The sequence below is a fragment of the Stegodyphus dumicola genome, chromosome 2, assembly GCF_044657685.1.
Source record: "Stegodyphus dumicola isolate Sdum_Otavi_A_Nest chromosome 2, ASM4465768v1".
Taxonomy (NCBI): domain Eukaryota; kingdom Metazoa; phylum Arthropoda; class Arachnida; order Araneae; family Eresidae; genus Stegodyphus; species Stegodyphus dumicola.
Window position 1 is genome coordinate 45,553,769 of NC_140769.1, and position 1,139,247 is coordinate 46,693,015.

The 1,139,247-nt window shown below is 32.9% G+C and overlaps 5 protein-coding genes and 3 long non-coding RNA genes across 12 annotated transcripts in view; 2 read left to right on the forward strand and 6 right to left on the reverse strand.

The window, feature by feature from the left end:
* LOC118199043 (uncharacterized) overlaps positions 1 to 14,641 on the reverse strand; it is a 75,154-nt gene extending 60,513 nt beyond the window's left edge. The window contains exons 1-2 of the mRNA XM_085809843.1: positions 14,271 to 14,641; positions 2,241 to 2,445 (exon numbers count right to left, since the gene is read on the reverse strand). Of these exons, the coding sequence (XP_085665969.1) occupies positions 2,241 to 2,421 (181 nt within the window). The 5' untranslated portion in view covers positions 2,422 to 2,445; positions 14,271 to 14,641. The remainder of the gene's footprint in view (positions 1 to 2,240; positions 2,446 to 14,270) is intronic.
* A 15,654-nt stretch (positions 14,642 to 30,295) lies between these two features.
* LOC118199048 (uncharacterized) lies at positions 30,296 to 101,590 on the reverse strand. Its single transcript, XM_035370835.2, has 7 exons — positions 101,436 to 101,590; positions 78,476 to 78,528; positions 70,127 to 72,976; positions 58,551 to 58,745; positions 53,962 to 54,055; positions 38,524 to 38,573; positions 30,296 to 35,275 (listed from the first exon to the last, which is right to left on the reverse strand). Exons 1-7 carry the CDS (start codon positions 101,461 to 101,463, stop codon positions 35,240 to 35,242), a joined length of 3,306 nt encoding a protein of 1,101 aa, XP_035226726.1. The 5' UTR covers positions 101,464 to 101,590; the 3' UTR covers positions 30,296 to 35,239.
* Positions 101,591 to 132,934: 31,344 nt separating this feature from the next.
* Positions 132,935 to 197,770, reverse strand: LOC118199047 (uncharacterized). 2 transcript variants are annotated; one of them, XM_085810644.1, is made up of 8 exons: positions 197,616 to 197,770; positions 197,377 to 197,515; positions 157,669 to 157,765; positions 150,535 to 150,903; positions 142,876 to 143,066; positions 140,393 to 140,514; positions 134,736 to 134,926; positions 132,936 to 133,648 (listed from the first exon to the last, which is right to left on the reverse strand). In XM_085810644.1, the coding sequence occupies exons 3-8, from the start codon at positions 157,757 to 157,759 to the stop codon at positions 133,311 to 133,313; spliced, it is 1,302 nt and encodes a 433-aa protein (XP_085666770.1). In that variant the 5' UTR covers positions 157,760 to 157,765; positions 197,377 to 197,515; positions 197,616 to 197,770; the 3' UTR covers positions 132,936 to 133,310. The 2 variants fall into 2 exon arrangements, with proteins under 2 accessions (XP_035226725.2, XP_085666770.1); XM_035370834.2 differs by lacking the exons at positions 197,377 to 197,515; positions 197,616 to 197,770 and adding an exon at positions 158,015 to 158,268 and having other exon boundaries at positions 132,935 to 133,648.
* Positions 197,771 to 236,164: 38,394 nt separating this feature from the next.
* On the reverse strand, positions 236,165 to 256,632 carry LOC118182857 (uncharacterized). The gene is made up of 2 exons (XR_015039421.1): positions 252,284 to 256,632; positions 236,165 to 242,754 (listed from the first exon to the last, which is right to left on the reverse strand). It is a non-coding gene; the product is annotated as an uncharacterized LOC118182857 (long non-coding RNA).
* A 417-nt stretch (positions 256,633 to 257,049) lies between these two features.
* Positions 257,050 to 302,181, reverse strand: LOC118182854 (uncharacterized). 2 transcript variants are annotated; one of them, XR_004757130.2, is made up of 5 exons: positions 302,098 to 302,181; positions 296,269 to 296,336; positions 291,273 to 291,512; positions 279,092 to 279,312; positions 257,050 to 264,112 (listed from the first exon to the last, which is right to left on the reverse strand). It is a non-coding gene; the product is annotated as an uncharacterized LOC118182854 (long non-coding RNA). The 2 variants fall into 2 exon arrangements; XR_015039420.1 differs by lacking the exons at positions 257,050 to 264,112; positions 279,092 to 279,312 and having other exon boundaries at positions 282,305 to 291,512.
* A 389-nt stretch (positions 302,182 to 302,570) lies between these two features.
* Positions 302,571 to 315,000, forward strand: SC35 (SR family splicing factor SC35). 3 transcript variants are annotated; one of them, XR_004757129.2, is made up of 4 exons: positions 302,573 to 303,052; positions 311,354 to 311,437; positions 313,502 to 313,811; positions 314,298 to 315,000. XR_004757129.2 is itself a non-coding variant. In XM_035352245.2 (3 exons), exons 1-3 carry the CDS (start codon positions 302,673 to 302,675, stop codon positions 313,731 to 313,733), a joined length of 693 nt encoding a protein of 230 aa, XP_035208136.1. In that variant the 5' UTR covers positions 302,571 to 302,672; the 3' UTR covers positions 313,734 to 315,000. The 3 variants fall into 3 exon arrangements, 2 of the variants coding, with proteins under 2 accessions (XP_035208136.1, XP_035208135.1); XM_035352245.2 differs by having other exon boundaries at positions 302,571 to 303,052; positions 311,357 to 311,437; positions 313,502 to 315,000; XM_035352244.2 differs by having other exon boundaries at positions 313,502 to 315,000.
* A 76,212-nt stretch (positions 315,001 to 391,212) lies between these two features.
* LOC118200141 (agrin-like) lies at positions 391,213 to 956,248 on the forward strand. Its single transcript, XM_085810645.1, has 25 exons — positions 391,213 to 392,698; positions 613,914 to 613,949; positions 641,903 to 642,115; positions 662,446 to 662,676; positions 669,523 to 669,738; positions 671,767 to 671,982; positions 707,473 to 707,685; positions 712,855 to 712,949; positions 719,917 to 720,031; positions 720,136 to 720,351; positions 734,891 to 735,124; positions 740,489 to 740,641; positions 756,059 to 756,151; positions 767,895 to 768,059; positions 785,295 to 785,438; positions 790,074 to 790,319; positions 801,442 to 801,573; positions 863,550 to 863,748; positions 879,150 to 879,362; positions 890,213 to 890,322; positions 893,307 to 893,378; positions 911,532 to 911,589; positions 918,615 to 918,848; positions 945,861 to 945,964; positions 954,697 to 956,248. Exons 1-25 carry the CDS (start codon positions 392,527 to 392,529, stop codon positions 954,843 to 954,845), a joined length of 4,029 nt encoding a protein of 1,342 aa, XP_085666771.1. The 5' UTR covers positions 391,213 to 392,526; the 3' UTR covers positions 954,846 to 956,248.
* Positions 600,993 to 608,814, reverse strand: LOC146998435 (uncharacterized). The gene is made up of 2 exons (XR_015039423.1): positions 608,731 to 608,814; positions 600,993 to 601,527 (listed from the first exon to the last, which is right to left on the reverse strand). It is a non-coding gene; the product is annotated as an uncharacterized LOC146998435 (long non-coding RNA).
* Positions 956,249 to 1,139,247: the final 182,999 nt, after the last annotated feature.

Here is a 1,139,247-nt window from a genome sequence, read left to right on the forward strand (position 1 = left end):
ATTATGGGTGTCTGAATTAACGACTTTTGACTGTATTATCCCCCCTTTTTTGTCTGCAGTGTACATGAAGATAACAACAGTGAAAAAAAAGAAGGATTTGTTGAAAAAGATTTAGCAATGTTCTTAGATTTTTAAATTTTATTGATTGATTGCTCTTGCATTGAACTCTTAATACACAACTATTTAGAAAATGGCTGTTGCTTCCCATGCATTAGCTTGGTGAAAAATTAGTCAACAAAGAGCTGGTTATATTTTGATGCGGCTGCAGATAATCAGAAAGTACCTAAAAACATTTTTGATGAAATAAAATATGACTTAATGAATTTGTTTTTCAATTCCATAAAAGGAGAAATTTCAGGAAAATTCAACAGACAAATCCCTACTAATGACATCAAAATCAATTCCTGATGATGATACATCAAACTGCAGCATCATTCCTAAAGAGCAACTGTGTGAACAGACTGTATTTGTGTGACATTTGTCATCATTTTATAAGCTTTATATAGTAATTTTATACAGTTTAAAAAGCTTGATTATAAACACTTTAAAATTTTGTCTTTGACAGCAAGAATCATTCAACTGTGATGCGATTTACAAAATAAGCAATTTTATTCTACAGCAGAAAAAAATATTAAAAAAACCCACAGAAATAACTAGCTGGAGGAAGTAATTATCTTCTACTAAAGTGGAAGAATTGGGAGAAACAATTTTTGAACTCATTTCATGTTTATACTATTTTCTATTCTATTTTTACAATTTTATTAGCCCAAAGGGCATTCGCCCAGAAGGGCTATTTATTTCGTTTTGGCATCTTGTGTTGAAAATTTTAAATGACCATTTCACTTTCCAAATTGTTGCCACCAAATATTATTGCCCTGTGTTATATTTAAAGAAATTAAATAATGAAGAATCTGCACAAATATATGCATGTTTCTTGCATTGTGATAAAACAGCAATACTTAAAGCCATCAAATTCTGAATAACGTAATCCTCCACCGAATATAGGCATCTGGAAACCCTAATTTGGAATTTGTTTTATTACCGATTTCGTAATACTTTACCGAATTTTTGATTAACAAACTCATGGATTTCAAAGCGAGCAATAGCAACACTGTACAGAAGAAAAAAAAAATTTTTTTTCTCTAGTGTGCAAGACTGTGTATTGGGAATTCTAAAGATATGCTCATTTTAAAATTATTTTGTGATATTGCTGTTGAGTTGAATTTTATGGTTTAAGTGTGAAGAATGTGATATCTAATAAATAAAGGTAACACACAGAACTTTAAAAAAAGTCCCTTTGGGCAGAATGTAAAATCTGAAGGCTTTCAGATTTTTTTTTTTAATCTTTATTATTATACTATACATAACTATTTTTATAATTTAAGAAGTCTCACTTATGTGCTTGCAATAACCTGTTTTAGGGTAATATGTATTACCCCAAATATATGTGTGTTATTACACATATATATGGTGGTATGAAGAAGATCCCAGTAACTAAGAATCATGGCTGGAATGCCAGGGACAGCGATAGCAGATAGCTTGACTCTATTGTGCAGTAGACTGGAATCTTTACAAAGCACAAGCTTGATGATTAAATATATTTTATTTCTGAACCTAAACAATTCTTTAGAATCACATTCTGTAGAATTCACTCCACAATGGAAAATGCAATTATTTTTAAGAACTGCAGAACAGCGAACAGAGTTTAACTAGGTAGCAGGTGAGAAAGTAAGTGCATATAAAGCAGCTGAGCCTATAAATAATGTCGGCTTTTTTGTTTTGATTAGTCAAGAACTTTCCATGATCCAAATGATGCCACAATCCCTTGCAGGGGGAATGTATCTATGCTAAAATTAGAAGTTTACAAGGTTATTACCAATTAAGTTAGTAATTTATTTCAATTCAGTTTCATTTGTTAATAATGTTTCCTTCGTATTTTATCTGTACTCATGTATTCACTATGAGAACTCTGTGACATCTGTGAATTTAGAAATATTCTAAAACTGAATTTTTATTCATATCAGTAACAAAAATAGAAAACAAAATTGAAAAAAATTAAAAAAGAATAGAAAACAAAATTGGAAAAAAAAAAAGGACACCAATTTATAAAATTAACTCTACATAAACCTAAAGACAGTGTAGCAAAACAGAATCTCCCCCCCCCCAATGCATGCAATAACCTATTTTGAAATTTTGATGATGAATGGTAAACTTGATTGTATTTACAAAAAGTAACTCACTATAATTTTCAAAATTCAAAGACAGTACAAAGCTTGGATGAAGACCGTCTATTTTCACAAGCCTGTGTAATTCTGAGACATCCAGATCCTCATCTTGAGCTACATGATTAACAATTTCCTCTTCTAAAAATGCATCTGTCATGACTGTTGGTTGATGTATCGAACTTACTCTATTCCCCATGCTTTATGCAGTAGTCAGAATTACCTGTTATAAAAAATTACAAAATTAAATCATTTACAAGTTTTTGTTTTAAATTATAAAATAAGCCTTTCAGAAGGTTACTTATTAATACAAGTAATTAACAATTATAGTAAGTTATTAATACAAGTTTTTTAAGTTACTTATTAAATACAAGTAAGCTTAAATATTGATCTAGCAATTTTCCCTTCAGAATATTCAGTAGATCTTTAAGAGAAGTGGAAGGAGAAAAAAAAAAAAAAAAAAGAATCATGGATTACCTAACTGCCAAATGATAAAGGTTTATGCCTAAATTCTTCTAAGATAGAGCTATCATTCATGCTGAAAGACTGTAACCATAAAATGATATTATTGTACGACTACTGCAGCATTGAAATGGCACTACAACAAAGCATCACATTACAACAAAGTTTTTAGATCAGATGCTGGTACAAAAGTTCACTTATTCCTTTTCTGTTAGCAGATCAGTGTTTATTTACTGTTGGTAAGGGCCGTTCCTAGTAGGGGTGCAGCGCAGGCAGCCCACACTGCACTGAGAAATGAATCACACAGCAATATCTAAACATTCTTTTCTTTTTTTTTTAATATTAGTAATTGACTACCAAACAGCATGGTAACCTTTGATGTTGATGATTACAGATTTCTGCTAATTTCCCTACAAAGTATTGACAGGAAAAACTTAACAGAAATGTTTTTCTATATATAGGGAGGTGCTTGGGCAAGAGAAATTTAAACCAATTTTTGAACACTTAAGGTAATATGAGATTTGTAGAAGTAAAGGCTCCACATCCAGCCAAAGATTTCTTCACATTGATGATCTATGAAAAGAATTTTGGATCCACAGAGACTGTACCAGGCTGCAAAATATCTAGCTCCAGTCCTGGTATATATGAGAGTTTATTCATTCAGGACTCAGATAGCTTTAATCATGTGTGGGAAATAGGTGAAAGTATCTTAAATAACTAAACTAATACACACTTAATATTGTCTGCGTGTGACAGAAATAAGACAAAATTTAGCGAAACATCTCTTTAGTTGCCAATTTCATGATACATAAGTAACAGTGTATAGCAGATGCTAGTTAAGCTTTATAATGATACTGCAAATTTGAAGGTATTCAGATATCACAAATAAAGAGCAAAATCTCCCAATTAATGAAATTTTAAAAAATGTGTAGAAGGGTAATAAATGAAGATGATATAACAGAAGTTTTTCACTGTGATGACAATTCCTCAATAATCAATCAACTAACGAACAGCGAAACCTGATGTATGGTTCTAAATCTAGAAAATATTACTACCGACAGTGGCAGAGAGGTTGTTGAGAATAAAAAAATTTCGATAACAATTTAGTGGTATTTCTCAAAATCATAATCACAGGACTTAAACAAAAGAACTTCATAAGTGAATAAGAAATTATGCCTATCTGTATAATAAAAAGAAAGTATTAGCATAAGAAACAAAGCTAATTAAACAACTTACATTGAAAGAAATGTTTAATAAAGCAAATATATAAATATTGAGCCTTTTGTTTCTTGTAAATTTTGACTCCCTTAAGGTCATAAATTGTTTGTTATTTCATAAATCAGTATTTCACATTTTTAATTTGAAAATGTCTATGTGTTATTTTTAGTATTGATCCTAGAATGTTGGTCACCCATATGCAAAGTAAAATTGGCTGCCTTTTCTTTCACACAAATATAATATGTTTGATAATCATTTCGCCCCCTTAAATCAAGTCACTCATGCGCTGTGCACATGGAGGTAGGAAAGGGAGGAGGGGCCATTCCGCGCTAGAAGTGAAGCACTGCTTTGAAGCTTGGGTCACCAGACGGGGTGTTTCTTTGTTTACATTCAGAAGCTCGCTTGACAAGATTCTGATAGTATTTCGACACACCACAGTTCCATAGAAATCGAAAAAGGGACACTCTCGCATGAAAGAAACATTCATAGTGTGATGGATAATAGCAATTTGCATAGTTTACTGACATTTACGCAAAAATCACATCTTGGTTATTTTTCGATAACTAACAACAGCGATTTTGATTATGAATTTGTTTTATAAAATTCCAAGCTGTTGCAATACAAAAATATAGATTTTAAGAAAAATGTTATGCTTAAAGAATGAAAAATACCTTACGGTACATTTAAAATTGTATACGTCTTTCGATACCCTTGATAGAGTATTCGCTACTTTTATTTTATTTTCCAAACGTCAAAATGTTTTAAATAAAACAAATTTTTTTCACATCCATATATTATTGTAACATGTACCTTTTAAAATTTTTTAGAGAAGAGGCTTTACTGCTGCTCGTTTTAAACCCATCGTTTTAATTTTATATATCTGAAAAATAATCACTTTGGGCTTACACGTTTTACTTATTTGGGTTAATTAAAAATAAAATTACCATCAAATGCTGCAATCCTCGTCAAAATTATATGTATGGGTATTTATGCATGTGCTTGCAAAAAGCATGTATCTGCCTTTGACAAAATACTTAAATATTCATTAAATTATTTATAAATGTATTTGAAATGAAGAATTTATTCACTTATAAACAACTGTGAAAGTACTGTGAAGAAATCTAATGATTAAATGTATCTAATTTATAATGATTATAAATGTTATCTAAATATATAATAACCTTAACTTTGAGTTGTAAACATAAATTGAAATCCTGTTGACAAATACGTTATAAAACTATTTAAGCAAGAATTGTTCGTATTAGAAAGCAATCTGTTAAAAGGTATTGTAAAGCAAATGCTATGAGATGCGCACTTAAGAACGTAATAAAGAGTTTTGGAATATGTATTGTTGAAATGAAGGGTAAAAAAAAAAAATCTGATAAGTATAATTAAAAGAATTATTCCCCTTACATTTTATAATAACTCAGTTACAAGTTTTAAATAATACTTAAAAAAAAAATTATTTTATTCCCTTTCAGAAATGTTCAGAGAAAGTCAAATACTATTTAATACCTATTTAATTATTAGGAATTAGCGAAATACTTATTTAAAGTATTTTGCTAATTCATAATAATTCTTTAATTTAAAATGAACCGAATAGAGCATTAATTATAAATTGACTTACATTTTTCGATTTAAAAGATGCCTCAGAAGCCAAAAAATCATGTCATATTTAAGAAAGTATTTTAGGAAGAAGCTCTATAAATAGAAAAGAAATAATGCATAATTTTAATATTAATAATGCAATAAACTTTGATCTTAATTTTTGTACCTTAACCGAATAAAATCGAATTACCTTAATTTTTTTTTCTAATGTAATTAACGAAAACTTGTGAAAATATTTCATTCAAATTAAACCATTCTGAGAAAACTGTCCTGTGAAAAGTATAGCATTTAATTCCGTTCAGAATGAAATGTTTAAAAATATGTTGTTTTCACATACATTTATATGTATATTTGCGATGTAATTACAAAATATTTACACCCGAACGCGTCAAATCCCATAGAACTCAATGGTAAATGACCCAATGTTTTGGTCACCACGTAGGGATTGCCGGTGCTTCAGAGCAGGGTACGGAGAAACTTGTTTAGGGCGACTCCTTCTTACTTCCTACCTCCATGGCTGTGCACCATCTTGCCCCCTACTACGATCAGTCCAAGGTTATCTTACTAGATTTAAACTGATGATCTAATATCCAGAAAAAGCTCAAATCCGTAATTTCTGAAGTCCTGAATTTTTTTTTACAGAAATATAATATGTTTCATAATCATTTCGCCTCCTTAATCATGCGCTGTGCACCATCTTGCCCCCCCTCGCTACGATCAATCCTGGTTATCTTACTAGATTTAAACTGATTATCTAATATCCAGAAAAATCTCAAATCCGTAATCTCTGAAGTCCTGAAGAATCCAGATTTCATATTCACATTTATGAATTGCAGTATTTATATTTGTTTCCTTTTATTTATTTCAGATTAACTAAAACAGCCACTCATTTCAATGATGCTGCATATAGTTTTAGCATTCCAATCTCGAGTTAGTTTCTGCATTAACATTTAAGTTTGATGCCAAGTGGAAGTATCTTGCTGAAAAGTACCAAGAAGTTCAACTATTCAAATCTTAGAACAGAAATCTTAGAACTAATATTATTGTTAAAATGAATTTGTTAACACTTTAGAAAATAAATTAACATGAATTCACAAAGCTAAAACAGGTTGTGCTGCAAATAAAACAATACTTTCTGATTATCTTCACCTCCTTCAAAAAGCCTTTACGTGACAATACAAGATATCACTAAACAATATTTATGTAGCAACAAGTATCCCCTTCCAGATGGCTTTCAGTTTCTCTGGAAATTTTGGGCAGTGTGACTGCAGATTGATCTCTCCTATGAAAATTTCAGCATTTAAACATAGTAGTGGATCATAACTGAAGTAGCCCTTTAGCAAAATCTAAAGACTCAGCAATCTGGATATGTAAAGTATACTGTGGTTCTCTTGACATCACGCACTTCTTTTTCACTTCTCATTTTAAGACTTGGATGCCAAAATTCAGCAAATCTCTGACCTTTTTTCCCAAAAACAAATGAACGTGTGCATGAAATTAACAGCAATACAAAACTAAGAAGGGTGCGTCTTGAATGGAAAAATGGAATTTAAAAAAGCATAGGCAGCACTGGATGTACTGTTGAAATAGATGTAAAGATACCCAAACAAATACTATTTCTCTAGAACTCTGCAGTGAGTTCGTGAATGGTCTTTAAAGTAGGCAATATGATTGCACTCTTTTTTATAGTAGACAATCTCAAGAAAATTAGAAATTACAATCATTAATAATCAGAAATACATTAATTGACATTTTATAGTAATAATCAGAAATAATAATCCATAAATAAACCAATAAAATCATATATATTAAATATCATAAATAATAAACCAATAAAACCATAAATGAACTTTATGACAGCAAATGTTTAATGCAGTCTCATATTTGTTTGGCAAGGTAAACAATGTTTATATTAAATAACCTAACACTTGACTTAAAAACATATCTTAGACTTAAACATCACTTTTTAAGCACTGAATGCATTAAATTGAAAACAATTCAGTTCTTAATTAAAGTAATTTCTATTTTAATCTACATTCATATTTAAAGTTCTTAATGTTCAACATTACATTCTTAACAGACTTGAAATTTTAAAATGATAAGCTACAATAAATTACAATTAATGAGCATGAAAACTGTAAAATAAAATTATAAAAAAGTAACTTATAATAATAAGACCACATCAATATGGTTAAGGTTATTTGAAGATGGCAAAGTACATGAGAGCTATCTGTCTAAAGTGGAAGCCTTTGTGGAGGACTTTCTGGGGAAAATTGGCTCATGTTTCACACAAACATACAGTTAGCCTGTTCAACTGGACTCAAACTTAGGACAAACCATCAGTATTCAATGATCTCAACAATTCATCCACTACTGGAGCTTTAAACTCACATTGAAATAAATAGCTAATTTTATATTTATTATTAAAAATATATAAATGTTTAAATATTGAAATAACTAATGATTTGTAATAATCATAATTATGAAACATACAGATAGATAATAAATTATGGCAATAAAAGTCAGGGATAAAATTTTCCCAAAAGAAATAAAACATTCTTTTTGTGCAGAAATATTTGAATTTCTCAAGTACTTACCATATCTAATATGAATATCAGTTCATCCCAAAGTCCTTGTGTGTTTTGCCATATTTGATTACACACATGCACAAACCATATTAAAAAATATCCTAACATACTGACTACATAGTATAAAAATTAAAAAGCATATTAACAGACAGCATAAATTATTCAAAAAAATTTTAAGATGATTAGAAATGACCTTCAAATAAAAATAGTCTTATTTAATTTTCAGTTACTGCTTCAGGAAGAAATGACATTGCCTTTAAAAATATCTTCCAATAAATAATCAAAGTTAGCTCAGAATTCTAAAAATATTTTTCCAACATTACATAAGGTGCTTATAAATCTTGGGACTTCTTTGAATAACTATAAAGGTCTTGTTCTCTTAGGAAGCATACACTATAGGCTTTAAAAAAAGACATCTAGTCTTGAAGAATTATTATCTAGTCTTATTGAAGAAGGGTATATAAGACCCTTTTATTCAAACACAAAATTAACAGTTACCCAACTTGAGTTTACAAAAGCCAAACACTTCTGGCTTAACAGAAATACGTGACACTGAACAAATTCAAATGTAATAGATTAGACTAACGGCTCACAGAATAATTAAATGTGCAGGAAAGGCTCTGGTTTGTAGAAAAACCAGCAAGACAAGCCAGATAGAAGCACTGAATGCCACAGAATCAAATTGCTAATAATCACGGCACAATGTGGCCTGGAATAGGTAGACACACTCTAAAACTAGACACACTCTAAAACTAACTTCCAAAACTCTTGCTTAAATAGCATTTCTTTCTACCTTAACCTGAATAAACACTCGCTAACTCATTTACATTCTGGCATGAAAAGCGTGGATGAAAAGAGAGTGATAGGAAGGTACTAAAACTTAAAATTAACTATTAGTTAAAAATAAATAGATAAACCTCACATAACTTATTACATAAAGACAGGATCGGTGCTATTCTGCTGCCTAGCGCAATCGCTGTGGGTCCTAAATTCTGTTGCCTGGTATTCTGTCCCTGAATTCTACAAATTCTGTCACTCCTCAAGTATACTGCTCAGAGCATCAATAAATTCAAAAATTTTGCCTGCTCTGGGGAGCCTTATGTGAAATTTTCTTCAGTGCCCTCTACTATAAACAAAAAAATAGCAAAATTGTAATAGAATATTTCATGAAAGATGTTTTGGTGATTTAAAAAAACTTTATTATTCAGTGTGATACCCCTCTACATTTGGCTCCCTCCTTAAAACCACCCCTTAGTCATATTTATACTACCTGAAATAAAAATTAAAGTACATTAAAAAGCCTGACTATTCAGAATACTCCAGAAATGCCCCATTCCGAATATGTGAAAATTTCGGATAGTTGAGCATATACAAAGAGCATTTCACGATAGAAAAGCCATGAGAACGAAGAAAGAAATTTCTGGGTTAAAATCATAAAAAACAGTCATCTTGTTTATTACCAGCTTGAGTAACAAAACCTACATTTAAAATGATGTAAATTTAAAAAAAAGTGTATTTCGTAGGTCTTCAATATATGAAAGTAAAACATCTTATCCAATTATAAAATGCCGTCAACCACGAAAGTTGGCAAAGTTCCTCAAACTTTGTCCCATTCATTCCAATAGAAGCTTAAAGACAAAATATCATATTTTATGTAATTAGAATAATAAGAGTCACATCAAGGATTTATCGTAAAATCTAATTCGCAATTTTTTATGTTTAATTGTCATTGCTTATTTGTCTTCAAATAAAGTTGCACATTGTGGCCATAGAAACACATTTTTCCTTATGCAGGATCCCATAACTATGAAAATAGTCCATGCTGTTTCATACAATGGAGATTGCAAATTGTAACCATTTTTCAAACTGTGAGCGGAAGTGAATAAATAACAGTTATATATTCTTTAAAAAAATTAAACTGGCTTATTAAGAAATTATGTAGTTACATAAAACTAAAACACATTCCGAAGGAGAATATCTTAGGATTGCATTGTGACATTATGCTACTACATCACTGGCATTAAAATCACACTATTTGGTAACAGTTTTTGTTTGAGAAAGTATGTTAAATTATAAAAGTTTTGCCCAAAATGCATTTAATGGAACCGAAAAGTCTTGTTATTCTAGTAACTGCTAAAGTTCTTATATTATAAAAAAAAAAAAACTCAAAGGCTGCAAGTTAACTCCCTTGCTTCCACTTTGCAATACCGTAAAGTTCCAACGATGCAGTTATTTTAGTAATTCCAATGAAACTTCTAATTTTGTTCTGCCATTTGTTTTTTGCTTTAGTTTTAGAAAGACTTTTTTTAGTTACAGTCCTTATTAAACATACTGGAGATCATAGTGATCGTGATAGCCAAACTGAATATGTATTGTAAACTTTGAAATTTCTTATGTGTTTGCATGCCATAGTAACAAAGACATAGTAAGGAGAGTTCCCATTACAAGTTCTTTGATAGTAATTCCTCATGTTTCCTCTTCTGTGAGGTGTATTCTATTCCAAGGATGAATTCTTGGAACAATATGCTGGATACAATGGTAAGGGTGCAAGCAATGTCTTCTGAAGCAGAACAATGTAATTCTATTAACATTTTAGAAGTTATCAGCAGGGTTTTGAGAGTCCTATACATGTTTATGGTGATGTTTTATCACCATTAGAATCCATCAGAAAGTCATCACAAAGGCCTAACAATCACAAAAACTTCAGGTAACAGATCAAACGAAATCACATCTCCAAAGAGCTAAATATTTAAACATTAACACACATCAGCGGACAGCAAACATCAGACGTGAATGGGGGGAAAAAAGGCGAAAAGTAAGCAGCGAGTCTAGATGGAAAAATTCAAGATTTTATCCTCATGCTACGGCGAGCACATATGCATATCGCTCAGCAAATATAACCAACTGTAATGATTTCCGCCATATGCTTTATGATGGTTTTGCAAGTCTCCCATTTGCTTAATTTTTTTGAAGGAATGATTTAAAAAAATTAACTTATAAAATGTTTTGGTTACTTGAGCTTTTTGGTTAGTTCAATGCCAAATAGTCAGGCTTTTATTGCATTTTTTAATCATGCTTTATGCTGTAGAAACTACAGTCTGTACTGACAGAAGCAAACATGCTCATTAAAATTATCAAATTTGATTTTTTGCAGTCACAGGAATATAGAGTTATCTTTTATGTATGAAAAATGAGTCCAGAAAAGAACAGCTTATTTTAAAACTTGCACTTGAATTACACATTTACAGTAGTCATTACCCAAAAAATTCATAGGCAGTTATAAAAATATCTGGTGCTCTATAGTTATAGCGACCGGATTAAGAAATATATACATGTATGCACGTTTATATATATGTGTGTGCATATAAACACGCATATATGTACATACAGTTTTTACAGCCCACATACACATGTCCACATATATACTTATGTACTTACATATATACATGCATACTTCAGCACATACATCCATACATACAGGTATACACACACATTTCTGAATGCAGTCCCGATAACAAAAAAGTACCAAATGTCAAAAAAAAAAAAAAAAAAAAAAAAAAAAAATTAATTCAATAAAATTAAAAAATATTAACAGCTAAGCAATTCAAATACAATGTTCATTATAAAGCAGTTACAAATTTTTGCAATTTTACAGTAGTTAAACATTACAGGCAAGCAGTTTGCTTAACTCTCTCAGTGCTATGGCCATAAAATTCCGTACAGGAGGATGGCTTTCTTATTCATTACGCATGAAATATTCTGCCAGCTTTTATAGTATCGAATTTCAGGTTTGATGTGTATTGGAAGAAAAATAATCAAGGTACAAAATGAAGGAGTCATTTTTTAATTATAATCAAGAAAATATAAACTGCTCAACAATGCAAATGCAACACCGTAAAAATTAGGAAGTCACAGTATTAATAGGCATATAAACAAATCAGTGGCGTAGCTAGGGTGGGGCAAAGGGGGACATTTTGTCCCCGGGCGCAGCATCCAGGGGGCACCAAATTGATGCTACGAAATTTTTTAATGGAATGTTTTCCCATTTGGCACACATAAAGGGGTGCAAATTCTTCAGTTGTTCCCGGGCGCTGGAATCGTAGCTACGCCACTGAAACAAATGAACAGGCATGTTAATCATACACAAATGATAAAAAAATTCAAAACATCTCTATCTATTCCGGCAAAAAAAAAAAAAAAAAAGATTGCCATGCACAGAAATACATTTATTTATATGTCTTGGCATTCTATCACCGTTATTGATAAATGTCTGAGGAATGTTTTGCATGCTGCCAGAACTGCGCATATAAAGCATCAAAATTGCCAAATTTATATCAAATTACAAATAGCTCACCAATGAAGTCTCACATGGGAGGAAAATCCTGAGATGCAGTAGGCCACAGTAAAATATAAAGTCCACAAAAGCACACGTACCCCAATATTATCACACTGAACACTGGCTCACAGGCGTTCTTTACGAATGAACCCAATTCTAGTGCAAGTGGTTTCTGATGATTTAAGTAGACATTGCAGGAACTCTACAGTTAAGCATGTTAGATTCAAGTTTATTTGCAGTAAGGTAAGTATTATTACACATCATTGATCTAAACTGGCAATCCACCAAGCAGAATTTCTGTTTTGAAACTCAAATGATAGCAAGTGGTAACACTTGCTACCATTTGAGTTTCTCATTGTTTTTGCAATCACTGAACTATATAATGTCCAACAGTGCTAATACTTCAGTTTAAGTCTAGAATGATTTGCCAGAGTGACAAATTAACATCTCCAATTTCAAGGATTCTATCCGTCTTCACTGGTGACTGGCTGCATGTTGATGAATTTGGAACATCATGCTATCAAATCTCAAAACTTAATTCGATTTCTAAAGTCTGATAAAGCAGGAGAGGAAACAGATGTGTTTGATCAGGCTTTTATGTTATATGTTACTGATTGGAGTCAGACACTTAAAAATTTGATCATTTGCAGGTCAGCTAACCCTTCAAATTTTCACCTTAACATTTTTGATGTTGCAATTTCAGCATTGAAAGATGTAATAAAATATATTCTCAATAATCTTCAAAACTTGAATTTGTAACATTCTGGATTGTCATGTTCATGTGTAGCATAAAAAAGTAACTATTAATTATTTTTATTTCACATACCATCTAGCCATTATTCACCATTCATTATTTTTTTTTACCTATACACTAATGATATAAAGATATTGGTACTTTCTTGTTATAGCGGCCCCCAAAATTGAATCGATATTTAACCAAGATGTAACGTGCAGCTAAGTACAAGAACACATGGCGAGATATCTCGATCGATTAGTGATTCAATTTTGGAGGCTACCATAACAAGGAAGTACCAAGATATTTCCACATAATTAACTTTGTACAAGAAGAAACCATCCTCATTCTCCAGTTTGTAAGCTAATGTGTCTAAACCCTAAATTTTATTTTATAGAAAGCATCTGATATTCTTGTTCTAATTCCTGGATGCTAGTCATGGACTAATAAATCATACAGCTTTCTAATTCCCTAAATAAGAAAGGTAATTTTGAAATACACACCTAAACAATATCAAAGGCCCAATGTCCAGATTGCAAATCTTCAAAACTATTGTTCGAAGAAAAACATATTTAAAGTTTGTAGTCTTACTCCCTTTCCTCATCATGCAAGCTTAACCATCATGCACCATAACCTTAACAGCGATTTTTCAAAAATAAAAATTGATTAAATAGCTTTTTATACAACTTGTCATTAAAAACTTTAGGCAAAGCTTCTTTTCCACAAAATTCTTAATAGAAATTTCTGACGGATCAAAGAAAATACAGGTTATTCTTGAACCATATACACCTTTTATTTATAATTATCTTTTCCCCGTTTACGATAAAAGCATAAAATAATAACATTGTATCTCATATCATTGAACTTAAACACAGCGGAAAGAATGAGATGGTGAAATCACAATATCGACAGCTGTACCGAAATTAGGTTTAATAGTAAAATTCTGCAATGACAAGAACTAAATATTGCCCACAAAATTTTCGTCTGCTTAGTTTTAAGCACAATTCATTTGTACGTATACTTGTTCTTACGTAATTATCCTATAAATGGCTTTAAATGATGCAAGAAGTTAAATTTTAGTACAAAATTTTAAAGGAATATACCAGCTACTTCAAAATTTCCGCGCAGAATTCTGCGTGACACTGCGTCCAAAGATGTACGAAAACACAGGAAGTAAATAGTTGATGTTACACTTGGGAAGCTCAATCGTTATTCTGGATAAGGTTGGGAGGTCTGGTTCTTTTTTCCTGCCCCCATACAGAAAGGATAGACAACCTCGGAAACGAAACGCCGTAATTTTAAAAAGTCTGTTTGCTAGATTTTCCTTTGCATCGGCGATATGATTGCTCGTGTGACTAATAATAAGAAAATATAGTTGTTGGCGACGGCGGCAGATGAGAGTTTTATTTCCAAGGTTGTGAAAATGAAAATCGTATTATCCGCGATCCCGTTTTCCAGATGGAAATAATACGCAAGTGGCAGATTCATTTCTAAGTATAAATTTAAATAAAAATTTTCATTTGTAAAATGTTGGTGTAGGTTCTCAACCAACCTGTTTAATTGAATGAGGCCTCATTTAGACCTTGTCTATCTTCCGGATGGTCGAGATTACTCCATTCTGTTCGCTGAAATATCTAAATTAAAAAATTCTTCAAAATGCTGACACTTCTATGAAATACAGTCAAAAGTCGTTAATCTGGACTCCTCGAGACTTCGGCGATTCCGGATTATCGATTTTTCCGGATTATAGATCATCAGTTTAAATCTGGTAAGATGGCATGCAGAAATTACAAAAGTAAAAATATGAAACCGTAATTTATGAAATAAAGAACAATTATAATCTAAAGTTTAACAAAATTTACAAAAAGAAAAAGCTTAATATTTATTTGTTTACTTTATTAAACATTTCTTTCAATGTAAGTTGTTTCAATTGCTTCGTTTCATGTGATAATTCTTTCTCTTTAATTCTATCAAACAGACATAATTTCTTGTTTAGTTACAAAGTTCCGCTGTTCAAGTCCTATAATTGCTGTGTCGAGAATACCGACTAATTTGTCAATCGAAATTTTTTCGTTTTCAATAACCTCTGTCACTTTTTTCACTATTGGAAGCGATTTATAATGACGAGGAACTTGTTTTAAATCATATCAAAGACGGAGTACATCGAGATGAAATACTACATTTAGTAAGGAATTATAAGCCAAATAAAATAAGAACATCTGCCCTGAGGATAAGGATAGTGCTGACAGATCAACATCCAATTCATTGCGCGCCGCGGCGTTCCCCCCGCCGAGCAGCGTGAAATTGATAAACAGATTTCGGATTTCGAAACATACTTTCGCTTTAGAACCTTTACATATTAACAAATATATATCGGAAATTCTATTTGATATAATCGAAAGCTCAAGCTTACTTTTATAAAACTGCTCTAACAGTCTGCAAAAAATAATAAGCCGGATCCAATTCGAAGATTAAGGAACAACGCAATCTGCAAATTAACTGAATTAGATCATTTTAGCTTAGCTTATACCGTCCGTTATACATTAAACGCGCATGCGTAAACGTTTTATGCGCACGCGCACATGCATATTCGCAGCCGTAAAGGTCTTACGCGCACACGTAAACGCCTATGCGCATGCGTCAACGCGACGCATGCGCAGAAAGTTTGTAGCTTTGAGGTCCGTATTATAGATCATTCCGGATTACGGGTAACCGAATTAACAACTTTGACTGTATAAACAGATGATACTTTGATACCTTGTTGGTTATTTTGGCATTCAGCGGGAGATGCACTACTCTCTACTCCTGCTCTTTCCGGATACCTAAATGAGTCCCCTTAGGGTCTGACATATGTAAAAGTCCAAAAATGAAGCTTCTCCTGTTGAGATAGCCTTGAAAAAGCAATAGAAAATTGAAGCCATGAGCTTCGGAGATCAGCAAGCCATGTCTGGGACAACTGCAGAAGCCCCAGATACGGCTTGCTGACAGGGAAGTGGGGAAAGCTGTCCGGAACACATGAAGAGGTTTGTAGAAACCGAAACTTGGTGAGCTAGCAAACCATTGAGTGAGTAAGTTGAGCTCTCTTTGGTCGGTTTAGGTAGACTGTAACAAGTGAGCGGCGAATGGGCGAAGAAGTCTATCTCCATCAAGTATTTCGTAATTTAAGAAATTAGCGAAATTAGCCGGTTGTAGCTGATCGTTCTGTTGAAGACTTTTTCATTGATGCGATTAATGAAATCTTGAATTTGCTCTAAGTTTAAATCCGAGTGCAGACTACGATTTCTGACGAAGAAGGGAGCTCCGGTGATTATTCTCAAAAACTTGTTTTGAAGGACTTGAAGTTTTTTGCAGTCTTTGTCTTTTGCGTTTGCCCAGGCAGGGAAAGCGTATATGAGAATCAGTCGAATGACCTAAGATAGAGTCTCTTTTTCAGATGCAGAAATAGCTGTTCCCATTTTAACAGTGGGAACAGTCTGAACATAATTTTGTAGGCCTTTCGACATATTTGGATCACGTGACCGTTCCATGAGGAGAATTTACTATTGAAGATAACTCCGAGGTAGATTGTTTTGTTGACCCTTGGGGAGCCAAAAAGTGTGACTTGAGTTTTAATTTGGTCGAGTCTACGATACTTCCTAATGAGAAGAATTTTAGATTTTGAGGGCTGAATGCTGCTTTTCCAAAAACCACACCATTTTTCTATGGCTGGAATTTTCTCTTGCAGCCTGGCCAGAGCATGGTCCGGTCGACGTAATTTGGAAACAATTGTATAAGTATCATCGATGTAACTGGCTAGAAGAATGTTAACGTCGTTTGGAAAGCTAGGGAAATCGTTAACGTAAAGTATGTAAAATAAAGGCCCAAGGATAAAAAAGGCCCTTGCGGACGGTGGCATAGCTAGGGTGGGGCAAGGGGGGACATCTGTCCTCGGGCACAGCATCCAGGGGGCGCAAAATCGATGTTACGAAATTTTAAAATGAAATGTTTTCCATTCTTGGCACGCAGAAAGGGGCGGAAATTCTTCATTTGTCCCCGGGCGCTGTAAACCCTAGCTACGCCTCTGCTTGCGGAATGCCAGTTAGGATATTCTTTACGGTAGAAATCGCCTTTCCTTGTTTGACAGTGAAAGTGCGCTTTTCGAGAAAAGAGTTTATGTGCAAAACCAGTTCACAAGGCAAGTCAAATCTGATAAGTTTGTAGAGCAGACCTGGATGCCAGATGTGGTTAAAAGCCTTTGCCACGTCTAGCATCAGGATTGCAACACTCATTTTATTGTGGATAGCCGAGCTTATGAATTCACTGAGGCGAACGAGCTGGGTCGAAATAGAGAGTTTTTTCCTCAATCCATGCTGATGATCCGCTAAGCACTGAAGGTTGTTGATCAATCTATTATATATGAGCCTTTCGAAAATTTTGCTGATAGATCACAGTAGGCTAATGCTAATGGGCCTGTAGTTTACCGAATTTTCAAGCTCCTTTCCTGGTTTGGAATGAAAATATTTGCATATTTTCACGCCTGTGGAAAGTACTCATTGTAGAAACAGGAGTTCAAAACACATATGAGTTTGCAGAGAGTTTTGAACAGCATCTTCTTGAGCATCAGATTGCTGACTACATCGCTACCTGGAGCTTTTGGGGGTTTGAGAGATCTGATTTTATTTATTTCATGAGGAGTGACCAGATTTGCGACGTTCATAGCACTAGGCGCGATAATCCATCTATATACGTAATCAATTATTTGCATTTGAGATTCATGGTTAACAGGAAATGAGTTTGGAACGAATTGTTCGGCCAGGTGATTAGCGAAGAGTTCGGATTGTTCCTCATCTGTGTAGGCTAACTCGCTCTCATTCCTGATGGGCTTGTTGCAGGATTTTCCGCTTGGGCATTTTTACATAGTTCCAAATGGAGCTGCTATCCAGATTAAGATTTTGCTATTCCAGATGTTTGTTTTATGTGCCATGATCAGTTGCATAATGCGTCGATTCGTGGGAGTCTTAGTAGCCGGATCCCAAGTACGATTAAAGTCTTTGCGCAATCTGTTGCGAACAGCGATAATTTCTCTCATGTGCTTAGGGAGCTGATGTTCATATTTGTTGCGATCCGCAGTTTTGGTAGTCTGTGCACGAGCGTTATGTAGATCTTCAGTAAAGGTATTTACTGCATGATCAATGTCACACCGAGATTTTAAATTATCAAAATCCACATTAGAAGTAAACAGAGTATTGTAATATAAATCCCAATCGGTGATTTGAAGTGGCGGCGTGTGCTTAGCCATGCTAACGCCAAGATAGGTTACCACAGGCACGTGATTCGAAGTTAGTTCATTCAACACAAATAGCTGCATAGGAATATTGATTGTGGAAATAAAGAAGTTTAAAATATCATATCTACGATTTAACACATTTGGCCTGTATATCGGCTCATCCGGGGCGTGAATGAATATGGGATTATTATTCACATAATCATGCCCAACTTGGCCATTAAAATTTGATCTGTTGCAAGCCCGAACAAATTAACTTTTAAACTGTGTATTCGAGTATTTTATTTAAAATTCACGTGCTGAAGTATCGCTTGTGTTTTGACTTGCTTATCGCACTTATCTTTCATTTCGCTTACCTAAACTGATACAGTGTTTGATATTATAATTTATAAAATAGATAATGAATCACACCAGCGTGTCTGGGAGAAGACCTAAAAGATATGTGGTAACCAGTTTACTAAGAAATTCTCTCCTCCATAACGACTCAATCGACTTTCTCTTTAATTTTATTAGACAGACATAATTCCTTATTCAGTTGCAAAGTTCCATTGTTGAAGCCCTGTAATTGCCGTGTCTAGAATTCCGACTAACTTGTCAATCGAAATTTTTTCATCTCTCGGTCTGTAGCGGTATTGTCTGAATTTGGAATTATACTACAGATTTCGCCATCCGGTAATTGATTGATGATTGAGGAGCATCATCACAGTGAAAAACTTTTATATCCTCTTCATTTATTACCGCTTCTCCGCATTTCTTTAAAATTTCACCTTTGGTTTACGATATCGGACAACCTTTAGGTAAACCTTCAGATTCGCGGCTACCATCATAAAATGTAGCTATCTTTCACTATACATATTTGGCTATGTATTTTGAGATTAGCGACTAAAGACAAGTTGTTCCCCTAAATTTTATCTTGTTTCTATCGCGCACTGAGACAGTTAATTATTAGTTTAGTTATTTAATTATACTTACGAATATTTCTTGCACATGCTTAACGCTTATCTGAGTCCTGAATAAATAAATTCCCACATATACTTATGGGCCTAGCGAGCTCAAAGGTAACTATTACGTGACGAATGTATTATGTTAATGGCAGTTATCTTAATTAATAATTATATTACGAATTTTATTAATAATAAAATTATGTAACATAATTATGGATATATTGCATTTAATTATTGTATTTACATTTATTACCTTACAAACACATTAAATGCATAACTCAAAATTTTTGTTTTTAAATTAAAAATTATTATCAAAATATTAAAAGAATTTTTAAATTCATCTTACCTTGGTTTCATAATACAACTATAAAGATAAATAAATATATAAAATCAATATTTCTGTTGTATATAATAAAGATATTGAATTAAATACATAAAAGTTGTAAATGCATCATTTGGTTTGGATATAAAATTAAATTCTAAATAATAATAATAATAATAATTATAAAAAAAAAAAAAAAGCGAACATTTTTCTGGTCTTTCATTTTAGTTTGGCAATTAAAATATTCCCGAATCCCATTTTTCGTGGCTGTAAACTGGAATGTGTATTAATACCAAAGAATTTCTGCGTTGTTCCGTCATAGTAGCTATTTTCTAACCTTTTCAAAGTACCTGCGGAACGTTCACATTCGCAAGGTGTTATCGGCAGTGTAGCTGTTATGTGCAAGAGCACATCAATATTTTGGAAAAAAAATTTAGTAGAAGCTTTTAAAGCCAAAACTGGTGTGCCTGGGAGCTTTGCTTTGGGAATAGACAAAAAATGCCGTCGCCACAGTTTAATCTCTTCGTTTAGAAGTTCCGGAGCGAGTAAATCATCTTTATATGCAACCTTCAACACATTTACAGCAATTTCATTTACATGATCAGCCCAAACTGATCGTTGTATGCAAAACAGGGATGATGCAGTCTTTTCTAAATTTGAAAATTGAGATTTTAAATGGAAAATGAGGTGGGCAAGTTAAGGGATTGCTAAAATAGTTTTGTAATAATTTAAACACAGAATTACAATGAGCATTATTTCGATAGACTTGCTTTCGAACGATGCGTGGCAATTTAAGCTCTCTACATCTAATTTTTTACACATTTGCTCAGAATGATCAAATATACTCTCAAAACTCTTTTATACATTTTCACGCCCAGAAATATAAAACTCTATTGTTTCCTGGACCTGTTATAGGCTTCCACACTATCAACAGCTCGTCCCCGAAGTTTAACCGTAATTCCTTCTAAATAAAATAAATGGTGATATGCTATTATGAATGTTACAATGAAAGCAGATGCAATGATTGAATTCGGCAGAACCATAGCGTGTCGCTCACATTGCACACTCCATTGATTATGTACACAATGCGGAAAAAAGGGGGGGACAGTTCTAGATCTCCCATTCTACTGGGCCAATTGACGAAATTCAAATTGCGTTCTTCATGTCTCGAAAGCGCGACTTAGGATATATATTAGTTTTATATATAGCTCTATTCTCACATAGTTATTTTAACACAAAATCGGACTTTTCCTGGAAAAGCATACCAATTTTTTTTCCATATTTCGATTCTGACTCACATTATGGCCAAATATGAAATTTTGTAAAATTTGGTGCGAAATTTACAGAGAAATTCATGCCTTTTTTTTTTTCAGTTTACGCCAAGAATACTTCACTTGGAGAACTTCTTAATATACTGAAACCTATTTTCCTTTCTTGTGAGGGGGAAAAAATCACAACATTCTTTCTTTCAAATAATGTTCTTAATATTATATTTTTATGTTATAATTTTAAATATTTTTTCTCTTTTTCGAATTTCATTTTAATTGCTTCAGTTGCATGGTTTCTTTCGAATAACTGTTTTAAAAATTTCTATTTACGCATTTGAACAACGTAGTTTAAATATAAGGTGCATTGTTTATTTTTTTCCAAATCGTTTTCTTTTCTTTATTAAATAGTTTTCTTCTATAATTTTTTTGTCACAGTTATTATTTTAAATTTTTGGAATTTTATTTCAATTGTTTGTGTTGCATTGTCTCTTCAGAGAATTGTTTTAAAATTTTCTATCAATTCATTCGAACTGAGCATTTAAAATATATTTATTAATATAAATTTTCCAGAATTTGATTTTATTTATTTGAATTGCATTTCTTTCGGAAGAATACTTTGTGTCCCAGACTACGATGCATCCGAAAACTGAATATATTAAAAGAGAAAATACAGCAAAGCACAGTTAACACACCTTTCAATGTTCCTTTCAGAAAGAATATATAAATGAGAAAGATGTATAACCAACATTTTAACTTAGGATGACTTGCATATATTGCTTTAAATAGCCTTAACATTATGCTCATTGCTTTACACAATTTTATCATCCTACATTTAGTTTCTTAAAATGTTATTCATATTTTAGTCAAATATTTTTTTTTTTGAAATCGCAAGAATCAAATATCATAAGATTAAAAAAGTTTTAAATTAAAAAAAAAAAAGACTAAATTTTATACAAAATTTTATTTTTTTTCTTCTTACTGCCTTGCTCTTTTTCTTCAGGCATTCTGAAAGTATATTAAAAAGCATCCAACTTTTCGAAACATCTTGGTATTTCTGACATTAATTTTAAATAAAGTTATAGCCTTCCATTTCATAAAGGCCCACAAATGGCCGAGCGGTAAAGACCCTGAACACTGGTAGTTCGCTACAGGGTTTCAATCCAGGCGAACAGGCTGGTTGCATGGGCGTTTTCATGTTTTTTCTCATTGTAACGTGTATGCCAGCTGGTTTCTCTTAGAAAGTTCTTCACGAAGACATCCTTCCTTTTAGGACAGATAGCCCTGCTTTGCCGTCACTTAATAATTCAATTCAATCCATTTTATCAGTACTTGGTGTGAGCCTTTATCAGTCTTTAGAGGCTAAGCATTTTAACGCATGAAATGAAAGGAAAGACTGGTTTCATCAAGAGGGAAAACATCTTCAGGTGACATTCACAGGTGGCTTTGCAAATGCGGTCAAGAGCAAGAGACTGACGTTAGTTATGGAAGGGGAAAGTAAACAGCTGTGTCAAGGATCATAAGGGGAGATATATTTTAAAAGAAAAGTGTTTTTAGGTCTCATTCAGTAGATCAGGAATAAAAACTTGAATGGAGCTATTCTCCTCTGTTCTTCACTGTAAGTCAGTAATGGGTAGAAGGATGCACATGGTACCAGAATGGAGACAAATTACATAGTATACAAAAAGTTTTGAAGTGCTCTTTTATGTATCATTAAACAGCTTAATAATATAAATATGCATGTTTTTGGTTTATTAATAAATAAATAAATAAACAATATTAAAAAATTAATAAATACGCTTTTTAATAAAATAGTACATAAACACAGAGTAATAAAGTATTTATAACTATTTTTAGTACTAGTACTAGATTAGTAAATATCCATATCATTAATGTAATTAATGAAAGCCATTCGAAACACAAATAGGATTTGCATTAGTAAATTATAGTTAAGAGTAATGGCCCCCATTGTTCTGATTATTATTGGAATAATTTAAAGATTAAATCCGATAGTATCTTAAGTTTTGCAATTGGAAAAACAAGAATATAACTCATTTTCATTCACCTTTCTTTTCTTTATGGATGACAAATATCTGTTTTCCATACACGCTATCAAATTGGGAGTAAGTGTTTAATTCATAAGATAATAAGTACTGATTAATATTTCCTATAACTACTTCTAATTAAGGCTTCCTAAGAGCAACCCCCTTAATTTTGACTCGCAGCTTTTAAGTTTAGACTAGGATATGAGCATAGAATCTACCTTTAAACAATGGGATTTTTTTTTTTTAAACACTGTGGCACGACAATGCCTAGTAATAATAGTTTTAGCATCACTAAGAATCATTTTCTGGATTCCCATACTGATTTTTTTCCCAAGAGATATTAAAAGTTGCAATTGACGAGTATGAGCAATGTATAATACATATATATAACGTAAGCATACCATAAAGAAAAATGAACCCCAACAAAAACTGATCGACTGCTATTGAACTCTAAAGAGGGGTTTATCAGAGGGAAAATGGCAATTAAAATTCCATTTAATTGATTTTAATTATTTATTTACTGTATCAATTTATTACTAATTGTAATGGATTAGAATATTTGAATATGAATTAGCTGAATATTTAAGAAAAATATTATGACTGCGAGAATAGAAAAAATTTTTTTTTGAATATTCGCTTTCTTATAGAATGCAGATGAATTCATTTTTACTCAATGAAAATCAAAATTCAGTAGCTGATTAATCTGTCCTGTATCGAGCATCTTAGTTCAGTGATCCATATTAATATGCCCCCTTTTTTTAAAAAAATTTAAATGCTTCAATAATAATTAGAAAAGGATATAATTCTCTTCAATACCCTTCAATAAAAAAAAAAAAAAAAAACTGCATTTTCAGCTATAACCAGGTGAAATAATTCTCTAAATATAATTCAAAGCATAAAAAATAAGGTACATAAACGGCTTGGAAATGGAACTAGCATTGAGATTCTCTTTATGATTGGATTGCACTCAATTATACTATAAACGGCATGTAAATATAATTTAATGTATATGCGTGGCTCACTAGCGGCAAAGTCGTAGAACTCTGGCAGGTCGATCCGGGGTTCGAATCCCGGTGAACGGGATGGCTGTATTGGCGTTTCCCTATGTGTAACGTGCGTAAGAGTCAGTTTTGCTTAGAAAGTTCTCCGCGAGGCACCCTTACCCTTAGGCAAACAGCCGTCGAATGCTTTGCTATAATCAAACAAACCAGACCAAACAATAGATATATAAATAAGTAGCTTAAAAAACTGCTATATTTTATGTATATAGTAGTATTTAAATATATATAATGATTAAAAAGAAAGGAAAAGTCGGATCTTAACTGATTGTATATAATGTAATCCCTATAAAGGCCCTAACAGTCATAACCCAAAAGGAGAACAAGTAAAATTAAACTTCAGATATGTATAATATAAAAGATAAAAATAAATTATATATTTACAAAACCTAACTAACCATTTATATTGATATTACATAAACATACGTATGGTAATGAACATTGTAAAATAAAGATATTTTTCTTTGATATTTTATACCTTGTTCTATATTATGTTCCGTTTATACATACCTATATACATAGATATATATCATTTAAGGATTCCATATTAACTACTACATATAAAACCCAAAAGTGCACCAATAATGTATTTTAGGTATTATTTAACTTCATTCTGAAGAATTTTTTGCAGTGTTTGCGTTATTTTATTCATAAGTCTCAAATAAAAAAATTATTGCTTATATGTCATTAGAAAATTAACTAAAAAGCAGCGACCACAATGTAATTGAAAAACAGTCCTTAGACGTGAAAAGGTTGAAGGCCATTTGAATTAAGACTATTTTTTCAGATAGTTCGCATACATGTAACATAGCATTCGAAATGAAAAACTCAATATTTACTACAAATTCATTCATGTAACAAATATCCTTTCTATTCCTATGGCTTTAAAAAAAGATGTTATTTGCCTTACAGTTTATCGTTCAATAATAAATTTTCATTGTACAAAATTGCATTCATTAGAAAAATTCAATTTGTATTTTCCTCTGTATAAAACTGAATGTAGAGAAGTTAGATGTTTAAACGGCCCCCCACTCTCCCCCTGAAAAAAGGGATGGTAAATTTACGACCTGACTGCATATAGGGTGATTTCACATTCACATACATCACTGGATAAATTCCTGAATATTCAAATAATTTGACTACGAAATCATGGGATTCTCCGTTTATGACGATATGATGTTCTACAACGTAATTTAAATTATACAAACATATAGTTGAAAACCAGTCGCTCTTCACTTTTATCTGCAATGATATCGTTTTTGTCTTTTCCATTAGCACAAGCTCAGTTGATGGTATTTGCTGCTGTACACGTCCAAGTGTTTTCTCTTTGAACACCCAAATTCCTTGAAGTATTCTGAAAGTGTATTGAAAAGCATCCAACATTTTGAAACACCTTTATATTTCTGACAGCCAAATTCCCCTTCAAATTTTTGCTTACATTTCTCCCTAATTTTGTTCTTTCCTTCTACATTTATTTTCAGTGCTCATTACATGAAAATTAAGATTTTTCGATTGTTACACTTCCATAAATTTTGCATTGTAGTCATTTTTTTTCTTCTTCCAAATTTCAATTACATTTACTGCGTTTCAGTTGAAGACAGCTTTTCAATTTCTAAGCATTTTAACTATAAATAAAGTTTAAAGCAAAGTCCAAAGGAAAAATATTTTGTTGCTAAATGACAAAGAAATAAAATCCAACAATGTTTATTCTGTACCCCCCCCCCCCGAGTAACCCGATTATTATATCGGCTACAAACAATCTAAATCATATTAAGATTGTTTTTTATACAATCTATACCATGAGAGAAACTTAGTTACTTAAAACATTCTTTCGAAGAAGATTTAATGTAAAAATTTATATTTATATATATAATTTTTAAAGCTGGGACATGTCCCAAACTATCAACGTCGTTTGTTTAAAAACATTGTGAAAATAAAACATCAAACAAAATTTCTCAGTTTTAGACAATTCAATTTAAATGCAGCAAAGTAAAGTAGTTTTTTTTTTTTTTTTTTTTTTTAAAGGGAAAGAAAAATTAAATTAAAAAAAAAGTTAAAAATTTGAATAATATCATCCATAATTTAAAAAAATAGCTTTTTATATAGTATTAATAAATATTTATTTGAAATTTAGGGTTAAAAATAGCTGTGGCAATCCACTAACAAAAATCCATAAACCACATTTAGCGTTATTATCACTAAAAAAAAAAAAAAAAAAAAAGATGCCAAATTTCAATACGCGAAAATATGTAAATTCGTGTATATCTTTGAGAATTTTGAAAAATGTTTCCACAACAGAAATGCTTCTGGTAGAGTTCACTGTTAAAAAATGTATATGTTTTTGGAGAAAAAGAAACTCAATTTTTTTTACACTTATTTCTAATTTATGCTTTCTTTCTTTCAGGATCCCATATTAAGCGATTTCTATAAACTCAAAACAAGCTAAAGCATTATTTCTAGTTACACAAACTTTCTAGGAAAAACATAAAAACTTTCGAAGACATTAGATCTGATCCGTTACTTTTCACTTTCTCATGATCAGATTGGTCGGATCCCTCATAGTTTATCCTTAAAGGGCTAATTGGACCTCCTATAGTGATTCCTGCTATTTAGTAAAATGCCTCGGTTATATTCGTCGACATGCCTTTGTTCTTAAACATAGGAAGAGAGCAAAGAGTATGTGCCTACATTTTGCATTATTTTTAGATGTTTACTTTTTTGCTTAAAAAGGAGCAGAAGCTTTAATATTAAAAAAAAAAAGAAAAAAAAATTAAGTTTTAAGAAATTTGAAAAAAGCGAAGTTCTACACTATAGGATTTAAAAATGAATATCTATCATTTTAAAATTTTAGGCCATGAATATAAACTATTATATGATGTAAATGAACCAAAAAAAATTAACAATATTTACGCATTCCCGTCCAAGGACACCGGTGATATCCTTTAATACTGATTTTTTTTTTCCTGCTTTGCATTATGATCAAAAAGTAAAATGCATTTGTTTTTGATAAACATGTTAGAACTATAGTGTAGAACATAGAATTTTGCCAAATAAAGCCCATGGCAAGAAAATTATTTCCCTTGGAAAGGGATGTTGTTGATTCGTTATTTCAGCTTGATGTCGATGATGTATATGGAGTGGCGGAACTAGAACTCTAGGGCACCTATGCAAAAAAAATTTTTGAGCCCCCTTCCCCAATAAATTTACAGTACTAACCCTCCCACCTCCAAAATCGAGGTTTCCATGAAATGATTTTAGTTAAAAATCTCACATGGACACACATGACTTCCTTATAATCGCCTATTAAATCATACACACTCTTTGCTGCATTTCATTTAAAGTTGTTTCCTCGAATAATTTTAACTTAATTACCCGATCCTTCAAGGCAGGTTGAAAATGACATAAAAAATTGTAAATTTTGAATTAAATATCCCGGTCAGCTTTTGTCTTACAGGAGTCAAACGTCTTCTAATTTATTTTTTCATAACGAGCACAAAACTTTTCCAACTGGGATGCCGAATGAAAAATTCAAATTCGTTGTTTGTCAAAAATTATGTTTTTTAAATTTGACACAGCTAAAACATTTTTTCGTCATTTAAAACACGCGTGTAATGGAAAGATATGACTTAAGACCAATGATTGTGAAAATAAAGGCCGGGCAAAGGAGTTGATATATATGAATGTATATAATTGCCAATTACAATAAAAAAGAGAAGTTCACAAATAGATATCATAGCAGCCCTGTGTGCAAAATTTCAACGCTCTATGCCTAATCGTTTTTGAGTTATGCAATGCATATATATATATATATGTGCATATATATGTACGCACATGGGAACATACAAATGTCGAGAAAAAATCCATTTTACAATCCTTTTTGGAAAAGAGAGTCCTTTATTCTTGTATGTACAGACGTCATGCCCCCCCCAAAAAAACAAGTGTTTTCGATTTGGTTTATGTGTTTACGGCAAAGTCTCGAGGGTTATCTTCCTAGAGAAAGGGATGCCTTCGTGGAGGTCTTTCTAAGGAAAACTGGCTTGCATACACGTAACACATGGGGAAAACGACGGAAACCCATGCAGCGAAGCCGTTAGTGGAATTCGAACCTTGGACCGAACTACCAGTGTTCAGCGACTTTACCGCTCGGCCGCTGGTGGGATCCATGTGGATTCGGGAACAATCAAAATGGATATTTCCACTGAAATGTGAAAACCGAAGTTTTTCGCGATTACGGTACTTTCTTTACTTCATATAAGGAAATAAAAAAGATAATTTTTAATTTCATCCAAAAGTTTTGTTTTCAAACAAATGTTACCTAAATTAACTTGCTGCAGGTACTTTGTTACCTAAATTAACTCGCTGCAGGTCGCAATCAATTAACTCGCTGCAGGTACTTTGAAAATTTAATATACATAAATGTTACATTGAAAACCAATTAGCTCTATTTTTTCATTTCATTTAACACAAAAGATATCAAAAAGGTTTCTGTGTAGAACTTTCAAGAGATAAATAAATTTGATTTCTAGGCAAAATATATAAGTATATAATTAAATGCTTTTTCAATGCTATGATTGCATAAACATGTTTAGCAATTGGTATGCTTCAGCTCTGTTGGTCCATTTACTATATATCACCACTGCTACTGAAAGCATCCGAAGAAAGAACAAATAAATTATTCCTGGAAGAAAACAAATTATTCCTTTTGCAATATTTGCTTATAAGCTGCTTCTGAGCCTTTTTTTTTTTGTGTGTATTTGTGGAAACTTAAAAAGTAAAAATTAGATTAAAAATATCCCTTTACTCCAGGTGATTTTTTTACCCATGTTTAAATCATATCCATTGTCACCAAGTAGCAGCATCCTCTAAGGCTATAATATCCTTTACATTAGTTCTATGAAATTCTGGGTGAATCCACACCCTTAGCATGTCTGGTGAACTTTTTAGTGTTATTTTTAATATCTACACAAAATGTGCTTAACAGAATGTAACTTTAAAACAGCAGTTCAGATGCGTGTACTGCAGTAAATTTGTGTATTGTGTGTGAAAGTGATCTTAGAATTGTTAACATACATTTTTAGGGGGAAAAAAAAGAGAGAGAAAATAAATAAAAAAATATTATTCATTATGTTCAGATCCTATATTACTGTAATTTACTGTACATTACTAATTAGCAGGTAGCTTTGTTTTCACTTTAAACTTTCCCTACTCTGATATAAATGAAGCTATTTGCATTCCTATAAATTCCCTATATATTGTATCCTGTTCCTATATATATATATATATGTCCTGAAACAAGTGTGGATGAACATTTATTTCCCCAGAGTTGCAATAAGGAATTGAAAAATATTAGTAGTTGAATTCATTCATGAAGGTAAATTCATCAACTTATTCTGTGAATAAAAGTTCCCATCAGTTTTGCACCACAAAACATGTAGAAAATATTTTAAGTTTGAAAAGCCATTTGCCTCTTCAAGGTTATTTGATTATGATAAAGCACATGACTGATATCTACCCAAGGAAAGGGATGCTTTTATGCATGACTTTCAAAGGGAAACTGTCTTGTAATCACATTACACATAACTTAGCCCATTTGCTTGAGTCTTCAAAGTTAGAAACATAAATTTTAACACTTTTACAATATATAATCTAAAACAGAAAAAATAATAAAATCATTAAAAAAACTCAGCAGTACACAAATAGTTATTCTGCTACTGAGATATATAATACATAAACATTTGTTAATAACATCTTAGGTAAATTATTAATGAGTTTAAAAATGTAAATTATTAAGAAGTACATTTATTTCTTTTTAATCACTGAATTTGTGAAGCAACCATGGAAATTAAATCTGAAAAATTAAACTACAGATTTTTCAAACCACAAAAATTGGTATTTATCAATAAATTCATAAAATAATAAAAAATGCGTATATACATATTTTACATAAATGTGTAAACAAATAACAGGTGAAAAAATGTTGAAGTTTATGATAAAGAAATAACATGAATTAAAAAGAACTTTAAATTACCTTATAAACAATCAAATTCATAAGTATATTTTATTTTATAAAGTATTTATTCATTTACGTTACTACAAAAGTTTCACATTCATTTATAGACTTTTTACAACCAGTGTTTTATTATGTATGAATTTCGTATTGATACGATTTTGATATTAAGAATTGTGAGAAAAAAATTAAACAGAGAGACGTAAAAAAGGAACTCAATAATGTACAGAACACAATGAAAAATTGTTAATATCAGCTTGTAAAAAATTACACCAAGAAATAAAGTTACAATAGAAACACATCTATTCCCCCCAAAAAAGGGGCAATTGGCTTATTATTTGCAATAGTAGCATACTACTGCTGTTGAAGATTTAAATCAAACTTTTGTCATGCTTGAAAACATTACCACTTAGTCAGTTTCTGAAAGCATTATTCTATAAAAATTTCTACATCAATATGCTTCTAAAATGAAAGCTGACAGAATTCAGTCTGTAAAAATCATTTTACATGTCTTGTTTCTTGCACTTTTTCATAATTTTGTATTTGAAGAGTACAAAACAACTCTCAATGGATTATGAATTGTCATGTCTTATTTAGGAAGTAATTCAACTCAATTGATTTTTACATAACTCAAACATTTCTTACAAGTGTTTTAGAACACCTGTTTATTCCATATTATTTGAGACAGTATATATTTTACCAATCTAATTCTAACAAGGCATGCATATTCATAAAAGAAAAATATCTGCAATCTTTACGTAACCAAAAGTTTCTTCTACACCACTTTCTTTTCCAAATTCAAAGAATGATCCAGATTAATAATATTTACAATGTTTTTTGAAAAAGATAAGACAACATCTACTTGATAAAAAAAAATTACTTTTCTGATAATGGTTAAAGTAAATGATCTTGGAAAATGTATTGGAAACTATAAAAGTTATGTTAATATAATTTTGTAATAGTTGATGTTACATATACTGATTTATAAAATAAAATTGTGCAGTGGAAGACCTAATTTCCATGTACTCTCCTCAAGCTTACATTCTGATCTTGTTCACCTAAAGGTACTTTAATTTAATTCAATAAGTGACTGAATCTAAAAATCTGTTTAATTTAGATAACCCAATCATTTTTGGAGAGAGGGGTAGAATTGGCAGCTTTGAAAACTTTAATTATTCAACAGTTTTCAACACAATTATTGCTAGTATTGATGTATTTCTAAAGATGAAATCATTATTTTACATGCACACCAATAATCAAACTGTTAAAGCCACAAAATACTATTAATTCATCATTCTGGGTTCAATTCTCACTGGCTATAATATATTCCCATTGTTCCTCCAAAGTAATATAAATACAAATTCTTTTAGACAGACAGGGAAGCCTCTCAATTGTTCTACAGTAATTCAATAACTGATTATAAAAAATAATGACTAAAACTGGTATCATAAGCTACCCTCAACAGCACATGAAAAGAACCATTTTCCAGAATTTTTATTTTCAGAATATCTGATTGGTCAACTTATGCAAAAACCATTTCTTTGGAGAAACCATACAAGGGACAGAGCTTCAAACAAAACACTTTCAGTTAAAATTCAAAACGTCTTGCTTGCTTTTGTACATAAAAATGCTTATAAAGTGAACATTTCCACAAACAGCTGGATAAATAACAATGTTTTACATACATTTTATATTTGACTAACATAATTTCATTTAACATGGCCTTTTTGCAGAGATAATTAAGCATCTTAAGTGAAGGATTGCTCTCTCGATATATATATATATGCATGGTCTCATTATATGAGAATTATATGAAAATATTTGAAATTAATACAAGTATGAAAAAATTAGCACAATCAGCAATTTCTGAATACATTTACACATTGCTGTTCATCTACATTTGCTTACTAACACCTGTTTTCCCATTATTGTTCTTGTGCATTTTCACTTGTTCCTACACATTTCTAAACATAGAGATCTTAAGCAAATGTACTTCCTTTCTGTTAACAGAATTTGTTTAATAAGAATTCTTAACAGAATCTGTATAACTCATGTCAATATGCATTTGAAAGAAACTGATTTTGCACATATCAAATTCATTTTCACATGAAAATCAAATTACCTTGCCCATTAATATATAGATGACAAATGTATCATACCTTCATTTGTACAGAATGATGGTTATAAATGGATTTTAATTCATTGCCAGGCATTTAAATCCCATAAAAAGCTTCCAGTTTTATTTAAAAAAAAAACCCTCATATCAAAAGCAAATGAAAAAATGCACAACTATTATTTAATTGTTTAAACCTGCCAAATTCTAATAAATTTAAGAGTTTTAGTCATATCTTTTGGGAGGGACTGATTATTTAATTAAGACAGAGCACATCATACTTAATTTTATAAATATTTTTATTCTATTAGCATCTACTTTAGAAGATAAATATAATTATCTTAATGGAAAACTTTCTATATCTTTTGACATAAACTCCACTTAATTCTCAGATATACTTTCCCTAATGAATTTGCATTGCACATGATAAATCTAATTCCAGAATACTGTTCGATAATAACTAAGTAATTTTATTTTATTATTGAATTCATTCGATGTTTTCTACGGCTTCCATATACAAAAATTTCAAAGAAATCAGAAATGACCCAAAATATCTATTTATGATAAACAATATATTTTTTCAGCAAAACAAATAATTTGAAAATTCAGTACCACTTAGTAAAAGATGCATTAAAAAAAATAAAGGAGTTAAGGCAAAATCAAAAAATCAAATGCAGTCAGCTTTCGATAAGCCAAGTCTTGTCTTAAAAAAAAAAAAAAAAAAAAAAAATTATATTTGTCTATTGCAGAATGAGGAAAAAATCACAAGCACAAACCATCAGAATAAAGGAAAATTTTTATATGAAATACAAAAATGAATAGAAAATGCATGGGAAAACAGCAGAGATAGCAAATGATCCCCCCCCACCATACATAGGAATTCTTTTTACCCTCTACAGCACCTAATTTGAAATATATAAATATTATTAAATCATCTGTTATAAATAAGCTGCTAAATCCAATGTTTAGCAAGCAGCTATTAAACTTTTGCTTCCCAGTGACACTTATTGAAATACATACGTCATATAAACAAAAATTCTGTTCTTTGCATAAAGCATGTTCTTGTTTTGAATGCTAATTTACAAAGCAAAATGAATTTATTTTCGAAATTAAACTGCTCAAAAATATTCCATTAATTATAACAAGTTATTCCTTCTCCCTTTTTTTTTTTTTTTTTTTCCAGTTATTTTGGATTCATTGTACTTATTGGTTATTACCCTGGTAAGTCTGTAGTCTTCAGAAATTTATATACTTTTTTATGTCCTCACAGTTGGGAAAATGGCAGGTAAACAATTAACAAGCAAATTTTAACCACAGTTTCAAAGGATAAATATAAAAGAAAATTAACATTAATAAAATTAATAATAAAGAGATCCCTTAGCTTAAAAAAATATGAATACACAAGAGATATTCTACATTATTTTTACAAGCTGCTTTCTGTACAATATTTAACTGAAATTCAAATACCATAATCAAAACTAAATATTGTATAAATAATTAACTTAAAAGGTAACTAATTACATGATGACTGAAGGAATGAAAATATCTGGTAACATTTAAAATTTTGCGAGATACAACAAAATGCATTCTTATTCCATGATTATTTCTTCAGCATGCTATTAATTCTTGCATACATTACAATAACATATGGTAATCTTTTGTTTCCTGGTTAGTGCTGGAAAAGCAATGCTTTATTTCTTTATATACATATAATATATATTTGCATTCTGTTACATTTCTAATACAGATATTTAAATACAGTAATTCCGTAAAAGTTTTTCAAACATTCCAAGTATATATAAAAATATTGTTGTTCAATTTGAATGCAATGCAATAAAACATTTGGATGACTGCAAACACAGTTGTTGTAAGTTCAAATGATATATATTTATCAGTATTAGATATATATTAAGTCAGTATTGATATATATTAAGTCAGTATTTATACTACTAATAGCTTTTCTTTTTATTGATATTAATTAAAAAATATAAAACAAGCTATGGTATACATTTTCCATGTAAAACATCCATGTAAAAATCCATGTAAAACATAAAGAATCCATGTAAAACAAGAACAAGAAAATATTCATAAAATTTTAAAAAACAATACCCCCCCAAAAAAAACACTGTACAAATAGAATATAAATTTTCAGAAAAAATTATAATAATTTTAAAATATACTTCAAAGGGGTTATTTTTTCATATTAATTTTAACATGATGCATAAATATAAAAATGCATGAATTCATAACACAATGACTTAGCTGTCGTAAAATGATAACTCTTTCTTTCCATGTCGAAACAGTTTTTGCTTGCACATGCTAGAGCACTACTTACACTAAAATGCACAAATTTTTAAGTGATAGCACCCAAACTACAAAAACCCAGTTAAAAAAAAAAAAAAAAAAAAGAATATACAACAGTACACAAGATGTGTACATATAAATTATGTATAGATACATGTATGTCTATATAAATATATGCAATGAAATAAAAAGGTCCATAGTATACGGTCTGTCATCATTAGAAACCAAGCATGTCAGTTTTAATAAATATCCCAATTTTTAATGGCATGAATTTCATGAAGCATGCATTTACAATTTTTATAGCATTTTCATTTAATGCAATAATTCATCTGGTATAGTTCATATAATACAGGTTTGCACCACTATGCCAATGGTTATGCTCTTTACAAAGCCCATATAAATGTGACTGCATGACTCGCACTCTTCTAACCATTTTGAACAAAGTTTCATGACATTACACAAATATAGTTCGCATGCTGAATATATGTTACTCAGCTGAAAAATTTGTTAATTTTGAATATATACATGTAAAAAAAGTACATTGTGATAAGAAATCACTTATGGACTCATCCAAGAAAATGATACAAAAAATTTGTATTCATGTCCTACATTTCCTTGGAGCATATTACGACCTCACAACTATTCACAACTGAAGTCAAAAACTGGAATGATGTGCTTTCTATCTACAAGCTATTTGCATGTAGAATCATCCTGGGATTCAGTAGGAAAAGATGAAGGAACATATATGTCTTCATTGGCACCTACCACGTTTATCTGTAGATTTCTTCTGCAATATAAAAAACGGGGGTGGAATAAGAAATCTGTTGATTAAACAAATGCTTTAAGTTAATTTATAACAAACTACATTCACCTCTTTAAAAAGCAGCAATAATAATAATAATAAAACAAGTTTTCAGTTCAAATTATTGTTCTTCTGCCCATCCTTGGGGATATTCTTTCTGCCAATAAAATTCATTACTCATATATGCCCATTATTTTTGCCTTTAACAATGGCAGTGAAATTTCTAACAATGATAATAAAATTTCTGTATACTTTTTATGCTTTTTGATAAGTTTATTAATTTGTTTCTTGTCATATATTTTTCATAAATTATCACTGGTGTTTCATTACTTAAGCCTGAGTAATACGATTTCATGGATTTAATATTTCTTTAAATTATACACAGAGCAAAGAGGCACATGAGATCTGTTTTTCATGCTATTTTTCATTGCAGAGGACAGGTGTACCTGAAGACATATCTTTTAAATATGGCTGAAGTCAATTTCAGCAATCAGATATTTTCATGAGAGGTTTCACTTTAGGCTTACAAACAGCTGCTTAGCTTTTCTGTAATATAGTATTTGAAACACACGTGCATGCATCTATCATGCAAAAAATCTGGAGAAGAATGGATTAAGGAAGGAAATATGAATTATTCCAGAAGTATTGAAACATGTAAATAGATGCCCACACGCTTAAATTTACACATCTGAAGAAGACATGCAGTAGCTGCCTTGCAAAACAGAAGTGCTGACATTATGCAGAATGTGCAGGAAGCTGGAGATATTGCGATATCAGTATGATTGGTTGAAAGTAGCTTACAGTCACAGCATTCTTTGTGAAAACTGTCAAAGATATAAAACCACTGATGATACTTGCAATGGTGCAGGGACAGGAACCTCTCAGATGACTGAATGGCACAAAATAGCATATAGGAAGGAGTCTCATTTCTGTTTTCACCAACAACAGTTGCTACGGAATAACCTGATGGAAACATGCAGGCAGATCCAATCCTGTTTTGATTGCTTAACAATGTGGTATCATGGCTCAAGCAGTCAGCTTTGGTTCATATCTGAAACACAACCATATGTGGACGATTGCGAAATGCAGTTTTCCAGCAAGATAATATCTGATTATATATGACAGTCATCAACAATGTACACCTCTGACTTTGTGTAGCCACCATGATCCAAAGTCACAATTCACTAAGGTCTGAAGACCTTAGTGGGAATCAGCAATTGACAATTCAGTCATTGTCAAATGCTGATCACAAAATGCACTGAAAAGTGTGCATTAACACTTTCATTAAGTGAAATATGTGCATCCTCAATCCATAGGACATTTCACAGCAAGTCTGCATAGTTTTCCATTTGATGAGAAGCCCAATTAGCAAATTCATAGCATTTCTCGAACCTGGTTGATTTTGGTTTCTGTTGACTTTGTAAGAATACAGTTTGATGATGACACTGAGCAATCATCACAAATTCCTGTATGAAATGCCTGTTCTCTGAAATCACTACAGCACCACCTGTCTTTTACTTAACTGTTCCATTAATATTCACTATTTTTATTAATTTGTATAATTTTCCTAGGAGATAATCTCAAAACTAAATAAAATGCATTCATGCATGAAATATGAAAACATTTTATTAAGCATTACTTACCAGCTTTAGCACAAGTTTTATGCTTTTTAAGTCTAAAATTACGCAGTTTCATTATTTATATATATACACAAAACTAAGAAGTTTTCATTAAACACATACCTGCATTATAATCATAAAGAAAAAATCTGATGTGTACACTAAGACTTCCTTGTATGCAATATTAAATTATATGCATTTTTTTCTGCATTTCATTTAAACTTATTTCCTCGAATTTCATTAGAGATATATTTCTCATTCAATTAATTCAGTTCTTACTTTGCAGCAAAGCAAAAATACATAAAACCTCAAAATATTTCTATTAAAAATTGAAAAATATAAAACATAAATACAGTTAAAACAATATAAAGAACAACTTTTAGAGTTTATACGCAAAAACAAGCAATTCAGTCAGCAGGTAATTAAGCAGATCTACTGGTGAAAACCAGTAGATCTAAAACACGTGCCAACGGCCATTCGAAAAATAAAAAGAAAGGCGTTAAAATTCAATAAATGACACACTCGTAGGCAAAAAAATAAAAAGTGACTTTTAAGTCATGCAATTCAAATTTAGTGATGGAGAAATGAAATTAAAAAAGTCCTTGCAGGTGCAGAAATCCCAACATTAATGTAAGGGATCGAACCCACGAACTTCATGTACGTAGAAAACTTGCTCTGCTCTTTACCACTGGGCTATAATCGCTCGTATAGGAGGTGTCGGAAAAGCTATGTACTTCATCATCTGATTAACTCCCATTTTCAGAGAAGTCGGTGAATCTCTGCGCTGTTTTAAATCGGTCCATAATTTTTCGACTGCAGATTTTGCTTTCTGAATTTTTTCAATAAGTGCGACCATAGTTTCAAGTAGTTTCTGAATATTTTCATCTAGTACCCATGACAGGCTATCATTAATAATTTTTGGAACTATTCTTGGGGGAGTAAAAATAATTTTCACCCCGTATTAGAAAATATTTGAATATTTAAAGTAACGGGGAAGACAAAATAAGCTTACCAAAATAAGAGAATCCCTTAATTTTTTATTTTTAAAATTTACATTACTCGTGTCCCACAACACAACATTTTCTCTATAGAAATCTATTAGTTGAAAAATTTGAGTTTCGCTCCAATGAAAGGCAGGCCATATTTATTATTCCAAATGAGGAGAAAAGCATGTCCTCACTCAAAGCAATCTTATTGGCTAGAGATTCAGATTTTATCATACGCTAGTAAGCAGTGAATACCAGTTCTGAAATCGCAGCAGAGAATATGACCGATTTTTGGCGCATGCGTAGATCCTTAAAATTGTTGCTCTACGAGAAAGTCGGCCGAGAAAATCACTTCGTGTAGATGGGCCTTAACTCTGTCCTTATGTAAAGATGTCAAGCAAAAACATCATTAAATTGCATTCGATAGTGGTCAAAATGGATATTTTCATAGAAATATGATATCCAGAATGTTTTGTGATTACAATACTTCCATTACTTTGTACAAGGAAGGAAAAATGGACTATTACTAAATTGTGAAAAGAACACTACAGATATTTTCATATAAAATAAGCAGAAAAACTTAAAAAAAAGAGTAGTATAATGTAAAAAGAAAATGCTACAAATTTACCTGATGTTTGGGGCATAATAATGAAAAGTTTTCAATATCCATCTGACACCCTAAAAAACATCACAGCATATTTTTTAGACATGTAACATTATAATTTTTATCACTTTCATAATATATATAATTTTCTCATGATTCACATAAATTCATTTTCTTAATTCTATAACTATTCTAATTTTAAGCTTCAAACTAAAAAGTATGTACGTATGAGCAATAATATATTTTTGCAATTTTACTAGGCATTCAAGAGGCATTTGTTCATTAAAAAATAAGAAAAAGCTGATTCATTAAAATATTTTCCATATCAATTTTCTGATTATATAAAAACTTGGAAATAGAAAATTTTTGAATAAAAGAAACACGTGGAAGCTTAAAAAATCAAATTTAAAATGAGGTACGATTACATAAATTATATGAAAGATTAATATTTTAGTTTAGGAAAATGTGATTATTTAACAGCAGCAATGGACAAAAAGCAGACATTCCAAGGGAACAATTAAAAATACTTTATTTTATTTCATGGAAACAAAGGAGTTTCAGATGCCTTATTAGCCCTGTCACCTTTGAAATAAAAACTTTCCAAGTTTACACCTGCAAAACTATAATATTTAATTAATATTTTAATATTTACTCCAAAAACTTCGCATACAGAGTTCCTGAGATGGCCATTAGAGACATTTTTGTCAATTAAAACATGTCCACTGCATTTTGGCAGAACTTATTTCCCAACAATTTATTGCCTTAATGATCTTTGGCTTTTCAAAATGTTTACCCATGTCCTTAAAAACAATGGCAGATATGATCACGTACATAAAAATACAATAAAATTAATACAAATTTAAGTTAGAAATTTTATCTTGCACACATACACATGTATAACCTGTTATGTATTACCAATATAACAGGTAAAATTTTTTAACTCAAGACGGGGGGGGGGGGGACTGACGTTACACACACACACACATATATATAAATATATATAATGATAGCCCATTTTTGGAAGCTCTGATGTAAGTACACTAAGACATAGATGAGCAGAAATACTGACGGCTTAGATAATTGATGCTTAGAAGCAAATACCCATTTTGAAGAAGAAGCAGTTGAGCTGGATTAAATTCGATATTTATTTGAATTCACATTGGTGGCTACAATTTACTTGGCACTCCAATCGTGCCTATTTAGAAAACATTTACAATTTTGATACTATAGAAGTGATCATAGCAGCAAAGCATCCGGCCAGGGTTGCCACTCAAACAGGAGAATTAAATTTCCCGACGTTTCATACGTGTTTTAAGAAAATTCCAGTCTATCGACGTAATGCATATTGGCTGTGCTAAGAGGTAAATTAATTATGGTACCACTTGAAAACACAAAAATTTGCCAGTTACGTATGACTTATATATACAAGTCATATGTAACTGGCAAATAATGTATAATCCCCAAAGGAGTACTATTATATAATATATAATCCCCAAAGGAGTACTATTATATAATATATAATCCCTAAAGCAGTACTATTAAGCCCCGTTCACATGCAACGCTCTTTCGCACAGCCACTGTTTATATTAGGGAGAAACGGGGATATGAAGCAGCTTCATCTTCAGGACCGGTTCAGATGCACATCGTCTTTAGTTCCTTAACCCATAAGCCACTGTGAGCAACGAATGATGTCACAAACGCAAATCAGATTTGGCAGATTTCTAACATTTACTTACATCTTTTTTGATATTGTTTACTATTGCTATAGAACGCCATCGGAGTTTAACTCTTTAATTAGTTAAAATATACGTAAATTAATTTAAAATGCAATTTATATACGAGACCAAATGATTAAAAGAAGAAAAGAAACAACATATGCTGCAAAGCGGTTTTAAATAAAATGTTTTGTGGCTGCTAAAATTTCAAACTTTGCTTTTTGAAAAAAAGAATAAAACAACAAATTAATAGTATTAATATTAATTATAAATATTTTAATATTGATTATAAAAGTTTTAGAGAATATATTATAATTAATTCATCTGTTAAAATTGTTTTGAACGTGCTTTATGAAGATTTTAAATAAAAGCTTGTAATTTACGTTTATATTAATCAATTGAATAGCAATGGGTTTTATTTTATATCTATGTAATGGAATTCAGTAATAAAATTTTTAAGAAATTTGAAATGATTTAATGACCATATAGACAGCTTATATTCTTCAAAATGCATTTTTTCAGTTTGCATTTTTTTGATAAATTCTTTTATTTAAAGTTGTAAAACTTATATAGATATGGCCTAAATTATTTAATATTTTTACCGCTTAATTAAAATTACATACTTTATAGAAATAAGAATGGGTTTTGCAAAATACTGAAAAGAAAAATTATTTGAAGTTGAAATGTAACTGAGATAATATTTGTTTCAAAGTTTTTGCATAAAAATGTGTTTTTATTTTTTCTCAGAAACTAATTCATTAATTGAAAAATCTATCCTTAAAGTTATTAAGAACTTTTTTATAGAAAAAGAAAATTGGGGGAAAAGCATTGAAAATTGTGAGAGAAGAATGACAATTTAATTGTTAAACTTTTCTTCTAAAAATTTTAATTAATTTTTTTTTTCCTCAGCTTAAAATTATTTTGTCTTACAAAACCATTTAATAACATTCATAAAACTAGATGAAAGTTCTTAAACAAAGAAAATCATTCAAAAGGTATCAAGTCCTCTAGTCGAGTTGAAGCCGTCTTTAGTTTTATTTGAACGGTATTTCTGAGATACCCAGCATCAGATAGCATTGTCCGTACTTGTTTACACATTTCCATATTTCGTACGGTTTGGGATGATATCTACCAACGCGATTGTTTCACTGACAGTCCAGCGAGCAGTCAGTGAACCCTGCAATCACGCAGTGCAGTATGGGAAATCTCATTTGCCCTGCTCCCAGAGAGGTAGGAATGCTTTACCTCCAATTCAGAGAAACAGTTAATGCTTGTCGGCGTGTGAATGGGACACGTTGAAAAAACCAGTTTTTGCTACCGGTCCAATCTGCTCTGTGAATGAGTCATTATAAATATAATAGGAGTTGTTTTCTCCACTGAAGATTGAGATTAGAAGCGGCCCAATCTGGATTAAAAAATGTCATTTTTTGCAGACAAACGAAAGAAATTTATTTAATGATATTTTAAAATAAATTCAGGTATTTTATATTTACTTAGCAGCATACATAAGCAAAAAAATAAGCGCATTAAATTTCGTGATGGTATGCCAGCATACTGCTAGAATTAGTTTCAGGATTATAGAAGAGAAAATTTCCTGAAATTTGAAAGCATTATTTACTAATAATAAATAAATTTAGAGGGAAGAAGCAATATTAAATGTCCCCGAATAATGTTAAAATAATAATTACTTAACCGAATTAGAATAATCAACAATATTTTGGTGAATATAGTTATATTAAATGATTAGCCTAGGTGATTGTTTAATATTTTTTCTATTTTACTGCAAAATGACAAATAAGACATTAAAAAAAAAAAAAAAAAAAAAAAAAATTTTTAAAAAGATTTTGCGGAAAAATCTTAGCATATGCTACAGCCTTGGCACGATTTTGAAAATTGTTGCCAACACCAAAATGACCTGTTTACTGCTTATCATAATGTCGCCAAATCCTGTGTATATTGTACATGGAGGTTAGAATAGAATACTGGAGGATATTCTAATGTCCATGGTACCACATCCCAGGATTAAACCGATTTTGTTTTATATGGGAATACGTATTTTCTTTATTTCAACATGCACTGCACATGTGCGTCAATCGATTCTCGAGGTTACTGGAAACTTAGTTTGCCTTTCTAAAAGACAATGTGTGAAAATTGGCTCTATGCCAAGTAGCTGAATGAAGTTCACGCAACAATTAATTCACCAATAAAGTGATTGTTTTCAACGTCGTTACAAAACTCGCTCTTTTGAGGTATCGCCATAAGAAATTCCCTGACTTTTGGTCAGTTTTCGAATTCTCTAATTTTTCCGGTTTTCCAGGTAGGGTGGCAACCAGGGCTGTGGAGTCGGTAGGGAAAATGACTGACTCCGACTCCTGGAATTTTAAAGACTCTGACTCCCTCATACACATATATATAAACATATACACATGGGTTAGAGTTTATTTTTTAAATATAAAAGTAGTAATAGATGGTGCAGGAAAAAAATTGATGGCATAGCAAATTATTTATATTAATTAGAACTTATTATGAAATGGAAAAACTAGCATTAGTTAATTCTAAGAAACAGTATAGCTTCAGCAAGACCTTCTTTGTTGGAGGGCCATAGATCCAATTTGATAAACTTCAGAGCTGAGAACTTTCCCCACTAACTTGAGTAGGAGGAAGAGCTGTTACTGTTAGGCTACTTCTTTTAACTTTTCAGGATAGCATTTAATAAGTTCTAAAAGAGGTGTCTTACAAGCGCATGCAATTTTTCATTTTTATATCTAAGGGCTCTTGGTTCTTTATTCTCATTCGCTTTCTTTGCCTTAGCCTTCTCAATTATCCAAAACTATTTCTCAAAATCTAATTCATCTTTGGAAGAGGATGATAGAGACTCAATTGAAATGTCTGCAGTTTGACTGTCCTGATTCGAATTCTCCAATTGTACTGAGAATAATTTCATTCTTAATGAAAGTTCATAGATGGCTTTCTTTGCCTTTTTAATTTGTTCGTCATCCAAGAAAAATCGGTGTTTTGGATTTACATATATTGAACCCAGCAAGATCTCATTGTCTAGCAAACTAGTTCTCTTTTCTTCATTGAAGAAATGATTCCTTCTGCAATAAACCCTCCATTTCAGAAAGAACAAATATCACATTCTTCCATTCTCGTCTCCTGTCAATTCTTGAGACTTCAGCATTTTTGTGGCTATATACGGACTAGAAAGAAGAGTTTCCAATACTGTATTTCTTGCTGCTATTGCTGCTTACCTAAATTTACCAGTGAAATTTATAACTAAATGAATCAGTTTAATCACTAATGACAAATATCACATCCATCCTCCTCCCTTGTATTTATTTATTAATATGTCAATAAAATAGGAAGTAACTATTTATTAACGTATATAGTCCATAAATAAAAATATTAACTCAGCTTGTCATTAATTTTTTTTTCAATTAATTTTAATTTAATTTCAAATTCAAACTGTCCAACAAAAACTGGAGTCCGAGTCGACCTGTTTTTAGCGGCTCTAGCTCCGATTCGTTTTACCCCAAAATCTGCCAGATTCCGATTCCGACACCACAGCCCTGGTGGCAACCCTGACACATCAGTTCAGAGGAAGAAGGGGAGAGTCAAAACTTTCAGTTTTAAGTTTTGGTTTGCAATTTGGCAATTGGTCAAGAGGCATCTGCATTAAGCGTTACGTAAAATCGCATATTAATTTGAATGACGCAGTTTAGTACACACCTGTAGCACTATTTTTAAGACAGAGAGATGAAGTCCCCAAAATAAATAAAACTAAAAGAGATAATAGCCAATTAAAATTAGAAGTTTGCTTTCATATTTTTTATCTTATACATATATATGTTACCGTGAAAGAGCAAAATTGGAGAATGTCAAAACATACCAAATACATCGATGAAAGACCGAATACATAATTATATTCTTGTACATTCGGACCACCACTAGTGCATTTCAACAATCACATATATAGTGTGGTGGAGGTCGAAAAGAGAAGTCGAGGTCAACAAAGAGGCGACAGTCTGTCACCAAATCCTTTGTTCTGGTGCAATTGAAGTTATGTGGCATGTATTTGTTATACTCTTGGAACACTGTTTGTCAGTCTTATGTAAGGTTTGATGGTACACACAACATTCTCTTAAATTATTTTAAAAATCCAATACCCTAATTTATACTGAATGGATATTGCAGTGAATCGTGAACTTTTTCTTTGAAAAGTTAAACGCATTAATTGCAAGTACATGAGACGACAATTGTTTTTATTTTTCACAAGAAAAGTACGTTTAAATATTTTCTGAAGTGATTTCTGCAAAAACTAAATGCAGCACACCTTTGGATTACAGACGATTAAAATGTTTTGACATTTTAAAAATTAATGATGAAGAAAAATTAATTGTACCCTTAAAACCAGGAGAAACAAATATCCAGTATTATGTTACTAATGATGAATTGTTCAGCATACTATTTGAAACTCACACTAGAATAGGCCACGGAGGAAGAACACGTATGCTTAAAGATTTGCAAAGTAAATACAAAACTAATAAATATGAAGTTGTAATGTTTATGTAAACAATGTCAAATGAAGCATAGTGTACCTAAGAAAGGTACTGTTGTGAAACAATGGTCAGTCAGTCATACACATGCAATCACACAGGGATGGCGAATTAAGTTCATAATGGTGTATCAAGATCATTTGACTAGCTTGTCCAGTTGCGACCACTGGAAACTAAGACAGCTGAAGAAGTAGCATATCATATTCTTCAAACATTTTTAACATCTGGTGCTCCAGCCATATTGAATTCAGATAACAGTAGGGAATTCAGTAATCACATCATATCCAAACTATTCACTATGTGGAAAGATGTTAAGAGACTTCATGGAAAGCCTTATTATAGTCAAACACAAGGCTCAGTTGAAAGGGCTAATCAGGATATAAAGAATATGTTAACTGCATGGATGAATAATAATGATACAAATAAATGGTCAGATGGTTTGCCCTTTGTTCAATATGCCAAGAAAACTACATATCATGAAGCAATATGCCAAAGTCCTTATGAGGCCCTGTTTGGCATTAAACCAAGAAGAAGCATAGCATCGTCCTTTTTGCCTGGCAAACAAATTGCAAATTTTGAAACCGGAGAACAACTTGAAGAAATTGCTAATACTTTTGAAACTGAAAAACAGCTTGAAGAAACGGTTAATACTTTTGAAGAAAATATGAGCAGTGGCCATACCGAAAACCATATTCCAAAGAAAAATATTGAAGAGGACCTGCAACCTACCATGTCTTCATATCAAGCCCTACTGAACAACACGAGTTTATTTTTATAAAAATATCGGCCACAAAAGAGAATGTTCAACTGCAGGCAACAAAAATGTTACAAACCTTAAAAAAAAAAAAAAAAAAAAATTCCTGCTCATATTGGTGATACCGTATGAATACAAGTCCTTGATGTCGATCATGGGCATACAGATGGCTGATATGTATTAGCAGTTGTAGTTAAAATAGAAGATTCCAGCTTTTATACACTAGCAAATAAAAATGGAACCTTCAAGCAGCTTTATACCCATAATCAGTTCGTAATTTGTAAAAGAAAAGTTACTTTTCACTGATGAGATTTCTTCTCAAGAAATGTCACTGAGAGAAGCAGCTGCAGCTAATTCAAGAAGTGGAGGCCAAGGCTATAACACACTGTCACTGCAAAAGGAAGTGTTCCACAACTAAATGCAGTTGTAAACAGGGTTCATAGCTACATTTTAGTTAAAAAAATAAGCACCTATAAGCACTTTTCAAGCACATTTTAAGAAAAAAAATAAGCACCTGTCTAATTACATCATACACAACTGCATAACCTTAAAAATTAGACTTGTAATTTAAAATATGAGAAATGAAGTACTTATTAAGAGAGAATAAGCATTACCTCAACCATGGAAAATAATTACTTTTTTTTTTTTTTTGTTTTGTTTTTAATTTTCAATAATAGTTCAATTTACAGAACTAGTTTACAATGAGAGGAAAAAAAAACTAAGCAGAACTAAACTATATTACAAGATTTAATGATGAAATTTCAGTTCAAAATAGAGAAAATAAATAATAATAAGGCATATTTATTGTATTCGCTTGGAACCTAATAATAAATACAATTTATTTTTCCACTCATATTGATATTTAAATAATTGAAATCTAAATTCTGAACATTTTCTAAATTTTCATTGTATATCAGTTTTCCCTTAACAGATATTGCAAGCAAAGTAATTTAAGTAAAAAAGAGGAACATTTCTGAAATCGGAAGACAGAAATTTGTTTCATGCAGTCATCTTTAACAGTAAAAGCTTAACTAACCCGCTTACTTGGAAATTGGCGAATATTCGGACAGTAGAGCGTAACTTGAAGAAGTGTGTGTGTGTGTGGGGGGGGGTAGACTGTAGCCGCTCTTTAGATTTTTCCGCTAAATATTTATTTCCGCTAGATTTTTCCGCTAAATAAATAATGCTTTTGACATTTCAATATGTGCATCATATAAAAATATTGTAAAAACGGAACTAAAAAATATTCTGCTTAGCAAGCACAGTAAAACTCTTTCAAGTGTTCATAAACAAATCTCGGACCGAACATCAAAATTAATTATCTCTGCAAAATATCGCAAACGTTATTGCGCAATACGTGAGCCGTAATTCTTCCCTACGTGATATTACGCAATCGGAATCAACAACTGCCGGTATTGGAAGAATAAAGAACTAAATAACTGGGGTGTTTTTCATTCTAATTTTCAACAGACGGCGTTAAATTTCTGGAATAGAATCAATCTTGGGTTGGTAGACCGCAGAACTTTTAGTCCTATTCAATCCAGATTGGAAAGTGACCAAAAAAAGCTTGTTTTGCAGTGAACTGCAACAGTTTCAATATTCAAAATTTTGCGGAGAAAGAGGAGACTTCCCAACCTTCGTACTGTATAATATATTGGCCAAAAAAATGAAATTATTTTGACTATTTGATTACTTTCCCTTTATTTAAGCCATTCCGAATATTATTCCTTAGAAAGCTAATCTGTGTTAAAACACAACCATATTTGGAAGTTTACTATACTTCAGCAGTTACTGCAACTATGGTATTATAAACATTCATACATATGCTCATAATATAAGCATAACGATCATAATAAACACAAATATGAACTGACCAAGCAGAACGAGAATGCAAATTTTTAAGATCTTGATAGAAATTCAAACGTGTGTAGTATTTGGGTGGGAGGAAAAGAATGCCGAATGTAGGGGAATTTTCTACTGCTTTTGCAATTCTTTGACCAATAGAACGATGGGCACCTGTCTGTACTCTTCGTGCACACCAAAGGTTATGTTAATGCAGAGGAAAGGGGTAAAAGCTATTTTCGGGAGTATGACTCACCATCTGACATTCCATATTAGGAAGAAAAGTTGTTTATTTTGTTTCGGCTTTGATACGGGAAAAAATAGCGAATTCATTTAAAAAAAAAAGCACTAAAAGGAAAAAATAAGCATTAAAAAGGAAAAAATAAGGGCTTTAAAGAAAAAGTAAGCACCTATAAGGACCTTTATATTTTATTTTCAAATATAAGGACTTATAAGCACTTATAAGGACCGCTACGAACCCTGGTAAAAGCAAGTGACTCTTGTACAATTCAAAATGTCATAAAATTTTAAGTTGCTGCAATAAATAAGATTTCAATGACATAATTAAGTTTTTTTGGTATTATTTTCTTTTCTCATCTTTTTCAAAAGTTTATTTGCATGTGCTGTTACTTAAGCTTTTTCGTATTTTGACATATACAGTATAAATGCAAAGGTTACAAAAAAAAGTTCTTTATAGGGTAAATTTAAAACTAAAGGCTTAACATTTATCCAAGCACAACTGCTGTCATTATTAAGAAGGCAAGTAATATCAAGTGGCCCTTCTCATGTTAGTATCTAAAGCTACATATCCCGCAGTGAAAACTCATCTACAGAGTTACCAACAACTCTCCTCACTGGGATTGGTTACTCCTCTCAGTAAGACAGACAAAAAAGTTATGCCACCCTTGTGAAGTTTTATCGTTTCTGAAATACAGAGAACAAAATGCAAATCTCCAACATATTCAACATTCACCATTAGTGCATGGTGAATGTCGATATTTACCTCTAAGTCAGAAATAAGGACATTTGGCAAATATTTTGGACATACACCAAGTGACTACGTGAATGTCAACACTCTATAAATTTTTGTCTTTCACAGTAACACACACACATATATTATATGTGTCTAAGATATAACAAAATATGGTAGCTGTTTCAAAAAAAAATAATTGGTGACCTCAAAATTAACATTCTAAATTTGATAATCTGCCTCTAAATTCATCTCTTCTCACAGGTTCTATATTTTTCTATCTTACGTAACGTTTTAATGCAGATGCCTCTTGTCCAATCAAATTAAATGTAAACCAAAACTCTGAACTGAAACTTTCCCACTCCCAACTTTCTTCCTCTGAAAGTATTACAGTACACAGTCCCTAATCCAGATGTCCATTATCCAGAATGATCTATGATCCAGACCTCAAAGCCACAATTTTTTTTTTTTTTTTTTTTTTTATGCTTTACGCATGCACGTTTAATGTATAACGGACAGTATAAGCTAGGCTAAAATTATCTTCACTGATTCTAAGGCATTTCAGTTAATGTTGCAGATTGCGCTGTTCCTTAATCTTCTAATTGGATCCGGCTTATTATGTTTTGCAGACTGTTAGAGCAATTTTATAAAAATTAAGCTTGAACTTTCGATTATGTCAAAAAGAGTTTCCAATTCTGGAGCTGCCAAAGGATCTACAAAACGAAAGCACGTTTCGATGTCCATCAAACAATAAGTGGAATTGCTGCAAAAAATGGATAAAGGCATATCTGTCTCAAAATTATGCGAGGAGTATGATATTGGAAAGTCAACTGTATATGACATAAGCAAAAAGAAAAACAAATTTTTTGAATTTTTTGTAGAAAGTATTAGCACAAAAAATGAAGCAACTTAACTTACATTGAAAGAAATGCTTAATAAAATAAACAAATAAATATTAAGCCTTTTTTTTTTTTTTTTTGTAAATTTTGATACTCTTAAATATCATAATTGCTCTTTATTTCATAAATTATGGTTTCATATTTTTAATTGTATAATTTCTGCATGCCATCTTACGAGATTTAAATTGATGTTCAAAATGCAACTTATTGTATTCAAATATAATTAGGAAACATCTTGTCTGAAAAAGGATGATTTAATATACGTAAAAAAAAAAAAAAAAAAAAAAAAAAAAAAGATTGTGATTTTTCAAGATATGTTACGCTAAATTGCATCATCATGCTCTCCACTCTGCCACCTTCAAGCTACTACAGTCTTCTCGGTAATCTACGCAGGATCTAAACTGTTAAAAGTTCCAGTGATTTCATCTACGAATTTTAGAATCATTACATATTTATAAAAAGTCAAGACAGGATTAACCTGCTGCAAGTTTCCCCAATGGTGTTTGAATTCTGCAGCCTCAAAATTCCAGTGAATAAAATTTGTTTCTGGTGTGTGATTTAACAGCATATTCTAAAAGTGCTTTGAAATCATAGAGTATCTGTAAGTTCAAAATTGAAAGCATTTCGAATCAAGGTCAGTGCCGCCAACATAGTGAAATATGGTAACTGGTTCTAGCTTGCTTCGAATATTCGTAATGCATTTCCAATCATCGCATAAAATGAAAAACATCCAAAGTGTTTTGAAGGTCAGCAACCTCATGAGTAAAATAGTGTTTTGTGCACATTTTACGTTTTTTAGTGCTCTTATTCAAAGAATGGAATATTATCAAAAGTATTAATGTGATACTGAAGTGGTATGAAGTTCCAAATGGAGTAAATAGTGTTTTTAAAATGACTTTGCATTATAAGTAATTGCATTGTGTTATGATTTTAATATTTTGCTTTAATCATTTTAAGATCAAAGTAAATAATTCAAAAATATTATGGTTTATTTAAAATGCAGTTATTTCTGAATTGGAAAAAATATATATTGAATTTGATAAAGATAAAGAATTTGAAGGTTTTACTTAGGGAAAGTTTCTAATAAGAATATTTTTGTACTATTGTTTAAAATTCTTTGATTTTATATTTTTTAGTTTTTACAATATTTTAAGAATAAAATTCTTGAAAATTTTAAATTGTAGGTATTTCTTTAATGATTTCAGAATAAACGTTGAAGGCTCACACCTTATGAAAAAATTATTTTTTTTTAAATCTAAGTATTTTTATTTTTTTTTATAAAAATAGAGTGTGTTTAATTTTTATAATGGAATGACAGCAGTTCGAAAAAGGCCATTTACCTCTATCAAAGGAACGGAGGCCTTTTCTACAGTAACTGCTAATTTGGCAAATTTTTTGGCCACTGGTGAAGAATAACACCAATTTGCTCAACTGATAAACCAATATGATGGATATGCTGGTATTTAGAGAAAGCTGTGGTGTCTTCAAGCTTTGTGAAGAATAAATAAATTTTAAATGTCTTAATAATAATGAAAAGCTTGAAATCTGTTGTGTTTATGAAAGATGTGTTACAAATTTTTATATTTTAAAATGCCTTCCTTTAAAAACATAATTATGGAAATTCTAATAAATAACATGAAAATTGATTTTTGTTAACAAAAATTGGAAAGACTTTTATCTGAACATTTACTTTGTGAAAAAATTTGAACTTTCACCATGTGGAACTATCAAGAGCTTTACAAAATTTCATTGGACATTCTTACCTCGGAACTCTAAAATAGGCTATTGTTTTAAAAGAATACAGCGCTAAAATTAATAATTCAATTCAAAATTTTATGACTTTCAGTGAAATGTCAAAGTATCGGTTGAACTTTTATAACAATAATTTTTTGTTTAAAAGTTAAATAGGTTTGTTAATATGTTTTGTATTTTCAAAATCGTATTTTTCACATTTTGCTGCTCTAATGCTTGTTCTTTCACCCTGCCACCCAACCTTTCTTTTAAAAGGGGGGGATATGTAAGAAAACAAAATATGATAACTGTTTCAAAAATTAATTGGTGACTTCAAAATTAATATTCTAAATTTGGTGATCTGTCCATAAATTAATCTCTTTTCACAGGCTCCAGATTTTTCTATCTTACGTAGCATTTTAATGCACATGGCTTTTGTCCAATCAAATTAATTGTAAACTAAAACTCTGAACTGAAACTTTCCCACTCCTAACCTTCTTCCTCTGAAAGTATTATAACACTTCCCCCTTTTCCGCATAAGCTCTCCCGCCGACAAGATGCTTTTTATGTATGCTGCTGCCGCTTACTTGCTTAAAACGACGTCCTACTGCAAGATGCAACTTACTGTATTCAAATATAATTAGGAAATATCTTGTCTGAAAAAGCATGATTTGATATACAAAGATTATGATTTTTCAAGTTATGTTGTACTTAATTGCATCATCATGCTTTCCACTCTGCCACTACGGTCTTCTTGTCATTTACGCAGTATCTAAGCTGTTAAAAGTTCCACTGATTTCATATACGCATTTTAGAATCATTACATATATATAAATGGACTGCACATGCGGATGAAAATTTCTGGATTCTCAAGATTACTAGAAACTAAAGATACTGGAAACTTGCTTTGCCTTTCCAAGAGATAATCTGATTGGTGTGGCGAAAATTGGCTGTGTGCCAGCTGTTTGAATGATGGTCATCTCGAAAATGGCTTTTTTGGGAATTGCAGCAAGAAATTCCCTGACTTTTTTGGTCAATTTTCGAATTCCCTGACTTTTCTGGTTAATTTTCGATTTTCCCGACTTTTCTCGTTTTCCAGGTAGTGTGGAATAAGCATATGGCAGGTCCACAGTCATACAGCAGTCATAGCATGCACACACAAAAGATGCAGTAAACAAAACAAATACAGAAGAAATGAACTTATGCTACAATCATCAGGAGCAGATATTAAGGAAATTAGAGGACCATATCATAATTTTGAACAAATCTGAAACATAAAATGATAAATGGAACTGGAAGCTGCTAAGCAAGACTGACCATGCTCGCGAGTTGAAATTTCCCTTTCATAAAAAGAAGACTAAGATTTAGAAGAGGCATATGTGAAGCTGGAGCCCCATGAAGAATAACACAAAGGCTTTTCGGAAAAGGAAGAGCAATTAAAAGCTCTACAGCACCACTTCTCTACCCTTTGTTAAATATAAAAAACACTGATTAATATTTTTAAAATTAATTTTTAATTACTCAGTTAGTATACAAAAATAATTTATTTCTTTGTATTGTTTTGTACAAAGAAATATTTGTATTAAATATTTCTTTGTATTGACATTATTTCAACTGAAATCATGTAAATTCTACACGAATGATCGGCATTGCACATAATCCATCACATTGTATGTCTTCATAATCTCATTTAATGTGAAAGACTTGAACTCTTGTGAATAACGAGGAATTACTATACAGTCAAAAGTCGTTAATTCGGACACCCATAATTCGGAATGATCTATAATCCGGACCTCAAAACTAAAAACTTTCTGCGCATGCGCCGCGTTGACACATGCGCATAGGCGTTTGCGCGTGCGCGTAAGACCTTTTACGACTGCGCATATGAGTGTGCGCAAGTGCAGAATACGTTTTCGCGCGTGCGTTTTATGTATAATGGACGTATAAGCTAAAATTATCTAATTATCTATTTCAGTTAATGTTGATGATTGCGTTGTTGAACAATTTTCGAATTGGATCCGGCTTATTATTTTTTGCAGACTTTAAGAGCAATTTTATAAAAGTAAGCTTAAACTTTCGATTATATCAAATAGACTTTCCGATATATATTTGTTAATATGTAAAGGATCTAAAGCGAAAGTATGTTTTGAAATCCGAAATCTGTTTATCAATTTCACGCTGCTCGGCGGGGAGAACGCCGCGACGTAATGAATTGGAAGTTGATCTGTCAACACTATCCTTATCTTCAGCGCAGATGTTTTTATTTTATTTGGCTTATAATTTCTTTACCAAATGTAGTATTTCATCTCGATATGCTCCGTCTTTGATATGATTTAAAACAAGTTCCTCGTCATTATAATTCGCTTCCGATAGCGAAGAAAAGTGACAGAGGTTATTGAAAACGAAAAAATTTCGATTGACAAATTAGTCGGTGTTCTCGACACAGCAATTATAGGACTTGAACAGCGGAACTTTGTAACTGAACAAGAAATTATGTCTGTTTAATAGAATTAAAGAGAAAGTATTATCACATGAAACGAAGCAAAACTTAAACAACTTACATTGAAAGAAATGTTTAATAAAGTAAACAAATAAATATTAAGCTTTTTCTTTTTGCAAATTTTGATACCCTTTAGATCATAATTGTTCTTTATTTCATAAATTACGGTTTCATATTTTTAATTTTAGAATTTCTGCATGCCATCTTACCAGATTTAAACTGATGGTCTATAATCCGGAAAAATCGATAATCCGGAATCGCCGAAGTCCCGACGAGTCCGGATTAACGACTTTTGACTGTATAATATTTGATACTGATAGCCATAAAGGAACGAGTATGAAATTTTTAACATGCATGTAACATATTGCAATATGACTTAAAATGATGTCTGAAAGGTAACATTTAAATGCTATAAAATCTATAAATTTAAATTGGCCACATAGCAAAAAATTATTACAATACAAGAAGAAATTAAAAAGTCTATAAAGTACTTACCAGTTTCTTTGGCACAACTGAAATGATACTGCTCTTTGCAACTCTTCCCCCAACAACCTACTGTAGCGCCATCAAGTGAACAGTGACAACAAATCTAAGACAAGAAGACATGCATATCAAAATCATAATTTAGAACACTCCAAATCAACACATTTTTGTTTTTCATTTGCTTAGTTTCAGCTAATATGCAATAACTACAGCATTTTCAATTAAATATATTTATTACAAATATTTATTTCTGAAGTCTGCATGGAAAAGTAAAAAGAAATGTAGCACAACTTTTTAAAATAAAACTTTTAAAAAGTATAATTTACTGAAAAACCATTTGTTTGCATTAATTAAAGAAGAAACAGAAAAATAACAATCTTTAAAAAGTATTTTAACATCAATAAAAAATAAAGGTAATTCCTAATAAATATTGTTACTCTTACAACAGCAGTAAGATTGTTAATAATTTGCCAATGTATCTAAAAAATACAATGTCTCTAAATAAATATTTAGAAATTATATTTCTGCCTGTTGATGAAATGATGATTAGATATTAGGTTCATCATTTTTTCAAACAATTTCTCAAAGGCAAATCTATACGGTTTTGCTATAAATCATGGGGCATGCCTGGATTAAAGGGCTACTGTTATAATTTAGACTTATAACTGTGGTGCGGAGAATTTTGACAATACTCCTGAAATTTCAAATGAACCACTTGGAACACGAATGGTGAAAAAAAGTACAAAAGACATCCGAAGACATATCGCGGTTGCATATGTCAAACTGGGAACAAATTCGAAGAAAAGCATTGGAAGAGATTTGGTGATGTCTTCAAGACCAAAGTGATAGGCTCTATATGTTTAGATAGAAAAGGCCATATTATAGGTAAAAGAAAAGTAGACGGCAATTTCAAAAATGTAAGGAAAGTTCTACTACGTTTTGTACAAAATGCTAAGTAACACTTTGTGAGAAATATTTACCGTTACATCATACTTAAACATTGCAAATTAGCTCAATAAAAATATAACTAATGAAGTTTAAATCAATAAAATAAGATTTATTTCTTTTAAATCTTTTTAGCTGGCTTTAATTTTACAAAAAATTCATATTTTTTAAACTAAATTCATAATATTTTAAACATAAGATTAGAGGGCGGTTACTTGTTCTTTTACTACCAAAAGCGTCCAGCGATCTATTTATAGATCACCTATTATCTGAACTGCTAATTACGGTAATTTAATAAAACTTCATAATTACTTTATTTATGATACATGAAATGCAATTTAAAAATATTTTTCTAAAATTCTCAATTTAAAACAATTTGGGCATTAACGGGCTAAATGTCAGCATAGAGTTTTCGAAACAGAAGTGTGCGAAATACAGAATTCCTGGCTGAGACTTCGTGTAGATGCCTGGGGACTAAGGATAATCACTTCTTGTATGATTTGCTCAACTTGTGGCATTATTGAAGGTCTCCTAGAATAGTCTTCTCCTTGAACACTACCCGTTTGCTTGAATTTGTTTACCAAGGTTTTAACAGCTGTTCTGTTAGGGGCTTGTTTTCTGAATTCACGTGTACAGCACAAACAATGGTATTCTTTCCTCTCTTGACAGTATTCTTTCAGATCGCCTCGAAAGAAATTGAAATTACAATATATTTTTTAAAACGTATAGAGACTTTATAAACACCTGTATTATAATATTTTTACTGCCCCAAAATGTCATGCTCACAGTCTAGAACAGTGGTTTCTAACATTTTCTCTCTTGCATATCCTTTAATAGGACTTTGAACCCCTAACCTCTCCTTTTCAGAACTGCGATGCTCTCCCTCACTCGCTATGATATTCGTGCAATATATCTCATTATTGTATTACTTTTGATACTTGGAAGTTAACAGTCTGCAATTAATAATGTCAGAAAAATATAATGAAACAAAGACTAGTTGAATGAAATATTGAATGAAATAAAGATTGATGAATAATTACATTATTTATTTCAAATAAATACAGTAAGGATGCATACCTTAAAAGAAAATACAGTCAAAAGTCTTTAATCCGGACTCGTCGGGACTTCGGCGATTCCGGATTATAGATCATTAGTTTAAATCTGGTAAAATGGCATGCAGAAATTATAAAACTAAAAGTATGAAAGCATAATTTATAAAATAATGAGCAATTATGATCTAAAGGGTATCAAAATTTACAAAAAAAGAAGCTTAACATTTATTTGTTTACTTTATTAAACATTTCTTTCAACGCGCGCATGCGTAAAGCATACATTACGCATAGCCGAAATTAGAAAATTGCAATCAGAAAACTATTTGATTTGTATTCGTGATATTTATAATGACGAGGAATTTGATTTAAATCATATCAAAGACGGAGTACATCGAGATGAAATACTACATTTAGTAAGGAATTATAAGCTGAATAAAATAAAAACATCTGCCCTGAAGATAACGATAGTGCTGACTAATCAACTTCCAGTTCATTGCGCGCCGCGACGTTCCCCACTGTGCAGCGCAGCGTGAAATTGGTAAGATTTCGGAACGGTTAGATAAACAAAGGATATGACTTTATCCATTTTTTTGTAGCAATTCCACTTTTTGTTTGATGGACATCAAAACATACTTTCGTTTTGTAGATCCTTTGGGAGCTCCAGCATCGGAAATTCTATTTGACATAATTTGAAAGTTCAAGCTTACTTTTATAAAATTGCTCTTACAGTCTGCAAAAAATAATAAGCCGTATCCAATTCGAAGATTAAGGAACAACGCAATCATCAACATTAACTGAAGTACATAATTAGATAATTTTAGCTTATACCGTCCGTTATGCATTAAACGCGCACGCGAAAACGTATTCTGAACTTGTGCACACGCATATGCGCAGTCGTAAGGGCCTTGTGCGCTCGCGTATACGCCTACGCGCATGTGTCAACGCGGCGCATGCACAGAAAGATTTTAGCTTTGAGGTCCGGATTATGGGTGTCCGAATTAACGACTTTTGACTGTATAGCATTATATAATACACTATAATTATTTTGAATATTGGTTTTCAAAAACTTTTTTTTTAAATCCTACGCTCATCTGTAGCACTTCTGCCATTAAGCGACAGGCAGCCGAGTAAAATGAAGAATGAAAATGAGAATTAAAACTAGCATCAAAAGAGTTGTCATTAAAAAAACTCTAAAACAATGGGGCAGTTCTTGAAATGGTCACCATCCATGTCACTTTGATGACATGGAGGGCAATAGGCTGAGTCCTTGATTCTAATACAACATAAATGCCTTTGTAAATAATCATGTCTAGTTAGCATTCGAAAACAAGCAACTCCAACAGATTGAGGCATCCGCTTTTTGTATGATTTAAATCATATTCCTCGTCATTATAATTCGCTTCCGATAGTGAAGAAAATGACACAGAGGTTATTGAAAACGAAAAAATTTCGATTGACAAATTAGCCGGTATTATCAACACAACAATTATACGACTTGAACAGCGGAACTTTGTAACTGAACAAGAAATTATGTCTGTTTATAGAATTAAAGAGAAAGTATTATCACATAATACGAAGCAACTTAAACAGCTTACATTGAAAGAAATGTTTAATAAAGTAAACAAATATATATTAAGGTTTTTTTTTTTTGTAAATTTTGATACCCTTTAGATCATAATTAATCTTTATTTCATAAATTACGGTTTCATATTTTTAATTTCTGCATGCCATCTTACCAGATTTAAACTGATGATCTATAATCCGGAAAAATCGATAATCTGGAATTGCCGAAGTCCCGACGAGTCCGGATTAACGACTTTTGACTGTATTTGTCAGAAAGAAATAAAACCATCAAATATTTACTTAAAAAAAGGGCACATTTTTAGTTCGCTAAATACGATTAATATGCATATTTTTAAAAAATAAAACTTAACCATATATGAAATATACCTGTTGCGAGCAACTTGACGGTTGTATAAATGTAATTTCTTTAAAGGTTAAATTTTACAGTTCGGCAACATTGTATCGTTTTTATGTTTTTAGAATAAATAAAGCAAAATGCAAAATGATTTTGCATTAAGGTTAATTGCCTGTTTTATAGTGAATTAATTTGGTGGATTGCCCATATTACTTAATTATAAGTTTCTCTTTATGTTTATTTTAATGGAGTACCGACTGAATGAACAAATTCAGGTAGAGTCTCGTAACAATACCAGTCAAATCACAAATTTTTGCTAGGGCAAATAACCTCTCAGTTCAAATGTAACTAACAAAAGTGTAGCTCTAGTGGTGAGACTGATTTTCATGTGCCGCAGACGGCATGTTTTTTCCATAATGAATTCAAATTACATTTTATGCAATACATACAAGCTTTAAAAGTTTCATATTTTTATGGAGCTACAGATACTTTGCACACCTTTTCTTAATTATGAAACTAAAATAAAATAATTGCTTAGAAGGCCTTTTGATACAGCAAATTAGTTTTAGAATTCTAAAACTTAAATTTTTTAAATATTTAAATATGAAATATGATCATATGTATTAAATTTTAATACTGCCAAAATTCATGAAATTATTCTGAAATTTAGTAATTACAAATCTTACATTTTCACGTGCTTCATTAACAGCTTCTTCTAATCCTACAACTTCTTCACTCATCAACGAAATGCTCTGACACCACACAGCACAATCTTCATGTATCCACACTTCTTTCATATCAGCCATTTCAGATTCTGAAGAATCTTTTTGCGATGAACTCCCACCGGGTGTTGCTTCAACAGTACAAGAATGTCCAGATGACTAAAAAAGAGATGAATACAAGCATGAAGCTCAAACTGGAATTTAGAGTTAAAATGAAAAACAGTCTTCAGTAAGTACATACAGATAAATGTTTCTTGACACAAATGTTATGAAATTCCATAGTATAATTGAACAAATAGATAAAAGAAAATTTTAAATTTATATCCTTTATTCAATTTATTTATTCCTTCATCCTTTATTCAAAATTTCTGAAAATATATGAGAATTTATATATTGGTCCATTTTGAAATTTGGCATATTTGTTGAAAGTGATAAAACATCAAATGTGGTTTAGACACTTCGCTAAAATTATTTGGAAGTAGAAATGATGTCACTTTTTTTCCGCTCACGCACAATGTAAAAAGGTAGGAACGAGATGCCTTTTTCTGTTCCGGCATAATGGAAGGGAAAGGAAAATTGGTTGCTACATATTAAGAAGTTCGCCAAGTGAATTATTCTTGGCGCAAACTGAAAAAATTTCACCAAGATAAATTTTTGAATTTCGCCGTAAATTTCGCACCAAATTTTACAAAATTTAATATCTAGGCATAATTTGAATCGTAGAATCGAAATATGGGAAAAAATTGGTATGTTATTTCAGAAAAAAGTCTGATGTGTCAAAATACCTATGTTAGAACAATGATATATATAAATCTAATATATAACCCAAGTCGTGTTTCGAGACATGCAAAAAACCAGGGCTTTGGAGTCGGACTTGGGCAGATTTTGGGGTAAAAGGAGTCGGAGCTGGAGTCGCTAAAAACAGGTTGACTCCGACTCCAGTTTTCATTGGACAGTTTAAATTTGAAAGGAAATTTAAATGAATTGAAAAACAATTAATGACAAGCTGAGTTGTTATTTTTTATTTATGGACTGTATACATTATTAACAGGGCTGTTTGTGGGACCCCAAAAAATACCCTGAAACTTTTACGGACTTACTACCGACATTTTGGAGTTTCGAGAAGGGGGGGGGGAGAGAAATGAAAAATTACAATTATGAAGTATTGAATGACCTAATTATAAAAGTTCAATGAATTACTTTTTTTTTTGCAAAATTAATAACCATAAATTTTCAAACATATAAACTACTACATTTTATGTAAATATTTTAAATTACCTGAATTAATTCTTTAAAAAAAATTATCTAATTTCTGCTGCTTTTTTTAATTTTCTGATGTTTGTGGGCTTGTCTTTCTTTTGTGGTGAACTTCATAATTGCAGGAAAGGTTGACTTTTATTTTCCTCATTTACAGTTGAAGAAATTTCCTCGAGAACTGCACGTGCAGAGGTAGAAGCAGTTTGCTTTTCTGCTAATGTAAAAGGTTTTTCAGAGACTTTTATAGGTGACTCATGTGAAATACATGTTTTTAAGTCCTCTTGATATGTTTTCCAACTTCTGTTCATATTCAGTAAGAGATCTTTGTGAATTGGATCAGTCATTGGATTTTTTGAGCCATATTTTTCACATGAGGTTTCTTTAGAAGCCATTAAATCATATTTAATAGTCTGCACTGCATCTAGGGAATCAATCTTAAGAGAGGTTCTATAGTCAGTGACAAGTGTATTCATTAAGTTGAATGCACTTTCCACTAATGGGCCATGAAAGCAGCTAAGGCAAGCTTTGACCAATTTAACCAATGTAGGATACTTATAATCATTTGTGAAATCATCTTTTAAATTAAAACTTTAGACCAATATTTATCAATTGTACACTTGACTTGATTTCCACTTTCATCAGATGTGTAGAGCATTTCTTTGGTGATATCAATATCACTCTGGTATAGCCTTATTTCAGCTTCTACTTTTGACTTTTCATTATCACTAAAAATATGGAACATAAAAGATGATAATTTTTCAAAAGCTAATATTGTACTGGTTTTACCTCTTAGCTTTGGATCTAATGCTGTAAAACTAAGAATACACCCACCTATGGTCTGGTCTCTTCAAGGGCTTAAGTTTTTTAATGGCAAGGGATTCACAGATTTGAAAAAACTTTCTCTTTTACTGCAGCTTTTCATATCAAAATAGATATCATCAAACAAATCTTCTAAGTATCTATCAAAACATGAAGCAAATTTTTTTTTTTTTTTTTTGCACAGTTATTAGCTGTGTAACATGTGTCACCATCAATATCTAATAAGTGGGGTGCTTTGTTTGATCATAGTCTGGTTTCAACAACCTTTTTTTTTTTCCACGCATGGTGTTACGAGTCCATTAATACACTAATTAAGTTTGCCCATGGAATATTATTATCTTCAATAGTATTAACAACTGCTTTAAAAACAGCTTCTGAATTGCAAGATTCCATCTTTAGAGATGCAAAATGATGAACTACAACTTCATTTTGATTGTTGTCATAAAACTGCACAAATATTGCCAGTATACTTTCTTGAGCATTGCTAGTACTTTCATCCAAATTTAGAGAAAATGGAGTCTCCTTTAAAGTTTTAATGATATTTTCCTTAATAGTTTTTGCGAGCCCATATTTCATCTTATAACATGCAGTAGTCCTGGACATTTCCAACGAGTTTAGTGCCGTCTGATCGCGGCTCAACTGTTTGCAGAGTTCAATTAAATTGGGAGCTACATTGAAAGAAAGAGAATTCTCGGCAATAAACGAAGTTATTAATACCTCTCGGTGTGCTTTTCTTGTCACTATATCCAATGGCCGAGCATCAGTCTCTAGTAAGTCATCAGTATTTTTTGAATTAGCATAATTACTTAAAGTCATTGAATGTCTAATGCACTTTGAATATTTTATGTGCGTCACAGTTTTAGAATGATTTGTGAAAGCCTTGAATCCTTCCCCATCATACTTCAGCAGTGAGTTACAAAAAAACACAATATGCTTGTCCAGCAACATTTATTTTCTTGCACCATGTGCTGATGGTATCCCATTACCATCTCTCCATTCAATCCAATTCCACCTAAATGCATTCCGGACACCTTCTTCTAATTGTATAATATCACTATTTATATCGAGAAATTTCATAGTGAAATTCTCTTGCGTACATAAATAAAACGAAACGAAAAATTTACACGTGCATCAATAAATGAAACAAAAATTTTACACAGCGGAGAAAAAAAAGTTGAGAAGCGATCAATGACAAATAGCTAATAGAGCGAAAAATCCTCCTTCTCTACTTATTGGCGCCACGCCAGGAGAGGTAAGACCTTTGAACCCAGAGTCACGTGATCGCACATCTGGTCGAACGAAGTCTCTCCCTTTTTTTTCTGCCGCGCCTACTTGCTGAAAAGAATCCAGAAGAGAATGTCCGAGAAACGGGGGAATGAGTCGTAACTCGCAATAAGGAAAGAACAAAAAAGAAGTTCCCCCCCCTTTTCACGCATTATCACTGCCTTTGGAGAAAGAAAGGAAAAGTTTTCACCACACACACTGACCTTGCGTTTTCTGCTTTCAAAGCAAACAAAATTACCCAGATCAAAATAAATAATTCATTATTATTCCTACTTCCTTTTGAACGACGATCCCCGGAATTCCGGGGTTTCTCCGGAGCACAAAGACCCCTGCATTAATAAACAGTTATTTTCTATTTTATTGACCTATTAATAAATAAATATAAGGGAGGAGGATGGATGTGATATTTGCCATTAGTGATTAAACTGATTCATTTAGTTACAAAGCCCACTGGTAAATTTAGGTAAGCAGCAAGAACTCCTAAAATTGATGCCATTCTTAGGAAGTGAGCAGGAAAAGGAGCAATTATTAAACAAGCCATGCGATAAAAAAGTACATATTTGATGATAAAGAGGTTTTTAGAAATAAGAACTTTTTTAGGAGACGTAGATAACCCTAATGTTTTACCAATAGAAAGACTGTGGAATGATCTCGCAGAATTTGAAACTCTTCTTTCTACACTGTATAAAGCCACAAAAATGCTGCAGTCTCAAGAATTGACAGGAGACGAGAATGGAAGAATGTGATGTTTGTTCTTTCTGAAATGAAGGGTTTATTGCAGAAGGAATCATTTCTTCAATGAAGAAAAGAGAAACTAGTTTGCTAGACAAAGAGATCTTTTGCTGGGTTCAATATATGGAGATCCGAAGCGCCCAATTTTCTTGGATGACGAACAAATTAAAAAAGCAAAGAAAGTCATCTATTAACTTCATTAAGAATGAAATTATTCTCAGAAAAATTGGAGAATTCGAATCAGGACAGTCAAACTGCAGACATTGCAATTGAGTCTCTGTCATTCTTTTCCATTGATGAATTAGATTTTGAGAAATATTTTTGGATAATATTGACAAGGCTAAGGCAAAGTGAATGAAAATAAAAAACAAGAGCCTTTAGACATAAAAATGAAAAAATACAAATGAGCTTTCTACACGGCCTTGGAAGAAATAGAGAAATATGATTGCGCTTGCAACTTTTAGAACTTACACAAAAATCTATCCTGAAAAGTTAAAAGTAGTAGCCCTAACAGTAACAGCTCTTCCTCCTACTCAATTTCGCAATAAATGCTACGCTACAATTTTGGAACAATTTGTCTGCACTCAACTAGCGTTGAAGGATCGACCAGGTATCGACTGGTTCCTGCAAGATGGAGGCTCGACCACATCAAACAAATAAAGTTTTTCACTTTCTTCATGAATACTTTGGGAATATAGTAATTACGTTAGATTATCCTCAATTTACTGACACAGGGATAGCTTGGCCTCCATATTCTCCCGATCTGAGTCCTTGTGACTTCTTTCTGTGGGGCGCAATGAAAGACATTGTCTATCGAAACAATCCTGCTACTATAGATGAGCTTGAATCGTTATTGGTGTTGCATGTGATTCCATTTCCGTCGAGACATTGCAAGACGTGATGTCAAATTTCATTGTTCGTTTACGCCACCTCATTGTTTCGAACGGTGAATATTTTGAAAAAATTGTATTTTGATTGCAAAGGCTGCTTCACTTTATTTTTTTAATGAATTTTTTTTACTCCTTTCAGAGAATGAGTTTTCAGCACAGAGCGCCATCTGTGAACGATTTCCGTAACTAAATTTTCTAAACTTTTGTACACCATTTTTACAGTTTTGCTAATAAATGTACAGTTTACCGCATAATTCTATCGATTTTTGTTGTAGAGATATTTAATTTTGAAATCAGGGCTTATTCGCTGATCACCCTGTATGAGGGAGTCATTAAAATTCCAGGAGTCGATAATTTTCCCTACAGACTCCACAGCCCTGAGAAAAACGTAGTTTGAATTTTGTCAATAGGCCCAGTAGAACGGGAGATATAGAACTGTCCCCCCATTTTTTTATGCCGCAATGTACACTGGCTTTTAAGAAGAAATTATGAAAGCAGTTAAGCAAAAGTAAAGCGACACGAAGTCGACAGAGCAGCAGTTAGGGAAGAATGACCTAGTTTTTTTTTGTGCCAAGAGTATTCATACCAAGTCTGAGGTATAAGCACAGCTAATCTGAGATTGGTTCATTTGATGTACATACCATAGAAGATTCTCGAATTTGAGAAAACAGATGAATTTAGGGGGAGATCACCAAATCTAGAATGTTAATTTTGAGTTCACCAATTATTTTTAAAGCAGATATTGTATTTTCTTATATCTTACATATATATTTACAAAGGTTTGGTGCAGCAAAATTGATTGCAACAAAAATAGGAGGTGCTACTCATTTTTTGAGTTATGAGAGACACACATGTACGTACATAGAGACACCACAAAAAAAAATCTGTTCTGAATCTATAGTTTGTTTGGGGGAATAAAAGAGTCCTTTATTCTGTCCTCATATACAGATGTCATAGAAAGACATTGTTAAATTGCATTCAATAGCAGTCAAAATGGATATTTCCGTTGAAATACGATATGCGGAATTTTTCACGATTACAATACTTCCTTTACTTTGTACAATGAAATAAATGTGGATACTCACAGTTTTTACCTCTCATCGACATATATACATACGTAAGAGACGTAATGTTTTCAGTGTAAAAATCTTATGCAGAGTTTTCAGTGAAGAGGTTTGAATTAGGATTCCCATAAAATATTTTTATAATGATGTCTGCCTGTTTGTCCTGAATCTGTGTGATGATATTTTCTTCCCTGGTAATTCTTATAAACTTTCAAAAATTTCTGTTTTCTATATTAACACTTTCTGCATTCATATAAAGAGTTGATTAAAAATTGGGTAAAATTGGAATTAATATTTATTTTCCATAATTAAACTTTCTACATTCATACTAGTTGATTAGATTTTGGGTAAAATTTTAAAACCAGAAGAGGTACTTTACAGGATACATATAACAATTTTGAATGGATAATCCATAATGGTACTTGAAGCCCACAGCAGTTTTTAATGGAAAATTATAATAAAATATAACCCAAAATTTAGTATATTAGATTTTGGTTAAAACTGATAACTGGAAGTGATACTTTACTAGAAGCTCTGATCAGATTTGCTTAAAAAATTATGAGATAATTCAAAGTTACTCAAATATAGTACTTAAATTAGGTATGCAATTAAGAACAACATATTACATTTACAAGCATTAAATGTATTCTTGGAATTGCGCTAATGCTTTATAATGAGCTTATTCTTATATGCTCATTATAAAGCATTTCAATGAGTCTCAATTCTTAATTCTGTAGCGTATTACTTTTTAAATAAAATGATGCTGCCACCGAATATTATTGCTACGTATTATTTTTAATGAAATAAAATTGTGAATATAAAAAGGAACATATGGCAACGCAGCACTCTATGTAGAATTCTAAAGATATGCTGCTTTTAAAATTTTATGATTATTTGAATTTTATGAAAATTTTATTGAAAAATTTTATTGTGAACCAAACTCATAGAGGATATATACTTTGATCACTGTGGCATTTTCAAATCAAAGCATGAGAACTGATTTGAACATGTACAATTATCATTCTCCGTTATATGGAAAAAGAAAGGAAGTACAGTACAAAGTCTGTAATCCGGACTCGTCAAAACTTCAGCGAATCCGGATTATACATCATCAATTTAAATCTAGTAAGATGGATGCAGAAAGTATACAATTAAAAATATGAAACCGTAATTTATGAAATAAAGAGCAATTATGATCTAAAGGGTATCAAATTTTACAAAAAAAAAAAAAAAAAAAAAAAAAAAAAAAAAAAAAAGAGCTTAATATTTATTTGTTTACTTTACTAAACATTTCTGACAATGCATGCATGCGTAAAACATACATTATGCGCATGCGTAAAGTTTGTGGGTTTGAGGTCTGGATTATGGACTTTGTAATGTATAATAGTAAGTAACTACCTAAGATTATTGTTTTAATTTAGATGAACGGTTAATTTCATATAATACATTTTTATTATTATAATTTACATAAAAAAGGTTAAACATAACTGAATGGAAGCATAAGAGTAAATAACTATTTCAAATCATCATTATAAGTTATATAAGAAACATAACTGAATCGATTCCTTCATTGCTATTTTGCTACCGAGTTATCGTTAAAGCATAATTTCATCACGCTGGTTGTTCAAACATAATTTTCTATAATGAATGATGCCTTTTCTTTGAAAAAAGGTCTATTGCAGACTTTTCGTCACTGGGCAATTCCCAAATTGTTAAATCCATAGCATTATCAAAAAAGGATTTAAAAATTAAACTAGTCTTTCAATGGCGTCCTAAGAAATATAGAGCTATCTAAACTTACGCAATTTGAAATCAACACGTACGCTAGATTTGGCATGCTGTTTAAATGGGCGCGTTTGCTAGATTTGACGCTTTTGCGCATACATTTTTGCTGAAATTTTTTTACACTCCCCAAAATGAAATACAGTACAAAGTCTGTAATCCGAACTCGTCGGGACTTCGGCGATTCCGGATTAGGGGTTTTTCCGGATTATAGATCATCAATTTAAATCTGGTAAGATGGTATGCAGAAATTATACAATTAAAAATATGAAACTGTAATTTATGAAATAAAGAGCAATTATGATCTAAAGGGTATCAAAATTTACAAAAAGAAAAAGCTTAACATTTATTTGTTTACTTTATTAAACATTTCTTTCAATGCGCACGTGGGTAATGTATGTGCATTCTTTACGCGCATGCGTAATGTATGCACATTCTTTAAGTGCATGCATAATGTTTGCGGCTTTGAGGTCCGAATTATAGATCATTCCAGATAATGGACGTCCGAATTACGGACTTTGTACTGTAGTACCAAAAAAAAGTAGTACAGCCAAATATCGAAAATCTGCCAACTCCTGAAATCCTCGCTGCCTCTCAAAATATAAACATTCAGTTTATAGGTTCCGGAAACCGAAACATTGAGTACGAAATATCAAAGAAAAAATACTTAACTGAATAATAATGAGTCATAACGGAAATACCAAATTACTAACATCATGATAAGTTTTTCCCCCTCTAATCTGCATCGAGTAATGAATGATGCTTTTTCTTTGAAAAAAGGTCTATTGCAGACTTTTTGTCACTGGGCAATTCCCAAATTGTTAAATCCATAGCATTATCAAAAAAGGATTTAAAAATTAAACTAGTCTTTCAATGGCGTCCTAAGAAATATAGAGCTATCTAAACTTACGCAAAACTTACGCATCGAGGTAAAAAAGCAGACGATTCACTCAACTCTTCTTTCAAGTTCATGATTCCCGTTGTTGTAATTTCTGAGCTTTGTTATTTCACGAGATTATTTAGTGCTGCCTTTTTTTTATCCGGATATTTTGTGGATAAATTAAGAATATATTAAATTTCAGCCCTTTTTAATACAATGACAGATAAGAAACACACTCATTTTACTGCTTGCAACGTTCATAAACGTAAAGACATTGCATTGACGGTAATGCAAAAAATGCAAATTCTGCAAAAGATGGAGGCAGGTTCCATTCCTCGGTTTATAGCAGAATCGTATGGAATTGTGACAAGACTGTGTATGATATATGGAAAAATAAAGAAAAGCTTAAGACACAATAACACGCCGAATAAATACTAATTCAGAAGTCAAACAACAAAAATCAGCGTTATACCTACAAAATTTTCACAGGACTAGTTTCGATGGTTTTACCGAACCATCATCTTCAGCTAGGTATAACGTTGATTTTTGTTGTTTGACTTCTGAATTAGTAAAGAAAAGCTGTTGAAATTTTACACCAACGGTGATTCTAACACCAGAATCCGAAACCGGAAATCTTTGCATGAGGCGAAATCGGCAAACCTGGATGCTGTGTACATATAATATCAATAATATAATCAATTTATATATGTAATAATAATTTAACACATACAATAAATTATTGCAATAATGTATATAATAATTTAATTAAATGTATCTAATACGCCTTATTTATTTTGCAGAGTCTGAATATTATGATTTATCTTTTCTAAAATCCACACAACCTCTAGTCCCGAGCTTCGCGGATTTCTGGACTTTTACTGTACTTATAATAAACAATACAAACAATCAACCAGAAGTGATAAGGCCCATTGCTATTCTGCTATTCCAAACACGTAATTGATGAGAGGTCACGTGCTGGCCATATCAGATAGCTTTTTTAATGCATCATACATTTTGCCTTCTATTATGACACAATTCTACAAATCTGCTGGTAATACAGAAAAAGATAATGCTGCTTTAAAAAGTTTTTGTAAGAAGATTTCTTAATTTTAGTAATACATTTAGTCTCTTAAGTAAATTATCTAAAATAAGGACTAACATTATGATGGATTTCAAATAACATGATTTTTTTCATTTGTTTATTTTAAAAACACAATTTTCAATTTCACATTTTTGATAAATATCATGTGCATGAGTGAAGTAACAGAATAAAAATGCCAATTCTGAAACTAAAAACGCAAAATGATACATTCCACTTGGAATATTAATACAAAGATTTCCATCACCTTCAAAATAAATAAAGAAAGAAAGATTGAAGCATGTATATGAGAAATACATGTTCGGAAATCTCTCCAAACAGCACTATTTCGGACATTTTTAGCAATAAAATTGAAAGCCCTCAATAAAGGCAAATGAATATTTTCCCAATAATTAACAATGATAATATGTTATTAATTATTAAACACAAAGCTTTACATTACTTCAGTACAGTCAAAAGTCGTTAATTCGGACACCCATAATCTGGACCTCAAAGCTACAAACTTTCTGTGCATGCGTCGCTTTGACGTTTACGTGTGCGGGTAAGACCTTTACGGCTCGAATATACGTGTGCGCATGCGAATAAAACGTTTACGCATGCGCGTTTAATATATAACGGACGGTATAAGCTAAGCTAAAATCATCTAATTCAGTTAATGTTGCAGATTGCGTTGTTCCTTAATCTTCAAATTGGATCCGGCTTATTATTTTTTGCAGACTGTTACAGCAATTTTATAAAAGTAAGCTTGAACTTTCGATTATATCAAATAGAATTTCCGATATATACTTGCCAATATGCAAAGGATCTAAAGCGAAAGTATGTTTCGAAATCCGAAATCTGTTTATCAATTTCAGGCTGCGGCGGGAGGAACAACGCGGCGCACAATGAATTGAAAATTGATCTGTCTTCAGGGCATATGTTTTTATTTTATTTGGCTTATAATTCCTTACTAAATGATATGTTGAATGAAATTCCTTACTAAATGTCTTTGATATGATTTAAAACAAGTTCCTCGTCATTATAATTCGCTTCCGATAGTGAATAAAGTGACAGAGGTTATTGAAAACGAAAAAATTTCAATTGACAAATTAGTCGGTATTCTTGACACAGCAATTATAGGACTTGAACAGCAGAACTTTGTAACTAAACAAGAAATTATGTCTGTTTAATAGAATTAAAGAGAAAGTATTATCACATGAAACGAAGCAACTTAAACAACTTACATTGAAACAAATGTTTTAAGTAAACAAATAAATATTAAGCTTTTTCTTTTTATAAATTTTGATACCCTTTAGATCATAATTGTTCTCTATTTCATAAATTACGGTTTCATATTTTTAATTTTGTAATTTCTGCATGCCATCTTACCAGATTTAAACTGATGATCTATAATCTGGAAAAATCGATAATCCGGAATCGCCGAAGTCCCGACGAGTCCGGATTAACGACTTTTGACTGTAATTATATAATTTAACTTTCACACTTTTTAATTCTGTAAATGTTAAAAAAGTTAATATATATATATATATATATATGTTGTATGATCTTAAATTCACTTAGTGCAAAATCGAGCTATTCTATATATACACAAGTATATAGATAAAAAAACTAATTTATTGCTTTAAAATAAGCTTTTGCTAAATTTTCTGTTAAAAAAAATTTTGTAATGCTTTTGGTTATTTTCAATCAAGAGAATGGCATGAACAGTTATAGAAACGGATACACATTTTTACCTGTCTAGATCTTTTTGAAGGTCTGCTGTCATCAAGATCCGATTTACGCCTTTTTCCACGTCCTGTACTTGCAGATGTTGAAGCTGAATGTGATTTTGTATCAGGATCTGGATTTTTGTCTTTAATGTAATAAGGGCCATATAAATCTCCAAGTCCTCCATGATGGCTACCTTTATGGCAAAACACACACAGCCAAGTTTTATCTCTGTTAAAGGCATCATAAGTAGGTGATAATGTACTAAGGTGTCCTACTTGCTTTTTTTTTATTCGACTGATGGCAGTGCTAAAACTTCTTTTTGCTGGTATCTTACTATTGACTTTTTCTTCCTCTTTTTGAGCAACATTTATTACAGATATAGATGAAGGATTTTCTTTACTGCCTGTAATATGAACATAAGGTCCACTGAATATTTTGACTTTTTTAGTTTTCAAAGGTACTTCTGCTACTTTTTGCTTTGCAAGTTCAAGTTTTTTCTTTTTATTACCCTTTTTACCTTTTTTCTTCTTCAACGAACATGACTTATTCTTAGACCCAACTGGTCTACCACGCTTTTTATCAGGAGTTGTATTACTAGGATTGTTTTCAGAGGCATTAATTTTTTTTGAAGTAGATCCATCTTTTTCTGCATTCCTTTCAACAGTTTCAACAACTGTATTATTATCTTTAACAGTAATTACAGAATTAGCAGCTACAGAGTTATGGAAGCCAAATTTTTTTTGAGACATTGCTGGAGATAAAATGATTATTTGTGGACCAATATTGGGAGATTTTGGATCTACTTTATTCTCCCCACTATTGTCACTCTGATTTTCATTAGATGATTCTTTATTATTATTAGGTACATGCCAAGTATCAGTGTCACTCTTTCTGATTCTGTGAATAACAACTTTAACAGGATTACGAGCTAGTTCTTTAATAGGCTTAGAATCAACTGCTTTCTGATTTGCAGTTGATTTAACTGGAAGTTTTTTAGAATCTAATCTAGATTCTTTTGCAGATTTTCTAGGAGTTCGATTTTCTAAACGTGTGTTTTCTTTTAGTTCATTTTCTGGAGATGGCGCTTCTTCATAACTTGCACCAACTTTTCGTCTCCTTAAAACACACTTTTTTGGGCTATCATTAGATTCCTCTTTTGCAGGAGTGACAGGCTCACTCATTTCAATAGTCCGGTGATCTGATTCAGTTTCAGTAACCTCAGATGAAGATTTAATGGATGGACTTTCTTGTTCATTTGAACCATCATCATCACTATCACACTTTTCAACTTTATTATCTGTATCAGATTCACTTTTTAATGTGTAAATATTATGATTATTTGTAGGTGATTTATCAGAATTAGATGATTTGTTATCTGAATTTGTGTCAGATACCTGATTTTCAGTAGCACTATCACAATTAGACTGCAAGCGATTAGCAGAGGAATGATTTGTTTCAACCTCATCTTTCATATTTAGCTCAAGTTTTACTTCTGCTTTAGAAGCACTATCTAATTCTTTTTTGCTTTCACCTGTTTTTAATGAATTAGACATTTCTGTTGTTTCAATATGAGGTACAGAGGCTGACTCTGAATTTTCAGGATCAGTAATTTCAGATGTAAAAGTAGCATTTGATTTTGATTCCAAAGCCTGTTCTGAATTTGTAGAAACAGGTGCTTTTGTTTGATCTGTAAACACAGGCGCAGATTCAGCGTGTGGAGGACATTCATTCAGTTTTAAACTACAATCTTTCTGACCCACACTTGTTTCACAATGATTCTGTCCTAAAACAGAACAGTTTTGCATTTGAGAAGGCGAGTTTGGATCTGAATGTGCAATATCAGCAACAACATTAGAATTATTATTACTAATATTTCCAGTAATATTTTCTACATTTTCACTAGTGAGAGGATGAGCTGGCAATGGAAAATTACAATTAGATACTTGCTGCACAGCAGAATATGCAGATGAGTCATTACTAGTATTATTTGGTTTTGATTCAAAACGGTTTTCATCCATATTGTAGTATGTTGAATAAGAAGAGTCTTTTGATTCATTACTAGCACCTTCTTCAGGCACATAATTGTGAGATCCACATGGATTCGCATACTGCTCTGCACCATCAACAACCATCGGCAAGATGGATTTTGAGTCTTGTTCTAACATTACCATTTTCTGCAGAGAATGTAAAGGATTTGAAGGATTGTGACTATCATTACCACTTGCATTACTGATGGATTGTGGAATCTGTCCATTTTCTGGAGGTGGAGGATGTGGCTGCAGATTCATTGCATGGGCGGCTGGAGGCGAAAATGGTTGACTATGATGACCAGGTGAACGTGCATGAGCATGAGCTGGTAATGGAGATGGAGTAGTCCTTGAGGAATGCATGACACCAGGGCTGGGAATTTGTGCTTGTGACCATGAATGAGGTGAATGTGCAGGAGACTGCATCTGTCTAAAATGCTGTTGTCCTTGGGAGGATGCAGGATTCATATTAGAGGTAGCATGTGGAGGAGATCTCATTGAAGTAACAGATGGCATTTGAGGAGGATTATTTATTAACTGAGGATGTGATGGTACCTGATTATATGGAGGCATAAGATCTGTAGAAGAATTATTGTCAGCCCAAGGCTTAGATGACATGTTTCTATTATTTGCTCCCACATAACCAGAATGATGATTTCTATACATTTCCTGACTCATATTAGGTCCATATTGATTTTGATTAGGTGCATAAGCCCCACCATGATGCCTATATGGCATGTTTTGTTGCATTTGATGATTACCATAATGATGAGGTCTAGGAGAAGGTATTGGATGGTATGGTGGGTTTGTATATGGCTGGTATCCAGTAGGTTGGCAATGAACTCCCTATAAATATAAAAATAAATAAATTCAATTTTCTTGAAGGATTTGGTAAACCAAAACTTGCTATTTTGACAATGAATTTAAATAATATATATATATATATATATAAACAAATGAAATCAGAACTTTTTTTGTTATGGATACTAGACTATAATTAAAAGAAAACACAACAATTTGAAACAAGAAATTAAATATAAATAATATTTCCATATAATATTTTCCCAGCAGAAACAGATCTGAAAAGCTGTATATAATTAACCCAATAGCTCCCCTTCCCCTCATAATGCAAGAAAATGCAAACTTATTCTTCGTGAATATCACATTTAAGTTTAAATTTCTATGCTATTACCATAATTTTTAAAGTAACTACATCACACTGAAGTATGAGGATCCAATGCAAATTATACATTGCATAAACTACAGTACATAATTTGTACCCACTAAAAATGGGATAACAGCCATGAATACAATTTACCGATGAAGGGAGAATTAATTACCACAAAATTGTGCTTTTATAACATATATAGCCTAGCAATCTATATAAAAGAACATCCTGCTTACAAATTTATTATTTACTAATTTATACTTGCAATATTTACATATATGTGTAAGATAACAAATATGCAAAGCAAAATTATAATTTGCCATAACTCCCTAAACTTTCCAAAATTTGGTTATTCTCCCTTTCTGTTCTAAATGTAATAACAGCTTGCAATAAATCTCTAAATGATCAGTTTCAAAATTAATCCATGCCACAAGATTCTCACATAAAGCTTAATGATGCAAGCACTTATATAAATGCTTCAACGAATGAAATTTTAGCTGGAATAGGAAATTTTTATTAATAGTCAACAGCAGCATTGGGAAAATTATGAAATGAAACTCAAATCTTTTCTTTCTATACCAAGCTTTCATCTGGAACACACAATATTCCTGCTCTCGCTTGCTGTTCTGTGAAAATATTGTCCCTCAACACTCTTCTATCAGCTGCTTTGCCATAGGATGTAAAAAAGGAAGAAATGTAAAAAAAAAAAAAAAAAAAAAAAAAAAATACAGATTGCCTCATTACGATGTATAATTCATATTAAGAAGGTACTTCCGAGAAATAAAATGTGTTAAATTGCCCAATATATCTCCTACATCTTTTATGCAACAAGTTTCCATAGATCAGTGACGATATTAGTATCTGGACCTTTCCAATTTTTTTTTTTCATATTAGGAACGAAGACTAATGATACTCAGAAAAAGCTAATATGGAATAAAAAAATTTTTGTTTCAATTAGCTGACATTTCCCCTTTTACTAAAGAAAAAAATCATTGTTTGTAGTAGTATTGAATCCTCCTGCATGTTGTTTGGCCTTTAAACACCTACTGACTAGTGAACCACATTTTCTTTTTTGGTCCTTGAGTAGTTGTTAGGGAAGGGCAGCATTTTTTTTTTTTTATCTAACCTGCACAAGTGATGAACACTTAAAGATGTACAGAATATAGTCAAAAGAAGGAATGACAAAGTATTGGCTTTTAAGAAAAGAAATTTATTGCGTAGCTTTTGTTGAGTGAAAAATATATTTTTCTTATGAATGCATATGTATGACATGCACGTCATTCATGGCAACTTAATCAAATCATAAAAGGCAGAATCCTGTGACATGCACGTCATTCATGGCAACTTAATCAAATCATAAAAGGCAGAATCCTGTGAACTACATAAGTAGAAAACACAAGAAAAGAGTAAATTGTCTAGAATTTTTTCCCTGAAACTAAAATTTGTTTTTTTTGATGACATATTTATGTTATTTTAGGATTTAATCACACAGATCTAGCTAGTCTTATGAAGTTCTCATAAAATGCAATAGAGATTAATAATAATCTTCCAATACTTTTTACATCAGAAAAAATTCAAAGTGCTACTTTGGTAGACGGTTGCACAGATTTTGGCGATTTTTCTTTTGGCTAGTAATACGACTTATGGTAAACCCATTGCTGGATAAGTTATTTATGGTAACCGATACTTTGTTGACATTTTATTTAAAAAATAAGACGTTTTATTATGCATAAATTCCGTGTTTTAAATATTATTTATGGCTTCTAAATATTAAAAATTAATTTAATTTCGCATTTTATTTGAAATAAAAATTTTATTGTTTATGATATTTTATGTTGTGGATGATGTAATCAATGACGTCACCTTACTTTAAAAGTAATTAGTTTTAATATCTAAAAATTTAATCTAATGTTTTAAACATTATTTATGGCTGTTAAATATTAAAATACAATTTTGCATTTTTTTTTTGAAAAATGATTTTATTATGTATGATTATTTAAATAATTTTAATTCTAGGCATGACGTAATCAGCTCTCTGATCGGTTACTGAAAATTTGTGCATTACCGCGCCATTTTAAAATTTAATTCACATCTTCGAATTCCTTCAAAGATGAATGTTGTTATTGGTAAGTACTAAGAATTATTGGTATCGGAATAAAAAAATTGTCCTTTATACTTCAGGGAGGGGCGGTTAAAGGATCTTTGAAATTTTAAAAACAATACCTATTATTGGAATTTTTTTTTCAAATTTTTTTGTTATTTTTAATCTTCATGATCTAAATTTGGCTCTAAATTGCTTTATCTATTTATAATTTTTTTTTTTTAAATTTTTTTATTCCTGCCCTTGTTATTACATTTTTCTTGTGGTACTTATCAATAAACGACAGGTTAAATGACTCAAAAAAATGTAAGTACATATTTTTCTTTTATTTTATAATTGTATACTTCAATTTTTGTTAAAAAAATTAATACACTATTTTCAAAAATTGCTGAGATAATTATTGTCACATATGTTTTAATGTTAATTATATTCTATATAACGTACTTTAAAGTATTTGAATTTAGTAATATTTTAATTCTTTTAAGTGTTGGTATAATGTTTTTAATTCGATATTCAATTTAAGTAATATTTTAATCTAATTAAACATTGGCACAATGTTTTTATAGCAGTGTTTTTAGTATTTTATACTCGTAGTAAATGTACTTATTTACCATTTCCTGCCATCTTAAAAAACGACATTTTCAACAAAAAATGAATCCATTACTTTTAACGATACTTTTTTTTTTTTTTTTTTTAAAGTTTTGAATACTTTACTATGCATAGAAACAGCGTTTTTCAAGACTGACGGTTGTAAAAACCGCGCCAACGTAAATCGCCAAAAATTTGTGTAACGTCTAACACACAGAAAAAATATATTTACTTGCATATTTCCCCCTTAGCTTCTTAACACAAGGTTCTGAAAAATTTTTTTTTAAGTATTCATATCATTTTTCTTTTTCTCAAAGCATCCAAAAAGTCAGACTCTCTAAATTTTAAAATGGATTTGTCCAGGAAGTGATTGTTTTCATCTTACTAATTGATTTACTCATGGATTTTGGGTGCAATGATAGATAAGCAATTAGTATAGTGAAAAGCTTCAAGAAAAATGAGATATCTAATAACCATTATGGTGCTGAATATCACTGCATGTGGGAAAATAGAATGAACAATACTGAAGATGACTTGCAAGCTGTTTGAGACCAAAGGAGTAGCAGCGGAACAACAATTAAAACAGACGAGATTCAAGCTACAGGAAGTAGAAACGAAATTATATTATTAGAAATTATAATGCCAATATTACTAAATATTCTCATTAGAATGCAGGTTTCCTTTAAATAATGTGTTAGTTATCGGTAGTTTATCCATGACTTTTCACCTGTTATATTCTTATTATAATCATATCCTTCAGAAATTAAATTATTCACATAATTCTTCCCTTTCGATTTTTATAAGATGAAATTAAAGTAAAAAAGGGGGAAGAAGCACAGGAGTAAACACGGTATTCTGCATTTTTGCCTGAATTACATTGTTAAAATACATGAAATAAAAGTAAATAAATAATAAAAATATCCAGTTTTAACGAAAGTTTCCAGCCATGGTAAATACAGTCTGCACAAACAGTTTGCGTTGGTGTGTTTAATCATATTTTGTCAATTTTTGTCATTTGAAAGAAAGATACTTTTTTTAGAACACTGTGTTGTGAAATTTGTAAAAAATCATCATTATTATTAAGTACAAGGTGTCTGAAATGGAACTATCACGCTACCAGATTAGAAACATCATTTACTTCCAGTTCTGTTGCAAAAAGTCAGCTACAGAATGTCACCAAATCACGTATACAGCTTTAGGTACTAACGTTGTATCAAATGGCACTGCGAAGGTTTGGTACCAAAAGTTAAAAAACAAGAACTACAACATTCAAGAAGCAGAGCGCTCTGGCTGGCCTACTGATGAAGCCCTCCTGCAAGAATTTGTGGAAGAAGTTCACTCAACCAACACTGCAACCACTCAAGAGCTTGTTAAGGAGTTCAACATTAGTGCCATGTCTATTAGTCGCACTATACATTTTATAAACTTGACATACAAGTTCAATCACTAAGTGCTGCATAAGCTGACTCAAGCAGATAAGGACAGACATGTTCAGGCCTGCACTAATGTGCTTGAATATCAATGCAAGGATAGAATTCTGGACCAGATCGTCACTTGCAATGAAAAGTAGATTTACTTCAACAACACAGGTCGAAAAGGAGTTTGGTCTGCACCTGGTGAGTTTGTTGGCAGGGACGCAAAGCGCAATTTGACTTACAAAAAGATAATGTTTCGTATCTGGTGGGAGTGCCATGGAATTACCTACAAAAAGTATCTAGAAAAAAGTAAAACCTTCGGCGGTAAGGTGTACAGCAAGATGCTAGTCCATACTGACAGTGCTATCAAGGAAAACCGTCGAACTGAGTTCCAGCGCAAAAAGGTAATATTCCGTCAATGCAAGACCACATGTGTCAGCATTCAATGGCTGAACTCTGCACAGACTTGAATGGGATCTTTTGCCATACCTATCATATGGCTCTGCACATTGGTCTTTGAGACCTCTACCTTTTTTCACACCTGCAGCTACATCTTGCTGGTGTTATCTTCCATTCTGCATAGGACATCTAAAATGAGGTTGATCTGTTTTTTGGACTTGTGGCCACCAAGTTTCTAGGCCAAAAGCTTTGAAAAACTACCCAAACACTGGGGAAAAAAATCTTAGTTTTGGGTGGTGATTACTACCTGCACTAAAGGTACTGCTTTCATGTTCCCCCCCCCAACCTTATTAAGAACGTTTTTTTGGCAGAAAACTTCCATTACAACCAGATATTTTTCACTGAAATAAATTAAGATTGAATTTTTGCCCAACTTTAAATTTGATACACTGTTCTTACATGTATTTAATATTTCCATTCTTAGCAATATGATTTCTCCAATACAGAAATTTTCAAAATTTAGCAAAAACTCTGATGCAGAAAGAAATCTGAATCTAAAAAAAGAAAGCCTTCTCATACACAAATTCAGTGTAACAGAAACTTACAATGATAAGGTGATAAATTCAAATTTAAGAAAAAAAATCAGTAAAACTATTCAGCATACTCTTACTTACTAAATGGTTATCATAATTATGGTCAGAATAATTCACACCAGGAGCTGCCGTACCTATTAAAAATAATAATATTAATATATACACACATAAATGTCTAATTAAAATAAATATTTATTACATAAAAAATGATCCGACTAATACAAATTTCCTGCACAGAATAAAAACCAGAAAGAAGTTAGACTACAGTTTTTGTTTGTAATATTGTCTATAATTTCTTGAAGAATGTAATATTCCCTTTATTTCCTGCAGCAGTCATTCTGCTTTTATATCAAGCAGTAAGTCATTTATGAGAATAATTTGCTGCATTTATAGTTATGTATAGAATAATTCACTACAATAAGTAATTAATTGGCTTCAGACTAATTTCTTTTAATACAAGTAAAAGACTATACTTTTGAATGTTTTAATTAATTTTAATTCTAAATTATTATTTACTATCATGCACTACCCTTGTTAATTTTACGAAAGAAAATAATTTCAAGCATTAAAAATAGGCATAAAAAGTACAGAAATATTTCTATTACAAGAAAAATTATCATTATAACAAATACATGAAACCTGCTAAATCATAAAAAGCCATAAATATTTATCAGCTACATATAATTAATTATGTACGTCATTACTGGTTTTATATACAAGTTATTAGGTGTAGAAATGCTGATTATTTAACCCTTTCACTACTAACGGGGTATATGTTCCACCAAGAGTTTAAAATTTACTACAGTCAAAAGTCGTTAATCCGGACTCGTAGGGACTTCGGCGATTCCGGATTATCGATCATCAGTTTAAATCTCGTAAGATGGCATGCAAAAATTCTAAAATTAAAAATATGAAACCGTAATTTATGAAATAAAGAACAATTATGATCTAAAGGGTATCAAAATTTAAAAAAAAAAAAAAAAGCTTAATATTTATTTGTTTACTTTATTAAACATTTCTTTCAATGTAAGTTGTTTAAGTTGCTTCGTTTTATGTGATAATACTTTCTCTTTAATTCTATAAACAGACATAATTTCTTGTTCAGTTACGAAGTTCCACTGTTCAAGTCCCGTAATTGCTGTGCCGAGAATACCGACTAACTTGTCAATCGAAATTTTTTCGTTTTCACTAACCTCTCTGTCATATTCTTCATGTCTTTATCCATTTTTTGCAGCAATTCCACTTTTTGTTTGATGGACATCGAAACATACTTTCGTTTTGTAGATCGTTTGGGAGCCCCAGCATCGGAAGTTCTATTTGACATAATCGAAAGTTCAAGTTTACTTTTATAAAATTGCTCTTACAGTCTGCAAAAAATAATAAGCCGGATCCAATTCAAAAATTAAGGAACGACTTTGACTGTACTGCGTTAAAAGTACTTAGAAACACACTGCAGCGTACCCCAGTCTTAGAATCAAACCAGCTGTGCATGTTTCATCTTTTGTTACCCAGCTGGCATTAAATATTTTCCAAGCAAACGCCATTGCTTTGACCACATAATGACACTTTTTTTAATTTGTAGTCAAAGGGTTAATTAAGTATCTAGATTTTCATCAGAAGACTTTCCTGGGACTAGAGAAAATGCAGAATAGAATCATGGGGAGAGGGTGTGTGTGTGTGTGTGTTAAAGATGTAAAATGCGATCTGCCGAAAAAATGCTTTTAGTTAGATAGTCATGTTTTAGACGATGCGTTTTTTTTAAATATGAAAATAAACACAAATAATTAAGAATACTAAATTTTTAATTCCATTAACTTTAAATTCTTTCCAACTTTAGAAAACCAAAGCAGACCTTGAAAAGGTCTCTTTTATAAGTTACTTAGCCAGCCATGCAGCACAGCCAAAAATTAATTCTAAACTTTTATTAACACATCTTCACCTGTCTATGAGATACTCTACATGTTATGTAGAATCTTTAGCTTTATAATCCCCCAGCATGATTCAATTGTTTGAGTTTTAGTATTGGCTGCAAGATTGACATCGATCAGCTGAAAATTTTATCGGTTGATTTAAATGAAAGTTTTTCTGATTTAAGAAAAATTGACTTATCCACTTGGATGACACAGCCAATGTTAGTGGAATAGGCTCATATTTCAAATATGCAGTATCAAGAACTCGCAGAAATGCAAAATGATGAGCCAATTAAAACTTTACTTAAAATAAAAGGAGCGATGGCATGGCTTTGTGAGGAAATTATAAGGTATTTCTCCCGCCTTCCTAGTGTGCCTTCGTGGTGTAGTGGTTAGCACACTAAGCTAATATATTTCTCACTCCCAGCACCTATGCACTAACGAAATTAGATGCTGCAAATGCGGAGATATCCATCGCAGTAACACTTGCCCTAAGAAGCAGGACAGAACTCCCACATGTTTATTTTGCGGAAAAAATCATGTATCCAGTTATCGTGGGTGCGAAGTGTATAAGAAAAAATTCGAAAGAAAACCAGCCCCCCCCCCGCAAGACGACGGAATTTACTTTCAAGAGCGATGACTTTCCACACACTACCAGCCCACCAGCGGCCAAGCGGTAAAGTCGCTGAACACTGGTAGTTTGGTCTAAGGTTCGAATCCCGCGAACGGGCTGGCTGCATGGGTGTTTTCGTGGTTTTCCCCATGTGTAACGTGTATACGAGCCAGTTTCCCTTAGAAAGTCCTCCACGAAAGGCATCCCTCCCCTTAGGCAGATAGCCCTCGTGTGCTTTGCCATAATTAAATACACACACACACCATCCACACCCTACCAAAAATCCAGAAGGAAATTTCCCTCCAGAAAGCCTCGTACAGTGAAAAACTAAAGAGTAAAATTAATCAAGTCCCTGCAGACACTAGTGACACTATTAATTGGATACGAGATGGTAAGATTCAAGAATTTCTGGGAAAAATCATAAACCTCATTGAAAATATCAAGAAAACAAAAACTACCGCGGAGAAACTTTCATGTGGATTTAAAGCTGCAATGTACCTTGTAAGATTGCTGATGAAGACGTTTAAGGACCTTACATCAATACAGATGCAGTAATATTACGTTTTACTATCTTGTTCTTCACATTCTACACTTATTCTAAGTTCCAGTTTTCTGGCAGCATCGATTGGGGTCAGTTTCGTGGGGGGTGACCTCCCACATAACTGGCTCCGAGGAATGAGCAGTTAGGATCTAATGAAACGACTTTTATGACTGAGCACAGGACTTTGTTCGCATCAGCTCGACGGGCTTTTGCCGCTAGTAGCAATTTATCATCTATTAAGTTACTTTTTATTTCTTAGAGCTTTCCAGAACCAAAATTTATGTAATTGTTGTTGATATGTGTATTATGATTTTTGATGTTTTACATTTTTGTTCTAGGAATTTACTGGTTACTTCATCTCACATCTTTTGAAGCTACCAAATGTTCTACAAGGGGTAAGGCCTTCGGCCTAGGCACCCTGGTGTCCTAAACACCATTCTACTGGGGAGGTGGAAATATATTTCAGAGGTCCGTGGTTCGATACCTGGCAAATGCAATGTTAATTTTTCATCTTTCTTGCTTCCAAAAAAATACCTAATGTCTCTACAGTGGCGTCTGAGCTAAAAGGGTTGTGGATGATGACTCTCCACACTCAGGTTTTGGCGATTGGGTCCCCTAAAAACTCCAGTCGCCCTTTAAAAAGGGGGAGTATTTAAGGTATTTCTCGTGCCTTCAAGGTGTAGTGGTCAGCACACTGAGCTGGTATTTCAGAGGTTCGTGGTTCGATTCCCAGCAAAGGTGTTCCTAATTTTTCATCTTTCCTGCTTCAAAAAAAAAAAAAAAAAAAAAAAAAAAAAAAAACCAAATGTCTCTACAACTGAAATCAAATACCCAAATGCAACAAAACGTGCAAGAGAACTATTTTTACTGTTTCCATCTTCATATTTAGCTGAATGTGAATTTAGTGACATAAATAATTTGCTGCTTAACACTAGAACCGTGGAGCAGGTCAATTTGACCCAAATTGTTGTTTAATTTGTCACCACGCAAAAAGTATCGATTGAAAAAATAATTCCTTTCATGACTTTTAATAATTTAAGGTAAACAATAACTTAGTGAATTTGAAACTGTGTAACATAAATAAATTTCTGATTATTAACACTTATACCTAGAACCAGGAAGAGGGTCAATTTGACCCGTTAGAAATGTTTATGCCTAAATGACTAAAAACAGAAGCATTTTTTCTGAAGTAACTGTAAAGTACATCTGCCTCACTCTCTCATTCCTAAAATAGACTGCACCAGGTGGGGGAATAGTATAGATTTCAGTCCAGGTTTGAAACACGAACTGCATTGGAATGCAGTGGAAAACTACAACGAATATTTTGAAAGACTTTTTGAAGTTGCTTTTATTCTATACTTAGTATAAGGATAGATAAAATGTCATGATATCATTCAGGACTGTTCAACACTTTTCAGGAAGCTTTCGAATATTTCGAACAATTATTTGAAAATGATTCAGAAGATGATGATAATAATGACAGTGCTTCGAGTAGCGAGGATGAATACCTGCCTGCTAATCAGGGCTGTGGAGTCGGTAGGAAAAATGACAGACTGACTCCTGGAATTTTAAAGACCCTGACTCTCTCATATATGTAAACATATACACATGGGTTATAGTTTTTTTTTAATATAAAAGAAGTAATAAATACTACGGAAAAAAAAAAAAAAAAAAAAAAAAAAAAAAGATGGCATAGCAAATTATTTATATTAATTAGCATTTATTACGAAATGGAAAAACTAGCATTAGTTATTTCTAAGAAACAGTATAGCTTCAGCAAGATCTTCTTTGTTGGAGGGCCATAGATCCGATTTGATAAACTTCAGAGCTGAGAAGAGTCTTTCCACACTAACTTGAGTAGGAGGAAGAGCTATTACTGTTAGGGCTACTTCTTTTAACTTTTCAGGATAGCATTTAATAAGTTCTAAAAGAGGTGTCTTACAAGCGCATGCAATTTTTCATTTTTATATCTAAGGGCTCTTGGTTCTTTATTCTCATTCGCTTTCTTTGCCTTAGCCTTCTCAATATTATCCAAAACTATTTCTCAAAATCTAATTCATCTTTGGAAGAGGATGATAGAGACTCAATTGAAATGTCTGCAGTTTGACTGTCCTGATTCGAATTCTCTAATTGTACTGAGAATAATTTCATTCTTAATGAAAGTTCATAGATGGCTTTCTTTGCCTTTTTAATTTGTTCGTCATCCAAGAAAAATCGGTGTTTTGGATTTACATATATTGAACCCAGCAAGATCTCATTGTCTAGCAAACTAGTTCTCTTTTCTTCATTGAAGAAATGATTCCTTCTGCAATAAACCCTCCATTTCAGAAAGAACAAACATCACATTCTTCCATTCTCGTCTCCTGTCAATTCTTGAGACTTCAGCATTTTTGTGGCTATATACGGACTAGAAAGAAGAGTTTCCAACACTTTATTTCTTGCTGCTATTGCTGCTTACCTAAATTTACCAGTGAAATTTATAACTAAATGAATCAGTTTAATCACTAATGACAAACATCACATCCATCCTCCTCCCTTGTATTTATTTATTAATATGTCAATAAAATAGGAAGTAACTATTTATTAACGTATATAGTCCATAAATAAAAATATTAACTCAGCTTGTCATTAATTTTTTTTCAATTAATTTTAATTTTATTTCAAATTCAAACTGTCCAACAAAAACTGGAGTCCGAGTCGACCTGTTTTTAGCGGCTCTAGCTCCGATTCGTTTTACCCCAAAATCTGCCAGATTCCGATTCCGACACCACAGCCCTGGTGGCAACCCTGACACATCAGTTCAGAGGAAGAAGGGGAGAGTCAAAACTTTCAGTTTTAAGTTTTGGTTTGCAATTTGGCAATTGGCCAAGAGGCATCTGCATTAAGCGTTACATAAAATCGCATATTAATTTGAATGACGCAGTTTAGTACACACCTGTAGCACTATTTTTAAGACAGAGAGATGAAGTCCCCAAAATAAATAAAACTAAAAGAGATAATAGCCAATTAAAATTAGAAGTTTGCTTTCATATTTTTTATCTTATACATATATATGTTACCGTGAAAGAGCAAAATTGGAGAATGTCAAAACATACCAAATACATCGATGAAAGACCGAATACATAATTATATTCTTGTACATTCGGACCACCACTAGTGCATTTCAACAATCACATATATAGTGTGGTGGAGGTCGAAAAGAGAAGTCGAGGTCAACAAAGAGGCGACAGTCTGTCACCAAATCCTTTGTTCTGGTGCAATTGAAGTTATGTGGCATGTATTTGTTATACTCTTGGAACACTGTTTGTCAGTCTTATGTAAGGTTTGATGGTACACACAACATTCTCTTAAATTATTTTAAAAATCCAATACCCTAATTTATACTGAATGGATATTGCAGCGAATCGTGAACTTTTTCTTTGAAAAGTTAAACGCATTAATTGCAAGTACATGAGACGACAATTGTTTTTATTTTTCACAAGAAAAGTACGTTTAAATATTTTCTGAAGTGATTTCTGCAAAAACTAAATGCAGCACACCTTTGGATTACAGACGATTAAAATGTTTTGACATTTTAAAAATTAATGATGAAGAAAAATTAATTGTACCCTTAAAACCAGGAGAAACAAATATCCAGTATTATGTTACTAATGATGAATTGTTCAGCATACTATTTGAAACTCACACTAGAATAGGCCACGGAGGAAGAACACGTATGCTTAAAGATTTGCAAAGTAAATACAAAACTAATAAATATGAAGTTGTAATGTTTACGTAAACAATGTCAAATGAAGCATAGTGTACCTAAGAAAGGTACTGTTGTGAAACAATGGTCAGTCAGTCATACACATGCAATCACACAGGGATGGCGAGTTAAGTTCATAATGGTGTATCAAGATCATTTGACTAGCTTGTCCAGTTGCGACCACTGGAAACTAAGACAGCTGAAGAAGTAGCATATCATATTCTTCAAACATTTTTAAAATCTGGTGCTCCAGCCATATTGAATTCAGATAACAGTAGGGAATTCAGTAATCACATCATATCCAAACTATTCACTATGTGGAAAGATGTTAAGAGACTTCATGGAAAGCCTTATTATAGTCAAACACAAGGCTCAGTTGAAAGGGCTAATCAGGATATAAAGAATATGTTAACTGCATGGATGAATAATAATGATACAAATAAATGGTCAGATGGTTTGCCCTTTGTTCAATTTGCCACGAAAACTACATATCATGAAGCAATATGCCAAAGTCCTTATGAGGCTCTGTTTGGCATTAAACCAAGAAGAAGCATAGCATCGTCCTTTTTGCCTGGCGAACAAATTGCAAATTTTGAAACCGGAGAACAACTTGAAGAAATTGCTAATACTTTTGAAACTGAAAAACAGCTTGAAGAAACGGTTAATACTTTTGAAGAAAATATGAGCAGTGGCCATACCGAAAACCATATTCCAAAGAAAAATATTGAAGAGGACCTGCAACCTACCATGTCTTCATATCAAGCCCTACTGAACAACACGAGTTTATTTTTATAAAAATATCGGCCACAAAAGAGAATGTTCAAGTGCAGGCAACAAAAATGTTCTGCAGCTAATTCAAGAAGTGGAGGCCAAGGCTATAACACACTGTCACTGCAAAAGGAAGTGTTCCACAACTAAATGCAGTTGTAAACAGGGTTCATAGCTACATTTTAGTTAAAAAAATAAGCACCTATAAGCACTTTTCAAGCACATTTTAAGAAAAAAAATAAGCACCTGTCTAATTACATCATACACAACTGCATAACCTTAAAAATTAGACTTGTAATTTAAAATATGAGAAATGAAGTACTTATTAAGAGAGAATAAGCATTACCTCAACCATGGAAAATAATTACTTTTTTTTTATGTTTTGTTTTTAATTTTCAATAATAGTTCAATTTACAGAACTAGTTTACAATGAGAGGAAAAAAAAACTAAGCAGAACTAAACTATATTACAAGATTTAATGATGAAATTTCAGTTCAAAATAGAGAAAATAAATAATAATAAGGCATATTTATTGTATTCGCTTGGAACCTAATAATAAATACAATTTATTTTTCCACTCATATTGATATTTAAATAATTGAAATCTAAATTCTGAACATTTTCTAAATTTTCATTGTATATCAGTTTTCCCTTAACAGATATTGCAAGCAAAGTAATTTAAGTAAAAAAGAGGAACATTTCTGAAATCGGAAGACAGAAATTTGCTTCATGCAGTCATCTTTAACAGTAAAAGCTTAACTAACCCGCTTACTTGGAAATTGGCGAATATTCGGACAGTAGAGCGTAACTTGAAGAAGTGTGTGTGTGTGGGGGGGGTAGACTGTAGCCGCTCTTTAGATTTTTCCGCTAAATATTTATTTCCGCTAGATTTTTCCGCTAAATAAATAATGCTTTTGACATTTCAATATGTGCATCATATAAAAATATTGTAAAAACGGAACTAAAAAATATTCTGCTTAGCAAGCACAGTAAAACTCTTTTAAGTGTTCATAAACAAATCTCGGACCGAACATCAAAATTAATTATCTCTGCAAAATATCGCAAACGTTATTGCGCAATACGTGAGCCGTAATTCTTCCCTACGTGATATTACGCAATCGGAATCAACAACTGCCGGTATTGGGAGAATAAAGAACTAAATAACTGGGGTGTTTTTCATTCTAATTTTCAACAGATGGCGTTAAATTTCTGGAATAGAATCAATCTTCGCTTGGGTTGGTAGACCGCAGAACTTTTAGTCCTATTCAATCCAGATTGGAAAGTGACCAAAAAAAGCTTGTTTTGCAGTGAACTTTTCAGGATAGATTTTTTTAAGTTCTAAAAGAGGTGTCTTGCAAGTGCAATCATATTTCTTTATTTCCTCAAAGGCCATATAGAAATCTTGTTTGTATTTTTTCATTTTTATATCTAAAGGCTCTTGGTTCTTTATTTTCATTCACTTATTTCCTTTTCAATATTATCCAAAAATATTTCTCAAAATCTAATTCATCTTTGGAAGAGGATGATAGAGACTCAATTGAAATGTCTGCAGTTTGACTGTTCTGATTCGAATTCTCCAATTGTTCTGAGAATAATTTCATTCTTAATGAAAGGTCATAAGTGGCTTTCTTTGCCTTTTTAATTTATTTGTCATCCAAGAAAATTCGGTGTTTTGAATCTACATATTGAACCCAGCAAGACCTTATTGTCTAGCAAATTAGTTTCTCTTTTCTTCATTGAATAAATGATTCCTTCTGCAATAAACACCCTCCATTTCAGAAAGAACAAACATCACATTCTTCCCTCCTGTTAATTCTTCAGATTGTAGCTTTTTTGTAGCTATTTAACAGTGTAGTGTCTAATTCTGCAAGATCATTCCACAGTCTTTCTGTTAATGAAACATTAAAGTTATCTACATCTTCTAAAAAAGTTCTTAATTCTATAAACCTCTTTATCACCAAATATGTACTTCCTTATCACATTGCTTGATCAATAATTGCTCTTTTTCCTGCTCTCTTTCTAAGAAATGGCATCAATTTTTGGACTTCTTGTTGCTAATGCTGCTTACTTAAATTTACCAGCGAGATTTGTAACAATTTTGCAGCTGAGGATGATGGTTCGATAAAACCATCGAAACTAGTCCTGTGAAAATTTGAAAATATAACGCTGATTTTTGTTGTTTGACTTCTAAATTAATAGTTGTTTGGTGTGTTATTATATCTTAATTAAATAAATCAGTTTAATCACTAATGGAAAATATCACCTTCATCCTCCTCCCTTATATTAATTAATTAGATGTTAATAAAATAGAAAATAACTATTTATTAATGTATATAGTTCATAAATAAAAGTAATAACTCAGCTTGTCATTAATTTCTTTCAATTCATTTTAATTTCACTTCAAATTCAAAGTGTCCAACAAAACTTGGAGTCGGAGTTGATCTGTTTTTAGCGACTCCAGCTCAGACTCCTTTTATCCCAAAATCTGCCTGATTCCAATTCCAACTCCATGACTCCGACTCCACAGCTGCTGCTAATGAAGAAAATGAAAGTGATGATGACTCTGGTAGTGCCCTAACAATCGCTGGACCTTCTCATCACAATAATTATGATAATTTATCAGATAAAAAAGAAAAATAAAAAATTCTAGGAAAAGACACATATCCCGAAAAGAAACCAGCAGTAACATTCAAAGTTGGAAATAATGAAGTTTGCAAAGATGGGACAGTTTGGAATGTCGTACAATTAATTAGGAACAAATGATAAAGGAAGAAAATCAAAGCAAAATATTTTGAAGGAAGTTTGGGGCTCAACACCACATGGTAACCACAATATTATAGACAACAGTCGATCAAGTGCCTGGAGACTTTTCATAAATGAAGGGATATTGAAGCATCAAAGAAATGCACTGAAAATGAAGCTCATCAACAGATTCATGAAAATGAATGGAATATAACAGTAGAAGAAATGGATGCTTTTATAGCAATTTTATATGCATGTGGTTTATGTTGTGCAAAAAGACTTGACCTGGAATTTGAATAAATTTGGAATCAAGTTCTAGTTAGCTGCAGATGTTGACTCAAAATATCTAATGAATGGATTTCCGTATCTTGGAAAAGATAACCAAAGTCCATCAAATGTTTCTCTTTCTGAACATGTAGTACTGCGACTATTAAGTCCATATGAAAACAAAGGTAGAAATGTCATGGCAGATAACTCTTTTACAACACTGAAGCTTGCAGAGTCACTGAAATTCAAAAACACCAGCCTCGTAGGAACTGTAAAACGCTGAAGGAGAGAAATACCAGTCTCTGTAAAAATGTCAAAATCTGCATTTCATGCGACTACTGTACTAACACATAAAGACACCAGGCTAACTGTTTATCGAGGGAAAAGTGATAAAAACTTGCTAACTTAGTCTTCATTCAACTATTGAAATTATAGATAGTCCCCAAAAATTACCTGATATAATTGCTTACTGCGATGCAACTAAATCTGGTGTGGACGCGATTGACCAAATGGCAATGAAATATATTTTCAAGTCTCCTCAGCATAGGTTGGCCAGTGCAGGTTTTTTATACTATTTTGGACCTTGTTGCTATAAATGCCTGAGTTTTATACAAAGCTGTAGCTGGAAAATCTATTAGCAGACAGCAATTCATGTAAGACTTAGTTGAAGAACTGAGTGAAAATCTTTTTGTCTCCCGACAAAAAAGGTGACATATGAGTATACCAACCACTAAAAACGACGGAAAACTACAAGTTAGGCATAAACCAGTCCAATGCCACAGTTCAAAATGTGAAAATAAAACCCAAGATATTTGTTCAAAATGAAAAGCACCCATTTCTGATACATGTACAAAATACATTACTAAATTTTGTGCATAATGCATACGAAAGTGGATTTTTTAAAATCTGTAAAACTAACAAGTAACTGGTAAAATTTTTATTTTTTTTTAAAATTATGCCTAAACTTATTTAAATGATATACTTTGTTTTCCCATCAAAATTAGAAAAGTTATGTTTTATTTTGTATAAAAGACATGTTATTATACTTATTAAAATTTTAAATACTATGATTTTCAAAAAATTTGGGTATTTTTGTTGATTTATATAAAATATGCAATGCAAATTCTGAGAAATATCAATTGTTACATAAAAATAAAATGCTTTAGTTAACTAAAGTAATCACTTGTGCATATTTTTAGGTGTGTTCTGCCTAGGGTCAAATTGACCAGCACTGCGGTTTTAGGTATATCAAAAGTACCACGGTTCTAGTGTTAAAAAAAAAAAAAAAAAATCGACTGGATATAATAAAATGGAGAAACTTGAGACTGAAGTTAACTAAATTGGAACCTGACATAAAATCTCTTTGCAGCAAGCATCAAGTGCAAGATTTCAATTTAAATAATAAATAAATAATAATACTTAAAATAATATAGAAAATAATTTCATTAAAATTCTGTACTTCAGTTCTCCATAATATTTTGAAAATTTACTTACTGTGTTTGCTCACAAAATTTACTAGTGATTTCTTCCTAAAACCTATCATTCAAGTTGCTTTCATGAATATTTCAATTTTTGAATATTAAAAATTATGTATATGCCAAGGGAAGCATAGGAATTTTAGAGAGGATTAGGTGGGGCATAGCACAAAAAAGGTCGGGAAACACTGATCTAGAAGCTCAACCTCTAATGTTTTGAGAAGTGTAAATCATATTGGATAAAACTATTTCCGCATCATATTGAGTAGGAAATTCATACCATGTCATATCTCAGTGTTTTGTTTTCTGAAAATCACTTTCAGTGATGATGGAAGTTAAAAAATAATCTGCAATCAGCAGTGGCGTAGCTAGGGTGGGGCAAGGGGGACATTTGTCCCCAGGCGCAGCTTTCAGCGGGCGCCAAATTGATGTTACGAAATTTTAGAATGAAATGTTTTCCATTCTTAACACAGAGAAAAGGGTGCAAAATCTTCAGTTGTCTCCGGGCACTGAAAACCCTAGCTATGCCTTTGGCAATCGGATGCTTTAGAATACAACTCAGTATAAGGGTTTTAAAAAATAACTTAATACTAAAATTAATACTAAAATTCAATACTAAAATTCCATTATACAATTCTCAAAACAATCATATCAGATTTGCACACATCCTCCCCAAACATCAGCAACTACAGTTATGTCTGTAATAAATATTTTTACAGCAGATTTACTAATTTTTCAAAATTAGGCAGGAGACTCCAAATTTACAACATATTTCTCCCAACTTTTGTTTATTCCCAAAATTTCTCAGTTTTTATTAATTCGGCTTAATATTTTTTGTTATTTCACCTAAAAAACGGACTTTAAGCATCAAAAATCATTTTCTTTTGATTACTCATATTTTAAAAAGGAAAATGTTTCAGCACCTGTTATCACAATGCACGGGAAAACAAATGGGTCTGAAGATGTTATAGCCCAATTCTCCTATGAGCATCATGCATATATCTGCCAAACAATACAAAGCAAGATTGAAATACTCCTCTGTATTTCTAGAACTGCTAAACAGTGCATGTTTCATGTGCTTGTTGAAGATGTTAAGTTCGCAATCTTTTGTCTTAGCTAAAAAATGTAAAATTTTCATGAACTTATACTGGTATACAGATGAACTTAGGAAAATCATCTGTATACTAACACGTATACAGATGATTTTCCTTGTACTTCTAATATTGCATCATACTTTTTATTGTGATTTTTCGATTTCACATAGTAGAAAGGCCCATGTACCAAAATGTGAGTATATAAAAATCTAAGGACAACATTAATTACATTGGGGGGATTATCTTTGTGTGGCAACAAAGACTAAACAGTTATTAATGCAGAATGCTTATTTTCTGTCCTTTTACTTCATTACAATCTGCCCCTGAATCTCTCTACTCATGCTGCAGTTTTTTTAAGAAAATCTTTACTGATAATGAAATCACCTGGAAAATGCATGTTTGTTTTACAAATGCAAGCAATTACATTGATGCAAAATTGTACCCAACTGTATATTACTGTAACAACAACATATTTTATTGATAATAAAATTTCTCTCTCTTTTTTTTTTTTTTTTTTCTTTTGGTAGATTGGCAGGCTTATTTTACAATTTCTGTAACTGTCAGATGCTAGAATACAATTTTATCTACTGCATGAAAACAAACTCAATCTGTGTTAAAAATCACAACTACAATCAAGCCTGTTTAATGTGCCTATCATGGATGCTGACTTTTTGCACATTAAAATACATCCCATTATTCAAGCCAACTTAATAAAAATTTAAAAAATGTGGCACAGTTTAAAGATATAAAAATAATTTATTTAATTTGGGGTTCAGCCTCTTAGAAACAAGACTGCCAAGTTTCTGCTATACCATTTCAAAACACTAGCAATAATCAGTTAAACTAGACTAATTTGTTTCTGCTATAAATGCAGCAACAACTGCCTGATACACAAATATAAATTTAAAAAAAAAAAAAAAAGAAAAGAAAAGAAATGAAGTACAATAATTAGTACAGAAAAACATATTTTAAAATTAAACAAGTTCAGCCACAACATTTACTATACTTACACAAAAAGATTTTAACATCACAGCAGATCCCTCATTCACATAACTAGCACAGAGTTACTGCCTGATAAAACTACTTTTAGCCTCTTTCTCGTAAATTTCTATAAGATTATTATTATTATTAACTCTAACAGGTAGTCAAATTCCACAAAAACCTGCATGAAAAGGTTATATTTTTAGATCTTATCCAATGTAAAAATTATAGGTTCCTAACATCTGCAACAAATGTTTTACACCTTTAAAAATTATGACATTTTATCACTCCAACCCAAACCTTCAGATCTATATAATTTTATTTCTTTTCCTTTTTGTTCACCTTTATTTTCAAGTATTTGTAAATATCAAGAGCAATTTTCTTATGAATAATTCCAAGTGATCTACAGGAATATTTAACCTTGTACTGCTAGATATTTATGTCTTCAACAGTTTTCAGTTATGCCAGGTACTTTATTTGATACCAGTATGATATTTTGCTTTACAGGATTAACCTATTTACTTCATTTCAATTCTTATTAACCTGGCAGTTATGCCAGGAACTTTATTTGATACCAGTATGATATTTTGTTTTACAGGATTAACCTATTTACTTCATTTCAATTCTTATTAACCTGGCAGTTATGCCAGGAACTTTATTTGATACCAGTATGATATTTTGCTTTACAGGATTAACCTATTTACTTCATTTCAATTCTTATTAACCCAAAGGGGCAATTTGCCCAGAGGAGCTTTTCGTTTTGATATTTTGCGTTGATTCACTATAAATAGCGAATCACTTTTTAAATTGTTGCCACCAAATACTACAGCCCTGTATTATATTTAAAGAAATTAAATAATGAAGAATCTATATAAATGTATGTAATTTTCTCACACTGTGGTTAAACAATGGTAACTAGAGCCATCAAATTTTGAATAAGGTACATCTCCACCTGAATATGGGCATCTTGAAGCCAAAATTTGGAATTTGTTTTATTATTTATTTCATATTTTGTAAAGTATTTATGAGTTTCCGATTAAGAAACTCAACGATTTCAAAGCGAGCAATGGCAACACTGTACGGGGGGGGGACATTTTTATCTCCAGCACACGAGACTCTGTATCGGACATTCTAAAGATACACTCTTTTAAATATTTTGTGATATTGCTGTTGAATTGAATTTTATGGTTTACATGTGAAGAACACGATATTTAATAAATAAAGGTAACACACAAAACAATAATAATAATAATAAAAAATCCCTTTGGGTGTAATATAAAATCTGATAGTTTTCAGATTTTTTCTTATCTAATACAATAGATTTCACTTTATACTTGCATTCCTTTCCTACTTCTATTATTGCTGCCTTAGCTACTTGTACACAGTAGCTAAGGCTGCAATCTTTTTCTCAGATATTATATTTACAAATAGAAAATAATTACTAATATAAATAGCAATAATAGGGTCATTATAAATATTACTCCAATCATTTTGAATCAGTGTAACTGTTTAATTTATTTTTACTTTCCAGCTTCAATTCATTAAGCCCTTTATCCATTTATATTTGTTGATTATTCACATTATCTAACCATATGTTTCTTTAAAATGTGCATAACCAGGCCTTAGTAAACTAATGATATGTGTACAGATGGATGCTCTCTGGCACTAAAAGGAATATTTCAACTGTAAAAGTACTTTGCTATTGTTAGTGCAGGATTTATGTATAAGCTACACAAGCTACAGCTTAGGGCCCCCTAAAAATATATAGTATAACAGACTTATAAAGGGCCCCATATCTCAAATAGCTTAGGGCCTTATCAAGTACAAATCTGGCTTTGGCTGTTGCCATATCTTGGTTTCTTTGTCCTTTGAAGTTGTTTTAATTGCATAGTATTGGTTTGATGCGTCTTCTTCAGGTTCACTTTCTCCATTCTGTTTTGATTTCTAAGTAAGTGGAACTGAAACACCTTGCAAGTGACTAGATACTATGACAATTTTTCATGTCAGAAGGTAGGCTTACCTGCTGCTTATCTTTACTACCATTGTCACCACTTCATTTTATGGTGCTCTTTGCATAAGACACATTCTATCATAACCATCTACCTAATTTCTTTCTGCACACAAAATTCAATCTGTTGGCTTATGTAAGTATACATAAAATACTAATGCCAACAATTTCCTTTTGGCATACCATTCCATTCAAACTTCTTTTTTGACATACCATTCGTAAATATGAAACTATTCTTGAAGCAGGTTTGGGAAAACTGTCAGAGGTGAATCAGGAGTAATTCATTGATTAGTACACTAATGTGACGGTCATAAGCTCACTAAGCTAAGATTGATTTTCCCATTTCACAAATTAATTATTTTTATTTTTGTTTGTTTAATCACTTATGGTTTATGAAAATATTTTCATTTGAATAAATGTTGTTGTGTTATTCTTGTTTCTTATCCTCAAAAGATCTGACATATTGAATAAATGTGTTAGAAATAAGTAATGATAAAATCAAAATTTGGTGTCAAAATATAAAATAGATCAATGCATATCACGTATCAAATGATGTTTCAGAAACAATGCGCACATATATACAAAAATAATTTTTGACCTTAACTGCATTTGGGTTAATATAATTAGAGCATTATTTAAATCAGGCACTCAACTTCTAATATATTAATGAAACCATTTAATATAATGTCATACATTCATAAATATTTTAAGTCTAATGAAAATTATTACTGCAAATAAACTTTCTAATATATCTTGATGGTTTATTTGATAAAAGCATCTTGATAGAACCTTTTAAAAAATCGAATCACATTCCAAGGAGTCTGATATATTACAAAAATTAGCTATGGTAAAAGAAAATAGGTTTAATTCAAATATGCAAAATTAGATAAATTTGAGAAAATGAAATGACTAATTGAGGCATTGTCTGAAATTTAAGAACAGATACATATTATGTGATATAAAATAGATATTTACGTGGGGGAAAAATAATGAAGTTATAGAAAAAATAAATAAATAAATAACTAGAGGAACTGCATTAAATCATGATTATTTTTAAAATTTTTAATCAAGCAATCATTATGAACAACAAGAATGCTTTCAATAAATATTTTATGAGTCATTTGGACTTGAAGGAATCTCACACACAAGTTTACAGCTATCCCAAAACAACACAATGCAGTTAATTTTCGAACTAATCTACAATATCATTTAAATTCAGATAGCATAAGTAAATCAAGTGCAAAACCAAACCATGAAAATAAATTCACCAATTTAGCAAATTAAAATTAATCTAAAATTTTTTTTAAAAATGCATAAGTGAATGATTGCTGAGCAGGCAGGAGACAGACTTATCAAGGGGAAGTTGCCTCCATGCTTAGATTATTATTATATTTTCATAAATACGGATTTATACTTGATTTATATTTAAGAAATTTTTTTTAAATTACCAAGAAATTTTTTTTTAAATTACCGAAAAATAAAAGCAATCTTCTTATACACAATCTACTTTTAATATACAGCCTATAAATGTGTTTATCCTATACAAACATAACAAATAAATATATAATGAATATAGTAAAACAGGCAAATAAAATATGAGAGGAATCCAATTTGGGGGAGGGCAAGAGGAAATTAAATGTAGATGTTACTTTTCTGCAAAAACAATGTTGAATAATTAATTAAGAATTAAACTAATCATTAAGTATATTTGCACAAGTACTTTGGTGCAGTTTGACAACTTTTTAAAAAATAAAGGTGATTCAATGAATTTTCATATTGCAACTTACAATGGATATGGTTAACTAAAGAACTTTTATGGACATGGTTGTTAGTTTGGCAACTTCTAAGGTGGTTGTGATAATACATACAAATCATATATTTATAGTTAATATTTTATTTAATAAATAACTACAAATGTTCACTGTGTAAGGCATTACAATTTTTTATAACAAATGTTCAATACAAAGAAAATCAACCAAGAAATTAATATGATTTACACAAAAATCATTGTTTTTAATGTTTTCTATGCAAATAAATATATAACAGCTAATACAGTTCAATTTCCCAGAATCTCATAATCATGTAATAAGTGACCTAAAAATTATTACAATCTATTTTCTTTTCTTTAGTTATTGAGAAAAATCTGACTAAAATTGGATTATCAGTAAGGTATAATGAGTTCCAGAAAGGATTAGGATATCCTTTGTCCTTGTTAATTTAATAATCCTGGAATACTTTTAATAGCCAACAACAAAAGAAAAATTGTCATTTTAAGAGTAAATTTACTTAGATTTGATGTATATCATATATGACAAGAATATCAAAATAATGATGCCCTTGTATATATCATTAACTAATTTTAATAAAACGAGGCTCAAAATGTCTGGTAAGAAAGCACCATGAGTTTTTTTCCCCCTTCAAAAGGAAAATTAAAAGATTTCTGTAAATGCAATTGCCAAATTGTTCATTTGTCATAATAAAAGAACAAGCATAAATTCAGCATCAGAATTTTTATCAAAGAATTAAAAAATAACAGTTTGCAAGAAAAAGAAAGAAATTAGAAAACATTCTCATGAATAACAGTCAGTTTTCCCTAAAAAGTGCTCTATGAAATCATCTCTTAGGCAGATAGCCATCAATTACTTTGCCATATTCAAATAACCATTAAAGACAATCTTTAAAAAAAGATGGAATTTTTTGAATGATAGGATGATATTTATACTAAAACTAAATATGCTGAGTTAGATCACATATTAAAATGAAATAGATTGATAAGGATGACATCTACATTTAAACCAAATAAAGATTGAATTTTACAAGCCAGAAAATAATGAAAAAAATAATACATTTAGCATAATATATTTTCCATTGCATGTACTAATACAAAGATGGCCAGATAGAGTGAAACATTTTATATCATGCTAGATAAATATACATTTAGACTAACATGGGAACGGAATATACCTTCTGTACATTAGATATTATGCAATTATATTAAAATATTTCATGTTTGTTATTAGATGTATTATGAATTAAATGCATTTTTTATTTAAATCAATCAAATTAAAAAGTAAAAAAAAAATATTATTCTTCAGAACTGTATCTATTGTTTTTGAACAGCTTAATTTGTTTATGAATAACAAGCAAATTAAACCTGAAAGATAAATATTTTACAATTTGATGAATGTCAGAAGATTCAAATGAAAAATGCACTTACAGTGAAGCAATGCTAAATCATGTTTCGAGACTAACAGCCTTAGGGCTAAAAGGTATATAACTAAGAGACTGCGTACATTAAAAAAAAAATTACTGTCATTTGAGGAAAAATTTTTTATGAATGACTAATGTCATTCATACATTTAATATATTGCTTATTGTTATTACATTTAAGAATACTGCTGCAGCATTTAAATTGAGACACAAATAAACAAAATACTCAAAAATGTTTAAAAAATTTCATAACTTTATGGTGCAGATAAAATTATGAAAATAAAGAACGAAAATGTGCTACGATCAAATCAATGGATGAAAATTGTACCCAGACTATACAGAAAACTAACCAGTTAAAAGAAAATCCACCCTGCTAAAAAGAAATTAAAATTCCTTTTGGAGTTTAATAACAAAGATATCTCTAGAATTCCTGATGGATAAATTAAGTCACATGACAGATTATGAAAATTCCAGAATTTATATTACAAATAAAAAATTCGCAGAAAATACAAAATCAGACTCATCTACCCACACTAAATGAATAATATGCAGTAGAAAGCATAACACTATATAGCACCTTTAGGGTAAGGCATCAATTAGTGTAGACTTTTGCTGTGGCCAATTCGCTTAAAGACGGCAATTAGGACATGGCATTATCATGAATGCATTCTCTGTTAATTACCCACATACATTCACATTATTATTGTTTAGAATTTAGGAATGACAATAATTTTTTTAAGTAAAAATAACAATATTTAATATTATTGATAATATAATAATAATAAACCCCATTTAATTCAAAAGCTTCTAATTTAACAATCTGAAAGCTAATTTTTTGGTTGTACAGTACGGATGGCACCTATGAAAAGAATAAATTCGCAGTATATTTCTCTTCAAATAAGACAGCAGAATTAAATTATTAATGATTCCTAAGTTTGCTTAGTTCTCTTTATACATCTCAAGCAAATGATAGACTATTTTAAAAAAAAAAATCAATAATTTATCTTTGGTCTTTTCAGGTCCTCATTTTATTTTAAATTTCAGTACACTAATAATGAATACAGCAACAGCTACAATCTTACTAAAAAAGTCCTTAGGCAATTATATGAAAATTATTTGAAATAATTTGTACATTTGCAATTCTAGAACAGTATTCTGCAAGACTACATAGCAAAAATAGGTCAAGCTACAGCAGTTTGCGATATCATTGACTGACTGACAAGCTAGTTGCTTCAGAACACAAAAATCATTTTTATTTATAGAATTCATAAGCCTTACAAAAAAATAAATAAATAAATAAATAAATAAAAAATTCTACAATAGAAAATGTTAATGTACAAAGTAAGGAAATAATTATTAACCTTATTTTTTATCAGTATCTTGAAACAATATATCATAATGAATAACAAAATATAAATAACCACTAGAAATCAATTTTTATTAAACAATTAAAAAAAAATAACCGTTTCCAAATATAAGAAAGAAATTAAATAAAAAGTAATGGATTCTTTGAATGATAAAAATGATATTCAAAATGGCCAACATAAACAGTCTAATAGCATAAAATTATTTTTGCTTGATTATCAAAATTTCCTTTGATATTAATATTGTGCAATTTATGTTTTACGATTACCTAACTCATATATTAATTTAATAAATTATGGCTCTAATCAGTCTGCAAAACTAATTAAGATTAGGTGATTTATGATAATAAAAATTATATTTTAAATTAATTTCTCAAAGATAAGTACATAAAACCTTATATTTTATTTTAGTTATTTATAACTACAACATTTATATACTTTCTTTAATATACTGCATTTTTGCTTTCCTTATTACTTCTCTGCAGCAAATAGACTTTTTCATATATGTAGTTATTACTTGAATAACAATACATATATTTTGTAGCTATATTTTAATATCATATTCATACACATGCAGGGGATTTTCATGATAACAAAGCACTTTATGAATGTCTATGGTAAATTTCTTGCTTTCAGAAGTTATGAAGAGAATCATAATTGAGTAAGACATGACTATATGTGTGTGTAATATATAATGGAATATATCATATAATTGATACTTAGCAATTATATTATAAGAGTAATGATTATTTTCATTTAAACATAAAAGAACATTATCATTAAAAAATTAAATACTTTAAAATCCCCTCCTCCAGCTTTCCCCCTTATAGGTATATTTCATTCTTTAAAACTTAGTTACTAATTAAAATGCATATTTTATGAAATTTATTTTGCATTATTAATTCTAGGAAATGTATTTTAAAATATTTCACATTAAAAGGTGTATATTAATAAATTCTACCATAAATTCCCAAAATTACATTAAAAGCATACTTAAAAATACATATATTTTTAATATAAACAAAACCAAAAATAAATGTAAGAAAAATATGTAAAAATGGCTCATAGCAATTTTTTTCCCTCCCCCACTGTTTATAAAAGTTTCTTTTCAATTATCATTTTACACAGGAGATGTAGTTAATTATTTTTTAGGACAGTTTGAGCAATAAATAATGAGCCATTAAATGTAAAATATGAATCTAAATATTAATAAGAGTGGTTAATTTTCACGTATCTATTCATTAAGAAAAATTACTTCCGTCCAAAAAATGAATTTATTATTAAACATGTAGAGAATTATTACAAGAATTTTTGCATAACACATCTAAAGCAGCTTATCAAATCTTTTCAATAAATGGAATAATATGTGTAAAAGAAAGATAACGTATGTTTACTACGTCAAATGAAGGTAACTGTCATATTAAAATTTATCATTACGTAAATACGTTTCAATACATTTATAAAAGTATAATATATTCTTCTCACTATTTACCTACGTATACGATTCCCCCCCCCCAAAAAAAATATTACATCATTTTCTAATCGAACAATTTACGCATGTTTACGATATAAATAATTCTGGGTAAAAATGAAAGGCTGTATTATAAAATATAAATTTTATGCCCACTAATTTATAAAACGCTACTGCGGGAAGCGTAATACTCAATAACACTGTTAATTACGCAGTAAATAAGATCATAAATAACAACCTTCACCATTCTCTAAACAAAGAATGTCGTACTTAATAGCATATAACGGCTGGCTAATTGTAAGTAGTCTTGGCAAAATATTAGTTTTATTACCACGTTTATCAGTTGAATTTATGAGTTTAATAAATTTGTAATTTTAATGAAATCTTCCAGGAAGAAATCATTCTATATTACATGGAAATCCTTTACATGGTAAATTACTTTATTTCGAAGTTAATGTAACTGTCTACATTAAATTCAGTACAATAGTGTACTACCAAAAATTTTATTTATTATTCATAACACACGAATTTGCAGTATCGTGGGAACACTCCATTCAATGACCGGGGAATAAAATGTCCATTCCGTGAAAATCAAAACTGAACAAATGTAAACAAGAGGTGGTATTAGAAAAAAAGCAATATGTTAGAAAAACAAAAAAGAAATAATTGTTACTTTTGAAAACATAAGTTTGCCAAATGAGAACGCGTGCAAAAAATTTGCGCCTTATTCTCGATAACCTCTTTGCAAGGCTTAAAAGGGGAAGTCACCAAATTTCGCAACGACCATTTGTCAAAAATATTTCTCAAATTTAAATAAATGACTAGAAGCCAGTGTAATTCAATGCATCTTACCTCGAAAAGTCTGTGATGTATTTTGCATGTCGTAACAATATCTTTCTTAGTTTTTTATCTCTAGCTGCTGTCCGACAAATTCAAGTGAAATATGCATCTGGGTTCTAGAATATAAAATTAGACGCGCGAAGACAAAAGTTCTCCTGACCGTTGTTTATCCGGAGAAGTACCGATAATGTTTTTTTTTTTTTTTTTTTTCGCTTTCCAGTTTTTTTATTAATCTCGCTAAAAACTGAAGTGGAATGAGGCTATGGATGATATTTTCATAGAAAGCTTTATATTTTTAATAATAAAATTTGAAAAATAAATTGACAAAATCAAAGAAAATTCTTTTATAATTAAATTAATATTTATTTAAATGCTAAAAACTATTAGGAAAATATTTTCAGAATTTCAAAAAAAAAATTTTTTTGCTATGCTGGTAAATTTAATTTCTAAGAAAAATAAAATTATTATTTTCTACAATTTTCTTTATTGGTACTAGACATCTGTTATACTCTGGATGAGCTTCCTGGCTCATTTCTTATGAAACACTAAAGCATTAGTAAGAGAGAAGAAAATCGAAAGCAATTTAAATTTGCAATAAATATCAATTTTTCATCATCATCACATCTATATTTTAATTTACACAATAAGTAAAGATACTTCTGTTTTATATGTCTTTCATTGACTCCGGTAAACTCTGCACTCAATGTTACTGGCAACATTGAACCAGTTTTACGGGGGAATGGTGTATACACCTGGGTACCTGGGCTGAAGGCCCTACCCCTATTTAATAAAATAAAAAAATTACTAATTATGTGAGCATTAAACCCAAAGAAAATTTCTAAATAATAATAAAAAAATTTAGCTATATGAAGAGATTTAAGTAACAAAATGCATAATGAATTTTGTCACAAATAACTTTAAAGTATGTCGTTATATTATAATAAAAAGGTAATAAAGTTAAGCAAAATATTAACATTAACTTCTTAATAACATGTTAATATAAGATAAGAATTTAACAAATGTTGTGAAACAGAGCCGACTAATGGGGGAAGCATCTGATACAAGCTTTTCGAGCCGATGACAAATATCCTGAAAAGGAGACACACAGCAATTGGAAGAATAAACAAGAAGTAGGTGTAACTCCTTCGGTGAAAAATTTAAAAGGGGAAAAGAATAAAAATGCAGGTAAACAATGGATAAGTTTGAGCAATTTGAAATATTAAATTGGCACTGGTCCTGTCAAACAAAATACGAAATATATACTCATGTGAGAGAAGATATATACATAAAACAATACGCATAGTTTCAATATATAATACAAGTGCTGGATAATAATGCAGGTAACAGTAAGGAAACATCCATCAGTATTTACATTATGTATGGCCGTAGGGCGTTTGCAGTTAGCAGGATCATTAATGTCGTAATTACATATTTTACTGGCAGGGTTTTGAATATTTTTTTGGCTTTCGAAAAAATTCCTTGCTAATTTACAATAAATAGTATAAAGCTGGTCCATTTTGAGCTCAAAATGGATACGGTTATTACGAATGTACCAGGGTGAGTTTGAAATTTGACGTAATATACAATTTTGGGCTGTTTGGAGCCTCTTTCTGTCTGATTTGCAAGAATATACCCATACTGGGCAGGCTTAACAGAGCATCGGCAACATTGAATACGTGTACACTAATGCCTAGCATTTCCTCTGCAACAGGAATACATGGACACTAATGGAATTTCCTCTGCACCTAGCATTTCCATTGCAGTTCGAAAACATGTCTTTGCTCAACTAGTCGGACGCCTAGCATTTTCCCATCTAGATTGACTAATCGCCAACTTGGGACGTGTAGACACTTTGAACCCTAATAGGTGGGAGATGGAGGAAGGCGGACTAGATATCTAGTTGGCCTTGGGTGGAGGTTATTAATGGGTTTGATATAGCAAAGATTAGTACATATTATATTAATATACTCTTTATTTTATTCTTAGACAAAAAACCAATGATATGTTTTATTTTGTCCATTTTACTGCTGACACATTGCCTGTAGTTCCTGATTAATGCAAAACGTCAGAATCGACGAAGTCCTAAAAGTCCGCCCGCTATTTAATTCCTTTTATCTGCAACTTTCGTAGAAAGCTTCGAAACAAAAACAATATTTCGACTTATTATATATGATTATGCTTAACATGTGACGAAAATCATAAATATAGCATCATGTAATTCTATATCCACAATCTCGTATCCCAACTTTTCAGTTGCCTTAATGTGCAGCTAAATTTCTCTTCCATAATTTCTCTCCATAGAAGAAATTCCATACTATTTTATTCTTTTCCTGCCGTATTTCAATATTTTTTCTAATGAGTTGTATTCAAAATCACTTTAAATCGTTTATATTTGCATAACGTTTGACCAAGGGTTGTTTATGTATTGAATGCTTGGGTATCAAAACACGGCGATCATTTTAAAACATTTTTCATTAAATTATATCTCTGACATATCTAAATAAGACCAGTTTATCTTCTCCCAAGAGAGAATTCATGCATTTGAGAATTAAACCAGGATTGCGTGTCTTAAAATCTGAATTCATATTATTAGTTGATCCACCAAGTTACAACCTGTCTTTATCGTACGTAAAAACTTATAACGCGTTAACCTAGAGTATGGTAATTAATTATACGGATATCTAGAAAAAGATTTATCAATAAGATGAACTAATCGTTTCCGGCGATAGAAGTAAGAAGATTACCGATTGTCAGCCCATTTTCAAAGCCCATATCAGAAACATTTATTTCCGAGGGTTAGCGAATTATCATATTGGTACAATCGTAATATCAGAGGTTGCATTTACGTCTAGTTCGTATTCGAAAAAATTCACAAACACATTGTTGGGACATGATGTAATCACGTTTTGAAAGTTCGAGTAACTATTCATAGGAGTTTGAAATAAACTTCAGGTACTCTATTACGGAAAGAAATGTTTAAGAATTATATAATAATTACGGTGGAAAATTAAAAAAATCTGATGACTATAATTTTCGTAAGAATTTACTTTCAACTTAATTTTTTATATTTTCCTCGACATTTTCTAGTGCATTAAGTAAATCTTAATAATGGCAGTAAAGTACCAATAAAATTTGAAAATAGCCTGAGGAATATGCTACGTTTCTTTCAGAAGACGGTTACTCTGTTGTGAAGAAATAAAAGGGTGCAAAAAAATTGGTCCAAATTACAAGATTATTTATTATACAATCAAGTTTAGCATGAAAATATGTCATTTGAATAAAGTTGATAACGAATTAATTTCCTACGAAATAAGGCCATAAAATTGATCTTTAGTGTTATTTATAGAGACAATTTACAAATGCATTAAAATATCTCGGCCATTTGTATGCAAAATGTTTCTTCAGAATATTGACCCCTTGGCAATTTTCATACATCGCTTCTATTTGCTTCAGAAATAGCACCAGTTTGCAAAGGTTTGCTGCAAGTAGCTTCTTAAGCCATCTTTCTGACTGTCCCAAAATAATGAGATACGGTTACATTAGATGAAATGTAAACACATAAATTTATTTATCATACGGTGACAGTAAAAGAGTTCTCCTTTTCTTCATTTTCCCAAATTAAAGAGGGGTTAAAACTTCAAAAACTTTATGCAAGTGGAAAACATTTCCACGAAGACGCATGATTTCAGCCATAGAACACAAAACTGTATGCAACTAAATCTGGTAAAGTGGATCTAAAAAAATTCCTTCTGCCTAACACAAATTCTGACTCTTTTTGGCGTCCCAAGCCTTATGAATACGTCGCTGGCCTCTTTGTTTCAGAGCATTCTAACGTTTTTCTCCTAGCTAGATAAAACTTTCAATATCTTTAATTGCGAAAAGAATCTACTGGAAAAGGACGGGAGTAATAATCTTTTGGAAAATATACATTAAACTATATATCTTAGCCTTGGTTTTATTAGCATAATTTGGCGTTATTTCTACAATTAAAAACTTGCTCTTAGAAATAAGGCTTTTAAAATATAATTGATACTTCATGAAGGTATTTCTTTATAGCGATAATAAAAACAAAAACGAGGCTTTGCTAAGATAAGACCTCAAATCAGGTTCAATGTTTCAGTTCATAGAAAATGCACATGGCGGTCTGATAATTAAGGGAAAAAAACAACTGAATTTACAAAACTAAAATAAGGAAACTGTAAATTCTGCAGTATTTTTTATTCAAAATACATCCCTTTTGCACTGGTACCTCAATTGGCACTATCTAAGAAAGTCTGAAATAACCTGCGTATATCTTTAAAGGATACTGTCAGCAGATTCAATGTTACAACCCTTTAATCTTTAAAATAACCTAAATATCTATAGCTTCGTCAGCGAGGAGTATATTCAATGTCAACTTCAAATTTAGGAACAAAGCATAATCACACAAATGAGTAATAGAGTGGATGGTTAAACATACTGTTACGAAATGTTCAGGAGCGGTAAGATGGCTTCTTCGCAAAGCAGTTTTAGGGTTGCCATAAAATGCAAAGGGACGACAGGGTTGCCACATTTGGCGAGAAACCGCCCATTCAGTGGGCAAGGGGTGACATCTGTCCCCGGGCGCAGCATCCAAGGGGCGCAAAATTGATGCTACAAGTTTTAGAATGAAATGTTTTCCATTCTTGGAACACAGAAAGGGGCGCAAAATCTTTAGTTGTCCCCGGGCGCTTAAAACTTTAGCTACGCCTCTGCGCCCATTTGGCGACAAAATTGGCGATATGTAATGGACGGATGGAGAATCTTCTGGAACAAATTCTTACTGGTTTAGCCCAGAATGTTCTCGAACACCAGTCGAAAGCTATATAAATCCTGCTAGTTCGCAGTCAGTTAGTGTGTGTGCCTCGTCTAGCGAGCTGATAGTCAGTCATTGAGCGAGTGTCTCGAAGTCTAGCGCCGAGTTGGTCATCGAGTGCATCGAGAGTCTTTTAGTGCATCGTCGAGTTTTGTCTTAGACTGTGCTGAGTCAAGAGCTATACTCTTGTGTATCGTCGAGGCCAGGAACAAATCCAACACGACGGCCCTGTATTAAATTAAACGGGAGAAATATCAAGTTCGTTAAAAATCTTAAATATCTAGGAGTAACATGGGACCCCGGTCTAACCTTTATTCCTCATATACAAGACCTTCGTGTTAAAACATCTCGAATAGCGAGAACAGCGCGTCAATTTCAGGGCAAGAATTGGGGTCAGAGCCCCCATTTTCAAAAACTGTTATATCTCACAGTTGCAGAGAAAATCGCATTGTATGCAGCCCCAATCTGGGCAAACCCAATGGGAGCCAGGAAAATCCGTCAACTATCAGCCTTGCAAAGACCTTTTGCGATAAACCTATGCAAAGCATATCGAACTACACCCACAAATGCAGCACAGGTACTAGCTGGTATTATACCACTGCATATCAAAGCCCTAATGGAATCTGCATATGCCCACCTGATCCACTTGCGCCGAGATGCGACATTTGGAAACACTACCTATAGCCCAGTCCAATATGAGCATCGGGGCGACGTATTGCGTACACATCCCTCAATAAAAGGAACAGGCATACGCACAGTTAAATCCAACTGCCTTCATCGAGACACCCTCACGAAGATATACACGGATGGCTCGAAGCATGAACTTGGAGTAGGTAGTGCCTTTATACACTATGACGGTTCAAACACCGAATACACATGGAAAGGACATCTGAAACCGGAAAACAGCGTCTTTCAGGCGGAAGTTACTGCTCTCACAGCAGCGGTACAGCATATACTCAACAACAATATACAGGCAGCTACCATATACACGGACAGCCTTTCAGCAATAAATGCAATAGAGAATCAACACCATGTATCGCCGAGCATCATTAACTTGCAAGACATCCTGCAGCATAATCGTCACACTAAAATTACCTGCCCCACCATCCTATCTAAAGCGTCATTTGCAGGGACAAGCAATACGACCATGGCAAGAAGAATGGACTAATGCGGAAACAGGGAGACGCACCTATGAGCGTATTTCAAAGGTATCAACTGACCGCCTTATCGCCATTGCTCCTTTGGTAAACTACATAACAGGTCACGGGCCGTTCCCGTCTTATTTTCATCGACATGGGATATCAAATACAGACATCTGTGTCTGTGGAGAAGACGGAACGCCAGACCACTACCTATTCAGGTGCCCTCTGACAGATACCATGCATCTTTTCATGCCCACGAGCAACATAACTGCCTACCACCGACTGATAATTAAGCACAAGGGAAGCATTAATGCAATATGTAAAATCATAAAATTTATCGCGGCACTAGGTCAGGATATTTGCCAGCCCATTTAATCAACATAAGGTTTTCCACTGCATTTATCCAGGAAACTACAATTTACACACGCGTACCTTATATCTTATACCTAAACAGAACTTAAACTGGTTTGAGAACTCTGGCACAATAGCAAATATTTAATGAACTTTAACGCTGTCATGTGTCCTTATTAGTTCTATACAAGCACAGTATTATGTGCTTTTGTCAGTATTATAACTACTCTGTAGCATGTCTTCCTATTAGCATCATATCAGCTCTCTGTATCATATGTTTATATTAGCACTTATTACTCATATACTATCATATGTATCTTTGTATACCTTAATATTTATTTGCACAATGTGTTTTATTCGTATTATATCTGCTTTGCTATTAGTATCATATCAGCTCTGCACCATGTGTATTTATTGGCATCATATTTACTTTGTACCAAGTGTATTTACTCGTTCTTCACCTGTACTGCATCTACTCAGCACCATGTCATTTAATTAGCTCTATATTTGTTCTGCATCATGTATGTACATTAATATCATATTTGCACTGCATTATGTGTTTCAATCGTATGACAGCCTAAGTTCATGCACTATGAGTTGTCTAATCATAAGTTTTTTTATACATATACTATCATATGCATTATGTGAAACACCAACTGTTTACCCCAAATATTTATCTGCATTAAATATTTTCATTTGTATTACATCTACTTTACATCATGCGTTCCTATTAGTACAACATATGCTCTGTACCATATGAGCCTATAAGCTATTTATCTGTTCTGCATCATGTATATTCATTAGTATCATATCTGTCCTGCATCAAATGATTTTAATCGTACTATACCTGCTCAGCGGCATGTGGCTTTTTTTCTCATATCTGATCTGTATCATACGTGTTCAAGAACTTAAACTGCACTGCATAATGTATTTTCATGTATCTCTCTTAGTATTATATCTGCCCTATGTCACGTTTTTTAATTATCTCTATATTTGCTCTGCATCATGTGTATATATCAGCATCATACCTGCTCTGCATAAAGTGTTTCTATCATGTGTTCGCCTAGGCTCCTGCACTATGAGTTGTCTCATTAAAATATTGCTACACACATACTATCATATGTTCTAACACCAACTGTTTACCCTAATATTTATATGTATCATATGCTCCTATTTGTATTATATCTGCTTTGCATCATGAGTTTCTATTAGTATAACATATGCCCTGTACCATTTGTGCCAATATGCTTGCATCATGTGTTTCTCATTAGCATTATCTCTGTCCTGCATCATGTGCTTTTAAATAGCATCATCCTGCCCAAAGTCATGTGTTTTTATCAGTATTATAGTTGCCCTGAATCATGTCTTTTAATTAGCTCTATATTTGCTCTGTATAATGTGTATATACTATTAACATATTTGCTCTGCATCATGTACTTCTATCATGTGTTAGCCTAGGTTCATGCACTATGAATTGTCTCCCCATAAGTATTATTACTCATATACTACCATCTGTTTCATATGTAAACCAAAAGTTCATTGCTAATAATTATTTGCAACTTATGTTATTATCTGTCTTAAAACTGCCCTGCATCATGTGTTTTAATTAGTATATACGCGTGCTTTATATCTGGCAATGTTACACGCGTGCTTTATATCTGGCATGCACCATATGTTTTCACTGGTATCACAGCTTTATCTCTGCTCTGCATCCTGTGATCTTACCAGTTTTATTACACGTTATTATATGTCACATAGTATTACATCTGCCCAGCATTATATGTTCTAACAGCATCATATGAATGCATTATTAGTACTCTACTTAGTAGTCTGTGAGTATGTTCTGTGTATTTTAAGTGTTTTTGTGTGTACTGTATGGTTTAAATGTTATGGGTGTTATGTGTTTGAGGTTATTCAATGCTGTTATGTGTATTATGTCTTACATTATTATGCCACCTCCCCCTTTTTTTAGATTTCCTGTAACCATTGTAATCCTCAAACTTTCAAATGTCATACACATCACTCGTAATGTAGACTATGTCAACCGCCCTTGTATGGCCATGTAACTTTCTCATTAAGCTTCAAATATACTCCCGAGGCAGCCTGATGAGGCTCCAGGGAGTTGTTGCCACTAGATAGTGGAGGACGCGGGGCATATGCCTGTTTACCTATGTTAAACATCAGGCGCCCTCGTCCTCCGTCACCTGTCACCTGTGTATCGTCGAGTGCATCGCGTGGAGAGTCTCGAGAGTACGTAAAGTTCCGAGAACGACCAAGCAGAGTTGGGAGCTATACTCCTTTGCAGTGAAGCTGTCTCCATCGTTATTGCCTAACAGTGTGAAGGCTGTATCGCTGAACGTGTCAGCGTGTTTATAACAGTTCGACGACTGTAAAAGTGACTTTGGAGCTGTCCTAAGAATATTGGTAAATAAAGTGTGTTTCGATATTTCATCAAGTGTCGTCGTTATTCACTCCAAATCTACAAACCCCGTACGAACGGGAAGGAAGAAAATAACGCAACAACTGGTGTCATAAGTGGGGTTTTTGAAATTCAGTAGCCAGGTTAGAGAAGCATGGTCAGTCCGCAATAAGAATTTTTTGCCATAGAGATAATGATGGAAATGTTCTATGGCCTTTACGATAGCAAGCAATTCTTTACGGGTGACGCAATAATTCCTTTGCGGTTTGGACAAGCATTTACTCCAATAGGCTATTACTTGCTCTTGACCATTAATCATTTAAGAAAGGACAGCTCCCACATTTCGTTGCTTGCATCTGTGTCCAATATAAATTCTTTGTCTGTCTGTGGATATGCGAGCACGGGCGTAGATGTTAATGCCGTCTTCAACTGATTCAAGGACTTCTCGTACTCCTCAGTCCCCACGAATTTTTGTTTACTTTCTGCTAATTTATGCAGAGGCCTTGCGACGTTGGAGAACCCCGTCAAAAATCTTCTGTAATAAGTACAGAGTCCCATAAAGCTCCGTAGTTGATGAATATTCACAGGACGTTCCCAGTCCTGAACTGCTCACACCTTTTCTGGATCTGTGCGGACACCTTCGGCAGAGATGACGTGCGCGAGATAGGTAACTTCACTTTGGAACAACTTTCATTTCAAAGGACTCAGTTTAAGGTTGGCACCTCTCAATTTCTGGAACACCTTCCTGATATTTGCTAGATGTTCCTCGAAAGTACGGCCCACTATAACGATGTCGTCTAGGTAGACCAGACAGGATTCGTAAGATAGACCACGAAACACTGTCTCCATCAGGCGTTCAACTGTTACATGGGCGTTACAGAGTCCAAAGGACATAACTTTAAACTGCCAGAGTCCTTGACGGGTTGTTTTCTCTAGGTGACAGTTTTCTCTCTATCATCAGGATGAATTTCCACTTGCCAGTATCCACTCTTGAGGTTCAGAGTGGAAAACCACTTGTGTCCTGATAGGGTGTCTAGAGTATCGTCAATCCTGGGAAGAGGGTAATTGTCTTTCTTAGTGACATTATTTAGTCTCCGGTAGTCGACACAAAATCTTGTCGAGCCATCTTTCTTCCGAACGAGAACTAGAGGAGATGCCCTTGGACTTGTGGATGGTTCGATGATATCATTTTCTTGCATCTCCTCCAGAAGATTTCCAAATTCTTTCTGTTTTGCGAATGGTAAACGTCTGGGATGCTGCTTTATCGTAGAGTGATCCCCCGTATCAATGCGATGTTGTGTCAGTTTTGTGCGGCCAAAATCTCCGGATGACCTAGAAAATAGATCTTCAAATTCCTTAATTGTTTTCTCTGCCGCACGTCTTTGTTCATGGGTTAAATTTGCACTCTGCAGAAGTTCTTCCATTAATTTCCTAGTTGCCTGAGTCGGAATTTCAAGTGGGGCTTTGTTAACGCAAGTAACTGGAGTGCATGCACTTCACCCTTTTGGATGTTTCTTGGTCTGTGGCTAACATTCGCCACTCTCACAGGGATGAAATCTTTCGAAAGGTCTACTAATGAGCAGGCCACTAATACCTCTCTTGGGCTATTTTCAGGGTATTCAATTAGTCCAAATCTGAAGCTATTCTTTTCTAAGGAGCCGGCTATTAATAATTCTGTCATCGGAGGGATGGTGACATCTGTTTTTGTTGTTACTTGGTGAGCTGAGGGAATGCCGCTCTTCTTTTTAAACACAGTTATATCTTCTTTTGCAGAGTGCATTTCGTTACGTTTAAAGCCCAACGTAAAGTCGTACTTCCGCAAAAAGTCCAGTCCGAGTATTAATTCGTCCGCGATGTTAGCGACGAAAGCTAAGTGCTGGTAGGTCAGTTGTTGCGTTATTTTCTTCCTTCCCGTTCGAACGGGGTTTGTAGATTTGGAGTGAATAACGACGACACTTGATGAAATATCGAAACTCACTTTATTTACCAATATTCTCAGGACAGCTCCAAATCCCTTTTACAGTCGTCGAACTGTTATAAACACGCTGACACGTTCAGCGACACAGCCTTCACAATGTCAGGCAATAACGGTGGAGACAGCTTCACTGCAAAGCACCCGAGTACAGCTCCCAACTCTGCTTGGTCGTTTTCGGAACGTTACTTACTCTCGAGACTCTCCACGCGATACACTCGACGATACACAAGAGCAGAGCTCTCGACTCAGCACAGTCTAAGACAAAACTCGACGATACACTAATTTGCGATGCACTAAAAGACTTTCGATGCACTCGACGACCAACTCGGCGCTAGACTTCGAGACACTCGCTCAATGACTGACGATGTGGCAACCCTGCCTTCCATTGCCATTTATGGCAACCATAAAACTGCTTTCCGGGGAAGCTATCTTACCACACCTGTACATTACGTAACAATATGTATATACAAGTTTTTTCAAGTTATTTCAAGAAAAGTAACGATCCACACGCAAACGGTTTTAGGTCACTGGTTTGTCCCATGTAATGTAGCATGGTCTGAATACTTATGATTAAATCTTTTAATATTTTTTATGTTCTAAACATTGTGATTCACTATCTGTGAATAAACAATTTTTTGTTGTTGTTGTTGAAGAACTAGTCATGTATTTCTATGACGTGATGACTTATAATCGGTGGTACGGATATTCCATTAGCTATAATAGTGACTCAGACGTTATTTGAACACGTAATATTTGGACCTAGATTGAAATCAACCGACAGAATGCCTTTATGACCGATGGAATGCCGCTATGGTTGATTGTAAATTATCACACCATACAAAGTAATAACGAGTCTATCAACTATTAAAAAATGATTTTCGGTATTAAATTGTAAAGAAACAGAAAATATTTCCATTTCACATATACTAAAATTTAGAAGTTGTGTTTATCTCACAAATGTTTCTTTGTATCAGACTCACTTTGGAAGTGAGTCTGACTCCACTCTGAGTCAGCCTTTCCAAAGTAATTATTTTCGTCGAACTGAAAGACTAGCTATGGGTAATCCACTCAGTCCATTATTTGAAAAGCTTCCTTTTCGGCCCTAGATTCGTTAGATAGATGGCACGGTTACAGCCGAAAACATCGCAGACGAAAAGTTCGCGGAGAAAACAACGCAAGGCGAAAACGTCGTGGTACAAAACATCGTAACAAACAAAAGAAAACAAAGAGAAAACATCGCAGTTCTAAAACATTGTGGTTCTAAAACATCGTGGTTCTAAAACATCGTGGTACAAAATATCGTCTTCGAAAATAAAGCGGTTCAGAAATTTCGCAGTTTAAAATCATTGTGGTGGAAAATATCCTCATAAAAATAAAGCACCGGCAAATCATTGCATGAGGATAAAATTGCAGACATGCGTTTTTCAAGCTTTTAAAGTTGCAAATGAATATTCACCTACTGATTTTTGAGCACAAGAAGGAAAGACGAATATTTTAAATTTAATATTGTACAATTTTGATTTAACTAATTTTCTGCTGAAAAAGTAAGAAGGGATTTTAAGCCTTTAAAAACTGAAAATAAGTAGAAAATTAATGCAACTTATAGAACTTAGTAGAAGTTTAAACTTTCAGAGTTAACTAATAGAGGTTATTAATTAATTAATCTATTTATAAAGTTTTACTGGTGATTTTTCATAAAAACATAGTAATGTAACATAGTAACATAAAAATGAGTAACTGCATTAACTCTAAAAAATTGATAATTAATTATCAAATTATAAAAATATGGTAACTGCCAAAAATAGCATTAATTTTCTATTTATTTTCAGTTTTTGAATGCTTAAGTTTCCTTCTGAATTTTTCATAAAACATTTGTCATTTGTTAATTAATTTAAAAATATAGGAGTAAAACTATCCCTCTTTCCTTCATGCGCTCACAAATTAATATGCGAATATGCATTTGCAACTTTTAAAACCTGGAAAGCGCATGTTTGCGTTGTAATTGTCGTACGATGTTTGTTAAGTTCTTCTTTTCTTCTTTATGCTTTTTCGACGACGATGTTTTTAAACTGGACGTTTTGATTTTCAACGATGATATTTTGTACCATGATGTATTAAGATGTAATTAAGACCACGATGTGTTAAGATGTATTAAGACTGCGATGTTTTCTCTTTGCTTTCTTTTCTCACACGACGCTTTTGCCTTGCGTTGTTTTCTTCGCGATGTTTTCGTCCCCGGTATTTTTGCCGCTGTGTTTTCGGCGGACACCAGATGACCCCTTAGCGCTTCTGTTAATAATAAAGAAGATTTAACCCCGATTTTATTTGTTATATATTCAATTGATCCAGCCATCCAATTTTTTTAGAAATTGAATCTGGCAATTCCCTTTCTTTCCTTGATATTCCAACTACTAACAATGAATTTGATTTTAGTATCACTATTTACTGTAAACCACTTTTTATTTGTTTTCTTCCCCATGCGAAATCATGTCACCTGCTAACCAAAAAATGGCTTCTTCTTTTTTTTTTTTACCCTTTTCTCTTATACATACCATGCTCTCAATGTTTATCTTTCATAACCTTTCCTTTCTAATGAAATTCTATTTGAAATAACAGAAAATCTTCTCCCATGGTCATTGATAAAGGACTTTAAAGAATTTCCTTCTTGCCATCAAAGACACTCCTCAGGGAAAAAAAAAGTTAATAATCTTCTCGTCGTTCCATTTTACCGTTCCATAAAGTTGCACGGATTCTACAGCGTTCAATTTTCAGATCATTTTCTCAGAATACAAATCTGTACAGGTTTAAACAAATTTTCAATAGCTAATCATAGGTGGAAACATGAGAATTTTGACGTTGAGTTAGCGAAAATTATTCATAAAGCTTTCTCAATTAATAAACTAGATTTGCTTGAAGCTTTTCACATTCACAGAAACTTGTCCTTAGTTAATGACAATCCTTCCTAATGCTTTCCGAAATTTAATATACTTGTAGTTTTTCATGTTTCGTTAGTAGTTTTCTCGACAGATCGCGATACTGTTCAAATTGCTCTGCCCACTGCTTTGGACGCTCCTCCTAGTACTCGATGCTTCCTTCCTCTCAGTACTCGATACTCCTTCGATCAGAAACTGTTTACATGATGTGTCAATGAGACATTACTTTCATCGAGCGGACACGTCGCTCTGTGGGTAATGTTATTCGATTTCGAATTTTGCAGAATTTGTTTGCTCCTTAAGAAAACGAATCTCTGTTTACACTAGTGGATCTTCTCAGTTTTTTATGGTGCCTTATACCCGTTATGTATCTCCCTGTGTTTTCCTACTAGGTTGGATTCCTCTCAAACCGTTAATGTTCGCAGTATCTTTTTACTTATTACCTCATCCGTCTGGAGGTACCTTCGATCAGAAACTGCTTACATGATGTGTCAATGAGACATTAATTTGATCGAGCGGACACGTAGCTCTGTAGGTAATGTTCACGGCATCATTGTCACGGATTCGATTTCCAATTTTGCAGAATTTGTTTGCTTCTTAAGAAAAGGGATCTCTGCCGGATCGCCTTCGAAATATATAGAATTGTTTTCAAAATCTGCGTGCAAATCAGATTGCTGTTTTGCCTAATTTTGAATTAATTTGAAGTCTAGTTATCGCTGATGACAATAATTTAACTGGCGCCAGTCAAAAATCAGTGCTTAAGGCCGATTACCTATGTCGTATATACAAGGAGCCTCAGTATAGGTAGTCTATACAGATATGGATGGAATTCTCATTTGGCAGATTTTCTTTTTGAAATTAAAATTATTGATCCCATTACTACACTTTGTTATATATTATATTAGCAGTATGAAAGTGGCGGTTTAACGACAGGAGGCGGTGCGCAGGGCAAATTCGGAGTTCAGAGACAAGAGACGGTGTGCGGCGCAGCTAACTGATAAGGAGAAGTGTTTTAAGATTCTTCATTTAACTGACAACTCCAACTCCAACTTGCTTTATTTGCCGCGATTAACCTGCGAAATTGCAGGTTGTGTTCCGGCTATCGAACTTTGGTGCTTCTAGGAGCGCTGCAGGTAAGGAAATGCCGAACGTAGTTCTCGTGGAGACAGGATAGCAGATGCAGGGGGTGTGACTAATGTCACGTGATGAGCGATAAGACATCTGGTTGGCGATGAGGTATCCAGGCATCGTAGCGCTGTAAATCTGAAGTTTTACAATAGTTATACATAAAATAGTACTAAATCAGTTCATAAAAGGTGTGTGTTGCAGTCATAAATGCAGAAAATAAAATACGATTCCAAAAAGTAAAATAGTATATACAAGAAAAATATAAGTAATATCTTGTGGGCGTGGCTGTGTGTGTCACATGGTCATCCGGCTAAGTTAACTGACAAGATGATGTCATAACTTGATAAGAGATTATCTTTTATTGATTTACCGGCGGTAATTTTCTTGGTTAATCAATTTTTAGCCTTTGTATTTTTCTTCGTATTCCAGTAATTTTACAAGATTTACATTTTATATAATGATAAATTTTTATATATTTCAAATTGCGTTTATTTTTTGATTTAATGACTAACTCAGAAGGATTTAATTTTAGATGAAAAACTTTAATTTTTAAGGTATATTTTACACCTTTTAATTTCCTATACACTCTGAATTTTACCTTATTCCTTAAATCTTCCGTTCATAATACCACATTTATTTTCGTAATCTTAATTACATTACTAATTTTTATTATTTATTTTTGTTTACCCAGCATTTTTTTCCATAGCTTTTTACGAATATTTATAATGTTAACCTACTTGTTATATTTTACGAGCTTAATTACTGGAATACTCGTTTTTATTTATTCTATTATTTAATTTAGATGTAATTTTTAATTTACTTCGCATTTTTTAGCGTTTGTGATCTTCAACATATTTCGAATTCTAACTTATTTCTTATATTTTCTGATCGTATACATGACCTTTGCTTTATTTTAGATGTAAAATTTTTAACTTGTTTCGTACATTTTAACCTTAATAATATTTAACATACTCTTATTTTTAAATAATTTATTATATTTCCACACTATATACATGACATTTATTTAATTAAAAATTTTTTCATATATTTTTAACTTTCGTAATTTCAAATATAGTCTTAATATTAACATAATTCCTATATTTTTAGATCATATACCTGAATTTTATTTAATTTTAGATGTTATTTTCAACTTCTTTCCTACTTTGCAACGTCTGTAGTTCCCAACATACTCTGAATTATAACTGATTTATTATATATTTTCACACTATATACATGAATTTCGTTTAATTTTAAACTATTTTCATACATTTTGACCTTAGTAATTTCAAACGTATTCTTAACTTAATTCCTATATTTTCTGACCTGAACTTTATTTAATTTTAGACGTAATTTTTAACTTGTTTCGTACATTTTCGTAATTTCGTAATTTTTGTTGTCTTGTCCATATTACATGGAATAATGGTTGCAGAACCTACTCCGAAGCGAGCTTGGACTTCTGTTTTCCATCCCTAGTTATGAGGGAGAGCACCCCGAGGGAGGGGAATTGGTTCTCACCCCTCTCCCCTTCCACCAATCCACACGAGAGAACGTTCGGCTCGCCGCATACTTAGAGTGCCGCCATGCCGCACCGACATTGAACGTCTGACTTATTCAAGGAGATCTATTTTCGCCTTCAGGTGAGCGGTGTTATTGCACCCTAAATTTTAAAATACCGGGAATGGCTTATCTAAGCATATTAGAATGATCTGTTTAAAATTCAAAGTAATTGCACACCAGTACCGAAAGTTATCCGTATCCGTATCCGCACCGACGCTATACATTTAAAACATCCATGTCTTCTCCGGGATTCGAACCGGGGCCCTTCGGTACCGTAGCAGGCTCCCCTAATCACTATACCATCTGGACGACTCGTAATTTTAAAGTACTCAAATTTCTAATTTATTTATTGCATATACTTTTCCCACTATATATTGAAATTTTATTAATTCCAGATGTAATTTTTTGTACTTTTTGACTCTTTTTTTTTTTTTTTCTTTCTAGTTTCCAACATGACCTAAATTTAACTCATTTTTTATGATTTTCAATCGTAATAACGCTTTTAATTTTACTTATTTTTATTTATATTAAATTTACATGCTTAAATTTCTTTAACATACATATAATTTTCAATTAAACATTTTATTTTATGACCGTTAACTATTAATCATATCCAATTCATTGAATAGCCTTTACTTAGTCCATATTTTATAGTACTATTTGAATTTGCCTATTCTATAATTTCTCATTATTTAGTAGTGTTACCTTGACTAATTCTACTATTTCACTTCATTATTAACATCGTTTGCATTTTAAAACTTTTATCATTTCCTGCATATTCAAATATTTTCTTATAATTTTTTACATCACTTGTATTTGAATGCATGTTTGTGAGCTCTTCAATTTTGCCTATGTTTAGTTTCGAACATCGATTGCCTTTAAGCTAGCTTAATATATTCCGAATTTTTAAAATGAAATTTCAACTTATCCATAATTTTAGAGCCATATTCACTATTTAATGTAATCATACATAAATTTTTCTTATTAATTTAAACAATTAATAACTTTTAATTTAGCATTTTTTGCTAATTGATTGCATCGCTACCATTATTTTTACACGTAAATGCCTTGCTATTGCAAATTTTACTTTATTACATTTTTCTGCACTAATTACAGGCATTTCTCCTTTCATGGACAATTTTCAAGAAAAATAACAATCACTTGCGTTACGTGTACAAAAGAAGTTCCTAAGATAAATATTTCCAATATCGAATCAGAGATGAATTACCTAGTGTTCAACAAATGCATGTACCTATTGGTTATCATTCATCTATTTGAAATTTTGTTTTATTGATATAATTTTATTTCTAGTACACTAGTCATTTTTAGGCTTTCGCCTCTACTAAGTGCAGAAGTGGTGGTCATTTTATTACGGAGGCACCTAATATGCCTTCTATGAGGGAACAGATAATTTACATCCATGCCTTCTTAGTGATTTGAACCAGTTCAGTTTCAATATAGTTCAGTTCCAACTTAATTCACTAGCCAGCTTCACTTATAGTCTGTTTTATAATTTTTTATACTAGATTTTCTTTCATGAATGTCATTTTTCATTAATTTATTTGCTAATGCATTTTCTTATGAATGAAATCTTGTTAAACACTACCATACCTTTACACACTATAGCATTACCAATATACATAGATTTACAGAAGCAACCAAAGAAAGAAACAATAAGAAGTAATTAACCAAAAATATACGCTGTATTTTCAAATATTTTATCTTTCATATGTCCTGAATACAGAAATTTTTTCATAAAATCCTCACAGTATCACCTAAAATTTCTTACTAATACTCACTTAAGGAGGACTAACCCCTTTTTATGCCAAATTACACCCAAATAATGCTCCATTTTATTTAAAGCATTGTCACCGAATTTCAGTATTGAGTATTAATAACATTTTCAATTCAAAGACATCCAAATAGACAATCAGTCTGAATTTATGCTGTATTCCCCTCAAAGCAAGCATTGTTTTATGGATTATATTATGCGACCCTGAAACAATTAGAGTTCCTATAATATTCTAATACCTAAATTTATAAAATGCCGTTCTATTCAAAGGCATTTCAAAATCTGATATAACCGTTCCATTCAATTTTTTTCGATACGAATTATGCATGGTACATAAGCATACGAATTATGCATGGTTTACAGTAACATGTTGGTAAATTAAATTTAAGGCTGCGGTTAGGAAAAACTGTCATTTTCTACTCAAGTGTAGGGTTTTACGCTTATGTGTTGCATATTTAATAATGTGGTTATACTAATTCAGAAGTCAAACAACAAAAATAAGCGTTATATTTACAAAATTTTCACAGGACTAGTTTCGATGGTTTAACCGAACCACCATCTTCAGCAGCAAAACCGCAAATGAACAAGATAGGAAATAATGATTAGATAAGATAAGAAAGCCTGGACAAGAATAAGCAAGTGGTACCATCTGTTGGCGAAACCAAAACTAAAACATAATTTCTCTAAAAGCCGAAGGCAAATTTGGATTGGAATTAGGATCGTTAACTAGAACAGAAAGATTTTTATGAATGTGAAATGCCTCTAGAAAATCCAGTTCTTCAATGGAAGATGTTTTTTGAATAATTTTGGCAGCAGAAAAATTGAAAGTGTGATTTTCGGACCAACAATGTTGAGCAACAGAAGACTTCTGTGTTTCCTTTTTTCTAACATATGCCTCATGTTCTTTGACGCGAAATTTTAAGGCTCTCTTAGTTTGGCCAATGTAAATTAAACCACACTGGCAAGGAATCCTATAAATACCCCAGGATTTCATATCCGGAATGGGGTCCTTGAGTATAGAAGTCGGAATTTTGTTGATGGGAGAATAAACAACCCGAAAGTTAAATTTCTGCAAAATATGTGCAACTTTATAGCTAATTGATGGAAAGAAGGGAATGACAACAGAATTTTTATAATCTCCTAAAATAAGAGTGTTGCTTTTAGTGTGTTGAGATGAGAATTTTTTAACTGCTTGATTAATAATGTTGGGTGAAAAGCCCCTGTCAATAGCTATTGCTTTTAAATAATTTAGTTCTTCATCAAGGGCTAGTTTGTAGCATTGTAGCTCTTTCTCTCGCAGTTAGATTTGGTTTCAAAGGTTTATTATTGAATTTCACATTATGAGCGATAAGATGCCTAATCATTTCTTTCTGTGAATCTGAAACTTTACTGAACTTGAAACCTTTTTCGATAGGAGCCAAAATCTTTGGAATCGAGGGTTTACAGGTTTGTGAGAAGTTAAAATTATATTTTAGAATTCTCTCTTGTTCTTCTGAAAGACTAACATTAGAAATATTAACTATTGGCTTGATGTTTACAATGGGAAGATTTTTTTAACTACTTGAACTGGAAGACTGTAAAAGAAGTTTTTCGAATTTAACTGCAAGGGTGTTTTTATGACGGTTAACTGCATTCTCCGTTCTAGACCAAGACTTTTGTTCAAGGGCAGTGAATTTTGGATATGATTTAGCGAGTTCCAGATGAAGTTTATAGAGTTCATGTTCAATTTTGGACAGTTGTTGACGTGTATCCCTTATCACGGACCGAAGTAAGGCAAGCTTGCAATTTAACAGAATTCTTGAAACGCGACTCGAAGGTTTTTGATTAGATTTGATTTGAATAAAATTGGGGATCAATTTTTTACATTTACATTTAAGTAAAAAGTCAAGATGATTCAGGAATTTTTGCCGTTTCAGGCGTAATTTAGTGAAACGATTAACGGATGAAGGCATGATAAACAATGCAGAAAATCAAACTAAATTAACTGAGCAATAATAAAGTACACACAAAACAGCAGAAAAATCCCTCACTGAAATGAATAGAAAACAAAACGTTTGTAAGCAAAATGCATGAAATCAGACAAGCAAAGCACAATATCCAAATGTACAAAACATAAACATAACTTGAAAATTGCAAAAAAGTACTCACCGAAACTCCTACAATCACAAAATGGCGGCCACACCACGTGCAAAAAAGAAAGCAAAATATAAGCCTGTTTGGGGCTTCTAAACTAAATATTAACTAAATATTAGCTAAATATTTAGTTTCTAGATTTTCCACTCTATTAGACAATAACATTTACACCATAAAAAATTCAATAGAGTTTGTAAAAAAGGTTAAAAACATTTCTCCTAGTAATTTACTCATGGTTTCTTTTGATGTAAAATCATTATTCACCAATGTCCCAGTGGAGGGTGCATTAAGATGTCTAGAAACCAGACTTCGCGAATTTCATTTCTCTTGCATCGAAATTGATGAGCTAATTTCTCTCACTCAACTCTGTTTGAAACAAACACATTTTGTTTTCCAAAATAAATATTACAAGCAAACTGAGGGATTAGCCATGGGAAGCCCCCTCAGTCCCATCCTGGCTGATATCTACATGCATTATTATGAATCAAAATTGTTTGAAACTTTAAACTTCCCGGCATGGTTCCGCTACGTAGACGATACTTTTACCCTGTTTGAAGGTAATAAAGATGATTTAAATAAAGTTCTTTCAACAATGAATTCTATTGATCCTGCTATTCAGTTCACTTTTGAACTTGAGACTTGCAATTCTCTTCCGTTTCTCGACATTCTGGTCACACGTAACACATCCAACTTCAGTACTACAGTTTACCGTAAACCTTCATCGGTTTGCCTTCCACCACACTTTAAATCATGTCATCCGACTAAACAAAAGTTAGCTTCATTTTATTCCTATGTTTTCCGTGCTCTTCACGTTTGCTCCTCCAAACTAGCCCTTGATGAAGAACTAAATTATTTAAAAGCAATAGCTATTGACAGGGGCTTTTCACCCAACATTATTAATCAAGCAGTTAAAAAATTCTCATCTCAACAACTCTAAAAGCAACACTCTTATTTTAGGAGATTATAAAAATTCTGTTGTCATTCCCTTCTTTCCATCAATTAGCTATAAAGTTGCACATATTTTGCAGAAATTTAACTTTCGGGTTGTTTATTCTCCCATCAACAAAATTCCGACTTCTATACTCAAGGACCCCATTCCGGATATGAATTCCTGGGGTATTTATAGGATTCCTTGCCAGTGTGGTTTAATTTACATTGGCCAAACTAAGAGAGCCTTAAAATTTCGCGTCAAAGAACATGAGGCATATGTTAGAAAAAAGGAAACACAGAAGTCTTCTGTTGCTCAACATTGTTGGTCCGAAAATCACACTTTCAATTTTTCTGCTGCCAAAATTATTCAAAAAACATCTTCCATTGGAGAACTGGATTTTCTAGAGGCATTTCACATTCATAAAAATCTTTCTGTTCTAGTTAACGATCCTAATTCCAATCCAAATTTGCCTTCGGCTTTTAGAGAAATTATGTTTTAGTTCTGGTTTCGCCAACAGATGGCACCACTTGCTTATTCTTGTCCAGGCTTTCTTATCTTATCTAATCATTATTTCCTATCTTGTTCATTTGCGGTTTTGCTGCTGAAGATGGTGGTTCGGTAAAACCATCGAAACTAGTCCTGTGAAAATTTTGTAAATATAACGTTGATTTTTGTTGTTTGACTTCTGAATTAGTATTTATTCGGCGTGTTATTGTGTCTTAATGTGGCTATAGTTTCCTTTTAAAATATTCGTAATCGTATCTTGACGTAAAGAACTAATAGCAAATTAAGAGATGAAATATAAGGTACTGATATTGTTATAATCAATTAATCAATATTGTTTAGGAAGTAAAATGTTAAAAATGTTTTAACGGATACTGGAATTAAAAACAATATATATATATATATATATTCTGTTTTACTGTATTTCCCTATTTATTTTCTATTGCTATCGATTCAAAAAATGCATTTGAACGTTTTTGTTTATTTGTTTCGTATTTATACATAAAGCGAATAACATATGCTAACGATTGGAAAATAATCAGGCATCATTTTAGCAAAAACATTTTCTTTTCTTATCAGGTGTAATATTTATTTGATCATGTATTTAGAAAACAAAGATTAAGAAAACGGAAGTACCGTGTAATGATCTTTAAAATCAAGAGCGTGCATTAAAAAAAAAGCCTTTAAAATGTACAGTAATTATTTGCTTGTAATTATAATTAAATATTTCATTGAAAATAATTTTCTGTTTAATATCATCATGATCAAATTTTCAAATTTTCTTTGAGTTTAGCTTTGACAAGGACAGCGTACAGTTGCTAGTGAGGGAAAACATGGGCTGTCTGTGATGAGTGCTAAATTCGTCAATGATCTTCCTTGGTTCTTCTAATAAGTGTATGATGATAATTATAAATGTATGGTGAGGATTATAAACCGTATGAAGATGATTGTAATGAATGATGATATTATAAATGCATGATGATAATTATGATTATAAATGTGAAGATAAGGTTTGATGCCACTTTATGAGAGTGAAAGGGCGGGAAGGGACTCTAATTTTCTCGGTAAAATAACGATTCGGTTGAAAGCCGTATAAGGTTTCAGAAGTCAGAAAAAAATTATGCTTTAATAAAGTTTATTAAAATGCAGATTACTACAGACCATTACGCAGATTATTTGACCATCAAGTGCATGGGCCCAAACCCAGATCTTTCTCGGAGTTCAAATTTTGTACATGAATACATAGTACATGAATTTGTAACTTTCTCCAAATTGTGAAGTAGCTGAGGTTATTAAGTTAGACAATTAAATTGTTACAGCTATAGAAGGAACACGCATGTCTACAGAAGAAACAAGCATATCTAATCTACGAATGTCTAAGAATTTTTTTCAAGGACACACTAACTTGATCATGATGTAGGATTCTACATAGTTTCCCAATTATTCTTTTATCGAATACAAAATATCTAATGTCTTACAAAGTAAGACATTAGATATTTTTTGAAAGCAAGAGATGTGAAAAATGAGCAACACCTTCGCCGGGAATCGAATCGTGGACCTCTGGAATACGCGCCCAGCGTGCAGACCACGACACCACGAAGGCATGCCAAGAAGGCGGGAGAAATACCTTATATACTTTTAAAGGCATGCCAAGAAGGCGGGAGAAATACCTTATAAAGGAACCAGAATTTTCTCTAAGATGCACGCGCGCATGACGTTTAAAAATTAGTGCACAAAGGAAATTAACAAGCGCACACAGAAACACGAAATTAATCGTGATAAAGAGTAATAATAATAATAATTACATTTCACATTATTTTTGAAATAAATCATATTAAATATGCTTGTTATTTATTCGTTGGTGTTGCGCCATATAACTGTAGAAAATGTTGTTCTGCTTATGTGCTGTCTTTTAAGAAAAGTACGTGGTGTCAAAGAGCGTTAGTCCATAGTGCGTTACCCTGAAGGGTAGCTAATAATACATGTATCTATGCATTGCAATATGTGTTCATATAATTTATATATAAACCATGGAAAACTTTGAAAAAAGAAGAAAAACAGCAAGTGATTTTAAAATCGAATAACTTAAAGAAATGTTTGAAACAGAGACACAAAACAATAAAAATAAAGTACGAATTCCATGAGAAATATTTTTATACGACGAACAAAATAGTTATTTGTGTTTACTGTCAGGATGGACTTGAAAATAAGAATTTTGTTAGTTGAAAAATGGACAGAATATTGGAAATCGGATTTTTTAAAACTTCATTTAAATAGTAAATCTTTTGTAGATAGTGCAACAAAATTAAGAAGCAAGAGTTCTTTGCTACCGCCAACAAGATGAGGATGTTTATTAAATGAGACCCGGGAAAAAAGTCGAAAGAAAAATCCATTCATGAAAATATTATTAAGTGAAAATATTGATAATGTATTACTAGCAATAAAAATGGAATTCCTTTGCATAATGTCCAGGATATAAATGATCATACCGGCAAAATATGTGAAAATTCCAGAAAACTGGGCAAATAAGAATTATACTATCACATTTTTAGAAATTATTAAATCCTTGGTAAAAACTGACATAATAAAAAACTCAAGGCATCTAATTTTCACACTTCAACTGTCGATGACATTTCTATCGCCAAATCTTTAACATTATACTTTAAATTTAGATGTCATCAGGATAACGAGTAAAAATTTATTTTTGGTAGAATAATTCAATTAAAATCTTTCAGTTGTTTTTTCAGTTGAAGGATGTGACTGTAACTGTGATGTTGTTCAATTGTTTATAAAATAAAATAATTTTATATAGAAAATAATACTGATTTAAAAAAAGTCTTAAAAAATCTGAAAGTTTTCAGATTTTAAATTACGTCTAAAGGGGCGTTTTTTTAACGTTTTGTGTGTTACCTTTATTTACTAAATATCATGTTCTTTGCCCTAAAACCGTAAAATTCAGTTCAACAGCAATGTCGCAAAATAATTTTAAAATGAGCTATACCTTTAGAATTTCCGCTACACAGTTCCGCACGCCGGAGATAAAAAGATTTTCCCCCCGTAGAGTGTTGCCATTGCTCTCTTTTTAAATCATTGAGTTTGTTAATCCAAAATTCGTTAAAGTTTTATAAAATATGAAATCTATAATGAAACAAACTCCGAATTTCAAATTTTGGCTTCCAGATGCCCATATTCGGATGGAAACGTACGTTATTCAAAACTGGATGGCTCTAGGTACCATCGTTTTATCACAATGCGAGAACATACATACATTTATGCAGATTCTTCATTATTTAATTTCTTTAAATATAATATAGGGCGATAATATTTGGTGGCAACAATTTAAAATGTGAATCGGACATTTATAGAGAAACCAATGCAAAATGCCAAAACGAAAATAATAATCCTTCAGAGCAAATTGACTCTTTGGACTAAAAAAACCTGAAAGCTTTGAGATTTTACATTACGCCCAAAAGGACGCTTTTTTAACATTTTCTGTGTTGCCTCTATTTATTAAATATCATGTTATTTGCACTTAAACCATAAAATTCAATTCAAGAGCAATATCACAAAATAATTTAAAAATAAGCATATCTTTAGAATTTCCGATACACAGTCTCGGGCGCTGGAGATGAAAATGTGTGTATCCCCCATAGTGTTGCCATTACTCGCCCTGAAGTCTTTGAGTTTGTTAATCAAAAATTTGTTACAAAATATGAAATCGATAGTAAAACAAATTTCAAACTCCAAAATTAGGGTTTCCAGATGACCATATTCGGTGAAAGATTACGTTATTCAAAATTTGATGGCTCTAGGTACCGTTGTTTTATCACAATACGAGAAACATATATACATTTATGCAGATTCCTCATTATTTAATTTCTTTAAATATAACACAGGGCGATAATATTTGGTGGCAACAATTTGAAAAGGGATTCATCAATTGATTACACTGAATCGACGTAAAATGCCAAAACGAAATTAATAGCTCTTCTGGGCTAACGCACTTTGGGCTAAAAATAAAAATAAGAAAGGCTATGTTTACTTCTGATGGGGAAACTGTTATGCTAAGTTTCTAAGTTAGATACATGAAGTAGCAGCAAAACTAAAAGAAAATATACCAGAATTTGTTTCAACTACACTGTGTTGCACTCCGCGAAAATTTGGATAATTACGCTGCTTCAAAAGAAGGTAAATTAAGGCGAGATATTAAAACTTTTGTAAAAAAGATATAGACCGCATTTTCTAGATTTACAATAAAACGAGATACATTTTAAGGTATTAATATCGCTTTAAAAATGCTTTAAAATATCATACATAATTAAGCATAATTTTCTTCGCACTTGACGCCATATACACTTCAACAGCAAAATTACAGAAATTTAAAAGTAGCACAGCAGTATATGTTTAGAGTTCCCGATGAAGCGTTAAGTCTTGGTAGGCATTTCCCCCCCCCCCCAGTCTTTTCCAAGTTTACCATATGAATGTTCAGTTTTCTCAGTACGATGACTTTACAAGCCTTTACTTGCCTTTAAATTAGTAATGATTTGTGCGTTTACTTTATTTATTAAATATCTAGTTCTTGGCCTTATGCCATATAGAATTGGATTCAACAACAGAATCACAAAATATTTAAAAACAGCATATCATTAGAATTTCCGGAAGATAGTCTCGCGGGGTGGGTGGTGGGGTGATAATTTTTTTTCCCGTACAGTGTCACTGATCGCTTTGAAATGGTTGACTTTGTTAATCAAACATTCGTTAAAATTTTACAAAATATGAAATAGATAGCTAAAACTAATTCGAACTTCAAAACTCGGTGTTCATGTTTGAGCGGAGGACTAAGTTATTCAAAATTTGATGGCTCTAGGTACCGTTGTTACTTCACAAAGCGAGAAATATTCATACATGGATGCAAATTCTTTATAATTCAACTTCTTTAAATGTAATATAAGACGCTAATATTTGGTGGCGACAATTTGAAAAGTGATACACTGTTTGTTTTGATTCAACTCCCAAAATGCCAAGTAAATGAGAAGACCGCAAGTTAAAACATGAGATAATAATTACAGCGAATGTGCATCGAGTATAATTCGCGTTTTCCTTGAGAATTTTATATTTCAAATAGACAATGTTTTGAAATCATAATTTCTTATTAACGATGGTAGCGGATAAAACCCGCCATATCTGTCACATCACTACAAGCCAGGAAATGAAATAGTTCAAGTATGTTATTACTAAGTTAAGTTCAACTGTGTCACAAACAATATTCTAAGATAAATTTCATTACGCAGAAATGAGTACAAAAATCAATTATTCAAAGGTATATAAAAATCTATTTTCTTTAAAAGAAAATCCCCCCCTTTTTTTTTGTGAATGTACGCTGCGCTCGCAAAAAAAGGGGGGGGGGACAGTTCTTTATCTTTCGTTCTACTGCACCGATTGATGAAATTCAGATTGCGTTCGTCATGTCTCGAAAGCGCGACTTAGGATATATATTAGATTTATATATAGCACTATTCTAACATAGGCATTTTGACACAAAATCGGACTTTTTCTGAAATAATATACCAATTGTTTTACATATTTGGATTCTACGACTCAAATTATGCCAGACTGCCAAGTTTAGTAAAAATCGCATGTGTAGTTTTTAAAACATTAACTCTCAAAATTTTAGCTCCTCAATGCTAGTTGAATTTAGCATATATTTATTAATATCTCTTTTTTATGAAACGTTTTTGATTTTTCCTTTCGCATTTCGAAATTTCAGTTCATTCCAAACAAAATTCACCTATTTTTTATGATTTATTTTTAAAATTTGTATTTTTAAATAATTTTTACCATCATCTTAATGTAGATGTATTTCTAAGCATACCTGCAAAAAATTAGAGTTTTTTATTCAAAATGTTCTAAGATGTACACAAATTTACATATTTTCGTGTTTTGAAATTTGGCAGCTTTTTTTGAGCGATAATAACGCCAAATATGGTTTATGGATTTTGTTACAGTGAATTGCCACAGCTATTTTTAACCTTAAATTTTAAATAAAGTTTTATGAAGAATTAATTATATGAAAATTTTTCCCTCAATGATGTGCAATAAATATTTATTAATACTATATGAAAAGCTTTGTTTTTAAATTATAGATGATGTTATTCAAATTTTAAACTTTTTTTTATTAAATTTCTTTTTTCCTTTTTTTTTTAAATATTTGTAAGTGTAAATTTTTACCTTCGCCGTGTTATCGTCTGCTACTTTACTTTAACTTCATTTAAATTTAATTGTCTAAAACTGAAAAAGTTCGTTTGATGTTTATTTTCACAATGTTTTAAGCAAACAGGACGTTGAAAGTTTGGGTCATGTCCCAGCTTTAAAAAATATATATATTGTAGGGTTTATATTTATTTTAACTAACATTTATTTTAAGTTTAAACTATCTTTCCTGTCAAGCCTTACTTTCTCCTGGAATTGCCAATGCCAGAGTATGTAAATTTTAATAGAACGCGCAAAGTATTCAGATTTTCAGCGGAAGTAAATTTGAGTTAAATAGAAAGGAAACGAGTTCGAATGTGTGCTTTCTTGCTAGAAATTGAAGAACCGCGCGTTTCGGCCTGTGTGCTTGCCTCGGCAGATAGTTGAATCTTTCAACTTAATATTCAGAAGTTTGCTGAAATATCAGCGGTATCTTAGAACGCGGTTAGGTTAGTTACGTTTAGAGAGCCTCGTAGGTAGTAACTTGTTATTATTCATTTTTAGTTTCTTATTTTTATTTTACCGCCGGGTCGGCGTAGTTTGTGAGCGTCAAGTGCACGCATCTGTAACTTCTAAAGTAGAATAAAAAGGGAGTTAAACCCTTCTTAAGAGTTTTGTGTACTTTCCAGTTCATAGCAGTTACTATTATTGTTGCGTGTAGGTTGGGGCCGCGCAACACCACAATATAAATATAAATTTTTACATTAATTCTCTTAATGTTTTAAATAGTAACTTTCTCTCGTGTTGTAGATTATATAAAAAACATGTTCTTTAATATAGGATTTATTAGGCTTAGAAACTCTAAATAATATGATTTAGATGGTTTGCACCCGATATAAAACTCGGGCCACTTCTTGGTACAGGATAAGCGCTGCTGGAGTGGTTTATTTCTTTCTCATTTAATAAAAATCTTTAATTCAAATATTTATCCTTTCGACTTTACTTTAAAACTTTATTTTAGTTAAAATGTCTAGAAAATGAAAAGCTTTGAAAAGCTGAAACGCATTTGATGCAACGAATATTTTAAAAAATTTGACAAGAATGCAAAATTTATGGAAGTGTAGCAATTGACAAATCTTAATTTTCTTGTGTCAGCACTGAAAACAAATGTAGAAGTAAAGAAGGAAATTGGGGGGGGGGAACAAAAAATTTAAAGGGGAATCTACTTCAAGGAAGTTGGGTGTTCAAAAAGAAAACGCTTGGACGTGCACACAGCTAACAGCAATTATGTTAGTACTAACGGAAAAAACAAAAACCATATCATTGCATATTAAATTGAAGAGCGACTGGTTTTCGACTATATGGTTGTATAAATTTAAATTACGTCATAGAGCATCATATCGCATCACAAACGGAACATCCTATGATTTCTCAGTCGAATTATTTGAAGATTCAGGAATTTATCCAGTGACGTTATAAGGTATTACTCCCGCCTTCTTAGCGTGCCTTTGTGTTATAGTGGTCTGCCCGCTCGGTGCCTATTCGAGAGGTCCGTGGTTCGATTCCCGGCGAAGGCATTGTTAATTTTTCATTTCTCCCGCTTCCAAAAAAATACCTAATGTCTCTACAGTGGCACTCGAACTAAAAGGTGGTGAATGATTATTCTTCACCATCAGGATTTGGCGGTTTGGTCCCCTAATTCCCAGTCGCCCTTTAAAAGGAGGGAGTATATAAGGTATTTCTATCGCCTTCTTAGCGTGCTTTCTTGGTGTAGTGGTCTGCACGCTCGGCGTGTATTCGAGAGGTCCGGGGTTCGATTCCCGACGAGAGCATTGCTCATTTTTTAAGTCTCCTGCTTCCAAAAATTCCTAATGTCTCTAAAACGGATATGGATATCATTTAAACACATTTTCCCTCTTGATGAAACCAGTCTTTTCTTTCATCTCATGCCTTCAAAATGCTTAGCTTCTAAAGACTGAGAAAGGCTCTGACCATATATTGATGAAATGGGTTATTAAATTACGGCAAAGCAAGACTATCTGTCTAAAAGAAAGCATGCCTTCGTGAAGAACTTTCTAAAGGAAACCAGCTGGCATGCACGTTACACATGAGAAAAACCATGAAAACGCCCACGCAACCACTCTGTTTGCTGGAATTCGAACCCCGAAGCGATCTATGAGTGTTTAACGACTTTACCGATCGGCCGTTTGTGGGCCTCTATGAAATGGAAGGCGATAACTTTATTTAAAATGAATGTCAGAAATACCAAGATGTTTCGAAAAGTTGGATGCTTTTTAATATACTGGCAGATTGCCTAAAGAAAAAGCGATTATGAAGAAAAAATAAATTTTTCCATAAAATTTAGTATTTTTTTTAAATTTAAAACTTTTTTGATCTTATGATATTTGATTCCTGCGATTTCAAAAATAAAATATTTGACTAAAATATGAATAACATTTTAACAAACTAAATGCAGGATGATAAAATTGTGTAAAGAAATGGGCACAATGATAAAACTGTTTAACGCAATGTATGCAAGTCATCCTAAATTAAATGTCGGTTATACATCTCTCTTATTTTTATTTTTTTTCTGAAAGGAACATTGAAAGGCGTGTTCACTGTGCTTTACTGTATTTTCTCTTTTAATATATGCAGTTTTCAAATGCATCGTAGTCTGGGTCACAAAGTATTCTTCCGAAAGAAATGCAATTCAAATAAATAAAATCAAATTCTGGAAAATTTATATTAATAAATATATTTAAAATGTTCAGTTCGAATGAATAGATAGAAAATTTTAAAACAATTATCTGAAGAGACAATGCAACACAAATAATTAAAATAAAAGTCTAAAAATTAAAATTTACCTAAAATAATAACTATGACTAAAATATAGTATATTTTAACTATGACTAAAAATATAGTATATTATTACTATCTGAATCAAAAAAAATAACAATGTACCTTTTATTTAAACTACGCAGTTCGAATGAGTAAATAGTAGAAATTTTTAAATCAGTTATTTGAAAGAAACCCTGCAACTTAAACAATTAAAATAAAATTCGAAAAGAAAAAAAAATTACTTAAAATAATAACAATTATAATTAAAGATATAATGTAAAGAACATTATTTGAAAGAAGGAACAATTGTCACTTTCGCACGATGTAAAAAGGGAAATGAAAATAGGTTGCCATATATTAAGAAGTTTGCCAAGTGAACTTTTCTTGGCGCAAACTGAAAAAAATGTGCCAACATAAATTGTTGAATTTCTCCGTAAATTTCGCACCAAATTTTACAAAATTTAATATTTAGGCATAATTTGAATCGTAGAACCGAAATATGTAAAAATATTGGTATGTTATTTTAGAAAAAGTCTGATTTTGTATCAAAATACCTTTGTTAGAATAGTGCTACATATAAATCTAATAGGTCGTGCTTTCGAGACATGAAGAACGCAATTTGAATTTCGTCAATCGGCCCAGTAGAACAGAAGATATAAGAACTATCCATTTTTTTTCGCAGTGTAAATTTTTTGTTTACAGAATATTATAATCATGTGTATTAATATTTTTTATGTTCTCTGAAATATTAGTCATTTTTAGAGATGGTCGCTGCTAATACTTTAAGTAGTATCTTTATTTTCTTAGAGAAAAATTCAGTACATGAGACAAAATCCTCAGATATGTAGCAGTAAAGTAACATGTAGAATAAAAATACAGGTTTATGAATTCTATAACAAAAATTTTCATCTATTTTTACAAATTATTGTTTCTTTTAAGACTAACAACATAAATAGTATGAGGTCTAAAAATAGGAAAAATGTATAGTTGGACAAAGTTTTCATATTAAATAAACAATATGTAACAAAATACTCATATCGCGTAACATCAAAAATAATTTTATTCATTTTGTTTTTGACACTTAGTACCTTTATAGAATACATTTTTAAGCGAAGAATCCCACGAACACCGCAAAGGTACGCATTCCAGTAATGTTTATGTTTAATAGAGTTCTTTTACAGGTTTTAAAGAAACAAGAGCAACCTGATTTCCATAAAAGGGATTTACATTGCGAGGAAATGTCTGGCTGTTGTATACTCCGTCATGAAAGGGAATGGTTGGAAGAGAATTATCTCCGGGTGTCGACCGCACGAGGGCGTCATTATCGCCGACGTGATATGCCATGAAAGAAGAACCAGAAGTTGACATCGTTTCAATATCGGCGCTGTCGGATCGTCTGCGGTGAGTATGAATATAACACCATAAGCTGAATCCTATTACTACGACGATTACAATGATTAAAACAATGATTACTATCAGTAAACTCAGCATCTGTGATTCTAGAAGGAAAAAAAAAAGAGATACATTGTGTATATGCATATTAAAATTGCATTTTGTTCAGTGCAAAAGAGGATAAACATACATATATACGTTATTTTTGATATAATGTGAACTATTTGTTCAAAATGAGTATGCAAGTGAATATTTTATTAATAATTATTAACATAACTGCGGGCGTTAGAAATATGATAATAATACGGAAAAAAAGAGCAACTTCTTAGCAAATTTTGACTAATTGCTTCGGGCGCATTTTGTTGCTGACAATAGATGAGATTGTCATCTCTCTTTGGTCGTCGTAATTGCTGAAGAATTATCTTCTGTGCGGATTAATTGAATTAACTTCATTTTATGGCATTTTGATCAGAATGAGACAATGGCTAGAAATGTATCTAAAAAAGTAACCCATAATACATTCGAATTTATTTTGACTCTATATTAGACTTCTATAAAAAAATGGAAATTTCTTATCATTTAAAACTTACTTTAGATTGATTTCTGGATAATGTAAAATTTATTCTTTTAAGTAAATTCAAAAAATTTAAATTCGCTTCAGCAGAAAAAATTATAAAGCAATGATATTTCTTTTCTCTATTACATGAATATTACTTTTGGAATATTTACTCTTAAAATTGGGGGATGGGGATGGAACCAAAATAAAAAGGGAGATTAACATACAAAAATCACGCAATAAGTAATTTGTGTAGCAGATACAAAGGAAGCTTATTAATACATTCTTTACTAATTACGTCTAATATTTAACAATTAAAAAACAGTATTCTCTATCCTAAATTACTCAGGCTCATTGAAGGACAAAAATTTAGTCAGCATTCGAATTAGAGCTATTTTGAAGAAAATAAAAGTATGCCTCGAATACAGGCTGTTACATACGTCAAAAATGCATATCAATACAGAAAAACTAAGCAATAATTAGGATTTTTATAATTTTATAGGACCTTAATTAAGTTTTACTTAATAAAGGAGGTTGCCTTCGAATGCGCTCATTTTTCTTCAAACAACAGTGCAAAGCAAAAATATTTGCACTTTAAGGAATAGGAAGTAGTAAAGTATTATCATAATTCTGTTTACCATATCCGGGAAGACTGCCTTGGAGAACCGACTGTGCTTGTTCCGAAGACATCCGGGAATCTTTTACATGATTTTGTTTGTATTGTTCGTAAGTGTACACATCATTCGAATCAAGATTTTTCAAAGCTTCTTCAAGTTGCTTGTAGTTGAAGTTTCTTTTTTCCGATTCACTTTCTTGAGGCACATTAAATCTAAAGGAATAGAAATGGGAAATGTTTTATTTTATCAGAATTAAATAGTGTTGGAATGAAGCAGTAGGTAATTAAAGGTTAACCATGAATGGTGTCAGACACATCTTAATACAATAAAAACACCTTCGTACAACATTATTTAGAAGTGATGAAAGTGTTATATGTATTTCAAAAGGTTATAAATATTATTTTACGGATCTTTTTCAGTTCTGTTACACAGTTAGTTATTAATATGGGTTTACTGAATAAACTATAAAGAAGTTAACTAAAAATATAAATTTCGAGATATATTTTGAAATGTGTTAAATGTTTGTGCCACACAGTGAATAAAATGAAAGATTTCAGAAGTTCAATAAATATTAATCTGCTAAAATTAATGATTTCACTATGGATAGAATCATGAAGAAATTAAGACTAAATTGTCAGTTAGATGATTACATCTTAATAATCTTATTTTATTCATAGCCTTTACTTTCTATTTTACTCTGTTTCTACAAAACAAATTCTTAATTTTTTAGCGTTTCAGAATGAATTAAGTGACAGCATATTGCACATTACATTTTTATAAAATAATGAATAAAATATTAGAAAAAAGAATGCGATCTTTGCTTATATTCCAGGTAGATATCTGCTCATTAGAATATGTTTTCATTAGGGAAAATAAATTTAATTAGATAAATCTTAATATTCTTTCATGAATAAATTTAACTTTAACTTTCTAGTAGAACAAATAATTCTGTATTTCACTTACGTTTTTAGTTAATTAAGAAAATGTTCGTCATTATTATCATAATTACTGCTTCGGATCAAATACTAGGCACTCTTATTTACTAATGAAAGAAAAAATTAAATAATTATCATATGATTAGGTATGATTAATTAAGAAATAAATAAAAACCTGATGTTTGATTCGTCAGATCTTATTTTAACACATGAAAGCGAGCATGTAATTTTAAAGTCTGAAATATATATTTTTTATAATAAAGAATATTCACTTGTATGATATGTGATTACAAATGATTGAAATGGAAGATTATGAATGATGGGCTGCAGTATTTTATATTTACAGTTATTATAATTTGAAGATTAAAAACAGTTGAATTTTAGCTGATATTTGGTCAGCTGGTAGAAGGATCGAGTGCTTGTTTAGCTGCTTAAATGGACATATGCCTTAGTGGAAGGTCTTCTATAAGAAGCTAACTCATGTTCACATTACGCAAGAGAAAAATCATTAAAACACTCAATGCAGCCAGCTAGTTTGCCCGGATTCGAATCCAGATCTAACTATCAGTGTTTAGAATTAGAAAGGTAACATCAGATGAATAATTCTGATCACTCTGCAAGATTTGTTATAATCTTTTATTATATTTCTTACATTTTATGCAAAAATTACTGAATATGAATTCTTAAACAGGTATGGTATGAGTCTTGGAAGTTATAGTATATGTTTTAAGTAATCATTTTTTTAAGTACAAGAAAGATTTCATGTGTGTCTCGTTACCTTCATTGTTTACCCGAAAACTATTAAAAGCATATTATCTTAAAACTAAAATTATTAATATTTTCTACACGTATTACGTATTTGATTACGTATTTGGGAAAGAATTTGCAAAAATTGTGATTTTATTTATTAGTCCTTAGAGGCCAATAATATCTATTGCCCGTGGAATTTCATCACAGCAACAGAAGGTAAATTTTCCATTGAAATATAAAGCATTGTTTATTCGCCAAGTTATCGAGTGAACTAACTATTAATGCATAACTTGACGAAACTAGAGGGAGAATGTTATAAATGAAGCCCTTGTCTGTAGTTTATATGTTTAAAAACTCAAATTATTTAAGCATGCACTCTTGAGAAATATAGCTCTTAGATGCTGCAAATTATTATGAAATTTGTACTGATTCAACAATTGCCTTTCTATTACTTTTATTTTAGTTTACTTTTAAAGGTCATTATCGACTAAACAAAACGGAACTTAGAGGAAAATAGGGTAACATAAAAATTTTAGTGGCTCATATTTGTTCTCGGACACTTGTGTTTTTCAGTTTCATTTGCAAATATCAGTGTCTAAATATTAGCATGTAAGGATTATATTAATTTATCTAACAGTTAAATTTTGAGTTAAACTTTCTTTCCTATCATTTCTGAATTTCAACTTACAACTTCTCGCCAGAATGTAGTTTTAGAATCACGTTTGAATGCAAATGAAGATGAGCGGTATTTAACCGCGAAGTTCTACTGTCTTAGTTAGAGAGAACCAGAGATTCTGGCTAGCAAGCGTCAGACGTTTTAGGCCATTCTCTCTTAAGCTATTATTAAGCTCGGCCGTACAGAAAACAGTTCTTATCAATTAAACAGCGTATTTTCTCTCTCAATTTCTCGTAAATTAACCGAAAATATTTTCCTCATTGTTGAGATCCCGTTAATGGTTGTAGGTATTAAGAAAATAAGTATCTAAAAATTAGATATTTTACAAAGGAGAAGTAGATTAAAGCACTATATTCTGTTTATAAAGCTAAAATTATTTTATTTGTGATCCGTTAATGAAATATTAAATTTTGTTTTTAAAAGCGCTTTTTTTCAAAATCTTATTATTTATAGCCCCAAAGTTTTTTTGCTTGTAACAATAAATTTTTTAAGATATTGTTGCGTGCGTAAGGGTTCGTAGCAGACTGAATGCACACGTCCGATAAAAGGTAAATAAAATTTATTTCTTTCGCAAGAAATATAATAAAACTCTAAAATTTTCGCTGATATTGAAATATTCATACAATATCGCAATTTCACGCAACATAATCAGCAGCTATACTTTAAACCAATATAAACGTTAAATAGGACGCAAAGCACAGAGAAATCTAATCCGATCAAGGTAAACAACAACAGCTCACTAAACAACAACGAAGCTGAGATGCCTCTCTCCGGCTTTTTAAAGCTTTTTAATCGGTCACGAGAAGGTTCTGGTAATTTCTGTTTTCTGGAGGTTTCTTGGAAGCGAAAGAGTAGAATTACGGTTACAGCTAACACAGTAGACAATTACGTTTATTCAATTTAGATATAACTTACGAGATATTTATTTATTAAATGTTAAATGCGCGTGCTCCTGTATTTTTACTTTTTCGGCGTAGCTTTCTCTTAAAATAAGTCTCGTGCTGCATTGCACTGGGATATAAAACAATTTTAATTATAATTCTACTAAAAATAACAAACTAAATACAAAATCCATAACAATATGAAGCATTAAATCTTTATTCGATTGTTTTCGATTATTGATTATAGTGTTAGAAGTAGTACATTCCTTTTCTCTCAAGCTTAGCATTTATCAGTACTTTTTCATTGGTACAAAGTCACATTTGTATCTTCTGTGCTCATAGAAAAGTGAAACGTAATGGTACAAAATAAAATCTAATTTATTCCTATACGAAATGGCACATTGCAACCAATTGAACAAGAGATGTGATGTTGGCACCACATGACTTCCTTGTACGGCTTATAAATTACACGCACTTTTTGCTGCATTTCGTTTAAACGTATTTCCTCGAATCACTCTAACTTAATTTACCAGTCAGTCCCTCTGGGCAAGTTCAAAATGATATAAAGATTGCAAGTTTTGAAATTAAATTCCCAGTCGGTCTTTCTCGTACGGGGGTCAAATTTCTAATATTTTTATTTCTTCATAACGAGTATAGAATTTTCACAAATATTAGTATAGGAAACAGGAGACCAAATTAAAAGTTAGGTTTCATTATTTCTCGAAAAAAATCTTTTTCTAAAATTTGACATTGCCAAAATATGAATATATCTGTCATTTAAAACCCTTCTGTAATCGAAAGTGTATGACTACGACCAATGCTTGCGAAAATAAAGGCCGGATAAAGACATTTAAGACGTGTAAGGGGATAGCTATATATATATATATATATATGTATATAATATAAACACGTTTGACACTGCCAATTCAATAAGAAAGGGAGATGTACAACTAGATGTTATAAAAATGCCATATACAAAATTTCAGCATTCTGCGACTAATCGTTTTCGAGTTATGCGAGATACATACATATACGTACGAGCAGACGGTACGAAAATTTCCTTTTGAATTCATTTTAAATTGACTTTACAATCCTTTTTGAAAAAAAAGGGTTCTTTCAATATGTACAGATGTCACGCAAAAAAATCGTTCAAATGTATTCGGGAATGGTCAAAACGGATATTTTTCTCTGAGATATGATATCCAAAATTTTCGCGATTACAATACTTTACTTTGTACAAGGAATTAATAAACAGTTTTCTAAGTTTCTTAGCTCATCTGTACAACTGATCGATGTAGGCGCCAGTGGAATACGATAGACATCAAGACAATACTCATGACATGAAATACGCTTGAATATATATTAAAAAATTGACTTCACCGTTTCAGAGATATTTGTCGCGTAGCCAATAGCGATCACACTAAGCATTTATAAAGATGATGTGAGAAATTTAAAATGATTTTCACTTCATTTCTCTATGGTTGCTACGTATCATTTCTCATAGAAATAAACAAGATCTTATTTTGCTCCTTTATTTTTTAATCCCACTGTGTATGTGGACATACTTCATATCCATAAAATGTTGCAAATTAAGTATCACATAAAATAATTTCATGACCATCTACAGTACAAAAAAATTGTAAGTGCATTTCCATTTCCTCTTTTAGAATTTTCAACGAATTAAACCGTTACTCCTTTTAATGCTAGGGTACAATCATTAGCATGCTAGCTTCTGTCCATCTACAGGTATTCTATTGGACACCAGGTAGGTTTAATTTTCAAGTAATTCTTGTTCTTGTAGTGTGAGTTGATTCAATCAGTTCTTCAACGAATGTTGTTTTCAAAATATTCCTAATCATATTTAGATATTTTAATTCGGAATATGATACTAAAGACCCTTTAAAGAAATAACGAAAAGTAAATTTGCGGAGGCATGTTTGACAGTTAAAAGTGTACATGACTGATATTAACTGATAACCGAGAATAGTCCAAATTTAACTAATCATAAAAAACTAGATGCATTAATGCTAAACGTATTTCTGCTTTAGAGAAATTTATTAAGTGACTTCAAATAATCATATTTTTAAAAATATTGCACAATACATAAATGCTCTTCGGAGAAAAAAAGACTGAATAAAAAATGAACTATTTTCGTTCTAAGCTGTATTTAAAAATATTAGTTAATTATCTAACAGGCCTTTTTCGATACGGATTTATTTAATAACGTTAAAATTAATTTACGAAAACTTTAATAATTCTTGAAATTTTCCAGGAAGTCAAATAGTTTCTAAGAAATAAGAAACGATAAGAATATATCAGAAAACTGAAACAGAAATCATAGTTGTTGAAGTCTCACTGTTGTCTTCCTTACAAAGTGATTATGAACGCAGTGAAACCAATTTACAGGCGTACTGTAAGTAAATGTTTTAAACTTACGCTGCCTTGATTGTAAACGTCTCAGGAAGGAACGTACACTGCACGAGAAACCTCCTTGAGTTGTGTGTCACCACAGTACTGCTTTCATGCACCACAACTACGGTATCTATTCGGGAACCATTCTGAAAAATGAAGTTCTTCCAGCTTTAAAATTTAAACTTAAAATTTTACAATTTTTTATGCTATGAATTTATTTAATATGAATATTACAAACAAGGATATGAAATTTCAGATTAAACTACATGGGAGTCTTAAAAATTAAACAAAGTTTCCACTGGGGGGAAAACTTTCATTCAATATATTATCGAACTGAAGAATTTTAAACAACGATTCTTAACTGATACTTGAATTTTAAATATTGACTCTTAACTGATACTTGAATGTTTATATTTTTAAATCTTGATTTGTTGTTTTACTTAGTTGCATACTGCTTTTACATGTCACATAAAATAAAGAATATCTGTAAATATATTTAAGAATTTTAAAGTAAAGATTTTATACTTTTCATTTGCAATGTAGAAGTTCTTAGCACTAATTCCTCTTTTTACATTTCTTTCTTAATAGTTAACAAGAATAAATTTGCAATTAAAAATAAAATTTTTGACTATGTTTAAACATTGCCAAAAAATCCTGACAAAGCAATTTTAATCATAAGCAAAATTCAAAACATTGCTTAATATGAAAATGAATTTCGCATTTGCTATAAGTTTAGGTGCCCCTTTCTTCTGCCATTTTTTTCAGTGCTGAAATTAGTATTAAATCTAAAGATTTATCTAACTATTATATTTTTAACAAACTTCTTCCAACTAATCTCAAAAGACACAATTAATCTGAAAACTAAATGCTGAATTTGAAAATAGTGTGTTAAATACAGTATGTTTATAAAATCCCGGACCCATTTTTGTGTTTAATAACTCATAAACTAATGAAGATATAAACAAACTTATGGTATTTATTGTTGGAATAACTTATGTATTTCCCTTTTCAGGTTTGAATATCTTTACTTTTGTAAATATCGTCTGCGTGTGTGGTTAATTTCAGATAATTTCATTTTCCAGTCTAAATATCTGTACTTTTCTAAATATCGTCTGCATATTAATTTCATTTTCTCTCTTTTGTTTCTGGTATTGTTAATCGCCATAATGTGCGCATATGGGAATCTGAAGACCCCCATGAATGCCGTGAAGCACAAAGGGATTCCCCAAAGGTTAATGTGTGGTGTAGACTAATGCACGACCGAGTCATTGGGCCTTTCTTTTTTACAGAAAAGACGATCTCATCAGTCGTATACTTAGACATGGTGGAAAACTTCGTATTTCCACAACTAGAAGAGCTTCAGCCACATGTCTTTTTGCAACAAGATGGTGCACCACCTCATTGGGGTACCACCGTACGTAGTTCTTTGAATGACCATTTTATAGGAAGATGGATTGGGCGAGGAGGTCCAATCCCTTGGCCACTCAGATCACCTGATATAACGCCGCTGGACCTTTTCCTTTGGGCATTTGTAAAAGACAAGGAACAGGAAGAGAGTGTCGAACAGGAAGAGAGTTTACAGGAAGAGAGTGTCGAACATTGATGACCTAAAAGCCAGAATTAAAACCGCAATAGCCTCTGTGGATGCCGACATGCTTGCCGGTACCTGGCATGAAATTGAATATCGACTTGATGTTCTCCGTGCGATGAAGGGGGCACACGTGGAAGTTCATTCAGAAACTTTTTGAGTCTGTCTAACCATTTATGTTATTAATTTTAATCTATTTTTATTATTTTATGAGTTATTAAACATCAAAATGGGTCCGGAACTTAATAAACACCCTGTATAATTGCATGCGCCATCTTATTAGACACTGCTCTGAGCTAGGAAATCGTTTCGATAAAAAGTAATTTGGTAATGCACATGAACTTATTTCACCTCAAAAGTCACAGGCATCTGTTCTAGTTTATAAATAAATTCATGAGAACTGTGCACACATATTTTTGCTCAAGTTCAAAGTATACACATGTGAATAAACTGAATTTAAATTTAATGACAGCATGAATTTTGCGCCACTTTTGTCCTGTTATCTTAAAGAAGGCAACATGACTCTAAAGAAAACGGAATGTAACAGATGATTTTCAGAGCGAAATCTGAAAATACCTAATTTTATTATTATTATTTTAATTAATGAAAATTTTAATTTGAAATGGGATTTAAATATTTCAGCAAATAGCAAGAATTATCAGTGTTTAACCCCACTCTTGCTGCTGCTTTTGTTAATACGTTCTTGATTTGTGTATTTAAGCTCTGATTGGATAAATCATTTCAAGCCGAGCATTGTCTTTTTTTATAGAAAACCATTTATTCAGATTTATATTTTAAGATTTATATTTATTCATTATTTTATAACCATTTATTCAGATTTATATCTTAAGATTTATATTTTAAGATTTCTTTTATTCGTATTATAACATAAAAGAAAAAGTAATGTAATGCTGCTTACCACCATCTTACTTCCACAAATTCGATGATTAATCTTTAATGTGTAAGTGTCATGAGGACTGCTTCTGTTCCCATAAACACTGCAACGCTCCTCCGACGAGCCTTCGACAGTGATTTTACCGCCAAAATAGGGACCACTGTGTACAACGATGTCTGAAGAATTTGCCAAACAGTTTGTGGCATAAGCAGAAACTGAAATAATAGGGTCAAAGTTATTTTCACGGCAAAACCAAATTGTAAAATTAATAAGAAGAAAGAATTAAATATGCATTGATTTACTCAAATATAACTTATCAGGACTTGTATGTCTTTTGATTTGTTTCGGGAATATGAAGTGTCCTGAATAGGAACAGGGAGTTTACTCAAGCTGTGTTCAAATATGTGTGGAATGGACGACACAAGCAGGAAGGGTTAACTTTACCCTTTATTGTCCACGATATTACAGGTGCTCCCGCACTTAGGGATACAAAGACCAACCACTTATGGGCTAAACGTAAAATTATAAAAACTACTAACTAACTAAAAATAAGAGTTAACTTCGAGTGCTTTACACAATTGACTAACGCTAAGACTGGCCTTTTAAATTATTACGTATGTAGTACGCAAACTGCCGAAACTACAATACGTTTTAAATATCAAGAGGACTAAACCTCTGGCCTTAAAGGCGGACAGCAGCTGACTGGAAACTCGCGTGTAATACAGTGGCAAGGCGGCTCACTTTTCCCCTGTCTAACTCTTAGACATATAAATGCATTCTCAAACAAAGCTATTATTCAAACTGCAAAAATTCGTAACTGAGGGTACTTATCTATTGACAATTACGAAAAAAGTCAATCACATGTATATCTTCAAATCTTTAAATAAAATTTATATCCCAGTGTAAATTAATTGCGAAAACTAATGTACTCCAATTAATTAAAATCGTAAACCTTTCTTCATGTTCTTGTTATAACTAATATTATTACAAATCTAATTATTTTATAGGAAATATATCCCGGATCGCATAAAACGTTTTTGGGGGCCGCACGTAACCCACAGGTCTCCAGTTTGAGACAACCGAGTTGAGCATACGAGCACGAAATATGTTAATTTTTAAAATTAATTGTGGCATTTATGTTAAAGAAATCTCACTGTTGTTTTCCTTACATACTGATTGTAAACGCAATGAAACCAATTTACAGGCGTATTGTAAGTAAATTTTTTAAACTTACGCTGCCTTGATTGTAAATGTCTCAGGAAGGAACATACACTGCATAAGGAACCTTCTTGAGTTGTGTGTCACCACCGTACTGCTTTTATGCACCACAACTACGATACCTATTCTGGAACCATTCTGAACTAACTAAGTATTATTTTAAACTACTTCTTTCCTTTTAGCGTCTTTTCGCTATGAAGCTCACGCATTCTGGAACTAATGCAGATCTGAGTGGCAAGCAGTTTTATTAAAAAGTTTAGAATTTTAAGAATAGGAGTGTGAGAATTTTTCTGCTGTGAAACTGCCTTGCCGACAGAAAAAAAAAAAATCTGATGTGTACACCACATGACTTCCTTGTACGGAATATTAAATTATACGCATTTTTTCTTGCATTTTATTTAACTTATTGGATTGAATTAAACCTACTTGGCCGACAGCGCATAAACCACAATAGAATAAATGCATTCTTTAAAATTCACTTTGTTTACCATAGCGACACTCTGGCACTAGGTTTACTTAACAGTATTACATTTCGTTCATATTATAACGAAATCGAAATCGAAATCGAGTCAATGGCTAGGCGGCAATTAGTAGCCAACCGCTACTTTAACCGTCTCTGTTGGTAAATTGCCCTAAGGCGTTGGTACTTAAGTTTTTAATTAAGGCGATTTACGCCGCGCCAACTAGGCGAAACTTGTCAAATTTTGTGAAATGTAGGTGGAGTGGAGGGAGATGATTGGAAGGAGCCTGTCACGTGGGTGGTCACTCACCCAAGTTCAGACTCCGAGCAAAGCAGCTTACGCGTACAATGAGAAATATTAGATATATTAATAATTATCAAGTTTTGAAACAGGTTATCCAGATTGGAATAATTAAACTAATATCGCAATCTAAATGAAGACAAATGACACAACTAAGTGCAACAGATTAGCTAAACAAACTATTCAAATTCATCCTTGCTGAAAAACACAGATTGGACAACGGTAGTCACGTGGGGGGGGGGTCACCCTCCCGTGAACTGTCCACAGCCAATGCATCTTGACATATTATAACTCAGAATGCACAAAATTTATATCATTTAAGGAATTAACTAATCGTTGCCACATGTTCTATTCAAATACTATAACAAAGCTAGAACGATGTATAAAAGAAATTAAGCAAACAAAACGAAAAAGAAACAGTTTTTCACAGACGATTGAGTATTTCTCATTCAATTAATTCAGCTTTCACTTCGCGACAAGGCAAAAATACATAAAAACTCAAAATATCTGTATTAAGAATTACAAAGTAAATCTTAAATACTTATTTCCTCGAAAAAATTCCAGAAAGGATTAAGCATGATTTAATTCGCAATAATAAATGAAGGCGTTATTTTTGTGTTGCGAAGCTTAGTCTCTCTAGATTGGCAACAAATCTACAATTCTGCTGTTTCAAATGTAAACAAATATGTCCGCCATGTTATTTAAAACTTAACCGCACTTAAACAGCTTTTAAATTGTTGATAATTGTGCAAATATTGCTTCCAGAATTACGAAAGGCATAAAACCTTTAACCGGAAGATAAAAACAACATAATTCAATCATTTTTAAAGCAAAAAATGTACAATTTACAAACATATAAGAGTAAAGAAACTGAGATCACTGAGCCGAGTAACAGAGTGGATATATTTATAAATATATTTATATACGTTTGGCGCTGCCGATTGAAACCAAAATACGAGGTGCACATCTACATGTTATAGAAGTCTTATATACAAAATTTCAACGTTCTGAGGCTACTCGTTTTTGAGTTATGCGAGATACGTACGTACGCACGCACGTACGTACATACGTTCGTGCAGACGCCACGAAAAATCCTCTTCAGAATTCATTTTAAAGCAGTTTTTTAGTTTTTTTGGATGAGAAAAAGAGTCTTTTATTCTGTCCTTACGTATAGATATCACGCAAAAACATCGTTAAATTGCATTCGAAAGCGGTCAAAGTGGATAATTTCGTTGAAATATGCTGCCTGAAGCTTTTCGCGATTACAATACTTCCTTTTTACTTCGTACAAGGAAGTAAAAACAGCAGTTATATTGGCGACGATAATGCTGGTTTTGCCGAGAATGCTTTAGAGCAGGGTTTCTTAAACTGTGGGTCGCGACTCCAAGGGACTTGCAGCAGCGGGTCGCCAAAAATTTTAGCAGTTTTGATATTTATTTAACTTATTATAATAATTTTACAATTACCAAATATTTTTACACAATGTATCTGAAAATAGATAAAGATAAGATAATACAGACAAAGGAAAAAAAAAAAAAAAAGAAAAGAAAAGAAAACGTTTCGACGCATTTCTTAATATAAGCGTCCTTGCTTTGCACGTGATGCTGTCATTTCGTTTGTTACTTATTTAAAATTTTGACATTGTTCTATGTCTTAAAATTAGAAATTAATGACCTAAAACTGAAATATTATATTACAGTAAAGTGAAAAAATTGACAGTTTCTTTCACGCGTTTGTCGGATTTGTGCAATACTTCTGCGGTCCGACAAAATTTTTGTAAATATTATGGGGTCCTGGGGGTCGCAAAAAACTCTCAGTGATAAAAAGGGGTCGTGACTGAGAAAAGTTTAAGAAACCCTGTTTTAGACTGAAATTAGATTCTCTTTTGTTAAGTGCATGCGTGAAATTCTCCCGTGGTCTAGGCAATCTTGTAGTCTCTAATCAAATAAGATTTGTTACATTTATGTCCTTTGTGAAAGGAAGCTTTGCATTTGAAACCAGGTCTAGGTTGGCTGGAAAATTCGTGTTTATCTATTTTTAATTTAAGCACTCACATATGGTGAGGTATAAAAAGAGTTTTAATTCTGGGTATGTCTGCATGATGATTAGATATTCTGGTGGTAATAATTCACCTCACGGAACAGACGTAACATCTTATTGATACAGTTAAGTTATTTGGCATTGATATAATTAAATTACCACAACAGGTGTTAACAACCTAATGCCGTGAGAATAAATAAACTGCAAGACTATAAAGTTTATTAAGCTTATTTCATTTATGCTACAGTTTTTTCTCAGTAAAACTTATTTTGGTCTATGTATGCTAGAATTGCATTAGTTATTTGTCAGCTCCATTTATACGGCCCGATTGATTGTGTTTCTGTGTTAATTTTAACATTAATGAATTTTAATAGCTGTTATTATTGTTATGAGTCCCAGTTTTGTACGAAGTCTTATCGAATGAGTGGAATCTGTTATACCTTTAATGCAATAGTATTAAATTTGTTAATCCTTTTACACCGTAGAAATTTAAAATTTAATACAGTGTAGTAAAAATGATTGAACATTTTTGATTTATGCTGTCAAAAATTGTAAATGCATTAAATTGAAGCTATTGAATGTGATTTTCTTTAAAGTGTTCGTTTACGTTGTAATCACCCTACACTAATTACTTAAAAAAGTAGAATATGGAGCTTAAACACTAACATTGTCTCTTTTAAGTAGATGAATAATGTGACAAAATTGATTGGGGAATTATGCTATCAAAATAAATAAAATTAAATTAAATAAAACCAGTTCATTAATATGCAAATAAATTTACGTTTAGTGTAGGAGGATAATGATGAATTATCTTAGTATATGTTTTGAAAATTAGGCTCTGCATATCAGATGAGTACGATTTTCAGACGGGCATTTAAAAATTGTTTTGCATTCTTCAGAATCATCTTAACAGCATCATGGACCATTGCGTAGTCTTGGTAGTGTTCAGATATCTACACAAATCGAAGAATGAAATATTTATATTTGCACGTAATTAAAAATTAAATATTTAAAAAATGTGTATACCACACGACTTCCTTGTACGAAATATTAAATTATATGCATTTTTTCCTGCATTTCATTTAAACGTATTTCCTCGAATTTAATTAGAGATATATTTCTCAATGAATGAATTAATTAAGAAGTAATTCTCACTTCGCGGCAAGGCAGAAATACATAAAACTCAAAATATCTTCATTAAAACCTGAAACATATAGAAAAACATAAAACACCAAATACAGTTAAAACAATTTAAAAAAATAACTTTTACAATTAAAATTACAGTTTCTACGCAAAAACAAGCAATTTGGCCAGAGGGCCAGAAGGCAGATTTTTTGGTGCACAAAACTGAAAGTTTCCTTTTGGTTCCACTCGGCAAAAAGACACTGAAGGTGCAGAAATACTTAATTCACTATTCTGCTAAGTTTCAAATGTAAACAAAATACGGCTGCTAAGGTAAAAAAATTAGGCTTAGCCGCACTTAAACAACTTTTAAATTGTTGATAATTTTACAACTATTAAATGCATGTTAACTAAAGGCATAAAAACCTTAACCTTAAGATAAGAATAACATAATTCAATAATTTTTAAAGTAAAAAGTGCACAATTTACCAACATATAAGAATTAAAAAACTGAGCTCACGGAACCTAGTAACAGAGTAGGTAGACATCGCGAAAAAATCTCTTCTGAATCCATTTCAAATCAGGTTTATAATTCGTTTGAAAGAAAGTTTGGGGAAAGAGAGTCTTTTATTCTGTCCTTACGTACAGATGTCACGCAAAAACATCGTTAATTTGCATTCGAAAGCGGCAAAAATGGATATTTCCGTTGAAATATGATACCCGGAATTTTTCTGATTCCAATACTTCCTTTACGTCGTACAAGAAAGTAATAAAGTTCCGAATATCTATAGATTAAGTGACGAACATTGCTATGCAAATTATCCTCAAACTGTTTGATTACTAAGTATTTTCCGAAAAGGGAAACCGTACCCACAGGATTTGTGTTCTAGAAATAGAAACCGGCTTCAGTATTGGCACAGCAAACTCATAACATTGTTTGCATAAATTAAAAGTGGAATGGATACTATGGAATCCTAATTAAAAACAAATTATTTTGGATACCCTTGACGACTGTCTTGGATGAGATATGTTTCAATGTAAAATTTACTACCTGTTTCATTTTTTCATACATAAATAAATATTATAGTCTTCAGGAATGTTTTGAACTTTAAAGTTTTTACTTCCTTGTACAAAGTAAAGGAAGTATTGTAATCGCGAAACATTTCAGGTATCATATTTCAAAGAACATATCCATTTTGACCGCTATTCGAATGCAATTTAACGTTTTTATTTCAAAGAACATATCCATTTTGACCGCTACATGTTATCCATTTTGACGGCTATTCGAATGCAATTTAACGTTTTTGAATGACATCTGTACGTAAGGATAGAATAAAGAACTTTTAGATGCTCTAATTTTACATTTTTAAGGAAAATTCACAAAACAAAAAGACGTTTTGAGTTAATAAAATATTTTAATCATATCAGTGAATGACCTCATACCTGCAAATGAAAATAAATTAGAAATACTGAAAGAAGCATGTTCTTCAAATTTGTCGTATTGCAATATTAGGATTTTGACTGCAGAATATCAACAATGGAAAACGAAAGTACTGGAACAATACATTAGATTAACTGATATAGAACCGTTACAAGAGTGCAATGCAGATATTTTTCCAAATATTCAAAACTTAAAAAAATTAGGCATCTCTGTTACAACATGCACTTCTAAAAGATTATTTTCAGTTAGAATAAAGAACTTTTAGATGCTCTAATTTTACATTTTTAAGGAAAATTCACAATTCTTTAATTTTTACCAAATGGTAATTTCTAAACTAAAGAAATTACTTCTGTCATGACAATGGCGATATTTACTCCTCAGCCTCAAAACTTATTTCTGGATGTGCCACTGTAAACCAGAGGTACAAAATGTTATTTCTTAATATGAGATATCTGCTGTCTTTCTAGATTTTTACTTTTTCTTTTCTGTTTCTATTAATACCACTAAGCTCTACTTAAGAATCATTGAGCCTTTTTCTCATTAAAAATTTACTCTGTGTAATTTATTTCTGTCTACGTTTTAAAAGTTCCCGAAGCAAGACTTGCCCTTTTTATTGCATATATTTACACTTCTGCTTTATCAAGGTGATATTATTATTTGAACGTTTGCACCTTATCCCATTTTGAGAAAATTTCCCGGATCAAATAAGTAGAAACATCCTCTCTTCTTCTTCTAAAGATATTTTCTTCACTGCAATAACTGCATTTTGAAGTATGTTGCCGCTGTTCGTATCTCGAGATATCGTTCATCATCCAAGACAATTTTTATTCGGAAAATATACTCGTGATACTAGACGTTCGTGATCCAAGGTTGCATTGTACAACTACAAAGGTTAAGAAACATTTTGTAATTTAAAAAAGTCACCTTTCGTAATTAAAAAATTTTTTTTTTTAAAATTAAAAATGTCAAAACTTGAATAATTGCCTCATTTAAAATATTCTTGTAACTGGAATTATATATCCACGACGAACAGTCATGAAATTAAAAGCATGAGAATTTTAGGGGCATGGTTATATACATTTTGATATTTAGTTTACTTACATCCTTTAGTTCTTATCGTTAATCTTTCAGACGCATGAAGCTTCTCTCGTCTTCCGCTTGTATCAGATGATGCAACTCTATTTTGGTCTTCCATGGGTTGCACGGAAACCGTGTAATTCGTCAACATACGCAACCCATACAACGTAGCTTCATAATGTCCATTGCCATCCGTCGTGAGTGAATCATGGCCATTCAAAGTATTTCTCTTTCCCAGCAACAGATGGCGCTCGAAGCAATCTCCATCTGATCTTGACCAGATAGTAATTTCACATAGCGTGATGAAAAATCCGATTGGTTCTGGCCTAGTGTCGTAGCGCCACTGTAAATTCACTGATCGGAATTCTGTAGTGGAAATTAAATCATAGATACCTGAAATGATTTTTTAAAAAATTTAATTAAACTAAAATTTTAGAGAAAAAAATTATTTTTTATAAAAATATTTGATCTAAAAAATGCTCCTGTACTGAACATAGCTAAGAAGACAGTTTTATTATTCATATAGTTTATTGACATTGATGTGAAATCTACATACACAACAAATGAAAGCATTAAATAATCACATAATAATTATTTTTATGTTTTCAAACATTAAATATATGCTTGATAAGTATTTTTTAAACCTCACGAAGTCGGAAGTTTTCTCGAAGAAAACTTCGTTGGTTTCATTGAGTAAAAGTTGCATCCTGACAAAATAAAAAGCGATCCAATGAAATAAATGCACAGCTACGTTTTGAATAATTAAGTCTTTTCTTTATTAGATATGTGTTCTACTATTGCTTTTTGCAGCTTTTAATGCCTGAGGTACTTATTCTTGAAGTAGAAGGGCTATCATAATCATTTACATAATAATTGTTCAAGTGTTAAATCGAAATCTGTACACCACAATGAAATAGCATTTTTTATATGACTTTTATATTTTTAATTATTCTCTTTTAAAATTGGTGTACTTTAATAGTAAACACTTAGAGGTGTAAAACTGTAATCCAAAGTTTTCAGATTTTAGTTATATTCTTTTTCGTTTTCTCTGATTAATGTCTCTGAAAATGTCAATTTCTCCATTTTTGGAATGATGATGATTGTTGGAAAGATTCAAATATCATTCTTTAATGCCTGAAAGACATTTATTTTACATTGTTTATCAATGAACCAAAATCGGCCATTATAATAGTATATTTATTTTTTAACAATACTAGCGTTACTTTTTACTGTTTAAACAACGAATACAGAAAAATACAGTCGAAATATTAAAACTGAGACACGTTTTAAACCATACGTTACTGTACTTCAAAACCACGATTCTAATAACGTTGAGAAAGAATCTAAAAATTCATGTTGCCATTACATCTCTCTGCATTTGCAGAAAAATATATTTTTTTTAATTCGCAAATGCTATTGTTGCGCACATTTTTAAATGTTAAATAAAAAATGCTTATCCTTTAACAAATAGAGACTTTTTTTAAACATTTTGAATTGAAAGTTTTGGGGTTATTAAAAAATTGCGCAGAAGTGCAATTAATCAAGCTCCTTTGCCAATGCTAGATTGGAATCTTACAGTTGTTTCGTAAATTAATTATTCAAGTCTAAAAGATAAAATGATTAGAGAAAACCAGCTACTATACACAGATACATTTAATTCGTTTCTATGAGTAACATCTCATCCTTTTTATGGCCTCAGACCACATTAAATCTGTAGATAACACGCATTTTCTCAATTGTATCATGACTGAAAAGGAATACAATAATTCCAAACTACAAGATAAGTATTTTAAAACCTTTTAAGCATTTTAATAAAATCTCTAATCTTACAGTTGTTTCGTAATAATCTCTAATCTTACAGTTGTTTCGTAAATTAATTATTCAAGTCTAAAAGATAAAATGATTAGAGAAAACCAGCTACTATACACAGATACATTTAATTCGTTTCTATGAGTAACATCTCATCCTTTTTATGGCCTCAGACCACATTAAATCTGTAGATAACACGCATTTTCTCAATTGTATCATGACTGAAAAGGAATACAATAATTCCAAACTACAAGATAAGTATTTTAAAACCTTTTAAGCATTTTAATAAAAATTCTAATAATTTTACATTCTAATAATTTTAATCTAATGGGAATATTTTGTTTCCTTACCTGGGGAATCGTAATTTTTTAAAATTAAAGCTCTCGATATTCTCGTAACAGGTGACCTACCACCATGAACTATGAGCATGACCAACGAAACTGTCAACATTACTGTATTAAAACCCATGAAAAGCAGCAGAACATAAATAAATAAATACAAAGAAATTATACATACCTACTTTATTATATTATCAGATTATTATATTATATCAAATTATGCAACATTACCAGAAAAATGCACTAATGTGGTCCTGAGAAGAACATACATCCCTTGATGGTTGTCACTGTATTTTAAACACATTAAAAAAAGAAGTTCAAATCATCGTATTTGGCATCTGTCTGTCGTATTTAACATTTGCCAAAAGTCATCATTTTACTGCTATTATCAAATATAAAACGACACTAATAGCCATCCCCATTTTTCACTCACACAAACACTGCCACTGATGTCTCTGACCAAGGCCACAAATTAATCCCCATGTTTGGCAGATCACCACCGTAATTCAGCAAGATGACGGGGCAGCATCGCTGGTTTTGTTCGTCTCACATTCCGTACAAGTGTTATTTTAAGTTGACCTCATAGATATTCTATCGTTTGAGTGTTGGCACCACTAGCAGGATCAACACCATTCGCCTAGTGATTTATCATCAGTTGGTGTATCCATGTTGGTCTAGAGTCCTGTAAACTAACCACTCATCACTGTACGTAGTTGTTCTGCGTGCCACTTCTTTGTGTTTGACTGGAAGTAGTGCCTATCTAGGTCACCCTTCAGCTACGAAATAGCTCTCTACAACATCATCACCGTTGGCAACACTACGCCATGGGAGACCAAAAACCCAAAAGCGACACAGTGCGACGTCTGGGCTACCAATCAAAGCCAAATCACGTGATTCATACTTATAACCAAAGGTAAAGACAGGGCTGCTCAGCTGTTATTACAGATATGGTCTGGTAATTCCCCTGTTGCCAGAATATGAAACGCTCGTCACATAAACTCATTTTCAGCCTTGCCATATAAAGTATGGAATACAGATGTAAAAATTATATTTGAATCAAACAATAGCAAAACCACAAAAGCAGTTTCAGTGTTATAGCTTGATTTGAGAAAATACATTTCTCAGCGATAGAATGATTTATATTAAAAATGTTTAATTGAGTAATTAATGAAAATTTAATTCACACAGTTCGCTTGATTTTATAATGGAGTTTTATGAAATGATGTTAAAGTAATAGCGTAATAAACACACGTAGTGATTTATTTCAGATTTATTTAAAAAAGACATATTAAAAAAACAATGCCCTGAATTTAAATTCAAAATACTTTACTTACAAAAAGTTTACTCCAGTTAAACATTAAATTTCTTTAAAGAATGGAACTGGCTACCAAAAAATATACAAAAGCATATAAGCACCAATAACGCAAATATTATTTTCGTTAAGTTTATAAGGTATTTCTTCCGCCTTCTTGGCGTGCCTTCGTGATTCTGCACGCTGGGCCGGCATTACAGAGGTCCGTGGTTCGATTTCCGGCGAAGGAAATTGCTCATTTTTCATTTTGCCTGCTTCCAAAAAATACCTAATGTCTCTACAAAGCTTAAGAAAATAGATTAAAAAAAGGTCATTTTGAGCATGCATTGATTGTGTTATTAGTTGACTAATTAAGCAAGCCATGCAAAGGCTATCTGCCTGAGGACAGGTCCTCGGGAAAGACTATCTATGATATAACTCTGCTCTAATATTCATGACATTTCGAAAAAACTATAAAAAACCCAAGCTGTATTCTACGGAAGCAGAATTCAGAGCGACCTATACATGCTCTGTATTTTTATCTAGTTGGCCAGTAATAGACACGCATATATGGATTAATTAATTCAGTTTCTCTTCTTAAGCTGGACTATGCATGAATGAGGCGTTTTAAGGTTGTATCACACATTCAGAACATTTCCAAAAAACAACTGTTTAGGACAATTTTTCTGCTTTGTCACATGACATAAAATAGGCCAATCAGCCCGGATCACTTTAGGGTTGCCATGTCAAAGGGAAACTAGTTCTCCATTACAAGTTATGGTTAATAATGGTTAATTCGATGCTGATAGCTGATTGGTTGCTGAAAACAAACAATTTTTTTGCGAAAAGAAGGAAACAGTTTTGAGCTTTTCTTTCAGCAATAAAGCAGTGTAACGTATTTGGCAGCATTTAACAAAATAACAGATGATCTTTTTAGTAAAACATAAATTTTATTTTTAGTTTACGCAGATAGATAATTTGAATACAATGTTTTAGTTACAAATTTCATACATCTACTAGCTGGTAAAACTTTCAGAATTAAGAATTCTAAACAATTTTTTACGTTGGTGAGCAACGGTTACATGATGCAGATATGGCGTTGCCACTCCAATAATAGATATAGTTATTTGTTAAACAATAAAATATTACAGCAAATAGACAAATTCTTCGAATCAGTTGTTCGTCCGAAACAAATGGATGTGTCATAACAAGCTTACGGAATCATGCTAATGCCTCAAAGTACTGTTGCATATCAGCTTTTACTGAATAATGATATATGCATCCTACTGAGCAGGTTGAAATCATCATGGACACCATAGAATATTGCTACTAGCCTCGTATTTCTCAAACACATCACCACATTGGCGTGTTTTATCCACTGCGTTGTTACACTTTATTTGAGCAAAAGCTCTCATATGAGTTAAAATTAGTTATAGTGTTTTCTCTATAAAATGCTTTTTAAACCATTTTAAAACTCATATTTTCATTCATATTCTTCCCAAATTTAGTTCCACAGTGACCGAGTACTAAAGTCGCTGAATAGTGGTTCGTATCCAGGTGAAAGACCTGGCTGCATGGACGTTTTTGCGGTTTACCCATGTGTATTGTGAATATGAGCCAATTTTACATAGAAAGTCCTTGAAGACATCCTTCTTTTTAGGCAGATAACCCTCATTTGCTTTGATATAATCAAATAAACCAATTTTTTCCCCAAATTTCACCAGTATCCGTCTAATAATTTTTTTTTTAAAACCACGATTTTTCTGATTGTTCTTTTGTAGTGTGGAAATCAGTATAAATCATCTGCAATTTCCATTTGGAATTTAGAGAACGCAATAAAATCGAAATTAAAATATCTAAACATAATTACACTCATGTCCATAAATTAAGGATAATTCGGAGTCACGCGGAAATCGAACTCTAAAATAAATATATCACCTGTAAAATCACTACACACATCTTCAAGAATCATATGCAAATTTCAGGAAGTAACCAGATGACACCGATGGTACGTCACAATGACGAGAGTGTAAGAGAGTGATAGATAAGGAGTACAGGCAAAGAAGTAAAATTGCTCGCAGGCGCTTTATAAGCATTTCAGTGCAATAACCGAATAGTTATGACACAAAGGAAGCATTTGGATGATTTTTTACGCGGTAGAATTATCGGCCGTCTGGAATGTGGGCGTACCTAACTGGAAGTATCAGACGAACTTGGAATTGCCCAGAGTGTCATTTCCAGGCTTTGGCAACGAGTCAAAGATGATGGTAATGTGAGTAGACGTTACAGCACAGGTCGCCCCAGAGTTACGTCGAATGAGGACCGGTATTTGGCAGTTACTGCCAAAAGAAACAGGCGGAGCACAGCCTCAGACCTGTCTCGTCAGCTCTCTTCAGCCACTTGTACGACAATTTCAAGGCAGACCGTGTACATACGCTTAGGGCAGATTGGTCTATATGCTCGTAGACCTGTCAGATGCGTTCCACTTACTGCAACTCACTATCGCCTGCGGTTAGCCTGGAGTAGAGAGCATGCATTGGGGACACCGCAACAGTGGGCTTGTGTGATGTTTTCCGACGACTCCAGGTTTAGCTTGCAGTCTGATTCTCGCCGGACTTTCATATGGAGAGCTCCAGGTACCCGTTACCACCAAGAAAACATCATTGAACGACACCGTTACGGTGGTGCAGGAGTGCTCGTTTGGGGTGGAATTATTCTGGGTTCCAAATCTGACCTGCATGTTCAAATTGGAACCATGACAAGCCAAATCTATCGGGTCGTCATTCTGGAACAACATGTACGTTTGTTTCGGGGCGCAATGGGCGCACAATTTGTGTTTATGGATGACAACGCCCGTCCTCACCGTGCAAACATCGTAAGCGAATGCCTTTAATCGGAGGATATCACCCGTATGGACTGGCCAGCATTCTCACCGGACTTGAATCCAGTAAAGCACGTGTGGGACATGCTTGGCCGACGAGTTGCAGCCCGTCAACTTCCTCCTACATGTCTACCGGAACTTCGGAGAGCATTGCCTTTTGAGTGGTGTAATATCCCCCAAGATCAGATCGATAATTTGATACTCAGCATGCCTAGGCGTTGTAAGGACTGTATTGCATCGTCTGGGAGACATACAATGTATTAACAATCATACCAACCATGTAATATTGGTTTTTTGTAAACAGGTGTTTTTTTTTTTTTTTGTAATTTGCTCCAGGGAAAATAATCGCCAATTTTTTTTAATAATATCAAACATATAGCATCTTTTTTTGCTCTTTACCTTTTGTTAAATAAATAAGCTTTACAAATAAGTCAAATTTGTTTTGATTCTAACTCTTCAAGCCTTACAATAAGCTTTACAAATTAGGGAAATTTGTTTTGCTTCTAACTCTTCCTTTGCCTGATTTTGCATTATCCTTAATTTATGGACATGAGTGTAAATAAAGCTCTCCTAAAGCATTTGATACAAATTAACTCTCTTAAGGCATTTGATATAAATTAAACTGAAAATTTAAAGTGTAGTATAAAATTCTCGTTAAGAAAAACAGCTGTTAAAGTATTAGTGGTAACCAATTTCATAAATGCCAAATATTCGAATCTGAACATCATTACTCAGATAGAGTTCTGTTAACTTTATGCATACGTCTGGAAAAAATACCTGCAATCCGCAATGGAAATAAAGCAATATCGAGTTTCTAAGAATGATTGAAAAGGTTTTACCTTCATGATAGTTTCCAAAGCGGTTTTGGCATCTGGCATTTAGCACCGAGAAAATGAGGATTAGAACTACCGTTCTCAATGCAGTATCCATGGATAGCTAAGAGAGAGAAGAACAGTTTTAAAATACAACATTTTGATAGCTCAAACATTTTATATTGACCAAATGAAAGTACATAACTGTGTTTCCTGATCTTTCAGTCTCTTCTTTAAACTAAACCTGAAACTTCTGTACAGTATGAAACTGACAGATAAAGAAGTTTGAAGAGGTAAGAATTACAGCAATTTAAGTTAAAAAAGCATTTAATTTATTCGCGAGTTCATAATTTAGTAAATTTCTTCAATATACCTGACCGAAAAAGAGAAAATGACGATGGTCTAGAAGCACTAATAGCACAGGACGTAAATCCATACTGAAGAGGAAGAATTCTGATTGCGTATAATGCTAAAATATTCAATTCGTAATGACTAAGAAAATTGGCAAATTAAGATTAAATATTCGTTTTTATTTCAATTGACACTAATGGCCACAATTTACTTCGCATTCTAATCGTGTCTATTCAAGAACATTTACGTTATTGATACTATTGTGATAGGAAGAGAGTACAGTGAAACAATGTCCAAGTGGCAACAGAAGTAGAAGCGAAGTGTGCAGTTATCCAATATGGAAGCTCACTAAGAGAAGGTTTTGGTTTCGATTGGTAAGGTTTTCACTTCTCAAAATTTTAAGTTTAGGTTCCAAATCAGCTACGTCATAAACGTTACGCAATCCATGTGAAAGAGATTGATCTATAAATGACGCACTCCAGAAATTTTATTAATTTTTCTAGAATAAAGAGGAAGTAAGCAACTTAAAAAAGAGGAATTAAGAGACTAAATTACATTGTAAAGCTGATTTACATAATTTTTATCTTATATATCTATATATCTCTCTCTTTATATATTAAAGAGAGGGATACATTGAAAGATAAAATGCAAAATAATTACGGAATCAGAAGAATGGTTGATACATTTATAAAAACGATTATAGAAACTTCAGTAGAAATCAGACAGCAAATGTCTAATTTTACGTCTGATGCAATTTTGCTAGGAAATCATATCAAAGGTCATTCTAATTTCTGTTACTATGATGAAATAAATGGCTCATAATTAATTACGCAATCCTGATATTTTCCCAAACTTTTCACGCTGTACTTTTGTATTTTATTTTTTAATTTTCTTAGCGTTGCATTTCTTGTTTTTTCTAAGGTTTATGTTTCTACTATTGGTTTTCTCTTTTATTACAGTTTCCATAGTTTCGTTCAAAGTTTAATTCTACATTACATTTTAAGATTTAAGCTTGATATTATTTCAGTCTGTCACTTAACTGCTTCCCTAGTTGGGCTAAAGCCGAACTGTAGCATTTAGACTAACTATGACTAATTTGATACTTTTATATTTATCATTAAATATCCTTTGGTAATTTATACATGTAATGATACACGAGATGGGATACATATGCAATACAAATAAAATTTTATTAAAAATGAAATTTAAAAGAAAACTTTTATTTGAAAATTATTTATAAAAAATTATTTTGGAAATTACTAGTGAAATTTTAGTGCCATACGATTTTAGAATTTTGAGTATCTTTATCTGTTTTTTAAAATTAACGAACGAAATATATATTTCATTAATAAAAATAATAATTTTTACTTCAATGAAAATTTTTCTTCAGCATCCAACATCGTGTTTGGAACTTTTCTATCTGTTCTTCTTGTATCATAGAATTTTCATAGTTAAAAGAAATGCAGAGAGCTTTTGTTAATTGCTTTATGATTTGCCATGTGGAAAAACATCAATCTTTTAAGCCCACTTTCGCAAGATGTCTATGACCTCGCTTTCAACCATTTTAACCATTTCAAACAAGTTTCTTGCTTCTAAAAAACTGCACATCGCCATTTTTTGCCCCACGAGAGCATTGTCTTCTAACAGTCGCATTAATTTGCAAGAGTTGATTTGTGTAGTTGCTTTCCTAAATGGTCAGCAAAAGAAATTGAAATCCCACCCAGACGACCATATGATGTCTCACAGAAAGCATGCTATAGATCGGGAATAACGAAATGCTATGTCAAGTTTTATCATGTACAAGTAATCCTAAAATGTTGAAAAAAATACACAAAGAACCAAAAATGCAAACTGATTTTGAACAAATCAAACGTACAGGAAATTAATGTAATCTTCTTTATTGCGTTATAAGCGCTACTGAAACAATGTTATTGTTTTCCAAAAGCGGCTCTGCTTTGTAATACTTGGTATTTTAAATGCAATAGATACATATTTAATTTCAAAGATAATCAGAAAATTTGAATTCTTGCAGGTACACGTTCATTCATTTAAAAATATGACAGGATAAAACATTTACTTACTCTACTGAGCTGATGAAGCTTGAATGATACAGTTAAGATCTTGTAGCACATAGAATGACAACAGCTCTTGGCCTTAGTAGTTTTCCAAGCTACTTGGATGACTGTTATTTCGATTCTGAATAGAAAATTAAAGGGGCAGCCCAGACAGTAGAGTGATTAGTGATGTTGAGTGCCATACCGAAGCGCACTGTTCGAATTTCACAGAAGGCATGGACGCTTATAAATAGATAATGTCAATGTGGCTTCGGTACTATATGTATCAAATATATGAGATCAATGTAGTGTATCATATACTCAAAATATACAGCTAGTCAAAAGTCCTGTCGAGGGGTTTCATGGTGAGATATCCTCGGAACTGTCTCCTTCAAAACTGAGGCGGAGCTGGGCAATATCGGGCTGTCACCTGCATGGTACTCAAGATTCATGCTAATGACAGACGTAGTCTTGCATTCCTTGCTACGATAAAATTCGTGGGCTTGTTCTGATTATATCAGACCAGTGAGGTTACCGTGAAACAACGACAGATATCAAGTGAAACAGTAACAGATTAAAAAAAATTTTTGAATGTATAGAATGGCTCAGAAGTTACCTTATCGAAAAAACACAATAATGGGTTATATAATGTTACAATGTTTATATAATGTAAAATATTATTATGAACGTTAATACTGATGCCTTTCGTTTTCGACATTTTAGTATATTAATTTTGTGTTTTTTTTTTATTTTGTTGTGTTTGTTCGCATATAGACTGGAAAACGGAGAAATGATGAGATGGCATCCAAAGTTACAGTACGACTTTTCAGTTTGGAGAACACTTAAGATACAAAAGCAAAAATCATCGAAGAGTTGAATACAAAACTACTGAATAACTTCAGAGTGTATAAAAGGAATTTGAACTGAGAAGAAAAATGTGTCATACATAGTTTCAATGAGGTGCGAACTTTGTTTGCGAGCGAATAGAAGAAACTAGCAAACTTTTTGTTGCTCTCATTTATAATGTTTATTCCTAAAACCGTAATCAATACTTTACATTTATTTATGAAACTTTTAAAAATAAATCCGTAATGTAGGAGGAGTCTATTCGGGACATCACATTTTTCTAATATTTGACTTAGTATCATAGTTAGTTATATAATTTTGATTTTCCATAATTTTAGCTTTATACGTAATAGGTTGAGAAGCTTATGCATGATACAGTTTTCATTTCTATTACTTTGTATCCCACATATTTTAACTTACTTTAATTAGTTCGGTAATTTTTATGTAGTATTAGGTTTATTTTATCACATTATTTTTATGTTAACTATTTACTGAACTTTTCTTTCTTCTCTCAGCCTTCCCCAGAATGCAAATTAGTTCGCATTTTGCCGAAGCAAATTAATTTGGATTTTAGCAATAGACTAATTTGTTAACTAATTCCGTATTTGAATATCGAGCAATCGAGTTCGATAGCAATTTAGAGACAGAGAACTCTGACAGCCACCCTATACAACGTATTTGCCGAGACGGTTGGCCAACTTATATACAGGTGAGTGACTTTTGTTATCTTTTAGATCGTATGTATTTGAATTCCCCTTATCGGGAGCCTATCTTTTAAGAGAAAGCTTGAATGTATGTATAGCCTCGAATATCTCCAAGTGAGGATAGAATCATGAACCATGATGGAAGTTAATCATCAGAATAATCTTCCTTTTTAACTAGAGAGATGAAGACAGGTGGGAATAAGGGGAGCGCACTGGTTCTTGTAAGTACACGACCAAACGAATTTGGAGAAATAATCCAAGATATTGGGAAGTTCCACGGGAGACAGATATTAAACTAAAATTCAAATAGTACAAAATTAATCGGAAAATAAAAAAAATAAAAAAAATCTGAAAGATTTCAGATTTTAAATTACATCCAAAGGAACGCTTTTTTAACGTTTTGTGTGTTACCTTCATTTATTAAATATCATGTTTGCACTTAAACTATAAAATTTAGTTCGAGAGCAATGTCGCAAATAATTTTAAAATGAGCCTATCTTTAGAATTTCCGATACACAGTTCCGCGCGCTGAGGATAAAAAGGTTTTTTTTCCCCGTAGAGTGTTGCCATTGCTCGCTTTGAAATCCTTAAGTTTGTTAATCAAAAATTCGTTAAAGTTTTACAAAATATGAAATCGATCATAAAACAAATTCCAAAGTTCAAATTGGGTCTTCCACATGCCCATATTCGTAGGAGGATTACGTCATTCAAAATTCGATGGCTCTGTGTACCGTTGTTTTATCACAATGCGAGAAATATACATACATTTATGCAGAATTTTCATTATTTAATTTCTTCAGATATAATACAGGGTGATAATATTTGGTGGCAACAGTTTAAAAAGTGAAACAGACATTTATAGTGATTCAACGCAAAATGGCAAAACGAAAACAATAGTCCTTCAGGGACAAAGCCCCTTTGGACTAAGAATGTATAATATTTACAATTACGGACCAGTTACAAAGTATTAAAGTAGAACGCAAAGTCAGATAAAGTTTTAAAATTTAAACATAGTAATGAAAGTTCCTAAAAAGGAAAATAAAAAAATATCTTATGGGGTTACCTTCTCAAATATAGATCCAGTGAATGCTGCTTGTGTGTGGCTCGGGCCAGTTCATATTTTACCACTAAGCTATAAAGCTTGCTTTTTTTATTTCTGCTTTAAATATTCGAATTTCTGAACTCCAAATAAAGGTATTTGAAAAAAATTTAATCCCGTTAAAAGGTGTAGTTTTAACAACCCCTTGACTTCAGTTTTACCCTTTCTCGTTATTAATATGGTTTAGGTAAAATTCTGTTGACTGTGAGTAGATAGTAATTCGTCGGAACAATAAGGGTTAATCAAGTGAAAATTAGATAATTAATTTATTTTACCTTTACAAGTTTAGTATATAATTTAAAAGCGCAACTGTAATCAAGGCACCAAATTGCGTATGCTACCCATAGCAGCTCGGAGATGTATCTTAAGCAAGAAAAATTAAAGTAGGAAAATAATCTTAATGTTTAATCTTTAAATATTTTTATAATCATTAAATTTTGATTCAAAACTTTAATTTCGTAAACATTTTTACGTTTTTTTATTTAGTTTCCTTTAAATTTTTTTTGTTTCATTTTTGATAAAAATAGTAAGAAATTAATGTCTAATTATTTAAAACCTCCATTTGCAGAAAGTAAAACTGAATATTGAGCATAGTTATTATTAAAAAATTCTCGAAAATTTTTGAAAAACACAGAGTAATTCCTACTTCTTTCCTCCCAAAAAATTTAAATGACGAGCTGTTTAATAAAGTTGCTGCAGTTATTTTTAATAAACTAAATTTTGCGAAATAATTTACTTTTTCTCACAACATATTTCACTTTTCACACAGCAAATGCATTTATATCCTCGTGAAATAAAATTTTATAGTTCAGTGACAAAGAATAAGAACCTTGGAATATTTTATTGCATGACACATGTAGATGAGTGGAACTGATAAATGCAGTGGAAAAGTTTTACATGGCATTCGGACATTACCGGAAGAACTAAGTTCATCTATTTCCGCTTACATTAAAGCTATTGCTACTTGCTCCAAGGCCGCATGATAAAAGTCAGTAGTCAAGGAAGCTTTATAGAGATACAGTTTAAAAAAGATAATACAGTTTAGGCGAAACTGATACCTTGACCGCGTGGCTTCTTTCCGAACTGTCATATTTCTTGGAAAAAAATTCAATTAACTGAATTTACTTCTAACAATCATGAATAGTATGGATACAAATACAGCAGGATGGAAACAATAGCATGTAAATGATTTATTCAAAATAACGAATCTGTCTTTACATTTCCGATTATCTGAGCCACAATTAACATGTTTATTCAAATTCGTTCACGTTTATTCAAATTATACCAATACAGTAGAGACCACTAGGCATTTCGGACTAGGAAACATAAAGGCCCACCGCAGCCTCAAATAATTAAAGTCATTGAACTTGGGTATACTTTTCCCTAGGATTTAGGTCCCTACATAATGAATTTTCTATAGTAAAATAAATCAAAGTAACAAAATATATTGAAAATAATACAGGTCGTTACATTTATCAAATCTTTATAGAATGCTCGAACCTGAAGCGTTTACTAGTAAAAACATTTGATGTGTACACCACATGACTTCCTTGTACGGCCTATTAAACTGTACACAATTTTTGATGCACTTCATTGAAATTTATTTCCTCGAATTTAATTAAAAGATTATTTTCATTCAATTTTTCACTTCGCGACTAAACAAAAACACATAAAAACTCAAAACATTTTCATTCAAAATTGTAAAATGCGGAAAAACGTAAAATACCTAATGCAGTTAAAAACAGTTGAAAAAAAATTGTAATTAAAATTAGAGTTTCTGAACAAAAACAAGCGATTCGGATAACGTGTAGAAAGACAAAATTTTCCGTGCACAAAAAATTTAAATTTAACTTCTGGTCCTACTTAGCAAAAAGACCCTGAGGTCGGTAATCCAACTTACTTATTTCACTATACTAATAAGAGTTTCAAACGTAAACAAATAGTCGCACCGTTAGGCCTAACGCGACTCACACTTTTAAGCTGTTTATAATTCTACAACTATTGCATGCAAATTAACTAAAGACATGAAATCTTTAACCGGAGCATAAAAACAACATAATTCAATCCTTTTTAAAGCGAAAAATGCAATATTTATCATATTTATCAATATGTACGAATAAAAACACAGAGCTAACCAAGCCGGGTAAGAGAGTATATATATATATATATATATATATATATATATGTGTGTGTTTGTGTGTGTGTGTGTTTGGTGCAACTGATTGCAATAAAAAAGAGAGGTGCACCATCACATGTTATAGCAATCCCATATACAAAATTTCAAAGTTCTACAACTAATCGTTTTTGAGATATATGAGATACATACATACGTAAGTACAGACGTCACGAAGCAAATATCTTCTTTTAAGTCCATTTTATAACTCATTTTGAGAAAAAGAGTCCTTTATTTAGTCCGTACGTACATATATCACTCAAAAACGTCGTTCAAATGCATTCGAGAGGGCTCAAAATAGATATTTTCGTTCAATTATGATATCCGAAGTTTTCACGATTACAATACTTAGTTTACTTCGTTAAAGAAAGTAAAACAAAATCTTTAGATTTCCTTTGTTCAGTAACATGCAGACCACTTCAAAAAGTCTAACACTCTTTTCTTAATACTTCACAAACGGCAAATATTATATAAGACTATGCTTTCAAAATTTTTGAAGTAGAATTTTAAGGAAAATTCTTTAGAAATAAAACGCTTTTAGGTTTTCGAAATCTCTTATAGAAACGTTTTTATTTTACACTACTGAAGGGCGGGACGAGGAATCAAAAGTATTTCTTTTGCTACTATATTTGACTTACTAAACCTTTTAATTACCAGTCTTTTTCCTTCTTAAAATAAATGCATTTAATGTCATTTTTACTTCCTTGTACGAAGTAAAAAGGAAGTATTGTAATCATGAAAAGTTTCAGGCATCATATTTCAACGCAAATATCCAAATTCACCGCTATCGAATGCAATTTAACGATGTTTTTGCGTGACATCTGTACGCAAGAACAGCATAAAGGACTCTTTTTTTTTCTCCCCAAAAATTGTAAAACTAATTTAAAATGAATTCTGAAGAGAATTTTTCGTGGCGTCTGTGCGTACGTATGTATCTCGCATAACGCAAAACGAGTAGCCTCAGAACGTTGAAATTTGTTGAAATTTTGTGACTGCTATAACATGTAGATGTGCATCTCGTATTTTGGTTGCAATCGGCCGCACCAAAATTATATAAGTATATGTATATATATATCCGCTCTGTTACTCGGCTCAGTGATCTCAGTTTCTTTATTCTTATATGTTTGTAAATTGTGCATTTTTTGCTTTAAAAATGATTGAATTATGTTGTTTTTATCTTCCCTTTAAAGTTTTTATGCCTTTCGTAATTCTGGAAGCAATATTTGCACAATTATCAACAATTTAAAAGCTGTTTAAGTGCGGTTAAGTTTTAAATAACTCTTTTCCTTCAAAAAAATTATAAAACTGCCTTAAAATTAATTCTGAAAAGAATTTTTCGTGGCGTCTGTACGAACGTATGTACATGCGTGCGTACATACGTATCTTGCATAACTCAAAAACGAGTAGCCTCAGGACGTTGAAATTTTGTATATGTTGTTTTTATCTTCCGGTTAAAATTTTTATGCCTTTCGTAATTCTGGAGGCAATATTTGCACAATTATCAACAATTTAAAAGCTGTTTAAGTGCGGTTAAGTTTTAATAACTCTTTTACTTCAAACAAAATTATAAAGCTGCTTTAAAATTAATTCTGAAGAGAATTTTTCGTGGCGTCTGTACGAACGTATGTACATGCGTGCGTACGTACGTATCTTGCATAACTCAAAAACGAGTAGCTTCAGGACGTTGAAATTTTATATATAGGACTGCTATAACATGTAGATGTGCACCTCGTATTTTGGTTGCAATCGGCCACACCAAACGCCAATTATATATATATCCACTCTGTTACCCGGCTCAGTGATCTCAGTTTCTTTACTCTTATATGTTTGTAAATTGTACATTTTTTGCTTTAAAAATGATTGAATTATGTTGTTCTTATCTTCCGGTTAAAGTTTTTATGCCTTTAGTGAATCTGCATGCAATATTTTTAGAATTATCAACAATTTAAAAGTTGTTTAAGTGCCGGTAAGCCTAATAATTTTTTCCATGGTGGCCATTGCTTGTTTACATTTGAAACAGCAGAATAGTAGATTAGTCGCCAATCTAGAGAAAGTAAGCTTCGCAATAACAAAGATAACGCCTTCTTTTATTATTGCGAATTAAATCCTGCTTAATCCATTCTGGAATTTATCTGAGAAAATAAGTGTTTAAGATTTACTTCATAATTTTCAATACAGACATCTTGAGTTTCAATGTATTTTTGTTTTGTCGCGAAGTGAGAACTGAATTAATTGAATGAGAAATACTGAATCGTCTGTGAAAAACTGTTTCTTTTTTGTTGTTGTTGTTCTTTGCTTAATTTCTTTTATACATCGTTTTAGATTTATTATAGTATTTGAAGAGAACATGTGGCAACGATTAGATAATTAAGATGATATAAATTTTGTGCATTTAGAGTTAAAAAAAATTTAATATCTTTGCCTAATGCACTTTAATGCGATCTACTGGCGAAAACTCTTTAGTAGTTAATGACCAGAATAAAGTAAGTCATAAGTCATAAATCATAAGTTAAAAAATGATTTCTGCCAAAGCAGGTAGACTTTGTGTGTAAATAGTTTTTACTCTTGTGAAAAGTTTCAATGTACTGCAAATTGTGTTTTCCATCATTTTACTTTCCAATTATTGCTTATCAGAAGAATAATTTTTATGAAATTTTAAAAATGCGTTGCAATACATCCTGCAGGAGATGGTGCCACTAGAGCTCCAGTCAACTAAAAGGCTTTTCATCCCTACTAATAGATGGCGCCACACGAGCGCCTCATTTGTTCAAAGTTTACTTATTCTACGGGCGGCGGCACAGGAGCCTCCGTCGCTAGTAATCTCTGAGTTCTAGCACAGCATGTGCACAAGTACTTCCATATTATTGGATACAACTTACTCGATTCTTCAAGCATTTAAAAGTCAAGTATATAATATATTGGTAAAGGCCGTTAATGGTCGACTGCCTCTTACCAAGTGATAAGACATAGACATAGACATAGTTAAAAAAATGAATGAAATGTAACTAGGGCCAGAGTGTCGCTATGCTAAACAAATATAGTGCATTTTAAAGGGTGCATTTATTCTATTGGGGTTTATACGCTATCGAAGAAGTAGATTTAATTCAATCCAATGAGTTTAAATGAAATGCAAGAAAAAATGGGTATAATTTAATATTCCGTACAAGGAAGTCATGTGGTGCACGCATCAGATTTTTTACTAACTGGAAAAAGTAATACACTTTATCCTGGGTAACTGACTTTTCCATGTCCTAATATAATTTTTATTGGCAATTAACAAATATGTTGTTAAAATACGAGATATTTCTCTTGCTAATTTGATTTCTGGTTTGAATAACATTTAACATCACAATTTGTTTTAAATTATCAATAATGACTTTCTTTAGGCAAGCCAAACTGTTTTTAGCTTCTGTTTCTGAAATAGAGCAGCTATGAAATAGTCTAATACTGAAAATACGTAGGCTTTCCAACGGGCAAGTAGTAAATTCTCTGATCACTGGTAGTTCGACCCGGTTTCAAATTCCCGTGAAGAAGCTGACTGCACGGGCGCTTTCGTAGTATTTTCAATATGTAATGTTAACGTGAGCCACTTTCTTTTGGAAACCTTTCTACGAAGGCATTCCTTCCTTTAGGTAGACAGACCATGCGAAGCCATAGTCAAGCAAACGAAATCAAATTAATAGCAAGCAAATTAGAGGCCTTTAGTTTCCTCGTTTAGTTGTTCAATCCATTACAAGAAACAAAAGCACATCATAACATTAAAATGAAAATAGAATTTTATCATAAATGCATCAAGAGAAAAGAAAATCAGTCCTTTGATTATCAGACTTATTAATTTTAAACGAAAAATAGCCCCAGCAAACGCTGCTTCAAGTTTTAAGCGAAACATAAAACTTTCCCTTTTCGTCATGTCATAGGGTTATACTTTTTCTGGTATTGCTAAATTGGTTCCATAACCCTTGTCCTCCCTCCTTCCAGCATGCCTTCTGGGTGTAACGATAGTACACTCAAGGTGTATTCGAAAGATCCAGGTTCGAGTCCCGGCGATGGCACTACACATTTTTCACATCTTTTGCTTCAAAATAACCCAGTGACGCTATAGTGGCGATCGAACTTAAAGATTGTGGACAGTAATTCGTCAATATCAGGATTTGGCGATTGGATCCCCTTTAAAAGGGGGGTATATAAGGTATTGCTTCCTCCTTCCAGCATGCCTTCGTAGTGTAACAGTAGCACAGTCGGCGCGTATTCGAGAAATCCCGGTTCGAGTCCCGGCGAGGGCGTTGCACATTTTTCTCTCCTGTTTCAAAATAACCTAATAACTCTACACCCTAACAGACGTGAAGCGAACCATCGCTATGTCTGAAACAACGACAAAATGGTGGGAAAGTTAATATCAACCTTTTTATTGAAACATAATTTAAAATACAAAGATACTCTCATGTGTTACATAATAAGCCCCAATTCGTGGATGCAAATAAATTGAACAGTCAAATTTAAGTTAAACGTTAAACAGTGTTCAAGGACTACTCAATTAAATATTACTAAAAGCTTGCTTACTAATCTACCGGAGCATCAGAATTTAAGTGTCAGCAGCGACTGAATGCAAGACCAAATAAATACAACTGTCAGAGCTGGCAGGAAACTAACATCTGCAGGGCGCACTCGACGCTAGAAACACGCTTTGTCTTAAAATCCAAAAATCTCAGTTTAAATACTGGATACTCATCTGCATTCTGGTGAGGAATATGGAAAGGAGAAACTAAAATAAATGCTGAAATTATAAATAAGTGTTTAATTAACATAAAATTCCCTACAATGTTGTAAACTGATTTAACAGTTATGAGACTGCTTAAAAATTTTTCTACTCCGTGAGACATTTCTTTGAAAAAATTCATGTGATTTTTACCGTGGGTTCCGAATTAAAATATAGTGGACGATAATGTTTCAACAATTCCTTTGAGAAAATTATAACAGTTCCTTTGAGAAAAAAAGGAAAAAAAAAAAAAAAAAAAAAAAAAATACAATAATAGAAGCACACAACTGTATTCTTTCTCAAAATATTCCTACCACAGTCTTGCATTTTATTAGGTATTTTAGTCCAGTAGTCTCAAATATAACTGTATGCTTCCCGCATACACGATCTGAAAACAACTGGCGGATCAGATTTTTTTTTTATTTCTTATATTTTAAAATGGAAAGTTTTTATCAAAATAAAAATATTTTAAATAAATTTTAAATTTCCCTCAATAACCATTTATTAAAATACAGCACTATAATAATACTGTAAATGAAAAAACTTAGATTTATATTTATTTTCTACCTGACGTCTAAAGTTTGATACCAGAAAGACATTTTTGCTAATTACGCTTTATAGTTTAAGTATATTAACAGCTAAATATTCAGTCTTAGACTGATAGACCAGTCTTAGACCGATATTGCTTTCAAATAATTCTAGCATGCTTAATTTGTCATTATAATTTTAAGTAAAAGCAAACAAATTATGGAAATTTTACTGAACTTTCTGAGAAATGTTCCCACGTGGAACAAAATTTGCGAATAAATATTGACAACCTACTCCCTTTCTCTTATTTACTAAATTTTTCTTCGAGGGATTAATAAATATAATTACAAATTTCTTTATTTCTTACTATAACTTGTGACACTCGAAGGCAGTTTGATTCTAATAAAATTCTTAGCTTTGGGTAGGAATTACTAAAACTATCTGAATCACGGATTGTAGACGCTCGTCGGTCAGTCGGATCTTAAACGCTGTTCATATATAAATGCATTTCAAAACAAAGCGATTATTCCTAGGGGAAAAAAAAAAAAAAAAAAAAAAAACACGTAAATCTTTAAATCTGAATAAGATTTATTTTATATTGTAAATTAATTAGCTCCATTTGTATATTTTCTGGCACGTTATTCATGTTCATTTTTAATGATAATAAAAGTAATATTAAAGTAGAACTTCAAATAACTAACGTTCTGAAATCTTTGCAATACCGTATTTGCCACGAATACATAATTGAAATGTTTTCGCGGGCCGCATAAAATTGCTTTTCGAGACTCCAGTTTGAGAGCACTGCTTCAGTATTTTACTTTCATGTATTTTACTTCTTGTCTTTTACTTTCTTGTATTTGTTCTGACGTTTTATTCTCCTTTTTTACTTCGCTTGAAATTCATATAGGAAATAAATAGAATAGGTTTATTATTTTCTGTAAAGTAATAAATCAACGAAAAAAGAAGACTTTGTTTGAAACTTATTTTATAGCTTGATTTTTCATTAAACCGTCCGTCAAATAAAAGACATCTAATACAGTAACAGTATAAAAGGGTTTAAATATGTAAGAAAATCGCATTCTTCCGTGTGTGCTCTCTTGGTGTAAATGCAGGGTGCAGCTGATATTTCACATTTCATTCTTCTATAAATTTCCTGGCGTTTCTACCGTGCCTCCCGAACTAAAATATGGTAGATGATAATATTTATCTACTTAAAGTTGGGTTCAAAAGGTCTCACATCTTTATCCAGTTACTCTTGGGAAGAAGTTAAGGAATTATCGCATTCTCTCATGCGTGCTGTTGCGGTGTAAATAGCTAACACGCTCAGTTGAAAATCCGTAATTCGTGTCCTGACTAGGGTATCGTCGATTTTTTTAAGTTACCTGTTAAGAAAAGTCTGAAGGATCTTTATAAATATATCCATGAAAGTGATTTTAGAAATAAAGATTTTTTTCCCCCTGCATTTGAGTTTAGAGCTTTCCTCGAGGCTGTTATTAACGAATATTTTACGTGAAGCAATGCACAGCAAGAACTGATAGAGAGAGTCAAAATCTATATCACATTTCTTAACGTCACTGTTATTTTGCTATTCACGATTATCAAACATTCAAACATGCAAATATCTGCAAATTTTTATATCGTTCATATAATAAGAAAAGAGCTGACTATCATCGGTTTAATGCTAAAGAAGATGAGGAAAGTAAAATAAAGTCTAATTTCAAGCAACTGCTTTTATAAAAAAAGAGATTCTTAGATTTTGTAGAAAGGAAAGTACTTATATTTCACCATATTCTGAAAAGATGATAATAAATATCATTTTGTCTATTTTCTGCTATTTGCTTATAAGAGAAAATCAGCCTTTTAAAAGTAGAAGTATATAGAATTGTCACAAGTTAGCTTCAATGACATGCCATAAACTAATTACAAATATTTTATGATAAGCAGCTTGCCTACATCTGGTCTAAAAGTATGTTGATGAATCGTAGTATACTAACTCCTAAAATAACTCTTTAAAACAATTTTCATGCAGTGTTATAGAATATTCATCAAGTAATCACACTGTGGACACTAACTTAAATCCTCGTAGGATTTTTGAACACAGAAAGAAACTTTCCATTTCTCTCATAGTGTACGTGATAATTTGGCCCAACTGGCAGATGTAAGATCTGTGGTTATGTGGTTGAAATCACAGCGAACGCGCGGTTGCTTTTCAACACTTCCTGTATCGAAAACACCAATTGCCTCTTTAATTGAACCTGCATTAAAATGTAATGGCCGATTATATCTCACCATCTGTATTTGGCCGTGTGGGGCTCGTGCTTCTACTCCGTATCTCTTTAGGTGGGGGACGATGCAAAGAACTATCATATTTCCCGTCACAGTCAGGCAAAGATTCAAAGCTGTTTCCGTTTGGCAACACTGAGATAAAGTAATAGATCCCGAAGTTCATCTATTTGTGGAATGCGAAAATATCTTACTTCTTTGCTTGCATTCTCAATCTGTAGATAGTCAAGATCAAAGTCGCTTTCTGATTGATTTTCAAGCTCTGTTTCTTTCCTCTCTAAAAATTTAACGTATCGGCGGCCGAGAGGTAAAACGACTGAACACTGACAGATCGACTTGGATTTAAGTCCTAGCGAACGGGCAGATTGCATGAGCGTTTTCACGGATTCCTCCATTTGGGATATGAATTATATAAAAGATCCTTCAGAAAACATCACTCCCCTTAGGCAGATAGCCCTCAGTTGGTTTGCCATATTCTGAGTAACTCAATCACAAATTTCAATCCGAAACTTGGTTACCTGTAATTCGGCAATATTGAAAGTATGTATTAATTAACAAAATCAAATAAATGAGCATATAAATTTAATATTTTAAATTAGGCAAAAATTCTATCGGATGTATTACAGCTGCTAAATAATTTTAAATGATTTTTAAAACTTTATGTAGTCTATGAAGTTTTAAAAGCGAATTTTATTTAATCAGGTAGAAAAGGATTTCATTCTTGATTTGTTTATCGAAATAATGATCTGAAAACAAGAAGTTTTATTCGTGAACTATCTAATTGGCATTCCGCATACATATTACGTTTACACCTAGAATTATAAAAGAAACGTTCAGTGAAATAGATCATATTCTAAAGAACATTTTACAAGCATTTCGTTTTAGTGTAAAAGTAAGACCATATAGGAATTAAAAATTAAAAAAAAAAAAAAAAAAAAAAAAAAAAAAAAACTTTTTTCAGCCATCATCACCAAACGTGGTCGACGTCCACTTTAAAAAAAAAAAAAAAAAAAAAGTGCTAAAGTCAGCGATCTTCTATACTATTAAAATCTGTGTGCCTCTGTCTGTTTGTGTGTTTGTAACATCATCTCCTCGGGAACGTCTGGGTGCAGAGCTTAGCGGAAGGTACCGTTGGATTCAGAATGCCCGTGGCTCGCCGGATTGACCATCGGCATCTTCGTGCGACTTTAATTAGCCGAGATATTAATTAAAAACTGATTTTCTCCCTACGTTTCCCTACGTTTTGCACTTTCTTTCACGGGTTTCCCCTATTTTAGGGATTTGGCCGAGTGCCAAATTCGTTTTTCTCGAATATCTGCGGAACGGCTCCGAGTTGCGATTCGAAACGCATATCCCCGTATTCGAAAAAAATCAACGAATCCATCGATACCGGTCCCATCTTCGTACGACAATAATCGGCGGAGTTATTAATTAAAAACTGCGAAAACGTTATTTCATTTTTCGGAGTGGCAACCGTCTCGGAATTAGCTGAGATAAAATTGCTTTTTCGAAAGCGCCGGGGGGATGACAATTGCTTCCGCTCGAGATTTGTGCTGGCGAAAGGTCACGTGTCAATTTCTTTTTTCTTAAATATCTATGGAACGGCGCTGAGTTGGAATTCGAGGCAGGTGTCTGCGGATTCCAAAAAATTCTACAAATCCAATGATACCATTCTCATCTTCGTAGGACGTTAATCAGCTGAGATATTAATTAAAAACTGTGAAAACGCTAATTTTCGGGCTCATTTTTCCGATTGCAACAGTTTCTTGAATCGCCGCAGATACAAATCAAGGTTATATTCTAAAGTTGAATAAAGCACGCGATTGCATGTTAGCTAACTGTATTTTAAAAATATTTCGTTAATGTAGGCATTTTAAATAAACAGCTGCTTTTCACAATTTTTTTTTAATTTCAGGTTAGGATGATTGTCACGTTAATTCTTTTATTGATATTGAATAAAAGTTATTATATTACATTAAATTTAAATGATGACGTTCTTGAAGTTGTACAACTTTAATCAGCTGGGATATTAATTAAAAAATCTGAAAAAGCTATTTTTTAAAAATATGTTGTTATTTTTTTAATAATAAATTTGATTTTTTGGAATAATATATTTTTTTATGTTATTAGATACGTGCACTTAATTTAGATATTATCTTTTAATGCAAATAATATTTTAAATAAGTTCGCACCAATAAAAATTAAATTCACACTTTTTTTTTTTTTTTTTTTTAGATTAAAGATTTTTCTTTGCTCCTTTGAGATGGTATACGGTAACTTTCGAATCCCGGTGAGCAGGCAGGCTACACTCATGTTTTTTGTGATTTTACGCATATCTGTTGTGTATGCAGTGTCTTCTGGATGCATAAATGAATAAAGCTGAACTCTGGTAGTTCGGTCCTAATTTCGAATCCCGGCGAACGGGCTGGGTCCATGGGTGTTTGCGTGATTTTACGCATGTGCCTCGTGTACGCAGCATCTTCTGGATGCATAAGTGAATAAAGCGGCCGAAATTCGCTCAAAACCTCTGATTACTGGTAGTTCGGTCCAACTTTCGAATCCAAGCGACCGTGTTGGCTCAATGTGTGTTTTCGGGATTTTTCGCATGTGTAACGTGTATGCGGTATCTTCTGCATGCATACTTGAATAAAGCGGGAGCAGCCCGCGCAAAACTACAGAACACTGGTAGTTCGGTCCAACTTTCGAATTCCGGGCTACTGTACATAAAATTTGGTCGCATACGTGAATACAGCGCGCGGATACCGGGTAAAACCGCTGAACACTGGTAGTTCGGTCAAACATTCGAATCTCTGCGAGCGGGCTGGCTGCATGGGTGTTTTCCTGATTTTCCGCATGTGTATAGTGTATAAAGTGATTTCTGGATGCATATGTGATAAAAGTGGGCGCAGCCTGCTCAAAACCTCTTAACGCTGGTAGTTCGATCAGACTTTCGGTGTCGGCGAACGAGCTGGCTCCCCGGGTGTTTTCTTGCTTTAACTCATGTGTATCGTTTATGCAGTATCCTCTCCATGCTTATGTGTATAAAGCGGGCGCAGCCCGGTCCACAAAATCGCTGAACACTGGTATTTCGGTCCTACTTTCGAATTCCGGGGTACTGTATATAAAATTTGGATGCATACGTGAATACAGCGCGCGGATACCGGTTAAAACCGCTGAACGCTGGTAGTTCGCTCAAACTTTCGAATCTCGGCGAGCGGGCTGGCTGCATGGGTGTTTTCGTGATTGTTCGCATGTGTATCGTTTATAAAGTATCTCATGGATGCATACGTGAATAAAGCGGGCACAGAATACTGCTAATGCGGTTCTGGTAATGCGGTAATTTCGAATCCCGACGAACTGGCTGGCTCCATGGGTGTTTTCGTGATTTTACGCATGTGTATAGTGTATGGAATATCTTCTGGGTGTATATGTGAATAAAGCGGGCAGAGCCCGCGCAAAGCCACATAACACTGGTAATTCGGTCCAACTTTCGAATACCGGCGAACAGGCAGGCTCCATGTTTGTTTTCCTGATTTTACGCATGTGTATCGTTTATGCACCATCTTCAGCATGCATACGTGAATAAAGCGGGCACAGCACGCGCAAAATCGCTGAAAAATTGTATTTCGGTCCAACTTTCGAATCGGCAGCGGGCTGGCTGGAGGGGTGTTTTCGTGATTTTACGCATGTGTACGGTGTACGCAGTATCTTTTGCATGCACACGTGAACACTGTTTTGGGCGGGCTCCCGCCCAAAAGCGCTGAACACTGGTATTTCGGTCCAAATTTCGAATACCCGCGAAAGGGCTGGAAGCATGGGTGTTTTCGTGATTTTCCGCATATGTATAGTGTATGCGGTAACTTCTGGATGCATAGGTGAAAAAAGCGGGGGAAGCCCGCGGAATGCCGCTAAAAAATGGTAGTTCGGTTCAACTTTTCAATACCGGCCAAATTTAACATAGGATATCTTTTAAAAACGAACAATGATAAGCGGGCTTCAGCCCGCTCAGCTGGCGGGTTTGCCCGCTAGTCTATACTATTAAAATCTGTGTGCCTCTGTCTGTTTGTGTGTTTGTAACATCATCTTCTCAAGAACGGCTGGGTGTAGAGCTTAGCGGAAGGTACCGTTGGATTCAGAATTCCCGTGGCTCGCCGGATTGACCATCGGCATCTTCGTGCGACTTTAATTAGCCGAGATATTAATTAAAAACTGCTTTTTCCCCTACGTTTCCCTACGTTTTGCACTTTCTTTCACGGGTTTCCCCTATTTTAGGGATTTGGCCGAGTGCCAAATTCGTTTTTCTCGAATATCTGCGGAACGGCTCCGAGTTGCGATTCGAAACGCATATCCCCGTATTCGAAAAAAATCAACGAATCCATCGATACCGGTCCCATCTTCGTACGACAATAATCGGCGGAGTTATTAATTAAAAACTGCGAAAACGTTATTTCATTTTTCGGAGTGGCAACCGTCTCGGAATTAGCTGAGATAAAATTGCTTTTTCGAAATTGCGCCGGGGGGATGACAATTGCTTCCGCTCGAGATTTGTGCTGGCGAAAGGTCACGTGTCAATTTCTTTTTTCTTAAATATCTATGGAACGGCGCTGAGTTGGAATTCGAGGCAGGTGTCTGCGGATTCCAAAAAATTCTACGAATCCAATGATACCATTCTCATCTTCGTAGGACGTTAATCAGCTGAGATATTAATTAAAAACTGTGAAAACGCTAATTTTCGGGCTCATTTTTCCGATTGCAACAGTTTCTTGAATCGCCGCAGATACAAATCAAGGTTATATTCTAAAGTTGAATAAAGCACGCGATTGCATGTTACCTAACTGTATTTTAAAAATATTTCGTTAATGTAGGCATTTTAAATAAACAGCTGCTTTTCACAATTTTTTTTTAATTTCAGGTTAGGATGATTGTCACGTTAATTCTTTTATTGATATTGAATAAAAGTTATTATATTACATTAAATTTAAATGATGACGTTCTTGAAGTTGTACAACTTTAATCAGCTGGGATATTAATTAAAAAATCTGAAAAAGCTATTTTTTAAAAATATGTTGTTATTTTTTTAATAATAAATTTGATTTTTTGGAATAATATATTTTTTTATGTTATTAGATACGTGCACTTAATTTAGATATTATCTTTTAATGCAAATGATATTTTAAATAAGTTCGCACCAATAAAAATTAAATTCACACTTTTTTTTTTTTTTTTTTAGATTAAAGATTTTTCTTTGCTCCTTTGAGATGGTATACGGTAACTTTCGAATCCCGGTGAGCAGGCAGGCTACACTCATGTTTTTGTGATTTTACGCATATCTGTTGTGTATGCAGTGTCTTCTGGATGCATAAATGAATAAAGCTGAACTCTGGTAGTTCGGTCCTAATTTCGAATCCCGGCGAACGGGCTGGGTCCATGGGTGTTTGCGTGATTTTACGCATGTGCCTCGTGTACGCAGCATCTTCTGGATGCATAAGTGAATAAAGCGGCCGAAATTCGCTGAAAACCTCTGATTACTGGTAGTTCGGGCCAACTTTCGAATCCAAGCGACCGTGTTGGCTCAATGTGTGTTTTCGGGATTTTACGCATGTGTAACGTGTATGCGGTATCTTCTGCATGCATACTTGAATAAAGCGGGAGCAGCCCGCGCAAAACTACAGAACACTGGTAGTTCGGTCCAACTTTCGAATTCCGGGGTACTGTACATAAAATTTGGTCGCATACGTGAATACAGCGCGCGGATACCGGGTAAAACCGCTGAACACTGGTAGTTCGGTCAAACATTCGAATCTCTGCGAGCGGGCTGGCTGCATGGGTGTTTTCCTGATGTTCCGCATGTGTATAGTGTATAAAGTGATTTCTGGATGCATATGTGAGAAAAGTGGGCGCAGCCTGCTCAAAACCTCTTAACGCTGGTAGTTCGATCCAACTTTCGGTGTCGGCGAACGAGCTGGCTCCCCGGGTGTTTTCTTGCTTTAACTCATGTGTATCGTTTATGCAGTATCCTCTCCATGCTTATGTGTATAAAGCGGGCGCAGCCCGCTCCACAAAATCGCTGAACACTGGTATTTCGGTCCTACTTTCGAATTCCGGGGTACTGTATATAAAATTTGGATGCATACGTGAATACAGGGCGCGGATACCGGGTAAAACCGCTGAACACTGGTAGTTCGCTCAAACTTTCGAATCTCGGCGAGCGGGCTGGCTGCATGGGTGTTTTCGTGATTGTTCGCATGTGTATCGTTTATAAAGTATCTCATGGATGCATACGTGAATAAAGCGGGCACAGAATACTGGTAATGCGGTTCTGGTAATGCGGTAATTTCGAATCCCGACGAACTGGCTGGCTCCATGGGTGTTTTCGTGATTTTACGCATGTGTATAGTGTATGGAGTATCTTCTGGGTGTATATGTGAATAAAGCGGGCAGAGCCCGCGCAAAGCCACATAACACTGGTAATTCGGTCCAACTTTCGAATACCGGCGAACAGGCAGGCTCCATGTTTGTTTTCGTGATTTTACGCATGTGTATCGTTTATGCACCATCTTCAGCATGCATACGTGAATAAAGCGGGCACAGCACGCGCAAAATCGCTGAAAAATTGTATTTCGGTCCAACTTTCGAATCGGCAGCGGGCTGGCTGGAGGGGTGTTTTCGTGATTTTACGCATGTGTACGGTGTACGCAGTATCTTTTGCATGCACACGTGAATACTGTTTTGGGCGGGCTCCCGCCCAAAAGCGCTGAACACTGGTATTTCGGTCCAAATTTCGAATACCCGCGAAAGGGCTGGAAGCATGGGTTTTTTTCGTGATTTTCCGCATATGTATAGTGTATGCGGTAACTTCTGGATGCATAGGTGAAAAAAGCGGGGGAAGCCCGCGGAATGCCGCTAAAAAATGGTAGTTCGGTTCAACTTTTCAATACCGGCCAAATTTAACATAGGATATCTTTTAAAAAAGAACAATGATAAGCGGGCTTCAGCCCGCTCAGCTGGCGGGCTTGCCCGCTAGTCTATACTATTAAAATCTGTGTGCCTCTGTCTGTTTGTGTGTTTGTAACATCATCTTCTCCGGAACGGCTGGGTGTAGAGCTTAGCGGAAGGTACCGTTGGATTCAGAATTCCCGTGGCTCGCCATATTGACCATCGGTATCTTCGTGCGACTTTAATTAGCCGAGATATTAATTAAAAACTCATTTTTCCCTACGTTTTTGGCGTTTCTTTCGCTTTCTTTGTTGGGTTTTTCCCTATGAAAGGGATATTTCTCCGCGGCAAGGGGCGAAATTAAGGTACTGGAGCATTTTTAGTCATGTCGCTAATTAAGCGTCTAATTGGCCGATCGACTTGCAACAAACGGCATACGTCGTTTGAAGATCCGAGAATTAAAAATTTCGAAATTTCAAGAAAATTGGATGATTGGTTCCCAAATTACGAATTTTCCTTAATTAAACAAAATGAATCGGAAAAATGCACCAAAAATACGTATCTCCCGATCTAACCGACCGATTTTTTTCAAATTTTGAATTTTGCACTTCCCGGATGCTCAAATGAACGTTAGCGTTGATTGTAAACTGTTTTGCTAATTAGGAGCCTAATTAGCAGATTCATTAAAAAAGCGCTACTACGTTTATCTCCCCTTCCTAACTCGTGGTTGACGGCCTTCGACTCGGAAAGCGACGGGTGTCGGGGGTGGGAGATGGTATCCGTTCCACTGTTGGAATCGTCAAGGCCATTCGCTGGGAATGAAATTAGCGTAGTGGCGCTTTTTTATTCATTATGCTAATTAATGATCTAATTTTCCAATCAATCTAGAACAAAGAGCATCTTTCATCTGACCATCTATCAGTTGTAAATTTCTAAATTTGGAGCCGATCGCATGATTGGTTCCCGAGATACAAAATTTTACTGAATTTTTCTTAATTACAGAAATTGAGCCGGAAAAATGCACAAAAATACGTAACTTTTCTTCAGGGTTTTAAATTGAATTTCTATTGGTCCGTGGGTGTTTGCGGGATTTTACGCGTATGCATAATTGAATAAAGCGGTCGAACTTCGCGCAAATCCGCTGAACACTGGTAGTTCGGTTCAACTTTCGAATCTCGGCTAACGGGCTAGCTGTATCGGTGTTTTCGTGATATTCCGCATGTGTATAGTGTAGGCAGTATTTTCTGGATGCATATGCAAGTAAAGCGGGCGCAGTCCACGCAGAACCGCTGAGCACTGGTAGTTTGGTCCTACTTTCGAATCCCGGAAAACGGGCTGGGTCCATGGGTGTTTGCGGGATTTTACGCATGTGTACCGTGTATGCAGTATCTTCTGGATGAATTGGTGAATAAAGCGGATGAATCCCGCGAAAAAACGTTGAATGCTGGTAATTCGGTCCAACTTATGAATCCCGGCTAGCGGGTTGGCTGATTGCGTGTTTTCCTGATTTTAGGCATGTGTATCGTATACGGAGTATCTGCTGGATGAATACGTGAATAAAGCGGGCGTAACCCGGTCAAAACCGTTGAACGATGGTAGTTCGGTCCAACTTTGAATCCCAGCCAACACGCTGAATCTATGTGTGTTTCAGTGATTTTCCGCATGTGTAACGTGTATGCATTATCTTCTGGATGCGCACGGGAATAAAGCAGGGGGAACAAGCTCAAAACCCCTGAACACTGGTAGTTCGGTCCAACTTTCGAATACCGGCGAAATTACAATGGACATTGAACAATGAACATTGAACAATGAAAAGCGGGCTTCAGCCCGCTCAGCTGGCGGGCTTGCCCGCTAGTCTATACTATTAAAATCTGTGTGCCTCTGTCTGTTTGTGTGTTTGTAACATCATCTCCTCGGGAACGGCTGGGTGTAGAGCTTAGCGGAAGGTACCGTTGGATTCAGAATTCCCGTGGCTCGCCGGATTGACCATCGGCATCTTCGTGCGACTTTAATTAGCCGAGATATTAATTAAAAACTGATTTTCTCCCTACATTTCCCTACGTTTTGCACTTTCTTTCACGGGTTTCCCCTATTTTAGGGATTTGGCCGAGTGCCAAATTCGTTTTTCTCGAATATCTGCGGAACGGCTCCGAGTTGCGATTCGAAACGCATATCCCCGTATTCGAAAAAAATCAACGAATCCATCGATACCGGTCCCATCTTCGTACGACAATAATCGGCGGAGTTATTAATTAAAAACTGCGAAAACGTTATTTCATTTTTCGGAGTGGCAACCGTCTCGGAATTAGCTGAGATAAAATTGCTTTTTCGAAAGCGCCGGGGGGATGACAATTGCTTCCGCTCGAGATTTGTGCTGGCGAAAGGTCACGTGTCAATTTCTTTTTTCTTAAATATCTATGGAACGGCGCTGAGTTGGAATTCGAGGCAGGTGTCTGCGGATTCCAAAAAATTCTACGAATCCAATGATACCATTCTCATCTTCGTAGGACGTTAATCAGCTGAGATATTAATTAAAAACTGTGAAAACGCTAATTTTCGGGCTCATTTTTCCGATTGCAACAGTTTCTTGAATCGCCGCAGATACAAATCAAGGTTATATTCTAAAGTTGAATAAAGCACGCGATTGCATGTTACCTAACTGTATTTTAAAAATATTTCGTTAATGTAGGCATTTTAAATAAACAGCTGCTTTTCACAATTTTTTTTTAATTTCAGGTTAGGATGATTGTCACGTTAATTCTTTTATTGATATTGAATAAAAGTTATTATATTACATTAAATTTAAATGATGACGTTCTTGAAGTTGTACAACTTTAATCAGCTGGGATATTAATTAAAAAATCTGAAAAAGCTATTTTTTAAAAATATGTTGTTATTTTTTTAATAATAAATTTGATTTTTTGGAATAATATATTTTTTTATGTTATTAGATACGTGCACTTAATTTAGATATTATCTTTTAATGCAAATGATATTTTAAATAAGTTCGCACCAATAAAAATTAAATTCACACTTTTTTTTTTTTTTTTAGATTAAAGATTTTTCTTTGCTCCTTTGAGATGGTATACGGTAACTTTCGAATCCCGGTGAGCAGGCAGGCTACACTCATGTTTTTGTGATTTTACGCATATCTGTTGTGTATGCAGTGTCTTCTGGATGCATAAATGAATAAAGCTGAACTCTGGTAGTTCGGTCCTAATTTCGAATCCCGGCGAACGGGCTGGGTCCATGGGTGTTTGCGTGATTTTACGCATGTGCCTCGTGTACGCAGCATCTTCTGGATGCATAAGTGAATAAAGCGGCCGAAATTCGCTCAAAACCTCTGATTACTGGTAGTTCGGTCCAACTTTCGAATCCAAGCGACCGTGTTGGCTCAATGTGTGTTTTCGGGATTTTTCGCATGTGTAACGTGTATGCGGTATCTTCTGCATGCATACTTGAATAAAGCGGGAGCAGCCCGCGCAAAACTACAGAACACTGGTAGTTCGGTCCAACTTTCGAATTCCGGGGTACTGTACATAAAATTTGGTCGCATACGTGAATACAGCGCGCGGATACCGGGTAAAACCGCTGAACACTGGTAGTTCGGTCAAACATTCGAATCTCTGCGAGCGGGCTGGCTGCATGGGTGTTTTCCTGATGTTCCGCATGTGTATAGTGTATAAAGTGATTTCTGGATGCATATGTGAGAAAAGTGGGCGCAGCCTGCTCAAAACCTCTTAACGCTGGTAGTTCGATCCAACTTTCGGTGTCGGCGAACGAGCTGGCTCCCCGGGTGTTTTCTTGCTTTAACTCATGTGTATCGTTTATGCAGTATCCTCTCCATGCTTATGTGTATAAAGCGGGCGCAGCCCGCTCCACAAAATCGCTGAACACTGGTATTTCGGTCCTACTTTCGAATTCCGGGGTACTGTATATAAAATTTGGATGCATACGTGAATACAGCGCGCGGATACCGGGTAAAACCGCTGAACACTGGTAGTTCGCTCAAACTTTCGAATCTCGGCGAGCGGGCTGGCTGCATGGGTGTTTTCGTGATTGTTCGCATGTGTATCGTTTATAAAGTATCTCATGGATGCATACGTGAATAAAGCGGGCACAGAATACTGGTAATGCGGTTCTGGTAATGCGGTAATTTCGAATCCCGACGAACTGGCTGGCTCCATGGGTGTTTTCGTGATTTTACGCATGTGTATAGTGTATGGAGTATCTTCTGGGTGTATATGTGAATAAAGCGGGCAGAGCCCGCGCAAAGCCACATAACACTGGTAATTCGGTCCAACTTTCGAATACCGGCGAACAGGCAGGCTCCATGTTTGTTTTCGTGATTTTACGCATGTGTATCGTTTATGCACCATCTTCAGCATGCATACGTGAATAAAGCGGGCACAGCACGCGCAAAATCGCTGAAAAATTGTATTTCGGTCCAACTTTCGAATCGGCAGCGGGCTGGCTGGAGGGGTGTTTTCGTGATTTTACGCATGTGTACGGTGTACGCAGTATCTTTTGCATGCACACGTGAATACTGTTTTGGGCGGGCTCCCGCCCAAAAGCGCTGAACACTGGTATTTCGGTCCAAATTTCGAATACCCGCGAAAGGGCTGGAAGCATGGGTTTTTTTCGTGATTTTCCGCATATGTATAGTGTATGCGGTAACTTCTGGATGCATAGGTGAAAAAAGCGGGGGAAGCCCGCGGAATGCCGCTAAAAAATGGTAGTTCGGTTCAACTTTTCAATACCGGCCAAATTTAACATAGGATATCTTTTAAAAAAGAACAATGATAAGCGGGCTTCAGCCCGCTCAGCTGGCGGGCTTGCCCGCTAGTCTATACTATTAAAATCTGTGTGCCTCTGTCTGTTTGTGTGTTTGTAACATCATCTCCTCGGGAACGGCTGGGTGTAGAGCTTAGCGGAAGGTACCGTTGGATTCAGAATTCCCGTGGCTCGCCGGATTGACCATCGGCATCTTCGTGCGACTTTAATTAGCCGAGATATTAATTAAAAACTGATTTTCTCCCTACATTTCCCTACGTTTTGCACTTTCTTTCACGGGTTTCCCCTATTTTAGGGATTTGGCCGAGTGCCAAATTCGTTTTTCTCGAATATCTGCGGAACGGCTCCGAGTTGCGATTCGAAACGCATATCCCCGTATTCGAAAAAAATCAACGAATCCATCGATACCGGTCCCATCTTCGTACGACAATAATCGGCGGAGTTATTAATTAAAAACTGCGAAAACGTTATTTCATTTTTCGGAGTGGCAACCGTCTCGGAATTAGCTGAGATAAAATTGCTTTTTCGAAAGCGCCGGGGGGATGACAATTGCTTCCGCTCGAGATTTGTGCTGGCGAAAGGTCACGTGTCAATTTCTTTTTTCTTAAATATCTATGGAACGGCGCTGAGTTGGAATTCGAGGCAGGTGTCTGCGGATTCCAAAAAATTCTACGAATCCAATGATACCATTCTCATCTTCGTAGGACGTTAATCAGCTGAGATATTAATTAAAAACTGTGAAAACGCTAATTTTCGGGCTCATTTTTCCGATTGCAACAGTTTCTTGAATCGCCGCAGATACAAATCAAGGTTATATTCTAAAGTTGAATAAAGCACGCGATTGCATGTTACCTAACTGTATTTTAAAAATATTTCGTTAATGTAGGCATTTTAAATAAACAGCTGCTTTTCACAATTTTTTTTTAATTTCAGGTTAGGATGATTGTCACGTTAATTCTTTTATTGATATTGAATAAAAGTTATTATATTACATTAAATTTAAATGATGACGTTCTTGAAGTTGTACAACTTTAATCAGCTGGGATATTAATTAAAAAATCTGAAAAAGCTATTTTTTAAAAATATGTTGTTATTTTTTTAATAATAAATTTGATTTTTTGGAATAATATATTTTTTTATGTTATTAGATACGTGCACTTAATTTAGATATTATCTTTTAATGCAAATGATATTTTAAATAAGTTCGCACCAATAAAAATTAAATTCACACTTTTTTTTTTTTTTTTAGATTAAAGATTTTTCTTTGCTCCTTTGAGATGGTATACGGTAACTTTCGAATCCCGGTGAGCAGGCAGGCTACACTCATGTTTTTGTGATTTTACGCATATCTGTTGTGTATGCAGTGTCTTCTGGATGCATAAATGAATAAAGCTGAACTCTGGTAGTTCGGTCCTAATTTCGAATCCCGGCGAACGGGCTGGGTCCATGGGTGTTTGCGTGATTTTACGCATGTGCCTCGTGTACGCAGCATCTTCTGGATGCATAAGTGAATAAAGCGGCCGAAATTCGCTGAAAACCTCTGATTACTGGTAGTTCGGTCCAACTTTCGAATCCAAGCGACCGTGTTGGCTCAATGTGTGTTTTCGGGATTTTTCGCATGTGTAACGTGTATGCGGTATCTTCTGCATGCATACTTGAATAAAGCGGGAGCAGCCCGCGCAAAACTACAGAACACTGGTAGTTCGGTCCAACTTTCGAATTCCGGGGTACTGTACATAAAATTTGGTCGCATACGTGAATACAGCGCGCGGATACCGGGTAAAACCGCTGAACACTGGTAGTTCGGTCAAACATTCGAATCTCTGCGAGCGGGCTGGCTGCATGGGTGTTTTCCTGATGTTCCGCATGTGTATAGTGTATAAAGTGATTTCTGGATGCATATGTGAGAAAAGTGGGCGCAGCCTGCTCAAAACCTCTTAACGCTGGTAGTTCGATCCAACTTTCGGTGTCGGCGAACGAGCTGGCTCCCCGGGTGTTTTCTTGCTTTAACTCATGTGTATCGTTTATGCAGTATCCTCTCCATGCTTATGTGTATAAAGCGGGCGCAGCCCGCTCCACAAAATCGCTGAACACTGGTATTTCGGTCCTACTTTCGAATTCCGGGGTACTGTATATAAAATTTGGATGCATACGTGAATACAGCGCGCGGATACCGGGTAAAACCGCTGAACACTGGTAGTTCGCTCAAACTTTCGAATCTCGGCGAGCGGGCTGGCTGCATGGGTGTTTTCGTGATTGTTCGCATGTGTATCGTTTATAAAGTATCTCATGGATGCATACGTGAATAAAGCGGGCACAGAATACTGGTAATGCGGTTCTGGTAATGCGGTAATTTCGAATCCCGACGAACTGGCTGGCTCCATGGGTGTTTTCGTGATTTTACGCATGTGTATAGTGTATGGAGTATCTTCTGGGTGTATATGTGAATAAAGCGGGCAGAGCCCGCGCAAAGCCACATAACACTGGTAATTCGGTCCAACTTTCGAATACCGGCGAACAGGCAGGCTCCATGTTTGTTTTCGTGATTTTACGCATGTGTATCGTTTATGCACCATCTTCAGCATGCATACGTGAATAAAGCGGGCACAGCACGCGCAAAATCGCTGAAAAATTGTATTTCGGTCCAACTTTCGAATCGGCAGCGGGCTGGCTGGAGGGGTGTTTTCGTGATTTTACGCATGTGTACGGTGTACGCAGTATCTTTTGCATGCACACGTGAATACTGTTTTGGGCGGGCTCCCGCCCAAAAGCGCTGAACACTGGTATTTCGGTCCAAATTTCGAATACCCGCGAAAGGGCTGGAAGCATGGGTTTTTTTCGTGATTTTCCGCATATGTATAGTGTATGCGGTAACTTCTGGATGCATAGGTGAAAAAAGCGGGGGAAGCCCGCGGAATGCCGCTAAAAAATGGTAGTTCGGTTCAACTTTTCAATACCGGCCAAATTTAACATAGGATATCTTTTAAAAAAGAACAATGATAAGCGGGCTTCAGCCCGCTCAGCTGGCGGGCTTGCCCGCTAGTCTATACTATTAAAATCTGTGTGCCTCTGTCTGTTTGTGTGTTTGTAACATCATCTTCTCCGGAACGGCTGGGTGTAGAGCTTAGCGGAAGGTACCGTTGGATTCAGAATTCCCGTGGCTCGCCATATTGACCATCGGTATCTTCGTGCGACTTTAATTAGCCGAGATATTAATTAAAAACTCATTTTTCCCTACGTTTTTGGCGTTTCTTTCGCTTTCTTTGTTGGGTTTTTCCCTATGAAAGGGATATTTCTCCGCGGCAAGGGGCGAAATTAAGGTACTGGAGCATTTTTAGTCATGTCGCTAATTAAGCGTCTAATTGGCCGATCGACTTGCAACAAACGGCATACGTCGTTTGAAGATCCGAGAATTAAAAATTTCGAAATTTCAAGAAAATTGGATGATTGGTTCCCAAATTACGAATTTTCCTTAATTAAACAAAATGAATCGGAAAAATGCACCAAAAATACGTATCTCCCGATCTAACCGACCGATTTTTTTCAAATTTTGAATTTTGCACTTCCCGGATGCTCAAATGAACGTTAGCGTTGATTGTAAACTGTTTTGCTAATTAGGAGCCTAATTAGCAGATTCATTAAAAAAGCGCTACTACGTTTATCTCCCCTTCCTAACTCGTGGTTGACGGCCTTCGACTCGGAAAGCGACGGGTGTCGGGGGTGGGAGATGGTATCCGCTCCACTGTTGGAATCGTCAAGGCCATTCGCTGGGAATGAAATTAGCGTAGTGGCGCTTTTTTATTCATTATGCTAATTAATGATCTAATTTTCCAATCAATCTAGAACAAAGAGCATCTTTCATCTGACCATCTATCAGTTGTAAATTTCTAAATTTGGAGCCGATCGCATGATTGGTTCCCGAGATACAAAATTTTACTGAATTTTTCTTAATTACAGAAATTGAGCCGGAAAAATGCACAAAAATACGTAACTTTTCTTCAGGGTTTTAAATTGAATTTCTATTGGTCCGTGGGTGTTTGCGGGATTTTACGCGTATGCATAATTGAATAAAGCGGTCGAACTTCGCGCAAATCCGCTGAACACTGGTAGTTCGGTTCAACTTTCGAATCTCGGCTAACGGGCTAGCTGTATCGGTGTTTTCGTGATATTCCGCATGTGTATAGTGTAGGCAGTATTTTCTGGATGCATATGCAAGTAAAGCGGGCGCAGTCCACGCAGAACCGCTGAGCACTGGTAGTTTGGTCCTACTTTCGAATCCCGGAAAACGGGCTGGGTCCATGGGTGTTTGCGGGATTTTACGCATGTGTACCGTGTATGCAGTATCTTCTGGATGAATTGGTGAATAAAGCGGATGAATCCCGCGAAAAAACGTTGAATGCTGGTAATTCGGTCCAACTTATGAATCCCGGCTAGCGGGTTGGCTGATTGCGTGTTTTCCTGATTTTAGGCATGTGTATCGTATACGGAGTATCTGCTGGATGAATACGTGAATAAAGCGGGCGTAACCCGGTCAAAACCGTTGAACGATGGTAGTTCGGTCCAACTTTGAATCCCAGCCAACACGCTGAATCTATGTGTGTTTCAGTGATTTTCCGCATGTGTAACGTGTATGCATTATCTTCTGGATGCGCACGGGAATAAAGCAGGGGGAACAAGCTCAAAACCCCTGAACACTGGTAGTTCGGTCCAACTTTCGAATACCGGCGAAATTACAATGGACATTGAACAATGAACATTGAACAATGAAAAGCGGGCTTCAGCCCGCTCAGCTGGCGGGCTTGCCCGCTAGTCTATACTATTAAAATCTGTGTGCCTCTGTCTGTTTGTGTGTTTGTAACATCATCTCCTCGGGAACGGCTGGGTGTAGAGCTTAGCGGAAGGTACCGTTGGATTCAGAATTCCCGTGGCTCGCCGGATTGACCATCGGCATCTTCGTGCGACTTTAATTAGCCGAGATATTAATTAAAAACTGATTTTCTCCCTACATTTCCCTACGTTTTGCACTTTCTTTCACGGGTTTCCCCTATTTTAGGGATTTGGCCGAGTGCCAAATTCGTTTTTCTCGAATATCTGCGGAACGGCTCCGAGTTGCGATTCGAAACGCATATCCCCGTATTCGAAAAAAATCAACGAATCCATCGATACCGGTCCCATCTTCGTACGACAATAATCGGCGGAGTTATTAATTAAAAACTGCGAAAACGTTATTTCATTTTTCGGAGTGGCAACCGTCTCGGAATTAGCTGAGATAAAATTGCTTTTTCGAAAGCGCCGGGGGGATGACAATTGCTTCCGCTCGAGATTTGTGCTGGCGAAAGGTCACGTGTCAATTTCTTTTTTCTTAAATATCTATGGAACGGCGCTGAGTTGGAATTCGAGGCAGGTGTCTGCGGATTCCAAAAAATTCTACGAATCCAATGATACCATTCTCATCTTCGTAGGACGTTAATCAGCTGAGATATTAATTAAAAACTGTGAAAACGCTAATTTTCGGGCTCATTTTTCCGATTGCAACAGTTTCTTGAATCGCCGCAGATACAAATCAAGGTTATATTCTAAAGTTGAATAAAGCACGCGATTGCATGTTACCTAACTGTATTTTAAAAATATTTCGTTAATGTAGGCATTTTAAATAAACAGCTGCTTTTCACAATTTTTTTTTAATTTCAGGTTAGGATGATTGTCACGTTAATTCTTTTATTGATATTGAATAAAAGTTATTATATTACATTAAATTTAAATGATGACGTTCTTGAAGTTGTACAACTTTAATCAGCTGGGATATTAATTAAAAAATCTGAAAAAGCTATTTTTTAAAAATATGTTGTTATTTTTTTAATAATAAATTTGATTTTTTGGAATAATATATTTTTTTATGTTATTAGATACGTGCACTTAATTTAGATATTATCTTTTAATGCAAATGATATTTTAAATAAGTTCGCACCAATAAAAATTAAATTCACACTTTTTTTTTTTTTTTTTTTAGATTAAAGATTTTTCTTTGCTCCTTTGAGATGGTATACGGTAACTTTCGAATCCCGGTGAGCAGGCAGGCTACATTCATGTTTTTTGTGATTTTACGCATATCTGTTGTGTATGCAGTGTCTTCTGGATGCATAAATGAATAAAGCTGAACTCTGGTAGTTCGGTCCTAATTTCGAATCCCGGCGAACGGGCTGGGTCCATGGGTGTTTGCGTGATTTTACGCATGTGCCTCGTGTACGCAGCATCTTCTGGATGCATAAGTGAATAAAGCGGCCGAAATTCGCTCAAAACCTCTGATTACTGGTAGTTCGGTCCAACTTTCGAATCCAAGCGACCGTGTTGGCTCAATGTGTGTTTTCGGGATTTTTCGCATGTGTAACGTGTATGCGGTATCTTCTGCATGCATACTTGAATAAAGCGGGAGCAGCCCGCGCAAAACTACAGAACACTGGTAGTTCGGTCCAACTTTCGAATTCCGGGGTACTGTACATAAAATTTGGTCGCATACGTGAATACAGCGCGCGGATACCGGGTAAAACCGCTGAACACTGGTAGTTCGGTCAAACATTCGAATCTCTGCGAGCGGGCTGGCTGCATGGGTGTTTTCCTGATTTTCCGCATGTGTATAGTGTATAAAGTGATTTCTGGATGCATATGTGATAAAAGTGGGGGCAGCCTGCTCAAAACCTCTTAACGCTGGTAGTTCGATCCAACTTTCGGTGTCGGCGAACGAGCTGGCTCCCCGGGTGTTTTCTTGCTTTAACTCATGTGTATCGTTTATGCAGTATCCTCTCCATGCTTATGTGTATAAAGCGGGCGCAGCCCGCTCCACAAAATCGCTGAACACTGGTATTTCGGTCCTACTTTCGAATTCCGGGGTACTGTATATAAAATTTGGATGCATACGTGAATACAGGGCGCGGATACCGGGTAAAACCGCTGAACACTGGTAGTTCGCTCAAACTTTCGAATCTCGGCGAGCGGGCTGGCTGCATGGGTGTTTTCGTGATTGTTCGCATGTGTATCGTTTATAAAGTATCTCATGGATGCATACGTGAATAAAGCGGGCACAGAATACTGGTAATGCGGTAATTTCGAATCCCGACGAACTGGCTGGCTCCGTGGGTGTTTTCGTGATTTTACGCATGTGTATAGTGTATGGAGTATCTTCTGGGTGTATATGTGAATAAAGCGGGCAGAGCCCGCGCAAAGCCACATAACACTGGTAATTCGGTCCAACTTTCGAATACCGGCGAACAGGCAGGCTCCATGTTTGTTTTCGTGATTTTACGCATGTGTATCGTTTATGCACCATCTTCAGCATGCATACGTGAATAAAGCGGGCACAGCACGCGCAAAATCGCTGAAAAATTGTATTTCGGTCCAACTTTCGAATCGGCAGCGGGCTGGCTGGAGGGGTGTTTTCGTGATTTTACGCATGTGTACGGTGTACGCAGTATCTTTTGCATGCACACGTGAACACTGTTTTGGGCGGGCTCCCGCCCAAAAGCGCTGAACACTGGTATTTCGGTCCAAATTTCGAATACCCGCGAAAGGGCTGGAAGCATGGGTGTTTTCGTGATTTTCCGCATATGTATAGTGTATGCGGTAACTTCTGGATGCATAGGTGAAAAAAGCGGGGGAAGCCCGCGGAATGCCGCTAAAAAATAGTAGTTCGGTTCAACTTTTCAATACCGGCCAAATTTAACATAGGATATCTTTTAAAAACGAACAATGATAAGCGGGCTTCAGCCCGCTCAGCTGGCGGGCTTGCCCGCTAGTATACTATTAAAATCTGTGTGCCTGTGTCTGTTTGTGTGTTTGTAACATCATCTCCTCGGGAACGGCTGGGTGTAGAGCTTAGCGGAAGGTACCGTTGAATTCAGAATTCCCGTGGCTCGCCGGATTGACCATCGGCATCTTCGTGCGACTTTAATTAGCCGAGATATTAATTAAAAACTGATTTTCTCCCTACATTTCCCTACGTTTTGCACTTTCTTTCACGGGTTTCCCCTATTTTAGGGATTTGGCCGACTGCCAAATTCGTTTTTCTCGAATATCTGCGGAACGGCTCCGAGTTGCGATTCGAAACGCATATCCCCGTATTCGAAAAAAATCAACGAATCCATCGATACCGGTCCCATCTTCGTACGACAATAATCGGCGGAGTTATTAATTAAAAACTGCGAAAACGTTATTTCATTTTTCGGAGTGGCAACCGTCTCGGAATTAGCTGAGATAAAATTGCTTTTTCGAAAACGCCGGGGGGATGACAATTGCTTCCGCTCGAGATTTGTGCTGGCGAAAGGTCACGTGTCAATTTCTTTTTTCTTAAATATCTATGGAACGGCGCTGAGTTGGAATTCGAGGCAGGTGTCTGCGGATTCCAAAAAATTCTACGAATCCAATGATACCATTCTCATCTTCGTAGGACGTTCATCAGCTGAGATATTAATTAAAAACTGTGAAAACGCTAATTTTCGGGCTCATTTTTCCGATTGCAACAGTTTCTTGAATCGCCGCAGATACAAATCAAGGTTATATTCTAAAGTTGAATAAAGCACGCGATTGCATGTTACCTAACTGTATTTTAAAAATATTTCGTTAATGTAGGCATTTTAAATAAACAGCTACTTTTCACAATTTTTTTTTAATTTCAGGTTAGGATGATTGTCACGTTAATTCTTTTATTGATATTGAATAAAAGTTATTATATTACATTAAATTTAAATGATGACGTTCTTGAAGTTGTACAACTTTAATCAGCTGGGATATTAATTAAAAAATCTGAAAAAGCTATTTTTTAAAAATATGTTGTTATTTTTTTAATAATAAATTTGATTTTTTGGAATAATATATTTTTTTATGTTATTAGATACGTGCACTTAATTTAGATATTATCTTTTAATGCAAATGATATTTTAAATAAGTTCGCACCAAGAAAAATTAAATTCACACTTTTTTTTTTTTTTTTAGATTAAAGATTTTTCTTTGCTCCTTTGAGATGGTATACGGTAACTTTCGAATCCCGGTGAGCAGGCAGGCTACACTCATGTTTTTTGTGATTTTACGCATATCTGTTGTGTATGCAGTGTCTTCTGGATGCATAAATGAATAAAGCTGAACTCTGGTAGTTCGGTCCTAATTTCGAATCCCGGCGAACGGGCTGGGTCCATGGGTGTTTGCGTGATTTTACGCATGTGCCTCGTGTACGCAGCATCTTCTGGATGCATAAGTGAATAAAGCGGCCGAAATTCGCTCAAAACCTCTGATTACTGGTAGTTCGGTCCAACTTTCGAATCCAAGCGACCGTGTTGGCTCAATGTGTGTTTTCGGGATTTTTCGCATGTGTAACGTGTATGCGGTATCTTCTGCATGCATACTTGAATAAAGCGGGAGCAGCCCGCGCAAAACTACAGAACACTGGTAGTTCGGTCCAACTTTCGAATTCCGGGGTACTGTACATAAAATTTGGTCGCATACGTGAATACAGCGCGCGGATACCGGGTAAAACCGCTGAACACTGGTAGTTCGGTCAAACATTCGAATCTCTGCGAGCGGGCTGGCTGCATGGGTGTTTTCCTGATTTTCCGCATGTGTATAGTGTATAAAGTGATTTCTGGATGCATATGTGATAAAAGTGGGCGCAGCCTGCTCAAAACCTCTTAACGCTGGTAGTTCGATCCAACTTTCGGTGTCGGCGAACGAGCTGGCTCCCCGGGTGTTTTCTTGCTTTAACTCATGTGTATCGTTTATGCAGTATCCTCTCCATGCTTATGTGTATAAAGCGGGCGCAGCCCGCTCCACAAAATCGCTGAACACTGGTATTTCGGTCCTACTTTCGAATTCCGGGGTACTGTATATAAAATTTGGATGCATACGTGAATACAGCGCGCGGATACCGGGTAAAACCGCTGAACACTGGTAGTTCGCTCAAACTTTCGAATCTCGGCGAGCGGGCTGGCTGCATGGGTGTTTTCGTGATTGTTCGCATGTGTATCGTTTATAAAGTATCTCATGGATGCATACGTGAATAAAGCGGGCACAGAATACTGGTAATGCGGTTCTGGTAATGCGGTAATTTCGAATCCCGACGAACTGGCTGGCTCCATGGGTGTTTTCGTGATTTTACGCATGTGTATAGTGTATGGAGTATCTTCTGGGTGTATATGTGAATAAAGCGGGCAGAGCCCGCGCAAAGCCACATAACACTGGTAATTCGGTCCAACTTTCGAATACCGGCGAACAGGCAGGCTCCATGTTTGTTTTCGTGATTTTACGCATGTGTATCGTTTATGCACCATCTTCAGCATGCATACGTGAATAAAGCGGGCACAGCACGCGCAAAATCGCTGAAAAATTGTATTTCGGTCCAACTTTCGAATCGGCAGCGGGCTGGCTGGAGGGGTGTTTTCGTGATTTTACGCATGTGTACGGTGTACGCAGTATCTTTTGCATGCACACGTGAACACTGTTTTGGGCGGGCTCCCGCCCAAAAGCGCTGAACACTGGTATTTCGGTCCAAATTTCGAATACCCGCGAAAGGGCTGGAAGCATGGGTTTTTTTCGTGATTTTCCGCATATGTATAGTGTATGCGGTAACTTCTGGATGCATAGGTGAAAAAAGCGGGGGAAGCCCGCGGAATGCCGCTAAAAAATGGTAGTTCGGTTCAACTTTTCAATACCGGCCAAATTTAACATAGGATATCTTTTAAAAAAGAACAATGATAAGCGGGCTTCAGCCCGCTCAGCTGGCGGGCTTGCCCGCTAGTAATAGAATAAAAAGAATAGGAAATTTTTTATGATCATATGTATTCGGTTAGTTTTAGGGCCGAGTTAATGAGTAATTATACAAGATCTGAATGCCTGTAAAGTTAACGCATAAAGGGATGTCAAATTAACAATGTATAAAAATTAATTTTAATATATTTTCCTATATGTTTTCATCACATTATTTTCCTTACTATTTGTTTATTATACAAAATTAAGTCTACGAAGAAGAAAACATTTGCTGATACTCTTATATTAAAATATATAGCCGATAACGTTTTTGAATTGTAAAATTATTATTGTTTCGGGATGGACATACTGTAATCTGTCAAAAAGGATTGTTTTTATATTAGAAATTTTAGGCATAAAGTGGAAAGACCACTAGGTCACGCAAGACAGGTATTTATCACAGAGAACATTTTAACATGTATATCACAGTGCTCAAGTGCCAAATGTTTTGGTATTTTAAATTTGCAAACATTTCGATATTAAAATTATAAAAAAAAGTAATTTAAGAGGAAGCATCTTGAAACTTTTTTCTTTTATAATTCATACATTTGTAACAGGAAAACAATGTATCATATGCTGATAACTAGATACAGATAACTAGATACAGATAACTAGATGCAGATAATTAGACATACAGTAAGTGTTCTCAGAAATGAGACTTGGGATATTCCTAGAGAATTACGGTAAGGAGCTAGTACGAGGCGACAGAAGCTAATTGATTTCGTTAGATATTTGCATAACGGTAAGTTAAAAGGAGAAAACTGTTTGATTGAAAGTTTCAAAAACAGACTAAGATAAACAGGTATCTCAATACAAAGAACATATTTCTTCAGAACATTCTGGAAAGTACTCCTGATAGTTCGAGCGCATTAGCGGCCAGATATAAGAATACTGGTAGTTCGATATGGGTTCAAATCCTGGCCAAAGGGATAACTTCGTGGGTATATCCCGGGTTCTTTCCATGTACAACGAAAGTAGCAGCCAATTCCTTTTAGAAAGTACGCCGTGCAGACATTCTTTCCTTTAGGCAGTTAATCCTAATGTATTTTGTACTAATTGCATATAGTTTACTGCCATAATTGAATAAATCCAAACTAATTATGAGAGTGCTGCTTCTATGGCAGAAAAAACAACTAATTTACTGTTTATTTCTGTGCCAGATATATTTTTTAAAGCATAGTTCACAGATATTACTTGGTTTCAAATAACTGGTATAAATGAGTTTGTATGATCTTTTGTAATTAAAATGATCTTTTGTAATTAAAACAGCGAAACAGTAAATCAAATGCACTTCAAACTGTTTGTATGGACAGCTTTGAGAGGATAGTAAACAAAACCTTTATGCTAATTTTTTCTTACGGAGGTTTGTAAGATGACCAAACGTGCATATGTATCTTCATCGTTTTCAGAAACTCAACTGAGACATTTTATACGGTCAAGAAATGGAATAAAAAATCTTTGATGAATATAATATATTTTACTTATGCGATGTCCTTAAACAGTTTAATTTGCTAAAAAATAACTGCAGGGTAGGAAATGCGTCTTTTTTTCAGGCAAAGAGATTATGACTGGTTTTCTTGACAAACTCTGTGCCACCGTATTGAAAATCGTGATTTCTGTCAGCTTTCATAATAGCAGTAGTTAATGATGAACTGAAAAATGATGAAATAATTTTGTTATATTAATTACTTGAAGCAACTGTAATTTTAATATGAGAGTTCGAATCCATGAACTGTTATACATAGTTATATAGACTTAAATATCTGATAAATTTTTTATGAATGATGTAATCTTATTTCTTTGCAAGAAGCTGTGTTTGTACTGAGGATGCCACAGCAGCCAAAGTAACTTTTATTCGAGAAAACACCACCATTGCATAAAGAGTACAATATTTGAAGTGTTTCCTCAACTTTGAAATAAAATTAAAGTGTTTTACGTCTTATATGGTAGAACAATGCGTCACTCAGATGGTTACTCAGTGAAAGGCGAAATCATCTTGACTTAAAGCAAAGAAGTTCTCTTGGTTTATTCCTGAGAGCAATAGACCGGTTAAAAAAGCTTTCGTTCCTGCTCATCATCAAGTATGGGGAACATCAAGACTGATTGTGTATTTTATGTAATTTTGTGTTAAATTTTTATGTAATTGCATTTTGTATTGAGTATAAAAATATAAATGAACATCTATTTACATACAAAATATTCAAATAGCTACCACAAGGAGATACAAGAAGAAAATATAACTGGAAAGGAAGCATGGTTGGAAATGGGTTGAGAAACGATGTTGCAGACAATAAATTTATACATGAAATAGTTAAGTATTTAGATTATTATTATCTTTAAATATAATTGCTAACTTTTATATATCGCATAATATATGAAATAATATAAAATACAGACGTTCATAAATTGTTTACAATATTTACCTGCAAAAGGTTCCAAAAACCAGTCAGCGATAAGTTCTAAACCATATGTCTCAACATTGCGAATAGTGGAGCTATGTTCCATCCGCTAACATCAGCAGCAGCAGTATTAAGTTTGAACCACCTTTGTGCGGTTACACATCTAACACGAAAAAATTAAGAGAAAAAGAATAATAATAATAAAAAGGACTAGAGAGGATGGAAAAAAAAAACTATAAAAATCCCAAATAAAAGCTATGAACCTGGCAACTTCCGGTGTGACTATTAGGTCAGACTGTTTGGAACAAAATGGATACTCAAATTCTATGGACGCCATTTCCCGGAGATGTGCTGCTACAATCCGGTCCGAATGTCGAATGCATGAGATGCGGATCCTTGTATTTTCGCCTTGTACTCGCTGCTGTTCATCTGTTTTGAATAGAAGGTTTGGTTGACGTGTAAGTGTGAATCACTTCTGCTTCCTGTTATTCTCAGTAATGGTTGGAACGAGCTTTCATTCAGGTGGAACTTTTTTTAATCAATGATTAAACTGAAACAAATGACGCAAAATTAACTTCTAGGTTAGTAGTTGTTCAGAAATTATGTTTTAATAAGAAAGCGCTTTGAATGGAGGTCAAAGGCTTCACCTGGTAAATAGATTTGTTTACGTATATGTAAAGGAATAAGGCGACTAGCGGAATTCCGCTGTGGATAGCAAATCTACAGTTACGGCGTATTTCAGAATGTAGTGATATTCAAGAAGAAATTCAGAAGTTGTTTATTTTGTCTTTCGAAAGATTTTGAAAAATATCGCATAGGGCTGTTTGATTAAAATTCTAATTTTAAGCTTATAGAAAGCCATTTACATTTAAATCCATTTTTATGCAATCACCGCTTTAAAACTTCTGGGTCTAAGAAAACGATGTTATATTCCCTGAAATAAGTGAAATCTGAGGCATAAATTACTAACTTAGATAAGCGATAAGCAACGGAGGACGTGGGCACTGTCCCTTTACCAAAAGGTTAATCGGTATAGCACCACGTCCACCTATATCTAGAGCCTAAAGAGGAATCACAAGACGCCACGCACCGGGCTCCCAAACCCAAAGCCAAATTCAACCCGGGGGCAGTCCAACAGACCAAATGCCCACGAAAGACAGTCCCAACAACCGCCCAGGCCCCACATTTATTAAATAAAATAACAAAAGCGTGCAGGGCCAAAAAGGGCGAGTTTTGACAATAAGCAAAAATTTTACGAAGGTGTAATACACACAAATATAGAATATACATAAGCTAAAGTACAGTCTGATGTTGAGCAGCCCAATAATATACAATGAGTAAAATATAGACAGTAGAATTAGACTTAATGACAATATAACATAAAAATAGAGAACATAGTGACATAATGAATGTAAATGATTACAGCAATACACAGAGGATATACCAAAAGAAATAAAAATAAAAGAATACAATAGCCATCAGTGTGTGACTGGAAGTACTGATACATGGGAAATGCGTAAAGCATTCAGAATTCGACTTAATTCAGAAGACTAACAACTGGATCGGGATACATTGCATAGCCAAGTACATATATTTGACAAAGCAACATATTGAAAGTCAGTGTAATAAACTAGATATTCGCTATGACAAAGTCATGTTACAATACCGCAGGTAGTGATGTGATACAGAAGAAGTAGGTAGCGTACAATATAATTTGATCTCGGTACGCATTCAATCCCTATAGTACAACAATAGTTAGGAAAAAGGAATATGTTATACAAAATATATTTAGCATGCAACTGTGTTTAAGATATACAAAGGTCGATACATTGGTTACTACCAATTACGGTACAGGATTCGTACCAAACTTAGTAACAGAATGCAATAGCGGTACAATACAATTGATCACGTGGTATTGTGGGAAAAACATGCAATAAGGCTAATTATACGATTATGAGGAATAAAAATAACATATTTAGCCTGCATAAAAGTTAACGAATATAAGATACCATACAATACTATACAATATTACAATACAATACAAAAAAAATTAACATATTTAACCTGTACTAAAAGCCAACTGATATAAGATACTATACAATACCACAATACAATACGATATAGTAGATACAATACCACAATACAATACGATACAGTAGATGCTATACAATGAAAATACAAAATACATTCAGTGTTGGTGACACAAAAATACATTTAAAATTGTCATGACATTAGTGATGAAAATACAAAATACATTCAGTGTTGGTGACACAAAAATACATTTAAAATTGTCATGACACCAGTGATCCTAATGCAGCAAATAAATTATATGCATAAAAGATAACTAATATAAGATACCATACAATACTATACAATAATACTACAATACAATACAATACAAAAGCTAATTAAACGATTATAATGAATAAAAATTAACATATTTAACCTGTATAAAGCCAACTGATATAAGATACTGTACAATACTAATAAATACTAGAATAAAAATATAAAATACATTCAGTGTTGGTAACACAAATATACATTTAAAATTGTCATGACACCTGTGATCCTTATGCAGCAAATAAATTGATGCAGACAGTTAAATGTGTTACTATACATTTGTAAAGGATGAAATATAGACTTAAGTATGCCACAAATTATGAACATATATTATACCGTGAAAAACACAAAATACATTCAATGTTGGTATAAATACAATGGATATATTTAAAACAATGGATAATGGTTGGATATATTATACAATGAAAATATCTAGCGACCCCAATACATTCAGTGTTATTATTACACAGAGAATTAAATGTATGATATTACATGGGCAATTGATGAAAAGAAGACAGTAACAGTATAATGTATAGCCAAATATGCAAGTATATGGTATACCGATGTTTAACAGCAACTGGCAAACAATGTATCATTAATACGCACAACTAGATATGCCAAGATATTATATACTATTATACAGTGAAAAACGCAAAATACATTCAATGTAGATATTATCATAGTGCATTATGAGGGAATACAGACAGTTATATGTATGATAATACATGGGCAAAAGATAAGAATAAAGACAATAACATTATTATTCATAGGTAAATATGCAGATTTAATATATTCAGATATTTAACAGCACCTGGTAAAAAATGTACCATAAGTACATTGATAGCTGCTATGGACAGCAAAGAGATTATTAGGACGGGACATATGCAACAGATAAATATGCGAATTCAATATATTCAGATATTTAACAGCACCTGGTAATAAATATACCATAAGTACATTGATAGCTGCTATGGACAACAAAGAGACTATTAGGACAATACATATGCAACAGATAAATATGCAAATTCAATATATACAGATATTTAACAGCACTTGATAATAAATGTGCATATGCAAAAGATAACATTATTATTCATCGGTAAATAGGCAAATGCAAGATATACAGATACTAAACAGCACCTGGTATTAAATGTACCATAGGTACAGGGACAGCTGTTATAGACAATATTACCTGATTGCACTTAGAAAAAGATGCTGAGAGAGAATATACAAATATTTGACTGCTGCTATACATAGCGACTTATAACAGATGGATTACAATAGATTACAATGGTTACAAACACTTCAAAGCATAAAAGTAGATGAGTTATAATATATACAAGCAGTTTAAGAAGTTGAATCATATGTCGATATTATAAGGCACAAAGATCAAGTTCCAGATTCATCAGTTTGTCAATTAAACGGACTATCTTTTTGACTTGATGCCGTTGCTTAATCAAAAAACGACTAAAGGCAGTCCTATCCGTTGGTGGAAAAGGAATATGGAATTCAGTAGTAAGTGGACAATCGATTAGATAGTGTTCTGGATTGCCCAGTTGTCCACAACTACAGACTGCTGAGGAAGAGAGTCCATGTCTCTCGAAATAAAAGGGAAAAGGCCCGTGGCCCGTAATGTAGAAGATCAGCTGTGGTGGCATGATTAATCGGTCTAAATCTACTTTAGGGGCATGGGCAAATGCTCGGCGACCAGTTTCCTCCGAACTCCATGCATTTTGCCACAAGGAGATGGCTGTGAGAAGTAAGTGACGCTTTAGATTAGATACTGGGCGTGAAACCGTCAAGGTCTGTGTTATCTCGTGATTCTGTGCTGCTTCTTTAGCAAGCCTATCGACAGTTTCATTACCGTAGTTCCCCACATGAGCTTTTGTCCATTATAAACAAATGTGTAGATTTTTATGTCGAGACAAGCTAGTTTGAATGTCCACAATAATGGGGGATGAATGCAGAGGATTTAAAATGGCATACAATGTGGAGAGACTATCGGTAAGAACATAGGAATGTGAATATCGATGATTAATGATTGTTTGTATTGCTTGTTGAATAGCAATAGCCTCACTCTGGAAGACGCTGTTAAAAGAAGACAGATGGCATTTCCACTGGTGAAGAGTTGTCTGATCTTGCAGTATGGCTATATATGCACAGCCAACCTGATCTTCCAATTTAGAGACATCAGTATAAAAGACCAGATCAGCATGAGAAACTTGATGACTCGGTTTGAGATTAACTCCCGTACCATAGAGGGAGAGGTGTTGATCTTCTCTGTTTATTGCTGCTTCGTAATCATGGGAGGAGAAAGAGTGATCTCCAAACTGAACTGAACAGCCAAGTTGTCTAATCAACTGATAAGCTGCGTCCTTTTCAACCGCAATAGGTAAAGGCAAGACTCCAGCTGCAACTGCAAGGGCGTTAGTTGGTGATGTGCGGAAGGCACGAGTGATATTTAAGAGAAATGGTCTCTGTATACTATTTAAATGTCGGACTTTGCGTCCTTGCATTGGTGCTGCCCAAATTGAAGCACCATATGAAACAATCTTTTCAGTTACTGTTGCATATAAAACTTTCAGAAGATGTGGATTTAAGCCCCAGTGGATTCCCTTCATAAGTTTAAGGCGTTGAGCAATCACAGCAGTGCGCTTCTTGAGATCTAACACATGGGGAATCCAATTGAGTTTGTCGTCGAAAATAATTCCAAGGTATTTAAGTTCACGTTTAATACGAAGACGCTTGCCATTTATGGTTATTCTCGGCTGACGAGTCATAGAACCACCCTTCTTAGGAATGATCAGAATTTGCGATTTCTCTTCAGAGATTTGCAATTTAAAATTTTCACATCTAGTCTGAAACAAAGAACAGGTCTCCTGTGAGTTTGCTTGAAGCTGATCACGAGTCCTACCTCGCACTATGAACGCGGTATCATCGGCATAAGTAATCACAGTTGTATGTTCAGGCCATGGCTGCTTAAGGATAAGATTGTATGTCACATTCCAGAGAAAGGGGCTCGCACATGAACCCTGCGGGCACCCTCGAGTCTGACATCTATGTACCAGGCCTCCATTATAGGAAATGATCAAATGTCGATCGGACAGATAATGTGCAAGAGTATTATATAAATTGCGGGGGCAATTGGCATCTCTTAATGCATATAGAACTGCCGGCCACCACAGCGTATCGAAGGCGGTCTTTAAATCCACTGAGATAAACGCTGTGTGGTGGCCGGAGAACTTATTGCGCAGGATGGTATCTTGAACTTCCTTTAAAGCATGCAGTGTTGATCTTTTGGTGCGAAAACCGTATTGAAAAGGACACAGATAATTTGTTGAGTGCAAATGAAATCTCAATCGTCCCATAAGAAGTTTTTCAAAAGTTTTGCCAAAAGCTGACAACAAACAAATAGGGCGATAAGAATCGGCTCGGGCTGGATCACGGTGTTTCTTTAAAAATAAGATCACCTGGCCAATTTTAAAACATTGAGGAAAAGTTCCACTATTGAATAGCTTATTAAACAGGCTTTGGAAGAGACTGAGATTGGTGCTAATAATCAATTTGACAATACGATAGTCAACACCATCTGGACCCGGTGCGCGCTTATTAGGGAGTTGGCGTAAGACTTGCCGAATTTCTTGAGTAGTAAAAATAACATCGTCTGGTGTTTGAAGACTAGAAGTTTGATTTCGAATAGTCTGATGAAAGGAGGAATCAGATGAATTATCATCTGTAGAAAAAAACGTGTCAAGGACTTCTGATAGAGTTGATTCAGTCAGGTGACTATTAGGACTAACTGTAGGTAAAAGATGGAAAGTTGCTGGCTTAAACAGCTTGTCGGTCGCAATCTTATGATGAATACCATAAACAGATGTTGTCTCAGAACAAAATTTGCGCCAGCTAGTTAATTTGGCACGTATAATCATTTGTTTGTAACATGCTCTTTCCTGACGGTAAAGAAGCAGAGTATTGGAACTGATATTATTTCGACGCTCTTGCTTTAGCCGACGTCGAAGAGCTCTACATTTTTGATGTTAAGTACGAAGCTGAGCATTCCACCAATTTAATGTACATAACTTCTTAGTGGTACGAATAGGCAAAACATTATCACATACTATTCGAATGGTAGCCATAAGATCACTAGTAAAATTTTGTAGATCTTCACGAGAACGCAGAGATTGAAGACGAGAATGATAAGAGGCCAAATTGGCTTGAATGGCTGCAGTAAACTGTCTGACCTTTCGGCCAGGTAAATTATAACGCCGTATGATGGAGGTGGCTGTAGTTCCCGCGAGTGAAAAACGTATATAGTTATGGTCTGATAGACTTAGACCCTCAATTACTCGCCAATCTTGAAGAAGAGAGGCCATAGGCAAAGTAGACAAAGTCAAATCTGGCCAACCATGTGAATGTTGACGATCAAAAGTCGGAAGAGCATCATGTGAATTATGTTTCACGAGATTAAAACTAGATATAAAATCTTCCAGAAGTCTACCCTTTACGTCGTAGTAGCATATCCCCACGAAACATTATGAGCGTTAAAATCACCAGAAAAGAGCAAATTTGGAATTTGAATTGAGGTCAGTAAATCTTGCATGGCAGAGAGCACAGGTTCGATTTCTGAAGACGGTGAGGAATAAATGGAAACCAGGAGGACTATAAGATGATGAACTTCCAGAAGAACAGCAACAATATCTCGCTGCGCAGAGACAGGTAAAGGAGACCAGGAAGGATTACAATTGACAATAATTGCACGGGGTGGAAGTAAAGGATCTTCCTTTTGATATAGTGTCCAGTGCAATGGAAAGCCAACCGCCTTACCACTTAGACAATACGGCTCCTGGATTAAGATGAAGTCAATATGCTCAGAAGTAGCATATTCTACAGTCTGTGCCGTCGCAGCTCGAGCATGTTGAAGGTTTATTTGTAGACATTCCGTCGGTAAAGTTCGTTGCAGAAGAGTGGTATTAAGATCTTTTTGTATATGATCCAATGAAGAATCAGATACTAAGTTACCTGATGCTAGACTATAAGTATTGAAGTTAGTAGTCTGTGTTTGTCCTGATGAGCTGGACGCGACGTTGATACTCTGGACAATCGGGGTGGTAGGCGGGATGGGAGAAGTCATATCTAGTACCGTAACGATTACTGGCTTCGCCACAGTTGATGCATTCAGGTGTTTGAGCTGTGCAATCTTTGAGCCCGTGATCTCCTGCACAGTAGGAGCAGTATTTTCGCTTACTCTTGCATTCTGTTTGCACATGGCCATATTGCTGACAGGAGTAACATCTTTTAATTCCAATAAATTCAGTGGCTCTGTGAGCTTGCCAGCCGACGAAAGTTTTTCGCCGACGCATTACCGCAGCAAAACCTAGGGAGTCACATTCAACAATCCATTTAATGTATTTCTTCCGTCGCTCCCTGAGACGGAATCGCATCGTGAATGCTGTTTCTGGCAATCCCGTGGCTCCGCTGAGTTCTGAAAGTATTGCTTGCGGTGTGATTGATTCCGGCAAGTCAAGGATAGCAATTCTTGGTTTTCGTCTGATTGGTCTACTGACATCTGCTGGTACATCAGAGCGCGTGATTTCTTGTTCGAGTGTCGCAACATCATCAGGGGTTTGACAGAAGACCTCCAAACCTCCGTTATTTATTTTAGTAATACGATCTATTCCAACTTTAAGTTGTGAGAGCGGAACTTTGGTATTAAGCTGTTCTTTAAGCGTATCACTAGTAGCGTCAGCTTTAGGACGAATAATAAGGCTAGGCTTTTTAGGTCGTCGAACAATATCCGCAAAAGATGGAGCAGGAGCCAAAGCCTGATCAGCTGTAGATGGGAGAACAGGTGACTGGAAAGAATGTTGTCTAACCGCTTCACAACAAAGTATGGTAGATGTATTGACTTCAGCGTCCACCAATTCTGGAATAGGTAAGCCCTCAGGCCCCTGTAAGGCCAAAGTTTGCAAAGTTGTCAGAGATTGTAACAGATGCTCTCGAAGGTCCGAAGATAAGAGGATTCTGCCACCTCTGCTGGTGGTAGCTACTTTGCGTATATCAGCACAGAGTAGTGTAATTTTATCCGCATAAGGTAAGTCAGAGTCTAACAAATCGGGTGCGCTAGTAGGCCCCTGTGATGTATCTCTGGCCCCTGTGATGTATCTCGCCCTATTTGTTTGTTAAAACAGATTTACGGGACATTATAAAGTAGTAAAGAGCAGTAATAAAACATAGACTAAAAGTGCAATGTCCAAAAGTCACTAAGAACGATCAGATTAAAATGTCTATGTGACACGTGATAACAGAGAATAATACAAGCAAACTTCCTGTATAACTAATCAATATACACAAAGTAATGTTTAGACAGCAGAATGACTAAAATTTTAACTGACTCAAATACATATCGAGGTATATTATCAGCAGTTATAATAGCAAGACACTAAACATAGGCAGAGATTATAGATTTCAATCTTCACAATATGAAACAACTAAGTCCAGTAAAATTAATTAAATTACATAAACAAAAACCATAAAATAAAGTGAAACAATGCTTAAGGAATATTATAAGACAGTTCAGAGATCAAGAAATATACTTAAAACACTATTTTAATCAATACAAATGTCAAAAAACGGAAACCGAACACTTGTCGAGTGAGATTCGACAATAGTCTAATGACGAGAACTGGATCTCGACAAAAAGTTCAACTTCTCGGCAATGTTAAAAATTTCGCGAGAAACAACTGCCAAAAGGACAAACCCTGTGGAGCAAATACATATGAAAATAAAGTTAAGCCTATTTAAATACAGGGTGAAATTTAGCATAAGAGCAAAAAAACATAGCTATTGTATCCTATCTCGTTAAATATCAATACAAGATTATATTAAGTAATGAATTTCTTTCCATTGCTACAAAGGGCAGAGACAAATGCTTTCACTACAGTAATCGATTTGGCACATTAAATAGAATTCTTTAGTGGTTGATGTTATTTTAAAGGCAAAAATATTTACGTACCTAAGCAGACCAAAGTTATTTTTTGAGTTGAAATTGTGAAAACCTGCATATGAGTTTCGTTTAAATTATGATAGTAAAAGCCAGGATAAATCCCAATAAATAAATGAAGTCATTAGCTATAAACAAATGCATATATAAATACAAAAGTTAAAATTACGGAATACAGAGGATAATAAAAAAGCCAATACACCAACCTTCATTCCTAACAGTGCTTACAGGCTACCTGAGGGAGAGACCGGTGTTAAAATAAATGGATTTCTACTAATCAAGAATTAAAATATAACGAGAAAAATGTATCTTATATTCCTCTATTCCCGCATGTATTAGGCCAGTGGTTCTCAATCTGATTTGCCTCATGCACTGTTTTCACCGGTGTCGGCCGAAAATACCGCGGCAAAAACACAAGGAGAAAAACGTACGAAAACACAATGGGAAAAAACAAAGCAAGAGGAAAAGATCACACTTCTAAAACATCGAGCTACAAAACATCGTCGCGGAAAATAAACGGGTTAAAAAAATATCGTCGCAAAAAATAAAGCACCTACAAATCATTGCATGACGATAATATCGCAGACATGTGCTTTCAAGTTTCAAAAGTTCTAAATGTATATTCGCATCATGATCTGTGAGCGTAAGAAGGAATAAAGAATATTTTACTTCTACATTTCCTATTTTTGGAATAATTAATAATTTTTTTGCTCAAAAAGCAAGAAGAAAACCTAAGCGTTCGAAAACTGAAAATGAGAAGAAAAATAACATACATTAACAAAATAGGTTAACAAATTAACATTGCTACATATAGAAATTAATAAAAATGTTAATTTATGTACTTAACTATTAACTAGGCAATTAATTAACATCTCTCATAAAATTCTGTCCGCAGTTTTCTCATGAAAAAAATCAGAAAAGGAGAAGATGAGTAACGCTGTACATGAAAATATTAACGACTAATAATAAAATATTAATGACTAAAAATAAAATATCAATGAGCCCTTCAGAGTCTTAAACAGAAGAGAATATTGAAAATGTTCGAATATTGTTACAGAATAATCGTCTCCTGTTTCTTCTAAACATAGCTGGTGAGCTTAACATTGATTACATAATTGTCCTGGATGATTTTTTAAAACAGAAATTTGTTCTCATTTTGTCCCTCACGCACTGACTGGAGATTAGAAAAAATTTATAATTTGTGTATGTTATGGTTTGATCCGAATGGTAGACATTAATTATGATTTATTTTGAAAACAAACTATAACTGGAAATGATGCTTATGGTCCTGAGAAAAATCATGATCATTTGCTCGAGTTGGAGAAGGTTCATGAACGATCTCAGAAACTTCGGCTTCAGAAATCTGGAGTAAAGATCATAGCGACCAGAGCCGTAGCTAGGGTTTTCAGCGTCCAGGGACAACTGAAGATTCTGTGCCCTCTTCTGTGTGCCAAGAATTAAAAAACATTTTATTATAAAATTTCATAACATCAATTTTGCGCCTCGTCGATGCTGCACCCGGGGACAGATGCGCACTCTTGCCCTACCCTAACTACGCCACTGTTAATAACCTTTTCTAAATGGAAAGGGGAGCAAATTTGAGATGAAGAAGTCTACTTCTTCCTGAAGAGAAGAAGATGAGCTTATTATTTTATGAAGATTCAGCAAGTAGGTCTAAGAAAGCTCAATCAAATAAATGGTTTCTATTGTCCGACAATACGCTCTTTCCCAATTCCTTTCTTAACAAACAGTGTTTAGCAATGGAAAAGTGTCACAGATTTTAATCATCCTCTTTGCTCATGAAAGCTGGCACCAAACCTGCTAACTTCTTTCCCTAAAATGAAGTCTCACTTCAGATGTCATTATTCTAATAGTATGGGTGAATTTAAGAAAATCATGACCAGGGGTCTTAAAAAATATTCCAAAAGATGAGTTTCGCGAAGAAATCAAGAAGCCGCATGAACGTGCAAAGCATTGTACATACTTACAAAGATAATATATGCAAGACTAGGAATTAAGAACATTGTTTTCTTCACTTTCTTACTTTTCACCAGCTTAGTCCTAAACTTTATCCTAAATAAAAAAAAAATCAGATAAACTAAGAAAACGTCAATATTTCGTATTTAGAAGCGTGATTTTTATATTGTAAAGTGACACAAATAAACTTTAGTAGCTAACCATAATTCACAATTTCAACTTTATATTTCAACTAATATTATTAAAAAAATTCGGTTGGTAAATTATTTTTTTTAAACTTTCACATTTCCTTTTAGTTAATAGAGTTAATTTCAATTTAGTTTTTCTCACAGCCTTAAACTCTAATATCTTTCCTCCGAATTTTTTATTTTGGTTTGTCTTTAGCTAGACAGAAGGCATTATATTCATTTCGTCTTTGATGCCACCTATTTTCTCTCTCCTATTTATGCTGCTCTTCGTTTCTTTCCCCCCCCCCAAACGCATTGCGTGCTGGAAAATTATAATAAATTTACGTACATAAGCTTAAGCTTCTTTTTGTGAAGATGAGTGTTTCCTTCGCTCTGTGCTTTATGTTTCAGCTACTTCTCGTTACTTTCAAGACTATTTTAGCGCTTGGAGCAGGTTAGTACACGAACTTCGATTCGTTACCATAAAACAACCTAGCGTGCTATAAGAGTGATTTAGTTTCTGTGTTGAACAACTTCACTGCTGTTTTGCTCATCTTTACTACTTTTGACAACCTCTTGTCATCCTGGTTTTTAAGATTCTGGTTAGATAATTTATCGCCAGACCTTAATTCAACTAAGAAGTATCCAGGAAAAGAAATGGTTTCCCTTTGACTTCCTACACCTTTAAAAGAAAGGAACCGGATTTTGACAAGTTTGTTTATTATAAGTACGGTTATTTGAATAAGGCAAATCATATTAGAGCTATCTGATTAAGGGTAAAGCTGCTTTTTTGGAGAGCATTCTAATGGAAATTTGCTCCTATTTACGTTACACATGCAACAAGCACACACACACACACACACACACACACACAAAAAAAAAAAAAAAAAAAAAAAAAAAAAAAAAAACATGCACCAGCCCATTTGACGAGAGTCCAACCTGGGTCGATCTACCAATAATTGGTTGTCTTAGCCACCCAGTCACTGGTGAGACTTATTTCTTATGGAAGTATTTCACAAGCTAATTGGTATAAAATAGAAATGATCACATGCATTTAAACCAAGGAAGAAGAAGAAAGAACTGAAGAACACTGAAAGAACCATTTCTATAATTATTCTTGTAAAAGTATTTATACACTTTTCCACAAACTTTCCAAAACCTTTTCCAAAACTTTTCCAAAACCACAACGACCCGGCGGTAAAGTTAAAAAAAATCATTTTTTTACATATGTAAAGTAAATACGAGACAAAAGTAAATTAAATTTATATTTTTAACTAATATGAGAATCTACATAATTTATAACTTTCTTTTTTTTAATTTATCCACAAGTACAAGAACGTTCTGTTTTGTTCTCATGGACCGAATTACACACCTGGAGGCCAGAAACAAAACCTCTTCTTTACCTTAACTCCATCATTTTTTTTTCAAATAGGGGTGATATAATTCAAATTCGAATTCCATCACGCGACTTTATCCTTTGTAGTGTTGCCAAGAAATTCAAGATGAATTTAAACGGACAGTTATTTTTCAACTTTTTACGCTCGATGCGCATATAAATGTATGACTGATGCAAATTTTACATATATTTAAGGCCCATTTGCAAATTTTGCTTACATATACTGTCCCAGAACTAAGGAAAGAAAATTAGAGATAAATTAATAATTAAACTTTAATTTGAGCAATGCATTGCACAGAATGACTATAAATATATTTTTACAAACTAAAACATAAAAAAATCAATTGAAAATTTTTAGATAAAAATTTAGCAAATCAATAAAAATAATTCGTTTTCCACTTCATGACAAATCCGTTACCTTGAGATTATTTTTACCACCAATTAGTTTGTAAATCTGCCTATAGGGGGGCAATACATATTAAAAGTAGTCAAACTTAGCTTGACTAGTTTATCTATGTCACTGAATATGAACTGCCCCTTTTAGATAGATTTAAAAACTAATTTTGGTAAAATAATCTCAAGGTAACGGACTTAACATGAAGTGTAAGACAAATTATTTTTCAATTGATTTGGTAAAGAAAATACCTTCTGTAATTAATTTTTATAATGAATATAATACACCAACATTTCATATTTAAAATAATTAAACTTATTTATTTTAAAAAATAAATTAGTTTGCAGGATTTATATTTATTTTAACTAGCATTTTAAATTTTAAGTTCAGACTTTTCTATAAGCCTTCATTCCCCTAATTGTCAGTGCCAGAATAGTTAAATGTTGTAGCGCGAGTGAAGGCATGCAAATTTTATATGTTGAAGGAAGTAGTTAAAAACCGAGTTTCGATAGGAGAAAGAGAGAGTTGGGCTCTAGCTGCCGTCTCTGCCATAGGTATGTTTGCTCATTGCTGGTTCAAGTGGCTTAATTTGCATTGCTTTGCTGCCACTAGTTTAGAAGGGGGTTGAAGTTAGGGATCTCGCTGAGCCCTGTAGGTCAGTCTAGCACTTGTTAAACATTTCAACTTTTAATTTTGAGTTATTCGACTTTCAGTTGTAGGCTTTATTTTAACTAGCATTGTCAAGCCTTACTTTCCCCTGGAATTGCCAATGCCAGAGTATGTAAATTTTAGTAGAACGCGCAAGGATTCAAATTATCAGCGAAAATATTCTGAGTTAAATAGAAAGGAAACGAGTTCGAAAGGGTGCTTTCTTGCTTCACGAGTGTGGAGGTGGCTAGTTAGAAATTGAAGAACCACGCGTTTCGGCCTGTGTGCTTGCCTCGGCAAATTGTTAATCTTTCAACGTAATATTCAGAGTTTGCTGAATTATCAGCGGTACTTTAGAACGCGGTGAGGTTAGTTACGTTTAGAGAGCCTCGTAGTTAGTCACTTGTTATTATCTCTTTTCAGTTTCTTATTTTTATTTTACCGCCGGGTCGGCGTAGTTTGTGAGCGTCAAGAGCACGCAATTGTAATTTCTAAAGTTGAATAAAAAGGGACTTAAACCCTTCTCAAGACTCTGTCTAATTTCCAGTTTTCAGCAGTCACCACTTTGTTGCGTGCAGGTTGGAAGCGCGCAACTTTACACAGTTACCGCCCAAGTAGAGGCGAAGTTTGTTAGCGTCGAGTTGACGCTTGTAAATTTTCAATAGTTAATAAAGGGTTTGAACCCTTCTTCTGTGTAGTTTCCTGCTACTCCTGTATCCAGGCCGAAGTTAACCCACCTGATCCCTACAAGGTAACAAAACAAAGAGGTTGAATAACATGAAACTTGAAAGGGACAGGCATTTTTGCCTGTTCCTTTCAAGTTTCAAGTTTTTTTTGTCACACATTTTAAGTTTTATATCTAAAACATTTCAATTGATTTTTTTTATATTTTGAATTATAGAAACATTGTTACGAATTTGATATTTAAAAAGCTAATATTAGTTCAATTATAAATTAAATGGTTTTATTTCTCGCGCAGTGCAGCGCGTGACGAATATTAAAAGGAAGCTAAGCCGGAAAACTGAAAATACAAGAGCGCGTGCAATAAATAAATAACTATCTCTTTTTGATTTCGATAAAGTACTAGAAAATTCTTGCACGCGATTTTAAAACTCTTATAAAAGGAGGAAAATCTCTCAGTTCGTGGTAGTTGCTTAGTTTATTGTTTAGAAAACTGCTCTTGTTGATTGTAGCGAATTCGCGGATTAGCTTTCTTTAGCTGTTTTGAATTACGTTCTATTGGACATTTGAGTAGTTAAAAGATAACTACTGTGAGATATTGTAATACTGCATGATAATTTGAGAAAATTTAAACATTTTTGTTGTGATAATAATAAATTTTTGTTCATTTTTCATCGGACCTTGTGCATTCATTTCATAACGAACCCGTACGCACGCAACAATATATTTAAAGTCATCTTTATGCAATGCATTGATTGCTCAAATAAACTAAATAAACTTCTTCAATAAACTTCAAATAAACTTCTTTTCTTCTGGGACAGCATATGTAAACAAAATTTGAAAATGGACTTTAACCTTTTTATACATTTTAATGATTTTTATACATTTTACATGATTTTACTTTATTTTTGGCTGTGTAAAGCTCGTAGATTTTTTAGAAGTGTGTACTTAAAACATTTTTTAGGAGAAATAATTCAAAATTGATTTTATTACAAACTTTATCGTATTAGAGCAAATTAATGGAATTAATTTGTTTATTAATATAGCGATAATATGAAAATAATTTTGAAGTAAAAAATTAGACTTTCTTTGAAACACGAAAGAAATACTTTTTTTTTAAAGCCCAAAGAGGCAGTAAGCCCAGAACGGCTATTAGTCTCAAAACGGCATTTAGTGGCTTTTCACTATAACCAAGTATTATCGCCCTGAGTTATATTTAAAGAAATTAAATAATAAATAATCTGCATGAATGTAAGCTTGTTTCTCCCATTGTGAAAAAAACGGCGGTGCGTCGACTAAAACCATCAAATTCTGAATAACGTAATCCTCCACCGGAACATGGGCACCTGGGAGCCCGAATTTTGAATTTCGAATTTGTTTTATTATCTATTTCCCATTTTCTAAAACTTTAACAAATTTTTGGTTAAGAAACTCAACGCTTTCAAAGCGAGCAATGGTAACACTGTGCTGAAAAAAAAAAAAAAAAAAAAAAAAAAAAAAAAAAGATAGATAATACTACTACTACTATTACTACTAATAATAATAATCTCCAGCGCACGAGATTGTGTATCGGAAATTCTAGAGGTATGCTGTTTTAAAATATTTTGTGATATTGCTGTTGAATTGAATTTTATGTGGCTGTGCTAAGAATATATTTAATAAATAAAGGTAGCACACAAAATGTTTAAAAAACGCCCCTTTGGGCGTAATATGAAATTTAAACGCTCTCGGACTTTAAACGTCGCCCTTTAAAAGGGGGAATACATAAGGTATTTCTCCTGCCTTCTTAGCATGCCTTTGTCGTGTAGTGGTCAGAACGCTCGGTGCGTATTCGAGAGGTTCGTGGTTCCAGTTCCGGTGACAGCGTTGCTGATTTTTCATCTCTCTTACTTTCAAAAATACCTAATGTCTCTGCAAGTTCACTGACATTCTTACTGATGTATTACCAGTGAAAGTACCGTGTACTGTAGCTAGTACTTCAATGGATCAAGAAATGTTTTTTAAGATTATCAAAACGCATAATAGGTTTGTAGAGTTTTAATTGCATAGAAAAAACTCGCGGATATTCATACTTGACATTTCGTAATAAGTTAGATATACTTTTATTTTTTTTATTGAAAAGCACATTAGTTGAAAAATGTTCATGTTCTTGGTGTATGAATTATTGTAGTAACATCGACGATATATGAGCCGTTGTATACTTCGTTAGAAGATGTGAGAAACGTTCCAGCTGTAATCCAGTAATATACTAAAACAGAAAATAGGGTGAACAAAAAGCGAATGAGAAAGAAAAAATTGTTTTTATTAAACATGCACCATTTTTACCCAATAATTAAATTAAAAAAACCTAAAATGAAAATGTGTTCCGTTTATCTCATTATATTTATGAACAATCACAACAACAAAAATATGCTGTTTGAATGGCAAAACAATTTTGCGTGTTATTGCTATACCTCATCCTGCGGAGCTGTTATGAGAAACGAAATTAACGTAACAAAACGTTCTTTTCTTCCTATTGATGGCTAAGACCGGGAATGAACTCTGGACACGTGTGAGTTGCCTATAAAAGCGGGAAATAAGGTTTCCCGTGAATACAAGTGACAAGGAAAGTTGCTAACAATAGACATAGTTTGGAACTGTAACTGCCATTCAGACTAAGCATTTTTTTAATCTTGAATTATTCTTTCATGTGCCACTTTTTTTTTACTGTGGTCTGATGAAGGACAGAAAAAAATTCGCGTTATAGCCAGAAAAGTTAAATTTGACGGGGAAGGAGAGACAAAGACTTTATTCTGGAAGCTTGCTTCAAAGTATAGTTTAACTGCTAAGAAGGGGGATTTTACCATTGAAAATACAGGTGTTGTCGCCCAGACGGTATAGTGGTTAGAGGAGCCTACTACGGTTTTGAAGGGCCCGGGTTCGAATTCCGCAGAACACATGGATGTTTGTAAATGCTGGCGGTACTCTAAATATGCGGCGAGTCGAAAATCCTCTCGAGTGAATTGGTGGAAGGGAAAGGGTTGGGAGTCAAATTCTAAATATTGGTGGAAGGGGAGAGGAGTCAAATTCTAAATATATACCGGGGTGCTCTTCCTCACTTCTGCACTTCGATCTTGAATGACAAACACGAAGAAGGAAATATCAAAATATTTATACAGCGATACTCTAGGATCTGTAGATTTTCATGATAATATTATGATGAGATGGGATGGAAAAATACAGAAGTCCAGTTAAAAATAGAAAGAGGGTGTATTGCAAGTCATTGAGATACATACACGCAGAGCAGTGGCAAGGGTGAAAAACGTTTGCCCCAACTGGGTAATTAGAAGAGCGTCAAATTAGAAAAAAAAAAAAAAAAAGAGTGTAAAATACCAGAAATTTCTCTTACGAAAATTATGATTGTTATTTTCCTTTTGATACATATTCAAGATGTATTAAAATATTTTTTAAGTAACATAATTTTATTAACCCTATTTAAAATCATTTAAAAGCTTTATATTCATATTACTGCTTTTATACTCCGTGTTATATAGCTGGTGTGCTTTAATCTTCTTTCTTCTGTTCTGTCGGGGTGGCGTTTCTCAGTTTATGTTTGAACGAGTGTAGCGTTAAGGAGCAAAGTTTTATAACTATAAATAAATAATTTATTTTATTGCCTTCTCGATATCAGGTTTCTGTGATGCATTTTTTTTATCGTATAGCTTCCGTTGCTTTTAAACAACTCAGTTAAATTAAGACAAAGGAATAATAACATTAATTTACCTGATTTTAACTAAAGTCTTTCGCCCCCAAAAATTCTTAATAAAGTTAGGGGGAAAAACATGAAAACAGTACCTTTAGTGTGGGCTGTAATCTAAGGGAAGAGATGTCAAGGCTATATGGTGGGTGTGGCAAATGATCCCATTCTAGTCCGTACAGAGTCCAACCGGCGAATGCAGACACATGTGGTTTTACATTATCTTGATAGAATATTACACCTTTTTGCACCGGAACTCAGTTACACATTTTTCCTTGATAGCAGCGTCAACACGGAAAAACACCTCGCTGTAGACCTAACTGTCGAGGGTTTTATCTTTTTTCAGATATTCTTTATGGATAATATCACAGCAATCCAACCAGATACAAAGCATGACCTTTTTGTTAGTCAAATTGCGCTTTGCGACGCTGCCAACGGGCTCCCCAGGTGCAGACCAAACGCCTTTTCGGCCTGTGTTGTTGAAGTAAATCTACTTTTCATTGCAAGTGACGATCCGGTCCAGAATTCTATCCTTGCGTTGGTATTCAAGCACATTAGTGCAGGCCCGAACATGTTTGTCCTTATCTACTTGAATCAGTTCATACGGCACCAAGCGATTGAACTTGTACGTCAAGTTTATGCGATGCAAAACGCGACTAATGGACATGGCACTAACGTCTAACTCCTTAGGAAGTTCTCGAGTGGTTGCATACTGATCTTCTTCCATAAAGTTCTCGCAGGCGGGCCTCATCAACATCAGTAGGCCGGCCAGAGCGCTCTGCTCCTTGAATCTCATAGTCCTTGTTTTTGAACTTTAGGTACAAAACCTTCACAGTGTCATATGGTACAACATTAGTACCTAACGCTGTACATATGATTTGGCATTACTCTATAGCTGACGTTTTGCAACAGAACTGGAAGTAATGATGATTCTAATCTGGTAGCATGATAGTTTCATTTCAGACATATTGTACTTAATGATAACGATATTTTGCTTACAAATTTCACAACACAGTGTTCTAAAGCAAGTCTCTTTCTTTCAAATGCCTAAAATTGTTTGACAAAATATGATTAAACACGCCAACGCGAATTATTTGCGTAGACGATATTTGAGGGGCGGGAAACTTTCGTTAAAACCCAATATTTTCGAAACTGCTGAAGTTTCACAAGTTCTGTGAATGTTTTCTAAATGTAGTGTTAGAAGAACCATACGGAAGATTACATTACGCTGCTGACATTAATAGTTTGCTACCTTACTTTAATTACAACTCTAACTCTTATTTTTCCATAACGAGCTTTTCAGAGTTCGCGAACTGAGTGCGGAAAGCAATTCACTTGCTTACAATTTGTTGTAGTAAATCCAACGCATAAACGAACATTGGAATAGCATGGGGAAGCTAAAGAATCATATTTGAAAATAAAATGCATAGTATTATCAGTCTTGCTCCAGAAGGGGACTCTAACAAGTTTATTCTGTCTCTCTCAAATTCTAAAATTCCCTGGCGTACTCTAAACTTCTAAACCAACAACTCTTTGGAGCGATACATTTCCACAAAATATCTTTTATGTGAAAGATAATTATTGTGCTTTAAAGATAAAAGTACTAGCATAGCACATTAATCTTTATCATCCTCCCACCTTACACGTGAAAATTAAATTCAAGTGAAAGACTACCCAATTCAATTTAACACAAAGTTGGCTCACAAGACTAACCAGCGTAAGTATTCAAATATTTGGTAGCAATAATGCAAAGCCGAATAATTCTGGCTGCCAGAGGGTATAAGCTTTCAAATAATGCGCTTATCCTCCATGTAATTAGATACACATTTGAAATTAATTAAGGCAATAGCATTAGTTGCATCAACAAAATTAGCTCCGTTGTTTGTATAAATCAGTGAAGATCTTCCACGTCTTCAAATAAAAAGATGGAAAGCCTGTAAAAATGCTTCTGTTGATAATGAAGTTGCAAGTTCTAGGTGAACGCAAAGCATACTGCGCACGTAAAAAGACTAACTCACGTTTTTTTCGTCTTTAATCACTAAAAAATATGCAGTGTCAATTCCAGTAATTTGGAAAGTTGCAGCATCTTTCACTTGATGTGCTGACAATGGTGGTGCTGAAGGATTCATATTTTTGGCAGAATAGCATTTACAAACCAAACCGTATAAAACAGTTACAGTTTACAGAAACAGTTCTTTGCCCACATAATATACAATATGTTTTTTCTCTTAGAGAATTCAAGACCTGTAAAACTCCATCATGCCTTTTTTCTTTGGTAATGGGAATAACCAAAACTTTGACAGTGGGGTAGTTGCTTGGTAAAATGGCTGGAGGAGTTTTAAATTCAGATGTGTCATCACTTTGAAGTAATGCAATTTTAGAACGTATTAGATTATTTTTTATAAAAGGATTTAGATACTCTAGCCTTTTAACTTTTATTCTGCTGAAACTACTGATTTGAGCAGAACGGCTAATTACTTTTCTTTGCATCATTTGGTTCAATAGCAGTAAGCTCACTTTTCTCTCCTTTTTGCAATTATTCCCAAATCAAAAAATCCAAGCTATAAAATGTTTCTATATCTTGAATAATTGTTATTTAAAAATCGTAGTAATTTATATTTATCTTAGATGGAACTATCCTCCTCTTCTTTTCTTTGGCAATTTCTTCTTCGTCACTTGTGAAACCATTCCTTGGCCACTCTTTTGGTGGTTGGTAAATAAAGGCAGTGGCGTCCCACCCACCATTTTGATTCCACAAATTTCGAGCCCCAAAACCTCTGCTGAACAAATCAGCTGGATGCAATATTCCTGGGACATATCTCCGAAATTCTTTAGGAGTTCACTTTCTAATTTCTTGTACTCTGTTATGTACAAGTACATCACATACTTCAACGCGCTGTATCCATGCTAGTCTGTTAGATGAATCAGTCCAGAAATAAACTTAATAAAGTGTAAATTCTTACAAAATATTTGCAGTAAGACACGCTGAAATCGTAGCTCTAAGTAGTTCTAATCGCGTTATTACAGTCTGTCGTTTTTCACACTCTCACTTTAGCTTGTAACAAGTGAACATGAACAGAAGTTTTAGTTTTAATGTGAACATGCAATTTTATTTGTGTCACAGAAGAAATGGGTTCTTCTTGAATATTTATGAGTATCCATTTCGGTATTTTCAACTTTCGCAAGTGGTTTAAGCTATTTAAACATTAAACAGAACTCTGACTCGGTTTTTGCATAAGCTGCTTGATCGCAAGTTAGTTTTCCTTTCCACAGGTGCTGCAATAAAATCTTAGGAAGTAAGGTAACAAGAAAAGATCTTCCAAAAGGATCAAATGTTTTACAAGCAGATGCTAAAATTTTTTTTAGTTATCTTTTCAAGCAAAGTCATGGATATATTTAGACAAAGCACACCGTTTACGTTCCTTGCATATTTCTAACAACTTGGTTGGTTTAGGAGAGTTATCTAAAGGCAAATATTTACCTTTAGATAACTCTCCTAAAAAAATCAAAGGATCTGTATATTCCCAACGACGGTAATCAAATTTTCTCTCATCTAATATATCCGTAGGAACTGCATAAACTGACGAAATTCTTCGTCGCTACTGAAGCTAGTTAAACAGTTATTCACATAAAAGTTATTTTTGAGCTGTTCTACAATTTCAAAGGATACTTATAATTTTCTTCAATCTTTCCGTTCAAACAGTGCAGGATTTACGTATAAGCTACACAAGCTATAGCTTAGGGCTCCCACTTTCTTGGTGACCCCCAAAAAATTCTAATGTAGTATAACAGACTTATAAAGGGCCCCACATCTCAAATAGCTTAGGGCCTTATGAAGTCTAAATCCGGCTCTGCATTCAAAGTGGATTCTAAATGATAATGAATCCCGCAGCCAAGGAAAAATGAGCTACACGCTCTCTACATTCTAGTAGTATTTATTAATCCATCAAATGTCGGACGTATTTAATAATCCATCAAATGTCGGACGTATTTAATAATCCACCAAATTTGTAGAAAAAAAAAATATTGCAGACAATCTTTATTTCTAAGAAAAACGCTTATTTGTCAAAAAGCTTTACGAATATGATACGAAACTCCAATTTGCTTCATGCGAAATTTATTAACAATTGAGAGATTTAATTCAATAAGATTCATTCTTTTTTCAACACAATCATTAAGGTTAGATGTTCCTATCTGCTACGGTGAAGCATCAAAAATATGTCTAATTTTTATAACAGCATGAGGTAAATAGTAGCACAGTAATCATTTCATTATCTGGGATCTCTTCTATTATACCCTCTTGATCTCACTCGTTTAGTATTTCTCCGTAAGCTTCATACAGATTTGACGATTTTATTCGATTGATTGTACTATTTAATCTTTTAATAGCTAAATTAAAATTATCTTGCAAGGATACATGGTTTTCGAGCAACGGTAAGTTTATTTGAAAGCAAGCTTCATCCTTCGCTCTAACAGTGTTTAAGAAACATTTTCTTTCAGCTTTATATATCTCTAGTTTATTCTTCGGAAGATTTCTAACTTTTCGAAAGATTCTAAAATCCTTATCGAATAAAGAGACCATAAGTCGGGTATTTACACTTCCTTATTCAACATTGATTTTACTAATAATGTTGAGTTATTGGAGATTTTTTGAATCTCTATTTCTACCCATTACAGTCAAACATAATTTCGTCACTATAGCCATAAGCCTCGGACCTTGAAGTAGGAAGCCCCCTACTGTCATTAACTTCCCCGCTACATCATCCCCTATTAAGATTTCAATAGACCAGAATTTTGATCATTTAGACTAATACCATTTTTGATTAATTCATCTATCCATTCTCCAGTAACGACTGGAGACAGAGTACCGCGAATAAAACCATGACCAAGAGCCTTTAAATTGCAAAGATGACGTCCAACTATTTTGGACATAAATACAGTGCAAATATCGTGCTGTATTACACCTTTGCAACAGTACAGCTGTAACTCAACCGCGTTGGAAGCGACCATGAGCACAAACACGCATGCCCCATGCATGCCAATTTATTGACGAAATGGTGTGTGTGTGTGATTATGGCAAAGCCTCGAGGGCTATCTGCCTAAGGGTAGGGATGTCTTCGTGGAGGACTTTCTAAGGGAAACTGGCTCGTATACACGTTACACATGGGGAAAACCACGAAAACGCCCATGCAGCCAGCCCGTTCGCGGGATTCGAACCTCGGACCGAACTACCAGTGTTCAGCGACTTTACCGCTCGGCCGCTGGTGGGCCTATTGACGAAATGGAGTGGATGGAACATGAATCATGTAGTCAGATTTTTTCCATTCTTATTTTTTCCCTGTTTATTTTCGCTGTGTTCAAAGAGTGCAGATTTAAGGAGGCAGATAATTATTCTTCAGAATTCTAAGATAATATAATATCGTTTGATTACATTATGTTTAATTTTGTGGATTTATATATTTATTTACAGCAAATATGAGTGTTTTCAAAACTTGATTTGTTATATATATATGATTTTGTTATACATAATTTTATGATAAAGTGTAATAAATAACTGTTATTTGACAATAATTGTTATAAATATTATTATACTTTATTGTATAATTCTCACTACAATGAATTCTAATATAATAATTAATATAATAATTTTACGATAATAAATAATTATTATAATACTATAATTAATAATTTATGTATTTTTTTAGCTTTGAAAATAAATGTACATTAAGGACACTGAAAAAAGAAATTTCATAATAATTAGTTATGATAATTATGCGATAATAAATTATTATTATAATCTGTAGGGTTTATATTTATTTTAACTAACATTTATTTTAAGTTTAAACTATCTTTCCTGTCAAGCCTTACTTTCCCCTGGAACTGCCAATGCCAGAATATGTAAATTTTAGTAGAACGCGCAAGGATTCAAATTATCAGCGGAAGTAGTATGAGTTAAATAGCAAGGAAACGAGTTCGGTGTGTGATATTCTTACTTAGCGAGCGCGGAGGTAGTTAGCGAGAATTGAAGAACCCCGCGTTGCGGCCTATGGGCTTGGCGGGAAGTAGTGGTAATTGTTCCAGTGAGCTTCAAGTCTGCTGAATTAGCAGCAATATTGTAAAACACGGTGAGTTAGTTATTTTAGAGAGCCTCGTAGTTAGAATCTTGTCTTTACTTTCTTTTCAGGTTATTATTTTTATTTGACTGCCAAGTTGGCACAGTCTGTAAGCGTCAAGAGGACGCAATTGTAATTTATTACGGTGAATAAAAAGGGACTTAAACCCTTCACAAGGCTCTATCTTTTATACGAGCTTTCACAGTCACCTCTTGGTTGCGTGCAAGTTAGAGGCGCGCAACGTTATATTGGCGCCCGAACAGGGACTCGAACTGAAATGGCCGAAAATTGGATGGAAGCCGCTGGACAACACCAAGAAATGACAACTCAGTTAGAAGGATTTGGATACCTGGTCCAGACTTTGAGAGCATCATTCAAGCCAAACGTCTATTTCGACGGAAAAAAATCGGTGTCCGTATTTTTAGAAGGTCTAGAAAACCACTTTCAGCTCTACCCTGTGCCTGAAAGACAAAAAGTTGCCATCGCCACATCAGCACTAAGAGGACAGGCCGCGCTATGGTGGAAAAATATAGGCAAATTTCTTCTAGGTGAATTTGGAAGCCCGACGTATACATTTGAAAATTTCAAAAAATCGTTAGTAAAGGCCTTCCCCATAGTGAAAGATCGCGCACGGCTGGAAGCCGAACTATATAGTTTCTACCAACGGGATACAGCAGAATTGACGGACTTTATTTTACGAAAAATCAAGCTAACGGATATGCTGTATGGAAAAAAACCCGATGCGGAGATAATTGAAATAATATTACCAAGATTGTTACCCGCTGTCCAAGACTACTTTGAAATTAGAAACCCAAGCACATTGCAGGAACTTTTCGAATTGGCGGTGAAGTTTCAAAATCGCAGAATAGCGGAAAGAGCGAGAGGGGAAACATATTCTCAACATACCCGAAGGAAGGAGGAAACCAGAAATGGAAATCGCTCATATGGGGGAAAGAACTATCAAGCTAACGCATCGAAACTCGAAGGTCAAGGCCCAAAAAGAAAATTTGAAAATAAACATCCGCGTACCCAGAAGACACAGATTGAAAGGAAAGCTTTAAACGAGTAGAGGGGCCTGTGAAAGGGAGGGTCCAGACCCCGGAAGTTTAAAAAAAAACCCTCAAATAGACATTTAAACACGGTCATCGTAAAAAACTCACAGCTACCAATTATACAAGTCCTGGTTGGCGATGTACCAGTAGAAGCCCTCATCGATACAGGAGCAGAAGGAAATTTTATGAGTGAAAAGTTCTTCAAAAAGAATTTTTATAGGATACGACTATTTAAAACCAGAAATACGGAAATTATAGCGGCGCAAGGAAAAACATGTCACTGCATCGGGAAATTATCATTAAACTTACAGGTAAAAGAGGAAAATCTCAAAGTATTAATTTTTGTGGTGAAAGACCTACAACACTCTCTTCTTTTAGGTATGGACTTTTTAAGGGCCGCGAGGGCCAAATTAAATTTTCAAGATAGTTCCGTGGTGTTGGAGATGGACCAGAGGGTGGTGGAACCTGTGGAGACACCTGAATTGGACGTTAGCCATCTGAATGACCAGGAAAGTAAAGCAATACAGCAAGTGGTGAGTAATTTTTCTCATTTGGTTTCAGAAAAACCAGGAAACTGCCAAATCGTGACTCATAAGATTCAATTAAATGCCGAAAAACCTTGTAGGACTAAACCGTATCGTTATGATAAACAAAAAGACCTAATCATCGAAGAACATATTCAGGAGATGTTAAAGAATAAAATAATAACGCCCATAAATAGTGAGTACGCGAGTCCAGTCGTACTATGTAGGAAAAAGAACGAGTTTCCTCTTTCGGATAAAAGGGCTTGGAGGTTTGCTATTGATTACAGAAAACTAAATAGCATTACTAAATTTCCAGTTTACCCTTTGCCGGTTATAGACGAGATCATTAGACATATCAAATCGACAAGATATATGTCTACTTTGGACTTAACGTCTGGCTACTATCAAATAGCTATGAGACCCGAAGATATACACAAAACCGCGTTTATAACAAAATCGGGCACTTATGCATTTTTACGCATGCCCTTTGGGTTGTGTGGGGCCCCATCAACATTCCAGAGAGCTATGGACATTGTTCTAAAGCCTGTCCTAGGAAAATCAACTTTAATTTATCTAGATGATATAATTATAACGAGTAGTACGTTGGAACAACACATTAATGACCTCGAACAAGTTTTTTAATTATTAAAAGAGGCCGGTCTTACAATTAACGCCTCAAAATGCAAGTTCGCAACTAAAGAACTTAAATATCTCGGTTATAAAATTTCGCAAAAGGGTATAGAAACGCAAGATTCAAAAATAAAAGCTATTAAGAATTTCCCACCGCCCAACACCGCCAAGAAACTTTCATCTTTCCTTGGATTATGTTCTTACTATCGATCTTTCATAAAAGATTTCGCTAATATTGTTGAACCACTCTTAGTAATCAAAAGAAAAAAGAGTAAATTTACGTGGACAGCGGAAGCTAACACAGCTTTTGAAAGATTAAAAGAAGCGCTTATTAATGCCCCTGTTTTAAAATTCCCTGAGGGGGACGAAAACCTGGAAATTGCGGCAGATGCGTCAGACTATGCGGTGGGTGCGGTTCTTATGCAAAATAACCATCCGCTGGCATTTTTTAGTAAAACATTGAATCAGACACAAAGGAATTATACAGCTACAGAAAGAGAAACATTAGCCGTATTAATGGCTGTACACAAATTTCGAGTTTATTTCGGCAAATCGCCAGTAACAGTCTTTTCGGATCATGCGGCTGTTGGTAGACTTTACTCGGGAAAAAACCTAACGCCCAGGTTAATAAGATGGGCTTTAAAACTCCAAGAATATAATATCACAATAAAATATAAACCGGGTAAGGAAAACAATGTAGCTGACGCACTTTCTCGTATAAAACTGGACGACGAAGGAAATGAACTTAAATGCGCTGTGTTGACTTCAAAAATTTTAGATTCTAGAGATACGGTTATTACTGAACTGAAAGCTGATCCTGAATTTGGAAATATCTATGCTTATTTGAAAGACCCCGAAAGCTTTGAGCATACAGATATCGATGCGATAAGAAATAGAGCAAAAAACTATGAAATAATAGATAATTTATTATTCTATACGAAAACAACAAACGAAAATCTTGAGTATAAGCCAGTCATCCCAGCCTCGCTTCGATTAAGCATTTTGAAGGAGTTGCACGAAAAAAAAAAAAAAAAACAGCGGGCCACCTAGGGGTCAGAAAGACTTTAAAAAGGGTACGCGAGGCGGTATATTTCCCGCAATTATACAAAATAGTAACGGCGTATGTCAGGTCCTGCAATCAATGTCAGTTAATAAATGATATTAATTACAGCCCGGCCGGGTACTTAAATAGCATTCGCGCTACATTTCCGAATGAAATTTTAGGCATAGATCTCCTTGGTCCCTTCCCCCAGAGCGAGTTAAATAAAAATCGTTTTCTTTTAGTAATAGTAGATCATTTTTCAAAATGGATAGAAATTGTTCCACTTAAACGCGCGTCAGCCAAAACAGTCGCAGATGCATTCTTACACAGATACATTTTAAAATACGGTGCACCGATAAAAGTCATTAGCGATAACGGAAAACAATTCATTAGTCAAATATTTGAAAACATATGCAATGGACTTGGCATACGCCATATCAAAATGGTTCCGTATAGACCACAGGCTAACATAGCAGAAAGAGTTAATAAAAACATTGTAAAAATAATTCGCAGTTACGTTAGCACACATCACAAGCGCTGGGATGGCTACATAAATGAATTAGCTTATGCTTTAAGAACGGCACATCATGATACTACGGGAAAAACTCCAGCAGAATTATTTTTAGGCAGAAAGTTAATTACGCCTTTAGATAAATTATTCTTTGTGCAACAATAAGAGCAGGAGTTTAAACAACAAGATGTGCAAAAGTTGATTGATCAGGCGCTTAAAACCTCGGATACGGCAAGAAATAGGCAGAAACTTTATTATGATAGAAAACGCCGCGAAGCAGATTTTAAAGTTGGGGATAAAGTATTGAAGCGGAAATTTTCTTTATCAAGTGCCCCAGACAATTTTATGGCAAAGCTAGCTCCAAAGTTTGAAGGCCCCTATGTAATTCAGGAAATCAAAGGGGTAGTATTATATCTTAAGAACGACAGAGGGGAAATCTGTAAAGCAAGTCCCGACCAGGTGAAAAAATACTATAATCCAAATGATTTTGAAATCCTTAAAAGTTTCTTGCAGGACTCAAGTCTAAACGAAGTAGAAGGTTCAAACACTACAACAACTATTCCACCACCCAAGAAACAGAGAACTGAAGAGAGACCTAGCACTTCTACAACCCGGACGTCGGTATGAAAAAGAAAAAATGATTTTCAAACTCCGGCGTTTAAGAAAAACAAAAATACAGATGAACCGGGTAAATAAACCGTGATAAAGAGAAAAACACCACCTACAAAGGATAGCAGGAGAAATTACACATCAAGGAGAACGCGCACACGGCCACAGAGTAAGGTGCCAGCAAGGCCGCCGGTCCGGAAACTGAAACGCCAGCAGGAGGCACAAAAATACGAGGAACAGAAGAAATTCAAGAAGGACTCCAAACCGGAGGACGTCAAGACCAGCCGTCCCAGGCAGAAACGCAAAGGCCAACAACCAGACGATTACTCCGTCAAGAGGCCAGCATGTAGAGGACGCAAAAGAAAGAGCAACGTGGACGACACTCGGAGATCAATAAGGAGAAGATTGACATCCATGAAACCTCTAACTTGGGATCAATTTTGCCAAAAACGGATGACGGAGTTTCAAGCATCGAAAACTCAAAGATAAGTTAAAACCTTCTATAATTTTTTTTCTCTTTTGTTCCGAAATGTTATGCATAAGTACGAAGTTCTATGTTTTGACGAAAGTCAATATGTCTCGGTTGAGACTTAGTTTTGTTTTACTTTATTTAGCTAAGGCAAAAGTATTATTCTCTTTAAGTGTAAAAGCTAAAAACAAGCATTTTCTGTTGGTCGAAAGACTAATCCTGTTATGTTAAAGCCAAAATTTGGCCGGAGATAAAAATAACTTCGTATTCTTGTATTAATAAGAATTTTACTTTCAGTGCCGCCAGCTTGGCGAAGAATGAGTAAAGTAAAAATTTATTTTCTCTTATTCATTTTATGGTAAATTGTAAAAAGCATATGTATTAAAAATTTGTAAATGTATGTAAATACTTGAAGGTTATGTAAAAGTAGAGTTAGTCTAGAAGCATAAAATTGTAGATGCTAAAAGTGAATGCTTAAAAACAATGAAGTCAAAATTTAAGTAGTAAATTGTAGATAAAGTCATGCTTTAGTTAGAGCGAAAGCCTGCATGTTTAAAGATGAATGAGGGGGAAGTTAGAATGAATGTGTTTTGTAGGGTTCTCCACCTACATTTGAATTTTTAAGACTATTAAAGTAGCTCATTGAGTTGTAGAATGTCGAGTAAGGTGTGTCTATTTGGTCGTTGAATTCTAACAAATCATGGTGGTTAGGAGAAGTGTTGTAAGACTAAAACACGAATATTCCCGTTTGACACCACACACGGTGGAGAGCAAGGGTAAAGTTAAATTAATGCTTGAAAAATTGAATGAATGTGAAGTAAGCAATAACTAAGAAAAACGAATCGTTTAAAAACAAAAATTTATTGTGTCAAGAAAGTGTAAATTATAATGTATGTAGAAAGATACTGATACTTATTCCTTCCAGATGCTGGAAGGAAAGACCAAGATTGATTAATGAAGTCCAGGAAAAGTTGCTGTAAGAAGAAAGCTTTGTAACGAGCAACAGAATTTTAGTATAATTGTTGCATAAGATTTTTTTTTTTTTTTTTTTTTTTTTTTTTTGTGTAAACGAGGTTCTCGCCAGTTAGTTCAGAATTAGAGAAACTTACAACAGGTCGTTTGTAGGACCTGCTTCCAAGTTTTCCAAATTCTGGCAGCGGCAAATGTAGGGTTTATATTTATTTTAACTAACATTTATTTTAAGTTTAAACTATCTTTCCTGTCAAGCCTTACTTTCCCCTGGAACTGCCAATGCCAGAATATGTAAATTTTAGTAGAACGCGCAAGGATTCAAATTATCAGCGGAAGTAGTATGAGTTAAATAGCAAGGAAACGAGTTCGGTGTGTGATATTCTTACTTAGCGAGCGCGGAGGTAGTTAGCGAGAATTGAAGAACCCCGCGTTGCGGCCTATGGGCTTGGCGGGAAGTAGTGGTAATTGTTCCAGTGAGCTTCAAGTCTGCTGAATTAGCAGCAGTATTGTAAAACACGGTGAGTTAGTTATTTTAGAGAGCCTCGTAGTTAGAATCTTGTCTTTACTTTCTTTTCAGGTTATTATTTTTATTTGACTGCCAAGTTGGCACAGTCTGTAAGCGTCAAGAGGACGCAATTGTAATTTATTACGGTGAATAAAAAGGGACTTAAACCCTTCACAAGGCTCTATCTTTTATACAAGCTTTCACAGTCACCTCTTGGTTGCGTGCAAGTTAGAGGCGCGCAACGTTATAAATCATTTAATTTATTGTAATATATTCATATTATAAAAATGATAATTTTATTTCTTTTTGATTTTGGAGCTAAAATTTATATCCATTGTTATACATAGTTGAAGTTGGGGGGGGGAAGAAACCAAATTTATTTTAGAAAAAAAGAAGAAAAATAATTTCAGTGTCCTTCATAAAATATCATAATATTTGCAAATGTCACGTTAAATTAACTATGATCAGGGGAGATCCTGCTGAAATGGAATGGAAATCTATTAAATCTTTTACTCTTCTTTAAAATATAGAAAGGAAACTTCCGCTAAAAAAATTAGTTCCACTATATTTAGGAATCTCATTTTTACAAGTAAGCACTGAAATAAGCATTGTTCATGTAAAATTCATTTATTATGAAAAACAAATTCCACATTTTTCTTTCCAGTGTTGCACATTAGTGCGAATCTTCACGTTTATATTTGCGAATGTGCAATATGGGCGCGAATGACAGAATCACACGATGGCACGAGAACTTTCTCTCCTTTAGTTGCTAATTCCCTTTTTCCGAAGAAGAGCGAACTTACACGTGACCTCTTTCCCTGATTTACATAATTAACATCCCTTCGGGACTATCCTAAGTGTTTTGGCAGAATGCTTTGGGCACGATTGAACTATACTTTGATATTTTAGTGTGCGGATATTTCTACACATAACCCCCCCCCCACAAACAATACAAGACTCTTTTTTTCCGGCATTTAGTTGTTTTATGACCCTGATCTAAGCAAAGAAATTACGATTACAGTTCCAACTGAAAGCATACCGGAGTCGAATTATCTTTGAAGATGGATATTACACCATTCCATTCGAGGGTAACCTGTGTAGAGTAAAATGGCCTTAGGAAAGTTGACTGATTTAAATTAAGCCACAGAATGCAAGGGCTATCTACCAAAGGAATGATGCCTTCATGAAGGATCTTTTGAGGGATATAAGCTAGTATTCACTTCGCCACTGGTAGAATCAGCTTTCAGGAAAATTGACATATTTTAAAAGCTTATTATTATTTGTTTAAATTTCAATCAAACATATAATAATTTATAGCAGCATTTTATTTTTTATAGTTGAATGTTTTGTTTATATATTTGACATTGCAATCGATGGATATCAACTTGATCTTAAAAGTATTTGAATACACCTGTTAAAATATCTGGCAGCTTTTTATTTTTATAGTTGGATGTTTTGTTTATATTTTTGACAACGCAGTGGATGGATATGAAACTTGAACTTAAAATTATTTGATTACATATATAATAATTTCTTTAAATTATGAAATAAAAATGTTCCTTTCGAAAGAAAATTATAGTTATGCACATATCTTAGTAGTGCCGTGCACTATCATATTCTCTGAAATCACTTCTCTCTTTGATACATGATATACATTTAGGGTTATTATTTCTTCTTTAATATGCTGAACGCGAAGTATAAACTTTAACAGATAGATAGCTCAGTTGTTTGAAATCGAATTTTATTATGAAAATATTTTCAAAATTAAAATACCTGAAATGTTGAAATATTTACTTTAGCGCGCGTCTCGAATTTTCCCATGCAAAAATACTCTGAGAAGCATTTATAACACCGGAAAAACAAAAATAAAAGGAAATTTAGTTTTTCCTTTCATAGTATTTCGAATGTCATGAATGTCCACCGGAAGAGAAGGATCGGTACAACAATCATGCATTGACCTCGGCTAATGTCCTCTAACAAAAATATGAAGCGACAATTTCAGATGAAATTGCATGAACGCATTTTACATTTCAGCTTCCGATTTTTCTTCAGATACAGTTTATTTCATTATTTTGACAGTTTAAGGTAATTAACTAATTTTAATTACTTTGTGAAATGTAAATTTATTTTTGATGTTTTCCAGAATAAATAAAAGACGGAAGATTAGATTATTTTATTATTGGTATATTCCTTGGTTGACTGGAGAAGACCACTACCAGCTTCGAACCAGGCATTGTTGAACACAATATCAGAGCTTTAGCCGCCCTGAGTGGTTCCTGATTTTATTGCCTGGGGCGATATCTGTATTTGCCGCCTCTCTTGATATACAAACAAATAATTTTAAAAATTGACACATAGAGAAATAAACTAAAACCCTAGGTTTATTTTTGAAGAAAAACTTTTAATTCCAACATTTTAAAATTACATTACTGTTTTGTTAACAAAACTATCCATGACATCGTAGAGATCTACGGGATTGCTTCAGCTGTTATTATGTAGACCATACAGAAAGATTTCTTAAATATAGGATGAACATTTGTATTTCTTAAGTACTTCTTTAATGATTTTTATTTACAAAACTCCTCTCACAACTAAGCAACAGTTGCAATAATTGTGAGAAAAATTCGCAATAGTATACAATTTTTGGAACTTTGTCCTAGATATTGTATTTTAGATCAAACTGCAAAAATTCAAAAATGTTTTTCCACGTTCCCGTTTCGTTTATCAGGACTAGTATTGCCTTGGGAAACATCTAATGTCCTGAAAGGGAACAGGGAGCTTACTCGAGCTATGTTCGGGTATGTGTGAAATAGATAGCACAAGTAAGAAGGGTTAACTTTACCCTTTAAAATTGTCCACGATATTAGTGCTTCCGCACTTTGAGATACAAAGATCATCTTGTGGTCTGAACGTAAAAATATAAGAACTACTAACTAACTAAATTTAAATAAGAGCTAAACTTTGAATACATTAAACAGATGACTAACACTAAGGTTGGCCTTTCAGATTATTACGTATGTAGAACGCAAACTGCGGAAAACTACAATACGTCTTAGATATCAAGAGGACTAGACCTCTGAACAGCAACTGATTGGAAGCTCGCTTGAAATACAGTGGAACAAAACAAACGTAGTCAAACTGAAGATCCTTACACGTTTTCCTTAGCAATAATGGAAATAAAATTCTGAAATACCACTCTCTTAAATAAACATTCTTCCTTTTTTAAGTCATCGTGATCATAAACTTTTTATTCAGAAGTTCCGGCCTGACAAAATTAAGATACAATAATAGCAGAGCATGCAGCGGTTGAAACCTAATGGTGATTCTTTATATATTTTATCTAGAGTTTAAACCAGGGTGGTCAATCTTTTGGGATCCGTGGTCTACTCCACATTTTAAAAATCGAAGGCGGTCTACCAATGGCAGAGCTAAATTAAGGTAACGTACATGCTTATATATTTATTTTCGGTAACAAGAAAAAATGGTAAATTATCTAATTTTTCTAAAAAAAAAACTTAATATTAATATTTACAAAATAAAAATTTACTGACGAAAATAATCAAAATATTCATATATCAAAAATTGACTATCCTATTAACGTTTAGTTGAAATTTGGCACTGTATAGCTGCGACAAGTTTATCATAATGTGGCTGGTACGAGCTTATTGCAATGCGTAAACACGAAATGAAATGTTCATCTGTTAAACGCGACCGATGTTTGGTTTTTATGGCGTTCATGGTTGAAAAAGCAGATACGTCAAAGATACGTCGATCCAAAGTATGATTTCAAATACAAAATCAATTTGTAAGTATTTGGAAACGTTTCCTCAGAAATTAATTTCCAAAAATCAGTATCGCTAGATGCTCTGGATTTAAGAAATATAGCGCATCTTAATTTAATAATTTCATCCTCGACCGTGACTGATGTGGTATCTATTAAATGTCCTATTTTTTCAGATACTCCATCAATGTTCACATTTTCATTAACTGGAAATATCATAAAATTGAGTATTTCTTCCAACCTAATTAAGTCAGCGAATCTTTCAAATTCTTCAAACAAAACATCTAAGTGTTCGACGAAATCTTCGAAGTCTCGGTTTGGATTATGGATGCGCTCTTCCTCCATGTTTTTGAAGTTTCTCAATTCATGTTTTCTTAATTGAGACGCATACCTTTTTATCGTTTCTTTGAAAGTTTTAATCGCGCTCATCATGTCTGTTAAACATTTATTCTTTCCTTGTAGATTCAGGTTTAAGTCGTTAAGTTTTGCAGTGATATCGCAGAGAAAAGCTAGTTTCATGAGACATTTCTCATCTGCCAATTCAGTAATGTACTCTGCTTTCATTTGTTGAAAATTTTTTATTTCTGGTAACAGAATACGAAATCTTTTTCCAAAAGCGCCCGAAATTCCTCTGATGACTTCTTGAACGAATTGAATTGACGATTTTAAAAGAAATTTGCATTATAACATTAGATTTTAGTATTTTTGAACACAATACCTGTTGATGGATAATGCAATGATAGCTGGTAAAACTGGGAATTTTCTCATCATTATTGCACAAGGCAATAAAACCAATTCGATTCCCGACCATTGCTGGAGCTCCACCTGTTGTAATAGAGACCAATTTATATATTGGAAATCCTGTCTTATCAATCAGGTTTTTAAATGAATTGTAGATATCTTGGCCTCTCGTTTGTCATTTTAATGGAATTATAGTTAATAACTCTTCTTTTGAAGACAATTTCGGCGCATATCTTCGAAAACCATTCTCACAAAAATGCATAACTGTGCAATGTCACTAATATCCGTGGATTCATCAAATTGAAGTGATAGGAACAAGCTTTTAAATCGTCATTTAATAAATCCTCCAAATTATTATTCATAGCTTCAGTCCATCACAGTGTTACGCGACCAAGAAATATTATTTATTGACGATATTATTTCAGATTTGTTTTTAAAATCGTGGGAAAACACTTCTCCCGCTTTACAGAAAGCTTCTTTTATCAATTCTCCATCTTTGAATGTTTTTTTTTTTTCGCTTTATCAAAACTTCTGTAATTTTAAACGAAGCCAATGTTACTGCTTTAGCTTTGGTGCCTGGTCTCGTAAATAACGATTGCTGTAAATGTAAATTCAACTTTAATTCATGCACTTTAACTTTTCGAAGTTCACTGCTGATTGGAAAGTCTGTAGCGTATTCTAAGTGCATGGTTTTAAAATATCTTTCGACGTTTGCTTTTTTTGGTAGTGCCATACTTGAGTTACATATGAGACAAACACATTTTCCCTTCACCATAACAAAAAAGAAATCATCTTCCAACATTGTGATAATGGTATGTTTTACTTCTCTTAGCACTGGTACCTGGCTGAGTCATTTTGGACGGGTTGTTGAAACAACAAATTATCGTATCAATGCGGTAGGAAGCGAGCGACCTGCAACGTAAGACTATTAACTGAGAACTGAAACTAAACGGGCGGGTGTGACGGGTACACTAGTCGACTCGCCGCGTCGCTATTATCGCTCCACCTACTGGATATAATCCAAGCATCCCACTTTGTCAAGTTGTTTCTATTTAATTCTTTTAATTCTCCACTGTAAAACGACAAATTCATTGTATTACTTTACGCTGTTTGTTTTAGGTTTTAAAGAGTAAACTGTAGTAAATTTTTATTTTAAATAATTCATTAATTCTATGTCATAAGTAATAAACTAAATTGTTAATATCCGAGGTTATTATTGGGATGGTCGCGCGGACTACCTAAAATGTCTTCGCGGGCGGTCGACGTCTTGGCCACCCCTGGTTTAAACTATTTTCCCTCTCAATTCAATTCCATATATCAATTGAAAATCTCATTATTCTTCACATGCCTCGACAATCCACAAAAAGTAACCCCTATAAAATAAAGCTTCTCGCGAAAAATACTGTTCCAAAGCTGGGCTGATCCGGTGCGGACGCCCTCCTCTAGCTACCCACTGGTTGGGTATTTACACTCCCCAGTAATTCTATGATAAAATTTTTCCTAGATATTTCTTTATGGTGAACGTCCCATTTCACGAAAGATGTAATTAATAATGGAATTCTCGGTTAACAAAAGGCATCCGAAGAAAAATTTTTTTTTTTTGCGAAGAAAGGTAAAATTTAATACTTCGTTCAGTTCTTGTTTTATAGGATAATTGCAGAAAAAAGCGATTTGAATTCTAATACAGCAAGCATTTTGTGGTAGCTTTGCTCAATGTTCTAATTGTCCGTGAAGAACTATTTAACAGAAAAGAAAATGCGTCAACCCTAGCAATCAAATCATATTTTCTAAATTTCAGCCTTACATCCAAGGAAAAGCAAACGACCATCCTCATATTTCGAATCTGAGACGAGCACGCAAATAAAACTGTAGATTGCAGTGCCCTAATAAGTAACATTTTCGTTCTGTCCTTTCTATAGCGCAGGACCTATTTACCTGTACCTCCTCTATTTATTACCTCCCAATATAGAGTCTATACTGACGATTAACAAACCATTATCACTCTCATCTTACTGTTTTTTTAATTTTGGAAAAGAACTACACTGTTTTTTAATATGTCCTATGTTTTTATCATGCCATTACTTCTTTTAGTACTATTTTAAATCAGGCGTATCCAAAATTCGGAATGCATGCGGTCGCATAACCGAAAAGTAAACGAGCCGAGTCGATAACCGAAAAATGAATAAAGGTATGAACGTATGCGACGTTGAATTTAAAAATGAGGCAGTTAGGTGTCTTTTAGCGAGTAAGACTATTATTTCACTGAAATAAATATGCGTAAATATTGATGGCTCTTTCTTGGCCGAGGTGTGTTTTACTGGAGTACGTAAATGCAACTGGAATCTTCTTTAGAGATGTAACGTTCATTGAAAACTACTTGTACCCTTTTATGAACACAAACTCTCTATAGTTTAAATCAGTAGGATAATACAGTTTCCCATGGCGAATACATTGCACAGAACTGGTTCAGTATTTCACAAGCTCTGCGCTCCCGAACTTTTTAACAATATTCAGAAATTAGAAATACTACTCAAATTAATAGCCCTCCTTGAGCTAACGCTTGTTTGGGATAATAAGTGACTACAAGAAACGAAGCTAAATGATTATACTTGAATTCAAATCTCGAATGACCCAATACCTCACTGTCTCATCATCATATCCAACAATTGCAATTACTCTGGGCGCATACAGAACTAAATGTAATTAGATATGCCTAACGTTGTGACACTTTCAGTATATTTTCCCTAATGTTCTTAGAGAATGAGCATTTAAAAAATAAAATGACATTACTTAACTTTGTTTCAAATGAAATTAATATATATATATATATATTAATTAAAAAAATCTGAAAGCTTTCAGATTTTATACTGCTCCCAAAGGGGCTTCTTTTCTTTCTTTCTTTTTTTTTTTAAAACACGCACATACACGTTTCGAGAGCTTATGGGCTGGAAATGTGTACAATGTCCCTTTGTACCCTTAAAATATTTAAAAGGAGCATATCTTTAAAATTCACGATTGACAGTCTCGCTCGCTGGCGATACAATTTTTTTTTCCTATTGCTTGCTTGAGTTTTTTAATCAAATATTCCTTTAAAGTTTTACAAAATATGAAATAGGAAATAAAACAAATTCCATATTCTAAATTAGGGTTTTATTTCGATGCAGGACGACGTTATGCAAAATTTGATGGTTATAGGTACCGTTGTTTTTTCACAGTATGAGAAAGATACATACATTCATGTAGATTCTTCATTATTTAATTTCTGTAAATATAATTTAGGGCGATAATATTTGGTGGCAACATTTTGAAAAATGATATAATACTTTTAGTGATTCAACGCAAAATGCTGTTTCGAGACTAATAGCCTTTTTGGACTAACGCCCCTCTGAGCTAATTATTCATATTTTGGGAGACTACCTTATTTTCCTGGTATTCTCTAAGAACATTTTAGAAATTTTCCAAAACATTTAGTGAATATTTACACATACAATCATCATTTACTGAAAGAAGCAACGTACTTATAATCAAATAAAAAGTGCTACATTTTATTTTAATAAATATGCTCTAAATACATAATAAACTTTTCAAACGATAACTGTATAATCGCATATTTTCTGTTATGTTACCTATAAATCATTTTCATTCAAAATTCAATACATCACACCTATGCAATTCTTCTATGTGACGTTTTAAATTTGTCCGTCGTGTAAATGTTCTTCCACACATTAGACATTTGTACGGCTTTTGCCCAGTATGACATAACAGATGCTTTCTTAAATTTGCTTTGTAATTACTTGAATAAGAACATAAACTGCACTGATATAGCAGGTTGGTTGACTTGTAAATCCGTGTTCTAATCTTTTTGTCACATGGAAGATGCAGCGAGCCTTTATAACCTGTAAGAAAACATTAATTTTTAACACATGAAACATTTCTAAGACACTTTTCAATTTTATTTAATTATATATGATTAAAAAAATGCATACCCGACCATACATTTTTATATAATTAATGTTTACATTTTAATTTTTAAATATTACAAAAATATATAAAAACATACCTTTTTCACATTATCTTTTTTGTAAAGACAACTGCATAACAAGAATGGAATTTTCACTTTACAAAAACAAATAATAATACAATAAATAAATCTTATTTTTTCTCATAAGGAAACACTGTTTTAAACTAGCTTTGGTAATATTCAATGACAGTATGGTTCAGCGCATTGTTTGTGATATATAATTAATCACAATAAAGCAAAAACTTACGCAAGCAAATTCGTAAACAGAAATGGAGAAAAGTGCTCATAGTTTCAAGCACAACAAAAAATTTTCTTTGACACGCGATATTCATAAGAAAAGAATTGAAACATAAACGTACCAAAATTACCAAATTTAATATGAAAAAGAATTTAAACATCTTAAAATAACAATAAATAATCAAACTACCTTGTTTAGGTCTTTCGATCTTACTGAAGATTATAAACATTTCTGAGGATTAGTGTTTTAATGATTTAAATTTAATTAATTAAAATTTAACTTTATAAATAACAGATTACCAAATTAAAAACATAAATATATTTTATTAATTACAAATGCTACTTTAAAAACAAATTATTCATATTAACCTGCTGCTGCAAAAGTTACACGCTGAAGAAATAAGATAATTTTGGGTATCATATACAGATGGAGGATTAAATAATGCGAACACCTGTGAAAAAGTATGACATATTTCACACCTGCAGTATATCCGCGCCACCTGCAACAGAAGTCTGCCACCTAGTGAGCGTGAAAAGGAAGGTATCAGTCTCTCAACAGCAGTCACCCGCGTTGTATGCTTTGAGTTGAAATGCGAGTCCTGTCAGAGTTCCAAAGAGGAATGATAGTTGGAGCGCGTTTAAGTGGAGTATCGGTTGCGAACATAGCAAACTTTGTGGGGTGTGCAAGAAGTACAGTATCAGCGTTATGACAGCGTACATGAAAGAGGCGTCCGTGAAGACGACGTCTTCAAAGCACAACAGTCAAAGCTGGCTGATGGGGGAAGACGGGTCTTGAAGCGCATAAAGCACAAGCAATCGTTATCCGAGATAACATCCGAAATGAACAGTAATCTCCAGGACTCCGTTTCAACAAAAACTGTCAAAAGGGAACTTCATGCTGCGAACATTTATGGCAGAATGGCAATTTGTAAACCTTTGGCGACAGGAACTAATGCTTTCAAGCGACGCCAATGGAGCAGAGATCACAAAGGCTGGCCCCCACAGCAGTGTCAACAGGTAATATGGTCAGATAAATCGTCCTTCATCCTATTTCAGACGACCAGATGCGTTTATGTCTGGAGAACGCCCATAGAAGCGTTTCATCCTGACTGCTTGTTGCCGACTGTGAAGCATGGGGGTGGCGTCATTTAGTATGGGGTGCGATATCTTGCCGTGGTCTTCGGCCACTTGTTATTCTGCATAGGAGAATCACATCCAATCACTATCTAAGCATTCTAGGTGATCATGTCCATCCTTTTGTCCAGACAGTATTCCCTGGGGAGAGACCGCCTTTTTCAAGATGACAACGCCCCTATCCACATTGCTAGGTGTATTCAAGAATGGTTCGAAGAGCATGATGATGCAACTGAACATCTCGCTTGGCTCCCTCAGTCTCCAGACTTGAATATTATTGAACATTTATGGGCATATTTGGAGTCCAAACTTCATTCCCGATTTCTACCTCCATCCAGACTTTCAGAATTAGAGACCGTTCTGCAGGAGGAATGGCTTAATATTCCTTTGAATATGACCTTTATGCATCTATCCCACATAGCATTCACTTCAGTCAAAGAGTTGTCCAACCCCCTATTAATAAAGATTTTCCATTATTTCACAGGTGTTCGTATTATTTTGTCCTCCATCTGTATAGATTTTCTTTCTTGCTCACATCCATTGATCAACAAATAAACAATCGCCCTACAACACTTTTGTGTAATTCAGAACAAAATTGCAATTTAATCTATCACTTCACGTTTTTAACATAAAATGATTTATTAGATGAATAATTAACTCAAATATGCATTACAATGAATATGGTATTAAATTATCATATGGTAATGGGTATGGTATTGTGGTATTTTTAGGTGGCCGCAGGCCACGGAACACGGTTCATGGGCCGGAGCCCTTGGATACTTAAATTTAGGTCAGCGTCAACGTGAACTTTCCAGCAGTGCTATTTCCAGCAGCTTAAATAATCTCAGCTGGGGAAACCTCTTGTATTTGTCCTAGTGTGTTTTTTGATAGAAAGCATAAGTAAAGGTTGAAATTTCGAAAGGGCCCATGCCTACATGTAGTGGCATGAATGTGCTTGAAATCTGGAAAGATTCAAAGTCTGGGGTGAAGTTAGGAAGAATTTCTGTAAGTAATGTGTGGTATAAAGCCTTATATTAATGTCAATTTCAAGAAGTATGCACTTAAAATTCTCTGCGTAATGCAATGTCTCGTTGACGGTTGTTTTATTGTAACAGTTGCTACCGAGTTTATTTATAAACTGTTTGAGTTCCTGAAGCCTAAGTTCTCTGTTCACTTGTTCGTTACGAACGAAATAGGGTGCTCCAGTAATTCAGAGGAAATTATTCTGAAAAGTTTGAAGTTTGATGAAATCAGTGTTGGAAGCATAGAAGCCCTATCCCAGGCTATCAAGATAAGTGATAAACGTAGCATGAAAAATAACGTATAAGCAGAATAGCATTTCAGAAAGCAATTCATTGTAAAGTAAAAACAAAAGATAGCAATTTTGTCATAATAGATGCTACAGGAGATGAAGCATGCTTGTCGATGTCAAAGCTTGAATGTAATGCATCGATGCAGCAATGGAAGCGTTAGGATGGGTTACATGGTACGTGTGACTGGAAACTTAGCTATTGGCTGAAAGTAAGGGAAGCAACAGAAAACTACAGGCTTTGTTCCAAATAATGTACAAATATCAATACAAACAGAAATAACATGTTACAACAGACTACAACTAAATTGATATAAAGTAACAATAAGAAAGCAGACAGATCATAGGGAGGAGGGAAGACTCAATTCAGGAAACATATGTTTAGAAAGGGGTACACGAAAAATGATGATTATGGTTGGGTAATACAAAAAACATAACATACATATGAATACAGTACTCAGTATAATTGTATAAGAACGGCTCCAGGCCGTCTTCTGTTAATTACATGAGAATCATAATTTAGCATTGGAATTGAAGCGTTGTTACCCCTGGAAATTGTGTTAAAAAGTTTTGGAAATTTTTGCAATAAATATAGCAATAGGTTTTTACTAAATTGCTGAGCGGCGCTTAAAAATATTTATTTACTTAATTTGTTTTCTCTAGTTTGAATCACTAGAAATAAGATATCTGCAATCAGGCTATCTCAAAATTATATTCAATAATTTTACCTCAGTTTAGGCAGATCTTGCATTATTTCAAACTTCAGAGATAACTGAAGACTATGAACATCATTAGACCATGCAAATCATTACACCATAACTGTCTATGGTTGTACTGGAATACAGTTGTTGGAAAGAAAGAAAGAAAAAAAAAAAAAAAAAAAGTAAAGAAAATTCCTTTTTTTTTTTTTATATTTAAGAAATGATTATATAGTGCACTTGTGCATCAATTTATACGTTGCTATGCTCCTCTCGAATAGTTTATTGCTTTTGTTTATGACATTTCCATTTACAAACTTTTTTTTTTGGTCCATAAAAGCTCACACTCCGTGTAACAATAATAAACACTTGGGTGCCTGGGCACAGTGTCCTACTTCAAAACCAAACATCCACTTTACCTACTAATTAAAACCATTGAAATATCACTAAAAATTCTAGCAGATTAGAGTATAAAGCAATGACTGCATTTGTTAAGTAATCTCATATTTAATATCAAATTTAAGCTTTAACAAATACGGATACAGTCACAGAACAGGAGAATATAAATATTATGACAAATTAAATACACTTTAATTAGAATCAATTTACTGTTGCAATTTAAGATTTTTACAAAAGAGGTATTTTTTACCCTACCAACATTTATGGTCTTAAAGCTGGTAAAGAAGGAGATCCAATTTTAAATTAATGGAAATTCAACCTTAGATTTATGTCAGTTTTAAGCTCGTTCTTTTAAGGGAATCTGACATAAATCCTTGAGGTCATGAAAGCCGTACGATGAAATCCAAAAGAAACAGCATTTTCACAGAAATTTTATATTGATTAAAACCTGTTTATTTAAATAATGATTTTAATTCTAATTTTTACCTAGCCATGGTACTAAACATCAGCCTTATCAGATGTATTTTCATACTTTTTCTTTCTATTTGTTCAATAGATGGTGCTACAGTTATAGCACCTATGCATTTCTCGGTTCACTTGAAGTATTTCCAGAAATCTATCCAGGCTTTACTAGTTATAAGTGTTGATCTAGTTTAACAGGTCAAAATACAGTACAAAATCCATAATTCGGACTCGTCAGGACTTCAGCGATTCCGGATTAGGGTTTTTCCCGGATTATAGATCATGAATTTAAATCTGGTAAGATGACATGCAGGAATTATACTATTAAAAATATGAAACCGTAATTTATGAAATAAAAAGCAATTATGATCTAAAATATTCCAAATTAAAAAAAAAAAAAAAAAAAAAAAAACCACTTTATATTTATTTGTTTATTTCATTAAACATTTTTTTCAACACGCCCATGCGTAATGTATGCGTATTCTCTACGCGCATGCATAAAGTTCGTGGCTTTGAGGTCCGGATTATAGATCATTCCGGATTACGGACTTTGTACTGTACTTTAACACCACTTTAGTAAAGTAATATCGATTTAAGGTTTTCAAAATTTCATACTTTATTATGTGTAATGAAAAGCCTAATCTTAATTTCCAACGCTTTACATAATATTTTTAAACATTTAAAATAGTTCACAATCAAAATCTGTACCAACATACAAGAACAGAACATTATGCATCATTATGTAGAAAAAAGCAAAAAAATTAGATTTATATAGCTTAGCACATAATTGTATCAAGAATTGAAATATACAAATCAGCATAAAAACATAAATAAATATCAGAATAAATGTATTACAGTAGAAAAACCACTAATAATAGAAACATTCATCTATAAAAATCTAGGGTAGAAAAATTATTTGTTACATTTTCACACACATACAATTGCTTTTATTACTTTTCAAATGCACATACACTGACAAGCCAAACCATTACTTCATCCCCACATTTTTCAATGAACCCGTATGGATGACGTGGAAGGCACGTGATTAAATGGGAATGGAGACGGTAAGGAATCATTCTTGCATTTAACTTTTGCGATTGATGGGGAAGGCTGCTGATCTAAGCGAATTTGATAGATGGCAGATTGTAATGGCCCGAAGACTCGGAACGAATATCTCCGCAACAGCAAGACAGGTAGATTGTTCAAGATCTACTATTGTTAGTATTTCCACAAAGTGGATAAATGATGGTGCAACCAGTAGTAAATGCCAAGTAGTAGTAGACGCCAAGATTTTGGACATTCAAACGCGGCATCAAAGAAAAAGGATGTTGGAGACTGTCCCGCCTACTACAATAAAATTGGTGGCAGAAACTGGCTCAGCTGACAGCTAAAAAAATGCAGGTGCAGATGCAAGTGTTTCAGAACACATAGTTCAGTGGACACTATTAGATATGGGACTGTGCAGAACGTGGCGCAACGCATTATTGATTAGGTGGTCATAATGTTTTGGCTCTTCAATGTATTTGACATGCTTTTGCATTTAAACATGACTTTTTCGGTGCAACCAGCGGCTATATGGGTGAGAAAATTTCATAGGGCAAGAATCACATGCATATGGTTTTTCTCCTGTATGAAGATTAATGTGTGTCCGTAATGTTTCTTTGCGTGCAAATGATCTTCCACAATAATTGCAAGTGTTAGCATTGTGGGTAGAGACATGCCTTCGGATGTCACGATATCGATCACTCGAGTAATGACACAACGAGCATTGAAATTGTTTTCTGTCAAGATATCCTCGCTGCACATTGTCAATAAATTTTGGAGACTTATTTTTAAATTTTGATTGTAAGAAACCTAAAGAAGAGAAATAACGTTAACATTCACATATATAAACAATCATATTTTAAATAAAATATCTTAGAAAAAACATCATCTTACTCAGAACAGAAAAGAACCTCCGTAATTAAGTAACAAGATAAGCAGTTTAAATATTTTATGCATATATAAACAAATAAAAGTGCATTTGATAAGTAACTGCAATGCACTTACAAGGATTGATTAGAAGTTTAAGACTGCCTGACGTGGAAGTATAAGAGTATTTTTTTTAAAGTGGATATCTCGGCTTCCCTGAAAAATACAAGCACTTGCAACTATCAAATGTTATACTTTTTGCGCCACTATGGGCATTGAAAAATGTGCCAAAATGATCACCATTGAACCCACAGTAAGATAGTTTGGAGCTGAATTATGCTAATTAGACCCTGGTGGAAATGGAAAATTTTATTAAAAATTAATTAGAAAAGGAGGGGTTTGGGGGTCAGAAATCATAAAGAATTTGAAAATTAACAGTACGCGTAATTTTTCTTCTTGAGTTTTAAGTTATGAAATTAGTAAACGGAAAAACATACAAGTAAATATGGTAACTAATTTTTCATATTCTTTGCTCAGATCTTTGAAGACTATGTTTTAGGAAATAAATTTTTATGGGATTTACAGGAATCAGTATTATGTAACTTCACAAATAACAAGGGAAAAAATATATAAGTTAGAGTAATATAGTCTCAAATCAAGTATAGAAATGTTCTGCTACAACTCATTAAAAATTATAATTCTTGTTTGAAGATGCTTAGCAGTGTTAATTACATTTCAAACCTCAAATGTGATACATTAAAAAAAGCACTTATAGACAAATCCACAAAACAAAATGAACTGCCTGAAGGAGAAGGATTCCAAAAGAATTATACTGAAGAGAACTGAAACTAATTCTCACTACAGTCACTTTTGGGACTGGAAAGCAGCTAATGTTTTGAACTGAACATACTTCTTGCATAAATCAAGTATCTTAGTCTCATAATATTCACGGTACATTCTCAGAAAATGTTATATGCCAAGATAACCATATTTTAGCTTTTCTGTTTATTTCAAATGTTGCAGTACTGTCCATACAATTATTTTTGTCTCCAGTTACTTCTCCCAAATCTACAACATTCTGTGTAATAATTCATGGCTGTTTTATTTATTTACTAACTATTAGATGTTACACATCTCTATATTCACGAAGTAAAATTAATTCTCTTGTTTGACGACTTAAATGCTTTATTAAATACCCGTTGCTGTGGCTTACAATTAAGTGCACTTATATACCACAATCTATAAATAATTAAAAGAATGAAGATTCAACAAACATTTCTTAAAAATATGGCTCAGATGATACTCAAATGTTACAAAATACCAAGCCCAATGTGGCCAAAAAAAATCTGCATTTTATGTATGCATTTTAATAAATAAACCTATTTATACTCCGTTTAATCATAGGCATGAGAGAGTATCTAACCACTCAGGAGACTTTTTGTTTTAGCCATAGCAAACAGCGCTGTGCACTTCAATTTTGAAGACTAAGTACTGAATAGCACTGTGCTATAAAAGAACTAAATACTTGCTGTCAATAAAAATATTTAAGATTTATCTTATAACAAACTACAATATTTATTTTTACTTTAATTTTATTACACTTAAAAATTTTGTTCATGAAGCAAAACAACTAAGTATGAGATTTTTAGGATCTAAAACTAATTAGCTAAAAGCAATAAACTTAAGTTTTATTAAATACTTCAAATAGACACAAAGTGCAATGCAAATAAAATACTATAAGAGTACATACTACCATCAGTTTATACCATTCCTAATTTAATTTATGCCTTTTTAAATTATGATTCCCAATTTCATAAATTTACTGAAAAATAACTAAGATAGTCATAAAATACATATTTTGCAGTATAGTAGGCACCACTTCATGCAATCGTGATTAATGTTATCATTCAGATTGAAGTTCCGCCCATTTGCATATAAAAACACAAAAAATCGGTTAGTTATCAAAATATTACAGACTGAATTTTTAAAAATGAAGTAACATCGCAAAAAAATAAAATTATCCCAAAATGGTCATATTAGACTATACATACCAGTACTATGAAGAGAAGGGCTAACTCATAGAGCTTGTCATATTTCCACTGACTGCGGAAATTCAGAAAATAGAAATGCACATTTTTAATTTGAAAAGCCAAGCCGCCCAGACGGGAAAAAGGTTATATACTCTGAGTGACGTACCGAAGGGCCTGGTTTGAATCCTGGAGATGGGCATGGATATAATTTGTCTGTCTTTTCATAGGACCTAACGGTGGCCGCCTGCTAGGTGCCTCCATAATAAAATTATCACTTCTGGCCTTTGTAATGCCCCAAATTAAAAAAAGAAAAACCCGATTTCAAAATTAACTGTGTGTGAAAGCTATAATTTGCAAGAGACAATGTTAATGCTCCGTGCATTTTACACTTAAACATTTAAAAATTTAATAACACTTACTCATTAATTTAAAAATATTAGATAAAATGCGCTACTCTTCTAACTTACTTTCGTTTTCTTAAAACTTTAAAGACTTTTTTTTTAATGCACATTCATTTATAAAATACTTTTTTCAACCGCATACTAACTAGGAGAATTCTACTGCTGCTTCCAAGATAACTATAACAGCTTTTTATAATTAAACAAAAAGCAAACTTAGATTGGCATAGTTTTATATATATGGCAGTTCCTTTTCTCCTGCTACTAAAGAACTTACGCTTAATTGCCCTTGAAATGCATAGATTTATTCAAAATTTACGCTAATCTAAGATTGATTTGATTTTTTGCCTTATTATAAAGCTTACAGTGGCGGGTTTCTATTTCAATTCAATATACACTGTTTATCATAAATTAAGGAAAAATCACAAAAATCACGATTACTGAAAAAGTTACATGTAGAATTTTATGAAACTTACCCACAATATGCAACACATAGTAAGGTATCAAATAACATAAAAATAAATTAACAATTATGGTAGCATAGAAATTAGCACATGTATAAAATGAACAAATCGAAGGTGTCAGGTTGCTATAGGAAAAGTACCTTCAATATGGAATATGGTCGCCTCTAGAAGCAATACAGCACATACAGCGATGCGATGCTTTCAATTATGCAGTCAATCAGTTCCATAGCAAGTGAGAGCCATTCTTTTTGCAAAGCAGTTGCAAGTGCGGCAAGGGTCTGAGGGGGCAGATTGAAAGCAGTTACACGTCTCTCTAAAGCATCCCAAACGTGCTCTATAGGATTCAAGTCCGGGGATCGAGCTGGCCACTCCATGCGTATAATCGTTTCCTGTTGAAGATAATCATTTATGATGCAAGCCCCGTGTGGTCTTGCGTTATCGTCCTGTAACAGGAAAGCATCACCCATTGCCCCGGCACATGGGCGCACATAAGCATCAAGGATGTCATCTCTATAAACTGGAGTATTCCCGATTTCCATTGGAAAGACATGGAGGTCTGTGCGTCCACCCCAAACACAGACATTGCCTCTTCCATATGCATCTCTTTAACGGATGAAAACAGATTCCAGGTTCTCTCCATATCAAATAACTATCGCTTTCTAGACTAAACCTAGACTCATCCGTAAAGAAAACAGCCCTCTACTGATCAGGCGTTAAGTAGACAAGTTGTCGTGCCTAATGCAAACGGTCCTTCCTATTGTGACGTGAATGGCATGCAAACGGCTGGTCGCCTCGCATACAGACCTCCTTCCTGAAGCCTTCTACGCACAGTTGACGTTGACACCAACCTTCTGGTGGCTACAGTAAGGGAGAATCTAAGAAGAGTCGGAGTAGCGGTTGTATTCCTGCATGCACATAATGTCAAATATCGGTCAGCGGCGTTCGTTGTAACAGTTGGCTGTCCTTGGCTCAACCTCCTAGATGCCGAATCTGTGGTTTGAAATTGCCTCCAAAGTCTATGAACCACAGAAGGAATCACATTTAGCCATCTGGCCACTTCTGTTTGACTTTATCCTGCCTCTAGTCCCCCAGTGGCTATCCATCCTAGTTCTGCAGGCAAATGATGCCTGTAGGTCATTGTTACGAATTGGCTATCTCAGATTTCTGATGTCACTAACACAGTGAAATATGTGGGCTTGCTCTCAAACATGGACTTTTATGCTCCTCGCAGATGACGTATTCCGAGTGCAGTGCCACTAATTTGCATATTGCAGTTTTATTCAGCTACTCTTACTTGGCAACATATTCAAATTTTACACGGTTTGGCTTATTTTTGAGAGAGTTATCCCTACTTTTGTGATTTTCCCTTAATTTATGATAACCAGTGTAACAACAGATATTTTTTACTTCCTTGTACGATGTAAAAAGGAAGTATTGTAATCGCGAAAAGTTTCAGGCAGCATATTTCAACGAAAATATCCATTTTGACCACTATCGAATGCAATTTAACGATGTTTTTGCGTGATATCTGTACGTAAGGACAGAATAAAATACTCTTTTCCTTCAAAAAAATTATAAAACTGCTTTAAAATTAATTCTGAAGAGAATTTTTCGTGGCGTCTGTACGAACGTATGTACATGCGTGCGTACGTACGTATCTTGCATAACTCAAAAACGAGTAGCCTCAGGACGTTGAAATTTTGTATATAGGACTGCTATAACATGCAGATGTGCACCTCATATTTTGGTTGCAATCAGCCACACCAAACGTATATAAATATATTTATATATATATCCACTCTGTTACCCGGCTCAGTGATCTCAGTTTCTTTACTCTTATATGTTTGTAAATTGTACATTTTTTGCTTTAAAAAGGATTGTATTATGTTGTTTTCATCTTCCGGTTAAGGTTTTTATGCCTTTAGTAAATCTGTATGCAATATTTTTAGAATTATCAACAATTTTAAAGTTGTCTAAGTGCCGCTAAGCCTTTTTTTAATGGCAGCCATTCATGTTTACATTTGAAACAGGAGACTAGTGGATTTGTTGCCAATCTAGAGAAACTTAGCTTCGCAACAACAAAGATAACGCATTCATTTATTATTGCCAATTAAATCATGCTTAATTCTTTCTGGAATTTTTTCGAGGAAATAAGTGTTTAAGATTTACTTTGTAATTTTTAATATGGATATTTTGAGTTTTTATGTATTTTGCCTTCTCGCGAAGTGAGAACTGAATTAATTAAATGAGAAATACTCAATCATCTGTGAAAAACTGTTTCTTTTTTGTTTTGTTTGCTTAATTTCTTTTATACATCATTCCAGCTTTATTATAGTATTTGAATAGAACATGTGGCAACGATTAGATAATTCTATTCTTTAAATGATATAAATTTTGTGCATTATGAGTTATAATATGAATGAAATATAAAAGTTAACTGTTATATAATTATTGGATTATATAACAGTTAACTTAGTTTCTGTTATATAATTATAAGTTAACTGTTATATAATTATTAATACTGTTAAGTGAATCTAGCTCCAGAGTGTCGCTATGGTAAACAAATACTCGAGTGAATTTTAAAGAATGCCTTTATTCTATTGTGGCTTATGTGCTGTCGGCGAAGTAGATTTAATTCAATCCAATAAGTTTAAATGAAATGCAAAAGAAAAAATGTGTATAATTTAATATTCCGTACAAGGAAGTCATGTGGTGTACACATCAGATTTTTAAAATAATATTCTAATTTATATCTATATTACATACATTACATGTAAAAAAATATAATATGCAAGATTGTTGTCTTAATTTTGACATAACAGCTCTACTCACAGTACTTAAAAAAGAATTATTTAATTTTTCAAAAGTGGGGGCTAAGAAGGAAGGTCTTTTTTATGCCAATTACTTTGATATTTTATATTATTATAACTTATTAACTTATCTAAAATGCTCAGCTATCACAGAATTTAATTACAAATTAGCTTAAAAGAAGACAATAAAAATAACTTTAACCCTTTAACTGTCAAGTTATTTTGATGATTTGGGTACACAAATTGTCAAATTTTTTTATTGGAAAAACCAAATGCAGCCGAAATAAACATCTCCTGATATATATTCGGGTATGACAACATGATGCACTCAAAAAAAAAAAAAAAAAAAAAAAAAATTTACCCCGAGAAATACTCGGGCGTGACATTTTCGAACACCAGTGCTGTGCCTGAGATAATCTCGGGCATGACAGTTAAAAGGTTAAGAAGTGCTTAACAAAATAAATTCTCAGCAGAAATTTGCTTTACACTATTAACTTCTAAAATGCCATGCAAGAAATATATCAAATCAAAACATCTGATATATAAATGCAACTGATATATATGCTTACTTGCACAGTCTCACTGCAACTACAAGCTGTATAAAATTCATTTATTACCCACTGTATTAGAAGCAATCCACATTTTTCTTTTTTTGAATTGCATCTCTATTTACTTTAGGATAATCTTTCTCTAGTTTAGCCAATTAATTGCATCTTTCCCTTTATAGTAAGTTATAACAAGAACTGTGCAAAATATTTTTTCCAACTCGTAAACTCTGTTTATCCATGTATGGGAAGGTACAATCAATCAATAAGGACAATGATTTAATTCATTCTGAATGAAATATTGTTTCATCAGCTCTATTTATAAATATTGTTCCCAATGATAGGTCTTTCTCACGCACACAGTAGGCAATACAACCTGCAATATATGTTAATGCTTCTTTTTCTGCGGCCGAAAATTCTCTGGCAGAATTCAATTCTAATTCATTAAATTCAAAACTCGAATTTGTTTCTCATGATGTTCATTTAATCCAAATGCTGCTTTAAGTATTTTATCCGAGGCAGGGTATGGTTTGGTACTACTCATAATATAGAAAAAGTAATCGATTAACTCGAAAGAAATCAGATGCTTTTTGATTTCCTGTTAGGTGGAGCGGTAGCTCTTGAAAGTAATGTTTCGCTGAAGCTACTTTTTACCTCTTGTTTCCTTTGACCATTATATAATTCAGTTTTAACTTGTGACAAAACTTAATTTCTTCTGATTCCCTATTTATAACATCTTTAATAATATCAACATGTAAAACAGTTCCATATTTTAGAACAAATCTTTTGTCTAAAAAGTGATTTCCCAGTAATTGGAAATGCACGCTAAACCTGAAAAAATGTACATTTTTTTTGCGTTTTCAGAACAGGATTTAGAAATTGAAAACTATTAATCGAAATCTGTAGCTCTTTCCACAAAGTAATAGACACTTCTAAGTCAGACAGACATTATGGCTTTCGCCTCTATTCCAGCTGAATGAGTATATTTTATGAGTGAAAATGAAGTTCTTTCTTCATTGAAGCGTTAAAATAAAATAAATTAAATGAAAAAAAAAAAAAAAAAAAAAAAAAAAAAAAGAGGTTGCTTCTGCCGTTTAAATATGGCCTCAAGCTAAGACAAAATGCACTTTTTGAAAAGTGACGAGAATTTGGTCCAATTTAAGATCATCGCAGAGCTTTGAATCTATATACATTTCGTCAAAATTGATGAAATTTATATATATTATATACATATGAATATACTATATTGAGTATATCGAGCAGACTAGTGCAGGCTCGAACACGTCTGTCCTTATTTGCTTGAATCAGCTCATCTAGCACCCAATGACTGAATGTGTAAACGTCAAGTTTATGCGACACATAGCGTGACTAATGGACATGAAACTAATGTCTAACTTCTCAGCAAGCGCTTGAGTGGTTGCAGACTTCCACAAGTTTTTGCATGTGGGCCTCATCAACATTAGTAAGCTGCTCTGTTTCTTGAATGTCACAGTTCTTGTTTTAGAACTATCGGTACCAAACCTTCACAGAGTCACATGATACAACATTAGTACCCAAAGTTGTATAAATGATTTAGTGACATTCTGTAGCTTAAGTTTTGCAACAGAACTGGAAGTAAATGATGGTTCTAATCTGGTAGCATGATAGTTCCATTTCAGACACCTTGTACTTAATGATAACAAACTTTTTTTTTTACAAATTTCACAACACAGTGTTCTAAAGCAAGTCTTTTTCTTTCAAACACCAAGAACCGTTTGCCAAAATATGATTTAACACGCCAACAAGAACTATTTGCGCACGCCAACAAGAACTATTTGTGCAGACGATATTTGCAGTAGCGGGAAACTTTCGTTAAAACCCGATATTAGCAAGGGAAACCAGCACATATATGTCCTTCTTGATGCTCTGCATTTGCTTAACATGGAGCTGCCTCTCAAAAATATTATTGAGAACTGATTTAAGCAGGTGAACCTTTTAATAAATGATAAACTACAGGAAGTCGAAGAACTACAAACAACATCTCCAACTAATCAGAGTTATAAGGAATTCAAAACAAATCCAAGCACATCATGTGATAAATGTCCTAAAAAATCTTACAAATGCAGAAATGGGGGATGCCCTAAGAAATGAATGAGCTTTTGCCTAAAGATTACAGGCAAGTAATGATTTCTTTCTTAATTAAAATGCCGTGAAATTTAATATTTATATGTTTCTAATTATATTTAATTAGTTAAAATACCATTTACACTTTGAAAGTTTTTTCCCTCACCACTTAATGTTATCAAAACAGTCCTGGAGAAATGAGACCACACAAAGTGGCAGCTACTGTACATGACTCGCGCATATCCTGGAAATGTAACAACTTTTCAAAATAACTGAATTCAAATCACAAAGGTATGATCCCTTTCTACAGCTCAAAGTAATAATAATAATTCAAACAAGAAATATTTTCAGAAATTAAAACAGTTGCATCACTATACACTAACTGCCCTAGAAGCAAAAATATTTCATGGCAGCTTATTGAATAACACTTAAATTCTAAATAAAAACAAAGAAAGTACACAGGTAATGTAGAAATAAACTAAAAAAATACTGTTAATGGCAAATAAAACTAAGCAATTTTTTAAAAATACCGATATATGACTTGAAAATCAAAATAATTTAAAAAACCCAGTAGCAGTCTTTTGTAATATTAACTTCATACAAGTATAAAACTGAAGAATTTTTACAAAAGCTTCCTTTTACTATGCTGGAATATGAATTATTAATTCATAAATAAGATGAAAAGTCTAAATTAACATACTAAAATTTTTAATAGAGCACATCAGAGTTTACCAAGAGTGGTGTTCTTCACTATGTGCCAATCTATGATAACTATGATCATGATGATATTTGAATCGCATCGAGCAATTACAGCAAGCATGTTTTTATTTCACCAATGAATGTTTAATTATTCTGTCTAAAGCTATCTTCACAATAAAATTTATAATTACACACAAGGCATATATATGACACTTCGGATTCATATAATACGCAGGAAATTCTATTTTTGACGCTGTTTTATGTGGATTTGGATAAAATCAAAAATCAAAATTTGGATAAAATCAAATACATAGTTTAATAAACAAAACAAACATTTCTTCATATTGCACAGATTCTCTTAATATATCTTCCTTATTTTCTGCATGTTCTAAGTTTTGCTCCTCTTATAGATATTCCACTTACATTTTCAGCAGGTACTGCTCTTTCTGCTCATAATTCCCTTGCTTTTTTATGTAAAAATGTTATGTTCATTTTTTCAAAACTCTCCTTTTCTTATTTTTTCTCCATGTGTTTTAACTTCTCATCCTAGGTATATTAAACATCCCATACATTTAATTCTTCAGTGATATTTATTATCTTCAGCGTATTTTTTAGACGTAAATATCTGAAAAATACAAAGCATCTTTAAAAGTTACAGAAAACAATAAGAAAGACAGAGGGATAAATTAAACATTTTGTTCTTAAAAAAGATATTAAAATATAACTAACATCCAGTATCAATTTAATATATTCAAATCACTTCTTTTACATTAAACAGATGTATTAGTAAACTCACATACTAATGCATACATACACATATGCTTATACAATAATGATAAATAAAAATTATTTGGAAACACATATGTCATAAACTAAAAAATAATTTTTATAAACATAATATATATATACAGTTCGTAATCTAGACGTCCATTATCCGGAATGATCTATTATCCAGACCTCAAAGCCACAAACTTTTTTTTTTGGTATGGTTTACGCATGCGCATTTAATGTATAACAGATGACAGTATAAGCTAGGCTAAAATTATCTTTACTGATTGTAAGGCATTTCAGTTAAGGTCGCAGATTGCACTGTTCTTTAATCTTCTAAATGGATCCAGCTCATTATTTTTTGAAGACTGTTAGAGCAATTTTATAAAAATTAAGCTTGAACTTTTGATTATGTTAAAAAGAGTTTCCAATTCTGGAGCTGCCAAAAGATCTACAAAGTGAAAACATGTTTCGATGTCCATCAAACAGAAAGTGGAATTGCTGCAAAAAATGGATAAAGGCATGAAGAAAGTGACAGAGAGGTTAGTGAAAGTGAAAAAAATTGACAAATTTCAATTCACAAGTTAGTCGCTATTCTCAACACAGCAATTTCAGGTAGACAGTATTCTCGACACAGCAATTACAGGACTTGGAACAGTGGAACTTTATAACTGAACAAGAAATTATGTCTGTTTATAGAATTAAAGAGAAAGTATTAGCACAAAAAACGAAGCAACTTAAACAACTTACATTGAAAGAAATATTTAATAAAGTAAACAAATAAATATTAAGTTTTTTTTTATAAAATTTGATACCCTTTAGATCAAATTGCTCTTTATTTCATAAATTATGGTTTAATATTTTTAATTGTAGAATTTCTGCATGCCATCTTACCAGAGATAAATTGAGGATCTATAATCCGGAAAAACCGTTAATCTGGAATTGCCGAAGTCCCGACGAGTCTGGATTACAGACTTTGTACTGTATATAACATAATTAATTATAAATTAAAACATGTATGGAATTAAAAGGAACATCATTTAAATGTGAGGATTTGCACAAAACAAATAATAATTCATGTATGCGCACAGCAAAATTAATACAAGGTGATTAATACTAATTTTAATTCTTTTCAAATGTATTTACCATAAAAGTTTTATTTTCTAGCATTTGAATATAACAAAATGCACTTGAATAGTAAAATCTTTGAAACACAGTTTAGTATTAAAAAGCATTTTATAGAAAAAACTATTACATGCCTCAAAAAGATTTCTCATAAATGCACAAGTGGCTAAGGCCGCTGAAGAATGATAATTTGACACAGGTTCAAACTCCAACCAATGGGTTTGTTACATGAATATTTTCATAGTTTATTCCATATGTAATGTAAATAAACAACTCTTATCAGCAAGTCTTCTATAAAGGAATTCCTCACCTTAAAAAATAACTTTTTATATTTTACCACATTCAGCTAAAGAAAGTAATACTCATGCTTTTTAAAAAAATCTCAGCAGATGCAGAACAGTCAACAGAAGTATCTGTCACATCCTTCAACAGGTTCTATAAAGAATGCTTAAATAGATGTATGTAAGTTAATAACAAAAGGAACTACATCACTTTCATTTCCGTGGATGGTGAGGGAAAGAGAAAAATTCAATATGAATAGTCTTAAGTTATTTTGAAAGCTATAAATAAGATAAACAGAAATTTTGCAAAAGAATTTTTCCTTGAAGGAGGCTAGATAATATTCAGCTTTTTCACTCTTTCTACTAAGAATCTGCACAATCATGCATATGGTATTTTTGATTAATACCATGCATTACAGAAAGCGAATAGCATTTTACATGCTATGCTTTCTCATTATGTATCTATCATTGTAGTAACATGACCAAATGGATCATTATTAGTATCAGAGGAAAAAAGCTTTAATCTTTCACAAAAAACACAGCATTGTGGTTAAGAGGATGAAAGAATTTCATCCATATCACCTTAAATTACAAATAATTTCTAGTATATCTGATTCAGATAAAATTTTATACTGTAACTAATTGTTTATACTTAAAAAATTAGTTATTCTCAATCCTTTCTTTCTAGATGTGATTATAGCAATGTATTTATTTCAATGTACCAAGAACGGAATTTGAAGCAACAAGAATAAATATTACTAAACTTTACTGCAGATATTTGCTTACCCACCTTTTCTAACATTACTATGCTATATTCTGTATTCTACACCTTATGTTTAAAAAAATATTTATCAAATATATTAAACTCCATTGCATTATACTACTCATGCTTACATACAAAACTATACACATATTTATAACTTTTAGAAACTTTGTTTATGCTTCTAAAATATTCAATTTTTTGTATTCTTTACTAAGATATTAGTACGATATTTCATTTTTATATTCATTTACGATATTTCGTTGTACAAAGTCTCTATATATACTTAAAACTTTTTTAAATTTTTTATTTTGGACTTGGAATAATTTTCTAATTCATGATTTTATATATGAATGAAGGCTAGCAGGCTCAAAATTTACAAAATATTTTTGTATTCACTAAGAAATGATTGTTTTACTGGAGAAAGGTAGTGAGTTGATTTGATATTAATGATTAGCACTATTCCTTCATCTTTCAACTAACTCATAATTTTATTTATTAAACCAACTTAAAAATTTTATGATTATTTTCAAATCAATAGTTTATACTTTTACAGTTGAAGCCTCCTTGCTATAAGACATATTCTCTAAAAAAAAAATAAATAAATAAATAAATAAATAAATAAAATAAAAATAAAATAAAAAGGGAAATAAACTCATTAATTATTAGACAAAAGATGAAGAATTCAACAAAGAATTTATACACTATTATACTCTTCCACTGCTTATGAAGCAAGCATAAAATTATTATATATAAGAAAATGAAAATTATACCCTCAGTTGCTATACAAAGAAAAAAAAATCCCATAAATGCCGCTTATTAAGATTTACTTTTCTCACTTAGGATATAAAAACAAGACATCTATCTCACTATAACATTAACCGTTGGAAATTTTCAATTTTACACATTTAGAAAATCAATATTTTGCAATAAATTCCTCATTATGAGCAAAATCTGTTGCTTCAATGGCTATGTTAACTTTTAATAAATTAGTATTATTATACAAAAGAGTATTCTCACATAAAATGCAAAGGAAAATAGGTTCAATGAATGAACTAGAAGTGAATATTCACATGTAAAAAATATTCACTTCATGTAAAATATTGACTTCAAATGAAATTATGACCTTGGTTAAGTTATTTTTTAATCATATGTCAGTTTCATTTTATTCAGTTTGCTTCATGTACAGCTTACTTGATTATACCTTTCAAATAAAAGCATAACAAAATAGAATAAACTATGCAATATAGATAAAATCATGGAAGCATATATTCTTCAAATAAAAAACAAACATGAAAAAATATAATAAACAATTACTTTTATTATATTAGATTTTAAGCTAATAAGTAAAAATGTTACAAGTTACTAAAAAATAAGAGAAATCAATGCATACTTTTAACATAAATAAAGTTCAATTACATGACATGACCATGTTCAATCCCAGACATGTAGCAAAACTATACAATATGTGTCAAAGAATGAGGAAAGCTAATGCATTCAGTTACTAAATTCTAAAAATATGCACCAGTTATGGCCCTGGTTGACGAAAATACATAACAACAATTATTTATACAATTCCCTGCTTTACACTATATCAGATAGGGACATTTCACTGCAATAATGAAAAATAAAATTTACATCAAACAAAAAATTTTAATGAATAAAAATCATTTATGCAGGAAAATATTTATTTATGAAGAGACAATAAAATAAATTTTTGAATTATTTTTATAAACATAAAATAGAAACACACAGAAGAACAATGCTTGCAACAAATTCTGAAATTACAAGATAATAATTTAAGTAATTTAGAAATATAAAGACAATGCTCGATTTTATTCAGTTTCAGAAGATGTCATATGTGACAACTTATGACGATTACGAGTATTTCGATGCGTAAATCGCATTGGGCAGTAATTGCAAGTGTATGGTTTTTCTCCAGAATGAATTAAAAGATGCTGTCTTAAACTATCACTGCGGGTAAATGAATGATTGCAGACAAAACATATATGTGGTCGTGCACTTGAATGTATTAAACGATGTTTTGCATACTGTCTCCTTGATGAAGTCCTATAAGAACATAATTGATGACGACAGTAATATTGTTCATTATAGAATATACGCATTCCTTCATCCTTCTGCACTAGTTCTGTTCTATCTAGTCCAACTGTTGCAGGAGCATTTGCAATATTTGTGATATTAACAGCATCTTCAGTCTTATCTAAATCTTTTTTAATCATGTAATCTGTAAAAGATAAAAAAAAAAAAAAAAAAAAAAAAAAAATTAGAAAAAATACATTAAAACATACAAATTAGTACTTGAATTCAGAAAATTTATGAAATGTTAAATAATTTCTATTTATGATGTATCTTAATACAAACAGATTAACACAATGCATAAAGATGAATTTAACATTTTTTCTTTAATTCAATGCACATTTATTTAATCCAGAAAATGATGAAAACATGTTCATAATTACACTGCTCATAGAACACTGTTAATATTAATACAAAGTCTCTTTTATATAGATCAATAATAAATAATGCAAAAACAAAATAAGGTTAGTTATGAATAGATATAGACAAAAAAAGTGTGACTTATCTCACTTGTCTGACAGTAACATCAGAACAAGCCCACAAAATTCATCGTGGCAAGGAGAGCAAGATTATGCATGTCATTGGCTAGAGTTACATCCCAATTTTGATTGAGAGCACCTGGGGTGGCAGGTCCAAGAGTCTCCCACCCCTCTTTCCCTACCCTCGAGAGGACTTTTGGTTTTGCCATGTATTTAGAGGCATACCATGGCATTTACAAACATACGTACCTTTTCCGGGATTCGAGCCCGGGCCCTTCAGAAAGTAGTAAGAAATTTAGAACATAATTCACAAAGACATGAAAGAAATTAAAAAAATTTTTTTGTGATACTTTTATATATATATATATATGTAAATATTTGGTGATGCAAATGGAACTACAATAATAATTTTAACAAACAGCCAATAATAATTTTACAGCAGTATTAGTTATCCAATCAAATGCATTGAGAACCAAAACTAACTCATTCTGAACTAAAATTTCAACCTGAACACAACTTGCTTGCTTTCTACATTTTGGCCTAGCTGGACTGCTGCTTGCTGCTCTCTTCTTACTGTGAAGCTATCAAAAATGTAAACGTTTTGAAATATGCAGGCATAATTTGTCAAGTTCTTTATGGCACCAACATGTTTTAAAAATAAAAATAAATATTTAATATGCCTCAGCTGCCAAATTGCTTTTCATTACGGATTAACATCTTCAGCGTTTAAGGTATTATTGCTACAAAATCATTACTTTTAAGTCCGATTCATTACAATGATGAAATACCATATTTTTCAATCTACGTCATCAATTGTTTCTACACTATTATTACAGCTAAGTCTGCTTCATTACATATATGTACATATAAAGACATTAAAACAGCCATATTTTTAAAATTTAATTTTTCCTTATATCATACTTACTTAGAATGAAATATGCTGCTAAAGTGTAAACTATAAATTTCAAATTAATACAATATGTCAAAAACAACTATTACTGAAAACATGCAAAACAGTCAAAAGTCGTTAATCCGGACTCGTCGGGACTTCGGCGATTCCGGATTATCGATTTTTCCGGATTATAAATCATCAGTTTAAATCGCGTAAGATGGCATGCAGAAATTCTAAAATTAAAAATATGAAACCGTAATTTATGAAATAAAGAACAATTATGATCTAAAGGGTACCAAAATTTACAAAAAAAAAAAAAAAAAAAAAAAAAAAAAAAAAAAAAAAAAGCTTAATATTTATTTGTTTACTTTATTAAGCATTTCTTTCAATGTAAGTTGTTTAAGTTGCTTCATTTTATGTGATAATACTTTCTCTTTAATTCTATAAACAGACATAATTTCTTGTTCAGTTACAAAGTTCCGCTGTTCAAGCCCCGTTAATTGCTGTGCCGAGAATACCGACTAACTTGTCAATCGAAACTTTTTCGTTTTCACTAACCTCTCTGTCACATTCTTCATGTCTTTATCCATTTTTTGCAGCAATTCCACTTTTTGTTTGTTGGACATCGAAACATACTTTCGTTTTGTAGATCCTTTGGAAGTTCCAGCATCGGAAATTCTATTTGACATAATCGAAAGTTCAACTTTACTTTTATAAAATTGCTCTTACAGTCTGCAAAAAATAATAAGCGGGATCCAATTCGAAGATTAAGAAACAACGCAATCATTAACGTTAAGTGAAATAGATAATTAGATAATTTTAGCTTACACCGTCCGTTATACATTAAACGCGCAGGCGAAAACGTATTCTGCACTTGCGCACACGCATATGCGCAGTAGTCAAGGTCTTACGCGCACGCGTAAAACGCCTGTGCGCAAGTGCCAACGCGGCGCATGCGCAGAAAGTTTTTAGCTTTGAGGTCTGGATTATAGATCATTCCGGATTATGGGTGTCCGAATTAACGACTTTTGACTGTATTATTTAACATGAGAAAAAGAAACAGATACATGTAAGAAAAATTCTATTGGATGTATATAATTATATTTTGTATATTCATTTAACAGTTTAAAGACATTACTAACTACATACAGAAAATAACTATTTAAAAAATTATATTATTAATTTATTTTAGATATATTGTATAGTTTATTCAAGCTTCATTTCCCTTTTTCTAATTTCTTTCGTATTAACAGCAATTTAAAAACATTCTTCATTTGTAAAAATTTGATGACTCTTAATACTTTTTATCTCATGCATAAAAATACTAAAATCCCAAGTGAAAAATGGGGAAGGGTGCACATATTCAAGAAATATTTAACATCACAATGAATGCAAGATTGCTGCCTATTTAATAACCAATCAATTAAGTAAAATCCAAAAATTATCTAATAGTCTAAAAATTTATTTAGCATCAAAGACTCATACTTGGGAATCTTTAGTCACTTATTAATAATATAACAAACATAGTGAGGAATTTTTTTTGCATATAATTAACTTCTGATATGAAAGTTATGGATCAAAAGTGACCCAAATGATAAAGCATGATTTTTATCACAATAAATGTTAGAAAGCCTTTTTTTAACAAAAAATAAAATCCTACAAAATCTAATTATGAATTTTTCCTACAGTTCTGAGAGGTAAAGAAATTAAAAACAATACTATTAAATTAAAATAATACTAATTGTAGAGACAATTAACAGTTTGATTTGGAAATTTTGCTTGGGCTAAAAAGAATCAAAGTGAAAGCAGGTAAATTTTAGTGCAAATATTGTCAATACATTAAAATTTTTACAGATGGCCATATATTCCAAAATTTTCCTAAACATAAGTGTAAGAATAGGAGGAACATACGAAGACTAGATTTCATATTTTATAAAAAATTTATTTCTTCAAATTTAAAAGTACCAAAAAAATGAAACTTTCCATCATTTAAAACATTTTTTGCAATTGAAAATATATGTCTACGATTAAGAAAATACAGGCTGGATAAGGACTTTTGTGGACATAAGATATAAATAAATAAATAAATAATAATTAAAAAAATGTGAAAGGTTTCAGATTTTAAATTACATCCAAAGGGGAGTTTTTTTAAACATTATGTGTGTTACCTTTATTTATTAAATATCATGTTCTTCGTACTTAAGCCATAAAATTCAGTTCAAAAGCAATATCACAAAATAATTAAAAAATAAGCATATCTTTAGAATTTCCGATACACAGTTTCCTGCTCTGGAGATAAAAATGTTTTTCTGTACAATGCTGTCATTGCTAGCTTTGAAATCCTCGAGTTTGTTAATCAAAAATTCATTAAGTTTTACAAAATATGAAATTGATAATAAAACAAATTCCAAATTAGGGCTGTGGAAACATTCAAAATTTGATGGTTCTAGGTACCAATGTTATATCACATGCAAGAAACATACACAAATTTATGCAGATTCTTCATTATTTAATTTCTTTAAATATAATACAGGGCGATAATATTTGGTGGCAACAATCTGAAAAGTAAAACAATGCTTTTAGTGAATCAATGCAAAATGCCAAAACGAAATTAATAGTCCTTCTGGGCAAATTGCTCCTTTGGACTAATAAATGCATACATCCAGACATGATAGCCAGATTCATTCTTAGAAAATGATAAATATTAAATACAACAGAAAACTAAATATAGTAAGACTTTAGTTTTTTAGTTACATTATGAAAACTGGTGATTTAATAGACATATAACAAATATCTCTCAATTAAAAAAACTAATTTAAATACCAGAAACTATTAATAATAATAAATCTGCTGTAACCAGTACGTAACTCATTAATCCTAGCTGCATAATCAGAAATTAAAAATCGAAATAGTGAAGTGATTTAAAAATATCATGCAGAATGCCAGCTGATCACTGAATGTATTTATCGCAGAATATAGTTTTATATAGTGTGTCTGGAAAAGGTGATTGCAGACCTCTTTCCTAGTAACTATTGATCATAGCAATGTGCTTTCAGTTAAAAGGTTTTTTAAAGTGATGTACAGAATTTTATGAAAACAGTTTTAGCACTATGAATGAGGAAAGTCCTGATATTGTTCTCGTAGATAAAAAATTCCAGTTAGAAAAATATTCATTATGCTTAAATATATTAAGTACAGAAAATTTCATACTTTTACACAGAAAAATTGTAGAGACAATTAATTCTTCTGTAAAGTGAACCATGACTTCAACAATAAAAGCTGTTTTATCCCAAACTGGAGAAATAAATTGTCAAAACAAGAGCTTTGAAGATGCTCTCTGTTGAAATATATTGAACATCTGTTGGAAACAGGGATTGAAAAGCAATCTTTACATAGTTATGTATAAAGATGTGCATAAAAATTCCCATCTGGAAATACATGACTAAAATCAATAGTTAAGAAAATAATTCCAGTAAGTAACCTTCATCATACCCGATACACTAATGAAGTTTGTGACAGACAGCTCATAAGCTTTTCTTCCTTTTTTAAAACATTTTATAGACACACATCATTATCCTAATCCTAAAAATAGAATAGATTAACTAATTTTCATTTCCATAAGCAGTTTTAAAATGATAATTTTTATGTGCAATAATCTGTACAATGATTCAAGGTAGCAGTCTTCTAAAATAAGATGCTGAATCATTTAATGGACTGAAAATTTTCATAAGGAAAAGAGTGACATACAACTTGACTTTGAAAAATTATTACTCTATTGAGCAGTTATTACATACAATGCCTTGCAACATGCATACATTTTCATTGTTGAAGACTGTTTATAAAAGGAAACATTGAATAATTTCTGAAAAGTTCAAAATGTTTAGTGACAAAACTTCTAAGTGATAGCACACCAGGATAAAACACACTCATCACATCCATATATTTCTAAAGTTGAGGACAACTCACAAAAAATAAATTTTGAATATTTCCTGAAATAATTAAAAGCATCTATTTAATGATAAAACTTTAAAATTTAAGCACAAGAGAAAACACATAAAACATTCCTAATAGTTTATATTAATTTAATATAATTTATACACCTTGCACAACAATTATTTTAAGTTTTTATTTCACAAAAAATGGAACACAATCATAAACTGAAATACAGGGTGATTCAAAATGAATATAGTGATTACTAACAGCTATAACTATTTAATTGAAAAGAATCTATGGACAAGAATTACACAGAATATAAAAGGAAGTTCAAAATTTGTTTACATACTTTATAAGTGCTCTACACGACTCCCTTTCGTAACATAAACACCATCTAAGAAGTAGTCCATTTAGTGCCGGAGTCACTAATGCAAGAGCATTAGAAATGAGCATTTTCAGTTCTGGAATTGTTTTTGGCAAAGGAAGCACATACACAAAATCATCCATATAACCCCATAAATTGCAGAAAATCCCAGAACTCAAAATGCACTTGTGTTGGTGACTCCATATATGCTTCAGAATGTATGGCATGAAATGGATTACCACTTAGTTGCTGTTTTAGATATAGAAAAACCACGACTTTCACAGCATTTTTTAATAATTAAATACGAATAATTTTCTTCAGAAAGAGCACAAACATAGCCTTCCATACACTGCTTTAAAAGTGCCATTTTGCATGAAAACAAAATTGTCAAGTAGTAGCAGATGATAATTCATACTTTGAAAAATATAGTTACAGTTAAAAAAATTTCTAAGTATACTATTTTTTTTTATAACCAACTATAATCGTCTAAAAAAAATATCTGAACAGCCTCTGTATTTCTTGTAATATTCATTCCCTAAAATACCAGGTATTTATATAAAGCTCTTTTTATGCTCATTAAATGAGGCCTAATTAATAGAAATACTGGCAAATTTATGTTTTTTGACATTAAATGGAAAGCTGTCTGCTTCTAAAATAAAAAACTTTCTCTGAAACTAAAAAATTATGGTACTTTGATTACCACACCTTTACCGAAAAAAGCTGCTAAAAAGTACTGATGCACCAATGTGCCATGGCATCAAAAAGTATTTATGCGGCAACCCAGGTATGCACATACTTACATGTGGATTTCAAATTCAAGGATAATTTTTCTGATTTGTATTTCTTTTTGCTTTGAGTATATTCGCTTACTTTGCCACAAATAGTAATGGAACTGTGCAATTTTTTGTCTTTTATTTTTATTATATTGGAGTGCATGTTGAAGTTTCACCTTCTGCTGCGCTACCGTGACTGGTGCACTATACCGAGAATAGGTATAGTGAAGCAGTCGCTATTTTTTAATGAATGTATAAAAATAGGCAGCACTGGATGCAATGTTGAAATAGACATAAAGATACTCAAACAACTATTTCTCTTCAAAGTCGGAGAGAATTCTGCAACTTTTCAGTGGGGTGTGGGTAATCAGAAAGTACCAAAATTAGTACTTCAATCAGTATTGAAAAATTTCTAAATTCATTTTCTTATTCCATTGAATATCATAAATTTGTTTAAACTCTCTAATATTTCTGGCTAACAAAACTCTAAAATCAGGGAATGGGAAAGAGAAAAGAACAATCAGAATGCCACATTTTTTAAATGAACTATTCTGTGACGTTTTAAATTCATTTTTAAAGAAAATCTCCGTCCACATATTTCACACTCATGAGGTTGTTCTCCAGTATGTGTGAGAAGGTGCACTTTTAAATTCCATTTGGTTGCAGCTGCATATGAGCAATACTGGCAATAAAACATATTGGGAATAATAGGCAAAAATTTCTTTTTTAAACTTGTGTATGAAGATGGGTTCTTCTTTCTTTGATGAAGACTTAAACATTCTGAAAGGAACATAAACAAATTTAATATTTTTAACAGACACTTCACTGATATATTCAGTAAGTTATTAAATTAGTAATTACATTTAATCATGAATTTGAATTTATGTTCAAAAATCTTATTAATTGTTTTAATTAAATGTGTTTATAAAAACAATTAAAATCTGCTATAATTATTGTTAATAACACTAATTTTGAAACCTTAATTTTTTCAGAGATTGTCTGAGTGTTGGAATTTATTGTGAACTTGCAAAGAATTTTTTCTTACGATTTTCTCACTATTGATCATACTCTCGTTGCTTCTAATTAATGAAAATTTTCAAAGTTTAATGCATATAATTTTTTAAAAACAAACAGTAAATAAAACTAATTAATTAATGTGTGCACTTAAAATAAAATAAATAAATAAATAAATAAATAAAAAAATAAGGAAAAATTAAAAACTGAGGATTTTAAACAAAAAAATTTCACAATCAGTTTTTGATATGAAATAGCCTCCCCAAAAGTTTTAATAATAATAATGCATATGTATGCATTAAAAATATTTATGACAGTGCTTATTTTACAATATAAAGATAAAAAAATTTTTTTTTCTTTGTACATATAAAGAAAAAGATATTGTCAAAATTTCCTAGCTATAAAAAAACAAAAATATTTTTAAAATCGAGAAACTTAAAAAGGAATAAATAATTGATCATAAAACTTCAAATTAAGAACTTTCCAAAATGATACTTTACACATACACAGAAAGGGGGAGGGGGAGCATCTTTATTTCCACATTATTAATGATACATGAATTAGCAGTCAATTAAAATTAATATAAAACTATTTCTTCCTGTTTGGAGATTATTACAAATTTTAGGATTGGTTTTAAAACATTTGAGAGAAAATGTTATGCAAAACATCAGAATAACTCTTGAAATCCTTAACTATAAGCCACTAAATCCCATTTATTATCCCAAAAGATTTATTATTGTCTGAAATAAATGAATTATCTAAATATACTATGCATATTATAAGGGGTGTGCAAATGAAAAGGTACGAAATGTTGTAACAATCAAACTGGTTGAAATTTGAATATGCTGTTGGCGTAACCCAGTGAGACACCTAAGGATGCAATTGCAGCACCTGACATGGTTTGTGCATGCACCCACACATCATGCCAGAGTGAAGTAGGCAGTTGTGTACTCCATTCAATTGATGCAGCAGTGAGTGTGATGATATCTTAGTGTTCACAATGCAAAATTCGATGATTGAGGAGCAGCGAGATGCTATCAGATTTTTGAACGTGGAAGGGGTTTGGCCAATATTCATTGTCGGATGGTGGCCATATACGAAGCAGACTGTGTGCGCAACAAGTCAGTGAGAAAGTAGAGTGCTAGTACTGCTCCGTATGCAGCCACATTTGGCGATGAATACTGGCTGGTTTAACCCCTTCCACAGTCAGAAATCTGGTAACATCTCGTTGCTCCTCAATTGTCAAATTTTGCATTGTGAATGGCAAGATGTCATCACACGCACTGCCGCATCAAGTGGACAGAAAACACAACTGCCTGCTTCACTCTGCGCTTGCGCGTGCTCACAACCATGTCAGATACTGCATTTGCATCCTTAGATGTCTCACTACATTATGCCAAAGCAGCATATTCAAATTTCAACCGGTTTGGTTGTTAAGTTTTGTACCTTTTCATTTGAACATCCCTTATATAAGACTTTATTTATCAATCAATCGTTATATAACACACTATAAATATAGAAGCATTATGTTGTATTTTTTTTTTACATTTTATTACCATATGAAATGCATTATTAGCCTTGGGTTTAATTGGACTATTATTCCACATGCAAATTTACTAGTCAGAAATCATTTATCCTAATGCATTCAAAAAATATTTGATGATAAACTTCCACATTGAATGATAAAATTCCAATTAAACTTCCACATTTTCATTCAGAGAGCATTAAATTTTCTTAGAACAGATGGACAGACAATCTCATTCTTTCATTAATTAAAAATATAAAACAAAGTCTATATTAAACAGAAATTTTATGAAACATATTCTGAAGCAATTTTTAACTTTTAATATGTTTTAGCATTTAACTGTTAAAGGATAGTAAATTACACATCATACTGATCAAAAGTTATCTATACTTCCAGTATTAAAGATGATATCAAAAGCATTTCCTACATAATAAATTTTTTTTGGGGGGGGGGCATATGTTATACATTATATGCTCGGAAAAGAGTAATGACTTCTATAATCCATTTTTTTTAACATATGAGGCTATTTTATGTAAACAGAAAAAAAAAAAAAAAAAAAAGATGCAGGCAAGCTAGCTATAATGTAATGAAAATGCACCCATCGTCCTACATTATAGCATGTAAGTTTTTAACCAAACATAGAACACATTTGTCATCTCTCTTAAAGAACACCGATTTCAGGTTGTTGACAATTTAAAAAACATCTAAAGGACTGGCAAGAAAAAGTTTTAAAGTACTTTCAAACAGCAACTGGAAATAAGATTCAAATTTTAAGTGCTAGAGCATATTTTAAGATTTTGACATCAACATACATATTTTTTGGATGCATTACCTAAACAAACACCCAAAATTACAATAATTAATACTGCAATCTTGGCTGTTTATTTAGTAAATTAATGAGGAAAACATTTCAATAGAGGTCATAACTATCTTTAAAAACTATAAAGAACTAAAACATAGAAGGAAGAACAAAATAGCACCATTAAGTATATATTTCGTTATAAATTACAAATCTGTAATTAATATTATAAATATATCAGAATATGGTTATAAACCACAAATCTGTTGTTAATATGCTGGATATACCAGAATATGTTTATAAACCACAAATCTGTAGTTAATAAACTGAATATACCAGGATATGGTGAAGCAATACACTGATAATAAATTATATGAAAGCTTGCAAACATTAAGAGGAAAATATCATAATTAGGCTAATATGGTATTTTTTCCTATGATAATAATAAAGCACACGAACACAACAAAATGATGTAAAAGCATTTTTAATATGCAGAACATTAAACATGATATTAATAAACATTTAAAACAAGTATAAAATATTGCATACAAAAATTTATTACACAGCTATTTATAAGACAAAATACAGTAACACAAATGCTTATATACATGTATTTAAATATGTACATTCATAACAAACAACAATAACAACAAAAAGGTGTAAGTATCAGTTACCATACATCAATCATAAAAACGAAAGGCTGAAATTCCAAAATCAAAAATTTAAAAATAACTAAAATTGGATTAAAAAAATCTCACTACCAAGGAATGTGATAAATTTAAATTAATACAATAATGCAAACAATGATGATACACAATAAAATATATTAAAAACATCACACATTCAAATTATCAAATAGATATGCAAATAATTCTATTTAAATTAATGCAAATGCATTAAAAACTAATGAAAAAATTATAATATAAAAACAATCCTGAAGTTATTTAAAAATTTTAAAGATGAAAAATTTTGCACACCTTATGGGTGACTAAAACATTTCAATAAACTGATATTATAACATTTTAGTAAATATGACATAAATACTTTAGCATAAGTGATAAAACAGCTGTGATGGAAGATCTTGAATAAAAAGACATTAAATGAAATCAAAAGAGCAACTGAGTTATATTTTAAATTATTATCGAAAAAAAAAAAGAAGAAGAAGCAATTTTTAAAGCTGTATGACTCAGATCTTAAGCGGTTTCTGAAAGTGGCATCTTATTTATGTGATTCCGAAAATTATTAATTAAAAGTTGAAATTTAAATTCAATCCTGCCAAATGGAAAAGCAAGATTATTTTTATTGGAATTTCAAACATGAGCATTTTGATAACTAATTATTCCAAACTTTTTAAAAGGACACAATTCTTTTTTCTGATAAATTAGTTAATTATAAATTAAACTGTTTAGTAATTTCAAATGTTTTTGATAATAATGCACATAAAAATGGAATATCAAATCTGTGTATGTCTGCGATGTACATTCTGAAACTAAGTTTCAGCATATTTATTCACAGAGGAGATATAATACAAAGTGAAAAAATATATTGCCATAAAAAAATAAAACTTTTCCCAAATTTAAGATGAGTGGAGTGTTAGCAAAGGAGCAATAACACATGGACAGAATACCAAAGAAGAGAGATAAGCAGCAGATCAATGTGCCCGAGTTCAGTCTAGTACAAATCAGTATGGCAGAAAGACACATGATTAAAATATGATTCAAATGGAATTGTGCACCATTATGTACCATGAATTAGTGCATGGTACTAGTGTTTCAGATATCCACCCCAACCTATAAAGCATTTACAGAAATGACATCATGTCCCATCAAATGGTTACATACTGGTGTTCAGTGTTCAGTGTCGAGTGAAGAAAGGCAGAGCATGGAAGGTGAAGATCAATCTGGGCACACCTACACTTCCACAACTGCAACAAATATCGACAAAGTACAGGAAATGGTGTTAATGAACAGCTGCATAGCTGTATCTGATATTGCATCCACAATGGGTACTGTACATGCTCAAGCCCAGCACATGATCCATTGAGTTATTGGAAAGTATCGGCAAGATGGATACCAAAGGACCTCATCTCTGATCACAAGACCACAAGAATAGCAATATGCCTCAAACATTTTATGTGATACAAGAGAGAGGGAAATGACTTTCTTTTTAGGGCCATCACAGGGTCTTCACCTGTGAAGAGACATGGGTGCACAATTTTATTTCAGAAACAAAGTCTGCCTCAATGACATGAAAGTAGCCCAGTTCACCCATAACGAAAATATTTGTACAGTCAAAAGTCGTTTATCCAGACTCGTCGGGACTTCGGCGATTCTGGATTATCGATTTTTCCGGATTATAAATCATCAGTTTAAATCGCGTAAGATGGCATGCAGAAATTCTAAAATTAAAAATATGAAACCGTAATTTATGAAATAAAGAACAATTATGATCTAAAGGGTATCAAAATTTACAAAAAAAAGCTTAATATTTATTTGTTTACTTTATTAAACATTTCTTTCAATGTAAGTTGTTTAAGTTGCTTCGTTTTATGTGATAATACTTTCTCTTTAATTCTATAAACAGACATAAATTTTTGTTCACTTACAAAGTTCCGCTGTTCAAGTCCCGTTAATTGCTGTGCCGAGAATACCGAATAACTTGTCAATCGAAATTTTTTCGTTTTCACTAACCTCTCTGTCACATTCTTCATGTCTTTATCCATTTTTTGCAGCAATTCCACTTTTTGTTTGATGGACATCGAAACATACTTTCGTTTTGTACGATCCTTTGGGAGCTCCAGATTCGGAAATTCTATTTGACATAATCGAAAGTTCAAGTTTACTTTTATAGTATTGCTCTTACAGTCTGTAAAAAATAATACGCCGGATCCAATTCGAAAATTAAGGAACAACGCAATCATCAACATTAACTGAAATAAATAATTAGATAATTTTAGCTTATACCGTTCGTTATACATAAAACGCGCACGCGAAAACGTATTCTGTGCTTGCGCACACGCAAATGCGCAGTCGTAAGAGGTCTTACGTGCACGCGTAAACGCCTATGCGCATGTGTCAACGCAGCGCATGCGCAGAAAGTTTTTAGCTTTGAGGTCCGGATTATAGATCATTCCGGATTATGGGTGTCCGAATTAACGACTTTTGACTGTAGTACTCGTATTCCATGAAAGCTTTGTTTCTGTAAGATGGACATCGTGAATGAGTTTTTTATGCACTGTGTAGAGCAATGTGTTAAAGGCATAATGAGTTATCATGAAATTTCTTATGAAACTTGGGAAGAATGGAAGTGTTATTCATAAAATATATAAGGAAGTGTATTCAGAAGCTACAATGTGTTGTTTAGCAACATTCAAGTGAATTAAATATTTCCAAGAGGAGCAAATAGACATGGCTGATGATGTAAGAACTGAACAACCTTCAACTACCCTAATGAAAAAAAGCATTGCTCACATGTTGTCACTTATGCAGCATGTTTGATGACTAACTGTTTGAGTAATTGTCACTGAGTTAAATTTAGGAAAAATCATTGTTTACACAATCTTATTTGGGAATGACAAACAGTCGTATTAAAAACTTTTGACTGGTAAAAACACTGAAATGGTTGAAGTACTGGTCGAACCTCGATTGCCTCAATAACACGGATTTTGGAGATGAGTAGAGCTGGATTTAGACTTGATAAGGCCCTAAGCTTTTTGAGATATGGGGCCCTTTATAAGTCTGTTATAATATATTTTAATTTTTTGGGGTCCCCAAGAAAGCCCTATGCTATAGCTTGTGTAGCTTATATGTAAATCCAGCACTGGAGATGAGAGTTGAGTTTTTAAATAGGATCTGATACCGAAGATGCAAAGACTGGAACATGAAAGTCGAAGTGCGAAAAAAGAATCTTGAAGAAGCAGATCCAAAATCATAATATTTTTTTTTCTAGTATTTGTACACTATGCAGCATTAATTTGTTCTGCAAAGGCAATCCAAAACTGCAGCTTTCCCTTTAAACATTCAGACATCTATGACACAGACACCATGAATACATTCAGACATCTATGACACAGAGCACAATGTGGTACATTTTATTGAAAGCACATGGATTTTGCATCATGGCATTGTAATACTGCACATAGTATTAGTTGTTAATGAATTCCTAATCATAATTCAATTGCTGTGCTCAAATATCCTTTCAATTCCTTTGATCTAGCCCCCTATAACATTTCCATGTTTCCCAAAATCAAAATAGAATTAACACCTTAATTTGACATCAGAATGTTTTTTTCTTAATTCCCCATTTTTAACTCAACCTCTTTCTTCATTTTAAATCAAAACTGTAGCCAATATATTCTGTTGTATTAATATTTACAAAAAAAAAAAAAAAAAAAAAAAAAAAACTAACATATTTACTTACATGCACAGAAATAATTTAGTTCCATATACCCATGTTAACTCAGGTGAATGCACTAAGAGTTTAAAGGGGACGCATCAAAAAAGCATGAAAAACAAAGACTGAAAAGAAGAAGCAATTGGAAGGACTTAATAGAATATCCAGCCGCAGTACGGTTTGCAGCAATGGAAGCATCACTGACAAAAGAGCATTAATAGTGAAGAGAACTATTGGTATTGTTACGAATTTTGTACTTAGATAGCTAATTTTAGCAGAATTACAATTAAAATTGTTGTATTTCCTCGAGCAATGCAGTGCGAGATGAATTTTAAGAGAAAGCTATCCCAGAAGTAAAAATACAGGAGCACTTACATTTAACGTTGAGTAAAAATTCATCTCAGTAATTTATATTTAAATTGAATAAATGTAATTGTAACTGTATGAGCCGTAACCGTAATTATTCTCTTTTTGCTTTCCAGAAATCTCAAGAAGCAGAAATTACTACAAAGATCTTGCACAGCAGCTTGGAAAGCTATAAAAGCCAGAGAGAGATCATCTTGGCTCAGTTGTTTAGTTATCTGCTGTTGTTATTGCTGCGAATTCAGTGCGGGACTGGATTAGTCTTCTCTTTAAATGCACTGTGTATTGCGTTCTATTTAATGTTTTTAATAGTTTGAAGTATAACTGCTGATAATTACTGCGTGATATTGTGAACCCTTCTACAAATATCTTTGAGGAAAATTATAGAGTTCTGATAAATTTCTTTTGATCAGAATAAATTTTTTTTCACCTATTAATGGATTTGTGCATTCAACCTATTACAAATCTGTATACATACAACACTTTCTGGTGTCAGAAGTGGGATTTAGTGCCAGTAACAAAAGCGATGGAAGAGCAGTTAAGACAGCTGGGAGCTGCCTTTGCTGCATTTAAAGAGATGAAAGATTCCATTAAAGAGGAGATGAAACTGGCCAAGAAAAGTAAAGATGAAAGCCATTAAAGACCAGATGAAAGCTGGCCAAGAATTTGTTAAAAAAAAAAAAGAGGTGAAAGCTGTTAAAAAATGAATGTGGGCCAACAGAAAATGAAAAGAGAAATCATCTGCATAATAGAAGCTATGGAAGACAGAATTGACATGACTGAAAACAGAGTTGGAGAAACTGAAGAAAGAGTTTTGCCATTCAACAGCAAATTGAACAAATTGATGACAGGGTTTTTGTGGTCACTAAAGAAGTTGACACCTTGAATAAATTTGTAGCAATGGCAAAGAGGAATAGTGATGGTTTTAAATTTTTACCCATGCCTACTTGCCTCTCTCTGAAGCTATCCATATATGATAGCAAGACCTCCAGGAAAGTATATAAGGCAAAATTTTCTATAGCGGTGGATGCAAATGGATGGGATTCCTAAGCTAAGGTCTGTCAGCTATTCTTCAAACTCTTCCAGAAAACCAAGCCCTATCTGGTGTGTCCTCCACAGAAACTCTCCAGGAACTTTTTATAGATGTTGAAAGATATTTTCATCTCGCCTGACAGAAACAAGGAAAATCCTGTCCTTGCAGTACTTCATCGACAGCATCCTGAAATACAGAAATCTCTACGAATGGCGGATGGCAAAAAGGCAGCCCAGCAAGCAACTCGTGAGACCGCCACCCAATCACAGCTGCTCAAGTCCAGGAGCCAGTGCATGAAGTCACTGCTCGTCTAGACAATTTAACCATGCAACTCAATGCCTTGAGACAGATTATTAGTGACAAGAAACTGACCCTAAAATGTTGGAACTGTGCTGCTGAAGGCCGCATATGAAGAAACTGCAGAACACCCCAGGCCATGGATGTTAAGACTACTTCTAGCAAGAAGGAGGGAAACTAATTAGTGATCATCTTGTGGGGCAGATAATGAGAAGCCCCATTTTAAAGCACTTGAGATTTCTGCAAAGAGTGGCAGAGTGGAGTAATAGACTCTTCATCGTGTGACATATGAATGGAGTTCTCTGCAATATGACTGTTGATACAGGAGCCAACGTTAGCATCATCGAAAAAAACTTTGGCTCAATAAGTGGAAGATAAACTTATCTGGATGTCGCCCTGGGTTATCTTTCATAATGTGTCCGGCGAGAAGATTTACATCTATGGAAAAGTAAACATTAAAATCCTGTTTGGAAGTGCCGCCTTCCCTCACATAGCATATGTGGCAGAGATTACAGATCATTGCATACTCGGATTGGACTTTTTAAGGAAATACAATTTTTCCTTGGACTTTAAGGATAATGTGCAAAAGTAGTGTCGATCCTGCAATGCTTTTGTAGGTTGGAAAAGACCAAAGAAATGCAGCCAAGGCAGGCTGCAACTTTACAACATAGAAATGCCTTTTGAATATATCACCTTTGACATCTTGGGACCTCTGCCATGAATGGCTGATGGCAACAAATACATCCTTGTTGCCACTAATTACTTCACCCAAGTGGCCTGAAGCGTATCCTATTCCTGATCAAGAGGTTGTCACAGTAGTAGAAGTAATGATATAGCATTAGATTTCCAGGTTCGAAGTGCTTCATCAGTTACATTCTGATCAAGGACGAAATGTTACCTAGGCTGTAATTAAAAAACTCTGCATTGACAAAACCCAAACGACATCTTTACACCCCTAGTCAAACGGAATGGTAGAGAGGTTTAATAGAACAATAACCTCTCTTTGGTAGTTTCCAGAAACCAACAGGACTGGGACAAGAAGTTACCTCTATTTTTAGAGGCTTATCGCAGTGCTGTCCACGAGACTACTGGCTATTCCCCATCTCAGAAGCTCTTAGGTCGTGATCTTTTGTTTGGTCGCATTCTGGATGTGGCTTCATCGCCTGAGGAGTACATCCAAGATCTCTAGGCCTGGTTTAGAGTGATGCACAAGAGTAAGTCAACTTGGCGACGGAGAACATGAAGACCCAATACGACAACTAAAGGACATTGATTCAACGAAAGCAAAAAGGTGTGGTTGTGGAATCCGTTTCAACAGAAAGGACTTGTCCTTTCTGTTAAAACTCTAACTGTAGTTTACTGCAGTCACCTTAGAATGCTCTTTACGCAGCCCTAAACAGGCTGAACAATGTCGTAGTTTGGATCTGTAAGTCATTGAATTCTTAGTCTACAGTCGTTCATTACAACAGGCTAACTTCTTACTATTGCCATAGTGCGTAGTGTATATAATGTAAATAGTATAAGATCGTGGTCCTTTTTTTGTTTCTCAATTTGTCAATTTATGCATTCATTTACTGATTTGTATTTGACTTATTTTAAGTTACTAATTGCAATTATGTTTATGCTGTTTGTTATTGTATTGTAATGATTATTACTGCATTGATGCTTTAGTTGTAAGTATGGTTTCCTGTCCAGATATTGTACTGCCTGGAACGTGCAGTCCTTGGGAAGGGGGCAGTGTTATGAATTTTGAATTTAAATAACTAATTTAAGTAGAATTATAATTAAAATTGTTGTATTTCCCCGTGCAATGCAGCGCAAGACGAATTTTAAGAGAAAGCTATGCCAGAAATGTAAAAATACAGGAGCACATGCATTTAAAATTGAGTAAAAGTTTATCTCGGTAATTTATATTTAAATTGAATAAATGTAATTGACTACTATGTGAGCTGTAACCGTAATTACATCTTCTTTTTGATTTCCAGAAATCTCGAGAAGCAGAAATTACTAGAAAGATCTCTCATGGCCGGTTGAAAACTACAAAAGCCAGAAAGAGATAATCTCAGCTCAGCTGTTTAGTTAGCTGCTGTTGTCATTGTTGTCAATTCAGTGCGAGATCAGATTAGCTTTTTCTTTAAATGCACTGTGCATTGCGTTCTATTTAACGGTTTTAGTAGTTTGAAGTATAACTACTGATAATTACTGCATGATATTATGAACCCTTCTATGAATATCTCTGAGGAAAATTCTAGAGTTCTGATATATTTCTTTTGATCAGAATAAATTTTATTGACCTATTAACGGACTAGTGCATTCAATCTATTACGAACGCGTAGGCACACAACAGTATATAATTATCATAAAAGTGATCATGCTGCTGTATTTGAATAAAGTCAAAAATTTTTTATACACATATCCACAAACTTTCTGGGCAGATGATGCATAAGAAGAAAAATCTATCTTCAGGAAGAGAATTAAATTAGTAATTAAACTATGTTTCAAGATAAGTATCATAGTAAAACAAGCACATTAACACCAAAAATACTATAAAGGATATATTTAATATAAAATATAAATGATTTACTATTTGGCATAGAAATATAGTTAAGTTCACAGCTTTGCAATTAGTAATGCAAAATAACAAGTAAGGGTTTCATAAGAAATTTTGGTTAAAAATTAAGTTTTTTTCTATATATGCTACAGGTCTTGTTTCTTTACAATCAAATAATATTTTTTTTTTGCTGAAAAAAAATCCAGACTAAACTTCAGAAAGCATGAATGAAAATTAAATACAGGATGAAGAAGATTTTGAGGGATAAAATTGAAATTAAGAAGGAACATCTGATATTAAGCACATGATAATAACATCAAGAGATAGGAAACCGAAATTAAGTATTAAGTACAAAGTGAAGTACAAAAATGAGTATATATAATACAGAGCATTAAATTATCTTTTATCAAATAGAAGGAGAAACATACCAATATTAATTAGACAATATTAAAATTAGACAGAAAAGGAATCTGATTGCTACTTTGCCCAAGTTTAAATATCTTTTATCAGTTAAAATAATGGCACAAACATTTTTAAAAAAATTCAGTTGAACATGTTATATACTATATTAATCAAATACACTTTTTGAAGGAAAAATACATAAATTATTAAAAACATTTAAAGCTTTTAAACTGCTCATTTGATTAGGTAAATACAATTATAATTTGAAAGTTAAATTATATATCTTAAGAAATGTGAATTGTAGTCTGAAAGTTGATTATTTGCAAGTCAAGACTGATGGTAAATTAAATATTTTATACATTAGAATGGTAATATTTGTCAAACTACATGGATAATAAATGCTTTAGTGGCTTAATGTAATATTCTGTCAAAAAAATTTGAAAGACTGCTATAGACATTTCCAACATTAGTAAATTAATGTGTTTCTAAATGGTTACCAAAAGAACAGTAAAAATTTATGGTACTATTCTGTTTTCAGGACCGTAAAAAATTGCAGCGAAAATGTATGCGCAAAAGCGCCAAATCTAGCAAACGCGCCCATTTAAACAGCGTGCCAAATCTAGCGCACGCACTGATTTCACATTGCGTAAGTTTATATAGTTCTACATTTCTTACGACGCCATTGAAATACTACTTTAATTTTTAAATCCTTTTTTGATTTTAAATCCTTTTTTAATGTCCTATGGATTTAACAATTTGGGAATTGCCCATGACGAAAAGTCGGCAATAGAATTTTGGGTAAAGTGCAGAATCACCCATTGTTTGATGCATTTTTAAGAATTGCACATACTTGGTATTCATGTAGACATCGATCTATTTTCAGTTAAAAAAAATCCCAGAATTGCACAAAAATGGCACTGCACACACCCTTGGCTTTATCTATGTACACATTGACCTACTTTCACTTAAAAAGTAAAAGAAAATTGACAAAAATCCAATTGTTTTTACCCTTGTAAAAAGCAGCAAACAAATAACTGAGCGATTCTGCACTTTACTGAAAATATTTTCAAAGAAAAGGCATCATTCATTATAGAAAATTACACTTGAACAACCAACGAGATGAAATTATGCTTTAGCGATAAGTCGGTAGCAAAATAGTGATGCAGGCATCCATTCAGTTATGTTTAGCAATTTTTATATAAATTATAATAATGATCTGAAATAGTTATTTACTCTTATGCTTCCATTCAGTCATGTTTAGCCTTTTTCATATAAATTATAATAATAAAAAAGTATTATATGAAATTAACTTTCATCTAAATTAAAACATCAATCTTTGATAGTAGTTATTTACTATTATACTTCCTTTCTTGACGCAATTATTTTTGGCAGCATTGGCATCAACAATAGTTTGGCGATTTTTTACGGCCCTCGAAACCAAATAGTACCAAATTTACAAATAGACTAATAGATATATGCTAAAATGCAATTTTTCAGTAATAAGTCAAAAGTTAAACTTATGTCATAAGAAAATTAAGAAAATATATTAGACAGAATGATAAGTTTGAATACTTTATAATTAAAAACTTTTACTATGTTGAAAAAAATTTATAAGCTTTTAACAATTCCCATGATATTTTAAATGATTTTATTGACCTGACAGCAGCCAATAACACATTTTTTTAAATTTAAGCCAATAACATATTTTTTTAATTTTAAAGAAGGAATGCAAAATTTGAAGTACAGTTCTGCACCTTTGCCAGACCACATATAACAAAATAGTCATTTTTGAGATCTGTTGCCAACATTTTAGTTCAGATCCTTCAATTTATAAAATTATGTTGCATAACAAATGATAAAATGAATTGTACAATTTAAAGCAATACATGCACATATTTTTATTCTTAATTTTATTTGAATACTTATTTGATACAGTTTATAATAATTGATAATTATTATAATATATGATAATTAATAATTGATAATTGATTCTTGATAATTTTTATAAACATTTACACCATTAATGTAATTAATAAAAACATTTCTAACATCAAACATTATAGATTTGAAAAATTATGGTTTGTGTACAGTTTAGCAATGAGTTTGCAACAATTTTAGCTTCGATGTCACAGAAAATACATATAATTAAATAGCTATATAGGAAAGGACTACCCAAAATTCCACAGAATTTCTTTAGAAAAGTTTAGCGATATATTTTACACTTTCAAAACTGTAGCTTCCCAGACAATATAGCGGTGAGCATAGTGCGGTACTGAAGAGGCTGGGTTAGAATCTGAGAAGGAATGGTTGTAATTGTTCGTCTTTTCACAGAGGGCAATGGTGGCAGTCAATTAAGTGCCTTCACAATAAAACGGACAACAATTCTGCCCTTAAGAGTGGCCAATGCAGAATAAGCAAGTGCCCAGCACTGGCAGGAAGGGGGAGGACTTTCAAAATAGTCTTCATTGAATTAAACACTAATTATGTTATTCCTCTCCCAGAACTGAAAAATCATCTTTCATAAAAAGCTTTCAGCAACATTATATCTTCTGGACTTCATTTATGGCAATAAAACTTTATCCTTTTAGCTACATTTTCATTTAAAAGAATACATAGAAATCGCAGAAAACTAAGTCTTGTGAGTTAGAGGAAGAACTGTCATAGTTCTGGATGCCAAAAATTGATTGTTGCATAGCAAATTAAGTTTGAGAAAGTGCAACATCATGCTAATGAACCTACCTCTTTGGCATTATCCGTATAAGTTCTTTAAACCATGTTTAAGTTATCTTCAGGTCAACAGCATTTTTGCTGAAAGTTTGCGTAAACATCTGATGTGAGTTTGCAGTACTTTTTCCAAGCTTATAAGAAAATTTAATACATATGCACTTTCCTTTACATCACATATTTTCATTATTTTTTAAATTGCAAAACACAACAGCTATAATATAAAAAAAATATGGAGTTCAAGAATATACTTTATTGAACTGAAGTAGCATGTTAACACATTTTCAAGAAGAATTCATGTAACATTTTCTGCACTTGTAAGGAAATAGCAATCTACACAATTTTGTTAATTTTGGATAGCCCTTTTATTATTTTCTCTTTTATATCTGTAAACTCATGCAAACAAATCCGAAAATTATTTAAGTAAAATTCTTACCTTACATTAAAATACAAATTTTTACAGAGAGAATACTTATTTATACACTGTACGGGATATTCATCATAAAACTTCTCAAAACAGAAAATATAGAAACATATTTTCTAACTGGATATTTCATAATGCTATCAAATATAAATGAAGATATTATTTTTAATTACCATCCTGGTACTTGGGTTTAAATATGAGAACTGAAACCATGTTACCATATTTTATGCAATACCTGCCTATGTCGCTTTAAATTTGTTCGCCGAGTGAACATTTTCCCACAAACATCACATTTGTATGGCTTTTGGCCAGTATGACATATTAAATGCTTCTTTAAATCTGATTTGAAGTTAGTTGAATAAGAACACAGACTACATCTGAATGGCAGATTGGTTGATTTGTAATACCGAGTTCGAATCTTACCATCAAATGACAGATGAAGAGGTGAACAGTAACCTGAAAAAATTAATATGTTTCAATGGCAATTATATTCATGAATTGTATATTTTTAAATAAAAAACACTGATGTTTTAAAAATCAAAACTATTTGTAAAAAATACTTATGCATAAAAATAATAAAACTAAATAATTTAAAAACTAAAAATTCCTAATTCATAACAAATATGTAATAATTTAGAGTCTTATTATAATGTTATTCATGTGTTTTCCAATAAATTAGTAAAAATATATAGTTAACAACAGTATAAAGTATAATAAAAAAGTGTGGATAACTACATAAATATTAAAAACAAAGATACATACAAATTATGTTTAAACTTTTAAAAAACAGATATGCAATACAAATTATGCAAAAACAATTACAAAATACATAATGAAAATGAATTTATTGTATATATTAACTTGGAGGAAATGTTTTAAATAAATATCGATTTTCTATCAAATCAGTTCTTGAATTTTGAGAGGATTACCAATTACAAACATCATGTAAAAAGTTTATTTATAATTTGCAACACATTTACATTTATATTGTAGTTGCAATATTTTTTTATGTATTTGTTTCAAACATAGCTTTTAAAGCAACAATAATATCAACTATAAAATAATTTAGAAAACATATTTCAGAAATAACTTGTACACACGTGGTTATCAGTTTAACCACTGATTTTAAAATTTCAAAAACTGAAAAATTCACTGTAGGTATAAAAGTAAAATAAAAATATGGAAACAGTGTTAAGATAAAAATAGTAATCATAACTTGCATTTCTCGCACTTTTATTAAAATACAATAACATGCTGGACATACAAATTAAAACAATAAAAATCATATGAGTTTTTCACCAACTGCCTACAAATATAGCTAAAACTAAGAAAATAAAAGCAAAGATGCTTAGTAATTTATATGATATAAGTGGAATGGAATTTAAAATCTTTCAATGGAAAACTATTTACTTACCTATTCAAAACAATTACAATAGAATTAAAGGATTTTGAGGCATAAAATAACATTACAAATAAGAATTTATACACGTCTTCTACACTGCACTTTTATACATGCACATCTATATGTAAAAATACATACACAGTAGAATAAGATGGAAATAAAAACAAAAAAAGACAGAAAATGAGAATTCAATCTCAATTTTTAAAAAAAAATTTCCACATTTAAAACAGACAAATTTGTGAGCAGAAATTTCATATTAGTACACAAATAACATCAATAATGAAGGATGAAAAGAAAATTTCCTTGTGATAATATTTCATTATTTAAAAAGTACATTACATATAAAAATCATACATTAAAATCAAAGGTAGGATCATTGTACCTAACAAAGTGAGTAATAAGGATGTAGCCTCCTTGATTTAAAAAATAAGGTACTTTCTCAATATCCAAAAACTCCACCAAAAAGTTGCAAACAAATTTGTTGATGACATATAAGAGAGTATTTGTCAGCTTGTTGGTGACATTAGAGACACCTTTAGTTAGGTATCCTTATATTTATTTCAAAGATGCATCTAATGCTGCCTACTTTTATACATTCTTCTTTTTAGACAAATATGTCAAATATACAAAACAAATATATCAAATTTCTCAAGACAAATATACTCTTCCGAGGTAATTACACCAACCAATAGTTATGTTTGGGGAAAATCCGAGTTTTTCTTCAAACAGTTTCTATTCCTTTTTCCAATAAAAAATAAAGTAAACAGCTGTTGTAAATTGGATACAGTTATCTGTAAACCAGTTTTTGCCCACATTCTAATACTTACTCTCAATTTTTTCCATTCACACCCTATAAAATTTGGTCATTTAAGACGTACAACTTAACATAATGCAAAATTTTGCATTTTTCATTGTTAAGCAAAGTGAATAAATGCAAGGCTTTCATTTTCATCCGTGAATACATTACACAATCCCATTATTACTCGTTAAGACAAAATGAAATATACTCAAAAGCAAACAGAAATACTAATTAGAAAAACGACTGTTGTATTTCAAAACACAAATCCATCTGCACTTAAACACACATGTGCTGCATGCATATCTTCATACAGCTATTGTTAGATAAATAATCACATATTTATTGCTCGATAAATATTTTTCATGCACATGGTGCATTGCCTTATCGATACTTCTTTACGACTTTTTGGTGGAAGTGTAGATAATCAGAATGTATCCCCCCGAACAAAAATTACATACTAAACAACAGTAGTACTTATATGTTTCAGGTACAATAAATACGAAGCGTATTTGGAAACTAAGTACCGCTTCATTCTAGTGTAGTCGCAGCGCTGTGGTAGGTGTCCCGCGCATGCGCACTAGTCTTTCTTGTTCACTGACTTTCAATTGTCGCCATTTTGGTTGCTCTATGTTGTGTTTTCGGTTTGCTGTGCACCTTCAAAATGTTTAAGACAATTAGTTCTCCCGCGGACTGTGAGATTCGTGCCGTGATTAAATTTTTGAACGCGAGGAATGTTAAACCGGCCGAAATTTATCGTCAAGTGACGGAAGTTTACGGTGAATACGCAATAAGTGATGTAATGGTGAGAAAGTGGGTAAGAATGTTTAATGCAGGTCGAACAAATGTCCACGCCAAGGCTCGGAGTGGTCGGCCTTCTGTTGTCCCCAATGATTTGGTAAGGAAAGTTGATGAAGCAATTCATGAGAACAGACACTTCACAATGACAACTCTTTCAGAGGCATTTCCACAAATTTCACGTACTGTTTTGTTCGAAATTGTGTCTGACCGCTCGAATTATCGCAAACTGTATTCCTGATGGGTTCCAAAAATGCTCACTGATGTTCACAAAACAAAGCGACTTGCTAGTGCCCTGACATTTCTCATGCGGTACAGTGATGAGGGAAAAAACTTTTTAAACCAAATTGTGACAGGTGATGAAATTTGGGTGTGTCATTTCACACCAGAATTGAAACAACAATCGATGGAGTGGAGACGCACTCATTCTCCGAAAAAACAAAAGTTCAAAGTGACAATGTCATCACAAAAAATCATGTGCACTGTCTTCTGGGATAGGAAAGGCATTTTGCTTACTGAATTTCTTCCCAGAGGTGAAACCATTAATGCAGCATGATATTATGAGACTTTAACAAAACTAAGGCAAAACATTCAAAACAAACGAAGAGGAATGCTCAGTAAAGGAATTGTGTTGCTCCATGACAATGCTCGGCCCCATACTGCTGGTGTCACTCAATCGTTAATTCGACAGTTTCATTGGGAGCAGTTTGATCACCCGCCATACAGCCAGGACTTGGCGCCGTCTGACTATCACTTGTTCCTGCACATGAAGTGCGAGCTTGGTAGCAAGCGCTTTGGATCTGACGATGACACGAAAAATGCTGTGGAGTCGTGGTTTTCAAAACTGGCGGGAAGTTTCTTTGATGATGGTATATAAAAACTGGTCACCTGCTATGACAAGTGTTTGATCATTGGCGGAAACTATGTTGAAAAATAGTTTAAGACATGTATATTCATGTAAAAATAAAATTGGATTCGAAAAAATTGTTTTACTATTTTTTTTTTCAAAATGGTACTTAGTTTCCGAATACGCCTTGTAATTATGTTTAACGACATGCTATATGTTTGGTATCTTTGTTCTGTTCTATAGAGTATCAAATTTAATACACATATTTCATAATTTTTTATGCTTAATCATCTTTGACAGCATGAATAAAATAACTAATATCAATACAATTCATTTGATTTTTTTTTTTTTTTTTTTTACTGCTTTTTTACAATTTGAAAAATAAAGAGCACAAACAATCAGAAATAAGCAATGGAATTTTGTTAAGTTTTATTTTTGAACTAGTTATAGATATTGTTATCATACATAAATCAAATTTTGCAAAGAACAACAAACTTACAACTGAGCTGAATAACATTCGTATTGTATAAAATTACAAAAGAAAATGTTTAACAACACATCACCATTGAATAATAACAAATTAATATGAACAGTTTGCATTAAAAACAATAAAGCATAATTCAAATTAAGCTTCCAAATAAGCATGCAATTTAATTTAAGCGCATAAAAAAATTACTCGAGATCTGTGATCTAATATTAATTATGCATCATGAACTTTATCATTTTATATAACAACAAATTTTCATTATGCAAAATAATAAAAAAAATTTGAAAAGCCCTCAAAATAAAACCTTCATTTCAAAATTATCGATAACAAGTTTAAGTATTAGAGGTGGAAAAAAAGTAATGATAGAATAAATAAAAAAAGGTAAATCTAATGAAAAAAATTAAATATTACATGTCATTTAACAATTACTATGCTTTCTTTAGTTCTAATCTAAGATAATGAGGTGAGGGCTCAACTTATATGATGAAAACTCTTATTTATCCTACAAGAGTTTATTAACTTATTAGAAATTCTCTCTATGAAACCTGGCTTACATCTTAAACACGCAAATTTCAGTATTTTGCTAGCTTACCCCTTTTTTTTTATATTTTTAAACAATTTTTTTTTATTTTATTTTTTTTTTTTTTTTAAGTAATGCAAAGAAGAGATCTGAACTTAGATTTGAGGAATAAAAGAGCAAAACATTTGAAACCCATTGAACAATGAAGTTAAGAACATGATATTTTAACATATTAAGTAATGAACTTTCTATAGGTCAGTTTTTACATATTAATACAATCTTATCAAATTTTTCTTTCTTCTTTCCTCCCCCTCTTCAGTGAATGTCTCTGCTTTGTGCTTTGCCATGTTGGTGATGCCCACAGTGCCATAAGAAAGGATTATTTGTGATTCAATAAATCAATTCTCAGCTCAAAGACTTTTCCTTTTTTATAGCTGCTGATACTGATCACCAAATGGTTTCTTTTAGTAAAATATCTTTCTCTCATAAAAAAAAATATAGCTTCCTTTTCAATAGATTGAAAACAGTCAGTACGGTATGATAAATATTTGTAACGAAAAACAACTATAATTTAAAATAAAAAGTTTTCATTAGCCAGAGAAGCGTGAACTATGACCACAGATGAAAAATCATCATATTTTAAAATTGAAGACAGAAATATGTACATGCACTTATAGGTAACCAGTTGAAACACCGCTACATTTTAAAAGCAAAACTTTTTACTAGTTGAAAAAAACATGAACTATAAGCATAAATGATATCTTAAAAGTGACACTAGAAGAAACACATATGTGCAGATCAGTAACCATAAGCATTTGTTTCTTGCTAATGCAGAAACATGCCAAATCAACATTCTCCCCACTGCAGAATACTGAAAAATTATTTTAGATTAGTTAGGTAATATATGCATTAAAAGCTTTTTTTTTCCTTAACCCTGACTAAGCAGCAAATGTTCAAAAAAATTATTAGTTGGTTTTATAGTAAGGGACGAAACGCCTTCGTATTTATACTGAAGTGACAAAAGTCATGGGATACCTCCTAATATTTTGTCGGTCCTCCTTGCCCGGCGAAGTGCAGCAACTCGACGTGGCATGGACTCAACAAGTCGTAAGTTGTTGGAAGTCCTCTGCAGAAATATTGAGCCATGCTGCCTCTATAGACGTCCATAATTGTGAAAGTGTTGACGGTGCAGGGTTTTGGGCACAAACTGACCTCTTGATGATGTCCCACAAATGTTCGATGGGATTCATGTCGGGCGATCTAGGTGGCCAGATCATTCGCTGAAATTGTCCAGAATGTTCTTCTAATCAATCATGAACAATTGTGGCCCGGTGACATGGCGCATTGCCATCCATAAAAATCCCATCGTTGTTTTAGTACGTGAAGTCCATGAATGCCTGCAAGTGATCTCCAAGTAGTTGAAGGTATCCATTTCCAGTCAATGATCGGTTCAGTTGCACCAGAGGACCGAGTCCATGCCAAGTAAAAACAGCCAGACCATTATGGAATCACAACCAGCTTGAACAGTGCCTTGTTGACAACTTGGGGCAATGGCTTCGTGGGGTCTGCGCCACACTCGAACCCTACCATTCGCTCTTACCAACTGAAATTGCGACTCATCTGACCAAGCCAAGGTTTTCCATTCGTTTAGGGACCAACCAATATGCTCACGAGCCCACAAGAGTCACTGCAGGCGATGTCGTGCTGTCAGTAAAGGCACTCGAGCTGGTCTTCTGCTGGCATAGCCCAAGGAAAACAAATTTCGCCGCACTGTCCTATCGGACACGTCCCACATTGATTTCTGTGGCTATTTGATGCAGTGTTGCTTGTCTGTGAACATTGACAACTCTACACAGACGTCGCTGGTCTCGGTCGTTAAGTGCAGGTGGTCGGCCAGTGCGCTGTCCATGGTGGGATGTTATGCCTGAAATTAGATACTCTCGGCACACTCTTGACACTGTGGATCTCGGAATGTTGAATTCCCTAACGATATCCGAAATGGAATAACCCATGCGTCTAGCTCCAATTACCATTTCGCGTTCAAAGTCTGTTAATTCTCGTCGTGTGGCCATAATCACGTCAAAGCTTCTTCACATGAATAACTTGAACACAAATGAAAGCCCTGCCAAAGTACTTCACATTTATACATTTTCTACGCGATACTACTGCCATCTGTATATTTGCATATTGCCATTCCATGACTTTTGTCACTTCAGTGTATTTCTTAATTATTGTTCATTGAATGGGAGTTGGTTTGTTCCCCTTGAAAAGTCAACTAATTTCCGATCAATGGCAATGATTACTTGCATTTAATTTAATTACTTGCTTTTAATTTATTTCTTTTTACAATTGAAATTTTGTTATTCATGATTTAATTCAAGTTAAACATTTTTAACAATTTACAATTAAGTTACTTTAAAACAATTTTTGAAACTGAACTTACTAACTATGAATTCCCTCTTTTAAGATAATTCTACTAAAATTAATCTTAGGAGATAATATAATCAATATTTCTTTAGTAAATAAACTATTATATATAAATTAAATACATTTTAATTTATATCAATCATATATATTATTAAAAAATTAAAAGAATTAAGTTAATAAGAACTGCATTTACTGCTTTTAAATCACAGTGTTTGTTACTCAATAAGGGATAGATTAGATTTAAAAGAAATTTATTATTATTCACGAATGGCTACACTCTATATGCATGAGAGTATGGGCGATAAATTAAAGGTTTATGTTTTGTGTAGCAGCAATACTTGGAAAGAGCACATTCTAAAGTCTTTCCATTCTTCTCATTTGTCAGTTTTGCCAGGATAGAATTTTATTTATCTTCTTCAAGTTTTTTTTTTTTTTAAAGGAAAGGAAAAGTACTATTTAAAAGAACCGGCAAGTTAATTTTTAGATGAATATTTATCAGGTAAACAGAACATGTAAGAAGTAACCATAGCACACCTTTGCAAGCTTTACAGTTATTTGGTCATTAAGAAGATTACACATTTATAAAATGTTCTTAGTTGTGAAAGCCAAAAGAGAACATAAATTTAAGCTAGAACATTTCACTTTGCTAATACACATGCTAAAGGTCATTAGCACAAATAAAACAAAATTAATTTTTTTTTTTTTTTTTTTTTTTTCTGATTAGTGATTTGAGATAAAAGACTTGGCATTTTCAATAAAATAATTTTCTACTCTTTGTTTTGATTGTAATGCAGGATAAGAATTTATTTTAGAAATGGTTCCTAAAATGAGCAGTCACGAAGGTTACACAAATGCACTTTATAACAAAAAATATTTTAATCAACAAATTATAAAAATTAAGGTTATTACATTTCAAAGAAAGGTGTTTCAAGCAGCCAAAGATTTCATCCCAAAGTTCCTCAAATGGGAATGAGTAAGAGGTATTTTCACAATCATAATTCCAAACTACTGTTCCCAGTTTGCAATTTGACTCTTTTTAACTTCCAACATATATTCTACTTTAGTTGTCTGGACACATTGTAAGATGCATTACTGGTTCTTAAAAATATCAAGACTAACAGTTCTAAACACACAGATAAGGTTTGGCCACAATGAGGGTTAATATATTAAATTTGAAAGGAAAAATTGTCCAGTTGAAAGTAAAAATGAAAAAATAGGCATTAAACCACATCCTAAGCATGTTCAAATGTAGGAAACTATCAAGAAAGTGAAGTCTTTGATCCTGAAAGAAAATCCACCAACTCAAAGATCCACTGCATCAGAATTCAAAATGTTTCCTGGTATTGTAAGTAAAGTCATTCATAAACATTTAAACTTAAAAAAGACGTTCAAACATTAAATTCATCTGCTTTTGCCAAAACATATTGCAGATACAAAAGCAAATTGTATAAAATTATGTGGTAAACACTGCTGATAAATCGAAATTTGTGTTAACATTCTATAAAGTATTGATATATTTAAGTGATAATTTTAAAAAAAGATCAATTTTTCTATTGCTCAACAGACAAAAATAACCGCATAAAATGACTTGTCAATGTACAGAAAAGTTCCCAATGGCATGATAGTTGCAGGATTTTATTACAACACTAAATTAAAACTAAAAAAATGTCTCAAGTAAGGCTAAAAGGTCTAAATATAGCAAGTATTAATTCACTGTACTATCAGAAGAAGAAATTTTAGCCTTATATAAAAAAGACATCATAAATTTAGCTCCAGATGGACAAAAGTCATATGTCTAAGTCAATTGCACCTCATTTACCAGGGGGAAAAGAAAGAAACATGAATAAAATGTATTCTGTTTCATGAACTACCTGTAGATCAACTGACACTTCTTGTATGGACCATTGTGCTTTTTTTTTTTTTTTTTTGCCAAAACGAGCCTTAGGAAAATGATATCTAAGAAAACTGAACACACAGACAAATGACCCAGAGTTATAAAATTGAGATAATAATATTAAGTAAGAGCTTACTTTCACTGAAATTTCAAGCTAGAGCTAAGAATCAAGGCTGTCAGACAGAAGCAAATTACTACAAGAAATATGCCCTTTATGCAATAAAATAAATTATCAGAATAATTTCCAAAAAGTGTGAATGACTTTCAGTACACAAGCATTCACTGTTTTTTAATGAGAATTGAGGAAGCTCAGTTTTCACTTAAAAGCTAAAAATATATGTAATATGAGCAGGTTACTCTAAACATGAATAATAAAACAGAATCTGTTATTTGCAAGCCAAAAATATATAAAGATTAGTCAGTCTGCATTTAGAAAACAGAAGAAACCACGTTTTGCAAATACTTCAGCTAAGCCAACTTGCAAAATATATGCAGTTTTTAATTAAATAAAAGATTTAATTTCATGTGACTAGCTGAGACTGACAATAAACTAACTTTATGCAGCATATCCAAGCATACAAGATAATATGTTGAAAATATGATTTAAAAATATTTTTATAAAATAAGTTTTTTTTTATTTAAAACAGATATGATAGTTAATGCACTAAAAAGGAGAAAGATAATTTATTTGTAGAGTTTAATAGGAATGATAGATTAAAAAATTCTTTGCCCAGATCTACAATTTTGTATTGCAAATAATAAAAGTGTGCGATACCCATGATAAATTAAAACATAACAGCTTATATATTGTTGCGTTTTTTTCTTACTTCTGCTTCTGACACCAGTTGTTACATTATTTTCTTCCTTCACGTTCATACGGGGTTTGTAGATTTGGAGTGAATAACGACGACACTACTTGATGAAGTATCGAAACACACTTTATTGGCCGGTATTAATCAGGACTTTTTACAGTCGTTGAAGATCTACTATAAACACGCTGGAACAATCAGCGACACAGCCTTCACACTGTCAGGCAATAACGATGGAAACAGCTTCCTGCAAAGCACCCGACTTTGCTTGGTCGTTCTCGGAACTTCACATACTCTCGAGACTCTCCACGCTACAACTCGTGATGCACTCGATGACACATGAGCACAGCTCTCGACTCTTCGGTTAGGTCGTTCCTGGATATCAACACGCTCTCTCGACAATGCTCTAACCGCACTACACTAACAGACTCCTTCAGTGCACTCGACGACCCACTCGACACTCGCTGCCCGGCTGTCAACTCGATCAACTCTGCAGGGATTGACTCGCTAGACGAGACACACTCTCAATGAGAGACATACACTGACTGACTGTGGACCAGCAGGGTTTATATAGCTTTTGACTGGTGTTCGAGAACATTCTGAGCTAAACCGGTAAGAATTCGTTCCAGAAGGTTCTCCAAACGTCCATGGTATATCGTCAATTTTGTCGCCAAAGGCAACCCTGCCTTTCCTTGCCATTTTATGGCAACCCTAAACTGCTTTGCGGGGAAGCTATCTCACCGCGCCTGTACATTTCGTAACAATATTTAACAATGCAATTAAATTAATAGATTTTGTTGTATAGTGGATATGTTCCAATGATGTGCAATTCTTAACCCCTGGATCTTTGACATAAGGCATCAATGTACACCTAATCAACCAAAATAGCACCCCAACATCGTTAAAAATGCATCTGCAAGAATGGTATAAATGGCAAAGATAATGAAGGGAATGTTATTTGAATTTCGTCATTTGGCCCAGTAGAACGGGAGATATAGAACTGCCTCCCCTTTTTTTGGCGCAGTGTACATACATGATAATGCTTACCTAACACAGATCGCACAGTGAGATACAGGAAAGTAATGACATCACCTGCAAAACAAGATTTTCAGATCTCAATCTCATCAAACATGCAAACAATACTTTCAGGACTACCTAGCCAAAAGACAACTACTACCACAAAATGCACAGGAACTTTAAATTGCCTTGCAAGAAGAATGGTAAAATAAACCAACAGTGCTTCTGAGAAATGTTAGAAATTTTAAGAATGTAGAAAACAGTTGAAGAGTGTGCATTGTGGTTTCAGAGCTCACAACAACTACTGATATTATGAGGTATATTGCCATTTGGGTACTTAGGTATTGATGCAATCCCCTTGCTGTAATCTGGTGGTTTTTTACAGATGAAAAGGTAAGTTACTTATGAAGTGCAAGTTCGCAATTTTTGTAAATATTTTTCATTCCAGCATTCCCAACTATTTATATTTATTGTAGGTTGAAAAACATTATGAATATGTAAAAAGACACAGAAGCATGCTATAACAATTTATAAATATTAATTATTAAATAAAGATTATATGATGAATTAAAAAACAAAATACTTTTTTCTTGTGCTGTTCTCCCAGGCATACAGCAACACATTTTGCCTGAAAAAACATCACAAAATTGCACAAACTTGGCATTGCACACTGGCTATCTATCAAATATATCTCATGGTTATCTTTTTAGTGGTTTTGCTGCAAAATACTGTATTCCTGCAGAAGTTTTATGACTGTTTCTTCCTTTGTTGGCTAATTCTACAATTGCATGCTTTAAAATTGGTGTTAAGACACAAAATATCACAATTTTTCTCTAAAATGCCCGGAAATACAACATAGGTAATGTCCATGAATATGGCTGAAAATTTGGTTGACTTCTTCTAAGGTGGTTGCAATAATACATTAGTATCGCGATTTACATGGGAATTTAATTATTTTGTGATTACTCCATGATACTGTAGAACATTTTAAAATTATTCTGTTCTTTTGCCTGGCTTAAAATTTATACCAATTCGGTTTAATAAAAATACTATAGATCCCCATGGAATGTTTCCTGGAATATTATTCACTTTCAGTTATATCACAAAATTTTGCTTTTAATTAGAAGCTGTCAACAGTGTTTAAAAAACATACACACATAAACTAACACTAAATTACTTGTTATTAATATAACCTATTTCAATCAAACAGGAAAATCTGAATGAAATAGACAGGTAGTTCTAGTGTTAAAACTGACAAAGTTTTAAAATTCAAATTAAAAAAAAACTCCATATAATTAGCTCCATACATTCAATGTCTATCTAGAATGAAATCAAGTTAAAGCACACAAACTCATTCAATGTTACTTTTAGCAGTATGAAAATGCAAGACATTAGTATAGTGGAATTAATAAAACATACTGTTTCAAGCAATCACTATGGCTAAATGTTCAGTTACACATATTTCATACATATTACTGTTCAAATTTATCAATATTACTGCTCATAAGTTATTTTTATCTTTGAGTTACACAAGAACTGGGGTGAGAGAAATTATACATATTGGTATATAAAGTTTGATTTTGGCCAAATTTTTCAATTCTTTCCAGTCTTTGCAAAGTTGCACTATGCATGCTTTTTTTCCCCCAGCTTCAGTAAATTCTGAAATGAAAATAAAATAAAAAATAAATAAATTGAAAAGTTATTGTCCAAGTGCTACAGTACTAGAATAAATTTTCAAATAGCATAAACTTAGGTCAAAATCTTTAAGCTATCCCTTTTCTATTTATTCTGTAAATAAGAACAATAAGAAGAATATAAATATTTCCAAATATATTCTTATACTCCATGGCATTTATTATTTAATTATAAAAATGTAGACAAATAATAGAAAGAGAACTAAAAGGAATAATATACACTGAAGAGCCAAAACATTATGACCACCTAAACAATGTGTTGCACGACCTTTTGGCCAGGAAAATTTGCCATGGTTACCACAAGTTCTTGGTAGATGACTGGAGGCAGGTTGTACCAAATATCTAAACAGCAGTCATGCAAAGTTGGAATGTTCTGACATGGTGGTGTTTGAGATCTGAACTGCCGCTCTATGACATCCCATATGTGCTCTATCGGGTAAGGGCCTGGCAAGTTAGGTGGCAGGATATTGTCGGAATCCATCCTTATGCTTTTTGAACCCCACCAATACAATTTGAACCTTGTGACATGCGGTGTTGTCTGCTTGAAGATTCCATTTCCAGTTCAGAAGATGGAAAGGATGCAACTGATCCGCAGTTATGTCCAGATAGTCAACTTTCATAATCTGCTCTACCACAACTAAGGGTCCAAGATTCGCCCATGAGACCGTCTCCCAGAGCATAATACCCCCGACCACCACAAGCAGCAGCCTGAGCAACTGTTCACCTGGAAGACGGCGTACCCTGACAAAACGGTTAACACGATGAATGAGATATCAGGGTTCGTACCAGAGATATCAGGATGCGTTATTATTAAACATAATTAACATTATTATTAATAAGTTTAAGAATAAAGTCAACTTTATGAAATTTATCAAGTAGCATTAAATATTTTACACTCATAATAATTTGACATATTTGAAAGAAGATAAGTGACATTTTATTTAGGTTTTACTAATAGTTAGTTTTATGTTGATTTTTTTAATGTCTCACTTTGTCACATACTTGCTCAGTCTACGGGTTTAGTAGATAGTAAGTAGATTTTATGTCAAGCAGCATAGGTTAAAATGAGAAGTAAAATCACAATCAGCATTATTCAAAACAAAAGACTGGCAGTTGTCGCCGCTCCTGCTTGCCTAGAGAGAGACCTGCTGATCAGAACAAACCTGGAAGGCCTGATTCACAAGCACGGTTCACAAGTTTTGAAAGTTAGGGGTTGTAACTCAGTTAACATACTTTATGGTCCTAACTATCCACTAAAGCACCAGAAGTGATAAGTTGTTTTGTATTGTTTTAAGTCTCACTAGATGCGAAGAATACGTTTTACATTTTTGACCACAATAAGGGTTAATGAAGTCCATAGCTCGCTTTAAAATAGTTTTTAACTGTAATAACGGTTTTAAAGGTCGCAGAAATAATTTTTAACGGTAACCAGTTAGTTATAAGTAATTACATTAGCTATCAGATAACCTTAGTCATTATGGAATTACATGGGCACTATTAAATTTTATTTATTTTTTAACAATATTTGTTAAAAAAGGCCCTATTAAAATCACAATTTAATAAAATTTCACAGTTTAAAATACATGTAATTTATGACATAGATTTTTAAACGATATTAGGATAATTGCACATTAAAAGTTACAACATATTTATGTTTTGTAAGCAACAACACTCAACAAAATATTTATGCGTCTTTTTAATTTGAAGCCTTCCCAGACATTTTGGATAGATTATATCAATTTCCTTCTCTTTAAGCAACTTTTCTAACAGTTAGAACTTTGTCTCAATATGCAAAACAATCTTCGTACTAGTTTCTGCGTGTTTTAAATCCTAACCTGTCAACCTCTCCAAAATGTACCTATGAGGGTTTATTTGATCTGGTAAAAGTTAAATAGTCCAAAACCCTCCGGGCAGATGTGATGCAAATTATCGCTATGTCTGAAAATAACTACAAAGTCAGACAAAGGTTTAACTAAACTTCTTATTGAAAAAGAACTTAGAACATAAAGGCATGTTCTTATGCTAACAAAATCAGTTACAGTTCGTAGTGATGTAATTAAACAAGAAGGATCAAATTCAAACTAAAAATATGGACTACGGATTCAAACTAAAAATATGGATCAAAGACTATACAATTTAATTTCATCATAATCATCATAACAAATTCAAATGTCAGCAGCAGTAATGTAAAGACGAATAATTACAAATTATCACAGCTGGCAGGAACTAATGCAGGTAGCAAGTGGAGGTTAGAAACACACTCTTATCTTACACTCCAAAAACCTCAGTTTAAAAACTGTCTGAGTGACTTGCTTGTTGGTGAGAAAATAGAAATGGAAAATTATAGTAAAGGCTAAATTGTAAACAACTGGGTAATTAACATAATAATATCTCTATCTATCTTTGAAGAATAATTTCCCTTTCTCTTAATGTATTCAGTTTCTTTCTTCCACGTTTCCTTTTTGTTTTAGAATTTTTGGATTTACTTAAAGATTTCTGTTATTCTAAAAACACTAAATGTATTTAGAATGTATAGAGAAAGTTGCTAATTTTATTTTTTAGACTTTAGTGATATACCGAGAACAAAATCTAGAAATGTCAAAAACTTTTAGAATTTAGAACAGGTGTTGGAAGCAAAATTTAGAAAGGCACCAGGCAGCAAAATTTAGGATCCACAGAGATTGCATCATGTGGGGAAATGCCTAGTGCCATCCCTGGGTATGATGCATTAAGACATATTAAATGGACTGATTAAATTGCCAGTTTTCAATTTCTTTATTAATAAAAAAATATTTTCTATACTGCCTGTCCATATGATAAGATTAGAAGCATTTTTGATATTTTCCATGCTTGCGTTTAGTGAAAATTAGAGAAAATAAAGGAAAGATAAAAATGTTAAAAAGATTCTAGTATCAGAAGTAAAACATTCAACTATTATGTTTTCATTGTTCTTCCAGACGTTCTCTAAAAAGTAAGAAATTATGTATTAATACCATGGAGACATTTTTCATTTCGGCACATTTTTCTGGAATCTTCCAGAACCAAGGGTCTATAAATCTTGCCTTCAAATCTTTCTAAACTTTCCAAGCTGCAATATCTAAAATCATAAACAAAAATTACCCCTACCAATTCGGTAACAGCAAAAAGTCAGAAATATTTTGAAAAAAAATCAGAGGGAAAAAAGTGTAAAAATAATTTTATAGAGAAAACTGATGCATATTCTGAGAATTCTGAGAAACTATTACCATGAAAAAACTAAAAACATTTTTAATTAATTACATAGCTATTTTGCTAAGAACTGTTTCATAAATTATGCTTTACAACAATATACCTTGCTTATTTTTCAAATTCAAAATATTGTATAATAAGTGGCCAAAATCAAACTTTATAATATGACAGCAAAAAATGAAAATGCTTTATTTTAATGTTATTTCTTAAATATAATTACATTGGCAATATTTTAATGAAATTTATCAATGTTACAATGTTCTAAAAAAATCATCGAAAAATTCTCAGATCTCGGAATTATATATTTTCTATACAAACTGATCTTAAAATCCTCAAAATGTTGATAAGTCGCCAAATTTAGAGCAATTTAATAAAAGATTTCACATCCCCAAATGCGAAAAGTTGTTTAAGAGCTCTTCACTAGAAAAAATTAAATAATTTTAAAATGCTTACGTTTCACTTCTTGCTCAGAAACTCTATCCCACCATTTATATTAGAAATAGGAACAAATTATAATCCATATACGCATTCACTCATTCAAAAGATAACGATATTTTGTCATCGAATTGTCAAAAATATTCCTCCAAAATGCTAATTCATACTCAGAATGGCAGTAGTAAAAACAGACAGAAATTTCAGACGATTTAAAATTAAAAACCTTCTGCTGATTTTGGCCAAAATTAAGGACTTTTAAGGACCAAAAATCGATTCCAAAAAACTTAAGGACTTTTAAGGATTCTTAAGGACCATATGAACCATGGATATACTGATTCATTAAACTAGGCAACTGCCTTTCACCTATCCATGGTCCAGTCTCAAAGTTCCTAGGCCTATTGTAAGCATAGTTGGTAATGACACATGGTGAACAGAGGAACATGAGCGGGATTTCTGGTATGCAGTCCCACATCCAACAGTGTTTGCTGAACTGTGTATTTCAAAACACTTGTACTTGGACCTACATTGTACTGAGCTGTCAGCTGAGCCACTGTCCCGTGCCGATTTTGTTGTACCAAGTGGGACAGTCTCTGATGTCTTTTTTTTTTTTTTTCCTTTGACAATACATGGACGTCCAACACCTTGGTGTCTACTGCTGGTTTTACCATCATTTATCCAGTTTGCATAAACACTAACAATGGCAGACTGTGAAAAACATACGAGTTGTGCAGTTTTGGAGATACTCGTTCCGAGCCTTGGAGCCAATACAATCTGTTCTCTTACAAATTCACTTAGATCAGCAGCCTTTTCCATCATTTGCAAAAGTAAGTGCAAAAATGATTCCTTACTTTCTCTACTGCAGCAGTTAAATACCATTCCCACTTAATCACATGTCCTCCACGTCATCCAGATGAGTTCACTGAAAAGTGTGGGAATGATCATATTCTTTTGGCTGATCAGTGTATATCTAAAACTTCAAGATGAGTACACTGTTTCAAAATTAAAGATAATAATAAACTTGAAATATAATTATAAATAAGCAATGCGATTTCTGATACTTATTAATGGAGAAGAAGATAAAATTTGAAGCTTTTATGTTCAGCACCTAGATCTTTTCAAAATGCATCTGTAACAAAATAAAAATAATATATATATAGATATCTCTAGATAACAAAAATAACATAAATATAGATATATTATCTACCGTTTAATTTTTATTAGCAAAGGATAATATGCAACATTATCTTTTATTCAGAAGAGCTAAACAAAATTATGCAGACGGCACTAAAACAACAATTGCCCTGAGATATAAATTGGAAGCTACTAAGTGAGAAAATATTTTCATTACTTAAAATATCATCAGACAAATGAGGGTTAATCTTTGGATTATGGTAACTTGGCGATTTTTTTGGCGACCAACCCTGCTACAGCAACCTGCTAGTTTTTGTTTGGACACCATTTTGCTTTCACGAAGTAAAGGCATGTTTTTTTTCTACTCAACATTTTTTTCCAACAATCTGATAGCCGAATTACGCTTATGCTAAAACTCTTATGGAACAAAAGTGCTTAATCATGACGAAGATTAGGTGCGAAATTGGGACAAAGTGCAGAATTGCTCACTGCTTGCCGCATTTTTAAGAATTGCACACGCACAGTATCACCCATGTACATGTCGACCTATTTTCACTTAAAAAACATCCCAGAATTGCACAAAAATGGCATTGCGCACACTCTTGACTTTATCCATGTACACTGCTAAAGTCCTAGCTAGTAACCTTTATCGCCTTACCAAAATGTCGCCAAATTACCTGTTATCATATTCTAAAGATTAGCCAGTTTTGTTGAACGTTTTTAGTAGTTTAAAAAATAACTACTGTGAAATTTTGTGATATTGTACGAATATTTCTAAGGAAATTTAAGCATTTTGTTTTTATTTGTTGTGATAAGAATAAATTTTATGCACGTTTTATCGGACTTGTGCATTCAATGTATTACGAACCTGTACGCACGCAACAATATGTACCTTCAGATATTTGAATAAGATTTATATGACATTGTAAGTTAATCAGCTCTATTTATAGATTTTCGGTTACATTATTCATGCTTCTTTTTAATGGAAATGGACTTCAAATAATTAAAATCTTATAGAATACCAGGTTAGAATTATATAGAATACCAGGTTCCAACAAATACATAATTGAAATGTCTTTATGGGCCACACACAGGCCACACGCTGTCAGTTTGAGATCATTGTTATAGAGTAACAAAGTAATGTAATATACACTGAAATAATATGAAATTATTGCTGATTAAAATTTTATAATAAGGTGCATTCTGGTAAGATTCATAACAGTTGTAATGTACATATGTTTAAGAAAGATTGTGTGACTAAATGTTTTTTGAACATTTTAGCACCATAGTTCCAAATTAAGAAAAAAATCAATAACATAGGCTTCCATACAGCAACAACCTTTGATCACATGACATCTTTTATTACAATTGTATGAAGTAAATTTCTTTTGTCTTCTGTAAGAAGAAGTGTGTCGATGAATAATTTGTTTTCAACCCCTCTTTTTTTTTCTGCATTTATTATTTTTCTATCCATTTTGCCACACTTTCAGTATACGAATTTCAGCATGATAAGGTTTTGCTGGTGTTTTTTTATCCTGAAGCAGAATGTTGAAAAAAAAAAAAAAAAAAAAAGATTATACCATTTATCTGCTGCAACTTTTGGCAAAGTGTTTATTTGACAATGGTTATATTGGGTCAGTATATAAGTCCTTACCGTTCTTCATTGGGTTGCTGTTTTTACCATATGATTTTATTAGTATAAAATATAAATCAAAACATTACACAAGACATTGGTGCAATATATCATTAATGAATAATCACTCACTCGTTCACTCAGTGATGTAATAACAGTCTTTATCAATGATCACCTTCCAGGGCTCATGTAAGAATTCATTACCTCTCCTGTAGAACAAAGTCACTGTTGTGATTTCGAGTTGAAGAAATCTGTTAACTAGTTTCTAAGAGAAACTCTTATCTCTGAATATTGTTTGAGAGAGCCCGGAAAAAATGGTAATAGGAAGTGATGATAAATCTGTTAAAAGGGTTCGTTTTTCTCTACTTGACTTTTCATACTGATTAGCCTTGAAAATTGCCAAAGCGAGCTGTTAACAACATACAAATGCTTGCTCGCAACAATCAAACTCCAAACTGAAGAGAAACAATTGAATAATGAAAAAGGAAGGCTTCACAATGCAGAATGGCACAGACTTACGCTCTGGCCCAATAAAACTGATTATCAAAAAATTGTAATTGCTTACTTCATTGGTTTATGTAGAAACCTAGCATCAGTTGCTAAGTTTTTGCTGACTGTTGCCAGTCACCAAAAATTGCCAATGGCATTTCATTGTTTATACCTGAAAGATTACAGATTTCGAGTCTTCTACTATATAGCTTCTTATATTGTATGCTAAATAGTGTAAGAGTTTAAAAAAGAAATTTACTAATTCAGTTTTTATTAGAATATCTATAAAATGCATAAGATCCTTTATTCTTTATATGATTTCTCCTTTTCTCATGTCTCATATTTCTGTTAAAAAAGGATTAAAGGAGAAATGTTGCATACAATAGTTAAATGTGGAGCTCGTTTGTCAGCTACTTTTATGATTAGTCAATTTGTTAGTTTAAGTACTTTAACGGAAAATACTTCATTATGTATATTTTAGTCATTTTGTATTTAGGAAATAAAGAGTTTTTTGGATACTTTGCCTTTCTTGGTCTTTTTCTTGTTTCTGTAATTTTAGAACGTAAATGAAACTACTTAGTTTCTTTAAATCATATTAAATCTTTATATATAGTGTTTCGTATATATTTCTATATATAGTGTTCCCCATATATTTCTTTGTATATAGTGTTCCTTTCTATATTGCATTTAACAAAACCATATTATTCATTTGCTGTCCCTATGTTATGCTCATTTTGGTTAATCTTTGGATTATGGTAACTTGGCATTATTTGGGATTATGGTATTGATTAGGAAAGCACAACTGTATTCGACTAGGGGTAAGGTCTTCCACCTAAGTACCCTGGTGTGTACACTGTTCCATGGAGGAGGGTCATATGAAGTGCCAGAATTTATCTAATTTGGTTTAAAATGAGACGTAATCTGCCACTTTTTTTGTCATGAAATTAAATCACAATATAAGAAGAAAATTCTATTATGCACATTATATTTCTTTTAGAAATTAGTAAAACCATGATTTCAATATTAGTTACAAATTCAGAAACAGAATATACATAGAAATCTTGTTAACTTAGCAATACGCACGTTTCTTGCTGAAACATTCTGAATTCTTTGATATCATAATTTATATAAATTTGATGTTCCATAATGTAGTTTGAAACATAAAATTTTAAAAACATTACTCATTAAAGTTTAGAAAAGTGCATTTCTGTAAAAACAAAATTCCTTTTTAACTTTTTCCCACTAGCAAATATGAAGCATTTCCACACAGAACCCGGTAAATGTAAACATCACCAACTTTGGCGATAATAGTTCAAACCTGGTAACCCATCGGATATATCATATTCGCTTGTTCGAAGTTTGCAACCATTCCTCTTGCGTTCATTTTGTTGAATTATCCCTGTTGTTCGCATTTGCAGATGTATATTATTCTTCTCATATTTATTATTATTTTTTCTGAAATTTTTAACAACGAAAAGATAGAAATATTTTCGTAGATAGATGCCAGTTCTCGGTTCGGGATGAAAGGAGGGGTGAATGCTAATTTGTAACACGGCTGTTCACGTTCAATTATTAACAGCTCTAAGAACCACGAGGTTTTCAACCTCTAAAATAATTTGTTTCCGTAGGCCGCAAGAATGTGCACTTTAAATAATTAAGTAATGCTTTTATTTTTATTATTGGTATTGTCATCTAAAATTATGAGAATAAATCAATTTTTATGGCTTAAAATTTCAACAAGATAATATATTGTTAATGCTTTTCTAACAATAACCTTTCAGTGGATGGCAGGTGTGACATAAATAGATTATTAAATTGAAATATTATTGATTATCTAAGATGACAGAATAGTTTGATGCATCACCATGGTCATCAAAATTAGCAAACCACTGCTGGTGTACAGAATATATTGTTTTCTGTGTTAACTGGAATTTAAGACAAATTTTTTTTCATTTAACCAGGTAATTCCAGTACATTAATACTAATTTAGGTTTAATCCTAGTATCCGGTGCACACAGGCATTTGGCTATTTTATGATGAGCAGTAAAAGCGGGACATACACGATGAGTAATTAACCGGTCATTCAAAGAAAACATAGTTAAACATAGTATACTATGTATATAGTATATATATACTATGTGTGTATAGTATATATATATAGACGTTCTTTGGATCATTTTTGGTGCTGGCGATAATTTTCAAAGTCACGCCAAGGCTGCACCATATACTAGGATTTTACCCTAATTTATATTTCCGTTATAAATGCTTATATGTTGTCTTATGCTTAATATATTCTTTTCTGGGAAGCACTTCCGCAGAGAACCCGGTAAATGTAAACATCGCCAACTTTGGCGATAATAGTTCAAACCTGGTAACCTAGCTAATTCATCCTATTCGCTTATGCGAAGGTTGTCGTTGTTCGCATTTGGAGATTTATATTATTTTTCTCTTATTTATTATTATTTTTCTGAATTTTTTAACAACGAATAGATAGAAATATTTTTTCATAATTAAAGAAGTTTTCGTCGAAAGATGCCGGTTCTCGGGTCGTCAGTTCGGGATCAAAGGAAGAAATTATGGTGGGAGGGGTGAATGCTAATTTGTAACATGGCTGTTCGCGTTATGTTCTTAATTATTAACAGCTGTAAGCACGCAGAACCATGAGGTTTCCAACCCCTATAATAATTTTAAAATGTATAAAGTTCTAGTTTTATTAAAAATGCTACTGAAGGAAATTTTATTACTGCTGAAGGTTATTTGTATTGTGAAATATATTATGAAAAAGGATAGGTATTTGTTTCAACGTAAAATGCTTTAAGCTGTATGCAAGTAACTTGAAAAAAAAAAAAATACTTAAAACTATGTAAAATGAATATATTATAGGTCATGCATTCATTAATTTATTACATGGGCATGGCTCTTACCGAAATACATCAATCAACAGGCAAAGTACTTAATAGTGAAAAAAGACATTTGTAATAGAAATATTAATATTCTATATGAATTAGAGAAAATACATATAAGTATATTGTAAACGTAAGTATAAGAATACTAATTGTTATTTTTTAAATGAATTTTTACTTCCCGTTATGTTTAATACATTGTTTTCTGTGCTAACTTGAATTTAATAGAAATTTATTTTCGTATATCACGTTTAACCTGTTAGTTTTATATCTACATACTTATTATCTGTGAATGTGTACTACCATTGTCTGCTAACTTGAATTTACATCACTAAAAACCACGTTTACAAAATATCACGCTTACGGCTCGGCTCATCTGGCGAGTAAAACTGCAGCGGCGCCAAAGGGTTCTTTCCCGAAGCGCCAACGGGTTCTCTGCGGATGAAAACCCCTTTTCGGTGCTAACTTGATCGTATATCACGTTAAACCGGTTAGTTTTACATCTACCATATGCTTAATATATTGTTTTGTCTGCTAACTTGAATTTACATGCACTAACAATCACGTTTATGGCTCGGCTCATCGTCTTGGCGAGTAAGAATGCAACGGCGCCAACGGTTCTCTGCGGATGAAAATCCAAGGTGGGAAATAACCTGCTGATGGTTTTTAATGTTTGCATTTCGAAAAGTATTTTAAAATAACTTACTAAATCAAACACTAAAATAACTTACTGAATAAAGCTCACGTCACCAACAACTACCGTCATTTAACACAAAGCTTTATATTTAAAAGACGATTTAATTTTCAGTACAATTGTTGCCAAATTCATAAGAATAAAAATTATGACTTCGCATTATAAACGATGAATTCAAAGATATAAGTAAAAGTATAAAGATCAAGGGTAAAACTCTATTATTAAATTCAGACATAATTCTTTTCTTGTGACGAAAATTGACAAATGAATTTGCATAGTACACGAAGATTTATGAAGGTTCAAATACATATTTACATAGTGTTGTGAAAGACATTAAATTTTTTGTAAATATATTTAGAAACATAATAACATTTGAGGAAAACATTTGTATGTATTTGACGGTAGTAATGCAGGCGAAGAATATGGTTCAGGGCAAGGAGGTGGAGGTTAGAACTTGGTGCGGGCAAAGAACGTGTACATATTCTTTGGTTCAGGTACCTAACAACTAAACTTCTACTGTAAGGGATTTCTTGTGCGCCATTTTGCGGTGATATGTCGCTTGTGTGAAATTTTTTAAATTTCAGCTTTGGAGTTAAAACATTATTTGGCAAAATGAGCTATTCGAGAGGAGCTCCGAACATTGATGGAATGACTTCCCTGAAAGTGGATAATCTAACCTACCGTACAACTCCGGAAGACTTAAAGAGAGTATTCGAGAAATATGGAGACGTTGGTGATGTGTATATTCCTCGGCATCCGTACACAAGAGAAAGTAGAGGCTTTGCATTTGTTCGTTTCTATGATAATCGAGATGCAGAAGATGCAATGGACTCATTAGATGGATATATTTTGGATGGTCGGGAATTGAGAGTACAAATGGCAAGATATGGTCGGCCAGGAGATCAAAGGCGTGGATCCCGATCTAGTAGACGTCGTCGCTCGCGTTCACGATCTAGGAGCCGTAGTCGTCGACGTTCACATTCACGATCCAGGTATGCATTTATCCGTTCTTTTAAAACTGGACTGGGAAGCAGTTGCTTTGTTTTGATGATATTCGTATTTTAAATATGTAAATGAGTTTTAAATGGCAACTTCAAAGCTGCAAATTACATTATTTAAAGTGGTTCCTTATAGTTTTGAATTTACAGTTTTATCTTTTCTTTAATTCGTAAATATTTTTATGGTGTTTTATCATTTTTTCCTGTATCATTTGAAAAAACCTGCAGATATAGAGTGCGACATACTGTGTTTATTGTATAATAGTTTTATGTGAAACGTGGTTACTGAATCGAAATTTTCCATTTATTTTTTCGGGATATGACCTGGCCGGCAGTCGAGCGGTAGGTAAATTGGTTGAACGTTGGTACTTGGACTACGGATTGAAAATATGTTCTGAGGTAGTTATACAAAAGCTGAAATTGTTGAACTTTATAAAACTATATTTGACGAAGCCCCCCTGGTGGTACATGGACACATAGTTTATGCAATTCTTTGATTTCTTATTTTAATAAACTGCTTCTTGAAACAAAAAAAAAAAGAAATAAAATATAAAAAAGCACTACACAAAGGAAATAGCCACCTACCTTGTTTAGAAATTTCTGTGTCTTCAGTCTGTGGCACACAAAATTCCTAAACAGCATCCAAAACCTTTACTCAAACCATGTTCTCTTTCTAACGGAATGCTTTATATGGTGACCATTTGAACCTTTCTTGCAACGAAGCCATCTGAACGAGCTTTACGTTCGACCATATGCATTTTTTTTTGTACAAACAGGACACTTTTAATTGCTAAGTTAGGTTAAGCTTGACAAGTTACTAGATAAAGCATGCAGAAACTAGTGAAAGCATTGGTTTGCATATTGAGACAAATTTCTGATTGTTAGAAAAGATGCTTTAAGAGAAGATCCTTTATCTATATCAATTAGGTAAAATGTATGGGCAGGCTTCAAATTAAAAAGATTCATAAATATTTTGTTGAGTGTTGCTACAAAACATAAAATATTTTATTGAGTGGTTGCTACAAAACAATTAAATTACATGTATTTTAAACTGAAATTTTATTAGATTGTGATTTTAATGGGGAAAGTGTAGAATCACCCTCTGCTTGGCGTGTTTTTAAGAATTGCACATACTTGGTATCCGTGTACACATTGACCTATACGGTAAAAGTTTACAATTGTTACAGCCCCTTGGTTTTTGGCGATTCTTTTTTGACGTCAAGTTCGGCACCATGAAGGCACTATTTCGAGATGGCCGTTACATAAAACCAAAATAAAAAGTCAAAGAATTGCACAAACTCTGTGTCCATGTATGCATTGATCTCTTTTCGCTGAAAAAAAATCCCAGAATTGCACAAACTAGGCATTGTGCACTGCCTTAAATTTGTCCATGCACACATCAATCTATTTTTATTTTAAAAAAAATCAGGAAAGTTAAAACGGGGAAAGTGCAGAATCGCCCACTGCTTGGCACGTTTTTAAGAATTGTACATATTTGGTATCCATGTACAGTAAGACCCCGCTTAACGCGGGGGATACGTTCCGTCGAAGTAGAGCGTAATGCAAAACAGCCCTAAGCGAGGCTATCTTAACATGTAAATAATGGGTTTAGGGGAAGACGGATAAAAAATGGTTAGGCATTAAATTTAATGTTTTTTTAAATAAAAATAAAATCAAACATTTATTTCTTACAAAAATAAAAACAATATAAATGCATATACTTTTAAAAACAAATAAAATTCTCAGTCAGATCATTCAGTCTATTCTGGGTTTTCAATTTTCTGCCTTTTTGTTAAGAAGGCATTATGATAGATTGGCTTAATGGCATATTGCGTTGAATTTCATCGTCAATCCATATAGACAGTCGTTTTTCCATTTCCTCTATAATGTTATTTCTAGAACGGGTAATTCTAGTTGCAGTTGCTGATGACAGTATTTTTTCTTTATTCTTAAGAATTGTCCTTATTGTTGAAGTTGCCAAAATCAATGCAGCGCTAATTTGAGATTGACGTTCACCAGAATCTAATCTTCTAATCACTTGCATTTGAGTTTCCAGTGAAATGCTTTTTCTGGTTGCTTTCTTGTTTTTTATTATCACCCATGATAAAAACTAAAGATTATAATATTTGTCACTGTATTAATCGTTATAGTATTATACAAATTTAAACTTACAATAATGTCAACAAATGTTTCAAATGATAAAAATGCGTCCACCAAGCAAGAAACACAACTACACTGTTTCGGATATGTTATTTGGAAACCTAGCGTTGCGCACAATTTCGGAGAATCCCCGGGTTGAAATAAAAGAACGCTAAACCGAAACAGCGTTAAGCAGGGTCTTACTGTACACATCAACCTATTTTCACCTAAAAAAAAATCCCAGAATTGTACAAAAATGGCATTGCGCACTCCTTTGTCTTTTACCATGTACACATTCACTTATTTTCACTTAAAAAAATCGGTGACCAGACAAAAGCCTACTGGACGAAAGCGCACGCAACAAAAGCCCACCAAAAAGACCCCACTGGGATAATTGCGCAAACGACTAATATCCACACCAATGAAAGCGCACATTGATAAAAGCCTTCATAGATATAAGCGCACGTGGATAAAAGCCCACACTGACAAAAACCCACACCGATATGTATGCTACGTTAAAATAAATATTTTTTCTCTTTTTTCTTCAGCTTCACGAAGCAGATTCATGAATAAAGATAAAATAAAAAATAAATTAGTAACAAATAATTGAATAATAAATTTAAGTAGCGGAACACATTTCATTTTGGGCTCCGGCTGAATTAAAATCCTATACGTATATAGAACAGAGAGTCGATCTAAATAATATAATTAAAAACATATACATGTATGTGTAACTTTGTTTTTATATTTACGCGGCAAATGGAAGTGCCCTCGTGTAAGTCCGACAAAAGGAGGTGAAAGGGAATACTGGCCACACTGCTTCTTTTAATTCTACAAAATCATAAGGAGTATAAAGTGTATGTAAATTTTCATCATATACAGAGAATAATTTAAAACTGCAGAAAATTTTGCATATAATGAATTTAATATTCATTTCAACGAAAAAAATAAAAGTACTGTATTCTATTATGATTACGAAAACATTTGTGTGTGCTATCACAAACACTGCTTTAATGGTGAATTAAAAAGCACAGTTTCAAATAATCTAGTTAAATTTTGACAACTTGGATTTTACATAAATTAATTTCATTCCCACTTGAAATTTCATTTTTAATCATAATAATTATTACTCATAAAATGTTTCAGGAAGTCTTAGCTATTTTGGATTTCCCGAAAATGTGTGCTGTTCTTAAGAGAGCATTCGTTTAGTGGGCTTTTGTCTTGCAGTTTTCTAACTGGCTGCTGGCTATTCAGGCGGGAAACCATTGCGTCCCTTTTCTTTTGCCCCCAGCTGTGTGAAAAAGCAGTTAAAGAGAGGAGAGCCTTGCTTATATGCTTTATCCCCTATTGAACCTGGGGTGCCAAAGAACCACCTCGGAAGAAACGAGGTGGCAGGAGAGCAATTAAAGGGTGGTCAGGAATAAATTAAAGAGGATTTTAAATGTTTGTCAGTTACTAGAAAATAACAATATCTGAAATTCCGCTTGTAACTGAAGTTAACCCATTTCCTTGCATTTCTTTAGTCTAGTTCTTGAATAACTTTTTCTCTAAGGATTTATTTAGAATTTCAATAACTGGAAAACGAAAGGAATTAAATATTTCTTAACCATTTTTAAAGGGATAAGTCACTGTTTTTTCAATAAAACTGCAGAGTGGAAAAATATGCTAGTTCCTGATTCGATAGTGTCTCTTAACAACTTTTTGATGAACTAATTAAACTTGTCTGTTATATCGAAGTAAAGCCATTGTTTAAAAGTAAAACTACTGAACTGTTTCTAAAAAACTTAAATTTATTACATATAATAAAATTTACGTAAAAGGAATATTTTTCATTTTAAAATGCTTGAAAACGCAACCATATGAAAGTTAAAATGAAAAATATGAAACCATATAAAAGTTAAACTATTTGAATAATTTTAATAACGAAGGTTTCTGAACTCAAGAAACTATTTGAATAATTTTAATAACGAAGGTTTCTGAACTCAAGAACAAGAGGATTTTAAGAACCATGAACCATTGTAAGAAAAGTAATCTTGCACATTAAAAATAATTTTAATTTCAATAAAAAATATTATGTTACTCGATGTAAACGCTTAAAAAATACTTTATTTTAATTTACCGTAATTATTTATATGCCAAAAACTTTCAATAAAGCAAATTTAAACAGCATTTAGAAACTGAATTTCACTGGAACACTTCTTTTGTGGTTTTTATGCTGTTATTACATGTTGAATATTATTTCCCCTAGATTAAGAAAAAGAAACACATAAAATGTAAATTTTATTTTTTAGAAAAACAAATTAACATCATTTTCTTCACCTCGAAATGCATTGTTTTCCCTATACGAATTTCACACTCCGACAACACAGAAATAGTAGCCACATAACTTGTAGGAGATATTTCTTATAAACCTCGTGTGTTGGCGATCAAATAGAGAAAATGCTTAATTAGGGAGCTATGTTTTGAATAATTTTTCCCTTATTGAATGAGTTCAAAAGTTTCTAATACCTTGTTTTCTAGCATGAAATGTTTCACCTGTTTTTAAGGTTCTTTCCTAATAATAATTCATTAAGCAGAAGTTAGTAAGAACAAGTAAGATATACTTCAAATTAACAAGTTTATTAGCTCTGGTTACCAAATAAATGTTTTTGAATTCAACATCAAATTTTAAGCATAATTTTTTTTTTTTTTAATTTGTGTCTTATTTTCAAAAAACATGCATGCATGTATAAGAAAAGTTAATATAAGAGAAGTGAGACAAATTAAATTATCTGTGCATTCAGTCACTATTAAAAACTAATTCTGTCTAGACTATGGGTCCTCAATCAGGCCCTAAGGGGAATTTCACAGTTTCAGAGAGTAATTTAGTCAACCTTTTCTTTACGTATTAAGTATTTAGATTTAGTTTATGAATATAAAAAGCACTTTTAGTCAAATTTTAGTATTTACCAACATGTTTTATACTTGTTTAATTTGCATTAAAAATAATGCATATTTAAACAAAGACATATGTACTTTTCCAAGTTTTGGGAAGGAAAGGCTGAATGATCGTTTAATGGAATTATTAATTAATTTAATCTGATGTCAACTAGAAAGCGGCTATTTACAATAGGGAGATTTAAAAGCACTATAACTAAGACAATAACACGCCGAATAAATACTAATTCAGAAGTCAAAAATCAGCGTTAATGCTGATTTTTGATGTTTGACTTCTGAATTAGCACTATAACTAGTTAAGAGCACTGTAATTTTTCTTTCACAATCAGCTGTTACTTAAAATTAGCTGCTTTAGTGTGTATTTTTCATCCATACATCTTGAACAAATATACAGCAAATGCAAGACAAATTATTAAAATATTACAATTTAAAACATTAATGCTAATTTTCTTTTACTATACATTATACTATTAATGAATGATGAATTTATATAATATGTATACTTAGAATTAAAAACGCTGAACTTTGAATCTGATGACTATAAATATAAATTTATGTAGTTACAAAATTTTATTAGATGTTATTATATGCATAGTTCTTTGTAATCTTCACTAATTACAAATAAGTTCTTTGTAATTAATTTCTAATAAAATGCTTCATATTTATTACTATATTTTGAGGTGATTGTACTTAAATTTGTAGATATGTTGACTTCTAAGAGTTGTTCCATCCCCCCCAAAATAAATAAATAAATAAATAAAATGAAAATTAAAAACACTATTCCAAATTGCTGTAATTGAAAGATTAAGAGGTTACATTTGGAATTCATTTTCTGACAGGGTGTAAGCTGACAGTTTTAATTTATTCAGAAATCTAAAAGAAAATATCTAGAAAATCGCCAAATTATGATTGTTACATTCAAAAAAGCTTTCAATGAGAAATATATTTAAACTTTGATAATAAGCTCAGTCTACAGTAAAGAATAAAATATCTCTTAGCCAAGTTTTCATTATGCTTAACTGTTTTAATATTCCTAAACCAGAAAGGAAGTAAAAGCAACTAAAGGAAAAACTAAAAAGAAATAAAAAAAAATCAAGTTTTTTAATTAAAAAGTTAATAGTTTTAATAATGAAACATAATTATATTTAATCTCAGCCATATTACCTTAAAAACAGCATGTGAGAAACTCCACAATGATATTTTTCATTTTCACATACACATACCAAAGTTAAATAAGTAAATAAATAATAAAATGCAATTTCAGATTTATCATCGAAACATTATAGCTAATCAGTAGAAAGTTTGCTTTCAACCTAATAAATTAAATAAAGTGATAAAATATACAAACAGACATAGATTTGAGACATTAAAATTCAGATCTGAATACTCCATTTATTATAATTAAAATTATAAATACATGGTATAGTAGTAAAAAACCATAAGTCCCTTTTGATAATGTGCGCTTTTATCAGTGTGGGCTTTTATCAACGTGGGCTTGTGTTCTTTTATCAACATGGGCTTTTATCAAAGTGTGCTTTCGTCGCTGTAGGTATTTGTCGCGTGGGCAATTATCATAGTGGGCTTTTTTCTGTGGGCTTTTGTCGCATGCGCTTTCGTCCAGTGGGCTTTTGTGAGAACAAAAAAAATCAAAGAAAATTGGCAAAAATCCAATTCTTCTTACTTTTGTAAAAAGTGCCAATCAAATAAGTGGGGGATTCTGCACTTTAGCAGCGAAATTGCTTCTAAGTGCTTATTAGCTAAAATCATGATCGCAATTTTCCGGAAAATGTCACGAGATGTCTCATGATCTCTCATTTCTCTGAGACAAAATAATCTGATTCGAACTGTGTACTTCTCAGATTATTGCTGAAGTCCTAGCTAGTAACCTTTATCGCCTTACCAAAAATGTCACCAAACTACCTGTTATCATATTCTAAAGATTAGCCATAGCTTTTACAAAATGCAGTGTTGGAACAAGTATACAATAGACAGCATTAAAAAAAGAAAACTAATATAAACGTAGTCATATTCCAGTAAATTTCAGCAAAATGGAGAGTATGTACATTTACATGAGAATAATTTATAAATATTGCTAAATTAAAAACTAACCTAAAATATATGGTGGTGGTGGAATATCAGGTGGAGGAAACTTGCAGAGAGCCTTGGCCTGTAACAGGCTGTGGGCTTAGGGAAAACCTAAAATATATCTACTTTTTATCATCTTCCTATGATATAAAGATATAAGATATGATATAAAGATACGTAGATAAGTTGAAAAATAAGTTTCCCTGTCGACTGTGGTCAGAGTTGTGTATGAAAGTCAAAAAATAGAATGAGACATTAAAGATATGACATACCTTTATTTTTCCACATAGGTACCAAGTACATTGAGACATTTGTCATATCGCTTGATCCTTAACTAATGTAACTTATTGAGAACTTTTAGAGGTAATATCAATGAACTTAAAAAAAAAAAAAAAAATAGCATGAAATGGGTGAAAACATCTCTGTCTCACTGTCATTACTGTTTGACTTTTGAGCAGATGTAAATTCTTGATAATTTTTAATTGCTTCTGTTTTCTTTAACAAGTTTGTGTTTTTCATATTTTCTGTGTTACATCATAATATTTCATGACATACATTACCTGATTAGTTGATGTGTATGACTTATGCTTTTTCAAAGTTCTTTTATGCTTCTAGAACTGGTTTGAAAACACCGTATATATATATATATATATATATATATATAAGCAGTATCAAGTTTAAGAAAGTGAGCATGAAAAGTAGCTGAATGTAATTTGTCAAGGACATTTATTTCTAGTATATTAAAAGTTCTGCTGAACATGGTTGCATATTTTTATGTGAGTTCTGCAAAAGGAAATCTTTTTTTGTATATTTTCTTTCCTGATTTCGATAAAAACAAAATTTATATTGTATAATCCTGATGAAAGTATCAAAAAAGCATCTTCTGCCTCATTTTCAAAGCTCTCTTCTTTTTTTTTTTTTTTTTTTTTTTTTTACAGATACAGTGTTTTTGATTCAAATGTAAGAAAAATTTAGTTGGAAAAGTTTTGAAATGTCAAAATAGGCATGGGAGAAAATTTTGCTTGATAGGGCAGTCAGAATATGGCAATATTTATTAAGTTTAATGTTTTTTAAACATATAAATTTTGCTGTAGCTTAGTATAGAATTCTATTAAATTTTGAATTTCGTTCCAGAAGGTCAAGGTCTAGATCTCATTCAAGAAGACGTCGTAGTCGTTCTCGCAGTCATTCTGGCAGTCATCATCGTAGGGATGAAAGGTACATATAAAGTATTTAACCTTTATTTATTATGATAATTTTTTGTCTGTGTTGGTCTGTTTTGAGGAGCAGCTAGCAATGGTTAAATTTTTTCGGCAAATCAAACACCAAATACAAAATAAGACAAAAATCTGAAATCTAGATCCTAATCATGAATAATTGATTTATTTAAAGTCATTCAATTTTTAATAGTTTCTGACATTGGTAACCTTTTACGTCTTATTTTCAAAACAAATCATAGCCATTTATCATTTATTATTTCTTTCAATACTGGCATACAATTACGTAGAATTTTTACTAGTTAAATTTTATGCCCCAAGACCATTCGCGGTAATTAATTAAGATGCAATCACACCACTCACTTGAAGGCGAAAGTATAGAAAAGGCAAAATCAAGGGTTAAATTCCATCAAATATAATGAGAATGCACTAGCAAAGTAAAGCACTGCAGTTTTTACATAATTTCTGAGTAAACTATTCGTACAAATTGAAATAATTCTTACATTTAAACTTGTATTCCATAAGATTGAATTTAAGATTTAATGTGAAATTAATGTAGATAATTACTGAGAGAATTACATTTTTGTAGCGCAGTTTACGTGATCTAAGATCACTTGGGTCACGTGATACGAACTGGCGACTCAGGATGTTGAACCATACAAGCATAGTAAATTCTTAAATTAATGTCTTTATTTATTGGCTTTTTACAAAATTTTAGACCATATTAAAATGTTTATGCCTTCAAAATAAAAAATTCTTAGAATTAACATTTGTTAACATTTTTTATGTGTGTACTGTATCCTGTCGCCAATAAAGTCTGCTTGGCAAGATTTGCGCCGACGAAATGGAAAAGTACTGAAAAAAGATTCAGTCTTCGAAAAACAGTGTTTTTAGTCAATAAGTTTTAAAAACAGTGAAAAAGTTTAAAAAACTCAAAACTTGAAATGGATAACAAAGGAACTGTCAGTTAGGATTTCATTTTCTGTGTCATCTAAAAAGTAAAGGTTTTAGTGCTACAGGAACAATTCGAGAAAATGCATACAAATGCCCACTAGAAACGGTGAAACGTGTCCATAAAAAAAAAAAAAAAAAAAAAAAAAAAAAGTTATGATTTTCATCATGATGAGAAAAACAAAATAATTTTTGTCTGTTGGAACGAGGATTCGGTTGTAACATTTGGAAAATTCGCCTAGTAAAGTACAGTACAAAGTCTTTAATCCGGATTCGTTGGGACTGATTTTGTTGGCATTTTGTGTGGTTGCAAGCAAGGGCTGTGGAGGCAGATTTGGGGGTAAAAGGAGTCTCAGCTGGAGTTGCTAAAAACAGGTCGACTCCGACTCCAGTTTTTGTTGGACAGTTTGAATTTGAAGTGAAATTAAAATGAATTGAAAAAATTAATGACAAGCTGAGTTATTATTTTTACCAGATTTAAATTGATGATCTAATATCTTGGAAAAATCCCAAATTTGGAATCTCGGAAGTCCCGACGAGTCCGGATTTCGGACTTTGTATTGTATTTACATTTCTTTTGCGTCAGTGTATAGTGAATTACTGAGTTTATCAATGCAATAGTATGTAGATTTATTATTGATTTTACTTCCTTTGCATTTAAAAGTACTTTGATAAATAAAAACTTTCCTTCCATGCACCAAATTCTGTCAGCATAAAAGCATAAGAAAATCACAAGATAAAATTAGCTGAAGAACATGAAATTTATATTATCTAATTAAATATTAATATATTTTACATCATAATTCATTCATGCATTGTAAAGTGACTTGATAATCAGTTTGGAGTTCTTCGAATGACATCGCTAAGCAGCAGGAAAACCTCCTCAAGAATTCTGGTATTCATGCAAAAACATAATGATTTTTCTTAATTGAAGGTTGGCTGCTATGCTGCCTTTTATTATATGTTGAATTGTGATGAACCAAAGATTTAAAATGTGTTAAATTTGAAAATAATAAGTTTGAGATGTCCTGCTCATATTGGCTATGTGTATAGTGAAGTATAAAAGAAAAAGTTTCAATTATAATTAAGCTAAAGTATTTTTTTTCCAATACAGGTCGAGATCAGAAAGCATTGGCAAGAAGAAAAAGGAAAGTAAATCTAAAAGTCGCTCAAGAAGCAGAAGTAGGGATAAAAATGGAGAAAGAGCAAGCAAAAGTCCTAGCCCCAGTAAGTCCTGCAGTAGAAGCAGAAGTAGAAGTGTTAGTCCAGGGAAGGATAACAATGATAATGAGATGCAGCGAAGTGTGAGCAGAAGTCGCTCCCCAAGTGCTGAAGCTGAAGGTTAACTTGCTGTGAATGTTGTGAAGCTCTTTCTTTACTAAACTGGAAAAGCAGCATGAATGAATCTTCAGGTCTTTTGAAAGGTTAATTTTCTTTTTTTGTATCTGTGCTATTTTGTACTTTTATGATGTAAGAGACTCGTATCTCTGGTAAAATTCATTTAAATTGTAAACTATTGATATTCAGCATCAAATATAAGAATACTTCATTGTTAGTGTGTTGTTAGCGTAATATTTTTTAGCATGTGTGCGTGTAGTTTCAATATATTTACATGTTTATTTAGTAATTTTTGTGTAAGCTCTGAATTATGGAAAATTTAATGTGTGTATTAATAAAAACTCATCTTGTATGGTTCTCTAATTTGGTAAGTTAGTTGTACTGCATTTCAAGTTTAAAATTTTTATTTTCTTTAGAGATAATATTCTGTACAACAGAACTGAAAATTGAAAATTAACTATATAATTTTAAATTTGTTATGCAGTATTGTGTAGGATTGTGGTGGAAAATATTTGTTGTAACTGTAACTAAAATTTCTTCTGACAGTATTTTTGTATTGTCTGTAACCACAGGCGCAGTAGTATGCTGTAATTGGTGAGCTGTGGCAGTCACATGGTGCTGTTCCTGTGGTGTGCTGTCCTGATCCTGGCCGAGATCCGGTTGCTGATTAATTTCCGGGTTCCAGCATAGCAGTTGTTCCGGGGAAATTGCTGCAAAAGTTTTAATTTTCTCATATGAGACTTAATTAAAAATAAAGCAGTTGGAACCCCAAGTATAAATATAAAGCAATAGATAGAATATTTTTGAAGCATTTGCTTCTCCATAATTTGTAAATTATTTATCTTAAAAATTTAAAATAGAGCAGTTAAAAGTTTAATTTTCTTATAATAAATCGTTTATAGGTTTTTTTTAAAAATTATTTTATCCTTAAACTGCTTTGAAAAGTATTAAATTAAAAATATGGGAATTATGAAAAATTCTGCATGTTAAAATCTTTTGCTTAGTAAGGGACACCCACATCTTATATTAAAAAAATGGGAACAAGAGGGTAAACTGCATGAAAAAATTGTGCTTTTACTTACTGTAAAAGACCGTTCCCCTTTTGCAAATTCCTCATTTTGATGATAATTTTTTTATGTTTTAATTAATAGTTTTATTTACAGGCTGAAGGAAGAAATATCCAATTATTGTAAAATGAACATTTTTTAGGAACAACTTACAGCTGTTAACAAAATACAATAGAGGTTTAAATAAATTTCTTGATTAAGTATGGAATTTGTGTTTTTTTAATATAAACTTTTAAACATAAATTTAAAAATAACCCAAGGAAATCTTTCCAGCAATAAATGAAGTTTATTGAATTAATAAAACTTTAATTATACAAATTTCCTTACTCCCTAGTGATTTTCAACATAATTTTCCTTATTAGGTTTGATTTGATCAGAATTGTCTTAAACTCTTAAACCTACTGTAGACATTCGTAAATTTTTTAATGAAGCTGCCAATGCTTAATAAGTTAATATCTGTATTTAATTTTGTTTTACATCGATGAATGATTTCTAACTTTATCTACATAATAGCATGTAAATTGTGATTTTTAAAAAATTATATTTAAAAGGACTTTAAAAGCTTTTCTGTCCTACTCAAGGATTTTCTAAAGTATGGGAGTGTGAAAAAAAATTACAAAATTTAATTAACTGAAGAACATAAAACTAGAATATCTAATTAAATATTAATATATTTTACATTGAAATCTTGCATTATAAAGTAAATTTAAGTTTGGAGTTCTGAAGTGATTTCATCGGGTAGCCCCAACCCTTTCTGAAATTTGTGGTTTTCAGCCAAGATCTTTCTTATATCAAGGTAAGTAGGCATGCAGTTGCTGCAAGTAATTCTTAATCTAACAATTTAAGTGTACATATTTATAGGTAATAATTATTAAAGTGATAATTTCAAAATAAAAAATGATTTTGATATCTTAATCAATACAGTCATAATTACAGATTTTAATTTCAAATACTATACATTTTTGTGGAAATTTCATGGTAGATGATAATGAAAGGTCCAAAATTGGACAATAATAGTTCAATTTCTTGGTGCATCGGAAATCTATTACAGAATACTGTTCTAAGTAGTTTGTAATTTCTTCTAGTCTTACAAGAACATTAGCCCCTTTCACATGCAAATGCTCTTTCGCACAGCCACAGTTTGTATTAGGGAGAAACGGGGATATAAAGCAGTTTCGCCTTCAGAATCGGTTCAGATCCACATCATCTGCCATCCCTTAACGGTTCGTAAAGTCCTTAGATTTTTTGGAATCGATTTTTGCTCCCCTTAATTTTAACCAAACTCAGCAGAAGGTCCTTAATTTTAATCATCTGAAATTTCTCTGTTTTTACAACTACCATTTTGAGTGTGAATTAGCATTTTGTAGGAATATTTTTGGTGATTCACTGACATATATGCTTATCTTTTGAATGGGTTCATGTGTTATAATTTGTTTCTATTTCTAATAATGGGATACTTGAGTTTCTAAGCAAGAAGTGAAACATAAGCATTTTGAAATTAATTTTTTCTAATATGGAGCTTTTAAACAACTTCGCTTTTGGGGATGTGAATTTTTTAATTAAATGGCTCTAAATTTGGTGATTTTAAGATCAGTTTTTATAGAAAATTTTTAATTCCGAGATCTGAGAATTTTTTGATGATTTTTTTAAAACATTGTAACATTGATAAATTTCATTAAAATAATGGTAATATATTGAAATTATATATAAAAAATAACATTAAAATAAAATATTTTTATTTTTCACTGTCATATTATAAAGTTTGATTTCGGCAACTTGCTATACAAAATTTTGAATCTGAAAAATAAGCAATGTATAATGCTCTAAAGCACTACTTACGAAACAGCTCTTAGCAAAAGGAAAATTATCTATGTAATTAATTAAAAATGTCTTCTTTTTAATTTTTTGATAGTTTTTTTCCATGTAATTTTCTCAGAAAATATGCATCAGTTTTCTCTATAAAATTAATTTTACTTTTTTCCTCCTTTTTTTTTTTTTTTTTTTTTCCAAAATATTTCCATCTTTTTGCTGTTACAGAATTGCTAGGGATAATTTTTCTTTTTGATTTAAGACATTGCAGCTTAGAACGATTTTAAGGCAACATTTATAGACCCACGATTCTAGAAGACTCCATAAATATGTGACAAAATGAAAAATGTCTCCATGGTATCAACACGTAATGGATGTATTTTACAGAAAGTTTGCAATGAATGTCTTACTTTTTGGAGAACGTCTAGAACAATAATGAAAACATATTTGATACTAGAATCTTAACATGTTTATCTTCCCTTTATTTTCTCTACTTTTCACTAGACTCAAGCGTACAAAATATCAAAAACGCTTCTAATCTTATGACATGGGTAGGCATTATAAAGAAAGGCATTTTTTAATTAATAAAGAAATCAAAAACTTACAATTTAAAAGATTCATCTAATATGTCAATGCATCATACACATATCTGGCTGTAGGCATTTTCCCACCTGATGCAACCTATGTGGATACTAAATTCTGCTGCCTAGTGCCTTTCTAAATTCTGCTTCCAATTCCTGCTCTAAATTTAAAAAGTTTTGCCATTTCTAGATTTTGTTGTTCGGTGTGTCCCTAAATTCTAAAAATTCTGCCACATCAGCTCTGTGACCAGCCTTTACCATATATATTTAATATTTCTTCTAAATGCTCACATTGCTAAAGAAGTAAAATTAGCCGCTTTTTCTATGCATTCTAAATGCTTTAAGTGTATTTTAGAATAACATAAATCCTTAATTAAATAAAAAAAAAATCTAAAGTGAAAAGGAAACGTGTTGAAGAATGTGAATACATAAAGAAAATTATTCTTCAAAGATATGTGCAGTTATTATTATTTAAATTGCCCGATTGTTTATGATTTCATCCTTTACTATAATTTCCCATTTCTATTTCCTCATATGATATAGTTACTGAGCCAGATTAAATTAAAATTAAATTGTATAATCTTTGACCATTTTACATTTGTAGTTTGAATTAGACTGTTCTTGTTTAATTACGCCACCGTGAGCTGTAATTTATTTTCTTAGCATCAGAACGTGCCTTTATGTTCTAAGTTCTTTTTAAATAAGAGGCTTATTTAAACCTTTGTTTGATATTGTAGTTACTTTCAGACACAGTGACACTATGCTTCAGATCTGTTGGGGATTTTGGGCTATTTAACTTTTACCAGACCAAGTAAACCCTCATAGGTACAAAGCACGTAGAAACTAGCGAGAGCACTGGTTTGCATATTGAGACAAATCTCTAATTGTTAGAAAAGATGCTTAAAAAGGAGGAAATTGATATAAACTAGCCAAAATACTTGGGAAGGCTTCAAATTAAAATGACAGATAAATATTTTGTTGAGATATGTTGTTACAAAACATAAATGTTTGATATTTCTTCTAAATGCTCATATTGCTAAAGAAATAAAATTAGACGCTATTTCTATACATTCTAAATGCATTCAGTGTATTTTAGAATAACATGTTATGATTATTAATTACTCATTAAAAGCTACAAAACATAAATGTTTTGTAGTTTTTAATGTGTAATTATCCTAATATCATTTAAGGAGTGTTGGAACCCAAAATTCTTCAAATGGTGATTTGGGATTTTTGCATTTTCAAATTATCTACACTTTTAGCTTTATAAAAATACCATACTTTAATCTTTATGAAAATTAGAACTGTAAAAAATCTAGTTTTAATTTATCATTGAATGCTTTGATAAATGACAATTTTTACATAAAAAAGCGTTTTTCTCCGAACCCGATTTTTGTATACTTGATGTACCTTTTCTCAACTACTGCTCACCGGCATGTAAAATTTTTATGGCTTATTTATTGTGTTTTCTAATGTTTACTGAAATGAGCCTTTTGTGATAAACTAAGGAAAAAAAAAAAAAATTCCGCAAATATTTTTTTCTGAGAAGATTGCTAAATTTTACTGTGCCTAATACTATAATATTTTTTAAAAATTACTCTAATATTCAAAATGTTTCAAAAGCTCATTTCAGTATGATGAGATAGGTTTACTTTTAATTGCACAAAAAATTTCAAGCGTGTATCTACAGTAGATTGTGAGAAAAGAAATCGGATGTGAAATGTACATCGGAAATGGCCAATTTAACATTGTTGGTTTCCGACTCCACTGAGAATCAATGTCATAAATTACATGTATCTTAAACTGTGAAATTTTATTAGATTTTGATTATTGTTAAAAAATAAAATTTAACAGTGACCAGGTAAATCCATAATGATTAATTCATTCTAACTACCCAATTTAATTATTTATAAGTGCTTACCCTTAAAAATTATCTCTACATATTAAACGGTGTTATTGCCTTTCATTGATACTCACTGTGGTCACAAGATAAAATATACAAAAATGTAAAAAATTAAGTAAAATTTATTCTGTGCATCTAGTGAAACTTAAAATGATACAAAATAACTTTTATGGCTTATTGGAACCTTGAAAGTATATTAACTGGATTACAACTCCTGGAACTGTGCACGAACCTACGATACTAACTGCATCAAACAGAGCATGATTAACTTTCAAAACTTGCCAACCGTGCCTACATCAGGCTTTTCAGATTTGTTCTAATCAGCAGGTCTCTCTCTAGACAAGCAGCAGCGGTGACAACATTCAGTCTTTTGTTATGAATAATGCTGATTATGATCTTACTTCTCATTTTAACCTATGCCGTTTGACATAAAATCTACCGACTATTTACTGAACCTGTAGACTGACCAAGTATGTGACAAAATGAGACAAAAAAAAAAAAAAAAAAAAAAAAAAACCTGTTAGTAAAACCACTTATCTTTTAAATATGTCCAACTCTTATAAGTGTGAAATATTTAGTGCTACTTGATAAATTGCTTAAAGTTTATTTTATTCTCAAACTTACTAATAATTATATTAATTCATTTTTCGTAATAATGCATACTACTTAGGGAACTATTTTATGTTTAGGATGGTATTACAAAAGTAAAATTCGGGCATAAGTAATATTTTTAATTGAATTTATTCAGTTCCCATTTGCTCATAGGTCCTTAATTTTTTCATTAATGGTCCTTAAAAGTACTTACCGTATTTGACGGCATATAAGACGCACCCTTATTTAGAAGGCCACACACAAGGAAAAAAAGTTTCAATAGTCTGAAACAATCATTGAATGCAATTACCAAACATACTTTTACTAAGGAAAATTAACAAACGGCAAGCAATTTTAAACATATGTAAATTTCAATAATGAATGAATGAATGGCAAGCAATCAAACATAATACAAAATGAAGCAGAAACATGCACTTTGGCATAGTTTAACACTCCCTACTTTATACTGAATTGTATAGCTTAATCTCTTTTTTCCTGTAGTCATATTTTCCAGGGTATTTTTTAAAAACAAATAGTTTAAAGCACTGATACCGACACGTTTATACAGAGTAGCACCGATATCGACACGTGTGTCGGCTGAGTCAAAGAAAGTCTATGTAAAGAAGGAAGGGCTGCATAGACGTAATATGACTGTCGAACCTGTTCGAACTTCGACATCAGCTTCGAGCTTTGGCGACAGATATTTCACACATGTGCAAAATAATTATGGCAGATGTAGAAAAAGTTATGTGTGTCTAGACCTTGATCTGGGCTAAAAATAGCATTCAGTATTAAAAGTTAACCTGTGTCCTTCACATATAAAACGCATGTAACTTTTTTGAGACCAAATTTAGGGGGGAAAATGCATCTTATATGCCGTCAAATACGGTAATTTCTGTGTACAGAAATGTGTACGAACCGTGCTTAACCCATAAGCCACTGCGAGCAGTGAATGATGCCATAAACGCAAGTCAGATTGGTGGATTTCTAACGTTTACTTGCGTCTTTTTTGACATTGTTTACTATTGCTAAAGAACGGCATCGGAGTTAAATTCTTTAGAAATGGAATTAATTTCTCAAACTACCTAAATTACTACTATTTAGAAGGCCACACACAAGGATTAATTTTAAATGCAATTTATATACAAGACCAAATGATTAAAAGACTAAAAGAAATCACATATGCTGCTGAGCGATTTTAAGTAAAATGTTTTGTGGCTGCTAAAATTTCAAACTTTGCTTTTTGAAAAAATGGATAAAATGACAAATTAATAGCATTAATGTTAATTATAAATATTTTAATATTGATTATAATAGTTTTAGAAAATATATAATTAATTCGGCTGTTAAAATTCTTTTACAAAGATTTTAAATAAAAGCTTGTAATTTATGTTTATATTAACCAACTGAATAGCACTTGGTTTTATTATATATATGCAGTGAAATTCAGTAATAAAATTTTTAAGAAATTCGAAATGATTTAATGACCATATAGACAGCTTATATTCTTTAAACTGCGTTTTCACAGTTTGCATTTTTTTATAAATCCTTTTATTTAAAGTTATAAAACCTATATAGATATGGCCTAAATTATTTAATATTTTTACCACTTAATTAAAATTATATGCTTTAGAGAAACAAGAATGTGTTTTGAAAAATACTGAAAAGAAAAATTATTTGAAGTGGAAATGCAATTGAGATCATATTTGTTTCAAAGATTTTGCATAAAAATGTGTTTTATTTTTTCTCAGAAACTAATTCATTAATTTCAAAATCAATCCTTAAAATTATTTAGAACTTTCTAATAATTACAATAAGAAAATCATTGAAAAAAAGAATGGCATTTTAATTGTTAAATGTTTCTTCCAAAAATTTAAATTAAAAAAAATACTGGCAAAAAATTGTTTCTCAAAATTATTTTGCCTTGCAAAACCCTTTAATAATATTCATAAAAGTAAATGATAGTTCTTAAATAAAAAAAATCATTCAAAAGATACCAAGTCCCCTTGTCGATTTGAAGCTGATATGCATGTCTTTAGTTTTAATTTGAATGGTATTTCTGGAATACCCGGCATCAGGTAACCTTGTCCGTACTTGCTTACAAATTTCCATATTTCATACGGTTGTATGTAATTTTTTTGGACAAAAGAGTACTATTCAGTTGGTTAATAAAAACCAATGCAATTGTTTCGCTGACAGTCCAGCGAGCAGTCGGTTGCATGCCAGCCATGTTTGTTAAAATTAAGTGAACCGCGCAATCGCGCAGTGCAGTATGGGAAATCTCATTTGCCCTGCTCCCGAGAGGTAGGAAAGTTCTACTTCAAATTTGGAGAAGCAGTTAATGCTTGTCGCAGTGTGAATGGGACACGTTGGAAAAACCAGTTTTTGCTACTGGTCGAATCTGCTCTTATGAACGGGACTATTGTGAGAGGTAGAATGGATTTATAAGTGAATAACTTGTTACTATACAGAATGCTCGCTGACAGTCCAGCGAGCAGTCAGTTGCATGCCAGCCATGTTTGTTAAAATTAAGTGAACTGTGCAATTGTGTAGTGCAGTATGGGAAATCTCCTCATTTGCTTTGCTCCCGAGAGGTAGGAAAGTTCTACGTCAAATTTGGAGAAGCAGTTAATGCTTGTCACAGTGTGAATGGGACACGTTGGAAAAACCAGTTTTCGCTACTGGTCGAATTTGCTCTCGTGAACGGGGCTCTATTGTGAGAGGTAGAATGGATTTATAAGTGAATAACTTGTTACTATACAGAATGCTATTTTGACCAATTGGGCAGGATTTCATTTCTGTGTACTTCAAACTTCTGAATAATATATATGTAATGTACAGTCAAAAGTCGTTAATTCGGACACCCATAATCCGGAATGATCTATAATCCAGACCTCAAAGCTAAAAACTTTGTGCGCATGCGCCGCGTTGGCACTTGCGCACAGGCGTTTTACGTGTGCGCGTAAGACCTTGACTACTGCGCATATGCGTGTGCACAAGTGCAGAATACGTTTTCGCCTGCGCGTTTAATGTATAACGGACGGTGTAAGCTAAAATGATCTAATTATCTATTTCACTTAATGTTAATGATTGCGTTGTTTCTTAATCTTCGAATTGGATCCCGCTTATTATTTTTTGCAGACTGTAAGAGCAATTTTATAAAAGTAAACTTGAACTTTCGATTATGTCAAATAGAATTTCCGATGCTGGAACTTCCAAAGGATCTACAAAACGAAAGTATGTTTCGATGTCCAACAAACAAAAAATGGAATTGCTGCAAAAAATGGATAAAGACGAATAATGTGACAGAGAGGTTAGTGAAAACGAAAAAATTTCGATTGACAAGTTAGTCAGTATTCTCGGCACAGCAATTAACGGGACTTGAACAGCGGAACTTTGTAACTGAACAAGAAATTATGTCTGTTTATAGAATTAAAGAGAAAGTATTATCACATAAAATGAAGCAACTTAAACAACTTACATTGAAAGAAATGTTTAATAAAGTAAACAAATAAATATTAAGCTTTTTTTTTTTTGTAAATTTTGATAACCTTTAGATCATAATTGTTCTTTATTTCATAAATTACGGTTTCATATTTTTAATTTTAGAATTTCTGCATGCCATCTTACGAGATTTAAACTGATGATCGATAATCCGGAATCGCCGAAGTCCCGACGAGTCTGGATTAACGACTTTTGACTGTATAGAGTCTGTGCAGTAGTGTATCTGGTCCTGTAAGATTGCTTAGTACAGGGGAGGGTGTTTCTATAAAATTTCAGGTTCTTTTTTATACATTTCCTCCATAGGAACATGACAGCAGTAGTTATATCAATATTACGATGTGCATTTTTTAAGGCAGGTCTCAAGCATTAAGTGTGATTTTGTAAACGAAGAACTAGACTAAGAAATGTGTTTCACGCAAGTATTGCTGTGTCGTGATAAACATTGCAAGTATAGTGTTTGGTGTATATGGAAAGTTGTTTCCAGGAATCTTGAATAAAGCAGCTCCTTGATGGGACCTTTGTGGCTTGGTGAATAAAGTATGTACGTGAAGGATACATTGGCTGCTAAGGATTTAATTGTGTGTATGGTGTAATATGGGAAACTAAATTTGTGTGTTTTGAATATATGTTCATCCAGTTCTAATAAGTAAAGGATGATTTTTTTCTTTTTATATTTGTGGGTAGTAATTACCACCCAAATGTATGATTTTCTACCATCATTTTGGTAGCTTTTAAAAGCCTTGCTCCCAGAAACTTGGTGGCCGCGAGTCCAAAAACGGAGCAACCTCATTTCAGATGTTCTGTGCAGAATGGAAGATAGCAACAGGGTTGCCACGCTACCTGGAGAACCGGGAAAAGTCAGGGAATTCGAAAATTGACCAAAATATTCAGGGAAAAGTCAGGGAATTTAAGTATTTTTGTCAAAATCTGGAAAAGTCAGGGAAGTTCATACAACGATCCAGCCAAAAAAAGCGATTTTTGCGCCGACGTCGGAAGAGGTAACTTTTTTGGCGAATTATGTATCACGTGAGTGTCATTCGGGTAGCTGGCATAGAGCCAATTTTCGCAGCTCCAATTTGATTGGCTTTTAGAAAGGCAAAGCAACTTTTGGTTTCCAATATTCTCGAGAATCGCATGTGCAGTGCATGAACTAAAGAAAGTACCTGTTCCCATATAAAACAAAATGGGTTTAATCCTAGTATACGGTACCATGGAGGTTAGAATCAAAGAATATGTATTGTAAAGAAGGAAAACCTCTGCAACAGACGTGTGTGTGTCTCCGTTCCATCATAGAGGGAAAACAGCTGTTCATGTCTGATATATCTGTTGCCAAAGCTCGAAACCGGTGTCGAAGTTCGAAGGTCACGTTATCAAGAGTTCATAAAATGAATATCGTTTAAAATTTCTTTAACCACTTGCGCTAAAAAGAGGTGCCACGCACGTCAAGATGCTTTTGTCTCAAACCGCGAGCGACGTGAACACGTCGATAAGCATTTATCGCAAAAATGAAAATAACGTGGTGCACACGTCGCCTAACAACGAGATTGTTTATTTCTCGAGTTACAGCTCTGGATTGCACTCGCAGATGCGGAGCGGCGTAAATGAGACACTTTACCGCTTGTTATATTGTAGCGCACGGCACCGCAACCGTGAAGTTTAGTCTTAGCGTAAGTGGTTAAACTCTAAAGGAAAAGAAAATATTTTTTGGCGCAAGTAAATTAATTCATGAATTAGTTATTTTCAGGGGAAAAAAAAAAAAACAAAAAACTACGAAAATCCGTTTTTAAAATTATTGCGAAAAATCCAAGAAGAAACGTCCTTTGATAAAACGTTTCTTCTTGGATTTTTCGCAATAATTTAAAAACAGATTTTCGTAGTTTTCTTTTTGTCAAAAAGCGTTTCTTCTTAACACGTGTTTCTCAATTTCCTGTACACATCGCGGAGAGGGAAATTCTGGCCGCTAGGTTCCGTCGCCAAATCCCTTGGCAAATTTTCCCTCCGCATTCTAGCGGCGTAATAGCATTTTACTGGTATGGAACCTTTTCTTCTTTACATAGACGTTCTTTGGTTAGAATAATAATGGGATTTGGCGACATCTTGATGCGCAGTAAACGGGTCATTTTGGTCTTGGCGACAATTTTCAAAATCGTGCCAAAGCCTTACCGTATACTAGAATTTTACCGCAAAATCTTTTTAAACCTTTTTTTTTTCTTTTCAATAAATACCTTGCCGTTTTTCAGTAAAATAAAAAAATAGTAATCAGTCATCTAGGCTAGCCATGTAATATAACTATATTCGCTAAAATATCGTTGATTATTCTAATTCAATTTTTAAGTAATTATTTTTATGTTATTCATATAATTTAATGTCGCTTCTTCCCTCTAAATTTATTTATTATTAGTAAATAATATTTCCAAATTTCAGGAAATTTTCTCTGGCATAATCCTGAAATTAATTATAGCAGTATGATGACATACCAAATTTAATACAAATTTAATGCACACATTTTTTCCTTATGTATGCTGCGAAATAAATATAAAATACCTCAATTTATTAAAATAGATTTCTTTCTTTCGTTTAGCTGCAGAATGTCTGCAAAAAAAGCCTTATTTTATTCCAGATTGGGAAGATTCTAATTTCAATCTTCAGTGGAGAAAACAACAACTATTATAATTATATTTGTGTTTTCAAGTGTTAAGGTGCCTTTTAAGAACATACCTCACGCAAATTAAATTTACCTAAAATCTAACCTAACTATTTAGCATTGCATTGTGATTTATAAGGACCGGATTAGCCTTGTGTTGAACTGGTGATGATCATGAGTAATAATTAAATAAAACATACATTTGTTATCCAATATATATATCTTAAATTTTATTAAGTTTCTTAAGTGGAAAACTAAAAATTATCAAACAAAGTATACCAAGAATAATTAAGAATAAATGTCCTCTGGGATTTATTAAATAATTAAGTGAATTTGCTACACAATACAAGTAATACCATAATTAATTTACCTCTTAGTACAGCCAATGTACATTACGCGGATAGACTGGAATTTTCTTGAAACACACCTGGAAAAGTCAGGGAATTTCATTCTCCTGTTTGAGTGGCAACCCTGTAGCAATAGCAAGATGTAGCTGCAGATGTGAAAAAGGGTAGTAGTTCGAAGAAGCGATGTCGTGAGTGTGGCAAAAGATCCTATTTAAGTCCATATAGAGTCCAGCTAATGAATGCAGACACATGTAGTCTTTCAGTATCTTGATGGAACATTACCTTTTTGCACTAGAACTCAGTTCAATGTTTTTCTTTCATAGTAGAATCAACATGGACTAACATCTCGCTGTACACCTGACTATCGAGGGCTTTACCTTCTTCCTGACACTCTTTGTGGATAATGCCATAGCAGTTGCACCAGATACAAAGCATGAGCTTTTTTTAGTCAGAATTGTGCTTTACGACGTTGAAAATGGCCTCACCGGGTGTAGACCAACCCCCTTTTCTTCCTGTGTTGAAGTAAATACACTTTTGATAACAAGTGATGATCCGGTTCAGCATTTTGTCCTTGCATTGGTATTTGAGCAGGTAAGTGCATGCCCAAACATGTCTTGAATATGCTTAAGGTTTCATCATTCATGTTCGGAATAAAAATAAGGAGTCTTTCATTAAACTAACTAAATTCAATTAAATTTCTAAATCATCATTTTTATTATTATTACCAAGGATTCAATCTCAGTTCAGATACGAAGGTAGCACCGAAGACTCGCTTCCAATTCTTATGTAATCTGATGTGATGTAAAAGAAGAAAAAGTTTACATTAAAGTACTTGGCGAGAATAAATCGACTTCAAGGAGGTTGTAACACACTGTTCCCGAAGTTGACAATTGTTCTAATTATTTCAGGAGATTAACAAATGCAAATATTATAAAAACATACAATGTGAAATTGAAATTACTTTTACAGAAAACATTTGAAGAATTTATTGAAGTCCACAAAATACAATAATAAACTGAATAAGAACATTTAATCAAAAAATATTCACAAAAATACAAAAAAAGGAAAGGATTGTTCATTGCTAAATAATAAAATATCAATCTTAATATATGGCAACTTATTTTCCTTTCCCGTGAGTGGAAAAAAAGTCAATCGTTCCTTTTTTTAAATAATGCTCTTTATATTATTTTTTCAAATTTCATTTTAATTCTTTAAGTGGCATGGTTTCTTTCAAATAACTGTTTTAAAAATTTCTCTTTGCCCATTCGAACTGCGTAGTTTAAATAAAAGGTGCATCGTTTATTTTTTCAAATAGTTTTCTTTATAATTTTTTGGTCACAGTTATTATTTTAGGTAATTTTTAAATTTTTAGAATTTTATTTCAATTGTTTGTGTTGCATTGTCTCTTCAAATAATTGTTTTAAAATTTTCTATCTATTCATTCGAACTGAGCATCGTAAATATATTTATGAATATAAATTTTCCGAATTTGATTTTATTTATTTGAATTGCATTTCTTTCGGAAGACTACTTTGTGTCCCAGACTACGATGCATCTGAAAACTGAATATATTAAAATAGGAATTGCAGTAAAGCACAGTTAACACGCCTTTCAATGTTCCGTTCAGAAAAGATATATAAATGAGAAAGATGCATAACCGACACTTTAACTTAGGGTGACTTTCATATATTGCTTTAAATAGCTTTAACATTGTTCCCATTGCTTTACAAAATTGTATTATCCTACATTTAGTTTCTTAAAATGTTATTCATATTTTAGTGAACTATTTTATTTTTGAAATCGCAAGAATCAAACATCATTAAAAGTTTTAAATTAAAAAAAATGCTAAATTTTATGCATTTTTTTTCTTCTTCTTGATGGCTTGCTCTTTTTCTTCAGGCATTCTGCAAGTATATTAAAAAGCATCCAACTTTTCGAAACATCTTGGTATTTCTGACATTCATTTTAATTAAAGTTATCGCCTTCCATTTCAAAAGACCCACAAACGGCCGAGCGGTAAAGTCGCTGAACACTGGTAGTTCGCTCCGGGATTCGAATCCCGACGAACGGGCTAGTTGCATGGCCGTTTTCGTGGTTTTTCTCATTGTAACGTGTATGCCAGTGACCAATTATGTGTTATGCGTCCCTGTCCGGGCGACTGCTACGAGCAGATATCAAGAAATTGTAGGTGACTCAAAACACAATCTCGTGCACCATTACAGGAGCGCATTTTTACATCCGTAACAAATTCCTGCAATTTACAAGTTGAATATATTAAGAAATATCTGCAAAAACTTAACAGGAAATTCTTTGACAAAGGTTTGAATTGCAGTAAAGGAAACTTTAATGCTGTACTGAACTATGTCTGCATTCCTGAGGACTACAATATCAGGCCTTATACGGCTCACAGAATGAGGGATCAGAATTTTGTCACTTAGCCCACTCGTTTTTAAATATGTAAATAACACATTTTCATGTGTACATTACTTCACTTTCATTTGTTTATTACATGTTTAACACTGTATCCTGTGCATATTTTATGTATTTTAATTTCTTTTGCATCTTCATAGCTCCATACACGTGATTATTATTCTTGTCTTAGGGGTGAAAGTTAAGTTACTTTGATGATCGGACTTTTCGCCACTATGGCCGATGGGCCCTCTTTTCCTTACCTGCTCCGAATTCCCAGCTGAGAACTAGCTGATAGTTGACACTCTGATTGTTCTTAGGGGATTAGATCAATATAGCTTATTAAAGCCCATTAGGAACAAATTTAAACTTCATCAAGGAAAAACAATATTGTTCTGACTGACATCCCCATACATTATATGAGAAAGTATTGGCTCTAAAAATAATTTAACTACAGCTGTCATAAACTGAATTGTAAATACAGTATAAAGTCTTTAATCTGGACCTCAAAGCTACAAACTTTCTGCGCATGCGTAAACGCACAATGCGTTTACCTTACACGTGCACGAATTACGAATACATCCCCATACATTATACGAGGAAGTCTTGGCTCTAAAAATAATTTAACTACAGCTGTCATAAACCGAATTGTAAATACAGTATAAAGTCTTTAATCCGGACCTCAAAGCTACAAACTTTCTGCGTATGCGTAAACGCATAATGCGTTTACCTTACACATGCACGAATTATGAATACCATTAATACTTACGCCATTACGAATACCTTTACGCATGCGTGTTTAATGTATAACAGACGGTATAAGCTAGGCTAAAATTATCTATTTCAGTTAATGTTGCAGATTGCGTTGTTCCTTAATCTTCTAATTGGATCCAGCTTATTATTTTTTGCAGACTGTTAGAGCAATTTTATAAAAAGTAAGCTTGAACTTTCGATTATGTCAAAAAGAGTTTCCAATTCTAGAGCTGCCAAAGAATCTACAAAACGAAAGCATGTTTCGATGTCCGTTAAGTGGAATTGCTGCAAAAAATGGATAAAGACATGAAGAAAGTGACAGAGAGGTAATTTGTTTCTCTAACCATTCTGAAATCTGTTTATCAATTTCACGCTGCTCTGCAGCCCCCCCCCCTGGAGTATGTAGCGGCGTGCAATGAATTGCAAGTTGATCTGTCAGCACTATCCTCATCTTCAGGCAGATGTTTTTATTTTATTCGCCTTATAATTCCTTACTAAATGTAGTGTTTCATCTCGATGTACTCCGATATGATTTAAATTAATTTCCTCATCATTATAAATATCAAGAATACACATCAAATAGTTTTCTCGTTGCAATTTTCTAATTTCGACTATGCGTAATGTATGCTTTACGCATGCGTGCGTTGAAAGAAATGTTTAATTAAGTAAATAAATAAATATTAAGCTTTTTTTCTTTTTTTTGTAAATTTTGATACCCTTTTGATCATAATTGCTCTTTATTTCATAAATTATGGATTCATATTTTTAATTGTATAATTTCTGCATGCCATCTTATCAGATTTAAATGGATGATCTATAATCCGGAATCGCCGAAGTCCCGATGAGTCCGGATTAAAGACTTTGTACTGTAATCATCATGTTATTTATTTTCCGTAAATATTAACACATATATATGATTGTTACAGAAGATTATTTTGTCTCTTGCGATCGATTTCTTCAATAAAAGTTGAAAATAAATTGTAGCTACTATATTTAACTTCAATTCTTAATTATTATAATTATTAGACAGTGAGATATTATAATGCAAATATAATTCAGATTCTTCAGTAAATATATTTTTCTTGTAGTACAAGTTCCATCAGGTTTCATTGAACAAATGATAAGAGAAAGATAGTTTTACTATAGAAATAATGCTATATCGCATTTCCCAAAAATGTTTAACTGGAAGAAATAATATTTAAAATATACTTTGTATATATTCCTAAGAGAAAGGAGACATAGTTTTATATTAGTAAACAAAACTAAAGAGTTTCAGAATGCAAAGAGTCTCAAAAATGGTTTAAAAAGTCTTTTTACATTAGGTCTTTGGAATACTAAGGACCGTCTTTAGAGTAATCATATTATAATTCTTTTCTTCAATCTGCTCAATCTAAGTTATTAACTGATGTAATGAATGTCTACAAGATTCAAAAATCTTTTGTCTGTCCTATTACAATTTTGATTTAATGGCAGATAATGCTAGTGAAAACCATAAAAGTGTCGAGAAAAATGAAAAATATTTTTCATAATCACATAATATGAAAAATTACAAATGCAAATTAATCACTGTCATAACCAGTGAAATGAATGGAATTTGCGGTACAAGGCTGTTGAGGTATAAACTTTTGATCTTTATTGTACATAAAATCAATATATCTGCAAGATATGAACACTTCTCAAGCTAGACATCCTAACGGCATTTCTTAAGATCAATGGTTCTGCTAGCAATCTTCCTATTCCAGAGCTACCAACTCTCCTTTTGGCGGGAGACTCCCGATTTTCGATCGCTCTCCCGCCAACCCGATTTACAATATATTTCTACCGACTTTCTCTTATTCTTAAAATTTCTCACAATTTTTATGGAACTTGGCTTAATACTTCGTTATATGAACAACAACAACAACAAAAAAAAAAAAAAAAAAAAAAGTGATTTTGGACGTCTGTATTTGGATGTTCTTCAGTTATTTCGTTCATCTTGTCCTGAGTTGTGTGAGTACACGTGCCTTCGGGAAATAGTTTTAGAAATTATCATCTTTTGTTATGTCTGCAAGAAAGGTGAAATACTCGTGTACGTTTCAAAAATCGTACACAGTTGACTTTCCTTCTATTATTTCCTCAAGGAAATGTAATAAATTTGTGATGTATACCGTCTGTCGTTGCAATTTTTCGATTACGCATGGTGGAAGGGTGGATGTTCTCAAACATGAGCGTACACAAAAACACATGGACAACATAAGTTGTTTTGAAAAAAACGAAAAATTAAATTTTTCTTCGGAAACAAAGGACCAAAAAGTTAATGCAGAATGTTTGTTCTCTGCCTTTTTACTGGAGCACAATCTGCCACTGAATGCATCGGATCACGTGGCAGCTTTATGTAGAAAAATGTTTCCCGATAGTGAAATCGCTAAGAAATACTCAAGTGCCAAAGTACAGTTGCATTTGTTAAAGAAATGGGTTTGAAAAATAAATCTTCAGTTATTGATTGCATTAAAACAGCTCCGTTCTGCTTCTGTACGGATGGAAGCAATAATACCGATTCAAAACTGTATCCAATTGTTTCTTTTTTTAATCCAGAGTCTTCAGAAATTGAGTGCAGTTTACTTTCTGTCCCCACTTTAGAAGGATATTCGACAGGCTTTAATATAGCATAGCTAATTATTAAAACTTTAAAAGAAAATGCTGTCCTTCTGGATGATTGCTTAGCACTTGGTTTTGATAATGCACCAGTAATGGTAGGCTTGAAGACTGGTGTTACAGGCATCTTAAGAAAGGAAAATTCAGATTTGCAGACTAACAGGTGCACCTGTCACCTCTTAAATTAAGCAACTGAAAAAATGGGCAGCTTCTTTCCTAATAAATGTGGATGAACACATTGTTGATATTTATTATTATCTTGAAAGGAATTCTAAAAGGAAGGGAAAATTGAAACAGTTCCAACAGCTGCATAATACTGAAATGAGAAAAATTTTGAAATGTGTTTACACGCTGGCTGTCTTTAAAGAAATGCTTATCTGGAATCCTCAATCAATGGAGGCCACTTCTTGCATTTTTTAAAGAAGAATTAAATGCTTCGAGAGTTAAGATAAAAGGCTCTATTGAAAGTTATAAAATACCTAAAGTAAATAATGATGTAGTTACTACTTCCATTGTTAAAAATATGTTTGAGAAAAATAAAGGAATTTCTGCACCATTCAGCAATTCAACTGGCAGTTCTCAAAATAATACTGCAAAATATCAACGTAAAGCTGATACAAATTTCTCTCAAAAAAAAAAAAAAAAAAAAAAAATTGCTCAACAACGAAACATTTTCCGATTACTTTAAGTTTATCTTGTGAAGAACGAATATTTATGTTTTTTTCTTCGGACCTTAAGAAAGCTTTTTGCTTTTTTTTTACAATTCATTTTGCTCTCATTCGATGTTCTTAACACAATTCTACAAAGCAGAATTCCATTAATTCATGTTTTGCAATCAAAGATTTATGATATGTTTAATGACATTTTATCAAAGTTTGTGAAACCAGTCTGTGTTTTGTCTTGTAATTCTATATGTGATGTGATTTATGGTGAAATAGAAAATCAGAAGAAAGATGAAGATATGGTAATGGGAGCTGCAACTACAAAAGTAGTGGAAGAACTTTCAGAAGAAGACAAAAATCTTCATGTTAGAAGTTACTTCTGTCGAGTATGTGATTACATACTACATAAATTTCCAGTCAACGATGAAGTGATTTTGCATGTTAAAGTTGCTTATGTTTCTGCTCTAGCAAATGCATCTTTTTCTGATATAAGGTACTTTGAACCGATTTCTTGTGTTACTTCACTTAGTCATGAAGGATGATGATATTCATGTTGCCACTGATAATATTGCAGTCTACAATTAGAAAACTTGGATGAAGTTATAAAATCAGCTAGGATTGACCCAGTGAACCCAGTGAAGTTTAATTGGAAAACTGAAAGGTTTTGATGGAATTTTAAATATAGTGAACTGTTCAGAATTATGTTGGCCATCTTGACAGTTCCCTATAGTAATGCAAAGTGTGAAAGGATTTTCAGTGTTGTTGCGAAAACGAGGACTAAATTTAGATCTAATATTAGTAATGACATTACAAAAACTTTTATTAGCAAAAGCAGGCCTACATAGCAATTGCTATGAACAAAATTATGAAGTTTCTTTCTTAACGAAAGGAAAATCTGGCACTGTTCATAACATTTGTACGAAAACTAATTACAGTCTCTTTTTTTTTTTTTTTTTTTTTTTGTTTTCTTAAACGATGCAAGTAATAAAAATGTTTTTTATGTGTAAGGTATTTTTGTGTTGCTTGTTTGCATATAAGAATTAGTAACTATTTAAAGTTAATTCATTATTAAAAACTGTATTTTTATTATCTAAAAAGTCTTTTTAATATTGTGAAAAGTCTGATTTTTGAGTGTCATAGGTTGGCAAGTATGGTATTCCATCAAGAGTATTCTGAAGCCTATTTGTTAACTGTATCATTTTAGATAAAGGTACAAGATGGAATCTTCTATTGATTAAGGAATTACCAACTGGCATTGCTTAATTGCTAAAATTAGAATTACCGGATCCCTTTTGAAGACCGTCAGGGTGAAGGGCAAAAATAGATAAATAAGATAATTAATAAAATAATAAATTTGACTAAAAGTAATTAAAATTTAATAAAATAAAAAGATGTAAATAAAAATTCAATAAATTATTGAATTCATGAAAAATAGTTAAATAAAAAGAAATATCAGCCCTCATCTTATTTGGAGCTCTGGCTGGACTTATTATTCAGAAAACTAAGGAATAGCTTAGCTGGCCTCCGGCTGAATTCAAGTCGTTATTATACGGTATAACGCACAATTTCAAGAGATGTGTGTGTTCTGTGCCTTTTTTAGGAACGACACTAACACAATAATTAAATTTTCCTCTCTAGGAAGTATTGCGTTGTGTTTTTACCATAAATACCCTAATCTGTAGACTAGTGAATGTATGGAGAAAGATAAAATAAAACATACAATTAATTAATCCAAAGAATAACTAAATTTATTAAACCAAAGTAGTATTTCATCAAATTAGTTTTAGATTTTAATTCAATATATGGCTATTGCTTTCATAAAAAAATAACCCCCCCCCGGGGGAGATAAAACCAATTATAAATTATCCTTAACCAACAGTATCTAAACATATTCTTTTTTTTAATAATAATTATTAACACTGCATATTAATGAACACTTTCATATTTTGAAATAAGATGCTTAATCAGTTGAACATTTTCAGATTAACACAGTACAGCTAGGAAATACCGGGTGCAAAATTTTAGAATTCAGACATTTTTTAAGCACCAAATCATTTTAACGATGGTTTTCTAAATACTATTAATTCACAATAACCGGAAAGGATGAAAATTCAAATTAATATTGCACCGAATTAAATTTCTCCTACACTATTAATTTTACAATAACCAGAAAAGATGAAAATACAAAATATTAAATTGCACAAAATTAATTTTCTCTTACACAGTTCTCTTCATTGGCGGAGAGGAACCGAAAACCCGATCTCAGATAATTTAGGATTAAATTTCCTTCTTTGACGAGCCCTAAATTTACCATTTAAATTTATTGTCATTTACATGGAAGCCACTCCTGATATTTTGATAGAACCACAAATTTCTTAATAACAGAATATGTTATTCCTTTTAATAAGAGAAAAACTCCCTGATTAACCTTAACAAACAAAAATTAAAAATTGTAACTTATCTGGATGACCCGGTGGGCATCTGACATCTTCAACACGATCCGACAGGAACTGATGGGAATCATCAAAACAAAAACTTGAGGCGACCAGTAACCACGTGAAACAGGAATTGTGTTAATCTTATGTAAATATTTTGTAATCTACTTAATACCTCTTATATATATACTATAAATAAAATGTGTGAGAAGAAAGAAGTCTCATTATTGGATTAACACCACGGATGACAGCAAATTAAAGAACCTTTCAAAATCAATCATCACATTGGTGTCAGGAGTGGGGTCACTTTGTTGTCGTGGTGAGCGTCATCAAGAAGATAAGAGGTAGGCAATAATTTTATCTGACTTTTTGATTTCATCTCTTATTGCATGAAAGTAAGATAAAATGTTTGCTGTAAAAGGAATAAGAAAAGAAGATTTAATATTTGTCGCGGAAGAATTAGGTCAGGCTGTTCCTCCTAACTCAACAGTAGCTGATATAAGAAAACTTAATTTACGAAGTTCAGAATGTGAGAATGATCCAGAATTCGTTACAGAAATTTTAAGGAGCACGATCTCGGATAGGCTTAAACGTGAGGATCGAGCTCTGGAACTAGAGAAATTAAAATTAGTGCATGATAATCAATTAGAACTGGCTCGTATCCAAAGTAATACAAGTAGGAATTCCGATGTAGAAAGAACATTAACATTAGAAGATATGATTAAAAGTGTTCGGGCATTGACAATTCCCGTACCACAACGTGCAGAAACCTGGAATTTATTCTTCACCTCTTTAGAAAAAGCTTTTGAAATTAAGAACATCCCTACCGAAATGAAAGTAGAAATATTACTTCATATATTGGGAGAAAAAGCAACGAATCTGTTAACCTATGTTAAAAGCGAAGAAATGCGTAATTACGAACGGGTGAAATCAATCCTTCTAAGGGAATATGAACCAACGGCAGATGCATGCTTAGACAATTTCAGAAAAGTTTCGAAATGAAAACCATAGACAATTTGCCTCGAGATTAAGAGCGACATGGGATTACTATTGCAAATTAAGAAAAGTTGAAGATTTTGAAACTTTTAATGAATTAATTGTAGCAGAGAAATTGATGGAATCACTAGATAGCGAAACGTCAAGGGAATATCTGGTTCACTCCAATAGATTTAGCTAAAGAAAGCGATCTCTATTTTACTTCGAAAGGAAAAACGCTTACGCAGACAGTAATGAGCGATGCAGCTGCGTTTCCCGGTCAACAGTTTCCGATTACCAGCGCAGAGAGAATAATTCAAACCCAGGGTAAGACCGACACAGTCTCGGTGGTGTCGCAAGAGGTCTCCTCATTGTGACGTAAGATGACGTAGCGAGGGGAGTTACGGCCTTCTAAGTCTCGGTAGTGTCGGTAAGACCCCATAACCACTCCCAAACTAGAAGCAGCTGGAAGGGGAAAACTTTCTATGATAAGCCACGGGGGCCTTCGTACAAAGCAGTGCTATATTTGTGGCGACCAAACGCACTTAGCGCGAAACTGACCGCAGAAGGCTAACCAAACAGAAAAGAATGCTTCGACCAACGACTTCATATAACAGGTAGACGGCTCACCCGAGAATTCGTCTGCTAGGGTGTCTCCAACATATACCACGTGACTAATGTTCTTGGTGAGTGATAGCTTAGGCTGTTCATCGCCAGTTTGGCCCGCTTTTGATATGGCAGGTAGTACTTTTTATTTCCGTGTGCTAGCAGTCAGCAGACAACGGCCTCGAATTAGGTTGTTCGATTTTTACAATTATATTTAGATATAACTTAACCCCTTTTTTCCTGAATATTTTATCTATATTTTTAATAATTGCTTTAAATTACTTGCACCATTGTTTAAGATGTTTAGGTTAAATAATTTTAGGAAGAAAATCTAAAATAAATAATAAAAAATTGAGATGGAAACTTTAATTTTGAATAACGTTAAAAAATTAATTGCACTACTGTTATAATATTTGAGAAGGTAAAAAAAATCTCGTTTAATTTTAATGCATTGCATCCTAAAGAGAAAAAGAAAATCACATTGTATTATGTGTATTTATGCCATTGATTGCCTTTCTTTTCTTGAAATTATATTACTGGCACAAAATTAATGCACTCTCTTTTCTTGAGATTATATTATTGGAACAAAATAATGCAATCTTAATTACTGATTTCCACACTCATGTGTATGTCATGGGGGGGATCAATACATCTTATTAACTATAAAAATTATTTTATATTGAATATGTATCAAACGGTAACAAACTTCAACTCAGTATTTATTATTAGGATCAAAACGATATTAGAGTTAAAAATTCTCTCACTCTCCTTTTTTTTTTTTTTTTTTTTAAATACTATTTAAAATATGGTAAGTTTTTCACATCGCATTTTTTCAATTACAATAAATTTCTAACAGCATCGTAGATGAGACAGAATTATAATCCAGATTATTTTTATTTTAATTGATTTTATAGAAAATAATTATAAAGCATTGAGCTTTATAAAAGTAATCTGATTTTTAAAATAATGCTGTTTAACTGTTTATGTTCAATGTTGCATGAATCAAGATCTTTAGCTTTTTTTTTTAACAAAGTAAACATATCGCACAATCTTTTCTCAATAATTTAATGCTAATAATAGCGTTTTTCTTCTTTTATCGCAGGCAGTAATTGTTTATGAAATCAAAACGCGTACGACTTGGCGAAAAAAGGTTAACACCAATTGGCGCAGTTTTCTATTTAAACGGAATACACGGAAAAAACATATAAAATTCAATTATTTGTAAAGGGTGATTCCAGTAAATAGTGTCACAGTATTTAATACATTTTGATGCTAATAATACATGCTGAAAATGTCATATACGGCGGCAATTTTCTTGTACAATATGGCTGAAACTTTCCAACCAATTCAACAGAGATAGTAAAATGACAAAAATACTGAAAATAAAATAATAAATCATGCAGTTTTAACTTACCTATGAAAGGTTACAAGTCCTCCTTTCACGAAACTTTTTTTACATTCGTAGGCGCTGCAGCGAATAACCATTTTTACTTAAATTTTTATGTGACCAAGCAGAGCAGCAGTCCTTCGTCCCATAGAAAGCAATGTAAAGTATTTCCGCACTTTCGGAATTCGCGCAGCAGTCACGTGATACTAATGTTGGAACCGGTTGAAGGTTGCAATACGCTCTCTACCAGTATATTATCTCGTTGGCTTCGACTCAACGGGGGAACAACGACGTGGTAATTGCGAAGGTGATTTCGCGCAACTTCGGGAGTCGTCGTAAGCAAGTTAAACGTATCGGAAGTTATTCAGCCTCTGAGATTTATTACGGTAAACGTGAATGGAAGGGAGATTGAATGTATTGAAGATAACGGAACCCAGATTACCATTTTAAGACCAGAAAATGTCCCGAATGTATATGACGATTATGGAGTCATCACCTTGAGTTCAGCTTTCGGGAAAGAAATAAGAGCCAAATTAATTAAGACTTTTATGTCGATAAATAAGGGTAGAAGTAGTACATTAAGAACACCTATAGAAGTCGTTGTAGCGGTCACAAGATAAACTGAAGGGGCCAGGGTTAATTCCTACCAATGTATTAAAAATGATGGAGAAGGAATATGAAAACTTCTTTACACCCTTAACATTTAGAGATTCAGAAAAATCAGACAAAGGGATAGTAGTCGAAAAGAGCGTAGATTCCGAGACAACAGATGATGGAAGTCAGCGCCAGAATTCAAATGTAATGGGAACACCTTTGTTAGAAAGTGAAAACGACAGACTTATATCGGCTAATATTAAGGTAAATAATGAAGAAATTAAAGAAACAACATCACAGGCAGGGAAATCGGAAAGGGAAAAATTGAAAGAAGAACAGAGAGAATGTGACGATTTAGAGATTGTCAGGTTAAATTTAAAGAAGGGGAAAGGAAATTTTCTTTTAATTGACGGTTTGATATATCATAATGAGAAGGTTTCGGGTGAAAAGGTATCTCAACTGGTATTACCCGCGAAAAGACGCTCGAAAGTTCTTCAATTAGCACACGAATCAGTCTTCGGTGCACAGTTAGGAATTAAGAAGACCAAAGAGCGGATTCGATGTAACTTTTATTGGCCTTCCATGGTTAAGGACATTGCGGAGTACTGTAAATCTTGTGAAAATTGTCAGCTGAGAAATCCGGAAAGAATACATGAAAGAGCACCCATAACCCCAGTGTGCAGACCGGATTTGCCATTCGTGAACATGGATATTATTGGTCCTATCGATCCACCATCGGGTCGAGGACATAAATATGTGTTATGTGTGATGGATCAGCATACACGATGGCCAGAATCTATACCTATAACTTCTTTGAATCTATACCTATAACTTTCTTAAGTCTACGTGTGAAGCACTATTGCAGATATTTTCTAGGACAGGAGTACCAAATATAGTAGCAAGCGATCAGGGAACTAATTTTACTTCGGCATTGAACCCAGGAATTTCTTAGAAGAACTGGGGCATCCCCGAGATTTTTATGTCCAGGTCATGCAGCTAGCAATGGTTTAATAGAACGATGGAATAGAGTCCTTAAGAATATGTTACATCATGTAATACGAGAAGACTCCAGAGGATGGGACAAACAAAGTCCATTTCTATTATTTGATCATAGAGATGTTCCAAACTGCTCTACAGGACTGATGTGTGGTAGTCCTCCTGATTATAGGTACCATCATTGTGTGGACTGTGTGTGACTTTAAGTGACATTAATGGTGAACTAAGTGATTCACATCCCACTAAGTGGAAGCTTAAAGCTATGACAAAACCACATACCCCTTATTGATATATTTGTTATATTAAATAACCATATCTATCTTTTATATTTTACAGGTTCAGTGGAGATAAGAATTCTCACATGGTTATTGTGTTAAGTATATTTTAATTGAATTTTTAATATTTCACGCTTTGGTATTTATGTTTAGATATGTTATGCTGAGTTAGTGGTATGATATATTATTTGCTATGATTTATATTAATTTTTAGAAAATTTTTTCATGTATTTTATATAGATAATAGTGATTAATCTATTATTGATAATTGTAATGATCAAGGTAGAAATTTGTATTGTATGAAAAATTATTCATGAAATTTATGTGAATTGATGACAGAAATATTTCAATGTATCAGACGGTTATCAGATATGTGATATTGGGTTTGCACCCCAATCCCAATCTTAGGTGGGGGTGTAATGTCTGATACCTCCCTTCCCCTGGTATTCGAGGGAAAAAGTTGTACAACTCCCTCTGGCGATTGATTGCCGCAGGGGAGAGTCAGTGAGGGTTTGGACAGCGTCGGAGGTGACTGCACGATTACCGCAGGCGTGCACTCACCGTATATCTTAATAGGACTACACGATAATATGCAGGCGTGTACTCTACAATTGACTTTAATTAGTGTTAATCTTATGTAAATATTTTGTAATCTACTTAATACCTCTTATATATATATATATATATATATATATATATATATATATAATAATGTGTGAGAAGAAAGAAGTCCCATTATTGGATTAACACCACGGATGACAGCAAATTAAAGAACCTTTCAAAATCAATCATCACAATGGTATTGTATATTTTAATTCTCTCTATAATCCTCCTCATCGGCTGTTAGACGTGAACCTACTTGAGGATATTTTGAAGCTTGACAGGCCGGTGATTCTGGCTGGCGATTTCAATGCCAAAAACGAGGAATGGTTCTGCAGGAAGTCAAACCCCTAACGGGGAAAAGCTATTTGAATTTGTCTGCAAATATCCTATTTTCTTCTATGCACCCAGAGAATACACATATCTGCCTGATCAACCAGATAAAGGCGATATTCTAGACCTAATTATTATCACTACCTCAATTCCTGTAGACATTGAGGTTTTCCACGACCTAAATTCAGATCATGTGTACCTGTCGTACCCACCTTAGGTACCACTAAAGACCTAAACACCGAACAACGTAAGATCACGGACTGGAAAATGTTTAGTAATTAACTTTCCAAGCATCCGCCCAGTGCATGCATTCTCAGGACTACACAAGATATCGATTTTGCTGTGTATCAGCTTACACATACAATAAATACTGCCTACAATAAGGCCATAAAGTCGATCCCGATGAATCATGGTACAGACAGACTTCCTTTGCATATCAGGGACTTAATGAGTGAAAGAAACAGACTGAGGAAAAATTGGCACAGATCATGGGACCCACACGCCAAGCTTAATAAGCTTAATAAACTTAATAGGACCATTACACAGCAGATTAGAGAGTTCAGAAAAGATACTTGGGACGAAAAGATTATGATTACAATGAACACAATAAAAGTGCTATTTGGTCGCTCGTGAAAAAACTTAAGAACAAACCCTTAAGAAAGAGAATAAAGAGAAGGCTAACATTTTAGCTGAACACTTCGTTGACCAGTTCAAGCCAAAAGACGATCCATGTCATATGGAATTTACCTACGACATTAGATACTGTGTTAAAGACTGGTTACAAGCAAACAGTAATGCAAATGTTCTAGAACTTGCAAGTCCCCAGGAAATACTGAACATTATTAAACAACTGAGAAATAAGAAAGCACCGAGGTCTGACAACATTACGAATGTTGCAATTAAATTCTTACCTGCGGGTATCATTACTAGATATACAGGTATCTCAAATGCCTGCATCACAATTAATTTATTTCCCAAGTTTATGGAAAAGTGCAAAAATGATCGTCGTGCCCAAACCAGGTAAAGACAGAACAAAGTCTGACGGTTTCAGACCGATTAGCCTGCTACCGGGACTCGGAAAATTTTTTGAAAGGGTCATTTTTTTAACGAATGGAACCCTACTTACATAAATTAACATCAGACCAGTTTGGCTTTTGCAGATCACTGTCCACCACCAAACAACTTGTGAGACTCACTGAGTATATTGGAAGCTCTCTGCGCAATCGTCAAAACGTCACCTTACTCATGCTGGACGTGGCGAAAGATTTCGACCGCGTCTGGCATGAGGGGCTCATCTTAAGCTCATTAGCGCTGGTTTTTCACTAGCACTTATCAAGCTCGCTCACGAACTTTCTACTTCTCAGTTCGTAAGGACACTTCGAATAGCAAGAGAATTAGAGCTGGGGTCCGCCAGGGTAGTGTCCTTGGTCCCATACTCTATCTGTTCTATGTCGCTGATCTGCCTAAAACCAATTTAAATTATAATTACTTTTTAGGATTAGGACACAATAACACGCCGAATAAATACTAATTCAGGAGTCAAACAACAAAAATCAGCGTTATATTTACAAAATTTTCACAGGACTAGTTTCGATGGTTTTACCGAACCACCATCCTCAGCTGCAAAACCGCCAAAATAATAAAAAATATAACGCTGATTTTTGTTGTTTGACTTCTGAATTGGAAGGACCATATCATCAAGGTTAGAGGCAAGACGATAGGGGCTATTCAGAGCCTCATGCTACTCCTGAACTCAGACTCGAAACTGGACCTAAGAAGGAAGAGACATTTATACATTGCAGTAATCCGCCCTATCTTCGCCTATGCTTCGCCGGCCTGGTCCGCCATCAGAGATAAGGGCTTAGAAAAATTGCAGATTACTCAAAATAAACTTCTTCGGACCATGACCAACGCGCATTTCTTCGTCTCGAACAGGACTTTGCATGAAGACTTGAAAATTGAACCATTCCTCATTTTCTTGCATAAATTGAATCGTAACTTCTTTTACGAGAGCTTGAACTGCCCTCATAGGAAAATCCTTAAGGTGTTTGATTATATGATATGGAGGAAGATAAAAGAGTTGAGACCACTAGCCGCTCACCTCACCCGTGACTTAAACTTCCCGACATAGCATGCGTATCCATTTGTACATTGTGTATATACTGTAAATATGTTTTTCTTTTCTCGCTTGCTATGCATTTACAACTATATAATACCTTATATATAATGTATTTTAATGCATGTGGATTTGTATCTGCATTTTGTATACTTCATTTCAGTCACGTCTTCGGACTTTACTTATCAGGAATAACTACTTGAGGATGTAGTCTTTGCACTCTTACTGCTCCTAGGCTCCGGCCCGTTCGCTATTTGTTTGGCTTTAGCTCCTCCCCGGACCTTGTGACTTATGATCACTTCCTCTTCTCTCACCTCGGACCTCTCACCCTACCTGCCCAGACACTTTGAAACTCAGGTGCCCACTGGGCTGATTTTAGTGAGCTGGTAACAGCGCGCTTCCCGCGCTAACCCAGCAATAATTGTTCTGATTGGATTGATTGGACCTTTTTCCTGCTCTCATAAATTCATTGCAGAATAAGCCTTTGACATGTGGAGGGAGGATTTTCTTTCCTTAAAAGTCTTAACACCTCCGTCAAAGTGTTTGTTCTCCAGAGAAAAACAAACATTCATTCGGAAGTTATAATCGATTTTTAACGCATATTCATTTATAACAAGGTTTATTAATTTGCTCAAAATAAGTGCGAGACCTCTTTTTATTTACAGCTCTGGTGCACGCCGGCTAGAATCACGATTTGAGAAGTGCCGGAGCCGGGCTTCGGGGCACTAAGCTCTGTCAGCTGGGACATTAGATGCCTAAACTTACGTTTCATAGTTAATTGAAGTTGATATAAATTGTCAAGTTCGTCCAGACATTCTGGAAATTAATAACAAAAGGGGATACTTAGCTATAATTAGTTTTACCTTAATGGAACTTTTCTATAATTTTTCCTCTAAAGACAAATATCGAAACAAGTTGAAAGTATCCCTCCTACCCCCTAAAAAATACAAAGGCTTTATTTTGAGGATGCAAATTTTTCTACATGTGTAACACTCTTTCTCGAATTTTTTCGGGGAAAAAGTTAAAAGATTATAAAATAAATGCACGTAATATTCTTTCTTTCTTTCTTTTTTTTTTTTTTTTTCCTTTTTTTTTTTTTCTTTTTCTTTTTCTTTTTTTTTACTTATTACGTGCTCCGCCCGTAGGCACTACAGAGGGAGGGATGCCCCGTGGAGGTATTTTTTAGGGGAAACTGGCTCGTATCCACGTTACACATGGGGAAAATCACGAAAACACTCATGCAGCCAGCCTGTTCACCAGGATTCGAACCTCGGACCGAACTACCAGTGTTCAGCGGCTTTTACCGCTCGGACGCCGGTAGACCTAATTATTCTTTTAAATTAGTTTTGGGTCTGAAAAATCTGAAAAACCAAATTCATTAAGTAAATGAAACCAACAGAAACGTCGGTGAATAAATGTTGCTACACATGAGAAGCCAATGACGATAGGGGAGAGAGGGTTGATCATATCGTTATTGGCATGGATTCGGATCTTTGTTGAGGCGTTACACACTTGTGACTGTAATATCTTTTCTAAATAGAGGCACTTAAAAGACTATTGATAGGAAAATTCGTTCGAGAGGTGAATAGGTAGAGAGACGGTATAAAATCCTGAAATTCCCTGTCCTGGCTAGATATTCGTCAAAACTGTATTAAAATTTAGTAGATATATCCCTTATATGTTTTGCCTAAATTAAAAGTCTGATCCAATGCACATGGAGAAAAACACCAGAAAATTTACCCACATATTTCGAAGTTGAACTTATGAGAAATATTCAAAAGGAGAAAAATGCAGTGTTTTGCCTTCCAAAATAACGCAAGATAAAATAAATATAGAAGAATCTAGCAACCTCTTCAACCATAATTTAAATGAAAATGAGATAGACGTATAATGAGAAGTTCTTATCATTAAAAATGTATTTCTGGGCTAATTTGCTATTCCTAAGATGCCTTCCCGAAAATTTCTTTTCATCAAGCAAAAGAAAAAACGAAGGAAGACAGGCATATTTCTTTAAAAAATTGAACATTTTAAATAACATGTTCTTTTTAAATAGAAATAAAATAATTGGAATGCATAAAGGAATTGAGAAGGGATAAGTAAATTAAAAAAAAACTCAACTGTAAGAGAAATATCATAATTGGAAAATTCCTTGAATTCTCTGGATTTCGGGTTCTTTCATGTATTTCTAAGTCTATGCAACATGAAAAAATTTATATGATAAAGAATGATTTTCATATAAGTACTTTGAACTTATTAACGTATCCATAGTTTAGAAAGAAAGTGTGAGTTTCATGTTTATAGTTATTAATAGTCTTATGCTGTTAAATTTAATGGTGCTAAGCGTTATGTAATAAAGACTTTAAAAGAAAAAAAAATAATATGAAAGAAGCAAAAACGTCAAACTATTATGGAATTGAAGCATTACGTTAGTTGGATTATAACAAAGCTGTCAAGGACTATCTGCCTAAGCGATGAGCTGGCTTCGTGGAGGATTTTCTAAAGAATACTGACTCGTGGTGACGTTACACATGGGAAAATCAACGATAATTCCCATGCAGCTCCATCATTCAGCGGTCTTATCGCTCGGCTGCTAGTCGGCATTTATATATAAAACATGTTTTCGAAATATTAATAAACATTTTGTTATTTAAAAATTAAAGGCACAAATAAATATTATTTATATAACATTCGTGATAAGTATCAAACTATTAAATTCGTTCATTGATTCAAAATGTATTTCTTTTAATGTACATCATGTCAGAAACAAGTTGATCTTCAAATTAACTTTTTCTTTCGAAATTATGTAAACATTTGAAAAGATAAGTAAAAAAATCATTACTATGTATTTTCATATCTTTCACTATTAAATCACTTCATTATTAAATTTCACTGTTAGATAATAAACTACTCAGAAGATGCACAGAACCATTTTTGAAAAATCGGTGTCTAATAAACACTTTGAATCAGATCAGTATATTATCCCAGCATTAAAGACAGCGTTGGAGAATTAAAGTCTTTTTTAAGTCTTGATGCTGATTTCCTAATCTTGATTCATTTAAAGGAAGAAAAATGGGAAATTAGAAACAAATTTACTAACAGTTGTAATAAGAGAAGTATCCATTGTTATTGCAAAATTACAGTTAAAGCCGTTTCCCTAATTAAGGTATTTTAATATCTAAGAAATTAAATTAATACATACAGTTTTTTATGTATAGGCTCAATCAAAATCTTAATATTTATTACAGCTTTGGTACTGGAAGCATATATCAATCTAGTGACGGAATATTTTCCATTTAATGTTCTTAATATACGAACAATGAACGTGGTTTTAATCCTTTCTAAGTCTGAATTGAAATTTTTAAGATATCTAACTTGTTAAGCGTTGGGAAGTAAACTAATTCTTTCAGTACTTATAATTTAGACAAGAAGAACAACTGAAAACAATAGACATCTCGAAAAAACTTTTTTCCGAGATGTCTATTGCTTTCAGTCGTTCATCTTGTCTAAATAAAAAATATCTGACTTAAGGGAACACGCACTCTAGTGAAATAAATGCACAACTTCGTCTTGAATAATTAAGGCCAATAAAGGCCTAACTGAGTTCTGAGGCCTAGTAACTGATCGCATGATTATGATGGTGGTTATGACTTTCGACCTGACCCACCAGCCATTCCTGTTTTGAACAATTTTGACATCGGCGTGTTTCTCTTGGGCATGATTTTATATTCTATAACATTGAATTCCTCGAAATCAGCATACGAGTGGTTCGATCTTTTTGAATTTATCTATTTAGTTAGTGTACGCGGAAGTTAGTATGATTTATCGCTTAAGTAGCTGCCAGAAATCATATAATAGTGTATGTAGCATATGAGAGTTACTAACTAAAACTGATATTTTTAGAAGCAAAAGTATATAAGACGCCGTGAATTACGCTTACTTAAAATCTCGCATTTGCATCCAGAGTTCATATTCTTCAGTGTTTTGAAAAGAAGCAAACATATTCAGTTTTTACTTATTTAAAAGTTGAGAAAATAAACAGAACTGATTATTATTTATTTAACAGAAGTATGATGGTGATATTCTAATTTTTTTTTGGTGTGTGTGTACTTTAAATAGGTGGGAAGAATTCCAAGAAAAACTTTTGTTTAATATTTTCTGTTGTGTACCAATCAATAAAAAATCTTTTTTCTAGAATTTACCATGGTATATTGCCTCGGATTGTTTTTCTTTAACTTCGTCTCTCATTTTACTTCTTTGCCTTTTTTTTTTTTTCTTTCGCTTCCCCTCCAACATAGCTTTCTTAGCTCTTTTACTTTTTCGCGCTGGAAATCGATTTTATTGTCGCTTAAGACTTCCGTGGTTTTGCTCTGGATTCCGTCATTCCAGGAAATGAAAATATAAAGGAGAGATTTAGAAAAAGACAAAGAGAAGGAAGAAATGCGTTTCCTTCGAACACATTCTAAGAATGTGGCAGAGTTGGGGACTTGTTTGCGTTTCTATTGGGAGGTTGTCTGTTTTGCATAAAACATTCGAATGGAAAAGAGCTGGGATGGAAACTCGTCCATTTAAAGGTTTAATTTAGCTCAAGACGTGTCCAAAATTTTGGGCTAACAGGATTAAGACAGAATTCAATTATTCTGTATAGACACCGTTGTTTACAGAAATTGCGGCACCAAGAAAGACATGAGTTGCAAGAAAGATATTTATTGGAGAGAATACATACGGCGTAAGGTATGGATAAATGAAATTTCAAAACTATAAAAGAAACATGTACTCTTTAACAGTTATAATAGATCACACACAGTATGGAAGTAACCAATGCAGATTTTGGGTGGCTGTCTGTGGAATATGATTCCGTGTTTATTAAATGCGTATCCAAAACTCATTATTTGTGACTATGATGGTACATGAGTCAACCTTCTAGCAATCATATCTCACACATATTCTATGAAGGAGAAATCAGAAAACCGAGAAGGCCGAAGAGTTGACACTTACTGGCATATAAGAAACACTGAACAAAGAAGCGTGCTGCCTAGGCAATAGTATTGTCATGTTGATTGTAACTCGAGGATGGTGTGTAGCAATGGAAAGACATCTTGTTTTCAACATCTCAAGTATGTAATATTGACTATTTACGGTGCATATGATTTGATGAAATCGAAAACATGAACAAAATGTGCTAGCTTCTTACTGTTATAACTCTCTGCAGTACAGTCAAAGACGGACGAAAGTCCGGTTATCACGGGCTCAAAATCTCTAGATAATTCATAGAAGATGATTTGTACCTTTTTACGATATCAGTATCTTAGTTCACTACACCATAACAATCTTTGACGTCAGTGGGTAAGATGTCAAGGGAAGTTTCAAAGCTGATGCCGTTCTACAACCTCCTGTGCAGCAGTCATCGATGAATAGTGCTTTATCGACATCTTATTGCCCTGCATTGCTATTCTAAGGCTTTGGAAGATATCACAATTTTTTATTACTATACATATTAGATATCTATATTTCCTTTCTTTCCTGCCGGTAGGTGTTTTAGTCTTCTTAAAGCCATGCAACAAACGTTTTTGTTTTCACTGTCTCCAAATACACATAAATGTACTAGCATCCGTGCTGCGATTTCACAGCATAAAAAACCTCTTTCTCTCAACCATACGAATCTTTCTTTTCCGAAATATGTAATTTGTTCATGATACTGTCTTACTCTACATCGAGATAAACTTACGTACTTTCAGCAAATTAACAACTGATTTCACAGATGCAATAACTCATTTGTTTTTTATACCCCTCTTTTCCATGAGTCAAGATTTTGATATTGATTGCACTCACATCATATTTGCTTACGAAGCCGAAATTTTAATCATCAGCATATTTCATGATATCTAATATCTAAGCCCTGCTCTATATTTCAGGAAGTTATATATATATTGTTGCGTGCGTACGGTTTCGTAACAGATTGAATGCACTCGGGGCCGATGATAGGTTAATAAAATTTATTTTTATCAAATGAAGCACTTCAAAGTTCTGGAATTTTCCACAGAAATACTCGTACAGGTGTTCACAATATCAGAGTAGTCACACTTCAAACTACTGAGAGCGTTAAACAAAACGCAGTGCAAAGCGTATCTAAAGAGAAAGCTAACCCAGAGATATCTCAGTACTTCGTTCTCAAAATGAACCAACAACTCGCAACAATAACACCAAATTCTACAACTGAGAGTAGATGCTTTCTCGGGCCTTCTGTAGTTTCCAACCGGCCGCCGAGATATTTCTAGTACTTTTCTGCTTTTCGAAGTTACTGGAAAACAATATGGGAGTCGAATAACAGTTGCAGCTAATATAGTGGTCAATTGCATTTATTCAATTACAATACCTATTATGGTGAAACAGGATCCAAACCAAATGGTCGTCACATTTGGCGGTGTATCGCCAACCGCCAATTGTGACGACAAAATAAGTCGCCCAAACCATTGTTAACTTGGCGACAACTCGCCAAATTACCGAGGTACCCATTTACTTAATGTTAAATGGACTTGCCCCTGTTTTTACGTTTCCGGCATAGCTTGTCTCTTTACATTTTTTCGCATTACATTACAAACACCCCCCCCCAAAAAAAATACAATTCCACATATAATTGCACTAAAATCATCTTTGTACAACTTCGTAACAATATTGTTGCGTGCGTACGGTTTCGTAATAGATTCTATACACAAGTCCGATAAAAAGTTAATAAAATTTATTATCACAAGAAATGTAACAAAACACTGGATTTTTTTCTCAAAGATATTCGTACAATATCGCAATATCACGCAATATAATCAGTGGCTATATTTTAAATACTAAAACATAACATAGAAAGCAATCCAAAGCGCAGAGAAAGCTAATCCGATCTCACCGCGAATTCGCTTCAGTCAGCAAACAACAACTAAGTAAACAACTGAGCTCATATGTTCTCTCTCTGGCTTTTATAGCTTTTTAAATCGGCGGCGCGAGGCAGTTTTAGTAATTTCTGGAAAGCAAATATAGTAGAATTACAGTTACAGCTAACATAGTAGTTAATTACATTTATTCGAACTAAATATCAATTACAGAGCTAAACTTTTATTCAATGTTAAACGGACGTGGTTTTATATTTTTAATTTTCCGGCGCAGCTTTCTTTTAAAATATGTCTCGTTCATTATATGGGGGGGATAAAACAATTTTAATTATAATTCTACTAAAAATATCTAATTAAATACAAAATTCGTAACAATATATATACATCCCATCTACCAGATAAGAATTTAAGCTCTTTCTCTTAGATTCTTATCTGGTATTTAAGAGAAAGAGCTTAAATTCTTATCTGGTAGCACTCAGTTACAACTAGACTTTCTCCCGAAAGTCTAGTTGTAACTGAGTACTAACGCTTGCCGACAGCGACAGCCGACACAACATTTTTTTGATGTAAAGATAACAACATCTAGCACAGAATTAACACTCAGGAATTTCTGAAAACACTATTTAAGATTTTCATTCCTTGACTTTCATTAACAGAACCTGATAGTTAGTGATTTACACGATCATGAATTTGGCCTGAAGAAAATTGCACCAGATAGAGTTGGAGGCAGAGGCATTGAGGGCTTTGACACTTTGGATATTTTTGTTATCTAAGCTATTGTGTCTTTAGACAAAACCATGATCTTAGAAGAAGGAAGGCTACAGGGATTGGATTGGATTATTCAATTATGGCAAAGCACACGAGGGCTGTCTGCCTAAAGGGAGGGATGCCTTCGTGGAGTACTTTCTAAGGGAAAGTGGCTCGTATACACGTTACACATGGGGAAAATCACAAAACGCTCATGCAGCCAGCACGTAAGCGGGCTTCGAACCGCAGACCGAACTACCAGTGTTCAGCGTCTTTACCGTTCGGCCGCTGATGGGCGGAAGGCTACAGGAAAAGGATAGAAAGAGTATGAGGGCAGAGTTTAACAAGATTAAAATAAATAATAAGAGATGGTGCCGAGGTTCACCAAGACTTATAGAGCTTTACAAGGACTGTGTTCTTTTATGCGTAAAATAGACCATTTTGAGTTACCAAAATTCGTATTTTTATTTGAGGCAAAATGCAACTTAAAAGCAAAGGTATGACGACTTTTGTTGTTGTTGTTGTCTTTGTTGAAAAGTAGTTTTTTTCATGTAATCAGATGCTTACCCATCCAACCACCTAAATAGTTATTATAATAAAAATATATTATATTATGATTTTAAGAAGTCCAGATAATGTAAATTCAGCTGTCTAGTTTGTAATTATCAATAATTATAACAGATATGAAGAACTGTGTTTATTGTTTTCATATTGTTTGCTTTGTTAATCAGTAATAGACAAGCTAAATTAGAAAGATATATTTAATATCTTACACTTTGCCGAATTGTAACAAACTGGCGCATAAAAGATTAAATATTGAAAGACATATATCTTTATTTAGTCGCAATGTATTTCTTCTAGATCGCTGAGTTCTCTGAGAAATTTGAAAGATAAATATCGTGCACTTTACCCAGCGGAAACGTCGAGATTATAAATTAGAGTATCATTAAATTCGCACAAAATATGAAACATTCCGAGGTACACATGTTCGAATGGAGGAATATGTGTTCTTAGTGGTTCTAAGTGCTGCCGTTTTCACACAATGCGAGGAACAAACATACATACGGATTCTTCATTCTTTAAAAACGGAGATAGAGGTGTACCCATGTTGAAAGTAATATATGTCATTTATTTACAACGTGTAAGGGTTTTCCTATTTAATCGTTTTCTCGCATTCGTCGCTTTTCTCTTTCTTCCTCTTGTTAAAATGATAGATTTAGCTTCCATCAAGAAATATATTTGAATTTTATGTATTTTTTTAACATGAAAAAGTTTCATTTATTTTTAAATAGTTAGTTTAATTTTATATATTTTATTTTATAAAAATATATTTAGAGAAAAATGTGATTTACTTTTATCCCTACTATTATTGATGATATCTAAAGTTATATTTTACATCTATTATCAAGAAATTCAACAGGACTGCAGGTTTGCTTTCAGTTCTTTAAAGTATGAGTAAAGAACGAAATACTAATTGGATATGATCAACTCATGTGGCAAAATAAATTAATAACAGTTGAGGTTGCAGATGGATTATTTTGCCTTATACATGACAGTAATAAAAAATAAATTGACTTCGAATTTTTGAAGCGTAACTTCATCGGCATCTAGTTTTATATATTTTGAAAAAAAAAAAAAAAAAAAAAAAAAAAAAAATCAAAATGTAAAAATATTTCATCCAATTACTGCTATCTCATACTTTTTCTTTCGTTTATTTAAGTTACTTCTCTACCGTTGGAACAAAATATTCTAATGTTTCTCTTCGCTTTAGAATTTCTTTTCTGATTGTGACATTTTATACTCTGTGATAATAAATTTTAGTTTTAAAAGGCTGCAAATAATTCATTATTAGTGCTCGAAAATAAAAAATAAAATAAAATAAAATAAAACTATTTCCAGTTCTTTCTTTCGATATTCACTAGGTTAACATCGAAATTATAGAATGGAGTTTTTTTTTTAAACTGATCCTTTTGATAAAAAAGATAAATTGCGTTTTTTATTCTTTAGTATCTCATTATCCCTAGGTTCATATTTCAATAATTATTTTTTAAAATAACTCTTAATTTTTGCGCATTTAATTAACAATATCCAGTTCGTCTCCAAGCAAACAAATACTAATCCTCCCTATGATTTTTCTAAATGATGACGAAGCTAAATCAAGCGTTATTTCCACTTCACTTCAACTCAAAGCATTTCCCCCCCCCTTTCCTTTAATCACACATTGTGCGATGGTTTCAGGTTCTTTTTTTAATTCCGTATTTTTTTATCTTAGAGATGAAATATAGATTAAATTATCTTAGAAATTTAAAGAATTTTTCTAGTGTAAGTAAAGAAAGTGTGTTTAGGGAGGGATTAAAAAAAGGAAACTTTGGAATGGAGTGAATATTAACTATACCGGTGAGCAGTTTAAGAATTTATAATTTAAAATTAATTGGTTTTCGAAGTTTGAAGATTAAAGACACTTTCAGCTTTCTTGCCTATCTGGATGATAGCTTACTTTTTTATTTCCAGTGCAGCGGCCTTTATGATTCACGGTATCCTTGGGCCTTCGATTTATAAAATGTAAAAAGGAAAAGTGTAAGAAGAATACAAATTTCTATCACATAGTTAAAAATGAACAAATAATAAATAGATGGATAACTTGTAAGGTATATTTTAATTTAGATAATCTTTCCTATCAATTCTTGTTTCCACTTACAACTGCCTACCAGAATTCTTTTACCACTCACAACTTACAACTGCCTACCAGAATGAGTTTTTAGAATCGCGTTGAATGCAGATGAGTTCGAAGTATTTAAGAAAGGGTCAACGCACTTCGTGAGAGAGAGCTAGGAATCCTGAATAGTGCGTGTTTGCCTTGGGGCTAAGTCTCTCTTAAAGCTGTTACGCTCGACCGTATTATTACGTGCCTTTTGATATTCGCTGGCTAGTTTAAATTAAGGGCCAACTACGTTAGATACTTGTGTTTAGCATCGCCTAAGTCTCTTTTAGCTAATTATAGTTCAGTTCGTATTTCTTATTTTAAATTCAAGCCCGAGTGGAGACTTTGTTGTAAGCCCGAGAAAGGAGCCAACTGTTATTCTAATTTGAGTGAAATAAAGGATAGTTTTACCTTTCTTGAGTCTACATCTTTAGTTATTTGAACTAAGTCTCTAAACAGCTCCGTAGGTTCCTCCACGTTCATCGTAGACAAAAAGAGTGAGGAATCCTACAAACTTAATAGAAGTATGGGGTATGGAGTATATCTAGACATATGGAGGACATCAGATATGCACCAATAATAAGCAGGTATGGTCCCTACATGCTATTTCTCTACGATAAGACACTAATTGATGGATATCGAGTGTCGTTTAGGGATGGCGCAGAATGCAATGTGTTTGCGTCTGTCTATTCCATGGTACAAGATCTTCTCACCATAGGCGCCTCCCTATTCGGGCGCCCAAGTTCTTGCTGGGCGATTTGGAAGTAATTTCCCTGAGGAAAAATATAAAATCTGAAAGCTTTTAGATTTTATATTACGCCAAAAGAGGCGTTTTCTTTCATTTACATACTCATACACGTTTCGAGATCATTTGGGCTAATGTTCGTTTGGACTAAAAATATTTAAAATTAGTTGATCTTTAGAATTTCCATAGACAGTTTCGCGCGCTGGAGATAAAAATGTTTTTCCCGTACAGTGTTGCCATTGCTCGCTTGAGTTTGTTAATAAAAAAATCATTAACGTTTTTACAAAATATAAAATAGATAATAAAACAAATTCGAAATGCAAAATTCGAGCTACCAAGGTGCCCATGTTCGGGTGGAGGATTACGTTATTCAAAATTTGATGGTTGCTCTAGGTACCTTCGTTTTATCACAACGCGAGAAACATACATATATTTATGCAGATTATTCACTATTTAATTTCTTTAAATATAATACAGGGCGATAATATTTGGTGGCAACAATTGGAAAAGTGATTCAGTTTTTTATAGTGATTTAAAGCAAAATCCCGTTTTGAGACTAATGGCCCTTGTGGCTCCTTTGGGCTAAAACGAAAAAAATACTCATATTTTGTAGGCATTTTTTGATGCTCCTACGTTTTTGGCATTTGCTGCATTTTGTATCATGTGCAGTTTAGTACTTTTGAATTTCTTCGACATATGACATGATTTGTTAATTACCCACTTTAACAATGGACTGAAAACTTTTCATTGGTTGATACATTATTATATAACACACAAGTTTTCTTTTGTACTTGCAACGCATTACATGCATTGATTACATGCAACGCATTGTAAAATACTGTCACGATATTTTCTTTCACAGTGGCCTCTTGTATGGTTTTACATTTATTGCACACAAAATTAACTATGTTTTTGCTATAATACTTATTATTGCGCTAAATGAACGCAATAATAATGAATGCTATAATACTTATTATTACTGTATTTAAATACTTTATATTTCTACATTTGGAATAAGTTATTATATTTTAGATGTTAAATAGCCTTATCTGATTATTTGCTGTGGCCATTCGGATTCGGCGTGGTTTCCGTTCACAACAATAGGTTGTTGTTCTTAACACTTATTCTTGATATTGTTTCCTGAGCTGTGTTATGAAACTTTATGTTGCATTATTGCCCATGCACATTTTTCGGTTCATACCGTTTAAACTGAAAGGCGCTTATTTGTTTGTAATATTTACTCTGTATCTAGGCATGTAATTTACTTTTCAATTTAATTTACTTTTAGTCGGAGATTGTGAGTATTGTGTTTTACATTGTTACTTAGCCACTTACATCTGTATGAAATCATTAAAATTGGGTTAATGAGGAGCTGTTGGGTTATTGATTAAATTGATGCGATTTAGAGTATTTTGCCCTTCACCTGCTTGGGTTTTACGAAGTATCATTTGAAGGCTGATAAATCCGCCGTCGGGAGCTTGCTGTGAGGTACAACTGTTAACAGACATTTGAAGATTTAATTACCTGGATCGCCTTTCTCTTCACATATGCAGCATTTCACTAGGAAACAGATTCTTTTTACAAAAATATGTCGCGAAGAGACCATGTCCAGTCATATATTGATTTAGATGGTATCCTGAGCGGCTTACTTTGTGAGATGATCTATATATTCTTTACCAGAGACGCTCGCTTGAGCTTTCACCCAAGTGATTTGTAATGTAAAGTGGATTGCTGTTGATTATCGGAAAATTTTTTGAGCTACTAGGGATGCTTCATATTAGAAAGTGTTTGCAGCTGTGATAAGATGTCAAACTTAATTTCTAGTTTTAAAAAGTCATGTGCTGCTGCATACATAACTGCCTATTTAATTGTGGATAATTTAAACTGGGGTACACTGTTTTCGGACTTTAAGAATATGATCCATATGATTTTTTTCTCCCACTTAAACAGAGACCACGAAAATCACTTAAGCAGAGATCCCATTTCCATTGATCTTTGAACCATCAGTAAATGGCAGGGATACCATCAGTAAATGGCTAAGAATAATGAATATTTGAACCATCAGTAAATGGCTAAGAATAATGACTGTCGGGGTCATTATTCTTAGAAATAAGTCTCTATTTCATGTGCAGAATGTTTCATTTGATGACAGCATTGTGAATTCGTAATCTTCCGGAATAAATATATATATAAATATGCATAGTCTTTTGCATATTAGTTTGATATTTCAACTGTAGCTCTACTGTTCAGTTTGCTTATTTTACTGACTGGATCCCATGTAGAACACCTGAAGCATGGTTAAAGGTGGTATGGTTGACCTTTGTGATTTAGAGAAGAAAGGGCATTTGTTTGGCTTGTGACTACTTTTTCTTCAGTTTGTTCATTGATTGAGACCGTCCAGCTGTCCGTAGTTACAATATTTAATATAAGATTTTTTTGATATGGGAGTTCAGTCAGCTATTTGAACCGTTATTCGTTTTTGGGCTTGATAAAAAGGCTTTCGAGGAATTTTACTGTTTTGTTAGGCATTCTGATGTTAGAGAAAGCATTGTTTAGAATGCTATGAGTACAAACTTCTTGTAGGTCTTGGTCTTGTTCCAATCTATTCATGCGTTGCCTGTGTACCGTTCATAATAGATTGAATGCACGCAGAACCGATGACAGCTTGATAAAATTAATTTTACCAAAAGAAGTATTTTACAGTGCTGGAACTTTCGACAAAAATATTTGTACAGCTCTTCTCAGTATCACAGGATACAATTAGTATTTACTCTTTAAACTACTAAAAATTTTAAACACAACGGAACGCAAAGCGCATCTAAAAGGCGAAGCTCACATGGAGATCTCTCAATACTCGGTACTCAACGCAGAACTAAGCAACTGGGAAATTGATACTCTCCCCTGCCCTACTAGTTTTTCCCTGGCCACCGAGAAATCGCAAGTACCTTTCAGTTCTCCAAAAGACAGACAGACAAAGTAGACAGATGTCTTGTTTTGCACCCGCTAAGTCTTTCTGCACCGATGGGCGAAAAATCAAGCATAGGTGCGAAGGAAAGGTGTATAGAAAGAGGGGCAATTTCGTATTTGAGGAGAGTAAAAAGGAACTTCGTACATTTTGTACGAGTTCAAAAGGCCAGAAAGAAAAGATGGGACAAAATAAAATTTAAATTAAATGGCCCAAAAATAATAGAGGGGAAAAAAAAGGGCCTATAGAAAGAAAAGGAAAAGAAGTAGAAAATACCCTAAAATACGATTGTGTCCATGAGTGTAGTTAAGGAGTTCATCTGCAAAAATTCGTGTCTTTAAGAAGCAAACTTTAGTTAAGTTAAAAAAAAAATGAATGAATGAATGAATGAATTCCTACATGGTAATGTGTATGCCGTTATCTTGAGACCTAACAAGAAAAGACATATATCATCACAGAGATGTACATAATATTTTAAAGTAACATTAAATATTACCGTTCCCAAAAAATTCATGTATATTTCATAAAAACAGTAATTGACAAAATCATAAATCCATACACAGTGTGAGAGCATTTCAGCAAAAATAAATTACAGTTTATTTTTCTTAAATATTAGTTAAATATAAAATTAATTTATTAATTTAACCATTCTAATTTATTATAGTACAACTTTAACAAATTCCGTCACACTGCATTTTTATTTGCTCATAATTCTAAGTTTCAGACCTAAAAAAAAAAAAAAAGTCGGGGATCTTAGTTACAAAAATCACAATCTATACTCATCGTTGGTCAAGAGATCCCCATTTTTTCCCTCTCAAGAAATTCCTAAGCACGAAGAGGGGGGCCTCCGAAGGGTGTGAATTGCTGATAAGAACAGACTACTGATAAGGGATGTGGCGTCTCTACGGAATAGTTACGAAGAAAAGAACCACATGACTTGCTACTATTACTAACTATTGTATAATGCTAGAATCTTATGAAAAATAATAAATAAAAAAATTTAATTGCACTCTAGTGATAGAGAAACATATATTGTATAGAGAACAGAATGTTACTTATCTGAATATTCCGTGTCAGGGCCTCTTTTGGATTTCTCGTGTTGATAGTAAACAGCTAACAAAACACCTGAAGTTTCGATGAAGCGAAGTTTCCTTTTTCAATTTGATGAATGAGACATTGCATAGGAAAGGTGCATTAAACTTTTTTAGAGAGTTGAAAATATTTACTGAAACAGTTATTTAAAAAATTTCGGAGCTATGTTTAGACACTGCCTCCAGCTTTCGTGATCGCAGCGCCAGCCCATCTCACCCTGCTGGAGCCGTCAGACCACAGATGTTTCTCAGTTCCCCAAATTACTGAAAGGCATACGAAAGCCGAACACGGTTACAGTTAGATAAAGGGATCAATTTCAGTTATTCAGTTACAATTCCCATAACCATACCAAGTTATACAGGAACCGGATCAACTTTTGGCGACTTTGGGCAATTTCTCGCCTGAATTGGCGATAAAAATTAGTTGTCGGACCCATCGTCATCTTGACAATACTTCACCAATTTAGCGAGATAGCCTCAATATTAAATAGACTTGTCCCTGTATTCTTACTTGTCTAGCTGAACGTAATTTCTTTCAAGCATTTCATCTTTCGTTATACAAAAATGTACTACAATTTAACATAAACTTTCACTAAATATATTTAAATATATACGAAATTTGGTAACAAGTGCTTGCCGGTCACATTCAGCTGATCATACCCTATTGAAATAAACGTACCTTTTGATGACAGGATCCCATAACTTCGAAAATAATTCGCTGCTTGCTGGTCTAGGGAAGGTAGATCCCAAGTTTTAATCATTTTTTCAGAAAGCATGAAAATCATACAGCAATAACAATTAATTAATATCTTTGTTCATTAAAACAAATGTGGCTTATCAAGAATCAATCAAGGTTCAACAGACGAAAGTGCAGATGTTAACCTTAACTAGGGCCTAAATCGCAGTGCTCGGAGACAGTTTCACAGTCGACAGGGTAGTATGTAAGTATCATATTTAGTAATGAAATGTAAATTTTATTTCAAATATCTTTTATTTTATTAATAAAAAAATCTGAAAGGTTTCAGATTTTAAATTATGTCCAAAAGGGCGTTTTTTAAACATTTTTTGCGTTACTTTTATTAATTAAATATCATGTTCTTCACACTTGAACTATAAGATTCAGTTCAAGAGCAATATCGCAAAATAATTTTAAAATAAGCATATCTTTAGAATTTCCGCGCGCTGGAGATAATTTTTTTCCGTATAGTGTTGTCATCGTCCGCTTTGAAATCGTTCAGTTTGTTAATCAAAAACTTGTTTAAGTTTTACAAAATATGAAATCAATGACAAAACAAATTCCAAATTTCAAATTTAGGCTTCCACATGTCCATATTCGCAGGAGGATTACATAATTCAGAATTTGATGGCTCTAGGTTTCCCTGTTTTATCACAGTGCGAGAAACATACATACATTTGTGCAGATTCTTCATAAATTAATTTCTTCAAATATAATACAGGGCGATAATATTTGGTGGCAAAAATTTGAAAAGTGAGACAACGCAAAATACCAAAACGAAATGAATAGTCCTTCTGGGAAAATTGCCCCTTTGGACTAAAAATTTACTTCTTGTTAAAAAAAGGTCTGTTCCTTCAACTGTTTTCAGCTTGGCAGAACAGACAAGATTGAATTTGAATCTGACACGACTGATTTAAGTGATAGAAGTTAAGAAATCTCGGCGTTTTGCGAGATTTCTTAACTTCTATCACTGGCGTAGAATGGATTTCCTATTTGATGTTGGCTGTGAGGTAGTTTTGTTTGCCTAATAATAGCTTCTTAGAAGTAAGGCTGATTGGTAATGCATATAAATTAATCATACGTATATTTACTGAATGCACATAATAATTTTAATGTTTAATTATTATTTGGAATAAACTAACATTCATATTGTTATAGTGCTGTATTAATATTTCCCAAGTAATAGGTGTATAAACTCTGAATAATTTATTCCACCAATTGCTCTCACAAATGTAAGCTCATAGGGAAAAATAAATTACGAATTTTTCCGCGTGATTCCATAAAATATATAAATCTTCTAAATTTCAATAGACTGTTATTTCAAGAAAACTAAATGGCAAAATAAATCTCTGACGCTTTGAGAGATTTTGAAATATAAATCCTTTGGGCTTTTTCAGAGAAATAATTTTTTGGGCTCAAAATTAAGCGTTGGAAACAAGTACAGCTTTGGGGAGCGGTTAAAGAAATAGAAACCACTTTACAGAGAACTTTGCGAATGGAAAATCCATTGTGCACCCGTAAATCAAAACTCCACTTTCAATTTTTCTTACTGTACCGATATCAGAGAAAAGTTTCCATCAACTTTTAGAAACATATTGCTAAAGGTTTTGAGTTATTGCGAAATTTTGAAAATCAATCAAATCGGAGTGTTCTTCAAACTTTCTGCGTTTCTTGTAGTTTTAAAAACAGAGAGCGATTTTTGGAAAGCGTATCATTTTCTCTCGGTTTTCTTAAATTGCGTGAAACCTTACGTAGATTCTAAAGTTAATAATGACACAGTTTCAGTGTAATGTACAATTTCCACACAGACATAAAAGAGGGGAGAATTTTTTTTATAGTTTAAACTATTACTCGTATAGCAAAGAGAGCCTATGGGCACTATGAAATATTTTAAAATATGAGCAAAAGTTTCATTTTTTAAAAATTAGGAATTAATTTTTTTCCACAGCCCTTGTTATAATAACAACTGTTAAAAACAATATAGTAAATAGTATGGTATTACGCCACTGTGAAAGAGTACAGAAAAATCATATAATACTTTACCAGTAGGAACTAACTTGTGTGTCTACGAGAACCGATTTAAGACGTGTGTTGATGCTGCTGTCCTAAAAATATGTTTTATTTAGCAAATTTCTAGTGCAATGTAGGATTATTACAAATCATTAGTATGTAATAATTAACTTCAAATTAATTCTCGAATTTATCTAGTTGTCAAAACTGATAATTGGCTTTTGTAAATAATTTTACAGCTAGAACATCACTAGGACTAAATGCAAGATTATACACACAGGATATTTAAAATGCCAAGTTTAATACGTTTTCCCATAAAATTTTTATATCCTAAAAATGTGCTATAAAATAAACGGAGTATTTGTAGCATTCATACGGAGCAACTAATTCAACAAAATATTTTTTAACCTGGTGTAATTTATTTGATTATGGCAAAGCACTCGAGGGCTATCTGTGAAAACAAAGTGATGCCTTCGTGGAGGACTATCTGAACTGGATGGTATACACGTTACACATGAGGAAAACCACGAAAACGCACAGGTAGCCGGGACTGGAACACTGGTAGTTCTCCCAACTATCAGTGTTCAGCGTCTTTACCGCTGGGCCGCTAGTGGGTCATCAAGTTTTGTTAGTAAAAGCTGTTAGAAATCTGGACTCGGGTTTGTGCGCAGTGTTTCCTTGTATTGTATAGAGTGGTGTAGTGTGGATTTCAGTCGCCTGGGGCGTAAGTCAAATTCTCTCGCCTTACATTCTCCGCCCCCTAGCTGCAAACAAACGATTACTTAATCGTAATTATTCGTTATGTATTATATTTACACTACAAACTAAGGTTTTTCAAAATTACGCATTTGTAAATTGCGTAACTATTAACGAATTTATGGATTTTAATTGCGTAATTACGTAATTGAACCCCTATTTGTATAAAAAAATAAATGTGTAAATGTGAATAATAGTCAAATTATAATATTCTCTATCCAAATATATTATACATTGAACTACTACTATATCCCGATCTAATTAGTTTAGGCACAAAGATTTTAGTTATTACTTGTAAAACTGACCGTATGGTAAAAAGCAGCGATTGTCAACCGGTGGTACGCTAGAGAAGAGTAGATGGTAGGCAAAGAAACAAAGTATTTTTAACTATTAAATTAAAAAAATCTCGTAAAGAAAAAGAACAATTGACAGAAATTTCCTGTGATTGAACTCCAAATGAGAAATTCAAAAATAACCCACTCGTTAACTGAATCGGAAAAAGGAATTTAGAGGCATTTCAAATAAAACTTAAATTTTTATTGCATTTTTGTGCTCTGTTATTTTGCACAACCTATTTGTGTGAACAAAGATTTTATTCCATGTTATATTTGAAAAATAAATACCGAACAAAATTAAAAGTGTATACTAATTTATGGTTAAAACTAAGTGAAATAAGACCATAGAAAGAAACTGATGTCTCTTAAACAGGCCCAAATTTCACACTAAATTTAAAATTAAAGTATTATAACGTAAATTCTGATAATTAAAATGGTAACCAATTTTATCTAATATTTTTTATGTGTGCACGTTTAATACAAATAGCCAATAGGTTGTGCAAATAGCAAATTATATAAAATTAAATTAAAAATTTAAATATTTCTATCGAGAAATTGAAAAATAATAGTTATAAAATGTAGTAGTGGTACAAAAGATTTCCAATTTTTTTTAGATGGTACACGTTAATCAAAAGGTTGAGAACCGCTGCCTTATTAGAACCTGTTTTTGTAATGTTACCACCCCATTTTCCCCCAAAAAACTGTGATATGCTGTTTCTCGAAGACTGGACTTCACTGCCAAGAGTGAAATTTTTTGTGTTATTTCATGCTTGTGTTGAACTTTAGAAACATTCTATGTCGCATTCATTAAAGAACTGTTTAGTGAACATGTCATGTAAATTTCTTATTTCTATGTTACTTCATTCTCAAATTAGACACAAAAAACACGCTGTTCCTTAACTTTTGGAGGGCAATGTATTTCTGCGCGCAAAAACTGTAATATTACATGAAAGGATACATGAAAGAAATTCATGAACAACCTAATCTAACCCTTGACAACAATATGATACCGTTACATGGAAATTAACGCAGTCTTATGCGAATCATATGAAACAGAGATCTAAAAATTTATTATGAAACTATGAATAAAATATACTAAATATGATCTTTCAGTTATAAAATGTACCATTATTTAAATGTCGAATTTGTTACAAATTTTAACTACTTCCGGAAGGAAATCAATTTTGACAACACTTTTGTAAATTTCCTTTGCCCATGAAAGGCAAAAACAACTAACGGGAAGCAATGCAAAATATTGTATTCGATTATTTAAGCAAAATGCCTAAAATCGAAAGCCATAACTGGAAAATTCTTGAAATACATATGACAATTCTCTTTCTTGAAGAAATAGAAAATATAATATTCTGCTCGTATATGTCTTCAAAGGTAATATAGCTGTTGATTCAAAAACCTACATCTACTACAACAAAAGCGCCTTTACGACGATAAGAGTGTTATACTCGATATTGAAAGACTTTTTTAAGCTTTTTAGAAACATTCTTAAAGCCAGATCATTGTCATTTTTACTTCGCATATAGGAAGAAAATAAAGTTCTTAAAAACTTTCAGTTTGAGATTTTTCTTAGAAATAAGTGTTTTGACAATACCTGTTATTTGGCGATCTTTGGATAACACGAGAAGATTCAAATAGAATATTTAGAGAAAGACGCTCGGACAAGAAATATTTGACATAATTCTAAATAACTTTTGAATTAATGAAAATTATAGTACCTTAGTTGCAATCCAAGCTCGTTTGAACTTTAAACTGAGCAGAATTCACGGCCTCCTTTGAAAGCTCAAAATGGCATGTGATACGACATGCATACACTTTATCTAGAAAACAGGTCTAAGGGAAAAGTCCGTTTTAATCTAAGATAAATAATCCTTTAGGCATTTAATTATGGCAAACTACATATATGCTGTAGACCTAACAAGAACGGATAGCTTTGTGAAGAACTGTATGAAGAAAATGGCTGACATTTCAAGTTGTATGCCGCAAAACTAGGGAAATCTTTTCTAGCCAGACCTCTGTAACAGCTTTAAATAATATTAAAATCTTGTAGTTTAAATAATTTAAATAGATGATCATTAAGGTATTTGTGAATGGCAATGTTTGAAACCAGGCTCGAGTGCCACGTGCGACTCTCGCACGAAGAATGTAATTTATTTTAAAAATGTTAGAATTAGTTTCTTCTTCTGGTTTGTATGTCGCCATTTTGTGTATTAAATAAAGACTGCTGTGTTCCATCATTGGAGTTTGCTTCAAATTGTTAAAGAAGTATTACACCTCTCAGTCACTAGACATAGAATGAAATTCCAGACTTTTGTATTTTAGGTACTAGACCATTAATGGACTTTGCAATTCGTAAAATCCAGAAAATATTTCTTTACCTCTACATCTTTGATACGGGGTCTGTTACTGCTAAAAGGTAGAGAGACGATGTTCTGGAGCCTTATGTTAACCTGTTTCGAGGTGCTGTCAGCTTTGGATTCATATTCATGGATGATAACGCGCCTTGCACTTCCTTGAAAATGAAAACATGAAAATATCCAGCGCATGCAGTGGCATGTGTGAGATATTCTAAGGAGAAAAGCTGCAGTCCTTCCGCAACCATCGAACTCCGTTTCAGAACTGAAAAGAGCTCCTTTTAATGCTGGGAACTGTTTGAGGCCACAACTCATCCGCACTCTCATAGCACGTATATCAATCGTTATGCAGCATGCATGGCTATCAGAGGGAACCACACACCTCATTAAACAGCCAAATAACCTTTTTATTCAAGTTTGTTTCATTAAAGTACAAACTATTAATTTGCGTTGTTTTCTTTTGAAATGTTTCTTTGGGTAATAAAAGTGATTAATATTAATTTTTGCATTGTTTTCTTATGGTACATTTGTATATCACATTTTGCGCCATTCTGACTTTAAAGATTTCCTTAAATATTCACATAAACATCAATTATGCTTAACTTTTGGACACCGGCATAATATCGTAATCGCATCTAGAACTTAGTCAGTTTTTCTCAAAAGGAATTACACTGCTCTTTGAGAGTGTTAGACAAGTAAGATATGGTGGAATTTAGATTTCAAGGGAAAGAAATTAAATTATTACATAGTACTAATTAAACAGTATATAGTAATGCAATTCGCAGTGGTTAATTCTGAAAAAATATTTGGTAGATTTGTGCTAAAGTTTTACTGATTTGAATTTGCAAGGTTCACGTAAATTAAAGACAGTCCCTACCCTGGCTTTTAATTGGCTAATAACACTTTATATATTACTTATAAAGTACTTCTTGAATGTTATAACGGTCTGAATAAACTTAGTAGATCAGTAGACCAGTAGACTACTGATCAGTAAATATTTAAAACTGCAAATGGTTCCAGCCGCCCTGTTGATGCAGAAAAGAAAAGAAAGAAAGGAAAAAGAAAAAAGTTTGTGAAAAGCGAAATAAATTATATTAAAAATAATTTTTAATTACAAGTTTTAGTTAAATATACCAGTTTCAAGTAAATGTTTAGTTGAATACATTTCTTAAATGATCGTAATGGGCTGGATCATATGCACGCCATCCAGCGACAGAGAAGTAAAGACACTGAGCACTGGTAGCTCCAACCCGAGTTCGATTCCAAGGCTGACTGCTTGAGCATTTTCGTCCTTACCTCTTGTACTGTCTAAAATACAGAGAAAGGTTTCATTAGAAAGTTTTCCTTGAAAGCATATCACTCTTCTTAGACAGATAGTCCTCGCCAGTTCTGCCAAAATCAAATAAACCAAACAAACCGTGGTCATATGGGATAAAATTAAGATAATAAAAATAAGAGGTTGCTAACAATGGAGGCTCCATTCGCAGAAATTCTCTCAAACAGCATCTCTTCGAATTACAACTTGACGAAGGAAAGCCATAATTATTATTACGTACCGATAATGAAGTGACTGCGCAGAAGTAAATTTCTGCAACGGTTTTGCTTAGTTTATTGTGGCAAAGCACATTAGAGCTATCTGCGTAAGGGCAAAACGAAAAGAGAAAAACAAGACAATAATTAAAATGATAAGTAACATTATGCATACAAAACAAGATGCATTATGCTAACAGAAGAGCTTCAACAAAGTTTCTAATGCATCTGATCACCTACAAAAACATCAAAAGCGTAGTAACACTGAAAATTACTTTGTAGAAATTAAAAAGGCGACTGAAAATTTTGAGGTCAGAGTTTCCGATTTTGCAAATGTTTAAATTATTATGCAGTATATGTATTTTCCTTTTAAAAAGGATTTAAATGTAAAACACATTGCCGCAAAAATTTCTGCCACATTTAATACAGAAGGGAAAAAAACGCTTTAGAAAATAAAATTATGTATTTACAAACTTGCCAAACCTTACAAGCCAAAGAACGTGAAGAAAAGTATTTCAGGATCACTAAATGGACTTAATAAATCTATTCTTGTTTTGTATCTATATACTTACATGAATCAGCTTTTCCGTATTTAAAGTTTTACGAAGGTTAAACATTCTTCTCTACTTACTGAGGTTTCATTATGTCTAGATATACACAAAATTATGAACGTTAGTTGAGGCACACGCAGATATAGATTTCTCATTAATGATAAGATAATGAAATAAAATTTACTTTTTACTTTTTCTCTGGCTACTTTTCAATTCATAAATATTGTTAACAAAATATATTTGTTTACTGCCCCCTTCTTCATCGTAAATTATCAGCACAGAAGCTACAAATCTGAATGTTTTAATTGTCAGTATTAGGAGGTAGATCGCGGCATATTTTGGAGAAAAAGAATTGATCATACATATACAGAAATTGGAAAACCATGATATACATTATATATGCGGCTCTTGTTTGCCATAAGATGACGAAAACCTGAAAAGATCTCAGTTATTAGTTTTCTATGGATTATTTTACACACCTTTTGGTTTTTAAAGAAAGCTGTTACATGTGTATGGATACATGGCTTAGCTATTATAAATGGTTTCTATTATTTTCAACATAAATTCGTAAATTCTTTAAGAAATGTAAAATTTTCAATTTTACTGAAATCAAAAATGTTTCAAAATCTAATTTGAACGAAAAACTAGCTTTCAAGACACCGAATATTTTATTCTACAATGAAAGTTTACCCTTACAATCTGTAAAGTTTGTTTTAACTTATAAGTTATTTTTATGTGAATTCTTTCGTGTAACTTCTATTTCCACCAGTTTTCTCAGAATATAGACTAGGTGGAATTTAAACAATAAGCGACTGAGAAATTTAAATACAAAGAAGAAAAGTCGTCGAAAACACTGAATGAAGGCACTGGTTTTTAAACTGCAGACAGTGGAATATTGTATGCTTGACAGCTAATGATGAGAGGCCTGCAAGTAATTTTTTAAATGGAAATTTGATTTCTTATTTAATTTTATTATGAAAAATGTTATAAAATACCATACAGTCTGAAATTATATTTCTTAATAACCAACTTCTAGAATTTCTTATTCATAAATGTAATTAAACTCCAGCATCATCGTAAGAAAACATATATAGAAGAAGCTACCACTCAATTATTTTTCTTTTTATGTAACATATTTGTGCAAAAATACTTTTTCTATCCTCGTACACATAAAAAAAGAAATATCGAAATTTCGAAACAGGTTCAAACATATATACTTGTATTTAAAAACTTTGAACCAGATATTACACATCTAAGAAGCAAAGAAACAATATCAGCCTTTTCACAGGAAGCAGCAATAATTGTATTGTTATGAATTTTGTACATAGACAGATAATTTTAAGGCGATTCTATGCGAAATTGTTGTATATTTCTGTACAATGTAAGGCAAAAGTGTGAAGAGAAAAGCTATTCTTGAAAAGTAAAAATACAGGACAATTCCGTTTAACATTGAGTAAATGGGTGTCTCGGAGGTTTGGCGATATCCTTCAAGCTGACAACGGTTTTGGCGACTTATTTGTCACCAAACTTGGCTAAAAATCGCCAAAAGTCGCCAAACTTGGCGACTATCGGGAGACATTTTTGTCCGTTTCCTGAATTACCGTAATAGGTATCATAATTGAATAAATGTAATTGATCAACTACGTATATTAGCTGCAACCGTAACTCGGCCCTGTTTTCCAGTAATTTTAGAAGCAGAAAGGACTAGAAATATCTCGGCGGCCAGGTGAAAAGTATATAATAATACCGGAGAGAGCATCTGCTCTTAGTTGTTGTTATCGTTGCGAGTTGTTAGTGCAGCGTGAGATTTGAGGTTAGCCTTTTTACTTTAGATGCTCTTTGCAATGCGTGTGTTTAACGTTCTTAGTAGTTTGAAGCGTAACTGCTGATTGTACTCTATGATACTATGAACATCTGTATCAGTATTTCTGCTGAAAATTCCAGAACTTTGAAGTGTTTATTTTGATAAAATAAGTTTTATTAACCTATCGTTGGAACTTGTGTGCATTCAAGTTATTACAAACCCGTATGTACGAAACAGTATTTTACTTTCCATAAGATTTTTTTATAACTTTCTTTAGTCATTGCTAATCTCGGAAACAAGAAGCACATCACATGAAAGAGATCTTATTCATTAAGGTATGGATTATTTGGTTTCGGTCTATTTAATTATAGCAAAGCTCTGAATGGATTATTTGGATTTAGGCAAAGAATATTAAGGCTGTCTGCCTAAAGAAGGGATGCATTCGTAAAGGACTTTCTACGGAAGTCTGGCTCGTAATCGTATTGCACTCGGGGAAAGTTAGGGAAACTTCCATGCAGTTATCCCACCTGCCAGAATTTGAATCCGGGAAAGTTTAACACTTGGCCATTAAATAGGTCATTACTGACACAACAGCTAATTTAAGATATGACAGCTAATTTAAGATATGACAGCAAGATATGATCAAGAACATCCAGTATTTGGAAAATAACACTTGACTAAAATTTATGATATGGTACGTAGTATATCGTGTCTCCAAAAGTCTTTATTTTCTCATATGTTGGTGGTAAACATATACTTCGAGTTATAAAAGTGTTCTAAGTGAGTTAAATATTCATGTTTTCGTATTTTTAAATTTTAAAACAAATTACGTCCATACAGCCAGTCCAGTCACCGGGTCTAGATCACCTCACTACCAGAGTTCAGCGGCTTTTACTACTTGGTTTCTTGTAGGTCTTTATAAACGACTTATGTTAAAAGCTTTTCGACTTACCAAATGTAACAAAATTATAAATAAATACACTTGTAATTCGTAAGACTAAGGGCATGTAAGTGGAAAAAAATCAAACTAGAGTTATTTTAATTTATATATTTACCGACCCCTCAATGCAAATTGACAATGTCGTCAGATTTCACAAATTTTGAAATCAAATATCTTGGTCAATTTTTGTCGTACGGGAGTCAAACTTTTTATATATATTTTTTAAAACGTTTATAAAAGTATAAATATAAGAATAGGTATCGGAGGAACGCGTAAAAAGTTAGATCTCGTATTTTACATGAAATGAATTTTTTAAAATTTAAAATGCCAAAACATGAAACTTTTCTTCATTTGAAACATTTTTGTAACTGGCAGTATATACCTATAACTTATATAACACCGTTATCCCATCTAGGACCTATCCATTCATCTAGGACCGGACACAGAACTTTTGTGTAAACTGTGTATGATTAACATTGTCATTTAGAAGTGAAAAATAATCTCATTGGCCAGAAATAATTTGTATTTTACATGAAGATCATTTTGGAGAGAATTTAATTCATGAGAAAATTTTAGCTATTAATATTTCATCAAATAAATTTAATAAAACTGAGAAATCGAATTCAAAACTGAAAAATGTTTTCTGGCCCTAGTTCTCGAAAATTTTACTATTGCAAAAGTATTATTAGAAGATGAGAAATTTTATAGACAATTATAAGTCTGAAATAATAATTTGGAGTTGTTTATAACAAATAGAATTTGAGAGATACAAATGATACAAATCCTGCAATTATGAAATACAGCAACAGCAGTTGCTAGTATAACTTTAGAGAGTAAATGACGCTTATTAATTAACATAATCTATGACTTGATGTGAATTGTGACTTCATGTAAGGACAATTTTAAAAATCTGGCGATTGCTAGTATCGTAAATGGATCCATTTATGTTAAAGATAATCTCCAATTAGTCTAACGTTGGCAAATATGACATGGGCAAAATATCGGATTATGCCATTATTTTGAAATCAATTTGGAAATACATGGAATTATTAGTATAACATCGGACAATATTTTGAGTCAAGGATTACTCAACATTTAATTTAAATATGGGACGTATTTTGCAATAGTGAGTTTTAGACTGAAAGCTAATCCATTAAAAGATTTTAAATTTAGTATAAAAGAATGAATTTCTAAGAAGCATTATAACTGCAAATTAAACAGGGTTGTTAGCTTGAATTAAAAACTGAATAACTGGAATAATTGTCTTGCATACTTACGTCTAATTTGAGCTAGTAGTCTGACATTATTCTCATTGAAATTAAAATAAATACTAGATGTATAAGACAACTTTTACTGGCATAATTATGGTTCATGGACTGCATGGTAAATAGTTACGGTTATAGTTACGTGAGAATCTGACTGCTCCAGCTAAAAAACTGCTGCTACTGTTTTATGAGAACTTATAGCAAAATTTTTAAGCTCATAGTTGTGGGCTATCTTTACGAAACAAACTACATTTTCATCTCGTAGACCCCATCCCGCTAATCCTGTAAAGCACCTTACAGTGACAGTGTGATTTTGCTCAGTTCCGTCCCCAAGTTTCGTAGACAGCGGGTACCGGGTTCAAGGGTGTTCCACCCTTTCCGCCAAACCGCACGAGAGGACTTTCGGCTCGCCATGGCTTGCATTTATGCAGCGATGCAAATGCCATTATATTTAGAGTGCCGCCATGTCGCACTGGCACTATACATTTCCGAACATCCAAGCCTTCTCCGGGATTCGAGCCCGGGCCCTTCGGTACGGCAGTCAGCGACGCTAACCACAATACCGGTTGGGCGGCTCGTTATATACTTGAACATACAAAACCGCAAAACCGGGAGTTAGATCTTATAATTTTGTACAAAAATTCTGAAAGAAATTAAAGCTTTACACAGATACTGTTTATACCCTTTATAAATCAAAACCAAGAAAAGCATCAGTAATTGGGCAGTCATTTTCACATACGAATGAAAAATTTTCCAGAATTTAGACTCCAAATTACTATTTTGAGATTATGATACACTCTAAATAGTTTCTTTTAGAATATTTTTAATATTTCTTTTAGAATATTTTCAACGTTTCTTTTAGAATTTTGTTAAAATAAAAGGCTTTGTTGAAATAATTGAATTTCAGACTTGCATGAAGGTAAGTTCAAACTTATATAATGGAAAGACATGCAAGTTTTGCAAAAATATGAAAGTTTACATGTGAAAAAAAATCTAATAAAAAAAACTTATTTTATTTACGTTTCATAATAGCAGAATGCATAATTCCTACGTTTCATAATATCAGAGATAAGGAAACGTATCGAATTATATGTATAGATATAAATGAATAAACACAAAATAAAAAACGAAACACGAAGACTAATCTAATTGTGCGCTAATAGCAGCAAAAAGTAATGATAATAATGCAAAATAAAATAAAATAAAATACTTTTAAAAGTCATCTCATATTTAATTCAGAATATACACATGCCAAAAAATTAATTAAAAAAGTAAAAACAGAAGCACAGTGATACCTTGCAAAAAATACGGGAGGCAAAATATGCCAAAAACAAAAATGAAAATGAAATTAATTTTTTTCGGTGCGTCATCATTGGGGGTTAGTGCAATGAAAGAAGTAAATATATAAAATAGCTGGCTTCTGAACAACTAAAACGAAAATTGAATTTAAAAATTTTAAATTTAAAAATAATCTTAGAAATTTAATCAACGTAATCTGTGTCTTCATCGGTCAATCCCTGGGGTTGTGCAGTGAAAAAGTAAATAAAACAGTCTGTTTCTCTGAAGCCCTTTAGGGATTGCAGTCCATTGTACTAATTCCCTGACGAATCCCGTTGCACCAACCTCCTAAAGAAGATGCAGCAATGCAAATGTCATTTTCATTTTTGTTTTGGGCATATTTTGCCCCCCTGTTTCTTGCAGTTTGCAGTTTACCACTGTGGTTCTGTTTTTTGATTTTTGCGTGTGGTTTATTCCGAATTGAATACGGGATGAATTTTAAACATACATTTTATTTTATTTCACTCTAATCTTATATATATATGTTACGGCCAAAGCCCGAAGTCGGCCAGTTCTCGAATTGGCCAGCCAAATCGCGAAACAGCCAATATCGCCTCACAATGACTAGCCAATGTCCGATCTTTCCTTGATTTCGGGGTTTGGCCGGCCAGTTCGCGAAATAGCATGGGGCGATCCAGGACTTAGAAGAGAAGGGCTAGCTCATAGAGCTTTTCCCCCTGAAGCAGAAAGTGAGAAGCGATGACGTAGCCATGATGACACTCAGCGCGCCAATATAATTCACAGCTTGGAAATTAGCGTTTTTGAACCAGCGTTTAAAACGAGCTGTGTGTGAAAGATAGCTATAATTTGGAAGAGGCAATGTTACTGCTTTATGCATTTTAGACTGAACCATTAAAAAATTTAATAATGCTTACTCAATTTTAAAATGATAGATAAAATGTGCTACTCTTTTAACATAAAGTTCCGTGGTTTTTTTTAATTTTTATTTGCAGGTTTTTTTTATTTAATGCACGTTTATTTCTAATCATTTCTTTATTTGCATGCTAACTGAGAGAATTTTTATACTGCTTCTAAGATAACTATAATAGCAGCTATTTAAATTTACTCAAAAAACAACTTTACATTGACATAGGTTTAAACATATATGACATATATGGCAACATTTCTGCTAACCTACGTTTGATTTTTTGCCTAATTGTAAATTTTACATTGTTATAATTCTCTTCCGATTCAATATAATAGATATTTTTAAAATAATTTTGTAATTTATACTTATATCTATATTACAATTAAATAAATGTATATAAGATTGTTACCTTAATTTTGACAAAATAGCTTTATTCAGAGTACCTAAAACAGTTATTTAATTTTTTCAAAAGTGTGAGTAAAGGAAGCAGGTCTTTTTATGCCAATTACTTTGATGTTTTATACTATTATATTTTATCTAGAATGCTAATCTAGCACAAAATCTAATCAATAATTAGTTACAAAGGATACAATAAGAATAACTTTAACAAGTACTTAGCAAAATTAGTTTGTTAAATACTTGTTATTCTTGTTGGTACTATTTTAGTACTATTCATAATACCGAAGATATTATCGATTAACTCATAGAAGTCAGATGCTTTCTGATTTCCTGTGGGGTAGAGTATACCTTTTGCGGTATTTTTTGAAAATAATGTTTTCTCTGGAGCGACTTTTTGTTTCTCGTTTCCCTTGACCATTAAATAATTTGGTTTTAGTTTGTGACACAATTTGATTTCTTCTCAATCTCTATTTAAAACCTCTTTAATAATATCAAAATTTAAAACAGTTACATCTTCTAAAACAAATCCTCTATCTAAAACGCGGTTTCTCAGTAATTTGAGGCAGAGCGCGAAATGAGACCTCTGATTAAAACAAACTGCACATTTTGAAAAGAACCAATTAGTCCAGTTCAGAGTCATAGCAGAGTTTTCAATCTATATGCATTTCGTCGAAACTGAGAACGCATATTTTTTCTACAGAATACAAATATTCGCCTCTTTCCTTCTTTAGAGTAAGAACATTACTTTGAATTCTTGGACTACACTAAAATTTAGAAAACACTAAAAAATAAAATAAACACCATTTCTTTAATTTGATAATACTAGGTAAAGATATTCCAATTTTTTTATTTCCAAAAATCATAGCTTTAAGATGACAGAGCTCTTATGACAATGCAACGTGAAATATTTTCACTAGTCCACCTGATTTTTTTCTTCTTTTTCAGTAATGCATTAATCTGCGTCTTTATAAAAATATGCTTTAGACATTTTTCCAAATTCCCCGATTTGTCCTCCCCCCAAATTTCGCTATTTGAGATTTTAATTTCTGATACGAATTTCTGTCGTCCACCTTCTTTGTCGCTGAACAAACATTCTAAAATTTTTCTTTTCTCTATTTTTCAATACTTTAATACAATTTTCTAAGGATATTATTTTGTTCTTCAAATTATCAATGCATTCTTGTTTATCCTTAAACATTCAGGATGATCTAAATTTTCATTTGTGAGTTTTATTTCAAAATCATTAAAATTTGATTTATTATTGTCATCATCAATTTCGATTTATTATTGTCATCATCAATTTCGATTTATTATTGTCATCATAATTTACTTTCGGCACAGCATTCCATTTCAACAGTTTCTTTTTGTAGCTATCCAAACAAGCGATTTTTCATATCATCTTTATAAACAATGCATAGAAAATGTTCGCTGCAGATTTTTCCGCTCTTCACATTAATAAAATCTTCTCTTTGACATTTGTGTATCCATTCTTTCGTCAAAAGCAAACTCTCATTTGGATCCTTTGGTTCCATGAAATAAAATATCTCATCCTTTCATACTTCTGTAAGTGCTACGGCACGTTACTGTAGCGCAAAAAGACATATTACGTAAACGATACTTTACAATATAGAATTTAAAATAAAAACTGACTAAAATTGCATATATATAAATTATTTTAAATATATACATTATTAGAAAACAGATATATATATTATTAAAATTAATTTGGGATATGTAACCTCTAGAAAATCGTCTCGCAGCTCAATGAAACTACTGTTTTAAACGCGGGAAATCAGGACAGGTGACATCACAGTGACGTCAGATTATTGCCTGTGACGTCCCCCCATCAGGCTCGCGTCGGCGAGGAGTCGAACAAAGAAATGAGCTAGCCCTTCTATTTATCCCTGGGGCGATCGGCCATTTCGCGAGTCAGAAGAAAAGTTCATGAGCAAATTTTGGGTGTTTGTATACCGTAATGCTAATGATAATCACATTATAGCTGCCACAGAGGAGTTTTACCAAAGAATCTCTTTGGTTTTACGACCAATCCGCTCCTCTTAGGCGCCTAGAATCGTCCTTCCGAACAAAGGCCAAAGAGGTGCGGTGGCCCTAGGTGAACTTTAGTCTGAAGGGAGAAGTTTTAGTGAGTAAGGATCTCACAGTACCAGGAACCTCCTGGTCTCTTATGAAAATTTCCTCTCCCTTGGAGAAAGCAAACAAACAAACAAAAAGATAATCACATTATCTTAATGGTCCTTAAAGCGTTAAGAAGCATCTGAGCACAAAAGATCCTTTGTTTGCTTTTAGTTGCTTTTATATCAAGAAAATTTTCGAATATTTTATGTTTAAATGACTTTTTTTTTTTTTTTTTTTTTTTTGAATCGAAATTTTCAAATGATTGAAGTAAAATTGGATTTATGGACGGTTGAACAGTACTTTGGCACTAAGCACCACTAATGGCACTAAGGCACTTTCTAATGGCACTGAGCACCACTCAGTGCCATTAGAAGTTTGAGTTAGGAGAAATTATTCGAAAAATTATAGTTGCATGGAAAGCATGTACAAATTCTTGAAACTGAGTTTGATCCGTAGTATAACAAAAATCAAACGAATATTGAAAGGGTTTACCTATCCGGGAAAAGCACACTAACCCGCAATCGAAACTATTCAGTTGCCGGGCCCGTAAATAATAACGCGTTGCCAGATTCGCGATTCGATACATGGATGCCAGATACACTGAAAATATAGCACATCGAACAATGGCCAGGGAGTTCCAGGCACTTCGGGAAGTTGCCTGCCAAAGTCGAAAATACGCTATTCATTTCCACTACATCGGATTTTGGCCACACGCCCCGGCCAATGTGCGAAATGGCCGGCCAATTCGGGAACTGGCCGAACTTCAGGCTTTGGCCTGTTCCCCTTGAAAAGTCAACTAATTTCCGATCAATGACAATGATTACATGCATTTAATTTAATTCTTGCCTTTAATTTATCCCTTTTAGAATTGAAATTCTGTTCTTCATGATGATTTAATTCCAGTCCCCACTAAAACATTGTTAACATTTTACTTTCAAGTTACTTCAAAACATCTTTCAAAATATAACTTACTAGTATCAATTCACTCTTTTAAGATAATTCTACTTAGGAGATAATATAATCAATTAATCAATATTATTTAGTAAATAAATTATACGAGTATATAAGATAGAAATATATAACTATGAATTACACATTAAATTAACAATAGCCGCTTAATTCTTTTTTTTTTTTTTTCAGCTTGGGCACTTCCCCCATCTCTATTCTAAAAATATCAATAACGTTTTCGAAACTGCGTTATATCTGAAAACTTATTCTATATTCTGTCATCTTAATCTTCTGTATTGCATTAGTTCGTAGCCAATCAGATTAAAGAAAACTTTTACCATAAATACCACTGCAATCCAACTACGCTCTTTCTCCCCTTTTTTCCTGCTCCAGCTTGCACGCGACGCTCCGAACGCTGCATCGGTCATTGTTTGAATATGTGCTAAGTTTTAAAACTGTGGGGTGCATGCTGCATCCGTAACTCTGTGTGAAGCAAATATTGTGTCTTCAAAAATGCTTTATCCAATAATAAAATTATCTTGAGTTCGGCCGTGTTTGTCTGCAAATTCTTAATTTCCAACTACACGGCTCTGTCAGACTATGTCCGCAGTTTGGGCATCAAGAAGTCATCTACACCATCGAATCATTTCAGTTATAATTTAGTCGACAGCATGAATTTATTTGTCGCGGGATCTCCGATGGAAAGTTTATTCAACCATCTACACCGTCCAATCATTTATATATATATATATATATATATATATATATATATATTTAAAATATAAAAAGTAGGACGGCTTTGTTCTATGCGAACCAGCTACCTTTAATTAACCTTCTGCCATTCAGGATTTTGCACTTGTAATTTAGGACTTCCTCCTAGACCAGTACTTTCGAGAACATTCCTATTACGTAACCGCTTCTATAAATAACGAATTCGCGCCATTTTGTGTCGGAAGCTGTTTTCTCCCTCTGCTGTCCGGATCTACGCCGCTGCTTTTCATCTGCCTTTCCTCTGTTCTAATTCTATGACGCATTGAAATTAATTTATTTAGTAAAGAGCGATGATATGCCTTCAAATTGAATAAAGATGTGCAATTAGCGGTTAAATTCTTCTGTGTCGTCCTTGGATTGAAAAGCTTCACTCATGTGCCCGACTGCTAAAATATCACACACATATATATATATGTAAATTTTTAAACAAAAAAAGTTTCAAAAATTTTCTCGCATAATGCCACAGGAAATTGATTAGTAAATACTATATAAAGAAAGAAATTTAGAGCCAATTTTTCACAAAGACCAAAAAATGGAAAATTAATTTCGGCGTATCCTCCTCCTGACGACGTTATGTTGGAGCTGGTTGGATTTCTCTTCTTTCATGTTATTTTTTTACTTTATTTGTTTTTGGTTTTTTTGTGCTTGTTTATTTTAATTTTCTTTTAACATCTACGCAATTCTAATTCTACATTTATAGGATGTTTTGAAATTCTTTTATTTGAATTTCCTTTTTTGGTCTTTGTGAAAAATTGGTTCTAAATTTCTTTCTTATATATAAACATTCTTTACTCAAAGACATTTTAAAATTATCCTTCTTAAATGGAGATTTAAATAAATTTTGGCAAATGTTTTCATATAACTATAATTCATCAAAATGAATTTATAACGAGGTATTTAAAATTATTGCCATATAATCTTATGTCTAATTTTAAAGCAATGTCTGAAATGCTTCAGCTTGAAATCCGTGAAAACAATTTCTGAAATGCTTCATTGTTGAAACATATTTCTTCGAAAGGACAGTTATCTTAAATGTTGCATTAATGTATTGTGGAAGAGAATATTTGAAAGGCAGCTGTACTTACAATAGTAATATAGCCTGCTTTAAGTATTTAACTTGCTTAACTATGTACATTTAAACTGCTCTGTTACCATTTACACTCTCGAATTTACACTGAGCAAGTACGTATTAGTTTTCATTAAGTCTGGAATATACAATATATTGCTGCACAAATGGTTCAATTAAAACACTTGGCGTCTAGTATCGACTTATGAACTCCATTGAGATCTGATATAAATCCGCTTCCGAAATCATTGATTAGATCTCATTATGCAATTGAAAAACTCTGAAGATAGATAGATGGATAAGCTATAAAACATTCAAGAGTAATAAATGATCCGAAATGAAATGAATGAAAGCTTCTTCGTGTTGTGGAATCTGCTTAGAATTCCAGTTCAAATTCAAGATATTTTCTTATCGATTATCGTAATAAAAGATCGCTTACTTTTCCTCGCAATATGTGTCTCTTTGGAATCGGAAAACTACCGCCACAAATGGTCAATAGCAACGCTAGATGAATTTCTACTCCCTTTCGAATTCCTTGATGAATGATTCCCAAGATGGCAGCTGAAATTGAAAAGTATCGCGCAGACTAATATAGTTTGATTTATTTCAGATGGTTATTATAACTATCTCGAATAAATAATTCAATTAATATTATTCTAAATACTACTGAAGCCAGGTTATGGCAATGCGGGAACGATGGAGGAAATCTATAAATTTGTTCTAAATCGTTTCAAAGCGCGTTTCGCAGTTTAGAAGCAGTTAAGGAATATTACTTTGCCTTCAGAAGATAATGAATGAAATTTTCGTGTATCGCTCATATTTAATACATGCATGACGTTTAATTGCTTGCTGAAAGCATGGAACGTGAAAAATGACACTTTCTATGTTCCCATACATCAGAATATTGCTGTTGGTCAAGTGTTAGAATTGGATTTTAAAAGCCGTTAATCAGCGTCCTCGTAATTAGTTTCATAAAGGAATCCTATGTAAAATCATTGATGTTTAAACAAATTTAAATCGTAAAGTTTTGAGCATTAATAATGTATATTTAAATTTGCAAACCATCATATATATACACCTAAGAGGAATAATAGTTCACATTAAATAAACTGCACACCGTTAATATACATGCCCTTCGGATAAAATAGTTTCTAAACTGCTACTTTAATTTTTAATCCTAGGAACATTAACATTTCGCCGTTAAAATATTTAATGATTTATGACTTTCATGTTATCCTAATCAAGTTTTTAGCAATAATTATGATTTCCTTATGTTTGGAGTTATATGAATTGACAGTTTTTGAACTGGTTCCAGTAAGATATCAAACATTGAAAAGGCTTGCTATCCTCAGATAAGAAAGTCACTGTCTTCACCTCGTGATGAGAGTCTTCTAGAAATCTCCAAAATGGGTAACATCGCAAAATGTTCATCTTTTTAACTTTTGCTAAGTTACTGATGTCCTGCACGCTTATTCATATCCCGTGTTTTCAAAATAAAATTCATTTCATCTTTCAATTCAAAACTTTCTTACGGGCTTTAAAACTTGAGTTGATAGGCATTTAACAGAAGGGCATTATAAAGCTAAATTAATAGAAATAAGCAGATTTGAGAGATACTCTGACAGGTATTTTCAGTTATTCAGTCTGCCACTTGTATTTTATTATACCTGAAGAGCATTTGGTAAGATATACGAAGCGTCTGCTTTGCTTTTGTAGCCGTCAACTTAGTTACGCTTCAGGGATCAACGTTGCTTAGCGAATGGTTGAATATATATATATATATATATATATATATATATATAACTATATATAACTATATATATACATTTATACTGCTGGCCATTAAATTGCAACACCAGGAAAGAATGATCTGACGAACGTCAAAATCACATGAAAGGAAGAACAAGTTGGGATATGCAAATGATTAGTATTTCAGCGCATTTAGACGACATCTGAAGCACTGCATAAAAGAAAAGCTGTGTAGGGATTTCTCATTCGGAAAGTGCTTTGTATGGTTGGAGTTTGCTCAGAATATCCTGTTATGCCTCGAATATGAAGAAGAAGTGCTTACTACCAAGTTTCGAAATTCGATAGAGGCAAGATCGTTGCCTATCGAAAGTGTAGACTATCGTTCCGTGATATCGCTGGTCGTACTGGTCGACATTCAACCACTGTCATGTGAATATGAAATCAAAAGATTGTTGAGGGTCATACAGAACGGCATGCAGGATCTCAACGCCCTTCCCATAATAAATGCCAAAGAAGACAGACATTTTGTCTTCATGCCATACTGTTTACGTGCAATGAATATCTTTTCTGTATTTGCTTTTCTTCATGGTGCGGCCAGCAGTGTGTATTTTAAACTTATTTTAAGCATTCTTTTTGCTTATAATAATTTTGACAAGTACATTGCACAAAACTTGTTTCAATGCAATTTATTAAAGGAGATTGATTAAACTGAAGTTTTCTACCACATTTATATTTTCAATTGCATAATGAGATCATTGATTAGATCTCATTATGCAATTGAAAAACTCTGAAGATAGATAGATGGATAAGCTATAAAACATTCAAGAGTAATAAATGATCCGAAATGAAATGAATAAAAGCTTCTTCGTGTTGTGGAATCTGCTTAGAACTCCAGTTCGAATTCAAGATATTTTCTTATCGATTATCGTAATAAAAGATCGCTTACTTTTCCTCGCAATAATTGTTTCTTACATCAAAAGACTTTTTCTCAATTTTCTTTCTAAACCGTAGAAAATCTTAACACACATTATGCAATACAAATTGCAAGTTTGGGTGGGAGTGGAAATAATTCATTTATAATGTGTGAAATCTGAAATGTTTTCATAAAATGCGCTAATATTGCACTTGTTTATAAGTAGATCGTTTATTTTATAATAATTGGGTGAAATAATATATCAATAAAAATAAGAAAAGATAAAAATTATAAATGTGTATTTTAATATAATAAAATGAAGATAAAAATTGCTAAATGATATATTATTAAATGGACTACAGAGGATATTTAAAATTTTTAGAATTATTTCAATAAAGAGTTAAAAAGTAAATGTTCTGGCATAAACACTTCTGGCAACAGCTTCTTTGAAATAACAAAAATAGTCTGCTACTTTCAAATTGATTCTTTTTTTAAAATATCTCATGTAAACAAGCTATGGATTGAAGGGTATGTTTTTGCGCTTTCCGAAGAGAAATATTTCTACTTCATAATTCAAAGACGTTGCGGAATGCATGCTATTAAAATTTCTAAGTGCAAAATGATCAACATTTTTAATCGAAAAGGTAAAAATTGTCAGTCATTACTTCTACATGAAAAGAAGACTCCAAATGAAAACCCTAAAAAGGTACGTACTGTTTCTAATGCTTGTAAAGCTAAATCGTTGGTAACAAGAGAAAAATCTGCCGAAGCAAAAATCAATTGCATAGTCTTTAAATGCATCCGTAGTAATAGTAACAGAGTAAAAAAGAAAGATTTACAAATTGAAAAAGCTAAGAAACGTAATGTTGACCAGGTTTTGCCGAGGCATGTGACTCAAAGCATATAGGTAAACTATTTTGCAAGAGATAAATGGAAATTCATTGTGACCCTTGATGAAGCATGGGTTTTACCTGAATGGTTGCAATAAGAAATCGTCTACTTGTAATTGGAAATGGTCTATTTATAATTGAAAATGAAGAGAAAAAAATGTACAAACCTGGTTCCATCAATGGCAAAAAAGTTTCAATAAAAGACTTATGATTTTTGCAGTATTCCGTTATCAAATTCCTAGAATTTCCATTTCTTTATCTCAATGATTTTCAAATTGTGAAACCTTTTGAAGACAAAGCAACAAGTCACACTTCGGAAAGTATGACCTCATTTCTTGAGAAAATGAAACTGATACAGATATTGCTTATATACAAAGTATTTCCGCAAAGTCCCTTGATATTTCACTTGTGGATTATTGTGCCTTTTGTATCTTGAAAAGAATTCTTTTTAAACGCAAACCCACCATGATTGATCGACTCTGGGAAGCAGTGGAAGACGAATGGAAAACAATACCAATGGACGTTTTACGGAAAGGTCCTCTAACACGAAAATAACAGTGCAGACTTATAGGACAGAAAAAATGTGATCTGATCGAATATTTCAAAAAATACTCTTTACATTTTAAACATTAATTAAACGACTTTAAAATCGTTCTAATATATATAAAGTTCCTTATAACAGCTATATGAATCGATACTTTAACAGGCCGCACCTGTATTTGATGCTGTCCTACACAAAGTAAAGCAACGCCAAAGATATTGAGAGAATATATTACAGTTATTATATAACTTCAAAAACTAGTTATAAGAACACACGCAGGCGATAATTTTAAAAGACGTCAATTAATAAAGGATGTCAAATTGTCTTTTATAAACTCCAGTAATAATACAAAGATTCGTAAAAATAGTTACAGAGTTTGGTGTTTTTGGTAGCATAAACTGAGTCCAAACTCCGTGTAGGCGTAGGGCAAATTATCGCTGGCTGTGAAAAGAACTGTAAACAACCCTTTTTAAAATCAGAACAGGAATATAAATATACGTCTCTTGCGTGATAAAATCAGTAAACCATTTGTGGGGTTATAACTTAATGTGACAGTCAAATTTAGCCAAAAGATTGAATGTAAAGTTGGCTCAAACTTCTCCCACCCCACTTTCCCTACCACCAACCTTTCGAGAGGACTTACGGCTCGCCGCATATTTAGAGTGCGCCCATGCTGCACGGACACTATAAATTTACAACTTTCCATGCCTTCTCCGGGATTCGAACCCGGGGCCTTCGGCATGGCAGTCAACGACGCTAAACACTATACCGGTTGGCCGGCCATCATTATTTCTGAGTATTAAAGATATATTTGAACATAAAAATAATATTAACGCTATCTATATTATGCAAGAATTAGACAAAGCCAACTGCCCACAAGAACTTTTAAAAATACTTAGAAGCTACTTGGAGGAAGGGAAAGTCCAAATCACCCTGAACAATGCAACAGTTACACAAGACCTACAGAGAGGCTGCCCACAAGGATCCTGTTTGGGCCCCATTTTATGGAACATTGTCCCAAATACGGCCTTTTCTCTCTTCGATCCAATAGACAAAATTAAACTGCAAGCCTTCGCGGGTGATTTCCTAATAATAGTCTCTGGAGTAAAAGACATAGAACAAAGAGCGCAATAAGCAGTCAATAAATTTGTTAAATGGGCAAGCAATCACAAACTACGCCTCCCAGGGGACAAGACCAAGCTACTCTTCATTGGACGAAAGAGAAAGGTGAAACGTAATCCTTCGGTTAAAATCAATGGTCATTCAATTAAGTGCGAAAGGTCAATCAAATATTTAGGCTTTGTTATAGACAACACCCTCTCCTGGATGCCACATCTGAAAGACTGAAATTCCGTAGCAGTTACCTCACAAATCACATGCTAAAGACGATGGGGCTTAACTGGGGAACTCCCTCGTCAATAGTAAAAATTTGGTACCAGACGATTCTCGAAAGAATACTACTGTACGGAGTGGCAATGTGGGGCAAGCAACTAAATCAAAACATGAGAGGCCTCCTGAATACAATCCAACGCTAGCACCTACTACTAATCTGCAGAGGCTACAAAACCACATCAACCGCTGCCCTCCAAGTACTAGCGGGAACTCCTCCCCTTGACCTCATGGTACAAAGAGAAGCTGCGATTTCCAGAGTCTTCAGATTACGCCAAAACTGCACGTTATGAGCAAAAACGTATATAGCCACTGACTTTGAAAATAGAATATATCATACAATTGGTCACCCCGCCAGCCTCAATATCTCCAAATCGATCAGCTTAACACATTTCCCCCCCTCTCCATAATGAAAAAGCGATCTACACTGACGGTTCCAAAACACCTAATGGTACTGGCAGCGCCTTTTGCTTAGTGCAGGGAGGCAATGTACTGTTCCTATGGAATAGAAGGCTTGACAGCAATAACACTGTTTTCCAGGCTGAGCTTGTAGCTATAAGGGCCGCAGTCGCTTACTCGAAACAGAACAACCTCGGAAAGCTCAAAATTCTCAGTGACTCAACTTCTAGTCTACATGCTATTCAGAATTATCTGAACAGAAATCGCATCGTACAAGCAATGCAATCAGAGCTCCTGACACTCCCGGAAGAGAATAGGCCGGCTTTGTCATGGGTTCCGGCTCACGTCGGAATTTTCGGCAACGAAGAGCCAGACAAAGGCGCAAAACTAGCAGCAAATAACGTCTACAGAGAGGAGCGGCCGGAAAAATTACCGTACTCTTACCTTAAAAAGATGACGCTAAAGGAACTTATGGAGGTATGGCAGCAACATTGGACTTCAGAAACCACAGGACGAAGGGTCCATACTTTTTTCCCAAACGTTTCATTGCTTCAGCGAGGCCTAGCAAATTACTTAACCCAATTCTACTCAGGACACGTCACTTTTCCGTCATATCTTAAAAGATTCAATCTTACGGACACGGACATTTGCTCATATGGCGATGCTGATCACTACCTCTTTAGCTGCACAATGACTGCGAGTTTACATCTAAAGAAACCATAGAAAATATTTCGTTCGAAATGGGCGGAGCTTCTCCCCAAGAAATTCTCTGATCTTAAAAAAATCAGGGATATAATAAAATTCTGTCAAGAACATATCTCTTCCATGAGTGGAGGTAGAATTTCAAGGTGAAACCAGTGATTGTGTAGAGTTAGTATTCCTCTAACTTACACAAGCTCATGCTCTCAGAGAATAAAATAAGTGTCGTATTCAATGATTATATCAGCGAGCTCCCTGGAAAAGTTGGATTATACGAAAGAAATTAACACCGCAAGTGTTATATTAGACGCTTTGTCATGAATTGTCTCCGCAAAGAGAACAGTTTTATTGCCCACCGCATGAAAATACTAAGTGAAAGGCAAGTACGTGGACGTCCCATTTTCACTTGATCTGAACTAGAACTTCATTGCAATTTCTGAAATGCACTAATCCACAGCAACATTCTCTTAACAAGAAAGCTTTACAATCCTGAATGCAAGTGGGTACCAACCAATTACACTCATGGCCATAAATTAAGGATAATGCAAAATCAGGCAAAGGAAGTGTTAGAAGCAAAACAAATTTGACTTATTTGTAAAGCTTATTTATTAAACAAAGGATAAAGAGCAAAAAAAGATGCTATATGTTTGATATTATTAAAAATATTAGCAATTTTTTCTCCCTGGAGCAAATTACAAAAAAAAAAAAAAAAAAAAAAAAAAAAAAAAAAAAAAAAACCTATTTACAAAAAACCAATATTACATGGTTGGTATGATTGTTAATACATTGTATGTCTCCCAGGCGATGCAATACTGTCCGTACAACGCCTAGGCATGCTGAGTATCAAATTATCGATCTGATCTTGGGGGATATTACACCACTGAAAAAGCAATGCTCTCCGAAGTTCCGGTAGACATGTAGGAGGAGGTTGACGGGCTGCAACTCGTCGGCCAAGCATGTCCCTCACGTGCTCTACTGGATTCAAGTCCGGTGAGAATGCTGGCCAGTCCATACGGGCGTTATCCTCCGATTGAAGGCATTCGCTCACGATGTTTGCATGGTGAGGACGAACGTTGTCATCCATAAACACAAATTGTGCGCCCATTGCGCCCCGAAACAAACGTACATGTTGTTCCAGAATGACGTCCCGATAGATTTGGCTTGTTATGGTTCCAATTTGAACATGCAGGTCAGTTCTAAAACCCAGAATTATTCCACCCCAAACGACCACTCCTGCACCACCGTAACGGTGTCGTTCAATGATGTTTTCTTGGTGGTAACGGATACTTGGAGCTCTCCATATGAAAGTCCGGCGAGAATCAGACTGCAAGCTAAACCTGGACTCGTCGGAAAACATCACACAAGCCCACTGTTGCGGTGTCCACAATGCATGCTCTCTACTCCAGGCTAGCCGCAGGCGACAGTGAGTTGCAGTAAGTGGAACGTATCTGACAGGTCTACGAGCATATAGACCAATCTGCTCTAAGCGTCTGTACACGGTCTGTATTGAAATTGTCGTACCAGTGGCTGAAGAGACAGGTCTGAGGCTGTGCTCCGCCTGTTTCTTTTGGCAGTAACTGCCAAATACCGGTCCTCATTCGGCGTTGTAACTCTGGGGCGACCTGTGCTGTAACGTCTACTCACATTACCATCATCTTGGAATCGTTGCCAAAGCCTGGAGATGACACTCTGGGCAATTACAAGTTCGTCTGATACTTTCAGTTGGGTACGCCTGCATTCCAGACGGCCGATAATTCTACCAAGTAAAAAATCATTCAAATGCGTCCTTTGTGTCATAACTATTCGGTTATTGCACTGAAATGCTTGTAAAGCGCCTGCGAACAATTTTACTTCTTTGCCTGTATTCCTTAGATATCACTCTCTTACACTCTCGTCATTGTGACGTACCATCGGTGTCATCTGGTTACTTCCTGAAATTTGCATATGATTCTTGAAGATGTGTGTAGTGATTTTACAGGTGATATATTTATTTTAGAGTTCGATATCCGCGTGACACCGAATTATCCTTAAATTATGGACATGAGTGTATATTGAATTAAATTTAATAGAATCGTAGTTTCAACAACTATGGTATCATTTGTAGTGTGCTGTATCGTCTCGTAAGTATATGTATTTCAAAATGTAGGCAGTAGCACCACTATGAACATTGAACCATATGAACCATAATTGCAATAACTTGAATATAAGCACTTGTAGTTAAATGAGGCTTATGATACTGACTAGATCGAGTTTTAGTATTATATTTACTGTTCAATTCCTTAAACTGTTCATTGAGTTCTCATGTATGCATCTTTTTGGCATCTGAAGATTTTGTGCCGAACATAATAGCAAAGTAACTGTATGCACTAATAGAATTATAAATGCAAAGTTGTATAGTCGTGTATATATCTGTACTGTAGTAGAGAAGTTGGTATTACTGATCTGTATAGCATTTGAATAGTTGTAATAACTGTATCTAAGTATTTGTAGGTTAATGAAGTTGATGTTACTACTAAGTTAGGGTTTTTTTATTGTTATTTTATTTATCTGTGCTGAATATAAATTTAGTGGAATGGTAATTGTTTGTACTATAGCATCATAAATACTGTATAGTATAGTATAATGTATCAGTATTGTAAAAGAGGAAGTAGTATCACTGCTACGTACAGTATTTGTAAAAAATTGTAATAATTGTAACTAAGTATTTGCAGGATAATGAAGTTAATATTACAATCTAGTTGAAATTACTATTCATTTAAATTACTATTCATTCACTGTATCTTGAAGTCTATTGCATGCATCTTATTTGTAAAAGAATAATCTGTGTTGAATATATATTTAATAGAATGGTAACTGTATGTAATGTAGTATCATAAATGCTGTGTTATTTAGTCCTGTATATATTAGTGTTTTAAAAGGAAAGGTAGTATTATTGCTATGTACAGTAATTGTATAGTAGTAATAACCGTATCTAAGTATTTGCAGGTTGATTTTTTTATTCTATTCATTGGGTATTCCATTATTAACTTTCTCTTGAACTCACTTGCATGTGTATGTATATATACTATATATATTTAAAAAATTTTTTTGTTTTGATTTGTATTTGAAGTATCTGAGTTGAATATAAGTTTAATAGAATGGTAAAATATGTACTAAAATATCACAAATACTGTGGTGTATAGTTCTCATGTAACTAATTGGTACTCTTGGTTTAAATTGCAACAACAGTATTCAAGTATTGATAGGTTGAAGAAGTTAATAGTAATGATTAATAGGAACTTTGTTTATGGTATGCTGTAAACCTAACATAATTCTGCTATCTTACGGTAAGATGCATTTAGAGGGTTTTAGAATTAAAACTCTACGGGCTATATAGCTATTTAGGAAGTTCTTTTTGAGGGGAAAAAAAGATTTGGCTTATAAATAACTGGTGTACCATTGTTTTCATTTTATCCCTAAGAATCTAATGTTAAATTGTATATAATTGTCTTATAATTGTATATCTAAGATGTAATGTTTATGCAGTCTATTTACTTCTCTGAAAACAGTAATTGTAACTCTGGTCACAGGACGTTTTATAGAACTGTGTAAAATTGCATGTCTGAAATCAATATTAATGGCTGAAGTATGTCGCAAAGGACTGATTGTAAATAAGCTGTGATAAATGCATGACGTATGTATTAGAAAAAAAAATTGTAAATCCAGACTATTTATTGAAACCTCTGTTGCACACCGGCCTTGTTTGCCCCATGTATCTCTTTGTTTTAAGATTGAGTAATTGTCGTCTGACCTGCTACCCACCCCGGTTGTGGTGGAGCGGGTAGTAGATAGCTTCCTAAAGCAGAGGCTTTAATCTTTCTTGTTTATAATTTTTCTTGTCTAGGTGTAAGGCAGTCTGCTAGACTGCAAGGCAACGGAGCCCTTGTTCTCTGGTGTATAATAATAATAATAATAATTTATTAAGGCATGCAAAATTTTCAAACCCCTTTTAACTAGTTTACAAAAATGAATGACAACAGTTAATTCATTTCTAACCAGATTTCAAGTTACTATATGTTTTCCTTCCATTTAATGCAATTATATTTCTATAAATTACGTTAGCAGGAAAACGACAACATAGATGTTCCATTCTTGCAACCATTTATTTGCACTGAAAAACATTTGAAGAGAAACTACGCAAAAGTTAAGTAAAGTTAGTTTCACTTGTTAAAGCTTTCTCGTAATATTTGAGATTTAAACAATGGTTTTCTTGTCTAGGAAATGCATTCATATTAGTGCATTTCTATTCTATCATGCATCTTGTAAAAATTTCCCTTTAGAATTAAATGAGAATTTCGGTTTCAAATGACTTAAAATGCAGAACCATGAATTTTTATTTATAATATAATGGCTGTATTTTTAATGTTAAAATAGTAAGGAGCTCATTTTACTTCATAAATGCTGAAGCCGTACTGGAAGAAACCACTGGCACACCACTGGCAGAAAAATTTTCTAAATGTCTTCAGTTTGCGCTGCATTTTAAATTGAAGTTGAAATGCCTGAGAAGATAATTCTGAATTACTTTTAGAAAAAGGTGTGTGTGTGTGTGTGTGATTACGGCAAAGCCTCGAGGGATATCTGCCTAATGTGTGGGATGCCTTCGTGGAGGACTTTCTAAGGGGAACTGGCTCGTATACACGTTACACATGGGGAAAACCACGAAAACACCCATGCAGCCAGCCCGTTCGCGGGATTCGAACCCCGAACCGAACTACCAGTGTTCAGCGACTTTACCGCTCGGCGGCTGGTGGGCTTTTTAGAAAAAGGATAAATATTTAAGTGGTCATTTAGAAAAAAAAAAGAAATTTCTGATGAAAGGACAATATGCTGATCTAAACAGAAAAAAAAAGTATATCTACATATGAATTTTGTTAATTTTTTTTAACAGATAAATTCTTTTGGTATAATTCTTCGATATGAGATATTCTTCGTTTCTAAGCCATAAGGGGAAGTCTAGTCTAAAAATCCATTTTATTTCGAAGACATAATTTAGTTAACCCGTTTGCTCTAATGTTAGAAGTAACTGAATCACGTTACTTCACTGAGGTATTTATCATACACGCAACTTCTCAGGACCTGGAAAAACTCGTGTTTCACCTGGAAAATCTCGTGTACACAGCAGAAAACATGTGGTACTGATTATCGTTATATTAGAAGATTTTGAGAACAAATTTCAGAATTTTAGAAAATGCAAAATGTACTTCACGTCTGCAATTACTGAAATGAAACTGATCTGAAAACTTGGAAATGAAATGTACTGAGTAGCAATCATATATGCAAAGAAAAGAATAATTTTAAATGAATTTTCTTTAATTTTACACACTTTGAAGAAACATTTATAATGCTTGTCAAACTTTACGTGTTCTCTTAACGCATACTAATGGAGTACATTTCGCGCGCGAGCAAAGATTCTGCCATGTGCGTAGTAGTTAGCAAATTCGGCTGGCAAGTAGAAAATCGGGGGTTTGAATCCCGGAGACGGAACAGTTGATTTTCTACATTTCCTGTGTCGAATTATACATGAAGCATGAGAAAAGCGAAATACGAACCAAAATTTTGGAGATGTATTTTGAATGTACTTATATATATGTATACATATTTGTTCTGGTCGTTGTGACTTATCTCACTTGTCTGACAGTAACATCAGAAAAAGGCCACAAAAAATGGAGGCAAGGAGTGCAAGATTGCGCCTGCCTCGAGCATCATACAGGTGACATTACGACTTTGCTGAGTTGCGCCCCAAAGTTTGATGAATAGCCCCATGGGGGGACGGGTGCGAGGGTTTCCCATCCCTCTTTTCCTACCACCAGCCTTTCGAGGGGACTTTTGGCTCGCCGCATATTTGGTGTGCCCCCATGTCACACGGATAATATATACTTACAAACATCCATGCCTTTTCCGAGTTTTGAACCCGGGTTTTCCGGTACGGCAGGCAGCGTCGGTAACCATTATCTCGGTTGGACGGCTTATATATATTTAACTATCACGTCTATCAATTTCGCGTGGTGTTTAAAATAATGATAATAACAACACAAATTCTTTTTTTATTTCTCATGGCAAATGGAAATTGAAATATGAGGAAGTGCAGGGCATTTGCTGAGATGTGGCAAATTCATATCTTCCTTAAATTGCATAAGGGGTAAAGAGAGTCTTTAGCGACATTGATGCATTGAAGGTGCTTACGAAGGCAGTATAATAATAATAATAATAATTGATATATACATTAGAAATGTCATACTGATGTTTGTTTTCATGGAAATAGTTTTTGATTAAGAAACGAAAGTAATTATATTCAACGCAATAACAGTGTAGGTTATAGTGCGTGATTGTTAGTATGTAACAAATTTTATATGTTCGCTGTTGACATATTTTTGACCGAGCGTTGCAACTTTTATAATATCTTTTCTGGACCTTGAGACAATAAAAGCCCAAAATTTAGATGCTTATGGTTTAATGTAACAACTTAATTGAAGACTCTTACTCGGTTCATCTATTTAATCAATAAAACCCTACAGCAAATAAAGTAATTGAAAAGTTTTAAAAACAAGTACACAGTAGTCGGGAAACTGTAATTTTCAACATCATCCCAACAGATGGCGCAAGAATCTCGGTTTTCAACTTTCGATTTCTCAGCCAGCTACAACAGGAAGCGTTTTGCTGAGCCAGTACCCAATTGGATGGGGAGAGAGAGAAGAACACTCTCAGGAGATACCCGCTTGATATGAACAGGAGAGAAATGTGCTCAACTTAGGCGCGCTTTTGCAGAAGGCGGTTTAAAAATTTACCTCAACGACGAAGTGCGTTTAAGAAGATTTTTTTTTTTTTTTTTTTTGTTATCTTTGCCAAATTACAAATGAAATATTTTACGAAATATGAACATAAATGGCTTTTAATTTCTGTTTAAAAGCTTTGATGGATGATTTTAGTGACAAGGTTGACAGTATTTTTCTCCAAAGCCTCTGAATAAACATATTGGTTATAGAGAAATTTAGATTCTGACAAATTTTGGAGTTTAATTTGAAAGATGATAAGATAAAATTAATTTTTTTCGTTTTTTTAATAATGTAGAAACAAAATATTAACTATTATGAAGCTGATATTATCGGCAGTTTTGAGAACAGCGTGTTTGCAGAATGAATTTAAACGGTTTTTAAAAGATTTCATTTCATAGAAAGTTTAACATAGTTTTTTAAAATTTTAAACGAAAAATGAAGCTTTTTTTTTGGCAGTTTTTGTAAAGGTATCTGTATTAACACGATACATATCAACAGCTTCATTTGGCCTTTCGCTTTTGCTTAAAAAACTCCAGCTGGCTGCATTAGTCGAACGGTAAACGTCTCTTCGCAACTAATTGATATACATTTACCCTTGAAAGATGGTTTACAATAATTAAAAAAAAAAAAAACGATATAAAGTAGCCTATTTGAAGTCTTCTTATGCTTTGATACTAGTTTGGTGTTAACTTTAATAAGAAAAGTTAATAGCCTTAACAAGCAATTTTAATATGTCAATATAAATTGTGATCGGTTTCAAAGTTATTTGAAAAGAAGCCCAAAATGAAGCAGAAAGCTGTTTAACTCTTTGAATTTGCTGCTTCTAAAAGGCAATTACATGTTTCATTATGCTTAAAAAGAATAAGAACAAAAGTTAATATATGCAGTGCTCATTTACGTCATCTTTTATTAACTTGTATACCAGATAAATTTTATTGCCGTTAAAGTTTCCTGACTTTTCACTGGTGCCAAATCCATACTTAGTGGGCTAATTACGTTGTCTAATGATTGAAAAGAATTTAAAAGTAACTTAAATATTCTCCGTGCTTCCAAAGTTTTACATAACCATCTTATCTTCCAGTACAGTTGCAGTATACTTTTAATATATAAAATAATCTCATCTATCATCTACCTAAGAAGAACGGTTGAAGGTAATAAATGCTTTTGAAGTTACCGTTAATGGTATCTGAACAAGAAATGTGAAAAAGTGTGTTTTAGAGTGGAGTATAAGAATCTTTAACCATGAACATGACTCCAAACGGCACGTGGGCCGTGAACGAGAAAGGAGTTGCTACGACAACACCTTCTAGATTTGAACGATGGAGGAAAAATCGACTTTTAGTGACGCTTGTAACATTTGTAACCTGTATGTTACTTCCGGCTATTGCTTCTGGAGTAGCAATTTATTACTACTGTAAGTACAAATTTAATTATTTCTTTTCTCTGAGAAAAATAAGCCAACTTGGTGTTATAATTAAAATATTCAGATATTCAGATACTAAGATTTAGAAGATTAAGATATTAAGATTTAGAAGGTATTAATTATACCTAACCATTCATCAATCATTGTTGCCAACTGGGAATATTATAAACGGAACTTATTTAATTTACTTATTTTAAAAACTAATCATATTTTAAACACTAACCATTTATCGATCAGTATTGCCACCTGGGAATATTATAAATGAAATTTATTTCATTTACATATTTTATTGTTTTACACACTAACTTCTTTGTTTGAGCAAAAGCGATTATAAAAACGTTTTTCAGTGGAAAAAAATCATCGTTTATTTATCATTTGTTGTCTTGTTAGTATCATTTTAGGAAGTTTCCGATTTCTTTTAAATTCTTATATGGAAATAACTAATGTTAAAAAGAGTTATTTGAAACTTTAAAGTAGTTTTTGGGGAGTTATTTAAAAATATTTTACATATTATGGAAATTTATGAGTGTGTAATAGATTTATGTAAGTATGAAAATGCAATATACGTAAATTCAATAGGGAAAACGTTTGTGTAAGCTTAGTGTTCGAGTTTCAAGATAAAAATATGCCGAAATAAAAGCTATATCGATGCAATAGTTAAATGCTTTCCTATATCTGAATTGTAAGTAGAACAGGGAGGGGAAAAAAGGGGGGGAATTTAAGTTATGCATAGACGATTGAATGGTTTTTAAAGTGAAAATTTAAAACTTCTTTCAGTGTAAAAAAACACAAAATTTCACTTTTTAAAATATGGCTGCGACGATTTGAGTAACACAACAACAAGTAAACAGTATTGCATGCAAGCGTGGAACTCCCATTCTGATTTAAAAGCATACGTACATACGTACCCTGCTGATTTAAAAGCATACGTAGAAACTTGAGATCGAGAAGAATGGAATTTGTAGAAAGGATTCTTTGTAAAAGTGACAGATTATTTTGCCCAACCAGTCATTAAATCCGAAAGCCTTTCTAGAGTTGAAGACGCTTTAGGTTACAGATATATAATATATGGGCCAACAAGGCTGCGAAATTTTAAATATGTCCCATCGGCTGAAGAAAACAGTAATAAAAGCTAGTAAAAATATACACCACTGAATACGGGTTCAGTAACTCAGAAAATCATTGCATACCTGGAAAAAATATACGGCAGGAGATATACGAAAAAACGTTGCATGATAAAAATGTAAACATGTCTAATGGTTCCACCTTTATAATAAAGAAACTCAGATATCTTCATTTTAGTTTCATTCATATAATTTTTCGAATAAAAATGTCTGAAAAATATTATCTTTTTACATCAAAAATGTTCATTAATGAGAATTAAATACGCATTTCAAACGCTGATTAGTAAAAATAATATCTTTAAGGGTATTGAATATTGAAATTAAATTGGTATATAACAAGGATTTTTTCATCGGATGAAAATGACTTACGTCATATAATTGAGATAATTGGTATTACTAAAAGATATCACTTCGTCAAATTATCAAATTACCAAAGGTCCATGGATCCAGTTTTAGAAATGATTCTAATGAAGTATATTTTCGAATTAATGCTTTAATTTAAAGGCATACCTTATAAAATCCATTTCTTCAACTGTGACCACCGTTATACGATCAACTGTCAGATTTACTGTGGAGATATTTAATCTTTTTGATATACTCTATGTGTTAGTTAAGCATTGCGTACTATCATACCTTAGCGGAGAAAATATAATCCAAAAGTAAACAATATTCTTACATGTAATAACTGAGAAGCATAAAAAGATGAAAGGTTTATGTTAAAATTAATATTCAATTCCGCTTTAGCTCCATGAATTACTTTGAGAAGGTTTCCGGAAAATGGAAAATCTCTAATTATTGTTTGTTTAAGCCAGTATGATGATGTGATGATCTTATCAAATTTATAAAAGTCAGACACGAGAATTTTCTTCTTCACATTTTGAGCCGAATTTAATATTTTATCTTTAGCTAAAAGAATAATATATTCAAGTTTTCTGATAAGCCTCTTAGTAAAAGAGGCTTTTATTAACGACGATTTTCAAAAACATTTATTATTTCTGTTTTTTCCCTTTAATATCCATGTTGTTACTTTGTTCTTCAGCAAAATGTGTTTTTATTAATCTTTCCCTTCTAACACGAATAAATTGTGTATAGAATTAGATAAAGGCTTACAAAATATAATCGAATCATTTTTTTTCTTGGATTCTCAGTGTAAATAAAGCGATAAAAGTACCTAAGAATGTTTTTAAATTTTGAACTTACAATGCTCTGTTTCTCTCACGTTTCAGTTAAAACAAAGAAACTGGTACAGAATTAACTCTTAGGACTAAACAATTCAAAGAATTGGCTGTATTGAAAAGTATATTAAATCATATTTTAAGAAAGCAGTTATCTAGAGCTACAAAGTATGCTCCAGACGGCAATAGAATTAGGGAATTAAGGTCTTGTATTTTGTCGAAATCTAATGGGGAACCGGATTTGGAAACTGAGTGGTTTCGCTTTAAAGGAACATTATAAAAGGAATTAATGTGCAAGCCCAAAATTATGTAGTAATTGGAAACTCTCTCTTGGATAGTGATGAGAACTTCTTTTAGAAGTTCGGAAGGAAGACATAAGACTCCGTAAGATGAACATTCTCGTGCCTGAATTAAGCTACGTTGAGTTTTCTAAGCGAATAAATTTCAAAGATTTAAAGATTTTAAAAATTGAATTAATTTTTTTTAATTTGAAAGGTTTCCAAAGATTAAAGGTTTTAAAGATTATTTAAAAGTGTAGCGGGTGTTAGATCCTGAAATATAAAAACAAGCCTTTTTTGCAGTGTAATGGTACTTATTTTAAATTTTCGAATGTTAATGAAAAGAATATGAAAAGATTGACACAAGATGTCAACTACTGAAGAATGTAAAAGCGTTCAAAAAAGGGCAATTCGACTAAAAGTTTTTAAATGAAAAATGCTGCAAGAAAACGAATGTTTCCAAGCTCAGCATTATTACTTAAAGTTTTCTTATTCACCAGCAGTACCTGAAAGACTCTTTTAAGAAAAGTGGTAAAGTAAGAATAAAATAAGAAATCGGTATAAAAAATAATGAAAAATAATTACCAGTGGGTTTCCTTTTGAAAAGAGAAAATTAAAATATTAATCAAGCGGTTACAGCCGAAAACATCGCGGCAAAAACATCGCGGACGAAAACGTCGCGGAGAAAACAACGTAAGCCGAAAACGTCGTGCTACAAAACATCGTGGGAGAAAACATCGCAAAGAGAAAACATCGCAGTTCTAAAACATCGTGGTACAAAACGTCGTCGTCGAAAATAAAGCGGTTCAAAAACTTCGCAGTTTAAAAACATCGCCGTCGAAAATATCGTGGTAAAAAATAAAGTATCTACAAATCATCGCATGACGATAACATCGCAGACATGCTTTTTTCAGGCTGTAATAACTGTAAATGGATATTCCCATAATGATTTGAGAGCGCAAATGATGTAAGGAAGGATAATTTTTACTTTCACATTTTTTTATTAACTAATAAATTTTTGCTGAAAAAATAAGAAGGAAACTTAAGCACAGAAAATTAAATGCAACTTAATAGATTATACTTTTTATGAAAAATTACCTGTAAAATCTTTATAAAAAATTATTTATTAAAGGTCTTTCTTAGTTAACTATGTTGATTTAAAATTCTATTAAGTGCTATAAGTTGCATTAATTTTCTATGCTTAAGTTTTCTTCTTATTTTCTCAGCAAAAATTTAATATTTATTAAAAAAATTATCCTTCTTTACATCTTGCGCTCACAAATCATTATGGGAATATCCATTTACAGTTATTAAAGCCTGAAAAAAGCATGTCTGCGATGTTATCGTCATGCAATGATTTGTAGATACTTTATTTTTTACCACGATATTTTCGACGGCGATGTTTTTAAACTGCGAAGTTTTTGAACCGCTTTATTTTCGACGACGATGTTTTGTACCACGATGTTTTAGAACTGCGATGTTTTCTCTTTGCGATGTTTTCTCCCACGATGTTTTGTAGCACGACGTTTTCGCCTTGCGTTGTTTTCTCGGCGACGTTTTCGTCCGCGATGTTTTTGCCGCGATGTTATCGGCGGACACCAATCAAGCTTATAGTTTCTAAAAAAATAATAAATTTGGAAAAATGTGCCAAAAATAATGAACAAATATATGCAAATAGCAAATTTAAGAACTTAAAATCCAATGTTGCACTAGTTGAAACACTAAAATTACTATATATAAGCAAATATAATAAATTAGTGGGGGTATTAATTGCTGGAAATGCTGAATACTGGTATTCCGATGTGGATTCAGATCCTTCAAAGTCCTTCACGAAGACATTCATCTCTGTAGACAAATAGACTTATTGAGCTTTGCATAGTCTAATAAATCTGTTCAAACTGCTGTTGTTGGAATCATAACTAAGACTTCTATCATGATCATCTTTTGGATTCTTAAATGGTTTACACTGAGTTTTAATATTCTGTCCTTCATGTTTCTCGAACATATATGAAATTAGAGTTTACACCATGTTTATCAATGGTTTACATTGTGTTATCTATGGTTATCTAAATTGTTCTAAACGAAGAGAAACCAAAACGGTACTTATGCCGTTTTCCCGTCAAGCACTTCAATAAATTAAAATTATCTTCAAAGAATACGATTACATATTAACGTGACCACCTTGACGCAACTTTGCGATTTTTTATAATTGAATTGATAAAAGTTATTTATCAGGTGCAAATTGGTAGTTCTCGCGACTATTTTAAAAACATTCTGAAGCTATCGGATATTATCATTTGTCGACAAACATGATCAACATATGAAAAGAAACCATGATTTGACAATTTAAAATACAAATTTTAATTATTAAATAAGTATTACGTAATACATTAAAAATAAAACGGTTATATTCTTCTCCAAATTATTCTGTAATTTTTTTACGCTATTTTTCTCCCCAAGTACACAGTATATTTCCTCTTAAAAAATCATCACATAATTACAGAAACTCGCTAACAGCAGCTATGTACCAAACGCATCTCCTCACTGTTCCTTCAAAATATTTTACGGCAAAACTCTGTATTCCTGTAGAAATTTTACGGTAGTTTCTTCTGTTTCTGGCAAATTCCACAAGCCCATATGTTAAAATTAAGTTTAAGGAAAAAAAATATATCACGATGTTTATAAAGACCACTGGAACAAAAAGTATACCTTCAAAAAAAAAAAAAAAAAAAAAAAAAAAAAACTGGGTGCGTTGCTTGATTAAAGGATTGTTATGAGTACGGGTGCCTGAAGAATAGTTATGCACATGGTTGCCAGACTTTGACGCATTCTTAAAATTTGTCAACTGCTATTGAGGTGGTTACGATAACACGTAAGTACGCCGATTGATTCCCGATAAGCCAACTTGGAAATATTCGATTCGTTTTGTTTTTAGTCCACAGTTGTTTCGATTTTTGAAAGACACACAAAACTAATGAATTACAATTTGCAGAATTTCAATATTTAAAATCAATTACTGATATAATTTTGTAGATCCTAATACTGGTACACAAACTAAAAACACCGAAAAACAACTGCAAAATGGTACAACAAAAAAACCACGTGAAACAGCATGACTCCATTTATTTTCGCATTTAAGTGCCGAGCTCACATTATTTTATTTCTTTTTTAAGTCTCATCAAGAATTTTTTGGCGTTGGAATGACTATCGCAAGTTTTCATGAATTTGTTTATTTCAAATATCGAGCTCATATTTATTTTTTTGATATCCTGTATTGATATGATGATTATCAAATCAACTTTTTTTAGCTACCGCTCAATTTTTAGGCAGTAAAATTTCTATACCGCTCACCCGTTCACAGTAACTTAATATAGCTCAACTGCAAAGAAGTTTTAAGTGGAGGTTTAGTAAAAAATATATAGTTAAACTTATGCATTTATTTATGCTATTTACATTTTTGGAATCGCTGTTAATGCAAATGAGTAAACTTTTAATAGACAGAAAACTCATTTAAAAACAAGAAAACCGTACAAATATATGAAAACAGGGGAACATTGCACTAAGAGGAATGGTCAATAACATGCACTAAGGGGAATGGTCAAGTAGAGAACTAAATTTTAAAGGGTGTGTACATAGCTATATATCCATGCGTATTTCGATCTTCCTTGTTTTTATCGGATAAAAACCTCCACCGCCCACCGTCGAAGCTTAAGTCGCCCACTAGTGGGCGGTAGGGACCAGGTTGACTACCCCTGATGTAAGTAAATAAAAAGTGATCTATGAGCAAAAGGGATCTGTTCCTTCAAAATTCAACCGCCATGATGAGCACAAGTTTGTCGGGATCTCCGTGCTAACTTTTACGGCCGGCAAGAGCCAAGTTTCACGTTGACGGCAAAATAAGCAAGTAAAAACCACTGAAGCAATTAAAAGTTTATTTTTTTCCCCCAGATTTAGTACCTTTTTCAGTTTAGACCACCAAATTTGAAATATCAAAGCAAAAGAATCAAATTTAATAATATGAAATAGCTTGGCGTTATGATTGATAATAAATTAAATTTTATAGAACATTTTAAGTTGGTACAAAGACGAACTGATCTGATTTTATTAAATTATAGAAGAACTTTTCAGCTGAGATTTTAGCCTTGAAATCCTTCATTCTGAGGAAGATTTACTTCCAATCATCATGTATGGAATTGGAGCCTGGGGATCCAGGGCAGGGGAACTGGTTTAGATTACGGGTGAAGTTAGATAGTATTCAAAGAGCTTGGAGCTTAGCTTTAACCCGATGTTTTAGAACGGTGCCTACCGAGGCCGTCTTTGTGTTGGCTGGGCTGCCTCCTCTCTCAATTTTATACGAATTTTATTATGAGAAATTTTTATTTAGAACTGGACGAATGGAATTGAAAATGTATGAAGATTATTTAGTTACAAAGAAGGCTTTTGAAAAATTTAATATTCATTTAATACAACCTTCCAATAGATTTGGTTTTGTTTTTGATAAAAGTAATTCAACTAGTATATTTGATATTTATACAAATAGTTCTGGGGTCGGAGGGAGCGAAGAAGCTGTCGTTGTTGTTTTTTACCATGGAACTGAGGCGGATTGTAGAATATTTAAGTTGAATATATATAATTCAGTTTTCCAAGCAGAAAGTGAAGCGTTCAAACAAGCCTTATTTTGGATTAAAAATACCATTTTATACCCACGTCTATAAATATTTACACTGACTACCTGTCACTTCTCCATGCGCTCTCCCGCCCAGACAATTTCAATCCATTAATTGCCGAAATTAAGAATAATTTAGAAAATTTTCGTTCATATTTAAATATTAAGCTACATTGGGTTAAAGCCGATATAGGCTTTATTGGTAATGAGAGGGCCGACAGCCTGGCCAAGCAGGCGGTCTCAAATGTCAGTACAATGGATATTGAAGTAACAAGTTCGAAGAGAATTGCTATTCGAAGAATAAAGGAGTTTTACATTAACAAATGGAAAATACAGTTGTTCTCTGCACCTAAAAACAAAGGATTTATGTAACTAATTAAAATCACGAATAAAATCAAATTATGAACAATATTGACGTTAATCAGGTTTTAACTGGGCATGTAGGTTTCTGTTCTATTTCAACCGATTTAATCTGCAGGAAAATAAACTATGTAATAGTTGTCAGTTTGATGGTGATGCTAGGCATTTGTGGTTGATTGTAGTTTAATAGCCCCTATTAGACTGATTTTTAACATTATTGATTTTAATGTAAGTGCCATTAATTTTAAAGTTTTTAAATCATATACTATTGCTCTAATGAAGTTTATTAATGAAAATAGGGCGCTTGTAGGAATCTTCTGTTAAAACTGAATTCTGTATTTATATGGGTTTTAGATATCCGTGATATTCTCTGTTGTGAATTTGTGTTTATGGTTTTTGCTTGTTTAATTGTTTGTAATTTTGTGTTAGATTTGCTTACTTAATTTTAATTTAGTATTTTTGTTTGTTGTTTGGGGGTAGCTGGGTTACTGGCTGCCCTCGTTTGTGAAAAGTCGGGGCCCCTTCTTTTGAGCTATGGGGACACTCGTGTCCAGGTGGGCTGAAGGTAGCCTCCAATTCTTACCTTTTTCAGTTAGCCCGAAATACGTTTACTAGATGGTCATCCCGCTATTTATCGATTTAAAAAAATTACTTTTTTGCTTGTGAATGACATACAGCTTTGATAAATTTTATTTCTGCATTATATTTATATTTAGTAATATCAATATTTGTCTACAAATTTTCTGAATAAGTGATTTTGAATGTAGCACTATTCAGTTTGGAATGTATGATATTAGTTTCGCAAAAAGCAGGAGTTGATTTCGAATTTGTTCTTTCGAACGACGATCTTCCTTTACAGTTTCTTTGTCAATTAAGTCATCAAAACACTTATACATTATTTTTGGTTGGATGTTGGAACGAATTTCTTTTACACAGAAAACTCCTAAAACGTTTTTACAACTCCTTTTCTTAGTAAATATATTAGTAAGTAACAGTTAAAGCAAAATAATATATTTTTATTCCTACGAAATCTTTTATTGCTCTATTGCTTAAATTATTTAGATGCACTCAATTTAACACAAGTGGTTCATTCTCAGTTTATTGAATGATAATTAAGAAATCTTTACTTTGGAATGCTCTTTTCCTCTAAAAACGAAGACAACAGATGGCAAGAATGTAATTTCTTCGTTTATGGCAAAGCACGCATAAGCTATCTAAGAATGTGCGACGGACGTCTCTGGAAGACTATTTAAGAGAAGCTGGCTCATATTCGTTTTCACACCGAAAAAAGCAACCTGTCCATCTGCCAGAATTTAACCCAGGTTTGAAATATCAGTGTTTAGCGATTTTACCATTCGCTCATTAGTGAGTCGGATAACAGATTTAATGTGGTAAGTTTAGAGGCTGCATAGTGGAAGGATTTGGGACGAGAAAATGCCTCTGATGTTATATAAAAGGCGATCACGGGAACATAGCAACCATAAACTTTATGTAAAACGTAAACATGTTTGCTAAATAAGTTGTAAGGTTTTATCCTGAGTTTTTAACAGTTATGTTTAGTTAAAGATACTTTCCTATGCCTCCTAATTTCAGCTTAAAATTTCCTACCAGAATGTGTTTTTGGAAGAGCGGTTAATGCAAATGAGTAAGAGATGTATTTAAGTAGAAGTCCCACTGAGTTCGTTAGAGAGCCAAAATTTCTGACTAGCTCGCGTTTGCCATTTGGCTTTACTCTTTCTAAACTATTACCACGCTCGGCCGTATTTCAGGCCCTTGATAGCTTCGTTAGTCTAATTGATATTTAAGGGCGAACTACTTAGAATTTTGATAGTTTCGGCTATATCGTTTTAGTTAAGCATGAGCTAAGTTGTATTTCTTATTACTCTTGGGTTCAAGCCCAAGTGGAGGCTTTGCTGTACTCTCTGAGAAAGGAGTCAACTGTTCAGTTCTTATATTGAGAAATAAAGGGTAATTAACCCTTCTTGAGTTTTACTTATCTGTTTTTGAACTAAAGCGAATATTCGCTTACCTATTCACGAGGTTCCTACACACTTAGCTGTTAGATAGAAGTTTAACTCCACAAAGTTCTTAACTTAAATTTATTAAAACTTTCCAATAATCTTGGCTCCATTTAAATGACAGAGGCCGTAGTAATAAGGAAGTTCCCTCAAAACTGTATGGATTGAATAATAGATTTCATTTTGGGGAGGGTTTGGTTTATTTGATTATGCAAACTTAATTATTTGATTATACATTATGATCAGGGGGGCTATTTTCCTGAGGGAAGGAATACTTTCGTGATGGATTTTCGAAGGGAAACTGGCTAGTATCCATATTACCACATGGAAAAAACAATGAAAAACCCATGCAGCCAGATCTTTTGCCTGGAGCCGAACCGAGGTGGGACAACCAGTATTCGGCGACTTTATTACTCGGTCGCTGGTGACTTTTTATTTTGGGGAACAAAGATTAGTTCGCAAGATGCCGAATTTTGCGAACAAAGGGCTTGATAAAACTTGATTTTTTTTTTTTCGTTTTGCGGTTAAAACTTTGACGAAGGAGCAATAAAAATTTGGCATTTTCTCAAAGAGTTTTTTCCTAGACCTGATCTAATTAAAACTCAATGATTTATTTACAGAAATCAGGTTTTATGTTTCATTTGTTCAAATGGATAGAACTGTTTGTTTCAATGATTTTTAAAAAATTTTTCCTTGCAAATTTAAATAACTAATAAAATTTGTTGGAAACTTCAAAAAATGACTTGTCTCTGGTTTAAATGTAAGAATCGATTCACAAAAAGAGGAGGTTAAGAAAGAACTTATTATGTAAGCGTTCTAATTATGTTTTTCAACATGCTAGGTACTATTGAGGCGAATTATGAAGAATATGTTATGAGTTAACCTAGTACTTCAATAATTTTTTCATTTAAAATTTGCTTAGCAAATGGTATATATTTCCCCCTTTTATACACTTTGCAGTCAATATTTCAGTTTATGTATGCTGTGCAAAAAAATATAAGCTTGTTCATTTTAATCCACGTTGTTGTTTTTTCTGGATGAAAGTGGGAAGAGAAAAGAACCTAAAAATTTTTATTTATCGCAGACTTTACTTAGTTAAATTGCTGAGATGTAACCAAATTAGTGCTGCCAAACCTTTTATTGATTTAAAAATCAACTTTATGAATAAAATGTAGAAGTTCATCATGATCCAATTTATTTTTTCGATCATAGTTCGATGCATTTATGATTATGTTCCCATTATGAAAAAAATTATTATTTCTTCTGATATTCTTTTTTCCAACAAGAAGGCAGGCCTCTCTGAAGACAAGATAGCCTTTTAGAGGGTACTAGAGTGCACACTTAGAGAGCATTTTTAGAGAGCACTGTAAGAGAGGTCTTCGCCGTAATCAAGTAATCCAATGCATTTCACCATGCAAGAGAAACCTGCATATTCCTGCTTTAAAATTTAAAAAATATACTAAGTGAATGATACATTGCCATTCCAGCGGGATAATGGTTAATGACTCTGACTGCCGTACCAAAGAGCCCGGGTTTGAATCGCGGAGAAGGCAGGGATGATTGTAAATGTATAGTGTCTGTGCTGCATGGGGGTTCTAAATATGCGGTTAGCCGAAAATCCTCTCTAGAGGTTGGTAGTAGGAAAAGAGGGGTGGGAGACCTTCGGACCCGTTCCCCCGGAGTTCTCTGTCTCAAAATTGGGGGGCGGAACTAAGCTAAAGTCGAACTACCACCTATATGGTGCTCAAGGTCTTGCGAAGGACAGGCGTGTTTGACTCTTTGCCACGATGAATGTCGTGGGCTTGTGCTAACCATTGCCAGACAAAACAGACTGGTAAAAACAACACCACCATTCTTAATGAAAATGCGAGACGACTGTCTGGTTTGTAAGAAAACCATGAAACTCTGAAATAAGATTTAAAATTATGTTACTGTTTCTAATTTCAATTTATAATACCTAGCACTGGAAAAATGTGTGCGGTTTTATATATTTGAAAGAGCTTAGAGAAATTTGAAGGCCGCTTAACTCTTATAGTGGTTAGCGAAGCTGGCTGCTGTACTGAGGAGAAGGGTTCAAATCTTGAAGAAGGCAAGGATGTTTGTAAGTGTAAAATGTCTGTGCGGTATAGGGGCATTTAAGATACTGGCGAGATGAATATCTTTTCGAGTGGCTTGGAGATAGCGGAAAAGGAATATTGAGACTCTGCTCTCCATCAAAATTAGGGCGGTGGGACTGTGTGCTTGAGACAATGGCGAAATTCTGACATCCCGCTCACCTACACATATTTATCAGTTTTCTTGCAATTATAAATAAAACTCCAATTTAGCTATGATTTGTTTTTAGAATTTGAGATTATTATTTTCCATTTTAGTTTACATCTTCATTGTTGTTGGTTTCCCCAAATCAAAAATGTTAAATAACAATTAGCACCTGCATAACTTCAAACAAAACATCTCGTTGAGTTTCTTTTTTATAAGGAGACGATATTAAAAGAAACTAAGAAAAATTTAAGATGTGTTAGTAACCATTACTAGTAGTTATTAACGAGTAAGAAAACTGCGACTTCTTGAAAAAAAATCAGTCTTAAACCTTTGTAAACGCACCGTGTGAAAGATAAAAAATTCGGTTTTCTTATTCTCTTCTTAGCTGAATTCATAATAGTTTAAATGGAAGCGAATGCTTCCGTTGTTTCTAAAGAAACGTGGAAAGAAGGAAATAAAGTACATTTCATATTCATATTTTCTTCTCAGTATGTAAACAGTCTCTTAATTAAAAATTCCCTTCTATCTCAATTTAGCATACAAATTGAGATTTCAAATTACCCCACTACAGGCAATTATCATGCAAAAAACGATCTCTGCCTATTCACCGAAAGTTCACATTATTTCTAAGAACATTCTTGTTGTCAAAGTAATATATTCCCCCCCCCCCGACTCCCATTGCATCCATTGTGGTCTCATCTCTCAGTGCTTTCAAGTTTTAAATTAAAATATATTTCTGCTGTGTCGTATTATTTGTAAAGAGTTCTTACGTAATGCAGAACGATACGAATAATTTGTATAGAAAAATATTTCGTGCTGACAATGAGGGAAAAGAGTTCATTGAAAACTGAAAACATGCTTTGTTGAAATAAAATTTATATCTGCTACTTAGGAGGTAAATGAAACTTGCGATCTGCTAAAATTCATTTATTATGAGCGAAATCAGTTTTTGAATCATAAATATCGGACCATTATTTAGTTCTTGCAAATAATTCTTGCAAATATGCATCTTCATTGAAAAATGGTTTGATATGTATCATTTTTCTAAGTTTTCTCTTAACTTTGGTGTAATCTGCATTGTTATGATATTATTAATAAGTTTTCGGAAATGTCCATGCCAACTTATGGTAATCCAGAAATGCTTCAAATATGTCTCGATATAACGTCTAGTGAGTTATTTCTTCATAACATATTTCTCAAAGTTATCAATACTTTTAAAATAAATGTCTTCCCCTAGATATGTAATAACATAATAACACATAAGGATTAGCATTATAGGTTATAGAGCGGCTATTTTTGCCAATGTTTTGGGTAATTTTATGACCTCCAATACTGAATTTAATTCAATTAAGTTCGAAGCCTTCAAAATTGTAAATTTTTCGCATAGAGATAAGAGCTCTAAATTACGCCACGAAGAATTTCTGAAGTGCTGTTTCGTAATTTCGACTCTCCAGAAGAGTTTAGTTCAGAAACTTTTCATTTCAGGCCCCTATTTGGGAACATTTCAACATAATTACAGAAAACAGTTGCTATGTTTTAGCGCTGAATGACTGTATACAAACAAATATCCGAGTGTCTGAAGCATTTCATTTTAAATTTAGAGCTAATAAAAGAATAAAAAAAATTTAAAGTAATAAATTTAAATTTTTTTTCGTACCTGGTCAAAAGTGATAATTCCTAGGGAACAATTCAATCCTAGAATCACAATTCAAAGAACTGGGACCGACCAGCGGCCGAGCGGTAAAGTCGCTGAACACTAATATATACGAGCCAGTTTTCTTCAGAAAGTCCTTCACGAAGGCATCTCTCCCCTTAGGCAGATAGCCCTCGTGTGCTTTGCCATAATTTAATGTATGCACTAAAGAAATGAGCTTTAAGTAACGGAGGCACTGGACGTATGCATGAATATTTGTAGTTGTCTTATCTTCGTCTATCTCAGATGCAAAATTTGTATACTCGAAGTTCGTTCATGGGATCGGTGACAAGGGAAAAGAATTACGAGATACTATCAGTGGCCAAGTATTAAGACCTCTGACTGGTAGCTTCATCCGGATTCAAATCTCAGCAAAACGACTGGTTGCATGGGTGTCTTCAAGGTTGTTTCCATATCTAACATTCATACGAAAGAGTTTTTTTTAGAAAGACCTCCACAAAGGATATGTACTTTCTTTGGAAGTCATCTGTGAAGTGCTTTCCTGTAATCCAAATAATCTAAATTTCTGCTTATTTTGATTTAAAGAGACAATTATTTTCCCATCGTTTTTCTTAAATGAGCTTCACCTGAAAGAGGTTTAGTAACATAAACAGAATTATATATAGAAGTAACCCTTTCTTCTCATAATTATTGGAGAGAGACCACCTAACATCTTAGCGGACGAGATAACTGAATACTAATAGTTCAGCCACAGTTCAAATCTAGGTGTACAGATTTGAACTGCATCTGACTGCATTTACGCTTATGTGGTGTGACGTGAATAAGAGACAGGTTTCTGCTTTTCTTAGAGAGATCTCCATTGACCCCTAAGGCAAATAGCCCTAGCGTGCTTTGCAATAGCCTAATACATCCAATTCTGATAGTTTATTAGATTTTTATACAGAATTGTATTACGTATAATTATACTGTAGAAGAAATTATTTTAAAACTTTGTTCCTTTCGAAATTTAAGTTAACTACTCAGTTTCATCAAGAGATGCAATAAAAAACTGGAAGTCCTTCAGTTTTCTTTCATGGGTCAAGATAAAAATTTTATTTTCTAAATCGCACGAGATAACTACAAAAATATATTGATTTCCTGATGATAAACTTACAAAAACCGCAATAAAAACTAGCAGAATTATGAAATGAAAGGGTTATGTGTTCAACCTTTCATTTCCACTATTTATGGCATTAGTTCAAATATGACATTAGTCTTTAAATTGCCCATTTTTGCTTAGAAAAATAAATACTTAAGGTTGCTATTTACAGAATTTTAGTTTGCTCAAATAGCAATAGCTTAAATGAAAGGCCACGCAAAGTTTTCTAAGTGAATAAACAGCTGAGCTATTTGGATGAGGGAAATTAGGTAACTGATCACACAAAGCTAGTGCTCTGCATCTTGCGAAACAAATTTAGTAAGGCTTTTTTAAAAGATGCGAAGGTGAACTATCGTTATTTTGTTTTTTTAATGTTATACTAAAGAAAATTTATATTTACATTTTGATTTTTAGTAAGATTACAGCTAATACAAAAGCTGGAATCTCATCCAAATCTAGTGTTATTGGCATTAGTCAACAAATTGATATTTTTCACTAGAAGAAATATCTCTGGATGAGTACGATGTGTAACTTAAAATTTTTTTAGAATAAGAAGTACCACTAGTTAAAAGGAGCAAAGATGAGCATTCTTTCGTTCTTTTTCCTTATTTTTAATGTTAATTAAGGAAATTTAGAATTTACTGTCTAATTTTTAGAACGATTCCAGCTAATACAAAAGCTGAAATGTCATCCAAATCTAGTGTGATTGGCTTTAATTAAAAAATTGTTATTTTGCACTAGAAGAAATATATACTCCTGGATGAGTACGATGTGTAACTTTAAAAAAATTCTTAACTGTATTTAAAAAAAAATTTTGGAATAAGCAATACAACTAGTTAAAGTAAAACAAAGGTGAATTTTCTTTCTTAATGCTATAGGGTAAAAAATTTAAAACTCGCATTCTGATTTGTAGTAAGATTCCGGCTAATACAAAAGCTGGAATCTTTATTTTTGAATTTTTTTTAAATAAAATACTTCTTGAGTATTCCACGCGTTTTCTATGCTAATATTACCGCTTAAAAACCTGGGGGTGAAAAAATATCCACTGTATACTGTTTCTAAGGAGACGATTTAAATGATAAACACAATACATTGAAAAGCACACTTAAAGAAAATCTAATATTATATTATTTATTGTAAAGGATTTATCAGTTTCAATAATATTCTTTTCATTTATATGCAATTTTTTCTTATTTGTATATACATTTGAAATTATTACGATAAATTAGAAGTTTCTAAATTACATGCTGGAAACACTAGGAGGAAAAGAACGTAAGGGGGAGAAGTAAGCCAGTAAAATACGATATTTACTTACATATTTAGACTCACACACTCAGACATTAGTTTTTCACATTTTGTGATACACAAGCTAAATAAGAATTTTGAATTTTAAATTTTACGAATTAAAAATAGGCTGAAATATAGACTGCTGAAGAATAATGCTAATATTTCACTCCTTTTCTTATATAATAACAAAACTTATTGTTGCCATTTCAGAGAACCAAATCTTTATCGTGGAATAAAATTAAAAATTCATATTCAAAAAGTATTTTGGTTTAAGATTTACTCCTGTATTTCGTTTTTGAACGAAAAGAAAGATATGAAAAAAAAAACTATGAAATATTATTAAAGCATAGATTACCACTTCAGTAAAATAAAAAAAATATGCATAGAGAAGAGCTCATTATGCAGGTTAATACAGAATTTTTAACGTTACCGTTTGATTACATTCTTGAAGCAAACTGTATAGTATACCGAGAGCAGAGTTTTATATTTTATACTGTATGGTTTTTATACTTATGGTATAAACAATACTTATTAAAAAGTATTACTAAGTAGTTAAAGTTATTTTTAAATGATTCGGTAACTGTAATCAAACAGTGAAAATTTTTGTTTTGCGAGGGCACGAATTTTTACCTGTCATCTTCTGAAAATAACACTACTTCCGTTTAGGGAAGAAAGAAGTTGTATTTATGTAATAAAATTTTAACGAAAGATATATAAAAAGTAGCGAAATTACATACCAGAAAATATTTATAAAATAAATTGCTGGATCTCACCTTTACGAAAGAAAATTGCAAAGTTTTTTTCTTCCCATGAAAGGCTTCTGTGAGAGAGGTTCTTAATGAGGCAAAAATCTAATTAATAGTCGATTTTGCTTTTCTCTGTTTGATATATATTCATCGAGAATCTATTAAATGGGCTTTAAGGTATGGAAAATCATTAATTTTAATTTTTTTGCATAAATTATTTGAATTTCTTGTTTTTTAAATAAAACACTTACCATCGGGATTGATTAATGGGACCTTCAAAATTTTCGTGTTTCTGTACAATATTTAACACTTGAAACACTTCTCGTTGTCTTGTGTGCTGTGAGTCTGTACTCTACTAATTTCCAGACATTTTCTATCGCCATACTGTTGGTGTGGCAGAAATTTCCCCTGACGTCTAAAGTCAGAGCATAGGTCTAACATATAAAACGTCAGCTCATATGATTAAGTAAACTGAAATTTAAAGATAAATGAAACAAGCATTTCAAATGCAGAAACAATTTTTATAAACTTTACTAAGTAAGTACATATTTAAACAACTATATCATCGAAAGCAGAAGAGAAATATGTCAAGCGAAACATAAAATTAGTAATACAACAACTTTGAGTTAGTCATAGATTTAAGTCAAGCTCTCAATCGATTTTTAGAGCAAACAGTTACAGGTCCTTCTTCATCAGGAGCAAAGCAACAGAGGGTAAGAAGAAGTGCGTTTCTTTGCTGCTGATGAAGAAGGATCTGTGCCTGTTTGCCCTCGAAATTGATTGAAATCTTGACTTTAATCTACGCCAAACTCAAGGTTGTTGTGTTGCTAATTTTATATATCATTGAAAAAGAAAAGGTTGCAATCAGAGGGAAGTGATTTCTGATTACTCGTCATTTGAAATCTTGGAATCAAACTGGATTTCTCTTCTACACAATTTTTCTCATGATACTAGCTTCTCTTCTGAGAGACGATCCAAAATCCAACTCAAATCTCCAAATCTGATTGCTCGTTTTTGAAATCTTTTAATCAAACTGGAACCGCTTTGTTTCCTCTTCTACACTAATTTTTCTCATGATACTCGCTTTTCATCTCAGACACGACCTAAAACCCAACTTTGCGCAAAACATGTCTTCTCACAATATTGCGCAAAACATGACGGATGTTAAAATTTTAATGATATCTAAAAGTAAGTTGGATTTTCGTAAAGTAAGTTAGCTATTGAATGAACGTCTCAAGGCTCCAAAATAAGGTTTACTTTGACAGAACTGAGACGGAGCTTTACGCTGAAAAGGCCCTTAATCTACTCAAACATGTCAACATTATGTCCTCAAAAATAGTTTTCAAATCAATCGATAAACTGATAAATGTTTTCCAGTATGTTAGATGGATGTGGTTTACCTATCTGTTTTGTATCAGCACTCCGATCGGTCAAGTAGTTAGTGCTCCTGGCTGTATCTTTCTTAGGGTTGAAGTTTGAATCCCGGAGAAGGCATGGGTGTTTGTAAATGTATAGTACTTATGTGGCATGTGGGCACTCAAAATACACAACGACCAGAAAATCCTCTATTTTGAATGATTTGATGGTAGAAAAAGAAGGGTGAGAAACCTTCAGGGGCGTCTTCTCCATCAAAATTGAGGCGGAGCTGGGCAAAACCGCTCTTTTTCCTACATGGAGCTCGAGGCCCATGTAAACTACAGATTCAGTCTTGTGTGTCTTTCCCCGATTAAATTCTTAGACCTGTTCTAATTAGGTCAGGAAAGTAGGATTAGCCATAACAACAATACAAAAATCTTAATGACTCTACAGTGGAGCCCAAGCTAAAAGCTGGCGATTGATTATTCTTCACCAATAGGATTTGGCGATTGGATCCGCTAATTCCCAAATTGCCCTTTTAAAGGAAGTAAAATAAGGTATAGTTTCCTGGATGCCTTAGTGGTGTAACAGTACCACACTAGGCGCGTATTCGAGGGGTCCAGGTTCGAGTCCCGGCGAGAGCATTGCAGATTTTTCTCTTCTTCTGCTTCTAATAAAAATCTAATGACTCTTCAACTCTTCAATTAGCGGACCCAATCGCCACATCCTATTGGTGAAGAATAATCAATCGCGAGCTTTTAGCTTGGGCTCATTAAGATTTTTTCCATTAAGAGTCATTAAGATTTTTTCCTGGAGCAGGAGATGTGAAGAATGAGCAATGCCCTCGCCGAGACTCGAACCCGGACTTCTCGAATACGCGCCGAGTGTGCTACCGTTACGCCACGAAAGCATGCAGAAAGAAGGGAGAAAATACTTTATAAGGGAGTCAGCAAAAAGACAAAAAATCATTTTAAAAAGTCAAAACTAAGAAAATATATGTGCAGTTTTAGTACAGCAAAGGATTTATTCATGACAAATTTGTGCTCGAGAGACAAACTGTCAGTACAATTTTTTATTTAATGTCTAAAGAAGGGGATTCTAAGAAACCGACTGGAATATTCAATTCATGGCAGTTGGTTATTTCTTTCTGATAAAGTATTGACTCAAGTAAATATACAGAAATTTATTTTCTGAAAACGTTTGTATGCTCCCAGATTTGACTCCTTGTAATTATTTTCTGTTTCACCAAACTGAAGTTACTTTTGAAATCTCATTTTTTATCGACGCTGAAGCTATCCAAAGGACTGGTGGAGATATCATTCTGATAACACAATTGTTTTGGTCGTAGATTTATTTTATATTATTTAGTGTTTTATGTTATTTTAGTGTATCAGTTTTATATGTTTGCAAGAGACGTCACGTCTATTTAAAATTTTAGTCATGCATGCTATTTGTTTCACAATTTACAGCTATAAAACTACTATTCTTACTTCTCATTTTTTTCTATGTTAATATGTTTATATCCCAGTGCAAGTGCTGTGAATCTTTTCAAGTTGGAAAGTCTTATTAATTACATTAGATTCAATCAATCTAAAACGCTGTGTTCAGAAAACTATACCTATACTTTAATATGTGCATGATTTTGTAAAAATCTAATTACTATGAAAAGCTGTTAAAATTTAGTTTTTAAAAAACATGAATAATGGAGATCACTAGATAAGCCAATGCTAATCATGTGACTGGGCAATAAATAATAGCAGAACTTGAAAAGCCATAAACCTACCCTTCTCAGTACTTATATAAAGGCTGATAGGAATGATAAAAAACGAAGGGAAATCCCCGATTCAGGCCCATTTGGAAATAAATTATCAGAGATGAATACCAAAGTTCTAAATAGGAACAAAATTTTAATTATTGACTAAAATTAATCTCAACGGAGAACAAATATACAAGTAAATTAAAAATTATGCATTGGAAGGACATTAAAAGACTACTAAATTGGAATGTTTACACATATTGTGCAAGTCAAAATATATACCCACTTGTTAAAATAAATCTAATTCACCTTCTGCTTTATTGCTGCCATTAAAAAGAAGCAAAAAAAAAAAAAAACCTTCTGGACTTTTTTTATATTACCTTTATTCTTAAGGACCGCATACTTTTTGCAGTGCAATTCCCAAGTGGAAAATACTGAATTAGTAATGACGAAATAGAGGGATAGTTTATTAACGTGAGCAACTTCACGTGTCTGGACTACGTTCTCGATTCTATAAGCGTTGTAGTTCCTTGAGGGCAGCGAAAAGTTTTCTGCTTGAGGTAAAATAAATAAAATAAGAAAAATAAAAATGAAAAATAAAGAAATAAACAGCAATTATGATTGAAATTGTTATGTGACATTTTTATAGCAGCATGTAGCCTGAGCATTACTAGGTTGTTCCTCAGTTGAAGAAATTTTTCAGAGTCTTACTTATATGTGTGTACATGAGAATAGTTTCTCCGGCTGTGCGAAAGCGAAAACTGCTGTGAAGATTTAAGTAAGCCAAAATGGCTTTAAGCAAAGGAGGATCTCTACAGTACGGTAAACCATGATTATTTGGGAACAGGTTAACCAAGCATTGACTAAAAGTGTGGTGTTTATTTATTCTGGAACAGTGAATCAAAAACCATCAGAATAAAACAAAAATGCCCACAGAAAATGCAAAAAGAAAAGTGTGCTATCTAACAGCCATGTTGGCGATAGTTACTATAGAATTTAGAGCCATTTTTATACCCAACAGTAAACAATTTCATTATATGTCATCCGGAATGTATAAATACTGTTAGATCATCCGATAAAAGTATATTATTGAATCTTAAAAATAAATCAAATAAGGCCGATAATAGTTAATAAAAAGCCACACGTGGGGTTTCGATTTCCATGTACAGATAGGAATTTTTAGAGACAGGATTAAAAACAGAGAAAAATTTAAATGCTGATTGAGTTTACGCAGCCAAATGAACTTCTGTATATGAAACTGCTTGGAAATACAAGTAAATGTTATTATAATATGAGTTATTTTTCTTTCCTCTGTTTTTTTAACGACACTGGAATTAACCGTGATTCTGAGTTACCCATGGACGCTGTCTGTAGTATATCCTGGTTAACATGAAATTTACTGTATTTCTATGGAAAAGGCCGATAATAGTTAATAAAAAGCCACATGTAGGGTTTCGACTTCCATGTAAGACCTAGCTGTATATACAGTCCCCACAAAGATGTAAGACTTTTAGCTGGAAGTGTGCTAGGAAAATTCGATTCCTATTTTAGAGAAGAAGGAATGTTTTTAAGATTTCTCATCCCATGTAAACACTAACATTCTTTTTTTTTTGTTATTTACTGGAAAAGTTCTGACTTTTCTATGCCTTTTGATTGTCTACCATGTAGTACTTAAAATAATGAAGACTAACCTTTTTTGCAAATGTATTGAGGTTTTTCGCTATTTCTCAGAAACATCGCAAGGTTCAGCTTAACATGCATACAGAAAAAGTTATCTTTCCTTTCCTTGCAAGTGTAATACCTGTCATTTCCTGCAGTGTACCATAGCCACCATAGACAACTCTCCTCGAACATTATTAGTATTGAGATATTTCGGCTAAATGTCTGATGGATTCAGCCATAATTCCGGAAGAATGCTTAATTAGCAAGTGCCCGACTATCAGACTGAAAAAGAAGTGTATGGGAATTTATTTATACTTCCTTAAGTCTACAGTAACAGAGTAAAAGGTATAAAACAGCATATAAAATCTAAAGTAATAATAATATATGTGTGTCTCAGAAAGACTGTGCGAAAATGCATCTCTTGAACGACTTATCCAAATCCATGTGTGCCGCATGGATTCATTCTTGGCTCGATCACGTATTTCGTTTATTTAATGGACTTTCCCATGACCGAAAACGATGTAAACTTCCTCACCAATTCTTACGCGGTTGACAGATCCATTCTGTCGAAATCGTTGGACCCCTACCATGCTATCGCTAGACTCCAGAACTGAATGCACGAGATGGAGGTTAGGTGCTCAAACTGCAGAACTAGCATTAATGCATCAAAATCAGTAATCTTACTCTTCCGATGACATAACAGAAGACGCACCATGAAAGATCTCACTCTCTTTAAACAAAAAATAACCCAAGTGGTCCAAGGAAGTTATCTGGGAATCCGCGTCAGCAGCAATCTCAGCTGGAATGCTAACATGAATCGCTGAGCCACTAATATGGCTTCTAAGATCAAGCGCCTTCTTGATAGTTTCTGCGTATTAGACCTAATACGTAAGGAGTATTTACACTGCAATCAATTTGTCGATTCTCGCCTATGATTGGCCTGCCTAAATTGCCGCCAGAAAAACAGAGTTCAATAAACTGCAAACTTTTCAAAACAGCTTTCTCAGAAAAATCATTAGAGCTCCTTGATTCATTACAAACACGAAATAACTTATAGAGGCCTAAAAATTGATTTAATAATAGACCCCATTAGAGAATGAATAAAAATTTCTTCAACGATTAGATAGATAATGATTTCGTACACTATGCTGATAGCTACTAATACGAAATTACCAATATAGATTACAGCCTCAGGCCTTACACTAGAGAGATACTCGTCTTTAATAATTTTTTTTGCCAAGACCTTGACCCATTAAAATCATAAAATATCTCACATTATTCAAATTAATTTACCTCTAGTTTCACGATTTTCGCTGATGGATGAATTTCTTCAGCTCTCTTCTCCGTCCGTGATTTGACATAGCCATCACTTGACAACTGTTGCATTCGTGATTGATCGAAATTTGTCAGCTCTCTCCCAGATCCGAAATATGAAGCATACATCTTCTATTCTCCGTTTTTATTGTTTGTTGTTTGGAGAATATCAGCTTCTCTGCGAGGAAACGTTCTACCTCTCCGTGGCTAGAGTCAATTTCATTCACAAAGACTCATTTTATTTATTTTTCTTCCTGCATTTCTCAAACTTTGTATCTTCATTTAGGGTTCCTTTACGCACGGATTCCCTACTTTGACTTCACCAAGGTGATAGTTATAAATGCATAAAATTATGCCTTGATTTTAGTATAATAGTGAAGTACTAATGCACCCTCAATACATGGTTCCACATAAAACAATTGGATCAAATAAGCCTCTCAAACTAGGACAGTTATGCTCATATAGCAATTTTAATATACTTTGGATTTGTAGAGGAAAAAAAAGATGTGGTTCAGAGAAGTGATTTTTTATTCCAGAACCGGTTAGAGGAAGAGGTTTCTATCTTCAAATTTAGAATCAAGTTAATGAGTATCATATCATTATCATATTATTTAAATCAACTGAACATTAAAAACATAAATAAGTTTAAAATAAACTTCATTTTATTATGATTATAAAGAAGGGAAAGGGATATGGGTAATTGATTCTCCTCATAACTGGAATTTTACTGCTCGTAATCCTTACAAGAACTAATTTAGTGACCTTGACTGCCACAGCGATGAGACTTGTAACTGTCCGTTCTTTCATAGGAGCCAACAGGGTCCACCTCCACAAATTTGTGCTTCCATAATGAAATAGTCACCACTTTCAGGCCTTGTAGTGGCGCAAGGCTAATGGCTATTAAATAAAGTGCCCGGTCATTAAAAAGTTAATTTCTGTCATTTTTACAAGAACTGGTGCAATTCCTTCAGATATTCTGCGATCTGTAGCAAACGTACGTTCGTTTTTTTTTCAAATTTAAAATTGTATTTGAAAAAAATCTGTTAAATACCTCAAATCATTATTTGTGAAGTCTGTAAAATTATTTTTTAGAAGTATCAGCTCCCTAAAAGTAGAAAAAAAAAAAAAAAAAAAAAAAAAAGAAAAATGCAAAATAAGTATCTCTGAAGCGCTATTTGTTTTACTCTTCTTTAAATATTTGTGAGTTGTTTCCAAATCTGGCTATGCTAGCACACACACAAGGGAACGGACGGAGAATGTGAACATCATCAATCATATGTTTCGAAAGGGAAAAAGTTGAGACCACAGCTCTTATGAATAAAGAATTACATGCACTTACCAAATAAAAGATCTCGGATTAAATTTAGATATAAGTATGCTATTTACCACACTGAAGCAAAAATATTAACTGTCTTATTTCTTCTGTTTATACTAACTTATTTTTATTCGCACTTATGCGTACAACCATTTTCGCTCAACAGTTTTAAAGAAGGATATTCATCAGTTTGCAAAGTGAACGGCAAAGCAGTGAAGGTATGCTAACAGCTTATGCTAACAGATTAGAATTTTCTATTTAATTTTAACTCAAAAATAACACAACAGAAAATAAACAAATAAGTAAAGGATGATCCTATTTTTTCTACAAGTAGAACAACATACCTTTTCATTGTAACTCAGACATATTTTTCTTCTTTCTTTGCGATTATGATTTATAATAACTATAAGGTAATTCTGAAGTCAACAAGGACACGTTTCAGTGAGATTATGACGAATAGCGAGGTACTGTAATTATAACGCATTGTTAGGCTATTGCCACATATAATAAGAAATACATAAAATTACGAAAATTTATTTTAAGAATTTTACGATTTAAATCTTGGCTATTTTTTTAAATTGCCACTGTCATTCAGACAGCATTATACTTTCAGAGAATCATTAGGTTTGACGAAAGGAAAAATCAATTGTGATCTCAGCGGGATTCGAACCACTGATCTTTCACTTGCTCATTAAACTACCTACATTACAAAAGCACATGGATCAGGAGTACGCGATAATTCTTTATAATGTAAGTAATTGTGAAATATTATTTACCTGATCTGGAAGAAAGGAAAGCATCTGAATTTGTAATATTAATGCCTGAGGGCAGCATTGCATCATACTGCTTGCCCTGGAAACTTTCTTCCATGTTACTTTTAGAGAGAACCCAATGATAAGTCCTCACCATGAGAATGAATAACTATGCTCAATTATGTTAATTATGTGGCAATTTCAAGTTACCCGTGTAAACAGATTATTGGGGATAGTGGCAATTTTAAAAATGCTATATTTGAAAAAAAAAAAAAAGATTATATATGTATTATATTTATATATATAAAGATATTTAAGAAACATTATTTATATATACTGTTAGCTGAGAAACATAGCATCAGTAACAACCATAAGAAGTGGAAGATCAAGAAAAATTCAGTCCCGTTTTTGTCCGTTACACATCGACTGCAGAATAAACAAATCGCATTTCTGCAGGTTATGATTTGCTCCAGATGGCAAACATTACTGAAGATGAGACTTTGCATATGATCCTAAGACAAAAGGGCAATCATCCTTTGCGATGGAGGAAATTCATCACGGCCACAGAAATTTCGGTTACAGAAACCTCAAATCAAGGCCATACGCTGATGATTATTTTTGATGGCAAAGAAATTTTTCCTGGGGGAACAAACGCTGAATTCCACAGTTTAGAAAAATGTAATGGACAGACTTTTAAGGAGAATGCAGCGTGTTATGTCTAACATGCTCAATCGAATATCTGATTTCTATTTGCACGTTTGCAGAAGCGTGCATTTGCGCAGCAATTTTCGAATTGTGCCGATTGCACAATTCATTTATCATCATGTAGTTTCTAGTGAAGAAAAGTGTCACAGTCCTCAACCGCTGCTCTTATTCACCATATTTAGCACCTACAGACTGCTTTATCTTTTCTAAAGTAAAACCTAAAGATCATTATTTTAATAACACTGAAGAGATACAGAAAAGCTTGAAGGAAAGCCTAAGTAATATTGAAAAGATGAGTTCTACGAAGGAATTAAGCAGCTGTATGAAAATGACAAACATTCTGTAGACTTTGATGGATTGTATGTTAAATGCTAAGAAATAGGAGCATTGTTTTCTTCAGCTTTCAATTTTGTACGAACTTAGTCACAAAACTCTATAGACGCATGTGTTTGTTTGTTTCCTGATAATTAGTTTGTTTACGACAGTAAGATCTCTATATTTAAAAATTGTTAGTTTTAGCGCTTATATCGCAAATACCTTTTTACATGTAGCAATTACTTCATTATTGAAATCTTTGTATCATATTTCCATCGTAATCTGATGTTACAACTAGCTCCTTCAATTACCGGCAGGGAAGATTATTTAAGGCAACGAATAGCAACATCTTTCGCAAAAGAAACGGAATTTGATTTATTACGCCGAATTTAACAATTGCACACTTTGTATCAAGAAACATATTGAATTATACATGCACAGCAGACTGACTGCGACTTACTCCAATATTGTTTCAATTACTAAAAGAGAATGGCTCTTGTGCGGCCTCCTTGTTTATCTTCCCGATTAAAATGTCTGGAAAACGATCATTTTCAGAGGTATTCAAGCCCTTTGTTGTAAATTCTCTGCGGCAGTTTTATTAAGTTGGAGTAAATTTCCCATTTCATTTTCTGGCTCCCACCCCTTTATTAAGCGCGAAAATGAATCGTAAAATGCTCGAGAAGATTTCCCTTCAGGACGTTCTTCAAAATTAATGCTCAACGCAGCAGTAATTTCAGAAAAGCATCTTGAAGATATTTTGAAATTTTAATAACTTTAAGCATTGGAGGATATGGTAGCATTAAAGGATATTTAAAATTGCTCTTATTCTGAAATTTGAAAAACTAAGAAAGAATAGAAAGCTGCATATTGTGGGAAAAATTACAGATGACTAAAGTATATCTGGAGAATACTAGTTTGAAAGAAATAATATTAAAAGTGTTAGTTCTGTGAAGACGTTCGTACTTTGCTATTTAATAAACAGCAAATTTGTAGGATCTGCATGCCTGGAAGAAGGAAATATAGTTACACTGTCTGGTAAGTATCTAATGAACAATGAATTATTTATTAACACAAATTAAATAATTCTTTTTTGATAGTTCATATTTGTCTTATTAACGCATAAGAGTTTGCTCTTATTGGCAATTTTCGGTTCAATTCCCAGCATGGAGTAGAGTTTCTTTGCAGTGTAGGATCATTTCAATCCAACTGTTTGAAAATTGTACCGAGTAGCTGTAGATCAGCAAAAAAGGCCTCTGATTCCAGTTGCATGGCATTCTCAATACAGTTTTAAAATATTAATTAAAATTAGATTAAAAATTAATTTAGAAACCTACTAATACAAAATCCCATTTTTAAGAGAGTTTTTCAGAATGGCAATGAAAAAACTTGCTATGAAATTATTACATCGTAAATTATTGTTATTTAGATAGAAATTTTTGCATTTATTAAACAGCGAAAGATTTAACTAATCATGATGTAATTATATATTTTTCTATTTTATTATTTGTGATAAGGCTTGCAACATATATTCTTCGCAAATAAAGTGGCAACAATTTTTATTACTTTACAGCAAAACATTTGCGTAACACCACATGATTTCAGGTATTAAAAAAACCTTGATGATTTTCCTAATCTAAAATGACTGCCTTGGTTAGTTGAAATGAATAGAACTCTTCTGTAATATAAAACAAATTTTTAATGCAATCAGACGCTTCGAATACACTGGTTATAATTGATTAAGAAAATATTACAAAAATGACGATTGCTCAAAATATTAATCGGAGAATTTAATGAAACTGACCAACAGTATACAACACACAGTAAGGTATAAAATAGCATGAAAAGAAATTACTAGGCAATTTTTGTTGTTATGAAAATTAGCATAAAAATGTATAAAAATAAGCATAAATTAGCGTATAAATTGAGAAAATCGGATGTAGGAAAATTATCTTCAATATAGACCATGATTTTCCCTATAAACAATGCAGAACATAAAGCGATGTATGATGCTGTCAATTATGCGGTCTATCAGTTCTGTAACAAGTAAGAGCCATTGCTCTTGCAAAGCAGTCGCAAGCTTGGAAAGGGTCTGAAGATGAGGATGGAGAGCAGCTTTATGTCTTCCTTAAGCACCCCAAACATGCTCGATAGGATTCATGTCCGGTGATCGAGCTGTCTACTCTATACGCTGAATTGGTTAGAGCTCAAGATGATCACCCATGATGCAAGCCCTATGTGTTGTAGCGTTATCGTCCTGTAGCACGACCTATGGCCCCAGCATAAGAGCGCACATAAGTATCAAGGATATCATCTTCATAGGCTAAACATTCACGGTTCCACGTGGAAAGACATGGAGGTCTATGCGTTCACCCAAACAGATACCATTCCAAACACACATATCGCGGCCTCCATATACATCTCTTTCACGTGTTTTTGATGGGAATCCCAGGTTCTCTCCAAATCAAATAACGCCTACTATTGTTTTTGAGGCTAAAGCTGGACTAATCCCTAGAAAGAACAGTTCTCCATTGATCAGCCGTTCAGTGGACATGTTGACGTGCCGCCTTCAAACGTTCCCTTCTATGACGTGACGTGAGCGGCACGCAAATGCTAATTCCTTCGCCTACAGACCTCTCCTTTGTGAAGACTTTTAGGCACAGTTGACCCTGACACCAGCCTTCCGGTGGCAGCAGCAAGGGAGGATCTGAGTTTAGTCAAAGTTGCAGTTCTGTTCTTTCGTGTGCATAACAATAAATATCGGTCGTTGCCGCTCTTCGTAGCGGCTGGCTGTCCTTAGCTGAGCCTCTTGGATGCCGAATCTATAATTAGAAATTATTGCTAAAGTCTATGAACCACAGAAGGACTGACATTTAGCCACCGGGCTATTTTGTGCTGTCTGTAGTGTCCCAGTAGATCTCTATTGTAGTTCTTCGGGCAAATTATGCCTGGAGGTCATTGTTACGAATTGGCTATCTCAGTATCACCGCGAAATTTGCGGGCGACATGCCCATACAGTTTTATGCTTCTGACGGATGACATATTTCGATTGCAGCGCCACTAATTTTGCATACTGTAGTTTTGCTCAGCAATTCTTATTTTGATAACATATTCGAATTTTATACCCATTAGCTTACTTTAAAAAGAATTATCACTAATTTGTAATTTTTTCTTCACTTTTTGAAACCAGTGTATTTTTCTCATTTATAGCATCTACAACGAAAAAGGTTGGGAGAAAAATACATGTACAGTTCTTACATTTGAATTTTAATAAATTTCAATTAGGCTTCTGGATTTAATTGAGTATCTTCAGTTTAAAGTGACGTATGAAAGGGCTTTATACAAATACATCAATAATAGCTTTTAAAGAAGACGCCTTTTGTGGTTTGGAGAATAAAGTTGCATCAAAGCACAAATATTCATCCCCTTTAAAAAACTACACTCTTACTCTAATTGGTAGATATTATCAATGTAATTAGCATTTATTTCCAAACAGTGATCATGAAGAACAAATAATAAACGTTCAAGACATCTTATGTGATTTTCAATTGTTGTGTGTGATACATTTAACCATTCTGCAATTTCTCGCACAGTTATACGACGATTTGAGTCAATTACGGCTTTAATGTTATTATTATAAACTTTAGTAGGTTGACCAGAACGCTGGTCATCTTAAAATGAAACATCTCCATAATTATAATTTTTAAACTAATGCTGACACATATTTTCTTTTAAGCAATCAACACTATAAACTTCACATATCTCTTTATGAGCCTCAACAGCTTCGTTGCCTATACGAAAATTAAAAAAAAAATGTAAAATATGTCGAAAATGATTATTTCTGCACCTCATGTTAAAACTGACCGTAAACTAACAGCTGTAAACAAAAAATATATGAAGTTTGTTTTTCTAAGCAACCTAAATATATCAGCTGCCAAATCTCAATAAAAAAAATTATAAGATTGACAGACGACCAACAAAACGAACATAACGTTATTAATTTGTACAAACCAAAATTATTTTCTGGCTAACCCAATGATATATTATATTTTAATTATTTTTAATGCAACATTTATTTAAAATTTAAAAATTACTTGCTTTTAACAGACTGACTGATAATCAACTTTGATGTTCACCGTTCTACAGAATTGAAATACCTACATTAGATTAACCAAGAACGTGAAACTTGAGTTTTTCAAAAATTACTTTCTGCTGTTTTGCGGGAGTATGTTACATCAAATTAAGCTAAAGGAAGTAATTGATTCCAGTAAGAGAATTATGGTAATGTTACAAGCAAAATGTTTTCTGTTTAATATTTTGCTTCAATAAAACCCGCGAAATTAAATTAATCTAGCACTCGCTGTAACAGAAATATCGGTTTAAAGACGGTCAGAGAATTTTGTATTCCCCCCCCCGAAAAAAAGGAATGCAACTAAAATAGTTATTACATTAAAAGTGGCAACACCACAGTTTTATGAACATAAATCATATTTTTAACGGTTATTTCTTACTGATTATAACAATGCATTAATTTAATAAATATTCTAATCTTGAGTGTCTCTTGTGGATACTTAGGGATTTAATTATCATTCAGTAATGGTAGGAAATTTTGAGGAAAGAAATCATTTATCAGATCTCTTATTTGGGTCACGCCCCGCGTTTCTTTGCTTATTAATAAAAGGGGTGACACACGCTAGCTGCAAATTTGCGTAATTTAAATTGAATTTTTTTTTTTTTTTTTTTTTTTTTTTGCAGGTATTTTTATAAAGGCTATTTTTTATTTACTCTTTCGCATTTTCTGACATAACGGGAGGTGTTGAAGCACTAATCTTACAAATGTTTACGTGATTCGAATGAAATTAGGGTCTTTAATCCTTCAAATTTAATTTTATGAATATTTTTTGCTTCTTGTATGCAATGAAGTTCTTCTTAATTGGGTGTTACAATTATTCTTTTACACCATTAAATAATTATTTACCTATAAAATGCTGCTCAAATTATCTTAATGCTTTTACCATTTTAAATCAGTCATTAATTATCAGATTAAGAGGAATTTTAAAGCAATAAACTTTTGTGTAAAGCTTTATTTGCTCATATGAAGCTTTTTAAAGAGATACACGTTAAGACATTAATATTTTTCTGTCAGTTAAAAATATATGCATAGAAGCACTTGAAATACATACAATAATGCTGATTAATTATCAGTATCCTTAAATTCAGTTTAATTTCTGAAAGTGAACTGAGGTACAGTGGAGAGCCATTTATATATTTCTCATTTATACTTCTTTTACATTTCAGTGCTGTATGATCACTGCCTTCGTTTGCTATTCATGTTAATAGTGAAGTATTTCATATATATGGGAAATTTTTTTTATTTTAGTCGAACACGAAAAATGTATATTAAAATGGAAGGACGTAAAGGAAGATATGAGATATCTTAAACTGGAAAGGGGTTCAAATCTAGATAGTGGATGGAATGGAGCTCGTTTGGAAGGATATATATAGGAATTTATTAAACAAACAAATAACTAAAAACAAATATATAGGAATTTATTAAATTCATGTTTAGAAAGTTTTATAATGAAAGAAAAACAAATACAGATGATATAAGAAACTATATGTGCCTTAAATTTCAATAATAAAGATAACAGTCATAAATATAAATAGTATAATTAACAAAATCTTACGCCTTCAAATTGCAGAGTGGATAAGACCCTTGAACACTGATAGTTCGATTCAGATTTTGAATCCAGGAGGATGGGCTGGCTGCGCAGATTATTTCGTAGTTTTTCCTAATCACACGTAATCACAGGCAATAATTTGGAAGCTTTGAATTTTTTCATAGTGACGATGTGAATTACACAGAAGTACGTTGGCTGAGCCGAAGAAAGATACTTCAGCGCCTGTTTTCCTGTTCAACAATTCATGAAATCTGAAACGAAATTCATCGCGAGTTCCGTGATAGGAAAGGGTTACGAGACTTTGCATTTTTTGTCGATATTACTGGTCATCTCAATGATCTGAACTACCGTTTGTTGAAGAAAAGTCTAATTGCTCATAATTTTGATGACTTTGTGAAAGCTTTTGAGACAAAATTAATACTATAGCAAAGTCAATTTCTAAATAAGAATGTCGTTTACTTTCCAAAATTGATAGAGCCCGTGAATGAAATTACAACATAGAATTTTAACGATTATATGCAGTGCATTTGATATCTGAGAGTGGAATTCAATATATTGTATCACTTTTCAAAAATTGTTGCTGCCAAATATTATCGCCCTGCATTATTTTTAAAGAGAAAAATTAATGAAGAATCTGCATGAATTCATGTATGCATGTATTTTCTTCGTACTGTAACAAAACGACGGTACCTAGAGCCGTCACCCGAACATGTGCCCCTGGAAGCCTAAATTTTAGACTTCGAATAGGTTTTATCACTTTTTATTTCATATTTTGTAAAACTGGAAACAAATCGAGGACTAGCAACACTGTTCGAAATAAGGATTTTTATCTCCAACCCCCGAGACTCTTGTTAGTCGGAAAAATGTGAGTTCTCTTAATATTCTCCTCATCTCTCAGTTTTCGTTAATAAATTCAGCTCTATGACAGCAATGCGTTGGGGCGAACAGAGAAAAAAAAAAAAAAAAAAAAAAAAAAAAAAAAAAGAAAAAACTTTTATCTTCCACGTGCCTTTGTGTTGCCATCCAGTAAATCCTAAGATATTTTCAGATTTAATCTGGATGGTTATTGAATAATAAAATAAACGATTTAGAAGCAATAAAAACAGTTCTTAAGAATATTTTTTTCTATTTTTTAATGTAGTCGATTTTGTATTAAAATCACAAGATGTCTAAATACAAATATTTAATGTTTTATGAAATCCTACTAATTGGACTCATTCATATCATATAGATGTTCTTATTTATAATAACTATTTTAGCTATTTTTTAAAGAAATAATATAACGAATATAAAAATATCTATTTCCGGCTTTAATACTCTACCTAGAATTCTAAATATATGCTGTTTGTAAATATTTTATGATTTTGCTGTTGAACTGGATTTTATGTGGCGTAAGTGGGAAGAATGTGGTATTTAATAAATAAAGTTAACACAAAAAAAGTTAATAATAAAAAGATGAAATCAAGTTTTGTAAGTCTTTTTACTGTGAAAACTGAATACTGATGTGATGAACTGAGAAAGACTGAAAAAAATAGAAAAATGTATACCAATACTTAACACTGCATCGGAAATTCTAAACATTAAGCTAAAATTCAGCTTTTAAAAATTTTTCAATTTTGTTGTTGAACTCTATGTGGCGTTAAGTTCGAAGAAAACGATGCTTAATAATAAAGCTAAAAAGACACATACACAAGAAAAAAATTGGTTTAGCAGGAGTTAATGAGAGAGCAGAGTAGTAGAGTGCGAGCTCAGCGAAAGCGTAAAAAACTTTAACAAACCCTTTTGGGCGATTGTTAACATTTGAAATCTTTCATATTAGTTATTCATTTATATTTTTTTCATTCAAAGAGGGCAAGATGAACTGTTAATCTTGATCTGTCTGAAGAATGAATGTTATATCTTTTCCAAAGAGGTTTTCTGAAAGTGTTGAATTTAGTTTATTTTCACCTTTGCATTGTTGTTGATTGATAAGCCTACTCCTCAAATCAAATCTCAAATATCTCAAATCTACAAATAATTAGAAAAGAGCGATCTTGCGATATAGCTCGAACAGAAGTCAGGAGATGACAGAAATCTCGTCTTTTTTAAATATCTTAGAACTCCGGCGTGAATTAAAATACTTATCTATAGGGGACAAAAAAAAAAAAAAAAAAAAAAAAAAAAAAAAAAACGCATTAGGTTAAAAATAAGCGTAACTTTGAAACTTCAAAATATCAAAGGTGTGCAATGAAACTCATTTGGCTTGTTTGCAAATTTCATTAAAAACAAAAATCCTGGTCGTCCATATATTAAATTGCCATTTGCTCCACATGAGTAGCGTAACTGTTATGAATAACGTGCTCTGCAATTCATTATTCTAAAATCCTGTATAGATTTAGGAATGCAGCTGTTAAATTTCATCTTTAGCCATATATTTTAGCATCAATTATAACTTCTTGACTGCAATCACAGCTCGTCTTAAACAATGACTATTTTTTGCCATGTTTTTAAAACATTTTTTGAAGAATTGTTAAGTAAAGTTGAATGCCAGTGATTGATGATGCCATCGGATGAACATTTCTTAAAGATTTATGAAGCTTTGAGAAAGAGGAGAAAAAAGTCAAGCGATAGTCTTAAAAGAAATGTTAATCCAACGTCGTTTTTCTAATACGTCAACAAAATGACAGGATGAAGTGTTGGTTGAAAATTTGTTCATGTTATGCATAAAATATTTTATCAGTTTAAATACACTCCAATGATTTAACTGATGCAACCGATATCAAATTCCACAAATCTTGAACATAAAATATCCATTAAAGCTGAAAAATCTAGAATTAAAGTTCAATTAATAAAAATCCTGAAGAGTTATGCGCTGATTTTTATTTTCGATTTATCTCTTACATAGAACACATCCGAATTTTTAATTCGAAAAAATGACATCACAGAAATAATATAAACTAAAATGCGTTTTTATTCCGATATTTGTCCCACCTGTGTATAAAGAATCCGTTATCCAACTTTTACAGCATATAATTTAGAAACTCTTCATATGCTTTAGAAACTCTTCATTAACAGTAAGAACTTAAAATGTAAGCAGAGGTAGGAAACACATTGCGCGAGTGAAAATAGTGTTACTTTATGGGGAGTCATTAGGTATTCTGGAGCAGGAGAAGTGAAAAATGTTCATTGATTTGAATTCCGGAACTTCCGATTGCCAGCCGGAAGTATTTTCCATTTACAAAACGAAGGTACGCGGTAAAAAGGGAGAAAATATTTCACATAGTCACCATTTTTAATGGCGACTGGGGAAGGAAGGAACCAATCGCCAAATATTGATGGTAACGAATTATCATTAAACTTTTAATTGCGATGTTACTTGTAGAGCCATTAGGTATTTCCGAACAGGAGATGGGAAAAATGAGCAGTGCCTTCGCCAGGATTCGAACTCCTGACCTTCTGTTTGCCAGCCGGGCGTGTTCTCCATTTCCACTGCAAAGACAGGCGGTGCGGAGAGAGAAAATGTCTTACATACGCTCTCCTTTTAAGGGCGACTAAGAAAAAGAGGACCCAATCACCAGATCTTGGTGGTAACAAGTTAGCGTCTGTCTTTTAATTTGAATATCACTTGTAGAGTATCAGGTATTTCAGAGCAAGTGAGACGTGAAAAATGAGCAATGCCTTTGTCGGGATTCGAATTCCGGACCTTCCGACTGCCAGCCGAGCGTCCTTTTCATTTACATCTGGAAAACACGCTGTTGGGAGAAAATAACCTTACATACTCCCCTTCTTTAAGACTGACTGAGGAAGAGAGGATCCAATCGCCAAATCCTCTTGGTGGCGAATTATCGTCCACTACCTTTTAGTTGGGATGTCACTTGTAGAGTCATTAGGTATTTCGGACTAGGAGACGGGAGAAATAAGCAATGTCCTCACCGGGATTCGAATTCCGGACTTTTCGTTTGCCAGCCGGACGTGCTTTCTAATTACACAGCGAATGCGCGAGGTAAGGAGGAAGAATATGCCTTACAGCTGAAATAAACAACTTCTTCGAAATGCAGAATGCAATAATATTAGTCTATTTATATATATCTATAAAGTGTTATGTTACCAATAAGTCTGTGAGGTTTATCTATTTATTTTTAACTAATAGTTCATTTTAAGTTAAAAGATTTTCCCGTTACTCTCGTTTCACACACGCGTTTCATGCCAGAATGTAAATGAGATAGCGAGAACTTATTCAGATTAAGGTAGAATGAAGTGCTATTTAAGCAAGAGTTTCGGAAGTTAGTTTTTGAGCGTGTCTGCCTACTCCAGGGCTCGTTGTGCGATAATTATTAGCAACTTGCGTTAGCGTCGTTGATGTCTCGCCGGTTACTACAGACCAAAGCTCTTCCTTTGCGTTAAAGTAATATGTGAACCGTTAGGTTAACCTACCACACCTTGAAATTATTATTTGTTACGTTAAGCCAGAAGTGTTGGCTGAAGGTAACACAAGTTGGGTCATTTGTTAATTTTATATTTAAATAAAAATGTCTTTACACCCTTCTTCTGATTTCTAGTTTGTTTCACAAGGCTACAAGATAATTCTTCAAGAGTCCTTTTAAAAGTTTATGTTTTCAAAGGGACACAGACTTTATAAGTCTTCCACTCAAAAACGGCATTTAACACTCATTTTTTCAAGAGGTAAAGTTAGAGAAAAAAGAGAGGAAATACACGTGTAAATATGTATTTAGTAGAATTCGTAAAATGTAGAAAAATATTACATTAACAGAAACAAAGTGTAGCAATCTCATTGTGACGAGAAACGCAAACTATCATTTTGTAACAGTTTTCATTATGTATGATGTTTGAGATTATATTAACTCTCGGAGTAGCATGATCGCCTTTCTTCGATCATGAGATTTTTTTTTATATATTACCTTATTAGCCCAAATGTGCAATTTGCCCAGAAGGGCTATTAATTTCGTTTTGGTATTTTAAGTTGATTTACTATAAACGGTGAATCCGTTTTTAAATTGTCGCCATTTAAATTGTCAATTATTAGAGCCTTGTAAATATTTAAAGAAATTAAGTAATGAAGAACCTGCATAATGTATGTATGTTTCTCGCACAGTGATAAAACAATGGTACCCAGAGCCTGGAATTTTGAATAACGTACGTCTCCACCCAAACATGAGCAATTGGAAGCCCAAATTTGGAATTTGTTTTACTATCTATTTCATACTTTATAAAGCATTTATGAGTTTTTGATTAAGAAACTCAACGATTTCAAAGAGAGCGGTGGTAACTGTACGGGAAAAAATTATCTCCAGCGCGAGAGACTGTGTATCAGAAATTTTAAGGATATGCTCTTTTAAATATTTTGTGATATTGCTGTTGAATCGAATTTTATGGTTTAAATGCGAAGAGCATGATATTTAATAAATAAAAGTAACGCACAAAACGTTAATTAAACGCCCCTTTGGGTGTAATATAAAAATCGAAACCTTTCAGATTTTTTTTGGTATATAATTGATAATGTCTCATTTTATGTTTTCTATGTTTTTTATTTAAAATATTTTATTTTCTTATTTACTTTAATGATCTAAATATCCTCTTCATGACTGGAGGTTTATGAAACAGAGACTAACACAAATAATTAAATAAATTTAGCTAGTAAATGTTGTTTAAATACAGTGCTTCATTAGCAGATCCGAAACGTAATGCCACTCATTGCGTTAACAATGCGTTAACTATGTAAATTAACAATTAACAATGCAAATGTTTAAAACATTTATCAGTTAGATATATTATAAATTATATTACAAATGTATACTATTAAAATTAAAGTAAATATAAAAGCTATTAAGAAGTACATATAATGTTTGAGTTCTCTCATTTTGCTTCGTTCAGTTCATAGGCAGTATACTTTCGAAAGTAAATAAAAATCTTTCTGCGACTAAACTAGGAAAATCCTCCAAAACTGGCTGTCTGGTACGTAAGAAAATTTAAATACCTTCTACCTTAGGCAATAGTTCTCAGAAGTGACAGTTGACCAAACCGCCTAGATTTTTAATCGTATGGTAGCATAACCTGACAGGAAAAATCGAAGAACTAGGTCATAAGCTTCAAACTAATTAAAAACTAAATTACCAATTAAAGATCCTCTAAGACTTTCAGGTTTAAAAATGTTAATTCAAATCTTCCATAAAAATATTCCAAAAATCTATTTTAACACGTTTAAAACTTTATTTGATAGCATTATTAATTAAACCTCTGTCACCAGAACTTGGTTTTACAGTTACTAAATTGAATCAACTCAATAAAAGATGCCGAAGTTCCAATTTCCGCTACAAATAAATAACAAGGCAGACGCATCTTTAATGGCCACATGTCTCAAATAGCCACATATTCCTAGACACTGAATTATGTCTTAAGACCAATGCACTTCTTAAATATTAACTAAACTTGTTTATTTCTGGAGAGGGCCGCCCAACTGGTATAGTAGTTAGGGGAGTTTATTACGTTATCGAAGAACCTGAGTTCGAATCCCAAATAAGGCATGGATGTTTGTAAATGTATAGTGTCTGTGCGGCATGGAAGCACTCTAAATGTGCAGCGAGCCGAAAGACCTCTCGAAAGGTTATGGTTAGGGGAAGAGGTTTGGGAAACGTTTGGACTCGTCCCTCCCCCGGAGTGCTCTTCTTCAAAATTGGCGGCAGAAATGAGAGAAGTCGTACTCTCACCTGCATTCCATCAAGGCTTTGCCAACGACAGGTGCAATCTTGCTCTCCTTGCCTCGATGAGTTCTGTAGGCTTATTATGATGCCACTGTCAGGCAAGTGAGATAAGTCACAACAACAACACAGCACACTTCTGGAGAGGGATTGAAGTGCAAATGAGGAGAAAAGGTTGCAGAAATAAAATTAAACTAGCTAATTAAAACAAATTAGCCTGCAAGGATTTATTTATTTTTATCTAACCATTTATTTTATGATAAATATATTTATTGCCGTTCTCTATTCCCACTTTCTTTTCAGAATGCTAATTTCTAGTTCGTGGGTATTTAAATGAGGTAGACAGAGATAGCATTTAAAGGAAGGTTTTAGATTATTAAATCAGAGCACATCCCACCTGCTGAAGGCCACGTTACTAGTTGCAATTCCACTATAGTCTTCGGCGTTGCGTTATTCTTATCAATAGTGCTTATCTCGCCCATATAAATTTGTGCCACATTGCGCGTTATTGAGGTATGTGTAGCCTTTGGCTAGCTTGCAACTTACCTTAGTTTTTTAATCTGAATTCACTACCTATGAGTTACGCCATAAATGATGGCTGTTTTTCTAAGTACAAGAAATGCCTTCTGTTAAATTATTGAGCTCTTAATAAATGGATCTTTTACACCCTTCTTAGACATAGCGATAAGTCACTTACACGTCTATTAAAGAATTTGCTACAAATTACGCTTTGCTACAGGCACAATCTCATCAAACACTGCAAAATAACCTCATTAAAGTTTTAATTAATAACTTTCCTTCAAAGTATAATATGCACCGGGCGCACCTTTTTATAAGGTAAAAATTTATTTAAAATTGATAAAATAATTAATGAAATAAAAGGAGAAAAAAGACTACATCTAGTTTAATGGAAATTTATACTACTCAAATCTGTGCGCTTCTATCTATTTGTTTGTTTGTGGCATCTTCTCCTTCGGAACGGCGAGCAGTTGATTTTTGAGAGAGGTAACCAGGCCCCCCCCGGATTCCAAAATTTCGTGGAACATCATTTCGACCATTGTCATTTTCGTACGACTTCAGTTAGCCGACATATTAATTAAAAACTCCGAAAACGCTAATTTTCGCGCTCATTTTTCCGAGTGGCAACAAACAGTCTGGCGCGCTGGAGATAAAAATCTGCTTTGTTTCGAAAAGTGTTGCCACAGCTCGGTTTCAAATCGTACAGTTTGTTAATTAAAATACATAAGTTTTATAAAATTTGAAATAAAATTAGCTTTGCCAAACATTAAATATACAGGGTGTTTATAAAGTCCCGGACCCATTTTGATGTTTAATAACTTATAAAATAATGAAGATATAAACAAACTTATGGCACTTATTGATGGAATAACTTATATATTTTCCTTTTCAGGTTTCAATATCTTTGCTTTTGTAAATATCGTCTGCGTGTGTGGTTAATTTCAGATAATTTCATTTTTCAGTCTAAATATCTGTACTTTTCTAAATATCGTCTGCTTATTAATTGCAATTTTCTCTCTTTTGTTTTTGGCATCTTTTTGGCATTGTTAATCGTCATAATGTGCGCATATGGGGATCTGAAAACCCCCATGAATACCGTGAAGCACAAAGGGATTCCCCAAAGGTTAATGTGCGGTGTGGACTAATGCACGACCGAGTCATTGGGTCTTTCTTTCTTTTTTTTTTACAGAAAAGACGGTTTCATCAGTCGTATACTTAGACATGGTTGAAAACTTCGTATTTCCACAAACTTGAAGAGCTTCAGCCACATGTCTTTTTGTAACAAGATGGTGCACCACCTCATTTGGGTACCATCGTTCGTAGTTCTTTGAATGACCATTTTACAGGAAGATGGATTCGGCTAGGAGGTCCAATTCCTTGGCCACCCAGATCACCTGATATAACGTCGCTGGACTTTTTCCTTTAGGGATTTGTAAAGGACAACGTTTACAGGAGGAGAGTGTCGAACATTGATGACCTAAATGCCAGAATTACAACCGCAATAACCTCTGTGGATGCCGACATGCTTTCCAGTACCTGGCGTGAAATTCAATATTGACTTGATATTCTCCGTGCGACGAAGAGGGGCACACGTAGAAGTTCATTGACAAGGGTCATGAAACTTTTTGAGTCTCTCTAACCATTTATGTTATTAATTTTAATCTAACTTTATTATTTTATGAGTTATTAAACATCAAAATGGGTCCGGGACTTTATAAACACCCTGTATTATTCCGGATTCAAAAAATTTCTGGGAAGCCATTTCGATCATTCTCATATTTGTAATACTTTAATCAGCCAAGATATTAATTAAAAACTCCGAAAAACTCTAAATTTCATACTAATTCCTCCGAGTGGCAACAGTCTCGGGCGCTGGAAATAAAGATCTAGTAAATTATTAAATACTGTTCATTTCAAAACTCATCTGCAATTTTGTACCAGGAATAATAAAAGCAAGGAGAACACTTGATAAATTTATGAAGGTAATTGTTTATACTTTTGACAACTGCAATTCAATTATTAGATTTACGTTATTCAGAAGCCCAAATTTTTTATATTCATAATATGAAATTCCAGATGAATTTTGTAAAGTGAATTATTTAATCTCTTGCTCCCATTAAATTGTATGATAAATTATTTTTCTCCTATTAGTCCATTAATGAGCTTCCGAGTTTTAAATAAAAACTTATTTTATAAAAACTTCGAATTTTTTTTAAAAAAATTCTTTTTTTTTGCTTAGTCTAAATTATGTGCTATTAATCAAATTATTTTATGGAAAAATTGTTTCTCAAGAATGATTAATCATTCTTTTTACTTCCAACAATTATTTTATAAATTACAACTGTATGATAAAAAATATCACTTCAAATTTTACATTAAAATTTATGTGCATGAATTGCGATTAAGAAAATTCAGGTATTTAATCTTAGACTATCTTGAATAGTATACTCGCAATCTCTCCAAGCGTTTCAGGCACTGAATAATGGTAATTCAGACCTTTTGTTCAATTCCGGGCGAGCGGGGCTGGCAGCATTGGCGTTTTTGTGGTTTTCTTCCATGTTTAACGTGCATACGAGACAGATGCACAAAGTCTTCCTCGAAGATATCTCTCCCCTTAGGCAGATAGCTTATTTTGCAAGAAAAGCAAGACCCATATCTTTGTTAAGAATATATCTTAAAGTAAAATTCATAAATTATTTTATTACTTATCCTTATTTCTTTAATTTATAATTTTTAATACAAAATTTCAAATCTTTGTTCGGTATTATCACTAAAAAAGACATGCTCGTAATTATTACTAAAAATATCATCAAAAAGAATCGCAAAGTAATAAAACCAGTAACGCATTAGAATAGGCGTTAGAGTTAAAATTGAAATAATTACAGGAAAATGCAAATTACAATTAGTTTCGTTCTATAACAGACATTATCAAACTTGCTTTTAACTATTTTATCCCTCATTTTCTAGCGTAATACGAATTCATTTTTGTGTAAATGTAACACAAAAGAGAGTCCAAAAAACGTTATGCTATTAAAATATCAACTAATGTAAGATATTTTAATAGCATAACAAGCTTTTTAAATATAAAAAGCAGCATTTTATATAATGGATTTAAAGAAATTAACCGGACATCAAAAGTTACCTAAGTACAGGTAAAATAATATCAATATTCTTACACTGTTAGCTAGGGAAAGAATAGTATTCTCTCATATCAACTAAAATCGTAGGCCGTGGACATCGATAAAACTATTAAATATTAACTCTTTAATGACTGGTTGTTGAAACGTGATGAACGATGTTTCGCCAATTCTCTCTAACCAATCAGAGCAAAGATAAAAAGGGCCTTCATTTATTCTAGTAAAATATTAGAGTGCACTGAGACAAGTGTTGCAAATGGCAGAGACGCAATGCTTCATAAGAGGTAAAAACGTTTACTACATGACAACATTGGAAGACTAATGAATTGCAATCATTTATGTGGTAATCTGATTTCCCGTATACATGGGCTAGAAATAGAGCTTATCTTGGAGGTAAAATGTTGCAAATGTATCTAGGACGACAGAGTTTGACAGCTTTGTCTCAGACCAGTGGTGATTTAATGTATGATGGCAACATATGTATCACTGCTCGTCGCGAAATGTAATAAAAATATTATATGTGTCTTATAACAATCTAAAAAAAAAGGATAGTAGCTTTATTATAATGTGTCTTTCTGATATATCTTATATAACGGATGTCAGATGTACTAAGTTTACATTCGGTTTCCAGACACTAATTGGTTTGGCTCTCAAAACGAAATACTCATGGCTCATTTTTTTAATGAGACAAAGACGGAGAGATAAATCAAAAAATTGTAAAGAAACATGGATAGCACTTGAGCATAATAACCATATGCAATTTAATGATAAGTAACTGAAGAAGTTCAGTGTAACTATTATAATAATAAGTAAAAGTTTTTCACTGACTAGAGCACTGCAATTTCTACTCCATGCACCATCGTAGCAATAATGCTTTGATAAAACTAGACAGAGCGTCAACAAAATTAAAGTTAGCTATACCGTTTTTATTATTTGTGCTAATTATTGCTTTGAAAGTCTTCGCCGTTGTGCTGTGAATGACGTTAATTAATTAGTTACTTCTTTTGGCATGTTGGTAAGTAACTGAATTCGAAACAATTGACTGTACTTAACATGATGGATTTAGTAAAATTTATTTCACACCATAAATTATGATAATTACTTTTGAATTCGAATCGTATTGTTTAATCTATTATTAGCTGTTGTCGTGGTTCTGGAATAATTCTGTTTTAATTAAATATTAAAAAGCATTCGAAATTTTTAATTTGCTACGCAAGAGGTACGGCCAGCCAGACCCGGAGACCTTATGGATGTTCTTAATGGTTAAATTTGGATTATCATGGAAAGGGTTTATTAATATTTCCTAAAGAAATAAAACTAGAAGCAGTAACAAAATTTAGAATTTTATTCCATCACCTGTCCATTCATTTAATATTGCTTTCTGCTGTATGTTATCGGATATGATGATTAATGCTAGAATATTAATGGTTGCATTTTAAGAATTTGTATCAAGATATAGGCATAACTTAGAAGAAATAATAAAAATATATTAAATTATTAAACATTAAAACGTATGTTAAGTGAAGTGGTAATTTAATATTAAGTTTGTTGTAGCAGCTTATTACTAGAATTCCATTTATTGAAAAAATATTTACTGTACTTACATTATTAATCGAAAAATTAGATGTAACCAAATCTAAGATAAGTAGGTTTGACTCTAGGATAAGTAAATCCTGCACCTTTCGATCCAGCCTGTTGGATCGAAAGGTGCAGGGTGCCTGATAATGTTCAGAACTGAGAACCGGACCTTTTTTTCCTTAAAAGTAAAACGATCTTACTGTAAAAGAATATGTGTAGTTGTTTAAATGGTAATAAATACATGCGATTATAACTAACATGTTTGAGACAATCCTAACCCGAATTTTGAAACTGTTAGGAAATGAAAATTTTCAATTATTGAAAATACAACAAAAATCCCATTGAAAATAACGTAAAAATATAACGAAGAATTCTTCAGAAGTAGCGTTTTTCAGAAATAATATTTAAAGTTGCTTTGAACTTGAAAATAAATTTCTTCAACCCTCCATCGAATAGAGAATTTATTAGAAATATTCTTAGAGAAATCTTACCTAATTTAATTTCGTAACTAGGTCCAGTGATACTTCTATCCTACTGATTAGCTGAATTACGCGCAATATGGCGTCAAATACAATGTTTTCCTTTTCTGGGAAAAAGCTGGGGACAGAAATCTACCAAAACCAGATCTGGAAGAATATGCTTCTACGAAAAATTCCCTACCGAATTTAGCATTCTCCAGTGTGATACGAGAGTAAGAAAACTAATGAAACCATAAATGAAATTCATATTAAAATAGAGTATTAATAACTTTATCCTATATAGAGCTTAAAAAGGATTCAAATTTAAAAATTAATTTCTTACTATGTACAAAGGAATTGTCAAGTAACTTGTAGTAAATGAATATGAAATATTTTGATGGTCTCAATTTAGCTTTTGAATTTTTTATGTCATTATTTTATTCTTAAAACTTCTTATTTTTACTTATTTTTTCTATTTACAGTGCTATTGTCCTTTTGTTGTTTGTTTTTGAATACGAGGAATTAGAGTTAAAATATATTGCGTTGGTTGTAAAAGAAATTATAAAATAATTTGATGCTATTCATTTCCAATAATACATTTATTTTTTAGTCGAAAATTCAGAAGTTCTGTAACAATCTGGATGTCTTTCCTTTTAAAATGATTTAAAAACTATGACAGTTTCAATAAATAATAAATTTTGTTTTAATTCCAGTTCTTTAAGTCCTCATGTGTTGTTCCTGAAAATTTAAATAGTTAAAAACACTATTTGCTGTTTTACAATAATGCATCAAAATATGAAAATATTTATGTCAGGTTGTGAAATAATTTTGAAACTATGTTTAATTATGTGTCATTGTAAAATATACAAAAATCCGCACACAAAGCTTTAAGATTCATCTTACTTTTCTTTCCCTATATTAACATGGCAACCTTGGATTAGGTTTTGTGAAAGTTGTATTAGCGTATCAAAACTTCCAATTGATTAGGCGTAACCTTCTATACTTGATAAAGCAACGGATACATCTAGGATGTTCTATTGTAGGAAATGAGGAACATTTTCCTGTGAATATACAGTAAAGGCGAGATTGAATTTAAAGTTAAACGTAGGAAGAATGCTAATGAAAACTTGAGATGTTAACTACATGCAAATAGTGATGAAACAATTACCAGCACTTCAGTATTTCAATGGTACAGGCAACTTCAAAGACAAGTTATACACGAGAAAGCAATGCAGTCTGGTTGTTAACATTGTTAATCCATAGACTATTATGCGAAGGGAGTAAATAACATAGTAGGGAATAACTATTATGCGAAGGTTTTGAAGACCCATTTTCAAAGAGGCATGAGATAAAAAAGACCGTGTTTTCTTAAGAAAAGTGAGTTTTGCTACCGGACAGTAGGCCGAATGTCTGCATCTTTGGCAACGCTGTCTGAAATCGATGGCACACCACTAGAACACTTTTCATAACTCGAACTTAGTGCAAAGTGTTTTTCTGGCGAATTAAACATTAAAAAGAGAGTTCCGAGGAAAATATTATTTTGGGGTAAGAAATAATAAACACTACTTCCGAACTGGAAAAAATGACGTCACAAAAGTCTGTTTTAAATTTTGACTTGCTCAATGAACACTCTTAAAATGTGATTCAAAGTGAAAGACTCTGTTTTGTCTAAAAAATCAGTATAGGGCTCGTAACGTCACAAAAAATTTTATCTTAAAACTTTTCAATCAGCATACATAGATTATTTCAATTTTCATGAAGTTAATGCTGCGCAATACTCGAAAAATTCCAATTCTTTGCAATTTTTATCGTGAGAGTAATTTGCGAACTGAACATATACACCAACGAGCCAAAACATTATACCCATTCGCACAGTTTTCAATGAGCTCGTCTGAATGACGTGCAGGGCTTGTGATTAAGTGGCAATGTATTTAACTGCTACTAGAGAAGGTAAGGAATCTTTCTTGCACTTACGTTTTCCGAGTGATGGAAAAGGTTGCTGATTTAAGCGAATTTGATAGAGGGGAGATAGTAATGATCCGAAGACTCGGAACGAGTATTTTCGAAACTGCATGACTGATAGGTTGTTCACGACCTGCTGTTGTTAGTATTTATGCAAAGTGGATAAATGACAGTTAAACTAACAGTAAACGCCAAGATGTTGGATGTCTACGCGTCATGAAATAAAAAGACGTCGGAGACTGTCCCGCTTGGTACAACAAAATCGGCTCAGACAGTTGTTCAGCTGTTCAGTTTGGTTTGAATAGACCGAGAGTGATTGGCTTTATTGAGGATATTTAAAATCGGAACTACTTAATCCATTTCGGCGACGTAAACACTTATTTTGCCAAATTTTGTAACTTGATTAACTAGAGGCAAGCAAGAGCATAGTACATGTCTTGAAATAAGTTCAGATTATGTTAAACAAAACGTGGCGCACACAACAATAAGAAGCTGAATACAAATTAAGTTACATTAAATAATCAGAAAATAAAATATATATGGTACATACATTTTAAATTGTGCGTCCGAATTATGTAAGATATAAGAGACGCAAATTATAAGGTGCAAAGATACGGATATGGATAAGCTTTACGAAATTATGTTGTCTCAAAGAAGATCTTATTAAGCTAAGTAAGAAAATTAAGTTTCTGAGGGTACATGACTTTGAGGAGCTAGCAGGTGAAACTCCAAGAGTAATCAAAAAACTAAGGTAAACATGGGAAGACCATCGTATTTTGTACAGCAAGTGTATCAGCTGGAAAGCGACTAAAAAGATAAAAGTCACCCCAAGCAGGAAAATAAGTAAACGTCAGCACTTCAAGCAAAGCTTTTACGCTTCGTAGATAGCCGAAGCGTAGAAAACAAGTGATTCTTTTCAGGATGAAATCTTAATTCAGAATAAACTAGTTTCAGTTCTCAGTGCATTTGATTGGATAAATAATATTGCTGTAAAACCGATATTGACTATTTGTGTTTTGATTCCATTTATATCACCAGCGCTATGTAAGAATCATAGAACATGGATTAGTATCGAAATGAGGCAGTGCAGAAAAAGATTATGATTTTTTGAATAGAGAGAAGGACTACTCAAAATTAATCAATAAGGGGCTACTGTTAATTCAAATTATATTTTTTTTATCTTTCTGACGTATTTATATACATATTTTCATGCAACTATATATTTTTGTATAGATATATATATCAGTCAAGAGATAAAAATTAAATCAAAATTAAATAATGAAAGGTGGGCTATTTAAATTATAAATTGTAAAGAATATAAAATTGTAAAATATCAAATTATAAATTGTAAAGAATATAAAATTGAAAATTCTTTGGTCTTTTTCAAGGAGCAGCCAAAGAGTTTTCAAGAGAGTCACATTTCTGAATCAGATCTAAATGATTGTAAATGTTGAAGACATTTAAAAAATTATAAAATTGCCAATAAAGGTAATTAAAGTGCTCTAAAAGTGTAGCAACAGTCTTGGGGTAAATAAATAGAAATCAATATGCTAACCTATGTGTATAACACAAACACACACACACATATATATATATAGAGAGAGAGGGGGGGGGAAGAATTTTCAATTTTCATTGGGAAAAATCAAGAGAAATGTGCTAAACAAATATTAAATTATATATAAAGATAATAAAAAGAAATTTGATTGGGAAAAATCAATATGCTAACAAAAAGTAAAATAATAAATGACGCCTATTTCTCTCTGTATGTATAAAATATCTGTAGATATCTCGAGATTTAAAAGATAGCGTAGATACATAAGGTAACGTAAGAAATGGGAAAAAATTTGGTGGACGTTTATTCAACATAGTTTTATATCCGTAACAGAGCAAGCTTTTATATGCATAAATAGACTCATGCATCATCATTTATGGCTGCGCCATGCATCCCACAATTTGTACAGCTTACTTCTTTTAAAACAAAGGACGAAGTGAAGCAACAAATTAAGCTTGGCTACCAGCAGACGCAGCAAGAAGGAAAAAGCGGTAGCATCACTAAGGCACGAGATATTCGCTGTGAATCTGAACAAGTGGATGAGGAGGTGATAGAAGGCAGCTATACGAGCAATAATCATCATAGAATGCATGGTCGGAACGTAAACGGCGAGCCGCTAAGTGGTATTGTAAATAAATGGTATAAAAAGAGTCGGTTCTCGTATAAATGTTCGTCACCCTTGTCAAGGAAGCTGGAATTCCTCTCCTTTTCAAGCAAATTAGTTTTGAAAATACTGCTACATTTCAAGACTCTAAACTAGTTAATGGATCATTTCGTCTACACTTGTACACCTATTCGAACAGTAGTGTGAAATGCCAATGGCCACCGTAGTAAACTCCAGGAGCTGCGTCACTTTTTTATAAACCATGGTATAGATATTGGTATCATCTCTGAGACGCATGCTCAGGCCTGCCTGCCACAAACTGAGTATTCCAAATTATCGCTATTTTCGCTGTGATCGCACTAGCCACCGTGTGGTGGCGTAGTGATATACATGAAAAAGAACCTTCGATCTTGCCTCATCTTAAGAAGTGCGGACTTTAATTGTTTGTCAGAAATTGCTTGTGTCTCTCTACCCATTTTTAAGGATATCTACTTCACAGCATTTTATAATCCACCACGGAATAGACTTCCGGATGATGCTATAAATAATTTATGTACACCAGACATTCCTACTTTTGCCGCAGGAGACTTCGAAAAATACTACGTGGAATTGTTGACGCACCAACGCCAATGGAAAAATCCTTTATAGCTACATCCTGAATAATACGGTGGCTTTGCATGCACCAAGTGAATACACTCACCGAACGTGTAAACTAGAACACTCTGACATTCTAGACATCGTTTTATCAACCACCACGATCCCTGTCGCAGTAGAAGTCATGCAGGAATTAACCTCCGACCATCTCGTTGATATAGCTGTTATCGGAATTTCTAAACCATCTCAGTCTAATAACAGAAAAATTACAGACTGGATTCAGAATGAAAACTTACTGAAAAATAGCACCATCAGCTTTACGGATTTAAAATCTATCTCTGGCATTGACGCAGCGGTTTCCGCACATACTAAAAGCATTCATGATGCTATTTCGGACGCTAGCAAAACTATTCCTTCTAGTGATAAGTTTTACAGACTTCCCAAAAGCATTCGCGCTCACCAGCGGCCGAGCGGTAAAGACGCTGAACACTGGTAGTTCGGTCCAAGGTTCGAATCCAGCGAACGGGCTGGCTGTATGGGCGTTTTCGTTGTTTTCCCCATGTGTAACGTGTACACTAGCCAGTTTCCCTTAGAAAGTCCTCCACGAAGGCACCCTTCCCTTTAGGCAGATAGCCCTCGTGTGCTTTGCCATAATTGAATAAGCCCAATCCCAAAAGCATTCGCAATGAGATAACGGAACAAGCTCCGTGAAACTTATCATTTCACTTGGGATCCTGTGCTCAAATTTGAAATCAATAGATTAAACAAGGATATTCAAAAACTTATCAAAAGTCACAGAGAAGAGCTTTGGAATGATAAAGTCTAAAATTTAAATATACACGATGGGACATTTTGGACTTTGTAAAAATCTAAAATCTACTTTTTCGAGCAATTTAACAATAAAACCACCTCATCCAATCAAGGTAAAGCTGATTTATTTGCAACAGACCTCGAAATGCAATTTACGCCCGACGATTGGCCTTCTGAACAGGACTTTGAATTTAACACCATTCTACGTGTTCGTGATTGGCTAAATTTACGTGTTGCACGGAATTTAATTAGCCTCACCACTCCTGATGAAGCAACTGATATTATTAAAAAACTTTGAAAGAAAAAATTACTCGGTATCGATGGAATTTCAAATGAAGTATTCAAGTCTCTCCCGCAGAATCTGATATGCAAAACTGACGGTATTATAAATGCTTGCTTAACAAACTCCTATTTCCCTATCCAGTAGAAAGAAGCTAAAATTATAATGATACCAAAGCCGGGCAAAAATCACACCTCTCCTGATGGATTTAGATCCATTAGCCTCTTGCTAGGTCTTGGTAAAATTCATAAACGTGTCATTAGAATGAAATCTTTTCTCAAGCTTATATACCTGAACAGTTCAGATTTAGGCAACATCTCTCAAGTATAAAACAACTTGTTCGAATTACTGAGTTTGTAGGTGCGGCTCTATACTCAAAATTGCAATCCTCATGATGGACGTGGTGAAAGTCTTCGACCGCATCTGACACGAAGGTCTCAATCCAAAACTCATTAATTTTAACCTTGACTGAGAACTCATTCTCCTCATCTTTTCCTTTATTTCCTGCAGAACCTTCAGGACTTACGTTGGCGATGCTCTCTCTTCATCCAGAAGAATACAAAGTGATAATACCCCAAGGATCGGTTATTGGCCCCATTTTGTATTTATTCCACGTTGCTGATTTTCCTAGTCATAATACAATAGTTGTCTGATATGCCGATGACAACCCTGTGGCGCTGAAATCTCAATCATGCAATCAGGAAGCTGCAAACTGTCATTCCTATCATCGAACAATGGTACGGTATTGACAATTCAAATCAATGCGCAAAACTCTCAATTTTTTTTTATTCGCTGTAAAAAGCGAAATCTGAAATTCGAGGTAAATCTATTTTTTATTTAATGAACCTGTGCCTACTGTTTCCCAGGCAAAATACTTAGGCATCATCCCGTGGAGGATGACGTATATTTTGCCTGGGAACACACAGTGCATCGAACACGTCAGAATAAGGCTTTGTAAATTATCAAGTGTCTCCTGCCTATCATCGGCAAATACTTTAAATTAAATCTTCTCAAGAAAAGACTAATCGATACCTCTACCATCCGCTCTATCTTAACTTATGCTTCTCCAGCTTGGTATGCGGCTTCACCTTCTGGTATTAAAAAACTGCAAATAGTGAAAAATAAGTTTTTAGGAATTATTATTGGGAATGCCCAATGCTATGGGCGCAACAAGACCTTGCACGCTGATTTAAAGTTGGATACAATGCAAAACCACATCAGAAAGACTAAAAAGTGAATTTTCAAAAGTGCTAAATGATGTGGATACATGAAGTATTTCAGCATCTTTCATTATGAAGTCCTAAATGATAACAAATACCTTCGCCCTCATGCTGCATTCATCCTTAGTGAAAGTCAAGATTTACCGACGTAACCCTGCTTCTGTGTACATATTTCGGTATATTTATTTTATTTATTATGTATCTACCGTGATTATATGCATTTTCAAGCAGTATCTTTAGAAGCCAGCCCACTTGGGTGGGTGATCACCCACTTGACCACAGACTCTTCACACTGGGTATTTGAAACTGCAATTACTGAACACACAGTGCTTTATTGATTCTTAGAACTGTTTCCTGCATTTATCGCATATGACTACTCAAGTTCTATATCTTGCTGTTATGGTTTTTAATGTGTCTGCTTATTTTGTTTGTACCTTCAGTAATTTTAACTACTGCATCACGTGACCCTTCTGATCATGAACTCTACAGCCTCAGCTAATTATGACTATCGACTTTGTGCTCAAATACAAATTAAAATATCTGGAATCAACTCATCCTTGTACATATTTTGTACATAGGTATTTCATTTTATTATTTTACCATTATTTTTATTGTGAAATGCATTTGCACTTACATTCATGCTGTTTTCATGCAAAAGTGTGTGGTCGCTCAAGTGCCCAAGGACTTTGACTATTTCTAATTATGACATAGCAGTATTACTCATTCACTACTGAAAGTTTTAATATTATTATTAACGAACATCTCCGGCACATTTATTATGAATTATTTAATGATTTTCCGCATATATTTTGTTTAATTATGCCATTTCATCCAACTACACTGGAATTCCCTCAACCAATGAGAAACGTTTCGCGCACACATGACAAGGGTCACGCCCCTCTCCATCTTAAATACTGTCTTCTGGACTTCGGTCAAGCACTCAGTCAACTTTAAGCGCCCGTAGAGCCAACAAACTCAAGGCAGCCCGAAAACAACACTTTTTACGTGTTATTCGTGGCGATCAGCGAAACTTGGAACAAAACGGCATTTCCTACCATGGATTGCCGAGAGGATTGCTGATTATAAGAACCATGAAATCTCCAGGGCGATGAATTGGTCGAGGTGATCCCGTAGTTTAGCTACCAAGATCACTGGATCTCTTTTTGTGAAATGGATATGTAAAGGTGTTTGAACTTTTTCGTGTGGGTTAATATGAAAAGCCTAATCTACGAGTACCCCATGGAAACCAATATGATCTAGTCGTCAAGATCGCCGTTTGTTGCCGGCGATACTCGGGAAAAGCCTAGTGTCCCCGCAAATGTTCGTCAATCCGTATCTTTCAGGTGTGAAGCCTGTATTACAGCTGGCGGAAGGTCGTTTGAGCAATTTCTACTACCATATTCGGTTAATAAAATATTTTCGAAGTATCTCCTCTCATTGTTGTGTTAATTCTTTAAATGTGACAGTGGAAAACTACTCTTTAACTTCTCACCGCTTGCTTTCCGACCATGCATTCTATGACGAATATTAATCGTATAGCTGCCTTCTATCATTCCCTAAAGTTTTGCTCATTAATTCAGATTTACATGTAGCGTAAAAAGGTCTTTAACCCGACTGGATGAGAGTCACCTGCATTGCAGCATGATTACATACGAAGTATAAAACGGATTAATTTGGAAAGACGCAGAAATTATGAACAAGTGCTACGTTAGGAACGGAAGAAAGATAGCCAAATTGAAAGGGGAAATAGAAAGAACTATTGCCAAATAAAAGTTAATAATTTTCTTTCATATTTTATGTCTTACACACATACACAAACACACACACACACATACATGTATATATATATGTGTGTGTGTGTGTGTGTTTGTGTATGTGTGTAAGACATAAAATATGAAAGAAAATTATTAACTTTTATTTGGCAATAGTTCTTTACATTAGTTAGTTGTATGCTCTATATACATACATACATATATATATATATATATATATGTATATAGAGCTAATATCTGCCCACGTTGTATACGTGTAATTTATGGTAAGACTCAATTTCTACTTAATTTAGTACTTAGTTTTAATTTCTATTTAACTCATCTCGTCATCAATTATGATATTTTTGTAAGTGATTTAAAACTAATATGTTGTAAACAGCAGCATATATTTACTTTTACATTGAAAAATTAAATTATAACATTTTGTGTCTTTTCAATCTATAATAGATATTATAAATTATATTGCTCAAGGCATTATGTTTTTTAAATCAACACAATAATCAAAAACAGTTTATCTTAATTTTAGCTAATTGTCGGACGCTTTTATAATAAATTTTTCTTTTGAATTTTTTTCGTAACACACTGAAGAAACTTTTTGTAATCTTGTTAGTTTTTAACATGTTACAGATTTAATGACCCTTACTTGTCAAAGACTTCGGGCTACACATTTGACGTAGGAATTCATAAATAATCATTTTGCTTATTGGTCTTCCTTTTTTTTCCTCACTTTGCTTGTATGGTATCTGAAAAAATATTATTTAACATACTTTGCCAACATCACGGTTAAATGATAAATGAGGCGAGAGTGAATTTTACTTTTGTAATAATTCCAGGATGATAACTAATGCAAATGTTGCAGATACTTTTTCTAGGTCTCCTAGGGATAAGAGTACTTACGCATCAACTGATAAATTTTTTTCTCTATGTATTACCATGATATTCACCATATTCACTTTCTTTAACATTACAAGCGTCAAAACGCTATTTTTATAGACTGCATATTGTTGCGCGACACAGTGAAGCGAAGTATTTTATAATTATAGAAGTTACATAATGATAAGTGAGTCGTATCAATTTTTCTTAAATTTCAGGAAAACCATGAAAAACCTATGACGCTATTCCTTTTAGAGTCAATATGGACATCGTTACGAATTGACAGGATTCTATAATTTTGCCCACTGGAACACAGTTGACAAAATAGCAAAATAGTTGATAAATATATGCTTTCAAGTACTCGTTTTGTGAATTAGCAATTGATTAAGGAAAAGATCTTCATGTAGGCTTCTAATAATTTTGTTTAGTCAACAATGTTTTTTAGATCACATCAGATCGTTTGCCCGACCCTCAGTTGTCCGACAAGTGTAATTTTTTATTCACCACTAGATGGCAGATTACTCTTCTTCATGAAAATGATCCTAAATATGCAAGTGTGTGTGGTTACTTAATTTTTAAATATTTTATTCATACTTAGAGTTTCAGAAGAAATCCTTTCTCTTCCTTGTTTTTATATATTTATTCCTGTTAACATCCCTTTCCTTCCTTTGAATGTTTCTCATACGTTCTACTACTACTCCCCCCAGAACCTCTCACTGTTGGAATACTCGTATTTGTGGATTTCGATTTCATTGAGATGAAATCCCCCAAAGATAGATTATTAGCGATTCCGGTCAACACTAACTAATTGGGTGGGAGATAATTTTATCTTCCACCATCTGTACACAGAGCCCTAAGGAAGAATGTAGAAAATAACGTTTTATCTTACTGAGTAAAATACCGAGAGAAATGTAAGACATTATACCATACCTCATTCATTCTTTTAGTCTCATAATGCGCTTTTGTTTCATTTTTTTGCCGCGTACTAGGTGAATGCATTAGAGACTAGCGTGTTTTAAAAAAATGGCTCAAATGTGCGAAGTGATACCTTCAAAACAGGGGTCATTCTGAGTTAATCGTTGATGTTTATTTTATGTTCAAATATAAAAAGAGAGGTGATTTGTTTTATTGGTATTGCTATTAAGCGCAAAACTTTGAATTGTGGATGGTATTCAAACACATTACATGTAGATGGATAACATCAGCTTCGAAACCAAAGGGAACGTAATGACGAACCTCATATTTAAAAAAAAAATGTTGCTGTAACATTAGATAGTATTAAACGAAAGGTTTACCAAAATTGTGACATGCCAGGACAAATTATTCGAGTGGAAACCAGTGCTGTCTCGAGGCAAAGTTATCCTGCAGTGCCTGTCGCTATGTTCTACATCAAGTTATAAAAAGAGCTCGTAAAAGAAGTTTTATCTCCGAAGCCAGCTACTCTGGAAATTACTGATATACTGATATTCCATTAGGACTACTAGTGATGAAAAATGTCTAAAACCATTTATCCTTTACAATAAAAGCACACTTTTGTTCCCAACCAAAAAAATAAGGGAAAAAGAACATCGCACTGTTGAAAGGAGCTCTTTATTGGATCATGGATGAGATACATTTAAAACTGTTCCAAGAATTTTTCTTTCAATTGTGACCCTGTTCAAACTAGTGAAAATGAAGTGCTTTCTCTTATTTAAGGTATAATGGCCAGCAAATCTGAGGAGCTTTATACTAATTTATTTTAATATTTGAATGATTTGGTTGCTGAACATGGCCACAGATTAAATCCTCTTTTCATTATCAGAATTTTCGCAGAAACCAATTCATTAGTCTAAGATGCCGCTAGTAAACTGCGTTCCTTTCATTTAGAGCAAAGCGTGTGGTGCCATGTTTAGACACCAAGACTTGTTAAAAGGTATGGCGAAAATGAAAGTTTAAGTCTGAAACCTCGATACAGTCTAGCTCTTTCTTTTCTTCCATCTTGTGATATTTCATATTTATTTGATGGGATAAAGTCTCTTAATCACGATGAAGCGTATGCAGTAGTACAGCTGATTGAAGATACATATGTGCGTGATAAAATCAGGCGAATATGAAAAATGAAAAGATTACTCGAAATCCTCCTCCAGATGTCTGACCTTATTCGATCGAGTAAATCTTGATATTCCCAGAACATAACAGAGTTGAAGCATGGCACAGACGTCTTGAAACACTTTTTGGAAAAACCTCATTTTAGTGTTTACACAATTACCAATGAGTTACAAGTGCAACTTTTGCACAGAGCTCTCTCGCCAACTCGCCAGGAATATGCTGAACGTTTGATTTCGTTTATTTAATTGTGTAAAGCACTCGAGGGCTATCTACCTAAGATGAGGGACGGCTTCGTTGAGGACTTTCTACGGGAAATTGGCTCGTATATATGTTACACGTGTGGAAAACAACTAAAACTCCCAGAATATGTTGAACTTGAAAATTGCATCCCCTCTGTCTTTAATGATTGAACAAACCGAGAAACTATAGATTTCTTATGCAGACACATATTATTGCATCACAGACCGTTAAAAATGACGAAGCCGTCGGTGAAAATATCTGACACATACACTTTAAAATATATCTTTAATGCTATCCAGAATGAATTAAAATTCTGTGAAGTCGCAAATCATTAAAAAACGAAGAGGAAGGTTACTACGCGGTATATATACCTGTCGGATGACTGAGTACTAAGCAAACGTATTTGTCAAGTAAATAAATTTGTCGTCCAAATGTACCACCAAACTCCTTTCTAGCTAAAGGGTAGCATCACAATTTGAAGACGCTGTTAATTTTTCCAGATTAAAAAAAAACTATTTAAAACAGAAAGACATTTTTCCTTTAAATTTATAAAAAGTGTTTTTTTTTAATGTTTATATTTTGAATTGCTGTAAAACCAAATTATATACATTCTTAAATTTTAAAGTAGAGTATTTTAATTATAACATAAATAATTAAAAATTTCAGTATCATTATTGGCCTTTTTAACGTAATGTTGATATCTAGGCAAATATACGTCCTCTATAAATACGAAAATAAAAGACAGAAATTATCAATTTATGATAAGGTTTATTTATTGTAATATTTTCCTTTTAATTATTTTTTAGCAGTTTCATAGAGTTTACGAGTTTACACCATTAGTTACGTATACATTATTGGTCAGTAGTACATTATTGCCTTCATTATTACATGGCTTATTCGACTTGCTTTGTCTGTTTGTTAATATTTGGTTTATTTGTTTCCGTCAGTTCTTGAAATTTATTTTTAACCTGCCCTTCTACAAACTTGATTATTGCGAAATATTTTGCATAAATATATTTGCGAATTTTACACAAATAGCTCCTAAATGTTGGAACTAATCATTATAGGATTTTAATGGTTACAACAACTGACAGACCGAGAAACAGTTTTTCAAACGATGGTTTCACGGAATTTCGAAAATAATTTACAGAATTTTAACAGTTTTTCAAAGTTTTTAGCCCAAAGGAGCGGTATAGTCTCAAAACGGCATTTTGTGGCGTTTCACTATAAACGAATCACTGAATCACTTTTCAAATTGTTGCCACCAAATATTATCGCCTTGTATTATTTTAAAAGAAATTAAATAATGAATAATCTGCATGAATGCGGTTATGTTTCTCGCTTTGTGAAAAAACGACGATACCTAGAGCCATCAAATTTTGAATAACGTAATCATCCACCCGAAATTTTGAATTTCGAATTTGCTTTATTATCTATTTTATATTTTGTAAAACTTTACGAATTTTTGATTAGCAAGCTCAACGATTTCAAAGCAAGCAATGGCAACACTGTACAGAAAAAACATTTTTATCTCCGGCTTGTTTATCGGAAATTCTAAAGATATGCTGTTTTTAAATATTTTGTGAAATTGCTGTTAAATTGAATTTTATGTGATTTAAGTGCGAAGAACCTGCTATTTAATAAATCACTGTAACACATAGAACGTTAAAAACGTCTCTTTGGGCGAATATAAAATCTGAAGGGTTTCGGATTTTATTTTTATTGACATTTTTTTTGATATTTCAGCAATCACGAAGTAATAATGGAATTTTAAATCGAAAAAATTTGATCCTTTATTGTCAGAAGGCCGGGGATTTAAATGATGGCTAGACCGGATTTCTAAATGAAAAGAAATCTAATTCAGCGTAGTATTACGCTAGATCGAAAAGAATAATTTTCTTATTTTTGTGAGTGAGCGATTTTATTTCTTGCTTTCCGTGTTCTGTAGAATAAAAGATATAAAATAAATTGCATAAAATCTTTTTTAATGTATATAATTTTGTTTAAATGCACTAAAAGTTAAAAAATAGTTTTTTTTTTAGGTATCGTAATAGTCTTAATCAAAGGGCTCTCATATACGAATTGTATTTACGCATTAATAACATTTCAAGGTAAAACAATACAGAAATATAATAGTTAAGAATTTTTATATTTAATTCTCTTAAGGGAATTCAAATATAAAATCCGTCACTGTTAGCAGTCACACGAACTTAGTTTTAGTCACGTTTTGGTCAAATGTATTATGATAGCTGACAAAGCATTTCATATTTTTAAACCATTTGATTAAAGTTGCTTATTTAAAAAAATATTTTTAGCCCAAAGGGACAATTTTCCCATATGAGCTATTAATTTCGTTTTGGCATTTTGCGTTGGTTCACAACAAACGGCGTTTTACTTTTCAAATGTTGCCACCAAATATTAGAGTCCTGCATTATATTTAAAGAAATTAAATAATGAAGAATCTCCATGAATATATGTATGTTTCTCGTAGTGTGAAAAAACAAGGATACCTAGAGACATCAAATTCTGAATAACATAGTCCTCCACTCGAATATGGGCATTCGGAAGTACGAATTTGGAATTTGTTTTATTATATGTTTCAAACTTTTTAAAACTTTAACGAACTTTTTATTAACAAACTCAACGATCAAAGCGAGCAGTGACAAGACCTTACGAAAAAAAAATATCTCCAGCGAAACCAAACTGTGCATCGGAAATTCTAAAAATATGTTCTTTTAAAATTATTCTGTGATATTGCTCTTGAATTGAATTTTATGGTTTAGGTGCGAAGAACATGATATTTAATAAATACAGGTAACACGCAAAACGTTAAAATCGCCCCATTGGGCGTAATATAAAGTCTGTAAGCTTTCAGATTTAAATTTTTTTTATATACATTTTATTCAAAATACTGAGTTTGTATATTTCCTGTAAGTTTATGAGTAAAGTAACTTATACTTGCTTATTTCTGATATAAACTCTACAGTGATAATTACTATATTTCAACTTTACATTTCTCTTGCAAGAAATTGCACTAAAAACTGCGCTAAAAATGATCTAACTGAAGGAAGAAATTTTAACTAAATTATTGATTTTACCATTTTTACTTCAAACTCGATATTCTGAAAAACAAGTTTCTATAGGGCTTCATATTATCCCATTTATAGTTACGGAAATCATTCTATAAATATGAGACATTAATTTTTTTTTATCAAATTTAAACTTTCTATTATACGCGTTTCGCTACAAAACTTTCCATTGTTGAAATTTTCTGACTTGAAAAAATTTCTTGAAAAGGTTTTGTTTCGAATGGAATGCAATGTGGTTGCCAGTTATTTACTCGCTCGAAGCAGGCTATTTGTGATTTAAGGAGACAATTTGTTATGACTAAGAAGAAAATGAAAATTTTTCTTGGTATCAGAAAAGAATTAATGGAATAATTGTGTGAAAATGATAAAGAGGAATTGAGTTTAGTCAAGTGAAATAGAATTTATTCTGCAATACATTGCGCTAAGATATTCTATCCTCTAAATTCGAAGATTAAAATATGAAATACCGATTTCATCCCGAAGTAAGGCGCTGCCGAAGACCATTTCAAATTTTCTAAAGCAAGTTCTCTTCACCGAGAGCTAACTTAGAGAGACTCATAGATGTAAGCTAAATATGTTAATTAGGATTATGAAGTTAATCAAAATTACATCGAATCTTGAGAAATTTATATGTAGGTCAAATTTTCTTTTGAAATACATCCAGTTTTTGCCCCAAATCAACATTACTGTAAGAGTGAATTTTGCTTAATTGTAATCTATGAGAAGCAATCATCGGATTTTAACATGTTTTTGCTATCAGAACCTCTTGATGTTATTTTTTCAACAGCTTTCTTGATGTTATTTTTTCAACATCTTGGGACATATGCCTGTTTACCTATGTTATACGCCAGGGTTCCCCGTCCTTTGTCACCTGTCACCTGTATGGGAGAACAGAATAATAGAAAAAAAGAGCAGTGTTGATAATTAACACTGAGCCATTAAGATCCTTAAATTAAATGTCCTTAATTCAGGTCCCTTTAAATGAAATTTTAATATTACAAACGATCAACCGGAAGTGATGGTACTTTAAGCTCGTTGCTACCCCGCCATGTTGGAAGAAAGTAATGTGCACGTCACATCAGATCTTTTGATGAAAAGCACACGGCTAGAATCCTTTTTACACACACACCAACAGCCGAGCGTTTGTCGCTGAACACTGGTAGTACGAGCCGAGGTCCGAATCCCGGGCTGTCTGCATGGACATTTTCGTGGTTTTCTCCATGTGTAACATGTATACGAGCCACTTTCCTTTACAAAGTCCTCCACGAAGGCCTCCCTCCCCTTAGGCAAATAGCCTTCGAGGCTATGCCATAATCACATAAACCTCTTTACACACGGGTAACCACAGAGTTGGCTTGAATTCTGACTCGGATCTAACTGTCCCGATTCAGCGGTCTTAACCACTTAGCTTTTCTGAACGTAAATCTGGTTTTATGAGCTTATTCAGAATCTTAAATCTGGCTTATTTAAATCTAGTTTTTTTAAGTAAAAATGGGCTAAATTTTAATTAAAATCAAATGAATTTTAAATCTGAATAATGGAAATTTAAAGATTTGAATAACTGAATAAGTATTTTAGGAGTCATAAAATAGAATGATACAAATCTATCTTATAACACTTAAAACAGTATTTCGTTTAGATAATTCTCATAAATGTCAGTTGTGTGTTCAATTTACATGCATTCAAATTCACAGAAATGTGTGTACGTTCTGTGAAATGTGGTTACCTTCACACTTCATCAATGTTTTGAAATGAAATGCAGTCCTCATATATTTCGAAACAAGAAAAAAAGGATTTGTACCACTTTCAAAATAATCAGACCTTATAGTTAACGATATAGTTAAGCAACATAAAGTAATGAAAAAAGAGAAAAATAATAGAAAAGAATGTTTCATTGCAATGCTTTATAAACTTTTGTAATATTCATAGACCTTTTCACTGATCTGTAAAATGGTTAATATGCTAACGTTAGCTATATCTACCCGACGCTAAAATCTCAAAATTGCATTTGTCTGCATTTGCGAAGTTATACAGCACTTGATATGAAAGTAATTAATAATTTATCTTTTGGAATATATTTCAGATGTTATATTCAAGATCTAATAACTGAAAACGCAGACTACAGATAATAACAAGCGACGGGAGAAAAATAGTAAGAGTATTTTCACGATTACAAAATTCAAATGTTACTAACTCTGCTAAGATACAAATTTATTAATGACAATTTCATTTATTTGTTAATACACTATTTGCAGATATGAGGAGTGGAAAATATTTTATTCAGGAACAGCAGTGATGTCGAATAAGACTTGCATTCTCCTTGTTTGGTTTAGTATTTCAGTTAATTTGGCGTGTTGCTGGAATATCAACGGTAGGGTTTTCTCCCTCCCCTCAGCTAATTTGCGAAGAATGTTTTTTGGATTGTTCTGGAGGTGCTTTTTAGCATGGTAATGAGGTCTTACCGAAAAAAAAAAGAATATAAAAGAAATGCCTCATCAGGAATTGCAATCAAAACTTAAATTGCCTTTCTTGTTCAAAACAGTCCACCTTTTTTTTTATTTATTTATAATTTTTTATAAAAAAGACAAATTACTGGGTTTTGTTTATTTTTTACCCTCTTTCAGGAGCATCCATTGATTCCGATAAATCCTAGGAGGAGAGTGGGAAGGAAAAATCGTTGGAAAAAATTTCGTTTCCTAGTTCCTCATTACTTAACTAACGTCTTGACTCCCTTAAATTCCTTTTGCCGTCACCGTCACTAAAATAGATCGTTCTGGAGGGAACTCATAAATATTCTAGCCGCGGACCGGGAACAACAAAAGGGGCCCCGTGCTCTGGGAAGGTAGAAAGGGGGTGGTGACAGGGACAAGCAAGAAAAGAACTAGCGTTGTCTTGACTTGGCGAAGGCTATTAAGAGTGCTGATCTGCTTTGGGAAATCTTCACACGTACAGCACGGAAAGCATCAAGTGTTCGGGAACTGTGCCCGATCCTTAATGCAATAGAATTGCAGCAGACCTGCGATACCTTTTGGGACTCAGCCGGTCCGTCTGTTTTTCCGTCAGAGGTTAGATGGCGTCTGCATTGGTTCTCTTGTGATTTATCGGCTAAATAAGTAACTTTTTTTTTTCTGAGATCAAAGTAAAGGTATTTTTTTTCTGAATATCTGCCAATACTTTTATCTCTATCTCAGTTTTTTTCTTTTCTTCTTTTTAATTATTTTAGTGCATTTTATCCGTTTCTGTCTCATCAATAGGTATATTTTGTTTTATTGTATATCACATTTTTCACAACTCGAGGGCTGTACTGTTTTAATCTTGTATTGATCAACGGTATTTTGTCTGTCGTATTTACTCATTTATTGTTCTCGTAACATTTCGAACTCTAATAATATCATTATAATCTACAGTGCACCCTGTTTGCTGTTTACAGGTGTGGACCAATTAAAAAAAAATCGGAAGGGGAAGTATAAGCTTTGACATGCGTCATGCATGTGACTGACGGAATGTAAAACTGACGACGGAATGTAAAATAGTGAAATATAGCACTCTGAAAATACCAACGCCGTCTTAATACAGTAACTGCGCATCTATATACTCTTAAATAATTAAATTTAGTTCTTAGCCAATCGGATAATACAACTGAGCACTGAGAGTTCGACCAGGTTACAAATTCTTGTGAATTAGCTAGCTGAATGTGTATTTGTCCACGGGTAACCTGAATGCTTGTCAGTTGCTCGTAGAAACTCTTCATAAAGGTATATATTTTTTTAATGAGATAGTTCTCAAGTGCTTTGTCATAACCGATTTAAAAAGACAATTGTTAAGTTTGTTTATTCCGCTCTAGCATTCTTCTTGTTCTCCTCAGTTTCGTATTGTTGCAGCCTTTGTGTTTATAAGGCTGATGTTTATTACAGTATTGGTTCCAAAGTATAAGAGTAGTGACGCCGGTAAAGCTTAGAAACTAGTAGTATGCTGATAGTGCTAGGAAAATGAAAGATTTTTTTACTTTTCCTATCCGAAGTATTTCACTATAAATACAGAAACTGCATTTTGTTTTCAGTTTACATTTGAATTTTGCGGCTTAAGTTAAAATTTCTCAATCTTTAACTTTTGAGCATTTGAAGAGAGGGGAAAAAAGGGAGAATAGTGTGCTGTAGAGCATGTTTCTCACTAATTTATCTGTGGCATATATTGTAGTATAATATCTAGTATACTTTTTTAAATGTTTGTAATACCTTATACAGCATAATAAGTAAATTTGACACTAGTTATATACGTTACACGAATACTTATGTTTTTTAGGTTTCATTATTTGCGGTTTCACGCGTCCATGGTAACTTATTATCCATGCATACGTGGATGTTATTACATATTGAATTCAGTTGAAACTAATATTCGTAGTATAGTCTTTTTTTTGTATTCAGTAGTAAAACTACATTTATTAGTTAAGATTTCAAAGGCACAATTTTGTTTGATATAATTCCTTAGCTTATGAACCTTTTTTTTTGCACAGGTACTACAAAATTTGTATATTTTACGTTTAAAAAACTGGCAATTAATTTTTGCAATATTTCAAATCTATTTACTTATTGAAATCAACACTCTTAAAATTCACACACTCGTTCAAGTAAAGCGAAGAGTCTCACTTTGTGACTCATTTAAATTATAAGCTATACAGTTTATTTAGAATCGAAAGTGGAAACATGTTTCTAACTTATAGGCCGAGGATTAGAAGATTGTCATCAGATATATGGTCGAATTGGGAACGCAAATAGAAAGTTCTTAAGGAAATTAAAATGTTACTCGATCGAAAACACAATAGCACGTAAAACAATGAAATACAGCCCACAGAATAGGAGTATGAGAAAAGAGTATATGAAACTGAAAAGAAAAAAAATATTGCCTTATAAAATACTATGTGTGCTGAAGATAAAAGCCCACAAAATGAAAGCCTTATTTGTATTTCAGCGAAAGTCTATTCTCTCTTCAGTTTCATATTTGCTTCGTTTTCGTATCTTTGACCGCTCATATTCTGAAATATATTGTCATTATCCAGAATTATAGTTACATATAAATAACCTATAAAACATTGCAAACTGGTGCTCTATAGGTTATACAGTTAAGTCTAATTATTCACATACAGTTATATTGCTAAGTCAGATTAAGAGAGTCTGGGACTCTAAGCAGAGTGTCCTTTTAGGTGCACAATTTTCGTTGCTTTTGTGAGGAGAAAGTAGGACTACTATAAATAATATAAGATCATGTTGAGGTCCCTAAAACTTATCGGCATAGACAATAAATAAGTTCTGATTGCAAAATCTGTAGTTTTAGTTGATTCTGATTGCTCTATCAAAAAAAAATATTCAACACCAGAGATAAGAATATTAGTTTTTTTGAATTATTTTTCTTTCGAAATTTTTGCTTAAAAATATTAATTAAACTTATCTGTTTATAGATTATTTTATAGAAACGTGTAAAAATTGAATGAAGATTCATGAAAAAAAAATGTACTGATGAACACTGCCACACCTATATAAAAGGAAATGGATAATAAATTTGAATAAATCATATTAAAATTTAATTACAGTTATTGTTACACTCAGTCATTAAATATGTCTGTTGCTATTTGCCAGTTTCACTGTACGTTAATAAGTTTATACGAAAAATTTATTAATTTACAACTAACTATGAATAATTATTTTATCCATAACATTAAACATGAATAATAAAAAGTGTTGGTGAATTTACTTAATTTCTGAGGACAGAAATGATATTTAATTTTCTGCTGGCATGATTCATATTTCAGAAAATTTTATCCGCGGTCACAGTACAAAGATAGACTAAACTCTGTAAAGAATATCCTACAGCTTGCAAAAGACTTAAAGAATGTGAAACCCTTATTCGAAGGAACATAACTTAAAGAGTATTTATACTTTAGAAACATAGAAAAGCATTTAAATTTTATTCTTTAAACGACGAATCAACAGTATTACTCCAAGTCGTTTGATTCACTACTTCTTCTTTCTCTGAACAGCAATATCAAAAATTTAAAAAAAATCATCATAGTATCAGCCTTGAATAGAGTTGTGGTTGGAAGCTTGATCATTTAAAGAATTTGAATGGAATAAGAAAATTCATTCATATTCTTTGTTTCAATGGTCACTAATGCCTTAGAGCGCCTTAGAATAGGCTTATCATATTCGCATCCTCCTAGAATAGGGTACACAACAGTCTTGCAGAGCATTTGTGTGTGACACAGAGAAAAATTGGGAAAAGATTAAAGAAAAATAACTTACAGGTGTTTTTCACTATGGATGGAAATTTTCCTTATGGATATATTTCTACCTGTAACGGACAGGATTTTCCAGTTAAATGAAAACAAAAGGGAATTCTTCATTTAATAATTATGCTGAATATCATATTCATAATCACATTCTCCAATTAACTTCAAAGAAGATCTAAATCTTCTGAAACTCAGAATGTTCTTCTTTTAGTTCCAAGGAGTTATTGTATTTTTTTAAACTCTGTATACGTTTATGTCATAATTCTTTCACGTGATCCAAAACTTCATGAATAAGCTTATAACTATAGTCCATTACTTTTGAAGCAGGAACTTCAAGGTTATTTCCTCCCTTCCCGGTTTGTCGCCTTTGAGCATCTACAGGAAGAAAGTCGAGACACTTCCTTCGCCCCCACTTCATTTCCGTTGAGTGTATTGAGCGAATGACTTGAACTATAGTCTCAAATGAAACGGTGAAAAAAAAAACAATGCTGCGCAGAGATAACGACACGAGTTACGATCGCAAATGAAAAAATTAGTAATGGTCTTGAAGTGACTGTTTTAAAATAACAGACCATAGTGTCGTACATGTGAAATGCTAAGCACTTTTTATTAGCATTGGAAAATTGCCGAGTCAAAAACCAATTAAAATTTTGACAAGAATGGAAAAGAAGTACAATAAGTAAAGTATTTTCAGGACGTTTACATATTTAACAAGCTGAATTGTATAAAATGTAATTCTAGGAAGCATACTCTTTCATGTTGCAACATATTACTGATTTTATGCAAATTTGATAATTGTTTCCTTTTATTTTTATTTTAATCTACTTTTATCTTTCTAAGTATGTATCAACCATTTTAAAAAAATTAAATACATTTAGGCCAAAAAGGCAAACAAAAAACTTCCTCATTTGAATTATCTATAGATCAAGTACTAATAATATATTTACTGAAGTAAATCAGATATTCACTTTAAACGTAATAAATAATCAAATAGAAAAATTAAGTACAATTATAACAAATTAAATAACACTCTTAAAAACTTAACATATTTATAATTTTGCAACAATTATTAATCTGAAGTTTTATAAAATTAAAATGTCTACACTGAAAAATCGTTTAATCTTGTTGATAATAAAGGGGAACTAAAAATAGATGTAACTGAAAAGAATCCAAACAGTATAAAAGTGATTGAGGCTCAGATCTGGCATCAACATTCCTTTTAATCCTATGCCAAATTTTAAAACATGGCCAAACCGTTTTAGTACTTAAATTTGCATGAACATTCAAAACTCTTAACTGTCGAATAATTAAAAAAAAATATGGGGAGGGTATTTAAGCATTTTTTAAAGCAATTTGAAGAGCCTTTTCATTAAAGAGAGAACTTTTTTTTTTTAAATGTTTGATCTGATAGCCTTTCTCTGGATTATAGGTCTGCATCGTGATTACCATGATAGAAGGACATTTCGTAAAATTTTCAGACATAAATTGATTTCCATTACTTTCCAGAATCCTGGTGTGTTTGCGCTTAGAAAGAGCTTTTTTCAACTTACCAAAGGCATAATAATCCATAGGTGAAACGTCAAGGGACTTTGCAAGACTACGTTAAAGAGTATATATACAATATGTATTTCCCAATTAGCTCTTTTCGAAGTATGAAATGTTACTTTGTCTTGATGGAGATTAACACTTTGGAAGTTATTGGGCTAAGGAAATGAAATTTCTTCTTTAAACACTAGACGTAAAACTTCATATAGCACGTTGAGTTGGTTTTAATATTTTCCCCCCGCTTTTCTTATTTTTAATTTCCCATTGTAAGAGAGTCTTGCGGACAATCATAAATCCCTTACCGAAACTTTCTTCTTTGACGGAACCATGTTCGTACGCTTTTTTTTTTCTTTCGTTTTCGATAATAAATAGACATTTTGATGTTACAGTCGTTTAGGTAAGCCTTTGCTTCAGCAGCCGTCACAATGTATTTCCATTTATCGCCTGCTAAATAGTTTTCATACAAGGTTCTTAAAAAATTGTTCTATGTTGAACCACATGCCTCGGCCATAGCTATGAACATTTTGTTTTTTACCTTCTTCAAGTTGTAAATCTTGGTTTATTATTTTATTTATTGTTGCTAGAGATGCATTTAAAGACTGGAATTAATTTCGGGGTCGGTGGTTTTTCTCTTTTTAGCAACGGTTTTAACTTTAGAGACATTAGAAATAGTACGTACCTTTTTCGCGTATTAGTTTAGAGGTCTTTGTTCCATGCAGAAGTAATGATTGACCATTTTCTCTTTCCGAATAATAATGGTGCTTATTTTGAACTCAGAAATTGGAATTAGGGAACTGGAATATTTCTCTTCGGAAAGCGCAAAAACTTATTTTTCAGTTTACAGTTTGTTTACATGCGACATTTTGAAAGAAGGATAAATTTAAAAGTAGCGGATAACAGTTCTTGTTGCAGATGATAATCTGATACCAAAAATCGTATTTCAAAATATTTGTTTTTTTAATTATTTATGAAATCGTGCAAAAACTGTGTAAACACCTATACATATTAAAAATATCTACTTTAAATTGGGTGGGAAAATTTTTATAAATTATAGTAGTTGAAAAATGTTTTCGAAAAATGTATATTATTTAAAAATAAAAATTTAAAAAATAATTGAGAAAACTGTCTGAATTTTACATGGAATAAACTTCAGTTTTAAATTACAAAAGAAGAAAGCAAGAAAGTTTTATTAAAAAAGATACTATCAAATACAAAATTCAATTAACAATTTTGAGCTTAAATTTTGGGTGCTAACTTTTAAAAAACTGCTCGTACTTTTTAATAATATTTGCACACTGACGTCATTTGAGCTGTCTAATCGGGGAAAAATCAGCATTTTACTTCAGAAAAAGTTTGATTTTGTGCCAAATACGTATGTTAGGCAATGTTATATGTAAATCTATTATACATTTTAAGTTGCGCTTTTGAAACCTGAAAACGACAAATTGAATTTCGTCGATCGACACCTAGAAAAAGAACTACTGAACTGTCCAATTTCTTTTTTTTTTTTTTTTTTTTTTTGGAGGGGGTTTCACTGTACACGCGCAATGTAATATGGAATAACCAACATTACTACCAAAAATAGTGTACCTTTAATTGTTAGGTTAGTTTACCTTAATTGACGAAGGCAAACCACATGAGGGCTAATGTACCTAAAGAGAAAGATGTCTTCGGGGAGGGCTTTCTAAGGGGTATTAACTCATATTGATATCACCTATAGGAAAAATTACGGAAACACTCTTGCAGCTGGGTCGTATATGGGAATTTGATTCCAGATCGATATACTAATATTCAACGGCTTTAGCCATTTGGCTCTTTGAAAAGTGGTGGACGCTGCTAAATATATCGTTCAACTTAGATTTTTCGGTTAGGTTTGGGTGAAATTTTATTTCGGATACCTGCATAACGCTAATGATATGTGTGGTTGCATAACCGCAAAATGAAAATAAAATATTTTACCAATAATAATTGAATCGAAATGTTATTTACACCAATAATAATAAAGCGATACTTTGTCAGTCTATTAAGTATTAAAGTAATTTTATTATTATTAATGTACTATCAATAGTATCATCAGTAGCTTCACTTTTCACTCTTACCTCTATCCCACTAACATGTAGTCCGCCGCTTCTTTTCCTATCTCAAATTGCATTGCTGTATTGTGTTTTATTGCACTGCGCACTAAGTAAAGATGATGTTTGCAAGTCCAGGATCTGCTTATTCATGAAAAATCTTCCTCTTCTACATGTACGTGAATACCATTCTAAATTCTGTTATTATATGTATAAAACATAATAATCGAGGCCAAAATAATCGTGTGACTAATTTTATTGGGACTTTCATTTCATTGCAATGGGCTGATTTATTTGATTACTTAGTTGCATACAGTAAAATACAAGATGGTTATTTTCCAAAAGTGAGGGGTGATTTCATAGATGATGACTCTCCAGGGAAATTTAAATGATGTGTGGAGAAAACAGCGGAAGCCCCTTTAGAACCAGCCCATTCACCAAGACTCAAACCCGAGTCGAATTGCTAATGTTCAGCAGCCGCACTAGGATAAACTGAATCCGAAAACATAATTAGCAATGAATAACTATACTTTCAGACATATTTTTATAAATTTAATAACAATGAGAGCGCATTTGAAATATTTCGACATTTAGTTTTTCTAATAAAGACTTGAAGATAATCTCTCTCTTTTTTTCAAAACACCACAGAATTTTTTAACTTTTTATGTATTTCTAAAAAATGAAGAAAAACTAAGATATCTCATATTATCCTTATTGCATTTTGGACAGCTTATATTTTTGAAAAAATAAATATTATACACCTAACTATTATAATTAAATAAATTACTTATCCCGTTACTCGAATATAAAGTAAATATTTGCGCAACATTCATAAGTTTCTTTCTTAATCGTTCATTTTCTTTTACTGTAATAATTGCATTAAGCATTCAAACTATAAAGCATCTGAATCACTAAATGTTTTTGACACAAACAGCAATACTTTGATATTTTTTCCCTGGTATTAGTTGGAGAGTGAGGACAGTTTAAATAGAAGAGAGAACTCTACAAAACATATAAATCATATATTGCTACGCCTTAGAGAATCTCTTATTATTTTTATTAAACTATTATATAGCGTTATTCTATGCATTAAGAGTAAGATATCCTATTTCGCGCTTTTAATAAATTTGTTTATTTAATTAAGGCTTGCGTTTGTTTTTAGAGAATTTTCTTTCCTCATTGGATTTCTTCCTCATAACTAGTCCTAAAACATTCAGAGTTATTAATTTGCACATATTCTATAATATTAAGTTAATTAATTTTCGTCAAATGAAAAGATTACTGTATAACAGATATGTTAATCTAAAAGATTTTGCTTCGTGTTAATGTTTTGTAAGTTTTAGGTACAATAAAATGAGAAAAACAATATAACCTTTTACAGTTGCAATACTTTTAATGAAAATTATATATACATATTTGTGATATATATATATATATATATTTGTGATATTATTCCCTTGCCTTAGTCAACTAAACCACACCTTCTTTTATGTTTGTTCTTGAAAACAGAGCTTCAGTCAGTGGTTGTTTAACTAGATCTATAGTTTTAGCCTATGCACGCTTCAATGAAGACGAAACATCTCGGAAATTTCTGTAAAAGTATCACTCTCATACATGACAATCTATACTGCGCCCCCCCAAAAAAAGGGACAGTTCTATATCTTCCGTTCTACCGGGCTTATTGACGAAATTCAAATTGCGTTTTCCATATCTCGAAAGTCTGACTTAGGATATATATTAGATTTACATATAGCATTGTTCTAATATAGGTATTTTGACACAAAATCTGACTTTTTGAAATGACATGCCAATTTTTTTTCCATATTTCGATTCCACGACTCAAATTATGCCTAGATATTAAATTTTGTAATTTTTCATGAGAAATTTATGGAGAAAGTTAAAGATGTATATTGGCGCATTTTTTATCAGTTTTCGGCAAGAATAATTCACTTGGCGAACTTCTTAATTTATAGCAAACTGTTTCCCTCTCTGTATTTCATTGTTCACCAGCGGGAAAAAAGTCATCGTTCGTTCTTTCAAATAATTTGAACAAAGTGCGTAAACCACATTTTTGTCATAATCGCTTATAATAAATACGCTAAATTTAATAACGCGTAGATTCGTGTATATCTTAAAAAATTCGGAATAAAAATTCTAATTTTTTGCAAGTATGCTTAGAAATACATTTACTTTAAGATGATGGCAAAATGTTTATAGGTTATAATTCAAATTTTTTTCAAAGAAATTATTAAAATTATTTAAAAATACAAATTAAAAAAATAAATCATAAAGAAATTACGAATCTTATTTGGAATGAACCTAAATTTCGAAATGTGAAAGAAAGCATCAAATAAGTTAAATAAAAAAAAGATATATTAATAAATATATATCAAATTCAATTAACATTGAGAAGTTAAAATTTTGAGAGCTAAATTTTTAAAAAGGACTCGTGCGATTTTTACAAAACTTGGAAGTTTGGCATAATTTGAGTTGTAGAATCGAAATATGGAAAAAAATTGGCATGTCATTTCAGAAAAAGTCCGATTTTATGACAAAATACCTATAATTATACGCTTTCGAGACATTAAAAACGCTAGTTGAATTTCGTCAATCAAAATAACATGTTTAAAATTTGAAATGAAGTTTGAAATAACATGTTTAAAATGAGCTTTCTTACGCTTTCTTAATAAGTAAACTGTAATTTGCTAACAATACAATATTATTTATTGTTGCGAATGCCATTTTATCGATGTTATTATCCTAGGATAAGACTTTTGATTAAGTCTTTTTATTTCCACATTAAGCTACTTAAATATTTTAATTAATTGAATTAATTGAGATATTTTAATTAATTGGATTATTTATAATAATTAGTCAATGGAACAAAGGCAGTCTTGGGTGTACATAATATTATTGTGAAAGGATGAATGACAATTTCTTTTTCCAGTTGAATGTATGTTCTTGGGAAACAAAATTTTTACTAACATTATTTATTTGAATTCTGTCATTCTATGGAGTTATATGAAAAGTTTTGATTTTATGGCAGTTTGCCGCATTCAATTTCTTTCGAGAAAATTATGTACGTCTGTAACATTCTAGCTGAATTAAAGTTACTTTGTTGGCTAGATCTTTATCTGAACTGTGAAGAGACGATTCTCTAAGTATCATCAACAATAATATCAACACTAATACGCATGAAGGGTGAAAAGGTCCTTTTATTCAACTCAAGAAAGACTTTGCAGTCTGTACTCCTGGTGCTTACAGACTAAGGCTATACTTTTAGCTGCAACTCAAAACAGAAATATAAAATTAAAACTAAGTTAAAAAATCAGCGGAAGCTGCACAGAGATGATTGACGCGAGCTGGCTCTTTGCCTTACCACCGACTTAGGCAAACCAACAGTTACAATAATACGCACGGCCGTAAAGTAGCAAGCTTAAATATCAGCGAAACAGCTTAGCCGAATGGCAGAACATGCTCTGTCTGAAGTAAGTCAGACACCAGCTTAAATAGTATCTTTCTACCCTACTTTGCATAACATCCAAAATTGAAATATCATTCTCGCAAGAAAGTGTGGGGTGAAAGCAAGATCAATAGGAAAGGTTGCTTCAAAATAAAATTAACTGTTAAGTAAATTTCATAAATCCTCACTCGTTTCTGGTTCTTTGAAAATATTGAAGATCATTCGGAAATTATAGATGTATAGGTATTGAACGACGATCAAAATCGAAACAAAACGCACAGAAAAAAAAACATAATTAAAATAAATGCTTTTTTTTAGTCTTTAAAAAACTGAATATTTGTTTTCATATAACTTTCATACTTATTTTTAACATAAAAATAGTATAACAAAGCTTTTTAAGGAATAAGGCTTCCTCACGATTATCATGGAATATTCAAAATAACTTTTTGAACTGAACTGGTTGTTGCCACACAGCGAATCTTAATAACTATGCAAAAACATTAAATCATGTAGCTACTCAGAAAATCGTAATAATTATATGAAAACGTTAAGTTACGTTCCCACTACAAATGGATATGTTTTAGCTATGTTCCTTTGAAACAGAAATAATAAAAATTTTTTATCGTAAATGTGCCAATTCTTGCCAGAATCTGTACGCATGTGCTTGAAACAAAAAAGGAAATAACTAGCTCAGCTAAAACTACTAGTAGGTGAAGTTCGGAGCGAAGTCAGCCTTCTAACTTTTGGCGCTCCATGTCTCTTGACGAACAGAAAGCTGTACCACTCTCCCTTTTCTATGAACCAGACGACCAATATACTGGCAGTTGGGAGGTGCTATTGCTTTTGAGGGTAATCGTGCTCATTACACTACGTTGACGAGGATCCTAATTGGACACATGAAGTGCCTTAAATTTGACTGGGGAAATAAGATGTACCCCATCTGTAGGAAATGAAATACTTGACAATTCACTCTTGAAAATATTCTCTTCTGTCAGGGATTTGTAAAAGAGAACCTATGGAAAAGACATACCTTCGTATTGGAAATATTGACGGCTCTTGGACTCATGGATCTGGTCTAGAGTAATTTGGCTAACCAGTTAGGATCAGTAACAGCAAGAACAACAAGGAAATGACAAATAAAAAATGCTTTAATCATTTAGTTTAAAAACGCATAATGCTCATATGTGCCGGATTATAAAAAAAGTATTATTTACGTATTTTTGCAATGATTTGCAAAACCTTAGATGTAGCAGACTGATTCACATAAAGCCGACCAAATTTTGGAAACATACTGAATCAAAACAGAAACAAAGTCGTCTGCCTTTGTTTCAAACTTACATGTGGCAGACTAAACAAATGATATTGTTCCGTGCGTACGGGTTCGTTATGAAATGAATGCACAAGTTCGAAGAAAAATGAACAAAAATTTATTATTATCACAACAAAAATGCTTAAATTTTCTCAAATTATCATGCAGTATTACAATATCTCACAGTAGTTATCTTTTAACTACTCAAATGTCCAATAGAACGTAATTCAAAACAGCTAAAGAACGCTAATCCGCGAATTCGCTACAATCAACAAGAGCAGTTTTCTAAACAACAACAAACTAAGCAACTAATACGAACTGAGATGTTTTCCTCCTTTTATAAGATTTTAAAAATCACGCGCTAGAATTTTCGAGTACTTTCTCGAAATCAAAAAGAGATATTTATTTATTTATTGCACGCGCTCTTGTATTTTCAATTTTCCGTCTTAGCTTTCTTTTAATATTCGTCACGCGCTGCACTGCGCGAGAAATAAAACCATTTAATTTATAATTGAACTAACATTAGATTTTTAAATACCAAATTCGTAACACTGCCCCCTTCCCAAGGACTGCACGTCCCGGCCAGTACAATCCCTGGACAGGAAGCTAAACTTACAACTGTGGCATAAATGCATTAATAAGCATTACATAAACAACATGAACAATAGATGCAATAAATAAAACAAATCAAATGCTATCAAATACAAATCAAGTACAAATCAAATACTAAATGCAAATCAAATACTAAATACAAATCAAATCAAATACACATTTAAAAACAAAAAGGACCATAGTCTTATACTATTTACAATTATTTACATTACGTACTATGGCCATAGTAATGAGCTAACCTGTCGTAATGAACGACTTTGGGTTTAGAGTTCGAAGACTTAGGAATCCGAACCACGACGTCATTCAGCCTGTTTAGGACTGTGTACGGACCATCCCAAGGTGACTGTAATTTCGGACAGAGTCCCTTCCGTCGAGTCGGATTCTACAACCACACCTTGTCTCCTTCGTGGAATTGATGTGTCGTATCGGGATTTCATCTTCTCCGTCGCCAAGTTGACTCGCTCTCGTGCAAAACTGTGCATCACTTCAAACTGGGCCTGGAGATCTTGAATACATTCCTCAGGCGATGAAGGAGCATCCAGAGGGCGACCAAACAAGAGATCACAAGGCAGACGAAGGTCACGACCGAAGAGCATCCGAACCTCTCTACCATGCCGTCCGACTGGGGATGCAATGGCGTCGTTTGAGTTTTGTCAATGCCGAGTAGTTTGCATAGTTCTTTGATTACTGCTGAGGCAAAATTCCTTCTCTGATCGGAATGTAACTGAAGAGGCACTCCGAACCTGGAAGTGCTGTATCATTACCTCAGCTACTGTGACAGCCTCTTGATCAGGAATAGGATAAGCTTCAGGCCACTTGGTGAAGTAATCAATGACAACGAGTATGTATTTGTTGCCATCAGCAGTTCGTGGCAGAGGTCTCAAGATGTCAAAGGCGATACGTTCAAACGGCGCACCTACGTTGTAACGTTGCAGCTTGCCTCGGCTGCGTTTCCTCGGTCCTTTCCGACCTGCACAGGCATCGCAAGATCGGCACCAATTTTGCAAGTCATCCTTTGCATTATTCCAGTAAAAGCGCTCACGAACTCTCTGTAAGGTCTTCATAATTCCAAAGTGACCTCCTGTAGGGCTGTTATGTAGTTCTTTAAGGACATCAGGAATCCGGGATCTTGGAAGTATCAGTTACCATCGGAACGTCTTCCCATCATCCGATTCGAATTTCCTGTATAAGACGCCGTTTTGAATGTGAAGTGAATCCCAGAGTGCCCAGTATTGTTTTGTTGTAGGACTACAGATAGAAATGTCCTGCCAAGTAGGTTTTCTGTTTGATGACTCCATTAAATCAATTATGGGTTTAATGTCGCGGTCTTCCAGCTGGTCTTTCCTGACTTCACCATCACTCCACGGGTCTCGATCAGCCGATGTTGATGTTGTAATTTGTCTTGCGACCGAAGTCAGCAGCTCGTATTTCGCTGCCACCCTGGAACAATATCGGCAGCTTTCTGGGCAAGGTCGTCTGGACAGGGCGTCGGCGTTCCCGTGTGATGATCTCTTACGATAATGACGGATAGTGATGTCATACTCTTGGAGTCTCTGTATCGACCTGGCTATTTGACCCTCAGGATTCTTGAAATTTAAAAGCCAGGCCAATGAGGCATGGTCCGTGCGGAGGAGGAATTTTCTGCAGTATAGATAATGATGGAAATGTTCTACAGCTTTGACTATGGCGAGCAACTCTTTCCTGGTGACACAGTAATTCCTCTCCGGTTTAGACAGGCATTTGTTCCAGTACGCTACTACACGTTCTTGGCCGTCTATTTCTTGGGACAAAACCGCACCGACACTTTCATTGCTCACGTTCGTGTCGAGAATAAATGGTCTGTCGAGCTGAGGATACGTGAGGATTGGAGCAGATGTTAAAGCTTCCTCTAAGTTGTTAAATGCATCCTCGCATTCTTTTGTCCACAAGAAGTTTTGCTTGCTCTCTGTCAGCTTGTGAAGGGGTCTTGCGATGGAAGAAAAGTCCTTCACGAATCTCCTATAGTAGGTGCAAAGCCCTAGGAAGCTTATCAGCTGATGGACATTTTCGGGACGTTTCCAGGATTTAACCGCTGATACCTTTTCAGGATCCGTACGTACCTTCTGCAGAGATGACATGTCCCAGGTAAGTCACTTCCTTTCGGAACAATTTGCATTTAGCGAGACTCAGCTTCAGATTGGCTTCTTTCAGTTTCTGAAGCACCTTTCTAAGATTTTCTAGATGCTCTTCAAAACTCTTTCCGACGATGATGATGTCGTCCAGGTATATCAGGCAGGCTACGTAGGAAAGGCCTTTCAAAACAGTCTCCATAAGACGTTCGAATGTTGCCGGCGCATTACACAGTCCAAACGGCATCACTTTGAGTTGCCAAAGTCCTTGTCCCGTAGTAAATGCCGTCTTTTCTCGGTCATCAGGATGGATTTCTACCTGCCAATACCCACTCTTTAAATCAAGTGTTGAGAACCACTTGCTTCCAGAAAGAGTGTCTAGAATGTCATCAATTCTAGGAAGAGGGTAACTGTCTTTCTTCGTAACCTCATTCAACCGGCGATAGTCAACGCAAAATCTTGTTGAGCCGTCTTTCTTTCTGACCAGAACGATAGGAGATGCCCATGGACTCGCTGAAGGCTCGATGACATCGCCTTCTTCCATATCTTTTAACAGTGTTCGCACCTCTTCCTGTTTAGCAAACGGTAGACGTCTTGGATGTTGCTTGATCGGGGGATGATCGCCAGTATCTATTCTATGTTGTGTCAAACTAGTTCGACCCACGTCAGAAGACGAGCGGGAGAAAACATCTTGAAGATCTTTAATGACGCGATCGGCAGCATTTCTCTCTTTATCGTTTAATTGTGCATTCTGCAATAACTCCGATATAATGCTGTCTGAGGACATGGGTTGTGGGATGTTACTCTTTCTTTCAACGCTGGTTACTGGAGTACAGTTTGCAACCACTTCACCTTTCTTAATAACTCTCGACTTTTCAGTTACATTGGCGACTCTCACCGGGATGACTGTTTTGGATAGGTCGACGAGTGTTGAGGCTACTAGTACTCCTTTTGGGCTGTTACAGTTATTGGGATATTCTATGATGCCGTAGCGAAAATTTTTGTTTTCGGCTATGGATACAGGAAGTAAAATTTCTGTTCTTGCCGGTATTGTGATATTGTCTTGTGCTATGATTTTATGGACAGATTTAACTTCTTCATCATTAACTCCAAATAACGCTATGTCCTCAGATGTAGAATGCAATTGGTTATTTTTAAAATCCAAGGAAAAATTGTATTTCCTTAGAAAGTCCAATCCGAGTATGCAAGAATCAGTGATTTCTGCTACATATGCCGTGTGATTGTAAGCGGTACTTCCAAACGTGATGTTAACATTTACTTTTCCGTCGATGTCGATCTTCTCACCGGACACAGTCTGGAGGGTAACGCAGGGCGGCGTCCAGATAAGTTTGTTTCCTAGTTGTTGAGCCAAATCTTTTCGGATGATGGTAACGTTGGCTCCTGTATCTATAATCATATTGCACGGAATTCCATTAATATGTCCTATTATGAAAAGTCCATTACTGCCGCCTCTCACTGCAGAAATCTGAAGCGCTTTAAACTGGGGCTTTTCATTATCTGGCAACCTCCGCCCCGCGAGATGGCCACTAATTAGTTTCCCTGCTGCTTGTTAGAAGTGGTCTTAACATCCGTACTCTGGGGTATTCTGCAGTTTCGTCGTATGTGTCCTTCAGCACCGCAGTTCCAGCACTTAACGGTCGGTTTCTTCTCACCAATATTCCGTCTCAAGGCGTTCAGTTGTCTAGTTAAATCGTATAGACGAGCGGTGACTTGATCCCCTTGGCTCCTGGACTTGAGCAGTTCTGACTGCGTGGCGGTCTCTACGAGTGGCTTGCTGGGCTGCCTCGAATTTCATGGCGTACACTAGAGCGCTTTTAAATCTTTTACATCCGCCATTCGTAGAGCTTTCTGTATTTCAGTATCCTGGATACCGTCGATAAAGTATTGCAAGGACAGGATTTCCCTTGTTTCTGTCGGGCATTATGAAAAGGCGAGATGGGACAGCCTTTAGACATCCATGGCGAGCTCCTGAAGTATTTCGGTAGGCTTCTGTAGACGAGATTTTAATTGGAGCCTGCTGTAGTCTTTTAAACACTTCTCCCCAATGCGCAGCTCGAAGGCGTCGGACAGAGCTTCGAAATCTAACCTTTTGTTTTCGGGAAGAGTCTGAAGGATATCCGCTGCGTCGGCTGTTAAAGAAGCGGGGAGATGACAGGCCTTAGCTTGGGAATCCCATCCATTCGCATCCGCCACGATAGAAAATTGTGTCTTATACACCTGCCAGAAGGTCTTCCCATCATATGTGGATAGCTTCAGAGGTGGACGAGCAGGCATCGGTAAGAATTTAAAATCATCACTCCTGCCCCCTGCAGACGCTACGAATTTCTTTAAAGTATCCATTTCTTTGGCAACTGCAGAAACTCTCTCATCAATTTGTTGTTCGATATGTTGTTTAACGAAACAAACTCTTCCTTCTATTTCTTCTTTGACTGAACCAACTCTGTAACCTATTTGTTGTTCCACGGCCGAAACTCTGTCTTCTATTTGCTCTTTCACAGAAGAAACGTTTTCTTCAATTTGTCCAACTTTAATTTCGACCGCGTCTATTCTGCCTTCCATAGCCTCAAATTTATTTTCTATTACGCAGGTAATTTTTCTTTTCATTTCGTCCTGACCTGCTTTCATCTCATCTTTAAGCGATTTCATCTCTTCCTTAACGGATTCCTGCCCAATTTCATTACTTCCTTAACGGATTCCTGGCCCAATTTCATTTCCTCTTTAATTTCTTCTTTAAAAGATGTTTGGCCAGCTTCCATCTTTTCTTGGAACGCAGCAAAAGCAGTAATGAGCTGTCTCAATTGTTCTTCCATCCCTCTTGTTATTGGCATTCAAATCCCACTTCTGACACCAAAAATTGTTGCGTGCGTACGGGTTCGTTATGAAATGAATGCACAAGTCCGAGGAAAAATGAACAAAAATTTATTATTATCACAACAAAAATGCTTAAATTTTCTCAAATTATCATGCAGTATTACAATATCTCACAGTAGTTATCTTTTAACTACTCAAATGTCCAATAGAACGTAATTCAAAACAGCTAAAGAACGCTAATCCGCGAATTCGCTACAATCAACAAGAGCAGTTTTCTAAACAACAACAAACTAAGCAACTAATACGAACTGAGATGTTTTCCTCCTTTTATAAGATTTTAAAAATCACACGCTAGAAATTTCGAGTACTTTCTCGAAATCAAAAAGAGATATTTATTTATTTATTGCACGCGCTCTTGTATTTTCAATTTTCCGTCTTAGCTTTCTTTTAATATTCGTCACGCGCTGCACTGCGCGAGAAATAAAACCATTTAATTTATAATTGAACTAACATTAGCTTTTTAAATACCAAATTCGTAACACTATTATAGCAGTGTTTTGAAAACAATTGTATATGTTATTCTGCTTCAGATAAACCAACCAAATTTTGGAAACTTAATGTAATCTGGTATCTGTCTATTTCAAACTATCCCACTTCTGGAACTAGGCACAGAGTCTAACGCATGCATCATTTTTCCTCAGCTCCCTGGCAATTTTCACTGATAGTTCTTCATAGAAACTATGTCATTCGCCCTCAGTGTGATATATGAGAGCTAACCAGCGAGTGTTTTATTTGAATTTGAAAGATTCAAATAAATAAATCAGGTTTTTCGATTTCTTTAAAAGTCAAAGAAGATTTAAACTACTTTCGTTTCTATTTTGCTCCGGCCATTAATTCCCATCCCCCTTCACGTTTGCAACCCTTTTTCTTAAGAAGAAGAAAACTTTTTTTTTCTGATTGCCTTTGAAATTCATAGAGCAGAGATTCTTAATAAGGGGGGTTTTTTCCTCGGAGAATTTCATACTTTAAAGGGGGAGGGGAATATAGTCAGTTTTTATAGCTGTTAAGTATTTAGTTTTAGTTTGAAAATAAAAAAACTACTTTTATTAAAAATTTATTTATAAACATTTTCAATACTATTGCGTGCGTACGGGTTCGCTATGAAATGAATGCACAAGTCCGATGAAAAATTAACAAAAATTTATTATTATCACAACAAAAATGCTTAAATTTTCTCAAATTATCATGCAGTATTACAATATCTCACAGTAGTTATCTTTTAACTACTCAAATGTACAATAGAACGTAATTCAAAACAGCTAAAGAACGCTAATCCGCGAATTCGGTATAATCAACAACAGCAGTTTTCTAAACAACAAGAAACTAAGCAACTACGACAAACTGAGATGTATTCCTCCTTTTATAAGATTTTAAAATCACGCGCTAGAATTTTCCAGTACTTTCTCGAAATCAAAATGAGATATTTATTTAACGCACGCGCTCTTGTATTTTCAATTTTCCGGCTTAGCTTTCTTTTAATATTCGTCACGCGCTGCACTGCGCGAGAAATAAAACCATTTAATTTATAATTGAACTAACATTAGCTTTTTAAATACCAAATTCGTAACAATACATTTGTTTCTTAATTTATAAAACAAGTTAAAAATGATCTAAATTTAAATAAATAGGCTTATGTATTTTTCGAGTTTTGAAAGAAAAGGAGGGGAATAATCACCTAGCAGTGGAGAAAATGGAGTATGGGACAGAAAAGTACTACAGCTTCTTTCAGAAATTTTACGGCAGTTTCTTCCTTTGCAACTAAATATCATATGGGCATGTTTAAAACTGAGTTCAAGACAAACAAATATAAGACGATTTATTTATAAAAACCATTGTAACTTTGAATGCAACAGAAAGAAGATATACGAAAATGGCGAGTTGCTTATTAATTCTGAAGAATTGTTATGCTCGGGTTTGCCAAAGTGAGACGCATTAAGAAAATTTGGAGACTTGTACAAAGGTAGATGAGCTAATTCGTAAGTACCAAACGCCTAAATACAACAACAATAATTTAATTTCACATAATTCAAAAAATAAGAATTCTCATCTCGTGTGGAAATTCCTCTCTAAGACTGTGAAGAAGCTTATGATCGCTGGGGGGGGGCTTGTTCAAACTCGGACTGACGTACTCAAACTGTATTAAAATGCTATGACAGCTAAGGTGTAGTTGAAGACATCAAAGAGATTTGAAAAAGTTAAATTTAAGCTTATGAAACATACAACACATAACAAAATTAGCAGAACTAATTCCTAGTTACAATTGTTAAATATAATAATAAGTTGCATGTTAATAAACATATATATAATATTTGTTAAATATAAGTAACTTTGCCGCCTAAGCAAGATAGTAGTTAGAGACGCTGATTGCAGTGCGTAAGGGCCCCAGCCCGGATCCCGGAAATGGCATGGATGTTTGTAAAGGTAATAGTGTCTGCACGAAATGGGGACGCACTAAATATGAGACGAGCCGAAAGCCCTCTCGAAAGATTGGTGGTGGGGAAAGAGGAATGGGAGACCCTTGGACCCTTTTCCTGGGGTGCTCTGCATCAAAACTAGGGACGGAACTGAGCAAAGTCGTACTGTCACCTGTATGGTGCTCAAGGCTCTTGCGAACGACAGGCGTAATCTTGCACTGCTTGTCATGATGATTTTCATGGGCTTGTTCTTATGTTATTGCCTGACAAGTGAGATAAGTCACAACAACAACATAAATAACCTTAAATTTATGTATAACTCTATATTATACTAAAATAGAAATATTCAGCATTCTGTTTTACTCATTATTCGACAGAATGTAATTCTTTAGACTGAGGGGAAGGGAGGGGGCAAAGGATAATCGAAGGATTAGATTTTCGGATATCTGGACTTCGGATAGTTGCAATTCTACAGTAGCTGCAAAAAATGCAGAAATAAACTTTACTTGACCATGTACAAAAGCTTACATGTAAAATGGTGAATTTTATTTTTTAGCATAAGCATTTCGATAAATACATTTCTAGATATTTTCTTAGAGAATTTTCTTAGATTTTTCATAGAGATTAATACTTTTGATGCCTATCAAGAAAAATCAAAATGTAACAGAATTAACTTTCTTTGTTTTTGCAAATGCAACATTTCTTTCTCATTTAATGGCGAAAATTGATGCCATTTAAGTTATTAACATTTCTTCTTTTCTTGTTGAAGAAATATGGCTTTCGTAATTGCGTCATGATTAATTACTTCTTTAAATTCATCATGCACATATTCATTTTCTGACTGAATGCTCATAAATCTAAAACTGTCGCAGTTTCGAAGTTTTGGAATTTTATCGCTTTTAACACTAATAAATCACTTCGTTTTATTAACTTTAATTTTTTAGCATTATATGAGGTGTTAAATGGTTCAGCTTTAATGAATTTGTATCTCCACGAGTTTTATTTCATTTTGCATTATTCAATGATCCATAATTCCATTCTAGATTAATTTTTAATACTTGAAAATTTATTTGAAATGATGTGGGAAGTTTACCTAATTTATTCAAGTTAATATCTAGAACCACAGCATGCATTACAGAGAACTAAGATATAAACACTCACTTTTATTTAAAAAAGTGTTATGTGGCTCAAAATTCATCTGATCACTATTCATGTAATTATTGTACGAACTGCTTAATACAAAAATTGAAAAGCACTCAAATATCATAAAATTATTTGTTAACATTTTATTCCCCCAGCTGGGTAGAAACTCATACTGCCCAATAACCCTGATAATCTAAGAAAATATTCAGGATGTATCTTGAGTTTTACAACAATCTAGTCTTTTCGCTCTCATTTATAAACTTTCTATTACTAGTTGCATATGTAGATATTGAGCTGTTTCTGTATTAAAAAACTTTAGAAGGGTTAAAGCTATTAAGCAATTTCTTGAACGAATATATTTTAAATGAAGCCTTACGGATATTTTTTTCTACAGTTGTATAATGGAACCATGAACTCGAAACCTTCGGCAACATTTAAAGTTTTTCTTCAAAGCTAAAAGTTTCTAGTTGAGCTGTATAACGGTTCGTGTTTTCTTAACGAATACACGTACAGTTTTGAGTATAAAAGAAACTATGATTATTTTATTTTACTACTTTTGAATAGTTGCGTTATGGTATGGTTGACATCATAATGTACACATTAATCTCTTCACATCGTCCTGAAGAAGCAAGCCAAGTGGCCTAGTGTCGGCTTGTAACAAATATAGTTCTTATAAGGCATATGTGAAGCTTTCACTCCTATTCTTGTAAAATAGTGTTACAATTTTGTATATGTGTAAATGATTTAAGTGAAATATGTGTGAAATTGTAGCATCTCTTGTGTAATGTAACATGAAACGCTTGAAAAACGACGTTCTGCCAGAAAAATAAGGTTACGGCAAGTCTATTTAAACAGCTAGCGAGATGGCGCCAAGCTGGCGATGGTCTTGGCGCTAATTTTTCTCACTAAAATTTTCAAAACTTCGCCAAAAGTCGCTAAACTTGGCGACGTTTTCGTCTGGTCTTTTGTGTAACCGTAATTGGTTGTTTATCTTTTCAATCCTATTGTTAATAAACAGATTTAACATTAGTGCATTACTTTTGTTGGCTGCTCCAACGTGCAATGTTTTGCTTATTTTAGTACAAAATTAGCAAAATGGGTTAGTTAGTTTAGAGATATTTACATATATACATGAATGGAGTCTTGCCGCCTTTACATTTCGTCAGGTGCCTAGACCTGGTTAACACATAAGGTATATCTTACAAAGACGTACATTACTCTAGTGTCAAGTAATCAATCAACATTTGCTTTGTTTCAAGAATTCCATTTGCTTTGTTTCAAGAATTCCATTTGCTTTGTTTCAAGAATTCCATTTGCTTTGTTGGAGATGGTTTATAGCGTAAATGTAACTTTAAAAGGATTTACTGGGTAGATGGAAGGATGACACTTGCAGATAGACTTAGCCGTAGATTTTTATAATTTTATTATCAGATAACGTAATTCTTTAGACGCATAATCTGCTTCACACATCTTTATGAACGCAGTATGTGCCCCAGAATTTTTGGAAGCTTCACATCTTAAGACAATGGATGATAAAAAGAAATTAGTCACAACGTATTAGCAGTACCCAAGTAAGCGAGGAAAGTGACTATGCATTTGGAAGAAGCATTAGAGAGTCAAAAGCTTTCGGTTCTTTAATAGAAATCTTGATTTATGATTAGCTAATAGATGTCTGTATTGCTGGATTTCGTAAGATAGTACGATGCGGATTAATTTTGAAATGATTAGATTATATTGATGAGTAGATTAAATTTAGATTGATATGTTATAAATAGTTACTATTTTTAGACAGAAAGGGGAAGTACCCAAATTAAAAGGAAGAATGAAGAAAGTATTATAAAATTAAAATTCGAAGCTTGCTTTCGTATTTTATATTTTAGGTATTAGTCGATAAATTTAAAGAAAAATTTTCTATCACACAAAAACGCTCACACACATATAACACTTAAAGTAAAAAGTACACAAGCCAAAACCTAGCGCTAACACAGCTGGGATTAATTTATTATTGATTAGAGAAATTATCTTCTCGGAAAAAATAGAATAAAAACTGTTGTGATAAAAAGTTATTGTAACATATATGAGAGTATCAGTAAACGTTAATTTTAGTAAAAACTTTTAAGCTACTAATAATTATTGTTGCTTCCGTAGATAAACGCTGACTTTGCAAGGGGTATTAGACTTTCTCGATAAAATTACCGACAATTATTTAAAGATATCTGATCGTGTTTCTTCTTCCTTGTCTATCTGAGAGAGAATTCAGTTTAATATAATTAATTTTTTAATTCAGTTTAACATAATTTGTAATATTTCAACTCAATTAATTGAAGTCAGTTTTATTTAATTTATTATAATTTATAAGACGATAAACATACTCCGACACGATGCGATTCCTAACAAAAAATACTGTAAAATATTGAATAAAGAACACAAATGCTGGATAAAATACCCGAATCTGCTATGAAAGAATACGCAAATAATTAAATATAAAAAATACCTGAAAAGGTAATCTAAATAACTTATTTACAAAATATTGTTATACAATAAAAGAAAAATAATTGAAAAATGTGTTAGAATATATATATATGTAAGATACAAGAAAATACGATAGCTGCTTTAAAAATAATTGACGACCTCAAATTAATGATTCTAGATTTGGTGCTCTCCCCCTAAATTCATCTGTTCTCCTAAATTCGAGATCCTTCCATAATAATATAACAACCTAAAACTAACCAATCATAGCTTACAGCACTTTCTGCATGTAATTAGTATAAATACCGCTCGCAAATAAACTACGTCATTCTTGTGCTAGCTACGCCACTGCTAAAATATCCCCGCTGCTTTGCTTCTCAAACGCCTACGCCCTTTCTTTATAAAACCAATGTACATAGCAATTTATCCTATTGCATTATGATTGAATTAATTAAATTAAACACTTTATTTTCACACGTGAAAATAAAGAATGGTGATTTGTCAACACTTAGTTGTGTCATCTCCAACTGTAAAAGCCTCAACCATCAGCCATGACGGTTATCGATGGAGATGGACGGATATCGACGGATAGCCATGACGGAGCTATGACGATATAGCTTTGTTAAAAGTTTCAGTGTCTTTTTCTACGCATTAAAAATATAACATATATATATATATATATATATATAAGGTGATTCAAAAGTATCTGGAAATATGGAAAAATTTAAAAACAGGTAGACGAGACCGAAACAGAGGATTTTGAAGTGTAATATTTGCTCGGAAATGACGAAGTTGTACACTGCGTTATTGCAGGATATGAGAAAGTGATCTTCATGTATAAATCATCATTCCTTGGGCGAGTTTTGTTCTGCATGGATACAGAACTCACTGATAATTGATTTATCTATAAGACCGTGGCTACAACTGAGGAACTTCTTAAAGAAGGTACGCAGAACAACTCCCGAGTAGCTGTTCCGTTTCCGTCCGCTGCTCTATGCATAAAATATATTTTGACACGACGCGCTTTCGTATAGCGATTAATATCGCTCGAAATTTCTACAGGGAATAACGATTAACGCCAGTGGGTCGCTTTCATCTACTGGTCTCAGCAGCACCTGTTACCGTATCAACATACCACATGCGTAGTGTATTACAAAATCTGCTTATTTCAGTCCCTTCTATCTGCATTTATATTTTTGCCAGATATTTTGAATCGCCTTATATATATATGATTTTGCTACGCGGCAACATTGAAATATGTATTGTAGATACAAGCAGTTTTAGGGTACTTTGAAGTTTCATCGTATACATTTCTTTATAAAGTTTTATGACATTTCGATTTAAAACCCTTGATACAACGCTCTTAGAATGCATGTAAATGAATTTAGTTATTCTGAAACCCTTGAATGTTAAATTTGATACACTTCATTAATGCGCCGGCTATTGCTGTCTCAGGATTTCGAATTAATTTGATACTTATCCGTCTTATCTTGAATGAGTTACCATTTGCTATATCGATAAGTCAATAAGTCGAGGATAGTAGCTAGAGGCGAAAATGGTACATTTCCTTGTTTTAGGAGTGGGAAATAATAGCACAAGCAATTTTAAATGCAATCAATACATGTGACTAATTAGTAGCAAAAGTTAATATATGTGAAATTCAGCTGGATTTCTGTCACTAAACCAGTTACACAAGATGCTAATAAAAATTCTGTGGTTAACAGAGACACGTTATGAAGAATGCGCTTCTTTTGTGTGTGCAATGTTGTTGTATATGTGTCTGTAATATTGAAATATGAATAATTTTTATCGCTTGTATTTCATTTTCTATGTAAAAACAAATAGATAATAATCTTGTTACTTCCTTGCACGAAGTAAGGGATGTATTGTAATAGTGAAAAATTTCCGTTATGAGATTTCAACGGAAATATCCCTTTTGACCGTTGGCAAATTTTGCGTGACCATCTGTACGTACGAACCCCCCCAAACAAATAAAAATAAAAATAAAATTTCCAAAATAAATTGTTATATAGATTCAAAATGTATTTTTTCGTGACGTGTTACAAAACTCAAAAATTATTAGCGATAGAACGTTGAAATTTTGTACATATATATATACACTATTAAGGATAATAATGTCCATAAATTAAGGATAATGTAAAATCAGGCAAAGTTAGAAGCAAAACAAATTTGACTTATTTGTAAAGCTTATTTATTAAACAAAAGGTAAAGAGCAAAAAAAGATGCTATATATTTGATATTATTAAAAAAGTAGCGATTGTTTCTCCCTGGAGCAAATTACAAAAAAAAAAAAAAAAAAACCTATTTACAAAAAACCAATATTACATGGTTGGTATGATTGTTAATACATAGTATGTCTTCCAGACGATGCAATACAGTCCGTACAACGCCTAGGCATGCTGAGTATCAAATTATCGATCTGATCTTGGGGGATATTACACCACTCAAACGGCAATGCTCTCCGAAGTTCCGTTAGACATGTAGGAGGAGGTTGACGGGCTGCAACTTGTCGGCCAAGCATGTCCCACACGTGCTCTACTGGATTCAAGTCCGGTGAGAATGCTGGCCAGTCCATACGGGTGATATCCTCCGATTGAAGGCATTCGCTTACGATGTTTGCATGGTGAGGACGGGCGTTGTCATCCATAATCACAAATTGTGCGCCCATGGCGCCCCTAAACAAACGTACATGTTGTTCTAGAATGACGTCCCGATAGATTTGGCTTGTCATGGTTCCAATTTGAACATGCTGGTCAGTTGAAGACCCCAGAAAAATTCCACCCCAAACGACCACTCCTGCACCACCGTAACGGTGTCGTTCAATGATGTTTTCTTGGTGGTAACGGGTACCTGGAGCTCTCCATATGAATGTCCGGCGAGAATAAGACTGCAAGCTAAACCTGGACTCGTCGGAAAACATCACACAAGCCCACTGTTGCGGTGTCCACAATGCATGCTCTTTACTCCAGGCTAACCGCAGGCGACAGTGAGTGGCAGTAAGTGGAACGCATCTGACAGGTCTACGAGCATATATAACAATCTGCCCTAAGCGTTTGTACACGGTCTGCCTTGAAATTGTCGTACCAGTGACTGAAGAGAGCTGACGAGACAGGTCTGAGGCTGTGCTTTGCTTGTTTCTTTTGGCAGTAACTGCCAAATACCGGTCCTCATTCGGCATTCTAACTCTGGGGCGATCTGTGCTGTAACGTCTACTCACATTACCATCATCTTGGAATCGTTGCCAAATCCTGGAGATGACACTCTGGGCAATTCCAAGTTCGTCTGATACTTCCAGTTGGGTACGCCCACATTCCAGACGGCCGATAATTCTACCACGTAAAAAATCATCCAAATGCGTCCTTTGTGTCATAACTATTCGGTTATTGCACTGAAATCCTTATAAAGCGCCCGCGCACAATTTCACTTCTTTGCCTGTATTCCTTATATACCACTCTCTTACACTCTCGTCATTGTGACTTACCAACGGTGTCATCTGGTTACTTCCTGAAATTTGCATATGATTCTTGAAGATGTGTGTAGTGATTTTACAGGTGATATATTTATTTTAGAGTTTAATTTCCGCGTGACTCCGAATTATCCTTAATTTATGGACATGAGTGTGTATAAATTGATTGGGATATTTAATTCCAAAATTGCAGTTTTTGATGCCATTTTTAGAAATTTGGAATGGAATGAAAAGAAACAATAATTGTTATAAAAAAATCCCCAGCTTGAACATTTGTAAGAAATTAGCTCCAAATATATACCAGTAGAATTATTGTTTTTATATTGTTGCTTATCTAAAAAGGTTGAATGCAGCGGGGACTACAAATACGCAGAGGTGGAGGAGTAAGTTCTTGTACTGTTAGCTGTGAAACTTGGGCATCAGTTAAAATAGTAGATGTTCATCTTCAACCAAACTTTAATCGAAAATATCAAAGTGGGTGAGGAAGATAACGTTATTTCTTTTCTTTTCAATAAAAATAAATATCGTGTAACCTTAGTAAACCATTGCGTTTGAAAACAATTAAGTTAGATGCTAAGATAAATTGTCATGGTTTAGTTTAGAAGACACAGCAGTTTTGGGATTTTTTTTAATGTTCGAAATATTATGTCTGAAAGAAACAGGTGATCATTGATGAAGCAAAATAAACATTAGAAAAACATGAATAAGTGTTAAATAATTAAACTGATGCTTAATCTTATGGTTTTCTTGCTTTTTTCATCTTCGGCATTAATTGTACTATCTAATACTTGAGCTAGTATGCAGCAAAAATTAACTTTCTGCTCTTATAGAGAAGTCACATAATTTGTTGTTTAGCAATAAAGTGCAAGTTCTTCAAGCGGAAAGGGCAGAGTTCTTATAATAAAATTTATAATTCTTTTTTCGAATAAGTTTGGTTGTTTGAATATGGCAAAACATCTAAGAGATGACATGCCTTCGCTACAGCTTGAACCCCAAATAGGTAAAACTACTGGTATTCAGCGGTCTTAACTTTTCGGCCATTGGTGCTGCTTTTCGTTTTTTTTTCGCTCAAGGCCGAGTGCGTTGAAATCAGTGAACACTGACATCTTGCCCTAGTTTCGTCCTGCAGACTGAACAAGGTGCATGTATAAGTTTTTTATGGTTTTTCATGTGAAACTAAGAAGGAAGTGTTCCCTAATATAATATACTTTCTTCGTAAATTATAGCGAATTTTCAAGCATAGATATTCTTGTATTCTTGTATGAGAAGTGATGATAAATTTTTTCGGAAAACTGGATTCAGTGTCAGAGCAATATTTCAGGTTTGAGGAGAGGTTAGTCAACTGCAGGATTTGGGTGTCAGAATACTCACATTTTGTAAGGGAAATTGAGCGAGATAGCTCTCAAGTTAACATTTGGGGCGTATTAACTCGTAACAAAATGATTGGCCCTTTCTTTTCACGGAGTCATCAATTCATTCGGATGATCACTTCGATATGCTGATACTTTCTTCTGTATCGCATATGAAGAACTGCAGCCAAACCATTTTTTTCCAGCAGGATGGGGCTCACCGTTGGACTACATATGTACGTATTCCTTGATGAAATATTCCCAAATGTCTGAATTGGTAGAAGTGAACTAATATGATGGCCACCTCGTTCTCCAGACGTCACACCAATTCACTTTTTTTCTGCGGATACCTGAAGAACCGAATTTTTGCTGCAGGGATTCATAGTATCGAAGAATTAAAATATCGAATTATCACAGAAACATCTACTGTGACTCTGCAATGATTACTTCTGGTGGGAAATCGACAACAGACTTTATATTCTTCGAGCAACTAATGGTGCTCATGCTGAAGTGTATTTTTATAAAATTCTTTGAAGTGCTAAATAAAACTGAGTCAAATTTTCCCCCTATCTCTTATTCTGTGTTATTTAAAAGATATCTTTATCCGGTAAACAAGTTATGGACACCCTGTACTATGGAAGAAAGAGAAAATTAAACATATGGTGGCAATTTAGCTTTGGAAAAGAAGATCTACCTGATGACATATTGGTCAAGAAAACATCCTATTGTTGATAAAATGTTAGGGGCATAAAGCTGATTTACAGATTAATTTTCTCATTTGTCGTTCCAAGAGCACAAGGGGTAGCAATCAGAAGCGAATTGTTACGAAATGTACAGACGTGGTAAGATAGCTTCCCCGCAAAGCAGTTTTAGGGTTGTCATAAAATGGGCAAGTGAAGGCAGGGTTGCCACATTTGGCGATAAATTGCCCATTTGGCGATGGCAACAAAATTGGCAATATGCCATGGACGGATGGAGAACCTTTTGGAACGAATTCTTACCGATTTATCCCAGAATGCTCTCAAACACAAGCCAAAAGCTATATAAACCCTGCTGGTCCGCAGTGAGTGCGTGTGTGCCTTGTCTAGCGAGCTGATAGTCGGTCATTGAGCGAGTGTCTCGAAGTCTAGCGCCGAGTAGGTCTCATCTAGTTAGTCCGTGCGGAGACGATCGAGTTGAAAGCCGGCCAGCGAGTGCCAAGTGCGTCGTCGAGTGCATCGAAAAGCCTCTTCGGGAGCTGTGCTCTGTGCATCGCGAGTTGTAGCATGGAGAGTTTCCAGAGTACGTGGAGTTCCGAGAACGATCAAGCATTATCGGGAGCTGTACTCTGGCGCTTTGCAGTGAAGATGCACCGTTATTGCCTGACAGTGCGAAGGCTGTGTCGCTGATTGTTCCAGCGAGTGTATAGTAGATCTTCGACGGCTGTAAAACGTGTCTTTGAAGCTGTCCTGATTAATATTGGTAAATAAAGTGCGTTTCGATATTCCATCAAGAAGTGTCGTCGTTATTCACTCCAAATCCACACGAACCCCGTACGAACGTGAAGGAAGAAAATAACGTAACAAATGGCGTCAGAAGAAAAAAAACGCAACAGAATTATTATTTAAAGGATGTTGAAGCAAAATTACAACAAGACATAAATAAATTATGAGACACAGTAAGCAAGAACAATATTTTAAAAGCATTTCCACCTATACCTCACAAGCTTTTTTAACAAGATATATATCTTCGGTGCTAAAATAAAAATTCATGCAATATATATTTAAGCCAAGTATTGAAGTTACATATTAGTAGGAAAGACACAAATATTTAGCCAAAAGGTCGATACTGAGCCTTTTAATTGACAGAACATATTTAGGATTTGTCAATATATCATAGGAAAATGAACGAATGAAAAGATTTCTTTTCTAAAGATTGAACAATATATTTTAAAAATATAAGAAGATATTTTAAGGTATTATAGACGTTTAAAGTTCATATAAATTCAGCTGTAACTTTTAGGATGTAAGATATTGACAATAAAATAAATTAAAACATTTTTTCGGGAGATTTTAAACGGTTATTTTATGTTCAATAACTTTACTATCATTCTCGCTTTCAGTTTTTCTACCAGAATGCAAATTTTAGTTCGACCAAATTTTAGAGAGCGTTCCACCTGCTGAAGGCCACGTTACTGGTTTAATCTCTTCGATTTCCGTCTGCCTGGCATCGTTGAAAGCGTTGTTGAGGTAGGAGATTCTTGCTGCTAGGGCTCTTTTCGCTGGCTTAGGTTTGAGTCATCTTACGCGCATTTCACTCTGTGTAACCTTTGGCTAAATTACAACTTTAAATTGAATTCTATACTTTTGAGTTACGCCATAAATACTGGCTGGCTTTGTAAGCACAAGAAGTGCCTTCTGTTAAATTATGAGTTTTACTAAAAGGGTCTTTTATACCCTTGTTAGTTCTCTATCTTTTAGGGAACACAGCAATAGTTCGCTTTGCTTCTGTTTGAGTCTCAAATTGAGGTTATTCTTCCGAAGAAGGTGAGAGGCAGTTTAAGAGGCAATTCATGGAAAGCACTGCATTCTGTATTAAAGACATAAATTTCAGTAAATATAGGGAACTTAAAAAATTTCAGCTCGTTCTCAGTAGAACAAGATATATTTAACTAAGTTTTGAATAATTTTCGGATTTTTTAAAGGCAAGCATTAAATTTTAAGTTAATTATAACTGACGTTTTGATGTATACTTATAAACTTTATTACATCTTATTATTATTTATCTTATTATATTATTATTATTATCATTATTTAAACTACTGCGAAAGAACAGAAACTGTATTTATTCGATATGAGAGGTCTATAGACGACTCAAAAACTTTAAGGCGATGATTTTTAAACTTTTTCACCTCATGCACACTTTTCACCATCGATAGATATTCCCCCCTCCTTTTCAATACTTATAAAACGCATATATACATTTATTTAGATATAGATGACTGAAACTAAATACTTAGCAGGCTGACCGCGTTCCTCCCCTAGCTGCAACGTGAAGTTCCCTTTCCCCCCAGTTGAAAAACCTTCTGTTAAAGAAACTCACGAGCGCATGCATACACACCACACACACACAACAAAAATAAGGTATTGTTACGTTTTTTTTTTTTGACACCAGTTGTTACGTTATTTTCTTTCCTTTACTTCACGTTCGTAAGTACGGTGTTCGTAGATTTGGAGTGAATAATGACACCACTACTTCATGAAATATCCACTTTATTTACCAATATTAATCAGGACAGGTCCAAAACACTTTTACAGTCGTCGAAGATCTACTATAAACACGCTGGAACAATCAGCGACACAGCCTTCACACTGTCAGGCAGTAACAGTGGAGACAGCTTTACTGCAAAGCACCAGAGTACAGCTCCCGACTCTGCTCGGTCGAACTCCACGCTGCAACTCGCGATGCACTTCGACGACACACAGAGCACAGCTCCTGACTCTTCGGTTCAGTTGTTCTCGGAGCTTAACACACTCTTTCAACGATGCACTAACTGCGATAGACTAAGAGACTCTTCGATGCACTCGACGACCCACTCGGCACTCGCTGGCCGGCTGTCAACTCGATCGTCTCCACACGGACTAACTAGATGAGACACACTAACTCGCACTCTAGACGAGGCACACTCTGACTCACTATCAGCTCGCTAGACGAGGCACACACACACACTGACTAAGGACCAGCAGGGTTTATATAGTTTTCGGCTTGTGTTCGAGAACATTCTGGGCTAAACCGGTAAGAATTCGTTCCAGAAGGTTCTCTATCCGTCCATGGCATATCGCCAATTTTGTCGCTAAATATCGCCAAATGAACAATTTCTCACCAAATGTGGCAACCCTGCCTTCCGTTGCTATTTTATGGCAACCCTAACTTGCTTTGCGAGAGAGCTATCTCACCGCGCCTGTACATTTCGTAATAGTATGTGGTATAACTATGAAGCAACATTTGTGACGTAAAAGAAATCCACTTTATGAAGTTAGACTGTTTTCCAAATGATTATATGTTTTTGGCTTGAAAGTTAGCTATGGTGCAAGACATTCTGCCATTAACTTTTGATACGCTAATAATTTGAGATTTAAACAACTCACGTATTTTCAGAGTTTCAGATTATATTTTAATCACCCTTTTAATGATTATATCCGATTTTCTTCAATAGATCTACTTCTTCCCAGCTTGAGATACTGGAGAAACAGATCTTACTTTCATTAGCGTCTATTGCAGGCTTCATTTCTTTAAAATCCGTTAACCTTCATTTTTGGAAATTGCTTATATTTGAGAAGATAAAAGCATCTATCATTCAAATATTTTCTAAAATTATGCTCATGGAGGGGATGAGTTAATTGTATATGTAGTTTTATAATTTTCCTGAGAAGAAATTATGCAAATATAAGCACATTTACCTTGAAACTCTCAGCAAAGCGTTTATAATATGAAGGCGATTAATTCACGTGTACTTTAGGAATTACTTATTCTTTCTAGAGGTCGATAATAATTTATGGTATAGCATTTTGTTTGTGTCAGGGAACCTGAATTAGTAATTGATAATAATTATATTTTTGCTGGCTATGAAAAAAAAAAAAAAAAAAATTCCGAAACGACACTGAAAATTGACGCCATGATGCTTTGCTGTAAAAACAGCAACAGCCGTGGACGGTGTGTCGTTTTCCTCCTGATCTACAATGCGGCTTCGACGTTTATTTCGGCGCTTAGTCTCACACATAGCAATTTCCGGTCCCTGTACAAGCACACATCGTCCCAGTATTCAATAAATTTGCTGTTGCCGGACCCTTTCTATTAATAAGAGGAAGCGGTGTCTAATATGGCAGCATTGATACTTGATTTTGCGTATGGAAAGACAAATATTGCAAAAGAGTTTCAATGCTCATGACTCACAATGTAAAGAAGCTACAGCTTTTTATGGGTTGTTTTATAAAAATTGTGAAGATAACGTCTTTTTATTTCTTTTCTGTAGCTTAGTGAATATCAGATAGGTAGAAAACTGTTTGTCAAATTTTCTGATTTGAAGGTAAGATATTTTACCGTAACGTTACGGGGGGTAAAAATACCGCTTTCTTTATTCTTTCTTTATCACAAACGTAGATTGATTACTACAATTCTTGTTTCCTAAGACTAATGTTCCGCTCTGTCTTACATTTTATTGTTTTTTCAAAGGCCATGTTATTGCGTTTAAAGTCAACTGTAAAAGGAAGAAGATTTTCATGTTATTAATTTAATATTTACTCAATACTTAGCCAAGTAAAAAGCTTGAAGAGTTTTCGGTGTTTATAAAGTTGACCTTTTAAGGTATTTTTATAGCTCCGATAAAGCTTCCAGTACTTGACTGCTTTAAAACTTCTATCTGAATATTTGTTTATGTTTGTGGGTTGTTCATACTTTTTGCTTACCTATCTCATAACTTTTAAGAGCATGTATTTGTGTGCTTGGCAGGCATTTTCGCTAATCGATGTCTAATTAATCCAGAGTTTTCAATACTGTACAAGGGTTCTAACAATAGTCGCTGGTTTAAAAATGAATTTTTCCTTTCTGTTGTGTGTATTTTTTTGATCAAACAATAAAATACTGAGTTTTAGCTTAGGCAACATTGTTTTTAATCTTAAAAGAATGTTTTCAGAAAGAAATTCGTAATAGCGAGCTTTCATCGCGATAGAAAGTTAGCGTGTTTAAATATTATCAGAATCTGTACAACTATATATAATATCATTTTATTTAAAGAAATTTAACTAGAATGATCATATGCGCATTAACGCCAATTCTTTTCTTTTAGAAACCCGTAAGAATTATGGTTCAGAGGTAAATATTGACGCTCTCAACACACCGTCTCAGTCTTTTTTAATTTAGAAAAATACGAGGAAAAGTATGCAACAGAGTTGTACTCTTTTCCGCTTCCTAAATGATATAAAAAGGCTTTTGGACGATAGATTTAACTAGCTGAAGTAGGTAAAACATTTAAGTTTTGCACTGTAATATGCAAGTTTTGCATTGCATTTTTCTGAATTGAATTTCCTGTTGTATTCAATTTCAGATACAGGGGTGGCATATCTCTTCTGATAAAGACTGATGAACGAACACTAACCTGTCCTTAAATTTATAGTTTACGAATTTTTTTTTTTGAATTTTTATGAAGGGACACATTCTGTTCACATGCAATTTAGTTACCGAATTACCGAAAGCTTGCTCGAATGCTTTTATCAGAAAGGGCTGAATTCATCAGTTCTTAAGATGCCTTATTACAAAGAACGTTGGCCAGGATGCACTACAGGAGGCAAACAACACTACATTCGCAAGAGGGAGAAAAACACATGCAAACAGACTATATATATTATAGCCATGTAACATGATATACATATGTATATGTTACAGACATATGTCTATATGTATATATATAGAGAGAGAGACAAGCTTTGTGCTAAAGTCGAATCCACACCCTTGACTTTCTGACAAGAAATCAACTTCTGCTAACCTTTGTGCTGTTCAAGGCAGTTCCTCAGAATTTAATCTTGCGAGTATACGAAACTACTATGCTATAATTTAAGGTATAAATTAAAGACTGTAACAATTTTATTAAATGAAAAAGTAAAAAGGAATAATTTTAGCTCAATGGAATTTGTTTTTCGCTGCCCCCTGTGTTTTTGACAGGAAGATGATTTGATAAATATCGTACAAATAACGTTTAATGTAATAATAATGTTAATGTTACGTGTAATACAATTGTGGATGAATGCTGCATAAATAATTTATATTCAAAAGCAGCAATAGTAGCAATAATACTAAAATTAATTAATAAAATGAAGTACATCAACCGCCTTGAATTCATTAAATGTGTTATGAAACTGTTTCAATATGTCCGAAAACTTACAAATTTAATTTCATTTAACTTTTGCAGGTATGTAATAAGATATCATTAACAATTTATAATTTATGAAGAAATTTTACCTTATACATAGGGAAAAAAAGCTGATCGTTGTGTTTGTTGTTATACGTGCACAGAAAATGTAATTAATGACAACACAAATTAGCTAGTTTGAAATAAATATGCCAAAAGACCAAAAAAAAAAAATGCCTTCTTTACCATCAGCGATTATCATTGGAAAGAATACAATCATTATCTTCATACCTCATTCATCAAATAAATCGCTACTTCTGATATTTTGACCTCTGCTTAGAAACCTACTCGTCCTTCAATGAACTTTCTATTCAGAATCGATACAACTCAACTTACCCGTGACTCCAAGGCAAACATTTGCCGTCAATTTCGCCTTTAACTCGTTTAGCTATTGCTAACGAGTGGGTAGAGCTGAAGTCAACGGTTTTAGCTAAATCAGGAATTAGTACATGAGGAAGCAGAGTTCCTTTACAACGGGGCATTCCAAAGGGACAGCTAATGAAGATTTGCTGCGATGCCCTTATCTCAAGTAAAGCCTCTTCTAATGGCAGAGAAGAGCGGAGTTCCAGATTTTGTAATTTTCATTACAAGGGGCTTAAGTGTTAGAGGGGGACATACCGCGGTAGGCAATTCCGGACACCGTACTGGAAAATAGAAGCACTGAAAATTCTGTAAATTCTCATTTCCGGTGGATGTTGTTACTGCTGGTCATATTCTTGTGTAGTGTGATAACATTAGCTTCGTACGGTGGAAAGGCATTTATTTGTTCAACGGCATTCAGATCCAATCTTAGATGAAACGACTGAGTTCTACGAACTGTTATAACTGCAGGTTTGGAGAAACTTATCACATTTACAGTAAAATATTCCTCTCGTAGTTTAAGAATGGTACTTTAGTAAAACTGCTACTTAAATTTTTTTTTCTTGCAAAAAGGATATTTTAGAAAACCATTTTAGTTATATACGGAAGGTAATGAGTCGAATCAGCTGAAATTTACTTTAGAAGAGTAGTTTAAGTTTAGTACTTATTTTATAAAGATTTCCGAGTAAAACTTTTAGGAAGAAAAGAAAGAACAGATATCCGCAGATAATTCAAATTTATCGCAGTTATAATAAACATCAGATAATATTGAACGCAGTTTGTGTTACAATATTCATATATCTGAAAGACAAAGCTATGTACTGTGAGATATTAATATTTAAAAAAATTGCAAACTGATAATTTTACATTACAGTATGAACATATCGAAGAAAATTTAAAGAATTTAAAAATTCAAAAATAATTTAGACATATATCTTCTACTTTTATTAATAATATCTACCACTGGCAACTTATAATAGTAAATCTCTCCTACTTATAAGCTTAAAATTCAACTAAACAATTTCGATTTTAAAAATTGTCGCATTCGTTTCTGCATTTTTTTCAAAAGTAAAACGACGAAGATAAAAGAGTATTAAAAATCTTATAAAATATATTTTAAAAAAAACCCTTCGAAAAAAAAAATAATAACAATATATTGTTGTGTGCGTACGGGTTCGTTTGAATTGAATGCACAAGTCCGAAGAAAAATGAAGAAAATTTATTATTATCACAACAAATATGATTAAATGTCCTCAAATAACCGTGAAATATCACAATATATCACAGTCGTTATCTTCTAACTACTCAAACGTTCAAGAGAACTTAATTCAAAACAGCTAAAGAAAGCTAATCCGCGAATTCGCTACAGTCAACAAGAGCAGTTTTCTAAGCAAACTCTTAAAACAACAACAAACTAACTAAAATTACTGATTGACTGAATTGAGAGGTTTTCCTCCTTTTTATAAGATTTTTAAATCGCGTACGAGAACTTTCTCGAAATCAAAAAGAGATATTTATTAAATGTTAAATGCTCTTGTATTTTCAATTTTCCGGCTTAGATTTCCTTTAATATTCATCACGCGCTTCACTGCGCGGGAAATAAAACCATTTAATTTACAATTCAACTAACATTAGCTATTTAAATACCAAATCCGTAACACTGCCCCCCTCCCAAGGACTCCCAAGTACAATCCCTGGATAGGAAGCCAAACTTACAACTGTGGCATAAATGCAATAATAGGCATTACATTACAATAATAAACAACATGAACAATAAATGCAATAAATAAAACAAATCAAATACTAAATACACATTTAGAAACAAAAAGTACCATGGTCTTACACTATTTACAATTATGTACATTACGTACTATGACCACAGTAATGAGCTAACCTGTCGTAATGAACGACTTTAGGTTCAGAGTTCGAAGACTTACGGATCCGAACCATGACGTCATTCAGTCTGTTCAAGACTGTATATGGACCATCCGCAGGTGACTGTAATTTAGGATTGAGTCCTTTTCGTTGAATCGGGTTCCACAACTACACCTTGTCTCCTTTGTTGGACCTATGTTCTGTAGCTCTAGTGTTGTATCTGGACTTCGCTTTCTCTGTCGCCAGGTTGACTCGCTTTCGTGCGGAACGGTGCATCACTTCAAAACGGGCCTGGACATCTTGGATGTATTCTTCAGGCGATGAAGGCGTACCCGTAAGGCGATCAAACAGGCAGTCACAAGGCAGACGAAGGTCACTACCGAAGAGCATTTCTGATGGGGAATAGCTGATAGTCTTGCATTTCTTTTCGACCCTAATATGATTTCGGCAGCTTCCCGAATTGGGTCTTTCGGACAAGGCGTCGGCATTCTGATCCCAGGTGAGGATCCCTTCTGAGGATGGATAGTCATGTCTTCAGATGCTGAAAGCAGTTTGTTGTTTTTGAAGTCTAAGGAAAAATTGTATTTCCTTAAAAAGTCCAGTCCGAGTATGCATGGATCTGTAATATCCGCCACATATGCCGTGTGATGGTAGGCGGCACTTCCAAACGTGATTTTCACGTTTAACCTCTCAGCTATGCTGATCTTATCCCCGATGCGGTCTGAAGGGTAACACAGGAGGGCGTCCAAATAAGTTTATCTGTAAACTTTTTAGCTAAATTTCTGCGAATGTTGGTAACATTAGCTCCTGTGTCAATGATCATATTGCAAGGAACTCCTTCGATATGCCCCTTGATGGACAGTCCGTTGCTGTTGCCACTCACTGTAGAAATCTTGAGCGCTTTAAAACAAGATTTTTCATTATCTGGCAACCTCCGTTCCACGATATGGTCACTAATTTGTTTCCTGCGTCGTTGCTGGGAAATGGTCTTATTTTCCGTGCTCTGGAGTGTTCTGCAGTTCCTTCGTATGTGGCCTTCAACACCACAGTTCCAGCACTTTAGGGTTGGTTTCTTCTCACCAATATTCCGTCTCAAGGCATTCACTGGTTTTGTCAAATCATCCGTTTTATTATCCGCGCCCTGGGGTGTTCTGCAATGCCGTCGTATATGCCCTTCAATACCACATTTCCAACACCTTAGAGCTACTTTATTCTCACTCCTACTCCGTATCAAAGCATTGACTTCTCTAGCTAAATCATCTAAACGAGGCATCAGTTGATCCACTGGCTCTTGGACTGGCACAGCTTTGACTGGGTAGCGGTCTCTACGAGTGGCTTGCTGGGCTGCCTCGAATTTCATGGCGTACACTAACGCGCTTTTCAAATCTTTAACATCCGTGATTCGCAGTACTTTCTGTATTTCAGGGTCCCGGATGCTATCGATGAAATATTGCAGCGACAGGATTTCTCTTGTTTCTGTCGGGCACTCAGAAAAGGCATGATGTGACAGCCTTTCAACATCCGTGGTGAGCTCTTGAAGTGTTTCGGTGGGCTTCTGCTGACGGGATTTCAGTTGAAGCCTGCTGTAGTCTTTTAAACACTTTTCTCCGAAGCGCAGCTCCAGTGCGCCAGATAGAGCTTCAAAGTCTAATCTCTGGTTTTCTGGAAGAGTCTGCAGGATATCGGCTGTGTCTGCTCTCAGGGAAGCGGCGAGATGACAGGCCTTAGCTTGGGAATCCCATCCATTCGCATCCGCCACTATAGAAAACTGTGTTTTATACACTTGCCAAGAGATCTTTCCATCATATGTAGATAACTTCAGAGAGGCACGAGCAGGCATGGGTAAAAATTTAAAACCCTCATTTTTTGTTCCCTGCCGTCGCTACGAATTTCTTTAAAATATCCACTTCTTTGGCTACTGCAGAAACCCTATCATCAATTTGTTGTTCGATTTGGTGTTGGACGGCACAAACGCTTCCTTCAATTCGTTCCTCCACAGCAGAAACTCTCCTTTCTATATGTTCTGTTACAGAAGAAACTCTTTCTTCTATTTTTTCTTTCACCGAAGAAACTCTTTCTTCAATTTGATCTTTTACGGAAGAAACGTTTTCTTCAATTTGTCCAACTTTATTTCCAACTGTGTCAATTCTGCTTTCCATAGCTTCAAATTTATTTTCTAATTTCTCTTTTCATCTCTTCTTGACCTGCTTCAATCTTTTCCTGACTAGATTTCATTTCTTTAACGGAGTTGACGGCCCCTTCCATCTTTTCTTGGAAAGCAGCAAATGCAGTCATCATTTGCCTGAATTGTTTTTCCATTGCTGTTCTAACATTGCTGGAATTCAAAATCCTACTTCTGACACCAAAAATTGTTGTGTGCGTACGGGTTCGTTTGAATTGAATGCACAAGTCCGATGAAAAATGAAGAAAATTTATTATTATCACAACAAATATGATTAAATGTCCTCAAATAACCGTGCAGTATCACGATATATCACAGTAGTTATCTTCTAACTACTCAAATGTTCAAGAGAACTTAATTCAAAACAGCTAAAAGAGCTAATCCGCGAATTCGCTACAGTCAACAAGAGCAGTTTTCTAAGCAAACTCTTAAAACAACAACAAACTAACTAAAATCACTGACTGACTGAATTGAAATCGAAATCGAGTGAATGGTTAGACGGCATTTAGTAGCCTCTGCTACTTTAACCGTCTCTGTTGGAGATATGCCCTAAGGCGTTGGGAAGAATTAAAAAAAATTAAGGTGATTTACACCTCACCGACAAAGGTGAAGCAGGAACATGGGCTAATGCACGTGAGTTGGTCAAGTAGACTTTGGAGAAGAAGGGTTCAAGCATCTGGCCGCCGTACAAGCTGTGATGTATATTCACTAGTTGAAGAAAGATGATACGTCGAGGCCAGTCACGTGGGTGGTCACCCACCCAAGTACTGACCCCGAGCTCTGCTGCTGTAAACAGGGGAACCTGTGTGTTGAAAAAGTAAAAGAAATCGTAAACATAGTGAAATTCCCTCAAATGCTTCTAAGCTGGTAATTACTCTTCACTTTCAGCAAATCTCATCAGTGTCATGGCTGCTTTGAACCCGGCAGTAAACTTCTCAGCCGTGGTTTTTGCAGCGCGGATCTTCTCAACGTGCTCAACCATACTGTTCAGAAATTTTTTGATTTTAGGATCTTGGATCCAGTTTATGATATCCTTGTACTCTGTGGGTGGGTTTTACAATTTTTTCTTTACTCTATCACTGATTTTTCTCCTTTTTATAAGATTTTTAAATTGTCTTTGTCGAAATCAAAAAGAGATAAATGTTAAATGTTCTTGTATTTTCAATTTTCCGGCTTAGCTTTCTTTTAACATTCATCACGCGCTGCACTGCGCGGGAAATAAAACCATTTAATTTACAATTAAATTAACATTAGCTATTTAAATACCAAATCCGTAACAATATATATAAGGTGGCTTTTAATCTGTATTACAACTTTAATAACTTCATTCTAGTCTTCGGATTTTATTTATAATGTAGACGATAATATATACAAGAATTAGAGTAAGACATTTTCAGTCAATTTATTACGAAATGTTAGAACCTGATTTGATATATACGATAACTATGACATAATATAACAATTGTTGCACAGTATTGTTAAATTATATAACATGACTTTTTTAATGATTAACTCAACAACACAGAACCTCGTAACGTACTTTTAAAATATCGAAGATAACAGGAAGATCTTATTCATTAACAATTGTCAATAACATCTTTTTGTGTCAATTACGATTTGATTGAACAATGTACCTCTTTGAAGTATTTATTATAGGAAATGCCTGAAAAGAAGTATTAGTCAATAGTTCCAAGACTCTGTTATTTTTTCATTTCGTTAATGTTAAACCCTGGCAAAATATAAACTGGTGCTACTTCAAATGCAGAAAATATTTATTGCAAGCATAAGGCAAAAGCACTACTATAAATAAATCTCACATATATGTTATAGATAATTAAATGTTTTCTTCATAAATCAATACAAAATCTCCCCATGGGATTACTTCATGATGGAATAAACTCTCAGCAAGTTGCTTCTGTCCTACCCTTTGACATTGCTATTTTTAATAGCTCCATTTTGATATATAATTTTGTGGCCTGTACCATGTTTTTGCTATTCGGCATTTGTAAAATACCTTTTTCTTTCTTTCTATTTTTGAGACGTCCGATTTTAACATGAAGAAAATATTTCCAAATTGCAGATATTTATTTTTTTTTAATTCTCCTAATATTTATCCATTGCGGACGTTAGGAAATTATAACAGAGAACTAATCTATCTCTTTGCTCGTGTCAGACATGACGTGATAAAATAAATTTACAAAGAGTTTTCTCCTTCTTTACTTTCGTAGTGCAATTGGAAGCACGCCTTACTAGCAATAGGGAGGTCTGGGGTTCGAATTCTAGGTAGGATATTACTGATTTTTAATGTTTTCTGTTCCGATAATGCAGAATGACTCTTCAAGTTGCACCCCAATTAAAATGTAGTGGACGATACCAACCGAATTCGGAGACTAGTTTCCTTCTTTGTCATTAGCCCTTTAAGTGAGGAAGGATATGAAGTATTTTATTCTCCCTTAACTTAACTGGAAGCGGTATAACTGGAAGCACATACGGCTAGCAATAAGGACGTCCGGAGTTCGAAACCCAGGGAGAGAATTGCTTACTTTTTATGTTTTGGCTTCCAAACAATTACCTACTGACTTTTTATGAGAATTTATGAGTGATTATAAATATATGTCGATCATTAAAATGAGCAGCATTATTATAAGAACTTTGAGAAACAAATCATAATTACTTAATCTCTGAAAAAAGATTCCGATTAAAATTTAGTAGTATGCCGCAAATGTAGCTGAAAACACAGAAGAGCAGCGGACTTTCCTCTAAAGTTGCATGTTTTATTATTATTATTATTATTATTACTAAGGTTGCACTATCATAGTAATATAAACTTACCAATAATTGTTAAAGCTCTCGCACTGAGCTCTCTCTCTAAGAAGATAAGCCAGTTGAAGTGAGAATTTTTTAATTTCTTTCATTTTAATTAAATTCGTCTTTTTGCCTGTTGGTCGAATTGCTTATTTTTGCTTAGAAATTCTAATTTAAATAACAACAACAACAAAAAATAACTGGTTTTAACTGGCTCATTAGATTTTTCTGTATTTTACAATTTTTAATGAACATATTTTGAGTACTTATGCGTTTTTGTCTTGCCGCGAGGTGAGAACTGACTTGACTGAATGAGAAATACAATCACTTCCAAAAGTTAAGCACGAAGATGTAAAATGGAAAAAAATCAACAAATACTGCTTTGATTGACACAAAATTCGGCAGGAAAGTAGCATATATATTTATACATAAAACAAAATCAATAATTATATACAGAATTGAAAGCAATATTAAATTTTTTTACGTTATCAGATATTGACATACTGGAGACTTAAACAGAATTATGTATAAAGTGAAAATAAACAGCATAAAATGAAAAAAAAAAAAAAAAAAAAAAAGGACATTAATAGGGTATGGTATCCCCCCTCATTTGTATACAAAGTTTACACCTTGTGACACTGCTTTCAATTAGGTGGTCAACCACCGCAGAATTAAGCAATCGCCATTCTTCTTGTAGAGCAGTTTCTAGCTCAATAAGAGTGGCTGGAGGTGGGAAACGAAGATACAACACGGCCGAGAGTATCCCAGAGATTTCCCATGGGATTAAGGTCGGGCGAATATGCTGGTCACGCCATACGCGCAATCCCATTCTCCAGGTAGTCATCGACGATGTCAGCTCTATGAGGACGTGCGTTATCGTCTATTAAAACAAAAGTAGGGCCAACTGCTGCAGCGTACAATCTCACAATGGCTTCTAGGACTTCATCTCGATACCGGACAGCCGTCAAAGAACCCCGTCTAAAGATGTGCAGGTCGGTGTGGTATCCTAATGAAATCCCTTCCATAATGCTTCCGCCTCGGAATGCGTGATGTTCTATGATAATTTAGGACTGATTGCGTGTTTGTTGTTCACGCCATATCCTTATACGCTTGTCATCTGGCTCCAGAGCAAATCTTGACTGATCAGTAAACATGACTTTGCCTCAGTCAGACACATTCCAATTGACATGTTCCCGGCACCACTGTAATCGTGCTCCTCTTGATTGGACTGATAGAGGAACGCAAACTCGAGGTACCCGGGCGTACAGTCAACTCATATGTAATCTTCGGCGTACAGTAGCTGCAGCTATCGCCTTACCAATGGACGCTGTAACCATAGATGTCACACGTGTGGAGGTCGCTCTGCGATTCCGCTTGACTACAATAGCAATATATCAACCTTCCGCCGGGATTGTAACCGATGGGTGACCGGCTACGGGCCTTCGGATAACTGTCTGTGTGGTTTGGAATTGTTTCCATAAACGTGAAATTACAGAATGATGAACGCCGAAGAAAAGAGCAACATCAGTGATCGACTGTCTTGCTTCAATGCGCCCCACAGCACGCCAGCGCTCAGAATCTTCCAATCGTTTCCTGGAAGTCATAGAAACACGTATGTCTTGAAAACCAATTGTACGAAAGTTGTAAACACCTTCTATCAGCACTTAGAATCAACTTCTGTAACCCTTCATAAAGCTGGCGTCTTATAAGACTGCCTTTTTTTGCATATTTCTTGACATGAAAGCTCGATTGGCTGTTACCTAACATATTTGCATACTTTACCTCTGCAGCGAATTGCATCCTCTTGAATTCTGACTGGCTTCCGAAAATTAGCATTTTTCTCTCCGTGCTTAACTTTTGGAAGTGAGTGTATATCTCTAATGAAATAATCTGAGAATATATCTCTAATGAAATTCTAAGAAATAAGTTTAAATGAAGTGCAGCAAAAAATTGTGTGTAATTTAATAGGCAGTATAAAGAAGTAATTAGGTGACCACACTAGATTTTTTTTCTTGAGACATATCAGTGTTGTGGGGAAAAATCTTCGTTTTATGAAAAATCGACATTTTTTAGAGGCCTTTATTCGGGCAAAGAAGAATTTACAAACTAAAGTTTTCGCTGTAAAAAAAATCACTACGGAAATTTTAATGTTACATATTTTTTTCTGAGAATATAACTTGAACAAAATTGTCAAACTTTGATAAGTTTCTTTTTTTTCTTTTAATAGCTGAAGAAATGTGTTTAGAAATAATCGTTCAAGAGATATCTAAGAGTGCCTAGTCGTTTAAAAAGAATATTATATACACTAAGAGAGTTGAGACGCAATCGGAAAAGAACTTTCAACTGAGATATCAAGCTGAAAAAAAAAAAAAAAAAAAAAAAAAAAAAAAAAAAATCCAAGTAATGAAATAACATACTCACCAAAATGTAGGCTTTACCGCGGCGCTTGTGTATCCACCTCCTTTTCCGTGACTGGCGTTATTACCTTCACAAAATGGCAGTCAGCTCATTTTAGTTTTTCGCAATGTAACAGTTACTCGTTTCACATCATTACGCCAATCGGAAAAAGAATTGACTCTAGCAGGTTCAGCAAATTGGATTTTGCCCCTATAAATCGTATATATATATATATCATCTGAAAGAAGATTATTGATTTCTGTTACTAGAATGAATTTTTTCTCTACGCCGTACTTAGAAGAAAATATTGCGTGGTTTTCAACGTGGTTTTATGTGTAATGAGCAGTTATCATGACAAATTTCTGCTGAATGATGCTCTTTTATATTCCTATCGTTACTGATTGCGTGCTCCGGATGAATGTTTTCAGGATATCGGAAAACTATATTTCGAGCTTCATTGAGGGATAAGTGTATTTGTGAGATCCTGTATTATTCAAGCCATTTTGAATGCAAAAAATATTGTTATGGAAGTGGAATGATTATTAAATGCAGAATAATTGTTTTTGTAATAAGTGAACTAATTTTTAGCTTCTGCGATAGGTAAATTGATTTTGAAGGAGGAACGTAAGTTTGTAATTATCAAACTGCAGTTCAATATTACAACTTGTAATTATTCATTTATTATACGATTTTCATTTATCATACGAAAATAATTCAAACAAATAATTAGTTTAATATTTTCACGAGTTATACAATTATAGTGGAGGTAATTTTGAATATATTAACTTATTTCGATGAAAAGGGATATGACAGAGTATATTTTAATATGGTATTCTTTCGTATTTATGTATCTGCTGTATTAGAGTTACAAAGAAAATGTAGCTGCATATGAGATGATGGCAGATTAAAATTTACTTTATAAATTATTGATGATGCATTTCCAGTTGAAAAGGCAAATGTTTTGAAATAATACATATTAGAGAAATCTACTTGATGATGAATTATGCTGTTATGGAGTAAAGCATATATTTTTAACACTTAAACAGAAGTCCTGCCAGGATTCGATAATACATGGAAAACAAATCCTCAACTTGGCGGTTGATGAAAGATTTCGAAGCTCTTTCAGTTTTGCAAAATTTCCCTTGGTGATAAGATCTGAAAAGTTTTAGATTTTCTAAAATTTCCTATTTATATAAGACCAGCATTTTACGTCATCATGTGTAAGAACTAAGAACAAGTTTGGTAATGTTTGAAAGAGATCTTGGACAGAACGGAGCCTGAAATATTACTACATGATTTAAAGTCAAAGAATGGTTTCGTAAAAATTTCCATTTTGTTTATAAAAACTGAAAAATATTTGTTTCCTTGTTGGCGTAAAATCCAAAGAGAAATATCGTAATGTTAAAACTTCGCTAAAACTACTGATTCCTACTCTAAAAATTGTGCAGTTTTATATTTTTAGATTGCATAGCAACAGCTGGCAACAAGTGGATATTTAATACCGCGGAAGACTTTTATGCTAGTTTTTTACTGTATTTATTGTTTGACTGATTTACATTTACTAGCCCCACGGAATGAACATTTATATATCTTATGTTTTGTCGAATAATAGCATGCGTGTCGAAAATAAAAATATTTTATTTCAGGCAGTAATAATACATTTCTTTCAAATCGCTGAGTTTATTGTTTATATTTCAAAGGTAAACATTTTATGCTTTGATGACTGACAACACATTTCTTTAAACTGCTGAGTTTTCTGATAAAACTCAAAACATAGATATCTTACACTTTGATGAAAGGCCTTTTAAAGTGCTGAGTTTGTTAATTAAAAATTTCTAAATATTCCACATATGAAACAAATAAAAAAACAGATTTAAAATTTGGGCTTCGAGGGCCTTATGTGCGGTTGCAGGACCACGTGTGTTCCTAATTTGGTGGTTATAGGTACTGCCGTTTTTTCACAATATAAGAAACATACATACATGGCCACACGCAAACATCCTTCGTTATTTAAAAATAGAATATATTACAAAACTTTGGTAAGATTACATCCACTTTTGCGGACGCAATGTCAATTATATTACTTGCATTTCACATAACAATAGTGTTTTAAGGCGTTGCTAAAAACTTTCATGAGTTAATTTTTCCTCCTTGCAGGCCCACCAGCGGCCGAGCGGCAAAGTCGTTCAGCGCTGGTAGTTCGGCTCGAAGTTCGAATCCCGTGAAGGGGCTGACTGCATGGGTGTTTTGGGGGTTTTTCCCCATGTGTAACGTGTATACGAGGCAGTTTACCTTCGAAACTCTTCCACGAAGGCATCCCCCCTCTCAGATAGATAGCCCTCGAGGCTTAGCCGTAATCACATATAACCAAATTTCTTTGCAGATTTCCCTAAAACAACTTAAATATATTTTTTAAAAATAATTTAGAGAAGACAGAAGGGGATAAATAAGGTAAAAAAACACTCGAAAAAAGTATAAGAGAAATAAATAAGGTAAAAAAAAAATCCACTCAAAAAACAAATTCAAGCGAAAAAGAGGATTTCTCTAAATTCCACTTTATTTAACTTAGCAATTAATAAATGTAATATTATACTGAATCTACTTAAATTGGGCAATGGTAATATAAATTTACAAAATAAATAAATGCACAAATAAATTAATAGAAATTAATTCTAGGTTCTTGTTGTCGTCTTTTATTTTTTTATAATAAATATATCGGAAGTGTTTTTAATTCTCGGAAGAAATCTGGCCAGAGAAAGGTGAGAGAACTACATGCATTTAGATGACTTTGATTTAAATTAAAAAATCTATATGTCAATTTAAATACTACTACTTTCATTCAAAATCAAAAACACTTTGCATTAAGGCCTTAAGAGGTGATCCTAAAATAGGAAGTAGCGATTTGAACGAGATAATGATACGCATAAGGAAAACGTATTGTGGTGTATTTAATTATGGCAAAGCACACTACGGCTATCTGCCTAAGTGGAGGGATGCCTTTCGTGGAGGACTTTCTAAGGGAAACTGGCTCGTATACACGTTACATATGGGGAAAACCACGAAAACGCCCAAGCAGCCAGCCCGTTCGCGGGATTCGAACCTCGGACCGAACTACCAGTGTTCAGCGACTTTACCGCTCAGCCGCTGGTGGGCGCATAAGGAAAATGAAAAATGACTTATGAATTGCATTATGCCTGGAAATCTAATAATTCTTTACTCGAATCTGTTAATTCTTATAAAAGCACTTTCCAGATTTTAATAATTTCTTCTTCCTTTTTTCTTTGTTATTTCTCTCGTGATTCCAGCAAAGATTTCTGCCTACTAAATTCATTGCTGTTTCTTTTTGTTATTTAGATATTTTTAGCCACCTAAGAACAAAATAAGAATGAGATTAATACTGCCTTTTAAAACTGCGATTATGTAATAGCAATTTGGCAAACACTCATTTTAATTGGGATAGGATTCACAGACACTTATTTCGAATTTGTGCATTATTATATATATTAAAATTAATATAAATAAACAATCGAAATAAGATATCTAGCAGAATAAATTATGATAACTAATACTGAATTAGAAAATTACCTTTCCGTGTTGATCATTCTTGAACCTAATTTAAAATAAATAATGAAACCTTATAGTTTATGTTTCGGAGCTACAACAGTTACACTCTATTCCAGAAGTGCGAAAATAGCGGTCCGCGGGCAAATGCGACACGGTAAGAGTTTCTTGTTGCCCGCCAAGGCAATCAGAATAATCCGTCTCGAACCCAGATTTCCAGATTTCCTTCGAAGATTCGTCTCATATTTTACATTACAGCGGCTACGTTAACACACATGCGCAATATCGATACGAAAGCAGTACTTCTCCAGTTGATATGGTTGATTTCAATTTAGTTTTTGTAATTTAAATATATAAATTTCCAATTTTAGTGAAACCGAGAACCCTTCGAAAAACAGTAAAATCGGTGATGAATATCATGTGCTTAATGACGAATGGACAAAAAATATATCTTTGGTAACACAGGGTACAAGCAATGTGTTTCCTGTATCATGAATGATAATCATATTTAAACAGCATAATATCAAACGACACTTTGGAACATAACATATCGAATTTCGCTGCAAACTTTCCAAGGAAGAACGAAAAATAAAAGCTGCGAATGTGTGAGAAAACTGAAGAAGAGAAAAACATTGTTTCAAAGCAATCAATACTTTAAAACAGCGCTACAGAAGCAATATTTATGGTAGCCTACAATTTTGATATACGCAACGAGCTATTTACGGAAGAGGTGTTTATTAAACATTGTTTGGTAAAGTGCATGCCCTGATATGAGACGCATTGTGTCCTGATACGAGAAGGAAATAAATTTGATAGTGACTATAGTGCGGCCTATTGAAGCGATTAGCTATGAACACATCGAGCAGCTGATGACTGCGAACAAAGATCTTGCGTGGTTCTCTTTGGTACTGGTTTAGAACACAGGTAACGAAGACTCTGCTCAACTACTCATCTTTATTCGTGGAATTTATGAAAATTTTGTCATCGCACAGTAATTACTGGGCCTAGAATTAATGGAAGATAGAACAACTGAATGCACCTTGAATTGTGTGGAGAAAAGTGATATGTCCTGGAACAAAATGATAAGCATTACAACCAGAAGGGTGATGCTTGTCATTGCAACAGAGCATTCAGTAGATAAAATGTAAGTATAGTTAAGCTTTTAAAAACAAGTTACAAGCACATTACACAGACAGTGATATCTTGTCTTTTCATTGAATTGTGGATTAGGAGAGACTTTGGGAAGTGGAAGCAGAGAAAAGACATAATTCACCAGAGGAGTGGAGGTATGAGATGATGTTTGCAGATGCATTTAAGAAATTGATTGTGACATTGCAGGGAAAGGGAGTGCAAGCACATGAAATGTGTAAGCATGCAAAATCATTCAAAGAAAAACTAGGTCCCTTCGCAAGGCAAGCAGGTGAAGACGATTTTGTAAATTTATCTTTATTAGAAAACATAAAGTGCCTGAAAGTGTTTCTGCTAAGATTAGGAATCAACTGCAGAGTCTGGAGAACGAGGTCACAAAAAGATTTAGGTCTAATTTTCTAAAACCTAAATTAAGCCTAAATTAATTTTGTTGTCTTATCCTATCACTGCTGATACCGAAACAGCATGTGAGGTGCTTCAGCTTGAATTTATTGATATGCAGTCAGATAAAACTGGGAAAGAAATGTTTAATGTTGTGACATTTGTTTGACTTATGTAAATCTTTGTTTACTGAAAACTTTCCATGTATGAAGAAATTTGCTGAGAAAGTTTTCTTTATGTTTGGGTCTACATATATTTGTGAACAAAGTTTCTCTTATTTGATGATCAACAAGACTAAATACGGATGCTCATTGACAGACCTCAACTAGTAGGCTGCGGTGAGGATCTCAACAATCAATCTCACACCTGACTTAAAAAAATTGTAAAAATGTGTTATAAGGTATTTTCTCCCTCCTTCCAGCGTGCTTTCTTGTGTAATGGCACAATTGTGTAACACTCGGCACGTATCGAGAGGTCTATGGTTGAAGTGCCGGCAAGGGCATTGCTCAATTTTTACCTCTTCTGAATAATGACTGCACAGCGTGAGAGGATAAATGTGCTTGCAGATACAGATGATATGAAATGAGCAGAATAAATAAATTGAATGAAACTGCCCCTATTTTATTCAATTTGTATTTATTGATTTTTATGGTACAACTTTCACCTTTTCTGAAGAGTAAAGTTAACTGATGAATGCAATCATTTTAAAGGGTGCTGTCGTCCGCTAACCTCTCCTTCCATAAAGTGATCCCTGAGCCAAAACAATAGTCCACCTCTGCTCTGTTATATTCTTTATGGAACTAATCGACAAATTTTAACTGTGAAGTATAGCGAATTGCAGTATCTTCTGTTTTCCTTAGTTTTCCCAAAGACATTAACTAAGTTTGAGGAACGCTTTATAAGAAAACAGTTACACACGCAATTATTATTCAATCCCAAAATGATTTAAAATTTTTGTTGTTTTTTAAATAATACTTGACAAATTATTCTATGAAATTTTCTGCATAGTTGAATTAAACGATAGAAAATGCAAGTATTTAAAAACTCAGAAGCTTTTATTTTTATCGACATCTTTATTTATTTACAAATATTATATTTAAAGTTTCATATAATGACTGAATTTCAATAATTTTAAATACGTCTTAATTTAAAATGGGATTTCAAGGTGAAATCAGTGAATTTACCTTCTAGGTTAGAAGAGCAGAAGAGACTCAAAATTTGATTTCATGTATTGCTGAAGAAAAATACGCATATTCAATAAAATGTAGTATTTAGTAGAGGAATCTATTCCTTCTTTAATGCATTATGTCCTGATACGAGATGCATTATATCCTGATATATGAGATGCATTATGTCCTGAAGTTTTGGGAATCGATTTTTATTATTTTAATATAAGAGTCTGCTTTATATGGAATGGACAATAATACAGATAAATCTTTTTATATAGAGACTACTTTCAGCTAAAACTTTTATGAACTTTAAAATAAAAAGTGAAATTAGCGATTCATTTTGCGATAGGATAACAAAGCTATTCAGTTTCCAATTTTTCATATTTTTTATTAAGCTATTCGAACCATTTTTCTTTCCTTTTGCTCAACAAAATACTTGTGTAATATGGAATTGAAAAAGCAATTAATTCAAACCCATTAATGAAATCATAATAAGATATGATTTGAAGCTTTCGAATTTTTTTCAACTGCTTTAATCCATTCGCTATGGCCGAAATTCAGACCAAATGTCATTGAATAATTTATTTTCCAACTTATACATCGATGCAAAGACTGAAATTCTGCAACTATGGTTTGATCGCTAGGCAGACGTAAATGCAAATATCCATAACGAAGGTTATTTAATGTTAAATAAATTTTTTTTATAGTGTAGCGTTGCGCGCCTCCAACTTGCACGCAACTAAGAGGTGACTGTTGAAACTGGATAAATGACAGAGTCTTGCTAAGGGTTTAAGTCCCTTTTTATTCAACGTAATAAATTACAAGTGCGTGCTCTTGACGCTCACAAACTACGCCAACTCGGCGGTAAAATAAAAATAATAACCTGAAAAGAAACTAATGACAAGACTCTAAATACGAGGCTCTCTAAAAGTAACTAACCTCACCGCGTTTTACAATACCGCTGCTAATTCAACAAACTTGAAGATCACTTGAACGATTAACAATGCTTCCAGGCAAGCACACAGGCCGAAACGCGGGGTTCTTCAATTTCTGGCTAACTACCTCCGCGCTCGTGAAGTAAGAACAGCACACCTCGAACTCGTTTCCTTTCTATTTAACTCAGAATACTTCCGCTGATAATTTGAATCCTTGCGCGTTCTACTAAAATTTACATACTCTGGCATTGGCAGTTCCAGGGGAAAGTAAGGCTTGACAGGAAAGATAGTTTAAACTTAAAATAAATGTTAGTTAAAATAAATATAAACCCTACAATAGAATTTCAAAAACATTCAATGAAGAATTCAATGTAACATATTCAATGAAGCGCAGGGGTTTATTTTAATTTTCTAAAAGTTAGTTTTATTTTTGAACAAGCCTTTTCTTTACTTTGTTCTCATCTGCGTTTCCCTACCAGAATGAGTTTTCAGGATTATATTTTATATAAATGACATAGAACCCAGTAATCAAGTTGAAATCTAGGTCACTTCATTAGAAGAGCTTACAACAGCGGGTCCGTCTTCCGGCCACGTTGTTGCTGCTAGTTAAATCTTACTGCAATTCGGTGTACTGTCACGTACTTGAGAATATTCGCCGGTGATCTTAAATAAGGACCAAGTCTGTTAGTTAATTCTGTGCGGCTTCGTCTGGTTTTGCTTTAGTTAGTATTACATTAATTTCTTATTTTCTATCTTGATTTAGAGGCCCAAGTGGAGGCTTATTTTAAGCCTGAGAAGGGGCGATCTGTGCGACTAAAGGAGTTGGTACAAAGAATAAGCCTTCTTTGGACTGCTTACTATCTAGAACTCTAAGATAACTCGCTACACAGTTCTTCAATATTTTAGCCCTCAACGACTTCCAATTCAGCTAAGATATTATAAAGTGTAGTCTTATTATCGTAAATACATATGTATAATAGTTCAAGGAAGTCAATTGACTGGACGTGCATCAAAATTTAGTTCAAAGATTTGACTCAAACAAACGAGCAGCCAAATAAGTATAATAAGTTGCTAGTAAAATAATCAAAATAAAAATTTTAGATTTTTTGCAATTTAACAAAATTTTTATTGCTACTAAAATTACATTGAGTTTTAAGAAACATTGTACGAAGTGAATGTAGATGACTTTCAACTCAAATTCCTTTATTTTTTAAATTCGAAGCTGAAGACCAGCTATCTTGTTAACGAAGTTTTATCGTAATAAAAACCTAAGTTCTGTGAAAAGAGCGTTTTCAGAGAGGGTTCAAGAATACTTTTTTAACTCTATTATATTGACTGCTGTAAAAATGTGAGAGCTAGAGGTGAAAGAATGTGTTTTTACTGGGCAAGCTGACACAGGAAATCCCAAAATTGGGAAAAAACTTGTATGTTACATTACAATAAGTAAGTTCAAAGAAAATACCTTTAAGATATCTTTATTTTCTAGAACATTTTCTTGATAATTTTCTTTTAAAGCTTCATAACGGATTATGGCATTTTCCCAGAACACTCGATCTTTTTTCAAGTGTCGTTTTTCCTGGATTATGCATCGACAAGACATTTTTATTCTGTCATTTGCCCCATTTTTCACGTAACCTGTTTCATCTAAACTGGATAATGGAAAAATAAAGAATTCATACGTGACTGCAGATACTGTTTACATAATTTTAGATCAGTTTTTTACGGGAATTAAAAAATATAAAATGTCCTAAATAAAATTTTTGGTAATAGCTCATTTCTTAAAACTTAAATTACCATTTGGTGTAATTAATTCTATTTTATGAATTTAATTATTAAGAATGGAACATATAAACTTGTTTTAAGCCGAAGATTTTTGAAGATTTTCTTTTTTCTGAGAGAAATACATGAGAATGCTTTAATGTTGAACTCTGTGGAGATTTTACCAAAATTAACAGGGATATTTTTTAATATTCCATAATTGTTTTTAACTCTATGTTGAATTTGCCTGATATATCTTTGATTAACGATTAAAATAATCATCGCAGATTCCAATTATTGTAAAATAATATTAATCAGCAACGAATTTGTCATATGTATAATTTATGCTGATTACGTATGTTTGTGCAGATTACAGAAAAAAAGACTCTTATTCTTTTTTTGGTATGTGTAATTTTGAACTTACATTTCTTCATATTTATTTTATTGTTGCTTTCTGTCATGTGGTTACACAAGCATCCTGAGTGATGAATGCGTTTATAAATAGATAATACCCATAAGAATTATTCTCTGATTTCCATTCCTTCCGATGTTTAACAGCAATTACAATTAAATAAATTACCGTTTTACACGAAATGAAAAGTCTTAAAGTATGCTTGGGTATTTTAAATGGGGCTTTTTTTTGCCAATAGTTTTTATTTTGGAAAATCTTAGAATATATGAACATTAAGGAAGTGTTTTCAATTGGCTCAAACATACGAGAGAAAGTCAATAAATAGGTTAAAAATTGTTTCGTGATATCAAGAAACAGAAACGAGTTTACTTAAAAGTTATTATTAGATTACATAGTAGTCAGTCCCTACAGAAATAACAAGCTGCGTCATCGATCTTTGAGGGCGTGTAAAGGCAGTTTGAAAACAAATATCACGCTGAAAGCAGTGTATGCTATAAGAGAACGAGTTGGATATGATGAGCATCTGGGATGCTAGTTCATTTCCTGGTGCAAAGAGTTATGACGAGATATCACTGCTGTATCATACTGTGTTATAATGTTACATCAAATCACCCAAAACTTTCTAGGCCTGCCGAGTCATAGTGTACTGTTCCATCATGACAGTGCTACGTCTCATGTGGAATCTTCTATCCAGGCCGTTTCCTGGAATTCGAATGATAGCTTTCCAGTATCCACCGTAGAGTTCAACAATAGATCCAAGGGATTTTCACTTGTTTTGTCCTCTCAAAACTCACCTTGACAGTAGATGTTTTTCTTAGATAATGAAGGCATTGAACAAGAGGTTCCATCTGTGGCTTCAGTAGTAACCCAAAGATCAGAATAAAGCAAATACTAGGATCTTCGTACATTGATCAGATTAGGGTCTTCATGCAAGTGATGGTCACGAGAAAAGTTAAAACTAATTGCAGTATTTCGTACACTTTTATTTCTTGTAACTCTCCTTTGCCTATTTAATGATTACTTTTGTCTTCGACTATTTTTGTTTGTTGACCACCTTAATTGACTACCTTTGTCCCTTGTCTATTATGTAAATTCAAGTAACTTAAAATATTTTTTGGTTTTAGAAAGTAATTAAATGGAATTTAATTAATTAATTAAATAAATTCATCCAATCTTGACTTCTATAGAAGCTTGAGTTACACAAATTAGCTGATAAGTCTTAAAGACTGTATATAGTAACTTGTTGATTCTGCTAAAGATAATTGGTCGTTCGTAAATCACTAATCTCTTCGAGTAGAAGTTAACTGAAGCTAGAAACAAGTTCTGATAACTGAGTGGAAGTGTTCTGTTCTTCACTAAGCCGGAGAAGTTCCTTGATTTGAGTCAAAAATTGAAACTCAAATCTTCCTTCTTTGTAAATCAATATTGTTAAAATTAAAAAAAAAAGGAAAAAAAAAAAAAAAAAAGAAACAAAAAAAAATTACAAATAACACAGTTTCTTTCTATCGCCTATTTTCTCTTCTTTCTACTGAGAAGATACCTTTTATTAGAAGAGAATATGAACTAAACATATACTTTAGTAAGGTGAGGGGAACAAAAGAGCAAATATTCTCGACTGAAGACATGATTTATAGTTTCTTTGAATCATTACAGCTACGGTTATAAAAATCTAAGTGTACTATAATATCAAAGATCTATATCTAAGTACTTTAATATCAAATCTGTATCTAAGTACTTTAGTATCAAAGAACAGTTATGATATTTTTTATGTTAGGTATAAATACGGTTTCCCTCCAATTCAAAACGACTGACAAAGCCTTTTTTAAACAATATTATAAAGCCTACGTTTAGAATATTTCATAATGATATTAGAAGATTAGAATTTTTCAATGAAAACAAAGTAAAGATAAAACAGTCATCTGAAGAAATTTCGATATATTTATCTATAAACATATTCTTTATAATTAAGATTATTTTGTTTTTATACTTTTAATGAAAATCGGTATCTGATCATTTGTTTCACTATTGAATATTGCTTACTTCCTACCTCCATGCAGTTAAAGAGAGGAGAGCCTTTCTTAATTGCTTTATCCCCTATCGAACCTGGGGTGCCAAAGAACCGAATCAGAAGGGACGGGGTGGCAGGAGAGCAATTAAAGGGTGGTCAGGAATAAATTAAAGAGGATTTTAAATGTTTTTTTTGTCAGTTACTAGAAAATAACAATATCTGAAATTCCGCTTGTAACTGAAGTTAACCCCTTTCCTTGCATTTCTTTAGTCTAGTTCTTGAATAACTTTTTATCTAAGGATTTAGTTAGAATTTAAATTATTTTAAAAATTTCAATAACTGGAAAACGAAAGGAATTAAATATTTCTTAACCATTTTTAAAGGGGATAATTCACTGTTTTTTCAGTAAAACTGCAGAGTGGAAAAATATGCTAGTTCCTGATTCGAAATTTTTGATGAACTAATTAAACTTGTCTGTTATACTGAAGTAAAGCCATTGTTTAAAAATTAAACTACTGAACTATTTCTAAACTACTGAACTATTCATTTTAACTTTCGTATGGTTGAAAACGCAACCATATGAAAGTTAAAATGAAAAATATGAAAGTTAAAATGAAAAATATGAAACAATATAAAAGTTAAACAATTCGAATAATTTTAATAACGAAGGTTTCTGAACTCAAGAACAAGAGGATTTAAGAACCATGAACCTTTGTAAGAAAAGTAATCTTGCACAATAAAAATAATTTTTATTTCAATCAAAAATATTATGTTACTCGATTAACTGTAAACGCTTAAAAATAGTTCATATTAATTTACTGTAATTATTTATATACAAAAACTTTCAATGAAGCAAATTTAAACAGCATTTAGAAACTGAATTTCACTGAAACACTTCTTTTGTGGTTTTTATGCTGTTATTACATGTTAAATATTATTTCGCCTAGATTAAGAAAAAGAAACGCATAACATGCAAAAATTTATTATTTAGAAAATTAAGGTAATTTTCTTCACCTCGAAATGCATTGTTTTCCCTATACGAATTTTATATTCTGACACCACAGAAATAGTGGCCACATAACTTGTAGGAGATATTTCTTATAAACCTCTTGTACTGGCGATCAAGTATAAAAGTTGCTTAATTATGGAGCTACGTTTTGAATAAATTTTCCCCTGAATTCAAAAGTTTCTAATACCTTGTTTTCTAGCATGAAATGTTTCACATGTTTTTAAGGTTCTTTCCTAAGAATAACTCATTAAGCAGAAGTTAGTAAGAACAAGTAAGGTATACTTCAAATTAACAAGTTTATTAGGTCTGGTTACCAAATAAACGTTTTTGAATTCAACATCAAATTTAAAGCATATTTTTTTTTTAAATTTGTGTCTTAACTTTTATTTTCAAAATATATGCACGTAATCCGAAGTTTTATATTATCAGGTTCAATGTTTCTTCTAACCTTCTTCGGAAACATACAATGACCTGACTAGAACAGAGAGCTATGTTCACTAATTGTAGTAAGTAGACAGGATACAGACGAAGGGTATACAAAACCCTTTATTTTTTCTTTATATACAGTGACTTCCGTACTTCGGAATACAATGACCCTCCACTCGGGGTCTAACTTAAAAGATATCAAAATAAAACTAAACTCTAATTTAACTTTAGAATAAGATTGGCCTTATAATAACAGGAAGCGTATGTAGCACAGAGACTGTGAACACTACAATACGTTTAATTTATCAAGAGGATTAAAACCTCTGGCCTGGAAGGCAAAGTAGCAACTGCGTAACTTCTAAGGTAAGCGGCCTGCTTCGAACTCACGGCTTCCTCTCTTCTGCTTGGCAAAAAGGCCACACTTAAATACTTGGCGTTCGCCAGACAACTTTGCATAAACTCCTACACGCTTATAATTCTGGCCGGAAGTAGAAAATAAGAAGTGATAGTAAAGATTTAAAATAAAATAAACGTTAGTAAAACTTAAGATCCTTACATACTTCCCGCCAGAGTTAATTAGTTTGAAACTGAGGTCTAAAACGACCTTGTTGAAAACTTTTAGCTCTAGAAACTAACGCGAGGCCAACCTTTTACAATCATAACTTAGCTAGAAACTAGAAAATTTTAAAAGAAAGAAATTTCTTACAATAGCAGCTCCCGGAATATACAACAATCTTTTTTCTTTTTCATCTGTACTGCATCTAAACAGGAGCTTTATTCAATTCTGGTTCCTTCCAGAGATCTTTGTAGTATTCAGACATCCTTTTCTGGGCCCAGTCTTTAAAGGTGCTGCAGACCGTAGCTTGGTTAATCCTCCTTCTTGTACGGGCTCGCCCTTCAGTGCTTTCCTCTGGAAGCTTCCGTTTTTCACCACTACGGCCACCCTTGAACATCTTCCTTTTGTGCTCTGCTTGTGGTCTTGGCCGTTTGAAGGCAGCTGGTCTTGGTGGAACCGGGAAACTTCTGTCGTGATCCTGCTTGGACCTCGTTGTTGGCCGTTCAAATTTTTCTTGTACTTTTTCCTCCGCCGCTGATGGCCCTTCCGCAGTTCGGCGACTTTTGCTGCGGAGAGTTCTGTCGGATGAGTCAATCTTCCGTTTCACAGCCGGGTTATAGTTGCCGTCTTTTCTCCCGGTCTTTTCCACATATGTCGTCCTTCTCCCTTCTTCATTCTGGGGGTGTTCGTGAACTCTGTTTTTTGGACGGTGGAACGGCTTCTTTTTCTTTATACCTTCAATTTTTCCGCGGGGCAATTTTCTTTTCACTTGCTTCTGTCTCTCATTGGCTTGCCCTTGTACTTGTCGTTTTCCCACCTCTGGAACTTGTACCTGCGGTGTCTGCCGTACCGGATCCTGCAAAAGATCTGAAAAGATTTGCATTTTATTACGATCGAAGTAGGGCTTGATTTGATCAATGTTTGCGGAACAGGTTTCACCATTTCTTGCCTTTAACACTACAACAGCGTGAGTTATTTTTTCTATAACATATGGTCCTTCAAAGCGTGGAAAAAATTTGGCAGTTTTATCTTCTGGTGCTGAAGAAAGTGAATGCTTAATTTTTAGTACTTCATCCCCTACTTTATAAGTTACTCCCCGTCGTTTCAAGTCATAATACAATTTTTGTTTTCTTTGTGCTACTTCCGTATTCTTTTTTGCTTCTTTTATTAGTTTTTCTATATCACCCATTTTAAATTCTGGGGCTCTTTGTTGCACATAAAATAGTTTATCTAACGGTGTTATAACCTTTCTGCCTAGAAATAACTCAGCAGGAGTTTTGCCCGTTGTATCATGTTTTGCGGTCCTAAGGGCGAAAGCAAATTCATTGACATAGTTATCCCAGCTTTTATGAAAATTTTTAACATAACTACGGATAATTTTCACTATATTTCTGTTGACCCGTTCCGCTATATTTGATTGCGGCCGATACGGGACCATTTTTAAATGACGTATGCCCAGTTTTTGGCACATGTCTTCAAATATATTACTTACAAATTGAGGACCATTATCCGATATAACTTTTAGGGGCGCCCCGTATTTTAAAATATATTTATTTAAAATAGAATCGGTAACTAATTTCGCGGAGGCTCGTTTTAAGGGAACAATTTCGGTCCATTTACTAAAATGATCAACTATAACAAGGAGATAGCGACTTTTGTTTAACTGACTTTTTGGGAAAGGGCCCAATAAATCGATGCCGATTATTTCATTTGGAAATTCGGATTTAATAGTATTTAGAAACCCGGCCGGGCGGAAATTAATATAATTAACGGCTTGACATGTTGGGCAGGACTGGACATACGCCCTTGTTAACTTTTGCAGTTCAGGAAAGTAGACTGCCTCGCGTACGCGTTGGATAGTTTTTCGAATACCAGCATGAGAAGCTAAAGGGCTGTCATGGAGCTCTTGCAGGATATTTAATCTAAGACTAGCTGGGATAACAGGTCGAAATTCGTTGTTGGAATTCGTAGTTTTTGTATAAAATAATAGACCATCTATTAGTTCGTAATGGGCCGCCCTATTTCTTATCGCCACAATATCTTGGTGGCTAAAATTTTCAGGATCCTTCAAATACTCATAAATACTTCCAAACTCAGGATCCTTACCCAGTTCGGTTATTACAGTTTCTCGGGAATTTATTGTACACACTGTCAGCATTGCAACTTTTACGGTATTACCCTGTTCGTCTAATTTAATTCGTGACAGGGCATCTGCTACGATATTTTCCTTTCCGGGGGTATGCTTGATTACCAGATTATATTCTTGCAGCTTGAGTGCCCATCTTATTAACCTTGGGGATAAATTTTCCCCAGAGTACAATCTAGTTACCGCCGCATGATCAGAATATACTGTTATCGGCGCCTTTCCAAAATAGACTCGGAACTTTTGCACTGCTAACAGAACTGCAAGTGCCTCTCTCTCGGTCGCGGAATAGTTTCTTTGTGTTTGATTTAAAGTTCGGCTAAAAAATGCCACTTGCTGCTGATTTTGCGAAAGTACCGCTCCTACCGCATAATCCGAAGCATCCGCTGAAATTTCTAAATTTTCATCCTTTTCAGGAAATTTCAACACAGGGGCTTGCGTTAATGCTTGTTTTAATTTTTCGAAAGCACTATTGGCTTCGGCCGTCCACGAGAATCTTGCCTTTTTCCTTTTTAATTTTAACAATGGCTCAGCGATAGCCGCAAAATCTTTTATAAAGGACCTATAATATGAACAAAGTCCTAGAAAAGAAGAGAGCTTCTTTGCCGTGTTTGGAGTCGGATACTTTTGTACAGCGATTATTTTTGATTCATCTGTCTCGATCCCTTTTTGCGATATTTTGTAACCTAAATATTTTAATTCAGGGGCTGCAAATTTGCATTTTTCGACATTAACTTTTAGACCGGCCTCATTTAATAAAGAAAACACCTGTCTTAAATCCTGTACATGTTGGTCTAGATTATCACTAGTAATAATGATATCGTCTAAATAGATAAATGTGGACTTTCCGAGAACAGGTCTTAACACAATGTCCATGCATCGCTGAAATGTTGCTGGGGCGCCTGAAAGGCCAAACGGCATTCGCAAAAATGCATAAGTGCCAGACTTGGTTATAAAAGCAGTCTTAGGCACGTCCTCAGGCCTGATCCCTATTTGAAAATAACCATTCGTTAAGTCTAAAGTCGTCATAAATTTGGTTGATTTTATGTTCCTTAAAATTTCTTCTATAATCGGTAACGGATATACCGGATATTTCGTTATGGAATTTAATTTACGGTAATCAATAGCGAATCTCCACCTTTTTGGATGCTCCAAAGGATAATCATTATTTTTCTTACATAAAACCACCGGACTAGCATAACTACTTGAGATAGGCGTTACGATCTTTTTACGTAGCATATCGGTAATATGCCATTCTATAATTTTTTCCTTATTCTTATCATACCGGTATGGTTTTTGACGAACCGGCAATGCATCTCCGGTGTCAATACTATGGTTAGTAACCTGGGTAAATCCTGGAATATCACCAAATAAGGAAGCAAATTCACTTACCACTTGTCGGATTCTATCTTGCTCGTCATTAGGCAGGTGGTCAAGATTTAACCTTGGCGGTTCAACCTTTTCTACACGCACTGGTTTCATCGTCAGCTTAAGAGACGCTTCATTAAAATCCAGTGTAGTTTGTGCGTCTGAAAGAAAGTCTATTCCTAGTATTAAGTGTGCTTGCAAATTCTTTACTATAAAAAACATCACCTTTACTTGTTCGTCCTTGATACGGATGTACAAAGGTACTTTACCTACGCACTTACATTGTTCTCCTTGCGCCGCTAATACTGTTGTATTATCCGCATTATATATGCGGTATTTGCGAAAATACTTTCTAAAAAAGACTTCTGCCACACAGGAACACTGCGCGCCGGTATCCAGGAGTGCGGTGGCCGGGATATTATTTACCAAGACTTCAATCTTCGGAAGAGTTAAATTTTTCACCATTACTGTATTTAACTTGTAGGAAGAGGGGTTTTCGTGGCCTTCGGATTTCCGCACCCTCTCGTCAGCAGAAATCCGTTTTAGTTTAAATTATTTTTCCTTTCGGTGCTTTCCTTCTTTCTCCACTGGCCTTGAGACTTTTTTCCTGGGTTGCTATTGAACTGTCGACGTTCGCCGGCTGTTTTTGAATGCTCGGGTTTCCTTGCCCACTGATTCGCTTTTTCTCCGTAGCCATGTGCTTGAGTTTGCTGTAGTCTTGGCGTACCAAATTGGTTTCGCTGTTGATATTGGCGTCTTCTTTCGACGTCCGCCGTTCTTCTACTTTCAAACTGGATTGCTAGCTCAAATAATTTTTCCAGTGTAGTCGGATTTCTCAATTCAATAAAGTCTTGCACTTGGGGTAGTAACCTCGGCAAAATCACTTGAATTATTTCAGGATCCGGACGGTTTCCATACAAGAGCTTGAAAACGTGAATTTTTCTTAAAATAAAACTCGAGAGGTTTTCCATTCTTTGTTGATATATACTGAAAAGTTCTGTTTCTAATTTCGCACGATCCCTTACAACAGGGAAGGCTTTTAGTAGGGCAGTCTTGAAATTTTCGTAGGTATAGGTGGGACTTCCTGCTTGACCCAAGAGACTTCTGCCGATACATTTGAACCAGTTAAGCGCTTGGCCCCTCAAAGCGCTGGTAGCTAAGGTAACTTTTTGAAACTCGTGCACGGGGTAGAGCATGAAGTGGTCATCCAATTTTTCCAAAAAACTGGTTACCTGTGAGTTTCCATTAAACGTTGCTTCTGGTTTCATCGAAGCGCGCATGGTCTGGACAATGTACCCAAATCCTTCCAGGGCGGCAGCTGGCATTTCTGGATTCTGAGCTGTTTCTGCAGGCAGCACAGGTTCTTCTTGAAACTCGGCCATGGTTATTCTTCGTCGGGCGCCACTATCAGGTTCAATGTTTCTTCTAACCTTCTTCGGAAACATACAATGACCTGACTAGAACAGAGAGCTTACTAAAGCTATGTTCACTAATTGTAGTAAGTAGACAGGATACAGACGAAGGGTATACAAAACCCTTTATTTTTTCTTTATATACAGTGACTTCCGTACTTCGGAATACAATGACCCTCCACTCGGGGTCTAACTTAAAAGATATCAAAATAAAACTAAACTCTAATTTAACTTTAGAATAAGATTGGCCTTATAATAACAGGAAGCGTATGTAGCACAGAGACTGTGAACACTACAATACGTTTAATTTATCAAGAGGATTAAAACCTCTGGCCTGGAAGGCAAAGTAGCAACTGCGTAACTTCTAAGGTAAGCGGCCTGCTTCGAACTCACGGCTTCCTCTCTTCTGCTTGGCAAAAAGGCCACACTTAAATACTTGGCGTTCGCCAGACAACTTTGCATAAACTCCTACACGCTTATAATTCTGGCCGGAAGTAGAAAATAAGAAGTGATAGTAAAGATTTAAAATAAAATAAACGTTAGTAAAACTTAAGATCCTTACAATATAACAAAAGTTAGTATAAGAGGCGTGAGACAAATTAAATTATGTCTGTACATTCAGTCACTATTAAAAACTAATACTGTCTAGACTATGGGTCCTCAATCAGGAGGAATAGCCATAAGGGGAATTTCACAGTTTCAGAGAGTAATTTAGTTAACCTTTTCTTTACGTATTAAATATTTAGATTTAGTTTATGATTATAAAAAAGCACTTTTATTCAAATTTTGGTATTTATTAATATGTTTTATACTTGTTTAATTTACATTAAAAATAATCCATACTTAAACAAACGCATGTGTACTTTTCAAGTTTTGGGAAGGAGAGGTTGAATGATCGTTTAGCAATGGTGAAAAGGGCACCTGAGGGAAAAAATTTTGAGAATCACTGGCCTAGACTGAGCCAACTTGAATTAAATGTACAATTTTATACTTTACGGATCTTTAGTTCTTACTGTAGAGACATTAGGTTTTTTTTATATGCGGGAGACATGAAAAATGAGCAATGCCCTCTTCGAGACTCGAGCCTGGATTTCTCGAATACGAGCCAATTGTACTAACCGTTACACTACGAAGGCATTCTGGAAGGAAGGAGAAAATAGCGTATATACTTCCCCTTTTACAGACCACTGGGTATTAGGGGACCCAGTTGTCAAATCTTGGTGGAGAAGAAGCATCATCCACCATTTTCTTTTTTAGTTCAGGCGTCATGTTGGAGACAAGAAAAATAAGCAATGTGCTCGCCGGGACTCTGACTGGAACCTCTCGAATATGCGCCGAGTGTGCTAACCGTTACACCACGAAGGCATACTGGAAGGAGGGAGAAAATACTATCCTGCTATGTATTATTTCAGCCTGTACTGTCAATTCTACTTTCCTCTTCCTCACCTGAATAAGTTAATAAGTAAACATGTTTAGGATGCAAATGAGTATTTAAGCTTTTGCGATTAAAAGGGAATTCGAGATTTGGCTACGTAGACTTCTTCTGTCAGGGTTTAGCCATTTGATGCCGTTGCATTAAGTGCGCCAGTATGTTAATTGTCTGAGAAAGCCTGTTAGCCTAATCTTGAACTCCTTTATTTAATTTATTATCTTGAAATGTTAAGTTTATTAGTTGTGATGAACTATAGCAACTCAATATTTTGTCGATTGAGTTGTTAAAATATCAACACAACAATTTAAGCATTGTTATATGGTTGTACTGATACTTTAGCAACTCATTCGTCAATACTGAGTAGCTAAAGTATCAGCTCATCTATACGGCAATATTTAAATGTAAACAGTAAGCATAAATATGCAGAATGAAGTAAGCTTTGTAAACAATTTTATAGTGCTAACTTAATTTTGATAGTAAACACTGATGTAAACAGATCATGTTTGCAAACACCTCCTAAAAGAACATCATCTACATCACTCCTTTATCTACTGCAATATGTAATGTCCTAAAACATGATGCTGTAGCCATTACAATAAATAACGCCGTGAAACATGCACCTGTATAACTGAGTATCGCTATATATATCATGTAATGTAATGCATTTTACTTGATCTAATTTAACACCAGGCAGAGGCAGAACTTGCAGTGTTGGCTGGAGTCACAATTTCATCATAACTCGAAGACGCCGGAAGGTTGTTGTTTTTCTAGTCAATGTGAAGAGCTAATGTATACTTACTTCAGATAAATGTCAGGTTGCCCCTTCAGTTCTACGTATTATGAGACCACAAGCAGTGGTCTATATGTTAAGCACAAGGTGTACTCTTGTAAACAGTTCTCTTGAATAAAAGGTTTCAACCTCTATTCTTATTCTGTTGTTACTGTTATTTTTTACTTTAAAATCTGAAATTTGTGTTATCAAACATGAAAGAAGAATGAGAAAAAAAGAAATTTTGTTTCGTGAACTGATATTAGTTACTGCGAGCAATTCTAGAGCTAATTCTTGTTTATAAAGTGGAATTCAAATAGCCAATTTTACGAGATCTAAAAATACCCATTCGGGATATTATTTCTACCAGCTATTTCGAACGAGATTTAAATTTTCAACTCATACGTACTCAAGAATGATAAAAATTCTTCTGCATTTACTAGGATTGTTTATTGCAACAAATTGCTCTACGGAAGTAAACATTTTAAGCCATTGAAAAGTATGATTACTCACATTTCTCGAATGCAAGGTAATATTGGGAGAGGAATCGAAATTCTACTGTAAAATAACGGAAAAATGTGGGTAATAATCATCCTTTTCCAAAGGCTTTTGCCTTTATTTTACAGTTGGAAATACTGTATAAATTTTTCTTCACACGCAAAGTAGGAATTTCTTCTAAATGGGCGAACGAAAGCTCAAACAGGAAATACCGGATAGCCATAAAATAAGTTTTCTGTTATGGCTATCCTGAAAGGGCAGTAAGAGAGAAATTTGTTGTGATGTTTTCAGGATAAGTTAAGCTGATATGCTTTCGCGCTGTAGGTGCAGATCATGTGTTAAAGTTGCAATTAGTGTAATTGTATTTTTAAACGTTTCAGTATGAACTCCGGAATTTAATACTGCCGTGGGATTTATTTGATATGATATAAGGTGCTAACACAGTGTGGGCGGAGCAAAATGCAGCAAAGATGTCATCCTTAGATGCTTAGACGATGGGGACTCACATGAACGAACAAAGAAACCACTGCTTTTGTTTCACATTTCTGGGCGAACACTGACTATGTGTTTTCGCCGCTTTAATCAGGAGCCTGGGCAAGGGTGAGGTGATGAGACACTTGCCTTATACGGTATTTCTCCCACCTTCTTAGCATGCCTTCGTGGTGTAATGGTCAGCACAATTGGTGCGTATTCAAAAGGTCCGATGTTCGAGTCTCGGCAAGGGCATTGCTCATTTCTTCAGCTTCCTGACATCCGAAAATTCTAAATGACTCTACAGTGGCGGCCCGCACTAAAAACGTGGTGGATGATGATTCATCACCACCAAAATATGGCTTTTGGGTCCCCGAATACCCAGTCGCCCTTTAAAAGAAGGAGTATATAAGGTATTTCTCCCGCCTTCCTGGTGTAATGGTCAGCACAATCGGTGCGTATTCGAGAGATCCAAGGTTCGAGTCCCGGGGAGAGCATTGCTCATTTTTCATGTCTCCTGCTTAGAAATACCCTAATGTCTCTACAGCCTTAAGTGAATCCCTAGGAAGGGCACTAAAATGGCTACTATATTGATACATTTAGAAATAGTGTTACGAAAATACGTTAACATATTTCTAAACTTATCATTATTAGGTGAAATAAGCTTCAACAAACTTAAATTAATAAATATGCAAAACCTTACCTAAATTTTTAAAAAAATTTCAAATGCGGCTGCTTTTTCTATAGAAAATGAATTAAGTAAAAGCTTTACTGTCGACTTTGCTTCTCTAAATCAAGAAAAATTAAATTATTAGAAAGCTTGAGAATTAATGGAATGGGTTTAATAGCATTTCAGTGTTATTTCTTGATTTGAAACTTTTATTTGAAAATTAAAAATAATTGGATGCCTTCTTTTCTGAATTCACAAAGCTTCAAGCGAAAAATACTTTAAGAATGATGGTATAATTATGTTATAAGAATTATGATATTTTAATTTAATAACGTTACTTTTGTTCAATGCATGTATGGCTAATTCAATTATATATAGGTGCGCGTATTTACCTCAAATTTCTTGAGCAACTGGGGCTATTGCTAAATTTTAAGGTGAAGGTCATATTAGTATAACAATTATGTAATAACAGTTACAGAATATAATCCTGGCTAGTATGCATAACACCGTCTATATATTAAAGTTTTATGGTTTTGTATGTAGTTACAATTTAGCTGCAGGCAAGTTTTTCATCAATTCATCTTTAATTTTTTGGTATAATTTGTTACATCTCCTTTCCTTCTGCATATTCCTAAAGGTCAATAATAAGACATTTTTTTAAATTTAAAAAGTTTAATGTAAGATTGTTAGAAACGAGATAATTGCTAAAGAAAGTAGTAAAAATGTAATAAAAAAGTAGTCTGATTTCGACGTTTTTGGATTTTTGTTTTTGCATTTTAAATTTCTACTTCGCTTTTTACTATGTTCTTAAATTTAATCTTGCTTTTATCTTACTGGATTGTTATATAAAGAAAATAAATCTTAAAAGTCCTATCCAAATTTCACTCTCTTGATATTTGCGGTTTAAATTAATAAGCTTCAGAGTGTTAGAAATTCTAACATAAATACATTTAATAATAAAAAAAATCTGAAAGGTTTCAGATTTTAAATTACGTCCAAAGGGGTGATTTTTGAACGTTTTGTGTGTTGCCTTTATTTATTAAATATCATGTTCTTTGTACTCAAATCATAAAATTCAGTTCAATAGAAACGTCGCAAAATAATTTTAAAATGAGCATATCTTTAGAATTTCCGATACACAGTTCCGCGCCCGCTGGAGATAAAAAGGTCTTTTTTCCCGTAGAGTGTTGCCATTGCTCGCTTTGAAATCCTTGAGTTTGTTAATCAAAAATTCGTTACAAAATATGAAAACGTTTTACAAAATATGAAATCGATCATAAAACAAATTCAAAATTTCGAATTTGTTCTTCTATATGCCCATATTCGTAGGAGGATTACGTCATTCAAAATTCGAGGGCTCTATGTACCGCTGTTTTATCACAATGCGAGAAATATACATACATTTAAGCAGATTTTTCATTATTTAATTTCTTCAAATATAATGCAGGAATCTAACATTTGGTGGCAACAGTTTGAAAAATGAAACGGACATTTATAGTGATTCAACGAAAAATTTTTAAACGAAAAATAGTCCTTCAGGGAGCCCCTTTGGACTAAAAATAAATAAATAAAATGTGAATGCTTTCAGATTTTATATTATGCCTAAAGAGGCTCTTTTTTACCGTTTTGTGTGTTACCTTTATTTATTAAATATCATATTCTCCGAACATGAACCACATAAAATTCAATTCAACAGCAATATCACAAAATACTTAAAAGCAGCATAGCTTTAGAATTTCCGATAGACAGTCTCGCGCCTGGAGGTAAAAAGGATATTTTCCGTACAGTATTGGCATTGCTTGCTTTGAAATCGTTGTATCAATACAAAATTCGTTAAAGTTTTACAAAATATGAAATAGATAATAAAAAAACTCGAAATTTGGGCGTCCAGTTGGCCATGTTGGTGTTGAGGATTACGTTATTCAAAATTTGATGGCTTTAGGTACCGTGGTTTTACGCAGTGCGACAAACATACATACATTCATGGAAGTTCTTCATTATTTAATATCTTTAAACATAATGCAGGGCGATAATATTTCATGGCCACAATTTGAAAAGTGAAACGGACCTTTATAGTGAAACAACGCAAAATGCCGTTTCGAAACTAATAGCCCATCTGGGCTACCGCTCATTTGGGCTAATAAATTATTATTGCTGTTACCTATTTCTCTAGCTTATAACACCAGAAGAAATCTACAAATTTTGTCTTGGCATGCTTCTGTCGTTGATATTGGCCACCTCATGGGAGAAAGTGTAACTTTGGTAATATCCGTGCCAATTTTGAAAGGGAATCCACCAACGAAAACAGGTGCAAACGTATTTCTCTCTTCTTCTCCTACCATCAAACTACTCAAGAGGACATACCTCGGCGTGTGTTTTAAAATGCCTGTACGCCGCTAAGGTAGTATACAGAATTAAGCAATAACAGTAGCCCTTGCGCAGAATAACGCTCATGTCTTTTTTCTCAAAAGCTATTTCATTTCAGTAGCAGAAAAAGGTGCATCGAGTTAACTGGGAACTTGATTCCAGTGTTTGAAGAACGAGAAACAGGATGGGATTTGTGGACAAAACTTCTTAATTTTACCGATATTCATAATGAAATTACGGGGATATATGAAGTAAACCCAATATCACGTCCAGCTACAATCAAATGATATCAGAAATTCGAACACGGTTGCGCAAACTTCACTGGTGCTTATAGGCAAGTTAGGTCACCAGGGTTGACCACATAAGAAAACTATTACTAGGCGAGCAATTATTTTCCAATAATGAACATATGCAAACAGGAATTCTAAGATGACATTATGACTAAGCAGAAGATTTATATCGTCAGGAAGTTAAAGAAATAGTTGAATGTTCAGACAAGTACTCACGGAAACTGGGTGACTATCTTAAAAATTATATTATGCATTCTTGTTATATTCTACAGTTGTGTGTCTTCCATTAATATTTATTTTAACCTAAATTATTAAATTTAATTAACTTTTAAATTTCATAAATAATTAATATTGTTAATTAAATACATAAAATCATATATAATATATATGATAAATAAGTAACTAGAAATAAATAGCAAAGTATTATATAATATTTAAAATATTTTAAGTTTAATATTTAAAATATTACATTTGCTGTCAATAATAAATTAAAACAGTTAAGGTATGAAACAAACGATAGGAAAGAATTAATTAAGCAAACAGGCTATTCATACAACACACTTAAAACTTATTCTGAAAGTGCTGACTACATTCCCCAACGGATTCTTTACGTGACCTTTAAGGAAAAATAAATTGCTCTGCACATCTATTCGTTACAGGATACCGAGACGAAGACGAATTTCCGATTAAACTGCAGACCACTGAGTATTGGTTCGTGACGTCAGCATTGCGTGACTTTCTTCATTGTTACTTTGCACAGAAAAAGAGGCAGGCGCACGCAGTTATTGTTATGAACTAAGACAACTTTTATCATTTTTCCTAGGAATAACATAATATGCAAAGCTATTGTCTTTTACCTTAAAGTGAGTTATTACCTTGATATTTAGATGTGTATCTCGAAAACTGCAGAGTGTTACCGCCATTAAACAAAGTAGTCCATCCGGACTGTTTTCTTAACAAGAGGTCACGTGATAATCTTTCTTCGTAAAATTTTGGGTTTTTGTGTTTTCAGACACGACTGAAGTACAAATTTATGAGCGAATTATAACCATGAGAGATTTAAATAAAAAATTTAGATTACTTTTAAACATTCACAGGGGATTACTGAAAAATATATTGCTAAAAATTGCAGTTTCAAGAATAATGAGTACTTGTTATTGATGACGAAACAGTTCATGTTGGATATAAATTTTCTGAAGAAGCATTTGAAATTACATTAAGATGGAAATATATATATCTTTTCACATACATTCGGTATTTACAAAATTTATGAACAATTCATTTTGAGATAGATGTCCGGAAGGATTAATTTTAGCATCGAATGATATGTTTTTGATCAACAAAATTAAGAACTAAATTTCATTGAGCAATATAATGAAGAGGCCGACGGAGGATTAGTAACCAATTATTATGTATATTAGTTGTTTTAAATGTACTATTCTTACGGAAGAAAACTTAAAAGCTCTTTGATTTTATTTAGTGAATATCATTTTATTAAAAGTGGAAAAACAAACGCATTAAAATGTTGCTGATAAAATGGAAACAAAGACCTTTGATACGGCAGACATAGCCATTAATCTGAAAAAAATATTTCTGTTTGATGCAGAATATTTCTGACTGGCAAATGGATGACGATGATTAGCCTAGAAGTTAACTCTTCAAAATATCTAAGAGTCGGTAAAGCCGACATGGTTCAGCGACCATACTTAACAGCTATTAGCTGCCACTTCATACGATAACAGAGAAGTCTAAAGTCAGCAAAGATACTGTATTGAATAGTGTTGGGACATATTTTCTGTTATTTTACTGTTAGAAGTATCTCTTAAGAAATACTTTTTGCCAGCTGCGAATGTTCACTGAATGCTGTTGCTATTAAAAAAGATATTTTTCATATTATGTTTTGAGCACTTCTGAACAGGAACAACAATCTTGCTTCTTCTCGATTTTATAGAACAATATGAGCAGAGTGGTAGGTTAAATGAACGCTTGAATACACACATTGAAAATTTTAAAACACAAAAGTGTTTCAAAACTTTATATATCTCTAATAGTGAAATAGGAATTATACATTTCGAACAGTAAAATGTATGCAGTGAGGCACATATATGTTTAAATATAAAAAAGCTTGATCAAGCTGAATTAATAAATGCAACATATACTGAAACGGAAATTTCATAAAGTACGTGTAGACTATCATGAATAATATATATATATATATATATGTGATGCACCAGCTTTAGTCGTAGCTTAAATTATCAGACGATAAGTTTTATCCATTTATTATTATTCAGGAGAAACAGCAGTTACAAAATCAGATATCCGGAGTAAATAAAAAGAATTACTAATAACTTTTTGTATGAAGTTTACTGCATCGTGACATTTAAGAAAAAGCCACGATATTCCTTTGCGAGTCCTTTTATAGCCTCTGGAAAGGTGGAGCTTCAAAGAAATGACGTCAGCTCCATCAGCCAATCGAGTTCGCTTTAAATATTTCCAGAACATTCTATAACTGTACGTGTAGAAAAGGCGGGGAAAACAACTTGACTACGGGGCTGTGGATTTAATTCCATGTACTTTCAAATAAGAGACCGTTGCCATTAAACATGAAAAGAACATACAGTTAGAATTTTAAGTGTATTCTTGACTATGGAATTTTATTATTATATATATGTTACTTTTTTAATGCTTATGAACACTGAGAACGTCTGAGTATCACTCAGGAAAAGAAATAAACAGCGTGTCTGACATTTCAGGAGTTAGTTGTACAGGGTCGCTAAGATTCTACATGGAATTCAGTACGGTCCTTCAGGACCCATCGATTTCACATTCATCTGACAGTCACAGGATCCCGACCAATAGGAGCACCGATATCGCGGAGCTAAAGCTGTAGATCCGATAGGCCGCAATAGTACGGCGGTCGAACACCGATACGTGCTGATAGGAGGTATTTCTTCTTACACGAGGCATAACATGACGTTTAAACAAATAGCGAAGGTTCTAATGCGATTTTCAAGTTTCCGATCCGATCCGATTCAAACCAATATATCGCGCGAAGCGCCATGTTCCCTGCTGTAAGAGATAAGCCGTGTGGGGTGACCGGGAGTTACAAGGTCTATAGCAGGCAAAAATTGAACACAGAAAATGAAGTCCTAACGGAGCAGTAAAAGAAAACTGTGCAAAGATATGAATGTTTGCGCTCATGAATGTGAAATAAGATGCAAAGATACATATGCATTGCATTACCTTGTAGCAATTAATAAGAAGCAGGCTTTAATAATCATACAGTAAAGAAACATTAAATATAAATACAAAAATATATACCCTAAAACATATTAAATATAGAATATGTGCAATGACGAAAGGAAATTATGTCGGAAAGCTTAAGTCACATGTGAGGTGAGCCGTGAGTGGTCTTATTTCGCAATCTTCTTCGAGTATCATATAATCGAAGACCTTGAGACTGTTAAGGAGAGTACAGCTGCATGCTTTTTTGAAAAAGTTGTCATTCATTCTGTGAAGGAATGATTCCAAGTTCCCGCCCGTATCCGTATCCGTATTATCGCCGAGATATCGCTCAACGTTTATGGCTCTTAAAAGAAAAGCCAAGAGGGTACATGACATTAGAAAATTCTGGACATAGCAATTTGCATGTGAAAGGTGAGATGAGGTGGGGGGTGACCAAGAGTCACAAAGCCTGAGCAAGCAAAATTCAGATGAAGCAAAAGAAAACGACCTTCCAGGGCAGTGAGGAAAATACGTAGGTCAAATGCGTGTTTATGTTGTGCATCAAAGACAAACAGAGACAAGTCATGATACAATAAAAACATAACAATAGACAATTATATGACAAGTAAGTATTAAACATACCCAAAAATATCTGAAAGCCTTCAGATTTTACATTACACCCAAGGGGACGTTTCTTCAACGTTTCGTGCGTTACCTTTATTTATTAAATATCATGTTCTTTGCACTTCCCATAAAATTCAATTCAATAGCAATATAGCAAAATAATTTTAAAATGAGCAAAGCTTTAGAGTTTCCGATATAGAGTCTCTCGCGCTGGAGATAAATTTTTTTTTAAATCCCATAGAACGTTGCAATTGCTCGCTTTGAAATCATTGAGTTTGTAAATCAAAAATTCGTTTAAGTTTTACAAAATATGAAATCGATAATAAAACAAATTTCAACTTCCAAATTTGGCCTTCCAAATTACCATATTCGGTAGAAGATAACGTTATTCAAAATTTGATGGATCTAGGTATCGTTGCTTTATTCCAATGTGAGAAATATACATACATTTATAGAGATTCTTCATTATTTAATTTCTTTAAATGTAACACAGGGCAATAATATTTGGTGACAACAATTTGAAAAGTGAACTGACATTTATAGTGAACCAACGCAAAGAGCCAAAACGGAATTGATAGTCCTTCAGGGCAAACTGCCTCTTTGGACTAACAATAAAAACATATAAGATACAAATACCAAATTTACACAAAATATATGAGAAAATAAACATATACATGTGAGACAATAATTAAATGCATACGAAATCTGCTGTCTTTCCATGTATACTCAGTGTAGATGGCGTTACTCATTTCTCTTTTGTGCGCATGCGCTGGAATGCTAATCATTTACATATTCCGGCATGCAATGTCTTTGATGCAAGTTTGATTTTTGTTACATTCCGCCTTTATGTTGTAGTAGTTTTAATGGCCAGCAATGCAGCAGCGCAAGACATAAAAAAAATGCCCGATTCGTTATATTTTAGTTTCTTGGTTGGTGGAGGGAGTTGAAAATAAATAAAGGGGAAACTAAAATACTTATTAGACAGAATTTTCAGTTATTCAGAAAAGTTGTGAGTTTCACGACTTTTGTCGATTACCCTGAGTGTAGAACCACCAATTTCAACAGAGGTATTACACTGAAGGCCAAATAGGTTTTTTAGCAGACGATATTTTTTACAGTGTAATATGATTGTATGACTTTTAAGTATACTTAAGCAACAAACAAACATTTACAATTGCTTATAAGATCACTTTGATTTAATCTCCGGAAGGTATATGAATTTCAATGATCTAATTTGGCTAATCTTTGGAATATGGTAACAGGTAGTTTGGCGACATTTTGGTAAGGCGATAAAGGTTACTAGCTAGGACTTTAGCAGTTTACATGGATAAAGTCAAGAGTGTGCGCACTGCCATTTTTGTGCAATTCTGGGATGTTTTTTAAGGGAAAATAGGTCGACGTGTACATGGATGATACCGTGTATGTGCAATTCTTAAAAACGCGGCAAGCAGTTAACGATTCTGCACTTTCTTCCAATTTCGCACCTAATCTAAGTTATGATTAAGCACTTTTGTTCCATAAAAGTTCTAGCATAAGCGTAATTCGGCTAGCAGATTGTTGGAAAAAAATGTTGAGTTTAAAAAAAAAAAAAAAAAAAAAAAAAAACATGCCTTTACTTCGTGAAAACAAAATGGCATCCAAACAAAAACCAGCAGGTTGCTGTAGCAGGGTTGGTCGCCAAATTTTCGCCAAAAAATAGCCAAGTTACCATAATCCAAAGATTAACCTCTAATTTTTTTTTCCGTCTTTCCTTTTGGCGAACATTTAATTTTATTGATTTGAACTATACTTAAGTTAGCTAAAACTAAATGTTTTGGACCCCAGAGATGCATGAGCTTCAATTAGGCACACACCGGCATGTGTTTCAAAGCATCATTTATTCTTTCTTTTACTTCATTTTCTTGGAAAGTTCCTGTAATAGGTCTCTTGATACCATCAGAAGATGGCACTAGTAAATATTTGTAAGTAGGGATTGTTAATCTTAATTGCATCCATTTTCTGAGATTAAAAATAAGCATTTCAACATTGCTGGCTGAAAACAAGAGAAATCAAGAAATTTAATCTCTCCGATTTCCATTTACACCATAATTTCTTTGTTATTATAGTTGTACATCATTTTTACATCTCATATTTTCTCCAAGCATCTTTTAGCTTCAAGAAGTTTGATAAAAGCACTCATTCAGTATATGCGTTATCGTTTAATAGAGAGATGAGGGAGAAGAGCTAAGTCGCAAATTGGAAATCGCTGAAATTAGAACATATACTTAATGTGATAAAACCTTAAATGTGATATTTTTAAATTTTGAATGAAGTTAAATTGTCCCGAAATGGTAAATAATGTTAATTGACAAGAAAAATAAAACTTTCAAAATTATGGTAAAGTCTTGAGCTCAGTACAGGAAGCTCCTTATCAGTCACAAGTAATGATATTAGTTATTAAAAAAAATAAAAAAGTGTCTGTTAAATAACCCTTTGTTTAAATCTCATAACATTATTAATGAACTAGAAGGAAAATATTAATTTAGAAGTCAAACAACAAAAATCAGCGTTTTTCACAGGACTAGTTTCCATGGTTTTACGGAACCTTCATCCTCAGCTGCAAAAGCCCAAATGAACGAGATATAATGATTAAATATGTTGAGATAAGAATTCGCTTTTGCAGCTGAGAATTCGCTTTTGCAGCTGTAAAAACCATCGAAACTGTGAATATTTGAAAATATAACGCTGATTTTTGTTGTTTGATTTCTAAATTAATAATTGTTCGGCGTGTTATTGTATCTTAATTATAGAAGGAAAATAATTTATCATTTAGTTTAATAAGAACAATGGATTAAATAATTCTTTTTATAAAAAAATCTGTGTAGTTTTCTATCCCGAATAATGAAAGCATGGAGCATTCTTAATAAATTTATAAAAATAAAAGGTGTTTCTCCCGTCTTCTTAGCATACCTTCGGGGTGTAATGGCAGCACACTCGGCGCGTATTCGAGAGGTTCGAGTCCCGGCGAGAGAATTGCACATTTTACACGTCTCCCGCATCAAAATAACCTAATGTCTCTACAAAGATAATGCTTTTACTTTTCACAATGTAATTCGATTTCATTATTTAGTTGCTGATGTTTTTATTGTTCGCGATATGAAATTGTTTGTGAATTTTGCAAAGAGAATTCTTGAATATTTTGTTCTCATAAAATTATATGATAGATTCATTTTCTCGTTGCTGTCTATTAATTACTTTATGAGATTTCAATAAAAACTTTTCTTATAAAACTTTTGTAAAATTTTTCATCATTTTAGTACCAATAACAATTTAGTACCAATTTAGTATCAATGAAATTATTCAATTGAAAAATAATTTTTCAACGACGGATAGTAGCTGTTTTATTTCCAACAATTCTGTTGCATTACATAAATAATCGAGAAAAGTGCCAAAAATTCAGAAATAGTGAAAACAATTTCATATAAATTTTATTTAAAAAATATGTTTCTGTTCTCTTCGATGGTGCAAACAGTGAGATTTTTTGTTTTATTCGGTACGTGCTATAATCAAAGATTTTCAAAGATTTGAATAATTAAAAAAAAATCTAAATCAAATTTTGATCTAAATCAAATTTTGAAAAACATATTTTCCCACATTGTATTGTCAACCAGAATAAGTGTTTGGGCAAAATGTTCCTTAAAGGAGGGGTAGCTTATTAGGGAATAGTTTAAAAAGAGGTTAAAAATTTTGACTATAGTGACAAATACCATGCACGAGTTCCTCATGGACCTTATGCGCGCGTTGCTCGATTTTTTTTTTTTTGTCATTCTTGTTTTAAGAGAGTAAGAAGGGTTTCTTTCCTGACTTTTGAAAATTTCAAACTTTTATAACAGGTACATTTTTTGGATGTTAGAATTTTTATGTACCTTAAAAGAATGTAATATTGCGTACTACAATAAAATTAAGAAAATCATATCTTAAAATTAAATACCGAGAAAAATGTGTATGGGAAAGGAATAGGGAAAATTAAAAAACAACACGGCACATTTCATTATGAAGCAGTAACACCATAATCTTGAAACTATGTTTCTTTGTAGCGCCGAAGGAAGGAGGAATATTTCTCCGTCTGGTTTCACATAGCAGCATATATATCTTTTTCTTTAAATTTTTTTTTTTTTTTTTTTTTTTTTTACTTTAGAAAATCTGTCATTTGACGTTTCTTAATCATTCTTGATTTAAAAAAAGGAGGATGAGTTTTATTATTTGTGAAAAATTCGAAAGTTTTAACCAATAGATTGTTAGATGTTGAAATTTTAAACTGTAGACGGAAAATAATCGAAAAGGTACCAAGAAAATAATTTTTTTCTCTCTATCCGATGGTGCAAACAACAAAATTCTGAGGTTCTTAATTTGTGTGTTAAATGAAGATATGCGTGAAAAATTATTTAAACATTAAATTTAAAATAATCTAAATTGAATTTTGAAGAAGTCGTTTCTTCGTACTGCATTATCACCCCCAAAAGTGTGTTTCTAAAACTTGAACTCGATAATTTATCAAGAAGTATGAAGAACAACTAAAAGTTTGTAAAAATGTGAGTTTATAGATAAATAACTATGAAATGTTTCAACAGAAATTTTCAATTAAAAAGAGTTCTAAATGCAGAAATTTGAGCTTTACTTCACAAAAGTATCTAAATTTTTAAAGCTTGAATTTTATTAATGTTGCATTTTTAAATGCAGTTAACATAAATTTGATACTTTGATACTTGACAAGATAGTTTTTATTAACATTATTATTATAAAGTATATATTATGCAATATTAAGTTAGATCATATTAAACGTCCAAAGACTTCTGTTTTGTTTTGTTGATGTAATCAATATATGCATATATATCATATCGCACTAAATATGGCAGCTTGAGATAAGTTAATGCGAGCAGGAAAAAAATTGATTCTTAATGCAAAGCCTTCAAAGCGCTTTGAAGAAATAATTTATTTATTAACTTATCAACAAACTATTAAAAATATCCAAACATTCCCTTCATGCAGAAATTAAGATTGTTTTAGAAACAGGAAATAGAAACAAATATTGAACTGCTCTATCAGCAAGGCCACCTGAGACAGTAAATTAAGAAAAGATTTTATTAAACTTTCGAAATTATATTCCTGAAAACTTATTCACATTACTACAATCCTCGCTGCTTATTAGTTCTTACTTTAACATTTACTGTAAACTGGTTCAAAATTTCGGCAGCGAACTTACAAACGAACTTTCTGAAATTACGGCACATGGAAGGTAAAATTAAATTTTCAAATCCATTTAGAATCGATGTCCTCCTATATTGAAAATGGAGCTTGTAAGAAAAACAACATACAAGTAACATAAAATAAAAACGCGATAGTTTGTGACTTTAGGCAATCCTAACAAACACAGTCCATGATCGCAGGGGACAGGAACCATGACAAGATATGTTGACAAAGCGACAAGAAATATACAGAAAATCTTTCCTGGGAAGACCTAGTCGTCGGATTGAAAGCTCTGTTGTCTGTCGACAGTAACTACCGCTAAAGTCCTCAATCCTTCTTACATTATCTTGTATTTCGGGACGAACGAGCGACCTTTCCAGTAGGCTTGGCCAACTTGCCACGCTAAACTCTTGTATTCCAAAAGAAACTAAAGGGCGCAGTACCAATGCAGACTTTTCAGTGAGTCATTTCGAGGTTGGTATCCAAAGGGATCACCTTAATGCGTCTTAGTGTTCTAGAGTTTTTATAGGAACGCCTTAAGCCTTTATTAAGAAGTACTGCGCGAGTGCGTGGGAAAGAGAGCTTTACGGGTACAAGAGGAAGCAATGTCGGTACCTGTACATTCATTCGAGGTCAGACTTGGTGCAGGAAGGTGCAGTTGCCCCTTGTACCTTAAAAAAATGTAATATTGCCTTTTAAAGAATGTAATATTGAATATTAAATCCCTATTTTTTAAATATTATAAAACTAAATTCGCTATTTTTTGACTTCGCTGATTTTCTTTGTATTTTTGTCTATGTGTTAATTGTTTGATCACATAGCCTGGCTCAGTAAAAATAGGCGGCCAGTGTAACTCTGATTCAAACTCCGGTTACGACCACGTGTTTCTGCGATTCCTGTGCTGATGATTTATTTTTCTTCTTTTTTCCCCTTTCTAGTAATTTCGTTCTCCTGATGAGGAGGGACCTTTAGCTGCCTTCGAAATCGATTGTTTTAATATATGTACGCTAAATACAAGGTTGTTATTGCGATTCTGACCTGTACATTCATTTTAGCATATTAGGCATCGCCGGGCCTTGCTAACTGTTAAGGTCCCACCTCGGATGGAATTCTAAGGAGTGGGTGTGGCTGGTGCCATTCCTCTTCTGCTATTATCAATAAAAATAATATAGGAAAGAAAAAAAATTAAAATTTATATTTATTATCTTGGTTATGTTTTGTATAACCACATTACATATTTTTGGCTATGCTTTGAAATATACTGATAGCTAAATATAAAATTTGTATACTGACATTTCCTTCAAATAATTCTTACATGTTCAATTAAATAACTCACTTTAATTTACGTATAAACAAAACATGAGCTATCTTTCTCTTATTTATTAAAATTTTCTTGGACTCATAAATAAAAATACATGTGTTTGCATATAAATAATTATATATATATTTTTTTATTTCTTACGATAGCCTGATACTTGATTGTGTTTGGATTCTGATAAAGTTTCGAAAGAAGCTACTGGAAATTATCTTGACGGATAGATGCTCATCGGTCAATCAGGCGCTTTTCTTATTAATTTTCAAATGTGAAAAATAGCTGTTCACACATCACATTTAAATGTATTCCGATACAAAGCGATTAGTCTTGCTGCAAAAGTTCGTAACTGAACTTATTTAATTTTTAACAGGTACGAATACAAGTTGTCGAATCTCTGAATAAAATTTATTTCACATTGATAATTAATTAACTCTATTTTATATATTTTCTTTTATTTTTTATTACTTTATTTTATTATTTCTCTATTTTATATATGTGAGCTTTATACGTATTAGATTTTAAGTGAAAATAACGTAAATTCATTCTTGAAATTACTAAAATATCGAAATTTGCAACAAATATATAATTGCAATATTTTCACGGGCTGCACAAAACTGCTTCGAGGGCTGCATGCGGCCAATATGAGACTACTGCTTTAGAAAATTCTTACTGAAGTTACCCGCTCCTTTAAGCAGAACGCCATTGTGTGCTTCTTGTTCTCCTCAGCTCAACATTTTCATTTTATTTCTTAAAGATTTCCTTTCGTGATATAATGAAATTTGTAATACACTGCACTATGACTTATTCTGAAAATTATAGCACAGAGAACCTATGACCCCATCAGCGTCCGAGTGGTAAGTTGCTGAACGCTGATTGTTCCGACCTCGATTCGATTCCGGGTGAACGAGCTGGCTGCATGGCAGTTTTCGTGGTTTTTCCGTGTGTAAAGTATATACGAGCCAGTTTCCATTAGGAAGTACTCCACGAAGGCATGCCTTTAGCATATAGCGCTAGAATGCTTTACTCAGTAAACCAAACCAAGCCAAAAGATGCTAGTAAGACATGCCTCCCTGTAGGATAACTCTCGAGTTCTTTACCGTAGTAAATTTATTAACAAATTATGATAAACTTTTAGTTTTGTAGTAGATTCTGTAAAACAGTATAAAGAAATGTATTGTGATAACCAGTGAATATAAAAAATATTTCTTATTCTTATTTTTATTTTATTATTCTTAACACAAAAAGTACTGAATAGAATTCAAAATTTGCATTTTATAATAAGTACTATAACACATTTCTTTACAAAAGGTACTAAGTTTAATAATTAAGCCGTTTATAATGAATATTAAATAATGACATCTTACTAGCAGATGCCATATAAGACCAATATTTCTACTCTTACAGAGCTGATAAGTAACTTCGAATACTTTATCTTACCAACTTTTATACCAAAAATTCTTTCAGATACTTCTTGATGTCACATACATCCATCATTTTGAGTATATGCAATTTTATGGACTGGTAAACTGCATTTTTTTCCACTACTTGAACGATCATCGAGCTTTTCCTGGATAAGATATCGGCTTTTTAAGTTCCAGATGTTTTTTCAACGTAGGATCAACTTTCGTGGGAAATCCTTTCACTCTTTGCACGTACTAGAAATAAGTATCTTCGGTAGATATTGCTGTAGATCATGTAGAGCATAAGCGCATTGTGCTGGATGCACAGTGATGAAGAAGTTTTATCTATTGAATTTTTTTTATTTATGTAATGGATGTTTTTGTTCCGCTGTATTTATGGATTGCGTACATGTGTATTGATGTATTATTTTTTGGTCTTGATGAAAGCTAAGATTTCGTTAATCAACAAATTGAATTCAACCTGTATTTTTTGAACATATGGCCAAATGTACAATATTCTGAAGCTATTTTTTGAGCATGTAAAATTAAATTTTGTTAGTTTATTTACCCACATTTAATTTTATCTTCGATTTTGCATGCAGCGTAACTGCAGTCGGTTACTTCCTGTTATACTTTAACATGTATATCGTGTTCTTTTTTTGCACTTGACATTTTTAACTTCAGGGCAAAGCATAATATTTTATTTACTTAGTTACCTTGCTATCACCAAGGAAGCTTATTGAAATGCACAGAAAACGAAACTAAAAAGGAAATTAATTTCATCATTTGATTTTAACGAAGGTATGTATTTTGTTTCGCATAATTATTTATTTGTTTTTTGCTTTTCTTTAGCAGTAAAACATAAATCTACTTGTATCGAAATTTTTAGCTGTATGGGATACTGTTACGTTTGCAACATTCTTTTTACTTCCTTGTACGAAGTAAAGGAAGTATTGTAATCGCGAAAAATTTAGGGTATCGTATTTCAACGAAAATATCTATTTTGACTGCTCTCGAATCCATTTGAACGATGTTTTTGCATGCCATCTCTACGTACGGACTTCTTTAAAGGACAGTTTTAGTTTTAATCCTCTCAGCGTTAAGGCCGGAAAACTCCGTACAGAAGGTTGCCTTCCACATTTATTATACATGAACATTTCTGCTAGCTTTTAATGTATCTGATTTCAGTTTGGATGTATATTGGAAGAAAAGGAATCAAGGTACAAAATGAAAGAGTCATTTTTTAATTAAAATCAAGAAAATATTACTTATTCATAACATTTTGAGGAACTTTGAAATTTCAAGGCTCCAAAAACGAATTTCAAAATTTATTTAAAATGGATTAAAACAAATTTTTTTGTGACAACTGTACGTATGCATTAATCTTGCATAACACAAAAACGAATAGCCTCAGAACGTTGAACTTTTGTGTATGGAACTGCTATAACATGTAATTGTGCACCACCATTTTGGATGCAATCGGCCACATCAAATGTATATAAATCTGTCTATATATACTTACTCTGTTACCCTATTCATTAAGCTCAGTTTTTTAGTCTTGTATGTTGGTAAATGCATGCAATAGTTGGAGAATTTAACAATTTAAAAGTTGTTTAAGTGGTACTAAGCCTAACTAGAACGCCATTTTTTTACGTTTGAAATTCTTACTAGAATAGTGAATTAAGTCAGTTTGTGCACCAACCGGGGTGTCTTTTTGCCGAGTATGACCAAAAGCAAATTTTCAATTTTTTGCACGGAAAAATCTGTCTTTCTGCCTGCTGGCCAAATTACTTGATTTTTTGTTCTAATAGAAAAAAAAAATTAAGCGTTTTTAACTGTATTTTGTGTTTTATTTTTTTCTGTATTTTACATTTCTTAATGAAAATGCTTTGAGTTTTTGTGCATTTTCGTCTTTCCGCGAGGTGAGAGCTCAATTAATTGAATGAGAAATATATTTTTAATGAAATTCCGGAAAGTAAGTTTAAATGAAATGCAGCAAAAAATGTATAATTTCATAAGCCATACAAAGAAGTCATCTGGTGTCCGCATCATATTTTTTCATTTTCATTGCAGTAAGTATGCATTTGTTTTACACTTTCCTGCAAGAAAAATGGATTCAATTATTCGGCTTTAATTAAATATACGAATAAATTGTTACATATATTTTAAATTTTATTTCCTATTGTATTTTAATTAGCGTCCGTATCAAGTGAGTGAGTGAGTGAGTGAGTGGGAGTAATATTATTGGCGCAAAACCAAAAATGATTATGATGCGCCAAACTAGAGGTAGATGAGATCATGAATGAATGATGCTTTCAAATTGCTTACCAAATCCAAAGGATGAAATCATATAAAAACAAGGTAAACATCCGTATCAAGAATTATTATCATTTTATTAAAACATTCACATTATTTAATACATTCAAATTATAGTCATCATATTGCAGAAATATAAAATGGCCTCACGTACGTTAAGACAATTCTGAATTTTTGAAGATTATGAGGAAAATGAAAGAACTTGAATGTAAGACAATCTCAAACTGGCAGAATATTTCTACTGAAAAGGTAGTTAAATGGGACTAATGCCGTAATTTGAGGTAAATTTAAATAAATTTGTTTTCTTTTAACCGAAACGGATTGGAAAATTAAATTATAAAACTGTAAAATTAACTTAAATAAATTTGTTTCAAAATAACGTAAGAGATCTGACGTCTTGTTCAGGCCAAACATCAGAACCCTGTTTCAGACACGTGATCACTTTTCTTGCCAAAAGTGAGAGCCACATATCTGACGCGTGATACCTTTTATTTGCCTAAAATGAGAATTTCCTATCGGACATATGATTTCTGATGGACACATGATGTTAACATTACTGTTATTATTTGTTACAATTGCAGTGTAAGAGCTGGTCATTTACTGTTAGATGTAGCTGCAATAGATTCACTAAACTGAATACAGATTAGACATATCAGAATTATTACTGAAAACTGCACAGTCAAACTGTAACAGGTTAGAACAGATACCCACTGGAGAAATACTAGAGAAATTGTAAGGACGAAATTGCGGAGAGTTTCCAAAATATATTGATCCAACAGATGAAAACAAAAACCAGCAAACACTTGTAAAATTTGTGCAAAGTATAAGAAGCGCAGTGAAACAACGTGGGAATGCAAAAAGTGTTAAGTTGCGTTACATGTTCCTGATGGGTTTGGGAAATACCATTCCCTGGAGCATTTTTAATTACCTGTCATTGATATGAAATGTTAGTAATAAAATAATACACATCCTAATATATATAAATAAAATTTTGACAATACGTATTTACTTATAGGTTAAAAATTTTTCTTAATTATGCAATAAATTTTACATAACAAATATATTACAACAACAATATTATATCAAATATTTAAACAACTGAAAATTTTCACTCTTCCTGCTACGTAATCATAAAATTATTGCATGAAATAAAAACTGTAACCAATCCTTTAACATAAACTGTTGGACTAACTGTGGCAACAAGGGTGCCCTCTGGTGAGTAGCCTGAGAAGGACTTGAGTAAAAGCCAAATGTTTAACGTGATAGGTTGTATCTCTTGTTCTGTAATTTTCTTAAAGTTAAATGTAATGTCCTTGTGTAACTTAAACCTGCTAATAAATACTTGTTACACTATACCGGACTCTTCTATGACCCTATCTAAAACGACCCCCTCAAAACATTAATAAAAGTGAAATGAAATAAAAACATTAATAAAAGTGAAATTAAATAATACATATATAATTATCAAATTCTGCGGTTTTATAAAACAAATGCAATAGTGCTATTAATTTCTACCAGTTTGCTCAAAACTTGATCTGTGGCAAATCTGCTTCTGGTCACCACACATGAGAAAAGCTTTAATCGAAAGTGGCACACAAAATCGACGCGCAATTCATTAGGAAAAGGGTTAATATTAAAATTGAGGAATATGTGATAACTAACTTTAATATATTTGTTGCATCTTAAATTGTAAATTAAAAGAGCAAGGCTTTCAAAAAGACTTTTAAGAAAGCATCTACTGCTTATATTTAAGCCAATATGGCATACATTTTAAGAAGCATCTCTTAAGGTCACGAGTTTTACTTCAATACACAACCTGCTGCTAAACTGAGATATGCATAAAAGCAGCACCCAGAACTACACTGACATAGTCAGAGAGACACGAGAAACAGATAAAAACTTGACTCTTTATGGATGAAAGAAGTTCACACATCAAAATCCAATTTAGAACTTTCTAGAGGAAGATAAGTTGCTTTTCTTACTCTTTGCCATTTCGTATTCTGTCGCGTTTATACTCCTTCCACTTACCAAGCTCTAACTACACGCGTTTTACTTAACATTTCGTTTTCCAAGTTACGTTTTGAGTACCCTTATGATGAAAACTTTTACATGTATTCATGTCTTTACCAAGTTCTTTGGGAATTTTTTAAGATAAGGTTTCTATTATACGATGCAACAGAATTCTCAAAAGGTTTATTTTTGAGCAGTTTTAAAATGTTTTTTTGAACTTCAGTGTGAAGAGCTGTAAGATAAAAGAGAAATGAACTTCCAAAGTAAAACATTCTATTTGACTTTAATCGAAAGATAGAATATGCATAATGAAAGAACAAGTTAACTGTTCCAAAAGATTTTTTTTCATTTTCTATAGAAAGACGTGATTGAATTATATTAATATTTCAAATTTGTTAATTTCTTTATATGTTTATCTGTGTTTTATACAAATTGCACAAATAATGCGCAGAGAATTATTGAAGACTTGATTATTTTGAAAGGAGAATCTCGGACTATAAAAACTCAACAGAATCTCTTTCTTTAGGAGCTTGGACCTTATTCAATAAGATTCATTTCTTTTACAGATTATGGTTATAAACGATTGATGTTTGTATCAGTTCAAACAAGCCCTAAATGGAATTAAGAATCGAGGGAATTTTCTGATCTTTTGATTTATTTCCTTCTTGTTGTAGTTTTATTTACTCTCATACCCTCCTTTATGCTTGCCGATTAACTATAAAGTACTTATTATCGTACTGCGATTATTAATATACTTACTTTTTTGAACGAAAACCGAAGGGAAAATCAAAATTATGAAGTCAACGCAGAAAAAAATTCTTCAATTTATCAACATTATTGAATTCACCAATTTTTTTAAATTTTATTTTATAGACTCCCTTATAGGATGCATTGAAATATTATGAGCTATTCTATATTTTAAAAAATAAACTAACTAAACTTAAGCTGTTATTTATTATGTGAAACCTTTTTAAGCCTTTCAAACCTGTTTAGAATTTAAATGGCTGCATGCTTGGATACGTTTAAGGAAAACAGGCTAATATTCGTATAACATACGAAAAAATGTTCGTTATTTTTACTTTAATTGTTATGGAAAGAATTTGAAGAAAAAATTAAATGATCTGGAATTTAATTTTATATTAATTTATTTACCATTAAAAACAAACATGAGTAATGCTCCAAAAATTCTACAAATGAAGCTAATTAATTTCCCCTGCGATATAATTTTTTTTAAATTTGAACATATAGATTTGATTATTTTTTTGTACTTGTCAAAAGGTAAATATCCTCAGTTACGAATTTTTGGAGTTAGAATAATCACTTTGTTTGGTAATATGCTTATATGGGAACAGTTTTTATCAGCAATTGTTAATTAGTAAGTCTAAGAAAAGAAGACAATTTGAACCATGAGCAACTACATTTCTCCATGAAGATAGTTTCTAGTAAGTTTTTCTAAGGCTACAGACGTTTTCAAAATTGTAACGCCATGCAGTGTTGTAGGTAAAAATTGTTGTAATAAATAAATATGTTTATAATTATTTACATGCAAATATGTATAAATTCTGCATGCGTCAAAGAAACAGTAAATAAAAGGATAAGAATATATTGCCAATACTTTTTCTCAAGTTTTGTCCCACTTGGAAAGACTTCCTAATTTGTTTATTTTAATATTAAGTAAGTTACGTATTGATTAATTAAGCATATTAGAATAATTTGAAATAAATGTTAGTCTCAAAACTTAATGTTTAGCTATCAATACGCTTTAATTGCAAAGTATAATCATCAGAAATTCCTGGCAAATACTAAATTTTAAATGTTGGAGAGAAAATAAATGTAAATTGGAATTTTTCATTTGCATCGTTATTCTTACTCTTTATGTATACTTTTATAAATATTTAGTAGATAAAAATCTTAATTAAAAAGCTTTGTTTTGTTAAAAAAAAGGAATCCAGCCCATTAGCTGCCTTTAGATTGTGCGTTTGACCCGCATGAAATTTCAGACTGCTATAGGCTAATGAAATTTCATTACACTTAATTTACTTAAAATATTTTCTGCAACAGTGAACCGTTAATAATTTTTGCATGTACGAGGTCACTAATGCTTACGTGTATTTTGGGATAGAATCAATCACAAATTTCGGATATTTAACTTTAAAAAAGGGTCGACTTTCATAATTATCATGAAAAAGCAAAGTGTTCCATCAGTGAATATAAAAAATTCTTTACACTTCAAATAAAACGTAACAGCACTTTGATGTTTTAAGAAAGTGGCAGCAATAATAAAGAGCTTTGAAAAAAATGAAATTTAGGAATAAACCGCCCTTGATACAACAGAAGAAAGGAAAACAGGCAACTAACAAACATACATGCCTTCTCCGAGATTCAAAGGCAGGCGCACTGAAATATATAAATATGTAAATATATAAATATATGAACACATAAATTTACAACGTTAGTGAAACCATGAACTCTCCGTATTGTGCCCTGCTGTGGAAATCAAATTTAATCTGAAAGCATTTCATTGTTCAAGATGGACTAAAATGCAGCGCAATGACTCAGTGACGAACTCACAGATCAGCAGCGCGAGCAAAGATTCTGTTTGGTTTTCTTTGGTACAGCATTTGCTCATCTTTATCCATCGAATTAATGAAAGTTTTGCCATCGCAGAAAATAATCAATTGGCTTAGAATCAGTGACAGATAGAACCACTGGTCAGGACTTGCTTAAATGTGCTGCGAAATGCTTGGAGAAACGTTGCTTGGCTTCGAACAAATCGGCAAGCATTACAACAGATGTGGCCAGAGATTTCAGTGGAAAAAATGTAGGCATCGTTAGGCTTTTAAAAGCAGGTTATAAGAACAAGACACAGACAGTAATATCTTATCTCTTCATTGCATTTTTCCTTCAGGAGAGCCTTTATAAATCTGCACTGGATTTAAATTATGTATAGATCCTATTATTAGTATGGTGAACACAACGGGAGCAAGGACACTGCACCATCGACAGTTCAAATCATTTCTTCAGACTCGAATTATTTCTTCAGGTCATTTGTTCAGTAGAGCTAGATTACGTAGACGTAATTTTCCACAAGTGGGAGGTGGTTGACCCTTATTAAAATGATAAAAAGGGTCCGGGCATTGCAAAATGAAATCCTAATACTTCTGGAAATGAAAGAGATCTACAAAAATAAAATGTGAGGAGTGGAGATATAAGGTGATGTTTTCAGCTGATGGATTTTGAGAATTTTAACGAACTGAATATCACATTGCAGGACAAAGGGTTGTTTGTACATGAAATGTGTAAGCAGGTAAAATCATCAAAGCAAAACAAGGTATATTTTCAAGGCAAGCAGGTGAGAGCAATTTTTGTCGTTTCCTTTTATTAGGAAAACAGAAAGTACCTGAAAGTATTTCTGATAAGTTTAGATATTAGCTTAAGAGTTTGGAGGATGAGGTTGCAAGAAGATTTCAGGATTTTAAATAAATTTATCCTAAATTCAGTTTGCTGTCTTAGCTCATCACTGGTATTGACATAGCATCTGAAGAGGTGTTTCAGGTATTGAGTCTCCTGAAGAGCTGCTTCAGGTGCTGCTGAAGATCTGCTATGTTATTAACATGCAGTCACATCATACTGTGAATGAAATGTGTAGTGATGTGATAGTTGACTTTACAGTTCTTTGCCTGCTGAAATATTTTCATGTATGAAGAAGTTTGCTGGGGAAATATTCTCTATATTTCGGTCTACCTATATTCTTGAGTAAAGTTTTTCGTGCCTGAAGATCAAGAAAAGTAAATACAGATGCTCTTTGACAAATATTAACTTGCTGGCTATGATGGGAATCTCAACTCGCAATCTCACTCCTGGTTTGAAAATAATTGTATAAAAATGAGATAGGATATATTTGTCTCATTAGAATGATTCTAAAACTAAATGTGCTTGCAGCTATAGGCGATATGAAATTAGCACAATAAATATATTGAATAAAACTGCTACTACTTTATTTAATTTATATTTATGGATTTATAAGATACAATTTATATCCTTTCTGAAATACGAAGCTAATTGCCGAACACAATCATTTTAAAAGGTGAGGACCTCCGCTAACTTCCATTTCCACGAAACGGTATTCTTAAATAGACTGTCACTTTCTTAACATTGGTTGAGAACATGTCATTTTAAAGAGACAGCATCAGTAGTCCTGTTTAGTACCTGCGGTTTAAATATCTTTGTGAATCTTTTACATGATCAAGTTGTAGTTATTCAATACACTTTGACAGTGAGTAAATTCTGAAGTTTTATGAATATAATTACATTAATATTACAAATATATACGTTTTGTTATTTTCTTGGAGCAAAGAGCCCTAAAAAAATGAGTCAAGAGCCGCATACGGCCCATTAAGTAGAGCAGTTCCTATCGAAACGCAAGTGTTTTTATGCATAGAATAATGAAGAAAACTTATAAATTATTTGAAAGAAATTAAATACTAATTTTTCTCGTATTTTAAGTCATTGTATGGGCTATGAGGATTTTTAAAACACACTAATCCGTCACTGCAATAATAAGATAAGTAACTAATAGTAAATTTTCCGTATGTTGATGAAAATAACATAGCAATTTAGACAAAATGGGTGTCTGATTACTTGAAACGCCAGAAAATTGTTTGCTTTGAGAGATGCATTTGTGAAGGATTAGTTAAGATATAAAAAACGCTCATGCAACCAGCTGTTCTGGTTAAATAATTTCCATGAATGGAAAGGCCTACCAGCGGCCGAGCGGTAAAGACGCTGGACACTGGTATTCGGTCCGAGGTTCGAAACCCGCGAACGGGATGGCTGCACGGGCGTTTTCGTGGTTTTCCCCACGTGTAACGTGTATACGAGCCAGTTTTCCTCAGAAAGTCCTCCACGAAGGCATCCCTCCCTTTAGGCAAATATCCCTTGTGTGCTTTGCCGTAATTGAATGATCCAATCCGTGAATGGTAAGTGAAACTCAGTTATCTTTAGCTGATCAGTGTCTCAACTTAGACGTTAATAAGCGATAAGTTTAACCAGAAATCCATTAATTCTGTAACTATACATTATATAACTCATAAAAACGCAGAAACTGATATTTTGAGAATTGTAATAACAAACAATATTTAAACAATTTCAAGCTTTCTATTACTGATATATGGAATAAGTTAAATGTTAAAAGTTATTTAAGTTATGAAATTTTAATTTTGCTTTCATTGGACTTTTACATCGTCTATTAAACTAGCTACAAGCTAATACTAAAAAACTACTGCAATGTTTAAGCTCTGCTACTTTTCGGATTCTGTCAGAAATCATTTTTGGGGATTTCATGTGGAACGAAATTTCTTAGAATAAATCAAACTTGAAATCAATAATTCCTCTGATGTTGTACCGGCGGAAACATCTCTGCAGAAAATTTTTCTTATCTTCATATTGAGTGTTAAAGTTGTTGACACATGTGTCATCGTCACCTGGGCCCATAACCCTTACAACGAAACACGACTACTTCGTACCAGACGCTGAAGTTTAAAGAGGAAAAAAAACTGCAAAGATTCAGCTGTTTCATGAGAAATATAATAAACATTTTATCATTTTACACGTTCAGCTCATTTAAAAATTTATCGAAAGTTTTTACTTGCTGAAGATTTTTAAAATTTATGAAGTTGGCTGAGTTTGGAAGATGCAAAACTTCTCGGTTGCTCATAGGATTTTAAAATTGCGTGTATTTTTAAAATGAATTAAACGAAATAATGGACTGTATGAAAATTTTCAAATACAATGGTGTATGGTATTTTAAAAGAATATTACAAGAAAGGGAATTACAAACTGAATATATTGAACATCGCGAAATTTAGGCTTTAGTTTTTATATAACAAAATAAATAGATATGAACTTATACAACGGCTTTTTAAATTCAAGTGTTCTTAAAAACCTATAACTGAATCATTAATTTTTACTTAATAATTACTATTATTGCTTCGAATATTTAACATTTTAATTTTCTCCTTTATTCATATGATGTTTGATCTAACAAATACACTTGGCAATCAAGAACTACCTGGAAATTTCAATGACCGAAATATTTTCTTAAATAATTTAATAATTAAATTCAATAATTGAATAATTTCTTTCAGTGATTGAAATACTTTTTTAAATTTCTCTACTCGTTTCTTTCTCTATTTTTCATCAAAAATAGTCAAGTTTGGGAACTAGAACATCTTCATAAAGATCGTAAATAATAAGGTCACAAATTAGAAATAAAGAACAGTGGAAAAAAGCATTCAATGGGCTTCAATATGTGCTCAATTTATAGTCAGTCATTAAATATGGGGGAAGGGAAACAAAAAAAAATGGAAATCAAATTGAACTCATGATATAACTTATAATCTGATTCTTATTTTTTTAAATTTAAATTAAAAAAATCTGATGTGTACACCACATGACTTCCTTGTATTGGAATATTAAATTATACGCATTTTTTCTTGCATTTCATTTAAACTTATTGGATTGAATTAAATCTACTTTGCCGACAGCGCATAAACCACAATAGAATAAATGCATTCTTTAAAATTCACTCTAGTATTTGTTTACCATAGCGACACTCTGGCGCTAGATTCACTTAACAATATTAATAATTACGTATATAACAGTTAACTTATATAATAAATATATAACGGAAACTAAGTTAACTGTTATATAATCCAATAATTATATAACAGTTAACGTATATATTATAACTCATAATACACAAAATTTATATCATTTAAAAAATAGAATTATCTAATCGTTGCCACATGTTCTATTCAAATACTATAATAAAGCTAGAACGATGTATAAAAGAAATTAAGCAAACAAAACAAGAAAGAAAAAGTTTTTCACAGACGATTGAGTATTTCTCATTTAATTAATTCAGTTCTCACTTCACGAGAAGGCAAAAATACATAAAAACTCAAAATATCTATATTAAAAATTACGAAGTAAATCTCAAACACTTATTTCTCAAAAAAATTCCAGAAAGAATTAAGCATGATTTAATTGGCAATAATAAATGAATGCGTTATCTTTGTTGTTTCTCTAGATTGGCAACAAATCCACTAGTCTCCTATTTCAAATGTAAACATCAATGGCCGCCATTAAAAACAGGCTTAGCGGCACTTAAACAACTTTAAAATTGCTGATAATTCTAAAAATATTGCACACAGATTTACTAAAGGCATAAAATCCTTAACCGGAAGATAAAAACAACATAATTCAATCCTTTTTAAAGCAAAAAAATGTACAATTTACAAACATATAAGAGTAAAGAAACTGAGATCACTGAGCCGGGTAACAGAGTGGATATATATATAAATATATTTATATACGTTTGGTGCAGCCGATTGCAACCAAAATACGAGGTGCACATCTACATGTTATATCAGTCCTATATACAAAATTTCAACGTTCTGAGGCTACTCGTTTTTGAGTTATACGAGGTACGTACGTACGCACGCACGTACGTACGCACGTACGTACATACGTTCGTACAGACGCCACGAAAAATTCTCTTCAGAATTAATTTTAAAGCAGTTTTATAATTTTTTTGAAGGAAAAGAGTATTTTATTCTGTCCTTACGTACAGATATCACGCAAAAACATCGTTAAATTGCATTCGATAGCGGTCAAAATGGATATTTTTGTTGAAATATGCTGCCTGAAAATTTTCGCGATTACAATACTTACTTTTTACTTCGTACAAGGAAGTAAAAAAGAGTAATTATTTTTTCTTAATATACTAATTAAAAAAGTCATTGTGGATAACAATGGCACGTACCTTGCTTGAAATTTTTTTTGTCTCATAATCTCTTAAAACAATTTTTCCATATAATCATTAAATTTCTGTATAATGAACAATTGACACTATTATTTTTTATTGTCTCACAGCGTGAAAGTTTTCCTGCAATGTAGCAATATATTATTTATTTTCTGCGTAGTCTGAGATTATATATCAATGACTTCGTTCTTTTATTTAGTTTATTTTAAGCAATTGTTAATGGTTATCTAAATTTAGGACAAATAATTTCAATAAATTAGAGAGCTTTGAAATAAAAATTTCTCTTTAGAAATTTGGGATCAAATCTCATTGTTATTTTAGCTTTAATGTTTTAAAATAGTAAAAACGATTTCTTTTCTTCTTTGTAGCATTACTTAAGACAGAATCATACTCACTCAATCTTCTTAACTTGAATAATTTGCAAAGCAAGTAAAGAGTCGAAATATTTAAATTCTTCATTGTATTTAACACTAAAACAGGGATAATTTGAAATGTTTTTTTTTATATGAAGAAAAACTATAATTTATCATGATAATATGCATGCGAACACTAGAATATTATTCGTGGTTGAATAACAAAAACTGAATCGCAGCCCCCGGGTGTAGTATTTTATTAATGGGTTTTTTGACTTCCCTAGCAGAGAATACTGTAGCGATTATTTTTAAAAATGACCTATATAAATCTTTCACGTTCCTTAAGGGTATTTTTGATTTTGTTCCTGAGAAATATTGAATGCATACAGATTAATTGGAGCAGGAAATCTGTATTATAACACCAGATTAGCTCAATGATGTTGAAATCAGGGGACTGCACAGGTTGTGGAAGATGCCTAAAAGTCCTTTTATATTCTTCAAGCATATCATCAGTTTTGCTGTTCGACTAGTGTGCTTTCTTAATATATGGTACGTCTTGCAAGATTTACAATTTTTGAGACATTTGGTGGATATGGTCAATGTGACTGTCAAGAACAACCAAAGGTTCCTGATACTTCTATGATACGGCAACCCAGACCCTCACTGTCTTTTATCATGCCTTATTCTTACTTATTATCAATTCTTACTTATTATCAATGTCCTTTCTATAGCTGCAGCGCTGTGAATATTAATCTTGTGAAGTTGATGATGGATTAAGATTATTTGGATTATAGCAGAGCATGTGAGGGTTATCTACTTATGGGGATGTTTTCGTAGAGGACCTTTTTAAGGGAAATTTGGTAATATACTCGTTACGCATATAAAAACATAAAAACCTTACATGTATGCAGCTCATTTTCTAGAATTTGAACCCGGGATGAAATATTGGTATTTAGTACTTTCGCCACCCGACTCTGGTAAACCGAAGTTAACGACGGTTTTCAATATCAACAAATAACACGAAAGAATGAAGTTCTCTGTTCTAGGTGTGGAGATATGACTTTGTGCCCCTTGAGTCATTACAAAGACTAATGACAAGAGCAGCAGCAGTTTCCCCCCTTTTGAACTTTGTTATACCTCCCATTTATATCCACAGTTCATGATGTTTGAACTCAGTATTTCAAATACGGTTAAAATTTCAAATTTCACATTGTGTTGCTGTTGTTAATTTATGAAATTATTCAGGTGATAATGTTTAAAACTAATAAAAATCACATTGGGGGCTTGGTTGATTAATTGAGGAGAATAAAGCATACGAGAACTATATGTATAAAGCTATGCATGCATTTTTTGGAAGATTTCTAAAACTTAACTCATAATAATATGAAATACTCACAGTAATATCGAAATTTAGTGAGGATATGATTTCATGGGAGACTATAGAAAGAAATAGCTAGAATTTGCGTTACACACGAGAAAGACTCCCATACAGGCAGATCATTTGGCAAAATTCTTATGTTTGTTAAATACATTTTATTTCCAAAAAGTGTCGTATTTATTTAAAAAATTCAAAATACGTAATTCGCAATATGTAAAATTCATAAAATCTTGAGATTCGGTATCATACATAGTAAAATTACTCTTCTTTTACCAAATATTGTTTAAAAGAAGGGAATAAAGAATAGAAATAAGAAAATTAATAAAAACAGAAACTTAAAAATATATATGCTACATTTAAAATTTCACTAATTATGTAAAACTTATACTAGAATTTAAATCATTTTAAAAGCTGCGTTATTTCAACAAAAATATGAACTAACCTAGTTTAAAGAATGTTTATCAAATTTTATCTTGTCTTAATTGAAGACTGAAACAAATATTAACTACGCCTTACATTCATGCAAATTACTTCTTGCGAACACAAGCATTTTTAGAAAATATAATAAACGCTAATTTAAATTTCCCAACGTAATTTCTCCCTTGAGTTTAAATTTATGTTCTTCCTTATACCTTATTTCGATGCATACATTTCCCTCACTTGCTTAAGCTGAAGATAAAATTAGCATACTGATGGACACTGAACCAATGCGGGAATAAGAATGCAGATGTTTTTAGATTTATTCAGTGAAAGCCAAAAATTTAGATTTTGATCATATGTTAATATCTGAATAATTTGGTTTGATTATAGTACATTACAATTCTGTTATTCTCCCCAAATATTTGTTAGTTTTCAAACCCCTGAAAATTCATCCAATATTATTTCTAATCTTTAAACAAATTCTACATTTCTTCCTCTGCAACAAAGGCTTAATTAATTACTCTAATTACTAAATGTGATTAGGTTTATGCGAAGGACATTTCTTAATCTTATCTCTTATATTCACTGCCGGTTTGATAATATTAACCCAATTATAATGTTAAAGGATGATAAAAGGTATTCTTCAAAAATGTCAAGGTAAGTAAACTTTATTCAACAAATACGTACGATAAATTTTATATTTTAATTAAATATAAATCTACAAAACTGGTACTTTAATTAGGAATAAAAGCTAAAACATTCAATTACAAAGGACTGTCTGCAGGTTTACGCTAATTTTATTTGCTAACTGTTCATATTTATTATTTTTATGGAAATTGTATGATTAGATTTGCGACCCTAATCTAGTGTTGAAACAATCTTAAAATTCTAATAGTGCTGAAATAAAGCTGATCATCTTCTTTACAGCAGCATTATTATTAAATTCTTCTTCAATTTCATCATCGTATGCTTCAAAGAGATTTTCATATGGTGTGTTTGGATCTGCTTGGGAAAGCACTTCGATCTGGCATGCAACACGTATTTTTTCATCCATTCATCTAACCTCGAAATTTCTCACATTTTACGTTACTTGTACAGGAATTGCTGCACTTTGGTCTTTCCGTTTATTCTTCTTCATAATTTAAAGGTTGTCATACTTGAAATGAAATTTTTATTACTTTTTTGAGGTGCAGTTTTAGAATAGCTATTCAACAAATGTAAATCATTAAAGAAATTAGTTTCTTTTTTTTTCTTGCTAACTCATTTGCACTTATATCCATTTTCAGAGTTAACAAGGATTCTTTTCATCTCATGGAGATAATAACTTTTCACAACACTTTTCATTATTTGTTTTGTCATATAATTTAATTATACGTGTGGTGTTTGCCGAAGGGGACAAAATTCCCAACGTTTTATGAAAACAGCAACATTGTACCCTGAACAGTCATTGAGTAGAAGAATTACCATTGTATAATTTATTATTCCATTTCAAAATCCATTCGTTAATATATACCGCTCCTCCCCCACCCCGTGTGAAGTATAGTTTCGAAACTTCAATTCTTGAGTTTGTGATTTGATTTTCGTTGGAAATGAATTCCGTATGTAACCTTAATGATCACAAAACGCAATGAATTTCTCCATGCTTTTTATCCAAAAGAGTAGGATTTCGACAATTTGATAAAAACATCCGAATGATAATTTTAACCACGATCACAGTGGCGGCCATACAATACGAAGGCGGAAATACGCAGCATGAATGCAAGGCAGGATAAAAGCAAATCTCTATATTTATTCAGTAATAGGGCGAAATCAATTGAGATTTCAAATTCATTTTAGAGCTATTAATTATTTTTTATTTAATTTGTTTTATTAGATCAAGTTTGGGATGCCACACACATTTATCACGTTAAAAGAACGGAAGTTTTGTAAGCACTGTAAAGCTTAAATTTAATTAAATATTGAAATATACCTGTTCAGTCTTTCCTTGCTCAGGTGAAATTTCGTTTTCGCACTGAATAGAAATCTAAACTACAAGAACACTGACACCATATAAAACTTAACTTAAAGCCTTAGCAAAAGTTGCATATTGTAATGCAATTAAAGCTAACAAATACTTTTACCACTATCTGCTGAGTATCAGTAATTCAAGTACTTAAATACGTATAAGACGAAAGTTAACTTTCACAGACTGATAACTTGGGCTTCTGATAACTTGGGCTCAATCCTAAGATACTCTGTATACTATTTTGGAATTGCTCTGCGCACAAGCAATTTCAAAAGTCATTAATCATAAGTGCAGATCGATTACAGTTGGCTGCCTCAGAGTAAACAGCTTCATTCGAGGGCTGCCAGGCCTCTCTTTCTAAAATACGAATTCCATTGCTAATTAAAATTAATCCAAACTGCATTCCGGCGACGACTTGCTGAAGAACTGAAAGATACAGATAAGAATTAACATTAATGTAATATACAGTCAAATTTTGCTTAACGAACACTTTTTATAAAGAATGATTCTCATAACGAGTAAAACGAAATGTAAGAAATGACTCTTTTAACGAGCGATGTTTCGCGCAACGAGTGACGTGGAGACTTCCAGACGTCATATGCAGGATACTATCTGCATCTCGACTAGAAGCTTTGGCCGAACAGCCTTTTCGAATGCGACTAAGGGGTTTCAGCAAGTGCCCGTGGAGCCTTCGTAGTCGCATTCGAAAAGAAAAAATGATCATACAAGGAATATATTTTTAATACTAGTACTAATACTAATAATAACAATCATGGTATCTGCTGGAATGCATTGCTTACCTCAGAAACAGAAACGGTGATGCCTAAACTTTGAAATTCGACTCCTAGATATTTCAAGGGAGAGGGAATGAAATAAATGCGGACCGTGGAACGGCGTTTTCAAAATTTGATTTAGATTGTCTATTTAAAGCAATTTTTTACTGGTATTTCCTATGCAGCCCTTGATAACTCTCTAATTAATCGTCGTAGAGTGTCGATCTTCATAGCATGGAATAGACTGGAACATTATGTTCCAAATGAAGGTTATTCCAAACATCTAATAACATTCACAGAATTTTAACGATTTTTTTAAATCGATCTATGTGTATTTTCGAGCGCCATGCCTCTAATATGTTTTAATTCTAACGTAAGAAAATCTACGTCTCATAACCTCTTGAAATTTTTACAAAATATAGAAGTCACCCTTCGCCATGTTTTAAAATATGAATGATGAGAAATATTAACCAAATGCTTTTATAAAACATGCTTTAATATATCCAACGTACAAGAGAGTGTTTTTTTTTACTTCTCTGAGAACATGACTTCTGTAGCAAATGGTAGACTTCACACACCTTTTAACTTTCGTAGTTTTCATTCAGTAATTTTTTTCTATTATTTTGTGTATTTCTTAGGAGTAGTTTCTTTTTCCTGTAAGAGAAAGTAATATATTACTAACTTCATAATAAAGAGAAATGATTAAAGTGAAATAAGTTTAAAGTATATTTAATAAGAACCTTCCTTTTAAATATTTTTCCATGCAAAAATTTAACTACTTTCATCGAATTTTATTTTTTGAAAGTGAATGCAAGAGTAGTTATCTTGCACACTATCGATTATAACAAAATCAGTGATATGTTACTCATTATTAAGATAAAGATAGTTACCATCTGGAGCATTAACTTCCATTTGCAGCTGATTCAGAAAAAATTATATTTTTTGCATATGCCAACTCGAGTCAGTTGCTGATAGCACAATTTTATCTTGATGATGGTTGTTTCGCGCTGCTGTACTGAATGCAACAATAAATATAGGTAAAGCTTGGCTAGAGTTTTGATGACAAACTAGACAAATGAAGTGATAGATCAATTTTAAATAATAAAATCTTTTAATTATAACATAACTATTACGCATTTACTTAACGTAGATGATAACTGCGTCGGAAGAAAAAACCGATAAACGGTGGCGACGACGAAGCGTGAAGTGTTCTTTTTGTGGTTATAGTTAGAGGTACGGGCACACGGTTGTCATTGTCATTGTGACGGAGGACGTGGGCACCATCCCTTTACCGTTATGGTTAATTGGTAATAGCACCACGTCCACCCTTATCTAGAGACTAGTGGGACTACAGGTCATACATTACAGTACTTCATGTAATACATTACTACTGATATCGTACAATATAAATAAACCATACAATTTCCTACATATGCATGATACAGTATATAATCAAACAGGATTATTAAAGTATAATGCTGGTGCGTATACAGTTAAAATGCAAAAGTTAAGATGTAAAATACTAAGTATCGATTTAAGTTATATGACTAAATAATATTATATTATTCATGCATAAAAACCTTAAAAAATAAAATTAAAAAAATAAATAAAATAAAAAAAAAGAAAAAAAAGTATAATATCCTACACATGCATGATACAGTATATAATCAAACAGGATTATTAAATCATAATGCGTATACAGTTAAAATGCAAAAGGTTAAAATGAAAAATACTAAGTATCAATTAATTGTATGATTAAATATTATTATATTATTCATACATAAAAACCTTCAAAAAAATAAATAAATAAATAAAAAATAAATAAATAAAAATAAGTAAATAAATAATGCGCTGTATATATATATATATATATGTAATGATATTTGTAAATTAATTGATTAAATTAAATTCTATTAATATTGCTTAATAATGTGTTGGCGATTCTCTACCTAAATTGCATCCCTGTTCCTAAATTTTGGCGAAATCCTTTCTTTAGTATAAAATATATTAACCTGTCGGCGCCCGCCAAATCCCCAAACTCATAAATCTGTCATATTACATAAAGTACTTAAGAACACTCCTGATGAGAAGATAGCGTCACCTCGTGATTTCAATTAATATCGCTGATTGGAGGAGCCTCGTGACGTACACATATGTATAAGTAGGGCTTCTGCTCAAGGTACGAGGAGAACGCTTGTGAGATGGATGCTAAAATAAACCTACCACTTTATATTCCAAAATTTGTCTCATTCCTGTTGCCCCGGCTGCACAAAACAAATAATGTATGAGAAATTACATTTCAGAAAGCCGGTAGGATACCACCTTCAAAGGGATTATCTAAAAAAGAAGATACCCCAAGGATTATACGGATAAAATGTTACGCACTTTAGATGAATTTCCCGCTGTGCGACTTCTATGTTTCTACATTTTTCGCTAGGCGTTCTTGCTTCAAGAGAATCATCCTTCTGTTACCTGTATTCTGGTATTCTGCAGATTATTTTACGTCCAGAGAAGCATCCTTCTGCCCCCTGTGATGTGTGATTTGTGTTTCCATCGAAAGTTCGTCGTTCATCAAATGTGCTCTTACCGTTGACCTACTTTTGAGGATGGAAATCTTTCCCTACGTCTACGGCGTTCTGTGTTGCTCTCGAGAGCTTTGTGCTTGTGTGGTGATTGATCGTGTTTTGCGAAAATCTAAACAAGAGTGCGCAAAAATGTGTATTTTCGTGTCGATTTCATCACTCGTATTCTCGTCACAATAAGTCAAACAGAAGCAATTAGTAAAAAGATTGGCGATGCAAATGATATTATTACTATTGAGTTATAATTACTGATTTAATAATAGTGTTTTTATTTTGAAAATTTTAAAAAGTATTATTTTGGTATAAATGTATTTTAAATTTGGTATTTAAAGGATGTATTTTGGTTTTAATATTGTTTTGGGAAAATTTAAAGAATATTATTTTTGAGTTAGTTTTATTTATGAAAGTATTATTAGTTTTATTTATAAAGTATTATTAGTTTTATTTATGAAAGTATTGTTAAAAGAATAATGGCTAATGAAAACCTCTCTGATCCTGATGATTCATTAAGGGCAGCTAGCGCTGAACCTGAAACAAGTATAATTCCCTTTGACGCGCAGAATGATATGGATATAAATTCATGGCTTGAGTACTTTAACAAAACTCATTTAGATAAAGATGAAACGTGGAAGCTTAATAATGTAGCTCGATATCTAAAAGGTAATGCACTTAGCGTATATGTCAAAAACTGCCATAAAATTACTAAATATGTGGAATTAGTCCAAATTTTAAAGGAAAATTTTTTCGACCCCACTTTAACTACGTTTGGTGATTTTGCCAATTACAAGTACAATCATAAAGAGGACATAACGCAATATTTTCGCAAAAAATTAGATATTGGTAAAAAATTAAATCTAACTCATGAAATGATCTTGGAGGGTCTGACGGATGGCCTTCCTATAGAATTAAAATCCTTAATGACGATCAACGCACCCTCTGACCCCATCTCTTGGCTTACTCATGTCCATAAGCTTATTAAGATTAGCGAAAATCAACAAATCAAAAGTGCACCTCCCAGATTTGTTAATCCGATTGGGAACAGTCCCCAAGATTACAATCGATTTAATAGAAGTAGAATTTCAGCTTCAAGCTATGAAGCTATTGTGAGACAAGATTCTCCTAGACCCAACAATTTCCAACGTTTTCAGAGACCAAGTAATTTTTATAATCGGTTCAGTGGTCCAGGATTTACAAGCCATCATAATTATAATTCTCAAAATGGATTGCCATTGCCACCCAGTCCCTGTAGACTTTGCACACGGAACGGAATCCCAAATGCTTTTCACTGGTTTCAGGTTTGTCCTTTTAGAGGGGAGAGATCTGATACACCTAATGTTACGCCCCTTGCAATAGAACCAACCCCAGAAACCCCTCACAGTAGTTAACTATTAAAGGTGTCGGGATATTTGCCCAATAAGAAACGTCTAGAGTGTGTTGTAGACAGTGGTGCCACCATATCAATAATTTCTTCCAAAACAGCTAGACAATTACGTTTAAAAGTACAAAGAGTTAGATCATTTTCAGTAACCCAAACTAAAAGAAAAATAATCTTCAACAAAATATGTTGTATACAAATGAAAATTGGACGGATTAGTAACCAAATTACCTTGTTTGTTCTTGATAATAATTCGAATTATGTAATTTTAGGACTTTATGAATGCAAATTATTTGAGTTGAGTATTGATTGTACTAATTTAAAAATTAAACAGAGAGCTATTGTACTTAATGATGACTGCCATTTTGACAGCCGACCCATATCTCTACACCTCCAACTTCAAGGTGGTACAACAAATGTTTATCCATGTGTTAATAATGATGATGTAAGAAATTTTCCAACTTGTAAATCTCGGACTACAAATCCAAAGGAATTAGTTTCTCAGTCTAACATTTATGTGAAAAATGCTGTTTCTAATACTGTCGATAACAAAGAGTATAACTTGGAAAAATTGTTAAATGATTATTCATCTGTGTTTTCTAAAAATAAGTATGATGTAGGAAAAATTAATATTGAACCTCAACGAATTAATTTAAATTCTGATTTGCCTGTATCATTAAGACCTTATAGAACATCCCCTATGGAAGAAGAAGAAATTAAGACCCAAATTGATCAATTATTACAAGCAGGTATAATTAAAGAAAGTTGTAGCCCATATTCGTCCCCCGTGACTTTAGTACTTAAACGTGAGGAAGGAAAAAAAACTAGATTGTGTATAGATTATCGAAAATTGAATTCCCTGGCTAAAACAGATGCAAACCCTCTTCCTCGCATTGACACTTTGTTAGACAAATTAAGTAAAGCAAAAGTATTTTCTACAATTGATTTGAGATCTGGTTTCTGGCATATCCCGATTCACCCTGCAGATACTGAGAAATTAGCTTTTTGCACGAATTTTGGATTATTCGAATGGTTAAGACTCCCTTTTGGTTTCAAAAATGCTCCTGCAATTTTTAACAGAACAATTAGACGAATATTAACAAAAAATAAAATTAATTTCGCTTGCAGTTACTTTGATGATATAATCGTTTACTCTTCCTCTGAGAAGGAACATTTAGAACATTTAAAAATTTTATTTGAGGTGTTTAAAGAGGAGCATATTAAATTGAATCGAAACAAATGTGTGTTCGCCCGAGATCAGATCACATTTCTTGGCTATGAAATAAAAAATGGTAGAATAATTCCCGATAACCATAATATAGAAGTTATTAAGAAACTTAAAAACCCCAGTAACACCAAAGAGTTACAAAGAGTTTTGGGAAGTGTGAATGTGTATCATAGATTCATTCCGAATTATGCAACTATTAGAGCTCCATTAAACAGACTCTTGAAGAAAGATGTCAAGTGGGAATGGGATGACCAATGTCAAAAAGCTTTCGACGAAATGAAAAGAATACTGATTTCCAAACCTGTTTTACAATTGTATGATTCCAGTAGGCCATGTCATATTTTTGTTGACGCTTCTCAAACTGCTGTTGGAGCTGTTTTGAAACAACCAGATGAAAATGATGTCCTTCACCCTGTATCATATCATTCCCGAACTTTAAGAAATTATGAGAAAAATTATACGATTACTGAGTTAGAATGTTTGGCCATAGTAGATGCCCTAGACAAATTCTATTACTATCTGCATGGACAAAAATTTGTTATACATACGGACCATGCGGCCCTCGTTTGGCTCAAAAATGTTAAAAATTTAAAAGGTAGACTCTTCCGTTGGTCACTCAAACTAAGTATGTTCAATTATGAAGTAAAGTATCAGAAGGGCTCTACCAATATTGAAGCTGACATGCTTTCTAGACATCCTGTTTCACAGCACCTCCAACATTATGTACATTTACTTGATAGAAATGAAATAATCCAACAACAAAAAACTGATAATGTCTGCGGAAAAAATTACCAAGAGATAAATGATATGATGGTAATTAAGAAAAAGAATTTTTATAAAATTGTAGTACCTAAATCTTTAAGATTAAAATTGTTGAATAAAACCCATGAAAATTTTGGTCACCCGGGAGTTCAAATTATGCTTAACTTAATCACCCCTCAATATTATTGGCCTCATATTAGCGAAGATATCGGAAATTTTGATAAACACTGTCATACTTGTCAACTTAATAAAAAGAAAAAACAGAAAAAATTTGGTCTTATGCAAGACGTACCCCCAACCGACAAACCTTTCGAATGTCTCTCTATTGACACTGTGGGAGGATTTAATTATTATAATTCTACAAAAAAATATTTGCATATAGTTATTGACCATGCAACAAGATATGTCTGGGCTTTTCCCTCTAAAAGTGTAACTTCAGAACCCTATGCCAATTGTCTAAAACAAATATTTCAAATACAGGTCCCCGAAAAAATTCTGAGTGACAGGAATGCAGCCTTCACTTCCTCTAGATTCAAAAAATTTCTTAAAAAGCATAATGTTAAACAACTTTTAACTTCATCTCACCATCCCCAGACAAATGGTAAAGTAGACAGAGTAAATCAATCAATAGACTTAAAATGTAAAGTAAATTCTTCTTCTAAAAAAGTACCGTGGACTAAAGTGCTAGAGCAAGTTGTTATCGAATATAACAACTCCCCTCATACGGTAACTAAGTTCACCCCAGCATACTTACTATTTGGTAACCTCCCTTTTGAATCTCCAATTGATCAAAATAAATACCCTTCCTTAAATGAAGCAAGGGCTTTAGCAAAGAAAAGAACTATCGAATACCACCGAAAGAATAAAACTAGATATGACATCAGATTTGTAGAATCTAAATTTCAACCTGGAGATTTTGTCCTTTACGAGGAATTTGAATACCCAAATACTAGAAAATTGACTTCACCCTATTCAGGCCCTTATCAGATTATGAATAAATTATCTGAAGTTAATTATGAAATCGACAGGGAAAATTTTCACACGAAGAAACCAACTGAGATTGTACATGCGTCAAAATTAAGGTTCTATTATCCACCTGAAAACTTTAAATTACATCATGAATAAATCAAAATTTATAAATCAATAAACAATCCATAACCCTTCTTTTAGTTTTCATCCTGTTGTCCCCCTTAATAGTTGATGTATCTCTCAGTGCCTGAAAAGTTTGTCTGCCGTTTTCTTTTACTGGGCTCCTTCAAACTTGAGTTTCAGGTTCAATGCACTTTCCGTGTGGGAAACACTCAATTGAGGCTATACTACAAGTAGAGTACTATACCCTCACATTTCCTTGAGGTCATGTTTTCCTACGTTTGTGTTATAAATTGTAACAGTTGAAAAAGTTAAATTTCAGTTGTTGAAATTTCTGAATTTCATTTTATGTTTCTGCAGCATCGTATACAAAAAACTGGTATGGATGTTGGAAGTTAAATTTTGTTTTGTTATCATTAATAAGAGAAAAATAGAGTGAAAAATATGTTAAAAACCTAGCAAAATGTGTATTTTCAACAAGAGTATAAGAGCTCTAGTATCGTGACATAAAAACTCAAATGTTTTCAGTGCCAATGCTGATCCATAATTCTAGCGCTAATTAAATGATCCGGAGATCTCCAAAGACCAGTAAAAGACTGAAGATGAGACTGAATGACAACTCTAATGATTGTATGGACTCATACACAAACTGTGAATGGCATGCCCTAACATATAAACTTACAAATTCAGTTATATTACTATTTCCTATTGCCGCGTAGCTAACCAGCAATATGTTATTAGTGCTTTATTTGTTCTGCACTTAGTTACTATATTATAATTTCATTAATCATTTATTATATTTTATATACTGTATTAATTATATTCAAATACTTTATGTCATATTTTATGTAAACATTTTGTGTCCCTTGAGGTAAATCCAATCAGTTTTCCTACTCACTTAATTTCCTAATAACTAAATTTTCTGCTCTCACTATCTGGACTGTCTTGAGTCGACGGCCGCGACTGCAAGCCTTATGGGGGGGATAATCTGTAATGATATTTTTAAAGCAATTGATTAAATTAAATTCTATTAATATTGCTTAATAATGTGTTGGCGATTCTCTACCTAAATTGCATCCCTGTTCCTAAATTTTGGCGAAATCCTTTCTTTAGTATAAAATATATTAACCTGTCGGCGCCCGCCAAATCCCCAAACTCATAAATCTGTCATATTACATAAAGTACTTAAGAACACTCCTGATGAGAAGATAGCGTCACCTCGTGATTTCAATTAATATCGCTGATTGGAGGAGCCTCGTGACGTACACATATGTATAAGTAGGGCTTCTGCTCAAGGTACGAGGAGAACGCTTGTGAGATGGATGCTAAAATAAACCTACCACTTTATATTCCAAAATTTGTCTCATTCCTGTTGCCCCGGCTGCACAAAACAAATAATGTATGAGAAATTACATTTCATATATATACATAGAATATGCCATACAAAATAATACACATACACATTAGGAGCAGAATGTGGAATATAGGATCATATAAATACAGGATCAAGTCGTGAGGATCATTGAAAAGTACATACTTAATGTGCTTCACAAATTCAGCCATAAGTATCATTCATACAAACGTAAGCATTCTGGAACAACAAAAACCAATAATGGTGTACCCTCATATTTGCTACAATACACTACACTGGTACAGTAATTTCTTATGAAATATTTTACTTTTACATTTCAGAGACACAAAATTTGATAGAATTTGTACTTAGTGACTATTTGAAAGGGTACATTAAGACTGTGGTAACTAATAAGCAAAGTAAACATATTGTTTTTCATAGGGGGTGCATAAAATACAGTACAATGATCATTTCATTAGATCAGTCCGTTATAAGAATATCACTAAAATCTATAAATGTAGCACTAAACCAGAGTTTACCACGAAGATTATGTACTTTGCATCAATACATTATGCCTATGAATGCTACACCTGGCACAGGTCTATTCCAAGACCTTTAACCTTTTCCATAACCTTGTTAATTTTATTAATCAAGTACCTCTGCTTGATTAGAAATTTGCAAAAGGCTTGACGATTTTGCGAAAGCAATCTGATATGTAAGCCTTCTGTAAGAGGGCATTTTTCAAGGTAATGCTCCGGAGAGCCTAACTCTCCGCAGGTGCAAAAACTGGAATCGCTTATTTTAAATCTCTCAAAATAAAGAGGAAAAGGGCCATGCCCTGAAATATAACGTGTCAGATGGGGATTTCCACAGCATCTATCTTGTGTAACGTAAGAAATATGGTAATAAGTACGACGACCAGTGGTACTATAATCCCATTCTTCTTGCCACTTACTGATTGCTTTGAGACGTAATGCAGATTTCAAATGTGAATGCGGCCAAGGTATGTGAATTTGTTCAGCAGCAATTCCAAAAGCGGCCTCCTTGGCGAGAGTATCTGCAACTTCGTTTCCATATTCACCCATATGTGCCTTTATCCAAGCTAAGTGGATGTCATGGCGTTGATATTTTCTAAGATCTTGTTGAATATCTCTAATGATTTTGGATGGGTGTTCTGGATTACTAATCGCATAAATAGCTGAAAGGCTATCAGATTTTATAGTAGCATTTAGGATTTGGTGGGTTAGCAAGTAGCGAATAGCTTGCGCTATTGCTACTGCTTCCCCTTGAAAGACACTGTTATTGTTAGCCAAATGGCCCTTCCATTGTGCAATGACACTATTTTCTTTTAAAACAGCAAATGCGCTCCCCACATTTCCTTCAATTTTAGATCCACCCGTATAAATTACTATATCTCGAGGGGCTACGGTATTCTGTAGGCGGGACATGTAGTCTAATGCCAACACCATAATCCGCAGGGTGAATGCTGTTAGATGTTAGTTTGGTTTCATATTCCTCCGAAGTAAAATTTTCTTCAGCAAATGCTATTTGCTTGTGTAGCTGTATTAACATTTGTCGTGCTGCTTCCTCCTCATTTCTAATATGCAATGGGAGCAAACCAGCCAAGACATTTATTGCATCAGTGGAAGTAGTAATATATGCCCGAGTTATGCCTAAGGCAAAAGGGGGCTGAATAGTAGAGAGATGCTTTCTCCTCTGCATAGGGAGAGCCCAAATTGCTGCAGCATAAGTTACTAACTTTTCTACAACCGTTGTGTATAAGATCTTTTGAATGTGGTGGTTCAAATCCCACTTGTATCCATAAAATTGTCTTAGTTGTTTGGCGATGGCCAGGGTACGCTTTTTAATAGAGAGAACATGAGGAATCCACGTAAGTTTTTCATCAAAGGTAACACCAAGATATTTTAATTCTTTTACAATTTTGAGCCTCTCACCATTGAGTACAATACGCGGTCTCCTTGCCAAAGAGCCTCCCTTCTTAGGCACCAGTAAAATTTGACACTTATTTTCTGATATGACTAATTTCAGTTCGTCACAATTTCGCTGGAAAATTTGACAGGCCTCATTGCAGTTCTTTTGCAATTCTTCACGAGAATGTCCCTTGACAACCAAGGCCGCGTCATCGGCATAGGCAAAAATGTTCGTATGCGCAGGCCAGGAAGCATTGAGTAGCTTATTGAAGGTTAAATTCCAGAGTTGAGGACCCGCGCAGGAACCCTGCGGGCATCCTCTCGTCTGTGACTTTTCAATAATTCCCGCTGAACGTATAATCATTATTCTTCCATCCTGTAGATAATGATTTATAGTATTAAAGATATTGCTTGGGCAGCCAGAACTTCTTAGAGCCTGCAAGATCGCTGGCCACAATAAGTTGTCAAATGCACTCTTCAGGTCTAAGCTGATGACTGCTGTATGGAGACCGTGATATTTGTTGTCCATGATAGCCTCTTTGATATCATGCAAAGCGTGTAAAGTGGAAGTTCCTGGCCTAAATCCATATTGCCTGGGACTGAGGATATTATTAACGTGTAGATAATAGCGTAGTCTGGTCATAAGGAGTTTTTCAAATAGTTTACCAAGAGCCGGAAGTAAACAGATTGGTCGGAAAGATGTGGGTTCCGCTGGATTGCGATCTTTTTTCAAAAACAACACCACTTGTCCGATTTTAAACGATTTCGGGAATGTACCCGTAGCTAGTAATTTATTGAAAAAGCTAACAAAGATTGTTAGCTTGGCCAAAACGACTAAGAAAAGGCTTCTTTAACTTCTTTAAACTAGCAAAGTTTAAAGAAGGTGGTGAATCGTTAAAACGACTGTTTTAACGATTGCAAAATCAATGCCATCAGGGCCAGAGGCCTTTTTCTTTGGCAAATGCGCTAATATATGTTTTAGTTCTTTCAATGTAATATCCCTATCGTGGCACGTTGGTAGACATCTGTTCTGTACGTATAGTTGCTTGTTGCTTAGAATCTTCGGTTGGGTCATCCTGACTGAAGACGGAATCCAGGATCTGTATTAATGTTTCCCTTGTGTAGTCCTGAGTAACATTTATTCGTGTAGGAATGTGTAACTGGGCAGGCCTAAAGAGCTTTCCAGTCATAATCTTATGATGAATACCATAGATGTTTTGTGACTCTGTACAAAAAGCATGCCATGAATTAATTTTAGCCTGCAAAATTGAACGTTTGTACTTCGCTCTTGCCTGTTGATAAATTGGGAGGGTATTAGCTGAAAGGTTTAGTCTACGCTCAGTCTTTAACCTTCGACGTAATGTGCGACATTGCCTCTGCTGAATACGAAGTTCACGACTCCACCAATTGATCGTAGTCAGTTTTTTAGTACTACGCTGTGGCAATATGTCATAACACGCTTGCTGTATACACTTTTGTAGAGTCACTGTGAAATTCTCCAATTCGTCTCTAGAGTTCGCTTGAGTTAGCTGTTGTTCGATACCTTCAATCAAATTCTTGACTCTAGTAGTAAAAGCACGTTTACGCCTACCAGGTAGGTTGTAGCGACGAATAATATTAATTGTCATCGGTTGCTCTATTGAGAAAGTAATGTAACGATGGTCGCTTAAGCTAATTTCATCATTAACCTTCCAATTTTGTATTAATGGCGCAGCTGAGGCTGAACTGACCGTCAAATCAGGCCAGCCTTGTGCGTAGATTCTGTCATATGTCGGAGGCGCATCTGCTGTATTATGTAAAACAAGATGATTAGCAGACAGAAAATCCTCCAGAAAACTTCCTTTGTCATTCGTAGAAGCATACCCCCAAACCGTGTTGTGGGCATTATAATCGCCTGTAATTATTTTAAGAGGAATTTTAATCTTTTGCAGGGTATCTGTAAGAAACTGTGTAGTAGCCAAAATATCTGCAGAAGGAGGAGAGTATTGGGAGATAAACAGTAAAGATGCTTCTTGTGCTTCTATAATGATTGCAACATTATCGCGTTCAATTGCTACGATAGCCGGAGACCATTTTTGTTGCAGCTAATAATAATGGCCCTAGGAGGATATTCTACATTTCCTTGTTGATAAATTGTCCATTGCAATGGAAATCCCACTGCAATTCCGTCTCGCGTGTAAGGTTCCTGAGCCATTATCAGGTCAGCACCAAATTCTGCTGCAAAATGTGCTAGTTGGGCAACTGCTGCTTTTGCTCGCTGTAAATTGATTTGTATACATTTGACAGATAATGTACTGCATATTGTATCTTTATTTATGACGTTTGATAAATCAAGATTAGCAGTATTCTGTATTATCTCGAATTGACTGTACCTTGCGCTGGTATTGTGGGCATTCTGGAGCATAGGCTGGATGGAAGTAGCTGTATTTGGTGCCATAGCGGGAAATGGCCTCACCACAGTTGACACACTGTGGTTATTGGGCTGTGCAATCATGGTTCCCATGTTCTTCTGCACAGTAGGAGCAATATTGATTTCTACTTCTACAGTCAGCTTGCATATGCCCATATTGCTGGCATCTAAAACATCGCTGGAGGCCAATATGCTCTGAGACTCTATGAGCCTGCCAGCCGAGGAAGATTTTTCTGTGCTGCACGATGGCTGCAAAACCTGTCGGCTCACACTCAAGAACCCACTTGATTTTGCCTTTACGACGTTCTTGTAATCGGAATAGGAGTTTAAAGATGGTGCTAGGCATTCCAGTGACGCCGCTGAGTCCTGCGAATACTTCTTCTGATTGTGTGGATACCGGCAAATCATGGACGGTGCATCTTGGCTTACGTTTCCATGGACGGGTGATTTCCGCTGGGATATCTTGTTGTTGAAGCTGTTGTTCGAGGATTTCGACATCTTCAGTGGATTTACAGACAACCTCGAAACCTTTGTTGAGCTTAGAAATTCTTTCTATACCTGCCTGTAGCTTGGAAAGTGGTACTTTAGCGTTTAGCTGCGCCTTTAGCTCAGCCTCTGTGACGTCCGCTTTGGGACGTATGTAGACTTGGATTCTTATGTTTCTTTATAATCTCTGAAAAAGTTGGTCGAGAAGCTGTTGGCAAAAGTGGAGGTGCCTGTAAATCAGGTGGTTGTTGTGCTATCGGTAGAGGCTGAAAGTGAACCAATTCACAGCAAAGCACTGTTGATGTATTAACACCTGTGTCTATCTTTGTTGGCTTGGCTGCTAATTCTGCACCTTGTAAGGCCAGCGTCTGCAACGCAACCAGGGAGTCTAATAGTCTGGTGAGAAGAACTGTAGGTAAAAGATATTTAGTACTTCTGGTGGTGGCCGCTACCTGTCTAATATCCTCACACAAAATAGCTAATTTCTCTGCGTAAGGCAAATCAGAGGTCAATAAATTAGTGGCGTCTACGTCACTTTGTGAATGCGCGGAATCACCGTCAATTGGAATCACTGATTGAAGGAACATGCTGTCCAAGAACTTTCTCAGAGTTGCAAATTATCACACTCGTAGTGTAACTCTTTATCAAATACTTAACGTAAAACAGCTATTGCTTATTGCTGTATAACAACCAATATATGATAAAATTTGGTAACAATAGGTCCCTTTCACACCCAGTAACAAGAAATTACAGTAATTAAAACATGTAGTAGAATAAGTAAGATACTAAACATAATTAACAGATGAACTATGACTAAAAATTCTCTAAATACAATCAAACTGACTGATTTTTAAGTGCAAGTAGAAACATAAAAATACAAGTAATTAAAATACAGCAATTAATACAGTAATTAAAAGATTAAATAAACATTGCAAGTAATTAAATTTAAAATACAGAGTGCATAAAGATCAGTTCTCATGTAAAACAGATCAAAAGCACGCAACTAGAGCTTTAAAACTAAATTTTTAGAGTTTGTCGAATAGTGTTCAAAGTTATCGAAAAGTTATTCGACGACGAGAGCTACAATGTCGAAACTGAAGATGAAAACGATGGAATTAAAAACACTATGCAAATTCTGTAAAAATGTTAATAATTTTGAAAAAAAAAAAAAAAAATACATACCAGTTTTTGAAATTCCTGATTGCAATGGATCCGAAGATATATACATATATTTTAATTAAAAACTAATTTCTGAACATGGAATATTTGGCCGATTTCCTAGGCCTACCAGGGGAACCACGTGGTAGCTAGGCGGCACCCTTCCGTTGCTGTAGCGGCAGCAGGGGCGTAGCTAGAGGGGGCATCTGTCCCCGGGCGCAGAATCCAAGGGGCGCCAAACTGATGTTACGACATTTTAGAATTAAATGTTTTCCATCCTTGGCAAGCGGTAGGGGGCGCGAAATCTTCATTTTTCCCTGGGCGCTGAAAACCCTAGCTACGACTCTGAGCGGCAGAAGTGGTGAACAAAAACACGGTAAATTGCGACTGCCTATTTTCTTTTGTTAGAAGCACTAAAACACAAAAATCTGGAGAAATATCACTCACACACACTTAAACAATGTATCCAAGGATGCGGGAGATATTCACGCACATTTTGATATATAATACACACGTCGCACTCAAAAACTTCCACTGAAAATTGGGCAAAAACCAAGAGCTCGGCGTGATGGCGTCCTTCCTCGTTGCATGCTCCGGCGGATCTTCACGGGCACACGGTTGGCAATTAAGCACAAGTTCACTTAGAGTCGCCACAATGATGTTTACAATAATCCAGTTGCTTGATTCTAAGAATTAAACTCAGTGGCGCAACAGCACTTAGTGCGCTAGCAATGAACATATCTGCTTTTTTGAACGTGGGTCTCAGAGTGCACGAGTATATACCCTAGACAAGTGGTCAGCTTGTTTAGTCTCCAAGTGAATTCGGTACTCATTTTCTCGAGGTTGAGTCAACCTTTCCCAGCCCTGGGATCGAACCTCGGACCTGTGGTGCTGCTGCACGACGTGCTAGACACTGCGTTTAACTTTTTATTAATATATCAATTAAAATTATAATAATAACTTAATAATATTAATTTTTCTGCTGTAACGCAAGAGCAGATAAAATGTAAAAATGAACCAAAAATAAAATGTTGGAAGAAATCATAAAAAACTGAAAGATGGAAAGCTAAACATGACCAGAAAATAAATGACGAAAACAGAAACCACGGAAAACAAAACAAAGAAGTAGGAACATAAGCTAACGAAATATATTTTATAAGAACCAAACTTAATCGCTTTAGTATATAACTCTTTTTTTTCAGCAGTCAACTTTCTATAAGTGCACCTGGATAACACGTCATTCCGCTTATTACCTCACTTTTTCAAAGTCCTTCAGTATCTCAATTATTAATCCATAGGATGGCAACTACTGCGAGACGAGGTTTCGTGATTGTTTTTGCGAATTTTTGGATACTTTTTGGTGTTTTGAGGAAATAAAATATTTCGCAAATGTAAAATATAAATCACATATTTCTGACATTTTTCTGCTCTTTTGCAATATATGTTATGTTTGTTAGATAATGTTTTCCCGTTTAGAAATTTTAATATTGCCTTCATTAGAAATTATGTGAAAAACTTAAGCCGCGTTTTACACATTTTATGCAAAAAAAGGTGTGATCTTATTCTAAAATTAAATAGCTCATTAGTACCTAATGGATAAAGCCACAAAACTATATACGCTATTTGTCCAAAACGTTCCGAAACTGAATAAATGAAAACTAGAAAAAATTGAAGATTTTAATGCATCAACTTGAATCTATCGACTTGAATAGAAAGCATAGAACGCTCGGCTTGAATAATGGCTTGAATGTCGGTTACGTGGTGATACGTTGGCTATCGGAATAATCTCGATAGTCCCGTCAGCATCAACACGTAGGACAGTCCATTCCGATTTTAGCTTCCACGAAGATGAAATCTTAACTAAAGACTCATTGGAACTTGTGCCGTAGTACTGTCACTTTGCTACGGAAGCCGCGAGCATGAATAGGAACTAGAGCTGCTAAGGACTTCGTTAAGTTTGGTGAGTGTTAAAAGATTAACTAATTTCTTGTGAAATTTGATTTTCGGAAATAAAAAAAAAGAAAAGTCACTAAACCCCAAATCGGCTGAATATGGGGGATGGTTTGCTGCACATCTCCTACAGCGTGAGCGTGCGCATGGTCGCGCAGCAAGAAAACATTCTTTTCCTTCCATCGTTCCGAAAGAGCCTGCTAAAATTTCTTGCACATCCGATGTATGACATCCAGGAACTGCATCCAGTTGCAATTATACACTAGGAAGAAAATCTGTTTGGAACTTTTAGGACAGAGGTGTATTCTGTTACTGACCTTTGAAAATGTTGGGTGTGTGAGGGTTTCGGGTTCTTCCTCTAGCTAAAGCATAATGCTGGTTTGGTCTTTAGGACTGACACTGCTTAAAATTGAAATTGGCATAAAGTCAATATTTTTATAGGGTAAACAAGGGTTTATAATTAACAAAAGCTTATATTTAAAAAAGTAAGAATTTGATTAAAGTTTGAATATAAGAATTGGATTAAAGATATCTGCATTGAATTGGCACATGACAGGTTGTGTATTAGAGTATATAACATAACAGCGCTTTAAAATACAAATAACACTTCGAATACACGAATTTGTTAACGTTTCTCTGCTTTTCTCGGTCGTTAGAAACATCTAGAATTTATCTTAGGACTGCCTAATAAAAATTTTAAGTAACAATATATTTGTAAGTCAAATCTGAAACAGCTGCATGACTTTTTAAATAATATTTTAATACAGTACTTTAACTGTATGATTTATATAACACACTCCTACAAACGTAGAAATTACGATTACAACAAAAATCAGTATGAATGGATTCGATAAAATTGTTTTGCAGGTCTTATGTACCTATGATTGGAGGGAATTAATTGATTGTGGCAAAGATACTATGGCCACTCGTTTAGGGAAAATGCCTTCATGAAAGTCTAAGGTACGATCTTCTAAGATAAATGGCTTGTATTCACGTTACACACAAAAAAAACCAGGGAAACATTCATGCAGCTAAGCCGTTGGTCGTGATATTAACCCGGATCGATCTACCACTGCCCGGCTGTCTTACCTACTCGATCATTAGTGTTCCACTTATGCATCCATAACCCTGCAACCATTATAAAGCTTTCTGGAACCCGACATAGCACTTACACTCATAAGCTAGTGCATGATAAACCACTATTTAAAAACATTCTACTATCCGTATGAAGCTATTTAACTTTCCTTGGCTTTTTCCCACCTCTTGCAAACATTTCCATCAAAATTAAAAGCATTTAGGGTAGGACATGTTATGACATTTAAAGTGTGGTGTTCACAAAAGTGGAGGTGCCTGTAAATCAGGTGGTTGTTGTGCTATCGGTAGAGGCTGAAAGTGAACCAATTCACAGCAAAGCACTGTTGATGTATTAACACCTGTGTCTATCTTTGTTGGCTTGGCTGCTAATTCTGCACCTTGTAAGGCCAGCGTCTGCAACGCAACCAGGGAGTCTAATAGTCTGGTGAGAAGAACTGTAGGTAAAAGATATTTAGTACTTCTGGTGGTGGCCACTACCTGTCTAATATCCTCACACAAAATAGCTAATTTCTCTGCGTAAGGCAAATCAGAGGTCAATAAATTAGTGGCGTCTACGTCACTTTGTGAATGCGCGGAATCACCGTCAATTGGAATCACTGATTGAAGGGACATGCTGTCCAAGAACTTTCTCAGAGTTGCAAATTATCACACTCGTAGTGTAACTCTTTATCAAATACTTAACGTAAAACAGCTATTGCTTATTGCTGTATAACAACCAATATATGATAAAATTTGGTAACAATAGGTCCCTTTCACACCCAGTAACAAGAAATTACAGTAATTAAAACATGTAGTAGAATAAGTAAGATACTAAACATAATTAACAGATGAACTATGACTAAAAATTCTTTAAATACAATCAAACTGACTGATTTTTAAGTGCAAGTAGAAACATAAAAATACAAGTAATTAAAATACAGCAATTAATACAGTAATTAAAAGATTAAATAAACATTGCAAGTAATTAAATTTAAAATACAGAGTGCATAAAGATCAGTTCTCATGTAAAACAGATCAAAAGCACGCAACTAGAGCTTTAAAACTAAATTTTTAGAGTTTGTCGAATAGTGTTCAAAGTTATCGAAAAGTTATTCGACGACGAGAGCTACAATGTCGAAACTGAAGATGAAAACGATGGAATTAAAAACACTATGCAAATTCTGTAAAAATGTTAATAATTTTGAAAAAAAAAAAAAAAAAAAAATACATACCAGTTTTTGAAATTCCTGATTGCAATGGATCCGAAGATATATACATATATTTTAATTAAAAACTAATTTCTGAACATGGAATATTTGGCCGATTTCCTAGGCCTACCAGGGGAACCACGTGGTAGCTAGGCGGCACCCTTCCGTTGCTGTAGCGGCAGCAGGGGCGTAGCTAGAGGGGGCATCTGTCCCCGGGCGCAGAATCCAAGGGGCGCCAAACTGATGTTACGACATTTTAGAATTAAATGTTTTCCATCCTTGGCAAGCGGTAGGGGGCGCGAAATCTTCATTTTTCCCTGGGCGCTGAAAACCCTAGCTACGACTCTGAGCGGCAGAAGTGGTGAACAAAAACACGGTAAATTGCGACTGCCTATTTTCTTTTGTTAGAAGCACTAAAACACAAAAATCTGGAGAAATATCACTCACACACACTTAAACAATGTATCCAAGGATGCGGGAGATATTCACGCACATTTTGATATATAATACACACGTCGCACTCAAAAACTTCCACTGAAAATTGGGCAAAAACCAAGAGCTCGGCGTGATGGCGTCCTTCCTCGTTGCATGCTCCGGCGGATCTTCACGGGCACACGGTTGGCAATTAAGCACAAGTTCACTTAGAGTCGCCACAATGATGTTTACAATAATCCAGTTGCTTGATTCTAAGAATTAAACTCAGTGGCGCAACAGCACTTAGTGCGCTAGCAATGAACATATCTGCTTTTTTGAACGTGGGTCTCAGAGTGCACGAGTATATACCCTAGACAAGTGGTCAGCTTGTTTAGTCTCCAAGTGAATTCGGTACTCATTTTCTCGAGGTTGAGTCAACCTTTCCCAGCCCTGGGATCGAACCTCGGACCTGTGGTGCTGCTGCACGACGTGCTAGACACTGCGTTTAACTTTTTATTAATATATCAATTAAAATTATAATAATAACTTAATAATATTAATTTTTCTGCTGTAACGCAAGAGCAGATAAAATGTAAAAATGAACCAAAAATAAAATGTTGGAAGAAATCATAAAAAACTGAAAGATGGAAAGCTAAACATGACCAGAAAATAAATGACGAAAACAGAAACCACGGAAAACAAAACAAAGAAGTAGGAACATAAGCTAACGAAATATATTTTATAAGAACCAAACTTAATCGCTTTAGTATATAACTCTTTTTTTTCAGCAGTCAACTTTCTATAAGTGCACCTGGATAACACGTCATTCCGCTTATTACCTCACTTTTTCAAAGTCCTTCAGTATCTCAATTATTAATCCATAGGATGGCAACTACTGCGAGACGAGGTTTCGTGATTGTTTTTGCGAATTTTTGGATACTTTTTGGTGTTTTGAGGAAATAAAATATTTCGCAAATGTAAAATATAAATCACATATTTCTGACATTTTTCTGCTCTTTTGCAATATATGTTATGTTTGTTAGATAATGTTTTCCCGTTTAGAAATTTTAATATTGCCTTCATTAGAAATTATGTGAAAAACTTAAGCCGCGTTTTACACATTTTATGCAAAAAAAGGTGTGATCTTATTCTAAAATTAAATAGCTCATTAGTACCTAATGGATAAAGCCACAAAACTATATACGCTATTTGTCCAAAACGTTCCGAAACTGAATAAATGAAAACTAGAAAAAATTGAAGATTTTAATGCATCAACTTGAATCTATCGACTTGAATAGAAAGCATAGAACGCTCGGCTTGAATAATGGCTTGAATGTCGGTTACGTGGTGATACGTTGGCTATCGGAATAATCTCGATAGTCCCGTCAGCATCAACACGTAGGACAGTCCATTCCGATTTTAGCTTCCACGAAGATGAAATCTTAACTAAAGACTCATTGGAACTTGTGCCGTAGTACTGTCACTTTGCTACGGAAGCCGCGAGCATGAATAGGAACTAGAGCTGCTAAGGACTTCGTTAAGTTTGGTGAGTGTTAAAAGATTAACTAATTTCTTGTGAAATTTGATTTTCGGAAATATAAAAAAAGAAAAGTCACTAAACCCCAAATCGGCTGAATATGGGGGATGGTTTGCTGCACATCTCCTACAGCGTGAGCGTGCGCATGGTCGCGCAGCAAGAAAACATTCTTTTCCTTCCATCGTTCCGAAAGAGCCTGCTAAAATTTCTTGCACATCCGATGTATGACATCCAGGAACTGCATCCAGTTGCAATTATACACTAGGAAGAAAATCTGTTTGGAACTTTTAGGACAGAGGTGTATTCTGTTACTGACCTTTGAAAATGTTGGGTGTGTGAGGGTTTCGGGTTCTTCCTCTAGCTAAAGCATAATGCTGGTTTGGTCTTTAGGACTGACACTGCTTAAAATTGAAATTGGCATAAAGTCAATATTTTTATAGGGTAAACAAGGGTTTATAATTAACAAAAGCTTATATTTAAAAAAGTAAGAATTTGATTAAAGTTTGAATATAAGAATTGGATTAAAGATATCTGCATTGAATTGGCACATGACAGGTTGTGTATTAGAGTATATAACATAACAGCGCTTTAAAATACAAATAACACTTCGAATACACGAATTTGTTAACGTTTCTCTGCTTTTCTCGGTCGTTAGAAACATCTAGAATTTATCTTAGGACTGCCTAATAAAAATTTTAAGTAACAATATATTTGTAAGTCAAATCTGAAACAGCTGCATGACTTTTTAAATAATATTTTAATACAGTACTTTAACTGTATGATTTATATAACACACTCCTACAAACGTAGAAATTACGATTACAACAAAAATCAGTATGAATGGATTCGATAAAATTGTTTTGCAGGTCTTATGTACCTATGATTGGAGGGAATTAATTGATTGTGGCAAAGATACTATGGCCACTCGTTTAGGGAAAATGCCTTCATGAAAGTCTAAGGTACGATCTTCTAAGATAAATGGCTTGTATTCACGTTACACACACAAAAAACCAGGGAAACATTCATGCAGCTAAGCCGTTGGTCGTGATATTAACCCGGATCGATCTACCACTGCCCGGCTGTCTTACCTACTCGATCATTAGTGTTCCACTTATGCATCCATAACCCTGCAACCATTATAAAGCTTTCTGGAACCCGACATAGCACTTACACTCATAAGCTAGTGCATGATAAACCACTATTTAAAAACATTCTACTATCCGTATGAAGCTATTTAACTTTCCTTGGCTTTTTCCCACCTCTTGCAAACATTTCCATCAAAATTAAAAGCATTTAGGGTAGGACATGTTATGACATTTAAAGTGTGGTGTTCACAAAAGTGGAGGTGCCTGTAAATCAGGTGGTTGTTGTGCTATCGGTAGAGGCTGAAAGTGAACCAATTCACAGCAAAGCACTGTTGATGTATTAACACCTGTGTCTATCTTTGTTGGCTTGGCTGCTAATTCTGCACCTTGTAAGGCCAGCGTCTGCAACGCAACCAGGGAGTCTAATAGTCTGGTGAGAAGAACTGTAGGTAAAAGATATTTAGTACTTCTGGTGGTGGCCACTACCTGTCTAATATCCTCACACAAAATAGCTAATTTCTCTGCGTAAGGCAAATCAGAGGTCAATAAATTAGTGGCGTCTACGTCACTTTGTGAATGCGCGGAATCACCGTCAATTGGAATCACTGATTGAAGGGACATGCTGTCCAAGAACTTTCTCAGAGTTGCAAATTATCACACTCGTAGTGTAACTCTTTATCAAATACTTAACGTAAAACAGCTATTGCTTATTGCTGTATAACAACCAATATATGATAAAATTTGGTAACAATAGGTCCCTTTCACACCCAGTAACAGGCACCACTCTGTCAGTCTCAATTTTACAGGCACAACTCTGTCTTATTTTGATACCAGCTATAAGGAAAAATAAATGAAAACTTCAGGAAATCACATATCAGTTCATGTAGTGTTTAATTTACTGGACTGACTGAATAGTTGATCAAGAGGAGATACCTAACGTTTTAAATTCAAGAATATAAAATACCTGCATTCATTACAATGCTGGTTAGAGCAGATACAGCAAAATATTATAGAATAAAGCAATATACACTTCTTTTAATTTTGTGCAGTTGTGATATATCTTTATGTTTTTTGCATCTCTCTAGGCCAGTAGCGCTATGAGAAGTTTGTATCCATTTGTGTGTTCATACTAAAAGACCATTAGAATTTCCATGAGGAGGGAGTTAAACAAATCAAGTATGCCCTTCCCAGGAATCGAATCACGGATATTTCATTGCTAATTTGATATACTAACTATTACACCATAAAGGCACACGAAGGAGGAATGCCTTATATTTTTTACGTTCTTCTATTTAAAACTGCGAAGAAAGGGACTACCTGGAAGAACTAAGCCCTGTTGTCATTAATGAGGCACGAATGCGTAGCGTCAGTGAGAGAAGCGCAAGAATCCAGATGGCCAAGTGAGCGTTTCTCTCCTTATCCAAGATGTGGCGCTGCATTCTAACTTGACATATATCTTTATAATCATATAGAATTGTACTAAAATTTGCTTATAGAGCTATTTAAAAAATACTGAAATATTTCAAGAATCCCAGATTCTTGAAGCTACTTGAAGCTACCACGCATAATCATATACGTCAATTGGGCTATGTAATTGGACCGTTGTAAACACATCCTGTTCATTGGAATTGCTGAAACTATATATGAATTCTCCACGTAAATGACGAATAATTTCTGCGTGAAACATCTTATACTGCTACTAATAAGAAAATAACTCAAGCATATCTAACATAAACATATAAACCTTCTCCTCTGCCAAAGATAAAAACTTCATAAAGTAAATTAAGATTTAATAGCTGTGCATGCTTCCAAATTTCAATTTACGTGTGGTAATTTAATTTTTTATTAAAAGCAAAGCTTGCATTAGATTTAGTTACTTGCTTAAGGGAATTACACAAATGTATTATTAGAATTCACAACTAATTCAGATAATCCGAAACTGCCATTATCTTAATTTTGTGCTAAAGTACTCCATTATGTGATGCAGGAAAGGAGTGCTGTTCTCCAATCTATTAAGCTGATCAGGAAAGCACTTCTATCAACAAACAGATTTGTTTTGGAGAATGTGTTCGGATTTGGTAGCTTAACAAGCAGGACCCATGGGATACTTCGTGAAAGGCTTACTTTGAGTATCATATCTGTTTTATTACTAAACACCAAATTTAATGCACAAAGCCTTTACAGGATTGGGGATTTGTTAAAACAAAGGTCCAAATTGCATCACATATTGCCCTTATTTTGTAATTTAATAGCGTAAAAGTACATGTTTAGTTTGAATTCTTATATTTAACATTTTGTAAAGGTATGAATTTGAAAATAAACTGATACTTGCGTAGTCTTTTAACAATGAAATTTAATCAGTTCATTATATACTTAAAAGCAAAAATTTGAAAAAATTAGACTGAGAAACGCTGTAACTGTTTATTAACATCTGACAGAGATATTATTGTTTTCATTTTCGGAAGCAAATCATACACAGCAGAAATAGGAAGTTGTTATATCAACAGATCGTAACCAAATTACAACAGTAAATTGCTTATCAGCGTTTAAAATGGATATACTTTTAATGATATGTTGATATTTTGCTAGCTAAAACTAAACTTTTAGTCTGACTTTCAGGTTAAAAAAGATCTTTTAATCCTGCCAGATGAAGTAGTTTTATTTATATCATGATTTCTTTTGTCTGCATTTTCATTTCTAAGGTAACATTGTTTTTCTTGAAGTTAACAACGGTATCCTTCTTCTACTGCTTTCTATGGTCGATAAAGATTTTAATATTTTAAAACGTTATCTTTTTATGAAACAATATAAGGAAATAGCTGAAATAATATTAACAAAAGATACAGACTTCATACTTCTCTCGTTTGTCACTTACAGAAAAAAAAAGTTAATATATGCGGAAATGCAGTTAATCTGAATTATGATTGGTAATCTTACTGTGATGGCGTTGTTTACCTTAAGAGATTTGATGATAAATAATAGAGACTTTTATATTATGTGTATATTATATAACAAACGATGTTTTAATGAAGCATTGAGATGACATTATATTTTTAATCTCGTTCTGATTTCTCCTTTGCCCGAGAAATCATGCATTTCTAACTGAAATTTTATTAAAACTCTTAACCCAAATTTGCGTATATTTTTCTATAATTTTCAGTCAATAACTTAATTCTTTTTAACACAGCTGGTCCACCAGCTGGTTTGCATTGAGACCACAGAACATTGCACAGGGGTTCAAATTTAACTAAAGGATATTTTCGTGGTTTCTCCATGTGTAATATGAATATTATCAACTGTCTCTTAGAAAAGATAGGAAGAAATGTTTAGACAAATAAACCTAATAACTAATAAATCCGTTTTGACATAGTCAATTTTGACATGAATGAATTCATGTACTTTAGAAGAGAGAACATATCCATTAGTCTGCTCAATAAAGAGTTTTAGAAATCTTCCTATCTAGGCTGAAGATAATGAAGATTGGCTCTTTTAAATTTCAAATCTTATTACTATTTTGTAGCTATTTTTTTAATTGATACTTAGATAATTTCAAAGCATTGCGATTATTCTCTGAATTGGTGAAATTTCCTTAGAGTTGTTAGACCACTCACAAATTACTAGTAGTAAATGGTGTGTACTTTTTTCCGCGTATTATTTCTTTGGATTTCTTGCCCTGTGAAAACAATACTGGAGTTTTTAATTTTATTAGAAAAAGTATAATTAATTCTATACTTATAAATTCTAACTGCAAAACTTTTGTGTGTTTTTAATTGCAGAATGAATTCCTGTTTGGAAGGGGGCATAACTATTTATACAGAATTCATTTATATGGTCCTCTTTCAAAACAGACAATACTTTTAAAACATACAATTTCACTAAACGATAATTACAACTCAAAATGAGAATTTATTTAAATAATTCATTTGAAGCATTTTATAAATTTTAACTTTTGGGATTAAAATCATTTTAAAAATCTGTAGATAGACTCCTTGTGTAGATTAAATAAAAATAAAATTTATATTACTGGTTAAATCAAATATTACACATGATATTATGTTTTCATATCTACTTTTTCAAGTGAATAAATATAATTTATTTCCAGGATAATTGTTTATACGGCGCTTTGATTTAACTTCCTAACTTTAATTATGTTTTTAAAGTTTAATATCATAATTTGCTCAATTTCGGTGTCCTTAAGCATTTATGTAGTGATTTACAACATATGCAAATGATCCTCAGTTTAAAAAAAAATTGAAACCTTTTCCATTTAGTTATTTAATGAAAAATATAACTAACTATTCTTTATGTAATTTTTCAAGCGCCGAAATGTAATGCTTATTTAATGTTCATTTAAAACTGTACCTTATTGAAATCATTTAAAATATTATAAAACCTAATGAACTTATGAATATAGTCTTCGTTAAAATTTTGCACAGTTTAAAAATACTACAGTTTTGAAGAGGATCAAAAGTACATCAAAGAAAAATACTAGCTTATTGTTGGGGAAATATTTGCTCCAAAGCATTATTTAAATATTTTCTTTGATCTAAGAGAGTATAATTAAATTAGAAAAGATGAAAGCATTTTGCTGGCATTTGAGCATTAATGCTAAATTTTTAATTGCTCATTTAAAATGGAACGAGAATTTCATGCGCAAAAGAAAAGGTACGTTATTTAGTTTTTCAAAGTGAAACATATTATTTATTACCTTACGCACTTTTTCACCGACAATGGTTTAGTATTTTAGCGAATGGTAATCAGTCTACCTTAAGCTGCTTTCGCATTTGTTGCACTTTAGACAAAGGATGTGATTCTGTACATCCGTTATTTGTTTATTCCATTCATGATTACGCCGTTTAATTTGATTTGAAAGAAAACAACAAACACGAATAATTTTAACATGTTTTGAAAATTTTATTGAAATTATATTTAAAAAGTATTTGTTGAAGGATTAATTTCTTTGTAATTACATACGCATGAAAGCATTGTATACAAAGAAATATTTGTTTCATTTACAATATCCATCTCCAAATATTTATTTATTATATCGCTATGAAGACTGCGTGAACTCCTTTTAACATTGCTCAAGAATAATGCTAAGAGAATGAGGACTATAACGTTTTCTATCTTTGTTTCCCCTTCCGTGGGTGGACGGCTTCGCTCTGATTTATGTGAAAATTTGCGGGTGCTTTTAATATTTGACGCAGACAATCTCTAGTGCAGCTACAAGTGAATGCATAGAGAAAAAAACTGCCTAGTTTTCGTTAAAGCATGTAACTCGTTATTAGTTTTATTGTTGATCAAAAATTATTTTATAGGCTGTTTTATAAAAGAATAAATTATTCATTTATGTTTCATTTTATATTAAGGTAAATAATAAGAAATATCGTTCTGTGATATTTGATATCTACTTATGGTTCCTAAAATATTCATTTAGGAAGAATAATATTCCTAACTGTTAGAGGAATTTTTACAGCTTTACCACCATAATAATGTTATCAAACACAGCGACGCGCAACGCTATGAGAAACTTTTCCAAGAAATGTGTTTCTTGGAATGTGTTCTCTCCCAAAACTAAATTCAACGGGAAGTTTCTAATCGAAATCATTACGCTCAGCAATCTGTTGCACCAAACATTTTGAAAGGCTGGCGAAAATGTTTCCCCTGCGGCTCTGTCTCGGGTAGGAAAAAAATCTGGTGTGACTCAATCATCACGATTAAAACAAACAACATGACTTCCTTGTACGTAATATTAAATTATACGTCTTTTTTCTTGCATTCCATTTAAACTTATTGGATTGAATTAAATCTACTCCGTCGATAGCGCATAAAGCTCAACAGAATAAATGCACACTTTAAAATTCACTAGATTTGTTTACCATAGCGACACTCTGGCGCTAGGTTCACTTAAAAGCATTATATTTAGTCCATATTATAACTCAAAATGCACAAAATTTATATCATTTGAAGAATTATCTAATCGTTGCCCCATGTTCAATTCAAATACTATAGTAAATCTAGAACGATGTATAAAAGAAATTAAGGAAACAAAACAAAACAGAAACAGTTTTTCACAAAAGATTCAGTATTTCTTATTCAATTCGCGACAAGGCAAAAAACACATAAAAACTCAAAATATCTATATTAAAAATTACGAAGTAAATTTTAAACACTTATTTCTTCGAAAAAATTCCAGAAAGGGTTAAGCATGATTTAATTCGAATAATAAATGAAGGCGTTATCTTTGTTGTTCCAAAGCTTAGTCTCTCTAGATTTTCAACAAATCTACTATTCTGCTGTTTTATATGTAAACAGAATGTCCGCCATGTATTTAAAAATTAGGCTTAACCGCACTTAAAGAGCTTTTAAATTGTTGATAATTCTGCAAATATTGCTTGCAGATTTCTTAAAGGCATAAAAATCTTATTCTGAAGATAAGAACAACATAATTAAATCATTTTTAAAGCAAAAAATGCACAATTTACAAACATGTATGAGTAAAGAAACTGAGATCACTGAGTCGGGTAACAAAGTGGATATATATAAATATATATATATATATATATATATACGTTTGGTGCGGCCGATTGCAACCTAAATACGAGGTACACATCTACATGTTATAGCAGTCCTATGTACAAAATTTCAACGTTCTAAGGCTACTCGTTTCTGAGGTATGCGAGATACATACGTACGTAGGTACGTACAGACTCCACGAAAAATTCTCTTCAGAATTCATTTTAAAGCAGTTTTATAATTTTTTTTTGAGGAAAAGATTTTTTTATTGTATTCTTACGTACAGATGTCACTCAAAAATATCGTTAAATTGCATTCGATAGCGGTCAAAATGGATATTTTCGTTGAAATATGCTGCCTGAAACTTTTCGCGATTATAATACGTTTTTTTACTTCGTACAAGGAAGTAAAAACGGAGACACCATACTTCTAGGACCAGACATATTTTTTGGAAGCGAAGATCGCCAGTAATACTTTATTCGTCTCTGCGTTGAAGGAGATACGCGACCGTTATGTTGAAGGAGATACCTCTAGAGATGCTCGATACTAGAAGAGATGAGCATTGCTTTTCCAAGGAATGAGTATTCTCAGCATTGGTTTAAACGGGAGAGTTACTAACTGAAACTGTCCCACTGGAAACCATGTCCCGGCTATATACGCGGCAAATTTTGAACCTAGTGAAAATGTCTCGCCTGCAGCTCTGCCTCGCGTAGGCTTCCACCAAAGAAGTGATTTTTATGAAACTCAACCGTTCAGATATTTCGAAAGCGAAAGCTTCCGAAATGCTTTTTTTGTGTTACAGAACATATCTGATAGCGTTCTGAGTTGTCTGACGGTTAAAAATAAAAATATTATAAGCTGACAAATTTAAAAACGCTGTTTCTTTGAGCAGACTGAGTACAAACTATTCTGCGTGATGTTAAAATGCGAGTGTGTGCCTGTGATCGTATAGTGGTTAAAGCAGTTAAAATAAGTTATAAGTATTATAACTTGTGTACCGCAATAACCCAGTGATATACATATAAATGTTAATGAAACGCTTGACCTAGGGGAAGAAACATTTATTAACGAACTTACCCAGAAACTTTGATACCAGACGCTAAATAAAATTTCATATCTGAATTAAACTTTTATTTTACTTTCTCGAGATACTATTCTTGATTAAATAATTAGTAAACACATAAAACGTGCCAGATTTACTGAAATATGGTCCTATCGCATGACATGACGAAATACTTATACACTGCTGTATAATACATTGGATAAAGACAATCTAATTCAATCTACGCCACTCAAAAGGTATTGAGAAAGCAGAACGGAGAATATAGTCTGACGAGTACCAGTTGAAATGAACACTGAGTTCATTTTTGAGAAATGGCAGAAGTTTGTAGTCGCAAGCACATGATTACACAAGCATAAGGTTGACGGATTAAAAAAATAATGGTGAAGTTACACCTCATTCTTTTCTTACTCGTATATGTGTGGATTCTAGAATCAGCTTTTATATACGAATAAGGAGTTTCAAAACATCTTATAGTTCTCCAGCCTTATCGACGTATTTGTCTCTATGTTGTTCACGAAATTCCTCATGGCGTTTAGCACAGCAGCAGTACAAGGAAAAAAAAAAAAAAAAAATCATCAGCATGGCGGCAGAGAACGAGCAAGGCGAAAGCCCGTCCTTCACGCCCGAAGACCAGACGCGGAAGAGGGAGAGAATTCGGTTACAGAGTCTCTTCAAGAATTGGCCTGATTCGATTACGATTAAAACACGATGCGTAAATACAAAGTGGAGGCCTGCCTGCACACGTGAAAATGAGGTAGATATTAGCTTAAGAGATTTTCGATAATAACCTATATACAGTTTATATGCTTTCTTGAACGGTAGCGTTTTAAAATACATATGGGAAATTAATTTAATTTACGTTACTTGTGGATATTAACTTTATGTCGTTTTCTGTTATTGACCAATATATTCCTTCGGTTTTTTTAGTTAGCTTGCAAGAACAAATTCCCACGAAAGGAACGAATAGTTAACAGTTAACAAATACAGTATCTGATCGTCTTAAAATTTTTAAACATTCTTGCACTTTGCAAATTCACATATTATTCTAATTTGTCGGACTACAGAAGTATTTAGGGTATTCTAAAGCATTTAAAATTTTGTAGTTTATATTTGAAGCTGTTTCCAAGAAGTTCAGATTCATATGATTATGGATTAAATTATTTGCCAGTAAAATTCTGGGCTTTTGATAACTGTTGCATTGTGTTTTTTGGTGCTATGAGATTTAAGCAAGCACGAATTTATTCAAAAGTTTAACCCAATACCAAAACATCTAATATAATATGTAGATACGGATGAAGATTTTCGAAATTTGAATAAATCATCTATACATGGTAGCTTCCACAAAGACAACTTTTTTTACTTTTTTGTTTCAAAGCCCAGGAAGTGCGAATTTTTTAATTTTCAAGTAGAAATTCATTTTTACACTGTAATAACACAAGCAGTTGGGAAATACATTCGCAAAATAAATTTTAAATATGAAGGGAAAATTTTCAGACTATAAACAATAAAAATAATAATAAAACTGCTTGTCTTAACATTAGAGCATTTCATTCCGATATTGAAATAACAGTAACGAAAAAGAGGACATAATTTAACTCGGAAGAATTGATCGCTTTTTATTTTATTGAGAATTCAACTGAGTTTCCAGATGCAATAAAATTATATAAAATAGCATCATAAATATCCAGGAAAGGAATAAGGTGCTATTGCTATTCTACCTTTCGGCTTTTTATCATTTTTCAAAGATTGTAATTATGGTTGTATTAAAATTGGTATAAGAATTCTTCACGCAAAGGAATTAAGTTATTGATTAAACAATTCAGCATATAGCAGAAAAATGGTCGTAAAAATGATAGTTTTACATTTTCTAATAAACGGATATATTACTGTTTACCTTTCAAATTTTATCCTCGCTGAAGTAATTTGGTATTTAAATAAAATGATATGTATTACTCTATGTAGCACTTTCAGATTTAGAAGCGCTAACTACATTCTTTAAAATTCCTTCGCTACTCTGTCGGAAATAAAATGCAGCAAATATATAAAAGTTAGATTTCATGACTTTCAAATCAAATTTTGTCATTTTCCTTTCTTGATCTAAAATTAGATCTGACTGCGATTCAAAAATCTTAATTACTTATTTAAGCCATCGCGATTTCTCATAGAAGTAGTTGTTTGGTTTCGAAACAGAATTGCACTTTCATAAAAAATTAATGAGATGTCTGGAGTTCCAAACGGCAATAGCTGCATTCGTAAGCTGAACATTTTCGATAGACGGAGTAAGTAAGAGTGTATTTTTATCATTAACGTTATAGAATTACCATTAATATACATTACATACAGATCAAATCGGTAGTATCATACAGGAATGCTTTTTAAAGCAAAATTTATATGGAAAATGTCGTGAACTGGCGACAGAATATATAAGATGTGTTATCTCTAAATAAGATATCTTTATGTGCTGTTCAACTTTTAAATGCATGTCGTTGTAGCTACCCTTAAATGCATGTAAGAGAATGAAACATTAGAAAAGTCATTCCTGGAATTTTATTACCTGCTGTTAAATTTGAAAACCTCTACAATTAATTTCAGGATAAAGAATTTGGTTCCGAATTTTAAATATCTTCGTAATTTCCAAAATAGCATATATTAGGAGAAACATGCCTGATGGTTAATCTGAATTTTTTTTTATATTCAAAACAACATTTATTTCAGTAAAGAATTTTTTTTTTTTTTTTGTCTTCTCAATCTGATCTAAAATTCGAGAAAAATGAGCCCGAATTTTGAATGCAATTCAAGCTGTATTTAAATTTGCTAACAAGAGATGAAAAATAAAGAGGAAACAAAGCTCGTAACTGCCCTCCTAACTAAAAATCTGAAACATTAAAAATTAACTTCTAAAGAATTTTGATTCCTTGTCAGTTTCATTTTGTTACCTAATCCTTGATGATGGAAATAGCGACAATATCTTCTGCCAAAAGAAAGATACGATGGCATTCGAATGTGAAGTTTAACATTTTATGCTAATTAATTTTTACTAAATATAAAACATAGTACAGTTTTGTTTCACATAATCCATCATACATTCTTACATTTAATTATTTCGTTTATTTCTTTAAGAAGTATCTTTTTATTTCTAAATTTCTAACGTATATTCTTAGATTATAAGGATATTATTATTTCGAGCATGTATATTTCTTGAAATAGCCTTTACAATCTAATGACTAACAAATAATACTAACAAATGAATTTTTGCTTAGAAAGGAAAAAAAAAATTGGCGCTATTGTGTATCATTTAAAACTATTTTTTCGCCTATTTGACCATGTAAGGTGTTTTTCTTAACATGCATTCATGTATTTCAGTTTGAGTTTCCTAAATCGATCGCTTTTAACTAAGAATTAACTGGATCGGCAGTAATAAACACAAAAGCAGATATACATACATTTTTTCATATTAAAGATGCGGCAATTAAAACGTTATACATTATATGTATAACTTTTTAACTATAGTTAACTATATTTACTATAGTTACTTCTATAAGTAATGAATCTCTTTTTCGTTTAACAGAAAATGCTGCAAAGCGAAACCAAATATCGCCTTTTTGATAATCCTATCACATACGTTATAATAATAATAATAATCTGAAATCCTTCAGATTTTATTTTTTTATTTATATTTATTATTTACGGCCAAAAGAGCGTTTTTTTTAATACTTTGTTTGTTACCTTTATTTATCAAATATCACGTTCTTCGTAGTTAAAACAAATAAAATTTAGTTCAACAGTAATATCACAAAATATTTAAAAACAGCATGTCTTTAGAATTTTCGATAGACAGTCTAGCTGTTTTCGTACAGTGTTGCCATTGCTCGCTTTGAAATCTAGGAGTTTGATAATAAAAAATTCGCTAAAGTTCTACAAAATGTGAAATAGATAACAAAAGAAATTCGAAATTCAAAGTTTCTTCCAGGTGGCTATGTTCGGGTGGAGGATTGCGTTATTCAAAATTTAATAGCTCTAGGTATCGTCTTTTTTTCACAGTGTGAGAAACAAATATACATTCATGCACATTCTTCTTTATGTCATTTCTTTTAAAATAATACAGGACGATAGTATTGGGTGGCAACAATTTGAAAAACTATTCAGCCTTTTACAGTGATTCAACGCATTATCGCTTTTCGAGACTATCACTCCTTCTGAGTTAACGCTCTTTTGGGCTAATAATAATAATAATAATGTCTTACATACATTATTTAATATACAGTTATTAATTGATGATTCTAATAAAATATAAAATTTTCTATGAAGAAATTTTCAATGCATTAATCTAACGCTATCGAGAATTTTTGAATATTTTACTGCATCACTTTTAAAGAAGTAAGGTGACATTTTTTTTCAAAGAAAAGGCATTGCTAGCATGCAACTTAAAATTTTATTTTTTGTAATTAATTATATTCCCAAATTAATAAACAAGAAAATATTCTTCAGCTATTTTAAAAAGCAAAAACAAAAACGCATTTAAAAATAAATAGTGATGGCATGGTGTTTCAATGAGACGCAAAAATATTGAAAATGAAACTGAAAGATTTAGATACCTTCTGCACAAGTATTACTGGAATAAATAAAACGAATAAAACATGATGATAATTTAAAAAATAACTCATGGTAATCATGTGGATCCGCAAAACATTTTCCAGAACGCTACAAATAATTACATTAATAACTTTTATTTAATTATTTAATTTTAATATTTCATCATTAAATTACAATATACATTGTCGCATCATTACGAAAGCATATATAATGGGCTGTACTACGCACACATCAATACAAATAGATATTTTTTACTCGTTCCAGATGGATAAGAGTCCCATTTGCTTTCCCTATGCGAACACTCATGAAACAATAATTGAAAAATATCCATTATCATATTGTTTAGATTTGTTCAAATTAGAACATGTAAGTTCCTGCGACTTAACGTATAGAATGGACATTACACGGCATAATAACAAGTATTACAATACTTTTCTATTATATTCCTACTTTAGAGAGTCTTGTACCCTTATTTGATATGTGGGCTGAACTATGATTCGTAAATAAAAAGAACATAACGAGTAAACAAAAAAGTTAGGAACATATTTCCGGAGACACGGAACTGCGAGTATGTAATAGCTGCTGTTTGGCATGATTTTAAATTTGGGCGGAAGTAACACTCTTTGGAAGCAGAATTGCCACAGTTAGTGAATATTACGCACGCTAAGATGCATGCATTGTGAAGGAATCAGCTTTTGAATTCTTTAAATGCTTCCGTCCTGTTTGCTTTCTTTCTTTTTAAAAGCTTGTCCTCGCATAATACATTAGAGCACGCTACCTTAAATTAGAGTGCTATACGAAATCTAAAGGGCTCTTGATTTTCAGACACGAATGGTAAAATGCTACATAAACGAGGTTTTGAGGCTTTTTTGTATTCATTAAATCAAGTAAGTTGGTGTTCTTTTGCTGAGAAGATTCTACAGCTTATTTTTTGGTTTATAGAATTATCAGCATTTTAGAAAAATCTATTTAATTTTTTCTTCCAAAATATGCCATTTATTATTTTTGCTTGTTTATTGGTATTATGACAAAATACCCGAGGGCATTATGCTTAAAGAAAGAACACTTTTAAAAATGGCTTTCTAAGGAAAATTTACTTCTTTTCACTTTACTTTTTTTCTTTTTAAATCTGATGTGTGCGCCACATGACTCCCTTGTACGGAATATTAAATTATGCTTAACTTTCCTGCATTTCATTTAAACATATTAAATTTACTTCGTCGATAGCGCGTAAACCTCAAAAGAATAACGAACTCTGTAAAGTTCACTATATTTATTTACCATAGTAACACTTCAGCGCTAGCTTTACTTAACAGCATTACATCTCATTCATTTTATAAATTTCACAAAAATTATATGATCTGAAGAATTACCACTTAATTTAATTACTTAAAAATTATGTGATCTGAAGAAGTTCTATTCAAATAATATAATAAACCTAAAACGATGTATAAAAGAAATTAAACAAATAAAAAAGAAACAGTTTTTTATAGACGATTCAGCGCCGCTTACCTAATGCTAATTAACAGTTAACGAATTTTGAAATGCAGGCGCTACTAATTAATTCAATTATCACTTCGCGGCAAGACAAAAATGCATAAAATATCAAAATATTTTCATTAAAATTTGAAAGCAATAGAAAAACATAAAACACAATACAGTTAAAACAATAAAAAAATTATCATTTAAATTACAGATATATATCAAAAACAAGCTAATAACTTAAATGATAATTCCAAAATGACGTCATAATTTAATTCGCAATAAAAAAAGAAGACGTTATTTTGTTGTTGCGAAGCTTAGTTTCTCCAGATTGGCAACAAATCCACTATTCTGCTAAGTTCCAAATGTAAACAAACATGGCTGTCATGTTATTTAAAAATTAGGCTTAGCCGCAATTAAAACACTTTTAAATTGTTCATAATTCCCCAATTATTGCATGCAAATAAAGGCATAAAAATCTTAACAAGAACAACATAATTCAATCATTTTTAAAGCACAAAATGCACAATTTACAAACATATAAGAATAAAGAAACTGAGCTCACTGAGCCGGGTAACTGAGTAGATATATATAGATATATTTATATCTATATGTATTTTGGTGCGGCCGATTGCAACCCAAATTAAAGGTCCACGTCTACATGTCATAAGCAGTCCTGTATACAAAATTTCAACGTTCTGAGGCTATTCGTTTTGGAGGTATGCGAGATACATACGTACGTATAGAACGCACGAAAAAAAATCTCTTCAGGATTCATTTTAAATCAGTTTTATAATTTTTTTGGGGAAAGAATCCATTATTCTGTCCTTACGTACACACGTTAAGCATAAACATGATTAAATTGCATTCGATAGCGGTCAAAATGGATATTTTCGTTGAACTACGGTATCCGAAATGTTTCACTATTACAATACTTCCTTTTTACTTCGTACGAGGAAGTAAAAAAAGGCAGAAACGTGAAAAATGCGCAGTGCCCTTGCCGGGACTGGAACACTGAACTTCTCGAATACGCTTCGAGTGTGCTTCCAATTGTGCTGCGAAGGCATGCGGAAAGGAGAGAGAAAGTACCTTATAAAGTAGTAGATTTTTTTTCAGTTACTGCCAAGAATTAAATTAATGTTGTGTATTTATTTATTTCATTTTCAAATTAATTTATTTATTATTTTACCGCTAAGAAATGCAACTTTGTAAACTGAAGCGGAATCAATACATAAAATGACATCAGTATTTGATACGAAATGCGTCGTTAAACAATTGTATCTCAAACTCTGCCGTTATACGATTCCTAAAAAATTATGTAAATACGTAACTTTTAGAAATCCTTTCAGTAAGATGTGTTCACGCAACAATTCTTCATTTCCTTTCATGCAAAGTTACCAAATTCCAAATTATTCGATAAAGTTTCCAAGTTGCTGCTGGGTCTTCTCCGTTTCATCAATCCATCTGCTAATCTACATGTGCAATCAACGATAAAATCGATTTTCATATAGAAATATATTCGGAATGCTAAGCGAGTCAGTCATTAAGTTTTGACGCCGACACTCAGGAGTGTAATTAGGTTGAAATAATTAAATCTCTCTCTCGATATCATTTCATTGTGCCTCATAGATGAAGAGCTCCTAGAGAACAGATCTCAGTAATGAGGAGGAATAATTCTTCTATCTATTCATCTGTCTCAACATTTATGTATTTTAAAATGCTTATCATTAAACTACTCTTAGCGTACAACCTACACCGTCTGATTTGCATACGGTCATTAAAAAAAAGTGTCAGTTTAAGGCAGAAAATATTACTTAACCTTTAAAAACATTTTCATGACAACCCTTTTTTTAACTATATTAAACTGCAATGAATTTCGTATATTAAATTAGGGAAATTTAACATATTTTAGGCTTTCTGTAATTTCAGTGCATCGAAAAATCTTTATTCTTGATTGGAAACAATATTTGGATTTGAGCTTTCGAAATATGTTCCTTGCAAGAAATTGAAATGAATATCAATGACCAGTTCAATGTTTGGATTATAATGAATAGTTTATCTGTACTGTTTTCAGTACTTTCAAGTTGACGTAAAATATAACTGTTCCTAAATTTTTATTAAACTCTATCTATTAGTATTTTTTAAAGTAATTTTTTTAATTGGGCAGCGTTACTTTTTTTACGTTACTTTACGTTACTTTTTTTACTTTACTTTTTACGTTTACGTTACTTTTTCTCCCATGAGGAGGGGAGGAGATGGCTTTATTACTGCTTGAGTGTCGAACTTGTACAAGAACTTAACTATAGAGATTTCACATATGTCGATACTATGAAAAAAATAAGAGAGAAATACCAGGTGGATTTTTGCAAAATAAAACGAAAAGGGAAGGATCTTCTTCATTCACAGATAAGACACAATCACAGATAGAATGCCTCTCGTTTCAGATATATCTCAAAAATTAAAAAGTGTTATTCTCATTTCTTCAATATTCGAAATTAGAAGAGCTTGAAACTGGGAAACCAGAAATAATAACGTTTTACAATTTGACTAAAGGAGGTGTAGATTTGTTGGATGAAAAATGTTCTAAACATTCTACAAGCCGAAGAACAAGGCGATGGCCAATGGCCATATTCTTTAGGTTACTTGATGTAGTGGAATCAATGCACATCAATCATTAAGAGATAATGCCAGATTGGAAAAAAACAAACTGATGTCTTGAGGGAGTTGTCATCAGAATTAGTGAAACCACATATGGAACAAGGCTTTAAAAGCCAATTCTGAACCGAGAAATAAAAATGTGCATTCAGAGAGTGCTAGAAGTTTCCTGCGGAATCTATTCTATCTTAGATGTAATTAATACCCTTAAAAGGCATAAAACATGCTCTCTTTGGTTCCCTAGACTGAGAAGAAAAACTGCGTATGTATGTTTCAGCTGCAAGAATCCGATATGTAATGAATGTGCCAAAAGAATTTGCAAAAATTGTGTTGAAAATGCTTAAAATAATGTACTGCAGTTATTTAATATTCTTTATATATCATCCTTTTTTTTTTGCATTATTCTATATAATCCAGATTCTGTAGGTGGAAAATTTATTAAATAGTTTAGTTTGTACTTATTTGCAAGTAAGTAGTGTTTATTTTATTTATTTGATAATGTGTTCTGTACTTTTTCATATGTGATTTAAAAATTAATTTTTAATGAATTAATTTTAGAGTTTTAAAAAGAATTAATTACTTCAATATAACAAGCAAAGTATATTTAAATGCTTATATAATAATAGTAGTACATTATTTTAAAATTTTGTATTTTTAAAATGCATAAAAAAGAGCGCTGTCTGAGAGACCCCTCCTCCGTGTTTACGTAACAGAAAACGAACGTCTGTACTTAAGAGTTGAAGGGCAAATGGGGATAACTCATCAAATCCTGATGGAGACGAATTATCGTCTACCATCTTTTAATTTGGGTGCTATTGTAGAGTCATTAGGATTTTCAAAGCAGAAGAAGTGAAAAATAAGCAATGTCCTCGTCGGGATTCGAATCTGGACCTTTCGAATACGCGCCGAGTGTGCTACAGTTACATCACGAAGGTATGCTGGATGGAGGGAGAAGATACTTTTTAAAGTTTATTTTTAAGTATATTAAAACAATTACCTTAACTTTGGCTAACTGTATTCTTGAACTGCTAATATGTTTCTCCAATAAAAAACAGCTACTAGTCGATTCTTATATGACTTAAAATATTTTTCAGATCTTAGCAGTGCTAAAGAAGTTAAACATGTCTTGTCTAAAAATGAATTCTGGAACTCACCAAGAACACCACGGTGTGATATGTAATAATTATGCATACAGCTTTAACACTTTTGAAATTTTTTACATGTATTATTAAAATATTTTAAACTCCTGCAGCATTGAACGCCATTCAGTGAATTGGCTTCACAGGAAACGAGAAAATATTCTGCTATATCAAAAACCCGTGGATAAAAAAACTGAATTTTCTCTGTTTCATAACATAGTTGACTCAATTACTAAATAATTGTAACCATCAATAGAAGAGAAATAGACAAATTTCGCCTTTCACTCAAAAGTTTTAAAGAAAGTTTTAAAGACCTGGAAAGATTTGTTGGTGAAAAATACCTTTTGTGCTTTTTGGAATCTATATCAGTCTGGACAGGTGTAACTGCGAGGTAAATGCTATTTAAAAAATGCATAAAACTAGCTCCTATTTTTTACTCACAATAATAGTTATCAAATTTTCTATCAACTAACAGCTAGAATTAAAATTAAAGAATATACCTAAAAATTAAATAATTTTAGTTAGATAGGTGAAACGAAATTAATTATTTTATATAAGTAGTGCTGACTTCTTTACATGTCATTGGTTTATCAGTCCGTCACTCTGTCCTCTCCCAATCCAGTGAGCATCAAGTTGAAGCCCTGTCAGTCTCTTCTCACACTAGGGAGAGCCGCGAAAGCTACATAATTTGTTATATAAAACACTCACAAAACTCCTAAAGAAAATCTGACAGAAATGAATTTTTTCCATATTACATTGTATTATTGTTAAATTGTAATAATTATAAACTTTTGCGACGAAAAAATGGAAAAGTAATGAGTTATGAGATTTTTAAAGTACAATATTTTTTCCCTTCCTAGAAAAATATCGCGTGATAAATTTTTGTTATTTATCTTTTATTTCTGAGTACAGTACAATCTATGACTGAAATGTTGCAATTCAAATAAAACCAAGCATCAAAATTCATATCGATCCTCAATGATAGCTTGAAGCATAAATCAAATGAAGTATAATATTAAAAACCTGTTTAAATTTAATGCTTTTAAAAATAATATTTCAGTAAACAAAATTATTAAACTGTTCATACGAAGAGAAATTCTTTTTCCTTTTATAGGCTCATTAAAAATTTTTGTAAGCAAGAATCTGGATTTTCAACTACACTGGGAATCGAACGCAAATTGTCACGTAGTTGTCTAACTACTTCTCTACGAAGATCCAAGGAGAAATCTTTAAAATTTTCTAAAACATCATTCGGTTTTCCAAAATTATTGGAGTTATGTTTAAGAATCTGCATTTGCAGTAAAAAAATTGGCTTTAGAACACCAAAACATTTTATAAGTGTCTTGTCTAATTTGGGAGCTTATTTACCACTTGGTAAAAGAGCTGTACATTAAAATTCTTTGTCCTAGATGTTTGTGATGAAGCTAGTTATCTCCTATATTTTATTCAATATTCTTTCTCTTTAAACATTTAGATTTGCTTTGGAAACATTATTTTGTTAATTCGAATTAATAAATTATGATTAATTCATTCATATGATCTCTGTCTACTTGATGTTCGCTTTCATTCCACTAATCAAACTAACCAACATCTAATATACAATTTTTTTTTCACTACAGATCTTTTGCAAAACCGTTCTAAGAATTCTTTCTTTCTTATAACTGGTATAAATGTAAATAATTTTAATGAAATTATAGGAGAAATTGTACTACTTGTTTTGTGTAATGTAACATGATAATCTAAAGAAGCGAAGCTTTGTCGTAAAAGTAAGAGCAATAGGGGCAAGTCCATTTTTAACATTGCGTAAATGTTAATAATAAATAAATCATTAAATTCGCAAGCTATTGCCAAGCTCGCGATAGTTTTGGCGATGAATTTATCTCTCCAAATTTGACGAGAAATCACCGAAAATCGCCAAAATTGGCGACCATTTGGAGACATTTTGGTCCGGTCTCTGTATAAAAGTAATGGGTACTGTAATTGAATAACTGTATTTGATACTATATATAGCTATATAATCGTATCCGTCTGTCATACGTCTTCTACTAATTTCGAGAAGTGGAAGGTATTAGAAAGCTCTCAGCGGCCGGGAAAAAAACTGTATAAGACCGAGGATGGCATCAGCAGTGTTGATGCTGTTTTTAGTTCATTTTTAGTTTGGAGTATTGAGATATCTCTGTATGAGCTTCGCTTTTTAGATGTCCTTTGCACTGCGTTGTGTTTAATGTTCTTAGTAGTTTAAAGTGTAATTACTGATTGTACTCTGTGATGATGTGAAGAGTTGTATGAGTAATTTTTTGTAAAGTCAAAAACTGTGAAGTGTTCCTATAGGTAAAACAAATTTTATTAAGCTATCATCAATTCTGTGTGCATTCAATCTATTACGAACCCATACACATGCAACAAAAGAAAAACAAAGTCTAAAAGCGTACTTAAAGTGATTACGTGGAATTTTTAGAGTATTCCAGTCACGTTTCAAAAGCTGTATGAGCTTAACATTTTAGTAAGGAAATGAAATTGCTTTCTTTACCTATCATATGATAAACAATAAACATAGTGAGCACTGCAATATTTAAATGCGAAATACTTAATACTGATTGGTGTATTTCCTCCAGCCTACAAAGAGAAAATACTTAAACACTGATTTGTGTATTTCTGTCAGCTTTGAAATATGAAGTGCTTAACAGTGCTTGCTGTTAGTTTATCACTCTTGTGATTTAGGCAGGTTATCACACTTGTTATTTAGGTAGTGTTAAGTACTTCGTATCTATAGATCGAAGTACTTAACACTGCCCGGTGTGCTATTGTTTGCGTGCAGGCATGAAGTACTTAAGAGCTACCTGTTATGTTTCCGTCAAGCTATAAGTACGAAATACGTAAACACTGCTTAAAAGTTTTCTGTTAATATATAAATGCAAAATACCTAAATATTTCCTGACGTTTTGTGGTCAGCTTACGTACCATTTAATGGTTAATATTGCTTGACATTACAATGTTCGGTATACGTTGCTTGACCATGCTTTTTATGTAAGATAAAGCAGTATCAAAGCTCAGCTTTAGCTTAGATCAAAAATGAGAACTAAGTAGGGTCTATATCAGGAACTACGTTTCTAATGTTCTTTAGAAAATAATTTCGGTTAAACACTTTGTCCTTGCAATAATAAATTTAAATATAAAGGGGAGTAAATTATTTTAAAACGCAGATAAATCTTATTTATTAAACTTCAACCAATTTGAGTAGAAAATTCAACTCAATAAATAACTAACTGTACTTGTAGCAACCGATAAAAATGACTTTTGAGAACAAATTGAAATTAATGATCGCATGCTTTTCCCTAAACGCTGTTAAGAGGAGCTTGAAGGTTGAACAAGCATTGAAAGAATAATTTGAGTTTCGGTTCGTTCTGGAGTCTTCGTTTTCGGAATAGGGCAGTAAAGTTAGTCATTTATTGTTATTTTAATTGTATTCGTCTATTGCTTTGTGTTAGCGAAAGTATTAATATTAAACTTAGTGTATTAATTAAAGTCTTCAAAATACGTTAAATTACCACAAAGAGGCTTCTATTCAAAATGTTTGTACTCGTTTTTCGACAATGTAGTTGACGAATTCAAAAACAAAGTAAGATATAATATTCTCTTTCCCTTGTCGTTTCGACTTTGACTTGACTATTTTACTTGAATATTGGAACAAATAACTTTTAATACGTTTAAAATCATAAAGCATAGCTCATTTATTTTACTCGGAAAGCATGCAATAGGTTAATTATTTTGTATTTAAAAATAAATTCGAAAGGTAAATCTGACACATCCACCCACACATTCTCATATATATACTATATTAGTGTTTATGTAAATGTAAAGAAGAAAAAAATGTAACGCTGAAGGGGACTCCGTTAAAATACAGCATTAATTTTAGCAGCTATAAATAGTATTATATTGTAAAATGTAATTCTAAAATACAAAAAGAAGTTGTTACGTTGGAATGAAATTTAAAACCATCGAATGAATAGTTAACAATTCTCCTTTGCATAGTTATTATTAATTAATACACAATTAATAATAATTAATACATTACCTTCCCTCAAAATGTATATGTCAAAATATCCTCTATTTTAAGGGAATCAAGATTTCAGGTCACAGTTGGGTTACAAACAAATAAGCATGTTTAAAGTTTATTGTAATGGTAGTTAACAAATGCGTTCATATAATAAGTACATTTACAAAAATTCTCCAGTTTACTGAAATTATAAATTTTTTGACTTCAGCTTGCAATCTGGTAAACTACAAAAATTATATTAAAGCATACTATGTTTAACAAATACTTCCGATGTTTCGTTTCGGTACCAAAGGTTAAAATCCATGTTAAATAAACTAGAATTAACAGAATTAATTTTACTGTACATTAGGAAGTAAAGCCAGGTTAAAAGAAAACGCTTAAAATAACTGACTGTTATTGTTGCGAAGCCTTTGATTATAATGATTATATGAAATTTTGGTAAATTTTTTTTACAAATTTTGTATTTTTAATAATATTGCTATATGCACAGATAAACCGTACATGCTATTGAAGATATAACTTAATTGTTAAATTTTCTTTATAAATTATAAAATCATATTTTGTGAATAAAAAAGTATTCTCTCTTGTGCTGGCAAAAATTTTTACTTTTCTTTTAAATAGTAAGAGAGGTAGCTGGAAATAACTTTTGAATTAATATTTCATTGACTGATGCTGAATTAATATTGCATTAGTTGATGAAACCGACATATTTATTCTTTATCTGTAATATGCTTGTCTGAAAATTAACAGTATTCCTTTTCAGAAAGATATCAACATTAAATTATCGCCTACTACGAGATCTTCACATAACGAAAGAAAATATCTTAAATTTTTTAAGTTAGCGAGAGTAATCTGTCATTAACACTTCGCTTAGTTGATATGAGTTCTATTTCTAAGATGGTGAGAGTAGAAAGTGTCATGTACTTGTATATGCAAATAATTTATCCATCGTTACTGTATATTGTGAGTTTTGAAGGCAGTACGCTATCTTTCAAAACAATAGAGGATAGTTATGCATGCAGTCTGCAGAAATCAACGTAACGCACAAGCATCGAACTTTAGTACTCTAAGAGAATTTACAAATTTTGTCTATTTATACGAAAATTACTGAACCAAAGGTACTAATTATGCCACTGAAGAATAATGCAAACATTCTGCCGAATCGAATACGTAAGCACACATGTGCGTGTCTGCGGATAAAAGCACACGAGGGCTTTTCACTGATTTCCTTCTCTACATTCGCCGTGTTTCTCGCAAGGGTTGAGTATATTTTATAATGTGTCAGATAAAAGAAGTAGCCACGAATTATGGATAATGGAATGAGAAGGAGAATTGTCAGCAGAATGGATGCAGGCCAATCACAAGCGATGGTGGCTTACACCGCTTAATGTAACGCCTCGGTGTCGTCTGTAGTTTGCGGAATCAGTTTCAGGACAGTGGATCCATATCGAGAAGATTGGACGAGGTCAACCAAGTTCCTCAGCGACGAGTGAGGATCGAATGAGGAACATATTTGTAGCATTATAACTATAATTTGGGTGATTTTTATTGCATTTCATGATAACATTCATCCTTTTGTTTGCAAAATATTCCAAAATACGACATTTTGAAACCCAAGTTATTAGTAACAACCCTCTATTTTAATATTTTTAAATGGTAACAGAATTGATAACAAATTTCTCGGAGTTTGAGCAGCGACTTAGATGCAGCGCTTTCATCATTGTTTATAAATAAAAATTTTGTAATTATTTATATTTCTCAAGAAGCTTCCGAATTTCTAAAGCAGCGGGATGGTCACAACTAGTCCTAATCTCTTCGACTTGAGCTCAGTAGTTGCATCACTTGCACTACAATGCAAAATAAATACTAGCTATAGTAGAAATATGTCAGGTTAAGTGTTTTTACCTCACGCCAGCATATACGTATAGCTAAAGAAGATAATAGTTTCGATTCAAAAATTCGATAGTGAATTTTCAATGATTAAAACGACTTAGGGTTCCCACAATATGTTTTAATTAATACTATTTTTACAGTGACGTCTGTCTGTATGTGTGCAACGATTTTTTCGACCACGATAACTGTAAATATTAAACTTCCAAAATTTTTGTTTTCCGTGTTTAATCTTCCTGCATTCATATAAAGGGTTCATTAGATTTTGAGTAAAATAAAAAGGGGTATTTTACAATGCCATAACAGATTTTAATGGACGACCGGAAGTGGTACTTTACTTGAACTCCTAACAGAATTTTGTGGAAAAATATAAAATCACTATAACAAGAGTTTAAAACAATGCCGCATAGCTATTTCTATTATATATATATATGATATATATTTATATCAAGCAGCAGATGAGAATAATTTTTATAATAAAGATTTTCGTAAATATTTACCGAGCTTCAAAATTCTTGTAAAGCAGGGATGTTACCAAAAAATGCACTTGATATTCTCTTGGACTCTTGAATTTGACGAAGCATAAGAGCAAATTCGAAGACACCTGTTGCTGTATTTATTGATCCCGAAACGCAAGTTAGTCACTCACTGTTCAACTCTTATTTAAAAACTTCAGCTCTTAATTTAAAAACTTCCTGATACTCAAGTACCGCGGGGATATATGGGCAGATCAAAATTTGTTGATACTGTAGAAATATCACGGAAGAAAAATAAAATTATGGTATTCGCTTCAAAGAATTTATTTTAAATATATTATAAATACTTAACTTTCTTTAATTAAAGCTATTTAAACTGTATGTTGTTGTTGTATATGCTTTTATTATATCCGATTTAGGATTGGATGTATATAGGAGGAAAGGAATCAAGGTACAAAGTGACAAAGTCGTTTTTTAAATATAATCGAGAAAATACCATTTATTTTAAGGATCTTTAGAAAGTTTAGGGCTAAACCCGTAACTCTCGAAGTGTTAATACATAAAATAAAGAAGCAAAAATGTTATTATATTGGTATAAATTTAGAAAACCGACTTTTTACGCATTGCCAATCATACTTAATAAAATATAATCCAAAATTTCGTATTAGAAACCTATCTATTTTTTGGAACAACAAATTAGGTTTAGCCGCCCAGTCGGGATAGTGATTAGCGAGGCTGACTGCCGCACTGAAGAGGCCGGTTTCGAATTCCGGATAACGCATGGATGTTTGTAAATGTATAGGGTCTGTGAGACACGGGGATACTCTGAATATGCGGCGACCGAAATTCCTCTAGAGAGGTTAGTGGTAGGGAAAGAAGGGTAGGAGGTCTTCGGACCGATCCCCTCAGACTTCTCTCCATCAAAATTGGGTACGGAACTGAGCAAAGCCATACTGTCCCCTGTGTGGTGCTCAAGGCTCTTGCCAACGACAGCCGCAATCGTGCTCTTTTAGCCGCGATGTATTTCGTGGGCTTATTCTGATGTTACTGTCAGGCAAGTGAGATAAGTCACATACACAGAAATTAAGTTTTATTTAAAAGCGATCAACCAGACGTGATACTTTATTTAAAACTGTTTGCCTAGTAAAATATGGATTTGATGAGGGACATATCATATTATTTTAAATGAGCAGGGACGTTTTTCCAAAGCATTTGTTTTATTGTAAACAAGTTACAAATGAAAAGAAACAGGAAATCTACTGAAAGATTTGTAATTGCAACTTTTCTCTGCTGTATTAAAAAAAACTAAGAACATTTTCAATAATAATTTCAGTTTACGAAACTTATCTCCATCTGAAATGCTGTTTTTTTAAACAAGAAGTACAGCTTTCTAACCAAAATTGCTTGGTATTACTTTCCGCTTCTGATGCAATTTAATACGTATATATTACCTATGAAAAGACGACTGTAGTTTCTTGACAAGAACTGATTATTATCCAAGCAATAGAAACCGATGAAATGATTTATTAACAGAGAAATAACTGAAAGAAATGTGATATTTCCTTATTTAAAACTTAGTATCATATTAAGCAATGAGCATCATCCTAAAGAATAAAATTGAATTACCAAATAAAATTGAATAGTAATATCTCAGCTTCATTTCTATTTCTACCAGATGTTTATGCTCGCTTTTGATGAGATGAATTGATTTGCCATAAAAGAACTTACAGCAAGACCTAATCATTTTCTATTCCTTTCAAAGTTTTAATCAATGAGTTGGCACGTCCAGGAAAATCATTTCAGACAGTGAGATGAATTCTCTTTCACTGCTTTTCTGAGCTATTATTAAAACAAGATTTGAAATCATATTTTTGGTTTCTGTTGGAGTTTTCGGTTTCAGCTATGAGGTCCTTTACTGCCAGTAAATGCATTTCAAAGGAGGTGATAAAGTTATTTAGAAAGGAAAGAAGATATGAAAGGATTTTTCTGTTGCTGTATTTTGCATGTACTTTCAATAAATGCATTGCAATATCGAGTGTTTATTAGAAATTCAGCAGTAACCCAATAGAAAGAAAAGAAATATTCACGGCACTTTATCTGAAGGGAAAATGAGCGGATACGGATTATAAAGCATTTTAGTATTCTTCTTCTTCTGAGAATACTAGTCACTTCTTTTGCTTTCAAAACTGAAGAAATAAATGAAGCATTTCTTAAAATTTTGCTTAATTTTGTGACAATGGTTTAAAGAAAGAGCTAGTCTATTAGCAAAGATTTTATCCATGTTAAGTTTACTATAACATTTTAATTAGATTGTTAAACTGCAGATTTAAAACAATTTTTAGTACATATAAAACAATGAATAAACTCACCGCTTAATTTATATAATAACAGTTCACCAGTTCTTGTCCTTGCAGCTTACGGGTTCACAATATAAGAATGCTGTAATTCTAAACACAAACAGTTTCTTTCGTATTACATTTATGTAAGTGATGTTAGCCCTCAGATAGTTTCATTAAAATTGAAATGAATATATGATGTCTTGATCTATAACCAGTTGTTTCACAAATATCGAATAACGTAGTTCATAACATTAGATGCTATTTCTTTTCAGAAATTCAGAGGGTGGTGTTAGATTTTTTATAATGGACAGGTACTTTATTTAATAACCTTGTATCATTACAAGAGCCAGAAGTGATGGCTATTTCATCAAAGAAACACCTAACTGATGGCCGCCGTTGCCTCTTATGAAGGGACGGACAGCTATGACCGTACCTTCATAAGAGATCTCTCTTATGAAGGAATGAAGGGAGAACCATGCTTTCGAACCTGGGCCCATCGCTACGGCAGTCAGTGTTACTAACCAGTATACTGGCTGTGCGGCCTGGTGTTCGTTGTAAGAGAGTACGAATTTCAATCTGGAATGAGAAAGAATTATTTTAAGTTTATAATCTGGAATGCAAAAGAATTATTTTAAGTTTATAATCTGGAATGAAAAAGAATTATTTTAAGTTTATACTGTTGTTTAATGCCAACATCATTAATATAACTGCATTGTGAAAGAAGATATTTGCATTTAAAACTACGACGATTTTTATTTTGGAAGCTATTTTTTTGTCTAAGTAAAATGTATTTTAAAAGGAACTGTTCAGCTCATTTACATTACTGCGTCTACTCGCAAAGGTTGTTTGATGACTTTCCAAATATTTCAGGCAGAAGAATGATTAGAGGGAATTAGTGGGATTAATAAGCAAAACTCCTTACTCGTAATAAGCCCTTTTAATATGTTCGAGGAGAATATACGAGGAATTCAAATTACATTTATTCAGAGTTTCTTTTTTCTAATTTTCTATCCATGCAAACACTGTTTACCACACGTTTTACTATATATCTCCTCATTATGGCCACCAGGTTCTGCTGAAAGTTTTATTTTATTAGAAATTTATTAATCCCGAGTTTCATAAAGAACTTTGGGCTAATATGTGCTCTAGCTACCAACAACATTCTTTTATTTATTTCAATAAACCTTTTGCTCATTATTATGCAATATTCTTTTATTTATTTCAATAAAAGAATGTTGCATATAATCATATATTTTTCTTGGTAGTGATATTTTATTTCAATATATTTTATTCGATTTTATTAATAATTTTTTAAACTATCTATTTTGTGAGTCTGCTGTTCTATCGCCTTCTTATTTCTAATGCATAAAGTTCTTTCCGAGCATATATATGTAAAACATCGCGTTATTTTAACCCACGCACAAAGATTGAACTGGTGATCCTCGCTGTCAAGGCTAATGTGCAGTAACTGTGCCCTGCAGTCAGTCACGAGACAACTTATTCTAGCATTTGGACTTTGGTACGCCTGAGAAGGTAGAACATATTAAGCTAGGACCGTATAATACGGTATGAAAGTATGGTTTGAACTCCTGATCAGAGTACATTGATAGGTATTTACGGAAAACAGTTGAGAATTCCACTAAGTTAGTTACGGAACTTTTTGCGGATGACAACACAAAGATATAAGAAATTCATGAGTTCGATCCCCACAGCTCGCAGTGTTCGAGCTGTTAGGAGGTGTGAGACGACAGGCTCCGAGATGGAGAAGCAATTATTCGTTCAGTTATGACTACCTTTGCCATTACAAGAATTATAACTTCACGGCCAGTATCAAGGGAATTTAAGCGATCTGTACTGCGTGTGTCACCAAAGCCTCTCGATTTCAGCGAAGATGATAGACCAATGATCCTGTTTCGCCTGTGATATTGTTTGAACTTAACGAATCAGAGGACATAAATACAACCGAAAAATGAAGAGGGCATGACTAATTCAGTTTGCAAACTGTTTTAGACAGAGCAAGAACTCAGAATGCTTTTAAACTGTCAACTAAAGAGATCTTACCTTTAAAAAGATCCTCACATAATGAGGACAATAATTGTTTTCAGTGCTTTCCGTGTTGTTATGTATTACACGGAAATTTAACACACATTTAATTTATATTTAAAAAAATTTAATTTGTATTTACACACATGGTGTGTTAATTTGTGTTTGTAATTAAACACATTGAGTTGTTAATTTATATTAACACGCATTTAATATAAATCTATGAGAATGTAATATTCTCATAGATTTATATTAAATGTGATTTAATTCTGTATGCAGTAAGTATTATTCAACTTTAACAAACGCAACCAATACCAGTTACCACATGAAGTCGCCATCAGTGCAGCGAATCCTCATCACTCCACTTTTATGAAATCAAATAAGTTGGAAATTAGACTTAAACGGGTAACTGCCAAGAAAGGGTTTCATTGTGTAGAGCAATTATCACAATTCTTACTTGCTCTAGGAGGAATAAATAATTACTATTAGTTATTTTATATTGATGATTAAATCTTTTTAGGCTCAGCAATTAGTTGAAATTCAATCTAATTGACTCGAATAGACTATATCACAGAGCTTTTGTTAAGGGAGAAGATTAAATGAGAAAAATTTAGTACCTTATTTTTTACGACTATGTTATAGAACACACACTATCTACAGAAAACTCAGTTCTATACAATTGCTGGGAGAAGTTATTAAAATAATTACTAAAACTTTATTATTAAAAGATCTTAATTACTAAAATACCTTTGCTTAAGTTTATTTTGCCTAAAATTTGAATTTTATCATTGGAGGTTTGTATGCATGACTTTTCGCTATACATCTTCAGTAGCGTTAAGTGTTAAATATGAAAATTTCGATACCTATAGCTTACCATTCTTTCAAACGGCTCGAAGAATGCGCAGAGTTAAAGTCAATATACTTCTTTTTAGTGTCTGTCAGGCTTCTTCTATTTTTGTTACGATATAACGAATTAATTAAATATTAAATATACTTAGATAAAATACAGCACCTCAAACAATGTGACACTTGAAATCTTTTAATTGTTTTCTCATATTTTAAATTCTCATATATTCTAAAAATGTCTCATAAATTAAAAATAAAAAGGTTCCTAAATTTTCAGAGTAATTATCGATAAAAACGTAATAGACTTAATTAAGGATTTACTTCAATAACTGCGAAGTATTCAGTTTAAATTGTCTTATCACGATTAGAATTAATTCGAATAGTTTAACTATTGAGTAAAAGAAATGAGTGCAAATTTAATTAAGTGATGGTAAATGCGATCAACACAGTATACAGCAGGCGTAATCAAATTTTTTCCGAGAGAAGCACAAGCAGATTCAGGAAGGGTCACAACTAAATATAGAGGAATAACGCAATTTTGGAAGAGAAAAATAATTTTTTTTTGTAATTAATTTCGGTTATTCCCCATTGTATCCAAGAACTATTTCCCTATAACACACATATTTGCCCAGAAAGGCTATTAATTCCCTTTTGGCATTTTGCTTCGGTTCACTTTTCAAATTGTTGCCACCAAATATTATCGCCCTGTACTCTAGTTAAAGTAATTAAATAATGATGAATCTATATGAATGTACGTATGTTTCTCGCACTGTGAAAAGCAACAGTACCTAGAGACATCAAATTATGAACAACGTAGTCCTCTATTTGAATATGGTCATCTGGAAGCCCAAATTTGGAATTTGAAGTACTTTTTAACACTTCAACGAATTCATGGTTAACAAACTCAATGATTTCAAAGCCAGTAAGGGCAACATTGTGCGAAACAAAACATTTTTATCTAAAGCACCCGAGACTGTGCATCGGAAATTCTGAAGATATGCTGTTTTAAATACTTTTTGGTATTGCTTATGAAATGAATTTTATGGTTTAAGTGGAAAGAACATGCTATTTAATAAGAAAAGTAACACACAAAACGTTAAGAAATGCCCCTTTGAGCATAATATAAAATATGAAAAAGCTTTCCTTTTTTCTTTTTTTTTCTTTTCTTTTTTTTTTAGCCCAGATTATCGTTACCTAGAAGGGCTATTAGTCTCAAAACGGCTCTTTGCGTCGAATCACTATAAACGGCTGTATCACTTTTTAAATTGCTGATACCAAACATTATCGCCCTGTATTATATTTAAAGAAATTAAGCAAGTAAGTACCTGCATAAATGTATGTATTTCTAGCATTGTGAAAACACAACTGTAGCTAGAGTTATCAAATTTTGAATAACGTAATCTTCCACCCGAACATTGGCAATTTCGAATTCGGGCTTCCAAAAAAAAAGTGCAATTGAGTTTCTTTTGTTGTCTATCTCATATTTTGTAAGAATTGACATAGTTTTGATTAAAAATCAAAACAACTTCAAAGAATCATTGGCAACACTGTAGGAAATAAAATATTTGTAACTCCAGTGCGGGAGACTGTCTATCGGAAATTTTAAAAATATACTGTTCATAAGGTTACAGCCAAAAACATCGCAGACGGGAACGTCGCGGAGAAAACAATGCAAGGCGAAGACGTAGTGGCACAAAACATCGTGGGAGAAAAGAAAGCAAACAGATAACGTCCTGGTAAAAAGTATCGGAGCCCAGAAAAAAAAAAAAAAAAAAAAAAAAAAAGCGGATCAAAGGCATCGCAATTAACGTCGACGTCTTAAATAGCGTTGTAAAAAATAAAGCGCTTAACAAATCATCGCATGACGATAACATCGCAGACATGCGTTTTCCAGGCTTTGAAAACTGTAAAGGCATATTCGCATAATGATTTTTGAGCGCAGAAAGAAAAGCGGAATATTTTTACTTTTATATTTCATATTTTTGAATAAACTAATAATTTTTTGATCAAACAATAAGACGTAATAACGTAATAATAACGTAAGCATTTAAAAACTGAGAATGAGCAGAAAATTAATGAACTTATAGCACTTAATTTTAAACTTACATAATTAATTAACGAAGGTTATTAATTAATTAATCTTTTTTTATAAAACACTACTGCTAACGTTTCATGAAAAAAAAAAAAAAAAAAAAGTCTAAAACGATTAGAAAAAGGAAAATCACAAATCATTATGCGAATATGCATTTAACAAATTTTAAAGCCTGGAAAATGCATATCTGTGATGTCATCGTCATGCGATGATTTGTCAATGATTTATTTTTTACCACATTAATTTAGACAACGATGTTATTAAACAATGAAGTTTTTGAAATGCTGTTATTTCGGCTACGATATTTTGTACCGCGATGTTTTAGAACTGCAATGTTTCCTCTTTGCTTACTTTTCTCCCACGATGTTTTGTTACGACGACGTTTTTTCCTTGCGTTGTTTTTCCGCGACGTTTTCGTACACGATGTTTTGGCCGCGATGTTTTCGGCAGCCCAAATATTCTCGAAACGTTGTATGTGTCTGCAAATGAAAAGAAAAAAATATCTGAAAGCTTTCAGATTTTATAATTACGCCCAAGTGGGTGTTCTTTTACGTTTTGTGTGTTACCTTTATTTATTAAATATCATGTTCATCGTACTTAAACCATTGAATTCAACTCAGTAGCAATAGCGCAAAATAATTTTAAAATGAGCATATCTTTAGAATTTTCGATAGACAGTCTGGCCGCGCTGGAGATATTTGTTTTCCTGCAGGGAGTTGTCATTGCTCGCTTTGAAATCATTGATTTTCTATATCAAAAATTCATTAAAGTGTTACAAATTATGAAATCGTTAATAAAACAAATTCTAAATTCCAAATTTTGGCTTCCAGATGCCCATATTCGGAGGAGGATTACGTTATTCAAAATTTGACGGTTCTAGGTACCGTTGTTTTATCACAATGCGAGAAACATACATACATTTATGCAGATTCTTCATGTTCTTCTTGTTTAATTTCTTTAAATATAAAACAGAGCAATAATATAAGGTGAAAACGATTTAAGTTCGAAGAAAATGATATTTAATAAATAAAAGTAACCCACAAAATGTTAAGAAAACGCTCCCTTGGGCTTAATGTAAAATCCGAAAGCTTTCAGGTTTTTTAGTCCAAAGGGAACCATACAATTTCGTTCAACAGCAATATCGCAAAATAATTTTAAAATGAGCATATCTTTATAATTGTCGATACACAGTCTCGCGCGCTTTTTCTTTTCTTTTTTTTTTTTTTTTCCCCGTACAGTGTTGCCATTACTCGCTTTGAAATCGTCGAGTTTGTCAATAAAAAATTCGTTAAAGTTTTGCAAAATATGAAATAGATAATAAAACAAATTCCAAATTTGAGCTTCCAGATGCCCATATTCGGGTGGAAAATCTATGTTATTAAAAATTTGATGGCTCTAGGTACCGTCGTTTTACCACAGTGTGAGAAACATTCATACATTTATGCAGATTCTTCATTATTCAGTTTCTTTAAATATACTGCAGGGCTGTAATATTTCGTGGCAACAGTTTGGAAAGTGAATCATATTGAAAGTTTTGAATGCAAAATTCCAAAACAAAATTAATGGCCCTTCTAACGCCCTTTGGGATAAAAAAAATTCCCGTTTGGGTGTTATATAAAATCTGAAAGCCTTAATTTTTTTTCTTTTTTAAGAATTTGATTAATACTGCTAATTGATTAGAATAGGGGTAAAACTGGAAAAGAAATAGCATAATGATGCAAAGCTATTTTCTTTCGAATGAAGAATAATGCAGTGTTTTCAGAAACAGTATCTTTATTTGAATAAAAGAACTGCTTTTTATGAAATTATTTTCCTAAACACTAAAACAAGACGGGCAGAAATATTAGAGGAAACTGCAATCTGATGTCCAAACATTATTTTGAAAAATCGATCAACATTCTTTAGAAACCAATGCTTAAGTTTCTTGCACATCTAACACAAGGACATATCAACATAAGGGGGTAAAAACTAATTCTAAATCATTTAATTAATTCCTTAAATGCAAATTAAATCATCAGAGACGTTTTGCTTATTTTAGTGCAAGTTACAAATAGCTATATTGGTAGATACATTTGTAGAAGGATATTAACAACACAATACGTTGCTCGTGTATTTGTTGTTGTTTTGACAGCTGTTATTTGTTTTAAAAGTAACATTTTCATTTTATTTACTGCAACTATGGCGCTATATTTTCACCACAATTTAAATAATGAAACTGTAGAGACATTAGGTATTTTTTTAAAGCAGTAGAGATGAAAAATGAGCAAAGTCTTCGCCGAGACTCGAAACACGGGCTTCTCGAAAACGTGCCAAGGTGTGCTGACCATTACAGCACGAAGGCATCCTAAGAAGGCGGGAGAAATACTTTATAAAACTAAGGATTTTTAAAGACACGTGATTTCTGTTTCAATTTCAAAAATAAAATTCTTGTACGCAATAACTCGACCCGCATTTGAGTGGCCAAAGCGCCGCAGTTTGGTCATGCCTGCTCTTGAGTATTTCTGTATAGTTACAGTGACGTAAGTCACGAATTTTAATCGTATGTTGGTCACGTCGTTTTTATTATTTTGTAACTCTGAATTCATTAAAAAACATTTTCGGAAAATTAATTATTGTAATTTATGAATGAGCAGGGAACATTACTTTTTAAATTGAAAATAAAGGAAACAAACTCTTTTTGCACGTTTGAAGAGCACAAAGCATTCACTTCACTGCAAACAATTCCATTCTTTTCGAAAGCAGTAAATAAGTTCTGGTAAAAAGGTACTTAAGACTAAAAAAAATCAAACAAGACCCACCCATGAGCAGGGAACATTGCTTCCATTGTTAGGACCAAATGTCTCGTCTGAGGGCATCGGAAGCCACGAAACGATGAAGTCACGTCCAATTCCTTCTCTCAGCAGCTCACGTGTCTCAGAGGGAAAGACAAAGCGATCGCAATTTCTGCTCGGAGGGCAGGGGGGCCCCATGGGATGTCGTCTGCGTGCGTTAAAAGGTGGGGTAATGAACCGTGACACTGAGAGTAACGGACCACTCAATTCCCGTAAGGAATTCGGATAGCAATAAAACAAATAATGTTTGGGTAAAGGGAAGTGGAAAAAAAAGGAATTTGCAGTTGTTGGAAGCATTGAGAAATTATATTGGCCGAGACGTTTTTGGCAAAAATTATCATCGAAAACTGTTATTTTGCTAGAGAAATAATTTTTGTTGGGAAAAGTTTGTGAGTTATACTGATGATGGATTCAGAACACATAGTTCGCTGTTTAATGCAAGTTAAACTGCCTTTTTGTTTCTATAACAGTTGGTTGTTGTTTCTATAACAGTTAATTTACAAAACTTCGAATTCAAGCTTGGTCGGGAATAAAGGTACAGAAGTGCAGGAGATAACGTGCTTACCTTGGAAAAGCATTGTTACGAATTTTGTATTTAGTTACATATTTTTAGTAGAATTATAATTAAAAATGTGTTTCCCCGTGCAATGCAGCGCGAGGCACAATTTAAGAGAAAGCTATGCCGGAAAAGTAAAAATACAGGCGCACATGCATTTAACATTAAGTAAAAGTTTATCTCAGTAATTCGTATTTAAACTGAATAAGGGCAATTGAACACTATGTTAGCTGTAATCGTAATTTCACCCTTTTATTGCTTTCTAGAAATCTCGACGAAGCAGAAAATGCTAGCAATATCTCGCGTGGCTGGTTAAAAACTACAAAAAGCCGGAGAGAGACATCTCAGCTAAGTTGTTTAGTTAGCTGTTGTTGTTATTTTTTGCGAGTTCAGCGTGAGATAGGATTAGCTTTCTCTTTGCAATGCGTTGTATTCTAACGTTTTTAGTAGTAAAGTAAAAATACTGATTATACTCCATGATACTGTGAACTCTTGTACGAATATCTCTGAGGAAAATTCCAGTTAAGAATACATTTTACTAAGCTTCTATCGGACTTGTGTATTCAGTCTAATACGAACCCGTACGCAAGCAACAGTATTTTTAAAACTAAACCTAATGTTGCATACCATTTAAAAATGGTTAAAAATGGCGTCGCCTGACATAAATTAAGCACAAAGAATCTGAAAGCTTTCAAATTTTACATTACGCCCAAAGGAGCGTTTTTTGAACGTTTTGTGTGTTACCTTTATTGATTAAATATCATGTTCTTCACACTTAAACCATGAAATTACATTCAACAGAAATATCGCAATATAATTTTAAAATGAGCATATCTTGAGAATTTCCGATACACAGTCTCGCGCGCTGGAGATAAAAATGTATTTTTTTCCGAATAGTGCTTCCATTGCTCGCTTTGAAATCGTCGAGTTTCTTAATCAAAAATTCGTTAAATTGTTACAAAATAAGAAATCGATGATGAAACAAATTCAAAATACAAAATTAGGGCTTCCAGATGCCCATATTCTGGTCAAGACGTATGTTATGTTATTGTTAGATGGCTTAGGTACCGTTGTTTTATCACACTGTGAGAAACGTACATACATTGATGCAGATTCTTCATTATTTAGTTTCTTTAAATATAACACAGGGCGATAATATTTGGTGGCAACAATTTAAAAAGTGAAATGGACATTCACAAGTTTTCGACCAAAATGCCAAAACGAAATTAATAGCCCTCCTGGGTTAACGCTTTTTGGGATAAAAAAGAGAGAGGGGGAGATGATTGCAACAAGAATTGATGTTATTAACTTTAAAAAAAATTCTTAATGAAGCGAATTTTAACAGTATACATTTCGAAGTTTTGAGTTTACTAGTTTTCTTTGCAATCATCATCCTTCTTTCAATGCACAATAAAACTCCCGTATTCATAATTTACAATACTACTGTCATGTTGTGAAGGAGTACAAGGAGGCAAATTTCCGAAAACCGGTGATGTGATTTTATTCCCTCTACTATCGCAGCCCCCCCACACACGCACCTGTACATTAAAGTATTCGACTTCGAGTATTTGTATAATTCTTCAGCGGCATAATTAATACCTTTGGTTCAATGTTTTTCGTAAGAATAGACATGATTTGCAAATTATGTTAATTTTGCACAGGACTGAATAAAGATACTGAAACTGTTATTAAAGACAACTATATACTTATATATTAAAGGAAAAATCGAAGGGAAATGAAAACTTTCGTATGTGACACAGATATTAAAACTATTATGTTTACATATAACGTTACGTAAATTTAATGTTAATAAAACTATTATAAATGCACAAATTTTAGCAGAATACGCAATGATGAAATGTGTACATTATAACATTTACATAAATGTTCACATTCAAATGTAGTTAATAGCAAGGAACAAAATTACGTATAAACTCATATATTTGTGCAATAGAACAATATATTAGTAAAACATTTACATGAGAAGCACATATATGGAGATAAATCATACAGCAAAGCTATATATGATTAGGTAACTGCATAAAGTTATTTGCAGTATACAGGATATAACTGACAGGATATAACTGACAAGGCAATACTCAGTTATATACAGGATATAACTGACAAGGCAATACTCTACACGAAGAGGGGGGAAAATACATAAGAAAATTCAAATGTACATAGCTGCTGGCCCTTTTTTAGCCGAAAGGGGCAATTTGCCTAGAAAGGCTATTAATTTCGTTTTAGCATTTTGCGTAGGTTCACTATAAATGTCGGTTCGCTTTACAAATTGGCCCACCAGCGGCCGAGCGGTAAAGTTGCTGAACACTGGTAGTTCGGTCCGAGGTTCGAATCCCGCGAACGGGCTGGCTGCATGGGCGTTTTCGTGGTTTTCCCCATGTGTAACGTGTATACGAGCCAGTTTCCCTTAGAAAGTCCTCCACGAAAGGCATCCCTCCCCTTAGGCAGATAGCCCTAGTGTGCTTTGCCATAATTAAATACACCACACCACCACCACCACGCTTTACAAATTGTTGCCACCAAATATTAGAGCCCTGCATTATATTTAAAGAAATTAAATAATGATGAATCTGCATGAATGTATGCATGTTTCTCGCACTGTGAAAAAACAACGATACCTGGAGACATCAAATTTTGAAAACGGAGTTATCCAGAAACAGGACAACGGGCATCTGGAAGTCCAAATTTGGAATCTGTTTTATTACCTATTTTCGTATTTTGTCAAACATTAACGAATTTTTGATTAACAAACCCAACGATTTCAAAGTAAGCAATGGCAACACTGTAAGATGGGGAAAAGCAGTTTTATCTCCAGGACGCGGGACCGTGTATCGGGAATTCCAAAGATATGCTCTATCAAATATTTTGTGATATTGCTGTTGAATTGAATTTTATGGTTTAAATGAGAAGAACATGATATTTAATGAGTAAATGTAACAGATCTTATCAAACATTTAAGAATTTTTTATTAACAAACTCAACGATTTCAAAGCGAGCAATAGCAACACTGTAACAAAACAAAAAAATCCTTTTTTATGTCCAGCGCGCGAAATTGTGTATAGGAAATTCTAAAACATATACTCTTTTGTGATATTGCTGTTGAATTGAATTTTATGGTTTAAGTGCAAAGAACAAGATATTCAATAAGTAAAGACAACACACAAAACATTAAAACCCTTAGGAGTAATATAAAATCTGAAAGCTTTCAGATTTTTATTTTTAAAATTTTTTTTATTATTATTTTTTCGGGATGGACAGAGGCAGTAGGAGAAGTAAGGGAAGTAGCTGGGAATTATTAAGTCTTATTATATGCCCAAAGAAATGTTTTCTTCTTAGACCGGAACGTTTTAATTTCAAAAAGATGTTTCCGACGCTGTGTGGCGTGGAGGTCGATTAACGAAAGAAAGGGTCTGATTTAGAAGGATTATGTACCTTGCTAGGTAAGATTCCTGGAAATGTTCTTTTCGATGTGATGTTGCGTAAATTTATTTCCCAGGCCAATGCGATTTTCACTGTCAAAGTAAAAACTTGGAAGCATTAACCCATTGCTTGTCATTTTCTTCCTTTAAAACATATTTGCAGATCTTAAAAATTGTTAATGTTTTAAAATATTCGATATATTTAAATTTAAAAATAAAGTTAAAATTTCCCTCATAGCATTTTATTATTGGGTTAACAATTGTAACTTTCAATATTTGAAGGCTAAAATTACTTTTTATTTTAATTTAATCTCAGTTTGGATTTTCTTGAAGATTCCGAAATTCTCTTATGCAGCAAACTCATAATTAACGCAATTCAAACTAATGACAAGCTCAGGAGTAACGTAAACCGTTTTGAGATCTGCTTTGAAATTTCGGAAGTAACAATATTTTTAGGAAGTTCGGGAGAGCTCAAATGAAATTGAAATGACCAATAATTTGTGTAATATGATTTTCGTAATTTAACATACCTGATTAATGTATTGCTGTTTTCCCTTGCAGTGAAATTAGTTGAGTTTTTCTTTTGCGTTGAATTTCTCTAGTTGTTTACTCCAGTTTTTCACCTGCTGGCTGTTGAATTAAATTATGCTTTGTGTTAAAAGAATTCCTTGTGTGAGTTTATGGTTTTCGATACTGAGAAGATTGTGAAATCATCCGTATGTAACAGCGCCTTGTTTCATTGAAAAATTGAACGAAAGTTGGGAACAGAAGAAACCGTGGCTAAAAAAAATTAAAATGGCAGTCATTGCTGTTTATTTTCACAGTAAACTTCACTCTTTTATGTACGTTTTTTTATAAATTTAAAAATCTTTATTGTTTATTGATTACCTGTGATTAAAGCTCAATGTTAAGGTTGGTTATGAAATTTGGATTAGCTAAAGCATTTCAATCTGACATGTATGCGCATTTAAATTTTAAATAATTTTTCCTTTAAAAAGTGTTCAGAATATTTTTCAACAATACGTTTGTTTCAAAATTAGTTTAGTAAAACATATTTTTACTTTTGTCTCACATCAGAGCTCATTAACTGCCTACTTAAAATATGTATCAGTTTACCTGAAAGTAAATGGTAATAATATGTCTTTTCTTTTCAGATACCCCTGAAGTTAAAACAGCAGCTCTGTTTGAAAGTGAGTATTTTTGCTATGCTTCTATTTGCTAATTACATATTACTAATTGTATTTCTAAACTCTATTTTGTTGCAATTATGCCGTTATTAATAAGCTTACGAGGGAAAATAAGGAGGGAAATCTTCGCATTCAATCTGAGCATAATTCATTGCAAATAAACAATTCTATGGTGTTGTAAATCATGCAAATATATTAGCTCTTTTTATTTACCTTTGCTGCTTGACTTCTAATATTTACGATGTAATTAAAACTTCGTAGTGAATCTTCCCACTTCGTTTCATAAATGATGTATTTGCAATAAATATTTGACTTTGTCTAGATTAAGGAAAATTTAACATAACTAATAAATGTATTGCTATTTTCCTTCGCAGGGAAATTACGCCTGTCATGTAAAGACTTTACATCACAGTATTTACTTGAGTGTGGAGAAACGTAAACATGGTTTAACTAATTCGAAATGCCAAACATAAATCTTTAGTAAAGTTTAACTATCTTAAACTCCAACAAAGGCTTCCTCTGAATTTGAGCACGACTGTATCTGAACATTTCTACATTATATAAATATAGAAATATTCCATCTGTTTAACCACTGAGCATCTAAGAATATTTTGTCATAATTCTGCAAGAAGTTCTCTCATGTACTATTTCTATGCTCTCCTAATATCTGAAATAAAAAAGAGACAAATGCATAGCAAATGTTGCTTGGTGTAGAACGTAGATCCATATTGAAGAAGAAAAATTTTGATTGCGTAGAATGTAAATCTCGAATGAATAGGAAACTTGGCAGTCGAGGCAGATTAAATTCCATTTTTATTTAAATTCACATGCGTGGCCACAATTCACTTGACATTCGAATCGTGCCCATTTCCAAAAAATTTACGTTTTTTAGTACTATTGCAATATAAAGAGAGCGCAACGGAAGCATCTTCAAGCGGCAACAGCGAAGGGCCTGGCGAAGAGGAAGGTTTTGGTATAAGCTAAAAAGTTTCAGTTCTAGAAACTGTGAGTTTAGGTTTCGAATTAGTTACGTCTTTAGCATTACACAAACTATGCAAAATGGGTTGATATAGAAATGACGCAATCCAAAGAAATTATTACGATTTTTAGAACACAGAGAGAGAATTAAGGGATTACCGTTAGTTTAAATTATAATTTTGATGTATATATTTTTTATCTTACACACACACACACACACCCATATATATACATATATATATATACACATAGTATCATGGAAAAATTCCTTAATCCATTTGCTTCCTTCTTTTTTTATGCAAAGTCATATAATTCACCTAAAGAAAGTTGACTAATTTCATTCCTTTGTTTTCAAATTAAAAATTTCCCATCCAAATCAATTATTGATCAAGAATTTAACAAATTAAGACCTGTTGCAAGTGGCAGATTTTTTTCACTCCCATGTTATCAACAAGATTACTAAATGGTTTTCATTTAATCATAACAAAAGTATTCCTTCAATCTGTGATTATAAAATCTATTTTTAACATAAATTTTATTTTTGTGATTTTATTTTCCCGTCAATTAATTCCTTTTAGAAATGGAATTTACAATTATATCCTTAAAAATCCTATTTTAGATATAAAGAGATGCATGATATATGATAGTATGAATGTATCGTAATATGATAGCATGGTTTGATACAATGCATTACTCGAATTAAGCTAACTTTAAAATTTCTCATCAAGGAATATGAAACTTATTTCGCTGGGAAAACTTTCGTAAACCACTCCTTACGTATCACAGCCGGTTGGAAATCGTACTTTCAAGTTCTTCGGTGCCACAGTTCTTTAAACGGCTTATTAAACTTCTTTGGATGCTTTTTGCATTCATAAAAGTATTTCTGATTTAGTCGGTAGTTAGACTTTTAACCCCTGTTTATGTTTAACCTTTAAAGAACTTGATTCTTCAGTAGTTTCTTGTTAAATTTTCTATCAATAAAGTGTTACATTTCTGATATGTGGCCAGAACCTTCAAAACTTCCTTTTTCTCTGTCAATATCGGGCACCAAAGGCGGACTGGAAGGAATAAGTCGCAGCTGCGAGGAACATCAAAAGGTTTAGGTGAAGTGAGCACATTGTTTCATACACCCACCACTACACCCACATAATTCTCGCTTGCAGGAGAGCGGTCAGATCTACGGAACCATCGCTGCAAATGCAACTTCACAGTTGTTTATGTTAATTTTCGCTCTGCTCTATTCCATTACAATTTAACAGAAACAACATTATGCATAAAAAATAGAACGATAAATAATTTTTATATTACTTTAACGGTGATTAAAAATGTACATAAAATGTAGGGAATTTTATGTTAAGTAACCAGTTATTTATAATTTCAGCCTTTACTATAACTTCGTTATTCCGTATTGCTAACCAAAATGCAAGCGAGTATTTAGTATTTAAATTCAGGTTATCATATTTTAAGACTAAACGTGTTTCTGGCATCACTTGCACAATTTGCGTTAGTTTCCTGCCAACTCTGATAATTGTAATTATACCGCCTTGCATTCTTTTGCTGCCGACACTTCCAGCTTCCAAGTATAGTAATTTATTGTATAATACTTGACTACTCTTCCCCGTTTAACTTAAATTTCGAGTAAATTCGAATTAATTTAACTTCCACCACGAGTGCCAACTCATAGATCTCAGTGCACTATTCCATCTCAAAACAAATTAGATAATCAGACATGTGAGGTATTTTTTAACTATTTTTAACAGTGTTATTTCATTTTTCGTGTCATAGTCATTGCTATGCTATCCATTGCTTGCCGAAAGAGTGCGCTCCTGCTATTCGTAAAAAGCTAAAAATAATTTATTTCTATATTTAAATGAATAAAGCTTTCTGTGATTTTGTTTCAGAGATGTGGCAACAGGCGATTATTTTTATTATAATTGTGTTCTAAAGATGGAATAAGTGTGTTGTGTTTCCAGTTTGTACGTTGGAGCAAAAAGTAAAGTATTTATGATATTTATTGTGTACAGTTTGATTTCCAGCCCATTCCACAAAGATGTGAACATAACATTTTTGATGTCAGAAAGTGGAGTTAAGTGAAAATGTGGTAGTAATAATGTGTATCATCAAATTTTGTGAGAAAAATAGTGTGATGATATAGGAATATGTGTTGCGCGAAAAACTACAGTGAAGATGATGGTTCCATTGTGTAAATTATGTTGAGTAGTTATTTCAGTTTGTTGTAATAATGTTTAGTGTTAAATTCTGTTTATTAAAGTTGTGTATTGAGGTAAATTGTTACTTTGAAAACTTTAATAGAAAATTCAGAAGTTTATGCAAATGATGCTGAATTTGTGGAAAATGTTATTGGTAATATTCTAAAGGAAAAGAAAATGCAAATTTGGAAACAAAAATCGGAAAGCGAAATTAGATTAGAGTTAGAGAGAATAAAAAATGTTCAGTTAGAGGCGGAATTAGCTTTAGCTAACACTAGAAAGGACTTGCTATAAAATCCAAATGTTGAGACGGACAACTCAAATCGAAATATGGAAAATTTAATTCGAATTGTAAAAACATTAACAATTTCTGTACCTACTAAAGAAGAATCCTTTAATCTCTTTTTCCAGTCAATTGAAAGGGCTTTTAGGACAAAACAAGTACCTGAAGATTTAAAAGCAGAAATCCTATTAAATATTTTGGAGAGAAGGTCACTTATTTAATGGTATATGTGAAGGAAGAAGATATTAATAATTACTATAAAGTCTATAATTTTAAAGGAATTTCAGCCAAACCGTCAAGAGTGCTTAGATCATTTTCATTCAACGAAAAAATTGTCATCTGAGAATTTTGTACAATTTGCATCAAGTTAAGTGCAAATTTTGAATATTATTGTCAGTTGAGAAATGTAAAAAATTTTAAATCGTTACGTGATGTTATGGTTTCGAATAAAATATTCAGTGAACTTGAGACCCATGTAGCAGTTAAACAGGGGGATAAATGGTTCGAACCCCAAACTTTAGGTCGTGATTGCGATATTTATTTGTCATCAAAAGGTAAACAGAAACCAGAATCCCCTTTTTGCAAAATAATTTACATCTAACGATAATAAAAGAGGCGATGGAAATAATGTTAATAAACTTCGTAATTAAAATTACAGAAATATTTCTAATGTATATGTATCTGGAGCAATAGATCAAGCATGTATTTTGTGTAAAAGAAATCCAAACCAATCGATACAAAATCGTCCTAATTTTAAAAGGCTTTCAGTAAATGAGCGAGTTGAAATAATTAAACAAAATAATCTGTGCTTCAAATGCTTTACTTCTGAGTGTAGTGCAAAAAAATATAGATCCAGAAATTGTTTCTGTGGAAAAGCTCATCATTCGATGATTCATTTCTATAAGCAAAATAAAGCTAAACTAGAGAACGGTGGCGCCTAACAAAGTCAGTGCAATGCTTCAGTGTCAAGGTTAATACAAAAATCATCTGTGCTGTTACTCACTTGTAGTGTATACGTTAGCTCTACTGATAAAAGAAAATTCAATAGAATGACGCGCATATTCTGCGATAATGGCTCCGAAAGAAGCTGGTGTACGAAGTCTCTTGCGAGTTACTTAAAATTAAAATCAATCAGAAAGGAAAGGCTGTCAGTTTTTTCCTTTGGCTCAGCGAAGCCTACTGAGAAATTATACGAAGTAGTAGAATTAAAATTATATAGCAGATACAGCCCTAATCAGTGTATTCAATTTGTAGTGGCCGATACTATTACAGCGGCATCTGTTTCTGTTCCAAATGAAGAAGTACAAAATATTATGCAGTCCCGCGGATTAGTCTTAGCCGACTGCTGTGACAGTGATATAAACATTGATATATTAATTGGGGAAGATGTGTTTTGGCAGATTATTGAAACTTTCGAAAAAATAAACCAGAAAATTAGAGCTTGATGCTTTAGGATTTGAAGAAAAAGAAGACTTAAATGTAGTTTATAAAGCGTTGATAGATGAATCTGAGAAAAATTTTAAATTCGTGAATGAGAGATATGAAACTGATTTACCATGGAAGTTTAGTTGCGATAACTTAGGAAATAATTATTTTTTTAGGTAAAAAGGGTTTTGGTGAGTTAGAAGGACTTTCTAAAAATGATTAAGTTGCTAATGAGTATAGCTAAATAATAAATGATCAAAAACAAAATGGAGTTATTGAGGAATGTGAGAGAGATGAGCATGAGAATTTTATGCCTCATAGAGCAGTTGTTAGGGAAGATAAAGAAACAACCAAAGTTAGTATAATCTTTAACTGTAGTTCAAAAACTAAAGGTAATCTTTCTTTAAACGATTGTTTGGAAATCGGCCCAAATTTAAATCCAAATAGTCTTGATGTGATTCTAAAATTTCGTAATTACAAAATAGCGTTAATGGTGATATAGAGAAGGCTTTCCTAACGATAAAAATTTCTGAAAGAGATAGAAAATTCAATAAATTTGTTTGGTATTCAGATAACCCTAGTGAAGAATATAAAATTATGAGAATGAAAAGACTACTCTTTGGATGTAAAAGTTCCCTTGTTATTTGGAGTGCTAAGATAAAGCATCATATAAAAAATATGAGAAAAGTAAACCGAAGTCATTTGGAATGTTAAATTCATCACTTTACGTAGATGATTTATATTATGGGGGAGATAGTGTGAGAGAATCGTTTGAGTTGTCATCGGATGTTATATCAATATTAAAGAGTGATGGATTTAATTTGAGGAAACTGAGGTCGAACAGTCGAGAATTAGAAAAATTGTGGATAGAAAATGGACTTAGTAACAGTGAGATAGTGGGAGTTCAACAGCTGAAAGTCCTAGGGTTGAATAGGAATCCTGATAGAGATGAGTTGTCGTTGGAGGTGAAGGGTTTGATGGATTCGGGGAAAAAGGTTGCGACGCACTAAAAGATGTTTTACAGACAGTTGCAAGAATCTTTGATCCTATTGGTTTGATTGCGTCATTTTTGATACGTATAAAGTTATTGTTACAGGAAATTTGAGAGAGACAGTGTGATTGGGACAAAGAGTTGCCGGAGGACTTGCAGCAAAAGTGGATAGCGTGGTGTAATGAAATTGAAAAATTAATAGACGTTACTATTCCGAGATATTGTTTTTTGGATTGTGAGAATGGGCAAACGGAAGTACTTGTGTTTTGCGATGCTTCACCAAGTACTTACGGAACTGTTGTTTATTTTAGATATTTTGAGAATGATGTGAATCACAGATTCTCCTTTATAATGTCGAAGAGGAGTAGAGAGAATGTAGAGGGTCACCGTTAAAGGAAGTAATGCTGCCGCGGTTGGAGCTAATGGCCATGGTAATAGGCGCTAGAGTGCGAAATTACCTTAAAAGTGTTTTCAAGGATAAAATTGGAAGAATAGTGTTTTGGAGTGATTCTTGCATTGCTTTGCATTGAGTGAAGAAAAGTGCGAAGAGATGGAAGCAATTCGTTGCCAACAGGGTTGTAGAAATTCAGGAAAGATTGAGTCCAAGTGATTGGTATTATTGTCCGTCTGACGATAATCCCGCAGATTTGCTTACTAGAGGAATCTCGGCTGAGAAGTTGGTACTTAATGAAAAATGGGTATCCAGGTCCAATTTGGCTTCAGAAAAGTTTTGAGAGTTGGCCTAAACAGTGGGTTAGAGGGTTACCAAATGTAAACAGTGCGGAGATACAAAGAGAGTGAAGAAAAAATTCTGTCAAATGTTTTGTAGTTTAGTTGGAATTAGTTGAACAGCTTTGGAACAAATTTTCAGTTTGGAGCAAGTTGCAGAGAGTTGTCGCTTGGTGTTTAAGGTTTATAAGAAATGTGAGGGGTAATAGGATTTTGACTCCCTTCTTAGAAACAAGTGAACTTAAAGAAGCGGATGATATTGTAATCAAACTAGTCCAAAGAACTGAGTATAAAAAATAAATATCTACATTAGAGAAATCGAGAGTGTTAAAGAAAAGTTCTTTAATTTCTCTAAATCCGTTTTTAGACAATAGTGGCATACTAAGTGTAGGAGGACGTTTAAGAAATGCCAGTTTACCAGAGTCTATGAAACATCAGATAATATTGCCTAAGAATCATCCTGTTACAAAGTTATTAGTGACATTTTATCATCTTAATTATATGCATACTGGAGTACAATTAGTTAATTTTGCAATGAAACAAAAGTATTGGATTATAGGAGCAAAAACTGAAAAATAAGAACGCAGAAAAATAAGAAAGTGCGTTATCTGTGCCAGAGTTTGATCTGAGGTTTCGAAACAAATGGTGGCTGGCTTACCTTCTGCGAGAGGCAATCCCGGAAGACCATTTCTTAGATCAGGAACTGACTTTTTGGGACCATTCTTGATCAGCCATAGACGTGGTAGAGGAGTTAAACCACTGGAAATGTACTTGTGTGTGTTTGTATGATTTGCAACTACAGCTATCCATGTAGAACTTGTTAGTGATCTCAATGCTCAGGTATGTATTGCAACTCTGAAACGATTCATCGGACGACGAGGAAAGCCAGCTGATATATTCAGAGATTGTGGACGAACTTTATCGCTGCAAAGAATTACTTAAAAGCGTGTACGATGGAGGCGTTTGGTACTTACTTGACCAACGAAGGCGTTAAATGGACAATGAATGTTACATCAGCCCCTCATTTTGGAGGCTGCTGTTAAATCGATGAAACTTCATATGAGACGTGTTATAGGATTGCAGATCCTCTCACAAGAAGAATTTTCAACGTGTCTAGCGGAGATTGAAGCCATACTTAACTCCCGTGCTTTAGTGGCTGCTTCTGAGGACCCAAATGATTTTTTTGTCATTACACCTTGTCACGTTATTATCGGTTCCGAGTTAAAAAATGTTCTTGAGCCTGATGTTACAAATGAGAAAATTCCCATCCGTGAACAGTAGAAATTAGGCACACAAATTTTCCAATCGTTTTGGAAATCGTGGTCAAAAGACTACTTGATTCAGTTGCAAGTGCGCAACAAGTGGGAACTTCCCAGTGCCGATTTACGTGTGAATGACTTGGTGCTAATCAAGGATGAGAACTTGCCGCCACTTTAAGTGGAAGTTAGCAAAAGTAATTTGCACTTACAAGGAACTGACCAAAGAGTAAGGTCAGTCAACTAAAAAACTGTGTTGGGGGGAAATGAAAAGACCAATACATAAACTGGTCAAATTTCCTATAAATGACTGATTTGTTTGTTTATTTCATGTTTTATAATTATATTTACAGTTTGTTTAATTTTTATGTGTTGCATTATATTTCAGTTTATATTTCTAGTTGAGCAGATGATGGGGTCATGGGGGCCCAGTGTGTTACGCCATCCATTGCTCACCGAAAGAGCGCGCTCTTGCTAATCGTAAAAAGCTAAAAATAATTCATTTCTATTTTAAACGAAAGAAGTTTTCTGCGACTTTGTTTCAGAGATGTGGCAACACGCGATTATTTTTAATTTTAATTGCGTTCTAAAGATAGAATAAGGTGTTGTGTTTCCAGTTTGTACGTTGGAACAAAAAGTAAAATATTTACGATATTTATTGTGTAGAGTTTGATTTCCAACCCATTCCAAAAAGAGGTGAACATAACAGTCATAAGTAGATTATTAATATCTGGTACTTCCTTGAACAGAATTTATTAATTACAGATTATGGTTAAATCTATCAAAGCTATCTGTTAAACGGAAGGGAAAACTCCGCTAATATCTCTCCAAGAGATACTGGCAGTTTACGCATGGAGAAACCTGGAAACGCTCATACGGGCTTGGAATTTGAACTTAAATCGAATACGGAGCATTCACAAATCTTACCTATTAGCTTAGTGGTAGACTTACGGCATTTAAACGTGTTACACTGAAAAACATTTTTTTTCCCATTTCATAGCGAAAAGATATAATGATAACGTTGGGATAAAATAATTAAAATAATGATTTAAATATTAAAGTGGTTAGAATGTGTGAATTCAGTTAAAATACATTATTTTAAGAGCCTTATAACCTTATTCTGTTTTCTTTCCAACGACATTTTACAGAAATTCATTCACCCACAGGATGAGATATGTTAATGAAACAGCATCCGGATATATTTTTAGAAATTTCAATAAACTTTATTATTTTCCTCCCAGTTATCCTGAACAAACATTTCCGTAAATAATAAAGAAGTATGTCTCTGACTGAGCAAACTTTCTCAGGAAAGTAAATAAGCAATTTTTTATATTCCCCGGGGAATAAAGATTTCGAAACAAGGGCCAGAAAACAATAAGCTCACCTTCTGTGTTGTTTTATTTTTCAGAAGACATATAGTAAGAAAACATGATTGTAAAAAATTAAATTCATTCAAAATCTGACTCGTTCGAAAAATACACGAAACAAAAACAGTGTTCGTTGCCAGTTGTATATTAAAGTACAATGTATACAGGAAGAAAATAATTGATTAAAATTTAAAAATAATATATGAGATTTTGAAATTTCATTTGCTCTGAAACATTACAAATAGTTTGTTTCCTTTTGCATAAAATTATTGTTTAAAAATTTAAGTTCTTGCAACTAATATGTTTTAGCGATTCTTATGATTAATTGGTAAGATCTACACTGATTCAGTTGATATAATGAAGATATCGTATGTTTTTGTTTAAAATGTATTAAACAAAATCATACGATACGTAAAATGCACTACAAACCAAGGGATGTTTAGAATATCGTTTATTCAATATGCAAACTCTCATTGAATCACAAGAGATTTTCCTCATTTGAACGTATCAAGGCATTTTTTTTATCAAGAATATCAAAATGTGGGAAGATAGTACTCAAATAATATATAAATAAATTAAAATGCAGATTTTGTTGAGTCATCTCGTGCTGAAGAAGAGAATCAGTCTTAAAATTTTCAATTAGCCTACTAATAAATTTAATCTTAGATTTAGCGTTATTGATGACATTACCTATGTTATTTCTGTTGAAAATATGTGAGGTATTTTAGATCTGAAACATATCTTGCCACATAATTCTTAAGCCATATTTATATAATTTTGATTTTGCAGCTTATCGAAAGGAAACCAAAAGCCAGATTTCATGGAAACTAGAATCATGTTTTTAAATAATCCGTTTGAATTTTTATTATAGTTAACTAAATCATTTACACGTTGATCAAAAAGAAAAATTTTATGCTGTATATCTTTTGTACTACACATAATCATCTTTTTAATACGGATCAAGGGTGCTACCATTATACAAGAACGCATGCAGAAGGAAAATACCTTACATACTCCCCCTTTTAAAGAGCGACTGGGGGTTATGGGATCTAATCGCCAAATCCCTGGTGAAAAATCATCATCTGCCACCCTTTAGTTCGGGCGCCACTGTAGAGTCATTAGGTTATTTTGAAACAGAAGACATGAAAAATTAGCTCTACTTTTGTCAGGACTCGAACCTGGATACCGTTACACTACAGAGGCATGTAGAAAGGAGGAAGAAAATAACTTATAGGCTAATCCATATAATCTATGTAAGATTACCCTCAATAAGAACATAGTAGAGCACGACTTAAACATAACTAACTATTTTATTTTACTAATACGAAATAAAATGAGTGAAAAGATAAATTAGGTGAAAGCTAACATTGCATTTGGTAGGTAACCTCACAATTAAAGTTAGCCCAAACAGGATTCGATTCATGTAGCGATGACTCACACTCTATTAGTCCTCAATAATTACATTCAAAAGGCACGTCTGACTTCATATGGCTAGCTCGATATAAGCATTTCAGCTTGGCTACAGGGAACTTGAGATTTTAAAGAAACGCGTCTTGTTCCAGCAAATCTTAGGACATGCAACCCGTCTGCTTGCTTTCCGCATCTCGAAGCTACCTGCCTCTGCGCGTGGAACTCGTCTTGTTCTCAGCACTTCCAGCGGTCGTCTGCCGCTCTGCAAGTTGCGCTAAGCTGTGATGACGTTACGTCGTGCTGGGTAGAAGTAGAAGTAGAGGGAGTCGAAGAATATGCTCCCACATCTATATTATACACAGGTTATTCATAAGTCTGAAAAACATTTTAAAAGTTTATAACAAAGAAATTATGCTATCGATATCAAATTTAGTTTCACTTAAAGAGAGGTAAATTCATTAAATTTTCATCCCTCTTCCCTTTGCTGGTATGGCAGATATCTCTGCATCACTGGAAGATTTACTTGGATATACTGGAAAGCTAGCTGATAACACAGTTGGATGAAAACTGTGCTCAAAATATCTTGTAACAGAACAGACTAACAAATACATGTACCATTAACGAGACCACGCTCGAGAATATTTCGCTTACAATTTACTGCAAAGGCAGAGAAAGTTTTCCAAGAATATCTCAATCAAATTTGCCACTAAGGTGGGTAAATACCAGGACAAGGAAATGACGCTTTAATGCAACGCAATCTTTGGATTCAATCTCATGTGACGTTTTCACGTACAAATTTCTGGAGAAATACAGAATTTTGCAAAAAATATCTAAATCTAACAACTTTAGATCTATTTTTGTTAATCTGACACATTTCCATACACATACATATACAAAGAAAATAACCACTTGTTAATAGGTTTATTCATTGCTTTAATTAAAGAGTAAAATATGTATGTAGTAAATAAATTTTGCGATTTTAAATCATCATTTTCTGTAACTGTGTGTTCGTGCATATATATGAAAATTGGTAAACTTAGCCAAAGTTGTTGCGTTAGTATGTAAGTGCCTAACTATTTTTGACGTAAAAATATTGCAAAGGCATTTTGTGACAAGCATGGAAAAAATGCGGCACGCATGCAAGGATGGCTCATGTATCGATTTTCAGTGGTGCAACTGACTGATTATGATCTCATAAAATTTTGAATTTTTAAAATTAAATAGAAGCATATAATTTCCTTTAAGGTAGACTCCATTAAAACAAAAGCGGGTACGATTAGACATGAGCGGATGATTCTCCTCTAATCACTAAATCGGAATCTGTAAAACTCATATATTTATAAAAGGAATAGATCTATTCAAATCTCACACATAGTTTAATTTTTCTTTTACTTTTGTTCTTTTTTGATATTCTGACAAATGTCTCACACAGGAAAACTGAGTCCAAAGGCAAGTTAACTGACGCCTGTAAATACAGAAATTTGTTAGAAGTGCCGCTCAGTGGAATAGTGGCTAATAACTCTGACTACCGGAAAACCTTGATTCGAATCCCGGAGAAGGCATATATGTTGTAAATGTATAGTGTATTTGCGGCATGCAAGGCCTACTAAATATATGGCCAGCAGATAGTCCTTTCGTATGGTTTGGTTAGTAGGGCAAACGGGATGGAAGCCACTGCCCGGAGGGGGGGGGCTTTTTTCTGAAAACTGGGTTGGAGTTAGACAAAGCCGTACTGTCACCTACTTGGTGCTCAAAGCTCTTGCTAACAACAGACGTAATCTTTTACCCCTTGCCAATAAAACAATTCAAGAGCACTCTTTACAGTTTTGTATTGACAGGACACTACTCGAAGCTCGAAGATCCCTGTTACGTAATAATGTAAAAATTTATGTAAAAATTTTCTTAAAAGATATAATTACCATTTCGATTCATCGGAATTCAGAAACATCATTTCTATAAATATTATAAAAGTATTTAAACGTTATGCGTATTTGTTCATTTAGGCTGAATTTAATTCACTTTGAATTTTGCTCGTGAAAACTATGAGAACTAAATACGAAGAGAGCGAATTATTTTTAACTTGCTAACCTTGAGAAATCCTGTTAATTTCGCTCAGAGGATTTCTACTTAAATCTCAGAGAAGTTGCCAGTTTCATTCAACCTTTACTTGTTTCATTCTTTTTGCTGTAGGTATCAGCAACTCGCATTTCAGAATTTAAATTTTACAATGAATATATTTGATGCTGAGTACACCTTTATTTTCTAAAGAGAATTTCTTTAAATGTATCAATAAAATGCTCTAGTAATAAGGAATAAGCCTGATGCTTTTTCAGTAAAAGCCAGATTTGTCGTTCAAATTTTTAAATCTAAAGTTTTAAATTAGTTGATTTCGAAGATTTCTACTAAGAATATACATGTTGAGGCTTTTAGATATGCTAGCAAACTCGCAGTCAACCAGTGATAATAACGTATATGATAAAGGAAAATTTATGAAATCTAATTTTATAAAAATACTTAGAATCTGACCTTGGTGTTCATGGACACATATTTTAAATTTTGTCTGATAAGAAATAGAGATATTTTAAACTCAAATAAAAAATCCGTGTAAGCATCAAATTCATTGATTTTTTTAAAAAACATTATTATGCCCTGGCCAAACTCGCAGTCAACCAGTGCTAATGACTCATATGATAACAGAAAATTTATGAAATATAATTTTATAAAAAAAATCTTTCTAACCTTGGAATTCGATACAGATTTTAAATTCGACCTGACAAGAAATAGTGGCTTTTTAAACTGAAATAAAGATCAGTGTAGGTATCAAATTCATTGATTTGTTTTGAATATTATACCCATTCTCACCTCATAAACTGCTTTCAACAAAATTCTGAAATTTTAAACAATTAACGTGTCAATAAGTAACTACACTAAAATTTGTAGTTGCAACATATCTTTATTTAAACTATAAAACGCTTTTTAATATTGTTAGAATTTAGTCCTTGCTCTTCATATTGTTGCTTGCGTACGGCTTTGCAATAGATTGAATGCACACAGGTTCGATGAAAAGTTGATAAAGTTTATTTCATCAAAAGTAACACTTCAGAGTTCTAAAACTTTCTACAGAAATATTCGCGCAGGTATTCATAGTATCACAGAGTACAATAGTTAGATTTCCAACTAATAAGAACGGTAACGCAATGCAAAGCTCATCTAAAAAGGAAGCTAACACGGAACTATCTCAGCTCACGCTGAACTAACAACTCGCAACAACAATAACTGAAATCAGATGCTCTCTCCGGCTTTATATAGTTCTCAAGCGGCCGTCGATATATTTGAGTACTTCCTGCTTCTCGAAATCACTGGAAAGCAATTTGAAGGTGGAATTACGGTTACAGCTAATATAGTGATCAATTACAATGCATATTACGGTGGCACAATGACAGGAGCAAAATGTCACCGAATGGTCTCCATGGCTGGAGACGTCGCCAAAATCGGGGCCAGGTTGGCGATATCTCGCCAAATTACCGAGCTACACATTTACTGAACGTTAAAATGACTTGTCTCCTGTATTGTTATTTTTCCGGCATAGCTTATCTCTCTGGAATTTTTTTATGTTGCATTACACTGGAAAATAAATAAATAAATAAAAATAAATAAATAAAATAAAAAATAAAAAAAAATCAGAAAGGTTGGGCGTTTTTTTAACGTTTTGTGTGTTACCTTTATTTATTAAATATTATGTTCTTTGCACTTAAACCATAAAATTCAGTTCAATAGCAATGTTGCAAAATAATTTTAAAATGAGCCTATCTTTAGAGTTTCCGATACACAGTTCCGCACCCGGTGGAGATAAAAAGTTTTTTTCCCCTCGTAGAGTGTTGCCATTACTCGCTTTGAAATCCTTGAGTTTTTTAATCAAAAATTCGTTAAAGGTTTACGAAATATGAAATCGATAATAAAACAAATTCCAAATTTCAAATTTGGTCTTCCACACGCCCATATTCGAAGGAGGATTATGTCATTCAAAATTCGATGGCTCTATGTACCGTTGTTTTATCACAATGCGAGAAATAGACATACATTTATGCAGATTTTTCATTATTTAATTTCTTTAAATATAATGTAGGACTCTTAACATTGGATGGCAACTGTTTGAAAAAGGAAGCGGACATTTATTTATAGTGATTCAACGCAAAATCGCAAAACGAAAACAATAGTCCTTCAGGGTAAAAAACCCCTTTGGACTAATAATTTCACATATAATTGCACTAAAATCATCTATCTTTGTAAAAAATACGTAACAATAATTAGCATTTTCAAGCTCAAATCAGCAGCTGAATTTTGAACGTTTAAAAGCAAACTATCTGGTTAGCTGATTCACTGTGATGGTTCCAAGTTTCCTGATAACATGCTAGGATAGTGTTTGTTTATATGTTCCGAAATATGCTTTGACACTCTACTCAATCTTGCATCTTGTTATATTTCTTTTTATTTCGCTTCATGTAATATTTTCTAGTATTACAAAATAAATATAAAACAACTCGCAAGTGAGGTCTTTTAATTATCTTTTAAATAATTACATATTCTTAACAAGAGTTGGAAGAATTAGGGAAACAAACGCAACGGAAAATTATTATTATCAACAGGTAAACAAGTCAGGATAGCAATAAACGATTTGATAGATTTGAAAATGCGTTCTGAGAAAGTAGCATAGAAACCAAATGTAAGACTTGAGACAAAAGAAATCTATCAGGGAAGGAAAAATAACTTTCGAAAATTTTCAAAATAATTTGCACAGAAAACTGATTTTTCCACAGTGAGTAGTTCATCAACAACACCTAACTGTGAATATTTTTGAAGTATTTTAAACTAAAAATACGTCACATTTAGTGTATCTATTCTTCCTCAAGTAGGATTCGTTCATTTAAATTTCGCTCGGACTGAAACTACAGAGGGCGTTATACATTTTTAGAAAGATTACAGAATCCGTTTAATTAATGTTTAAAATTAAAGTGTATTTTTTTAAATGTTCAATCTGATAATATTTTTGGACTCTATGTCTGCATCGATTTCCATCACACAGCGACAGAGCGACTTTTAGCAAAATTTCCTGGGGTTCTAATGTCTATTCCTCTTCCACTATTTTTCATGAATCGTAATGGGTTTGAGCTTAGAACGAGCTCTTTTCAAGATACCGATGGCCTAACAGTTCATGAGCGAAACATGAAGGGACTTTGAAGAAATACATTGAAAATGTATATATGCTATACCTGCATCAGTCTTCCTTTTTTAAAGAAATGCAGTAGTACTTTTCGAGATCTCACTTGCTGCTTTGTCTTGACGAAGCTTTATTCCTTGAAACTCATTAGGATGAAGAAATGGAATTTCTTGTGTAAATATCGGACGTAATATTTTCGCTTGATAGTATGTTGAGTTGATTTTAGTCTTTGTCCACTGAACTTATTTTAAATTTCCTTTTGTAAGAGAATCCTGTGATAACCATAAACCGAAACTTTCTTTGCATAGATGGAAGCAGCTTTTACATAACAATGTGGGTTTTTCCTTTTTTAATTTAAAATTTCTCGGTTTATTATTTTATTTATTATTTCTCCAGATGCATTAAAAGACTCTGCAATTGATTTTTGCGTCGGCAGATTTTCTCTTGTTACTAAAGATTTAACTTAAAAAATGTTAGAAACAATACATTTCCTTTTACAATACGTTTCCTTTTCGGGTATTCGTTGCGAGACTTCTTTCCATGTAGAAGTGATTGAGGGTTTTTACCTTTCAAATTAATAATTGTGCTCATTTTGCGCTTAGAAATTTTATTACCATGCATTTCACAGGGTTTTTAAAGTAAGGATATAAGGTCCCGCCTTCTTAGCATGCTTTCGTAGTGTAGTGGTCAGCACACTGGGCGCGTATTCCAGAGGTCCGTGGTTCGAATTCCAGCGAAGGCGTTGCTCATTTTTCATCTCTCTTGCTTTTAAAAATTAATAACCTAATATGTCTGCAGTGGAGCTTGAACTAAAAGGGTGGCGGATGATGATTCTCTACACCCAGGATTTGGCGACTAGGTCCCCTAAATCTCAATCGCCCTTTAGAAAGAGGGAGTATATAAGGTATTTCTTCCGCTTTCTTAACATGCCATTCATTACAGTACGCTGGGCGTGTATTCCAGGGGTCCGTCGTTTGATTCCTGGCGAAGGCGTTGATAAGGCTTGACAAGGAATAGGAGTACTTCTCTTCGATACGCGCAAAATCATATCTTTTAATATATATTTTGTTTAGATGTGACATTCTGAAAGAAGAATAAATTTAAAAGTAATAGACAATATTTCTCATTTCAAATAATAAGCTGTTGACAGAAATGTTTGTTTTAAAACTTTTTTTAATTATTTTGTAAGGATCTTAAGTTTTACTAACGTTTATTTTATTTTAAATCTTTACTATCAGTTCTTATTTTCTACTTCCGGCCAGAATTATAAGCGTGAAGGTATTTATGCAAAGTTGTCTGGCGAACGCCAAGTATTTAAGTTGTGGCTTTTTGCCAAGCGAGAGAGAGGAAGCAGTGAGTCGAAGCAGGCCGCTTACCTTAGAAGTTACGCAGTTGCTTGTTGCCTTCCAGGCCAGAGGTTTTAATCCTCTTGATAAATTTAAACGAATTGTAGTGTTCACAGTTCTCTGTACTACATACGCTTCCTGTTATTATAAGGCCAATCTTCCACGTTTATTACTTTAAAGTTAAATTAGAGTTTAGTTCTATTTTTATATTTTTACGTTAGACCCCGAGTAGCGGGTTTGTGTATTCCGAAGTACGGAAGTTTTTGTAAATAGAGAAAAATAAAGGGTTTTGTATACCCTTCTTGTGTATCCTGTTTACTTCCCACAGTTTTGAACATAGCTTTAGTAAGCTCTCTGTTCCGAGTCAGGTCCTTGCATCTTCCCGAAGAAGGTAAGAAGGAACATTGAACCTGATAATTTATCGAAATCTTTCTGAAAATGTGTAAACACCCTCTGTACATCAGCAGGTCTTGAATTAAAAACTTGCATCGTATAGTTTGCCAATCTAATTAATTTATAAAGAGTGTGATTAAATAAAAATATTGCAGATTTTGCAAAATCACTGTTCTTACATCATCGTGTGGGTGTTATTATACAAAACTCTGGACTTGAAACTGTGCTCGCCCTGTTATGAAACATTTGCATGTTTCTTGTGTTGGCATAACAGCTGATGGGCTAGTGAAGTTGGGATCCTTCGGCAAGAAACAGGTGGTCATGTGCCGGTTTCTCCTTGATTTTCGCCTTTGTACCCTTTTATTGAAACTCTAGATGAGTTCACATATTTTAAAATGGTTTATAATCTTTCCTTGTGCAGATTGTTTATTGTTGTAAATACATCAGTTCAGCAATTTTCAAGGGACAAATAAAAGTGATCACTCTTTTGGAAGCATTATTAAATCGAAAACTTGTTTTGGTTCGGTGCTTGGTGAAATTACTTGCCAAGATTATTATTGCGGAGAGCCACAGTAATTCCGTCATATTCAGATGGATACAAAGACATGCAGGAAATGTAAGGAACAAAGCTGCAGAATGTGCATCTAAAGATGTATCAAACAAATATATAGTAGACATCTTTTCTGTCTCTAGAATAAAGACCAAATACAGAATTTGCAATCAAATGCAAATTCGCTGGATGAAACAGAGACAGAAAGGTTGATCCCCAAACCTCGTCAAAACTGAGCAAAACGTATTTCCTGATATTTCTGATTTCCTTTCAAGTCATGATAAGTTATTGTTTTATTTGAAACGATTCTTACGGAGGGTTGCGGCTGTGCAGAGTCTGCAGAGTCTGCAGACTATGAATTCTTTTTGTAGACACGTCCACTTCTTTCGAATACAAGAGCGAAAATATGCCAGGATTCCCCTAGTCTTGTTCCTCCAAACAGCTGTTCTATAATGCCAAATGCATCATCGGACTGAAACAGAAAGAATGAAACGACGACTATAGTCGACAAATAATAATTACAGCAGTGGATTTCGTAACATGTTTCAGCGATCTTCTCGAAATATGTAAATATTATACATAGTATTCCATTCTTTTACATTTTGTGTTTGTAATAATATGCTTCTAATAATAAAGGAAGAGGTCAACTAATCTTCCAGAAAGGAGTGTGCTCAGTCCCACACATCCTTAACCGTTAAAACCTGGAGAGTATTGGCATGCGGCAGGTAGATTGCTTGGGCAAATTTTTGAAGAGACGTATCTGCGTTCTATTTCCATATCAGGTATTCTTAACAAAACGGGGAAACAATATCAATATTAGTTAGTTTTTGACATGTAAAATTCATTTAATTTAAACTTTTGGCCATTTTTTTAAAGGAACGGACTCTTGCCCCTCAAGCATTTGTCGTGAATGATCGAAACCGCTGGTCATTTAATGGTCTCGTTACTGACAGCCTTGACCAGGATGCACCACAGAGCTAGACAGATACTACACACATCACACGGGTAGAATGGCATGCACCAATAACCAAGCCCTCTGTGGGGTTTGAATTCGTACTCTAGATTTCGGACTAGGACAGAGGCTAACCATTATGCTGTCTAGGGCGACGTTTCATCTATTGCACTGTGCTTGATATTTTGATAAAACTGCACGTATGTAATTCCTGTGATGTTCATAAACATCTCTTTCAATGGAAACGAATTATTTTGAAATTGCTGAATAAAGTTAAAAAAATGCGAAATGTTATTCTATTTGTCTGAGAAATTCCAATTCTGTCATTTTAACTGAAAATTAACCGTGGCAAGGAGGATGCTTAAATTACCTATTTCGTATTAAAATCTTATTTATAATCATAACGAATGAGTTAAATTTACTCTTTTAAGATATCTTCTGTTTGTAATTCTTATGAAAATTTGTCAGCATTTAGTAGCTCACGCTTATTGAATTTGTAGAGTAAAACGGATGCTCAATTATTGCTGTGATAACTACCTATATCGTGTATTACAATATGAATTATAAGCAAGTAAACATACCTGAACAATGGGAAATGTCCTGAATATATTCAAAGCTTATGTAAACATCCAACATGCTATGAAAACTGATAATTTCCAATGCACCTGTGGACTTTACAACTAGAAATCTAAATCATGGTTGCGATAGCGCTTACTCGGAAAATCAACACTACTTAAGTAAATGGTCACACAAACGGTAATGCTTATTACAGTCAGGGATTTATAGACGATGTCTGTGTTGGCTGTTTGCAAAATTAGCTTTGCTTGAAGGATACTAAAACGTGGTGATTATATTTAATTGTCTAAATCACTTTTCCTGAAGAAGGAGGATGTGTTTTTTTAACATTATTTGTAAGTTTAAAAAAAGAAAGTTAGTTTTCGCAAACGGTTTGTGCATTTTCTATGTATAAAAGCAAGTACACGTGCAATTATTGATTTTAAACGTAATTTAAGATAATTTAGATAAAGACATATTTCCTGTGCCAGATTATCTTAAATTCTCTCAATTATGTTTTCGATTTATGGAAACTTCCAGGGAGTATAGCAGATAGGTAATCTTGAATATGTAAATGTTTACCTGTTAAATAAATAAAATGTTAGCTGTTAATTTATTATGCAGTACTTATCAGTTTCTTTAGAATATTCTACGGTATAAGAAATTGTACTTTTGTCTAAAACATTAAGAAATTATTTTCAATGAGTCATGATTTTATCAATAAGAGATAAAACTGCAGCCAAAATTGTTTGGAAACAAATTACTTGCCTGGCGAAAATTGATTTAAGTCTTAATACGCTTACACCCAGTGCTTCTAGATTCTGCTTATCTACATATGTAAATTTTATTAATTCTATCAATCACTAAGTCGGGAATGTGCAAACGACGGATATAATAAAAGAAGGTGCCTTATTTACTAAATATAGACTAAAAACGTGAAGTATGGAAAGACGGAGATCAAGACCGTAAGATGTAGAAAAGATCACCCAGAATGGCCAAACTGAAACAGCTAGGTTAGGTTATCTGAATATCACAAAGCACATGAGGGCTATCTTCATAAAGGAAGAGGTCCCTTCTTGGAGGATATCTACAGGAAACGGGTTATTCATGTTACATATGGAAAAAAACCTCTAAAGCCAACTATGCAGTCAGACTGTTCCTCAAAATGGAAACCCTGGCAGAAGTCTATAAGGAGTCTTAACCACTCGGTTACTGATACGTCTGGAGCGGCTAAAAGATAGATTGCTTGGGAACTGAATTTGAGAAATCTATTGTCAAAAAGTTTTTGATATATCCTTGCGCCCTGCTGGATGCAACTCTTGGTTTCCAGCACTTTTAGAGAAGATATCATTTTGGTGGCCTTCACACAAATAAAATACAAAATGCAACACAAAATGGTGTTAACGATAAAACAGCGTTTGTTCATTGATAAATGTTATGCGAAGCATAATTCGTAGAAATTCATATTGAGGAATTCAGGCAAAGCTGCTATGCGTGTCTTACAGTTTCATAAATCGAGCAAGCGCTGCATCATTATCAGCAGTGGCCATTTCCAACATTTCCTGTAGAGCAGTTCTGCTTTTAATTTACAGGGGTAAACTTAGTTTTAGAATATTCACATTTTCCACTTTAGTTTTATTTTCATCATTCATGTATGAAATAGGAAACAGAGTTTCCTACCAGCATTAAGTTTAGAATACTTTTTCTGGTATAATAGATTCACGTTATGGGAATACCAAAGCCCGCAGAGATAGCTGACGAATTTGTAACGGCATTTGCTGATTTAAACGGTTAGATGTTGTTCACGACGAGATTCCTTCTTCTGCAAAAATCTTGCCCAATTACACCCCGTACGTTCTTATCATTATCTGTTTTCTACAAGATAGAATCTAATTTATAGATTAAGTTCTTCATTCACTCAACCTTTATCGTTTCAAGGCTTTTGTGGCAGGTTTTCAAGAAAGAGACGTGTAAAAACAAATTAATGAAATATTTGGTCCTCTACTGCGTCCAAGGAACATCGGTCTGTATTTCGGAAGACATCTATATGTACGTATAATCAATACTTAGCTAAACTGCCGACGTATATGATGCAAAAAAAGACCTACAGAGTGTTTAATATAAGCGAAAGCTAGATGAGTATAAATTTATTATTGCTTAGTTTCTTAGTTTGGGAACAATGTTTCCAAGCTTATGTGTGGGTAATTGTTACTCTGCTTAAGTCAACTTTTTGACGAGTTCTCTTTTTTTAGCACTTATAGAGCCACATATGGGATAGGCATAAATTAAGAACCACAGAAGAAGGTAATTGTTTTTCTTATCAGGTCCATGGAAGCTTGAATAGTAAAGCCATAAACTGCCACCATATATTTGTATTAAATGCAAAAAAGAATTAAACAGTGGAATATTTAATACTAACAAAGAAGATTAAGCTGCAGTTAAAAACTTAATTGCATTTATGATCTCAAGTCTCATGAATCAGAGAAATTCAGTCTTGCAACGAAAGAAGCCGGAGTCGAATCATCCGATAAGGGTATAAGGTATTTCTCCCACTTTCCTAGCGAACGTTCGTGGTATAGTGGTTTTGCGCGTTGGGCCGGTATTCCAGAGGTCCGTGGTTCGATTGTCGGAGAAGGCGGTTGCTAATTTTTCATCTCTTCTGCTGCCAAAAAATCCTAATGTCTCTGCAAGAGAAAGCAATTGAACGAACAAAGGAAAAAAATTAGAGATAAGGTACGATTTTGTGCATACTTATGCAGCTTAAATTGAAATCATCTTTACATTCCTGCCGTTGCAATTATCAGTTGAACTTTAGTTTTAGATTTTCATGCACTAGAATGTGTAACGGCTGTGAAGAAAACAAATATATTTTAATAATTTCGGTTGGATATAAGTAATTGAGATTTTATATTAACAGTAGCAGCGCAATCAGCTAGAATTAATTTTAAAGTATTTTCTGATGATGTGTTGATATTATATTTGATAACAAACCATAGTTGGCGTGAAAACGATTTCTTATGAAATAGCTAAGTTAATTAGTAAAGACACAGAAAATGTTGCAGTATAAAAGTAAACGATATACTTCTTCAGAAGATCGATAACACAGTTAAAATCGACCATGGAATAAATCCTTAATACAGGTTGACCCGAAACTCTATTAACATTTGAAAGTTCAGTAATTCACTGAATAATGTAGGTATAGAGGTAACACTTAACACATATGCTTGAAATGTCATGGAGTTTTATTGAAAACAAAAAGTGCTTAAAGCGGTCAACAGATGGCGTTTCATATTATAAAAAAAATCAAAAAGTAGCATTGATTTTGAGAAAAGACTATGTTCTTTATAAAAAAATGTTCAGCATGTCGGCCATCATTCATCAACAATGTCTGTAGTCGAGAGACAATATTCTGTCTCAACAACGTGGCGCGTGGCGACTCAGCACGCAATATTCACCAAAGGATGTGTGCAAGAGATCTTTCACACGTGTAGCAATATGGGGTGGAGCACCATCCTGCATACAAGTCATACTTTCCAACAGGAGTTTATCAGCCAGACTAGCGATGATGCGATTCTGTAAAATCAGCGTACCTCGCAGCCGTTACACTAACAGTTTGAATTGGAGAACCACACATTTCCTTGGAGAAAAAGGGTCCGATCACTATTCACATCATACCGTGATCAGCACCCCGAGGTGAGGATGGGAAAGTGACAAAGTCATGAAAGGACTGATTTCCTCTCTCACTACTGTTAATTTCATACAGTATTCTCATGCGGCATCACAGAGGCTTTGATGCCCAGCACATATGTTGGCTTTTTTTTCTGCACTTTTTTCTTTCTCTTTTTTAATTTAAATACTAAAACCCCATGTCATTTAAAGCATGTGTGTCAATGTTTTTCTCTCTACCCATATTATTCCATAAATTATTGAATTTTCAAATCTTAACGGACTTTTATGTCACCGTATACATTGTACCTTTCTTCAGGCAGTAGACAAATGAGGTTATTGTCTCACTAAGGCTATCGTCACTTATTTAGAGAAGTGAGAGAAATTAAAACAGAAAGGGAGTAGTTGCTTTTGAACGGGTTAGGAGTTAGTTAAATCACGCAAGAGCAAACCTTATAGTATAGTATTCTTATTTATCTTTATTAGGTTAACATTTGTTGTTCTTTGCGTTCTCTTCTCACTTCTGTAGTTAGCAATATTTTAATATAATAAAATAAATGCAAAGTGAGCAGCACCATCGTAGCTAAGCGTAACACTACGTTGCTTAGTAAATAGCACTATACAGAAAATTTTCATGCTTTCAAATCTCAGCTTGTAATTATGTAAGATGTATTACGTATTCAGTTTTTATCTGTGAATACAGTTTTAAATTTTTATACTCAGTTTCGGCCTTTTTATATAATAAATTAAGCTGAGAAAACCCTACATTCTGAAAATTTTTAAATTTATTTCTTCTGGAAATTGTGAAAATGAGTTTCATAAGCGAAAAAAAAAGAATGAAATAGAAAGAAATCTAATTTTGCTGCAGGCACCCGTTCTAAAGTATATGTATTTATTTGTCTTCAGAATTTAACTTAATTTAGAATTTCTGTTTACTGAAGAAGAAAAAAACTATTATTTGTTATTTTAGAGAATTTTTTTTAGAAGAATAGAATTCATTTCCTTGTCTGCTGGAAGTTCTAAAAGATTTTGCAATAGTTTTAAATTCCTTCTTTACTCTAGTGTTAACTTATAAAGAAGCGAAATATTTTTATAGAGATTTTAAGTTTATTTATATTATCAACTACGGCAAAGCATGCGGCACCATCATAATTCTTTAAGTAAAGATAATATAGTCTGCGTTGTTTGAAATATTTTTGTTTTGTGAAGAAATCAAAGTCTACCATGAAGACAAGAAGGTTTATACAGTGAAAGCATAAATATATATAAGTAATGATTGCGTGTGTAAGGAATGCTCGAATTAAATTGATTTGAACCTGCCTCACATTTTTTACTTCAAAACATTACCAGTCTTGCTGTAAAATGACTATCAGTTTAGTTCTTCCCCATATCAAAATATGAATAGCTAAAAATTAGCCAAAACTCAACCTTAGGTTTTGAATAAATACTATTTTGCTTCCTGAAGAAAAAGAGCTGATTATCTTCGAAACCGACAGAGTTTTATTTAAAATTTCCGCAAAATTAAGGTTGCTTTTTTTGCCATATTTTAAATTCTACATTGTCGTGTTTCTCTTTCTGTTAGATATGAACATACATTCCTTAAAGAGATATAAATACAGTCTTGGACAAATTAAAAATTATATCTAATTTGCTCTAATTTAATAATTATGAATGAAGTCAAATATAGTATGTACAGTGAATTTTATGCAAAATCTTCTTCACAATATAATGTATACTTTCGTAAGTGTAAAAGTTTATTGGTGAAAGTGTACTCACCAAAAAACTACCTTAAAAATAACACTTGCATTAAGATTATTTGGTTGTGACAGTCATGCTTAAAGGCCACTATATACGATGCAGATTTTTCTATCCCATCACAATTTGATATCAACCTATTCTGCATACTTACCTTTACTTACAGCATTTTAACATACAATTTATAGAGTTTTACCTGATCTGAAATAGGTAATTAGTCGAATAACTCCAACAGACTTACAGCGACTTATCTCTATGTTTTAAATAACTTCAAAGTCTTGAGAAGGTTTAAATAACTTTTTTATTTAAAAACAATTAGAAAATAAACACACTCTGTTGTGGTAAAATTATCAGGCACAGCTCGTGGTGATGCAGTAAAACAGTTCAAATTTAAGTTAAACGGGGAACAGCAAACAAAGATTACACAGTTAAATATTACTCGCGGCTGGCTCAGCAGTTCTACTGGAGCGTCAAATTCAAAGTAGCAGCAGCAATATAACGTAAAACTGTATAATTACAACTACCAGAGACAGTAGGATAGTAACACGAAATATACACATGCTCTGTCTTAGAATCCACAAACTTCAGCTTTAATTACTGGCTAACTCCTTTGCATTCTAGTGAGTAAATGGAAAGAAGTTATAGTAAAGACTGAAATCATTATAACTGGCTAATTTAAATAATAACCAAGGAAATTATTGAACTGTAAACCTTTTTTCATTCATTTTCATGAAGTTAGAAATTTCGGTCTGAAGAATGTATACTATGAAAGCAAATGAAAACGTTTTTATACAATCTTTCATTTCGATTGATGACATTAACAAAAATCATTATTTTTCATTTGCTCCAAAAAGCCGTTATGTGAATCAGGCTTGAGTTAAAAATTCAATTATGAAACATATTAAATTTTTGTAATAATTTTACGATACTGCTTTGTATAAATTAAACAGAGAACTAGGTAGCGCAACCTCAATAAAAATTATTATATGAAGTGAAAAAGCATGCTGTATATTTAAGTATGCTGTATTATTTAAGCATGCTGTATTATTTTATTCTTGAATTCCAGTAGAACTTTGAAGTCCCAGAAGACTAATTATTTACTGCAAAAACAAAATAGGTTTACTTTCAGTAATTTGTTTTAATATTTATTAAATATATTAAAGGAACAACACACAAATATAAAAGCTATTTCTGTAAATGAGTCAAAAATTTGTTTAAAAGTTCAGCAATGCATTTAGAAATAGCAAATCAAGGTTTGGAGAAGCATTGTTATTTTTTTTAATAGTAGTGTTAATTTCCCTATTCGTAAGCTACAATTTTTTAACTGTTAGGTAGTATAAGGCTGTTAAATATATGATTTAAAATTATTAGTTTTAATTGACCATATTAAGTATATGGTTTAATGATACTCTTTAATTAAACCGATTAAACATTAATTAAACATTTAATTAAACCGATTTAAATACAGTTTTATTTCAAGTTAATTTCTGGAAGTAAATTTATCATATTAAAACATCCACTTTTTTATGAAATCTGGCATTTAAAAACTATTTTTCCATAAAATTAAGTATTTTATTTTAATTTCAGCGTTACATTTTATTTCATATTTTTTAAACAAGCGCGCATGAATAAATATCATCATTGCATATAATAGTTATAGATAATTGTGTGCACATTTTAAAAAACATTGAACCATGTAGTCCTCTTTTGTATCTTGTCTGGCTCTCTTCTGTAGATGAAGTACTCTGCAGATGATTTAATGATCATTCAATTAAAATTTCACCATTTTCCCCTTATTTTCGGTCTAAAGCTCACGTTGTCTGCACCACTCTAAACTGCATTAATTAGTATCTTTGGTTGAATATTTTTCGTAAAATACACATAATTTAAAATTTTTCTTAATTTTGCACAGGAATATATTAAGATATCTCAAAATAAGATACAGAGTTTGTTTGAAAATAGTTTGAGCTTTGTGAAAGAGATGCTCCACTAAACATAAATTATAATAGACTTAAAAGGTCCTCTTGGGAGTAAGAAATTCACTTATTAAAGTATGACGCTTTGATAAGCTAAATTGAAACAGCTATATAGCTTTATGTGTAGAACTGAAAAAGAAATCTTAAAAACTAGCGTTTTCATGAGAGTAGTTACAAATTTAATAACGAACATTGTTTTACACTCTACATAGTATTCTTTAACAAATGGAGAAACTCTTATTTAGTAAATAATCTACAAACTTGGCAGAAAATGCTTAAAGTGACGCAAGAACTTGGTGTAATCTCTCTTAACTCACTGATTTTAAATAAATATGGAATGGCCCAAAATCACTATCGTTAGTCATAATTACGTGAAGCTTTCAAACCTAGAAATAATAAGTGCTTACTTCTTTCCCATTCATATAACTACTTAGTATCTTATATCAGTAAGAAGTTGCTTAAAAATGAGTAATAATTCAAAAGTAAGTAGTGATTGCTTAAAAGTAATTATGATGCAAACTGAACAGTGGCTATTTGATTCAAGTTTGAATACCCGTGAGTGAGCTGTCTTCTTGGATGCTTTCATTGTTTTTTCAGGCGTAACGTGAAAAGAGCTAGTTTAAAGAGTTAGTTTTCCTTAAAAGTTTTCTAATCCGATTAAATAAACAAAATGCGGCAGATTGCGACCAGAACGATTATACGACCAGTCCGATTAAATAAAAAAAAGGTTAATTTTTTTTCATATAATTTAATTTTCAGATTCTTTACTCCTGATATATCCTTACAAAGCCCTGATCTTTTAGAAAAACATTTCACTTTTAAAGATTATGGGTACGAGCATGTAATTAAAATATTTTTAAAATATTGTGTATTTTCAAAACAGTTGTCTTTTTTAGATCCCTGTGACAAAATGTTATGCACATACGGTTCGCAGTGTCTGGTGGATGAATCATCTCATCGAGCTTATTGCTTTTGTGGTGAAACCTGCTCGGATGTTTTTGCCCCTGTGTGTGGAGACGACGATGTCACTTACTCTAGTGAATGCCAGCTTCGCTTGTCTTCATGCACACAACAGAGGAGGATATTTGTTCAAAGACAAGGGCCCTGTGGTATGTACTGATTATTCCAATATTCAGTCTTTCAGTTCATATCATCATATTCACATAACTACAGACATTTCAATACGAAGCAGAGAAAATAAAAAATAAAAATGTTAAAATGTGTCATCGTGAAAGATACCAATAAGTGCACTTGTAAGATGTTTTTATCAGTGTTTATCTTGGTGACGAAAGTTATATAAAGAAGAAAGTCTTTATATGCCGCATGACTCTCTGAAGCTACCAGAGAAAATATTTTAAATTTCAGAATTAAAAAAAAACGGAATGTCTTATTTCAATACAATTTCGTTCTTCAGAAAATCTGTCTACTACGTGTAAGATAAATTTAAATGGATGAGTTCTTTGGAAGTGGAATGGCAACTTCTCGTATCTGAAAAATAAACTGAATTTGTTCTTGGTGCCTTGTAACAAAGACTAAGCAGGTCAAAAACGAACATAAGTTTTGAACTTCAGAGTGCACAGCATGTAGTTGGGAAAATTTTGTGAAAGTGAGTAAAATTCATTTCGCACCAACTGCAGCTGTTGTGTAACTTCTCGTAACAAAACAACAAAAAGAGAGATAGAGAAATAAGTAATAATTTAAAATAGTCTTTCTTTGCTGTAGATGCAGCTATTTTGTCGATTGAGTCACGGAATTTATGGTAATCATCTAATAATCACTTGGAAGGCTGAAAAAAATTAATATTTGCATGTAGATAGATCTGCAAGTTATACAGCGCTACATTTAACAGTGCTTTTCTGATATATTTTTGAAACTGTTTTTTTAACAGGAATATTTCGTAGCATTGTTAAGAAACATTTTTTTTTAATCTCAAATAATTGTTTTATGAGCGAACTATAAATCCAGCTAGCTTTATGAATTACTTACTAAACCCAAATGTATTATTAACTGATAAATTTTATCAAATATATGAACTGAAATCCCTCTAAGACAATAAAATAAACGATGTTTTCTTTAAGTATTAAAATTCTATCAAAATAGCAATAAAAATTTTTACAAGATTATTTCTTTGAAATTTTGCTTCTTTGTTTATATACTCAGTTCAATGTTTAGTATATGTAGAGTGGAATAGAATTTACGTTTAAAACTTTAAAGGTTAATAGAATATTGAAAAAAACAACAATTTTCGTAATACAATACGTAGGGAATGTGACTGAAATCTAAGAGCGTGGAGAACGTAAAGCGGCTTTTATCATGCAAATTTATATGAAAGTATTTTTGACATTCAGAAAAATTGTTCAAATGAACTAACACCAATTGTAATACGTGCATCACAATAACGACGAAGTGATTGGCATAGATTTTAATACATGCCAGCCATGTCGCGCACTTCTTCAATAGCAACGTAATTCTGGTGGCAAGGAGAATCAATCTGTGTCTCGTAAAGTAGATACATCGCCGTTTTAATGCCTGTATTGCAGTTATTGGTCGTTAGTTTGAACAGTTCATGTAAGTATCAATGATTACAATGACTCTTCAGTGTTTTTCATGTTTACTGAGTTACCGCGTTTCCAATTCATATTCCACCACACGCTGTATTAAAAAAACTTGCATATTTGCCATATACTGCCACCATGAAGTTGTGACTATCAGTTACGTTACATTGTGTATAAATATGCAAGTTTTACATATTCAAGCCTAATTCGCGAAAATATTTTAATTATGCTTAAAATACCTTTATTAAGTTTTAAAACAGAAATTTAATTTAAATAGTGTTGAATTTCAAGTTATAAGGTATTTCTCCCACTTTCCAAGCGTCCTTCGTGGTTTAGTGGTTCTGCAGGCTGGGCTGGTATTCCAGAGGTCCGCGGTTCGATTCGCGGCGAAGGCGTTGTTAATTTTTCATCTTGCCTCTTTCTAAAAAATACCTAATGTCACTACAAGTGGCGCCCGAACTAAAAGGATTGTGGATGATTATTCTCCGCACCCAGGATTTGGCGACTAAGTCCCCTAAAACCCTAGTGGAGCTTTAAAAAGGGGAGTATATAAGGTATTTCTCCCACTTCCCTAGCGTTCCTTCGCGGTGTAACGGTAGCACGCTGGGCTGGTATTCCAGAGGTATGTGGTTGGATTCCCGGCGAAGGAGGTTGCATATTTTTCATCTTTAATGCTTCCAATGAACCTAACGTCTCTACAGTGGCGCCCGAACTAAAAGGGTTTTGGATGATGATTTTGCACACCCAGGATTTTTCGACTAGGTCCCCTGAAAACCCTAGTCGTCCTTTAAAAAAAGGGGGAGTATACAAGGTATTTCTCCCACTTTCCAAGGGTCCTTCGTGGTGTAGTGGTTCTGCACGCTGGGCCGGTATTCCAGAGTTTCGCGGTTCGATTCCCGGCGAAGGCGTTGCTAATTTTTCATCTTGCCTTTTTCTAAAAAATACCTACTGTCTCTACAAAGTATCTGGAATAATTGGAGCTAAAGCCTTTATTTTATTTATTTATTATTATTATTAGGAAGATATAGGAAAAATATATAAATATGCATTTATTATAAAAATTTTTAAAGAATTTGATCTTTCATTTATCTTTTATTTTATTTCAACAATATTTAAATCGTTATATTTTATTTTTACATCCTTGTACTAAGTAAAGTAAGTATTCTAATTGCGACAAATTTCGTGTATCACATTTCAATGGAAATATACATTTTGACTATTTTTGTTTTACCTGACATCTATACGTACGGACAGAATAAAGATTCTTTTTTCCAAAACATCTGTAAAATTGATTAAAAATAGAATTTTTTATACAATATTCCTGTGCATACGTACGTACTTACATATCTCGCATAACTCAAGAACAATCAGCCGTAAAACGTTAAACGTTTGTATCTGAGACTGCTAGAATATTTAATTATGCACCTCCTTTTTTTATTTACATCTACCTGAAAAAAGTGTGTATGTATACCCACCCTCTTACCCGGCCTTTATTTTCGCAATCGTTGGTCGTATGCATTTACTCTTAATTAAGGAGGTAACTCAAATGACGAAAATATTCATGTTTTGGCAATGTCAGATTTAAAAAAATTAATTTCGGACAAGTAACGAAATCTAACATTCAATGCGGTCTTTCGGTTCCTATACTTACATTTAAGAAATATTTATACTCATTATGAAAGAATAAAATTATAGGGAGTTTGACTCCCTTATGACAAAAATTAAGCAATGTTTTAACTTCAAAATTTTCAATTTTTGATGTCATTTTCAACTTGCCTTGAGGAATCGGATAATTAAGCTAAACTGCTGGCCATCCAGAATGCAACACCATCAAAGAGACATCCAAACAGCGTGAACTTGCATCACGTGCATATCGCGATGGAATATGCTAATGATTACGACTTCAGGGTACTCGCAAATGATGGGCGACTGCAGTGTTCCTTACAATCCGAATATACAGAAAGATTGCCATTTTAAATAACACGAATTGCTTTCTCGTGAGATTTTGTGTCCTTACGCCTTCAGTCTGTATCATAGAAAAACACGTTTCTGAGCTCGATCGAGATAGAATCGTTACATACAGAGACTGCGGATTATATTTCCGGCAAATCGGTCATCATGTCGGTCGTAGCCAAGCAACAGTCATGCGAATATGGAATAAGTGGATGATGCAACAGGGACTGACTGACCGACAGTAACAATTGCAAACCGCCTTGTCCCACCACTCTCCGGGAAGAAGGCATATTGTGTGCATGGCACTGATGAAGCTCAGTGCCGCATCTGCAACCCTATCACAACGAAAGCAGTCTGTGTCTGCATGAACAATTCGACTTTGTTTATAGTACAGTCATAATTAGTACAATGCACTGTCCGCTAAGGCATCCATTGCTTTAAATCACAGGCATATGAGTTTGCAAATGCGCACTGAAATGCGAAGATGAACATCCGAATGGATCGTGTTTTCGGACGAATTACGCTTCTGCACGCAGTACTGCGATGATCGGATTATCTCATGGATGAAACGTGTTACCAAGTGTATCTATCATACTCGCCTGATCTTGCACCATCAGATTTTCACTTATTTCGCTCTCTTCAAAATTCCTCTTCAGTTTAGGTGAGGCCGTAAATCAGCATTTTGTTGAGCTTTTTGCTGACAAAGCTCTAGGTTCTTTCGTGATTGGAGACTGCGAAGTTCATTAAAGGAAAGCAAAACATTATCGAACAAACGGGCAATATACTGTTGACTGATAATTATTCTTTATTATCTTATCATTTATGATATAAATAAAGGACCTTTGAAGAACATAGAAAAGCATTTCATAACTTTTAGACAACCAGATTCGTGTAACCAGATCCGTGTAAGACTTAACTTCAAGAAAATATTGCGACACCGTCTAGACCAGTTTCTCACCGGCAAATATCTAGCTATCTGTCCAAAATCCAAAGTGTCATCGCCGAAAACCGATATTACAACAGCACCTACATTGCAATAACAATAGTTTACTAGTTTAGAAAATATTATGATCGATGATGATTTATTTATGAGAAAAAAGTGTGCCAATGGGTCGAATTATTAAACTTACCAGTCCGCGAGAACGCATCAAAATATTTTACCGGTCCTTGGAGTAAAACCTGTTGAGAAACACTGTTCTGAACGAACAGGCATGATATATGGGACGATCAGGTGATCACAAACAATGCACGCCCAAACACTAATGGGAAATTGATGTCGTGCTTCAATGCTCGGGTGCTTCTGGGTTTGTTCATTACTTATACACGTATGCTACGTGCGTTAAAGTAATCTTCTGTGCTCGTCCGTGAACAGGATAGCAATGAAATGGGGTTCCCTTGCATACTTCTGCCATTCAGCAAATGCAACTCACGGTGCATATTCAGCAAGAAGCGATTGCTGTATGCTCTGCTTATGGTATGGGTGCAAATGGTTCACGTGCAGGATTCTGCAGGCCACTGGTTTGGGAAACAACTGGGTCTTCAAGAAGTCGCTTGTATACTGATACGTGGATTCCTTTCTGCATCACGTAGCACCATCTCTTGTATTTTAATTGTCTTTGTCATTCGTTTCCGATTCCTTTGACTTGTCCCATACGATCCCATATCTCACAACGTTGATGCAGCGCTGCAAACATCTGGTGATTCGAAATCCGCCTACTTAGGTACAGCTCACTGTACAGGCGTACAGCTGCTTTTCCGCTGCAATCGGCCTCTCCGTGTGCTAAATGCATATCTGCTAACTCAGAATTACTTAAACATTCCCTCCTCCTTCCTCTGCGGTTTGCTGCCGAATGCAGAATTTCTGGTGCCGAGATTTTACCTTTTCTACAGCAACAGCCTAGTGCCCTGCGAATGCATTTCCACCTTTATGTTGCTGGGTATTTCCGAACCGTCTATCCGTCTCTGAAGTCTGTACAAGCAACAAGAGAATCACCTTGTAAGTATATATATCTATATATATATATATATATATCTTTATACACAAAAATCTGAAATTACGTTTTTCGTTATTTATCGTATATAAGTTCATTATAACAGAAATACTCAAGACTACATTTGATGCATGTTTACATTTCTCATTGGTTAAAATGAGCCATTCGTTGAGGAAGTTTATAGTTTATTTTTTATTTTATTCTTTTTCATTGTTACTGGAAGCAATATTCATTTATTTGCAACTGATGAATGATGAAAGCACATCGCACCTTTATTTAAAATTGCTTAATTAGGAAAATATTTGTTCCTATACACCATCTTCTACTTTAAAAAATGTATTACGAAACACCAATCATTCTTGGCGTAATTTTAAAGTTGTTATAGGCCTCAATAGTTAGCATTTTCTGTCAAACTCTTCATAATTATCCACTAACAGAATTAGGAAAATTTAAAGCAAATTGCATTATACTGCAAAAAGAATCTGATTTATAAATCCTAGGATTCAATAATGCTTTCTCTTTTTTAAATACGATTTTTGAACCTAATTCTTTCCAGAATGTGGGTTCAGAATTCAACGCAAAGGAGGAAATGTTTCGCTTTAAAAGGGCCATTTTTAAATATTTACTTTTATTTAAAGGTATTCTACATGAGCTTCTAATTAAATTCTTAGATTTATAAAAGTATGTTTAAAAATTTTTAGCTGCCTGTCAGATTACCTTTTCAACTGGTATGCACGTTATGTAGCGTTATTTCAGTTATCTTCTCGAATATATTCTGCATGTGTAAAATATAAAGTAAAACATTATACATGTGTATGATAATCACTGTTATTCTTTGGAAGGAAGAAAATACTTGTAAGTGTTGAAAAATGTATCAGGACGCTAGAAATTTAGAACATGTATTAGGTTTAGTCCGAAACTGTTAGGAAGTGATAGAAAGTTGATGTCCGAAATTATCCAAATTCTTCCGTTTGTAAACTAGGGAAAAAAGTACTGGAGATATTTTGTCAAGCATGATCCTTCCCACAACTGTTTCTTTCTACCCTAAAGAAACATGTATTTATGATTGGAGGACTTTTCTAATAAATGTGTATTAATATAGTTAATGTACCAGTTTATCCGTTTTTAAGATCAATCAAAATTGCATCGCTTCTTCCAGGAATATAATATTAGAATTATCCTTAAACTTCCTAAGGTTAGTATATAAATAAAAGTATGCTGTTCCCAACTCTCGACTTCAAAGAGGCCACTTAGTTAATAGAAGGAAGAGAAACGAAGGCACAAAAACATTTAGTTCCCCAACGGGGAATTACTTTGGAACGAACTATGAGTCAGCTGCGTCACGTGGTCAAGGATTTCTCGTCAGGAGCAGCAAATCTTGTAGTACAGTAACCTTGAAAATTTCTAACTATGGGAATGTTTATGGTGTTATAAGCATAAAATTCTTTTACATTTCTTGTGCGAGAAATTCTCCTAATTTTGGATCTAATGTGAATGATGGTCTACCTAGCATTGAGCAAATAATATTCTCCTTGTTTATTGAATAATAACGCATCAATAAAGGCAGCTTACTATTTACGAGAAAAGCATATTCTATGATCGCCGATTTACATCAAAATTTGATTTAGTAATCTAATATAACTAATTTGTTTTGTTATGTTATAAAATTATAATATAATAAATTAATATTATAAAATTACGAGTAATTAGGTTGAATTTCATATTGAAAATACTTGAAGATGATGCAATGTAAAGTTGAAATAGAATCTAAATACAGTTTTATTAGAGCCAAAATAATAATGCAAGGAATATTGATTTTTAAGTGGATACAGAAGATATTTTCCTCATTAATATTTTTTTTTTCTGTTCATGCTGTTTGCTTAAGATTAGATACTTTTTAGGTGTTAAATCTATTAAGACAAAGCAAATATGAATGAACCTCTCAACACCGTTTATTTCGTATAAAATTTAATCGCATCTCGATCCCTCTTAAAAAAGAAGAATGTTTAGTTTTCATAACAAATCCTTTCAATTAAAAGGAATTCTTATAAGATCCTTGTTGGGTAATTGCTTAAATAACATGAAAGGAAATCTAAAACTTTTTATTCAAATTAATTGCCAGTTGGATATTATAAATTTATACAGCGATTATTTCGCTACCTAAAGACGACGTTACAGAAATTTGAGAAAACCCTTTTTTAAGTTTTGTTTCCTTTAAGCGAATAGTAATTGAAATGCTGATTAGAATGAAAGCAATTTATTTTCTTAGGTCTGAAGGCTGATTTAATACTTAAATAATTAAACTTAGTAAATTCAAAAACAGAGACAAAAATCGGAAAAACAGTCTCTTAATGAAAATTACACAAGGTTTAAATTTGAAGTTTATAATAAAATCAGAAAAACTGGAAATCGTTATCAACGCTGAACAGGTTTCTCTGATTGACAGTATGAGGTTTCATTCTGAAGAGCATATAAAAAGAATGTACATAAGAAATTTCGTTCGAAGCGTAAATTTCATAATGCTTTAAGTATTGTAGGGTTTATATTTATTTTAACTAACATTTATTTTAAGCTATCTTTCCTGTCAAGCCTTTACTTTACCCTGGAATTGCCAATGCCAGAGTATGTAAATTTTAGTAGAACGCGCAAAGTATTCAAATTGTCAGCGGAAGTAATTTGAGTTAAATAGAAGGGAAACGAGTTCGTAAGTGTGCTTTCTTGCTTCACGAGCATGAAGGTGGCTAGGTAGAAATTGAAGAACCGCGCGTTTCGGCCTGTGTGCTTGCCGCGGCAGATAGTTGAATCTTTCAACTTAATATTCAGAAAGTTTGCTGCAATATCAGCTGTATCTTAGAACGCGGTTAGGTTAGTTACGTTTAGAGAGCCTCCTAGGTAGTAACTTGTTATTATTCATTTTTAGTTTCTTATTTTTATTTTACCGCCGGGTCGGCGTAGTTTGTGAGCGTCAAGTGAACGCATCTGTAACTTCTAAAGTGGAATAAAAAAGGGAGTTAAACCCTTCTTAAGAGTTTGTGTAATTTCCAGTTCATAGCAGTCACTACTTCTGTTGCGGGCAAGTTGGGGCCACGCAACACCACAGTATAACTGAAGCTTTCATAAATTGAAGCCTTAGTATGTGGATAAGTAAAGATGCTTACAAAGATCCAACTTTCAATTTTCTCCTACGATAAACAATAGAATATGCGTAGCAACAAACAACTGCATATGTTCATATTTACCTTGAAGTTTCAAGCGAATTTGAGGTATAAAAATTCTTTAATGCTGATGTCAAACTCAGAACCTCATTTTCACCATCCAAGATCTCCTACGAGGGACACATTTCATGTACCATTCATTCTAAGAACCTCGTAAGGAACTCTATAATTGCTTTGAGAAGTACTGCCTGAGCAGTACTGTCCCAGAATGACACTACAGTATCGTAGTATCGACAAACGCAGAGTTTAGAGTGCGCATTATGGTTTACTTCGGTTCGGAATTTGTGAAATTTTAATAAATGCTTATTGGAGTTAAGACGATATATCTTTAACTAAAAGAGCCATATAACCTTCTTGATACACCCATCTCACCACTTATACACAGAAAATATCGTAAATTAAACAATATCATGAAATAAAATGGATAAGTTAAAAGAATGCAATTTAAACTCATAGCATGAAAAAGGTAGCTGGGATTTTTATTGAGGTAATGATAAAATTTTATGCTACTGTTAGTATCTATATAGTTCTAAAGAAAACCGAGTTGCATTTTATGTTTGACAAGCTTTGTACTGTTGCATACGTACGTGTGCGTACTGGTTCGTAACAGATTGAATGCCCACAGGTCCAATCATAGATTAATCAAATTCATTTTATCAAAAGAAACACTTTACAATTCTGGAACTTTCCACAGAAATACTCGTACGGGTGTTCGTGGTATCTCAGAGTAAAATCAGTGATTACATTTTAAATTAATAAGAACATTAAACACAAGTCGATGCAAAGCGCATCTAAAGAGAGAAGATATTTCAATACTCCGAATTCATGCTGAACTAGCAGCTAACAACAACAACAACCTACGGACTGATGCTCTCTTCGGACTTATGTAGTTTTCACTCGGTCGCTGAGATTTTTGCAGTACTTTTTGCTTCTTGAAATTATTGAAAAGCATATGAGGGCCGAAAGCAGTTACAATTATATGAAACATCAATTACAATTACTTAGTTCAGCATCTATTTGCGGTAATACATGGACCGCACTAAATTGTCGACAAGTAGTCGCCAAGTTTGGCGACTTTTGGTGATAAAAATTAGTTGCCAAAACCATCAACAACTTGGCGATATTTCGCTAAATTAGCGAGATCGCCTTTTAATCAATGTTAAATATGTTTGCCCCTGTATTCTTATTTTCTCGGTAAAGCATCATTTCTATCAGCATTTTCACGTTATATTATATACAAAAATACAACAATTTCACTAAGTATTAATATTAAGATTATAATATGTCTTAGAAAATACTCATTGTGTGAATGTAATAACCTTAAATGTATATTAACATGACCTAAAATTGCAGTGAAGAATAATGTGCAAGAGAAGATAGTTTAAAAGTTATCTATGTAAATCATTCAGTAATGGAATGTGCAGGAATGCTATAATCGCCAGCATCAGTTCATATGTGTATAATTTTTATTTGAATTATCATTAACATTGCGCAGCTAATTACATAAAGTATATGCATCTAATATATGGAAAGAAATAATTTTATCTCTGTCTCTACTTCTCCTTACATTCTTTCTACTGTTATTTGGGTGCTCATAGTTAAATTAATGTTATTAGTGTACTCATTGAGCTTCTGGATGCATTCATAATACTGTTAAAATGATTTTGGATTCCTTTATTGCATTTTACTGCATATCTGAAAATCCCTCCAAGTGGTTGCTGTTAATGTGAAACATTTCTTCAAGTAGTCTCAAGTACTAAATCTAGCGAGTAAAGAAAATGATTAAAATCAATAATACGGGATAAATATAATTTTCGGGATGAGCTGCTTGACGAATGTCTAACTATGCGAAAAGAACACTTGTCGTTGTTCGTGCTTTGAATTCATAATAGTTGTAGATTTCAAATGCGTTAAATTATTTTAAACATTATAAACTGAAGATTCCAGACTTTAGTTAACATAAAAAATGTTGTAAAGTTTCAAAAAATTAACACATTCTTAAAAACATTAAACTTGTAAAAGCTCAAAACTAAGAATTATATTCTCCTGTACCTATAACCCAAAAACCTAGCATATGGAAAACAAAACATGTTTTTTACTTCCTTGTACGAAGTAAAAAGTAAGTATTGTAATCGCGAAATGTTTCAGGCATCATATTTCAACGCAAATATCCATTTTTACCGTTGTCAAATGCAATTTTAAGATGTTTTTGCGTGACATCTGCACGTAAGGATAGAATAAAGGACTCTTTTCCCCAAAAGAATTTACAAAACTAATTTAAAATGAATTCTGAAGAGAATTTTTTGTGGCGTCTGTGCCTACGTACGTATCTCGCATAACTCAAAAACGAGTAGCCTCAGAACATTTTGTATATAGGACTGATATAACATGTAGATGTACACCTCGTATTTTGGTTGCACGATGTCATTTATCATTCTTTGGTCGTTTCTCTAGGACTGATTTGGAAAACTTAGGTCTAAAACCCTGTAAGAAAGCCTCTCTGTATTTCGTATACTTACCTTCGTTTCTTGCAGTCTGTTGATATTCAAACCGGAATTAAGCAGTGCCGGTGTGATAAGATCCTGGACGCTGATAGGTCGACTTAGATTTAAAGTAATGACTTGAGTAAGTGCTTTCATGGTTTTTGCCATGAGTGACAGCAACATGAATCCATTTTCGTTAGAAAGTCCTCTAGGAAGCCATCTCTTCATTCAAAGACATAAAACTAGTTTGCTTTATGTAATCCATGTAATTTCAATCCATTTCAAAAGAAATTCCTTTTTCTTTAGTAAAGTTTGAGTAATAGCTATTTAAAAAATATATAAAAGTCAGTTCATAACTTATTTGGAAAATCTTTTCGGACATTTAATTCTTTACATGTACCTAATAGCTTCATGTGAATATGTATTAAAATATTTTAAACTCTAAACTAAGAACTCGAAAGAACACATGTTCTTGGTAGCTCTTAAAACTGTAACCATTGTATAATTAGGGGAGATTATATAATTAAATTGCTAATTAATTATTAAAATAGTAACCTTATTATTTAAATACATTGCTCATATGATTTATCAGCCATATACAGTCGAACTTTGATAAACCGAAACAATAAAAAAATCGAATAATCAAAAATTTGACTTGCCAAAAAAATTAAATATTTAATTCGAACTTTACATTTAAACATTCAGTTCGACTTATAGAAGCTCTGTTATATATTCTCCAGATTATAAATAAATGCACCTTCGTTATTATTTGTTTGAGGAAATATGTTGCAGTTTCTCAGATAAGGCTTTAGAATTTTATGTGCTTAGTTTGTTTTTTGATTTATTATATTTTTGTGTAAATTTATGGATTTTTCTTGCTTACAAAATAAGTTATTTTAATGTAGAGTTGTTTTCGGAATTCTGATAACATTCTTTGCATATATTTAGAAGTTATTTTACGTAAGTGAACCGCAGCATGAAATTTCTTTCTGTGTTTTACTTGACTTTTTCTCCACTATTCTTTCGTAGAATTTCTGAAAAGATTTTCTTATGTTACGCGTAAAGACTTTTAGAAATATTTTAGGATCAGTGGAATATAAAATTCTGGCTTGATATTATAGATTTGTTAGATCATGTAAATGTTATAATGCTTACGCTGTTTGTTGCTTTGCGCAACCTAGAGCCGTTAAAAAGTTCTACCTTTACATATCTAAGAGAGGACCTTATTTTATTCAGATGTGCAGATGTGGGAGTTATTTTGACAGGAGTATAATCTAACAATGGAAGAAAATGATAGATGATTATTAGGACTTCAAAAATTCGTTTAGTTCTATTCTCGAGCTCATATCAAAAGAACGTTTCGATGTGGAAACTCACAGTGAGTTCTAAAATATAGTATTTTCAGAAGCACATTATAACCAAGGAAGAAGATAATGATTTACGGCACATAAACAGTAACACTAATAAGAGTAATCAATGTTTTATTGCCTGAATGGACTCATTCACAAGAGGCTTCATGTCAAAAGAAGTCTATGTCATGTTTAAAAGCGGTACCTCGCACAGTCATCACCTAATGATTGCTTTTCATTCTTTAAATGCAAATACTTATGCATGTCTATTAGGTGTTGATTATTTTAGACCATTGTTAGCGCAAAATAATGCATAATAATGGTATATAATAATAGTAAACCGTATGACTAATGGCACTTTAGAAGGAACGTTTTATATGGCATTTTTCTTACAAATCTTACTTTGACACTCAGTGCTCACGCATATATGGATATTAGGAAGGCCACCAGCAGCCGAGCAATAAAATCGCGGAATTCTGGTAGTTAGATCTGGGATCGATTTATGCATGGGATTGGCTGCATGAGCTTTTTCGTGAATTTCCCCACGTGAAATAGATATCATCCAGTTTCACTTAGAATGTCCTCTCTTTAACACCCTTCCTCTCAGATAAATAATCCTCATGTATTTTGTCATAATAAAATAAACTAAACCAAAATATACGGTTCCCAGTGTCCTCCTGTTTTGCGAAAGTTCACTTTACCCATGTGTCTTTTATGAAAGATTTACATTAGCACTTCTTAGAAAGATTGAAAGCATAATGCCTGAGGAAAATCAAAGCAAAAGCCTCAGGAAAGGCGAAAAGTAAAATATAATTAATTTTTATCGTATCCAATGACTACCGAAACGTATGATTTCAGCAGTTAGTTCAATCTAAGCATTTAGGATCATTGTCGTATTTCAAAACTTTCGAGTCAGCCGGAATAGATGACAAAACTCAGTTTTCAACACTGGAATGAACCACGGCCAACTATTAGACATGGACCTTATAAGAGATAGACTAACCCAGTGGGCGGGGCGCGCGCCACCGACATGTCGGCAAGAAAGAGTAGGGACGATCTGGTTTACTTAAACACTGAAACCTATAGCGTTTGTATCACATAACTCTTTTTAATTATTAAATGTGATACATTGTATAGTGATGAGATTATGAAAGGCACAGTTTTTTCCAAATAGGATTTAATATATATCTTATTAAAACACTTTTTACTGCATTTCGCGCATTTTTTTCACGCGTAATTCTTGTACAGACATCTTTACTTTGGTAAAACGGTAAAAACTCTGAGCACAAAATTTATGAACTTAATTTTGCGTACAAATAAACTAAAATGAAATAAGATTGATAGTACGCGATGCTTTGAAATAAATAAGATAAAATTAAACAAGATCTGATAATTAAAAAAAAAAAAATGAATGAACATTTTCAGGCAGTGATTTTCCAAACTATAATAACATTACAAAACGATTATTTATTTGATTATATCATCATTAAATTATTAACATTAAAGTGGATTATTTATTTTAGTAATTTATAAAATTCGGAGCATAACATTTTCTGAGTGTAATGAAGGGAAAAAGAAAAAGGTAAAATAAAATCTAGATTAAATAAATAGATCTAGATAAAACAAAATCTACTCAGATTTTATATTACGCCCAAAAGGAACCTTTTTTTAACGTTTTGTGTGTTACCTATATTTATTGAATATCATTTTCTTCGCCTGTAAACCACATACATTTGAAAACAGCATATCTTTAGAATTTCCACGCTGGAGATAAAACTGTTAATTTCCGTACAGTGTTACCATTGCTCGCTTTGAACTGGTTGAGTTTGTTAATCAAAAAGTCGTTAAAGTTTTACAAAATATGAAATAGATTAAAACAAATTCGAAATTCGGCCGTCTAGATGCCCATGTTGAGGTGGAGGATTACATTATTCAAAACTTGATGGCTCTAGATACCGTCGTTTTTGTCACAATGCGAGAAACATACATGTGAATACATGTGTAATATTTGGTAACAACAATTTGCAAGGAGACACGGACATTTATAGTGAAACAGCACAAAATGCCGCTTCGAGCTAATAAATTAAATTAACAGTAAATAAAAAAAATCTTATGCATAACTAAAAATAAATTTTAAAAATAATAACTATAAAATACATGCAAAATTAATTATTACGGTTAAATACAATTTTAATATTAGAATTAAATGTACAAAAATAGTTAAGGAGTCAAAAGTGTTTATCACTATGATGTATTATGTAATATAATTGAAATAAAATTCCTTTATAGAAATTGTGCTAAAATACTCATCTATAAATTTAAAAAAGCAGCACAATTTAGAATTTTAAACAAAACTTTCAAAAATTCAAATATTTTAGTATTTTTTACTTATTTACACCAATAAAAAGCATAAAAATTGCAAGAAAAAATTGCTTGTTTGAAATTTTCTATTAGTTCAGATTTAAAATATTGTTTTCTAAAAGAAGTAGTTAAAAATTTCCTTACAGTATAGGAAAAGCTAAAAAAATATCCAGTCCTGAAAGCATGCAGTAGCTTTATAATTATTTGGTATGTTAATTATGCCTGATAAATATGCTAAATTTTTAAAAATCAATCTCAATTTCAAAAATAAAAATATGTAAAAATTCTAATTTGTGAAACGAGGCGCTACAACCAGCTTTTTCTTGACAATTATACACGCTGCAATATGCAACCAATGTTACATTTCTGCAAGTCGTCCCTACTACTCCGGATGTGATCAAGGTGACAGCCGGCAACGCCTCAGACGAGGGAGAAAACCCGTTTGGGTTAGTCTATTTCTTATAAGGTCCATGCTATTAGAACGCCCACGTCAGCTCAGAAGGTCATGTGATCTGACGTCATGAACTCCATCTGAATAGTATAATGTGATACCTGCGTAGAGCGTGCATGTAGCTGCCGTTGCAAATGTGAAGTTCTTACATGAAATAGATCGGTAATAAGGAATTTTAAAATTGTTTTACTTTTCATTATTAGTTGTAGTTCAATAATACCAGATCAATGCTCTGTCACTCAATCATAACAGACTCAAATTATGACACGTACACTGGGGGAAAAAATGGGACAGTTCCAATATCTCCCGTTATACTCGGACAATTGACAAAATTCAAATTGCGTTTTTCATGCCTTGAAAGCGCGACTTATGATATATATTATATTTATATACAGCATTGTTCAAAGATTAGTATTACGACACAAAGACTTTTTTGAAATAACATGCCAATTTATATGGATTCTACGACTCTAATTATGCCTAAATATTAAATTTTGTAAAATTTGGTGCGAAATTTACGGAGAAATTCAAAAATTTATCTTGGTGTATTTTTTTCAATTTGCGCTAAAAATAAATTCACTTGGCGTACTTCTTAATTTATAACAACCTATTTCCTTTTCTTTTTTTCATTGTAAACGAGCGGAAAAAAGTCATTGTTCATTATTTTCAATAATTTTAACAAAACGCGTAAACCACATTTTCGTTATTATCGCTTATATTAAATACGCCAAATTTTAAAACGCGCCAAAATGTAACTTCACTTTTATCTTAGGAAACTTTGAATAAAAACCTCTAAGTTTTTGTCGACATGCTTAGAAATACATCTACCTTAAGATGATGTAAAAAATTTTATAGGTGTTAATACAAAAATGTTTTTGAAAGATTTATAAAAAAAGTTTTAAAATACACATTTTAAAAATAAATCATAAAAAATGTGCGAATTATATTTGGATTAAGCCTAAATTTCGAATTATGGAAGAAGGAATCAAGTAAGTTTAATAAAAAGAGATATTAATAAATATATATCAAATTCAATTAACATTAACAACTAACATTCAATTAACATTACAGTTGACATTTTAATTCTTCTGCTTTACGTTATTGCTGCCGACATTTAAACTATCTAGTTGTAAATTTGACCTAGTTGTAAATTTGAAATTTTCTATTGCTTTAAATTACATTGTCACAAACGATTTGCTGATCTTGTCAAGCACGAGAAGCGCATTTGATGTTCAAAGTTCTGAGTCAATAAAAAGGTTTGTTTAACAAACTTCCCAAGATTCTCTCCTTAAATTCAGATACAGAAATAAATTCGCTCCAAGTCTCTTAGAAGTTTGATGCCAGTTTATGATACCAAAGAATACAAAACTCTTTAAAACTACAGACGCATTATTTCCTTTTTAATAAAAAGGCTAGCGCATTCGCATAGAATTAAAATATTTAACTGTGTCTTCCCACGCATAGCTCAAGAGTTTAATTCTATGGGGAATATTTTAGTTCTATTTACATAAATAAACATTGCTTTCCTAAAAGCAGTATGCCTTCCGGTTTAAATGGCATTTATTATTTTCCAAAAGAAATCATTGTACTTTATTTTATGTAAATTTTATTTATTTCATTTTCATACCAAAAAAAGTGACATCGTCGAGGAAAATATTTAATTCATATGCCAATTAATATTATCATATTTTCGCTGCGTAATATGTAAACTATATTAGAAATAAATATAATTTATTGAATTGGCGGATATTGAAAAGCAATGTTGTAACAACTGCCTGTATTTAGAAAGCTTAATGATGACGATGAAACGACATGTTAATACGCTTTTTTCTTTTTAGAATACAGGAATTGTTACACTTTATGTTTACAGATAAAACTGTTAGATTTTGCTATTTATAGGGTAATTAATAGCAAAGTCAGCTGATTAGAATTCTCTGTCGCTGACACGGCAACCGATTACTCGCGTACCAATATATAGCTAAACTTGTAAAACTTTATCAATTCAGCAAGCTGGGATTTTAGCTTTCTCATTTATCCTATTTGCGGTGGCAGATGCTTCGATTCGGTGCAAAATATTAAAATGATTGTGGGAAATGAGGACCTACTACTTAAAGATTCTTCTTTGGTGGGACGTCGCCCTCAAGAAATGCCTGTAAATAAGTAGGTTCTGATTAGATTTGATTTAATCTGGTTTACTTGGTTATAGGAAAGCACTCGAAGTCTATCTGCCTATGGAAAGGAATGTGTGGAGGGCTTTCTAAGGAAAACTGTCTGTTAGACACGTTATGCATGGAAAACATCGAAAACGGCGATGCAGCTAGCGATTCGAGCCCGAACCGAACTGTTAGTGTTCGGCGATTTTACCGCTCATCCGCCGGTGAGCCAGGCTCTGGTTAGGATTTTACTTCAACTTTTCCAAACAAAGATACAGCATTTAATACCGATTCAGCCCTTTGTAACACAGCATTTATAGTTATACCCCATCTGAGCTCTTTAGGAAATAATTCATTTATTTTTTCATCGCTTAATCTTGAAATGTTCCTCATTCTTATCATTCATCTCATTCATCATTATTTGAATTTTACAAGCAGCCTTGTAAATAAAAGGAAATATAATTATAAAGCTATTTTTTCTGTAGCGGGAAAGGGAATATTAAGTTATGCCTTTCCTGGAATCAAGTTAAGGATCTTTCTATTTCTAACAGGACGAGCTATCAGTTTCACTACCAGAACACGCACTAAGGAAGGAATAGAGTCGGTGCTTATAAGAATATTTTCATTACAACTGGTAAATTGCCAAATGCATTGTTTGATTTATTTTAATGTAAAAATCAGAGCTTAAGGGCACTTTATATTTCTCTGTACATCCCATTAGTTTTTTTTAAAGTCTTAAAAGAATGCCGATAAGAGTGCGTAACCTGTAATGCTTGAAGTGATTTCAATAAATGCCTGTCTTCTAATTGCCTTTTTTTCGTCAGGATGATATTAATCCTTTAGTCACCCCAGCCTTAGATTGGATGTCATCTCGATGACAAGAAGTAACTAACACATTATACTGTAACAAGCAGCAAAGTAGGAAAGGGAAAACCTTTACTACAATTTGTTCTTAAAGAGAAACGGATTAAATGAGAAGCTAGGATAATACAAATCATATGATATTTTGGTATATAAAGCGAAGAGGAAGGACAAAGGTATGTACTCTGTATCCTTTCGGTCAGTGGGTGTCTAGAATAGAAAGGGTTAATTATCTGAGGTTATTTATTAATCAACGGCTTTCTTGGAGCATATACATACACTCGAAAGTAGTAGAATCTCATATCATCTACAAGCATTCTTAGAAAGAATTTCCAAACTTATCCTGAGAAGAAAACGACAGATCTACATTTCCGTTGTAAGACCATCGTGTGCTATGCCTCCCTGACCTGACGTGGGCAGCTTTCAAGACAAACAACAATAAATTGCAAGTAATGGAAAATAAAATTCGACGCAGGATGTCTAATGCTAGCTTTTGCATTAGAAATCAGTTCCTTCACGACCATCTGAAAATTGAATACATTGGCAAGTACCTGCCTGCACTGTGTAAACAGTAAATCCTTTGATAAAGGACTTTTTAGCAGTAAAAGAAATTTCAGCGCTTCTATAAATTACATCTTCATCCCTGATAACTACCACATCAAGCCATTCACTGCTGATAGAAAGAAAGACCAAAATTTCATAATCTAAGCTTTTCCATTCCTATTAATTCCTATGCTGCATTTGTTTGTACATAGTTCAAAATATATTTCCTTCTGTTTGATTGTTTTGCTATTTAGTAAGTTTTGCATTCTTGAGTTAGCACAATTATTCACCTTGCACTTTTCTTTTACTTCGTTGTATTGATAGTTATATTTATAGGACACGTTTACTTATTGCTTATCTCTCTCTGGGTTGACGAGTTTGATATTCTCTATTTATAGGAATGGATTTTTGGTCATCTATAAGAAGGGCGGTTTCCTTTACTCTACTTCCTTCCTTTGTGCTGTATTTTGTGGGATTTCTTTGTTTGTTTTTATTCTGACGTTTCCTCGGGAACTACATGAGCAAAGCTTATAAAAATCATTCCATGGGTACAAAAGTACTGCAACTTTGAATTAAAGAAGATTCGTAAATTCACACTTTTTTACTTCAAATAAGATGGCAAACAAATGCTCGGTTTGGAATCGTACATAAGGAATCATTTTTAGTGCAGAATAAAACTCTCAGGACCAAGTTGGAGCGTGGCATTTCCATAATTTTGTGCATATTGAAATGAGCTACTTCTAAACTGTTTCGAAATAATTACTTAAATATTTTTGCGGGTAAGAGGATGACTAGTAATAGTTACGTTTTTGTTATCAATTTCTGAAAGATGACCGCTTTATGAGAAAAAAAAAACCATCAGAAATATTACTATTTTGACCTTTGTTTTGACCTAAGGCTAGAACTTCCTTTCAGAAGCTGCATTTAGTTATTTAGATTCTATAATTTTATAGAACTTAGAATGAAATATCTTCTCTTTAAGCTCTTTCTCCTTGTAAATTACTTCATGTAAATCCAAAAAATTAGCACTGTTCTTTATTCGAAACTTTTGAAAATTAAGTTTTTCAGAATAAGATGAATTTTCTTTTGTCTATAAAGATAGTTGTCAGGTTTTGCATTTTGGTGATAATGAGAACATTAGTTTTCGTCATTATTAGTATTCCCTAAAACACCTAGGATTATTGTACTCTATTTTGATCAAACTTGTGTTGTCTTTTTCATTTTACAGCCTTTGAAACCTCAGCAGTAGTTATCAACTACATAATTCAAATGAACAATTCAATTTAAATCCTTTCTATAAGCATAGGATGTTTTAAAGGAAAAAATATGACAAATCGCTTCTTATGTTTAGTAGGCAGATCAATCAAAAGAGATTAAAAAAGTTACTTCCCAAAACTTTGTAGACACGCTGTGTAATATGCCATTGTAGAGTTAAAGTTTTAATAAAACTAACTTAACATGTGATGACTTCTAAATGTTTAAAAAAATCGAATATCTGTCATACATACACGTGTTTTCTTATAGATATACAAGATCCTTGTGAAAACATGAACTGTCCATTTGGATCCACGTGTAAAACATCACTGGATGGTCGAACAGCCAGATGTATATGCCCAGAGAGGTGCTCTTTGTTTATTGAGGATCAAGTTCCTGTCTGTGGTACGGACGGCAAAAATTATCCAAACCCTTGCGAACTGGAAAAGATGTCTTGCAAAGAAATGAGAACCATTGAAATTAAGTTTAAAGGAGTTTGTGGTAAGTTACGGTAGCGTATAATTTTTCTTTAATAATTTTGTGCTAGAACTGTTCGGTATTTATATAAAGTCGCATCATCATATACAAAGGATATCGTTTTTCTATGGAGAGTCAACAATTAAATATTCCTATACTAACTGTGCCCTAATGGCAGTAAATTGTAACTATAGCTGCAATACACGGCTTTAGTAACAATTATAAAATTGTATTTCCTTTAACATTATGATTTCTATTTGCGGCTTCATGAGATTAAGAAATTAATTTTCAGAATAGAGCCGTTTTATTAGAATCAAATATAATGTATGCGTTGAGTTTTTAAACCAATATCCCTTAAATGACACTGTAGGTCCCTTCAGATGTGGGGTTATTAGGGGAATTCTTCATATTAAAATACCTACCCTCCCTTTATAAGATGCTTTGCTTAAAAATAAAACTGCGATACAAGATATCAACTAGTCATTCCAAAATGTTTTACCTACGGAGTTGGGTATCAGATAATCATTCCAACATTTTTAACCTCTTCATTCTCACTCCCGTCAAAATTAAGATGAATACATGTATTATTTATACATTTAATTGTTAAACTATGTTCTTGAATTAAAAAATAGGCACATTTTTTTTACTGTTTTCTAAAAATTATGTAATCGTTAAGGGGTTACATGTGACTGTTGAATTGCAAAAAATGTTTTTTTTTTCTGATTGCAACACCAATGTTCCTTAACACTACAATCGACTGAAATTAGTGCAACTTTCGATGCAACGAGCCGTTTTTCTGTGCAAACCCATAAAAAAACCAGGGTAACTAGTTTTAACTATCACATTTTTTCTCTCAGCATAATGAGCCCTAATAGACCAAAATAGTTCTACAATAATCCTTCAGGTTATAACAGAAAAATAAAAGATTTTTTTCCCAAGACATAGACTAATCCTTTATTTTTGAAAACAAATTGAAGAATAATTTCATCAGCCGTATTACACTATTCTCAGTCCAGTTTCAATGATTTATGTACCATATTGAAAATGAAATTTCTTTGAACTTAAAAACAAGCAGGAGGTCACCTGCTTTGTCACCTTATTTTTATCTTGAGTTAGCTAATACTTATCCATGTAATTACATGGAAGTATTATGCTACTCGAGAAGGTTATGTGACCTACAGTTTGACGACAACTTTCAAACAATCTGTAAATTAATGGTCGATGGCCCACACATTAACAAATGGATAACCACTGCGGAACAATGAGCAAAATTTAGATAGATTTTTAAAATGAAGTTTTCTAATAACCATCAAGGCTGTTGGTGACTGGAGACCTCTAAGTTGATAGTCAGTAGAGATCGACACGTAAGTCGCTATGTGAGACAGTAGATTAAATATAAAAAATTTAAAATGAAATAAATCGAAGAAGCTAGTGCCCAGTAAAAATAGTAATCGGAGACCTGTTATTTGGTTCTTGATGACCTACTCGCTGATCATGTTGACTTATTTTGATGATTACTGGCGGTCACGTCAGTAGGTGCATGAAACCGTAGTAATTTTAGATAACTTGTGGAAATCAAATGAAAATGAAGGATACGATTGACCGTAATCGAAAGACTTGGATAAAGACTAAACATATGGTCCCAAGCGATTGCGAAAGTCACTGACCATTGGTGACCTATAATTTTCTCGTTACCAATGTAAGACAATAAAATTATTTCGCAGTAGTAACACATATCAGGTTATAAGTACTTAGCGTAATAGTAACATTGGTGCGTAACTTTTCAAAAGCATTGAAAACCATCACTGAAGACGTTTCCAACGTCAAAAAATGTGAGCCGATATTAGATATAGAGGAATACTTTAAAAAGTTGGAGCTTTGAGATCGTTGCTTAAAATATCTCAATCAATGATTTTATCAATGGTGATTAATTTCGACTTAAATAAATTGTAAATAAGTATTTTATTTATCCTTATTTTAGACAGATTAATAAAATTAAGATTAAATTAGTGAAATTTAATTGTGAATAAACGAAATTTTTCTTCTGAATTTTTTAAACTACATTGGTAATTGTTTTCTTAGCTGTTTAAATTTTTAATGTAATAAGAATAGATGAATCGTTTATCGATTTGCAAACAACATTCAGTGCACTGATCGTTTGACATTATAATTTGTTCGTCAATCTCCATAAAGATTGTTAAATAGATTCTATTTGATAAGTTATTGGGCAAAATAAAGAAGCTGAAACCTGTCAGTTAATAAAAGCGTAAAATTGCAATTCCAAAGTGATACATGGCCAAAATGTTGGATAGTATAAATATTAATAAATTCAGTGAAAATTCATTTATTTATTTTCTTTTATGAACTTTCACTGAATCTGATCCTTAAATGAACAATACTGTCGTTTTTAAATATTATTCTTTTTGTTTTCAGTGTAATGCATTTGAGGCAAATCCATAAAAATATACATTAATTTGCCCTTGTTGTTAAAAACATTTACAGGACAAATTTTCTGAGTTAGATAATCAGATTTAAAATAAATACCTGGACATTTTATATCGTAATTCAAAAAAGAATTTAACTTAAGCAATTAACACCGACGAGATTAAAAATAATTAGTAAAACAAAAAATTGGAAAAATAAACAAGTAGGCTATCAATTCTTATTTGTAACCTCAACGTTTACCATGATCGAAAACAACTTCATTTCGACCGGCAAGATATTGCGATGAAGACTCATTTTATTAAATCAAGAACAGGGGGATGACACGATATTCTTTCGACATATTTCAGTCGTATAACATTTTTACATACAACATTTCAGGCAAGACATTTTACCTTGTAACATTTCAGTCGTAATGTTTCACAGGCATACCATTTTGAATTTTCAAGAACAACAAAATTGTTCCTAAGTTATATGACGTCTGAATGAGCGTTTTTCAAGCAGTATTTTGACTGCTCTATTTATATTTTTCAAATGTCTTCTTATAAAGACAGTAAAAATAAGTGTAATAACAGCTGGGAGGATAGATAAACAATCATATGCGGCTAAAAGAGGAACTTCCTAATTTTCACATAAAAGTGTAATATAAAAATAGTATTAGTTGAGACTAAACATCTGGAACCTATCACGCACACTTTGTATTTAACTATACCGCAGTGAAAGAGTTGAAGTTTTCAGTCATTAAATGCACATCAAACATGAACACTTATTATACAATATCCATTTTGCATGAATCTGAACCCAAGAATATTAAATGCTTTTCTAAAGTGCTAAGTGACCAATTATTTTCGTCATTAGCAAAGCAAGGAACACCAGTAACATGAAATTTAAATGCCAGAACATGACATGTATAATAAATACTTGATAGCATCTCTTGAGCTCATAAGTGAAAAACAACATCTCGAAGTATGAATAGTTATGAAAGTATAATGAATATTTACGAGGAATGGTAACTAACTGTTTAAAACAGACCGAAAAGGAATACTAATTTTTGAAGCATTGATTTAAGTAAGGAAATTCTAAAGAAAGCGGAGAATTTCATGACCTAGTTACCTGCATTAAACAAGCCCTGTGAGAAGACTCTGAGAAAAATTTTGATAGGAGATGAAAATATATGTGTTGGTACAGAGGGTCATTTAACAATCTTGGACGATGAACTTTCATTTCGGATTAATAAAAAATAACCAACTTGTTTTAATAATCTTAAAGCAAAATGGTTACTTTTCGATCAATAATTCGGCTTATGTTTATTTTTAAGAATGAAATTTTTATACATAAACCTTAAAACTCTAGTCAAATTTTAAGGTAGTTTTTTCCCTTCAAATACTAATATTTTTTTATCGTAATGAAAATATTCATTATTATTTTTCCTTCTTTATTATTCATAGTGCAATGCTTTAGAAATTTATGTTCAGTTGATTGATGGGACCCATTTTACTATATGTTATGCAGGTTTTCGAATTTGAAAATTGTCACAAAAAGTTTAAATTAAATAAAGAGACTATTTAAAATTAATCAAAAAATCAACCTTTGGTGAAGATTTTGAATAAAACTCTGACATTCTAACAGCGATCAGACACAGGTCCATCTTCTAACCTTATGTGATCTCAGGCCACGAAAATAAAGTCTCACGTGTTTTGGTAACACTTATTAATTCAAGACTACTAACTAAGATTGTCAGAGACTTATCGCTAAGTCTCGGAAAGTATGACAGAGACGTGCTAAGGATGTAAAAGACGCTTTTATTAAGAACTCAGTAAATTGATGAGAAGATACTCCCCAGGCTGTAAAGCAGCCAGCATTTATGGCGTAAACTCAAAAGTAGAATTTAAAATGAAAACTAAATATAAGTCTTTATTAGCCAAAGCTTACGCATAGATATTTAAACGCGCAAGTTAGATTTCAACCTAAACCACTGTCTTCAGGATTAAAGCACCACAATCTTCAAGACACTGTCTACAATAGCCCTATCTGCAAGAATAAAGCAACGTCGTAGGCAGCAATGCTTATCGTAGAAAGAATAATAGCTTGTGACGTGGTATTCAGCAGGCAGAACGTGCTCTGACTAAAACAGTCTCAAACCCCAACTTAAATAAACTCGATATAAATATACAATGTGGCAGGAAAACGAAAAGAGAGAAGTGACAGTATAGATTCGGAACATAAAATAAGTTACTAATTAATATAGACAATTAACATAGATAATGCAGATACATATGAATAGTCATTAAAACAGTTTTATAGTTCTTGATTTTGAGATTTTATTCAATTCAATTTGTAGAGACAATAGGTATTTTGGAAGCAGGCAAGATGAAAAATGAGCAAACGCCTTCTCCGGGAATCAAACCACGGACCTCTGGAATACCGGTCCAGTGTGCAGACCACCACACCACGAAGGCATGCTAGGAAAGTGGGAGAAACACCTTATATACTCCCCTTTTTAAAGTGCGACTGGGGCTTTTAGAGGACCCGGTTGCCAAATTCTGGGTGACGAGAATCATCATCCAACACCCTTAAGAACGTATGAACGTAAAAATATAAGAACTACTAACTAACTAAATTTAAATAAAAGCTAAACTTTGAATACATTAAACAGATGATTAACACTAAGGTTCGTCTTTCAGATTATTACGTATGTAGAACGCAAACTGTGGAAAACTACATTTCATTAATTCAATTTGATAATCGTTTTAAGGTAAAATGGTATCTATCAAACTAAACAGATTAATTGTAGATGTACTTACTTTTAAAAATTAACAAGTTCCATTGCTTTGAAATTTGTTATCAACACCCACGTATGAGCAAGAATAATACTATTCTGTAACGAATTCATAATTAGAGAAATAAACAAGTCTATGCATGAGGTTCTTTTATATTCCTGTTCAAACAAGTTCAAGCAGCTGTTCGCCTGCATGTTATTCTATACAGTGACAGCCTTAAATATTCTGAGTTAATTTATTAATAAAATAATTTGTTAATTTGCATAATGTTTTTCGAAGTTAAGGAAATTGTCATGTAAGTTTATATAGTATATTATACATTCCGTAAAATTATGTCTCTGTAGGCCACGGCAGCAGATATAGACTGTCATAATGAATGTTTTAATAAAGCGTCACCGTCCATTTCTTCCTGGGATCCATATCCTTGGAGTCTTTTAATACTATGATATCACAGTTTCACAAAATGGATCCCGTGATTTTCCATTCTCTCGTGAAACGTCTATAACATACACTATGTATTGCATTTTTTATTATTTAATTAAATATCTCGCTCTGTTTTGTTTGTTTTCGTTAGAATTAAGGACTAAAATTATTTTTTGTTTTCAGACATAAACGGTATAAATAAGAACTATAAGCTTTTAGCGAAAGAGAAAATAGATACGTGTAAATTTCGATTAACTGGGTATTTAACATATCATTACTTTTCTCACACTCGCTGCCAAAATGCCAGCACCGAATTTGACCTCCCGGACAAACGTCCGGGTTGTCGCCCTCAGAGCGGGTCCTAAACAGATGCAATTTAGATCACATCACCCACCACTAAATGCGTTTTTCATTCTCTCAATAGAAAAATGAATCCCAACCACAACTCCATTCTACACTCTGATGTGAATTTTTCCAATACTCCTGAAAGTATGTTACGAAGAATAGACGTTCCTTTAAATTTAAAATTTAAATTGCATGATAATTTGTGTTTATTTATTATGCAAAACTCTCTTTCTTTTTATACCTGCAAAGAAGTGTACACTACATTGTAAAGAATCATAGCTATTAAAATTTGAAATAATGAACAAGACCTTTCTTTATTAACTTTATTCAAACTGTCTCCATATATAAAATAACAAAATAAAAGTGTTAAAATTAAAAATTTTTGTACTGTGTTTCAAGAACTAAACTATTACTGATGCTTATAAATTATTGTCTGTCATAAACGTTATTAGGTATTTTCTTCCTCTTTACTACATGCCTTCATGGTGTAACGGTTAGCACACTCGGTACGTATTCGAGAGGTTTAGGTTCGAGTCCCGGCGAGAGAATTGAACATTATTCCTGTCTTCTACTTCAAAAAATCCTAATGACTCTACAATGTGTTCACAATAAGTAAATAAAAACTTAAATATCCGAGAGAAACTGCGACTCGGAGTAAAAAAAAAAAAAAGAAAATATTATTAAAAGCTTTCTTTCTTTTTTTACAGTATGAGCGCATTCTCAGAATCTTAGTTCACCTTTTAGCCAAACGAAGACATGTCCTATAGAAAATATATCTCTTTTTGGCTCAGCTTCTTATTTTCGTCCATGTCACATTCTTTAATATTTCCAGCTGATATTTCTTTATGCTATAATTACAATCGCTTTTTTTCTTCATTAGATCCCTGCGAGGGCATAGAATGTCCAACATCTCAAATTTGCCAGTTGGATGAGCACAGAACACCAATATGCCGTTGCAATTCTGTTTGCTCTCCTGATTTTCGACCTGTTTGTGGATCGGATGGCAAAACGTATACTAATGAATGTACTTTGCGAGTGGAGGCTTGTAAGTTACGGAGAAGCATTAGGATTATTTATACTGGAGAATGTTCCAGCGGTAAGGCTTGTTTTATTTTTAGGTACAGTTTTTCTTCTTTGTCGCTAGTTATCTTGATAAAATATTTTCATAAAATAATAGTGTATGTTGCTTTATGAAACATTCTCATATTTCGCCATTTTCTTGCTGAAGAAAACATCTATAATAAACAATCTGATGTGTACACCATATGACTTCCTTGTATGGAATATTAAATTATAAGCAATTTTCCCACCTTTTATTTAAACATATTGAATTAACAGTTAACGAATTTTGAATTAAATCTACTTCGCCGATAGCGCTTAGAAAACACTAGAATAAATGCACTCTTTTAAAGTTCACTATATTTATTTATAGTGACACTTTGGCGCTACGTTCACTTGCATGCACATTCATTTTAAAACTCAGAGTGCACAAAAATTATATCATCTGGAAAATTACCATATAATGCTCATGCGCTACTAATTAATTCAGTTCTCACTTCGCTGCAACGCAACAATACGTAAAATTCAAAATATTTTCATTGAAATTTTAGAGCTAAAAATAAACATAAAAACATAAACATAAAAACACAAAACAAATACAATTAAAACAATTAAAAACATTTGTTACAATTAAAGTTACAGTTTCTATATAAAAATAAGCTAATAACTTAAATGTTAATTCTATAATGAATTAAGCATAATTTAATTCGCAATAATAAAAGATGTTACTTTGCTTTTGGGAAGCTTAGTTTCTCTAAACTGGCAACAAATCCACTATTCTGGTACGTTTTAAATATAAACAAATACGGACGGCATACTAATCAGAAATTATTCTTAGCAGCACTTAAAAAACCTTTAAATTGTTGATAATTATACACTCATTGCATATAGGTTAACTAAAGGCATAAAAACCTCAACCGGAAGATAAGTACAATATAATTCAATCATTTTTAGAGCAAAAAATGCACACTTTACAATTATATAAGAATAAAGTAACTAAGATTACTGAGTCGAGTAACAGAATGGACATAAATATACATATATTTATATATTTTTGTACGGCCGATTGCAACGAAAATACGAGGTGCACATCTGCATGTTATAGCAGTCCTATATCCAAAATTTCAACGTTCTGAGGTTACTTACTCGTTTTTGAGTTATACGAGATACGTACATACGTACGTACGCACAGATGCCATGAAAACGTCTCTTTAGAATTAATTTTAAATCAGTTTTATAATTCTTTTTTGGGGAAAGGCGTCTTTTATTCTATTCTTACGTACAGATGTCACGAAAAAACATCGTTAAATTGCATTCGATAGCGATGAAAATGGATATTTTCGTTGAACTATGATGGCTGAAACTTTTCGCGATTAGAATATTTCCTTTTTACTTCGTACAAGGAAGTAAAAATTGCAAGGAATTACATCTGCCATCTTAAATTCTTTTGCAGGATAATATGTGAGATATAAGTCTTGAAACATCAACGTCCCGACTTCTTCTCTGCAATTGGTATTCAAACCAAAAATAATGTAATTGCTCTTCTCTTTCATTTAGTGATTGATTAGTTTATAAATTAGCGACAGCCCAACTATGGTAGTTTGTGGTTCTGGGCACATTGAACTTTCAGCAGACCCAAGTGCTACTTCACACGTTTTAAAATCGGAGGCTATGTTAAATTAGAGAACAGAATTGTAATCCTTTAAATTCTAGACTGTAGTTTCATGCCTTGTGAGCCTAGATTGTAAACAGGCCTTACAACTATGGTTCTTCTGCTCTTCTCTCCACTCATTATTAATAGAGAGAGTGTAAAAGATTAAGATATTGTTACCATGTGCTCTTAGGTTAGAATGAATAACCCATTGTAATTTTGTGCAATGTAAATTGTAATGTACCGTGTAAAAATATAGTGCCTGCTTTTAAAGATACGACCTGTACTCTGCAGCTAATATATGTGCACTGATTTTGAAATTTATCTATAAAAATGATTATACTCTAGAAGTTTTACTTTAAAAATTTATCTTGAGTGTAAATAGTCTCGCAATTGAAATTTGATTTTTTTCAGGAGCAAATCCGTGCGAGATTCTTCAGTGTGGCCCTTATCAAGGCTGCGATATTGACAGACACGGTAAAGCCACATGTCATTGTGATGATACCTGCGAACTTGTAGTGAGGCCAGTGTGTGGTTCGGATGAGCAAACATATCAAAATGAATGTGAAATGCGAAGACAAGGCTGTTTACAAAAGAAGTCCTTAAAGCTGGCATATAGAGGAGAATGTGGTAAGTTTAGTTAAGTTTCAGTTGTAAAAACTATATCCCTTAAAATATCTTTGTTTAATATTTTTATTTTTGCATTTGGTTATTTTATATCAAAGACTTCCTTAATAATTTTCTCTTCAGTCTATTAAGCAGAGAGTAATTCAATGTTCGTTTCAGTAGATTTACAGCGCAAAACTATTCAAATCATAATACATTGCATTTATCTCACCTCTTTGTGTCTCAATTTTCTAATCCACATATTGTTAATGGTCTGTGCTTTATAAAATCCGATATTAGCATCCATAAAACTAATTATTCTTCCGCTGCTGTAACATAAAGAGCTCATATAAGTCACAGATTAAGGCTCATCTACATTTCGGTACTCTTAGCTCTGATGAGATCTTAAACAAAACTGTTATCATTGTGCAAAGAAAGTAACATTTACTTCGTTTTCTCACTAGATAACAACTTATCACTTACTCGACTCAAATAACATTCATTCATTATTCTATTATTGAAAAAGAAGACTTTGTTACTGTTATTATCACTTAATTCTTGTACTCCTGGAGAAAACAACGCATAGTTCAATCTTTTTTACTCATGGCAATAGATGTTAATTAAAACTATTGAGAATCAGTTAGTATCCATCATTATTTCTTTTTATATTTCTTAGTCTTAGATTTAATCACGTTAATTTCAGTTGATTAAATAGTAGCGGGATATTGAAGGAATAATATTTAGAAGTTAAATAGTATTGAGCAAAGAGAATAATATGAATTATTTAATAAGCTGCGTTTGTTTATAAGTCATAATATTCCTGACAGTTGGTGTTATCACATTTATAGAATGAATGGTAGAATGTAAAGAAAAATGTAAGGGTTTTGAAATAAATAGTTTGAAATATTGGATTTTAACGAAAGTTTCCCGCCACCGGAAATATCGTCTGCGCAAACAATTCACGTTGGCTTGTTTAATCAGATTTGGTCAAACGGCTTTTGCCATTTGAAAGAAACAGACTTGCTTTAGAACACTGAATTCTGAAATTTGTAAAACAATATAGTAAGCATTAAGTACAAGGTATCTGAAATGTAACTATCACGCTGCCAAATTAGAACGATCATTTATTGCAATTCCGTTGCAAAACTTCAGCTACGAAAAAGGTAAAACCTTCGATTCCTGTACGCCTTACTAATATCAACCAGTTGATATTAGTAAGGCGTACAGCGAGATGGTAGTCCATGCTGACGAGGCTATCAATGAAAAACGTCGAATTGAATTCCGGCTTTTGCCACACCCACCATATACCCCCGACATCGCTCCATCGGACTTCTGTGTTTTCTCACACCTGCAGCTACATCTTACTTGCTGGTACTATCTTACACTCTGAGCAGGACGTCTGAAATGAGGTTGACATGTTTTTCGACTCGCGGACACCAAGTTTCTGGGCCGAAAACTTTGAACATCTACCCAATCGTAGGCAGAAAATCATAGATAATGGGTGGTGATTACTACCCGCACTAAATGTACTTTTTTCATGTTTTTCCTAACTTCTTTAAGAATGTTTTTTGCGGGAAACTTCCGTTATAACCAAATAATATATCAAATTTTGCTCTTACGAAGAATGTTCACAGTAATGCTATATGTATAACGATAGAAATTTGTTGTCAAGTCGGATCTTAGAAACAGTTTTTATAGTTCTCTCTGTTTCATGGAAGTTCTCATAAAAAGAAACACAAGACGGATAATTGCTCTATAAAATAGTTAGTTAAAAATAGATAACAACGCTGAATACTTTAGTATTATAAATATTAGTGTTTTATTCTTATTCGATTACTTTTGAAACTGTCACGCTCCTAAAAACGTCTCAATGCCATTTCAGTCCATTAACTCTTCATTGTCATGTACCGGATATTTATGGTTGGAGTTGAGGGGCAGTGCTTTACTAAGTATTAGAGTGTTAAATTTGACATAAATGTTACAGTATGTAATTATATATTAAAAAATGTATAAGGAACGCTTATGTAGATAAGTAGCAATAGCAATATTTACAAGTGAAAGAATCTTTTTAAGGGGTAATATTTAAAGCCGTTTACGTCATGATTTATAAGTCTTTTTATTTTTCAAAGTTTTTTATTGCTTTTCATTTAACTCCGTTTTTATATAGGTTAATATTGTCGAAGTTTCTAAATGTAAATGGGTGAGTAATTTTTTAATCTTTAAAAATTAAATTACAGAAAATAAAAAATAGAAAGTACATAATACTACATATCATTATGCAAAAATGAATAAAGATGTTTACAGACAAGAAATGCGTTATGCGATATTACAGTCAAGAAATGCATTATTATGTAGGTTTGTATGATAGTGTATAGTTTTGTATGACGTCATTTTTCCGTTGCGTTGTTTTCGCTCTGACAATTTTCATTCGAGATTTTTGGACATACACCTGATAAAAGTCCAATTTTACTCTGAGTCGAATAATGTTTCTGAATTGAGGAGCAATCAGTTGCTTCACAGAAGTCTTTAGCTTCAAGGTGACATTTCAATTAACCACAAGTTTGATTCGCAGTTGCAGGAAATTTAGTTTGCTGAAGAACTGCAAACGCTTATTCAATTTATAGCTTTTAATGATTGTATTAAAATGTATTTTAATGAATTCTTAAAAATTATCAGAAGATTCATAAAAGAATTTCTTTGAGCCGTAATAATTATAATAGAATGAAAACTCAGCGCTGTTTCGAATAGTGTTCATAAAAATATATTTTCATGCTTATTGTTTACACACTTTAAACCTGCTTTAGTTTAATTTGAAATACTTGAGAGATTTTTGTAATGAAACAATTTTATTTGCTTTCGCTATCTTGCAATGTAAGTCCCAGTTGATATTATGAATCGCGAAAATATACGAGGAAAAAAAATTCTGCAAGCGAAAGAGTCTGATGAAAGAATTTAAAAAATTTGTTCATGGGAAAATGTTTATATCTTCTTGAAAACTGTGTCTTAGAAATCAGCAGTTATTAACGACGTTGGGCGACAAATTTTTATTTTACATTTACGTACGTGCTTTCATGGAAGTGAATTTAAAATGATTTAAAACAAACAATGTAAATTTGCTGCGCAGTATATGATCTCATTTAAGGTTTTGAATTACTGAGGAAAGAAAATTTTAGAATTCTAAACCTTTGTTTGATTAATTTATCTGTGAAACTTGTATAATAACATAAAATAAAAAGTTAATGAAATGCCATGGTTCAAGTTTAGTGCGCAATTAATCTAAATGCAAGTGATATTGACAATTCAATAAATTGAAAAGAAGATTAAAGTTTGAAATTATCTTCTTTGTAATTTATCAAACTGTCTATATATCTTGTATTTACATTAACTGCGCGCAAAACTTAAACTATAGTATTTTCATTTTATGTTTCACACACGATAGAAATAAATGTAAGAGAATGCAATTAATGATATTTTTTTTATTATTCTGGGTTTTCGTGCTTCTGATTATTATAACTTTGTGAACATTAATAAAATTGATATTAGTCTCCTTTATAGATTAAATTGAAATAAAATGCAGAAATACTATTAGGTAACTAGAAACTTGTTTTACTATTTCAAATATCGCGACCAAACTAAAATGATAAATTTAGATTAAAGTGCGAAATCGCTAGCATTAGCTAAACGAAAATTTTAGCCGTCTTACAAATAAAGAAACATGAATCTCAGCAAATTAAAAAATATACAATATTTATTTTGAATATATATAGTTAATTTTCGAATTGCACAGAAGATCACTTAACGGATATACAAAACACCAATCATTGAAATGTTTGTTTTCCTTCCTATTGAAGATTAAAATTCGATTTGAAATCCCGCAAAGAAAACAGCTAGCTGAGGAAAATCTTTGAATACTGGGAGTTTCCTTATCATACATAAACGAAAACTAGCTTCATCTGGCTTTGAAAGGATGCAAACTTAATGAAAATCCTATCAAAAATCCAGTTATCCGAACTAAAGTTCAGATTTCTTCGAAGTCAAGCAAATTAAGTTTGCTGTTAGTTTTGATTTTAATTCCCCCCCCCCCCCCGAGATCAGAACAATAAGAAGGGAGAAAAAATCTGATGTGTACACTACATCACTTCCTTGTACGGAATATTAAATTACACGCATTTTTTCTTGCATTTCATTTAAACTGATTGGATTGAATTAAATCTGCTTCGTCGATAGCGCATAAACCACAATAGAATAAATGCATTCTTTAAAATTCACTCGATTTGTTTACCATAGCGACACTCTGGCGCTAGGTTCACTTAACAGTATTATATTTCGTTCACATTATAACTCAGAATGCACAAAATTTATATCATTTGAAGAATTATCTAATCGTTGCCACATGTTCTATTCAAATACAATAAATCTAGAACGATGTATAAAAGAAATTAAGCAAACAAAACAAAAAAAAGAATAGTTTTTCACAGACGACTCAGTATTTCTCTTTTAATTAATTCAGTTCTCACTTCGCGACAAGGCAAAAATACATAAAAACTCAAAATATCTGTATTAAAAATTTTGAAGTAAATCTTAAACACTTATTTCTTTGAAAAATTCCAAAAAGGACTAAGCATGATTTAATTCACAATAATAAATGAAGGCGTTACCTTTGTTGTTGCGAATCTTAGTCTCTCTAGATTCGCAACAAATCTACTATTCTGCTGTTCATGTTATTTAAAAATTAGGCTTAACCGCACTTAAACAGCTTTAACATTTTTGATAATTCTACGAATATTCCTTGTAGATTTCCTAAAGGCATAAAAACTTTAACCGGAACAACATAATTCAATCATTTTTAAAGCACAAAATGCACAATTTACAAACGTATGAGAGTAAAGAAACTGAGATCACTAAGCCGGGTAACAGAGTGGATATATATATATATATATATAATTTATTTACTAAAAATTATATGTATATAATTTATTTACTAAAGAAATATTGATTATATTATCTCCTGATATTAATTTTAGTAGACGTATTTAAAAAGAGTGAACCCAGAGTATATTTTTATACTTTTGGTGCCGCCGATTGCAACCAAAATACAAGGTGCTCACCTACATGTTATAGCAGTCCTATATACAAAATTTCAACGTTTTGAGGCTACTCGTTTTTGAGTTATGCGAGATACATACGTACGTACGTACAGACAATACGAAAAATTCTCTTCAGAATTCATTTTAAAGCAGTTTTATAATTTTTTTTTTTTTTTGATTAAAAGAGTCTTTTATTCTGTTCTTACGTACAGATGTCACGCGAAAACATCGACTAATTGCATTCGATAGCGGTCAAAATGGATATTTCCGTTGAAATATGCTGCCTGAAACTTTTCGCGATTACAATACTTCCTTTTTATTTCGTACAAGGAAGTAAAATGATTGAGCTATGCGTTGTTTTTTCTAGGAGTATAAGAATTACGTGTATTTCAATCACAGTTAAAATATGAAATGTAAAATTTTATGTTGATATTTTTTTCGCATTTCTGTGTTCTTCAAATTTCAAATATTAATTTTGAACGATTTAAGCTAATAATTGTACTAATTGGTTTCTTTCCTTTTTACTTCCTTGACGAAGTAAAGGAAGTATTGTAAGCACGAAAATTTTAAAGTATCATATATATTTCAACAAAACTATCCATTTTGACCACTATCGAATGCAATTTAACGATATTTTTGCGTTTATTTGTACGTAAGGACAGAATAAAGGATACGTTTTCTCAGAACAAGTTGTACAAAGGATTTAAAATGGATTCAGAAGAGATTCTTTCGTATCGTTTGTACATATGTATGTATGCATCTCCATTACGCAAAAGCGAGTAGCCTTAGAAACCTGAAATTGTGTATATAGGACTGATATAACTTGTACTCGTGCACCTCTCATTTTGGTTATATATTTTCATTATATATATATATATATATATATATATATATATATATATGTACCTAGTCTGTTACTCGGCTTCATCAGCTTAATTTTGTTTCATTCTTACATGTTGGTAAATTCTTCATTTTTTGCTTTAAAAATGATTGAATTAAGTTATTCTTATCTTGGGGTTGAAAGTCCTGAGGTCTCTGTATTGGCTCTCAAAATAGTTTGATCTTTAATTACAAGGTATCCATCCAGTCGACGGTACTATACTTGGCTCCCGAACTGTATACGATGGACAATAATTCGTCACAGCTCGTAGAAAAGAGGTCGTCCCGTCTCTCAATTGTTACTTAGCTGCGTGTGTTTAAGAAGTCAAAAATGTTTTTCTCCATGTAGTATGTATCTCCATTACGCAAAAGCGAGTAGGATTAGAAACCTGAAATTGTGTATATAGGACTGATATAACTTGTACTCGTGCACCTCTAAACATGACTGACTAAAACAAGAACTGGCATGAATTTCCTATTTCTGAACTCTTCATAGTGCTTATAAGTTTATTAAAAGCATTTAAAACGTCATTTTTAATCGAATTTAAGCCGGCATTGCTTATAAGCCGATCTCAGGAAATCGAAAATGAGAAAACAAAAATGAAATCCTAATCATACTGACCATGTTAATGATACCAGTTTCAATCTGGGATGCATTTTTTAAATCACGAAAAAAGTAGAAAACAATTCGTCAGTTTGAAATCGGATAAATACTTTAAATGGTAAATAATTTTTAACATAATTATATTTGGTTAGCAACAATGAAAGTCAAAATCAACAACAATCAAAATTTAAAGTTTTTCGCATCGTGCTTTTATTTTGAAATTTATTTTTCTTGTATCATAGTAAGATTTTCACGTAGATACAGGTAAAATATTCTGTTTTAAAATACAAAAATCTGAATTGTCGTCAGATGTGTAAAAATAAAGTGTTCGGCTAACTATTATAAAACGTCGTTTAAAAGAGTGACATGAATCTTTCTCTTCATCCAATATGCAAAAGAAGCTCCATTCTATACTTCATGTGTATTCAAATGAGGACCTGCAGCCAAATGTCATAAAAACCTGTTCAATGAAGGGCATAGAATATCTAGCTTATGCATTATGCAGAGATATCCCCTAAAAAGTATGTACTTTCATGTCTATACAAACCACTACTTACGGCTGCCATGGAAATCTTTTCAACCGAAGAAATAAAACATTTAACTTCATTTAGTATGCAGAAGAAAGACATAATCTTAAACTGCTGGTGAAAGCGAAGACAATATTCTTCGATCGCTAATTTAATTTATGATAATTGGAAGATAAATATGCAATAAGGGAGAAATATAATACAATGATTCAAAGCCTTAGAAAAGTTTCGCGCAAAATTAGTTCTGATATATTCGACTACAAGAAGATAAATACGTTTAAATTTCAGATAGCGTATTTTGTTTCTGTGCTTTCATGAATAGAAATAAGTCTTAACCAAGGCATTTTAATCGAGTAGTTTAGATGATAGTTTTTGACTTTTATTTAGGACTTTCATTTCTTTTGAATTCGAACTGCAGCATGTAACATTTGTACAAGAAAATTTAAAGTAGTAATTTTAAATATGTTTATATTAAACAGTTTAAATTATTATGGATTTGGGTAGAATGAGTATTGAATCATTGATAATGTTGTAGTCTTTATTGCACGTATAGGTTCAGCGTGATTTAGGAATAGAAGTATTATATTTGACTACTAAATTTCTCCATTTTAAATATTCTACACTTATTTATGTAAAAGAAATCAATAATTAAATTTATAATAAATATGAATTTAAATTTGAATAATTTACAGAAAAAGTCCTTTTACGGATAAAAGAACTTGAAATTTTCCATAATATCTCTCTTATCAATGCTATTAAATTACCATATATTGAAGCTAAAACGTGGATTATTAATATATATGTATGATATAGGGTGATTCAGATAAGCATTTACAAATTTCTGAGAGACGCCACCAGACGGTATAGTGGTTAGGGAAGCCTACTGCGGTACCGAAAGCCCCGGGTTCGAATTCCGGAGAAGGCAGGGTTGTAACTGTCCGTCTCTTCATAGAAGCCAACGGTGGCCGCTTATTAGGTACCTCCACAATGAAATGGCAACACCATCTGGCCTTAAGAGTGAATAGGCAAGCGCCCGCCAAGGATTTAATTTCTGAGAGGGATAGATTGCATTAGGACAAATCGTAATTATGTACCAATAGAAGGTTGTAAATTATAGCCTCATCTCTTAGTGTATAGGAACGATGAAAAATGTAAGAGGTGCATGTAAGAGAATAAAATGTATTTTATTACGCATCACATCTTTGGCGGACGGAATCACGTACATTCTGAAAAATTCCTCGTGTGTCTAGATTTCGAATTAACTATTTTGATGCGCGACATTAGATCCTCATCATTTTCTACGACGTTGTTTTCCACCAGTGCTTTGATATAATCCCACAAGTAAATCAAAATACGTTAAGTTGGGTGATCTCGCAAAATAATACTCGAGACCGGACTATCACGCCGAATATGCGGATGTCGTGTTTAAATTCTGTCGGACGGACCATACATAATATGATAGACTGGATGGACCAAAGCGATGAACAATTGCTCTTGTACTAAAAACTGGAGTTATACCGAATGGTTTAACGTATTCTTGTTGTGATAAATGTATAATCATTATTCTCAACAACTGCCAAGTCTCTGCAGACAACCGTATCGCACAATTTCTGATGCAGTGAATACTTGATGCCTCATGCCGTACATTCCTGGCAAGTTCACGCTACGGCTTTTTAAAATAGAAGCACATTAGTGTAAAATTTTTAATTAGCAAAAATGTAATCTTAGATTGCTGTAGATCAGCGTTTCCCAAAATGTGGATTACTACAACAACTTGAATGCATATGCATCTTCCCACAATTGGCAGAAATGTGATACGGGCTTTAAAATCTTCATCAAGAAGCATAGTTGCAGAAAAAAAAAGCCCGATAGCAAAACAAACGATTCGAGTGGAATGACCAAAAATGAAGAAATAAAACACGTATCTTTACAACGCGATGGTGCAGGGAACGTATACAAAGAAGCTACTTTATGCGCACGCTACATCTGTCACGTTGGCTGTTGCTCTAATCCGCGACTTCGTTTAAGGTTACATTTCCCTGCGAAACCTTAGAATCCTTGCCTGCATCATCAGAAACTCCTTTTCGCTATGAAAGTTCAATTCAGTTTGCGTATGCATTCATTTCGGAGCTGTTTGCTATCATTTCTGCTGCTCGTACTGTCTTTTCCTCACACATTTTTATTGCATTTGTGTTATGCATAACTAGTTCATAAAGAAGACGCCCACTGTAGACGAAAGCGAACGTTCAAGCTCAAATGCAAGGGGATTGAAACGAAGAAAAGCGGTAAGTAAGTATGATTCTGAATACTTAGCGCAGTGATTCTCAGCCGCCAAATTTTAGAATTGTATATAATAAAAATTATAATGGGTTTAATCCGGTACAAATGAGAATAATAATAATGAGTTTAATACGGTACACATGAGAATTGGCTAAATTCGGTTTTTAAGACATTAGTAAGTGCACCAATTGTGGTATCCAAGCCGATTTTGGTGTGGAATAATTCTGTATTTGAATCAACATTGAGCGAAGAAGAAGAACTAATTTCGTTTTCTAATAATCGAGATTTAATTTTAAAATATTCGGAAGAACCAATTAATTCATATTGGATTAACATTAGATGCGATTATCCCATGATGGCCAAAAAAGCTTTAAAATATTATTACAGTTTTCTATCTCTTATTTGTGTGAATTGGGATTTTCAGTATTAAACAACATAAAAACGAAAAAACGATTGCGACTGTTAAATGTAGAATACGATATGATAGTAGCATTGTCATTTTCACGACCAAATATAAATGAAGTTATCAAAAAACAGCAAGCTCAAATTTCTCATTAAAAGTATTCTTATTATTAACTTGTAATTAATCCCTTAATTAAACGTACTGCTGTTTTTGTAGTACATATTATTTTATTTTACAATCAAAATTATTATCACGTGATGTATTGTACATAAGTAAACAACTTTTAAACTTATCTTTTTCTTTGTGTGCCCCCAAATTTCGAAATCGTTAAAAGTGTGCCGCGACAAAAAAAAAAAGGTTGAGAATCACTGACTTAGCATTAGGATTTTCATGAAATGAATATGAAGACTATCCTAAACCTGAGTGTGTTTTTTCCAATGAAATATTTACAAACGAAAGCATGCGTCAAAATACGTTATGTTGTCATATTAAGAAGAAGAATTCCAATTTAAGTCTCTCGAGTTTTTCAAGAGAAAGATGAACGTACTGAAAATACTTGTATCAGAAACAAAACATTTGCCTTTTACCAGGATCAAAGCAAGCGATATGCATCTTCTTATCTGCTTAGTTACTGAATTGCAAAAGCTGGTTAGCCGCGTTCCATTGGAGAAAGATTAGTGCTCCCAGGGATAAAGGACGCAGTTAAAGTTATGTTTGATGAAAAGAGCTTAAAGGAAGTAGAAACACTACCAGTTCAAACAACATAGTAGCTCACAGAACTAATAAAATATCTCATCGGGTAAACAAGCAACTGGGTCCAAAGAGTTATCAAAAGTAAATATTTCTCACTACAACTAGACAAATCATCTGATATACAAGGTTTGTCACAATTGCTTGTTTTCTTGTTTTTCATGTGAAACAACGAATATCAAGAAGAAATGTTATTTTGTAAACCCATTAAACGTGGAACTAGCGAAAAAATATTCAAGACTCTCCACACATATATAAAATTAAAAGACTTAGACTGGACGAAATGTGCTGGGATCTGAACAGTTGGTGCACGAGCCATGTGCGGTAAAATAACAGTGTTGTGACACACAAGTACAGTTAGTCTAAATGCGTCATATAGACTGGCTATGCACAGTGAAGCATTTGGTATCGAAATTTATGCAAGATGATTTAAAAAATATTTTCAACATTGCTGTTAAAGTTATGATTTTAACAAAATCAAGACCATTACAATCACTCTTACTTGAAAAGCTTTTGCGTGGTAATGGGGAGCAACCACAAATTACTTCTGCGTACGGAAGATTTGTCGAACATCGTGAAGAAATCGCAATGTTTAGGGGTGATAGAAACGAATTAGAAAAATCGTTGCACGATCTGAAATCTATTTTGAAGTTCAGGTATTTAGCAAACATATTCAACTAACTTAATGAATTAAATTTATTCTTTCAAGGCATAGGAGGTACAAATATATTTGCATTGAGTGACAAAAATAAAAAATATTGCTTTTTTATAGAAAATCAACACTGAACCCACAAATATGAGTGTTTTGAAACTGTAATATCCTAGCTAAATTAGAGTTCCTTGAGAACTATAATACAGAAGAATTGTGTAGCGAGTATTCTCTAAGTTCTTGCAAGTAACAAGTTCAAAAAGGGTTAAATTTATCCTTTATTCCAACTAAAAATAAAAGAACAGATGGTCTTTTTTTGGTCTTACTACAAACCTCCAATTTGGCTTTAACTCATGCTAGAAAGTAGAAAACTAATCTAATACTAACTAAAATTAATCGACTGAAGCTGTACAGAATTAACTGACAGAGTTGGCCCGTATTTAAGATCATCGGCATGTACTAGTAGGCACGCAACAGTAGGAACATAATACAATAAGCTTAGAGTAGGGGCAAAAACGAGGCCCAGGACATCCTATCCTACGGTGCAATACTGAAGTGACCCAGAACTCAGTTTAAATACTCTTTTCTACTTCATTTACATAAATCGTAATACTGAAAACTCATTCTTGTAGGGAAACATAGGTGGTGATGAGAATACATAGGAAAGGCTTGTTCCAAAATAAAAATAACTATTAGAAAAATAAATTCTACAAAACATTTCAAATGCTTATAATCGAAAATAATGGGAATGTTTGTGATAGCATAAATTGCAAAATCTCAAAATAATTAAAACTGTAAAAACATTTGAATGTTTTGAAAGAAAATTTTAATTTTAATTTTGCTGAAGAAATGGAAAACTGTCTCAAGAAGGACTGGACTGAGCATCCCCTCCAGAACAACATTACTACTGGCATAACTTCAAAAGCTATATACTCCCCCTTTTGAAGAGCGGTTGGGAATTAGAGGACTCAATCCCCAAATCCTGGCTGTGGAGAATCATCATCCACGACCTTTTCTAGTTCAGACGGTATTTTTTGAAGACGAAAAATGAGCAATGCCCTGGCCGGGAATCGAACCACGGAGCTCTCGAATACGCGCCGAGCGTGCTGACTACTACACTACGTAGGCATGCTAAGAGGGCGGGAGAAATATCTTATACCTTTATTATTTATTAAATATCATGTTCTTCGCACTTAAACCATAAAATTCAATTCAACAGCAAGATAAAAAAAATATTTAAAAGAACGTATCTTTAGAATTCGCGAGCTGGAGATAAAAATGTTTTTTATTTTGGAACAGTGTTGTCATTGTTCGTTTTGAAATAGTTCAGTTTCTTAATCAAAAACTTATAAATGCTTTATGAAATATAAAATAAATAATAAACCAAATTCGGGCTTCCATGTGTGCATACTTGGGTGGAGACGTACGTTATTTGAAATTTGATGGCTGTAGGTACCTTTGTTTTATCACAATGCCAGAAACATACATACATTTATGCAGATCCTTCTCTATTTAATTTCTTTAAATATAATACAGGGCTCTAATATTTGGTGGCAACAATTTGAAAAGTGAATCGATGTTATGGTGAATCAATGCAAAATGCCAAAACGAAATTAAGAGTCCTTCTGGGCTAATAAATATTATTTACTGATAAAAGTTATTTTTTAACTCATAAAAACCTCTTTTCGAAAGAATGCGTGCTGTTTGTCTGTGAAAAATTCAGTTCGCCGAGGATTAGCTGGGTTCTTATAGATCCTGTTTCTAAAAAGTGGATAACACTATTTAAGAGTTTGGAAATCCCTGGTACCAATTTTAAATAAAGAGTTTTAATTAAAATTGTTAACATTTCCAAAATAATCCAAAGTTAAAATGTTTTCCTAACTGAAAGATGCTACGCATGTTAATCGTAGCTGCTTCCGCATTTCGTGGCGGGATCTGCGCATATAAAACTTAGAGAATATAAGTAGATTTATTTGATTTTTCTTACCACAATTTGTTATAAGTTTAATATAAATTAAAAATATTGGTAACTAAATAAATATTGATGAAATAGAGAGAGTGTGCAAGAAAACTGAAGTTGGAAAACGATATGATGCTATAACTATTCACATAGCTAGAAGAGAATAAGAAATCTGAATTCTATGTAGAAACGAAAAATATCTGTGAAGTTCTTTACTTTTCAGTTTCTATTTTCTCACATTCAGTAATTCTTTTCTCAGTGAGGGTAAAAAGAAAGCTATTTTTGGAAACTATTTAGTATTGGAAAAACTATGGAAGTTATAAAAATTTAATAATAGAAAAAAAGGAAAGCCGCTGCATTATATTTCAAAAATACTTTATTTGCTAGAGAAAATAGGAAAATTTCGTAGATGCTCTGAAAAACATGAATATTATTGCATTTATACAATACGAAGTGCTATCCTACATGCATTCATATATTTTTAAAGAAAAAGTTATGTCACTGATCTCACTAGGTAAAGACTTGTTGTTATTTTACAATTTTTTCAAAACCATTTTACTCCCTTTTAAAAATTTAAACAAATACTTAAAAATATTTCAAGCATAATAATTTTAAATTTGTGAACAGAAATTCTGAACTAGCCAGTAGAGACAAATCTGAATCTGGTGTAAATCATCCTAAACTCGGCTTTTCCCTTGAACTCGTCGCTTTCACTCTGCTCCTGTCTTCTGCAGCTAGATAGCTGTCTACGTATACTTTTCTTTCTTAACTCAAGATATTAAAAATGTAAAATTCTTCCAAAAAATGGACGTTTTTTTGCGCCATTATTTGTCGCAGCATATTTTAATAATAAAAGAAATGATTAATCAGCCTCGATTACCTACTTTTGGTATTACTACTATATATCCAAATATCCAAATTATTTCATATACGCATACATGATTTAAAGAATATATTTTTTAATTATATATATTTTAATAATATATATTTTATTATTTTATAAATGATGCATCATCTAACAGTATTTACTCAAATAATAACTGTAAAATTATGAAATGTATATAAGAGTAAACTGATATAACACTTTTGAAAAAAAAATTGTTTTATAACAGCTAATATGCCTGGACAGTGTGAAAGCCGGTTCTGAAAATATATGGTTTTGAACAGAAAGGCTGTACGTTGTTTTGAGCGTATCTCACAAAATGAGTAGATTGTGATTCTGGAAATTCTTAATATTGTGTGTTTACACGCTATAAGTTCCTGCTTCGATGTAATGACTTTTGCCCACTTATGTAACTGCACATGAACGTGCGTTATGAGAATTTTTAATTTATAATTGAGATAACCCATTTATTTGAAAATAATATCACTTCAAAGACCTATAAGAAAAGCGTTTTGCTTTTTGAAATTTCTTTTGTTGTGAAGACTCCGAGAAGCTGCATTGCCTTCTGAGGAATATTATATTTTCTAATAAGCTCCAAAATTTGAGATGTATTTGGAAGTTTTACATCTACGAGCAGCTCAAAAACTGGAATAATTATTATTCTACTGTAATTTCGAGTATGGAGCTTCTTTTCAAATGAGGTTCAACAAGTACGCATTAAAATTGTTCGAGCTTGCAGTTCAAGTATTTCTGAAATTTCAGTTGAAATTGATTTACTCTACAGAAAAACAGATTTAGAAACCGCAACATTTCATTAAAATCTTTATCAGAAATACAACACAAAGTAACACATTTTCGAAAATAAAAATTTCATGAAGTTAATGCGTTGTTAGTTAGTATGAAAGACACGTTAAACTTTCAGGTATATGAAATCTACATCGATCGGTCTTCTCAGAAATCACAAGTTAAACATTATAAAGAACTATTCTAGTATTTGATTTAAGCTTTAATATTTAATTAGCGTTAAAGCTACTTACGAATAATTCGAAACCATTTCCAAACAATTTCCAGCCTTAGCTTTTGAAATCAGCTTCTGCTTCCATTTATGTTACTACTTAAAACTATTTTAAATACTGGTTGACTGTAATTAAAGTATTAAAGATGGTCTATTGAAAGCACTAAAGTTATTCAGTTAGTATACAAAGAAGAAGGAAAGGGACTGTGCAAGAATAAAAAAAGTATGAAAGTATATCCATTAGGGGAGTTTAAATTAAAAGAAATTTATTGAGTAAATGAAGTCAAAGAAGAAATGTCACTTCAGATTGTGTAAATAAAAAGAGAAGTAGCATAAGATGCATGCTTTACGAGCAATCAAACGCCATTTGTAAACCTATAAGAATTCCTTCGAACAGACTCTAAAATATCTGTTCAATGTTTTACACAGGTGAAGGTGATGAAACGTGCATTCAATAAATCATTGCAGCTGATCTTTGGCCATGCTCCGCACATGCAGTGCGATAAAGTCCTTCACTTTTGGGAAAGTTACACCTCCATAATAAACAATATTATTTCAATAGTTCCACGGCAAAATCGCAAGGAGTGAGATCCAGCGAACGTGGAGGCCAGATGACAGGAAATGAACGGCTAACGACACAGTATCGATGAAATATGTCTACAAAAACTGTTATACGCAATATCCAGCATGCGGAAAAGCGGTAGACGTTAAATACTTTTTTTCTCAAACTGCGATAAAACAAGCTTCTGCAGTGTGTTACGATATTTTCCAGACCTTACAAAACTCACCATAGAATTATTAATAGTAACTCTACCAAAGAGGTATAGCACGAGGATATAAGTGAATTGAATCCACACCTGTCTGTTAAAAGACGAATGAAGAGTCCTTTCCTGGAAAGCATTAAATATTCCTTAGTCCACACGCATTAATCAAAAGATTGTTCATGATGCCATTCGGGTAAAAGTATAACTCATCTCCTGAAAATTATTTTTCCTTCCTCTGATTTCATTTCATGTGCCCTTCTTATACTATAGCGTTCGCTATAATGGCTGTTTAAGACTTTTGCGCTGCGTTTTCTTTAAAAGAAAGTTTCTTTATTTTATTTTGTCACAATGGATTCCATAATGGATATTTTCGAAATATTATTTCCTTTGCAGAATTATTTTCCGTTCTTTGAATAGCTTACATATAAATTTTGACCTCAAACCACTTACCGCCTATTGCTTCATCATGCTTTGAAGAGAAAAAAAGATGAATTATGGTCCATCTTCCCTCTCAGAATGCTTAAATTTTGTATAGAGAACAGCTATAGGATGTAATTATGTAGCTCCCTTTTCTGGGTGCAATCGGCTGCATCAAAAGTAAATAAATATATTATACACATATACCCACTCTGTTACTCGGTTCTGTGAGCTCAGTTTATTTTCCTTATATGTTGGTAAATTGTGCATTTTTTTGCTTTAAAAATCCCTGAATTATGTTGTTCTTATCTTCCGGTTAAGGTTTTTATGTCTTTAGTTAGCCTGCAAGCAATATTTGTAGAATTATCAACAATTTAAAAGTTATTTAAGTGCGGCTAAGCTTAATTTTCTTTATCACAGCAGCCATATTTGTTTACATTTCAAACTTTGCAGAATAGTGGATTTGTTGCCAGTCTAAAGAAACTAAGCTTCCCAACACCAACTATTTCTTTTTTTCTTTGTCTAATTTCTTTTATACCTCGTTTTAGATTTATTAAAGTATTTGAATAAAACATGTGGCATAGTAAATTTTAAAGAGTGCATTTATTCTATTGTGGTTTATGCACTATCAAGGAAGTAGATTTAATTCAATTCATTAAGTTTAAATAAAATGCAGGAAAAATGTGTATAATTTAATATTCAGTGCAAGGAAGTCATGTGGTGTACACATAAGATTTTTTATTTTAATAAAGGCTAGAAAGCAGCTGAGGCTTCCAACGAGATATGTGAGGGTTATAGAGTTTGTTGCTTAACAGATCACACGTGTCAGATTTCGTTTAAAAATTTCATTTTTGAGATTTTTCACTTGAAGTCGATCAGCGTCTTAACCGACTTTCTGAAGTTGATGATCTCGATATTCGGGTTCCGCATGAATTGAAAGAATCTCATTTAACAAAACGAATCAATATTTGCGATACGAATTTGAAACGTAATGCAATTGACGCTTATTTGAAACTAATTACCACTAGTGAGGAAAAAAAGGATTATCTACAATAACATTAATCAAAAAAAGATCGTAGTCGAAGCATGATGAATTCAGCAATAATCATATCTAATCATAAATTACATCAGAAAAAGGCTATGCTGTCAGTACGGAGGGATCACAAAGGTGTTGTGTATTTTGAGCTACTTCCAAGCAACCAAAGAGTCAGTTCAGATATTTATTGCCAACAATTTATGGAATTTTAAAAAGTAATCAAAGAGGAAAGGCCATACATTTCTAAGGGAAACTGTCTCGTACAAAAGTTACACATGGGAGAAACCACGAACTCCCATGCATCCAGCCCGTTCGCGAGATTCGAATGTCGGACAGAACTACCAGTGTTCAGCGACTTTACCGCTCTGACCGCTGATCGGTTGGGAAATGATGTCGCATCCTTCTTCTGTATTGTGACTCTTAGCGATTAGCTGTTATAAACTAATAAATAAAGTGTATGTAAGTTAAATGAATTAAAATTCCTTCTACTATTAAGCGCAACCTTGAGGAAACTTGTTGTATTGATTTCCAATAAAATGTATTTAATATATGGATCTCTCTCAGAGTTCAGAAAGCAAAGGATGCTGCTACTCTACACGGTGATTTGACATGCACGGATTTTATTAAATTCTATGATAACATTTAAAAAATTTCTGGTCGCTCAGAAAGCATCCCACTCCGTAGAATCGATATCATTAATATTGTCGGTAAAGTATATGAGATTCTTTATTCTATAAGGTATTTTTCCCACCTCCTTGGTATGCCTTCGTGGTGTGGTGGTCTGCACGCTGGGAGCGTATTCTAGAAGTCCACGGTTCAATTCCCGGCGGAGACGTTGCTCATTTTTCATCTTTCCTGCTTCCAAAATACCTAATGTCTCTACGATTAACGTAGTGGAAAATTCGGAAAAATACCGCCAGAAGCAGGCATAGATATGTTTCTCCGAATTTTACATACATTGAAGAGCAAATGTAAGTTAAGTTACCAAATTTACTTTATTAAGTGGGAATTTTAGCTCTTTTATAATGAAGCACAGTCATTATACTATCAGTTTTAAAAGGAAAGAATTTTATTTTCTAAGAAAAGATAAATTCTTTCAGTATAAAACGATATAGGTATGACAAGAGTAATTTTTGGTGGTGGAGAACTTATACAGACGAAATATTTGAGTGTTTCAACATAAGCAAAAACACTTGGCGGGCCAAAACACGGTGTATGCCGTACAGAAGAAGTTATTTTAAATGATTTCATGAAGAAGAGAGTGAAAAATGTCCGACAGTGGATTTCTAAATTACTCAAGCTAAGCTCATAGAGTTCTTGAAAGCATGACATCAACAATTTGAAAACAAAATGAGTTTTTATTTGGTAAGTGTGCACCAGCTGGGCAGACTTTACCGGGGGAAAAATGCAAAAAACTGATAGAATTTCAATACTTCAAAATAAGGCAGTGTACGGAAAAGACGAAGTATTGAAATTCTATTAGTTTTGAGGTTCTAGCTTCTCGCTCAAACATGAAATGTTGTGCGAACTCCGGTAAGTACTATACAGCCAAAAATCACTAGGCAATTAGGATGTTCGACATGTTTTCACATTTTTAAAGAAATATCTGATGACTTGTTTTGTAAATACAGCCATGTAAATAGCATCTTTGATCTTTGAACTCTTCAATGAAAAGTGAGTTACGATTGCATTTAGGGAACCAATCACAAAGAAATTAGTAAAGGATAATAATTTTGATTACACTCTCATAAGAACCAGGAAACAATCAGTAACTTTCATAAAATATTTCTATGTGCAATATTCGTATGCATTTTCGTAAGAATAATACGTATATTAACGAAAATATAGATTCCTTATAAAAATCCCAATTTCCTCCCACGTGTTTTGCTCATAATAAGCAGCATCAGCGTTCAAGAGGAACATTAAACTGAAATTTGTAATGAAAATAATGAATACTTGAGAAGATATGATTATTTAAAGAACGCTATAATAATGGAAATAGTTACGGCCTTACATATTCAAACATTCAATATGTAAGTTATAACAGAGCTGTACATGAATCTGAATCCTACATTCTTACTAGACAACTAGCGAGTTATCGCTATGTGTGAAAACAGTACTATCGAGATTTGTGAAGCTCTAAACAACCTTTTCATTAAATTAAACTTTAAAAAGCACGATTTATGCAACAAATAAACCACTGCTTGTACCTAAGAAAATTAATTAATAACAGGTACTTAAATGTAAACTTTGATAAACTACATAGTGTATTACTGTAGTCATTGACTGCACAGGAAATAAACGAAGCTGCCTTATCTAACATTATACAGCACGTAAGAGAGAAAGGAAAGAGGAGATAATTACGTTTCTTGTTGTTACTTATGCTCACTTGCCTGACGTAGTCTGACCAAGCCCACGAAATTCCTCGTGGGAAGGAGCGCTAGATTACGCCTGACGTTGGCAACAGCTTTGGGCACCATTCAGGTGATAGTGCGATTTAGCTCAGTTCCGCCCCAGTCTTGATGGAGAGCACCCCGGGGGGACGGATCCAAGGGTCTTCAACCCCTCTCCTCTTCCATCAAGCCACACGAGAGGACTTTCGGCTCACCGCATATTTAGAATGTCGCCATGCCGCATTGACAATATATATTTACAAACATCCATGCCTTCTCCAGGATTCGAACCCGGGTCCTTTGGCACGGCTTAATTATGTTTAGATAGAGCTAGCAAAATCTAACAGAGCTACTCGAGCACCAGAATCTCTCTCTGTTTACCATTCAAAACATTCAGCTTTAATACACTCAAAGCTTATTTACATTCTATTGAGGAAGATGGAAAGAAGAAGAAAGTAAAGATCAAAATCATAATAACTGTTAATTAATATAAGTACCTTACAAGTGCATATTGCATTTGTAGTAGAAAGGAAAACTAGGTCATAACTAGTATTGTATGCGTATATTACCGATGGCCATAAACTTTCTTCATTCATTACACTCAAAGTATAAACACTGCCAAATTCGTCGGTGGTATATCTGAAAAACGTCTAGAGTTTATTTAATTTTTTTAACCAATTATTTTACTTTAAGAATTTTTACCGTCACTTCTCTCTTTCCATTTTCCCGCCAGAATGTAAATTAGCTCGCATGTATTCAAGTAAGGGTTTGAGCTAATTTAGACAAAGTATGTTTTGCCAAGTGAAGGCCATGGTTCTAGATGTGCGTCTTCGACGTGCATTATAATTGCCGATAGTATGTTACATTCGTGAAGCTCTGTGAGCCAATTTCGAGTTTAAATTACTCTACCCAGCCTTTGGCTATTGTCTATTTAGATTTAGTTTTAGGCTGAATTTCTATTCTGAGTTCTCGTCATAAATGTTGGCTGATTTGTAGGCTCCAAGAGTGCCTTCTATTCATCTTAGCTTTAAAGAAAGGGTCTTTTATATTCTTTTCAATTCAAGGAGACATAGCGATATTTCGCTTATAGTGTTATTAAGGATTAGCCACAAGTTACTTTTTAGGAGAAGGCTCATTCTTTACAAGTGTTATTTCATGGTGCGAAAGACATCATGATGGGATGTGTTTAGCTGGTTTGGGATGGGATCATTCGCAGATTGTACAGTAGAGAAGGCAAAGACAAAGTTAAAAGAGAGGAAAAGTTACTTTTTTGTTATGCTGGAGATGGCCACATCAATTCTTCAAACTCTGGACCTTTGCATTAACAACCCATTCAAAGAATAACGATGGCTGTGGAGAATGGCTGATCAAGATGCGATCAAATGCTCACGCCTGAACATGAAATTTAAAGTCTATACGTGGACTGATGACATATGAAAGAATATTTCCAAATAAGTTGTCGCTCTTGCGTTTGAAAAGTATAAGATCTTTAATGCTTTTGTATTGTATACAAAGACAGCAATGAAGAACTTAAATCTCTTGATGATAGCAACTGAGCACTTAAATGGTATAAAACTTATTCTTTACATTTGATCAATAATGAGCCCAAAGGGGCGTTAGACCCAAAGGACCGTTAGTTTCAAAATAGCATTTTGCTTCATTTCACTTTTTGCGTTGACTCACTTTTCAAGCTGTCGCCACCAAATATTATCGCCATGTATTATATTTAAAAAAAATAAATAATGAAGAATCTGAATGAATACATGAATGTTTATCACCTTGTGAAAAACAACGGAACCTAGTGCCATCAAACTTTGAATAACGTAGTCCTCCAACCGAACATGGGCACTTGGAAGCACGAATATTAAATTTTGAATTTATTTTATTAACTATTTCAAATTTTTGAAAAACTTTAACGAAAGTTTGATTAACAAAGTTAACGATTTTAAAGCGAAAATGGGCAACACTGTAGAGAAAAAACATTTTTATCTCCAGCACGCGAGACTGTGTATCGGAATTTCTAAAGGTATGCTGTTTTTAAATATCTTTAGTTCTTGCCATAAATGCTGGTTGATTTGTAAGCACCAGGTTTGCCTTCTGTTCATCTTACACACTCTTGTCAAGTCCCTATAATACTTCTGTCGCTAGTATTATCGCTAGTATTATCAAGAGTTAACGACAAGTTATATTTAATAAAAACTCATTGCTTATTAACTAATAAACAGATATTATGAAAAGAGTGCTTGAATCATAAGCTAGTAACGAGATAATGATTTGCTAATAACAAAAAACACATTGTGCTGAAGTGTCCATCCTTCCCTTGGGAACACATGTTTGTCGGCGTACATTATGTTTTCTGATACTTACCTTATCATGTTTTTGTTAATATCGTTGATTGTGATCATTATCTCTGACCATAGATACTGGATGGTTAGAGGTTTAATTTTCCTTTAGCCATTAGCTCTTGCATTCTCTTTATGTAACAACAACAAACTGGTAGGTTAACAGTTTTTTATAGTAAATATTCACTCTTTTTTTGAGCATGATATTTTCCTCAGTGTTGCATGAAACATGTGCTAACTTGAAAGGAGACATTTCACGCCATTGCAAGGTCGTCTGCAGAAAACAGCTACATTCTGGTTACGTTTGAGTGGTTTTAGTTTCACCAAAAGTTTTAAACCGTGAAATATACAAGAGCAACATGTAATAATAAAATCATAATTAATTTAAAAGAAGGACATCCCTTGGAAATACTATGTAATAGAATATATAAGTATGTTTAAAAATATTATTGATTCCAAAGATGAAGTCTATAAAGATGTGAAAATATTGGTACGTGATTATTGAAAAAAGCTACGATAAATTGTTTCTTCTGCAGCATTTTGTGGAAATAAACGGTTTCTTGTTCACCTTCAATAAGTTTTTCACTTCATTTTACAATTTTGTGACTGGTCCCTGTTCTAATTATATTCAAGCATTTCTAAAAACACCAAAAGTTAAACCAACTTTACTGCAGTTTTCATTCTTCTTTAATGAAACTCATGTTTTCCAGTTTAAATAAGAATATGATGAGTATACAGATTTTAAAGTTTTAATCTTTACAAAGCAGATTAAAAAAATTTTTAATTATGTGAATATGCAATATTAAAGTTAATCTTGTCATAACTCTGAAAAGAAAGTTTAAGTTTTTAAAATTTCTTTCGCTTTATTTCTTTTTAAAAAATGTTGACATACCGTTTGTATATAGAAACATTTACAATAACTGCAGAAATTAAAAATATATACTTTATTTCATCCGATTTACATGAATTTTAATCTGAAAATTCTAGATTAGTGAAGAAGAGATTTTTATATAAGATTTTGCTTTTTAACGAACAAGTAGATTTTAGTTAACACTTCGTTACACACATGTGGTTAAATTTCCCATTTTTCTCCTTTAAAAACCCCGAAATAAGACCGGATGATAGAAAGTGATATTTTACTTAAATATCTGGAATATTTCTATGGCAATAAGTGAATAACTCTTCATCCATTCTTATAATTAATATAACTTCTGAAGATTCTATCCAAGGCTTTAAAAACCTTTTAAAATCGAAGATTGTAATTTATTTAAGAATTTATTTAAGATCGTGATTTATTAATAATGGTCTAAAATAAAAGATGACGTTGTGGACGAATTCGTAAGAAAAATTGCTACGTTACCTATGAGAGAAACCAGTTTTCTGTTCAATACCATTAATTTTAGACAATTCCAATATAACATTTAATGGTGTAACTTGAATAAAACTCTTTTTCTTTTTTCTTGAATAAACAATTTTCTGGAAGCAGGAGAGATGAAAAATGAGCGACGTCTTCGCTGGGAATAGAACCACGGACCTCTGGAATACGCGCCCAGCGTGCAGACCACTACACCACGAAGGCACTCTAAGAAGGCGAGAGAAATTCCTTAGTAAGGAAGTAATTAGGTCATAAGTGCATGGCTTGATTTTATAATCCTCTAATAGAGAACTAGCTAATGCTATATTTCTGATTTCACAGTATTTAGCGTGTTTAGTACTTTGCATTTCGAACAAACTAATAACCTCTTATACTAGTTAATAACTGTATTGTCAAAAACAGCTCTTTTCATACTGTTTCGTGTTACCTGTTATTGATATTAAGACTGATGAAATTTATTTCATTTTATATTTATTTTAATAGAGCTTAGTTTGATTAAGCCATTAATTACTAAAGACTAAGCGCTTAGTAAGACTAATCGAACTTTATCTTGCTAAAAAAAATTGACACTAAAAAAGGAAATCGCTAGTAGAATGTTTAGCATAGGTTAGCTATTAAAGTTTTAGCAGAATACTAAAAAAAGTGAATTATTATAATTTTTAATTGATTACTCATATAAATAAAAAATATTGCCTATCTTAATATAATACTTAGTATACGATTTCGTTTTATTTCTTAACAATTAAAATATGTATTTTTTTATTACCTTCTGAAAATTTCCAAAGTAAACCATTTCCTCTGAAAGCTTTCTTTTCTTTTTTTGGTTTACGGCTTCTTTTCTAATTCTCATTATTTTATATAGTATTTTTGTTTACTTTTCCCCCTAAAATCAAGAGAAAAACAAAGTTCAGAGAACTTTGAATGTTTATCTAAATTATATTGCGAGTGAAATCATCCTTTTCCTTCAAATCTGAGAGAGGATTTATCTGAAGCCTCAGAAATCTCTTTCTCAGTTCTTATGCAAATTGCTTCCTTATATTGAAAGAACTAAGACCACGGCCATGACACAGGGTCTAACTAATGAATAATTCGACTCCAATATCAACGCTGCAATGATAATATTTCGCCGAAGGTATATATTATATTTTACTTTCAATGAAGAAAGGAAAAACTCTTTCGGGATTGGTGTGTGGAGAAGTGGGGCTGAGAGAAAAGAAAAACTGAAGCTCGCGTTCTCTTGTGGAATTTTTTTTTCTCTTTGCTTTTCTCCCTTTAGCCTCCAACTCACACTTTCTTTACTAAAAGAATGAACGAAGGTGCAAATTGTTTTCGCGGCAACATCAGTTGCCTCAGGGGTAATATCAAAAACTTTAGTAAAAAATTTTAAAAAAAGAAGGGGGAATAGAAAAAAATATATTGTGGAAAGCAGTCTTTTACAGCATAGGTAAAGACATCGGTGAAACTATTGGCTTTGATGGATTTGCTTTTCATGAAAAATGCATTTTATACCCACTGTTAGTTTTATTCTTTTTGTGAGTCCAAAATTAGTTTCCTTAGTCGTTAAAACGTTACTCTGCTTTTGCGACAATGCTCCTATTATAATATTTTTCCTTATGTACCCCCAGCGACGGACACGTGGTTCAAAAATTTGAATTGGAAAGGATTGGATAACACAAATTTATGCTACATTTGTATAATGTCTACTGTCTGGAGATGACTACTTTAGAGGCCGTAAATCCTACCAGAAAATTATTGCTCTCATCATGATGCAAATTAAATCTGAGTTTCTTACATCTTTTTTATCAATTGAGAATTACGTATTCATTGTTAAGTTTACTTTTGTTTTTTAATGAAAAACATTTTTTCCCTTACTCACTGGCATAATTTTTTTTTCTTGAGCCAGTACTTTTATTATAATCTTTTTTATTCTATTCTAAGACTGACTTTTGAAACGTACAATTACAGTAGAGTATTTTGCTGCTATGTTAATTAAGATTCACTTTTGTAGGACATAGCGTTATTTTTATATGACATATTTGAAAAGTAATACCATCTCTTTAAAGTGAAAGGCAATCAAAAATGTTTTGCAGACACTTATTCTTAACTGATGAATTACTAAAATTTGTAATCAGCTTTGGCTGTTTCTTCTTTAAGATGAAATTCCGCACTGCGATCTTGACGGTGTGATCTCCTGATATTAGCTTCTAGATATTTTACTACAAAGATGATGCATTTTTCCTGAGTTGCAAAAAATTAACTTCTTCATTGTAATAACATTCATTTGCAAATTATCTAATTTCATCCAGTAAGAGAGTTTCTTCAACTGTAAAATCCGATTACTTTTTCAAAATATAATAGCAACTTGTTTTATTACTTTTTATTTCGTTTTACAGCTATTACACTTTTTTGTAAAGCGAAGGTTATTTACAGCTCACGGTAAGTGCAGCACGTCTGTGAACCCTGCAGACACCGCGTCTATCCTGCACGTCTATTGACGCCATTTTACTAACAACAATTTTAAGTGCTTTCTGGATTTAGATCAGAAAATAAAGGTTTTGAATTTGTATGCTTCATCTAAATCGCCCACTTTGTCTTGCATGAAATAATTTTAATACTATCATGCAGACTGTGGTTTTATTTCACCAGCAGTAATTTTACAAAACGTTTACCTTTTATCACAGCGTGTTTATTTATTTACTAATATGATATATTATGTTCCTCATATATATGAAAGCAAACTTCTAAATTTAATTCACTATAACCTCTTTTATTTTTTATTTCATTTGGGAACTTCATCTATCTATCCTAAAAATAGCGCTGTAAGTCTAAGCTGCGTGAAATTAATCATGCGATCTTTCGTAACCCTTAATGCAGATGCCTCTTGATGAATCACCAAACTGTAAACCAAAAATAAAAAACTGAAACTTTTTACTCCCTCCTCTTCTTTCTATTAACTGATACGTCACATTTGCTTGTGCTTTCCTCTTGGCCAGAAGCCTTTCTCCAATCATGTGTATGCTGCTAAATTTCACATCTATGGCAATAATATCAACATTTTAAATGTTCTTTAATAGACACGAGTAGAGTGCCAAGTGAATTGAGACCACAAAATGAGAATTTAAATAAAAAAGGAATTTAACTCGGCTCGACTGCTTCTTCTTCAAAATGGATGGACGCTCTAAGCATCAAGTATCTACGCAATTAGTATTTCTACGCATCTACGTCTCAGCGTTCGTATTTCAGTGCCTCCAAAATTGTTCTGCCATTACATTTTTCGGCCAGTGCTAATTATGAAGAAATCTACACGGGTTTGTTATTCTATATTCACATTGAATTATGAGAAAAGTCCTGTTTCACCGTGTAATAAAAAAAATTGGTGGGGTGCGCAATAAGCCAAATCTACTTGATAAACGTGCAGGATGAAATGTGTGATCTGAAAGTAATATCAAATTAAAGCAACTTACCCCCAAAGGATGACACTTCAAATAATGTGAATTAAGATAAATTTATTATATCTACACATTGTGAAATTTTAAATTAATACCAGCATAAATCAAGAAAACATCGCCAGATAATAAATCGTGGTCATACAGCTGCAGTAAGTATCCATTTTGAATCTTAACCTTTCGTACAAGAAATGCGTAATATTCCAATCAAAGTAAATCTCAGTTCATCTTCGGTGAGCTAAGTTTCATTATAACAAAAATCAACTTTTATAACGGAGGAAATTGAGTTGACTGGTTATTCCAATATATTTTTGAAGAAACACAAGGCGAATTTCCGTACCATCAGGAAGGTGTAACACGTGCATATGAAGCCCTTTCGAGGATATCTCAAGTCGTAGAACATCATTAATTTACTGCGGAAGTCAGCATATAGATAAATTTAGTTGAATCTTCAGTACTAATTTCTATTTACTAGGCGAAATGCATTATCTTCAAACTATATGGAGATGGCCGTCAGAAAGGAACGAAAAAGAAAAAAAAATTGCAGACATGCGTCATCCGCGCTGAGAACGGCCAGAAAAACGTCCTACACGTTCGGACTCCAGCAGCAGAAGGAGGAGAAACCGGTTGTAGTCGTCAATTTCGCTCTGTCATTGACCGGTCGCAGTGAACAGATTTGATGTTGAATAAATGTGGAGGCTTGCCTGCCTGCACACACCGAAAGTTTTAATGCAAGTTTGTTCCGTATTCATAATCAAATATTTCATGTCGTGTCATCGAACCACAGTTTCATTACATAACTGAGCTCCAAAAGTTAAGGAACAGCACATTTTACAAAGCTCACCATTATAAAAATGTCAGTAACGTTTAAATTCACAGTTCAGTAACGAAGTTTAAGAAAATGTATGCAAAAACAATAGCTACCACTTTTATTTTGTAGAAATAAATCCTTGTATAGGAGTTGACGAAAAAAATGCAAAAATTGTAATTTTTTGTTCAAGAGTGTTGATCTTCAATTGTTATTACAGTTTCTTGTACAATGCCCAGGAGAGTCGATCAATGTCCAGGAGAAGTCATTCGCTCGATTCGTTGAAATGGCTGACGATCGGATGGATGGAAATGAAAATATCAGAAGCTGATGCTGCTAGACGTCTCAATATCTCGCGCAGTGTGGTCCACCGATTGTGAAATCAATTTGAATCCGAAGATTCTGTGTCTAGAAGACGTGTTCCAAGCACACCTAGAGTTACAAAACCTGCGGAAGACCGTTATTTAGCTCTTTCGGCCCGAAGGAGGAGTAACATTCCTGTGCCTCAGCTCATAGCAGATCATTTAGTGGCAAAAGGAAGAAGAACTGCAGCTACTTCAGCCCGCAAACGCCTGCTCAATACAAATTTCTATGCAAGACGACCAATTGTTTGTATTCCCTTGACCCGATGACACGGAGGTGCCCGTTTATGTTGGGCAAGAGAACACGTCTCTTGAGCCAACCAGCAATGGACGTCTGTTCTCTTCTCAGACGAGTTACAGGTTCACATTGGGGAGTGATTCAGGTCGTCAGCTGATCTAGATGGAACAACGCACCAGATACAAACAATCCCACATTGTGGAAAGACACAGTTACGCAGGTAGTGGAATAATGGTTTAGGATCTGAGATCTCTTCCGGTGGTCACACTGACCTGCATGTGTTCCATCGAGGACCGGTGTGAGATATTGAGACGAGGTCCTTAATCCGTATGTCCGCCCATATGCCGCTGGTATTGGTCTTGGATTTCTTCTGATGGACGACAATGCTCGACCCCACCGAGCTTAGATTGCTGAAGACTACCTTGAGGTTTACGATATGAAATGCATGGAATGCCAGCTCATTCTCCAGACCCGAATCCGAGAAAGCATTTTTGGGACTACCTTGGGAGACAGGATGCTGGCTTTAAGTCCCTATTCAAGGTCGTTAGATGAGCTTGAACAAGGATTACTCTGTGTCTGGTCGTTGCTACCCATTTCAATGACTGACAGCTTAATTGACAGCATGGAATGTCGCTGCGCCTATGTACTGCAGCTAGGGGTGGACACCTGCTTTATTAGAACCCATTTTTTGTAATGTTACTACCCCATTTTTCCGCAAAAAACTCTGATGTACGATGATGTTTCTCCAAGATTGGATTTCTCTGCCAAGAGAGCAATTTTTTGTTGAAATTCATGTTTGTGTTGAACTTTAGAAACATTCTGTATTGCATTCATTAAAGAAAGGCAGTGAAAAAAGAAAAGACTGTTAAGTGAACATATCCTATAAATTTCTTGTTTCTATGTTTCTCTTCTCAAATTAGATACAAAAACATGCTGTTCCTTTACTTTAAGGGACGCAGTGTATTTTCATGTCTATTTGTTAAAATTTTCACAAATTTTGAACTACTTTTTGCACGCATTTTTAATAAAGATATTCATTTATAATGAAACTGAAATAATAAATTGCAAGTCTAATATGTTTAAAATACAGAATATTTAATTTAGATGTTGAATTCTTTAATTTGAAAAACAGCTTTCAAAATAAAAGAAGTAAACTTGAAACATTTAAATGAAAACCGCATTTTAGATTACTATCCTGAATTAACTCAAATTTTTGTTATTTTGAGATCTGCTAATCAAATTCACATTTTGTTTTAATATTTTTCTCTAGGATACAGCTTAGAATAAAAGAAAATAGCTGAGTGAGTGAGAATTTAAGTAAAAACTTTTAAGGAAAAAAAAATGCAAGAGAAAAAAAATTAAGAAAAAAAAAAATTAAGGTGGAAAAAACTGAGGAAGGATGAATGTTTGAAATCGTGTCAGTATTTTCGAGCTACAGAAAAATTTCAGTGTTTGATGAAAATAAATATTACTGATTGATTGAATTCTGGAACTTAATGACTAAAAGTCATATTGCCACAAAAAAGCCAATATTTAGTTTGTTATAATAATTAGTAGCAAAATTCACATAGAACTTACAAAAACTTACCATGCTGATGTTACTAAAGGGCGTCACGAAACGTTAGCTATGACACTTCATGTTCAGACAACCCTCCATATGAAGAGATGTTTGAACTTACAAGTTAAATGGAAGCTGGTTTTAATTCTTAATAAACCTGCATTTTCGTATAGTTAAACGAAAATATTTTAAATGACTGATTATATTTTCTCAGTATATTTTTCAGACAAAAGCTGTTCATTTTTATAATACTACTTAATGAAAAAAGAATGGAATTTTAAGGACCTTTCATAAGGACAGAGATGCCTTCATGAAGGATGTTTCAAAAACATTCATCCGTATTTACTTACATCGGAAAAGTCTCGAAAATTCCTATGCAATCACCACATTTATCTGTTGGGAACAGAACCAGGAGAGAGAGAGCTGGTCATTCGGATAATTTCTCTTGAGATCAAGCCAAGTTCTCAATTCGTGACAATCACTCCCTCATCGATAGGTGATATCAAAATAAAAAGGCTAGATAACAACGTTCTGCTTCCACCCGTTGATATGAGTTAATAAAGCGTTGAACTGTTTTCGAAGCAAGTGTAAGGAAAAATTTTAGTATCACTTTTTTTCCTCACATTCTTTAGCAGGCATTACATTTTATATAATAAAAATGTTATAATGACGATTTCTCTAAGAACCTTACCTCTGAAGCTAACTAGCGCTTCTCAAGCTCTGAAACACAATTGAGTAATAGTTACGGTTACACAATTAAATAACAGTTGAGAGTTAAGTTCCGTAAGGCCATTATTAATACAGAAGACTGAAATCTTGTAGAGCGCAGGACTGTCGTTATGGTTATACTTCAGAATAACTTTTTTATGATTTTACGAGGGACAAAGAGAGAATAGCTATCCTAGAACCATATATTATTTATGATCAATACAATGCTTAAACGTGTTTCAGCTCACTGCACGAATACGTTCAAATTAATAACATGTAGATGCATATGCCTGATCAGTATAAATTGCAACAGAAACTATTGTTATTTAACTAACACACATATTATTTGTGATTATATACTTATAATACAGTGATGGAAATATTTTACGTGTAAGTTGCAGGAAGTGCAAACAAGGTACAGTTGTTTGTGGAAGTTAAATATCAATAAACAACACCTCTAGCGTGATGCTGAACAAAATTATTGAGGAAATGCAATGAATTTAAAGAAGCGATTCTCTTCAGAAATATAATTAAACTTTTCAGACAAGAATATTCTTTCTCGGTAATACGTACACCATTTAAAGCAAGGGGTAAAAGTTCTCTACAAAAAACTCTACAAAAAAGAGTGAAGAAAATTTTGCTATCAAAGGAAGAAAGTGAAGGAATACTTTTATCAAAGGAATACTTTTATTATACATCATTTACTTTTATTCTACTTGGAATAGAATCTAAATTAAGGATGTTTATAGTTTAAGTTTATAGTTTTTCTAAAAATGTTTATAGTCATGACCTCTTAATATAGTTTGAAGTTAAATGTTAATCATAGGACGACATAATATTTAGTTACATGCAATAAAGTTTGCTTGATATGAGAGGAAGGACTTTTGCAAGTATACGATAACTCTTGGCCCTCCTTAGGTTTGAAGTTTCATTTATTGATATTTGGTTTCACCATAAGTACTTATAAACATGATATGTGTATAATATTTCTCTAGATACTAAAGCTTAACGGAAGAGTATTTAACAAGCGTTTAAAAATTTAGAATCAAACTTACATAAGACATAGTGAAGTCGATACATAATTCGCTGCCCAGTTTACTAATATGTTTACTAAATAACACAAGCATATTGTGTTCTTTAATCATGAGTTTAAATATGTGTTATTTAAGTGCGCAAGTGCTGAAATAAAACTTGTTGTAAAAAATCAAAAACAAGTATAAACTATGTCAGTTTTATGTTTGAACTTATTTCTGTGTGAATTTTATTATTATATATTTGGATGTATATCTCAGTATACTGACCGAAACTAAAGAAAATAATTTCATGAATTTTCACGTATTTCTGGTCGTATTTTCCCCGTTTACGAATAACTGTGGTTTTATACAATATAAGAAATAAAAAATAAAGCAACAGTTTCTTTATTTAATCTTGTCCAAGAACTGACATGCCAGTTCCTGTTACCATAACTTTCCTCGATAAAGATGCAATCTCTACAGACAGTCGATTTTAAAGAAATTGGATTTGAAATTTTTATTGCAATTTTTATATTATTTTCTGTCAATTTCATTCATGTAACCTAGTGGGATGTTTCGGAAAAAGCTTCCTGCGGAGTATTTCTTCTAGAGTATAGTAAAGATGGAGATGCGCAGAAATGGGATTTAGTTTTTTTTTGAATAATTAGAGATCTAATTTTACTGTAAATATAAAAATTATACGGTAAAAAATGCACATAAAATTGTTATGTGCACAAATATTTCCTAATTTATTTAATGTAATTTATTCGTATAAAATTTTCTATCGAATTTAATTTATTTACTAGACACTAATTTAAATGAAATGCTTGAATAAGTTATCCGACCGTTTGACAAATAAATATTATAACTATATTACTTATTATAGTTAAATATAAGTAACTAATATTTTATTTTAATTATTTAGTAAATAATAATTTAATATTTCAACTGGTAAATTTTATAAATAAAACAAATTATCTTTATCATTTACCTAAATTATGATAATGTTAATTTATCTAATACGAGTATCTTTTATATAAATTATGTTCATGAGAAAATTCTTATTTTTTTTAACTTTTTTGTATGAATGATATTTAAACCAGCTTTTGCATATGGCTATGTGAGAATAATTAGGTATTCTAAGAATTTAAAAAAATCTTATTCTTTACAAACGTAATAGATTTTTAAAATAAAACGAAATTACTAATTAATTATTATTTAGTTTCTAATTGAAGTATATCACTATTTAAACCTAACTAAGAATTAAATGAAAGTAATATGATATTATAAAACCACTGAAGTTGTTTTAATATAGAATAAAATTCGAATTCTTAAAGCATAAATGTCTTTACTGTAAAATTAAATTTCTAATTGATACTGAGTATTTTCAAATTTGCAAAATATAGCTCTGACTTTCAAATATTAATTTGGCCACCAGCGGCCGAGCGGTAAAGTCGCTGAACACTGGTAGTGCGGTCCGAGGTTCGAATCCTTCGAACGGGCTGGCTGCATGGGTGTTTTCGTGGTTTTCCTCATGTGTAACGTGTATACGAGCCAGTTTCCTTTAGAAAGTCTTCCACGAAGGCATCCCTCCCCTTAGGCAGATAGCCCTCGAGGCTTTGCCATAATCGCATACACACACAAATATTAATTTTAAGAATGTATGAAAGATTCAGGTAATACTGGAGAGAAACGGGAGGGGAAAATGCAGTTAAGTTGTTGGATATTAATCAGTTAATGAAAACACTGAAATTGTTTGTTTACAACAGGAAAACGGAATAGTTGTATTCAAAATTATGTCGGTAATGGTATCAGTCGACACGACTATAATAGCATATCCGATAGGTATCATTGTCGTGTCGAATATGCATGACAGTGACTGCTCGTAGATGGTGTTAGCATGCCAGAATCAAGCACAGGAACACGGTAAGCAGCTCGTCATGATGGAGGTGTTTTACGCCTAAAATATACTGAGAGGGATGAAAGCCATTTATCGAAAGATTCCATCAAAAAAGATCGAATAAGCAGTATGTACTTTTAAGCTTATAACCTTCGTTTTTGCAATTTAGAAAAGTGATTCAGAAATTTAATTTTCAGATAGAGAAAGATATGAAATTCTGTGATATATTCACACAGGACTGAACTGGAATTCGTCTGTATATCGCAGAATTAAATTCTATGATATATTGAAGAATTTGTGATTACAGACATAATCATAAGATTGTCTGGTTTACAGATCGAGAATTTCATAACAAAATATAGTTTTTTTTTAAGTAATGCTGAACTGTTTAAACTTTCCAAAACTGCAGATTTAATATTTCCTTGAAGTAATTGTAACCCCATTCAAAAAATCTGAAATGAAATTTTTAGTACGACTAAGGGTAACATGCGTTTAAGGGAATGATATTACTATTGTTGTAGAAGAAGATTCCAATAAATTATTACATTGCGAGAATCCTTTATTTTAAAACAGTTAAATTTTCTCAGTTAAATTATATTGCATGTATTAGATTGTACAACAGGAAAACGGAATAGTTGTATTCAAAATTATGTCGGTAATGGTATCAGTCGACACGACTATAATAGCATATCCGATAGGTATCATTGTCGTGTCGAATATGCATGACAGTGACTGCTCGTAGATGGTGTTAGCATGCCAGCGTCAAGCACAGGAACACGGTAAGCAGCTCGTCATGATGGAGGTGTTCTTACAAAATTGTGAGAGTTCAGTGAAGTGTTCTAAGAATTTTACTAAGCAACGGAGTCAAACCTATAATAATTCATCGTTGGATGAAAATTTATTACGGTTATAGATGGATATAGTGGATAAAAAGATAGAAATGGAGATAAAGATCTGAATCAGAAGTGCAAAGGATTCTCCTTGCCTGCATTCGGTACTCATGTAAGACGACATTGCAGACACGGAGAACATGATACGCGAACACCTAAACATCACAAAGAAACAAATGTCATCACTATAATATATTAATATTAAATCAACCTATCAGATCTCACTATGGGCTGAAGTTTCACAGAGTTATGCAAGGTATGTTTTGAATAAAAGAAGGATGTATCTGTGCTTGTTGAGAACTTTCTCATCGATTTGACGCTCCTGGGAAAGCATTTCTTCAAGCATATCATTATAGGCGTGACAGCTGGCTACACGTCTGAGTGAAACGAAATTTTTAGATGACAATGAGGTTCTGGCGACAGTACATGAATGGCTAGGGAGCATAGAGTTGTTGCAATACCATTGCGCTTGTCAAGGACTGGCATAAGTGTATTGAAATACACGGAGATGTGTTGAACAATGGTATTGTAATTATTTCAGTGTTTTAAGTAAGTTTTCTAGATAATTTCAGTTTTTTATTGAACTAAGCAATATCTTAGTAGTGTTTCAAAGAAAATGTAGCTTTTTCTTCATAATAATCATCACTTTCTCTCAATAAACGAACACTGAACGTACTATTACAGAAGACAGATCATATTTTCCTTTCGGAAAAAAAATCTGGTTTCTCTTAGCGGAATGTAACATCGGATTAATTTAAACATCGTTAATCATCGAAATCTCTTCCCTCTCTTTTGGATGCTAACTTACTTTTTCGCTTTCCCTTTGTGTGATGAAAATTATTCAATTCTCATCAAATTTAAGAATAAAATGGAATGACACATTGATTTAGACTATAAATAATTTCTAAATAATTCTATGTTTGTATATTTATTTTTTTTCAGATTGTTAATTATTCTATGAAATAATTAGTATAATTTGAATTAACACTGTAATATGCATGATTATGAAACTCGTTCCCTATATCAATGTTTTGCGTATTAATATTTACTAATTACTAATCTTGCAATAATAATATTTTTGCAATTCATTGATAGTCTTGTTTTAACATTTTAGCAACGACTCAGTACATAATGAGAGTGAAGATGGAGAATACATTTTTTTAGGATTTATTGTTCCTTCAGTTTTATTTTCCGGGTGATTTATATTGTATTTTATATTCTTTTTAGGGGAAAGAGGACCTTGTTATCAGTATCATTGCTCTTACGGTGCTCTGTGTGTAGTCAAAGGTGGGTTTCCATCATGCGAATGTCCAACATGCGCTGAGGAGTTTGAACCCGTATGCGGCACTGATGGTATATCATACACAAATAACTGCAAACTACGCAGGGAAGCATGTGAACAGAAATCCGAAATAGCTGTCGCATACGTTGGTTTATGCAGTAAGTCTACCTGAAACTTTATTTCTATGTTAATTTACGACATTCATGTTTTGAAATTCCCTCTGAACATATGTATATACTTGTAAGAAAAATAATATATTTTTTACAGCAGCAGAAGTGAAATCAAAGATTTAAAATTTCAGAATTACTGTACATCACACCTGTAAAATTTCTCTGAGAGAAAAAAAATATATATGCCATTAAATGTAGGAAAATGCACGACTGACCATAAAAATTGCTACATCATGAAAGCTTCATACGACAAACGTCAAATTTGCCTGAACATTTGCTGAGATATGCAATTAGTATTTCAGCGCATGCACCCAAAGCAGGTACGATCAACGCCATCTACACTATGTATAAATTACAGAACGCGTTTTTCATTTGGAAATCGCATTTTGATTCCGGTTGTTTGTGTAACGACGTAAAGGTGTATAATGCCTCGTGTAAGAAGGAGAAATTCCTAACAAGAGATGTCGGAAATTCCTAACAAGAGATTCCTAACAACAGTGACAAGATAGTGGTTTATCGGGACTGCCGTTTATAGTCTTGCGAAATTGCTGCTCGTGTTGGTCGAAATCCCGTGACTTGCACGCGAATCTGGAATCGATGGATCTAGGAGGAAATTATTGAACGCCTGCAACGTATCAGCTGCTTCAGGCCACTAACCTCCGAGAGGACAGATATGGTGCCCTCTCGGCCTTCACATCATGTAAGCCGAGTCAAGAACTTGTCTGTAGGACATGTGTTAGGCTTGTGTGTAGGAAAAATATGTTTGCACGGACATGTATGCTGAAGCAAAACTGTCATATGTTCATTTTCGTAATTATATATTAGGTACCACCCGGTGATGCTGACTGTTAAGCTTCTGCCTCAATTTTGAAAAAGAATATGCCGAGGTGGAACTCTGCGGGTCGGCCAGCCCTCTTTCTCCAATATCAACCTTTCGACAGGACTTTTAGCTCGTCATGTATTCTGAGTGACTGTTTGCCTACAGACACTATACGCTATACAACATCTATGTGTTCTTTGGGATTCAAACCTGCGCACTGGTATGGCAGTCAGTGTTAATAATCACTATATCGGCTAAGCGGCTGTCCGCGATGACATCTGCAATATCAAGGGCTGTTATGGCTGTGACCACTGTTATACGGGTTCACTTGACATTACAGGCGTGTCTGCAGTGGTGCAACGAACTATGACACTGGACACAGATGTGGTACCACGTCCTCCTTTCGGATCCCGGATATCCATACAGCATCGTGATATGTGTATCCGTGTGTGGAGACACTAACGAAGATTCCCAACTTGCATTTGTTAAGGTCATAAGGGCCCCCCAGTCCTTGAGGTGCTGATATGGGTTATCATAGCGTAGGCATCATGATCACGTCTTGTTCGCATAACCGGCAATATGGAAAACCGCCGTTATATTTCTGACGTGTTAAGACTGGCGGTTATGCCCTATTTTGGAGACCGGCATGACTCCATTCTTCAATAAAATAACTCACGGCCGCAAGTTGCCCATGCTGTCATGAGCTTCCTCGATACAAAGGGTGTTCTGGCTCCCGGGGGATCGACGTAGAGAACTCTGCTAAGCTACTGGCTAGGATCTGTACTTGGGCAGTCTCGGTCACAGGGGTATACACATTATGAACTTGGTGGTTCTGAAGGTCCTGGGAAAGGTGACTCATTGGCCGGTCGCGGGGTCTGGCATGTCCTGAGCGTTACTGCTTTGGAAGCCAGGGGTGACAGCCCCCCCGGTTTGCTGGGTAACAACCCACTGCGACGGGCTCACCTGCGCGACTGGCAGGTAGCAAATTAACGACCAGTGCTGCCTGGTGAATTCCAGGTGGTGCGCCAGCCCCTATGAAGGGTCAGTGCGGATGTTGAACCTGCGCACCTGGTCCCGAGGGAAAGTTGGATCTGTAGTACGGACCTACGGAGTCACGTGGAGCAGAGCAGCCAAAATGTTATGTTATGTTATGTTATGATGCTCTGGCCAGCATGTTCTCCAGATCTCTCACCCAACAGTTTGACTGGATGCCCAGCCGCATCACAGCTGTTGTGGCTTCTAGAGGTAGCAACTCTGTGTATGAAATTCTGCCTGCTGTGTACCTCAAATGATCTGAAAATTTAACCATCAATCTATATATAGTTTTCCATAGTTTCAGTGTAGTAATTTTCTTCAGGAAATTTCCTAAAAGTTTTATAAAAACTTAAGGACAGTTTTAGCTCTGGAATTATAGCGCAAATTCACGTATCTTTATAAGAATTTCAAGGCCATACACATTTATAAATATTTAAAAAAAAAGTATTGATTACATTACATATAAAATTTTAATAATCTCTAATCTGTTTATGTTATACGAATGAAAATATGTGCATATTATGCAAATGTAAATTAAGTCTCTAATTTTCATGAATTTACTAAATGTTGCAATAATCTTTAAGCGGAAAATTCTGTATCGCTTTAATATAGAGAATTTATGATTTAGTTTAATTATGCACTACAGATAGAATTTTAAACCTAATGCGCAATGTAATTAACATAAGTAAAATTTAGACATTAATTTAATGCTAAATTTAAAAGTTTAAAACTCTGCGATATATTTACATAGGATCACTACTCTTAATGTTGTTGTTACCAATCTCACCAATCCCACTCATCTGAAAATCGTCAGCACAAGCCACGACATTCATCGCGGCAAGGAGTAAAATGCGTCTGTCATTGGCAAAATCCTTGAGCTCCATATAGGTTACAGCCCGACTTTAGCTATCTTCCGCGCCCAATTTCGAGAGTGGTCACCTCGAGGGAACGGGTCCGAGTGTCCTCCATCCCACTTCGCCTCGATATCTGCATCTAATCATTTGCCAAGGAGTTTGTGAATAATCATGATCTGAACATAGTCTAGATTATGTTCACGCATCCAACAGTACCACGTAGGAAATCGTAATTCTCATCATTGACCAAGACCTTATATATCTGTTAGGTGATAATAGATTTTACCTAGCTTCGTCCCACTTTTGAGTGAGAACTTTCGGGAAGCCTGGTGGAACGTCTCCTATGCGTCTTTTCCCTAGCGCCGGACATGGTATTATTACGAAAGGCATAGCATCATCTATACTGATGTCTGTATTTGCGATCACCAACAATACGGCAGCATACAAACGTATCCTGGTTACAAATGACCGTAGTCACCAAAATCTGCAAGATCCTGGATTCAATATCAGCTCTTGGACAGAGCATTTGTCAAGTTCACTGAACAAGGCATTTCTTTGTGCAAACTTGTATGTCTCATCTAGTATGATTTCGTTTGTGCGGAGTATGTGTGCGTGACTCAGTGCTTTTATTCATGCTTTCTGTTCTCATATATGCATTATGTATATTTTATATATATTTATGTTTTATTATTGTGTTTTATATATTATGCTTTAGGTTTCGTGCTCTGGCATGGTTCTTTGCAGCCTCTGTCCTCAATACAGTAGCTATTGTATCGCCATCTAGACCTTGGAATTTACTTAAATTCATCAATAATCTCTGGATAGGGGAGGTTCTAACACCTATCCTTCTTCACCTATCATCAGTCACTCACGCGGACTTTTAGCTTGCCGATATTTTCAATACAAAGACACTACACATTTATAAACATCCATGTCTTCTCCGGTATTTGGAACCTGTTCCAAACGTTATGATAACCCGTTTCTCAAGCACCGTGGCAAAGAGGGCGACGAACGAATGGTTTAAAGCCTTGAATCATGGTTGATACTTTTCGATGTCTATTTCGATGAGCTAGCTTCATATATTCTCTCAGGTATAGGTTCAAACAAGGCATTCATCTATGCATCTGTCTAGGAATATTAGGTATCGCCGTAACTTGCTAACGAAAGCGAGCTCTTTGGTACGGCAGCCAGAGTCACTAACAACTATCTCGTCTGGACGGCCATATATTTCCACAGGTTGAAGCAAGGCCAGCAAGTATCCATTCACCTAGGCATAATTAGGTATCGCCGGGCTTTCATAACTGCTAAATTTTCTGCCTAGATGTAATTCCGAGGAAGAACAACCGTGGTGGCAGTTCGAGAAGCAGTTTGAGGATAACCCACATTTCTGCCATTACCACCAACTTCTCGAGAGGATTTAGGTTGGAATTAAACTCGGGCCCTTAGGAATGACATTCAGTGATAATAAATATCCCTTCTATCATATGTTCCCACGGTAGCATCAACAGATTTGTGGTGTATAATATTGCTTATGCTCTGGTAGGATACAGTAGAGAGGAAAGAAAAAGAAAAGTTTGTTGTCCGATAATTTATATTGTTTTATGAGAAGAAGTGAATGATAAGTAATATTCATTAAAAATTGTAAAATTCTATACTGCAACGGATTAAAATAATGAAACAATTCGAACTTCTACGGTAAAGTTTTAAAATTTTCCTTAATTTCGTAAATGTTTCACTCTATTTCTCAATTGTTACAATTATTTAAGTTCAAAGAGTTATTTTATTTCATTGAATTTCTACATTATGGAGATGAAAAACAAGTACAAGAGATTATTATTACTTATGTATGAAAAATTTATTTAAATTAAAAATATTCTCCACTTTTGAAGCTTCAGTAAAATCACACGTTGTACATTCACATAATGAATTGAAACAAAGAATATTTGCTGCTCAGCATTTTTTTTTTTTAAATAAACTGAATACAAAACAAACTTTATGTAGTTTATTCAACGCAAAATGTCGATTTATTCAAACGTTTTCGTTATCATATTATTTTGTAATTTTTTTATAACTTTATGTTTCATACAAAACTGTTACATTTCAAAAATATTTAATTTATTTTGAATAGGACTAATAAACATTCTGGAGAAAAGTAGCTAAAATAATTTTAAAAAGGCACAAAAGATAGATTTGTGTGAATATTTAATTTAAGCTAAACATTATTCTGTAATACAGTAATCAAGAAAACAAGAAACTCGTGTATAAATGTTTTCAGAAGTTGCAAGTTATGATAATCTCATCCTTTCAAATCAACGAATTTTCGATGTAAAAGATTACGTTAACAGTGATGTTATTGCTTTTTATAAATCCAGAATATGTCTCAGATATAATACATAGCGAAAGAATAGTTTTGTTTATCACATATTGAAGTGTATTTGTCTTTTTCAGCTGGTTGCGAGAATAAACGGTGCGAATACTATGCTGTGTGCGAGAGTGATGGTAGAGGAAACGGAAAATGTGTTTGCCCTCAGTCCTGCATAAAGGTGAAGTTTTAATATTAAAATTTATTTTAATATAACTTCTTCCTGCCTAATTATTCATGAAAGTTTTCGATTCCATGTATTATGCAGTATTTACTTAGATATTTGATTTAGGAATACTTTATATGAACTCTCCTGAATATTGGATGAAAATAATTTTCAAAGGAAGATGGCTTATGTTTTGCATAATAACCCTGTTAGTAATTTGTTTTTATTCAGGAATCTTTATAACGATCAAAAAGGCGAATCATCATTAATTTACTTTATCTAATTTAATTAATTATTATATGGCAAACAATTATAAACCCCGTAATTAATAATCAAAAGTTAATATTATTTAGTATCCCCTACAGCTAAGAATTATATTAATTTATCTAATCTAATGAGTAATAATAAATTATTGAAAGGTTAAAAGCAAATAGAAAAATAAAAAAGGAACAAAGACATTTCTCAGATCTAATATGCATAGAAAGAGCTTCTTATTTCAGTGAAATTTAATTACTTAGTCAAGACAAATCTAACAGACATAAAAAATAAATTTGTAATATTTGTAACTTTTTTAATTTATTAACTCATGTTTCTCAAGAAAACTGACTCGCAGTCAGTTTGAAAAACTTAATGCAGTATTCAAAAACACGATATTGCATTAATGAGTTTAAACATACATTTGTTGTCTGTTATTAACCAAGGGCCATGAATAGAGTAACATTTGTTTCAACAGCAAATTTTTGAAAAAAAGATTAAAGGATGAAAGGAATCAAGTCTGCAGCTGTATATTTAGAATCATGAACGCCGATCAGGATTCCAGTTAGTTACTTATTCCATTTAAAATTTGAAACTGACTACTGGCGCTTATAAAGATAAGGAAATCTCATCTAACTGTGATGGATATTGATGTGAAGCACTGCAAGCTTGTGTTTCCTAGAGAAGCTTGCGAAGAGAATGATATGAATTCATACCCTTAGGACTGTTACTTGAAGCAATGAATCATCAGGGATAAGCTGTTAGCAGTCCATTACCAATGCAGAAGGTTAAATTGATTATATGGTAGGAAACGAGCTATTCTGTTTCCTTTCGGAAACTGGTTAATATAGCTCTTAATTCTGTGTAATCCAATGGTTCGGTTCCCGCTTTAAACGCTCCTTTTTTGCTATCTTCTAAATTTATGAATTTCTTTCTCAAAATTAAAAATCTTGGTAGAAAATTGAACAGCAGTTATATTTTAATTTAAGTTGATTAAAATCTCAAATACTTTCAAAAATACTCTCAAGTCAAGAATATCAAAAAGTGGAAAGATTAACTCCTTGAAAAGTAATGAACCTGAAGAAAAAAAAAAAAACTGGACTTTTGAGTGGTTCTCTGTCGTTTCCAGAGCCGATTAGATTTTTTATCAAAATTATTTTGCTTGAAAAATTCTTAAAATATTTAAGATCTATATCAGACGAGATACAAGCAGAGCTTGCTCTATCGACCGTGCAATGCATGCATTTGCGCGGATCGGCTAGTTTAGTGAGGGAAGTTTTTAATTTGAAAAAAATTATGTATTAACTTGCAGGTAAGTGGTAAACTATCGAAGAAGTAAACTTTTGAACCTGAGGGATAGAAATCTTTTGGCCGTCTTGCTCACAAATTATTCAAACAGATATTCCAACATCTAGAAAAGAAGTGCCAGAACTTTGCAACTTCGAAAGCAGAAATAATTCTTAAAATTTTCTTGCCTGTTCATGCTTGGATAATGGTGGAAAAGAAGTACATAAGCAAAAGAGCATTTAAGATATGACTGGTTCAAGTCCGTTCAAATGCAGGCTACAAGGAACTTCTCTCTGACGTCATTTTATATGATTCTAAAGTCTGCCATTTTTTAGAACATTCTATTCGTTTTTTCCTCTGTCCAATGGCCAAACATTTGCTCATTAAGCTTTCGTCAGAAATGGCCAAATCCATCAAGCATTTATTTTGCCATTTCATAGCCGAAAATGCTGTCCAGAGTGGGGACTGATATCACACAGGCGAAGAGAAAGAAGGAAAGGCAACGTAGCTAGCCAAGACATACATAGGAGTCGAACCTACAGCCTTGGATAGTAAAGTGATCTTAAACGGTATATATTGACGGTCTCAAGCGGTCTCTCAAGAGAGATTTTTGAAGCTGTCTTGAGAACGCTGGTTATAGTAGAAAACATATACATTCGTCAAAGAATATAGCTCTATCATTCCTAGCAGTAATAGTATAGATTCTAATTAAAGGAAATATGAATATTGCTGAGGAAAATAGACAGAGCAGGAAAAAAGATAAGAATATTTCAACTTTAGATTTTTATTTAAAAATCAAACACTATACTTGCTAGTAATACGACGATCAATAGGAACAGATTCCATAATAACACCAACCTTATCCCCCCCCCCCACTTTCTGTCTAAGAAAAGCAAAAACAAAAATGCTCAATTATCTCTGAGCAGGAGCATAGAAAGCAATTGTCATGAGACATTCTGCTCAGCTGCAAATTGTCAGCAGCCAAATTTTCATGTCCCTGGAGAAAGTTTCTGTATAACTTGTATTCAGCACGATCGTTTAGCTTCTACGTTTTACTAATATTATCATTATCAATGTTTGTATTAAATTATTTATTTGGTTCTGGGAAAGGATTCACATTTAACAGTGCCTCGAGTTCTTCTAGATAATGAAACTAATAAATTTAAACACATCATCCTTACAGTAAAATGCTCCCAATCCTCCAAAATGAATTTTATCATCCAGAAATATACTTCTAATGACTATTTTATTATTATTACTCCACCTTGAGGGCCTTTTCTGTGACTTTTAATGCTTTATTAATACTAATTATCCAATGATTTCTTTTCTCTAATCATGTATACATCCTATAAAAAATGAGCTATTGTTCAGAAAAATTCAGATCCACTTCAGGTTACAAAATCAAACTTTATCATTCGTTTTTTTCCCCTTCTGATGATTTTATATCTGTAATTTTGCGTTAATAATGATTGCAACTTGGATTTTAAAGTGAAGCTTTAAATGTAGAGATTAATCAAATGACAATTAAAGTTTTGCTGTACATCATTTGTATTGCTAATTAATAGTCATTACTCCTATCAACGAAATGATTTTTATAAACCTATAACAAAATTTTATTTGAATTTTTTAAACAATGCCAAATGTCTTTTAGTGGGCACTTAGAGATATGCTCGCAGGCTTATAGCTAAACTGTGGAAGGAGTTTCACTGCGTATTTTTATGCTCTGTGTCTTATTGTACATTTTGTTTAAGGACAGATTAAATTTTATCATTTCATGAAACAAAAATAACACTTCGAAGAGAAAGTTGTTTGTGAAATGTAAAATTGTACGCATTGTTTGCTATTTTAAAATTTTCTTAAAGCATAATGTTTTGTCGAAATTACATAGTATTGTTTATTTCAACGATATCTAATATTTACTAGAACTCTTATTTCAGTAAAGTAACTGAGTAATACATGAAGTTACAATAAGTAACTATAAAGTTTTTATTTACTTGAGGTAATGTAGAAAATTGTAACTGTAAATTTTTTATATTTATAATATTTACCGCTAATATTATAACAACAAAGCATAATTATTTAATTTTCTTTTAATCTGCTACACAAAATAAATAATGTGTTTTAGTGTGATATATTTTGATGGAGCTTTAAAATTCCTTTCCATATACAAAAAGAGTATTGTATTCACTTGTGAAAGAACAATTTAGTTTTAATTCCATTTTGTATAAAGAACAAGTATTATTTCTTTCCAGATCTTATTTAAATTTAACGTAGAATTTTTAAAATTAGGTAATCAAAATTAAAAAAAGAGCAGACAATCAATAAAAATAAGAATGATAAATATTATATTCGTGCTAACGAAACGCTAGCTACACTCACAAAGCACGAACCGGAAATGATGCAGAGTCTTTTCCCCTACTCCTACCGCATACCTACTTTCAAGTACCATACCTACAAATCCTGAACTCTTCCAACAAACAAAAGCGGCCGTTCCGGACTTGAGCGCCTTCTGGAAATATCTCCGATCTCACGCTGAACTAACAACTCGCAACAACAATAATTAAATAACTGAGAGAAGATGCTTTCTCTCCGGCCTTATATAGTTTTCAACCGACCGCCGAAAGTATTTCTAGTACTTTTTGCTTCTCAAAATTAATGGAAAGTAATATGAGGGTCGAATTACGGTTACAGCTAATATAGTGATCAATTGCATTTATTAAATTACAATACCTATTATAGTGATACAGGGATCGGACCCAGATGGGTCAAAGACAAATTTGGCGACTTTTATTGATTTCTCGCAAAATTTGGTGACGTAATCAAACCGTAACAAAACCGACGTAGCTAAAACATAACAAAAAGTCACCAAAACTGTTGTCAACTGGGTTATATCTTGCCAAATTACCCAGATACCCATTTACTCAATGTTAAGCGGACTTGCCACCTATTCTACTTTTCAGGCGTAGCTTCTCTCTATATCACATTATTCGGATTTAATTTTCAATAGCGATTCAGTTTTTGATATTTCGAATTGATCAGTCCGTATGAACTGTATTTCAAGAACGTCCTTAAAGCTCATGTAATTCCTCAAAGAGAAAAATTAAGATTTAACATCCAGTGATTCCATGTTAAAATAGCTTATGAATTTAAACGCTGTTACGTCCGGAAGTTCATGCTAATTGTTTTCAGATGGTAAATTTCGATAGATAATAACGTGTACATAATTTCCATAATATTAACACGTAAGGAAGTAATATTTGCATTAAATAAATCTTCATGGAACTGTCCTTTGTAATGTTTGGTTCTATAGCGAACGCAAAAATTGTATAATATCGAAATTTAAAAGAGTAATAATGAATAAAAATATTGAATAATATAAATAATGAAAACCTAACTCTGATTGCATTGATTTTAAAACCTATTATGAATGTATACTACATACTCCATAAAATGAGATTTAAAAACCTGGAGAATCTGTTCTATACTTGATTCTATTTGGGAATAATCTTAATGAATAACTTAATATGGTCTGGCTCTTATACGAAGCATGAAATTAGACCAGAGTCCTGAAAGACAACTGGTGAGTTTTCACAATGCCTTGCAAGTACCACAGAGACAGAGAAAGTGTGTAAAGGCAGGCACCTCTTATTAATCCAAATAACGTTTAATAGTCGGTACCGATTTGTGCTTACAGAAGCCAATAGTTTGGGCTTGAAATAAAGATAGCAGATAAATTAAAATTACTATAAGTATAGTCTAACGGCTTCAGAGCATAGCGCGCAAGCTGGCTCTGACGAAGTCGGCGTTAGCAAGCCTAATGGCAAGAATAACTCAACGCTACAGAATATTGATCCCTAGAGAATCAAAATTAGCAACGTGGCCTTAAAGCAGACAGAACACGCAAACAGGCAGATTTCACCCTTCAGGACCTTCCTTTAAATACTTTCTTCTTACTACCTAATATGAACATCACATGAGCTAGAAATTTACATTCTGGCAGGGAAATGGAAACGAGGCTGATAGAAAAGGAAATTAACATAAAATAACAGGTTAGAAACTTGTATGATACTCTATTACTTAATGGACATTTTCAGAGCTGGGCGAAATTAAAACCTTTAAAACTGGTTGTGAAACGCACTGGATAACATCTGTTAATAGGAAAGGATTTTTCAAAATAATGGAACACCTAAAAATAAGACAGTGTAGACGTTAATATCGTGTGAAATGTTTTATGTCCAAAACAGCTTGAAATCATTTTGGCAGGCATAGAAGTTATGAAGAACGGTTAACAGGTTTTTACACTTTCATTTATCAGAAACTCTCCCATTCTTTCAGAGTTGCTAAGAGAGTAAAGCGGGATCTCACTATAATTCTAGTACAGATCGTGTGTTTGCATGATATTTAAGTCAAAAATATTTAAGTTATTATTATTCCAATTGATTGTGGAAAGCATGGAAAATATGAAATTTGATCTTCATATTCTGCAAAGTACAACTGAAAAATTCGACTTTAGTGAAAGGTGTTATTATTATTCTGAAAAATGGAGTTGACCGCAGGAAAGCATTGCTGCCCATTGAATGGATGCGATTGTTTAATTGGACTTATTAGATAATTGGAATAATGATAACGGCCCAAAGCCTAGGTGAATCTCCACCATATTTTACTGTAGGAATGCAGACAAGAATGCTGCTGTGTGCCACCCATAAACTCCTCTTGGAGTAGGAAATAATATGACGATTGATTTGTCTGAAACCATCTTTTTTTTCGTTGATCAACATTTCAAGATTCATGTTCCTGGTACCACTGCGGTTTCTAATTTGCAGTTATTTGTGAAACATAAAATTTTGATATAGCATTTATGCGGTAAATACTTCGCTTCTGTGGTTTCCTTCGCATTGTATATGTTAAAACTGGGCTTTGTAAATATATAATTAAGCTCAAGTCACTTTTTTCGTAATATCGTTTTTCTTTTTGAGGTAGCAATCTCTTTAACGTCTTTCCGGCTCTGTCAGTAAGTTTCGTTTCTCTCCCAAAACTGTGTCTCGCATACGATATTTTCGAAAGATATGTATACTATCATGATTTTAGGCAGAGTATCCCTCGGTATCCACAACAACTACTACTGGAATTACATATACACTAGCAATTTGGGCACGAACAATCTGTCCTTTTTTTTAGTCATGTCACTCATTTTCCGTGACTACGAACTACATTTTACAAACATAACTAAAATCTTCTATTTAACACTAACTTTGAAAATATATGTAAAATAATCTTACAAAAAAGTACTAGTTGTTTTTATAATTTACTGCAGAAGAAAAGAAAAATTAGTAGTTTAAGCATAGTGTTTCCTTTGTATTTTACAACCTCTTTATAACTTTTTCAAAGTATTGAGTTTACTGTCTCAATTTCCTAAGAATATAGAGATTTTTCTGACTAGGTAGAGGCTCTTATATGTGGCACTGATGAAGTTACTTACCAAAATGAATGTGAGATGAGAGTGGCGGCTTGTAGGAAAGCACAATATGTGATGGTTGTATCTAAAGGACCATGTGGTAAGTGAGCAAATCGTTAAATTGTGCTTTCAGTCCATGATATTATTTGGTTTATTTTCTAAATGTACATACAGCTTCGTACATGTTTTAAATTATTTCTGTAGATTTGTGTCAGCACGTGCACTGCAAATACGGCGCTAGATGTGAGAATGGACGTTGTGTCTGCCCTACCGACTGCCCCCAGGTGTCTGAGACCGTCTGTGCAAACGATGGAGTTACGTACCAAAATGAATGCCAGATGCGCCATGCGGCTTGTTTGCATGACCAAGAATTAAATATGCTGTTTTACGGAGAATGCGATGATGTTGGCGAGTCTCAAGGTTAGTTGGAGATTTCGATCTATATTTGTTATAGAAAGGAAGTAAATTAAAAAATATATTATATTTGCCGAGAGTAGGTTAATTTTCAAATAATTTTCCATCGAAATAATATAAGATACTGATTTTTAGTAAACTTACGTTTTTCGTTAACGTATCAATCACTCTAGCATTTGACGTATTGTCAATAGCTGTCCAATACCATGAATTAGTAAAATTACTGTTTTGAAAAAAAAAAAAAAAGGCTTCTAAGTATCTGAAAAGTGTCTGATTTTAAGAATAATGAGGTATGTCTTCTGCTTAATAATACTTTTGCATGACACCTTTCTCTGTCTCCGTTCAAGATAAAATAAAATATAGAAAAACGACCTACAAATTTCATGTTTGTCGAAACAGCAAAGTATGTAAATTTATGGGATTATGATGAAGTATGTCAACCATTATTGGAGAAGTCAGAGAACAAGAATCAGTTGTATATTTATAGAAGTATCAAAGTTTTCAACAACTGGCACAAAAGTATAAACCGATACTAATACAACGACAGAAAGATATGAGCCAATACTAGCATATGTATCATAAAAATTCCTGATGTCACTTTCGAATTTAGTAAAACACAATTGTTTTGACATTCATATTCGATTTAGATAAAATGCGCCATTTTCAGGACATAAGATAAAAATTTAGATTTTTCATTTTTGTTGCTTCAAAATAAGGAACAGTCTTACATTAGGTTCCGCCAGTGGTCAAGTGATTAAAAGTGCCGAATACTGGCAGTTCCAGCCTCAGGCGAACTGGCTAGCTGGATTTCTCGCTTTCATGGTTATCTCTATGTGCAACGTGAATTAGAGGCAATTTTCCTTAGAATGTCCTTCAGGAAAGCATCCCTTTTCTTAAGTAGCCAACCCTAGTGTGCTTTGTTCTATTTAAATCACGTAATATAATGTCTAACATTAGCCTGTGATAAAATATTTTTAAAAAAATAATGGGGGTGGGAATTCCTGAAAATTTGAGATGCACTATTGAATGAGAATTTGAATTCACCAAAACAATGTTGGAAGCATGATTTAGGGCGATGTTACATTTTAGAGCAATGTTACGTTTTCGTGACTGACTGTGCTTTAGAGACCATAAATCCTCATAAATTTTGCCGGTAAGAATGATAGTATGATGTTAGGAATTTATGGATATTTATGGTACATTATTTTTAATGATTAATTGGTCGAAAAATGATTAAGATGTACCTACTTAAATGCGATTAGATAGCTAAAACCTTTTTCAGTCAGAACATTCAGCTACAGAGTTTCACAACGTGGTAGTTTACTAATACACTGGTTCTTTAAACCATTCCGCTGTAGAATAAGCTTGATCTAATTATGCACATTTTGTTTCTGCATATAAAACATGGATACATGATTCTGAGAAATACACTGCTCAGTTTCGATCACTGATGAATTTCAAGAAAATGTTTTTCTTTATTCGTCTGTTTCTTCTGTGATCAGTTTTAACAACCACGATTTATATAATATTCACGGGCATGCAAGAAAACCTGCGAAAATTTCTGAAGGCTGTACCTGAAAACCTGCGAAAGCCACATTTATAAACATTTTCAAATAAATGAATGAATCAGTAAATCGTAGAAGTGTTCGCATTTTCCATAAAAGATGTCAACAAGGGAATCCTACTTCGTGCATAATGCATTTTGAATTTCGTTCGAACATGAAACAGAACAGTTCGAACAGAATATGTGCTTTTTGAAGCAATTTCTTTTTCAGTTTTTGAAAAGCGAATGACATTTAAGAAAGTATGCAATATAAACCTGGGGTAAGAAATAAATAAATGGGCATTAAAAAAAAAAAGAAAATGAAAGCTCTGAAATATTAACTAAGAATAAAAAGCAGAATTTTACATCCTAATATGGGTACATTTAACGTACATTTTACACAAAAGTACACACTGCGGGAAAAATGACTTTTATGTATGTACCGTTTCAGTGGGCGACTGACGAAATTCAACTTGCGTTTTTCATGTCTTGAAAGCACGACTGAGAATATACATTAGATTTATATATAGCATTGCTCTAACATAGGTATTTTGACACAAAATCAGACTTTTTCTGATTTGCATTTTTAATTTTTCTGAAATATGAAATAACATACGCTGTTTTTACTTCCTTGTACGAAGTAAAAAGGAAGTATTGTAATCGCGAAATGTTTCAGGCAGCATTTTCAACAAAAATGTCCATTTTGACCGCTTTCGAATGCAATTTAAAGATGTATTTGCGTGATATCTGTACTTAAGGACAGAATAAAAGACGCTTTTCCTCCAAAGAATTATAAAACTGCTTTAAAATGAATTCTGAAGAGAATGTTTTCGTGGCGTCTGTACAAACGTACATACGTATGTATCTCGCATAACTCAAAAACGAGTAGCCTCAGAACGTTGAAATTTTGTATATAGCACTGCTATAACAGTTAGATGTGCACCTCGTATTTTGGTTGCAATCGGTCGCACCAAACGTATCTAAATATATTTATATATATATCCAATATGTTACCCGGCTCAGTGATCTCAGTTTCTTTACTCTTATATGTTTGTGAATTGTACATTTCTTTGCTTTAAAAATGATTGAATTATGTTGTTCTTATCTTCCGGTTAAGATTTTTATGCCTTTAGTAAATCTGTATGCAATATTTTTAGAATTATCAATAATTTTAAAATTGTTTAAGTGACGCTAAACCTAATAATTTTTCTGATGGCGGCCATTGCTTGTTTACATTTGAAACAGCAGAGTAGTGGATTTGTTTACAATTTAGAGAAACGTAGCTTCGCAACAACAAAGATAACGCCTTCATTTATTATTGCGAATTAAATCATGCTTAATCATTTTTGGAATTTTTTCGAGAAAATAAGTGTTTAAGATTTACTTCGTAATTTTTAATACAGATATTTTGGGTTTTTATGTATTTTTGCCTTGTCGTGAAGTAAGAACTGAATTAATTGAATGAGAAATACTAAATCGTCTGGGAAAAACTGTTTCTTTTTTTATTTTGCTTGCTTAATTTCTTTTATACATCGTTCTAGCTTTATTATAGTATTTGAATAGAACATGTGGCAACGATTAGATAATTCTTCAAATGATATAAATTTTGTGCATTCTGAGTTATAATATGAACGAAATATAATATTGTTAAGTGAACCTAGCGCCAGAGTGTCGCTATGGTAAACAAATCGAGTGAATTTTAAAGAATGCATTTATTCTATTGTGGTTTATGCGCTGTCGGCCAATTAGGTTTAATTCAATCCAATAAGTTTAAACGAAATGCAAGAAGAAATGGGTATCATTTAATATTCCGTACAAGGAAGTCATGTGGTGTACACATCAGATTTTTTTCATATTTCGATTCTACGGCTCAAATTATGCTCGTATATGAAATTTTGTAAATCTTCTGAGAAACTTACTGAGGAATTCAAAAGTTAATTTTGGTACACGTTTTTTCAGTTTGCACAAACAATAATTCACTTGGTGAAATTCTTAATTTATAGTAACTTATTTTCTTTTACCTTTTCTCACTGTGCAAGAGCGGAAATAAAATTGCATCGTTCATTCTTTCAAGTAATTTTAACTAAGTGCGTTATTATTGTATATAACAAATACGCCAAATTTCAAAACTCGCCGAAATATAAATTCACGTATATCTTTGGAAATTTTTAATAAAAAAAAATTATTTTTTGCCGTATGCCCAGAAATACATCTACTTTAAGGAGATAGTGAAACTTTTATAGGTTATAGTTCAAAAATGTTTTCGAAAAATTTATAAAAACTACAAAAATTAAAAAAAAAAAAAAAAAAAAAAAATCAGAAAATATTTTCGAATTTTATTTGGATTGAAGCGAAATTCGAACTGCGAAATAAAGAATCAGGTAAGTTTAATAAAAACAGAAATATTAATAAATATAGCATACCGAAGGAGCTAAAAATCTGAGAGGTAATGTTTTAAAAATGTTGAGAAAATGATAATTTAACTACAATATCAGTTAATAGAAACAGGTAACATTTCATTTAATTTTATATCAATTATCAGTTTTTACTGCCATGGGAAAGTAAATAATTTTTATTAAATTGTTAAAAGAAATAATGCATGAGAAATAAAAACAGAGTCATTTAGCAGTTTGTCATTTTCTCCCACTAAGATGGTACAGATAAATGAATGATTATTTCGATTTTAAATTAGATTTCAAAATACAGTCTGAGTGTTCCACTAGCTGCTCATGCATTTATTTAAATTTTCAAAGATTACTACTTTTTAAAATTCTTTTTGGTTTTGAAGTGGCTTTTTAATCACATGAAATATTTGTTTTTGCATTCTTTACTCATCTAAGTCATTTACTTATTGAAAAATCAGTTAAAATTTTATTTTCCTTTTACCAGGCGCAGGGTATATTTAAAAGTAATTAAGACTTGTTCGCCAAAGATAACAGTTGATCAACATGAGTTTTCGGCAGGATTTAATCAGATTTTTCGTTTTCCATTGATGATATTTATATGTAAAATACGATACAAGCTTCCGTTTCAATAACTGAGAAACAAAATCACTTTCATTTTAAGAAGTGTGGTTATAATTATTACAAATTCAAAAACATGCGTTGACATCAGACATGTCAAGACAGAAACAAATAATTTTACATTTTATTTTTGTTTATATTTATATTGTTAATATTCAATTATGTTTAAGTCTAGAAGTTTGCTTTCAAGACCCGAAATTCTTATTTTTCCTAATCAACTTACAAATAAATATTTGCGCTTATTATTGTTTTATAATAATAACAATGAAGCAACTTAATGATGCATTTAAAAGGCAGAAAAAGTGTGTTTTCTTACTAGCAATTTCAGTGGGTATTTCCTAACTGTGAGGAAACTTTTCTTTATCCCACAAAATTTGTGTTACACTTAGCTTCATAAGTAGAAGTTTTCCAAATATTTCATCAGTATTATCTCAGTGTATGAAAATATTAAATTAAAAGGAAAAATTGCTTACGTTAATGTTTCGTGAATAGGGTTTGGTTTCTTTGATTATGGCAAAGCACTCGATGTCTATCTGCCTAAGGGAAGGGATGCCTTCGTAGAGGACTTTCTAAGAGAAACTGGCTAGTATACATGTTACACATAGGGAAAACCACGAAAATGCAAATGCAGCCGGCTTGTTTGCCGGATTCGAACCTGGGAGCGAACTGCCAGTGTTCAGCGACTTTATCGCCCGGCTGCTAGTGGGTCATCTTCTCAAGGATAGACTGTTGTAATGACCTAAAACGAAATTGTTTCTTTCATAGAGCTTGTTTTAAACTTATAGTATAACAAGACCAACTGAAATACATTTGGAAAAAAAAAAAAAATTGAAAGCTTTGAGAATTTATATTACGCCTAAAGGGGCGGTTTTTTTTTAATGTTTTGTGTGCTGCCTTTATTTATTAAATATCATGTTCTTCACACTTAAACCATAAAATTCAAGTCAACAGCAATACCACAAAATATTTAATAGAACATATCTTTAGAATTTCCGATACACAGTCTCGCGCGCTGGGGATAAAAATGCTTTTTTCGTACAGTGTTGTCATTGCTCTCTTTGAAATCCCTGAGTTTCTTAATCAAAAACGCATAAATGTTTTACAAAATATGAAACAGATAATAAAACAAATTCCAAATTTGGGTATCCAGATGCCCATATTCGGGTGAAGACACACGTTATTCAAAATTTGGTGGCCGTTATTTTATCACAGTGCGAGAAATATAGATAAATTTATGCAGATTCTTCCTTATTTAATAATACAGGGCTCTAATGTTTGATGGCAACAATTTAGAAAGTGATTCGTCGTTTATAGTGAATCGAAGCAAAATGCTAAAACGAAATTAATAGCTCTTCCGGGCAAATTGCCCATTTGGGCTAAAAAAAAAACATTTTAGTTGGAATTGCTAAAAAATAAATTTCTATCCATTTAATAGAAAGGAAGACGAATTATTTGAGCTATTTTGAAAAGTATTTATCTCACTTCGTTAATTGAAAAGTCGTAAGATCTTAAATACCAAATTCTACCTTGCACATAAAATGTAAATACCGAAATCTGTTTGCTAATATTTGCGCTCCTTGTTGAATTTTGCAATCACAAATGAAAAGTCAAATTGCTGTAAACACAGCTATTTACACAAGGAATTTCTGATATCATATCGTAAATGAAATATATCTCTTTAAGCTCTGGGGTAGATTATTTAATGACCCAAATGATTGCATAGGAGGAAATTCTTACATTGTCTCCCATTGCCTTCCAAAGGTCGATCATGGGTAGTTGGGACTGTTAGCATTTATCTTTGTGTCGTCTTCATCCCAGCCACTTAAGAGTAATTGTCATAAATTATTTTGGGGAAATTCCCGAATCGAAAGTTACGGTGTTTAAACGAAGCATACATGTAATGTGGAAAACATACGTTATCCCTTTCGTCTTCCTTAAATAACCTAAATGTTCCCTGTGCGAATACACCTATATGCAGAAGGGTTTCAGAATGCCTAAAGGTGACAAATAAATGTAAGAGTGTTGCTGAAATTATGCTGTAACGGAATTTTTATCCTCCTCTACAGCACTTGTTCTTCTTTACGGTAACTGAGCTCTCTACAGTGACAGAATTTGACTCTAAATTTGCTTAATGTGTACAGTACGTTCCAATTTTATGCATTATGGATTTAATGAAACCTAATTATTTTTTACGCATTACAATTAAGTGTAGTTTAACGTTTCTCTGTGACAGACTCATCTGCAGATGGATTTATATACTTAAGACTCTTTATACTCCGATGCCTGTATTACTTCTTCATCACTCTCTGATAATAAATAAGTTGCTGATACCTCCGTGCTGTCTTAGTTTACGACGTCGTAAAGAATCAATAAATTTATCAATAAGACGAACAGCATGCACTAAAATTTACCACTTTATCATGAAAATCGTAGTTACGTATAATTATAAACATGGTACATTTAAATCTAATAGCAGCAACTCACTAGTAATAATAACTATGAATCAGAACACTTTTGCAAACAACCATATTTTCGCTTAGTTGAAAACAATTTTCACAAATATTACCCAATATTCAAGAGTTGAGTTAAATCGCTTGGTAATCAAAGAGATCTTTTAGGTTCAAATGCATGCACATGCCCGTTCTCTGCTAGCAAATTGAAATATGTGTTCCAAATAATAATGCAGGTCCAAGCTAAGACAAGGCACGGATCATAATATAGGTCGGAACTAACCTTACTCCATTACCCTGTAGAGTCATTAGATTATTTTGAAGCAGTAAACTTGAAAAATGAACAATGACCTCGCCGGGATTCGAACCTGGAACTCTCGAATACGCGTCGAGTGTGCTACCGTTACACTGCGGAGGCACGCTAGAAGGAGGGAGAAAATACATAATAATCTTTGTTAAATGTTTACTAGTTATTGGGACATATATGACCTTTTTATATAATGAAAAGTTTAAGAAATGGTACAATTATTAAAAGGTTTTGAGCAGCATTTATTTATAATTTCCCCCACATATGATTTTAATTTGAAAGAATAGGGTAAAAGAAGCTGAGTTGTTCTAAAAATCTTAAATATTTATAGTATTAAAAATGCTTTAATAATAAGAATATTCTTAAAATTTAATTTCTAAAGACTTGTAAATATGGTTAAATGTTGTGAGAATTTATCATCAATAATGTATATGATATGTTTTGCAAATGACTGATTCACAAGCAGTTGTCCTATGCAGAGTAAAATTTAAATGATGTTTATAGTAAAATGCAGATGATTATTTTTAGTTCACGCAGTAAGCTTCCCAATCAAAGCCATTCCCGTTGCTTGGCAGCAAGTCTCCAAGTATTTTCCTTTAAAGTTAAATTAATTAATTTAAATTGGGTCTGTTTCAGAACAGAATTTAACAGAGGTCACCAATCAACAGTAAATTATGCAGTCTGTTTAATTTTTAGCTTTGCACTTTCTTTCTTCTAAAAATATTTGACTGTTATTCTTATGCTAATTTAGTTCTTGCCTTATTCTGTTTCATTCAAATGGTTCGCTAAATGATTGGAGAATTTTGAAACTTATTATGACATTAATAATGTAAAGAATTTGCAGTCTGTGTACTTCAGGTTGCAGTAGGATAAATCAAAGAATTTGCCATTAAAGTTTCAAAAATTAAGACTTAATTCCTGAAGCTAAAGCTAAAGCATTTAGGATAAAGCATAAAAAGCTAAAGCATTTAGGATAAAGCATAAAAAGCTAAAGCATTTAGGACAGACATACTAGTTTGAAAATTAATTTCCAGAAAATACAGAAAGAGCTGTTCAAAATGGCAAACCCAAGCCTAATGATAAAAAATAATTATTCAGGACGCAGCTGCGCATTTATTTTGCTGAACTGTTTACATCTTGCTAGGAACATAAATACGCGACTGGGAAAAAAAAACCCTCCGAAAAAAGCACTATTCACTGATATTATAATATATAGAATTATTTATATTTGAAACATCGTCATTTAATAAAAAACATTATAAAATGCTTTAAAAAATTTTAAAACTTTAAAAAATATTAGCTAATGTAAATTTTTATTTGGTTCCATTTCAGTATTATTGCCACTTCAAATACTAAGACTTTCAGTAGCATGAGACATATTTTCTGCAAAGTTCCCCGTAAGAAAGGAAAATGTACGTCTATGGCTCTAGAGGCAAATAAATTTCGCAACTAAAGGTACTGAAATGTGTGAAGTAAAGAATGGTGCCCAGAAGGGAAGAATCCTCCTCAAACATATTTGTCACAAACAGCTGTAAAATATGGCAGTTCCAGATACCTCATTAGCATAAATATGAATAGATCTTTTAAATATTACTTACGGCGTTCAATTGGAAGCATTTTTAGAGTTAACGTAATCACTACAGATATTTCAAGAATATTTCTTTTTTTAATACTAACTTTATTAGGAAATAAGCTTGAAGCTTTGGCTCGAAGATACTTATTTGTTTTTATCTTAGTGCAGCAAAATTATGTATTCTATATTTATGACCTTTCCGGTATTGTTTAATTTTAATCATAATGTATTTGCTCGCTTGTTTTTTTTTTTTTTTTGAGCCATTCGTTTATCAAAGACAAATAAATTATTTATTCATTTGCTTATGCACAGTAGCTGGTTCGAATTTCTAAACAGAAATTTCTTTAAGCGTGAAATATACTTGCTATGAAAAAACGAGACACAGAGAGAAAAGTTAAATTTTTTATTGTAATCAAAAAATGAATATCGCTTCTTTTAATTCTTTGGTTGTTTTGGGGCCTAAGTCTGCAAAATAGAATGCAGTAAATTAAAAATATGAAAAAAACAGTAAAGTAATTTTAAAAATTCTCTGCGTTTTTCAAACACATTCTAGATATTTACTTAAACGAAGAATACATTACAAAGTAAGACAATCACCTTGATGTATTTAATGATTAATGAAATATTCTTAAGCTTATTAGCTCAAGAGATGTTATCGTTAGTCTCTAAACAACATTTTGCGTTTTAAATCACTACGAACGGAGCATCACTTTTCCGATGTGGCCAACAAATATTATCACCTTGTATTATATTTAAAGAAATTAAATAATGAAGAATCTGCATAAGTATATGTATATTTCTTGCATTGTGAAAAAACAACGGTACCTCGAGCTTTCAAATTTTGAATAACATAGTCCTCAATCCGAATACTGGCAACTTGGAAGCTCGAATTTTGAATTTCCAAATTATGTTATTAACGATTTCATATTTTGTAAAATTTAATGAATTCTTGATTAACAAACTCAACGATTTCAAAGCGAGCAGTAGCAACACTGCACACAAAAAAAAAAAAAAAAAAATCTCCAGCGCTCAACGCTGTCTGTCGGAAATTCTAAAGATATGCTGCTTTTAAATATTTTGTAATTTTGCAAATGAATCGAATTTTAGGTTGCCTAAGCTCCCAGAAAGTGATGTTTAATAAATCATGAAAACGCAGAAAACTTTAATAATAAGAAAGAAAATAAAGTTTTGTAAAGCCATCTTAGAAAACCAAAATGAGAAAGACTGAAAATAACTAAAAAAAAAAAAAAAAAAAAAAAAAAAAAAAAAAAAAAAACAGAAAAGTATATGCCAACACTTAACGCTGCATCGGAAATTCTAAATGTGTACTGCTATGGTTCTTTTAAAATTTTTGCAATTTTGCTGTTGAATTATGTATGGTGTATATACGAAGAAGTTTGTAGAAGTGAGTGTAACAGCAGAGTAGCAGACTGCGGCATCAGCGAGGGCGTAAAGAATCTTAAGAAACTCCCCTTTGGGCGACAATTAAAATATAAAACCTTTCAGATATTTTTTCTATTTTACTAATTTCAGATAATTGAATTCGTTAATTGTGCTCATAATTATCAGGTCCACCAATGGCGGAGTGGTTCAAGCTGCGGAACACGGGTGATTCGCTTCGTGTTTTATTATCGGCGGTTGGAAACACTAGACGCAAGATACTTTCATGGGGCTTTTTGAGTACAATGTAAATCGTTGTGAGTTTCCCACGGAAAATCCTTCCTGAAGGCATTAATCTACATATACTACATATACTCGTTGAGTGTGCTATCAATAATTAAGCAATAAAATCTAATCAAGTCTAGTTCGTAATTATAAGGAATTGGGACATTTCTTTCACTTGCATCTGTGATACGATGCATAGAGTTGCAAGTGAAAGCTTCGTATTCGATGCTGGGCGGACAGCATCGAGACAAAATGAAATTTTCGATTAGGCAAGACAAAATGAAATTTTCGATTTCTTATGCCCAGACTACTTTTATTCCATCGGAAGGGAAATGTCTTAACTCTCTCCAAGCACCGAAGCATAATTTTTAAGTTTCCATCTCTATTGCGAAAGAGGGAAGGACATGTAGAACGGAGCAATTTCTACTGCACTCGTGACACTGAATCTTCGAAGTAGTTCATATGTAAGGATGTTATTCTAAAGTTCCTATTTACATTTTATTTACCATTTACTTCCTTGTTATCCGCTTTACTCTAAAATCTTACGCATAAATTTTGCTGTAGCTGCGATATTTTAGTTCATAATCTCTCGATGATATTTCCAACCATTTTACTCTAAGCGGCGAATAAGTAACGTAACACAATAGAAAATACTTTTCGACGGCAATAGTCCGTTCTAAGAATATCCCTTTATTATGTTACTGATGTGCATTTAAGAATTATGCCAACGGTAATACTACATTGTTTCAGTTTCCTATTTCATTTAACTAATTATGTCTCTTATTAATGCATTAATGGGATCGTATTTCCCAGTCGCTAAGATTTCGAAACAGCTTCCAAAATTAGACGGCAAAAATGAAATTTATGGTAGCTACTGCAGCAATATAGTAATTAAGATCTTTTGATATTTCCAGACAGTTCTGCAATACTTTGACTGATTCATTTTACTAACTTCAAGAATGTAGAAAATTAATTATTCCATTAAATACTTTGCCTATAAACATTTGCTAATATACGTGCTGATAAAAATACCTTCTTGCATTTTACCATCTAACAAATTTCAGATAATTACAAAATACCTGCCATCTTTATTTAGAGTTTTAGCAATTTGTTTTATTAAGTATACTTTAAAGTGACACTTTATCTGCTGACTTTTTTTAAGTCCCGAAAGAACTTTTATGACGCATAGTAAATACTTTGAGCATGAATGCCTTATTATCTCCTCGTTTACTTCACCGGTTTTTCACATGTGTTTTTTCCAATGTTCCAATGTTCCTCAGTGTTCCTCTTGCTAATATAGACTCCTGTTTTTGTTTATATCGTGCTCAAATTATTTCAGTTCAACTGGAGTTTATGCAAAATAATGTTTTGCTTATTTTCGCCTTCAGTTATTCGAATTGTTTCGTTTTTTCCAGGCTATATATAATCGAATTTTCTTGCGCTTTTTCATTTCTTGCGCTTTTTCCTTTCGTTAGCGTACGTGTTCGCTTACCAGTCGTTTTCATTCGCTATAAAGAGTAAATTCTACATAAAAATTAAAAATATATTTTAATGTGAAACAGTTGTACTAGTACAGAAATAAACGTCATATTTTTATCGGAATAATTTAAAATATAACGTAAAAATAACGTAATTTAAACTGCAATCAGTTGCTAAAGCCGTGATTTTTGATATTTTGTTTTTGACCTGATTTAAAACAGAAAAATCTAAAACTTAAAATTTAGTTAGCTCAATAAATTAGTTGAATATATTCGTATTTGTTATACACAACAGTAATTGTGTATCATTTATACTCCATCCTCCATTTTGAAGTTTATGCATTATAACATTTAAAATGTTTTAAACGTGAAAACTTTATTCTCAGTTACTTCGAAACTTTATAAGGTATTTCTCCCGCCTTGTTAGCATGCCTTCGTAGTGTAGTTGTCAGCACGCTCGGAGCGGCCCGTGGTTCAAGTCCCGGTGAAGGCGTTGCTAATTTTTTTATCTCTCCCGCTTCCAAAAAAAACTAATGTCTCTACAACCTTATTATCATATATTAGCATAAATTTCGCACGCTTTCGTGTTAAACACGGTATTTGTTTAACGTGGTAGGAAATCATTACAATTTCTATATTTTAGTTAGTTTTATTGAGCTACGTTTTAATTATTTCTAATTAACTGACCTTAGATTCAGAGATTTAGAATGTGGAACTATTTTCAGTTTGAATTCTTAGGAAGCTTTCGCAAATATTAGAATTTTCAGTAAATAAAAAAAATAGATAAAATAAAAATAAAAAAACCGAAAACAAAAAAATCTTGAATTATTTCCAAAATTTATTGTTTTTATGCTTTGCCAATGTATTTGTTGTTTCATGTCCTATATGCTGTTGACAATGAAATATTATTGATTTTTACAGGGAAGTTTTCGATATTTTTTAGAAGAATCGCAGAAAGTTGCAATAAAATAGAATAGTTTCTTTAACATGAAATATAGATTTAAAGCTTGTGTATGATTCAGTGTTATCACGTTAAGGAATCACGTTAAAACTGTTGATCAATACACGTCATTTAAAGTTAATTTGAAATTTTGTGAGTCACGACAATATATGTTTATGTAAATAGTTTGGTTACTTTTTTAACAATTCATAGCTTTTAACAGGTCACTGTATTTTTTTACATTCTAAAAGAAGTGTTTTTAATAACTGAAAGTAAAACACATAGCACGATATTCAAAGTGAATTTTTTTTGTTATCCTGGTTTATTGTTATGAGACTTGGTTTCTATTTTAGGCTCAACCATTGTCTTTTTCTTGTTTAACATTAAGATTTATTTTGCCTTCTCCAATGCCTTAAGAAAAATTACACTGCATTTTTTGCAACGATAGAAATCCAAATCAATACTCCCTGCAACTCTCTGTCACTCAGGTTTCGGCTGTGTATTCATTTGGCGACAGCAGACTAACCGAGAAATTTTCGCATTCAATTCTTTTTGCTGTTGATTATGCGTAATGAAGCCCTTTCGTGATTCATCCGCAACGTTAGTTTTCTATACGAATTTGGAAGCTACTATTTTAGACTGTAAAAAATACAGTGAATTGTTAGAAGTTTTGAATTGTTAAAAAATAACCAGACTATTAATATAAATATCTACTTTCGTTACTTTTAAAATTTCCAAAAATGACCTTTAGTACAGATATTTATAAATAACACTTATATACACTTAAAGAAAAACCTTTCGACTTACTACGAGAGGCGAAAATCATAAAGCACGAGATGCAGAATATGCAACCAATAAAACATTAATTCATTGGAGATGGAAAAGGCAGGTCATGGTATTAAGATTATAACAATCTGTAAAATCTTAGATTGCAGAAATCACATTATTGTATTAGTCTATGCATATGGATCCTAGCGAACTGAATATCGCGTATTATTTTCCAATTAACTAATTGATCAATCGACCAATTAACCAATTAACCAATATCGTGTATTATTCTCTCTTCTAAATTACACCATTCCTTAAGCAAAGTATTACATTAAAGGACAGAATTTTACACTGATTAGACAGTAACAGAACACTCCAACATTTGGCTTCTATGAAAGCATTCGTTCGATGAGCATACCAGTATAACGTTGCAAGGAATATATGCAGAAGACTTACCAGGGTAGTTTTCTGTTGTCAGATTCAGAAATGTATGTATGCACGCATGTATATATATGGATGTATGTGTTCATATGCGCGCATACATATATACAGACGTGCATACATGCGTCTTTAATTAGGTCCTGATAACAGATGAGTACCCTTAACAGTAATAAAGGATTTTTCAAACATTGCATAATTTTGTAGGTGCTTTACCCAAATCAAAGAAAACGCAGAGGTATGCTTGAAATGCATAAATGTCAAAAGTCAAAGTGTTGAAAAATGTTAACAATTTTGTTTATTGTTATAGGATGAAAAGAGTTGTTTATTCTCATTTTAGTAATTCCTCTTTTGTAATAGATGAAGGTTCAGGCGTAGGAATGGATTGCGACGAGCGCTCATGCAAATACGGCGGAGTATGCGAATACGATTTCGAAGGACTTCCTCACTGCTCTTGCAATTTTCAGTGTGCTTTAGCTATGGATCCAGTGTGCGGGTCAGATGGTAAACTGTATGATAACGAATGCAGGTTGAAAGAAGAAGCTTGCAAACAACAGAAGAATATTATGCCTGTGCATATCGAAATGTGTGAAGGTATGTAATGCAATTTTTTATAATATTCTGAGAAGTTGAGATGACTTTTGGGTTTTCATTTTTGGCACTATGGAATAAATTGATTAATATTTAAATATGAAGTTCGAAACCTTTATGGATGTAATGGTTTTTTTAAACGTATAACCATAAATCTAAAGATTCAAAATATCTGATATTTTGATGCTATGTGTGTTTCAGTTTTATATGCATATCGATTAACTGATTATTCAAAAGCTGGTAGTAGAAGTCTAGTAATTGTCTAGTAAATTGGCTTTAGAAAGGTCATGAGATGAGCTAAAATATTGAGTTTTGGGCAGTTGACTTTATTAAACAAAAATTAATATGGTTTAAAATTGGAAAATGATGTTAAAACATAGTATACTGCCTTGCGAAGGAAAAACGTTTGTGGGCACATTTAAGTGCAGAATATTCGAATATTTTCGAACAATCGTTTAGTCTGCAAAAAATTAAGTAAAAAGTTAAATCCATTTTTAATTAATTAATTTTATTCTTATGAAAATTAATTGTTTCTTCTTGTAGTATTATTTTGCTTTCTTTATTATCTTAAAATTTCAATTTACAATAAAAATTTAGGTTACAAGTTACACTCTTTAGGGAAAAAATAAGGCGGTTTTAAAGAATAATTCGATCAGCTAGAAATTTGTTTAACATTTCAAGGACAGTGAGTGTCAACTTCGGTCAAAGTGCATGCTTCTACTGTGCACTGAGCATTATATAAAATACGTAACAATCGCGGATGGTCTATCTTTTCTCGCTGTCAGCACTGCACATCCCAGGAGACAGAACGACTAATACCGATACCACGTTGTCGGAGACTTTATAGACATAATGGTCGATGGCAAGCAATAGACCGGCCACCTACACAGTACGGAGACGTATGTGCAAAGGTGCTGGCAGCAATTGTTGTCTCAAGGTACCTTTCGGCAGAATCAACACTTTGGAAAGCAAAGGTGCAAGAAAGCGAGACAAGACCTTAATATTGTGCTATATGCTCTAACTGCCCCATTAACATTACTGTTCCCTATCCAGCGTGCAAACAGCCTCTTCTGTACAACCGTGGCACCTTGCGCCACCTGACGGCACTCGGCTGAGGCAGAGGTGCGATACAACAGCTTTTAAGACGTCTTATTTAACCCCACAAACATAAACAGAGTGGTCTAGAGTGATGTCGTAGCCGACCATCATGGTTGCCAGTGTCCTGCGATGAATTACGCTTCAGGCTTTAACTTCGCCCGTGTATTACCACATGGTCAGCGGTCCTAATTACCTTTGTTTCAGTGGCATGCAGCCATTAGCCTTGGTGTGATGGAGTGAAGTGCTATCTCTTACAACAGCAGATCGACTCTAGTTATTCTGTGTACATATTTAAAAGTTTAATGACGTGTTAATATTAACCTCCGATCGTTTTCGATACTCTTCATGGTAAGCCAATCTGGAGCCATTATCTAACAGGATAATTCTAGACATAATACGGCTCCCATACCTCTGACCTGTACCAAAGTTCCGTTATTCCTCCTTTCCCATTAAGTTTACTGTATCTTTCGCCAATTGAATATAAATGGGATATGGTAGGCCGCTAAATTTGGGTACACCAAAATGTGGCAATTATGGAGCAATGATTCAGGGATACGTCAAAGAATGCTTTGAAGGTTGAGATTAGGAATCTGGGGAAGCGTTGTTAGCGCTATAAAAAGCGTGGCTATTTAAGGCTCGCTCCAGCGGCAGCTGTATTTGGAGTGATCCGTAGAAACACCAAGCTGGAGACCAACAGTTACAGGTTCTATCCTTAGCTATCACCATCGAACCAGATGAACAGACACTTCATAGGTGCTTTCTATTGATAAACATCGCCTTTCAAACATTAACCAATCACTAGGGAGAAATTTGGCCCAGCAGCCCTGATCATAAGAGTATAATCATTATGTATTTACTAAAAATTATGTATTTGATTTTAACTATTACGTAATTTATTATAACTATTATGAATTTCCAAAATTTATCAGCAACTTAATCACTAGTTTTTTTTGTTTCAAAGTGATATTTTCTAATGGTCAAAGACTGTGAAAACAAAATTGGGCTTATAATAGAGTACAATTTACATTACAAGCATAATATAATAAATAAATAACGCTCATATGCATGCGATGTAATTATTTACATTTGTGTATGCGTTGTATTTATTATACGTCTGCAGCTATAAGCAGTTAGAAAACAAATACATTTAAATGGCTTATTCAATTTTTATTCAGCATATGATAAAATACAGGCAGGAACAGACTTTGCATGAATAAGCTAAGAAGCATTTTCTTATCTTCTAATCAAATATATAAAGTAGAGTCAGTCAATTATAAAAGTAAATACACTACTCAACACTAAAAATGCAGCACAAAGAAGGAGTGGTCAGAATGTGATGAAACTCGGCAAACAGAGAGAGATAGCAACGAACAATAAGTGATCTTTATTTCGAAATGATATGCGCAATAGAGAGAGAGAGAGAGAGCAGTATCGGCTCAGTAGGTTGTAGGACCACATTAGACAGCGATGCACAAAGCAACACGTCTAGGTACAAAATCAATGAGATTACGAATGGTGTTCTGAGGAATGGTTCTCCATTCCCTGTCAACCATTTGTCGCAGTTCTTCTGAACGTGGCAGTGGCAGGGTCTGCAAATGGCGTCAATCACTTCAAAAATGTGTTCGAATGGTGAGAGTACGGTCACCAGGGAAGCACTTGTACACCTTGCAGAGCTTGTTGGCTGATGTGAGCAGTGTGTGGTTAGGCGTGATCCTGCTGATGAAAGGAATTGTGCACCTCCGGAATGTAGGGGACTGGCACCACCTGCAGCACATAATCCACGTATCGTTGAATATGAACTAGAGGTGACTCGGAATCGTACGCATTTGCGACTCAAACCAAGCACAGGGAAACGTGGACGAAGCACCAGAGCTTCGCATATGCTCACACAGATATTGCACCGTCGCAGTACTGTAAAAGCGACTCAAACCATGATGCCGCGCTGTGGAGTGTTCCACATAAACCTGTCTTCAGAGCTACACCACACTCGTACGCGGCGACTACCATTGAAGAAGCAGAAGCGTGATTCATATGAGAATACGACCTTGAGCCATTCCTTCGTCCACATCGCTCGGGACCAGCAACATTGCGGACGTTGGTGTCAATGATTTGGGATCAAGGGCTGTCTTTTGAACGGATGTCACGAGTGCATGCCACAGTCACCAGTCGACGGAAATAGTTCTGGTCAATATGGAAACATCCAGGGTGTCTTGCGGGCTCTTCACCGCTTGCCGGCGGATGCGTTAATTCACGCGTCGTCCTGACATCACTCTGGCTGCACCGCCACTCCACGAACTTGCCACATTTGCTTCTTCCAACCATTTTTGCTACAGCCGGTGCAAGGTGGATGCGTCCAGGAAATCGTCTGTCCACTGAAACTGCTTCCGTTGACGATGGTCTGGCATTTTCTGCTATTATACGCGTCCTCTGAAATCAGAACAAATTTTCTATGGTGATCTCCCAAGCAGAAATAACGGCACCAAATTGAACATTCTGTAGTTTCCCTTCCCTTATATCTTTTTCGCGCTGGAGAGCTGCGCAATTCACACAATACGGTGACGTGCGTCTACACTGAAATGTGCATGGTTTTTGGGCCACTCTTCCTTGGTGTTGCATTTTCAATGTCGGACAGTGTAATATGGCAATTCTTATTTAATTTGGCAATGAATGATAATTAATTTTACTTTAAAAAGTATTCTAAAATTCAAAATAATAATAAAAAAGTTTACTTAGAAACCGAATTCTTTGCTAACTTGTATGCTTAAAACACCAAAATGCCCGTCTTCATCATTTACACGTTCCGTCCGTTCCTCCCCTCCTCGTCCTCTAACGCACAAAGAGGTGTGAAAATTTCAAATGATATCCGTTCTTCTTTTTAACAAAGGAGCTTCTTTTAGCCTTTTAGGACAAGCTGCCTAAAATAAACTGATATAATGCATTTTAGTACCTTGCATCTGCTACTGTGTGCTTTAGGAAGAGGGAAGAAAACAACATTGCAATCTCGGCCGTTTCGGCGGTTGTGGTCGTTTGAACGAAAATGCGTCTCGAGCATTTTAGTTTTTAAAGGGTTAAATAGTATGTACAATGGATGGCAATGGCAAATTATAGAAAAGTAATTATTGAACAGAAGCAGCAGAGCCAATGATATTTTAAGACCACAACAGCACACATGATTAGGTTATGAAAATCTCAAACTGAAGTGTGTCGTGAAAAACTTTAGAAAAAGGAACCCTGTCATGAAGACATTAAAAAAGAAGCATGATTTTAAATTACATTACTAAACTTTATCGTTTTGGTTTGTTTAACCCTGTTTAAATGTTAAGTACTCTCTCACTTTCATATCTCTTCTTTGCCATGCTGGAAAATGAACCATTACGCCAATTAATGTATGGAGAAACAAAATGGGAATTAACGTAATTCAACGGAAACAAAATATTAAGTTTATAACCTTCTACTCTGTAACTGCATAGGGACATGAAGTATGATTGGTATTTTAGGTCGCACTAGGCTAAAATCATTGAAAATCAAAACCATAAGAATATGATTATTAAATGGATACTATAGAATTACTTAACTGCCTTGGTTATGCCCGGTTTACACGTCAGTAGGAAAGGAATATTATATTCAGATTTCAAAAGAAACTTTATATTTTACAGTGTCGCCCAACTAAAAGGGACTATGGAAATAATGAACTCTGTAGCTGGCAACTGTTGGGGTATGGAGGTTTCCCCCTGGTTTGCTGTGTGTGCCTGAAATATTTCTCGTTAAGACGAAAATTTAATGTCATGGGTGTAACATTTTTAAGAAGAAATGACCCAAGAAAATTAAGCATTCAAGGGCCTTCTTAGTTGAATAATAGCTGTGTTAATAACTTCCCTGCACTTATTAAAGAACAAATTCTCATGACTGAAGTTTTATTTTGTAAATTAATATTGCGTAATTGAAAATTTGCACAAAATTTATATCTCAAAAGGAATGCATATTAGATAATATTTCCTTAAGCTGTCAAGGTATAAACTTAAGGAATGAATAATTATTTCATTAAAAAATAAATGCAGTATAGTATTCTAAAGATTTTATTTCATGCGATGCATTTAAATTAAAGCATCCTTTTTCTTACGAGACACGGCGGCGAGAAAGGAAGCTTCAAATTGGTTGGGCTCTCTAATCCATCTCAATTTATATTTGGGCCAACTTCTTTCTTTAGATAGACAGAACAATAAACTTGTAGATTTGCGGTTTGTGAAGTAGGCATTTTTTCTGTTTTAGAGTTCCGTGAGGTACCTTGTGATGGAGAAATTCCCCTCATCGATCCAACCACAAATAAGGATTACTTCTGCGGCGAGGGAATTGGATCTAAACTGTGCCCGCCAGGAAGTTACTGCCACAGATCCTCGGCTTTTTCTAAGTGCTGTCGAGAAGGTTCGTTGTTTTCTGTTGGATACTTCGTTTTCGTATATATTCTTTTATTTCCAAAATTATTTCCTCTTATTTGTCAAGTGCGTTTAGATTCATTTTTTTTTAAATTTATGTAACCAATATGACGGAAATAATTAAATATGATAAAAGCTTTTTTAACGATTTACAACTGATAAGCCAAAACGATATAGTAAACTTCCACCGGATGTCGATCTCCACATTAATTAAAAAATGAAATTTTAAGCTTGAAAGTTTCTAAATCTCAGATATAAACAATTTAAATTAGTTCTCTGTTTTTTTTTAATTAAATTTATGCGAAGGGAGAAAGAAGCCGTGAGAGAATTCCAGGAAAGGAAAGTTATTTTACTTATCTATGTATATATTTTAACTGTATTTTACGATAGTTGTTGATAAATTTAAAATCTTTCATCTTTAATAAAGAAGCAAACAAAATTTGTATCAAATACTTAGGAGTTTCAGGATAAACTCTTTCATATCAAATTTAGATTCCGAACATGAAGGTAAAATCATCAAAATCCTTCTAAAATGTTGCCATTTTGCAGCAACAAGAATATTTCTAAATTGTTTTCTAAACTGAATGGTAAAGTCTTTAAGCTGTTAAAGGGGATAGGCTCAGGTATGCAAAATTAAGCTCTTTAACGATTGTGCAAAAATTAATTCTTGATGTATTTTACATTTATCACTAAATCTTATTTAATGACGGAAATTAAGAAGACATACTGTCTATGTATATGTAAATAAAACATTAGAATTAAAAGAAAGGAAGTATTTCTCAAGAGTAGCTACAGGCGATAATTAAAAATATTTGCGGGTTTTGAATTAAATTGGTTAGAAATGGTGCATTAGTGACCAACTCTAAATCCAAAAGACACTATTAGATGGGTTTCACAGTAGTTTCACGATACGTTCTATGTACAATATTTTCTTTAAAAGGCTTTTCATAAAGGTTTTGCTTTTGTTTGGAATTCAGTCTTCGATAGCTTTGCCATAATTAACTAACCAAGTAAATGTAATACAGTACAAAGTCCGTACCGAATTCCAACAGTTTTAGACATTTGATCATCAGTTTAAATATAGCAAGCCTACATATATATATATATATAGCAATTTTGTAGCTTAATATTTAGGTCAGATAAAAAGTGTTAACCCCTTCACATAGCGGCACCAGAGCCGGTGTAAACCGAGGAATTGGAAGGAGAATTTAGAGGCGCCAAGAAGTTTTAAATTGAAAGGGACACGAGTACTAAAAAATCAGGCGCGGCAAAACTGTTAGAATTTAGGAAAGGCATTAAAAACAGAATTTAGGAGCAGCAAAATTTCGGGATTCAGGAAGATACTGGCATAATTTAGAGTCCAAAATGATTGTACCGGGTGGCAAAATGCTTAGTATCGGCGCTGCAATTACTGCCACCTCCCATAAGCATTCAAGGGCCTTCTTAGCATGCCTTCGTGGTGTGATGGTTTGCACACTGAGCGCGTATTCCAGAGGTCGCCAGTTCGGTTCCTGGCGAAGGCGGTTGCTCATTTTTCATCTTTCCTGCTTCCGAATTACCTAATGTCTCAATAGTGGCTCCCAAATTAAAAAGGGTTGTGATTGACGATTCCCTTCACCCAGAATTTGGCGAGTGGGTCACTTAAAAACTCCGGTCGCCCTTTAAAAGGGGGAGTATATAAGGTATTTCTCCCAATTTATTAACATGCCTTCGTGGTGTGGTGCTCTGCAGGTTGGGCGCGTATTCCAGAGTTCCGGTTCGATTCTTGGCGAAGGAGGTTGTTCATTTTTCATCTTTCCTGCTTCCAAATGTCTCTACCCGACAACATATATTAGATCATTCAGAATTATGGACGTCTTGATTTCGGACTTTGGTCTGTATCGTATTCGAGTTCTTTAATGTAACTTTTGCTTTTTCGTCAACAATTCATTATTTAGTTAAACTATGACGTTTTTGTTTTAATTATTAATCTCTTTAGAGTGGCACGAGCTGCAAAATCAAAATATTGGAAAAGAACATAACGTGATAGAAGTATAAAATATTCAGCATTTCTTATTCCAAAATTACTTGCTTTGCAACTCCATCTTCTGTTTAACTGTTTGAAAACGTACCGTATTTGCATTTCCTACCATACTTGTCAATTTACCGTATCTATATCTGCTTTGGAAGTACTGTTTCGTGCATGATAACTTATTTATCTAAATACATTTAGTACTCGTACTTGGATATCTCTAATTACTAACATGATGCATATTACGTCAATTTTTATTAGAAGGTGCTGTTCTTCTCTGAAATATTGCTATAATGGTCATTTGCACATTTTGGAATTTAAACGAAGTCATTATCCTACGACTTGTCGGCCGTTTTCGTATGACTTATGAGAATGATAATGATATTATTATTTTACATTTGCCTATGTTCATGAGTTTTGGATCGCCTATGATTGTAAAAGCTAATATTTCAATAGCATGCAATATTAATTAATTATTAATATTAGTCTTATAAATTTATTGAATGACACAGGAAAGGGATAGTAACCTTGGAGTGTTCTCCATCAAAAGTGGAAGGGAGCTTACAAAGAACATCTGCTAATCTTGAAGTCTTATAAATGACGTTTTCGTCTAAAATTCAAGCTATAAACCATTTTTATAATCATTTTTAATAAATAAAAAGCAAATGGAATAAAAATTTAATAATGCAAATAATAAAACTGCTCTAAACATGCTCTTATCTGCGGACGAATAGGTGTTTAAAAAAACAATATTTAGTCTAATTAAAAGCTATATTTCTGAAATTACGCAGGCTAAAGTAAAATTTAGGTCCAATTTTTTTTTTAATCAAAGAATGGCAAAAAATAAAAACAAATTTGTGATCCTGTCTGATATAATTCAGCCTTCTAAAATTTGAATTCAGTTTCTCTTTTTAAATATTAGAAAAGCAAAAAATAAAAATGAAAATTAAATCGTGTGCGCTTGTCTAGTTATAATTCGGCTGAGTTACACCAGACAAGGCCATACTTTTATTTCTAATTTTTTGCCGTTCTAGGCTTTAAAAAAATTATGATCAATTTTATCTTGTCTTGTGTAATTTCAGAAATACAGCTTTTAATTTAATTAATTAAGATTATTTTAACCACGTCTTTTCACTTGAAAAAGGCGAATTTATTACAGCAATCGTTATTATTCTATACTATCATTAACATTTTATTTCATTCCTTTTTTATTTCATTAGAAGTTTTATGAAAGTGTTCATGGCTTGACATTTAGAACTAACCATTTTTAAATTTTATTCTTTTTCTTGCCACTAAATGTTATTCTATTTTATTTGTATTTTTTGGCTTCTTGACGAAATTTTTAAGTTTAACAGATTTTTCTTTAAATGTTCATTAATTTTGAGGCTGTAGCACAAATTATTCTTTGGTTGGAATTAGAATACAAAATTCTCTTGTTTCCTTGTATATATGGTACGGTGAAACACCGAAATCTGGAGAATTTCGACTTTCACCGGTGAATGTCAACATTCACATAGTCTCTTGGTGTATGTCCGAAATATTTTCCAAATATTCTTATTTCTGACTTACACCGGTCAATGTCGACATTCACCGTGTACTAATGGTGAATGTTGAACATATAACAATATTATATTTTCTTCTCCGTAATTCAGTCACGAATAAACGAACTTGAGACTTGAAATAAGAACTTAAGAACATGAGAACCTAAAACACACAATACATTCAAAATGTGAAAGGAAAATAATAGAAGTTAAAAACTTACTTAATTATACAGTACGTTCTAAATGAGATAATAAAAAACTTACCAAATTATGTGATTCAAATCTTATTTATTGCAGCAACTTAAACTATTATGACACTTTATGACCTCTCTTTTCGACTTACACCAGAGCATATCTGTGATTGTTCACATACACCGGTGAGGGACCGAATATACAAGAATGTAGTGCAATATTCGATCTTTCACCAACGTATTTGGTGAATGTTAACATTCTCTGGTGAAAGTCGACATTCTCCAATTTCGGTCTTTCACGGTAACATATGTTCAGATCCATAGGATGATCTTATGTTTGTGCATGTAAAACTTAAAAAATTATAGAAATTACAAAATGGATATTGAGGGCAAGTTTATCAGACAAAGCTCTTATACACTGCTGGCCACCCAAATTGCAACACCAAGAAAAACAAGAGATATCACAACAAAATTTATTTAGTAGATAACATGTTAACAAGTATCAAATAATTAAATTTATAAACTTCTGTGATGTGTGGTTCATTCCAGAATCAGTATCCAGAGTAGCCGCCATTGTTGGAGATCACCGCTGCCACACGCTTCGGCATTGATTCAAAGAGACTTTGGATGTGTTCTTACAGTACAGCAGACACATTGCCAAATTCAGCTTCCACACGTTGCCAAAGTTGATCTGGTGTGGCAGCTTGGGATGTAATCTGGGTCAATCGTTCAGTAACCATGGACCACATGTTTTCCATTGGCGAAAGATCCGGAGAACGAGCCGGCCAGGGAAGCAATTCAATCCGGCGATTGACGAATAACCCTTAGACAATGCGTGCCACGTGTGGTCGCGCATTATCCTGTTGAAATATGGCTGTGGGCAAGGCCTGAAGATAAGGGAGGACAACTGGCTCCAACATCTCGGAGATGTAGCGCTGGCTGTTTAAAGTACCGGCAATGCGTATTAGAGGAGTGCGAGAGTGATATCCAATACCTCCCCATACCATAATACTCGGTGCAGGACCAGTGTGGCGGTGCATAACGCAGCTGCCCAGCATCCTCTCTCCACGGTGTCTCCAGACTCGAATCCGACCATCGTGGTGTTGCAGACAGAAGCGTGACTCGTCAGTAAAGACAAGTTCATTTCATTCTGGTGTCTACATCCTTCTTTCATCGCACCATTGTGGCGGAGACGTCTGTGATTCTGCGTCAAGGGTAGACGAAGCAATGGACGTGTTGTGGACAGACAACTTTGCTGTAAACGGCGTCGAATGGTACGCTCAGACACTGGATGATGCGTTACAGAATGAATGTGATGTGCTATGGTTCGTGATGTGACTGAGCGATCCGTCACTACCACGCGCACAATGTTCCTGTCATCACGTGAAGTTGTGCACTGAGGTGGATTCGATCGGACACGTCGGTCCGTCGTACCCTCCTGCATTCAACGGTCACATATCCGCATTACAGTTGTTTGGTTTCGTCCAATACGACTAATCCACACTCTCGGTAGGCCACTGTCCTTCCTTTGTCGAACTCAGATACTTCATCAAACGATGATCGCTGTTTACTACGAGTCATAATTGATCGTTTTTTTTTTTTTTTTGAAAACAAAAACCACAAGAAAAACACAATTAACACAATTAACGAACTTGAAATCGCCGAAAACTCGAAGCCTTAAATAGCGCTTTGAAATGGCGCCACAGGGGCACATGATGTGCATCTGCACTGAAATTGTAATCATTTGCATATCTCACCTCCGCTAATGCACGTTGTAAATTTCATGTTATTTGCATGCGTCCTTCAGGTTGTTGCATTTACGGTCGCCAGCAGTCCATAAATTAAGGATAATGCAAAATCAGGCAAAGGAAGAGTTAGAAGCAAAACAAATTTGACTTATTTGTAAAGCTTATTTATTAAACAAAAGGTAAAGAGCAAAAAAAAAAAGTGCTATATGTTTGATATTATTAAATAAATTAGCGATTTTTCTCCCTGGAGCAAATTACAAAAAAACCTATTTACAAACAACCAATATTACACGGTTGGTATGATTGTTAATACATTGTATGTCTCCCAGACGATGCAATACAGTCCGTACAACGCCTAGACATGCTGAGTATCAAATTATCGATCTGATCTTGGGGGATATTACACCACTCAAAAAGCAATGGTCTCCGAAGTTCCGGTAGACATGTAGGAGGAGGTTGACGGGCTGCAACTCGTCGGCCAAGCATGTCCCACACGTGCTCTACTGGATTCAAGTACGGGAGAAGGCTGGCCAGTCCATACGGGTGATATCTTCCGATTGAAGGCATTTGCTTACGATGTTTTCACGGTGAGGATGGGCGTTGTCATCATAAACACAAATTGTGCGCCCATGGTGCCCCGAAACAAACGTACATGTTGTTCCAGAATGATGTCCCGATAGATTTGGCTTGTCATGGTTCCAATTTGAACATGCAGGTCAGTTCTGGCACCCAGAATAATACCACCCCAAACGACCACTCCTGCACCACCGTAACGGTATCGTTCAATGATGTTTTCTTGGTGGTAACGGGTACCTGTAGCTCTCCATATGAAAGTCCGGCGAGAATCAGACTGCAAGCTAAACCTGGACTCGTCGGAAAACATCACACAAGCCCAATGTTGCGGTGTCCACAATGCATGCTCTCTACCCCAGGCTAACAGCAGGCGATAGTGAGTTGCAGTAAGTGGAACGCATCCGACAGGTCTACGAGCATGTAGACCAGTCTGCCCTAAGCGTCTGTACACGGTCTGCCTTGAAATTGTCGTACCAGTGGCTGACGAGAGAGGTCTGAAGCTGTGCTCCGCCTGTTTCTTTTGGTAGAAACTGCCAAATACCGGTCCTCATTGAGCGTTGTAACTCTGGGGCGACCTGTGCTATAACGTCTACTCACATTACCATCATCTTAGAATCGTTGACAAAGCCTGGAGATGACACTCTGGGCAATTCCAAGTTCATCTGATACTTCAAGTTTGGTACGCCCACATTCCAGACTGCCGATAATTCTACCACGTAAAAAATCATCCAAATGCGTCCCTTGTGTCATAACTATTCGGTTATTGCACTGAAATGTTTATAAAGCGCCTGCGAACAATTTTACTTCTTTACCTGTATTCCTTATATATCACTCTCGTCATTGTGACGTACCATCGATGTCATCTGGTTACTTCCTGAAATTTGCATATGATTCTTGAAGATGTGTGTAGTGATTTTACAGGAGATATATTTATTTTAGAGCACGATTTCCGCGGGACTCCAAATTATCCTTAATTTATGGACATGAGTGTAGAATAAATGCATTCTTTAAAAATTACTCTATTTGTTTAATATAGCGACACTGTGGCGCTAGGTTCACTTAACAGTATTATAGTTCGTTCATATTATAACTCAGAATGCACAAAATTTATATCATTTAAAGAATTATTTAATCGTTGCCGCATGTTCTATTGAAATACTATAATAAAGCTAGAACGATGTATAAAAGAAATTAAGCAAACAAAGCAAAAAAGAAACAGTTTTCCACGGACGATTGAGTATTTCTTATTGAATTAATTCAGTTCTCACTTCGCGAGAAGGCAAAAATACATAAAAATTCAAAATATCTGTATTAAAAATCACGAAGTAAATGTTAAACACTTATTTCCTCGAAAAAATTCCAGAAAGTATTAAGCATGATTTAATTTGCAATAATAAATGAAGGCGTTATCTTTGTTGTTGCGAAGCTATGTTTCTCTAGATGGGCAACAAATTCAAATGTTTCAAATGTAAACAAGCAACGGCCTCCATTAGGCTTAGCGGCACTTAAACAACTTTAAAATTGATGATAATTCTAAAAATATTGCATACAGATTTACTAAAGGCATAAAAACCTTAACCGGAAGATAAGAACAACATAATTCAATCATTTTTAAAGCAAAAAATGTACAATTTAGAAACATATAAGAGTAAAGAAACAGATCACTGAGCCGGGTAACAGAGTATATATATATACGTTTGGCGCTGACGATTGCAACCAAAATACGAGGTGCACATCTACATGTTATAGTAGACCTATATATAAATTTTCAACGTTCTGAGGCTACTCGTTTTTGAGTTATGCGAGATACGAACTTACGTACATACGTTCATACAGACGCCACGAAAAATTCTCTTCAGAATTCATTTTAAAGCAGTTTTATAATTTTTTTGGAGGAAAAGAGTCTTTTATTCTGTCCTTACGTACAGATATCAGGCAAAAACATCGTTAAATTGCATTCGATAGCAATCAAAATGAATATTTTCGTTGAACTATGCTGCCTGAAACTTTTCGCGATTACAATACTTCCTTTTTACTTCGTACAAAGAAGTAAAAAACAGATCAGCCCCATTTTAGACGTCCTGCGCAGAATGGAAGGTAGCACCTGCAAGCTGCATGTGTGAAAAAATGTAGAAGCATCATTATCTTGATGGAACATTGTGGTCTTCCATTATCTTGATGGAACATTGCCTTTGTGCGCCGGAACTCAGTTTGACGTTTTTACTGCCTGAAACTTTTCGCTATTACAATACTTCCTTTTTACTTCGTACAAGGAAGTAAAAAACAGATCAACCCCATTTTAGACATCCAGCGCAGAATGGAAGCTAGCACCTGCAAGCTGCAGGTGTGAAAAAATGTATAAACATCATTCATTATCTTGATGGAACATTGTGGTCTTCCATTATCTTGATGGAATATTGCCTTTGTGTGCCGGAACTCAGTTTGACGTTTTTACTTGAGAGCAGCGTCAGCACGGACTAGCATCTCGCTATACACCTTACTGTCGAGGGTTTTACCTTTTCCTGGGCACTATTTGTAGATAATACCACCACGGCAGTTGCACCAGATACAAAGCACGAGCTTTTTTCAGTCAAATTGCGCTTTACGACGCTGCTGATGGCCTCACCAGGTGTAGACCGACCCCCTTTTCGGCATGTGTTGTTGAAGTGAATACACTTTGCATCACAAGTGACGATCCGGCCAGAATTTTATCCTTGCGTTGATATTCAAGCAGATTAGTGCAGGCCCAAACACGTCTGTCCATATCTGATTGAGTTAGCTCATGCGGCACGCAGCTATTGAACCTGTACGTCAAGTTTATGCGATGATTTCTGCGACTAATGGACATGTAACTAATGTCTAATTCCTTAGCAAGCTGCTGAGTGGTCGCATACGGATCTTCTTCCACAAGTTCTCGCAGACGGATCTCATCAACACCAGTAAGCCAGCCAGAGCGCTCTGTTTTCTTGAATGTCATAGTCCTTGTTTTTAAAGTTCCGGTACTAAGCTTTCACAGGGGCATATAACACAACATTAGTACCTAAAGCTGTGCGCATGATTTGCCGATATTCTGTAGCTGACGTTTTGCAACAGAACTGGAAGTAAATTATCGTTCTAATCTGGTAACGTGATAGTTCCATTTCAGACACCTTGCACATAATGATAACGATATATTTTTTACAAATTTAGAATACAAAAATTCTAAAGCAGATTCTAAAGCAGATTTCGTTCTTTCAAATGACAAAAATATTTTCATAAAATGTGATTAAACACGCCAATGCGAACTGTTTGCTCAGACGATATTTGCGGTGGCAGAAACTTTCTTTAAAACCCGATTTGTCAATGCGTCAGGACGGCTGAGCTTGGAAAATAGTTTTTTAGGCGTAAATTTGAGTTATCATAAATTAAAGAGAAATTGCAGTTATTAAATAAATGAAATCAGTTCACTATCCATTCAGACACAGTCACTCCTTTTGCTGCGTGCTTCGCATCACTACGAACTTCAAATATCTTTCCCAATACCACAAGAAATTTTTTATCTCTACCAAAAATGTAACCAAATTAAAATTTCGTTTGTATAGGGGAAATCCCATGCAGAGATAACGGGAAACAAAGACGCCTACTCTCTTGCTAAAGACCCAGATACTTCATTCTGATTGCAAAGTTATGAACATAAAACAGCCGAAGGCCATTCCAAATTCCAATAAATAAATGAAACATCTCAAGCACGAAACACATTTAGCAGAACAAGGTAACTCCGCATCAGAAGGCAGAATACCACATCAATTAAGTAACGTAATAACCGAGAAAAGCTGTCTCATTAATCCCGGTTTAAACCAATTCATAACCGGACACTGCCAATGCCACCTATTATTACGAGAGAAGTTTATGTTTCTAAGTCAGATGTTGAGGCACACATTAGCACAGCCTCCATCAGATTGTTATACCACCTTCCAACGAATCCGAGTTTATAAGCACTCCAAAACGTCAATCATAAGATTAGCAATGTTATGAATTACGTTTCGGAACAAGGCCAAAGTTTCTGTGAGCAATAACGGCTACGAAACAAATACTTGTGTACATTCCGTTGAAAATAAAATTTATGCAAAAATACTTTAAAAAGATGGCACGGAGCCCCTGCAGGATTCTTCTCTGGATCCGCAGGTTCGCAGGACAGTATCTGTATCACTATATGGCAAATTTTGTGTGTTATGTATACTTATTTCTGTCTAATCCCGTGGATTAGCAAGCTGTCCTGATGGTATAGTGGTTAGCAGTCCTGGCTGTCGTATAGATGAGGTATGATTATTTGTATGTTTACAGCATCTGTACGGCATTAAAGCACTTAAAATACTCTCGAGTGTCAGTTCCTCTCAAGCGGCTTGATGGAATGGGATCTGGGAAGGGAGGCTATCGGATCTATACCCCAGGGTGTTCTTCATCAAAGTTTTGATGAAATTGTGGGAATATATGTGGACAACTAATGATGAAATTTTAATATCTCAGTAATTTCATCTTGTCTTGTAGATAAAAATGTACAGAATTTCAAAGAATGTTTTCTTTTAAGTTCGCTGATGGATCGATTCTTGGAATGAAAACAAAGAAATTAACTAAAAGTAACTGCAGAAACTGAATTTGTATGCATTTATTACCCATGTATAAATGCCATTCGTTTACAATTTTTATTACTAGTTATGGTAGGCTACATTTTTAGTCAGTGTTTGTTAGCTGCAGCTAAAGTAAACAGATAATGAGAGTAAGGTTGAAGAAAGAAATTCAAGTTCTAAAACATGTGCCAGAACTCGGCAACTTTCAGGAAATTATCGTTTATATGAAAATAGTTTGCAACTGCGTGTTCACGCTGTGTAAACGATATACGTTTTAGAGAAAATCAATTCTCTGATTATGGATCAAATATGCATATCAGCTGAAGTAAAAATATTCATAACAATGACACAGTTTACAGTAATTACACATATGAATGGAATATAAGTATCAGACTGAGAATTTCACGAAACTGAAATCTGCGCGGTAAAAATCGATTGCAGCATTAATTTCGTTTTATGCTATTTGCCAGTAATAATAAGCATAATCACTAAGCTGTTTAAACAATTTATAATTTTACTTTAAAGTGTAGATTGCAAATTTGGTGAAACATTGAGAAAGCTTTTTCTATAAAAGCAGTGAAATTAGTTAGAATATTATAAATTGAATTAATAGATAAGGAATATTCAAAACTTGCACACAGTTCCGTTCAATTAAGCTTGCAAAATACAGGTACACTAGAGAGAATGGTCAACTGTAAGAACTCATGTACTTTGTAAGATTTTGCAGCTAAGCATATGAAATTTGCACAATATTTTTATTTTCTCACGTCTGACATATATTCAAAATGCAAAGTACCTACTTCTGACGGAAAACATTTAAGAACATAGAACATAGGGTATAAAGTCGGACAGGGGAAAATTTGTGTTAAAATTTTTCCGAGATGTATAAAAAACATAAATATGGTGTATTATTCCCCCCTGACATGTCCGATGCAAAAGTTTTACAGAGATTCTTTTTATGCTATGGATTAAATTGTCTAAGAATTTCTGTTATAAAAATGTGTATAAACGATGGAAAGAGCCTTGAATCTTTTGGAAAGATATAAGTGGGCGCTGTAATAACGTAAATAGGCTTTCTAGCTTTGTCCCAATCCATATTGTATTGGATTTAAAATCCGTAGAATATGTGCTCCATTTCATCCTTTGGAATTCCTTCACTCTCGAGATAATCAGCCAGTAGTATAGGCCGATGGGAACGGGCATCGTCTTCCAAAGCAACACAAGGGTCAAGAATCTCATTTCTGTACATTTCAGAATTAAGAGTTGCACTGGTAGAAAAGTACAATTCAGTGTGACCATTGAAAAAGGTTGGCCATCCATCCCTCGATTCCACCACCTCTCTATTGATTTCGTTTCACAGATATTTTTAGGCTTAGTGTGTGTGCTTTGCTGGAACCAGATAGTAAGAGCGTCTGGAAGCATTCTCCAAACAAAAATTAGACTCATCAGTAGAGAGAATTCAACTCTAGTCCTTAGTTGTGTTCATGATGATCTTTGCACCACTGCAACCGGCTGCATCTCTCAACCCGAATTAGTGGAATACAAAGCATGCATTTCCTAGCATATAGTTTTTTATGAAGCCCGTCACTCGTCGTATATCTAGGAAGTCGAATTTTTGTAACTACAGGCCACTCCTTTGCAGTCTGGGTTGCATAAATTATTCATTTATTTTTTGCTCGTTGCGAGATAAGGATTTAAAGTATGTTGCAGCATGTTTTAGATTTTGGCCGGATTGTCTGCATACATCAGTACTATCTTTAAACTGTTTTCAGATTCTTGACGCGAAACGTTTGGATATTTTTAGGGTCTGAAAGACCTGCATCGGTGTCTATCCCGCTTCTGTTCTCCAAACTGTACACCATTCCTCGCAATTGGTGAAAGTCTTTCAGAAAGACATGTTCTATATTCCATGTTGTAAACATTTTAATCAGCTACTCCTACAGTTCCCGAAATGAAAGTCTGAAGCACCTCTTATACTACTTTCGACAGGCGTCGAAAGAAAAGGTGCAATAGTATGCATATTTCTCCGTAGTTAATATGAATCCAACTAGACTACGTAATAAAATGGTTTCGAACTACAAACCTGCTATATTTATTATTTTTTTGTTTGTTAGACAAAGCAACTGATCCTTTTATAGATGTTTTTTAATTTTTTATGATTTTGTATTGAAGAGGTTGAAAAATCGATATAAATTGCCAATTGAAATCTTGAATAAGTAATTGTATCTGACAATGCTATGCAGTATTATCAGCTTTCTAAATTTCAAAATGTTTCCAAATTTTTCCAGTATATTCTTCTTTGGAATTCGAACATTCATATTTAATATATTTCCTTGGATTATATATAAGTGTTCAGAAGCCAATTTTAAGTGGTATTGTTCTATTTGAATGTGGAAATTAGCCTCATCAAGTAGGTCTTTAGTTCAAGGTTGGTCAACTTGTTAGTCGGGTTTGCTATAATTGTGATATATATCCTAGTGGGGTTTGCTATAATTGAACAAACCTCTTTAGTCGAAGACCAGTAGAAGAATGATATCATAGACTGTATCAGGAATTTTCTTAAAAAGGCAGATATGATTCTAATATTATCATAAAATTACCATTAAAAATATTCGAAGTCTTAGAGGAGCATTTATAGCGCTGTCACTGAACTGCATTGTAGTGCATACTACTTGTATAATCCCACTGGATGTCTATATTATAGGATACATTATAAGTTCACAAGATGTGCAGCTTGTCTGATCAAAGTATCTTAGACAATAAAAGACATTAATTTATTAGACAATAAAAGTTAAAAAAATATTGTTTTCGATAAGCGTAATTAAATTTGGTGTAATATTTTAACATGGCTTGAATAATCAGATAAGGGCGCATCGAAGAATATAAGACAGAACAATGGACAATTAGTTCCACTTACGATCATACAATACCACTTGTCTAGTGTTTGATATCTAATGGTTTTAATAGCTTTATGACATTGATGATGCTGAACATAATGATGCTCATAAACATCTACGATAAAATATCCCATTACGTCGTAGACATTAGCTGACTAAGTGATTAAAATGGTGCATACCATTCTCAATGTGACCATTTCGCGCGTACTAAGTTGCTTTAACTTGGTAACTTAAGCGATCTGTATAGTGGATGGTTATGTTAAATCTCATTTATTTATTTCTCTATCAGTCTAGAGCCAGTAACTGAATATCACATTTTATTTATAAAATTTATTTAGGTAAAACATAACAATAAAATAAGCATTGCAAATGAAAAATATACAAATTACCTTCTGCAGTATTATTTTTTCTGTTGCATAAAAGCCACAGACTGATTTCATGTATTATATAAGACTATGCATTAAAATATAATTGTATAGATTGTATTCTCATATATGACTCTATTCTAATAGAAGAAGAATTTTTATAATACTAGTGTGAATTCTATCCTGTTATTAGAAATTTGACGTTATATTCCTTAATTTTTCTTGTCAAACTCTCTAGAACAGTGATTCTTAACCCGTAGTACGCGTACTACTGGTGGTACGCAAGAGAAAGTAGGTCGTATTCAAAGAAACAAAGTATTTTAACTATTAAATTAAAAAACTTCGTGAAGAAAACAATTGATAGAAATTTCCTGTGATCGAACTCTAACTGAAGATTTAAAAAATAACACACTTGTTAACTTTTGGCTGAACCGAAAAAGAGAATTTAGAGCGTTATGACCGGCTTTATCCGGTCATCAGAAGTTTGGCTACTTGTCATATATTAGCTTATAATTTAAGATATTTTGCTTTCTTACTTTCTTTAATAATGTAAATATCATCTTAATGAATGTAAGTTTATAAAAATACAGACTAAAATAAGTAATTATACAAACTCATTTAATAAATGCTGTTTAAATACCGGTCTTCATGACGGATCTAAAATCCTGCGCCGCTCGGAGGGTTAAAGTCATTTCAAATGATGCTATTAAATTTTTATTGCCTTTTTGCACAATATATTTGTGTGAACAAGGATTTTCTTCCACGTTTTATTTAAAAAATAAATACAGAACAAAATTAAAGGTGGATCCTAATTTACGGTTAGAGTTAAGTGAAATAAGACCGGACATATGAAATTGATCTCTCTTGAACAGACCCACATTTCATACTAAATTTTAGAATTAAAGTATTATAACTTAAATTTTGATAAAACCCGAAATTTTCAATCTAATATTTTTTATGTGTGTGTATTTAATACAAATAGCCAATGGGTTGTGCAAATGACTGCAAATACTTTGAAATGACTTTCAATTTCTCAATAGAAATATCGAAATATATATATATATTTCGATATTTCTATTGAGAAACTGAAAAATAATCATTGTAAAATATAGTGGTCGTTTAAATTGTTGTTTAGATGATTCCCTTTAGTCAAAAGGTTGAGTACCGCTGCTCTAGAACATTAATGTTATATTGGAATTCAGATAATAGGAAAATGATATAATTTTAATAATTGTAATTTTTGAATTAATGGTTTAGAAAAAAACTCTTGTGGTAATGACGTAATATATATCGTAGTTAGTCACAAAATTCTTTTAAAGCACTATTTCTTGGGAAAGCAGGAAAGACATGATATTCATACTGTCATATGACAATTTTATGCATCTTTTCCATGAACTAAAACTTTTGAGTAAGAAAATATTAATGTTTCTTTCGTTTTTATTTTTATACATTGTGATCTTTTTTCTTTTACAGTAATATTAATCAAGACGTGTTCTGAATCAATGTATGGTTGCTGTCCGGATGGTAAAACTGCTGCTCAAGGTCCCAATAGTGCTGGATGCCCAAGTAAATAAATTACAGATATTAATTAGATTTTTCCTATACAAGAAACAACTCCACAATGATTTCCTTCAATTAAAAGCATAGTCAGCATAAAATAGTATTGCCATCATATTTATCTCATTGATTATAATCAGAAGTAATTTAATACTTAGGTAATTATATACAGTTATGTAAAACAGTTACGTTACTTTCTAAACAGCGAATGATAGATAAAAGTTGTCCGCGAACGTAGGAAAAGCTAAACTAATGATTCGACATCATCGAAAAGATCTGAAAGTAATCTTTTAATGCAGGAAGACTGGTTAGACTCATTTCTCCTAATGGACAAAACTCCCTTTTTCACGAATATATTTTGTTAACAGTTTTAAATTTCACCTCTAGGAACAGAAGTTTATAGACATTTCGGCCTAAAATCTTATGAATTCTAGAAACATTAGACAGTCTTTTGAAACTCAGTTTCACTTCAAGTTACCTTACAGCGTTGATATTACTAGATATAAATTTTCAGGCTGAGTAATTTACTAAGCAGCTTATTTTTTGATCAACAGTATATGAAACGAATGACAATTTATATCGAAATCTCTTGTGAGTTCCTAGAAGGATAAATGCGAAATATGCACCATGTCTTCAAACGCCCTTACTCAGCCTTTATTTTCGCAGATGTTCATCGTTGATTTACACGTCCAGTTACAATAATGCTTTCAATAACTCAAAGATTCATGTTTTTATATTTTTAAATTAAAGAAAATTAATTTTATCTAAAATAAGGTATCTAATGTTTTGTGCTTTCTTCTTCCCCCTACCCTGTAAGGGCATCTTTATAAGGTATTTTCTCTCTCCTTTCTGCATGCTTCGTGGTGAAACGGTAGCACACTCAGCGTGCACTCGAGAGGTCCAGATTCGAATCCTAGCTAGGGTATTGCATATATTTCACATCTCCTGCTTCAAAAAAGTCTAATGACTGTATAGTGTCGCCCGAACTAAGAAGTGTTGGACAGAAATTCGTCACCACCACTTTTTAAAATTCACTATATTTTTTTAACATAGCGACATTCTGGCGCTAGGTTCACTTAACAGCGTTATATTTAATATATTTTATAACGAATCGAATTGAATCAGTTAATCATGTAAGTAGTTTTCGACCTGGGAGGCACTTTACTACTATAATTCTTGTATCCTATTGGATCGTGAAAATCCAGAGAAGTCCGAAATGACATCTTTGAGATCTTTAGAGTCGGGAAAGCAATTATAGCAGGCATATCATATGGCAACGTCCTAGGACGTGCAAGGCAAGTCCTAGGAAACAGTCTCTTGATCTCATTTTATAACTCAGAATGAAATGTAACGCTGTTAAGTGAACCTAGGGCCAAAGTGCCACTATGGTAAACAAATATAGTGAATTTTAAAGAGTGCATTTATTCTATCGTGGTTTATGTGGTATCGGTGAAGCAGATTTAATTAAATCTAATAAATTTAGATGAAATGAAAGAAAAAATGCGCATAATTTAATATTCTGTACAAGGAAGTCATGTGGTGTACATATCAGATTTTTTTACTTACGTTATAAGGCATTTCTCCCGGCTTCTTAGCGTGCCTTCGTGATGCAGTGGTCAGCAAACTGAGCCGGTATTTCAGAGGACCGTGGTTCGATTCTCGGCGAAGGCGATTGCTAACTTTTCGTCTCTCCATCCTTCAAAAAAATCCTTATGTCTCTACAGTGGCGCCCGAACTAAAAGGGTGTTGGATGGTGACTCTTCGCACCCAGGATTTTGCGATTGGGTCCCCTAGAAACTCCAGTCGCCTTTAAAAGTGGGAGTATATAAGGTATTTCTCCCGTCTTCCTAGCGTGCCTTCGTGTTAACACACTGAGTCGGCATTTCAGAGGTCCGTGGTTCGATTCCCGGCGAAGGCGATTGTTAATTTTTCATCTCTCCGGCTTCTAAATATCCTAATGTCTCTACAACGTATAAATTCAAACATTTCCCTCTGCCACTGAATATGATTCCAGAATTTAATATCATACATTTTACTACAGTTTTTGTCGTGTGGCATTCTAACTTTTTGTATTCAATCTTTAATAACGAGTGCAAAAATTTCTTAAATATAGGTATAACAACGAAAGGAATGTGTAAAAAGTTTTTAATATTTTATATCAAATTATGTTTAAAAGAATAATATTAAACCGTGAATCTTTACTTATTTAAAACACTTTTGTAACTAGAAATATATCCCTACACTAACAGTTGCAAAAATAAAAGAAGGGTAGGGATTTCCGTAGATATGGTGTGAAGTGTACACTTCGAAATACAAACCAATGTCTTTCTTTTCAAAATATTTACATAAAATCGAGTTCATAAAAACAGAGTACTGACAGAGACAGACAGACAGAGATTACTTTAATTTCTTTGATTTATTTTCTATATTATTTTTAAGTTTTAAACTTTAATTTGTGTCTTAGTTAGTTCAGAAACAGGATTTTGTAACTTATTTACTTCTTTCATCGCACCAACCCCTGATTATGATGCAGCGAAAGATGTAAATTTCCTAAATGTTAGCATCTCTATAAGTCTTTCTCGTAAATTTCGTAAGTTTGATTGGTTTTAGCATATATTTCCCAGCCCCTGTCTGTTGAAGTTTGTCACTGTGCTTCTGCATGTGGTTTCTTCCGAACTGATATTAATAATGGGATGAATATTAAATGTAGTTTTTATTTCATTTTATTTTACGTTATATATATACTATATATATATTTCTTATATATGAACTTAAAGCATCTAAAGTTAAAAGAAAATTGGAATCAAAACACGGCGATTCCTCAACAATATTAATAATTGCATCCTTGTAAATAACAAAATCTAAACAATTCAAAATAAAAATGATCATAGTAGTACAATCTCGAAAACTAAAAATGCAAAAAAGGAAAATATATACAAGATAATAAAAATATAAAAATTAATCTCCCTTTATTGAAACTCCAATTCAGAACTCATTACTTTTAACTTTAAATACTGTAAGTTTATTTTACTTCAATCCTGCAGCTATAGCGCAAGACGAGTTTAAAAAAAAAAAATTATAATTTTTTCCTCTTATTAAGTTTCTTTATGTATATATATGTCGGGTTTTAAAGAAAGATTTTTGCCACCGCAAATATCGCCGTATTGTTAAAAATCATATTTTGGCAAAACGATTTTTGGCATTTGAAAGAAAGAGACTTGCTTTAGAACACTATGTTGTGCTAATTGTAAAATAATATGCTTAGCATTAAGTGCAACGTGTCTGAAATGGAACTATCATGCTACTAGTTTAGAACTATAATTTATTTCCTGTTCTGTTGCAAAATGTCAGCTACAGAATGACACCAAATCATGTGTACGTCTTTAGGTATTTATGTTGTAGCATATGACAGTGTAAAGGTTTGTACCGAAAGTTCAAAAGAAAGGACTATGACATTCAAGAATTAGAGAGCTGTGGTCGGCCTGCGAGATGTTGATAAGCCCACCAGCGAGAACTTGTGGAAGATCAGTATGCAGCCACTGGAGAACTTGCTAAGAATGATGTTCATTAGTTGCGCTATACATCTCAAACACATGAAGTTCAATCGCTGGTTGCCGCATGAGCTGACTCATGCAGGTAAGGGTAAATGTGTTCGGGCTTGTACTAATCTGCTCAAATATCAACGCAAAGACAAAATTGTGTACGGATCGTCACTTGTGATCAAAAGTTTATTTACTTCAACAACGTAGGTTGAAAACGGATTTGGTCTGAGCCCGGTGAGCCTGTCGACAGCCTCGCAAACCGCAGTTTGACTAACATAAAGATCATTCTTTGTATTTGGTGGGATTGCCGTGGTAATATCGACAAAAAGTTGGTGAAAAATCTAAAACCCTCGACAGTAAGGTGTACAACGAGATGCTAGCCCGCTGTTATCAAGGAAAAACGTCGAATTGAGCTCCGTCGAAAAAAGGTAATGTTTTATTAAGATAGTACAAGATCACATGTATCCGCATTCACCGACTGGACTCTCTACGGACTCGGATGAGATCTTTTGCTTCACCCATTATATAGCCGCGACATCGCTCATTCGGATTTCTACATATTTTCACACCTGCAAATACATTTTGCTGGTGCTACCTCGACAGGGCGTCGAAAATGAGGAGGTAACTCTGCGCAGGGCGTCGAAAATGAGGAAACTGTCGTCTAAAATGCATACATGCATTACATGTACGGCCTTGCAAACGGTACTGTCAGAGCTGCGATACGAATGTATCACTCGCAGTTTCCAGATAGACGAATGGCGGATAACAGAAAATTCTGGTGGTTACATATTGAACTTTGGGAAAAGGGTTCTTTACATGTCATCAGACAGGATTCTGGTCGACGACAAACTGTGTGCAATGCAAGATTTGAAGAAAGCATCTATAACAATGCGGCTGATAGACCCCAGTCAAGTACAAGAGCTGTTGCACAAAACGTTGATGTGAGTCAACATACCAGTTGGAGAGTGCTAAACAAAAATAGCTTACACGCATTCCATTTTCAACAGATGCAAGCTCTAAATACGCAAGAATATCCTCTGTGACTGAATTTCTGCCTGTAGCCTTTTTTAGCAATCTGCATTGCAGCCGGACTTCACAGCTCATGTGCTATTTACTGATAAAGCAACGTTTACACGCAAGGGTGTATTTAATGTGCACAATTCTCATGTATGGGCAACTGAGAATCCAAAGGCAACGCGACTACATGCGTCTCAACAACGAATTAATGTTGAATGTGTGGGTAATTATCGTTTACGACTTTTTAATTGGTCCATACCGACTGTCGCCCCGATTCAATAGCCAACGTTATCTTATATTTTGGAGCAGGTGTTACCAGAACTGCTGCAAGATGTTCCGATCTTCATTTGTAACCGAATGTGGTTTCAGCATGGTAGGGCGACAACCCACTTTAGCTTTGATGTTCGCAATTGCCTGAATGCCACTTTTGGGGAGCGATGAATTGGCCGTGGTGGACCAGTCCTAGACCACCCCGATCTCCTAATTTATCGAGCCTCGATTATTTTTTTCTGGGGACATCTGAATATTCTTCGTTATACGACGTTGGTTCAGCTGAGAATCGCGTTGCTCGAATTTCAGTAGCTGCTGAATGTGTGAATGAACTACCTGCCATCTTTCCCAGTGTACACCAATCGCTCCACCGACGCTGTCAATCATGCAGTGCTGTTGGTGGACGGAAATCTGAACAGTTTTTGTAAATAAATACCTTGTTTCAATGTTTATGTCTATGTGACTAAGTAAATGGATTGCGACCTAGGATTCCTATGTGAATTATATTTATATCTTTGTTCTGTACCTCCTCTCCACGTTTGTATTATGAATTTAAAACCAGCATGTATATTGGGTATTGCAGCCATATTCTAAGACTTTTTTTTTATCTTACTGATCATAAAGATAACTATATACTCTCTTGTTCATGAATGAACTTATCCATCTTAATATATCATGAGGAATTCGTAAATGCAGGTTATGCATCAGCGTGGTATAGAGCGATGATAAAATAATAAAAATAATACACACGTAATATCTGAAGAATATAGACAATCTGTCATTCTGAAATTCTGTAAAATAAGAACAATCCTATTTTTAATCATTTTCAGCTGTTGTTGGAAAAATTTTAAAATAATAACTAATATAATAAGTTTTCGTAATGAATTTCAAACATTTAAAAATCAATTTTAAAGAATTTTTTAATCAATTTTAATGATTTAAAAAGTTGAAGTATAAATGATATTATTATAGCTGGTTGTAGAAACTTGTTTAAACTTATGAAACAGCAAACTAATAGAAGGACTTAATTAATTAATTAATCAAATTGTATACGCCAGAATTAAGTTTAGGACTTAATTCTTACGTATTTACTTAGTGTTGCATTATTTACAAATTATTTTATGCGATGAATACAGTACATATATACAAAAATAAATATAATAAAATATAATGATAAGTGCTTAAAAATATATATATATTACTCAAGTACTAAAAACTATAATGATTACATGAAAAATCCTCTTTGATGTTTTTAAATAAAAATTATACCTCATAGTATTATTCCTTCCATGAAATCTTATGAAGATGCATAAGCTTTATTTAAAAAGTATGTTTTTCCTCTCTGTTACTAGTAATCTGTTTTTACATTCTGCAGTATTAATTTTAATACTTTTTAGTTTACTGAGGTTAACGATATAATACAAATTTACTCTAAGAATTTGAAATAAAAGACTTTGAGTAAAAGCAAATACTCAATAAATTTTCTTTAGTGATAATTTTTACTGAATTTTATTTGGATTATTTATTTTATTTGAATTATTTACTTAACAAAACATATATTTCAAAGATAATAAAAATGTTCTTAGATGATGGAATGCAAATTTATTTAAGATTCATTATAAATACTGCTAGGATATAATGCAAATTTATTCCAAGGATTTAAAATCTTTTGAAGCAAATATCCAATTTAAAGTGATTTTAATGAAAGTTATTTTTTAAGATGTTATATTTTGAGTATTTTTCTGCTGTATTTTAGCAAATAATATCCTAAAGAGTACATAATAAAAAAATTTTAATAATTCTGCATATAAATTTCAAGGAAATGAAATGATAGATGCAATAAATGAAAAGAAATTGAATTAAAAGCATTCTTTGTGCTAGACACGTTTGAAGCAGACGTGATATGAAGCGTCGAAAAGGTTTGGAGCTTTCATAGTCATATTAATAAATTAAAAATTTCTCTTCACTTAGCGTATAAAAAATTAAGGCGTTGAATATTTAATTTATTGTGAGAAACTAAACATAATTTCGAGAAGTTTAAATTTGTTACCTTATTAAGATATAGTTTAATAATACTAATAGAGTCTGTGAGTTCTCTTTAGAAGCATATAGCGGTGATTCTACGTAGAAGACGAAGTAGCGAATGCTGGCTATGTCTTTAAAGAATAAATACAACAGAAGAAGTTTTAAAATAACCTTTTTATTTAAACAATGTTTAATAGTTGCACTCACTTGCTACTCACAACTCACCACCACTTATGGCTAACTAAATTAACAGAAAATAAAAATATAAAATCAATATTAAATTAAGATGAGCAAAGCCGAGCCTAGAAATATCAGGATAAACTGAACGGTGTCTAATACCGACTAAAGAGCGAAATTCAAACACGCAACATAAACTTAGAACTAACTCCGCTACTACTCCTTCCGAAGTCTTGAAGCGCAGCTTAAATACTGTTTCTGAAGCACTTTTAGATTAGCATACAACGTATGCTGAAGTCCTTACAACATAAATCACGGCGTAATAAATAAATCTGATCCTCCTTCGCAAAGTTATTTGTCTACACAAGGGCATTATCTTGTAAAAATAATGGAATGCAACAAGCAAAATTCGTGATCTTCGAGAAATGACTGCGCTTTGGAATCTACTCTTCGCATTAATTTTTATACGAAACGTTTCTAGACAATAGGCAATTTGATAATTTCGAACGTAAAATGGTCGCAGAGTATAGATGCGTGAAGCGAGTTGGTTATACAAGCAATAGGCCACCATTTGCACCCTACGGTTACGGTTGTGCTAAGAAGCGTGCAAAAACAGTTGCTGAAATTCAATCATCAGCGGAATCAAGTTGCTAGAAAGTGAAGATGCACGAATGTGGGGCAAGAACGACTGCGCGATAGGTCTGAACTATCCCAAGGGGCATCATTGTCCGCTTTCCCAATGTGCTACAGCCATACCACTCATGGCACCTCCCACCATCTTACGGTGCTTGATTGAGGCGGTATAGCATTTACAACGGGCTTTAAGACGTCTGCCTTGAATCCCACAACATCGACAGGGTTGTCGTAGTGGAATCGTAGCCATTCATCATGGCAGCCAGCTGACCTGTATAATGTTCACTGAATTTCTCTTTAGTCTTCGAGAAGATTACCTTCCGGTTCGTGAGTGGAATGAACAGAGACAGTAGTCTCAATCAGTCTTTGCTTTACAGAGGCACACAGCTATTACCGGTGTAGGGTGCTATCTCACACGACAGCAGGTCAACCCTAGTCATCTAGCATACAACATTAACAGCTCAAAGGTATTTTAGTAACTAATTCCATTACCATCAAAGAACATTAATTCCAGAGGTAAGTGAAATTCCGTTTCGTTATTAATACACATAATTTTATTTACAATATTATAAAATGGTTATAATCATTATTATTAGGCACAACCTTCATCATTATTAGGCTTAATACCTTCGTTCTTCCATCATACTAAAATGAAGTTATAGAATATCAACAGAAACGAGACGTTCAGAGCGCCAAATAACGGCGCAAGCAATCAATTTATAACAGGTATTTTGAAGAAATTCTGGAGCTGTTTGCGTTATCCTTCATATCACGCCATCGGGGAGCCGTTTTTCAACAGGATAATGTTAGACTCTATTTAGCTTGTACTCGTATATCTCTAGAATCTCTACGAGCTTTTGCTACTCTTCCTTGGCCAGCAAGGTTCCCAGACATTTCATCAATCCATCATGTTTGTGAAAGAGTAAGCAACCAGATTCCGTCACCCCCAAAATGTCGGAGAGCTGAAGAAACAGGTGGGGAATCTCTAACGGAATGTATCGGAAAATGAGATTAGGAATCTTTATCACACTTTAAATCAACGTTTACAATCATGCATTGCCGTAATGAGGGAATTTAGCCAATTACTGATTTGAACATTCAATGTGCAATTGATAGCCACCGATGGATCCTATAGACTTGAATTTTAATCATTTAATTAATTATTTATGAGATTTCGCATATTTAATTACAACAAAAATAGTCGGTTTCTTCATAGTATTTCTTTTAGATTAACATTTTTGGGCAAAAGAGGAATTGTTAATCATTCTGTGAGAAAAGTGTGAAACTCGTCAAAATCCATAATAAATGTCTTGGCTGGTTTGCTCCGTATATCTTCACAGTCCCGTTAATGATTTGTGGAAAAAGTAACACGAGAAGTATTTGTGTCTTATAAACTCTTTTTGTTTTCATTATGAATTAGACGAGTCGTTAAATCTATTTAAATAAATAAAAGAATGTTATTTTCTATTAAATCTATGCTCATACCCGCATAACAAGGTGCATATGTATTAAAAGGTTAATATTCTGTAAGTCTTAAAGTTTAAAGTAATTCCATCATTAATTCTGAAAAAATCACTACTTTATGAAATAAATGAAAACAGACAATTTCATTTAGTTCATAAGAATCATCGTTTCGTGAAGAGTGAAAAAATGTGCATGCAAATTTCTTTAAAATCAAATTCATCCCAATAGTTAATCGAAGAGCTTAACTTTGACACATACATAGGTATAAAACAAGGCTTCAGTGTTGAAACTGCGTATTACAAATTTTCTCTTTGGTTTACACCATTAGCTTATATTGCTACAACTTTTGTTGCCTAACTTTCTCTTTTGTGTGTGCGCGTATGTGTATGCAAAATGTACATATCCTTTATGAAGGCAGAGTATTTTAATGAGATTGCACGATTATGTCACTCCTAAGCGGTTAGTTGTGAGTCCACTGTTCCAGTTGTAAAATTGAACCAAACAAGGAAAACTTTCAGCCTATTAATCTGTGAACACATTTCACCTACATTAGTTTTTACGAAGAAAGACTCAGTAGTAAGTTGTTTCTTAGCTTACTAAAAATCTTTTAGAAATTAAAATGATTCGTAATATGTAAATATTGTTCTACAAATTGTGAATGTTGCTTGCTTGTAAGCCACTTTTTATATAATAATAAAGCTGAAAACATCCAAGGTAGTATTAAAATTATATTTTCAAATTTAAGTATTCCTGTAATCTGAAATGAATGCTCCTAAGTTAATATTTTTCTAAGTTAAATTATATCTTTAAGAGTCTGCGTTTGAAAATTTAACATTGCATCTGTATAGGAATATTTACTTATATTCTCCAAACATTTTAAATTATGAAACCTATAGTTATATCACCTTTATGAGTATGGACTTTTTTGTTAGTTTATTTCGCTAGTTCGGTTATGAGAAACATTTTTCTTTTTGACTTCCCATCTCCTAAGAAACTCTAATGAAGCATAAAGTTTAAGGTATTCAAAAAAGGGAACAAAGCATAGATAAAAATGTTTAACTGGATCAACAATTTTTGAGTTAGTTTTCTGTTTGATGTTAGTTAGTTCGATCTTTCATTTGTTATGAAACCTTCTAGTCTTACAGTCCACGATACTTTTAATCTGTGCGTTGAAAGTTAGTCCAAAAGTATTATATACCAAAATGTTTTTTTCCTGCGTCCGTTATGTATGCGTTTTCATAAAAACTACAAGGAAGATTTCATTGCTGGGTTATCGAATTTCGTGTTTTATCTACACGCACATGCTCAAAGCGTATTCTTTAGGTTTAGAGTACATAAAGTATACATAAAAACAGCTTAAAATATTATTGTAAAAACTTCATTATGCGCAAAATGTTACTTAAAATATTATTGTAAGAAATAACCCTTAAAGAGTTTTATAAGAAGACATTAAGTAGCTGTGCTATTGATGCCGCACGCAGGAATCAGGATGCTATAGATGTCGCACGCCGTAATGAGGGAATTTAGCCAATTACTGATTTGAACATTCAATGTGAAATTGATAGCCACCGATGGATTCTATAGCCTTGAATTTTAATCATTTTATTAATTATTTATGAACTTTTGCATATTTAATTTCAGCAAAAATAGTCGGCTTCTTCATAGTATGCATATGTTTTGAACTAATCCATAAAAGCAAGAATTTAAGGTACCAAATGTATCACTGTTCAGCTTATTACATAAGTTCCTTCTAATTTCTTCTATCTTTTAGCATATTCATCCAGTTTCTGAACACGATTAAGAGAAATTCGCTTTTGGAAAACTCTTTGATTCCTTCATAAAATTTCTGTGCATTTACGAAATGTTTTCAAAATTTACCATTTTGGGAGGCTTTAATTCAAAGTAAATAAATAGAGCTTTGCTAATATGGATACGAGGATTAAGAACAGCTACAATTACCTTTCCAATTAGCTACTATAGAGTAGTTTAATAACAAGAAATCTTAATTACTTCTAGTTATGAATTTTTACATCCATAGCAGTTGACATTAATTGCTTTAAATCAAACAAAATACTGCTTCTAAATGTTGTATGTAGTAAAAATGCTTAAACAAAGTCAGTAATTGGCATCAGTGTCAGTAATTGACATTCAATATCAGTAATTGTCAGTAATTGTCATCAATGTCAATGGCAGGAAATGGCATCAGTGTCATTTTCCACTTCTTAACATGAAAGAATTCCGCTATGACTAACTGAAACAAACATATTTATGTTTATAGATCTCAGTCTGTAAAGAAGCAACCATTAACTTAACTTTGGTCCCATGTGAAACTATCGAGCGATTTACCGTCCTATCTTGGTACAGTAATTGTATACGGAAGAAAGTTTAAGCAACCTTTTTATTAAAGTTTCAAACATAGCAGCTTGAACAGCTAATGCATAAAAAAATTTTCAGTGCGTACGAGATTAAACTAACATTAAATGTAAAGTAATTTAATACGGAGAATTCATAAAATTAAAATCCAAGCAAGCTTTGGCACATGATGTCTGTGTAGAAAAACTAGCAACTTTTTAAATTGATATGATATTTTTAATGTACAATATAAGCATCTTTCCTTTTTTAAGGTGTATGCAACTGCAATCGTCTAGGATCTTACGATTTAACATGTGAGCCGTCATCCAGTCAATGCTTCTGTAAACCTGGTGTTGGTGGACCTCGCTGCGATCGCTGTGAACCTGGATACTGGGGACTGCATAAAATAACAGAAGAAAATAACTATGGATGCACTCGTAAGTATAGAAACGTTTTTAGTGTTTTCCTATTTGCGTTTCTTAGCCCTTTTAAGACTTAATTCTTTTAACAAGTATGAAGTTTCTATCCCAGGAATCAAAGCTGAAAACTGTACCGGGCAATATTTGTCCTCTCCCTCTTTGAAGTAATCTTATCCAAATGATCTAAGAAAAACGGTATTTTCTCGATGCTTACCTTCAGAAATACATTTCAAATAGCAACGTATTTCTTCAAACAGAACTACTCAACTACTGTTCATTACGAATTTAATTATGGTCTGAGGTAATAAAATTTGCTTAAATAAATACTACTTCATTTTTCAGATCTATAAAGCAATTACCGTAATTTCCGGAAGAAACGCCGCGGCATTTACGTGTTTAAAACTTGAATTTTCAGCGGGTGCGGCGTTTCTACCCATGCGGCGTTTAGGTGCACTGAAAATAAAATATTTCCTATGATGGTCATTGTACATAGTTTGGATGGCCTTGTCATTGTGCATAGACTGGTGCTGTTCCCACACAAAAGACCACTCAGTTGCTTTTTGCGAACGTTATTTTGTTTACATTCTTTCCCTTGAACGGACCTACATGCCTTATTCACCCTAAACGAGATCTCAGAACAATAACATTCTTCCCCTTTTCAAATCAACATTCTCATCAGTTTGAATAGTCTCTCTCCTCTGTGATTCGATGAATCTTCCAGGACCCATCCTCTCCCCACCCCTGCCTTTTCTGCTATTTTTTCAAAGGCGGACACGACTCCACCTGCCTCGCAATAACAAACTCTGACGTATTTCCCCTTCAGGAATGGATTTTTCTTGGCATTCTGCCAAATACAGATCCCATCAGTTTGGGTACAAGTACTTGTTGAATAGTTTTTAAGTAAGAAGGGAGCGGAAAATTTTTAAAAATGTCTCTAAACGGCAAAGAAGCTATACATTTCTTACCTTTAATTTATTTTTGAGTTATGGTTTCATTTCATGCATTTTTCTTAACTGGTATGTCATATATCAGGACTTAGGTTGAGTTTTTGCATCTATACGGCCCACGACGATGTCACGCGCAATTTAATCTATTGCGGCGTTTACGTTGATGCGGCGTTTCTGTGCAATTTTAATTTTTTTCCCGCCATTTTTCTCGAGTGCGGCGTTTACGCTGATGCGGCCTTTCTTACGGAAATTACGGTACTATATTTTCAAAAACTGGATTCTAGAAACTGAAATATATTAAAAAAGACTATAACCGGTTCTAATTTTACTCAAATGTATCCCTGAGATTAGAACCATCAGCACAATTTACAGAAAGTATAATGGTGCAGGCATTTCCAGCTCAAAGATAACAGTATGAATGCTGTTGTTATATAGTCGAAGGTAATGCATGATGGAAGATAAATTGAATCCAAAAAAATATAAAAGGGCGCTATGTGACAGAAGTTAAATTTTACAGGAGCAACAAAAAGTTATCCCATCCCTCATAAGAATATCAGAAGACGTTTGTAAAACGCTGAACTATATGGATCCCAGTAACATCTATCTCATAATTTTTTGTTACTGACTTCTGACATCGTTATGAGGAATGGAATAATTTTCTTGTTGCTTCTGTGAAACATCACTTATGTTTTCTGTAATCATCACTCATTTAACAATTGGATTAGAAGATGTAAAAAGGGGCTAACATGTAGCCCCTTTTTACATCTTCTAATTCAATTAGCGTAGTGATTTTAATATAGTCTACTATTAAGTGATATTTGATATATTGTACAATTAAAATTTATATTAGTAAGTTTTATACTCTGATGCTGCTGAGAATTACAGGTAGCAGAAAGCCTTTCATTTAGTTAAATTAAAAAAGTCAAAGAAAGCTTAGTTTCCACGATTTAAATTATTTTTAGTTTGATCATTTAAGTAACACTTTTACTTTAAAATTGCGTGATTAGTTTTTACCAATAGCTTACAAGATAAATGTAAAAACTCTCAAGTAAAATATAGGGTCTGTCCTTAGAGCCTAGTTAAAAGATTAACGTTTTCTGACATGCGATATTTGTTAGAACAGTATATATTATCAAATGGATGAAAACAATCTATTCTGGAGAAAGGAGATCGAGACTCATGGCGGGAGGTAATTGTCTGCAGCGCAATAAATTGTCTAAGTCTCACAGTGGTACTTTTAGGCAGTACTCAGCAGATCAGAAGACTTTATTACTTAATGAGCTCAATAACAACCGGAACCACGATAAAAGAAGCTGTAAAACTGCAGCAGACTTTAATGTGTTGTGAAAGAAAGAGAATGATTTCACGGCAATGTTACATAATATGGTGATTATTGGCTGCTAAAACTAGTACATTATCTACAAAACATCCATGAAACGTTAAATTTCACTGGAGCAAGGATGATATTAAAGCTAATGTCACTTTACGTTTCTGTGTTCGTGACTTTTGCTTTCTATCTATCTTTAATAAATAAAAATGAATAGTATTCCTTAGAATACCTTCAGAGCCATCTTTTTTGTTTATGAACCATTGCACAATGGCAACTTCATTCATTTGTTCTGCTCGAATAAATTTCTTAACACTTTGAGTCTCTCTCCACAGACCTTAGTTTTGCAAAATGGATAGTATTTTCCTCTTAAATTGTAAGGAATTACTACATTTCTGCGTTCTGTGCTTTCTTGGTTAGTGCACCTAATTTTAACAACCAAGGCCAGTAGAAAAACAAGGTTAGGCTACTCTTAACGCTGACGTCAGCTACTTACAGAAATGAGAGAAAGTAGCCACCAAGTGTGTAGTTGCTTTTGAAACGACTATGAGTCAATGATTACACTAAAACGAACTCTAACACTACATAAAAAAATTCAGTGCTTATATAAAAAGAGTTGTAACGGCAGAAAATATTATAATGAGGTTGTCACAGCAGCAAATGTTAGAAGAAAGATGCGCCTAATAAACAACTATTTTATATAGAAATATATACACTGCTGATGCCATAACCGAAAATTAAAGAATGATGAGAATAATTTTTCTGAAACAAAAGCTAAAACAAAGAATATTATCTATACTTACTCTTTACACTGTATAGTGACAATAAAGAAGCAAAGTGCTAATAGAGAAGAAACTATGTTTCACATGTGATTATTTATTTGCTAAAGCTACTTATATTATTTATTATGGTCATGCAAAGGAATGCCAAAGAAAAAACACATTTACCATAAACATCTTAACAATCCTTGAAACTTCTGTAATACAGATGCGATGCATTGAAAATAAGAAAATATCAACAAAAGGCAGCGAAAGATGTACCAGAGAGACCTCTTTCCTACGATACTCGTCGTCCAACACAGGGATAAATTCGTTAGACGAGAATTTATGTTCTCCCTAAGCGACTTCAATTAAATAACCGAAGTTCAAATCTGAATGCTTGCATTCTCCCCAGCCTTGTAGTACAGTAACCTCGGTAACAACTAGAAGATCCATGATTCAAATCTTGGGAAAAAGAAAGTAAAGTTTTCAAGTTTCTTGTCGTAACCCAGAATTAAAATGCGGTGTTCGACAATTCGTCACCACCAGGAATTTTATGTCTAGTTCACTTACTTCTATTCGCTCGGTCTGTAAGTGGGATTGAATCTGAGAAATTATTGCATTTTCTCGTGAGTCTCTTGCGATGTAAGTGGTGAGCATGTTCATCTAGCAGTTGGAAGATCAGCGGCTGGTATCGCGTCAAGGACACAGTTGGTTTTTCACCTTTCTCTCTGCAAACAGCTTAATAAATCTGTACAAAAGCTTATAAAGTTAACAGATTTTTCTCTAAGTTTGCTAAATCGAAAGGGACTCGCAGATTGCAGCAATCAGATTTGATAATATTTATGTAGTACGAACTCAAGTACGGTCAAGTTAAAGTATGGTCTGTCAAAAGTTTATTCTACCCCAGAAGACAGTATTAACAAAACAAAACAAAAAAAAATTATGTTTTCCATTTTGCTCGTGCTGATATGTAGATTTCATACACTGTAATTGCAAAATTTTTCAGTAATAAATTCTGAAACTAGAAGTGACGCTTGAATCTCACAAGGTTAAGGACGCTAACAACCCACGCAATTTTAAATTTGCTTAAACTTCTTTGATTACTTAAAAACATAACAGTTAATAACCTGTTGTTAAAATATGTCTGTTTATCATCATTATACGCTATTTTCTTACAATAAAGTAAGAGAGAGAGAGAGAGAGAGAGAGAGAGTAGAACATTTAAGTGGTAGTGAAAACCACAGGAAAGAGAAAGTGAATCTGTATCTTGTATTTGTACACATAATTTTACACATTGCGTTTATTTTATTTCGTCTGTCTGCATCTGTACTGATAATGTTCTATCGATTCTAAAGCTTTGTAAATGTTTTGCATAAAATAAATAATACCTATATAAAATGAAATGTTTTTGTAACAAATAAATTCGAATGGGAAAAATCTATCGTCCATTTCAAGCAACGCAACTTTTTTTATAAGATTACATGAGTCTTCTCTGCTTTTGAGTAGTAATGCCAGCTTAATTAGACGTATTTCTTATGCGAAGTCATTACGTTAATTAAGGTTTCTTGTGAAGCTTAATGTTTGCTTAAAATGTAAATACATAAAAATTGGTAGTTCGACCCTAGTTCAGCCAGTTGCAAACAGGTAATTTGCGTATTTGATTTCCGTGTTTCTCCCCATTAGTTTTGTAAATAGTAGCCAGCTCCTCTTAGAAATCTCTCCACGAACCCATGCCTTTCCCTGAGTAGATAGGCGTCATGTGCTTTATTTTAATTAATATAACCATACACATTATTCAAGTAACCTAGGATCAGACATCACGCTTTAAAACGACTCCCGATAATTAACTATAGCGAGAAAGTGATGTCAGAATTATATCAATAGCACATATATGTACTACAGTTATTATACTATAGTATATAATACAGTTTTTTTATTTACCTTTATCTGTTATTTTACATTTCTGTCACTGCGAGTGGCGCAGTCTGAACATAAACATTAGCATACTTAAATGTTTTCGAAGTTTAGCTTTTTGTAACGAAAAGAGGTTAATTTTATAGTAATAAACAATAAAGAAGAATGTTTGCGTAAATTATATGCTCTCATGATATATCTAATTTTTGACAATTTTATTGCTGTTATTTGCAGACTGTCGAGATTATCCAGTAATTCTTTTCACATTTCCCAGAGTTTCGAAAACATTTTTTTTGGTATATATAATGAAAAAAATTCAGATTATAAGCAAACATTCCAATTTCACATAATTTAAGGATCAGTTGTAGTTTATTCTGTCAGCAGGGTAGCCTGCTTCTTTAAGGATTTGTATAAGGATACTTTCGTTACCAATGGATTAAAAAATATTCATATTTTCATCTTACAATCGATTCTGTAGCATAAAATTTTATATATTTGATAATCAGAGAGATATTTTGAGGATTTCTGTAAAGCACATTTGATTTTTAGTGGACGATTTGTCACTTGCTTATAAATATTGCAAACACTAAACTTTCTTATTGAGTCCTATACTGCAATGTGCAGAGGAAATCATTTACATTATAAATAACACATCAATATTTTAATTTTTCTTTGAAGTATGCATTTGAAAACTTAAAGAAATTTGTAGTCGGCAACTTAGAAATATCCTACATAAAAAGGCTTTTCAAAAGATCAATCACTTTCTGCTTTTTGGATTACCCTAGTACAGTATAACTTAACTGTGCAAGCAAGGAAAATAACTTTGCGTAATTTAAAAATAAAACAATGAAGATGTTAAACATAATATTGATCAATAATTCTTACTTCATTGTACGCTACTTCGTTCTTATCGAAAGAGTGAAAAAACTTGTTCTGAAGATTCTCCTGAATTCTTTCGACCAACCATTACAATTTTCACGTCGAGCAATACACTTCTAATGCATTCACCTCATAACAACAACTCTTAGGTAATGCGGGACTAAGCTCTAACGAAATTGGAGTCGACGATAAACTTTCAGAAAAATGCTTATTGGTGCTACTTTTTATGGTGAGCGTTTTCATGTTTTACTATTAACTGTTAACCATTTGCTTATACCACTTTATGTTATTTTTAAAAGAGTAGTGTTAGCATTCTATATTTTTGTGAAAAATTTACATTAACAGATACAGTTACAAATTATCAATTCACGTAAAAGTTACGTTTTCCAAAATTGTCGATGGTTTAAAGTCGCTCACTATCTTCGGAGAAGTTATAATAACCAAGGAATTCGTTTGCGGAGCATAACTTTGCAAAATGAAATTAACCATCAACAGCAAGAGATTATGTGGCTTATTTCTGACAACTACTCACAAAGATTTAAGGCAATCCACTCTCTAGAAAGGAAACAGAATTTTGGACGTGAACATTATCCTACATTAAATAAAGTTAGTGTGGGAGAAAGTTAGCCCTCCACACATCAGACGGACACTGCCAGTTATTGCAGAAAAGACTTAGCTGCAAAACGAGCTGAAACTGTCAATTAAGTGTGGGCCAAAAATATCATTCTCTAGGAGCAGCGATCTTTTTGGAGGTGAAAGCTATTTTCTGCTTGTCTACCTCAGAGTTTCTCATACTAAATGAAAGAAAGATAGTAAATAGCATTTAAGTTATGCCTTTGTTAGAAGAAACACCTGTTGAAAAAATTTTCGAATGCTTGTAAATTTTATCATCGAGCTCGGTATGACAAGTAAAATGCTTTTACTGGCTAGCTGGAAAAGCAGAAGATTCAGTACTGGTAATTTTAAGTTAATAAATATTCCTGGATACCTAAACTCAACAGTTTGGTACTGCATGCAAAAATCTCTTTTGCTCCAAAACGCCTAACCAATGGAGCAACAAAAGCAGCGATTCTATATACATTTATTTTGGCTGAGATATCATTTCAGTAGCGTTAGTAGGTGCGTTCGATAATCTTCCGGATGTTATAACTCTAATTGTCATATTTTGAAAAACTTACATAAATTAATTTAATCAGATAAATGCTTAATACATCACAACCTAATTAACAGATAAAAACGTAGTTATGGACAATTAATCCCAGATTATGTCTGTTTCACGAATTTATTTTCAGATGTAGAAACATAAAGACTGAACTCATAGTTGCGTAGGTAAGAGACACTTCATAAATTACGGCTAAGCTTCCTAATATCTTAAACGTATGTGGGCCTATTTACACTCTTAAAAAGCACTTTTAAAAATAATCCGATCATCTCGAAATTTCTATTCCAAATTCCTTCATACAAAGTATGCAAATGATTAAATTTTCCAGGCTGATGAGTGTCAACATGTACAAATTGCGGAAGGTTTATCTTTTCTTACCGTCAGCGTGGAAGCTTCCTGGAGACAAAATTAGCAATATTGCTACGATGTTCATGGTCGCATAGTAGAGATGCATGAAGCTGGCTGGTCATACGAGCAATAGGCTTCCACCTGCACCGTCGAAATACCCTAATGCCATCCTTGTCCACTATCCAACATGCTACAACCTCTCCCACATCACCCGTAGTACTTTCAAACATCTTATGGTCCTTGACTGAAGCGGGGTGGTGCTCACAGTGGCCTTTAAGACGTCCGTCTTTAAACCCACAACATCAACAGAGTCGTCTGGAGAGGGTGTCATAGCCGATCATCATAGCTCCCAACTGCTGATGAATTTCTCTTCAGTCTTTAAACACATCACCGTCGGATCCGTGTGAGGGGATCTGGCAACAGTGGTTCCAGTCAGCCTTTGTTTTACAGAGGCTCATTGCTATTACACCTGGTGTGATGGGTATGGTAGCAGATTTCAGCATATTCAATATATGCTGAAAGTTTCTTTTAAATGCGGATTCAGTGGCGTACTGTAATAGTTAGGCCATTACTAGTAAACTACAATAAACAACTAATTTAAATCCAATCAGCCACACATTCAGACTGTAGTCGTTTTTGTTTAATTTTTGTAAAAAATTAAAAATTAATTTGAAGAAAATGTTCCTAAGCATTTTCTATTAACTACTTATAAAGCAAGCAAGCAAATTTAAGCATAAGACGACTTAGCAAGTCCCCTACTGAACGGAGTGCAATATATAGAAGTTCATAATATAGGCTGTTCAGCGCTTTGGCTTTTGTTACTTGTTTCATTATCGTTCTTCCACATTTCATAGGTGTCAATAATATTTTCTCACGAACATCCGACGAGCAGTGACATTTCGGAGATACTCGTTCCTAGCCTTCAAGCCTTCAAAATTCGGCCTTCATAAAAGTCTTTTATATCAGATCAATTTATGCAAAAGTATAAGTTCTCACGAACATCCAGGTTAAGAGATTAATCTGAGCTTTACTCTGAAAATCATTTGTGCGAGCAGTCTCCATTAATGTGAAAGCTGGTTTTGGAATGCCAAGTTTTGGAATGGAAACAATACTACCCGGTTTTATTTGTGTTCCTGCTATGCTTATACTGAATTACCTGTTATTTTCTTCTTATGTAATCTTAATATACGTCTTGCAAATTTTCCGGTAGGAAACATTTATGTAGTACATTTTCTTCACTATACTTCTTTGGCAATATACTTTGCATATAATTGTAATGATTACCTTCTTAGATATTTCATAGTTGTTACACACTATTTCTAAGCCTGTACAATATATTTTGGTATGCATTTCAGAATTATTATAAGTTTTGATAATTTGTAATTAGAATTCTTCAATAGAGAGATTTATTTTGAATTAAAGTATTCGTTGCTGGACAATATGATCCCTCTGAAACATTTACCTAGCTGAAAACATTTGCCTAGAAATCAATATTAAAATACCACTACGGATATTTGTAGACAGATATATTCCGGCAAAACCGAAAGCAAGTTCTCTATGCTTTGCTTTTGGAAATATATTGAGATACTTTTTTATAAACACACTGCTAAAATATAATACATTCGTAAAAACTGAAACAGATGTATAAAAGAATGCAAACGCTTGCTCACGAAGGCTAAAAAAATATGTTTCGAATGCAAGCAAATTTTTTATAAAGAACTGAATCTTGAGGTGATATCTGTGTTCCTGGCTTTTAAGCTTTAGCAGAAATAATAACAGCAGTTTGATCTACTTTTAAAAGTTTAAGATTACTGCTTGACTTAAGTTTAAAATTACTGCTTGACTTAAGTTTAAAATTGAATAGTTATTTTAATTAACTCATAAATAATATTATTAAGAACCGCTTTTTTTTTATAAAAAAATATGTCTTTCCTATTTGTTTCTTAGAGAACGGAAATGAAATACCTTTCAATAAAATGTTTCAGTCGGAATACATTTCTAATTAAAGAAACAAATATTTCAAGATTCATACTTACCAAACAAATGAAAGAGTCATGTTTATCAAAAATTCCAACAGTCATGCTTAAAAATGCAAAATTGCAAGAGACATGCTTATCAGAAATATGTAGTAAGAATAATTTTTATCAAACAAATATGCAGTAAGAATCATATTTGTCAAATAAATATTGTTGCGCATCTTACGGGTTTGTGGATTTGGAGTGTGATTAACGACAACACTTGATGACGAATGAAAACACAATTTATTAGCCAGTAACTCAGAAACGATCAGCAACACATTCTTCAGGCTATCAGGCTATAACGGTGAAGACAGCTTCAAGGCAAAGAACTAGAATACAGTTCCCGGCTCGTTTCTGTCGTTCTCGGAACTCAACGTACTCTCGAGACTCTCCCCGCTGCAACTCGCGATGCACTCGACGACCAACTCGACACTATACTGACGATCAACTCGATAGACTACGAGACACTCCCTACTACGCATACCAGCAGCATTTATACAGCTTTCGCCCTGCCTTCGCCAAACCGGTAAGAATTCGTTCCAGAAGGTTCTCCCTCCGTCTATGACGTATGACTGATTTTGTCGCCAAACGGGCGATTTAGCGCCAAATATGGCAACACTACCTTCCCTTGCCATTTTCTAGTAACCGTGAACTCGCTTTGCGGGGAAGCTGTCTTACCGTGGCTGGGCCTTTCGTAACAATATATTGCAAGCATCATTTAAGTATCGTTTAAATGCTAAGAATTATGAAATAATAGGAATATTCTTCTTAGAAAGTACGGTTCGTTAAGGTTATTATCAAAATATACTACCTAAGGTTTACTACACATGTCACATTTTATGATTTTTTGAAGTATGGCGTTCTTAAATATCACATGCATATTCAAATATACGCGGGGAATTTCTTTATATTTCAGAGACTATAGCTCCTATATGACTTTCATGATCATTAATTTGATGTCCATATCGCTTCTTGAACACTAAAGTTCATCTGAGTGCCTATATTACGCGGAAAAAGCCCTGCATTTTATAGTTACCACATTCCCAATAAAATTGTTTCTGGTTTATTTGATATTTATTTCAAATATGTAAACGAAGTCCTATAATTTTGTCTGTCAAGATTTAAACACTTTTAATATTCCTACTTTGAAGCATTTTAAAATATTAATGACCCCAAAATACGTTACAGCATAAATTAAAAGGCTATGTAGCATTTTGTGAATAGTCAAACACAGGATAATGAGAGGGATCTTTTTCTAATGCACGAGAAATTTGTCTTTATAAGCAGTTGAGCAGACATTACAGAGTTTCAACAAATTCTTACTTTTATTTTCAATATTTGGAGACCATTTAGTTTAGAGAAATTAGCGTGTTTCATTTAAAGAAATTTTAAGAAATATCACACCAGATATGTAGAAGTCAAGGAATCTCCTGACTTAATTATGATGCTAAAATGTGCTTGATATAAAATATAAATTTATATTTTGCTAAAAATAACAATACAGTTGTTCTCTCTTATCTGTGAAATAATGCAGCCAAACATTTTTTGGAATGCTCTAGATTAAGGTAAATTCACAAAAATAAAAATATCAAGGTAGTTTTAAATCTTAAAAAAAAAAGACAAAAAAAGGTTAATGAATTCGCAATTTCACTCTTAGAGATAACGGTGCTCAAATGAACCAACTCTGTCTCTCTACGTCAGTCTTTATCATACATCATGCATGCGTGTTTCATACTGATGTTTTATGTCTTATACATCGCTTTGACGAAAATCAATGAATTATTTTTATTTTCTGCCATTCCTCGAACTCACTGCTATTGTATACAATAAATGAATGGCATTTTAAGACTTTTACGGTGCCTTCAGGAAAAGGATAAATCTGAGTGTCGTTTTCATTTACGTTGAGAGCTACGTACTAGAGGAAGAGAGTAATATAGATATTGTTGCTTGTGTAAAGGTTCGTAATAGACTGAATGCACACAGGACCGATGATAGCTTGATAAAATTTATTTAAACAAAAGGAACAATTTACAGTTATAGAACTTTCAACAAAAATATTCGTACAGTTCTTCTCAGTATCCCAGAGCACATTCAGTAGTTACGCTTCAAACTACTAAGAATGTTAAACGCAACGCAATGCAAAGCGCATCTAAAGAGCTAAGATCACACGGATATAATCTCAATAGTCCGAAGTCGACGCTGAACTTTTTTGTTTTCGAACGGCCGGCACAAGTCGTCATAGACGTTGGTAACTACTAAGGCCAGAAGCGGTGGACGCTTTATTATGGAGCCACCGAATTGGTGAGCCATCTTTGCAGTCGACTCTGAACTGATACTGATGCTTCCTCCAGTCTTATACAGTTTTCCCCCAGCCGCCGAGAAATATCTAGTACTTCTCGAAATTATTGAAAGGCATATGTTTACATATAGAGATTAATTACATTTATTCAGTCACAATACCAGTTACATTTATACATAGACCGCACCAAAATGTCGCTAAGTTTAGCGACTTTTTGCGATTTCTCGTTAATTTGGGGACAAAAAAATTAGTCACCAAAGCAGCGATATCTCTCCAAACTGATGACGATAAAAATTTTAACATTTACTGAATGTTAAATAGACTTGTAATTTATTTTCCTGTAATTTATTTTTCTGACAGGGCATCGTCTTTTATAAGCATCTCATGTTGAATTATGCGAAAAATGCCATGATTTTAAACACAACATCACACACCAAAAAATCATTTTGACATTTTGTCAAAATGATTTTTTGGCATTTCAAAGAAAGAGACTTGCTTTAGAACACTGTGCTGTAAAATTTTTAAAAATATCGTTATCATTATGTACAAGGTTTCTGAAATTGAACTATCACGCTATCAGATTAGAATCATCATTTACTTCCAGTTCTGCTGTAGAAAGTCAGCTACAGAATGTCACTAAATCACGTATACAGCTTAAGGTACCAATGTTGTATTATATGACATTAGTCGGTACCGAAAGTTCAAAAACAAGGACTATGACATTCAAGAAGTAGAACGCTCTGGCCAGCCTACTGATGTTGACGAGGCCCGCCTGCGTGAACTTATGGACGAACAACTACTTGAAAGCTTTCTAAGGAGTTAGATGTTAGAGCCATGTCCATTAGTAGCGCTATACATCTCATAAACCTGACGTACAATTTCAATCGCTGGGTGCCGCAAGAGCTGAATCAAGCAGATAAAAACAAACGTGTTCGGGTCAGCACTAATCTGCTCTCATATCAAATCAAGTACAAAATTCTGGAGCAGATCGTCACTTGCGATGATGAGTGGGCTTATTTTAAAAACACATAGCAAAAAGGGGATTGGTAAGCGCCCTGTGATCCCGTCGACAATTTCGCAAAACGCAATTTGTCTAACAAATAGATCATGCTTTGTATCTGGTAGGACTGCCTAGCTATTATTCACAAAGAGTATCAGGAAAAAGGTAAAACCCTTGACAGCAAGGTGTACAGCGAGATGCTAGTCCAAGTTGACGCTGCTATCAAGAAAAAATATCCTATTTAGTTCTTACGCAAAAAGGTGATGTTCCATCAAGATAATGCAAGCCCGCTTGTGTCTGCATTCACCGGCTGTACTCTGCACGGGCTCTTTGTCATACCCACCATATAACACCGACATCGCTCCTTCGAACTTCTACTCTTTTTCGCACCTGCAGCTGCATTTTGCAAGTGCTATCTTCCATTCTGCACAGAGCATCCGAAATGAGGCCGATCTGTTTTTGGACTCGCGGCCACTAAGCTTCTGGGCCGAAGACTTTGAAAAACTACTAAAACGTTTCCAAAAAATCATAGATTTGGGTGGTGATTACTACCCGCACTAGGGGAACTGCTTTAAATTTTTTGTCAAATTTATTAAGAATGATTTTTGGAGAAAAAAGATTTCGTTACAACCAATTATTCATCGCATTCTTTTTCAGAAAGGTAACAAAATTCTTAGTACAATAAAATGAAACATGATCTTTCTTTTTTGTTACAAGACGTTGATAACAAAACAGGGTTTGATTCGAAATTTCTCTTATATATTAATGTACTAAATGCTTATCCAGAATTTGATAGATAGCTTTAACTTTATTAACATTTTAAGTAGAAACTGTAATTTTAAAATACTTATGCATAGTTCTATACACTCTCTTTTATATCAGTAAATTTACTTGAAACCATAATGCTTATTTATTTAGAAAGAATTTAATAAATTTAAGTTGTACAGAAAGTTTAAGCGACTATATTGGTCATTGATTATTTATACATTTTTATTTGTGTTTAACAGTAATAAATTTTAGGTACTTGGTAGAGTTTTATATTTTATTAAATATATGGCAACGTTTTATATTTCGTTAAATTAATATTAAACTTTCATTCAACATATTTAAAATTTAAAGAGCAGTGCAGTCTGAAATGCATAGGCAGTACCTGTAAGTATATATAACGTATGTGTAACGTATATATTTATATTATACGTTTTTATGAAGGTTACTGAATGAGGTTTTATTACTTCTTATTGAAATGAATGAATATTTATTATTTAAAATATTTCAAAATATTTTCTGAAATAATGAAAAATCAAATTCTACTGTGCATTCAAATATGGAAAATATTCTGTAATCAAACTTTCAAGCAAGAAATTGCTGTCAGGGCAACATCCAAAACATATATCCAAAAGAGTCTTCCAAAATGAATTTCTGACCTACAGACACCTCGATAATTCTTTTATTAAAATCATTTATAAAAGATATATTTAAAAATGTAATCATAATATTCGTTTTAAAGGTACCAGCTCCATTAATAGTCGAAAGGTTATGTTTGCTGAATGCTGGTAGTTTGACCTGGATTCTATTCTAGGCAAACTGGTTGGATGCATGGTTGGGTTCTTGGATTGTCCTATGTGTAAGATGACTAAGAGCCAGTTTATCTCAGAAAAATCTCCAGGAAGATCTCCCTTTCTTGAGATGATACCCTAGTGTGCTTTGACACATTCGAATAATCTTATCTAACCAGACCATCTTGAAACTTGCAATAAATGATAAACTGCTTTTATGCTAAAAGAAATTGTATTTATATGAGGTTAGGAACTAAAAACATTTCTTATAATTCAGAAATTCAAGAAGTGATTTCAACGAGTTTCGGCAAGCGGCGGAAAATTTCCCACGGATTTTCATGAAAATTTCAAGTACAAATACAAAATCATGCTAGAAAAAGTGGCCCTGAAACCGGAACTGAATTACGCTTGTTATACATCCAATATTTTGCTATAATATCCCTGCATTATACACTACCAGTAAAGAATATTCTATTTAACTCTGATCCAGCCTCTAGTATTACAACAATTTCATATGCGTAATTTTAAGAACATGTGGTTAAAAGAAACAAGCAGATGGCATGGAAAATTTTCTTAAATCTCCAAATAACATTTTCCGGGATTTTTGACTTTTTGCCAGCTGAAACGTTTACTGAAAGATGGCGGGTCACTATAAAAGAAGATTGGCAGAAAGGTAGACTATGATAGTGGTCGCTTCTCGGCCTTTTGGCTAAGATCTAAGTGTAGTTGTCTAAACTTTGGCAGAAAAGGAGATTGTCTCTGGAAAAGAAGACTAACAGAGATGAAGACTAGGATAGTAGTCTAAACTTAATGGCAGAAAGGAAACTGTGATAGTGTTTTATAACTGATGGAAGAAAAGAAGATTATGGTCTAAATTTGATGATGATATTTTATGAAAAAGTCTTCTACCTTAGAACGTTGCAGGTAGAAAAGCTGTACTTAACAATCAGGACTTTGATATTGGCCAGGAATTTACCCAGCTATGTTCAACAATAAGGACTTTGATTTTTCTTATTTGATTTGATTTTTATTTTACTATTTTGTCTTTTCTTTGTTTAATAATGAAACTTAGGATATAATACTTCATTGCCTCATAGTCTAAGCATTCAGATTCTGAATATCAGTCTAAGCATTTAAGTTATATAGTTAGTGATTAAAAGCTCAAATGTAACAAAATTACTTTTTCTAAACTATCAAAAATTTGAAAAAAGTGATACTCAATAAAGAAAGGAGAACAAAAGTCCAGGCGGAGAGATTTAAATTTCTCGAACTTCCAAGTTGTACTATGGCCCAAAACAGAGTTTAGTTGAGACACATTTCAAATGTATCTTTATTATACCTTTCTTAAATTTGAAAAAGAAGTATTATCTGGTGACTTTTGAAAAAAGATGTTAAATCCGAACTTTAACGCTAGATTTGGAGAGAAAAAAACACCTTTTAAATATTTCTTGCTGCAGATAACTTATCATAATAACTAACCATGCAGAATAAATTTATCTTCTCCCTATAAGTGAGGCTAAATCTAAAGCATAAAAAGTAAAGAAATATTCCGAAGTCTAAACCTTTTAAATAACGTAATAAATTTTTGTTGCTATTTGCTGAAAATTGTGCCTTCGTCATAAAGCTTAACGTAAAGAGAGTTAAAGGGAAAAATCAGAGGAGTTAAAAGCAACAAACGGAAGTCTGCATCTACTTTAAAATAAATCCAGTTACTTCACAGAATACTCCAATAAGATAAACTACCTTAGTAAGAAAAATAAACATATTTTATTTTCCTTTCCGCTTTTCCAGGAGAAAAAAATGTAAATGGGGAATGCAAATAGAGCAGTTGCTAGTTCATGCATGAAAATAAGCATTACTGGAGTTACGTTTTTAAAAAATTAATCTTTTTGGAATAAAAAAAGTGAAATGTTTGCCTAATATAAGCTTATTTTATTGATGAGTAACTGTACTTTTTAAAAGATTTCACAAAAAATATCAGATAACGCTTTAAACAGCAGATTTTTGCAAAAGATTTAAGTGAGCATTTTTTCAAAAACAATGTCTACATAATGTGCCGGCCAGACAGGAAAGTAATTAGCAATTTTGACTGCCGTGCGGAAAAGGCAACTGTGCCCACCTATTAGCTACCTTCATAAGTATGTGACCAGAACTTCCGGCCTTAGCAGTGGCCAACGCCTCTAACATCTAGTTCCTTCCATTGGAATTATATACGTAATAGAGTCTATAATAGAACGCAGGCGGTTGAATTCGAAATGAACAGCGAGAATTCTTATGGCTTATGGAATTTTATGCATTGGAGATGTTGAAACTCCAATACACAATGAATAAGAAATTACGCAGTCGATGTATATTTAATTCAACTTTTATTTCAGTAAACATGTTGCGGCCACAAACAAGTTGGCACATTTTTTATGCCTATTCCAAAAGTTTACATTTTTGATAAATCTGCAGTAAGGAAGAAGGGGCAGATAGATTGCAGTCTAGTTAGGTCAAAGTGTGGAAAGCAAGTGCGTTCTGTTGAGGGTGAACTCTTAATTCCGACTGAGTTAGTTTTGGTTCTCAATGCTATTTTATTGGATAATTAATATTACTGCAAAATTACTATTGGCTATTTGAGTTTTAGTTCCATTTACATGATCAGAATTATGTAAGAGTCATATGGCATGGATTAATCTCGAAATGACGCAGTGCAGAGATATTACCATTTTTAGAATGGAGAAGGAAAATTAATTTAACGCTGCTAATTTAATCTTTTACATATTCTGTATTTTTCTTACATATATATGTATACAAAATGTACACTTCGGTTATTTTAAATATTTTAGATGTAATTCTTCACCTACATCTAGAATGCTAAGTTTATGTAATTTTTTTTAAAAATATAAAAATTAACATTGCTGATTATGTCAATAATACTCCAAAATCACTTCTTTGCTAAGCAAATTGTGTGTATATTTTTATTAAATAAAGTGATATTTTATTATTTGAAAGAATAAAATGTGTTTTATGTGTGTTTAATATAATGGGGTTTCTTTATAGCCTGTTCTTGCAATTTATATGGTTCCGTTCGAGATGACTGCGAGCAAATGACTGGGCGTTGTGTCTGCAAGCATGGAATACAAGGCATGAAATGTGACATTTGCCCTATAGGAACTATTTTGAGTCAAGATGGTTGCATGGATGGTAAGTTTTAAAACCAAATTTTTAATATTAATTAGAATTAGATTTCAAAACTTTAATGCAACAGTTGTGATGCAGCAACCTAAAATTATTCTAAAGTCCATCTAGCGGTTTTAAATTTCTTGCATCTAGACTAATAGCATTACTTTTAGGTTTAAAATTTTTCATTAATATATATACATATGTACTTTTCCAAAAGATATTTGCAATAAAATGCCTCTCATCCCAAATCGTGAACTGACTGCAAAATTAAGCTGAAAAATTAGTAATTTTCTAATTTTAAATGGATTTACATTTTTCTTTGCATTTTTATTTTATTTATTTTTATTTTTCTTTATTTAAAAGTAAAATTGTATTTTGTATTTGTAAACAATGATAACAGCATACTGCATGGAAAAATAATTTCAGGTGAAATCTCTATTCAGGAGAGAGTATAAACATTTATGGATGGATCATGTCAAACGAAACTTCCCCTGAGTAAAATATAAATAGAAAACTAAGAACAGTAACATGAAAGATTTCAATATGTCATTATAAATCTTGCATTACTTTAGAAGGGAATTCGGCTCTAGTGTAGAATTGGGTGCTTCTTCGATTGGGGACACATTTTGTTCAGTTTTGGTGATGAAACACAATTTCTGGCTACCCTGATAGTTTTAACTTGGTTTTAGCTTCCTGATTTTTTTTAAGTGAAAATACATCGACGTGCATTCCTGGCGCCGATCTTGGCGTTAAAACAGAATCGCCCAAAAACAAAGAGCACCCAATTGTAAACTTTTACTGTCGACTTTTGCCATTCGGTGAGAGATGGTTGTTATGTGCTACTCAAAATTAATTGAAGAAAAACCTCCAAGCGTCTTTTGAATTTAAAATTTGCCACTTTTTCTGAAACTTAAAGATGTGTATTATTTGCTTATTGTGATTTAACTATATGGTGTTTAAACAAAAATTTTAAATTTTATTAATTATTCTTTAAATATTTAGAATAGTAGATATAGTACGATTAAGATTAAAAACGGGTAATTCAACGTGAAAAACCCTGTTTTGAAAAAGAGAAGAATTTACAGTTATCGTAGGGTCACGTTATTCTGAGTAATACAATCAATCTTAAAATTTTTCAATTATCTCACGAATATGAAGCCGAAAACAAGTTTTCAGAGGACGCTAGATAAGTGATTTAAGTACTGGTGTGGATTTATTCACTTTTGGAGTTTTCAAGTGGATCTACTTGGTTATACAGAATATCTATGTTCGGCCATACTACATTCGAAAGGAAGTATTCTCTTTCATTAAAGCCCAGTCCAGGCTCTCCTATTTGAGGAGTTTTTCAAAATGTCTCATTTCAATCTGGCGGATACTAGGTAATCTGGGATAGGTGTGGGTGGTACCCGTTTCAACCTTATTCAAGGACCACGTTAAAACGAAAATGTGATAGGATGTAACTTTGAAGTATGTCTTAAATGCTTGGCGTTTCGCAATGGCGTTTCGTCCTTACCCCTTCATGTTCAGATATTATTTAAATGCAGCTTTGATGTCACTGGTATTGATGTCTATTATAGTAAACATGGAAAAGTTCTTATAAAATAACAACATACGGTAAAATATATTATAATTCTGCCAAGCTTCCGTCTTTAAAAAGCTGAAATGTGTGATTGAAGTTTAATATTGTCACCTTAATCACCTCCTGCAGAAGGTAAGAGAAGGCCTTATGTGGCATGATCCTTGTTGCCACCTGCAGAAGGCCTAGAATGGGAAAAACTGACATGGGACATCTTGTTTTCTTCGCATCTTAAACTGACACCTTCTTTTACATACTTTTTTCTTACTATTGTTCTAAGATCAGTAACTAAATTAACTAATATTGAAATATAATAAAATATAGCTAGATATTAAAGGGTATGTCAGCATGGTATTTAATTCCATTTCATGTTTGCCGAAATACAGTAACTTATCAGAAATCAATGATAGTGCTTTCAACAGTTAGCTTTACGTCAATGATATTTTTCTGATATAAAATTTAGAAAATATGGATTAAACACATATTTTTATGAATCAATAATATATTTTCAACTGAATGATGATAGGTTTTTGAAATCAAGACAACTTAAGTATAAATTATTTTCTCTTTTATTTTTCTGCTCTGCTTTCTGAAAGTACTCTTATACCTTACAGTAATTAAAAACACGAAACCAAATTTCAAAAGTAAATAAAAGTTTTAGTTTTATATTATCGTAGTCATTCAGAGTAAGTTAGCTGTTTCGGCCGCTTTTTAGGTTACAAACGTAACTATTGGAAATTGGATTTTCTAGAACAATGAAACCAGAACTCAGTTTCAAATTTTAATCTGTTAAGATTTTTAGTCAACGTGAACCATTGTCTTAATATTTTTGCAAAAAGCCTGAATCTTTTATCGCAAAAAAAAAAATCGATTTCTACTTTAATTTCATCATGCAGAATAAAACTTTTTGTTCTGTAACCTCGACGTAAACTACGTGTCTAACGCACTTAGTTACGTCTTTAGTGCGTAAACTAAGTGCAAGACAGCAATTTATTGATCACCAGATCATTCCTGCAAAGAAAGAAATACCCACAGTATTTTGCTGTAATAATAAAATAATTTACTGTACATCAAAGAATCCTTTTAGCTGACCAGTGTTGTCATTCAAAGGCAGGCGCAGACTAGTTTCAATACTACCTATAAGAGGGTTCTGTAAAAATACAATTTAACATTTTATGTAGTACGGTAGGGTAGAAATTCTAATTAGCAAAATAAGAATTAAACTATGATAAATCAAAACGAAACAAAAAGAAAAATATTTTTCAAGAAAGCATGATAAAATACACGATGAAAAAAACATTTGGTGTACATTTACTGAAAGTGTTAAAAGTATTGTAAACACTCATTGATACGATATTGCAACACCGCGCTATTTTAAAATGACTGAAATGCACTAAACCAAAATGAATTTAACGGTCAAAATAAAATACTGAAATTATTCCTGACATTAAGCATTTTTAGTGCTCTTGAACATGAGTATTTTGACATGGTACTAAGAAATCAACTTGCATTGACCCCCAAATATTTAGAGAAGTTATGATGCGTTGATCAGAGTAGAAATTTGTAAGTCAATGACTAATCAATTATTAAAATTTAAAAATCAATAATAAATCTCTTAATATATAATGAAACTGATCTGTCATATCGAATAGTTTTGGAGAAATGAACAAATAAAATGAAATAAGCGAAGAGATAATTTCGGCTGAGAGATAGCTGTAAAATTGTTCAAAAGAAAGTTCTTCCCGAAATGAAACAGAAATGAAAGCGTATATATAAATTTTGTTTTATCTTAATGCAAAACATTATTTTCCATTTGTTTTCATCACCATACATAAAATGTAATACTGGACTAATGCTCGTCAACGCGAACTATAAGCTTCTGTTGTCTCATGTAGTTTGGGGACATTCGTCTAATCATTGCCTTCTGAATTAAACACGATTCGGGTACGAATTCTTTCGGTTCCTCAATTGTCTGTGGCCTATGCTTACAGTTTAACTATTATGAATGCTCCATAAGAAATGGGTAATTTTCCGTTCTGCTTCCGTCACGCTTTTTGGCGCTTGTGAAAGACAAGCCAAAAACACGCCTAGACAGAATCATAGCGTCATCTGGAGACCAAACTATTTATCTGCTCACATACACATAAAAATATATGGCACGTACATAGAGGAAAGTGCATATACAAATGCGTGGCAGGTGCATAACGGAAAAGTACGGAAATTAGGTAATTCTATGAGAAATATTTTTACAATGTCAATGTGTTTCAAAACGTGGTGATACTGCATGAATACAACAGTTAACCAGATCTCTTTATTCATGATTATTTTAGTGTAAAGACACTTTTGTAGAGTCACTAGGTTTTTTTTTTGTACCTAGAAGGAATGAAAAACACGCAACGCCGTCGCCGGGATTCGAACTTCGGACCTCCTGGACGTGTCGAGAAGGCTTCCATTCACACCACGAAGACTTGCAGGAAGAAGGGAAAAATATATTGCAAGTTAAACGTTGAAGTTTTTAATAGAAAGACAGCAGGCAGTTAGGGAACTGAAAGATGTTCAAAGTAATCGCAGCTGCTTGGAAGCATGAATAGGCCAACAGTCATTTGGGGAACATCATGGAAAAAAATATATATAAAAAAAGGAAATAACACAGCAATAAACAATTGCGTTCAGATTTTCCATACTATTACTTTTTTATCTAGTGTTGATGGATTTATGCTATTTCTTTCATGTAATTACACTAGGTTCATTTAAATGGACGTCAGTTATACGAGATATGTCTTATTCCTTCTAATTTTGTGTCACATGTCAAAATGTTAACGTACTAGAATAAGTCATTACATAGAATGAAACTAGGCAGTTAAAGGAATAGGTACACATAAAGAACACTATTATTTAAAAAAGTAATTCAATTCTAAATTCAAACTTATTTTTTAAATTTTTAAGGATCTGAAATCACATATAGACATTAAAACATATTTTCTCCAACTGTACTATATTTTTCTTTTCCTTATACGTTTAATCTTCATTATTTATCCATAAAACGTATTTACATTTATAATAAAATATTACTTTCATAGAATCGATCGCCCAACCTGTGAGCGGTTCTTGCGAAGACTTGATGTGTTTTTACGGTGCCCAATGTAGAGAAACACAAGACGATCAAGCCCAGTGTGTCTGCGAATTCAACTGCTCTCCCGAGGACAATAAAGATTTAGTTTGTGGATCAGATGGAACCACCTATGGTTCAGAATGCCAGATGAAATTATTTAGTTGCCGATATCAACGAACTATATCAGTAGCCTACCGTGCACCCTGTCCTAAAGGTAAGCTTCGAAGTTTATTTATTGAAATAATTTGAAAGCTATACCTAATCTAATTATAATAATTGATCTAATTAGAATTCAAGTTTAACTCTTAGTAATGCGTAAATTTTATTATTGCATAAAATGAAATACTATATTGAAAATTTAAGTCTTCTATCTTTCTAAATTAAGAAGCAATCATAAAAGTAGGTTTTCCTTAAACTCTTTGTGTACCAATTTTAGTGTAATAGGATCATTTTTACTTCCTTGTGCGGATAAAAAGAAAGTGTGGTACTCGCAAACAATTTCGGGTATCCAACTTCAGTAGAAATATCCATTTTGATCGTTCCCGAACTCATTCAGACGTTTTTTTTCCATGACATCATCTGTCTTACATCTGTCACGTACATATGCATCTCTCACATAACTCAAAAACGATTAGCCGTAGAACTTTGAAATTTTGTATATGGGACGCACTATGCACCTCACTTTCTTATTGCAGTTGGCAGTGCAAAACGTATTGTTACTAATTTGGTATTTAAAAAGCTAATGTTAGTTCAATTATAAATTAAATGGTTTTATTTCTCGCGCAGTGCAGCGCATGACGAATATGAAAAGAAAGCTAAGCCGGAAAATTGAAAATACAAGAGCGCGTGCATTAAATAAATAAATATCTCTTTTTGATTTCGAGAAAGTACTAGAAAATTCTAGCGCGTGATTTTAAAATCTTATAAAAGGAGGAAAACATCTCAGTTCGAGTTACACAGTAGTACGTAGTGCAGGAGAAGTTCGATACGAAAGTTGTTTGAGTTCGTATTATTATTTTACTCTACAAGTGTGATTCTAAAATTTAGGAAGTGAAGGAAATTTATTTATAAATAGTAAGTGTTTTTCGTTGCTCTCTTTCGAGAGGTGTACTTGGAGTAGCTCATCTGGAAAAGTTCGTGAGTATATTTTTTATTTCTACGCTTTCATTATGGGCATTGTCTTGTACATCGATAGGGTAGCTTGACTTAATAAATATGGATAAGATAAATGATTTAGCAATCCTTAATAAGCGCGATATTGTTGAGAATATTCTTAAACATGGCACGATTGAGGATTGTAGGCAGATTATGTCTGAATTTAACTTAGCGTTTAACACGCTTAGAAATGGCTTACGGAAAATCACCCCAGAAATGGAGCAATGGCTCCAAAAAACCTATGCAGAGCTTGAGAAGTGTGTAGCGAGTAAACAAACTGCAGGAGATTCAATGCAAAATATCTGCGGTAGCATCCCGTTAGTTAATACTAGCAATGATTCGACATCTAATCAAACTACAAAGCAACCCAAACCAGTTTCAAATGTTATTCAGGAAATAAGCAAAATAAATAATTATAATGAAAAATGGATTACACCCAAAAAATACCACAAACGCACACTTAGTGAAAGCAGCAACGCTTCAATGACGTCAACCAAAAATAAATACGCTTCACTAAAAATAGATGATAAAATGGACACTACAAATGTTAGTTCGCTAAACTCACAAGAAGACAGTACTAATAATGAAGGTGATTTCATTACGCCCAACAAAAAGGCTAACAGAATTCCGCCGATTATCATTAAGAGTTGTAATAAAAAAATTATCTGTTCACACCAAACCCGAGGACATTATGGAAGAACTAATAGATAATAACATCCCGGTTTAAACAGTAAGACAAGTTACCAAGAAAATAGACAATGAAATTGTCAAACTACCCACTTTCATGGTTGAAGTCAAACGCAGCATAGAAGGCAAGAAAATATACAACATAACGCATATTCTAGATTTGGCTGTTAAAATTACTCCCTTCAGACCCACTCCAGGACACAAACAGTGTCACCACTGTCAGAGGTATGGCCACAGTCGTGCTCACTGTAAGCACAAGCCCAGGTGTTTAAAATGCTGGCAAAAACATATTACTACTACATGCACAAAAGACAGAAACTTACCCGGCAAATGTTGCCTCTGCGGAGGCCCCCACATTAGTTCGTACCGTGGTTGCGAAATGCATCCGGATAACTTGAAAAGAAAAATTGCAGAAAAAGAATTCCAAAAAGAAGCGAGAAACTTCAAAAAATAGTCCCCCTGATATCAACTTAGAAAATTTCCCACCTCTGCCAAGAAGAAACATAACCCAAAATAGCAGTGAAAATGTTAATGAGCAGAATGCTTCATCCACCAATCAGGACGCAGCTGTCGAAAGTGAGAACTTAGGCTCCGTTTCCGATTTCATAATTTGGCTGAAGAAATTATTCCTGCAAGGAAAAAATCTCTTCGAGCGGTTCTTAAAATCTAAATCAATATTGGAAAAAATCCAAGTCGGCTGAGAAGCCTTTGAACTTTTATCAAGCATCAATTATGAATTTTAACCACATTAACTGTAATTCAAGAACTCACCTCACTGCCCCCAGCAGTTTAAACCTCGCATTTTTAACGCCAACGGTATTCGCCACAAGAACGTTGAAGTTGCAAACTTCCTTAATCACCATAATATTGATGTGTTTCTAGTGAATGAAACTTGGCTCAGACCTAATGATAAGTTCAAGATCAATGGTTACAACGCATTCAGGACGGACAGAGACCATATCAGGGGTGGCGGTACTATGATATTAATTAAAAGGCATCTGCACGCCAACGAGTTTAATATTCCCAATAGCAGCAGCATTGAAACCACTGCGATCGTTGTGCATTCGCGCACAAATGAGCTGATTGTCATCATCTCGGCTTATAATCCCCCCAGAAACATTCTCACCAACAATGACTTGCAAATTTTTAACAATATCACTCACCCTGTTATTATAGCAGGGGACCTGAATTCTAAACATCATAGCTGGAATTCTCAAAGAAATAACACAAATGGCAACAAACTTTATAGCTATGTTCTTACGAATGACCTTAGAATTTTTGGACCAACGGAACCTACCAGGTATCATCATACAGGCAGCTCGGATGTTCTCGACATTGTTATTACAAAAAATATCCAGCAAATCCCTTTCCTACAGGTGATTAATCAATTAACCTCTGACCATCTCCCTGTTAAATTTACTTACCATGGCTTTGAGAAGACCTTGCCTTTAAAGAAAATTATAAACTGGCAGAAATTCAATAATTCTCTGGAACAATTACCTGCACACCCGGCTCTTGCTGATATTGTAGACATTGAGTACAATATCACAAAGATCAATAGTAAAATTAAGAAAGCCCTTGATGATTCCACCAAATTCAAAGATTATAAGAAAGACAAGCTCCCCGACCACATCATTGAGAAAATAAAAGACAAAAACCGCACAGCAAAAATATGGCGAAGAACAGGCGATCCCACTGTTAAAAGAAATCTGAACAGAGAAATTAGGAACATCAAGACCCTCCTTCTAGAGTACAGATCAAATTGTTGGGACCATTTCTTAGACTCCATGGATTTCTCTCCAAATACAGTCTGGCGTATTGGAAATTCCTTAAGGAATAATAATAACAGAAATATTGGTCCTCTCCACACCAGTAGTGGAATTGCTTATTCTGAACATGACATGGCTGAAGCCCTTGCGCAGCATCTAGAAAAGACTTTCACCAATCATGCCTCTAATAATGATGAGACAGATCAAGAAGTCGATAATTTCATTAACCACCTAGCTGACAGAAATTGTAATAATCACTTCAACCCAACTTATCCAACAGAAATAAGTAATATAATTAGCAACTTGAAGTCCAGGAAAGCTCCCGGCTACGATAGCATCACCAATACGGTTCTCAAAGCTCTCCCAAGAACCTACATAGTCCTCATTACAAACATAGTCAATGCTTGTAGGAGGCTCAATTACTTTCCGCAACAGTGGAAGCACGTGCAGATAATTACGTTTGTCAAGCCGGGGAAAACCCAAAGGACTTAAACTCCTACCGTCCGATCAGCCTTCTCCCCAGTTTGGGAAAGGTATTTGAGCGTGTGCTCCAAAAGAGATTAACTCAACATCTAGAGGATAAGATAATTATATGTAAAGAGCAGTTTGGTTTTAGAGCCGGTCATAGTACCGTGCACCAACTGCTGAACGTTACAGAATTTATTGCAGACTCCTTCGCAAAAAAGAACACAATCGCCAGCTGCTTTCTAGATCTAGAAAAAGCATTTGACAAGGTGTGGCATGAGGGTCTCCTCTACAAGCTGCACCTTGTTCATCTGCCCATCAGTTTTGTTAAGCTCATGAAAAGCTATCTTAAAAACAGGACCTTTCAGGTAAAAATTAATGACTCTCTCTCTTCAAGAAAAAGAATTAAAAGCGGAGTGGCTCAAGGAAGCGTTCTGGGACCGCTTCTGTTTAATATCTACACGAACGATATGCCGGTTCCTTTGAATGCAAAAGTAGTGAAATATGCCGACGACACAGCAATTTTAACCAAGTCGCTAAAACCTCAGCTCGCTGTAGATAAACTTGAAAGCGCAGTAAATATCATAGCACACTATTATGACTCATGGAAATTAAAAGTAAATCCGTCAAAGAGCCAAATTCTCCTTTTCAGACGTCATCGGAAGTTCACTCCTGTGAATGTAAATATAAAAATTAATGATCAATCCCTAGCAATTGTTTCAAGTACCAAGTATCTAGGAGTGGTCTTTGACTCACAGCTGTTATTCAAAGAACACACGGAGTATGCCTTGCGCAAAGCCACCGCTGCTAAAATGTCTCTTTACCTTTTAATAAGAAGAAATGCTAAATTAAATATCAGTCTCAAGAAGAAGATCTATACCAGCTTAATAAGACCCACCCTACTTTATGCAGTGCCTATCTGGGCCACTGTGTACAAGACTTATAGACATAAACTACAAGTCTTTCAGAACAAAATACTCAGACAAATTGTTGACTCCCCATGGTTCGTACGTAACCTGCAGATACATAAAGAACTAAAAATAAGACCCATAGCTGATCAAATTCTCACCACGAGCCACAATTTCTATGCTAAAATAGAACTTTCTCAATACGAACATATCCGTGATCTGATAAATTATGATCCTACTATAGAAATTGCAGCAAAACGCCCAAGAGGCATCTTCCATAACAGTAAATGGTGAAATGTGTATATATTGTACATAGTACTATTATCTTTATTTTATCTTCATTGTGTCATTTTACCAGTGTCTTTGAAACTTTATAGACTTATGGACATGATCCGTGTACCTGGATCTTCAAAGCACTGACCTAATATTTGTCATTTTCGTAATCTTCTTATTGTTATATCAGAGACTTTGTAATATTGTGGACTTATGGACATGATCCGTGTACCTGGATCTTCAAAGCACTGATCTTATATTTGTCATTTTCGTAATCTTCTTATTGTTATATCAGAGACTTTGTAATATTGTGGACTTATGGACATGATCCGTGTACCTGGATCTTCAAAGCTCTGATTATTTATTGCTAGTGTAAAATGTTTTTCACCATTTGCTACTTCGCTCAAATACCGCCGTCCCTATATGTACATAGTGTATAGTTTCAGTAACTCATGTGCCTCAGTGTTGTACAAGAACTTTAGTGTTTAATTTCTCAGACCAAGACTTCACTGAATTGTGATATCTACTATTTCAAGATGCATTGGCTGTGGACAGTTCACGGGAGGGTGACCCCCACGTGACTACCACTGTCCAATCTGTGTTTTAGAGCAAGGATGAATTTGAATATTTTGTTTAGCTAATCTGTTGCACTTAGTTGTGCCATTTGTCTTCATTTAGATCGCGATATTAGTTTAATTATTCCAATCTGGATAACCTGTTTCAAAACTTGATAATTATTAATATATCCAATATTTCTCATTGCACGCTTAAGCTGCTTTGCTCGGAGTCTGAACTTAGGTGGGTCACCACCCACGTGACAGGCTCCTGCCAATCATCTCCGTCCACTCCACCTACATTTCACAAAATTTGACAAGTTTCGCCTAGTTGGCGCGGCGTAAATCGCCTTAATAAAAACTTAAGTACCAACGCCTTAGGGAAATTTACCAACAGAGACGGTTAAAGTAGCGGTTGGCTACTAATTGCCGCCTAGCCATTGACTCGATTTCGATTTCAGTTCGAGTTAGTTGCTTAGTTTGTTGTTGTTTAGAAAACTGCTCTTGTTGATTGTAGCGAATTCGTGGATTAGCTTTCTTTAGATGTTTTGAATTAAGTTCTATTGAATGTTTAAGTAGTTAGAAGATAACTACTGTGATATATTGTGATACTGCACGATTATTTGAGGATATTTAATCATATTTGTTGTGATAATAATAAATTTTTGTTCATTTTTCATTGGACTTGTGCATTCATTTCGTAACGAACCCGTACGCACGCAACAGTATAATATATATGCATAATATAATACATACAAGTCAATGCAAAGAGTGTAATAATACATATATGCCTATAATAAATGAGTATAATAATAAATAAATAAATACGAAACGTATAATATATATATACTCGTATATATATAATGTGAGTATGTATATATATACATATACCCCTTACCTGGCTTTTATTTTTGCAATCCTTTGTTATAGTTATATACTTCCAGATTTTAAATGACGAAATTAGTCCAGGTATTTAATTTTAAAATTTGCAGGTTTTGATATCATTTTCAACTTGCCTTGGGAAATCGGTTAATTAAGTTAGAATAATACGAGAAAGCAAGTTTAAATAAAGTGAAGCAAAAATAAAGACGTGTTTTAAATAATGAAAAATTAATAATTTATTAATTAATTTTAATTGTTTTAAATGTCGAATCTGTAGTTTGTAAGGATACCTTGAATTCAGAGTCAAGCATGAGCAACTGAGTGAAGCTGATGGGACCTTTTCATTAGGTTGAAAAGGCTGGTTGGTTGTGCCACCATATCTCTAAGCATTAACCTGGATAATAATTGGCGATATAAGCATTTTGGAATCCAGCATTGAGGTTGCAAGTAGTTGTAGATGGGAAACTATGGGTATATTTGCAATGGGAAGACCTAAGGAGATGGAGGAACCTTACTATCTGAAGAATCTACAATAACAATGACCATGCTACTTACGTGTTTTGCGGCCTATAGTTTCATTTATAAGCAAAGCATTCACTTGGATATGTTGGATATGCCATATGATTTGTGAAAAAGAAAGTGTTCTTCAATTTCCCACTGACTAGCAACAGCTGCCATTACAAACAGTGTTTGACTCGACCAGCTTGGAATAATGTTGAATGGAGTCCTTTGACGTTCTTAACAGACTCAAAACGTGATTGAAACGTCAATATTTACGTGCTCAGAGACAATTTATGAATCTTGTTTTTCCTAAGAAATGACATAAAGCTCCTATGTATGGAATAAATACCTCAGAAGCCGTTTATTTGAGTAGACTAGCCATTTTGCTAGATTCTTATAGAACTTTAACCGCATTCTGATATTTATTGTATTATTGTTCTTTTTAAAGTATATTCAGGCTTGAAGGCTTTTTGACTTGAAAGCTAGCAAAGTTTTTCTCTCTATGACTGGTTGAATTACATGACATCTTTCTTCTTCGGCATGCTTATGTATAAACATTCTTGTTTGGGAAATGATTTTATACTGCCTTTTCTTAATCCCAAATTTCTGTGAACTTACTAGTTAGTTTGAAACATGCATTGGAAGCTTTGAACGTTATCCGCAAATTTTTATTTCATGTTAGATAATTGCTAATCTGTTATCAGGAGATGACAATATAACGTAGTTTTTTCTTTATTGTTTTGCAACCAAAAAAAAAAAAAAAAAAAAAAAGAATTTTTTTTTTGAATGTCCACGTGGCTCATCAGTCATTAACGGTTTTCTACTTACTCACGTGCATTGAAATAATAGCGGTTGGCTAATTTTTTTCTATGTGTATTCTTTTGAAAGCTCTCTTGAATTCTAAAATTAAAAATAATAAAAAGAAGTTTTTATTATTTTTAATTTTAGAATTTCGTGTTTACAAATGTTTACAAATGAAATTTTAGAATTTCATTTGTAAACATCCCAGTAAAATAAATGGATACTACACCTTGAAAAATAACATTTTTCTTTATTAAATAAATGCATAAATCCCTGTGTAGTGTTCGTTTATGGTAATTTTGAAGAGTTTATTTTACAAGTAAGATTTAATTATAGATGTTTTGTATCAATAATTTCTGGGTGACTAGTTCTTAAATTAAGGTGTTTATTGCAACTTCTAAGCTTTAAATTATTTTAGGTGTTAAGCTAAAATCTGCATACCAAGATCAGTTTGCCAATTAGTTTTTAATATTATGAATTAAATGTGTATTTAAAAAAAATTAATACTTTCTTTTTGAAATTTTTATGGTAAACGCTCAAAAATGTCAGATTGCGATTCGAAATTATCAAATCATATTTCCCATTGAATTTTTGTGTTGATTTTCAACAGTCACCGGTTCAGTATACAGTTGAATGAAAAACTGTTGCCGAAATCACATTTCTAAAAAAATGAAACTATTCAAAATGATGCGATAAAAATCGAAAAGATAAAGTAAAATGCAATTTGATTAGAATTTTGAAGGAAAAAATATCTGAAATGTTTCAGATTTTAAATTACGTCCAAAGGAGCGTTTTTTAACGTTTTGTGCGTTACCTTTAGTTATTAAATATAATGTGCTTTGCACTTAACTAAACCATAAAATTTAGTTCAATAGCAATGTTGCAAAATAATTTTAAAATGAGCATATCTTTAGAATTTTCAATACACAGTTAAACGCGCTGGAGATAAAAAGGTTTTCCCCTTCCCGCGTATTGCCATTACTCGCTTTTAAATCTTTGAGTTTGTTACTCAAAAATTCATTAAAGTTTTACAAAATATGAAATCGATAATAAAACGAATTCCAAATTTCAAATTTGGGATTTCAGATGCACATATTCGCAGCAGGATTACGTCATTCAAAATTCGATGGCTGTAGATACCGTTGTTTTATCACAATGCGAGAAATATGCAGATTTTTCATTATTTAATTTGTTCAAATATAATTCAGGACATTTTGTGGCAACAGTTTGAAAAGTGAACCGACATTTATAGGAGTCCGACGCAAAAGGCCAAAACGAAAGTAAGAGTCCTTCGTCACTTAAATCCGCTTGGACTAAAAATCGCTTCGAAGGTGCACTGGCTCTTATCTAGATGCACCTATATACCAATTTTCGTAGATCTGGGTCTTACGCGCAAGCACGAATGAAAGACTCTTTCTTTTATTATCTGCAGAGATTGTCATAAGAAAAAGTGGTTTCTCATTACATCAGATTTTTTTTTATTGATGCTTTAGAAGAAGACTGTAATTGATTGACAAACTGGTTCATTCATTATTCCCTCACAATTTTATTGTAGGATTTTCGTATATCATTCAGGCATTCTTTCTTATATTCTTCATTTATGATATCATTCATCGTTTGTATTTAGACGAATAAAGCTATAAGACAAAATTTACAAGGAATTATTGCATTTCATTGTGCAAATGATAATACGTCCAATTAGGAATAGGAAGATACGTGATTTGAATCCCAACGAAGGGGAAATTGATCTTTCATATTTCCGGCAGCACCGATTGAAATAAAAGGTAATGGATAGTAATTCGATATTGTTCTGTTTAATTTAGCACTTTTGGAGCCATATTAGTCCATTATTTTATTATTTCTTTCCCCACTCCTTTCTCTTGATACCAGATGAAACGGAACAATCGGGAGTAGTATCAGGAAAACATTCTCTAATTTCACAACTAAATCCTATAAAATTCTGTTGTGGAAGAACACGGTCTTTGCTATTTTCTTTTTTCTTTTTCTTTTTCTTTTTTTTTTTTTTTTTTGCAAAAAATTTTTATCAATTTCCACGATTTTAATGCGTCTATTGCCTTTAACGTTAAGATGAGGTAACAAGAAACACGTGCAGATGTCTGACATGCCATTTGTCCAACCAACCGTTACGTTCTGATTTATCTGAAGCAAGCTTTCTTTCAGGAAACTGAATAATATCAATTTATGTCATCTGTAAGTAAATGAGTCACACGGAAAGAGTGAAGGAAATGCATTATTTAACAAACCACATTTATGCTTGGACACCTTGTTATTTGCGTTAGAAATGACAGCAGCGTAGCCATTTCGGCTTTGAGTCATGTTATAATTTCAAGTGGTGGACTTTCGGGCAATAACTTTATATTATTGAAGAAATAGAATCTCATGTAGTCAAATTCATTATAGAAAAGCAAGAGGGTAAATGCTCCGAAAAATAGAGCTTTATTGAAAAAATAATGCACTGCTATCTGCATTAAACTGACCGGTCTTGTGGTCTCTCCATTCGCCTTTCAGATGGGGATAAAATAGGAAATTATCTCATTCTGTCCATTTGCTTTCGTGATGTCAGTCACACCATGAGAGCACATGGGTAGACGTTTACTGACAACTTGTCCAGCTAATAAAAGAAGAGCCGAGGCTCAAATCCCGCCTAGGATATAGTTAATGTTTACGTTTCGGCTTCGAAAAACCTGTGTTGCGACGGCTCACTTGCCTGACAGTGACATGAAAATAAGCCCACGGGATTCATCGGGGCAAGGAGAACAATATTGCGCCTGTAGTTAGCAAAGTCTTGAGCACCATTCAAGTGACGGTACAACTTCGCTCATTTCCGCCGTCATTTTTGAAGAAGAGCACACCGGGGGGTATGGGTCCGAGGGTCTTCCACTTCCCCTCCCACCAACCTTTCGAGAGGACGTCCGGCTCGCCGCATATTTAAGACGCCCCCATGCCACATAGACACTTTATATTTATTATATATTTACATATGGTTTGCTGCTTGCTAGGCGTTAAAACCGACCCTCTTTCCAAACCGACTTAATATTTACAAACATCCATACATTCTCCGGGATTCAAACTCGGGCCCTTCGGAATTGCAGTAGGCTTCCCTAACCACTTTACCATTTGGGCGGCTCAAAAAACTTAAATGATTCTAAAAATTCATTTGAAATGTGAAGTTTTATTGATTTATTAACTTCAATATTTTAATCAAATACAGTGCACTTTAATAAACATTTCACAACAAACGTTTAATATGTTTTCCTGTATTTTTAAGAGTTAAACTGTTTTGCAAGACTTTAACTAACTAGTTATGATTTTCTTTACAGTTACTGCTCTTGAAGAAGTTACTATATTTTTGAAACATAAGCAGACCGAAAAGAAACTTGATTCGAAAATATTTCAGCGTAAAAGTCGGAATACACGAAATGTAACATCTTCCTTAAATGCAAGTATGCAAGGTAAGTAAATGACTTAACTTTTTGCTGAATATAATGACTTATATATAATTATTCCAGAAACATACGAAAATAAAGTAAGGAAGAATTTTGATGTCTACATTTTTACTACTTTCTTCAAATTTTCATATTAAATAATTTAAATCAAAATATTAGCTTTAGCGCAGCATGGATTCTTCTTACATATATTGAATTCAGGTCTAGTAAAATATTTTATTTCCAGTTAAAGGTTAGATTGCAAATAAATGTATTAAATAAATACGTTTAGTTTAAAATTATTAAAAGGGCATCGAAATTTCGAAAGATTACTAAATTTTCCTTTAAAATTTTATGATTTTATAAAAAAGGCTTTGTTTTTTCTGTTTTGTAACTTTTAAAGGGGGAGAATTTATTCATGTAGTTTATATTTTCTTAGCGTGACACTGCAAGCGGTTGAATTAAAAATTACAAAACTAGTTTTACGTGCATAAATAATCTACATATGAAGCACTTTTACACAGTGTGTCCCCGAATAAAAGTGATCTATCGAAAACCATGCTTATCTGATTGATATTGATATATTTAGTAACATTATGTTTTTGTTCTAATGTCAGATGTGCAACAACGCAGTGTGTTACATTCACGTCTAATATACACTAACAAAAGCAATGTTGTACTGAAATTTTATCGGGGTATATTTTTATTTGAGATAACCTGTATATTAGTTAATTCGCTCACAGAATTTATAGATCGAAAGTACTATTCTAGGACTTAAGACCACCTAAATATAATATATATCCCTTGCCTGTGACGCCCGAACTCAATTCGGGCAACGCAAATGCGCCAATTTAGGAATGCCCGGCCTAAAATTCGGTGTTTCAATTCCGTCAGGCTCAAACGCAATTCGTACTGCTCTTGAAGTATATGTAATTTAGCATTTAACCAATATACGGGCCGGAAATTTAAAAATATACGAGCAATCAGAAAAAACTTACCACTCGATTAAAAAAAAAAAAAAAAAAAAAAAAAAAAAAAACTGAAATTTTTCAGGTTTTAAACTACGTCTAAAGGGGCGCTTTTTTAATATTTTGTCTGTTACCTTTATTTATTAAATATCACATTCTTCGTAAATTCAGTTCAAGAGCAATATCGCAAAATAGTTTCAAATTGAGCATATCTTTAGAATTTCCGATACGCAGTCTCACGCGCTGGGGATAAAAATGTTTTTTCTGTACAACGTTGCCATTGCTTGCTTTGAAATCCTTGAGTTTGTTAATAAAAATTTCGTTAAAGCTTTACAAAACATGAAATCGATAATAAAACAAATTCCAAATTTCAAATTTGGGCTTCTACATCCCCATATTCGCAGTAGGATTACGTCATTCAAAATTCAATAGCTCTATGTGCCGTTATTTTATCACAATACAAGAAATATACATACATATATGCAGATTCTTCATTATTTAATTTCTTTAAATATAACACAGGGCTTTAACATTTGGTGGCTACAGTTTGAAACATGAAACCTACATTTATAGTGAACCAACGCAAAACGGAAACAATAGTCCTTCAGCGACGAAGCCCCTTTGGATTAAAAAGAAGAGAAAAGAAAGAAAGAATGGAGTGACGTTCTGGCTTTCCAGCGTGGGAAAGTAAAAAAGTCCTGAAATGACAAGACAAGAAAGAAATTTGCCTGCTTTCTTCGGTTCATACTGCAGAAAAAATTGAGACAGAAGATTGGGAGAAGCAAAAGAAACTGAAACCTTATAGAGACATTAAATTATTTCGAAGCAGGAGACGTAAAAAAATTAGCAATGCCCTCGCCGGGACTTGAACCACGGACTTCTCGAATACGCGTCAAGCGTGCTGACCACTAAACTACGAATGCATGGTAAGAAGGCAGGAGAAATACCATATAACCTAAAGCAGTTGCTGGCTATAACCACACTGTGAGAGGTGTTAATAAACTTGATCAATGCCTTACAGATTATCCCGTTGTCGGAAAACGTGGAAAGAAATACCGCATAAAGATACTTATTCCCATCTTCTGGATCAAACACTTTGGAATTCCTTTATTATTTATAAAGAATCAGTCATCAGACAGAGGAATTATTATTTATCACTCATCAGACGGAGGAAAATGTAATATGGACTACAAAATCTCAATCGTGGAACAAATCATTGAAGATAATAAGTCATACATTCAGCCGCAGGACCAAAGCGTTCTAATGTAATGTGAACTTTTTGCGACACATTCCTGAACACATTTCACCAACGGAGAAAAAGACTACTCCCACCAAACAATGCTTCCTTTGTTGTCGTAAAACTAATGGAACGGAAGACAGGATACGATGCCAGACTAGAGTTTGTTGCAAAGACTGTGATTTAGGCTTGTGTGCTGTGCCATGTTTCGTATATATCATACTGTGAAGGATTTGTGAAATTCAAAGAGAATCTGAGGGACATGGAATTCATGATAGTTCATATAAATAATAATATTGTTGTATTAGTTTATTATATGTATCTTGAACATTATGTCATCTGATTTATTTTGCTGTAATTTTACCAAACATTACTATAATTTATTAACATTTCCCATATATGTGAAAATATTGTATATAGTAGTTATTTCGTTTAACATTTTTTTAATATGTTTCTAACATTTTAATGATAGTAACGAACAAAATTAAGGGAAAAAAATTTCCATTTTTTGCACGTTTTTCTTAAATATATTCCGCAGGCAAGGGGTTAAGTCGACCAAATGCTCCAGAAAATGATGCATAATGTAATAACATAAAATTATTCACAACTGGCTTAAGAATCAGACATTCATAGCATACATTTATCTGGAATGAAAATGTTGTTTTGAAGTTTACTCATAGTCATTAAATTGTCCGAATCTTTTCGTTGCGAAAACGACCTTCAATGGAAGATGACCCAGTGAATCGTTTGTCTAAAGTGCTCCTTTTTTCTTTTAAATAGGTGTCAGAGAATGGTTTGTTTTGTACTGCTTTTTGTACTGCACCTTGTTTGATATAAATTGATGCCTCAGTAAAACAGCTGATATTATGATTGATTATTCCCGTCTCTCATCTAGGCTGCTGAACAAAATGTCGGGCATAGGATACACAGGATTTTTTTCTCAGTTTCCCGAAGAATTAAGGCTGAGTTCTCTTTCAAGTACCAAAGATTATGCCATGATAAAGCCTCAGATTTACTTATTGGAGTATTGGGAATGGGAAAGGAAATTTTATAGATCTCAAATAAAATTTCGGGAGTGGCCTTATTTTGACTGTACGTCTTGGCATAAGGCTTGACTGGACAACTTGGTGTAGTAATAAAGAGTTAAGGCACAGTATACTCAACCAGATTCACATGTGGTTTCATTGTATAATTTTTGCATGAAATAACTTAGCTTACAGTATCAATTAGTTCTTGATCATATCAATGTTCTTATTCATATACGTGAATAAGCAAGGAAAACTGTGACTTGAAATCTTCATCAACACTGAAAAGAAGATAGATATTTTTAATCATAGAATTTAATCCGTGGATTATTATACCTAAAAAAGGATTTTTAGATTTTTATTTGCACAATACGTTAATGAAATTTGAGCACAATACGTTAATGAAATGGGTTGAAATCTAAAGAATCAGTAGTAAACGCCACCTAGCGGGATAATAGTTAGTTATTCTGACTATTTCCCGGTTCGAATTCCGGAGAAGGCATGGATGTTATATAGTGCCTTTTAGTCATGGGAGCACTCTAACTATATGTAGATCCGAAAGTTCTTCCGTGCGGCCTGGTGGTATGGGAAGAAGGGTAGGAAATGCTTAGACCCGCCTCCTCGGGGCGCTGTCTCTCGAAATTGGAGCGGAACTGAGCAAAAGACGTGTTGTCACCTGTATGGTGCTCGAGGCTCATGCCAAAAGACAGGTGTAAAATCGTCCTCCTTTGCCACGGTACTGTTCGTAGGTTTGTTCTAAACATGTCAGACAAAAGAGATATGACAACAACATCAGTATTAAAAATTTTTCTTTGTGCTAATTCATTCATTACTTCTTTATTAGCTAATTGTTTATTAATGCGATCTTATTAATTCTTATTTTGGATTTCATACCTGTATTTGCATTCTTTCTGCATTTGTTTCATTTCAGAAATATGATTAAAGTTGTTTTTTTAGTCTGAATTTAATTTTGGATCCGCATGTGGCATACATCTTAGAGAAATATTCACTATGAAATTGCACTTATAAAGCATTTGTATCCTAAATATGAAAGCTGCGTAAAAAATAGAGCTGTTAAAGATCATAATCTATTTATTCTTAACTCATTTGTATCCGGTAAATGTACTACGGAACTGTATGCAGAAATCTAGCCATTAATTTCAGACCCTTAAAAAATGAGAATTGTTTTCTTTTCATTTCTGTAAAGTGTCGGAGTCAATAAAATGTCCCAAACTAGAAGAAATGCAGAATAAAAATATATGATTCATAGGACTTCGAAACGCTGTATTTATAAGCATTTTAAATTAAAAAGGAATACTACAGGAAACGAAGTAAAATCGCTTTCTAGATTTAGCCATAACATTAAAATTTTCGGTATTTGCTACCCTTCTTTCTGAACACACATTTAGTTGCTACTCCAGTTCTGCTTGCATACTAAATCGCACTTTTCCGCTGATGATAAACGAAGCAGCTATGATACGGTCTTAAATATTTTGGAAAATTGCTAGAAATGGGACCATATAAACATTGCCTTTAACAAAGCTCAAATGAAACAAAAACTGGGGGCATTCAGATTGAAAGACCGCGGTGACCGTAAGAACACTGCTGTGACTTCTTCCCGATGTTGAGCACTTTACTGGAATGTACCAATGAATGAAATAGAGCCCTATCTTGCTATAAATTGAAATTATCTGATTCAGAGTTCATTTGAGGAATTTGCAAGTGCGACACACAATACATCCATCATAGCATTCTCGAAAAAAAAAAAAAAAAGAAAGGTCAATCCACTTTTATTTGTGAAGTGATGCAGAAAACGAAGTTTTGCCGAATCCTGTTTCTTTTCTGTGGCAGCGTGACAATTTTTAGGCCCCATTTCAAGATACTGCAACTAAAATTCAACGTCGCTTCTTCATTGACTATCAAACATTCAGAAAAATCCTCATTTTTTAATGCTTTTCGCATGAGATTAAAAATTTCTTATCCCTTAATATAATAATTTGGCTTTAAATACTGCCAGCATGCATAAACGCATGGTGTAAGGCTCGGTGCCCATTACAAAAGTTTATCAATGATTTATCACAGAATTTCAAGTTCTCGTTAAGCCCTTTGTTGGTTTTTGCAAGCTACACATAAGACCCTTCGTAACCATCTATATAGTTTTTTCAGAAACGATTGGGCCGTGTAGATCTCTAGGGATAATACAGACAGGTAGCATTCCAAAACTGTCAATACTGTCACAAAATTCTGTAATTGTTTGGCGGATTAATTTGTCTGAAACTTACATTACGCAATAACAATGGCTAAACATTTTGCAAAATTTTCTAAAATATAAAGCGCTACTTACTGTATACTTTCATCTTAGTATGAGCACATATCTTCAATACTATGTATGAGAGCTTGTGGTTATTTTGAATCTCCGGAAAGTGCTTTCTACTGGGTTTCAGATATCGAAAATCAGATATAATAAATTTGCAGTAGAGAGCCTACAGGTGTTTAAATTGTAAATTTTGTTACCAGTGCAAAGTGCTGCTTTAAAATATTGCTTATTGTTAAAAATCTTGGTTAGGTGTAAGTGTTTTTCGAATGATCAACGTTCGTGACTTTGGATTGACTATTAGGACTGCTTTGATAGTGATTAAATTTGATTTAAAATTCATGGGAAGGTTTGGAAATGTATTTCTCATTATTTCGATTTTACTACATGATGTGTCCCACCCGCAAGTTTGAACTTCGAGATAATGTTCTCCGTTATATGCGTATCAAGGATATGTGTGGTCAATACTTTGTAAATTACAGGAATTCCAAACCTGATGAATTATTTATGATAACTTCGTCATACCACCTGCCCTAGCTTTAGGTATTTTAATCATGGTATTGAATATATGTATAACTAATATATTAAATTGGAATTACATTTCGATATTACCTAAAATAAGGTTTCATTTTATTCTTTAAACTTAAATCACATCTACGTGACACAAATGTAAGTAAGTGTGAGGTAAATTAAATGTGAATTATTCCGTAAACACCCAACAATCACCTGAAGAACTCCCTGTTCCAAAACCAAGTACTACCTATTCCATGAAACAAGCTGCTTTTACGAATTGAAATATGGGAATAGAGTAACCCCAACAGTCACTTGAAGAATGTAGAAACAATTATAGAACATAAGAACTCCCTGTTCCATGGGATCAGTGCTTTTACGAATAGTGGTATATGAACCCGGTAACCTGCTGGAATGTATTTGTCACTTAAAGAATGAAACAAATATTCAACTTGGATGAATAATTGGACTGTTTGCAGTCTTTACACTCTGCCATTCTACCACCAGCCGTGTGTAACAACACCTCTGAAACATTCTGAGACTAGAGGTCGATGCAGAACACCATAAAGGGCAAAGTCAAGTAGCTTATGAAGTTTATACACTGTGCCCTTTTACTATGAGTACATGGGCGTAACTTTCTTTGTAAGTCTGAAGCTGTTAGATGACAGAGTTACCCGACCATCCGTACCTACAAAGGAGTGATTTTCCATCTTTTTAAGTGTTTTATCCGTGTTCTGTCTCCTAATGCTCAAAGATGATGAAGAGATGCTTCATTGTTTAAGGCCTTTAAACGGGTGTCTGTATAAAACCTCGTTCTAATGATCAGCGGATCTAAATGGGGGATAGTTTGGGTACAGCAAGAAGCCCCAAGCTCTTTTTTTCTGCAACCAGGCTGATTCCATTTGTTAGAACAACCGTATACTACAAACCGCTTCGCAATTTTATATTCAAGAAACTCGGTAAATACCTTGATTGGTGGTTTGGCTATAATTTCAATAAGTGTGTCTTTCACAGTACAGTCCCATTGCTTGATTATAAAAGCCTTTGCCCCGTTAAAGGGTGCTCTGGCCACTTTGATGCTCGGAATTGAAATAATTCAGACCTTAATCTTTGTTTCTTGTAACCGTGAACTTTCCCTTGAAATTTAGTTGATAGCAGGACAACTTTACTTATAAATGAAAATAAATTTGATAATCTAATTTATGTTAAAATGAGAAAAAGTAAGAGCGTTTCTCTCTATCCCTAAACAAACAAATAGGAGAGGAAAATCAATAAAATTTGGGAGTAAAATATAAATCAACACACACACACACAAAATAATATATCATGATTTTTTTCTTTTATTAAAACAGAAGGTACCAAAACTGGGCTGTTGTTTAACGGGAGTATATTTATTCCGCAGGAATCTAAAGCATGAGAAATTTCTAAAGTGTGCCCAAATTTGGTTACAATGCCTTCGTCAAAGAGATTTTCCCAAGCCACGCCTTCTGTATAAGCGACAGCATTTAGTCCGATGGCCGTAAAAATTGAGAATGATGATCCCGAGAGAGCATTGTCTTACCTCTGCTTTTATTTTAGTTTTGTTGCTCTCTCGAACTTTGTCGATCTTCCCATGTTTCCATTGATACAATTAGCCGATATTAAAAGAAGAAAGTTTCACTTAAGCATTTTGTTTACTTTTTTACCTTCTATTACTCGTCTTCCTCCTGAAAAGCAAATAAAAATCGATGATAAGTGAAGGAAGAAGGAGGCATTTGGCAACGTTAGTAAATTCCCGTGAATTAAATTTAAAAGAAAAACTTGTTTTTAGATGTACTTTAGCTCTTCTTCATTACTTAACATGTTCTTCTTGTGACTAACAACTTGGAAATATTTTTTTTTGCCTTTCGTGTCTCCACCCACTTCTGCTTGTTTTTAAGATAGATTACAGAGTTCCAAAGGGAATAAGAGGTAGTTGCCTAGGTTACGAACCTTGGTGACAAAAGAAGAGGTATGGGCAGGGAAAGTGGGGAGAAAACGGTACAAGCATTTAACCTCATTAACTCACCAAGTTAATTTGGAATAATATTTTTAGAAAAATCTGCCTTTCTTTCCCTGCAGTCACAAGAATTAGTTTGTTAAGTAATGTTTTTACAAAACTAACTGCTTTATAAAATATTAAATAATGCAGAATTGTTTTCTGATTCTTCTGATATAGCTACATTATGGCAGGCAGTTAATTTTTAATGTCAATTTAAAAATGATTTTTCAAAACTAGTTCTACGGAAGGCCCATCACAAAATCTTCTTAATATTTACTTATTACGGAAAAACAAAACAAAACAAAAAAATGCATGTGATCAATAAAGTGTGTTGTTAAAAATATATACGCTAACACGTTGACATCCGACACGCATAAAAGTCATTCCAAAAACGTCGATATTTTATGTTCAGTATGTGACAATGTTATTGCATTGTACGAGTATGCTTCATTCGTGACCATACAAAGAGTAAATATTACTTACCACATTATCAGAAAATATGTAACTATTATTTTTTTAAGTTTATATTATTTGGTTCATGTATATGCTATTATATGTGCATATGCTAGACATTCATGTATAGGCTATCAACTTCATGTATAATTCGGGTTCTGATTAGTGACTTTCATCATATTTCTTTCTATATATATATATATATATATATATATATATTATATATTTGTATTAGATCATTCCAAATCTCAAACCTAAATACATTTTTAATTCATGAGATAAGTTAAAAAAATAACTGCAGGATTATTAGGTGTAGGACGCAACATGGCATTTCACAACAATTTGATTTACTTTTGAATAATACTTTGAGTCTTCCGAAACATCTCAGCACGCATTTATATATTTTGGACACCATTTTATGAGAAAACAAATATTATTTCCAAAATTTTAGAAGTTTGCATATTTTCAAGAGTTTATGATTTGTAATTTGAGACCAATTTTAGCAGAGTGATTTGGAGGTCGAAGAGATTTATATTCCTATATAAAATGGCAGAAAAGTTGGCCCGCCAGTAGTACATGTGGCCACAAACTTGAGCGTTGCTGTTACCAGTTGATGGGTCACAAGGCCTCAGAAACAAACCTGCCATGATCCACCGGTGAGACACGAGGCAGTTAAGCTATCAAAGCATAAAAATGGATATCTCATGTCAAATTGTTTCAATTATTTGAATTACTACAAATGTCTGTACTAACGTGCAAGCACTTTTCTTCAGCGACCATCTAATGAATATTTATTAAGTAAGGTTACAATAGCAGAACTTGATGAAAATTCTTTGTGATTTTTGTAATACATAGTTTATCATTTTTAAACGTGGTCAAATATAAAACAAACATACTATATCACATCGTCATGCAAACAGTTATGGAAATAAAAATTAAAAGTAAATCTTTGCTTTTTTTTACGCATAAATTCAGAAAAATAATTTAACGTAATTCTTAAAATTTTGCAAAACAAAAATTTTATTACGTTGTAAATTTGATGAATTCCTTTAATTATAAGAATGTAGACAAAGATCTTCAATGTCTGCACAGAAGTTCAGATATAAAAGTAATTTATTATAATTGCCATCTTTTTTAATTATTATAAATGTCATCTTCACGGCCGCTTAGAGAAAAGTTTTCGATATTTTGAATTTGAACAAAAAACTGTTATTTTCATTCTTTAATGAAAAAATTTTTACATTTTGTACTTTTTAGATGGATACCCCGGTGAAAGAAAGTTTTCTTCCACCATGGTGCGCTCCATTTATATTCAACGAATTAAAATTCAGTCTACGTACTGATGTCTTTGTTTCCGTGATATCAATAGATTGAGGGGCGATAAAATATCGTGATTAGGACAATCTACTGTACTTCTAAAAATTTCACATAAGGATCAAAAACTGAGTTTAGGTACTTTCAGTAATCGAAATTTCACTGATAAAGATGTGCGGATTAATGCAGTTGTTTTGAATGACGTTCTCTTAGACTCTGTTTCCATTATCTTAGACCCTGTCCCTATTGTTTTCTTTCGATGACATTGCCAAAACTGCTGAGTATGTTTGCTTAACTCCAAACTACAACAGGTCCCGAACAACTATCCAGAGAAAACCTGGACTTGTCACTAAAGCTCCGGTCAATGGACATATAATGGCGATGCTCTCTACTTCACTTTAATAGGATGCATTTCATAGCCCGCGTTTACCGGAGACTAACCAATGATATTTTCCTCCATACAGATTTCTTACAAAGCCTTTTGATCGTAAAACTTGAAATTATGTATCTGCGATATGTTCCTTGCTATCTGTTATGTAGTTATTCATTTCCGGAATTATAGCCGACAAGTGTACATGAAGAGCAATCTTGGTGTGTTTTCTGATTTGATCTGGAGTTCGAAATACATCACTTAAACCCTTTTCCATTTTCAAATAACCATTTTCAACTTAAACCAATTTCAATTTAAACCATTTTCAAATTTTAGTAAGGATGTTTCGGGTACTTTTTCGTGTCTCCTTATACCTATGCTGATTTCTGATATGTCTTTAGCATTTCTTTTTCGCAATCAGTGATATGCTTCCTCAAACGATATATTTCAGAACTATAATTAACTAAACTTTCAGAACTATAATTTACTAACTCCTACATTTTCAAATTTTACTTACAGATGATTTAAAGTTTCAGATAGAGAATAAGGCATTTTTTGAGAGCAGTTAATAATTTTATTCGTTCGGAAAGAGGATTGATCGTAAGTGAAATATATTCCATGAGAAAACTATAAATTATCTCATATATGACGAATTTTATTTAATAGTACATTAGTCATAAATGGGTTACTAATGAACATCTGTTAAATGGTTGAAATTTAAACAGAGATGCACTTTAAATTAAAAAAATCTGATGTGTACGCCATATGACTTCTTTGTACAGAATATTAAATTAGAAGCATTTTTCCTGCATTTCATTTAAACTTCTTTCACTTATCCAGCCTCAAGCTATGCAAAAACGGCGGGGTTTTACCCATGAAAATAGAAAACTCACTAATTGTTAACACACATTATTTTTTATAACGTGATTAATCGCTTGCCTGCTTTCATCTGTTGTCTAAAGATGTGATACGAGTATATAAAACTGTGAGGCACTTATAACATCGACAATATTGTGGTAACAAGGACAGATGTTGTAAGATATCATTTGTCAAAAGAAACTAAATAAAGGTGATGTTGTGACTATCAACCTAATTGGGCTTTCCGAAGGTCCAATGTTCTAATGCGCAATCTGTATGTCTGTCATGTTTATCACTGTTCCGGGCATGACTAAAACGTTAACAGGTATCTTCTTTCATCCTAAACCATCTTATCACATATATCTTACGACATCTGTCTACACAACACTATGGGTGCCATAAGCGCCCAACAATTTTATATACACGTATCACATTTTTAGACAGTCAATGAAAACAATAGAGCGATTAATTAAGTGATTGCGAAGTGACAGCAGTGGAGAAAAGTAAGTGCCTAATGAGCAGGTGGGGTATTTCTAAACTCGTCTCCTTTGTTTCAGTACTGAATGATGCTTTGACAAGAATTCTACAGCACTTCGGATTGTTGCAGATGTAACTGATGCAGTACAGATTCTAAAAGGAGGGAGGCTTGGCCAAAATAAAATCAGGAATAAAAAGACTATTGTCAAATTATGTTAATGATTTAATTATTTTTTCATATTTTATATCTTGCGCACACACATACATATAAGACGTATGTATATGTAAGATAAAAGATACGTAAATCAAAATTATAATTTAAATTAGCAGTAATTCTTAATTCCCCTCTCTGTTTTAAAAATCGTAGCAACTATTCTGGACTGCGCTATTTCTAGACTAATTTATCTCGCATGGCTTGCGTAAGGAATGACTTAGCTATTTCGGAACTTGAACTCAAAATTTTGAGATTTGAACCCTTTCTAACCTAAGCCAACACTTTCTCTTTGTGAGCTTCCATATTGGATATCTGCGCACTTTAGCTTCTGCCTCTTTCCCTATAAAGACGCTACTTTGCTGTTCTTTCTTTTTATTGCAATAATATAAAAATGTAAATATTCTGGAAATAGACACGATTGGTTTACCAAGTGAATTGTCACCACACATTTCAATTGAAATAAAAATACATATTTAATATTAAAATGAAAATATAAAAATATGTAAATCAAAATTATAATTTAAATTAGCAATAGTCCTTTATTCCTCCTTCACTATTCTAAAAATTGTAATAACCTTTCTGGAAAGCGTTTTTTATAACAGTTCATCTCGCATGGCTTGCGTAATGCTAGTGACGTAGCTAATTCGGAACTTGAACTCAAACTTTTGAGAACTTAAACGTTTCTAACCTAAACCAAAACCTTCTGTCTCACACATCAGAATTCAGAAACTTTACTTACATATATTGTCTTCTTCAAAGTACTCTCCTTCGCTTCCAGTGCCGCTCCCAGTTCGTATGGCGATCTTAGATAGTATGTTTCTGTAATCAAACACAGTTCTCTTTTCGAATTTCCTTTTTTCGTTGATTTTGTTGAACCATCTTCCTTTCAAAGTTTATTTCAGTTTCAGTTTTGGATGTGAGAAAATGTCTGCGAAACAAGGCCAGAAGATCAGAGCGTATTGAGAAGAATGTTTGTCATTTTTTTGGTGCAAAACCCGCACAGAGATTAATAAACCAAGATTTGTTTGTTTCCATTTCGGGCCTTTTCTTCAAACGTTTTCTCTGATTAATTTCCACACCTGAAGGGAATATACGTGATTCACGTTTCGCTCTTCTGGCGGAAGCTCATGGGGGTTAATCCTCCTGGTATGAAAAAAAAAAAAAAAAAAAAAAAAAAAAAAAAACACGGCTTCACCTATGTCATCTATTGCGTTTGTTTCGGACATAGGGAAAATGTTTTATTTTAATAAGGAATTTGGGCTTTTGTTTCCTAGGTCCCTGTTTCTTCACCAGTGATATATTTCTCGTGAAACCTCCATGCTCATTTGCATTACCTAAAAATTTCTGGAAAAGTTAAAAGCGATTGTCTTATGCCAGCAGAGCAGGAAGACACAGCATTTTGACCCATTTTCAATTTTTTAGTCAAAACATGTGACGTAATCCATTTCTTATATATTATCAGTAATTACCGATTGAGAGAGCAATTTCACGAATTTAAGCCATATGAACTTCATCAGCTGATATCAATGAGCACAATTAATTATTTTCAAAACGAGAAGAATCTTGCATCCCAGTAACCAGATATAAGTATGAAATCGCGCTTCTCCTCTTTCTGGAACTTCTTGTAGAAACAGCGAAAACTTCATGAGAACAGTTATCAGTTTCATAATCGAAAAATGAATTTTGGATGAATTACCGGTTTCATTGGTTCCAATCACACAACCACTGTAAATCTCCAGATGGTTATAGTAAAACAACTTAATACGGAAAGCTAAAACTCAATGTACTATCAGCAGAATATTTTAGAACCAAATGTTTGAAGAAGAAATTTCAGCTTTATATCGAAATGATATCTTTGAGTGTCATATGTGCAAAGCCTCTATCTAGTCACTTGTCTAAGTTACCGATTTAATTTCCTATGTTACACGTCTAAGTTCCGCTTATTCAGCAAAAGAGAATCAGGAACGGGTATAAAATGTACTTTATACAAGGTGATTCAGAATTCATCATCAATATTTGGTGGGGAGGCAGGGAATAGGAAAAGAAGGAGATTTCACATAGGAAAGTATGGGCGCAGACGAACACCTTACGCTTTTCAATGGACCTTCTGCTCTTTCGATTTGTTAAAATAAACCTTAGGAAAGTAGCATCTAAGAATACCGAACAGACTTTGGAAAACGACCCATGACAACAGGCATAAAGTGACATGACAGTGCTAAGAAAATATTTTTTTTTTTCATGGGAGATTAGCGATTTAGAGAAGAATCAAAGTTATTAAACAGAAACAAACTGCGTAAGAAATACCCCTTTATACATAAACGTTAGTTATTAAACTCAAAACGTTTCTATAAAATTCAAACAATATACCGTAGTAAAACAGCTAAATACAACAAAACACTTAAAATTTCAAAGAAATATAAAAAATACTTTTAAAATTGTAGAAAACATTTAAATAACTACTATAAATATTAAATAGTTTTATATCTTAAGCATACATTTATTTCTGTTTCAAATAATTTCATGTTCTTGAAATATTGGCGAAGATTTAGCATTCGCATCACATGATTATTCAATGATTTTTGCCGTTGTTCAGAGGTAGGATTTGAATAAGGTTAATTTTTTGTATAGAGTTATAAAAAAAGAGTTATTTTTTCTATATTATTACAATATGTTATATGTAGTACATAAAGCTTCATTATTTTCTACACGTTTTCTTTCTGATTATGACTATAATTCCTAACACATATATTTTATTAGGAGACTGTTTGTTCACCTTCGTCTAATTAGTTTAGACTACACGAGGATTACTATTTCATGTGTATTACCGTTTATTTATTATTAAGAACTCATTTTTAAAGGTATAAATCAGTAAATAATAAATCTACAACCTTCAATGATAGAAGGCAAAAGCAATTTAAATACTTCAAATGTTTTTTGAAGGAAAGTCTAGAACGTTTGCTAGAACGCTTACACCCAAAGAACCGTTTGCTAGAACGCTTACCCCACTCCATTTCCTTTAATTTGCATGTCCTGATATTCCGTCGCTTAATCCTATTGTAAAAGATTAATTAAGCGTTATGCGTCGTAAAGTTAAACTAACACAGACTGACGCGGCTTTTTAAAAATTCAGAAAGTCTCTTAAACTCTTTTTTTTTTTAAATTTCGTGATAACAAATTAGTGAAACTCGATTTGAGGAAATATTCGCAAATGAATGAATTTATTATGACAAAGGGAAATAAATGTTAAAAAAAGGGATACTTGCAGCGTTTAAAACAAAGAGTTTTTATCTGATTTTGCTATCTCATCTGCAAAAGCAAAAAATAACTGTACTCGCTATCTTTTAGCTCTGAAAAAAAAATCCGGAAAACCGAGCGATGGTATCCAAACGCTAATTTTTTAAGGTTGTAATTGAGAATAAACAGAGCAATTCATTTGTTCCATGTTTTTCATTCTTAACCACCGCATTTTTCAAAAATCAATTCATATTAAGATTCATATTTGTTTCATAAACTTAGGCATTCCTAAGGAATTGTGAAATAACAAGCATTTGTACTTAAATATTATTTTTCAGATTCTCATTAAGCTAGAATCCGCCCGTCAATACTTATTATTATCCATTAGCTATATATCTATTATCCATATAATCCGATCAGTGTTTCGATTTCTCGAGGTACAGAATTTCTCATTTATCATCCACTTAACATTGGAAGCTGCTAATTCTCAAACATATTGCCATTCAATGTAACGCAAGTTAATTTAATTTTCAATTACAAACAATAGTTTTGTATTTAAAACGCAATGCACGCATTTTTTTAAACTAAACGAATCTTAAAAGACACGCATTCACATTTTAGAAATTTTGTTAGCGCAAAGGAGTGTTAGCCCTGTAGGAGTATCAGTCTCAAAACGGAATTTTGCGTTGAAATCACTATAAAAGTCTGAAACACTTTTCAAATTGTTGGCACCAAATATTATCGCCCTGTATTATATTTAAAGAAATTAAATAATAAAGAACTTTCGTGGATGTATGCATGTTTTTCGCCTTGTGAAAAACGAACGGTACCTAGAGCCATCAAATTTTGAATAACTTAGTCCTCTACCCGAATATGGAGACCTGGAAGCCCGAATTTGGAATTTCGAAGCTACTTTATTGTGTACTTCATGTTTTGTAAAACTTTAACGAATTTTTGATTAACAAATTCAAAGATTTCAAAGTGAGCAATGGCAAAACTGTACCATAAAAAGATATTTCCAGTATGCCAGATTATCTATCTGGAATTCTAAAGATGAGCAGAATATTTTTAGTTCGATGGAACATTAGCCCAAACGCTCTGGAAAAGTGTATGTGTACGTAAATGAAAAAAACGCCTCTTTGGGTGTAATACAAAAAATCTAAAATTTTTCATACTTTAATTTTTTCTTTATTTAATTTTAATAATAGCTCTAAATGTGGCAGCGGATAGTACATCTTATTGAGGTAATTTGTAGTATACCTAAGCCGAGATAAATTTTATAAGCATTCGAACCATTAGTATAGATAATGAAAAAGGTTTCAGATGGCATAGCTTACACACTTCGGCACAACATTTAATCGTTTATGCGTCCCTTAACAATGGCTTTTATTTTTCTGCATTCTTCTGTGTATTATTTCTAAAGGGTTTCTAAAATGAGTTTTTTAATTGGATGCATTAAATAAAACAACTGGAGCCAGTTTTTGGTAGTCTTGGTGCCTAATACAAACAATACAAACTTATCAATTAATGGTTAAAGTAATGATTGTGGACACTATTCCTTAAAACTGATGCAATTTATTATGTAAATTGGTATAGAATAATTGTTTACCATCCCTAAACAAGGATTTTTTACATTTTTACGCGGAATCATTAGGTTTTTCACTGGAGCAGAAGACTTGAAAGTGTGCAATGCTCTCACCGGGACACTAACTTCCGAATTTCCAACTGGCAGATGGACATGCTTTCCAATTACATCACAAAGGCAAGCGGTGAGGAAGGAGAAAATACCTTACAGTTTTCCATTCTTAAAAAGACTGGGGAGTAGGGGGCCCATTCACCAAATGCTAGTGCTGAAAAATTATTGTCCACCACATTTTAGTTCGGGTGCCACTTTAAATTCTGTTAGTATGTCTTGAAGACAGGAAGGGTAGGAAATGAGCAGCGATTCGAATAGTGGACGTTTCCGATTACCATCCAGTAGTACTTCCAATTGCACAACGAAGGCACGCTGAAGGGAGAGTTAAAATACTTTATATGTGTACATATTAAAGATTACCACAAACAAGAATTAGAAAATTCTGAGATATATTGATATTAATGCTGTAATTCCCATAAAATTAAATTTACATCTGTTTGTAAAGAAGTATTTAGTTTCAAACTAATCAGTTTTTGTTCAGTCACTTACCTTTCCTATTTTCTCTCATTTCCATTTCCTGCCAGAGTGATATTTCAATTTTGCGTGTTTTGCAAAGTAGGGTTTCTACCCTACTTAGATACTGTTTAAGCTGGTGTTTGAGTCATTTTAGACAGAACGTGTTCTGCTGTTCGGCCACTTTGTTTCGCTGATTTAAACTTGCTATTTTTACGACCGTGCGTATTAATGCCGGTTTGTGTTTGTCTGTGGTAGGTCTAAGAGTCAACTCGTGTTAATTATCTCTGTGCAACTTCGGCTAATTATTTAACATAGTTTTGATTTTATATTTCTATTTTGAATTGCAGCCAAAAATGTTGACTAAGTTTGTAAGCACCAGGAGTGCCGTCTGTAAATTACCTTCTTGATTTGAAGAATAGTGGTATTTTCACCCTTATCACGTCTTGTCATTGATACAGATTGAACTTATCGAATAGGCGCTTCATAATTCAAATTAAGATCTATGTAGCAAAGTAAACAAGTCTAATATTCAATTAGCTGTTTTGTGCACATTTAAACTGCTGCGTAAATTCTTTTTCGGCTTATAACCCAAAAAATTGCTCTGGTTTACCTTATGTAGGCTTATACTGGTTTACTTGAAAATTGATTTTAAAGATATAATGCAAATTCTCTAGAATTAATTCACGCTGTCAGGCTTTTTGTGCACTTCTCTGGTAGTACTCTGAGTACTTACTTTTAACAATGTCCAGAACTTACCATTATCTCTAACTTAGTGTACTATATTGAGAGCTTTAATCGTTGAGATTAGTAAAACTGAAGCCATTAATTGATTAGACATGTATTTGATATTATCTCTCACAAAATGGTCAGCAGTTAAATCCAGTCAAAGAAAAGTACCTTTACTTTTATGATGTTGTTTGATGAAAAGAGTCAAACTTTTCCTTATGCACACCTCATTACATTGCTAAGAATACCACATAAAGGTGTTTGTGGACACGGTGAACAAAAGTTTGTTAAAAGAATAGTAGAGCAAATGTTGAACGTATCTTATATTCCATTCTATAAAAGAAGAGCTTATTTACATCTCTACATATAATAAAAGAAAGAGTCTGTCTCTCTGTGTGTGTGTGTCTTTCGTTCGCGCTGCGCGTAAGCTAATAGACCCACGGCTACGAAATTTGGTACATAGGTGCATCTAGACAAGAGCCAGTGCACCTCGAAGCGACTTTTTCGAAATTCGAAATTTTTTATTTTATGTTTTGAGACAAAATCGCGTCATTTTGAGACATAATGGGCTATAGGAAAGCGAGATTTTACTCTACACACTCCATTTTCCCATCGTCATGAAACGTAGGCACTTAGCTATTTTACAAACTTAAAATAAATTTCGTGTTTCCATAAATCGATTAAATACGAATTTATTTAACAAAAGGAGCTTAACACCTTTTCAACGGGAATTTTTCTAAAAAAGTTTGTTTTTAAAAATGTACAGTTTATTTTTCTTTGATTTTTGGAGACGTTAAACTTTCATCCTTGCGACTGCTTTTACAAAAAGAATTTTGGAAAAACGATAATATTTTTATTTTAAAATTTTTTTTTAAATGAAGCTTCTGAGTACACTTCTCACATCTCACAGTTTAAAAATGTGATTTTGGCAACAATTTTCCTGTCTTATTGTTTTTGATAGATTGCTGATGAAATAGCATCATTTTGAATAGTTTCATTCTTTTAGAAATATGGGTTTGGCAACAATTTTCCATCGTAATTCTCATGTCACTGTTTTTAAGAGATTGGCATATTTCATTGTCATTTATATATATATAATAAATTTTTATTGATTTTTTTGATAAAGTTGTTCTGTTGAGTAAAATTCTGCGCTTAATTTTATGTTTTTTGAGTTGCTTTCATGTTATTTTTTGCTTATTTCTCTGTTTGTAAGATATTGAAAAGTTTTGCATGATTTTTTTTCTTCAACGGAAAGTTGGTTAATTTTTTATTTGGATAATTAATACTTGTATTAAGGGATATAGCTTATTTCATTGCAATTTTTTTCTCTTTAAAATATAAGATAAAATATCATTAATTATACTTTGCTTTTCAGAATTTTTTGTTTTTGTATTCTTTTATGTTATTTATTGCTCATTTCACTGTTTTTAAGATACTGAAAAGTTTTGAGTGATTTTTTTAGGAAACAAAGTTCTTAACCTCCTTCATACCATTCGAGTTCTTAAGATTTTGCAAAGGGAAGTTGGCGACTAATTTATTTATTAGGATAATTAATATTTGTATTAAGGGATATTGCTTATTTCATTGTAATTTTGTCATACGTAATACCTTTTTTTTATGAAGTTTTTCTGCAGAGTAAAATTCTACGCAGTTTTTAAATTTAACGTTTGGTGTTTCTTTCAGCCATTTTTCCGGTACATTTAAAAACCAGACGAAGGCTAGCAGCGAAGCTGCTAGTAGAATGATAAAAAAGAAAGAAAAATCCATTCAGCAATTCCATGTTATCAGGTTTTAATTCAGCAAACTGTTAATTTTTAATTGATTTCAATGAATTTAGGTCAAGTTAAGTGATATGAAGACAGTAGTAGGTATGCGTTAACCATCAGGGCGAATGAATCAAGACTTAGGTGCATAAGTCACACAAGGTAATCAAGACTTAGGTGCGTTTGTCACAGGTGTCAGCCACATCCTGAGATGAACTGAACTCTGGGGTGTTTAAATGAAATTCTTTGAAGCTTATATCAATATAAATTAATTCCGGTAACTTCATAAAATTATGTTTCAGTTTTAGTTTAATGTCCAGTGATTAAATTATGGCTATCCCATATTTGGGACTCGTAACGTTTTGAAAAGCATTGATGTTTTCTGTGATATGCATTCATTTATGTTAGTTTAGTTATTGGTTTCATGATGTAACATTGGGCACTAGATCCTATTAAAAGTACATTTCACATAACAGTAAAAAGTATTGCTCTTTTTACTTCATTGTATAATGTAAAAAGTATTGTAATCGCGAAACATTTCGGGTATTATATTCGAAAGAAAATATTCATTTTGACTGCTATCTTTGAAAGATGTTTTTGCGTGACGTCTTTACGTATCAACATAATAAAATACTTTTCTTCCAAAACGTGTAGTAAAATGAATTTAAAATGGATTCAAAAGAGATTTTTTTCGTCACATCTGTACGTACGTAGGTACGTATGTATCTCGCTTAACTCAGAAACGAGTAGCTTTAGAACGTTGAAATTTTGTATATGAGACTACTATAAAATGTAGTTGTATGTTTTCTATTTTGATTGCGATCGGATACCTATTACTTCATAAACCGATAGTTCTACTCTAATGCATTTTAATTACATTTATAACAAAGGGCCAGCTATTCTGCAAGTTTCATATTGTAATAGTTATCTAGTTCAGATAACTATTACAATATGAAACTTGCAGAATTGATTTAAAATGAGTTCTTAAAAATATATTGCAGATCTGAAATTTGGAAATTTGTCGGTTGATATAGCTACTATCCAGGGAGTATAACTTCAAGATCTTCTAATGCAGACTGTGATAATAAGAAAAAAAATTGAGTTTGAGTATTTTTCCGATTTTATTGCATTGAAATTATATTCAAAGGATACGACTCCCGAATCCATTTCTTCAGAACATAAATTCATATTTACTGATAAAAAATAACTTCTTAATAAAAGTATCTGATACTGAAATTTCCTGTTTTTTATCTTCCATCTTTGGTGTATATATAATATATATAATATACACATTTATATCTAATAATTTTAAAATTAGTACTTTTATCAAACTTTTACACTTCACCAACAGTTTCGCAAAACATTGAATGTATTTAAAATGTTTTTCCCATAAAATGTTCTGTATCGTTTTATTGACAAATATTTAAATAAATAAACACAATCACCATTACTTATATTAATGTTGAATACCTTTTGAAACTTTTATGAGGTCCAAGTCATCTATGCGATAGTTCTGACTTAGTGTTCTCATATTATTCTCTCAATATTGCCTCCGAAACTGTAGATTTCTGAAAACTCTACCTTGGAATTTTAAACTTAACTGCACGCCATGTTCTCATTATCTTCTCAGTATGTGTAACTGATGATCGCTTTAGTTAACTGGTTATTATTTATGCATGCTTATTGTCACCAACCGAACTTAGGGTATAATTTTTTGTTCATTTCCTTCAAGTACCTTGTCAATAACCGAATTTAAAATGTTAATTGTAGAAGACAGTCTTTGCAATGCTAGAAATAAATACCTGCTGCCTTATTTCTGCTTTACGATGTCTGTTTACTGAAACTTGCAGTTACAGTATAAAGAAGGCATAAAACAGTGCTTTTACTTTGTCCCTAAAGGACTATTGTTTTCGTTTTTGCGATTTTGCGTTGAATCACTATAAATGTCCGTTTCACGTTTCAAATTGTTGCCAACAAATGTTAGAGTCTTGCATTATATTTGAAGAAATTAAATAATCAGAAATCTGTATAAATGTATGCCTGTTTCTCGCATTGTGATAAAACAACGGTACATAGAGCCATCGAATTTTGAATGACGTAATCCTCATACGAATATGGGCATGTAGAAGACCAAATTTAAAATTTGGAATTTGTTTTATGTTCGATTTCAGATTTTGTAAACATTTAACGAATTTTTGAGTAACAAACTCAACAATTTAAAAGAGAGTAATGGCAACACTCTACGGCGGGTGGGGGGGTCGGACTTTTATCTCCAGCGGGCGCGGAACTGTGTATCGGAAATTCTAAAGATATGCTCATTTTAAAATTAGTTTGCGACATTGATACTGAACTGAATTTTATGGTTTAAGTGCGAAGAACGTGATGTTTAATAAATAAAAGTAACAGACAAAACGTTAAAAACACGCCCCTTTGGACGTAATTTAAAATCTTTAATTTATTTTATTTCTTTAATTTAGAAACACGCCCCTTTGGACGTAATTTAAAACTTTTCAGATTTTTATTTATTTCCTTTTTTAAAATTTTTATTTTAGACATGTGACTTCTTCTAATTGTTAGTATTTGGCATGATGCAAACTCAGCATATTTTAAAACCATATACTATTTGACTGGTTTTTATAACTACCAAACAAACAAATTTAGAAAGATGAGAGTTGTGAATCATAATTTTTACACTGATCTCATTTGAAAAGAGACTTTCAAATGACTTCTACGATATTAAGCGAGGACTGATATTTTTATATTTTAGTAGATCTGTATTCAAATATTTACTGAACTCGATATGATATAATAACTCATGCAGTATATAAAGCGATAGCAAAATCAGTAAACACTTTAAAAGCCTGTATTTCGGAAATTTACAATAGGTATAGCAACGGAATTTGTACGGAAACTCAAAAGTTCTTTTATAAAAGGATTTATTTTGTAAAAGTTTTAGTTGCTGTTATACTCACAAGACAGTGTTGTATGTTTCAATCCTGAATATATGACTGGGCATTTTTAGACTCTCGCTCATCTCATATCATTAACATATTGCGAAACAGTACTTTTGCTAATTGGCAAGGGTTGACCAGCGGTCGAGCGGTAAGGTCGCTGCACGCTGATAGTTTGATTCTTTCAAATCCTAACGAAAATGCTGGTTGAATGGGCTTTTACATGGTTTTGTTAAATAGCTACTGCACCAATGTTCTGTTTCTATACTTTGCCGTAAAAATCATGGGCACCAATGCAGTGTTACTACTTCCTCTTAGGGTGGAAACTAATGCAGAAACAGACAGGTGAAACCGTAACTAGCTAAATATCAACTGTGAAACTAAACTCTTAAGAGTTTGCTTATTACCAAACTTTTAGTGATCGTATAAGTGAATTTTTAATGCATTGCGTTGTGAAAATGCATCCGGGACCGCGCCGTGAGAGGATCGAATAAACAACATGTAAAATCAATACATATATAAGAAAAACACATAACAGATATAAAGAACACATAAGTAATGGGTTTCCAGATTAAATATCAGTTTATTCAAATTCCTCACAATAAAAATTAAATCTTATCCTCATCAGAGAGTCTAATTTCTTATTTGTGTTACCTTTTAATTTACTTATTTTAGACACAGGGGAATTCTTCAATTTGTCATTTACTTTTTGTTACATTTAAATTCATGATTTGCAAATCTATTACATGACTCTTTTAACTTAACGGGTACCCGTTCTATAATTTCTAAGAGGTTAAGGAAAACATATTATTTGCAATTCACATCTGTTCTAAGGAAGATTACACAAACCACTTAAATTATTACATCCTAATTCATATAAAAACCTTAAGGTTTGTCTCCGTAATTTAGAAGGGGAAAAAGGAAGCAATTATTTTCAGTAGACTGAATTTAAGATTCAATTTTAGGTAAAGTTCCAATTTCCAAAAGTTCTAAGGAAAATTGATAAAGCACTTATCTGTGATTTTGACGACTTGAAACGCACCCGGAAAGGTATTGGGCTGTCCTTGCATTCTGGGAGAAAATTCAAGGGGTTATAATTCCACCATAATTCCTAAAATAATTCATTCCGTAAGGGGAACACAGGCGTCTCACGCTTTTCGGTGCCACTGGGGACAATTCCGGATAACCCCGACTCCATTCTTTTTCGGCAACACAATCCGCTCGCACAGCCCTGTAGAAAACAAGCCCTCGAACCAGCACCCGAGCAAAATCTTCAAGCTCACAGTCAAGATGTCGAGTATAAAATCTCTCGTTGGCCGGGGTGGAACTTGGCCAATAATTTTGGAAATTAATACTCGCTGGATCATTTTTTTTTCCTTTTCGACAGCAAAGCGACGGCCGGATAGTGTCCGCCGTGATCCGCCTGACTCACCACATATTCATCCACAGAAACTTAACAAATCCTTCAGCCTTGGAAGTCCGGCAAAAAGTCTTAATCCTGAAAGTCTTAAATCCTTCAATAAAACTAGTCCAAAGTCGGGCAAAAAGTAACGTCCAAAAGTAAGTTCAGCAAGCAAGTACGTCTCGCCAAGTCTCGCACGAAAAAAGTCGTTAAAACTCGAATTTTCTTCCTCTCCTCCACAAACGCGGGCTCCCACTATGGCTTCAATTATCGCCCCCCCTTAATTTTGGCAAAATTTGCGTTTTCAACCCCTGAATGCGGAAAAAAAAGGTGATTGCGCATGCGCGCCCTTCTTTACTTAGCCAACAACCAGACTCTCACTCGCCAAAACCTGAATGACTTACATCGAAAGTCAAGTGGCAACCTCTGGCTCTTCTGTCACGTACTTCCTGTCCTAAGGTCAACTGCACAATGAAATTCCTTCTAGAACATTCTAAAGGACAAAGCGCGCGAAATCATGACTTAGCAAAATTGCCTCCCTTTCCCTGCTTCTTTTCACAATGAATCAAAGCTTGTACAAAAATTGCAAATAAAATAAAAATAAATAATATTCTTTTAAACTAAATAATATTCCCAGAAGCATCTGTTTTTCCCCAAAATTAAAGCATTAAAATAAATAATTCAAAATCAAATAAAATTAAGATTTCCATAAATCAGAAAATCATTCACCTGGTTTTTATAACGCTATCAGACAAATTCTCTACACAACATTCCTTTCCCCTAAGGAATTAAATTTTGGTGGACCAAAATTTAGAAGACAGACACTTCTTGAAATACCATGACTCATACTGTGCAATAAGGCTAAAGGATAACATAATGTACCAATATTTCACATGACCCCTTGGTAACAGTGACGTAACTGACACATTAAATCTCAATCCAGCATGTGCAAGTAAAACAACAAGATTAATCAAGGCAATTACTAATTAAAATACTCAAGGAAGATCATCAAAAACAATTAATCAAAAAAATCAATTAAATCACTTAATTAATTAAACCTAGAAATATTCAGAACACATACAAAAAATAAAAATAAAAAAATATAAATAATATTCTTTTAAACTAAATAATATTCCCAGAAGCATCTGTTTTTCCCCAAAATTAAAGCATTAAAATAAATAATTCAGAATCAAATAAAATTAAGATTTCCATAAATCAGAAAATCATTCACCTGGTTTTTATAACGCTATCAGACAAATTCTCTACACAACAGTTTTCGCAATGTGTAAAGTAGATACGAACAAGTTTCTCTTAAGAAGTCCCCCAGAAAGCATCCATTTCAATAAGCAGATGGCCCTCATATGCTTTGCCATAATCAGAGAAATCAGTCTTATTGACAAGAAGGACAAGCATTGTATTTTCGGACATTCGTGCAAGAGGAAAATCGCTTTGCTTGGCTTCTTTTATAAACAAAGGTTAAACTCAATTTTTGAAAGAATCGGATCATTTACCAGCATTTTAAAAAAGAATCCAATGCTTTCAAAGCTCTAGGTATAGAATCCCTGCGAATTTAGTAATCGGGCTATCTTAATTTGCGGGTATATACAGATCATTTATCCCCATCTCAAATTAAAAGATTTACCCAGTAACATACATCAGATTACCTCTAATAATAAACAATTTCTAATGGCCGTATCTTTGAAATAGTCTACAGAGGTGTTTTCAATAATGAAGGTTGCCACATTTAGCATTTGCTATAAGGTACTTTGTGTTCATTTGTGAATAAAGCGTCATCTGATGAATTTAACTATAATTACAACTTCACAAAATAAATTTCTTTAAAGGTAAGAAAAGAAAACAGAAACTGTAGCTTTTAAGCATTTATATACGAGCTGCGTTATGGAGATTCTGTTGCTATACTTATACAGTTTGTTAAAAGAAGTGTTCTGAATTTTTGTCGCTTTTGAAACAGCCTGTACAAAATATTTATAGACCATCTTAATTATCAAAATATTTATCTTACAGTGTGTGTTCATACATAGGCTTTTTATATCAATATTTTCTCATTTTCATTCCAAATGAAATGTTTTATTCTTGAGGTTTGATTTCTGTTTAAACTGAAGGAAGACAACCTGACGTTACTAGATTGATCTCATGCAAGATACCTGGTCTGTCAAATGTTAATCTGCAACAAAAATGACAAAACCTCTGATATCTTCGAGAAGGAAATCCAGATATCCAGTAGTTTGCAAAATTACTGATCTTCGAACTGTAATAAAAATGATAAAGAGCTGAAATGTTTTTCATAATAAAATAATAATAATTTCAAACTTATAACAAGATGATTAATATCTCGAACTCACTAAAAAAGGACGAACGTCTTAAACTTTTAATAAACAATCTTCTGTAGGCTGAAGCGTATACTATTTTAAGCTTTGTTACTTTGAAGTTTTCCCTGCTGTGATGTTATATAATTCCGTTTGGTTTTTTTTATGTATATTTGGAAGTCGTTATATCGGTGCCCTCACTTACTCATCCTAAAAAATCTCTGGGAAAAGTACTGGATCTTGGATCATATCTTTACTGCTGGCTGTGATTCCTGTGTAAATCGTAGATAGAGATTTATAAAATAAGTGGTGAGAATATTTCCTGAATTGCTGAATAACCAATGTATACAAAAGATTAAAAGTATCCATATTCTTAGATTTGCTTAGCTTATTGATTCTTAGATCTTAGATATCCATATCAATTAGATTTGCGAAATGCTTAATAAATGCTGTTTTCAGCAATTTTTATAGCTTTGTATCTATTTAAGTGGCAGTTGAAATCAGATGATTGTGATAATAAATGGTTACTATTAGATTTTAGTTCATTCGAAAGGGAATGTTTCCCACCTTATTCATAACAAACAGAATGTTAACAAAATTAATATATTACGATTTTATGTCATTATATTTACACACTTTTTTTAAATATGTCTGATAATAATCACGAAGATTTTAACATGAATAAGCATCATCTGCAAGAATAAAGCAGCGCCATAGACAGCAATGCTATTATTGAATATCAACTAGTAACGTGGCTTTCAGCAGGCGGAACATGCTCTGACTGAAACATTCTCAAACGCTTGCTCTCAAACTAATGCTAAATTAATTTGCATTCAGGCAGGGAAACGAAAAGATGTAGGTGTAAAGTGGGTACAAGTGGGTGTAAAGTTTCGAAATATAAAATAGCTGGCAAATTAAAATAAATACCTTACAAATTATTTGAACTTTCAAAGGTGTTTTTATATAAACGATGGCTCATAAAATATATTTTTCCCAATGGCGGGCACTTGCCATAACGGCATTGACCAGTTCGAAGACCAGAAATGGTAGCCATTTTATTGTGGAGGCACCTAATGGGGGGCCACCATTACCTCCTATGAAGGGACAGACAATTTTACATCCATGCCTTCTGAAGGATACGAACCCCAGGCACTTCGATATCACAGTCAGGCTCTCCTAACCATTATACCATCTGGGCGACCCAATATATTATATTAATAGTTTCTTTTTCAAAAAGTTAGTTTTATTTATTTATTTTTACGTTATCAATTATTTTTCTATTCATTCCACCATTCCCAGAAAAGTTTTCTTCAGATATAAATTTTCTTTCAAAGCTCCATAACATTAAAAAAACTGAAAAATGTTCTTTGGTGAAACAATATTTCGAAATCAAGATTATTCATCTGTCTTACGTAATGTGTAAATTACTGGGAACTTAAATAATGTGTAAATTGTTTGAAATTTCACTTTCGGATTTCTTCCTCACTTTCTGGCATATGCGCACTTCACCACCAAAATATATTCACTTTAATGTTCTCTAAATTTATGCAAAATATGGGTAAAATTATTAAAACCAAGATCGAGATGTTCCCTTACTAGACGTAGGCGAAAAAAAAATGGAGGATTCATTTAAATAGCAAATGTATATTGATTTCGCCGTTAAGAGTTGGGATATAAGCGCTTGAATTTCCTTTCTGGCCTAGAAACAAGCAGATTAAGCGAACTTGGACTAGCCAAACAGATGTGATATTATTATTTTCACAAAGAGATTTTCAGGTACGTACTTTAAGATGTAATTTTTGATATATAAATATTAGTTGTATCTCCATGTGTGTGAGATTGTATTGTATACAAGTTTAACAAAGAGCTACATCAGTGATAGCTCGTCAAGTCAGGAAATCCATGCAGGTGAAAATTAAAGAGTGAGTAATGGAAATCCTTATAACTTACAAATTCATGCAATATACGCACATTTTATCCAAATATTTCAATGAGAATTTACAGTTGAAGACATCATGCAGGTCATACAATCCGTAAGCAGAGAACTTGTATAAATTCTTCGACGAATTCGATAATTCTGTGTAACACCAAATATGTGTAAATAGGAGAATAAATGGAAGTACGGGTGATTAAATATTTTATATCACAAATTAAGGATTGCGAATGAAGGCGAAACACGCAAAAGCAAAACCAAAATCAGGAAAACACTACCTATTTCGAGGGAGATTAGAAATGTTTTCTTCAAGGTAAAAAAATTTACGCGTGGAAGCTATGGATCCCTCATCTTGAAGGCAATTTTTTCTGGCTTTGAAAAAAAGAAACCTATGTCTAATCGTTTCTGAAATTTATAAAGTTTTGTTCAAAATCTGCGATAATGCCTAATTTTAAAATTCAAAATGTTCATATACTCTTGCATTCTGCGGGTTCATAGATTTGGAGTAATTGACGATAACACTTTATAAGGTATTTCTCCCGCCTTCCTAGCGTGTCTTCGTGGTGTAGTGGTTCTGCACGCTGGGCCGGTATTCCAGAGGTACGTGGTTGGATTCCGGCGAAGGCGTTTGCTCAGTTTTCATCTCTCCGACTTTTCCAATTAACCTAATGTCTCTGCAACTTGATGAAGAATCAAAACACAATTTATTCGTCAGCATTACACAGGAGAGTTCCAAAGACACGTTTACAGTCGTCGACTATGATAAACAAGCTGAAACAATCAGCAGCACAGGCTTCAGGCTACAACGGTGAAGGCAGCTTCACGGCAAAGCACTAAAGTACATATCCCGGGTCGGTTCGGTCACTCGCTATGTCTGAACTCAAAACACTGGTTCCGCTATGTCTGAACTCAAAACACTGGTTCGGTCACAACTATGTCTGAACTCAAAACACTGGTTCGGTCACAAGCTATGTCTGAACTCAAAACACTATTACTGAACTCAACATACTACTTTCTCTGCTTACATACAGGGTGTATATAGCTTTAGTCTACCTTCAAGAACATTGCCGAGGAAAACCGCTAAGACTGCGTTCTAGAGCGTTCTCGGTCCGTCTATGGCATATCGCCAAGTTTTTCGCCAAATAGGGGATTATGCGTTAAATCTGGCAGCCCTGCTCTTTTCTTGCCACTTTCTGGTAAACCTATCCCCTCTTTGCGGGGAGGCTATCTTGCCGCAGCTGGGCGTGGGGCAACAATATGTACCTATGCAACTCTGAATTATTTTTTTTTAAATGGGCAAGAAGCATCCAGCAATAATATTTCAATACTTATTTTTAACACCTTATCCAACATAGATTTTACTGCTTACGTCATGACGAACATACACATGATATATACACACAAAAAGTATTTTGCACGCATTAAACTTGTTAACTGGAAAATAAAATTTGCATAATGCGTACAGATTACGTGAATCAATCTTTCATTTCTCATATTCCTTCATGAAAACATGTTGCGGACATTTCACGGAGACATAGGGTACTTTCTAGAATAGAAGTTACATAATTAATAAACATTCGTAACGAAGACGAAATACGAGGAAAATTTTGAATTTAGGATAAGCAATTTTTGACCAAAGATATTACAGCCATCTGTTGTTTTCATAAATATGTTAAATAATATTTTAAACACTTTTCTTTCTTTAGAAACTTTAATTATAGAATTAAGTAGAAATGTGTAATTACTTCACTTTTACTCCACTTGATTAGGAGCTCAGTTGCGAACCAAATGCTATCAAGCAAACAATATGGAACGAATTTTTATTTACATCATAAATACCTTATTTTGTCCTGAGTAATCTCACAAAAGATGGAATATAAAGACATCTTAAGGCTTCCCATTTCTTTAGTGAATACACTATTTACCTGTCCTCATCTTCCAAACCTATTCAGCTCGAATAAGGTATTTCAGCGATTTCTTTTATAACAATCTTTTAAGGCTTCTACATCTAAAAGATGGAAATTTGATTTGATTTCCGCTTTCCATACGAGTTATGCTTTAGCTGGCATAGCACATGGTTTTTCTTTCAACATGAGAATGGCGTGGTTTATGATGCGTCTGTCTTGAATAATGTTGTCTTATTATTATTTTTACTTCCGAGTTTTTTTTTTTTTTTTTTTTTTTAATTTCCCCTTTAAGCAATCTCACCTGCGCAAACTGAGGGCAGTATTTCTGAATTTCTTATGATCATCAAAAGAACAATTTAGTACACTTTTGTTCTAAGGTGATTAAAACACATAGTACTTTATTTTTAAAATGACTTTGGCCAATGAGTTTTTATAAAAACGTGTTTGCTTATGCATTCGAACTCGCGTAATCATTAAAACACATAATAAAATAAAAGTCTGTTGTGTACACCACATGACTTCCTTGTACAGAATATTAAATTATACGCATTTTTCCTGAATTTCATTTAAACTTATTTCCTTGAATTTTATTTTATTTCTCATTCAATTAATTCAGTTCTCCCTTCGCGACAAGGCAAAAATATATAAAATACCTCAAAATACCTTTATAGAAAACAGAAAAGTATAATGCACCAAATACAGTTAAAACAACTTAAAAAAATATACAATTAAAATTAAAGTTTCTACGCAAAAACAAACAATTTGGCCAGCAGGCAAGAAGGCAGATTTTTCGATGCACAAAACTGAATCTTTCCTTTTGGTCCCACTCGGTGAAAAGGCACTGAAGGTGCAGAAATCGACTTAGTTTACCATTCTGCTAAGTTTCAAATGTAAACAAATATGGCTGCTATAGTTAAAAAACTTAGCCGCAATTAAATAACTTGCAAATTGTTGATAATTCTATAACTATTGCATGCAGATTAACTATAGCATAAAAACATTAACTGGAAAACAACAATAACATAATTCAATCATTTTTAAAGCAAAAAATTCACAATTTACCAACATATAAGAAGAAAAAAAAACTGAGATCACGGAGCCGAGTAACTAAGTGGGTATATATTTATATACTTTTGGCTTGCTTTTATTTGCGGCCTATTGCAATTAAGAATGGAGATGCACAACTATATGTTATAGCAATTCTTTATACAAAATTTCAACGTTCTGAGACTAGTCCTCTTAGAGTTATGCGAAATACATACATACATAGGAACTAATGTACGTACGTACACACGTCACGAAAGAAATCTCTTCGGAATCGATTTTAAATCCTTTTTGCAACTCGTTTTGGCAAAACGAAGACTTTTTTCTGTTATTACACTCAGATGTCAGGCAAAAACGTCGTTAAATTACATTCGATAGCGCTTAAAATGGATTTTTTTTTTGTTCAAATATGACACCCGAAAATTTTCGCAATTAAGAAAAAAGGGATCAGAGAGCCAGAATCCAAAATGTGCTTTTTCAAGCGCTTTCAAGCATAAACGTGATTTTTAAAACAAAACAAATTAAGAATTTTTAAACAAATTAAGTATTTTTATGAACAAAATAAAATAAGAATTTGGAATTCATAAAACACCTTAAATATCTTAAATCTCTTTGTATATACATATATATCAATGGTTCTCAGTCTTACTTGCCCATAAACTCCCTTCACCATTGCTAATTGATTATTCTCCCTCTCTTTTCTCAACCTCAAAAAATACATATTCATTTATTTAAATTAGATTCTTTTAACGTGATTCATAAATGAAACAAGGAAAAGTATAGAAAATGCTGATAAATAAAAAAAGTTGAGTAAAAGTAGTTTTTTATTTCATGAGCTAAATACTTGACAGGTAAATAAAAGGCTGACCGCATTCCCCGCTGATCTTATGAAATTCCTTCAGGGAGATTCCCCACCCGCTTGTTTGAGGAGCCCTGCTGTCTTTCTTTGTATATACGCTAGTAAGATAAAAAGTATATAAAACAAAACTGGAACTTTAATTTGCAATAATTCCTTAACTCTCCATTTTTAATTTGGTTATTTCCTTTTCTGTTCCAAAAATAGTAACTACTTGTAATAAATCTCTGAGCTTGCATGATTCCAAAATTAAGCCATGACACATGGTTCATATGAAGGTTATCATTCTAAAGCTAATGATGCACGCACTTGCATAAACACTTCAGCGAATAAGAATTCAAACGAAACCAAAAATTTTTATTATTAGCCATGTGGAAAATTGTGAAATGAAACTCAAATCACTTCCATCCCAAGCTTTTGTCTTCGAAATATCGCATTTTGCTCTCCACTTCTCTTCTGCTAATATTCTTCTGTCTGCTGTTACTTTATTCAAATATATTTTTAAATTGCAAACGGTAACTATTTGGAGAAACGCGAGGAATTCTCTTTCCTAAGTGGTGTAACTGGAAGTAACTCCGCCTAGCAGTGTGGAGGTCTGGAACCCGAATCCTGGCCAGGGCACTGCTGATTTTTCGTTCGTTCTTTTTCGATAAATATCGTGACTCTAAAGTTATACTCTCTTTAGTTAAATAATTTAGAAAATGCATGTATGCATGCTTCTTACATTGCTGAAAAAGGGTGGTACTTAGATCCACTAAATTTTAAATGCACACAGTTCTCCACCCGAACATATGGACCTCAAGGTCCAAGTTCTGAATTTGTTTCTTTTTTATTTCATATTTCAAGAAAACTTAATGAAATTTACATTAACAATCTCAGTGATTTAAAAGCAATGTGTTGCCACTCGGTAAGATATTTGTAATTCTAATTTAAGCAGAATACTCAGTAATTAAAAACCTTTCCTATTCGGCAACACATAAGATATTTATTTGTCCTTCGAACTAAGGGATTTAAAAGAATCGGGTGTTACAACCGCCCGAAATAAAGTGCTTTTATCTTCCATACGCCGGGGTGTTGCCATTCGCCAAAGCATAATAAATTTAATTTATGTTTCGAATTTGATATGTCTGTTATTGATTAAAAGACTATGCCATTTAAAAGTAACAAAGACAGTTCGTCATCTCTGTTATTAATTATTACTAGCTGGAGTAGAGTTATTGCATTAGCTGAACTTAATCAATTATTAACATTTATTCTTTTTCAGAGATAACTATTTTAGGCAGCTTTTCGGAAGGAAAACAATAATTTCTCCTTATATTTTCCTCCTTCTCCTGTTCGTAAAACCATTTAATTTAAAACACGCAGATGTTCTTCCCTCCTCGAAATAGGCATCTTAGTAATCTACATATTACATTTTTAAAATCTTTTTATTCATAATGAAAAGGTGTTAAATTATTTAAAACCAATATATCTCAGGCTGTATTTTATGTAGTCTTTAAAACCAAGCTATTTTAATCTTACTTTTTCTAACTGCCATAAAGTTTCTTTTTTCAAGCCCGAAAGAATATTTAAAGCAGTATTTTATCTAATTGTTCTTCTTTCCGAACGACCCCACAATTCCGTCAGAGAACGGTTTTACAGCATCTATCACTCTCCCAAGACACAGGCCATCAAAGGAAACAACGAAGAGTGCGTCCTCGATTTCAATTGCAGCAGTTCTTCTTCTCAGGCAACTGGCAATTCTGTTGGGAATTGAAGTAAAGTACACCGATTCCTGCGCATTTCATGCTGTACCCGGAATTACCTCGCGTCCTTAAGTACCTATCTTCTCCATACATGCTGATGTCATACACAATGTGATCCAGCACAAGCTTGAATCGAATTTAAATGCTCGGGAACGATTTAGGTGGTCTGCCATAAAGTTGAATGTGAGCAACTTTACGATGCTGCGTAAGTTCTCAAAGATGTCTACCGCGGAAATTCAGTGTTTGTGTGAGTGTTATGGTTTTTCTCTTTCGTCGTGTACCAAGTTGACAAGAAGGAGATAACCTGATAGTGAAAGAAGCTAGAAATAATGGGTTTTCTTGAAAGAATGCAAGATTTTTTTAAAGTGAGACAATCGAATGTCAGAAAAACATCTTATTCTTTTCTGAGTTGTTTTAAAGTTATGATTTCAGATAAGTCTCTATTTTTATTTCGGTCTCTATTTTTTAACGCAAAGCATGATTTATTTAAATTTTATACAAATAATTAAAACATCGTTCAGCCTTGAATAAAACATTTTATTCCTTACAAACATTCCATAAAGCATACTTGCCTTACGTGCTGAATCAACTATTTAAAATAGCCTCGCCCATAGCTGACGGGATAAAAGTATTAAAGAGAGAAACTTCTATCCGGTTTCGAACCCTTACGAATTATTTATCAGTACGGATAGTTTTGTAGTTCCATATGTGGAACGTGAATGAAAGCAGGTTTTCTTTAGGATGCCTTCCATGGAGTTTCGATCCTCTTAAGAAGATAGCTCTTTCTTGGTTACCATAAATAATTAAATAATAAAATACCTTTCAAAACTGTACATTAAACATTACTTACATAAAAAAGGAGCTATTGAATTTTTACTTCAATATGTGATATACAGGCAAATGTATGTTTTTCTTATAAAATATCTCAGACATTTCAAGTTCCTATGGCTGAACATCATATGATACCTAAGACATTTTGTCATTTATTGCAAAATTGCTTCAAAAATAAGATCGTCTCATATTTTAGACCGACTTATATTCGTAATAACCCCCTACATATATTTTTATTTTCTTATGATTATGAGTGCCATATTGCATTGTGAGGAATTAATGTGTAGGAAAGTTCTTATAAAGTGCACTTGACTTAAGACCTATGTGTACACATTAGAATACCTTCCATTAAGTGTACTAGGCTACTTATTATTTGTAAACGACTTCCTGTAAATGTTATGCAAATCAGAGGGAAATTGCGCACAAAGTCTCTCATAAAAATAGTTTAAATATAATATAAACTGGTTTCTTATTTGCATAATGAACGGCAAGAAGACATTACGCCTAACAACTGCGGAAGTTTGCAGAAACAAGTAAAAAACCAGCATTTTATTGCTGCCTCTCTTAGCAAAACCTCACATATACTTTTTTCCAATTGCAAAGAAAATAATATTTCTTCCCCAACTGAATGAAACGCAGTTACCTTCAAATTTTTCAATAAAGCTTTCTGCATTGATAAGCAACAAGCCTCCAGAAGTATATTTTTAGCTTAGACCCGTGTATTTCTTTGGCATATAAATGCTACTTCGACAAGTCATTAAGGGAAGGTATGGGGTGAATAAACCTTTGATCTGGGGCAAAAGTCCTCCAAGAGACGCCGCAGGAGGTGAACTAATGATAGCTCCAATCTGTTTCAACAAATTAAGAGAAATGAAGCCAAACCATTACTAACAGATAAAAACGACGAAAAACTAACATTAAAGTATAGATAGGGATAATGGAGTTTCGATCGTTAAAGATGCCATTCTTCTCTGTCTTTAAAAGTTTATTTGGTTGCTCTCTTCTCTCGCTTTTTGGAATAACGCTTTCTCTATTAAATAGAGAAGGGATTATAAAGCTTCCTTTTACATTATGCTAACACTTGAACGAAGAAATGTCAGAATCTATCGTTAGGGAAATAAAGTTGTACTTCAAGCAGTATAAGAAGTTTGGTTATTTTGCAACTAAGTTAACTAATTTTGATTTAAGTAAGGAGGATTTATATGAACAGCGAAGAATTTATTTAGTTAGTTAACTAAATGCTTAGAATCAGGCGTAAAATAAAAATAAAATATGATTAAACAGCATCGATAGTTAAAAGGTCATCCAAGTTAGACCTCAGTCGGATAGTACTTTAGTTTTAATTCTAATTAACATTTTTAATAATTGCTGAAAACTGCTTACGGGATAAATATATATTTAATATATTTATATTAAATATATAAATATATATTTGACAAAATACCTTATTAAGCATTCATTTTTATTTTGAACATAGTTAATTTGCAGTTAAATTCAATTTTGAAATTTGTATATTTGTTGGGAAAAAATGATGTCGTGACACCAAAGAAAAACGAATATGGTAAATCTCTATATATACACTTTTAAGAGCTAAGTTTTATTAATTGTAAAACTCTCTTTTATAGTCAGACATTTATAGTTTCTTTTTCTCAGGTGAAATTAAATTCCACCATCCATATCTACAAATTTTAATTAACAAACATTTTAAACAAATCGACTCCTATTTACGAATTTTAATATATTTACTTTTTATGAATGATTTTGTTTTAACCGCATATATACCCTATCTGGTGATTTGGCATTTGTATATAGTTAGCATACACGTGGCTCGGCATTTTGACAGTTTATCATTTACGAATTGTAATATATTTACTTTTATGAATGATTTTGTTTTAACCGCACATATACCATATAATTTTTTTATTGTATCTAGTTATCATACAAGTGGCTCGGCATTTTGACAGTTTATCATTTTAGTACACAACTTTGCCTAACTTGAAAATATTCCATTATACGTACCCGAAGATCTCACGCAATAAAATGATCAGACACGGAGGTGATTAGCATTAATTTCTCTATGAAAATTACGAGCCAACTGTTATTTTGCTTAATAGATTTGTTAATGAGCTGAACGTAAAACAAAAGAAAGTACTTCAGTTATTTGATTATTAGTTCACTACTGAATTGCAGTTTCATTTTACCAAACTTTCCAGGTTCTTCATTAAAACGCTATTTACCATTAAAGGCACCAGCTCAGATTCCTTAAAATTTAATGAGCATTTCAATATCAATTAACTGGGAACTAATTAACATGCAACAGTAATTACTTTCTGTTAATCTAAAGTTTGGTTTGCTGTTGCGCTTTTAATAAAGTATCAACGTCACTTCACTTTTTATGACAATATCTCGATCTTGAGCTTGAAATGTAGAGTTCTTTTCTTGACATTGCATAAGAATAGTTATAAATTTAAATTTATCTTTAATAAAAAAAGCTTCCACCCCCAAAAAAGAGATAAGTATTAACGAAAGAATTGGAGCGCTTCAGGCAAAATTTAATTACAGCTTCTAATTGGTCCCATTGTGTAGAGATCTTCTAGGGTAAATAATAATCTCACGGATAAAATTTCTAAAAGTAATGGTATGCATAAGCTGGGACATCATTAGTGCTAAGTTTCTTCGGGGTACGAAAGGACACCATTAATGAAATTGTAACCTCTTGGAAAAATATTTAAGAAGAAAAAAATTGCCTCTTTCTTGTTGAAACATTTTTATTCTAATTACGAGCGTTGAAGGACGAGAAAGCTAATTATTTATTGGATTCTTTTCTTAATCTCAGGAGTTGTTTTAAAAGTGAAACCTGAAAATAGCTGGAATCAATCCGATATTTTTCTTTGTTTAAATAGGCCCTTGAGATATGCTCTTTTCCTTTCAATAAATTCCTATAAATCATTAAGCACTGGACGTGTCGGAATATGTGTGTGTAGATTTAATTTCTCTTTCTGATTCGCTATCTTTGGAGAAAAAGTAATTTCTAAAATTTCCCTTGAGATGGTATTCAGAATGTAAATCATCCATGGTCATCGTCTATTATATTGTTTTAATTCCTTTTAATTTTTAGTAAGTGGTGTTAAATTTGTAAATGTTTTTTTTTTCAAATGATGCAGGTATATGGCGGAATGCTATTAAGAATATTAATGATATTGCAGAGTCATTAGGGTTTTTTGAAGCAGGAGTTGTGAAAAATACGCAATGCTCTCATCGGGACACGAACCTTGACTCTCTCGAATACGTGCCGAGCGGGCTAACTTTACAGCATGAAGTCATGCTGGAAGAAGGGAGGAAATACCTTACATACTCCCTCTTTTAAATTGTCTTTGAAAGGATGACGGAGAATTAGGGGATCCAGTCGACAAATCTTGGTGGTGACGCATTATTGTCCACCACCTTTTTAATTCGGGTATCGATGTAAAGTCATTAGGTTATTTTGAAGCACGGGACTCGAACTGGGAACTCTCGAATACCCGCCGAGTGTGCTACCATTACACCCTGAAGGCATGCTCGAAGAAAGGGAAACTACCTTATAGAATAAAGAAATATACGTAACCTGTATGACATATTAATTAAGTCATAGATAGGTTCTGAAGTAACCTATAGTCTAGTTAACAGCAAGAGATGTTTTTTTTAAAATTGTTTCATTTCTAGGGAACATCGGTTATATATAACCTTTATACACATTTTCCAAATTAATCTTTATTTACTTTTAACCTAGTTATGTTAAATGTTTCCCAATTTTTCTCAAATTTTATAATTTTCATTTCTTTATATCATTAAACGCAGATTACTCACATTGCTTCATATGTATCAGAAGTCATTAGAGTTAATGAATTTCTAGTATTTTACTATTAACAGCTTTCGCTGTTTTAAATATGCATCTTTTGAATCTGTATCACATTGCCGGTCATACCATTTACATTGGCTTTCATTTATATGTTCTTTACTCTTGAAAAAAATGCCTTTGTGCTGTTTAGTAATAAAACAAAGGAAGAATGTCAGCATAATAATTAATATAAATAAGCAAAAAGCTTAGTGTTGACTTCGATAGTTTCATCTCAGTTTTATTTCGAATTGTCTAAAGCTACGTTGTTTATGGTGATAAGTGTGGTAAATGCTTTTCCACGTTCATCTACAGCAATAAGGTTTTCAATACTGTTGAACCAAGTTACAACGAAACTGAAGTCAGAGACAAAATTGAGCTTATTTGAATTAAGAACTATGTTGCAGTTCTCCATATTTTTAGCATTTATTTTTATATCAGCGTTTATCTATCTATGATTTGCGGATCGCAAATGGTCTTTGAAATCTGCCCTTGTAGTCCTCCTAGCTTTACAAAAGGACAAAATTAAAATTCAATAACATTCAAGTAACTGTATATATATATCAAACTATACTTAAAAATCTCCGAGTTTGATAATTACATATACTATCACATTTCCTTCGAAGACTCACATATTATGGAATTTATTACTGGCTAATTCATTTATTATTGGCTACTATTATACTACTACTTATTACTGGAATTTAAACCATTATGTCTGTGATGCTTTTTCTAGTATATATCCAAACACAGAACAGCTATATGCAAGAACTGTCTAGCTCACCCAACTTCTTATATAAATTTTTATTGAATATTTAATTAATATTAGAAAGATTATCGAAACCTTAATAATCTTGAATTATTAAAAATTAATATAAGTTTTATTTAGTTAACTTAACACTAAGTTAAATAAATGTTAATTAACTATATTTTTTAAATACAACAATATTGATAATAAACATATGCTAAATTAATTGATTCAGAAGGTGACGAAAGTATGATCTGGTTCGCAGAAAATTCTAATTTATGAAAGTGGTATCTACTAGAAACGTGTTTGAGGAATGTTGCTATATGCTATCTCTTTCTTTTTCTTATCAGAGAAGATCCTTCATTCTTTTAATACCAACTGCTTGACATTTTGAAGTTTTTTTTTTTTTTTTTCGGGGGGGGGGTGTTTTTAATACTAAGTTCTTCCACCACTACACTCATCTTATTCAATGATTTCGAAGTATTTGATCCCAAATTATTTATCTCTTTAATTTTTTCATTGAGAAAATATTTTACAAAGTCGTATTTTCAATATTTCCCGATATCTTTGTCACTGAATTAATAACCATGAATCTGACAAATTACAAAATCCAAAATCCTTCTTCCTTCAGTTAAGATTTAATTTGGAAAAATACATTTATTCAACTGGAAAAATTTCAATTTCAATTTGGAAAAATTAATTTATTATTCACAGAGTAACAAACTGGGAGATTTCAAACCAATATTTGTGTTTCTTAAAATAATCTTTACTCAATTTAAATAATAACGTACCTAACGGATAAAACTTATATCATGTGGAACTGATAACTTTTAAGAACATTGTGCTATTACTGTAACTAACAGATTTGTTTCGATTAGTACAGTGTAATTGTTTTAGTACCAACTACCAACAGATTTTCAACATTCTGTATCTGCTGTAAATGACCATACTTACTATCGTTCTTTAACTGGACTGATTAATCTGCTTTTCTGAATTTAGGCCAATAATTGCAGCCACCCAGATTACGTAAACTCACCATCTTATCATTTAAAGCAACACTGATCAATTCTGGGTTAATGTTGTGTAAATAATTTATATTTATAACCAGTAATAATTTTTTGTTTGCCAAGTTTTATCATACAAGGTCAAAATTTCACTTTCGATGACAGATATATTTTTAATCTTTCAAAATACGACACTCTGTAGACAATGAGACCTTGATGTCTATAAAAAAGGAAATATATGCTTAATACCTGTACTTCAGGTGTGCATTTGACATGAAATAATTTTCAGTTTAGCATAATTCAACACTAAAATGCGACCAGTGCATCTGTCGTCTGCCATACAAGGCCCTTTAATTTTAAATAATTAGAAACAATGTTATCAAAACGTTAATTAGCTTTAAAATACATCGAATCGACTGTTTATTCCAATACAGTTCATCAATAATTAGTTGTTCTCGTTAATTAATATTTTCCAAACCCCGTAATAAATGAAGAACAAATTTAAGTCTGGGAAACTGGGCTGCTAAATGTCAACAAAATAAGTAATGTTGCCTTGAATTCTGGTTCCCCAGTCAAAACTGTTTGATGAATGATAATGTAAAACTGTTTACTGGGAAATTTTATACAAATGTTTCCATCATTTGAGCAATATTTTATTAAAAATAAAAGTAGTAATGCTTGTTGATGTGAAATACATATAACGGTTGCTCAAACAACTGTTAACCTTTAAAATTTATTTTTATTTTCTGTTTATTTCATTAGAAGTTTTGCATATGAAATATTACTTCAAAATAGATCTTTTGGAATTCAGTTAAATAAACATTAAGGAGTGCAATATATTCCTAGACATATACAAGTGCCAACGTATTAAATTTACATTGTAGTATATTTACATTATACATACTGTTAATTATGTTATATTTACATTTTAGATACTATTTAACATTAATTGTAGGAATTGCAAATGAAGAACATCAGTTTATGTTACTTTTTGTTTTAATCGTTAGAAATCAATAAAATATTCCATAATTAACAGAGCTAAGTTTCTATTATGTGACATTATACGTAAGATAATCTGTTATTAGCTAGAACAGCGGTTCTAAACCTTTTGACTAACACGTACTTATCTAAACAAAAATTGAAAAACTTTAGTACCCCCACTATATTTAAGAATGATTACTTTTTAATATATATTTCTCACTAGAAATATTAAATATATAATATATATATATATATTGTTACGAAATGTCCAGGCGCGGTAAGATGGTTCCACGCAAAGCAGGTTTAGGGTTGCCATTGAATGGCAAGGGAAGGCAGAGTTGCCCCATTTGGCAACATATCGCCCATTTGGTGACAAAATTGGCGATATGTCATGGACGGAGAAGAACCTTCTGGAACGAATCCTTACCGGTTTAGCCCAGAATGTTCTCGAACACAAGCCGAAAGGTATATAAACCCTGCTGGTCCGCAGTCAGTGTGTGCCTCGAGAGTTCGAGATAAAATTGACAGCAGGGCAGCGAGTGCCGAGTGGGTCGTCGAGTTCACCGAAGGAGTCTGGTAGTGGATCGCGGTTAGTGCATCGTCGAGAGAACGTGTTGAGCTCCGACTGAACCGAAGAGTCGGGAGCTGTGCTCTGTGTATCTTCGAGTGCAGTGAAGAGTATCGAGAGTACGTGGAGTTCCGGGAACGACCAAGCAGAAACAGGAACTGTACTCTAGTGCTTTGTCTTGAAGCTGTCTCCACCGTGATAGCCTGATAACCTGGAGGCTGTGTCGCTGATCGTGTCAACGTGTTTATAGTAGTTCATCGACGACTGTTAAAACATGTTTTGGAGCTGTCCTGACAATACTGGTTAATAAAGTGTGTCTCGATACTTCATCAGGTGTCGTCGTTATTCACTCCAAATCCACAAAAACCCCGTACGAGCGTGAAGGAAGAAAATAACGTAACAGCTGGTGTCAGAAAAGAAAAACGAAACAATATATAAATTGCCATTTGCGCAATCTGTTGGCTATTTGTATTAAATATGCACACATAATAAAAAGAATATTAGATAAGAAATTGGTTGCCATTTTAATTATTAAAATTTAAGTCATAATACTTTAATTCTAAAATTTAGTGCGAAATTTGGGCCTGTTTAAGAGAGATCAATTGCTTTATGTCTGGTCTTATTTCAGTTAGATTTAACCGTAAATTAGGATCCAATTTTAATTTTGTGTTGTATTTATTTTTCAAACATAACATGCAAGAAAATCCTTGTTCATACCAATAAGTTGTGCAAAAAGGCAATAAAAATTTAATAGTTTTATTTTAAATGCCTTTGATCTCTTTTTGTCAGTTCAGCCGAAAGTTAACAAGTGTGTTATTTTTGAAATCTTCAGTTAGAGTTCGGTTCGATCACAAGAAACTTACCAATTGTTATTTTTCTTCACGAGATAAAATTTCAGGTACATTTGATCGAAATGGATTTCTAATCCAATTTTCTTTTTAATAATCATCAGCAAAATACGATATAAGGTAATTCTCCCGCCTTCTAAGCGTGCCTTCGTGGTGTAGTGGCCTGCACGCTGGGCGCATATTCCAGAGGTCCGTGGTTCGATTTCCGAAGGCGTTGCTCATTTTTCACATCTCCTGCTTCCAAATAGCCTAATGTCTCTACAACGTGTTGAAATTGTTTATCAATAGAAAAGAACGATTTTTACTGTCGGATGCTAATCTTCTTTTATTTTCGATCAGAAAACTTTCTAAAAATGGTAAAAATCTTAAAATTTTATCATCCAATTCTTTGATTATTAGCTTAAGTTTTTTATCATATTTATTTTATCCCTAATCGTGAATAAATTAATACTTTGTACTTGTAATCCTAAATTTACTTCAATTATACTTTCCAAAAATATTATCTGAATATGTTAAACACGGAAACCATAATTCACTAATTAATCATTTTTGCAATTCAAATTTTGAATCACAGAGGAAAATTGAATTTCTCATCAAGTGTGTCAATCAATTTTCTCTTTCAAATCATCAATTTTCTCTTTCAAGTGTTACAAGTTCAAAAAGACGATTTAAAACTTTGCATCTGGATAACCACTTTACTTCAAAACGGAACAAAAGCGTTTCATGTTCGATGCTCATCTCGTGGTATAAAATCGTTAATATTCTTGAATTTAAAGCTCGGCTTTTAATAAAATTAACAATTTTCACATATTGATTCAAAACGATTTTCAGGTCTTCGGGGATTGTTTTCACTTCTAAAGCTGAATGGAGCAGTGAGTAAATTTAGTTTCAGGTGCGACTTCTTTTATTTGAGAAATAACACCCGAATGTTTTCCTTACAAATCCCGAACTCCGTCGCTGCAAACGGCAATGTATTTATTACGAGGAATATAAATCTCAGACATAAAATTATCAATTACTTTAAAATTTCACTTGCTGTTGCTCTATCGTGACGAGATATATAAAATAAATACTCTTCGGAAATTCATTTATCTTCTTCGGAACGTATGTAAACTAATAATTGAACAAAGTTCGTTATATCAGTATTTTCATTCATTTGTAATTCGAAATACTCACTGTGTGTTTTTTTTCAATAAGTATCTTTATAAGACAGAACATTATTGAGTTCATTAGCTGCTTTTTCGTTGACTAATGCTAAAACGATATCTTTAGCTGCTGGTAATATAAGGTTTTCTTCAATAATGTGAGCCTGATCAGTCTCGGCAATTCTTAAGCTTCGTAGGTAAATAGCTTAGAAAACTTTTTCACTTCAAGTTAAAAAAAACCTTTCACTACTTATTTACTATCTTTGAACGCTGCCAATTTCCTTTTAAAATATTCTTCAGATTTTTCCTTTAAACTGACATGCTTCGTTCAAGATGTCTTTTAAGAAACAATGTTTTCATACTTTGATTGGATAATAGTTCACGACGAACAACACATTGAGGTTAAAGATTTCATCTCCAGTCCGAGTAAACCGAAATGATAAGTAACTTTCATTATATTTTCTATAACCAATTTTTCTTTTCTTTTCAGTATTTTTATAGTCTTCGATTTATCACCTGTTTATCATAATTTTTCCGCTTAGTCAATCCTATCCATTTTCCTATTTTGAAAAAAATCTAGGTGTGATTCAGTATTTTTTCACGAATATTTAAATGCACAATATATTACGAGTTCTTCTTTTTCAAAAAAGGATATTCTTAAATCACGTAAAAAAAGCATGAAATGCAAAACAAAAAGACAAAATACCCCCTGTTAGAGACAGCAATCGACTTAAAAAATTTATTCTAATTAAAAATAGAGCAAAGTGTAGACATGCTAATGAATCAATCAATTCTAAAAGAATTAATGAGATAAAGATTAAATAAATAATAAAAGATTAATGAGATACTGTTACCTTTTTATAGAAACTTACTGTTATTTTCTATTAAATACGACATCCGTTTCTATTACTTTTTTAAAAAACATCCTTTATGATAAATTTTATTATGTCTAGGGCTAAAAGAATATTTGTGAATATAAAAACGGATTACTTTGCTAAAGTCTACGAGCTATTGATTTGAACAAAGCTGAGATCGTATAAATTTACAAGTGTTAAATAAAACCTTAAACAGGATGTTGGGGTTTTTAATTTTTAAATTTAATTGTTAAAAATACTTTGTTTCTTTGCGTACCACCTATTTTTCTCCTGAGTACCATCAGCTGAGAATTGCTGACCTAGACTTATTTAATTTCTGGAGAATGATGACAGGTGAAGTGAAATTACCTGTACTATTTTTCAACGTAATGCATAGAACTTTTCTGAACCTGAACTGTAGAAAAACTGCATAAATCATTTTGGAATATCTGTAAAGGAATTTGTCTTTAGAGATACTTCTTCGGAATTTCAGGGAAAAGAATATAATAAATAAATAAAATAAAATAAATGAAAAAAATCTGAAAGTTTTGAGAATTTAACGGTTGACCATAACGTTTGTCAAGGTTTTTTACACTCTCGATAAGTTCTCAGTCTATCAATCTGCTTTTATCCTCATTCATGTTAACCCAATTTTGTTTAAGCGTTGTTTTCTTTGCACTTACTCAGCTTACAGTTCAGCAACAAAATCACAAAATATTTAAAAGCTGTGTAGCAGCATATGTTTAGAGTTCTCGATGCATTGTTAAGTGTTGGCATCCATTTTTACATTTTTTCAGTCATATCTGAGTTTATCATACCAAAATTCAGTTTTTTAGTAAGATAGCTAACAAAAATGTTTTTGTCATTTTATTATTAACATTTATCTTTTATTAATTAACATGTATTGCATTAACATTAACATTTTATTATTAACATTTATCTTTTATTAATTAACATGTATTGCATTAACATTAACATTTTATTATTATTAACTCATAAAGTTAATATTATTTATTAAGTATCACATTCTTTGAACTTACATAAAATTCAATTCAACAGAAAAATCACAAAATTCTTAAAAACAGCATATCTTTAGAATTTACGATAGATAGTCTCTCGCGTTGGAGATAAATATGTTTTATTCCTTACAGTTCTTACTTTCAAATAGTTGATATTATTAAACTAAAATTCATTAAAGTTTTACATTCAGGCTTCCAGATGTACATGTTCAGGTGAAGGACTGTGTTATTCAAAATTTAATGTCTCCAGGTACCGTCGTTTTCTTACATTGAGAGGAACATATATTATGCAGATTCTTTATTATTTTATTTCTTCAAAAATAATACAGGAAGATAAAATTTTATGGCAACAGTTTGAAAAAATAGACTAGAAAATTCTAGAAACCTCCATTAAGAAACGCAGCTTTTGGTGCCATGTGTTAATAAAAAACAAAACCAACTATGAAATAATTTCCTTAAAAGCTGAGGGTAAAGACGGATTGGATTTAGGATCGTTATCTAGAATTGAAAGATTTGTATGAATGTGAAACGCCTCTTAAAATTTAATTCAACGTCGGAAGATGTTTCTTGCATAATTTTGGATGCAGAAAAATGGAATATATGATCTTTTTTTACCAAAAATGTTGAGTAATAGAGGATTTGCATCTTACTTTTTTCCTAACTTTTGCATCATGCTCCTTATTGTGAAGTTTTGAGGCTCTCTTAGTTTGAAAATATAAACTAAACTACACTGGCAAAGTATACCATATACCCTAGGAATTATATGTAATGCGATCTTTAAGTATGTAGCTTCAAATTTTATTGATAGGAGAAAATACGCTCGAAAGACAAACTTTTGTAAAACGTGTGCAGTTTTATAGTCAATTGATAGAAAGAAAGGAATACCTAGAAAATTCTTATAAGTTCTATTTTCATTAATTAGGTGTTTTATGAACGAAACTCTGAATGTATCTCATTTGGTAAGAAATAGAGAGTTAGGTTATGTGAAGTAAAAGAAAAAAAAGGTACTTTTAATTAGATCAAAACGTCATATACCATAAATAATTAACTAATGTCAAATAATATAAGAAATTCCCTAATAGCCAGCATCGGATGAGTCTAAGATAAACTAAAGAAAATCACCAAGGTATCAACTATAACATAGTACAATAAATGCATAAATAAAGATTTTCTGCTGCTTTTTAACTGATAAGAAAAGAAAACATCTTTGTCCAGTCTCATATTACGAATATGAGAGAAAGTACTGATGCTAAATAGCTCTCAACAGAGAGCCCGTGGGGCTGAAAAATAATAGGTTTTATTTTCAAACATACGTATATACATGCTCAGCAGAAACAACTGTGTATTTTCTACGCAGTCAGTGGATTTAGCAAATTGTGGGATAGCGGGATTCAGCCAAAAAATCCCAGGAAAATTTTGGCGTGCAAAAATACCCACCTAGAGATCTCCCACAACTTTATATCTGCAATGAAGTGAAATAATCAGGCAACATCCTGAAAAAAACACCTCAGAAAGACAGCTATTCACGATCATTTTTTAAGAGATCTGTAGTTCATTTGAGAATAGTTATTAAACAGCGTTCGGGGCTTTTGACAAGTAGTAATAATAAAAATGCACTTCGTCGTCTGCTAGATCGGCGGTGTAGGATATGTCTGTAATTCCTTTCTTCATTTCCTTTGACAGAGTAAATCTGAAGCATTATTTCCACACCCTTTGATTGGTTATAATTTATTCTGCATTAAACATTCTTTTAGTAGGCAGTCCTTAAAAGTAAACCAAAATTTTACTGCATTTTTTAGGTGATTTTAAGAATTAATCTGCATTTTAAGGTAATTCAAATTATTATATTACGTTTCCAGGATATTTTTTCACACATTCTTTGTATTGTAACGATAAGTACATATATCATTTCCGTTCTATAAAGGTTCAAAGGTCGAATCCGAGGAAGAGTATTATCAATTATCCTAAAATAGTAGAAACGTACTTTTACCGCATTTATGTAATAAAATTAAGGAACTGTCTTAGCTTGTTTTGCTTTTTAAATAAGATATCTTTAAACGGTTTCGCGTTATAGTATTTCCTCAAAAGCTGAACAATAATAAATTATATAATCATTAAATGAGGCTCGAAAAATTTCATTATTAGCTTCAAGGGTGGTTAGTAACATTAAATTGATTGCATAGGACGAGGTGTTCATGAGATTACTCACCGTAAATTGGCTTACTATATCAATTGCTAGTGCAAAATCGACTCTTTTAGCTCTATTACGTTAAGTGAAATGATTATTACTTTTATTAGAAGGCAGAAGACCATTTGTAATCTCTTTCTAAAACAGTGTTCATAAAGAAATCTAAATGGTGTAGCCAATCAATGCCATGAGTCAAAATTAATAGAAATAGTTAATCCAGTAATGATTTTGCTTTCATTTTCTTAATAACTTTGATCATTAATCTCAGGAATGTATATTTAGCAAGGATGACTGAACTGAACTGAACCGTATGGCTTCTAAAAGTGCATAAATTGAGTATGCGAATTTAAAGACTAAATAACACATTTTAGTCTTCCGTAATATGCGAAGCAATATACATTCTACCCTAAAAAAAAGAGATAACTGAAAGCGGATTTGATCAAATATTTTAATAATGATATGCAGAAAATAATGCGCACGTAATTTAGCTACGTGAGCATATTTTTCACGGGGAACTAAGCGGTGAACAGTTTCAAAACATATATAGTATATAAATTATACCTATCTAGCGATGAAGTGGAATAGTCTATGTTTCATTTACCTACAGAATTGCTGAAATACTTAACACAGGATGCTTTAGTGGGATAATAACTAAACAAAATTATATATAAATGCTAGATTAATAATGAAAAAATGATTTCTTAAAATAAAAAGTGCTGAATGTGTTCATCCTTTTCTAAAAGAGATATATTCGTATATTTCAGTGTATCTTTTGATATATACCTCTCTCTATATATTATTTTTGTCGATGTTGTTAATTTCGATCATGTTTTTACATGGAAATTGTCATTAACGCATCAATTCTGCAAGTAATATTGTAACCTACTTTTCCGTTAATTTTTCTTCCAATAATAAATCCAGATAATCAAGTAGCAATCTAAATTTATTATAAAAATCCACGACCAGCAATAAATAGAGAATGCAGTACAATAAATAGTTGAAAATGGTTCAAGAAGGCAGGTATAAAGCACTTGCTCCTTAGGGCACGAAAAATACTGTTAAGTTCCGAAAGTCACTATCAGGTAATCGCATTTCACCTAACCCCTAAATTCTCACAGCTGATTCACATCCGATCCATAAATACGAATACGAATATAACACTTGGAAGTCGCCAAGTGGAATACGAATATAACACTTGGAAGTTGCTGGAAGTCGCCAAGTGGCGAGAAATGGCCATATATCAATAAGGCCCATCAGAAACGAAATTTCTCTATCTCGCGTTCTGGTCGAGCTATTTTTGAAATTTAAATGTTACTGCAATCTGAATGGTGTATTGGTGTATTTAATTATGGCAAAGAACACTAGGCTATCTGCCTAAGGGTAGGGATGCCTTCGTGGAGGACTTTGTAAGAGAAACTGGCTCGTATACACGTTACACAGGGGGAAAACCACGAAAACGCTTATGCAGCCAGCCCGTTCGCGGGATTCGAACCTCGGACCGAACTACCAGTGTTCAGCGACTTTACCGCTCGGCCGCTGGTGGGCTGCAATCTGAATGGAAAAATCAGCAATTCTGTATGACAAATAAACACTTAAAATTACTATTCTAAAAGCAATAAATACACATATAACAAAGGAATAAATACACCAAGCCTACAACAGTATAAAAAACAAAAATACGATCAAAAAAGTATTTAAATATTTACGAATTTTCACAACAGTATTTTGCGAGCTTTTTTTTTTAAATGTGACATTCTTACTCTGCGGTTTAGTGGCCGAGCGTTAAAGATGTTGAACACTAGTTCAGTCCGAGTTCAAATCCTAGTTAAGGAGCTGATTGCTCGGAAGGTTTTTGTGTTTATTTTCCCCCATGTGCAACATGAACATGGGTCACTTTCCCTTAGAACGTCCTTCACAAATTCATTCTTATCATTTAAGAAAATAGCATTTGAGTGCTTTGCTATAATTTAAGTAAAACTTTACTGTGGTAATAAATCTCACGTGTAACAGCAAGAACAGCTAAGTCATAGCACAGTTAGAGAGAACACTTACGTTTCTTACCTTATCTGAGTGCACTCTAGTTTTACATATGACAATACCAACAAGTTAAAAACGCCGATATTTCGCGGAAATATTACGTATACCAACAAAATCCTTTCATTGTTGTTTCAAACATAAACAAAGATGAATAAATCTCTTCATGAAATTTCTTATTTAGGTTTGGTTTGGTTTAGTTAATTTGATTAGGACAAAGCATTCGACAACTATCTGACTTAGTGATGCCTACATGAAGGAATTTATAAGGCAAATTGGTTCGTATACACGTTACGCATGAAACCACAAAAGCGCAGCAATGCAGCCTTACAAGAGTTCAACGACTTTATTAATGTTTAGAATTTAAACGTGAAATTTATACATAAAATAGATATCTATGCAATCCTTATCGAATACCTTGCTTCTACTGTTCTAAAACGTTTCCCTTAATTTCATTTTTAATAACACAGAAATGGCGTAAGTGTTAAGAAAAGAAAATAAATGGAAAAAAAAGAATGCTAATATAAAACTAGCACAATATATTTTAGTAATCGAGTTTGAATTATTAACAAAATTAATGCACCTGTTTAAATTAGCAATTTGAAAATATTCTTCTTCTTACTAATTAGTAATCTGCCAAACTCCTTAATTCTAATACGACACCTATTTTTAAGCGCACCTCGCTTTTATAATAGTACTTGTACGTGGAAAAGTGCGTCTTGAATCGAAGAAATACGATATGAATTTCTTCTGATATTTTGATGTTTATCTTTGTTTAATTGAAAAGGTATAAAGGTATTGCTACGACAATATGTACTTATTTATTTAAATAAAAAGATAGTAAAAATAACAAAATTTTATTTCTTAATGGAAAGCATATAATAAAATATAAAACTAAAAATTAATTATAATTTTTTCTATTTTTAAAGTTTGAAATCAAAATAAATTACTTCTTTGGAGTACAATCATTCGGGGTCCAGCTTAAATGCTTTTATTCTCTACAGTGACATATAAATTTACAAGTAGCCCAATTTTACAACCTTTATAACCTGTGCTTTGACAAACCCCTTTTTCTGCATTCAGAAACGTTTGCATTTAATATTCCGCTCAATATTTCAGATTTATTTTTCAACTTTATTTGCTCAGATTTTTAAAGGCTTCCCTTATTTCATTATCAATATTTGAAGAGTTCTTGTATTGATTGCAAGGGAAACTAAACTAACTGTGTGAAATGAAAAATAATATAATTCTTTTCTACTGGGGACAAAAATGGCTTAAAAGGCATCTATGATAATTTGCTAACAAAGAAGTATAAGAGAAAAAAGGGAGAAGATATTAACTGGCAATATAAATAAGTTACTCCATAACTCAAATAAAGCAAACGAAGCTCTTTATTTGCATAGGATATTTCCATCATTATTAATCCTTTTAACTCTTGATGTTGTATTCCAAATTTAGTTTTTACCCCTAAAACTATGTATAATTAATATAATTATGTATTTTCGATAGTTTTAGAACGAATGCTTATGAATTTCAAACCTTATGTTAATAGTTAGTTATTATACTGTAAGGTATTTTCTCCCTCTTTCCAGTATGCTTTCGTGATGTAACGGTAGCACACTCGGCATGTATTCGAGAAGTCCAGATTCGAGTGCCGGCAAGGGCATTGCACGTTTTCGCCGGCATGCTTAAAAACAACCTAATTACTTTACAGTACAATATAAGGTACTAAATATTACATTAATTTTTGCATTTCCAAGCGCACATTCTTAAACTACAATTACTATATTAATGTTTATGCATGTTAGGATAGAATGTAATATGAATGTAAAGTATAGCAATATTATATTCAGATATTTGACAAACAAAATGCATTTTATTACTCTGAATGCATAGCACTGCGAGATTTATTAAAATTCAAAGAGTATTTCAGTTCTATATTGTTCAAATTAAAAATAGTGCTCCAGAGATAAATTATATAGAAATGTAGAAATACCGTTGAACTGACGGTGGTTAGAGAAACTGACTTCCGCACTGAAGGACCCGGGCTTGAATCCCAAAGAGGATACAGATGTTAAATGCATTGTACGAGTACGAGTGAAATGCTCCTTTTGCCACTTCAAAATTTAAGAACTTTTTAAGAAATAATAATGTGACACAATTATTAACTCCTGCTAACAGGCCGCAAACTAATGGTAAAGTTGAAAGGGTTAAATCAAAGAGTTATAACTTATTTAAAATGTAAATTAAATTCTTGTCAAGGTAATGTTGCATGGACAAAATAATTACCCCAGGTAACTGAAGATTATAATAATACAACACATTCTGTAACAAAATTCCCACCACCTTATTTAATGTACGGAAAATATCCTTATGATCCCTTGCTGGAAAATCAAGAATTTCCTCCACCAGTTGAAGAAGCTAGAAAAATTGATCAAGAAAGGTCTGAATCTTATCATAATGTAAATAAAAAAAGATATGATGTTCATTATAAACGCAGTAATTTTAAAATAGGTAATTTAGTAATGTATGAAGAATTTCAATATTATAATACCCGTAAGCTTTCTCTTTCTTTTTCAGGCCCTTACAAAATTCTAAAACAATATTCTGAAGTTACTTATGAAATAGATAAACCTAATCCTCTCACAAAAAGGAAATCAGAAATTTTTCATTCAACCAGAATAATATATATATAGATGTATGTATGTATGTATGTATGTATGTGTGTGTGTGTGTGTGTGTGTGTAAATATATAATGAAGTTAAAATATATACATGTAATGAAAGCAAATTTTAGAAGTACTATAGGAACACTGAGCCATAGAAACGTGTCAGGGTTGTTTTGCGTAGAACGTAGATCCATACTGAAGAGAAAACTTGGCTGCCAAGGCAGATTAAATCTTTATTTTATTTCAGTAAACAGGTTGCGGCCACAAAGAACTTGGCACATTATTTGTGCCTATGTCAAAAACATTTACATTTTTGATACAGTTGTGATAGGAAGAGGGTACAGCGAAATTGCGCATAAGCATCATACAGAGAAAAGCTAAATTACGCAGTACGCAGTTATCCAGTATGGACGCTCACCAAGAGGAAGGTTTTGGTTTAGTTAGAAAAGTTTCAGCTCACGAAATTTTGAGTTTAGGTTCCGAATTAGCTGTTTCATAGCATTAAGCAAGCCACGCAATCTGACTTCACTGGCTTTATGATTATAAATAATATCTCTAACGTTCCACTTTTCTCCGCGTTCAGTGAGAATGAAACGAACATCCTTTGGATGTTTCTTTGTGTTCGATTTTTACAGTATTCCAGAATTGAACTGTACATTTTAATTTAAGTTATTTTTGTCTCGGATTTTTTTCTCCGTTCAGATGAAAAATTGTAAATTTGTTCAGATCAAAAGAAATCCCAATTTCTTCGATCCATGCTAACAAACTAACTCCTAAATCTTAAACCGTACCTTTCCTATGTTTAAAATCCTTCTTCCATGTGTTTTAGAAGAAAAGCCTGTTACAATCGGCGCTTTATAAAACTTGAACGCAAAGCCTCAATATTTTTTGTCTGAATTTCGTATTCACTGGCAAGATGTTTAAAATATCTTGTTTATTGATTAGTGTTGTTTAACATTATTACTCGTAATTGATTCAATACAATATTTAGACACAAACAGCAATTACAAATGTTTAGTTTCCGAGAAGTAGCTGAATTGTTATCAATAAATGTTTGGAAGTTTCTTATGCCCTACTATATTTTTGAGTGACTGTACATATAAGGATTAGATGAATATAAAAAATGTTGGATTTCGTATTTTGTACAAAATAATTTTTTTAAATTTTAAGATACAGAAAAGGAAATCTTTGCATCATTTAAAATATTTTTTAACTGGAAGTATATGACAACGACTAACGGTTGCAAACATAAACGCCTGTTAAGGACGTCGGACATGGTCAAATTATTATTGAGGATTATAATCCTTGATTGCCATATATGATGAGCATCAAGATATAAGGATTTATGTGTTGCAATCTTTTCTATAAATTGAATAAAAATGTATGCTTTGACTCGAAGGTCACACAAGAACAACTTAACGTTCAATTTTTTTATTTAAATGTTAGCGAAAGTGAATGATTTCATCATCCATCCTTGAGGTGATAAAAGCTTTATATTAGCACTCACGTTTTCAGTTTTTCGGCTATTCTGTTATGATCATTATTTAATAGCCTGGGGGTATTAAATTTTAAGTACTCTCACATGCATAAAGTTTTAAATTATAATCACATTAACGAAATGTATTTTAAATCTATTACAGGAACAATTATCTTCGCAAACTACCTCTTGAAATACCCAGGAATCTTGAGTTTAAACTCCTAATGATGTGTATATGGTTTAATACTACTTCAGAGACGAAAATCTGTTGTACAAAATATTCTAAGTATGTGAAGTTTATCTGCAAAGGGAAGGATTGGAAATATACTTTTCATTTTTATTTCGAAATCCTCGTAATCTGAGAAAATTTATAGACCCATTCCGAGCGAGGAATTTTTTTTTACTTCTCGCTCTCACTATTCATTGCACAGTCGTAAAACCTTACGGTGTTTTAGAATAGCTCTCTTCGAAATTCTTCAACGCATGAAATGTCCATGCATCTATCATACGCAACTCAGCAATAAAAAATGTATCTGGCCATTTTTTCCTTCTGTATCACAGCTTTATGATGCAGGCTGGAGTACGGTATATTAAGCATTTTTGCTGTAGTAGGGAGCGAAGACATGAAACTGAAAAGGTGGAGGAAAGACATTTTGAGCTGCGAGCTTTACAAATGCTTGTTTCTTTTTTCAACAGATGGAACGCTTTACCATTTCGAATATTCGGCGAATAACTAAATTTGCTCGCTCCTGGATATAACATATTGTGAGAAAAAATGTAAATCACTTGAAAATTTTGCTTGTATTGCGGAAGAGAAACTATTTGGAGCGCGTACAAAAAAGCTTAGTGAACTAAAACGGGACACACACTTTTAGAAAATGGCGAAAAGAATTGTTTCGAAAGTCTCTTTTTTTATATGATTTTCTGTGATGTATTTGATTGTCGAAAGTTTTCTACAGAATGAAGAAAAATAGTGAATATTTATTTGCGTGAAACTTGTTTAACAGAAATGTCATGATTTTAATGATGTTAAATTTGTTCATGAAATCTTCTAAACGATGGCTATTTACACGGTATAAACAGCTCCAAGTACTCGGTTAAATTAGAATGCAGCCCCTTTATATTTTCGAAAAAAAAAAAAAACTTCAGTTTATTTTTTTTTTCTTTAGAAATTCAAATATGTGTTTGTTGTAACGTAAGCCTTTCCGATGTCAAAGTTCGATTTCTCTTCAATGCATATCAGTCATGTAAAGAAAAATATTACATTTTATATTCAAGATAAAAAAAGCGAATAGCACTTCATACACAAAACTAAAAATTACACACAGAAACTCAAAGCAAACTGTATAACTAAAAGGAACTGAACCCTATTTTTATGCCACACGTCATAAGACAAAATTAAGAAAGTAGTAGATAAAATATCATCCCATTTGTTTTGTCTATTTAGAAAAAAACTTGAACACTAAAACTAGGCAATATATTACAGAGTGCTATATTCAGGAATTCATCTTAATAACGTTCTCATCATTTCGAAGTGAAACATAGAAAATTTTCTAAATCACAAGCCCTAATTAAAATACCATGAATAAACGTAGAAGACAAACCCGTCGTTCACCGTGACTGGTTAAACAAAAGTAGTTTATTATTTATAGACCCCCATGACAATCTTTTCCTTAAGATCAAGGCGGAAGTCCAACAGCGCTTAAATTGTGTGTATTTATTTGTAGTTTGTACTGGCATTTCAGGTCTCGAAAGAATTAAAAGAATTTTCAATTACTATCAATTTTTATTATTGATTTTGACGATGATTAGATTGTAGTAAATACTTTTGGTTAACTTTATTTATTTATTTATTTATTTAGTTATTTTGTTATTGATTTTCTTAATAGTTAGTTCATTCATCAAATCAAAATAATTTGGCTTTCCAGGTTAATGAGTTTTATATTGTATTAAAGATATATATATATATATATATATATATATATATATATTATATTTAATCAGTTAAAGATTATTTGTTATATATTTACTAAGATTAGAAATGTCAAATGAAACATTTTATAAACTAGGAAACATACACAGTTCCTTAATATGTTTATAAAATTTTCTCAAAATGTTTAACTAAAATAATTTCATGAATTTTGGAGCTAAGAAATCCAATTAATAAAATTTTGACGCTTAATTTACAGTTTTCGCAAATTTTCACTAAAATATTATTTATTCTCTCGTGAATTGAGTATTGCAAAATGATATTGTTATTAAATTAGGTATTCAGGTCTTATGTCTTATCCTGAGATTTTAGGTTTTCAGTTAAGTGGAATAAATCGCAGTGGCTACCAGTGTCCAGGAAGATGACCTTTTAACCCTCTAATTCTCAAAAATCAGAACTGAGTAATTACAGATGATAATAATAATAATGAATGCTTTAATTATCAATTGCCTTCATTCTAATACGAATTCTAATAATTAAGCTTTGAAGCAGTCACTGATAAGAACTCATTTGTAACAAGTTATTATATCGCTTAAAATAATTTCTTACCGAAATTCTTTTCAATCGTATTTTGTACGTGAGCAAATATGATCGATTACTTTTTTAAATAAATATACGTTTGAACTGCGAGAACCTAACAAATTTGAAAGAAAGTAATGTAAAACAGAATTCTTTGATGATTATCATTATGAATATGTAATAGGAATCTAATTTTCACGTTCCGAAGTTTAAGACGAAGTGCAGAAAATATGGAATCTGTATTATCTGGTCTAGAATAATAGTATATGAAATGCTTTGACTGGGAATCGTACAATGTTTCGCAGAAACACTAATATGCAATAAACTATAAAATGTTTTGTTAAATATTTAGTTTTATTTATTTATTGGAATCTTTCTTATCCACCTTAGTTTAAATGGCTTAAATGTTAATATCGGAATTTGTAAGAATATTTCAGATTTAATTATCATGAATGTACTGGATGAACCGAAATCAGCATTTAGAAGATTAATTTCCAAAAAATTGATAAAAGAATTTAATTCAATAAAAAGTTTCTAACAGACTTTAGATAATAAGAAAGAAAGGCTAATAACTACGCAACCTTGATAATTTTAATAGCGCTTTTAAATAACAATTTTTTAATGAAATGAGATAACTTTCTGATTTAAATTCCAAAATACTCTCTTTTTCCCCATTTCGAAAAATATTTGACTCAAATTTTAAAATTTCAGATTTCTTAATTGTTACTTGCAATTCCTAAATCAGTATAATCATTAAATTGTAGAAATAAAATTGAAGAATATTTCTAAATCTTTTTCATTGAAGTAAAACATGCAAATTAAGTGTGATAAATTACTTTTTCTTTCTTTCTTAGAATTTGCTTCATAAATTTATTAAACAGATATAAAAGACCATGAATATATCTCGGAATTATCAGTTTTAAAATAGTTTAAAAATTTCAAAATTTACATTTTCTAACTTGAAATTAAAATAATAGTAATGAAAGACTTACCATTTTTTCAGTTAAAGGCCTGCAGTGAGGAGATAGGACCCAATACAAGTAGTTAATTTGCGGAATAGACTTTAGGAATCGATACAACAACAAAATATTGAGTAACTAATCTTACTTTGAAAGGATTTGGTTTTATTTAAAAGGTTAAAGTAGGCTACGGTTTAAGTTTAGTTTTACCATTTTTTATCATTTTTTATCATTTCGTGATAATATTTCATTCCTGAGTAAACAATCTACGAAAACTGTTGAATAGTTTATTCTTTGCTGATTTTTAATGCTCTCATGCGCAATTTCTTTTATTCTTTGTGAAACTTTCGTATTTTCAATATTTTTTTACAAGGAAATAAAAGTATTATTTCACGTTTCTGTGATAAGTATTGTTTTTTTTTTTTTTACGTTATTACATTTACGTGTTAATAGAAATAGCCCATAATAATAATGTCTTAGTTTATTTCAATTATCATCGTCCGAAAGCGATTGAAGGTAACTCTTAGAAAATGTGTAATTCATAGACTGTGTTATTTTTCCTTACGAATTATCTGTTAAATTTTTGATTAGTAGAAATCAGTGCTATAATATTAGTCAACATTAATTTGCATATGATTGGATAATTTTCTTATTTTAAACCAAAGGGGCAATTTACCCGGAAGGGCTATTAATTTCGTTTTGGCATTTTGCCTTGGTTTACTATAAACGATGAATCACATTTTAAATTGTTGCGATCAAACATTAGAGCCCTGTATTATATTTAAAGAAATTAAACAATGAAGAATCTGCATAAATGCATGTATGTTTCTTACACTGTGATAAAACAACGGTACACAGAGCTGTCAAATTTTGAATAACGTACGTCTCCCCCCCGAATATAGGCATCTGAATCCCAAATTTAGAATTTTTAATTTGTTTCGCTATCTATTTCATATTATCTAGAGCATTTATGAGTTTTTGGTTAAGAAACTATGTTTCGAACGAGCTATGGTAACACTGTACCCCCCCCAAAAAAAAATTATCTCCAGCGCGCGAGACTATGTATCGGAAATTCTAAAGATATGCTCGTTTAAATATTTTGTGCTATTGCTGTTGAATTAAATTTTATAGTTTAAGTGCGAAGAGCATGATATTTAAAAAATAAAAGTAACACACAAACGTTAAAAAACACCCCTTTGAGCGTGATATAAAATATGAAAGCTTGCATATTTTTTTTAATATTATTCTAATTTTAATATATTAAAAAGTTTTATTAGGTATGTAATAAAACTAATCTTGCTAAAAATTAATTCTGAGAAGTCGTTATTATCGGTGCTTCAAAAGGGTTCTATTTTACTTATTTTATTCAAAAGCCATTTATGCATTTTCATAAATTATTATCACTGGATAGTTGGTCGTTAATAAAAGAATAACAGTTATTAAATGCAATTAAATAAAATTGGAAGTGCGGTTCTTCATTCCTTTCATTAATACATAATTGTTAATGTTTTAATTTAAAACATTAAACGCAAAGATTTAAACCATGAGTTTTCGTACGATTCTGTGGTTCACGAAGTTCTGGTTCAACGAAGAATATTTGCGATTGGAATTTTTCGCCATCTTTATCTAAAAATGATAGTCCCGGCTTTGGAATTCTTTTGATTTTTTTTTTTTTTTTTTTTTTTTTTTTTTTTTTTTTGAATTCTGAAAATCAAGTTAATCAACATATTATTTCAATATTAATGACATCGATAAAAAGTACCAAACAACTTTTACAGATAACATAAATTTAAATTTTTTTGCACATTTGGTTTTCGAACAGAAAGACAACAAAGAATGAAATTATTTTTTAAAAAGTATCCTAAAATGAACGAAACTGTTTTCTCTTGCCCATACGAAACGTTCATTTTGATGTAAGTTCAGATAAAAATGATGTGCTGACATTTATTTTTGTTCATTTTGAGCAGTTGAACTATACATGCGTTTTTCGTATGCAGCATGATACTGGCAAGCTATAAGAATAAATATATGCAAAAATTAAATATACCTGTCTGTAAAACGAAAGACAGCGGGAAACGATAAAATTTGCTTTCTATTTTAAAATATAAACTTTAAGCATTTGAGCACGGCCACTACTTCTGCGAAGTCCATGGGCTGAAAGTTAATTTAGAAAACGAATGCTGTGTACGTTCGGCAACCTCTATATGTTCTAGCTTTAATCCCAGAAGAGAAAAGTGAAGACATCCACTTCCATGTAGAATTCTTTCGTTCCAATAATTTTTCGCACTGCTCATAACTGCACTGCACGTGACATAATGTGTCTTTCCGTTCTTGATTTGAAGTATATGACTTATTTATTTTATATTAGCCACCTTTCTAGTCTCTTTAGTGAGAAGTAAAATCATATGTTTTTAAAAGTAAACCAAATTTCTTTGCGCTGTTGGTGCACATTTTTCTTATGTGGGGCAGATACTATTTAAATCTAGATTGTTTTATTACTTTATTTTATTTTATGTTCTTTTGTTTTTGTTTTTTTTTTTTATTTTCGAGTGTTTAAATACATAGTTTTAATTTAGGATAAGCATAGTAATAAATCATAATAATCAATTAAATTATGTTTACTTTCCTGAAACTAAGGTGACGCCCGTGAACAACCTTCGTATTAGGCAGAAGGGCCGGTCAATGTCCATAGAAAAGCTTCAGAAGAGGATTATACAAAAGCACTTGCTACGCTACGGATACCTCAATTCCGCAATTCAGACTTTTAAGAAAAACTATCTCTTTAAACCCGCAAAGATGATGGTGTTGGTGTATTTAATTATGGCAAAGCACACGAGGGCTATCTGCCTAAGGGGAGGGATGCCTTTCGTGGAGGACTTTCTAAGGGAAACTGGCTCGTATACACGTTACACATGGGGAAAACCACGAAAACGCCCATGCAGCCAGCCCGTTCGCGGGATTCGAACCTCGGACCGAACTACCAGTGTTCAGCGACTTTACCGCTCGGCCGCTGGTGGGCCCCCGCAAAGATGAATAGGAGCCACGAAGCGCTTGTCCTGACCGCAGGTATAGGATACCACTAAGGAATGAGGCGAACTGTAGACACAATGTTTCTGGCCGTCGCGCTAGCCATTCGGATATCCTAAGCCACAACTGTCTAAGATAGCATAGGTTGCCCTTTTTGGTGGGTAATGTTATTGTGCCACGCAAAATGTCATAGTAAAATACTAAGCCAGTGTACGCACCCCCAGGGGGTGTTTCGAGGGTATATATTATGCGTTTCTTCTAAACATTGTTAAATATAGGAATAGGTACATCAGAATAAAAGTAGGAGATAAAAATATTATATGTCTGCTGAAGGGTAAATTAAGAGAAAATTTTTATTTTTATTGAAATAATCCTAAAGTAATGAAAATGCAATAGCTAGTTAAGATTTGTGGAATTTATGGCTGAATCAAATGACGAATTAAAATGAAGACGATTAGACTAAAATTAATTAAATACATTTGAATACTTATAAGTAGCATTAATGTTTTTAAATCTTTCAACTCAAGTAAAAGTAGAAAGCAAACATTTATACGCATATTAATAAATATAGTAAGTAAGCGCTGAAAATGAATATTGTTTAATATTTCAAAATCATGATATTCTATAAGTTAGCGACAAAATTCTTCTTCATCATTTAATGCGAAATCGAAATCATATAGTGCAGTATCTGCCTTCGTGATTACATAAGCCAAGCTCATATCTCGTTGTCAAAATATTCCCCATTTCTCTCTACATTGTTACTTGTACAGACTATTTATTCATTGACTTCCATTTCGACAAATGGTTGTGTACGTGAACGTACAGTACCAAATCCTACAAATTTCAAACATTTTGCTTGCCAAATCGATGTCACAGCACTTTTAAATGCTCCTATCATGATATAAACTACTTTTATTTTATGACCTTACTAAATAAAAATATTTAGGCCTTCTTAATATTTTTCTTCGCTCTGTTTTACTTGATATACATCGTTATATCTATGCCATTTATGATATAGATTGAATTTTAAGGAAACAATTAAGAAAGTACAGATATAATATGAAACAGTAATTATTTAATTAATAAGCATAATTAATCAACTGTTTTCTTATTACTATGCTTATCATAAATTTGCTTCAGAATCATATTATTAATATCATATTAAGAAAACCTTTCTCGTGACACAAATGTATTCACTTGTATTCTAAAGCGAGATATTTTTGCAATACAAATGAATATTGTAAATAGTGTTACTTATCTGCAATCCGAGAAAATAATTTCATTTGTTTTTCCTTGAATACGAAAACAATTTTCATTTCTCTCCATATTTCTGCTTGATTTTCTAGGGTTTCAGAGAAAAAGATTAAGCATTACTTATATATAAAATATTATCTAATTTCTAAAATCGTTAAGAAAAGAAGCACTACTTTTTCTCATCTTACAATAAATTTTTCCTTATTTTTCTGCAGGCTATATGACCAAAGAACAATCTTCACCGAATGTGGTACATCTCAACTTCTCGAGTTGGATGAAAATGGACAATATTTCTCTGGAAATTGGATTTATAACAATGGAAAAGAATGGTGTTATTATTTACTCGGATGATTTATTTAGATACAAAAATTCCTATATGCTTTTATATTTAAAAAACCGGTTTCTAGAATTCAGGTAAGTTTCACATGAACAAATACTTTTGTCGATGATTGAACTTTATTTTATATTTTATTATAAGGTATCCTGTTTTGTGCTTTTCGTTGTGTTTTTTGTCTAGCATACGAATTTAAAATTTCATCTTTGTTTTCTCACTTTCTGTGATATGATCGGCGAAAATGTTATTTAACTGCGATGCGGGAAGTATAGTTTTCGGTAACAGAAATACGATTTTAGGAAATATTGCAATACGCCTGAGAATTAGGATTGCTATATTTATTAAATTGCTATATCGGGTAAAACTGCTATATTTATTCATTTTTTCTTTCTATGATATTCAAGCCTTAGTTTCATTTCACAAGTAACTATGCGATTTAATAACATAAAGTAGCATATCAGTGTATATGTAAACAAATATATAGTTGAATTTATTGCAAAATGGAGAGAAAATTATAAACAGTAGATAATACTGCCATAATTTTCAATATATGTATTTGAACTATTCGATTAAAATTAAATTTTAATATGCTCTTGATCAGGGATGTGCAGGCTTTTATTCAATAAAACTATTATTAACCCTTAGCAAACCAAAGCCTTAGCAAATTTGTATGCTTAAAATAACGAAATGCCCGTCCCCATCCATTACCCATCTCGTCCGTTTCCTCCTATCTCGTCTATTAATGCACAAAGAAATGTGAAGATTTCAAATGACATCCTTTCTACTTCCTAGCAACTAAACTTGCATTAGAATTTTAGGACAAGCTGTGGGCAATAAACTGATACAATGCATTTGGGTAAACTGCACCCGCAGCTGCGTATCTCCGCTGTGTTACCTCCGCTGTGGTAGAAAACAACATCTTAACCTCCGCTGTTTCAGACGGTTGTGGTCGTTTAAATGAAAGGCCTTCTCGGGAGTTTTGGCCTTCAAAGGGTTCAGCAGCATGTTCAAACCTAGCTCAAAAAGTGTATTTTCATAGATATATACGTAACATGATACACATATGATTCATAAGATTTCCAATATTGTATTTTTAACATTATTACGCATACAGTAATAAACGATGCTTTAAAAAGAACCGAAAACTCATCAAGGTTTCCGATCGCAATTAAAAATCTTCTGTGTACTACCATGTTTGTTACACGACAAGCAACAAGCAAATGAGTTCAATTTGCAGCTGGAAAATGAATTTCAACAGTATAAAAAGAGATAAAAATTGTAAACATCTCAACAAGTACCTCGAAAATGCTACATATGACATTTAATATCACAGGAACCCATCATCTTATTTAAGATCTTTGCCTCATCAATCTCTTAGAGCGGGCATTCGATATGACTACTATGTCAGGTTCGATCCTCAGGGATTTCTAAACATATCAGAATGGCAGTAAACTCTTGGAATCAGTCGGTATGGGAAATAAGTGACCCACTAAGCTCATGGTTCGGTTGAGATCAGTTATTTTCAGTGGATATAATTGAAAAAGGGAGTTTTAATTCATTTACAGAACTTTGTACTTATTTAATACATTTTTAACTTTTAAATTTCTTACATCATGAATTCTGCCAAATTTGAGAAAGAACTCAATAAATATTGCATTTATTGTTATACCTTTCAAAGGTTTATTACATTTTAGTGTGTTAGAGAGGCTTGAGAGTGGGTGATTAGTCCCATGCATGAAATATCTTCGAGATTTTTCCATCTTTGCTTAATGGAAGCTCTGGCTCATGATTCAGTTAAGGTGACATTATAAGGAATGAGCTTGACAGCATAAGGAAATATAAGCTAATGATCGCATTTCCGCAGCATAAGGCGAATTTTCTCAAACCTTTCAACTTGGTAACTCTCGTTACTCAAGCATTAATTTTACGACCTTGAGTATAAAAGCGCACAACAAGGAATTTATGAGTTATAAAATTTACTGATATTAAAACATTAAAATAAGTTTCTATGCATACGGACATCATTTTGTCATATATTAAAGAAAAAGCAAGAATATTCATGCTAATGGGCTGAGTGCACTTATTTAGTTTTACATAAACTTACATCTTGGTTGACTGTCTGATGCTGTAAAATGTAGACGTTCTTCAATATCTGCGGCTTCTTCAATGTTTTGGTTTAATCCTTTATCAAATAGATTTTTTGAATTTGTAAATTTCAATGCTGAAAATGCCGCTTCGCATAAATGCGTAATAGGATATATCAGAAGTATGTTTAAGGATATTTCAGAAAACGTTGGAAATTCTAAAATTCATTAAATGACTTTTTTGTTTTTTGGAAAATTTAAGTTTTCAACTTGTGTCTCTCGGCAGCACGGCAGACGGCACTGAGTTGTAAATAACTAACGTTAATTAATTCAACTGTGGCTTATGAACTCAGTTGTAATTTAAACATAAAAATTCGAAAGAAAATATTTTTGAATTTTTATCTCAAAGCACTTCATATGATCAATAATACATTTTAGAATTAAATATTTAGAAATATGTTTTCAGTTTATAAAAAGTCTATAATTATAAACATAGCAAAAGATCCGTTTTCCACTATAATTTTCGATATGATCACTCTTTTAGTGAAACCTCCAATTTTATATTTTAATGTATTAAATATATTACAATTATTTACTTCAGGTAATAGGTTAAAATGATCAATTTTTACAAAGCTATTTAACGAATGATACGCGTTTAAAAGCACAATTTATTACAGAGGAAAAAATCAACAACATCAGATTTATACTCATTCCAATCTGTAATAAATTATTTTTTTCAATTTGAATAATGTATATAAGTTTCGTCTGTTTTAGAGTCACCGTACTACGTACATAGCAATAAGCTTGTAGAGACGTTTGGCATTTTATTTCGGAGCAGGAGAAACGAAAGCTCATAACGCTTGATATGGTAATTCGAGTCAAATGCTGTCAAAAATCTATGGTCAGTTTACCATCACATGATGGCGATAAAAGCAAACACAGGACACGTAATTCACTTAACATTTAAAGTCATACGGAAATGCGTTATCCCATTATGAAGACGCAAATTATACCTTGAGAAGCTCTCATTTAAAGTATAGCGAAGTGGCCGACACCAGTACTGGACTCTGTTAGTCTGTAAATTCAGTGAAACATTAAAGTTACACATATAATTGTCCTTTTTATATCAAATTTTATATTGCTTCTTTGATTTACTTTATAAGGTATTTCTCTGGCCTTCTTAGCATGCTTTTGTGTCGTGGTCAGCACGCTCGCCGAGTATACGAGAGTTCCGTGTTCGAATCCCGGCGAGGACATTGCTCATTTTTCACGACTCCTACTTCGAAATAACCTAATGACTCAACAACATCATGTCGCACGATGTTTCTTTAATTGTAATTTGCACGAATGCAAAATTAAACAAAGTTTTATGCTTTTAAAAATCTTTCAAAAATCTGTGACCTATAATTCTCTAATAACGACTGAAACCATTTCACGCTCAAAGGACCTTTAAAATTCAAGAACTTTATTACTTTTAAACTGAGAATAACAAAGTTTATAACGATTAAAACGAACTTTAAAAATATTCAAGCAAATATTAAAACTCATTTTTTTCTGAACTAAGCACACACAAAAAAAAAAAAAAAAAAAAAGCATAAATCAACGTTTAGAAACCACAGTGAAGCTGTCGGAAACAAATATGATTACTTCGTTAATACAAAATCGGCTTAACATTCACTGAAGCCGCAGAAAACAGTAATCAGCAAATCTTCAGAAACATTCCCTAAAGTAACATATATGGGTTATTTAAGGATAGTAGTCATAATTACTCCAAATATATTTCTAAACAGTTTTTAAAAATGTTTAGTAACGAGATAAAATGAGAGATTACTCTTATAAGAAATCCTAAATTTAAATATATTTTAGTAAAACCTTAATGTTTTAACATAAGTTAAAAAGAAAAAATTGCCTATCCAGGTGAATGAACAAAATCATGGAAGTCGATTTTAAGCTAAGCATTAGCAAAAGTTTCTAAATATACTGCATGTGGAGCAATATGCGACATAAAAATATATTTTGCAATAAATACTCATTTAAGAAAATTATGGGTAATAATAATGGCAATAAAAATTTCGTTGTCAATCAGCGACCGAGTGGTAAAGTCGCTAAACATTGGTATTTCGGTCCGAGGTTCGATTCCCGCTAACGAACTGGCTGCATGGGCATTTTTATGGTTTTCTCCATGTGTACGAGATAGGTTCCCTTCCACGAAAGCCCTCCAGGAAGGCATCCTTTCCTTCCGTGTAGTGACTAAGACTGGAGCACGTAAATAATAAAAATAAAAATTTCTTTAACCTTATTGCGGGCCTCAGTTAGAGCAGGCCTCAGTTTCGCCTTATTGCGGGCCTCAGTTTCACAGACCACCATTTATTATCACTAGCGAAAGTATTAAAAAAGAGTTAGCTCCAACATTATTTTATGAACATCTCGAATTTGTATTAGCCAACCAACACACATGAACAAAATAAAGAGCAAAATGCTCAAATTATATTTTTTAGTGCGGTACCAATGTATTAAAATAATGGAAAGTTATCACTGATTAAGCCCAGATTTACATTTAGAAAATCAAGACAAACCATTTCAGTACTTATTCTGCTTACTTTTCTTACCTTTGTTTTGTTTCCTTTTTAGACCTTTGTTTTGTTTACATTTGATTCCATCAAGTTGTAAGAAATATTTTTATTTAAATAAATTTAAATAGACAGCTATCATTCATAAAGTAGAAAACTAATTTAATATTCTTCATTCTGAGTAGCTGTAAAAGCTTTGTTTACTACACAAAAACTTGGAGCCTTTCTAAGTTAAAGAAATTAGCGTCTTCAATATTTCAGAAGAATAATGTAATTACTCCCTTTCGCTGATTCACCTCACACAAAACTCTATAAATTACGTCTTTTATAATAAATTTACTTTTTTTTCTTATCACTACATTTCTAATTTACACCATGCTTCACTTTGAAATTATTCTTGCTGAATAATTTGAGTCGATAAAGATGTACGCGGTTACTGAGCATAAAAATATTTCTTTTACAGAGACGAAAGCTTGTCAATGAAAACAATAATTCCCTAAACTAATTACACAGCCTCTCCTTAAATTGATTCTGGGTCTTTAAGAAAGCGTGTAATTCCCTTTTATTTACTTAGTTTTGTTCTTAAGACACCTCGTAATTTGTAAAAGCAAATTTATTGATCACTTCATTTATGTAAACATGAAAGAACGTGTTTTTTCTTCTTCTATACACTTTTTAACCACTTTCATAGTTTCATTAAAACACGAAGATGCGTTGAAAAAAGATGACAAAAAAGATAAATTGCTTTTAAAGACGTTGATTACATTTCGCTTGAGCAACGGGTATGTAATTTAAATATATCTGATAATTTAGGTGATGAAATTCAAGGCAAGTGCAGCCTGTTCGTTAGTAGTATGTATGCATGTTCTGGTATTTCTTAACTCTTATTTTTAATAATGCTTAGAAATCTAGATTATCTACTAAATTTTGTATTTCTTTTTTCCGTGTTGTTATGTCATACCTTTTCTAAATTTTATTCTGTATTGCTTTTTTCTACTTTGTGTTCTCTTTTTCTGCATTTCTGCTTCTCTGTTCTTTATGTTCTATGTTCTACGAGTTATATGTAGAGCCTGAATTCATTTAATTCTTCATATTCTTTAGTTCCATGAAAGGAAATTGCATTTTCAATTTTAATTTTTTTCATTCTTCTAACTGCCGTCCCAATTTTCAGTCATATCTTCTGCATTTGTAAGTGGCAGTCTTAGCTTAATCATTATCCTCCAAATTCAGTTACAATTCTAACGTTTTCGATAATTTTTAATTGTTATCATCTAGCTACAAAGACAGTACAGCTAATATGAAAGGGAGAATAAGTTCTATCCTGAAATTCAAAATTTATATTTAGAGGTGTAGAGACATGAGGTTATTATTGAAGCAGAAGACATTAAAAAGTATACAGTGCCTTCACCGGAACTCAAACCTCAGACCTCTGGAATACGCACTGAGCGTGCTGAACAATACACCGCAAAGGCATGCTAAGAAGGCGGGATAAATACCTTATAGAGGTAACTTATGAAAGGATATGTGTAATTAAAAGCGTATTAAAGTTTAAACTTGTAATGTTCAACTGTATCTTAAAGTTTAAGTTCCTGTAGACAGTACTAGAGTGACATTGAGTTATCAATTCGTCTGAAACAAGTCACAAAGAAGATTTAAATAACTTTTTTATTTGAGCGTTAACTAAATAAAAAGGCAAAACCGATGCTACAAACGAACGTCTGCTTCTCGTGGATGTTAAAATCATTAACAGAAGGTTAAATTTCAAATGTAAGTACGTAGTCCGAGACTATACATAAAATAAGCAACTCAAACATATTTAACAACGCGTATTTTAAAACATCGGCTGGCATGACGTTAAAGCCGGAATACAGTTAAGGCAATAAGCTACAGCAAAGCGCGGCGGACAGGATCTCTAATCTAAACGTTCAAACCCCTTAGCTTAAATGCACTGTAGAGACATTAGACATTTTTAAAGTAGCAGTGATGAAAAATGAGCAACGCCTTCGCCGGGAATCGAACCACGGACCTCTCGAATACGCGCCCAGCTTACAGACCACCACACCACGAAGGCATGCCAAGAAGGCGGGAGAAATACATTATAGCACAAAACAACTAATTTGCATTTTTGTGAGAAATACTGAAAAAAGATATTATAGTAAAGGCTTATAATAATTGGTTAATTAGCACAAAATACCTTACAAACTTTTCCTTTCAAAACGAACTTAAAAATGCTTTTGCGTGAGACTTTGGTTTTCAGTTGTTTGCCTCACTTCTTCAAATCCTAGATCAGTGTTATCCCGTTGAACTGCGAGTTAACAATATGTTAACAACACGAAGTCCAGTGAGTAATTCACTACAAACTATTCGCTCATTATCTTGCACGACGTCAGTAAGGACTTCAAAGACAGTCTGATTCTTGACCATTGCTCGCCTGTGGATAGAAACAGAATTCAACGAAATTGTTTGAGAACTACCATAGACTTTATATAGGTATACAACACCACTATATCCAATTACTTTAGGCTTTTAGCTTGAGAGCAAGCTTCATCAATGTGGCAATCTGATTCCATTGGGATTCGGTTAGAGAAAGCATCCATTTCTCTATTATCGTATTCCCGGCAGCTGACTGAATTTCATTATCAATAGAAGTTTGGTGAGAAAATCAATACAAACTGTTTGCTCATGCTCTTCCACTACGTTAATATCGACTTCAATAACAATCCAGTTCTAGACGACGTTGGTCTGAGAATCGAAACAGAAATCAAGGAAACAGTATAGGAGCTACCAGAAACCTTGAAAGTAAACAACACCTTTGTATCCAATTGTTTCAGGCCTAAGACTTGATAAGCAAGCTTCATCAATTGGGGGATCTGTTTCCTCCAGCATTCAGTTAAAGAAAACGTCTGTTTCACTCTGATCGTAATCCCGGCAGCTGACTGAATTTCGTTGTCACTAGAGGTAAAAAATAGAGCCTTTAAATTAAATCTGAAGGTTATACTGACTTGGAATTGTTCGATTGTGATATTGGACTGTGCTTAACTCCATGTTTTAAAATATATCATTCCAAAGCTTCACTTTGAAAAGAAATAAAAATGTAAGTATTTAAACTGTATACGTTTGTTTCTATCTCTAGCAAAATGTTCTTTGCAGTTCCGCACATTCGTCAAGATAAAGCCATCTTTAAGTAAAAATGCCTTATTTCCGCCGTAATTAAAAAATTATCTTAAATTAATAATTGAGCTGTTTGAAACAGTTTGGGTCACTGATTTGAATTCAAAATTGTTTATAAAAATTATGCTCATTTTTGATCACAATGTATGGAAGAAAAATGCAACTGGTAAGGAATGGTTTTTGTCAATCAAGCGAAGGTCAAACACAAGCTGACACATTTGACATATTAGTCGTACTCTGCTGGTAAGCCAGATCAGCCTATAGGAATGTAATCAGTAATTTTCTTAATCGTTGGCAACCGATATGATCAGCGTTTAACGCAATGATCAGCGTTTAACGCAATGATCAGCGTTTAACGCAATGATCAACGTTTAACATTATACAAAATAAATGGCCAGGTTATATTCCTGAAGCGACTTTATTGGAAATCCAGTACTTTTACATAGAAATAGCATAATTTGGCAAATTAAAATCTGATTAGCTCGTGCAGTCAGTTATTGCTTTTCAACCTCTAGATTTTCGTTTTTGAGTGAACTCTTTGGCGCACTATTTATTTTTTATCATCAAAGTTATGTTTTAACTAGCATTTGCCAGACATTCACAATCTTTATCGGCCGTAAGAACTGTGAAAAAATAATGAATTAAATGATTGTTACCTCGTTGAGTCAATCTTAGATTTTGTTAAAAGAATAATGCTGTGTTTACATTCAGCGTGAAACAGAAAACAGGGGAGTTGCATTAGATACTTCTTCCTTCAGACAAAGCAATCTAAAAAGTGTTCTACGAGTTACAGTTTTCCTCAGAACGTCTGATCCGGAAAGGCCTTTCGAGAAAGTGGTGGAAAGGAAAGAAGAATACGATCTAATGAGATTGAATCTCTGAGGATACTCGCGGTCAAAACTCTGATGGAGTTCAGGCAGATATAAAACCTTACATGTTTTGCCCTAATTAAACAATCCAGTTCATTCCAATCCCTCAAATTGTCGAGTTAAACAAAAATATCTGGAGTCTTCTTAGTAAAATTCAATGTTTGTTTCTAAAAATTAATATCGTTTCAGAAAAAAAAGCTTAAAAATGAATGTTTGTAAATTTGAACTACTAAAGCCCTTTGCCTGCTATTGCAGCTTTTAAAAATTACTGCCAGAAAAATAATTACTAAGCTCAATCCAGTGAAGGTTTATTTGTAATAAATAATAAATTAAGTTTTATGTTTAATAAGAATCAAATTTATTACTACTTAATAAAGAATCAGCTAACTTAAACGAAATATAAAATCAGTTCTTTGGTTATTTTAATACAAATGCTATTTGTGAATTTTTAGCGGTAATTTTGCATTATAATTAATGCTCCGCGCTTTTCACTTAAATGCTGTAACTAGTGACCATTTTCCCCCCTCTAATCTGCATCTTAATTTCGAAAACAAGCAGAAACATTTTGGAATTAGCAGTAGTGTCTTAGGTCTGAGATAGTGTGATAGCATTGATGAAAATATTATTATAATATACCGTAATATTTTCCTTATTTATGTCATAAGTATTAAAGCCCCTCATCGAAGAAATCGCAATATCACGAAATTATTAAAGGACTTGTCATTATGTAGCGATATTTATGTGTATGCTTTGCTTAGTATTTACTTGGACTAAGGTATTTCTCCCGCCTTCTTAGCGAGCCTTCGTGGCGTAGTGGTCTGCACGCTCAGCGCGTAATTGAGAGGTCCACAATTCGATTCCCGGCAAAGGCGTTGCTAATTTTTCATCTTTCTTGCTTCCAAAATACCAATGTCTCTATAGTAACCATACAGTTATTGTTTTAATAACTGCATGGGATTGTACATTTGTTTTCAACATTTAAAAAATGTCTCTTGAGGATGAAACTCATAAAAATTATAAATTCTTCACAAGAAACTTCAAGTTCACTGAAGTCTTGAAGCAAGTTGGTAGATCATATTCTCCACATTTATGAACGTAAGCAGAACTTTCTCATTACATTCACTAACAAATCTATGCTATATTAGTCCTTGAAACTTATAATCATTTGTGTGAACCATTTTACTGAAGAGTCCTATAAAACATTTTGCCTTCAGCCTAACAGGCAGAACGTTTTGCTTTTTATTTTCTCTTAATCTAAATATTTACTTTTTTATTTACTTCTGGTATGGAGATATTGCGATGTTTTTTAATTTATTTATTTTTATAGTAAATACTTTATTTATTTAAATACCTATAAAATAGCGTAATATCTTCAGCTATTCGTTTGATCCCCTTTTTACTTCCTTTTATGAAGTAAAAGAAGAATTATAATCGTGAAAAATTTTGGGTATCATATTCTCAATGAAAATGTCCATTTTGATCGCTCTAGAATCCGTTTCACCTAAGTTTTTACGTGACATCTTTATGTACGGACAGAACAAAGGAACCTTTTTTCCAAAACGGATTGTAAAATGAATTCCGAAGAAATTATTTCGTACTCCTGCCTTTTTCGTTGCAATCGGCAACGTATATATATATAATATATATATATATATATACGTATATTGCAGACGTATATATATATATATATTCCTACTCTGCAATCCGGTTCGGTGAGCTCGTTTTCCTCCTTCCTAAACCTATATGTTGGTAAATTGTGCATTTTTCGCTTTATAATTGATTGAATTATCGGGTTGTGCGGAAAATACAGGTTTTTGAAATTGTTTGTTTTTTCAGTGAATTTTTAGCAGCAAAAATATTTTGAATTACAATGGTTTATATATAATTTTTAGCTCTATTTTCGCTCTATATTTCTATAATAATCATTTTGTTCCAAAATTATGAAAAAATATTTACTAGGTGTTTTTGTTTAGATGTCAAAACGAGATTTTCTGCAAATTTACTTTTATGAGTACAAGCTAGGCTACAGCGCAGCACAAACGGCTCGAAATGTCAGCGAAGTATGGGGCGAGAAAATTGTTAATGAATCTACTGTTCAACGGTGGTACCAAAATTTTCGTCGTGAGGAATTTGACCTGGAAGATCAAGAGCGTCGTGGACGCCTTCAGCTGTTGATGACGATGATTTGAAGACTTAGGTTGAAACAAACCCGTGCACAACTGTTCGAGAGCTTGCGGAGAAGCTTGGCGTAAGCAAAATAATGATTTCTGATCACTTAAATCTTATAGGAAAGTCAAAGAAGCTCGATAAGTGGGTGCCTCACGAATTGAGCGAAAATTTAAAAAAACCGCAGTTTTGAATTGCCATCTGCTCTTTTTCTCCGCCATAAAAACAATCCTTTTCTTGATCGAATTGTTACGTGCGATGAAAAGTGGATTCTCTTCAACAACTTGCAACATTCGGCTGGGTGGACAGCGGTCAGACACCACAACACTTTCCAAAGCCAAATTTGCACCAAAAGAAAATTATGGTGACTGTTTGGTGGTCTCCGACCGGTCTCATCCACCACAACTTACTAAATTAGGGCGAAAGGATTACCGCAGATAAATACTGTCAGCAAATCAGCGAAATGCCTCAAAAATTGCAACGCATGTGCTCGACATTGGTCAACAGAAAGCGGCCAGTTCTTCTTCATGACGATGCTCGGCCGCACGTCGTGCAACTGTCTCTACAGAAAATTGAACGAATTGGGATACGAGACTCTCCCTCTTTCCCCATATTCGCCTGACCACTAGCCGACCCATTACCACTTTTTCAAACATCTGGATAAAATTCTTCAGAAGAAATGTTTCAGAAACCAAGACGAGGTCAAAAACGCCTTTGACAACGTTCTCGCGTCCAGAACTCCAGAATTTTATTCTACCAGCATAAATAAACTTATATCTCGTTGGCAAAAATGCATTGATTCAGCTGGTGCTTATTTTGATTAATAAAATTGTCTTTGAGTTGAGTTATGATAAAGATATAGGTTAAAAACCTACATTATTTTATTCGGACAATATAATATATTGTTCTTGTGTTCTAATTAAGATTTTTATGACTTTATTTAATCAGGCAATAGTTTCAGAATATCAACAATTTAAAAGTTTAATCGGCACTAGACCTAAAAAGGCTGCCATTTGCTTACATTAGACACTATTGCCGAATTGCTTATTTTTTCATAGAAACTTTCATTTTGATTGTCAGAATTGTTTTCTTAATAATTGTTTACTGTATTTTTTTTTTTATTTCACAATTTTCAATGAAGATGATATCATAGTTTTTAATGTTTTAAATTTTTATGTATTTTTGCTTTGGACGGAAGTCAGAACTGAATTTATTGAATGAGAAATATATCTCCAATCAAATTTGAGGAAATAAGTTTAATTGAATTTAATTAAATTAGTTTACATGAAGTTTAAATAAAGTGCAGAAAAAATTGTTGATAATATAATTTAGGCCATACAAGGCAGTCATAGGGTACCCACATCAGATATTTTTACACAAAACAATACTTGGTTACTTTATCTTGAGTGTGAACAACTTTTCCTGGGTTAAGTAATATTAGATATTCAATTGTGACAAAGATTTTAATACTTTTCTTAAAGAGTAAAAATGTAGTCTTTGATCGAAAACTTAACGTATATGCCTCGACAGACGATATTTAACTGCATTAAATGATGGTTGAATTTCAAAATGATACAGCGTGTTGCCAAATAATTCTTTTGGAAAAGGTTCTATCGGAACATTTTAAATACTTTTGTTTTATCAAATTCATTGTAAAAAGTCTAAACAGACTTTGATATATTAGAAAATACAATTGTGTGTATGTTGTAACACAATGCCTGTAAAACTTATTCGAAAATAAATTTTATAAAAATGTATGATACTCTTTATAGAAATATCGAAATCAGAGGAGAATAATAATGGGGTTTATAAAAATTATCTTTCTAAGTTTTGCTTATATATTCATTTTCCTTACTACAATATCCCAGCATAACATTGGCTTACTGCAGCGTTTCTCCCTGTCCTTAACTATTTGAGACACAATTTTCAGTAATTTACAATTCATTTTCAGCAACTAAGTGCATTTGGTTTTTGCAACAAATTGTGAATATTTTAATGAATGCATTCTATGAAAGTAATACATTAAGACAAAAATTTTGTTAACTTCTTTTTATTATGTTCTTCTTTTTATACTGAAAGAAGCCCACCAGCGGTCGAGCGGTAAAGACGCTGAACACTGGTAGTTCGGTCTGAGGTTCGAATCCCGCGAACGGACTGGCTGCATGGGCGTTTTCGTGGTTTTCCGCATGTGTAACGTGTATACGAGCCAGTTTCCCTTAGAAAGTCCTCCACGAAAGGCATCCCTCCCCTTAGGCAGATAGCCCTCGTGTGCTTTGCCATAATTAAATAATCCAATCCTATACTGAAAGAAAGCTCGTCGTCTGAAAACCTTCCAGAAGCTATAGTTTGGCAATTTCTTATTTGAAGAATTACAAACAATAATCTTAAAGCTAAGAAAATAACATTAAAATATTGTAAATATATTATGAAATACACTGGAAACATTATGAATTGAATATCCTCCATGTAGGTCTGTTTTAGGAAAATTCATAATAATTGAAAACATAAGAGGAAATTGATTACGATCATCTTTGAGCTTATTTATTGAAGTTTTTATGTTAATACAGTTTTTCAGACTCAACTACATTGTATTACATTTACACTCCGTCAGAATAAAGACTATCCAACGTAATGTTTTGTATTCTGTCGGGAAATAAAACACTTTTATATGATATTATGAATACTGATATCAAATGAAATTTTCTTTGTGAAATTCTGCCGTAGTGCTTTAGTTGTGAGATAAAAAGCTTTAGTAAAAGTACTAACTCTATTTTATTAACTTTTAATTCATATACATGTTAAAAGAATTTAAGCGATTTTTGAATATTTTTATGGAAACGCAGGATAAAAACTTTCAAATGCAGGTTCTGAAGCAGGCAATCAAAATAATTTATGCACCGTCAGGTAATAGATCTCGTAAAGGTTTTATATTTAAAAAAAAGGGGATAAAACGACAATTTCTTACATTGGAATCATGCTTGTTGCCACATCTTTCGGATGAGAAGTTGGAATGTTTCGAAGGTCCAAAGTTTCAGTGAAATGGAACGTTGTAATATATTCTTCAAAAAATTATATTTCTTCTGAACATACAAACCCTGGCACATATATGAGCAGAAAGTACTTTATAACCTGACCATTAAATACATAACTTTAAATTATTTTCTAAGTAATAATATTTTACCACTTAACAAAATAAAAAAAAAGTTTATTAATAAGTTATTGAAATAATTACATTGAATTTTCGATGCATATTAATATATTTATAAAGTATTATTATTCTAAATGGCTATTTAGTCTCAAAACACGAATTTTGTTCTTTGATTTTAACGTGTTGTTTCACTTTTCAACGAGTCTGTTGCCATTCACCGAAACATAATATATTATTCTCTCATTTAATCTGTAAAATAAAACCCGAAAGCTTTGAGATTCTATATTACGTCCAAAGGAGCGTTTTCTTAACATTTTGTGTGTTACCTTTATTTATTACAAATTATGTTCTTCGCACTTAAACCATATTGTAAATATATTATGAATATATTTCAATTAAACAGCAATATCGCAAAATAATTTTAAAATGATCATATCTTTACAATTTCCGCTACATAGTCTCGCGCGCTTGAGATAATTTTTTTTCCGTACGCTGTTGCCATTGCTCGCTTTGAAATCGTTGAGTGTGTGTGTTAATCAAAAATTCGTTAAAGTGCTACAAAATATTAAATCGGTAATAAAACAAATTTCAAATTCCGAATTCGGGCTTCCAGATGCCCATATTCGGTGTAAGATTACGTTATTCAAAATTTGCTGACTGTAGATACCGTTGTTTTATGACAATTCGAGAAACATACATACATATTTGCAGATTCTTCATTATTTAATAAGTAAAATACAGGGCTCTAATATTTGGTAGCAACAATTTGAAACGTGAACCGACATTTATAGTGAACCAGCGCATAATGCCAAAACGAAATAAATAGCCCTTCTGGGTTAACTCCCTTTGGACTAACAAAGATAAAAAATTTTGAATTCAGTGAAAATAAAGTTCTTCCTGTAGGATAAAATTCTTTCAAATTTTATGATATAATTTAATAATTTTTCATATTTAATGTGTCAAATTTAATCTTTAATATTTTGTTAATTAATAAATTAAATTATATAAAAGCAATAGATTCCTTTCTTAAGAATATTACGTTTTTATCGATTGGTTTAAATAAAAATGCATTTAATTCGTGATATATCTAAATAAGAACATTAAATAATTTTATAGAATTATATTACATATATTTTCTCTTTTCAAAGATGTATAAAGTTCTAAAGTTAGTCTAAATGCATTTTTATCTAATACCTTGTAAATTATTTCGCTATTCCACCTGGGCCATCTGTATCGATAATCTCTACTGATAAACCATACAATCTTTAAAAGAGCCCTTTTGGTGCGATCATGAAAACCTGAATAATTTCAGACACATTTTTCATTTCTTTCTTTTTCTTTTATGTTGGTCTCTTTCCTAATAAATAGCTTTAAGTGTTTCACAAAATATCATTCTTAAATTTGAAACTTACCTTTAAACCTGTCCAAATATCAGGTATCTGATAATAAAACGTGAATATTTTTTTCTTTAAGATTTATAGGAGAAAAGGGAACAATCATCCTCAACTCTTCAAAGCAGATAGCGATAGGAAAATACCACCATGTGTCGCTCAAATGTCTTCTTCGGTATGCAGTTATGTACTTGGACAAGAAACTGGTTGCCATGGAGCCCTACAGGGAGACTTTTTGTTCCAAATTTTTGCTGAAAAAAATGATCATCGGCTCCCTCCCGAGACTTTCCCAAAGGTAATTTTACTTTCACTATAAATTGTGAATTCGGTTTTCCTTCCAGAATATCGTGCACTTGAATAAAGAACCTTTCTAGTACTTTATATAACATGAAAGGCTGAGTGAAATGTTTATATGCTATAAAACTTCAGCAAAAATATCAGTTATGAAATGAATAAAAGTTCAGTGTCAAAGCATTAAAGTCATGCGGGGTTAAGTGTTGATTGATACCTTGGAATGTAAATTCTTTCTTGTTTCTAATGTTAGCAGGGCTATCAGATATCCTATTACTTAAAACCAAATTGTGTAAAATGTAGCATTTTCTTATGGAAAATACGCGTTTAACAAACCATAGACCGTCATTTTTATAAAAATGTGAAAGGCAGACTCCCATTTTTGTTATGAACGGTAATTTTTTGAATATTTATTTTTTGTATTTATATTATTGAACACTTTTTGAACTAGTTATTTTTTGTTTATTCACTTGTCCTTCGTATTTTGTCTAATACTCTCATCTTTTGTAACTTATCACTTAGTCCGAAAATGCCTTTGAATTCTGTTTTCAATAAAAATTACAATTAAAACTTATAAAAATAAGATATTTACCGCCTCTATATTATGCATAGTTTTCATAAAATCGCTACAAACTCTAACTGACGGCTTAAAATATTTCCTACAGTAAATTAAAAAAAAGATTAGAATTTGAAACCAAATTACAAATTGAAAAGTGCTATGAATATTGACAATACATTTTTACACATATGTGTAAGACAACTTATTAATGAATGCTAAATGAGAATATCAGATTTAAAAGATGTTGACTGCAACTGTTACGAATTCGATTTCATGGCATTACACTGAAAACGTTCCTATGTAAATCGTTTAAAAATGGCTTTGAGTAGCAGGCATTCTGTATTTTGTTCCTGGTATCTAGAAGTGCGTAACTGTCGTTGAATGTTGACTGGTGCATTTGAGAAAGCTGCTTTACCTATGAAATAATTTAGAAGTTGTTGGCATATCATAGTGTGGTTATGAATTGACTATGCATAAAAGATGTTAGCCGTCATGATTGATTGAACACATTTATTTCTGGACAAATGGCTTCGCAGTTCATAGCTCAATGAGCGTAAGCTGAGCGCCCCTTCATCGCATCTGTGCATTTTTCCATCATTGTAAGAATAACAGATGAAAGAGAGATAAATGACAACGACAGTAAGCCAGATGACAGCAGAAAAGCGCGCGCGCGAGAGAGAGAGAATGCGGGAATTCAAGATGAAAGTTTAGTTCTGTTAGATTTGTTACCTTTGGCTAATTTAAAGTTCCCAAAATATACTTATTTGCTGAAGCTCTATGTAAGTATATGGGTCACTGACGTTATGCGAGAATTATATAGCATGGATTAATTTTGCTTTAATCTTCTTAGGGTGTTCGGGTATTTTTTGCCCCATACAAAGTTTATTTCGGATAGATCTATATTTTTAGGAATTTTTTGAAAATATTATGTGACTTTATTTTTTATAATCTTATCAAATATTCAGTTATGTGTAATTTATTTTTTTAAATTTTAGTTTCTTAGAGTAAAAATTATAACACATAAGTCATTCGGTTCCATTTTGACTCATGTGGTATTTTTTGCCCATATAAAGATGAAAATCACAGTTTTCTTATGGTATTGAATTATAATTGTTACGACAACGAAATGTCGCTATCGTTATTTTCCATTATGTAGTTTTCTGTGTTAGTACAATAGATGGCTCTAATAATTCTGTGCTCTCCTCAGCAGATGCTAGTTTCGGTGACCGTATTGGCTTCCCGCACTTTTCTTTCCATGTTCATAAAATGTGTAAACAAACGTTGTTTTCTTCACAATTGATGTTTTACGTATTTTGTTAGAAACTTTCTGAAGCCTACGATATGGCCAATCGTATATTCACTAATGAAAAAGTCGAACCATTGTTGCTTGAACTATTAAATAGATACACCACGCCGAGAATTGAAGACTCCGTATGAATGTTGCTTTTTTCCCTCCAACAGCAGAGAATCTTACTCTAAAAATTAGGATACTGGAGAGAAAAAAAGGTGTTCGGTGACAGTGGAAAGAATTTGAATAACGTTGACTAAGAAGCATTTATTGGCTTGTTGCCACTGTTCTGGGTATATAAATGTCGTAACGTATCTACAGAGAATCTGTGGGATGCCATAACGGGACGAAATATCTTTAAGGCAATATCTTCTTACAGAAATTAAGAATATATAGAAGATCCTTCGATTACATATTGACAACTTAATATGCTTTTTAAATTAAAGTTACCATTAACTTCTTTTAGGAGATGTTATCTGTGTTTTTTGTGATTCGATAATTCATTTGTACACTATATTTGAGACGAAGTTTTTTTTTTTTTTTTTTTTTTTTTTTTTTTTTTTTTTTTTTTTGTCAAATCATGGCTAGCAAGCCAAAGATTCGGTCTCTTGAAGCTCGTTATGGCGGGACTCGACTGTATTAACGTTTTTCAATTTTTGTAATGTGGATATTTAGTTATGGTGTAAGTTGGCATGTTGTTACTCTTATGCTAAAGTGATTACATTGGTGCTTTTCTTCTCACAATCAGACATTAACAGCAAATCTTTGAAGGTTTTCAAGCGATAAAAGCTTATGAAGTTCTTGAAGTTGTATGCTTAAGAGAAAAGCCTATTAGTTGAAGCCATATTATTTCTGCTTCAAACAAGAATTGTAAAACATCACTTTGCCTACCAAAGTCAATCTCACTGGCAGCCGTAAGATAAGTTCTGCAAATAACTCAAGTTTTCGTAATTAAAGTAGATGTAAATATTTTAACGTATGGAAAGACAAAAGCCACGAAGCGTAAAAATGCTGAAATAAATGGCTACGGATAAACGTAAAACAACTGACATGCAATTGATTGATGTTTATGTTTGTCATTCAGATTTATGCATAATAATATTTTGTTGAAAAATTTTATTATGTGTAGTGTTGAATCAAATATTCATGCTTATTTTGATTTTATTTCTATCTTAGAATGCTTCATAGAACATACAATATGTTATAAAAATATTTTACCAAAGATTAAGTGTATTAAAATTTTTACAGTATGATAGCAAATTTACGTTTCATGTATTTGTATTAAGATTTACAGTAGAAGCAAATGAGCCTTTTACAGCTGTTTACTCATTTTTTGCGTATTACAATACTTTGTTTTGCAAGTTGACTTAACCCTTTGGATACATTTGACGAGTGAGACACGTCATCTGCTTACTTGGGCGAAGTTATGGTAGACGAGTCTCACTCGTCATCTGAATTTAAGAAGCAGGCGTTGATTTTTGGGGCACCCCCGCCAGTGAGCCTTGATCGCAAACAATTACCTGACGTTGGTTTATGACATCGTGCATTTGTAAATAAGGTTAAATCCACTTATCTTTATTATTACCCCTGTTTTTTGATACGTTACCCTAAGATGTCAAACTATAGAATGTAAATTAAATCTGTTAAGGTGAAGAGTGGTTCTGGAGGCCCCAGAAAAATAACTCACTGGTCGACTCGGTGGTCTGATAAGTCCTAGAGGTGAGGCCTGTAGTATCCCCGAAGGTAGCATCCCGGGTACGCTGGGTAATGTCCCAGCGTTCTGCGACGGGCAGCCCAAGTGACTAGAAGGTAGTAAATCATAACGATCAGTGTCGCTAAAGCGATGCGTCTCTCTCTCCAAGTTGCAAAGACAGGGGTTGATCTCCTGGCCTGCTTCGGCGAGACGAGAGGAACTTTAGTGTCATTAAGTTCGACGAAAAGGGCTATGTCATGCTATTCCATGCCAATAGTTATGTCATGCTATTCCATTCCATTTTGTTACATTCTTTTAATCAATTCTGTTACATGTTCTTAAATTAAACCAGTCAATTGTGAGAAAAGATTCTAATTTCTATGTGAAACAGAATAATGCATTTATTGAATGAATTTTAAGGGTTTTGAAAATACATGTTTGAATGAAATAAAGTACCCTTATCCAGCGAATCAATTTTAAAAAACAATCATTAAATATAAAGTAAGACAATCGTTTTTATTATATGGTTTCAAAATTCAATGCAATAAAATTTTCATTATACCTTCACAGAATTCATTATAATGTAGTTTTTGTTATTTCTTGCAAGCATTTTGAATTAAAAAAAAAACAGAAATATTCATAAGAATAGGAAAAAATGATTATGCCAAATGAAATACCCAATCTCATTACTGATTGAAATTTAAGCAAAAATTCGTAGTGCACTTCTTTTCCAGAGAAACTCACGTTCTTCTTTAATCTTTCAAGAACTCTAAAAAGCATCGCAAATATAATGCAGAATCACATCATGCTGGGAGTCCCTTGAGGCTCTTCTGTGAAATCTCATTTTTAATTTCGTACCTTTCTTTACAAAAAAAATTTATACGATTTCTGAAGCAAATCAGAAATTGAAGAAATTTATTCTTCCTTCTCTACACACTACATGCCAAAGATATTTTTATTAAATTATCTATTTCGTAGCTTTAAGGCATATAACTTCTTCCTCTTTTCTTCATCTAATCTGAATATTCGGATAAAATATGTGAGTTATTGGAGGGGTAAAAAAAAGAATATCCTCTTGAAATAAGTAAGCGATTTTAAAAATACTGGAGTTTTATTTTGTAATGCTAAGGTAATTCTTCATAAATTTCTGTAATGAAATAAACTAAAAATAACGTAATTCTTGAAATTTCAAGACCAGTAAAACTAATGCCAATTTCGAGTGAAGATAATGCTTAAATATAATTTTCAGATGCTTGAAGCATTGAATACAGATTCCCTTTCCCCCATTAGCTTAGAGTCATTAATGATTCTCATTAAAGTTTTTCTTCCGTGAAGAAAAACTCCGTTTCTCTTAATATTGATCTTGAACATTTGCATCCAAATACAAAGTTTCTCAAAATATATTCTTTATGAAAACAGTTTCATAACTACAAGGTAATGAGATTTTATGAGTTCGCTGTTACGCTGAGGAATGGGAACTATAAATTTCCCTTGAAATGCATTTTTCTAGAATCAGTTTATATGATAGACTTCAGGAAAATGCTTTTGCAGAGAGCATGAATTGACATCGACTCCATGTAGATCTTCTAATCAGAAGAAATTTTTCCCTCACGAAATAGCTACGCAAAATTCTTCTATTGGATTGGATTATTTAAATTACTACAAAATTTGCAAGGGATTTCTCTTAAAAAGAAGAAGTGATTTCGTGGAGAACGTGTAAGGGAAACTGGTTCGTATCCTTGCTACACAAGGGAAAACCACGTAAGATGCTACGAATCAAACTTTCAGGAAACTTCCCGTTCGACGCAATTTGTTAGACTTTTTTTTTTTTTCTTTCGTGTGTATGCGTGAGATTGTTGCTTAAATATAAAATATAATCTATTTAATGACTTCCTTAAAATAAAAAGTTTATTTAGTAAAACCATCATTATATTGTAATACGTTAAGCACAAGAAGTGCCATGTTCAGAATTTTAGGAAGCATTAGAAAATACATTTATGGATTTCAGTGCTTTGGATGAAAACACTTTCGTTGTAGTCTCGGTTGGCTTTCGTAGTTTCGACTGAAATATTATATTTTGAAAATCTCTTTCCCTAAAATTTATTCCTTCCAATTTTCAAGTAAAGGTACTTACTAAAACTGCTTTTCACTTACTAAAACATACTGAAATGGAAGGATTTCGTTTTATATAAATTGAAAAGTAATTGATAAATACAGTATATTTAACTATGATTTAAATAATGTCATTAACAATAATGCATGTATCTCACATAATTGCTTTAAACTAGGTAATTCATGAAGTTCATATCACTTTGATAATTATAGAACTTTTTTAAGTACAAACACTTTACAATAATGTACTTGATGAAAATACTCGGCACCCCATTGCGATTAATGTCAGACAAAAACTTATTGAGTAAACCTGGGACGTTTAGTTTACTCTCCATATTCGCCAGATTTACCCTCTCAGATCTTTATCTTTTCATGTCACTTCTCTGAATGATCGTTAAAATAGGTTTGGGCGATTGTTAAAATCGGAAACCATCCAGACGATTTTTAATTTCTTTTCTATTTGCTTTAAAAATTCATTTTGAAATAATTTGCTAAATTATCAACACAGTTTTACTAATTTTTTTATTTTACTTTTATCGAATAGGAAATATTTAAAATTATGTAAGGTAAAACACTGCGAAGTAGATAAAATGAAAAACAAAAAAAATGCATCCGAAATAAATTAAGATCCAAAATGCTGTTTTTCAAGACCTTAATTTTAAAATAAGATGTGAAGCTACTGTTTAATGTTCCCATCTAATGATGTGTATGATGTATATCAGACGGAAAATTTTAATTTAAAAATAAAAGTAAGTACTTTGAAAAATTAAAAATAATTTTATTATAATTTTTATTTATACTCTTAAGATAAAAAATGCAGTAGTCATTCCTTTGATGTAAAGAAATAAAGACTTTACTAATAAAATGACATTTAAAACGATTTTATACTGAAAATACAGTGGAGGGGAAAAAGTTTAAAAATGAAGACTTAAAACTTTCCAGGATAACAGACATAAAATAAGAAGAAATAGCCCAATATAAAATCCTTAGTGTATTGTATTCAACTGCCAGCTTGAAAAAGCGAAAAAATGTTCAGCCAAATAATTATGTGAAAAGGAAAATCTACACTTATAGAAAACCAGAATTAGAAATGCATTTTTGAGCATACACATTTAAGCAATCAGCTCCCACAAAAAGAAAATTCATTTTAATATATACCTCATTCTAAACTGGCAACTAGAAATTCGCATTTTCTGAAAGCGGTCTATAGAGACATTTTATTAGTAAGATAAAAATCTAAACATTTTTCTGTTCTAGAAAGTAACATGAAGACAAAATACATTTCTTATTTCTTTCTATTATACATATTATATATGTATACCCTACTGACATACAGTTGCTTGAACGCTAATATGTTTTCGGGAGAATAGCTATAATACGTAGTTTCAGCAAGTGATTTAAGAGAAAAAAAAACCGTAAAAAAAACTTTTGATAACTGGAATTTAAGATAAAAAGTGTATCTTTCTATTCTAATATATTTCAATAATTTATGAGAAATAATTTTGTCATATGAAATCTAATTTTTTTTTTCAAAATACTATTTCCAAAACGTGAATTTCAATAACTGACATAATTCAATATCTGCTCGGCTCGGATTTTAAATAAAAAATCTTAACATATTTCAGAAAATAAATAAGATTGGGGTAGGCCATCTTCAGAAAATGTCAAACTGCGCAAGTTACTTAATAAACGTGCCCACCAGCGGCCGAGCGGTAACGTCGCTGAACACTGGTAGTTCGGTTCGAATCCCGCGTTCCCCATGTGTAACCTGTATACGAGCCAGTTTCCCTTAAAAAGGTCCTCCACGAAGGCATCCCTCCCCTGAGGCAGATAGCCCGCGAGTGCTTTTTCATAATCTAATAAACCAAACCAAAACCAAAAATACTTAATAAACTCCCTAAGCGCAATGGATATTTAGAGATGCTGACGTTTAATTAATAATCTGCGTTTGCTAACTCAGATTTGTTCTTTTGATCTTGTCTTCTATCTTTCTCTTTAAATATCTAAATTATCCATGAAAAAGTATCTTCCATTGTGGGATTTTATTTCAGGTTTTCCAGTTAGTATTTTACACGACTAAGTATTCCAAGTAAGTCCTAATTTAATAGTTTTGATTCCAGTATTCAATACATAAATTTGCAGAACCGGTTTTAAAAACTGGCAATATAGACGACTTATGCCGACTTTTCGAGAGCGACTGTGAAGTTGTTCTTTCTAAGCCACAATGAATTATAGTGTTACGAATTTCGTACATAGATAGCTGATTTTAGTGAATATGTGTGTGAAATTGTTGTATTTTTTTGTATAATATGAAAAGCTGATAGAAATGATGCTTTCGCGGGAAAATAAAATTACGGGGGCAAGCGTATTTAATATTGCGTAAATAGCTATATCGTTAATTTGGCGAGATATCGCCAAGCTGGCAACGATTTTGGCAATTAATTTTTGTCGCCAAATTTAGCGAGAAATCGCCAAAAGCCTCCGAATCTGGCGACAATTTGGTCTTCCTGTATTAACGCAAATATGTATTTGTAACTATTGATGATTTGTGTAACTGTAACTGTATTCGGCCTTTATATGCCTTCCAGTAATTTCGAGAAGCAGAAAGTACTAGAAAAATCTAGGCAACCAGGTGAAAACTATACTAGACCAGAGAAAGCATCCGTCCCTGTGTTGTTGTTGTTGTTGTTGTTGTGAGGTGTTTCAGTTCCGAGTGACTTCGGAGTATTGAAAGCTTCGCTTTTTGGATGCATTTTGCATCCCATTATGTTTAGTTTGAAGTGTAACTACGGATTGTCCTCTATGAAACTGTGAACACTTGTAAGAATATTTCTGTGGAAAGTTTCAGAACGCTGAAATGTTTTCTTTTGATAAAATATGTATTATTAACCTATCATCGCAACTGTGAGCATTCAATCTATTACGACAGTATGCACGCATTAACAGGAGACGACTGGGTGAGCAGCTGTGCCGCCATAAAGACTTTCAGCTTTATTGCTCACTCAGTGGGACCACGTTTATTTAAAATTTTATATTACAATAAAAATTTTATTTTGATGTATACATAATTTTGTCATATACTTGACGCATTAACAGGTATATTTCACTTCAATTTATTAAACGAGAATGCCTCCTTATCATAGTAATACCTAGAAGAGATTCCATGGTTAGCTGAAAATCGCGATTACTCCGATGACAATGAAAATTAGGAAAACAGAATAACTTCAAGTTAGCAACGAATACTTTTAAGGTATGTGCCTACCCTAAAATCGGCGTTTTGGTGAAAATTTTCGATTTTTTTTATTTGTTCATTTTATAGGCCACACATTTAGGTTTCCAAATATGCTTTATTTTTGTTCTTACGGTAACTAGAAGCAAAGTTATTGTATAAATAATAAACCTGAAGTGAAGTTTCGGAAGTTGGCATTTAAAGGGACGTAAAATGTAAACAATAAGTTTAAACAGCTATTTTCTAATTATTAAACAATATAAAAGCTGTAAAAGCAACATGTCTTTCACTGTGTGACAAGGATTTGCTGATAAAATGTCTACATGGGAAGACTCAGAACAATAATGAGTGTTTTAATAACTTTTTCTTTTCATGTATCTAGAAATAGAAACTAATCCCATTATGTTTGAAAGATACATGGGAATAGACAAAGAGCGAATTCAGAAATCGAAACGCGAGCTCTACAAGTAACAAAGTTATCCAAAAAAAGCTAAAAGCTGAAAGAAAGTCAAAATTAGCTTAAAATGAAGCAGAAGAGTGACTAAAGACTAACATACAATTATGGCGTGTTTTAAAGGTCTAAAGTGGCTAAAACATTTTTTTGTGCTGTATTAAAATCTTTAAATGCATTTTCTGAGAGACTGTGCTTTTCGTTACTTTTGATCGCAATTGCGTTCATTTCTCAAAGTGTATCTAGAATATTGAAATTAAATTTTTCCAAAATGTTTTATTCATCTTTAGCTGTGTTCTGTAGCAAAATTTGACCTCTTTTCCATTTATTTATTGATTTTATTGACTGTATTTTGAAGAAAAGAGGATAGTTTTTGTTTTAATTAAGTTTTTGTACAAAGTTTGAAATATTTCAAATAATGTTATAAGTACAGGAAATCATTTGCTACATAACACAGGTAAGCATGTTATTTATATACTGTGTAAAGATTATTGAGGTATATTCGTTAGACTCTATTATAGATGTGGCGTATATGAAAATTTTCAAGTTTTCTAAGAAAATTTCTGTAAAATCCCGTTTTAATTCATAGTTTTATGTCCCATCTTACTCAAAAACATGTGCGTTTAATTAAAATTTTATGTGTTGTAAAAAATGTGCTTTGCATGTAAGCGCATACCTTAATACCTTACGTACATTTTTAACCAGTTTAATATCGAGAATATGTTGATTTGGTTGCGTAAACGGAATCTCACTGTATATAACGGAAGAATGAATTTTATAAAAAATTAAGTAATTGAAGTAGAAAAAGAATTAAAGAACAATATTAACAAGATAATTTCAATAATGTCTTTGAGTTCATTTTCGCGGAAAAATGTCAGTTAGAATTTTTTTTTATGTACAGTATTTATATGTTTAGATTGCGTGCAATTAAAGTGTGTACGATTGCGCATAAAAGCATAAACAAACACACGATTGCATACGATAAACGTCAATAAACAAACGATTGTACATAAAACTTCCAAATACTATGATATCACTCTTTGTGAATGCTATCATTCCAAACATTTTTCTTTCCATTTTTATATTTTTGGGAGACAATTTTATTTCACACTGATTACTTGATGGATTGTGATAATAATTTCTAATCTTTCCGCACTGAAAAATTTAATTTTTTTAGACAAGCATGGTTAATCCGTAAACCAGGAAATCTGTCCTCGGTAAACGGAAGTGGATTGTATATTAGACGAAGCTCCAGTTTTGCTACTTGCCTAACGTCAATAACGCTAACGTGAGCCCAGCGCATTTGCAAAGGCTTCTTGATATATATATTTTTTTTTTACTTTTTCATTTTCTTTCCTAACACAGTATTCATTCATCATGCGATTATTCAAAAGAACTGGAATGGCAGTTTTATCAAAGCTAAATGAATGACTCGTTTAATACTAGTATAAAACTAACAATCGTTTTAATAATATTGAATAATTTTCCACTTATTCTAATAATTAAACATTTTTCATGACAGCGATGCTAAGCACAAATTCCGAATTCCAGACTTCAGTGGATGCATTTATAAATTAAAAATTGGCACTCAGGAAGTGAATTTGAGAAATCTACGTGGCATTGCTTTAAAAGGTAAGAGTTTTTAATTCTTTTGTATTGCAATAATTATTATTGTGCAAAAAAGTAAATAGTATTGATGATATGAAAAGCCAAAAAAATTATTTAATTAATCAAAGACAAAAACTTTACTTGCCTAATTATACAATTAATTGAATTTATCTTCCAGTCAAATATTTTTCAAATCTTTGAGTTTACATTAGAAATCAAAATGTTTAAATATAGTTGTTTGTTTCTTAATTTTTTTAAATTATTAAAGTAATTTAATTATACATTTTTACACTGAGATATTTTTCTTCGTAAATAATTCAGAAAATCTAAATTGGTTAGTGACATGTATTCTCAGTATCAGTCTTGTTTACTCAGAAATAATCAGTCAAATATACGCTCAGTAGCTTTACGAGAAATATTTAAATTATTTCAGTTCATATCCTATTTCAAAGAAATTTTTAAAAGCATTTTTAAATTTTTAGTACTTTTCAAATTAAATGCATCCTTCTTTGAATTAAGTGTCTTATTATAATTAGTTCTAGAAAAAAGTACTCAGCTTTTAATCTCGAGGCATGGAAAGAAACTAATTTCTTATAATAAAATTTTGATTAGTGTATTTCAATGACTTTATGAAATATAAATTTCTAGACATATAATATTATTATAAAAATGCAGTAAAATTATAATAAAAGCATATTTTTAAAATGAGCCTTTAACATATAAAATTTTTGTTAAGTTACAAATCTGAAAATAAAAATTAAAATGAAAGTAAGGTTTTTCTCACTTTAACGAAATTTGTACACGTTCTTGGCAAATCTTTTGAAAGCTGAAATGATATAAAGGCAAAACATATGTATCTTTTGCATATATTTATTTAATTTGAATGTTGCAAATCCTTCCAAATCCTTTTAAAATCATACAAATCTTAATTTATCATTAAGAGTAGGATTATGATGAGAATTATGTTGTTGTTGTAAACAGAAAGTTGAAGTTGAAAAAGAACAGTTGAAGAGCCAAAACATTATGACCACCTACTCAATAACGCGTTGCACAACCTTTGGCCCGCAAAGCAGCTGCAACTTGCCTTGGCATGGAGGACATAAGTTCTTGGTAGATGAATGGAGACACGTTGTACTAAATGTCTAAGCAGCGGTCACGAAAAGTGGAGACATTCCGACATGGTTGTGTTTGATCTCTGAGCTGCCGCTCCATGATATCCCAAATGTGCTCTATCAAGTTACGTTCCAGCGCGTTAGATGGCCGGAACATTAAATGGAATTCATCATTATACTTCTCGAACTCCAAAACAATTCTAGCCTTGTGACATGGAGCGTTTTCCTGCTGGAAGATTCCATTTCCATTTGGGAAGGTAGATGACATGTAAGGGTGCAACTGATCCGCAGTTATTTTCAGATAGTTCGGAGCTTTCATTAACAACAACTAAGGATCCCAGAGCAGCACATAAAAACGCCCCCAAAGCATAATCCTGCCCCCACCAGCAAGTGGTGGACGACGGCATACTATTCGCTTGGACAACGACGTTGGACCTGCAATACATTGGGTTCTCAGCTGAGCCTCTGTCTAGCGCCGATTTTGTTGAACTGAGCGGAACAGCCTCCAACGTCCTTTTTATTTGACAATGCTTGGACGTCCAACACCTTGGCATCTACTGATGGTTTAACCGTCATTTATTCACTTAGCATAAATACTAATAACGGTAGATCGTGAGCAACCTACCAGTCGCGCAGTTTCGGAGGTACTCGTTCTGAGTCTTCTGTCCATTACAATCTCCACTCCATCAAATTCCCTTAGATCAACAGCCTTTGCCATCGCTCGCGAAAGTAAATGCAAGAATAATCCCTTACCTTTTCCAGCAGCAGTTAAATACTATTTCCACTTAATCGTGTATCCTTCACGTCATCCACAGGAGTTCATTGAAAAATGTAGGGATGGTCATAATGTTTTGGTTCATCAGTGTAAGTCATAGTATTTGTAAGCATATGCGAAATATGTATACGCATTTTAGTTTACCCTTTCCAAATTGGGAAGCCAAATAAACCCTGAAAGGTTTAAAGATGTACTTTTTGTGATGATGATACGTCAAAGTGAGCTATCGGAAATTCGACAGTACGCGATACAAGAGTTTAGAGTGCAGAAGAGAGGCAATGAAAATCATTTATTAATATTTCGTTCTTGCATCATTTGTATCCATCACATCACTACACCTACAATTCCCGTATTTGCCTACGCTATGATCGAAAGTTAGTATATAACCTTCGTTATATTCTACCGTGTGAAAAGCTTGAAATACGACATTATTCTTGAATGTTCAAATTGAAAATTATGATCAACATTGTATAATTTTTCATAGGCAATTAAAATATCCTTCAAAGCTGTCTTAAACTTGCTTGTCCTTTCAAAATTAAGTATTATTTCTCCTAATTATCTTGGTACTAATGTCAAACAGAAGCCAAAACAAATATTCTTTTTCCACATTTTGTACAGAAATGAAACTTCTTTTAGAACTTTGAGGAGACCTGTACAACATAAACGTCAAAATGGAATTCAAAATAGTGACTAGTTATAAGTTTTTGAAATAAAGAGCGGGAGATATAAGTAAAATTTAACCCAATGGGAGAATAACTTTTGAAATTCAGAAGTTATCAGTTAACTGGAAAACAATAAGTTGTAAAATAAAAACACCTAATTTGGAAATACAGCAGCTTGTATTTGTGATCTAATATAGAATATCTAGAAAATAAGTGATGGTTGGAAGTCTTAGGTCACCTTTATCCACAAAAATATTCTGCTTAACTATCTTATTACACAATCAATGTATTTTATGAACTGGTTAATATTAGAAAATAGCAGATATGTGAGATTTCTCCTTTTAATAAAGAATTATATTTATTTAGATATTTACCTACAATTTATTCGATCTTGCTTTACATGCATTTTTAGCCCAATGTCGTTTTGAAGGTATTTATAAAGGAAATTGTTTGTTTCAGATTCTCAAATGATGAACAAGTTTACTACCAACAAAATCCTTCCAACCAAGATGTGTTTGCCTCTACCAATAGGTTTGTGCCTTAATTATTTAATAATGCATTGAAATTAACAATATGGTTATTAACAAAAACCATTCTGCAGTAATCTTTATTAATTAAGATAGAATAAAGAGAATATCAGAACAACAAGACGTGATGGATTTTAATGAAATTTGGACAATGTATCATTTGCGTTTGAGACATAAAATAGCACAGAAATATCAGAATATTGACATAGAAAGTTGTTATATCGTTCATTTCATTAAAGTATCTTTTATATTATATTGTTCATATGATGAAAAAAATTAGCCGAAAATGAAATTTGAACCAAGCAGAGGTCTAAACACTTCATTGCTTAAAGCTCATCAATATGAAATACAATCATGTCTTACAACAATTCAACATCATAAATAGCAATATTCCATTCTATTTATGATGGTTTTAATCAGCAGTTTAGATTACAATATTAGTGATTCCATAAAAGCAAGTCAAATGCTCTTCATTTCTGGCAGTGCGAGAATATAACATATCGTACTACAGCGTCTTACTGAATCTCAGTGAGATTTGATTTCTAGAAATACAGCTAGTGAATCTTTATTTCTAGAAATCAAATATACTGCTAGCTAGGATACCTTTAAAGGTACTAACTCATACTCCTTTCAAAGGTATAGCATACTGCAGCATGCTATACCTTTGAAAGCAGCTAATATAGCATGTGCAGGCAAGAGGCGTGAATTTACCATATTTCGTCAAGTTGTACTTATTAGACAATCAAACTAATTCATACAAGACAGGAATATTTTCTGCACATTTTCAAGATTTAAGGTTTCTGTTGTCAGGTATAATCTGAGCAACAATTGGAAGAAATGGTAAGCTAATATATTTGTAAATTCTATCGTAACAATCATTTTGATGTAGAATATCTACTATTCCATATCGTAACAATCATTCAGATAATTACATTTTCTGTGCCGGATAATTCTTGTTAATATTATGCATTTCGTTGTAAAACCGGTTCAAAAGCTGTCCAACCAGGATAGTGGTTAGTGACTCTGACTACCGTGCCAAAGAGCCCGGGTTCGAATCCAGAGAAGGCACAGATGTTTGTAAATAGTGTCTGCGCGGCTTGGGAGCACTCAAAATAGGCGACGAGTTGAAAGTCCTTTCAAGGAGTTAGTCGTAGGGAAAGAGGGCCTTGAGACCGTCGGACTCGTTTTCCCTCGGTGCTCTCCTTCAAAATTATGAGCGGATTGAGCAAAGTCGTACTATCACCTGTATGGTATCCAAGGCTCTTGCCAACGACAGGAACAATCTTGACTTCTTACCACAATGCATTTTGTGGGCTTGCTCTGATTTCAGACAAGCGAGATTAATCACAACAACAACTCGGGTTGAAGAAAAAGAGGGTGCAAGACTGTTAAGCTTATGTAATACGACTGCGTGTTTGATTCAGACTTACCTATCAGCTGAGACGAGGGGGGTCTATAAATTATATTCCATTTAGTGACTTTCATCATAAGGTATTCAACATGCTTTAAAAGGGAGTATAATATAGGTTATTTCTACAAGAATAAATAAGCGGAATTAATGCTTTGAACCGTTGTAAATTTAATTAAATATTTAATAACAAATATCTATTTTCTACAGAAGTCTCGGTTTGTGCTTTTTCTTGAATGGCAACTACGCTATATCGTGTTGCTAACGACATGACTTAGCTTGTGAGTAAACATACAACGCCTGCCACGTTAGCAAAAATAGTGTTGTTTTAATGTGGTTACAACAATAATAGTAGTAGTAGTAACGAAAGACGTGGGCGCCATCACTCTACCATTACGGTTAATCGGTTCTGCCCATGTCCGCCCTTGTCTAGTGTTTATTAATAATTCTTAAACTTTTACAATCCCATATATTGTGGCTGTTTACAAATGAAGTATTTACAATAATTGTATTCACATTATTAACATAACGTTTACACAAATTTTGATCGGAGAATTTTCTCTAATAAATTTCTTTCTTTTGTAATTTTTCTTTATTTTTAAGCTGTCTATATATTATTCCTTTATTGTGAAGTTTCTCCTTTATTATTTGCACCATTTCAACTGGAATGTTGTTTAAGTACAACAGCAATGTAATTACAAAAATAATGGCAATTATAGTGTTGTTAACATTATGAGGCATTTTTCCCGCCTTCTTAGCATGCCTTCGTAGTGTAGTGGTCAGCACGCTCGGAGCGCATTCGAGAGGTCCGTGGTTCGATTGCCGGCGAGGGCGTTGGTCATTTTTCATGTTTCCTGCTTCAAAAATACCTGATTTCTCTGCAGTGGCGCCCGATCTAAAAATAAGGTATGGATGATAATTCTCTACCACCAGGATTTGGCGATTGTGTCCCCTAATCTCCAGTCTCCCTTTAAGGGGGAGTATATAAGGTATTTCTCCAGTCTTTCAAAGCATGCATTTGTAATACAGTAGTCAGCGCTCTCGGTGCGTATTTGAGATGTCCGTTATTCAATTCCCGGCAAGGCCGTTGCTCATTTTTTATATGTCCTGCTTCAAAAATACCTAATGTCTCTACAACGTACGTGTTAATATAGTGTTGTTAACGTGGTTGCAACAATAGCGTTGTTAATGTAAATGTGACAATAGTTGTTAACGTGCTCATCAATCATGTGAGTAAACATACGCCCGCCCTGTCAGGCTTCAGCTCTGATACAAAGGTAGAAGCGAAAATTTGGTTGGAGACTTCTTTGAATACATCCTCCAACCCGTAAAAGACTGTCTTTGATTTTGAATAGATAAAAACAATGCAGTTAACTCTTTTTGAGTGACGGTTTCTTGTACTTGATATATTCTCCTTCACAAATATTCAGCCGTCGCTTTGCTAAACGTCATTTCCAACCTCGTCGTAGAGCTTCCAGAAGTTCATCCTCTGTGCGAAACATTCTAACGCTGTGTTAAACACTGTTCTCAATCTCGCTGGTGCCTCCAAATAATAAAATACAGAGGTTTTTGAATATTGCCATTTTATTGTTATTATTTACCCCAGACTGTTTTTATTGTTGCTATGTGCGCTAGATTACAATTATCCTTAAATTCGGAGCAACCTGTAACAGACGAATCGTTTTGTGGATATGGCGTAAATCGTTATTGATAGGATGAATTTCAAGCATTGTGCATTGTCATACGAAAGTGGTGGCCAACAATATGCTTTTTATCTATGGGTTTGGCTGAAATGGAGCACCTACTGAAAAACGTAGGTATAGAGAATGATTTCCATGTACTTCTTTTGAGTAACTGCCCCGTTTTCTTTGGCAGCATCATAGATAAAATGCATATCAGCGAGTTCTGCATTAACATACCGCTCACTATTCGCACGGAGACCAACGAATGACGCCAACAGAACGCTTGTACTTAGCACTCAACCCGGCCTTGTAGCATCTTAAGTGTTATTTCCATACACATACTCCATTACAAAATCTGATTATTTCAATTCACGGTACATTTTTGCCAGATATTTTAAATCACCGTGTATTTGTAGTTAATGATTAACTAAGTAACCAGATTGTTATGCATTTACGTAATTTTACAGAGAATGTTTTGGCCTTCTGTATTAGATGCCGGAATTAAATTTGCTTAAATAAATTGGATAAACCATAAGTTCATTGAAAAGGCTATAATCTAGTAATGTCTTAGGTGAAATTAACATTTAGGAAACTTTCGATGGATTGATTTATGTTCAGAAACTAACTATTAGTATTATTCTGAGACCACTTTTGTGTGTCTGTGATTTAAATGTTAATTAGTCTACCTAAATTTCTTTTAACTCTTGCGTCGTGAGAATGTTTTTTCATCCTGCAGTATAACAACACTGAGAGGGCTTGCAACAATAAATCGTTCCAAAATAAAAGGCTTTCCCCCATTAGCCGCTAATGTTGCGTTGACGCAACGGTCAAAATAAATGCGTATATAAATATAACTACCTAAGATATTTTATACCAGCAGATGATTTCGTGTAGGGAATATTATGAAGATTATTTCTGTAAAAAAATATTTGCCTTCAACAATCATTTTGTTTATAATAATTAATCTCATACTTTAAACAAAATTTAAGCAAAATTTTCGACCGGGTATTTTTGCTGAAAATATTTAACGAAAGAATCGCCGTCTTTATGAGTGATCTATTTTTAATCAAGGTCACCGTTTATCAGAACATTACATCAGTCAGATGTTTATATTTGTGTTGGGAAGCAGGGGAAAACAGGTGTTGCGTTGACGCAACGTCAGCAGGAAACGGGTAGTCAATCTCCTTTTTCACTCATTCCATTCTGGTTCGATTCCATTCGATGTTCTGGTTCATGTTCTGGTTGTTTAAAAATGCCTAGAACGAGATATCTTACATTAGAAGAAGCTCTTCAAAGATTTTTTGAGGAAGAAGCAGATGATGATAATGTTAATAATGACCAGAATGAAACTGATATTGTTGTTTTTCCCCCAGAAATTGCAGAGGCTAATGAAAAAAAGAAAGGAATATCAATGTTTTAAATAATGATAATGATATTTTACCAAATGATACTGCTGGGGAAGTTGAAATTCACGTAAGAAGTAAGTTTCAGCCTTCTAAAAGCAGTTACAGTCATGCTAAAAAGTTTAAAAGCAGAAGACTGAAATCTTGAAGTGAATAAAAAAGGAAGTGTTAGTTATGTCTCAGGAAAAACGTGAAGAAAGAGATAGAAGAGAAATTATAAAAGACAAAATACAAGGTAAAACTAGTGCACAGATTTTCGATTTTCTTTTTGGTTGAGGCATTTACTCTTTTCTCGTTGAACAGACAAATATTACGCTCAGCAAAAAAAAAAAAAAAAAAAAAAAAAAAAAAAAAAAAAAAAAAAACCACAATTTATTGCATCTGAAGCCTATATGAGAAGATTTATTGGAATAGTATTACTTGCAGGATATCATTCTTTACCTCAAGAAAAAATGTATTGGTCTTTTGATAAGGACATTTCTGTTCCTGTTGTACGACAATTGATATCACGTTTGCAGTACAGGAATATGAAGCAGAATTTGCATTTGACAGCAGTCAAATTGACAATACTGATAAATGATATGAGGTGAGACCGTATCTAAACTTACTAAATATCACCCCTTTTTGCTACTGGAAATATACTCTCTTAGATTTCAGACGCGAGAATGCATTATTCCTTTTGCAAACTCCTATTGAGAGTGTAGAATTAGCCAGAAATAGATCAGCAACAGGAAGACCTAGTACATTCAGCATTCAAAAACCATTGCATGGAGATGGTAGACATTTTATCGTAAAGTCCGTTGATAACAAAAGACTTTGTTGTAAAGAGTACGATAGCCAGACTGTTTATAGATGCAAAGTACGTAATGTAGCTTTACATCATGATTGTAATCAAGCTTTTCATGCTTGAATCTTTCAAATGAAATAATCTGTATTTGTAAAAGAAATACGATGTATATTTTAATATTAAATTAATTACAAGTAAAGTGATTTGCAGATTTAGAAAATGTTATACAGCTAAAAAGTAATCCTGCGCTCCACTCAAAAGAAACATCACACGAGTACAATCCTACTCCCTAAACATCCGTAGTCTTATTCCGCTGACGTTGCGCGAACGCAACACTCGCTTTTTACACAGGTAAGAGCATTTTTTTTATTTTCAATGTAAATTTATGTTATAAATGCTTAATTTAATATATGTTATTATTTTCATGAGAAAAGAAACATTCCTTGTAGTTTTGGCGGTTAATGGGTTAAAGCCATTTTTAGCACACAGTATTAAAATCATACGTATACTTTACATTTTCCTTTGAAAATGAACATCATCATAAAGAAAAGCGGATTTCAGCCCAAGGATAATATAAAAATAAATGTTCTTAAGTAGTTTCGAACAAGCAAAAGCTGCAGAAATTTTATTTTTAAAACGCAACGCGCAAATACGCTACTGTAAGTAATGAGATCATACTTACACTTTGAACATCAGGGCAAATGGACAAAATTAAATTACTAACATAAGCCGCATTAGTAAAGTAATATTTCTCCAGTCTGATATTTCGTGCACATGTGTTAAGTACTACGTGATCGTTAGTTTCGCTGAAAAAACATATTGTGTCATCAAGTTGATGATTCTCTGTATTAGGTTTGGAATATTAGCTAAACATTCTATTAAATTATTTATTGTTTACCCCAATCAGAATAAATGACCTTATTAAGTTTCTATTAATTTTTGCGATCTTGAGTTTTAAAAAATGATTTTATTCTTGTGTTCGAAGCAAACTATAAGTGTTTAATTGCGCGTATTCCTTACATTTTGATCGACATGCTAGAACAAAATGCCTTTTCATAAACATAAAAACTGAACTTTCTTGTTAATGACAAAGCAAAACGGTTCTGTTTGGAAGTTCTTGAACGAAATGCAATTATATTTATCATAGTAATATATGCTGATTGAAGAAAAATATTTTCTTTAATTAGCATATGAGAAGATATATAAGCTTTCAGCTGGAGTTGACAAAGTACATGCAGAATATTCAATTCAAATGTAGACTACACATTTAAAGAATGCGTAAATTTGTGCATGTTTTATTTGCCGTGTGTAATATTGTGGTTTTTCTGCCATTGTATTAACTAGTGAAGCTGAGCAAAATAAAAATAAAATCCTGACTCTTCAATTTAATGTTATGCCTTTTCCGACACAATAAAGTTGGTGGTTTTTCCTAGTGTACCTTCAAAATCCGCTAAATCATAGTCTAAGTTAACCTTAAATTTAAGTGAACATTCTATTAACATTTTTTATCGTAATTCGTCTGTCTCCGCGTTGTATTGTTTTTACCTTTCCGGGACCGTGCTCGTGAGCTGATCCGATGAATGACAGTAAAAAACGCACATAATACATTTTAACCATTAATTAGCAAATTTATTTCATCTTATAAATCAAAGTGAATTGCATTATTACCTCTTCTTTATATATCTGCAAACTGCTATCAATATCACCAATAATTATTTAAAAAATTCATTATTTTTTTCCTTTTTCTTAATTTTCCTAGTTACAATTTTTGCCTACAAATTATAAATTCATTGGTATTAAGCTAAAATCATTGAACAGGAATTTTATCATGAGAAACGCTATTACTATATGATAATAAAGGCAGGGGTACCCGACAATGTTTCTTTAGTACTACCTCGTGGTTCACATTAAGCCCTAAGAATACATTTCCTTTAGATACACTTTGTGATTCCAAGCAAAAACATTATCTAATACAAATTAAGGATTTTCAGCCAAGTCACACTTTTAATTTTTACAATACATAGTAAAGAAATAGAAAAGGGTTTTTGGTTTGGTTTTAAACTCCGCTGACAAGTTAGAGTTAAAATTTTGTTGATTATTTTCACATTTTTCAGATCTTTTAAGCACTCGTGATGAGCCAATATTGCACTTTTAAATTCCTAAGCATAAATAAATAGAAAAAAAGGAAACTAATTGTACTTATCCCACTGAGCAGTCCAAGGGCAGAACTTGCGAACCCGGAACACAATCGTTTCCATTTCAAAATTAAGCACGTGGCGTGTGAGACCCATGACATACAGGATTATTTTTTCTTGCTGGCTATCGAAGAGTCAATTCCGGAACGTAAGGTACAGCTGAAACTCAATCTTTCAAGACATTCCGTACATCTGAAACTCAGTCTTTCAAGACAAACAGCAACATTACTCAACAGTTAGCAGAGATAACTCAGAGTTTACAGTATTAACGTCGCAGTTCATACGGGGCGCGCCAAGGGATAGTAATTCTTAATAGCCGTATTCTTTCAAGAACAAAACCGAACTCCTGTAAGGAATTCCGGAGAAGATCCAAATTCTAATTCTCCTAACAGCGAGAAAAGCCTTATACACACGAAGAAATAAAACGAGCTCTTCTAAAAGCCCTTCCTGGGGAAGACTCCAAGTGTCTCTTCATAGTGAAAAATCGCCTACCGATTCTGGCGGCAGAGCAAAAAGTCGCACGCGAAAGAATTTCCGGCTACCGCGACGACCTCCCAGCAAAAAGTGAAAGTCCCTTAGATTCTTTTCTTATCACATTTCTAAAAACATTTATGAGAAAAGAATGCTCAGTAGCTATTTCCCCGCCTAAGTCGAAGAACAAATCAAGTCGAAGAGCATGGAAGAATCAAAAGAGCAAGTTACTACCTTGAAGAATGTGAAGACAAAAATGACCTACACTCAAAAAATCCTACTCACAACTACACAAAACAAGCTAACACAAAAACTAGAACATCGCACCCCCTTAAGGATTAAATTTCCACCTTTCAGCTAAACCGCACAAAACAGCCTGTCTGCGTAAGCGCAATCAAAAGTCAGGACAGGTATCCAAAGTGGACACTTCTTTCGCCAAGACCTGTTGACTTTTTCTTGCAAACATCTATTAACCCCTGAACTTTATCTCACGTATTCCAATTCCCCCTAGAAACCAAGATAAAGAAAATTTTCTAGAATGTTCGATTTGAAAAACGGAATGAACACAGCAGAAATTTCTGTCTTTTCCTGATCCTATAATACAGAACACAAAGTTTCCCGATTAAATTTAATAAACAAAAAAAATATCATTGACTCATTGGTTTTCCGGAACGTGAAATTTTCAAAAAACAGAATATTAATAAATTAAATTATTAATCTAAAGAATTAAAATAATTTTGATTTTTCCTAAATAAATATAATTAAATTTTTCTCAACTGAAAAATCAGGGAGTGCGATGTTTTAGATTTTTTGGTAGCTTGTTTTGTGTGATTGTGAATAGGATTTTTTGAGTGTAGATCACATTTGTCTTCGTATTCTTCAAGGTAGTAACTTGTTCTTTTGATTCTTCAATGTAGTAGATTTGTTCTTCGACATAGGTGGGGAATTTATCAAAATAACATGCGATTTCCTGATTCCTATAGTGTATTATTTCATTTGTAAGAAATCGATAAACCAGTTTGGTGAGAAAAAGGAGCATTAATTCTTTAGCAGAAAGCATTTTGATGAACCCTTTGCGTGAAGCAAATTGCTCAAGTAAAAGGTGATGAATTACAAGGTTCTTGTTCTTTGAAACAATATATGGATATTGAGACCTACGAAGGTGTTGTTTACCAGTAGATTGCCTTACTTCAGAAAAGAAAAGATCCACTTTTGGATACAATAAAATTTTTCAAAATATCTGTATTAGGTTCCGCAAAGAACTTGCTGCAGGAGGATTTTTGCGACATAATCGCATCAAGACTAAGGTCACGATTCTCCAGATCTTAGCAGGCTCCTTCACTTTTTATGGAAACACTTAAACCCTTTTTTAAATAATATAAATAGCTTGGAAAAGATGAAAAATAATATCATCGCTACTAAACAGAGAAAGAACATCACTGCTATCATACAGAGATAAGGAAAAGCTTCGCAATGTTCCTAGGTTGTTGCTAAGCACGATATGTCTCTTAGAGTTAAATTAACTAATGTGCCTTTTGCAAAAAAAAACGAAACAAGTAAACATTTTTCAAAACACATTTACGTTTTGAATTTGTACTTAAATCTCTAATTTTTCAAGATAAATTTTTTGTTGGTATTATCATGCATCATAAAGAACAACGAGGTTTTGAAACATCAGTTATGATAAGCAGTTATTCACGATCATTTTCAAGTTTGCCATAAGTGTATTAACTTTCTATGAACAGTTTCACCCATTTTCTCACATTACTATCATTCACTGCACAGCCACTCTTCATTTCACACATCTGGTGATGAATATTCATAGTTTACAAATTTCTTACAATTAAGAACTGGGTAACTGATGGTATTTCAGAAATGGTGAGAAGCTCGATTTATTTAAGCATTTGAACGTCATACAACAAATCATACAGACGAATAACGTAAATGCAAATGGTATCTGCTATTCGGCGCAAAGTACGAAAAGCTTGCATGTACTCTGTTTTTCTGCGAAATTTCAGTTGCTATCACTAATGCGCATTAATTAAAAATTAATGGTCAACATATTTTATAGTGTTTAAATTTTATGCAGTATTATTTGTTTAAGGTCACGTTGGATCAGATTATATCTTGATAATTAAATAATTAAAGGAATATTTATATTTTTAAAAAATATATAACTCAATTTTAATAGCAGTCTTTAGTGGCTTTGCAGTTTAATTTAAATTACGTTAAATTTGTTAATTTTTCACTTACTTTTAAATTATTTATTATTCTGTTTTTATAGTCATCCAGATATAATTCAGATACGTAGCTTCGTCGAAAATTTTTGAGCTACTCGTTGAAAAGCACTAAAGAATATTTTACCTGTTAAATAGTCGGATTCCATTTTTTTATTTACATATGTCTCGATTATTTACTTAATTTCGCAACACACTCTGCAATTTGAATAAAGTATAATCTTTATTTTAAAATTTCTGAATTCTTATACATATATATATATACTTTTTCATAAAAACAGCCGTGTATCCTAAAGGAAACGACGTAACGAAACTGAGCACGTATATAGTGTATGAGGAGATAAGCAAACGACGCAAATTCGGAACAAAACATCATTTTATTGAGAAGTTATGGCATGAAAATTTTACGAAGTAGTAAGTTATATAGTCATCTCTTGCAGTTATACAAGCCAAAACACAGCGTGGCATCGAATCAAGTAGGTCACCTATGACCCCCTGCGGAAAATTATGCCATAATCGTTTACTGGGCAGTTAATTCACCAATATTCCGGGACGGCTGCAGTTACTTTCGAAGCATGTCCCAAATGTGCTTTATTGTTGGTGTTTCTGGTGACCTGGCAGACTGACGTCATATTCTTGAAAATATTGTTAGGCGAGTCACATAGTATGTAGACGAGCGTTGTCTTCCTGATAAATGGCATAGGCAGAATAAACGTCGTCAAAATGTCATCCACGTAACTATGATCTATAGTGCCTCGAAAGTCGACTACAGTTGACCATGTGTCCCAAGAAATCGCTCCCCACACTGCCACACATTGTGTAATCGCCGTATGCCGCTGGACAACAAATGCTGGATCGTACCTCTCACCTGGCTGCCTCCACAAGCATGTGCGTTTGTCATTAGCACCAATACTGGATCCGGATTCATCTCTGAAGATCAGACGCCTCCAGTCAGTTACACTCCAGCTTGCGTTAGTTCGGGAAAAATCTAACCGACACTGCCTATGATGTGGAGTCAGTGGTAGGCGTCTTATGGACGTCAGCACTATATACTAGTGTCGGCCAGTTGTGTCCGAATAGTTTCCTCCGATACCACAGGATGCCAGTAAAGTGATAAATGGCGTCGAATCGATGCTAGCGACGTTGTTAGTGCGGAAGCGGCCGCTCTTACGTTTGCGCGATCCTCGTTCTCATTTGTGTTCCTGGGATGTTTAAATTCGTTAAAATAGCCCTACAGCACGAGCAATCATACTTTTCGCTGTGCCAACTGCGCATCTCATATGATGCCGCACACGCTTGTGGAGCGTTTACACTTGTCTCATTGGCGTCGAAAGTTAAAATATTTGTATATCTCTTACCAGACTACATTCTTGTTGAGTTCCGTGATTGTGAATCGATTTCTTCTGAGTGCATATATATTTTTGTGATAGTCTGTATGTATATATATATATATATATTAAGACATTAAAATCTCTTAAGATAAAATTAGCCCAATAGTTTTTCTCTATATCGTATGATAATTCAAAAAATAATTTTACTATATGCAGCATCGTATCAACACGTTCATTTGAAAATGCAATATGTACGCATGCACATTAATAAATAGAAAATACATAAGGATCACTTAGCTGAACTATGGGAATGTTAACAATAAAATTTGCACTGTGGATTCACAGTTTACGTGAAAAGTAGATTTTAGAGAAGGAATATGAGAAAGGTACTCTGGAGTAAACCTTTACATCACTAAATCAGCTTGAAAACAACAGGAAGCCATTTAAAGCGTCTCTGTAAGTTTATCTTTGTATGCAATTAGAACGTTCATGGTGAAATTTTAGTTTGTATGTGATTAGAATGGTAAAATTTTAGATTGAAGTTTAGAATCTTGGTTTTAAAAATAATATCATATCAATGATGGTCTCGTCAGTGGTTTGAGTAAGTAGGATTTGTTGGATTTGTGTTACGGGTAATTTTCATAGCATAATGTATAGGGTAAACTAGAACATAATAAAGTCTATTTAGTAACTCAAATATACTAGGTTACATAACAATCTGATAAATTAGAGTAAACGATTTAATACAAAAAGCAAAATAGTTATTTGTGTGTTGATTCAAATTATCCCAGTTGATGATCGATAAATAGAAGGCTTCATAACTTATCAGTTAATGAGGCGTTGCGTTGCAAAATATTACTTTTATCTCATAAATATTACGCTAAATCGTTTTATTTCATTATAATTACATTTGGTTTCCTCATATGTGTACAGATAGACTAAGGAAATGAAGCTTTTTAATTAAATACTTTTTCCATACCTGCAAAATAAGGGAATTATGTCCAGTAAATATCCTGGCTTCCAGATAGTAGTAGCTCTAATATTTTTTTTCATACATTATGCTCAGCATGCTTCTTAATAAAAGTACTGCGTGACTTAATAAATGTATTGATCGAAGCGTAATACGGATTCATTTTGCTCATTCTGTAAAGATAATGGTTGCTGCTTTATTAAGAGTATTGAGAAAAGATTATTTTTCACTTAATACTTTTTTCAAGTATTGATAAAAGATTACCTACAGTTTACGTAATTATATAAAATTTAAAATGTTAATCTATTTTTAATCAAAAATACTTCAATATGTATCTATTTACTATAAATTCATATATGTGTAATTTATTCGAGTTTTGATTTTATAACAATGCAGGAAATTTATTCAATTAGAAAATAGTGCCAAGTAAGCAAATATTGTGTACAATACTTGTACTGCATGATCTGGTGCTTTATGAATAGCGAACAACGTATCATTTTATTTAGAAAAAGGGCTTATAATCTGGGATGCATTTCACTACATTGTTCTTTGAATCGTACAAAAAGTTACTTGATTTTTTTAAATCTAGATTTAGATCATTTTGAAGTTAGTTAGCAAATTTAACTTATGTTAGGGGACTACTTTAGACTACAGAATTCAAGCAACTGTAAAAGTTTAACTTTCAACTCTTGCACTCTTGCTAAAGAGCTGTGGCTATAGTCTCAGAGCTCAGAGTGCGATATCATCTTAATTGTACTCTGCATATGCAGTAAGCAGAAAGAAGAGAGGAAAAAAAAAACATATGTTTAATGGTTACTGACGTCTCTTCGAATACGAAAACTGTAAAAACTAATTACTACAAGTAAGAAAGTAAATAGTAAAATCTAATTATTAAAAAAGTGTAAAAGAAGTGTACAAACTAATTACTAAAAATTAAAACTTCGTAAAATTTGTAGGCTTGATAATTATAGCATAATTATTTGCAATCAAAATAATCCAAAATTTCTTGCTCTGGAACAGTATAAAGTAAACTACACTTTTTCCAAAACTTGAGATGAAAATGTTTAAATCTTATTCATGACTTTTGAATATCGGTCTAAAAGTAAGAGAATAAAAAGCAATCTTTTAAGAAGTATTCGTACTAATGATAAGAAAAGTAATAGTCACCACTTCCCTTTTTATCTCTAGCATTTTACTTATCCTTTCTTTAGCATTAGGTTATTTGCATTTTCTAATTTTTGATTTGCATTTCTTTCTTCCTTTATTCTTTCTTCGAAGTGGCATAGTTTAGTTAACTATGACAGTAACCAGTTGGTTAACAAGTATGATGAACTTCACAATTTTTCACTTAGCTGTTCTTGGATTATATTTCAGACTAGTCGGAAAACGTATTAAATTCCAACTTGCTGACTGCTAACGGTATGTATTTTCTTAGAATATGTTTTAAACTAATATTAACTAAAATAACACACAATAAACGCATGCTGAAGATATCTAAGCAACAAGAATCGATAAAGCTGCAAATATTTGCAGGATTACTTTTAAAGGCCGAAGAAGATAGCTGAAGAAGAACGCTTTGTTTAATCTTCGAAACTGTAGATTTGAATCTGCAAACTTGCGCTGATTATTGCTTTTTCAGTCTTTAATGTATCTTTTAACCCTCTGACCGGCCAGAGTTTTCACTAAGAACGTTTGTGTACTTTTAATATATTGCCTTAATTTCTTTGAAATATTTTAATATGCACGTATCACAAGACATATATTTATATGCACGTTCTTACAGATATCACAAAAATATTCTAAACCGTATATATACGGCCTTCCCAATTAGAGGGTTTTAAAGCACATACATTAAAGACAAATTAAATAAGTAAAAGACAACAAAAAAAGACAAATTAAATTCTAACATGTGAGAATTGTGAAAGTCAACAAAGAGGTAGAAGAGCTTCTGTTACAACAAATGCTCATATTGCTTATATTTGAACTTTATCCAGACCAAGACCACAAATTCTATCGAGCCCAAGATTCAAGGAATAGCGCCTGTCGTTCGTCTAAGCCTTGGTCACTTTATAGTGACCGCATGAGTTTACTCGGCTCCATCATAGGTTTTGATGTAAAGCCTTCCGGGAAAGGTATCCTAGCATCATTTATTCCTCTTCATTTACTACCAATCTCTCAACAAGTCTAACCGCTCGACAGGAATTGAAGTACCTCTGTTCAGAATAGGCATTATATGCTCACAATCATCCGTGCGTTCTCTGAGATTTGATCCCAGGTCCAAGGCTGTGGCTTCCTTACCACATGCCAGCAAGGTGAAGTTATAGTAATATACGGCTTGTGTTTCAGAACTTGACAATGATAAAGATAGCAATATCTGAATTTTAATAAGGGGCCGCTTATTTTACGTATCATGTAATTACTGACCAAAAAAAAATGAATACAACAAACACGCCACTTGGATTTGAGGGATTCACAAACAACATATGACAGATTCCCCAAGGTAAAAATATTTGATTAAAATATATCCTCCTTAATCAATAATCTTCCTTAATCAATAACCCTTAAATAATCTTCCTTAATCAGTGAAGTTCATTGGAACTGCTACCGTTTTTCCAACGGTATAACACTGAAAGCTAAGCTAATGAAACTAAATGATATTCTAAAACTTCATGAGAGTGTTTAGATAACATTATAAACTAATTTAATTTAATAATATATATATTTTAATTTGAAAACCGCGAAGGCTAAATTCCCAGCTATAATGAATAGACTCCCCAAGGATAGTATTAATTTGAATACGTCAATGGACATGCAAGTAACGAATGTTGAATATAAAACTAATTGAATACATAAATACATAATTTCTAAGTAAGTTAAATATTATGTTCAGATTAAATTAAAAATACGCAGTAAGCGAATGTTTATCAGGAGCAATAAACTAGAAATAGCTACGAAATATCAATGTAGATTCTAAATTCGCTAAGAAAGCAAACAATGCATAACGGTGGAAGATAACATGAGAATCGAAGGCATTATATTCAGTTTTAAAAGACGTGATAAAATGTATAAATCACAAACTGCATTTTAATAGGTAATAAAATATGTAAATTTCAACCTCAGAGTTACATAAGAGAAAAGTCAGTACCGATTTTAAATGAAAATGAAAGGCAATAAAAATTAAGATCATGCAAGATAGCCAAACTCAATGGAATACATGTATAATGTAATGATTTCATTTGAATGCGGAGCAGTAATACGAAATACTTGTACAAAAGGACAAAGCATTTAAAATATTGTGTTTTAACTGAGTTTGAAGTTAATATTAAGAACAATATTTATATATTTCGACAAAGCTAACGAAACAGATTACAAGAGAATAATGCTACAGCATTGTTCAGAATTAAGAGTAACAATGCAGTTGGTCCAAATGATATGTTACATTTCAGTACACATGTATGTTATGGAGCTGTGGTAAAAATATGGTGCAAAAAACCTTGAAAGCACTGCTACATATTTAACTTAAGTATGTAACTCATTAACAAATTTTTAATTCGGCAATATAATGTTGGCTATTCTGTAAAAGGGAATATTTTGATTACTTCAAAATGGAAATATGCTATTAATGAGTAATGTCATAATTTAGGTAAATCTTGAATAGTATTTGAATATAAAATTATGGGGAGATTATAGTGTCCTTTTAAATTCGTATAAATACCTTAAGGTAATTCATTATTTGTTTTGTCTTTGAAAAGTTAGTTATGCTACATTGTTGCTATGTTAGATAAATCTTTCGTCACATTCGTAAAAGCAATTTTGTTGAGGTTATTCACTTATTATTCCAGCGGATCGCATTGATTTGACGTCCGCACTTTTCTCATCTACAATAGCTCTGACTTTAGGGAAAAACAAGAAACCAACTGATGCGATACAGGGTACGTCAAAAACATACATGCACACTTTAACCACAGAAAATTCTTTATTGTACGTTAGTACCAAACACAATCAAAAAATTTCGAACCTATAACTAACATTAGAGTAAAAGCATCTGAATTTTCTTGTTACGGCATGATGGCATAACATCTTGAGAATTAGCAGAAAAAATAGATGCTTAGGTTATAATTTACTAAAATTATGTTTAACTGTCTTCAGATGGTACTTCGAAAAGTTGCTCAAAAATTCAGCTCACCTCTGAGCTTAGGATATCGCCAGGAATGACTATTTAGGTTTACTGGGTGATAGCAGAAAGCCTTCCGAGGCAGAATGTATGTGAGAAATCAAAATTTAGTGGCGATCTTGAGAAGTAGCATATAAATAATTCCAACACAACTACTGTTCCATTAATGGGTTAATATAATGATATATATTGTAGGTTAGGTTTAATACAATCTTTCTGTAGCTGTATCTATATAGTTAATTGACTGCTCAAAGGGATGTCAATAGCTGTTCAGCCACAGTACAAAGGAGAGCGGTTGCTTGAACATCATTGGTCTATGTGCACACGGGTACTGCTGCATTTGCCACTGTAATTTCTTGACGAAGAACTCCAGCATAATTGATTTTCTGAGCTACACGACACTCTTCAAAGTCCTCCAAGACCATTTTGGTTTACTATCTTAAGTTATATACAGGCTGTATCGTAAATGTTGCGACAAACTTCTGAGAGAGGTTGGGCACATCATAAGGATTAAGAACTGCACTGGAATCCATGCCCCGAAATGTCAGGGTAAATGGTAGTAGAGGTAGAAGATCGGAAAGGAAACAACAGAGTGAGTAATTTGAAAAATTTATTGGACATTAATGCCAATGGTGTACGACAGCTTGAATGATACAACAGATGCTTGATGTTAGCACCATCAGACGCCAAACATGCCTGACACCGATGGATCATTGATTGCCGGACGTGTTCAAACACACCAAGAGTTTCTTTAATTACAGCAGCTGAGCAGGCGAGTTTTGCGACGAGATCCATTTCAGACACAATAGGATAGCGATACACGAAACTTTTGATGGCTTCCGCCAAAAAGAAGTCAAGGCTCAATAAATCCGCTGAGCGTGAGGGCCAAGGAACCGGTCCACCACGCCCATTTTATCGATGCGGGAATGATCTGTTCAAATGAATAGCGTTCCATCCTCTTCGTATGGTGCCTGCCCCTCGAATAATCCTCACTTTCCTGTACATCTTCACTTTCCTGTACAAGACCCCCTGGTGGCGTACTTGACGTTTCTGGGTAAGGGTTCCTATGCAATTCTTAATCTTAATGATGTGCCCTACCTGCCCCAGAAGTTTGTCGCAACATTTACGGAACACCCTGTATTAGAGTCATGAGAATTCTGACATGTGTTGAGCAAATTTTGAGTTGACCCTATCTAAGTAGAATCGGATGGAACATGAATCAGACTGATTCTTGAGGTTCCAACGAATAGCATCATCTCATTCACATGTAAAATGGATCTACAGCCTGAAGATCTGCTTAAATATTATGTTGAAATGAACAAACTTCCTTCACAAGTCCAGAATTTTTTCAATTCTGTGGTTTTGTATCACACAACCTGTCGAAAAAGCAGACGCCAATTAAATCGTCCTTTCATTTTTTATTTAACTTCGCTTTGCATGTTTAGTAACTATTTGTTACATGTTTACTAATCAACTCTAACAGTATTTTGCTCTTCCAGATTCGAAAAATGATAGCGATCCTGTCTCTGTTATTTTCTCAGAAGAAAAGGCGCTCAGGTAATGTTAAGATCTCATTAATTCTAAAAGAATTTTACATGATAGTAACTCTGCTTTCATACATGAAATAAAATTATTGGTCTTCATCTTAAATGCGTATTAACTGTACTCACATTTTCAGGAAATTTAATTTAAAGAACGTACTTTTTATACCTCACTTTAAAAATACTATATAAGTTATATATACCTATATAAGTTTAGCTACCAGAGTAAGCTCTGGTAGTAAGCTCCTTCTGTGCTTAAATTAAATGCTTGATTTGCGTACTAATTTAGATTTTGATTTGAAGGGCTTTTTGTTTGAGATGCAAAGAGCAATGAATTGTTACATCTTTGAGCAAGTGGCTAATAAATTAATTTTATGGCATGCTATTTTGTTTTTGAGTTTATTTCGATTTAAGTATACACGCTGTCAGAGAAAGAAAAATAAGTTGGTCAGAGTAAAAGATTTAAAAAATAAAAGGAATTTTCGGAAGATTTTTTTAAAATATAGATGAGCTAATTATTAATGATTTAGTTAAATATTCGAATATTAAGTGAAAAGATATTGGAGTTTTTCTCACTATTAAAATAGTAGTTTAAGAATTACCTTCAAGGCCGTAAAGATGAATACATTTCTATCAAAACTCACGAAATGTGTAACTATAGTGGATTATTAATAGGGATTGTTTCAAATTGTACTTATAAAAGCACATAAAATTCTCTCAGTAATTGTTCTTGTGTCATCTGTCTGCCTACTGCAACCTATGTAATTATTCTTTATCCATCTAATAATGGGAAATGGGAGATAGCTAGAAATAATTCCCCAAATAGTTATTTACTGCTATCTTGTTCTTGCTATTAATTGGGGAATAATCTTCTATCACCTTCTGAATCGCATTCGTAGGCTTATACTTATCAGCTATAAAAATTCTTTAAATAATGAAAATTCTTACCTCCCGGCCATTTCTAAATTATACCAATAATTTTGTAAAAATTACGAAATCTAACTTATATATGACCCATCTCTTCTTAAACACCCATTGCAATAAAAGTTGCACACCAAGAAAGAGTTGTCAGAATCGAACTAAATTTTATTTATGTAAGTGCAACTTTCATACAAGTAACTGATTACAAAATCAAAGCAAAAAGACACTTATTACAGGAAAATATGCAAATGAAGGGAATTCAAACGTGAATACACGATGTGTAATCCGAGGGCACTGAGGTGCACAGGTACTGTATGGTGCCCTGGATCTTCAAATTCAACGGTTGCTGTAAGCAAGCCTAACCTGTGGTCCCAATCGCAGACATGCTTGGGCAGTAACAAATATGGGCATCAGTGAGGCTAGGTAAAATTGGTATAGTAACGGAGGCATTTCTGTGACAGACTCTGTGCGGGGTCGAGCATTTTTGCAAAATGCCTCATGGGAACTCAACAAGATTGGAGCGTTCACTATCGAGGCTTTCACACACACGCACTGCTATCATTATTGCCCATACTAAATCTTTATCCATGGCTGAAGACGATCCAGTTCCACTGGGTTGCGATCAAATCTCTTCTATCGCGAGATCACTCCAAAGGAGGCGACGGGGATGGATATCATTTGCAGTACATGTAGTCGTGCCGCGGTATCCCAGGCGTCTTGCGATTAATTGGATAGATACATGAGTCCTTATTGAAAGTCCTGCCTTTTGTCCGATGGGAGATAATCACATGGCTGACGGTGTGCTTGCGTATTGGAAGTTGTGACGATCCTCTTGGCTATTGATTTGCCAAGGACGTCAGCTTTGCCGCCATGTATGCGTCCTCTGTCTAGTAGCACGGAACGATGAGAAAATAGTTCCAAAGTCAAAAACCCATCATACAAGGTACAACTTCGAGGTATTTATCAGTGAAATAACAGAAGGAACAGTAGAATATCAAACATGTGCCGATGGCTCTAAGACTGAGGAATGTACAAACAGTGTCTTCCGAACAAAGGAAAAAAAAACGGGTAATGAATATATTTTTCTGTGATTAGTCAAGGAGAGATACCTTTATTCTGTCTTTCAAGCAGAATTATTTGCAATTCTTAAGCAGTAAAGTAGGCTTTCGGTTTAAACTTTAGTGTACTTAGTTATAAGAACTGTCATCATGTCTAGCATTCACAAAATTAGTGATGATGCGTTAAGAAATGTGCTGGTATGTGCTATCAGGTAAGTTCTCTAAAATAGAGAGGGTCTCTCACTTTTTGATGGATGTAACGCACAAGTCAATGAAAAGATGGACAATATAGCAAACAACATACACGGAAAAGGAAGCAACAATATACAAGCTCTTGGCTGTCGGGTAAATCCCAAACTCGGAGTCAGCATGAAAGAAATTTTCAGATCTGGAGAGCTTAACTAGTGCGATAAGAAAATGTTTTAATGAAAGCTCTCAAAGTTATTGTAAATATCAAAGCTAAGACTAATAGTCTTTAGTCTTCAGATTTTTCACATAGCATAATAGTTCAACATTATAGTGCATAGTTAGTAGATATCCTTCTCCATACAACAACAGTTTAAGAAGCATAATAGCTGGCTTGTCGTCCACATAGTAGAGAAACAGGCAGGGATCTCACTCTCGTCCTCTACTCCCAGCACCTCCTTACAATAAATTCAGAACGGCTTGGTGGCGGGCTACTCGCCGAGCTGACAATCCGGCTTCCATTATCCCAATGAAATACCGAAACGTAGTATGTACGTCATTGTAAATAATTTTATGTTTTGCAACCTTTCCACAAAATTTAATGCAGCTATTTAATGTTAAGTTTTGAGATCAAGTTCAAGAGTCCTACATAAACTGAAAAGCTAAAATTTTTATTACTAGAAAATTTGAGTGAAAATTCTTTCCACATATCTTATATAATAAAATTAAAGAATGCTAAGGATGTCACCGAATGCTATTATAGGTCAAAAATAAATTATTCTAATTTATGTTTTAAAGCGATCTTTCGAAAAAGCCGAAAAAGTGGCAAATTTTTCAATAAAATAGTTGGATCAGTTTTCTCGTAGAGAAATCAAATACTTTGGGATTAAATTGTTAGAATTCGTATAAATTCTTGTAAATATAAAATATTATTGAGAGTGGTAGCTTTTAAAAATTTGGACTTTTATAAAAATTATTTTTTAAATCTAAAAATGCCGACGTCATTGTAAATAATTTTATACCTAAAAATTGTAGTACATGTTTACGGTGTAATATTTAAAATATAAAAATATATAAAGGCATGGTGTGTAATAAGTGCTTAGCTCGACGTTATAAAGCTGCGATATTTCAACAGAAATGTTATGAATAATTAAAAATTAAAATCGATGAGGTAACATTTATTTATTTTTAATTGGTTTATAAAAGATTTTTATAATTACCTATATGGATTATTTTTTACAATATCGTAAGAATTTTATTTCGAATACCAAATATTGTGTTTAAACCGTTTTCATGACTTAAGCTCGTCTTTTGTACCTTTGAGACTTTTAAGCATTTATAGAATAAGAGAACAACTAGAAGAAAGCTCCAACAACGTTATATACATATAATTCTGACGAAAATAGACTTGACTATAAAGAGCTGTAATTTCAGCTTACTATCACATTTATTCAATCTTTTATATAATCGACTGTAGCTGCTGCTTGCTTTATTATTAACTTCGGAAACGTTTCAAAATTTGCCTTTTATTCAGTAGAAAACGTATAAAAAATAATGCATAGTAGTTAGACTCAATCATTACAACATCATAAAAAATGCAGACAGAAGAGATTATTTAAAAGATTTTGGCTTTAGTACTGTTGTTACTTTTATCTAAAAGAATTTCTAGAGTTTTGTATGTATAATTTGTATAATATAATAATAAAACTAAAGCGGATTTCATAGTTGAATAAATACTTACTGCTATCTACATTGGCTTTTAAATTTTTCATGAACCTTGTGAAAGAGAAATATTATGTTTGAATATCCTAGGATTTCTGAAAGAAGAAAGATTTAAGATTCTTTGAGCTAAACTTTGACACACTAATTAAAGGTATTCTATTTAATAAAACTCTGTAATTCTAGATATTGTATTTTTAGGTATAATATACATGATTTTTAACGCAAAGTCTGGATGTGAATCTCAAAGTTTAAATATTTGTCCTTTTCAAGTTGTTTTAGACGAAGATGAACTGGTACCGAATAAAAACAGATTTTCTTAGATAAAATAATTAAGTCGAGATAAAATATAAATTTATGTGCATGCAATGGTAAACTAGATGTTATGCTATTGTTAATGGAACGTTCGAATCTTTCTTTGATTTAAGAGAGTGCAAATCTTTCTGTATCTGATATCTGGTGCGTTTGGGGAATTAATTTGGAAATCATGAACGCCTCGAAACTCGGCCTTTGTTATTAAACCTCATGCTTTGATCACCGTAATACTGAACAAGTTATTAATGGTTATTACTGTTCAAGAAAAGAAATTTCTTATAGCCTGTACCATTTTGGCCACGCCACGATGGATGTTTCTATTATGACAGGTAATGCTGTTTTTTCTTTCTTAAACTGCTACACATGGAGTAGGAAATGCTAGAGAAGGATAAATTTGTGCTTCGTGTGTACTTACTGAGAACGTTTTCATACATTTGGGGAACTTTATTAAAATATTTCATAAATGATCTTAAGAATTGTTCCAAACAAAAGTTACAAACTAGGACAATGTTTCATATATATGTCGTTATTTAATAATCATTATGTTGAAGGATAGCTGCAGATGCATAAGCAAAAACTTCTTCAAACTTTGCTGCGTCGTTATAAACAGTTGCCTTTGTCAAAAACTTGTTACAAACTTTTTCTAGATCTACACTTGAGTGCCTGTTCTCTCATCGAGAAACATTAGTAAAAGATTATGACTAACAGTTCCATTTCTCTGCATCGCTTTTTGGCAAAAACGTTTTATTTTACGGGCAAAGACTTCGTACGGAAAATTAAATAATGAATTAATTGAATAGATGGAATTGAAGACTGAATGTTTAGATAGCATTATATGTTAAACTGTATCTCTTCTAACGCAAAGCTAGAACGCTTTACGTGAATAATACGTGATTTTACGTTTATAACGTTTACGTGAATAATTGCTTCATAGCAAAGCATGAAAGCAATATAAGAAACTGTAATTCCCTTGCATAAGCACGTAGGCTCAGGCTGAAACTTCTATTACCCTTTGTTGAAAACAAAATATGCATATATTAAAAATATAAAAGGTAACCATACTAGTCAAAATACAAGTTACATTATTAAATTTTTGGTATGTTTTTCACCATGTAAAATTAAGCTCGGAATGTAATTTTGTTGTAATGATTACTGTTGTATGTACATTGCATAGAAACCTAGTTGAATATGCTTAATTTTAAATTTTAAACTATACGATGTTGCTAGATGTACTTATATATTTTTAAGTACGGTAAAGAAATTACTAACATTACAGCGTAAGTATAGTCTCCTTATTCCTTAAAAATATATTCCAAGACCTAACGTGACTGTGTGTAAATGTGAATATACCGCATTCAATGTATTGTGCAGTATCAGTGCAATGTACGTAAACATATTAAATTTTAATTAACATACGACACATGACGATGCATTACTTACAGTAAACTAATAATTAATTGTATTATGCGCTATATATACTTTTCGAAATCATTTTGGGTCGCTTTAAATAGAGAATAATTTAAACCACTGATATAGGGGCAAGGTAGTAAACGTTAAGAAAAATTATTAATGTTTTTACTTCCTTGTACGAAGTAAAAAGGAAGTATTGTAATCGCGAAAAGTTTAAGGCAGCATATTTCAAGGAAAATATCCATTTTGACCGCTTTCGAATGCAATTTAACGAAGTTTTTGCGTGATATCTGTACGTAAGGACAAAATAAAAGACTCTTTTCCTCCAAAAAAATTATAAAACTGCTTTAAAATGAATTCTGAAGAGAATTTTTTGTGGCGTCTGTACGAACGTATCTCCCATAACTCAAAAACGAGTAGCCTCAGAACGTTAAAATTTTGTAATTTTGTATATAGGACTACTATAACATGTAGATGTGCACCTCGTATTTTGGTTGCAATCGGCCGCGTCAAACGTATATAAATATATTTATATACATATCCACTCTGTTACCCGGCTCAGTGATCTCAGTTTCTTTACTCTTATATGTTTGTAAATTGTATATTTTTTGCTTTAAAAATTATTGAATTATGTTGTTCTTATCTTCTGGTTAAGGTTTTTATGCCTTTAGTAAATCGGTATGCAATACTTTTAGAATTATCAACAATTTTAAAGTTGTTTAAGTGTCGCTAAGTCTAATAATTTTTTTTGATGGCGGCCATTGCTTGTTTACATTTGAAACCGCAGATTTTGTGGATTTGTTGCCAATCTAGAGAAACGTAGCTTCGCAACAACAAAGATAACGTCTTGCGAATTAAATCATGCTTAATCCTTTCTGGAACTTTTTCAAGGAAATAAAGTGTTTCGGATTTACTTCGTAATTTTTAATGCAGATATTTTGAGTTTTTATGTATTTTTGCTTTGTCGCGAAGTGAGAACTGAATTAATTGAATGAGAAATAATCAATCGTGTGTGAAAAACTGTTTCTTTTTAGTTTTGTTTGCTTAATTTCTTTTATACATCGTTCTAGCTTTATTATAGTATTTGAATAGAACATGTGGCAACGATTAGATAATTCTTTAAATGATATAAATTTTGTGCATTCTGAGTTATAATATGAACGAAATATAATACTGTTAAGTGAACCTAGTGCCAGAGTGTCGCTATGGTAAACAAATAGTGTGAATTTTAAAGAATGCATTTATTCTATTGCGGTTTATACGCTGTCGGCGAGGTAGGTTTAATTCAATCCAATAAATTTAAACAAAATGCAAGAACAAAATGCGTATAATTTAATACTTCGTACAAGGAAGTCATGTGGTGTACACATCAGATTTTTTTAAAATGTAAAGCAAGCAAAACATAGTAATATTTTTAATGCATATGTTCTAGCACAGAAGTACTTGAAAAGACGAATACAAGCTTCGTACTTCGAACACGAGAACATTCGAAGCCCATTTTCTCCTGGATTGAACACCCCTCCAAAGACCTTCAAAGAGAAATAAGAATAAGTGTTCAGAAAGGAAAAACTGAATTATGGATCTACTTTGGCGGAAACGTTAGAAGAATCATACGAAGCTCAAAACCTATAAATGACAATAAATTTCACAACGTAACTCTTGAAAAGTAAGTACCATATTTTTATGTTCAAAATTCTGTAAATGTGCACTAAAATGATGAAAATCAATTATATTGCCTTGATCATTGTAGTTATTGGCTGATGATGCCTACCACTGGCTCGACGTCAGATCCCGGTTAAGACAGGGAACTTTGGTAACTCTACTGTCTTAGAATTAAAAGCAGAACCAGATGCTTAAAACTAGATCAGTGTAAAACAATTCTGAAGAAATTTGTAATATTAAAGGACGAGAAAGTCGTACCAGGAGACTTGGATTTATCATTCCGTCGTTGCTTTCAAATAGAATAGGGTTGGAGTCGGTCAAGCAGCGTTTTCATCATTGATACTCAAACTCTATGACCAACGACAGTTACAGTCCCTGATATACATTTGATTATTTATGTTATTAAGGGGTTTTACGCTCTCGTTGAGCTCGCAGTCTACCAGTTAACTGATACACTCACTCTTACTAATCCATATTTTTTTTCTTTTTTCTTTATCACTAAGCATAACTTTACTCGGACTTACATCATATACAATTCAACAGAACAATTACTAAACTTTTGCAAACAGCATAGTGGTATTCGTTTAGAATTCTCAATGCAGATTTAAGTGTTGGCATAATATGTTTCTGCGTTTTGCAGTGTTTTCTCAGTTTATCCTAACAATGTTCAGTTTTCTTACTAAGATGGCTTTACAAAACTTTTTCTCTCTTTCTATTACTAAAGTTTTGCATGTTTACTTTTTATTAGGTATCACGTCCTTGGCACTTATGTCACATAAAAAAGTCTATTTAACAGCAAAATCACAAAATATTTAAAAACGACATATTAGGTTGTCCGGAAAATCATGCAGGTTTATCTTCAAAATATCATAACTGAAAAACATTTTTATTAATCAAAATAAGCAGAAGCCGAAACAATACCTTTTTGTCAACGAGATATAAGTTTCTTTATGCCGGTAGAATAAAATTCTGGAGTTGTGGACGCGATAAAGTTGTCAAAGGTGTTTTTGACCTGGTCTTGGTTTCTGCAGTACGTATCTGCCGTAAGCGTTTCGCCCAGATAGGAAGCTATGGGGGATGAGACCGGCCAACAGCCACTATAATTTTCTTTTGGTGCAAATTAAGCTTTGGAAAATGTTGTGGTGTCTGAAATTTTAAAATCACGCGCTAGAATTTTCCAGTACTTTCTCGAAATCAAAAAGAGATATTTATTTATTTAATGCACGCGCTCTTGTATTTTCAATTTTCCGGCTTAGCTTTCTTTTAATATTCGTCACGCGCTGCACTGCGCGAGAAATAAAACCATTTAATTTATAATTGAACTAACATTAGCTTTTTAAATACCAAATTCGTAACAATATTTTCGGTGAAGCTCCACATTGAGGTCTTTCATGTTATATTATACAACAGGTACAACAATTTACGTCCAATTTCATAAAAATTATTTGCATATATGCAAAATTCATAAAAATATATATTTGTTTTATTAGAAATGAATAATTCAAATGAAATAAAAATATAAAAATAAAGAAAAAATATAAAGCAATTAGGATGCAAAATGACTAAACTTAGAAAGACTTGGACAATTATTGTTCATAGAACCGTAAGCGTAGTATTATTTAAAACAATGAACAACAGCTCTTCAGCTCTAGTATCCTATTCTGATTTATTTTTGACTAAATTAATGAATTATCTCTAAGTCCAATACGTTAAATGTTTTCTAAGAACTGGAAACTGAATATTTCATTCATAAAAGTCATATTGCAAACGCAAGAACATCGTTTAAAGTAATACGAATAGATTTAAGGAACTGTCGTTTTCATCAAAGTCTCATTTGAGCATCGTTGCTGCTCATTGAGACAGCATATCACGGAGTCTATTGTATTTCTAGAGCAAAATGAACCTCTTCTAATGCCAATATAAATAAAGTTAGTTTTGGAAATGAAACAAAATTGAGACTTGCATTATATTGCTATTACATCTTATTTTGCCGATGGCTTATTGTCGCACTATCCCAGATACTTATCTGCTAGGAGTGCAGATATGTTTATTATAAATTCCTTTCTAGTGCCTAGCGTATGTTAAAATCAACAGACGTGAAATGATAAAATGCATTACCAGAGAAAAAAGGCAATCTCGATTACTCTAGAAGATTAAGATGAAGCTCCTGTACACTTTAGAAAATTCTTTTCAGAATCTTTTAAGTCAATAGCAAATAACGATTTTTAATTAATTAATTTCTTTGCCAATTGAACTCCGCACGCATTTAGGAAGATAATGTGAAATGTTTCAGATATTAAAGTTTAGTTGTTTAACTGTGCCGAGTCAAAAGAAAAAAAAAAAAAAAAAAAACTTGAAATAAAATTATTTAAAATTTTCTGGCAATGTGAAATTCTTAGACATACGTATCTTAGATGCAATTTATCTTAGATGCATTTAACCTTTATGAAAAGAACTTTTAAGAAAAGCACAAAACGTAATTTTCACTATATGTTAACTTCCTTGCGTTATGCCGAGCTTTTGTCGTAGTATGTTTCTGTGACGCCTTAAAAGTCTTTACAGAACTTTAATATTTTCGTTGTTCAAGAACAGCGTATCATCTTATAATCACATTTTTTTAAAAGTCATTCATTTTTGAATTTAAAGTTGGTGCTTTTTACTTACTTGTACGAAATAAAAAAGAAGTATTGTAATCGCGAAAAATTTCATGTACCATATTTCAGCGAAAATATTCATATTGACCGCTATCGAATGCAATTTAACGATATTTTTGCGTGACATCTGTACTTAAGGATAGAATGAAGGACTCTTTTTCCCAAAAAAAAAATATAAAACTTATTTAAAATGAATTCTGAACAGAATCTTTACGTGCGTCTGTGCGTACGTACGTATACATGTATGTATATATGTATGTATCTCGCATAACTCAAAAACGTGTATTCTCAGAACGTTGAAATTTTGTACATAGGACTGCTACAACATGTAAATGTGCACACCTATTTTAGTTGCAAATGCTTTTCTCACCCCGGCGTCTCTTTTTGATGGGGGGGGAGATGTAAAATATAAAAAAAATACAATGGTTTTGCTCTTTGCGAACCAGCAACCTTTAATTAATTTTCTGCAATTCAGGATCGTCCCCTAACCCAGTACCTTCTAGAACATTCGCACCTATTACATAACCTCCTCATATAAATGCTGCGTCAGAAGTTCTCCTACACAGATGCCTTCTCGCCTTCGTCCTGCTAACGCTTCCGCTGTGCTCCTCTTTCTTTGTTAGAACGTTATGACGTATTAAAATTTAAAGTCAGTCGTTTCTAATAGTTCAATTACTGAATAAGTTATTTGATTAACTTCATCTGGAAAAAGTCATCTGCTATAAATTAAAATAAAGATATGCTTGCTGTTAAAAGTGAAAAGTCCTGAGTCGTCATTTTCTCCGTACTTCAATCATCCCAGCTTCGTCAACCATCTGCCAGAACGTGTAATGGAATAGCCTCACCATTCGCCCACGATGTGTTGGAATAACTGAAAACATTACATATATATATATCCACTTTGTTACTCGGCTCAATGATCTCACTTTCTTTATTCTTATATGTTTGTAAATTGTGCATTTTTTGCTCTAAAAATGATTGAATTATGGTATTATTATCTTCCGGTACAGGTTTTTATGCCTTTAGGAAATCTGTATGCAATATTTGTAGAATTATCAACAATTTAAAAAGTTATTTTAAGTGCGACTAACCCTAATTATTTATAGCAGCCATATTTGTTTACATTTGAAACTTAGCAGAATAGTTGATTTTTTGCCAATCTAGAGAAACTAAGCTTCGTAACAACAAAGGTAACGCCTTCTTTTATTATAACGATTTAAATCATGCTTAATCCATTCTGAAATTTATTAGAGGAAATAAGTGTTTCAGATTTACTTCATAAATTTTTACTATAGATATTTTGAGAATTATATATGTATTGTATGTAGTGAGAACTGATTAATTGAATGAGAAATACTGAATAGTCTGTGAAAAACTGCTTTTTTTGTTTGTTTAATTTCTTTTATACATCGTTTTAAATTTATTATAGTATTTTAATAGAACATATGGCAACGATTAGATAATTGTTCAGAAGATATAAATTTTGTGAATTTTAAGTTATAAAATGAATGAGATGTAACTCTGTTAAGTGAACCTAGCGGTATGGTAAACAAATATTATGAATTTTAAAGAGTGCATTTATTCTATTATGGTTTATGCACTATCGAAGAAGTATATTTAATTCAATCCTATAAGTTTAAATGAAATGCAAGAAAAATTGCGTATAATTTAATATTCCGTACAAGGAAGTCATGTGGTGTCCACGTTAGATTTTTTCTGAGTAAAATTCAGAAGCTACGATCGATAGCAAGGTACTTATAAATTTTAACAAAGCAAGTTTCCCACTGAAATTTACAGAATAGTTCAGCAAAAGAATGCTAAAAAGTGATTGTCCCCCATTTATTCCATGTGATGTCGAATATTTTGTGCTTTAGATGAATGTTTCCCAATCAGTATGAGCGTTTCCCAGTCGGGGGATGAATGGACCTCCAGGGATCCATAGAATCTTTTAAGGGGTCCAGAAAAAACAGTTGTATTTCAGGGTCTGTAATGGGAATCATTACAGCCCACTATAAAACACTATTTATAAAATAATTTAATAATAATAATAAAATAAATCAGTGTCACAAAAATGTTCAGGAACTCTTGGTTTATTGATGCTCATATTTTTTTTTAAAAAACCTTCTTCAGTTAATGGCAAAAACATTTTATCCATAGAAAATTCTCGAAAGCGAAATCATTATTTAAGAACAGAATAATCCAAAAAAAAAAACGTCAGTCAGTCAGAAGTAGTCGTTTCATTCCCCAGTGTGTAATCGGTATCGTCGTAGTGAAATTATTTGTGTTATTGAACCTTATTGTTCTAGCAAACAATATTTTCGTAAGTACCTAAAAACAGTGGCTGATCCTAAAATGAGCATTTCTCAAGGTGTGCAGCTGAAAGTCCTCCAAAAGATTAAATAAAAAATATCGATTTTAAGTACGTGTTTCTTGTATATATGTATTTCCTTTTTAATATTCAACCTTTCATGGTTAAAGAAACTTTCACACAAAAGTAAAGCAAGGCCATCTGATTCTCACACATTCTAAGAGAGATATTAATACGCTTTTGTCAAAATATTATCCACAAGGATAGTGCCGCCTACGTATTAAATGGAGTTCTGTTTCATAACTTTAGAAATAAACTTTTATACGTTGTTTGAAGTAGTATACTTAAATTTTTTATTAATTTCTGTAAGTAAAAATATGTTTTAGTTTTATTAATTAAAATTTTCAAAATTTGTAATTTACACTTTTTATGTTGAATGTTTTAGTTGCAAAAAATCATTTATTATTTTTTTATTAATGTATGTACGAAACTAACAGTAAATTAGAAATCGTAGATTATTTTATTCGTATCGAAACTTTTATTTCACATGATGTCTGGTGTTATCGCTTTAAAAACATCTATTAATAATATTTTTGCAGTAAAATTAAATAAGAGTAGCTTGAAATATTTGTACATACACATTAAGCTTGCTGCTGTTTCCGGATGTAGTCTAATGGGAGTGCGGACGACCTCCACTAACATACAGAACTCAAAAAGTTCGTTTCGATTTCAAAGATTAATAAAACGTAAACTGAAAGGGAACTTTGTTTGCATGAAAAGTCACAGAAGGTGATTGGAGAAATATTTAGCTCTAAGCTTTTCTGGCGCTATAGGTTGTACCATGTCATTATTAACAATCAGCCATAACAACATTGAATACGATATTAAATAACTTGCTCTTTTACCCCGAATAGTTATTTTGGTGACATTAAACGAATTTTTAAAATGAAATAACAGAGATTCAGTTTTATTTTGATTGTGATGTTTACTATCAGTATGTCACACCGCCCTCTATTCGTGAACTTTGAATTAACATTTCCTTAAAACCAACATTAACAAAATGTTCTTACTTGTAGTTCATTTTTGGCAAATCACGAATTTTTATTCATTTGGTTTTCGAATCTTTACGGATTTCTATCTACCATTATATGTGACTTACGAATTTTCATTCAGTTTTAATTTTGATTCCTTTTTGAGAGATGCTCTTTAGGCTTTTTTTCTAAATATATTATTTTTAGTTTTCTCTTCATTTCTTCATGTGCAACGAGTATATGTTTCATATCTGCTATATTTGTTCGCAATAACTGGAATTTCTTAGTTTTAAGTGTGGCATTTCTCCAGTTAGTTTCCTTTAAGATGTACTGGATAAGAATAAGAGTTCAAAAGAGAAAGTCTCAAGGAATATGATGTTGTTGTCATGCGATGATTTAGCCGATCGCATGCTTTTGAACTATCACAATTACTTATATACTAGAATTGCGGACGTGTTCATTATAAATTTCTTTTCTCCAATGATGTATTTGCCTTGATTTGTTTTCTACGCTTCATCCAAGTTTTTTTGAGGCGATAATTTTGGCTGATACCACGACCAAATCCTATTCAGAAAGCGCACGTTTCAGACGCGTCAAATCAGACGCGTTTTGCTCAATGTATTTACCTTTAATTACATAGATGCATATTCTCAGGAAAAGACACCGAAACCAGGTTAACGATTAATATCATTTAACTATTAATTTTCATTTTTAATTAATTTGTATTACTTGTTGTTCAAGGCACTAGGTTTAAGGTATTTATTGAAGTTAGCTCATACCATATTTAAAATGTGAGAAATTGTTTTCTGTTACTCCTATCAAAAGTATTAAAATAAACGTCCGGATTTATCATCATTAAAACAATATTATTCTTTAAAAGATATACATTTATAAAAAAGGAATCGCAAAACTACGTCTTTAATTTATTTAAAACGTCTAAGCTTAATCGCTTTTAAAGTCATTTTAACTATGTAACATTTGCTTAACATAGTATCGATCCATTAAGGTCCTTTTTCCCCTGACGTTACTTCGTTGGACGATTTAGAAACTTGCAAAGTAAGTACTTAGCTGATTAAAAATCTAATGTATTCTATTTTAAAATTTGATGAAAATAAAAAAATGAAGATTATAGGCTGACTTTTATTGGATGATTTAATTTACTGACGGCGGTAATTATTTTTATACATTTTTGAGTCAGTTCAGGTTCATACGCCGTGAATGATTTAACTATTTTGCAATTAGGAAAGTGGGACATTTAAGAAGAAAAAACCTGTATTTGAATATAAATAAATTAAGATGAACTTTACGATACAGATGTACATTTTTTTATGTATTAAAAACTAAGTTTATAATAAAGCACAAGTACGATCGTTCCTAATTTCTATGGAGAATCTTAAATTTATAGAAAAACTTAAAGCTCATAAAAGCTTTACGTACTAATAATTAGATTTTTAAGAATTTAGAGTTCAGTGAACGGAGGAATAATCATCTGGGTTTGCTAGGAAGTAAAATAAATCTTGCATTTCCATTCTTTGAGTTCCTGATTGAATCGAGCACTGCACTCTGGCAGATTTTCCAACATGTTTGAAATTCAATAGTTAGTTTGTGTTTTGCGAAATGTAAATTCAAATTAATGGCATATAAAGATCAAATTTAATATATGGCAGTGAAATAGTAAGGATACTGGCAAATACTGGTACTGGCAATAACTGTTGTCACTTCGCTGAAGACGATTATTACCTTGACTGCCAGCTATTGCAATTTCAGACTTGTGAGCGCAGAGCTAAGGGCTAGTTGCAACAATTTTTGGAAAAATGCTTGCATTTTTAAATGCATTTACGATTCCTTGATAATGACTTCTGTCTTTTATAGGATAACTATTCCTTCAGTATCTGCATAATACAAACGTTCGGAAATTTTATTGATTTTAGCACTAAGAAGTATTTTATTAAACTATTCGCCTGTTGCATTTTGTCCTGGACTTGGTGTAAATGATAACAGACCTGGGCAAAATCGTAATAGTAAAAAGGACAATATTTAAAAACAATTAACTGTTTATTATTGCTTGGTATAGTGACAATCAATGACAGCAAGTGATTTAGAGCAAAACAACGAAAAGGTTTTTAACCAATCAACATTAAAATCGGACTTATAAGAACTGAAGTTAACACAAAAAATGATAGATAGTTTTCCCTTACACATTTAACATGAGCTTACATTTTTCAAACTAAGCAGAGTTAAACTATCAGTAATCTTTAAAGTTTTAAAGAAAATTAACATTTGAATGACCCTCTCTTCACTAAATTCAACGCTATGTCCACTTCCAGAATGAGGGAAATGGAAGTTCTGCATATGAGTTACTCATATAATTTCTTTTAGTTTATTTCAGGTCAGAAATTATATAGGATTCCATATGCAAAATTTATGTTAGGATAAAAATTATTTTGTACTGAATTTCTTTTTTAAATTTAACAAAGATTAAAATGAAAGTCAAGCAAATTAAAACTTAACTTTTAAAATTAAACTCAAGAAGCACTTAATTTATTCTAGTTGAAACATTAATAAGAAATTAAAATGATGTGAGTAATTATCTTCTAATGAAACTCGAGGAATTTCTTTAAAGATTTTAGATACCAATTAATGTATTTTATAGCAAATACCTATCTTTGATGTGGTCTGTGAAAATAGTAACTTTTCAGACGATATTTCGATACCCGTTTTGAGATTATTAGATCTTAGATTATTAGAAGTGCTTTATTTTTTCAAACTGATCCTGAAATTTCAATCTAAAGATTTAATTTTGCCTTAGATTAAGATTTTATTTATTTACAATATTGCTATAAGAACATATTTTCAATCGATTTTTAAGCAAACAAATTTGATAAAAATGTTAGAATAGTGCTCGAAATTAGTTCAATATTATAATATATATATATAAACAATAAATAATAGCAATGATACCTCTAATAAATAATAGTAAAATCTAATGAATAACATTAATAAACAATTGTATATATATGTGTGTGTGTGTGTGTGATGTACCAGCTTTTGTTCGGAATAAATAGATTGGTGAAGAATCATAGATGTAGTCGTAGCTTAAATTATCAAACGATAAGTTTAAAAAACAGGATCCATTTATTATTGGTCAGGAGAAATAGCAGTTACAAAAATCTGATCTCCGGAGCAAATAAAAAAGAACTACTAATAACTTTTTGTATGAAGTTTACTGCATCGTTACATTAAAGAAAAAGAACCCGATATTCCTTTGCGAGTCCTTTTATAGCCTCTGGAAAGGCGGAGCTTCCAAGAAATGACGTCAGCTTCGCCAGCCATTCGAGAACATTCTATAACTGTACGTGTAGAAAAGGCGGGAAAAACAACTTGACTACGGGGCTGTGAATTTAATTCCACGTTCTTTCAAATAAGAGACCGTCGCCATTAAAAAATGAAAAGAACATACAGTTAGAATTTTAAGTGTATTCCTAGCTATGGAATTTTATTATTACATATATATATATATATATATATATATGTATTAAGAGTATATATATATGTATGTATGAGTTTATTATTTATATATATGTATTAAGAGTTTATTATACATATATATATTGTTACGAAATGTACAGGCGCGGTAAGATGGCTTCCCCGCAAAGCAGTTTTAGGGTTGCCATAACATGGAAAGGGAACGCGATGTTGCCACATTTGGCGAGAAATCGCCCATTTATCGACATTTGGCGACAAAATTGGCGATATGCCAAGGATGAATGGAGAATCTTCTGGAACGACATCTTAGCAGTGTAGCCCAGAATGTTCTCGAACGCAAGCCGAAAGCTATATAAACCCTGCTGGTCCGCAGTCAGTTAGAGTGCCTCGTCGAGAGGGCGAGACAGTGTGCCTCGTCGAGTGCGAGATAGTTAGTCAGTCCGTGCGGAGTCGCTCGAGTTGACAGTCGGGCAGCGAGTGCCGAGTGGGTCGTCGAGTGCATCGAAAGAGTCTCTTAGTGTATCGCGATTAGTGCATCGTCGAGAGAGTGTGTTGAGTTCCGGGAACGGCTGAGCCGAAGAGTCGGAAGCTGTGCTCTGTGTGTCGTCGAGCGCATCACGAGTTGTAGCGTGGAGAATCGCGAGAGTACGTGGAGTTCCGAGAACGACCGAGCAGAGCCGGGAGCTGTACTCTAGTGCTTTGCAGTGAAGCTGTCTCCACCGTTATTGCCTGACAGTGTGAAGGCTGTGTCGCTGAACGTGTCAGCGTGTTTATAACAGTTCGACGACTGTAAAAGTGACTTTGGAGCTGTCCTGATTAATATTGGCTAAATAAAGTGTATTTCGATACTTCATTAAGTAGTGTCGTCGTCATTCACTCTAAATCCATACGAATCCCGTACGAACGTGAAGGAAGAAAATAACGCAACAATATACTAAATAAACTCTTAATGCATAGCTCTTCATCGATACATGCTGAGTGCTGAGCTTTCATTCACGCACATTTCAAATATGCAATTAATGATATCAGTTTTCAAAGAAGTTATCATGTCATGACCGCTGTTTACATACACGTGGGCTTTTAATAAACATCCATAAAGTAATTTGCCCCGTAGGATATGGTGATAGAGCAGACCAAATCTAACTTATGCAACGAAAAACATATGTGTTGTCTTTTTTCATGTGAATACACGGATATTAAACTGATTAAAATTTGAAATTTTTACTGAATGAGTACTCGATTCTTGATTTTGACCACATTATTTTAAGTCTTATAAAAGCCTGCAGCGTAATTTTATCAGGACCTTAAAATTTGCTGCCAGATAATTTGATCAAAGTTTGTCCACATAGCACATACAACAGTATTAAATAATGGCACAGACTTGCATGTTTTCCTGTAAAGCTTGCCTTTTACCAGTATTACTTAATATGCAGGGAAAGCAACAATGCAGGTTGTAACCTAAAGGTGACACTGACTTCGAATTACTCCTTGTATTGCTACCAAATATTTGCAAAGTCAGTATGACCTAAAGGTTACACTGACTTCGGATTACTCCTTGTATTGCTACCATATATTTGTAAACGATGACAATAAAAGTAATGTAAATTTTTTCATGCCAGTTAAATAGGGAAATCTGATGATTTTATATTCCCTTTGCTTTCAATGAGTAGAAATCAAGCACTAAATGTATGTATATTTTTTATTGCATTTGTGTAGTATATTATGTATGCACTAAAAATATTATTGATCATATAATTGCTATATAAAATACTTAAGTCCGCTACAATAATTAATATACTTGTTAATTGTATGAAATAATAATTGTGTGTAATTGTTAGATTTCTATATTTCCATTTATTTCTGTAACAACACTAATATATGATTTGATATTTATTACATATGAACATTGAGGTAATGACATGTTACAGAGAGCATTGTTATTAAACGACTTACTTAAACAGTCACTGTAAATTTATTTAAAAAGGGCTTTAATTCAAATTCATTCGCTGTGATTAAATTATCATTCAGTTCTAAAAATAATTTGATGTATCTGAAAATAAAAAAAAATATAGCATAAGTAAAAAGTGAAACTGGTAAGTGACACAATTACAGGTTCAAACAGGAAAACGAAATGTCATTCTTTCCAAATTTTGCTGTTTGCACGCGATTTCTGTATAGCCGATATTCGCAGCACCTCATCCTAAACGCTGCATGATTAAGGTTTGTATTTCAACAGTAATTATGAATTACTTCGAACAATAATAATGAATATTTATGGCAACAAAAGTAGTAGGTGTCAGTATAAGGAGAACTGCTCCTTCATCACGCATGTAAACTCCTTCAAGTACGAATGTTGCTATGAATTTAAAATAGCTTAAGGAATCAAAGGAAGAATATAAAATAGCGTGACTGAATGGGGTATTCAAAAGAATCTGTCTGTTGCATCGTTAAATAAATATTCACACTTGGTGCAAGAATTTAGTAAAAAGAAAGGAATGTTTAAATTGTCATAAAAAGATTTAGGATATCATATTTCATTGGGAATGTCCATTATGACTGTTCCCGAATATATCTTGGTTATTTTTTTCGTGATGTCCGTAAGTGCGGACAGAATAAAGGACTGATTTTTCTAAAACAAATTGTAAAATGGATTCAAAAGTAATTTTTTCGTGACGAATAAATTAAACCAAGTAGCCGTAAAACGTTGCAATTTTGTGTAGGGACTGCTACAACATCTAGTTATTACATACCATTATATACGTATATATATATATGCAGGTTGAACTAAAAGTTCGTTTTAAAGTTAGCCAAAAGTTTACAAATTCATAAAAAAGGAAGAAATTATGATAACGAAGTTCGGTTTGCAAGGGAGGGCTCACAAGGAAGTCGGATGTTTTTAGCAGGAAACAAAAGTTGAAACTTTCATCGGTAGAGGGCTCTGGCACTCGAGAGATTCAACAGAATTTTGCAATTTAATTTTGCAGTAAAAGACCGTGATACGCGAGAATTTCTCTTTTGCTTTCAAAATGTTATCATTACCTGAGCGAACATTGTTGGAGAAGTTGTTCTATTTGAACGAAGAGTCAACAACTGTTGCGTTGCGAAAATTTCATATGGCGAAAAGACTGAAGATGGGAAATAGCCCGATATGGTGTTCTGGAATACTGAAGCTTGTCAAGCGGCTCGAAGAAACTGCTTGTTTGGAAGCTTGACCACAAAGTGGAAGAATTACTGAGGTGTGGAATCCACTATGAATAATAAGGCGGCATAATCGTTCTCTGGGATATGCAGTGCTCGCAAAACTGCATCAGTTACAAAAACGTCACTGCATGAGTTACAGTTGGAAGACACACCTAAGAGGGAGTCATTCACCAAGTGGGCTATGGCAAGAATTCAAAACGACCCTCAGTGATTGTTCAACATCTTCTGGACGGATGAAGAGCACTTCATACTAAACGGTGATAACATCACCCAAAAGACTGTTATATGGGGACGTCAAATCTTCGTGAATACACGACAAAGTCACTGCATACAGCCTCGCTGACAGTCTGGTGTTGCTTCCCCTCATCCTTCATTGTCGAACTATTCTTCTGTGAAGAACCTTGTCCCATGTATGATTGGAAAACGTGCGCAGTAACCGCTGAGCGTTATCTTACTCTTTTGTGCTGCCTGTAATAAGATTTATGCAAGATTACGAATCGCTACACTATGCTAATCCAGTAAAACGATTCCTCTTGAGTACCTCTGGTGAGGACAGAGATCAGTGTCGTTCAGTGTTCTGGAGGCCATGTTGAACGAGTGTTATTGAAGAATAAATGAATGGAGCCTACTGTTATCCTGTTCATTGTGTTTTGGATCGCCACGACCTCTATCGGTGATATTTTTAAATAAGTTTTTTGTGCTAAAAACGTCACTTCCTTGTGCTCCCTTTTCTTGCAAACTACACTTCTTTATTATAACTTCTTACTTTTTTATGAATTTTTTAAGTTTTAACAAACTTTTGCTACCTTATAAGCTATTTACAATATTTTTAACGGTATTATTCCAATGGCATTTGAATGTAATTTCAAAAAGAAATTTAAACACTAAAACACGATATAATAACGAAGCACATTAAAATACCATAATAATAGTAAGTATGAAATACTTCATAATACACGTTAAATGTATACAAAATTATAGGTGCACAAACTATAATAGTATATACTCTTTTAGCGTAGAATACACATGTCATAATCTAACAAATATGTATAACTGTATATTTGCACTATTTTACAACCTAATTAAAGAAAACCTTCTTTACTTTTTTTGGTACATGTGAAAGTATCATACTTTATCTCTCAACCCACTTAAATAGATTTTGTAATTTATTTTAACATTTGTTTACTTTTTATTTAAAAGTCAATCATTTTTAAATAAAAAAAACTGCTTTTTTTCGAGGGTGATTATTTGTATTTCCAATTTCGAGAATACAACATGTCCCCATTTTAAAAAATAACACACCCCTAAATCTAGCATAAATAGTTTTTTCCAAGCGTAATTTCTGGATGCTGAGTAAGATCAGGTGATATAATACTTTTTTCGTCTTCCTTTCTAAGTTAAAATAGCACATGAGACACAGATTCAGCAATTTTCCCTAGAAACTTTATTGGCTGCTTTGGCACTCATGTTCTTGATTGAAACGTTTCCTTCTGTGCACAAGAATTAAGTATTAAAAGAGGAAAATATGAGGAAACAAAAATTCTGCGATTTACCCTAAAGGATAGCAAGAGAAAAAAGTAAATGCTCAAAATCACGAGGAATGAATTATTTAGTTTTCTTTGAAAACAAAACCAAAAAGGTAATTTAACCGAAAGGTAAATATTTCAAGCATCTTCAAACAATTCTGACGCTAATTCCGTATTTTTATCTGCGGTTTAGGTACAAAAATATGAATACCTGTGAGAAGTTTTGTGATAAAATGTACCACAGAGAAAATTTATGCATTTAAAATAGTTTTTGATTTTATACTTTCAAAACATTTATATATCACAGTTTAGAGCTGAACACTGGTTTCGTTCTTTAAGTAAAAACGTGGAGGGGGGAAAGGAAAAGAAAATATACCAACTTGTAGAATAAGTAACGTATGCATAAAGCATTAATCATGCATAGCTACAATCCGTATTTAAGTAAAATATTCTAAAGACAATATATCAGAGCATTATGAAAAATGTTTTTAAGAATAAAGGTTACAAGAATTGTAGCAGTTAGTTCAGATATGCTGCTGAAACCGCAGATTAAAAATTAGCACAAATAACGCTTTTTGTTGCACGTTAATCACAAAAACATTTCATAGATTGTTGAAACATTATTTTAAATACTCTTATAAATACGTGTAAAATTAAGCATATTATTTGCGCGTTAATATTCGTAACCGGAACCTCAAATTTCTGTTATTTCATTTTAAACAAGCCAAATAAATTGTTTTATTTTTTCCCCTTCTCTAGAGTGAATATTGTTTTATCCTCAGAAACTAAATTTGTTACGTAGGAAAAAAATTAAATTTAACTTTAAAATAAATTAACTTCTTTTTGGTACCGTGACAAAAAAAAAAAAAAAAAAAAAAAAAAAAAATCTGAAATGTTTCAGATTTTAAATTACGTCCAAAGGAGCCTTTTTTTACATTTTGTGTGTTACCTTTATTAAATATCATGTTCCTCGCACTTAAGCCATAAGATCCAGTGCAACAGCAATATCGCAAAATAGTTTTAAAACGAGCATATCTTTAGAATTTCCGATACAGAGAATCACGCGCTGGAGATAAAAATGTTTTTTCTGCACAACGTTGCCAATGCTCGCTTTGAAATCCTTGAGTTTGTTAATCAAAAATTCGTCAAAGTTTTAAAAAATAGGAAATCGATCATAAAACAAATTTCAAATTTCAAATTTGGTCTTCCACATGCTCATATTCGTTGGAGGATTACGTTATTCAAAATTCGATGACTCTATGTACCGTTGTTTTATCACAATACGAGAAATATAGATATATTTATGCAGATTTTTCATTATTTAATTTCTTCAAATATAATGCAGGACTCTAACATTTTGTGGCAACATTTTGAAAAGTGAACCGACATTTATGAGTCCGACGCAAAATGCCAAAACGAAACTAATAGTCCTTCGAGATTCAAATCCCTTTGGACTAAAAAAAAACTACTAAACTTTGTACTTACATAATCAAAACTTTTAAATCTAAAGGACATCAAAGAAAAATATCCTCCCTGGTGTTTTGGTAGAATAACGATTAATTATGCACACCCACAACAAAATCTTTTACAGGCTATCTCTCACTAAATTAAAACTAATTTATATCTCCAACCTGAAAACACATAAATTTCAGTACAAAATCTAGAGATAGCCTTAAACCTTTGACATTTCAAATACCACACAGATCTCTTCAAACACCGGGGAAAGATACAAACTCACAATTAAGAAGTTTACTCAACAAAATCAAAATTAAATTTAGTAAACCGATCGTATAGTCACCAACATAAAACTGATTTTTCTACTACCGCAATATAATTAGGAATTAGGTAATTACCCAGGTTCGAATAAAATAACCATGTTCCGTAAGGATCACATGGGTGACCTACAGTAGACCACAATTAATACACAAAAAACATACAATAATAAAGATAATAAACACATTTATTGAAAATTCCCACACATTATAACTTAAGATAGCTGGCCAGACTACCCCTACAAAATCCTTTAAAGTTACTCATAGTTTTTTTTTTTTTTTTTTTTTTTTTTTTCATATCAATCTCATATTTAACATTTATCCATTAATACAAAAATCATCGTGAAACACGTCACAGTTCTTAATCATTTTAAGCAGGAACTCAGGAAAATTAAATTCATTTAAAAAAAATTATTTAGAATAAAACATACTGAACATAGCACTTAAACATTAAAACAAAGATTCACTTCCTCCAATTAGTTCAATTGATTTCTGACTATTAAACATTAAATAAAAAATTACTATCTCAGCTAGAAATTTGGTAAAAATATTCAATTTTTATCTACTTAACATATCAACTCTTGCTTTAGAATTAAACATTTCCAAATTTAAAAGGATTATGCATCAAAATAAAACACCAATGAAAATTAAAAAGTCACTCACGAAATCGGCGTACCACCTTTGAGAGACTCAGGGAGCTGCCCCGATCTAAATTACAAATCCCGAAACAATAACTGCCAAATCTTCATCGTTGTTTTCCGGAACCGGAGCCTTTTTCATAGTTCCAGTTTAAAGTTTTCAAATTCCTCCGTTAAGTAGCACTTTCACTCAATCATCTTCCCGTTTTCGAAGTTCCTCTGAAGATAAGAGAAAGAGGTCGAAACTGGAGACAAAAGACCAAAGCAGACCTCAGGCGATGACGACTTTCCATATTTCCATCATTTCTAAAGCAAAATAGATACTCCAGCACGAACGAGCAGTTCAGACTGTTCCACAAATGGGAAAAAGAAATCTCAGCGACGAAATTGAAAATAATAGGTCGCAAGAATCGCCGCCGTCAAACATGTCGAGCACCCACACTGTCTCGGACCCTCCGTACCCAGAAATCTCGGAGATAAAAACTTAACTGTATACCGCGGTCGACCACCGAAGAACCGCCGCGTTTTTCCTCCGCTCCATCTCAGCACCTCACTGACCGCGGCCGGCCCCGTAGGGGCCGCCGTCAAAGTACGAAACCCCTAAGGCTCCAAAAACCCTCTTAAAAGTCTTCTCTAAAAATCGCTTTTTTTTTCAAGTCCAAAAAGATCCCCGCCTGCCTTCCGTACAACGGCTTAAGAAACCTCGGTTTACACACACCAAGAAACGCCTCAAAATTACTATTGGTTCAAACTACACTAAAATTAAAAAATTTAGCCAATCTTAAGGAAAATGGACTCCCTTTCGCCAACTAGAAGAAAGGTCATAAATCGCCACTGAAATTCTCAGAAATTCAGAAATTTCTACAAGAAGACAGACCCTTTCTTTCCCACGCAACAGAAGAATGTTTCCAACCTATAACTCTGTCAACAAAATCGCCGTCCCTTAGAACTATTCGACTCTGAACGAGCAAAACACGTGTTTTCAACCCCCGCGAAAAAAGGGGAAAAATGCAGCTGGACAGTGACCTCTAACCTCCAAAGAAGCCTACGCGTGAGAAACGGAAATACAACCGCGCCCTTTTAACTGTAACACATATTCAGCCAAACTTAAGGGAGCTTTGCCGTAAAGTTTAACAATATTAAATATTATACATTAATTTAAAAATAAGGATAATACAAATTCACAGTAAAATAATTAGCAAAAATTATACACAACAAAAATACATAAGAATTTTCCATAACAATATTGTTATGGAAAATTCTTATGTATTTTATAACAATATTGTTATGGAAAATTCTTATGTATTTTATAACAATATTGTTATGGAAAATTCTTATGTATTTTATAACAATATTGTTATGGAAAATTCTTATGTATTTTTGTTGTGTATAATTTTTGCGTATTATTTTACTGTGAATTTGTATTATCCTTATTTTTAAATTAATGTATAATATTTAATATTGTTAAACTTTACGGCAAAGCTCCCTTAAGTTTGGCTGAATATGTGTTACAGTTAAAAGGGCGCGGTTGTATTTCCGTTTCTCACGCGTAGGCTTCTTTGGAGGTTAGAGGTCATTGTCCAGCTGCATTTTTCCCCTTTTTTCGCGGGGGTTGAAAACACGTGTTTTGCTCGTTCAGAGTCGAATAGTTCTAAGGGGCGGCGATTTTGTTGACAGAGTTATAGGTTAGAAACATTCTTCTGTTGCGTGGGAAAGAAAGGGTCTGTCTTCTTGTAGAAATTTCTGAATTTCTGAGAATTTCAGTGGCGATTTATGACCTTTCTTCTAGTTGGCGAAAGGGAGTCCATTTTCCTTAAGATTGGCTAAATTTTTTAATTTTAGTGTAGTTTGAACAAATAGTAATTTTGAGGCGTTTCTTGGTGTGTGTAAACCGAGGTTTCTTAAGCCGTTGTACGGAAGGCAGGCGGGGATCTTTTTGGACTTGAAAAAAAAAAAGCGATTTTTAGAGAAGACTTTTAAGAGGGTTTTTGGAGCTTTAGGGGTTTCGTACTTTGACGGCGGCCCCTACGGGGCCGGCCGCGGTCAGTGAGGTGCTGAGATGGAGCGGAGGAAAAACGCGGCGGTTCTTCGGTGGTCGACCGCGGTATACAGTTAAGTTTTTATCTCCGAGATTTCTGGGTACGGAGGGTCCGAGACAGTGTGGGTGCTCGACATGTTTGACGGCGGCGATTCTTGCGACCTATTATTTTCAATTTCGTCGCTGAGATTTCTTTTTCCCATTTGTGGAACAGTCTGAACTGCTCGTTCGTGCTGGAGTATCTATTTTGCTTTAGAAATGATGGAAATATGGAAAGTCGTCATCGCCTGAGGTCTGCTTTGGTCTTTTGTCTCCAGTTTCGACCTCTTTCTCTTATCTTCAGAGGAACTTCGAAAACGGGAAGATGATTGAGTGAAAGTGCTACTTAACGGAGGAATTTGAAAACTTTAAACTGGAACTATGAAAAAGGCTCCGGTTCCGGAAAACAACGATGAAGATTTGGCAGTTATTGTTTCGGGATTTGTAATTTAGATCGGGGCAGCTCCCTGAGTCTCTCAAAGGTGGTACGCCGATTTCGTGAGTGACTTTTTAATTTTCATTGGTGTTTTATTTTGATGCATAATCCTTTTAAATTTGGAAATGTTTAATTCTAAAGCAAGAGTTGATATGTTAAGTAGATAAAAATTGAATATTTTTACCAAATTTCTAGCTGAGATAGTAATTTTTTATTTAATGTTTAATAGTCAGAAATCAATTGAACTAATTGGAGGAAGTGAATCTTTGTTTTAATGTTTAAGTGCTATGTTCAGTATGTTTTATTCTAAATAATTTTTTTTAAATGAATTTAATCTTCCTGAGTTCCTGCTTAAAATGATTAAGAACTGTGACGTGTGTCACGATGATTTTTGTATTAATGGATAAATGTTAAATATGAGATTGATATGAAAAAAAAAAAAAAAAACTATGAGTAACTTTAAAGGATTTTGTAGGGGTAGTCTGGCCAGCTATCTTAAGTTATAATGTGTGGGAATTTTCAATAAATGTGTTTATTATCTTTATTATTGTATGTTTTTTGTGTATTAATTGTGGTCTACTGTAGGTCACCCATGTGATCCTTACGGAACATGGTTATTTTATTCGAACCTGGGTAATTACCTAATTCCTAATTATATTGCGGTAGTAGAAAAATCAGTTTTATGTTGGTGACTATACGATCGGTTTACTAAATTTAATTTTGATTTTGTTGAGTAAACTTCTTAATTGTGAGTTTGTATCTTTCCCCGGTGTTTGAAGAGATCTGTGTGGTATTTGAAATGTCAAAGGTTTAAGGCTATCTCTAGATTTTGTACTGAAATTTATGTGTTTTCAGGTTGTAGATATAAATTAGTTTTAATTTAGTGAGAGATAGCCTGTAAAAGATTTTGTTGTGGATGTGCATAATTAATCGTGATTCTACCAAAACACCAGGGAGGATATTTTTCTTTGATGTCCTTTAGATTTAAAAGTTTTGATTATGTAAGTACAAAAGTACAAGTTTAGTAGTTTTTTTTTTTTTTTTTGTCACGGTACCAAAAAGAAGTTAATTTATTTTAAAGTTAAATTTAATTTTTTTTCTACGTAACAAATTATTCTTTTAATACACTAAGAATATAAAAAATATTTGCATTTTAGATATTACGTTTTGGTCACCTACAAAGCATATTTTATGGAAAACAATATAAGATGTATCCATAAGCAAAATTTTAATGCTTTCAGCTTTTATTGTCATCACTATGATCATACTGTTGTATACATTTTTTAAATTAAATTTATTTTGAAGAAGATATCTAAGTGCTTATTTAAATGTAGATTTTTACTTTAACAGTCCCTTTTCCAGAACTTACGTTGTACATTGTGATTAGAAGAAAACCTTTCTTTGACCAAAAACATATGACGATATTTCAATATTTAAGATCAACTCTATAGAAAGCATTCAAGCAAAATTTATTCAAAATCTCTTATTCGTAAGATTTAAGTTTATAAAATAAACCTCGGATTCTTATTTACACAAATAACTTCACATTTCTTAGTTTTCAAGCTCTAAAGTTCAAGCCTGAATTTTTTAATTGGTATTTTGGATTCAGATGCTTCAGCCTTCGGCCTAAACAACAGTAGCAAAAATGTAACTAATAAAATCACAATATCTGCAGTTTTCAAACTATATTTATAGGTTGCCAATCTCCCACTGAAGTTTAAATCACTTTGTGTGTTTTCTTTTGCAGTAGTTAATCAATAAATACACAGAAAAAATAAAAGTATTAAAATATCAGGAGAAATTTCTTACAAATACGTTTTATTCATTTCACGAAGCACTTCGATATATTCAATTGTGCACATTTAGCTCTTTATAAATATGCAAGTATACTGTATTACATTTTATACTTAAAATGTACATCATATACAGCTTTTTTTTCATTAACTACCCACGAATATTTTAAGCTTCATTAAAAGTACTTATAAGGAGAGCACACACAATTAACCAATTTTTCTCGAACAGACAATCACTGAGAATCTACAATATAACTTCTACGTTATACGTGCCTCCCGCATTTTTGACGTCATTTACTGTAACGAAAGATCTAAATGGGTACACTTTACGGTTTGCGAAAAGAATACAGAAAAAGTGAAAAAACGAAATTTTCGTTCAGCTGTTGTTTTACGTAATGATTACGAAATGTATGACATTAAATATGAAACAGCCCTCAGGTTTAGGTTAGGTTTCAAGGATAGTTTTTAAAGGCCTGAAAAATTTCACGATAAAAGAATAAAACAATTAGCCTATTCAATCATGCATATGAGCACTTGAAACACACACAGTATAAAACAGACCTTGTCTGTCGATACTGGGACTGAAAATCATGGAAATTGAATCATCTTTTGGCCATAGACGTTGCCTCTTTAATATTTTGACATCCTCCACGTCCACGTCCACGTCCAGGACTCAGCTCATATTATATTTTCTCCCCCCCCTTTCTGCATGCTTCGTAGTGTAATGGTTAGCGCCCTCGGCGTGTATTCGAGAATTCCAGGTTCGAGTGTCGGCGAGGGCATTTCCCATTTTTCATGTTCTCCTACTTAAAATAACTTAATATCTCTAGAAGGTGCATGCATCTTTATTATTATAATCATTTATAAATTTGTGGTTGCTCTCAACCGAGTGTTGGAGGATAAAATTATAGTTCATGTGCCACTACCATTACTGTTTATTTATTTTTTTAATATTTATCATATCGGTCTTAATTTTAGTATTTATACATTATTAAACATGGCTCGATATTTAATTCTTTTAGGGTTACGAAACTTTCAGAATTTTTACCATGTAAATTAATGCCACTTGATTCTTTGTCGTATACGATTTCATTACACGCAACTTCACTGAAAAGTTTTTCCTCTGTAGGGCGAAAAAAATGTGTATTTGAATTCACTTATTGTTTAATTCTCTGATGACTTCCTGGAAATATGCAAGCATTTGGAAACTGGCCATATCAGAACTTTTCTGAAATCAAGCGTTCTTGTTTTCGTAATTTCACTTTCGTGTCTCTAGTAAACAACAGTTGTTGCCTATTTACTTCCTGGAATATTTTTTCTACACCTCGGCTGCAGGGGACCCAATGAAAATGTTGCTTAGTTATTTCTTGAAAAAATAAAATTTTCTTTGTTAAATAAGTACAAATGTCTACGCTTTGCGTTAAATAATGATGAATGTTTTCATAATAAATGCTTTTAAGTCGCATAATTTGACTTTGTTACTTTAACCAACTCGTTTTAAACATTAGATTTTATGTTCTATATATCCAGTTTCTGTGAAGTAATTCTCAAACTAGTAGTTAACTTATAAATTTACCGTAAAAGTTGTTTCACACGTTAAAGTGAAATTTGAAGGCATCTAATTGCCTGCACGTTTTTGTACTTATATTTATATGTTGTGTTTTAAATGTGTTCTAATAAGCATTTTTAAAAGTTTAACTCTTCAGATGGGCAAATGACTCTGGTTTTCACACTAGAGATCATACAACTTTGACGAACTAAATAGCGTAACGAAGCAAATTATTGGGAATTCATCAGACCTTGTCCTGGGCATCAGAGTAACATTCGGGTTCCTAATGAATCTCGATTTTAGCAAATTTTAACATAAGGTATTTCTTCCGTCTTCTTAGCATGCTTTAGTGCATGCTTAGTATGCTTTCAGAAAGCATGCTAAGCATGCACTAAATATGCACTAAAGTTTTTTCTTCTTGCCAACCCTTTGTTAATGAGCGGGAGCAATTGGCAGTAAAGTGATGTTGCTCGAAGTCTCCGAAAATTAATTATGTGTCATGAGTTACTTAAAAGTACTTATGAAAATTGTATGTCGCCAACATGAGTTTTCGTAACTCGAGACGTCTTTCGCCATCTGAGATACTTTTTGTTCAGATAATTTATTTGTGAACTGTTCCAACTGTGATAAATAAAACAGACAACTCAAGACAGTTCTATTTGTATAAGTATGAATAATGCCCTTCAATACGGTACAGTGTGAATTTTAAAGGGATTACTAACACGCAATCTGAGAATTAATTTGTTTCACCGGATGAGATAGAAAGAAATAGTATTTTAAGGAAAGTTTTAGGTTGTTTAGTCGGACTATGCTCCTCCTGGTGAAGGCCATGTTATTAGTTGCAATTACATTATAGCAATTTGTCTTCAGCGTTGCGTTATTCTTGCAACTAGTGCTTTTTATGCTTGTATAGATTTCAGCTAAATTGCCTGTTATTTATATATGTTTAGCCTTTGGTTAATTTACGGCTTAACTTAGTTTTAATTTCAATTCATTACTTTTGAATTTCGCCTAAAATCTGGCTCGTTTTGTAAGCACAAAATGTGCCTCATGTTAACCTAATTGAGGTTTTAATAATAAGGTCGATTGCAGATTCCTTACATTCTGTGTCTTCTTACTGGACATAGCGATATGTCGCTTAAAATCCAGCTTGCGTTTAGATTTAGTTTATGCTTTCCAAGACTGTGAGACTCTATGCTTTTCAAGACTGTTATTTAATGCGATACCATACATTCATTTAGCTTTTCCTTGCGATTTTAACAGTTTGATAAAGCTTTAAAATTCGTTGACAGGTGAGCATTATTCTTAAAACCACTTTTTTTCGTTGGTGGGGTACCTAAGACATTTCTACAACGGAGTTTCCTAATTTTAATCTCTCGTGCTCGAGTATATAAAAGACGTGTGTATGATTATTACATGGCGCGTTCGGAAGCAAGCTATGCATTCAGTTAATGAATTGTTTAAATTTAAAAAATCCGTTAAATTCACATAAAGAATGAAAAATATATTTAAAATTTGGGTTTCGAGGTTTCTTGTAGGGTGCAGGCATAATCAAAATCTAGTACTTCTAGGCGTCACCATTTTTGCACAGTGTGACAATGTTACACATTCCTTTATCAGTTTATTACTACATAATGCATGTTTTGTTTCCTTTAAAAATGCACTGTCCTCTTGTTGTCAATTTAACTGTTTTAATCTCTTTGGGAACTGGTGAAAAAAGGTTATCCTACGAGTAACAATTTAAAAATTCTAAAACACTTAAACTAAGAAAATTCTCATAATTACACTGCCTTTAATTTTAGCTCAGAAATTCATGGAAAACTGGACATAAAATTTTGTATAATGGAACCTTTTATGATAGTCTCTGAAGTAAAAGCCCACTACAGCGCATAGAATCTTCTGATGTATGCCATAATTATCTTTTCATAAAATGCTACATGCCAGTCAATAATAACGTGCTACAAAGATTAATGAATGCTTTTTAATTAATCATGCAGTTTCAGGAAACGCGTCAGAAGTATGTTTTAAGACTAGTTTAGTTTAACCAAAGCCTTTGCACAATCGATCCAGTATTTCATAGAGCTTTAAATATGTTCATTTGTTATAGTGATAAAACATAAATATCTTTAGCTGCTGTTTTTTGGGGTTTTAGTTTACTTAAGGTCTTTTAACAAACTACGTATAATTAAAAATGATTCTTACTAAAGTTAAAAGTTTCATACTTCATCTTGTTATTTGTATGCAAAAGGTAGTAAGTTTTACGGAAGCTCGAATCATGTGTCATGTATTTTGCAAAGATTTGTTACCACGCGTTTACATTCAGCTTTAGGAAATCCGGCACTATTTTTTTTTAAATTTATAATATTATTTTCAGTTGTTTAAAGCCATAGCAGTGAGGGTAAATTTTGTGGTTAGCTTTTTAATCAAAAGTCGAGAAAATAATGCGCTTTTCTAAACATTTCCAAGTGAATTAGAATAATAGATTTCTATGATAAATTATTCCGTCTGTTGAAATGTCGTAAAAATTATCTTAACAGAAATACTGTTAAATTTTCAAATTATGTGGGACATGTAGCCTAACTGGATGCCTTGAGTTGTCAAAGTATAACGTATTTCTCCCGATCTCCTAACGTGCCTTCGTGGTGTAGTGGTTCTGCACGCTGGGCCGTATTCCAGAGGTCAGTAGTTCAATTCCCGGCGAAGGCGACTGCTCATTTTTCATCTTGCCTGCTTCCAAAAAAAAAAAAAAATACCTAATGTCTCTACAAAAGGAAATAATATTCGAAGTAAATTTACCCAAATTATATTTTTTATGATGAATTTAACAAGCACTCATAGTTTCGATGAATGATGATATTGTAGAATTTAAGAAATTTAAAACGTAATTTAAATGAACCATTTTACATTAATTTTTGAAATAAAATTTTAAAATAATAATTTTAATTTTTTCCAGTTGTGAATGAGCATTTGGACATAAGAGCTGATAACAATGACTTCTTAAATGATAAACAAAATAATAAACTGATTTGGCGCGAGTCTTTCATCAACTGTTTCTTAACCGTAAAACAAATTGTATTTGAAAAAAAAAATGTATTCAAATTTACAAATTGTATTTAAAATATAGAAATTTTGACATTTTAAAATCCAACTGAGATCTGTGTGATTAACGCTAATAAAATATCAGTCACGATTTTGTTTACTGTCTAAAGTTTTATTGTGTGTAAATTGATATTTACAAATGAAGAAAAAGGTTCATAAACCCTTTTAGAATTTTATTGAAATGAATTTAGTCTGGTTCAGATAATCTACCATAATTTTAATTTAGACTTAAATTCAACGTTATAGTTTTGTTAATTTTTCAGTATGTAATAGTAATTAAATAATGAAAACATTTTAGATTATCTCAATATATTATAAATTACTTAATTTCACTTATGTTTATTACTATTTTTATAATATAAATGCAAAAACAATTTACTGATCTTTAAATAGTATATGGAACAAAATAACACATGGGGAATTGTAGTCACTTTTTCCCTAAATTAAGATGATGCTTTAAGGAGCTATCACATATCTCCACTCGGGCTCTCAAGGTGTAAGTTATTGTAGCAAATGTAGCTGGCAATTTAGAAATCCATAGTTCGAATTTCAACGAATGAACAATTTTATCACATTTTCTAGTTTCTAAAAACTTTATAATATCTACAATAGCAATCAAACAGTAATATGATACGATAATTTGTCATCATATGAATACTAACTCTTTAATATGCGAAAAGCGTAAAGATCGTCGTCTCCCTGCGTGTTCTTATGGTGGAAGTAGTTCCACTTACCGACAAGTGGAACATCCGTAATTTTTATCTCGACGACATCGGGCTGATTTATCACATTCACTGACTTTGAAAAAGTTTAAACAATCTCTATAACGTGAAACATAGCAATTTCTTAAGCATGCATAGGAAATTGCATCTATAATTATGAAGCATTATTAATTAATCACTTTTTCATGATGTACACTCATGTGTTTTCACAGTAAATAGATAGAAAATTCTGTTTTGCTCTTCCCTTTGGAGAAGAATTCTTCCGTTTAAATATTTGATAGTCATCAACCAGTTCAGCTCGTATTCCAGTTACGCACAGCGGTAGGCGCAAATGAACAGCTCGCATTAGAAATTTACGACTCATAGATATCGCGCGTGTTTAAGGAAGAAAGAATTGTTTAATCTCGAAACCGATGAAGGCAATTAAGTAGACACTTTTTATAAAAAAGTAGAATTTTGTTTTAATTTTCTTACATGTACTAAATTCGTAAACTAGTAGCTTGTTTTTCATATTACTAACGATATTACTAATATTAGTTTATATATCGATATAGTTAACTGATACTTAAACTAATATTATGTACATTAATAATGTACTTCAAGTTTACAGTTAATTTTAAATTTAATGAGATCACAAGAGTATTTTATTTGCGTATAGAAATAAATTTATTTCAGTTAGATGCTATTTTATTTCATATTCATGTTATGGGAACTAATATTTTAGGTCAATGAAAGAACTGACACTGTTTGTGGATGATGAAAAGAAAACAATAAAGCTGAAAGACAGATGGCCATTAGACTTCAAAAATGGAAATTTCTTTTTTTCAGGTAAGTTTCATTGCTGTTATATGAGAAATTTCAAATTAAGATGTGATTATTAAAAGTTACGTAGCGTACTGGGAAATTAATTAAATAGTGAAGAGTAGTAATTAAATGAAAATTTATCAAGAAAGAGGACAGACCGCTAATGTGAAATAAACATATCAAAATTAAAACAAAAACATTTCAAAATTGAAATAAAAACAGTTCAATAAAATTAATAAAAGTGATATAAAATATGAAAAAATGGTTGAAAATTCCTTAGTCTTTATCAAGGAGTATCCTAAGAATTTTCAAGTGAGCCACGTTTCTGAGTTGTATCTAAATGATTGTTAATACTGGAAACATTTCAAACTTAAAAGTAAAAGAAAATGCCAGCTAAGCTAATTTAATAAAATTAAAAATAATTAAAGTGCTTTAAAGTCCAAGAAGGCAATTCTTTTTTAGTTTCTAATAATTTAATTAATTATCAAAATATAACTTGTTCTGAGGTGACACCAAAATATAATAAACACTTTAGAAAGATTATAAAAAGAAAGAATAATCATTTGGTAAATAAAAAACAATCTGCTAAATATTAATTAAAATGTTATTACATTCCCAACAAAAAAATCAAAATAATTATTGAGTAAATCAAAAGTAATATGCTAAACAAATATTAACAAAAGGATCGTAAAAAGATTTAACCTCCGATAAATTTATCGAAAAACAAAAGTAAAATATTTTTAAGCCGAAATTACAAGAAATCGGATGCATTTAGAGTAAATTTATATAACTTTTAGAGTTAAACAAGAAAGAATTTTAAAAATTAATAAATGCTGAATAATTTCAAAATTGGACAGAAAAAGTCATGTAAAAATGGAAGGCTTATTACCTAAAAAAAGAAAAAAATAATAGCATTTATATACCTAAAACAGGGAAAAAATAAATAAAACTGAATTAATAAATTAATATTGATCGAATGAGATGCATTCCGCAAGAGAAGAAGAGGAAGGAGGACCTTGTTTGTTTACATTAGCTATACATAAGTCATGTGATCTCTGACATCATCTATATTGTTTGTTTACATTAGCTATACACAAGCCATGGGATATGAGGTCATCGGAATGTATCTCATTAGAAAATAAAAAGGACAAAAAACTGAGTAAGCAAACCATACTCATGGCTATTTTATCAAGGGAGCCAAAGAAAGAGTGGAAATATGCAATTGATATATGTTGATGCATCAATTTTTACATTGTTTCATAGATATGGATGAATAAATACAAAGTAAAAAGCAGTTCAAAACCTAACCCAATTGCGCACTGAAAGCAGCAGCAGCAAACTGACAATGCAGAGAAAGATGTAAATTTACTTCTTTCCTTTTCCATTTTTGTTTTTACCTTTTTTTGCGCCTTCCACGTTGTTTGCCACTGTGTTTCTGGTTTTCTGATATTTGCACTTCATTTGCTGTAATTGAATATTGAATGAATTTTAGAAATATTATTTTAATTTATTTTATACACACACACATATATATACATATAACTTTATTCTCTTGGTGCGTAGACAGCTATCTGCATTATTAAGTAAATACCATCAGTATATCTACCATCATAGCATCATCACGGCCATCAAACACATCTAAGTCTTGCTTACAAGGCAATTTAAGATCTAACTTTAAACTCTCAATTTCTCAAATATCTACTCAAATGAATCATATGAATCTACTCACATGAAAAACATAATAGTAGAATAATTAGTTGCTAATATTATATAGATAAAGAGTTAAAGTATTATAAAAAATAACGAGATTTGGCAATACAACGCTACTAGGTAACATTCAAGACACCTAAAACTTCAGTTTGGAGGAGAATTTGAAAAGCACTAAAAGTGACAGAGAACTATAAAACAAAATGTGAAGGGAACACTAGTGAAAGATATTTTAATTGGATTGCCAACAGACGGTAATTTAAAACAGCACGTTAAACAGAGCTGATGAAAATTCTGTCTTTGAAAAATTAAGTCTGAATACAAGAAATTTCAGAAATGATTTTGCTGTGGAAAAATGTCTCATACTGCAGTTATTTTAACGCAATGAAGATAGTACAGATTTTACTTGATAATAAATGCCTATTATAGATTAATAATAATAATATAATTGAATGTATAGTATAGATGAAGTGCATTAAAGAATGATGAAAATAGTAATATACTTTACGCCAATTGCAAATACCGAAATAAATCAAATTATAAGTGTAGATCTGCAGAGCTGCCGGTGGTCAAGAGTTAAAAACCACTGACCACATGTAGCTTTAAATGGATTGAAAACCCAGTGAGTAGACGGGCCGAAGAAAATTTAACAGTTTTTCCCACAAGTGAATGCATATTGTCTACCTTTAAAAGTTTTTTAAGTACATTTTTGTGGCATCTTTTAGATCTCTTTTCCCAAAAAATAGAAATATTGTAAATTTTTCACATGCCTAAATTTATTTAGACGCATTGCAAGCTACATTTTTTTTCATCTGAATTCAATAGCCTTTTTCTCAAAGCGGGGAATTTACTCTATTTTTTCCCTAAATTGCCAGTTCCTGAAAGTGCAGATTACAATTTTACTGAAAAACTAAGAAAGTTATTTCGATAAAAGAATTGAAATTATTGGAAATAAAGCAATACACAAAATAGGTACACTGCGAAAAAAAGGGACTATTCTATATCTCCCGTTCTTGAGTGACGAAATTCAAATTGCTTTTTTCATGTCTCAAAAGCGCGACTTAGGATATGAATTAGATTTATATATGACATTCTTCTAATATAGGTATTTTGACACAAAGTCAGATTTTTTCTGAAATGATTTGCCCTCATTTTTCCATATTTTGATTCTACTGCTGAAATTATGCCAAACTGCCAAATGTAAAAATCGCGCGAATAGTTTTTAAAAAATTAGCTCACAAAATGTTAGCTCCTCAGTGTTAATTGAATTTCATATATATTTATTAATATTTCTTTCTTTATTTAAACTTACTTGATTCCTTTTCCCAGAATTCGAAATTTAGTAATTTAATGCAAATATAATTCCCACATTTTTTATGATTTATTTTTTTAATTTGTATTTTAAAATATATTTTATAATTTTTTTCGAATTTTTTTAATTATAACCTATAAAATTTTTTAAATCATTAAAAAGTATATGTATTTCTAGGCACACCTGCAAAAAATTAGAGTTTTTATTCAAACGTTTCTTAGATATACAGGAATTTACATATTGACGCGTTTTTAAATGTGTCTTTTTTTTTAGGCGATAATAACACCAAATGTTGTTTACGCACTTTGTTAAAATTATTTGAAAGTATGAATGATGACTTTTTTCCGCTCGTCTTCAAGGCAAAAAAGGAAAGGAAACTAGATTACTGTAAATTAAGAAGTTGGTTACGTAAATTATTCTTGGCGCAAACTGAAAAACATTGACCAAGACAAATTTTTGAATTTCTTTGTAAATTTTGCACCAAAGCTTACAAAATTTAATATTTAGGCATAATTTGAGTCTTAGGATCGAAATATGCAAAGCGATTGGCATGTCATGTCAGAAACGTCCGATTTTGTATCAAAATACCTGCGTTAGAGCAATGCTATGCATAAATCTAATACATATTCTAAGTTGCGCTTACGAGACATGAAAAACGCAATTTGAATTTCGTCAATAGGCCCAGTAGATTAGGAGATATATAACTGCCTCATTTGTTTTCCGCGCAGTGCACAAATGATGTGTCCTCATTTAGAAGTAAATAGTACTAAAAATTTCCTAAATAAATGTGAATCAGAAACTGAAAATTTACAAGTATATTTTAGTGATAAAGCGCTCTTTAAAAAAGGTCATGAAATTCGGAACTTTCATAAGTCGCCGAAAATGATATATTTGAGATGAAAATGCGCTGAAATGATGCATGTTAATGTTCAAAATCCTTACTTAATTTATTTAAATAGAAATTTGTATTGCGAGCATACAAATTGAATATTCAAATTTAAAACCAAGAAATTTATTTTTTAATTATTTCTAATTAAACATTAGATCTTAGAAAAATTGTATGTATCCATAATTCATTAATATCATATATATAAATCGTATATATAAATCGTGTTAAAAATAAATCATGAAAATCATATTTTCCTCTTAGAAAGAACCTGTATAACTTCACAGACAGAAAATATTAGAAAAATGCTGCTTGAATATCATATAATTATAAACGAAAGGCTAGACACGATTTCACTAATTGATCACAAACGGGAATAAAATTGATCATAATAGTTAAGAAAACGTTTTCTTTGTATTTACTAGTATGTTTTCCCTCTAAATAGACATATATCTAAATTTTGATGTAATCAATAAAATAAAATAATATTTTAAAACTTTTGATTTCTTAAAGAATAGGTTTTTTTCTAATATGTGCGTTGTGGTTATTTCCCAATTTCTTAAAGAGAGGGTATTAAACATTTTGAAACACAGAAAATTAAAAACTAAAGCCACCTAAGTGCGTCTTAATAACAAATAAAAATAAAGAAGAAATTCTTAAAACAAAAACATTATCTTACATTTTAAGCATTCTCCAAATTTGGCTTGGAACATAAACTTTCGATTCAGGCAAAACGTCTAATTTCGGCTTACCAAGAAGGAAATATAAAAAATAACATATACCTCATTTAAAAAAAATTACTAATCCAGTGCTTAAATCAAACGTGTTATATTTTTTAAAAATTTTAGAAAATATTCAATTTGTCTTTCGAAAATTTCTGACAAATGAAATTCTACTATATATTAAATATTAAATATATTACTATATATTAAATATTAATATATAGGAATTATATACTATATTACTATATTATTATATATATATAATATAATAATATAATAATATATTATATTATATTATATATATATAATATATTATATTATTATATTAATACATTACTATATATTAAATATTAAACTATACTCTTATTCTAAACTCTTTATAAAACGTACATTCTCAGCACCTACTATTTTCATACATTATGTTGTTCATTTTCAAAATTTGTAATGATCTTCTTAAGTATTTACTTACTTATTTATGTTTCATTTACTTACATATTTATATAAGTGTTATGTATTTATATATTTAATTTTTTTTAAATTTTTATTATATAATTCTCAGATTTCTAATACTATATTGACTTCATATATAACAACATTGCATTTAGGCATTTATCTAATTCTAAATTTTTAATTTTTATTTATTGTATCTGTTTATGTTTATTATTTATTGTATTATTTATTTCTTGATATTAATTTTTATTATGTAATTATCAAAATTCTAAAATGTTATTGTATTTTATATATAATAGCACAGCTGGTAGATGATTCTATCAGTTTAGCATAAAAGCTGAATGTCTTAAAGGCGGTGCAGCTGCCCATCAGATGGTAAATAAATAAATAAATGTATATTAAATATTTTCAGTCGTAAGCAAAATACACATTAACTTCTATTTGCAGAGTTATCGAAATTATTCTGTAAAAGCAACTGTATACATTTATTTAATAAGAAAAAGATTTTTTTTTAATTAAATCAAACCTAAGTACTCCATTCAAGCTAATTTCCAGACGAATAAGTTTACTTATCTATACAATGCATTTCAATGTTTGTTTATTTTATTCCAAGGCAAGTTTTCTTATCAGAAGAATTTACTTAAATCAACAGCATATAATATTATTTGAATTTATGCCAATCTCCCCGTTTAGATCGCACTTTTCAATTACGTTTAATACAGTTCCCGTGAACATTGAATTGAATAAAAGTTAAGAATACGTTAATTATTTATCATATAATTCGGATATCTACTGCATTGATATCAGAATTGAAGTAAAAATTAGACATAATCTACATTTTAGAAATCCTTTGAAATTGAATTAAGCTTCTTGGGATTACCTTTTGAAATTAAGCTTTATAATATAATAGCTGAAGTAGTATTTTTTGGTAGGATATCTTTCAGTGGAATATTAAAGGGCCATTAATGTTTAATTCATCATTTCAGATGAAATAATAATCCAGATGAGTATGTGGTTATTCTCTTTGTTAATTTAATGATGGGTTATTTTGAGATGTGGTTTTTGAGTATTTATGTACGGGTATCTTCACGGTTCATGCATTATAAAGACTATAGCTAAGAGTAAGAAAAAGGTGTTTCGTAGGAAATCCAGTGTAAACATTTTGCTTTTCCTCGGTCCCAGTTCGTAACAATACTGGTAGTATTGAATTATTTTTCATCGCTATATTTTGATGACTGAATTTGGATTACATTTCTGATGACTCTACTCAACATTTTATTTCCGATCACGTGTTTTTGTATGGCATTTTCTTGGAAATATTTCCTTCGGGTTGTTTTACAAAATTCATTTTTACATTTTAACTGACTTATTTCTTTTACATTGATCTTAATTTTCAAAGTTGTACTTACAAGAATTGATTTTCCTCAAAAGTCCCGCGATGATGCGTAAAGCAGTTGATTTACCACTGTAAGGAAAGAAAAGAATAAAAGAACACTCAATCATAGTTGTTATTTTAGGAAATAAGTATTCTTCCCGTTCTTTGCGCTTTTTCTTCGCGCTTATGCCATATACAATTCAGCAGCAAAATTAAAAAAATTTCAAAGCAGCATATGTTTAGAATTCCCAATGCAATGTTAAGTGTTGGCATAATTTTTCTATTTTGTTCGATATTTTCTCAGTTCAGTGCTCAGTTTTCTGAGGAAGATGGCTTGCAAAACTTTTTTGTCTTTTTATTAATAACTATTATGTCTTAAAGCACTTAAGCCATATAAAATTCAATTCAACAATAAAAACACATAATGTTTAAAAACAGAATATCTTTAGAATTTTCGATACACAATCATTATTCCAATTGTGTGAATGATGTTTTTAACAACAATTTACATCTTTCATGTGTTAGTTATATACGTTATCATACAGCACGTTCTGATGTTAAAATGAAATTACTGAGTACCTGTATCATTCCTAAAGCGATTTTGGGATGAAAACTCTGCTTATTTCACAGGTAACAAATGTTTAGATTAATTCACTTATTTCATTGTGCAGCATATAGGTAAATACGTCTTCCAAAGAGAAAAAAACTACCTGAGTAATTTACATTTTTAACAATTATTTTAAATTCTGTAACAATCTATTTATCTTAGAGTTGATGTTGGATAAACTAAAATGTTGGATAACACTAAATTAGATAAATACTTAAATTTATTTTTAAGATAAAAAATAAGCATTGGGAAATAAGTGATCGATTTAAAAAGAGCATTGTACTTCTTATTAACTAATATCCTATTCTTATCTTTACTATCACAGTTAATAAACATATTTTATAACGCATCTTACTCATATCATTTATAATATGGCTAACTGATAATTTTTATAAAATTTACAGCGTTATGCAATTATTGACAGATGTTTCTAGCACCATGCACGAGAGTTACTTTGACATTTTTGAGATACAGCTAAATAGTACTTAGCAAATCTTAAATAAGTTCAGTGTAATCCCTTCCAATATCAATGCATTTCTGTGGCAAATTTTGATTAGATGTTTCAAAGTAACCCTTTACAGCTTCATTACCTCTTATGAAAACGACGACTAGCTAAATTTTCTTTTTCATTTAAAAGTAACGAAAATGCGCCCGTTGCAAAATCAGGAGAACAAGATGGATGTTCTGTCATTTGATCGCTATCGATGTCTTTTTGTTCAAGAAATTCGGTTGTCAGTCTTGTGATATCAGAAATGTGTTATCATAGTGAAGCATGAATCCCCTAATACTCACTTTTTCAAGATACATTTCTGGTTTCTTGATAAGTTTTAGTGTCGTATGAGTTAGCTGTAACTAACTGACTTCTGTACCTCTAACTTGATGGTCTTGACTAGTCTTGTAGTTCTGAAGAAAACGGCATGCATTTCATTTTTATATTCGTTATCTTTTCATCATTGTTGTTTAGAGGTCATCTTCAATCACCATACTTTACTTTCTGGATGTCTTGTAAGAGTATGTTTAAACACGGTACGTACGTTTTATCGCATGAAAATAGTTTTAGGGTTTCTTTGCTGAAACGATAGCTGCTGATCTATTGTTAAGTTCCTTCTGTATCATTTTGTAGGTAACAAGATTATTTATGATTAATATTTTTGATATGTCCAACATATTTTTCTGCGACTGTAGCTGACAAAGCTCTTCCTGTATGTTCTTCATCCCAGAGAAAATTTCGATCTCTACGAAATTCTGAAAATTACCTGAATATGGTTGGCACCATATGGAGCTTCATTTCTTTGTCCTAGTTGTAGATGTTAAAGTTATTCTTCTTGAGTTTTATCCACATTATAATTATACGTAATCATAGCGCGATCATGCTTTTGCGTCAGCTCCATCTTTTCTTTCAAAATTTAATATAAGTTAGGTAAATTGCAGTTTTTGCCATAAATTATCTTCTGCGGACATAAAAAAGTTCAAATTTGCATACCTAACATATAATTGTTTATTAGCGTATATTGTCTCCTTTTCTCAAACTTTCGAAGTTACCTACTTAGTATGGATATTCTTGCAGAATTATTTTTTGCGTATCGCTAAAAACAATTTATTAATTTTGAAATCTTGTTAATCCATTGAAACTAGAGTATAATATTGTTTTATTTCTTGAATCGATGAGTAACAATTAATCATGGTTTCTTTTCCAGTAAGTCGCAATCGCTTACACCCAGACAAAAGCTCAACAAAGAATATAACGGACATATTTCAGGGATGCATTAAAGAAATGCAGTTAAATGGAATTTCCTTGAAACTTGTTGGCTTTCTGCCTGAACAGTTTCTTTGTGATCCCTCTTGATGACCATGAGATTGCGCCAGTAGCAGCAGAAGAGACTGATTTTTTTTTTTTTTTTTTTTTTTTTTTTTTTGTGCATATCAAGGTCTGAAGCTCAGTAATAAAATATGGACTTCCAACGCTACATATCAAGAACGCTGCGTCAAGAAATGCATAATCAGGTTTTAATGTAAAACGAATGCATTATGAATGCACTCTAAACTAAATATCTAAAGTGGTGCTGTAACTGGAAGTTTTTACTTAAATTTTTATTAGCTTTTATTTCATATAGACTTTAAAAAGTGTACAGAAATCGAGTAAAGATACTAGAACATCTTTACGAGGAAATCATCTGTGTATATTTACTTCCAAAAGGAAGTACAGCAATCTGAACAGAAGTATCTTTACGTCAGGTTGTAGAACATAGGTTTTACAAGTGATATAGAGCGAGATATAAGAAAAAATTTACTAGTTGATAAACATGATTTATGCGTTCATAAATCAATAAAAATTAACACCATCTAAAGTTAAGTTTGCAATTTTAATTCCAATTTTCTTAATATAAAGTTTTGCTTCATATTTAATGTATAAGATATCTCGTCGGAATATATAACATTTTGTGTCATACGTAAATAGTATAAAAATAATAATACGGCCTCGATTATCCAAATTTAGAGAGAACAGGATGAATTCATGTAATTGATTTGCTTGGATAATCACGTTTTCAATAAATAAATTATTTTGAACTGTGGATTTATTTCTCTTCCAAACGGTTAAAAAATGCAGTACCCGTAGCAAGTATCTGTAATTATCAGTTTTTCATCACCTTATTCCGCAACTTGTTGCTTCATAATTTTTTAAATGATGATCTTTGATCAGCCTTTTTGTGAAAACAAAATTCTCTTGTATTTTAGATAATTATACACTCATATAATATATTTTTGGCAGGGTCCAAACTCTGAGTCAGACTTAATTAAAGAAACATAAATGGAAGAAGAGACGGAACAGAAAAGGAGAATCCAGAGATTAGCGATTATAAGTCTCGTAGATCTAAGAACCTAATTAAATAATCATACTTAACTACTAATGATCTTATTAAATACCTAATTGAATTGTTAACTGCTTAATTCACAGCTTAATTAATTTATAAGCAATTAAAAATTTAATTAATAACGAAAGATCTGAAGACTTAGAAAGAGTTAGTTCATCTTAGCTATGTCTTGCTTCCAGGATTTCCTAGAATATTTATGACACCTTTTCAAAAATTTTTAATGAATCGATGTGAATCAATATTTCATAAATCTATATGAGTAAATGATCTTTAAGATAATCGAGGCTGTACTTCTCTGCATGTTATATTTTTGCTTGAAACATTATGTTACGTTTTCAGAGCATAGAAATAAAGCTTCTATTTTGATGAACAGGGATTGTGATTGGTCTTCGTTTTCATTAATTCAATAGATGTTTCATCAGTTCATTGCTACATAATGGATACTATTAAAAGCAAATAATCTTCTTCCGTTTCCTGCTCAATAGTAATGTTTCTTTCAAATAATGGATATGTATTAAAAGCAGTCTTTTAAACAAGATTCTGTGTTTTGTTCTAATGTTTTCTAATTAATTATAGATGTATCCAAGATGCATTTTTACATTTTTTATTGTAAGTTGCCTCAAGCATTACTGTTTTTAATTTAATTTTATTTATTTATTTAATTTTGTTAAAAATAAAATAATTTTCTTAAAATCTGTATCAGAAGCTACATTTTGTAATTATAAACTGTGGTATAATTGTGAATAAAATTTTTTTTAAATACTATAACTGCTATTTATTGACAGTCATAAAGAAAATATACTTTTATAAACTTCTGAGACCGAGCAACTTAGATTTATATTAATAATTATGTCGGTATGGTTTACTTTAGTCACAAAATTTGTTGCTGTGTTAAAAGTCAATAGATGGCCAAAAGGCTTCCACATTAACGGAATTATCATTTATAAGGTTTATTTTATTTTAAAATTATCAACTATACAATTTATGGTCATAATGAAATGAGTATTGTTTATGAGAAATAAATAAATATCTTCTATGTAAAGTAACAAGATAAAAGCATAGGTACAGCAGAAAACCTGATATTAGTATTATATACAGTATTCTTCTCCATACTTAGCCAATCAGAAATAGGATAGTTTCGTTTAATCTTGACTAATGGCGAAAAAATTTCTTATCGAGCATCGACAATAATAAACCAGTTTATCTTTTAACTCCTTATAAATAATATAGCTTTATAGAAGTATTTATGCAAATCAGTTGATGTCAATAATTGTCAGTAATAAGGGCTATGTCCAATGTGTGGTACAATGAGACAAATGGTACAAAATGTATATAGCAAAATCAAAGTAGCTATTTAATTCTTTTTCTCTTGTATTTTGTTCTAAATAAACAGCAATTATGTACCTGGTTGTAACCGAAGTTGTACCCCTGGCAGGCGCTGTTTATCATTCATTAGTAGTTTTCGCTATTTCCAAATAGAAAATTTTAACTTCGTCACGAAAAGTGAAAAATTATCAACCATTAATACTACCTTACGGAGTAAAAAACAATTGATATTGACAGTTTTTGAGGTACGTGCTTTTTATTTTAGTGCATATAACTAGATATTTAGGCTATTAACTTCATCAAGAAAGAACTCAAAATTCACATAGTAAATCCTGAGATTTTGCGGCCTAGAATTTATCCTAACAAATTCGACGCCAAGCTTTATAACATCATTTAAAAAATGTGTATAAGAGGCTGAATAAGTTTTATATTGCATATTTTAAAACTGTAGTATTTATAAGTAAGTGATATTCTGGCAATAAATTTATTAGATTTATAATCTTATGTTGTACATGGAGCATTTATACATGTTATTATACCAACACAAATTTCCTTTTTGATGTAAATTTTGATTCCGAACACAATTTCGAGCAAAGAAAAGTATAAGTCCGCTTCAGCAGTATTTGCGACTTACAGACTATGGATGGTGACTTATATGTAAGATAGGAGAATGTTGGATTTTGTTCCAAAATTATATGACCGTCGTTAAAACAAATTTTCTTCTAAAAAACATGTGTTACATTTACAGAGTGTCCAACAAAGGTGTCCCTGATTTCAAAATTAAAAATCTAGATGATTGATAAAGGAGTACAACAAATGCTGTATTTATTCTGAAAGTTGTAAGAATGTTATATGGAAGTTTCAAAATAATAATTACAAAAGTTCAACTGGCCCGTATACACGTTACACGGGAGGGAAACCCCAAAAGCGCCCAGGCCGTTCTCCTGGAATTGAACCCACATCGGAAATACCAGTGTTAAGGTATTTTGCCGCTGGTGGACAATATTCTGACTTAAAAGAAAAGAAAACATTCTGTGAAAGAAATGCAACAATGAAACAATACTTTTATCATAAATTATAAACCATCATTTTACAAGAAAAATTTCCTGCCTGTCAACCAGTTACAGTAATACTGTCTTATAAGTTACGCCCTATTAACACTAGCTATCAAAAATGAAAAGTTTTATGACAAATAATGTGCTTAAAAAATATACAGTGTGCATCAAACAGTTTAGTTCATTCTTCATATAACACATTGCTTCAGCGATTTTCGGAGCAAAGCAAGTAAGTAAGTGTATCTAGATGGATATAATTTTAGTTTGTTTATTTCATTACAGTAAAGTAAAGTACAGAGCTGTCTGCCTAAAAGGATAGTTGCCTTTGTATAGAATCTTTTAAAGTAAATCTGCTGATAGTCACATTCATTACACATGGGAAAAACTACGAAAGCGCCGTGCAACCAGATCGAACTACCAGTGTTCAGTGAGTTTGCCGTTCAGTAACTGGTGAACCTAGCTGAGAATCACATGCGGTACACTGTGTAATTTACGATTTACGATAATATATTTAGGATGATGAAAATAGCCTAGAATTGCGCCTCATACTTTATTGGATTGGCGTAATTGACTGAATTGATGGAACAACCATATAAGGCGCCTTTTAAGCAGATATTCACAATACTTGAATTTCACCCAACATTTAGCATCAGTATTTGTCTGCATAATAATTTGAAGAACACAGTATTTAATTTAATTAATTATTTGGTTTATCGTTTGATAGTATTAATTATCTTTAGATAGTTTATTCTTAACAATCTGCCTATGGCATTATATGAAGTCTGCAAGAATTAATGGGTTTATTAGTTAGCTAAATTGGATATCTCGGGACAGATTCGTATTTTACATAACATGAATGTCAAAACAGAGAAGTATTTACTCACAATACACCTAAGATTTAATGTTTTTAATATTTTCATATTTGTCCTTTTTTTAAATTTTCAAATTATTCTATCAAATTATTCAAATTATTCTATTTATTAAAAGCAAATTCGTACTTAAGCAAAACCGCGCTATTCAAATCCGAGTAATTTAAGTATTAACTCTGCTTTTTATGACTAAACAACGATGAAAAAAGAAAAGTACTCAATAAGTCCATATGGAACTTTTAAATGATTTCCCATACTTAACAGTAGCATAGGCTTAACAGCAATCTAACAAAATAATTAAATTTATATACTGTACACATTAATATAAATGAATTTAATGGCTTATTAGGAACATAAAATTATAATGTCAGTTTTAAAACGAAGAAAAACCGTTAATTCTTCACCATAAATATATAAACAAGCCAAATTTTGATTAGCTTAGAAACGAGAAGATGCAATGTGGGACACAGGGAAATGCAGATATTTGGAGAAACGAAAAAATGCAGTCCAGATAAAAAGAAAATACCAGAAATAAAGAAAACTTTTAGGAGCTAAAAAATTGGAGTTCTGATGTAAAAATATACAGGCAGACTATTAACAAATGAAAGAAGAATTTGAACTTTAGGAATAAAGTTTGCAAAAGCTATTATAATTACTAATGAACGCAGCTTATTGCAGAAAATTTCTAACGATGCAGTTTGAAATTCGTTACTGAAACCTGGTTTTCTGGCAAAAATTTACTTGCAAAGTCATAATTCTATACGTAATTATGATTCCTTAAAGTATTTCATAATGATCTGTATAAACAGTCTGACTTTATTTATAAATTCTAAATATAATTTTTGAAAAGATAATGGTTAATTATCTTCAAGAATGTGTCCTTGCATGAAAATGAGAAAAATACATGAATTTTAATGTTTACTGGTTATATTAAGTCTCAGTTCGATATTAAAAATGCCCATGAATGCATTCACAGCAGTTTTAATAACGCATGTGTTTCTTGTGTATACTTCAGACTTCAATGCCAGGTCATTAAATGTAAAATTTCGTATGAACAAATAGATGCACACTTACGTACACACACACATATATCGAGAAACAGAGCTAGTGGACTTTCTTGCTAATGAACTGAAGAATTGTTCCATGCTGAATATGGGATCGATTAAAACGTTTTGTTTATATTTTGGAAAATTGCAACCAGTGCCGCCCATCCGATAAAGTGGTTAGTGGGTTACAACCGAAACATTGAGAACGAAAGCGTCTCAGAAAAAACAACGCAAAGCAAAAACGTCGTGGTACATAACATCGGAGAAGAAAATAAAGTAAAGAGAAAATATTGCAGTTCTAAAACATTGCGGAAGAAAATAAAGTGAAGAGAAAACATCGCAATTCTAAAACATCGTGGTACAAAATATCATTGTCGAAAATAAACTGGTTCAAAAACTTCGCAGTTTAAAAACATCGTCGTCGAAAATATTGTGGAAAAAAATAAAGTACCTGCAAATTATTGCATGATGATAACATCGCATACATGCGTTTTTCAGGCTTTCATAGTTGTAAATGGATATCCGCATAATGACTTGAGAGCACAAGATGGAAAGAAGGATAATTTTTGCTTTCATATTTTTAATAACTAATAAATTTATGAAACAAACAAGAAATTTAGACAAAAAAAGAAATAATTTTCACTATAAGTGCATCAAATTAACAAAAGTGAAGAAAATAATCTCATAATTAACTTAGCAATTTTTTATACTGTAAGGACCTGCAGCTACTTACCTTCCTTTTTTCTAATCTTTTATAGTTTATACTTTTCAGGAAAAATTATCGGTAAAACATTATTAAAAAATAATTTTTTAATGAGTTAGTTAACTATGTCAGTTTAAAGTTCTATTAAGTGCTATAAGTTGCATTAATTTTCTATGTTAAGTTCCCATTTTACGTTTTCAGCCAATAATTATTAGTTAATAAAAGATATGAAAGTAAAAATTATCCTTTTTCCCATTTTGCGCTCAAAAATCATTATGCGAGTATACTTTCACAGTTATTAAAGCATGAAAAATGCATGCCTGAGATGTTATTGGCATGCGATGATTTGTATTTCCTTTTTTTTACCACGATATTTTCGACGACGATGTTTTTAAACTGCGAAATATTTTAACCGCTTTACTTTCGACGACGATATTTTATATCACGATGCTTTAGAACTGCGATGTCTTTTCTTTGCTTTATTTCCTCCCACGACGTTTTTCCATAATAAAATGGGCACCAGTTCCAACCCTTGTCGTGGCGCAAGTGTAATATCTATTAGCGCCATTAAAAAAAACATTACGACATTAAAAAAACATTGCAGCTATCAGCGCATACTTGGACTTGTTTTTGAACTTTGTTTTTGCTTTGCTTTTATCCATTATATATATATATATATATATATAAGATTTCCCGCCAAGTTTGGCAACAAAACCATTGCCAATTTGGAGATATCTCGCCAGTTTAGTGAGATAACCATTTGTTTTAATGTTAAAAATACTTTCCCCTGTAACCTTACTCTTCCATCAAAGCTTTATTTTCTTCACACTTTTCGTGTTACATTATACAAAATTCGTAACTATATATATATATATATATATATATTGCCTTCCATAAGTTAAAGAACAGCATGCTCTTTTGTGTTTAATTTGAGATTGAAGCGGCATAGAAACAAGAAAAAGTTCTTTGATGAATGCGACATAGAATGTTTCTAAAGTTCAACATAAACATTAGTTACAACAAAAAATTGCATCCTTGGCTGAGAAATCCAGTTTGGGAGAAACAGAATATGACAGTTTTCTTAGGAGAAACGAGGTGGTAACATTGCAAAAATGGTTCTAATAAGGGATGTGTTCATTCCTAGCTACAATACATAGGCAGTAGCGACGTTCCATGCGGTCAATTAAGATGTCGGTTAGTGAAATGGAAAGCAATGACAAGAAATGAAGTAATCCTTGTTCAAGCTCATCTAATAACCTTGAATGAGGACTTAAAATAGCAACCTGTCTCCCAAGGCAGTCCCAAAAATATTCTATCGGAATCAGATCTGGGGATTGAGATGCCCATTCCATTCGCTTCATACCGTGACCCTCAAGATATTCCTGACGCATTGTCGTCCATCAGAAGATAGCCAGGACCAATGTCGGCGGCATGTGGGTGGACGTATTTGGTCAAGGATCTCGTCTCGATATCTCACACCGATCAATGTTCCTCCATGGAACATATACAAGTCAGTGTGACCACCAAGAAAGATTCCAGCCCAAACCATTTATTCCACAACCTCTGTAACTGTGTCTTTCCACAATGTGGGATTGGTTTTATCTAGTGCGTAGTTCCCTCCTGATCAGCTGACGACCTGAATCACTCTTCAGTGAGAACCTAGACTCTTCTGTGAAGAGAACAGACGCTCATTGTTGCCTGGTCCAGGAGACGTGTTCTCTTGCACAACATAAACGGGCACTTCTGTGCTCTCGTGTCAAGGGGACACAAACAACTGGTCATTTTGCATACACGTCTGTGTTGCGCACGCGTCTGCACACTGTAATAGCTGAGATTCTTGTTCCTGTTGCCACTAAATGATCTGCCATGAGCTGAGGCACAGTGATGTTACTCATATTGCGGGCCGAAAGAGTTAAATAACGGTTTCCCGCAGGTGTTGTAACTCTAGGTCTGCCTGGAATATGTCTTCTAGATATAGAATCCTTGGCTTAAACTCATTCCAGAATCGGTAGACCACACTACGAAAGACATTGAGACGTCTAGCAGCATCAGCTTGTGACAATCCCATTTCCATCCATCCGATCACCCGCCACCTCAACGAAACTACTTCTCCTGGACATTTATAAATTCTCCTGGATTTTGTCCACGAAACTGTAATTACAACTGAAGATGAACAGTCGTGAAAAAAAATTACAATTTTAGCATATTTCTTCAACTACATAAGTATTCATTTTTATAAAATAACAGTGGTAGCAATTGGTTTTGCGCATATTTTCTTAAACGTCGTTAGTGTATGCATGTAAACTGTGAATTTAAGCGTTATTAACGTTTTTGTAATGGTGAGCTTTTGGAGGCCGTGTATGTACATAAATACAAACACACCAAGTTGCGAAAAGAAATTTAATATCTTAATTCAATCAATTATGTACCAGCTGCTACTACAGCTAATATGATAAAGAAAGCAAACTTGCAAGCATATTTTTCTTCTTTAAGATTGACGAAATGATAATAATAATAATAATGATCCCTTTCAAGAAAATAATACATGCAAAATGAAATAAAATAATAGTGAGATTATGAAATGCAATTTTATGTGTCAATTTTAACTGGCTATAACATACGTGCACGTACAGCTATTTGCATACAACACACATATATATACATCCTACGTTTTGTGAATATTCATTTTTTACGATATTCACTTTTACCAGACATCTCTTTTATGCTTGCACTTTTCCCAACCGAAAATAATCCGTTGACAATTCCCATTTCTAAAGGTGAACATAAAACGTCAGGTGAAAAAACTAATTTTGTGGGAAATTTTCAAAAATCTTAGTATGCCTGTGAAGACGCATTCGTAGTAATATTCGCGTCTAAGTAATAAACCATACTGTAATATTTCCAGTTCCATCCCATCAGCAACAACAGGCGACTATTTTAGAAGATGGAGTTACATTATAAAATTTTTACTAAGTTGAAGACCATCAACAGTGGTCTATCTCTATATGATATCATTGATAATTTGCAGATGTCGTAAAAGAGAATGATAACACCATCAGACAAATTTTATTTACCACCAGATAAATTTTATTAGTTATTTAATGATCTCATAATTATATAGACCACCAAGATATGATAGATAAAATGAAATTAAAAACGACACTTACTGAGGAACATTCGCTTAAGCAAATCTTTGTTTAAATTTGCATATTTTAGAATTAGTTTATATCTGACGAACTCTTCAGAGCAAAATTTGCAAAATCTGATGTATTTCCTCTCTTTCTATAGATTTTGCTTCTACATTGGTTTCTAAATATTAAGAAAAAATCCCCAAAATAGCGACAACTCGTTCAAAAATAAGCCTATCTGTATAACATTTGAATATGTTGTTAAATAAGAGTTGCTGAGTAAAACTGCATTATGCAAATTAGTGGCTCTGCAGACGCAATCTGTGAGGAGTATAAAATTTCATGTTTCAGAGAAAGCGTGTAAATTCCCTGTGATACTGAGATAAAAAATCTCATAGCTCCCAATTATTAACAATGACCTGTAGTAATTCAGAAGTCAAACAACAAAAATCAGTGTTATATTTTCAAAATTTTTACAGGACTAGCTTCGATGGCTTCACCGAACCACCATCCTCAGCTGCAAAACCGCAAATGACTTCTGAATTAGTATCTGTTCGGCGTGTTATTGTGTCTTAATTAATGACCTGTAGGCCTCCTTCGCCCAAAAACTTGTGGGAGACTAGAGGCAGGACAAAGTCAGACAGAAATAGCCAGATGGCTAACTGTGGATCGTTCTGTGGTTCATAGACTTTGGCAACAATTACTAAAAACAGATTTGGGAGCCATGAGATTCAGCCAAGGCCGGCAGACCACTACGATGAGCACCGTTGACCGATATTTGTTGTTATGTGCCTCAAAGAGCAGAACTTCAACTCCAACTCAGATTCTCCCTTACTGCAGCCACTGGAAGGTTGATGTCAACGTCAACCGCGCGTAGAAGGCTTCACGAAGGAGATGTGTACGCGAAACGACCAGCCATTTGAGTGCTGCTAGCGTCATGTCATAGAAGGGAATGTTTGAGTTGGGCACGTCAACATATCCACTGGACGGCTGATCGGTGGAGAGCTGTTTTCTTTACGGATGAGTCTAGGTTTAGCCTCTAAAGCGATAGTATGTGTTATTTGATTTCGAGAGAATATAGAACTCGTTATTATCCATCAAACATTCATGAAAGAGACGCATACGGAGGAGGTAGTATCTGTGTTTAAGATGGCATCACTTTTGGTGGACGCATAGACCTCCATGTCATTCCTCATGAACCGTGAATGCTCAGATATATAAAGATGATGTCCTTGATGCTTATGTGCGCCCTTATGCCGGGCAATAGGTGATTATTTCCTACTACAGGACGACAAAGCTAGACCCCCCACAGGCCTCGCATTGCGGATGACTATCTTCAGCAGCAAACAATTCAGAGCATGGAGTGGCCAGCTCGATCAGCGGATCTCAATCCTATCGAGTATATTTGGGATACTTTAAGAAGGCTTATACTGTTCTCAATCCTTCTTTTCAGCCATCTTCTGCCAAGTTTCAACTGCTTTGCAAAGACAATGGCTCTCACTACCTACAGAACTGGTATACCGCATAAATGACAGCATCACACATGTGTATGTATTGCTTCTAGGCTAGCACATACAATACATCACACATGTGTATGTATTCTGTATTGCTTCTAGAAGAGATATGCTAATTTCTATAACCGTGTTTGCCTGGTAATTTATTTTCTACTATGCTATTTGTTGTATACTCTGGTTCAATTTCATAAAATTCTACATGTGACTATTTTGTAATTGTCATTTTTGTGATTTTACCTTAATTAATGATAATCAATATACTTCTAGTGTCAGAGCAGTAACTGCTATTTTTGGCCATAATTGAGTGAGAGTTTTAAAGCTAATTCTACCCCTTAATTCTCCGCACACTTCTTTGAGACATGCAGGTTTTCAAAATGGTTATGAAATGTGAAGGTAGAAACAACATATAGACAATAGACCGTTTAGAATTATATTTTGCGCAGAAGTGAGTTTTCAGTAATTTCTCTAAGTTCATTTAGATTGTGCAAATAACGAAACAGGAAATAATGAGAGAAGACACATGAAAAATAATCTGTATTTAGCTAGAAACGAAACAACAAATATAGAATACACAGAAAAACTTTATGCAAGTACTCAGAGGTTAACAACAGAAACTAATTTAATAAAAGTGTTATCAATAGTTTGGCTATTAATAAGGTAGCGTTTACAGAAATCTGTTTCCTTTTTTCTTTCGCAGTGTCTTTAGGTAATTCTTTGTCATTAATCAATACATTTTATAGCCTTTTTAAAATTTTCTCTTTGTGTTAGACTATTTCACTAGAGATTACTAAAGAAAATCTCAATTAATATTTGTACTGCCAAATCTACCTTAACAGCGAAATATGTAAGGGTCAGGCGATAACGAAGACCCAATGGTTATTCAGAGAAATATATAGAAGAGGTGAGTCACTGTCCAATCTAGGAATTAGTTACATCTCAGATTACGGAAAGCCCTCGTAATTTTTTTTACGTATTTCAAGAAACCTGGCGTTTTTCATCATCTTAATTTATGTCACTCTTGCTTCAGTATTCTGTACTCTATGATTCTTCATTTAAGCGACGCTGCATGTATTAAGCTCACCATTTCGAGAGATTGACTAATCTTGAGTTAAGGCTAAATATTTTATCTTTCAGAAAGTCTGAAAATGAAAACGTTTAAAATGTTTACATCGTGTTTCAGTGTTTGTCAAAACATTGAATAAATCTGACCCTGAGAATAGCGCTTGCATATGATATGATCCTCAAATGTTCCCTGCAAGTATCCAACTCATCAGACATATATGATGTGACACAGTCTTTCATAAGTTGCGTTTGGTTTGTACAAGAGAAGCAAAGAATATGAGTAGAAAATCATTCAGTTTCGTATTCTGATTTTAAAAAAAATGTGGCAGTTCCTCTCCACCCTCAGCATTACGTCTACATAAAAAATCTTGTGACTATTCTCTGGTACTGGTCTGGTGTACGGTCTCTCCTTTCTCCAACTTTTTTTTTTCATCAATGTATTCTGCTGTAGAACAGCATCAAAATAGATATTTAGTTTATTTTCATTTAAGTTGAATGCGAATCTTTCCAGAAAATTATACTTTCTCAAACAATCATGTATAAAGCGCTGCGTATTAATGAGAGTTTTGAAAGGCATACAGCAATGATTAATGATATTTTAACAACAGCTTTAATATGGCAGTTTACCATTCACCCTCCTATATTAAAGAACAATTAAGGATGGAAAATAGTTAGCAATGTACAATGAAAAGAAATGTATATTTTCTCTCTATTTAACCTTCGCCGATCTAGGAATTATCAATAAATAGGAAACGATTACCTTTGCATTTTAATTAAGAAAACATTAGCAAAATTTAAGTCTTATATCACTGCAGGATGGAGATGGAAACTGCAAGTTAATTTAATTCTTATTAGGAAGAGCTAAAGAACATATAACGGTGCAAGGTGCAATCATAGATTGGACTGGGGATAGATTAGTAGATGCGTTAATTAACTGGTCCGCTAATTAAAGCATTAAGAAAGAATTAGGCTCAAGCAGAATAGTTTTGCATAAATAGAAGTCTTCAATACAAGGAAAGAATTTCATTTATTTTACACTTTCTATTTATTTTGATATTAGTATAGAAATATAGGTACCAAATGAACCACAAAATGAAATGAACGTTTTGATAATTAGCTTATGGATTGAATAGAAATTGGAATATTTTAATTAATAATATTAACGTTATCATGCAGTTCTTTAAATTAATAAATAAATATTTAATGAAACAAATCGCGAACAAGATGCCTGTTGTCAATCTGTAAGAATAATTTGGGCAATTACTAGCAATAAATGCAAAGAGCGTAAACAAAGTTTTTGTTTTTTAAACAAAGTTTATTTATTTATTTATTTATTTATTTTGTTGTTTCTGTTCGGACAGCGAATTCTCATAGTTTCCACTCTTAAATATTATTAAATACTATTAAATGGAACTATCCCTTTTCAAATTGTAAAGTTAATTCAGTTTGAGTTAATTTGAACACTATATAAAATCTTCTGTTCTTAGGAAGCATATACCTACGGACTTCGAAAAGACTATAGAAGAATTTTCTGTAAGTCTTGGGATTACAAAAACAAAATGTCAGGTAACAGATGAAAGCGGGTCTGCACACCCGGGCGGCTCGCATCGACCAATCGGGTATTGTCCGGATCTCACAACTGTTTAATGCAACAGCCCAGGCCCCCACGAGGAGCGCATGGGGAGTTAATTATAAGGCTACATATGCTGATGAAGACATTAGACTATACATTTTACACATTAACATATACTTAACTAAAAATAGATACTAAGTAAATGAAACTTCACAGATAAATATACGAATGCTGAAACAGATATTAAATACTAATGCAGACATTATGCACATACATAGATGCTAAATACTCTATTACATACTACACATATATTAAAAACGAACGTTAACAATGCTTCGAATTACTGATGCGTGTCGTTACACAAATCCATAGATACTAAGTACAATAGTACATACTACACAAATAACAGGTACGGATATAGATACTCAGATACTATATTATACTGATAAAAAGATACTATATACATTATTATTTACTACATAGATATTAAATGCGGATGCACACCCAAATTTGAAATACTAATGCATTGCTCAGATATACAGATATACGGATAGTAGCGCAGATATACAGATACACGGATAGTAGCGCAGATACACAGATACGATAAGTTACGAAAGAATTCAGATATAAGATACTAAATACAATATTACGCAGATATTAAGTACGAATACACTAATGCAAGTCTTTACACAAATCCAAAGATACTAAATGCACTACTCTATGCTACACAAGTACTAAATATTGATACAAATAATAAAATGTACTGATAAGCAGATATTATATATACTATTATTTACTACACGGATATTATATGTGAATGCAGACACAGATTCTAAATGCTAATGCAAGACATTACGCAGATACGAAAGAACGTATACGTACAGATACTAAATACATTATTACACTGATACGATAGAACGCAAATATACAGATACTAACTACATTATTAAACAGTTATTAAATATGAATATACTAATGCATGCCTTTACACAAGTCAAAAGAAAGGTGTATAAGATCCTTTTATTTGAACATAAAAAAGTAACAATGACCCAACTTAGTATTACAAAAGCCAACACTTCTGGCTTAACTTAAATACGTAATACTGAACTAAAATCAAATGAAATAGATTAGCCTAACGGCTCATGTGATAAAGTAATGCGGAGGGAAAGGCTCTAGTTATAGAAAAACCGGTGAGACAAGCGTTATGCTAGAAGCACTCAAGGCACAAAATCAAATCTCTAAGGAGTAACGGTACAACGTGGGCTCAAGAGGCGGAATACGCTCTAAAAAAATAACTTGCGAAACCTTTGCTTAAAATAGCACTTCATTCTCTCAATCTGAATAAACGCTCACTATCTCATTTACATTTTGGCATGAAAATCGTGGGTGAAAAAAGAGTTACAGAAAACTAATTTAACTTAAAATTAGCTATTAGTTAAAAATAAACAGATAAAAAATCACATCTTTCCTTGCCAGAATTTAAACACACGAAAAAGAGGCTCTTAACGACCTAGTTAAAAACTTAAATTCTAACTGTCTAAAGTACTGAACCTTACCAGAGCCTACCTCTTACAGTAACATTAGATTTTAAGTCTAATTTAAATAAAAATATGTAAAAAATTTGTTTTATACAATCTTCCATCAGCATCCGATGTACAATTTTTCAGCAGCTCACATCAAAGGACTTCAGAAAAATGTTCTACAAACATGATATATAATTTTCAAAAACATTTTATTTAATTTTTTCTACATTTTCATACCACACATTTATTCAAGAAGACTTGGAATTTAATAGCTAAACAGTGTTTTCAGTAGAATGTTTACAGACACTACCAACTAACTAAAAATCTACGTATAAATAGTACTTGACACTCGAAACCTCAGGGACACCCTATTTTCACAACTGCACTTAATATGCAAATAAGAGCGTCATTTAAAGTTGAGTGCTCAAGTGACTGTTACGTGAGTTCAAGTCAATGAGTGTCAGATTGTTAAAATTACTGGAAGGCATATGAGGGCCGGATATGGTTATAGCTACATAAAGAATCAGTTACAGTTATTCAATGACAATGCACATTACAGTTACATAGGAACCGGTCAAAAATTTCGCCAAATGATGGTTAAGTTCGACAGTTTCTCGCCAAATTTGGCGACAACAATTATTTGTCCCAACCATCGCCAGTTTGGAGATATCTCTTCAATTTAGCGAGATAGCAGTTTACTCAATGTTAAAGAGACTTGCCCCTCTGTTCTTACGTTTTCTGGCAAGCATCGCCTCTTTAGATTTCCACGTTACATTATGCAAAAAAATATAACAATTTCAAACATAATCTCAAAAGTTATTTATATATGTACAAAATGTGCAACATTGCACCCTTTCCAAGGACTGAACATTCTGGGCAATACAATCCCTGGACAGCAAGGCACAACTAAAGTAAATCAATGCAAAGCAATAATTCCAATAAATAAAATGAAGCAAATCAAATACTAAACTCATAAATAAATGCATGAATTTACAAACAGTACCATGGTCCTAGTATACTATTTACATTAAATACACTACCAGCACAATGTACTATGGTCATAGTAAGAGCTGTCGTAATGAACGAATTTAGTTTTATAATTTGATTACTTAAGGGTCAGAACTACGACGTTGTTACCTATTTAGCTCTGTGTAATGGCTGTCTTAAACTGACTGTAATTTAGGAGAAAATCGTTTCTATCGAATATGATTTCATAACCACACCTTGTCACCTTCGTAGAATCGTTACCCTCTAGCTGTCGTGTCGTAGCGGACCTTCATCTTCTTCTTCGTCAAATTGACTCGCTCTCTTGTCAAATTGTGCATCAAACCAAACCCTGCGTGAGATCTAGGATGTACTCCTCAGGCGATGAAGACACATTCGAAGGCTACCAAACAAGATCACAAGGCAGACGAAGATCACTGCTGAAGAACATCTGCAATGCAGAACAGTCGGTAGTCTCGTGGACAGCACTTTGATAAACCAGTAAGAACAGTGGTAACTTCTTGTCCCAGTCCTTATTTTTCTGGAAGCCACCTATGAGAGGTTATTAAGGATGGTTTTGACAAACCTGTCTCCCATGCCGTCTTACAGGGAACGTAAAGGTGTCGTTCGAGTTTTAGAGAGTTTTGCGTTTTTTAGAGTCGTTTGAGGTGTCACTTGAAGAATTCTTTAATTACAGCCGAGATAAAATTTCTTCCTTGATGTAACTCAAGAGGCACTCCAAAGTGGAAATCCAATGCTGTATCATTATCTCTGCTACCGTGACAGTCTCTTAATCAGGAATAAGATAAGCTTCAGGCTACTTAGTTAAGTAATCAATGACAACTGATTTGTTGCCATTAGTGATTCATGGCAGAAGTCCCAAGATGTCAAACGCGATACATTCAAAAAGTGCTCCTACATTGTAACGTTGCTGCTTCCCTTGGCTGCTTTTCTTCAGTCCTTTCCGACTCGCATAGGCATTGCAAAATTATCATCACCTTTGTACATCAGCCCTTGAATTATTCCGACAGAAGCGCTCTCTAACTCTGTGCAAAATCTTCATTGTTCCAAAGTGGCTTTCTGTAATACGGCTATGCAATTTTTAAGGGAGACCGGCACCGGGATCTTGGAAATATCAGTTGCCATCGTAATACATTTACATCATCCGATTCAAACTTCCGGTATTAGACGCCGTTTCGAATACAGAGTAAGTGCCAGAAAGCCCAATATTGTATCGCCTGCCAAGTGTGTTTCCTATTTGAAGATTCCGTTGAATCAATCACGGGTTTAATATCGATGTCTTCAAACTGGTTTTTAATAACTTCTTCATTACTCCATGGGGCTGACTCAGAGATTGTGAATTCTTAACTTGACGTGCACCGTATTAAGCAGCTCGTACTTCGCTTCGACCCTGGAACAATATCGGCAGCTTTCTGGGTAGGATCTTCTAGACACGGAATACATTACCTTTTTGCGTATTTTCCTTTCAGAACTTTCTTTTTCCTTATACAACTGTATAAAAAACCAACCTCTTTTTATCATTATTGACTCCACATGAATTTAACATCACAGTCCAAATTTTGCATTTCATACTGCTTTCTGCCACTCTTATTTCATTATCCAAAGGCATATTTTGACACGCAGCAATATTTTATTCACTTTTTTGAATAAAATTCTCCACTCCAATAATATTTTGACCAGTGTCTTTTATCATAATCTTCTGCGTAATTTTATCTAATTCTCAGTAACTTCTTGGTGATGGTATTTCGAAATATTGAGCTGCGGATTCAAGAGTGCTAATCAAGTTTACTCCTATAGAATTTTTAACCTGACAATTTATCCCATATTCTATATTTTACAAAGCCCGATCTCTCGTGTTTATACTTTTAAAGACAATTACGTTTTTGGTTTAATATTTTTACTTTAAAATTATTTGGATAGAAATTTTAAGAAACTCCTGAGCCAGTTTACAATTTTTATTTTCACAGAAAAGGATGATAGCTTCTGTATAACATGAAAGGGTTAATTTACTAAGAATTGTATTATTTACTTTTAAAAGAGTAAGTAAAATTTAACCATAATTAAAAATGCCCTATTGAATTAAATTCCATTAATTCCTATATTACTATATTACAAGCCCTATTCCATTAATTCCTATATTACTATAACATTAAACATTAACGGTGCTTTTTTTTTTTTTTTTTTTTTTTTTTTTTTTTTGAGTCTGCTATTCTAAGGATTATGAAAAACATTTATTTGGTATCTGCAATACCTATGACTGCCGGCTGTACACAAAAACGGGATCAATACAATCCTTTTCCTCATGTCTGTCATCACAGTTAAGTTTTCTATGCAATAAATAAGTCAAGCGAACATAATTTTAGTCTGCTAGTTTGAAACCGGCGTTAACTATAGTCTTTTACTTCAAGGCCGTTGCCTGTCACCCGCTTTCCACCTCGTTTGCGATCGTGACTCGTATCGTCATCAACGCATAGCATTTACCTTCTGTACGTCATCTGAGACTGTAGTACAAGTCAGCCTCATTTAATTTTTTTTCCCACTTCATTTTTGTTTAGCGTATTATAATAGTAGCCGTGAGTCTGGCAATAGTTTAAATAGTTTAAATTTACTTGAAAAGTCATGCGAAAAATCAAGAACTGTATCCACGGGCACTGACTGCTTCTTTGAGCAAACTCACCCTATTGCCATTATCATCATAACATGAGACACAAAACCTAAATTTACGTCATACTGTTATAAGGTATTTTCTTCTTTCCTTTCCGCATGCTCTCGTGGTGCAATTGCAAGCATACTCAACGCGTATTCGAGAGGTCCAGGGTCAATTCCTGGCGAGGGCATTGCACATTTTTCACATCTCCTGCTTCAAAATAACCTATAAGATTAATAGACTTTATAAGTGGCGGTCACTACTGATATTTGGCGATTGGGTCTTCTAATCCCAAGTCACCCTTTAAAAAGTCACTGCATATTTTTACAGTATCCTGCTTCAAAATAACCTAATGACTATACACTATTAAAATTACTTTAGGCATTGACAGATTAAAAATCAGAATCAAAGCATGAAGAAAGGAATTCTTAAGATTGCTTTATCAATTAGTATATATATATATGAAAGGAATTCTTAAGATTGCTTTATCAATTAGTATTAATATATATGAAAGGAATTCTTAAGATTGCTTTATCAATTAGTATTAATATATTTGTATATAGCAATTGCCTCAAAGCATAGTTACTGTTGAATAAAATAAGTTACAAGATTTTAGGTAATATTTTTGAGCAGGTACTTCATTGAGGTTATTAGAGATACCGCTTAAAAAAGAATTAACTGACCTCAATTTTCATTCAAATATTTCTTATGCTGTAAACAACTATTTTAGTTCCCTTTATAATATAATAAATATCACAAGAACAATGTCGTAAACAAATTATATTTGTAGTTATGTCATCTATTCGTAGTTAACTTTAGATAATCTGCAAACATTAGACTAAATACTATTGGTTGTGTATACTGCTCTACTCTGTGTCTGTAATTTTACACGACTTGCTGTTTTTACGAAGTTAGACAAAATTTAAAATACTCTCAGTTTGTTAAAAAATAGAATGTTCTCACAACAGGAAAAAGTGAACTGTAAAATACTGACTTGAGAGCAAAGCTGAAAAAATAGAAAATACGTTATTGAGTCATTAGGGATTTGAGCGGTAGAAAATCTTGAAAAATCAATTGCTTTTCCGCAGACAAATGAGCTTCCGCTTCTCAATTCCTAGTTGGATGGGAAGATCATTTCATCGCAATGCAACATAAACATTTTTTTTGACAATGTGAGGTTTAATGTCAAAAAAGGAAGAAAAGAACTATTAATTTTATGTCTAATAAATAGTTAAATTATAAAAATGCTAAAGTGTTCATCATAATCAATTTAAGGTAAATAAGATGAGGTAGAGAAATGACAAATGCGAATATTATTTGGCACCTTTCTAGAAGAAAACAAATGACATTTTTATAAATGGCATAGTATTCTCTTGAAACTGTATCCAGTACATGCATACTAGACATCATCAGTAAAGCTGTCGTCAAAGCATTCCCAAAGCCCAGAACTGCGAGTAGTTGGCTTCTTAATGGAACTCTTGTGTATCCCTGATCTACCTTTAAGTCTTTTACAGAAAGCAAAGCTTTTATCTTTATCACTCTTAATATATTGATTGTAGGGTTTATGTACTAAATGTACGTCGTCTAACAATATGCTACGGATGACACTGCTTTTTCTCCCTTGCTCAATCTCTCTCTCTATTTTTTTTTTTTTTTTTTTGTTTTGCTTTGGTTATTTATCATGAAGTAGTATATATATTTTTCTACACTTATAATATTTTTTAAACATATAAAATGTTTATGAAAAATAAGAATACTCATAAAAGTATTTTGTTTCAATGTATTTTTTAAAAAGATGGCTAATTAATTTCTTAATTAGGCTTGCTTAACTAAGCCAATTTCTTAATACAGTGTTTAATTTTAAAAGAAGAACACATCAGAAAAACTTTATTTTGCTAACAACCATTGTTTATGTATAGTTTAATATTAAATGTTTAATTTGATTTTTTTGTCAAGTATATATTTTCACGTTGTTGAAATACATTATTTCCTGAAGCTATTTTATGAAAAAAAAAATCTTTAGCTTTTCATTAGTTCTCTTTTATTTATTTATTCACCACAGAAATGGCAGTTGGTTCGTAATTAACTTTGAGCTGTTACCTTTCAGATGGTCGAAACATTTTAATTATCTTATAAGGTAGTTCCCCCACTTCCGCAGCGTGCTTTCGTGGTGTAGTGGTTCTGCACGCTGGGCCGGTATTCCAGAGATTCCCGGCGAAGGCGTTTGTTATTTTTCATCTTTTCTGCCTCTAAAAAAATCCTAATGACAGTACAATCTTAATTTGAAAAATTCAGTTTTACTTTCTGTTCTTATAAATGAAAACGAACTTAAGCATTTCTTGAAGGATAATTCAGGAGTTTCTAAAAATTCTACATTTAAAGATCAAAAACTCATACTTGCATAATATATGTAAGGAATGGCCAAAGTACCGTGAAAGTAGCCATGAAATACGAAAAAATATTGTATCAGCATAGACAATACTAATAAACATGAGTATATAAGGTATTTCTCCCGCTTTCCTAGCGTTCCTTCGTGGTATAGTGGTTCTGCACGCTGGTCCGTTATTCCAGACGTCCGTGGATCGAATCCCGGCGAAGGCTGTTACTAATTTTTCACCTATCCGGCTTTTCCATTTAACTAATGTCTCTACAGTGGCGCCCGAACTTAAAAGGGTGTTGGAAGATGATTCTCCTTACCCAGGATTTTGAGATTGGGTCCCCTAAAACCCCACTCGCCCTTTAAAAGGGAGAGTATCTAAGGTATTTCTCCCACCTTCCTAGCTTGCCTTCGTGGTGTAGTGGTTCTGCACGCTGGGCCGGTATTCCAGAGGTCCGTGGTTTGATTCCCGATGAAGGCGATTGCTCATTTTTCATCTCTCCGGCTTTTCCAATTAACCTAATGTCTCCATAAGTATTATAAGCATGCTTATAAATAGGCCGTACTGAAACATACCAATCGTAGAAACATATTTTCAATTTTCCAGTTGTAACTATTTGGAATACTTTTGATCACCTCAAAAACATTTAGAGAATCTTTATTTTGTACGACATTAAAAATCATTTTTTTTTCGAAAACTAAATTAGAAGGTAATTTGAAATTAATTTCGAAAATATTGTATCAGCATAGACAATTTTTTAACGAATGTTCCGGAGGATCTCTTGTTCAATCCCTGTAGCTTAGAAACTAGCTAGCTTATCTTTCGAAAATATTTTATCAGCATAGACGATTTTTTTAACGAATGTTCCGAAGGATTTCTTGTTCCACCCCTGTAGCTTAAACTAGCTAGCTTATCCTAGCTTACCCATCTAGCTTAAAACACCCCGTAGGCAACAACCTGCCGAAAGAGCGCAACTCAGGAGACTGGAAAATGAGGCACTTTGTTAGTTCAAGATCCGACCTGCGCAATGAACGAAGAAAAAAACTTTCCACTAATATCAAGTATCTCTGAAGTGTCGTTTAATCTATCTGAAGTTTAGAATTATCTGGAAGAAATACTAAAGAAATGTGCTAAAAACGCATTTCAAAAGGACTGTCAGGGAGATGCTAAAAATTGCTGTTTAGCAATCATGGTGCTATTTAGCTTCTAAGAGTCTGAAACATTAATATAAATTATATAACACAATCATTTTACTAGGTGGATGTTCTGTCTGAATACGTAAACTCCTCTTCACTTAAGCTCAAGCCAATTATACGGCCTTCATCCTGATATAATTCTTCACTCTGCATTAGAACTATTAATTTTATATCTAATAAATAGTTAAATTATAAAGAAAAGAACTATTAATTTTATGTCTAATAAATAGTTAAATTATAAAAATGCTAAAGTGTTCATCATAATCAATAAATCTAATAAATAGTTAAATCTAATAAATAGTTCTAAATCTAATAAATAATAAATCTAATAAATTCAATCTAATAAATAATAAATAGTTAAATCTAATAAATAGTTCATCTAATAAATAGTTAAATTATAAAGAAAAGAACTATTAATTTTATGTCTAATAAATAGTTAAATTATAAAAATGCTAAAGTGTTCATCATAATCAATTTAAGATAAACAAGATAAGGTAGAGAAATGACAAATGCGAATATTATTTGGTACCTTTCTAGAAGAAAACAAATGACATTTTTATAAATGGCATAGTATTCTCTTGAAACTGTATCCAGTACATGCATACTAGACATCATCAGTAAAGCTGTCGTCAAAGCATTCCCAAAGCCCAGAACTGCGAGTAGTTGGCTTCTTAATGGAACTCTTGTGTATCCCTGATTTACCTTTAAGTCTTTTACAGAAAGCAAAGCTTTTATCTTTATCACTCTTAATATATTGATTGTAGGGTTTATGTACTAAATGTACGTATATTTACATATGGGGCCAGGTATTGCTGAAGAATTAAAACAATGATTATGCAGAAGTTACCTCATGCCGATTGTCGAACAGATCGACCCCACGACGACGCTTGTTCATCAGGTCAAGGGCATGTTAGTGCTCAACGGTAGTTTGTATACTCATACACATTTAACGGCCAATGCAAGTTCACAGACACATATGTTATATCAATGAAGCTGCAATGAAGAGCAAAAAAAGGCGTCTGATGGTGTCGATGTTCATATCATAAAAGCGCGTAAGCCAATATTTCCATTAATTCTTTCGTTGATTTTCCACCGAACGCGTTTTTAATTACCTGAAGTGGCAATCACAATCCTGCATTTGGAGCTACAAAGCAAACAATGCAGGAGCTGATGATTAAAGGATGTATTGAATCTGTTCGTACTTTTGGATTGCCTCATGACCTCCAATCTATATAACTCTACAGGAAAAAATATGAGAACCTTTCGTAGAAATGCTTTCAATAAGTTGTAAAGGGACAGAGTTTCCCCAGTAACCTAACTGCCCGTCTTTACCAAAGTAACACTTAATTTCTACAAATTACATAATTAAGTTTTTGTGTAAATAAAGTTAGAAAGAAACAATTATATTATATTAATTGTTAGTATTGTTAATATTGTGTTTAAATCATTCAGTTGCACTGACAAAACATGCGGTATTATAACTTCAAAGAAGTTTTTCTCCATAGAATGGCAGCAAATCTCTGATTAGATGACGTCGCGAGACTTATGATTGATCAACTGCTTATTGAATGTTTATAAACTAAAAGATTCAGATCTTGTAACCAATTACTTGATTCTTTTATCCCCATTACAAATTATTTCCCTCCTGTTTGAGGGAAAACGTAATTCAATGTTTTTGGACAGAGTCAGTGGAATTCACTAATGAATATATTCTAATTAGGCGGCCAAAAATAAGTATTATATTTTCTGTGAACTGTTATTTTCCAGTGATCATAAAAGAGTTAACTTAATCAACATTTTCATGCACAGCTATTTACTTTCCCTGTATATTTATTTAATAAATGATTTCATTTAATATTTCTATGCTAGAGGATTTCCAACTACCTATAAATTGTTTCAAAATGCGATGAAAGAAAATAATTATAAAACTTCCAACTAAAGGTTGTTCTCTACTAAATTTTTCTAAAATCCTTGTGATTTTCTAATATTCATTTTCACATCAACATGCCAAGAGCGAGCTTATTAAAAGTTCTCTATTTTTTATATCCAATTATAACTAAAGCAAATAAATTTCTTGCTCAACTACGCTTCGCAATTTTTATGCCAATTATTTAAATTGAAACTATTTAAATTAGTTTTGATGCAAATAAGTATACGTTATTAAAACTGAATACGAGATTTATCTAAGCGAAATATAAATATTAATTGCATATATGTTGAAAAGAAAGCTTTTTTCTAATTTTCAAAATATTTTCTTCCTTTGTAATAAAGATTTCAGTTTATAATAAATAATATTTTCCCGTCTTTTATCTTCAAAGATTATATTATTATTTTGCATTTCAAACTTTAAGTTTAAATAAATTTTAAGGTTATTTCAATTGATAAGCAGAAAGCCTTGCTAATTAGTGAGCAAGGCGTTTTAAGCCTTTTCTTAAAATTACCTAAAATGTAACATTTATCTTTTTGGTATTTACTCATTATATTCATAATTGCAATTAAGTGTAAAAAAATAAAATGTCGTCAATGTCCTGAATTAGCATTTTTTCACTTGAGGCAAAAGATAAATTCGCGCCTCCACGTAAAGTCAATAACTACTATATCCGTACACTTTTATATTTATAAAAAATGTAACTATATTAAGTCAAAATACTCTAAATAATATAACAATTTTAATCTTAGATTTATATATTCATAAAAAGGATGCAAATAATAATTTAGATATTTTAAATAGAAAAATGTTATAAGGCATTTCCTCCCTCTTTCCAGCATGCCCTCATGGTGTAACAGTAGCACACTCGGCGCGTACTGGAAAAGTCCAGATTCGAGATCCAGCGATGACATTGCTCATTTTTCATATGAGCTTCATTAAAAAAATCTAATGACTCTACAGTGGCGCCCGAACTAAAGGTGGAGGATGATAATTCGCCATCACCAGAATTTGGGGAACGGATCCCCTAAGCCTCAGTCGCCTTTAAAAGGAGTAGTATATAAGATATTTCCTTCCTCCTTCCAACATGCCTTTGTGGTGTAACGGTAGAACACTCCGTGCATATTCCAAAAGATCGAGTCCCGGTAAAGGCAATGTTCATTTTGCATGTACACCTGCATTAAAAAAAAAAAAAAAAAAAAAAAAAAAAAAAAACTAATGATATCTATAGCGTTAAAAATATTTTTTCATAAATAGCAAAAAATAGTGAAAACCCATAAAGGATAGTGTAATTAGATATAATAGATAGTATTCTAGTGAGTCAGAGCATTGTGTTATAATTTAATTTATCTTGCTCTTAACAAAGCAAAATCATCTATATTTTTTTTCAAAATCTAAATTATTTGCTACATTCCATAGATAGAATAGCCATGTTTGAAACTTCTTCTTGTCTAAAAATCCTACATAATGTTTTCATTATGTAAGTTTGTTGAAGATTTAATCACCACTAGCAGCTGTAACTGTTTGAACTACGTTAATCACTGCATGATACATGATATGTTTGACAGTATATGTTTTGACTAAAGTTTTGTTTGCTTTCAATGTCAAATTTGACGCAGACAACATGCATAAAATTTTTAATTAATTTTCTTCAAGATACTATCAGTTTTCGACCATAGAAATAAATTGTCATTTGATGTCTTATATAAATTCGATGCATTACTACAATTGTTACGGGATAGTAGTTAACTAAAAAATGCATAAAATAAGAGGCGATGAATTTTTTGTCTCAATTTAAATATTAAATAATTTTAAATTATATTATTTATAATTATTAAATTATTATATAAATTATAATAAATTAATAATTTTATTAGTTTTCCATTTGGTCCGGTTAATTGCATCCGGTTAATTAATTAAGGCAAGCTAGTCGAAGGAAGTCTTTTTAACGAGAATGCTTTAGTGGAGGACTTTCTAAAAAAATTGTCTTTCATTTACACTCATGTCCATAAATTAAGGATAATGCAAAATCAGGCAAAGGAAGAGTTAGAAGCAAAACAATTTGGCTTATTTATAAAGCTTATTTATTAAACAAAAGTTAAAGAGCAAAACAAGATGCTATATGTTTGATATTATTAAAAAAATAGCGATTTTTCCTCCCTGGAGCAAATTACAAAAAAAAACCCTATTTACAAAAAACAATATTACATGGTCTATATGATTGTTAATACATTGTATGTCTCCCAAACGATGCAATACAGTCCGTACAACGCCTAGGCATGCTGAGTATCAAATTATCGATCTGATCTTGGGGGATATTACACCACTCAAAAAGCAATGCTCTCCGAAGTTCCGGTAGACATGTAGGTGGAGGTTGACGGGCTGCAACTCGTCGGTCAAGTATGTCCCACACGTGCTCTACTGGATTCAAGTCCGGTGAGAATGCTGGCCAGTTCATGCGAGTGATATCCTCCGATTGAGGGCATTCGCTTGCGATGTTTGCATGGTAAGGACGGGCATTGTAATCCACAAAAACAAATTGTGCGCCCGTGGCGCCCCAAAACAAACGTACATGTTCTTCCAGAATGACGTCCCGATAGATTTGGCTTGTCATGGTTCCAATTTGAACAAGCAGGTCAGTTTTGGAACCCAGAATAATTCCACCCCATACGAGCACTCCTGCACCACCGTAATGGTGTCGTTCAATGATGTTTTCTTGGTGGTAACGGGTACCTGAAGCTGTCCATATGAAAGTCCGGCGAGAATCACACTGCAAGCTAAACCTGGACTCGTCGGAAAACATCACACAACCCCACTGTTTAAGTGTCCACAATGCATGCTCTATACTCCAGGCTAACCGCAGGCGACAGTGAGTTGCAGTTAGTGGAACGCATCTGACAGGTCTACGAGCATATAGGCCAATCTGCCCTAAGCGTCTGTACACGGTCTGCTTTGAAATTGTCGTACCAGTGGCTGAAGAGAGCTGACGAGAGAGGTCTGAGGCTGTGCTCCGCCTGTTTCTTTTGTCAGTAACTGCCAAATACCGGTCCTCATTCGGCGTTGTAACTCTGGGGCGACCTGTGCTGTAACGTCTACTCACATTACCATCATCTTTGAATCGTTGCCAAAGCCTGGAGATGACACTCTGGGCAATTCCAAGTTCGTCTGATACTTCCATTTGGGTCCGCCCACATTCCAGACCGCCGATAATTCTACCACGTAAAAAATCATCCAATTGCGTCCTTTGTGTCATAACTATTCAGTTATTGCACTGAAATGCTTATAAAGCGCCTGCGAACAATTTTACTTCTTTGCCTGTATTCCTTATATATCACTCTCTTACACTCTCGTCATTGTGACGTACCATCGGTGTCATCTGGTTACTTCCTGAAATTTGCATATGGTTCTTGAAGATGTGTGTAGTGATTTTAAAGGTGATATATTTATTTTAGACTTCGATTTCCGAGTGATTCCGAATTATCCTTAATTTATGGAGATGAATGTATATTATAAAGGAGTAAAAACAAAAAAAAGCCCTCATGCAGCCAACCACTCGTTAGTTTTCTAAATTTCTAAACTTTGTAGCTAATTTGGTACTGCTTTCAATTGTTCATCGGAGGCCAATTCCTCGCTTGGTCCACACTTGCTCCAACTTTGCACCAGAGAATGTATTTTTAGTGGATGGAAGTAGATTTGGCTTATTACGTATTTAACCAATGAACAGGACTGTTATTACGCAAAAGCCCTTTTTCTTTAAGGAAACTAGTTTAAAACATAGCTTAAAACTAGTTTAAACATAGTTTATAGCACATAGTTTAAAAATATGAGAATTCATTTTATACGGTGCTGACTAGAAACTTAAATTTATTTTTAAAATAATAAATATTATCTATTATAAATTTTTAAAATATTAACTAACATGACAAAACTTTCGTTGATAAGCACAATTTTATTTTTACTTTTTCTCGTTTGTCTAAGTATTTAATATATGCTTTGAAGTAGTGCAAGGTATATTATATGATATTCTCACTCCTCTCACGATCAAGCCCATCAGCGGCCGAGCGGTAAAGTCGCTGAACACTGGTAGTTCGGTCCGAGGATCGAATCCCGCGAATGGGCTGGCTGCATGGGCGTTTTCGTGGTTTTCCCCATGTGTAACGTGTATACGAGCCAGTTTCCCTTAGAAAGTCCTCCACGAAGGCATCCCTCCCCCTTAGGCAGATAGCCCTAGTGTACTTTGCCATAATTAAATACACCACACCACCACCTCTCACGACCATTCGTGATCATTCTAACTATATCCACAATTATTCACGAGGTCTTTACGGTGACTATACGCGAAGATATGAGGATAGCTAATCATAAAAATGACATTTATGCAGAGGATAGCTAATCATAAAAATGACATTTATGCAGAGCATAGCATATGTGATGCCTTAATAGAGTTTATTCCGTAATCGTTATCATTTGTTACACAAAAGTATTAACCATTAAGTTATATTGTATTCCCTGCAAATATCCAACGTTCATGCATTAGGTTTTCCAAAATGGTATAAATGTCACTATAAACTGATTTATTTAAATTCATTTCTTTTTCTTATTGTAAAGTTTACGCATCTCTGTGAGAAACTTCAGTTCCTTGCTACCGAGAAAACAACCACATATTTTTATATTTTCAGTCGCTACGTAGAATCCATTTCAAGAAGCTCTTGGTATCTTAGACAAGTTAAAACCAGTTCATTTTTTCCGCTATTTTTACTTTTGCTGACACAAAAAGATATACACGTGCCGCTGCCGTGATACTTTCTCCACAACATACATCCGAAAGAAAAGTTAAATAAATAAATAAAATGAGGGAAGAACTTAAAAATACCGAATAAAAAACGTGTCTATAAAATCTAAAGTGGACATACCACACACAAGCTTGGCATATTGGTTCAATGTACTTAAGCTGCATCTCCTTTTCTCGCTCCTGTAATTTTTTTCTTCCCTTTGTTTCGGCCTCTCTCATCTTTCTTAAGCCCCAACCGGCACACCTTCTATCGTTGCCTTTTTCTTTAGAGCCCCAGCGAGGATAGTACGATATATCTTCCAGAGGAATAAAGCCTTTTGCAATCCGTAAGCTTCGCCATCCTCCAGTAAAACGCTTTCTCCTGTCATTTTGATAGACAGCGGACATATTGGAGACAGGGCAGACCCGAGTGTACTCTCTCCCTTCCCTTCCTCTGCTGGGACGGAGGATTACCTGTCAATAGAAAGACTACCCTGTCGCCTATTCTCGTAATGTACCATGACGGCAAAACAAGCACTCCTTGCACCTGGGTTCGCCTGTTAACTCAAAGAGCTCGCCTGGGAGTAATTGCTTGACATGAAACCGCGTGCTCCTTTACGGCTATTGTTGAAATTATGAGAGGGGCGTTCTTTCTCGTTTCGCTGTCCGTCGGTAATGTTCGTTTCCATAATTGGTATCTTGAAAGCGGCTGGTTCGCTTTGGAGCTGCTTTAAATTGTTGCAAATTAGAAAAGTGCATTGTGTAATAGAACGTTTGGGATTACATTACTGAAAATTAATTTCTGAAAAATGGATTTTATATAAGTATATAAGAGAACAGTAAAGAAAATGATTCTTAGAGAGTGATTCAGATATTATAATTCATTAAATATGCTGTCAGTGAGCGATCGGATTGAACCAAGAACTGAAAATATTAATTCAGAAGTCAAACAACAAAAATCAGCGTTATATTTTCAGAATATAACGCTGAAATTTCAGAATATAATTCTGAAAATATAACGCTGATTTTTGTTGTTTGACTTCTGAATTAGTATTTGTTCGGCGTGTTATTGTGTCTTAACTGAAAATATATTAACAATTTAATTTTGCCTCCTTCTCACAAACAGAAATAAGAAGGAAAAATTGCTAACACCGGTTTCATTTCAATCAAGTAAAACAGCGCAGAACTCTAAGTATCACTTCTGTTTTATACTCCTAAAGATATAGCTGAAGTTAAATTAATGTTCTCTGGTGAATGTATATAATTTATTGGCATAGGTTTGACGAATTTGATTTTTATGTTGAAGATTACAATGAAGAATGAAGACGTTGATGAAAATTTTGCAACAAATCCCATAATGATTTCTAGCTAAAACGCAATATCACGAGAGGAAACAAATTAAAATAACAACAACAAAATAATTTCCCTTTTTTTACGCCTAGAAAAGAGTTACGTTTCTCATGAAAATACCATAAACATGACTGACCACCATAAACATAAACAGGAAGGTTTATCCAGCTGCTGAACTGTAGATTGTTCACTTGTAGTAGTAGAGAAGAAGCGGTATCACTTTAGATTCTCTTCAGGATGAGACCCTTGTAATGGCACTCAATAAGAATGCTTAGAATTTAAAAAGGCGTGTTCTGACGGTCTTAGAATACATCCTTTCTATATAAAAATACATAAGGAAAAACACCTCTACTTTAGCTTCCTTCCTGCAATAAAATATTTTGATTTCATGCTTTCAAAAATCCTAGAAATGGGCTTCCTAGAAATAAACTTCCTCTATTGAGAATTATCATAACCACGTAAAGTTGCTTCATAACAATAAAATATATAATTACATGTATCAATAGATAATCGGTTACTGATGATAAAATTTCAATTTGTAGCAGTTATTAAGAGTTTTCAGAATTGATGAAAAATGACAAAGCAGCTTATGCGGTATAAGCCACAAACTAATCAAATGTAAAAACACTTAAATATTATTATATCAATCCAAAAGTCCAACAGATAAAAGTAAGTAAAGCAATCATTGACTAACTACGGTTTGTCTTTATTTATGTTATATGTTATTATATACAATAAATGATTGATTGTAACATGAAAAAATACAGATAGTAGTATCAATTCATTGACTAGCATACAACTAGATGACAAAATCTATAATAAGAAATTAAATAGGCCTACATGAAAGCTGATAGTAAATAAACATCACATTTGAAACGCATACCAATTTGCACAAATAAGTAAGCCTAACCGTTTTTTTTATGAATCATGTGGGAAATTTTAGAAACTGATAACCTGCTTTCTTAATTGAGGAAAAGAACGCGTATTCAAAGAATTATTTTTTTGCTTGTATTTAAGGCAAGAAAATCGAAGAGAATCCGAGAAGACCTTGTCAAGTTTTTATCGTTTAAATGATACTTATATTTAGTTTTCCAATAAAGTAAATTAATTATTGCTCACTTAAATATTTGAATGCAGCTGTTATAACCCAAACAAATAATTTTTTTTTCATTCTTCCATTCATCGTAATAAAATTGCAAAACTTTTAATTGCATTTTTTGTCTTTGTAATATGTCTCTTTCAGAGAATCACTGAACATCCAAGCAGAAAAAAGAAGAAGTTTAGAAAAAGCATAATTAACATTTCCAATTATTCTTTGGGAGTCTAATGACATTGGTCGTTATCTCGAGTTCCTTATTTTGTTTTCGTTCTGTTTTTAATTTGGTATTGGACTTGTTAGGCGTTTTTCTATTTTAAAACAGAACTTTCTTAATCGGTATCTATTAAGTTAAACCACAACTTAGTAATGACAGTAAAGCACGACAAGGAATTGCGATGTTTTGTTTAAATGCTTGTTTTTCCGTTCAAAGTGCTTATTTTAAGTTTTAAAACTTCAGTAGTTCTTTTTCTTATCTTTTAACATTCTTTATTTCCATTCTAATAACATTAGATTAAACTAGTTACAATTCTTTTTTGTGATAACAGTTATGTAATTTTGAGTGTAATGCATACAAAAAAGTGATCGAACGTTTTTAATTTCCGAAAATAATGCCAAACCTTGTTAATACTTAAAATTGAAGTTACAAATCCTGCCTCTCTTTGAAATGTGGTTTTATCTTGTTCTCTTTCTATATTTAATGATTTTTAAATAAAAATATATTTTAAAATTTAACATATTATCTTCATTGCAAGTACGATTTAAGGCATAATATAAAACTCTTTTGACACTACTGAGAATGAAATTAAAAGCCTCTGCACTAAGAATGTATAATAAGAAGCAAAATCTAAAAAATAATCACCTAGAATTATTGAATTTCTCGGAATGTTTACATACACATTTGACTTTTGGACTGTTCGAATGAAGATGCGAAATTCATATCTGGAGTGTTTCGCAGAATTTGCTAAAATAGGAATTTGCTAAAATATCAATATACAAATCAACTTCAAGATATGCAACTCAGTTTCTCAATTAAGATTTCCATATTTCGTAGAATAAAAATTAAAAGGAGCCGGACAAATCTGGCAGCTCATTTATTTTTCCCCGATAATTATTTTCTATTCATGGTCTTATCAAATTTGACATATTATTAAATGAAAATATTTTATTACTGGATTTTATAAAGAATTAAAATTTTCTATTTAATTGCCTTGTCATTTCTTTAGAGTGTGAAAAATTGTTTTTCGGATGTTTTATGTGTTGTTAACCAAAAAGGCAAATTAATTACGATGCACTGTAACAGTGTTTCACTGTCTAAAACTACTTTATTTATAAAAACCGAGTAATCTCGAAAGCATAATCTCTGCTAAGGTTTCGACAGTTGAGTATCCCAAAATAAAATGCGTCGCTGGCTCGCTACAGACATGTTTTTCGGAGCGAGAATATGAAAAATCGACAATGACCTGGCAGGAGTTCTATCACAGAAAACTTTCAGCTAGCTACTATCTAGATGTGCACTGCTATCTGTCAGTTGGCCTTCCATTTGCTAGCTGAGTATACACCACGAATGGGGAAAGAGATAATTCTTTATAACTCCATGGTAAATACAGGAAGAAATGCGCAAGACACTAGATTTTCTCTTTTCGCTATCTACGTATAATCTCAGTGCTCTAAATATGCATCTCTGCTCCAATTTTTATGCAGATAATTTTGGGAGATATATTTAAGCGTTTCTCACCCCTCTTCTCCTACCACCAAGTCTGCCATGAGGACTTTTAACTGGTCAGTATTTTAAGTGTCTCCACGCCTAACAGACGTTAAACACTTACAAATATCCATGCCTTCTCCGAGATCAGAAACCGGAACCAGTGACACAATAGCTACTATCTCTAACCACTATGTTATATTGATTAAGGCATGCCGTAAATATATAACATATTTTAGTTTAGAACAACTGTAAACATACTTGAATACGAAAATTTGATGACACGCCACTTTAACTCTCCCGCCTGAGAAATACTTCATTACGTTACATTAAGGGGTATCAGCAACCCTTATACCGACAATGTTAAATTAGCCATTTTTAATGCACCTTTTCTCAAAATCTGCTGTAGATACACGCTTGAAATTTTTTCTGTAATTAAAGTATATCTATCTGATTATACTGAAATGAGCTGGTGAGAGCGCGTCTATACGCAGAGATAAGAGGTCGTATGTATTTTGCTCCCACATTTTGCTTCACGGTGAACGGAATATTCAGCCTTACAAGAGATTTTTTTGTATCTGCAGTTACAGCAAAGCACTAGGACTTCAGTAGTGTAAGTTTCATCATTATTCAGTGATTATTTAATTAATTTTCTAAGTATTACTGTTCCGGCTTGTGTTCCTGACCGTTGTTACTTTAACACAGTAACGCGGTTACCCGACCCTCCTTCCTTCTACTGATAAGAAAAAGGAACTTTAGCATTCTCCCCTCCTCTCAGTCTCGAACACAGGCAGCGCAGGGGTGCGCTTGTAATCGAATACTACTCTAAATCCACCCCTACCAAACAAGAAGGAAAAGTCAACAGCCATCTTTGGCCACATAAGAGTAGTAATCATCTTACGACTGTCAGTGTATTTGATTTTTTTTTTATTAGTACTACACATCATTCGTGCCAAGTGCGTATTTGCATTCAGCTCAAGCAGTATTTTCCTCTGTTAGTACTACAGTGAAATTCCTCATCAAGTTCATATCTGTGAAAGTGTGTGCATTGCTTAATGCAATTTCTCATCCAAGTTCATATCTGTGAAAGTGTGTGCATTGCTTATTTTGAAAGAGATTTTAACGCTTACGAAGTATTTACCTCTTACATACCCCAGTCCGAACTAGTGCTATAGCACATACTCAATATATGTAAAGAAGGTTTTTGAAATTTCACCAAACATCTCCTTATTCATTATTAATACCGGAAGTTTGTGCATCGTGTTCTCGCAGTACGGTACATACTTTATCGGCAGTGTATGCGATTTGATTGTACATCTCCTCATTCAAGTTTAATGCTACGAAGAGCTCCAGTATTAATCATATTATTCAGTGCTTTGATATAGTGCGTGTGAATATTATTCAGTACTTACTTAGTGCAGTGAAAAGTGCGTGTATTGTGCTCAAGTATTCATCTTTTCTTCATCAAGCGCGTAATTTTTATTCAGTGCTTACCGTGAGTGTGTGCATACGCTATTGCTCTTTCTTTTTCTTTTTTTTTTTTTTTTAATCTTTTCTTTTATAGTGCTACAGCGCAAACTCAATATTTATGCAAGATAATTTATTTGTGAGATATCTTCATTCGTCTCCTAATCAAATTTTCAGTGCTGTGAAAGTATAGTGTTTTTGCAGTTATCTCATCTTATAGTGCTATAGTGCATACTTTACTGTCAGTTTATGTGATTTGATTGCGCATCTTCTCCTTCGAGTTTAGTCCTAGAAAGTGGGTGCATCGTGTTCTAATAGTCATTTTGTTATTATTCAGTGCTGTGTAATAGTGTGCGTGATTATCAGTCTGTGCTTACTTAGAACTGTTTAGTATATAAGGTTAAAGTGTGTGCGTCACATTTTATATAAAACAAATATATATATATATATTTTCCTCTTTTAGTGCTACAGCCCATACTCAATATACAAGAAAGTCTATTAGCTTCTGAGGTTTCATTATACATCACCTCATCCTCTTTAGTGCCGTGAAAGTGCACACATTGTGTTCTCGCAACTATCTAATCTATTATTGCTACGGTACATGCTTAGTACTCTAGCCCAAGTGCATGCGATCTGATCGTGCATCTTCTCATTCAAGTTTAGCGTCGTGAAGTGTGTTCATTGTGTTCCGCTACCTTTCCTTACAGTGCTATCGCGTAAACTGAGTATTCCTGGAATATTGCAGGTGCACGTGTATCGATCATTCATCTCATCATTCGTTTTTTATGCTCTGAAAGCATCTTCATTGTGTTCTCTTAAGTCTTGACTCTGCAACAACAGCAACTCGCATACAGTTTACAGCCATCTCACGAGAATCCTCAACATTCCGAGTCTTATCAAGCAGTGGAATCCTCAGCCCCAGAAGAACAGTCCACAAAAGAATATTCCTTCACTGAGGTGACACGAAAGAAGCGGAAAACTTCTCCACCTTCAAGATCTTCTCCAGTTCTATCGGAGCACGTTCTATTATTAATGTCAAAGAACTCCACACGGACACCCGAAGGGATTAAAGCTCAACTTTCGGCAGATTTGAAACCCTCCCAGCTAGGGATCACTTTAGTGCAGATTCGGCCGACAAGGTCCAGAGAGCTTCTCATCCGGTGTCGAGAAAAAGCTCACCTGCTACGCCTGAAACAGGCAATCGAGGACAGGCCAGCACTACTAGAGACACTTGAATTTCGGGAGCCCAAGCCAAGAAGGGAAAGTGTAATTATTTTTGGAGTACCTGAGAATCTAGGAAAAGAAGATCTAACAGCAGCACTTGTAGACCAACTGCCCAATTTCAATCCCAGTGCTTTTCAAATACGAGCAAGCCGTTCCGGGCAAAGCGGAAGGAAAAACTGGGTGATAGACATAGACCCTAAGTCATCAGAACACCTAGTTAAGCTAGGCCGTCTTTTAGTGGGTTTTGAGTCTTGTCCTCTCCGTCCGTACATTAGGATCATACGCTGTTACAACTGCCAGGAGTTCGGTCACTATAGCAGGAACTGTAAAAACGCTCCAGTTTGCGCGAAGTGTGGTAACAGCCACCCGACGCAGGAGTGTAGCTCGGAAAAAGTGAGTTGCACTAATTGCTGCAGTAGTAATTCTGAAAAGGGGACCTCTTTCAGCACAGATCACCCAGCTACTTCAAGTTCCTGCCCAGTGTATGGAGCCCATTTCGAGAGTCTGAGAAGGACCACTGCAAAGAACTAAACCAAGATGACACTAAACAAACATATAGCAGGTCTTCGATTTTTACAGTGTAACTTGCAGAAGTGCTATGCAACAACCATAAATACGCTGCAAGTAATGACACATACTGATGCCAATGTCGGAATCTTCCAAGAGCCATACGTTCACAACGGAGTGATTCCAGGTGTTCCAACACACAGCAGAACGTTTCTCTCAAAGAATCAGCTAGCTGCGATTATTTACAGTGGCCCTCTCTCCCCTCTCCTAATGAAAATCACAGAGCATACAGTCTCCATCAGACTAGACACTAGTAATTGCAGCATTGATATTATTGCTGTGTATCTACCCCCGAGCGAAGATATTACCTCTCTATTAGAGGAACTTAATTCTAACCTTCTAACTGGAGCATCACACTGTATCATAGCAGGAGACTTTAACGCCACCAGTCAACTATGGGGTGCTGACTCGGAGAACCGAAGGGGAATTGCGGTACTCGAATTCTTGGACAGTAAGCATTTCATTGTCATCAACGCTCAGGACTCACCGTTTACCTTTGAAACATCTAGAGCTCGAGGGTGGCCAGATCTAACAATATCAACTCCCAATACAACTCCGTACATACAAGATTGGACAGTGAGTGACCTGCCGTCACTCAGTGATCACAAAATTATTACTTACAGGCTGGATACTCCTATAGACTACATAATAAAGAAAAGATTCAAAACGGCATTTGGAGGCATTTCGTTTTACGGGAACACATTCGAGCGCACGTAGAGAAATTTATCAAAGATTTCAACAACTGCCAGGACAGAAACTCCTTAGATAATCTCTACGAGTTACTAGTTACAAAAATAGTGCAAGCCGCCCACAAAGCATATCGTTTGAAATCTGTAAAGGCAAAACACTCGATATCCTGGTGGTCACCAGAGCTTAACACAGAGAGGAGCAGAGTTCGAGCACTTCGCAGAAAAGCACAATCCACGGTAGATCCATATCTACGGCAACTCAAAATGATAACATACAATAAAGCGAGAGCTTTATATAAAAGAAAAATTAAAGAGGCCAAGTTAATCTCATGGAGAACTTACTGTAGTAATGTCACTAAAGCCTTTGGACCTACTCAAAAGATAACATGTAACAAGGTGTTTCGTCCTACGACCCTTTCGCGTATGGTGAATAGCACTGCCTCATCCAACATCGAAGTAATCAGTGAGATCATAAATGCAGTTTTTCCTGATGATGATGAAGAGGATTTCTTAGAGGAGCAAGAGGAAACGAGAAAAACCTACAGTATGAAATTTCGCCAAGTTACCAGAAGAGACGAACTCCCTCCTACGCAAATGGAAGAGGATAACATCATACGTACTCTGGCACCCAAAAAAGCTCCAGGTCCGGATGGAATTGATAATATCATCATTAGAGAGATACACCGGGAATTCCCAAAACTATTCCTTGCGGTCATTTCAGCTTGCTGGAAACATCAGTACTTTCCTAAATATGAAGTTGGCAGAAGTGGCGTTATTCCTAAAATCAGGCAAAACTCCGGCAGAACCTACATCTTACAGGCCAGTCTGTCTACTGCCAGCGCTCGGTAAGGTATTGGAAAGAGTAATTCTTTACAGATTGGACTTCTTCCTGCAAAGGAACAACGCCCTGCATCCTAACCAATATGGATTCCGAATGGGCAACTCAACTGAACATGCCATAAAAGACTTAATGTCCACTATCAAACAGAACAAGGATAACAATTTGCACTCACTGGCAATAGCCATTGACATCAAAGGAGCCTTTGACTCCCTTTGGTGGCCAGACGTAATAAATTTGCTGCACAACATGGCGTGCCCAACAGCCATTATTACCATCCTTCGCTCGTACCTTCAAGATCGAAGTGTACAAGTAACATCAGACAGCGGCATTTATGTCAAAAATGTCTTTAGAGGATGCCCACAGGGGTCATGCCTTGGACCAACACTGTGGAATATAGTAGCAAACTCGGCATTTCGTCAGTTTGAGAGCGTAGAATACGCTCGAATCATAGCCTACGCGGACGATTTTATGCTAGTTGTGGCAGGAAGGAGTAACCTCGAAATGAGATCTCAATACTGTCTTGATCTGTTCTCCCAATGGGCCAGAGCACATAAGCTTCAGATTTCGGCAGAGAAAACTAAAGCTTTGCTCATAGGACGCAGCAGGCAGCTAAGACGCAATCCAAGCATTAAACTCCATGGGATACCGGTAAAATGTTTCCCCCAATTGAAATATCTTGGGTTATTACTCGACAACAGACTTTCTTGGATGCCACATGTCAGGAATCTTAAGACTCGAATTAGCATCCTAAGCAACAACATGAGACGCATGACTTCACATAAATGGGGTATCTCATCTAAGCTAATAAAAATTTGGCATAGAACCATTACAGAAAGAGTAATAACTTATGGAGCAGCAATCTGGAGTAATGAACTTACCTCTCATATGAAAAGATCCCTGCTCTCTATTCAGAGACAGCAGCTACTTCAAGTATGCAGGGCCTACCGTACCACGTCAACACTAGCCCTACAACAACTAGAAGGAATTCCTCCCTTAGATTTGATAGTAGAAAGGGAGGCAGCTATCGTAAGGGTTACCAGGCTGGATCAAACTTCAACACTCTGGGGTCATAGTTATCACCACTCGGACTACGAGGAGCAAAACAACTGCAATAACTTTCATCCAGCAGCTTTTAATCTCTCCGACGGTATCAGTATAAACGACCAACCAATTCAGAGGTACAGTAATAACCTTTTCACAGATGGCTCCAAAACTGAGAACGGCACGGGCAGCGCCTTCTGTAGACTAGAAAATGGAGTTGTAACATTCGAGTGGAAAAGGAAATTAGGCTTGAATAACTCTGTATACCAAGCAGAGCTTCTAGCTATCAGTGCTGCAATTAGATATGCGAACACATGTCAACAGGAGAAATTCTCCATACTCAGTGATTCGGCATCAAGTCTGACGGCTATCGCAAGTCAAAACAGCCGGAGTCCATTGGTATACAGAATTCAGAAACAGCTTCTGACAAAGCCTATTTCGCAAAGACCCACTTTAAAATGGGTTCCCGCTCACACAGGGATTCAAGGCAATGAAGCCGCTGACCTACTGGCCAAGCAGGCAGCCAACTGTACGGATATATTAGAAAGACCAACTAAACTTCCTTGGTCTCATATTAAGCGAACAACTTTGACAAGTCTTCTACAAAATTGGCAAAGTAGATGGACAGAGGCAGAGGTAGTACGAAGGACATTTCGCTTACTGCCAAAAGTTAACATGGAAATAAAGACCCACTGTGCTAGCCTAACACAGTTCTTGACAGGTCATGGACCATTCCCAGTATACCTGAACAGATTCAGACTTAGGGATACTCCTTTCTGCGAATGCGGAGAGGAAGGCGACACGGACCATTATTACTTCCATTGTGTACATGCAAGAACCTGGCACTTGAAGAAACCAGCGGACTGTGCCTGGGCAATGTGGACGACTAACACACTCAAAAACAGAATAGCCCTTGATAAAATAGAGAAAATCTCAGAACACTGCCTAAGCAGAAACAACCGTGGATAATATTATAATGTTTCAAAAGTTCAGAACTTAAAGCAGATAACCAGAATAACGCTTAGTGCCTTGCAGTTAACAATATGTAAAAACTATTATTAGTTTATAATATTCAACCTTGTTACTCTGGAGTCTTTCCCGCCGTGATGGTATATAATTCCGTTTGGTTCATGTCCGTGGTCGGAAGCCATCATAGCGGTGCACTCACTCACTCACTCACTGAAATGAGCTTTTGAAATATTTTGAATTTTACAGTAATTTACAGAATATTTTGTTAGGCATAGTAAAATTTAGCACTTTTCTCACACAAAACACTTCACATTTTTTTGCCAAGTTTTATCACAAAAAGCTCATTTCAGTAAATATTAGAAAACCTAATAAATAAGCCATAAAAATTTTAGATACCTCTGAGCAGTAGTTCCTGAGAAAAGGAACATCGAATATAAAAAAATTCCGTTTGAAGAAAAACGCATTTTTGTGTAAAAGTCCTCATTGATCAAAGCAGTCGATGACAAATTAAAACTAGATTTTTTTACAGTTCTAATTTTCATAGAGATTAACGAATGGCATTTTTAGAAAGATAAAAGTGTAGAGAATTTGAAAATGCAAAAATCTGAAATCACAATTTTTTGAAGATTTTAGTATTTTAACACCCCTTAAAGACATGGATAGAAAAAAGCTGAATCATGCGATTTTACATATTCAACATATGGGCTCAGAGAATATCTGCTAAAGATATTCTCTTAAAATGTGAACATATGGAGATTGGATGCTTTGTGAAGGAATTTACAAGGTCAAAGAAAAAATAAATTCAGTAAGCAAATTGAATAATTCAGTATATAAATTGCATATAATAAAAGACATTTATTAAAAGAAATAAAGGGACAAAACTTGCTAAATCAAAGCATTTCTATAAAAGCACTGTAATAATAATTAGAGAGACTTAAGCGTTATTACTTCCATATATACTTCATTTCACTCAATTTACTTCATGCCAATAAAGGGTGTTTCTACAACATTCAGAACACACCGTTATCTATTCATTGCGGAAGTTCTTTTTTCCTTAGTTTCAAGCAAATGTGTCCGACTTACGTTTCCTCTCTTGAATCACGAGATTCAATTTACAATTGGATTTCTATCACGTGCTCACCTTCAAAGAAATAAAGCAACCATCTTTCTGTATACATGCTTCAAACGATGGCCGAATTCGATGATCCATTTTGCCCTCTTCTCTCTTTTCCGTGAACAGAAATGGAAGAGAAGTGGTATCGGAAACGTGATCAAAATACACCAATATGTCAGTCAAACATGTACTTGAAGGTATATGGACAAAAATTGAGAGTAGAAAGAATGAAGATATAAAATCGCGAAAACTTCAAGGGGTTCTCTTTCACTTTCATGAAAGGCATATTCGATATTATATTCTTTTTAATGATGAGTATATATATATATATATATATATATATGCGTGTAATAAAAACATAAAAGGACGTATCAATGTTGATGGCACATAATGTATATCCATAATGAACAGCAAGAATTTTGATGGCGTAGATGTGGCATTTCATTCAAATGTTATAAAAACAAATTTAGAAGTACTGTAGGATAACTGAGATACAGAAACGCAGAAATACTGATTACACAGCCCGTAGATAGCACAGAACGTAGATCCATATTAAAGAGGAAGAATTCTGATCGCGTACAACGCTAAAATGTTGAATCCGCAATGAACAGCAAACTGGCTGTCGAGGTAGATTAACTCTACATTTTTATTTTAATCGACATTCGTGGCCATAATTTACTTGGAACACTAATCGTGCCTATTTTGGGAATGTTTTCATTTTTGATACTATTGCGATAGCGAGAGAGCGTAGCGAAATAGCATCCAAGAAACGACAGAGGTAGAAGCTTAAGTGCGCGCTTATCCAATATGGAAGGTCACCAAGAGAAGCTTCTGTACGCTAGCCATCTGACACAGAAAGATATAAGAAAATAAAGCAGTCTAGAAAAGTTATGACTACTTTTAGAATACAAAGGAAATACCCAAATTAAAAATGAGGAATTAAGAGGCAATTATTAAATTAAATTATAAAGCTGATTTTCATATTTTATCTTACATATACATATATACACATATATACTCTTCATTTAAAAATAATATACATATTCTCTTTGCTTTTTTATAAACGAATCTCTTTTTTTTTTTAATCTTAATTATAAGAATTCCTTTCGGACTTTCTTAAGAGTTATACATATACATGTTTGTGTGTGAAATTCGAAAAGCCACTGTTTTTTCTGAAAAGGTAAATTTTAATTTTTAATAAATTATAGAATGATCGGATAGAGTGCCATCGGATAGAGTGGAAAAAATCTGAAATGAAGTTATATGCGATTTTTTAATTAAATTTCAGAATTTTTGGCAAATCCTTTATATTTTTAGACCACTTATTGTGTATTAGAATTGTTTGAATAAAAACAATGATTATTAATTTTTTAAAAGTGATTTTTAGTGGAGTAATTTGACTGTTAACGTGCTATTAAGAAAAAAAAAGATAAAATTGAAAAAATAATAAAAAAGAAGTTTTTTAAAAAAATGTGCTTTTATTTGAAACTCAAGTGTAATTCATAATGTAATTTAATGGGAACATATAGGTGACTGGTTGAACTTCCTGTACCGCCATTAGAGGCTTAACGGGGCTTAGTGGAGCTATTTAATTAAAGAAATATTGAGATCTAAAACAAGGCCTAAATCAAGCCCATTAAGCAGTAGAACTACCACCTTACTAACTGAAATAACTTAAAATAGAATAAACAACTAAAGAGCTGGTGAGATTTACCAGCTGCACCAACAAAAGCACATTATTACATATTTTGTAAAATATAACACATGTTACTTGCATGCATAAAAATATGTTACTTAACATATGCAAAGAAATAAAATAACAGAATATCATAAACATTCTAGCTTTCCTTTAAACAGACAGGGAAATTTTAAACACAATCAATATGTAAATTCATTTCATTTACAGATACATATTTTATGAAATTTGACAATTTCAATTTAGTCACTATATTTTTACATAGATCCTTTAAAGTATTCAATTTAGCAATATCTGGAATAAATCTTAGAACAATATTTTTCATAGAAGAGCATCTCAACAACTGGTGCTCAATATCGACATTACTCATGCCACATGGACAGGCACAATTTTTTATCGAAAACCCATTATAATAAAAGGGAAAGTGTCCATGATTAGTTAAAGCTTGGTTTAGATACTTGTCACTTAGGCATCGTTCCTCACTTACAATAGAGATTAAATTATAAGTGAATCTTCCTTTAGAATCTGGGTCGTTCCACTTTGCTTGCCATAGAGTCAAACTTTATCTTTTCAACAAGGATTTCCAACTGTCAAAGAAAGTATTTACTTCAAAATCAATAATTTGAATTTCAGTGGCAGCCTTTGCCAATCTATCTGCTAACTCGTTACCAATGGTACCAATATGACTCTTCGTCCAAAAGAGTCTTAATATCTCTGAAAGCGCTAAGAAAAATGAGCATGTCTTTTATCTGTTTAATTAGATCGTTATTTGGACAAACACCCGTAATTGAAACAATTGCACTTTCGCAGTCACTATAGATTTCTACAGGATCTATCGCAGAATTAGAAATAAGCCAATACAAGCCCTCTCGCAGGGCCACTAACTCTGCCTGATAGACAGATGCATTGTCAGAAAGTCTGTCAAAAGTTTCTTTGTAAGCTTAGTTTCTCATCTGTGAGCCAACAAAAGGCTGCCCCCACATGACCATTTAATTTAGATCCATCTGTAAAAATCGTGTAGCCTGTCATATTGGGAAGGCCTTTATGCCAATTCAACCGTTTCAACAAAGCTGGATGAATGTCTAAACCTTTTTCAAAGTCAAATTCTTTAGCTGAGAAGATGTCACTGAAACAATCGACAGTTTTATTACCAGCTTTTAATTTAAAAATAGCATATTCGTTTTCAGCTAAAATATCGATCGGAGGACATCCAGCCAAAATCTGAAGAACTACTGTGGAAACAATTAACACTTAGTAATCCTCAATAAAGCGATTCTTTGAGTTTGCAAAATTTTTTTACACATTCGGACCGTTACAATCCACCATGCACCACATGCATACAAGATCTTCCTCTCAATAGCTCTTTTATACAAACTCTTAAGATCTTTACCTTAGAGATTCATTGTACTAAGTCTATTAAGAATATGGGGGCATTCGCTCTTTATTTGATCTAGGTGAGGTATAAAAGTGAGCTTTTCATCGATCGTAATGCCCAAATATTTCTTAGAATTTTGAATTGGTTGTCCATACAGTTTGATCTAGTATTAGTTTTGGCAATAAAGAAAGCTCTTCTTTGGATCAAATTTGAGTTTAACATGGAAAGACCACTTCTCCAATTCTTGAGTGGCGAAACATAAAGCTTTATCAATAGTATGGCGACCACTTCCCGTGGCCAATAAAACAAAATCATCAGCATAGGCTTGTATACTAACGTTTTATGGTAAGGTTATGTTTAAAGATATATTAACAATAATATTCCACAAAATGGGAACAATATATAACAATTTCTGCTTACGGAATTCATCTACAGTTTTATTTCTCGAATAATAAAAGAGTGGGCTCCTAAATAATGAAATCTATTAATTTAATTGCATTTTCAAAGGCATTCTATTATCTTTATCAGTTAATCAAGGGGAATAAATTTAAAGCATTTTTTTTTTCGTGATATAAAACTGTGATTTAATTCTGTACAGAGAATTACTTAATCTGTTTTTCTCCTTAAATTACATAATAAATTAGTTTTCTCCTTTTAGATTATTAATTATTTTACGAGTTTTAAATAAAAGTTTATTTTTTATTTTTAAAAGCCTTTTCTTTTAATATTTTTATTAAAACCTAATTTTCCTGTATATAAAATCATATTGTTTGAAAACTTATTAAAGGAAATTATTTTAGCTTCTGCGAAAGAATAATAGTTATTTTATATTTCTCCCTCCAAATTCATGAATTCTAGAGCTGTTCTGTTAATCCAACTTCAGTCTCAGATTTGATATTCGATCACTTGATTTAGTTAGAGCACCTAGAGCAGATCTGCAATTACAAGTCAACATAGTATTCAATATCATACATGTAGAAGTTTTAGCAGATTTTATCAGCTTTATTTTGACATGTATCTGACTGTATGATATAGAAATAGTTATTTTTCTCTCTTTCCTCTCTAGTGAGTCAGTTTCAAATAGCAAAGTAAAATATTTTCTGAAATTGCAAACTATCTAAAAATTAAATCGCCTACAGCAATTAATAGAATGATAAGCAGAAGCTATTGTTAAAAGAAATGAAACTGCGCTCTGACAATATTGAAAGAAGATATTATTTGCAGGCGCTTATAATTTCGTCCTGACAGACAATAAGTTTCAAACATTAGTTTCATTTTCCTATATTTTGTTATAGCTCAGTTTCACTTGTTAGATTTATTCATTTAAAGAACACATTTTCAGATTTTAATTGAAGAGATAGTGATTCATAAATTTTCTTGATTTATAAATATCAGCAGTTCACAAGTAACTCTGATTTTCACCTTCTACTTATTAAGCAAATAAATATAAAATCTATTATAAAGGGGCTTTTCCTAAATTTAAGAAGAACTGCGGATTTTTTAAAAGATACTGAAATTTATTTTAGTTATGATAATACTTAAAGTTTATACAGAAATGATAATATATAAGTTTATATAGCCATGATAATACTAAAATATATAATTTAAACTTTATGTATTTTATTTATTTATAAAAGAAATAAAAAATTAGATATAACCCCCTTTCTTCTTACGTATTTTCAAAATTCTGTTACAATATAATAAAATATTTGTTTTATTTTTTAAAAATTATGTCGTCAGACTATCTACGAAAAATATTTGTTATGATGAAAGACTTTTCAAAAGCGAAGTCTTTCAGCAACGGCGTATTTTTTAACTTTAAGCAACTATGATTCATATCATTGATCTGATGCAACTGAATCTTTTATTATAAAAACTAAGAGACTTTTATTGAACTACAGAGGAGGTGGCAGAAGTAAAAAGAACAAACTAATTTAAAATAATTTTCTTTCTAGACACTTCATAACCGCATTACGAAAGGATTATTTTATATAAATTACTCCAAGCATATTTATAAAAGTAATTCTGAAAATTGAGTTTTCACCCTTGAAATTGGATATATTTTTTGAAAGTTTGAAAATGTATTGCTTGAGCAGACGCTTTAACAGTTTTCTTAATTAAGGCTGAACATATAACGCATTTCTCCCTCCTTTTTAGTATGCTTTCGTGGTGTAATGGTCAGCCTACTCGACGAGTATTCGAGAGGCCCGAGGTTCGAGTCCCAGCGAGGGCATTGCTCATTTTCATGTCTCCTACTGAAAAATAATGTAATATCTCTACAGTGGCGCCCAAACTAAAAAAGGTGGTGGATGATGATTCTATACCACCAGGATTTGGCGATTGGATTCCTTAATTTCCAGTCGCCCTTTAAAAAGGGGAGTATATGAGGTATTTCTTCTTAACATGCCTTCGTGGTGTAATGGTCAGCACACACGACGCGTGTTCGAGAGGCCCGAGGTTCGAGTCCCGGCGAGTGCATTGTTATTTTTTTATGTTTCCTGCTTGGAAATAATCTAATGTCTCTACAAACAAAAAGCAATTGCTTTATATGCGCAAAATCAGTGCTATTTCAAATTTATATCTAAATACCGCAAACTCCTGTAGTTTATCTAACGGATTTTATTTATTTTTAATAAAAAGGACGATACTTGCATCGTATTTAACTATCGTATTTAAAAAACAAGCTACATCTTACTTACAACTTTTTTTTCATTTTAGTTTTGCAGCCCTTATCTTGAATTTTGCACAACTTTGTTACTCAGTTCCTTCAGAAGTACTTGTATATTAATTAAACAAATATTTAGAAACAGGCAGCAAATTTTTATTTACCGGGTAATAAATGAATTAGTATCGCAAATCTGTCTGCTGAGCAAATGTCCTGAAACAAATTTCGGCACTACATCTGTATAACCTTTCTTGTTAGACAAGGAATCTGTCATCGGATAAGTTTACATTTTGTGATGAGTAAGTTTATATTTTAATGTTTATAAAATCCGATTGGTGTGGTTACAGGTCAGTTAGCGATCCCTTTGTTAATCTACGAAAGCACTAGTTGTCTTGAATACTGAGGTTCACTTTCTAATATCAACATTTTAATTTCAGACCTTGCTTTTTACATCAAATGCCTCAAGCAGTTCTGTCTACATTTTTTTTTTCAGTCATAGATCTCAATAAGTGTTTCAGTATATATTTACTTGTCTTTCCCTTCTGTAGTAAATATCTTCATAATAATAAATCTTTAATAGCCGTAGTCTAGACTGATATTTTTATAATAGTATAACTGCAGATAAATAAAAGTTTGGTCTCTACAACTTTCGTAAGTTATACTCTGAGAAAACAGCATTAGAATATGTTATGACATCCTAAAACAATTGCTAAGGCAAGTTGCTCCCTTTTTTCCCCTTTTGATTTTGCTCAAAAGATGCTGATTTATATTGTTTAAGTTTAACGTGTTTTATGGGGAACGTGGGTTAATTTACTGAAGAGAGAGAGCACTGAATTTTCTCTTGAAATATACTGAGACGTATAAATTATAACATAAGCTAATATGAGATTGAAGTTTTTCTCATTTTAGCCATTTACTGCATGATTTATCTACTTTAATCTCAAATGAAATTTGATTTTTGTATGGTAAGCTTGTATATTATATAGAAAGTGCAGAAAACATAAGTGCATTTTTACTTCCCTGTATGAAGTAAAGGAAGTGTTGTGATTGTGAAAATTTCGGATATCGTATTTTAACAGAAATATTCTTTCTGGCAGTTTCCAAAGCAGTTTCGAAGATTTTTGTTGAGTGATGTTCATAAGTAGCAACAGAATAAAGGACTTTTTTTTTTTTTTTTTTTTTTTTTTTTTCAAAAAAGACTGTAAAGTGGATTCAAAAATTGTTTTGTAATTTCCATACCTACGTAAGCATGTATGTATGTATATATCTCACATAACTCAAAAACGATTAGTCGTATAACGTAGAAATTCTGTATATGGGACTGAGTTAATTACTATATAATTGTGCACCTTTCTTTTTCATTGTAATCGTCAGAGCCAAACGTATATATACAGCGTGATTTCACTTTGAAATGGTTATTGAACTATATTATTGAAACTATATTATTCTTTTGTCACAACTCTGTATTTTAAAGATGATAAAGGGGGTGGAAACATATGAAAATTTTTGCAACTGGGTATTAATAGAAAAAATATTGACATCTCATTTGACAGTAAGTACAGTGAGATTAAAACAAAAAGATGCATTCAATCGGTAATATTGAAAGCAGTTAAGATATATGTATAAAATAGAAGCGGGAAAATTAATAACAAAATACTGTAGCAACATTACATAAATAAGTATTATTCATATAAAATTGCATAATATAATATGGAATAATATTACATATTTATTGCATAATATGCAATGATACTACGTATTGGAATGATATTACATATTTAATGATATTCCATATTATATAATTAATATGGAATGATATTACATATTGCATAATATGGAATGATATTATATGTTTTGATAATGCTATTACATATATTATATTTATATTTATTCTAATTGCAATCGAAATATGTATAGATGTATTCACATTATAAGTTAAAGTAAACGAATTTGCGACTCCACAACTACAGATCCGAGTTTCAGGAGTCACTTCAATGTAGGGAAAGACTCAGATTCATTGTTAGTCAAAGGTGACCAGAAATCAGGGGAAAACTTTCACGTCGATATCGAGCAGGAAAACATTTGTTTTACAAATTTCGTCCCCGGTGAGGACTCGTAAACGAGATAAAGCACCCCATTCAACACCCTGAGGGCTTGGAAGAAATGTTTGTAAAAGCGTCGCTATGTCATGCGTCAGTTTTGATGGCAATACATTGGGACTGACTTAAGAGTGAATTTTTATGCAGCAAAAGCGCGAAGAGGCTCAAACTCAAAATACAAATACAGTGGAAAGGAAGGAATGAAACCAAAATCAATGTGCACGAAGAATATTTCGAATTAGGAAAGTCGAATTTCTTTTGAAAACACTGAAATATATATATGCATATAAATTGTTTTAAATTTTAACTCAGATTTTGAGGAAAAAGTACATTACCAAATTTCCACAAACTTTTAAGAAATATGCAGAAAAAACGGTAAAGCGCCAGCTTATAAAGCCAAAGAACCAGACAGATCTGCGATTTGCAGCAAAAGATGCAACTGAAAAAATTTTAAATCAAAGTAATAAGATAATATTATATTTTATATCAGATTCAGCGTATATTAGATTGAAATTTTACTTCTTACCATTTTCACAGTAACATTTAATTTATTTATTCTAACGAATATAAAGCGTGGGAAGCATTTAATTAAAAAATAACATGAGCGTACGTTCATTTTCTAAAAATTTCTTGATCAGTGTGAGTTCCTCACGAATATTTTCAGACTGTTGCTTTTTATTAAGGAGCAGAAGCACCAGTAATTACAGAAAAAAATGATCAAAAAAGTTTCGCTTCAGAACGTAAGCATATGTCCGGTAAAACAAGGTTGCACAACATACAACTCATGAATCGAATGCAACACATACTGCAATTTTTGCGACCCACTAGCTTATTGAAGTTTACTATACGAATAAAATAAATTCAAAGAATAGATAATTAACATAAAATCAGCAAACATTTTATAACATAGTATAACGTATTTTAAATTTGTTTCTTTAAGATCAGGTTCCACATTTTACCGTATTGATTTTTGCATAATTAAATTTTTTGGCAATTAAATACATTTCAAGAACAATATATATTTCAGGAACAATTATTATTATCAGAATGTAAATAAAATGAGTTTACGCGCGGAGTTAGTTTGAAAGAGAAAAGTAAAAAGACTGCATTGAAATTCATTATGAAGATTAAAATTCACTCTGTGTAAAATTTTTTTTCTTCGTGATTATTAAAGTAGTACATATCTCAACAACTGGAAAATAAGACTTGGAAAAAAAGCAGTTACTTTTTAAAAAGAAATTCTGTGCTAACTTTTTTTAAGAATTCCATGCTCATTTATCGCATATTTATGTTTAAATTTATCTAAAGATTCCTATGCATTTGTATATATGGATTAAATAGGGTATATGTTTGCAACGAAACCTAGAAAAATAAATGCTAGTGTGAAAGTTCATGTGCATGTAAGAATTATGCTAATATGGTCATAAAATCCAGTGATCTTACAGTCCAATTTGATTTAATTTGTTCAACTCACCTCGAAGGCATAACATAATACTAATGAAGAAATATTTATTTTACCAATCAACTACATATAAGATTTAAAAACCAATAGTTTTCTAATCTAAAATCATTTTGTTAGATATTTGGCATTAGTATGAAAATATTTGAAATTAATACTTTCTAGAGCATTTCAAGATAATACTTATTCTTTGTGTTGTATTTATTTAAATTACAAGAAACATATATATTTGATTTACTAAATCTGAGATACTAATTCTTTTGAGACTATGTTTTCCTTATCAACAGAAGAACATTCTCTTCATCTGCTAATTGATGGTAGATTTCCCTTTCGTTTCTTCTTTCCTTTTTAATAATGCTACTATTCATCTATTTAGGTAATAAAATTCGAAACTACATTCCTAAGTATTAAAGCCCGCAGTTACTGCTGGCATATATTTGTATAACGTCTTCTAAATCAAACAGTAAAAATAATATGGAATTACTTAATTCAGAGAATGAAGCATAGTGTAAAGATAACTGTATTATTTTCAGAACGTGAAGCGAATCAAATGTCCATATAAAACAGTGAAAGACCCGTACATATTTTTAGGCACGAAGCGTATTAATGTAAAGTAATGAAGGTTGTATTTAGTGATGAGCTCACTATGATAAATTAAGGACTGAAATATGGTTTACATGTACGTGTTGAAAGAATGGATACACAATTTTTAACAGATTCAATTTAAGGGGGTCCATACACCTTAAACCCCTTACGATCTTCGAATATGTGACTGTTGCAAGAATTGGGATATTTCATTTATTTTAAAAGCAATTACTTCCAACGTTTTACAGCTGACTACATAATATAGCTGCTTTGGGAACTAGTAACCAGAAAGTTTGTGTTGCCACAAATATTTTTGTAATTTAATCTACTTTGTGACAAAATATTTCGTCATATTTCCACCTTGCGCGCATGATATTTTAAAAATGGCTAATGGTACATACTTGAAACTAGATGGAATTCTTTATATGGGCACTATCTTCTACCTGAACCAAAATTTTGACGAAAATTTTAATACTGAAAAATTTTATGCACAAAAGCATTACAGATTTTTTTAATAAAATGCATTTTATAAACTCAACTTCAAATAAAATAAAAATTTAACATGAAATTCTTAGAATTTTTGGTTCACAATAGTTTGCAAATGTTATGAAAGCTACATATTAAATATGGAATCAAATTATGCAACAGAATGTTTTAAACTGTGCGCGCAAGGTGGAAGCATGACGAAAACTTTTGTCACAAAGCTGCTTAAATTATAAAAATATTTGTGGCAACACAAACTTTCTGATTACTATTTCAGAAAGCAGCTATATTATGTAGTCAGCTGTAAAAGGTTGGAAGTAATTGCTTTTTAAAATAAATGAGTTATCTCAATTCTTGCAACAGTCACATATTCGAAGATCTTATGGGTTTTAAGGTGTATGAGTCCCCTTAAGAAAATGCGAGAATCTTATGACTTTAAAGTCTTATGACAATAAAAATCTTATGACAATAAAATTTTTACCTAAATTATCACTCGAATTTTTTCAGAAATATATTGTATAATGTAACATGAAACCGAGCCAATTACCTCCTGAAAATCTTCCGCGAACACATGGCTCCTGTTATCAAATAATTCTGGCATGTTTATAATATTAAAGAACCTAAGTCGTTGTATGATGCGTTGTACCTGCACGCTGATTTTGAAAAAATTGATGATAAAATGGGGAAGCTGATTATTGTGTAAATCGTAATTACTTATGTATGCAGATTATCAACTATTTAAAATTTGCTCCAAAATAAATGGTTTTGGTGTATTTAATTATGACAAAGCACACTAGGGCTATCTGCTTAAGGGGAGGAATGCCTATGTGGAGGACTTTTTAAGGGAAATTGGCTCGTATACACATGGGGAAAACCACGAAAACACCCATGCAGCCATTCGCGGGATTCGAACCTCGGACCGAACTACCAGTGCTCAGCGACTTTAAACGCTCGGCCGCTGGTGGGCCCAAAATAAATGAGACAGTATTTAATAATTTAATACATTTAAATTCGATGAGCATTGTTTATTTTCATACGTCAAATTTCATAACAATTTACATTTGATTTTCTCATGCCCTACATTTGATGGCCCTAGATTATGCTTACAGAACGATTTGAAAATGTTCGGAGTGACTTGACCAGTGAACTTATCTGTTTTTGTGAAGTCCAGACTGCTGTTCTCTGCTTTTGTTCGCTTTATTTATGCATGTCACTTTTAATGTTTATTTATGCATGTAACCTTTAATGTTTTACTTAACCTACTTCTGTAAGCCCCGTGTTGTACATATGTGGTGCAAGGGGAGCCTGTATGTTCTCAAAGGAAAAAAAATCTAACAATTTGAAACATCAGAAACTTTTGAGAAGTTTCGAAGTATGATAAGAAATTTTAAACCTTTTTATTTACTGTTTCGAAATTGCAATGCATTTTTGTTCTTTATTTTACGAACTGGCAAGTATTAATCGATATGAGTCTTCATCAAATTCGTGTGGGCCGTTTTAGTCATTTCTAAATGTTTCCCATTTTTTGCTTATTATAATCTCTATATCGGCCTTTGTTTCCCTCGAAAATGCAAGGATTCCAATCTTACTTATGATTCAGAAGTGCTGATTTCAATAATTTTTGCTAACTAAACTATCTGCTAAATTTTAAGAAAACTAAGCTTAGACTAGACGGCGATATGATCTTTCAGTAGACCTTGTGAAAACTCTAGGCTAGGCATCCGATCAATATGTTAAATGTTATAGTGCATAAACTGAACTCCTGCAGTGAATTATAATGAATACACAAGCAAAGAAAAATGAATGGTTTGAATAAATTAAGTAAGTATGGATTTTCATTTATTTCGTTTCAGAACGTTAGTATAATCCTTAAGGATATGTTTAGTAAAAACAGACTTGCACAACATACAACTCATGAGTCGAATGTCACACATAATGCAATTTTTACGCCACACTAGCTTATTAAATTTAATTACATGCGTAATATAAATTGAAGACAAGTTTTCCCTTTTTTCTGTTACTGATATTATCGTTTTAGACTCTGCGCGAAACGGTTGTCATCGATTTTTCTTTAAAATAGAAATTTTGAACCGTTTAACGGAGAGTATAAATTCAGCTTTCGTTGTGAATAAAACTAAAACATTTAATTGACGTTTGACATGTTGTAAAAAGAAATGATTTAAATAATTTCGCCGCTAATTATAGAAAATGTCATTCATAATTTCCAACACCATGTAACCCTATTGCTAGCAGAGCAGTTCAAAAATTGTCACAGTATGTCTTGCAAATGAAATAGAAAAAACAATGACGATTCATCGAATTCCAAAAAAAAAAGAATGAGTAGAAGAAGAGGAGGGAAAGCAAATCCTGTCGTTGTTTGTAGATGAAATTCACTACATAACTTTTAGCACAGGTGCTTAAAGTTATGTATTGAATTTTTGAATTTTTAGATAGAGTATTTCAAATAAATATCAAATAAAATTTATTTAATGAAAAATAAAAATGGTTAAGAAGCTCATAGCATTTTTTACTGAGGTGTCTAACAGAAAAAATTCATATTCATTTCCTGTTGAATCAAAAGATCTAAGAGGGAAATTTAAAGGAAAACGTTGTTTTAAAAGCTATACAGTCAGTCTCTGATTTAGTAAATAATTTGGCTTTTTTAAATCATAACACTCTTGAAATCAGGTATGAATGCTATTTGGTTCTTATAAATTCCATTATCAAAAGGAATTTTTCATAAAGTATAGCACCCGCTATTTTTTTATCAATGTTTATTTAAATAAGATTAAAACTGTTGCTAGGCACAATAATTTCAAAGACACCAAACTTAAACATCATAGCTTAGCCTATAGATCAAATAGCGATAATGTAAAAGTGTATCTAGTAGAACAGCAGGAGGACGATAATAGATAACTCTTTTATGATATGTTTGTTCAAAAAGATACAAATTGGAATTTTCATTAAAATTGTTTCAAAAAACGTGAACAGAACTATTAGCTACATTGAATAATTTCTGTCAAAAAACGGAATTTTACTTATGATTATTATTAATCTATATTACTCGGATATATAATACTTCTTATTAATGATAGGCGAAATCAAACAACTAGCTATAAAACATAAGATCCAAATTTATGTGGCTCTTGGTCAGAAGACCCCATATGCAAGCGATCTTAAATAAATTTACCTGCATATACTGTTGTAAAAATGATAAAATGCAATACATTGAGAATACTGAAACTTATTATCCTTTTAATTTAAATGATTTCCTTTTTTAATTCACGTGTTTTTTGTTTCACTTTTTCCATTCATGTTATTAAGATTAATATAAATAGCACCAAAATAAACAAATTTATTTCTTAACTTCTTAATGCTGTACTAGATTTTATCTTTCCAAGGCATGTTGAAGAAATGAATGACTTGAAACTGAAGTTTCATAGATATAATATTCTGAAAATATTCATTTGAGTTGTTGATCTTAAATTAGAGTAATTTTGAAATACATACACTCGTCAAAACTAAAATTGCAACACTACTCGCGTAGCGATGTGAATATAACAGGATCGTAGATGTCAGAGACATATGCAAATTGTCAAATTCGCGTGCGTATTTGGTCACATGATACACAGGGCACTACTGTACACAGGGCACTACACACAGGGCACTACATACACAGGGCACTACACATGGCGCACAGGGCACTACAGACGCATACCGTAGAGGATCTGAGTGCTGTAGTAAAACTCGGCTTGGTAAGGAATATCTCAAAAGACCATTACTAGTGTCACTGACTGCATACCACTCCGTTTAGAGGCCTGTTACCTGCCCGTGGTGGCCACATAAGACACTGAATGAAAAATTCGATTTTTCATATCTTTGTTTCTTCAGGCATTTGCATATGCGTCTTACCCTTACGACCCTGTTAGTTTCACCTCGATATTCTCATTCCTTCATGGAGTTGAAATTTCACTTTTAATAAGTTATTTTGGTTTACAATATCTGCAGTAACTGAATTTAGTTAAATGACTCTTCTTGCACTCTTAATTTAGCTGTATAAACCTTCGCTGAAAATATAAACTTAGTAGCTTATTTCCTCTTGCAATTTATATATTTAAAAGGGAAATTTACAAGTCTAATTATGCATTTACATCACAGAATCCATGGGGCTTTGTAGAACTTTTACAGACATAATTCTGAACTCCTTATTTATGTTTTTCTCCCTGATATTTTTTAATTACGAGAAAATTTGAAACTGTATTTATTTGAACCAGTTGAGTTAGATTTTAAAGAATATTCCCGAAACATAAAATTCCATGCATTCATTTGCAGATCGCTTAAATGCACTTTCTTTTACATTAGGTGATCCGTACTAAAAATAACTTTTATAACATATAGTTCTCCACCCAAACTGAAATCTAAGGCCTAAGTCAATCAGAAAGGTCTTTGATAAGTATGAGACGACGATCATCGACCAATAATTCATCAATTCATCGTTCCCACTCATAACGAACCGTGGGCTTAAAATATAAAAAAAAGCTAAAGTGGTGTAACTAATTTATTCTGCAGATTTTATCAGACAGAACAAATACACAAAACTCTTTGAAACACCTAAACAGTGATAACTCGCTACTTTTGAGATATAATTTGGTTCTTAACTTCAAAGTTAATGACTAGTGTTATCTCTGAAAAGTCACAAGCTTAATATGTAATGATGCCGATGCAAATAAAAGATAATTCTTAGTTGATATTGCTAATATTTTCCTAAATACTATAAATGTTTATTGAGATTTTCCATTATCATTATTAAATACTTTAGAGTTAAATATTACAGTTTTTCAAAATTTCAGAGCACACAACGCAATGCTGAACGCCGCATGATAAACAAGGTTTCTCGAGAAAAATCATTGAAAACATAGTTTAAAAAAACGAAAAATGATTAAGAATGATATAAAGAGAATTTAATTTTTATTACTCAGATTAATTATTCATACCTGTTAATATTTACAAGAAATATATGTGTGAGATAAATGATAATCTGAGGTAAATGAATATTTTATTCGGATTTTTATATTTAAGTTTTAAAGTGAAAAGCTACGAAGAAATTAGTTCAAACAAATGAAATAGTTTATTTTGGTTATTTAAAAGTTCCTTTAGCCGCTTCATTTGTAGAAATTACACTGTTAGATAAAATTTACATGAGCTGTTTATGAATATCGAAACATTTTATTTTTATTCTCATTTCAGTAATTTTTAATATTAAAACGGAATATTAGTGTCTTTTCACGTCAGTTCTCTTCAAAGACCATTTTCTTTATAAAATATTCTCAAACATATTATTTTCTATGGGTTGCATTTCAGTATCTTTCTAGTTCAAATACTATTGCCACTTTTTGTTACTTTATTGATTTTTTTTTTCATGCTGATTTTGTCTACTTTTGAAATTTTGTTTTTAGCCCAAAGGAGTGTTAGCTCAGAAGGGTCATTAATTTCGTTTTGCCATTTTGCGTCGATTCACTATAAACGACGAATCACTTTTGAAATTGTTGCCACAGAATATTAGAGCCCCACACTATGTTTAAATAAATTAAATAATAAAGAATATACATGAATGTATGTATGTTTCTCGCACTGTGAAAAAACGACTGTACCTAGAGCCATCATATTTTGAATGATGTACGTCTGCACCAGAATATGAGCATCTTGGAAGCCAAATTTGGAATTTGAATTTTTTTTATAGATTTAATTTTTTATAACATTTTAACTAAATTTTGATTAACAAACTCAACGATTTCAAAGCGAACAATGGCAACATTGTATGGGGAAAAACATTTTTATCTCCAGCGTGCGAGACTGTGTATCGGAAATTCTAAAGATATGCTGTTTTAAATATTTTGTGATATTGCTGTTGAATTGAGTTTTAAGTGCAAAGAATATGATATTTAATAAATAAATGCAACACACGTAACTTTAAAAAATGCCCCTTAGGGGGTAATATAAAATCTGAAAGCTTTCATATTTTTTTTAAAATTTTTTATTTGTTTTCTATTTTATTTCCTATATTGAATTCAAGTCACATATTTTATACAGACGTAAGATTACACATTTTATAGGCAAATAAGATTACATGTTTTATATACACATCAGATAATATAATTAATAAAGGTTATTGTGTAGAAATTATAACTCAGTTTTTCTAAAAATGAAATGTGGCACGAATAATTAAACTCATTGCTCTTGAAGCTACTAATTTGCAGATACTTCCATTAAGCATCGAGAAGAATATATAAATTATTCTACCTTAATGCTTAAAACTCTAGTTAAAACCTATATTTTAAGAATGATTCAAACTAACATTTACCACAACAATATATCTTTACAAATTAGAAGAGCAAAAAATGAAAAAGTTGCACTTGCTGATAGGCATCAAACCTCAACACGATATCCATAATATACAAACACTTCGCATTTTTTTAATGTGGAAAAAGGCATTTGCTTTCACTGCTAATTATAACCATAGTAAATTAATTTTAGAGATGATAAGGATTTACATACTATTTATTATTTAAATACGCAATGAGTTAAATTCCTACTAACAAAAGTAACACAAGTTCGCATTCACATCTTAAACCAATAATAACCGAGCAAACTATTCGTGAATTTATATTCAATATCAAACGCTATGGTAGATTTAATTAATTCCTCTTAATTTTACAACTTCTTAAGCGCTTTATATCCAATCCACTCATTTTCGTATTTCAATAAGTGAGTAAAATAAATAAAAGGTACAGACAGTGAAATAAAAAGTTAAATTGTCAGCAAAATAAAAATGTCTCGCTAGGTTTACGGTAATTATTTAGCAGGAAAACTGAATAAAATATCCAAAGCAAGTTACTGTATTTTTAATTATAAGCAATAGCAGTAATTAAAATGTCAAAGATGGGTGAAGCGGCAGGAAATGGATGTTCTGATAATAGTTTCGGAGAAGCCATAAACACGACACTGATAAATATGTTTCAAAACACTTTCCTAGTGGCGCTCAAAATGAACTATAAAAAGCTCGTTTTCGTAAAAGAAAAGTTAAAAAATAGAATGTTAAACTCTTAAACTAAACTTTGGAGCAAATTTAGGAGGAAAAGTCGCCCCAAAACTCGGAAAGATCGTTAGCTGACACTTTATCTCTTACGTCTGGTGATAACCATAATTATGATTGAAAATCGTAACTAAGTAAACGAATTTGTTGAATTTTTGACCTCACGGTCAGGTTACATATGGAAAACCATTGAAAACTATTTGAACTACTAGTGTTCAGTGATTTTATCCAGACGCCATTGATAGATTCAGATTGCTCACAAATAGAAAATAATAAACGAAACTTACAAAAGAAAATTATACTAAGCATTTAGAAAAATATACCAAAGCTTATTTAGAGACTGGATTTGTGTATGTGAATGAAATTTTCTCTCTTTCTACCTAGTACTACGATTACGTTTCTCTAATTACACTAGGACGTAGCGTAATTAGAAATCATGTCCTGCTAGCTATCTGTAGGTGAGGAGTTCGAGTCCCGGCAATTCGAGTCCCGGCAGTTTCGGAATTCCGAAATAAAACCCTGAATGTCTTTATAATTTAAGACGACTATTGCATTGCTTGTCAAAATCTTTTACGAAATCATAATTATGTTAAGGTTATTGATCTCTAAAAGACACCTTGGAGTGTTTTATTTTGTTACACATTAATTTAATTAAATATTTAAAATAGTCCAACAAATAGCAGTAATTTCTATTCAGTATTATGAAATGTTTGCGTCGAAGCTAGTGTGTTCATGAAATAAGCGTATACCTCCATTTAGCTTATCAATATGTGCTTAAAAATATTCCGAACACACAACTAAGCAATGTAACACATATCTGAAAATGAGGTGGGAAAAGATAAAACTACTACTTTTTAACATGATTTATTGTATTTATTTACGTTCTTAAAGTGCTTATAATAGCTGAATATATATTCATTTTCCACCTAAATCTCTCTCAAGGTTCAGGAATGAACTATTAAGTCTTTTAATCAAGACTTAAATGAAGTAATGACTGAATAGTTAAGATCAAATTAAGAACGAAAGTGTTAAAAAATGACAAAAATATTGTCCATAAATAAGAAATTTTTGCCGGAAGAAATAACAAAATCTGTTACAATGATCCAAAACTGGAGCAATACTTTACATGAGGAAAACTTTTAACCAATTGTAATAAGTGGCACTTTATCAACTACTCATCCTCAAAATAAATTACATCTAATATTCCAAAAATAATCATTCCTTACAAATAAATCATCCTTAAGTTGACGCAAACAACAGTTACAACTTAAACACAAAAATAGAAAATAATATTTATCAAGCTTGCTTGTAATTGGGATACTGATCACATGCTTAGAAACTGTCTATTAACCAGTCCAGGGGAGCATGTAACTCCATAGCTAAGATTAATCCTTTGTTTTTCTCCGTGGCAATGTTAATCTTTTTCCCGTAAACGAAGAGTAAGAATGCAATGCAAAGAAGGGCTATGAATCTCAACTGAAACAAACTAACTCTTTGTTGAATATACTTTCCGGTTGTTAATTATGAAATTTTGGAATCTAAGTTAGTTTAGAATATACCCTATCAATACTAAAGAATATCTTGAGTTCATTACAAGTGACACTGATATATTAAAAATTCATGATAAAACAAAATTAAGAACGGAAGTTGAAAAGTGCTACTGAAATGCTAGAAGATAAAATGGGTATTGTTATTACAAAATAATGAATTACTTTTGCAAACTTTTTGCTGCGCCGAAGATTAATTAATCTTCCAGCGTGAATATTAGACAACATATAACGTAAAACAAACAATAAATATCAACATTTTGTTTCGATTCAGCTATGTGGGATCTTGTATTAATATCATCTTATCTATCATTTCTAAAACCAGTTTAGCTATTTAAGACAAAAGTAACGGCAATGAAAACTAAAAGGTATGACTACGTTCTTTTTAATTATAATAACTCCAAACCATGATTTTCATTTGCAAATGCAGTAGCTAATTTATTCTGGCATCAGGAAGTGAATGAGAGTTTTATTATAAAGGGTGTCCCAATAAAAACGCCGGATTTAATATGGCCAGCATTCCCAGAACATTCTTTTTGAGGAAAACTTTATTTTCAAGTGTAGGATTATTTATTTTATCGTCAGTACTCTATTTTTAGTAAATAGTAAGTGTTTTTACATAACTACAACAGGTAAATGTTCCAATTTAAGAATCCAGCATATGTTCTCCACGACGTGCTCTACAGCACCGCACTCTTTCGATACAATTCGTAATCACTTTTTCACGTATCTGCCTACTGAGAGTGCCTCATGACACATTGAATTTCCTCTTAAAATTCTCCCGTTGCAAGTCTTCGTAAGATTAAGATTCAAAGTTCGGATTTAGGGGACTTGCAATACCACTGTCACTCACAATAGCGATGATTTCAACACACTGGCTGGATCAAATCATCATGCTATTTCTCGGCTGTGTGCCGTCGAATCCGGGTCCTCAACGCGTTTTGTAAATTTGCTAATTTTTGTTTCATGAGGTGAACTTTCACGTCCACTGATTGCATGGAACTTCCAAACAGTCTGTTCATAACATTCTCCATTCTTTACGGTAACGAATCTACGAAATGAACTGACAGTGATAAAATACTAATAACGTCAAGTCAAATCAAACTCAACATTCTTTGATCGAAATAGTTCCCTGTTTTAAGTATGCAAAAATGTTTTTCATTTTCTTAAAAATAAATTTTTGAGGCATATTAAATTCGCCGCTTTTGTTAAGACACCCTCTAGCACTCTAAAATTTCAGTATGAATTTTAGGTAAATTTGTTGCCCAAACAAATTAATCGTTGCCTTTAGTTACAAACAAATCAATCCCAATTGTTAACAGCATATACAGTATACTGAATTAATTCAATAATTTATACGTCTTGCCCTTTCAGTATTAATAGTTACATGAACCAAACAGATATCTGGGCAGTGTCTGTCATAATTCTAAGGTTTTTGTTTCCAGTATAGCACACTTCCCAGCCTCAATATTCCTTTTTATGCTTTCCTGCTTCCTGCAGGAAGCACTTCTTCTAGTTATGTTAAACTGGTATGTCAAGTAAATAAATGCTTCTGATTCTATATCGTTTGCTTTGTGGAATTAACAAAGGTAAGGGTAAAAAGGTAGTCTAACCATTTCTAGCGGTAGAGCTATCCATAAAAAGGATTTATTTAATAATTTAGAATTTACAAAGCACTGATATTTTTATTATGCTTTAAAATTTAACCAAAATCACTCTTATTCATACCTGTTCAGCAAAAGCAACAGACATATTTTTTTAATATTTGCTGTGAAAATTATCTTAGCATAATTAAGAAGATAAATTTTATATTATCCATTTTACTTTATTGCTTGAATTAAAATCATGACACTAAAATAGGGAATTTGTTGAAGATTTTTATAACCAAGGTCACACAAAATAAAAACGAAATTTTCTTAATCCATCACTTTCCTTCTATAGACGTCGTCTGAATTCCTGAATCCAGTATTCTTTATTTGTTCAACAGATGACCTAAAAAAAAAATTAAAGCATTACCGCAGAATTATTTTCTTGCCTAATCATTACAGATCATTTTAGTTTGAGCAATTACATTCCATTTTAATGATTAAAGACAGTTTCTGAATCCCCTCGTCTATTTGAAATGTTACGTCTAGCGTCATCAACGAGGGTGCTAAATATGGCCTGAATGTTACTCCCAATAGACACTCGTTGTTACGTGTTTTCCATCTCCTAGAATGCAAAAAGATGGCCTAACTGATTACGCTCTCTCCAGAGCAGGATAGTATCAGGATCATATAAAGAAAAGGTCACTTAAAAAGATGGGGAATAGAAATATACTTCCATTCCCTTTGAGCTGGCATTGCAATGGGAACGACTGCTTATTGAAAGCATGTCTTTATTAACTTTGAGATAAGAGCTAAGGAATGTGTTCTCCTTAGTAACCGATGAAAACCTTTTTTCTTTGAGTGTATGTTAAAGGGACTCTATTCTTTTCCAGTAATATGATATATATTATTTCACATTTTTACATCATATAAATGCCTTAAAATATTTTAATGCATAATGAGAATTATTGTTCATAATTTTGTGTCACTTCCGGAAATATTTTTCTCCTTTGCATTCAAAACTGCCTATTCTTAAAAATTCCGATAACAGATCACTTCGGATAATAGGTAAATAATATTTTCCTGGTCCCAATGATAACTTTCTAACGAATTTGACTATAATTCATTCCCTTGCGTATGTCATTAAATAGTTACTTTTATTAATAAAATATGCAGAGATTTAAATCATTATTTATGAATACGCTGTTAAATGTACGACTATCTGCTTGATTTTTTTTTATGTGATAAGTAACATGTAGCTTTATATTCCACTAGCTTTTAAATTGATTAACTTTTATGTAAGTCTATTTCACAACATTTCTGAGGAAGAAATTATTTTTTTTTAATTATCTTAAAAGATTTCGAACAAGGTGATATTTCAGCAATTCAAGTTATATATGTTTAGAAATATCGAAGAAAAGCGATTTCTTTTAAAAATTCAGTCGGGTAGGAAACGAATGAATGAACCACAATTCTTTGATCCAGACGGCTATCGTCTCATGTGGTTTTCATCCTATACATTTATTGTGAGAGGCATTCTTCTCCCAAATCTCAGGAGAAAATATTTGCCAGCAGTAAATATCCGTCCCTGTAATCAAATTGCGAGAACTCGGGTAATATCTGATCAGAATTTTTTCATCAAGCAGAATGTTTTCCTCATGTTAGTCGATAGAGTGTTATCTTAAAACCAACTAAATGTTTCAGTATATTTCGCAGATATAAATATATATTTCTATGCAAGCATTCAATCATATTACGCGTAAAAAATATTTAAAAAATAAATATGAAAAAATATTGCGTACCTGTCTGCATCATCTACCTGTCAAAGAAATGCCACAAGTAAAATACCTTAAATTGGTTACTGTTTTAATAGAAAAGAAACATTGAGTTACACTTAATTAATCATATGGAATGCATTCATTACAGAGAATTTTTGATTTCGGAGTGATACCTCTTTTCTTTCTCAATAGTTAATTTTTCCTCTCTCCATACACATTTTCCATCGCAATGATTTTATTCATAAACAAAATGGAAGGCTACGTGATATCTAACAAACATTAGCAACGTTATATAAATACATTCCATAAATCTGGAATTTTAGTGACATCGTATAATGTATTTCTCCCGCTTTCTTGGCATGCCTTAGTGGTGTGGTGGTCTGCACGCTCAGCGAGTAATTGAGAGGTCCATGGTTCGATTTCCGGCTAAGGCGTTGCATTTTTTTTCATCTTGCCTGCTTCCAAAAAATGCCCAATGTCTCGAGAATATGATCATCTAGACATCTCGGTATCTCTTAATTTTTTCAAATGGATTAGTTGCAGTTATTAAATTTAGACATAAGAGTAAAATATAATTTTCAGAACTACGGTTTATAATAAAGTGCTCATGTATGGTTTCTGTTAAAATTGTAGATTTATTGTTATTTTTATTATTTAGTTATTTAATTTGACCTTTACTCTAATTTCTTCTTTTCTTCACCAGAAGTAAAAGTGAGTTACAGAGTGCAGAGTCGTGAATTTTGGACTGTAAGAAAGAGTGTGTTTCTGCCTCGCGGGACCACATTACTAGGTTCATCAGCTTAGGATTATAATTCATCAGCTTTGAGCTGTTTTCGTAACTAAAATTGTTACGCCGATGAAAGATTGTGAATCAATTTCATGTTAGATCATTGTGCAAATTGTGCAGTCTTTAACTATTAGACCTTTGAAAACTGTATGTTTTAAATTTTGAAATTCACTGTTCGTTTTTTTTTTTTTTTTTTTTTTTGGCTGATTTTATCAAGCGCAGGACGTGCATTTATGTTCAGTTTCTGTTTTAATAAAAAGGTTGTTAATACCTTGACTCTGTTGTTAGTTCAGGCCAGCGACAATTTGCCATAAGATATTGAAAGACGAGATTTTATATGGAGCGATTGAAAGCGCAGAAAACACTCTGATAAAAATGTCCCAGTCTATATGTAAGAAGTATACTAATATGATACAGGTTTTCACTGAAAATGAAATTTTGAAGTGTCAGACAAAACTCAGTCAAGATCCAGAGAATTTTGCGCGTCCTATAGTTATACCAGACCATCCTATTCTAGAGAGACTGATATTGCATACCCATAGCTCTTTCATTCACGCAGCTCTTTAATTATTTGCAGCTATGTAAAAAAACTATCATTAGCGCTAGGATAGCTGCATCAAAAAACTTGCATTTTCCTGTAGGGCAGCTAAACATGATGTCCCCGGGAAAACGACAGGAATATTATTTCTTGGCATAAAATTGAATACTCCTCTTGATAAAGTATTTTTTGTTGCAAAAATATCTCAGGAATATAAGACGGCAGACATCCAGAAACTAATCAATAAAGCGGTCAGAAATTCGGATATGGCTATGGAAAAACAAATCTTTTATTATGAGAAAAAAGGCGAGAAGTTGATTTTAAGATGGGAGATAAAGTCTTGAAAATTATCTTTCATACTCCGCTGAAGGTAAAGTTAAGAAGATTTGTAATAAATTCTACGGTTAATTTTTGATTGAGGGAATGAGGGAGACTGTAGTTTGGTTAGAAGCTCCAAATGGAGAAACTTTAAAAGCAAGCATTGATCAAATAAAGCGCTATTATGAGAGCACTCGTACGCCTCTGCTTAAAGATGTTTTGCAGGAATTACCTAGTCGGTCCAACGAAGAACCATCCGGCAATACGTTGACTTTACCGTCAACTTCGGGAATGCATGTCCCTGAAAGAAAGCAAAAAGAGACCGAAAATGGTGAAATAGAGAAAAACAAAACCAACAATAAAACAAAAAAGAAAACAAGCAACGATATATATATCGTTGCTTGTTTTCTTAAAGATAAATAAATATAATAATAATAAAAAAAAAAAGATAACTGACGAATAAAGTGGGGCCCAAACAACTGAAAAGAAAGGTTCCAGGAAGTGAAGAAAGTTACAAATATCCAGCAGATGCAACGAACAACCGGGTAATCGATGATGACCAGTGGGGAGGCAATACAAGGGGATCCAGGTACCTAGAGAGTTTCGCGGCGAATGGTACAATTACTCAACTAAGCACACGCGGAAATTCACACGCCAAGCACCCGATGAAAGATAAGCCAGCGAAATGGAGAAAGTTCCAAAAAGGCCAAAGAAAGATTAAACGGCACATAAACAGATAGGCCAGCCGATGGAGACCCAGGAATGCCAAAGGAGGTTTCCATCCACAGGGCCGAGGGCAACAAAGCGGCTGGTATCTCCAAAATTTCCGTAAAAAGTTTTTCAGAAGTCATCATACGCACGCAAAAAAGTCCACAAGCGGAAAATCCCAGTGCCTTGGACGCAGAACAGAAGCCTTGCCGAAAGTTAAAAGTTCATATGATGGAACGGGGCCCACCAGCGGCAGAGCGGTAAAGTCGCTGAACACTCCTAGTTCGGTCCGAGGTTCGAATCCCGCGAACGGGCCGGCTGCATGGGCGTTTTCGTGATTTTCCCCATGTGTAACGTGTATACGAGCCAGTTTCCCTCAGAAAGTCCTCCACGAAGGCATCCCTACCCTTAGGCAGATAGCCCTCGAGGCTTTGCCATAATCACACACACACCTTCTTAGAACGAGTTTGTGCAGACGAGAATGCAGGAGTTTCGTAGAAGCAAAAGGTAATGGAAATTTATTTTCTTTAAGTATTAAATGTGTGGTTTATATCTTAGGTACAACAGTTGCTTGTTATTTTGTATTTTTGTCTTATGCGAGGGAATTTTATATTTGCATTTATAAAGACATTTTTCAGTTAATTGTGCATTTATCTGAATGATTTTAAATTTTAATACAAAAATAATGTTATGATTCAGGTTTAGGTTTAGAATTTAACATTTCCCTTACCAATGCCTTTAAAGACCTTCTCTGCGTCTTTAAATTCTAGTGTGGAGCATTGTAAGGTTACTATTATTTTAGTTAACCCATTAACCGCCAAAATTAAAAGGAATGTTTCTTTTCTCATGAAAATAATAACAAATATTAAATTAAGCATTTATAACATAAATTTACATTGAAAATAAAAAAAAAAGCTCTTACCTGTGGAAAAAGCGAGTGTTGCATTCGCGCAACGTCAGCGGAATAAGACTGCGGATGTTTAGTGAGTAGGATTGTACTCGTGTGATGTTTCTTTTGAGTGGAGCGCAGGATTACTTTTTAGCTGTATAACGTTTTATAAATCTACAAATCACTTTACTTGTAATTAATTTAATATTAAAATATATATTGTATTTCTTTTACAAATACAGATTATTTCATTTGAAAGATTCAAGCATGAAAAGCTTGATTACAATCATGATGTAAAGCTACATTACGTACTTTGCATCTATAAACAGTCTGGCTATGGTACTCTTTACAACAAAGTCTTTTGTTATCAACGGACTTTACGATAAAATGTCTACCATCTCCATGCAATGGTTTTTGAATGCTGAATTTACTAGGTCTGCCTGTTGCTGATCTATTTCTGGCTAATTCTACACTCTCAATAGGAGTTGGCAAAAGGAATAATGCATTCTCGCGTCTGAAATCTAAGAGAGTACATTTCCAGTAGCAAAAAGTGGTGATATTTAGTAAGTTTAGATACGGTCTCACCTCATATCATTTATCAGTATTGTCAATTTGACTATTGTCAAATGCAAATTCTGCTTCATATTCCTGTACTGCAAACGTGATATCAATAGTCCTACAACAGGAACAGAAATGTCCTTATCAAAAGACCAATACATTTTTTCTTGAGGTAAAGAATGATATCCTGCAAGTAATACTATTCCAATAAATCTTCTCATATAGGCTTCAGATGCAATAAATTGTGTTTTTTTTTTTTTTTTTTTTTTTTTTTTTTTTTTTTTTTTTTTTTTTCTGAGCGTATATATTTGTCTGTTCAACGAGAAGAGAGTAAATGCCTCAACCAAAAAGAAAATCGAAAATCTGTGCACTAGTTTTACCTTGTGTTTTGTCTTTTATAATTTCTCTTCTATCTCTTTCTTCATGGTCTTCCTGAGACATAACTAACAGTTCCTTTTTTTTATCCAATTCAAGATTTCAGTCTTCTGCTTCTTAAACTTTTTAGTATGACTATAACTGCTTTTAGAAGACTGAAACTTGCTTCTCACGTGAATTTCAACTTCCTCAGCAGTATCATTTGGTAAAATATCATTATCATTATTTAAAACATTGCCATTCCTTTCTTCTTCGTCACAAGCCTCTGTAATTTCTCGGGGAACAACAATAGTATCAGTTTCATTCTGGTCATTATTAACATTATCATTATATGTTTCTTCATCAAACAATCTTTGAAGGGCTTCTTCTAATGTAAGATACCTCGTTCTAGGCATTTTTAAACAACCAGAACATGAACGAAAGGAATGAGTGAAAAAGGAGATTGACTGCCCGTTTCCTGCTGACGTTACGTCAACGCAACACCTGTTTTCCCTTCCTTCCTTCCCAACACAAATATAAACATCTGACTGATGTAATGTTCTGATAAACGGTGACCTTGACTAAAAATATATCACTCATAAAGACGGCGATTCTTTCGTTAAATATTTTCAGCAAAAATACCCGGTCGAAAATTTTGCTTAAATTTTGCTTAAAGTATGAGATTAATTATTATAAACAAAATAATTGTTGAAGGCAAATATTTTTTTACAGAAATAATCTTCATAACATTCCCTACACATAATCATCAGCTTGTATAAAATATCTTAGGTAGTTATATTTATATACGCATTTATTTTGACCGTTGCGTCAACGCAACACCAGCGGCTAATGGGTTAACCAGTTATTTATAATTTATGCTTTCTTATCACTTCTTTCATTTTCCTCACCAGAATGCAAATCAATTTCATGTTATTTAAGTTTACTGTAAATCAGTTGTCTAGTCTTTAAGACGTATATTTAAGTTCAAGTTCTCTTGTAATAAGAAAGTTATTTAAATCTTTTCAAGACTCTTTTGTGATTTCACACTAGCGATAATTCGCTCTTCGTCTGTTGGGAGTTTAATACTAGTTAGGCTACAGAAGAAAGTCAAACTCTATAAAGTGTTCAAAAATACGTTGTTTTTAATAAAATGTTCAGAAATGCATAGCTCGTAAGTCCTCAGAATTTCGATGAACTGTTTCTTAACCTCTGAAAATTCGCACCAGCATAGTAGTAAAAAAAGCAATCGTCATAGTTTGGTGTGCGAACTTCCGGGAAAGGTATGGATGTTTATAAGTCTCTTTGCGGTATAGGCGTACTTAAAAGATTAAGTCGAAGTTATATCAAGAGATTAATGGGTTGGAAAGAGAGACAGAAGACATTCGGATTCTTCCTCGGGCCTTAAAACTGGGACACAGCTTGATCTTTCTTGAAGATGTAATTTGGTCACCCCTAATGTTGGACAACGTTTTCTGTGAAGAGTTGACTAAATTCGCAAACGGTTCGGTTATTCCCAACAAATATACAAAGAGGGTGGGGAAAAGACTCTTGCTTCTCCGCACACATCATTAATTATTAGTATTTTGTAGAGTGATGTTTTATTAAGTTTCGCAACGAAACTGCTCGACATTATCTTAAGTTAGAGACTTTTAAAATGACAGCAAATGTTAAACTTGCATACATACCTTTTCCAGATATCAGCAATATCTTGCGCAAATTTCATCAGATGTTTCATTCGCGAAGCTCCTACCATTTGTGGACTTTTCATGTTTAAGCAATTATGCAACTTTTTCTTTCCTTGGTATGCACATAAAGTAAGTCTTTTTATTATTATTCTTACTTTTGATAAAGAATGGACATATGCACTCAGAACCTTGAGACTTTACATACCGAGGATAGAACCAAGCACATTTCAAAATATAAACTGGCATTTAATACGAACATTAAACTCAGGCTACACGTACATATTTGTACAGAATTACGGAAATGGAAAGTGAAAGTGCAAATACATGTTATCTGCAAAGCAAAATAAACTATAATAGCCTTTTTACTAATAAAAATTATTTTCATACGTGTAAAGAGTTAATAGAGAAACTTTTTGCTTCTGTAAAGTTAATTAAAATTGAGCTTTTTATTGCGAGGCAAATTATTGTTTAGATACATAGCAGAGCACGTTTCAGAGAATATGATCATTAAACACTAATAATTATAAATATATCATACATAGAACGAAGTACTCTGACGTTTTCATTCAATGTGATGTGATGGGTTTTCCTTAATATAAGCGAAAATTTACAATGAAACGAATTTTATTAAAGAGAATTAAAGATTTCAGCGTGTCATAAAAGTGTTATCATAAGTCAATTATGAAATCATGAAAGAGTTCCTAACGAAATAATATAATATAGGAATTAAATATCATTAATAAGTAGAAATTAAATCTTACAAGATTCATTATAAACGGATGAAAAATATGAGTAAGAAAAGGAATCTGAAGGATGTTAGTAAGTAAGAATTTCCAAAACATTATAATTATCTCTTAAAAAAAAAAAAAAAAAAAAAAAGGTAAGAAATCGAGATTTAATCTGAAATGTACATTTTTCTTTTAAGTTGACGCAAATATCAGCTGCAGGAAGTACCTTGTGTATTGAGAGATCATGGAATCTAGTCATAATTTTACTTAAGCAAACAAAAAGGATATTAGAGAGTTCCGCAATGAATATAGCCACTGAATAATATGCAAATCAAAACCATGTAAAATTAAACTGGCAAACGCCTTTCGTTCAATGAAGAAAATGGCAACGGTTTTATTCTTCGAGCGTAGCTAGGTTGAATGATAATCTAAGCACGAAATCCGTTAAGTACGGCTATTTCTAGCTGAAAAATTAGTTATTTATATTCACATTTTTCAATAAAAACTTTACTTTTCATAATAAAATGTTTTAACTGTAACTACTAATATCATGGTAAAAGGTTTAGAACTTTTTTATGAAATTGAAATGAAAATCAGTTTTGACAAATATTCACATGTTTCTGTTATTTTAAATACTATCATGCCACAGACAAAAGAAGCAGTAATTGGAATAAAAGTTCACACAAATCAGGAATAATCACGATTAATAAAAGTTTCAAAGTAATATTTGTTGAAAACGTCATTCTTTAGTACTATGTAATAAAGATCAAACCTCCGAAGAGAAAAATTGCTTTTATATTGCATACTTAAAAAAAAAAACCCGAAAAACGGATAATCGAAAGGATGTCACAATTAGAATAATTGCTCGTTGTTTCATCGAACTAATTTTTTACTGTAACACTCCATGCAAACAGGCGAAGAAAATATTTCAGCCATTAATCGTGAAAGACAAATACATTATGGTTACTAGTTGCTGAGTAGTTTCAATGAGAGAAAACAAACCTTTTGTCTGATCTACACTTTAAATTAAAACAAGACTTACTTAAGACAAGAGTAATGAAAGTCAACTTTAATTTTAAATGCAACGTTGTTTTATATTAATGAATAAATACATTTAATGTACCATAAAATAAAATCTGTGATCTTTATTTCTCAATGAGATTTCTGTTCCAGAGGTGAATTATTGTTTTATCTTTTACTGCCTGTTTCATAGCTAAAATAAAATTATTTTGATAGATTATATTTGTTTAAGGAAGTGTAATATTTAACGAATTTTCTATTAGTGATATACATTTCCATTGAAAAGTAAATACAATATTAAATAGCAAAGAGGTTTAAAGAAAATCATTTTAAGCTTTGACCTAAAAACTATTTTATCAGCTTTGTAAACTATTATTTACCTTTGCATTCTCGTAACTATAATTTAAATTACTAGTAATAGAAAAAGGGCAATATGCTTAGAAATCAATTTCGCATTTTCAAACATATTCGGTTACAAAATGAATTTAAAGAACTTCTTAAGATCAGTTTCATTTGAACATCTGCATATAATAATCAGGATAAATAAAATCAACTGTTTGTTTAATGTAATATTTTGATAATTTTAATTTTTGCGGATGATTTAGTTTGCTTTTGTTTTACAGTTAAATACTACAAATAAAATCGGAAGTTTTGCTTAGACTTCTGACTAAGTCTGCTAGAAGTTACAATTTAAAAAGACCCCTATAGATAGATTCCAGAACAAATTTTTGTATTACCTCATAATTAATGTTTATATACATATATATATTATTTATTTATTTATTATTCCGCCTGCTTCACATCAATGGGCACTACAGGTCAGTAATGTTATTCTGATCGTTGCACCAGCAACCTTTCAACCTTTTTTGGTTGTTTATCTTTTCAACCTTATTATTGAAAAACAGGTTTAACATTAGTTATTACTTTTGTTGGGTGCTCCAACTTAAAATGTTTTGGTAATGTTGGTATAAAATTAGCAAATCGAGTTAGTTAGTTTAGAGATATTTACATATATACATGAGTAGAGGCTTGCTGCCTTTACATTTCGTCAGGTACCTAGACCTAGTTATCTGCTATGATTGTGTTACTCTTAGAATAGACATGCTCTATGATAGTTCTGACGCCCCGCTGTCCGTAGTAATTCTGAAGAGGCTATGTGATCCCTGGAGCTGAGGAAGGAATGCTCTGATGGAAGAAGTGAGCAGACAGTCGTGTATTTAATGGGAAACGTCTGCTGAAGAAGCAGAAGCACCACAGGCGCATTTTACCTTTTGATGGCAGTACCTGCTGAGGTACGCGGGAAATCTTGCGTGATTTGTGAAAGCTTGTTGTAGATAGAAATCTGTTTTGAGCCTTTTGGTGGAAACCACGGAAAAGATGGAGTAGGTGTGTCAATCGGTGACTGAGTCGGCCCAGTGAGCGTGCCAGATGGACATGAAGGCGCAGATCTTGTGTTTGGCAGTGACTATGGAAAGTAGTATCTCTTAGTTGATGAAAGGGTGACTTGTGGCTTCTTTAGCTAAAGAGTCGGTACCTTGGGTACCTTGATGACTACGTACCCAGTATAGAGACACTTGCATGGAAGAAGTAATAAGCACTTTTTTAATGAAGAGATGTGGAAGGCTTGTGTGCCGTCCTTGTTCAGTGCCTGTAGGACGCTCATGCTGTCCGTGTAGAAGCTGATGGATGGAAAATTGGTGTTGCCTGCCCAGAAAGTTGCCTTCTTTAAAGCGAAGGACTAAGCCATATATATATATATATATATATATATATATCTTATAAATATATGTGTGTGCGTGTGAATGGAAAAAAATAGAAAAGATGTAGCAGCAAATGCTGTTTGGCGCTAAACCGTAAATCTAGATATTGAAGAGGAGGATTTTTGATTGCATAGAAGGCTAATCCATAATGGATAGGAAATTTGGCAGTCGAGACAGATTAAATTCCATTTTTATTTAAATTTACATTTGTGAAACCAGTTCACTTGTCGCTCTAGTCATGTCTCTTTCCAGAGCATTTGCAATTTTTAATACTATTGCGATAGGACTACAGCACAGCGAAATGACATCTAAGCAGCAACAGACATACAAGCGAATTGTGCATTAATCCAACATGGAAGTTCGCAAAGTGGAAGGTTTTAGTTTACGTAAGAAAAGTTTCAATTCTCAGAGTTTAAGTTTCGAATCAATTATGTCATATCAACTACATCATTAAGCGTTACGCAAGCTTATCAAGAGGCTATTATTAAATTAAATTAATATATAAGCAGATTTATATATTTCTTTATCTTACATACTACCCCACCTCCTTCAAAGAGAAAAAGTCTTGGCGAGAAAAAGGCCTTTTGAGAAGAAAGCATTAGTGTGTTAGCCCGAAACAAGAGAAAGTTTTTGCAATATTTACAGTGTATAAGTCTATATATGTGTGTGTGTCTATATGTATTTTTTGTTTTGTTTCTAAGAAGAAACGAAAACGTATAGAATCTAATGCATCATTAACTATTGAAAGGAGATGATGATCCAAATGTTATGATATTTGCATGTTTATTCCTAACATATGTTTCAAATGTTATTCCTAACGTATTCAAGATATTGCTTATCACACCATAACAACTGTGCCATACATGTTTTCATGATTTGTTGTCTGTTAAGTCTCAGTTACTTATGAATGGATTAATAAAATTATTTATTATATTTTAATCTTCAGATTAAGAAAACACGATATTTAAAACTGATAAATAACTTAGAGAAAAATTCAGCATAAAACCTCGATTTTTCCACATGCAAGTATGCTGTTTAAGATTATAAAATAGAAAACAAATATTTTCATTTGATAGTCTTTATGCTGTATCACATTTGCTTTAGAGAGATTATATTTTTCTCATTATTTAAAGCTATTAATTTCGTACGAAAAATTCATTTTACGGATCTTCTGAATTGGAATTGGCTGAGTTAAAATTATGCTCAGTCTTTTTTGCAAGCAAAAGAAATAATTTCCGATTGAAGAACATAAAATAATTTCTTAGACGTATCAGAGATATGCGTTCAAATTAGCAGGTCTTTGTAGAATATGATACATTGTATACTTCAAGTAATCCTGGAGATTTAATGAGATTTCGAAATGTAGATTATGATGCTGTTACAGTTGCTTCGCTAATCTATTTATATCACTAAACTCTATACGTTTCAAAGTTTTGTGAAGTTTCAGTTTTCAAATGATTATGAAAAACTATTTGTGAAGCTGAAAATAATCAAAACAATCATACATATACTAATCGCTTATGCTAAATGGTTTTGATTGTGATAATCTATACTTTAACACTAGAAGCGCCGTTGGAGTCATTTTGACCTTTTTTTCCAATTTTACGCGTTTTTTTTTAACATACAGCTGAGCTTCGAAGCTGATATTTTTTTACTTTTTCTAAAATGTTTCCAAGTATACTATGCCAATTTTTCATATTTCTACGTTAATTATTTAAACAAATAATCGCAGATATACCTAAAACAGCCAACTGGGGTCATTTTGACCCTCATAAGAAAAACGACACTAGGAGCACTAGGCCATTCAAAACTTTGTGCAGATGATTTGTGGAACAAGAATTGAGGACCACCTGTGTTCAAAGAAACAATGTCCCGCAATCAGTTCCTTGAAATAATGCGGTATCTCAGATTCGATGTCCGAAGCACCAGAGCTGATCGTGTCGCCTCTAACAAATTTGCTCTCGCTTCTGTAACCTGGTACAAGCTAATGGAAAACTGTTATTTGTGCTATAATCCTGGACCATAAATAACAGTTGATGAACAATTGTTGCCTTGTAAATCAAGATGTAGATTTATTCAGTATATGGCGAATAACCCGGACAAGTTTGGCATCAAATTCTGGCCAGCAACTGATGTAAAATCCAAATATGTTTTGAAAGGTTACCCTTATCTGAGCAAGGATGAAGAACGACCAACTAATTTACAACTTGGGGAAAGTGTAGTTCTCAAATTACTGCAACCACATCTAAACTCCGGACTCAATGTCAGTACTGACAATTTTCAGCGAAATAAACCACAATTGTGGAGACGATGCTTCTGAATAAGCGAGAATTACCCCCATTGCTCGTGACACTTCTTCAGCACGATATTCATCTTTTGCACTGAAAAATGGAGACAAAACACTCACAATATATAGGTGCAAGAGCAGAAAGAACGTCCTGATTCTGAGCACGATGCACAGTAATGTGTTTGTTGACAACAGCATAAAGAAAAAACCGAACACTGTCACTTACTGCAACAGTACAAAATGTGGCATTGATGTCGCAGATCAGATGCTGAGGAAATAGAGTACAAGTAGTGTAAGTCGCAGGTGGCCTGTGCATGTTTTTTACAACGTGCTTGACATTGCTGAACTCAATGCTTGATTATATTCAAAGTATCCTTGGGCACCTCTATTTCCCGTCGCGAATTTATTCTTGCACTCATGGAAGAACTACGAGTTGGTGCACTAAGCAACAGATGCCCCCCCCAATTGCTCAAATACAGACACTTAAAGGAAAGAAATGCGTATTTTAAAGTTCCAAGGGACAAAACAAAACTGTTGTCATCTGTGAGGGATGTTAGAAACCAATTTGTGGTAAATGTGTTGCTGTCACTGTCAAGCGTTCATATTGTATCACCTGCGGTAATGTATAACAAACTTTGGAAAACATTGCGTGTTTATTCCCAATTTATGTTTTTTTGTAATTTTTTGCATATGTTCTATTTTCCTCTTTTTGCATTTGTATCTTTTGTTTGTTTTTCAAAGATTTTGTTTTTATTTTTGTAATCATACATTGAAAGATATGTGCTAATTTGCGCTAATTGCACGAAAAAAAATTCTAAAGTATAAAAAATAAATAAAAACCTCTAAAAACTCTTTTATGTGGTCATTTCAGCATCATTTCAATCATTTACTGTGTTTCTACTTACATTTCTTATGAGGGTCAAATTGACCCCCAATGGCGGTTTTCGGTTAGTCTGAAATTCGGCTGTTCTAGTGTTAAAATATCATAAGTATGTATATAACTATTGAAATTAAATTAGTACCTGCATGACTATTTTCAGTTTTGAAAATAATTTTGTATAGATTAATCTTGGCTTCAATAATATATAAAAGGCAATATTAAGCGCAACATTATACTGTTACATGAATGTAATTTATTTAATTGAATATAATAAGGAATAGTTTTGTTGTAAAATTAATGCAATAAATAGAAACTATAGAAAAATGTTTTATACTAGGCTGCATTTATATGTTGTCTTTCTTCTGTATTTACAAAGGCAGTGGAATTTGCTTAGCGACTAAGCATGGGAAGGAATGCTTATCTGCTAAGCATGTGAAAAAATATGTTTATCCGCTAAGCATGTGAAGGAATATGCTTATCCGCTAAGCATGTGAAGAAATATGCTTATCCGATAAGCATGTGAAAGTAAAATTGGAGAGCATTTGGTTTCAGAAACATATACGCTTTTAAAGTGTAAGGACTGACAGTTCTATTTTTATAATTAATTTTTTGATACTTATTGAGACTGACTGTAGAAAAAAAAGTCCTTAATCTATTTGTTTTAAATTAATCTACAGAAGAAATAATGTATAAGTGTTCATTCATTTTACAAGTAAAAACATATCAGGCATCGAATTTCTTTTTTGAAGTTCAGTGTTAATGATTTATCTGTCGAATAAATATTACCTTTTTAATACTCGCCATTTTCTTACTGCTTTTGTACCGCTTTCTCGTTTGAGTGAACAGAAAAAAAGGGAAATAAAAATGAAAAAAAAAAATTATTCCGCTATGTGCGTTTATGGGATTAAAAGCTTCAGACAGACCACAGTAGGAGCTAAGCTGTGTTGAAGGAATCACATACTTTTATTATTATTTTTATGTGCCATTTTTCCTTTACTGTTTTTTATTTGATATTTTATTATGATTCTTATTACTCTTCTTCATTTTCATACGCTCCTTTGCTCTTCTTTAGACTGATTTTAGCTTGAGGCACTTTTCCGTATTTGCTGAATCTTCTTTTTAACTTTTATTTATTCTTTTTTGCAAGCAAGCGACTTGGTCCTCCTTTTCCCCGATTTTCACGCCCTTTTTCGAGTAGTTTCCGGTTCTGATTTCTTTTGGGTCTTTTTTGCTTACAAAAAGTCACGCGAACTCAATTTAGCTTCTCAAAACATTCAAGCTCAAATTAGACAAGTATGTACCTCAGAAGACTTTTGGAGAAAAAAGAAAAGATTTTGTGTTGCCATGGGATGATTCGTTGTTGCTTTTCCACCATGTGCACTCTCTTTTCTTTTTTTTTTTTTCGGGGGGGGGAAGAAGGAAGTTTGCAACACTACTTTCTTTCCTGCGCGGAAATTTAAATATGTATTTTTGTACCTTTTAACAACAGCAAATAGACGTTTTTTGAGGATAATATTTAGTTAAATATCATTAAAGTATAATATGTATGAACATATTTTCGCTTAAAGAATGAAGCGCTTTGAATATTTTTATGTCAAATTCTTCTTCGTAGAATTAGTTTGAAATAGATAACAGAACACCTGTTCAAGAACAGAAAATGTACATTCATTGCTAATGATTACATTTTGCGTAATTTCTGATTCATCTGCTTATTAAATTCTCTTTTATGTGTCATTTTCATGTCACTTTTCATCTCATTCATCTTCTGCATCATTTATTTCCGTTATTCTTTTCTATGAATTATTTGTCAGAGGGAATTAATGTAGTCATTCCACTTCCGAATATTTTTTACATTATTCATGCTGAGGTTCAAGTTAGCAGCAAAATTTCAATGCAGTATTTTATCCGCTTTAGAGTGTTGTTATCTAATTTTAGAACAAACCTCATGAATTTTATATCTGAGATTCAAAATCAGTATTTTTGTATCTAGAAGGAAATTTAAATACATAATTATGAATTTGAAACAATAAAAGGTAATTTGTAGAGTCTTTTTTTTAAGCAGGAGGGGTGAAAATGTGCTGTACTCTCGCCGGGGCTCGAACCCTGGACATCTCGAATACTCGCCAAGTGTGCTTCCAATTATACCGCAATGGCATGTGGAAAGGAGGAAGAAAACACTTTATGAATTATTTTAATTTCGAATCAAGTCGAATTATATTATAACACGATACTTACATAAATCAATTGTGCTTGACTAGGATTTTTCTTACCCTTACCACTTGATAAAACCTGCTCTCTGAAAACTAATAGATACCTTGTTCAGAATGAGCTGAATGACATTATGAGCATGTTGATACTTTTAATAACAGTGCCTAATTTAATGATCGGAATTATGCATAAGAAATTATTCAACAGATTAAATACTACCGCCATATATTATTTCCTTCTTTCCCTTTCTTTTTCTTTTTTAATACAGCAGTTGATTTGTTTGGTAAAGTTTTTTCCATTAATAGTTGTAAATAAAAAATGGAAACTGTGATTTCATTAAAGAGAAGTATGTAGGAACTTTAATCCGCCTTACCGCTTTTTTAGTATTACAGTTGGAAGTAAGTCCGACTACCAGTCGGAATGTCCTGAGTTTGAATCCTGGTGACGACACTGCTGATTTTTCTTGTTTCTTTGAAATAAATCTAATGACTCTACAAGTAACGTTCGACCTAAAATGTGGTGAGCATTGATTATTCCCCATCTGTGTTGGCTAGTGGCTCCGTTATTCCTCAGTTGCCCTTTAGGAAGGGGAAAGATAATAATTTTCCCTTTAAATGCAGAGGAATATGGGGAATTTTTACCTTCTCCATGTGCGTTTCTGATGTAATTGAAAGCACGTTTAACTAGCAGTTAGGAGTCCGGAATTTGAACCCCGGTTAAAGCATTGCTGGTATCTCTGGTATTCTAATATGAGATAAATGACACAAACTAATTTGAACAATAATGCCCATTAAAAATTTGATTTACTATATCTGAATGAAATGATTTCACATATGTGAGAAAGAGCTAATATTTGTGCTAGAATTTAATTATCATGTTAATATTACTCTGAAGTAAATTTCTTCCCGCTTTCATCAGCAAAACGCAATTGTTTAAAAATTAAAAACGAAAAATGTTGTAATAGGTGAAAAGTTAAAATTTTTTAAAGCAAGGTGAAATTATTACAGCTGCATCAGATAATGGGAATAGAAGTAATCACTATAGTAAAGGTTTATTAAATTATATTTAATGTTTTAAAGTTATATTCCAAGTAATATCTTAATTTCGTGCATTTTCGTAGAAATGCATTCGATTATGTCTTTTGATTAAGCACCAAATAATTTGTAAATTCTATGTATTTTCGAAGAAATTTAATGGGTTACTCATTTGATTCAATTCTCAGTAATTTTCTAATCACATGCATCATTCTACTGCTTCTTAATATAAATATTAATATATTTCATTTGAAAAGATTATACTTAAACTTAATAACTGCGATTAACTGAGAACATACCTGTGAATTTTAATCAATTAAGCTTGAAATATCGTTCTACATGTACCCCAACTTAGAAACTATTTTATTTTAAATCTTTCTCTTGAGAAGTTATTACCATTTTTCCTTACTGAAAGATTTCGATGAATGCACAATCTTCTAAGGAAATCAAATCTACCTTATGTAAACCCTTTGCATTATATTTATTCTTTTAATTTTTCGCCTCATCCAGATCTCAGTTTATCGCTGATGACTAGGCACATAGGCACAGATACGTATACAGCATGTTCTTTTATCGTAGAAAAATGAAATTCTTAGCGCTGAATTACTTCCAGAGCATTCATCAATAGCTATCTAACTGTCACTAATGGTAATAATTTCTATTCAAACTATCACTGATAGTAATAATTTCTTTTTCAAGTTCAAAAAGTCTGTTCAGCATTAGACGGGCACTCGTCATTAATAATAGCTTTAACTTTCGATTATTAGATTTTTCCTTTAGGTAACATATACCGAAGATTTTTCACATACAAGTGAGTAAAGGTTTGTTTTTTTTTTTTTTTTTTTAGTCCAAAGGGGCTTTGTCCCTGAAGAACTATTGTTTTCGTTTTGCGATTTTGCGTTGAATCACTATAAATGTTCGTTTCACTTTTCAAACTGTTGCCACCAAATGTTAGAGTCTTGCATTATATTTGAAGAAATTAAATAATGAAAAATCTGCATAAATGTATGTATATTTCTCGCATTATGATAAAACAACGGTACATAGAGCCATCGAAATTTGAATGACGTAATCCTCCTACGAATATGGGCATGTGGAAGACCAAATTTGAAATTTCGAATTTGTTTTATTATCGATTTCATATTTTGTAAACTTTAACGAATTTTTGAGTACCAAACTCAATGATTTAAAAGCGAGCAATGGCAATACTCTACGGCGGGGAAAAAACCTTTTTATCTCCAGCGGAAGCGGAACTGTGTATCGGAAATCCTAAAGATGTGCTTATTTTAAAATTAGTTTGCGACATTGTTGTTGAACTGAATTTTATGGTTTAAGTTCAAAGAAGATGATATTTAATAAATAAAGGTAGCACACGAAACGTTTAAAAAACGCCCCTTTAGAAGTAATTTAAAATCTGAAACCTTTCAGATTTTTTTTCAATAATGTTGGGCACTAACCATTTCAGGCTTTGGCCACTACTAAGGCTATAAGCGGTGGTCACTTTATTATGGTGGCACCGAATAGGCGGCCATTGTTATCTTCTACGAAGGAACAGACAATTTACATCCATGCTTTCTGCGGGATTCGAATTCGGGCCTTTCGGTACGGTAGTCAGCGTCACTAACCAATGTCTCGTCAGGGCGGCCACGTGAGTAAAGTAATAAGCATCTTATATATAGTGCAGATATGATTTTTCTACAAGTTTTCAAGTTCCTAATCGTACTTGTATATTTCTAATAATACTGAATAAGTTCCTACGCAGAACTTGCATATCAGTTTCATGTACACGGAATAAAATGGCTAAAGAAACGAAGTTTATGGTAGAATCGAAAATGTTTTATGCTCAGATTTTTACATGAAAGGAAGGTAGGAGTTAATTTTTACTTCCCTAACTGACTGTTGCTTAGCATTGATAGGACTAAATGAATATATATCGTTACAAGAGATGATAAAAATCGCGTTTCTAGATTCAGATTCTACCTCGGATACTAATATTCTTTGCAGTACTTGAGATGTAACATGAGATTTAATTGTAGTTTACTAATAACGAACAGAGAATTTCAACCTAGGAGATCTTATCTCAGTTACAACACAATGACCAGAAAAAGAAGGGTCTAATTAGAATTTCAAATTACCAAATGATTATTGATAAACAAATATACTACATAGGAAAAAATAGAAAATCTTTCTATTTAGTAAAGCTTGGTTTACATTATTTTTGAAACTATTCCACATTCATAGTCTTATGCCAATGATGACTAAGGGCATTTAAAAAAAACTAATTTTATCACTCTATTACCGACTCTAAAGTAGATCTAATGGTTGCAATTCTAATCGATGATTTCAATCTGCACAACCTAATATTCGTTACGCCTACCAGAAATCGAGTGGATAAGACTGTTGAAAACTAATAGTCCAATATGGGTTAAAATTCCAGCGAATAGGCTTCGGTATTTTCTACATGTAAAATAAATATGAGCCATTTTTCATTAGGAAGGCCTCCATGGCATCCCTCTCTCATTCCCTCGAGTATTTTTAATTACTTAAACAATAATAAATATTCATAACGTATCAATTAATATTCTATTTCTAGAATATTTTTGGTACACTAAATGGTCTCTGAATTCCTATGAGTTTTTAATAGTTGTTATTAAATGCATTAAAATGAGAAAAGCAGAATGGTAGGAAATGTGCAAAGACAAAGTATAAAATTAGAATATCTGACAAGAGAAAGTTACTTTAAAGTCTTAATTTTTTAATAAATATTTTATTATAAAATAAAGTAAGTAAAAGGTTACAATAATTTAATTGAAACTTATTTTTTACTGAATCTTTTTTTACCGACTTATTCAACTACCGAATGGATAAAACTGTATAGTGTGCTGTAGGTTCATTCAGGCACACGAACACGAATCCATTAAATCAAACTTACGCAATTACATCTAATGGTTTTAGTAATGTGAATACGGACTAATTGCTTCACGAATCAGATCTTCCAAATAAGAGAACAATAAATCTGAAAGCTTTCAGATTTTATATTACTCCCATAGAGGCGTTGTTTTGCTTTGTGTGTTACCTTTATTTATTAAATATCATATTCTTCGCACTTAAACCATAAAATTCAATTCAAAAGCAATATCATAAAATATTTCAAAGAGCTTATATTTAGAATTTCTAATACACAGTTTCGCGAGCTGGAGATAATTTTTTTTCGCACGGTGTTGCCATTGCTCGCTTTGAAATCGTTAAGTTTTTTAATCAAGAACTCATAAAGTATTGACAAAATATGAAATAGATAATAAAACAAACTCCAAATTTGGAAACTCCAAACAAACTCCAAACTCCGTTATTTTATCACAATGAGGAAAGCCTACATACGTACATTTATGCAGATTTTTCATTATTTAATTCCTTTAAAGGATTTTTTCATTATTTAATATTCTATTTCTAGAATATTTTTATTAATTGCTAATATTTGGTGGATACATTTTACTCACTTTAACTTCAATTTAGAAAATGATTCGCCGTTTATAGTGAATCAACGCAAAATGCCAAAATAAAATTATTAGCCCTTCTGGGCTAATTGCTCGTTCGGGCTAAAAGGTTACAAATTATATATAATCATTCGAGGGCTACTTTGAATCTTAAAAACTGAAACCTGTTTATAAAAGAAAAGAAAGATATTATTAAGCAACATATTTCAAATTATTGTAAATGTAAGACTTCTAAAAAGAACATTTTCTTAGACTTTGAATAACACATCTAGTCTGTACCACCTGTAATAGGTTTAGGTATAGTCTCTCATAAAAATCAGCATTTGAATGTAAATACTTGACAAGTGTAATTTAGCTAATGCTTTTTAATAAATTTAAGCGGAATTTTATTATTTTGGGGTAATTAAATTAATAATTAAAGTTATTTAGAACGTCTTGACTTTAAATTTTTGATTTCTGATTAATAATATTGTTTTCTGCGACATTTCTGGAAATTAATGTCCCAAAAGTTCTTTTTTCCTATTTTAGCCACTGTGAAACGATAGTAAACTTTGAGAAAACATTTGCATTGTTTTTTTCAGGTTTACCAATAACCCTCAGGTTTTAACCAGGGATCGGAATCTCTAAGAAAATTTCATCACATTTTGATTTGTTTAGTTTACGAATTAGTCAGTTAGATAACAGCTCATTAAGAATTAGTAAATAATTACTTTACATAATCACCAGTTACTAAATTTTGTAAAAGTATTTTACTTCCACCTATTTTTCTTTACAAAAATGCCATTTTTAATAAAGAATGTATCAAGCAATACTTTTACCATTAAAAAGCCTCACATCGACATTAATTCCAAAAATTTTAAAAACAAATTGTAACTACTATGTTGACAATAATTTCAATGCAGAACACTACAGAGATGTAATAATCTCTTTATAAATACTCGAGTTTAGTATCCATGTTCCAAAATGTTTCTGTAATGCAGAAATGAGTTGCTGTAGACTCTGATATCAGATTTCCGGAACAAAGGTCAAAATTACTTTGCGATAGCATACTCTCTTTGTATTTATTCTTGCTGTTCAATTTCCTTTTTCATAACAATAAAAATCCACTAAGAAACCATTTTACCCAATCTAACAGAAGAATTATTTCTGGAAGAAAATCTTTCTCATCCTCTAGGGAGATTAAGCCTTTCTAAATATTTTTGTCTAGCCAAACTGAATATCTCGTAATCTTTTCTACGATAACCAGAGTATAAATTTACGTGCTTCCAGAGTTCGGTTGCATTTAATCAAAATAATTTTTATTTTCATGTCCAGCTTTCGCATGCAATTTCAATTAAACTCAAACCTTGGTTGCTACTTGTTCCTTCATACCTAAAATAATTAAAGTTTTATTGTGTCAGTTTGTGACATTTCAAACAATCAAACTAATCTTGCATAAATATCCAGTGGGTTGAATGCTTTTCAGGATATTTATGACAAAAACGCAAGGACAAATTTCATTTTTATTGCAGTTCAAAGTATATTAAATTTATATAGAACATAATTACTATGAAAAACTCAGCTATTTCTATATTTCTGAGCAAGAGAAAATGTCTGGAAGCTTTTCAATCATAATACCCACCTGCGCTGGAATTAGTTGTCAGATAGTCTTGTTTAAAAAATGAAATTTTTTTAGAGTTAGCATTGCTTAGTTAGAAATTTTTCAATTCTACAGAGTATTTTCAAATCAGTATTGTGAATTTAATACAGCTAATGATTCTTTATTCCTTAAGCAAAATTATCGATAATAGCAAGTAAATTTATACTCCTTATTATACGTTATCAACATACCTTTCGGTTCTCCTTGAAGCTATCTTTAGTTCCATTCCTATTTATTTACAAACCTTATCTCTTTCAACTGCAATAAATCTTCAGTTTTTCCTCTCCATACAGTCTATTTGTTCAACAGATTTTTCACGAAGCGTTAACTCTAAATAGCATCTAAATATCTATTATAGGTTTTTGTAATATAATTAAAATAGCTTTTGTTAACTGTGGAGTCCTCATTGCAGGTATTCTGCCACTGTTCCATTGAGATGAAAATTTGTTGCGGCTTTGATATGCAAGCCTCAAGCTTGCATGAAGAGGGTTCTAGTGTTTGGGTTTATGGCTGCTGCTTTGCTATTTCATCGTTTTTTTCATTGCGGAAAACCCCAGTATGTGTACGAACTCCTTTGAGTTTCTGTCCTCTATACTTTCAATTTTTTCCTTCCTGCAAACAACTGTCATAAATTAATAAAATAAATAATTTTAATTTTTCACTTTTTATTCTTAAAAATAGGCATTCATTAAAACTATAAAACTTTTAAAATGAATAGTTAATACGTATATCAAAACCTAAAGTTTAAAAAATATTATAACAAAAACTCTGAAAGGGTTCAGATTTTAATGATCATCCAAAAGGACTCTTCTAAAGTTTTATATGGTCTAACAGTCTAGATTATCGATAAAGATGGCCCAGATGGAATAGTGAAACATTCTATAAGATATTAGATGAATATTCATGTAAGCTGACAAGGGAACGTTATATATCTTTAGTGTGTTTAAAAAGTAAAAAAAAAAAGGATGTAATTCTGTAAATAAGTTTATAATTCTGTAAAATTGTTTAATGTTTTTAGTTAGATATATCATGAATTAAATGCATTTTCATTAAAATCAATGAGATTAAAAATTGAAAAAATAGTATTCTTATAAACAACGTTTATCGCTTTTAAATAGCTTGGTTTGTTAATTAATACCATACTAAATATGAAGGAATAATATTTTGCGCTTTTCCTAATGTAGAGGCCCACCAGTAGCCGAGAGGTAAACTCGTTTAACACTGGTAGTTCGGTCCGAGGTTCAAATCCCGCCAACTGGCTGGCTGCATAAGGTGCATATTTTCGTGGTTTTCCCATGTATAATATGTATACGAGCCAGTTTCCCTTACAAAGTCCTCCACAGAAGCATCCTTTCCCTTAGAAAGATAGCCCTCGAGGCTTTGTTGTAATCTCATAAGACCAAACCAATTTCCATAATGTAGAAAAGTGCAACAATGCATTGAAGTGAAACTACGCAAAATCGTGTTTCGAGACGAATAGCTCTTCTAGGCTTTAAGAAAAAATCAGGAAATCCTTTAGTAAACTATCTAGTTCTATTTTATTTTCCCATTAATATGTGTCGAGTTGGTAGCTTGAAAAGTAGTTAACTGTTTTATACAATCCAAAACTTTTACTTTGAAAATTGAAAATGCAGTTTAAATTTCTCGGAAGTCATTGCTCCGTGTGGTAAGTATATGCAAAATTTTTCAATAGGTCCATGCTGAAAACTTTAATTTATGTTCTCAAGCAAATAAAAAAAAAAAAAAAAAAAAAAAAAAAAAAGATGCTATATGCTTAGTCTTAAAACTGTACCGCTAAAAGCTATAAATTCAAACTTAAAAATAACATTGTCAAGAACCTGCCATTTTTGAACAAATTTAGTTTCTGAAATACCATAAGAAACGCAAAAGTTAAATGAAAATCAATATCCTATTCCCAGGTTCAAACTCATTGTACCTTATACGAAGCAACAGACATCCCAAACTTTTTTAAGAGGTTGATAATGAAGTTGAAAATTCCTTTAATGCAAAATTTCGCATTTGACTCTTCGTATATTCTGAAAAATAACTCTCTCGAGAACCTTCCTACATGAAACAGTACTTTAAATCATGCGCATAGTATTTTTCTCAGAAACAAAATTCCCAAGGTAATTAATTATACTCAGAGTAGCGCGGTGAAGTTTAATGAGATCATGCAAGCAGGATAAATGCATCAATAAATACCGAAAAATATTCATTTCCTGAGTGATATTACTTCAGCAATATGGATTACGTTTCTTTCTCTTCTAGATCTTATTAAAATAATATAATTAAGTCCACAGCATGTACCTGAAATGCATTTTAGATGCAAATTGTTTCTGCCTAAATTTGAGATAAGTTCAATTAAATATCTTGATATAAATCTGAATCTGGGTTTGCTTAGATTTATATTTTGGACTTACCAAATCCTTTATTAGTGTGTTTATGATAACACTTCGAAACAATTCTTTAAGTATTCAATTTTACGAAAACAAATTAAATATTAACTCAAAATATATTAAAAGAGGCATTATACTTAATGATTAGTTCATTAATTGGTGGTAATCATTAATTAATGATATATTTACAGAAGAAATTATATAAGAGCTAATTCAATTATCAGTTCTTTTCTGTTTTAGCTTTATACAGAAAATACACTAAAATATGACAGAACTCAAATGAGTTACTAATCCAAAGAAATTTTCAGTATTTAATCTTGAGTAATAGTACACTTCCTTGTGGGCGCAATACTCACCAGTGTACAGTGTAAAGAGTAGAGATAATAGTTACAATATATAGAGATAATATGTCACATGACAGACAGCTGATCCGCTTGAAGCTTTCAGTTTAGCTGAAACAATGATATAGCTAGAAAGTGAAGCTTGTATCGAAAGTTAGTAAGTATCCTTTGATATTAATTTAATTGCGTTTCACAATCTTAAATTTCAGTAATGGACAAACGATGATCCATGGCATATCCAACCCGATAATCGTGCCATATATTTTAATTAATGGAACTAATTTTATCAGTCGAATTCCTTAAGTCACAAATTTCCTTCGCATACTTTGTATAGTCTCTAGGATTTTTAAGCAGGAAACATGACAAATGAGCAAGGCTTTAGCCGGGACTCGAATCTGGACCTCTAGAATACGCGCCGAATGTGCTAACCGTTACACCACGAACGCGTGCAGAAAGGCGGGAAAAATATAACCATTTTAAATGGCGACTGGGGATTAAGGAACCTAATCGCCAAATCCTGTTGGTGAAGATTCATCATCCAGTACCTCTTAGTTCGGAAGCCACTGTACAGTCATTGGGATTTTTGTAGCAGGAGACATAAAAAATGAGCAATGCTTTCGCTGGTACTCGAACCTGGACCTCTCGAATACGTGCCGAGTGTGCTAGCCGTTCCACCAAGAAGGCATGCAGAAAAGAAGGAGAAAATTGAATTGGGCATGGCTTGATATGACCATAAGACCAACTTGTTTGGTTAGGTAAGTCGGACTGCGCCCACTTCAAGTACATTATAACTTGACAGTATCTGCAGAATATTTGTTTCATATTCAGTCGAATTTCATACTCTTCGTTCTTTCCAGCATGATAAAGAAATTGCTAGAAGATTCACAACTAGTCGATACTGAATATCCAGGGAACCGCTCTTCAGTGCTCTTTGATTGTGAGGTTAAAGCGACTGTCCAATCTTTGGTGCGTAAATGATTTTAGTCATTTTACCGCCAGTAGATTTTGAAGCTTGGAGAAAGTTTACTTTTATTATACCTGCTGCATTTTTTTTCGCTCACTGAAAAGTAGGAATTGAAGTTCAATGAAATTCTCTCACCAGCTTTAGTGTGTTGTTCTTTCTGTTTGAATCCATTCGATTAGCTATTCTACTAATGAAACCTTTGTTCATAAGCTTGTGTCGAAGCGGATCAATAAATAATTAGTTGAAAGCTTTAAAATGTAATGTAAACATTTTTGGTAGTATCAGGCATTTATTTTCATCTGGGACACAAGCTTAGTAATACTTAGTTCAAAATATGCAGCAGGGCATTAGAGGATAAATTCACATACACATATTGAACATCCGCTACCGCACAGTTTACTTTAATTCTGACTCAGTTTCAGAAATTGTTAACCCTGTGCCTGAAAACACAGGCGCCACTTTTATATTTTGCGGCGTGACTGCATCTTGAAGGATGGTCCGATCTTTGCTCCCTCTTCCCGCTTGGCAGACCATCCGAAATCTTTTGCCTACTCCTTAATAAGTAAAGCTTAGAATGTTTGGATTATGCTATGGTCTTATTGCATTTATTAATCAATTGCGCAGAACCGAGTATTTGTTGCGATTAGCAAGCGAAATTGTCATGCGGCGAATGGCCTATTGTTATACTTTCCCAAGGGTAAAGCTGACTAAGGATTACAAATGGTTGTTTTATATAGGGTTATGTATTTCGTATACTGCATATCTGTCATGCAAATTTTCCTCTTCGTAGAATCTTTTTAATTATTTATTTATAAACGTATGTTCATATTTTATTTTAGTCGATTTTTTCATTTGAAAAATGCTTTATAATAGTTGACAAATGAATCATTTGTAATCAACTTATAACATCTGAATTTTTGACAAACAAGTATAAAAGGATTTACACCTGGCCCATTGGGAATAATGTTTACAATTTTAATTATTCATCTCAAACTTGGAAAAATTATAATTTGAACTTGTTTGCAAACTGGATGAATAATTTAATAAAATCTAAATAAGTAAATGCAAAGAGTTTCCAGAAAAATTTATATGAAACACAAATTTTAAAATTAAAATGATGGCTTTCTAAAAATGAATACCAAACAAATAAGCATTCACTATTTATCCAAATATGCACTTCAGCTTAGGAGACACTGTTTGAGGATATATGGCGCAGGAAGTATTTAAGTTTACTAATTCTTAATTTTATTTGTTCATATATATATTATTTGAAATTTTTAAATGTTGTATATTATATGCATACTAATTTATGCGTACATTTATTGAAGTTTTATACCTATACATATTAAATATATTTTATACGCATCAAATAATACATATTTTATGCGCATTAAAGCTTCATACATTAGTTTATATATAAATTTAATAAATAAAATATTATAATCTCATTCATATGAAGCTAATTAAAATTTTAAATTATGAAAATTAAATTGTAAACAAATAGTTATATATATATATATATTAGTTTATGTACATATGTAAGATATAACAAAGTACGACATCTGCTTTAAAAATATAACTGTCGACCTCAAAATCAACGATTCTAGATTTTATGCTCTCCTCCTAAACTCATCTATTGTCCCGGATTCAAGATCTTTCTATATTACGCAACGTTTTAATGCAAATACTTCTTGTCCCCTCAAATTAATTTTAAATCAAAACTTTCTCTAACTCGAACGGAAACTATCGACTCCCTCCCTTCTTCCTCTGAGTTGCAACGTTCTCTTTCGTACATGCTTTCCTGATGGGAAGACGCTACTATTCCACGCTGCTGCTTATTTCCCTAAGATAACGTAGTACTTTAAAATGAAACTTTTTGTATTCAAGTATAATTAAGAAATAGCTTCAAAAATGATTTGATATGCGTAAAAAATAAATACCGTAATTCTTCAAGCTCAGTTGTGTTAAATGCGTCACCATGCTCTTCCACGCAGCCCTACTTCAACCAATACGGTCTTCTCAGATATCTACGCAATACTGAAAGCTGTTAAAAGTTCCATTGCCTTCATCTAAGTATTTAAAAAAAAACATTACATTTATATATTTATATAGTTATATAGTTTACAATTATATAGTTACATAGTTTATATTTATATAGCTACAATTATATAGTTACATAGTTTATATTTATATAGCTACAATTATATAGTTACATAGTTTATATTTATATAGTTTATATTTATATAGTTTATATTTATATAGTTATATAGTTTACATTTATATAGTTATATAGTTTATATTTATATAGTTAGTTTATATACTAGCGGAAGTACCCGATGCCAGTTAAGTTACATTGAGAGTAATGTCTTATTTTACTCATGGAATCGTTTGATAATTAGTATAATAGTATATTACACGTCATAAGGAATATGATGCGTCATTGTAATGCATACAAATGCCAAAGTAACAAAGTAATAGTCAATACATGTACCACAACTGACAACGTAATCATAGAATCATATGGTATATATAACCATATGACATACGGAATTGCCATTTGGGTCAGCAAAAGTAAAACCAAATACATCATTATTTTGAGCAAAGTGAATTATTTTGAGCGATATGGAACCCACATAAAAATTCAGCAACAGTGATATCAGCAACAATGGCACGCAGCCATTGTTGCTGATATCACTGTTACTGATATCAGCACTGTTGCCACTCGAAAAATGAGGAGGGAAATTAGTGTTTTAAATGTTTTTAATTTAATATCTCTGGTTTTAGCTATTTGTTTTTGGAAAAAAGTAGACGTCGACCTTTTCCACAGCCCGGAAAAAGTATTGTAAAAAGTTTGGTGACAATAGCTATAGTAGTGACTGAGTTATTAGCGAACAAACAAACATATAGACTTTCTTCTTCATATATACAGATTAATAAAATGAGCATTTTTGTTTTACTCTTCGTCAGTTCATCTTTTCCGAAATGAGCTGAAAATACACAAAAAATAATATAAACGAAAAACTTAAAACAAAAATGAAACAAAATATATGATTTCTCAGGTGAGAAATTTTTGACAGCTCTAGAATATAGAAAATAACCGAGATTACCAAACAAATAAAGTTACAATATATGTTATGCCTGTATATCCTTCTATCAGCAAATTAATAAATAACATATAAGATTGCAGTGAAAGATATGTTCAATAAAAATATACAATATAGTACATTATTCCTCCATTTTGAAACAAAATGCATAGTTTTTATATAGTCCACATCTTTAATGGCTTCCAATTTTTGAAGAGAGAAAATGGAAGAAATCGTGCTTCACTCCTTGTTCAAGAAATTGCAATCAAAATTCAATAACATTAGACTCCGTTGATTTAAGGCATTAGAGTAGTTGTTTAGCTGGCATCAAATCAGCTTGAGATGGATTTTCTAGTAGAGAAGGGAGCATTATCAGCTTAAAACCAGGCATATGAATCGGGGATTATTATCTGTATCACTGACTGCACCTAGTTGTAGATTATGCTCAAATGTCTCCAAGAGTTAATCACTTTTAGTACTAATTACTCTAAAAATACATGGCATAGCTAATGTGTAAACTCTTCGACGTAAGGAAAAATAACGAGCAATAACCTACGTGACCAAACACAATCTTCCACTTATCAAAATTGCATATCAGTGCATGAGTATTTTTTCACTGGAATCAGTAATATACTGTTTCGTTTGAAACATATTTATAAAGTTAACGGGACCGAATTTCTCCACATAATGTGACCAACTTCTCAGATATTTTTTAATTTGATTTGTAAGTGCTCAAGGTGAACTCTTCTGATTTCGATGTGCATTTCCTGCCATTGTTTGATGACAATTAACATCTATAGAAATAACTTTCCACTTCAGAAATATCTTTTTTTTTCTACTGAGAAGTGGCCACAATTTTGGAAGTTCTTTGTTTCCTAAGACGCCAAATTTTGAATTTCTTAATAACAAATAATCTTGGCAGAAGCTCTTTGATAAGCACATATCCAAGCGTCATTTCTCAGTATTATCGGATAGTAAAGCGCTAAATAAAGTAAATTATTTATTTTGCATTACTGATTTACTGATTTTCGCTTGCGTAACATATTAATCGCATAACTAATTTCGCGTAATATTTCCATAAGTGCCTCTTTTCCAAAAGAGTTTCGATTATCTTGCCCATATTTTGTTCAATGTGTTCTTTCTGTGCACTTAAATTTATTCTTATTTTTTGTACAGCCCTTTAACAGTTTTACAATAACATTTTGAAACTCCACATAATCCCATTGAAATCCCATTTGCAATTTAAATCCAACTAATCACTACGTTTTCAGAATATGCTGCATTACTAGCACATTTCTTTTAACTGTTATTTGTATTTAAATGATAAGCATTCAGCTTTCTGTAAAATAAGTTGTTTTTCCCCATAAAATATATAGCAGAGAGTGCGTGAAAAAAAGATTGTTTTTTAATCAGTTTTTATAAAAAAAATAAAAAACTGGTTCTTGTGTGTCAGATTAAGAAAAATTACGCCAGAGTAAAAATCTAATTCATTTTCGAAGTGCCAGATTTCAGATAAATGAAACTTAACTTAAAATATTTAACTCTTGAGTTGAACTTAATTCTGGCCAGATTGTTATTTACTCTTAAGTTCAATTAATCATTCATATAAACACTTCCAAAATTTGAAATCTAAGATGTAAGAAATGCTTTGAAACTGCTCAGGGGACATAACACGAGTTTAAAATAACAATTGTTATTTTAAATAAAGAATTATAAGAGTAAATAGAAGGGAATTCTGATGGCATGACAATGTTCTAAAAATAATTGAATATTTGTCAGTGGTATATTTTTTAGATAATGTAAACAAGATTGCGACACATACAGTCCCCAAAATACAACCTTCCTATAAAATTATTATTATATGTAGTATACTTTGGCATACATTCTGATTAGACACATTTGCCGAAAAATTCAACATATTTGAGATATACGTATTCAAATGGTGAAAATACATTTCACAAAAGTAATTACAGTATAGGGTAGCATTCGTATAGGGTCCGAGGTAAACGGTGTGGGGTTCGAGCTAAGTAGTGACAGACCCTCGCATCGTCCCTCAGGAGCTAGAACGACGGAACAATCTCTTGAACGAAAGATGGTGGGTTTCTGATGCCCCGCCATGCTTATGCACAATGGTAGCTGCTACATTCAGCATTTACTAAGTGGATGCACTCAGAATTTTACGTTATGCTACGGATGAAGCGCTATCTAATTAACGTACCTGGAACTGAAACATTTCTATTCTTTTAAGACTAAGGGAAGTTATGTATCTCTGTGCTAGTCGCATAGCTATATAAGAAACTGTCGCATTTTCTCAAGCATGCTATTACAATGTAAGTTGTAATACATCCGGCTAGCACTTGGAAGATACGTGGCTCGAATTCTACTGCGGGCATAGATGATTTCTAGTGTTTCTTTCTTCGAGAAACGATAATGTATCTACAACTTTAAGAAAATTTACTAGAATGCATTTTTTTCAGAAGTTTACTGCCTTTAGGAAGATAATTTACGTAAGTATTACTTTTTAAAAATGAAGCAAGAAGGTATAAAATCAAAATAGTTAGATTTAGTTAAGGTTTTTACTCCTCAAGCTAGTCTTCGTTATCGGAATAAATATAGATACTCCTTAGTCATAAATGTAGAAAAATCCCATCTGAAGCGACTAGCTAATTTCCCTGCAGTTAACATTCTCTAATGACCTTTCAAGAAACCCATTCTTCCCAAATAACAATCTTCTTATCTTTTCCCGCCGTTTATCCCTTAATGGTTTTTCCGAAAGACTTAACCATTTCGGAGAACTAACTGAGTTTAAACGATACAAAAAGGCGAATAATTTGGACGGAATCGGAGCTAATTTAAATACAGTTGACTGTTTTCCTGCCGGCTCAGATTTTAAAGTTTTTCTCCTTTCATTTTTTAAACTCCTTTCTACCAATGAGTCACTTTTTTGTTTGTTCTTTTTCTTTCTTTGCTGCTGATGTCCGCATCTTTTTCTAGAACTTCGATCAATCTGAAGACTCCTGCGGCTAGCAAGACGGTATCGAAAGAAGTGGGCGTGGCTGTTTTTCCTTCAACAAATTGGTGGCTAGGTCATCAATCATGTTTAAGTCTAGGTATCTATCTCCCTTCAATCCCTCGAGATCAGTCAACAATACTTGGAGGCCTGTTTTATTGAATACTCAGTCTTCATGCTATCTTATTAGATACTTTTATTCGAAATATGGGGTATAAAATAGTCTCACTGTCTTATTTATGTTGCCATTTTGTCTATCATAATAAAATAGTTTCAAAAAATTATTTTATAAACGTATTGTCACACGTCCGATGAAAACTTAACCCAACATTTGTGCCCTTTAGATTGATGTCATGACGTTTAAATGTATGACATTATTGTGCCATTACATTTTTTGGAAAAGAACATTTCTGACAGATAGTGATTTTCTGTCAGTAAACATAACGACTAGGAATCATATTATTCCAACCCAGTGACTCAAAAAAACGTTTCGCAGAAGCTCCTGATTTGATGTTTCTTCCCTCCCTTTCCGACATTTTCTTCAGCAGACTTTTTTTAAACCTAAGACACGATAAAAATACAAAGAAATACAGAAAGCTGAAATGTTCTAATTAGCAGTTTTTTTCTTTCTAACTTGTGTTATATATTTTCAGTTAAATTGATTTTAATACTTTCCGTTTTGAAAAAACAAATGTAATTTGAAACCATGGAATAATGTTCGATTTGACAGTTCAAGTCAAACTGTCACCTAAAAATGCAAAACCAGCTAAGCCGTCTTCAATAAAAAATGTCAAGAATGTTTTGTTACGGACATGTATTACGAATATTTTTATCGACCTTTATCACAGATTTTTGATATGGTCGAGGTTATAAGAAAAGTCGAAAGTTGTTTTTTTTTTTTTTTTTCCGTTGCGATTTAACTTGACAGTTTGATAGATAAATAAGCATTCTTTAATCATGAATTTGCAAGCAATAAATAATACTGCTTATTATCAATATTTAGAGAAATTACTTTATCGAAATATTAAAATTTACATAAATTTTTAAAAAAATATATAGTTTCGTCAAATGACTACATAGCGTGTAGTAATTTTTGATAGAAACATAATTTTACTGTCTTATGTAAATTAAACTGAAACTGTTACTTATGTTTAGATTTCAAATATCTTCGTTTTATCATCACCTGTAGAATATGAGAAGAAATTTTCGCAACATTTTAAGCAATGAGCATAACAAACGTCGCGCAGACGGTATAGTGTTAGGGGAACCTATTGCGGTACCGAAGGGTCCGGGTTCCAATCCCGGAGAAGACATGGATGTTTGTAAACGTATAGTGTTCTTGCGGCATGGGGACACTCTAAATATGGGGCGAGCCGAAAGTCCTCTCGGGAATCCTCCCTGGGGTGCTTTCCCTCAAACTTGTGGTGTAAAATAGAATTCCAACTTAAATTTTAAGTAGGCTCTGGCAGCCATTATTCCATGTAATATTAACACTACAGTAACAACAAAATAAATCGTGTCAACGTTCTTTTGATGATAAAAAAGTTACTGTAAAAATTAACAAACAAGCAATTTGGAAGAATAAGGAAAACGTGATTACGTAAACAATAGTTCACAACGAACGATACATATTTATATAACGACAGGGCCCTTAAAAATGACTAACGTAAAAATACACATAGAATTTGATGGCATAAGCTTGTTTTAATAAACTAGTGGTCAACTTTTAAATACAGCATTTTTAGGAATAATTAGTGCATTGTATAAGTTATTAAATTTCTTGTCCTGTGCTGACGATTTATGCCTGTTTGTTGAAAGATATGAATTGATGATTCAGGCTTGAATGTTATTACCAGCAAATATTCTATTTTAAAGTAATAACCTTTTTTAAACAAGTTAAGATATTCTATACTGTAAAGTGAATAAGATTTAAATATGCTTTAACCGTCCTCAGTAATTTCGCTTTCGTGGGCACAATAATTTTCTAAATGGATGAAATTTATACATTCGGCATTAAAAGACCCACCCACATATCAACTACATTCATTGTACAGTATTTGTTTCTTGCTTTTAATAAGAAATTAACAACAATCTTGATTCAGAAAGGTAATTTATCATACTTTATAGGACCGTTTCTATAGTCGAGTTCACTCACTGAACTTCGCAAAAAATCCTTAGAACAATGTAAAAATAGTTTTTTTTTTTTTTCTTTTGTTTAAATTTTTTTTCAACTTAGTGAAAGTTACAAAACAGTAAATATAAATGCGGTCACTCAAAAATAACAGCATTTGCTCAAATTTAAACATGGAATTTGCCAGCAATATATAGGGTGTCTATAATTAAAGAACCCTATTTCAAAGCTTCTTACAAGCGAAACTACTGATCAGAAAACTGTGAAATTTTGTGGAGGAATTAATGACGGATGTCTGAGAATGTTTTCAGCGAAAAATAAATAATTACAAACAGCATCATTAGAGGGCGTTATATTGATAAATTATACATTTAGTCACACCTTCAAAACAGTTTCACAATTTTTGTCCAAAAAAATCCACATGATGGCAATCATTTTCAGCTACTATCTGAAATCGCCAGATGGCATGTTCAACGGCTGACCGAAGCGTGCGTTGGGAAATGTTCAGCACATGGCGTGAAATGTTGGCTTTAAGATCAGGTAAAGTTCTTTAATAATCACGTTTACCAGATGTTTTAAATATCCCCAAGGCCAAAAATCAGTTGAATTCAGGTCTGGGGATCGGGAAGGCCACACATTAAGAAAGTGCCGCCTGTTTTGGTAAAATAAGTTTACCAACAAAGCGCAATTTCGTAAACTTCTCGTCATTGTGAGCAACAAGCACTTTGAAAACAAAGTCCCCGCGTATGTTTCTAGGTTTTATAACAGCTGCTACATGACGTCGACAAAGATTTACTTTTTTATTACAGGTTTTGAACGTATAGTGCTCTCTGGTGAGGTACGCTGTTTATAACTATGTTTCTTCTTTGAAAGACATTCTCATCTCTTCAATTAAGTCCCACAAAATTTCGCAATTTTCTGATCACTGGTTGGCAGCTTTGAAATACAGTTCTTTACTTATAGACACCCAGTATATTACGCAAAGTAACTGGATGACGTATTAGTAGCGAGCAGTACTGATTCGAGGATTTTTAGAGTATTAGATAGCAATCATTAGTAACACCTGTTGACATTTTTTGAGAAATTTTGTCATCCATTGTGCATGATAAGATACGACGCACAACGATACCTACATTTTTATTACTAAAATGAAATTTTGAAAGTTTTAACTTAACCGTGGATGGAATAAATAAATTTAATAATTTTTGACTACAGTCTGAAACAATTATCAATTTCTATGGCATGGAAACAAACATCTTGGTCTGAAATATCCTTCAAAAATAGACTCTAGAGCAGAGCCCGAAGATACTTGGAATTTGTGTTAATGCATATTGTTCCAGTCATATCGTGATGCTACAAAACTGAAAAGAAAAATATTTATGCTTTTATTAGCTAATCGACGTATTAAACTGCATCTGAAAGTTGGGATAAGTTTTCTGTTATCTTTTCTGTTATATAGCTGTTTCGCCAAGGGAACTGAAGGTAGCAATTAGAAGAATCCTTGCAAATTCAGAGAATGGATTTATCAAATCAAGAAGAAAAATTAGAACATGTAATCTGTGCCCATCTTGTCAGAAGAGAAAAACAGCATACAAATGCTTGGAATGCAAGGAACCAGTGTGTCTTCAGTGCTCTCAAAAAATGTATTTTGACTGTGTATCTTACGATTCATCCTTGTAAACAAAGATATACTAATCTATTATTTTTTAATAATTAAATTCATTGTTGTAGAATTATGGTTTAATTGACAGTAATGCTTAATAAAGTCACATATTTTCATGCATGTTTAATAAAATATTTTGTTCATTAAAAGCTTTGTTCCTTAAAAAGAAAGAAAATAGTCATTTTTATATGAATTTAACTACGTAAAATTAAATTATTTATGTTTAAAATATATTGATTTGAATTAACTAGAATTCCATAAATATGCATAAAGTATCTATAACATTCCTTAAAAAGGCATAAAAGTATGTATTTTTACGCATTTCTTTAAAGCGGTCTGTGAGACCGCTCACAGTAATAATGCCGAAAATATTGTCACAGCAGTTAAAGGTTAACTTTAAAAACACTAAAAACAACGCTTACCCTTTTCGGGCATGTGTTTAAAGATATCTTTCCATATAGATGTAATGATTGACAGTTTTTTCCAATCCGATTAATAATACTGTTTATTTTGAACTTAAAAATTTTAATACCATGCATTTCGCAATGGATTTTGCATTATCAAATAGGAGTACTTCTTTTTAAAAAGCGAAAAAACATATCTTTCAATCTACAATTCGTTTACATGCGACATTTTGAAAGAAAAATCAAAATAGCAGACTGTATTTTTCATTTTAAATAATTAGCTATTGACAGAACTTTTTATTCCAAAACATTTGCTTTTTTAAAATTATTCATCGAAGTCGTTATAAAAATGCATAAAATCCTCTGTATTTTTTTATTCGCTAAAATGCACTTATAATAATCATTAAACTATAGGGTCCTCAAATTTAGTCTACCGTTCTGCCTTTCGCAGCATTTCAGCTATTACTGTTCTAATTAGCTCTGCAATTTCTTTTTCGTAAGTTCAATAATATCAGGCAGTTTAACTGATATGAATGCCTTAATATTATCTTTCACAATATATATATATGTAAAATATAAAAAACACGATGGCTTTTCTCTGCGCGAACTGGCAACCTATAATTAACTTTCCGCAGATTCAGAATCTTCCCCCTAGACCAGTACTTTCAAGAACATTCTGGCATGTTAGGTAACTGCTATTATAAATACCGAGTACGCGCCATTCTTTGCCAGGCTGCTTTCTTCTACCGCTGCCACAAGACCTTGCTACTGCTCATCCCATCTTTTTCTTCCCTTTGTTAGAACAGTTTTGACGTAGAAGTCTAAATCTTACTTAGTTTAAATCACTATTGAATATGTAATTTGGAGAATTTCGTCTAAAGGCAAAATGATCTACTGTGATAATTGAATAAAGATCTGGAATCTAAAAAACTAAATCCTTCTTTGTCGTCATTTTGCAGCCTTCTACTCAGCCGTAACAACGCCTGGACTATGATGTAGTTATATCGTCAAGCATTGCAATTCCTGACCCCTTAATGTAAATTGCATATGACATCTGAAATTGCACATTTTGAAATTAAATATTTCGAGCAATGCTTGTCGCACAGGAGTCAAACATTTTATATTTTATAACCAGTACAAAATGGGACCAGTATGGGAACTAGGGGAACGTATAAAAAGTCGATTTGGAAAATTTTACAAAATAGATTTCTTTAAATTTAAAAATGTCAAAATATGAATCTTTGAGGCATTTATAACATTTTTGTAACAGGAAGTATATATCTACACCTAACGGTTGCGAAAATAAATGCTGAGTAAGGCCTTTTATGGGCACGGTGCATGTTACGCTAATTATTACATTCAGAAATCAGTTACGTTCCCAATGCCTGGTGTTCCTTGTTTAGACACTTTTATATCTCCAATATATGGAGTTTGCTGAGACAAGTACATTCAACCGAAATGAATAACCTAATCAAAATTCCTTGGCTTCATATTGATTCACATTCTGACAGGAGAGAGTTTGTTTCGACAATCACTGAGACATAATATTTCAGGCAGCGCTGAAATTTCTTATGCTTCGGTGGCTGAAATTTTCTTGGAGACGCAGGAACGGAAATTAGCATATAAATAATCTCTTTGTTTCAAAAGGGCGCCAGAACGCTTTGAGGAAATTGCTAAGACATATTTTCCGAAATCTGTTTTCTTTTGGTTGGGATATAAATATGTGAAATTGCTTAAAAAATGAAAAAAAAAAAAACCTCTTTTCGTATTGGTAATTTCCGGCGCAATTCTAATGAAAATTTTCGTTTTCAAAAAATAAAATCCTCCTTTTTTGTTTTTATAGCATTATTTTATGTCATTTTTAGTTAGCTTCACCTCAAGAAGTTTGTCACGTTATTAATGTAATTGAACACACAATCATTTCAAGCACATGAGCTTTTATGAATAGAAATAAATATCGAAAGCTGAATTTTTATACGCTACTTAAAAACTGAAAACGTTCTGTGTGCCTGTATTAAATTTTTCACACACTCTAGATCGTATTTAGAAATCTTGAATTTTTGTCATGAGCATTGATCTCTTAGACTTGCCTCAATCTATTTCATATACTTCGAAAACTTTGTTCAATTGCAGAAAAGCCCAATTTTTTTTTTTTTTTTTTTTTTTTTTTTTTTTTTTTGTATTTTTCGCAAAACAAAAAGGGCTGTGCGCTTCCACAAGTGCAAAAAATATTTTCAATTTTTTTTCTTTCTCTCTTTTTCTCACTTTTTAATTTCATGATGTAAATGTAAATTTTTTTAAATATAATAATTTATATTTCATTATCCCACTGACAAATTAAAACTGTTTTCCTATGCAGAAAAGCAATGCTTCCTCTTTATTGATAACGTCTAGATATTCTTATTCAATATAGTAAATATTTTGGAATAAAAATAGTTTTATACTAAAAAAGCATTATTTTTTGCTGCTCAGATTACTCTATAAAGAAATTAATTGACCAAATTTGTGTTACTTACTCATAAGTGGAATATAGAAAATAAATGTGCAAATTATTAGCACTATTCCTAATCAGTACTGTACAATTTTTAATAATTTAAATACTTTTGTTCTTGTTTTTTATTAGTACATTTCAGATTTGCATTAAGCTGATGTAGAAATTAATATAAAACAAACTAGATATTTTGAAAGATGAGTTTAAGCATTTTTGTTATTGCTTCTGAAATTTCTACCCATGCATACTGCTTTTCTTGAGCGGCAATAACTTTTGCTCCTACAACGCAAAACTATCTATATCTTCTAAAGCATTTGCGGAAAAGTGTTTCCTTTAGAAAACTGAACTGAGCTTCAGTGCCTAGCAATGCATTCGCACGGACATTATTTAGCAATACTACAACTGGCAACACCAAATTTTTAACAGCTAATTTATTTTATTGACAACTAAAGTATGTATTTTAATTTTAATGACTTTATTTTAATTCTTACAACTAATCTATTTAATTGAATTTTACAGAGATTTTCTTGCCTTCGGGTTAACCGTTCCCTCTTACCATTAGTACCTTGGATTAGTAAAACTGCTGTAAATGTTGTTAAATGGAAGGAAAATTGGATATAAAATTTTGAAATCTTGTTACGATTATGCGCAATAATTAGTGGATGTATTCAAATTTTTACCCTTTGAAAGGCCTTCCATAAACAAATATGATTATGAAGAGTCTAAAATTTTAATTGTGGTAAACTGGTTTCAAATTTGATTTTTCTCAATCTGGCTTATTTTTATCTAATTTGTTTTCTATTATTATTGTGAGATAATGTAAAATTGTGTTTACTAAATTTCTAAGACCTAACTTGAGTATACTAGTTATTTATCTTAATTCTAATTTGTGTATATTTATTTATTTTATTTTAATTTCACAATATGAAGGATTATGTGGCCATAAATCATAAATAGAAACTTTGATGTTTTCTATAACAATAAAAGCCAGTTACCTTGCATAGAGAACGGAGGTTTTTATGTCCTGTTGTCCTGTTGTATGCATGATTTTTTATATTTTTACCAAACATTTTTTTCTTCATGGTCATGGCTTAAATAAATATGGAAAAATATTTAAAAAATATTTAGCATTTTTTATTAATTATTTTTTGAGTTTTTAGGTTTGATGCATATATACATCGTCATGCATTTAGCACTGGAATGTTAACCACAAGAAAAAATCATTTACAATAATATAATAAATATTCCCATAAAATACTTAATTACATATTGTTTTTTAGAAGACACCGACTTTAATTAAAATTTTATTGAAACTTAATTCTAACTAGTCATGTTCAGACTTTATAAAAATTAAAATTATGAAGAAAATTTAAATAAAATGACATATCAAATATTTTGTACATGTACATTTATTATGCAATTTACGTTATATTTAAAATTTTGAACCTGTTTCTATACTTATTTAGACACAATGCTACAGCTCATTTTTCACATCCAATAAATGTCTGGAATTTGCAATTTGGCTTTTTAAAACGAATGCGATTTTCGCTCTATATGGAAACTTATTGAATTTTATCCTGTCTGACGCAGGTTAGAGGAACGTTTGATGCAGGGCTTCTCAGTCTTTTTACATTGTAATAATTTTTTTAAAAGACCGCTCGGTCTTACACGCTTAGGAACTGAACTTTTCCCCATTTTGTACAGTTCAACGGATAGTTCAACCCGTAAGGCGGCCAGGTTCAGCAAATCCTTGGGGTTGGCTCCATTATTCTGTAGATGATGTATCCTTATCATCATCTCTTTACAGAAATTCAAAATCATCATCATTGTCAGACGGCACTTTGTTCCATATTTCCTTTAGTCCTTCATCATTCAAATATTTTTTTCTCGCACATTTACCAAACTCACTCATATTAAAAAAAAAAAAAAAAAAAAAAAAAAAAAAAAAAAAAAAAATTCAAGGTTAACTTCAAACTGAAATTCTATCATATAAACTGTTATTAAAATAAGCAAATAAGTTAGAAAATTTAAAAAAAAAATAATAATAAAAAAATAAGTTTAAAAAAAAAAGTTGTTGAGGGAAAATTATGTAATTTACAAGCATACATCAATTTAAAATGGTTTAAAACAATTACCCACTAAATGAACATAAATAAAAAAAAAATCAAAGGAATTTTCAGTACAAACAAACAGTATATTCAGTACAAACAAACAGTACTACATAATTATTGACATCAAATCAATGTTTTATGACTCTAAATAACAACAATGTATGCAAATATCGATTAAGCATTACATAAAACCAGGCATGAAATAAGAGGTATTATGAAGTCTTAAAATTAAAAATATTCATATATGCATCAAACTGCACTCTGCAGCGAAACCTAATCATAAATGCATAGTGATGCATATATGAATCAAACAGAAAAATTGAAATGTGTCATTTTAAAAGAATTCTGGGGTTAAATCTTAACATAGAAATGAAAAGTGCATACCTTCAGCTATATAGAGTAAAATTTTTAACCATCTAATGTCGAATTTATGAATAACACACAGCTAACTTGGCCACTGTAAAAACAGAAATAAATTGTGTGTTTTTGTACCTAATGAAATAAAGAGTATAGTTTTATGCTGCTGTCTACCGGGAAAAAGAACAGCTAAACATTGACATGGATATAGATAAGATGAATTAATAATATAATATGGATATAGATAAGATAAATTAATAATATAATATGGATATAAAAAAGATAAATTAATAACATAATTAAGATAAAAATGAACTCAGTACCCCGTAATTTGGCATTTTAATTTGAGTACTTCTCTCGACTTATCTAAAAAATGTAATAATTTTTTCGGGAATTTAAGAATAGTAACAATGTTTTCTGGACTGCGCCATTTCTAGACTAATTGTCATATCATTATTATACAATGATCGTGTAGTAGCTAATTCGAAACTCCAACCAAAACATTTCTCTTAATAAGCCTCCATACCGGATAAATATGCACTCTTGCTTCTGCTTTTCTCGTCATTAAGATGCTGCCACGCTGTATTCTTCCTATTGCAAAACAATACAAAAATGTATAATTATAAAATTAGCGACATATGGCTGGCTTGGTTTCTGAATAATAGCGAAGAAAGATCTTAAAAGAAGACGTCTTCAGCTGAATACATGTAAAGGAGACGTAACTTAAAGATCTGCAATTTCTGGTTTGGACTTTGGAGTGAGATGATTTTACGATATACACTGAACGCAAGTTCTAACGAATGTAATATTAAATTAATTCACAATGAAGGCCACTCTCAAAATTAAAAAAGAATGGACAAAACCGTACGGAACTATAGCATTCCTCCGTGCATGTTATCACGGTAATTAGCACTTCCAGTTGGAAGTTGAAAGATTCGTGTTCGAATTTCAGTGAAGGCACAACGTACTTTTTTCGTTTGTTTTTCCGCTCCTTAGGAAGGTCAATGACTTTCCTAGCTAGCGCCTTAGCCAAAATGCAGTGGACGATAACCTTTCACCAACTGGGTTTAGCCGACCGAATCTCGTTTCTCTCCCCAGTCGTTCTTTAAACAGCGCTTAGTTGCTTTCTTGGTATAACTGGTGATAAAATCTAGTTAGCAAATGGAAGATCTGTGAGTCGAAATCCAGCAAAGGAATCTCTTTTTTTATTTATTTCCTGCTCTACCATTCGGTCCAATATGGAAAGGAGGCGAGACCCCGTGAAAGTCTTCTTTAGGGAAATCGGCTCTCATCCACGTAACACTTGGAGAAACTCACACACCAATGCAGCCATCTAGTTTGCCAGGACTCGAACCGCGTGCCGAATACCAGAGGTCAGTGGCTTTTACACCTCATCCGCCGGTGGGCCGCGAAGGTACTATTGATTTACATTTCCCGATTCAAAAGCCAAATGAAGCTCTATAAAACACTGGAAGGAAAACAATGAATGAAATTCAAAAGCTTATTTAATGTTTGTAAGAAAATATATTACATGTGACATCTCGAAAAATATCTTTCAAGTGTTAAAAATAACTAAGGAAATTCGCGCTACAATAAAGTGACTGCCGTACACCTCATTTACCAAATCCCAGCTTAAAAAATTTCTGAATGCTTTTTTAACTAGTTGTTAATTTAGTTTTGTAGAAATTTCTACTCTATTAATTGTTTTTTAGAAATTTGCATTAGGTTTATATTATGTTACAGCTTTCAAAAGAGGAAATTAATTTAAAACTTTTTATATTTTTCTACTAGTTCCGCTCTTCCGAAAATGTTTCGATTGCGATCAATGAGTAGTCAACACATGCTTTTGCCAATTGAAGCCGCTGATTTTTCTTTCACGATTTTCCAATTTTGAAAGATTACTCAAAAGTACTTCAAATTTTGTCTACAAGTCCAGAATTTCATTTTTGGATCGTATTTCGATCCGGCCTCTGGAAATAATAATTAAACACTTGGTTATACGCATTAATATATTTAAAAATTACGAAAAATTAATTATTTTGAATGCTGAAATATATACATTTCGAGCTCTATACACATTACTATAAATATATACATTCTTAAATGTATGCAGCTCATTTGCTTCACATTTGAATATGAAAGTAGATAAAGTTACATTTTTTAACTACGATATATGTTGAATTGAAAATATTGCCTTAATAAAATAACCTAAGAATTCGAAGAAAATAAATAGTGTATTTTATACTGACTTATATTTGCGTGCAACTAAAGAAGACATTTTAGAATGGCTTAGCAGCAAAAATAATAATAGTTATCACCAGAAAAATAAATAATTTGGCTTAGCAATTTGATGTCTCTGAGGTTTTGCTATTGAATCTTGACTACAACAAGAATATTGCACATAAGCATGTAAATAAAAAATACATTGGTTCTAAACATGATATTAAAACTTATTAAGCTTTAGAAACGTTCGTAGCAATCGAGCAGGGCATTTATGAACATTAAATTACTTAGATAACTCTCTCAAGTAGTAAATAGAATTTGACTCAATTTTAAGTCCTTTCTATATACAGTTCTGTTACTTAAAAGGAACACTTACCAATCCATTGTCATATTGGCACATAACATTATTCCAAATTATCTCCAACCCTGAATCATTTCCATCTTGCTCAATAAACACAGAAAATTTATTCCATCCACATTAAACCTAAACGAATTCATTAAAGGAAGGGAAATGAAGTGTCCAAACGAGCAATCGTTGAAACCAGTATTACTGTGAAGAAGGTTGTTTCGATCTAGTTCTGCTGATGACAACGGGTCCTAGAATCATCGATGGACTGCTGAAGCATCAACAAAGACAATCAATTGAATACCGAAATAATTTTATAACCTCCCTATATAAATAAATATATATATATTGGGGCACAACTTCAGTCTTGTTCAAACACTCCTGACTGTGTTTCCCCGAGACATCTATTGTGCCCCCTTCGATTCCCTAGACATAAATATTAATTCTCAGATATTTCCCACTGGCGTAAACGTTTTAATTACGTCGTGAACTCCCTGCAGTGTTTAATTATTTCTCTGGATAAACGTCAATGGACTTCCATGGCCTACGAAAGGACTCGCTTTTGCATAGGTTAGCTAATTTTCGATGAAAAGGATGCGAGTGAGAATGGTGTAAAGGATATTTTGTTCTACACATTTACAGTAAAAAAAACTAATTAACTGGATATCTTCGTAACCAAAAGCTCGCTTAATCGAACGCTGTAGGAATATACGCTGGAACGCTATAGGAACGCTGTAGCATTAAACCAGCGAACCCAAAAAGCAGTTATTTGAAGTTCCTTTTTAAATCAGCCTTTTTATTTTTTCCATTCTTTAGATACAAATGCAAAAGAATACACAAATGCAGTATTTTTCATATGAACAGTGACAAAAATATAGCTGCAGAATTTCGAAATTCATTTTAGCAATCGGAAATACATTTCTTCAAGAACAAATCAGTGTTGTTGCATAGATATTAATGCAACATTGTCTTCTAATTTATTCATGTTTCATTAACATAAGAATGCCTTTCTGCATAGAACTGATTACTTTCGCAAATGCATTTCATAAACATTTCATGTGTCTCTAAAGAAAGCTTTATACGTATTTACAAAATAAGATCCCATTTTATCAAATTCTAGATACAAAAGCAACTTCATTTAACCATTAATGATATAAAATTCTCTCTCTTTGTTTTTTCGAATATCTGGATATTCTGGTAAAATATTTTGTAACGTGCATTTGTAATTAGAAAATTCTCGTTAGCGGGGAAAGTTCCTTTCATTAGCCTCGAATTTAAATTTTGCTGCATTCTTTTTTAAACCTGCTTTTTTTAGAAGTGAACACACTTCATGCAAATCTTAAATGTAATCACCAATTGTCTCGCGTGTGACTATTATGTCATCTAAATAGATGTTGATTTTACAAGGACGGATATCAAGGCTTCGCGGATGCCAAACAGCAGTCTAAGGAAGGGGTAAACCCTTAATTTGCTGATAAATGAGGTTTTCTTGACAAGTCCTCCCGTTTTGCATATATCTAAAAATATTCAGACATCATGTCTAGTGTCGTCATATATTTTGTAGATCTATTTTTTCTGATAGGTTTCTCAATGATTGGTAAGGGGTAAACCGGATATTTAATTATGCTGTTTAATTTTCTGTAATCGATAGCGAAACGATGTGCTTTCAAATCGTTGCGCAGGAGATTATTTTTCTTTCGTCCTAGTACTAGGGGGCTAAGTTGGGACTACGTATGGGATTATAATTTTCTTTTTTGCCATTCCTGCAATGTGCTTTTCTGTGATATCTTCTTTGACTTTGCCGTAGCGTGAGGGTTTTGCTCTGCATGGGGATAATTTCCTCTTTCTATCAAGTGATTGGCCACATGAGTCAACCTAGGGGTGTTACAAATAAGTCTGAAAATTTTCTTATCAGCTATTCCAACTCTGTTTATTCCTTCCAACTTCAACTCTTTCAGATCTAACACTGGCAGCGGTACTTAAATTTTCCTCAGCTTGTTCATATCAAGGTGTATTGTATGTTCCTGAAAATTACTTTTCGTATCAGATTATTTAAAAAAATTCATCCCCAGTGTTACATTTGCGGGGAGAATTTCGCACCACAAAAATGAAACCACCTTCTGGAGCTCAGTTTTAACCTGCACATTCAAAGTCGCTCTCTCTACGCACTCACAGTGGACCACTAGTAATTTAAATTAAAAACAATATATTAAATTAGCAACATTTTTATAATTCTTCATTTTAATTTGGGCGCTTCCCTCTCTAGTCTAAAAACAGTAATAACCTTTTCTGAACTGCGTCATTTCTTGATTAATCATATCATATGAATTTTACGTGATGATGGTGAGGTAGCTAATATTGAACTTCAACCGAAAGTTTCTCTTAATAAGCCTCCTACTGCACAAATATATGCACTTTTGCTTCTGCCTTTTTAGGCGTTAAGTTGCTGTCGCGTTGTTTTCTTCTTATCACAAAACAAAGTAAAACACATAGCTGTTCTGTAACAGACACGATTTATGTGCGAAGTATTCGTGGCTGCAAAAGAAATAAAAAGGAATATTTAATTTGATTAGGCATCCATGTTTGTTCTTTGTTATGGATCAACATCTCAGTACCTACGCATTTAAAATCCTGGATCATTACATCTAAGTCTGATTCATTATACATATACATACGTACATAAATACAAACATACATGCATGCATATATAAATATATAATAAATCTTGAAATGATTTTATATTTTTCTTTATAAAAATGTGCATAGTATATATATATATTATATATTATCATTAAGAAAATGTTATTGCAAGCATACAAATGATAATAATATAGCAGTGCAAAATATGAATAAAAATGTATACTACTACAAAAATTCGCCGAGCTTTCCGCTATTTAAAAACGTTGACAAGTGTGACGGTAATTAAGGCTGTAAGCCAAAAAAATTTGCTAAGGCTGAATTTTTAATAGGGAATTTAAACAAACAAATCGATTTAAAGGGAATAATGAAACATACGTATTTTAACTGAACCGATTTAACATGTTTATTTTAACTGGCCAAGTCTTACTCTCTGCCTTTATTTGCCCGGAGTTTCTCTTATTATAATTGTTAAGACTTCATTCACATGAGCCTTCTCACGCCACACATTCTGTTTGCTGACATTTGATACTAACACTGAAAAATTATTCAAGGAGTTAGTCAAGATTGTAACCGCTATCTTCGTTCGAATGATGATGATTTTTTGTCATAAAAGCAGTGTCACAAACTTTGGTTTCTAATGTACGAAATAAACACATTAATTCTAAATTTCAGCACTAACATGAACAAAATGTGCCTAATTTGTATTTAATATCCAAATATTATTACAATTATACAAATATAAATTTATACAAATATACAAATATAAATCTATACAATTATAGAAATATAAATGTAAGATGAATCATAAATACGCTACAAGACTGTTCGCGTCATATGATGACAGTGTTAGTGGAAAGTGATATAGTAGTGATTAGTGGGAAGTGATTAGGGAAAGTGATATGAGTACTACTGGAAAATCAAATATTCAGATTTAAGAGCAGTTCACAACATTTTCAATCAGATCCACTTTACTGATCCAAACTGCTCGCTGTTTTAAACGCTTTTGGAATAATTACCGCAGTTTCCGCTTCAGTGCTGTTGCGTCTGAGTTTTTCTCATCTGAATGCTTTCCGCTGTACACACTTCTTTTCGTTCTTTTTTCCGCTTTCCCACAGTCGATGGCAATAGTGCATCTCTAAAATAAGGCAATTTTAAGTTCATGACCGCAGGATCCTTCTGGTGTGGAACTGCCTGTGTTGCAGCTATAACATGCTACTCCATCTTGGCTAATTATATAAGCTAGGACGAGTGACTCTCGTTACAAATGAAAAAAAGTGCAGTTTCAAGTTTAATGTTCAACATTTTCCTTTACAGTGTGTGTAAAGCACACTACGTTAATTTCAAATATAAGGTTAATATGTTAAATACAACACACTACATGAATTTCAAATATGTAGTTATATTTCTGACTTGCTGTGTGTATCAGCTGCTTATCTATTATATTTAACTAATAATTCGAAGGCTTTCCTTTTTCACCCTATTTTTGCCCACAAGTTTAATAAAACAGCTTATTATGTTAATCAAATATCAATAAGCAGTTGATTTCACTTGCGCATGCTGAAAAATTAGCAAATAAAAACCTAAATTTTGAATGGGTTCAATTTGTTCAATAATATGGTCTTAATATTCCTTATCTACCAAATTCTAAAACAAAACGTACAAAATTGGAAATTAAAGAGTTATCTTTAACAAAAAGGAACTACTATTTTCTTGATGTGTATGCAATAGTTTCTTAATTTCTTACCTTTTATGATAATTTAAATTATTAAAATTATCTTTAAATTTGTATTTTTAGTCCAAAGGGATTTGAATCCCGAAGGACTATTAGTTTCGTTTTGGCATTTTGCGTCGGACTCGTAAATGTCGGTTCACTTTTCAAACTGTTGCCACAAAATGTTAGAGTCCTGCATTATATTTGAAGAAATTAAATAATGAAAAATCTGCATAAATGTATGTATATTTCTCGTATTGTGATAAAACAACGGTACATAGAGTCATCGAATTTTGAATAACGTAATCCTCCAACGAATATGAGCATGTGGAAGACCAAATTTGAAATTTGAAATTTGTTTTATGATCGATTTCCTATTTTTTAAAACTTTGACGAATTTTTGATTAACAAACTCAAGGATTTCAAAGCGAGCAATGGCAACGTTGTGCAGAAAAAACATTTTTATCTCCAGCGCGTGAGTCTCTGTATCGGAAATTCTAAAGATATGCTCGCTTTAAAACTATTTTGCGATATTGCTGTTGCACTGGATCTTACGGTTTAAGTGCGAGGAACATGATATTTAATAAAGAAAGGTAACACACAAAATGTTAAAAAACGCCCCTTTGGACGTAATTTAAAATCTAAAACATTTCAGATTTTTTTTTTTTTTTTTTTTTTTTTTTTTTGAGAATTGCATTATTTTTAATAGTTACGGCTGAAAGTGTTGTAAATCTCTTTTCGCCTGAATAAACGTACATTTATTATTTATTAAGAATGCAAAATGCATAAATTAATATTTTTTGCGTGATGGGTTCTTCATTTATTCATGATTTGTTTATTTTTGTTTTGTTTTTGTAATTCGATGTCATTGTTTTCAATTCTTTTGTTTCATCATGACTGTTTTTCTCTAGTAGACGTAGAAAATTTTCAAGTATTTAATATATTGTTCATAAATTGAATAATTTCAAGAGTAAAACTTTAAACTTCAGTTTAAAAGAATTAGTCTGCTCAAGTCACATTTAAAAATCTATTATCTTAAATTAGCTAAGCTAAACAGAAAAATTAATTTAATACCTCAAAATAAGTGTACGGTTTAAAATTTTATCAGGAAAATTATTTAAACACAAACTATTTTCATCCAAATATCATTTATTTCTCTAAATATCTGATGTACAGGTTTTACAAAAACACTTTTCCCCTAAATAAATTTTGTTAATATCTAAACATATGCTTATTTTCAAAATGTAAAAACATGAACATGAACAAAATCTCTACAAGACCACAGTCCCAACTTTCAGCAGTTCAAAATCAGGAACGTTTTAATGCAATTCAGAAGCAGCAATATGGATGGTGAAATCAATATGGTCTGTTATAAGATCTGTCAGGAGGGTTATTGGTAAGTTGCGATTACCTTTCATTCTGCAGGATGATTCTAGTGTTTTATAAATTCTTTTATCACTACACTAAATATTTCCATATATTTACATATAGTTCAGAAATAACGGTCATCTCCCTCACAATCTCTTGACTCCCGATTTTCGATTACAATCGTGAGCCCTCTATCGACGGCTTTTCTACAATCCCATCTATCGGTTGATTACAGTTCCAACAATACGATCACGAAATCAGAAACGACAATAAAGATGATAGTCCCAACTTCTTTCAGCAATTCAAAAACAGCAACGTGTCAGTGCAATTCAGAAACAACGATATGAATTTAAGGAACTTAACTACCCTTCTTAAATCCTAGACTTAACTGCAAGTGATTATTAACTGTTCTCCAAACTGAAATCTCATTATTCTCAAAGAAGAATATTCAATGATCATAATATCATAAAAAAAGCCATTATGGAAAATGCAAGAACAGATCTTCAGATTATTTTTCAGGGCATAGAGTTACTCATCAAATGGTGAAATAAGGATATTGAGGTAGAAGGAAACCATATTGAAAAAAAGCTATTAAAACATCATATGTTTTAGTTATATATCTGTCCAAAACTTTTGTATCAATCCGCATATATATCAGCTAAGGAAGGTTTTTTCTAGGAAAGAAGCCATTTATCTCCTTACTTCTATTATATTAATATTACATTCTCAAAATAGTAACCATTTTTAACAAACAGTTTAAAGTAGTCTTTAATTAGAAATGTAGATAATGAAAAGAAACTTATAAACGGTAATTTAAAGTATGTTTTTACTTCCTTGTACGAAGTAAAAAGGAAGTATTGTAATTGCGAAAAATTTCAGGTATCATATTTCAACGAAAATATCCATTTTGACCGCTATCGAATGCAATTTAACGATATTTTTGCGTGGCATCTGTACGTAAGAACAAAATAAAGGACTCTTTTCCCCCCAAAAAAATTGTAAAACTAATTTAAAATGAATTCTAAAGAGAATTTTTCGTGGCGTTTGCGTGTACGTACGTACGTACGTAGCTGGCATAACTCAAAAACGAGTAGCCTCAGAACATTCAAATTTTGTATATAGGACTGCTATAGCGTGTAGATGTGCACCTCGTATTTTGGTTGCAATTGGCCGCACCAAAAGTATATATATATATATATATATATGTTACCGTCAAAGACCGAAATTGGAGAATGTCGACTTTCACCGGAGAATATCAACATTCACCAAATACGTCGGTGGAAGATCGAATATTGTACTACATTCTTGTATATTCGGACTCTCACCGGTGTATGTCGACAATCACAGATATGCTCTGGTGAAAGTCGAAAAGAGAGGTCATAAAGTGCCATAATAGTTTAAGTTGATGCAATAAATAAGATTTGAATCACATAATTTAGTAAGTATTTTATTACTGTTATTTTTTTTTCTCATTTAGAACGTACTTTATAATTAAGTAAGTTTATAACTTCTATTATTTTCCTTTCTCATTTTGAATGTATTGTGTATTTTAGGTTCTCATGTTCTTAAGTTCTTATTTCAAGTTTCAAGTACGTTTATTCGCGACTGAATTACGGAGAAGAAAATATAATATTGTTATATGTTCAACATTCACCATTAGTACATGGTGAATGTCGATATTGACCGGTTAAGTCAGAAATAAGAGTATTTGGAAAATATTTCGGACATACACCAAACGACTATGTGAATGTTGACATTCACCGGTGAAAGTCGACATTCTCCAGATTTCGGTGTTTCACCGTAACATATTTTTATATATATATACTATATATCCACTGTGTTACCTGGCTCAGTGATCTCAGTTTCTTTACTCTTATATGTTTGTAAATTGTACATTTTTTGCTTTAAAAATGATTGAATTATATTGTTCTTATCTTCCGATTAAGGTTTTATGCCTTTAGTAAATCTGCATGCGATATTTTCAGAATTATTAACAATTTAAAGGTTGTTTAAGTGCCGCTAAACCTTTGCAATGGCGGAAATGTTTGTTTACATTTGAAACAGCAAATAGTAGATTTGCTAATCTAGAGAAAGCAAGCTTCGTAAAAACAAAGATAACCTTCTTTTATTATTGAGACTTAAACCATGCATAATCCATTTTGGAATTTATTCGAGGAAATAAGTGTTTAGGATTTACTTAATAATTTTCAATACAGATATTTTGAGTTTTTATGTATTTTTTCCTTGTCGCGAAGTAAAAACTGAATTAATTGAATGAGAAATACTGAATTGTCTGTGAGAACCTTTTTTTGTTGTTGTTTGCTTAATTTCTTTTATACATCGTTTTAGATTTATTATAGAATTTGAATAGAATATGCGGCAACGATTAGATAATTCTTAAGATGACATAAATTTTGTGCATTCTGAGTTAAAAAATGAATGAAATTTAGCGCCGTTAAACGAACCTAGGGCCAGAGTATCGCAATGGTAAACAAATATAGTGAATTTTAAATAGTGCATTTATTCTATTGTGGTTTATGCGCTATCGGCGTCGTAGATTTAATTCAATCCAATATGTTTAAATGAAAGGGAAGAAAAATTGCGTATAATTTAATATTCCGTACAAGGAAGTCATGTGGTATACACATTAATTTTTTTCTTAAAAATTCACGTGTTCATACAGTAAAAGGAAATCTTCGAAAGACTCAAAAAAAGTGTGGAAACATTTTTCGAAAAAAACGTCTTTGGTGAAAGAAAATGACTTACTAAGAATTTTAAAACCCAAGACAATATGCTATTTCTCAGCAAGAAGGCAAACATATAAATCATGCATAACTCCCGGGGATCATATGTCACAACGGCATCTAATATCTCAACAGCTCCAAAGAAGCCTCGAGGAAATGTGTGATGATACCAAATGTAGGAAATATGAGATACTGATGCGTAAAGATCGAAATTAGGCAAAATTCAAATATCTTGAAAGTTTAAATTCTTTAACATTAAGGGAATCGTTAAAGTAAGAACATTCCTTGTTTAAAGGAGATGTATTTTATAGGTTTACCTCTGTCATTATGAAGGATGAATGATTTCAAATCATGGGCAAATCAGAAATAAAGTGAAAAAATCGCTACACTTCAGTACATTTCTGTTCTGTTTTTATTTATAATTTAATGAAATTTGCAGCAATAGTATTAATAACATCAGTGTTTTATATAGTTTAAATAATTGTCCAACCTGAAAAGGGTAACATTGCATTAAGCAGACTTAAAAAAAAATTTCAACGATTTGCGGTTAAATATAATTAAAAGACTACTATATAAATTTTTCAATAAATAAAAAATTTAATATAAAATAATTTTCAAGACAAGATTTCAGCAAATCTCAGCACTATGAAGAACGTGTTGTACGGAAATGGTGTAATATATAATGATATAGAAGCAATAATTGATGACCTCTATGATTTCTTGAATAGTTTGCTTGAATAGACTGCTCCTTGATGTTTATTCTCAATGGTATTCCGAGAAGCAGCAGTTTGTAGACATTACACTTCATGCAGACTGGCGTTACATCAACTCTTCAAATCAAAGTTGCTAACGTTTCCCGACAACACTGATACTGATTATATTTCTGAAATCAGATTTAGGTTGCTTATGCTCAGACGAAAAACTGAAATCTACTGTAGCCATCTAATTTAGAATATTATAAAAGTAACAGTATAGTCCAGTAGCTGCAAATGTTTAATTTATAGATAGGAACAGGATTCCGGCATCCACAAAAGTAAGAAGTAATGATGTATCTTATTAGCAGGAATAATTCAGTTTGCACCATCATTCTCGAGGCCTGGAGAAGAAGAGGAAGCAGAAACCGGGAATCCACAAACCGCTGGGAATGTAGCTGGACCGTGTTAGTAAGAAAGCTGTTTTAAGTCTATAAGGTACTTTTCCCGCCTTCTTAGCATGCCTTCGTAGTGCAGTGGCCTACATGCTGGGCGCATATTCCAAAGCTCCGTGGTTCGATTCCCGACGAAGGCGTTGCTCATTTTTTTACTTTCCTGCTTCGAAAATATCCTAATTTCTCTACAGTGGCGCCCGAACTAAAAGATTGGTGGATGATGATTCTGCACACCCAGGATTTGGCGATTGGGTCCCTTAAAAACCCCAGTCGCTTCGTAAAAAATCATAATGTCTCTGCAAGTCCATCATGGACAAGGCAGGGCTGACTAGCGCCTGAACGGCAAAGTTGCTGGACACAAACGGGCTGCCTGCATGGGTGATTTCTTGGTTTTCCCCATGTGTAACATGTATACGAGCCAGTTTCCCTTAGAAAGTCCTCCACGAAGGCATTTCTGTCCTTAGACAGATAGCTCTCGAGGCTTTGCCTTAATCGCTAAACCAAAAGCTAACCCATCCATGGAGAAGGGTAAATTACAGGACCGACTGTACTGCTGCTTTAAGTAACTAGCCAAACTATTCGCTTAAGTAGCAATTTGCTCAAAAACTGAGTGATCCGTGCAGAGCAAAATTGTTTGCACTAGTTGAAATCTGCATTTTATGATTTTATTCCTCTTTAGCAGATTTACTAGATTAAAGTATTCTCGTTAATTATTTCCTGATGTCTTTTTGATAGGAATTTTAAGTTATAAAATTTAAGTATTAATTCCTTTTGTCTCAAATTTTCTTTAATTAACCAATTAGCAAATAATTTAATCAATGAATAAATCATGTACATTCCAAAAAATTACCAATCTCAAGATGCACTTATATCGTTTCGAAAATAAGAACGTTTTTGAAATTTAAAAATTTTAGCTAATATTCGATAATGATTAGTGATTTAAGATTATGATATCAACTTAATTGTAATGTTATGACTGTAAATCTGATTATGATATTAAGGTTACTTTGATGCTAAGGATAAAGCCGTAGATTTTCCTATCATAAATATTAGATCAACTTTATAATTAATACGAATAATAAAATTTAAGCAAGAGTTATTAATTATAAGGTAAATTTAGTCATCTAAAATACAGTTTTAGAATAAATAATTTACAATATATTGTAAAAACTATTAGATCTCAGAATTCAATGAAATATTTATTGCGTGAAAGATAAAATTGCGAAAATTATGGTAAAACAAAAATATAATATCACTCAGATTCTAGAACAAAATATTAGACTTTTAGAATTAATAATAAGTCGTACCATCTTATTAGACAGCAATAATATTCCTTAGCGTTGACGGTATTAATTTTTTCATTTTTTTCTATTTGACATCATTATTTAACCTTTAACTTTTCTTTAAATCGGAAGTTATCCTTTAGACATATATATTTTACAAATATTCCAAAGTGTTTCGCTAAACTGAGAAATTTCTCTGACATTCGGATGGCGCATTAATGAATCGTTCTTCATCAGCCAGCAGTGAAATGCTCCCATTATTTTTAAAACCTTCACTATTTATTGTTTGAGGGAACAAACGAAACTGATTAGCTTTTAGTTATGCCATACAGCTTCAAATTAAAGGAATGTTACCAATACAGGATAAAATAAAGTCCTTAGGAAACGCTTCCTTTTAGTTTTAGGACCACCAGCTGTTGAGCGGTAAAATCGCTGAACACTGGTGGTTCCGAATGGGCTCGATTTTAGGCGAACGGACTGGCTGTATGGACGTTTTATGGTTTTTCCCATGTATAACGTGTTAATGGGCCAGTTTACCTTATAACATCTTCCACAAAGGCCTCCGTCCGCTTAGGAGATAGCCCTAGTGCGCTTTGCCATAATCAATTGAACCAAACCTTCTAGTTTTATCGGTGTTCCTGTGTCTCATCTGTGTTATATTCATAAAAGATATATACACCAGTAAAGTCTAGAAAAATTAACTTTTCCTTCCATTTTTATCTGAATTCTTTCATTTTGTCCCATTTCAAACACATTTTTGCGCCTGCTTTGAACAAGGAATGACTTTATAAAATGTACAAAGCGTTGCAAATAAGCATCGATTTACTTTTCTTGAAAATATTTTAACGCCCTAATAATGGCAAGCTCCTGCGAAATTTTTAGCTTTAGAAATCCTATTTCACTTATCAAGTACTTCCATAGCTTTGTCTTCTGTTTTTGTCAGTTCTGGGTTTTCGTGTTTAGATACTTATGTATTGCATACGGTATGGTTGGTTAACTCCTATTTAACTTGTAAGGTGTATGTTAATTTTATAACAGCTGTTTTTAATTTTGAAACCCTTCCCTTTCAATTCTTGTTTCCCACTTACAGCTCCTTATCAGAGTGAGTTTTTAGAATCGCGTTGAATGCAAATGAGTTAGAAGTAGTACTTTAAGGAGATTCAACTTTCTTCGAGAGAGAGTAATGAGGAGTGCTTAATGGCGCGTATTTGCCTTCTGGATACTTCATTGTTTAATCTATTACGCTCGGCCGTATTGTATGTGCCTGATGATAATCGCTGGCTAGTTTAAATTAGTGGCCAACCACGTTAGCTATTAGTCTAGCTTCGGCTAAGTCTATTTTAGTTAGTATTATTATAAGTTTTTTTTTTCTTTTCTGATTTAAAATCCCAAATGAAGACTTTCCTGTAAGCCCGAGAAGTGGCCATATGTTACTGTTTCTTTGAGTGAATGAAAGGGTATTTTAACCCTTCTCGAGTCTACGTTATAAGTGCTTGAACTCAGTGATAAGTCGCTACTTAGTTCACTGGGTTCCTCGACATTTTATCATAGACAAAGGAGCAGGAACATCACAAGCTGAATATTTTTTTCACATGCACTTTATTTCCAGCTACACAGAAAAATTATAATGCATTTTCGATTCCTCAGTATTTCTTTTTAAGATGCATTTAGCTCCATAAAATCATAAATATCTTCAGTTAATTTTATTAACAAATATATGTTTTTGCAACAGTTTAACGTGTGTATTATAAAAGTTGTAAATTACTGTATTTTAAAATAAAATTTGGCAATGAAGTACGTTAATGCTCTGTACGAAGATAATCATTTTAATAATTCGCGTAATCAGATGTGAAATATTAATATTTCACACTTCGAAACTGAGAATTAATTAGTGATGGTCGAGTTCTTTTACCTTTTAAATCGTATTATTTGTCATAACACGAATTTTATGAGAACATTTTCAATAATTCAATCTAAATATTATTCCAAAACTTGATTAGCGTTATGATGCTGCAGGTATTCCTAATTTAAAAAATAAATAAATAAAAATGAAAACGGAGAAGATTAATTCAAATAAACTTATTTGTCTTGTGAAAAAATAACGCACTTAAAACATCCGTTATCCGTTTACAAAGGTAACCTACTAAATATGGCCAAAAACGAGAGAATAAGAATTATATTTAATAAGTTATTAATTCGAAATCTTAGACAAAGCATAAGCAAACTTTGATAAAATTTCAAGTGACAAATGCGTTGTATCACCGTAGTCTGCCTTGAAGACTTCAATAAACTCAACCACAAAAATCAAGCATTCGAGGTTATTTATTGTAAGCACAAAAGCTGAATGAACCTCTGAATATGATACAGTGAACAGTTGAATATTGACTGTTTAAAAAGAGTAAAACAGGAAAAATCAGTAAATGTACGAATCGCAGGCAAAAATTAAATGTCCTTTGGCCAGTTCTTATGGGATATAGTGTAATTTAGTATTTGTTATTCACCTCACTATACGTCATCTTTATTTATACTTCCAGGATGATGATGTCGTTTGCTTTTTCCCTGAGTGATACACGTTTCACAGTAAAAAAAGAAAAAAAAACTATGAGTTTCTCTGAGAGATTTATTACCTAACTCATTAAAACATTGTTTCCTTTCACATTCTTTAATTGTCTAGGTAGTATTCCTCCCGATATTAGGTTAAAATGTAAAATCATATAATGCAAAATAAAATAACAACTGTTAAGTACTTTCCAAAATGAAGATTCGTAAGCAAAATAAAATTCGCTCCAGAAGAACTAAGTCAATATATTCGATATGTGATTTTACTGAAAGCTGTAAGCTGCTATTTACTTTATCTAATCAATTATTTTATGTTAAGTATTTTTATTGTCATTCACTCTTTTCGCCTTCTTGCCAGATAATTAATTTACAGTTCGTGAGTATTTAAAGGGAGGTTTTAGCTTCTTCAGACAGAGCGTGCTCTGCCTACTGAAGGCCAGGATACTAGCTGAAATTTTACAATAGTAGTCTGTTTTCGGCATTGCTTTATTCTTGTCAACAAAGCTTGTCACACCTGCATAGGTTTGAGCCAACTCGGGCTACTAATATTTCTATACAGCCTTTAGGCTACCTTAAGCCATAACTTTGTTAATTTCAAATTCTGCCTTTTGAGGTACGCCATAAATGCTGGCTGGTTTTGTAAGCACAAGATGTGCCTTCTGTTAACTATTTGAGTTCATAATAAAAAGGATCTTTTACAGCCTTCTTGCGTTCTCTGTTTTCTTGCAAGACATAGTGATAATTCACTTCATTCTTCCAGACTTTCGACTTAATGAACGCCTTCCAAGAAGGTGAGACTCTATAAAGCTTCATTCAGAACATTTCAGTATTCAATATTCCTAACAAGTCATTCAGAAGAATTATATCAAATATGTCAAAAAAAAACGTTTCTATGGATATCTGTAAATAGTATGGCGTTTCTTCACACTCTGTTGATTTTTTTTTTCCCCAGAAAGCTAGCAAACTGTTTCTTTCAGTAATTTATGTGCAAGCTTATAAGAAATAAATTCCATGCTATCTACTTTCAAAGAAAAAAAAATAAGGATTACATCATTCCAATACGAAAAATGTAACCTTATAACCGAAAATGGAAAAACAAGTAGCTTAATAACATCACATAAAAACTTCATACGTTCAAAGCTAATAAATACTACAGAAAACAGTTCTTAGTGAAACGTTTTTAGTCCAAAAGGGCGTTAGCCCAAATGGGCTATAAGTCTCGAAATGGGATTCTGCGTCGTGCACGATAAACGGCGAATCACTTTTTAAATTGTTGCCACCAAATATTATAGTCCTTTTTAGAAATTAAATAATGAAGTATACATGTGTGTATGCATGTTACTCGCACTGTGGAAAACGACGGTATTTGGGGTTATCCAGTTTTGAATAACGTAGTCCTCCATCCAGGCATGTGCATCTGGAAACCTGCATTTTGAGTTATATATTTCATATTTTGTAAAAGTGTAATGAATTTATGATTAACAAACTCAACGATTTGAAACCAAGCAGTGGCAATAATGTACGGAATAAAATATTTTTGTATCCAACGCGCGAGACTGTCTATCGAAAATTCTAAAGATATTTTTTTTAATATTTTGTGATTTTGCTGTTTAATTCAGTTGTATGTGGGGTAAGTGCGAAGAAATTAATATTTAATTAATCAATTTAATACACAAGAATGTCAATAATAAAAAGACAAAAAAAAGTGAGTTTTACGAGCCATCTTTTACTAAGAAAACTGAATATTTAGATGATGAGCTGAGAAAAGACTGAAAAAAAAATAGGAAAATGTATGCCAACACTTAACACCGCATCTCGAATTCCACGCATATGCTGCGTTTATTTTTTTTCGAGTTTATTAATGAATTTTATATGGCGTAAGTTCAAAGAAAATGATGCTTAATAATGAAACTGAAAAAACAAACAAAAAAAAAAAAAAAAAAAAAAAAAAAACTAGGGTCTCCTAGCGCCCCAGCAAAAAACTGGCTGAACACTGGTAGTTTGGTGCGAGGCTCGCATGGAGTTTTTTTCGTGGTTTTCCCATCTGTAACGTGTATACGAGCCAGTTTCTCTTAGAAAGTCTTCCACGAAGGCATCTCTCCCGTTAGGCAGATAGCCTTCGAGTGCTTTATCGTAATCAAATAAACCTTACGTACATTACATTGGTATCTTTGCACTTCATTTTTCTTCGTTAGAGAAATTAAGCTATTTTAGTGAAACTTGTTTACATCTTTCGGCTGACACTTTGGATAATATTCAATTCGAGCGAATACATTGTGGAAGCACTCTGATGAGATTGAATTAACTTGATTTTATCATTCAGCATTAAAATGTTTCGAGCATTATTGTTTGCTTTCGCTTGTTATTATTTGAATTTGGAATAAGCGAGAATCGTTAGAATGCGAGATAAGGCAAAAGCGTCCTTTACAAGGCTTCAAACAAACTTTATTTTGCAACAAAATTAACTTGTATCTGGAACACTTGCAAAGGTACTTTTCAGATTTAAATGAATTTGATGCTCTTTTATCAAACGAGAGGTCAGAAATAGATGAGTTTGAATTAAAGTATTTAAATTTGAAACTCCAGTATCAAAATTTAAGTAGATTGATTAGCTTCATTGAATACAGCTGATCGCATGGAATGTTTTAGAAAATTTTAATGCCGAAAAAAAATCTTAAAGCTTTCAGATTTTACATTACACCCAAAGGGGCGTTTTTTTAGCGTTTTGTGGGTTACCTTTATTTATTAAATACAATGTTCTTCGCCCTTAAACTATAAAATTCATTTCAACAGCAATATCGCAAAATAATTTTTAAATGAGCATATCTTTAGAATTTCGGTTACACAGTCAATCTGGAGATCAAAATCTTTTTTTTCTCTGTACAGTGTTGCCATTGCTTGCTTTGAAATCCTTGAGTTTGTTAATAAAAAATCGTTAAAGTTTTACAAAACTTTAAATCGATAATAAAACAGATTTCAAATTTGGGCTTCCAGATGACCATATTAGGTGGAAACGTACGTTATTCATTATTTGATGGCTCTAGGTACCGTCATTATATCACATTGCGAGAAATATACATACATATAATCTTCATCATTTAATTTCTTTAAATATAATACAGGCCTGTAATATTTGGTGACAACAGTTTGAAAAGTGAACTGACATTTAAAGTTTTCAATGCAAAGTGCCAAAACGAGTGGGCTAAAAAAATGGATTAGCAGGAGTAAGTGCAATAGCAGATTGGTAAACTGCGAGCTTAGGGAGATCGTAAAAAAACGTGGGTGTGTGTGTGTATATGTTTGTAAATATGAACAATCTGAATCTACTTTTCACTTTCTGAAAAATAAATATTATCATGCGCTATACTTACATTTTTATTTCCTATTGCTTACATCAGCCACGATTACATTCAAATGGTAATTCTTACTGACTGTGTTTTAATTTCATTTGAAATGCCACTTGTTAGACCAAATTCAAGATTTTTGTTACTTTTGTTATGCAACTAAATTACTTTTATAAAGTTGAATTCACATTATATTCTAAGGAAATTCAATGTTACAAGTAGATAAAGAGTACAAAATTTAATTTACCTTTCCTGTGCTAACACTAGTTTATCCTAGGCGAATGAAATTCGCTAAGCTTAAATATAGCGTCCCTGTCCGTTATCATTGCATCTTTCCACATGAATAAGTAATATGAAGTTGAAAATGAATTTTGAGTAATTTTTAGAGATACAGAGAAATGATATTAAGTTCATTTACATATTCAATTAAACTTGCTCATTTTATAAATTAAAATGTTTAAAAGATTTTTCCATTACTCTTAAGTAGTATACTTTTTATGTTTTCATTCACATTCAAAAAGGACCTTAAACCAGTCTCAGTGATATATAACGTTTACGTAATAAGAAATATAAATACCATCAGAAACATACAAAGCAGTGAATAAAGTTAAAAAAATGCAACCTTTCCCTGAAAGGGAAATATTTACTATTTTGCTTTTCTTAATAAATAATGAATTTTTAATTAATAAAAGGGAAGTTAATAATTTTTCATCGCACATGTTGTTGAAACGTGTTTATTCAGAACTAATGTTGGTGAAGATATTGCGGATAACGCTTCTATTTTTCGGATAAACCATGTTAAATTATTTTCAGAATTTAAATATAACAATAAATTCAAATATGATTCAGATAAGATCAGATAAGTTTCAGATAAGATATTACTATAACGTTTTAAAGAAAACTTAATTTCGGAAATTACAGAAAAGTGCTAAAATTATAATTTTTGGCAAATATCACTCTTGCGAATGTAATCAATATCTTATGAATAAAGTGAAGAAAGCACATGCAAAATACTAAAGTACATTATTTCAAAGAATCACTATAAGAAAAAATCTGATGTGTACACCACATGACTTTCTTGTGCGGAATATTAAATTACACGCATTTTTTCTTGCATTTCGTTTAAACTTGTTGGATTGAATTAAATCTACTTCGCCGACAGCGTATAAACCGCAATAGAATTAATGCATTCTTTAAAATTCACTCTATTTGTTTACCATAGCGACACTCTAGCGTTCACTTAACAGTATTATATTTCGTTCATATTATAACTCAGAATGCACAAAATTTATACCATTTAAAGAATTATCTAATCGTTGCAACATGTTCTATTCAAATACTATAATAAAGCTAGAAATCTAGAAAAGAAATTAAGCAAACAAAACAAAAAGAAACAGTTTTTCACAGATAATTCAGTATTTCTCATTCAGTTAATTCCGTTCTCACTTCGCAACAAGGCAAAAATACATAAAAACTCAAAATATCTGTATTAAAAATTACGACGTAAATCTTAAACACTTATTTCCTCGAAAAAATTGCAGAAAGGATTAAGCATGATTTAATTCGCAATAATAAAGGAAGGCGTTATCTTTGTTGTTGCGAAGCTAATTTTCTCTAGATTGGCAACAAATCTACTATCCTGCTGTTTCAAATGTAAACAAGCAATGGCCGCCATCAAAAAATTATTAGGCTTAGCGGCAAATAAACAACTTTAAAATTGTTGATAATTCTAAAAATATTGCATACAGATTCTCTAAAGGCATAAAAACCTTAACCGGAAGATAAGAACAACATAATTCAATCATTTTGAAAGCAAAAAATGTACAATTTACAAACATAAAGCTTAACCGGAAGATAAGAACAACATAATTCAATCATTTTTAAAGCAAAAATTGTACAATTTACAATTGGTGCGGTCGACTGCAAGCAAAATACGAGGTGCACATCTACATGTTATAGCAGTCCTATATACAAAATTTAAACGTTCTGAGGCTACTCGTTTTTGAGTTATGCGAGATACGTACGTACACGTACGTACGTACATACGTTCGTACAGACGCCACGAAAAATTCTCTTCAGAATTCATGGAAAATTTAATTTTCTGAGAAGTGAGTTCAACATTTTTATGTTGCTTCATGTAAATAATAATTATAAATTTTCATTTTCCGAAATTCTGTATTGGAATACAAGTATCATGAATAGCAGTGATTGCCACTAAAATGATTTCTAATGAAATAACAGATATTAGCTTAAAAATTTAAAAACCTTGAAAGCTTTCAAATTTCTATATTAAACCCAAACAGGTGTTTTTTAATGTTTTGTGTGTAATCTTTATTTTATTAAATATTATGTTCTTCGCACTTAAACCATATAAAATTGAATTCAACGGCAATATCATAAACTATTTAAAAACAGCATATCTTGAGAATTTCCAATCGACAATCTCCACCGTTGGAGATAAAAATGTTTTTATCTCTCTTTACAGTGTTGCTACTGCTCGCTTTGAAGTCGTTGAGTTTGTTAATCAAAAATTCTTTAAAGTTTTACAAAATGTGAAATGGGTAATAAAACAAATTTGAAATTCAAATTTTATTCATCCAGGTGCCCATGTTCGGGCGGATTATATTACGTTATTGAAAATTTGATGTCTCTGGGTGCTGTCTATTTTTCACAATGCGAGAAACATACTTACACTCATGTACATTCTCCTTTATTTAATTTCTTTTCAAATAATACAAAGCGATAATACTTGGTGGCAATAATTTGAAAAATGATTCAGCCTTTTACAGTGATTCAACGCAAAATCTTCTTTCGAGAGTAATAGCCCTTCTGAGACAGCGCATCTCTTGGCTAAAAATGTAGAATATTTTTACATTTATTTATTAGTACATCAGAGACAGTCGCTGACATTTATTCCCTGTGGTTTCTCTGAGGTTCTCCTCAAGGTTAGGCGTAATTTCACTTGCCTATTTTCAAAGTATCCATTTTCTTTCCTCTTTACTAAGAGCTCTTTCGATCTTTTTTCTCGTATCTGTTAAATTACAATGCATAGATCTCTTGGGTTTCGCTTCTAGGTGTAAACTGCATACAGAATTGTACTGCCATACGATCGCTGCTGCTTCGCCTAAAAATTCTGAAATACCACGCCGCCTGCCCATCCAAAATCACAAGAAATGAATTTATAATTCCACAGCGTTATCCATTTTGTCGCGGTTGGATCAGTTAACTTTGACATATACATTAAGAACTTCGTTTTTTTGCACATGCTGTCCCTTGTTTTTAGGCCTCAATTTCTTAAATGAAAGTTTATTAAGGTGCTTCTAAATCGAGAATAATTGTTAATAAATATAATGCGAAAGCTTTTCTGATTAACTTTGTACCCTGCTAAAAATGCCTCGTAGAAACCCATAAAATTTGTTTACGGGGAATTGGCCTACGGGTACCCATACAGCTCTGCGGGTACCCGTAGGCCAAATCCCCGTAAAAACCCATAGAAAGAAACCCGTACGGTTGTACGGGTACCCGTAGGCCAAATACCTGTAAAAACCCATAAAAAGAAACACTTACGGTTGTACTGGTACCCGTAGGCGAAATATATCATATAGGTTGATATATCAACATCACTATTTATTGCATCAACAGTATTTTTTTTATATAATGCTAAATATTACAATGTTACACCGCAATAACTTTTTTTGTTGTTTTGAACAATAATTTACTAAATAAATTCTCCTGAGCATATGCGTTCGTTCCATAATACATTTAATTATATTCAGGAGGAGTAACTGTTAATTAAATATTTTAATGAATAGATATATGCATTATTATTCTCCAAAAGATATTCGATGGAGTTATAGTAAATCATTACAAAGATAGCTTTTATTAAACTACCAGATGTGCAGTTAAGTAGTAAAATAATAAATATCATTAATTAAGGCTTTCTTAACCATGCGCAGTAAGAGAAACTCTAGATGCATTGAGTGTACTGATCCGCAAAATTTACATCCACAATAGCATTTTTTGCGGAAATCCGTACAAGAGAATTCCATCTGGAATTCTATGTCGAAAAGTGTAAACGATTTGAATTTGCCCTGATGAGTTTATCTGCATGAGTCTTAATTTATTCTGCGTTTCCTTAGAAATTGCCCTTTTTAACTTTCATTCCAACTTCGTGTCATTGTCTTTATCTCAATGCTGATGACACGAGCAGACATACGTACGATGCTTGTGATTATCATATGAAAAGGGAGTATTTATTTAATTTCCTTAACACACCAGTTCCTTCGATTGTGAAGAAATGAATTTGCTATTTAACGGTAAAACTGCACGTGCGCTATTCTGATTTTATCGACAACAGCAAAAGTTATCGATATGGCAAAGTGAACCGCAGCTTCACTGTGGGAATTGTACTAGTTAGCTTTTGTATTGAACGAAATGCAATTATTCGTTTACTTCCCCGTGTCACATTATGGCTTTCGGATCACAAAATTAACTGCAGAATTTATTACTAGATTAGAAGATATAGGTAGATTCTAACATAGATCATCAAAGAATAATCCGTGTTTTTAATCTACAGAACAGAAAAATGTAATTATATGTTCGGAAACAGGAACAGATTTCATTTACAACAGATTTTAATACATACTCTTGAAAATAACCCGTTTTAGTCTCAAAAACGAAGCAGATATAGCTACATTTTTTCCAGCAAAGCAAATAATTATGCGCAGAAAATTGAGGTATGATATTACACCAAAAATTAATATAGCATAATTAATATAGCATTTCTTAGGGTACATAATACATTAAATTAGTTTCAGGTATTTCTCGTTTCGTGAAAAATTGTTCGCCACTACTTTATTTTTAAGGAAGATCCCCATTCGTATCCTTTCAGTTTATGGAGAAACAAATACAAGGAAGATTTTTGCTTTAACTGTGAAAAGAATAACATTTTTCAGCGTTTATTTCATATAAAGATTGTAGTAAGATGTGATTTTAATGCATGCAGGATTAGAGCAGTTTTATAGATGTTTTAATTGCCTATAGAAAATTGTACTTAAAAGAAAATGTGTTTACTCTAAAGTCTTTCGCGTCAGTTAGAGCATACGACATATGTTGACTTCCGACACTAAGACCGTACAGAAGATTTGTATACATAATAATCTGACTGACATAAATGATGATCTTCTCCCTCTTCAGATCGTTAATACAGTCAAAGCGTTAATACATTCAAACTGTTAATACTCCAAATCATTAATCCTTCAAATTGTTAAAACATCAAAACACAACGTGCTATGAACCAGGCGAAACATTTTCTGAAGTGTAATATAAATAGTTAAGTTACTGTTTTTAACTGATAGCTTGCCGACCAGATCCTATAGTGGTTAGGGAAGCCTACGGCTGTACCGAAGTCCCCGGGTTCGAATACAGGAGAAGGCCTGGATATTTATAAGTGTATAGTATCTTTGTGGCATGGAGGCACTCTAAATATATGGCAAGCAGAAAGTCCTCTCGTGTGTGGTTCCTCCCGCGGGTTAAAATTGCGGTGGAAGTAGAAGTCCAACCTCCTGGAGGCTCTGCCAACCATTCTTCCATGAAATACATGGACAAGACAACAACACCAACTGATATCTTGAGTCGAAAGCAATAGAAATCAGTTATCGTTTCCATTAAACAAAAAGTATTCCGATCATCCTATTACTGTAACAACTTGACTGATGTAAATGATGATCTGCACTTTCTCTCTCTCTCTCTTACACCTTTAAAAAACAGTGTTGCTCTAACTGCGAATCAGATGAAGTATTTCCTGTAACGTTGCATGGGTAGTTTATCATTTTCAATTTATACTTTATGTCGGAAAGCAAGAAAAAAATTATTTATAGCTTGCATTTAACAAAAAATATTTCATTCATCTTGTAGCTACTAACTTCTGATCAGCCAAGATACCAGCAATATCAAGATAGCAGCTCTCCGAGCAAAACGTTGCACACGGAGATCTTTCTGTAAGCTAGTTCAACGAGTGTTCATCTCTAGGAAAAGTTGCGAAATTCGACCGTCTCAAGCGCAACCCTGGTTGGCATTCTGCCAAAATACGTAGCGTATTCGGAAACTAAGTACCGTTTCATTCTAGCGCCGTCGCAGCGCTGTGGTAGGCGTCCCGCGCATGCGCACTAGTCTTTTTTGTTCACTGACTTTCAACTGTCGCCACTTTGATTGCTCTATGTTGTTTTTTCAGTTTGCTGTGCACATTCAAAATGTTTAAGACAATTAGTTCTCCCGCTGACTGTGAGATTCGTGCCGTGATTAAATTTTTGAACGCGAGGAATGTTAAACCGGCCGAAATTTATCGTCAAGTGACAGAAGTTTACGGTGAATACGCGATAAGTGATGGAATGGTGAGAAAGTGGGTAAGAATGTTTAATGCAGGTCGAACAAATGTCCACGCCGAGGCTCGGAGTGGTCGGCCTTCTGTTGTCACCGATGATTTGGTAAGAAAAGTTGATGAAGCAATTCATGAGAACAGACGCTTCACAATGACAACTCTTTCAGAGGCATTTCCACAAATTTCATGTACTGTTTTGTTCGAAATTCTGTCTGACGTCTGACCGCTTGAATTATCGCAAACTGTGTTCCCGATGGGTTCCAAAAATGCTCACTGATGTTCACAAAACAAAGCGACTTCGTAGTGCCCTGACATTTCTCATGCGGTACAGTGATGAGGGAGAAAACTTTTTAAACCAAATTGTGACAGGTGATGAAACTTGGGTGTGTCATTTCACACCAGAATCGAAACAACAATCGATGGAGTGGAGACACACTCATTCTCCGAAAAAACAAAAGTTCAAAGTGACAATGTCATCACAAAAAATCATGTGCACTGTCTTCTGGGATAGGAAAGGCGTTTTACTGACTGAATTTCCTCCCAGAGGTGAAACCATTAATGCGGCGCGACATTGTGAGACTTTAACAAAACTAAGGCGTGCCATTCAAAACAAACGAAGAGGAATGCTCAGTAAAGGAATTGTGTTCCTCCATGACAATGCTCGGCCCCATACTGCTGGTGTCACTCAATCGTTGATTCGACAGTTTCATTGGGAGCAGTTCGACCACCCGCCGTACAGCCCGGACTTGGCGCCGTCTGACTATCACTTGTTCCTGCACATGAAGCGCGAGTTTGGTGGCAAGCGCTTTGGATCTGACGATGACACGAAAAATGCTGTGGAGTCGTGGTTATCGAAACTGGCGGGAAGTTTCTTTGACGATGGTATACAAAAACTGGTCACCCGCTATGACAAGTGTTTGATCATTGGCGGAAACTATGTTGAAAAATAGACTAAGACATGTATTTTCATGTAAAAATAAAATTGGATTCGAAAAAAATTGTTTTACTATTTTTTTTTTCAAAACGGTACTTAGTTTCCGAATACGCCTCGTACATAGACTTGTCCAAAAGGGGCGATATTACTTGCTGCGCCGTGAAAAAGGTCTTCTTTTCTCTGGGACGAGCTATGCTGGAGGGAAAGAAAGTCCCCATCCTTCACACCTATTTTGAGAATAATTCGGTCCGAATGGCGCATGCGTGTTTGCGCTCATGGTCGCGGATGAGGCGGTCGAACTATACCTGTGATGTATTTCTAAGCGATAAGACACAGCAGATATTCGAGACAACAAAATACAGATTTCTGGAAACGCTGTCCAGTCCAGCCAGTTTAAAAAATTGGATTCTAGATAAAACAATTTCTTTCGTGATCCGGAATGTTGTTGTTAGTGTGGTATTTGCGAATAATTCAGCCAGTCAGCAGATACGTAAGGAACGGCAAAAAAAACCTTCTCGTAGTGTGGGCTAAAAGGACTTAAGAGTTCAACTTACTAACGGATTGAAGTTGTTAGCATTATTTAGAAATGCATAAATCTGAATCAGCATTACTTATTTCGTAATGCGTAATTTGAATGCGATTCATCTTTCTCATACTCTTTGTTGGTAATTTAAACATTTTTTCCCTGACTTGCGCATTTTATACGAATTCATAAGCAGCGCCGGTGCACGCCTGCAAAATAGCTGAAGTCACACCTCACCCTCCTTTTTTAATTTTTTTATAGGAAAATTAAGTTTTAAAGAAAGCATTTGTTGTTTTTTTAATAGCTTATCGAGAATAATTTATTTTTCTGCATTTCATATTTACAATTTTTTTTAATTTCTTTTGCATCTATCTCTTGACAGATTTCATTTTCAATGGCAATCAATGCTAGATTTATGAGCCTTTCGTGCGATATAGTTGACCGTAAATAGGTCTTGATCAATTTTAATTTGGAGAATGATGTTTTGCTACTACCAACACTAACATAAATACTAAGTAGTATTCTCCAATATGATCTTCAAGTTTGGGAAGTATAAATTATTTGACACAAGTTCAGAGTTTGGAACGTGTAATTCATACTGGCTGTAAAAATGTCTTTCGAAACTACTGCTTTGTCATACTGGTGTTCTGCGTTAATATCTTTATTGTCATTCGACTATAACAATTTTTCTAATTTACTGTATTTTATTTTCAAATTTGCATTACCGATTTCTGAAAAATTACCCCGAAAACTAAAATTATCACAGTGATTTTGCATTGCATCAAATCTTTCAATTAATTATGTCCAAGAAATATCCAAAATTCCAAAAAAGATATTTATCCTAAACTTCTCTTCTGGAGATTGAGGGAGTTTGTCGGTATGTTCGTAATCGAAATGACATTTCTTTTTTCTTCGTCGGACTTCTTCAACAGTTTTAAACTGTGGCTCTCCATCCACTTCTTCACTAAGTTCTTTGGCTTTCTCAAGAATACTTTTGTAATTGATGTCACTTCTATATTCTTCAATGAATGTTTTTAAGTTACTTATTGCCTTTAATGCTAGTGTAACAAGCAAACTCTTTTCTTGCAGTCCTTTGCTGAAAGATTAATTCTGTTAAGCAAATCATGCCAAAATATCAAGGAACAAATCAATTTATAATCTTTGATTTTGGCACACTGACTTTGTGCTTCATGTTGCACTTCTTCTGAAAAACATTCACCTTCGGATATTTCAAAAAGAGCGTCATAGATTACTCCTAGTTTATATTTTAAAGGTCGAATGGCTTCAATTTTGCTTTCCCATCGAGTGTTTGAGAGGTGTTTTAAGGTTAAACTGGAAATGCTTTTCAAAAGAACTGACCATCGCTCAGGAGAAGAAAATACATTGTATAATTCTTGAATTGAATAAAAAAAAATTTTTAAGAAACCTAACTGTATCTGCATTCATCTTTGCTGCATCGTTAATCATTATATTTAAACTATATAAAGGAACATACAAGGAACATAAAATGCGCGAGGATTTATTTTTAAGATATTATGTTGAAGATCATTTTTCTTCCCTTTCATATTTGCGCACTTGTTATATCCCTAGCCTCTCATACCATCAAGGGGAATGTTTCACATTTTCAACATTTCGGTTTCTGTCTCCCATTACTGTTACTGTTTAGGCCCTTACCTGTGGAATCATCAACTTTAATAAGGCCTAAAAATGGTCCTTGATTTCTGATACTCCATCATTGCAAAGGACAAAACGTATGACGACATTCATGTTCAGTTTTGCTAATATCAGGAGTACATTCTAAAATTATATAATAATACTTGGCTTTTCGAAGAGATAGTAAGATTGTCTCTCTTATACCACTGCCAATAATTTGCAGCATTTCATTTTGACTCTCTTTGTTTAGATAATAACTTTCCTGCTGCTACCTTTAGGTCGTAATACTCTTTCTATGTGAAATTCCACAACTGGGTCGAACTTTGCAAAAATTTCCATTAATTTTAAGACGTTACCGTTTTATTTTTACAACAGCTCATTAGATGAACCTCGAAAGGCTAAATTTTGGCTGCCAAGAAATTTTGTGATCTCAATCAGTCTTCCTAAATACACTTGACCAATGATTTTGTTTCATTTTTATGCATCTCTTGTGTTTGGGAATCAAATGTTTTATTCTTCAAATTTTTCTCAAGCGCTTTCCATTTTAAGAAATATTCCATATATGCTCTACTAGTCTCATGCCTATGCAAAGCTTTAGATACATTTATCCAATCATTATAGCTTTCTACGAGGCTACTGCTGCCAATCGGTGAAAATATCTTGCAACAGAATCAAAAAACATAATTGTTACTTATGGAATACAAGTATAATAGCCATGTAAGGGGAACTAATTCTCCGTTTTCCATTTTTCTGTTGTAATATGTATCACTAAATTGAAGTCCATTTTTACTTTTCGGATGCATTAACTTTTTTTTTTTTTTTTTTTTTGAATAGGTTCCCATTTCAGACAAAGTCATTCTCAATTTATCGCTAAGAGTTGGCCACTTTGCAGGATCATCAAAATCAATATGAGGAAAGGAGTTTTCACTTATGCCAGCCAGTCTCTTCTATCGAATTATGTGGGTAATCTTTAACTTTCGATTCATTTAATTCCATGTTTGGATCATCATTCCCTTCCTTTGGAGTTTCATCAGTTCTTTCAATAACTTCATCCAATGTAGCTGATGCTCTTTGGCTGGATGATGTCTGTTCTTTTGTAATTGATTCTGATGCTGATTCAATGTGAATGTCATTTACATCCGAAGTAGTCTTCATCTTCTTTATGAAATGAGACATTGCATCTGCCTACTTCTGAAGGTCAGCATCTTTCTCAGCTTTGCGTTTATGATTCTGCGCACGGGATGGTTTCTTCTTTGTTTCTATATTATCAAAATTTCACACTCAAATTTAAATTTAAAAATTCAATTTTAAATATTAAATATCCAATCTTTCTTTTAAAATAAACCATGGCATCTGCTAAATATAGGATACAGATGAAAAGTAAACAAAAAATAACTGAAGATAATGAAAAACAAAAACAAAAAATAAAATATCCTTTATCATAACTTTTTCGAGCGCCTGGTGAAGAATTAGCATCTTTCTAACAAACGATAAGGAAACGTTTGACCGTGTGAATGGGTCAAACTTAAATTCTTGCCAAGAGCTCCGTGTACAATGACCCCGAAACCTCTCTCTCCCCAAACACCAGCTAAGTCTTACCTCAATCCATCTGTATACCACCACGACAGCAGCACCGAAAATAAAACAAACAGATACCAGCTCACGGCGAACGTTAAACACATAATAATGCCCCTGTTAACATCCCCCCAGTACATTCAACAGCTTTATGTGAAGTTCTCGTACCCCTGTACAACATCTTTCTTTTTGATGTTGCACTGTACTATTGCATTACTTTTTATTGAATTATTGTGAAATTCTAATGCTGATTTTTGTTTATTACAATCATCAATCTGGTAAATGCTTCTAATGTTTTATTGTAGTGTTGTTATTCTTTATAATATATCACCTGTCAACAAAAGACAGATTTGTAAAAAGCATCACAGACAAAATCGCAGATGTTTGGACATGTGATTCATAGACCTCCCCCCGAAAAAAAACTAAAAATTTCACTTCTCCAAAATTCTCATCAAGATGGAATCAACAGCTGCTGTCGCGGAATAGCGGAAACCAAACGGTCCGATTTTCCCGATAGAAGAATAAAACCTCTAAAGTCTTAGCAACAGATAGAATCATCCTCGTGTGGTATTTTGCAGTTCAATTTTCTATGTAATTACTATTCGTAAATTTTGAAGAAACAACCATTAAAAATATCCCTAAAATTAAATTCAACATCTGAAATGCCTTCTAGTTGAGCGGATTTAGATTTTCTCCAAAGAACGAGAGGGAGGGGGTACAATGCGTACCAGGCACGTAATCGGAAAATTTGAAAGAGCAAAATGTTTTGTTAATATACAAAAAATATATGTTTACAACTGGCATGAATTCTACTGTGTGTTGTAAACTCAAGCTTAAATGACCAATGTAGACTATTCTGTTTTTAGCTCGAAGGAACTAACTAAATTTTGAAATTTCAACGTTAACGAGAAGGACAAGGTGTTGTCCTCAGAGGATACGATGCAGCATTCCCCAGCAGGGTACGGGCGAAGTCCCAGAAGCCAACTTAATATTAAAAATCTAATAAAGATTTTCAACGTTTTACGAAAATAACTGAATATAAAACTTCAGTTCTTTACCTCGGCCCCCTGCCTACGGCTCTAATGGGGAAGCTCCTTAAACGGCTTTTTATATTCCTTTTGCGTTTCTGTACAAACACGTGCACGAAAACACCAAGATGCTTAATTGGGAGTCTAGTCATTAAATAAATTATATAAACGTTGAGAATTTGGACTTAGACCGATGCTACCACGAAAGAGGAAAATAAATCCTCTTATGCGACTTTGAATTTTCGTCTATGCAAATCTTGCCCCCCCCCCTCTTTAACTCCCGTGAAGAAAATAAAAAGTTGGCACCTGTGTCATTCTTACATATAGGGAAATGACAAATGTGTTCAAATAACAAAGGCTAATCTATTTCCCTGCTTCCCAACCTCAGAAAAATTTTCTAGGGAAAAAAAGCAGTATTTCACTGTACACATTTTAAATAAAAATATAATAAAATCGGTTAATAAGGATAAATAAAAATTATATTAAGTAAAATAAAATAAGTACGTACTTCATCAAACGGATTTTTCTTTTCCAATAGTAGTAAGGTTATTTTACATCGAAAAATTTTTTTTTTTGCCAACCACTCAATAAACACGCAGAATGAATGCGTAGATATTACATAACACGTGGCTTTCTAGACACACGGAAAATGACCATTATATGGTACTAGGTGCTCAGAAGGGTTATTTTGAATAGTGCACAATGTCTGCATGGTAGTCGGTGTACGGTATTACCTAGATTAAACTTGCTCGCAGCTTGAATTCCCATGGCTTTTGGAACTTCCTTGTGCAACACTGTACCTAACGACTGATGGTTGGGTGGCAAGGTATTTTTGAAAGCTGGAGAGGAAAGGTGAGGGGCGCAAGCGTCCATGATCCCTGTCCTGTGTAGCATTCAAGGTACGTTTATTTTTCTTCCTCGGTAAGTGCACATTCTTTTGCATCAAAACAAAAGAAAAAAAAAAACCCTCTGTGTCGTTGGCTGGTCCGTGCCCTTCTCTTGCTCGGCGCCTGCCTGCGAAGAATGCCTTGCAGGCCCGCTTCCGCCGGCCCTGTTCATAGGACTAAAGCAACCACTTCATTTCTTGTAGTGAACGTTTCCATTTTCTCGTAATGAGTTTATCAAATGGAAGGATTAATTATAAAGGATTGATTATAGAAGGATTAATTATAGAATCTTATTGTGTTTATGAATATTTTGTAAATATCTTTAACCGCTTCAACACGCTATGGTTGAAGTTTCTGGATGGTCATAAAGTGTTATTTCTTAAACCTAATTTTAACTGAAAAGAAAATTACAACATGAATTCATGTAATTATATTTGTACCGAAAAGTGCAAAGATAGGAACTGTACAAAGTGAAATGAATATATTTTAATTTATCATTTAATTAAAATACATTCATTTCACTTATTCAAATTCTGAACAAATATGAAAGCAAGTCTGACGTAGATTGTAAGGAACGATACACACACAACGATACACAATTTAATATTTTTTCATTTTCATGTCGCAAACAAAATGGAAAAAAATGAAAATAATAAGTCCACCTAAAATGTAATAATTTTAAGTTTAAAAATAATTAAAAATAAGGTTAGTTAAAATAATCTTAGTTTTAAAACCTAAAATTATTACATTTTTGTAAATATTTTGGCTAATCGATAACAAGTTGCCTTACCATTGGAAAAACCTATGAAAATAATTACCCAATAAAAATTTAACTTTGCATTCTAGATACTCCCCCCCCCGTAAACAGAACGGGCTAGTTAACTCTCAATAGCATTTCAATATTCATCACTCAATTCATCTAACCGATTTATGCATTTGAATAGCTACGAAGGCATTTTCTAGAAAAGAGAAAAACGCTGAAGCATATTAAATAATTCGAAAGGGAAAGAAACTGAATTCTGCTACAAGAGGAGAAAAAAGTGATTAAAACAATTTTAAAAAATCTGATGTGTACACCACATGACTTCCATGTACAGAACATTAAATTATACGCAATTTTTCTGCGTTTCATTTAAACATATTGAATTAACAGTTAACGAATTTTGAATTAAATCTACTTCATGGATAGCGCATAAATCACAATAGAATTAATGTACTCTTTAAAGTTCACTATAGACATATAGAATCTAATATTTGTTTCAAGTATAAATTTTACCACTTATATTGTTACCACTTATATTACCACTTATATTGTTGAAATTATTTTTTTCGTCTCGTACGTCAGAAATGTAGCGTCTACTACGGGAGAATGGTTCGTCATATGAAACCTGTTATTCATGCTTTAGGTTTCATTTTATCTTTAAAGTCAGTATGAAAAAAAAATTAACGAAAAGTAATGTATATTATACAAAGGTACAGACTGTTTTGTAGAAGTTAAACTGTTCCTAGATGTTTTTTACTGCCATCTGAAATATAGCTTGCATTTAAATAAGTATGAAGAAAACTAGAAAATATTCCTCCCCAGTGTCTGATTTTAAAAAGTATCAAGAGGAAACTTCGGGGTCTTAATGATAGGCGAGAATGTTTTTATGTATTGTATCTGATGGAATGAAGGAAAATTGTGTTACTTAAAGTTTGTAAGTAATATTTAGATGCTACATGTGCTTTTGACTGGGAAGAAAGAATGAATATAGAAAAGAAACTATAAAGAAGCAAAACTGCAATTTCGGAATATAGAATTCCAAGAAGAAATGTTGCATCGCGAAATATGAATTCAATCCAAACTTAGAAATTTTGTTTGGAACTTTTACATTTGATATCTTTATAAAAGGTTACATTTATTGCAAGGTAGAAGTTCTCCTTCTTTCTCATAAAGAATAAAAGTGCAAAACAATATAAAAGTTTTCAAAAACACTTAAAATGCAAATGGGAAATGAATTTCAGCATGAAAATGTAATCCAGGTTAATGACTAAAGAATTTTTTATGACATGTTTTACAGAATATAAAAAAAATATGCGTTAAGAATGCATTTCTTTCTCTTAAGAGAATATTTTGATGTTATGCGGTGTTTTTTAAGCACTGTAAGTGGCACTTTAATCGGTTTGCAAATATTAAGAGAATTCGTCTAGAAAAGGAAGAAAAAAAGAAAACTTAGTGAATTAAGAACTTCCTCGAGACACAATATAAATATTCAATTTGCAAAGGAAATGCAACAAAAAAGAAAGTATAAATGGCCTCGCAGTTTTTAAGTATAATAATTTTAATGGAAAAAAAATGTATAATTAAGTATAATGCATGAAAAGTGAATAAAATATACATTGAAAAATAAATAAATAAATAAAAGTGTATAAAATACGTTAATGAAGAGAAATAACAGAGATTGGAAGGCAGAGAGATAAGTGAAAAAAAAAAACTTTTTTCAGATTTTAATGATTTTTAATATTCACTTATTATTAATACTCAAAAAATTAAATCAATTACATAATTCTGCACTAACTAATAGTTTGCAGTAGTAATATAGCAAAACACTGAGTGTATTTAACACAGAATTTACCGCAGGTAAAAATAAAAATTAATGCTATCTGCAATATCGTACCTCAGTTCAACTACATGAAAGCGCATTTATGACAGCAAAAACGTGAAGTTGAGATTTTAATGTTAAGCATGAAAATTGGAAAGCTTGTTCGAAACCCTAGAGATGTGTTTAGAAACAGCTTTTTTCGCTCATCTGTAAGAAATGAAATAGAAGCTACGTCGTTTACGAGAAAACGATGCAGAGAAATTTCAGAATCTTCTCAGAAATCCAGCACAACCCAGCTAACGGAGACATATGGCATATCCAACGCAGCTCTAAAACCAATTTTATCTCATAGAGGGAGTTGAGAAATCTTAACTTTCCCTATAGCGAAGCAAGTCGACACATGGAACTGACTCAGGTCGTGTGAATAGCCTTTAAGAGTCTCAACCTCAGTGACTCTTGCCTCTAGCAAAATCCTCACCTAATAAAGACAATAACTTAACATCCAAAGGAATTGTTCTTATGCATTCAATATTAATCGTCAATATTCTAAATTGTATTATTAACTGAGCTGCTAGTAGATTTATAACAAATATATTTTTATTTCTGTATGCAATAAGTAATACACAACCTAATCAAAACGCAAATCAGTCAGCTGCCAATCGTTATATGGAGTGGCACTATTAGGGCACCGAGACCATCCCCCAGAGGCTCTGGCGCAGTGTCTAGCGCGTTGTGCAGCAGCACCACAGGTCCGGAGTTCGATCCCCGAGCTGAGCAAAGTTGACTCAGCCTTTCATCCGTTGAGCGGGTCGATAAAATGAGAACTAAGTTCGCTTGGGGACTAAACACTTGGGGTCATGACCACTTGTCCAGAGATGCTCATGCACACCGGGGCCCACGGTCAATAAAGCAGATTTAATGGCACTGCAGGTCATGGCCCACTGCGGCTGTTGCACCACTTAGTTTAGACCCCCTCAAGAGGAATCAAAACCCTTATTACTTACAAAGAATTTTAAAATAATTCGTTTCATTAAACAAATCATCACACTAAGAACACTTAAGTTTTACCATTCATCTGCCTCTCATACCTAAATTTACCTCTCACCTTTCCAAGCACAAAAAAAAAAAAAAAAAAAAAAAAAAAAAAATATTGTATACTTTCAGTCAACAAATTTAAATTAAAATTGCGTAAAAGACGAAGCAACTGAGCTTCATTCGTAAGAGATTTATGAAATTCCTACCGAATGTCGTTTGCCATATACTGAATAAGAGTGCAAATCTTTAAAATTTAGTATAAGTGAATATATTAAAAGAAGGAACTAGTAAGATCCGTTCTAGCATTCTATTGTTAGAATACAGATCATAACTTTCAACTTTTGAAGACCTACTTATGCTATGTAATTTGAAGTTCTCAGAAGTTTTTGATATTTCCCTCTATATAAGCTTCGTAAGGTACTACTTGTATTCCTTTCTTGTTGGAGGCATAGAAAATCCTATTCCGAGGCTTAGTGTTTTTCCTGGCCAAGTATTATTAATTTCGCGATTGATAACACAAATGTTTCCTCGTGTTTAAAATATTAAAATTATGTATGAAAAAAGTTTTAAAAACTTTGAATTTTTCCATTTCCTGAGTTCAGATAAAAATAGCCAATACATTTCGTCAATACTTCCTTTATATTTGAAAGAAAACGTCGTATCACTTGCCTTGAGGTCTAAACATCTAAAGCCCCCCCCCCGCCAAAAAGCTTGAATTTGAGGCTTATTAAATTTAGTAGGCTTACATACTATGCATTAGAGATTGAAATATGTATTCATCTTAATCATCTGTATTTTAATTCAGATAGTTGATTTAAATTATGCAAAATTCAATCTTAAATTTACTACGCCCTTTAAGGTCCGTCTTAGATTAACGTTAGTTACGGAAATCATAGTCTATCGAGACTTAAATTTTACTCGTTTTAAAATTTAATTGGTATGCTGTTCTTGCATTAATTAATAGTTATTTACAATTTAGGTAAAAAAAAATTACTAGTAAGTAAAGCTTATTTGAATTTATGGATTTGTGTGACACAGTGTAAGTAAATTTATTGATTAAAAAATGCTGTAAATTAGAGAAAATGAACTGTTCAAAAATACTTAAAATTTAATACAGATGTTAGCAGTAGGTGGAATGAGTGAATTTTTTAAACTAAGTTGGGATTATACCAGAAGACATAACTGTTTCAACTTTCGTGAATTCTAAAGTTGAAGGATCCTTAGGGATCAAATATCAGTTTCGTGACTCCATTAATGTATGTGTCTTTGTCTATAACAATGATGTATCCACCTTTATTAGCGTTGTAAATAACAATGTTAGGATTAGGAAGAATTTTGCGCAAGGCCTTTCCTTCTTTGTGGGTAAGATTCAAAACAAACTATTTGCTGGTAAAATCTACCTTATGACTCGCCGTCCAATCAGATTATTGGTTAGTGACTTTACTACAGTACCGAAGGGCATAGGTTCGAATCTCGGAGAAGGCATGGATGTTTGTAAATGTACAGTGTCTGTGCGGCATGTAGGCACTCAAAATATGCGGCCAATCAGAAATGCTTTCGAGAGGTTATTATCTTTCGAGAAGAAGAGGGTGGGAAACCCTCGGACCCGTCCTTCCTGTGTGCTCTTCTTCAAAATTGGAGGCGAAACTGAGCAAAGTCCTACTATTAACAGTTTGGTGGATAAGGCTCTTACGAACGTAAGGCGCAATTTTGTCTCCTTACTGCCATGAATTGCGTGGTCTTTCTCTGAAATAAGACAAGCAAGATTAGTCACAACAATGTTATGATTTGGTTTGGTTTATTTAATTACGGAAAAGCTTACGAGGGTTATTAACTTGAGAGGAGGAATGCCATCGTGGAGGACTCTCTAAGAGAAACTGGCTCGTATACACGTTGTACATAGGAAAAAAACACGAAAACGCCCATGCAGCCAGCCCGTCCGCTGGCATTAGAATCCCAAACCGAACTACCACGATCAGCGATTTTATCGTTCTGCCGCTGATAGGCTCTCGGGGATCTTCGAAACCAAGCTGAAATGTCAGTATTCAGTAATGAAGTGGCGGATCGTATCATTTTGTGTTTCTGAAATTTTAGTGAATTTAGAAGCTATTTTAAAAGAAGCAGTGATTTGAGAAGCTACGCTGAATGTCTTTGAAAAATTGAAGTTATATTTTAATACTTTCATCTGATTCTCGCCAAAATTAACTTCAGAGATATTAACAATGAGATTAATATTTGCAGATTGAAGATCAACAGGATGAGTGGGGATAGAAGACTGAAATATCAACTTTTGGAATTCAGAAGCAAGGACAATTTTATAACTATGACAAACAATTTCGACATCTAAACTAAGATACATGATAAAAAGAAAATAAAAATTAATGTAAAAAGAATTTTCAAATGAAGGTAATATAATTCATATTCGCTTTTAGACAGACGTTTGCACGCGTTTCTGATAATGTAACGAGGACGACGTAATTTGTATTTATGCATAATTTTCGAAATATGAGCAGACGATTTGAGTTTATATTTGACTTATATTATAAACTGGGGGAATGATACTCTAATGTTTGTATTTAAGCAAAAAAAATGGAAATGCTTAAAGTATTTCATACGTTTAAAGGGTAACTTAAAAAATCGGTGCTTGTCTATTGACATACTAAACCGAAAGAGAAACAAACATGAAAAGATGAAAACATGAAAAGATGAAAACATGAAAAGTACTAAATAATTCTGATGTGTACACCATATGACTTCTTTGAACGGAATATTAAGTTATACGCATTTTTTCCTGCATTTCATTTAAACATTCTTCCTCAAATTTCATTAGATATATTTTTCATTTAATTAATTCAATGCTCACTTCGCAACAAAGCAAAAATACATAAAACCTCAGAATATCTTTATTAAAAATTGAAAAATTCAGAAAAAACGTTTTACACTTAAAATTCGAGTTTCTACGCAAAAACAAGGAATGCGGCCAGCGGACAAGAAAGCAGATTTGTCGGTGCACAAAAGTGAAAGTTTACTTTTCGTCCCACACGTGGAAAAGACAATGAAGGCGCACAAACTAACTTAATTCACTATTCTGCTAAGTTTCAAATGTAAACAATTATGGCTACTATGGTAAAAATAATTAGGCATAGCCGTACTTAAACAACTATTAAATTGTTGATACTTCTACAACTATTGTATGCAGATTGGTTAAAGGTATAAATATCTTAACCGGAAGATAAGAACATTATAATTTAATCATTTTTAAAGCAAAAAATGCACAATTTACAATCATATGAGAATAAAGAAATTGAGATCACTGAGCCGAGTAACAGAGTGGATATATATATGTATACGCATATATACATGTATTTGTAATAATAAAATTCCATAGTCAAGAATACACTTAAAATTCTAACTGTATGTTTTTTTCATTTTTAATGGCGACGTTCTCTTATTTGAAAGTACGTGGAATTAAATGCACAGCCCCGTAGTCAAGTTGTTTTTCCCGCCTTTTCTACACGTACAGTTTTAGAATGTTCTGGAAATATTTAAAGCGAACTGGATTGGCTGACGAGGCTGACGTCATTTATAAAAAGGACTCGCAAAAGAATATCGGCGGCTTTTCCTTTAATGTAACAATGCAGTAAACTTCATACAAAAAGTTATTAGTAATTCTTTTTATTTACTCCGGATATCTGATTTTGTAACTGCTATTTCTCCTGAATAATAATAAATGGATCCTGTTTTTTTTAAACTTATCGTCTGATAATTTAAGCTACGACTAAAGCTGGTACATCATATATATATACATATAAAAGTATATAAATACATGTATATATATATACATGTATTTATATACTTTTGGTGCGGCCGGATTGCAACCAAAATGCGAGGTGCACATCTACATGTTATAGCAGTCCTATATACAAGATTTCAACATTTTGAGGCTACTCGTTTTTAAGTTATGCGATATATATTCATACATACATACGTACGTACAGACATCACGAAAAAATCTATTCTGATTCGATTTTAAATCCTTTCTGCAACCCGTTTTGGGTAAAAAGAGTCCTTTATTCTGTCCTTGGGTACAGATGACAGGCAAAAACATCGTTAAATGGAATTCGATAGCGGTAAAAATGGATATTTTCGTTGAAATATGATACCCGAAAATTTTCGAATTACAATATTTCCTTTACTTCGTTCAAGGATGTAAAAATGGAAAGCGCAAAATGGTTAAAATACGGAATTTCGCAATGATAATAAGAAAAACGTTAAAACTAAAGGAAGCAATGCTATAGGAAACAAAACAATATTATTGATACATCAAAAAATCAACAAAGAATGACGCAAAAGAAAATAAAGCAAAATCATGGCAAGGTTGTTTCTTTGCCCTAATTGTAATATTATTGATACATCAAAAAATCAACAAAGAATGACGCAAAAGAAAATAAAGCAAAATCATGGCAAGGTTGTTTCTTTGCCCTAATTGTAATATTATTGATACATCAAAAAATCAACAAAGAATGACGCAAAAGAAAATAAAGCAAAATCATGGCAAGGTTGTTTCTTTGCCCTAATTGTAATATTATTGATACATCAAAAAATCAACAAAGAATGACGCAAAAGAAAATAAAGCAAAATCATGGCAAGGTTGTTTCTTTGCCCTAATTGTATGTTTTACTTTGGTGTCTCGCTTCTTTCTTAATTTCACAATCATTTTTAAGATCAAGCAGCTTTTCTGCAGAAATGTTTTTGTTGGAGGTATATATTTAAAATGTTCTTACTGGATGAATATAAAGGAAGTTCAAACAAATGAATATAAATTAATAGGGTGCTGAAGATGCTACAGTAAATAAACATTGACGGCTGTCTCTTTCGCTGAGGCATAAAACTAGTTAGCAGAAAGTTGTATGGCAATCGAAAATCTCAAAGAAGGTTTAGCTGGCATAGTTTTATTAAAATATAAAATTCATTTGGCCTTTTATATCTCTATAACAAGTCACAAACAGGCCCCGAATAGTTTGTCAGTGAATTTCGCTGTATGCTGCGCTGTGAAAGTAATACATTTTATCTTTCACTGACAGCACTGAATACACACAAATTCCAAGTACTGTTGTTACCAAATATATTTTAGTGCCATTATAAAATAAAAATGCAAATGAGGAATGTACTGTTACATGCAGTATGCCAGGAAATATTTGTTTTGATATTAAAAAGCCTAATTGCAAACTATTCCAACTGTAATTCACTAGTAATGTTTATTTATGGTAGTTCGCTCTCGATTCAAATTGTGGCAAACGAGCTGTATCAGAGTTTCCATGGTTTTCCCTTATAACACCTGACTTCGAGTCAGTTTCCCGTCGGAAGTTCTCGACGAAGCAGCTGACAGCCCTAGTGTGTTTTATCCTTATCGAGATAATGCAATTCAATCCATTTCAAAATTTCTATAGTAATAACTAGCAGGTAAAAAAACTGGGAAGTAATTAGTAGGACAAAACATATTTAGAAGCCTTCAATACACTATTAAATAAATATTTATTGCTATACAAGATTTAGCTAATTAAATTTTATATATAAAACAGAAGACATTTCCATGAAAATGCAAAACAGTTTTCATCACCTTCTTTTCTTGTTTACATAAAAATGTATAACATATGAAACATAACTGCATTCATTTTTAGGCTAGCTTTATATAAAGCGAGAATTAAAGGTTTAAAGTAAACAATAATTCAAAATTAAAGTATCAGAGCAAATGAATTTTTACACTTGTGCTTCCACTCATCCAATATAAAATAAAAGCTTTGGATCTAGCAAAGACTTTTACTATCGTATACTCAGAGTTAATAAAATATAAAAAATATTATAAACAATCTCTCATTTTTGAAGATCATTTTTACGTTATGTTTTCTTTCATTTCAAAAAGAATTCAAATGCTATTATTCTTCCAGATCTTTAATAATATTATATTCTGTGTTTTATCGAGTAGAATAGGAAGGCTTATTTTTCGATGAGTTATTTCGTTTCTCATAAATACATTTTTATTTTTATACATTGAAGTTTTTGCTGTGAATTGTTTATTTTTCTAAATGATTTTGTAAGTTTATTTAGTTTTAGAAGCAAGACAATGCTTGCTTTGAGAAAAATATTGTTTCAAGTATTTCGGTATGAATTGAAAAATTCGTGTTTGAAAATCTCGTTTCTTTGCAGATCAGAAATAATACAATTTGTTCTCAAACAAAATATTACAGTTACGAATCGATATTATTATTAAAACTTTTCTGTCAATAAATGAAGTTCAGCCTTTAAACGTGTTTTTTTGCTAGAATATTCTTTGTTAAAGTATTTCTTTTTATATTAAATTCTCATTTATTCCATCGGCTCTTTATTTCGAAATTATTCCACTTTTCTTTTGTCATTAAAAATGTATTACCGATTTAGAAGAAATGAGAAAATATTTTTTCGTATCTATTTAATAAAGCTTTAAAATCAGATCTGAAAAAAAAAACAACTACTGTAAGGCTTAAACTTGCAAGTTTGTATGAGATATCTAAAAATGCATTAGTTTTAAATCTTTATAATAGGAAGCTATATTTATGCTACAATTCACACATGAGTTTATGCTTATATTTACGTTATAAGACTTTTTAAATTCTTTATAAGATTGAGTGCAGTTAAAGTGAAAAATGAAGGTAGTCAACATTTATGAACATTCTTCATAAATGTTAGTTGTTACTTATATTGTAAATTGTAACTAAGCCACGGAATTCGAAACCTTTCCTAATTATCATTTTTTTTTAAGTTAATACAATGTTTGTTATCATTGTTGTTTATCTGAAGTCTTAGCATTTGCCACTCAGAAGGCCTTATTAGCTATCATGATATATTTTTTCGTAACATTGATTAATGATATTGATCTCCAATGGTAGCTACACGATTTTGTCCCATTCCTTAGCAATTTTGATTGAGAACGTCTTGATGCACGTAATGGCAATTTTGCAGAATCTCACTATTTATGTTAGCGTACACTGAGTCAAGACTCTGAATGGAACTAAGCGACTTATCGTTATGTCCACTAAGCAAACAGAAAAAGTAAGAAGGGTGTAAAAGACCCGTATATTAAGAACTCATTTAAATTAACAGAAGTCATTCCTTCTGCTTACAAAACCAGCCAGAATTTATGGCGCAATTCAAAAGGTAGGTTAGATTAGGTTAGGTACAAGTGCAAGGGCCATCTATTATTTACCCTGAGAAAGTAGGTCCCTTACGCTGGCCATCCAGAATAGCAACGCCTTCCTGGGACTCGCGGTACCATTCTGGTGCTGAAGTGTTGCTGTTGTCTGGTGCAACCGACATCGCAAGCTCTGCAACCTCTGGCGGTGTTTATTCATAAGCCTAGTGTTATTTTGGTTGGTGGAGTATTTAACTGCATTTTCATCATACCTAGCCATTCATCGCTTATAGGTACAATTCATGTACTTAGCTCCTTTACACACTTTGGTTATTGTTCAGGACGTTGATTTTTTATAGCATTTGTGATTTACTCATATTGATTCGTTGACTGACTGGTGTGCATAGGTGCTTCATACCCTTTATATGCAAACTGGGCGTGATTTGAAATGCACTTTTTGCTGTGGTCAAAACTCAAAAAGTAGAATTTCAAATTAAAAATGAAGTCTTAAGTTAGCCAAAAAGATAAGAGGGGGAAAAAGGGCATTAGTTAATGCATCTTAGGAAATGAGAAAAAGATAAATATAAACAAAATTATAGACACAGATATGATATGGCTGAGAATAGAGTGTCAATATTTATTCTCGTATTTAGTTCCACTAGGAAAGTTTTCTGAAAAATTTTCATAATTACCATTAATTTTAATTTCTTTTTCTGCTTTATTATTATTGTTCTTTATACTTGTTTTGAAAAATATGCAGCTAGTAAAAAATTCAGTTAGTTAAAATTTAGTTTATATATAGTTTTATTTGGTTGAACAACATTTGGCCCCTCATTTTCGTTTTTTTAGGTCAGGCATTATGCCCTGGATATAATTTGAATTCTCGCCCAACCGGAATAGTGGTTAAGGACACTGACTGCCGTACCGAATGGCCCGGACTCGAATCCCGGAGAAGGCATAAATGTTGGTAAATGTATAGTGTTCGTGCAACATGGGGGCACTCTAAATATGAGGTGAGCCGAAAGTCCTCTCGAGAGGTTGTGGTAGGAAAAGAGGGCTAGGAGACCTTCTGACACGTTCCCCCCTCCCCGGGTTGCTCTGCTTCAAAGTTGCGGGCGGAACTGAGAAAAGTCGTATTGTCACCTGTATGGTTCTCAAGGCTCTTGCCACCTACAGACGCAATCTTGCATTCCTTGGCACGAGAAATTCCGTGGGCTTATTCTGATTTTACTGTCAGACAAGTGAAATAAGTCACAACAACAACAATATAGTTTGAATGTGAGACACATTGTTAACAGTCAAAACTGATTATAAATTTATTACTGACTTTCCGAGCCGTTATAAACTGTTTGTAGTAGAACAGTAAAAATCTTCGCATATAAAACTTGCATCATGTAACTAAGCACTGACAGTCATTATAGTTATAACAGTTTACGACTAATAGGAGATATAATTCCTACAGCGATTAATAGGAGATATAATTTCTACAGCGATTAATAGGAGCAATAACACACAGGCAGCGAATTTGACGGAAATTGCAGTCCTCGCGTTTAAATTATAATTATTATTCTTCTCTGTCTATTAGAAATACATCATAAAGGGAACTGATTAACAGCAGTTTTCAGCTTTCTCTTCAGCAGCACTAGTCATTAATCAGAGTATGCATTGATCTGCCGATTCTGAAACAGAAGCATGTTTCACGCTAAACCATTTGTTGCTTAATGTGAAATTTTAATTAACCCTATGTAATGGATCAAAACAGGAAATGCAGGTTCGAATCGGAAAGTGTGACATCAGTATAAACTAAGTCATGACTCAACTGTCTGCAGTACGTGTGTGTTAATATTTCCCAACTAAAATAAAGTGAAGAAGTAAATAATAAAAATTAAAAAGAGCGTTTTTTTAATGTTTAAAGTGTTCACTTTATTTATTAAATATCATGTTCTTCGCACTTAAAACACATAAAATTCAATTCAATAGCAATATCACAAAGTATTTAAAAACAGCAAATCAGCTTAGCTTTAAAACTTCCGATAAACAGTCTCTCGCCCTGAAGATAATTTTTTTATTTATTTATTTATTTATTTATTTTTAGTACAGTGTTGCCATTGGTCATTTTGAAGTCGTTGAGTTTTTTAATGAAAATTTCTTTAAAGTTTTAGAGAATTTTAAATAGACAATAAAATTTGAAATTCTGAACTGGAGGACTATGTTATTCAAAATTTGATGGCTCAAACTGGAAAGGTACCATTGGTTCTTCCAAATGCTAAAAACATTTTATGCATTCACGCAAATTATTCACTATTTAGTTTCTTTAAATAAAATACATGGCGATACTATTTGGTGGCAACAGTTCGAAAAGTGAATCGATGCAAAATGCTGTTTTGAAATTAATAGCCCTTCCTTTTTTTATCGTTTTGTATGTCACTTTTATTTATTAAATATCATGTTCTTCGCACTTAAACCATAAAATTTAATCTAACAGCAATATCGTAAAATATTTTAAAGAGCATATCTTCAGAATTTCCGATACATAGTCTCGCGCGCTGGAGATAAAATATTTTTCGTACAGAGTTGCCATTGCTCGCTTTGAAATCATTGAGTTTCTTAATCAAAAACTAATAAATTCTTTACAAAATATGAAATAGATAATAAAACAAATTCCAAATTTGGGCTTCTAGATGCCCATATTCGGGTGGAGACGTACGTTATTCAAAATTTGATGGCTCTAGGTACAATTTATCATAACTGTTCTATCACAATATGATAAACATACATACATTTATGCAGATTCTTCATTATTTAATTTTTTAAATATAATACAGGCTGATAATATTTGGTGGCAACAGTTTAAAAAAGTGGTTCGCCATTTATGGTGAATCTACGAAAAATGCCGAAACGAAATTAATAGCCCTTCTGGGGAAATCGCCCCTTTGGACTAATAAAGTATTTATATTTCTTAATTAAAAATGCACTCATGTCCAAATTTATCTTCACATATACAAAAATAGAAATATTCCATTGAAATAGCCAATCGATGCAATCCATTTTTGAAAGAAATGTTTAAAAGAAAAGCATAATTAACAATATCCAACAAAAGTCATCAAACGATTTCTGATATGCAAATCAAGTCACGCGTTGCATCATCTGGCAGTCAATCAAGTGCTTTGCGCAAAGTGAATATCTGAATTAATTTTCGCAATACGGCGTTTGATTTCTGCAGAAAAGAAAAGAAAATCTACTTTTTATCCTTTCTGTTATGTGTTGTTATTATGAAAGTACACACTTTTCGTTTATTTAATTATTTTTTAATGTTTTCGATATTTTTTTCTAATTTATTGCTAATTTATTGTTCATTTAACTTTTATGAAATTTTAATTCTGCATTTACTGATTTGTTATTAATTTAATGTGTTAATAACTTATCCCTTTTATTTATTTTTATATTTATCTATTTTTGTTACCGTTTCTGACAGACAGACGGAGTACAGGGGGCACCAAAACATCGCCATGGGCAAAACTGGTATCCCCCACACTGCACTAACCATCTATGGAAGTGCACCCTGACAGTACCTCCTACATATGTATGTAGGAGATACTGACCCTGACGGGGCACGCTAACGCCATGCTCGGGCATTTGTTTATATTGCAGCATTCATAATACACAGTTATATATTAATGGTGCATAATTTGCATTGCAGACAATATTGTCTAAGATATACTTTACACGGTTACTTTGCAGTTCGATCAAAGCTTAAATTGCGCCGGTACTTCTTAGTTGTTGGGATATATTCTAATTCTAGCCGGAGAGCACCGGAGCCCTAAATTAGAAGGCTCTGGCACTTTTTTATGTAACGGAACAATTATTTTAGTAGAAATTTGATCTAGAAAATTTTATTTTTAGCGATAAAATTATATAAAAAATCGTTTATGAAATTTTAATTTATCTCTTTACATTTTATTTAATTTTAATTATTTAATTACTTTAATTATTTTAATAAATAATAGTAAATTGTGAATTAATTAAACAATAATTACAAATAATAATTAATAAATATTAATTTTTAATATCAGTTAAATAATTATTAATTAATTTGATGCTCATTAACTATTTAATTTTTTAATTATTAATGATTTTAATAGTCATTTTCTTTATTTATTTACTCTTTTTCCTCTTTCGTGATGGTCTTTCAAAGGGCTTCGGCACTTCTACATTTAGAAATTAAGCCCTGAGTTTAATGGATAAATACAATAATTACAATGGATAATTACCGTTCCTTACAGCATTCTCTAGAGTTCCAGCACATCTATGATTTTAGAAATTAAGCCCTGACTATAGAATAAGTTTTGAGCTTTTCATTTGCCAGCGATAAAACACAGATCTTTCTTTATATGAAAATAAAGATTAATAACTTGTGTAAAGACGCAATAATAAAGGCAATAAAATATTAAATTGATTTATAAATTGCATACATGCGTTCATAAAACAAGAGATGCCTTCAGAACTTTTAATCAATCTGCTAAATCAACAAGCAGATAAAAGTACAAAAAATTGGCAAATTTAATTGAAAGGAAATGTATAATATAGCATAGATAGTTCTTACTATTTGAAAGGATTTTATAAATTGCAGTTGGAAAATCATTTCTTACAACGGAAACGGCGATTTCTCAGTTTGTTTCAATCAAAAAGCACAATCACAAGTGGAAATAGCTAGTCACATATGGAGAAAAAAATAAATACATAAATAAAGTTTTCTCCCTCCAACAGAATGTGTGTCGAAAAATGTGCACTTTGTCACCTTCATTTTAAGGCTATAATATGCCACAAAATTGTCTTAAAAGCTTGATTCTAATAACAAGTATGTGAATTTACGAGCTTCCTGAACGCAGAGAAATTTACTTCTTCTAATTCCAGGTTTATTAAATTTTATTTAATATGTTTAATACTACTTCTGCAAATTATTTGAATTTAACACTCTCTGTTTTTCTCTTGAGCCTGAAAATAAACTTGTACGTAAATTTATACCATATGTAAATACCAACAGTATTCGTAATATGATATATGAAACTTAAAAAATTGAATCACTGAGTTTATGAATATCATTAATAACTATATTAGTGTTAGACTTTTATCAGGCAGTAAGATGATTCAATAATAGATTAATATAATTGATTTATTAATTATACTTAAAAATGTATTATAGTGCTATCTGCATCAATCGAGTAGAATTTAATTATGACTCTGGATATAACGGTTTGCAAACATTATAAGGCCTTCTTAATGTCTCTACAATGGCGCACGGGCTAAGAAAGGGTGGTGGATGACGATTCTCCACGCCCAGGATTTGGTGATTGGGTTCCCTAAAAACCCCAGTTGCCCTTTAAAAGGGGGTATATAAGGTATTTCTCCCGCCTTTTTAGCATGCCTTCGTAGTATAGTGGTTTGCACGCTGGGAGCGTATTCCAGAGGTCCGTGGTTCGATTTCCGGCGAGAGCGTTGCTCATTTTTGATCTCTCCTGCTTCCAAAAAATACCTAATGTCTTTACAACCTCACTTGAAAAATTTCTATTTCCGGCCTTAAATCTGGCAAATATGAAACTTTTATTATATGCATTTCATTATTTTATAGGCTATGCGATATTTAACACTATATTAATGTACTATGGCCAATTTTCGAATGTATGTAGCTCTAATTTCTACTCATTGACATAACTTTTTAAAAATTAGGTACTCAACAGCTTGTTTTTTTATAAAAATTTAGGACATAAATGCAACGTCCATTTATTTCGCATCTAATGAGATCATTCAGGAAGCTGCTTATTTGTCTGTCTTCATAAAGGAGGAATAAGGCTATTGGCTGCTTTATATTATGAAGTTTTTACTTTAAAATGTTTCATGAAAAATCCTTGTTTATAAAATTTTTAAATATCTGAGTTATGAAATAACTCTAAGAATCTTGAAAATATTTTTTAACTGAATTTTGATATTAATGCTAAATAATGCATCATTTCGAGAAACATTGCACTTAACTGTGCAATTTAAAGAGGAAAAATATTTCAAACATTTGCAGATATAATTTGAAACTTGTCTGATGCTTCATGTATTATAAGCTTAAATACCTCTTTATGTCTACACTCAACTTTGTAGTCAAGTAAATAAAAGCTAGTAGATCACACTGTAAATTAATTAGATCTAAAGTAAGATCGTAAGAAAATTTTATGAAAGCAATATATTACAGTGACACAATAAATAGATCAAATAAATTCCTGAATGCATTATTCAAGTAATATCAAAGCCCACCATGGGCCGAGCGGTAAAGTCGCTGAACACTGGTAATTCGGTCCGAGGTTTGAATCCCGCGAACGGGCTGGCTGCATGGGCGTTTTCATGGTTTTCCCCATGTGTAACGTGTATACGAGTCAGTTCCCTTAGAAAGTCCTCCACGAAGGCATCCCTCCCTTTAGGCAGATAGCCCTAGTGTGCTTTGCCATAATTAAATATACAATCAGAATTCATTAGAGAATAATATCAGATTTCATTACAAAAATATTTTTTCATCACAAAAAATTATGATTACTAATATAAACTACTGTAAAATCAATTCTTGAAATGCCCGAAATTTGCAACAATATAACAATAAATACCAGTAAAAGTTCTTTAAAAAATTATTTTCAATTTACATCTTTCACTCAAATTAATATTTTTAATTTGGCTGTCTAAATAGGTAGGAAAAATAGGTAGGAAAAATAGGAAAATATCAGTTTTGGATAACAAAGTACTCCATTAAAGGAAAGAGAGGAAATTAAAAATCGAAGACTAATTTCTGCAATACAGTCATTCGTAACCCATTTTATTGTTTTCATTTATGCTCAGTTATTTCGAATTTTTAAAGTAATTTTTATTGAACAACAAGAAAAGGCTTGAATTACATTTAGTGTTATGCATTATTTTTATTCTGCGGTCGAAAAATGTAATATTTTTAAATGCATTTTGATAGAAGAATTAACCATGAGGCTCATTAAAAAATGACTTATCTCGAAATGAATTTTATTTTATTTATTCATTCATTCGTTTCTTTCGTGTTATTATTTAATTTTATTTAGATTATAATATATTATATTATTGCGCTATGGAAATCAATTACATTGTTGTTTATTCATATCATTCTAAAAACATATTTCACATAGATAAAAAAAATAATTCAAACATTTTGTAAAGTTATCGTTAGTACATTCATCCTCTATTTATTACGATTATTTTTTTAATATTTCCAATGGCTAGAAAAAAGTTAGAAATAACGAAAATCTTATAAACAGAGGTTACAAATAATAGAACTAAGAACAAAAAGTCAGTATTATGATTATTATGAACTAGATTTATATTAACATTGCTTCCTTCATTCTTAGCAATTTTATGCATATAAAAATACAATAAATTTGTGCAGTGCATATGTTATTTTTATTGTTTAAAATAATCCTTAAGTATAGTATCCTAAAATATGTTCAGATTTGTTTTATTCAATCAAATGATTTTCCTCCCTTTGAAAATAAATACATATCTACCAAAAGAAATAAAAATGTTTTTCCTCTTTTCAACGGTAGATGGCAGGACCTGTTTAGATACTCAAACGGAGCACGCGCTCGGTCTTGGTTTTCGCGTAGCTGTCTTTTATGACAAGATTTTTAACATTTCAACGTACTTAAATATATTGTTTGATTCAAAGCAAATGGATTGATCATGAGAAGAATATAAGTATATTATTATTTTGAAATTGATATTTCTAGTTAACAGGTTAATTCTCTTTAAAAGAAAATGTTGGAATTCCCAGTATCAAAAATATAGGACCGCGTAGTACATGCAAATATTCGAAAAGAATGACTAAATTTTTTCCGCTCTTTCTGTAGGTCAAATATCTACTTACTAAAATGTAGATCATATGCGTACTTACTGAAATGATAGGGTTTTATTTTAACATCTGCTGCATTATTTCAAAAATATTGTATAGTTAGATAAAGATCAAAAGACAAAAACAGAGAACAGATTTTTTTTTCGACGAAATCAGCAATGGAATTATTTTTCAATTTCTTAATTATACAACCATTTTCTGTTTCAATTTAAACGAAACAAATTCTGGCTGAAATTAACTTTATACGGATAATAACGCTAATAATTATATTTGCATCTCGTACCAAAGTTCAGTGAAATGTAAAACAATTTCTGAAACAGAAAAAGGCAAATGACATAACACCATCATGTTTGTTTATTCTATTTTTGGGAAAAAGAGCAATATTTGTACTTATGCATAATATGCATGAAATTAACTCAGAACATTAAAAATGCATAAATAAATAAAACTAACCTTGAGCGTAGTAACTATAATACATAACAGCTTTTAAAACAATAATTGTTTTTATGTTTATGTTAACAATTTTTTTTCCAAATATTATAGATTACTTAAGTCATATGTGTATACCTAATAGCTTTTTAAAAATTATGTGTTTTACTGTGTTATCTTTTTGTTTTACTTCAGTCAGTAAAGCACAAAAATATCCGCTAAAAGTGCATAAGAAACTAAATTTTACTTGCCTCAGAAAAAAGAATAAACGCTCCGGATAGTTCGAGATGAGTATTTATGACGACTAGCTAATTACTAATATTATGTATACTCTAACATATGAATTGGATAATTTCTGTTTTCTTAAAGAACTAAATTAACCAGTTAGTTATTTATTTTCATTTATCATTATTCTCTTACCATTTCTAATTTAAACGTCATTTTTAGCATTAATTAATTTCATAGTGAACACTAGATGAACAAGTGAATAAATTAAAAGAGATTTTCCTATGGCTGGCACATTTCCTACACATATATACTAGATCTCAATTAGGATATTTTGGTAAATTATTTAGTTTGTGTGTTTAATTTACAAAAATATACGGGTAAAGGAAGATTTTTATCAGTGTTTTCGCGGCAGGATATATTTATATACATGCATAATAAAAAGCTTTTAAATTGTTTTGAATAAGGATTCATTTTTCATGCTACAAGATTTGATATTTTATTCACAGAAAACAAACAGTTAATTTTCTTACAACCTTTAAACGTCTGATAAAGTTTTATTTAAAGCATGTATTTTTTTGCATTATTTGTTCTTATATTTTCAGCACATTTTTTCGAAAGATAAAATGCCGATAAGTTATAGGTAAACTGGGTTTAATCGATATTATAATCGAATTACCGGTGACTGAAAAAAAAATCGGTTAATTTACAATATTTTATTCTGATCTATTATGAGACTCTTAAACGAATTAGCATTATTTTAACTAATGAATCATGTTTTTATATACATGCATCAAGATATTCAAGATATTTTTTTCAAGATTTTTTAATAATAAATATATCAATTGATACAAAAATGAACATATTTTTAATTTTTCTGAAAAAAGAAAAGCATGGTTCGTTCATTGGCTTTGTTTGGCACTTTTTGTCATCTGTAGATACAGATGACAAGAAGTTTGCGCTATATTGTATAATTCAAATTTTAAACAAAATAAAAACCGGGTTGAAAAGTAAAATATTTATTTTCTTTCGGCTTTGAAAAATGAATGTCACTTTGCATGGCAGATTTTTTTTATCTACAAATCATATTCTAAGGCAGATTAAATAACTCTGACATGCAAATGCTAAGAAACTGAATAATGTAATTTTCATTTCTTAATTTTATGTAAAAATAATAAAATTTTAGTTTTGTGTTTGTGAAACTTTTATGGAATAGGCATAAAAGACTTACAAATGAATTAATGTAAGAAAAATAGACCTCATCTACAAATGAACAACATACAAACAAGTTGGAAATAATTTTAACCGAGGGTTTGCAGTGTCAAAGAACGTACTCCATCTAAATATCTAAAATTATCATTTAACTTAAAATATAATTTTTCATAACAGTTGCGATTAATTTGCGCTATCATTTTATTTATTTCTCTCAGTGTATTTTTGCGGATTCTCTATTCACAATTTGTAATTGCTGTAAAACAGTATTCCATCATCCCTAGGCCATCTTCAACATTTTCAGCGCCCTGGGCAATCACTACAATTTACACTGTGTATAAATTAAACATATTACCAACTAAAAGCGAAATACACTTTTATTTAATTGCCGTTTTGTGACAACAATTTATCTGACGCCTTAGGCTGCTGCATACGTTGCATATACTGGAATCTTGCTCTGATCATCCATAAATCTTTCTTCGTAACAAATAGCGTTCTTTCAGTGCATTTTTTGGATAACGTTACCCTGCCGGGACAAAAAAACTTAAAAGATTCAACGTGCAAGGGTACAGTCATGTGAATAAAAATCGCATTCATCTTTTACTGTGAAATAGCGCTGTCAACTAGTCATAATTCTTGATGTTCCTTACAACTTCGGAACTGCTATTCTTATAGCTTTCATAAGACTTTTAAGAGAGCTGACAGTGAACATATTCAACTAAGCCATGTATGTAAATCGTGGAATTCTGGATAAACCAGTAAAAGTTCATAATGATCTATACAGTCTTAATTTTCACTGCAAGAGTACAGGCGGGCATTGGTCTTCAATCTGTGAGATATTAGGTATCCTCTTTGTTTCATCACTCAACTTGGAACTTCGTCCATTTGACAAATATACTGTCGTGAAGACTTTACGAGATTTATCCCCGGCTTAGTTGATTTATGTTTCGAATTTTACCCTTCTGTCAAATAATACACCCAGGTATTTGGCTGCAGTGGCTTGGAGCACCGAGAAGATAATATTTTGATTTCATTTCATGTACTTTATTTACAGCTAAATCCCGTGGTCATCTTAGTGCTAACATTTGAATGTACGAAAGAAAATTTCTTAGTTCTTGAACAACGTTGTTTGAATATATGAAGCAAAAGAGATTAAAACACTGATCCCTAAATCTGAGGCCGAGGAATCTATACTTATTATGCAGTACTGTCCTTCCCCAACTCAGCACAGCAACGAATAAGATGACGTGACGCTACTTCTACTGTAAAAGCACGGCTGAAAAAAGAATCTGTGTCAATGATTAACAGGATATATTAAATCCTAATGCAATGCGTTAAAAAATTGTATGCACACTTCTGATTAGTGTTTTTGCCTCGTTTTTGTTTTAAAAGTGAGTGAAAGGTCGATTTTATAATTTGCGAAACGTTTAAGATTTCGGAAGCGACAAGTTTTTACAGTATCAAAAATTAAAAATATTAGACGCATAAAAATTGAAAATTTTGAAAGATTTTGAAAACATTTGATAAATTTTGAAAATAGATTAATGGGACATATGGAAAATTAGAGGTTCTAAATGAACTTAAGTTGAAAGAATATTTTTCGCGCTATCCAATACAGCAAAGTTTGAAAATCTGCGGTGACTAATTCGAATGTTGATGGAAGATATATTAAAAAAGTCCGAAAAATAGCTTCATTAAACAAGAAAAGTGGCAGCTAATTTTGTAAATTCATTTTTCTTAAAATACTTCTTTAAAACGCACACGATGATTCAAACTAGGTAATGTGGGTGCCAAATTTCGCAACCTGCTCTTTTTCGTCTATGCGCTATGGTTTAACATTTTACGTGCAAAATACAAAGAAAACTTATTTTACTACTACAGCCATCATGCAGATGTAATCAGTAGAATTTTAAATAAAACACTATTCAATTTCGAGAGAGATCAGATATAGATCCCTGTTCTTCAGAATGTTTTTGCTCCGGAAGAAGAGATGTCCGTTGCTAATCTCCCTCGAAATCGAGAGTTTAATTTAAAAATCTATACCAATATAAGTTTGCTGTTTGGTCTAATATTAAGTTGTAATAATATCTTTAAATCAGTTTACTTCAATGACCTTATGCACCTGCTTGTTTCATGCAATGCAATAGAGTTTTTGATATTGAAGAACATCACAATTAATGGAGGCCTTATTTTTCATGTAAAACTTTTCAGATTTACTTTTTACTCAATAGTGATAAAACCATTTATTTTGAGTAAAATGGTTTAATGATTCTGTTATTCTTTCCTTGTGATTATGGTTTAAAATTTTCATCTAGGACCGGAGAATTAAATACTTTGGTAAAGCTCAATGTTACTTGATTATCGTTAAAAGGATTATAAAAGAATACTATTTATTCGTACCTAGCTTGCTGAGAAGTTTTAATATGTATTTTTTGATGGAACTGAGATTTCTAATTTTATTCGCTTGCCTTCTGTCAAGAGACATATTATTCCTGCTATTTTGGATTTATGATATTGTCAATCTGGCAAATTTCTTGTTAGTAAAAGATTACTTCTTTTCATTTTAAAATGGATTGGACGTACTAGCAATTATTTGTATTATGACAAAGCATGTGAGGGCTGCCTGCTTAAGGAAAGGGATTCCTTTGTGGAAAAATTTTTAAGAGTCTTTTCAGTTGAGAGTCGTAAGGTTACTCGATAAATATGTCACATTTAAAAGTTTATTTAACAAGTTTCATTCAAGTTCATTAGATATCATATTCAGAAACCACTTCTTGCCGTTCACTAATTAAAGATTAAAGCTCTGTGCTTTGATTTAAAACTGGCTCACTTTCTCGAAATTCTGTCATATCTCTTCGTCAAGTGATTAATTGCTCAGATATTGTAATCGTAAAGAAAGGAGATTAAAGTCCCAAATTTTAAAATTCATGAGTTTAGCTACACAGGACTCGCCCGCGTGTTAAATAAATTAGAGATTATGCACTGTCGAAAGCCGTAAATTCCGTAAAGACAAATCTAGACATTTTCCGCTTGCCAATGTATTTTGGTCAAGGAAGTGGTAACTAAATATCAAAATGGAAATGAAGTCAAAGGAAAGTAGTAACTAAATATCAAAATGAAGTCAAAGGAAAGTGGTAACTAAATATCATCCAAAAGTATAGTGAAAGAAATAACATTTTGCTTTCCAATTAATTACGAAGTAAGCTAAAAGGGAAGTTATTGTTTGAATACGTAGAGAATTCTGTTTATAAATAAAAGATCACATTGCCGAAGAACGGATCACTAATAATGGAAAGGCGCCTGCATACTTTATTAAAACATTCTTTCGGGGTCTTTTTCAACATGAAATATGAATAAATCAAAAATCAATAATCACCAATCAATAAAATATAAATTTATTTACTGGGAGTATAATAATATCAAAATCTCAGAAATCTCACATCGTCACTGCGTCACACCTTCCATCGAGTAACTGAACACACTCAATGCCGCTCTCAGCGCCCTCTAGCGTTACGCGGGTCTTACCAATGTTTAAGTATTTACACAGGCTCGCGCTGCCTTATTCGATATTGAACATTGTCGAAACTAAACGATTCGATACTGAACGTTGTTAAAAATTCGATATGCTCGAAATATTAAGAGATATACCTTGTTTGCAAGTGGCATTTTAATAACCGAAGGAAACTATATAACCTCTGAAAAAAGCGTACAAATAATGTATTTATTCATGCTAAATTGCATTAAACGAAAATAATGTGCAAATCATTTTACAAAATTCGAAGAAATACTTATAGTATGGTTTAATTTCAAAAAACGCGGTACCGCCTTCTCACTCTTAAGCAAGGATAGGGTAATTTGACTTCTCTCTTAATGATTAAGGATCTAATTTATTTCCGGCGTTTGTCAAATGTAGGTAAATATATTCACACATTACACACACACATATAAATAACTTCATATATTATGTAGAGCTACTTAACTCGAAAAGTTTTCAGAAATACAAGTTACAATTAAGACAGACGACACGCTGTCATTTTCATCCCAAACGGTTTCTTCTATTTGTGAAAACCAAGCGATCCGACTGATGTTGTCCCATAGGTGTTGCATAATTATCAAATTATTACGCTTCTGAGGGCGTCCGTTTGGTCAGTTTTCAGTATAGGGTTCCAATTCTGTGCATCCGCATTATAATTATTGAATTCTTGAATTATTTTGAAATATTATAGCTATAGCATTATATTGAAAACTGAAGTACATGCATCTCCCAAGGTGGAGGAAATCGAATATTTTCATAGAACGAATTTAAAAAAATAGATATTTATACATTTTATTGTCAACTTCAAGGGCATTTATCTGGATTCTAGTCAGACATTTATGTAAGAAAAAAAAAGAAAAAAAAAAACAATAAATTAACCTGGAATATACGTATTTTCCCGTCAACGGTGAAAGTTGGGGTCCCCTAACAGGCGGACAACCGCTGCCTTCTGTGAAGGGCCGGATCCAAATTATTACCGGGATTCGAACCCGGGCCTTTCGTCACAATCACTGGATAAGTCACTAACCACTTTTCCATCTAGGCGGGATCTAATAAGCAATTGGTATTCTATCCGCTTCGTATAAAGGGTTTCGACGATTTCTATTATTCTGCGGTTCTCCGATTTTAGCAGAAGCTCAGCTCGGAACACTGTGAACACAAACTTCCCGCAGGTACTTGTTCCATTCTTTTACTGTTTTATTTCCCTATTCCGCTGGCCCTATCCTGTAATTAATGAACATCTTTGTGATGGTAAGATTCCATAACTTTGAAATAAATTGACTTTGAAAATAAACTATTGCTTGATTTTTCGAAGAATGTAGGTCCTAAATTTTAACCAATTTTTTTTTCAAAATGTGTTGAATCTGTATGCTGAATATACGTAGATTTCTTATACTGCAGCTAGAAGCGTGAATCTATCTGCATTTAGCCGTGTGCCAAATAATGTCAACAGTAACAACATGCGCCGAACAATTTTACTCGAAAGATATAGCCGCGAACTTAATAAACCAAATAAAAAACGCTTTTGCTATTTAAACTCATTTTCATTGTGATGCAATTTTTCTTAATAATAATGTATTATTTTTAGGTTAGTTGTTTCAACGCACAATAAATGAGAAAGAATGACTTGCTTTAATTTTTTCTTGTTTACTTATTTATTTACTTATTTTATTCTTAGTACTTACTTTGAAAACCATAACAGTGTTTTAAGAGATTAAATTCATTCATTAAATGTAATTATTTAAGTTAACGGAATCAATTATTTAAGTTAACGGTGGCCAACAGATAAAGTTGGTGAATATATCTCCTGTAAAACATTGTTTGCTGAGTATTCTTCTATGATGGAAAAAGACCAAACGTTTTTCTGAAATGTTGTAGAGATAAAATAAACCATGTGATTGGTCTCAGTTAATGCTTCTGGTAATAAAACGAGAAGCAAGAAAAGCAGAATGTGCTGTTACATTTTTAATTAAGTTTTTGATTAAAAGTTAAACATAGTTGCAGTTAATAATAGTCGTAGATAACGTTATTTTCTTTTGAGCAAGTGTAATTGAAACCTGTTTTTGTGACTTCATAGAAATCCCTTCTAAAAGCTAACTACATCACTAAAAGGGGAACAGAAAAAGTATTCGATGAGATGTAAGAAAAGGGGAGAATGGCAACCACAGAAAGCAAGCAGCTTGGCACACAACACGTTCTAGGTTGGATAGAGACGTTCTCAATACTTCGAATGACGAAGTAATGAATGTTGCAGAGTTCAGTTTCGGCAATGATTGCATTGGGGAATGAAAAGAACGAAGATTTGGATGAAAACGAACGAAGAAACGAGAGAAAACAAAGTTAATTTGGGGGAAGCACTGACACCAAATAAGCTCAAGGCAGATCATTCCTTCTTTCTTTTATGCTCCATACAATCGCTAGAGTAAGAAGAAACTATTAAGAAGCTGAAAAGGTTGAAATTGAAAACTCCGCCAAACTTCTGTTTTGGCATTACTTGTAAAGGAATTAGAACACTATTATTAGAGAAGGTAATCTTTGATTTGGATTCTTTATGACTTTTATGATGGAAAAACAGTAAACTATTTCTTAGAAGTTATATTTGGGAAAGATTTTCCTCGCCATTTTCTAAGGCTTTATAAATTTGTTGCTTTTTAATCAACGCCTTTTCAAAGGTTCTTTCTGTTTTTTGGAGTTTGCTGTAGTTCCCCGAAATCTTTTTGTAAACTCAATCAGTTTCAAAAGCAAACATGTTTGATTAAGCTGCCTCAATATCTGAAACATTTTGAGGAAGCATCAAACCGTATAAGGTATTTCTCCAGCCTTCTTAGGGCCCACCAGCGGCCGAGCGGTTAAGTCGCTGAACACTGGTAGTTCGGTCTGAGGTTCGAATCCCGCGAACGGGCCGGCTGCATGGGCGTTTTCGTGGTTTTCCCCATGTGTAACGTGTATACGAGCCAGTTTCCCTTAGAAAGTCCTCCACGAAGGCATCCCTCCTCTTAGGCAGATAGCCCTAGTGTGCTTTGCCATAATTAAATACACCATACACACCAGCCTTCTTAGCATGCCTTCGTAGTGTAGCGGTCAGCACGCTGGGCGCGTATTCTAGAGGTCCGTGGTTCGATTTCCGGAGAAGGCATTGCTTCAAAGATTGCCTAATGTCTCTATAACCGATGGACAAATAGTGATTCTTTACTTTCTTTAAAAGTAAGCAATTGAATTTGAGTCTTGATAAAATTTGTGTGTTTTGTTTATATTCACATTTAGTAGTTTAATATATACATTAATAATCTAAAAACTGTAACTGATTCTTTCATTGAATATTTTTAGGAAGAATTTTGAGTATCCTAGAATTTACTTTGGTGGACAGGAAACTCATCGAAAAATAAGTAAAACCACACAAACAAACATACAAAAAAAAAAAAAAAAAAAAAAAAAAAACGCAAGATTTTCTCAGTTTATACTCAAATTAAAAACCTCGAAGAGAAGAAAACTGTAGCAGTTGCTGAAATATAATTAATTATATATTATTTTTTAGATGAAAAAACACTTTCAGAATCTAAAGCTTAGTCTTGAAAATAATGATCATAAATGTAAAAATGAATGTCTGCGTTGTGGTTAAGCAAGCTAAGTGATTTATAAAACCCCAGAAGCATTTTAGTTAGGATTATAAAATATCCTCAAGTTAAATTCAAATTGCTTCTGCAAACACAGTACTAGCGAAGATATTTAAAATGTATAATTAAATACGAATTTGAAAATCTGAGAGAAAGGAACATTTTTCAGATGGTAATTTCCTAATGCTTCATTAGGATGCTAAAGTTTTGATAAGAAAATATATTGATTTAATATACCGTGAAATTAGCTGTCTTTTTAATAATTAAGACACAATAACACGCCGATTAAATACTAAATCAGAAGTCAAACAAAAATCAGCATTTTGTAAATATAACACTGATTTTTGTTGTTTGACTTCTGAATTAATGTCTTTTTAATGTTGAATTTTTCTTTCCTGTTGATTTCCTTTATCAGTTGAATAAATTAGACAAACCTTATGTAAGTAAAGTACATTATTTATAAAATTATTAGCGAATAATGAATAATCAGCATCGTGAAGCTCATTATACTAAACCTACTAATGTACACTGCACACACACAAAAAAGAGACAGTTCTATTTCTCCTGTTCTATTGGGCCGATTGACTAAATACAAATTGCGGTTTTCAAGTCTCGAAAGCGCGACTTAGGACATGTATTGGATTTATATACAGCATTGTTATAATATAGGTATTTTTACACAAAATCGAACTTTTTTTTAAATGACATGCCGATTTTTTTTCCCTTTGACTTTACGGTTCAAATTATGACAAACTGCCAAGTTTATAAAAATCGCACTTTAAAAATTAAAATTAATTAGCCCTTAAAATTTTAACTCTTCAATGTTAATTGAATTTGGTATATATTAGTTAATCTCTCCTTTTTATTAAACTTGCTTGTTTCCTTCTTAATTCGAAATTTAAGCTTAATCCAAATGTAGTTCGTACAAAGAGTCCGATCTTTTGTCAAAATACCTACATTAGAACAATGCTATATACACATCTAATATATATCCTAAGTCGCGCTTTCAAGACATGAAAAACACAATTTGAATTTCGTCAATCGGCCCAGTAGAAGTTGAGATATAAAACTTTTAACCACTCGTAACATTTTGTAACCACTGTACCTATATAAAGTGGTCAATTATTGTGTTTCTGACATAAAATGTTTTAGAATTGTAATTAAATTTCTAATCACATGAAACTTCTTTCCATTGCCTCAAATAAAGTTATGATGATTATATATGCACTGCAGTTTAAATATGTAATTATACGGTAAAGCTGTTTAAATACATTTGTATTAATATTAAGTAGGTGTATTTAATTATGGAAAAACACACGAGGGCTATCTGCCTAAGGGGAGGGATGCCTTCGTGGAGGACTTTCTAAGGGAAACTGGCTCGTATACACGTTACACATCAAATGCAAAACAAAATATACATCAAATACAAATACAAAATACAAAAAATACATCAAATACAAATACAAAATACAAAAAATACATCAAATACAAATACAAAATCACGAAAACGCCCATGCAGCCAGCCCGTCGCGGGATTCGAACCTCGGACCGCAGCGACTTTACCGCTCGGCCGCTGGTGAGCCCGTATTAATATTAAGAAAAAAAATGTTCATTTATAAGGTACGAAGGATATTACATTTATAAGTTAAATTATTTCAAAACTCTAGTTTTTATATTTGCAGGCATAAATTTCTCGAAGCTTTTGGGCAAAATTTCAAGAACTTTTTATGAATTGCGCAAAACTTTATGTAAGTATAAAATGACCAAATGTTATGCTTTTCGCATACAAATTTTAAGAAACATTTATAATTTACGTTAAAAAAGTCATCAGTTTTGGTGCTTCATAAATATTTTGCCCCAGAGTTTATTATTCGATTATTTTTATCTCATTTTCCTTATATATTTTATTCTCGTAGATCGGGAAAACATATCAGCTAAAAATACTGATTTCCTGTCCAATTATGTACATATTACAATTTAATATCGATGATGTACAACATATTTTATTACTTCTTCGTACGAAGTAAAGGAAGTATTGTAATCACGAAAAATTCCCGGTATCATATTTCAATGAAAATATCCATTTTGACCGGTATCGAATGGAATTTAACAATATTTTTGCGTGACATCTGTACGTAAGGGCAGAATAAAGGCCTCTTTTTTCCCAAACGAGTTATAAAACTGATTTAAAATGGATTTCGAAGAGTTGTTTCGTGGCGTCTGTAAGTACTTAAGTATGTATGTATGTATCTCGCATAACTCAAAAACGAGTAGCCTCAGAGCGTTGAAATTTTGCATATAGGACTACGATTATATCTAGTTGTGCACCTCTCTTTTTGGTTGCAATCGGCCGCATCGAAAGTATATAAATAATTATATATATATATGTACCCGCTATATTGCACTGCTCCATGAACTCAGTTTTTTTATATTCTTATATGTTGGTAAATTGCGCATTTTTTGCTTTAAAATTATTGAATTATGGTCTCGTCTTACGGTTAAGGTTTTTATGCCTTTAGTTAATCCGCATGAGATACTTGCAGAATTATAAACAATTTAAAAGTTGTTCAAGTATAGCTAAGCCTAATTTTTGTTTACCATATCAGCCATGTTTGTTTACATTTGAAATTTAGCAGAATAGTGAATTCAGCTTCCGCACGTTCAGTGTCTTTTTGCCGAGTGGGACCAAAATTAAATTTTCAATTTTGAGCGCCGAAAAATATGCCTTGTTGCCTGCTGGCCGAATTGCTTGTTTTTGCGTGTAAACTATAATTTTAGCTGTAAAAATTGTTTTTCTTTAATTGTTTTAACTGTACTTGGTGTTTTATATTTTTCTATATATTTCAATTTTTAAGAAAGATATTGGTTTTATGTATTTTTGCCTTATCGGGAACTGAGAATAGAATTAACTGAATGCGGAATATATCTCTAATGAAATTCGAGAAAATAAGTGTTTCGTATAAGCAGCAAATAATGCCGTTAGTCTGTCTCGAACAGAGAAGAATGTTTACGAATAGCGCATGCGCATTGAGTCAGCGGTGCTGAGTCGTCTGTAAAATAATGTTTCTTTTTTTTAATTTCTTTTATACATCGTTTTACATTTATTATAGTATTTGAATAGAACATGTGACAACGAATAGATAATTCTTCAGATGATATAAATTTTGCGCATTCGAAGTAGATTTAATTTAATTCAATAAGTTTAAATGAAATGCAGGAAAAAATACGAATAGTTTAATATTCCGTACAAGGAAATCTTGTGTAGTACACATCAGATATTTTTATTTTAAGTATTTGAATGCCTGGAAAAGTGTAACTATATCATGAAGACTATAAAATAAATTTACAAAATTCAATGATCATAAATTTATTAGTTATAAAGATATCGAAGTTAAAAACTTTTGGGCATTTTTTTGGCAGTTTAAAGTTCTTTGATCGCTTAAATCAGAACCAAAAGTCTGTACTGCTAGAACTTTCTTCAGGGCAGGACGTCAACTATTGCCCTCACCAAAATTCACCTAGCTGTCCGTGTACCCAGTTACACCACGAAATGACGCTTGAAGATACAGCCTAAGATAACATATATATATTATCTAAGATAATATATATATATATATATATATATATAATTATAAGATAATTATATTATAAGATAATTATATTATAAGATAATTATATTATAAGATAATTATATTATAAGATAATTATATTATAAGATAATTATAAGATTATTAATATATATATATTATATGTAGCTAGAGAGAAAGAGATTCATGTTCCTGGTTTTCGCAACATTTTTAATAACATTCCCAAACTATCGATATCTATTGTCGCAAACGAAGGAAACTTCTTTATAAAATACAAATTTTATTAATTATTAATAGTATAGATTACGTGATATATTAAAAAATAAAATACTTATATTTTGCTCCAAACCTTTCTGTATTTTTTGGTGCTATTCTTCTTCTAAAGTACACAACGATGATTTTACTCTTAAAAGAAACATCAGAAAATCGCGCAAACTCCAGTAACATCAGCTCTCCATGAAACACATCTTCTCATTGTTTCTTTGAGAGATTTGTGGTCAAAATTATGTGTTCCTGAAGAAATTTTACCGCAATTTATTTCATCGTTAGCAAATTCCACAAGCGAATAATTTAAAATTAAGGCATAAAATGTTATGATTTGTTTATAAAAGCCTTTGAAAAACGCATGCGAAAATGGAGACGTTGCTTGACTGAAGGATTGTTATGACCATAGTTGTCTGGAAAGGTGTTATGCACTTGGTTGCCAGAGTTTGGCACATTTTGAAAATCTGGCGCCTTCTATCAGGTGGTTGCGATAACACGTAAGGACCGAATTTTCCTTTTTGTTTTGTAAGGACGGAACATGTCCTATCTGAAATTAGGAAAAAAGAATGCAAAAGTTCCCAGTCTGTAAAGAGATAAGAGTAGGCTTTTGTCAGCTTAGTTGTTACAATTTTATTTATAAGCTGAATGATATCTTTTAATATTGATATTTGATTGAAGCAAATTTTTGGAAGTTTCGTTCTGAGTTAGAAAAGAGACATGCAAAAAAGCCAGACGACTTAGAGTTCGTTAGTTTGTATTCGTATACTTGAACTATATCCTAAGGGAAAGGATACCTTTTTGGAGGACTAAAGGTAACTGGCTCATATTTACGTTACACAATGGCGAAAGCAAAACCACCCTTGCAGCCAGCCCGTTGATTGGTCGGGACCCAACACAACAGTGTTTAGTATTTTAGTCACTCGACTGTTTATGGACAGCTTAGATTAGGCAATAGATTACTGCATAATTTAGGGCTTTGGATTTTAATTCCGGTAGAAAGAATTAAAGTTAATCTTTGGAATATGGTAACTTGGTGATTTCTTGGCAAAAATGTGGCGACCGACCCTGCTACAGCAACCTGATAGTTTTTTTTTTTTTGGACGCCATTTTGTTTTCACGAAGTAAAAGTTTTTTTTTTTTTTTTTTACTCAACATTTTTTCCAACAATCTGCTAGCCGAATTACGCTTATGCTAGAACTTTTATGGAACAAAAGTGCTTAATCGTGACGAAGATTAGGTGCGAAATTGAGAGAAAGTACAGAATCGCCCACTGCTTGCTGCGTTTTTAAGAATTGCACATACAACACTGTATCCATGTACACGTCGACCTATTTTCACTTAAAAAAACATCCCAGAATTGCACAAAAATGGCATTGCGCACACTCTACACTTTATCCTGCTAAAGTCCTAGCTAGTAACCTTTATTGCCTTACCAAAATGTCGCCAAACTACCATTTACCATATTACAAAGATTAGGCGAATTAAATTAATCATTTATGTGCATTCAGTTAGAGTAAGACATTCTTTCAACATTTTACAGTATAAAACTATTTAAACAGCTTTTAAGCGCTATGGCGTTTCTGAAATTAAGATTACATATTCTTTAAATTAAGGTACATGTTTTAATTAATATTAAAATTTTATATCAAGGCAAAGAATTGTAGAGAAAACTTATTAATTTCTAATAACTGATATAATTATTTTCTATAATTATTTTATTTACATATGCAGTAATGTTTCTTAATACGAGTTCAGAATCTATACATGTAGAATTGTCCAAGCGCAGAAGTTGGTCAAACATTGAGAGTTGGCCAAACATTTCACAATCATTTTTAACAGATAATACAGAAAATTCAAAAACCCTTTTCCATGTTGATAAATGGTAGAAGACCTAATATCATCTTCCTTCATTATAAAAAAGGTATTAAATACGTAACCGTAAACAAAGCAAACGATATATAAACGGGATTTTTTAAACAAAACAAATAGCTGAAAATGGCAAAATGGTACAATTAATTTCCAAGGCCTTCAAATATTACCAAATTAAATTCTAGTAGTATTACTTTAAGGAAGAAATGTCAATGAAAGCGTGCCAGATGATCGTATGCTCTGAACCATTAAAATGCCGGATTATTGGATGTTTACAGCATCTACCATTTATTAATGCGAATAATTGCTACAGTTGCATAAAAGTATGAAATAACTATGTGATAATAATAGTACCAAAATTAGACTTCTTGATGAGTTGCAGAAAATTTAAGAAGTGAATATTAAACAGGAATCATCTACGTTAGTTTTCAGCTTTGTTATTTCCCGAAATCATTAGAGCTTGAATTATTAAACTACATTTCATCATTTGAATTTCATTTATGACTCAAAGCTATTGCTACATTTTTTCATTGAATAAATTTAAGAAACTAGCTTCCAGACACATTCTGGAGCTAAAAACACTTAATTTTAATCTGAAAAATCTGGGTGGAAAAACGCGCACAGTAATGGATTTTTGAAAGTTGTGAAAAGAAGGTTCATTATATTATAAAGTCATATATTTTATGAGCTCTTTAACTTACCTGTATGAGGAAAGAATGAATCATTGGACTATAATGTTTATTATCCAAACATACGCCTTAAATAAGACACATTCCGAAATGAACAAAATACCTTTGTTTCTGTTATATATTTAGAATAATTAGAGAACTGAATGAAAATGCTATTTTGAACTTGAGATTCACCTGTTACTCATACGAACAGAAATAAATCCACCTTTTTCTTAGAATCTTAGATAAAGTTTCTGCATGAGAAATGAACTATACCATTCTAATCTTTCTTGGATTATGATCACTTTATTAACGTCAACAAAATCATTGTAATTTTACTAAAGTATACAATTTTTTACAAATTATTGCTCCTGAGATAATTAACTATAAGCTCGATTGACATAAGCAGCTGCGCATTCAAATTATTCATTCTTATAATCTTTACGAAGATCCCTTAATAATAAACAAATTTTTAATAAAATTGCACACTTTTTTATTCTGTGTATCTAATTTCTCAAACGTGGAACAAATTAGCAATTGCTCTTTCTACTAATAACAGTTTGGTACAATTTATTTATTCATTCCTTTGGTCTATTTTATTCAAGAAGCTTTTTGTGATGAAATATATTTCAAAATTGCATTTATAATTAGATTTGGAAAATCTGGTCAGTGCAGATATACGAATTAAATATGAATAAAATATATTTATTGAATTATGCATTTGATATGCTAAATCTCTTATTATTTCGAAACGTAAGAAAATACATTAAAATTTATATCAAAATACTGCTGTTAATATCATCATTTTACAGCTTTTTACAGCTATGAAATGATAATTGATAATTTTTTACCTGGAAACAGTTTCATTAATTAATTACTTCTTTTTACTTAGCTTTCTCTTTAATTACGCGAATGCTAAATTTTATTTGGTTATGGTTTTGTTTACCCCACGTAAGAATTTAAAGTTTCAGCCTCTATTTTATCGTAGAAGTTCATCTAATTTAATTTTGCATTGTAAAAATTAATAGTCTTACCGCAGTTGCTAGGTTTGCAACAACATCTTACGGAGAGAAATTATCCAGCTATTTCTTAGTATCATTAAATCACAGAATTAATTACCTGCATTTAATTTACTACATTAAATATATTAAAGATATAACAGTTCTCTACAAATTTCTATGTCATTATTTTAAACTAAGAAATACATTTTCCACGTTTTCTGTTTCTCATTTTGTATTGATGTTTAATTTAAATCAATGCAAAGAAATATTTTACTTGCGATAGTATATATGTAATAAATATGATGCGTAGTCGTGAAGGTAGAGTGGCAAGACGAGATGAAGATGACGAAACTGAATTTGGATAAATCACCAAACTTTATTTTCAGGCATGTCCAATTAGTTTGGCGGACACTTGTTCGATCATAATTGATTCAACTTGCGTTTTTCACGTCTCGAAAGCGCAACTTAGGATATGCGTTAGGTTTATATATAGCATTGTTCTAATATAGGTAGTTTGACACAAAATAGGACTTTTTCTGAAATAAAATACTAATTTTTTCCAGATTTTAATTCTACGACTCAAATTACACCACACTACCACGTTTTGTAAAAATCGCAAGAGTAGGTTTTAAAAAATTAGCTCTCAAAATTTTAGCTCCTCAATGTTAATTGAGTTTGGTATATATTCATTAATCTCTCTTTTTTGTTAGCTTATTTTATTCTTCCTTTCACATTTCGAAATTCAGGTTCATTCCAAATAAAATTCACCCATTTTTTATGGTTTACTTTAAAAATTTTTATTTGAAAATAATTTTTTCTAAATTTTTCAAAAAACAAAAAAAAAAAAAAATTGAATTATAATCTATAACATTTTTACCATCATCTTAGAGCAGACGTGTTTCTAAGTACACCTGCAAAAAATTAGAGTTTTTTATTCAAAATTTCCGAAGATGTACGTGAATTTATATATTTTTCGCATTTTGAAATTGGCATATTTGTTGAAAGCGATAAAACATCAAATGTGGTTTAGACACTTTGCTAAAATTATTTGAAAGTAAGAACGATGTGACTTTTTCCTGGTCATGCACAATGCAAAAAAGTAGGAACGAGGTACCGTTTTTCTCGCTCCGGCATACTGGAAGGGGAAGGAAAATTGGTTGCTATAATTATTCGGAAGTTCGCCAAGTGAATTATTCTTGACGCAAACTGAAAAAATTGTGCAGAGATAAATTTTTGGATTTCTCCGTACATTTAGCACCACATTTTACAAAATTTAATATCTATATTTAATATGATTTCTAGGTGTTTTTAATTTTTACCACGATTTATTTTTGACGACGATATTTTGTACCACGATGTTTTAGAATGCGATGTTTTCCCTTTTCTAGCTTTTCTACCATGTTGTTGCGTAGTTTTACCCACGACGGTTTTCGTTTGCGATGTTTTTTACGCGATATTTTCGGCTGTAACCGACTCTATAGTACTTTGCAGAGATCTCAGATTAACTTGAGCATCGAAGGGAGGGATCGAAGACTTTATAGATTTGCTGGTGAAAAAGAGTTGAAAATTGAAAAGAAGGTTATAATTATATGCTTTGATAAACTTCTACTTTGGAAGTGTTGAAAATTTCAAAGACTAATGCAGATGTACAGTAGCAGGTATGAGGAATTCGATAGACTAACAAGACCCATTCTACAGTTCTACTGATTTAAATATCAAGAATCTTTAAATGAGAAAATAAAAGGACATGTGCAGTTGAACAGTCGTAATTATAACACGATGGCGCGGCAAAATGTTAAAAAATAAAAATAAAAGGTTATGATAGAGCGATTTGAAAAAAGTTTTTTTTTTATGTTTTTCTAAAAATAAGATTTTTAGTATTTAGGTATATTATTTTTAAATTCTATTCAGAAAACAAAACTTATATTTTATTTCTTAATGTTACTTCTCCCGGTGTACTGATAGAACCTATTTGAATCATTCTCCAAGAAGAAAAGAATTATTGAGTTTGATTTTTAAATTAAAATTCTACGTTTTTAAGGATTCATACTTTCTTGAATTAAATTGTTTTTTTTTCCGAAATTTTTAACTCTACTTGTTAAAATTAAAATAGGTTCCACTAAATTTCTGAGCATATTTGCAAATTTCAATGTCAGTGTGAAATGATTCTGTGTATAAGCAAACATTTTATGGGTACTTAAGTGCGATTATGTATCTGAAATCTGTCTCAAGGACCTGTTAAAAGTTTTTTAAAAAATTTTAATAATAAGGAGAAAAATTAAAATTTTACTTTTACATAATAATAATAATGTGTAGTTTCTTTTAGAATTTTCAATGAGTTTTACTACCTTAATAACTAATAAGGTACTACCGTAATATCTAATAAGATTACTAATAAGATAAATTTTTCACGTTTTTGCTGTGGTCATATTTATCTTAAATCACTTTCCTCTAAAAAACTTCTTCCTAATTACAATTATTCTTCAGTTAAATATAAGCACATAATTTTATTTTATTTAACCCAGTAGATGTACAATATTATTATAATGACCAGTCAATTTAGTTTGGTAAACTTTTATCAGGTTTACAGTTACATAAGCTTACACGTTAAAATTATGTACATAAATCGAAACATAAAATAATAAACATTAAAAAATATTTTATTTATTACATGCATTACATAGGGTAATTAAAACTGCAGTAAATAGAATCTAATTGAAAAAATCCTAATTATTAACGCTGTCTGTACATTAGCCCCGCTCTGCCACTACTGCAAAATGAAAATATCAGTTCCCATTATGCTTATTGTCATCTACTACATTCTGTAACGTTTTGACAATTTTATGAGAGCACATCAATTTCCATATTCGCATCACATCATTTCGCACATCGGTTCCCATTAGGGAGTACATTTCGCAGTTAGAGAAAAATAGTTTTAACCTTTCAGCATGGATTTCAGTTCTATAAAAATACCCTATATATTCAGGTTATACAAAGAACAAACTTAAATGGGCGTAGATTTTAAACAAAACTCTATCAGGTTTTTCTTTCTTGAAGAAGAAGCAACGTTTTTGATATCGCCCTCGAAATTGATAGCATTTGATTGAAAATTTACGCCGTTAATTTACATTTTTTCCATTGGCATATTTATTTTCCAATTAGCCATTACAACTTTTGTTAGATGGAAAAGTTTTGAACGGAAGTAACTTGTCCCACAATATAATTTATTATTATTAACGTTACGCATGTTAGGTGCGCCTATAAAAGAATTCAGTGATCAGAATTTAAAATGAATCCTGTTGCAAAGACAGGTTTATAACATATCGTTTCTAAACGTTTTTATCAACTACATTCGAGACGTTATACTGTATATCATCTACCCACGTCTTCTCTCTGCATTTTATTTCAGTGGAAGGAAATGTGAAGCATTACTTCCTTGGTGGCCTTCTATCAGAAGAACATGAGATTGCTTTCAGAAGGCGTTTGCGTTGGTTCCATTTTGTTTCATGAGCTTCTGAAGAAGTGCATATAGAAGTAGTTTCTAGTTTAAAGTCCATAAAATGTTCTAAATTACACTGTAAAAGAGAAGAGTTTTTCATACTCTTGCAAGATGCACATACAAGGACATCAGCTATTCAACATGAAACAATGGAAGATGCTTCCTTGATTTTACTAGTCTAGCCCCATAATACGGTACAAATCAAGAGCTTTCGATTTAACGCCCAGCCCGGAGAAAATTATTTATAGATAAATAAAAATTTGTTAATTAATCACTGTTTCGTAATATTCTGTATAGCATTTATTTTTTATATATTTATATTTATTTATTTATATTTTATGCATTTTGCTTAGAAATACAACGATTAGAATAATTACACTGTTGTAATTAGGCATATATTACATATATTGCACTTATATGTACACAGTTATTTGAAATTTACATAGCGCTGCAGCAGAGCAGTAGGTATATTGCAATGCATATTTAGAGAAATTATTGGTTTAAGAAAATTGCTTGAGTTCTGAATGAATAACGTGAAAGATGGAAAAAGAAAGGCAGAAATCCTTATTTTGTAAAACAATTTGACTTTATACGGCAAAAGCAGCAACTGGTTTTTTCTCCTTTTTGTATTAGAACCGAGATGTGAAATGCCCTTCACTGGATGATCACAAGAATCTTTAAATCAAATACATGAATTTATCAGTTTTCATGTTAAGCCTACTTATAGCTAGCTGGTGTCTACAACACACGGAGGCTGACGGCTTTACGCCGTCTTGGAAGATTCGCCGCTCTACTTATGAACTATGTCTACTTATGAACTTCTCTTATGTCTCCTTATTAACTAATTATCCTTTTACTCCGTCTACTTATAAACCGTCTTGAAAGGCTATAACAATGTCTGAATATGTTAATGACTGTATACGATGGCGAATACTGGTGCACTGAAAATTAAATTAGAATCTGAACTCATCTGCCAATGAAATTCCTATTCCTGTACTATCTTTCAGTTTAGATCAACTTTCCTTCTAGTTATGACGAAGGGCATGAAGTGAGGTGTCATATCTTAAAGATCTCACTGTGCCTGAGATTGGAGTTCAAGTTCAGATAAAAGTCTGTCGAGGGACCGTCTGCTTGGATAATGATTTTAAAGCGATCTCAGTGACTGATCCAATTTTCAGCAATGTTATTAATATTCTTGTCACTTCTTCAAATCAAATGCTTCTTTCTTCTTACTTTTCAATTTTATACAAACACAAAAAATATATAAAAGTCCTCGAAGTAGTGCATTGTTTTGAGTTACCATATGAAATCCTGCCTAGCAAATAAAAAGAAATGGGCATTGGCCCTTGGAATTGATGGGCAAGAAGAACAGGAAGAATTTAGAAGCACTGTTTGTCTAGTACAGCCTCTAAGCAAAATGTAATTGAAGGGCCGAGCTCCACACTTTTAAATTTTTGGAAAATTTAAAAAAAATCATAGATTCATTTTTTAACTTATGTTCTAAATGTTTAACCTCATTAAAAGTCCTAGTAAAAATGATTTTTTATGGCTACTCCAATGGATTTTTACTGAAATGCAAAGAACGAATTGTTTTAACCAAAACGACCCATGAACACAAAATCTACCTTCTAAGTGAAGCCGGGCCCTTCTTCTTGCCACATCATTCAATTTTTAATTTTTTCCTATGTTCAATCGCGCATAGTTGATTCTCAGAATGATGCCATTCCATAAAATACAGAGTACATAATTTATCTTTTTAATTAATTAATCTCTTATTGATTAACAGTTGACCGATTTAAGAGCAATAAACCCTCTTTTTAATAACTTAATTCTTTATTTTGCTTTTAATTCATGCATCTAATTGATACAGATTAAAACGCATTTAATTTATAATGTATTAAATTGATTATTTTATGAACATTTTCAACTTTGTTGAGGTAAAATACGCAATTTTAACATCATATGATACTTAATTGGGACACAATTATTTATTTTTTCAATTTTTATGATATTTTACATCATTAATTTCATTAATTAATAAACAGTTTTTCTGTTAGATGGATGATTTGTGTAAATCTTTCCTAGATAAATGGCATCAGCCAGATTTCTTGTGTTAAGCATAACTTTTTACCCCTGAATTTTAAACACATTAATTTGCAGTTCCGTTTGTTTATGCTTCATTTTTTGCGTTTAATGTGTCTGGATTAACAATTCTATTTATATATTATTCTCGTCATATGAAGTCATGTTTCTAAATCTTAAAGGAAAGGCGAATGTACTTTCTCAGATTCTAAACAGCAAATTGCAAATATTTTAAAATTACGAATAATAACTAAATGCTCTTGTATGACATTAAATCTTAAATGTTCTATATTTCTTACATGTATGTTATTTAAGCCTTTGAAAGCAAATTTTATATCCAACTAAAATTTTCAGAAAACACTATTTTGGAACACCTCCATAATTTCTCAGTTTTGTGGAAAACGAGAAAAAAAAATAAAATTTTCTCAGCGAACTTTAGAATTTCTTAATCAGTTTTAAGAGGCACATCGAACTATATAGAATAAACACCCTTTATGTCTCAACTACCCTTTAATCTCATGTCACTTTCTTTCCCCTCTCCTTTCATACTCTTACATTCTTTAAAAAAATCTTTATAATTCTTCCTTTCCTTGAGTACCGCCTTTCTAGAGTTTTATACGATCTCTTTTTTTTTCTTCTTGTATCTGTCATATTTTATCATATTGGTAAACCTCTTTTCATGGTTTTCTTGACTGATAGGCTTTAACTTGTAGGAAAGGAGTTTGCTCTTCAAGCAAGTAAAAACTACCTTCCTATCGCTTGGGTTAATTTAGATGTTATTCAGTTTGTTCATAGTGATCTAAAACTTTGTAGAGGCACAAAGAATGATAGTGAGTTGGGAGAAGTATGAAAGTATGTATGATAGCAGTGTTGCAGGAAGAAAAAGTTTCGCGAGTTGGTTTGTGGCCTTACTTACACCATGCGAATTTTTCTAATGTTTGTTGTTACTTATAAGGATTTGGTAAAAGGTCAAAGGTTTCTACGCTATTGCCTGTCATTGACATTAAGTTGCATTCTAGTATTGATGTAATTGACATTGAAATTACACCAATCATTATCTGCCGGGTATAACAGAGAAGAAGTTTCAAACGACGTATTTGAAAATTATTAATTACGTCAAACGTGTGCCAATATAATATATTTGATGTGTAAACTACGCACACGAGAAATGAAGACCTCTATATTAAAATTTTTTCTTTGATATCAAGGATTCGTGTATTTTCTTGAAATCTTCTTTTTATTTTTATGTTTAGCATAACAGTAAATTTAGTAGATAGTGGTTTCGGTGTGTAAAGATTTAGAACGTTTTCTAGGAATATGCATGCGTGGCGTATTTGCCACAATTCAGTCTTGGTAAGGAATAACGTATAAGCCTGTAATAATAATGATAGAAGTATTAGGTGTAATTTTTACCTATAAATTGAACATTTATCTGACGGTGAATACAGACGGCAAGAACCCTTTTTCTCCTCTGTGTATATGCATGATTATGCATGTATGTATGTGTGATGATTTTGGAAGGTCGCAGACATAAGATAGCTGACAGGTGACGGAGGACGGGGACCATCTTGTGTCTAGCAGAGGTTAGCAGGTGTATGTCCCACGTCTTCCACTAGCTTAAACCGGCAGCTCCCGAGACCCATTAGGCCTTCCTCGGGAATGCATTTGCTTCTGTGTGAAGTCGCATGAACCAACTGGGACCTGGGTGATGTTACATGAATACGTTAGCTGCATGAATATATAAGCATCATATGTTAGAATACATTGGTGATGCTCTTGGGTGCTACATTGGTTGCTATAATTCTTACATACATCAAATACTTTCAATACTACATTAAATATGTTTCGCCAGTTAAATACATTAATACATAGGACATACATAGGACATAGGAATACATAGGACATTAATACATACATGCATTGATATAATAGATACATGATTATGTTATACGAGTACTGTTTGTACACTTGGATACTAATTATATACTTGAATACTTGATTGCAATAGAGACATTTGATTAGTTGATTACATTATCCTATAGACATTCATTATGACATCAGATATTGAAGCGTGAATCACTAATTGCAGAGGTAACAGATTTAACAAGAAACAGTCAAAGCAGATTTACACAATATTTCTTTTTGCGGCAAAAATAACTTGGCACATTAATCGTGCCCCTTCCAGAACATTAACATTTTTATATTGTTAAGAGAGCAGCAAAGCAGCATCCTAGTTAGGCCAAGAAGTAGAAGCGAAGTGCGTAGTGTTCAGGATGAAATTTTTAATGGGATTAATCCAGAAAAGATTATTATTAGCAATTACTATTTTTAAAATGAAAAGAGAAATACCCAAATTAAAATGAAGGATTAAGGGACTGTTGCTAACTTAAATTATAATTTTAATTTGAATATTTTTTATCTTACACACACACACACACATATATATATATATTATGGGTGAAAATATAAAATATCAAACACAAGTACTAACAAAATTAATAACTTAATTGACTTTTTAATTTCTCATTTCAATGCGAATAGCTCAGCTCTACCCTACAGAAAGCTCTAAACTACGTATGTTCTTCAATTTGAATACCATACCAAATTTTACAAATATGATATTTATTTCTACTATAATCCAATCCAATTTTTACGCTATATGTATTAATCCTTTTATCCTCTCCTTAAGGAGGATACAAACAAGGATAGCATGCACCACATTTCCCCTCGGAATGCTCTTAATATAAAATTTAATTTATTTTTAATATCAGGAGAGTCAGCTATGATCATGAACTGACTGATCACCAGTCACTTTTTTCTGACCATACATTTCATTAAAACGTGCTACTATACACACGCATACGTACAACACACCATACACAGTTAACGTTTTATTAGTATTGTACGGGAATGTAAAATTATGCTTACCTTACCGTACAATACTCCGCTTCTTGAACATAACTTGAGTATATAAGTGATTCGTCTGAATTTCAATTTTGTATTTTTTTTTTTTTTTTTTTTTTTTTTTTTGTTAAAAATACATATTATAAAGAATTTTATGGACATAAAACTAACTCGAAATTCAATTTTTTTCCCATATACTAAAACTCAGTTAGCTTTTATAAGGAACAAACGTTTTATGTGTAATTGTATTTAAGCATCCTACAGCCATCAGCAAGTTGAAAGAGGCTATAACGTTGCGCGCCTCCAACTTGCACGCAACCAAGAGGTGACTGTGAAAACTTGTATAAAAGATAGAGCCTTGTGAAGGGTTTAAGTCCCTTTTTATTCAACGTAATAAATTACAATTGCGTCCTCTTGACGCTTACAGACTGTGCCAACTTGGCAGTCAAATAAAAATAATAACCTGAAAAGAAAGTAAGGACAAGATTCTAACTACGAGGCTCTCTAAAATAACTAACTCACCGCGTTTTACAATACCGCTGCTAATTCATCAGCAGACTTGAAGCTCACTGGAACGATTACCACTACTTCCCGCCAAGCACATAGGCCGCAACGCGGGGTTCTTCAATTCTCGCTAACTACCTCCGCGCTCGCTAAGTAAGAATATCACACCGAGCTCGTTTCCTTCTATTAAAATCAGAATACTTCCGCTGATAATTTGAATCCTTGCGCGTTCTACTCAAATTTACATATTCTGGCATTGGCAGTTCCAGGGGAAAGTAAGGCTTGACAGGAAAGATAGTTTAAACTTAAAATAAATGTTAGTTAAAATAAATATAAACCCTACATTTGCCGCTGCCAGAATTTGGAAAACTTGGAAGCAGGTCCTACAAACGACCTGTTGTAAGTTTATCTAATTCTGAACTAACTGGCGAGAACCTCGTTTACACAGAAAAAAAAAAATCTTATGTAACAATTATACTAAAATTCTGTTGCTCGTTACAAAGCTTTCTTCTTACAGCAACTTTTCCTGGACTTCATCAATCAATCTTGGTCTTTCCTTCCAGCATCTGGAAGGAATAAGTATCAGTATCTTTCTACATACATTATAATTTACACTTTCTTGACACAATAAATTTTTGTTTTTAAACGATTCGTTTTTCTTAGTTATTGCTTACTTCACATTCATTCAATTTTTCAAGCATTAATTTAACTTTACCCTGGCTCTCCACCGTGTGTGGTGTCAAACGGGAATATTCGTGTTTTAGTCTTACAACACTTCCCCTAACCACCATGATTTGTTAGAATTCAACGACCAAATAGACACACCTTACTCGACATTCTACAACTCGATGAGCTACTTTAATAGTCTTAAAAATTCAAATGTAGGTGGAGAACCCTACAAAACACATTCATTCTAACTTCCCCCTCATTCATCTTTAAACATGCAGGCTTTCGCTCTAAAGCATGACTTTACAGTTTAATACTTAAATTTTGACTTCATTGCTTTTAAGCATTAACTTTTAGCATCTACAATTTTATGCTTCTAGACTAAATTCTACTTTTACATAACCTTCAAGGATTTACATACATTCACAAAATTTTAATGCATATGCTTTTTACAATTTAGCATAAAATGAATAAGAGAAAATAAATTTTTACTTTACTCATTCTTCGCCCAGCTGGCGGCACTGAAAGTAAAATTCTTATTAATACAAGAATACGAAGTTATTTTTATCTTCGGCCAAATTTTGGCTTTAACATAACAGAATTAGTCTTTCGACCAACAGAAAATGCTTGTTTTTAGCTTTTACACTTAAAGAAAATAATAATTTTGCCTTAGCTAAATAAAGTAAAACAAAACTAAGTCTCAACCGAGACATATTGACTTTCGTTAAAACATAGAACTTCGTACTTATGCATAACATTTCGGAACAAAAGAGAAAAAAATTTATAGAAGGTTTTAACTTATCTTTGAGTTTTCGATGCTTGAAACTCCGTCATCCGTTTTTGGCAAAATTGATCCCAAGTTAGAGGTTTCATGGATGTCAATCTTCTCCTTATTGATCTCCGAGTGTCGTCCACGTTGCTCTTTCTTTTGCGTCCTCTACATGCTGGCCTCTTGACGGAGTAATCGTCTGGTTGTTGGCCTTTGCGTTTCTCCCTGAGACGGCTGGTCTTGACGTCCTCCGGTCTGGAGTCCTTCTTGAATTTCTTCTGTTCCTCGTATTTTTGTGCCTCCTGTTGGCGTTTCAGTTTCCGGAACGGCGGCCTTGCTGGCACCTGACTCTGTGGCCGTGTGCGCGTTCTCCTTAATGTGTAATTTCTCCTGCTATCCTTTGTAGGTGGTGTTTTTCTCTTTACCACGGTTTCTTTACCCGGTTCATCTGTATATTTTTTTCTTAAACGCCGGAGTTTGAAAATCATTTTTTCTTTTTGATACCGACGTCCGGGTTGTAGAAGTGCTAGGTCTCTCTTCAGTTCTCTGTTTCTTGGGTGGTGGAATAGTTGTTGTAGTCTCTGGCCCTTCTATTTCGTTTAGACTTGAGTCCCGCAAGAAACTTTTAAGGATTTCAAAATCATTTGGATTATAGTATTTTTTCACCTGGTCGGGACTTGCTTTACAGATTTCGCCTCTGTCGTTCTTAAGATATAATACTACCCCTTTGATTTCCTGAATTACATAGGGGCCTTCAAACTTTGGAGCTAGCTTTGCCATAAAATTGTCTGGGGCACTTGATAAAGAAAATTTCCGCTTCAATACTTTATCCCCAACTTTAAAATCTGCTTCGCGGCGTTTTCTATCATAATATAACTTCTGTCTATTTCTTGCCGTATCCGAGGTTTTAAGCGCCTGATCAATCAACTTTTGCACATCTTGTTGTTTAAACTCCTGCTCTCTTTGTTGCACAAAGAATAATTTATCTAAAGGCGTAATTAACTTTCTGCCTAAAAATAATTCTGCTGGAGTTTTTCCCGTAGTATCATGATGTGCCGTTCTTAAAGCATAAGCTAATTCATTTATGTAGCCATCCCAGCGCTTGTGATGTGTGCTCACGTAACTGCGAATTATTTTTACTATGTTTTTATTAACTCTTTCTGCTATGTTAGCCTGTGGTCTATACGGAACCATTTTGCTATGGCGTATGCCAAGTCCATTGCATATGTTTTCAAATATTTGACTAATGAATTGTTTTCGGTTATCGCTAATGACTTTTATCGGTGCACCGTATTTTAAAATGTATCTGTGTAAGAATGCATCTGCGACTGTTTTGGCTGACGCGCGTTTAAGTGGAACAATTTCTATCCATTTTGAAAAATGATCTACTATTACTAAAAGAAAACGATTGTTATTTAACTCGCTCTGGGGGAAGGGACCAAGGAGATCTATGCCTAAAATTTTATTCGGAAATGTAGCGCGAATGCTATTTAAGTACCCGGCCGGGCTGTAATTAATATCATTTATTAACTGACATTGATTGCAGGACCTGACATACGCCGTTACTATTTTGTATAATTGCGGGAAATATACCGCCTCGCGTACCCTTTTTAAAGTCTTTCTGACCCCTAGGTGGCCCGCTGTTTTTTTTTTCGTGCAACTCCTTCAAAATGCTTAATCGAAGCGAGGCTGGGATGACTGGCTTATACTCAAGATTTTCGTTTGTTGTTTTCGTATAGAATAATAAATTATCTATTATTTCATAGTTTTTTGCTCTATTTCTTATCGCATCGATATCTGTATGCTCAAAGCTTTCGGGGTCTTTCAAATAAGCATAGATATTTCCAAATTCAGGATCAGCTTTCAGTTCAGTAATAACCGTATCTCTAGAATCTAAAATTTTTGAAGTCAACACAGCGCATTTAAGTTCATTTCCTTCATCGTCCAGTTTTATACGAGAAAGTGCGTCAGCTACATTGTTTTCCTTACCCGGTTTATATTTTATTGTGATATTATATTCTTGGAGTTTTAAAGCCCATCTTATTAACCTGGGCGTTAGGTTTTTTTCCCGAGTAAAGTCTACCAACAGCCGCATGATCCGAAAAGACTGTTACTGGCGATTTGCCGAAATAAACTCGAAATTTGTGTACAGCCATTAATACGGCTAATGTTTCTCTTTCTGTAGCTGTATAATTCCTTTGTGTCTGATTCAATGTTTTACTAAAAAATGCCAGCGGATGGTTATTTTGCATAAGAACCGCACCCACCGCATAGTCTGACGCATCTGCTGCAATTTCCAGGTTTTCGTCCCCCTCAGGGAATTTTAAAACAGGGGCATTAATAAGCGCTTCTTTTAATCTTTCAAAAGCTGTGTTAGCTTCCGCTGTCCACGTAAATTTATTCTTTTTTCTTTTGATTACTAAGAGTGGTTCAACAATATTAGCGAAATCTTTTATGAAAGATCGATAGTAAGAACATAATCCAAGGAAAGACGAAAGTTTCTTGGCAGTGTTGGGCGGTGGGAAATTCTTAATAGCTTTTATTTTTGAATCTTGCGTTTCTATACCCTTTTGCGAAATTTTATAACCGAGATATTTAAGTTCTTTAGTTGCGAACTTGCATTTTGAGGCGTTAATTGTAAGACCGGCCTCTTTTAATAATTTAAAAACTTGTTCGAGGTCATTAATGTGTTGTTCCAACGTACTACTCGTTATAATTATATCATCTAGATAAATTAAAGTTGATTTTCCTAGGACAGGCTTTAGAACAATGTCAATAGCTCTCTGGAATGTTGATGGGGCCCCACACAACCCAAAGGGCATGCGTAAAAATGCATAAGTGCCCGATTTTGTTATAAACGCGGTTTTATGTATATCTTCGGGTCTCATAGCTATTTGATAGTAGCCGGACGTTAAGTCCAAAGTAGACATATATCTTGTCGATTTGATCTGTCTAATGATCTCGTCTACAACCGGGAAAGGGTAAACTGGAAATTTAGTAATGCTATTTAGTTTTCTGTAATCGATAGCAAACCTCCAAACCCTTTTATCCGAAGGAGGAAACTCGTTCTTTTTCCTACATAGTACGACTGGACTCGCGTACTCACTATTTATGGGCGTTATTATTTTATTCTTTAACATCTCCTGAATATGTTCTTCGATGATTAGGTCTTTTTGTTTATCATAACGATACGGTTTAGTCCTACAAGGTTTTTCGGCATTTAATTGAATCTTATGAGTCACGATTTGGCAGTTTCCTGGTTTTTCTGAAAACAAATGAGAAAAATTACTCACCACTTGCTGTATTGCTTTACTTTCCTGGTCATTCAGATGGCTAAGGTCCAATTCAGGTGTCTCCACAGGTTCCACCACCCTCTGGTCCATCTCCAACACCACGGAACTATCTTGAAAATTTAATTTGGCCCCTCGCGGCCCTTAGAAAGTCCATACCTAAAATAAGAGAGTGTTGCAGGTGTTTCACCACAAAAATTAATACTTTGAGATTTTCCTCTTTTACCTGTAA

Bases quoted from the DNA above. Each gene is read 5' to 3' on its own strand.
- LOC118200141 (XM_085810645.1), top strand. From the start codon at position 392,527: ATGAACATGACTCCAAACGGCACGTGGGCCGTGAACGAGAAAGGAGTT. The intron at 735,125-740,488 runs GTATGTAATGCA...TTTCTGTTTTAG, and splicing joins GCATATCGAAATGTGTGAAG to AGTTCCGTGAGGTACCTTGT. The intron at 918,849-945,860 runs GTAAGTACCATA...CTAATATTTTAG, and splicing joins CACAACGTAACTCTTGAAAA to GTCAATGAAAGAACTGACAC.
- LOC118199047 (XM_035370834.2), bottom strand. From the start codon at position 158,077: ATGGATTTACGTCCTGTGCTATTAGTGCTTCTAGACCATCGTCATTTT. The intron at 150,904-157,668 runs GTAAAACCTTTT...AAATCATTTCAG, and splicing joins CTTTGGAAACTATCATGAAG to GTATCTATGATTTAATTTCC. The intron at 140,515-142,875 runs GTAAGCAGCATT...TTCATTTTTCAG, and splicing joins TTTGTGGAAGTAAGATGGTG to AATGGTTCCCGAATAGATAC.
- SC35 (XM_035352244.2), top strand. From the start codon at position 302,673: ATGAGCTATTCGAGAGGAGCTCCGAACATTGATGGAATGACTTCCCTG. The intron at 303,053-311,353 runs GTATGCATTTAT...ATTTCGTTCCAG, and splicing joins CGTTCACATTCACGATCCAG to AAGGTCAAGGTCTAGATCTC. The intron at 311,438-313,501 runs GTACATATAAAG...TTTCCAATACAG, and splicing joins CATCATCGTAGGGATGAAAG to GTCGAGATCAGAAAGCATTG.
- LOC118199048 (XM_035370835.2), bottom strand. From the start codon at position 101,463: ATGCAAAATACATCACAGACTTTTCGAG. The intron at 72,977-78,475 runs GTAAGTAAGAGT...TTATATTTATAG, and splicing joins ATAATTATGATAACCATTTA to GGAGTTCATTGCCAACCTAC. The intron at 54,056-58,550 runs GTAAGATTTGTA...TTCTTGTCTTAG, and splicing joins TTAATGAAGCACGTGAAAAT to ATTTGTTGTCACTGTTCACT.